Source organism: Macaca fascicularis, chromosome 2, assembly GCF_037993035.2.
Source record: "Macaca fascicularis isolate 582-1 chromosome 2, T2T-MFA8v1.1".
Lineage (NCBI taxonomy): Eukaryota > Metazoa > Chordata > Mammalia > Primates > Cercopithecidae > Macaca > Macaca fascicularis.
Genome location: NC_088376.1, coordinates 175,196,571 through 176,350,003, shown reverse-complemented (window position 1 = coordinate 176,350,003; position 1,153,433 = coordinate 175,196,571). Strand labels below are relative to the sequence as shown.

Sequence of the window (1,153,433 nt, the reverse complement as noted above, 5' to 3'; positions counted from 1 at the left end):
CAGAAATCTGTTATGGAGTGACGGGGATGTCAGCTCAGGGAATCACAAGACTGAAGTCAAAGTATTAGCCGATCTGAGTTCTCATTTGGGTACTGGGGGGACATCTGCTTTGAAGCTCATTCTCCTTGTGAGCCGAATTCAGTTCAGTGTAGCTGGAGGACTGAGCATCTAATTTTGTGGTTTTTGTTTTTTTGCTATGCATCTGCAGGGTCTTCTCTTAGTTCCTAGAGGCTATCTGCATTTCTTCCCATACGGCCCTCTCTAACTCCAAGTCAGAAATGGTGTGTCAAATCCCCCTAGTGCTTTGAAAGTCTCCCCTCCAAGGAGAACCCAGTCTCTTTTAAGATAAGAGCTCATCTGATTAGGTTACGCTCACCCGAGGTAAATTTCCTTAAAGTCAACTTATACAGCTCCTTAATTACATCTGCAAAATACCTTCACATGGGGTCCTAAATTAGTGCTTGATTAAACAACATATATGCACAGGATCATCTTAGTATTAATAGTTGGGATCCTGGGGTCTATTTTAGAATTCTCTCTGCCACACATCTATTTTAACAGTTTCTGAACAGCTACGTTATTACCTCCAGAAGAAACTTGTGCCATCTTTGGATAAATATAAAACTAGTTTTCTCCTTGATTATTATGATTGAAGGCAGCAAGCATGTTTCACTTAGACTGGTATGCCAGGAACTCACTCCAATCTTTGCATGATAAATGATAGTTTGATAGATACATAAAAATTCACATTGTTTAAAAACAATGTTTGTTGATTTAGATAAAGTTTCCATTTTTGTGACTGAAAACCATTTCATTTTTGTGACTTAAAAACATTTTGTGACTTAAAATCATTTGGAGTCACATAGAGCAAAGCTAATTTCTGCTTTAAATATTTGAAATCATCTGATATTCATCTGTCTTTGAGATTTTTGACATTTCCAGACCACACATTTCTAATGTCATCAGTTTTTCATTATATATACTGCCCAATAACCATTGCCATCATGGTGATTTAATTTAATTTTACTGCTTTCAACTGGACACAATGCTCTAGATGATTTTTCCAATGTTGTTGTGATTGTTTTATTTGTATATTTGTTTCATTCACACAAATTATAATAGAGCTATCATCAACTGGGCTTGAACTCCACACCTCTATAAAGCAGTACAAGATAGTAATATCATTTCTAGAAATCACATACAAGGTTGACTTATTGAGCCTATAATCTATTAAATTTCTTAACTTTTTAAAAACATGTACTGCTATGAATCATGGCCTGTCAAAAGTAAGGATTTTTAGATACAAAGTGTACTGATTCTTACTAAACGTCATCATTAAATGTAACCTTTCATTTCAAATCCTTTAAGAGTGCTTGAGATCCTGATTGTGTCATTGAATGTATCATTGGGACATCAGTTCTTTTGTTCCTTTTGCCTCATGGCCCCATTGGCTGTATGTCATGTTGCATCTACAGCTTCCACTTACTCACATATGTCATAAACTAAAATGTGAACTCAAACAGAACCCAGGAGAAGAAGAGTTCTCTGGACTTTATGTTGACATTAACTCAAGAAGCATCACTCAGCCAGTTACCAATATACTTGATTACATTATGTCCCAACAGACTTTTCCATATTTTAGCTACTTTAACTTTTTGTTGTTGTTGTTGTTGTTGTTTTTGAGACGGAGTCTCGCTCTGTTGCCCAGGCTGGAGTGCAGTGGTGCGATCTCAGCTCACTGCAAGCTCTGCCTCCTGGGTTCAGGCCATTCTCCTGCCTCAGCCTCCTGAGTAGCTGAGACTACAGGCACCCGCCACCACACCTGGCTAATTTTTTACATTTTCAATAGAGATGGAGTTTCACTGTGTTAGCCAGGATGGTCTGGATCTCCTGACCTCGTGAGCTGCCCGCCTCGGCCTCCCAAAGTGCTGAGATTACAGGCGTGAGCCACTGCGCCCGGCCACCACTTTAACTTTTAAATACTTACCCAATTCAGATAAATTCAAAGAGCAGTTCTCTAGCCAGTCAATTAAGTCATTTCAACACACTTTATCAAAGACAAAATTATTATAAAACATATATTAAGGAATTTATTTATTTAACATCAGTTCTGAACTGATGATTGAATTAGTTTATTATGTCTTTGTTCTTCCACTTTTAAACAGATAAGACCTGCTCATAAAAGGCGTATTTGAGATATAACTTTAAAATGTGAATTTGACCATAAGACGAGATAGGAAGAGCTAATTCATTTGGTTAAAATTATATAACAAATGTAGACAAATATATTGTACAGATCTTTTCTAAAGCATCCATATATAATTTTTACTGAAATTTATATACCCGTTATTTACCAATTAATCAGAATTTATATTTCATTCTTACTAGTATTCTATTATTATGCATATTTAATTGATTGGTTTAATAACTCAGTCATCAATTATTTAAAAGGCCCTAGTATAAGTAGTTCAATATGCTAAGAAATTTATAGTTAATTTGATGAAAATTAACTATAATTTGTAATTACTAAAATATGTAACTATAACTTATAATTGATGTCCAGGCTGGGCATCAGAGCAAGACCCCAACTAAAAAAAGTATTTGTAGAACTGGTGACTTTTGAGTTATAATTTAGGTGGTAGTATGTGTGATAAATATGGAACAGAGAAATAATGAAGGTGAAGAGACCATTTAGAAGCAGACAGAATTGTCCAGACAAGAGACAATGAGAGTATGAATGTATCTGCGTGCTAGAGAATCCATCTTTAGAAGCCAGAAGTGAGAGGTTAGATTGGACTAAATATTCACAGAATCTTTTCTCACAGAAACTAAAAATGTGTCATGCAACACTATGAAATGTCATAAAAGTAACAATTCATAGTTTACTGTTGATTAGTATCATCAGAAAGATAACAAATACTCAGAACTTCCTGCTGGGAAAGAGAGATAACATCCACTTGCCCACTTATTCAATAAGATCTTCGCATTTACTATGTGCCAACTACTGTGATAAGCATTGGAGATAAAGAAATTTTTCAGTCCTTCTCTTTAAGGCCTTTATAATCTACACATAGCATAAAATTCGCTGTGGCATGATAGCTCATACCTGTAATCTCAGCACTTTGGGAGGTTGAGGCAGTAAGATCATTGGAAGCCAGGAGTTTGAGATCAGCCTGGGAAACATAGTGAGACTCTATCTCTGCAAAAGAAAAAAAAAAATATAGCCAGTTATGCACCTGTGGTCCCAGCTACTCAGGAGGCTGAGGCAGGAAGATCGCTTGAACCCAGGAGTTCGAGGCTGTAATGAGCTATGATCAATTCATGGCACTCCAGCCTGCGCATCAGAGAGAGACCCCATCTAAAAAAAAGTCTGTGGAACTGGTGACTTTTGAGTTATAATTTAGACCACAGTATGTGTGATAAATATGGAACAGAGAAATAATGAAGGTGAAGAGACAATTTAAAGGCAGACAGAATTTTCCAGGCAAGAGACAATGAGAGTATTAAGTGTGTGCTAGAGAATCCATCTTTAGAAGCCAGATGTGAGACGTTTGATTGGACTAAATACTCCCTGAATATAGGGGAGAAGGAAATGGAATAAATCAAATATGCCCCAAGTTAAGCAGCATGTCTAGGAGAATGAGTCCTTTGATAGAAACGCTGGGTTTAGGAAGAGAAACTTAAATGGAAAAGACAATTATTTTTAATTATTTGGATGGAAATGATAGAATGTATATGTTGCCACTACATTTTTAATTTCCAGGATGCTTCTTTCCATGTATAAGAGATTCTGACATTGGAGAAACAGTACTGTATGGTATTTAAAATCATGGGCTCTGAAATCAAACTGCCTGTACTCGAATTCTGACTCTGCTCCTTACTAGCTAAGGAATGTTGAGCCAGTTGCTTAACAACATGTACCTGTTTCCTCATCTGTAAAATGGAGGTGATCTCAGAAGTGTATATCTCATATTATTCTCATGAAGAATACATGAATTAATGCAATTTAAAACAATGTTTGGTGCATAACAGGCACTTAATACATAGACTCAGTTTATAGCTCCATCTTGACTAGACTCTTGAATGCCAAACTTAGATGTCCAACTGACTATTTGACTCCTAGCATGAACTCAACAGGAACAAAAATGAATGTATTAATACAATTCTTCTTTATTTACCTAAAAAAACCTTGCTCCTTCTCCTGCATTGCCTATTGGAAAAGGAAACCTGAAAGTCTTCTCCCCATATATCCAATCAATTAGCATATCCTGAAGTCTTGATCTCCTTAATCAATCTCTTATCTGTCCTGTCAATCTTTATCCAAGGTCACTTTTTTGTTCAGGACACATTAACTCCCCTATGAGCACTACAGTAAGCTCCCAATTTGTCTATGGCTTTCACATCCACTAGACATTTGATATCTCTAAAATCCAAACCTTATCATAACATTTATCTGAATAGAACTTCTCAAAAACTTGCCATTGGCCACACAATACAGAATAAACTCAGAGAAACATGCTCCGCTTGTTTTGTGTGCTTGGACCCCTGTGTGTCGTAATGCTACCACTCCAATCACCAACTCCAGTTACAGCACAGCTGGTAGTTCTTAGACCAAAACAAGTTGTTGTCCACCTGTCATAGTTGACACCATTTTCATTGCTAGTAATATCCCTTGCTTTTTTCTCCTCAGTCCTTTTACCTAGGAATTCATGGGCATTTGTCAAAACTCATATCAAGGGTCACCTTTTATCTGAAACCTTACCAATTAATCCTCCTAATCGCTGTCCAGCACTTTCTATGATCTGTCTTCTCTGAAGCCTTCATTACATCCTTCACATCTGCATACTGGAGCACATGTTACCCTAATTAAATTAACATATTTAAATGTCTATTTCACTTAGACACTAAACCTCTCAGACATACTTACGTTAACTTGTAACACAGCCTGGCACATGGCACACCCAAAACATGTTCATTGAAGAAATGTTTGATACTTAGAGGGGCTTCATAACTGATTTAAGATGAAGTACAGTAAGGATCGCAGCTATAGTTTTCATAAAAGAAAAAATTAAACTAGAAAGAAGATTGGGAATGGGTTTGGGTTTCCAGTTACTTCACAGATTACTAAGATTAAAGTTATACAGCACACTGCTAGAGAGAAAACATTTTAATGCAGAAACACAAATGGGTTAATTTTTAAGTTAAAATAATTTGGGGATTGTTATAAATTCCCACCAAATGGTTTTGCACCAATTATTTTCTTCAAATTTTTACCACCTGTTTTCAAAGTAAAAATGTCAACAATAGAATTTCACATGCTCTTCTGTTTCTCCTAAATGTAAATTTCTACTGGTAAATTCTGCCCAATTAAAACACCTTATACCTTCCCATTAAGTAAATTTTCAAGGAGAAAAAAAATTGGTAATAAAGATTTTCCTCCCTCAGTTATGTTCTTGTTTCCATAACACTTGAAAAAAAAAACAATTGTAATGAATTTTGAGATCTTATATGAAAATGTATGCACTATATTTACTGCCTATATAGTTTCAGCTCAGCCAAAATATTTCCTCCTCTACTCACTTTCATGTTGAAAAATCAGGCAATATTTTAATCAGAGAAAATGTAGATGTACTGATTTTCTCTAAAAATAAAAGCAAAATTTAAAAATTATTATGATAGTACTACAACACCAACATCATGTAACAATGCAAATACCTCTACACAAGAATGTTCACAGCCGGGCGTGGTGACTCATGCCTGTAATTCCAGCACTTTGGGAGGCCCAAGGTGGGTAGATCGCCTGAGGTCAGGAGTTTGAGACCAGCCTGGTGAACATGGTGAAACCCTATCTCTGCCAAAAATACAAAAACAATAAAATAAAAAATAGCTGGCCATGGTGGCGGGCGCCTATAATCCCAGCTGCGCAGGAGTCTGAGACAAGAGAATCGCTTGAACCCCGGGAGTGGGAGTTTGCAGTGAGCCGAGATGGTGCCAGTGCACTCCAGCCTGAGCAACAGAGTGGGACTCTGCCTCAAAAAAAAAAAAAAAAAAAAAGCCAGGCACGGTGGCTCAGCACCTGTAATTCCAGCACTTTGAGAGACTGAAGCAGGAAGATCACTAAGTCAGGAGTTCGAGACCAGCCTGGCCAACATGGTGAAACCCTGTCTCTACTAAAAATATGAAAATTAGCCAGGCTTGGTGGTACATGCCTGTAATCCCAGCTACTCAAGAGACTGAGGCAGGAAAGTCACTTGAATCTGGGAGGCGGAGGCTGCAGTGAGCTGAGATGATGCCACTGCACTCCAGCCTGGGCAACAGAGCAAGACTCTGTCAAAAAAAAAAAAAAAAAAAAAAATCACTAATTAGGCCAGTAACAGAAAAGAGTCTTTCAGAACTATTAAAATCTTTCTAATATAGATTCTTGATTATTCTGTGGCTCTGAGTCATAATGATCCAAATTAATTTGTAGGTAAACACAATCAGTATCTTGGTCCATTTTTAAAGGTCATATAAGTTATTGGCAATTTTGTACATTTCCTAGTTAATTGCATAGAATTAAATTAAAATGCATTACATTAATGGTATTAACATACTCTGTGATTGAATCACTATAAAAAATGGTATTGTTAATTACAGTTATGCACTACTGGTTATGAAAATGCCCAAACTAACATAGAAAGCTCAGGAAATCATTTTTTTTTCTCTCCACAAATTAGATTGGGAGTTAGTATTCAAGAGATTTAAAAAAAAATTCTACAAGATGAGTACCTTACTGGTTTGCAAAACTGCTACATCAGATAACAAGAAACAGGTTTACAATAAAGAGTGAGGCTGTATCCCATATCCTAAATACTGCCCTCGTTTTTGCCTTATTTTCAATGTTGAACATCTCAAAAGAGTTCTCTAAATTTATTTACTTCACTTAGTATCCACTCAGCCCCCTCCAGTCTGGATTTTCTCTCTTCTGTAATGAAAGACTACTGGTTAAAGTCATCAATAATCTTCATGTTATGAATCCAATGGACCTTCTGTTAAACACGTTCTTTCCTGAGCTTCTGAGACACTACATTTTCCAAAGTTTCTTATCCAATGAGGGCTACTCCATTTGAGTGTCTTCCGCAGACTTTATCTTCACTGCTTGGACACTCCGTGTTAAAATTCTTAACATGTGGTCACAGAGCACTCTCTTTTCTCTGTTCTTTGCCTGTGAAATTTAACTATAACTACGGACTCATTAATAACTGGTCCTAATCCAGTGTTTTTGTCTCAATCATGCTACCACCAACCATCCTGTCAATTTTAACCACTACCTATTTCTCAGATCTGCCCCTTATTTTCCATTGTAACCACCATCACCAGAGTACAAGCCTCCAGTGTATATGTTACCCTTAGTAATGCAATATACATTCTAATTGGCCTCCCTGCCTTCTAGTTTTCCCCTAATGAGTTTTCTACACCACATCTAGGTGATCTTTTCAAAATGTAAACTAATACCATCACCACCACACCTTAACACTTAGAAAAAACTTTCCACTGATTTTAGGATTACAATAGTATTTTACCTTGCCCTTCAAGCTATAAAATCTTGCTCTTACACACCTCTAATTTCATCCCACACCAAGACCCCACCTCAGCCTCTGTGTTTCAGTCACACTTTCCATCACGTCCTTAAAATTCCCCCGCTCATGAGCTGAGATCACGCCACTGCACTCCAGCCTAACGACAGAGCCAGACTCCGTCTCAAAAAAAAAAAAAAAAAAAAAAAAACACATCCCCCTGCTCCAGCTCCCACAGATCATTCCAGGGCTTTCCTCCCTACTCATTGGCCCAGTTAATTCTTCCTCATCCTTTAGATGTCAGCTCACTAATCACTTAATAGGAAACTCCTTCTATAACTACTCAGATATCCCTACATATTTTTGTGGCAAGTTGCAAACTTAATTTAAAAGAATTTTAGAAAATAAAACTTACAAAACGTAGACTAATGTGCCAATTTAGCAAATCCGTTTTGTTTTATCACCTCTCTCATGATCCTGTTTTTTTTTTTTTTTTTTTTTTTTTTTTTTTTGTCAGTAGTTGCCTATTTTAAGTATCTAACAATTGCTAGGCTTAATTCATTTATTGAAGAACCAACTTAATAATTTAAATCTCAATTATAGCATATTATGTTGCAAAGTTACCTATTTTGTATGAAACACTGAATTTGGAAGGAAATTCTCATAGTAATCTTTTGATACAAATAGTATTTTTCTGCTGCCTATTAGTCCACTCTTGTTTTGAGTGCTTTAATCTTTTTCCTCCTACTTGGTTAAGCCCACCAAGGAGGAAAACCTAGTAACTGACCAAGCTAGGGCAGTGGATTAGCAAGAACATACTTTCAATTTTTTTTAAATCATAATTATGTATTACGTAATTTTAATCTTCACAACATTACATTGTCCCCCACGTGCCATATCAACTTGAGAAAAAAAAAAGTTTTTAAAAATAAAATATTTGAGTCTTATCACCAGAAAAATGTCTACTAGTATAATCCAAAAGATTTTATCTTATACAGACAAGAAAGCTTTTTCAGTTTCACCTTGTACTCACAATGCCTAGCTGAGTGGTAATGTGGCAGGCCAATTCTCCCTGACAATCACACAGACACGTCTGCAGGACAGTCACACAGAAACGCCTGCATTGCACCCATTACGCGGACAAATTTCTACAGCGCTGCCTTAACATGGAGCAAATAGTTAAACCTGGGGATATCAGTGCCCAGACATCAAAGCTAGAAATGAAACATATGGTCAGTACGAGCCTTGAATGGGCTTCTCCCTTGCTGGAGCAAGCCAAAATGACAAAAACAGTTTTACATTCCTACTGCCAGGACCCATCTCGTTGACAAAATCTGAGACATTTCAAGGTAACAGAGGCAGTTGTTTGAATAGATTCACTGGAGAGTCTAAGGCAGCTCTCCGGACGAAGCTGTAAAGGAGATGAGATAGAAATCATCACTCTAGTACCACAGTAGACAGGCATTGAAGGCATGAAGGCCCTTTAAATCAGACTTAGCAAGCATTTTTTGGCCTCTGACTTCTAGTTGAAACAAAATTAGTTACCATTAGACTTAGGCAAATGCCACGCTGCAGGTAGGCACATAACCCCAACCTATATAAGCACTAACAAAATTGTAACACTTGGAGCTGGTCTGGTGGAATTATCCCCGGCCTTCTCCCTGTATCCGGTTACAGTAATGAACTCTCCTCTTTCCTAGTTTGTCTGCTTCTCACTTCTCTGGGCCTCAAGAAAATGCAGCCAGACCCGGCTTGGTTCCAGGAACAACAAGGATAGTATCCAACTTTAAAACATTTTTATCATGATGTTATCAAAACATCAGGGCTTCAATCTAGGCCCTGCTGCTCCCCACACAGAAAGCCAATCACTGAGACAAGTATTGCCAGTGAAAAAGGCTTTAATCAGGCACTTCAGCCAAGAAATAGGAAAACAATCTTGAATCCATCTCGCTGACTGAAATAAGGGGTTTATACATAGCAGGGAAAAAAATGTAACCACGTGTGGCAAAACAGGGGGTGGTAAGAGAGAGGAGTTGGTCAACAGGAAGTAGATGGTCACTTAAGCAATCATGATGGGTGAGGGTCTGACATGTCATTGTTCACATGGGATGATCTAGTAAGCTTCAGTTCCTTGAGTCAATCTGGGAGTTCTAATGGTTGGCTCCCTGAGAAAGGAATTCAAATAAAACTAATGTAACCTTCTCAGGTTTCCAAACTGGGAGTGTTAGTTTCTATGTTAATTCAAGAGAAATCATAACATCAGTTGTTTGGGAAAATTGGATGTTTTATTAACGTACGTGTAATATTTTACGAGACTAATGTTCCATGGAATATACTCCAGGGAGGTTTGTTCAAAACATATTAGAAGAATATAAAGATCCTTGGCATGTTATATGGCATAAAGACTTAGCACATAGTAAATCATTTTAAGAAGCAACTAAGACTTTTTCATAAAGAGGTCCATGAAAAATAACAAATAAAAATATTACAATCAAATCAAACAATAAAATATCAGAACAAAACAAGAAAGGGCACTGTACTTTGGAGTATTTACAAAGTATAAGAAGAGCCTGAATAACGCAGGGAAGATAAATCCAGTCTGGATCAGAGATAGGTCCACAACAATCTAAAGGTTTTCATCAGTTTCTTAGCCATGAAGAAATTGAAAATTATTATAAGAATTATATGTATATTTGTCTCAATTTTCCCTTACAATAACATACAAGGAACTACATTGAAAATCAGTGTTCATTATTCGCATTCCAGAGTGTTGCTTCACTGATCATCAACTAATCATTTCATTGTCTTTTCACAAAGTTTCACATCATGAAAACATCCAGATGTTTCAGATAAACATCTGGCTTTAGTGGACCCTACTGACCATTGTAGTAAAAATGCCTAGTCATGTTGCAAGAATTCATATATGATAATTTTCCAGTTCTCAATAGGTATTTTTAAAGTAATTCAAACTATTAGAAGCTTATTATTATATATTATATAGTCATGTTCAGAAGTAGGCTCACTACACACACACACACATACACACACACACACATTCTGACTACTGCAGAGATGAGCATTCAGAAATTTACACAGGAATGTTACTTTATTTATTGCAAGAGACTAGGAGAAGACTCACTTCCAAAAATTAGAAGAAAGACTTCTCAATCGATTTTATTGAGTTGGTATTGCCCTCATACCAAAAGCAAGGACCATATAATTTTTTAAATGAGATATCAATATCCATAGTGAATACAAATGCAAACACCTTTACAAAATATTAGCTAATATAATTCAGCAATATAAAAAAGAATCAGACAGGGCGCGGTGGCTCACACCTGTAATCCCAGCACTTTGGGAGGCCGAGGTGGGCAGATCATGAAGTCAGGAGACAGAGACCATCCTGGCTAACACGGTGAAACCCCATCTCTACTAAAAATACAAAATATTAGCGAGGCGTGGCTGTTCATGACTGTAGTCCCAGCTACTCAGGAGGCTGAGGCAGGAGAATGGCGTGAACCTGGGAGGCGGAGCTTGCAGCGAGCGGAAATCGCGCCACTGCACTCCAGTCTGGGCGACAAAGCTAGACTCTGTCTCAAAAAAAAAAAAAAAAAAAAAGAGTGATACACCAATACCAAGTGGGTCTATTTTTATTTTTTATTTTTTTTTGAAACAGAGTCTCCCTTTGTCACCCAGGCTGGAGTGCAGTGGTGCAATCTCTGCTGACAGCAACCTCCGCCTCCCAGGTTCAAGGGATTCTCCTGCCTCAGCCTCCTCAAGTAGCTGGGACTACAGGTGCATGCCACCATGCCTGGCTAATTTTTTTTTTTTTTTTTCAGTAGAAATGAGATTTCACCATGTTGGCCAGGATGGTCTTGAACTCCTGAACTCAGGTCATCAGCCTGCCTCAGCCTCCCAAAGTGCTGGGATTATAGGGGTGAGCCACCCTGCCCAGACCAAGTGGGTTTATTCTAAGGATGCAAAGTTCATTCAATATTTGAAAATTAGTCAGTGTAATTCATAATAGTTCTGTGAATCTATGTAGAGAAAGCATTTGACAAAAACCAAAAACCCTAGAAAAATAGCATGACTAAAAACCCTAGAAAAACAGCAGTTGAGGAAAACTTACTCAAGTTTATGAAGAGCATCTGCAAAAAGCTACAGCTAATACTATAATTAATGGTGAACTACTACAAAGTTTCCTCTTAGGATCAGAAACAAAATATGATGTGTACTCTGTTATTCTTTTTGTGTGTTTGTTTTGTTTTGCAGGTTGCCTTTTTGTTTACAAAAACTTTTTGCTGAGGTAAAATATATGGACATAGTTACCATCTTTACCACTTTAAGTGTACAGTTCAGTGGTAATAAATACATTCATATTTTCCCCCTTCATCCCTCCCTTTCTGGCCTCTGGTAACCATCAGTTTAGTCTCTATCTTCATGAGAACCACCATTTAGCTCCTGCATGTGAGTGAGAACATGCAATATTTATCTTAATGTGCTTGGCTTTTATTCAATATATTACTGGAAGGAAGTCCTAATCAGAGCAATCAGACAAAAGAAATAAACAAAGGGCATCCAAGTTGGTAAAGAGGAAGTCAAACTGTCACTTTTTGCTGATGATATGATTGTATATCTAGAAAACCCTAAAGACTCATTCAAAAAAACTCTGAGACCAGGTAAATGAGCTCACCAAAGTCTCAGGATACAAAATTAATGTACACAAATCAGTAGCTCTGCTATAGACCAATAGTGACCAAGGTGAGAATCAAATCAGAAACTCAACCCCTTTCACAATAGCTGCAAAAAAATAAAATACTTAGGAATATGTCTAACCAAGGATGTTAAACACCTGTACAAGGAAACTAGAAAACACTGCTGAAAGAAATTATAGACAACACAAACAAATGGAAACACATCCCATCTTCATGGATGGGTAGAATCAATATTGTGAAAATGACCATACTGCCAAAAGCAATCGATAAGTTCAATGCAATTCCCATCAAAATATCATCATTATTCTTCACAGAACTATTTTTAAAAATCCTAAAATTCATATGGAACCCAAAAAGTTCACGTAGCCAAAGCAAGACTAAGCAAAAAGAACAAATCTGTAGACTTGACATTACTGGAACTGAAACATACTATAAGGCCATAGTCACCAAAACAGCATGGTAGTGCTGTAAAAATAGGCACACAGACCAACGGAATGGAATAAACAACCCAGAAATAAAGCCAAATACTTATAGCCAACTGACCTTTGACAAAGTAAACAAAAACATAAAGTGGCGGAAAGAACTCCCCATTCAACAAATGGTACTAGGATAACTGGCAAGCCACATGTTGGAGAATGAAACTGGATCCTCATCTCACCTTATACAAAAATCACAAGATGGATCAAAGACTTAAATCTAAGACCTGAAATCATAAAGATTCTAGAAGATAACATTGGAAAAACCCTTCTAGACATTGGCATAGGCAAAGTCCTCATGACTAAGAGCCCAAAAGCAAATGCAACAAAAACAAAGAGAAATAGATGGGACTTAATTAAACTAAAAAACTTCTGGCCGGGTGCTGTGGCTCACGCCTGTAATCCCAGCACCTTGGGAGGCCAAGGCAGGCAGATCACGAGGTCAGGAGTTGGAGACCAGCCTGATCAACATGGTGAAACACCATCTCTACTAAAAATACAAAAATTAGGCGGGCGTGGTGGTGTGCACCTGTAATCCTAGCTGCTCAGGAGGCTAAGGAAGGAGAATCGCTTGAACCCAGGAAGCGGAGGTTGCAGTGAGCCGAGATTGTGCCACTGCACTCTAGCCTAGGTAACAGAGACTGCATCTCAAACAAACAAACAAACAAAACCTTCTGTACAGCAAAAGAAATAATCAGCAGAGTTAACAGACAACCCACAGAGTTAGAGAAAATCCTCACAATCTATACATCTGACCAAGGACTAATATCCATAATCTACAAAGGACAAAACCAAAGCTGACTGTTTTTCAACATAATCCTGGAAGTTCTAACCAGAGCAATAAGGCAGGAAAAGAAAATGAAAAGCACACAGACTGGAAAGGAATAAATAAACAATTTCTATTTGTAGGTAACATCATTGTCTACATAAAAAATTCCAATGAATTTACAAAAAAAACCTTGTAAATTAATGAGTTAAACATGAATGCAGAAGAGAAGCTAAGCATACAGAAATTAATTGTATCTCGATATACTAGCAATGAACACATGGACATCAGAATTTAAAATACCTTACTACTTACTAGCAGTCTGAACAAATGAATTACTTAGGGGTAAATCTAACAAAACATACACAAGATTTCTATGGTGAAAACTACAAAATGCTGATGAAAAAAATTAAAGAAGACTTAACTGTATTGAGAGACATACAAAGTTCATAGATTGAAAGATTCAGCATAATGAAGATGTCAATTCTCCCCAAATTTAACATACAATTTTAATACAAGTTCTATCAGAACTCCAACATTGTTTAATAAATATAGACATGCTCACTCTAAAATTTATATGGAATGGCAAAAGAAGTAGGATAACTAAAAAGAATTGTGTAAAAGAAGAATAAGTTGGGAGGAATCAGTATACCCAATTTCAAGACTTATGATAAAACCTGTAGATAATAATTAAGTCAAAACTCAAAAGATGCTTAAATGTAAAATGCATAACTATAAAACTTTTAGGTAAGATCACAGCAGAAAAGCTTCAGTATCTAGGGCTGAGCACAAAGTTCTCAGGCTAGATACCAAAAGCATAATCCACAAAAGGAAAAGTTGATAAACTGCAGTTCATCAAAATTAAAATATTTCCTCTGTCAAAGGTCCTATGAAGAGGCAGAGAAAACAGCCACAGACTGGGAGAAGTATTTGCAAACCAATTAAAGGTTATTATCTAGGCTGTATAAATAACTCTCAAAACTCAGTAAAACAAAATAAATAATTGAATTAGAATGTGGGGCTTAAGATATAAAAAATTTCACCAAAGATAATATGTAAATTGAAAATGAGTACATGGAACAATATTCGACAATTTATAAATCATGAAAATATGATTAAAACTCTAATGAGCTATCACTATACACCTATCAGAATGGCTAAGATAAACTGTGACCAAATGCAAAAAGATAGAGAAATTGGATCTCTCAGACATGCTGGTGAAAATGCAAACAGCCACTCTGGAAGACAGCTCTCCAGTTTCTTAAAAACTAAACAAACCACTACCATATAACTGGTAATTGCCTGATATCCCATATTGCAGAGAAATGAAGACTTGTATCCATGCAAAAACATGTACGTGAATGTTTATAGCAGTTTTATTTGTAATAGTTAAAACTGAAAACAGTTCAGATGACCTGCAACGAGTGAATGGTTAAACAAACTGTGATGCATTCATACCATGGAATACCACTGAGCAATAAAAAGCAACAAACTATAGATACATCCAATACTCTGAATAAATTGTCAGACAATTATGCTAAAGGAAGAAAGCAATCCCAAAAGTTTGCATGTCATATGATTTCATTTACATGACATTCTTGAAATGATAAACTATAAAAAGGAGCAGATTAATGGTTGCCAGGAATTAAAAGGAAACAATGGGGACAAATGAATGTGGCTATAAGAAAATGATATGAGGGATGGTTGTGGTGATGACAGTGTTCTGTATCTTGACTGTATTAATGTCAATAGTCTGGTTGTGGTATCATATCATGGTTTTTCATTGTTTCCACTGGAAGAACCTGATTAAAGAGTATATGACATTATATTTTTCAACTCTATGTGTATCTATAATTATCTAAAAAATAAAAAGTAATTTGGCCGGGCACGGTGGCACACGCCTGTAATCCCAATATTTTGGGAGGCCAAGGTGGGCGGATCACAAGGTCAAGAAATCGAGACCACCCTGGCCAACATGGTGAAACCCCTATCTTTACTAAAAATACAAAAATTAGCCAGACATGGTGGCCTGAACCTGTAGTCTCAGCTACTTGGGAGGCTGAGGCAGGAGAATCACTTGAACCTGGAGGCGGGGGTTGCAGTAAGCCGAGATCACAGAGCAAGACTCTGTCTCAAAAAAAAAAAAAAAAAGGAATTTAAAAAAATACTGTAAAAGAGTAGGCAAATAAGAATTATATGTCTGAGAAACAAGAAAATATTTTGAATGCTATTAGTAATAAAAATGCTACAAATTCAAATGACAATGGGCCACTATTTTTTCCTATTAATTTTGAGAAAGTTTTTAAAGGTGGTGAGACCTGCACTTTTTTTAAAACCAGTGACATATAATTTAATTGACTGTGTTTTCTCTTTATTAGCAATGCATTAATTAATAGCACAATGCATGGCCTTTTAGAATCACTAAAATGTGGTAAATATGATTATTGACAATTTATACATTTACACATTTATTCATTCTTCCATTTAATAGACATTTATCTAAAACATACTATGATCCACATACTTGGCCTTGGAAACTCAGGAAAACTTTATCCTAAAGTTTAAAATCATTTATAAATGGGGGAGTAACACTGTGTACCTATTTTCTCATTAATAAATTAATGAGTTCAAATAGACAGCTTCTAACATTGGCTTTAACATTTTGTAGTCTTTAAAAATTAAATTACATGAAAGGATTTTGGGACATTTTTTGTTCCTAAAAAGGTGAGACCTGAACTTTTATACACTGTTGGTAGCAATGAAAAACCATGACAGACCTTCCGGAAAGCAATTTGTCAAGAATATTAAATGTGATATTTTTTCTTTTGATCCATTAATTTGATCTAAAGCTCAAAACTTTTTCTCTTAGTTCTATTCTAAGAGTCTATATGAATGAAATTATAACATGCATATACACAAGTAACTTTGACATGTATCATAGTTAATAATTGGAAAAACAAAAGAATGGTTAAACTGTTGCACATTCATATAATGACAAACTATGTAGCCAATAAATATGTTCTTTCAAGAATCTATAATGATGAGGAAATGTTCATCCCATAATTGTATAACGAGAATATTTGTATTGATTTTCCCGACGAATTTTTGTTAAAAAGTTAAAACCAATAAATGATCATGCCTCTAAAATATTAGGTAAACCAAGCTTATTAGCAGCTTCTATTGCCCTAAAAGGCATTATAGAAACAGATTCACTACACACACCCACAACCACACATACACACACACACAAATATTCTGACTCACCCAGAGTATTCTCACATTATTTTTTTCCATTTTATTGCAAGAGGGCCAAGAGGGAATATTTGGAGAGCAGAATTATACATATCAATATTCCTTTGATGGTTTCTTATTTCTCCTCTTCAATCCTTTCTTCCACAACAGATAGTCAACCCTTGGAGTCTACCTTCTAGGGACTATTAGGACCTTTCCATAGAAGACTGTCACTCAACATCTTTTAAATTAAAATATTAATGAGCGGAAACTTAAGTTATTATGCCTCCCAGATATATATTATTTTTAAAAGGCATGTTAAATTTGGATAATACCTAAGAACCAAAAGAATTTATCACTGTTGGCAGAATTGCTGGCACCCTGGTAGATAACATTATTTGGGGCATATAGCTGTATAGGATTTCTTTAAAATCACACCACATAGACCACTCCATTCTGAAAAATGTGTAGATGTTTCACATACTGGAAAACAATGTATGGCTGGATCAGCACAATCAATTCCCATTACCGAGAAAGTAATTCAAATTCATATCAATGTGATGGTGAGTCAGGATTATTATTAAGGTATATAAAGGGATGTGCAAAAAGTGGCATGCATAAGGCCAACAAAATGTGTTTTAATACAACCTGATAATAAAGGCATTATAAAGCAACTGATTCACCTTGAAAAGATTTTTATGGAGAATATATTAAAGAAAAAAATAAGGCCGAGCTCATCAGTAAACCTCATCTTAATGTCAACCAAAGAGTAAGATAAGGTCCCAGATGGACCTAGACAAATTCAGAACCTTTTTTAAAAAATCATTTATTTAAGCAGTCAATTTTAATAGCTACATCTGTACTGGCCTCAAAAGGTTCTCATTTATCAAACAAAATTAAAACTTTGTTTGATCAGCATTATGAAACCAGTCAAACTCCACAGTGGTTTGAGAACTATTCAAATCCACTTGGGTAAAAAGGGAATTTGCCAGGGAACTCTGTGGGCTGTCTTCATTTCCTTAACTCCTTCATTCCAAATGAAACGCTACTCTTTTGTTAATTTGAGAAAATTATGAGACTAGAATGAAAATAGCATCAGATGAATCCTGGCTATTTTCCCATTTCTCCAAGTCCTGTAACTCATCACAACTTTCCTTGTCTATTACAGAGATTCAGAAAGGGGTTTTGTAAGCTGTTGTCCTAGGGGACCAAGCATTATTTAATATGCAGGTGCTTAAACCTGATCCCTGCTGAACAGGAAGAGATAGATTCTGGGACTCTATAGTGGCTGGGATTTGTTTTGCTTAAAATGCTTCAAGCGTTGAGTCTCTGGAAAAACACAGGAGAAAAGATCATTTTCAACGTTTTCTCTTTTCTTTCTGACAATGCCATTCTTAACTCAGTGAGTTAGAGATGGGCAAGCACAAATAACACCTTCTCAGCTTTCTCAAAATGCTAACAGAAGATAAAAATGTTACGCAGTGATGCTTAAAATTTAATGTCATTTTACAAAACAAAACCCATGAGTTCCTAAGTAGAAAAAACTGCTCTGCAAGAAAATGCTATAAATGCAATGCAGATAAGAGAGACATTGAAATGTAAGTAATCCACTCCCTAACAGACTCCCCTCATCAACTTATCCCTCCTCCCCACCTGTTTTACACAGAGAAAGAATAGAGATTTGTTTAAGATGCTTATATTATTTTCCTTCTAGAGTATTCTTTAGGTAGAGTGCTTAAGCAAGAATATGCATAAGGATAAGCAATAAATAGGATGAAGGTTAGAAGTAGAATAACAAGATAAATAGCATGCAGCAAAATATTAACTTTAAGAAAAAGAAAATAAAAACATTTTCTAAATGACTTTAACTCATTCTGAAACCTATAAACTACCATTCATCCATAAAATAGAGAGGGAATGTACTTAGAGATTTCTAGTAAAAATATATTGTATGTCCCATTTGTGATACTGCTTTGTGTTATTTTAAATACCAAATTTTAAAGCAAAACTGAAAAAACCCCAATCCCAGAAGAGTAATCTTCCCTCAAGATACAAATTATCTTTGAAGAGGTGCACAAACTTTTTGTCGTAAGTTGCCTCCATTTTAAATTCAAATCACCAAATTTGTGATTTGCTGCTCTCAGTCTCTGCAGTTTCATCATGTTTATCTTTTAATTGTTCTTTAAGCAGACTGAAACCAGTGGCTAGTGCTTATTAGCATAATTTGAAGACTCTCGATAGATACTTTTGAAGAACTGGCCCGACATTAAATCCACCTTCTACCTCCTCCTTGGCCTCCCCGCCACACACAATTAGGACAGATAATGTAATGATAAACTTTACCTGGGGAAAAATTAAAAAGTGCTTTTTTAATCACAAGTATAATTTGCCAACTCTTTCTCATGAGAAAATAGTCATGGTGCTATTAGATTATTATTATTATTTTTTTTTTTTTTTTTTTGAGACGGAGTCTCGCTGTGTCGCCCAGGCTGGAGTGCAGTGGCCGGATCTCAGCTCACTGCAAGCTCCGCCTCCCGGGTTTGCGCCATTCTCCTGCCTCAGCCTCCCGAGTAGCTGGGACTACAGGCGCCCGCCACCTCGCCCGGCTAGTTTTTTTATATTTTTAGTAGAGACGGGGTTTCACCATGTTAGCCAGGATGGTCTCGATCTGCTGACCTTGTGATCCGCCCGTCTCGGCCTCCCAAAGTGCTGGGATTACAGGCTTGAGCCACCGCGCCCGGCCTAGATTATTTTTTACTGCTTGAAAAGTCTGTTTTCTCTAGTTTGCTTTCAGTTCTAAAGAGAGGGCCTAAATTATTACATGACTATAATTTTGATGATTTAATAAAGAAAATCAGTGTAGATCTTTTCATTTGTTTCTTCTTCCTGTAAATATAAACTATTTCTATCGAGATTAATTGCAAAAGAGCTCGGGAGCTGATAAACAGAAGGATTTTTGCTCCTTTAGATGAAGTAACAGTATGTTAGAAGGGGGATTATTTTTAAAGTTTGATGTGTTTTTTGTAGATATTCTTTAAGAGTTACAATTTAGAGACTATTTTCATCTAAAATAAATCCTATTTGTGAAATCCTAAATCACAATAATCAGTTCCAAAGTAAGTAAGTAATTAAGGCACAAATAATTATCTTTTCAAAGTATAATCTGTTGAGTTGGCATCTGAGCTCAAATAATAATTTCAAACAATTTGAAAGCAGCTTTTATATAATTTCATGCTCTATGAAAAATCCATTTGGAAAATCATGTGTAGCCTTTTTTATAAAAGTAGTGCATTCATACGTACATCCCTCTGTTTTTTTTCCATTTTTCAACTGCTGCCTAACATAGGTCTAGGAGAGGCAAAAAACTGTCATCATTGTAACCACTAGGATGTGGTTTCAATGGGAAATCATCATTCAGGCTTCTATAACTATGTTTTGCCAGAGAATCTAAAGAATATCCTGAAAAAACCTACTGGAAATCAGCAGATGTGCTTCATTATGGTACAGACCTCATATGAAGATCTGGTTTTCTCTGTACTTCTTTTAGAAGATATTCACACGTGCATTGAATAGGAAATGTGCTAAATGCCAGGAACATATCTTAGCCTTTGGTCAGGTTACCACACTGTTTTATTTGCTCTTTAACTCAGATATATTAATGATAAAATTTGAAGAGAAAAATATATTAACCAACTACGGAGGTTAATTGTTCTTTAAGCAAAACTGAAAGAAAATTAGAATGTTGAATATTTTTCTTCTAATTCTTGTTAATTGTATAATTTTAAATACTTATTGCTACACCACTAGAAGATTGTCCTATACTCTTTATGGTTGTAAACATTAGCATAAACATGTAAGAATGAGTAATTTATTAATTTTTCTTGAAGGATAGCTATCACTAGAATAAGAGCTATTTAGTTTCCCTGGTTAGTGTACCCTGCTAAATAAGCCCCATCCAGATTATAACCTCTATAGCTCATGGGTTACACACGTTGGTTTGTTCTTGGGTTTCATAGTTTACATGGAAAGGCACTGTGAATATATGTTTGTACGTGTTAACATGCTGCTGACCAAGATCAGTAAAAATATATCAGTGGAAATAGAAAAGTCAATTATAATTACTAATTGTGAGTCAAAAGCCTTCACCTTTGTATGTAATCAAAATTACTGAAATTGACAAAAGCAAGAAAAAATATGATCTGCCTTTCTCTAAGAATTTAAAATCTGATGTAGGATAAGAAGTGTGAGGATCACAAACCTATACAGATATAACAATAGCAGAAATAAGGAATACGTAGTCAACATTGACTCTCTTGTACAGAGCTGTGAGTGGGAGCCAAGGCCATTGCTCTCTGGATAGTCTGGCCTTCCTCTACATTTTTTGGTGACTACATGTCAGCACTTTATGATCAGGAACACATGTATTACATATTATATCCATTATGTAGCATATATGAGGAGAAGAGAGTTTCAAGTATTAACATAGGACAATAAATCCTTTTCAACATATGTAGATTATCCAAAAACTAATTTATTTGTATGTTTCTGACATCATAATGATTTTATTTTTGCCTTTAACCTTACAGACATGGATGTGGTTTTTAGAGATTAGACTGTAAGAATATGGTTAGGAAGGGGATGATATTCCTTAATTAATTATACTGAGATTATTGCCCACGAATCTCTTTGTTTAACAAAGGAGGAGTTTAGAATTATCCATGCATTTCTCTCTGATATTATATCTAAAGCAGCTGGCTCCTTGCCTGGCACATAGCTGCATTATATCCTTTTATTTCTATCTGCATATATATATTTGTAGGATTGAAATATCTTAGTGGACTTTTAAAAAAATAAATAAGTTCTGCAACATTCTGAAACATTCATTTCCCATTGGAAGTCATTCTAGAAGTATTTCTGGAGTTATCATTATGTGCCAGTTCTTATTACATTGTTGTAATCGATACAGCTCAGTCTAGAAGTTAAACAGAAATAAATAAGGCATTGCAATGTGGCATTGATGGTAAAGGGCTACTACAATTACTTTAAAACAGTCTAAGAAGAAGATTGAGCCAGGGAGATTCAAGTCAAGAGACAACAGTAACATAAAGTTCCCACAGAAAGGGACAGAAAGCATGAACATTCAGAAAACGGCAAGTAGTCAGGGGATTCCAGGAACTAAATGAATTATGGAAAAGCTACATTTCAATGATATATATGTGAAGATCAACCAAGACTCAAAATCACTGAAATCTGAAAATCTAGATTAGCTATAGAAATATAATTTTCTACATGACAAAGAAGCTATATGGTTTAAACTTGAATACATTTGTGCCACCGAAATATTTGGTTGTTAACTGATCTTCAACAAAGCTGTTCAAAGCAAACAATGGGGAAAGGACTTCTTATTCAATAAATGGTGCTGGAATAATTAGCTAGCCACATGCAGAAAATGGAAACTAGACTCCTTCCTTACACCATATACAAAATATATACATACACAAAAATCAACTCAAGATAGATTAAAGACTTCAATGTAAAACTCAAAACTACAAAAACACTAAAAGATAACCAGGGCTGACCAGGTGCGGTGGCTCATACCTGTGGTTCCAGCACTTTAGGAGGCCAAGGCAGGCAGATCACGATGTCAGGAGTTTGATACCAGCCTGGCCAACATGGTGAAAAACCATCTCTACTAAAAATATAAAAATTATCCGGGCATGGTGGCTGGCACCTGTATTCCCAGCTACTCGGGAAGTTGAGGTAGGGAATCGCTTGAAACAGGAAGGCGGAGGTTGCAGTGAGCCAAGATCATGCCACTGCACTCTGGCCTAGGCAACAAAAGCAAAACTGTCCCCCTCCCCCCCAAAAAAAGATAATTCAGGACATACCATTCTGGACATAGGAACAGGCAAAGATTTCATGATGAACATGCCAAAAGCAATCGCAACAAAAACAAAAATTGGCAAATGGGATTTAATTAAACTAAAGAGCTTCTGCACAGAAAAAAATATGTATATATATTGACAGACTAAACAGACAACCTACAGAATAGGAGAAAAATTTACAAATTATGCATCTGACAAAAGTCTAATATCCAGCGTCTAGAATTAAGTTAAGCGAATTTACAAGATAACCCCATTAAACAACCCCATTAAAACGTAGACAAAGGACAAGAACAGATATTTTTCAAAAGAAGACATACATGCAGCCAACAAGCATATGAAAAAAAGCTCAAATCACTGATCATTAGAGAAATGCAAATCAAAACCACAATGAGATACCATCTCACACCAATCAGAATGGCTATCTTTAAAAACTCAGAAAAACAACAGGTGGGGTGAGGTTGCAGAGCAAAGGGAACACTTATATACTGCTGATTGGAGTGTAAATTAGTTCAACCATTGTGAAAGGCAGTGTGGCAATTCCTCAAGTAACTAAAACAAAACTACCATTTGACCCAGCAATCCCATTACTGGGTATCTGCCCAAAGGAATATAAATCATTCTTCTATAAATACACGTGCACACATATGTTCATTGCAGCACTATTCACAATAGCAAAGACATGGAATCAACCTAAATGCCCATCCATGGTAGACAGTATAAAGAAAATGTGGTACATATACACCATGGAATACTATGCAGCCACAAAAAAAGAATGAGATTACATCCTTTGCAGGGGCATGGATGGAGCTGGAGGTCATTATCTTCAGGAAACTAATGAAGGAACAGAAAACCAAATACTGCGTGTTCTCATTTATAAGTGGAAGCTAAATTAAGAGAACACATGGAAACAAAGAGGGGAACAACAGACAATGGGGCCTATTTGAGGGTGAAGGATGGGAGGAGGGAGGGGGTCAGAAAAAATAACTATTGGTTATTAGGCTTAGCGCCTAAATAATGAAATAATCTGCACACCAAACCCCTGTGACATGAGTTTACCTACATAACAGACCTGCACATATACCCCTGAACTTAAAAGTTAAAAACTAGTAAACAAACAAATAAATATCTAGTTGTGATAAAACTAAATAAATGGCTTATGAAGTAAATTTAAAACTGCACAATGTATTTTTTAAATCGTGCTTCTTATGCCATTACTTTTCTTATGTCATTATGATTGAATTATCATTTGTTTTATTGTTTCATAATTTTTCTTAATGAAAATAAACTTTTAATAAAAAAATTTTCAAACTGATATGATTACATTAATTCATCATTATATAGTATTTATTCACTAATACAATTTATTCTTCACCAAACTTGTAATACCCTTCATATTTAATTATTCTTGGTATGATTTAATTTGTCATTTTAATACTAAATGATAATTGTTAGTGGCTGAAACTGCAGATTGGATACTACCACTCTGCTTATTGCAGAGTGGGACAATGTCATTTTCTACAATGCACATAAACAAAGTGTGTATAGGCGAAGAATACTTATGTTTGTACATAGAAACAAATATTCTCCTTAAAAGCAGTTTTGCTTAGATCTAATACAACTTGATGATGTTTAGTTTGTACTGACAACACTGCCATGCAGAATATCACAAAATTATTTTTAGCACAATTTCTTTGAAATCTTTTCCTTTGTGTTTCTAATATTTCCTGAAGATAAAGGGCACATTAACTATCTTTATAACTGGGAAAAATATCTTAAAAGTAATCTGTTTTCATATTAGAGAGATTACATTTTGGTCCATTGAACAACATTGAGGTCATGAGAGTGTCTGTCACAGCCAAAACAATTCTCTTTTTTATCCTTTAATTTTTATACCTTGATGGAGAATTGTTAAACTTCAAATTACTTTTCTGATTGGCATTTTTTCTTATTTTTATTATTTTGCTTACAGGAAGTTCTAACTTCTTGCTATTGTTAGCAAAATTGGACAAGTAGGATTAACAAAGAAAATCATTCTGCTTTGAAAGTTACTCTTATTTCAACAAACGGATTTTACCTCCAACAAACTAAAACGAAGAATGATGATTTTCTGGAACATTTAAAAGACTAAGTATCCACAGAGTAAATTTAAAACCAGCAAAGTGGAGGATGGCTAATATAATTTATGACATGTATCTTAAAACATAGAAGACTTGTGATATAAAGAGAGAGAGTTAACAAATCTAATAAAAAAAGATTTCTAACCAAATGGTTGACTTGCAAAGATACCAAAATATGCCATAGAACAACGCAAACAGTTTTTTTAGAATTTCTCATTACTTGTCTTATAAATTAATTGTATTCATTGAGAATAACATACTAATTAAGTAATGCTGACAGGTAAAATTAAGTGTAGCAATATGCAAGTTGCCCTGGTCTTAAAAATCGACTAGTGGCTGGTGGAATTGGATGATGGAGAGTAAGATAATATTTGCACTAACATCAAAAACATTTTCCTTTCTTTTTAACTCAAGCTTTTAGTTCATGGGATGAAGATACCAGATTTTGCACTCAAATACCCTGCTAAACTTTAGAAGGAGGTAGTGGAGTGATATCCAAGAGCACCATTGGACCAGAGGAACTTTATGGCCATCCAACATGATTGTGAGTAGGGAAAGAGTAGCACAGAGACAAGGGGAGACTACAACTAGCTCTCCCTCAATATAGGATGTGCATATATCCAGACAGAATGTTTATTGCCTAATATGCTATGCCTGAAGACTAGTTCTTGTTCTCCAGAAATAGGACTAGTCTGCAGTAACTGGGCATGTAAAGAAAGAAAATATAAATAGTCTACAACCCATATTTTCCCCTTATTTATAGATGTGCAAAAGAAGACTCATGATAATGCCTTCTATAAACATTTTGACCAAAACAATTCAATTATTAGTGAAATTATTATTAGTAAAAGTAATTTATTAGTAAATTATTAGTAAAAGTAACCATGACTTTTTTTTTTTTTTTTTTTTTTTTGAGATGGTGTCTCACTCTGTTGCCAACCTACAGTGCAGTGGCCCAATCTTGGCTCACCACAGCCTCTGCCTCCCAGGTTCAAGCAATTCTCCTGCCTCAGCCTCCCGAGTAGCTGGGACTACAGGCATGCGCCACCATGACCAGCTAATTTTTGTATATTCATTAGAGACAGGGTTTCACCATGTTGGCCAGGATGGTCTTGATCTCCTGATCTCATGATCTGCCCACCTCGGCCTCCCAAAGTGCTAGGATTACAGGTATGAGCCACCGTGCCTGGCCTATTACTCTTTTATGTGGAAACATATAAATAAAACTTTTTAATTTGGGCTTTGATTTGGAATTTGGAATAACTGTAACAATTTGAATTAGTTTAATTTTTAAATAAGTGTTAGAAACAGTTTTGAGGACTGGTGCAGTGTGGTGGAAATAATAGTATAACAGGAGCCTAAACTTTTAGTCCTAACTCTATTGTGTGAACATAACCTAGTGACTTCAACTTTTTGCACAGTAAGTCCATTATCTTCATTAACTCTAGAGCTTAAAATATATTAGACCATCAATAAATTGTTAAATAAAAACCCTTTTTAAACAACTCTATTTTGCAAATTTAAACAAATTAATACTTTAAAAAGGTAAATATCAGCAAACTTAAAAGAAAAAGTTTTCAAATAATGCCCTAGAAACACTTTGTTTTTAAACAATGAATCTCCCAATGGATAATTATGTAAATACACAAATAATGTTTTATATTATATTTCATATAAACTGCCCCTGTAAGCATTTGCATATGAAGAACAAAATTGAAGTTATTTGAAAATGTTTTTATATACTCACTAAATTATACTCTAATTATTGAAAGCAGGTTTCTAGGTTGGGTAGTAGCTATAATGATGTGTATTTGTCTTTTGGTTTTTTGTTTGTTTGTTTGTTTGTTTGTTTTTTGAGACAGAGTCTCACTCTGTTGCCCAGGCTGGAGTACAGTGGTGCGATATCGGCTCACTGCAACCTCCGCCTCTGGGGTTCAAGAGATTCTTCTACCTCAGCCTCCCGAGTAGCTGGGAATACAGGTGCACGCCACCACACCTGGCTAATTTTTGTAATTTTAGTAAGGAAAGGGTTTCACCACATTGGCCAGGCTGGTCTCAAACTCCTGACCTCAGGTGATCCACCTGCCTCGGCTTCCCAAAGTGCTGGGATTACAGGCATGAGCCACCATACCTGGCCAATGATGTGTATTTGTTTTAATCAACATTGGTAATGATATAGATCAAAATAGCTTGGAAATACTATTATGTGTTTCTGATGATAACCATTGGTAGGCTCAAAACATCTGTTCAAAATGAAAGAATATATAATTACTGTAGAGAAAGCATGAATTAAAAGGGAAATGAATTACAATATTTCATTTAATTGAATATAATTAAAATCTTGTCTATTTGAATTAAAACTTCACTGTCTTCTAGAAGCGCTCTGGATACAAAAATAAGCAAAATAAGGAATGAGGGGTGAGGAAACTTTTGCAATAACAGAAAAATACTTCCTAACCATCTAACAATAGGAAACCTTGCTGAAAGCATGCCACCCAGAGTAGTTCAGCAATCTAAGGGAAGGGAATATTTACAGAAATCTATGTAAGAAAACTTCACTAGCTAAACCATAAGTAAAGCATATCATTCTACTGTAATATCAAAGTGTTAGGTGATGATTCACCCACTGAAGAACATCTGGGCTGTTTCCAGGTTTGGCTATTATGAATAAAACTGTTACGCACAATTATGTACATGTTTTTCTGCAAGCATAACTTTTCATTTCTCTGGAATAAATGTCCAGCCGTGCACCTGCTAGGTCATGTGGTACCTGCATGTTTAGTTCTTAAAGTATAAGTTGTCCTGGAGTTTGTCTTTCATCCTCTTCATTTGCGCCTTCTCAGGGTAATTTTTAATTTTGATGTGATCCAATTTATTGATTTATTTATGTATCATGTTTTTATGTCACATCTAAGAACTCGTCTAGCCCAAGACCCTGGATATTTTTCTCTTACTTTTTTTTCTTTAGGTTTTATAGTTTTACATTATCTTGGAAGTTTATGATCCATTTTGAATTAATTTTTATATAAGGTATGAGGTTAAAGGCAACACTCATGAATGCATATTGATACTGAATTGTTCCAGAACCATTTGTTGAAAAAGATTTTTTTTAATTGAATTTTCATTTTGTCAAAAATGAGAATTTTGTGAGGGCCTATTTCTGGGTCCTGTATTCTGTTCTGTTGATATATGTTTCTATCCTTCCACGTATATAGTGTGGTATTGTGAGATATTGGATATATCACACACACAAAAAGCACATTGGCTATCCTTCCAATGTCACACTATACAGCCCTTAATATGCAGTCTTAAGCCTGGCAGTGAAGGAATGTGCCTCCACCTGGTTGTTTTTTGTGGTAGAAGTCCCAGTCAATTATCCTTGTTAGTAGTGACAGGTTCCCCTAGTGTGGTCAGAGGGACTCCCATTAGATCCAAGGACAGGTAAATGGGGTCGCCTGGGCTGTCTTCAGTTTTTATTTTGGGTGCCCAGAAATGGCAGATGTGAGTGAGCTTCCTCTGGTAGGTGGGAGTATTCAGGATGCTCTGGTGCTGTGCCACTTCTTTATCTCGGGGGTCCCAAACCAGCTCACTTTCCTCTAGCATCTTTTAGAGTAATCCTTTGGTTGTTTCTTCTGCTTTATAGTTGTGCTTACCAGGGAAGAACAGGGAAAAATGGGTACACTATTTCGTTCTGACTGAAAGTTATGACCCTATATATTTTAAGAAGTTTATCTATATTGCGATGCAGGCAAAGGCTAGACGCAGCTCTGAATGATAGCAGCTGCTTTCCCCGAGAGGAACCGGAACTAGCGAGCTAGCATGACTCTTCCCTGTTTATATGCTCACTGCCTAACACTAGGCTTCCCCAGAGCTCTCCTTCCTCAGAAGAGCGGAGCATCAAGAACTCTGATCACATCATTTCCGCCATATTTCCATTCCATTTTAGAACACATAGCCCACTCTAGTGTTTGAAAAATGGATATCTTTTTTTTTTTCTTGAGACGGAGTCTCGCTCTATCGCCCAGGCTGGAGTGCATTGGCGTGATCTCTGCTCACTGCAAGCTCCGCCTCCCGGTTCATGCCATTCTCCTGCCTCAGCCTCTGGAGTAGCTGTGACTACAATCATGAGCTACCACGCCCGGCTAATTTTTTGTATTTTCAGTAGAGATGGGGTTTCACCGTGTTAGCCAGCATGGTCTCGATCTCCTGATCTTGTGATCCGCCCGCCTCAGCCTTCCAAAGTGCTGGGATTACAAGCATAAGCCACCATGCCCGACCATGGAAATCTACTTCTAATCAACTACACATGCTGAGAATTATTTTAAAATCATTTTTTCTCTTCTTAATATGACATCACTGACTTAATATATGGATAAGAATGCAAGCCATCATAATAAAAGTTATCCCACATTGATTTATTATTCAACCATTTATCATAGTTTTTAATACTATCAAAAAAGACACAATTTTTACTATTGTTTATACCTGGACTTTGCTCAATCAACTGGCAATGGATCTCATGCCACATCTGATAAATTGTAAACAGTTATTTTGATTGAGACCAATGCGTGTGATTTGAAATAAGCTACTTCCAAGTTGTTCATGTACATGTTCTTGAAATAGCAAGGACTAACTTCCTTGCCCTCCATTGACCTTGCATACAAGATAAATAAATGTGCTCAAGTAAATATGCAAGTCTGTGGCCTGCTGGGTCACTAGCACATAAATTAGAACTAATGTTCTGAATGGTGTCCAGCCAGAGAACACTGATCACAGTAGGAGAGAATATGGTTTTCTTTGGACCAAGCCTCACCAGAAAGAAAAATGCTAGATCCACAGACTTTCAAATTAACTTTACAGAAAAGCAGATGTGTTATTGTGTTCCGCTGTGGAGTTACATATGCTTCCTTTAATAGTCAAAGAAAAAATGTGACTTCTAGGGCCATTTTATTTTTTTTATTTTTTTTTTATTTTCATGTCTTTTTCTTTTTTTTATTTTATTTTTTATTTTATTTTATTTTTAATTATACTTTAAGTTCTAGGGTACATGTGCATAACGTGCAGGTTTGTTACATATGTATACTTGTGCCATGTTGCTGTGCTGCACCCATCAACTTGTCAGCACCCATCAACTCGTCATTTACATCAGGTATAACTCCCAATGCAATCCCTCCCCCCTCCCCCTTCCCCATGACAGGCCCCGGTGTGTGATGTCCCCCTTCCCAAGTCCAAGTGATCTCATTGGTCAGTTCCCACCTATGAGTGAGAACATGCGGTGTTTGGTTTTCTGTTCTTGTGATAGTTTGCTAAGAATGATGGTTTCCAGCTGCATCCATGTCCCTACAAAGGACACAAACTCATCCTTTTTGATGGCTGCATAGTATTCCATGGTGTATGTGTGCCACATTTTCTTAATCCAGTCTGTCACTGATGGACATTTGGGTTGATTCCAAGTCTTTGCTATTGTGAATAGTGCTGCAATAAACGTAAGTGTGCATGTGTCTTTAGAGCAGCATGATTTATAATCCTTTGGGTATATACCCAGTAATGGGATGGCTGGGTCATATGGTACATCTAGTTCTAGATCCTTGAGGAATCGCCATACTGTTTTCCATAATGGTTGAACTAGTTTACAAACCCACCAACAGTGTAAAAGTGTTCCTATTTCTCCACATCCTCTCCAGCACCTATTGTTTCCTGACTTTTTAATGATCGCCATTCTAACTGGTGTGAGATGGTATCTCATTGTGGTTTTGATTTGCATTTCTCTGATGGCCAGTGATGATGAGCATTTTGTCATGTGTCTGTTGGCTGTATGAATGTCTTCTTTTGAGAAATGTCTGTTCATATCCTTTGCCCACTTTTTGATGGGGTTGTTTGTTTTTTTTCTTGTAAATTTGTTTGAGTTCTTTGTAGGTTCTGGATATTAGCCCTTTGTCAGATGAGTACATTGCAAAAATTTTCTCCCATTCTGTAGGTTGCCTGTTCACTCTGATGGTAGTTTCTTTTGCTGTGCAGAAGCTTTTTAGTTTAATTAGATCCCATTTGTCAATTTTGGCTTTTGCTGCCGTTGCTTTTGGTGTTTTAGACATGAAGTCTTGGCCCATGCCTATGTCCTGAATGGTACTACCTAGGTTTTCCTCTAGGGTTTTTATGGTATTAGGTCTAACATTTAAGTCTCTAATCCATCTTGAATTAATTTTCGTATAAGGAGTAAGGAAAGGATCCAGTTTCAGCTTTCTACTTATGGCTAGTCAATTTTCCCAGCACCATTTATTAAATAGGGAATCCTTTCCCCATTTCTTGTTTCTCTCAGGTTTGTCAAAGATCAGATGGCTGTAGATGTGTGGTATTATTTCTGAGGACTCTGTTCTGTTCCATTGGTCTATATCTCTGTTTTGGTACCAGTACCATGCTGTTTTGGTTACTGTAGCCTTGTAGTAGAGTTTGAAGTCAGGTAGCGTGATGCCTCCAGCTTTGTTCTTTTGACTTAGGATTGTCTTGGAGATGCGGGCTCTTTTTTGGTTCCATATGAACTTTAAAGCAGTTTTTTCCAATTCTGTGAAGAAACTCGTTGGTAGCTTGATGGGGATGGCATTGAATCTATAAATAACCTTGGGACGTATGGCCATTTTCACAATATTGATTCTTCCTATCCATGAGCATGGTATGTTCTTCCATTTGTTTGTGTCCTCTTTTATTTCACTGAGCAGTGGTTTGTAGTTCTCCTTGAAGAGGTCCTTTACATCCCTTGTAAGTTGGATTCCTAGGTATTTTATTCTCTTTGAAGCAATTGTGAATGGAAGTTCATTCCTGATTTGGCTCTCTGTTTGTCTGTTACTGGTGTATAAGAATGCTTGTGATTTTTGCACATTAATTTTGTATCCTGAGACTTTGCTGAAGTTGCTTATCAGCTTAAGGAGATTTTGGGCTGAGACAATGGGGTTTTCTAAATATACAATCATGTCATCTGCAAAGAGGGACAATTTGACTTCTTCTTTTCCTAACTGAATACCCTTTATTTCTTTCTCTTGCCTGATTGCCCTAGCCAGAACTTCCAACACTATGTTGAATAGGAGTGGTGAGAGAGGGCATCCCTGTCTTGTGCCAGTTTTCAAAGGGAATTTTTCCAGTTTTTGCCCATTCAGTATGATATTGGCTGTGGGTTTGTCATAAATAGCTCTTATTATTTTGAGGTACGTTCCATCAATACCGAATTTATTGAGCGTTTTTAGCATGAAGGGCTGTTGAATTTTGTCAAAAGCCTTTTCTGCATCTATTGAGATAATCATGTGGTTCTTGTCTTTGGTTCTGTTTATATGCTGGATTATGTTTATTGATTTGCAAATGTTGAACCAGCCTTCCGTCCCAGGGATGAAGCCCACTTGATCATGGTGGATAAGCTTTTTGATGTGCTGCTGAATCCGGTTTGCCAGTATTTTATTGAGGATTTTTGCATCGATGTTCATCAGGGATATTGGTCTAAAATTCTCTTTTTTTTGTTGTGTCTCTGCCAGGCTTTGGTATCAGGATGATGTTGGCCTCATAAAATGAGTTAGGGAGGATTCCCTCTTTTTCTATTGATTGGAATAGTTTCAGAAGGAATGGTACCAGCTCCTCCTTGTACCTCTGGTAGAATTCAGCTGTGAATCCATCTGGTCCTGGACTTTTTTTGGTTGGTAGGCTATTAATTATTGCCTCAATTTCAGAGACTGCTATTGGTCTATTCAGGGATTCAACTTCTTCCTGGTTTAGTCTTGGAAGAGTGTAAGTGTCCAGGAAATTATCCATTTCTTCTAGATTTTCTAGATTATTTGCGTAGAGGTGTTTATAGTATTCTCTGATCGTAGTTTGTATTTCTGTGGGGTCAGTGGTGATATCCCCTTTATCATTTTTTATTGCGTCTATTTGATTCTTCTCTCTTTTCTTCTTTATTAGTCTTGCTAGTGGTCTGTCAATTTTGTTGATCTTTTCAAAAAACCAACTCCTGGATTCATTGATTTTTTGGAGGGTTTTTTGTGTCTCTATCTCCTTCAGTTCTGCTCTGATCTTAGTTATTTCTTGCCTTCTGCTAGCTTTTGAATGTGTTTGCTCTTGCTTCTCTAGTTCTTTTAATTGTGATGTTAGAGTGTCAATTTTAGATCTTTCCTGCTTTCTCTTGTGGGCATTTAGTGCTATAAATTTCCCTCTACACACTGCTTTAAATGTGTCCCAGAGATTCTGGTATGTTGTATCTTTGTTCTCATTGGTTTCAAAGAACATCTTTATTTCTGCCTTCATTTCGTTATGTACCCAGTAGTCATTCAGGAGCAGGTTGTTCAGTTTCCATGTAGTTGAGCAGTTTTGATTGAGTTTCTTAGTCCTGAGTTCTAGTTTGATTGCACTGTGATCTGAGAGACAGTTTGTTATAATTTCTGTTCTTGTACATTTGCTGAGGAGTGCTTTACTTCCAATTATGTGGTCAATTTTGGAATAAGTGTGATGTGGTGCTGAGAATAATGTATATTCTGTTGATTTGGGGTGGAGAGTTCTATAGATGTCTATTAGGTCTGCTTGCTGCAGAAATGAGTTCAATTCCTGGATATCCTTGTTATCTTTCTGTCTTGTTGATCTGTCTAATGTTGACAGTGGAGTGTTGAAGTCTCCCGTTATTATTGTATGGGAGTCTAAGTCTCTTTGTAAGTCTCTAAGGACTTGCTTTATGAATCTGGGTGCTCCTGTATTGGGTGCATATATATTTAGGATAGTTAGCTCTTCCTGTTGAATTGATCCCTTTACCATTATGTAATGGCCTTCTTTGTCTCTTTTGATCTTTGATGGTTTAAAGTCTGTTTTATCAGAGACTAGTATTGCAACCCCTGCTTTTTTTTTGTTGTTCTCCATTTGCTTGGTAAATCTTCCTCCATCCCTTTATTTTGAGCCTATGTATGTCTCTGCGTGTGAGAAGGGTCTCCTGAATACAGCAAACTGATGGGTCTTGACTCTTTATCCAGTTTGCCAGTCTGTGTCTTTTAATTGGAGCATTTAGTCCATTTACATTTAAGGTTAATATTGTTATATGTGAACTTGATCCTGCCATTATGATATTAACTGGTTATTTTGCTCATTAGTTGATGCAGTTTCTTCCTAGCCTCGATGGTTTTTACATTTTGGCATGTTTTTGCAATGGCTGGTACCGGTTGTTCCTTTCCATGTTTAGTGCTTCCTTCAGGGTCTCTTGTAAGGCAGGCCTAGTGGTGACAAAATCTCTAAGCATTTGCTTATCTGTAAAGGATTTTATTTCTCCTTCACTTATGAAACTTAGTTTGGCTGGATATGAAATTCTGGGTTTAAAATTCTTTTCTTTAAGAATGTTGAATATTGGCCCCCACTCTCTTCTGGCTTGGAGAGTTTCTGCTGAGAGATCTGCTGTTAGTCTGATGGGCTTCCCTTTGTGGGTAACCCGACCTTTCTCTCTGGCTGCCCTTAAGATTTTTTCCTTCATTTCAACTTTGGTGAATCTGGCAATTATGTGTCTTGGAGTTGCTCTTCTCGAGGAGTATCTTTGTGGCGTTCTCTGTATTTCCTGGATTTGAATGTTGGCCTGCCCTACTAGGTTGGGGAAGTTCTCCTGGATGATATCCTGAAGAGTGTTTTCTAACTTGGTTCCATTTTCCCCCTCACTTTCAGGCACCCCAATCAGACATAGATTTGGTCTTTTTATGTAATGCCATACTTCTTGCAGGCTTTGTTCATTTCTTTTTCTTCTTTTTTCTTTTGGTTTCTCTTCTCACTTCATTTCGTTCATTTGATCCTCAATCGCTGATACTCTTTCTTCCAGTTGATCGAGTCGGTTACTGAAGCTTGTGCATTTGTCATGTATTTCTCGTGTCATGGTTTTCATCTCTTTCATTTCGTTTAGGACCTTCTCTGCATTAATTACTCTAGCCATCAATTCTTCCACTTTTTTTTTCAAGATTTTTAGTTTCTTTGCACTGGGTACGTAATTCCTCCTTTAGCTCTGAGAAATTTGATGGACTGAAGCCTTCTTCTCTCATCTCATCAAAGTCATTCTCCGTCAAGCTTTGATCCGTTGCTGGCGATGAGCTGCGCTCCTTTGCCGGGGGAGATGTGCTCTTATTTTTTGAATTTCCAGCTTTTCTGCCCTGCTTTTTCCCCATCTTTGTGGTTTTATCTGCCTCTGGTCTTTGATGATGATGGTGACGTACTGATGGGGTTTTGGTGTAGGTGTCCTTCCTGTTTGATAGTTTTCCTTCTAACAGTCAGGACCCTCAACTGTAGGTCTGTTGGAGATTGCTTGACCCTGTTTGCCTGGGTGTCAGCAGCAGAGGCTGCAGAAGATAGAATATTGCTGAACAGCGAGTGTACCTGTCTGATTCTTGCTTTGGAGGCTTCCTCTCAGGGGTGTACTCCACCCTGTAAGGTGTGGGGCGTCAGACTGACCCTAGTGGGGGATGTCTCCCAGTTAGGCTACTCAGGGGTCAGGGACCCACTTGAGCAGGCAGTCTGTCCCCTCTCAGATCTCAACCTCCATGTTGGGAGATCCACTGCTCTCTTCAAAGCTGTCAGACAGAGTCGTTTGCGTCTGCAGAGGTTTCTGCTGTTTTTGTTGTTGTTTATCTGTGCTCTGTCCCCAGAGGTGGAGTCTACAGAGACAGGCAGGTTTCCTTGAGCTGCTGTGAGCTCCACCCAGTTCGAGCTTCCCAGCGGCTTTGTTTACCTACTTAAGCCTCAGCAATGGCGGGCGCCCCTCCCTCAGCCTAGCTGCTGCCTTGTGGTTAGATCGCAGACTGCTGTGCTAGCAATGAGGGAGGCTCCATGGGCGTGGGACCCTCCCAGCCAGGTGTGGGATATAATCTCCTGGTGTGCCTGTTTGCTTAAAGTGCAGTATTGGGGTGGGAGTTACCCAATTTTCCAGGTGTTGTGTGTCTCAGTTCCCCTGGCTAGGAAAAGGGATTCCCTTTCCCCTTGCACTTCCCAGGTGAGGCGATGCCTTGCCCTGCTTCAACTCTCGCTGGTCGGGCTGCAGCAGCTGACCAGCACCAATTGTCCGGCACTCCCTAGTGAGATGAACCCAGTACCTCAGTTGAAAATGTAGAAATCACCGGTCTTCTGTGTCGCTCGCACTGGGAGTTGGAGACTGGAGCTGTTCCTATTCGGCCATCTTGCTCTGCCCCTCTAGGGCCATTTTAAATAAAATAAGTTGCAGGACAAGCCCTACAGGGCTTCAGCATATAGTCATTCTTATGCCCCAGATTATCAACTCTATGTCTATATCTTTGTCCCAGTCTGCCATAACAAAAGACCATCGATTTGGTAGCTTAAACAACAGAAGTTTATGTTCTCACGGTTCTGGAGGTTGGAAGTCAAAGATGAGGGTGCCAGCCTGGTCAGTTTCTGGTGAGGTCCCTCTTCCTGACTTGCAGATAGTCGCCTTCTTTCTGTGTTCACACACAGTAGAGAGAGTGAGGGAGAGACCAAGTTCCCTTCTTGTAAGGGTAATGATGCCATCATGAGGCTCCCACCCTCATGAGCTTATCTAAACCTAACTACTTCCCAAAGGCTCCATCTTCAAATACCAACACATTAGGGGTTAGCCCTCGAATATATGAATCTTGGGAGACAAAAGTCAGTCTATAGTATTCTGCAGATGTACAGGTGCCTTCATCAAAACAATCTGAGTCATCAACACTAGATGGATTAGTATTACTAATCCTACACTGAGGAGTCTGTAAATTGAAAGGTATTATATAGAATAAATAATAGTATATGGATAGTAAAACATTATAGGAAAACTCTACACACTACCAAAAAAGTAATGATAAATTATTTGCTATATAAAGAGGAACTTTCATTATTCAATAAACTCAAAGTACATGTTTTAATAATGTCAGTATATATAAAGCAAATTTTCTCTCTGACTATAAGCATATCCAACATAGCCCTTTCATGTCAAATCTCTTCTCAACCCCACTATCTCTTTTAACTACTAATTTCTTCATTACTGGAGCTCTCATCTGCAGGGATGGTCCTCCTTCCACTTTTCTCCCTTAAAACCCACGTAACAAGACAACCTGATTCCTTGTAAAACTTGGCTTTTCAGATTTCCATATACACGTCATTGATTTTTTTGTGTGTAAATTTTCTTGAGCAAATCCAGGACTAAACAGCCTAAGCCCTAAGAACATAAGCAAATAGCTGATTAGACTTCATTCCCCTTCATTCTCTGATAACCTCCAGACTCACACAGGACCAGTTCCAGATTAATGTGTATTATGAACAAGCATGGTCAGGCTGTCCTAACATTTTCCAGGCCTGGGCAAGAGTACAGATGGACATCCTGCTTAAATCTAGAGGACCATGCATGGGTATAATTGGAAGGATGGATATGGGGAAGAGGTTCATGTAGGCACTGGACATGAAGTGATGGGTTCTGGGATTGCTGGGGCATAGTTTACAAGAAAGGTTCTGGGTGGAAACATCCCCTTAGACCCAGAAGATCCTTCTACCTAAAAGAGGAGCACAGTCAGAAGACAGAAGAGTGGGACTCTCCACCACGTGGAGACCCAGTGCAGGAGTCCTGGTTTCCTGGGTTTGTGGTAGCACTCGCCAAGGTTGTCTCTTCATTACTCTACCTTCTTAACCTACTGCATTAAATGTCTTGGTACATAGTCTTAGCCTTAGCCTGTAATATTATCACCCTTCTTGTAATTTAGGGGCCATTTAATTTCCCTTCCTTATATCTTTCATCTTTCATTTATAGCATCCTCATTCCCTGCCTGAAGTAGCTAACAGCTAAGCATGGAAACTAAAGTGTCTCATGCAATGCTGCACAATGAAGTCCAGGATAACCTGTGGATACCTGATAATATAAAGGTATTAAGTGAAACCTAATAATATAAAGGTATTGAGAAACCCTGGAGAGCCTCTTCCCTCTTTGAGAGAATAAAGTTGCTACTTCCAGTTCTTCAGCATGTCCTCCTTAATTCACAAAGGAAATGCGTCTCTAAGTGGGGAGTGCCAGTTCTCACGGAAGGGCAAGACACTGTTCTTGGGAAGATGAACCTGGTGCATGCTCCTCAAATCTCACACCACAAATAATCTTCTATTTTTACCTATAAGAACACCTTTGATCCTATAAAAACAACAGAAAATTTTTGGAATCATAAAAATATTGGAAAGGAAAAAAGGAATCATTAGCTACTACTATTTTCTGTTTTATCTTTAAAGAAATATAAGTTGTTCTACCAATTTTTTTTTAAAACACTACATTAGTAGTCAAGTATATTATAGATTATCTAAGAAACATGTAACTTATATCTAGAAAAATCAGGGTTTTAAGAAGGCTTTTATGCAACAAAAGGAGGACAAGTGGAGTTCTGTCCCTCACAACTCTTCATTTAGTATAGAAGAGGCTGCATCACTGATTTTGATGGCAGGAAACAGTGATAGAACTTGATTTGTGGATCATAGGTTAATTTGGAAATCTGTCAATTTATAAAGCTATCTATTAATAGATCAATTCTCCATACTAATCTTATTTATAAAGGGCACTTTTTTAATCCACCAGATAGAAGAACAGCTGAAAACTCCAGATGTAAGTAAGCTTGACATGATACTGGAAGACAGCAAAAACCTAAGCTAATAACTTCATTTTTACCCTCTCTCACAAAAGGAAAACTACCTTCTCAAACAAATGAAACAGGAAAGTGAGAAATCATGACTTGTTGCTTAATGCCTCCCAGGGGTATTATTCTGAATTCCACAGACCTGCTGCTGCACAAGGAATGCAGAAACTCTTTTCAGTTTTCAATCAAATTCTCTACAGCAATTCTAATGAAGTCCCACTGAGTCCTAGTCCAAGCTAAGATTTTGAATTTGGATCTGAAAATAGCCGTAAATATTTTCTTTCTGTTACTTTTTTTCTTTGCAGAAAAAGCCAATGTTGGGGTTCCTAGTGCAGCAGATGTTTGCTAGAAGATAGGAATACATTATGTACAAACCAACTTGTTTTATTATAAATACTGAATTTAAGCTGTGTTTTTTTCTATGTCCTAAATAATATTAATCGATGAAATTCATCTTACTTAAAAATTTAATACAGAAAACTCTTGGTATTTATAAGCATGAAGTGATTGAAATCATGGGAAATAAGTAGAAACTACTAGCTGTGTATCATAGGAGTCTACAAATAAACCATGGTGGCCAGGTGCAGTGGCTCATGCCTGTAATCCCAACACTTTGGGAGGCTGAGGTGGGTGGATTACCTGTGGTCAAGAGTTTGAGATCAGCTTGGCCAACATGGTGAAACCCTGTCTCTACTAAAAATACAAAAATTAGTCAGGCATGGTGGCACATGCCTGTAATCCAGCTACTTGGGAAGCTGAGGCAGGAGAATTGCTTGAGCCCAGGAGACAGAGGTTGCAGTGAACCAAGATAATGCCACTGCACTCCAGCCTGGCCGACAGAGCGAGACTCTGTCTCAATAAATAAATAAATAAATAAATAAAACCATGGCATGAAAACAGTTTAATGGGCTATTAAAAAGAAATTGAAAGGAGATTTGTAAATTTCTTTGTCTGGCATTCAAACATCTACACATTTCCTTACTCAGCAGCAATCTTTCACAGCATATGGGAACTCTAGTGTTTCTTATAAAATAAGCTTGTATACATCTCTGTGCCTTTCTCAAAATTGTTGCCACTCTTTAGCTTTGTAAAAAACCCATTTTAGAATGAAAAAGAATGGTTAAAAATGTATCAACTCCTAATTAATTTTTTTCATTAAGGATTTTTGGTTCTGGAATTCAAAAAGTTTAGTTCTGGACCTACCTCTTACACATAGGTTCCACCTTGATCTACCACCACTAGGACTCAGAAGAAGCAAAGAAACTGTTTGCAAAAGGAACCCTAGGGAAAGAAAGTCTAGCAGGAGTTTGACTGAATAACAAAGTCTTAATAATAAGAACAAAGGAGGCAAAGCTAAGTACTAGTGTTTTTTCTTGCCTAATCTCCTGGTGAACTCATATCTTAAATCTTGAAATTGGCATGTGACAACTTAGATGACAGGTTGATAGGTGCAGCAAACCACCATGGCACATGTATACCTACGTAACAAACTTGCACATTCAGCACATGTATCTCAGAACTTAAAGTAAATAATAAATAAATTAATTAAATTTAAAATAAAAGAAATTGGCATGTGACTAAAAACTGAAGACATAGTGTGCTAGTGGTATGAGACCAGTGAAAGTGACAGCAGAGGCATTCTTGAGTGGTAGTACCTAGTAAATGTGACATGGCAAATGAAGTACTGGCCAGATAAAAACCTGCTAGAACCTGGAAAATCAGCTAGCTCCACACTGGTTTATAAACACATATAAGATACTGCTTAGCGACTTTAGCAGCTCTTGACGGAACTTATGCTATTATTCCAGGTTGAGGTCCTATGTTACTATGTAGGGCAAAAACTTGGAAAACTGTTTACAGATTTTCTCATCAGAAAGAGAAGGTAACACTTCTGTACTTAACCTAAAAGATTGTTACAAGGATAACATGAGATAGTATAGATGAAAGCGATTTACACTTGAAAATGTCATCAACTATTCTATGACACATAGTAGTTATGCAGCAAATAGAAGACAGAAAGGAAGAAAAGGAGAGGGAGCGGAGAAAGAAAGAAGTAAAAGCAAAGGTATTTATTTATATGGTTGCTATTATTAAACTTTTAAGAAATTAGTCAATTTCCCCACGAAATCTTCCTCCTGATGCTAATCCATATTAACCAAACCCTCTCTAACCTTTTCCTTACTTGGTGTTGCATTCCTCAATTAGCATTTAAGTAGAACAGTCCTAGACTCTAATCATATAAACAATAGAATTTATGATATCTGCATAAGCAGTATCCATGTCTCTCTGTTTTTTATTTTAGAGCTTTAAGCATTGGCAATGCCTAGTAAAGAGCTTTAATCAATCCTCAATAACTTACCACACAATCACTGGACGAAGGTTAAAGGATTTTATCTTAGTTTGTTTGGGCTGATACAACAAAATTCCTAAGACTGGGTAATCTATAAACAGAAATTTATTGCCCACACTTCTGGAAGCTGGGAAGTCCAAGATCAAGTCCCCATCAGATTCAGTCTCTGGTGAGGGCCAGTTTCTCATGTATGGCACCTTCTATGTGTCCTCAGATGGAAGAAGGGGTGAACAAGTTCCCTCATGCCTCTTTTATAACAGCAATAATCCCACTCATGAGAGCTCTACTCTCCTGATCTAATCCCCTCCTAACCTCACCTCTTAACATCATTGCATTGGGGATTATGTCTCAACATACAAATTCGGCTGGGACACAAATATTCACATAGACAGTAAGGAGACTATTAAAGTTTGAATGAGAAAAACTGACTTTCAAATCTCAGCATTGACACTTAGTAGACATGTAAATTTGGTCATATTACCTAACTTCTCTGAGCCATTTCTTATCTAAAAAATAAAGAACATGGACAGTGCTGAAATTGTAGTTTGTGACAATATATAAAAAAGAATGCATAACATATAATAGATAATATATGTTAGGTTAATTTGAATTTAACATTTTTTTAAACTAGTATTCTTTTACTTGTATGTAAGCCAAATATGCCCCAAAAGACAAAGATAATAGTGTCAGAATACAACATACTCCCACGTGAGAATTTACCTTAAAATAATATATTTTAGGCTGAGCGTCGTGGCTCACACCTGTAATCCCAGCACTTTGGGAAGCTGAGGCGGGCGGATCATGAGGTCAGGAGATCGAGACCATCCTGCCTAACATGGTGAAACCCCGTCTCTACTAAAACTACAAAAAAAATTAGCCAGGTGTGGTGGTGGATGCCTGTAGTTCCAGCTACTCGGGAGGCTGAAGCAGGAGAATGTCATGAACCAGGAGGCGGAACTTGCAGTGAGCCAAGATCTCACCACTGCACTCCAGCCCAGGGGACAGAGCAAGACTCTGTCTCAAAAAAAAAAAGGATAAATAAAAAATAATAATAATATATTTTAAAAGTGGATCTCCACAAGCACAGTAAAAGCAGGACCTGCCTGCATATAATATGTGAATATGTCTCATTCATGAATTATTTTATATATATGAGTTTTGTGTCCTCAAATAAATTATGAGTTTTTGTGGGCAGCAGTTATATCTTATACTCACACATATTATTTGATAAATTACATAGTACTGGGAGCAGGTTTTCAATACTATGAATTCATTCATTCACGGATACAAAGAAACTGTCTAGGAAGAGACAAATTGGAAACCACAGCACTAAACTCTAATTAGACGGATCGGCAAGTTTATATGCAATTTCTTGATTACATTGTCATTTATCATTTTTTCTCCTTTAACATGGACATAAAACAAAACTTTAAACTAGGGTCACCATGTGGCAAAATAATGATCAATGACGTGTTATGTCTTTCTAAATGGAGGGGGGAAAATAATATAATCACATAACCATTTCAAGAGAAAAGCCACAAGATAGCCACAGCATGCATGTGTGCATGTGTGTGTGCAAAATTTTTGACTTAACTCAAAATAACGTTGTCTCTCTAAAGACTAGGATTTTAGAAAAGTTTAGCTTGCAATTCTTCCAGAATAAAGATACATTTTAAATGTGATCTCTTTTTAGAATTAGAATTAGGGTTAGAGTTAGGGTCAGGCTGAAATGTAAATATCTCTGTCTATACTTACAATGGCACTTTTTCTATTTCCTGGCTTATCACATCTAGCTCCTCCAGTGTTATGTATTTTTCTAAGGGAAAGAAATATAATCTTTTCCTGTAGTCAAAACATGTCCTGAGTTTCTCTTTAAAAAATTCCCTTATGGATCAAAATGAAAGGCATTTTTTAATTGCTTTTTTAAAAAATGATTTTAAAATCCCTATCCAGTTATTTAATTGGCACATGGGACAACTATATTCCCTTAACTATTGTTTGTTAAGTTATGGACTCAAGAACAATCAGTCTAAAGTCTTGGCTTGCTTTAGTGAGCTTCTACTTCCTGTTCTCACCCTACCTAACCGGAAGTGTTTCCACTACTGCTCTGAGCATGCTTTCTCCCTAGATAAAGTACATCTCTCCGAGCCCTATCCTCACTGTGTTCATCAGCATATCTGGGTTTTATCCAAATGTTTCTTCAATCCTTACCTTTTTCTTTTCAATTTTTCAAATTCCATACTTTCTTCAAAATTTAACAGCACATTATGATACTTGCTATGTCTTATCTCATTCCAAAGGAAACTGCCAGGACCAGAGTTCCTGTTGTAGGAGAAGCCGAAATGAGTAAGTCTAAATTGGATGCATATTGGCTTCTGACCCAAGCATTGGCTTGGGACCTATGACATAATACGGTGTGAAGATGAGTGGGGATACTAAGAAGTTCCTTCTCTGGAATTTAAATTGAGAAATTTTATAAGACAGTGGCTCATAAAAGCAGGAAATAAAATAATGCAATTAGCAGAAATGAGATAAAATTGAGGCTTTGACAGGTGAAAAGTTGTAAAAAATTATAAGTAAATAAAAACAACAAAGCAAAAAACCAACCCAACAAAAAGAGAAAGAAAGAATAGTCTGATGAAAATATGTCAGGGGTGGAGTTGGGCACTAAAAGGAACTGAGCTATGTTATTGTGAAACATGAGTGTTAAAAACAAGAAATCCTATTTAGACATCTATCTCTGTGTTCTTGCCAACCAGGATTTGTGTTTCCCTTGAGGTACTACACATGTATATGATTAGGTGTTGCTTACCAACCTCTAATTCATTAAATTATCTTTACCACCGGATTATAAGCATCTTGAACTCTGATATCCTGTCTTACTCTTTCTCTTTTTTTCTCTTTTACCCAAAAACCTAGCACTAAATAATACTTCTACATAGAAAATGTTCATTAAGAGAATCAAAACAAGTTAAAGGTCCTAAATATTAATTTTATCCAGAAATCTACAAGATAATGATTCCAAGTCTTGTTATTTCAGTTTATAAAGTAACAAGGAATGCAATTTAACTTCTAACATGTTTATTTCCCCCTTTTTGTCATTATTATTAAGGGTTTGCAATAATAACTCACAACATAGCTGGAGCTAAGTAACAGAAGACTTCAATCCACAGATTTTTGAGTCTGATAAATGGCAAGAACAAGTCAAAGATTTTTTATGCCAAGAAAAACAATACCATCTTTTCAGATAAAAGAAGAAGAAAAACAGAGTAATACTAGTTGATTATCTCTTCCTAACACTTATTGTTTCAAATGGAAGAATGTCAAATACAAGTTCAGGTTTTTTAAATGGGAAAAAAAATTATAATAATTAGTATAAAATGAGTCAAATATGCTAGTTACAGAAAGATTTAAGAATAATTCCTTAGTAGTTTCAAACTCTATAGAAATGGATAAAACAGAAGTAGTAGTCCTGTTGAAATCTGAAGATAGTTATTAAGTTACCATTCAGCTTCCTCTTCTTTCAAGTAATACTGGGTTCTTTAGAGTTTTCAAGCAGGTCATCTTTTTCATCCCTTTAATCACTGTGGTTGGTCTTTTCTGAAAAAAAAAAAAAACAATTTTTCCACATCCTTCTCAGGTAATTTTCATGACTTTACAATGGCTTGTGTTTAATGGCAGAGTGAGCCAAAGGATCAAAGATTTATTTGGCTCTTATTAGCTTGTATCACAATAGTGAGAGAATGTTCTGGCTTATAGACAAGGAGGAAGCAATAAATATAGCATGTCTGACCTTCAGGAAAGGTTTTGATTCTATTATGAATGCCATTTTACTCAGCAAGCCAGAAAGTTAATCATCTTCATTACATAACAAACGGGGGCTCATGGAACCTCACCCTTCTAATTCTTATAATGCTGAACCAAATATAGTGGTCCTTGTACTCACTTGTATATCTTTAAGGGGACGGGGGCAATCTAATTGATGTCCTATTTTGATGCTCTCCTGAAAAGCCTGTTAGGTCCTGAGCTCGTCAGGCTTATCAGTCAATGAACCAGGGTGTACTTTCCCAAACTGAACCTTTCTGCTACTCCTCCTTATACTAGTATAACATTTTTATAGGGTTGATATAAGCTTTGCTCATAAAAATACAGGAAGAAAAATTAGAGAATGTAACAAACGGAGACATGTTAAAATCACAGAGACTTAGTGTTTTCAGTGTCCCTGGAAATTCACTCGCTGATTTAAGTTCCTAAGTTAATTATCATAAGTTTTAGTTGCTGTCTTGATCTGCATCTAAACCACTCCCTGTTGGTGTCATTCATGTTCCAAGATCAACTACTGAGAAGCAACATAGGTGAGGTATTGAATAGCAAACGAGGCTGGGAGGATCTTTTTTCTCTTGGGAATGCTGAATAAACTGTGGGTTCTCTGCCTGCATTTTGACTGAGACTCATTACATAAGGTCACATGTGGAATTTTCCATTTTTATCATGTCGATGCTCACACACTTTCAGATTTTGGACGATTTCTGATTTTAGATTTTCAGATTAGGGATGCTCAACCTGTGCTTCTAAAAGCTTAGCTAATTACATGGATCCTCTTCAATTTAAAACATGGATTTTGTGCCCTTGAGCATGTTTCATTCCACCTCACATAAGTAATGCTCTGGGAGGTGTGTAAGTTTATATTTCACACTCTTAAGATCTACTGATCAAAAATCTAGCCCGAAAGTTCATGAGGGCAAGGATTAGGTCTTATACCTCTTTATAGCCCTCTTTGTGCTTGGCATTGTTCATTTTACCCTGACCTTACTCAATAATTCAGGGACAGAGCAGGATTTATACTCAGGATGCTGGACCCAGAGTTTATGCCTGGGTCACTGCCCCTGTGCTGGAATGGAGCCAGGTTTTCACCAGCCAGTCTAGACAATGAATGTGTCTCATCTGTAGATATACTGAAACCCCTTTGCCCTACCATAAGCTAATTAATGAAACTTTTTGAAAATTAATAGAATTTAGACTCTGGATGCAATATCAAATTTATAGTATAAATAATTAGGATAAAAACACAACTTTTTAACTCACAAAGTGCATATGGTGTGGCAGAGATGGTTCGGCAAGTTTGGATTAGAGACTATTTGCTATTTCACTTGTCTTTGTTTCCTAAAGGTAAATTTAGTACCATGCAAGAAATGCACATTATACCCTTTCAGTGCAATAATATTTCACATAAATTTGATTTGCATGAAGCCAATACTGTAAATAAAGCAAACATATTCTGTGTTTCATTTTTTAAAAAGAGTGATGAATGCAATTCCTGGGCTTATTTAAGCTTCCTACATTTTATAACTTTTTCAGTGGGATGAATTAGCATGATGTGGTGAAACAGGCTGGCAGATGCCAGAGGAAATTAAGACTTCCTGGGCATACAAGTAAGAGAACTCCACATATAGCAGAGAAATAAGGACAATGTGATTTTCAAAGCAGTTGCTAATCTTATTTTCTGCTCATATCTACTCTACATGTTTCTCCTGGTGTGAAACTTTTATGAAGTTTCAGTTTTAGGGTTCACTAAAGAAAAGACTGCCAATAATCCTGAACTCTGACATATTTTATCAAAGCTTAGACAGACAAAAGGTCATAAGGAACTGAAATAAAAGGAACTCAGTATCTCAGTGAATTGCTGTAAGTAGGATTCCTAACCCAAAGACCAAATATTGAGAAGTCAAACCTAAATATGTATGTGTTTGCATGTATGCGCATAGGCATATATGTGCATACACATATACGTGTATGCGGAGAGAGGAAGAAAGGAAGAAGAATGAGAGAGGGGTGGGGGAGATTCAGAGACAAAATTGGGAAGAGTAAAAGTGGAAGAGTAGCTTCAAATAGAATTTGGTCTGAGGGCTAATTTGTGAAAGTACAATTAGAGAAAGACAATGACTGCAATTATAAAGATAATGACTCATTATCTTTAACAGTTAAGCAATTGTTAAAAGACACAAAAAGTAATTTAAGCTTTATGTGCTATAAATCATGCAAAAGTTATTAAATTCACAATTTGTACATATGTGGAAATATAGACATATGTTAACCCCTTATATTTAAGAATATGTTGAGCAGGTATGTGTTCTATGGTAAAGAAAAATGTAATGAAAAATAGATATAGAAACCAGTGATTGAATAACATGACTTTGTAAACCAAGCAAAAGGAAAAAACACCTCTCTTTCTGTAGCTGACATTCTCATCATCACTGACAGGTTAGTATCATAGTAAAAATGTAAGCAATTATTTTAAATCAAGAAGCAATACAATTTGATTTATTCTAGCCAAGAAAATAAATCACCATATTTAAACATATAATGCAAGAATGATTAAAATTGATAGCTGGTAAGCTTTTTATTCATTAAACCATTAAATTCTCACTGTAACCCCATTTGATTGGAAAGGAAAGTAAGGCTTCAAGATGCTGAGTAACTTATCCAGTCACAAAGTAAATGATAGATATGGGATGTGAATTCAGTTTCCTGTTGTTCCAGAGCAGGAGTAGCAAACCCTACAGTTACCCTACAGCAAATTCATTGGGAAAATAGGCTCTCATTGGCCAGTCAAATGTTTTAAAAGAATAAAGCCTTTTAGCAGGGTAGGTATGTATGCTCTGTTGACCCTATTCTGATTCTTGATTACTACATTTAAAACTACCTCAAAATGTCATGGTATAAAATCACTATTCTTTTATTGGGCTCACATTTTTATATGTTAGGGAGTACTGAGGTGGGTGGTTCATTCGTAATCCATCTGCTATTAACTGGGGTCAGCTGGTGCTGAAGGATCAGCTTCCAACTTGGCTTCTTCATTTGCAGGTCTGGCACTTTCCTTTTCCCTGGCCTTTCTGTTTCTAGCACAGCCTCTCATCCTCCAAGCCCTCTCCACATGGGCTTGGGTGGGAGTAGTCACACTTAGTAAATGGTGGTTAGCTTCCAACAGGGAGGCAGCACAAGTTTCCAGCCCAATTAAGGGCTGTGCCTGTTACTGGCAGTGTCAGTTCTGCATATTGTATTGGTCAAAGCAGTCTGGGGCTGTCTCAGATTCAAATAGGTGGCAAAGTAAACTCTACCTCTTGATGGAGGAGTTACAACAGCTCAATGCAGATGAGAGATGTTGTTCTTGTCTTTGGAAAAGACAATCTGTCACAAGCCCTGTAACTCCAAATTGCTCTAAATCTAGTACCTTCAGATATTGAAAATACTTGCCAACCACAAAAGGACTAGAGTTTATGTCTATACAGTAGAGCTTATTTTTATAACTACTATTAAATCATCTTCTCCTAATCTTGTTTATTTTTTATTTATTTTATTTTTTTTGAGACGGAGTCTCGCTCTGTCACCCAGACTGGAGTGCAGTGGTCGGATCTCGGCTCACTGCAAGCTCCGCCTCCCGGGTTCACGCCATTCTCCTGCCTCAGCCTCCCGAGTAGCTGGGACTACAGGCGCCCGCCACCTCGCCCGGCTAGTTTTTTTGTATTTTTTAGTAGAGACGGGGTTTCACCGTGTTAGCCAGGATGGTCTCGATCTCCTGACCTTGTGATCCGCCCGTCCCGGCCTCCCAAAGTGCTGGGATTACAGGCTTGAGCCACCGCGCCCGGCATCTTCTCCTAATCTTAAATACTAATTATATACAGATAAGAAAAGAAAGTCAACACTGAAAATAAATATAAAACACATACGCACAAAATTACAAGAAGAATTTAAAATATTTTTATGGAAAATAATATTAAAGGTTATAATATAAAAATTAATGGGTGGGGCATGGTGGCACATACCTGTATTCCCATTACTTTGGGAAGCTGAGGCAGGTGGATCACCAGAGCCCAGCAGTTCAAGACCAGTGTGCAGCAGCATGGTAAAACCCCATCTCTACAAAAAATACAAAAATTAGCCAGGTGTGGTTTTATGTGCCTATAGTCCCAGCTACTCGATGGGGTAGAGGCGGGAGGTTGGGGTGGGGAAATCCATTGAGCCTGGGAAGTCGAGGCTGCAATGAGCTGTGATTGCACCACTGCACTCCAGCCTGCATGATACAGTGAGACCCTGTCTCAAAAACAAAAACAAAACAAAACAAAACAAAAACTAACAAAAGCTATTAAAAGTCATTTTTTAATTGTGGACACAGCAATGCCTACTAATTAAAAATAAATAAATACTAATTAAAAATTTTAAAAAAAAATTCAGAAAGATCAGGAATTTTGTATTCTAATTTGACACTATTAAGTGTCTATTAAGTCTATTAAGAGATATGCACTTGAATATATTAATTTACCACACTAAGACTCCATAGAGGAGATAGTACACATAACATTCTTAGTATAGTACCTGCATAAATTGAATTAGGACCCAATAAACTTTAGTTATATTTACTTGGAGGATGGAATTTTGTGTTTTTACAAAATTCTTTATATTTATATATACAAACTTGTATCACCTAATACTGACTTGATGATCATAGGCTTATTTTAAAGAGTTTTCTATCTAAGCAAAAGATGGACATCATTTCATTAATTCAGTGTTTTATCTCTGTGTAGATATTTTATGAAACACCCAGGAAAGTGCCTGAACACTCAAAACAGTGAAGTCAATCCTCATTATTTTCAGACTGCATATATTTTGTCTACTTCTAAAATGTATTGGTAACCCCCCAATTAGTACACCATTTATGTGGTCATTCCTGGACATGTGCAAAGCAGCAAAAAACTTGAGCACCTGGCATGCACATTCCCAGCTGAAGGCAACCTCTACCTTCTTATTTCAGGTCTCATAGTGTAAACAAGTTTCCTTCTGAGGGCATATTTAATGCCATGCTTTTGGAATTTTTGTGCTGTTTATTGGTGTTTTGCTATTTAAAATGGTTCTCAGATGTAGTGCCAAAGTACTGCCTAGTGTTACTAAACACAAGAAGGCTGTAATGTGCTTTATAGAAAAGTATCTGTGCTAGGTAAGTTTAGCTCAGGCATGCGTTTTCATGCTATTGGCTGTGAATTCAATGTTAATGAATCAACAATATATATCAATAATATATATTAAGTAAGGCATATTTAAACAGAAAGACACATAAAATAAGGTTATGTATTGATTGGTTGAGGAAAATATGAACATAAGCTCCCAGGAACCTAACCTTAGATTTCCCCTAGAAGTAATGCTTTAGCACTCACTAATTCAGCATTTGTGGTAACTTTATAGAACATGAGCACTGCAAATAATGAGAACTGACTGTATTTAATATTTTAATATACACAATTTATCTGGGGTGGTATATGTAATATAATGTAAACAAGAGCACTGGAAAGAATAACTGATAGATATAGGTACAAAACAATATAAAACAAGTCAATTATCCAGAACTCAGATTTATGGTAGTTATTTGGAACATGGCCTGGAGGCTAAAATTCAGAAAGGAGGCCCTATTCAATAAATGGTGCTGGGAAAACTCAATAGCCATAGGTAACTATACGTAAAGAATGAAACTGAACTCCTATCTCTCACAATAGAGAAAAATTTAACTCAAGATGGATTAAAGATTTAAATGTAAGATCTGAAACTATGGAAAGAAAATCTAGAAAAAATTATTTAGGACATTGGCCTAGGCAAAGAATTTATAACTAAGATCTCAAAAGCAACTGCAACAAAAATAGAACTGGACAAATGAGACTTGATTAAACTAAAAGGTTTCTGAACAGCAAAATAATTAATAAACAGACAACTGACAGAATGGGAGAAAACATTGGCAAATTATACATCTGAGAAAGGACTAATATCCAGAATCTACAACAAACTTAAACAACTCAACAAGAAAAAAACAAATAACACAAATAGAAAGTGGGCGAAGGACATGAGCAGACATTTCTCAAAACAAGACATACATTTTTGCAGCCAATGTTAAGTTGGTATCAGTTTAAAGTAATGGATTATAAGATGTTATTTGCAAACCTCATGGTAACCTCAAATAAGAAAACTTACAACAGATACACAAAAAATAAAAAGCCAGGAATTAAAACATACCACCAGAGAAAATCACCATTATAAAAAGAAAGACAGAAAAAAGGAAGAAAGGAAGAGAAGACCACAAAACAACCAGAAGACAAAAAACAAAATGTTAGGAGTAAGTCATTGCTTATCCATAATAACATTGAATGTAAATGGACTAAACTCTGCAATCAAAAGTAATAGAGAACCTGGATTAAAAACAGCAACACCAATGATCTGTTATCTACAAGAAACACACTTCAGCTATAAAGACACGCATAGACTGAAACGAAAGGATTCAAAGATATTCCATGCAAACAGAAAACAAAAAAGAGCAAGAGTAGCTATACCTATATCAGACAAAATAGATTTCAAAACAAAAACTATAAAAAAAGAAGAAATAGACTATAGACTATTGGTTATAGTCTATTTCCTATTAGTCAATAGATTAAAGGCACTATAGAACAAATGACCCTAATAGATATTTACAGAACATTTCATTCAATGATTGCAGAATACACTTTCTTCTCCTTAGCACATGGGTTATTTTCAAGGATAGACCATATGTTAGACCACAAAACAAGTCTTTTGAAATACAAAATAATTTAAATTAGATCAAGTATCTTCTCTAACCACAATGGAATAAAACTAGATATCAGTGGCAAGAGGAACTTTGCAAACTATACAAATGGATGAAAATTGAACAAGGGCTCCTACATCATAAGCGGTCAATAAATAAATTAGGAGGAAAATTTTAAATTTTCTTAAAACAAATGATAATGGAAACACAACATTCTAAAACCTATGGGATACAGTGAAAAAGCACTACTAAGAAGCAAGTTTGTAACAATAACTGCCTACACAGAAAAAGCAGAAAAACTTCAAATAACTTCCCAATGCACCTTAAAGAACTAGAAAATAAAGAGCAAATCAAACCCCAAATTATTATAGCAAAAGAAATAATAAAGATCAGAGCAGAAATGAATGAAATTGAAGCAGAAAAATATATAAAAGATCAAAAAATGCAAAAAGTTCATTTTTTGAAAAGATAAACAAAATTGACCAAATTTATCCAGACTAAGAAACAGAGAGAAGGCCCAGATACATAAAAACAGAGACAAAAAAAGGAGACATTACAACTGACACCACAGTAATTCCAAGTATCATCAGAGACTACTTTGAGAAACTATATGCCAATAAATTGGAAAACATAGAATAAATAAATAAATTCCTAGAGACATACAACTTACCAAGATTGAAATATAAAGAAATCCAAAACCTGAACAAAACAATAACAAGTAATGAGATTGAAGGCATAACAAAAATTAAAAAGTCTCCCAGCAAAGAAAAGCCTTGAACCTGATGGTTTCGTTGCTAAATTTTCCAGTTAAAGAACTAACACCAATACTACTCAAACTATTCTGAAAAATAGAGGAGTAGGAAATATTTCTAAATTCATTTATGAAAAGAAGTATTACCCTGGTATTTTACCCTGGTATTTTCAAAACCAGACAAAAACATATCAAAAAATGTAACTCTAGGCCAATATCTTTGATAGATATCAATGCAAAAATTTTGACAAAATACTAGCAAACAAAATTCAATAACACATTAAAAAGATCATTCATCATGTCCCATTGGGATTCATCCCAGGGATGCAAGCATGGTTCAACCTATGTGAATCAATCAATGTGATATATCATATCACAGACTGAAGGACAAAAACCATATAATATTTCAATTGATGCTGAAAAAGCATTTGATACAATTCAACATCGCTTCTTGACAAAAACCCTCAAAAAAAAAACTGTATAGAAGGAACATTCCTCAACACAATAAAAGCCATATACAAAAGACTCATAGCTAGTATCATACTGAATCAGGAAAAACTGAAAGCCTTTCCTCTAAGATATGAAACATGACAAGGATTCCCACTTTTACCACTGTTATTCAACATAGTACTGGAAGTCCTAGCTGGAGTAATCACACAAGAGAGAAAAATAAAGGGCATTCAAACTGGAAAGGAAGTAGTCAAGGCATCCCTGTTTGCGGATTACATAATCTTATATTTGGAGAAACCTAAAGACTCCACCAATAAAACTATTTGAACTAATAAAGAAATTCAGTAAAGTTGTGGGATAAAACAATATCAACATGTAAAAATCAGTAGCATTTCTATATGCCAACAGCAAACAATCTAAAAAAGAAGTCAAGAAAGCAATCCCATTTACAACAACTATGAATAAAATTAAATATCTAGGAAGAGAATCAAATAAGTGAAAGATATCTACAATGAAAATTATAAAACATTGATGTAAGAAATGTAAGAGGACACAACAAAGGAAAAGATACTCCATTTTCCTGGGTTGGTAGGATCAATATTGTTAAAATAACCCATACTACACAAAGCAATCTGGAGATTAAATGTAATCACTACCAAAATACTGATAATATTCTTCACATAAACGGAAAAAAGGATTCTAAAATTTATATGGAACCACAAAAGACCCAGAATAGCCTAAACCATCCTGAGAAAAAAGAAGAAAACTGGAGGAATCACATTACCTGACTCCAAAGTATACTACTGAGCTATAGTAATCAAAACAGCATGGCACTGGCATAAAAACAGACCAATGAAACAGAATACAGAACCCAGAAATAGGTCCATACATCTACAGTGAGCTCATTTTTAACAAAGGTGCTAAGAACATTCACTGGGGAAAGGACAGTCTCTTCAACAAATGATCCAAGGAAACCTGGATACCTATATACAGAAGAATGACTCTAGACTCCTATTTCTCACCATATACAATAATATATACAAAAATCAAATAAAAATAGATTAAATACTTAAATCTAAGATCTCAAACTATGAAATTAATAAAATAAAACATTGGGGAAACTCTCCAAGACATCTTAGCAAAGGTTTCTTGATTCATACCCCACAAGCATATGCAACCAAAGCAAAAATGGACATATGGGATCACATCAAGCTAAAAAGCTTCTTGCATAGAAAAGGAAACAATCAGCAAAGAGACAACCCACAGAATGGGAGAAAATCTTTGCAAACTATCAATCTAATATATAAGAAGTTTAAAAAACTCTATAGGAAACATCTAATCTGACTTTAAAATGGCAAGAACTGAATAGATATTTCTCAAAAGAAGACATTCAAATGGCAAATAGGTAAATGATAAGGTATTCATCATTGATCATCAGAGAGGTGCAAATCAAAACTGCAATGAGATGTTATCTCACACTAGTTAAGAGGGCTTTTATTCAAGACAGGAAATAACTAATGCTGGTGAAGATTTGGAGAAAAGGAAACCCTTATACAGTGTTGGTGGGAATGTAAATTAGTACAGCCTTCATGAAGAACAGTATGGTGGTTCCTCAATTAACTAAAAACAGAACTATCACATGATCTATTGATCCCGCTGCTAGGTATATACCCTAAAGAAAGAAAACAAGTATGTTAAAGAGGTCTCTACACTTCCATGTTTATTTTAGTACTATTCACAATAGCCAAGATTTGAAAGCAATCTGTGTCTATCAACAGATGAATGGATAAAGAAAATATGGTACATATATATAATGGAGTACCATCCACCCATAAGAAAGAATGAGATCCTTTCATTTGCAGCAACATGTATGGAACTGGAGGACATTAAGTGAAATAAGCCAGACACCTCAAGGCAAATTTTGCATGTTTTCACTCATGTGTGGGAGCTAAAAGCTATTGTTTCTATTGAACAATAGAAATACATACAAAAATATAGTTAGAATAAATACAATAGTATTTGATAACACAGCATGAAGTTTAAAGTCAATAATTTATTGTGTATTTTAAATAACTAAAGAGTATAATTGTGTAACACAAAGTAATGATAAATGTTTGAGGTGATGAATACCCCATTAACCCTGTTGTGATTATTACACATTGTATGCCTGCATCAAAATGTCTCATGTATTCCATAAATATATTCATCTACTATGTACATACAAACATTTAGAAATAAAAAGAACACATACAAGTGGCCAAGAAGCATCTGAAAAACTGCTCAACATCATGAATCAGAGCAATACAAATTTAAACCACAATGAGATACTGTCTCACACCAACCAGAATGGGTACCATTAAAAAGTCAAAACAACTGATGTTGGCAAATGTGTCAGTCTGTTTGCATTGCTATAAAGGAATATGTGAAGCTGAGTAATTTGTAGAGAAAAGAGTTTTATTTGGGCTTACAGTTCTTCAGTCTGTAAAGGAAGCATGGTGCCAACATCTGCTTCTGGTGAGGGAATCAAGAAGCTTCTAATCATGGCAGAAGGCAAAGGGGAGCTAGCAAGTCCTATGGCCAGAGAGGGAGCAAGAGGCAAAAAAGGAAGTTCAGGTTCTTTTATACAGCCAAGTTTTGAGTGAATTCATAGAGTGAGAACTCAGTCATTACCATGAGAACAGCATCAAGGCATTCATGAGTGATCCACCTCCATGACCCAAGCACCTTCCACCAGGCCACACCTCCACTCACTGGGGATTGCATTTCAGCATGATTTGAAGGAGACATACATCCAAACCATATCATCAAGGATGTGGAGAAAAGGGAATACTTACACACTGTTGATAGGAATGTAAATTAGCACAACCTCTGCGGAAAACAGTATGGAGATTTCTTAAAGAACTAAAAATAGAACTACCATTCAGTCCAGCAATCTCCACTACTGAGTATCTACCCAAAGGAAAAGAAATCATTATGTCAAAAAGATATTTACATTTATATGTGTATTGCAGCACTATTCCCAACAGCAGAGTCATGGAATCAATGCAAGTGTCCATGAAAAGATGACTGAATAAAGAAATGTCATACACACACACACACACACACACACACACACACACACATCATGGAATATACAGCCATAAAAAAGAATGAAATTGTGTTTTTTTGAAGCAGCGCAGAGGAGCTGGAGGTCATTATTCTAAGCAAATTAATGCAGGAACAGAAAACCAAACACTGCATCTTCTCACGTGTAAGTGGCAGCTAAACAGTGGGTACACATGAACATACAGAGGGAAATAATAGACACTGGGGACTCCCAGTGTCTTAAGTCTATTAAAAAAATTAGAGAAGCCTCTAAATAGCAGAGCTTTGTTGATCCTATGCTTCCCCAACCTGTGCCTGCTTATCACCTTGAGCTCTGCCTCACATATTCATGGTTACTGAGACATTAGAATTATGGTTATTGAAGTAAGGGGCTGAGGATTGTGATTTGTGAGGCACAGAAAAAGCAAGAACTAGCTAAATGTAATGGTAAGTTACCTCTGTGAGGTTGGAAATCAGTCAGAGCTAATTTGTGATATCTGAACCTGGAAAAGTTGACGGTTAGTAATGTGGTTAAGCCATTTTATCATACAGTCACAAAAACCATTGTTACTTGTCCATTATAGCCAATGTATGCATCAACAGGAAACAAGGCAAAAATCAGAATTGCAGCTATTAACTCATTAAACATATTCTTACTTTTCTCCCTATTTTGACATGTGTGTCTCCCCCAATCTGAGAGTGGTTTTCAGTTATTCATTCAACATTAATTAATTACTTTGTAAGTATTAAATGTTGGAGGTAAAAAGATGAAAAGATTCTGTTGTTGTTGACTTGGAACCCACAGTCTAGTGAGAAAGATAGTTCTAGTATAATCTCATAACATGCTTATGAGAGCTGGTGTGAAAAATAAGTACTTTATCACCATTTCAGCAGAAAATAGCAGAGTGAAAGTGTGTCATAATAATAGAAACTGACAAATGGATCTTTGCATATGTCAGTCAATTTATAATTTAAGATGGTAGTGATAGTTTTGAAACATCAATGCAATGATTTTCAAATTCTAAAGTGCATTTAAATCCCCTGGGATCTTGTAAAAATACAGATTCCGATTCAGTAGCTCTGGAGTAGGACCTAACATTGTGCATTTTCAGCAAGGTCCTAGGTATTGTTAATGCTGCTTATCTGCATACCACACCTTGAAAAGCCATTGGTTCATGAGCCCTATCTTTATATATTCCAATTCAATAGTCCCAGAGTGGGCCGAAGTATCTTCATTTTAACCTGCAACGCAAGTTATTCCAGTGCAGATGGTGCTCAGATAACACTTTCATAAAGCATTGATTTATGAGCTCATAAGATTTCTCAATTAGCAGTCTCTCCTTCTAAGATTAACACATGTTTTTTAATTCCTGCCACCTGGACATTTTTTAACACACCTTGTTAATTTACAGAGATGCAAAATACGCTGAAAAATAACACACTATGCTCAAAATTAAAGTGGAATTTAGAAGACCTGGTCAGCTTTACCTCTTCCAAAATAAATATTTAGTCAGGATTCATTATTAGTGAATGCCTCGAGTGTTGTATTAGGTGCTAGGGTTACAAAGATTGAGAAGAAAAGATCCATGATCTTTTACATAAGCTTGTTTCAAATGAACAAATATGTAGTGAATGCCATGCTAGACATCATGCTAGGCACAGAGGCATTGCACAATCTTGCAGGAACTAGTCTTATTTGTTTAGAAAATATTGCTTAAATAACTGAAATTTTTTCTTGGGTTTCCTATGATTAGTTCCAAAATTATTCTGAAAACTTTAAATATGTGTGCCATATATAACTTCTTATATGCCCATTTGCACTGTCATCACCTAGTACACACAAAAAAGAAGCATGTATTCAACAAATCTTGGTTGCACTTAATATAACTAAATTTCTAAATTCCAAAAATTATTACTGAGTTGCTTATCAAAGATAATATAGCAATTCAAGTTTGATACTGTATTACAAGACTTGTCTGTAATTACAAGACTCGTCTGCAAGCAGCCAACACATGAAAAATGCTCAGCATCACTAATCATCAGAGAAATGCAAATCAAAACCACATGAGATACCATCTCATACCAGTCAAAATGGATAATTAAAAAATTCAAAAATAATAGATGCTGGCAAAGTTACAGAGAAAAAGGAGTGCTTATACGCTGTTGGTGGTAATGTAAATTAGTTCAGTCACTGTGGAGAGCAAGTTGGAGGTTTCTCAAAGAACTAAGAATTGAACTAACATTTCACCCAGTGATCTAATTACAGGGTATATATGCAAAGGAAAATAAATCATTCTACAAAAGAGACACATGCACTTGTATGTTCATCACAGTGCTACTCACGCTAGCAAAAATGTGGAATCAACCCAGGTGCCCATCAACAGTGGATTAGATAAAGAGAATGTAATATATATACACCATGGAATACTACACAGCCATAAAAAAGAATACATTATGTCCTTTCCAGCAACATAGATATAGCTGGAGCCCATTATCCTAAGTCAATTAATATAGAAACAGAAAACCAAATGTTGTATGTTCTCATTTATAAGTGGGAGCTAAACACTGAGCACACATGGACATAAAGATGGGAATGATAGACACTGTAACTACCAGAGGGAACAGAGAGTGATGAGAGCGATGAGGGCAAGAGCTGAAAAACTATCTATTGGGTGTTATGCTCACTACCCAGATGACAGGACCATTCCCACCCTAAACCTCAGCATCACACAATATTCCCATGTAACAAATCTGAACATGTATTTCCTGAATATAAACTAAAAGTTGAAATTATTTTTTTAAAAAAGAAATGTCTTTATGTGGCCTGTTTTACTCCTGATATTCAAATTTCTACAATAGTCTGCATTTTTTTCTCTTCCATATTAATAGAAGAATAATTAAGAGAAGAATGCAAAACACACAAAGCCATGCTTTTCTTCCCCTCCCTGATTTTATTTGTACATTATCTCTATTAAATTAGAGCAAAAGAGATTCTACAGTTAAAATTGCTTTATATTTTGTGACGGTGCTATACCCAAACAGTAAGTTTTTTGTCAGATGATGGTGTCAAATATTGGAAATAGAGCAAAAAATCCCAATAAAAATCATTTTGGTCGCAAATAAAGAACATGGTTTCTTCTGGGCAAAGTCTATGATGTGTGACATTACTAGCTCAAGAAAGGCAGAATATTCTGTTTTCATTTATGTTCCAAACGTGATCAGTTAACCTTAAAAATACCAAATAAATGCCACTGAAAATAGCTCAACCTAAAATTCCTAGAGGAAAATAATTTCAGGTCTATTTCTGTAGTTATTACCAAAATAAGAAATGTGGTTGGTTATGGTTAAAAAAGTCACTGCAGAGAGGCTGAACTGATGATAATGGAAAAGCGACATGCAGGAAGAAAGCTGCAGCCATGCTCAGAAGTGTAACTTGTAAATGCTGCCCAGGGCAGCAAACTAACTTTTATTTTTACCCTGACTTCTGCCTTACAGGTCTATAAATTCTTCCAGCCCCAGGATCTCTGATCTTAAAATGATTTCCTAGTTATGAGTAGAAAATACAGTTTTCTCTTCAAACAAGGTTAGATATAGCACAATTTCTCATTTTTGTTCAAACTGATATATTAGCAGATTCAGCCTTGACCTAGGAAATAACAAGAGGGCTGGAGGGGCGTAATGCTTCCGTGTTCTTAACCTACTTCAGCCGATAATTATTTCCATTTCAGGGCCAATCACTTAGGTAATGAAGGACCTGTTTACTTACTCCCATCCCATCAAAAAAATTAAAGTTTTATTTACATTCAGTTTTTAAAGATCACATTAGAAGGGGATCACTTTTATCATAAGTAAACAAAAGAGAGACTATCTCAATACATGTATACAACTCTACAAAATAATGGAAAGTAACGTTTTAAATGATGGTGATTAGGGCCAGCCGCAGTGGCTCACACCTGGAATCCCAGCACTTTGGGAGGCCAAAGCAGGTAGATCACTTGAGGTCAGGAATTCAAGACGAGCCTGGCCAACATGGCGAAACCCCATCTCTATTATCAAAAACTACAAAAATTAGCTGGGCATCGTGGTGCATCCCGGTAATCTCAGTTACCTGGGAGGCTGAGGCAGGAAAATTGCATGAACCCGGGAGGTGGAGGTTGGAGTGAGCCAAGATCTTGCAACGGCACTCCAGCCTGGGTGACAGAGCAAGACTCCGTCGCAAAACAATAAATAAATAAATAAAAAGCAAACAAACAAACAAAGATGGTGATTAGTTTTCAAATAAGTATGCCAATCTGTCCATTTGAATTTTCAAAATTATCTTCTGTATTCTACTCAGAATAATTATGTGTCCTTCTGTGCAACTCCTCACCTTCATTTGTAGTAACAGTTAATTGTAGCTCAGATATTTTTACCATTATGTTCATTGCATATTAGGATGAGGAAGGGCTAATCAAATCCCCAAGATTTATTTAACCTTGTGCATTTTGTTTTTAACATAAAAATTATTCTAGAGAATGTTACTTGATTATTTCCCACATTTTAAGGGGGATAAACAAAACAACCTTGTATTTTAACATTGAAATATGCTTGAAAGTAAAATTTGAAATACGCTAATGTAATTATACTGACATCTTCTGTAAGTGATAACACATAATTGAATGGCTCCTGTACCAGAAGAATCACAACTATGGAAAAAGACAAAGAGCCTAATTTATTCTGACTAATCAGGATTGATGTTAATTAAAGAAGAGTGCAAGATAATGACTTCTCATTACTACCTGATAGATGGAAATAGATTGTTCTTCTAGGTGAAATAGCAATTAAATAACTTTTTAAAAAGGATTTATTTTCTGAAGACTTTCTTCTATAAATGGTGAAGTATTCACATAAAGGCCTTTTTGAGAAATCAACTAGAAAAAATAGATTTCATCAAAGGCTGTTTATTCTTTAGTATTTTGTCACATTTCTTGGATATGCACAAGAAAAAAGACAGTATCTGAACAGGTGGCAATCAGAACAAAATTGACCTGCATTATTCTGTGGAATGTTTAGAATTAAGAACATAGTGTAGTGGAGTGATTAAAGCACAAGTTCAAATCCTAATTCCTTCATCAATCAGCTCTGTGACCTGCAACAAAATGTTTTAACCTCCCTAAGGTTTAATTTTATCACTTGTAAAATTTTTAAAATAATAGAACCTGCTTCATAGAGCTGTTTGAGTATTAAATAAAATTATCTGTGTAACATTCATAGCACAGAGTGTGGCATTTAGAAAGAGCTAAATAAATATTAGCTAACGTATTCGTTTTCTCTTGGCATGTAACAAATCACCACAGATTTAGTGGCTGAAAAAAACACAGTGCTATTACACCAGAGGTTCCATGTGTCAGTACTCCGGGCTTGGGTTTGCTGGGTCCTTTGCTCAGGGTCTTCCCAGAGGAAATTAAGGTATTAGCTGGGGCTGCAATCTCATCTGGGGCTCACGGTTTCTTCCCGGTTTACCCATTGTTGCCAGACTTCTGTTCCTTGCACTTGGGAGACTGAAGTCCCTAGCAACTGCAGGTGTTCCTCCATTCTCTGCCAAATGTCTCTTCCGTGGCATGGAGGCTTGTTCTTCGAAGCCGGCAAGAGTGCATCTAGTGCTGCTTTCTTCTACCTACCTTCCTCCATCTCTGACTTCTAAATTTTTCTTTTATCTTTTATATTTTTTTTTTGGTGGGGAGGGGATGGAGTCTTGCTTTGTCACCCAGACTGGAGTGCAGTGGTGTGATCTCAGCTCATTGCAACCTCTGCCTCCAGGGTTCAAGTGATTCTCCTGCTTTAGCATCCCAAGTAGCTGGGATTACATGCCTACCACCATGCCCAGCCAATTTTTGTATTTTTAGTTTAGACAGGGTTTTGCCATCTTGGCCAGGCTGGTCATGAACTCCTGACTTCAGGTGATCTGACACCTCGGCCTCCCAAAATACTAAGATTACAGGTGTGAGCCACCGTGCCCGGCCCTAAATTATTTTTTATTATTATTATTTTTGAGACGGAGTCTCACTCTGTCGCCCAGGCCGGAGTGCAGTGGCACAATCTCTGCTCACTGCAACCTCTGCCTCTTGGGTTCAAGTGATTCTCCTGCCTCAGCCTCCCAAGTGGATGGGATTACAGGTGCGTGCCACCATTCCCGGCTAATTTTTTTTGTATTTTTTGTATTTTTAGTAGAGACGAGGCTTCACCGTGTTAGCCAGGAGGGTCTCAATCTCCTGACCTCGTGATCAGCTTCCCAAAGTGCTGGGATTACAGGCGTGAGCCACCGCCCCGGCCAAATTGTTTTTTGAAAGAGCTCGCCTCATTGTGTCAGGCCCTCACAGGATCTTTTGATCAATTAAAACTAGCTGGTTAGGGACCTTACTTATATCTGCTAAATGCCTTCACCTTTGCCGTTCAAGGTAACTTAATCATGGGGGTGATATTCCATTATAGTCAGAGTTCTCCCCTGCACTCAATGGATGGGGATTCCTATCAGGGAGTATGAATTGTGAGGCTCATCTTAGAATTCTGCCTACCAAAGCTATAATTTTATTATAATTTTATAATTATTACTAAATATTAACTGGAGTATTTATTTAAAAACGAGTCTGAGCCAGGTGAGGTGGCCCCTGTTTGTAATCCCACCACTGTGGGAAGCAGAGGCAGGTGGGTCACTGGAACCCAGGAGTTCAAGAATAGCCTGGGCAACATGATAAAACCCCATCTCTTCAAAAAATACAAAAGTTAGGTGAGCGTGGTGAGGTGCACCTGTACTCCCAACTCCGTAGGAGGCTGAGGTGGAAGGGTCATTCAAGCCTGGGAGGTTGAGGCTGCAGTGAGCTGAGATGACACCACTGTACTCCAGCCTGGGTGACAGAGTGAGGACCCTGTCTCAAAATAAAATGACATAAAGTAAGTGTCTGAGATTATGGTTAGATGTACCTTAACATTTCTTCAAGCACCTGCATTTTAAACTCTCGTTGAATAACCATTGAGAAAACAATATTTTAATTTCTTGAGGATTTAGCACATCATCTCAACACTTTATTCAAGGTTGCTTTTCCCAGGTGTTTACATCATGGTGAAAAATAATAGCAGCAGTGAAAATACAAATAACCACAAAATTATAAAATATCCAAACACAGGCCTAAAAGGCATTGCTTGTGATACGGTTATAAGCTAAGCTGCAGAAGCATCTCTGAAAACTATTAACTGAAAAGTTACAAAGAAATTTAAGAAAAATAATGATTACCAGCACTCCTAGATGATGAATAACACACGTAGATTGCCAAAGGAGATTATTACCTACAAAATGATAAGATTTTTCATATGTATATACATACACAAACTGCTCTGCAAAAAACACTATTTGCAAAACAAAAGAAAAAAATGCAAAAGAATGTTTGTAATGGGTAGCTTTGATTTTGAAAGAAGCAAAAAGCCTTTACATGATTAACAAGATTACCTTAATCAAAATTAAAATAAGAAATGACATAATGGTTAATTTATGGCTGGATGAAGGTAGAGTAAGGGAACAAACTATAGTAATATTTTGAGAGAATGTAATTGTAACGGAAATGGCTGTGCTTTAGTCAGGAGCAGACCGAAGTGGCCTTCTGGGGTAGCATGACTCAGCGGGTTTCGAGCACGGGCACACCACCCCCACACATTATGTAATCACTCCATGTGAAGCACGTTAGGAAACCACTCACACGAGCTCATACTTGGCTCAGAGCGACTATTGTCTGTAAAGGGTATAATTACCTGCTGCCACTGTACCTATGGCTCGCACCCAGGCTTGCACCCACAGAGGGAATAAACCATGTCAAAACTGCCTACGATTCCTCTAGTGTTTTTCCAGCTACTCGCCACTCACCCACTCACTCCCCTCGGACCTTAGCTTGGGCTGGAAACTGACACTTCGCGTGATGATAATTTTCAAAAATAATTATCAAAACTATTGAATAACGGAGTCTTTCAATTTCTGAGAAGTCCATAATATGTATGGCAATTAGTTCATTGTAGGCAAAAAACTTTAGGGCAAGAAAAAGAACAAGTATTTCGGAAACTCCTGCAGGAATAGGTATATAGTAGAATTGATTGGATGAGATCTGTTCAACTGAATGAAGAGAAAGAATCAAATTATAGGGGTTAAACGAGTTAAAGATAAGAAATTTAGGGAAGTATATGCAGGTCAAAAAGTCCTTGAGGAAAAACAGAACAATTAAGGAGAAAGAGGCAGGAAAGCTACAAAATAATTTATATTTTTGCTTCTACCAAATGAAATGGAATCTGACCAAGTAGAACTCAAGTTTTAAGAGTGACCTGCACATTCACCTCTCCTAGTAAACTTGGTAGTAGCTTCTTCATTTCATAGCAGTGATTTCTAATGAGGGAAAAATCTCAGGCAAATTGACTAACCCTTAATGATAGAACCTGGTCAAACCAGGCTCTCGTTGGAGGAAAAACTCAGAAGTCTTCAGGGGCTTTCTGAATCAGATTAAAAGTGAGACCATTTAAATATGATATCAAAAATAAGATTGATGGTATAATATAAAAGAACTTAATTAAGTGTCCATGCCTATGAGATTCCAGATACTGAGAGTACTTATAATTGATGCCATTGATTTAGTCATTATTAGTACTATGAAATTAAATACTCTAATTGCATATTATTTCACTGGTTCCTCTCTTGGACTTTGCTTCCTTAAGGAAACTTGTCCAGTGAAAAAAAATGAGAGATCATTCTGTCGGTCACTATTGTAAACAGGTTTGGATTGTCATAATTGCTGTTCCCAATATCTGCCAGGAAGAGCTGAGGGTAGTATAAGAAACACTAGGAAATCATAAGGAAAAAAAAAAAAAAAAAAAGACCCTTCTCAAAATCTGGTATCCTCCTTATTTTGTAAGACTTTTTTGTTGTTGTTGTTTTGGTTTTTTTTTTTTGTTGTTTTTTTTTTTTTTTGAGAGACAGTTTCGCTCTTGTAGCCCAGGTTGGAGTGCAGTGGCGCAACCTCGGCTTACTGCAACCTCAGTCTCCCAGGTTCAAGTGATTCTCCTGCCTCAGCTTCCCAAATAGCTGGGATTACAGACATGCACCACCATGCCTGGCTAATTTTTGTATTTTTAGTAAAGATGGGATTTCACCATGTTGGCCAGGCTGGTCTGAAACTCCTGACCTCGGGTGATCCACCCACCTCAACCTCCCAAAGTGCTGGGATTACAGACATGAGCCACCCTGTCCAGCCCTATTTTGTAAAACTTCATACTGATGAAATTACTGATGCATCTTTACCACTGTGGTTGGCAGAATAATATCCTTCCTCCAAAGATGTCCACACACTAATCACTTAAACCTCTATGTTATCTTATATGCCAAATGGGATTTTGCAGATGTAATTAAGGTCAAGGACTTTCAGATGGAGATATTATCCTGTGATAATATATCCACAGAGATTATATTATGGATGTCAATCAACTATCACATGAGTCTTTAAAACTAGTCTTTCCCTGGCTGTGTTAAGAGAAAGAGATGTGATGATGAAAGCAGACTCGGAGGGATATGACGTTGCTGGCTTTGAATTTGGAGGAAGGGGCCATCAGCCAAGGAGTGTGTGCAGCCTCTAGGAGCTGGAAGAAACAACCGAACAGGCTCTTCTAGATGCTCCAGAGAAAAACTCAGCCCTGCTGACACTTCTATTTTATCCCAAATAGCACCTGTATCAGACTTCTAACCTACAAAACTATAGGATAATAAATGTAGGTTGTTTTCGGCATTAATCTTGTGGCAATTAGTTACAGCAGCAATAGAATACTACTATAATTTCTAATGGAAATTTAGCAAAAACCATTCTACGTGAGTAAAAAGTAGTACCTTCAGAACTACTCCTTCAGAGGAGTAAACAAAAATGTAGGAAATAAGGAAGAGTGAAAGACAGCCAATTATTGCTCCCATCTGTTCTTTCAACCACTTCCCACTACAACACCTCTATTAAGTTAATTGCCCTCTCAGGACACTTAGGAAATATAGAGCTGTAAGGTGTGACAGTGAGGAAATCCTAAGCTGAATAATTCAATAAATCTGAGTTTGAATTCTTCCTTTGTCACATAGAAGACTTGTGGTATTGAGCAGAGTATTTTAAAAGCCTGATCCTGAGTTTCTTTATCTCCATGATGAAGATAATTATCCCCATAAGGGTTGTCAAAATAATCAAATGAGCTAATATTTAAATAATGGCTAGTGCATAGTATATCCTAGCTGAATGAATTTTAGCTAGTTATTATCATCAATTTTTCTAGTGAGTTACATAAACCATAAAGAAATTATATGAGTAGTGTAAAGTTCACATTAAGAAAACCACAGCAGAAAGACTAAATTTCCAGGACTCTAGCCTCTAATTATTTTTTTCACTATTGCCTGCAGCCTCTATCAGTCAAAATATGTGTTACTATATATTTATATATATATTATATATTTTATATATATGAACTATACATAATCTATTATATATTTTTATATAATATATTATATTATATATAGTTCTGGCTGGGCACGGTGGCTCAAGCCTGTAATCTCAGCACTTTGTGAGGCCGAGGTGGCAGATCACCCGAAGTCAGGAGTTTGAGATCAGCCTGGCCAACATGGTGAAACCCCGTCTCTACTAAAAATACAAAAACTAGCCAGGCGTGGTTGCACACACCTGTGATCTCAGCTACTCGGGAGGCTGAGGCAGAAGAATTGCTTGAACCTGGGAGGCAGAGGTTGCAGTGAGCTGAGATCACGCCATTGCACTCCAGCCTGGGCAACAGAGCAAGACTGTTTCAAACAAACAAACAAAAAACAACAAGAGTTCTTTAAATTGCCATCTTAAGTGTAAAAATTCACAAAATATTTAAGTACATTTATAGGAACAAAATGAACTTGTCTTTATCCATGGGCATACCTTAAAATTATCTTTTACTAACTCTTTCACTAACTCAAAGAGTAAAACAGTATAAGTCAATTTTTGAATTAATCTCTTTAGATCCTTGTTCTTTTTAATGGAATATCATCAATAAATATAGACTTAGAAATGAGTCAGTTATAAAATAAATAATTGATCTTCATATTATCACTGATCTTTGAAAATAACATTTATTTATTAATATATAAGCCACAAATATTAATTTACTGACGCATATATTAATGCAATCTCAGCATGTTGGATAATCTGTTTCCAGATAGGAACATGTGGCAAGTATGCATTACATTTTCTACAAGACAGGCTAGATTCTAAAATCAACATGTAAAGCAAAATAGAGGGAGTTGTTTAATAACATCAAAAGTGCAAGACCTGTCCTGGGAGTCTCCCTAATTAATCATCTCATCCCATATTCTTTATTAAAACTTTAAATGAATTAAGTGTTTGGCTCACTGATATGTGGGATGCACCAAAAGTAACTGAATGTGGTAATCGAAAATATGTTAAACCTGTCACTGTGCATCATTATCAGCTTTAAATCCAACACAGAACAATTAGCTTACAATAGTTATAGTTGAATCAAGTCCACTTTATGGTTGAGTGAGTAATGCACATTCATCAGTAAATTAAATTAGACTCCAAGTAGATGAACAGGATAAAGGTTGCATGTGTGAATGGTGTAAATAAAGTAAAACATAGGATTTATGGAGTGCTAAACCTATTTCCGGAAGCAATGTGGGCTAAATAGCCTTCATTACAGCCTCTTAACCAGCAGACAGGTCATAGATCAAGCAAGAGTCTGAAAATAAAAATCTACTTAACTCTAGCCCCTGGCTTATGATTGATTCGTTAAAAGTAAATAATCAGATGTGTAACTATTAATAGATAGCAGATACCATCATCTTCCCGTTGCCACACAACACTACTAAAATTTATAAAAGCTGAAAACTAACAAACTCTATTGTCCCTCATATTTTACAGGAGAAGGCTTTGGGGTAAGAAGGCCCCATTATGCTCTCTCAACTGATTAGTATTTTTAATTAAAAGTTACGGTTATGCTCATTAACAAAAATTTTACTGCAGAGTTTCTGTAATGATGGAAAATATTTGAAATATTTGGTAAGGATACATTTATTTGGCAAGAAAATTAAAGTTACATTGGTCTACAATGGTGTATTTTTATACACACTCATAAAAGGTTTTAGGTGCAGACATGTTCTGTTGAATGACTTGGAATTGCCATAAATATGATGTTGAAAAACATAACAAACAGATATTTGTGTTACTGATGTGTTTGAGAAGCTGAGAAACAACAAACATTGGATAATTGTGTAAATGCCAGATATAACACAGTTACAAAATCCTACAAGTCTGAAAATTTGTATCCTTTGATCCAAGGGTCATCTAAATCTTAGGTTACAGACATAAAATGTACACATTTATGCTGTTTAAGGCTAAAAATTTGATTAATTTAAAACTAGCAGTAAAACTTAAAAGTGGACTGTAATGTTTATAATTCCTACCAAGTTATCTCCCCCCCCCCCAGTATTATGGTATCTGAGAAATCAAATTAGTAATTTTAATTTTTTCTGGTCAATATGTTTATAGTCTCAGTGAATGTTTTATTGCATTCAAGCTACGTGAAAAATGTATGAGTGCCTTTGAGTTTCTAAAGACAGACTGCTATCTCTCTTAGATAATATATTTAGGAAAATATTAACTATTGAGAAGTTTTTATTTCTCCCAGTTGCTCCCACCACCATTTTCTAGATTTCTTGCATTAATTTTCAACATATTTTCATCACATGACACATGTTAAAGCATTTTCAAGGATTACATTCTCCACTGATCATTTCCTGTTGCCTTATAGCCAGCCTCCTAAATCTCAACAATAACGTCTACAACTCTCATTACAGAACTGATTACTTCTCGAAAACCTTCCTGAAGATAGCTAATCTCAGCCTTCTAAGTTCTTGTTGCTTGCAATAATAACATGGCAGCTCTTGGTAAGTGTCCTGGCATATTTTTGATTTGTACTTTAGGCATGTTTTTAGGGTTTTTCAGTGACAGTTGAGCTAATAACTCCATGGCCTATGGATTTCCAAAGAAATGTATAATATTTAATTGTCATTTTTACTTATTGATAAAGAGGTATCTCTTTTATAAGAAATTTAGTTCTGAATAGTTTATATAGAAGGTAGAAAATATTTCTTCAGTTGATTCAGAACTTATCATATTTCTATATATTAATGTCTCTCTTTTTTTTTTTTATTTTAAGCATTTCCCCTAAAAATTTTAAAAGTAGACATAGTTTTAAAGGGAATTCATTACTTTGGGGCTACAAACCTGAATATACTTTTCTTTTTCCCATGACTAGTTAAGACCCGTAATCTCATCTGATCTCAAGTTGTCTTTGGTTTACTGGCATTCGGATGCTTGTTTCCATCTGGGTTATAACCCTTCATTGGCATCCTTATGATAGACATGTTGAGAATGTAGGAGAACCTTAAATCCATCCAGTGGGCCTAAGTTGCTGTTGATACTTTTTCTCCTCTATAAAATTAAATCAATACCTTATGTGAAAAAATATTTGGAACATTCTACAATATAGATTTTTTAAAATTGAAGATTTTGTAGTTGACTGAAACTATATAATCCTTATTCTAGTGAGCCAAATGCTAAATTCTAAGCCTTACCTAAATGGTACAAAAGGTTTTAAACACCAAAATAATATACATTATTTTCATTTAAGTACCCCCTGTGTGTATGGCACTGTACAATGTTCTTTGGGTGGAGAATGCAAAATAAATAGAAGATGGATCCTACTATTGAGAAATCAGTATGCACATGTATTAAATGAAAAGCCAATCAGTAAAAACCACCTATACATTAGTTCCGTGTGGTATGGATTCAAGTCAGGGGAAGTCCTTAAGGGTTATAGGATACAAATATATAACGTAGAAAAGGCACAACCACCTTCATCACATCAAAGACCTTCTAGGCCAGCACATAGACGATGATAAGCTGCAAGAAAAGACAAGCACTATAATAGTAAATTCAAGCCAGACAGTTTCCCTCAGTATTTAGCACTGGAAAACTATCTGCATTATGAGTGAGGCTGCAGGAGCTCAAAACAGACGCTCAACATTCATACAAAATTGAAACTTCAATATCATAGCAAACCAGGGAATAGTCTAAATAGTTTTAAGTGATTAAAAAACAAACTAAGTTGATTTTGATCATCTGCAGTTTTACTTCCAAGTAGTCTTTCATAAATTAAAAAAAAAAAAACACAGTAAACTTTTTAAAAAGTTTAGTAAACCTCTGTATCCCAACCAGTAAAGACTCCAAAATTAATAATTTTCCTTTTTTGTCTTATTATAGATCTATTCACCTATATCCCTCTATACAGACATCAGTTTATCTGTATTTTTAATGAATTTCCAAATAAGTTTCAGACATCAGTATACTTCCTATGTAAACACTTTCATATAATTAGTTTACATTTTTTAGGTTAAATGTACCTGCTATAAAATGCACCAATGTTTACTGCTATAAAATGCACCAATTAATTACTGTGCCATTTAATTAATTTTGACAGATGCATAACCTATATAACCTAAACCCCCATTTTTAAAATATTCATTCTTAGTACTTGATGTAACATATCAAGAGGTTGAATACTACCTCATCCAAGAAAGTTTCCTCATGCTCCATCCCAGTTAGTTCCTACTCCTAGACCTCCAAGAGACAACCACTCTAAAATTTGTTTCCACCAAAGACTAGTTTACCTGCTCTAAAACACCAAAATATGTAATTACATAGTATAAACATTTTACTTAAAGCTTCTTTTACACAGTACTTTTTAAGATTCATCCATGTTGTTGCACAAGGTTTTTTTTTTTTTTTCATTTTTATCACTAAATACTACTGCATCATATGAATACACCATAGTCTGTTTATTCGTTAATGTATTAATAAACATTTTCAGCTTTGGACTTTTATGAATACAGTTCCAAATAACATTCCTCTATAAGCCTTTCTGTGCATATATCTTTTGATTTCTCTTGGAATGAAACCAATGAATCATAGAATAAGTGTATATTTAGTTTTATAAGAAAATATTGTATACTCCCAACAACAAAGAACCAGATTTCCAGGTGCCCTGCACCCTTACTAACATTATCTAGTTCTCCCTCTCTCTCTGTCTCTCTCTCTCTCTCTCTGTATATACATATATATGGACATACATATATGTACAAGTATGTATATATGTATGTACATATATATGGAGAGATTTTATATACACATATACATAAAACTTTAGACATTCAAGTGCACATATATGTAGTTGTATCTCTTTCTGATTTTAATTTGCACCATCTAATGACTGTATTAGTATAGATTCAAACAGGAGATAGAAACCACACATTGGGTTAGACTATAGAAGTTTAATATAAAGAATTATAAAACTATGATAAAAGAATATCTAACATTTGAGAAAACTCTCTATGGTACCCCAAGACGGAAAGTAAGTACCACAGGAAAGACAAATTTGGTAGGGGGCTTCCTTCCCAAGGCTGGTGGGATGGCTCATACTGAGTGTCACCTTGACTGGATTGAAGGATGCAAAGTATTGATCCTGGGTGTGTCTGTGAGGGTGTTGCCAAAGGAGATTAAGAGTTGAGTCAGTGGACCGGGAAAGGCAGACCCACCCTTTATTCTGGGTGGGCACCATCTAATCAGCTGCCAGCATGCCCAGAATAAAAGCAGGCAGAAGAACATGAAGAGATTAGAATGGCTTAGCCTCCCAGCCTAACATATTTATCCCGTGCTGGATGCTTCCTGCCCTCAAACACTGGACTCCAAGTTCTTCAGCTTTGGGACTCGGACTGGCTTCCTTGCCCCTCAGCCTGCAGATGGCCTACTGTGGGACCTTGTGATCATGTGAGTTAATACTCCTTAATCAATTCCCCTTTTTATATTCATTTATTCTATTAGTTCTGTCCCTCTAGAGAACCCTGACTAATACACCTCTAGAGAACCCTGACTAATACAGCTGGGGTTCAGATCTTGCTAGAGGAGTTATCATTTAACCTGCTAAAGCGTGGAAAATGGTTTTTTGTGTACTAAAGCTGATCTGCACAACTAGGTCAGTACAATGTAGCCTTCCAGAGTGCAAGTAGGGAACAGGCCATCAGTAACCAGGGCAAGCAGAGGAGGTGGGGATCTTCCAGGTCCCAGGCCAGACATGTTAGTCTGGCAGAAGGATCAGCATCCAGAAGGGATCCTCTGGGCCTCAGGGATCACTCTGGTACCTGCAGTGAAGGAATCAGGGCAGTTGTGCCAGCAGGAGGTCTTTAGAGCACTGGTTTCTCTAGTAAGGGTCATGGAAAGGTTATCATCAGTCCAGACTGAGACTTCAAGGTGTCTGTGGATCCATGCACTCTGGGTCTGTAGTTGTGGCAGAGCTCTACTGGATGTCATCCCAGCCACACCACCCTACCCACATTTTAGCCACCAGCACCTGCAGAAGACCCTCTTGTTCCTACAGTGCTCTCATAGTACTCTTTAATGAGAAAGCTTAACAATGTGCTCACTTTAAAGAAAAAATGTTTAGAGGAAGCCCATAATCATGATTATGTTGGAGAGTAAATTTGGAGATGAATAGCAATACAAATACAAACAAACAAAAGTAGATTTAAAAGTTGAGATAATTTACCCAAGATCATACAAAGGGTAAAGTAATTTAACATTTTAACTCTTGGAGTCTAACCCTTTAGAACTATGTCCTTGTCTCTCAAAACAGTGTGAGTGTTTTATATTTTAAGCACATACCCAAAATATCAACAATACTTTTAATCTCTATATTTTCAGTTCTTCCATTAGAGATGGAATCATGGATGATTTTTATTTTGTGTTTTCTTTATTTTCTAAGTTTTTGAAAATAACATGTATAATCATTATGATACAGTGAGTAGTTTTTCTTTGTAGTCATAATGATTTAAGATAAAAATCACAGTTTCTGTTCATCTTGATTCATATATAATTGTCTTAAATGTAGAAGTCATAGAAATTTGCCCAAGAATATGACCTTACTCTCTTTACAGCCCAATTGTCGTCAAAACTTCAACTTGTTGAAATTCATATCCTTAAAGATTTATATTTAATTTACTTTTCTAGGTAGGCTAAATTTCAGATTACACAGGACTCTTAGAGAACCACGTGCTAGGAATTAGATGTCCTTTATATGATTGTTTTTACAAAAATGAAATTTGGAATTTTTCCATCAACTTTATATTGAGACATAAGGAAGTAATCTTACAAAATATGTGTCTGCATTTAGTTTAGATTGTAGTTTATAGCTTGCCTACTATACTACACCTTGTACATATGGGCATATGTGTGCGTATGTGTACTATTCAACTTCAACTGTATGAAGAAGTTATGTATTAGTATGGTTTAATACTAACAACATTTGTTAGTTTAAATTTCTTCCAGATTTAAATATTCTGGGTTACTATAAAGCAAATTATCCTATTTGTTTGCTTTTCTCTTGTTCTAAATACTGGAGACCTTAAAACTGATCATTTTTCTCTTTCTGGGTTTGTTACTTGAAAACTCAAGGCCAAATTGGGATGCCCGTTTAGTAATACTGTAGTCTTTGTGGCATGGTTTCCATCAACTACCAGATCCATTGTATTGTTTAATTCTTATTTTCATTTCGTTACCAATTTATTTCTTTAGTTGTATTTCCCGATAGTGTTATATTCCTATAACATATATAAAATCCTTTAGAAGGAAATCAAGGGGTGTGTGTGTGCGTGTGTGTGTGTGTGTGTGTGTGTGTGTGTGTGCAGTATTAAACTTTACCTGATGGTATTTACCCACATTTTTCCTTGAAATATATTTTACAGTTATCTAAAACAGTGCTTATTTGCACAGTAAATGGTATTTCTTTTTTTACCCCATGTGAGGTTAAATTTCAAATATCAAGATTTAGTGACCTCAAAGGTCATCTGAACCATCCTTTTATCTCTAGAGCATATTATATTCAAATTATTACACATCAATGGCCAATTATTTTGCTGGTTTATATTTTGATAAAGAATGCGGCATACTTAGCTTTTCAAATGCACACTCACCCATGATTAGTAATGTCAAAGAAACATTATGCCCGATGAAGTTAAAAAGACAAGGAAGACTTTATGCAAGTTTATTGCAATAGGAGTGGAGACTACAGCAACAGGGAGACAAACCAAACTCAAACTCGATCAAAAGGCAGAAGGGATTTTAAGTACTGAGATGAGCTAGTGGAAAAGTACTGGAGAACTTTAGGGGAGTAGATTGGTCAATGTGACTAGGCCATATATATTTGCTAGTTAGCATTTATCAAAATTAGACTCCTACCCTCCCATGAGGACTGGGATAGAAGGGCACCATTACTGATGACATTTCAAAGGGATGGCTCCCAGGTCCTTGAAAAAGATATTCCTGGGTTGGACAAGTGGCCAGAGGGTGGAAGAGGATTTATATCTCAAAGGGATAAAGAATTTGCAATTATTAGTTTTCTAAAGTAAATGTTCTAAGAAAAGGGAGGTATGGGCCTATAATCAGAAAGAAATCTGTCAAAAGTTTAGGCATGCTGAGGGGAACCTAAGGCCATCTTGGATAATAGTAGTAGTAGTAGTAGGAGGAGGAGGAGGAGGAGGAGGAGGAGGAGGAGGAGAAGGAGGAGGAGAAGGAGGAGGAGGAGGAGGAGGAGAAGGAGGAGGAGGAGGAGGGGGAGGAGGAGGAGGAGGAGAAGGAGGAGGAGGAGGAGGAGGAGGAGAAGGAGGAGGAGGAGGAGAAGGAGGAGGAGGAGGAGGAGGAGGAGGAGGAGGAGTAGTTGTCGTCGTCAGTCTAGGTAAACAAAGCAATATTAGTTTCACTATGTATTTAGACCAATAGGAGGAGGTCGCTTGGTCTTTTTTAAGCTATATTTTAATATTTAAAGCACATATTTTAATGATAGTGCAGCATTTTACACATATGGTATATTCCACATTTTTCTGTATCTGTCCTGCCCTCTTCCCTAGTGAATATCTCCTATTCTAATCATTGCTGAGAATTTCCTGGGCCCATTCTTAATCATCACAGCTCACAGTCTCAGGTAACCACTGAATTTTGAAGCTTCAGTTGCTAAAGCTACCTAAATTGACAATTTCATATCCAAGACACTCATGTAAACCTCACAAGGTTGTGAGAAATGAATGTGATAATGTATGTGAAAGCACATGGCAGAGTCCCTGGAAAATAGTAGTTAAGGGATAGTTTTCATTGATTTAATGCATTTATTTCACTTCTTGCTAGCCTTGTCACTCTTCTTTCTCTTCCTTGTTCCAGGCTTCTGGTTCCCTGTCTCTCACCCTTACCTATGGGAGTATACCACCCCTGCTAAGAGTAGCATGTACATCTCTGGGCCCACAGACCCAGCAGTATCAATGCCTTTCCTCTCTGAATCTGCTCTTAGTCCTACCTATCACGCGTGCACATTCCAGTTTTGATTTTTATGCTGCTTAGCACTGAGGGAAGCAAGGCAGACCAGCCCCATCAGCTACAAGAGTAGAATCGTCCCTGGCATCCATAAGTTGATATAGGTGTAGTCAGTTCTCTGGCACATCACACACCTGAATAAACACTCACAGAATGTTGTGAATATTATGATTCTGACAAAGTGAAGACAAAGGAAGGACCAAAAAATGACAGAAAAAGCTACAAGATCAAAAAAAAAAAAAAAAAAAAGACAAAGAAAGGCAAATGGAGAAATACAATGATCATTACTTTAAGCATTAAAAGTAGGAGAAAGCTTTTGTTTGTTTTTTGTTTTCTTTTCAAGAACTCAAGGATTAGAAAGTTACAGCATGAAAAAGAGCTGAGGGATAGTACTAGATGACAAGTTGCCCTGGGGAAACACTGGAGAGTAGGCATTCTGGTGTGAAGAGACTGTGAAGCTCCTAACAATAGGAGGAGCTCCGTCTAAATTGCTTTTTATTTTCTTCTTTCTTCAGGTCTCCACTTCTACATTCATGTAATGGCAAAATAACTCAATCTTTGGTTTACTGATTAAAGTGAGACCATTGAGAATAGTGTTGTCTTGTCTAAATCTCTTCTACTCTCTCCTGTTCTTCTACCTATTCTCTCAACTTATGTCCCGTTTCAAAGTAATACCTTCCTTATTTATTTTGAGGATATTCCTTTAAGCCTTCTTAACCTTTCATTTCTTTTCTTTTTCATCAGTTTTCTGTCCTTATAATTAACATCCTTTCTCCTCAGAAGCAAGATCTAGTATGTGTTCAGTGGAGTAAGGAATGTTTGTCAGTCTAATACATATAACAACTCTATTGTAAATATTTGAGAAACTATATTATGATCTTGCATAATATGTACTAAGAAAAATTTAATATATGTAGAATAAAAGAGATGGAATAAAAAGAGTAAATGCTAAGTACAAGGGAACACTGTCACATTTCTCGTGCTCTCTCTGCCATGACAAAAATTCATGAATGTATTTATAATGAAGGACGGACTGAATACTGACCCAAATAAAATTTTAATTTTCTTTCATTTTAAGTCTATTGAGTGGTTATTATGCTTAGCCCTTAAAAAGGATAAAACATTGCTTTCCATTATTCACAAAAGAATTACATTTGTGTGAATGCTATTTTGCAGTTATTCTATAGATCTCTGCTGTGACACTCAAGGAGTTTCAAATAGTCAATACAAAATGGGATTTTGAATGTTGAGAAAGTCATATAACAATAAGCAGGGGTGGTTCAGAAAGAATATTCATTACTGGGAGACACTGAAAATGTGTTTATGGAAGAATTGATTACAGAGTCAAAACTGGTATTTTTCAGTGGAATTGGTGCATTTTTCCCATTAAACTATTAATGACTCGGATCCAAAGCATATTTAATTCATGGATCACTGCTGCAATATTGTGTCAACATGTACTTAGGGAGTCTTCAATGTATGGATCACTGCAGTGATAAACTGTAATGGCCCCTCGTCTATCAAGTTAACGCATATTATCATAGAACACTAACACCGGGGTTATCGATAAGATATTTCATATCTTATACCTTGTAAAAAAGTGCTGTCAGCCCACTAAGATTATCAGTAGTAAAAGTAACGAAAAAACAGAATGTTACTAAGACTTTTTAGAAAATTAGTATTTACAAAACATAAGCTTTCTCCAATTTCACTCTATGCTTAGACGATCATTTCATTTTAACACTGATTATTTACCAAATTTTATTTTATTTTATTTTATTTTATTCATTTACTTATTTATTATTTATTTATTTGAGACAGGCTCTCACTCTGTCGCCTGGGCTGGAGTGAAGGGATGCGATCTCAGCTCTTATTTATTTATTTATTTATTTACTTATTTATTTGAGACAGGATCTCCCTCTGTCACCCAGGCTGGAGTGCCGTGATGCCATCTCAGCTCCCTGCAACCTCCACATCTGGCACTCAAGTGATCCTCCCACCTCAGCTGCCTGAGTAGCTGGGACTACAGGCACGCCCCACCATGCCTGGCTAATTTTTGTATTTTTTGTAGAGATAGGGCTTTGCCATTTTGCCCAAGCTGGTCTTGAACTCTTGGACTCAGGCAATCCACCTGCCTCATCCTCCCAACGTGCTGGGATTATAGGCATGTGCCACTGTGCACAGCCCCTAAACTCTATTTCATTGTAAGGTATATTCAGCTCTGCTGCATCTTTTGTCCATTAATGTGCATCATTTTCTTAGACTGCTTCATAGGAATAACATCACTTATATGAGGTTGAATAGGAAGTGGGAGCTCTGGTGAATTAAACAACTCTGATGAATTAAACAAGGAGACTGTAGGTGGCATACTGAGTTTGATGCCTCCCCTCCCCTAGGCAATGGCAGGATATAGTACTTTACATTTAGTCAAGAGTTTTTGCTGGCATATTGTAATTATTAACAGACATTACTGAGCATCTTCCTTTCTATAAGAAAAGTACAACAAAGACTCTATTTGATAATGCATGTGGTACATTTTAAATTCTCCATAAAATTAATTTCAGCCTGTTCTCAGTTGATAGTTATTCCAAGAATAATTTTTACATTATTAAAAATGTCAATCAATAACAGCCATAAGGAAAGATATGTACACGACAATATATACCAACCACTCTTTCCATTTGTTTTCACTTCCATCTGACTTCTACTTGAAACTTATAATATAAAATCTATATTTATTACTTGTATTTATTAATAAATAAAAATGGAACAATAAAAAAGAACAAACAACTGATTCATACAATAACACAAATGAATCTAAAATGCCTTTTTAAGTGAAAGAAGTCAGAAAAACATCTACATATTATATGAGTCTTTGTAAGTGACATTCTGGAAGAGGATGACTGACAGTTCAATGGTTGCTACAGATAGTGGATAGGAAAAGCCAGGGGACAAAGGAGCAGTATGAGAAAAATTGGGGGGTGATCGAATAATTCTGTACATTATTGCAGTGGTGGAAATATAACTCTGGATTTCCCAAAAACCATGGGACCTCCAAAAGCTTGATAAATAAAATTGGTAGATGGCATTTAACCAAGTGATCAAGAGTAACATCACCAGTAATAACACATATCTATGTAATGTATCCCTGATACAATGTGCTGAGAAGTGATAGTCATACTAAAATCCCTAACTTTAACCTAACCATAAGAATATATCAGACAAATCGAAATCAAGTAATATTCTACAAAATACTGTCCAGTACTCTTAAAAATGCCAAGGTAATGAAAGACAAGGAAAGCCAGAGGAACTGTCACAGATTAGAGGAGCCTCAGGAGATATGCAATTAAATGCAATGTTGGATCCTGGATTGGACCCTGGAATGAAATAAGGACATTAGTGGATAAATTACGAAAGCCAAGTAAGGTCTGTAATTTAGTAATTAGCATGTATCACTGTTAATTTCCTAGTTTTGATAACTTTACCATGGCTATGTAAGATATTAACATTAGGAGAAGAAAGAAAATGGTGTGAAGGATGGATTATCTTTGCAACTCCTCTGTAATTCTATAATTATTTAAACACAAATTGTTTTTTAAAATCTAATGAAAGGACATGCCATACTGCAGGGGTTATATTCTCGTGTGCATCAAGTTGCCATGAAGCTAGGAGAAACCAATAGTCACAAAACATGACATTGTTTTCACCAAAAAAACTACTATTAATAATGTGATTTGGATTAAATACTGTCTAACCCCATCTTTTTCGTTCTCTTATAAGACTTTAGAATTAGAACCTGTTTTCTCGTTTATGTTTCTAAAAGCAACTAGGAAAATCAACTGCACTAGTTATTGTTATTGTTTCAACCTCAGCATAAACAGATGATTGGCCAGTTGATATAAGCAGAAATCATAAGACACAACTTACCCTCTCTAAATTATTCCTCTCAAGGTCTAGTCCATGTTTCTATTCCCAGAGAGAATCATGGATTCACAGAATGCTTGACATATGGGAGATCTTAGAGAAATTATTCAAATCAGAAGTTGTCAACTGTTTGAGTACAAAAACTTCTCAATGTTTGACAGCAGCGCAGGAGACAAGAATGAGGCCACATGAGCAGTACTCAAATCCTTAATGCCCCAGCTGCTACCAGATTTTTACTTAAGTTTCTTATGTTTGTCCATTTAGACTCTTTGGAAATTTTTGTTCAAATAAATAATACTAAGCCTGAAAGAGTTTTAAACCATTGCTCTGTGTCAAGCTTTTTGTTTAAAAAGAAGGAATATGAGGTAAAGATGTGAGGTGACTTGTCCATGGTCATACAATGTTTTAATGGTGAAGTTCAGACACTAGAACTCCCAAATTTTGGTGCACTATTTCTTTTTCTAGAGCCCATATTCTAACTTATCTTACCTCCCCAATGTGGTAACTGACTTTTAGAGAAACCTCCTTAAACTAAAGAGTGTTTAAGTAATTGAGTAAAGAAATGTTCAAACTTGATACCATTGTACAGGGTAACTGATTATTCTCACCTTATTGCAGTGGTAATCAATGCCTGAATTAATCATTGAACACGGACATAGATCTATATAGCTATACAGAGACATACTCACAAAATTGGTTAAGAGCTTTAACACTTTTATATGTGTGTCTTGCTCCTCTTCCTAGTAAATGGAAAATTGTGCCTGAGAAAATGAATTCCTGGTCTGAGTTAAAGTCCTATTAGAAAAATACATTGTTTCTCCACAATCCTAGTCCCTTAGATTATATATGAAATTTTAACTCATGAATATCTCTTATGCTCCAAAATGAAACCATCTCTTATGCTCAAGAATGAAACCAGCCAATATTTTAATGGCAACAAGTAATCAGAATTTTCGTATTTCCTGAAGGATGGGCTTAGTAGAAAAAGAGAAAAATAGCTGGTGACAGCCAGGAGCTGGCCAGCGCTATTCACTGGGCTTTGATGTACAAGGAGTTGGGCTAGAACTCGTGGCTATGCCATGTTATTCTCATGTTGAATATAAACAATTTCACACAACCCCAACGTGGGATAAGACTACTCTGTTTCACGGATGGTCTCGTTTCTTCACAAAACAAGACCACTGAATTATATTGTCTGATGACAGATAAGAACATACACATTTTCAACCATAGCAAAAATGACCAAACATCTAGTTATCCTGGCTAATGTGAATAACTGCTGCTTCTTACCAAACAGACTTGCTTCATTCTTTTTAGTTTCTAGGTAAGAATTGCTAAGATGCACACGTGGAGTTACCCCTGCTTTCTAATGGCATCCAATCCAGAGTCAACCCTGCTTCCTAGAATCCTTCCCCAAAGCACCTAATAGAAACCAAAATTCTCCAAGGAGTCCTCTCTTACTCAGACACTCCACAGTTCCCTGTACTGCATGTTCTCCCTGTTGCTGTAAGTCGAATAAATCCAACTCTCTTGAGTGACAGGTGTGTTCCTGGTGACCTTTGGCTGAAGGGCACTGACAACAGTGTCAGAAGAAGTAAGTTCATATACAATTGACCTATATATTAAACCTGCACATGTACCTTTGAACTCAACATAAAAGTTAAAAAAAAAAAAAAGAAGGAAGTTTATAACATTCTTGGAATGACAAATATGAAAGTGGCTAGAGGCCATTTTGAATGTCAGTCCTTCTTTTCCCAACACCCTCCCCATCTCCATATGAGAAACAAAACAAAAACAAACAAAACAAAACAAAAAAACAGGCTCAGGCTCAGGCCTGTCATTCCAGCACTTTGGGAGGCCGAGGCAGACGGATGACTTGAGGTCAGGAGTTTGAGACCAGCCTGGCCAACATGGTGAAACCCCGTCTCTACTAAAAATACAAAAATTAGCTGGGCGTGGTGGTACCTGTCTGTAATCCCAGCTACTCAGGAGGCTGAGGCAGGAGAATCACTTGAACCTGGGAGGTGGAGGTTACAGTGAGCCAAGATCATACCACTGCACTCCAGCCTGGGTGACAGAGTGAAACTAAGTCAAAAAAAAAAAAAAAAGCTAACAAGAAGAAACTGATTATCTCAGGAGTCAAAGTCTTTAGGTTCTATCACCTCATAAGCAGTCCCTGACCTCTGCTTTCCCTGTCTTGAGCCCTCGAGAGGCTGGGTGCTAGCCTACAGTGACTATGCTACAGGAATAGGAAAGACCCGAGCCAGAGAGGTTTCTGTCTGTTTTGTGCTTGTCCTAGCCTCCCAGATTGCTATGCCACCGCTGAAGGAGAAAACCTCCTCTTATGGCACACTGGCCTAGTAGACCCTTGAAATTACCCAAATCATCATTTCAAGTCCAATAATGACTCACTGTTTGATCTCGCATTTTGCAAACCAGCTGAGGGCCGACAAACAACAGAAGGTGAGCCCTCAAGGTAGATTGCTGGTTAAATAAAAATCTAAACTTGCCCAGGGTTATCACTACATACTTCAGTGATAGTCTCCTGCGTGGTCTACCAGAACAGACTAAATTGTCCTGTTTTGATAACTTAGCCTCTTCTAGCAATCTCTGTTTACAGCTAGCAACGTTTATTCACTTACTGGCAAGCTATGCAGAGGAACATTGCCAAATTCAATCTGTTGAGACAGCTGTGCTATACTACTGTCCCCTCTTCACAACTCTGTTATTCCAGAATGTTTTGATCCATACTTTCTACTGAATATTGTGAAGTATATTATGGCTTATAAAGTAGAGGAGAAGACGCAGAAATCACCCACCTTCTGCGTTGATCTCACTGGGAGCTGCAGACTGGACCTGTTCCTATTCGGCCATGTTGCCCTGGAACCCACATGGGGGCCTGTCGGGGGGTTTGAGGGGTAGGGGAGGGATAACATTAGGAGAAATAGCTCATGTAGATGACAGGTTGATGGGTGCAGCAAACCACCATGGCACGTGTATATCTAGGTAACAAACTTTCACGTTCTGCACATGGATCCCAGAACTTAAAGTGTAATAGTAAAAACAAAGTAAAGGAGAAGAGGCAACCTTTTTTCTGAATCAATTTGTGAACGTGATTTATTATCATTTATTAGGGATCAGATAGATTATTTTTAAAAGTCACCATAAAAACATTTTGTTCTTCTTTTCCATGTATATTTGCATTCAGGAGAGTGAGAAATTCCTTTCTCCATCTCCCTTTAACTATTTGTTTGCATCCCCCAAATTTAGGAGAGGTACGAGAAATTAAATGAGAGAAAGAGACATGAAAGGATATAAGATTTGCAAAGGTGGCAGCAAGCCATAGTAAGTTATTTAGAAATTCATTAATTCACTCTTTGAATGCTTAGATTAATTGCATCAAAATTAGTGTTTGCCTCTGGAACAACTAGGTGGTGATAAATTTATTAAATGTCTTTTATCCTGACAAATCCTAAATTGCCAAATGTTGCTTTGTTTATGTGTGTAAATATATGCAAAGTAATTCAAACTTTACTTTGCAAGCCTTCAACTTTATTTATCACTAAAATTGCCTGTCAGCCACAGAAGAGAGAAGGAGGTAATTTGTTCATGGTTGGAAGTGGAGCCCAGGGAGACGTGATTAACCTGGCTAAAGGCAGCGGGGATTTTCTACATGTAGTTCAATAGATTAATACTGATCTTTCATGATCCTTCAAATTACAGTTTGCCTTCTCCTAATTGTCTAGGTTGAAAATATTCTGTCTCTTACGCATGATAAGAGCCAATTTATTAATTCTTCCATCTTAAACACGTGGGGTCAAACAGATATCTTAGTTTGGCACATATCTTAGAGGTGGTGGCCATACGCTACCAGATCTGTTATGTCATTTAACAGAATCTCAAAACTGCTTGTCCTCAAAAACTTAGAGAGGCTGTGCTATACACAAGCTTTGTAGGCTCAATAAACAGTATGTATGCATGGGGGGGAGGAGGGAAGTTCACCTTGGTTCTCTGAAGGTTCACTGGAAAATCAAGTTGTAAAAAGCAGATTAATTGGAGAAAAGGCATACAAATTTATTTAACATGTATTCATAGGAGCTTTCAGGATGAAAACCCAAAGATACAGGGGAAATTGTCCATTTTTATGCTTAGGTTCAACAAAACATGGAAAGCTGTATAGAAATGTGATTGGACAAAAAGGTTGTGATCTAATGCTAATAGACTGGGTAGGGAAAACCAGCAATACCTGTCTGTCTAGATTCTTCTTAGCCTCTCTGAGCATCCATTGTTTCTCCTGGGTATAGGTTAGGACCCACTCTGGAATGGGGTCTTATGACCTACAGTCAAACAAGGTAGCTCAGATATTTTCTTTATGGGCAGTTTTTATACAGAAAGGTGGAGGGAAAGAGTCTTTTTTTTTTTTTTTTTTTTTTTTTTTTTTTTTTTTTGAGACGGAGTTTCACTCTTGTCGCCCAGGCTGGAGTGCAATGGCGTGATCTCAGCTTACTGCAACCTCCGCCTCCTGGGTTCAAGCGATTCTCCTGGCTCAGCCTCCCAAGTAGCTGGGATTACAGGCAACTGCTACTAAGCCCAGCTAGTTTTTGTATTTTTAGTAGAGATGGGGTTTTGTCATGTTGGCCAGGCTGATCTCGAACTGCTGACCTCAGGTGATCCACCCGCCTCAGCCTCCCAAAGTGCTGGGATTATAGGTATGAGCCACCGTGCCCAGCCAGGAAAGAGTAATATTTTTAAGTTTTATTGCTGGTTTGGGGAAAAAGGGATTCTAGTTTCTATGACATGCCTTGAGGAAAAGGGATTCTAGTTTCCATGGATAACCTTAGCAGAGAATGGGACCGAGACAGGAGGGCTGGAGAAGGTCAGAGAAATATTTTTCTTCTGAGGCTGCTGCTGAGGGCTTCTTTTTGGGATATTGTGTTCTTCGACCCAATATATGCCCCATATATAATAATTTCTCACATATACTGAGAAAGTGAGTTCTAAGCACTTACTTTGTTCTAAGCACTTTATATGTAATAATTTATTTAATTCTTAGCGCAACCTTACAAGATACGTACTATTGTTGTGTTCATTTTTCATATAAAGAAACTGAGGCATGAAATTCTTGGTTAGCTTGCCAAAGGTCACACAACTAATGAATGGCAGAGTTATATCCATATTTAAATCCAGGCAGCACAATTCCACAGCCTACACTTATGATGTTAGGCTCTCTTTCTTACAGTAAACAAGTATCTTCCCAAAGTATGTAGATATTGCAATGACTGATCAAAAAACAAATTCAAGAGACACAGATACTAATTATCAGAAGCCAATGAATGTCAGCAGTATGACGGCTTTCATGTTGCAGTTTCTTGAAATTATCTTGGTATCCAAAATGAAGTTTAAATCTCAAATGTCTGGAAAATGTGGACCTAGCACAATTCATCCAACTTGGTGAGCCTTTTCTTCATCTCTCAAGAACAATCAGAGGCTGAATTTTCCAAGAATAACAAGTGGGCTCTGGTTATTTCTGGAGAGCAAAGATCACCTGGGCTGGGTGCAGGACGGACACTATGAAAGCATGATCTCCTGGAAGTATGGGCAACTCGAGAGGCGCACCTGACCTGACCATAAAGAGAGAAGCACAGTCGGGATAGATGCATCACCAGGGCAGGGATCCACGGGTAACTAAACCAATGCCTGCACACCATGGGTCAACACTGAGATGAGAATAGTGTGTCAGCATTCTAAGGCATCTAGCCATCAGATGTAGACTTAAGGCCTTTTGGCCACAGCTGCCTGCAAAGGGTTGGATCTTTGGATCCTCAGGAGACGGATGTCCTAGTAGAACTGTGAAAGTCACAGTCTGTGTACATGGCTGATAAGACAGTGATGACAACCAGTCCTCCATTATAACTATGTGACTATAATGCATTACTATTACCTTCAAAATCCCTGACAATCTTGGTAGACAAACATTTTCTGGGGCAAATAATCGCTAGGATAATGTTCTTACTCCTTTAAGTTTGTTTTAATGACTGTTTGTACATCTCTTTCCTATTTCCCAGAAATGTGGTAAAGATTTTGAGTATAATTAATAGAAAAATAATTATGTATGTGAAAACAAGAGTGAAGATTCTCATACAACACATGAAAAAGTATGATGGGTTTGAATTTTGATAGAGTGTTCACAACATGATTTTAATCACACCCCCAGCTTATAGACTCCAGCATATATGGCCAAGATGTATGTTTAACAGAGTAGGAAGAAGCATTTGCTACTAAACCAGCTATAAGAGTATCCTAAACAAATGGCCGGGCGCAGTGGCTCAAACCTGTAATCCCAGCACTCTGGAAGGCCGAGGCAGGCAGATCACGAGGTCAGGAGATTGAGACCATCCTGGCTAACACGGGGAAACCCCGTCTCTACTAAAAATACAAAAAAATTAACCGTGCATGGTGGCGGGCACCTGTAGTCCCAGCTACTCGGGAGGCTGAGGCAGGAGAATGGCGTGAACCCGGGAGGCGGAGCTTGGAGTGAGCCCAGCTCACACCACTGCAGTCCAGCCTGGGGACACAGCAAGACTCCAAAAAAAGTCCAGAGCAAGTCTAAAAAAAAAAAAAAAGTATCCTAAACAAATAATGTCCACCATGACTAGCACTGCTCACATTCCATTTGCATTTTCTAAAGTAGGCAAGGGTAATGAAATTGATGCACATGTTCTTTTTGCTTGCATCATTTTTTTTCACTTAGCCCAAAACTTATCATTAAGGTCCCTTATCATTTAGTCCAATCTTTGCCTGCTAACTAGTCTATGAACTGAAAATGATATGAATAACTAATCAGCCTAAAACGATCTATGTAAGCCCATTTGTTCCATGCCTCTTTGGCTTTCTTCTGGCTGAGCTTTTGTGACCTCGTGAAAAATGGCTGTTTTATCTGAAAACGTGTTTTATTTCTAGGTAATGGAGTATGTCAACTTCCATTTCTTATGGAATTCACAGACAACAGTCCAGCATAACAAGACATTTCTTACATTCTTATGGGCTTACTCTTTCCCACTATATACTTAAACACAACAGACATCCCAATCTTTACTTACAGCTCTTGACTTCAATACTTGGGTTTTCAATTTCTATAGGTTTTCTTTTATATAGCACAGATATTTAGCTATAGAACAGTCCATTTAGTCTTCCACTCATGTAGCTATGAAGAAAGCACACCTATTTCTTGAGGCATTCTCAGTTAAATGAATTTGGCTCTATCTTCCCAGCTCTTAGTTCTTTCATTAGTGTTAGAGAAAACTTCAGTGAAATTTACTTGTATTCCCTGTAATGGAGCCACCTTTACTCTCATTTTATTGCTGAGAGTTTTAAAATTGGGTTTTCAGGTTTGTAATTATGAGTTTTTTCAGAAAATTCAGATTCAAGCTCTTATGGTTATTGTTAGATTGATTTAGTTGTATATAAGTCTGAAAGAGTTATCACCAATTAATCTGGCATAAACTGTGATATTTATATTACTGATAGAGTCATTTGGTTAGAAGTATCCCCACTGAAGTGGCTTGAAATGATTGATACAGGATATGTCAAGATTCTTAGTGGTTGTTTGTTTTGTTTTGGTTTTTGTTGTTGATTTTTTTCGAGATGGAGTCTCGCTTTGTTGCCAGGCTGGAGTGCAGTGGCATGATCTCCGCTCACTGCAACCTCCGTTTCCCTGGTTCAAGCGATTCTCCTGCCTCAGCCTCCTGAGTAGCTGGGACTACAGGCACACGCCACCACGCCCAGCTAATTTTTGTATTTTTAGTAGAGACGGGGTTTCACCATGTTGGCCAGGATGGTCTCGATCTCTTGACCTTGTTATCCACCCGGCTCGGCCTCCCAAAGTGCTGGGATTACAGGCGTGAGCCACCGCACCCGGCCAAGATTCTTAGTTTTCAATTGCAAGTTAGACTCGGTAAAACTTTTTTTTTTTTTTTTTTGAGATGGAGCCTCACTCTGTCGCCAGGCTGGAGTGCGGTGGCACGATCTCAGCTCACTGCAACCTCTGCCTCCCTGGTTCAAGCGATTCTCCTGTCTCAGTCTCCCAAGTAGCTGGGACTACAGGCAGCTGACACCACGCCTGGCTAATTTTTTGTATTTTTAGTAGAGATGGGGTTTTACCATGTTAGCCAGGATGGTCTCGATCTCCTGACCTCGTGATCCACCTGCCTTGGCCTCCCAAAGTGCTGGGATTACAGGCATGAGCCACCACACCTGTCCCAAACTTTTCTTTTTTCAGTGTCTGAATAAATGTGTATTTTTTGGAGCCCATGGGGCTACAACAACATGAAGACAGGAATCTAGATCATTAGGAGATACAATAAAATTATTTTTTCACTGTCACTCACTTTGTAAAAATAATTGAATTTTTAAATTTCAATCTATCAGTCTCTCTGTATGAGAGATGTTCTGTCTATTAACTAGTCCCCATACTGCTTTCTTTTAAAAGTAAATATTTGCTCAGCTAGATGATATTTAAATTAAAATAAAATGTTTAAAATGTTTGTTTCCTTTATGTATTTCTGGTCATTGAATCTCAAAGATGAAATAATTTTTAAAACTTATTTTTAAATGAGGGAAACAGCCCCCAGTAAGTAGCCTTTATCTGTACATGTTAGTGACAGCACTAGACCAGATACTGAGCTCCTGATTCCTGAACCCCGGTTCTTTGATACGTCACTTTGCTTCTGAAATCTCCAAGGGAGCGGGCATATGTAAATTCCGACATTTACTTTAAATGACAATTTGAGTGTATAAAACATGGGCATTTCATCTGTGAGCCAAGAGTCACAGCTAACTTCTAAGTCGAAACTTCCATCATGGGATTATAGCAGAAAAAAGACTGTACAGAAACAGAGTCGAGGCATAAAGAAAACAAACTATCTATCTTCCCCAAACTCATATACTAGCAAATATCTAATGCCAAAATACATATGGTTTTTATGTTAATTACAATTTAATGTTCACAGCAAGTCTTTTCCAGTTTCTTAGTGTGTGGCCTGCTCCACACACTGCAAAATCCACCATTTCCTGCTTTCTTATTTTGTGAACGATGTGTATCCACTTATCTGTAGCAAGGCATCTATGGCCTACAGATTTGTCTCAAAAGATAAAGGAAACTAACACTTTGTTTAAGTCAAAGATGTTTCAGGTAGTATATTACACATTTAATACAGATTATTTTATTTGCTCCTCACTGTAATCTGTGACATAGGTATCATTCCCTTTTAAAGACAAGAAAAATGAAACCCAAGGTTATATGGATGACATAATATATAATAGTAAAATTCAGAAAATATTTTAAAGTTTAATAAACCAGTCAACTGTGGTAAGCTTTTAGTGCAGTCATTAAAATGATGATGATAAAAAATAGAGTGACAAGAAAAAGAATGTATGAGCATATTATGTTAAAAAGAATATATGGAGGGAGAGGAGCAAGACGGTGGAATAGAAGAAGGCTGCACCAATTGTCCCCCCACCAATACGAACACTGAATTCAACAACTATCTACACATAAGACACCACCTTCATAAGAACCAAAAATTAAGTGAGCACTCATAACAGCTGGTTTTAACTTACTAAAAGAGGCACTGAAAATGGAAAGAAAAACAGTCTTGAATGGCTGAGGCCACCCATCCCCCATCTCCCAGCAGTGGCTGCATGGTACAGAGAATCTATGCAACTGGGGAGGGAGAACACGGTGATTATGAGACTTTGCATTGAACTCAGTTCTGCCTTGTCACAGTGTAAAGCAGAACCAAGCTGTATGTAGTTGATGCTTGCCCATGGAGGGAGCATTTGGAACAGCCCCAGCTGGAGGGGAATCACCTATCCCAGCAGTCAGAACTTGAGTTTTAGCAAGCCTTGCCACCACTGGTTGGAGTGCTCTGAGGCCCTAAATAAACATGAAGGGCAGTCTAGGACACAAGAACTGCAACTTTGTTGTGAGTTCTGGTGCTGAGCTGGGATCAGAACCAGTGAACTTGGAAGGCACATGGCCTCCTGAGACACCAGCTGGGGCAGCTAAGGGAGAAGGGAGTGCTCGCACCACCCCTCCCCCAACCCCAGACTGTACAGTTCATGACTCCAAAAGAGACCCCTTCTGACCCCTTGAGGAGAGAAGAGGAAGAGTAAAAGGGACTTTTGTCTTGCGTTTTGGATACCAGCTCAGCCAACAGAAAGCTAGGGCACTGGACAAATTAATGGGGACCCCATTCCAGACCTTAGCTCCTGGACAACATTTCTAGACACACAGTGAGCAAAAAGGGAACCTGCTACCTTGAAGGGAAGGACCTAGTTCTGGCAGGATCTATCACCTGCTAACTAAAGAAACCCTGGACCCTGAATAACCAGCAGCAATACCCAGGTAGTAGGCTGGGGGCCTTGGGTGAGACTCTACCATGTGCTGGTTTCAGTTAAGACTCAGTACATTCCCAGTTCTGATGGCTATTATAAGAGATTCCATCTGCTTGAGAAAAGCAGAGAAAAAAGTAAAGGAACTTCGTCTTGTACCTCAATTAGCAGGTTGACCACAGGGAAGTAGAGAACCAGGTGGACTCTTGGGGTCCCTGATTCCAGGTCTTGTTTCTGGGATGGCATTTCTGGACCTGCACTGGGCCAGAAGGGAGCCCATCACCCTAAAGGGTGAGTCCCAGGCCTGGCAACATTAACCACAAGCTGACTGAAGAGCCCATGGGCCTTAAGTGAACATTGGTGGAAGCCTGGCAATACTCCCCATGCAACTGTGGTAGTAATGGCGAAGGGATGAGGTTCCCCTGCCTATGAAAAGGGGAGGGAAGAGTGGGAAGGACTGGATCTCATGGTTTGAGAGCAAGCTCATCAACAGTAAAATAGAATACCAGGTAGATTTCTAATGTTTTTGACTCCATTCCCTAGCTCCTGGACAGCATCTCTGGATCCAGCTGGGATCTGGGAGAACTTACTGCCCTGAACAGAAGGACATGAGCCTATCTGCCTTTGCCACTGGCTAATTGTACAGCCTTAGGGTCTTGAGCAAACATAGGCAGTAGCAAGGTTATGATTACTGTAGGCCTTGGGGAAGACCCAGTGCTGTAACGGCTTCAGGACTGACCCAGTGTTATCTCAGTAGTGGTGGTCCAGGTGGCTCAGCATAGAGAGCAAGACTCCATTTTTTGTGAGAAAATAAGGGAAGAGACCAAAAATCTCTGCCTGGCAATGCAGAGAATTTTGGTGTCTTATACAAAACTACCAAGGCAGTACCTCTATGAGTCAGCAAGAACCACAGTGTTAATGGAGTTGGAGTGTCCTCTAATGCAGATATGACTTAGATCACAACACCCAAGTCCTTTTAAATACCTGGAAAGCCTTCCCAAGAAGGACGGTTACAAATAAGCCCAGATTGTGAAGACTACAGTAAATGCTTAACTCTTCAATGCCCAGAAACCAGTGAATACCTTTAAGTGTCAACACCATCCAAGTAAACATGACCTTACTAAATGAACTAAATAAGGCACCATGGACCAATCATGGATAAACAGACATATGTGACCTTTCCGATAGACAATTCAAAATAGCCGTTTTGGGGAAATGCAAAATAATTCAAGATAACAGAGAAGGAATTCAGAATTCTAGCAAATAAATTTAATAGACTGAAATAATTAAAAAGAATTTAGCAGAAATTCTGGAGTTGAAAAATGCAATTGACATAATGAAAAACACATCAGTCTTTTAATAGCAGAATTGATCAAGCAGAATAAATACTCAGTGAGCTTGAAAACAGGCATGAGAAAATACACAGTCAGAGGAAACAAAAGAATAAAGTACACCTACAAGGCCTGGAAAATAGCCTCAAAAGGGCAAATCTAAGAGTTATTGGTCTTAAAGATGAGGCAGAGAAAAAGATAGGGTAGAAAGTTTTTCAAAGGGATAATAACAGAGAACTTCCCAAATCTAGAGAAAGACATCAATATCTGAGTATGAGAAGGTTACAGAGCACCAAGCAGATTTAACCCAAGAAAGACTACATAAAGGCATTTAATAATCAAACTCCCAAAGGTCAAGGACAAAGAAAGGATCCTAAAAGCAGCAAGAGAAAAGAAACAAATAACAAAAAATGGAGCTCCAATATGTCTGGCAGCAGACTTTTCAGTGGAAACCTTACAGATCAGGAGAAAGTGGCACGATATATTTAAACTGCTGAAGGAAAAAAAAAAAACTTTTACCCTGGAATGGTATATTCAGTGAGAATTTCCTTCAAACATTAAGGAGAAATAAAAACTTCTCTAGACAAAAAAAAAAGCCAAAGGACTTCATCAACACCAGACCCATCCTACAAAAAGTGCTAAAGGGAGTACTTCAATCAGAAAGAAAAGGATAATTAATGAGCAATAAGAAATCATCTGAAGGTAGAAAACTCATTGGTCATAGTAAGGACACAGAAAAACCACAGAATATTATGACACTCTAACTGTGGCATGTAAACCACTCTTATCTGAAGTAGAATGACTAAACAATAAACTAATTAAAACTAATAACTACAATAACTTTTCAAGACATAGTGCAATAAGATATAAAAAGAAACAACAAAAGGTTAAAAATCAGGGGAATGAACTCAAAGTATACTTTTTTATTGGTTTTATTTTTGTTTGTTTATGCAAAGTGTTAAATTATGATCTGCTAAAAAGAATGGTTTATAAGATAGTGTTTTAAGCCTCATGGAAACCTCAAAACCATATAAAACAAGAAAATGGCAGGAGTAAGTCCTTATCAATAAATAACATTCACTGTAAATGGATGAAACTCTCCAATCAAAATACATGGAGTGGCTGATGGACTACAAAAAAAACAAGATGCAGTGACTTGTTGCCTACAAGAAACTCACTTCATATATAAAGACACACATAGAGTGAAAATAAAGGGATGGAAAAAAGATATTCCATGCCAACAGAAACCAAAAAAGAGCAAGAGTCACTACACTTACATCAGACAAAATATATTTCAATATAATAACCATAAGAAGATACAAAGAAAGTTACTATATAATGATAAAGGGATCAATTCAGCAAGAGTATATGACAATTGTAAATACATATATACATCCAAGACTGAAGCACCCAAATATATAAAGTAAATGTTATTAGAGCTAATGAGAGAGATAAATTCCAACACATAATAACTAGAGACCACACACTTCAACACCACACATTCAGGATTGGACAGATCCTCCAGACAGAAAATCAACAAAGAAATATGAGACTTACTCTTCACTATAGAACAAATGGACATAATAGATACTTACAGAATATTTCATTCAATGACCATGGAATACACAGTCTTCTCCTAAGCACATGGATTATTCTCTAGTACAAACCATATGTTAGGTCACAAAACAAGTCAAAAAAATTCAAAAATTTGAAATAATATCAAGCATCTTCTCTGACCACAATGGGATAAAACTATAAATCTATAACAAGAGGAATTTTGGAAAGTATGCAAACACATGGAAATTAAACAATATGCTCCTGGATGACCAGTGAGTCAATGGAAAAATTAAGAAGGAAATTTAAAAATGTCTTCAAACAAATGATAAAAGAAACATAGCATAACAAAACCTATGGTGTACGTTTCTGTTATTTATGTTCCCATACTAAGAGTGAAGCTTAGAGCTAAAACTGCCTACATCGAAAGAGAAGAAAAATTTCAAATAAACAACCTAATGATACATCATAAAGAACTAGAAAAGCAAAAGAAACTAAAACCAAAATTAGTAGAAGAAAAAAGTACTCATGATCAGAGCAGAAATGAATAAAAATGAAATGAAGAACAAATACAAAAGATCAATAAAACTAAAACTTTGTTTCTTGAAAAGATAAACAAAATTGACAAACCTTTAGAAAGACTAAGAAGAGACAGAAGACTCAAATAAATATATTTAGCGATGACAAAGGAGACATCATGACTGATACTGCAGAAATTTAGAGGATCATTAGAGACTACTATAAACAACTTTATGCCAATAAGTTGAAAAACCTTGAATAAGTAGATAAATTCCTAGATACATATAATCTACCAATGTTGAACCACGAAATAGAAAACCTGAACAGACCATAAACAAGTAACAGGATCAAAGCTGTAATAAGAAATTTCCCAGCAAAGAAAAGTCTGGGACCTGATGGCTTTACTGCCGAATTCTATCAAACATTTAAAGAACAACTAATATCAATCCTATTCAAACTATTCAAAAAATAGAAGAGTAGGAAATACTTTCAAACTCATTCTGTGAGGCCAGTATTACCCTGAAATCAAAACTAGACAAAGATATTTATATATATATATATATAAAAGAAAAGTACAAGGCAATATCCCTGATGAATATGGATACAAAAATTCTCAATAAAACACTAGCAAACAAAATTCAACAAACACATTAAAAAGATCCTTTATCATGATGAATTAGGATTTATCCCAGGAATACAAGGATGGTTTAACTTATGCAAATCAATCAATGTGATACATCGCATCATTAGAATAAATGAAAAAAAATCGTATGATCATTTCAGTTGATGCTGGAAAAGCTTTTATAAAATCCAGCATGTCTTCATGATAAAAACCCTCAAAAACTGGGTACAGAACTGGGTACAGAAGGAACATTCCCCAACACAATAAAAGCCATATACAACAGACCCACAGCTAGTATGATACTGAAGGGGGAAAATCCAAAAGCCTTTCCTCTAAGATCTGGAACTTGACAACAACGATACCCATTGTCACCAGTTATTCAGCATAATACTGGAAGTCCTAGCTAGAACAATCATATGAGAGAAGAAAAAAGGGCATCCAAATTAAAAAGGAAGAAGTCAAATTACCCTTGCTCACAGATGATGTGATCTTATATTTGAGAAAACCAAAAGACTCCACAAAAAACTATTAGAACTGATAAACAAATTTTGTAAAGTTGCAGGATATAAAATCAACATACAAAAATCTGTAGCATTTTTTATATGTCAACAGTGAACAATCTAAGGAAGAAATAAACAAGGTAATCTCATTTACAATAGCTACAAATAAAATAAAATACTTTAGAATTAACTCAACCAAAGAAATGAGAATTGAAACAAATTGAAGATGACACCTGCCAAAACAGAAGATATTCCATGTTTATGGATTGGAAATTCAAAGTTCTTAAAATGTCTATACTACCAAAAGCAATCTACAGATTTAATGCAAGCCCTATTAAAATACCAATGACGTTCTTCACAGAAATATAGAAAAAGAATCCTAAAATTTATATGGAACCACAAAAGACCTAGAATAGCCAATGCTATTGCAAGCAAAAAGAACAAAATTAAGGAGTCAGATTACCTGACTTCAAACTATATTACAGAGCTATAGTAATCAAAATGGCATGATACTAGCATAAAAACAGACACATAGACCAATGAAACAGAATAGAGAATTGAAAAATAAATTCTTTCATCCACAGTGAACTAATTTTCAACAAAGGTTCTAGGAATATACTTTGGAGAAAGGACAGTCACTTCAACAAATGATGCTGGAAAAAACTGTATCTTCACATGCAGAAGAATGAAACGAGACCCCTATCTCTAGCCATATATAAAATTCAAATCAAAATGGATCAAAGGCTTAAATTTAAGACCTCAAACTATAATACTACTAAAAGAAAACATTGAGGAAACTCTCCAGGACATTGAGTGGGCAAATAATTATTGAGTAATACCCTACAGACATGGGCAACCAAAGCAAAAATGGACGAATGGGATGACATAAAGTTAAAAAACTTCTTGTACAGCAAAGAAAGGAATCAACAATGTGAAGAGACAACCTACAGAATGGGAGAAAATATTTGCAAAATGCCCATCTGAAATGGGATCAATAACTAGAATATATAAGGGGCTCAAACAAATATATAAGAAAAAAATCTGATAATCTGATTTAAAAATGGCCAAAAGATCTGAATAGATCTTTCTCCAAAGAAGACACACAAATAGAAAACAGTTGTTTGAAAATATGCTCAATGTCATTGATCATCAGAAGAATGCAAATAAAAACTACATGAGGTATCATCTTTCCACAGTTAGTTAGATAAATGGCTCTTATCTAAATGACAGTCAATAATAAATGCTGACCAGGATGTGCAGTAAAGGGACCCCTTTAAATTGTTGGTGGGAATGTAAATTAGTACACCCACTATGAAGTGAAATGTATAAGATCCTTAAAAATTAAAATCCAGCACTCCCACTCCTAAGTATGTACTCAAAGGAAAGGAAATTGGTATTTCAAAGAGATAGCTGCACTGCCATGTTTACTGCAGCACTATTCACTATAGCTAAGATTTGGAAGCAAGCTCAGGGTCCATCATCAGATGAATGGATAAAGAAAATGTGGTACATATACACAATGGAGTACTATTCAACCGTAAAAGAGAATGAGATTCTGTTATTTGCAAGATAGGTGGAACTGGAGGTCACTATGTTATATGAAATAAGTCAGGCACAGAAAGACAAACATTACATATTCTCACTTATGTTTGGGAGCTTAAAATTAAAACAATTGAACTCATGAAGATAGAGAGTAGAAGGATAGTTACCAGAGTCTGGGAAGTGTAGTGGGGAGTGAAGGTGGGAGGGAAGTGGGGATGGTTAATGGGAACAAATAAAACCCAGAAAGAATAAATAAGACCCAGTATTTGCTGGCACAAAACCACAGTGAGATACCATCTCACGCCAGTTAGAATGGCGGTCATTAAAAAGTCAGAAAACAACAGATGCTGGTAAGGATGTGGAGAAATAGGAATGTTTTTACATTGTTGGTGGGAGTGTAAGTTAGTTCAACCATTGTGGAAGACAGTGTGGTGATTCCTCAGGGATCTAGAACTAGAAATACCATTTGACCCAGCAATCCTGTTACTGGGTATATACCCAAAGGATTATAAATCATTCTACTATAAAGACACATGCACACATATGTTTATTGTGGCACTGTTCACAATAGCAAAGACATGGAACCAACCCAAATGCCCATCAATGATAGACTGGATAAAGAATATGTGGCACATATACACCATGGCATACTATGCAGCCATAAAAAAGGATGAGTTCATGTCCTTTGCAGGGACATGGATGAAACTGGAAACCATCATTCTCAGCAAACTAACACAAGAACAGAAAAATCAAACACCGCTTGTTCTCATTCATAAGTAGGAGTTGAACAATGGGAACACATGGACACAGGGAGGGGAACATCACACACTGGGACCAGTCAGGGGGTGGGGGCTAGGAGAAGGATAGCATTAGGAGAAATACCTAATGTAGATGTCAGGTTGATGGGTGTAGCAAACCATCATGGCACGTGTATACCTATGTAACAAACTTGCACGTTATGAACATGTACCCCAGAACATAAAGTACATACAAAAAAAGTAAATAATTCAATAGAATTATGACAAATAAATTCAACAGGAGATGTATGAGACTGAGAAATGGGGAATTTTTTCCTTTAATATATCTTCTGATTGATTTTTGTAATGTAGACATATATTCAATAGATATAATTTCTGTTATGTAAAAACTAAAATGCATTAAATGTAGGGTAATACTAAAGATAAAACTAAACATAAATTTTATGGATTTTAAGTGTATTTATAATAATAAGACTAGACAAAATGACTTTTCCTATGTAAAATATTGGACTAGAACCAAGGTCAAACTTGCCATCTGAACGTTTTTTTATGTGTTTAGATTAGCTCGCTTACTTTCTATTTTGTTAAAGGTAAAAAAAAAAAAAAAGTCTTTTTTTCTTTTTTTTTGTGCTTTTACGTGAAGCTTCATGTTAAATGAAGTTTGAAAACCCAAACCAACATTCTCTGGAATGATTAGGATAGAAAAATAGAAATATTGAAAGATTTTGTCTGCTTTTTTCTATTGGAACAAAAATATTTTAACTACGTATCATACAAATCATGACTTTTATACACTATCCATAAATATTTTGTCCATTACCCATTAGCTGAAAAAAATAATGTTTAAAGACAGAAACAGAAAGGTAACTCTGGTTCTTAGATGGACAGTTTCCTTTTTGGTGCCTGGACTTACAATCACTGTAGTACCAACACTGTGCTAACCAAAGCAGCATGGTGCTGGTACAAAAAACAGACACATAGACCAAAGAAATAGAATAAGGAACTCAGAAATAAGGCTGCATACCAACAGAGTAAACAGACAGCCTACACAATGGGAGAAAATATTCACAAAGTATGCATCCAACAAAGGACCAATATCCAAAATCTAAATTAAAATTCTAGAATAAAAAATTACGCTATATCAAAATTTTCTGTGATGGGAATAAAAGCAGATTGGAGAAGAAGAAGAACTGATCAAAGAATGTTTAATAGAAATAATTTGTTTTGAAGAACTGATAAATAAAGGATTGAATAATAAAGATTAGATTCTCAGTGACCTGTGGAGTAATATCCAGTCTAAAATATATAAAGTCCTAAAAGAAATGGTAGGAAAAAAGGGGTTAAAACATATTCAAAGAAAAGCCCAAAAATGTCCCACATTTTGTGACAATGTCAACTTGCAAATTCATAAACTAAGCAGGATTAATATAAAAAAAATCCACACCTAAGCATATTATTGTCACACTGCTGAAAACCAAAGCTAAAGACAAAATCTTGAAAATGACCAGACATAAAAAAATAAATTACACACAGAATAAAGATATGAATGGGATCTGGCTTCTTACCAGAAACAATGAAGGCCAGAAGATGAGATAACATCTCTTAAGTTCTATAAAGTATGTCAACCCAGTATTACTTTTCCATCAAAAATACAGTTCAAAAATTAGGGGAAAATGAAGTCATTTTCAGGTAAGTGTAACTTGAGAGAATCTGTCACCCTCAGATCTGTATTATAAAAAAGAAGTATAATAGCTAAAGATAAATATATGAGATGAAATATGAGTCTACAGAAACAGCACTGATAATACTGAGTATGTAGGTAAATATAAAAATGAAAATTCTCTTAATTCATTTAAAAGATATCACTGTTTAAAGAAAAAAAAGTGGTCAGATGCAGTGGCTCACGCCTGTAATCCCAGCACTTCAGGAGGCCGAGGTGGGTGGATCACAAGGTCAATCGGTTGAGACCATCCTGGCCAACATGGCAAAACCCCATCTCTACTAAAATTAGAAAAGAAATGTAGTATAATAAGTCTATTCCTACTATACTAGTTTAGCATTTAATGGCACTATAAAAAAAGATTATTTATTCTTCATTTATTTATATTTTCAAGGCCAATAAAGCACAGAATTTTTACTTTGGGAAAATAAAGGTCAGAAATAAAATAGTAAAACACATATTGCAGAATATATTTGATAAAATTGTTTCCTAAAACCCTTGAAATTTTCAGATTTTGCTAATTAATTCAAAATCAGAAATTAGTAATCTTTTGCGAAATCCAACTATGTTTGTGAATGAATGAGGTGTGCATATCAGTGTGTGAAATATTTATCACTGGAAGAGATTTTACCTCTAGAGGAGCCAACATATTCCTTTTATGGATATTTCAGAAAATTAAGTTGGTTATCAGCTTAATATAAACTCCTTAATAGATCATAACATCATTCACATCTATTAAAACATTCAGTTGTTGATCCATGCATCCATTCAATAGGTATTTACGTAGTGACTTTTCGTTGGCAGACAGTGTTGTGAGAGTACAGCAATGGCAAAATCTCCACTCCCACAGATCTTTTCTTTCAATGAGAAGGGGAAAAGAAGAGAAATAAATAATATGGAGAAAACACAAATGCAAAGGATATACAAGTGCCACGCAGTGGAGAATGGAATTTGTTGAATTCATCAGGAAAGGACTTAATGAAAAGATAACAACTGAGAAAAATTCTAAAATTGTGGAAGCAAAATACCATATGCAGAATACTAGGCAGAGATTTGCTGCAGAGGAATTAAAAAAAAAAAAAACACCACACGACCAACAAAACAACATTTACCCTGAGGAAGAAACACTGAGCATATCTGGAATGTTTAGGAACAGCAAAGAAGTAAGTATGGTTGAAGTCCGCCAAGAAGGGAGAGCAGTAGTGACATATTGTATGAGTTATTGTACGGACTCTAAATGGAATGGAAAACCATCTCATGTAACATATGATGGTAACGGTTTAATTCCAAGATTGCCAGACATTTAAACAAACATAATGCCCATTTACTGCACTTAAGTTTGGTAGTTATAACACATCACCTGGCAGTATAACATTTGCAAATTATTAAATATCATTGTGTGTTCAGTTGCTGTAGCTGAGATCTAAGTATCAGTAGTTAAAACAAATAAATGTTCATTTTTTCTCTTGCATAAAAGTATAGACAGAAGCAAACTAGGGTTGCAAGACAGTTCCATAGTATCAGGGATACAAGTCCCTTCTGACTTCTTCTCTACCTTCTCCAGCGTATTGCCCTTGTCAACATGGTCCAGAATGAATTATGACCAAATCACTATTCTAGTGAGTGGAAAAGATAAAAGGGAAATGAAGGGTTATGCCTTTCCTATAAGAGTGCAGCCGGGCAGTTGTACACCTCATTTTTCCCATTCCCACTGAAGATTACTTCAGCTAATGCTACTGAAAGCGACGTAGGAACATGTACTTTCTATTCTGGTTGGCCACATGCCAAGGTAAAATTAGGGGTTATATTACTAGGCTGGTGCAAAAGGAACTGGGGTTTTTGCCATTAAAAGTAATTAATGCCATTAAAAGTAATGGTAAAAACAGCAATTCTTTTCCACCAATCTATTTCTAGAGAAGAAACGGGTGATGGATGTTTGACAATTAGTATTGTCTAGTTTAAGCAGATTCAAATAACTATTTTATTTTAAAATGTATTAAACATCTTTAAAAACAGTGTGAAATCAAAGAAAGAATATCTGACAAAGGGCCAAGGGATACTGGTGCTCTCCCAGATCTACCAAGAACTAGCTGTGCAACCTTGAAGCAGTCACTCGACTCCTCTTAAATTTGGTATGCCATCTGTAGCATTGAACTAAAAATACTCAGCTGCACCTAAGCAAAAGATTCTCCCTAAAACTTTAGACAAGTCATTTTTATCAAATGTATACTAATTCTAAAATATTGAGGCCTATACAATGTTATAAAAACTCAACCGCAGAAATATCTGGCTTCCAGCCCAAGGCATACCAGATGTGTCTCTTAAAAGCCAAAAGCAATTGTCTTTATCTTTGAAAATTAAGAGAAAAAACAATCCAAAACTCAAAGTGAATGTAATTTTTTCTACCTCTGTTCAGATGGAACTTTGCAATTGCCTCACTGATGGGGCACAATGACCCGGCTGAATGCACCATAGGATAACTGGCTGACATTCCTGACATCACGGCTGATAGGCCAGCCAGATAATCTTCCAGCATGAATATAAGAAATGAGCAGTTTGTATTTGTACAGTTAATGTGGTTGCCACAGTATTTATTCATGGAAAGCTATTAGTTGCGAATGTGCCAGATAACTCTAAGAAGTGCTTTACTTGGGTTCATAAATCACAGAAGATGCTGAGATGTGGTCCTATGTTGGATCTTGTCAGAGATTTTGTCTTCTTCATTGAACACATTTCTTCATAGCCCATTTGTGGTTCTGCTTTCTTTGCTATCTACTTTCCAATGCCAGAAGAACATTCATTCACAGGGCCAAAGCCAGTCATGGCAAAAACCAGGTCCTTTGCTCCTCTTTCCATGAATGTTATGAAGTCTCCCTCCATAAACAGAGAAAGGAAATTTGTTAGTCTTCATCTTGTGGCCAGAGTCAGAGTTCCCCGGAAAACCATTTAGTCTGAAGAAAATAGTATCCAGCCATAAAACAAAAAGAAATATTCTAGTGTCTACTAACATTGTAATCTAATACATATTTAAGAGAAAATAATAAAGAAGGGTCTCAAACAAAAAAAAAACAAAAATATAGAATAACATCTCTTCATTTAGGTACTAACACTGTAATCTATCAGAAACAATGATAGTGATTTAATGCTACACTTTTTATTTTGATAACTTTTAACTTGAGTGAGAAATATGATTAAAATAAATGATTAAACATATGCTGCTTTACATAAATCAAATGTTCTGTGGAAATCAGTGATTTTCTTTAATGGGTTAATTTGGTGTTCTGTTTAGAAAGCAAAAACCAGATGTGATGACAGAGCACAAAAAGATAGATGTTCATACCTGCAATAGCAACAACAACCTCCGCAGTTAATTTGACAGAATGAATTTCTGTGGATGCATTTAATAATTGAGGTGCTGAGTAAGTTCAATTTATTCATTCTGGTCTACTTCACACAATGGGGGTTGAGTCACTGGAATAAAATTCTCGTGCTTTCAGTCTCAATCTGTCTTTTGTTTACATTTTCTTTTTCTTAAGTCAGGCATTTGGTAATATGGGCTGAAAAAAACAGAAGACAAAGTATCAGTGCACAGCAAAATCTTTCAGGGTCTACAATTACTCATCCTCTCTATAGCTAATTTTGTTATGAATACTTTTGTAAAGTGGAGAATAGTTACCCTGATGTTAAAAATAAATCTTCAAAAACTAATTTTGGCATTTGAACTACAAAAATAGTTGTGTTAGTAAAAAGATCATTTACTTGAGTCATAAAATTAGGACTTGTATCATGACTCCACCATCATTCAGTGATTCAATGAATATACACATATATATCATATAAACTAACTGTTATGCTGTGGGCAGTAAACAAATATTAGTTTATATTCTAACTTAAGCATGAGATTTAACATAAAAGTCTTTACAGTACACTGGGTTAAGAGCATTAACTCTGGTGCCAGACTGCTTGGGTTTTAATCCTGGCACTTCTGACTTTGCGTCTTCTGTGCCTCACTTTCCTCACCTGTAAAACTGGGATAGAGTATTAGTCCATTCTCAAACTACTATGCAGAAATGCTCAAAACTGGGTAATTTGTAAAGAAAAGCAGGTTTAATGGACTTACAGTTCCACATGGCTGGGGAGGTCTCACAATCATGGCAGAAGATGAAGGAGGAGAAAAACGCATATCCGACATGGCAGCAGGCAAGAGAGCATGTGCAGGAGAACTGCCCTTTATAAAGCCATTAGATCTCATGAGACTTACTCACTATAACGAGAACAGCATGGAAAAATCCCACCCCCATGATTCAATTCCCTCCCATCCGGTCCCTCCAACAACAATATGTGGGGGTTATGGGAGCTACAATTCAAGATGAGACTTGGGTGGGGACACACCCAAACCAAATCAGATAGCTATAGTATATACTACCTAAAGTTGTTATGAGAGTAAATGGAATTTATTTATTTGTACTGGGGAGAGGGGGCCAAGGATATAAGCCAAAAAGGAAGCTACATGGAGTACCAGCCTTCATCCCACACATTTGGGTCATGCAGAGTAGATGACACTTGAACCTCCTGGCTGGTCATGGACCAATGCAATACAAAGCAGAGCTTAGCCCCAGAGGAAAGAGCTTGAGGATGAGACCACCAGCAGGGGTCAGAGAGAAGATGTGGCAGAATCTCTCAAGGGCTAACCATACCTGAGGGACCAGCTTGGGTCTCAGTGCCCGAGTCGTGGGGCCTGTTGACGCCACCAGCCACACACCCTGTGTCCTTAGGCAACAGTTTATGCCTGTGGTAATGACAAATAGGAAAAGCGATGCGATAGCAGGCAGTCATATGAGAAGACAGATGTCTTTTTCCTCTTCCTCTTTCCACGCCGATACAATAAGCAAAAGTGCTGGGAAGGAACTTGGTGAATAAGTTTATATCGTACCCTGGCGGAGCTCACTAGTTGATAAGGCAAACATGCAAACAAAGAAATACTGAACAATTAGCTTAAGGACTTTATAAAGGTATTGTTTGTGTTGGGTCCTGAAGGATGAGTATGAATTCTCCAAGCAGGCAAGGGAGAGAAAAAAAAAATCTAAGTAAAATCTGATGCAGATATCAAGAGGAAATTCTCTGAGGCATAAAAGTGCATGACATGTTCCCAAAAGAAGTACTCAATTAGAATTATGGGCACCAGGAGACAGGCGGATGAGAAAGAAGTTATAGAGGAGGCAAGAAAGAGGTGCTCCGGGATGGAAGGTGGAAAGACTTTCATACCAAGTATTGAAGGGCATTCCCTTTATATCCAGACAAAGGTTAGAAATGTATTCTGTAGGAAATTAGGAACCATTGAACAGCAACAACAACAAAAAATGGAGACTTTTGAGTCTCATGTGTCATAAATTATCTTTCTGACTTTTTAAAACAAAATAATCAAACTGGTGGGGAATGATTTCAAGAAGAATATTTGATATAAGAAATTTTAGGAAAAGAAATAAACACCATTACAGGGTTGCAAGGGAATTTATATAGATGCATTTTACTAGACCAGAAATCTCCTCAGGCACTAGAAAACCATCACAAACCATTAATTTCATGGTTGCCTGCTCTGTTAAACCCTATGATTTATTTGTTCCATACATACACACGTACTTACATACATACAGATGTACCTACATACATACCTAAATGGACTGGCCACAGAAATACCCCCAAACTATGTGATGCTGATAAATACATAGTAGCATTTGCTAGAGATTCAACTCTATATTGACCCCACTTTAGCTCTCTATTTGACCCTTTCTTTTTTTCCAATTGGGAGAAGAGGAAAATAAGGCAAATGAGCCACAATTTTTGGCAAAGCAGATTTAAAATAAGGTCTGCCAAGTTCAAAATTGAAAATGCAGCAGCTGTTTGCACAACACATGGGCCAACAAATTCCTGCATGACTGACAATATGCCTTTGCTTCCGGCCTCACAATCCTTGACCAGGGTATTCGTTTCAGCAGCTGTCAGCTAAATCTAGAAAGAAGAAGGTTTCTTCTTACTATAGGGAGAGGAGCCCCAAAAGGAAAGAATTAAGGTTGCATACTCTGTAATGGGAGTGCTTCTAAGGAGAAAATCTGTGCTTCCAATGAGGGGGGAATGTGCATGGGAATAGAAAAGTAACATTTCTCACAATGTGGGTAGATTCAACACAATGCGTGTCCCAAACATTTGGAGAAGTGTTTTACTTCTGCTGCAGAGGAGAGCACCAGGGGCCCAGACATGGTGCATGGGACTAGAAGATACTAACTGCTTTTTGAGAAGGCACCTATGTCTGCCACGGCAACAGTGGAAGTGGCAGGAACAAACACTGAGAAAGTGTCTAAGGCAGTACCATCTCTCACATCAGCCCAGCAGCTGTGAAGGGAGCAGGCCAAAGGCATTTGTGGAATCAGTTCAACAGGGGCAATGGCCACAGGCTGCCAAATGCACAGCCAGCAGATGGAGAAAACTGCCTAAGGCTCAAAATGTAAAGGAATTCCATGATGATAATTGTAGTTAAGAGCACCCAAGGACACAGCAATGATTTAGAGAACAAAAACTTGGGGGAACTGGAAGGCAAATAAATAGCCCTTTTTACCTTCCTCATTCAACTGTAAAACAAATAGGAAGAAAGGAAAGTTGGACATATGGATATAAAATTATCACACTACTGATAAAGCTTATTGCAGAATGTAGCTCAAGATCTGTAAAGTGGCTTGTTTAGGTTTCATCATAAACCAGACATTGGCATATCTGGATAACCAGAAGCCTTGTCTATTGAGGCAGGCTTGGTGAAAGGAATATCTGAATTGTATGTGCTGGGGACAAATTATATCTAGGAAGTGATAAGGAGCTGAAATTGGCACATTCGGACTTCCATGTTCCAGATAACATTATTCACTCTCCCACCCATGGGTAGGAATAAAAAGAGAAAGGATAGAGGTTCTCTCCCTAATGCACAGTAATATTTTCTAGAGAGTGAAGTAGTAATTCTCTTCCCTTCATGGAAATATGAGGGGCATAAAGGGGGAATACTATTACATTAACTATAATAATAGCAACTATTATTTATGAAATGTTTGTTATTTTCCAGCATTGTGCATTGTGTGCATTATCTTAAAACTCACTACAACCCTATGGGTAGGTACTATTTTTAAACCTCACTTTAACAGATGAGGAGATGGAATCTGGAGATTAGGTATCTTGACCACGATTATAGTTATTAAGAGACAAAGTGTGGATTCTGTGCTTCAAATACCTGGATACTTCTGTCTCCTACAAGTGAGAATTGTGAGTTCCTTACAAGGAAGGAACATTGTAAGGAACAATGTAAGGAACATTACAAGGAAGGAAGTGAGAATTGTGAGTTCTCTGTCCAGGAAGACAGAGACTGGGGAAGGATAGAAGTGAGTTTGAGTTCTATATATTGGAGGAGGTGAGGGCAGGAGAACTGACAAATAATTCTTGGGTTAGTTATAACCTACTCCCTTCAGATGCTGAGTTCCCTGTTAGATAAATTCTTCAAAGTAAAAATATATTGTTTCACAGAAGCTTAGGGTTACTTAATTATATCACATACATAGAAAACATAGTCCCATATTCTAAGCATATACAGAGAAAAAGCTTATAGATATGAATGTGGGTGATGGTCAACTTACCTAAGCTTTGAGTCACCATCTTTTTACCTGTATCTATATCCTTCAAATATTGCTGATGAGAGACAATAGTCCGTTTCTATAATAAAATAGTATTCTTTTGCAAGTATAGTGCAAGATTATGCCAAATGGAAGTACTTACAGTCCAAGACACTTACATTGTCATCAACCTATGAAAAGCAACCCAAACTCTACAGACGGTTGGGTGATTTATAGTAAAGCTTTTTAAATTCCTACCATTTGGTGGTAAAAAGAGCAAATAGGATAAAACAGCTATCTTCATATGTGATTTGAATAGTTCAATGAGAAACAGAAAACATTGGGATATTTTTATCTCTGTGAATTTGTTACTAAGTGGCCTTCATATGCTTTTTGAAGCCCTAATCTTTTCCCCATCTGGATCATAATATAATATACATAATATTCCACTAAATAAATACAAAGATGTTTATAGTACTATTTGCATAACCTCTTTTGGTAGATTAGGACAATATTATATAAAAATACCATCTCAAGGGAAGATTAAGTTTTGACAGAGGTGTCAATAACTCACATTTGGTCTTTGGTGTCCCTAATTACCATCCTTGCTTTCTCCAGGTATACAGAGCTCCTGCCTCTCCAGACTTCTCCTACCATGAAGATAAATGATCTGGTTAATAAATTAATGCAAGTCTCTACAGATTTCTGTTTTAAGATTAGTCTATAGCATGACTGCAGAGTGAAAACAAGGCAATAGATATATGGAATCCCAAACACAAATAAAGGAAATTTAGAGGAAGGAAAATCTTACTGATTTCCTTAAAATTACACCACCACCACCTACATGACACCATTTGTCCCACCTCTGAATGTTAAGGCTAATTCATAGAATTATCAGCTATAGAAAGAGATTTAAAGTTTGTAAGTTCAGGGATAAGCAGAATAACAGAGTCCAGTGGTTCTGGGAAGGCCTCTCTGCTATCCCAATAGCTTTTATACACAGAGGATTGCTAACTAAAATCCCCAAATTAGAAAGTGTCATTTTGTTGTCATCTTTTTAAAGTGTACATATTCCCAAGCTAGACAACATTCTCAGCTTAATAATGCATCCAGCCAATATTTTCTAAGATACTTCTATGTGCCTGGCTGTGTGCTAGGTACTAAGGATGCAAAGATATTTATGTAACGAGCTCAGTAATTAGGTGGAAACCCAGACATGTAAACAAATAACTAAAAGGCAATATAATGCGTTCCATAGCAGAAGAACCCACACAGAGATGACAGTAACTGAGTCACCTGGAAAAAAAAGTCTCAGAAGACTTCCTATAAAACACAGTCTTTTAACTGGATCCAAAATGAGTGCAGTTTTTGATCAAAGAAGTCAGCAAGCATGAAGCTGCCGAGACTTGAAAGGATTTTACAAGAAAGGAAGGAATCAGATGTGTGCATAAAATAATCTGTTTCTTTACAGCTTTTTGGGGTCCTAGAGAATAAAGTAACTCTATCTAAACTCAAAGAACATTCATACATCTCCTCTTGATTAGAGCTAAAGACATAGATATGCACTAATAAACCAATGTACTAAAAATATGCAATCTTTTTACTAAGAAAACATATACCCAGAGAGATATGGGTAAATGTAGAAACTACTAGATAAGTCAGCAGGCATCAAGATAGAAAACAAAATTTTTTAAATTGTGGTTTTATTATTTTTTACCTATGTGAATTCAGCTATCTATTGTTTATTTACTTAACATTATTAAGTGCCGCCAATTGCCATGTGCTTTTCAAGACACTGGGGATTTATTAGAGAAGAAGCCAAAGTAACCTAACTTCACGGAGCTTACGTTCCTACAGAAGAATATGGAAAATAAACAAGAAACAAATATGTAATATATTCCAGGTGTGGCTAAGTTGAACCATCTTGCAAGCAACTCAAGGAAAAGAAAACCTACGTGAAATACAGGGAAAATAAGGAGAGTTTAGATTGAGGCATTAGAGACTGGCTGAAGCTGTTAGAACTTGAGGAGCCAAGATCACAGAGACTCTGAAACCACCAAGAGGTGGGCAGACATTGTGTTGGTCATTTTTTCTCGCGGAGAAATTCTTGGAATGCTGAAAACCAAGTCAGGCAGTTTCCACACCTTTACGTGTCTAAAGGAGTCACCTGGTCCTCTGAATGTCAGGATCTGGGGAACAGGCACAAGGAAATTATGCTACTGGTTATACTCTGGTTACTGCTATTACTGTCCTTTGTCCTTTTTCTCTTACCCAGGAGTCTCATGACTTCTGTTAAGCAGCAGAGAAGCCAACAGAGGTGTCTCTGGTCTCTCCTTCAAGGGGAGAAGGTGTTTTGTGTCTCACCATGCTGCAAAGGATGTTCACCTCTGGCCTGAGGGTGATAGTGTTTGTTGCCCTTTCCACAGAAGCTTGTCTTTTCCTCTATGAGAAGGTAGGGGAGAAGGTTCTTGGTAAGGCTTTCTGCCTTTTCCTTTTCCTCTTCCACATCTTTTGTTCCCAACTCCTTTGCCTGCATCAAGATGAAGGCTTTCTCAGGACTCCCACCACGCTCCTACTCTCTCTTGTAGGTACCTGGTGAGCTCTGTGGTGATTATGCATATACCTGCAATTTCCCCTTGTGACTGCAGCTCCCAGGGATGCTATGCACTCATGCTAAACCAAAGTCAGCTTTTAGCAATTTGTCAAAAATTGTAGTCACATTCTTCTGAACACATTTTATGGGGTCCAGCATCTACTGCAAAAAAGCATATGCTCACAGTCTGTTTCTCCTTTCAGGTGAGTATCTTTCTTGAGATTTTGGGTTAGTTGGCCGCTCCAAAACCTCAGCTCTCTGATGAATCCAAGAACAACTATGAATTTGCAAATGATCTATTTTTTATATTATAAGGGTACAAAGAATGCCCTGATTAGCCTTTCACATCCTAAGCAAAAACCAGAAGATAACTCCCTCCTTTTTTAAACCAGTAGAACACACAGTTCATCTGTATGTTGGGAAAGAAATAGTCACTTATTCCCATCCCTTTTATAGCTTATCCTTTACTTGAATTTTACATATTTAAATGTTTTCACAAAAAAAAGTGACAAGTATGTGCAGTGATAGATATGCTAATTATCTATGATTAATGAGTTAATTATTTCATGTTGTATACATATATCATAACATCACTGTATACCACCAAAATATATATAATTATAATTTTTAAATTTACAATAAAATTTTAAAATTAAAAAAGAATCTAATAATAACAAAATTCTTTGTGAGAAATAACCTAATACTTATCAAAATGTTGAGCAAATGGTTGTGGATTTACTCTGTCTAAATACTTTGGTCCATAAATAAGCACATATAGCTTTTTATGTCATATACAGACAGATGGTACAGAAATGTCAGTCCTTTTATCATAAACTAGTGGAGTGACAGGCAAATTAATGAAACACATGTCCTTTTCTCTGATATTTAGTGTACCACTATATGATAAAAGACTTTAAATTAGGCTTTATAAAATCTTATTTTCAATGGCAATTATGTAACTGAAAGAAGATTGTCTATCAACAAATTTCACCAAATTGACCAAAGGTACTAATTAAATTAGCAAGTAGTTTTAAGTTAATAGCAGTTTATGTCCTAATAGTAAGTGGGTGGTTCATATTTGGCCTAGGAAGTAGCTCATGGGATTTAAGATACAAAGAGTAAGTGTGTTTCATCTGAACAAATGAGCTTGGAAAAAAGTACTTCTTGAAGAATATCTTGGAAAATAGAGGACTTGGAGGGAAATTTGATAAACATAGGTCAGTTTTCTACCAGATAAAGAGGCTTGTTTATAATTAATCTGATGGTGCTAAAAAGGCTTTTAATTAGATTTCCAACACAAAATGGGAAAGGATAGGTTTGGGGTCTGAAACACAAGAGTTCAGCCATCTGCTGCCAACTAGCTCTTGCCAACATGTGATTTGCAAGTTAAATGATGCCAGTTGATGACATATGGTGCTCCTTCTTTAAATATCTTACTCAAAATGAGTTTGCTGCTCTACCACTTGGCTAAATACTAAATGCTCTCAAATGCTGAGTTTGGACTTTCAGAAGAAACAACAGTTGCCATAGTTTTCCTTAGCAAACAAATCTAAGTAAAGGAACACAGATCTAAGTTGCTGGCTACGTGTTATTGTCCTGTGGTGTGATTGTGAGTTATAGAAATTTGGCCTCTGAAATGTTCACATTTAGAATTTACAAACTTGGAATTATCCTCAGTTTTAGGGTAATGAAGTAAAGAAGACAAAAGTCACCTCTCTAGGTTTTGATCTGTATTTGAGGAAAGAAGAAAGATAATCTGAAAAAAAAAAAAATCCTATTTGGATCTATTGCTTCATCTCTAGAAGGATGTGTCTGTCAGTTGGCAGAAGAGCTCAGACTGTCTTACAATGCAGTAGCTGTCAAAAATTTAAACCATCAACACAATGCAAAACAACCTATTTTTATTCCCAGTGGTCTAAAGCTGCAAAATTCTGTGTCTCTCAAGGTTTTGGGCTTGGCAATAGTTACAGTTTTGTCTCCAGAATTACTAATCCCATCTGGCTTGAATTAACGCCATAACATTTTTCCAGACCCTTTGATCTCTCAACCTCTACAAAATTCTCCATAGTAGTTTTAATAGGAACTAACTAAACACATCTATGTAAGCCAATAACTACACTTGTGTTAAGACTATATAAGTACACACAAACACACACACATACATCTTCTACTAATCACACCACAAATTCCTCTACCTGTGATACATCCCTATTGGCACTTGAAGGTAGGGATTTGAAGCTATTTGATTGAAAATGATGGTGTCTATTGATCACAGTTTTTCTCTCAGTTGTTTGTACTCCCATATCCAGTCCTAATTTTGTGATCATGACTAAACCTTATAGGTATCAATGGCAGTTCTCTTTCCATAAGACTTAGCCTCCTGACAAACTTGCAACATTTTCTCCTGCTGTCACTATGGACTACATCGCTACAAAATTACATTTAACTCCTTTTCTTTACTATACCCATCTGCCGTACAGCAAAGACTTTATGGATTTCCCAAACAAGGCAACAACATATCTTCAATATTGATGGCAGCGGCAGCCCATCTGGAGTGGCGGCTGCAAAGCTGCCAGCTACAGTGAGGAGGTCCAACTGAGGTTGCATGCCCCGAGGAGACGGTGGGGCAGGAACAGCTAGGAGCTCTACCCGCTAACCGAGTCAACAGGGCAGAGAAGGGCAGGGCAGGGCAGGAGTCCGTGCTCCCAGGCACAGCTGAAGCCTCCTGGGTGCGGCTCCAGAACTGGGCATCCCTATGCCCTTGGCGCCCGGGAAACCCCCTTTCCCCAACAGGATCAGAAGTGCCTGCTCCTACTCCCTGGCCTCCCCCCATTCCTGGAACCCACGCTGGTGAAGAGCCAAGGTGTAGCCAAGCCCAGGCGCTGTAGCGACCAGCCGGTGTGTGTGCCTCAGGGAGCACCGACGCGGTCAGCCTCCTGCCGCCTCAGCCCTCCCCGCCGACTTTGGACACTGTGTTAGTCTGTTTTCACACAGCTGATAAAGGCAGACTTGAGACTGGATAAATTATAAAGAAGAAGAGGTTTAATGGACTTAAAGTGCCACGTGGCTGAGGAGGCCTCACAATCACGGTGGAAGGCGAAAGTCACATTTTACGTACCGGCAGGCAAGAGACAGGATGAGAACCCAGCGAAAGGGTTTTCCTCTTATAAAACCATGAGATCTCGTGAGACTTATTCACTACCACGAGAACAGTATGGGAGAAAGCGCCCCGTGATTCAATGATCTCCCACTGGGACCTTCCCACAACACTTAAGAATTATGGGATCTACAATTCAAGATGAGACTTGGGTGGTGACACAGCCAAACCATATCAGACACTGACAAGCATGGGACGGAGGCCAGGGCAGTGACTGAGAGTGGCTGGACCCAGGCCTGCAGGCAACCCTTGGCAAAAACATCTTGTGCACTGTGGAGGGCATATTGATGACATTGGGAGGCAGACGGGTTCCTGGGTGGAAAGGTGCAGGTCCCCATTGAAGTCCCACTTTCAAGCCAGGGATGGCCTGGAACCTGGGGGCCGCGCTGCTAGTTCCGGGTCGAGTCCGTGGCCTAGAGTGAGAACTTATGGGTGCTTTTTCCAGGCCCACCCATGGCCACCCATAAACCAATTAGCCCACACTTCCTCCCTTCTGAGCCTATAAAAATCCCAGAATCAGCCAGATGCACACAGATGCTGGGACTACCAGCCGTGGGAAGGAGCTACCCATTTTGGGTCTCCAGAGAGCTGTTCTGTGGCTCAAAAAAGCTCCTCTCCACCTTGCTCATCTTTCAGTTGTCTGCATACCTCATTCTTCCTGGATGTAGGATAAGAACTCAGGACCCATCGAATGGTATGACTGAGAGAGCTATAAAACAAATAGGGCTGGAACATGCCCCCACTGCTCACCATGTTGTGGGCAATGAGGAGGAGGAAAGAGCTGCTGCCTTTTGGGGAGCCCAGACATAGGAGCCCCCCAAGCCAGGGCTGTGACACCCTCTTTGGGGTTCTGTGGTTTCTGGAATTTTCAAGCTCCCAGGAGCCACTATGTTCCCTCTGTCTAGATGCAGGTGCCTGCAGTGGAAGCCGTTTGCGGTGCATCTGATCCAGCCACGGGCTTGCACGGGAGTCAGCGCCTGAGCCGGCGTCTGGAGATGCCTGCTCTGCTTCAGCAGCCGGCGTGCCTGGCTGTGCACAGTGGCCGGACCCCACACTCACTTGCTCATGCACCCTGTGCCACTCCATGCCCGACTCACCCTTGGCAGGCATGGGATCCAGGCTGGTAGCCTGAGCCAAACTCACCCTGCCAGGCTGAATGGGTGAAACAAGCTCAGTGGGCCCCAAACAAAACTCGAGTAAAGGTTCCACCAGCCACAGAAATTTCCAGTTGGAAAAGCGACACCCGATGGCTCCCATGACAATATTTCATTACTTTTTATTTCTGTGATACAGAGGATTTAAAAATAATGTAATCGACAAATAAGTGAAAATGTAGGTTGATGAACCAATACACAAAAAATAAAATGCTGGTAGAGCATGGAACGATTGTTTTGGTTTTCCTTGGGAAGCCAAAGGAAATTGGGATTTCAGGGAAACTGACTGACATGATGTATTAGTCTGTTCTCACATGGCTATGAAGAAATACCCAAGACTGGGTAATTTATAAAGAAAAGAGGTTTAATTGACTCACAGTTCCACATGGCTGGGAAGGCCTGAAGAAACTTATAATCATGGTGGAAGGCACCTCTTCACAGTGCGACAGGAGAGAGAATGAGTGCCAAGTGAAGGGGGAAGCCCCTTATACTACCAGCAGATCTTGTGAGAACTAACTCACTGTCACAAGAATGGTATAGGGAAAACCGACCCCATGATTCAATTATCTCCACCTGGTCCCACCCTTGACACATGGGGATTATTACAATCCAAAGTGAGATTTGGGTGGGGACACGGAGCCAAACCATATCACATGAGCACTGACCAATCAGAACATAGCTGGTTTAGAATAGTGTCTTGCACTGGGAGGCCCCTACCTGTGTCCAGAATTAAAACTTTAATTGCTGGACTGTGACAAGAGACAGAAGTGAGTCAATAAACGATAGGAGATAATTTGACTTAGGAAAGATGCTATATAAAACTAGTTCGTATTCATTTTTATGTTTTAACAACCAATATGTTATATTTTTATACAATGGCTGAGTATTAGTCCCGGTCTATAGATTTGCTTCCAATGTTCCCAATAGTGAATTTGGTAACACACAAAGTTTCAGAAAATAAATCTTCGTAGTTCTACACTAAATCCTGAAGTTAAATCTATTATATCTCTTCTTATCACCAGTATCAATAAACACAGAAAAATCTACTTGTTCAAGAATTGAATATGAGATGTGTGTGTCTGCATGTGCTGGAAATGGTGGGTAAAATTTGTGCCTTTCGGCCTTCTAAGCACTTAAATGTATGATTCAAATGTCTCAGCTTTACTAGACTTTAAATACGAATATTGTCACATTAATTGTAAAGTCTTATTTCCTGTATTTAACTACCACGTTTACTTGCAGGCTTCTACCCCACCCTACCCATGGTATTTCTGATAATTCTTGGAGCGTGCTTGTCATGTGCTTATGAAGCAGAATAGTTCACAGGAGCCACATGACTTGCTCTATGTGCTTAATGTCTCACTTTCCTACCCTTTTTATGACTGTCTACACGAGAGGTTTCTAGACTGTGTCTCACATGCTGATACTGCTGATGTTTTCAGGACACTACTTTATAAACTGTATGGTTTCTGCTGCTTCCTGACCGGGACTTCAGGTACCAACTTTTCTCTGTACTGAAGAGCAAAATTCCGAGTATTAACCCTGCATGGTACGCTGTCACTAACATGGAGCAGGGGTCCCTCTTAGCGGCCTGCTACCCACTCCCCACTCCCCATGCATGAAAATAAAGAAAAATGTTGAGTTCCTTCAAGGAAATTTCCAGGCACCTAGCTAGCTTTGAGAAATAAATGAGCAACTTGATAAGCAAAAAGGTGATAATAACGTAAAATAGCAGCCAAGGAAATTTGAACCTCAAGATGTTTGATTCCCTTGGTAGGTAAAGGTAATATCTTAACATATGTTCCTGAGTTGTTTTTCAGAAACCTGGACCCCCACTGGGTAGAAAATGCCATCCACTGGCATGTAGATCTCAGAGAAGGGGGCACTGAGGGTTGAAATCTGACCACTGTTCTTTGTTCTAAATTTTTTCCTGAGAGTCCTGGAGACAGTCATGCCCACAGGCCAAACTTCAACATTCCCTTCTGCTGACCCCAAGACTTTAGACAAAGATTTCCTCTCCTAACCAATCCCAAATCAAAGAATCTTTGAATCCACCTATAACCTGACAGTCCCTGCTTCAAAATATCCTACCATTTTGGGCCAAACCAATATATAACCTCCATGTATTTATTTATCATTTTATCTGTAACATCTTTTTTGAAATTTAACCCTGCCTTTAAAACCGCTTGCTTGTAAACCATCAAGGAAGTCAGGTCTTAACCGTTAGCTGTCCAATTCTCCTTGCTTGGCACCCTGCAAATAAACACCATGCCTTCTCTTGCTGCAAATCTCAGTGTGAATGTTTGGTTTTACTGTGCCAGATAAGCAGACCCAGGCTTGGTTTGGCAAAACCAACCAGGCCACAAGGTGTCACTGCTTTTGCCCTTTCTCACACAGTCCTTTTGCTTCTTCCTCAACTACTATTTAATAATGGTTTCCTCTGAACTCAAAACTATTCTAGAAGGGCAGTGAATTGAACGGTCCACAATAGAATGTGACTCAGACTACACTATGAGTGTCCATCCTCTTGCACACAATGATTTACCTAAGCAAGGTCAAGTAGAATCCTTCTCAGAGGTTGACAAGGCTACTGAAAGAGGGATAGTTTTTCTCCTTCTGTGAGATCATCATTTTTTAAAAACTAGCTAATCTGGACCCTCCAGGAACCATCTAGATGCCACACAGAGACAGTCTGTCTTGAGAATAAAGCCAAGAAGAGGCAAGCACAGCATAATTTAGAACTGCTCTCACTAACAGAGTTGCCACCATGCAATGTTTTACATTTGAACCGATTCAGAATAAATGGAAATAGTTTATTTTCTCAGTTGCCATTAGCTGCACTTCAAGTACTCAATAGTCACACATGACAATTGAATTAGACAGTTGAGATATAGAACATTTCTATCATTACAGAGTGTTTTATTGAACAGCATGATCTAAAGGAAGAAACTGAGTTCTAATTTTATCCTTTAAACCCCTGTATCCAGCATTGCCTAAAGCTGCATCCACTTTAAATTTCATTTTGATTTAAGCTAACATAATGAAAGTATGTTTAACTTTTACTTGTGATCTTTAAAAATTTGTAACATAAACTAGCCCTCGGTCCTTTTCCTCAGAACTAGATGCAGAAAACATACAACTTTCTCATGTTTTTCCAGGGTTTTTTTTTTTTTTTTTTTTTTTCCCCATGAACTGTCCTAAGAAGACTCAACCTCAAGGTCTGCTTCAGAAAATATATACACACACATAAGCACACATATTTACCATGAAAAGAAATTTGAGGCAGGGGTTTGGTAGGTGTTATCACAAAGCCAATCTCTAGTGTCAAAGATAACCAAACCTGGACATTGTTTAAAGTGGTGAAAACAGATTTTATTCAGTAATTGTTAACAGTAGGAGAAAGAGCAGAGCTGCATTCTGATTTGCAGAGAGGTGACTGGGCAACTTAAAGCAGGGAGTCAAGTGAAAAATTACAGTGAGTCAGTATAAATGCCATTAGGCCAGCTGTGTCTGCTGGCTGGCAATTACTGAAGTTAGGATTCTGGTGTGTTACAGAACCTGGAAGACAGAGACTCTATCCTTCCTGATGATTGCATTTCAAAGGAATGGCTTTCAGGCCCTTGAGAAAGACACTCTTGAGTTGTGTGAAATACAAATACATCTCAAAGAAACAGAGAAATGATTTACCATTTTTTTGTTTGTTTAGTAAACATTCTAAGAAAGGGAAACCTATCATCAGATATTGAGTAGAACAAAAGGAAAATTTTTTTGATAGCCCAGAGCTTTTCAAGACAGGAACTCAAAAGAGGACTGGGTTGTCCCAGAGACAGGCCTTAGGTTGCTATAAGCCATGTTAAAGTTTGGTCAAGTCTCCGTAGTGCACGGGTTTGAATGGAGTATTTGTACATAGAGTTCTTTGCAGTTCTCATTACCTAGATTTTTCCAGAATGCAAAGTCAAATGCAAATTATGTAATGTAATCTACAGGGCAACACTCTGATAAAGTGGATATCATTATCCACTTTACAGATGAGGGAACTAAAGCTCAGAGGGCTTAAACTACTTGTTCAGGTCACATACCAAAAAATTAAGAAGCATATTGGAATCCAGATTTCTGACAAAATTGTGTTTTTCCTCGTATCGCCCATAACTTGTCTCCCTACAGATTTCCCTAATTTTTCATGCATGTTTCTGTAACTAGTTTTCACAGAAGTGCCCTTGCCTTTAAATGGCAAAGCCCGTAAGATTTGAATAGGAAGGAAAAAAAACCTCAGAAGATGTCAGAAACTTGTGATTAACAGGCAGCAGGTGTATAAACTGAAAGTGTGAGACTCACATCCATTGTCATCTCAGCAAATGGCTTGGTCCCAAAGTTGCTGAAGGGGGAAATTTGATTATCTTTGCTTCCCCAGAAGACTGATAAATCGAATTCAGACTGTTATTGTTCCAGATACAGCCCGAATCTTCCATAGGATTTTAATCAGCAGCAGCATTATGTAGCATATGGGAGTTATTTGGCTGAAAGGAGACTCCAACTGTCACTGGTACATCCGCTCAACATGAAAGGAAAATAATAATACAAAATAATGGGGCTTTCTTATCTACAGAACAACTTCCCTCTGAGAAACTCTGTGGTTTACTGTACTACATCTTTACAACATCCTGTCGTATACGTGGGTCAAGCTACTACTTGACTATAATCTTGGATGCTTACTGGCTGATTCCACCAACATTTTAATGTCTTTCATAGCTCTTTCTCTATCTCAACTTATAAATCCCATTTCCTCTTTTCAATCTTTTCTGTTCTCTTTATTGGTTGATTAACTTTCGCCCATCCCTCCCCATTTAAATTGTCTCATCTTTCATTCGTCTTTCTCAGTACTATGTGTTTTCCTTTCCTACCTTTATTTTATAGAAGCCTAGATTGGAAATTAGGATTTGTATGGCAATAGAGTCTTTAGTTCAATTACATCATCCTGTTTTTCTACAGTAAAGGGGAAATGTAAATTCACTTTACTTATTTACTCCCTTAGTCACCAGAACTCTATTGAATGTGTTTGTTTCAAGATTTGAAAGTAACACACAGTCTTTCCCTTCAAATATGGAAGACAAATCAACAGCTAATGACAATAGAATGTGATAACTGTCATCTTCTTACTGAGCCTATTAAAGTACAGAGAAAACACACCAAGTGCACTAAAGGTTTGTAAACGCACCAATCAGCACTCTGTAAAAACGCACCAATCAGCGCTCTGTGTCTAGCTAAAGGATTGTAAACACACCAATCAGTACCCTGTAAAAATACACCAATCAGCGCTCTGTGTCTAGCTAAAGGTTTGTAAACGTATCAATCAACATGCTGCAAACACAGACCAATCAGCACTCTGTAAAATGGACCAATCAGCGCTCTGTAAAATGGACCAATCAGCAGGACGTGGACGGGGCCAAATACGGAAATAAAAGCTGGCCACCCAAGTCAGTAGGGGCAACCTGCTCGGGTCCCTTTCCATGCTGTGGAAAGGTTGTTCTTTTGCTCTTCTCAATAAATCTCGCTACTGCTCACTCTTTGAGTCCGCACTACCTTTATGACCTGTAACACTCACTGCGAAGAGTCCGGAGCTGCACGCCCCGGCCATAGCGAATAATAATTAAAGATTAAATGCCTGAGCTATATTCATTTCCACCCCACACCTTCTCCCTGGATTTACCTTCTTCCCTGTATTAATACCGCCATTAAAAGATGGCGCTCTTCCTGCTTCTTCTTCATTCATTTTTCCCTCGCCCGCGAAAAGACTACCTGACAGCGCAGGCGCAACATGACGTCCGACCGGAGAAACCGAAGCCTATCTGGCCACGCCTTCTGCAATGAGGTCATTTCCACCTTAGCCCAACCCCTTCCCCTCCAAATGTATATAAGGCATTGCATTACCACCATTAAACGAGACTTGATCAGAGCACTGTCTTGTCTCCATTTCTCGTGTCTCTTGTTCCCCAAATTCCCACCCCCTCCTCCAGGGCCTACACTGACTATCCCACGGGCCGGGATACGTGGTGCCCAATGTGGGGCCTGGAAACGAGGGACTCCGTGAGGAAGAGGACGCCAAAGGACGGTCAACCGCTAACGAAGACAAAAGGAGTCAAACTCTTCCAATCACCGCGGGAACCTGCCGCGTCAGAATCGAAGGTAAGTGACGCGTCCGAAATGGGACAAGAATTAAGCCAACATCAAATATATGTAGGACAATTAAAAGAGGCTTTAAAGATACGAGGAGTAAAGGTTAAAGGTAATGATTTGTTTAAATTTTTTGATTTTGTAAAAGACACTTGCCCTTGGTTCCCACAGGAAGGAACTATTGATATTAAAAGATGGCGTAGAGTAGGGGATTGTTTTCAGGACTATTATAATACTTTTGGGCCAGAAAAAATTCCTGTAACCACCTTCTCTTATTGGAACCTCATTAGAGATTTAATAGATAAGAAGGAGGCCAATCCGCAAGTCATGGCTGCGGTCGCTCAGACAGAGCATATTTTAAAGGTTAGCTCCCGCTCTAACCTTACAAAGCCTCCGCAAGATACGGAGGAAGATCTTATTTCCCTCGAAAGTGATCATGAGGAAATCAAGTCTCCTTCTGTAACAGATAAAGAAATACCACACGAAAACAAACCAAAAAAATACCCAATTTTACAGATGCTTCAAAAGGAGGAGGAAATTAATAAGCCTAATCAATCGGATATAAATTGGGATGATTTAGAGGAAGAGGCGGCTAAATATCACAACCCTGATTTGCCTCCCTGTTCTTCATACCCACCCCCATATAATAAGACACATAATGAGGCTTCTGCGCCCATTGTTATGGCAGCAATAGATCCCAAAGAAGAATTAAAGCAAAAAATTGCTCAACTAGAAGAACAGATTAAACTTGAAGAGTTACATCAATCATTGATAATTAGGCTCCAAAAGCTAAAAACAGGAAATGAAAAAATACCTAACTCAGACGCTATGGAGGGTTCCTTGCGCCCACTTCAGCGGCCTGGACAACATGTTCCAAGAGGGGGGTTAGTTGCTAGCCGACATAGAGAAGACTCCTCCCCCAAAGACGTTTTTCCAGTCACTGAAACCATAGATGAACAGGGACAGGCTTGGAGGCATCATACTGGATTTGATTTTATTATTATAAAAGAGTTAAAGACTGCTGCCTCTCAGTATGGGGCTACTGCTCCATATACTCTTGCTATAGTGGAATCTGTAGCTGAGAATTGGCTCACTCCTACAGACTGGAATACCTTAGTCAGGGCAGTTCTTTCTGGGGGAGACCACTTAATTTGGAAGTCAGAGTTCTTTGAAAATTGTAGAGATACAGCTAAAAGAAATCAACAGGCAGGAAACGGTTGGGATTTTGATATGTTAACTGGTTCAGGTAATTATGCAGACACTCAGGCCCAAATGCAATATGACCCTGGACTGTTCTCACAAATCCAGGCTGCTGCTACAAAGGCCTGGAGAAAACTTCCCGTTAAAGGAGATCCAGGGGCCTCGCTCACAGCGGTTAAACAAGGACCCGATGAGCCATTTTCAGACTTTGTGCATAGACTTATGACCACGGCAGGTAGAATCTTTGGAAATGCAGAAACGGGTGTAGATTATGTTAAACAGTTAGCTTATGAAAATGCTAACCCCGCCTGCCAAACGGCAATCAGACCTTATCGAAAGAAAACAGATTTAACAGGATACATTCGCCTTTGTTCAGATATTGGGCCCTCATATCAACAAGGCCTAGCAATGGCCGCCGCTTTTAGCGGCCAAACAGTAAGAGATTTCCTCATTAACAAAGGTAAAGATAAAGGGGGATGTTTTAGATGCGGTAAAAGGGGACACTTTGCAAAAGATTGCTGTGAAAATCAAAATAAGAGTCCAGAAGCAAAAATCCCAGGCCTTTGCCCAAGGTGTAAAAGAGGAAGGCACTGGGCAAACGAATGTAAATCTAAAACTGACAGTCAAGGAAATCCTTTACCCCCCAGGCAGGGAAACGGGATGAGGGGCCAGCCTCAGGCCCCAAAACAAGCATATGGGGCAGTCAGCTTTGTTCCAGCCAGCAACAGCAATCCATTTCAAAGCTTAGTAGAGCAACCCCAGGAAGTGCAGGATTGGACCTCAGTTCCACCTCCCACACAATACTAACACCTGAAATGGGACCGCAAACCTTATATACCGGAATATATGGACCCTTACCACCTAACACTTTTGGGCTACTTTTAGGAAGAAGTAGTGTCACCATGAGAGGCTTACAAGTCCTCCCTGGAGTTATCGATAATGATTATGAAGGAGAAATTAAAATTATGGCCAGAGCTATTGATAGTATTATTACTGTCCCTCAAGGAGTTAGAATAGCTCAGTTACTCCTGCTACCTTTGGTTAAAACAGATCATAATATCCAATACTCTAATAGAAATATAAAAGGTTTCGGATCATCAGATATATATTGGGTGCAACCAATTACAAATCAAAAACCCTCTCTAACCTTATGGTTAGACGGGAAGGCATTCACTGGACTAATAGACACAGGGGCTGATGTAACTATCATTAAACAGGAAGATTGGCCCTCTCATTGGTCTACCACAGAAACTTTAACTCACTTGAGAGGAATTGGACAAAGCAGTAATCCTAAACAAAGTTCTAAATACCTAACATGGACAGATAAAGAAAACAATTCAGGCCTCATTAAGCCATTTGTCATCCCTTATCTACCTGTTAACCTTTGGGGGCGAGATCTATTTTCTCAAATGAAAATTATAATGTGTAGTCCAAATGATATAGTTACTGCACAAATGTTAACTCAAGGATACACCCCTGGTAAAGGTCTTGGAAAAGGAGAGAACGGTATCCCACAGCCTATACTGGTTTCAGGACAACTTGATAAAAAGGGGTTTGGAAATTTTTAGCTCAGGCCACTGACATACCTGCCCCCCAAAGGCGCGCTGACCCCATTACTTGGAAGTCAGATGAGCCCGTTTGGGTTGATCAGTGGCCTTTACTCAATGATAAACTAAGTGCTGCCCAACAGTTAGTGCAGGAACAACTAGCAGCAGGACATATTGAGGAAAGTAATTCCCCTTGGAATACACCTATTTTTGTTATTGTCTGGTAAATGGAGACTCTTGCAAGATTTAAGAGCAGTAAATATCACTATGATCCTTATGGGTGCCTTACAACCAGGATTGCCTTCACCGGTTGCGATTCCTCAAAAATATTTTAAAATCATTATTGACCTTAAAGATTGCTTTTTTACAATTCCCCTTCACCCTGCTGACCAGAAAAGATTTGCCTTTAGTCTTCCATCTACAAATTTTAAACAACCAATGAAGCGCTATCAATGGAAAGTCTTACCTCAGGGTATGGCCAATAGTCCTACCTTGTGTCAAAAATATGTAGCTGCCGCTATAGAGCCAGTCAGAAAAACATGGGCACAAATGTATATTATACATTATATGGATGATATTTTAATAGCAGGAGAAATTGGCGAACAAGTCTTACAGTGCTTCGCCCAACTCAAACAAGAGTTAACAGCAGCCGGACTACAGATAGCCCCAGAAAAGGTACAATTACAAGATCCATACACTTATCTTGGTTTCCAGATTAATGGACCCAAAATCATTAATCAAAAGGCCGTTATACGTCGTGATCATTTAAAAACTTTAAATGATTTCCAAAAATTACTGGGAGACATAAATTGGCTTCGACCATACTTAAAGCTCACCATAGGAGAGTTAAAACCTCTTTTCGATATATTAAAAGGAGACTCTAATCCAAAATCCCCCAGGTCCATTACTAAAGAAGCATTAATAACACTCCAACAGGTAGAACATGCCATTGCAACACAATTTGTTACCGGTATTGATTATTCTCAGCCATTAATATTCCTTATTTTTAACACAACAATAACCCCTACTGGCTTATTTTGGCAGAACAATCCCATTATGTGGGTACACCTGCCCTCCTCCCCTAAAAAGGTTTTGTTGCCTTATTATGATGCCATAGCTGATCTAATTATCTTGGGAAGAGAAAACAGTAGAAAATACTTTGGAATAGAACCCTCTACCATTATACAGCCCTACACTCAATCACGCATCCATTGGCTGTTACAAAATACGGAAGCCTGGCCAATTGCTTGCGCTTCTTATACTGGCGTGATTGACAACCATTACCCACCTAACAAACTTATTCAATTTTGTAAACTTCATGCGTTTGTATTTCCCCATATTACCAGTAAAGAACCTCTCAATGACGCATTACTAATTTTCACTGATGGATCTTCCACAGGACTTGCCGCTTACACTTACAATAATGTAGTCGTTAAATTCCAGACCACTTATACATCAGCTCAGCTGGTCGAATTGCAAGCTATAATTGCAGCACTATCAGCCTTTCCTTGTCAGCCACTTAACATTTATACAGACAGCGCCTACCTGGCTCATTCAATACCCCTCTTAGAGACTGTGTCTCAAATTAAACATATTTCAGACACAGCTAACCTATTTTTACAATGTCAACAACTTATCCGAAAAAGGACTACTCCCTTTTTTCTTGGGCATATTAGAGCACATTCAGGATTACCGGGACCTCTAACACAAGGTAACGCAACAGCTGACACGGCAACAAAAACCATAGCCACAGTCACTACAGACAATTTGCAACAAGTGCAAAAAGCACATGCCTTACATCATTTAAACGCCCAAACCTTAAGACTTATGTTTAAACTTACCAGAGAACAAGCTCGACAAATAGTTAAACAATGCGCCAACTGCATAACATATTTACCTGTTCCCCATCTAGGAGTTAACCCCCGAGGACTCATCCCCAACGAAATTTGGCAAATGGACGTTACTCACCATTTAGAATTCGGTCAACTAAAATATATCCATGTATGCATAGACACCTATAGTGGATTCATCAGTGCAACTCTCCAAACAGGAGAGGCCACCAAACATGTCATAGCTCATTTATTACACTGCTTTTCTATTTTAGGAATACCCAAACAAATCAAAACAGATAATGGCCCCGGTTATATAGCCAAAACCTTCTTACAATTTTGTAATACCCTACAAATTAAACATACCACAGGCATTCCCTATAATCCCCAAGGACAAGGTATAGTAGAAAGAGCTCATCTGTCATTAAAAACTATTATCACAAAATTAAAAGGGGGGAGCTGGTACCCCGTGAAGGGTACCCCCAGAAACATACTCAATCATGCCCTGTTTATCCTTAATTTTTTAAATTTGGACAGTCATGGAAAATCGGCTGCCGACCGTTTCTGGCATCCTGAATCTCAAAAACAGTTTGCAATGGTAAAATGGAAAGATCCACTTGATAGTTCATGGCATGGCCCCGATCCAGTTTTAATTTGGGGAAGAGGCTCAGTATGCATCTTCTCACAAAAAAATGATGCAGCCAGATGGCTGCCTGAAAGATTGGTAAGACAAATAAATCATAACCATTGTCAGTCCAGGGAAGATAAATCTTCCTGAGAAGTCCTTTCCTTCTTGTTTTTCAGAAAATGAAGCCTAACATGAAATTCCTTTGGAGAATAATCGCTCTATATAACATAGTGACAGTCTATGCAGGTTTTGGTGACCCTCGTAAGGCAAAAGAATTATTACGAAAACAATACGGCCAGCCTTGTGACTGCAGAGGGGGACAAATATCTGAACCTCCGTCAGATAGAATCACCCAGGTGACCTGCACGGGCAAGACAGCTTACCTAATGCCAAACCAGTTATGGAAATGTAAGTCTACCCCAAGAGATACCTCACCTAGCGGGCCGCTCCTAGAATGCCCTTGTAGCTCTTTCCTATCTTCTGTACATAGTTCCTGTTATACCTCCTATCAACAATGCAAATCAGGCAATAGAACATATTATACGGCCACGTTACTAAAAACACAAATTGGAGGCATCAATGACGTACAAGTATTAGGATCCACTAATAAACTTGTACAATCTCCTTGTAACGGCCAAAAAGGAAAGCCTGTTTGTTGGAGCACTACCGCCCCCATTCACATTTCTGATGGAGGAGGCCCATTAGATATTGCAAGAATTAAAACCGTCCAGAAAAAATTAGAAGAAATTCATAAAGCTCCATATCCTGAACTTCAATATCACCCTTTAGCCCTGCCTGAGCTTAGAGATAATTTTAGGCTCGATGCCCAAACCTTTGATATCCTCAATGCTACTTACAATTTACTTCAAATGTCCAATACAAGCCTGGCCCACGATTGTTGGCTTTGTCTTAAAATGGGCCCCCCTATTCCTCTAGCCATACCTAACCTTTCATTGCCCTATGTCAATTACTCAAATGAATCCTTAGTAAATAATTCCTGTCCTATTACTCCCCCCGCCTTAGTTCAACCGATGACGTTTTCTAATTCCTCTTGCCTCTTTTCACCATCATATAATAACACTAAAGAAATTGATTTAGGCTATGTTGTGTTTGGCAACTGTACTTCCATAATCAATGCCACCAACCCTTTGTGTGCTATAAATGGCTCGGTTTCCGTTTGTGGAAACAACATGGCATATACGTATCTACCTACAAATTGGACAGGACTTTGTGTTCTGGCCACTCTTCTCCCCGACATTGATATCATCCCTGGAGATGAACCTATCCCCATCTCCGCTATTGAACATTTTATTTATAGACCAAAACGAGCCATACAATTTATTCCCTTGTTGGCTGGACTAGGAATCACCACTGCTTTTACTACAGGAGCCACAGGCCTAGGAGTCTCACTAACCCAATATACTAAATTATCCAATCAATTAATCTCAGATGTACGGACCTTATCCAGTACTATACAAGATTTACAAGACCAAGTAGACTTGTTAGCTGAAGTAGTTCTCCAAAATAGAAGAGGTCTAGATTTGTTAATGGCAGAACAGGGAGGGATATGTTTGGCTTTACAGGAAAAGTGCTGTTTTTACGCCAACAAATCCGGAATCGTCAGAGATAAGATAAAAACTTTGCAAGAAGAACTAGAAAAGCACAGAAAAGGCCTGGCCGCCAATCCACTATGGACTGGACTCGATGGACTTCTCCCCTATCTCCTGCTATTTCTTGGTCCTTTACTCACTCTTCTACTCTTCCTCACTCTCGGGCCTATAATCCTTAATAAGCTTATGGCATTTGTCAGACAACAAATCGAGGCCTTCCAGGCCAAACCTATACAGGTTCATTATCATCGCCTTGAGATGACTGAAAATGGTGAGTCTTATTTACCTTAATAAGACCACCTCCCCTGTGTGCTGAACTGGACAGTCAATGACGGGTAAGAGGACACTATCTCCATCGGAGCCTAAGACAGGAGGGCCGCCCTTGCTGCTGCCTTATCCCATGACGGGCCTAGAAGGTGGGGGTGAGTTGACCCAACCTAAGACAGGCGCAGTTCCCGAGGGGTTTTCTTGTCATAAAAATACAAAAAGGGGGACCTGTCCGGAGCTGCACGCCCCGGCCATAGCGAATAATAATTAAAGATTAAACGCCTGAGCTATATTCATTTCCACCCCACACCTTCTCCCTGGATTTACCTTCTTCCCTGTATTAATACCGCCATTAAAAGATGGCGCTCTTCCTGCTTCTTCTTCATTCATTTCTCCCGTGCCCGCGAAAAGACTACCTGACAGCGCAGGCGCAACATGACGTCCGACCGGAGAAACCGAAGCCTATCTGGCCACGCCTTCCGCAATGAGGTCATTTCCGCCTTAGCCCAACCCCTTCCCCTCCAAATGTATATAAGGCATTGCATTACCACCATTAAACGAGACTTGATCAGAGCACTGTCTTGTCTCCATTTCTCGTGTCTCTTGTTCCCCAAATTCCCACCCCCTCCTCCAGGGCCTACACTGACTATCCCGCGGGCTGGGATAGCGAAGGTCTGCGGCTTCACTCCAGAAGTCAGCAAGACCACGAACCCACCAGAAGGAAGAAACTGTGGACACATCTGAACATCAGAGGAACAAACTCCAGATACACCATCTTTAAGAAGTGTGACACTTACTGCGAGGGTCCGCGGCTTCATTCTTGAAGTCAGCAAGACCAAGAACCCACTGGAAGGAACCAATTCTGGACACACTATTAGCACCAACATTTCTTTAAAAACTATCAAGACTCCTTTGAAATTCCTATATATTGTCCAAAACGTGTATTTAAAACTGGTGAACTAGTCATAGCCAGTTTTACGCCCTTGCGTAAGAGATAAACTTTATCAAATGGCAGTGAAAAGAAAAGGATGGTTAGAAAGAGAAATGATCATGAATTACACACTAATTCAGTAGTGGAGCAAGCTAGAAGGTACTATTTCCTATCCCTGTCTCTGGACCTAATCATGTAACTTCAAAAACTCAAAAGAGAGAGAAGTGCCTTCTCTACCATGACATTACCATCAAAGTGTTCAAGTATAGAAAGGAATACCTAAAGTAATGAATGCTTGCAAAAGAAAATCTATGCTGTCTGTACATGGGTTGGAATTCAGTAAAAAAGAATTCCTCCTTCAGAATTAATAATGAAAAAAAAAAAGGGATTTCATTAGCATCAAAAAACCTATGTCATTAGCATCAAACCCCAGGAAAAATCAGGCAGGAAAACAATTCTGAGTGTCTCAGATAAGGCCTGAAAATCAGAATCTAGTCACTTGGGATCCTGAGAGGAGTGATGTTGTTGAGAGCTTATGCTGAGTGTAAAAATTACGTAGCAAAAGGTCTCCATATAAGATTATAATATAATCCTTTTTTAAAAAATAGAAATAAACTTTTGTTCCTTTCTCTTTGTATAAACACAGTACCTAGGACATAATAGATGCTAAATAAATGTTTATTGTATAAATGAGTAAACATTATTTTCATGTGCTCCAAAACAAGATTTAAAATAATTAGCATAAAGAATTATAAACATGAAAAACCTTTTAGATTAAAAAACCATAAGCATAGAACTAATAAAAACTGCATAGAAAAAGTTCAAAACCCACATATTAACCTCCCAGTAAATTTGTTAATCTCGATTTGTAGTGACAACACTGTTATTGCAAAACCAATACATCTTAGGCTAATGGACTAATTGCTTCAGCAAACATCTTAGAAGCCTCACTGTTTTCACACAATGAACTTTTCATTCTTGTTTATGTAGAGTCTAAGGCAGGAGTGGGATGTGGAGGCGAGATGCTCTGCACTATGAAGCTATTCAGGGACCTTGATATTTTAATCTGTTGGTTCTTTCATTGCCTATCACCTCAGAGTTCTCCATAGGTTGCCCTCCATTTAGCCAGCAGATGATAGAGACAGGGAGCATTTGGTAAATGGTATGGGAGGTTTTGTGGTTGAGGCAGGGATATGGGCACATTCCTTCTGCCCACATTCCACTGGCCAGAACTCTGTCTTTGACTTTAAGTCAGAAAGAATGAAGAGCTTCCTTTTGATAAGTAATAGGCATGTTAGTTTTTAAGCAGAGAAATAACCAAGAAGAAAGTTGAGAATTACATTGGCCATGCCTTTATCCCTTCACAAGTAGAAGAACCTGTGAAGGGATAAACTAGACACAGGGAGATCTGTTAAGAATCTATTGCAGTAATGTGGGCAGAGAATGATGAGGCTTAGACTATAGTAGTAGAAAAAGAATAACAAGAAAATGATGAATTTGCAACATACATTGACTGACTTGTTGACTGAGCAGTAGTAATATTCTTGGGTTTTACAGATTTATAAAATATGGGTGGTCTTTTAGTTAACTGATACATTTTTTGTTGGTTTATTAGTTTTTTCTCACAGCGATTGTGATAATAAAGATTTAGATGTGAAGGAAAGTTCATAGAATGCAGTGTCTGTGGGAAGTCAGGGAAAGCTATTGAAGAGTCAAGAAAAAACAAAGGGAATGTTTTGAAATTCTGTATATCACATTGAGGATTTTAAACTCAATGTGTGATAGCAAATTAAGTGGCAAAAGAGGACAAATTATATTCAAATATTTTCCCCTATTTGTTTTGTTGCTATTCTCCACAACTGCCAAACATTCAGATGCAAATAAAATACTTGAATAAATAATTCCATTTTGGCTGTGGCAACTGGTTTACAGTATGCATTTGGGGAAATTCTGTAAAGATGTTATTTTTAGGGCTTAGAGGAGAAAAACTACCTGGGAGGCTAACTGGTAACCACTTAATCACACAATTGATCTAATTGAAATAGCTTTAGTCACATTGTTGACATGTATTATAGCAATTAACTAATGCTCAATAAGTTTAAAATACATCATGAAAAGTCCATTACTTAGACAACTAAGGGTGCCATTAATCCCTAAAAAAAACCCTACATTTTAAAGCCTTCCTGCAGCCTTTCTGCAATTTATGAGAGACAGGGACATAGCAGCAGTGCAGAGCACAGGGTGATCCCTTTAGTGGTAATAACAGCCAAAGTGATTAACTTAATGTGAGAGCATTTCCATTTCCTTGAGCATGTCAGCACCCCCTCTTGAGTCCCACCTGGGGCCAATTACCAGAAAATTCCAGAATATTCATATTCTCTACTAGGTCATTCACAAAAAAAAAAACAAAAACAAAAGAGACTTCCTTTCTTTAGGTCTTCTACACATTTAATTCTCTGTATGAAAAGAAACAAATTCACATACATCTCTCAGTTGTTCAATACAAACTTGGGAGAGGTACTTTTAGGCATCTATGCTGTTTCTAGGCAACAGAAACATTTTAAATAAAATTTTCATTAATTTCTCAACAATTATGCAATAATTTACACGTGCAAGTACTCTATCAAATACCTTTCACCATACATATTCATAAAGTAGAATTTGAAAAATATGCTCACACAGTAATAGATTCAGAGTGCAAAATAGAGCAGCAGAATTCCTAAACAGGAACATGTCATTGCTAACAAATAATAAAGCACCAAAGAATACTTGAGCTACTATGAAGAAAATACTCTTCACTTAATCCTTGTCACAATCAAATAACATAGATGCTAATATTAATCTCTACTTAGAGATGAGTAAATTGAGGCACCAGAGGGTAAGTAACTTGCTGCAAATCACACAGGAAATGACAGAGAAAATGCAGGGACTCAGCTGGCTGAAGGGTTCACCCTTTTAACCCCTTGATGTCTCTTGGAGCAGGAGAACAGAGAATATTCCAGTATCAGAAGCTACATATGTGGTTTGTAGGATGGAAAGGGCATGGGCAAGAAAGGAGCACAAGGGGTGAGACAGAAGTGTTAGGCAAGGATCAGGTGATGAAGATACTTGGACAATAGAAATTACAAAACTATTTGGTAATAATTCCAGTAATAATAATGATAATCATAAGGCTCTGGATTTGCACAAAACCTGCAAAAGGGTAATGGACAAATCAGGGTTGGAGCCTCAGTCATCTGCATCTATTTCCAGTCTTTTGAAAAATAAATACTGTTCAAGTAACTCTCCATTGAGAGAGGCTGGCAAATAAAATTTGTTTACTTGTAATTAACATTGGTCACCTTTCCTGAATTGTTGCTTAGATGCCAAAGATTTCTATCTACATCTTGCTTTCAGAATTTTCTGCCAAGGATCAATCTCATATTACTGATTGCGGTTTCCTCAGTAAAATTGTCTGTGACATTCTCAAGACCTATCAAATAGAATGTTCTGTATCAACACATGTTTCTATAAGACCGATTTTCTCTTCATTAAAAAATATCTCTCAAAATCTGTGTACACAGGCAAATGTCTTTGCCCTATTGCTCCTAGTAAGTTGCAATCACCCATGCACTATGTAACTTTTAACAAAACAACTAATTTTTATTTCTGATTACTAGAACATAGGTAATTGAGAACTATCTGTCATATGCAAGCTTTGAGCATACCAGAAATTTCATAAATGCATACAATACACACATTCTTTTTATACTTTCTTAAAGTGGTTAGATAGAAAACCAAAAGTGCCCCAGGCTAGATTTCCCAGCGAGGAGATACTGATATGGAGATAAACATGAAGGAAGATTATCAGGGAGTACTTTTGTTACTGAAACACCAGGGGCTCAGTCTATGTCCCATTCCTCCCTCCACAGAAAGCCAATCACTGAGACAACAAGTATTGCCAGAGAAGAAGGTTATTCAGATTCTGCAGCCAAGGAGAACAGGATATCAGTTTCAAATGCATCTCCCCAACCAACTGAAATTAAGGTTTTCTATAGCAGGACAGAAATGTAACCATGTATGAGAAAACAGGAATTAGTTGGGGGATGAGAACAAGGGAGAGGTGTTAGGCCAACAGGAAGCCGGTGCTCAGTTAAGCAATCATGACAGATGAGGGGTGTGGTGTCTCATTTTCTAGATGTGGTGATCTGGTGAGTTTCAGTTCACTGATACTCTCTGGAAGGCCTGATGTTTAGTTTCCTGAGAAAGGAACTCAGATAAGACAAATGTAAGTTTCTCAAGTTTGAAGACTGGAAGGGTCGATTTCTATGTTCATTCAAAAAACCATAAACATCAATTCTATGGGACAATTGGACCAGTATCAGTTCCTCTTTTGTATTTATCAATACCTCAATCATGGGGAGTCTGGTCATAGATCATTCTGGCTGCTTCATGCTGAGGAGGAGTGTTATGGGATACTATGATGTTTAATAATGTAGATAACCCACATTTAAGTGTTTTGTTAAACCTGTTGAGTTAAAGAAGTTAAAGAGTCAAAACTCCTCAATTCATCAGCTATTTAGGCATTTGTATGCCCATCCTTGAATTGGAGGGTCTGAACTAATTTTATTCTTCAAAATTGGCCCTGACAATCTCAAACCCCCACTATCTCTTCCATAATAATCCCTGGTTCTGGAGGAATTAAATAGTTTAATTTTTGACCCTGTTTTTCATGAAAGCAATTTATTTCGATTGTCACCTTCTCCCAGGTCTACAGATGAGGCTTATACCGGTGTCAGTGTTTTAGATTTACCCAGGAGTCAAAGCCCTGTAATTTAGCACAAAGATGACTTAATAGGACATCTATCAAAAATGTTAAAAGCATCAATACATTTGGTCAAAACAGAATCACAAGTCATTGAAAAAAATAGTTATTCATTTAACAAAAGTGCTAATCAAAACACTTTGAAAGCAATAGAGAAATAAAATTATAATAAAGGAGCATTCTACCCATAATTTGCAGATAGACTACTTTACTGTAAAATAAGTTTCTATCTATAATATAAATGATCAAATATAGTATATGCATCTATGTTAAGAATAGAAGACAATATTTAATGAAATGTTTAGAGACATGAAAAAGAATATTTAGAAATTAGTGTTTCAGTTTACTAATATAGCAGCAAGTCCTGCTGTTCTCTCTAACATATCACAAATTAAAACACTGTGATTTGGTGTCTAGTAGTTACTGTCTACAGCACTTGAAACCAATAAGTAGTTAGGTTACTCCTTGCATATACCTAATCACTAGCAATCTAGTGACAGAACTGTGACCAAAGCATTAAAAATGTGACAGGTCCTATGCCAAACTTATCAGTGTAAGACAATTAACATTCTCCTTCATCATTAAAAAAAGTAGTATATGCAAATATCAGTTTTGGAAATTCAAAATGAGGATAAATAATCCTCAAGTGCACATATTTTATTTTCAAGTCCACACATGAAGGCCTGTCATCAGTGATAAAAGGCTTAGGATAAAAATTTAAAAATCACTACAAAGTTTCACAAGTTTTTATTGCTACTTAATCTAGGAGATTGCCACTAAATTTTAATAATGGTAAATATAACTAAAGTAGTTTGAGAGAAATCCTATTTAATATAGTTTCCTTAAGGACAAGGCCAACATTTCCTCAACATTAAAACTTTGTGCCCATATCACAGTTTGTCCTCATCATCTAAAGGAAAAGATCTGAAACCAACTCAAATTATTGATTAAATTAAATTACTTTGGAAAAAAAACAATATTTAAAAATTTCTATTCTCACCTACTTTTCCAAATAACAAAATAAATAGTGTACTATTGCTGTTCAGAACTTATAAAAACAAGTCTTTATTTTAAAACTCTATATCTCTCTAGATTATTAGAAGTAAGCAAAACCAATCCAATTTTAAATGGCTGGTGTGCTCTATCTTTTTTTGGAGGTATGACAAAGGTATCTTAGGACTTTTAAACAAATAGAGCAAATGATGAATTGTTGGAAATGCATACAAAACAAAATAACTACTATAGAACCAAATAAAAGCCTTCCATTAGAGACTAAAAACTTCGGTGGCTTTATATATATGTATGTATAGGTGAAACCCAAAGGAGAACAAGCAGCAAATAAATGAAAATTAAAAGGAGAAACATAACAGAAAATCCACTCCAAATTTTTCTCCTACTCAATTTAACCTTCGAAGTTATGGTGTTACCCAGAGCCTAAACACACACACACACACACACACACACACACACACACACACACACACACACTCTGAATATTTTGTTCCTGGTATACAAATTAATGTCTTTATGTCCACCAATACCACTTTACATTTCATGCAATTAAGAAATTCACTTTAGGCCAGGCACAGTGGCTCACGCCTGTAATCTCAGAACTTTGGGAAGCTGAGACAGGAGGATCACTTGAGATCAGGAGTTTGAGACTAGTCTGGTCAACGTAGTGAAACCCTATCTCTACTAAAAATACAAAAATTAGCCAAGCATGGTGGTTTGTGCCTGTGGTCCCAGCTACTCAGGAGGCTGAGACACTAGAATCACTGGGACCTGGGAGGCGGCGGCTGCGGTGAGCTGAGATCGTACCACTGCACTCCAACATTTTTCAAAAAAAAAAAAAAAAATTCACTTTAGGCACATGACTAGTAAGTAATTTTGTGTTAGTACGATCTACAAAGCAATATAAGCATTCATGTGAAATTCGCTTGTAGGGCTTTGTAGATAAAGCAATCTAAAAGCGTGCTAAATCTAGCTTCATGTTTAGCTATATTAAAAAAGAATTGTCAAACTGTTAATTTATTTCTTTACAATATTTCTTATTTTACCTTCATCAAGACTAAGAGCTTTATCTATGAGCAATGTAAATTTGCCAGATTTCTCTAATATTCTATCAAGTTTTAAAGAATCATTTACTATCTAATCTTTTTGTTTGTTTGTTTTTGAGACGGAGTCTCGCTCTGTCACCCAGGCTGGAGTGCAGTGCCGCGATCTCAGCTCACTGCAAGCTCCGCCTCCCGGATTCACGCCATTCTCCTGCCTCAGCCTCCCGAGTAGCTGGGAATACAGGCGCCCGCTACCACACCCGGCTAATTTTTTGTATTTTTAGTAGAGACGGGGTTTCACCGTGTTAGCCAGAATGGTCTCAATCTTCTGACCTCATGATCGGCCCCCCTTTGCCTCCCAAAGTGCTGGGATTACAGGCGTGAGCCACCTCACCCAGCCCTAATCTTTTTAACTTTCTATTTTCTCTGTATGTACATGAAGGTGATAGAGAAACAGAAAAAAAAGAAATTCATATGACATGCTTACACTTTCTGTTTTGTCCTAAGTTTTCTTTTTAAATAACAAATCATTTTACTATAGTACAAAAATTTACCACACAAGATTCTTTCTCATATGAAAATCTTTTCTTTAACCTTCCTTACCAAAAATATATCTTCATATCCATAACTTTTTCCTGTCTCTCTCCCATACTTACTGATTCCTTTCTTCCTTATTTCATAAATAAGCTTTCTAAGTCCATAATTAGAATTAACCTTTAGGTAACTTCTGAATTAGACAAAATTACTATTTTTCTCAATAAAAACATATCTTCTTTGGTACATTTTATATAGAGAATTTTATATTAACTAGAATTCTTATTCTTACTAATCTTAAATGTTAATGAAAACCTAGAAGGCAAGAAATTCTGAAAATTCTGAACTATTTATCAGATATTAGCTAGCATTTTATAGATGAGAACAGTTCACAACTTTCAAAAACCTGTTTCCCCATATCGTAACCCTTTTTGAATTGGAAATGACCCAAACATCCAATAAGCATTCAAAATAATTTTAAGATTTTAAACTACACAAAAAGTTCACCTACAAGCATTGATCCCATTTACATGTTTTCAATTCTTTCATTTTTAAAGTTTATTTAGATAGCTTCCGAAAACTGAGATATTAAACAAAGTTAATAATCATTTTAAGTCATTTCCTTGTGAACCACTTTTTATACCCTGTGGATATCAGGTGCTTACCTAAGTGAGAACTTTCAAATTAAATATATGGACATTTTCCCTAATAACTCAGAAGATTCAGCTGTTTTCATTAAAACAACATTAAATTAGACTTATTTGTCAAACAAATCATTCACAAACACAGATTATTTTATTTTGGCTGGCTTTATAGTTTTATAACCTTCTGTACCAAACCTTGACACCTCAAACTATCTAATAAAGACAAATATAAAACCCAGACAAAAATGTATGCTGACAATTCTGAAGACATTTCTATTTTTATTTTACCAATAATTTTAAAGTCATCTTTTTTATTGATGATTTACTCAAGTCACATGAACTTGAAAAATGCTTGGACATATTCCCTTAATTATGAGTGCTCTTTTATTTATGAGCCAATCTGGTACCCTGTAAAAACAACACATAACATCTAGACCCATATACATTTATGCAAACAAAGATCCAATAGTTTTTACTTTAGAATTCTAGGCATGAGATAGCAATACAAACTCATTGGTTTACAAACATGTTCACATGGCTAACTTTTTCGCCCTCATAGATAGTACAGTGAAGGCTATGAAACAAAACTGGGTAAATTGGTTCCCATGGCAGTTTAACTTTTAAAGGTCAAACTTCCCCAGATTCCAAAGAACACTGGAGCCAAACAGCACCACAGAAGAGCATCACAGTACTAAGCAGACCCAACTCCGTTTAGAACAGCAGCATAAAAGCATATATACATGGACCTCCATCCTGCTTTCCCATTCAAGAGGAAAATGAATTCAATTCTAAGATAGCAGTACAATGCAAAGACAACACAATCAGACAAGATCAGCCACCCTCAGAGTGGTATGGCTGTAGACTTTCCCCTGCTCCATCAACCCACAACTACATACAGACTAACCCAAAGAATGCACCCATGTGGGCTGCACTCTGGGATCAAAGCTTGACCTCCCATAACTACGTAGACATACACAAACAATCACCAAAACACAATCCAACTTCTGTAGCAATGAACAAGCCCCAAGAGTGTTCAAACTGAATCAGTCAAGGTAGTATCCTCTCTCCATCAGTTTGGCTTGTTTAACCTGCAAACTGATATGCCTTTGTGATTTTCCAAATCGAGAGGAGCCATTCCCACTATCTAGTACCCATAAAAGACATTCACCTTTCTGGATATAGATGTCAAATTTCAAGAGGTGTTCTTCCTAGGCAATCAGGAGCATGGCTAGGGTTGGCAGAAGTGGGCCCAAATAGGGAGAGACTAAAATCCACCTCTGGCCAAAATGGTCAGATAGCTGCTTAGTCGGCTGGGAAACTCTCCCAGCCCATGGCAGCTAAGTCACAAGCAATGCGTTCACGATCAGGAAACCAAAATTTGTTACCAAAACACCAGGAGTTTGGTCTCACTGCACAGAAAGTCAATCACTGAGACAAAAAGTATTGCCAGCGAAAAAGGCTATGCAGGTGCAACAGCCAAGGAGAGAGAAAAATCAGTCTCAAATTCATCTCTTCGACCAATGAAAATTAAAGGCTTCTATAACAGGACAGAAATGTAACCATTTGTGGGAAAACAGGAATTAGGGAGGGGTAAGGTAGAGTAGTTGGCCAACAGGAAGCAGGTAGTCAGTTAGGTGATCAGGATGGATGAGGGGTCTGACATCTCATTGTCCAGATGTCGTGATCTGGTAAGTTTCAGTTCATTGATACTATCTGGGAGCCTTGATGATTGGTTTCATAAGAAAGGAACTCAGATAATACAAATGTAAGTTTTTGAAGTTTTAAGACTGGGAGGGACAATTTCTGTGTTTATTTAAAAACATTGTAAACATCATTATTTGAGACAATTGAGTTGGCTTCACTTTTTGTTTTGTTTTTTGTTTTGTTTTTGAGGTGGAGTCTCTCTCTGTTGCCAGGCTGGAGTGCAGTGGCACAATCTTGGCTCACTGCAATTTCCTCCTCCCAGGTTCAAGTGATTTCCCTGCCTTGGCCTCCTGAGTAGCTGGGACTACAGGTGCACACCACCACACCTGGCTAATTTTTTTGTATTTTAGTAGAGACAGTGTTTCACAATGTTGACCAGGGTGGTCTCGATTTCCTGACTTCTTGATCCGCCTGCCTTGGCTTCCCAAAGTGCTGGAATTACAGGCATGAGCCACTGTGCCTAGCCAAGCTGGCTTCACTTATAGGGTCAAAGAAGCATAGGGCAGTAGGGAGAGTACAGCTGAAATGCAGGTCCAGTGAAAGTCCCAGGAAATCACACATCTCAGGACTGTGTTGCCATTCAGAACTGTCTCAAGCTTCTGCAAGCTTATGAAACACAAGGGTGTGTACATATATGTATATATATTTAAGATATATACACGCATGTATATATGTATTTAAATATGTATGTATATTTTTATTAAAACCATGCATGGTGACCAATTTTCAATTGTCTGAGATATTATACAAGTATTAAGAGATCATTAATAACGAGTTAATAAGTCTAAGATATTAAAATTAACTAAATTATACTTAATTATAGGATATTAATTTTATAAGACATTAATTTTAATATCTTAGACTCATAAGATATTAAGATTTTAGACTTATAAGATAATTACAGCCAGACAGACAAGTAGCTGGCAGCTTTAGTTCTATACCCTTAGTCATGGTTTAAAATAAACAGGGAACAAAAAACTCACATTTCCAGATATCCTTTCTTGTAGAAGGTCAGTGTACTCTTGAACAAACCAACCAACCAACAAATAAGATTTTCTGTCATCTCTAACCCAACAGAATAGGTCTCCACCTAAAAAAGGGTGATCAAATAGGCTATAAAACCAAATTCACAAACATTTCTGGCACATTAGGAAATAACTTCTGAGTCATATAAAAACCAAAACCAGAAACAAAAACACAAGCACAGAATCCAGGGGGAAAAAGAAACAAAAGAGTCAGTGAAGGTAATTTCCACTGCCACTTGGAATTTGCTGCAGAAGCCAAGAGGGGATGTTTGCTTCTATGCCTACACAGTTAAATTGGCTCTGGAAGGTGCATTTACATGGATATCTTGGTGGAAACTCTAGTTTCAATGAACTTATGCAAAGATTTCTTTAACTCATTGGTTAAAGGAAGACTGTAAACTTGTTCATTAACTCTATAAAAAATAAAATAAAAATGAATGTTTAAACTAAGATCTCCTTCAAAGCAGGAACATTCCCAACTTTGCAAAGTTCAACCTCAGAGCAGACTGTTCTTCCTCTGACTCCTTCTTAATGAAAGCTGTACTGACTCAGAGATCTACTTCCATCTGTACTGGCAGGATACCACAAGCCTTTCTATTCTATCTTTAGCCATGCTCAGCTGCCTTTCTGGATTATTCAAATTATCTCCTGAAATACCTCTCATTGTTTTTGTTAGTATTTTGGTTAAAACTTTTTATTGTATTTAACTCTATTTATTTTTCTCAAAATGAAGATTCTTTCATTTTGCAGAATGCAGTGTATATAAATTTCCTCAAATGCATGTAATGTGTTACACTAGAAACACAGTTTCTCCTCTTTCCATGGCTGTTGTAAATCAAAAGTAGAAATTAAATGGCTGAACTCAATCTCTTATGGGCTAAGAAACATAAAAGTATTCCAAACTGTGTTCAAAATTTATTCTTGGTGGAACCAAGAATCCATGAGCCTCTTTTACATAGTATCTACTTTGATGGAAAATCACCCATGCATGATGACTTGTCCCCTCCATCAGTTTTATTCTGACAAATCAGAGCAGCATACGGGCAGCTACAAAAGAGAATATATATTGAATCAAGGAGTATTTTCAAACTTTTTCTCCTTAGTTGCTTAGGGAATTATACTCAGTAAATAATAAAGCACTCCACAACTTATTCTAAAAAATTTTCTGATTTAAAGTTTCTGACACAGCATGATACGGTTGATTGTGCCAATGGATTTTCCTCCTTAAGTCAAGAAAAACTGCACAACAATAATTACCTAATTAAGATTTGCATAATTATGATTACTAAATTCCAAGAGAACTATTGTAGTAACAATATAACAACTTATCTAAGGCCAATTAAGTTGTTTTTCTGTTCTGCTTTAATTTATTTTAATCCAAAAGAGCAATAAACCTGATATGTCTAGTTGATGACTTAATTAACTACGGTATATTAAGAAGTTTGAAATTGTTATGATGCTGAAAACCTCAATGCCCTTCAAGGGCGGCATCTTTATTCTTTATTTCTTAAATAGTTTAGAATTGTCACCATTTTCATAAGTAAGGCTATATCCCAAATTAATATTAACAGGCAACAAAACTTAATGATTCAGGGATGTTTGTTTACTAATGAAAAAGGGAAAGAAAAGGGTAATGTCACTTTCAGTGATGGAAAGAATTAGTTTTATATCTTTGACAGTCAGATTGGAAAATCTGCAACGCAAAATTGAAACTCTGTTCACTTTATGAAAGGAGCAAAAGCATTCAAGGACATAGAAAATAGGATCAAAGAGAAGGTGTGAGATAGATTTATCTAAGGTCTTTGATTTATGTGTTTTGAAAACATCTCTAAGACTATTCTTGAAGAGAAGGACAAGAGAAAAAGTACGTTAAAATCTTCAAGTGGGTTTCATAGTTCAAAATCAAAGGCACTCCACACAATTACAAAAAGAGGAAAATTGGAAAATCACAGAGATATATCGAGCTAGAGTGGCTTAATTAGAATGATAAAAATATGAAAACTTTCTTTTTTTATATTCTTAGTTTTAAAAAATGTATTGGTTTCATGGCTACCAAACATGTGGTCGCATGATCACTCATGTTTTGTCAACAATACTACATAATTTGAGAAGCTGTTAATATCCACAGCTATCTGCTCTCCTTTGAATCCTCAATCCTTCTTCCCAATATTTCTTTTTTTATCACAATTAAGTATCTAACTCTTTATTCACCCATTTTTTACATCTATCTTAATTTACCAAATAATTTTCTTTTCGGAGATAAATTGACATAGCCATTTCCTTTCACTTTAAGAATATTTGGCCTCAATATGGTGATATATTCAGTTAAAAAAAAACCTACAAAAATTTTCTATTAAATTCAAGAGATCTGCATTTACTTTCTTTAGAACCATCAGTGTTTAACATTTCATGAGGATGATGGGTTCACACAGTTTTGTAAAGCTGCCATCCATGGCATTTTAAAGAGATTTGACCTGAGCATTTCAAGCTATGAAAAAACTTTCATATTTAACTAAAATATCATCAAATGGGACAGGATTTGATGTTTTTATACTTAATTATTTAATATCTAGACATCTCTAAGCATTTATTTTTCTACTTCCTATCTCTGTACATCAGTAGTTCTTATTTTTTTTTCCATTCTAACACCTGCTTACATGCAAAATAATCACATACCCAGGTATTGAAGTTGGGCTGTCAATAAAAGTTGGGATTATACACATTTGCTAATACAGGCTATCACTAATTTCATTTCTTTCTCACAACGATTAGAAACAAATACGTGAGAACTGATGTCTTTGATTATCACCACTGGAATGTAGCAAATGTTTACAGAGAAACCCCATTGCTCATGGGGTTTATCCTTGATATTTTTAGTCCCCTTGATATTTTTACTCAGAACATGTCAGAAAAATACAATACTCACTAAAATAGGAAATTGTCATAATCACTGACTCCCCAGACAGAAGCTTCTTTTACAGAAGAATAAACCGATTCTTTAGGAATAAAAGTTACTTTCCCAAATTGGTAATACCGATTTTGATTAAAAATGAATGCCTTTCCTATACTACTAAGCTGGGCTTTATTATTTCTTTCATTTTAAAGATCCCTTGGTATTCTGGATTTCTTTCTATAGCTCCTTCTTACTTTTACTTATAATTACTGTGTTTTATCCTTCGGTTCCCTAAACTTGAACAACTCTGGCTTGTGAGCTTATTAAAACAATTTTAAGGTTGGATAATCTTTATCAAAAGCAGGGTAGTATTATTAAGATTACCCATTTAGCATATATAAGCATTTTTCAAATGACCAAATAATTTAAGATTTAATGTTCCACTATATAGTCAAAAGCCAGTGAGTCACACCACCTTTTGTTTTCTTATGTTTACTTTTAAAGATTGTCTTAGCACAGGAAGAAGTTCTGAGTGTTCACTGTAGTCCCTTTCCCTAAGGCAGTTTCTTCTCTTGTTTGTCAAGACTTCTGCATTTCTTTCTTGGCTCAAGGAAAAAATCTTACTCTATAACAGTTAGAGAGGAAAATTAAATAAAAAACTTTCTGATTAGAGAAGGCAATTGAATAAATAATCTGCAAAACTTTTTTTGTGTGTTACAGAGTTTCAGGAATAATTACCATTTTTGAACAGCTTCTGCATTGAAGCATATTTCTTATAGATTCTTATTCTGAGTTGGGAGCTTAACGTCTCTCATCCTAAACTCCAAATCAAAGAAAATGGGGGCACCAAAGCACATAGATGTTTAGAGTTTAGCAGTTTTAACATATAAACTACTTTCAAACAAGTAGAACTCTTATATTTAGCTTATAATTCTTAAAAGTCCAATTTAAGACATGTTTATGACTTACAGAAGGACACTACTGAAATGAAGATGCAAAATCTGAGTCTAAACTTTTTCTAATTGTTTTCATTAAAACATCAATGGCTTTGCTTTAATGGCTCTAATATTATGGAACTCAATCAATATTAAGTTCAGCAAGTGTTTCATTTCTAGTTTACATGTAGGTACAACAACAGCAATTCAAAATGATGTTTGTCAACTCTAAAACAGTGTGAGATTTTGTGTGTTTATTTATTTTTATTACAGTAAAGGTTCATGAAAAAGACATTAAATAGTTAAAACAGTAACATGTTTGAATTAAAACTAAAGTTCATCTACTCTTAAGAGTTAAAGTATTAATTCGAGCATATCCTTGATAGATATTAAAAACTATCATGGCTCTCCTTCTCCCTTCCTCTCTTGTTAAGAAAACATGAGCTACTTCACCTGAAAGGTATTTCTATTTTGCAAAAAAAATAACATTTATAATCCTTCACATCCAATTTGTATTTCATAAAACAACTTCTTCTTTCTTCTTTCATCAAACAATTAATGAATACCTATTACATAAATGTTACGCCTGTTCTCATGGTGTTTACAGTCTAGTGCTAATCATGGGCATAAAAACGGACAACAGGTAATTTGAGACAAGTGGAGTGTTAAAGGAGCCATTAGGAAAGTACATTTGACCTGAATTCACAGCCAGAAAAGGCTTCCTGGAGGAGTTGGAAATCTGAAAAGAGAATAGCAGTTAGCCAGATGAGAAGGTGAGAAAAATAGCTTCTAGACAAAAAGAGTAGCATGAACAGTGTATGGGAGAGTCAGGAGGAGAAAACGGAGAATGAGAGAATGAAAGAATGATTAGAGCAACTAAGGAAGTGAAAGAATACAATGAGTAGTGAAGCTAGAGAGGAAACCAGTGACCTCAATACACAAGAGTACTGTGGTTTGAATGTCCCCTCCGAAACTCATGTAGAAATTTAATTGCCATTGTGACAGTATTAAAAAGTAAGCTTTTTAAAGAAGTGATTAAGGCATAAGGAGCCTGCCTTCATGAATGAATTATGCTATTGTCTGGAGAGTAGTCTCCCCGTAAAAGAGTAAGTTTGACCCCCATTTTCTGTCTTGCATGCATGTTTTCTTGCCAAGTGATACCTTCTACCATGTTATGACACAGCAAGAAGACCTTTACCAGATGCAGCCCCTCAATCTTCAGTTTGCCAACTTCTAGAACTATGAGCTAAATCAATCTCTTTTTTTCAATATATACATTGTCGAGTCTGTGTTACTTCTGTTGTAACAGCAGAAAACAGGATAAGACATGGAGCTGTCATACCATGTTGTAAAAAATGGTTTTGTTTTTATCCTAACATAAATTAAGGGTCACTGGATGATTTTAGATAGGAATGTGGCATGATTAGATTTGTGGTTTACAAAGAGGGCTATAGCTGCTTGTTTCACTGCTAGTCTAGCTTCAATATGGAGAATGAATTTAAAGGGAGTCATACTGGATTTAAGACCATTTAGAAGTCTGTTGCCAAAATATAGAGAAAAGACAAAACTGACCTAGATTGAGGAGTGTTGGTGCATATGGAGAAAGATTTATAAAGAAATTAAATTTAATGTGCTTTTCAGATCCATAATGATTTGGGGAAGGGAAGGAGATGGAGGAAATAAAGATGACTTTGACTTGGCAAAGGGTGCGTGGAAATGACATTAAGTGAATGGGTAAAACGGTGCACCTTTGAAGGTGCAAACATGATTTCAGTCTGAGACATGTTATTTGTGAGATGTCTATGGATTATTTGTGTAAAAATTCAATAGCAGAGTCAGAAATATAATAGAGATTCTTATAACCCACTTAGGGAATTATCTTGATTGCACAGGATAAGAAATACAATGGAAATTTCTAGTATTTAATTTGGGATTGATCCCAGTTACTAAGAATAAAACCTGAGAAGCCCCAATAATTAAGGAAAGAGCAGAGAGTAAAACCTGAAAGGCAATTTGAGAAGAAATAGCCAGACATTTAAGAAATATAAATGTAACAAAGAATCCAAGGAAAGCAGATGCCATATTTGATAGGTAAAGTAATGGCTCTCAAATGAGATTCACATTCTAAACCCCAGGAACTGTGAATATGATACATGATATGACAAAAGGGACTTTGCAGAGATGATTAAGTGAAGGACCCTAAAATGGGAGATTTAACTAGATTATTACGTGGGCAATCCCAATGTCATCACAAGTATCCTTATGAGACAGAAGCAGGAGAGTTAGAGTCAGAGAAAGGGATATGGTAATAAAAACAGAGGGGTGGTGTATGAAAGACACTGGGAGAGAAAAAGAGATGAGCCAAAAAACTCAGATGACTTCTAGAAGCTGGAAAAGACCAAGAAATGGATTCTCCCCTAGAGAGAAGAAATGTGGCTTTGCCAATTCATTTCAGACCTCTGACCTCCAGGATGTTAAGACATATTTGTGTTGTTTTAGGCCACATATTTTGTGGTAATTTGCAACAGTAGTAGGAAACTAATACTCTATATGAGTTGACTTAAGCAATAGAGGATTTATTGATGACTTTTAAAAGAGAAGGAATCTTTTCAAAAACAATTTGTGAAATTGCAGTGTTTTGAGTAGTTAAAAAGAGTAAGTTATCCTTTGAATCTTCAATGGTTACATCTCCGCCCTGGCTGTTTCAGGTTGCTGGCTTCTTCAGCTCCAAGTCTGGGATATATGAGGCAAAAGGAAACCCAAGGAACTCTCCAGTGTGTCATTTCTTGGTCTCAAGATTCTTAGCTGGTCTATTTTCCTCTTTCTGCCTTTCAGAGCCTTCTTCTGTGTTTTATACATAATGTTCAGGGGTTTTAGCTGTACTTGGCAGGAAGAATGGGGGAAAGCTCCAAAATTGAGTTCTTAATTTTATTTTTTTAAATTTTTGCTTATCTGTGCTTTTCAATATTTTTCCATTGGACATGAATTACTTGTGTTTTTAATAAATGTGTTTTTGCATCATAATGCCTACAGTGGTACTTTACATGTCACATAGTAATTAATATACAAATTGAAATTTATTTTGCATAAAATAATCTGAAACCATGAAAAATAAACAAATATGACAAATATTCTCAATCCTATTTCACCTGTGACTCATCAATGACATCAACTCTCAAATGGAATTTTCTAAAATTCATCCTATACAAGGTGATTTTCAAAATACTTAACAAGTGGTATGGCACAGGCAGAAACTAATAAAGTGATTGTCTGCAGTCAGAAAGGATACTGGTTAGTACAATATAGTGAGGCTTATCAGTCCTACTTCTATATAGAAGCTAATAAAATTCCTAAGAAAGAAAAGAGTTCCATGGGCAATGACCTTTGGGAAATAACACTTACCATTTCCTTCCTTCAGAATTCTTTTCAGAAAAAAAAAAGTATTATTAGCTTCATTAAATCTAGATTTTATTTTATCATGAAGTTGTTTTCTCATCAAACCCACTCCCTACACACATATTCACAACCTAGAGAATACAATTTGAAATGTTCTCTCAAGTGCTTTTATGCTAAACTGTTATTCTGCCAACCCATTTCTTGTCCGTATCCTTTTCTCCCAGTTAATAATTATTGCCACTCAAATATAATTTATTCTGTAAAATTATTCTATATCTTAGTCTGTTTAAGAAAAAGGACACATCTAAAATTAAGTCATATGAGACATTAACACTTCCCTGGATCTACGGATACATTTATTTACTGGTGCATATTAGCAATAAGTAAATGCAGCATGGGCTGGGCACAGTGGCTCATGCCTGTAACCCCAGCAGTTTGGGAGGCCAAGGAGTTCAGGTTACCTGAGGTCAGAAGTTTGAGGCAAGCCTGGCCAACATGGTGAAACCCCATCACTACTAAAAATACAAAGTTAGCCAGGCATGGTGGCTCAGCTACATGGGAGACTCAGGCAGCAGGATTGCTTGAGCTTGGGAGGCAGAGGTTGCAGTAAGCCGAGATTGTGCCAGTGCACTCCCGCTTGGGTTCTGTCTCAAAAAATAAAATAAGTAAATTTGGCATATTAGAGTTCAGAGCTAAAATCACAGATAGATTTTCTGCAATATCATCCCTTCTCACTTGGTAAGAGCTCCTTGTGGAAAATTCTGCAGCTGTATCTTGGCTCAGATACTACAAAGTTTAGTAGAAATCTGCCATCATTACAAGATGAATAAGTGAAAACCTGTGTACCGAGTATTTTATGCCTCTTGTATGGAGTAAGGTTGAATAAGAATTGTATGGTGTTGATCTAATTCTTCTTTCATATTTAAAGTGATATTTTGTTTTTAGAGAGAAAATAAAATCTAGAAGCTTTCTCAGTCCCTCTGCTATTGGAAGTGTGATGGGAACGAACTTCTGTCTGACAATCATATTGTCGTTATGTCTATATCATATTGCAACACTTTGATAACCTACGAAAGGAAGTTAAATGATGTGTAATGAGATATTTCCAGAGGTAATTATATCAAAGAAGAACAGATCTCTTTATGCAAGGGGATCCAGTAGACAATGCAAAACTATTAGCCAATAAAGTTAAGAACGGACAGGGAAAAACCACAATGTGTCATTGAAAAGGATGCAAAATTAAACTTCAAAATACATGAAGATAACTAACATTACAAATAGGCAAATCAGCCAACCAAACCAAACCAAAAATAGATATTACAAAATGTGAACAGGTAGATATAAAAATAAACCAATCAACATTTTTGGAAATTAAGAATATGATCATTGAAATTAAAATTTAATAAGCCATATATAGTACTGTTGAATAAAGGAATAATTCAGTTTAAAGATAATAATAGGAGACACAAGAGTGTGGCATGAACATGGAGAAGCAAAATTAAACAGGAAGTATGTGACCATGAAGTGAATGCTCAGTCTCAGAGATCAGAGGCTTAAAGAATAGGATAGACTGAAACCTAAAAAGAAAGAAAAATAGTATCCCGGCATGCTAAAGAAAAGAAAAGTTCCTCAACACCCTTCTTGGTTATTTTTCCAATACAATACACGCTGAGTCCACCTTACCACATCCTGTTTGATACCAGCTTTATCAACTTTTCCATTAAAATAGTGTAGTCAATGTTGGACTGTCTGTATACATGTCTATCCCTTGTATAACTGTGTAATGGCTGAAATTGGGGAATTAGGGCAGAAGTATCAGGTAGCTCTAAGGATTGTTAAGGATCTAATATTTGAATGATTACCGGGGACACACAAAAAAACCTATGCAGATGACAACTTAGCACAGAGAGTAACCCACAAGTGCTACATTGTGTCCTTGGTTGACAAGGACCTTAAAAAAGAATCCAAAAGAATCCTGGAGTTCCTAACATGTACATTTCTAACCTAGATAAAACTCTGAATAGATGTCAGGTGACTATGGAGCCCCTAGGTTCTAACTCTTATATGCCTTTCTTCGACCAACTTTCTGTTGTTTCCAGTTCATTAAACATTCCGTAGTGTGATATGTAGCTTCCATTCACCCATTTGCTCTATTATGAGCTGAGTATGGTTAAATATGCTCACTTTCGTATGCTGTTTTGAAATTGATACTTTGTATCACTTAAAAATTTTAGGCCGGGCTCAGTGGCTCACATCTGTAATCCCAGCACTTTGGGAGGCCAAGGCAGGTGGATCACCTGAGGTCAGGAGTTCGAGACAAGCCTGACCAATATGATGAAACCCCATCTCTACTAAAAATACAAAAATTAGCCAGGCGTGGTGGTATGTGCCTGTAATCCCAGCTACTTGGGAGGCTGAGGCAGGAGAGTCGCTTGAACCTGGGAGGTAGAGGTTACAGTGAGCCAAGATCACGACACTGCACTCCAGCCTGGGCAACAGGAGCGAAACTCTTTCTCAAAAAAAAAAAAAAAAAAAAAAAATTTAAATAATGATCAAAGTGTACAAAATCCTAGGAAGAATATGTCTTATACTTTTTTCTGAGTTCTGTTGCACAGTGTGGTGAATATGGTTAATAAAAAAGTGTCACACATTTCAAAATTGCTATGAGAGTAAAGTTCAAATGTTCTTAACATGAAAATGTTAAGTATTTAAAGTGATGGGTATGTTAACTAACTTGATTTAATTAATTGTTTGACATTGTATCCATAGATTATGACATAACTTTGTAACCCATAAATTTACACAATTATAAATTGTCAGTTTACAATAAAAAGTGGCATATTTTTAGAAAAAAAATATTCAGTACAAACAGAAGGCAGAGGTTAAAATATTTAGAAAGAATAAAAGGAAAGGAAGAAAGAAAAAAAGAAGAAGGAAAGGAAGGGAGAAAGAGAGAGATGAAGGAAGAAAGAAGACAGTTTACAGACTCGGGAAATAGTTGAAAATTTACAAGATAGACTGAATAGGACTTTCTCCACCACTTCTTCTTCTTCTTCTTTTTTTTTTTTTTTTTTTTTTTGAGTCGGAGTCTCGCTCTATCGCCCAGGCTGGACTGCAGTGGCCGGATCTCAGCTCACTGCAAGCTCCGCCTCCCGGGTTCACGCCATTCTCCGGCCTCAGCCTCCCGAGTAGCTGGGACTACAGGCGCCCCCACCTCGCCCGGCTAGTTTTTTGTATTTTTTAGTAGAGACGGGGTTTCACCGTGTTAGCCAGGATGGTCTCGATCTCCTGACCTCGTGATCCACCCGTCTCGGCCTCCCAAAGTGCTGGGATTACAGGCTTGAGCCACCGCGCCCGGCCTCCACCACTTCTTTTCCCTGCCAAAAAATAGAAGAGAAGTAATGACAGGAGAGATAATGACTGATTTTTATGTTTTTTCAAAATGAAGAGAGGAGATGTAAAATCAAAAGGATATCCAATTCCAAGGCTGGAGTTTTTAAAGTTCACCTTAGAAATGACATGGTAAAATACAAATTTGAAAAGTTACCATAAAGTAAAACCATTTACTTACCAAAGAATAGTAATTGCCTTGGCAGCAAACTTTTGAGCAAAAATAAATAAATGCTAGAAAATACTGGTATCACATCTTCAAATAGCTGAAGGAATTCCACACTAGTGCAAACATCATGCAAGAGTAACTACATCTGGCAATGCTGGAGACTGAATTCTCTGAGAAGGTCTCCTACAAAAACACAACTAAATGATGAATAACATATTTTCCAGAGCATGCTGAGCTCCAGGAAGCAGGGGAAAGCTGTTCTCCCTCCCTCAAAAGGACTTAAGTAGCTGAAAGTGCGTGCTGTGAGAGGTAAGCAAGTGAGAGAAATGCGATTGCTCCTCAAACAGGTGGCTTTAATACGAGCAGGTGCCCTTCATACTACTGCAATTATACATTAAACTTTTGGCCGACAACGAAGTAAGGAAGCTGAAGCTGAAATGCCTATCTTAAGCTAGGATACCCTAAAAGGTCCAACTAGATCTATGATACGCCAGAGACCCTTAACAGAAACAAAAGCTGAAGAAAAGCATTCCCAATGTAAGGCCACACTATTCCCAGACCAAAGTCAATCTTAAGTTTCTAAATACTATCAAGCAAATAAGGAGACAAGATATAATGAATGAGGCAGCAGAAAAAAGAGAAAAAAAAAAAAGATTTAGCCCATAAAAACCTTAAGATAATTAAATTGTCAGACGCAAAATGTAGAATAGCCAATGTAGAAAACATAAAAACTGAATTCTCTGATAGACCAAGCCACAAGAGACTTTCATAAATAAGCAGGGAATTCTAGAAAAGCAACCAAATGGAACTTCTAGATATTGAAAATATAATGGCTGAAATGAAGCAAACACTAATTAAAGAGGTTAAATAGCAGAAAAAACATAGCCAAAGAGGTAACAGTAAAGGTATATCTGAAATATTACCCACAAAACAAGAGCAGAGAGCCAGGGGAATAGAAATATGAAAATGGAGATATATACATGTAGGATTGAATGAAAATGTTCAATCCAAAGTAGCGCTCTGAGTAGAGTCCTAGAAAAAGAGAAATGAGGGAATAGAAGAGAGGCTTGCCAATAAATGTATGAACTTAGGAAATTATGAGAAATTTATAAAAAATAGAACTACAAACTTTTAATCAAGAGGTAGAAAGTCTGAATAGCCCTCAAATTATTATAAAAATTGATCAATGCTGAAATAAAGAAAAATTCTAGGCCCAAGTTATTTAACATGCAAGCTCTAATATTGATGATATTATATCTTCAATCTAATATAAAGTCTTCCAGATAATGGAAAACTAGAGGGTGAGGATATTGCCCAAATCATTCAATGAGACCAGTATAACCTTGATACAAAGATATGATAAGGAGAGTTTAAAAAAAAAAAAAAGGAAAATGACAGGCCAGTCTCTCTCATTCATAAATATACAAACAAAAGTTTTAAAGAAAATATTGCCAATCCAAATTTAAAAATTTATAAACTACACGATCTACTAAGAGCAATTTATCATTATGCCAGAAATTCACAAATGATTTCTTACAAATAAAATTACAGAAAATGGAAGGAAAACCATATGATCATCTTGAGAGAAAAACTTATTTGAGAAAAAATAGACACTGATTCAGAATAAAAACTCTTTAAATTTTAAAACCTGTCAAAATAATTTGATAAAAAATAGACACTGATTTGGGAGAAAAGTTCTTAGCAAAATGAGAAGGGAAATGAACTTAATCTGATAAATGATATCTGCCAATAGCCTACAGCAAATGTTATCATTAATGATGAAATATTGGAAGCATCACTTTCAAAGACAGAAATTTAGCAAAGAATCAATAGTTTCAAATTAACATTCAGTTAGAATGTCTAACTAGCAGCATCAGACTAGAAAAATAATGGGAAACTAAGGATGTGAAGGGAAGAGACAAAACATATTATTCACAGATGATATAATGGAGAAAACACAAAATAATCTAACTAAAATTTGTAGAAATTGATTAAAGTAAAGCTAGGTGGTTGGTTATAAGATTAATATGCAAAAATTATTTGTGTATTTATATCTCATCAAACAACAATTAGGAAAAAAGTCTTGTATAAGTGACATTTGTGACAGCAACAAATATTGTAAGAATGCTAGGAAGATACCTAAAAAACATTTCAAAACTTATATGGAGAAAATTATGCAAGCATTAAAAGATATTCCAAATGATAAACTAATGAAAATCTTACATATCTGTGAATAAAGAGATACTCTTAATGTCAGCTCTTTCCTAATTGATGTGAAGAGTCAGTGCATTCCCAAGCAAAATCACCATAGGATTTGCTGTAATATTTGATAAGCTGATTCTAAAATGTTTATAGAATAACAGTGTCAAGTACATTCAAGACACTCATAAAGAAAAAGGAGCAGCCAGGCACAGTGGCTCACACCTGTAATCCCATCAATTTAGGAGGCCGAGGTGGGTGGATCACCTGAGGTCAGGATTTCGAGATCAGCCTGGTCAACATGGTGGAACCCTGTCTCTACTAAAAATACAAAAATTAGCCAGGTGTGGTGGTGGACACCTGTAATCCCAGCCACCTGGGAGGCTGAGGCAGGAGAATTGCTTGAACCCAGAAGATGGAGGTTGCAGTGAGCAGAGATCATGCCATTGTACTCCAGCCTGGGCAACAAGAGCGAAACTCTGTCTCAAAAAACAAAAACAAAAACAAAACAAAACACAAAAAAGGAGCTTGGGGTTAGGGTTTCACGGCCCTGTGTCCTCTGCTCCAGGAGGTCTAGGTGATTCTGCCATAGCCTCAGCCTCCTTCGCTCTGTGACCTGCTGGTATTAGAAGATTCAGAGCTAAGACTCCAGGACATTCCTGAAGCTGAGAAATGGAACTGGATACTGTTGCTTGGAAATATAAATAGCAAAAATAGACACCCTATTACACACTTTCTGTAGGAGAGTAGGACGTTACCTTCAGCAGTACCTGGCTCCACATTGCAAAAGTACCTTCTGAGAGAGCAGCTGATCTTGACAAGAGGGATTCTCCCAGCACAGTGCACCAGCTCTGCTAAGGGACAGACTGCCTCCTGAAGTGGGTCCCTGACCCCTGTGCCTCTTGATGGGGAGAGACCTCCCAACAGGGGTCAACAGACGCTTCATACAGGAGAGGTCCAGCTGGAATCAGGCTGGTGGCCCTCTGGGATGAAGCTTCCAGAGGAAGGTGCAGGCAGAAATCTTTGCTATTCTACAGCCTCCACTGGTGATGCCCAGGTGAAAAGGATCTGGAGTGGACCTCCAGCAACCTGCAGCAGACCTGCAGAAAAGGGACCTGACTGTTAGAAGAATAACAAAAAGAAAGCAATACCGTCAGCATAAAATATCCCCACACAAAAATCCCATCCAAAGATCATCAGCCCCAAAGATCAAAGGTAGATAAATCCATAAAGATGAGGGAAAACCAGAAAAAAAGTGCTGAAAATTTCAAAAACCAGAATGCCTCTTCTCCTCCAAAGGATCGCAACTCCTCTTCAGCAAGGGCACAAAACAGGACAGAGAATGAGACTGATGAAGTGGCAAAAGTAAGCTTCAAAAGGTGAGTAATAACAGACTCCTCTGAGCAAAAGGAGCATGTTTTCACCCATTGCAAGGAAGCTAAGAAACTTGTTAAAAGGTTACAGGAACTGCTAACTAGAATAACCAGTTTAGAGAGAAACATAAATGACCTGATGGCACTGAAAAGCACAGCAGGAGAACTTTGTAAAGCATACACAAGTATCAATAGCCAAATCGATCAAGCAGAAGAAAGGATATCAGAGATTAAAGATCAACTTACTGAACTAAGGTGTGAAGACAAGATTAGAGAAAAAATAATGAAAACGAAGGAACAAAGCTTCCAAGAAATACGGGACTATGTGAAAAGACCAAACCTACGATTGATTGGTGTACCTGAAAGTGACAGGGAGAATGGAACCAAGTTGGAAAACACACTTCAGGATATTATCCAGGAGAACTTCCCCAACCTAGCAAGATAGGCCAACATTCAAATTCAAGAAATTCAGAGAATGCCACTAAGATATTCCCCAAGAAGAGCAACCCCAAAACAAATAATCAACAGATTCTCCAAGGTTGAAACAAAGGAAAAAATGTTCAGGGCAGCTAGAGAACAACTCAGAATTAAGAAACTCACTCAAAACAACACAACCACATGGAAGTTAAACAACCTGCTCCTGAATGACTACTGGGTAAATAACGAAATTAAGGCAGAAATAAAGAAGTGCTTTGAAACTAATGAGAAGAAAGAGACAACGTACCTGAATCTCTGGGACACAGCTAAAGCAGTATTAAGAGGGAAATTTATAGCACTAAATGCCCACACCAGAAATCTGGAAAGATCTCAAATTGACACTCTAACATCACAATTAAAAGAACTGGAGAAGCAAGGGCAAACAAATTCAAAAGCTAGTAGAAGACAAGAAATAACTAAGATCAAAGTAGAACTGAAGGAGATAGAGCCACGAAAAATCCTTCAAAAATGAATGAATCTAGGAGCTGTTTTTTTGAAAATATTAATAAAATAGATAGACTGCTAGCTAGACTAATAAAGAAGAAAAGAGAGAAGGATCAAATACACACAATAAAAAATGATACAGGGGATATCACCACTGATTCCACAGAAATACAAACTATCATCAGAGAATACTACAAACACTTCTATGCAAATAAACTAGAGACTCTAGAAGAAATGGATAAATTCCTAGATATACACACTCTCCTAAGACTAAACCAGAAAGAAGTCGAATCCCTGAATAGACCAATAACAAGTTCTGAAATTGAGGCAGTAATTAATAGCCTACCAACCAAAAAGCACCCAGGACCAGACAGATTCACAGCCAAATTCTACCAGCGGTACAAAGAAGACCCGGTACCATTCCTTCTAAAACTGTTCCAAACAACAGAAAAAGAGGGATGCCTCCCTAACTCATTGCATGAGACCAGCAACATCCTGATACTAAAACCTGGCAGAGACACAACAAAAAAAGAAAATTTCAGGCCAATATCCCTGATGAACATTGATGCAAAAATCTTCAATAAAATACTGGTAAACAGAATCCAGCAGCACATCAAAAAGCTTATCCACCACGATCAAGTTGGCTTCATCCACGGGATGCAAGGCTGGTTCAACATACACAAATCAATAAACGTAATCCATCACGTAAACAGAACCAATGACAAAAACCATATGATTATCTCAATAGATGCAGAAAAGGCCTTTGATAAAATTCAGCATCCCTTCATGCTAAAAACGCTTAATAAACTAGGTATTGATGGAACATATCTCCAAATAATAAGAGCTATTTATGACAAATCCATAGCCAATATCATCCTAAATGGTCAAAAGCTGGAAGCATTCCCTTTGAAAACTGGCACAAGACAAGGATGCCCTCTCTCACCACTCCTGTTCAACATAGTATTGGAATTTCTGGCCAGGGCAATCAGGCAAGAGAAAGAAATAAAGTGTATTCAAATAGGAAGAGAGGAAGTCAAATTGTCTTTGTTTGCAGATGACAGGATTGTATATTTAGAAAACCCTATCTTCTCAGCACAAAAACTCCTTAAGCTGATCAACTTCAGCAAAGTCTCAGGATATAAAATCAATGTGCGAATATCACAAGCTTTCCTATAAATCAACAGTACACAAGAAGAGAGTCAAATCATGAGTGAACTCCCATTCACAATTGCTACAAAGAGAATAAAACACCTAGGAATACAATTTACAAGAAACGTGAAAGACCTTTTCACAGAGAACTACAAACCACTGCTCAAGGAAATAAGAGATGACACAAATGAGTGGAAAAAAATGTTGTGCTCATGGATAGGAAGAATCAGTATCATGAAAATGGCTACACTACCCAAAGTAGTTTATAGATTCAATGCTATTCCCATCTAACGACCACTGACTTTCTTTGCAGAATTAGAAATAAACTACCTTAAATTTCACATGGAACCATAAAACAGCCTGTATAGCCAGGAGAATCCTAAGCAAAAACAACAAAGTTGGAGGCATCACGCTACCTGACTTCAAACTGTACTACAAGCCTACAGTAACCAAAACAGCATGGTACTGGTACCAAAACAGATACATAGACCAATGGAATAGAACAGAGACCTCAGAAATAACACCACACATCTACAGCCATCTGATCTTTGACAAATCTGGCAAAAACAAGCAATGGGGAAGGGCTTCCCTATTTAATAAATGGTGTTGGGAAAACTGAAACTGGATCCCTTCCTTACACCTTATACAAAAATTAGCTCAAGATGGATTAAAGACTTAAATGTAAAACCTAAAACCACAAAAACCTTAGAAGAAAACCTAGGCACTACCATTTAGGACATAGGCATGGGTAAAGACTTCATGACTAAAACACCAAAAGCAATTGCAACAAAAGCCAAAATTGACAAACGGGATCTAATTAAATCAAAGAGCTTCTGCACAGCAAAAGTAAGTATTATCAGAATGAACAGGCAACCTACAGAATGGAAGAAAGTTTTTGCAATCTACCTGTCTGACAAAGGTCTAATATTCAGAATCTACAAGGAACTTAAATTTGCAAGAAAAAAACCAACCCCATCAAAAAGTGGGTGAAGGATATGAACAGATGCTTCTCAAAATAAGACATTTATACAGCCACAAACATATGAAAAAAAAAACCTCATCATCGCTGGTCATTAGAGAAAGTCAAATCAAAACCACAATGAGATACCATCTCAGGCCTTTTAGAATGGTGATTATTATAACAGGAAACAACAGATGCTGGAGAGAATGTGGAGAAATAGAAACGTTTTTACACTGTTGGTGGGAGTGTAAATTAGTTCAATCATTGTGGAAGATAGTGTAGCAATTCCTCAAGGATCTAGAACCAGAAATACCATCTTACCCAGCAATCCCATTACTGGGTATATACCCAAAGGATTATAAATCATTCTTCTGTAAAGAGACATGCACACATATGTTTATTGCAGCACTATTTACAATAGCAAAGACTTGGAACCAACCCAAATCCCCATCAATGATAGACTGGATAAATAAAATGTGGCACGTATACACCATGGAATATGATGCAGCTATAAAACAGAAAGAGTTCATGTACTTTGCAGGGACATTGATGAAGCTGGAAGCCATCATTCTCAGCAAACTAATACATGAACAGAAAACCAAACACTGCATGTTCTCGCTTATAAGTGGGAGTTGAACGATGGGAACACCTGGACACAGGGAGGGGAACATCACACACCAGGGCCTGCCAGGGGTTAGGAGGCAAGGGGAGGGAGAGTATTAGGACACATACCTAATGCATGTGAGGCTTAAAACCTAGATGATGGGTTCATAGTTGCAGCAAACCACCATGGCAAATGTATGCCTATGTAATAAACCTGCACGTTCTGCACATGTATCCCAGAACTTAAAGTAAAATTAAATAAAAGAAAAAGGAGTGTAGACTTGCCCTCATAGCAAAAGCAGAGCTTATTATATCACTAGATGAATTAAGACAATGTGATATAATTTCAGAGAAAACCAAACTGCTCAATGGAATGGGACGAAAGAGACCAGAAATGGGTCCAAACAACATATGAGAGAGCTGGCATTTCACATCACTGGGGAAATGAAGTTCTCTTTAATAAACAGTGATGGTTTTACATACATAAAATCAATTAATATGAATTCATGACTTAAATGTGAAAAGCAAAGTTTTAGAGATTTCATAAGTATAAGGGAATATCTTTATGAGCTATAATTCAAAGATTTTTAAAGCATTATGATGTTAACTATAAAAATCTTAAAATTCTACATTCTTCTTAATGATTCATACAAATATACATACACTAAAATTTTATTTAACCTATGTGGCTGCTTTATATGTTATAAGTCAGATAGTTTATAGATCATAAGGAGCTAATTTCAAAACATTTTTCATAAAAAATAATCTTGCAGTGGAAATAAGCCCAAAACCCAACTAAGAAAGAGAGTCCATGGATATTCAATAGTCATTTCTTAGAGAAAAATAAATTAACTTGAGTGATATGAATAATTATAGAAAAATAATTAACCTGAACTAGAACTGAGATATTTATTTGTTGTTGTTTTAGTCTTAGCATCAAGTATGTATTTTCTTTAAAGGCCGTTTTTTTAATCCTGAAAAATTTCAACTATAAATAAAATTCATCTCAACCCAAAAATCATTCTCTCAAACAAACTTGATTTAAGCAAGAATATAATAGGAGAAAAGTGATACCTACCTTCTTCTTCCATCATATTCAAAGCATTTTTCTTCATTATCAAATATTATAACTACAGGATTTGGATAGTCCCCTTTCGTAAGTCCTAGAAATTTTGCCTGTGCATTTTGCCCTCATGTTGGTTGAAAGCAACTGAATTCCTGCAGTTTATTAAAGCTTTTCTGGGTTGCTCAAAACATACTGACCACAATAATTTATACTGGATAATTTTACATCTAGTCCCTAGACATAAATTCAGGTAGTATATGTATACCTATGATTCTGCTGTTGTCCTTAGGGTTACACTGACTATGCCTTACCATGTAATTAGAAGGAATATGTTGAAAATAGAGTAATGAGCTCATTTCAAAGCTATGAGTCATTGGCATTAGTTATCCAATGAGTTTTGTAAGCAAAGTCATTTGTAGAAGGTATACAAATGTAGTTCTGTTCTATCTTATTTTTTCTACTTTTTACAGGGTCTTCCTAAAGTAGTGGATAGTCAGACAAATGCTCAAATAGCTAACTTTATAAATGCTAGTTTCCAATCTATTAATTAAAAAAAAAAAAGAACACTTACCAATGAATGTACTTAATTCAAAAATGGTTTCTACCAACATTATTCTCAACTCTCATGAACTCTGGTAAAATGTCCCATGTATGCTTCTTTGAAATTTTGCTGTCTCATTACTTACACCAAAATCAATCTTTAGAAAAACAAAAACAGAGGGACAGCATTGATGCTTGGTCTAGCAGTGTGGATAAGTATTTTAAAACTAGCAAATACTAAATTAAGAACCACACAACTAATAGTTCAAAATACTATTGTTATATGCACCTCATCTGCAGCTTGCCTAATGATTTTCCAAATATTGAAAACCAACGGGGTTAGTGAATTAATGGTCATTATAATACCCCTCAGCACTCCTATAAACCACGTGCCCAGCTTTACCATATTTTACACACCAAGCAAGAAAGTCAATTATTTGTGACTTCTCTTCCCAGTGAGATCGCACTTCCTCAAAGGCAGAATCACTTTCTTTCCATTTCGCTTACCTTATAGTGCCTCATGCCTAATTGGCTCTATGTGTTATTAATTGAAAACAGAAAACTAAAACAGAAACTAAGGTTGAATTGTGACTTGAAACAATGGATGGAAGTAACGTAAGTGTGGAACTCTCTTTAATCTGACCCCCTTAAATTATTCTACATGCAAACGAACAGTTTTTAAATAAGTCTCCTTAGATGCAAATCACTGTCAGGTTCCATATGGCCACCAAATAAAATATTTCTGAGGCATTGTTTAAAACATCACGAAGTAATACATTGGAAACAAGTTTTAGTCTCTGTTTCTAAGATGAGTACACAAAAAGATTTTTATCAAATCATTTGAGTTATTGGCCTCTTACAAATAAGAATAATGCATTGGAATTTGGAGACTCAGGGGAAAGGGCGGGGGTGGCAAGGGATAAAAATTACACATTGGGTACAGTGTATTCTGCTCGACTGATGGGTGTACCAAAATATCAGGAATCACCACTGAAGAGCTTACTCATGTAACCAAACCCCACCTATTCCACAAAAACCTATTGAAATAAAATATGAAAAATTAAAAAGAAACAGTCACGGGAATGGTTTTACACTGAACAAGCACTTTCAACAAAGACTTGGAGCTTTGAGTCCTTTTTGAGTCAAATAGCTTAGTATTTTAGGTTTTTGTTCTTTCTGGTAAATATGAATACTCTCCCTGAAAAGGGTAAGTTGTTTCGTTTCATATCTTGCATCAGTGTCTTCAGAGTTAAAAGCTGTTACTTCACCTTTTTACTGAGTGATAAGTCACTGGGGCTTTCACCGGTAGCTTTGTGCTTCAGTAAATACCTCTAAATATAATCTAGCACTACCATCAGCTTACCTAAAACAGCACCCCTTCTATATAATTTCTCACATCTTCAAAGGAAACAAAGATACAGAAACTGGAGGGTACAGTGCTCCAAAAGATAGACTTTCCTGCCAGGCTTCATCAAACATCGTGAATTCTATAGACTTTTCTGTATCAATAGCTTTGTAAAATAAAAATCCCTCCATAAATAGGATGATAGTGAAAAGCAGGCAGGTTCTGTGATTGCTCGGCATACAATTCATTAGATTCTTGCCTACATTTGTTCAGCATCATTTATAGCTGCAAGAAAATCCAACAGCACCTCCAACAGCAAAGATAGGAACAGTGAGCTCTGGAATTCATGTCATGTTTATTTTGATAAGAGAACTATATTCATTTCAGTGAAATTTTGACAAGAAGCAGCAGCAGTGATGAGTTCATTTCCTTGAATTCTCTTTGTCCAAACAGCCTAGGAACTTACCTTTTCACAGAAAGACATTTCCGTGACCATTTTATTAAATTTTAGCTAAGAAGCAATGCTTCCCATTTCTCATACATTCGGGAGGTCAGTTTACATAAAAGCAGCTACCCTGAGGACTCATTTTTATGATTCAGCTTTTACTATTGTTTCCAAGAGCTGACACTAGCATGCACATTTTGAAGTCATTTTAAGTATTGTCTGTTAATTAACATTTATTTTATTAATGTAAAATTTACTAAATCATTCCTTGTTAGATATTCAAAATTTTAATGTATTCAAATGACTATATAAGATGCACAGACAGCTCACATTTTAAGTGTTAGTAGCAGCTAATCTTTCAACAAAATTGCTTCAGTTCTCTAAAATTTGTTTAGAAAATTTCGCTTTAATGACATCAGATTTAGTATTGAATCTGAAAGATAATGTAAATAAAGAGAAAGAAAAATGAAACACAGGCTGCAGAGACAAGAGAAGATATTTTGACCATAAGTACACAATTTCTCAACCTGAACAAACTTCGAGTCATGCAATTTGATATAAGTTGCCCCCAAGAAGAAAAGCAGTGAACAACCAGTAAGTATTTTCAATAAGTGAAAAATCTGTGACGTAAAATTAGAAATGTCTCAACTACTGACTAGGGTTTCAATGTCCTCGTATATCAATCATTGCAAGAAAATGTTTCCAGTTAGTTTTGACAAGAAATGAGTGAATATGTTCATTTTGCTATTATAACATATCTACAGTCTGAGAAATTCTGAAGCTATAATTTGGAGTAATTATTTATATTATAACCCTCTCAAGTTTATAAAAGGATTTATACCAGGGTTATTTTAAATATAGTAAACGCTGCAATGCATTAAATATTGATTCAAAGATTATTTCCTGTTTTGTCATGGATCAGATACAAAGCTGATAAGAATGATTGATAATTTATCAAAAGTAAGATCTAGCAACTTGGAAAATAAGAAGTTGCAGTTCAATTTTCAATTTCATTTACAAATACTTTTCTCCCAGAGATTTATCTCTGTATAATGTGTTAGGATATACAGAATACAGAATACAATTAACTACTTAATTATACTCTGTATTTAGTAGTGTAGAAAAATTTTAGTGAACTTATTTTTATTATCTAACAACAAAGGAAATCTATGGGATATCTACTATGGGCCAGATACTAAATGGAAAGGACAGAAATACACAGGTGAATAAGACATGGACGGTATTGTTGTTGTAGTCACAGTTTAGTGGAAGAAATAGAAAAATGACTAGTAACTAAAGTACAATGTAAAAAGTGTTCTTTATATGGTGTTATGGAAGCACAGAACGGAAGAGGAGTCAGGGAAAAGTTGACGAAGAAAGGGTTTAGAGGTGGGTCTTAAAGGAAGAACAGGAGTTCAATAAGTAGAAAGAGGAGGAAGGTATCTCCATCAAAGAGAACAGCAAATGTAAAGGTGTAGTGATGTTCAAAAGCATGGCGTATGTAAAGAACAGGGAGGACTTAGGATACGACGTCCTAAACATCTTGAAGTGCAAAAGAAACAAATTGGGAAGGGATATCAAAGGAAACCAGAGCTGGACAGAAGTTAAAGCAGCAAAGATAGATTTTATTCCAAAAGTATTGCAATAGGGAAAAAGTAACAGAATTGAGCTCCATTCTGAATACAACAAGAACAAATGGGGATTTACAGCCAAAGATCGTCCCGCAGGCATGTGGATAAAAAATTACAAAGAGAAAACATCAGGGGTAAAGGGGATTCTGGTTAAACCAGCTCACAAGGATTCTTGCAGAAGGCAAGACAAGGTGTTCAGGTATTGAGGGTAAGGAAATAGGAATTTGATCAGATATCAAGGGTGGGAAAGTCTTGATAAACTGACCCAGTAGGAACCTTACTAAAACTGAACTAAGGGCTGGGCACGGTGGCTCACACCTGTAATCCCAGCACTTTGTGGGGCCAAGGCAGGTGGATCACAAGGTCAGGAGTTCGAGACTAGCCTGGCCAATATGGTGGAACCCCGTCTCTACTAAAAATACAAAAATTAGCTAGGCGTGATGGTGGGTGCCTGTAGTCCCAGCTACTCAGGAGGCTGAGGCAGGAGAATTGCTTGAACCTGGGAGGTGGAGGTTGCAGTGAGCTGAGATCATGCCACTGCACTGCAACCTGGGCGACAGAGTGAGACTCCATCTCAAAAAAAAAAAAAAAAAAACACCCCCAAAACAAACAAACAACAACAAAAAAACCTGAACTAAGTGACCCCAGGACAGAGTCCAAGGGTGAAGTCTAGTCAAAAAGAGGGCTCAGAGGAGCCTAACTAACTGGAGTCTTTGTCAGGGGGTTGAATAGGCTTTCCTGCTATACTAAAGGGTTTGTCCTTCATCATTTAACAACCAGGAGGCCAGGAAACCTTGGGAACAGAAAAATATATATATAATATTTAGAAATTAAAAACATAGTCGTTTACATTAAGAACTCAGTCAATAGGTTAAAAAAATAAGCGTTAAACCCAGCTGAAGACATAATTTCTTGCAAGATGGGTATGAAAAAATTGCCTAATATGCAGCCTAGAGAGGTAATGAGATAGAAAAATAATAAAAGGAGTTAAGAGACAAGGGGAACAAAATATGAAAATCCAATATACATCTAGACGGAATTGCAAAAAAGAAAATAGAAAGAAATATGGAGATGCAAACACCTGAAAAGTAATGTCTGGGAGAAGTGAGCTGCCATGCTGTGAGATGGCCTGTGGCAAAGAGCAATGGGATACCTCCAAGGGCTGAGAGTGGTCCCCATGGACAGTCAGCAAGGAAGCAGGGTCCTCAAGGCCTCCAGTTGCAGGGCTCTGAATGCTGGCAACTGTGTGAGTATAGCAGAGAATCCCAAGCTCCAGAAGGCATATATCCTGGCCAACACCTGGTGGGTAGCCTCGTGAGACCCTGAGCTGAAGGTCCAGCTAAGATGTGTCTGAATTCTGACCCACGGAATGTATGAGATAATAAATCAAAGGACTTATATCCATGAAAGGGAGAGCAAACTTTTCAGCTGTGGAAATAAGAGTGGTGCGATACCTGTGGAGATCTCCAAGCATAGATGGATGACCACGAGTGGAGATGTTGGAAAGAATTGAAGCTTTCCATGAAAAAACAGGACAATAACATACCTCTAGGAACACCTTGATGTGTCTCACCAAAGTCTATGCATCTGTTTGAAAGCTTTGCCATGAAAGGCAGGCCGAACTCACATAGGTTCAGCATAGCCTTCTTGGTCACATCTTGGAAAAAAAATGCCAGTGTTCAACAGGTTATCCCAAAAATCCTGGAACATGCTTAGTTGTTTATATCCTTTCCACCCTGAAAATATTCTAACCCCTCTGACAGATTTGTCAATGACTATCAGAATGAACTATTATGTATTGAACATCTACTAGAAGTTATGTTACATGATAGTTTTCTTTCACATTAAAAGTATGATTAGAGCCACATTTATTCATGGACATTCACCCCAGGATGTGCTGCATGTATCATGGTCAAGATACCCTAATACTCTTCTAGAAAAACAGTGCAGCTTACCCATGAAAATCAGCTTGACTAGGTAGCTAAATTATGCGCATGGTTTGTAAATTGACTCCACACGATGCTCACTTGAAGCCAATCTTGGATCCTGTCCTAATAACTATAGAAGCGGGCCAAGGAGAGCTTCCAATATCAGAAATTGGAGAAGTGTCAATCCACATCTGGGATCTTCAGTGGGGTGTAGGATATTATTATTCAATATTACTCATTTAGATTTGCTGGCAAACATGACACAAACAGAAGCTGCACACATAGCGATCTAGTTAAGGGCATGGGCTATTTTTCTAAAAGGAAGAACAGTTATTGTCTATTTCAATTGTAACTCCTTGACTAGTAGAAGACATTTTAAAAATACACTGCATAATCATAAGATATATATGATTATTTATAAAATCATATAAGACACAATCACACAATAACAATCACCCATGCAACTACTTCCCCAGCTAAAGAAGAAGCTGACAATTTTTTTCTCCTCTGATATATAACTGTGAGAGTCTGAAAAGTGCCTTCAGGGAAGGTTATAAGAGTCTCCAAATAGAAATCCGTGTCAATTAAAAGGACAACACCTTGTGGAAACTACAGAACAAAATGTGACTGCACCGACTTGGACCCCATTTCTTTTTTTTATTTTTATATTTATTTTATTTTATTTTATTATCTTTTATTAAGACACAGTCTCACTCTGTCACCCAGGCTGGAATGCAGTGGCACAATCTCAACTCACTACAACTTCTGCCACTCAGGTTCAAGTGATTCTCGTGCTTCAGCCTCCTGAGTAGCTGAGACTACAGGCATTCGCCACCATGCCCAGCTAAATTTTTTGTATTTTTAGTAGAAATGGGGTTTCGCCATATTGGCCAGGCTGGTCTCAAACTCCTAACCTCAAGTGATCTGCCGACTTCGGCCTCCCAAAGTGCTGTGATTACAGGTGGGAGCCACCATGCCTGGCCCCATTCCTCTTCTCTATGACAACCACCTATCTGCTCTAGTCCCCAATTCAGCTCATCTTTTAAATACCAAACTTCTGGCTACTCAGTGGAATAGCCCTCTTTGCCCTTGTGCCAATGTGGGCTACAGGTGCCTCTACTCATGCCAACCTAGCTTCCTCGTCTGTCTCATGGCAGAGCCCACAGACCCACTGTCCAGCCCCTTGGTGTGGTTTCTCCCCATTCCATTTCCATCTGATTTGCTAAGCTCAGCCGTGCCAGATTGCAGCAGTAACATCAAGAGTAATAGTGAAACACTGGAAAATTCCAGAAGAAATAAATCTTGGCTCCCAAATATTTAACATAGAGTGTCTCTGATGGGTATGTATTAGTTTACTATAGCTGCTATAACAAATTACTTCAAACTTGGTGAACTAAAATAACAGAAATTTATCCTATCACAGTTCTGAAACCCAGATGTACTAAATCAAAATGTCTACAGAGCCATGCTCCTTTTGAAGACTCCAAGGAAGGATCTGTTTCTTGCTTCTCCTAGTTTCTGGTGGATCCAGGCATTCCTTGACTTGTGGCCACATCACTCCCTGGTTATGTTATGTCTCCTCTTCTCCTCTTCTTCTCTTACAAAACTCCCTATGCCTCTCAGTTATAAGAATACATGTAATTGCATTTAGAGCCCACCCCTATCTCCTGGATAAGATTTTCCTCTTCAGATTCTAACCATGTCATTGATGAACATCCACAAGACTCTAGCCAGAGCTTGCAGACACATATAAACTTAGAGAAAGCTACTGGATCTCCCTCCTGGAACCTCCCAAAAAGCTCTCCACAATCTGCTACTGGAAGATTATAACCAGCAAGTTAGTCCCAGAAGTAGTGCAATATCTTATAACATTCGATAGATCTGTTTTTCCAAGAGAATCTCATTTTACAAATACCTTTTCTGTCTGACTTGGCATTTAATGAGATAAAGATCAATCTTGGGCTTCTGCACTCAGAAAAAGAAGTCCATTTTAGTAGTGATAATCTAATAATAATAACTTATTATCATTGTTACTAAAATACTCATCTATTAATTCATTGTAGATACTTACTTTTTTAATGTTGATGTTAGAAAAAGCATTTAACCTCTGGATTCCAGTTTCCGCAGCAACTAAAACCATGGAACTAAATGCTACATTACAGGAAATAGGTGATAAACTAGTTCATGAAAAAAGACAAATGGTTAAAAAATATCCACAATTAATTTAAAAACAACTAAGTCTTGTATTAAAGAACATATATAAAGCATAATATTTTGAGATAACACAAAAACTAAGAAAACATCCTAAAAGTGCCCAAAGAAAAAAGACAGGTCATCTTCAAGCAAACAAAAACAGACTGTTAGAAAGCGGCTCATTAACAGTGGTAGAGGAAACAATGAATCTCAAGTGCTGAATTAAAATATTCAACCTAAAATTCAAGCTTAGCTAAATCATCATCCAGAAGCAAAGCAAAAGAAAAACATTTTTAGTTTTTTAAAAAATTACCACCACAAATGCTTATTAAAGAAATGATTAGAAGATAATTCAGAGAGAAGCTGAGAAATTTACGCTAATGAAGGAGGAGGATGCAAGAAATAATGATAAGCAGAGAAATCAGTACGCACAAGTAAATCTCATCAAGTATTGTCCAAAGCAGTGATCATAATCACTAACCTAAGAATAAAGAGCAGGAACAAACAAAATATTAAAAAGTGACAATTCATGTATAGCTATGTGCTAGAAATTCTTTCAAGTGCTTTAGGGAATGTGAGAAAGAGAGAGAGAGAAACGTAGTCTCATGGTTTTGAAAAGATGCAGGACACGCTACCCCAAAGGTTTTAATTTGAGAAAACTGCAGAAGCAGAAAGGTCTCTTTGACCTTCCTCCACCCTTCCTCTCTGAGGCAAGTCATGAAATCTGGGAAGATTTTTCTGACCCTCCACTGAAGCAAGTTATAAGACCTCAAGTGAGAGGGACCCTCTCTATACCTAAAGGAAAGGGACATTCTTATTGCTGAAGGCAAAGCATTACAGAGAAGAATCTGAACAATTAGGCCTCGTATTATACATATATAATACATAAATATACACACACACACACAACTGTATATAAAGCCTAATAGATATAAACTCTATATAGTTTATATATATACATTCTATATAGATATATAAGCTATATATATAAACTATATAGCTGGTCTCGAGCTATAGTTTATATATATTAGGCTTTATATACAGTTGTATGTGTACATATATATATTATATATGTATAATATGAGGCCTAATTGTTCAGATTCTATATAGTTTATATATATAAAATATACTCTCTGTATATGTATTATATATAATATACTCTATATATGTATTATATATGATATATAATAAACCCCATATAGTTTGTATATATATTATTATATATAATTATTATATATATTATATATAATTATTATATATATTATATATAATATATATAATATATATACAAACTATATAAACTACATAGAGTTTATATAACTATATATATAGTTACTACTAATATCCTCACTTATAGATGGTGAAACCAGGCCAAAAAATGACTAAATAACTTGTTTAAGAAATATCCTCACTTATAGATGGTGAAACTAGGCCAAGAATGACTAAATAACTTGTTTAAGAAATTGCAGCTGGCAAATAGTAGACCCAGGATTTGAACATATACTCCTGACCAGTAGTACCCTGCCCTGCTACTCTGAGTTAGTAATGTAGAAGACACATCTAAGAAAATTAACCCAAAAAAGTAGGCAATAATGACATGTAATATCAAGAAAAGTTACTGGAGTTAAAGTTTTTTTATCCTCCTGTATCACTTTGGGAGAGATTAGAGATCCTGATTAAAGCTGAGCTTTACTTAGATAAACAGGCAAAACAAACAAGATCTTTTCCATGTTGCTGACAGAAAGTGGTGTGGCATTGTTGAGAAAATTTGAAAACACACATACTCTATGACCCAACACTTCTGACCATAGATATGTGTGAGAAACCCCTGCCAATGTGAACCAGGAGATGTATATTCTAGGAAATAAGGTATATAATCGAGTACAACTGTAAAAATTAAAACTGTCTACCCAAAGGAGAATGGAGTCAAAGTTTTGGTATATCCAAATAATGCAATATTATACAGCTGTGAAAATAAATAAACTATAACTACCCATAATAATCTAGATAAAATGCAGTTCATTAATATTAAGTGAATAAGAAGTTTTATGAGACTGATATTTTGTTGAATTTAAAAACAATTACAATTAAATAATTTCTTATTTAGGCTGATAGATTTAGGGTAAAACCACTAAAGAAAATTCAAAGAAAGACACAATTAAGATAAGATAATGTAATTTTAGGCCGGGTGCGGTGGCTCAAGCCTGTAATCCCAGCACTTTGGGAGGCCGAGACGGGCGGATCACAAGGTCAGGAGATCGAGACCATCCTGGCTAATCCGGTGAAAACCCGTCTCTACTAAAAAATACAAAAAACTAGCCGGGCGAGGTGGCGGGCGCCTGTAGTCCCAGCTGCTCCGAAGGCTGAGGCAGGAGAATGGCGTGAACCTGGGAGGCGGAGCTTGCAGTGAGCTGAGATCCGGCCACTGCACTCCAGTCTGGGCGACACAGGGAGACTCTGTCTCAACAACAACAACAAAAAAAGATAATGTAATTTTAAAAAGAAGCACACAAGTCGATGAAAGCTGTCAATTTTTTTGTCTTCAGTTGTCTAGTGGGTTCATCTTCATTAAGGAACAAATCAACTGTACCATGCAAGTATAAATGATAACTGTGTCTGTCACTAATCAAGGACTATGATTTCCTGAAATTGTAGAGAAGGAAATACATATTTTTCTCATTCATCCTATGTTCCTAGCAGAGGCTCCTATAACAAGACGGATTAACAAGAGAAGAGCATACAGATTTATTTAATGTAAGTTCTACAAAGTATGGGAGCCTTCATAAGGAAATGAAGGCCTGAAGAAACAGTTGAACCTAAGTGTTTTGTATAGTAGGTTTAATTAGTCATGGAAAAATAGGATAGATCAAAAAGGGTACGTGCTAATGGTACTAAATAGCAAGAAACTTAGCGGGGTCTGTTTGTTCAGATTCTTCTCTGTGATGCTTTGTCTTCTGACATAAAGATGTTCTTTTCCTCCAGGTATAGAGAGCGGCCCTCTCACCGCAGGGTCTTATGGCCTGCTTCAGTGGAAGGTCAGAAAATCCTTCGGAGGTTTCCTGACTTGCTTCAGGGCAGAAGGGTAGGGGAAGGTCAGAGAGACCTTTCTGCTTCTACAGTTTTCTCAGTTTAAAATATGTTGGGGTAGTGTGTCCTGCACCTCATCAAAACCATGAAACTACATTTTTTTCTCCCTGGGAAATGTAGAAAGATGACAAGCCAAGAGTAGTGAGGAAAGAGAGAAACGCTCTCATATTGTTTTATATTGTTTTATACTCAGTACCTGTTTTAAGAAAAAACAAGGTAGTGAAACCAAAGACAGGCAGCCCAGCGCCAGCCCCAAAACTGGGCCTGGGCCTGCCTGGCCTAAACGTAGTAGTTAAAAATCAACTCATGACTTAGAAACCAGCGTTATCCATAGATTCCCGGCACTGGATAAAAGAACATCGTGAAACTCCCTGCTCTGTTCTGTTTCACTCTGACCACCGGTGCATGCAGCCCCTGATTCATACCCCCTGATCGCTCAAATCAATCACGACCCTTTCATGTGAAATCTTTACTGTTGTGAGCCCTTAAAATGGAAAGAAATTATGCACTTGGGGAGCTCGGATTTTAGGGCAGTAACGTGCCGCTGCTCCCAGCTGAATAAAGCCCTTCCTTCTACAACTCGGTGTCTGAGAGGTTTTGTCTGAGGCTCGTCCTGCTACAGTAGGTGCCATTTGTGTGGGGAAGACCCATAAACAGAATCAGAGAAGTCAGAAATGAAATAATAGTGTAGCTGGGTATTATTATTTATTTTTAAATTAATGATGATGATGATGATGATGATTTTCGAGACAGAGTCTCACTCTGTCACCCAGGCTGGAGTGCAGTGGCATGATCTCAGTTCACTGAAACCTCCACTTCCTGGGTTCAAGCAATTCTCCCGCCTCAGCTTCCCAGGCAGCTGGGATTACAAGTGTACCCCACCACACCCGGCTAATTTTTGTATTTTTAGTAGAGATGGGGCTTCACCATGTTAGCCAAGCTGGTCTTGAACTCCTGACCTCAAGCGATCTGCCCACCTTGGCATTCCAAAGTGCTAGAATTACAGGCATGAGCCACTGCACCTGGCTGGGAGCTGGGTATTAAATAACAAATTTCCTCTTTATTCCTGCAAGTCACTTTAGCAAGCACTGGTGGAAGAAAAATGAGTTTCCTGGATTCAGTTTCCAATTCTGCTATCAAATCATTCTGTGAGCACATGGAAATAAAGGGATAATTATACTTCGCAGTTGCGTAGTGTCTTTCAGGCATGTACATTAACTCATAATTCTCATAATATACCTGTGAAATTACAGTGTAGTCATAGATCTTACCACTAAGTACCTAAAATATAATCAATAAAACTTAGCCAGTATTATTATATTGATGTCACTCAGTGTATTTAAGTGTAAGGAAGTTACCACGCTACAATTCACTAGAGCATTGGTTCTCAAATATTATTTAGTTTAAGAATTAAACAAGGGTCTTGTTAAAATGCAGAATCCCAAGACTCATCACTGATTATTCTGATTCCTCTCTTCTGGGATTAGGTAGAGAAATTTACAACTGTAAAAACCTACCCAAACAATTCTAATGCAAATGGTCTTCAGTCAATACTATTAAAAAATACTATTTAAGAGGACCAAAGGAAATACCAAACAATAAACCAAAGAATTTTATGTAACCTCATGTAAGTGCTAATCTAAGATGTGCAAGCCAAGTTCTAGGCATCTCCCACCCATAACATTATGACCTGCTATTGACCTGAGAAAATATGGATGGACCTACCACAGGATCCAGCTCCAAATTTTCAAACTTAATCCTGAAGCTCACCCAGAGGCTTTGTTCTCTTTGGGGCAAGTTCTGAGGGATCCGTACTAGGACTCCAATTCATTCAACACTGATGACTCGACCCCTTTTCCAAAGAATTTCAAATATGAATACAGAAGATAAACTTGTAAGCAAGCATTCAAATCAAATCAGTCATGAAAAATGTTACAACAGCAGTAAAGTCGAAGATTAATTGGGACATGTCTAATTTCACCTTTTGATAAATAAGATTTCACAGAGAAGGCAAACCGTGAGCAAGATTCATAAGTAAATGGCAACTTTAATCTTCTAAAGTAGAAGAAAAAGAAAAGTGAAATGAGGGCAGGTGGGCTACAGGACACCCAATGCAAAGGCCTCAGTACGGCAAAGACCCACAGGTGAGAAACTAGTGCGTGCTGGACCCACTCACAAAACCCAACACTTAACTTAGACCGCTAAGATCACGCCATGTTAAGGAAAGAACTGGGCACACCTCTGGAGAGGTACCACTCCCCTAGGACTTCGCACAATTGGGCATAACTTTCCAGTTTGTTCAAAAATATCTATAAACTAAAATCAAAATTCATGTCCATCATTTTCATTATCATCTCACAAAAGAGTTATCTGCTACTTGTGCTAACCTGTTTTCCCTCTTTTTACTGTAGTTGTGTGTATTTTTTTTTTTTTTAATGGTTTGGGGGAATAGTACTACCTTATTACCACATGGTTAATTTGATATAACTTTTGATACTGACAAAATACAGGAGAGGGTAAAGCGAACCTCCACATGCACTATCAAATGAATTCTGCCCGTTTTCTCCTAATGTACAAGACCCACATCCCCCGCCGACCTCTTTATCTTTAAAGTGATTACGGAGTCTAATGCGGCTCAGAGAAAGCTTCTTCTGGAGTCTGCGTCCACACCCTGTCTTCTCTTTGCGTTCTCCCACTTCTCCTCTGGGGACCCACCCGAGGAAGCCGGGGCAGTCCGTCTTGGGCCTTGCACATAGAAAAAGACACCACAAATGCAAGCTGTAGTATGATTCTGAACTTTACTCCTTTTTTCTTGAAAGTGTTTTAGAAGGAGAGAAGCAAGATTCCTAGGATTATATTTGATACGGTAGGAGAAATACATTTCACATAGTTGAGAACACTAATCTCTTTTTAGTATCTCAAATTTAGGTGACATTGTTATCAATCTCCTAAAATTATTTGCTTCTTGCCTTTTAAAGCCTGAAGTAAGAGTTCCTAAGGGTTATGTAAGTTATTTCTTAAATAGCGTGTTCCTGTATAATTCTTAATAGTGTTCCCTTTCAAATCCCAAAAGTGTTTCAATGTGGATGATAAATTATACAGCAATTCTAAGTATAAATGGTAACAGTAACAGCTACTATTCCTTGAGTACCTATGTACAGGGGACTATTATAAGAGTTTTGTATGTATTAAGTTCTCCCTTTTTACATCCAACAGTTTATGTAGATACTAATATTCTCACTTTACATATGAAAAAACTGAGCCACTGAGAGGTTGAGTAACTTTCCCAAGACTATACAGCTAACAAGTAGAGGAGCCTGGATTTCATCCCAGTAGTAAGGCTCTAAAGCTCATACTTCTAAACTACTAATACTTCCTTTCAGCTCTAAGGTGTGTACCCAATAGTGTTCATTAACTAGGGAGACATATTATTTTCTCCATTTTACAAATAAGAGCATTGAGAGAGAAATTTGGTTGCTACTTTTAGGCCAGTCTGACTTTAGAATCTGTGTTCTTGATCTCTACTCTGTATTCCTCCCTGAAATAGTTCAGAAATTATAGCTCCTGAAATATTTCAGGAGCCCTTGGAAACTAGAATTTTTGGGAGATTGCACATCAGACATCAGCAGAACTTTTTTTTCACTCTTAGGATGAGTACTGAAATATCATAATGGAAGCTTCACCCTTCTGTAAGAGAGCAAACACAGTCTTGCATTTTTAACAGTTACGATTTCTCGGGTTCATTGAGAAAATATAATGCTTGGTGTTAAAAGATGCGGGTTAAATTTGGACCTTAGGCAAGTTTTTTATTTTAGACCCTTTGTCTTCTCAGATATGAAAACAGAGGCAAAGCTAGGGAAATGATACAGTCACTACAGCATTATTAAAGTCTATGAATATTTTGTGGGTTTTGTCTCTAAGAATATTAGGTTTGTCAACTAATTCATCAATATCTCAACCCAGGAACCTGGGAGCAATAGCAAGAGGAGTTAAGCTTTTTCTGCTACACTTGGTCTCTAATATGCAAACCTTCTATAGTCACACCTGGAGCTGTCATGTGCAGAACACAGCAGTTGACCATCAACTGTATTTTGTGATCCATTAAGTTTACCAACCAGAGATGCAAAATATTCACACATTCCTTCAGAGTTCTGCTTGCCTACTAACACCTCATCTTCTGCATGTTGTGAGACTAGTCATATTCAGCCAATTAATATTCAGCCAATTAGGCTAAGGAAGGTTTACTCAAACAGCTGTTGTTTAACATCTTTTCTATACTTCTCACTCTATTCCCTGCAGGGAAGAACAAACAAAAAACCAATTTCAGTGTATATAAGAAAATAAAGGCCAGGCGGTGGCTTATGCCTGCAATCCCGACACTTTGGGAGGCTGAGGTGGGCAGATCACAAGGTCAGGAGATCGAGACCAGCCTGGCCAATATGGTGAAACCCAGTCTCTATTAAAAATACAAAAATTAGCCAGGTGTGGTGGGGGGTGCCCATAGTCCCAGCTACTCGGGAGGCTGAGGCAGGAGAAACGCTTGAACCGGGAAGGTGGAGGTTGCAGTGAGCCGAGATCTTGCCACTACACTCCAGCCTGAGCTACAGAGAGAGACTCCATCTCAAGATAAATAAATAAATAAAATAAAGAAGAAAATAAGGAGTCATGCAGGCTGTGGGAACACAAGGAAACACACAGACACATTGTGGCTCCCCCATTAACCCCTTAAGTGATTACCAGTTTCACTGTAGAAATACAGAGCCCCCACACAACTCCCTATGCATCCTCTCCCCAAGACAAACTTGGAAGGAAGATTCTGTTTTGTTGCGATTTTTTTTTTTTTCAATTGGCAGTTAGCTTTCAATTTTAAAAACATCTTCTGGCTACTTGTAGCCATCTCTAGAAATGACAATATCAATTTAATTTTATAATACACAGCTTCCTTATGACTAGAAAAGCAAACCAATCAATTAAGAAGCAGTGGAGAACAGAAAAAAAAAAAAAAAACAAGAAAAGAAAAGAGGAAAGGTTTCTCTCTGCTTTAGGTCTAGTTCCAATTATAATTCAATCGTTATTCTCATTTTTAAAAAATTCACTAAATATAAATCACCAGATTAAAGCTAGAATATGTTTATATTGCCACTACAAAGAAAAAGAGGAAGGAAGGAAGGAAAGAAGGAAGGAAACAAGAACAAACAAAGTAAGAGAGAGACAAAAAGAAAGAAAGAAGAACGAAAAGAAAGATTTATGTAAACTTCAAAGTGTTCAAAAATTTGAATGGAAGCAAATATATGGAAAAATACCACATGCTCATGGATTACTATTGTTAAAGGGTTCATGGTACCCAAAGAGACACCAAATTCAATGCAATCCTTATCAAAATTCTAGTGGAAGTTCTAAGTTCTTTGAGAAATCTCCAAATTGCTTCCCACAGTGACTGAACTAATTTACATTCCCATGGGCAGTGTATAAGCATTCCCTTTTCTTCACAACCTCACCAGTATCTGTTATTTTTTGACTTTTTATAATAGCCATTCTGACTGCTGTGAGATGATAAATCATTGTGGTTTTGGTTTGCAGTTCTCAGATGATGAGTGATGCTGAGTATTTTTTTCATATGCTTGTTGGCTGCATATATGTCTTCTTTTGAGAGGTGTCTGTTCATGTTCTTTGTCTATTTTTTGATTATTCTAAGAAAATTTTGGTGGGGGTTTGTTTTTTCTTGCAGAGTTAAGTTCCTTATAGATGCTGGATATTAGACCTTTATCAGATGCATAGTTTGCAAACACATTTTCCCATTCTGCAAGTTGTCTGTTTACTCTGTTGATTGTTTCTTTTGCTGTGCAGAAGCTCTTTAATTATGTTCTCCTTGTCAATTTTTTTTTTATGTTGCAATTGCTTTTGGAGTCTTTATCATGAAATCTTTGCCAGAGCCTATATCCAAAATGACATTTCCTAGGTTTCCTAGGGTTTTCACAGTTTTAGGTTTTACATTTAAGTCTTTCACCCATCTTGAGTGAGTTTTTGTATATGGTGAAAGGAAAGGGTCCAATTTCATTCTTCTGCATAGGGCTAGCCAGTCTTCTTAGCATCACTTATCCTTGATGCTTTTGTTCTCTCTCTCTCATTCTTTTTTCTTTTCTTCCGTCCTTCCTTTTTCCTCTCCTTCCTTCCTTTTCTTCTTCCTCTTCCTAATGGCAATAAAAAAAATTAGAGATTTAGTCTGGTATTGAATAGGCAGTTATTTCCCTGTTGCTTGTTACTATTGAATTTATTGGCCCAGTAATCCCATTACTGGGTATATACCCAAAGGGATATAAATCATTCTGCCATAAAGACACATGCATACGTATGTTCATCACAGCACTAGCAAAGACATAAACTCAACCTAGATGCCCATCACAGGAGACTGCATAAAGAAAATGTAGTATATATAAACCATGGAATACTATGCAGCCATAAAAATAGAAGGAAATCATATTCTTTGCAGCAACAAGGATAGAGTTGGAGGCCATTATCCTAAGAAAATTAATGCAGGAACAGAAAACCAAATACCACATGTTCTCACTTATAAGTAGGAGCTAAACATTAAGTAGACATGGACATTAAAAAGGGAACAGTAAACACTGTGGTCTATTGAAGGTAGAGAGTGTGAGGAGAGAGGGGATCTAAAAACTACCTATAGGGTACTATGCTGCTCATTACCTGGGTGATGAAATAATATGTACACCAAATCCCCGTGACATACAATTTACCCATGTAACAAATCTGCACATGTACCCCTGAACCTAAAGTAAAAAGTTGAAAGGAAAAATAAATAAATAATTAAAACAAATCCAATGGCATTTTTCACACAAACAGTTTCAACTTCCCTTTCTTAATTATAAGAATGTTATTCCTTTAGTTAGAGGAAAACACTCTTCATATGAGAATTTTATCTCCTACTTTTAAAAAACAATGAAGGTTAGAGTAATCTTTTTGCAACTGCTATTTTTTAAGTTTCTTTAATTCAAAATAGTCAATAAACCAGAGAAGCATATTTTTGGGTAGCATATTCTTAACTCTTTCAATATAATGGAATATTATTCAGCCTTAAGAAGGAAGAAAATCCTTTCCTTCATGACAACATAGATGAACCTGGAGGACATTATGTAAAGTGAAATAAGTCAAGCACAGAAAGACAATACTGCATGATCTCATTTGTATGTGTAATTTAAAAAGTGGAACTCATGGAAACAGAGTGTAGGATGGCGGTTTCCAGGAACTGGGAGGTGGGGGAAACAGGAAGATGCTGGTCAAAGGGAATGAGGTTTCAGTTATGCTAGACAAATAAGTTCTGGATATCTAATGTCCAGCGTGGTGACTATAGTTAATAGTCTGCTATTGTATACTCAAAATTAGCTAAGAGAGTAGGCCATAAATGTTCTCTCCAAAATAAAACAAAAATGCTATGTGAGGTGAAATATATGCTAATTAATTTGATAATGATAATTATTTTACAATACATATGTATATGAAAACAACATGCTGTATACCTTTAATATATACACTATTTATTTGTTAATTATACCTCAGTAAAGCTGGGGGTCAGGGGAGCATAGGAGAACAAATATACTGACTCTAGTTTTGTCAGACCCAGTCTGGATACTAGTTTAGTGATTACTTTGTAGATAGACATCATCTGGAATTAGGCACATTGCCTTTCTATGTTTGGTAAATAAACAATATGAATCTGACAGGCGCAGTGGCTCACACCTGTAATCCCAGCACTTTGGGAGGCTGAGGCGGGTGGATCACCTGAGGTCAGGAGTTCGAGACCAGCCTGCTAATATGCTGAAACCCAGGTTCTACTAAAAATACAAAAAATTAGCCAGGTGTGATGGCGGCTACTCGGGAGGTTGAGGCAGAAGAATCGCTTGAACCCGGGAAGCGGAGGTTGCAGTGAGCCAAGATGGTGCCGTTGTACTCCAGCTTGAACTCTGTCTCAAAAAAAAAAAACAAATATATATATATACACACACACACACACACACACACACACACACACATATATGTGTGTGTATATATATATAAATCTAATAGGGAGATTTCTTTAAAATTAATATTACATGTGTTGCTTAAGAGAATACAGCTACATATTAAGCACATTATACAAAATAGAGTTCTAACACAATTAATATGCTATTTACATGTATGCTTTATTTAAACATCTAATTCTTCCTGACACAGGGAATTAGTATGTTTGCTCATTTTTCTGCTCATCTCTCCAGATGATCTGTCTTTAGTCTCCTTAAATTTCACTTATTTTGCCTTCACTCAGAGTGGAAATAACTATTTTTATCCTTTAGGTACCTACTCATTCTGATGGAAAAGCCTGGCTTCCTGCTAGGGTCACCAGAGAGACATTCGCCTCAAGAAATCAGATTTCAGTCTCTAGAACACTTATAGTAATGCAAATAGAATCCGGTAAGCCTCTGCCCTTTTAAATCCAGCAGCAGGAACCCAGCAGTTGTTCCGCACACAGTCCAGCTCAGCTGCCCACAGCACTAGTATTGCTTACCCCCTTTGCGAAGAAATGGAGTACACTGTGGATTTTTTTGTTTTGCTTTTTGTAGTTCTTACTATCTTACAACAGGCATTTTATTCTTCTCAAAAACAATGAATTTATTTAAGAAAGGTAAATACGTGTGTCAGGAAGAACTTTTTTGAAATCATTTCTCCTTAAAATATAGTCCTGACCAAATTTCTCATTGCCTGGGCAGGGCAATAAACAGTAAAAATCGTCACTATAAAAAGGATCAATAGACATGTACACATGGTAGAACCATAGCCCTGGGTTGTTGGTGGTGGTGTTTTGCTGTTTTCTTTTGGAGATGAGAAGGGTAGTCAGAAACATTTTTGATGAATGTAATTTTTGTGTGTTTTTTTTTTTTCTTTTTTCTGATGAATGTAATTTTTAAACTTTAATTTAAAATGTGAATAGGATTTTTTTTCAAGTTAGAGAAAGTAATTTCAAGACAGCTTCTATTCATGCTTTCAATCAGTTCTCCAGAATTAAAGAACATGAGAGTCCAGGTCTGAAAAAACGCACATGATAGATTAAAAGAGCTCACATCAAGACATACCATACTTTCTTAGAAAGTTGGTAATAAAGAGGTACGGTGATATGCCCAGAGTGAAAGAAAGAAGCTCCATACAAAGAAATACCATTTAAAAAAAAGGCACCCAAATTTTAAAATATTTCAGAAATCTAGAAAACAATATGAGGGGAAATTATGTCTAACATAGTATTCTACACCCAGACATTTATCAATCAAATTTGATAGCAGAATTAAAATATTTCAGATATATAAAATAGATCAAGGTTTAGCCACCGTGTACCATTTCCTGGGAAACACCTGTGTATTATAAATTTTAAAACTTTATGTTTTCCTGTTGCATCAACACCCCCACAAACAGGCTCTGAGCACCCCATCCAGGAAATCAGGTGCATGTACGTGATAAGTGTTGCCCTACCACTAGTTTCTCTTCTTGAAGATATGTCACTTGCTAGGTGACAAAACAAATTTAAGAAGACTGAAATCATTTCAAGTATCTTTCCCAAACCACAACGTTAGCAAACTAAAAATCAACAACAAAAGTAAAATGGAAAAATTCACAAATACATGGAAATTTAACAATAAACTCTTGAATAGTCATTGAGTCAAGGAAGAAATCTAAAGGGAAATAAGAAAATACCTCAAGACCAACAAAAACAAAAACAATGTGCTAAAACATAGAAGGCAAAAAAAGAGCAGTTCTAAAAAGCAATTTTATAGATATAAACATCTACAGTAAGAAAACAAAAAGATCTCAAATGAACAACCTAACAGTATAAGTAAAGGAACTAGTAAAAGAAGACCAAGCTAAGCCTAAAATTAGCAAATGGAAGAAAATAATAAAGATTAGAGCAAAAAGAAATGAAATCAAAGGTAGAAAAACAATAGACAAGATTGATAAAATTAAAAGCTGGTTTTTGAAAACAAACAAAATTGATAAACCCTTAGTTAAAACGATTAAGAAAAAAAGAGAGAAAATTAAATAAAATCAGAACTAGAAGAGGAGATATTACAACCATTACCACAGAAATAAAAAAGATCATAAAGGACTATTATCAACAATTACACACCAACAAATTCAACAACCAGAAGAAACAGACCTATTTCTAGAAACATATAATCCTCCATGACTAAGTCACATAGAAAGCTTGAGCAGACTAATAACAAATAAGGATTAAACCAGTAACCAAAAACCCTGCTAACAAAGAAAAGCCTTCAGCTAGATGGCTTCACAGGTGAATTCTACCAAAAGTTTAATGAAGAATTAATACCAATCCTTCCTAAACGCTCAAAACATGAGAAAGCGCACTTCTAAATGACTTTTATGAAGCCAGACTCACCCTGATAGCAATGCCAGGCAAAGGCATCACAAGAAAGGAAAACTATAGGCCAGTATCTCTGATGAACATGGGAACAAAAGTCCTGAACAAAATACAAACAAAGTAAATTTGCAAAATATTAGCAAATCAAATTCAGGACCAAATGGGATTTGTCACTCAGATGCAAGAATGATTCAACATATGTAAATCAATCAAAGTGATAAAACACATTAACAGACTGCAGGATAAAAAATCACATGATCATCTGAACACATGCAGAACAAGCATTTGAAAAAATTTAACATCCTTTCAGGATAAAAAAAAGAAAAAAACTCAAAAAAATTAAGTATAAAAGGAATTTTCCTCAACACAATAAAGGCCATATATGGAAGGCCCACAGACAACATCATACTCAGTGGTAGAAAACTGGAAGCTTTTTTCTAAGATCTAGAACAAGGCAAGGATGACCCCTCTTGCCAATTCTACTCAAAATAGTACTGTAAGTCCTAACCAGAACAATTAGACAAGAAGAAGAAATAAAAGGCATCCAAATAAAAATGAGGAAATAAAACTACATCTATGGATAACATGTTTTTATATAAAAAATCCTAGAGACTCACAAGAAAACCTGTTAGAACTAAACAATGAATTCAGCAAAGTTGCAGGACACAAAATCAACATATAAATATCAGTAGTGTTTCCATACAGTAACAAAAATGTATCTAAAAAATCAAGAAAACAATCCCATTTAAAAAGGCATCAAAAATAAAATAATAAGAAATAATTTTAACCAAAGAGATAAAATAACTGTATACAGAAAACCATAAAAGATTGATGAAATAAATTGAAGATGTAAAATAAATGAAATATATCCCATGTTCATGAATTGAAAAAATTAATATTGTTAAAATATCCATAGTACCCAAAAGATACCTACATATTCAACAAAATCCCTATGAAACTCCAATAGAATGTTTTACGGAATTAGAAAAGATATCCTAAAATTCAATTCATGTGGAACCACCAAAGACCTCAAATAGACAAAGTAATTTTTTTTTTTTTTTTTTTTTTTTGAGATGGAGTCTTGCTCTGTTGCCCAGGCTGCAGTGCAGTGGCATGATCTTGGCTCACTGCAACCTCTGCCTCTCGGGTTAAAGCAATTCTTCTGCCTCAGCCTCCCAAGTAGCTGGGACTACAGGTGTGTGCCACCATGCCCAACTAATTTTTGCATTTTTAGTAGAAATGGGGTTTCACCATATTGGCTAGGCTGGTCTTAAACTCCTGACCTTGTGATCTGTCTGCCTCGACTTCCCAAAGTGCTGAGATTACAGGCATGAGCCACTGCGCCTGGCTTGTCAAAGCAATCTTAAAGCTACTACAAAGGTATACTAATCAAAAACAGCATGGCACTGGCGTAAAATCAGACATATAGACCAATGGAAGAAATATAGAGAGGGCTCAGAAATAAATCCACATAGTTACGGTCAACTGATATTCCACAAAGGTGCCAAGAACACACAACGGGGAGAGAACATTTTCTTCAATAAATGATGTTGGAAAAATGGGATATTCACATCCAAAAGAATAAAATTGGACCCTTACTTCAACCCATATAGAAAAATTAACTCAAAATGTTAAATGTAAGACTTGAAACTGTGAAATTAGTAAAAGGAAATGTAGAGGGAAACTTTTCGACATTGATCTGGCAATGAATTTTTGGATATGAAAACAAAACACAATCAATAAATACAAGATACACAAGTGGAATTACTTCAAACTAGAAGTCTTCTACACAGTTAAAAAAATCAACTAAATGAAAAGGTAAGCTATAAAATGAAAGAAAAATATTTGCAAAAGAATTGACTAGACATTTTTCCAAAGACATACAAATAGCCAACAGGTATATGAGAAGGTGCTCAACATCATTAATCATCAGGGAAATGCAAATTAAAACTACCATGAGATATCACCTCACATCTGTTAGAAAAACTGTTTCACACACACACACACACACACACACACACACACACACACACAAAGATAAAGATTGGTGAGGATGAAGAGAAAAGGGAACCCTTGTACACTGTTGGTGGGAATGTAAATTGGTGTGGCTACTATGAAAAACATATGGAAATTCCTAAAAAAATGTAAAGTAGAACTACCATATGATCCAGTAATTCCACTACTGAGTATATATCCAAAGGAATTAAAATGAGGATCTCAAAGTGATGTCTGCATCTCCAATATTATTCACAATATCCAAGACATGGAAGCAACCTAAATGTATATTGATGGGCAATTGAATAAAGAAAACATGGTATATGCATGCAATGGAATATTATTCAGCCTAAAAAAATTAAGGAAATCCTACAATTTGTGACAACATGAATGAACCTGAGGGACATTATGCTAGATGAAATAAGCCAGACATAGAAAGATAAATATTACAATATCTCCCTTAATTAATGAATCTAAAATAGTTAAATTCATAGAAGCAGAGAGTAAAATGGTGACTGCCAGGGGCTGAAGGGAAAGGAATGGGAACGTATTAATTAGTCTAAGTGTACAAAGTTTTGGTTATACAAGGTTTGTAAGTCCTAGAGACTACAGCATTGTACCTATAATTGACAATACTGTATCGTTCACTTGCCAATTTGATAAAAGGGTAGATCCTATGTTAAATGTTCTTGTCAAAAATATCAATCATAGTAATAAATAATGAGAGCAGGAGGAAACTTTTGGAGGTGATGGACAGGCTTGTGGCATTGATTGTGGTGGTGGTTTTGCAGGTATATACTTATCTCCAAACTCCAAGTTTTACACATTAAATATGTACAGCTTTTTAGATGTCAATAATGTTTCAATAATGTGCTTTTTAAAATACCTATTATTAGAGTTATACAAATAATGAAGTGGTCAAGATTGGTGACAATCAAGCAATAAAGAGATTGGTAGGCCAGGAGTGGTGGCTCATGCCTGTAATCCCAGCACTTTGGGAGGTCAAGGCAGGCAGATCAAGAGGTCAAGAGTTTGAGACCATCCTGACCAACATGGTGAAACCCCGTCTCTACTAAAAATACAAAAAATTAGCCGGGCATGGTGGCAGGCGCCTGTAGTCCCAGCTACTTGGGAGGCTGAGGCAGGAGAATGGCATGAACTCAGGAGGTGGAGCTTGCAGTGAGCCAAGATCATGCCACTGCACTCCAGCCTGGGGGATAGAGCGAGACTCTGTCTCAAGAAAAAAAAAAAAAAAAAGATTGGTATGCCAATGTATGACATTTCCAATTTAATTGGTAGATGTAGTAGAGTTATTGAACATTTATAAAATAAAGAAGACTCATGATTATATTTGGATTTTGGAAAGAGCATCCAGGTAGTGATATAAGAAGACACAAAACAAGAGTCAAATAAATCAATTATGGATCCAGTATAAACAAATAGGAAAATATTCCAAAACATATAATAGATAAAGATTTACAATGTTAATAAACCAGGAACTCTTGTATATAATGGAGGGGACCTGAAAGAGCAAACCAATAGAAATGTTGGCAAAATACGTAAACAGATATTTAACAAAACAAGAAATATAAGTAGTCAAGAAGAGATAATGATATATAAAAAGATACTCAATTCACCATTAATCTCAAATGTGGACGTTAAAAAAAATGCCATTTTTGTCTAAACCATTGGCATAAACAACAGCAGCAAAAATGGACAACCTGGCATTTATGAAGGTAGGGGAAGAAGGCATTCTCAAACAGTTGCAGAAAATGTAAATTGCTAAAATTCTTCAGAAAGCCAAGCAAAAATTTTGATGCCAAGAGAGGGTTTGGTTCAGAGTGAGTTTCTCTGCTTACCTTGTTTCTGCCCTTCCCTAACTGCATTTTGCACATGGCTCTGGCACAGCAATGCTGCAAACCTACAGTTCCCTAAGATCATTCATGGTAGTTCCTTTTGGTTAAGTGGCCTACTTTTCTAATTGCACATTTTCAGCATATGAGTTGATCAGTGTTGTTTTAGAGGTAGACCTTTTTGGTTGAGCTCCTTATATGCAGAGGAAGATTATCTGATACAAACTGCACTACCTGCTCTTTCAAACTGCCTGGTAGCTTGCCTTTCCCAACAAGGCACCAAGGACAAAGGTTGCCTGAAATACCACTTGGAGGGGCAGTCATGTGTAGAGCTTATGAGGACAGACCCTGGGGCCCAAGATTTCTGCCCCTTAGCTGTGTGACCTTGGGCAATACTTAAGTTCTCTGGCCTGTTTCCTCAACTGTAAAATGGGGATATTGATAGTCATCTACATGACCGTGTTGTTGCAAGAACCACTGACACCCAATAGATGTTTTCTGTCATTTTTACTACAAATAATCTAAGATAAAAATGATATTGGCCTAAAATATGGCATAGAAAATGGAGGAGTGAGGGATTATGGCAAAGAAAGCTTAAATGGGGCCGTGGCCATTCTTGTTTTTCTTTTCTTTTCTTTTTTTTTTGAGACAGAGTCTCACTCTGTCGCCCAGGCTGGATGCAGTGGCACAATCTCCGCTCACTGCAAGCTCCACCTCCTGGGTTCACGCCATTCTCCTGCCTCAGCCTCCCGAGTAGCTGGGACTACAGGCACCTGCCACCACGCCTGACTAATTTTTTGTATTTTTAGTAGAGACGGGGTTTCACCGTGTTAGCCAGGATGGTCTTGAACTCCTGAACCCAGGTGATCTGCCTGCCTCGGCCTCCCAAAGGGCTGGGATTACAGGCGTGAGCCACCGCGCCCAGTTGGCCATACTTGTTTTTCTTTAAGTGTAGTCTGAAAGTGTTCAGACAAAAACAAGAGCCATTTAGTTTCTAATATTTATATGTTTGCTTATAACAATTCTCAAGAAAGTATGCTTTTCTGAGAATTCAAATGCGTGATAATTCCCTCAGGAATTGAATTTTGGCAAATCTATATTTTCAGTAACCTAATGTGATGTCTTTTGTAATATTTTACAATCTTCAAAACCTTTAGTCTCACTTGTATCATGTTGCCTTTGTGATGTTCAGACTACGAGTTAATGTTGTTACTCAATTCATAACAAGCCCATAAATCTTGCTCAGCATTCAAAAAATGACACTTTTAGCACATTTCCCTGTTTCAGGGACCAGGGGGTACAGTTTGATCCTAAATGAATAAGATGCAATACAAACTGTGTGGATTCCATCTCTGTGGATTCTCCTACTCTTGCTTCCTTCTAATATTTCATTCATTTTCAAAGTTAGAGCTGTCTTGAATTCCCCCTCAGCTCCTGCACTCTTGACTGATTTGAGTCTTCTACTTTCTGTCTTTCCCAGTGAAAGCTATAAGACTTTGTCAAGCTGTGCTCTAGTTTATTTCCCCCAAAGCCTTTCAACTGTGTCTGCCTCAAGGCCTCAGGCATCAGGTGTTTCTCCTTTAGTGGAATGCCAATCTTAAAGGGATGAAAAGCATAGTATGGAACCCTTTTAACATTTAGCTTCATGACTAGATACGCCAATCTCATTGGAACAAATTTGGAATATCATTAATTAAAACCAACTTATTACCCAGTTTACTTATAACATATATGAATAATATTTGCTGCTCACTGGAGGGATAGTATGTTAATCTGGACTTTTTTTTAAACCTCAAATTATAGTAGCCCACTCCAGCCAACTTAAGAAACCCAGGATTCAAGGATGTTTCATACAATACAAGGCCAGAGAATCAGGCCTTTGAAATGAACGGGATTTCTTTAACCTCTCCTTCCTTCCGCCAGTTTGTTTTATTTCTCTCTCACATTCATCAACCCTCACCTTCCTAGCCACTCAATACACCCTGATTTGTCTAATTTGTAAACACTGTGGAAAATATGGCCACCAAGGACATATCTAATACTAAATACCCAGAGAAAGGTCACCAATGTCTCCTACCTTCCAGCTTGTGTCAAAGAGATAAGAGCTCCTGAACAAATAACCACTGTCAAACAGATGTTGTATGTGATAAAAGCATTGTGGCCTAGGAGAACTATGTTAACTAAGTAGAAAGATTGTAGAAAGGGCAGAACCTAGTAAAGTGTAATTGAGAAGCCAACCAACAGGAAGGCTGTACTACTTCCTTTAAAAGAATAATGACCACTGAGGAAGATGTTGCCTTGTGTAGTGTACAGCTATTGTGTTGGCTGCCATCCTCCTCTACTAATTAATAAAGGGGAAAAAATCAATCAGGATCTCAATGGAATGAAATAGAGAGCCCAGAAATTGAATTACATAGTCAACTGATCTTTGAAAGAGCCCAAGGCAATGCAATGGAGTAAAGACATTCTTTTCAAAAAATGGTGTTAGAACCACTGGACAAAAAAAGTGCCTAGAGACCAAAAAAGAAAAAAAAGTGCCTAGACACAGACCACAGACCTTATACCCTTAACAAAATTTAACTCAAAAGTGGATTATAGATGTAAATGTCAAGTGCAAAACTATAAAACTCCTAAAAGATAACATAGGAGACATCTGTATGACCTTGGTTATGGCAGACTTGTAGATACAGCACCAAAGATACAATTCATGAAAGAAATAATTTGTCAGTTAGACTTCATTAAAATTAAAAGTTTCTGCTCTGCAAAGTACAATATTATAAGAATGAGAAGTCAAGCCACAGACTGGGATACAATATTTACAAACGAGATATCTGATAAAGGAATGCTATTCAAAGTATATAAAAACACTTAAAATTCAACAATAAGAAAATAACACAGTTTAAAAATGAGCCAAAAACTTGGCATTTTGCCTCAGCAAAGAAGATGGAAAATAAGCAAATAAAGATATGCTCTATATCATATGTCATCAGGGGGATGCAAACTAAAATAACAGTGAGATACTACTGCACATCTATTAGAATGGCCAAAGTTCAAATGCTGACACCACCAAAAGCTGACAAGGATGTAGAGCAAAAGGAATGCTCATTCATTGTTGGTGGGAATGCAAAATGGTACAGCTCAGCCTAATAACTTCCATCAGTGGCAGCTCTGCCTTTCTCTCAGGAGGAAGTCCCAGAGATGACCCATAGGCTTTCTGCCATTGCCACTCCAGTGGTACCACCTTTGCTGCCTTTGGGCTGAGGAAAAAAATAAAGGCCCTGATTGCTTTGCTGGCACCTCCAGCTTGCCACAGCCACCATTTAGTGAAGAGCCCAGTCTCTCTTTTTCTGTGAGACCCCGAGTCCCTGCTCTTCACCAAGTGGGGCCTCCAGTTTGGAAATTAAACTATCTGTTCTTGAATGACTTTGGGATAAAAAATTAAATTAAAGCAGAAATCAAGAAATTATTTGAAACTAATGAGAACAAAGAAATAACATACCAGAATCTCTGGGATGCAGTTAAAGCAGTGTTAAGAAGAAAGTTGATGCTAAAAATTTTTACTAAACACCCATATCAAAAAGTGAGAAAGATCTAAAATTAACAAACTAACATCACATCTAGTGGAACTAGAAAACAAGAATGAAGCAACTTCTAAGCTAGCAAGGAAAAGAAGTAACCAAAATCAGGACTAAACTGAATACAATGGAGATGAGAAAAAACATACAAAAATTCAACAACACCAAAAATTGGATCTTTGAAAGCATAAATAACATTGATCAGCTGCTAGCTAGGCTAATAAAGAAAAAAGAGAGAAGGTCCAAAAAAACACAATCAGAAATGACAAAGGGGGCATTACCACCAACCCCACAGAAATACAAAAAACCCTCAGAGAATTATAAACACTTCTATGCAAACCAACTAGAAAATTTAGAGGAAATGAGTAACTTCCTGGAAACATACAACCTCCCACAATTGAACCAGGAAGAAATTAAAACCCTGAACATACCAAAAAGTTCTGAGATATCATCAGTAATAAAAAACTTAGCAGCCAGAAAAAGCCCTGAACCAGACAGATGCATAGCTGAATTCCACCAACATATATAGAAGAGCTGGTATCAATTCTACTGAAACTATTCCAAAACATCAAGGAGGGACTCCTCCCTAACTTATGCTGTGAGACCAATGTCATTCTGATACCAAAACCTGGCAGAGACACACACAAAAAAGAAAACTTCAGGCCAGTATCCCTGATGAACATAGACACAAAAATTCTCAACAAATACTACCAAAGTGAATCCATCAGCACATCTAAAAGCTAATCCACCAAATTCAAGTAGGTTTTATTTCTGGGATCCTAGGTTGGTTCAACATATGCAAATTAATAGCATTATTCATCACATAAAGAGAACTAGAATCAAAAACCACATGATCATCTCAATGAACACAGAAAAGTCTTTTGATAAAATTAAACATTCCTTAGTATTAAAAACCCTCAACAAATTAGGCATCAAAGGAACATACCTCAAAATAATAAGAACCATCTATGACAAACCCATAGTCAAAATCATACTGAATGGGAAAAAGCTCAAACCATTCCTCTGGAGAACTGGAGCAAGACAAGAATAACCACTGTCACTATTCCTACTCAACCTAGTGCTGGAAAACCTCACCAGAGCTATCAGGCAAGAGAAGGAAATCAAAGACATCCTAATAGGAAGAAAGGAAGTCAAACTATCTTTGTTTGCAGATGATATAATTTTATTACTAGAAAACCCAGTCTCTGCCCAAAGACTCCTTGATCTAAAAAACAACTTCAGCAAAGTTTCAGGTTACAAAATCAATGTACAAAAATTGGTGGCATTTCTATACATCAATAGTATCCAAGCTGACAGCCAAATTAGGAATGTAATCCCATTCACAATAGTCACAAACAGAATAAAATACCTAGTGATATTGTTTGGCTATGTCCCCACCCAAATCTCATCTTGAATTATAGCTCCCACAATTTTCATGTGTCATGGGAGGGGCCCAGTGGGAGGTAATTGAATCATGGGGGTGGGTCTTTCCCATGCTGTTCTCGTGATAGTAAGTCTGACAAGATCTTAAAGATTTATAAAGAGGAGTAAGATGTGACTTGCTCCTCCTTGTCTTCCACCATGATTGTGAGGCCTCCCCAGCCACATGGAATTGTGAGTCCATTATACCTCTTTTTCTTTATAAATTACCCTGTCTTGGGTATGTCTTTATCAGCAATGTGAGACTAAACTAATACGCCTAGGAATACAGCAAACCAGGGAGGCAAAATATCTCTACAATAAGAATTACAAAACACTGCTGAAAGAAATCAGAAATGACACAAACAAATAGAAAAACATTTCATGCTCATGGATAGGAACAATCAATATTGTTAAAATGGCCATACTGCCCAAAGCAATTTATAAATTCAGTTCTCTTTGTATCAAACTACCAGCAACATTCTTCACAGAACTAGAAAAAAAGAATTTTAATTTATTTATTCATTTTATTTATTTATTTATTTATTTATTTATTTATTTATGGTTTTTTTGAGACAGTCTCACTCTGTCGCCCAGGCTGGACCGGCTAGTTTTTTGTATATTTTAGTAGAGACAGGGTTTCACCGTGTTAGCCAGGATGGTCTCGATCTTCTGACCTTGTGATCCACCCACCTCGGCCTCCCAAAGTGCTGGGATTACAGGCGTGAGCCACCATGCCTGGCCCAAGAATTTTAATTTATATGGAAAGAAAGAGGAGAGTAAATAGCCAAGGCAATCCTAAGCAAAAAGAACAAAGCTGAAGGCATCACATTACCCAACTTCAAAGTATATTACAGGGCTATGGTAACCAAAACAGTGTGGTATTGGTACAAAAACAGGCATATAAACCAATAGAACAGAAGAGAACCCAGAAATAATGCCACATACCTGTGACCATCTAATCTTCAACAATCCTGACAAAAACAAGCAATGGGAAAAAAGACTTTCTATTCAATAAATGGCGCTTGAATAATTGGCAAGCCATATACAGAAGATTGAAACTGGACCCCTTCCTTACACCATATACAGAAATCAACTCCAGATGGATTAAATACTTAAATATAAAACCCAAAATCATAAAAATTCTGGAAGACAACCTAGAGAATACCATGCCGGACATAGGAACAAGCAAAAATTTCATGACAAAGATAACAAAGCAAGCACAAGCAAAGCAAAAATTGACAAATGGGATCTAATTAAACTTCAGAGTTTCTGCACAGCAAAATAAACTAACAACAGAGTAAACAGACAACCTACAGAATGGGGGAAAATTTTGCAAACTATGCATCTGACAAAACTCTAATATCCAGCATCTTTAAGGAACTTAAGTTTACAAGAGAAAAACAGACAACCCCATTAAAAAGTGGACAAAGGACATGAAGACAGTTTTCAGAAGAAGACAGATACACAAACAAGCATATGAAGAAAAGTTCAATATCACTGATCATTAGAGAAATGCAAATCAAAACCTCATGAGATACTATCTCACAACAGTCAGGATGGTTATTCTTAAAGGATCAAAAAATAACAGATGCTGGTGAGATTGGGTAGAAAAGGGAACACTTATACACTGTTGGTAGGAGTATAAATTAGTTCAACCATTGTGGAAAGCAGTATGGCAATTCCTAAAAGAGCTAAAAGCAGAATCACCATTTGGCTCAGCAATACCATTACTGAGTATATATCCAGAGGAATATAAATCATTCTACCATACAGACACATGCACGCAAATGTTCACTGCAGCACTATTCACAATAGCAAAGATATGCACTCAACATAAATGGCCATCTATGACAGATTAAATTAAAACATGTGGTACATATACACTGTGGAATAGTATGCGGCCATAAAAAATAATGAGATCATGTCTTTTGCAGAAACATGGATGGAGCTGAAGGCTTTTATCCTTAGCAAACTAGTCCAGAAACAGAAAACTGAATACTGCATGTTCTCACTTATAAGTGGGAGTTAAATGATGAGAATTCATGAGGAAAAAGAAAGAAACAACAGATACTGGAGTCTACTTGAGAGAGGAAGGTAGGATAAGAGAGAAGAGCAGAAAAGATAACTATTGCGTACTAGGCTGAATACCTGGGTGATGTAATAATCTGTACAACAAACCTCCACGACAAGAGTGGTCCTAGGGAGGTTATAGTAAGGGAGGAGAATATATTTTATTACTTTTACTTAGAGTTGAACCAATGTTTTTGGTTCCTAAGATCAGCAGATAACTCTTATCCTTTAAAAGTTGAGAAAGCCATATTGTTAAATATGGGGGCATGAGTTAGCAATTCTTGCATACTTTCTCTGTAGATAAGAAGCTGCAGACTTCTCTTATTAGAACCACAATCTAATGTTTTAATTAAACTATAATACAGCATATATGTCCCCAAATTATTTGGGGGTTTAAGGATATTAGGAGAAGGAGTGCTAGGTATATTAATATTAGGGTATTTTTCTCACATGAAAGAGGGTTTAATATTGTTGATGTGATATGTGAAGACCGCTCATTGTGTGGTGATTAGTATGTACAGAAAGTACAGGGCTCTGATTAACATGTTAAGCCCCATAAGAATGATGGTGAGATTGGATCAAGAGAATAAAGTTATGGTTATGAAGAGTTCCCCTACTAAATTAATGGTAGGGGGTAGGGCAAGGTTGGTGAGGCTAGCTAAAAGTGGCCATTATTAGGAGTACCGTCTGAAGGCCTTGAGTAAGTAGTATAGTTTGGCTCTGAACTCGTTCATAGTTCAAGTTTGCTAGGCAGAATAGTAGGGATGAAGTGAGTCCATGGGCAATTATAAGGGTGGTTGCACCTATAAAGCTTCAGGGGTTTGAATAAGAACAGCCACGATAACAAGTGCCATGTGGCTTACAGGGGAGTAAGCAATGAGGGCTTTTAGTTCGGTTTGGCGTAGACAAATGGAGCTTGTCATAATTATTCTCATAGGGATATTATAAGGAAAGGGTAGGCTATGTATTCTGTCAAGGGGTTAAGGATTAGAATGATCTGTATCATTCCATAGCTGCCTAATTTTAGGAGTACTGCTGCAAGTACTATTGAGCTGGCAACGGGGGCTTCTATGTGGACTTTAGCAAGTCATAGGTGGAGTCTGTAGAGAGGCATTTTTACCGTAAATGCCATGATGCACACTAGTCATAGAAGGTTGTTAGATTAAGAGTTGTTATTTCTTGAGTAGTATATGTTGTGATTACATATTTAGTGAGCCTGAGGCATTTTGAGTAGAGATAAGTGCTACAAGCAAAGGTAAGGATCCTATCAGTGTGTAAAATAAGAAGTATAAGCCTGCTTTCAGGCATTCTGCTTGATTACCTCAACGAGTAATAATAATTAGGGTGGGGACTAGTGTGGCTTCAAAGATAATACAAAATATGATTAGTTCTGTGGCCGTAAATGTTATAATTAAAACTATATGTATCCCTACTAGTATTGAGATATAAAGTTTTTTTCGTGGGAACGATTCTTTGGATAGATTATATTGGTTTGCTAAAATTATAAGGGGTAGTAGCCAGGCTGTTAGGATTAGAAGGGTTGATGACAATGGATCAGAAAAAAAAAAAGTTAATGAGAAGTTGAAGAGTTATCATTACATTGGTTGAAGAATAGCAGACTGATGAGACTGATAAGTAAACTGTGGAAGCTGTATTAATTCAGATTATAGAGTTATTAGAGCATCACATTATTTGGAGTAATATAATCATTGGGATAATAATTTTTAGCACTGGAGTAAATTTAGGTTTTGTATATAATACAGGCCATAGGTTTTGGAGACCGTAACTAGTAAGGCTAAACCTATGCCAGCTTCACAGTCTGCAAAAACTAAGAGGATAATAGGTATTATGGATGCCAGCATGAAATGTGTATTTAAAATTACGAGAGTACTTATAATAAATATTGATAGTATTGGCTGGGCACTGTGGCTCATGCTGCAATCCCAGCACTTTGGGAGACCAAGGCAGGTAAATCATTGAGGTCAGGAGTTCAAGACCAGCCTGGCGAATATGGTGAAACCGCATCCCTATTGAAAATACAAAAATTTGCCAGGCATGGTGGTGTGCATCTGTAATCCCAGCTACTCAGGAGGCTGAGTCAGGAGAATTACTTGAACCCGGGAGGCAGAGGTTGCAGTAAGCTGAGATTGGGCCACTGCACTCCATCTCAAAAGATAGATAGATGATAGATAGATAGATAGATAGATAGATAGATAGATAGATAGATAGACAGACAGATAGATAGATAGATAGTAGATAGTAGATAGATAGAGAATAGATGACAGATAGATAATAGATAGGTGATAGATAGATGACAGATAGATGATAGATAGATAGATAGATAGATAGATAGATAGATAGATAGATAGATAGAAAGTATTATGCCTTCTAGGCATAGTAGGGAAGTATCAGGTAGAATCGATAGACTATTACCCCTACTAAAGACATAATAAAGGCTAATGTAATATTAATATAAATAGAAGACATTTGGCAATTATGATATATCATAATCTAAAGAATCAAAATCATTTATTTTGACTTAAACTATTCACCAACTCAATTCATTCTAATCCTTTTTGGGTTCATTTGTAGGCTAGACTGAAGACTAAAATGATAATTAATATGAGAGCTGTACTAATTATTAATTTTAGGTCAGTTGTCTGAAAAGCTCATGGTAGGGGCAGTAGTAGGGCGATTTCTAGATCAAAGAGGAGAAATGTGATGGCTACTATGAAGCATTTTATGGAAAAGGGGAGGCAGACAGAGGCTATCAGGTCCAAGCCACATTCACAGGGGCTGGATTTTTCTGTGTAGATGTTAAGTTGTGGGAGTCAAAAAGCGATTGTTACTAGTAAGAGTGTTAGTAAGGTGTCAGCTGCTAAGGCTAACGTTAATTACTCTTTTTTGGGTAATGCTGAAGCTAATTGATTGGAATTGAATTGTACTATGTTATCCTAAAAGAGTATGATCCTCGTCAATAGATAGAAACATATAGGAATAGTCATACTACGTCTACAAAGTGCCAGTATCAGGCTGAGGCTTCAAATCCACAATGGCAGTTAGACGTAAAATGAAACTTTAGTTGGTGGAGTAGGCAGACAGTAAGAAACGTTGATCCAATAATAATGTGAAGCCCGTGAAAACCTGTGGCTATGAAGAATGTTGAGTTGTAAACTCCATCGGAGATAGTGAAAGGGGCTTCAAAATATTCTGAGGCTTGTAGAGGTATAAAGTAAATGCCTAAGGCAATTGTGATAGACACTGCCTGAAGTATGTATTTTCGATTACCTTCTATTAAGCTGTGGTGAGCCCAAGTATTTGAAATCCTGGATGCAAGTAAAATACATGTATTAAGAAGAGGGACTTCTAAGGGGCTAAGGGGGAGATGCCTGTTGGAGGCCAGCATCCTCCTAATTCTGGAGTGGGGACTAGGCTAGAGTGGTAGAATGCTCAGAAGAAGCCAGAGAAAAAGAACACCTCTGAAATAATGAATAAGATTTTTCCGTATTGAAGGCCTTTTTGAACAGTTGATGTATGGTGGCCTTGGAATGTGCCTTCTTGGATAATGTCGCATCATCATTGATATATTGTTAAGGTATTGGTTAGTAGGCCTAAAGTTAGGAAGGTAGTTGAGTTAAAATGAAATCATACGGCTAGGCCAGAAGTTATAAGTAGTGCTGAAAGGGCTCCTGTTAGGGGTCAGGGGGCTAGAGTTACCTATGCAGTAAGCCTGAGTTTGGAAGGTCATTATGTGTTATTGTGTAAGTAGAGGTTCCCTAGGAGTGTAAAGACATAGGTCTGAATGAAGGCTATGGCGACTTTGAGGATGGTTAGTAAAACTAGAATAATAAATGTAATTGAAGGTGTGGGTAGGCTAACAGTTGATAATACTGGTGTAGCTCCTCCAATTAAATGCATTAGTAGGTGGCCAACTGTATTGTTGGCTGTTAATCGTACAGCTAGTGCTATTGGTTGGATAAATAGGCTAAGTTTCAATGATTATCAATATAGGGATAAGTGGAATAAGTGTGCTTGTGGCAGGAAAGGGGATAAGGAAGCTTTAGTCTTAAAGCAGAAGCGGTGACTACTACTCCAGCTCACAAAGGAATTGCTATTCCTAAGTTTATTGATAATTGAGTAGTTGCTGTAAATGAATGGGAGAGAAGTCCAAGAAGATTAGTTGAACCAATAAGGAGAATCAGGGAAATTAACATAAGGAATCAGGTTTGCCCTTTGATATTATGCATCGATATTATTTGTTTCAATACAAGTTGGATTAATCACTATTGAATAGAGGTCAGTTGGTCATTGACTGAACAGTTAGGGGTGGGAAATAAAATATAAAAATCCCAGTATTTTCTGGGCTAAAATGATTACTTTCTGTTCATATCCTGACAAGGTTTTTCCCTGATACTTACATAACACTTCAGACCCCTACCCACTTTAAAGAAAGTATACCCTAGATGCTACAATTTTAAACTAATTATAGCTTCAACTACAAGTGGCTTTTTAGCTAAACCTTCAATTAGTGCAATTTTAGAAATGGTCAATTAAAAAAATAAAAAACTAGACTTTCTGGGTTAAGATGCTCACTTTCTATTTATATCCCGACAAGGTATACTCACCAAACACTTCAGACCCCCTCCCTGAGCTCCAGTGTACTTTGCCTAGTTAATGTAGCTTAACTACTAAAGCAAGGCACTGAAAATGCTTAGAAGAGTTCACGTAACTCTATAAACACATAGGTTTGTTCCTGGCCTTTTTATTAAATCTTAGTAAGATTATACATGCAAGCATCCCCACCCCAGTGAGAATGCCCTCTATATTATCCAAATCAAAAGCAGCAGGTATCAGGTGTGCATAAATGCAGTTCACAACACCTAGGTCAAACACACCCCCACTGGAAACAGCAGTGATAAAAATTAAGTGATAAACGGAAGTTGGACTCAGTGCATGTGCCTTTATCATTAGCCTCATCCCTGCAGCCATATTTATATACACAGGCCAAAAAGCTATCGTTCAAACTGGCACTGGATAACAATCCAAACCCTAAAACTCTCGCTCAACTTCAAACTGGACTACTTCCCTATAATATCCATTCCAGTGGCACTATTCGTTACATGATCCATCAGAGAATTTTAAATGTGGTAGACACACTCAGATCCCAACATGAACCAATTTTTCAAGTACTTACTCATTTTTCTCATTGATATATTAATTCTGGTTACTGCCAAAAACCTTTTCTAACTCTTTATCGGGTGAGAAGGCATACGGATATTATATGGCCGAACAGATGCTGATACAGCAGCCTTTCGGGCAATCCTATACAATCTCATCGGTGATACTGGCTTTATTTTAGCAAAAGCGTGAGTCCTCCTATTCTCCAACACATGAGAATTTCAACAAATGTTTATTTTAAATCCCAACCTCAGTATCCTTCCACTAATTGATCTTCTCTCAGGGGCTGGAAAATCAGCCCAATTTGGCCTCCATCCTTGACTTCCATCGGCTATAAAAGGCCCAACACCAGTCACAGCTCTACTCCATTCTAGCACAATGGTTTAGGAAGGGGTTTTCTTACTTATCCAATTTCATCCTTTAATAGAAACAACTTAATCATTCAAACCCTCACATTATGCCTAGGAGCTATTACTACACTATTTACAGTCATCTGTGCCCTGACGAGAAAAGATATTTAAAAATTGTAGCATTCTCCACCTCAAGTCAATTAGGCTTTATAACAGTCACAATTGGCATTAATCAACCTCACTGAGCATTTCTTAACATTTGTACCCATGCTTTCTTCAAAGCTATATTATTAATATGCTCTGGATCTATTATCCATAACCTCAGTGATGAACAGGATATCCGAAAAACAGGTGGGTTATTTAAGGCCCTACCCTTCACCTCTTCCTCACTTATTATTGGCAGCCTCGCACTCATAGGAATACCTTTCCTCATAGGTTTCTATTCCAAAGATCTCATTATCAAAACCGCAAACGTCATATACCAACACCTGAGCCCTTTTAATTACTCTCATTGACACCTCCCTAATAGCTGTCTACAGCACCCGAATTATTTTCTTCACACTGTTAGGACAACTTCGTTTCACAACTTCGATTATCATCAACAAAAACAACCCCCTCCTAATTAATTCAATAAAATGCCTAACAATTGGTAGCATTTTCGCCAGATTCTTCATCTCCAGCAATATTACTCCGATATCAATTCCCCAAATAACTATACCACTCCACCTAAAACGTGCAGCCCTTGGCGTAAGTATTTTAGGCTTTTCACTGGCAACAGAACTTAACCTCATGACTAAAAACCTTAAACTTAAGCATCCATCACAAACATTTAATTTCTCAAACATATGAGGGTTTTATCCAATCACAATACACTGTGCAACACCCCCCCCCACACACACTCAAATCTACATGAAAGTCAAAATCTAACCTCCCTTCTACTAGATCTAATTTGATTAGAAAAATCAATGCCAAAAACACTGCCCAAGTCCAAATTTTAGACTCCACCATTGAATCTACCCAGAAAGGCCTAATTAAACTCTACATTTTCTCTTTCCTTATTCCATCTCTCCTAACTCTACTCTTAATTATTTAATCTATCCCCCCAAGTAATCTTAATTGCAACATAAATACTAACAAACAGAAATCAACCAGCAACTACCATCAATCAACACCCATAACTATACAAAAGAGCTACACCCATAGAATCTTCACGTAATAACCCTACTTCCTCACCCTCAAAAACTACCCAATTTTCTATATTATTAAAATCAATTACAATTTTCACCTCATCATATTCAACTATTCACCCAACCACCACCAACTCTAACAACAATTCTAATAGTAAAGCACCTGAGATATTATATTATTTATTCGAGGGAATGCCATGTCTGCTGCACCGATGATCAGGAGAACTAATCAGTTGCCAAAGCCCTCATTTGTGATTGGTATTACTACGAAGAAAATTATAACCAATGCATCAGTAAGTGACAATAACACTATAAGTCTGATAATGTCCTAGTAGAGTTCCTGTTTGACCCAGTTCTGCTCAAATTAGGAGACTCAGGGCCATTGCCATAGCATTCCTTATGTTCATTGAATGAAAGATCTTAGGCTATGTACAAATATGCAAAAGACCCAACATTATAGGTCTGTATGGACTACTTCAGCCCTTTGCAGATGCAATAAAACTTTTTATTAAAGAACCCCTGTGACTTTTAGCATCCACTATTCCCCTATCCATTATTGCTCCAACCCTAGCTTTATCTATTGCCCTCCTTATATGAATCCCTCTCCCCATACCATATCCTCTAATTAATCTTAACATAGGTCTCTTATTTATACTAGCCACATTAAGCCTAGCTGTCTACTCTATCTTATGATCAAGATGAGCATCCAGTTCAAAATATGTGCTAATTGTTTACACTAAAGCAGTAACCCAAACCATTTCATATGAAGTTACCCTAGCTATTATCCTCCTATCAGTTCTGTTAATAAGTGGCTCATTCAACTTACCTATACTCAACACAAGAGTTTATTCTGACTACTACTACCATCATGACCTCTAACCATAATATGATTTATTTCCACGCTAGCAGAAACTAACAGAGTCCCGTTGGACTTGACAGAAGGGGAATCAGAATTCGTTTCAGGCTTTCATGTGGAATATGATGCAGGTCCATTTGCCCTATTCTTTATGCAGCATATATAAATATTATTATAATAAATGCCCTAACCACTATCAACTTCCAAGGAGCATTACATGATATTCATACACCAGAATTCTATACTATAATTTTCATCACCAAAACTTTCCTTTTAACGACTTTATTTTTATGACTTCAAGTGTCATACCCTCGATTCTGTTATGGTCAACCTGTACATCCTCCATGAAAAAATTTCTTACCATTCACACTAATGCTTTTCAGATGACACATCTCTATGCCTGTCCTAATATCTAGTATCCCACCTCAAACATAAGAAATACGTCTGACAAAAGAGTTACTTTGATAGAGTAAATTATAGAGGTTTAATCCTCTTATTTGTAGAATTATAGGACTCAAACCTACCCCTGAGAATCCAAAATTATCTGTGCTACCTAATACACCACACCACATCCTACAGTAAGGTCAGCTAAATAAGCTATCGGGCCCCTACCCGGAAAATGTTGGTTTTTATCCTTCCCGTACTAATTAACCCTCTAACTCAACTTATTATCTCTTTCACTATCTTTACAGGAACTCTTATTACAATATTAGGCTCACACCGACATCTCATCTGAATAGGCCTAGAAATAAACATACTAGCCATTATCCCAATTTTAATTAAAAAAGAAAATCCACTCCACAGAAGCAGCTACTCAATATTTCCTCAGACAAGCAACTGTATCTATAATTCTCATAATAGGAATCATTTCCAATATGCTATTCTCTGGACAATGAACCACCATAAACTCAATCAATCAACTATCATCCTTGATAATAATAATGACCTTAATAATAAAATTAGAAATGTCTCCTTTTCACTTTTGTATTCCAGAAGTAAGTTGAACTAAAATTCTGTCTTGGACAACCAGCTATCACCAGCCTCGATAGGTTTATCACCACTACTCATGAATCCTCTCACTATTTTGCTACAACGATTAGTGTGCTTATTTAGCTGTTCTTGAGTAGCTCATCTGGTTGTGGGGGTCTTGGCTAGAGTTCTCTCTGTGAAGTCTGTTCTGGGTAATTCATTATGCAAAGGTACAAGGGTTTGTCTTTGCTTTTTGATGCTTGGTGTGATTATGTCATCTTTCCCTTGCGGTACTATAACTATTGCACCAGAGTAAGTAACTACTATCACCCACACTTTTGTCCAGGGTAAATGATTTGGTTTAAGGAGATCCGGTAACACAGTTTAATAAAGTTGGGACTAGAGTTGCCTCAAAGTGGTCAGGTGATATGAAATATTCCAGGTGTAAGCCGGGTGCTTTAAGTTAAACTACACTTTCGTTAGTCCAAAAGCACTTTCCAGTACGCTTACCATGTTACAACTTATCTCCTCTTTATATGTGTAGGAAAATTATTAGTAATAGTGGTCTCTAGACTAGTATTTGAGAGGGTGATGGGTGGTGTGTGCGTGCTTCACGCCTCATTCAATCAAGCACTCTGTTCTTCATTTACCGCTAAATCCTCCTTGAACCTTTGGGTTTCATTATGGTTATTGTAAAATTTTCTGGGAAATAGAAAATGTAGCCCTTTTCTTACCATTTCATAGGCAACACCTTGACCTAATGTTTTTATGTACATACTTGTGCTTACTCTAAGGCCTTTTTAGGGTTTGCTGAAGATGGCGGTATGTAGGCTGAGTGGCGAGAGATGGCGAGGTATATCGGGGTTTATTGATTATAGAACAGGCTCTTCTAGAGGGATATAAAGCACTGCCAAGTCCTTTGAGTTTTAAGCTGTTGCCTGTAGTACTCTGGCGAGTAGTTTTGTTAATTTAACTATTTGGGTTTACGGCTAAGCATAGCAGGGTATCTAATCCCAGTTTGGGTCTTAGCTATATGTTTTCAGGATATTAAAGTCACTTTCGAGGCTCATGTAACAAGTCCTCACATATACCTCTGAGCCTAAATAAAAGTTTTTAAAAGTCTATTAAAAGTTAAGGTCTATATAAAAGAAAATCTTTGTGTTTTTAAAAAATATAAAATACTTTCTACTTAACTTTTACATTGTTACTAGAAGACATTAACACTTTATTAAACAGATTAAGAAAATATTTGTTGCTGCCAGTTTAAAATGGCAGACTGAAAAGATATAGTACCTCTTCAATGTATCACAGTTTTATTTAACTTAGGGTAAAGACATGCAATATGAGATAAATTTATAACCAAAGTACGTTTTGGAGTGGGGAGCCCATCCCTGGACCAAATATTCTGATGGCTCTTGCATAGTTAAAAGTAGAAGAAGTTATAAAGGCAGATAAACTATGCAGGCAGATGAAGACATAGGTCAGAAGCTGAATAGGAACAGACATCAGCATTGGTGGAAACTGCTCTTTGTAGAGAATCTAGAGGAGGCTGATGCTAAGAACTTGCAGGCCCAGGGAGTAGGAAATAACGAAACAGAAGCAATCAAAGAAAATTATTTTAAAACTGTCCACATCGTGGTATCTTGGCTCCTCCCAACAGACTCTCATTGCCATGTGAATGATGCCTGACAGGTCTTGCATGTTCCCTGAGCATAAACCAAATAACTATTTCCTAAAGAAATTAAATCAGCTGCTTGGGAATAGCAAATGTTGTAAGTGCTAGATTTTCCATCTAAAGTCACCTTGATTTTCTCTAAGGTATCCCATGGGCAGACTGTCTGCCTGCTTCTCATCTATGTACCATCTATATACATTCAAATGAAACCTGCTGATTACCAGTAACATCACACACAGACACAAACAATGCAAAACACACACACATACTTCCCTCTTAGATAAAGAGAAATGCTTGTTGGTTTGATATACAAACATATCTAAAGCGCAGCAGTGAAACTTATCCCAGCAACTTAAGTGAATCAACACTTTTTTATTCATAAAGATGAATGGAAATCCAATTATCATGAGACATTTGGGAAAATCATTGTGTAATAAAGAGTATCAAGAAGAATAAGACAAATAACTGATCCTAGAGAAAACTCAATTAATAAGGAAATAAAACATGATACATAAATAATAAATAATAATACATAATAAAACATAAATAACAAAGTCTTTCCTTGTTATTTTTGTTTTCTCAAGGATCAATTATTTGGCTTATTCTCCTTGAAACTTGTCTTCATGTGAAGATTTTTAAGAAATAAAACATGTATATCTTCAGTTTTCTTCTGTTCCATTTGATAAGATAATATATCCATGCAACAAGAATAGAATGCCATGAAAAACAAATATCTATGAATGAGTTTTTGAAATGAAAAAATATGATTTCTGAAATTGAAAACTCAGCAGAAAGGTTTCCTGATAAAGAAACCTCCTAGAGGACATAGCAAAAAGACAAAGAAATAGAATATAGCAGATTTTGATTCCTAATAAATAGGAGATTCCAAAGAAAGAACGAAGAAAATGAAGAAGCAGAAATTATATATGAGTTCTAAATTCCTAGAGTTAAAAACAGATACGAGACTTTATATTTAAAGGATCACTAAGTGCCAAGCAGAATGAAATCAAAAAGACCTGCACCTAGACATGGAATTATCAAATCTAAAATATCTAGGATGAAGATAAAATATTAAGAGCTTCCAGAAAGAAAATAAAATAGCCTATAAATAATGAGTTTTGGTGTAGAAGATATTTTCAGTGCTCCTCTGTGCCATAGCCCTTTGCTGCAAATCTAATTTCAGAACATTTGAAAAGCACATTTCATGTAAAGGGACACCTCACAGATACAGCATCCCAACTCAAAAGCATACTGTCTTTCCAGTGGATAATTCTGGGTGGCATTACATGTGCTTCAAAAATCCTAGCAGACTAAAGCTCCAAGCAGTGACCTCATTATCTTTTCCTCCTTCCTTGTCTCACTACTCCCTTCCCTTAACCCTGTTTCTTGGGATATTATTTCAAACAAATGAACTTCACTTAAGTCTTTTTCTCAGGCATTAGTTTAGGGAAACATAAACCGAAATGTTGGTGCTCACATGCCTGGTGACAATGATGAAGGAATAATTACAGCTGTGACAACCTAACAAGAGCAAAGTAAATGTTACTCCTAGAAAAAACATAACCTAAAAATTGACGACAATTGGCTTTGGGTTTAAGCAATGGGCAGATGCTGGAAGAGTTTGCAGGAGACTGATAGTGAAACCTGGAAGACCTTAAGGAGGCTGCTGGAGAGGGCTTGAAGACAGTGAGGATGTTATTAGAGGCTGTCCTATTCAGCCCAGGCTGTTATATCAAAATACCAAAGACTAGGTGGCTTAGCCACAGACCCTTCTCACAGTTCTGGAGGTTGGAAGTCTGAGATCAAGGGACCAGCAGATTTGATTCCTGACAAAGGCCCTCTTTCTGGCTTGCAAATGACCACCTTCTCACTGTGTCCTCATGTTACCTAGTGTAATGCCTTTAAGACCTAGATCAATTTCTATACCACCTTAACTCTGCTTATCTTTAGGAGACAGGAGGACTAAAGTCAGAAGTTTCCCCTTGTGATTAAACCAGCTAAGACTGGTGGGATGTAAAATGGCAGGTCACCTGACCTCTGAAGAGCTTCTAACTTCATTATAATCTAATGTCCATGCTCAGTGACACTCCCACAAGCACCATGACCATTGACAATCACTATAACAATGACCAGAATAAACCACAAAATGACAAAAAGGAAGGTGGCAACTCCAGTTCCAAGTTCTCTATCCGCTCCCAGAAAATACATGAATATTCCTCTCCTCATTTTTAATGCCCAACCCTTTCATTAAATATGCCCTATACCTGCACTTCTTGACTCTCACTTTTGGTTTTGCATATTGACTTTGTGGCACTGGACAGGGAAAGACCCCATTTTAAGGCAGACCAGCTTTGTTGGTATCACTCACATGGCCTTTCCTCAATGTGTGTAGTTGGAGAGAAATCCATCTTTCTTCCTCTTCTTATAAGGGAACTAATCTTATCATGCTGGCTCCACCACCATCAGCTCATCTAAATGTTATTACTTCTCAAAGGCCTCACCTCCAAAGATAGTCACATTGGAGGTTAAGGCTTTCACATATGAATTCATGGGGGATACATACATTCAGTCCATAACAGAAGCTAGTGAAAAGAGGCACTTTTTATGTAGTGGCAGAAAATCTGGCAACACTGTCACCTTTGGCAATAAGAAAAATAGAAAGAGTACCTAGTAACATTGGGATAGTTGGGGAGATTTGAAGGCAGAATTTCAAGCTTCATCTGGCTGATTTTAGCTGCCTATGATAAAATATAAGAAGAGAGAAATTAAACAAAGGGGAAATACTTCCATTTTTTAAAATCAGAATTTAAATGAAACATAAAAGGTCAAGCTTTCTGGGACCAAAAATAAGACTGTTTTTTAAAAATCTCCAATCTCTCCAGAAAAAGAATGCCATAGTATAAATTTTTTCAAAACAAAGATCAAATTATGTGGAAGTATAAGGTCCTTGATAAACTGAAGAAAGAGCTAAAGTGGTATCTGAAAGATAACTTCAAACAGATAAAGGTCCTTGTATATCCTCTCTGTGACACATTAAGTCTTCTAATAATATTGAAGACATTATCATAGGGAACCAAAGGTAATAAAGGGACTGTCTCAAATAGACTTATGGGTGTGGCTGTTATCTAAAGCAGGACTTTTCAACCTTGGCACTATAGACATTTTGGGTCAGATAATTCCTTGTTGGGATGAGGGAGTCTTTTGTGTTGTTCTGTACCTTGTAGAATGTTTAGCAATATTCGTGAGCTCTACCCATTAGATACCAGTAGGACCATCTTCACCCGATTCTTTTTTTTTTTTTTTTTTCTTCAGATGGAGTCTCACTCTGTCATATAGGCTGAAGTGCAGTGGCGCAATCTGGGCTCACTGTAACCTGTGTCTCCTGGGCTCAAGCGATTCTCCTGCCTCAGCCTCCCGAGTAGCTGGGATTACAGGTACCCGCAACCATGCCCAGATAATTTTTGTATTTTTAGTAGAGATGGGGTTTCACCATGTTGGCCAGGCTGGTCTCGAACTCCTGAACTCAGGTGATCCACCCACCTCATCCTCCTAAAGTGCTGGGATTACAGGTGCGAGCCACGGCGCCTGGCCTCTTCACCCAATTCTTGACGGTCAAAATTGTTTCCAGACCATCTAAATGCCTGTAGGACAAAAATCTATATTTAGAACCACTGGTTTAAAAAAGTGGATTGTAATTTAATACACAGAAAGTCCACAAAAACTTTAAAGGAATGATTATTAGCTTGGACTGGAAGAGAGAGAAATGGGACAAAATTAAAGAAAAAGCTCTCTCTGGATATCTAAACAGGAAGGACACTAAGAAAACTACTTAGTTGCAAACATAGGTTATTTTATGAGAAGTTCAATCTTTCCATTGAAAATGAGTCTTATGCCCATCTTAAATCTGAGCAGGATCTATAATTTCTTTAACTAATAAAATATAATACAAGTCACATTATGGCAGGTCCTGGCCTTAAGAAACTAGCAGCTTCTGATGGCAACAGTGGGCCATTTGGGGTAACCACTGCCATCACGCTGGCCACCTCAGGGAGGGCACAGGAAGGAGTTGGACAGCCCTCGCTGCCTGCAGCCTACCACCCTGGGAGCTGCCATGATGGGGCTGGGCCAGGTTGCGTGCTAAGGCCACAGGGGCAGCTCACAGCAACGTCACGCCTGCCCTGGATGTCAGCCCAGGCCCAGAAAGGACTTGGAGTTGCCAGGAGGGTGAGGCTGCAGTTGCCCACATTGTGACTGTGGATGTGGGCCTCCCACTCCAAGAGCAGGCAGTAGCCCTGCCCCCCAGCACAGCTGCAGCCTCCCAAACCAGAGCTGCAGACCTAGGCATTCCTGCACTCCTGGGGGGCCTGGGAAGGGCCCCCTTGCCTTTGCAGGATCAGAGGTGCCTGCTCCCACTGCCTAGCCTATCCCAACTCCCAGCATTGGCTCCAATATTGGAGAAGGGTTGGGGCTGAGCCTGGGCACTGTCACAGACTAGCCAGGTGTGCCCACACTTGGAGCAGCACTGGCATGCCAGCCCCCTGCTGCCTTGGACCCCTCTGGACTTTAGGCACCAAGAAGTATGGAGTGGACATTGAGGTGGGTTGGGGGTAGTTGGGTGATGGCCTGCAGATACCAGCAGCCTGGGTTCTATGGATGATGTGGGAGGCAGACAGGCTCCTGGGAGGAAGGGGGTGAATCCCCAGTGAAGCCCCACCTTCAGGCCAGAACAGGCCTGAAGCCTGAGGCCAGGATGCCAGTCCTGCAGACAAGATGGGGAACTTATGGTGCCTTTTCCTGGGCCTGCCCATGGCTGCCCATGGACCAGTCAGCACATACTTCCTCCCCTCTGAGGTCAATAAAAGCCCCGGGCTCAGTCAGAGCAGGGCAGAGAGTGGAGAGAACAGAGAGGTGATGGGACTGGGATGACCAGCTGTAGAGAGGAGCTACCCTCTCTTACTGAGAGCTTCAGAGACCAGCAGAGGCATGAGAGCTACCAGCTGCAGAGAGGAGCTACCCTCTCCAGGGCCCCCACTCTGCTGAGAGCAGCAGACATTGATAGTAACAGGGAGGAGTTACCCTCTGCAGGTCTCCTCTGAGCTGTTCTAACACTTAATGAAGCTCCTCTTTGTCTTGTTCATCCTTCATTTGTCTGCATACCTCATTCTTTCTGGACATAGGACAAGAACTCAGGCAAAGGCACCACTAGCCACAGAGGTTTCCAGCCAGAAAAACTGACACCACAAAGATCCCATAACACTTCTACTTCCTGTCTGTCTATAACTTATTTTTGGAACTCAACTGCCATACCTGAGAAGCCTAAGACATGGACAGGCAATGTGTAGATACTCCAGTCAACAGCCTGCAGTGAACTGGAACTTGGGCATTCAGGTCATTTGGGCCTTCTGATGACTGCAATATCTATTTCTAACAGACTGCAGCCATAGGAGAGATCCCAAGCAACAATGCAGCTAAGTTTAGTCAACACAGGAAACCATAATAAACAATAAATAATATGTTGTTTTAAGCCACTAAATGTTTTAGTGCCTTGTTATCCAGAAGTAGATGGTTGGTAATCACAGAAGAAACTTTGAGTAATTTAACTGACCTTTCAGAGAGAAAGCTCTTGGTCATCACACCAGGTAAGCTGTTTAGATGAGATAAAATTCTGCCTGAAAAAGGGAGAAAATCTAGAATGAACAATTGAGACAAGAGATGGTAAATATCTCTAATGGTCTCGGACAAAGTGGCAGCATTAGGGACTGTAGTCTGTTCCACTAAGACTCCTGTATTAAATCTTATAAAAATTCCAGCTGGTCACTACCTTGAAGTATTAGAAACTGAGTGAACTTAATGTGGTACTGTACCAGCTGTTCTCACAAGAAATACTCAAAACTGGGTAGTTTAGAAAGAAAAGAGGTTTAATTGACTCACAGTTCTTCTTGGCTGGGGAGGGCTCAGGAAACTTACAATCATGGCAGAAGGCACTTCTTCACAGGGTGACAGGGGAGAGAATGAATGCCAACAGGAGAAATGCCAGATGCTTATAAAACCCTCAGATCTCATGAGAACTCCCTCACTATCAGTAGAACAGCATGGTGGTAACCACCCCCATGATTCAATTACCTCCCACCGGGCCCCTCCCATGATACATGGGGATTATGGGAATAACAATTCAAGATGAGATTTGGGTGGGGACACAGCCAAACCATGTCAGGTACATAAGCAGATATATCTACAGTGTAAGGAGTGAACCAGACACCTCTGGGGTGGGTCCTTGGTCACATCCTATCAATGCACAATATGATTTCATTATCAATTGTAGTAGACAGTTCCAAGTGGCCTCAAATTTATATAATGCTGAAAAAATGTGCATCTTTTTGCATTTTGCCTCAGAGCTTTCTCCAGCATTGTAGGAACTTTCAAGTACTAACAACAAATGGCAGTGGAAGGAGAAATTTAATGCACATAAAGAGAATCCAACAAACAATGTGGAGTGGTAACCTGTGTATCAAGTACTCCAGTGTCCTATACTCCAGATGGAAAAATCTGGGAGGTAGTAGGTACAGTCTCAGAAGATGCTGGAGGAATTGGGCCCAGTTGTCCACAGCAGCTACTTTGATAGAGCACCCTAACATTACATTTTCTTTCTTAACAACCTCACTCTCCCCACTCTCTCACTTCTGATTCCTGGGTCTAACACCAAAATCAACTACCTATACTTAAATTTTTGCTTAGTTCCTGCTTTCTTGAGGAACCCAAATTAAGACAGTGAGTTTGATATCCGCACTTTCAGAGCTCTTTAAAAATGACATGGAACATAGATTTCCTTACCCAGACCAATTATTACCAGGCATAAAAGAAAAATATATTTTTGGGGCATGCAAAAATTTATAAATCTTACCTCTCATGAAGATTTAGTTAAAAAAATTAAATATTAAATAGAGAAAATTATAAACTTTCCTGAGAAAAGAGCTCAAAATCCAGGAAACAACAGAACCAACCCAGGAGTGCAAAGGTAAAAAAATTATGGATGTAATAGTATAGTACACCTAGCAAATATTTAGTCAAAATTAGATAGAAGGTCAAAGGACTCCAAGAATGCTCTCAAAATGAAAGTAAGTGCCATGTAACATATACTATTATTATTATTAAGAAGCTGTAAGATATTTACATAAATTTATAAATTTACATAATTTATATAAATGTATACATTTACATAAATCTTTTATACATTTACTTGATTAAAAGTATATATTTTCTTCTATCAAAAAGGAAAAATACAATAGGAAATTCTAGGGAAAGTGTTGGAAGTTATATTCCAGATCTGAAGTAACTAATACATGGTACAACTTACTTTACTTTATCTTACTCTTTAAAAACTACATACACTAAAATTGATCTCTTTGATGTACAATTCCATGAGTATTAAAACATGTTAATACCACCACGATCCATAGTTGAGGATACAAACAATTTCCTCCACCTACAAATCTCCAGCTTGCTGCCCCTTTGTAGTTGCACCATTTCCCCAACACTAACCTCTGGCAACCACTCATTATTTCTTCTTCTTTTTGAGATAGAGTCTCACTCTGTCACCCAACCTGGAGTGCAGTGGCATGATCTCAACTGACTGCAACATCCCCGTCCCGGGTTCAAGAGATTCTCCTGCCTCAGCCCCCGATTAGCTGGGATTACAGGCACACGCCACCATGCCCAGCTAATTTTTGTATTTTTAGTAGAGCTGGGGTTTCACCATGTTGGCCAGCTGGTCTTGAACTTCTGACCTCAGGTGATCTGCCTGCCTCGGCCTCCCAAAGTGCTAGGATTACAAGCATGAGCCACTTCACCCAACCTCACTCATTATTTCATCTTCATTACAGTTATGCCTTTTCTAAGGCATCATATAAATATAATCATACATTATGTAACCTTTTAAAACACCCTTCTTCAGCACAGCTTAATGCCTTAAATATTAATCCTTGTATGTATCAATAGTTTACTACTTTTTATTATTGAAGATTATTATATGAACATATCACAATATATCCACTCGTTGAAGAAATTTAGTTTATCTCTATGTTTTGGCATTTATAAAAAGAGCTGCTATAAATATTGTACGTGAGCTTTTATATGAACATGTTTTTATTTCTCTAGAATAAATACCTGAGTGGGATTCCTTGATCATATATTAAGTGCATATTTGTATTGTGACATCTGCTTGGTTTGTGACATCTGCTTGGTTTTGTGACATCTGCTTGGTTTCCTTTTCCAGTCATTCTAATATATATTATTTCACTGTGGATTTAATTTGTATTTTTCTAATCAGGGAAATGATGATGATCATCTTTTCATGTGCTTGTTTCCATCTGTATATGCTCTTTGGTGAAGTGAGGGTTTATGTTCCAATTTTTAAAACAGGATTGGTTGTTTTATTACCTGTTGAGTTTTGAGTGGTGTTTTTATATTCTATACATAGTCCTTTGTCAGATAAGTGATGTCCCAGCATTTTTTTCTCACTTTGTAGCTTGTCCTTTATTATGACTTGATTTTAAACAAGCATTAACATATAAGAATCTGAATACATTTGATCTCTCTTGCAACATACTCATTCTCTTTGAAATGACATAGAACTACATGCATTTTCTGTGGGTCTGGTTATCATGTTTATTCCTGTAATATATTTATATAATCATAATATTATAACAAACTTTATTTATTTTCCATTTTAAAAACTTAACCTATAAACAAGGAATTTTGAATTCCCTTTTAATTGCATTCTATTAGTTATTCAATAGAATGTAAATATTACAAATAGAACAATTAAAAAATAATGGTTTGGTATATAAAAATAAATACTTAAGGTTGTAGGCAGTAGATAAACAGGAGTAAAGGAGCCCTAATTTTATCCTATTACTTAGTGATGTATTTTGAAATAGTTTTAATATTGATGAAACAAGAAATAAACATCTAAATATTTTAGTAAATAGAATAATAAAAATAATGTAAGTAGCAAAACAGAGGAGGAAATAAAGAGATAAATTTTAGTTGGCATGAGTAAATTCCTTATCAAATGAAAATATGAATTTAGTGTATAATTAAAGATATTGTCTAAAAGACAATGAAAAGTCATTTGGTCATATTTTAAAGTGTTCAAATTTCTATATGTATGTGTTAAATATACATACATATATTCATACTGAAATATACTTCTATATTATGAACAATTTCTATATGTATGTGTTAAATATACATACATATATTCATACTGAAATATACTTCTATATTATGAACAATTTACAGAGTGTTGTAAAATGGATAAAGAAACAAGAGTTTTGCGGGAAAAGCACAGAGAAAACATTGCAAAGAAAGTGAAAAAAAGGCAGACAGAAGGAAAGAGGTACAGAGATTTGCCGTGACAGATAGAAGCTGAAAAAGGGACAAAAGTGATGGAAACTGACCTTCATGGAAAAATATTGTCAATTTATGACCTTTTGGGATATTATAGCTAAAGAATTTTTAAAACATTTTGAAACACTGCAAAAACCTGGTAAATTGTTTTGAGTCTAAGAAAAAGGATGCAACTTTCTTTCAAATTCAGATGTGACAGTGAAGGGATATTTTTAGTTAAGTGCAAAAAAAAAGAAAAAGGAAAAAAGGAACTTATCTTTTTTGGAAAAAAAATAAATCAAACATTTAAGAAATAAATACTAGCCACTCTATTTGCTCACCCAGAGCATTAAGTTACTCACAGAACAATAGCATAATCAAATAATCAGAAAAAATCTCTATACATGCAAGACACTTGAATAGACTTTTGTGCATAATTGTTGGGATGGCAGCCTTTCTTTTTTCTTTCTTTCTTTCTTTCGTTCTTTTTTTTTTTTTTTTTTTTTTTTTTTTTTTTTTTTTTTGAGACGGAGTCTTGCTCTGTCACCCAGACTGGAGTGCAGTGGTGTGATCTCGGCTCACTGCAACCTCCATCTCTGGGGTTCAAGCGATTTTTCTGCCTCAGCCTCCTGAGTAGCTGGGATTACAGGCGCGTGCCACCACACCCAGCTAATTTTTGTATTTTTAGTAGAGACGGGGTTTCGCCATGTTGGCCGGGCTGGTGTCGAACTCCTGACCTCGTGATCCACCCGCTTCGACCTCCCAAAGTGCTGGGATCATAGACGTGAGCCACCATGCCTGGCCTGGGAGCCTTTCTAAATATGGGATCTGTGACAGCTGGCAATAAATGTCTTAGATAGACTTCTATGTTTTTAAACATTCTCCATGCTTCCGACAGGCATCTGCCTCCCAAGCTTCAACAGTCCTAATCAATGAGCTGTGGGAAAAAAAGAAAGATAATTGTCTTAGTCCATTTGTGCTGCCATCACAAAAATATCTGAGACTGGACCATTTGTGAAGAAGAAAAATTGTCTTCCAGTTCTGCAAGCTGGAAAGTCCAAAATCGAGGTACAGGTGTTCATTGTCTGGTGGGGAACTTGCTGCAAACTCGTGTGGCAAAATGGGCAAACTGTGTCCTTACATAGTGGAAGGAAGGGCAAGAGGAGCCAAACTCACTCCCTCGAGCCCTTTTGTAAGCACACTAATTTCATCCATGAGGGATCGCCTCATAATGGCACCACCTCTTAACACTGCCGCAGATGGGATTAAGTTTCAACATGAATTCTGGAGGGAATACATTCAAACTACAGCATTTTTGCCCCTAGCCCCCACCCCCAAATTCATATCCTTCCCACATGCAAAATGTCTTTATTTCTTATCAATAGCCTCAAAAGTCTTAACCTGTTCCACCATTAGCATTAAAGTCTAAGTCAAAAGTCCTATTTAAATCAGATATGGGTGAGAGTCAAGGTATGAGTCATCCTGAGGCAAATTCCCCTCCAGCTGTGAACCTATGACATCAAACACTATTTTGCTTCCAAAATACAATGGTGGGACAGGCATAAGATAAACATTAAAAAGTTCCAGTTAAGCCCAAGCCCAACAAGGCAGACAGTATCAAATCTTGAGTTTTGAGAAGAATCTTTTGGTGGTGGCGGCAGCCCATCTGGAGCAGCTGCTGCAAGGACATCAACTGCAGCCGGGGAGGCACGGGCAGGGCTGCATCCTCTGTAGAGCCGGCGGGGACCAGGAACAGGTGATCCCAGTGAGAAACTCACACCCTACCGAGTGGGCAGCTGCTCAGCCACAGCTCCAGATCCAGGCATCCATCCCTGAGCTCTCCGGGGCCTGGGAAGCCTCCTGCCCCCACAGGCTCGGAAGTGCCTGTCCCCGCTACTTGGCCTCTCTTTGTTCCCAGCACTGCTCCGCGGCAGAGCAAAGTTGTGGACGTGTCCCAACAGCTAAGCCCGAGAGCTGTCACAATCTGGTCAGATGTGCATGTGCTTAGGGGAACACTAACATGCCAGCGCCCCCCCCCCCCCCCCCCCCGGCCTCGGGTCCCTCCAGAAACTGCTTCTGAGGCTAAAACTGTGGCCACTGAAGAACACGGGAGGGAGGCCAGGGGCTGAGGGTGGTTCAGAATGGGCCTGCGGGTGTTCCTCGGTGCAGACAGCCTGGGCGCCATGGATGGCATGTAGATGGTGGCAGGAGGCACACAGGTTCCTAGGCAGGGGAGGGTGGGTCCCCAGTGAACTGGGGAACAAATTGCCAGTTCCAGGTGAAGTCCGCTGCCGGAGTGACAACTTCCTTGATGTCTTCCAGCCAATCAAGTGGTGCTTTTTCCATGGCCACCCATGGACCAATTAGCATGGACTTTCTCCTGCTCATGGACCAATCAACACACACTTCCTCCATTCCCCACCGCCAGACTGGACGCTAGTTGTGAGTACCTACCTGCAGATAGGAGTTAGCTGTTCAGGTCACCTCTCTTCTGAGAGTTGTCTGGTTGCCCAATAAAGCTCTTCCCAGCCTTGCTCACTCTCCAGGTGTCCGCATAACTTCATTCTTCCTGGATGCGGGATAAGCACTCAGGACCTGCCAAACAGCGGGAGTGAAAGGAGCTGTAACACTTTCCTGGCTGACTCACCGAGCTGCAGGCAGCGACACGCTCACAGACTGTGGGAATGAAGAGTAGTGATTCTTCTGGGGGCCCAGACCTTGGTATTGCCTGAGCCAGAGCTGTGAACACTATAGCCCTCCCACCCTCTGCCAGCACTGAGTGGTCGCCCCACACAACAGGAAGCAGAGGCAGGGCCAGGCCAGTCCAGGAGATGCAGGCTGGAGCGGGGCCCCAGGACCGAAAGAGCTGTAAAAACAGATTGAAACACAGCCCCCTGAAACACACCCTCCCTCTCACGGCGCTGCGGGCGATGAGGAGAGAAGAGCTGCGGCCCTTCTCTGAGCCCAGACCTCAGCCCTTTTGTGAGCCCAGACCTCGGGGCCCCTACCCTGAGATATTTCTGCTCTCAAGGCCCTGGCACTCTGGGTCTGTGATGGGAGTGGCAGCCTTAAAGATCTCCAAAATTCCTTCAGGATCATTCTTACACTGTCTTGACGAATGGCATCTGGGTTCCTTTTATCCATACTAATTTCCGTATCACTTGGCCACATTCTTGATATTCTCCCCAAAACACCCCCTTTTCATTCTTTACATGGAAAGGTTTAGAATTTCCAAATCGTTAATTTCTGTTCCATTTTTGATTATACATTCCATTTCTCTCTTCTGCATTTTACTTTAAGATATCAATAGAAGCCATGCAGCAGCCTGAACACTTTACACAGACATTTCCTCCACAAATATCCAAGTTCACTGCTCTTAAATTCTGCCTTCCACAAAACCGTAGGACACTGACGCAATGCAGCCAAGTTCTTTGCAACTTTGTAACAAGGTTGTCCTTTCCTCTAGTTTTCAATATAGTACTTGTCTTTTCCGTCTAAGACCATCTCAGAATCTTTCCCTATTTCTGCCCGCATTCTGATCATGACCACTTAGATACACACTAAGAAGAATGAGGGTCTCACTGCAGCGCTCCTCTTCTGAGGCTGATCATCTCCTAAAGGCTCCACCTCTTAATATTGTTGCACTGGGGATTAAGACTTAGCATGAATTTCGGAGGGAACACATACATTCAAACCATAGCAATAATGGTAATTTTATCTTACCATTGAACCAAGTATTTGATATTTTCATTTGGATTAATAGTTGGAGAGTAGATTTGTGAAGTGATGATGAAGGGTTAGGGGAGCAGTGGGGAAGAAAAATGGCACACTATTCAAGAGCAGGTGGCACCAAAGCTTATAATCCTGAATATATGCATTTGTAAAACACAGCATTTTAGGGTCACTGTGAAACAGCTGCCTGCAGCCATTTTGTTGTATTGAGTGAAAATCTGGCTTCAAATGAATAGCCTCACTAGAGGGCTACTTTACTCATTTCTCTAGTACAAGAATTTTGGCAGTTGGCAAAGTATAATCAAATTATTTTGGGAAGAAACACAAAACTCCTAAATCTACTAAGGGAGAAAGCTGTGCAGTTTGAGAAGACTTCTGACCACTATCATCTATTGTTATATTATCTCATGGCAATAAATAGATCACTGGCCTAAACATCGGCAAAATGCCTGAAATATGTGAAACGAGAGAGAGAAGAAATACAAGAATAAACTTTTGGTAAATAGAGACCCTGAATTTTTTGTTGCTATTTTATTCACCTTGAGGAGGAAGTTGACTTAGTTTGATTAAGATGTATTTAATTTTCAGCTATTTTCAAGCATTTTCATTTGTTTTTAAATGTCCATAAATAACAAAATGTTATACATACTAGTACAGACTCATTCTAGTATTTTCAAACAGTTTCAAAGTTCAAGGGTTAACTGTTTTGTATTTTTCTTAATATCATTTTAGCAAATCATTGCCCCCAAGCTTTTGTCAGCTAGCTGTGATAATGAATTGCTTTACACTTTAAAACTGGCAAACCTGTTATTAGCATTTCAAAAACAGATTATAGTAGGTATTTAGATTATGTTTGTTTTTGTTTATAAACTGCTGTATGAATGATTATAGTTAAAGACAATGACTCCTAACTAGAGAAAAGAAAAAAAAAAACTCACATAAAGGAAAGATGTATTATGAACTAGCAGTGTTGACTTCAGTTATTTTTATCTTGCTTAATATATAAAAACATACGACAGAATAAATCCTTTATGTACCTAATTCTCTCCCAACCATAAAACCAAGCATTTATAGCAAATACTAAAAAAAGTTAAGAAAATAAAAATTCAGAGTAACAGCATTAAATTAATGTGATGGATATTTTGCTAAACTAAATTGAAACTCTCAATATAAATGCGGTACTGACTGCTACAGTGTAAGTGGAGGTTCAGCAAACTAATGGTGATAGCAGGAACGCCTCACCACTTTTCTCTATTTAAGTGATCTTTTCCTTTGTGATAGCATCTGGCCCTTCCCTTGGTGCACATGTTGTATTTGCATTTTAAATCAGCCTCTGTTTTCCTTTTCTCAATCCACTATAAATGGGACATTACTTTCCCTCAAAGCTCTTTCTTACTATCAGGTCCCAATTTATTATATTGCTTAATAAATTGAAATCTTAATCTATGAAAACATTTTCAATAGAAATTTATACCTATATATTTGTCTGTTAATGTTAAAAAGTCCAACATGAAAATTGTGTTAGAATGATTTTATGTTTTTGATATTAGGATCAAATGGTAGATATGCTTATAATAAAAATCCAAATATAAACATAGCAACAGATAGTGATCATTTTAATATTGGAAAATGCCAAGGTAATTGCTAATGCTAAGACATGTTTGCCAATACAATAAAAGCTAAATGCTATCAATTGTGTCAATTGCTTATTTCAAATAGAATCACAAAACTAACACTAAATTAGTGACTATATAGGATGTGTGGACCATCTAACATTTCCTGACAACACATCTGTGAAATCTGATCTGAAAAACACTAGATTAAACCAAAAACCTTTTGGGGAAACAATGTAGTCCATGTATTACCTGGGCACATGTCAACAGTTTGAAAAAATACTACTTATAGTTTGTATTTAGTATAACATATCAGCTCCTATCAGGTTGTAAGTGTAATTTCAAACTCTTATTCTAATTCAAGAACTCTAAGTCTGAAAAGAACTTTCCCACATATGCAGAATGACTATGTTGGAGCTTAGTACAATGCATTTAAACATATTCTGCAAGGGAGTTGAACACTGTCTTTGACCTTTTGTTGATATATGATCTCACAAAGGAAATTCTACAACCAGTATAAGCTTAATATAATAGAACAAATATGTGTGAAGTGTACAAAATTAGAGTTTTAGAAGAGTTATGTATACATTTAATCTCCAACATTTACTTGCTGTGCAATCTTGGGCCAACACAGAAGGTAACGATAATTAAATGAGTAAAGTAATACGCAATATAAGGGATACTCTTTAAATTCAGTTGTAAAACAATTTTAATTATTTCTTTTGATGGTATACCATGGTGATATTATAATGCTATTTATAAGTTTTCAATTTAGGAAACTAGAGCATGTGTTTTTCCGGAATGACATATCATCTATAGAGGACAAAAGAAGCCTTCTTCTGTCTTTACTGATTTCTATTTGGTTCCTCATCATAAAGAATAATAGCATTTTGTACATTCTTAAAAAGAAAGATAATCCCAGCACTTTGGGAGGCCGAGGCGGGCGGATCACAAGGTCAGGAGATCGAGACCACAGTGAAACCCCGTCTCTACTAAAAATACAAAAAATTAGCCGGGCATGGTGGCGGGCGCCTGTAGTCCCAGCTACTCGGGAGGCTGAGGCAGGAGAATGGCGGGAACCCGGGAGGCGGAGCTTGCAGTGAGCCGAGATCGCGCCACTGCACTCCAGCCTGGGCAACAGCGTGAGACTCTGTCTCAAAAAAAAAAAAAAAAAAGAAAGATTAGTTTGCATTCACAATATTTACCTCCAGACTCAATAAGCATTTGTTGAAAATCTTCTATGATTTATTCACTGTGATTAGTACCAAAAACTATACAAAGAGGTTGAAAAGACCCAGTTATCATGGACCTTGCAGTTTAATAGGAAGATATATGTAAATGTCCATCTAACCAGGCAGCATCTGAGAAACACAATAAAATAGATAAAAGATTCTGCAGAAGAAAAGAAAAGGGAGATAATTTCCAACTTTGGAATCCTTGGTAGCATCCATGCAAGATGTCTGTACCAAGCATTTAGTCTCTATCTTGACAAAAGTTACTTTCAATTTGTGGGGATGCAAACGCATTGTAAAATGTATTTCATTTGGAAGACATCACAAGCCCAAGAAATTGAAAGGAGTGATTTTATGTTTACTGAACAATAAATCATTTCATATGGCATGATTTTTGTCTTCAAAAGTGTTTTGTGAAAGATATGGTTGAAAATAGTCTAGGGCCAAATAAAGGAAGAATTTGAATATTAACCTAAGAAAGTTATATAATATATAATACATTAGTCTCTAGATTTTTAAAGCGAGGAAAGCCATGATCAGACATGGAGGTGGGGCATATACAAAGATGAGAAAGACCAACAAGAAACATTGCAGGGTCTCACTTTTTGCTGGTCTGAGAATGATAGAAAAAAAAATAGACAAAAGCATAATAAGTAGTAAGAATCTATAGAATTTCCTGATTAATGGAATATAGGGTACAGAGAGGAAAATTTATTATGTAATTTTGAAGTCTGAACCTTAGGAAATGGTGGTAGTGTTACAAAGAGAGCAAAAAAAAAAAAAAAAAAAAAAAAAAAAGATAACGGCAATGGAAAACAGAAATTAGAAATGAGGGGAAATGATAAGCAAATGAGCACTGAGAGGCATAAATAAAATTTGGTATTTATGAGATCTTTGAGAAAATTTGCAAGAACGGAGGTGAAAGCAGGAATTCAGAATGTAAAGAGTTTAAGAATGAAAGGAGACTATCATTTTCAGCTTAATTCATATTAGACATCAAAAACCTTCCCCATATAAAAATGTAAGTATGGTGAATACATTTTAACCATCTTTTCCAATGTACATTTGGCCCTGCTAGAAAATAAGGGAAACTTTAAATCCAAAAATGAAAAAGATGTTGAAAACCACTGTAAAAAATGGGCATTTACTTGTAGCAAACTTAGGTCATTTGTTATTCTGTGCTACTTATTGCCTTGCTTTCTAATCATTACAAAGAGGACAAGACATTTTGCCTTGAATCCACAAAGTTAACATTCCTAATTTAGACTGTAGCATAAAACACAAAAGGCTACATTCTCAGTAGTTAGGTTGATTAAAATAAAGGAAAATAATAAGGAAATATATTTGGATTGGTCTACACTTTAATTGTGTACTGTCTTAGTCATTGGGGCTTCTATAACACAATACCATAGACTGGATGGCTTATACATTGATTTGTCTATTTTTCCACCAGTACCACTCTTTCTTGATTACCGTAGCTTGATAATAAGTCTTGAAGTAAGGTTGTGTCAGCCTTCCAACTTTCTCCTTCTCCTTCAACACTGTGTTGGCTATTTTGGGTCTTTTACCTTTCTATATAAATTTTAAAATCAGTTTTTCGATCCACAAAATAATTTGCTGGGATTTTTACAGGGACTGCACTGAATCTATAAGTCAAGTTGGGAAGAATTGACATCTTAACAATATAGAGTCATGAAAATGGAATGAAAGGCAAGGACATACAACATTATCAATATTCTCGCAGAAAAGGGTAGTGGTCCAATCTACCATAGATAAACAAACTCTCCTGTGGAAGTGAAATAGATGGACTACTCTATAACAAATTTTATGTGGTAAGAAAAACCTAGATAATAAAACCCAGCATGGATACCAACACAAGGTTAAAGTGTATTGCAATGTCTTACATGAAGAAAACTGCAGACATCCTAAATAAAATACTATCAAGCCAAATTCACAAAGCACAGAAATGCAAGATGGTTCATATCTAAGAACATGAATGTCTCTCCAATGATTTAGTTCTTCTTTTACTTTGTTCATCAGAGTGTTATAACTTTCCTCATATAGATCTTATATATACTTTGTTAATTTATACCCCAAAATTTCATTTTTGGGCTGCTAATGTAAGTGGTATTGTGTTTTAATTTCAAATTCCAGTTATTCATTTCTTATATACAGGAAATCAACTGAGTTTTATACATTGACTTCATATCTTACAACCTTGGTATAATTGCTTATTAGACCCAGGAGTATTTTTTTCCTTCCCAATCAATATATCTTTTATTTTGGTTTCCTTTCATATTGTATTAGCTAGCATTTTCAGTATGCTGTTGAAAAATACTGCTTAAAGGGGACATTCTTGCCTTGTTCTTGGTTTTAGTGGGGAAGTTTCTAGTTTTTTACTGTTGAGTATGATGTTAGTTCTAATGTGTAGATATTCGTTATCAAGTTAAGGAAGTTCCCTTCTATTCCTAGTTTACTGAGAGTTTTTAATCATGAATGGGTGTTGGATTTTGTTAAATGTTTCCTCTGCATCAATTGATATGATCGTGTAGGTTTTTTTTTTTCTCCTTTGGCCTTTTGATATGATGCATTATATGACTTGATATTTCTAAAGAAATGGAAGAAACTGGAAAGCAAGTTAATGTGTGAAAGAAGCCAATCTGAAAAGTCTACATACTGTATTCTAAATACATGATATTCTGGAAAAGGAAAAACTATGGAGACATTAAAAAAGATCAGTAGGTTGACAGGAGTTCCAGAGGAAGCAGGGTTGAATAGGTGGAGAACAGGACAATTTTAATGCAATGAAACTGCTCTCTATGATATTATAATGGTGGATAATGTCATTGTTCATTTGTTCAAACATACATAATGTACAACATCGAGAGTCAATATTAACTATGGACTTTGGGTGATAATGATGTGTCAATGTAGGTTCAATGGTTGCATCAAATGTACCACTTTTTGGTGGGGGACTTTGTTAATGGTGGATGGAGGCTATTCATGCATGTATGGGGGAAAGGGGTAAATGATAAATCTATCTTCCTTCTTTTCCATTTTTCTGTGAACTTAAAAGTGTTCTAAAAAGATAAAGTTTAAAGAAAGAAAATCACAAAGAAAGAAAAAGAAAAATAATAAATGAGTAGATAATGAAATTAAATAAATAATACGAAATAAAGATTCAAGATATTCAATAAAGAGTTGACTTTTTGAAAATACTAATAAAGGCCTGGCACGGTGGCACAAGCCTGTAATCCCAGCACTTTGGGAGGCCAAGGCGGGCTGATCACCTGAGGTCAGCAGTTTGAGACCAGCCTGGCCAACATGGTGAAACCTCGTCTCTACTAAAAATAAAAAAATAAGCCAAATGTGGTGGCATGTGCCTGTAGTCCCAGCCATCTGGGAGGCTGAGGCAGGGGAATCACTTGAACCTGGGAGGCGGAGGTTGCAGTGAGCTAAGATTGCACCATTGCACTCCAGGCTGGGCGACAGAGACGGACTCCATTTCAAAATAAATAAATAAATAAATAAAGATTAATAAACTAAATAAAGCAAAGCACAGCAAGATTAATAAAGAACAAACCAAAGGAAGAAATGATCAATTGACATTTTAAAACAGGGAGAACATGTAGAGGCAGAAGAAATTTAAAAATGAGTAGAACTTTATATCAACTTTAGGACAAAGAACATAAACAAAATGGAGAGTTTTCTAGACAATTATAACTTAATTTATTCAAAGTGGTTCAGAAATAAATTTTTACGACCCACATAGACCTACAATTACTAAAGTAATTAGTATCGTTTTAAAAATCTCATTTAAAAGAGAAAAATAATTTTGTAGGTGATTTCTATCAGACATTAAAGAAAAACGTAATTTTAATTTTTGGTGATGTGTTAGTTCATTTATGCTATAGTTGCAAAAAATGTCAAATGTGTCAGTGATCTGCAAAAACAAAGACTTATTTCTCATATAAATTGTGTGTCCAACCCCAATGCTAATGCACAAGGAATACTCTCAGGGACACAGAGAGTGTAAGTCAAATAATAACAGGTAAGGACACAAAATCAATATACTCACAAGGAAAAGTGGTCCTCCAATCTACCAGATGAACTCTTTCATGGAAGAGAAATAGATGAACTACTCTATAATATATTTTATGTGGTGAGAAAAACCTAGAAAGAAAATACTGACGTGAACACGGACACAAGGTTAAGTTATAGTGCAATGTCCTTCAAGAAGACACATGCAGACATTCTAAATAAAATATTATCAAGTCAAATGCAGGCAGCACAAAAATTCAGGATGGTTTATCATGACAAAATATATTAATATAATCAACAAAACTAAGAGATAAAAAGAAAAAAGTATATCTCAGTAACAGAAAAAGACTTTCTTAAAATTCATTGTTCATTTATGATTAAAAACTCTAGGAATAGGAATAGAAAGTTCTTGAACCAGATATACCAAAAGAATAAAGAAACATTACACTTAATAATTAAATATTAGGTATAATGTCTTTAAAATCAGAAACAAAACAAAAGTACTCATCAGTCTTTTTTTTTTTTTTATTGTTTTATGGATCTAGTCAGCAAGCACAGTGCGAAATAATAGGAAATTTCCAAAGCAAGAAACAAATCTGGCATTACTTGTCAGAATATGATGCTCTACATAACAAAATCAAGAGACTTAACAATTATTATAACCAATAATTTTAGCAAGATTGCTTTATAACAGACCAACAAACAAAATTAGTTTAATGTCAATACCACAGCAACAAACTGGTCCATAAAATAAATTTTTAAAGTATTTAATTTACAATAATTTCCAAAAGTAAAAAAAAAACCTTGAAATAAATTCAAGAAAATGGGTGTCATAATGATACACAGCATTTAAAATATTTTATTGAAAGAAATTAAAGATGTAAATAAGTAGAGATAATTTCAAAGACAGGGAAATTCAATATCGTGAAGTTGGCAGTTTCCTTAAAATTAATATATGCATTCAACATAACTCAAACGATGTTTCACTAATGTTTTGCTTTGTTTTCACTTTTTATAGTATAGCAAGCTCATTATAAAATTAGAATGGAAAACAAATTTCTGTCATAATGACAGTTTTAGAGAACATGGTATATTACATGGGTATTGAGTAAGCATGTAACAGTACCTGCCACATGTGTTTGCCAGAATATATGAAGGATTTCTACAAATCAATAAAGAAAAATAAAAATGAATCTAGTATAAAATATCAATAGATATGAACAGGCAGTAGATAGAAAAAGTAAATAAACTAGTAAATATTAAATATGAATAGATGTTCAATCTCAGTAGCAAAGAGGGAAGTGCAAATGAAAACTAACTTTAGATATTACTGCGAATCTCTGAAAACAGTGTTTTGATAAGAATAATAAATAAGATTTTTTTATCCCACTGGGGAAGGCAACTACTGAGAGCAATTAGCAATATCTAGCAAATCTGATGAGTTTATTATACCTGCTACTCAGAAAGCATATTTATAGGTATATACAGCAAAGAAATGATCATACACATTCATAAGGAGACATTTTAAAAATAGCAACAATGGAAAATTTATTAACAACTTACATGTCTATCAAAAGAACAGGTAAATAAATTTTGACATTATCATATATCAAATGTTACATGACAGTGAAAATGAATTCTTAGCAACTGAAAATTCATTATGGATAAATCACAAATATGTTAGGCAAAGACCTATATACTCAGTGATTTCATTTACACAGAAATGGAAACATTCAAAATGAGTCTATGTACTACATAGGACTACATACACATTTAGCAAAAATGTAAAGAAATAAATGAGATTGATAAATATTAAAACTGTATTAATAGTTTCCTCTACAGAAAAAAATTGATTTTATTTCTTAGATAGTGGGAATATGCATGTTCTATATATCTATCTATCCTTTATGTAATTCTACATGTCTGCAATATTTCATGATTTAAATAATTAATGGAAATTTGGTAAGTATCTTTACATGAAGTTCTAAGTGAAAAAGAAAGTGAGAACAAAATTTATAGAGCAGTGAAAACAATGGATTACTTGACCTCAAAGCCAGTTTCACTCTCACCTCTGCCTCTGCCTCTGCCTAGCCTGTTTTGAAAACTTGGTAACATTTTTCACCTCTTCAGGCATGTTTGAAAGGATAGCAAGATCCAAGTACAGGCAAAGGCTTTAACTTTTGATATAAGAAAATATTCTTCTAAGTTAGGAAAAGAATGACATAATTTTGATGAATATAGCCTGAACTGCCTAGCATAGTATTTTAACTTTCTGACTAGAAAACACAATGAGACTATGTCATAAATAAATGGTTGCGTTTCAGTGTTATTTTCATTATGCTACAGTGAACTTCATGGGTGATTATTTTTTTCTCATTTTTTAGGCCTGCACTATGTACCGCTAAGTCAATTTGTGGATTTAAGTAGCAGGTCAACTCTATCAAATGCCGCTGGAGCACTGAGTAAATTGAGGACAATGGCAACAGGAAAGCCACCTCTGACCTTGACAAAGCAATTTTCGATGGAGTAGGTAGGTGAGTTAGGAAGCAAAGCTGAAGAAGCATTGAAAAGTAAAAGGGAAGTGAATGAAAAGAGATGTTATGTGGAAGCAGTTTAGGGATGAAGAAGAAGAAAATATCAGCTGGTAGCTGGAGAGCAATGAGGGATTCAGGGACGTTTTCTTGTTTTGTATTTATGGAAATTAGAAGAGGATGCTTTTATGCTGATTCAGTGGAAAGAAAAAAGTTGATGATGTGGATGTTCCACAACTGCTTCAGATTCGACACTTCCAGTATTCAATATTCTTCATCATCCCACTTCTCTCCCCTCCCTTCTATCTGTCTATCCTGCTTTCATCCCCAAATCAATGTATAGATCCTCCACGGACAGTTTCCTAAGCCAAAAGTCAGCAGAGAGGGCCTCTTCTCTAGCATTTTCCATTTGCTGTCCATCACTAAGTGCTACAAAATTTACCTCCTAAATTAAAAACAGTCTTCTCCTCTTCCCCATTCTAGTGCAAATGTCCTGATTTAGACAAGCACTCTCCCTCAGATATATACATTTTCTGGCTTCTGTTTGATCTCCACCTCTAGTGATACTCTGTAAAATCCACCTTCTATGTTGTGCCAAATCACTCTCCAACGCACATGTCAATCACCTGCTTAAAATCTTCTTATGGTTTCCCAACAACCAAGCCTAATCCCTAAGCTTAAAATTTTGGGACATTCTATGAGTAGTCTTCAGCAATAGTTCCACTTATATATCCTGGCACACCCTACACTGTTTCAAATCTCCAACTAACTCTTGTCTAAAACTGCCCCCATTTGACTTTCTTGCTATTATTTAAAAATTCAGGTCAACAATCATCTCCCTCTGGAAGTTTCTGCCTTCTCAATGTCATCATCCTGAACCCTTCCTCTATGCTTCTATGGTAGGCACAATCCTAAAACGATCCCACAAGATTTTCTGCCTAATTCCCAGGACTGTGAATATGATACGAATTCATTCAGATTATGGTAATTAATAGAAGTAATTTTGCAGATGTAGTTAAGGTTACTAATTAGTTGACTGTGAGTTAATAAAAGAAGCAATCATCTAGGTGGGGCATAATCCAGTCACACGAACCCTTTAAACAGTAGAGAGTTTTCTCTTGCTGGTGGCAGAAGAGGAAGTCAGTGAGTCCAAGAAGGGGAGGGATTCAAAGCATCATTGCTGACTTGGACCACATGATAAAGAACAGGGCAGGCCTCTAGAAGCTAGAATGACCTCCAGCTGACAGCCAACAAGGAAACAGAAACCTCAGGCCTACTGTACCACCACAAGGAACTACACCCTGTGAGAAACTTGAATGAGCTGGGAAGTGGATTCTCTCCCAGACCCTCCAGATAAGAGCCCAGCGGGCCGATACCTTGATTTTTGGCCTTGTGAGACCCTACGAAGAGACTTCAATCAAGTTTGCTGAGATATATAACTTACAGAACTCCAAGATAGTACATACATGCTGTTCTAAGGTGCTAAGTTTTGTGGTGATTTGTCACAAAGCAGTTGAAAACCAGTACAACTCCATAGCTTCTTAGGTTGACTCCTTTGTACTTTATGCGTATCATGGGTGTTCACTTCCCAAGTAGTTTGTGAGCTTTTTAGGATAGAAAACATGTGTTAAGTGACATTTGTATTCCCAGTATGTATTAATAGCACAGTACTTGGCCCAACACATTTGAGGGGGATTACTGTCAATTGAGTCCTATGGAAAGAAAACATTGAGATAGAGTTTGGATTGTAGTACAAGGAGTTTATTGGGGGGAAGGAGAATGGAGGTAACATCTGTGAAAGATAAAAAGCAGAAGCTGAACTGACCATTGAAAGCTTTTAGCCTGTAATGCAGATCTAAACCCCACAGCAATGAGTCTGGAGCTCCAGAACAATGAGTACCCATGAGAGGAGTCCCATGTTGGGCAGAAATGGCCAGGTCTAGAGTATCCCCATCCTTCTTAGTAATTGGTTGGAGGCTGCCCAGGAAGATCATTGTCTTGGCTTAAAAGCTGAGGTGAATCCTGAAGGTGCTAACAGCTGGAAGCTGTCAGCTAACTGCACTTCTTGCAGGTGAATATGCAAGTTCTTCCTGGAAGGAAAATCTAAGCAGCACACAGCCACAGCCACCACTGTAAGAAACATCACTCTCTCAGGAACATAATGTAAGCTCTATTCCTCAAAGAAGAACTATGTTTTCTTCCAGAAAGAATACAATGAAGAAAAGACTCCAAAATGATAATATCATGCCTCTAAAATTTAGTTAAGAATCTCACTATTTTATAGCAAAAGTTGTAATGATCATACAAGCTTTGATATTGATGGTTGTTTTCTTCCAAAGCAGAGAATTATTAGCCAATTATAACTTCCTCAAGGATTTGGCAAAGAAAAATATTTTTACCTCAAGGGCGTATGTTCAGCACAGTGAAAAATGTGTTTTAGTAAACACCAATGATTACTTTTAAAAGAGTTTGGTTTTCTTAGTGTCATTCAAATGAAAATTTAAAAAGAAAACCCTATTTTCTTAGATTGCTCTGTCTGAATTCATGTATCTTTGTTCTTGAGGCTGTATTTCTCATTTATTTTAACAACTCTATATGGAATTGAATAGGTGTGAATTCTGAGCAGAACTATTCAAAGCTTCCATTATCATTTCACAAGTGTCACAAATAATTATAAGTTGTTCTTTTATTTTTAAAGGAGAAGTTTGGCAATGTGATAAAGGAAGCATTATCTTCAAAGATTGCTGCCAAAACTTGTTCTTTGATGATTCTCATATTTGAGAGTATTGACATCACATCACTGGAAAATATGATAACTAAGGATACATTTTCCCCAAACCTCCTATATTGTTTTATGCATGTGAATGTAAAAATTCCCAATACAAATTGTTCCCAGAAATACAGTGTTAGACTTAATTATAACAAATGACATTTTCACAATCATGAGCCTGAATGAGACTTAATGTCTTCTGATGTCTTTAGTGATACTGGTTTCCTGCCACCAACATCTCCCAAACCAACTTCTGGCTTGGGGTTTGGAAGAGATCCTAATTGCTATATTGAGATTTAGTTCTATCATATTGGGCTTAAATACATGATCATAAAGTTTTAGTGGCATTTTAGAAATTAACACAATTTTTAGAGGTATAACAAATCTGAGAAAATTTTACCTTTAATCGCATTTATCAGAACTCATTCTAATTCTGGCTTCAATTTGCTGTTTCCATACAAATCAGCAAAATAAAATATATCCATTTAAAGGAAAATGTACCAGTTTTCCACATTCATCTTCAATAGTAAAGACGGAAGCCAACATCTCTGCAAAAAGCCTATAGTCCTTCTTCTATCTGCCACATTTTCCTTGCATTTTTACTCTCCACACTTGGATGACTACATCAGTCTTCTGTTGGCTCAAATTTTAACACCTCCTCATGCATGCTCACTCTCAGCTTATGGTCTTATTTTCTTTCATTTAGAAGAGCAAGGCCATCAGGAGTTTTTTACATGCTTCCATTTCTATATCTGCAACCTGCCTACGCTTGAACCCTTACATGTATGCTGCCATTCCCATTGCCATTAAATGAACTGCTTTCTCTCCCATTGCCATAGATGAACTGCCTTATCTCCTGTATAAGCCAAATCTCCCACCAATGTTCTGGTTCCCTTCCCCTCTCATTTCCTTAAGGATGTAGCTTCAGCAATGCTCCTCTTTCTTTGGTCATGAATTTCACTCCCCACTAAACCATCCACATCAATATAGAAATGTGATGTTTTAACTTCCTTTCAACAGAAACAACTTCCTAAAAGCATATAGGATATCTCTGTCTACTAGAATATAGCATATCTCTGTCTACTTTCTCTCTTCTCTTCCACACCAATCAAGCTTTTGTTTCTATTATTACACTGAAACAGCTCTGGTGAAGGTCATCAACAATCAATTATCAGTTCTCATCTTAACCTATAAACAGAATTTGTCATAGCTGATATTTTCTCAAATACCTTTTTCACCTATCTTCTAGGTCTTCTTCCTCTTTGATTGTCCTCTCATCACATTAGCTGCCTCATCTCAGTCTCATCTCAATCTCTTGCTGTTTTCTCCCCATCTTACATATTTCTTTTTCCTTTTTTTTTTTGAGATGGAGTCTCGCTCAGTTGCCCAGGCTGGAGTGCAGTGGTGCGATCTCGGCTCACTGCAAGCTCTGCCTCCTGGGTTCATACCATTCTCCTGCCTCAGCCTCCCAAGTAGCTGGGACTACAGGCACCTGCCACCACACCTGGCTAATTTTTTGTATTTTTAGTAGAAACGGGGTTTCACCATGTTAGCCAGGATGGTGGATGGTCTCAATCTCCTGACCTCGTGATCTGCCCGCCTCGGCCTCCCAAAGTGCAGGGATTACAGGTATGAGTCACCACGGCCAGGCCCATCTTACATATTTCTAATGTTGGAGTACTAAAGTTCAAGTCCCGGGATAGTATTTCTTTTTCCATCTATACATTTATTAAAATAGCTACTCTCAAAGCTACAATATTATCTATATTCAGAGGATCTCCATATTGTACCTCATGTCTAGATCTCTCACAAAACTTTGGAATGTTTTGTCCAGCTGCTTACTCCCCATCTACAGTTGAATGTTTAATGAAAATTTCAAATTTGCTACATACAAACTGAATCTTGGCCTTCTCCTTTCATGAAAATTGATCTTTTAAAACCCCCAGTTCAGTCCATGGCAAACTCATTTTTCAACCTGTAGCTAAAAATTTTAATTTTGTTACTTCTTGTTTTCACACTCCCCATCAATCTGTCAGGAAACCCTATTGACTTAACTTCAAATATATTCAAAATCTGCAATTTTTTATGACCTCCATTGCTACCACCCTAGTGCAAAGCTACCATCATTCCTCTCCTGAGTTTTTACAGCATTCTCAACTAGTCACTTGCTTCCAGCCTTGAACCTCCATAGCTTATTCTTAACCTAAGCAACATCATATTTCTTCTCTGGTCAAAACCCTAAAAGAGTTTCCCATCTCACGTGTACCATTCAGGGTTCTCCAGAAAATTGAATCAGTACAAGATGATAGATAGATAGATTTATAGATGATACAGAGAGAGAGAGACTTTAAGGAATTGGCTCATGTGGTTATGGGGGCTGGTAAGTTTGAAATCTAAAGGACACTCTGGTGCACTAGAAATCAGGCAAAAATCAGTGCTGTAGTTTTGAGGCAGAATGCCCTCTCTTCCAGGAAATCTCAGTTTTTGGTCTTAAGGCCTTTTTATCCTGGAAACCCACCATACTGATATAGACAGGAGACAGGGAAATACTCGGTAGAAGACGGCAGTTTCCCAGCAAAGGCCCTGCCCCTAAGCCTGGAAACCCACGACCCTAAATGGGAACAGGCATTCCTGTTTTCATGACTGAATGTTGCCCTTTGGGCCACCACACTCCCCTATCCTGTACCCATGTAAACCCCAAACTTCAGGTTCCATGAGCAGATGAGCAGATGAACAGATGTACAGAAGAGCAGAGAGGCAGAAAAGCAGCTCAGCAGAGAAGGAGAGAAGAGAAGAGTCTGAATGTCAAGAGGAGTTCAGCTGGAGACAATCAGAGAGGAGGTTGGCTGTGTGACAGCCAAACTCCAGAGGAAGATCATCTTCCCACTCCATTCCCTTTCCAGCTCCCCATCCATCCCATTAAGAGCCAACTCCATCACCCAATAAAATCTCCATATTCACCATCCTTCAAGTCCATGTGTGACCTGATTCTTCCTCGACACTGGACAAGAACCCGGGTACCAAGAGGGCACTGGTTAATACTTAAGCTGTCTGTGGATGGCAGAGCTAAAAGAACATGGTAGCACACCTACTGGGGCTCTGAGAGTTGCAGACCCACATCTCTAGATGCCAGTGTAGGGCTGGACCCGAAACACACTTGTCCTGGCTCCTACACCTGCCTATCTGCATGATCCTCTTCCTGTAAGGGGTTTGAGCAGTGGCTGCCAAAAGATGAGCAACACTTCCGTCGCATATCCTGAGAGGGGAGTCAGGGAACAGGGGACTCTCTTGTTTCAATATGATCAAGGATAATCGCCTCTACTTAAAGTCAGCTGTTAATCACATCTACAGAATAACTCCACAATAGCACCTAGATTAGTGTTTGACTAAATAATTAGGTATTATAACCTACTCAAATTGACACATAAAACAAAGCATCACATCAACCAAAGCCCCAAATTTCCTTAAAATTGCCTATAAAGTTCCATATAATCTAGCCCTGTGTTATGGCTGTCTCCATCTCTTTTCGTTCTTCCTTATACTCACCCTGCTTCAGTTATACTGTTCTCCTTGCAATTGCTCAAACTTACCAAGTATGTTTTTTTTCTTTAGAAACTTTTGTTTTTCTCTCTGAAATATATTTCCCCTAAAGGCTTCAATTTGCTCAGATTTTGCTCAAAATCTCCCTTCTTCCTTTTACTACGTTATCACGCTTCATAACACTCATTACAATCTGACATGTAACATATTTACATACTTATGTATCCGTTGTGTATCTCTTTCCACTAGGATCTAAGCTTTAGGAGAGCGGGGATCTTTGTCTATTATGCTCACAGAGAACAGTGTCTGAAACATAATAATCTGCTCAATTAATGCATGCTTTTAAAGATATCACAAAGATTTCTATGCTTACACGGAAGTATTTCCAAAAAGCATAGTCAAAGGGCATTGGATTGTAGATTTTGAAGCCTGAGCTCTAATGACAGCTCTGCCACTCACCTTACTTCCTCTTCGGTAAGTCACTTAACTACTTCAGTTTACAGACTTCTCCGACTACGGAACAAGGTACTGAATGAGGTTCTCATCAATTTACAATTCCCATCTTGTTCCTTTTCTACTTTATTTATTTTTTATTTTATTGTATTTTTTTGAGACAGAGTCTCGCTCCGTCACCCAGGCTGGAGTGCAGTGGTGTGATCTCGGCTCACTGCAAGCTCCACCTCCTGGGTTCACACCACTCTCCTGCCTTAGCCTCCCGAGTAGCTGGGACTATAGGCTCCCGCCACCATGCCTGGCTAATTTTTTTGTATTTTTAGTAGAGAGAGAGTTTCACCACGCTAGCCAGGATGGTCTCGATCTCCTGACCTTGTGATCTGCCTGCCTCAGCCTCCCAAAGTGCTGGGATTACAGGCATGAGCCACCGCACCCGGCCGTCTTACTTTATTTAAATAGGACCTCACATTATATTACAAATGATATTACGGTGACATTGTAAATATATACAAGTTATAATACAGGGATATTACAGGTCAACAAGTTGAAAAACCTACACATTACCTAACTATTAAAAAGTACAGTATAAGCTATTACCTCCTAATTGAGGAGGTATAAATGAAAACAAACATGGTGTGGGAATTTATTTATGCCAACAAATTAAGAATGTCTTTTCAGATGTTACCCAACCTCATTCCAATGTTATAAACACATGTCCATATATTACTTGTAATGCCTTGCACACTTGGAGGGCCAACTATGTATTTTAGAAGCTGAAAGGTCCATCTCTTCATAAATACACCACTTTTTCTTCCTCCATACTTAAGAACATTCTGTTCTCTGTGAAATGTAATGTACAAAATGATGTCATTCTGGTTTAGAGCTCTAAAATGGGGTCAAGAAACCATTCTAGGAAGACCGCTTGCATGACCTGCAACCTTGTAAAGCAGTGTTGTAGGAAGAAACCAGGTTCTTGTCACATGACCAGGAAAGATTAGGCTCGCAGACACACAGAGGGTGAGGAGTGGAATTTATTAGGTGAGGAGTGGGATTTATTAGGTGAAAAGGAAAAAGGAAATACAACTCAGCAAAGTGAGATGGAGTCCTACTAACAGGCTCTCCCCCTCAACGAATTAAATTCCAAGTTACTACCCAGGAACAGGAGAGGCCGGGCTCCTCCCCACTGCAAACGGCATGAATTTTCTAAGGCTCCACCCCATCCTCACACTGTGCAGAGTAGTTGGCGATTCTCTGGGGACCCCTTTTTACTTGGTTGTCTCAGCAGGAACTTGCCTTAAACCTTTGAAGGGCCAAACTGCCATGACCACAACATCCTGGAAAACAGCTGATTTTTGCCTGTGCTGCAACTCCTGAACAGCGACGACCAACGAACTATGGAGTCAGGTATTATTTTGATAATTCTTTCAAAATAACATGCGATCACTTTTAGCATTGTGTTAAAAGTTCCCATTCTCCTTCCTTTGTTTGGGACACAACTTGCCTTCTAGTCACATCTAGTCTCCCGAATTGCGATTCCTAAGAGCCCAGTAACACCCTGTCTTAGTGCTTTGCACTCTGGTCTTCTTAGTAACATTTCCTTGATGTCTATATAATCTTTTTTCATATTTTATTTCCCCCTCTTCGTGGTTCCTGAATGCTTATTATCTTTATGAAGTAAAGCAGCAGTTGCACCTTGTTTGCTGGTACCCCAAAGCCCTATGAATCCAATCTACAGGGCTCTTTAGGTTTTGCCTACTTTTCTTTACAGGAAGTAATGCCTAGGGTCACTAATTGGCACTTTTAACAATCTTCAGTGACCCACTTTCTATTTCTCCTCTCTCTCACTTCAAGACAGAAGTGTGAGTATTCATTGTCCATAAGACTTTAAATCCATGTAGTCAGTACTTTACAATCCTTAATCACAATCAATATTAGAGACTTGTATAACACTGCAGTGCATTTCTCTTGCCCAGGAAGCTTTCATTTCCTATGAGAGAGAGAAAATGATGAATCCTGTATAATCAATATTTCAAATGTTGAGTTTCTCTAAACCTTTCAGCTCTAGGAAAAGAATCAAGCCAGTTATAACCATCATATAAATTTTTACAGGGTTTTGCTTTCTCTGGCTTAATAATAAATTAAATTTCTAAAATATCTAGGATGAAAAGACTTATAGCTAAAATTCAGAAGTTCAGCCTAGTTCTGACTGCAATCGTAGGCACAAGCAAATTAGTGCTAATGCAGAAGAAATGCATGGAGACCAGTTATAGGGAAAAATCTAAGAAAGAACATAGCCACAAAAGATTTTAACTGAAGTTAATCTCACAATAGAGAAAACAGTTATGTGGCAAGGCAAATTGAAATACTCATTGGCAATGCAACTGCACTTGACAAGGGAATCTTGGCCTTTCTGGAAATTTAGACCAGTCCTTTGAACTCTGACCACTATATCTCCATAATACCACAGACAGACACACACACACACACACACACACACACACACACACAAAAGGAAAGAAAAAAATTGCCTCGTTTAAGATGAAAAACATACATTGTTAATTCTAGGTTCTCAATTTTACCCTTTGAACTTACATAGAATAGTAAAACTAAGGCTTTAGAGAAACAGTTTTCAATGTTGAAAACTAATTCAACATTGTGTCTAGTGCTTCAAATCCCTGAACACATTTGCAAAATATAGGCCATATTTGGATGCCTACTAAGGTCAAGCCCCTATCCTAAATGCATTAAATATGTTATCTCAATTAAACATCACAGAAAAACTGCAGTAGGTGTTATGATTCACATTTTATGGATTAGAAAACTAAGGTTCAGAAAGGTTAAGACAATTTACACAAGGCTATGTAGTTAGTTAGTGAGAAAACTCAAATGCAATTCTGGTCTATCAGATTCCACAGCTGACGTTCTTTATCTTCATTGTTTGTAATTTTTATGGATACTTAATAGTTGTACATATGATGGGGTGCATGTGATATTTTGATACAAGTATACAATGGTATACAATGGATAATGATCAAATCTGGCTAATTGGGTTATCCATCACCTCAAAAACCTACCATTTCTTTGTGTTGGGAACATTCCAAATCTTTGTTACCAAAATGAACTGACATCCACTTGCCTGGTGCAGTAAAGCCAAACATACAACACCAAAGTTTTACAGCGGGAGAAAGGAAAGTATTTATTTTCAGGCAAGCAGAATCAGCCAGGTCATGCTTAAGACGTGACCTCCCTGATGGCTTACATGTAAGGACTTTTAAAGGTGGGGAGGCAGAGGTTACAGGCAAAGTCAGAAATCAATACCTGGAGGCTATACATTGGATTGTCCTAAAAAGGCAGGATATGTTGAAGTGAGGACCTACGGGTCACAGGTAGATTCAAAGACTTTCTGATTTGCAGTTGATTAAGATTAAAAATTTTGGGTCAGCAGAAAGAAATGTTAGGTCTGGCCTGTGGGTATGACTTCCTCTAGACCCCTAAGGAAGAAATTTAAAACAAAGAACAGTGGTTGAGACTTCGGTTCTTACTTCCCCCTTATCTGAGTTCTACATGCCAATGGATCCATCTGGTGGGATCTGGGTTTCTGAGAAACAACTCAGGGACATATATTAAGATGTTATCTTAGTTTCTATAGGGAACCAAACATCTAGTGACTCTAATTTCCATGGCTATTGTTTCTTAAAACAGAACAAAAGCTACTATTACCTTCTTGTTTATCAGGTTTATCATGTACTTCTCAAGGCTAGCTAGGTGCCTGAAATGTCCCTTGAAGAAACGTAATATTTTCCTTTATTTTTATGCTTCAGTGGGGGCAGCAGCAGGCCCCTGTGAGAGGTCCTTGCCCCATCTCATCTTCGTTTCTAGATATTTCAAAATATACAATAAATTATTGTTAACTATAATTGCCCAATTGTGCTACCAAAGACTAGATCTTATTCTTCGTATCTAATTGTATTTTTGTACTCATTAACCAATCCCAAACTGTCCATCAATGGATGAATGGATAGAGAAAATGTGGTACGCATACACAACAAAATATTATTCAGCCATAAAAAAGAATGCAATCCTGGCATTTGCAGCAACATGGATAGAACCGGAGGACATGATGTTAGGAGAACTGTCAGGCATGGAAAGACAAATATCACATGTTCTCACTCATATGTGGGAGCTAAAAAACATGAGGTAGTAAATAGAATGGTAGTTGATGTCCTTTCTATTGAGCAGCATAAAAATGAGTCGCAATTGAGACTGAGTTAGAGGAAGCTTATTATTATTATTTTTTTTAACTTCAGAGATTTGGAAATCAACCAGCTAGGACTGCACCTGACAAAACAGTCTCTGGACTGGTTTCCCAGATCACAAGGAAGCAGGGCCTAGGACCCCAGTAGAAGAGCCCAGAAAGATGGTCAAAGGAAACCTTTCTAGGCCTAGATGTTCACGGACAAGATTGGCGAGGAAGAAGCGAATCATTAACTGTGACCATTTGATCACTAAAATAAGTGTCATTTGCTCCATGGATGTGTGTTTTGATATTTTGCATCCAGTTTATTGATAATGTAATAAGGAAACTAAAACAGGCACAGTACTTCAGAGTCCACATCATGCTTTATGACTGACTACCTCTCTGTATACCCACAACAATCCTGGAGTCAGGTATGACATACTTTTAGAATTTTTAAAGAATATGACATATTTTTTAGAATCACTATCAGTTTTGGGCAGCCTACTGTATACTAACTTCTCTACCAGGAGTTCATACATTACCAAATTATATACCCACGATACCCTTTAGGCAGGAAGAAACTTAGGTATGATTTTACCGTCCCCCCAATCAAGAAGCTAGTAAGGTAAAATCAAAGCAAAAATAAGTAAGTAAGTAGGTAAGTAAGTAAGTAAGTAAGTGAGTAAGTAAGTAAGTAAATAAATAAGGGGAAGAAACAGTGGCTTCATTTTAATTAAAAAAAGAAAAGTGATTTGCTATATGAAGGCAACTCAGTATACTCTCCCAGCACCCCATTTCAGTCACATTGCTGTCCTTAAGAATCTTCCACATAGAATTTCTGGGCTCCCATTGAGCAGAAAAGGCTCCAATTGAAGCCTGATTCCACATCTAGAATTAAAATTCAATCAATTGCATTTGTATTCATTTCATATATTACTATAACATATTACCCAAAACAATACAAATGTATTATTTTACCTTTCCAGAAGTCAGAAGTTTGATACAAGGCTTACTAGGTATAAAATCAAGGTGTTGGCAGGGCTGCATTCCTTTTGGGGGCTCTGGAAGAGAATCAGTTTCTTTTTATTTTTTCGTTTCTAGAGGCTGCCTGCATTCCTTGGCTCCTGGGTCCTTCCCCCATTTTCAAAGGCATCAGAGTAGCATCACTGAATCCCTCTCTGACTGTGACTTCCTGTTGTGCTGGTATTTTCTTTTTGTAAGGATTCTTGTGTTTACATTAGGCCCACCCATAGATAATCTTCCCATCTAAAGATCATCAATTTAACAACAGCTGTAAAGTCTCTTTTCCCAAGTAACCTAGCATATTCACTGGTACCAGGGATTAGATATAAACATGTTTGGGGGGGCTATTAGTATGCCTTCCATGGCACATTTGTCTGAAATTCACATTTGCTGATCTGGAAACAGACTTTTAAAAGTTTATAATAAAGGATGTGATTGTCTTTTAATATGAAAGATGATAAAAAAATACTTTTGATTATAACTTAACAAAGTTCTTAATGTATTTCCAAGGAGCAAAATTTTTTAACTTGACATCTAAGAAAGGGTCCACATTTGGGCTACATAATAAAATAAATCAAAACAATAATTGATGACTGGAGAAACATACTACGATAGCAAAAATAAATGCCATAAAATTTAAGGCACAAAGAGATGAAAGAAGATGTATGTCATGGGCCCATCAGCTTCGATGTTAGGCTTTTCCATCTTCTAGCTAGGTGACTATAGCTAAGTTACTTAAGAAATCTGTGCCTCTGGAAACCATCATTCTGAGCAAACTATCGCAAGGACAGGAAACCAAACACTGTGTGTTCTCACTCATAGGTGGGAATTGAACAATGAGAACACTTGGACACGGGGTGGGGAACACCACACACTGGGGCCTGTCGTGGGGTGAGGGGGGGATAGCATTAGGAGATATACCTAATGTAAATGATGAGTTAATGGGTGCAGCACACCAACATGGCACATGTATATATATGTAACAAACCTGCATGTTGTGCATATGTACCCTAGAACTTAAAGTATAATAATAATATTAAAAAGAGTACGTGAGAAAAAAAAAAGAAAAAAAAAGAAATCTGTGCCTGTTTCTGTGTTTCATATGTAAAATGGAGACTGTTTTAATATCACAGCTACGTTTTATGGTTGCTGTGAGGATTAGAGATCATACCACTTCCGGCCGGGCGCACTGGCTCACGCCTGTAATCCCAGCACTTTGGGAGGTGGAGGCAGGTGGATCATGAGGTCAAGAGATCGAGACCATTCTGGCCAACGTGGCGAAACCCTGTCTCTACTAAAAATACAAAAATTAGCTGGGTGTGGTGGCACGCGCCTGTAGTCCCAGCTACTCAGGAGGTTGAGGCAGGAGAATCGCTTGAACCCAGGAGGTGGAGGTTGCAGATCACACCACTGCACTCCAGCCTGGGCGACAGAGCGAGACTCTGTCTCAAAAACAAAAAACAAACAGAAATCACACCACTTCCACCCCTATCACAGGGCTTGGCCCATGGCAGTTACTTGGTAAAGGGTAATTATTCAATTTTCACTTCTTTTAGTTCTGTTATTATTACACAAGAAACTCCCCATGCAAACATGTTTTCCATTACACGGTTAAATGTATAACAGTCCTACTCCTAAATGGAATTTGGCTTCAGGAGAGTTTCCGCAGGGCTAGAACTCTTTTCACAACAATGCTTTACAAAATTGCCTGATGAACTGCCCAGTAACAAATTAAAGACATGGTTGAGTTTTGACAAATGAAATTACACAAAGCTCCAATTGCCGTATCACAAAACTAAAAATAGACAACACTGAAATGCTAATCCAGCTAAAGAAACACTGATAGCAAGATACACTGTCTGCAAGCTATAATAGGACATAAATAATCTCCTGACTTGAGTTAGAGGTCAATTTAATAAACAAAGAAGTATATAGATCTTACAATGTAAATACAATTACTGACCTCTTTTTCCAGTTCTGTGAGGTCATTAAGTAATTCTTGACATGACCCTTCCACGTCAGCATTAAAATGAAAAGGTTTCTGACCTAGCTGATTGTACACGAATTACTTCAAACCTCAATTTAGTTAGGATACACAGAGCATAAGTTTTATAAAATATTATGGTAAATATCCAGCAGATAATACATTCCCTATAAAACTCTAAATGAAGGCAACATAGAATAGTATTTTATAAATTAAAAAGAAAAATATTTAGAGTTATTGATAGGAAACACTATTATGTTGGTCATCAAAATACCTAATGCTGCATTTCTGGACTAACAATTCAAAAAAACAGACATGTTTCTAGTAGAAAATCTGTCACACATCAAAGAAGGAGATTTTATCAATAAAACAAGAGGAAAAGCTTCTTGGTGTAATACCTGTGGCATACATTAAAATGTGCATATTTTGTTCCAAAATCTATAACAAATCCCACCTGTAAAGTTTATAGCTTCTTTAACTAGATATGAAAACTTCAAACTCCACCCACAGGCTTCCATATTCATAAACAAAACAGATCAAAGCAATAATAATTTGTTCTTTTATAACATTTTTCCTGTGAGGAAATTACTTTATGGTTTCCTGTCTTATTCTTTTGAAATTTCAGTGAAAATTGGAAAACATTTATTGCCATTTACATTTCAAATTACAACTAGCACATAAGATAGTGCCAGCCAAGGCAAAGAAATTCCGCCATTGCTAAAGACCCAGAGAGTCAGTGTATGTTGCCAAAGGCCCTCCTGATTTCATCAGTGTGATTTCATCAGAGTCTTGGGATGAAGAATCAGAGAAAAGTTTACATTCCTATGGCTGCTAGAACACCAGGCTTTTAATATAATCAAAGAATTCGGTCTTGAGGGATTTAGGATGGAAGCCTTTGGCTATCTACAACTCCAAGATTTTGAAGTTGGGAAAACTATTAAAATAAGAAGAATGTAAAATGACAAGTGCCTTGATGTGAGGCCTTTGCTGCACAATATGGTGTTAAATGAAGCTAACCAATTTCCACTTTGTAGTTTTGATAGAATATCCAGAGGGCTTTTTGAAAGTAAAACAAAATGAAAGGAACAAAGGCTGAGTGATTATTTTATCAAGGGATCCTTGGTTTACACGGAGGTTCAGTTTGGTCAAGTCAATATTGGAAAACTCAAGAAATACCCAAGAACTTCTCCTCCTCAGAATCTCATTTCATTTTTCACACAAGAGCATTCTTTAATGTGCATTTCATCATTTTTCTGAAGTTAGACTTCTCTAATTTTTCCATTCAAGAGAAAATATGACTGAGTCCATTTTGGACTATGGAAGCTTTAATATGCTACTTTAATACACAGAAATAGTGTTTTGCATATACCAGGTTTGCTGAAAAATTGGATTAATTAATTTGTCTAAAAATATTTATTTTCTGAGTATCTTTAATGTATTGTAATATATCGTGACATATGCTAAGTTCTTTTTTTTTTTTTTTTTCCTGATACAGGGTCTCAATCTATTACCCAGGTTGGAATGCAGTGACTCATCATGGCTCAATGCAGTCTCAACCTCCTGGGTTCAAGTAATCCTCCCACCTCAGCTTCCCAAGTAGCAGGGATCCCGGCTAATTTTTATATTTTTTGTAGAGACAGGGTTTCTCCATGTTGCCCAGGCTGGTCTCAAACTCCTGAGCTCAAGTAATCCACCCACCTTGACCTCCCAGAGCGCTGAGATTACAGGCGTGAGCCACTGCCCCAGGTCAACCTCTGCTAACTTCTGAGAATAAAATAATGATCATGAAAAAGAATAGTTCCTGTCCTCATGAAACTTATGGTCTACAGAAACAAATGATAAATGACTAATTATTCATTTCAAACATGATAAGCAATATGAAACAGAACAGGCTACAAGGAGAACTATTAATAGATTTGATTAAGTAGGGCCTCAGATAATGATTCCTAGAGAATAGATACATAAGCTGATTTTGAAGGATGAGCAGGATATTAGGGCAGGGGGCTTGAAGTTGCAATGAGGAGAAAGAGGACTATTGCGGCTGAGCTGACAGGGCCCAGATTGGATTGAAGTATTGCAAGTTTGAGAACTGAGAGAACAGCAGAATGAGCAGAACCAAGAGTGAGGGGATAATAGTATGATATAAGGTAGAGGGAGAAGCAGGAAGACATGCCAGGCCAAGAGGCCGTATCAAACATTTTACTTTTATCCTAAAAACAATGACAAATTGAAATATATTGAATAATATACAATCAAACTTATGTTTTTAATAGATAATTTTGACTGCAATATGAAGAATGAGTCCATTATTTTTAATGAAGCATTTATTTTTCAAAAACTCATAGCATTTCCCCACACTACATAGCAATAGAAGATCAAAAGGAAAATGAGTTCAAAAGGTCAATGAAAAATAAATATACCCTAAATAAATCTGAATTCAGATGCAACTATGTGATTTGATGGAATATCATAAATATAAATGTCGGACTCAAACTAGGATCTCTGTCAATAGAGTACAAACTCTGAAGCTGCATTCACTTTACTGTCTGTCCACTAATTTACCCCCAGCACACAGAACTGGGTATGACAATAAGAAATCTTCAATAAATACTAACTAAATGAATGAGCAATCAAATTAAAATTTGTTAGTAATAATTATGTTCCCCACACTTCCCCTGATAATTTCCACCAATATAATCTTTTTATAGAGTCTTGTCCTTCCATCACTCCTGCAAAATTAAGACAAAAGAAGGGAGCGGAGCTCAGTAAGAAGATGAACATGGTGCAAAGTGGCATCAAATAACAATGAATTCATAGTCGGAAGGAAAAAATTCTAAGGGAGTATAAGACACAAAGAGAATGAATTAGTTTAGAGCATTACATCCTTATCTAAAGAGGTTCAAGTCCCATTAGGGAGTGGTAATATATAGCCACTGATGACGCCCTGTTTTCTAGTGTTCAAGTTGAATTTCTTGTGTTAAACGTGATCAGATGAGGGAGTATGCAGTTCAATTACATGTCCACTATTGCAAAATAAGAAAGCCATCTTACATGTGCACAGTCAACATCATTATCCTCTAATGGAAAGCAGATGGGAAAGTAAAGTGTGAGACATCATTAGGTTGATGGTTGAACAGCTCTGCACCTCCCACTCTTCCTCTGCAGCAGCACTGAACACTTTCTGTGTATTCAATGTTCAATCAGCCAGGAACGATAGGCATCCATTGCCTACACACACACACACACACACACACACACACACACACACACACACACCTTAGACACCTGCATCTGCCTTAGGTGGAAAAAATCTGTGTGAGAGCGTACATTAGAGAGTAGTCAGAACCCACTGGCTGGTGATCTCTGAAACTTAAAAGTCGTGCTTGGGCCCAAAGACCAGTCTCCAAGTCACTTCATACGCCGAATTCTATAAAAAGACAAACAATTATTCAAGAGCGAAACTAACATAAGGACATTTTAGATCTATGAGGACTCACAATGTTTGCCCAGGAGAAATGTATACAAAAGAATTACTGAAGAAGATGCCTCAGCAAGTAGTGAAATGAAGCCAGGAGGAGGTAATAAAATGCAGGAAGTAATGCTAAGTTATTCACTCAATATTATTGGAAAGTTTTAATAGGTATTGATTATTAAAATACACATACAATAGAAAACCAATTTAAAGATATTATCAATATACAAATTCTGTCCATGAATTAATTCTATGTCTATATGTTTGCACATTATGTAGGGGAAGATGAGAGTTGCCCAAGGTGGGAGGGGGCACAGAGTGAAATTAGATAATACAAACACAGTTGATGTCTTTTCTTTTCTTTTTTTTTTTTTTTTTTTTTTTTTGAGACTGAATTTTGCTCTTGTTGCCTAGGCAGGAGTGCAATGGCGTGATCTCTGCTCACTGCAACCTCTGCCTCCCGGGTTCAAGCGGTTCTACTGCCTCAGCCTCCCGAGTAGCTGGGATTATAGGCATGCGCCACTGCGCCCAGCTAACGTTGTATTTTTAGTAGAGACGGGGTTTCATCATATTGGTCAGGCTGGTCTCGAACTGCCAACCTCAGGTGATCCACCTGCCTTAGCCTCCCAAAATGCTGGGATTACAGGCGTGAGGCAACACATCCGCCCTATGTCTTTTAAGGTAGACAGATGGCTTAATAATTTTAATCTTTGTTTTAAAAAGTGTAAATTTGAACATTTATATTAAAGTGAAAAAGGAAACAATAATAGAAATACAAGCATCATTTTCAATTTAGAAAACACAAAAATAGAAAAAGGTAAATGATGCATCTAACAAAACCAAGGAAGGAAGACAAAAGAAACAATGAGATAATATGGTGAATAAAAAACACACAAAGCAAGATTTCAAGATTTCAGTGGACACAGTAAATATTAATGTGCTTAGCTCATCTTTTAGGAAACATTTTAAGATTTGTTAAAACAAATCAAACACACTCTATTTTAAGGTCCACACATTTATCAAAATGACACAAGAAAGTTGAAAATAAAGGCCAATGCTAACAAAATAAAGCTGGGTTGGCAGTAGCACAAAAAAGAATTCAAAGCAAACAGCTTTAAGTAGGTTGACATATTTACAAATCAACAATCCAATAAGAAAATATAAATATCATAAGTTTTACACATCTAACAGCATAAGTTCAGAACTTTAAAGGAAAACTGATATTCCCCTAGAGAAATAGATAAGTCCAAATTTCACAGGAGGAGGATATAACACATCTCTGATTGAAGTTACAAGATAAAATAGAAAATAAAATTAGTATAGAGGATTTAAATACCATATTTAAGAAGTTTGATTTAACACATGCAAACAAACCTGCATGCATACACAGATACACACACACACGCACACACAATGCTGCACAAAAGATAGCGTATTCTTTTTTAGTACATTTACAAAAAAAATTGTTGTGCCAGGTTGTAAAGACAATTTCATTTCAAACATTTGTATTTTGCAGTATTTATTCATTGACTATATTTTAAAAATTAGAAATCAATAAAAATAGAAAAATTTATGCATCTGAAAATTAAGATTCACATGACCAGTTATTGTACTACATGGGAAATTAAAATAAATCATACAAATATACCAAAAAGGCATATACAAAGATGTTTGGTTCACTATTGTTTTAAACAAAAACAATAGCAAAAAAAAAAAAAAAAAAAATCGGAGAACATGGCAGTTCTTCAATACAATAAATAACATTGCTAAATAAAATGTAAGACATTTAATCTACAAAATACTAATTATATATGTAGATACTCTCACGGATAGATTTTCTTATAGCATTTGGGAGCATCTACCCACAAACAATAAAGGAAAAAATACAACACTATATAATGTATATGGAGATCACATGTGTATACAAATCCATAGAAAAACATCTGACAATAAACACATCTAACAAAGAGGTAGGGAAAAGGCATTTAATTTCATGGTCAAAAAGGACCTTGGCATTTTTTTTTTTTTTTTTTTTTTGAGACGTGGTCTTGCTCTGTCGCCCAGGCTGGAGTGCAGTGGCGCGATCTCAGCTCACTGCAAGCTCCGCCTCCCGGGTTCACGCCATTCTCCTGCCTCAGCCTCCCCAGTAGCTGGGACTACAGGTGCCCGACACCACGCCCGGCTAATTTTTTTTGTATTTTTAGTAGAGAAGGGGTTTCACCATGTTAACCAGGATGGTCTCGATCTCCTGACTTTGTGATCCACCCGCCTCGGCCTCCCAAAGTGCTGGGATTACAGGCGTGAGCCACCGCGCCCAGCGCTTAGCATTTTTTATAATATTTTATTTACTCGGTTGGAAGCAAGTATTTACTTGGTTGGAAATAAAATTATTTGAGAACTTAACTAACTTTGATCAATTATAGACAGTATGTAGCGGAGGAAGATGGAGAGAAAAAGGGAAAGAGTGAGAGAGGAAGGGAGCAGGAGGAGAAGCAGGAGAACGAGTAGAAAGTGGAGGAGGAGGGAAAGAGACAAAAAGAACTCTGGTGAGGATGGGGAAGAGTCCTTTAAATAGGGTGATGGGTGAGTGAGGAAGTTGAACATGTGGAATACAGAAAATGTTAGGCAGTGGGAATGAACAGCAAGTACAATGGCCCTAAGGCCAGCTTGGTATATTAGAGGAAGAGAATGTAGAGAGGTAAGCAGGAGCTGTATCTTTTGGGACTTTGTCTGGATTTTATCCTAAGAATTATGAGAAACCGATTGGAGGACTCTTAGCAGGGGAGGAATATGATTTACAGCTTGCTGCTCTTAAATTAGACTTTTTATTTGACATAATTGTGGATTTGCATTAGTTGTAAGAAATAATATAGAGAGAGCCCATGTACCATTTACCCAACGTATTGTGAAACTGTAGCATAATATCACAGTCAGGATATGGACACTGATATTGTCAAAATACAGAATATTCCATCACAACAAGGGTCCCTCACGCTGTCTCTATACAGCCATCCCCACCCTCTCCTTATAACCCAGCAACATTAATCTGTCCTCCATTTTTACAATTTTATCATTTCCAGAACGTTACAGAAATGGAATCACATAGGATGTAAACTTCTGGGATTGGTGTTTTTCATTTAACAAAGTTCTCTGGAGATTCATAGAGGTGGTTGAATGTATGACTAGTTTGCTTCTTTTTATTGCCAGGCACTATTCCATGGTACCTGCTAACCATTCATTTACATGAATGGTAAACAGGTACCTGTTTAACCATTCACTTACTGTAGGATATATGGTTTTGGCTATTAGAAATAAAACTGCTCTAAACATTCATATACAGATTTTTGTGTGTACCTAAGTTTTCATTTCTTTAGGATAAATGCCCAGGAGTGCAATTCCTGCGTTGTGTGGTAGTTGCATGCTTAGTTTTTAAAGAAACTCCCATACTGAATTCCAGAGTAGCTGTACCATTTTACATTCCCACCAGCAATGTATGAGTGATATAGTTTCTCCATTTTCTTGCCTACAGTCTTTGTCATTTCTGTTTTTATTTTAGCCATTCTGACAGGTATGTAGTGGTAAGTTTCTCATTGTGATTTTAATTTGCATTTTCCTAATGAGTAATAACAAAAATCTTTCTATGTGCTTATTTGCAACTGTATATTTTCTTCAGCAAAATGTTTATTCATAACTGTATATTTTCTTCAGCAAAATGTTTACTCATCATCTAAGTGAATTTTGGTTTTACAATTAAGTTCTGGGAATTCTTTATATATTTTATGTACCAGTGTTTTATGAATATATTTTTTGTAATTATTTTCTCCCTGTTACAGCTTATCTTTTTGTCTTCTCCATAAGGATTTTGCAGAGAAAAACTTTTTAGTTTTGATGAGGTTTAATTTATCAAATATTATTTTTGTAGATGGCACTTATATTCTAAGAACTCTTTCTTGTCCTAGATCTTAAAGATTTTCTCCTGTATCTTTTTTAAAAGTGTTATAGTTTTATATCTTACATTTAATTCTGTGATTCATTTCCAATTAATTTTTATATAAGATATGAGACACAGATCAAAATTCTTCTGTTTATGTCAATACAAATTCTCCAGTACCATTTGTTGAAAAAGCTATGCCTCCTTTATTGAATTTGTTTTCACTTTTGTCAAAAATCAGTTGTGCATACATTTGTGGGCCCATTTCTGAGTTTTCTATTGTAGTCCACTGAGCTTTGTGTCTATTTCTCCACCAGTCCTATGCAATCATGATTACTATAGCTATGTAAAAAGTTATATAATATATCATGAAATTGACTAGATGGGTTCTCTCTCACTTTATGCTTCTTTTTCAAAATTGTTTTCAATACTTTAGGGTCCATGCCTTTTCTTATGAATTTTAGAGTAATCTTGTCTATATCTACAAAATCATAGTGGGATTTTTATTGGGAATGCATTAAATCTACATATCAATTTGAGGAAAATTAACACCTCTACTATATTGAGTGTTCTAATCCGCATAGCATATCTCTCCATTGATTTAGACCTCATTTGATCTTTCATCAGTGTTTTATAGCTTTCAGCATGCAAGTCCTATACATGTTTTATTACATTTACACCTAAGTATTTCTTTTTTATCTCTGAGTGTTTTTATATGGTACTGTATTTTGAATTTTGGTGTCCATGTGTTCATTACTAGTACATAGCAACACAATTAATTGTATATGCTTATCTTGTATCCTGCAACTTTGCTGAGCTCATTTATTAGTTACAGGAGTTTTTGGGTAGATTTATTGGGATTTTCTACATAAACAATCATGTTATCTGTAAATAAGGACAGTTTTATTTCTCCCTTTCTCATCTATATGATTTTAATTTCCTTTTCCTGCCGCAGTGCACTACATAGAACTTCCATCACTATATTGAGTAAGAGTGGTGAAAGCTGATCTCCGCGGTTTTTCCTGATTCAGAAACACATTTGGAAAAAATTAACACACCATTATGATAAAAACTCTCATAAAATAGAATGGAAGAAATTTCTTCAACTTGATAAGAATTGACAAAACAGTATAGCTACCATTATATTTAATGGCAAAAGACTTAATATTTTCTTTCTAATTCAGTTCTGTAAGTTCCTGCATCACTTATTTTGCAACTTGTTCAGTGCATAAGCATTAGGATCATATATTCTTGATAGAGTGACATATTTGAGTGTTTATACTATATATCATTATAAAACATTCTTCTCTATTTCTGGCAATTTTCTTTGATCAATTCAGCTTTCTCTGGATTAATACCTGTGTGATACTCTCCCATTTTTTAAATTTTAATTTACCTACATCATTATATATAAAATAAATATCTTATAGATATCACAAAATTAGGTTATAGTTTTTAATTTATTCTGCCAATTGCTGTCTTTTAATTGAAATCATTTTTATTTAATATAATTTTTACATTTTAGGGCCTAAATCTGCCATTTTAGATTTTTTGGGTGTAGGGAGGGTCATTCTCTTTGTTTTCCTTTACATGTTTTTGTTTCCCTGTTTCTTTATGGATTATTTGAACTTCTTAGAACTTCATTTTTATTTTTCTATAGTGCTTTTTGTGTGTCACTTTGTGTATATAACCTTGTAGTGGTTCCTGTAGATTTTTCATTATTTATAGATTATACCACATTCTACTTGCATTGACATTTTGCCAGTTTGAGTAAAATTTAAAAATCTTATTTCCTGTGGTGTTCCTTTACCTTCCCCAATTTATAATCTAATGAACCTAAATATTTCCTCTATTTACATTTAGAACCACATCAAGTGGTTTTATATTTTTGCTTCAGCCATCAAACATAATTTAGAAAACTCAAGAAGATAAAGAAAATGTATTGTTCTTGTCCATGTTTTTGCTTACTATGTATTTGTTCTTTCCTCCTTTCCTAAGATTCTTTCTTCTATTGTTATTCTTGCATTTAATGAACTTCCTTTAGCTATTCTTTTAGGACAAATTCTGAGCGGGTGACAAATTCTCTTAGCTTTGGATCATCTGATATTACATGATTTCCCCTTTCATTTCTGAAAAATAATTTCACTAGATAAAGGATTCTGGGATGACAGTTCTGTTCTTTTTATTTCAGCAATTCAAAAATATTGTGCCACTTTCTTCTGGTCTTCATAATTTCTGATGACTTATCCATTGTCACTCATATTGTTTTTCCACTTCAGGTAGTGTCACATCTCTCTGTCTTTCTCTCTCTCTCCCTTTCTCTCTCTCTCTCTACTTTAAGGAATTTTTCTTTATCTATAATGTTAACCACTATGTATGTCAGTATAGATTTTTTTTTTATTTAACTTGTCTGGGTTTTGTTCAGCTTCTTGAATCTATAGGTTTATGTATTTTGCCAAATGTGGCAAGTTTTTCAGTCATTATTTCTTTGAATACTTCTTCAACTCCATACACTTTCTTCTCCTTTCTAGGACTCTGATAACATAAATAGTGTATCCTTCTAGGAATCTGATAACATAAATAGTGAAGTAGTAACACAGGTCCCTAAGACTGTTCATTTTTTAGTCTATTTTCTCAACTTTTTTTTTTAATTGGGTAATTTCCATTGTTCTATTTTCAAGTTCACTGATTCTTTTCTCTCTCCCACCCTTCTGCTGTGGAGCAGATTCATTGAGTTTTTAAAATTTTTGGTTATTGTATTTTTAAGTTCTAGAATTTTCATTTGGTTCTCTTTATATATTCTATTTCTTTGCTGAGACTTTCCTTTTTTTGAGCCTGTTAGTGTTCATTGAAGTATATTTATTATGGCTGCTTTAAAATCTTTTTCAGTTAATTATGACACCTCTGTTTGATGTTGGCATCTATTGACTGCCTTTTTTCATTCAGTTTGAGATCTTCCTTATTTTTTGTATAATGTATGACTTTTTATTGAAACCTGAACATTATGGGTATTGTATCATAAAACTCTGTATCTTAATTAAACCTTCTGCTTTAGTTGGCTTTTCTGACACCACTCAAGTGGGGGAAGGAATGGCACTGACTTGTTACTGCCCAGTACAAGAAGATGTCCAGGTTCTCCACCAAGCCTTTGTATGTACCTGAGGTGGGATTCCTTGTTACTTTCGAGCAGGGTTGGAGTTCCATCCCTCCAATAGGCCTCCACTGATAACTCCCTTGCTGGAAAAGGTAGAAGTGCCTGCTATTGCTCGTAGCCTAGCTTCCACTAACTCTGCAAGGAGATGGCCCTCTTATTAGTGGGTGGTGGTTTGAGGCCTGACTCTACTAGACCTCCTCTGATACCACCCTAGAAGGGAAGAAGAGAAGCACTTTATTACTGCTGGGTAGTGGTGGAAGTTCAGACTCGCCACTTGGTCACCTCTGACACCCCGACACCCTGCAGGAATGAAAGTCCTCGTTCCTACTTGGCTTTTCTGTCAACACCTTGTCAGGGTGGGGGTTCATTAGTGCCTGGCCAAGATGTTTAGTCTCCTTCTTGGTCTTTGCTGGAATGGGTAGGAAATTTTTCTGTGATTTGTGCCTGAAGCAAAGTGGTTATTGTCCAAAAGTTTTCTGCCTTGCTAGGCTGCCCCTTTCCTGCTCTTTTGGCTAAACAGAAACGACATTTGTTGGTTTTGTTCTGTTCTGTTTTGTCTTGTTTTATTTTGTTGTCTGCTCCTGCTGGCATTTCTAGGTTACCAGCTTTTTCAGCTTCAAGTCTAGGATATTCCAAGCAAAACGCAACCCAGGAACTCATTGCTGTGCCATTCCTTGGGTCATGAAGTCCCTAGCCATCTACCTTTCTCTCTCCACCTTTCAGAGACTTTTTATATTTGTTTTATGTACAATATTCAGGGGGTTTTTGTTGTACTTAGTGAGAGTAATAAAAAAAATACATGTACTCTGTCTTCACAAAATAGCAGTTTCATGATTTACATTTTAAAGGTTACGTGGGGTTGTTACGTGGGGAATAGACTACAGCAGAAATGGAGCAAGAGAGCACATAAACTAGACCACAGTAGATGTTGTCCAAAAGAAGTTCTACAACTTATTAGCTATAATTTGGGCATGTTATTTGATCCTTTAACATATTAGTTGAATGTATTACTTGATAAATTACATCATATATTTTGACAGTGAGGTCAAGAGGATTTTGTGGAATATTAATTGTGGAGGGTGAAGAGAAGATTTAAAGATAACTCCTGGGTTTGAAACTGAATGGTGATACACTATTGACTGACAGAGATGAGAGAAGTAAGAGTATGGAGGATCAAGAGTTTGGATTTAGACATGATGAATTCTGGATGTCGATGTAGATACTGACAAATATTTAAAAAGCAGCTAGAGCTCAGGGAAGAGATTGGGACTAGAGATGTAAATCTGGGATTAATCAGCCTACAAAATCAGCTACACAACTAGATGAGTATAGGGAGAAAAGATAAGAAAAAATAATCTACCAACCTGAGAATAAATGATGTTCCTTTGAGGTAGCTGTGGAAGAAGGCAATAACAGAAACAAAATGATGAATATTGAAAATAAGAAACACTATCCATGAGAGAAGCCATGGGGTTCATACATCTCCACATATCTAGGGGCATCCACAGGGGTCACATTGGAAAATCCTGAGCTGCCAGAAAGCCTTCAAACTTTAAGGAAGAAATATCTCCCTGCACCCATGGTCTTTTGAATAGTTCCATGCTGGACTCTGACATATCCCCCAACATTTTCTGAATATCAAGTTACAGTCAGCTCAGCTCACTGCCAAGCAAGCACTTTCCTGAGGCAACTTAGAATATGCTAATAGGAACGTAAAAACACTAAATTTATTTTACATACATAAGACTCATACTGGATTATTCATCTTCAGCTGTGAATCCTATTTTAATGTTTAATGAAATCAAAGGCATCTGAATAAAAAGTTTAAAAATTTATAGTAAACAACTGCTTGTCAAGACAATTTATTACTGGTACACTATATGCCTGCAGATATAATTTTATGCAGTTCAGATGCAAAAATGTAAAACTATCTTTCATACATGTAAGGAGTATTTACTTTATCTCTGCTCCTCTCCTGAGATGACTTTTGGAATATTTTGTTCCCTGTAAAGCTGTGAAAATTGGTAGGGGCTAATACCCTCTTGCTGAGTCCTTAACTGCAGACTTAGCTTTTTAAAGACCCATCAAGGTTGGTTGATAAGCTATGGTAAATCAACATATTTCAAGAAGTCTCCCCATTCCTCAGTGGATATCGAGTCCTGGGAAATATTAAATAGCCTATCATGCTATCCTTAACTATCCCTCAGAAGTAATTGCTGAGAACTTTAAAAATATTATGTTGACAAGTGAACATCTTCAAAATTAGACTTCAATATTGCACTCCAAAATAAATGAAACATTCCAGAAGAAAGTGCCTTAAATATAATTATTCAACCTTTGACAGCAACTGAATGAAAATTTGTCAGTATTCAAGTTATGAAGTGTCAGTGATTAGTTTTGGATGAGGGGAGTATAATAGACCCTGAATTCTTAAGGTCAATAAATGTCTGAAAACAAATTTGGAGTAATTATGTTTTTGTCTTACATGGCCTTGTTACTATAACTGAATATGTCAGCTCAACACCTGAGGTCGTGCTTGAGCCTCATGCTTACTGTAATATTTAAAGATTCCTGTAACTTTCACACAGGGCTATATAAAATTAGTTTACAACAAGGAAGGAAAGCATCACCTGCATTTCTAAAACTTCTCAGAAAGAGTGGAAATACTACTGATCACTTGGTTATTATCACAGATACATGAAAGATGAGAAATAATAGAAATCTAAGCATTTTAATAGGGTACATAATTGGAAGATAACTCTACTGAAGTTAAGAGTATAAATATCTTGGACAAATTATTTAAATTTTCTTTGCCTTACAACATTTGTTAATAAGCTAGAAGCATTTGGTAGAGAAGCCCTAAAACTTTTCAGCATTAAATTCATTTAAAAATTACATCTCAAATCAAGATTCTTAAGATGCAGGACTTGAGATATCATTACATCTTGAATTCGGAGGCATATAAGCATGGCATATTAGTTTTCTTTCAATAGCATATGTAGTAGATTTCATTTTTTCAATGGTAGCAACAACATCTTTCATTCCACCTGCACTTCTCACAATGTGTTATAGGCATTTCTATAAAAGGCCTATAACATTCCTTTTAAGTTCTGGCTATGTGACTTATTTCAAAAGTGTTCTTCCAGTTCAATATCAAATATACATTCTTTTATATTGTTTTCTAATAACTGTATGATTTAGTTTTACATGAATATATTTAATCTATTTTTAATTCAGAGTTGTGTGAGTAAAAATCATATCTTAAACTTTTATAGAATGTTATCAACTTACTCTCTTAGTTACTGAATAACCCATTTTCCCTGATGATTTAAAACTTCCACTTTACAGTATGTCAAATTCAGAAAGAGGAAAAGAGTTGCTTCTAGGCTCTTTATTATATTTCTATTAGCTATTATCTTTTAAATTAATAATGGTTAAATTCTGATTTAACTACTCTTTGTTAATCCTTTGATGTTAACAGGGCAAGCTCCTATGACTATGTTTTTCAATATTGTCTTAAATATTTTTGACATTTATTATAACTTATAAATTTATGTTAGTTTCTTGAGTTTGATGGAAAAAATCATGATTATTGATTTGTTTTCTGATAATTGAAAAATTTAAAATAATAAATTTTCCCACCCACAAAATTTTCCATTTTTCCATGTATGCAGCTCTTCCAAAATTTCTCAAATAACATTTTAGATATATTTTAGAATGTTAAACATAAATTTTTTGGACATTTGTTCACCTTTTACTTAGGTGCTTCAAAGTTTGCTGCTTTTATTGTTGCTGTGCATGATTTTTATTTAGACTTTTAATATTATATTTCCTCATTTGTAAAATTCACATATAGGCATACAGGAAAGTAATTACATTCATATGCTGATATTTTATCTAGCAATATTGCAAATAAGGTTATGAATGCTGATAGCTTGTCAGCTGATTCTCTTGGATAGTCTATGAGACAATCGCTTTCCCCACATTACCCATTGTATTAGTCTGTTTTCACACTTCTAATAAAGATATACCTGAGACTGGGTAATTTATGCAGGAAAGAGGTTTAATGGACTCGCAATTCCACATGGCTGGGGAGGCCTCACGATGATGGTGGAAGGCAAGGAGGAGCAAGTCACATCTTACTCCTCTTTATAAACCCATCAGATTTCCTGAGATTTATTCACTATCACAAGAACAGCTTGGGAGAGACCCAGTCCCATGACTCAATTATCTCTCACTGGGTCCCTTCCACAACACATGGGAATTGTGGGAGCTACAATTCAAGATGAGATTTGGGTGGGGACACAGCCAAACCATACCATCCACTTATATTGTCATTGCTGCTGTTATTGCTGTTGCCTGGTCTGGGCTTCTGGTAAAAAATGGTCCTTCTTTCTTGTTACTCTTTTCAATAAAACTTCAAATATTATTTAGCATGATACTTATTTTTATAGATCTTTGTAAAGAATCTTTATCAAGATGATGATAACAACCTTTCGAATCCTTGTTTGCTAAGGAATGCCATTTAAGTTATATTTAAAAGGCTGTATTTATGCTTTAAGATGTTGATATTGTATATGGCACTGACAGATTTTGTTGTTGTTAAATCATTGTTACATTTCTGGGGTAGACATTACATGTTCATATGACATATTTTAATTTCAATGGACTGTTTCATACTATTTGTAAATGTTTATTTAAGAGTTTTGCATCCATGTTTACATGGATTTTTTTTTTCCTGTGGGCTTGCATGTTGTTTCCCCTTCTCAGCTTTTAAAATATATGTATTCCCCTTTTTTATCCTTTATTGAATTAATCAAATTTTCTTTGTTGCTTTTATTTTTACTAATAATTTGAAAGTATACATTTTATTTTTCTTCTTCCAATTATAGTAAACTTTAATTTTTAAATAATTTCTTTGTAATTGTAATGATACTGTTTTTAACAATGACTAGTATTCAACTTTGTACATATTATATCCCCTCCAAAAGTCAAGAACTATAACATGCTTTTGCTTTCATTCACTATCCCATGTTGATACCACCTAGACATTTTTTATTATAAGTAGTCAATTTCAGAAAAAATAATTACAGTTAATACTGATTTAGAATTTACAATAATTTTAAATAATTTAATTACTTGTCATTACTTCGGGTATCCTATTTCTTCTTCTTAGGTTCATATTTGTCTTCTTGCTGGAGGGCACCCAAGAGTAAATCAACCTCTGTCTATAAGAAATGATACATTTTCTGAATCATTCATGTGCAAAACCACCCTATTCCTTTCTCCCAATTGAATGATTAGATAATTACAAGTTCAAAGTTACTTACCTTCAAATGTATGTTTCTATTATCTTCTTGCATCTGGTGAATCTAGTAAATGTTCAGGTAAATCCAATTTCAATCTTACCATTATTTCCTAGTAAACAATTCTCTTTCTCTGGAAGATTTTAGGGTTTGTCTTTGTCCTTGGTGTTCTAAATTTTATTAGGATAGGTGGTACTCTGATAGCTTACTCTAAATCTTGCTGAGTGCTTGCAGAGGTATGTGCATTTAACCTGAAGACCTAACTTTTTCAATTCTAGGAAATGTTTGTCTAATATTTTATTTATTTAATACAAGGTATTACCTGTCTTCCACTCTTCTCTAAGTCTTCTAGTATATGCAATTTGGAACATGGGACCTATTGTCTATATTTTATCTTACCTTTCATACTTTTCATCTTTTTCTTTTGTCCTGCATTCTAAAAATATTTGATTATTTAGGACAGTAAGCCCTCAATGAAAATTGTCAATAGGTTCTTGAAAATTTTGACTTTAAGCAAAACAATGCATAATGAAACCAATATTACCATAGGGTAATTGATATAAACCAGAATCAAGATCCTATGGTATATTTCTAGTTGCAAAACATCACCAAACTTCTGAATAAAGACCAAAAACAATTACAGTATTAAACATTGAAATAAATGTGAGCTATACATACATTTTAAAAGATTAATAAAAACAAGACATCATTTACCCAGTTTTTGGTGAATCAGTGACAGCAGTCACAGTTGTAGTGGGTCAAATCAAAGAATAAATGTTTTCAAAGCAAAACTTGTAAGGAGCACCTCCTACCACTATGCAGTTCAAAAAAAAAGATAATAAATATGATGGGTTCACTGAGAGTCTTTGTACTGCATTGTTTTTGTCATGTATTTGTATGATCATAAAGTTAACACATTTTTATTTCATAATTTATATTTATTCCTTCCTTCATTCATTTATTTTCCAACTCCCTTATTCCAGTTCAGGATCACAGGTGGATGAAGCCTATACTAGGACCTCAGGGTGCAAGGCAGGAACCAGCTGTGGATAGGATGCCATCCCATTGCAGGGCACACTTACACACACACTCACAATAACTCACACTGCAGCAATGCAGACACACCAATTTACCTAATGTGCACACCGTTGGGATGTGGGAGGAAACAAGAGTACCTAGAGAAAAACCATGCAGACACATGGAGGACATGCAAACTCCACCCAGACAGTGGCTCTGCCAGGAATCTTTTCTTTCATCAGCATAAAATACTGAACGGAATGACGTTGATCAAGAATCTGCTTATGTGAATTCACTCTTCTGTTTCAGGAGCCATTCTGCTCTCCTTAGTTCATCTATTTTGCTGTTATGTGGATTGATCAGTTTTTATTATCCATATGATGTAGTTGATTAAGTTTTAGGTGGCAATATTTGCTTACATTTCTCTGTGCAAAATACACCCGACTAATAAATTCTTTTCTTTTTGTAACCACTCTGTTTCTTCGGGTTTGAGTTCTGTTTATTGCCTTTGGTATCTCTCCTTCACAGTGATAAATTTCCCTACATACTTGGTGAATTTTTATTATATACTCATTTTTAAAGGAAGTTTCTCTTATTAGAATGGCTGCTTAGTATTTCATTGTTTCTGTTTTCTCTATTGCAATCCTGCTTTTGCCCTGGGAATGAACTTTAATGCTGACTGGCAGAACAGTTAATAGAAAGATAAACCATATTCTGTGATTGTTGTGCTGCTACTTTTAGCCTTCAGGATAGTTTAAGTGCACTTTGGCCTTAAAATTTAAATAAACAGGTAGAAAAGAATATTTACTTTGCCTGCAAGACAAAAACAAATAATTTCTTGGAGAACTTTAGGTAGAATATGATCACCACCAGATTCCATTATAAAAGTGACAGCTCAAAAAAAAAAAAAAAAGAATTCCTGCTTTAAAAGGAAAAAACATGATGGGGTTATTTCACTTTAGAATGGAGGTTTGTATTTCAAGATGTTGTTTCCTCTAGGCCATTCCATGCAAAGGAGTTCGGTAGAAATGATGTCTATGACATTCAGAACATTAGCTTCTGGCAGAGTCACAAGTAGAAAAGTCATTTCAACATAAATTATTTTAAAATCAAATGAGATTCAACTTTACAGGAGATATTGGATTAAGCGGCTTAACTTCTATGAACTCCCAAGACTTATTTAGAAACTGAGATTGATCACAGTAACATCTATTCCACAGGGTTTTTATGAGAACTGACTGGGTAAATATATCTGATTTTATTTGACAAACTGTAAAATCTTATAAAAAGTCATTTATCACAATTGGCCCTTCCTATGTAACAAACTACCCATATTTTTAATTATTATTAAGTGGATTTATAACTTAAAAAAATAAAATTTTTAAGCTTGCTTTTGCTTTTGCTTTTGTATGTAATCATGTCTTTCTATCTCATCTCTATTTCATACAGATAAGAATAAATAATAATCTTTTGATATCCTTAATATCCCACTCCAAAGTTTCATGTATAAATCACATCTCCCCATTGTTCTTGGACATAAGAATCTCTTGGGTTACTCATTACATAAATAATGTTTTCTAGGGTTTTTTTTTTTTTTTTTAAGAGATTCAGATTCAGCAGAGACTCAGACAAATGTGTTTTTAAAAAGCACCCAAAGTAAAACCTATGATCCAAAATATTTGGCAAGGACTGGTTTAAAGTATGAGCTATAAATGGTTCTCTAACAAGACTTGCAAATTCACCCAGTGCTAATGACAAAAGGTAAAATGTTATAATCCAGTAACAAACTGCCCAAAATGTGTCTAAAGTCACCTGTTTTCATATTATCATCCCAAGGAAAAATAAGTTAAAGTGCTTAGAAGCAACCATTTTCTCTAGCCTGTGTTCCACGTGTGTTATTCCAGATAGAAGAGATTAAATTCTACTTGCTAAGACTTCCAAATAAGAAACAATTATCTTCTTTGTGATAATCCATTCTGATTTTCCACTGTCCAAAATCTCTCTTTCACATCTGGGTTAAAAAACATATAACTTGATTGTTAATATATTATCATTACCATTGAAATACAAATAACTTTACCTTAAATCTTAAGTAAGCTCATGCAGTGTCCCCCAAATTAGAAGCTACCCTTCACTATTCAAAAGCTTCTTTCTTGCTAAGAGGGGCCAAAAATTTCAGAGAAAATTAAAGAAAAAAAAACCTTGGTACCCCTACATACACCTAAACACCTCTGAAATGTGCTGCGAGCAATACATGTGCAGAGGTAAGAAAGATGTTTTCCAAGAAACACATAATCAGCGTGAATGCATCATGTTCAGACCTTTAGTAAAACAGAATAGCCAGGAGGGCCTAGAAAATACGTACAGCTGTTTCCAAGATGTTTTTATTTACAATTTCATGGACAGTGCACTTTGCTAAAAAATATCTGTAGAAGGTACATATTCATCTTCAAGATTGCCTGAAGGTCCCGTCTGCAGCAGTGATCACTAATGAATACGCAATACATTTTTTAAGGTTCAATAGTTTTCAAATAGGCTAGTGACAAACAAACTTGACTGCATGTGCTCTCAAGGACTTACTTAAGGGCTGGGGACTCTGATATGGTGCCAGTCTTACTAGCATAGGAGAAAAACTGCCTTGATTGTGCCCTTCTCTGCTGAAAAGCCTGGCAGTTGTATTCAGATCCTTTCTCAATTGCAGCCTCTTCAATGGCTTGGTGTGAAACAGACATTCTAAGAATGCCTGTTTAAATCTTAGATGATGAAAAGAAGTAGACTACCTTGTCATGAAGACTTGTGGAAACAGTGGACAACATTGAAATTAAAAATATTCCTGGGTATGCACAGATGAAATTCCATTGTGTGATTTTGGTTCCTGCACCTTTGGTCTCTATTTTAGTTGAAAAACGTTTATACAGTGAGATATATAGAAATTCACCATACCCACATTGAAAGATTCATGATTGTGGCCAGTATAGCTTAATCATTTTTTATAACTGCTTTGTATTATGACATATAATGCACATATAAAAAGTACAAAAATTATAAGGGTACAGCTCAATGACTTTTAACAAAGCGAAGTCCTCTGGAACTGTCATCAGGACAACAAAGACAATAATTGCTAACCATACAGGCTCACCCCCAGCCATTTCCCTTTCCCACCTCCTCCAAAGAAACCACGATCCTGCCTTCTAACGCTGTATCTTAGTTTTGACTATTTGGTAAACTTAATATTAATGAAAGTATACAGTACATACATTTATTTGTATCTGGCTCCTCTCCCACACACACATTGTAATTGTGATATTCACCCTTGTCGTGGGGTATGAGGGTAGTTTCTTCATTTCTGTATGGCATTTCATTATATAACTGTCACACATTTATTCATCTATTTTGCTAGATGGACATTTATGTTTTTCCTGTTTGGGGCTATTATGAATAGTGATGCTCTAAATGTCTATTTACATATATTTTGAGGCAAATATATACATTTTCCGCTGGATATACCTAGAAGTAAAAATGATGAATCATACTGTATGCAAAAGGTCTGCTTTAAAAGATAGTGCTCAGTATTTTTCCAAAGTGGTTTCACCAATTTATTCTCCTACCAGTAGTATACAAAGACTCCTATATCTCCACATTCTCAGCAAACAATAACTAATGTTGTCTTTTGAAATTTAGTCATTTTGATGATTATGTAGTGGTACCTAACTTGCCTTTCTCTAATTACCAGTGAGGTTAGGTTCCTTTTAATATAGTCATGTGGTCATTATTTGGGTATTTTCTTTTGCGAACTTCCTATTCAAATATTGTGCCGATTTTTCTATTATGTTGTCTGCCTTTTTCTTACTGATTTGCAGATTTAAAAAATTCTAGTTATGCATTCTTTGTTGGTTACCTATATTTAGAAATACCTTCGCTCTCTGGCTTACCTTTTCACTGGGTATGCACAGATGCATACCTAGACTAAAGATACAAAAATATAATCTATCCTTCTGATTACTTCTCTTTTCTTCAATTTCTCTCACCACTTTTGCTTGTAGAGCTCTGAACTTTTCTATGTAATGGTCTTGCCCATTTTTACAATTATTCCTAAATATTTGTGTGGTTTTTTTTGCTTTGTTTTGTTTTTGTTTTTGTTTTTGAAAGAGTTGCACCTTTCCACCCAGGCTGGAGTGCAGTGGTATGATCTCGGCTCACTGCAACCTCTGTCTCCCAGGCTTAGGTAATCCTTCCACCTCAGCCTCCCGGGTAGTTGGAACTACAGGAGTATTCCACCACCCCCAACTGATTTTTGTATTTTTTGTAGAGACAGGGTCTTGCCATGTTGCTAAGGCTGGTCTTGAACCACTGGGGTCAAGTAATCCACCAACCTCAGCCTACCAAAGTGCTAGAATTATAGGTATGAGCCACTGCATCTGGCCAATATTTGACATTTTTTTATGCTAAGGTATGTGGTAACTGATTTACTTTACTGGTTTCTACATGTGTTAATTATACCTATAAATACCATAGTTTTCTACATGTGTTACTTATATCTATAAATACTATGACGTTTTTTCATTAAGCTTATATCTAGCAATTTTGCTATATGCATTTATAAATTCTAGGAACTTATGAATTTTCTACATAAATAATCCTATAATCTACAAATAATGACAGTTTTATTTCTTCTTTTCCAATATTTACATTTTATTTTTATATGGTGTCTTATTTCACTAACAAGGACCTCTAGATTAAAACAGACATCTTTTTATGAAAGTCATTTTAAAATAAAAAAACTTTCAAAAATTTCATCATTAAGTTCATGTTTGCTGTAGGATTTTTAAGACATACTTTACAAATAAATGTTTTACTTTAATAAATGCTTTTATAGAAATCATTGAGATGATTGTTCATGTTTTTTGTTTTGTTAGTGTAGGGAATTATATTAGTTCTTTTTTCACTAATGTATTTTTAACAGCTTTATTGAGACATAATGCGCATACCATAAAATTTACCTATTTCAAGTTTACAGTTCAATGGGCTTTAGTATATTTATAGAATTGTACAGCCATTGCCATAATATAATTTTAGAACATTTTTATCACACCAAAAAGAAACCTCATACCCATTAGTATTCACTCCTATCCCTCACCTTGGGTGAGGGACACACAGCCAGACCATATCAGTTACCTTTAAATTTGTAAGCCACATATTCAATTTTTTCTAATAAATGCTACAACATTTCTATTCTTCCAACCCTGACAACATTCTTAGCATATATGATCTATCCAATAACAGACACATTCTGTTGTTTTAATTAAATTTAATTTACTCTCTTTTTAAAAACTAACTCAAAAATTACTTATTACTTTCTATATTTCACTATCAGACTATGCCTCTCTCCTATAGAAGTCAACAACTTCCTATATATGTATCTTGCTTTTTAACATAAGGACTAAAATCCAAAATTCCAAAGAGAAAAAACCTATTAGGCAATTTTCACCTCACTTTACAGACACCTTCAAATATATGTACCAGACATGAAACCCAATACAAAACGATTGTTCAAAGTTGAGCATAATTTCTACCATTCTCAAAATTTGAGCACATGGATGTTCTGAGAGAAATGTTTCATTGAACATTTTAAGGCATGCAGTAATAATAATAGCCAGTGCTTACATAGGGCTTATATACTGCCAGCCACTGTTTTATAGTCCTAATAAATACGTACATATATAATGTTAATCTTCACAACAACCCTACAAATAGCTACCACTATTATATTATTCCCATTATACAGATGAATAAATTAGCACAGGGCATTAAAATAAATTGCCCAAGGTCACCAGTTTTTGTTTTTTGTTGTTGTTGTTGTTTTGTTTTGTTTTTTGAGATGGAGCTTCACCCTGTTACCCAATATGGAGTGCAGTGGTGCAATCTCGGCTCACTGCAAACTCTGTCTCCTGGGTTCAAGGGATTCTCCTGCCTTAGCCTCCCAAGTAGCTGGAATTATAGGTGCATGCCACCATGCCTGGAAAATTTTTGGATTTTTAGTAGAGACAGGGTTTCGCCATGTTGGCCAGGCTGGTCTCCAACTCCTGACCTGAGGTGATCCACCTGCCTCGGCCTCCCAAAGTGCTGGGATTATAGGCGTGAGCAACCATGGACGGCCAAAGTCACAAGTTTGTAAGTGACAGAGATGAATTTGAACCTAGGCAATATGGCTCCAAAATCCATGTCCTTAACTACCCTCTGGCACATTACCTAAGGAATGATTCACGAAAGTCTATGCCCACCTATAACTTGTATCAATCATTAGCAGCACACTTTTGAAACAGGAATGTGTGACTATCAGCATTAGTATTTCTCACAATGGCTTGTAATGGCTAATTGAAACAAAACAGAATCAAGGAGCTAAGGCCAAACTTTAAGAAGCATTTTAATATTAAAACTTTAGTATCGAGCCTTTGCACTATATTTAGAAATTTCTTTGTTTAGACCTTCAAACATTAATTTCAATTACTGTTAAATGTTATATTTAGAAATTCCTTTTTTTAGACCTCTAAACATTACATTGCCCCCAAATCACAGCTTTTGTAATCAAGAAGCTACAAAAATAAATGCCGTGAATTTGGCAAGTTTAACTGTAACAAAGAGTAAGAATAATAAAAATCTAGGTCTATGTCTACCTGCAACTGCTCAGAGATCGTGCACATATTACTCCAATATGGCCACCTGAATATTCCCTGTCACAGGTAATGATCCTCCCCAAAGCAGTAAAGCTCCTTATTTCCAGGCAAATTTTCATATACACCACAGTGATGAAATGGGTTTCTCTGCAGTAAGAGAGTAAAGCAAATGGCACTACTAAGTAGGAGACCCAGCTACTCAAATAACCCTGACTCCAGCTTGGATTGACAGCCTTACTCTTCATGCACTAATGTGAAATGCAACTCAGGCTCAGCTACCTCCGTGGGGAGCTTCCAACTACGTGCTTTCCTCGAATTCTCTCTACTCCCTGGGGTCCATTCAGCTCTCTGATGTTATATCAGTCTTATAATTTCAGACCCACAGAGGCCCAGGAAGATCAAGCACTAGCAAAGAAGATAGGAATCTTGAGAAAACATACACTTGAGCTCCTCTAGGTAAAATAACAGAAAATGAGCAAAAGGAGCAGGTTTAGTTGTGCAGAGCAATCTGCGTCTGAGAGTTTGTGACTCTCTCTGTATGAATACCTTTTTCTTTTTCAGCCTTCGGATTTAATACAGATAGCACCTTTTCTGGCCAATGTACTTGAAAAACAATTTGTGCAATGATTTCAAATAATTTCCAAAAGTGTATATTGTCCTAAAATATTCAATGAGGTTTATTTCCTTTCTTATAGAATAATAAGTCTCTATTGTACACACAATAGGATATTTCAGATACATTTTGTTGCATATTTGGCACCCTTTTGAATATTCATATTGCCCAACAAGCCATTTATTAGAACTTTCTTAAAAGCACTTTTTAATCTCCTACACAACAGCATAAATCCAAGTCTTCAATATGAATTCACTAAAGCTGTATTCAAATAGAGTAATTATCCTTAACTGTATATGTTTAGAATATATCTAAGATACTTCTGTATTAAATCTGGTAGTTCTGATTGCCTTTATTTTGATAGTGAGTTATGAATCCCCTACACTTAAGAGGAAATGTGTTTTCAAGCCCCAAAGGTAGAAATCTTTTAGAAACATATGGAAAATAAAGTCCTATTTCCCTGTCCATTCCAGTATACAGTATATTGTAAAATAAATACTCCAGAGTGGTTTGACTTCATAATGGTAATTGCTTAAAAACTGCCCCAAAGTTAGGCCTGGCACTACAGATTTTGTCTGGAGGCCAATTGGTATGGCTCTGTTAATACTCTAAAACACTGTTACAGAACTGCCAACCTTACAGTAGGTATTTAATTGAAATATTGCAAATAAAGTATCAAGTTGATATACAGTTTCTCTTATAAAATTCAGTGATGGCTATTGGCCAAAAGATTTTCAAAACATATATGCAACAAATTTATATAAATTCTTAGGGACTACAATTAAAACTACTATTAAATTTCTTATAATCCAATGTTTTATTATACAGTTGCATTTGGTGACTAGTTTATTATTAGTTACATCAAAAAGCAAGACAGCTTTCCTTAACTCAGTTACGTATGATATATTATACTTATTTTTCAAGGCCTTTTGTACACTTAGTTACCCTGTGATTCATTGGTAGACATTTATACTATTGTTTATAGAGGAAATAAAATTTAAAACAGTTCATCCAAAGAAGAAAAGTGGGAATGCCAAGAACACCATGATGTCAGAAGTATACTTACCCACTTCAAATTCTGGCCAGTGACTAGGGTGTGTCTTACCACCTTTGCCAGCACTCTTTGACATAGAACAAAGGCAAACAGCATCCTATGCAATTGAAGTTTGCCTCTTCTCCTAATATCTCTAATTTGTCTGTTCCAAAGGTGAAAAGATAAAATCATATATGTGCATAAAAAGCATCCTAGTAATACCCGTAAGTCAGGGACACTCTTTCACTTATACTGTATTTTAATCAAAGTTCACAGTCTTCAAATTCTAGAGAATAATTTTAGATAATTAGTATGGCCATGTGCTATAAACTGTCACTAATATAAAGAAAGAGCATTAACGGCTGGGCATGGTGGCTCACGCCTGTAATCCCAACACTTTGGGAGGCCAAGGCAGGTCGATCACCTAAGGTGGTGAGTTTGAGACCAGCCTTACCAACATGGAGAAGCCTCATCTCTACTAAAAATACAAAATTAGCCGGGCGTGGTGGCGCGTGCCTGTAATCCCAGCTACTTGGGAGGCTGAGGCAGGAGACTCGCTTGAACCTGGGAGACGGAGGTTGCCGTAAGCTGAGATCATGCCATTGCACTCCAGCCTGAGCAACAAGAGTCAAACTCCATCTCAAAAAAAAAAAAAAAAAAGAAAGAAAGAAAGAAAGGAAAGGAAAAAAGAGTACTAGCCTGAGTATTTTAATTTTCCTTGGAAATTATCTTTCTCTATATAAGAAGTGCTTGAAATCAAGTTATCATTTCTTCTTCTCCAAAAAGTCCATCAAGAAGAATTTTGTCAGCATTGAATATATTCTAGTTACTATGGAGGTTTAAAAATAAAGTAAAATGTATGATCTCTACCACTAAAAAATCACATCTGGTTGGTTATAAAAACACATGCAAAAGCAACTAAAACAAACAAACAAACAAACCAAAAACCCAAAGCAACTGGGAAAAAATTAAAGTCAGTGTAATAGGATACCCTAGAATGTTTTCACGCTATACTTGTTATGGGAGTTTAGCAAGGAATGGAAGAGTTTGGTCCCAGGCTGTTACTTAAGAAAGTATAGCTGTTGGATTGATTGGTGAAGAGGAAAGAAGATATTCCATGTGGAAGGGAAATAGTTTGGGAAATGGTGTAGCATAGGAATGACTATTCAGAAGAGAGGGGCTAACCAAAGCGATTGACAGCGACAGCAATAAGATGTTTAGGATAGTTTCTACTGGATTGAGAGTGTTAAATGTCACATGAGAATCTGTAGAAACAAACAAACCACCAAAAGGACTGAAATAAGAAAATGATGAGCTATAAGCATTGTCATAGATTAATCTGGAGGCTGGGATAAAGAAGGGTATTAAGAAACTAATGATTACTTTGGGGACTTTAAATATATACAATATATTGGAAAAGAAGACAGGCTCTGGAATGAATGTGGCTGGGCTGGACTCCCAGTTCTTCCACTTATCAGCTCTGTAATCTTGGACAAACTTTTGGAATTCCTGTGCTACAATTTTCCCATCTAAAATTTTGACATAATAAAGTACCTAATTCACTGGGTAATTATGAAAGTCAAATGGATTAATAGAGGCTAAAGTTTTTGTATAAATCTAGCCCATCATAACCACTCAATAAAATATTACTATCATTAAGAATTGTATGTACATGTTGCATATTCACATAAACACAATTTCATGCTAATTCTCCTATATCTAAAAAGTATTATCTAACAGCATAGGATGCTGTTTCCCCAGAAATCTTGTTTCTTTTGCCTTTGTTCTATGACAGAGATTTTGAAGTTTTCAAAACTATATTCACAGCAGTTTGCAAGTTGTAAAACAGACTATAGGTATGCAATAAATGTTTCCTAAAGAAAAAAAAAGCCATATAGAGATGGAAGGATGGGTAGATACTGGACATTGATTATTAAGTTGTCAAGAGAAAAGTTCATGAAGGAAACAAGATTGCATCAACTCTATTCTAGCCCCCTCATAGAGAAATGCATTGAGCCAATGTCTATAATGTGTTCCAAGGAATTATATGAAAAATTCTTGAAATTAGGCACAAGAGCCAACTGACAACTTAATCATGATAGGTGACCCCAAACAGATGTGGAATCACACAGAAAATTTAAGAGGAGTTAGTAAAGCTGAAGTGATCAACTGGGAAGAAGTCTCTTCAAAGAGAAAAAGACTTGAATCTTCAAAAAAAAATTTTAAAAGCAGAGACACAGAGCTTTGCATGTGAGAAAGAAGAGTATTGGGAACAGTTTATAAGAGAAGAGAAGCTTCACCTTCTCCTCCAAAAGGTTAGAGCTGTGCTCTGTGTGACCCGCATATTTCAGACCAAATGTGATCACATAGCATGTAGCTACGCATGCTTCTAGATTAACAAGCCACCAGTGTGTCCTAGAAATGTAGGAAGCAGACCTCTTGGGTGAAAACTATAAGAACATGAGAATAAGAAGAAATAGTACAGATGAGAGGGATCCCACCTCTGTAAGGCTGTTTATACTCATGATTGTACTGTTCCAACCTTCAGTTGCTGGAATAAGGAGAAAGCAATTCAAAATACAAGTCTTGGCAACATAGCTGAGAAGAAAGGCTGGCTAGCCTGAAGTGCCACTGGCTTAAATTTAGTAGATTAGATTTTTTTTTTTTTTTTTTTTTTTTTTTACTTCTGATTCAACTTCTTAGAACTTACGCTGAGTTCTTGCAAGATGTAGTGCATGAAAACAACAACAACGAAAAATGGGGAATGATTCAGTGTAACAGAACTTTGCAGTAAAATCACAAAGTAAAAACGATCCCTAAAAATTTTTAATCTTGAACTACTATGGCAGTGTTTATTAGCCCAGAGATTATTTACACATACAATGTGAAAAATATTTAATGAACTTATGTTGAAAATATATGACTGAGCTAGCAATCTAATCATTATATAGATGCTACAAATTATGACCTCATGGGGACTGTATTTTTTATTGTTCCCCTAAAGAGGAAAAAGGCTCTGATGGTTATGAGCTGGTTGAGAAGAGAGAGGTTTGAACATATCCTTATTTAATCCTCCAATGTCATTTCCTCAATGGGGCTCTCCCAAACATCCCTATAGAAAATAAGTAGCCAGCACTCACTCTATATCACAGAATGTATCTATGCATAAATTTATAAAGTTTAATTATTTTTTATTGGATTGTTTTCTTTTTCATTGAAGGCAATGTAAGGTGTATGAGATGGGGGGTAGTAACATTTTGGGGGGCAGTACAGCAAAATGATTAAAAGCACAGACTTGAGGGCTAAACACACTGAGTAGGAATGCTGGCTCTGCCATGTACTAGATTTACAGTCTTGGGCATACTACTTCATGCCTCTATGTGTATTGACTTGTAAAATAAAGTTAATAATAAGATTAATACATCCTAAAACACATAATTCAGATCTGTTTAGTCGATAATAATCACTATGGATGGTCCCCAATTTATGATGGTTTAACTTATGATTTTTCTACTTTATGATGGGACAAAATAGATACTCATTCAGTAGAAACCATACTTGAATTTTGGATTTTGAATTTTCCCTGTCCAGTGATGCAGTATAATACTGTTACGTGAGATATTCAACACTTCATTATAAAATAGACTTTGTGTTAGATAATTTTGCTCAACTGTAGGCTAATGTAAATATTCTGAGCACATTTAATATAAGCTAGGCTAAGCTATGATGTTTGATAGATTAGGTGTATTAAATGCATTTCTGACTTACAATATTTCTACTTATGATGGGTTGACTGAAATGAAACTCCACCATAAAATGAGGAACACTTGTATAGGAACATCAGCTTTTATTATTAACGTTTACCACTTTCTTCAATGCCTAGAATAGCAAATGAATAAATATTCAACACACCTATACACAGATACACCCTGCATCTCCTACTTCCTAATGAAACGTAGAATATTCACAATCAGGTGTTCCTTTATAAATAGTTAAAACTGCACAAAGTACCTCTGTATGTCAGCTATATGAATGGAGCATTACATACTATCTTTAAGCTGTATTTGGCACTATGAGAATCAGTGCTTCCACTGAATTCACTGCTTCTCAACCTATGGTCCTCAGAGTTACTGCAAAACATCTTCAAATCCATAGAGCATCAAATATAGTTAATTGACTGAATAAATTTATCTTGCATCTGACTATTTTTCAAATATATGTAATTTTAATTAATAAAGTATAAATGCATTTAAAACTACTACTAAGTTCAATGGGACCTTTATTGTTTTGTAGTTCCTCAGCAACTGATTCAAAGAATGCAACTAGAATCTCTTGGGATTCTGTAAAGTTTGACATTTAAAAGAAATCTTGTACTTGGAAAGGTTCAGAACCACAGGTCTAGGTTATGGTACATCATTAAAATGTCATCTCTGCCTCCCTGAGCTCCCTGGCAAGCAGCAAAGGGCACTTGAGTCAGGGATACACAAAGACTAAAAGTGCTCCTGCTAAGCCTTCTCTTCTAAAGGGCTCTGGGAGTCATTGCCTGAGTTTGTCCACATTTGGGAAATCTGTTTTAGCAAAAAGGTCAGCCCTTGGCCAGAAACAGCTTAAACCATTGTGGACAAAGATTTCCTTCTTTTTGAATACAGGTAAATTGAGAGAAGGTAGTTGACCACAAGGCTTACACTGTTGCAATGTTTCCGAATTCCAGCGATGTCTTTCTAAACATTTACCTTCATTTAGAGGCTTTTCAATTAGGTGCTAAAGTATTAGCAACTTCACCTACTAATCACCCACTATCACTATAACCACATTCTAACATTCATGCAACAAATACATATGCACCTACACTGCAATAAACACTGGAGGTGAAATGGTGAACATGAGAAACAGTAAAGCCATTGTGGAACTCCATATCAAGAAGAAAGTTCTAGAATCTCATTAGATTCCAGTTTTCTGGAAATTTCTAAATAAAGGACACCACTATCAAGAAGACATAAGCTCTGTGTTATTTATTCTTTTCTATAAGCATAGTTAAAAAGTTAACGCAGCAGCCCTTCAATTATCTGCATTATTATCAGTGATGGAGATAAGGCTTAGGCAGAACCAGTGCAATGGGTTTGTTCATAAAATCCAGTTTCATTTTGCTCTGCCTGAAAACACAAGACCCTGTTTCCAAATTGCCCTTGCTTAGGTCAGGACTGTGTAATCTGTCTGTCTTGTAAAAATGTGAATGAAATTGACAGATGTAACTTACAGTCAGAAGTTGAAAGGAGGTATATGTTCTCCACCTTTCTTCTAAGACCATTAAAGACCCACTGCTAAAGTCACATTAGTAAGAAATAAACATTTCTATGATAAGTTTCTGTTATTTCATGTCTTAATTTGCTACCTAACTAATACACAGTGTGTTCTAAACAAGTTACTTTTCCAAATAAACTGAAGATTAGTCATTAAGCAAAAGGGCACTGCAGATTTGTATTTTATGATTGAGATCTCTGGAAAGTCATGTGACTTCTAAGTCACTATGCTTTCTCTGTAAAATGCATAGAATATCACATGCTATGCAATATTACCATGCAAATTAAGTCAGGGAACTAACTGAGTAAATGTGTGTGTGTGTGTGTGTGTGCGCGCGCGCGCGCATGCGTGTATTCACACTTCAGGTACATAAAACAGCTCGATAAATGCTAGTTTCCTCTGTCTTGTATTATTTCTAGTAAATATAAATTGACTAGCAATTAATTAGATGTTTAGAATAATATAGTTTCAAGGATAAACAGAATCTGAAAAATACCTAATCCAGTCCTTATTATATAGATGGGCAAACTAAAGTAGAGAAGTAAATGGCATTGCCTACAGTAAACTTTTTCTATTATACCATCTGCTATTGAATTAAAGTTAAAAAGTGTTAAGAAATTTAATAAATTATTATCCTTTACATTAGATACTATAGCATCATAATGTGGAATTTAAAGAGTTATTCATCCACAAGTTTTGTATTAAAATGGCTCCTCAACCTTGCCCAAATGTACTGAAATTAGAGGCACAGATATTTCAAGCAGAAGGCAGGTATGGTGACAATGAAGTAGTAGTATTTTCTTTTTGCAAAGCTAATTGGCTTATGTATAAATTGACTGTACAACTTTGACTTCATTAGTGAATCAAGTAAGTTAATTTGTGCAAGTAATGTAGCATAGAAGTTAACAGACTCAACACTCATCAATATGGACTTTGGTCTGAATTCCAGTTTCACTATCTTCTAGTTCTGGGGCCATATGCAATTTCACCACTTTTTAGCTTTAGGATGCTAACTCTCAGTTTCCTCCCATAAGAAATCAGGATAAGAATATTTGCTATGTAGAATTTTTTTATTATTAAACGAGTTAATGTTTGTAAAATCACCTAGCACAGTGTCTAACAAATAGTAAACACCCACTAATGATAATTATCACGATGTGCATTAAATCTATTCCTTTCAATATAATCATACAATGGATAAATCTGGGTATAAATATTCATACTCACATATATATTATGAATGAAAGCATGTTACATCTGCTAAATAATTTTTGGCATCTCTAAGAAAATATTATTATCATTATAATTGAGTTACCATATAGAATTCCACTGTTGGAAAACATGAGTGAAATCTGATATATAATATAGGCTTAAAAATTAAAATATGTATAAACTAAATTTTCAAAAATATTTAAGATGTTAGCGTAAACTCTTAAAGGTACTTATTAAATAGGAATTTTTTTTCTCTGCCTTAAGTACAGTATTACCAAATTTCACATATTATCAATTACTCACAGTACTATGACATCAACTATATATGCCACATCTGCTTCTGATTTGGGATACAGAAAGTAAGGAGTATGAACCCAAAGATATCCTAGACACTTGCTTTCTATTTAAATTGAATAGTTAACTTGCTTTTTACTCATTTACATTTTGCTTGTGAGATTGAAGTCGGTAATGTTGAGCAGTCTATTCTTCAGGTCAATAGACCACCACTAACTTTTTGGAGAACAAATTAATAGATTAAAAATTGAAGTAGTCAGCCCTGAACTGTTTTATTCACCCTCCAGAAAATTATCTTTCTAACTTGTGCTTCCAGGATCTTTTGAATTGCTAGCACCCTGCAAAACATTTCTTACGATCTCATCATGAATGTCATTTCTTTTTGTCTTCATCACTTCTCACATTGCCCTTTTCATGCCTGAACCAAATGAACAAACCTGACCGTGGAATGTGCATTAGAGTCTGGAATAACTCAATTCCGTAACAGGTGTGAGTTTCAAGATGCCTTTGTGCCTGCTGAGCTATGCTTTCCTTACCCAACTTGCTAGCCTGCTTTCATGGGACTGGGAAACTGCCTCAGATCCTGATTTATACTCCAGTTTTCTGACTAGGATTGGATATTGTTTCTGAGCTCCAACAATCACAACAGGGTTCTGAAACAGTCCCAATTTTCCTAATAGTTGGACCCTTTCTCCCTTTTGCCAGCAACTGGCTAGAATCCTACTTCAACCCAGATGGATCTCCATACTCCAGAAACCACACAATTCCCATCCACCTGTTTCTGAGTAGCACTGCTACTGGAAAACTCCAGCTGCTGGGACCCAACCACCTAATTTGAATCTTCGGATATCAACTCAAGCCCAGATAAGAGAAAAAATTTGCTCCATCAACTTGGACCCTGAACCAGATTCCTGCCACCTTACTTGGAGGCCAACTCTCCCGCTGATTATGTTTCCCTAGCCCTGGTACTGCCTATTCCTAACTTATTTTTCTCTTCCTGAAGGCTAGATAATTGAGGGCTCATGGTGCCACATGACCTGCCCCACCAACTTTATTACAATAAATACCTGTGGCAGCCTAATGCTGTCTTCTTTGTCTCTGGCACCTTCATTAATACAGTGTCAATTAAAAGTATCCTCAGTTATACCAAGTATTTCTCTAGAATATTTTGGGCTCATTCCCAAGTCCCTGATGTCTCACCAGCAAAATAATATGGGATTCTCTACAGTTAGGACACTGAGTTTTAAAAAATGTGTATAGTTTATGTACAGTCCTCTGTGGACCAAGAAAGGGAAGCCTTTGTTGCTAGCTCTTCTCTCACACCACATTTCTGGAGCTTTCTGTGTTAGTGCCACTCCCAGCTCCTGGTCTTCCTCCTGTCTTCTCCTGTCCTGTTTTTTCCCCACTGTTCCTATTGTTTCCATTCTCTGCTTCACTTCTTTTCCTTTTCTTTTTTTCCATCCTCAGGCTGCAATGAAGACCTTCATACTATAGCTTTGCATACTTGGAAGTATATCTATAGGACAGATTTCTTAAACTGGACTTACAGGGACTGTTCAACACTTTCTAATATGAAATAAAAAGCAATGGTGACATCCTACAAAAATGTTTTGCTTTCCATTCCGTGTTGAAAGAGCACAGATTTCTATACTATTCTAAGTTATGTTAAGAGCATTTGTGGTTGTAAGAAGGGTGAGAAGGTGAGAAGAGGTGGGAGAGAAAGAAAAGAAGGGAAATAGAGAAAAGAGGAAGAGAGAAATCTTGAAGTTTCTCAGGCAGATTAGAGAAACATTTGGTGGGGAGGAAAACATTTAAACTATGCCCAAGAACAATGGCATTCACTTCCAAATTTAAAATTGCCTGCCGATGGTGGCTGAAAACCTGTAACTCTTTTTGTAAGTCTTATTTTCACTATTATGGTCTTCTCAGGCTGACATAATTACCTTTTGGGGTTTCATCAGCCTTTGGCAAAATTATAGCATCTACATTTCAAAAATGTTCTATTTCCAGAAAGGAATCTACAGCCTCTTATTTTTTAATACATGGCAGGTGGCTAGCTGTTAACTAACTTTTTTCCCCTAAAGAATGACATAATCAACCCAAGTATGTTACATTCCCATTGTTGGATATCCTATAACATGAAGTTGTTAAAATCTGACTTCATTTAATAATAAACTAGTGTTTGAAATTATTATTTTTTCATAACCTAGCATCTTGCCAAATTCACCCAAGGTTCCCTTTCACATAATAGCCATCTGTTATTCTCACTCGATTCACCCTGCAGCAGGTGACAGCTTTGTCGTCAGTCCACATGAGGATAGACTTTTGAACAAAGAAAAGGAAAAATTATCAAAGTAGGAATGCTGTGTCTTTCTTAAAAGTAGTTTGTCTTCCGATTTCATGTGCACATAGGCAACTGAAAATGTTTGGCTGACACTCCTCTGGGAAGTATGGTAAAGTTGAGGGAGAGTGGCTGGCCCCTTGATCTCAAAACCAATGGTGTGTGAGGAATGACTCAAGGAGAATTAAGAACAGGTGGTACTTAAATTTTAGATTTCCAAGTTTAACTATAACAACTCAAGCAGGGAGATCAGGCCTTAGCCAATGACAAACCAAATTCTGGGTAGGCTGCTTTATAAATCTGATCCCAGTTGGTTATTTTGCAATAAGAAGTATGCTTTTGACTGAAAAGCTGGTCTTCTCTATTACCCAGGATAACCCCTGCCTAGAAAGAAGGTGGTTTTTAAACAAAATTGTCTGCTAAAACACAGTTATGTCAGCATGGAATCAGCAAATGGGGTATAACATGAAAAAAATAATAGCACCTGCTCATTTGATTGCTTATGATACTTTACACCAGAGCTGGCAATTTTTTCTCTGTCAAACTTCATGTTGTAAATATTTTTAACAGCACAGGCCACAGTCTGTATCACAGATATTCAACTCTGCTGTTGCAGCGTGACGCCACTGTAGAAAAGGTGAATAAATAAGTAGGCAAGGCTCTTTTTCCCTCAAAAAAACTGTATATACAAAAACAGGCACCATGCCAGATTTGCCCTTGGTGTACTCTACATTCAGGTGTGCAATAATATATGAGATTTATCAGTTACCAGAGGTAGATGTTACCTATTTTATAGGTAAAGAAACTGAAATTCAGAGGAATTAAATGCTTTACCGGAAGTGGTACTGTAAATAATGCTAAGTTCCTCAAACCAGACTTTGTATCTCAAGTCTCATTCTACTGTATCAAAGTTGAGTAGTTTGGAGTTTATTTTATCCAAGAAGTGGCGAAATCTCATTAAAAATTTGTATTAATTCAAAATGAAGTATTTTCTTCCAATCTTCAGGATATTTGTGTCAATTGAGTGTTATTACTTTTCCCTAACAACATAAGAGAAACACCAAAAATTTAATTCTTTACCTCAATTATTTTTCTAAACTCTAGGTTTATACTAGGATCTGACTTTGAACATTTAATTCCAATATGAGTCGGTGGCACCAAGAGAAATTCCTTGATTTTCTAAAACTGCATTTATCTTTTTCACAATTGCTAACCATGCTGAGTAGAAGTTGCTTTTTTTTTTTTTTTTTTTTTTTTTTTAAACTTATCCATTAAAATATTTCCAACTCCTCTGGTTTCAACAATCCTTTTTCAGTCTCTTCAAAGTTAAACATCCTATTAGGGTTGTTTCAAATTTAACTCTTTCACATAATATACTATTTTATAGGTAAGTGCTCAGTCTTTCAGATGTCACTCTTTCTCTTTACTTTTCTCAAGTTTATATGTATGAGAGGGGTTGACCTTGTCCTTACAGAAGTGGGTGAAGGAGACATGAGGTGAATGTTCCTCAGATCCATGAGGTACTGGATCTCTATTGTCTCTTGTGCAGAATATATGAACCCCAGATTGGAGACTGCCAAATAGGCAACAGGCTCCACCAGGCTTTTGGGATGACATGCTGGCAATTCTGCTAGAACTCACAGTACCAACATCTTCACCCAGTCTCAAAGTCTATGGTGGCAACCTTGTCTTGACTCCAAGTCTCTGCTACCCACAGGCAATTTTAACACCTCTTCATCACTTCACTGGGACATACAGGAAAGTCTGTGATTCCAGAATGCCCTAAAGACCATGTATCTACCTGCTTTACAGCAAAGATATGCATAACTACCGCATGCCATGTTAGAAGTATCTGTGGGCTAGACTCCCAACTGAGGCTTGAAGACACTCAGGAAACCATGATCAGCCTGAATGGACTCAGGCCCTCTCATAACCGTGTCAATTCCTGTTTTCAATTTTAGACAGATAATAAAGCCCTTCTTCATGATCTGCAGACCCTTTTCTCTGTCCTCTCCTTTGCAATCCTTTCCCCACCAACTATCAGGACTTCAAGAAGCATATGCTCATTCATTTATTCTTAGTTTTTCTGTCTCTGTCTTTCTCTCATTTCATCTCTTTCTCTTTCTTTTTCTCTTCCCTTCATGAGGCATAACATGAGTGAGGCCAATCAAACTTGATCTCAGTCATGAGATCTAGATAAAAGAATCTAGAAAATCCTGTTTAACGATGCCTGACTTTCAAGATAATTGTCTTCTGTAAACTTCTATTTGTAGGATCAGAAGCTGAATATTAGTTCACTTTCTCTTTGATTTCACCTGGCATTCTTAATCTCTTTCTGTGGCAGATAGATGCCTAAAGTTAACTGAGAAATTAAATGTGGATATATGACACACACACACACACACACACACACACACACACACACACACAGATACATACATACAGAAATATATACATATTAATACATTTTTAAAGTATAAACAGGAATAACATCAGCATTCCTGATGCTGACTAGAGTGGTCTAGCATTTGTTGCACCCTCTAAACAAAAAGGAACCAAACAGTGAATAAACAATATGTTTCAACTGGAGCAATTGAGAAAGTATGCTGAAGGAAAATGCAAAATCTCTGTGGATCGTGGAAACCCAAGATAGCACCATAGAGAAGGGTGCAAGACACCCTACCCTTGCCAAACTGTCTCCCTCACCAGGACAGGCTTTGAATCAGGAGATATTTCTTCTTATAAGATAAAAGTAAGCTGGGGACCCCAAGTGGTCTCCATTGTCACCACAGATGTCAATGATCCTTTCTATAGGATAGCCCCCGTGCCGAGTCTTCACAGGCCCTGAATCCAGTTTGGAGAGTTTCTGGGAATTTGCATACCTCCCAGAATCAGGGTGGTCTCAGAACAGGAGACCCTTTCAACTCCCGTGACCTAAGCTGCTATGGCACAGCACCATCTTGAAAACGGACCTACTAATAGAATGCTTCTGCCATGGGGTCCAGTGGCCACTCTCTCTATCCCTGAGGACCTACTGCCATTCCACTATGTGAACACTGTTGCCTGCAGCTCTATGATCCCACCTACATGAAGCCTTGGCCTGGTGGAACAACTGAGACCACAATGTTCAAACCCATGCAATGCCCCATCCCCACCAACCAGGCCAGAGGCAGCCCTGTCTCCTCAGAGAAACCACTGAACAACCAACCAAACTACCGTGTTCATGTGAAACTGCAACTGACTCAATGGCCAGTCTAGCAGCAGCCCTACCTCCACAAAGAGACCACCACACAGCCACCCAGCCTCCTGCACCTACATGTACCAGGCCTGACAACCATCCCAGATCTTCCACTTTCAGAAAAACCACACCACTGCCATCACAACTGCCATCGCAACTCCCACAGCCTAGTCCACCAAGGCAATCACAGATATAATTGACAAGGATTACAGCTAAAGAAACTGCGCAAAGACCATGCTACCAAGCCCACCTTGAACTAAAGCCAATGTACCATGCCCAACTGATGTCCTAGGACCCATCTACAGGAAAAAGTCTCTCCCTACAAAAGCTTTACCATAAATTTAGAAAAAGCAACTGTTTCCCTAGATGTGCAGATATCAATATAGGGGAAACAGGAAACATGAAAAAGCAAGGAAATAAAACACCCTGAAAGGAACACAATAAGTCTCTAGTAGCTGTCCCCAAAGAAAAAGATATTTACAAAATACCTGAAAAGTATTTCAAAATAATGTTATGAAGGAAAGTCAGTGAGATACTGGAAAATACAGAGAAACAATTCAATGAAATTAGAAAAACTATTATTGATCTGAAGTGAAATTCAACAAATAGATATCATAAAAAAGAGCTAAAAAGAAATCTTAAAGCTAAAGAATTCAAACAAAAAATACAAAAGAAAGCTTCAACCAACCAACTAAATCAAACAGAAGATAAAATTTCTATACTTGAATACAGTCCTTTGAAATAACCCAGTCAGAGTGGGGGGAAAAATAAAAATAAAAAAGAATGAACATTGCCTGTGGGATTTATGGGACATAATTAAGCAAATTGTTGCATTGCAGAAGTACCAGAGAGAGAAAAGATGGAGAAAGGCACAGGAAATCTGTTTAACAAAATAGTAGCTGGAAATTTCCCAGTCTTAGTAGAAATTGTGGACCTTTGGATCCATATCTGTATTCTCCTGGAAGCTCAAAGCTTACCAATTAGATTCAATCCAAAAAGATCCTCTCTGAGGTACTTTATAATTAAACTGTCCAAAGTCAAAAACAAAAAGAATTCTAAAAGCTTCAAGAGAAAGCATCAAGTCACATATAAAGGAATTCCCATTAGACTATCAGCAGAAACCTTGCAGGTCAAAAGTGAATGGAATAATGTAGTTGAAGTGCCAAAACTAAAATGAAAAACTGTTAGACAAGAATACTATATTCACCAATGCTATTATTTAGAAATAAAGAAATGAAGACCTTTCCAGATAAAAAAAGCTGAGGAAATTGATCACCACTAAACTAGCCTTACAAGAAATGTCTAAGAGAGTGCTACAATTGGAAATGGAAAAACAATAATTTTCATCATGAAAACACGTATATCTATAAAACTAACCAATAAAGTTAAATTTATAATCAAACTCAGAATATCCCAGAGTTGTAATGGTGCTATGTACATCTTTCAGTCCTCTAGTATGAAGGTTCAAAGACAGAATGGTCAGAAACAACAACAGCTCCAATTAGTGGTTCAGGAATACACAATAGATAAAGATGTAAAATAAGGCAACAAAAATATAAATTGTCAGGCAGAGGAGAAGAGTCTAGGGGATTTTGATGTGACCAAAGTTAAGTTGCTATTATCTTAACTTTATATTATGACTGTTATAGCTAAAAGACCCTTTATGTTAGTTCCATAATAATCACAAAGAAAGAAATTACAGCAGATATACAAAAAAGAGAAAGTAAACAAAGCTTAGTACCAAAAAAACAAAAACAAAAACAAAAAAAAGCAAAACCCACAAACCGCACAGATAAATGACAAGAGAGAAGCAAAGGATCTACAAAACAACAATTAACAAACACTGGACATTGGATCCACATCTGTATTCTCCTGGAAACTCAAAGGTCTCCAATTAGATTCAATCCAAAAAGATCCTCTCTGAGGCACATCATAATCAAACTGTTTATAAACAGTTTTAGAAAAAATGTTGTCTAATCCAGAAAACAATTAACAAAATGACAGGAGTAGGTCCTTATTTATCAACAAAAACCTTGAATGTAAATAAATTATTCAATTAAAATATATAAAGTAACTGGATAAATATTTTTTAAAAATACCCAACTATATAGTGGCTACAAGAGACACCCCTCACCATTAAAGACTAACAAACACTGAAAGTGAAGGAATGGAAAAGGGTATTTCATGTAAAGAGAAACCAAAAGCAAGCAGGAGTAGATACTTACATTTGACAAAATAGACTACAAATTAAAGACTACAAAAAGAGATAAAGAAGGTCACTATATAATGATAAAGGAGTCAATTCAGTAAGAATACATAGCATCTATAAATATCTATGCACCCAATACCAAAGCTCCCAGGCATATAAAGCAAACATTAATAGATTTAAAGTGGAAGACAGACAGCAATACAATAATAGTGGGGGACTTCAACACCGCACTCTTAATGGACAGATCATCTAGAAAGAAAATCAGGAAAGAAATATCAAACTTGAACTTTTCCATAGACCAAAAGGACCACAGGCTAAATGGACCATAAATCAAAGGGACCATAGATTCGATGGACCTAAGAGACATTCTGTCCAACTCTGCAGAATTCACAGTTTTCTCAACTGCACATGGAATATTATCCAGGATAGAACATATGTTAAAACACAAAACAAATCTTAACAAATATAAGAACACTGAAAAATATATAAAGTATATTTTCTGACCACGATGGAATAAAAACATGAATCAAGAATAAATAAATTTCAGAAACTTTACAAATACATGTGAATTAAACAACATGCTCCTAAATAACCAGTGGGTCAATACTTAAAATAAAAGTGGAAGTTAAAACATTACACTGAAACCTACGGGACACAGCAAAAGCAGTTCTAAGAGGGAAGTTGATAGCAATAAACACATCAAAAAAGAAGAAAGATTTCTAATGAACAACCTAACAGTACATCTCAAGGAATTAGAAAAAAAAGAAAACGAAAACAAATACAAAATATATAGAAAGGAAGAAATAATAAAGCTCAGAGCAGAAATAAATGAATTAGAGACTAAAAGAATTCATAAGACTGATGAAACAAGTTTTTTTTTTTAAAAAAAAAACAAAAGTGGCAAACCCTTAGCTAAACCGACTAAGAATAAAAAAGAAAAGACAAATAAAATCAGATATTAAAAAGTAGACATTACAACTGATAGCACATAACTACAAAGGACCATAAAAGACTATTATGAAAACTATACTCCAACAAATTTGATAACATACAAGAAATGGATACATTCTTGGGCACATAGAACCCACTAAGATTAAATTATAAAATAATAGAAACTCTGAAAAGACCAATAATGAATGAGGAAATTGAATCAGTAATAAAAAGTCTTCCATCAAAGAAAAGCCCAGGATATGATGGCTTCACTGCTGAATTCTACCAAATATTCAAAGAACTAGTAACAATTTTCATCAAACTATTACAGAAAAATCAAAGAGGAAGAAATACTTCCAAACTTACTTTATGAGGAGAACATTACCCTGACTCTCAAACCAGACAATGACACACCCAAAAAAGAAAACTGCAAGACAATATTACTGATAAACATAGCCAAAAATTTTTCAACAAGATAATAGCAAACTGAATTCAACCACAGATTAAAAAGATCATTCACTATAATCAGGTGGAATTCATGTCAAGAACACAAGCATGGTTTAACAAATGCAAATCAATAAACATTATATATTGCATTAACAGGAAAAAATAAAAAACATGATCATTTCAATAGATGCAGAAATTCCTTTGACAAAATTCAGCAGCTCTTCATGATATAAAAAACAAAACTCTTGACAAATTTGGTGCAGAAGATACATACCCCAACATAATAAAGGCCATATATGGCATACCCATAGCTAACATCACACTGAACCAGGAACAGCTAAAAAGTTTCTCCTGTAAGAACAGGAACAAGACAAGAATGCCCACTTTCACCATGTCTATTCCATATAGTACTGGACGTCCTGGCCTGAGCAATCAGACATGAGAAATAAAAGATATTCAATTAAATAGAAGGAAGTCAAATTGTCACTGTTTGCAGACATGATTTTATAAATAGAAAACCCAAAAGACTTCACCAAAAAACAGTTAGAGCTAAAAAAAAAACAAATTTATTAAAGTTGCAAGATAAAAAAATCAACATACAAAAATCAGTAGCATCTCAGGCTGGGCGCGGTGGCTCATGCCTGTAATCCCAGCACTTTGGGAGGCCGAGGCGGGTGGATCGCAAGGTCAGGAGATCGAGACCATCCTGGCTAACACGGTGAAACCCCGTCTCTATTAAAAATAAAAAAAAAAATTAGCCAGGCATGGTGGTAGGTGCCTGTAGTCCCAGCTACTCGGGAGGCTGAGGCAGGAGAACGGCATGAACCCAGGAGGCAGAGCTTGCAGTGAGCCGAGATCAGGCCACTGCACTCCAGCCTGGGCCACAGAGCAAGACTCTGTCTCAAAATAAATAAATAAATAAATGAAAATCAGCAGCATTTCTATGCACGAACATCTGAAAAAGAAATAAGAAAAGGATTCCACTTATAATAGCTACCATAAAAAAGATACCTAGGAATAAATTTAATCAAGAAGGTGAAATTTAGATACATTGAAAACGACAAAACTTTGATGAAAAAAATTGAAGAGTACAAAAATATATGAAAACGTTCATGGTTTGGAAGAATTAATATGCTTAAAATAACCATACTACCCAAAGGGATCTGCATATTTAATGTATTCTCTATCAAAATATCAATGACATTCTTCACAGAAATAAAAAAAGCAATCCTAAAATTCATGTAGCATCACAAAAGATCATGAACAGCCAAAGCAATCTTGAGCAAAAAGAACAAAGCTGGAAGCATCACACTACCTAATTTCAAAATATAGGAACCAAAACTGTATGGTTCTAGCATAAAAACAGACATATAGACCAATGGAGCAGAATAGAGAGCCCAGGGAAAAAATTGTGCACCTACAGACAACTGGTTTTCAACAAATGTGTGAGAACACATATTGGGAAAAAAGACAGTCTCTTTAATAAATGGTGCTGGGAAAATTGGATATCCACATGCAAAAAAAGACTAGACCCCTACCTTTCACTGTATACAAAAGTCAACTCGAAATGGATAGAAAGGCTTAAACATAAAATCCAGAACTGTGGAACTACTAGAAGAAAACATAGAGGAAGTGCCTTATAACATTGGGTTGGGCAAGGATTTTAAGTAACACCTAAAAAGCACAGGTGACACAAGCAAAGACAAATAATTAGGATTAAAGCAAACTGAAAAGCTTTTACACCACAAAAGAAACAATTAACAGAGTGAAGAGCCAGTCTCTACAAAGGGGAAAAAGGAAATTGCAAATTATATATCTCACAAGGGGTTAATATCCAGAATATAAAATCAACTTAAATCAACAGGAAACACACACGCGCGCGCGCACACACACACACACACACACACACACACACACACACACACACACAAATGACATAGTTTAAAAGTGGACAAAAGACATTACTAGATATTTCTTAAAAGAAGACATACAAATGGCTAACAGGCATATGAAAAAATGCTCAGCATCACTAATCATCAGGGAAATTCGCATTAAAACCACAATGAGATACCACTTCACTCCAGTTAGAATAGCTATTATAAAAAAGACAAAAGAAAAAAGGTGTTGGCAATGATCTGGAGAAAAGGAAACACTTTTACACACTACTTGTGGAATTGTAAATTAGTACAGCAACTATGGAAAACAGTATGGAGGTTTCTCAAAGCATTAAAAATAGAACTACCATATTATCCAGTAATCTCACTACTGGTTATGTATCCAAAGGAAATGAAATCATGTCAAAAATATATCTGTACTCCCATGTTTATTGTAGCACTATTTACAATAGCCAAGATAAGGAATCAACCTAACTATACAACAATAAATGAAATAAAGAAATGAAGAAAAATTGGCATATATACACATTGGAATACTATTTAGCCATAAAAAAGAATGAAATTCTGCCATTTTTTTGACAACATGGATGAAACTGGAGGACATCATGCTAAGTGAAATATGCTAGGCACAGAAAGGCAAATACTGCATGGTCTCACTCATATGTGGAATCTGGAAAAAAAAAAAAGTCAATATCATAGATGCAGGAAGTAGAACAGTGGTTACCAGAGACTGAGGAGGAAAGGCAGGAAGAGAAAGATGACAAGAGAGTATGAAGTCACAATGGGAAGGAATAAGTTCTAGTGTTCTATTGCACAGTAGGGAGACTATGGCTAACCATAAGGTATTGTATATTACAAAACACCTAGAAGAAAATCTTTTGAATGTTCTCACCACAAAGAAATAATAAATATATGAGGTGATAGACATGCTAACTACTCGGGTTTCTTCATTATATAACATACGTATGTATATAAACATTAATTGTGTCCCATAAATATGTACAATTACAATGGCAATCTTAAAATTATACATAAAATTATATTACATACTCACTGCTACAGTATCTCTCAATATACGCACATATTTTCATAACATTAAATTTCTATGTTCCTAAAACATTTTTTATTGCTAATACTTTAGTTTGGATCATTAGAGCCAAAGAAATAAATATGTAAGTCATTTCCAAATGTAGAGTTAAAAACAGAAATATTTTGTTAGCAGGTGTTACTTACTGAGTAGCTGGACTGCCTCAGTAAAAGTCCAAGAACAGTAATTTGGAGGGAGCAAATACAGTGACATGGAAAGAAATTCTACTTTCTGAGGATTCCTAAATACTTTTAAACCATGCTCTTCTTCATGAGACACTGAAAGCACCTGGGCCTTCCATCTTTCATCCCAAATTCCTTTTCAGGGTCTAGGACTTATTTAGGGGACTACATCAGCTTATTTGTCACTTGCTTCTTAAGAATTCTTTGTGCTTCCCATACTACTGGATCTTTTCTGCCTTGTTAATTGCCTCAGACTAATCAAGTAAACTAAACTCTCATTCTCTCAATGAACAATAGGTAAGCATTAACTGAAATCTCATAAATATCTGTATTTAATCTTTCTATGAAAGCAGACATGCAGCCTCTGTTTCCCACTGAGAGGTGAAGCTGGCTGGGCTTCTGGGTCCCGTGGGGACTTGGCGAACTTTTCTGTCTAGTGCTTGGTATGTTTACTTGGCTTGTAAACATACCAATCAGCGCTCTGTGTCTAGCTAAAGGTTTGTAAACGCACCAATCAGCACTCTGTAAAAACGCACCAATCAGCACTGTGTCAAGCTAAAGATTTATAAATGCACCAATCAGCACTCTGTAAAAATGGACCAATCAGCACTCTGTAAAAATGGACCAATCAGCAGGATGTGGGTGGGGCCAAATAAGGCAATAAAAGCTGGCCACCTGCGCCAGCAGCAGCAATGAGCTCAGGTTGCCTTCTATGCTTTGGAAGCTTTGTTCTTTCACTCTTCACAATAAATCTTGCTGCTGCTCACTCTTTGGGTCCGCGCTACCTTTATGAGTTGTAACACTCACTGCAAAGGTCTGCGGCTTCACTCCTGAAGTCAGCGAGCCCACGAACCCACTGGGAGGAACAAACAGCTCCAGACACTTCACTTTTAAGAGCTGTAACACTCACTGTGAAGGTCTGCGGCTTCACTTCTGAAGTCAAGCGAGACCATGAACCCACCAGAAGGAAGAAACTCCAGACACATCTGAACATCTGAAGGAAGAAACTCTGGATACACCATCTTTAAGAACTGTCACACTCACCACGAGGGTCCACAGCTTCATTCTTGAAGTCAGGGAGACCAAGAACCCACCAGAAGGAACCAATTCCAGACACACCACCACTAATCCTCAGTGCCAAACACTTCATCTGACTGTGTGATGTCCACATACCTTTGTTAAATGCCTCATGTGGTGATAATATTTACATGTAAAAGAGTCTCCTAGAGTTTTAAAAATTTTAGTTCTTTTGACTCATATATGCACATATTATTTTTCCTTGTAATAAAACAAGATGTTCTTATTAATAAGGTTCTCTACATTCTCATTTATAAAATCTCTCCTACCTTTCCCTTGGCAATATGATTTTATGAACAGCTAGGAAGGTCTTTCTGCTTTTTTGCATCTGCTCACTGATTCAAACACCAAGCTTCCGTTTTCTCATCAACAAAGTGGTCAATAAAGAAGAAACCTCTTCCTCATAGTATAGTTAAGAGGATTAAATGCAGCAAATTATTCATGAGTAGATTTACTCAAAAATACCTACCAGATATTCCCAATGCTCAATAAATATCAATTGCCTTTTTTCTCTTTCTCTTCTTGTTCTAGCTGCAAAACAAAATATCATCTACAACTATTTCATTACAAGAAAAGATGAGACTCTCTGTTTACACAAAGACTTTTTCTACCTTAGAAAGTAAGCAAACTCACAGAGCAGTGCTAAACACAAATACCAGTTGTATAGGTGACAGAGAGCTGAAGTCAGTTCACTAAATCATGAGAGAATACAAAGTTTAATAAAGAGTTTAATTGGAAACTGTAATTCCTCAGTCTGCTCCAACATCTTTTATTGGATCCTGATTATTATTGCCTGTGGCAGATAAGCTTTAGATCACTCTGAATAAGGTGAAGTGTGCCACTAATTGTTACATTTGAACTCTTACCAGATTAGAAATTGTGCACCTAGGCACATAACACATAATAAATTTCAGGTCCCTTTTTTCTGTTTTCAGGGGATTATTTCTATCTAGGATGTTTTGATGTATTATTTTGAAATAAATTTTGCACAGGATAATATGTTCCCTAAGACTTTTTCTCAGGTGAAAGAAAGGAACACAGCCACACCAGACTAGTGGAAAGCAAGATGTAGTTAGCATCCACCTTCCTAAATGCAGGACCAACCCAATCTGTAGGTCAGTTACAGAACTGAAAATACTGTCTTTGTTTAGGAAAAGTACTACTTTACATGAAAAAAAGAAAAAAATAATCTGTCTTTAGAAGAACTGATCCAATTCAGAGGAAGGAGAAAATGAACCAACACTTAGAATATAACAGGCTAGGCACAAAACTCTAACAGGAATTGTTATTCATATTTAACAGAAAAATGGGCTCATAGAGTTAAATGGAAGTCACACAGCTAGCAAGTAAATAAACAAGGATTCAAACTTAGCAGGGTATCTTTTCTGCCTTTCAAACATGCTTGATTCTACTCCTCCTTCCTGTTTTATGACCAAAAGACTCAGAGGATTGTTGCTAGGATCAAATTAGTAATGTATTAAGTAAAAGAAATCTGTTTTAAAACCTGAAGGATCAAGGTGTCTGGTAAACACATAGGCATACCCTGAGCCAGTTTTTCCACAGTAAAATGGAATGTTGCCAAAATAAAATTGGATGAAATTCTAAGAACCCTTTGGAGAGTTAAAATACTGTAATTTTATTGTTGTTGTTTTTGTTTTTGAGACAGAGTCTCGCTCTGTCACCCAGGCTAGAGGGCAGTGGTGTGATCTCAACTCACTGCGACCCCAGCCTCCTGGATTCAAGTAATTCTCCTGCCTCAGCCTCCCGAGTAGCAGGGATTACAGGCATGCACCACCACGCCCAGCTAATTTTTGTATTTTTAGTAGAGACGGGTTTTGCCATGTTGGCCAGGCTGGTCTTGAACTCCTGACCTAAGGCAATCCACTGGCCTTGGGCTACCAAAGTGCTGAGATTATAGCATAAGCCAATGCGCTTGGGATCTATAATGTATTTTAATTGAATTTATGTTATTTACAGCAAAGAATCAGAAAGTCATTGCCTTGAGACCCTTCTTTCTTCTCTTACTTTTCCTCCTCACTTCCCTTTCACCTCTCTCCTAATCACATATTCCCATATGTGAAGACAGCTAAGTCCTTAAAACAAATTTTCAAGAAAATAAAAAAAGAGGATGAAGAGGAGAATGCATAAAAGCTTCAGGCAGGAAGGAAACTGTATTCATAGCTAAGGGTAGCATTCTCAGAATTCTTTCAGAATTATAAAATATTCTTATTTATTTGATTTGTAAGCTCCTTAAGGCCAGGAATGGTATCTAAAGACTCTTTGTATTCCCAGCAAGTAGCACAGAAAAAAAAAGCTTAATAAATGTTTACCGTTCATAGGCAATACATACACGGAGAGGGAGAGAAAGAGAGGGGAATGATGATTAATTTATAGTTAATTCTTTCACTGCAAGGATTTTGTTGCACCCCTCTTGTATTAGTGTGTTCTCATGCTGCTAATAAGGACATACCTGAGACTGCGTAATGTATAAAGGAAAGAAGTTTAATTGACTCACAGTTCAGTGAGACTGGGAGACCTCAGGAAACTCACAATTATGGCAAAAAGGGAAGCAAACATGTCCTTCTTCACGTGGCAGCAGGACGGAGAAGTGCCAAGCAAGAGGGGAAAAGCTCCTTAAAAAACCATCAGGTCTCGTGAGGACTCACTCACTATCACAAGAACAGCAGCATGGGTGTAGCCATCCCCATGATTCAATTACCTCCCACTGTGTCACTCCCACAACAGGCGGGGATTATGGGAACTACAATCCAAAATAAAATTTGGGTGGGGACACAGCCAAACCACATCACCTCTTGAGATTATTGAAACAACTACAGTGAGTTTCAAAAGCAGAAGTTTCATATTTTAACAGGGAAAGAAAAAAGAATTAAAAATTCAAATTAAGTGGCCAGTAGGTAGGAAGAAACCAGAAAATTAAGATGTAAACAAAGGCAAAGGAAAAAATTGTTTTAGGAAGAGAAAGGATAGAATCAGTTTCCTCAGTGAGGTCAAATATAATATGTAAGGAGGTGTCCAAAGAATTAAGCAACAAGGAGCACATTGATAAACATCAGAAGAAGTAAATTGATTCAGTCTTCTAATATGACTATAGTTTTGTTTCTTGAAAGAACATCTAAAATGTCTAAATTATCTCATGCTGATTTACATGAAAAACCAATTGCCCATAATAAATGCATTCATCCATTTGTGCAAATAGAGCACTTGCTATCATTATGCTGGACAGTGGGGATAAGGAATAGATAAATATTGTGAATGTTTACAGCACCATTCAACTACTTTACCATTTTTCTCAAACTCTGGTTTGCGTCAAAATCACCTTCAGAGGCTTTTGGAAAATACATTTGGAAACCACATAATTTTCATTTGGATTTAGCCCAAAACTGAGACAATTTGAATCATACACTATAGGACCAAAGTATCTATATTTTTATAAACTTCAAAGGTAATTTTAATGCACATCAGTGTTTTAAACCCTAACATAGTATTTCTCTAATAGCCATATTGTAAAGGTAAATCTGTGACTTTCATTTCTATTTCAGAAAGACGGAAAACTCAGATAACCTAAAAATTCTCAAGCTCTAACAGCAAGAAACGCCGAGTAGAATATAATATCTTTTTGCTTCTGGTTAAAATGTAAAAGATGAAAAAAACCTTGGTTCTTGTGGTAAAAATGAGAAAAACCTAGACCAAAGAAAAGTTAAAATTTTAATATGACTAAGGAAGATTAGATGCTTCAAAGAAGCCTTGATAAACTGGCATTGGTACCTACTGAATTCTTCCACACCTTGGTACAGGTATCTGGTTTAGCTATGGCAAATTAAAGTGAGAGGTGCTAAAGATGGAAAGATTTTATGGAAAATAGGAGAGGTCAGAATCACCTTGAATGATCATGTAACTGAATCGGAGTACAAAAAAGGCCCAAGCACGAAACAAATTGCTGGTTGGATAATTCTCTCTACCAACAATACCCTCAAATTTTGCAAAAAAGACCTGCAGTAAAGGAGGATCTGAAAACATGATCCTGTGCATTCTCAAAATGGCTGGATTTCTGAGTCCTAAAGGTGATGAATCTGAAGAATAACCAACATATTGGAAAGTGCAGGCAACTCACTCCCAACTCAAATATTTACAAGCTAAAAGGGGGTTGAATTCAATATGATTATAGCTGTTGCCCAGGCTTATCTCAACACAATATGTTAAGGACAAGAAATGATAAGGACCTCATTCTAATCACATAACCTAAGAAAGGGATTTTATTCTCTGGACTTCAGCACAACCAATATGTTACTTCAATCTCAACTTTTGAATGAATGATATTTGGCATAAAAATCTTAAAAAGTGAAAGGTAGAAAATTTAAATTGAAGTAACAAAGATCTACTGATACAAGTAGAAAACAAATAGTAAGATGATAGACTTGTACCAAAATCATACCATAACTATGTTAAAAGTTATTGGGAAAAAATTCCAAAACTAAATACTGTTTATATGAGACATGCTTAAAATGTCTCCTGTAAACAGTATTCAGTTTTACATATTTAGATTTATAGATTCTAATAGGTTACAAAGAAGGGAAAAGATACTAAGGCAAACAACAATTATTAGAAAATTAAAGTAGCTATATCAATATACAAAATAGATGTTAAGACAAAAAATGTTGCAAAAAATTACTCATTTCATGGTGACAAAAAGTTAATTTATCAAAAAACGACAATACTAAAGAGGTATACACCTGCTAACACAACTTCAAAACATATGAAGCATTAATTGACAGTAAGGGGGCATACTCTTGCCAGTGGACAAAGAAAGGGTTCAACTGAACTACAAGTTATTGCTTATGCCAGACATTTTGGATTCCTTCTCTCCAAATGAGTATTTTGTGTAGTTCAGCATTATTAGTAATCATTTTCAGTAATTGTTCACAGTTAAATACCCTGCGCAATATGGTAACTTCTCTTCTTGCCCGCCCAGGGTATTTAACAGTGAACAATAGGGGAAGTAGAGATGGTTTGCATAATGGGGACAGGGGCGAATACATGTGGAACCCAGGCAATCTTCTTGTATGACAACTGATACTCCTTTGCCCCACACAGTAGCTGTAAATATACCTTTGGAGGAGCCCTGGACTGAAAATGATTACCAAAGTTTCAGACCACTCTGAAAGGAAGAATCGAGTCACAACAGTTAGTAAGCTACTGAGATCTAACAATGTGATAGGTGAATTTGAAATGAAGAATGGAACCTAAAAAGAAAAATATCAGGTTTAGCCCCAATATCAACTGCAGATATTGGGGCTGTAGTTTGTTTCCCTAATATCCTTCTTCTAAATTTCACCTTAAAAATATTAAAGTTATGAATAAGTTAATCCCTGAATTTGTGTGGAGAAGTATTAGGTTGGTGCAAAAGTACTTGCAGTTTTTGCTATTAAAAGTAATAAAAGAGCCCCCACAGAATTATCTTGTTCCTTTCTGCCATGTGAGAAATTAAGTAGAATCTGGGTTCTGGAAGAGGGCTCTTACCATAACCCAACCATGCTGACACCCTGATCTCGGACTTCCAGCCTCCCGAACTGTGGGAAATAAACCTGTATTGTTTATAAGCCACACAGTCTATCGCCATTCATTACAGCAGCATCAAGACAGAAGGTGTAAAAGAAATATGAGTGGCTGCAAAAAGTTGTTTTGTTTTTATTCATGAGGTTTGGTCCTGCTAAAAGTTTTCTATTCTATATTACCTATAGTTCTCAATTATCTACTTTCCACTTTTCTCTGAGAAATAAAAGTTAGTATCTGATATGGTTAGGCTTTTTGTCCCCACCTAAATCTCATCTTGAATTATAATTCCCATAATCCCTAGAATCACTGCATGTCAAAGGAGAGACCATGTAGCGGTAATTGCATCATGGGGGCAGTTTCCTCCATGCTGTTCTCATGATAGTGAGTGAATTCTCACGAGACCTCATAGTTTTATAAGGGGCTCTTCCCACTTCGCTCAGCACTTCTCCTTCCTGCCGCCTTGTGAAGAAGGTGCCTTGCTTCCCCTTCACCTTCCACAATGATTGTAAGTTTCCAGAGACCTCCTCAGCCCAGCTGAACTGTGAGTCAACTAAATTTCTTTCCTTTATAAATCACTCATTCTTGTGCAGTTCTTTATATCCGTATATAAATGGACTAATAAAGTATCCAAAATATTAAATACCAAAAAAAATTAAAAGATATGCCAGATATTTCTACTGAGACTACAAAACACTGCCAAAAATACTTTAAAGAAAATCTAAATAAATACAAAGATATGCATGATAATGTATCAGAAGATTCAATATTTATAGATACAATTTTCCTCAAATTGATCTGTAAAATTTTTTTTTGAGTTGGAGTCTCACTCTGTTGCCCAGGTTGGAGTGCAGTGGCATGATCATGGCTCACTGCAGTCTTGAACTCCTGGGCTCAAGTGATCCTCCCACCTCAGCCTCCCAAATACCTGGGACTACAAGTGCATGCCAATAGACCCAGTTAAATTTTTTGTTATTATTATTATTACTATTATTTAGAGACTGGATCTAGCTATGTTACCAAGGCTGCTCTCAAACTTTTTTCTCAAGTGATACTTTCACCTCACCCTCCCAATTTACTGGGATTACAGGCATGAGCCACTGAGCCCAGTTTGATCTATAAAATCTTAATAGATAATTTTACTTATCATTCTAATATTTTACTTCAAAGGAGAAAGTCCTGAATTCAGACTTAGAAGATGACATTATTTAGACTACTTTTAGATAACAGTGGACTGAGAGTCTCAAGAATTCTTTTCCGGTCATGAAGTAAACTACTGACTCAAGATGCAATGGAACAAAAATTAATTTTATAGAAATGAATAAATTAAAGAGAGAAATTTAAATGTAATATTTGAAATATTTTGGTAATATTTATGTTTTTTTTATGGCTATATGAGAAAAATTTTTCTTCTCTTTAAGATATATCTAACCCACAATAGATTTTTTGTAAACAAAAATGAAAACTTTTAAAGGAACTTTGATTCTCACTGACCCTTGGAAATGCAGACACCTTTACATACTCTCCTTACGATTCACAGAAGCATTCATTATTTGCATAGATTCAATAAGTGTTTGATTTTGTATTACTCTTTTTTATTACAAATGGTAAACCCCATATTAAGGAGGAATAATTCCAACTTCGTATGTAAAGTCAGTACCTACAAAGCCTTCTCAAGAACATTGGCCTGGAACTTGTGTTCATAAGTTCTCAGTCTACCAGGTGGTAAAAAGGTACTCAGCAGACCAGGAACTACAACAAAACTTGGGAATTGCTAGGAAAAGGAATTCATCCAATCTATAAATACTGGAGGTAAAATCTGGTAGAGAGAGTTTTGGGGCTTTGCTTCCTAGTTTCAAGATAGAAATGCAACGTCTTAGTTCATTCAGATTGCTATAATAACAGACCATAAATCAGGTAGCTTATAAATAACAGAAATTTATTTCTCACAGTTCTGTAGGCTGAGAAGTCCAAAATCAAGGTGCTAGAAGATTTGTTGTCTGGTGAGGACATGATTGCTGGCTCATAGATAGTCATCTTCTTGTTGTGTCACTACATGGCAGAAGCGAAAACTCTGGTCTCTTTAGACCCTTATAAGGGCACTAATCCCATTCATGAGGACTAAATCATGACCCAGTCACCTCCCACAGGCCTCACCTAATACCATTATTTGTGGAGTTAGGATTTCAAGGTATAATTTTTTGGGCCAGGAATATTTGGTTCACAGCTAACAGTTAATAAAGGACTTAAAAATTCCAATCCAAGAAGCCTTATAAATATTTTGGGATGAAATAAATCCTTTAGACTTAGTAGTTACTGTATATTATACAACTCTAGATTTATGGAAAAAATCAATGAGACACATATAATTAACACCACAAGTGTTCCTAAATAAGTAATCTGGCAATATCTGTTGGGACTTGACTTTTTTGTGTGTGGTCAAGAATAAGCTTTAGTGACCACTTTGGCAGCACATATACTAAAATTAAAATGATAGATGATTTGCATAGCTCCTGTGAGTGGATAACATGCAAATTTGTAAAGCATTCCATATTTTTTTATTACCGCTAGACTAATCCTGTAAGAAATGCTTGAGTCCGACCGGGCGCGGTGACTCACGCCTGTAATCCCAAGACTTTGGGAGGCCAAGGCGGGAGGATCATGAGGTCAGGAGATCAAGACCATCCTGGCTAACATGGTGAAACCCTGTCTCTACTAAAAATACAAAAAATTAGCCGGGCAGGTGCCTGTAGTCCCAGCTACTTGAGAGGCTGAGACAGGAGAATGGCATGAACCCGGGAGGCGGAGTTTGCAGTGAGTAAGCCGAGATCGCGCCACTGCACTCCAGTCTCTGTATCAAAAAAAAAAAAAAAAAAAAAAAAGAAAAGAAAAGAAAAGAAATGCTTGAGTCCTATACCTGAAAGCAAAAATGAAAATCTACTATCATGAAAACACACAAAATGCACTTGAAGAAGATGGCAGATAGGAGGCAGGGCTAATGTGCATATCCCCTTTGGCAAAAACATAAAAAGAGACAAAGAAGGTCATTATTTAATGACAAAGGGATCAATTCAGTGAAAGGAAGCAACAATTATAAAGATATATATTCACCCAACACAAGACCATCCAGATATATAAAGTAAATATTCTTAGAGCTAAAAAGAGAGAGAGATCCTACTAAAACAACAGTTGAGAACTTCAACATCTAGACAAAAATATCAATGAAGAAACATTGGATTTAAACTGTACTTTAGACCAAATGGATCTAAAAGACATTTATAGAAAATTTCATCCAGCAGCTGCAGAATACACATTTTTCTCATCAGCACATGGAACATTCTCCAAGATAGACCATATGTTAGGTTACAAAGCAAGTCTCAACAAATTTTTAACAATTGAAAGCATGTCAAGTCTTTTCAAATCACAATAGAATAAAACTAGAAATCAACAACAAGAGGAACTTTGGAAACTGTACAGATACATGGATATTGTACAACATGCTTCTGAACAACCTTTGGGTCAATAAAGAAATTATGAACAAATTTAAATTTTTAAAATTTCTTGACATAAATGAAAATGAAAACACAATATACCAAAACTTATGGGTTATAGCAATAGTAGCACAAGGAGGGAAGTTTATAGCAATAAATACATACACTAGAAAGTGGAAAGATTTCAAATAAACAACCTAAAAATTCACCTCAAGGAACTAGACAAGCAAGAACAAACCAAACTGAAAGTAGAAGGAAGAAAACAATAAAGATAGGAGGAGAAGTAAATGAAATAGAGACAAAAAAATACAATACAAATGATTAACAAAATGAAAAGTTGTATTTTGAAAAGATGGACAAAATTGATAAACCACTAGCTAGATTAACCAAGAAAAAAGAGAATGAATCCAAATAAGTGAAACAAAAAAGGAGACATTATGACTGATACTATGGAAATTTAAAGCATCATTAAAAACTATTAGAAACAACTACAAGCTAAATATTTAAAAACCTGGAAGGAATGGATAAATTTCTGGACATATGCAACTTCCCAATATTGAACCAGAAAGAAATAGAAAATCGGAACAGATTAGTAATGAGTTACAAGATTGAATCTGTACTAGAAAGTCTCCCAACAAAGAAAAGCTCAGGATTAGATGGCTTTACCACCAAATTCTACCAGACGTTTAAAGGACACCAATTCTCATACTATTCCCAAAAATGGAAGAGAAGAGAATTCTTCCTAACTCATTCTACAAGCCAGCATTGCCATGATACCAAAACCAGACATGAACAAACCAGAAAAGAGGAAAGTACAGAGCAATATCCCTAATGTATATAGATGCAAATATCCTCACCAAAAGACTAGCAAATCAAATTAACAGCATATTAAAATAATTATACAAAATGAACAAGTGGAATTTATCTCAGTATGCAAGAACGGTTCAGCATGTGTAAACTGATAAATGTGATACATCACTTCAACAGAATGATGGACAAAATCCATATGATCAGCTCAATAGATGCAGAAAAGGAATGTGACAAAATTCAACATCTTTTCATGATAAAAACCCTAAACAAATTAGGCATGGAAGGAACATATATCTACATAATAAGAGCCATATAAGACAAGTAAATAGCTAACATACTCGATGGTGAAGAGCTGAAAATCTTTCCTCTGAGAACTTGAACAAGGCAAAGATGCCCATTTTACCACTCTTACTCAATATATTCCAATACTGGCAGCCTGAACAATTAGGTGAGATAAAGAAATAAAAATCATCCAAATTGAAAAAAGAAGAAGTTAAATTATCCCTCTTTGCAGACAACATGATCTTATATGTAAAAAGTCTAGAGACTTTTGCCAAAACCCTCTCAGAGCTGATAAACAAGTTCAGTAAAGTTGCAGTCTACAAAATCAACATGCAAAAATCAGTAGAATTTTTATACACCAATAAGCAACTGAAAAAGAAACTAAGAAAGCAATCGCCTTTACAATATCTACCCAAAATACCTAAAAATAAATTTAACCAAGAGATGAAAGACCTCTATAATGAAAACTACAAAACACTGATGAAAAAAAAATGAGGGCACAAACAAATGGAAAGACATCCTATGCTCATGGATTCATAGAATTAATATTGTTAAAAATGACCATACTGTCTAAAGCAATGTTCAGATTCAGTGCAATCCCTTTCAAAATATCAATGACATTCTTCATGATAATAGAAAGAACAATCCTAAAATTTGTGTGGAACCTCAAAGGACTCTGAATAGTGAAAGCAATACTGAGCAAGAGAAAAAAGCTGAACCAGAATAACATGGTCTTGGTATTCAAATAGGCACACAGAACAATGGAACAGAATAAAGAACCCAGCAATAAATCCGCATGTTTACAGTCAACTGATTTTTGACAAATGAACCAAGAACACACACTGGGGAAAGGACATTTTCTTTAACAAATGGTACAGGGAAAACTGGATATCCATATGCAGAAGAATAAAACTAGATCCCTATCTTTCAATATGCACAAAAATCAACTAAAAATAGATTAAACACTTAAACACAAAACACAAAACTATGAAACTACTAGAGAAAAAAACCAGAAGAAACACTTCAGGACATTAGTCTAGGCAAAGATTTTATGCCTAAGACTTTAAAAGTACAGACAACAAAAACAAAAATAGTTAAATAGGACTGTATTAAATTGAAAATCTTCTGCACAACAAAGGAAACAATCAATAAAGTGAAAAGACAATCTATATAATGGGAATAAATATTTGCAAATTATTCATCTGACAAGGGACTAATATCCAGAATATACAAGGAACCCAAACAACTCAATAGCAATAAATAAAAATAAAAAGTCACTTTAAAAAGTGGGCAAAGGAACTGAATAGACATTTCTCAAAAGAAAACATACAAATAACCAACAAACATAAAAAAATGCTCAACGTCATTTTCAGGGAAAAGCAAATCAATAGTTTTCTTGTTTTCACATATGAGTGAGAATATGTGGTATTTATCTCTCTGTGCCTGACATACTTTGCTTAACATAATGTCTTCCAGGCTCAATATCATCTCACCCCAGTTAGAATAGCTATTAACAAAAAGACAGAAAATAACAAATGCTGGTGAGAATGCATAGAAAATGGAGCTCACACACCGTTGGTGGAAATGTAAATTTATACAGCATTGTGGAAAACAGTATGGTAGTTTCTCAAAAAACTGAAAATGTAACTACCATATGATCCAGCAATCCCACTTGTGGATATTTATTCAAAGGAAAATACATCAGTATCTCAGAGGGATATCTGCAATGCCATGTTTATTGTAGTACTTAATATACATAATAGCTAGGATATGCAATCAACCTAAATATTCATTGATGGATGAATGGATAAACAAAGTGTGGCATATATACACAATGGAATACTGTTCAGCCATAAAAAGAATAAAATCCTGTCAAGTGTGGCAACATGGGTAAGCCTGATGAACATTATGACAAGCAAAGTATGTCAGGCACAGAGAGATAAATATCACATGTTCTCACTCATATGTGAAAACAAGAAAACTGTTTTGAGTCCATGGAAGTATAGAGTACAACTGAGTATTAGAGGCTGGGAAGGGTAAGGAGGAGGACAAAATGGGGAGAGACTGTTTAAAAAATACCAAATTACAGCTAGGTAAAAAAATGAGTCTGGTGCTCTGGAGCACTGTACAGTACATATGGCTAATAATAATTTATTACATATTTTCAAAAAGCTAGATGGAGAGGATTTTGAATGTTCACAACACCAAGAAATAGTAAATGTTTGAGGGGTTGAATATGCTAATTACTCTCTTTGATAATTACATGATGTATAAAAGTATCAAAATACCACTCTGAATCCTACAAATAGGTACACTTACTATATGTCAACTAAAAATAAAAGTGAAAAAAATAATAATCTTTAAGATTATTGATGGTCATAGGGGATTAGAGAGGGAAATACTGCTGGAAAGAAAATGTCCAAGACTTGAAAATAGACCAAAGAGTGTGCCAGGGATTTTTTTAATGGAGTACTAGGCATTGCCTAGTAGACCCCCTAAAAATTATTTGACTCTACAGGGGCATGAAACTCTCATCTTTCTATTGACTGGGTAATTATGTAACTCCACAGAGGTAGTGATTAACTTGTAGAAAACCAATAGCCTTTAAAATAATTCTTAGCAATAAAATGATCTTGGTTCATAATAATGAAAATGAATTTTGTTCAGTAGAGAATATAAACCTCTACACAATTAGTTCTCTGTATCTACAGGTTCCATATCAGTGGATTCAACCAACTACAAATAGAAAATATTTTTAAAATAAAAAATAATACAACCATAAAATAATACATATTTCATTTAAAAATATAGTATAACAACTATTTATAGAGCATCTACATTGTATTGGGTATTATAAGTAATGTAAATATGATTTAAAGTATATGGAAGGATGCATGCAGGTTATACACAAATACACCATTTTGTACAATGGACTTGAGCATCCATGGATTCTGGAATCCACAAGGAGTGCTGAAATCAATCCCCTGCAGAATGACTAATCCAAAATTTCATATGAACCAGTTAAAAATTCTCACCAGTGGCCGGCTGAGGTGGCTCACGCCTGTAACCACAGCACTTTGGAAGGCCAAGGCGGGTGGATCACGAGGTCAGGAGATCAAGACCAACATGGTGAAACCCTGTCTCCACTGAAAAACTAAGAATTAGCTGAGCATGGTGGCACTCACCTGTAGTCCCAGCTACTCGGGAGGCTGAGGCAGAAGGATCGCTTGAACCCAGGAGGCAGAGGTTGCAGTGAGACGAAATTGTGCCATTGCACTCCAACCTGGAGACAGAGCAAGACTCCATCTCAAAAAAAAAAAAAAAAAATCTTACCAGTTACCTCATTTATATGTTAAATAAAATACTTGACATATTATTTTAAAACATGTTAAAATATATAAGCAAACCAAGGATTGGAAGAAAATACTTGTAATAAGTAGCTGACAAAGGACTCATATCTAGAATATACAGAACACTTCCAAAAATCAATAGGAAAAATATCAACCAAATGGAAAATGAAAAAGAAATTAACTTGAAAGGCATTTTACAAAAGATATAGGAACGGCAAATAAGCACATTAAAAATGGTAATTCTCATTAGTCATCCAGGAATTGCTAAACAAAACATTTTTTAAGAGTGACAACAAGGCATGGCATGGTGGCTCATGCCTGTAATCCCAGGACTTTAGGAGGCCGAGGTGGGAGGATCACAAGGTCGGGAGATCGAGACCATCCTGGCTAACATGGTGAAGCCCCTGTCTCTACTAAAAATATAAAAAATTAGCCAGGTGTGATGGCAGGCCCCTGTAGTCCCAGCTACTCAGGAGGCTGAGGCAGGAGAATGGTGTAAACCCGGAAGGTGGAGCTTGCAGTGAGCTGAGATCACACCACTGCACTCCAGCCTGGGTGACAGAGCAAGACTCTGTCTCAAAAAATAAAAATAAATAAATAAATAAAAGAGTGACAACAACAAATATTCACAAGGATGTAGAATAAATAAAACTCTCAAAATTTGTGAGTGGGAGTAAAAAATGGTACAACCACTTTGGAAAATTGTCCATTTTTTATAAATTTAAACATATAGTTTGTCCATGCCTTAGCAATTCCTAGGCATTTATCCAAGAAAATTAAAAGCATATGCTCATGAAATGAATTGTACATAAATTTACATAGCAGATTTATTCATAGTAGCCAAAACTGCAAAGAACACAAATGCCTATCTAGAGGATAGTAGAAAAACAAATTTTGTTTGTATCATATTCACACTGCTCAGCAATTTAACAGCAACAACAAAAAACCCTACTGAGACTCTCAACAACATGAATGAATCCCTCAGACATTATTTTAAGTAAAAAAAAAAAAAAAGTCATTTTATTTTTCCATTCACCTATTGATGTTGGCTGTTGTAGACAATCCTGTAATAAACACAGAAGTATAGATATTTCTTTAAGATCCTGCTTCCAATTGCTTTAGATGACGTGGGATTGCTCAATTATATGATAACACTATTTTTAATTGTTTTGGGAACCTCCACACTGCTTCTTTAGTGATTGCAAGATTTCACATTACCACCAACAGTGCACAAGGATTCCAACTTCTCCACTTTCTTGCCAACACCGATTTTCAATTTTTCTTGTCATGTTCATTTTAACAGGTACAAGTGATATCTAAATGTGGTTTTGATTTATGTTTCCCTGATGATTAATGGTGTTGAACATGTTTTCATATACTTCTTGGCCACTTGTGTGTCAAAGATCTTGACCTACTTTAGTGTGTGTGTGTGTCTGTGTGTGTGTGTTTGGCAGGGGGGAGGTTCTTTTACTGTTGAGTTGTAGGAATTCCTTATATATGTTGGATTTTAACCCCATATCAGATATAACAGATTCTTCATTCTGTTCATGGTTTTGCAAATATTTTCTACCATTCCATAGGTTGACTTTTCAATCTGATTATTTTTTTCCTTTTCTGTGCAAAAGCTTTGATGTAGCTTGACATACTCTCACTTGTCCACTTTTGTTTTGTTGCCTAAGCTTTTTGTGTCAGATCTAAGAAATAATTCCCAAGGCTAATGTTACTAAGTTTTCCCCTATGTTTTCTTCTAGAAATTTCATAGTTTTAGATTTCACATTTAAGTCTTTAATCCATTTTGAGTTGATTTTTGTGAATGGTGCAAGATAAGGGTCCAATTTCATTCTTTTACATGTGCATATCCAGTTTTATTAGTATCATTTTGCAATACTATCTTTTCTCTATGGCACCCTTGCAGAAGATTCTTTGACCACATATACATGGGTTTATTTCTGGGTTTATTTCTGGGCTCTTTTATTTTGTTGCTTTGGTCTATAGGTCTGAATTTATTCCAGTACCATATCATATTGATTACTGTAGCTTTATAATATGTTTTAAAATTAGAGTATGTGAGGTCATCAGCTTCAGCTTTTTTATCAAGACTGTTTTATTTATTTAAGTTCCTTTGTGGTTCCACATAAATTTTAGGATTTTTTTACATTAATATTAGTGAGATTTTGGTAGAGATTTTGTTAATCTATAGACCATTTTGGGTAGTATGGATACTTGGGCAATATTAGTTCTTCCAATCCACGAACATGGATGTCTTTTCATTTATTTGTGTTCTGTAATCTCGTTCAGCACTGTTTTGTAGATTTCAGTGTCCAAATTTTTCATTTCCTTCAAAAAATTTATTTTTAAGTATTTTATTATTTTTGATGCTATTGGAAATGTGACTGCTTTATTGATTTCCTTTTTAGATTGTTTTTTCTTAAAGTATAGAGGCACAACTGATTTTTTGTTTATTTTGGATCCCAAAACTTTGCTGAATTTACTTATTAGTACTAACAGGCTTTTTGTGGAATCTTTGGGATTTTCTATGTATATGATGATGTCATCTATGTATATGATGATGTCATCTATAAACAGAGATATTACGTCTTCCATTCTTTTTATGTTTTTATGTTTTCTTGCCTAGTTGCTCTGGCTAGTACTTCTAGAACTACGTTGAATAAAAGTGGTAAAAGGGCATTTTTTTCTTCTTCATGATCTTAGAAAAAAAGCTTTCCATCTTTTTACTATTCAGTATGATGTTAGCTATGGACATTTCACACATGACTCATCTTATGTTGAGGTAATTTTCTTCTATTCCTATTTTTTTGAGTATTTTCATCATGAAAGGATGTCAAATTTTGTCAAATGCTCTTTCTGCATCTATTGAGATCATCAAGTGATTTTCATCCTCATTTTGTTAACGTGGTACATCACACTAATTAATTTTCATATGTTGAAACATCTTTGCACCCCAGGGATAAATCCCACGTGGTTGTAAAGTACAATTATTTTAATGTGCTGTTAAATTTTGTTTTCTAATGTTTTGGTGAGGATATTTCCATCTATATTCATCAGTAATATTGTCCTGAAGTTTTATTTTCTTGTAGTATCTTTTATGACTTGGTTATCAGGCCAAAGCTAGACTCATAAAATAGGTTTGAAAGTGTTCTCTTCACTTCAAGTTTTTTTTTTTTTTTAATGTTTGATATTCCTTGGGGAAGCCAGCTGATCTTGGGCTTTGCTTTGTTGGGAGATTTTTGATTACCAGTACAATCTCCTTACTAGTTATACTTCTAGTGAGATTTTTCTGTTTCTTCATGATTCAGTCTTGATAGATTGTATGTTTCTAGGAATGATCTATTTCTTCCAAATTATTCAAATTGTTGGCATAAAATTTTTCATAAAAGTATCTTTTCATCTTTCTAAACTCTGTGATATTTATTTTAACGTCTCCTGTTTCATCTATGATTTTGTTTGAGTCTTGGCCATGGGAGCTCCACCCTCATAAACTGATTAGTGCTTTTTATAAGAACTTGAGGGGGCAAGTTTACCTCTTTCACTCTTCTCTCATGTGAGAATGCAGTCCTCCTTTTGCCCTTCTATCCCTTCTCCTATGTGAGGACACCTAGACATCCTGATCTATGATGAGCAGGCCTTTGCCAGACACTGAACCTGTTGACACCTTGATTATGAATTTCCACCTCCAGGACTGTGAGAAAATAATTTCTATTGTTTATAAATTACCCAGTCTTAGGTATTTGGTTATAGCACCACGAATGAACTAAAACAGAAAGTGGTGCTAACAAACAGGGATGTTGTTACAACAAATACCTAAAAATGTGAAAGCAACTTTGCACTAGGTAATGGATAAAGGCTGGGAGAATTTGGAGGTTGCTAAAAACAGCCTAGACTGTCATGAGCACAGCATTAATGGAAATTCTGATGAAGGATAAAAAGAGAAGAACTGTAGGGAGAGTTACACTCTTCTTAGAGATATAAATAGTTGTAATCAGAATGCTGGTAGAAATAAGAATGATAAAGGCCATTTCAATGAGGTCTTAGGCAGAAAAATGGAATGTCTTACTGGAAACTGGAGGGAGGAAGACCATCCTTCTTAAAAGTGGCAAATAACTTGACTGAATTATGTCCATGTCAAGTACTTTATGGAAGGCAGAATTTAAGAACAATGAATTCTAGTTTTGGTAAGGTATTGCTAAGCAGGAAATAATTGCAGATGTTGCATGGCTTCTCATAACTTTTATAATTTATACACAAAAGGGAAGCAGAACTTAAATATTTAGAAAATTCTCAGCCTAGCTAGATAGTAAAGAATAAGATGGTATGTTAGACAATACGAAAGGTGTGGCATAAGAGTAGTATGCATAGGCTGGGCACGTAGTGGCTCATGACTGTAATCCCAGCACTTTAAGAGGCTGAGGTGGGTGGACCACTTTAGGTCAGGAGTTTTAGAAAAGCCTGGCCAATATGGTGAAACTCCATCTCTATTAAAAAATACATCAATTAGCCAGGTGTGGTGGCACATGCCTGTAATCCCAGCTACTCAGGAGGCGGAAGTATGAGAATCTCTTGAATCCGGGAGGCAGAGTTTACAGTGAGCTGGAGTGCACCACTGCACTCCAGCCTGGAGGGCTGGAAGACCATCATCCTTCTTAAAAGTGACAAATAACTTGGCTGAATTATGTCCATGTCTAGTACTTTATGGAAGGCAGAATTTAAGAACGATGAATTCTAGTTTTGGTGACAGAGCGAGATGATGTCTCAAAAACAATTTTTTTTTAAATAGTATGGATGGAAGGAAGCCAGATCCTATCCAACAATACAATGAAACAATGACCCCAAAGGCATTTGAGAGATTTTTGAGGCTGCCACAAGCCCAGTGTGCTAGGGCCTTGAAGGCCTAACAGTTTCAAAGGAGAGGTCCAGAGTACCTGTGGGAACTTAAGTCTCACTGCCCAGGGCCACTCCAGTCTCTGCTCCCTGCATTCTGGTGCATCACTTCTTGACTGTCCTAACCATGCCACCAATGGACCCAGGTATGGCTTAGGTCACTACTCCCAAAGGTACAGGCCATAAACCACGATGGTGTCTGCACAGTGCTAGCTCTGTAAGTGCACAGAGTGAAAAAACTGTGGAGGCATGGCAAACTCTACCTAGACTTTTCCTCTCTTGCTGTCTTCCTTTATGTTTCATTGATCTTTATGTAGTGACATACTTTGATTAATTTCTCACTTATTTTTGTGTATCCTCTGCTGGTATTTTCTTTATGGTAACCATGAGGCTTCCATAAAACATCTTATTGTTATAACATATTCTAAATAAACATCCACTCATATTTTGTTTTTACATATTCAATAGTGAGGGTAAAATAGAGGCATTTTAAAACAATCAAAACATGAGAGAATTTATCAATCATACTCTCAATGAGTGAATCACTAAATTTTTAACAAGAAATAATTGAATGAACAAACTAAATTGGTTGAAAGATACCCCTGTGTACAAATAAACTGCCAAATTTTGGATCAGTCTGAACAAACACCGATGCTAAGAAAATAAAAACATTGTGGGGGGCCGGGCGCGGTGGCTCACGCCTGTAATCCCAGTACTTTGGGAGGCCAAGGCAGGCGGATCACAAGGTCAGGAGATCGAGACCATCCTGGCTAACGCAGTGAAACCCTGTCTCTACTAAAAATACAAAAAAATTAGCCGGGCGTAGTGGTGGGTGCCTGTAGTCCCAGCTACTCGGAGGCTGAGGCAGGAGAATGGCGTGAACCCGGGAGGCGGAGCTTGCAGTGAGCCGAGATAGCGCCACTGCACTGCAGCCTGGGCGGCGGGTCCAGACTCCGTCTCAAAAAAAAAAAAAAAAAAAAAAAAAAAATTGTGGGATATAAAAACTAGAAAAAGTAAAATACCAAAAATAGTACCATGTAAAATGAGAGGGAGTAATAGGAATTAAAGACTTTTTTTTTTTTTTTTTTTTTTTTTTTTTTTTTTTTTTGAGATGCAGTTTCACTCTTGTTGCCCAGGCTAGAGTGCAATGATGCAATCTCGGCTCACTGAAACCTCCACCTCCCCAGTTCAAGCAATTATCCTGCCTCAGCCTCCCAAGTAGCTGGGATTACAGGTGCCCGCCACCACATCCAAATAATTTTTGTATTTTTAGTAGAGATAGGGTTTCACTATGTTTGCTGGGCTGGTCTCGAACTCCTGACCTCAGGTGATCCACCCGCCTTGGCCTCCCAAAGTGCTGGGATTACAGGTGTTAGCTGCCATGCCTGGCTGAATTAAAGCTTTTTAATCTGTGTGTATTGCTCTGGAAAGGACATAAATATTAAATTTAATATTAAATATTAATATTAAATTAGCCTGCCAATCTAGGTATGCATGTCTTTATAATCATTGAAATCTATTCCTCAGGTCATAATCCCAAAAGACACTATATCTGTTCATTTCCCTTTCCCTACCCTCAGTTCAGGAGTTTAAAAAAGCAGTAAGATAACAACTACTCTTGTATATCTTTTGTAACAGACAAATCTATACCAGCAAACCTGCTTCATGATTATCTTCCTCTTCAGAGAGCTATGAGCACTTCGCTTATCATTCTACCAGAAGTTAAATGTTTCCTCTTCATCCATTTTCACCTTTTCTTTTTAAACTTGATTCAAGATTCTATCTCATTATTTCAAATCAAGGTAGTATAATATAATCACTTATGTGTATCTGAATTACCTGGAGAAAACTTTTCAAAATATAAAGTTGGATTCCACATTCACATTCTCAGATGCACCCATGCAAGAGAACTGAGATGAATACTTACAGGAATGTTTTTGAAAGTTTGTCTCCATGCAAGTTATTTTGATGCACAGCCCATAATTATCAAGCCAAATCTACTTACATATTATAGGATACCATGAGGCAAGATACAATTTATAACAAGTCTCTATAATACACTGAGTCTACCCTACATCATAGTTTCCTACAGTAAAATTCCAATAGATATTATGTTTAATCTGTAACTTGGTACCTTGCAAAAATCCTTTTTTTCTCATTTCATAGCAATATATGCTCATTATGGGATGAGCAAAATTTCTGGAAAAACATAATTGGTTTTAAATTCTAATATTTTCATTTTTATTCTAATTTTTCCATTTTTATTCTAATATGTATGTGTGTATGCACATATACTTTTTGCTAAAATTACATGTTTTTTCTTTTTATATATCAATTTGTTCTTATCTTTCTTTATGTAATGTTATTTTGTGGCCATTCTCCAATGTCTTTATAAAAATCTTCTAACACCTACATTTTTGTTTTTTATTTCATCATATAGGTGTACTGTGACTTATTTACAGTCTACATTGTTGAACATATAAGAGTTTTCCATTCTTTACTAAGATAGTGACATGAAGTTCATATCATTATCTGATGCTAAGAAAATAAAAAATTGTGGGATATAAAAACTAGATAAAAATAAAATACTGAAACTAGTACCATGTAAAATGAGAGGATGTAATAGAGAGGGATAATTTCCTTAAGAGAGTCTCAGGAATGGGTTTACTGGGGATAAACATTTTTTTTTCCAGGCAGAGTTTTGATCTTGTCACCCAGGCTGGAGTGCAATGGTGTGATCTCTGCTCACTGCAGCCTCTGCCTCCCCTGTTCAAGCAATTCTCCTGCCTCAGCCTCCTGAGTAGTTGGGATTATAGGCACCCACCACCACACCTGGCTACTTTTTGCATTTTTAGTAGAGATGGGGTTTCGCCATGTTGGCCAGGCTGGTCCCAAACTCCTGACCTCAGGTGATCCACCCACCTCGGCCTCCCAAAGTGCTGGGATTACAGGCATGAGCAACCGTACTCGGGTGGGGATAAACATTTTTAAAGCTCTTCATTTCACATAGATTATATTAAGGGTCTGTTATTTATGTGAAGTTTATTTCTTTATGGAGAATCACACCACCTCAGAAAATCTACACTCTTTTACAGACATTATGAAATATGTGGTCTCATGATAGAACATTACAATCTTCATAGAGTGGATGGGGTTGCAGAGAAATAAGAGATCTGAACTCTTTTCCCTTTATGACAATTTACTTGCTCTGTGGCCTAAAGCAATTCACTGAACAATTTTGTTAGAAAACTGCCTCGAGGTTCTACGGAGTAAGGAAGAACAGGAAGGTTACATTCACATTCTCTTGAAGATTAGACTGTGTGCTATAACATTCAAGCAGACAAAACAAGATATAAAATGAAGAGCCTAGTCCAACATACAAAAGCAAACAAGTGACTATATTACCCCAGGGGCAATATTGCAAAGGATTACATTTAACATATTTGTAGAAGTTTCCAGAAATTGAAACACCTTATTGGCCTTTCATAAGCAACCATTTTTTTTTTCTGTTTAAACTCCTACAATGTTTCACTTTAATACAGCAAATTCACTTTATAAAGTTAACATTGTTCCATAATTATTTGTCTAATTTTTATATGTTTAGGTTACTCCCTTTTTCCTGTTTCTTTCGCAAATGCTCATGTAAATTTAATACAAGAAATGGTTGAGTTATTTTTAAAGCATGGACAATAACATGTCTTCCGAACTGATGCTGATTTGGTGAAAGCAGGAGGAGCCTATTTGAAATTAAACATCTGTTGCCATTTTAAATTATGTAGAAACTTTTGTTAATTTATAAAAGCATTTTTTCTACAAACACTTATGAGCACTTTGTATGGGTCCAGCCCTGTTAGACAATAAAGATTCAGAAAATAGTAAGAGATGATCTCTCTTCAAAGGGTTCACAGCATGGTAAGAGAGACAAACATGTATACAAATAATTACAGTACCATGGATAAGCACTGCTACACTTGAGAAAACATTTAAGCTAGAATAGAAAAATAATAAATTGAGCCTTGTGGTCAGGTCTGGAAAAACTTTTCAGAGGAGGTAACTTTTGAATAAAAAAAAGAAAAAAAAAGAAAAAGAAAAAAGAAAAAGACTTCAAAGCAGTGAAAAAGAAACACATTAAAATCAGAGGCAATAGCATGTTGCATTAAAAGAACATAGAATTGGCCAGGCGCGGTGGCTCACGCCTGTAATCCCAGCACTTTGGGAGGCCGAGGCGGGCAGTCACAAGATCAGGAGATGGAGACCATCCTGGCTAACATGGTGAAACCCCGTCTCCACTAAACAATACAAAAAAATTAGCCGGGCGAGGTGGCGGGCGCCTGTAGTCCCAGTTACTCGGGAGGCTGAGGCAGGAGAATGGCGGGAACCCAGGAGTGGGAGCTTGCAGTGAGCCAAGATCGCGCCACTGCACTCCAGCCTAGGTGATAGAGTGAGACTCCATCTCAAAAAAAAAAAAAAAAAAAAAAAAAGAAAAAAAAAGGAACACAGAATTATAGAACATGTATGACGCTATGATATCACATATCACAGAACTCTCTACTAAAATACATACTGTCACTATCATCAGGTATCACTTCTCTTTTTGCTGTAATCCTTAAGAAGTTATTAGAAACTGTTTTATTTGGTGCTTCTATACAGATATTTTGTATAATGCTCTCCAAACTAAAACTGATTTGTGAATGAAATTTAAAGAGAACATAAAACAACCATTCAGTGATTGTGATAGAACCAGACAGACTGTGAGCCTTCAGGATTTAAGATGTCTGCCACAGGATAAATAACTGAGAAGGCCCTGAAATTCTTTCCAAATATCAGGTAATTTTTTTTTTTTTTTCTTTTGAGACAGAGTCTCACTCTGTCGCCCAGGCTGGAGTGCAGTGGCAAGATCTTGGCTCACTGCAAGCTCCGCCTCCCGGGTTCACGCCATTCTCCTGCCTCAGCCTCCCGAGTGGCTGGGACTACAGACGCCCGCCACCGCGCCCGGCTAATTTTTGTATTTTTAGTAGAGACGGAGTTTCACCGTGTTAGCCGGGATGGTCTCGATCTCCTGACCTCGTGATCCGCCCGCCTCGGCCTCCCAAAGTGCTGGGATTACAGGCGTGAGCCACCGCTCCCGGCCATATCAGTGACCTTCTGATGATGACTTTGATCTCTTTGGAGTGAGGCATGATACAAGTACAAAGTATTTATTACTAACTTTTTCACAGGAAAAATTATCTCATAGAAAAATTTAAGAGCTAAACATTAAAAATTTCAACCTAGCCAAACAACATTCTTTATTTTATGACTAGCAGCCTGGCAAATTAAAAAAGAAAAAATAAAATGTTATGAGCAATTAACATCTCTCATGCCGTGTTTCTGTACAAATGTCTATGAAATATTAAGGTGGATCACGGCTGGCAGCTCTCCAGGGCTCTGCGGAGCACACGGCACAGGCAGATCCTCTGTCTGCATCAGCAGAGGCTGCAATTCAGAGATAATCAAGTTCTTCTCCCCCTCTCTATCTGCAACTATCCATTTGCTTTTCGCTTTTTTTCTCCTCCCCATTGAAAATCTAATTTGATGATTTAAAATACACCTTAAAAAAAAAAAAACCTACACATAAAAAGAGAGAAATTAAACTGCACTGAAAGATTTATTATGACAGAATGTAATGTGGGATATGTTTGCTGTTTTTCCTGGTATTTCCCGAGATGAAGCATTCAGCTTAAGAAAAAGAGAATTTTATTATCTGTTCAGCAAAACCTAGAAAGAAGACTAGCCTGCCAGATATAGAGCTACAGAAAGCACAGTGGAAGGTTAGAAGGAAGAAGCACATTCCAGTAGTAATTCACACATACTCTCCCAGAGCAAATTTCCTCACAAATGGCAACAGGATTCTGTTCAAACATTTGCTAAATTAGAGATGCTCTATTTTCTTCTGGATGATTAAGTACTTGAAAGCTAATACTTTATCCTTAAATATTTGCATTATGATGATTTCTAAGACATGCATGAGGCATATCTCATACTGTATTTAAAGAGTATTCAAAAAGAGACTCTAGAACAGCTGTGTACTCCAAGAAATATTTCCTGTTCATAAGTTTATTTATGCTTCCAGAGTACCTTGCACTTACCACTACTGTTATGCAAATCACACTGTCTGGTATTTACTTATTTACTCATTTACTCATCTCACCACATAGACAGAGGGCAGAATTTGAGATTTACTTGTTCTCGTATCTCCATACACTACCCTGGCAATATCAAGCATTAATAGAATTTTTTAAGTGATTAAACAATAGCTTATAACCTTGAGGAGTTGATATTATGGTATTAAATATAATACTGGCATAGGTATTTCTATTTTGAAATTAAATCCTATTAAAATGTAATTTAACACATTGACATTTCAAGGGTTACAACTAAGTATCTTCTCAAATGATGCTGAAATTATCATTCTTTGAAAGTGAAAACAATTCATATTCCAGATTTTTAATTCAAATAGTTTTATTGTGACATCTTATAAGAGAAGGAAAAAATATTTCTACTGGTAGTTTGAATCCTATGAGTTTGGAAAATATGTTTTTTAAAGTCGGGTTATCCTGAATTCCTAAAGTTTCTTTGAATTTATGAAACATATTATTATAACCAGATACATATTTGGTTACACATAAACCTACAGTATTTTTCTAATATTTTAGAAATTTTTTCTTAAAAATTAGGTCAATGTTCAGTGGTAATTATTCAAAGTATTCAAATATCTCTCTTTCTGAGTAAATCCTGCTAAAGTATTTAGGCCATGAGTGCTTTAATCAGAAGGAACCCTCTGTGCTTTGAGTAGCCATTCTCATGATTACTTACCACCCTTAAACACCTAAGAAATCAAGATAAAATCAGTAAGAATTGATATATGTGCCTATAACTACCATGTGCCAGGAACTTGCAGTGTCGTTTACATGAATGTGTTATTCAGAAGAGCTGCCTCTTGGTTTCTGATTTCTGGCATCCAAAGTAGAATTTGATTGCACACAATACTCAGTATGTCAAAGCTGTCATTTGATTTCTCAGCTCTAGCAGCTTTGTAGGTAGGTGGATAATGTTTTTTCTGCACCCTTGAGAAGAGTTGTCGTTTTAAAGTAATACAAAAACAATTCAAGAAGCAGTGGAAACCATTTTAAAAGTAATGGACTGCGATGCCATCAGAACGGATGGATTCTAATCTTGGTCTGTTGGTACCTAACTGTGTGGTGTTTAGCTAATCTCTCGCCTCTCTGTGTCACAGCTCACTTCCTCATAAACAGAGAGGGTTCTAGGATTTACTTATTCATTCCAGGTAGTTACTGCACACCAACGATATGCAAGACATTATGCTAAACTACACAGATGATGCAAGTAGTCTTCAAATTGCTAATAGAAATAACTAGTTCTTTTAGAAGTTGATGTAGTTACCTCCAGAGACCCAGAAATTACTAAATCTTGTCCTGCCAATCACCCATTCTTTCTAAGCCATTCCCAAGGGAATTACACATACATGTATTGACTTGTGTATATTGAACCACTCCTGCATCCCTGGAATGAAACCCACTTGATCATGGTGAATTATATTTTTTATGTGCTGTTGTATTTGGTTAGCTAGTAATTTGTCGAGAATTTTTGCATCTATGTTAATCAAGGATATTGGTCTGTCAGGGTTTTCTTTTTTGTTATGTCCTTTCCTGGCTTTGGTATCAGAGTGATATTGGCTTCACAGAATGAGTTAGGGAGGATTCTCTCTTTCTCAATATTTCGTAATAGTTTCAATAGGCCTGGCGCCTACTAAAACTATTGAATGTCTGGTAGAACTCAGCTGTAAATCTGTCTGGCCATGGGCTTTTTATTGTTGTTGGCAACAAATAATCCCCCCAAAAAGTGGGCAAATGACATGAATAGATATTGTTCAAAAGAATACATACAAATGGCCAAGAAACATTTAAAAATGCTCAACATCGGTAGTCATCAGGGAAAGACAAATTAAAACTAAAATGATAGATCATCTTACCCCAGCCAGAATGGCCATTATTAAAAAGTCAAAGAACAATAGGTGTTGGTGTGGATATAGTGAAAAGGAAAAGCTTATACACTGTTGGGGAGAATATAAATTAGCACAACCCTTATAGCAAACAGTATGAAGATTTCTCAGGGAAGTAAAAGTAGATCTTCCATTTGATCAACAAATCCTACTACTGGCTATATACCCAAAGGAAAAGTCATTACTATCAAAAAGACACCTGCAAGCATATGTTTATCACAGCACAATTCACAATTGTAAGGATATGGAACTAATCTAAGTGCGAATCAACCGATGAGTGAATAAAGAAAACATGGTATACATACAGCATGGAATACTACTCATCCATAAAAAAGAATGAAATAATGTATTTTGCAGCAACTTGGTTGGAGCTGGAGGTCATCGTTATAAGTGAAATAACTCAGTATTGGAAAACCAAATACCATATGTTCTCACTTATAAGTGAGGGCTAAGTTATGGGTACACAAAGGCATACAGACTGGTATGATGGACATTGGAGCCTCAGAAAAGGGGGGACAGATTAACAAAAACAACATATAAGGTATAATGTACACTACTCAGGTGACGGGTGCATTAAAATCTCAGACTTCATCACTATAACATTCATCCATGCAACCAGAAACCACTTGTACTCCTAAAGCTACTGAAATTTTCTTTTAAAAATGAAAGAAACTGAGTCAACAGCTAATAAGCAGAAAATCTCAGACTGGAACCAAAGATTTGAATCTAAGGCATGTGTTCTTAATACTACCTCCTAAAACAGTATAAGGAACCAGATATCAGTTTTGAAATTGATGCTGTTAATCCCAAACAAATACCATTACCTTTAAAATAGCTTCCAGCCATAGAATAGATATGTTGTACTTACAAAGACCAATGTTGTTTCCCTCCTCTAGTTTGCTTTGGAACTCTCAGACTGTTAAAACAACAAGACGACTATTCTTTGCCATCAGCCTGCACCACACACTGCCTAGAATGGTGACAAATAGACTCCTCCGCTCTAATCTTTGTTTAGAAATCTGTCCCTTTTTCTATATTGTATCTAGAGAGGACCAAAGACTCCCTGTGTTTTGTGCATCTTTGTGAGTGTGTGTTCTCTGTGAAAAGGCATACTCATATGAAAAAGAAAATAAACTTCTCCAAATACTCTTTCAATTAGCATGACGGTTCTAACTCCATTGATTGTAATCTACATGCTATGAGGAAGAATGGCATTAAACATGTCAGTTTGGTTTATAGAATGGAGCCTGGCTCAACTACCTGTCCCCTATAATCACAAAGGTGGTGACATTTAAACAGAGAGTAAAAGATTAAATATAGCAAGAACTGACTTAAATCCATTATTCCACCTTGCTGTTAGAAAAGAATTGAGCACACTGTCTGAGTTGTAACACAATGGCCCACCCACTTCTCAAATATGACTCAATACATAGTCTTCTCTCATGAGGATGGATATAAGAAGAGGTAAACAGAAATGGAAGCTTCTAAGTACATAGAGAAGACTGGAAGTATTTCTTTCCCACATGTACAAATGAAGTATTCTTTCTCTTTCAAAGAGAGTTCCTTTTATCTTCAAAACAGTAGCATCATAATGGGTAAAAAGATATTAGTTTTCCTGATTTCCATATGACACAATTGTGGAAGATGTTTCCAAATACCTAAGCTCAAGACATACATGCCCGGTTATATAGGCTAGAATACACTTTACCCATAATTTCTAAGACTGGTCTAATATTAATTCATATATGTTATTTATTTAAAGCAATGGAGATTTATAAAGAATCTGTTTCAATGTAGATTCTTCTCCCATTGATACATTCAGCATAGCTAACGGACACTAATAAAATTGATAAATCTTAATATGCTTGCCCCTTTATTTTATATTTGAGACTCTTCGTCCAGAATTTCACTGTGGATTTGGAGTTTGTGTGATTCAACTCCAGCCAGAAACTATATTTGTGATTCTATACGATGATTACCCATCAGACAATAGAGCAAATTACCATTGAAGAAAGACGGAACAAGAATGTCCACTCTGACTTAATTTTATATTACTCCTCTGAAATGTACCACTGTGACCCAAAATAGAAACCTCAAAGTGAACTGGTTTCCAAAGTGAATCTTCTAGATTTCCTCCAGATCAATTATTCTCAGTCAGCATCTATAGAACCACGGGTGATTCATCAAACTATATGCTATCACCCAAGCTATCATATCACCACTTTAGAATTCTTTTATACAAAAACTCTTCAATTTAGCAGCTATAAATTTTCTAAAGATATTAATGACTGTAAATGTGGTTAGATTGTCAGTGGATGTACAATATTGTGCTCAATTAAGGATAACCCAATACTGGAAAAAGTATTTTTTTCAACACTTAGTTGACTCAGAATTGGACTCATGTTCCAGGTAGGAACAAGCATGCAGGCATCATATTTTCCTTTATAAGTTAGAGAGTACATAAAATATTTCAGGGATATTTTTCCACTTTCTCCTAAAAGAGAATAAAGACTATCTTTGTGTCCACCACAGCCTCTAGTGTTCCTGGTGACTGGAATATTTATCCAAAGTACCAAGCTAAAACATAAATGATATCCTTGACGCCTCTATCTCCTTCATGACTCACATCCAACTGATTAACTACCTTTCTGCCACATGCACGTGCTTATAGACACATACACTCTCTCTTTTTCTCTCTCTCTCTCTCTTTCTCTCTTCCATCCTCTGCCACTGCAACTCATTCCCACATCATCTTGTTTTATCATCCCAAATAATTTATTAACAACTTCACTTATTGTACCAAATAATATGCTAGTTACTAGCTACACTAAAAAATAAAATAAAAAGCACAAATCAAGTATTTCTTATCGATCACAGCTAGATGTGAAAAGAGATGCATAATCAAACAATTAGATTCAGAATGTTAAATATACTAAAAGCATGTGCTAAGAGAAAACCAATCTTCATTAACAGAGTCAGATGTGTATATGTGGCTTTGATGGCCCGGACTAAGAAGTGGATGAGGAACAAGGAAGGGTATGTCAAGGTAAGGGAATAGCATGTGCAAGGCAATGAGATGCTGAAGATCAAGGCATATTGAGAGATATCTGAGTAGTTCAATGTTTTTGAAAACCCCAGGCTGTGGGCAGCATACTGGTTGCACACTCACAGCATCACTGTTCTGCCTGGGGATCCTCCACCATTGACCCACTGCATCAACAGACCACCTGTAGCCATACCCCACAACGCACTATGATTCCAGCAAGCACAGGGAACTGGTGAATCACTGGAGAGTCACGGGCCTCCTGGCAACCTAAACTTCGGCATGGACCACCCCTAAGGAAAGAGGGGATGCAGCCCTCCAAAGCCCCCTTTGGGACAAAGAAAACATGGCTCAGTGGTGCAACTGAAGAGGACAGCATCAAGGCCCAGGAACAGACTGGGAGAGGGAGTCATCTCTTGCACCCCTCCCCAGAGCACTGAAATACAAAAGGAGGGATGAGTGTAGGTAAAAGCCTATCGGCTGGTCCTAACTCTTATGCACCATCTACTGGGCTGCAGCCTGAATTACACCACCAAACAAAAATACATTGTTTCAACATACAACACCTGTGAAACCCACTGCAGAAACCTGTCTACAGCCATGGAAACCATACAGAGACTCCGCTCTCTGCAAGTACCCAGAAGCAAAGCTAATGGACTAAATAAAACATACACCACAGTCAGGCGGTGGCTCATGCCTATAATCTCAGCACTTTGGGAGGCTGAGGCGGGCAGATCACCTGAGGTCAGAAGTTCGAGACCAGCCTGACCAACATGGCGAAACCCCGTGTCTACTAAAAAATACAAAATTGGCTGCGCATGGTGGTGCATGCCTGTAATCCCAGCTACTTGGGAGGCTGAGGCAGGAGAATCACTTAAGCCCGGGAGGTGGAGGTTGCGGTGAGCTGAGATCGCGCCATTGCACTCCAGCCTGGGCAACAAGAGTGAAACTCCATCCCAAAATAACAAATAAATAAATAAATAAATAAATAACACACCACAGTCAAACCCTTAAGGGAAAAAAGAATTTAAAAACAACCCCATCCAAACAACAGCAAATTCAAACAGGAAAAGAAGTGACCACTCTCTCAGATGGGAAGGAATCAGAGCAAGAACTCAGCCAATTCAAAAAGCCAGAGCATTTCATCACATCCAAAGGATCACACTAGCTCCCTAGTAATGGATGCTAACCAGATTGAAATGTCTGAAGTGACAGACACAGAATTCAGAAAGTGGATGGCAAAGAAGCAACAAGATCCATGAGAAAGTTGAAATCCAATCCAATAAAGCCAGAAAAGCCATCCAAGATTTGAAAGACAGCATAGTCATATTAAGAAAGAACGAAACAGAGCTTCAGGGATTGAAAAATTCACTATAGCTATTTCAAAATACAGTTTAAAGCCTTAACAGCAGACTAGACCAAGCAGAGGAAAGAATTCCAGAGTGCAAGGATCAGTCCTTCAAATCAACCCGGTCAGGCAACAACAACAACAAAAGAGAATTTTAAAAAATGATCAAAGCATCCAAGAAACATGAGATTATGCAAAGTGACCAAATCTGTTACTCATTAGCATTCCTGTGAGAGAAGAAGAGAGAGTAAGCAACTTGGAAAACATATTTGAGGATATAATCTATGGAAATGTCCCCAATCTCATTACAGAGGTTAACATGCAAATTCCAGAAACCCAGAGAGCTACTGCAAGATATTATACAAGACGACCATCCCCAAGGCACATAGTTATCAGAGTTTCCAAAGTCAATGTGAAAAAAAAAAAAAATCAAATCAAGAAGAAAAAAACAAATAACCCCATTAAAAAGTAGGCAAAGGACACAGACAGTTGTCAAAAGAAGACACACAAACGGCCAAAGAACATATGAAAAAATGCTCAAAGTCACTGCTCATCAGAGAAATAAAAATCAAAACTACAATGAGATACAGAATGTTCATAGTTTTAAAAAACTGTTAGTGAGGCTGCAGAGAAAAGGCGATGCTTATATACTGTTGGTGGTAACGTGCATGCATTAGTTCTGCCCACGTAGAAAGCAGTGTGGAGATTATTCAAAGAACTAAAAATAGAACTAGCATTTGATCCAGCAATCCCCTTACTAGGTATATACCCAGAGAAAAATAAATTTTTCTACCCAAAAATTACCTGCACTCATGTATTTTTCACAACACCATTCACAATAGCAAAGTCACGGAAACATCCTGGGGGCCCACATAAAGATGGAAACAATAGACACTGGGGGCTTAGAAAAGAGGGAGGGGAGTAAGGACTAAAAACTTTCTATTGAGTATGATGTTCACTGTCTGGGTGATGAGATCCATAGAAGCCCAAATTGCAGCATCACAAAATATACTCTTCTAACAAACTTGCACATGTACCCTCAAATTTAAATAAAAATTAAATGTAGAAAAAAGTTACAACCCTAACGCACAACTTAGAAGACATTAAATCATTGACCTCAGCTTCTACCTGCAAATCTAGAAAATGAAGAGCAAAGTGAACCCAAAGAACAAAGAGAAAGGAAATAGTACATATTAGCACAGAAATAAATAAAGCAGAAGACAGAAAACAATACACATCAATAAAACAAAAACTTATTCTTTGAGGTTAATAAAATTAATTGACCTCTAGCCACACTGATTAGGGAAAAGAGAATACACAAATTATAAATACCAGGAGTGGTAGAGGTGATAAATTATAAATCGTACTGCTATTAAGATCATAATATGGAAATGTTATTAACTTCATGCCAATAAACTCAACAACTTAGATTAAATAAAAATATCTTGAAAGACAAACTACCAGATCTTACTCAAGAAGCAATATATATTCTGAATAGCCCTATACCTATTTTAAAAATTGAATTTGTTGTTGAAGACGTTCCTGCAAAGAATACTTCAGGCAAGATGGTTAATTGGAGAATTCTACCAAATATTTAAGAAATAAATAATATCATTTTTACATGAATCATCTACAAATTTAAAGGAGAGTCAATACCTCTTAACTTATTCTATGAAGCCAGCTTTATACAGATACTGAAACCAGATAAATATATTATGAGAAAAGAAAATTACAGAACAAGATTGTTTATAAACACAGATACAATAATTTTTGACACAATATCAGCAAATTACTTCCTACAATATATAGAAAGAAAAATATCATAATCAGATGAGTTTTATCATAGAAATGCATGATTGATTCAATCATTCAGAAGTCAATCAATGTAGGCCGGGCATGGTGACTCATGCCTGTAATCCCAACACTTTGGGAAGCCGAGGCAGGCAAATCACTTGAGGTCAGTTGTTCAAGACCAGCCTGGGCAACATGGTGAAACCCCATCTCTACTAAAAATACAAAAATTAGCTGGGCGTGGTGTCGGGTGCCTGTAATCCCAGCTACCCAGGAGGCTGAAGCAGGAGAATTGCTTCAATGAGGGAAGCAGAGGTTGCAGTGAGCTGAGATCGCGCCACTGCACTCTAGCCTGGGTGACAGAGATAGACTCCATCTCAAAAAAAGCAAGAAAAAAAAAAAAAGAAGAAGAAGAAGAAGTCAATCAGTGTAATTCACCATAGCAACCAACTAAAATTGAAAACCACACGATCATCTCAATAGTCAAAGAAGAAGCATTTGACAAAATATGTCATCCATTCTTGATAAAAACTCACCAAACTAGAATCAGAAGGGTACTTCCTCAAACTGATAAAAGGCATCTATGAAACATCTACAGCTAACATCATATTAAATGGTAAAAAGATGTTTGCTTTTCACCTAAGAGCAGGAATAAGACCAGGATGTCTTATTCAACATTACACTGAAGGTTCTATCCCGTGCAATAAAGTAAGCAAATAAATAAATAAATGGCATCCATACTGGGAAAAAAAAAAGTAAAACTGTCATTAGCTACAGTTGACATGGTCATCCTCATAGAAAATTTTATGAAACATGCAAAAAAGATACAAAAACTAATATGTGAGTTCAGCAAGAATGCAGGGTTCAAGATCAATATGAAAAATCAATTTTATCTCTAAATACTAGTAATGAACAATTGGTACCTAAAAATACACCATTTATAACACAAAACATACAAGCTACTTAGGAATAAAACTAACAAAAATGTGTAGTAACTATGCTTTCAAAACTATAAAACATTGCTGACAATGAAAGAAAACATAAATAAATAGAGTTAAACCATATTCATGTGTCAAAAACTTTAATATTTTTAACAAGGCAATTTCCTTAGAACTGATCCATTTTGTAGAAGTTGACAAAATGAATGGATAAATAAATTTCGGTGTAGCTACACATGGAATACTATTTAGCAATATAAAGGAATAAACTATTCATATACATACCATCAATGAATATGTTGAGTTCAAAGAGCCAGACAAGGCCGGGCGCGGTGGCTCAAGCCTGTAATCCCAGCACTTTGGGAGGCCGAGACGGGCGGATCACGAGGCCAGGAGATCGAGAGACGATCCCGGCTAACACGGTGAAACCCCGTCTCTACTAAAAAATACAAAAAAACTAGCCGGGCGAGGTGGCGGGCGCCTGTAGTCCCAGCTACTCGGGAGGCTGAGGCAGGAGAACGGCGTAAACCCGGGAGGCGGAGCTTGCAGTGAGCTGAGATCCGGCCACTGCACTCCAGCCTGGGTGACAGAGCAAGACTCCGTCTCAAAAAAAAAAAAAAAAAAAAAAAAAAAAAAAAAAAAAAAAAAAAAAAAAAAAAAAAAAAAAAAAAAAAAAAAAAAAAAACAAAGAGCCAGACAAACTAGAGTATATATTGTATTATTCCATTCATATAAAATTCTAGAAAAAGAAATATCCTTTGCAGTAACAGAAAACAAAACAATGGTCACCTAGAGATAGGAAAGTGGATAGGAGGAAAAGGGAAGGATTTCAGTGGGACACGAGGAAACTTTTGAGAGTGATGGGTAAGTTCATTATCTTAAATAATGGGAATGGTTTCATGATGTCTGCAATATCAGAACTAATAAGTTTGTGCATTTCAAATATCTGCAATTTATTGAATATAAATTATATCTCAATATAGTTGCTTTTTTAAAAAATAAAAGAATGTAGATAATTGCTAAGTGCACTTTTGAGGTTCTAAGAGGAAAGAGAATAAAACAGGGAAACAAGAATGGAATCTGGTATAGAAGTGGAAGGATTGGCTTTAGATCAGAGCCCAGATATAAGCATGAAGGCAACAAATATTAGTGCAAAAGCTATTTGATCAGTAGATGCAGTTGTGGGAGTCCTCAGAAGTTCTTTTAGGGGTGCTTACACTTTCTTAGTAAAATAGGGACCAGTATCATTAGTTGAGATAGCAAATGGAGAGCAAGGCTTAAGAGGTTTGAGGAAAGAGGAGAGAGCATGAAATAGAAGCATAGGAGTCCACAGTAGTCCAGGAAAGTTCATTATGATTGCCAGCTAACATTAAAAACTCATTTGATGTTCATGACCATGAATTTAAAATGTGACCATTGAGCACATTTAGGTATTTCTCTCCAGTCAGCGAACAGGAGCAGGCATGAAGTAGACAAAGAGCTCTTTTAACTAGGGTTGTGGTTTATCCAAGTAAGTTCGATGAAGCAAGAGAGGAACAAAAGAATGGAACATGTGTGCAAGAAGCATCTATAATGATTGCCCATAGAATTCAAGTCTAGTCAGAGAGCAAAATGCCAAAAATTAATATATTGGTTGGGCTGTAATTATTGGTAAGGACAGGGTTTAGAATAATATCATATAAGTGAGAGATAAAATAAGGTAAAGAACAAGATCATTGGAGAACAGAATGTTGAAAGGATCATCAAATTAAAATTGAATAGGGCAGGAAGGATGTTGATAAAAGTGTCAGGTAGTTAGTTGCTTACATCTATGAAAGAAGGGCCAGGCACAGTGGCTCACGCCTGTAATCCTAGCACTTTGGGAGGCCAAGGTAGGCAGATCACTTGAGGTCAGGAGTTTGAAACAAGCCTGGCCAACATGGTGAAACTGCTTCTCTACTAAAAATACAAAAAAAAATTGCCGGAAGAGGTGTTGCATGCCTGTAATCCCAGCTACTTGGGAGACTGTGGGAGGAAAATCACTTGAACTCGGGAGGCAGAGGTTGAAGTTAGCTGACATCACGCCTCCCCACTCCAGTCTGGTCAACAGAGTGAGACTCCATCTTAAAAAAATAAAAATTAAAAATCCATGAAAGAAGGCGAACAACTCAGAGGTTGAGATGGCAATAAAATGACAGCGAGTGAATAAGCAGATGACAACATAAGCTGATGACATAAAATGCTACCCCAAGTTCCAGGAGTATGAGATCTGTGAGATAAAAACTATCAATAGTTGAAAGAGCTAAAGGGGAAGTCATGTTTTAAGGATTCAGAGAGTAGAGGTGTGGAGAAACAGGCTTCCATTAGAGCAAAACAAGTGATTTAAATGTTTCTGTAAGAAGATGGTCACATATGAAGTATTTCCTGTTGCAGGACCCTGATTTCTGGGGAACACAATGGAAATATTTCAGGAGTTGAAGATAGACAGGAAAAAGGAAACTATGGTCATGCAAAGCCTTACAGGAGTGCTAGAGATGAAGAATGGCTGGTTTGGGGGCTTCTTTTAGTGTCTGACAATGGAAGGCATAAGATTTGTCCTGATAGATTCAAGGTAGATAGTGTGGGTGATGACCTGAGTTTAGAGGTAAGGAGGAGTAGGTATCTGGAAGTTTCTCTTGACCTCTCTCCACAGAGTCAAGGAAGTCTCTAGATGTGGGATCTTAGTCCTGGTGCCAATTACAGTTAAATCCTTAGTGAGGCATGGTTTTAGTCATAATGCAAGTGTTCACCTTTGAGCCCTATTAGTGTAAAGGATAAGCTTATGGCAATTTTTCTGGCTCATTCTTTATAATTTGTGTAGTTCAAGATATCGAGGGAAGCCAAAAATGGACATTGGTTAATGTCCATTCCATCTCTCGCAGCCCCCCTACAATCTTGATCTTTACCCCAATGCTAGGTAGTTTAGGGAAGGGGTAACAGTAAGAGTGTCAGAAATGGAGTAAAAGTACCTTTGCACACATTATTTGACCCTTCAAAAATAATTTAAAGTAAAATATTTTAGCATTTTAGGCTGCATCAAAATATCACGTGGAACCTCAAAATAATAAGGGATATCTATGACAAACCCACAGCCAACATCATACTGAATGGGCAAAAGCTGGAGGCATTCTCCTTGAAAACTCACATAAGACAAGGATGCCCTCTCTTACCACTTCTATTCAACATAGTATTGGAAGTCCTGGCTGGGACAATCAGATGAAAGAAAGAAATAAAGTACCTCCAAATAGGAGAGAGGAAGTTAAACTATCCCCGTTAGGAGATGACATGATCCTATATCTAGAAAACCCCATAGTATCATCCCAAAAGCTTCTTAAGCTGATAAACAACTTCGGCAAAGTCTTGGGATATAAAATCAGCATGCAAAAAGTCACTATCACTCCTATATGCCAACAACAATCAAGCCAAGAGCCAAATTAGGAACAAACTCCCATTCATAATTGTCACAAAAAGAATAAAATACCTAGGAATATAGCTAACTATGGAGGGGAAAGATCTACAAAGAAAACTATAAAACACTGCTCAAAGGAATCAGAGATGACATAAACAAATGAGAAAACATTCCATGCTCTGTATAGGAAGAATCAATATCATTAAAATGGCCATAGTGCCCAAAGCAATTTATAGATTCAATGCTATTCCTATTAAACGACCATGAAGATTCTTCATAGAGCTAGAAAAAAAAAAACTGTTTTAAAATTCATATGAAACCAAAAAAGAGCCCCAAGGCAATCCTACACAAAAAGAACAAGGCTGGAGGCATCACGTTGCCTGACTTCAAACTATTTTACAGAGCTACAGTAACCAAAACAGCATGGTAGTGGTACAAAAAAAGATACATAGACCAATGGAACAGAACAGAGAACCCAGAAATAAGACCACACACTTACAACCATATGATCTTGAACAAACCTGATGAAAACAAGTAATGGGGAAAGGATTCCCTACTCAATAAATGGTGTTGGGATAACTGGCTAGTCATATGCAGAGTCATATGCAGATTAAAACTGGACCACTCCCTTATATCATATGCAAAAATTAACTCAAGATGGATTAAAGGCTTAAAAGTAAAACCCAAAACTATAAAAACCCTGGAAGACAACCTAAACTATACCATTCAAGACATAGGCACAGGCAAAGATTTCAAGACGAAGATGCCAAAAACAATTGCAACAAAACCGAAAATTGACAAATGGGATCTAATTAAACTAAAGAGCTTCTGCACAGCAAAAGAAATTATCAATAGAGTAAACAGACAACCTACCAAATGGGAGAAAATTTTTGCAAACTATGCATCCAACAAAGTCTAATATCAGCATCTATAAGTAACTTAAATTTTCAAGAAAAAACAACCCCATTAAAAAAGTGGGCAAAGGACATGAACAGATACCTTTCAAAAGAAGACATATATGCAGCCAACAATCATATGAAAAAAAAGCTTAGGTAGCTGGCAAGATGGCCAAATAGGAACAGCTCCAGTCTGCAGCTCTCAATGAGATTGACGCAGAAGATAAGTGATTTCTGCATTTCGAAATGAAGTACCCAGTTCATCTCATTGGGACTGGTTAAACAATGGGTGCAGGCAAGACGAAGTAGGGTGGGGTGTCTGTTTAAAACAGGCTTTAAACCAACAAAGATCAAATGAGACAAAGAAGGGCATTACATAATGGTAAAGCGATCAATGCAACAAGAAGAACTAACTATCCTAAATATATATGCACCCAATACAGGAGCACCCAGATTCATAAAGCAAGTTCTTAAAGACCTACAAAGAGACTTAGACTCCCACACAATAATAGTGGGAGACTCTAACACCCCACTGTCAATATTAGACAGATTAATGAGACAGAAAATTAACAAGAATATCCAGGACTTGAACTCAGCTCTGGACCAAATGGACCTAATAGACATCTATAGAACTCTCCACCCCAAATCAACAGAATATACATTCTTCTCAGCACCACATCGCACTCTTACTAAAATTAACCACATAATTGGAAGTAAAACACTCCTCAGCAAACGCAAAAAATGGAAATCATAACAAACAGTCTCTTGGACCACAGTGCAATCAAATTAGAACTCAGGATTAAGAAACTCACTCAAAACTGCACAACTACATGGAAACAGAACAAACTGCTCCTGAATGACTACTGGGTAAAAAACAAAACTAAGGCAGAAATAAAGGTGTTCTTTGAAACAAATGAGAACAAAGACACAAAGTACCAGAATCTCTGGGACACACTTAAAGCAAAGGGTAGAGGGAAATTTATGGCACTAAATGCCCACAAGAGAAAGCAGGAAATATCTAAAATTGACACCCTAACATCACAATTAAAAGAACTAGAGAAGCAATAGCAAACAAATTCAAAAGGTAGCAGAAGACAAGAAGCAACTAAGATCAGAGAAGAACTGAAGGAGATAGAGACATGAAAAACCCTTCAAAAAAATAAATGAATCCCTTTGGGAGGCTGAAGCGGGTGGATCACGAGGTCAGGAGATCGAGATCATCCTGGCTAACACAGTGAAATCCCTTCTCTACTAAAAATACAAAAAATTAGCTGGGCATGGTGGTGGGCGCCTGTAGTCCCAGCTACTCAGGAGGCTGAGGCAGGAGAATGGTGTGAACTCAGGAGGCAGGGCCTGCACTTTGCAAAGATCATGCCACTACACTCCAGCCTGGGTGACAGAGCAAGACACCATCTCAAAAAGAAAAGAAAAAGAAAAAGAAAAGAAAAAAAAATGAAAAGAAAAAATTAATGAGTCCAGGAGTTGGTTTTTTGAAAAGATCAACAAAATAGACCGCTAGCCAGACTAATAAAGAAGAGAGAGGAATCAAATAGACACAATAAAAAATGATACAGGGAATATCACCACCGATCCCACAGAAATACAAACTACCATCAGAGAATACTATAAACACCTCTACGCAGGTAAACTAGAAAATCTAGAATAAATGGATAAATTCCTGGATACATACACCCTCCCAAGCCTAAACCAGGAAGAAGTCGAATCCCTGAATAAACCAATAATAAGTTCTGAAATTGAGGCAGTAACTAATAGCCTACCAACCAAAATAAGTCCAGGACCAGATGGATTCACAGCCAAATTCTACCAGAGTTACAAACAGGAGCTGGTACCATTTCTTCTGAAACTATTCCAATCAATAGAAAAAGATGGAATCCTACCTAACTCATTTTATGAGGCCAGCATCATCCTGATACAAAAACCTGGCAGAGACACAACAACAACAAAAAAGACAGTTTCAGGCCTATATCCCTGATGAACATCGATGTGAAAATCCTCAATAAAATACTGGCAAACTGAATCCAGCAGCACATCAAAAAGCTTATCCACCACAATCAAGTTGGCTTCATCCATGGGATGCAGGACTGGTTCAACACATGCAAATCAATAAATGTAATCCATCACATAAACAGAAACAATGACAAAACCACATGATTATCTCAATAGATGCATAAAAGGCTTTCGACAAAATTCAACACCCCTTCATGCTAAAAACTCTCAATAAACTAGGTATCAATGGAACGTATCTCAAAATAATAAGAGCTCTTTATGACAAACCCTCAGCCAATATCATTCTGAATGGGCAAAACCTGGAAGCATTCCCTTTGAAAACCAGCACAAGACAAGGATGCCCTCTCTCACCACTCCTATTCAACATAGTATTGGAAGTTCTGGCCTGGGCAATCAGGCAAGAGAAAGAAATAAAGCATATTCAATTATGAAAAGAGGAAGTCAAATTGTCTCTGTTTATAGACAAGATTGTGTATTTAAAAAACCCTCGTCATCTCAGCCCAAAATATCTTTCAGCTGATAAGCCACTTCAGCAAAGTCTCATGAAACAAAATCAATGTGCAAAAGTCACAAGCATTCCTATACACCAATAACAGACAGAGAGCCAAATCACGAGTAACTCCCATTCACAATTTCTACAAACAGAATAAAATAGCTAGGAATACAGCTTACAAGGGATGTGAAGGACCTCTTCAAGGAGAAGTACAAACCACTGCTCAAGGAAATAAAAGAAGACACAAACAAATGGAAAAAAAAAATCCATGCTCATGGACAGGAAGAATCAATATTGCGAAAATGGCCATACTGCCCAAAGTAATTTATAGATTCAATGCTATCCCCATCAGGCTACCACTGACTTTCTTCACAGAATTGGAAAAAACTACTTTAAATTTCATATGATAACCTGCATAGCCAAGACAATCCCAAGCAACCTGCATAGCCAAGACAATCCAAAGCAAAAAGAACAAAGCTGGAGGCATCATGCTACCTGACTTCAAACTATACTACAAGGCTACAGTAACAAAAACAGCATGGTACTGGTACCAAAACAGATATATAGACCAATGGTACAGAACAGAGGCCTCAGAAATAACACCACAAATCTACAAGCATCTGATATTTGACAAACCTGACAAAAACAAGCAATGGGGAAAGAATTCCCTATTTAATAAATAGTGTTGGGAAAACTGGCTAGTCATATGCAGAAAGCTGAAACTGGATCCCTTCTTACACCTTATACAAAAATTAACTCAAGATGGATTAAAGACTTAAATGTAAGACTTAAAACCATAAAAACCGTAGAACAAAACCTAGGCAATACCGTTCAGGACATAGAGATGGTCAAAGACTTCACGACTAAAACACCAAAAGCAATGGCAACAAAAGCCAAAATTGACAAATGGGATCTAATTAAACTAAAGAGCTTCTGCACAACAAAAGAAACTATTATCAGAGTAATGTATAGAATGGGAGAAAATTTTTGCAATCTGTCCATCTGACAAAGGGCTAATATCCAGAATCTACAAAGAACTTAAACAAATTTACAAGAAAAAAACAGACCGCCCCATCAAAAAGTGGGCAAAGGATATGAACAGACACTTCCCAAAAGAAGACATTTATGCAGCCAACAAACATATTTAAAAAAAGCTCATCATCACTGGTCATTAGAGAAATGCATATCAAAACCACAATGAGATACCATCTTGCCAGTTAATGACTATCATTAAAAAGTCAGGAAACAACAGATGCTGGAGAGGATGTGGAGAAATAGGAATGTTTTACACTGTTGATGGGAATGTAAATTAGTTCAACCGTTGTGGAAGACAGTGTGGTGATTCCTCAAGGATCTCGAACTAGAAATACCATTTGTTCCAGCAATCCCATTGCTGGGTATATACCCAAAGGTTTATAAATCATTCAACTATAAAGACACATGCACATGTGTGTTTATTGTGGCACTGTTCACAATAGCAAAGACTTGGAACCAACCCAAATGCCCATCAACGATAGACTGGATAAACAAAATGTGGCACATATACACCATGGAATACTAATGCAGCCATAAAAAAGGATGAGCTCATGTCCTTTGCAGGGACATGGATGAAGCTGGAAACCATTATTCTCAGCAAACTAACACAAGAACAGAAAACCAAACACTGCATGTTCTCATTCGTAAGTGGGAGTTTAACAATGAGAACACATTGACACAGGGAGGGGAACATCACACACTGGGGCCTGTCAGAGGGTGGGAGGTTAGGGGAGGGAGATCATTAGGAGAAATACCTAATGTAGATGATGGGTTGATGGGTGCAGCAGACCACCATGGCACGTGTATGTCTATGTAACAAACCTGCACATTCTGCACATGTACCCCAGAACTTAAAGTATAATAATAAAAAAAGCTCAACATTACTAATCATTAGAAAAATGCAAAATCAAAACCACAATGAGATATCATCTCACACCAGTCAGAATGGCTATTAGTAAAAAGTCAAAAAAATAGTAGATGCTGGCAAAGTTGCAGAGAAAAAGGAACACTTACACACTGTTGGTAGGAGTGTAAATTAGTTCAACCATTGTAGAAGATAATGTGGTGATTCCTAAAAGACGTAAAGACAGAAATATCTTTCGATCCAGCAATCCCATTACTGGGTATAAATCACCCAAAGGAATATAAATCATTCCCAATTTATATCCCAAAGGAATATAAATCACCCAAAGGAATGTGAATCATTCTATCATAAAGATACAAGCACACATATGTTCATTGCAGCACTGTTCACACTAGCAAAGACCTGGAATCAACTCAAATGTTTATTAATGATAGACTGGATAAAGAAATTATGGCACATACACACCATGGAATACTATGCAGACACAGAAAAGAGTAAGATCATGTCTTTTCAGAGATAGGAATGGTGCTAGAGGCCATTATCCTTAGGAAACTAACACAGGAACAGAAAACCAAATACCACATGTTCCCACTTACAAATGGGAGCTAAATAACGAGAACACATGGGCACATAGAGAGGAACAATACACACTAGGGCCAATTGAAGGATGGAGGCAGAGAGGAAGGAGAGGATTAGGAAAAATAACTAATGAGTACTAGGCTTAATATCTGGGCGATGAAATAACCTGTACAACAAACCCACATGACACAAGTTTACCTACATAACAAACCTACACATATAACCCTGAACTTAAAATAAGAGTTTTTAAAATGTCATGTGGCTATGCAAACTTTTTATATTAATACACTACCCTTCCTATACCAACCTTTCTACCCACCTTCACCACCTCCCACACATATACCATGAACTATTTATCCCTGACTACTCAGAGTTTTCCAAATCCACGATACACTTTCATTGCTCTCTGCCTCTGATTATGCTATTCTATTGCCTGGAATTTCATCCCCCATCCTTTCATGTGTCTGATAGACTCTTACTCAGACCTAATTCAAATGCCCTGCCTCTCATAGAAAGCCTTCTCCTGTTGTCTCAGATCAGATTCTCCATTCTTAGCATTGCACCCTACTTCATATATACTACTTCATCAGAACGTACCAGGTAATATACTAATTATTCATGTACTTGTCTTCCCTACTAGGTAGTGAGTCTTCCATGGTTAGGAAATGCCATTCAAATTCATACTACAATGGCCTCAAGTGCCCAGGTCTTACTGAATTAAATTGAATATAAGGTAAGCACCTTATAAGGTAAGCATTAAATATTTTTGAGTAGGTGGTGGTGTCAAAAGCTAGATTCATACGATGCTCATCCAAGTTTGCAAAACTGTAACTCATAGTTTTAATAGCTTTTATTAAGAAATAGCTTATTCACATTTCCAAAAATTTCAGAAAATAAAGTTTAAGAATTGTATAAATGGAACCATTTATTTTATTTCACAATGATTAGTTTAGTCATCCCAGCGGTATAAACTGGAGTTCAGAGACTCAAACTGGCTTAATAAATATAGTTGGTTTCAGTGAATTAAGGAATAAAACTGTACTCTATTATCAAGGTACAGTAACACTATGCACTTAAAAAGCACAGAGGAAGTAAAAGGTTAATTGGAATTTAAATCAAACCCCATTGTAGTCGACTAAATAAGTCTTTAATCAAAAGGTGGAAAGCAGCATTAAACACTATAATAAATACATGTTATCATCTGAGATCCTGGCTTGTAAAAGTATGATAAATCAAGTGAACTTTATTAGAATACAATTTTGCAGCATATAAGAACACAGCCAGCTGTAACATAGAAACAATCTGACTAAGACACAATTTACAACATAATTTGAAATACAGCAGCCACTGAGTAAAAGCATAAGTCATAAGCAATTTATCCAGCAAAATTAATAACAGTGTTAGCCCAAACCAGTACAACTACGCAGACACCTTGGAGATCACCTCAAATTTTAAAACTTGTTTAGAACTGAAATCAAGTGCAAACCCTAATACAATCAAATGGTCATTGAATGACAATAAATATAGGTCATTCTGAGGTTTAATTTCTAAGTATGAGGTTTTTTTGTATTCAATCATTTATTTTTGTTACTGCATTAACATGAAAGTTAATGCATTATATGGTCGATAATGTGTTTCAAAGGCAGTAAAAAGAATTGCAAGCTGTCAACAATTTTAAGAGCTTGTGCCAGTCATGCTGACAGAAGCAATTCACAGCCTTCTTTGATGAACACTCAAAGAATGTCCAAAATTGTCATGCCAGGAAATTCTATTTTCTCTGAACTTACAGTTTATCCCAGAAAATTGGTATTTCATTTCACTAGGATAACAAAAAACTGCATCTCCACTCCACGGCTTTCTCACCCTGAGACATGTGACTCAGACGGCATCTCTATCCTGAGGAAGGCTTCAGGAAGAGATGAGGCAACACTGATGTTCTTTTTAAGCAGGAAGAAACAGAAGGTTTACTTGTTTCTCTCTCAGAAAAGATCATCCTCCTAATTAGGTACTTCATCAACACTGTATTTCCCACAAATGTAAAATTCTGTATGTTCTTTCAGTCCATCTATAAAGATAAAACTTCTCACAAAGCTGACAACCATTACCATTAAGTGACATTTATGAAGTCCTAGATTTGCATAACTGTGTGTTGAAAATTTATAATAAAGTTTAAAGGCAGTGCTCTCCAGAATTACATTTACATATTAAACTTTTTTAATCACAGAAGGAATCATATCGAGATGATAACTCTGCAATTATCTGCACAGTTGCTGCGATCACCAACAAGAATAATACCGATGAATACACAGTGTGACCAAAATACTCAGAATTCAGTGCCAGTAGTTTTATGCCAGAGTGAGAGGACATTATCTGTCTTCCATTTGCCTGTAATTTATAGAAGAATGTGGTAATGAAAAAAGATTCCATCTAAGAAGCTCAGAATATGCTAGATTAAAACTCAGAAGAGCCTGGGTTCTTTAACCTCAGGCTTACTGTGTTCATGCTGTAGCCTTCATCTCCTTCCTTTGGATTCAACATAATACTGACTTTGCTTCCTACTGATGATTTATATCCAAAGTCATGGTGACCAGCATGTTATACAGTGGTATACAGTGCATACTGTATAATTTGAGGCTATAGCATTAGCAATTCCAACAAAAAGTGACTGTCGATTCCAGAATTCTGCCTTAAAAAGCTAAAAATGCACACACAATATAAGAAATGTCCCTTCTCCCCTGCAGTGTAAATGGCCAAGCTAGAGCCTAGATAGCCTGTCAAGGAACTTACTCTTGTTATAAAATGCCAGAGTGGCAACCAATAATATCTTCTGACATTTCAGAAGAGCAGCTCAGCAGCATTCACATCCAGGATGGTCAGGTCCCATGATGCTAAGAGTGAAACTGACAAAGGCAGCGCTCACAAGCCAACGAGCTCAGTTGATGCTAGGCCTGCCATGCACGGTGGCAGGGCATTGACACTTTCCACAGCTGCTTAGAGTCAGTGAAGGAAGGAGTATGAAAAGAAATGGAAGAAGGAACTCCTCTCATCCTATTTTAGCTTATTAATTCTTGGCAGATAGTTTGACTTCCCACTTCTGTCTCTGCCTGAGAATTTCTAAGCTCTGAGCAGTGTCACTTTTCCTTGACTGTGATCTTCACATGGACAGCAAAGGATCTTAGGGGATTCGAGCCTCCTTAAATTAAGGTAATTTAAATTGCTACTAAACATATTACAGCGGAAAGGTATGAGCAAGTATATAAATATGCCTCTGATTGTTTTATTTTTGCCACAGGGAGATCTCAAAAAATTAAAATTATTCATGTAGAAACTTCACAGTAATGGAAGTTTTCCTGGAGAAAAGCAACTATATACCTGTGTTACACTTAAATTACCCCCAAACTACCCTTTTTTCCAAATTGAAGAATAATAGATTTGAATTCAGTTATCCCAGCAGTAAACACGTTTCTTTAATTGCCTTCTTAAAAGTCTTATTAACATTTTATTGTAACACAGGTTGAACCTCATTTCTATGAATATTTCATAATGAAAACTATGGCTCATGTAATTTCTTTTCTCTACTTTGTAGCAATTGATAATTGAGCTCAACAGATCCAACTATCTAGCAATTATTCTGCAGCCATATTTCATGTACACAGAGCAGAGCAAGGTGGAAGGGGGTATTAGAAGGCACAGATCACAAATAGATCTGTTTTGGGAAATGTTTAAACCATTAACCTCCAAACCCTTCACTCGAAAGAAAAATTGTCTCTCTGAAGGGTAACGACACACATGAAGCTCAAGAACACATTGGTCACCCAATCACCAGAACTGAATAAGTAATCTAGTTCAATTCAAAATCCAACCAAAAACATCTGTGGGACCACCTTGAGCAAGGCACTGCAAGGGACACAAAGGCAGAGGCTGTGTGCCTTAATAGGCTCTCATAAATAACTCAAATGCAGGCTTCCAAGTGATTTAACTGGAGTGGAGAGGAAGCATTAAAAAAATGAAAGATCATATTTTTTTGGAACAACAAGAAAAATGGCATGGAGGATTTGACATTAGGAATCAAATTTAGCATAAAGAGTTTTTCTGGAAATGTGTTTATCCAGTCATTTATCTCTCAAAAATAAACATTAAGATGAGATAATTAATACGAATAAAGTAAACTTTTTGTAGCTCATATAAGCTTTTGGGCAAAGAACAGGTAGAATTATTTAATTCTTGTATTTGATCTTCTTCTTCCTGTATCTGCTACTAATTTACCTGGTATATATGGTGTTTCTTTTTTTTAAATCTGGTTGAATATCATTAAATGTCTAAATATATTTTGACATGGTTATACCATAGAATATTATGCAGTAGCTTAAAAATAGGTAAATTTACATGTAGTTAGATGAATAAATTTCCAGAATATAAGCTGAATGAAAAAGTCAGTTGTAGAAAGTTGCTCACAGTATGATATATTTGCCAGAAACACTAAGGAGAATTTAACTTATTAAATTCTATTTATCTAAATTCTAAGCCCATAAAACTCCATTGACTTGAACCTCTAGATAATAACTTTGAAAACTTGGTATAGGCCAATGCAAGAAAGACATTCATGTTTTAAGTTTTTAAGATAGATTCAACCTCAGGAATGGTATAGCTCTGAAAAATAGTCAACAATTATATAAAGGGACAAGGACTTGAGGATGGTGGTGGTATTTAATCACTCTCTCTCTCAGTACAGTATCTAGGAGTGGCCTGGAAGGCAGGGGCTATTCCAGCTCTTCACTGGGCCTTCAGCTCTGCTACCACCAGGCACTCTAAAAGATCTTGGCAGTGCTCACTGCGGAACTCTGAGAAAATGTAAAGCTCCTGTCTTAAATCCTTCTCCGTTTCATTCCCACGACTTGAGAACCCACTGGCCATCATGTGCCCAAAATATGTCTATTAAATAAAATCAAAAGCTACTGATATCAAGCAGCAGGGAAAGAGAATGATTAAAAATACACTTATAGACAAGCATTTACCAAATATATTCTACAGAATACTAGTCCTGGGGGATTCTCCATTCAGAAAAGAGGTCAATGTTTAGAAACCCGCAAGAAACCATAAGCTTGTATGAGAGAGTCACAATTCACAATAATATACTTACACATATTAAACATGCCGAGAAGTCACGTAGTAACAGATTCTGTGAGCACTGTTTAATATTTCTCTCTTTCAGCTCCAGTCCCATCTGCCTCTTTGACATATCCAAAGGCATCCAAAAGTTCATGTGAGAGAATCTGAACTTATGGGTTACGGCCCCAACCTGATCCTCCTCTTGTGACTCCTAAAGTGAGCAAGCCATTCATCTAGTCGTGCAGGTCACACTAGTTTAAGTTACAAAGTTTAATCCCTCTTTCTCTCACCTTATATATAGACTCCAACACCAAATCCTGTTAATTCTACAAATACAAAAAGTCTCCCAATTTTGTAAATTTTTCTCTTTCTCTGCCATTTCCACTGTCATATGTACTACCACCATCTCGTACCTGAACTACTGCTGTGGTCCCTTACCGAGAACTCCCATATCCATTGCAGTTTCCTATATCAGTCTTCTCAGGCTATCATAACAAAATACCACAGACTGGGCGGCTTAAACCACAGAAATTCATTTTCTCACAGCTCTGGAGCCTAGAAGTCCAAGATCAAGGTGCCAGCAAGCTCGGTTTCTAGTCAGGCCTCCCTTCTTGGCTCGCAAACAGCCACCTTATTTCTGTGTCCTCACATGACCTATTCTATGTGCACATTGCAGGTGCAGGATAGGGAAAGAGGGAAAGGGAGAGAAAGAGAAAGATCTCACAATCTCACATGCTGGTGTTTCTTCCGCTTCTTAAACAGGCACAAGTCCTATCAGATTAAGATCCTACCTATGACTTCACTTAACTTTTATTACCATCATATAGTCCCTATCTCCAAATAGTCACATTGGGGTTTGGGGTCTCAGCATATGAATTGTGTGTGGACACAGTTCAGTCCATAACACCCACATCTACTCTGGTCTCCATACTGCAGCCAAAATGTTATTTTAAAATGAAAATTTGATCATGCCACTCTCTTTCAAAAATGGTCTTTAATAAAAACATAGACATTTTGCTCATTCTGGCCTCCACTTAAGCTCCCTGTGTGTGCTTCCAGTACACTTAAACTTCATGGTTCCATTCATCTCAAGTCCTTTGTATGTACTGTTCCATTTCTGCATTGCTCTGCCTTCCCTCTTCTCCTGGGAAGCCTTCTCTACACCCCAAATAATCCAAACCTACACAAGATCCTCCTCAAATAGTCTGTCATAACATTCTATACATTTCCTATACTATTATCTCATTTTAATTATATATGTGTGTAATTAGTTGATTAATGTCTGTTTTTATTACCGGACCATAAGCAACATGAAGGCAGCAATGATAATAATTTGTTCATCATTATAACTACAGCATCTTGCACTGTATTCACCAGATAGTAGATAATAAATATTTGTCAAACCCCATTAAAAAGTGGTCAAATGACATGCACAGACACTTTTCAAAAGAAGATATACATGTGCCCAATGAGTATATGATAAAAAGCTAAACATTACTGATCATTAGAGAAATGTGAATCAAAACCACGATGAGATACCAACTCGCACTAGTCAAAATGGGTATTAGTAAAAAGTCCAAAATTACAGATGTCGGTGAGGTTGCAGAGCAAAAGGAATGCTTATACACTGTTGTTGAGAGTGTAAATTAGTTCAACCATTGCAGAAGACAGTGTGACAATTCCTCAAAGACCTAAAAACAGAAATACCATTTGACCCAGCAATCCCATTCCTGGGTATATCGCAAAGGAATAGAAATTGTTCTGTCATAAAGACACATGCATGCGTATGTTCATTGCAGCACTATTCACAAGAGCAAAGACATGGAATCAACCCAAATATCCATCAGTGACAGAGTGGATAAAGAAAATGTGGTATGTACGTATGCACCATGGAATACTATATGGCCATAAAAAAATAATGAGATCATATCCTTTGAAGGCGCGTGGAGCCTTGGACGTGGAGCCCATTATCCTTAGCAAACTAATGCAGGAATAGAAAACCAAATACCACATGTTCTTACTTGTAAGTGAGCTAAATGATGAGAACACATGAACACATAGAGGGTATATCCTGGCAAATACATTCATAGGAAATTTTTCTCAAATCTAGGATCCAGAAGGTCACATGTCTGTAAAAATGAATAAACAGAAAGCAGAATTCTGATTAGGGGAGTTTTGGACAGATTCTGAAAAAAACTTCGGATGGATTTTGAAGGGAGCTCTCTTTTTCTTTCTCTTATATCAATTGGTGACTCGGTGATCAGAATCAAAGTCCTGTTTCTCAGGTACAGGGACCCATATATGTGTGGTTCAAAATTAGTTATATGCTTTTTGCCTCTAATAATAAATTATTTTATCACCTGATTGTAATAGGTGTGTATATTTGTGGTTACAGTGGATGACGGTGCATGTGTGTATTTGTCTGGCTCCACATGCAAAACAAACAAACAAACAACACTCTTCTCATTGTGGTAGGCAAACTACAAACAAAAGATTTTCTGGAAAGTATAATTTCTGCTAAGCTCGAAGGTCCTGACAACTCTGAGACATTATGATTATACTTTTTTATATTTAAGAATTAACACCGCCAGGCGCAGTGGCTCACACCTGTAATCCCAGCACTTTGGGAGGCCGAGGTGGGAGGATCACGAGGTCAGGATATTGAGACCATCCTGGCTAACACAGTGAAACCTCGTCTCTACTAAAAACACAAAAAATTAGCCGGGTGTGGTGGCGGGTGCCTGTAGTCCCAGCTACTGGGGAGGCTGAGGCAGGAGAATGGTGTGGACCCAGGAGGTGGAGCTTGCAGTGAGCAGAGACTGTGCCACTGCACTCCAGCCTGGGCAACAGAGTGAGACTCTGTCTCAAAAAAAAAGAAAAAAAATTAACACCTAAAATAGATAGGTGATACCTTGAGATCCAAGAGAAGTATCACCAAGGTTGCCTTTGGTTGACAAATGTACTAGAAGACCTATTCACACAAACGGCATGAAGGGAGAAGGTGCTATCACTAATACCGGTAAACCAAGTTGCCTGATGGTCTAATTCCATAATGCTAATACAAATTATATTTTTCAAAATTACCTAGGGATTCACAGAAAAGATAATAGGGAAAAAAAATAAAGACTAAAACATCAATGTAAATTATAAGTCATTTGTAGCAACTCATGTTATGTTACTGTCCCATATTGAATCAGATGGTGGAGAGGTCTGGAACTCAAGATCATAAAACCTCATTAATTTGTTTTTTCAAACTCAGGATAATTTGTATTCAGTTGATTATAAAGTTTGCTTTTATATAATCCATCAGAAAATGGCTTGCTAAGCAAATGAATATCATATACAAGATCACAGACATAATGTTTATCCTTCTTAAGTCAAACTGTTCAAGTACTTAAAATCATTTGCATATAAGCAATTACTATGCTCAATACAAGAGATGCTTATGTATTCATTAGAGAAATTCCTGTGGGACCTACTTGGCAAGGCTTTGGGTGTGATTAAACATAAATTATATTATACACAAATGATTGAATACAAGCAGGAAACATTTAGAAAAGTTCTGTTTATTAATAGCAGGTTATTTCATTTCTCTTTCTTTCTGACTTCCTCATGTGTAGATGCAGATTTACATCAGATACAATATGTTCCATATATTTTTGACAAATAAATTTCCATTTTCTCTATATATTCCTCAATTTGGAATTTTCAGAAATTCTTATCGGCCTTTTCCTACTTCTTTTGAACTAGTCTTCCAATGAATGCAACCACCACAGGAGTGTGAGACAAAACAGGCACTTCAGAAGCACCTGCGAGTGAATGGATTCTCACCCAGGAGCCACCTGTTCAGCAACAAGTCTGGCCAGCGGAGTGATGAGTCCAACAATTCCAATGGGGCCTCATTTGCAATGGGAAGACCCTGTAAGCCAGATGTCCATGGAAAGTGTCATCTACCTTGTTCCAAACAGTACCTTAAATGAAAGACCATGGATGCTTCATATAGCTTAAACTTTAATGATAAATCCTCAGTGTATTCTAATTATAGAAGAGAAATGACAGGCATGAAAAGACACGGTCAAGACTGGTGGAAAAATCAGAGAAGGTCTGGAAAGAAAAGCAGCAGAAAATGGGCCTACATCAAATGGGCCTACTTTAGGCAAATGGCAAAGTAGCTACTGGGCATGTTAGTTTTTGCAATGATGTGTATTTTGATATATTTTTTTCTCCCTAAAATAAAAACTTTGCTGCAGTCTATAATATGCATAAAAAAATCCAAGTCCCATGAGGATGGGTTTTTATGTCAGAAAAGGGAAGTGATTCAATGAAAACTGTACCATAAATAGAATTGTGGGAATATCTTGCAAGTTATAAAAGCGAGTATTATCATCATTATCCAGAGGGTATTCAATCAATGCCTGCTGATAAAGAATTCTTAAGCGTTCACTAAACATTTAATGCCTTTCTTATCACTTATCACTGACAGATGCCATGGGGCATTTTGCATAGGATTTAATAAAGTAATGCTCATCAAAAAATCAATTAAAACGCAAGCTGCCTGTAGGCCAACTTCTTCCCTAGGTGATAAGGATAGCATGTTCTCCTCAGACCAACTTTACCTCCATGTTGATCAAGCAATTCTCGGAAGTTGTGGATAAATCAGGATATCCATGACCACCACACAACACTAGTTAGATCTCTCAGAGTCCTAAACTATCTCTCATACAGCTAGCCATCCCTCCCCCTTTCCCCAAAACATACCGGGATAGATATGACAATGCTGGTGTTTTAAGGGGAAAAAAATAATATTTGGAGGTTTTTTGACTGCAGAATTATACCTAATGGCTATGTATACAAACGACATCCAGAGGAAGCAATAAAATACCTACATTCTCAGTCAGAATGTTCATTGCTAACAAACAACAAAACGGTGGAGGAGCTTAGGCGACACTGGTGTACTGATGTGAGTGTAAATCATCATAGCAGGCTATGGGCCCCTCAACTCATATTTGTGTAGCACTTGACATTTACAAAACACTGTTACATAATTCTCACATTTGAAATCAAAGCAAATCTATAAAGTTGTGTTTTACCATTATCACTAATTTACACACAAGGAAATGGAAACTGAAAGAGGGTCTATGACTTATTCAAGTCTATGAAGCCAAGCGGAGGCAAAGCTGGGCTCAAACCCAGTTCTTCTGCCTCCAAGTACTCTGCTTCCCGTCTCCATCCAAGCTGTCTCTGTACATTTCCACAGGACTGGAGAAACTGTCAAATACTTTCAGGCCCTGCGCAAGCTCAGTGCTTTTCAGAATAAAGAATGTAATGCTGTCAGAATTCTGTGCTGAGAATTTGGAGTGGGTCCACTCAGCAGTAAGGCCTTCTCATTGGGCTCAATTCCTCTGCATGGACATCAAAAACATCCATTTTATCTACAACTCATAGCAGCATAGAGCCTATATTTAAAATAAAAAATGTTCTTCTCCTCTAGGCCTTGAACTTGTAGCAATGTAGAATCTGAGTCCCCACCCCAGGACTATTAAATTAGAATCTGCAATTTTCACAAGATCCTTGGGTGATCCATTGCCCATTAAAAGTTTGAGAAGCATCATTCTCATGGGAAATTGTATTCTAGTAGATTATGGGTCCTAACACCATCAGAAGTTTGGGACCATGGGCCAAATATCACCTGCTGATATGCCATGGTCATTAGATGCCCCTCTAGATTCACCATATTCATTTTACACTACATATATATCAGTATGTTTCCCTCTCAAAGGAATAAGAGGACCACAGTGGTTAGCCAGAACAAATAAAAGACAAGCAGAGCTGAAGCTAGGTGACTTGATATTTTCTGCAATAGAATATTGAAGAGAGAGTTTTAGAGAATTGGCAGAGTATTTTAATATAAGTATTTTTTTTTCCAGAAATAATGGTCTCTTAACTAATCCTTTCATGAGCAAAGGAATGAAATACCACATGATGATATCAGTTTTATTTCGTCCTGAAAATAAGCATGGGATTATCTGTAAGCACCAACAAAACATACCACTCAAGTTATCTGGAAGCTTCAGTGCACACTGATAACTCTGCTCCTGGACTTACTTTAGAGATACTATAGATCTCATTATGACATGCTTTTTAAATGATGTGTATTATTCTGAAATGATAATTTGCCTATAGAAAACAAATGTCAGCAGCCTGTATCAGGTTTCAAAAGTTTCTATCAATAACATATAACTAGAAGTTGGCAGTAGTTTCGAAGATTTTTTTCCGAATCCCAGGATTGTGGAGTCAGGAGTGAAGTAGAAACCTCTCATTGCAAGGAGGACATGAATAACTAGGTAGAACAGCAAGCCCAGATCAACATGTCTTTAGAAATTGATAAAAGCTGGTCTCCACATTAAATTGATCCTTAACAAACTGGAAGGCCAAAAAGGAAGAGTGTTGCGGTTAACTGTCTTGACTGTGACAACTAGACCCCAATGATGTCCCACCTGGCATCTTAGTCCATTTTCTTAGCAACAACTGAAATCTATTCTAATTCTACAAGGTCACCACGTAAACAGTATGGCCCAAACAACAACAACAACAACAACAACAACAAATCCTCCTTAAGTTCCAAGATAAAAACTCCTTCAGAGAAAATTAAGCAGATACGAAAAAAAAAGTCCCATCAAGAAGTCCTGATTTTTAATTAACAAATGTTTGCTTAAAGATTTTGAATTAAGGAACGATGAATCAATGGAGGCAGTAACTGTTACTACTCCCAGCCAAGTTTTCTAACTAGAGCCCTCTTCTCTGCTAAAATGTTGAGGGTGTTTTGCTCTGCTGTGATCCCCTTCCACAGCAGCAATGAGGTTCACCAAAGTCAGTAACATGGAGAAGTTGTTATCTTCCAAGCATTTCTGCTGAGATGCGTAGCATGCACAGAATAATGATATTTTAAAAATTGTAGCCAGTTCTACAGAACTGAAATGGAATCTGTAATACAGAGAATTGAAAAGTAAATTTATAATTGTCATAAAACTCCCAACAGTGCAGCAAAGCATGTGCCCTGGAAGAAACAAAGCTTTTCCCGTAATTGAAGGAAGGATTGCAAGCCAGGGCACAAAAATGGATCTTTATGCAGCAAGGGGAGAAGTACTGGTGAAACCATATCCTTTAGAGGCCACATTCACACACAACTATCAACTATCAAGGTCACCAACAATGAGATCATCTTAGAAAACGTGAGATCTATATCTACTTACACACATACATTTCAAAACTCCATGTAAATTTTCCAAGAAACAGCACAAAAGTGAGGATTGGAAAACTGTTAATATTGAGAAACATTTCCAGAGAATTTGCTAGTATAAAACACTCAGGAATATCAGTGATAGAAGTAAGATATCTGCATTAGCTATAAAAGCAACCATATTCATGAGTACTTTATGTTCCATTTAAATCACTTTTGAAATTACATTTTCTTGAAGAAAATGATCTCCTCATCACCTCTTACGCATTTTCACATGAATCCAGTTCCATCAGTCACAGGATATTCCTTGTTAAGTAAAAAATAATTAGTTCCTTTTCTAAAATGGATGCAATAATTCAAAAGAATAGTAGCCCTCATCTCTTGGGGGAGAAAATGAATTAGCAAAAGTAAAGTCTCTCAGAACTTTCAACACAAGATATTATGAATGTGGTGGCCTTCGGTAAGAGGTTAGAGTTGAAATGAGAGATGAAGCTGACCTGAATTTACAAGAAAGAAGAAATCAGAGCACTGAGTATTTCCATATTCCAAAGCAGAACAATTATGAAGGAAATAAATTATGATAAGATGCATAGCCCTGGTGCAGGCACATAAAAGCATAAAGAATTACCAAATTAGAGCAAGTTCATGATTCATCCAGGACTGTATTCAGACTCTAAAAGTGTTAACTAGTAAATGCATACTTGCTGACCTGAAAAAAAAAAAAAAAAAAAACTAAATTCTTACCCCTAAAGTTGTGCACTGTATATTTATCTCAATTAGCGGAAATCTTGTGCTAAAGTTAATCCCCAATGCAGAATCTTTTGTCACAGCAAACATTTTTGTAAAGAAAATTGATGGTAAATCTATTAGTAGTAGATCCAAGGTACAGAAAATGTTCAAAGTCATAGCCAAATTATAAAATATATTTTTTTCATGTTATGAAATGTTATAAAGGCATAGAAAAGGAAAAAAGGGAAGACAGGTAGGGAAAAGGAAGGGAAGAAGGAGGCAAAAATAAGAGGCACTGCTGAGTTTTCTAGTGCTCCCTGAATTTCTAAATTAAATTCAAAAATAAAAATTTCCAAAATAATGTCAGCCAGTGATTGTTAATAAAAGAGAAATCGTTCCTATTAGTCAGCTTACTATTTTTTCTAAGGTTAATTCTACTGCTCAGAAATGTAGCCACGGAAGACATAAACGTGAAATGAAAATCATGCCTTTATTAGCTGTATAAAGGTGAGGTACATTACAGCAAGGAGAGATGACATTGCTGAAAGGAGTAACTTTGAAGTGATAAGGAAAAATGAACAGGGGAGGAGAAGAAAAGAATTGGAAGAAATGGAGCAGGAAGAACATTATTTCGTGTAAATTAAAATTAAATGTAAAAGGATGACAGTAGCTCTGATCTTGTCAGGCTGAGGTATTTTCCTGGCAGACAGTAATAGGAGAATTATAAGTAATTTTCAAACCACAGGTCTGCAAGCATGCGTACCTTTTCTCTCTTATGATTGCTGATTAGGATTTTTTCACAGAGAAAAATAAATTCTAAAATGTCAGTTTCATAAATCCCTGCCCAAGTCAGGAGCTGTTTGGTCCCTGTCAATGACAGACAGTCCCATGCAAGCCACAGGCAACATTCAACAATGACTGTTTTGTTGTTGGTGACGCTCTCATTTGATAATACTCCTCCTGGAGACCCTCTCTCAGACAGAATACAGACTGCTGTCCTTTCCAAGGTGTCCCTCTGATTTACCTGTTATACCCTGTCCCCTTCCCTGCCCAGTTTGAAGCCTTTGGGTGTCCACAGCCCATGCTGCTGCCCTCTCACTGGGGGGGTGTCAATGTCATGCCAAGATCTCTCCCCCACATTCCAACTCACCTTCTCTAGGTCCACATGGACAATGGTCTTGCATCTGTCTCCCCTCTTCTATCAATCACTAACACATAGTGCTTGCTATGTGCCAGGCATATTTATATATGTCAATATATTTCAAATATTTATCCTCAAAACTACCCTATGTGGTTGGTATAGTTATGACCCTCACTTTATCAGTGAAGAACCTGAGCACAGAGAGAGTAAGTGGCTTGCCCAAGTCACACAACTGGGAAGGGATCTGAATTCAGAAAAGTCTGCCCCAGAGTCCTCTCTCCTAACAGTGGCGTTCCACAGCACTGGTTTCTTTTCAAGTATTCGTTAATTCAACAAGCTTTTCCTTTAGTATTATTACGTGCCAGTAACTGTGCTAGGTTCTAGTGGTACACATCAATGAATACAAGAAGGCTGAGAAGCCAGCCATGCCGTGGCAGCAGGGGTGAGACCAGGGAGAGGGAAGCACATGGTCAAAGTAGGGAAAGCATCCCATGTCTGGGAACTTAAGGAAAGGTTGTGTGGCCAGAGCAAGGTGGATGAGAAGAGAAGTAGGATTCTATTAGAAAAGAATTAAATCACTTTAATCTATGTAAGTTTTCATTTTGCGCAAAGTGCAAGGGAAAGCCATTATCAGGGTTTTAAGCTACAGCATAGCAGGCTCAGACTTACCCTTTTATGAAGCTTGTCTGTCCGCATTGTGGAAAGTGGATTGTAGAAGCAAAAGTAGATGTGGAGAGACATAGAAGGCTGTTATCAGAACCATCTAGAAAACAGTGGTGGCTAGGTGGCCATGCTGGAGGTGGTGGAATGGTGTTTCAGAAGCTGAGTTGACAGGATTGGTGTTGGAGTAAATGTGGCAGTGGATGAAAAAGGCAGAACCTGGAGATGACTCCCCTGGTGGATGGGGGCTCTTTTCTAAGATGAGAAAGACTGGAAGAGAAACAGTTGTAATTGGAGCTCAGGATTTTTTTTTTTTTTTTTTTTTTTTTTTTTTTGAGATGAAGTCTTGCTCTGTCACCGAGGCTAGAGTACAGTAGCACAATCTCAGTTCACTGCAGCCTTCGCCTCCCAGATTCAAGCGATTCTCCTGCCTCAGCCTCCTGGGTAACTGGGACTAGAGGAGCCCGCCCCCATGACCAGCTAATTTTTGTATTTTTAGTAGAGATGGGGTTTCACTATGTTGACCAGGCTGGTCTTGAACTCCTGACCTCAAGTGATCCACCCTCCATGACCTCCCAAAATGCTGGGATTACAGGTGTGAGCCACCCGTGCCCGGCCAAGAGTTCAGTTCTGAAAGGTGACCTTAAGCATCCACCTTTGTGTATAATCAAAATACGACTTGACTAGCCTCAAAATGGGAGACAATAATAGAACTCTCAGAAACGCTTTAAAATCTGAGCAAAAAGAAAGCATATTATCTTCCTAGGTGGGGACTCTAAAGAGGGAATAAGTCCTACAGTTTCCCTCCCAATGCAGGATCCCCTGGTGTAGTTGCAACAGAGAAAAGTTTGTCAGAGAGCACCTGAAGCAGTCAAAGAAAGACATCCTTTGCCCAGCCAGCAATAGCATAGGAGAGAAGCCCAATCTCTCTGGTCCCTAGAAGCATGTAGAACTTAGCTGAAAGGGGGTCCTTGAAGTGTCCTGGGGTCAGAACGAGGAACCTCTCTGCAGCAGAGAGCTTTGCGACCAGCCACCAAATGGTAACACTGGCATCTTCGATGATGGTAGCAAGAAGTGACACCAAAGGCCAAACACCAGACAGGATGAGTGGCATCTCAGTTAGTGGATGCATGTATGGAGAAAAGATAGCTTGGACCAGCGTCAGGACATTGACAATGATGCTCACTTGGAGAAGAAGGCAGGGGAGTTAATTAATTAATCTAGTTAATTCCTTTTATATCTAAAACAACAGAATGAAGGTGACTACGTTTGTCAGGAAACTATTACAATTATGTATGTTGCCTTTAAGCAGACTACGGATTGACGAGTTTTGAAAAGTAGTTATATGTATTCAAACACCTAGGTAAATTTACTTGCATACTTGCACTGAGTACAACAGTAAGGATTCATTGGCCCTTATCCCTCAAACCCTTTCACAATCTTCTGGGAGGTTCTGCAAAGCATTTCATATGAACTCATGAACGACTCTACCAATGCCATTCAGCTCATTCAAAAAATACCCCTAGTTGCATTACCAGGGTTGGATCCCCTGAGAAGAGATCTCAAAGTAGGGCTGCTTGGACCTTGCTATCTTTTTTTTTGTTGTTTTGTTTGAGATGGAGTCTCGCTCTGTCGCCCAGGCTGGAGTGCAGTGGTGAGATCGTGACTCACTGCAAGCTCCGCCTCCTGGGTTCACGCCATTCTCCTGCCTCAGCCTCCCAAGTAGCTGGGACTACAGGCGCCCGCCACCATGCCCGGCTAATTTTTTTGTATTTTTTTTAGTAGAGAGGGGGTTTCACTGTGGTCTCGATCTCCTGACCTCGTGATCCACCCGCCTCAGCCTCCCAAAGTGCTGGGATTACAGGCATGAGCCACCACGCCCGGCCCAGACCTTGATATCTTATGATGACTTGAGTCCAGCAACTTTTCACTTTGAGCTCTCAGAACACAAACACATCCCCTCTGCCACACACACCTACACCCACCATATGATTCAGCTATGTGTCTAATAGAAGTTAGGCTGACAGGCTTGTCATGGTGGCTCATGCCTGTAATCGAAGCAATTTGAGAGGACGAGGGAAGTGGATCACTTAAGGTCAAGAGTTCAAGACCAGCCTGGCCAACATGGAGAAATCCCATCTCTACTAAAAATACAAAACTTAGCCGGGCATGATGACAGGTGCCTGTAATCCCAGCTACTTGGGGGGCTGAGGCAGGAGAACTGCTTTAACCTGGGAGGCAGAGGCTGCAGTGAGCTGAGATTGCACCATTGCACTCCAGCCTTTTATGCTATTGCACTCAAACAAGAAATCTTCATTACTGGATGAAAATCAAATCCCTTTAAGAATAAATTATCTCACCAAGAAGATCATTGGTTTCTCTAGAAAGAAACTTCTAGCAGATGTACCAGCATATCTGTTACGATTATTTGTCTAAGTCTCTTTGACTCAAGCTAGACCCCAACCACCCAAATAAGTGACAAAAGTCTTAGAAATTGTAGGCCAGGTACGAAGCAGCTCAGCACCTGATTAGGCTTTTGGAAAAAGAATTTTTATGCAACTGGGTTCTTATGGTGACTCTCACTTCACAGATTTTTTTATGCAATGTCACCAAACCCATTATAAAGACAACCACTGCCCATAATGACATGTTTATGCAACGTTGCCAACCACTGACTCCTGAATAACCAGATGGGTGCTGTACTGAGATTCTCTTCTTCTTCTTCCTTTTTATCCTTCTTTTTTGCCTCTAACTCCAGGGTAGAATTTAGGTGGTAGCTTACATATCATTTCCTCTTTCATTCATTTACTCAGAATATATTTAAGGAGGGCCTCTTAAGTGCCAAGCTCTGGTTCTAGGTTGCTCGCAAAACATCAGTAAAAAAGACAAAAAGGTCATTGAGCTGACATTCTAAAGCGGGGGATGAAGGAAAATAGACAATACAAAAATAATATGGCATGGTTAAAATAATCCAGAGTGATGGGATAAAGAACACATAGGGGAGTAGTATAATTCTTTCTGTAGTCTTAGCAGAATCTAACTTCAAAATCAGAACTATTATGCCTCCAGAGTTAGCCAATTATTTGCATCATCCTACTCTTTGCAATTTTAGGTGACTGAACTATGTGGAATTGTAATATCATTAATAGTTACTCATTTTAAACTCTAAACTCACCACTGCCATGAGACCAATTTAACAGCATAGTGTATGTAACAGTACAGTGGGTGAGAAGGGGCACAGGCTTCAAAGTCAAGAAAGTCAAGAACAGGAAGACCCCTGTCCTTCATCCGCATCTTGCTATCTTGGCGCTCTTGGGCAAGTCACTTGATTTCATGAAACCTCATTTCACTTATCTGCAAGATCAGAGTTTGGAACACTTAACTCTTAAGTTTTGTTATATGGAGCAAAATGATAATGAAATTAAATCATATATGTTTACTTGTTTGATTGAAGAATCTCAACTCATTAAACTATAAACATGGAATTATCTTCCCATCTTCCCAAATAATACCTATCAAATGTCTCCTTTCACCTTCTATTTACCTAGGTACAAGCTCCTTATATATCTCTCACCTCATTCTTATGACGTTTCTTCAGTTTGGGTTAAGATTTTCTTATATTTATTTAAATACCTCCGTCTTCCACAAAAGCAGGACACACTACTAACTACAAGTGTTTGAAGGTAGGGAGGAAGGGGTATGGTCTCCAGAGAAAGCACCCTCCATTGAAGCTTCAGCAGCAGTGACAGGAGGCAGGGAGAGAAATAGTTACTTGAGCAACCACGATGAACGGTGACAGGCCCACCATTCTCTTTCTTTAGGTTGCTGCTATTTTCTCTGTTGAACACTGACTACTTGGCAATTTCACCTTTGAGAGAGTTTTCCAAGCATTGGCTCTTTGTAGCTTCTTGGAGGGCCTTTTGGGCCTCTCCCACGGCGTGGTCCCTTGGCTCCTGGTCTCCTAAGACCAGGCTATAGCTAAGGCTATTCCTTCTTGCCTTAACACCAGCCACAGCAGAAGGTATTTACAATATTGCCTAAATCACAGACACAATTAGTGGTGTTTTTCCAACTCATAGGAAATTCCCATGTTCTTACTAAATATAGGGTTTAAAGCTGAGCCCCTGACATTCCACTCACACCTCTGACATCTCTCTCCTGCCCTTTTATCCAAGCCCAGAATTACCAGATAGTAGGTTAGCTCATGGCTCAGCATGAGCTACTTTCAGAAAGTAGAAGGTCATCAGCTGTAGACCTTTTGGAGAGGAAATAATTCAGTCATTCACTACCAACACCCACTGAGAATTCATACATTGAAATCCTAACCCCTAATGTGATGGTATTAGGAAGTAGACACTTTGGGAGGTGATTGGCCATGAGAGTGGAGCCTCCATGAATGAAACAAGTGCCCTTACAAAAGAGACCACGGAGAGCTCTCTCACCCTCCTTCCATCATGTGCACATACAAAGAAATCAGCAGTCTAGACCCCAGAAGAGGGTCTTCACCAGATACTGATCATGTTGCCACCCTGATCTCACACTTCCAGCCTCTAGGACTGTGAAAAATAAATAAGCCACCCAATCTGTGGTATTTTGTTATAGCAGCTCAAACTGATTCAGATATCCATTTAATACACCAATGTCAAAATCTATTTCTGAGGCTTAAGACACATCTCACAACTCCTAAGATTACTGTCAAAATCCTTATACCAGGGCCTGTCAGTCACCACAGAATCTGATCTAGACCACAACTCCAGCTCTATCCCAGGCCATTCCCACCCCTTGTTGTCTGTATTCCTGCCCCTCTATCTTCTTTAAGATCATCAAACTGCCAGTCTACTCCTCATCTCAGTATAAAAATAGACAAAGAGTATTCAAGGCAGAATTCTGAGGAACACCAATATTTTATTGTAGATTAAAAGAAGGAGAAGATGGTAAAGAAAACAGAAGCATCCAGTGAAGTAGTTAAAAAAAAAAAAAAGAAAAAGAAAAGATGTAAAATAAGTGGTTTACCTAATTAAGTGCTGCTAAATGAAGCCCAAGAATTTGACCAGCCAGAAGAGAGTGGAGATTTTGAAATAAATGAATAAATGCTCTGGTAGAGTGATGAGGTCAGAAGGTAGATTGAAGTACTATAGAGATGACTGGGAGGGAAAGAATGAGATAATCTTATTTGATAGCAGGAATCATATTTATTAGCACTTAAATTATTTTAATTTAAAGTGGCTTTAACTCTTTGCCAAGCACTATGCTAAGCACTTTGCAAGCATTTTCTCATTACATCCTCGCTGTAACACTATTCGGCAAGGAAACTAAAATTTAGAGGGACTAAGTAAATTGCACAAACACACAGCTAAAAAGCTGTGGGAGACTGAATAATGGCCCTAAAATATATCCAGGTCGTAATTCCTGGAATTTGTAGTGTTACTTTATATTACAAAAAACAAAAACTGGCTTTACAGATGTGATTAAGGATCTTGAAATGAAAACATTAACTTGAGTTATCAAGGTGGGTCCTAAATATGCTCAAAAGTGTCCCAAGAGGGAGGCAGAAGGAGATTTGACACAAAAGAGAGAAGACAATGTCATGGCCTCAACAGAGAGGGAGATTTGAAGATGCTACAGTTCTGGCTTTGAAGGATGGGGTGGGGAGCAAAAGAATGCAAGGAATGCAATTCTAAAAGTTGGAAAAGGCAAGGAAACAGATACACCTAGAACCTTCAGAGGGAGGACCCTGAAACCCAGGAAATGGGTTTCAGACTTCTGACCTCCAGAACTGAAAAATAATAAATGCCACCAAATTTGGATAATGTGTTACAGAAACCACTGGAAACTAATATAGAAGTGATCATAATTCTATCTCCATTACAATTCTACAATAAATCCAAGTAGGTCACACATATGGAAGGAAAACACAGAAAGGGCAGGAGGAAAAAGAAAGAGATAGAGAAGAATAGAGAACTGAAGGGAAGAGGAAGAGAGGGGAGGGAAAAAGTGTGAGGAGTTGAGAAGAGGAGCAGAGAGAATAAGACTCTAAACATTCTTAAAGTCCATAGCAACTTCATCCCAAGGACCATTATCCCTACCCGAGTCAGAGTGAGTTGGCATCGGCCCATAGCTACACGTTATCTCCAGTGGGTAAAATTCCAGTGCAGAATGACCTATAAATACTGTGATGTCACAGCTAGAGAGAAAACAGATTGATGTAGTCCTAGTTTGGAGGTCAATTGGCTCAGTAACTGTTGGAGGCAGCCAACAGTTAAAGACACAAATATTACACGGTTGGAGATAAAGTTCCAAAAAGAACAAACTGATTCATTTTGTACCACCAACTCAACTCAAAGTAAAGCCTTACTTTGTTTTTTAAGACATATTTTGTGAGGTTTTCATTTTCTGTTTTATGTTATTATCTTGTTATGACTTATTAATGGCTATCATTTGCTATAGTGAAATCGTGTTGAGACTTTTCACTCAAATGCTCTAAATAATTAATCTATTTTCAAGAATGCTTTATAAATGCATTGTTATTTAGTTATCTTATTTAATTTCATGTTTAAATAATGCTCTGGTATATATGAATCAATGACCACATCTTAAAAGACATACCTGTGTCCAATATTCAATAAAAGAAAAGGAAATTTAGCAGGAAAATGAATGATTTGTGTGTCCAACACCACCATTTAAACAACCTGAAACTCACGGCAACATTTGTCCCTTGGGTTGAAGGATGTATCTGAGGGTAGTCATGAAAATTCTGTTCTTAACGCTGACTGGTTGTGCTCTCACAGGATTCTTTTCCTAGTTAGAGTGACATTTTTCCTTAGGAAATGAGACAATGCATTTTCAAGTTCTCTAAGGTTAGGAAGAGATTAGGGAAGAAACATTTGGAGTCCATATATAGATTCTAAATACCCATAGTATGATGATTTTCCTAACTTTCTAACAAATATTTCTTATATTATGGAGCTAAAAGCTACATTTTAAGGGAGAAATGAGAATAAGGATAAATGGTAAGGTACATTTGTGGGAAGAAATGCATATAATTCAGTCTCTCCCTTTCAAAACAGAAAGAGAAACAGCAATCAACACAACATATGGAGTATCTGTTTTTCGATAAAAATGCCAGGTAAAGAGGTCTTATTTAAATCCACACAGACAGGATTATCCTCCCCTTCCGAAGATTGTTTTTCCCCAGGCACAAAAGGGCAGGTATATTGTTGATTCTGTTACCCAAAGGCCCGAGTAACAGTGACATCTAGTGGTGCATGGTGATATAGGACGTAGAAATGCAAACGCTTGGTGAGAGCCCAGAGCAAAAAAACTAGAAAAAGCTGCTAAATTTAAAGTTCCTGATTTCTCTGTCAACAAAATTGTATTCTAATGTAATCAGTTACTCCTGTCTTACAGGGAAAGTTATTGTTCTGGGTCAACATTTGGGACGTGGAAAAGTCACTTAGTATTCACTGCTGGGAAAATGAGGAAACCTGTAGTCAAATCCCACCACTTTAGTTTTGGAATTGGAAATGTAACAATATTACTGGGATTTTTTTTTAAAGAGCATCATCAATCAGACCACAAAAGGTTATGCCCCTCAGACAGGAGAAAGGCAACTGAATACGCTTCTAAATGCCAATCCTAAAAATCTATCCAAAGATATTAAATTTCTCATTTTTAAATTGTTTTTCTCTACAGACTATTTTCTCGTGTCTAAAAAAGAGGCCATCTCAGGACGCTCTGTAAGCAGCTCAAACTCTGGCACTCAGCCCGTTGCCTTAGACCTACTGGCTACACCGTTCTGCCCTTCTCTGCCGCAGGTGCCAGCCGCAGCATCCTTTTGTCTGGTTGCCAAATCAGTAATCTCTCTTGGCATCTGCCTTTTCTACCCCCTTCCCCCATCCTCCCCCTCCATCAAGTAATCTAACTCCAAGTTGGCAGGCAGAAGGTCAGAAATCTTTGAAAGCCTCAGCTTCCACCGCCCACTCTCGAGTCTCGCCTCTGTGCATTCTGCCAAATGCCAACTTACTTTTCTCCCTCCTCCATAATATCCTGTATCTCTGGAACGCTGAGGTTGTCACCTGAATCTTGCCCTCACATCTGCTTCCTTCCCCTCCCTCAGCAGCAGGGCCCTCTTTCATTAGTAACATCCTGCCGCGTCTCCCCAAGGCTCAGCACATCTTGTCATCTGTCCCTGGCATACACAGTCTCTTCCTAGTTATCAACTATGGGACTCGCCTCCATCAGAGGTTTCTGGAGACCAGAGCTGGCCCAGAGCACCTGGGGAAGGCAAACTGATGGCCCCCTGAAATCCACACAACTGCATCTTTGAAAAGTGGGCCACTTTATAGCAAACAACTGAAAACTAGTGTGACAGAGAAGACAAAGGACAAAAATCACATCCAACCCCAACAGATGACAGTTTTGTTTCTTTGTTTACATTTTGAAGGGACATGTTCAGGGAGACTTTAGAATAGTCTTTTTAGGGAAAAAAATTAATATCTTGCATGATTTGCTCACTATGAAAGAATTTTTTAAAACACATGCACTGGGAATTTTATACCATTTTTTAGTTTTAAAAAGGTGACCATGACAGTGTTTAATTTTGAAGCTACAAATTGCATATAAATTATATCAACAAAAATAGGTTTTTCATCTCAATTGTTTCTAACCTCTTGTAACCACTGTGCCATCCCTATTGCTTCTCTCCAAAAATAGAAAGTCAGAGCTAACTTAAAAAGAAGTAATAAGAAAAGGAGAGCAGTAGAAAAGCTGAAAAGAAATTAAAAGTCAAGTATTACCTCTCATATAAATATCCACTAAGCTGAAGCTGAAAAACTTAATTTCAGAACCGTTGAAACTAGAGAAATACCCTCTTGCAGCAAGTCAGAAGATGAATAAATCACTCACTAGTAAGAAAACGTGAAGTTAGATAAGAGTCTTTTTTTTTTTTTTTTTTGAGACGGAGTCTCACTCTTGTCACCCAGGCTGGAGTACAATGGTGTGATCTCGGCTCACTGCAACCTCCGCCTCCCAGGCTCAAGCAATTCTCTTGCCTTAGCCTCCAGAGTAGCTGGGATTACAGGCATCCACCACCATGCCTGGCTAATTTTTGTATTTTTGTAGAGACGGGGTTTCACCATGTTGGCCAGGCTGATCTCGAACTCCTGACCTCAGGTGATCCACCCGCCTCGGCCTCCCAAAGTGCTGGGATTACAGGCATGAGTCACTGTGCCTGGCCATAGATACAGACTTTAAAATACATTTTAGAGATATTATTATTGCTCTGTTGCTCTGTTTTACATGTAGCATAGTGTTAAGACTCTTGACAAAATCGTTTAAACTGGGTTATTATAGGAAAATCATTCAGGCTACCTTATTCTTTAACATATGATGAAACAGAAGTCCAAAGATTAAGTTTTGTTTTGTTCACAATAGCAAAGCAGAAATCAGAACCTAACTCTCCGGTTCCCAATCCTGTACCCTATGCACACCTATGTAGCATTTTTAAATATTAAAAGATTACGATCGTATTGAATAGATGATTTCTGCCTTACTGAATTTTCTATTTCTAAAATAAACATGATTGCAATCATAAAATCCTAACTATTCACCACTAAATCAATGAAATCCTATGATTTCGCACAGGATTGGAACAAAAGAAAAAATGAGCCCTTTAGAAAAAGCCCTTAAAATGTCAAAATTGCATCATATCAGACAACACTCTTTCCCAGAGTGTGTAAAAGGAAAAACAAAAGAATATAGACACAGACTAAGATGAAGAACCAAATCTGGAAAGAGTGACATTGATTTCAAGATTCAGACTTCATATATTGAGGGTCCATGAGAGTGGAAGAGTTGGGCAAGCACATTGTGTTTGGAACTACCTTTAAACTCAACATGTTTTATTTGTGTTACTAAGACATTCAGGTTGTATATTAGTCTATTCTCACACTGCTATAAAGAACTACCTGAGACTGGATAATTTGTAAAGAAAAGAGGTTTAATTGATTCACCATTCCACAGGCTGTACAGAAGGCATGGCTAGGGAGGCCTCAGGAAACTCACAATCATGGCAGAAGGGCGAAGGGGAAGCAAGCACCTCTTCACATAACAGCAGGAGACAGAGCATGCAAAGAAGATTGGGAGATGTTACACACTTTTCAAACAACCAGATCTTGTGAGAACTCTATCACAAGACAGTACTAGGGGGATGGTGCTAAACTATTAGAAACCACCCCCATGATCCAACCACCTCCCACCAGGCCCCACCTCCAACACTTGAGATCACAATTCAACATGAGATTTGAGTGGGAACACAGAGCCAAAGCATATCAGCTTGGGATGACAGAAAGCCAGTATGTCAGCCAAAAACTAATGCTAAAGAGAAAAGAGTAAGGAATGAACAGTCTTCTGCTAGGTGAAAGAACAATGGAAGGTTTTTCTATCTTCTATAACTTGAGTGATAGATTGATGGTGAGTGCTTGCCTATGGCAACAGCTCTCAAACACATTTTACATTATTCTTTTGGAAGTGGTATATCAAAATAATTCCCTAACCCCAAAACAAAGAATTTATTGAAACTATGTGCTGTTTAGTAGAGAAAGAAACTACAGAGGTTCAATATACCTGAGATGAAATCCCAACCCATCATTTCCTGGCTATGTAACCTCAAGCCCAGCCATTAACTTCACTGAACATCATTTGAAGATAATACACATCTATAGTCTCTTACATGAAGTTCTTGTGACTAGATTTCAGGGTTTTTTTTTAAATTTTATAATGTTATGCATATACTGAATTTTATATGACACCCCTAATGTCAAAGGTAGCACTTAGTAAGCAAACATATTGATATTCCTTCAGCAAAATATATCAATAATCCACTGAAAGAGATAAATAAAATGTATTACTATTTTCATGGCATTCAAGTCAGGTATTGTCACCAAAACTATAAAAGGAACTTTCCAATATAGAGCCTTCTAGATTTTGGTATTGCAGATATGGGATTAGTGACCTACAAATATATTCGTCATAGAGCGATAGTGACAGATGAATGACATACAGAGGATAGGCATCTGTGTGACTATCTCGGGTGGATTATAAATGGCCCCTCATGGAATCCAAGGACAAGCAAAGAAAATCTTTGTTGAGCAGAATTCCTTCTCCTAAGATAACCAACATCCAGTTGTCAAGTGACCTGAGAGACACAGCTGGAAAGGTCTTCCACTCTATATTTCCTTCATATCTTAGATCTCAGAGCCCTGTGGGAGCTGGCTTCTTCGCAGCTTGGGGAAGGGGAAAAAGGGAAGGAGAACAGGGGAGAGAGGTGTACATCGGCAATGTTTTCTTTCATAAAATCTCCTCCTACCTTCTTTTTCCTCACTACTCCTCCTGCAGGAACCCCCTGTGAAGAGGAAAGTGCTTTGTAGATTACAGTTTTAAGGAACATTTGCCACGATGATTTCTTTAACCATGACAGTAGCCAATGAGGGGGAAAGTCTTAACCTACTGTTTGCATGTTTGCAGTTAGTGCCAGGATTTAGGTTTCATACTTTGTGTATTCGCTCTAGGAGGATAACATCATCCTGGGAATTTTTCTGCCTCACGTCAGATCCCTCCCAGGGTCCAGGAAGACCTCCATCTCTTCTTAGTTCAAAGCTCATGTCTGCCTTTCCAAGCAACCCACTAGCTTCCTGTTTCTAATTTGAAGAACACCTCCAACTCTGCCCAGTGACTCACTCAAAAACATCCCACACACATCCCGTCTTCAATCCCCCTAGGGATCCACCTTCCTGAATTCTATTACTATGGGTTTTACAATAGAAAATTGCTTCACAGTTTCAGCAGTAAAGGCAGCCATTCAGCTATCACAGTGAGCAAGGATTTGTTCTCTCGTGGTTCCTGTGCAGCTTAATAGTAGTCATAGATAGTGACAGATATCAAATCTGTCACTTATATACCTAAAATCGCTGCATGAAAATGTAGCTTGATTTGAATCTAAATTCTAATTTTCAAAAGCCCCAGTGACACAAACTGAGACAAGGGTTTGGGGGAGAGAACAATTTCTGTGGAAAGACAACCATTCACCAAATATCTTATGACTTAGACATTGTATTTTGTAAACATCTTCTTTAAAAGACTATAGTAAGTCAGGATAGGAGTAATCATTTTAAATAATCCAGTAATTAAGAATGGCCAACTGTGGCTGCTATCATTTTGGTTCAAATTCAAGACTCAACAATTGTGTGTGTATGCATATATATATATATATATATATATATATGTTCCTGTGTGTTTGCATATGTGCATGTAAACCTCATGCCTTAGATGAATTCAAAAAGCATTAAAACATGGTTTATTCCTACATTGTTGGAAAGAGTAGTTTTCACAGGTAGCAGAGTTATCCAGGTATCTTCTGCAAGAAAGACTAATTTACATGATTATTATTTTTAGCAATTTAACTATATTCTTATTATCTCATAGGCCATAATTTTAATCTGATTCCAAACTTCACCTGTGGGCCCACTGTCATTGTACATGTTATACATGTAGATTCTATCTTCCACATTGTATAATGTGTTACTATAGGGCTACTGGGCTTCAAAACACCAGGTGGTGAACACTTGGAGAAGTCAAGATGCCATCACCATGGGGACAAGATGTTGGTCCTTCTCAATGCAATCAACACACTTCCTCTTTCAGAAATACTATTTCCACTATAAAATAAATGAGCTTAGAAATGGAAGCTTTTTGTTTTTTTTTTTTTTTAAAAAAAGACTATTTTCTTAAAACTATTTAATAGTGATAGTAGAGATTGACACGCAAAAGATAAATATTTAGTAAGGCTGAGGTTTTAAAGACTTGCTTCTGACTTTTGCTTTCTTCACTGGCTAGTTGTAGGTGAGGGAACGATTTTTAAATATCCCAGGCTGCACTGCTCAAATGTTTGTCCTATGTGGTAGGTTACAAAATGACCATGAATTATTTCTCTTCATTTTTCTATAGCCATTTGCACTTAACTTAGGAATTCTTGCCCTTCCTCCTTAAATATGGGCGGTGATTGTGCCCTGTCTGACCTTGTCTGACTGTGGCAGAGCTACAAGTGCACCAGTACTATACCCTGGGTCCAAGAGCCTTGCGTTCTTCCACTCTTGTTCTTTTTTTTCACTATCATACTTTATGTTCTAGGGTACATGTGCACAAAGTGCAGGTTTGTTACATATGTATACATATCTTCCACTCTTTTTCTTAGGATCCTGCCCAGTTTCCATGTGAACATACCTGGGCTGTCTTGAAGGAAGATGAGAGACGTGGCCCAGGCATCTCCATCTTCACCCCAGCCTATAGCCAGCAAACCCTCAGAAGCAGAACTGCCTAGCTAATAGGCAGCTGACTGCAAACTAGTGAAACCGGAAACACCACTGACTCACCGAATCATGAGGTCAATAAACTCATGTTTTAAGTTACTAAAATTTTTACGTGGCTTGTTATGTAACAAAAAGCAACTATATACCATATTCTTCTTCATTAGTTCCATCAGTTTTGAAGGACATATTTGTAAATACAAGATGCTGCTGGATTCTTTTTGCTTAGTTTAGTTTTGTTTTATTTTTGTTTGCTTTTTAAGGTGGGGTCTCACTCTGTTACCCAGGTTGGAGTGCTGTGGCGTGATCTCAGCTCACTGCAACCTCCACCTCCCAGGCTTAAGTCATCCTCCTACCTCAGCCTCCCGAGTAGCTGGGAGGACAGGCACGTGCCACCAACCTCAGCTAATTTTTTGTATTTCTGGGAGAGGCGAGGTTTCACCATGATGCCCAGGCTAGTCTCGAACTCCTGAGCTCAGGTGATCTGCCCATGTCAGTCTCCCAAAGCAGATGCCACTGAAATCTTAACACCAAAGATTAACACGTGCCTTCTGACTGGACCACTAGATGCTCTTTCTTGTCGCAGCCATCTGTCATCCCTCTAGTAACCCTCTCTCTTCTACTTCATTCACACATTAATTAGTGAAAGATTAGTTTGGAGCAATATGAACACTTACAGAAAACCCCAAGCAGATATATGCACAGGCATAAACAAATTCACTTGCTCTCACCCTGACATGAATGGATAGCAAATAGTTTCCTTTCATTTATGAATTCAGATCATTTTATGCCATATTCTGCAAAGGAAAAAAAAAACTTAATCCAGAGGAACCATTCCTCTCTCCCATTGCAGACTTATTGAATGAAATCACCCTTTATCTTCCAAAGGTAAGAGGAGTGTACTACCATGAATTCTATGGAGAAGACACACACACACACACACGCACACATGCACGCATACACACATACATACAAAGGAAATGAAAGAAAACTGTAAAACTACCACGTCTGGAGCATACAAAGGAGATCATCATCCTCATTTTATTTGTCAGTGGTTCATGGCCTCTCACATAGTGGATAGCACAATTAAAATTAAAATATCATAGATTTTTATTTATCTCTAAAGCAGCTTGTCCCAGGATGGAAAAAAAATCATATTAATGTTTTTCTCTTTCCCCTACTATGTGTATGCCATCTTCCCCTCTCTTTTCCTCTGCCACAGGGACACGGGGAGCCATGTGTTGAGACAGTGGCCTCACACATTGCAGGAACTGGAATCCCCACATCACCCTCAGGAAGGAGAACGGCCCTGGAGATTCATCTGGCACACATTTGATGTTGTATGAGCAAGAAATAAATCATTACTGTATATATTAAGATTGGAGCTGGTATTATAGCTCCAAACAACCACCACCAAAAAAGCCTCTTCTCATGAAGTATTGAGGCACACGAGTATGCTGATAGAAAGGGTTCTCCAGAAAGCAGGAGGGCACTGATGCAGGAGGTCGGGGACACAATTGCAGGAGCAATTTCCTTGAGTGGGCAATCCAGAGCACAAGGAAACAGGTTGCCTTAGCTGGACATGTGAATGATTCATTCCTTTTACAGACAAGATGTCATAGTACGAGCGTTCAAAAGGTGGGAAGTTAGTAGATTTGGTGGAGGGAGAATTATGCCATCTTTTTCGATTACTTCTGTTTTGGCCTAGAAAAAGAAGCAAATCATCAGCTGAGAATTCAGAGGGGATTGGTAGTCTGAGGACCAAGAAGATGGTCTAAACCAGCCTTTTCTGAGAAAAGGAGATGGAAGGATTAGAGGAATGTTGAAAATGAGATGGCCCAGCATGGACTGCATGGGGGTTGTTTTCTTTTAGCCATGCTTAGCTGCTCGGCTATAGGCTTATCTAAGAGGAGAGTTGGATATACTCATGGTGGAAGTTTTGCCAGACAAGAATTATAACATATAGCAGAGAGACAGGGGACCAGAAAAAAGAAAAGAAGTGTAGAAAACCACTATTATTCTTTTGACCACGAAATGTGAGCTGAGAAGGGGAGGTAAGAACACAAGGATATTAGAGGAGTGTACCATTGTTAGAGTATACTAGTGTACTAGTATTAGAGGAGTGTACTAAACTAGGGCAAACTAGGCCTAGTTTGCCAAGGCTGCTATAACAAAGGATCACAGACTGGTTGGCTTTGACAACAGAAACTTATTCTAAAGTCTAGAAGTCCAAGATCAAGGTGCCAGCATGGTTGTTCCTAAGGCCACTCTCCTTAGCTTGTGAATAGCCATTGTATTAGTCTGTTTTCACGCTGCTGATAAAGACATACCCAAGACTGGGTACTTTATAAAGAAAAAGAGGTATAATGGACTCACAGTTCCATGTGGCTGGGAAAGACTCACAATCATGTCAGACGGTAAGGGCACGCCTTACATGGTGGCAGGCAAGAGAGAATGAGAACCAAACAAAAGGTGAAATCCCTTAGAAAACCATCAAATCTTGTGTGACTTATTCACTACCACAAGAACAGTATGGGGGAAACCATCCCCATGATTCAATTATCTCCCAACCGGTCCCTCCCACAACATGTGGGAATTTTTTTTTTTTTTTTTTTGAGACGGAGTCTTGCTCTGTCCCCCAGGCTGGAGCGCAGTGGCCAGATCTCAGCTCACTGCAAGCTCCGCCTCCCGGGTTCAGGCCATTCTCCTGCCTCCCGAGTAGCTGGGACTACAGGCGCCCGCCGCCTCACCCGGCTAGTTTTTTGTATTTTTTTTTTTTTTTTAGTAGAGACGGGGTTTCACCGTTTTAGCCAGGATGGTCTCGATCTCCTGACCTCGTGATCCGCCCGTCTCGGCCTCCCAAAGTGCTAGGATTACAGGCTTGAGCCACCATGCCCGGCCAACATGTGGGAATTATGGGAGCTACAATTCAAGATGAGATGTGGGCGGGGACACAACCAAATCCTATCTGCCATCTTCTTCCAGTATTTTCACATGATCTCCCCTCAGTGCCTTAATTTCTTCTTCTTATAACAACATCAGTCACTTGGATTAGGGCTCATTCTAATGCCCTCATTTCAGTTTAAGTACCATTTTAAAAACCCCATTTCCAAATATGGTCACATTCTGAAGTACCAGGGCTTAGGACTTAAACACATGAATTTGGGAAAGACACAATTCAGCCCATAACAAGGGGGTTAAGATGGAGAAACAAAAAGTGATGGCCATTAAGTGAGATGCTATTAATTGAGGTTTCAGAGGTAAAGGTCTAGAGGATGATGAAGAGAATAGGTGTCAGAGGTAAGGAAAAGGCAAAACATTTTGAAGGGAAGAGGTCAAGAACAAGGTATGAGAAGAACTGTACTCATGGCTATTGAAGTCACCAAGACAAATGACAGAAGACATGAAGGAGAAAAATGCAGTAAATCAAAATATAGTGAGTGCTAAAATGTTCCATTAGCACGTGTCTGCAGAGGGAAGGGAGGATGACAGATGACTGCCACAGGAAGGGGATCCGATGGTGCAGTCAGATGGTATGAGCTTTGAGGGAACTGAGGAGATGTTGGGGAAAAGTGAGGAAAGCAAGAGAAAACCTTATTCTAGGAGAAGAAGTGAGAAGCAAAGGATGAAACTATCATACCAGAAGCACTTGGGATGTAGGGGAAAACAGAGCCACCATTTGAGAGCTCAGGGGAAGCAGTGACCTTAGGAAAAGCCAATTTTACTTAGAACGAGAAGTCAAAGGGAAATTTATGAGCAGAGATTGAAGACGGGGAGTTTTTAAATCTCAGAGACAGACACTACTAATATCATTCCCCTACTCTTTAACCATGAGGAAGAGAGGATTTCTCAGCCCCCTTGTGCTTAGGCAAGGTCATCTGAATATTTCTGGCACAGAAATGTGAGAAATGACATGTATCACTTCTAGGCTGAGACAGTGAAAAACCCATAAGCAAGTCTCTCATTTCACTCTTAACCTGTTGAGACCACCAAAAAGGCTTCATTTCCAGATGTTTTTGACAGAAGATTGTGAAGCCCTTGTCAGCTTCGTCTCTGGGTGACTCTGGAATACTGATTCCCAGCCAACCAGTGTGGAATATAAAGTGAAAAATAATCCTTTGTTTTATAAGGAACCAGTAGTGTTTTAGGGCACTGTGTGTATGTGTGTGTGCTTGATTTGCTACTACAGTAAAATCTAGCTTCTTCTGATTTATACACACACTGTGAATTCCAGAATGTACGGCAGAATTGTTGGGAAGGCAGGGAGACTGGAACTCATCAGAGATTGTGCACAGCTATACTAAAAAAGTGAGAATAAGGGTCTTAGGGATGGGGCATGAGTGGGAGGCTTGGCTTTTTTGCAGTAACTGAGGAAAGTGAGGATGCAGGGAGATGACATCCTGGAGAAAGTGATGATTGAGTGTTATTGTAGCCTCCTTCAGTGGGTCTCTTGGGCACTTTGTGGTGAAGAGATGGGGAATGTGGTCAGGAGTGAGGGGCACAGATGACACCACAAGGAGTACCCAGAGTCCTGTGACTGGCTTCTTCCACCTCCAATATCCTGTCTCTGGCAAAACGAAGATGTTACCATGATGTTAATAATTAAGGAGATTCTTACAAACTAAGACTCCTTGGAACACATACTGGAAAATTCAAGTCTAGAAGCATATGGAATAAAGCTTCTATGTGATTTGATATCTATCAGTCATAGGGTCTCTTGAAAATAAGAAAATGTGAGAACACCACAAAAAGTTTGTTTTGTGTGTGGAGAATATAATTTTCATGCCAGGTCATCTCACAGGTAGGTCTTTTTTCCACTTAAAGAGGGAAGCTTCCAGCACAAAAGACATGCTTCCATTTCACCTATAAAGTGACAAATCAACTAAGTGGGACCACAAGATTACATGAAACCAATTATCCAATGTCCAGGCCTGTTAGGTGAGCCAAATAATAGGTTAGAGGGCAGACAAGTGCAGAGATAAACAGGTATAGTATCAGGCAATGCAAGGAAAGAAAACACAAAGGATACAAGAAAAGAAAGTGGATGGTGATGAAGCAGACAAGGCTGAAATCTCAAAATGAAGGGCTAGAGTGGAGAGGAGGGAGAAGTCACAGTATTAAGACATACAGTAGCAAGGCATGGAGCAGACAGCTTCCTTCAGTGAAGATGCTTGGGAGAGGAATCACAGAGTCACAAAGAATAGCATAAGAAAAGAAGCAGGAAAGTTAAGAAATTGCCATCGGGAAGTTGCAAGTCCTCCCAACCTCTACCCATTGCACAAACTCCATCCAAAGGAAAAGACTAGGAGACAGGGATCAAAAGAACATCAATGGAAACAGGGATATAATGAGGCACAACAAGGGCCATGGGCCCCAGAGAAAGGCCAAACTCCCTGAACCTTAGCTTTAATCGTCAAATGATCTTAACTTCTGTGTTCCTCAATCGCCTCATCTGTAAAATGGCTATGACAATTGTATTCACTGCCTAGAGTTGTTGTAGGAATGAAATAAAATGGCACCTACAAAGAGACAACAACATGTACGCTAAATAGAGAATGTTGTGAAGAAGAATAATTCTCATTCCCAGAAAGCAAGACTGAAATGTTGAAGAATCCTTGGATGGCTAGAGAATATCTGCCAGCTCTCAATATGAGAAAAGATTTTTGGTCTAACTTACACTTAACCTTGTGTATTTTATGTTTCATTCAACTCCACAGTAAATTCAGTTAATAGTCTACCTACAGGGTAAATATCCTCTTCTGCTAAAAAGCGAAGTAAAGAACACTAAAATGATACTGAGAAATGGAGAATGCCTAAATTCCAGTGGACCCTAATGATCATCTGATCATGAGCCTGAAGCCCAGGGCAAAAAACAACCTGTGATTATGCCAGCCTACTCCCCCACCTACTGGCAGGAAAACTTGAATGTATGTGTTTAGGAGGCTCTTTAAACTATTGATGCCCGTCCTCCTCCACCTCAAAAGAAAAAAAAAGCACCACTGTCAGTACAGACAAGATGAGGCACAAGGCAGGAGGACCACGGGTGCAGAGAGGGCTACCGTGGGACCACTCCTTAAGTCTGTACTTTTCTAGGAGGAGCAAACCCAGGTGAAGCCTCTTTAAGGCCAGGGCTGACACCCACATCTGTGAGTACAGTGGATACACAGCACCCACCACAAGCTCTAACATAAATCTGTGGCAACTCTTGGTTGATTGCTAAATTTTTTTAATGGATAATAGTTTGTGGATTATGCATAGTCCTAGAAGTTGTGCTAACTCTTTTCTATTCCTTTGGTTCAAAAACGCTTATTAAAAACTTGCTATATCCCAGGCTGTGCCTGAAGTAAGGCCTGAGGTTACAAAGGCAAGAAAGTGCCATGTTAATTTGCTAATGCTGCCATAACAAAGTGCCACAGACTGGATGGCTTAAACAACAAAAATTTATTTCCTCACATTTCTAGAGGCCGGAAGTCCAAGATGAAGGTGCCAGTAGGGGTGGTTCCTTCTGAGGAAGGAGGGTCATGGGGAAAGGATCTGATGGAGGCCTCTCTCCTTGGCTTCTAGATAACTATCTTCCCCTTAGTTTTTCCATGTCTTCCCTCTATGTGTGTCTGCATCTAAATTTATTTTTCTTACAAGGACACCAGTGCATATTGGATTAGGGCCCTCCCTAATGGCCTCATTTTAACTTAATTACCCCTATGAAGACCTATCTCCAAATATGGTCAAATTTGAGGGTTAGAACTTCAAAATGTAAATTTGGGTGTTGGGGAAACATTACAATTCAGCATATAGCAGATGCATTCCTTGTTTCAGAATGCTCATATTCAGTTGTTCACTGACATGCCCTGAGAAAGGCCTGGGAAGGCCAAAATTGTGATGCTATCCAGCACTTGCCATGACAGACTCCTACTGCCCACCAATGAGCTCACCTTTTAAATATTGAAACTGCATTCACAGTAAGTTCTCTGTTAAGACAATTCTATGCTTTACTCACTAGCCCCTCTGCCAGAGAATCGGAGAGGCTCTCTATACATTCAAAATCTTATAGAATTAGAAATTATTGTGGCTAAATTTTGCCAAAAGATTGCAAAGTCTGTAAGAGATAAAATATTAGTGAAGAAACCAGATGAGTCCATTCTGGAAAGACCAAGTTAGCCATGTACTATCTACACTTCTGTTTTATCTGTATCATTCCCACAAAGCCAGCTTATTCTTCACCGGATTGTTCTCTGTTCTTTGTTTCCAACCGAGACTGAGTCCCCACAGCCCAGACTCTAAGAACAAAGGTCCACCTACATAAACAAATTTCCTGCTTAAACAATATGATTGCATATTCAACCAAAGACATAAATATCTTAAGACAAACTACGCCTACTCTGCTAATGTAATGAATGATATTTATACAATGTTTTGAAGAGCCACTTAGCTACCAAAAAAACCATTCCATTTTTACATAGCATCCCATTCAACTAAGCTCATAAAGTTCATTCGCTTGCTGCAGATCAGCTGCTTGTAAAGTTTAGGGTCAATATCTGCTTCTGCCTGAGCAATGTCAAAAAGGTAGTGGAGGGAAACCTGGAGTCTGAGCGAGGAAGTCGGCCTCATTCTTTCCTTTCATTTTCATAAATACATGCATTGAAGAGGAACTTAGGATCTATTTATTTTACAATTACAAAGGCTAACAGAGCCTTTTTAAATTGTTTTGGTCCATGAAACCTAAATTTCTAACTACTCTACTAGATACATAATGTTTATAGCTGGTTGGAGATTACTATTCTATGATCACCTTATTATATTGTACATATCACGTGAGCAAACCAAATTGACCAACTTCCCTTTTCCCCAGCAGATTCGTCTCATTATCGTAAATATCCTGTTTCAATTAATAACATAAAGATCTTCGCAGTTACCCAAAGGAGATGTCTTTCTTTCCTTCATGAAACTATCTTTCATGCTTCTCTTTCCTATACTTTCCATATCTATTCAATCCTCAACTTCTTTTGATACTACCATGCTCATTCAACTTCATTAGCTTACCATTACAGGCCAGGAACTGAGCTAAGCATTGGAGAAATAAAGACACTAAGAAATGGTCCCCTCTTATTTTATTTTTTAGAGACAGGGCCTCACTCTGTCTGTCACCCAGGCTAGAGTGCAGTGGTGCAATCACAGCTCACTACAACATCAGACTAAGCTCAAGTGATCCTCCTACCTTGGCCTTCCAAGTAGCTAGGACTATTGGCGCACCACCTTCACATCTGGCCAGTGTTTTATTTTTCTACAAACAGAGTCTTGCTATGTTACCCAGGCTGGTCTCAAACTCCTGGTCTCAAGCAATCCTCCTGCCTCAGCCTCAGCCTGGGTCTACAGGTATCAGCTACTATGCCAGGCTTAGAAATGGTCCCTTCTATCAAAAGTTCATAGCATAGTTGGAAAGGAAAGTCAGTTATCATCTACAGTGACGGAGCCATGATCAAACTATATTCTGGGTGTTTGGGGAGCTCAGAAGCAATATTCTTAAACAAAGCTTTAAAGAACAAAAGAATGAGGGCTACACTGGGGCAGAGGAAGGAGGCAGGAGGCAGTGTGGAGAGGTAATTCAAAGAATATGAAAATGCACACACTCTGAGCTTGAGGAGATACTAAATTGCAGGGTGGCTGGAACAGAGTCTGAAGTGAACTAGCAAGACATAAAATTATAATAAAGCAGGGAGTGGATCATGCAGTACCTTGTGTCTGAAGTTGTGAGTGATCCATTAAAGGCTTCTAAGTAATGACACAGTCAGGTATCTTTCCTAAAAAGCCTGCCCCTGCTGCCCTGGGTAGGTTAGATTGAATGGATAAGTGTAGGAATGCTGAGGGAGGGAAATCAGATGGAAATTACTGGATAAATGCAAAAGGGAAAAAAATAAAATTGTGCCAACCTATGGCCTCCATTCTCCCCAACATCAGCTATAAATAAGGGCTAAAAAGGGGAAAAGATTTTGGCGAAAATCAGAACATCAGTACATAAAATTGAATGTGCAATGGCTATTTCAATCAAACATTGTATTAGTTACCAAAATAGACACAGAAACACCATATTGAACAATGCTGGTAGTATACTATAATGACTAAAACATGCATATTGGCATGAAACGGATCTTGGTCTAAAGCTATTATTAATACAGACTTAAACTAAATCAATGACACTGAACCTCACTAAACCTCAGTTTCTTCATCAAGCAAGTGAGATAAAAATCATATCAACCTATTAGAGTCATTGTAAGGAATAAATGGGCTAATTCATGCCCTTAGCACAGTACCAGGCACATGGTAAGCCACCTATAGAGGCTAATTGTATACTAGTTTGTGCCTGTAATAAACCTGCAATTAAATGATGAGGAGAGTCCTGGGCTGAAACATCTGGGTCTATTATTAATAGCTATTTAAATAGTCACTTCAAATGAGTGACTTCATATCTCTGAATTTTAATTTTCTCTGATCAATGGAGACAAGATTCTTGTCCTATTTAGGTAATAAGGTTGATTTTTATATGAGAGAATATGTGTGAAAGTAGTTTGAATATTCTGAAGTGATGAACACATGTAAGGTATTATGGTCTGTCTTTGGTATATTTTATTCTGGGTAGCTCTGGCCACATAGAGATAATTATGAGCTGCAGCATAGAAATAGTGCCAGAAGAACACTGGACTCAGATGAGAGGCCCTGAACTCTAGCCCCAGGAGTGCCACTAACCTTGACCCAGGGCCAGTCACTTATCAGCTTAGAGCCTCTACTTTCTAGTCAACAACTTAAAGGAGTAAGTTCCACACCCTCTAAACCATTTTATTGCAGTTCCAATGGTCTAATTCCCTTATTCACTAAGACAACTTTAAGGTTGAATATTCCACATTTTTCTCTAGGCCATAAACTCCACTCTAATGAAGCAATGATAGGATTTACTATGGGTCAAGAATCTTTCTAACCCAGAGTCATTGCAATCTCACATTATTTAATTTTTCATATGCTTTAATCTGTTCTGGCATTCAGAAATGAGCAGATTAAATACAATTATCCCACCAGAACCCAGTTATCAGGCTTCACCCTAATAAGGATTTATGTAACCACCCTTAATAATAATAATAAAAGATTCTAAAGTAGCTGGTAACAAAACTTGGCAAAAGACAATGAACATGGGACTTAGTGTCTATTTTTTTACTATTTTCCAAACAAATATATAGTTATTTGCTATTATTCCCTGCTGTTCAAGTTTCATCTGACTGAAACAAATTGGCTTTTTCCATAGGCAATATAATCAGAAAGTTTAAAAAGGGAAAAAGCCAAGGATAGGTAATGCTATGAAAAATTATTTTTCTGGATGAATCAGTAGGACACCAAACTCATCCATTATGTTCTGAGGTTCAAGAGCCCAAACTTTAATTCCAGTGGAAAACTGGTTAAGATTTTATTGCTGTTGATATTGATGCTTATTTTGAGTTGTTTCTCTAATGAAAATCACTGTCCCTAAAAGAAAAAAGTTGCAAAAGAGTTCATTTAAAGTAGAGTTCCTGGCCGGGTGTGGTGGCTCACGCCTGTAACCTCAGCACTTTGGGAAGCCAATATAGGCAGATCACCTGAGGTCAAGAGTTCAAGACCAGCCTGGCCATCATGGTGAAATCTGATCTCTATTAAAAGTACAAAAAGTAGCCGGGCATGGTGGTACACACCTGTAATCCCAGCTACTTGGGAGGCTGAGGCAGGAGAATTGCTTGAACCCAGGAGTCAGAGGCTGCAGTGAGCCAATATCATGCCACTGCGTTCCAGCGTGGGTGACAGAGTGAGACTCTGTCTCAAAAAAATAAAATAAGAGAAAGTAGAGTTCCTTCAGCACGATTGTATTTTGAATCAAATACGTTTTTCCTGTAGGGGCTGTCCTGTGCCTTGCAGGATGTTTAGCAGCATCCCTGGCCTCCATCCACTAGATGGCAGCAATGCTCAACCACCCCCCAGCCATGACAATCCAAATGTTTCCAGACTTGGCCTAATGTTTCCCGGGAAGACAAAATTGCTCCTTAATGTTCCCTGGGAAGACAAAATTGCTGGTTTAAAGACAGCTCATATAAACGTGCCCAGTTCCAAACCTGTATCACCCCACCTGTCATTGTCACATTGAGAACATCTTTGATTGATTATAATATGACACAAGAAGTTATGAATAGAGAAAGGAATTTTTCTTAAAATGACTCCTTCCTAGGAGGAGTGATCAAACGCGAAACCTCTAAGACAACAGCCAAGACACCTCCCATTCTATGAGGTTTATTCACAAAAAAATTTGCTTGGATTCTCAGCACCCCATGAAGGACATGAAAAGCAAGAGGTTTGAGCTACAAAAGGTGGGTGTGTATGTGTGTTTCTTCTAATCTCTATCTCCTGTTTTAGTATACAGAATCTAATAGGCTCTTTTTATTTTTCTTTCCTTTTTTCTTTCTTTCTTCTTAATGATCTCTTCTTATGTGTTTTCTCTATATGCCTTTAACTGTTTCCCAAAAAACAATCTTGGAAGATAAAAGTTGTGATCAAAAAAAGTCTGGAAGGAAACACAGGAAATTATCAGAGCATTTATCTCTGGAAAGGGCAGGTTAGGTGGGTCGAGGTCACTACACTTATTTATACTGTATTATCTTCCATGCTGTTTAACCATTTTACAACTTGCATGAATTTGTTTTCACGTTTAAAGAACTGGTTATCAAAATAAGTTTAAATTATGATCTGCATAGATAATATGTGGGGTAACATGGTTGTAAATTATAAGACATCTGCCAACACTGATTTCCCCTATAGACAGAAGAGCAGTTACTTGAGACTGTGATTTGAAGGTTTCTAATATTGTTCGTGAATGAGAGTATAGCTACCATTGCCAGTGGTGATGCAGAGAAAATGTGATTGGCATTCAATAGATAGCAGGTGACCCTAGAGACTGCTGCATATAATACAATCCTAGGTTTCTAAATGAAGGTTGGGCAGGGAGATTCCCAGTAGCTCATTACTTCTGAGAATGCAGTCCTAAATTGTTCAATGATTCACTCTAAAGCCTTGGATTGCATTTGCTCTATTCGACAAGGACTTTCACATTATATAGAGTAACTGGATTAACTATGAGTTCATTGTGAGTCACTGACTAAAAACTATATGACATGTAAATGCAAAATAGTTGAAATACATTTTAGCTCCTGATAAACAACCAATGCATCATATATGTTTGTGTCAGTTTAGAAGATTCAACATGCATTTATTTAGGATCTCCTCAGTATCTAGCACTGTGCTGGGCACGGCGACACAGTGGTGAACCTGATAGAACCTGGCCCCTCCCTTTATGGAGTATACCATTAGTTGAAATATATAGAGAATTTTAACTTTTTTACTTTACACACTTCTGCAAAATTTTCATTTATAGTAAGTATTTATTTTCCTTTTATTATTTTAAAAGCAAAAAAAGGAAGATATAATTTATTAAAATACAGCAGGGTATCCTAATTTTTTAATATAAAATCAATTTCAAAAATGCCTCTCAAAAAATTATGTAGTTAAATAAGCTTAGGAAACAGTACACATTATATAACATATATACACCTCTCTTAGAAAACTGAAATATAATTAGATCGAACATTTTTCTCACCAGGACTTGAAGGTACTTCTTATTTCTACAGAAAGAAGAGGCAAAAAGAGAGAAGAGAGGCAAGGAGAGGCAGAGAAAAGGAAGGGAAAAAAGAAAACACAGCATAGACTGTGTTAAAATTCCAAGGTTGCTATCAAAGATATTAGGAACAGAATATACATACACACACATATATACATATATATACACACATATGTGTGTGTGTGTATATATATACACGTGTGTGTGTGTGTATATATATATAAAGCAAATAAGGAAAAAGAAGAAAAAAGAAGAACTGTGGGGAGTAGAAACACAAAGGAGTAGAAAAAGAATGAGAATGAACAGATTAATGGGTGGAGAGACAGATGAACACAGAATGATGGATAGACTGACAGGTAAGTGGGAAAAGGAGGAAGGAGAAAGGAAGATTATGGGGCAAAGAGAAGGTATTTTTTGAGTAGCTGCTTAAATGATGGATAAAGGAATGTTCTGCCTTGTAATTTACTACATAAACTATGTTTATCTCTTCAAGAATACCAATGATTAAGATCCACATTATTCTTTAAGGTGTCTGAAGTCAGAGTGGTGAGTTTGGGGAGTGCATTAACAGTCACAGGCAGGCTCCCAAGTAGGCCACCTCTGGTATTATTACATGCATCAGGGCCATTAACACTTTGCAATTTCTGGCTTTAAAGAAGCCTGTTTGGTTTCACTTAAACTATTAACAGCCTGTAGAATTTGTGATCAACACATGTTAGGAAGCACTAGTGTAGAAAGATAAATAACAAGAATATGATTAAAGAAAATGGATTAATGCTGACCATATAGACAGATTAGATAGGTAGATAGATACATACATACATAGATTGATAGAGATACAGACAGAAATTCTATCAGTAACTGTACTTCAAATTATTAAACATTCGACAGCCTGAAGGCCAAATTTAGTTAACATGCCTAATAGAATTAATGATTCAAGCATGTTAAAGACACACCCAACAACCTATCCTGTAATTGTGATACTGAAAAACATATCTGTCATCCTCCTCATCAATTTTTTAAACTATATAATCATTTTAAGATTAGTTTACATTAAGCTGGGTGTGGTGGCTCATGCCTGTAATCCTAGCACTTTGGAAGGCCAAGGCAGGTGGATTGCTTGAGCCCAGGAGATGGAGACCAGCCTGGACAACATGGCAAAACCCTGTCTCTATAAAAGGTACAAAAAATTAGCCTGGTGTGGTGGCCTATACCTGTAGTCCTACCTACTCAGGAGGCTGAGGTGGGAGGATCACCTGAACCTGGGAAGGTTGAGGCTGCAATGAGCCATGATCAGGCCACTGCACTCCAGCTTAGGTGACAAAGTGGGACAGTGCCTCAAATTCTTTTAAAAAATGACTATTTTACATTAACACAATAATATTTACCCTGGTTTAATGAATGCCCATGGCATGTTTTAATGTAATACATTTATTATACTTTTATCAATTGAAGAATCACAAGGTTCGTACATTTGGAAAGGAGAGCTTTATTTCTCATAAAGGCCCACAATCTGCAGATTGCCCATCCTACTGGCTGGGAAGCATAGTCTCCAGTAAAAGCCAAGAACAAGCACTTTGAGGAAGGGGCAAAGGAAATAGGAATTCAGGCTGAGCAGGGTGGCCAAATATACATATTTAATAAGCTACAAGAGGAGTCATAAATATTTATGAAAGGAGAAACCATGCACATGCCTCTTCATAGGTCATGTGTTCAAAAAACTGGCAGTGTTAGCATGATCTGAGGGTGGAGTTGTCAGCCCTCTGTTGTCAAAAGGTGAAGCAGAGGACATGTAAACGCTTACTGCACATCCTCTGCACAAGTCAGCCAAAACCGGCCTGGAGATGGTTGTCAGTTTTTAGGAAGCAACGCATTGCAAGGAAGTCTGGCCATGCCCTCAGATGACTGGCTAAAGGCCATAAAGGAATAAGGCATTCATGTCTTGTTTTCTAAAGCTGGTCTCTGCTTACTCCTTAGGAAAGAATCCTGGTTGAAGGTTAATAAGGGAGGCATATCTGACCTCCTATCCTGTCATGCTGGAAACACAGTTTTTAAGGTTTCTCTGGGGTCCCCTTGGCCAAGAAGGGGTCTGTTCAGTCGGTGGGGGACTTGGTAACATTTTTATTTCTTACTTTCTTATGCACTGTTGGAATGATTTGTTAATATTTTACCAAAGGATTCTGTGTCTATGTTCATGAGAAATATTCCTCTATTTTTCTTAACCTGAAATGTCCTTTTCAGGTTTGGTATCAGGGATATGCTCAAAATACAAGTTAGAGTGTTCTCTCGTCCTTTCTTTTATAGAAAAAAATTGTAAAAATAAATGCTCCTGAAGTTTTCTTGTGATTGATAACAAATTCAGTTTCTTTCATTCATTGGTGTTTATTCAAATATTCTTCTTCTTCTTGCATCAGCTTTGGTAATACGTGTCTATCAAATAATTTATTCATTTTATCTAAATAGCCAAATTTACCAGCATAAAGTTATTATCTCTTTTTGTGATACCTCATTTTTTATTTCCAGTATTACTCATTTGTGGGATTTTTTTCCCTCTTTTTTCTTTGAGTTGTCTTCCTAGGGTTTTATCAATTTTTTAATCTTTTCAAATAACTAGTTTTTGGCTTTGTTGCTTTATTGACTTTATTGTTTGTCCATTTTGTAACTCACTGATTTCTACTCTTTATTAATTACTTTTTTGTTCTTACTTTGAATTTAACTTGTTTTGCTATCTTCATAAATTGGACACTTAGAATACTATTTTTAAACCTTTTGTCTTTTCTAATATAAGCATTTAACATTATAAATTTTCCTCTAAGAACAGTGTTGGCTGCATTCCACAAATTTAGATAGGTTGCATATTCACTTAATTTAAAATATTTTCTTTTTTTTTTTTTTTTTTGAGACGGAGTCTCGCTCTGCCTTTTGACCTATTCTTAAAACTGTAGTTTATTCCTAGAACAATGGGTTATTTTTAAATGTATTGCTTAATATTGTAACTCATCTACAAATAGAGGTCCCAACAACGCCTCCCCTCTCCGCGTGTGCATGCTACTCACTCCTCACATCAGGAGATGAAGATTATTTCTCTTACTCTTGACTTGGCAGTAACCTTGTTAATTGGCTTGACCAACAGAATGCAACAGAAATGATGCTGTGGCAGTTCCAGGCTGAGTAGGTCTAATGTGTAGTTGAGCTGGGTCTGGATTTGTTGTGGCTTTACTTAAATTCTAGTCACCGCTGCCTTCAAATATTTCCATGGTGCACTCAGAAATTGTTATTTGAACAGCAGCAATGCTCCAGAGGTCACTCCATGCTTTATCGCCTATGCGCCAGTTTTTAAGATGTCTGTGGAGTTTCCTTTGCTCTTCTGACTAGTGGTTGGGTGATAGGGAGACAAGTAGGGGGAAGCATTGGTGGCTGGTAAAATTTAGGTAGCATCAAGATTTAGGTAGCATGAAGACCTCTCTGCGCCCTCCTGTCCTTCCCCTAGCCATCAGCAGCCCACTGCCTCGCAGCCAGCAAACCCACTGGATGCCAGACGGGTTTCTCTCCACGTTCCTGACCTGCCCCCACCCTTACAATGCTGCTTTTATACTCCCAGTGAGCAAAAATTGGAGGGCAGGTGTGGCCTTGATCTCTGACTGAGGTTTCTCGGGATATAATACAACAAACCAACCCACAGACATGGTGAAATGTTTATTAAAAATTCTTCTGGTCTATTCTTACCCAGTTTGAAGTAAAGAGTTGCCTTCTCTACTGACCTTTTCCCCCGGGATGAGAGCAGCCATAAGTCTTTCTCTGCTAGGAAGGGCCTATCCCTTTCTAGAATTTAATTCACTGTGTTTCTTTAGCTCTTTGCTGTTAAAGTGTACTGAGTTGCTGTCATTTATACAGTTGGAGTCTTTTGCAACTTTCTACCACAAAACAGAAAGCAAAAATCTTTGTATTTAAACATATACAAGGTCTATACCCTTTATATTCAACAGATCAGCCAGTCATAAATGATCTCTCAGTTTCTGCTCAAACTTCTTTCCTACTTACTATTTTGTACAACAAGGACATCCTGGTCCAGTTCATAAACCAGTCCTCACCAGGGCAAGTAGATAAGTCACCAATCTCACCGCCTATCAACATTTGATTATATATATGAGGTTGGAAGTGGAAGCTTTAATGTTTAGGGTCTGTTGATGGGATTAGCCTGGCTAACCATTTATTAACATACCCGTAGTTCTCTGCATCACAATAACCTTCCCTGTCTTCTCTGACACCTACCTTACTGTTTCACTCACATTACTAATCTGTTTCCTATCCAACATTTCAATGACATAGTGGTATTTTTACCACTCCCTGAGCTCTATCCTACTTGGTCAGAATCCTGATGCTAGCTAAATTTTGCCAGCCACTGAGAGTCTTCCCCCTACTTGTCTCCATCTCACCCAGCCACCAGTAAGCACCCTGCTATTGTAAAGAACTGAAAATACAATACATTGCTTTTAGCACTACCCACTTATATTTTGCTCCAATATTTTATACAGAACTTGTGAGGTATTTTATCACTATATTCCCAATACAGTATGTGACACAAAGTATTCATTCAATAAATGTTGGTTATTATTTAATTAGAAATATAAATGTTGATTATTGTTTAATTGGATATATTATTGGTTAAAATTTCTATCCACATGGAAGGTAAAGCAGGGCATTGTAGACAGAGGAAGGAAGACAGCTCAGCTGTGAGTTTCACCCACCATAATTAGTATTGCCTCCATCTATAAAATGAGTTGTCCATGTAATGGTCAACAGTTGATTCCCAGCCTGAACAACATAGAAAGACCCCTATACAATAACTTAAAAAAAAACACAGGTGGTAGCACACTTGTAGTCCCAGCTACTCAGGAGACAGAAGCAGGAGAATTGCTTGAGCCCAGGCGTTCAAAGCTATAGTAAGCTATGATCACACCACTGCACTCCAGCCTGGGGAGCAGAGTGAGACTTTGGCTGAAAAATAAACAAACAAAAAAACCGAAACAGTGAATTTCCCCTTCCCTGTATACTACTCCAAGTTGTGGTTCAATGATTAGATTTCTTGTTTGAATTTGAATGCAAAATTAGAATGAGGTGAGATTGATTACTCTACATGAAAGCAGTATCTTCTGTCAAGTGCTGAGCTGAGTTGAACTGAGTTGCCAGGTGATGTAGCTGTCAATTAAGATGATAATACAAAATGAAAGTAGCAGTCAAACCTTCCATCAGTTATTGCCATAATATAAGAAAGAGGCCAAATAGGAGAAAATGCCAGCTCCCTTGCTGTTCATTTTATTGCCATGGATCAGCATGGGGATGGTCAGATGGAGGAGCATGGGACACAGATGTGAGGAATCATCACTGCCAAGGGAGTCTCAAACAAAATGTTCTTGCTGTTTTATGGAACCAAGGGTCTGGAGGAGGGAGAAAGGGAAGGGTCAGGAATAGAAAAGTACTGAGTACTTTTCTTCTAGTGAAGACACTATAAAAAGTGTCTTCAAAGTTTTCCCATCCCATAGATAAGGCCATTTCAGCAAAGGCAGCTGAGGAAGGTTTCTGCCAAACTTTCTCAGTAAGGAGGTCACCAAATAGAGGCACCTAGGCTACCAATGCAGCTACAACTAAGAGCATAGCCTGCCAGAGGGGCTGAAACCTTGACTGCAACTTCCTTCAGAGACTGCAATGCACGGGCTGTGCTCCAGGTCTGGAGTGAGGAGGGCAGCTTTTCCAGTGAGGCCTGCTAGCTGAAGCCTTTGTAATTTCCTAGAGTCAACTTTGAAAAAAAAAAAAAAAAATCACACATAGGTTTTTGGCCAACAGCCAGACTCCTCATCACCTACCAATGAGAACAAGGAACTAACATGAGTGGAAACCGGAAGACACCACAGGTCTACTCATTTTTACGGCCTGAGAACTTTGGTCTCCCAAAGAGCAGCTGGAAGAAATTCAGCACTTTGGAAAGTTCTAGGTAGGTCCCTCCTGATTTCTGTCTTGCCTAAAGAAACTGAGCCTGGTGGCCCATTGCACATATGTAGGAACTTATCTAGGCTAGGACGAAGTGATTAATTCTGAGACAGTTTATGAAATTATCTATGAGGTAGTGGGAACTTCAAGATGGAAAACACTAGTATTGTTATGATTCTCAACAATAAATGAGAATTAAAGCCTAGGGTCATCTTCATTCTAGTTATCACTTAATGTTTTATATTAAGTGTATTGTATCACTAATACAATATCCATGGATATTAAATATTACAAACTCATGCACACCTTCAAAAGATGTAGCTCTTATTCTGAAACAACTTACATTCTACAGACATGCTTGGAATGTCAATAAGGGTTAGGGAAAAGCCTTTAGAGGATGTAGCTCTGCTGGTTAATGCCAACAATAATAAAATAAGTGAATAGCATGGAGATGGAACCTCCATTCAATGTAGTCTTACATAAAAAAGTTTAGTTTCTCATAAAGACTCAATAGATATTATTTTGCTATTACATATACACAGTTTTTGGACAATAGAACCTTGTTTTGTTGGATAGATCAAAAAGCAATGGTATGGAGTGGGTTATAATACCAGGCTTGAACAGTGATTCTGGGTAATGTATGGAATACTTGAGACAATTAATCACATTTTAGTAGGATTTGTAATGAAAACGCCATGGAAGGATACAGTCTTAGGGTCTCTGTCATACCATGTAGCTAACAGTAGTAATTATCAGTGATTACTTCCAGAACCAATGCTGTAGAAAAGCGTGGCATGCAGAAAGAAGCATACAATCCTGATATTATCCTTGGTCGTAGGCTGATTTCCAACACTGTGTACCCAGCAGAGGAAAAAGCAACTGTATAAATATTTAGATAGGAAAGAGAAAGAGAGAAATCATGTCAGCTCCTAAGCTATTCTTTCAGGTAACTTTTTCAGAAACAAATACTTGTGCTCTATTGCCTGTTCAGATACCTAGTTGCTGCTTATAGAGAAAAGGGAAAAGCAACAACAACAAAATGGCCTTGAAAATACCTACCGCAAAAGTCAGACATGTTTGGCTTGCCTAGAAAGATTTTCAAAAGGTTTTTCTTTATTTTTAACCAAAGAAACTTTTATTTTTCTGACAGTTTTATAGGCACTGTTGACTGCAAATGTCATCTTCAGCCCTGGCTTACATCTGACATTCACTGGAAGCCATTTCCACTTCATTTCATGGTCATTGACAAATGAGTGGTATCTTTTGGATCCACTGTGCAGCAATGCTATTATCTCTAAAGATTCTCACTGAATTGGTGGACTGTCAATAAGTCTCTAGTAGTATCTCATTAGGTCAATGAAGCTATTAAACATAAGATTTAGCTTAGACTGAAGAGCCAACTACATATTACAAATCCCCACTTGGGATAACATTTTCAAAAAAGCCTCAGTTAACCTATTCCTGAGTGTTATCCCTGCAAAAGAAGGTTTAGAGCAGGTGATTCTTTTATAACCTATATTTTCGTAAACATTGAAGTATTCAAAAATAGGCAAACAATTTCAAGAAAAAATTGTTAACTACTCAGTATCAGAGAATATTTGTTAAACAATACAAGTGAATCCTTTCTTCACCCTTAATATCATTTAATAAGACAAGGTACTGTGGCATGAGACAGTCTTGGTAGTCACGTTGATAGTGTATACAAAAGCAACAAACATTGGCTTTTTATATGCATAAATATTCAGCTTAGCAATTTTAGTAATTGCATTGTTCACTCAAAGGAAAATTTCTATTGTCTCTCTATATATGTTTGCCTTCCTTCTGTGCCATAATTCTACAGGAGAAACTCTTGGAAACAAAACAAGGCTTAAGTGTTGGAATTAAGAATTTTATTTAGTTCAATATTTCTCTTTTTGTAATTTCCCCAAACATTCCGGATATTTATTTTAATGTCTTTCCACCAGAATCCTTTAATGTTAGAGGGCACTCTCTCATTTCCCAGCATTTAATAATATACTTTGATAAACATTAAAATATATTTTTATTACAAATAAGTTGTTGGGGTATCTTAAATATAATCAAAGTTAAAATCCCATTTTATCTTATTATGAAGCTGATATTTGCAACTTTGTTTTTCAATTTTAAAAGGCCTATCCCAAGTTTATCTATAAAATTTTAAAGTATAATCTCATAGAGCAAATGGGACATGTACATATAGTTTATTAGAATACAAAGCCAGCAAGAATTTTCAGGAAAGTCCAAAGTAGTTCTTTGTCCTAAGGTAGGAAGCTCCAAACAGGTTGAAGAGTTCAGGATGATCTCATGGAGAAAATATAACTTGAAATAAGATTTGAAAATGGATACAATTTCAGGGCAATACTCTACAGGCATTTTATTTTTTAAATTTTGCATAGCAAAAAGATTCAAACATTCTATGAAAATATACAAGACAGGAAAGCAGGGTTCACAGGTTTTATTTGACCCTCTGCAGATTACAGTGCTCTTATTAAAACTATATACAGTTGATTCTATTTTCTATATAATAATATCACAAGGTAAAGAGAAAATGTTCACAATTACTGGGAAATGGGTACTATGGAAGAAAAAGTATTATCTGTACCCAAACATATGTGTGTCCTCTGTTGGCTGACTTGTTAGTTTTCAAGGAACATCCCACTAATCTTTCATTGATCCTATTATTCAAAGAAGAAGAACTCTCTACCTAAAAGTGCACTTTACTGAAACAAGCTTGAAATAGAAAGATCTGCATGGATGTCCTCATAGAGAGGTGCAAGCTAGCCACAGGCAGAATGGAAATCTATCTTAGTAACACTGCTTCCCTTAGTTTCTGCTTCCTTATCTCACAATACTCCAAAGTTACTGAAAACAGCATTTATTTCAGCACATTTAATATGCCCTTTAAGTTACCAAAACTTAGATGTACCATAAATGATACAAACAAAAACTACATTAGAAGTATATTTCCCTCATCCTGGAATATTATATTTGTTTTAAATTGGGTCTCTAAGAAAAAAAAAAAAAAAAACCAGCAATCAGATGATAGCATTTCACACCTTATCTTCCCCATGTCTTAGCTGAATAATCTGAATATATTTATTCATTCAGCACAAATATGTATTGAGCACCAGGTACTGTTGTAGGCACTGGAGACATGGTATGAACCAAAGAAACAAGAAACTCCCTCTTTGAATTTGCATTTCAGTAAGAGAAGCAGACAGTAATCAATGTAAATACAAAGCACAGCAGAAGGTATTAAAGGCTACAGAGAAAGATAAACCTGGGCCAGGTGAGTGAAGAGGCATGTTATTGCATGCACAGGCAATGCCCAGGGAAGGTCTCTTTAACAGGTTTCTGTGTGCCTAGACTGAAGAAAGGGAGCTAATAGTCTGGGGAGACTGGGGGAAGAGTGCTCTGGTCAAACTGGCAAGATCCACAGCAGCAGTCTCTCGGTGTGTTCATGAAGCAGCAAGGGGGAGGCATGGCCAGAGTTTGGTGAGAGTGGAAGGACAGGCTGGTAGGAGATGAGGTCAGAGAGGAGGAAACAGACATCACCTCCCACTTACATTTTTATTTTGTTCTAATTCATGTACAATATCACGCGTGCTATATTCTTGGAGACCCTTTCTACTTTTTTCATTGTTCTCCTTCCTGAGTACAAAGTTTAATTAATCTGCAGTGAATATAAAAGGGTTTGAACTCATCCAGTGTGGGGGCAGAATTGGTAACCAAGTGTAGGGAATGCACAGATTTGTTCCATCTCTGCTAAAGCTTCAGGCTCTGGGCTGCTACCTTTACAGCAGCCCCTTTCAGACCTTTGCCTCCTAGACCCTCCTGCACCCTGCCCCCTTCACCTGGTCATCCTCATGGTTTCGCAATCCAAGAAGAACAGGTCCTTCAATATGTGATGATCTCGTTTGGAGCCAGTCAGAGTAACCAACAACGGGATTGAAAAAGAAAATTTAGGTCTTGGATGGTATAAATAAAGAGGATTGGCAACAGCAAAATGAAAAGGAAATTCAAAGACCTCATGTGGATGATGATCCTGCTTTCTGAAAAACAACCACCTGCTACAAATAATCAGAATTCTGCTCTTCTCTTCCTTACTCAGGGAGAGCTCTATTCCATAGAGCAGTAGGCAGTAGGAATAATGATGGCATAAGTTAGAAAATCACCTGTCCCTGTAATCCCAGCACTTTGGGAGGCTGAGACAGGCAGATCACAAGGTCAGGAGATCGAGACCATCCTGGCTAACATGGTGAAATCCCATCTCTACTAAAAACACAAAAAATTAGCTGGGCGTGGTGGCGGGCGCCTGTAGTCCCAGCTACTTGGGAGGCTGAGGCAGGAGAATGGCATGAACCCGGGAGGAGAGCTTGCAGTGAGCTGAGATCGCGCCACTGCACTCCAGCCTGGGTGACAGAGCGAGACTCCATCTCAAAAAAAAAAAAAAAGAAAATCACCTGTCCTAAGTGCCACAAATCCTCTATGTAAAGGAGAGATAGGCGATCTATAAATAATTTTAATATGAATAGAAATGCAAATTGTATTTGTTGTTTATTATCATGTTTGTGTTAGACACAGCAACCCATATGAAGATTGGTCAAACAGCTTCAAATGTGTTTACACAAATGCTTGATTTAGAAATAGAAAAAAAAATTCCTATATGAAACCATTTATAAAAAATAAATTACAGGGATTTATATGAGGTATGCAAGGCTGTATTCTTTCAGACCCTTTCTAACTCTTTCATTGTTCTCCTTCCTGAGTACAAAGTTTAATTAATCTGCAGTGAATATAAAAGGTATGCAAGGCAGATTCAAAACTTGAAAATCAATTAATGTAATCTATCACATCAATAGCTTGAAAAACAAAAATCACATGATTTTGTCGAGATACAGAAAAAGCATTTGACAAAATCCAACATCCATTCATGATTAAAACATGCCAGTAAACTAAGAACAAAGGGGAATTTCCACTACTTGATTTAAAAAATCTACAAGCAACTACGCATGACATCATACTTAATGGTGAAAAACTCGAAGCTTTCCCACTAAGATCAGGACCAAGATAAGGATGTCCCTTCTCATCATTCCTTTTCAACATTGTACTAGATGTTCTAGCTAATACAATGAGCCATGAAAAAGAAACAAAAGGTATACATATGGAGATAGAAGAAATAAAACCGTCTTTGTTATCAGATAATATGATTCTTTATGTAGAAAATCCAAAATAATCCACAAAAAACTTTTGGAACTAATAAGTGATTATAGCAAGATTGCAGATACAAGGTTAACATACAAAAGTCAATCACTTTTATATATACCAGACATAAACAATTGGAATTGAAAATAAAATCACAATATTATTTACATTACCACCCAATTAAGTAAAATACTTAGTTATAAATCTAAGAAAATATGTACCAGAGCTACATGACAAAAACTACAAAACTCTGATAAACAAAATAAAGAACTAAATAAATGAAGAGATAGTCCGTATTCGTGGCTAGAAAGACTCAATATTGTCATTATGTCAGTTTTTCCCAACTCAATCTATAGATTCAACACAATCCCAAACCAAATCCCACCAAGTTATTTTGTAGATAACAACAAACAGATTCTAGAGTTTATATGGAGAGGCAAAAGACCTGGAACAGCCAACACAATATTGAAGGAAAAGAACGAAGTTGGAGAACTGCCACTACCGGACTTCAAGACTTACTATCAAGCTACACTAATCAAAACAGTGTGGTATTAGTAAAAGAATACACAAATAGACCAATGAAAGGGAATATAGAACCCAGAAATAGACCCACATAACTATAGTCAACTGATCTTTGACAAAGGAGCAAAGGCAATGCAATGGAGCAAAGACAGCCTTTTCAACAAGTGGTACAGGAAACATTCAACATCTCTTGCCAAAAAATAAATAAATCTAGACGCAGACCTTACACCCTTCATGAAAATTCACTTAAAATGGATCATGGTACTAGGTAAAGCATAAAACTAAAAAATTCTAGAGGATAACATAAAAGAAAACCTAGATGACCTTAGGTATGGCAATGACTTTTTAACCATGTCAAACACCAAAGTCATCATCAATGAAAGAAATAACTGATAGCTGGACTTTATTAAAATTAAAAACTTCTGCTCTGCAAAATATAATATCAAAAGACTTAAAAGAAAAGGCACAGTGTGGTAGAAGATATTTGCAAAAGACACATCTAATAAAGTGCTGTTGTCCAAAAAATCCAAAGAACGCTTAATACTCAACAATAAGAAAATAAACAACCCAATTAAAAAATAGGCCAAAGGCATTGGCATTCACCTGACCAAAGAAGACATACAGATGGCAAAGAAACATATGAAAAATATGTTCAACATCATATGTCATCAGAGGAATGCAAATTAAAACAATGAGATACAACTACAAATCTATTTAAATGACCAAAATCTAGAATATTAACACCACCAAATGCTGGCAAGGATGTGGAACAACAGGAACTCTCATTCATTGTTGGTGGAAATGTGAAATGGTTCAACCACTTTGGAAAAAGAGTTTGGCAGTTTCTTACAAAACTAAACATACTCTTACCATAAGATTCAGCAATCAGTCATGCACCTTCATAGCTACCCAAAGGAGTTGAAAACATGTCCACACAAAAATCTACACTGGATGACTGTAGTAACTTAATATATAATTTTCAAAACTTTCAGCATTGGCAAGGTTGTGAAGAAATGAGCACTCATTTCAGGAAATCCAAATTGTATGAAGCTTTTGAAGGATAATTTCATAAGCATCTATTAAAATATAAAATATGCATTTTTCATGACCCAGCAACTGAATTTCTGGCAATCTGTTTTAATCTAAGGTGATTAGCAGAGTGACCAAGATGTCCTGCTGTCAGTGAATGGATAAATAAATTGTAGTACATGCAGACAGTAGAATATTATTCAGTGATAAAAAAGAAATGAACTATCAAGTCATGAAAATAGAGGGAGGAAAGCTAAATGCATATTACTAGGTGAAAGAAAGCAATCTGAAAAGACTGCACACTGTGTGATTTCAACTATATCACATCTGGAAAAGGCAAAACTATGCAGACAGTAAAAAGATTAGTGATTGCCAGGGATTGGGGATGAGGAGAGGGAGGAATAGGTGGAGCACAGAGGATTCGGGGGCAGCAAAAATGCCCTGTATGATACTCTAGTGATGGGTACATGACATTATACACTTATCCAAACCCATAGAATGTACAACACCAAGAGTGAACCCTAATGTAAACTATGGACGCTGGGCGATTATGTGTCAGTGTGGGTTTATCAATTATAACAAATGTACCACTTCGGTGGGGAATGTTGATAAAAAGGGAGGCTATGCATGTGTCGGGATAGGGGATAAATGGAAAGCTTCGCTGTGACCCTAAAACTCCTGTTAAAAAAGTCTTAAAAATAGATTATAGATGGGTGAAAGAACAAAATGATAAAAAGTGAAGCATGATAAAAATCCATCAAGAGGAATAAAACTACAAAGCATTATGTAAGAGAAGTTTGGAAGGCTGTCTTAAATAAGTTTCAAATGCTTAACTGTAAAAAATTAAATTCCTGTTCATAAAAGGCTGTGTTAACAAAGTCAGAAAATAAGCAACAGATTGGGAGAAAAAATTTGCAATGCATGCAGTAATAGGAAGATTCGGAGCCAGAATACATACGAAGAATTCCTACAAATCAAACCACTCATAAAAATGGTTGGGGCAAGAAAGACAAACAGGGCACAAAAACAGAAATACAAGTACACAGATGCTTAAGTTCTAATAATTAGAGAAATATAACAAGATACACATTTTCAGTCACACTAACAAAATTAGAAGATTTGATATTATTCAGCGTTGGCAAGGTTGTGAAGAAATGGGCACTCATTTCAGGAAATCCAAATTGTACAAAGCTTTTGAAGGATAATTTCATAGCATCTATTAAAATATAAAATATGAATTTTCCTTGACACAGCAACTGAATTTCTGGCAATTTATTTTAATCTAAGGTGGTTAGTACACATAGCAAAGAGTCATATGTAAGGATGGTTGATGCAGGATTGCTCTTAATGGTAACAAAATGGAAACATCTTAAATTTCCATTAATAGGAAGATTATAAAATAAACTATGGTGTAATCCATGCACTGGATATGCAGCAATTTTTAAAAATTAGAGAAATCTCTTTATACCAGTGTTCAACTGGGAGCAGTTTTGCCCACCAGTGGACATTTGGCAATAAGTATCTAGAGACATTTTTTGTTGACATGACTGGCAGAGGGATGAGTGCTACTGGCATCTATTGAATGGAGGCCAGGCATGGTGCTAAACACCTTACAATGCACAGGACAGCACCCTCCCAACAAAAAATTATCTATCCCCAAATGTCAATCGTGCCAAGGCTGAGAAACCTTGCCTTATGCTAACATAGAAAGAACTGTCAGTCATCACGTTAAGTGAAACAAAACAAGCCAAACAACAGTACATATAGTACTAACCCATCTTAGAAAAACAAAATTAAAATTTTCAAACCTGCACATTATATTTATGTATGAATATGATTTTTTAATCAGAAAGAATAGATACTAAAATATTAATCTCTGGGACAAAGAAAGAGTGACTATACAGTCAGAAAGAGTGAATATAAAATATAAAGTCAGAAAGACAATGATGCTGTATTTTTCTGGATAGTTTGAAATCTCCCCACCAATCACATATTAAAGTACTTTTGTGTAATTAAAAGAAGAACATTTAAAATATAGGAGCCTATATCCCATTCATTCTGAGAGAACTGAATTAAGTTCTCACTTTCTCCCCTGAGCTTTGAAACCTCTGATGTAACCATTCCCTATCCTTGTGTCTCATGATCTGAATAGCAGGGATGGTATTAACTTTTGTTTTAGTCATGGTTATAATTTAAAAGTACTGAAATTCCTTAGAATGCCATTGCTATTATGGGCTGAATTGTGTCCCCTCGTGAATTCATGTTTCAGTATCAACTCCCAGTACCTCAGAAGGTAACCATATTTGGAGATGAGGTTTTTAAAGAGGTGATTAAATTTAAATGAGACTGTTAGGGTAGGGCCCTAATCCAATATGGCTTGTATCTTCCTAAGAAGAGGAGGAGACATCAGGGATGAGTGGCCACAGAAGGCCATGCACACAGTAACAAGGGGTTCCTCTGCAAGCCAAGAAGAGAAGCCTTGGAAGAAACCAAACCTACCCCCACCTTGATCTTGGACTTCCAGCCTCCAGAGCTGTGGGAAAATAAATGTCTGTTTATTGTTTATAATAATTGTTTATAAATGTTCCGCTATCCAGTCTGTGGGGTTTGGTATGGCAGCCCTACCAAACTAATAGAGTTGCTATGTAAGAATACAGTAAAAATAAAATTATTGGTGCCTATTCTATTCTTTCCATGAGGGGTTAAACACAAGAAGCAAACAAAAGTCACTGAGCCAGTTCATTTCTCAATTGAGGAGATGAACAGAGTTAGTGAAAACAAATCCATACTTCTAGGTGACAACTGTCTTGCATTCCTGTTGCTGGCACTCTGAAGTTATTGACCACAATTTTTGTGACAGATCCTCCTAGCATGCTCTCTGTGGCTTCTCTTCTCTCTAACAATTACCTGCTAACACAGGCACTGGCTGTGCATCTGCACTTGCAGGCATCAAAGGAGCTGATGTCACAGCACACAACAAACCCTGGAGAGCTGGGACTGAGATGCGTGTTTGACTAAAGATTACAGGGAATTGATCACCTTTTTCTTTTTTTCCCCTTTGTATTTCCCATAGATAAATGGCTCCTTCTTCACAGGGAAAAATAAGAGGAAAACAGCAGTGGAGAGGAGGGACTACAAAGACCTATAGATCAGGGTCAAGAAGAGTAATAGATATACCCAAGATTAAAGGGAAAGCCAAATGCCATTGGAACTCTGAAAGGCAACCTCTCAAATCACCTTTGCCAACCTGGAGTGACTATGTTGAAATGAAATAGCTCATGACAGGCTTAGACAGAGAGAAGGCCTGAGACTGTACCTTGAGTTCTCCAGGTCCTCAGTGTGACATGCAAGTAACCCTTCAATGTCCTCTGTCCCAGAGGGAATAGCTGAGGTTGCAGGCTAGTGAGTTGGCCTGGCACATAAGCACAGATAGAGAAGTGATGCCAAGAATGTGAGCAGAATGACCGACTGTCAAGGTGGGGCTAAATGACAGTCACAGCCAAACCTCAGGGATCCAGAGCATCAGCGACAGCAGAGGTGGGGAAGGAAGACATCATCAGGAACAGTCCAGCAATCTAGAGCCCACTGCACTATTCATGCTGGGCACCAGATAATGTCAGTGATAAAGGCAGCGAGGCCAAGGTCTCTCCCCACAAACAAGCAGGACAGGAGACATTGGTGTGAGGACTCGGTGGATTTGCGCCTGTTCCAGCGTCCAGGCTTCTAGTTCCCACCCACCACTGTGACAACACTTAAGTCGCCTCCTGCACCTACCTGCCACCCTGGGAAGGAAGAGAGGGAGGCAGGGGTATCACCTGTATGAAAAGAAATAGCTCTGAGAGAGAGTTTGAACTTCGAATGGCTTGAATATTTATCTAATGAGGCTGTTTTCACCAGTAGAGTCTTAATTATCTTTAATTGTAAAGTTTATGTTTTTACCTCATTAGCACAAAAGAGATCACAATGCAAGATAAAATCAGTTACAGAAAAATTTCAAAGCTCCTTTTATTTCCCACATGAATTATGCTGTATATTTCTACTCCCCCTTCTTACATTTCAGAATTTTTTTTATAAATAAAGCATAAAGGTAAAGGGCCCTCTAGCAATCTACTAGAAAGACCCCTTTCTAGAACAATGATGCACGCCGCTCTCTGGCAGCAACCACTCAGGTAAGGTGTGTGTGACCAGCAGAGCTCTACGATGGAGGACTGCTGTGTGTGCAAGAAGCAGAGCCATCCCCAGCACGGTGTGAGGGAGGAGGGGCTGTGGCAGGGCACAGACAGAGAAGAAAAGACTTGGAAATTCACATTCCAAGTAGAGTCCCTGAACCTTAGCTTCTATTAGTTTTGGGGGAGTTTTGGTTTCTTGGTGGTTTTGTTTGTTTTGCTGCTCGATCAAGAGAAGTACAGAATGTATAAAAAGAGGACAAATGAAAGGTTTTCATCCTTGCTTATTAAAATAACTATATATCTTTAATGCACTCTTCAATATTCTAAGGGTAACAGCATATTGCTTGATTTGCATGCTCTTGATTTCCATTTGAATGTATCATTATGGCTATAAGTAGATGCAGAAGCTTAAGTTAATTTTATTGTTAATGCCTCAAGGCATTTTTAGGAAAAGTGCACAAAGCTTTTAAAAATCCAATAAATTATATAGAACCTTAATTTACTTCCCGTTATACCTTCAACTGAGGAAGGACATAAAGTGCTCATGAATTTAGCTCTTGCTTTTATCACCAATTGAATAAGTATTTGACTTACTGAAATGGACAAAACACACTCTTGGAATGTTATTTATGTGCTAACAATCTCTCATTAGTTGTATAAAGAATTATATCTTGACTAAAATGGATTCGAAGCTTATAAACTGTCCTATTAATCTACAAATAATGATAACTTGTAGGCATATATTATGTCAAGCTCATGTCAACAGAAATGAAAGTTTGTCTGGAATCATTCTATAAAAACCTCTATTACTCCCTCTACCCTCTAGCCACAGAATCTTGACTGCAATCGTCGGCACATATTCCAACTCAGTTAATTTTGTGTAATAAACTCTGAGAGGCGTGGGGATTAAATAAGTATTCTATAAAAATAAAGATAAATTATGGTTCTATAATCTATCATGTGATTAAATATTAAATATACATGATAGATTATAGAATAATAATTGCATACAGCTTAAAATTCAATTTATTCACTTGTAATTCAAATGAGACTGGCCACACTGGGCTTCCCTCATCTCCTCCCAAATGTACCTTGAAGTCAGACCTGATATTGATACAGGAGCTAGAAAGAAATTATTTAGGAAGTTAGTGAAGGTAAGAGAGTCCTTGGTAAGGTTTCCTTTTAATAAGAAGCAGCCCCCAAATAATTTCTTTTATAACAAAAAGCAGCCTGAAAAATGAAGCTGCAAGCACAGATAAGCAAGTGAAAAGCTTGCACAGGTAAATGCAGGCAGCTGTGCCAATAGGAAAAGGCTACCTGGGGGCTAGGCATGTTCAGTATAGCAGCTCCATCTTCCCTTTTGTCAACCACATGTACAGTAAGGAACAGACAACATGGCGCTGGCCAGGTAGAGAATCCATCTGCATAATAAAAGATTTGGGTGGGGTGACCAGCTTCTTCGCACACTATATAAATACTGTATCTGGTCCAACCAATCTTTGGGCCCTATGTAAATCAGACACTACCTCCTCAAGCTCGTCTATAAAACCTCATGCATTTGACCACAAAACCAGAAGACCCACTCGGGAACCCCCCCCAACCCCCCGCAGGAGAGTTATTCTCTTTCCTTTTTTTCACCTATTAAACCTCCACTCTTTTTTTTTTATTATTTTTTCAGTCAAAGTCTCGCTCTTGTCCCACAGGCTGGAGAGCAATGGTGCGATCTCGGCTCACTGCAACCTTCACCTCTCAAGTTCAAGTGATTCTCCTGCCTCATCCTCCCAAGTAGCTGGGATTACAGGCAACTGCCACCACTCCTGGCTAATTTTTGTATTTTTAGTACAGATGGGGTTTCACCATGTTGGCCAGGCTGGTCTCAAACTTCTGACCTCAAGTATTCTGCCTGCCTCAGCCTCCCAAAGTGCTGGGATTACAGGTGTGAGCCACCATGCCTGGCCAAACCTCCACTCTTCAACTCACTTCCTGTGTATCCGCGTCCTCGATTTCCCTGGCAGGAGACAACGAACCTCAGGTATTTACCCCAGACAAGGATGCAGCTTCAGTATGTCATATCTAAACACACACACACACACACACACACACAACTCCAAAAATAGAAGTCACTCTGGCTGAAGTGTCTATGTGGAAATGAAAAAGAGAGTTCTAACTACCCAGCAAGATAATCAGAAATGCTCTGCTTTAAACTGCTCTTCCTTTGCCCCCAATTTCCTCTCCCACTTCAGTTGCTTAAAGTTCTTCTCCACATCTGTAGCCAACTCACTGCTTCCAGAACTACCTTCCCCAACCTCTCAATGTACTTTCATTAAATTAAGCAATGTAGTAGATCCTTAACTTCCCCAGTTTGTATCCTCACTCACCATCCACCTCAGCAAATAAAAGTATGCTTTCAGGGTCCACCCTTATTAGAATGCAAGAGGAGATTTTGAACCACAAATGCTTTGTTGCAGATACGGAAACTTGACATTTACTCACCCTCAAACACACTCACCCTCTTCTGTTCACCTATAGAACAATAAATAATTAGGGGCAAAGGAAGAGCAGTTTATTGGTATTAGTTGATTAGCACCCAGCTCTTCCCTCCTGGGGAATTAGGGAAGCCAAGGAAATGACCAAGTACTACTCTGTTTGGCCTCAGGTTTGGTTAGTCACCTACTTTTTTTCCATCTGCAAACCTTGTCTGCATTCAACACCAATGATATTATCCATAAATATCCATTGTAATGATCACTTCTCTCTTTTTTTTTTCACGGTAAAGATGCCATAGCATTTTATTACCGTTACACAAGTCAACCAATTATATCTTCACTGAAATGTCTGCACTGAATGATGATTCAACATATGAGGCAAAGAAGGATGTCTTTGGAGAAGGCACTTAAGATAGAACATTAGAAAATCTTACCGTTGGCTAAAATAAAAATGAGCTCGTTCAACCCGGCTGGAGGTGTGTGAGGGCTGTTTCTTCTCACTGTGGCCTGACTAAAAACCAGTGGCATTAAGAAAGTATCACATTCTCAAGTCTGGGGGTGGCCCAGTGGGGTGGTGCTGCTCTCAAAAGCCCTGTGTCCGTAAACACATCCATTCTCACAGGATCAGTTTCTCCAAGTGCTGGTTCCAAAAATAGGCTCAGGGCTGGCAGAAATCATTCAGGAAGCTCCTTGAAGGCCCTCTCCTTATTTCTCAGTTTGACTTTCACTTTGTCCCAGCTACTGTAAGTAACTTTGGCTTCCAAAGGTCACTAGCAACTTCTACTTTTGCTAATATCTTTGGTTTTCCATGGCACTGGTTGTGACCGTCTGTTAGACTAGTGGCCTCCAATTAACTGCACCTCCACTTCACACCCTTTCCTTGAATCTGGGCTGGGCTTGTGACTTGTTTAATAAGTAGAGGGCATACTCCAGCGCTCTTCTAATTAGAAACATTCATCATCGTCATCATCCAATAGAGGGCAGTAGAAGGGACACTGAGACAAATCTGGACTTAAGTCTTCAGAAAGACTGGCCATTTCTGCTTTTGAGCTCTTGGGAGCTGTGAACTGCAAGTGAGATGCCTAGTTACCCCGCCAGACAGACCACTGAAAGAGACTACACAGAGAAAGAGAGACTCAGGACTGCAGGCAGAGAGAGAACCCCAGCCATCCCGGTCTCTTCGCCGACCTGCTAACCACATTGAGAGGCCACCTGCAGGCTGGCAGAGGAACAGCGCAGCTGAGCCCAGCTCAGATTGAAGAACGGTTGGGGGTGGGGTTGTTTTCAGCCCCTAAACTTTTGGGACAAGTCTGTGAGCAACATTTGACAACCAAAAACACTGGTCATTCATAGATGCCTTTTTTTCTAAGTACAAGACAATTACTCAAATGCAAAGAAAATATGGCAAACGTTTTCCCACCACAACCTTCTCAGTCAATAGTCGAACTATAATTGGTCATCGGCTGGAAAAAAGAAAAAGCCACACCTCTTATCTTAATTCATAAATAGCCATGATTCTTTTTCTGTGAATCTTTAATGTCAATGCAAAGGTAGACCAGTCAGCTGCTGGCAGTCTCAGGCACTGGCTTAATTCTCATTTAGCCAAAAACAGAAGCCATCAAAATGAATTATCCACTACTGGATACATCATGGTAAATGAGATTGTTCTCACTTTTCTAGGATGTTGTTACTTAATTTTCCCAAATCATTTCTTCTTATCTTCCCCCACATTAAAAAAAGAATTAAACTGGTTAAGGTTATAAAAAGAAAAAAAAAAAAAGGTCTATAACTAGAATTTGAATCCCCATAATCTGCACAATATAGCACACAATTTAACTGCTTCCTCAATTTAAAACAAAATTCTATAAAATATAACATCTACATTGTAGAGATGATTTCTTCTTATCTGAGGAAATGAGTAATTGGGAAGCAGGTATTTAGGGAGAGGGTGAAAGTCCACATCTATTTCTATGCTGAAGTTTTGGCAGGTTTTCTCATCTTAAACGTTTCTGCTGTTGCACCAGGCCCACATTTTCATAGACTCTAGCACTGTCTTCTCTCATTTCTGCACAGGGTGGCACTGAAGTATAAGGCAGGAGGGGGCTGTGATCTCCACTCATCTGGTCCACTAGAGAATACTTAATATTTGTATATTCGTGCCCTTTCCTCTTGCTTTTCTGCTCTTCCTCAATCCTGCGCTGTAGTGTTTCAATATAATACTGGACTGCCATATAGATAAATCGGTACTGTGCTTCTGTCTGGACCATTCCTGACCTCTGAGACTACACCACGTGGATGGTTTTGGGAACATCAATGTTGCAGTCAACACCTTTCTCTCTGATGATGTCAATAAGAATATCAATCACAATGAAGGTCCCTGTCCGGCCAATGCCAGCACTGCAGTGCACCACAAACGGCCCTGCATCCATGATGCTCCCCTGCTTATGGTGCACCTCCTCCAGGAAGTCCAGCATGCCCCTGGGGTCGCTGGGCACTCCGTGGCCCAGCCAGCTCCAAGAGTGGTATTGCCAGACCATTCTCTCCATAGTCCCTTGTCCAACCTTTGAAAGTTTAAGTTCTTTTAGCTTATAGTCATGAGTGGTGCTTTCTTTGACGTTCCTACCATGCATGACGCCATGTGCTTTGAGAGCATACTCATCAGGCCAATATTTGACATATTTACTCTTTCCTCTCTCCATTTCTTTCCTTGTCATGACAATCACCTGGGAGTCTTCTTGGAACACCATCCGCCAAAAGTCGTTCACCGTGTTTTGCAGGCAGCCTTGTGTGGCAATGTAACTCTTTTTGGGCTTTGAATTGTTGCACTTGATTTCAAATTTAGGCACGGTTATAGTTGCATTGATGTAATCTGAAACAGGCTCACTGGGATCACCGTTGTGTAGGACAACCCTATGATCAAAGGGCGGATGTTTTTATATCTATTTTTGTTATTTTTTTTTTCTTGCCTTTGACCCTCTTTTTGGCTGTAGAGAAGTGTTGTTGCAGTGTCTCAAAATTCTTCCCAAAAGCCTTGTTTGACTTAATCTGTGGTCTCAGCTCATTTGCTTAGTTCTTGAACTCTGCTTTCTATTTCAGCAGCATTTATACAAGTCGTGTTAAGGGGCTGCTTGAATTGTAGTACTGCACTCAATGTTTCCACCATAGGATTCTTCTTGTAATGTTCTGCAAGATCTGTCAAAGAATCAAACCGTTCTCCTCCACCAACGTCATATTTCAGTTCCTGACAGCGAATCATGCATGACATGAGTCACTTTAGACTCGCATCATTGCTCTCCCCTTTGTCATCACCAGTGCACACAGAGAGAACAAAATCTCAGGCTGGCTTTGGCTGTCTCGTACAAGAAAGCTACCATACTTTGTCCGTTAATAATTTCTCTGCTTCTTTCCCAGAGAGGTGTCCATGAAACCACTTTTCAGAGGTAGGATCTGCACAGTTCAGAGGATATTTAAGCTCAATAACATCTCCATTCTTCTCTTTTAATTGCCCGTGATGTTCCATGTAATACTGGACCAACTCAGTCAAAGTGGCAAACTTCTCCCCTCCATACAGGTCACAATAATCACTAGTGTTCTGATTCTTGATGTGGGTGACAGCTCCATTTCTTCTAACAGAAAGTGTGAAGTCTCCAGGGTTACTTTTGCTAGGCCTTGCCAAAAAACTGCCATCAACTCCTCTTGTCAACAGTAGGTTTTCTGCCTCCACACCAGTGATATTTGGGTGAAACCATTTCTGTGATGTCACGTTCCTCCGACCCTCCGGCTCTACGATGGACCTGCTCCTTCCTCAGGGTCCACTGAGCTCAGTTACATCGGGCTGGCCCAAGGGAGGCCTGCTCGGGACTGGACGCGGGGCAGAGCCAGCCAGCCATGCACAGACCCTACTCCAGGCCTGGGGATCGCAGAGACTGCGCAGCCGCCCCCCGGTCTGGCTCGCTCCTCCTCCACCCTCCAATGATCACTTCTTTATATCCATGTTTTCAGTACAATTCACAAATAATATTTGTTCTCTTTATACAAATGGCAAAATTCATAATTTCAACATAGTCTTTCCCAGCTGCATTTCTGTGGCAGTTGTTTTCTTCCAAAACACCCTAGGAAATCTTAGCTGAAAGTGCTTATTACCTAGGAAAGTTTCTCTCAGCTATGCGTTATCTCCATTTTGAGCCTGTGTTTTTCTTTTCTGCTGTATTACATCCCATTTCCACCACAATCTGTGTAAGTGGAAAGATTTTTATTCTATTCTTGCTTTAGTAGAATTATCAGGTTGCATTCATACAGAACAAAAAATATTTCCTCTCCTTGATCAGTTAAAATCTCTATGAAATATTCTATTTACCAACATTAAATAATCAACAGAAGTAATTACCTAGGTGTTTTCCCTTTAGCTATTTCATTCACTTTTTCCTGGGATACTGAGGTCATGGAAATAACCAATATTTTTGTGGTGAAAAACAGGGAAGGCTCCTTCTAGAAATCCAAATCAATCATCCCAAATATCTAGGGTTTCCTCAATTTGCCACAATGCAAAGATCCACACAAAAGGACCTAAATCGTATATGTAAATATTGACATTTATCACCCCAAATGTAAAATAACTGATAGAGCTCTTAGCCTAATTATCTTCTAGTTATTGACCTAAAATTAATAGACAGTAGTCAGAAATTCTCAAACCTGCGTATTTTGCTGGTATTTCAGAGGAACTAACAGTTTAAGATGAATTCTTTTAATTTTGAAAGTTATCAGTTTATGCCAAGGGTCACAATAGCTATGGATATCCAAACTCCTGGACCATACTCTCAGGCACTCTTTAAAGCTGAACACTCTTGATATGGTTTGGCTGTGTCCCCACCCAAGTCTCATCTTGAACTGTAGCTCCCATAATTCCCATGTGTTGTGGGAGGGAGCTGGTGGGAGACAATTAAATCATGGAGGCAAATCATACTGTTCTTGTGGTACTGAATAAGCCTCACAAGAACTGATGGTTTTTTAAGAGGGGTTTCTGCTTTCCCTCACAAGAACTGATGGTTTCATAAGAGGGGTTTCTGCTCTCACTTGGCTCTCATTCCGTCTTGCCTGCCGTCATGTAAGACATGCCTTTCACGTTCCACCATGATTGTGAAGCCTCCCCAGCCACATGGAACTGTGAGTCCATTAAACGTCTGTTTTCTTAATTAATTACCCAGTCTTGGGTATGTCTTTATTAGCTGCATGAAAAGGGACTAATACGACTCTACCCCTTAGTACCCAAACAAAACACACTAATAGTCAGAGGCCCATTTGATTTTTCTGTTATTTAACCCTGTCCTAGAGATAGCTTAAATTAGTTATGTTTCTGAATACCACTCCATTTCTACAACGACTACCCCCACGTTTTCTCATTGTCCAGTCTTTCATGATCTTCAATCATTCAACATTTATATTTTCTTTTTACAAAGTAGTTGAAGTTTCATATAACTGTCAAAATCTGTCTCTGTTTGTTTGTACTGCTATAATAAAATACTGAGATTGGGTAATAAAAATTTATTTCTCATAGTTGGATGCTGGGGAGTCCAAGATCAAGGTGCAGGTAGATTCGGTGTCTGGTGAGAGCTGTGCTCTTGCTTCCAAGACGGTTCCTGCGTGTTACTGCATCTTCACATGGCAAAAGGTGGGAGGGCAAAAGGGATGAATGCTGTGTACTTACGAGGCAGAAGAGATAGAAAAAGGCCAGGCAGCTTTCTGAAGTCTCCTTTATAATGGCATTAATCCCATTCATGAGGACAGAGCCCTCCTGGCCTAATTATAGTAACTCCCAAAGCCCTCACCTCTTAACACCATCACCTTGGGGTTTAAGTTCCAACATATGACTTTTCAAGGGACATATATATTTAAACCATAGCAGAATCAAATGAATTGTTTTTTTAATTTACATGCTTTTGAAATGCCTTTGAACATCATTTACAAACATGGCTCAAATGGGAGATATTCTAACAGATATTGAAGAATTTCAGTAGTTCCTGATTTGGTTACTTTTAGCTCTTAAATCATCAAGTTTGGTTACTTTTAGCTCTTAAATCATAGTTTTTCCTGTCAAAGAGTTTTCCTGCCAAAAAGGTATGATTCTAACTCACCCAGAATAAAGTCCTTAACTATTAAAGGATCAGTCCATTTACATAAATACAAATATGTGCTTAAGCAGAATACAGTAGCATAAAACGTGCAGCTTGTAGTGAAGCTTAAGGCTGATTTGCGGCATGAACACAGTTCTTTGTCCCAAATCTTTTCTGTTAATGTCAATGTCAATGTCAGTTTTGACTATAGAAGGGTCATTAAAGTGTACTATATCAGCTAGTTTTGATGGGTAGAAATGTCAGAACAGTAGTAACATATTCTACTCATCTGCTCAGCAACTCGTTTCCTCAGAAGTCTTAAAGAGAGCAGGTTCATGAATAAAAATATATTCCAAAACTTTAGTTTCCTTTCCCAAGGGGCTAACACACCTGGCCCAAAGAAGACTAAGAATTCTATCCATGTAGATTTGCATATATTCAAGTTTCTACAGCTAAGCACAATCCTGTTTGGAGCTTGAAGAAATCAAACAGTAAATATTTTCTGAATTGCTTTTATTGTTTTATGTTTTTATTAAGAATTGGCACTCGAATTAGATTAGTTAGTAACATATGCTAATTTTTGCCCAGTCTGATCACAACAGCATTAATGAAACTGTACGTCAAGGTAGATATTTTCAGGCTGTAGAACATGTTGTTTCAGTCTGTCTTCAGGTCATTTCTGCATAAGATGGCAAGTGCAATCACAGCAAACAGTCTACAATGGAAAAGAAGAACAGGAACTTGTTTTTCCTTAACAGGAAAAATCTCTTTTCTCATTTCTTCAGCTTACATAAAAATATTTTATTTTTATAACATGTATTGCTTACTTATAAAAGCAATATCATCATCTAAGATTTAGAAAAATACAGAGGAAATATTTTTTAAAGGAAGAAATATAATCTATGATCCCACCACTGAAATAACCAAGGTCTCTGAAGCCAGACAGAGCTGCGTTGAAATTCTGACTCTGTCTCTCATGCAGTAGGTGTGTGACTTTAGTGAAACTACAGTCTTCTCTGTGTTTTATTTTCCTCACATGCAAAAAGAAATTGCCACGAATTTTTATGTATGATTCTTAAAGAAGCAAAACAAGCCTGATTCTTCTATGTATTTAAACCAGTTATTGTTCATTTGTATGTCTTGGCAATATTATGTAATATAATAATTCTTAGGAGAAAATGGACTCCCTAGTGTAAACCCTTATGCAACACTCTTTATCCCCTCAAATGTCAGTGTGGTTGATGGGAGGAGGGCAATAAATGGGGAAGACTGGCAAAAGAAGATCCTAGAAACCTTAGGCTCCAAACATTTCAGGTTCTTCTGTTCTTCAGAAGAGGATGTCCTCTTTGAAGTACCTAGTGGAAAATCACCATGACTGGAGCTCAAGTTCCATCAAAGAGACTGTTCCTTTTAGCTGGGGCAAAGCAGTTTATTTTATTGGAGCTCTAACGTGTTAAGGGACAGGTGCTCTATCCAAGGCCACAGAGGGAGCAAATCACTGTTAAGAATGTTAATGTCTAAACCTACTCATCTAGTTTCCACTTCAAGAGACAGTCCCAACAACAGCAATTACTGCATCACCTCCGAAGAAACACACTCTTAAAATCTATTGCACTCACTACATTTGCATGTTTAATTCCTTCCAATACACAACTGGCATGGCTTCAAAGTGTTTGCCTATGATTTTCAACTTCAAAATGATCTGAAAGTATTCACCCAGCCAATCAGTTTCTGACAGTGTGATTTTCCAGCTTGCCCAGAACAATCTCATTGTGCTCCTGTGAGTATTAAATGTGATAAGGCCCTTAAAGTGCTTAGCCAAGAGTCTAGAGTATAGTAAGAACTGAATACATAGTAAAAACTCAATCTGTATGAGGTATGAAGTGTCTGTACTTTTTAACACATTGTCTTATGCACATTCACCTATTTACAAACAAAAATTCTAGTGTATATGCAATTGGTTGGTATAGTGAATATACAGGTTGGTTTTCTGGGGATTTGTTTTGGTGTTTTACTTTGTTTTTACATTAGGGAAACTGGCATAACCTTTTAAAACATCTTTTAAAGTATTTTTAAAGTCTACCTAATAATCCATAAATGGAAAGGTAACAGTTTTTTAACAGTGTCTTTATTATTTGAAGATTTGGGTAGTTTGGTTTTTTTAATATAAATAAAGCTACAGTGAACATTTATTTTAAATATAATCTTCATCTGCAAATTTAGTGCTCTATCTCTAATTATTTTCTTTCAGTTTCCACTTTAGTATATTTAACTTGCAAGATTTTCTAAAAACCACACAATGCTGAAGAAAAACAAAATGCAAGTGGATGTAACATATTATTTGGAAGACTATATAACTTGCTTTCTATTAACTCAATAAATTTGCAACTGAAAAATAACTATCTCAAAATTAATTTTATTTCATGGGATAAAAGACATACTCAATTTAATAAGATGTTTGTTCAAGCAAGATGATGACTTTATATGCCACTAATTTAAATTAGAATAAGCTGTATGCAACAAAACATTGCAACTGGTATTTTTGTCTGGCATCCTAGAGAATGAGATATTTTGTCAATTTATGTGGATAAAGGGTCAGGTCAAGGCAGCATTTCTCTTAAGACTAAATATTTAGGTTTTTATGCATTTATGGTATTATGCTAGCTGATAGCAGATTAAAAACTAAGCTTATAAAGTCCACAGTTGCAAGCCTGTATCAGCAAGCAGGCTCTAGAATCCATCTGTACTGTGATTCTTCTCACCCATAGATCCTCCTGCTCATCTCCATCCAGATACAACAGAAATTTATGATCCTATCTCCCATGTGACATCTCAGCCACAGCCCCAGTCTAAAAAAGGAAGGAAAAGACTAATTTGCAGGCATTGCTTAGACGAAAATGTTTTAAAAGCTTGTCAGAATTTAAATTATGTATTCTTTGAATAATGCCAAAGTCCATAATGCAACTATAAAAATAACCATTTATCCAGAATTTAAGTTATGTCATATGTAACTGAAAGAATACTAATTTAATTTAAATGTTTGTGAATACAGGATAAAGATAATAATGCTGATGTAGTTGTTTGCCAGTCTGTGCTAAATACAGTTATAATAAGAAAATAACTAAACATAGTCTCTGTGAAAAATGGTTCACTGTCTTCCAAGCTCTGTGAAGACAAAGGCACCTCTACTAATTTCAAAGAGGTTTTAGATTTGGTCATAAATTAGTATGAACAGAATTTTCTATTTCATTACATTATGTTTGGTAATGTGCCAAAATAATCCAGATTGAGAGATTTCATTATAAATCAGGACAGGACACCAAAAATAGAAATAGCTCACTCAAATATGCATAGATTAAAATATATCAATTTTCCACCAAATATTTATTGAGAACCTACTATGTGTGCCTAACAATATGCTTGACATTAAGGTTCCAGGGAGCTTAAATATATTGTAACACTACATTATTTCACTATTAATATCATAAATTTGAGCATTGTAGCTTGCAATGACCCATCTGTCTAATTGGATCAGTTTTAGATTAAAAGCTTTCAGATAACTTTATTTTTATGTGTTTTTAAATTTTTTATTTGTTTTAATTGACAAATAATAATTGTACATATTCATGGGATACAAAGCGATGTCTTGATACATACAAGGTACAGTGATCAGAAGACTTAAATAAGCATTTTTCAGTAATTTACTAGGAAACTTAATTCAGATTATGGCCTTAATGACTGAAGTTATGTTTTAGAACATCTAATCTCAGCACCTTTGTCCACCTGAGGAAACTTCCAACTATTTCAAGTCTTTGACCATGATTACAGTCAAGGAGAATTTCAAGGGGATAAATGTAAAACAAAACAAAAGGGGACTTTTAATTCCATTTTTAAAAATGAACTTATCAGAAGCAATCTGTAATTTGTGAAGGCAGCAGCTAAGTTTATTTAGAGAATACAAAGCAGATCAAGCAAAATTTTCCTTTTTGCAAAAACTGGGATTTTCCATTACCTGGCTTATAGTCACACATCACCAGAGTGTGGTACAGTACACAGAATATAGCAAAGAAGAAAACAAAAATGTGGCCCTTACTCTGAAGAAGTTTTCAATCTATTGAGACAGATGAAGTTGTAGAAAGGGCACAAGCTTGGAAAAGTAGCCAAAGAAGGGTCATTCAACTTTAACGAATGGATAATATTCACAGAGGCAAAAAGGAAAAGCTGAAAACAACCAGGTAAGAGAAATATAATGAGAAATATTTTAGGATGATGATGAACAAGGCAAGTTCAGGAAGGCTGAGGGGACCAATCTGACTTGATAGGGGTGTGGGGGTGAGGACCAGGATGGGGCAGATTCGTCAAGAGATTCCTTCATTCTGGTAGGAAAAAGGGCAGAAGGGAGTAAATGAGAACTTACAGCATGCTTGAATATATATGTATGGGAGTGGATATACGGATGGGTAATCTGAACTTGACGCTCCTACTCTACAGACTGTCATATGACTAATGATATCCTCAATGGTATTTCAAAGCACAATATTCAAGCTCCTACTGTCATGCAAATTTTTCCCATAAAATTTGTTGAGCCACCTGAATGTTTATTAAATACTGACACGGACAAGCTTATAACCAAACTAAACAAGTCCAGTATCTTTTCTTCCAGACAGCCTGCCCCATACTACCATCCTGTAATATCCTGGAATCCTAGTATCTAAGACCAATAGTCTGTGCCTCTTACCTCTGGAGACAGAATTCAGATGTTTTACTTAAAGCTAGAAGATATCACAGTTCCTATCAGAAACCTGTTCATCCTACTGAGGGGCTGTCCACTGTCAGTACTACCAAAACTTGAAGTATCAGCTCACCACTGAAATCTGGACTTACCAATAATGTCATCTTTTCATCACTCTGCCCCTCATCCCATAAAAAATCTCCAACACGCAGTCAGGAGACCACCCCTCTGCCTCTATCCCAGAGCTATACGAAACAAGGGTGTCAAAGTTGCAATAGAAGCTACTCAGGTTTGAGTAGACCTCAAATAGCTTCTTCTCAGGCTTCAAGTCTGCCAGTTACTTCCCTGGGTTGGGACAGATTTTATTGACTGTCAATTTATAAACTTCAACCCACCTTACACTTCCGACCACTGGATGAGGCACAGAGCAATCCCACTCCTCAACTGTCATTTTTAACTACACTGTAACTTCAGAAGATTTGTTGACTTCCCTGAAACCAGGAATTGCCCAAAATCCCATGTCTACTCTGACAGTATCAACAATATTTAGTTTCAGAGATAAGAGGTTACAGATTTGATTTTTCCTCTCCACTTCTTCATAGCCACCAAAGGGACCTGAGCTCCTCGTGGAAGGTTGCCCATTCTTTTCCACGTGCCCTTCAGTACCACATCTCAACACTTTCATTTTTAAAAATTAAATTCCGCCGGGCACGGTGGCTCACGCCTGTAATCCCAGCACTTTGGGAAGCTGAGACAGGCGGATTATGAGTTCAGGAGATCGAGACCATCCTGGCTAACACAGTGAAACCCCATCTCTAATAAAAATTAAAAAAAATTAGCCGAGCATGGTGCGGTACACCTGTAGTCCCAGCTACTCGGGAGGCTGAGGCAGGAGAATCGCTTGAACCTGGGAGGCGGAGGTTGCCATGGGCCAAGATCGCGCCACTGCACTCCAGCCTGGGTGAGAGTACGAGACTCTGTGTCAAAAAGAAAAAAAAAAATTAAATCAAATTCCACCTTCCCAGATACTTGTCATAGATTAGGAAGAGATCATTTCAGTTGGTACCTAGAAAAGAATAGAAAAGAGAGACAGGCACAGAGACTATTGAAGTCTTAGATTATTATTACATTGGTTCTCTTCTATCATGTTAACTGTGTTTCAACAAGTAGGGTTTAGGGCTAAATGCAGCTAATTTAATAATTATAAAAATAATCTACAATTGGTTGGAGGAATAACATGGTGAATAAAAACATTTATTGTAGCTTCATTAAAAACTGGCATTTATCTCTCAAGTTTTTCCAAATGGTGTTTGAATAGAAGTGATATATTTTTAAGTAATTTATTCCTCGTTTAATATGTAGATTTTTATGATGATAAGGCATTATAAAATGTTAAGTAGTTATTTGCTAATCTTCTCAGGGCTGTCACATGAATAATGGTATCCTCAATGGCATTTCAAAGCACAATATTCAAGCTCCTACTGTCATTCAATAATGTCACTTCTCAGGCTGTGACAAATTAAGAAATATGATGCAAATATGTTTTCCAAGATTAAAACAAAAAAAAGCAATTCAAAGAGTGAAGGAAAACTGGCATGTCTTCATGTCTTAAACAGAATCATAATACTGTCTGCTCAAAATCCAAAATAAAGATAAAAATAGAAATTTAGAATGGTACACTAAGATATTCAATATAAGTTGAGTGTAACACCTACAAGTCACCAAGACTTTACCAATTCTATGACATCTAAACATCTAAGCTTAATATCAAAATAACAAGTGACTTAATATTCAGAAAGGAACAGGAACATTTAGGCCACTTGAGTCCCTTCAGTACAAACTGAATACAGCTGTGGATAAAGAGTCTCAATTGTTTCCAGTTTCAGAGAACACGTTAGGCCACTTAATATAACATCCTCCTGTATTGTTTGCTTTTTTGTTAGCCAAACAAGGCAGACTGATTGATTGAGTCACTCACAGGTATTCATTCCTTCAACAAATATTTATTAAAGGATTATCATGTCAGACAGCAGGCTAGAGGATTTTCCCATATCACTTAATTGAAATTCAACAAGTATTCTGTTATAATGAGGATTAAATGAGTTAATATTTGTACAGCGTTTAAAACAGTGTGTGGCACATTGTAAGTGCTCTATGAATGTTCGTTAAATAAATTATGTTGAAGAATCAGTTGTAATATGATCTTTGTACAAGATTTTGGTTGTTCTATTTCTTCTCTGTTAAAGGTTTCTTTTTTTTTTTCTTTTTTTTTTTTTTTTTAAGACGGAGTCTGGCTCTGTTGCCCAGGCTAGAGTGCAGTGGCGCAATCTTGGCTCACTTCAAGCTCCGCCTCCCGGGTTCACGCAATTCTCCTGCCTCAGTCGCCCCGAGTAGATGGGACCACAGGCACCCGACACCACACTTGGCTTTTTTTTTTTTTTTTTGTATTTTTAGTAGAGACGGGGTTTCACCGTGTTAGCCAGCAGGATGGTCTCAATCTCCTGACCTTGTGATCCACCCCCCTTGGCCCCCCAAAGTGCTGGAATTACAGATGTGAGCCACCGCGCCTGGCCAAAGGTTTCTATAGGCATAAAAGAACAGCAGGGTCCTAAGACACCAGCCAGGAAGCTAGGCACAGGAAACAACTAAGTCAATATATGCACATATAAAAATCACCTGATGGTAAATTTCTCTGGAAAACTTCTATAGGACTGACATAATAGGTTTTATATCACCTTTAAAACTTTTTTTTTTTTTTTTTTTGAGACAGACTCTAGTTCTGTCACCCAGGCTGGAATGCAGTGGTGCAATCTTGGCTCACTGCAACCTCCACCTCCTGAGTTCAAGCGATTCTCATGCCTCAGTTTCCCAAGCAGCTGGGATTACAGGCGTGCACAACCATACCCAACTAATTTTTTGTATTTTAGTAGAGACTGGGTTTCACCATTTTGCCCAGGATGATCTTGAACCCCTGAGCTCAGACAATCCACCCACCTCGGCCTCCCAAAGTGCTAGAATTCCAGGCATGAGCCACCCTGCCTGGCCTAAAACATTTATTTAGCATGTACTTATGAAGTTGTATACACCAGGTTCTATTCTAACTGCTTTACGTGTAACTCATCTAATTCTAAGGCTAACTCTATGATACTACCATCACTCCACTTTATGGATGAGGAAACTGAGGCACACAGAGGCTCAGTAACTTGCCAAAGTCATATAGATAATAAGTGGTAGGGCCTACATTCCTACCCAAGTACCCAAGTAATCTGGCTCCAGAGCTCAAGTTCGTAAACACTAAGTGAAAATGTCAGCATAGGAAGGGGTCAGCATTTATAAGAACCCTCACAGTCTCTGTCTCCCTGAGTCAGCATTGTTCCGTGTGCATGAATTCACTTGTCATGTAACCCCATGATCACAGATTTTACTTCACGAAAAGAGATGGTCAAAGGACACTTTTGAAATATTCTTAAACCATACAAAAAGTCTAAAAGGAAAACTGAGGTGACAGATTATAGTTCAGGACTTAAATCAGTCTCAAATTTGACATGCTCATAATTAATAACTTTTGTATCCACACGTATTTTGCAAGAAGACTTAGAATCCATCATGTATTAACAAAGAATGAAGTAAGCGTACCTAGACCCTCCTCAATTGAATAGAGGACATTCCAACTCCTTGGCCCTGGCCCCTGCCCACTGCTCTAAATTAATTCACTATAAATAAGGACATCTAAGCAAACTACAGATCACACGGAGTAGTAACTACCAACAAACATGAAACACTACTTTTCCATACAAGATAAATTGCAACATTTGTAGTGGAAAGTTGTATTGAATTTAGAAATCTGGCTTTAGAAAATACAGCAGAGGAGGCCAACTTTTCTGAAATAGCCAACAATGCAGAAACACTTTAAATGGTATTGAACGCTCCCCAGTTTCCTGAAGACCAAATAGATATTTCAGCAATTTATCAAGAACAATTAATGCTAGAAAACTGCCAATAATTCTTCTATCTCAGAAAGAACGACCCATCTCTGTATTCTCGCCTTCCAAGAGCATGGCAGAGTTTGTTTCTCAGTTCTTCCCACAGTTCAACTCTGATAAGTGAAATAAGGAAGGAGCTAAAAAGAGTGAAGAAATTTTTCTAAAATGTTTACAACCACAGATCCTGCCAACTGCTGCTTCCCCATTAGCTGAGTACGTTTTGGGCCACTGAAGCTCGGGTGTCAGCTCCTGGCTTGATGATGATTCGGTAAACAAAGAGACTTCAATATGTTTTATGCCCAAAATGCTCAAAACAGACACAGAGGCTCAACAGGCCTGATGCCTGAGCCTCCTGCAAATGCTCAGCCAAACCACTCTATCAATCACGATTATTTGGTGCCCTCCTCTGGCCTTACTGCAGCAACTTCATTTAGCTTTCCTAAGAAACTGAAAAGAATTCTGAACGGAAGTCCAGGGTGCAATCACAAAAATCTGCCTGCAAGAGAAACCTAGTGTTGTCTGCACTTATAATAATTATTCCAATTCTCAAAGGCAGAGGAAAATTTGGCAGGGCTGACTGCATGCTTTGAAACTCATAACGTTCTTAAGGTGATATAATTTTGCTTTATGTATTTTTAAACATCCCCCAAGGAGAATGAGAGCTCTATCAGTTCCTCACAGTTAAGATAACTAGGCTACCTGGGCTCTGCTCAGAAGAATAAGTCAATTTACTCTGGAGAAATAATTCTGTGAAACTCAGACAGAGTTAGAACAGCATGCAGTTGAAAACTGTATCAAAAACTCAGGCTAAACAATATTACGTATTAAGGTCATATAATACTTATACAAGTTATTTACTAGCTCTTAGCCAAGTCCCCTGGGTAAGCAAACTACAGAGACAAGAGTTTGTGTCCAGTTCCAGAGAGCTTCCAGGTTCTCAAAATGAGTTTTGTCTCCAAATCCAAGGCCTCCTTTACTGTGTACTTCCCCCTGCCCAACCCCCCACCCCACCGGGACTGAGGTGACCATGCTCCTTCTGTTGGGTCAACATTGTCTGATCTGTTTTGGGGACAGTACATACAAGACTTTCCAGCCATGTTATGAAAGGGTTAGGCGAGGGGATGGGACACCTCACGCCCACATTGCTGAGAGCGAGTGGAGTAGTGCAAGTGCCAGAGATAGGCCCTATGGGGTTTCCAGAGCAGCTCTGCGGGTGCCAGATCCCAACAGGGCAAGATGACAAGCGGAAGTCCAGCTGTGAAGGCAAGAGGGAGAGGAACCAAGGAGGTTCCCGTGGGTCAGAGGAAAGTGACTATGGAGGAAGTCTTTGTCCAGGGCTTTGGGTGTTGGCGTCAGCTCCTCACGCAGCAGGTATAAGACAGATGGAAGGCACATAGGAACAGATACAGGGCATCCCTAACTCTTCCTTTCTTGCCCCTTTCTTCAGAGTTTGGAAACTCAGAGACCTCCAGGATTGGAACATGCAACTGATTCTTATTTGTAAGTGGTGAAAAACAAAACTGAAGAAGTCGGTGAGGAAAAAAGATCAATTAAAATTCAGCTTTGGGATAAGGATGAATTTAGCACCTTTTCTGGAAATCTCTGAAGCAATTACATTTGTACCCAGTAAATATTCTCATTCGGAAAACAATGCCTCAAGAAAGAGAGTAATAAAAATAACCACAATGAGGGCTCTCATTAATACTGGATCTTATGGAAATCAATTGTTCAGTCCCTCCACAAAAGACCAGATGGGCAGGAGGCTAAATATACACCATGCACTAAACATTATGAGTATCATAGTTTACAAGTCAAAGGGGGCTCTATTGAGGATAGTTCTATTTTCCCTCTATATTATCTGTTAGACAATACCTGATAACAATATCCAAGTAAATGACAACTTGATAAATAGTAATTTCCAATGGTGAACAGAGGTGACATTTCCTCGCTACAAAAATATTTTCTTTGGCAGATGAGACTAACTGAATAAGAAATCCACTGACACTGAAATCACACAGCCAAATTCCCTATCACAGCACTTATCACATTGTGTTAGTGTTGTTTGTTAAATATCTTTACTTACTTTCCTATATGCTATAATATTTGCTTTTTTCTCCCCAGTGTTTTCAAGCGGCTTGACATACAACAGGCACTCAAACAATGTTTCTTTGATTTCAATTGAATCCCTTTTAAGGCCATTTGCTCACTGATTTAATAAGGGAATAGTAGCCTGAAAGCACATGTTCTGATCTTTCACAGGTAGGTAAATTTTGTTAAAATGAATGAGGGTCTTGATCTGAAAAATACTGAGGAATTTTACATCAAATGTTTTAGCGCTGTTTCATAAGAAGATAGAAATTCTGGCTCAAGTGGGTGGTTATCAGTTTCTAATCAGTGATCCTATCTTAGCACCCTCAAAGAGGAACAAAATAAATTACTTTCTATCTGTGAAATGAAAAAGTAAAAATGTAAAGCAATTTAAACTGAGAATACCTATATAAAGGAAAAAAAATTGTGAGTCTCAATCTTAGGTTTTAAAATGGATTTCAAAACAGCTTTCCAATACTTCTAAGATTCCTATGAAAAAGATGAGATAAGAATAGGAAGTAACAATTTCCTCCAAAGTATACACATGAAAGTTGGCACAGAAACACCATTTATTTGGGCGATGACTGAAACAGTTGGCCCATTTAATCAGACAAGTGGTTTGAGTTCATCTGGTTTTCACCTGCACAGTCTAGTCCAGCACAGACAAGCCCCCAGCAGGGAGGTCGAAAGAATGCTTTATCCTATCTGATTCAGTGATCCTCTTCTGACATTATGTCCATACTGAAGGGGATAATAATGCATCAGATGATTTCAGGTAACTTACCTCTTCCCCTCCTTCTGACCTAGGAAGTAACGTAACTCACCTGTCTCATGTGCAGAGGAGAAGCACAGCCTTGAATCACAAGTAGGTCTGGGAGTAGCCCTAGCGATGCCTCTTGGATCTGGCTTGTCCCATTCAATAAGCACATCTTTCCAAAAGACCAACAGCCCCTCAATGCAGAGACCAGAAATTCCAATAGCATTCTCCTATCTAAGACGTATGCCTATGGGAGCACAGATATTCTTAGGAATAATAACAACTGTAAAATCATGTTTGATTTGATTCTATTTTTTGGCTTCCTGCATACATATTTGGTATGATGCTTGTACCAAATCAACCATTGTACCATCTGTAGAAGAAAATGACATATGCAAGACTGATGACTTCCTTATCCCACTGCCCTCTCTATGTTAAAATTAATAAGAAGAAACATTAAGTCATTAAAATTATTCATGCAAGCACAGCCTCTCCCTGCTCTCCACTTCACACACTTTATCATCTGTGAATGACTGTGGACTTACGAGTTTCCAATCTAACTTCCTCCGGAGATCCAATGAGTCTGTCTATATATGGCATGGAAGCTTGCCCCTCTCTTTAGACATTTTATGCAGTTCCGAGGATGCAACAAATCTCATTTGGGAGCTGCACACCATCACCCACATATTAAATTGTCACCCTGAGTAATAAAATTCACAAACTCCATTTCATTTTTTTCATCACCATGTTGCCTGATAATATAAAAAGGTGTCATATACCTTTGATTTGTAGCTTGTGTGTTTGTGAAATAGCCTCTCCACAAACAACCTGATGAAGTCAAGGAAGCTGAATGACTTTTTTTTTTTAATGCCCAAGTCTATTTCCCTGTAAATATTCATGTGCATAAACATAAAATGTTAAATGGTGTGAAATCTTGGTAATTGCACAAGTAGGAAAAAGTCATAGCATGATTGTTCTGAGTAAGGTAGAAATTTCTAGACTCACTGCCTGTATCAAAAGCAGTGACTCCAAATTACATAGGCACGTATGGCATTTCCAGACCTTTGAATAACTGACTAAGATATCAAAAAATGCCACATTGGTCATATGTAATTGAAAAATGGCTATCTGCTCTTTCACAGCTTTCCTTAATTTAGGTGTCTTTTGTGATATGCAAAACATATTTATACCTGTTTTCTAAAGAATATATTTGTAGTTTGTTTTGAAAGACACTTGGCTAACAGTCATTTTTCTGCCATTCTTATGTGGGGAGAAGAGAATACCAATCAATCATAGATGCCATTTAGATTTCTGGTAATCTTGTTTCCAGAAAAATAATAGAGATTTTGGTAGTCATTTGTGTTGAGATCACTGGCTAGTCTCATCATTATTCATCAACTTGATTCTCCATGGAGTGATTTTTAAAAGTCGGAAGTGTCAGACTCTTTCAAGGATATGACGAAATACCTAGGCTTCGCCCCTAAATAAAATAATCATAAACACTACTTTTTGTCTATAATCTAAGGGATTCAAAGACTTATAAAGTTGATCAACCATGGATGATTTCAGGTGAACAATCTCTGCTCTAGGATTATGATTATCCTTGTCTTTAAAACATCATTATGGTGGCAGTGTGAAGAACAGGCTGAGCTAGGGGCAGACAGGCTGCAGGGAAGGTATTTGCCATTTTCATTACAGCCAGTGAGTGGTGAGGGTGATTTGACCAGAGTGCAGGAAATAGAAAGAAAAAAAAAAAAAAAAAGACAGAGAACAAAATCAACAAAACCTGGAGATTGAAAGGGGTTTGATATCTATATAGAAAGGAAGGAAAAAGACCTCACTCCTTAGTCATGTCTGACATTTTTAAAAAAAGATCATGAAGTGGAAAATCAGCCCTCCAAAGTTTTAAGGCTTTTACTGGTATATCTTTATTTTGCATGAAAATAACCCTTTGATAACTAGTAAATAAGCAAGTAAATTGACAACTAGTAAATAAAGACTATCTGCACAGAATATGCTTTTAGTGATTAGATATATTTGCAAGTTGATTTTTTCTAGAATGTCTAAAGAAGGTTAGTTTCACGTTCATCTATAGGCCATGTTCTACAACACACTCATTGCACTTACAGTGACTAGAAAGGACAAATTTAAAGTGTAATCGCTTTAGAAGGAATAAGTAGTAGAGTATGTTCTTCACATAACCAGTGAATGTGGCAAAGGAAAATTAGCAAACAAAAGCATCATAAATTTATTTCAAACAACAGTAGATTGAATATGTACATCTATTTCTTCTCTGTCCTGAAATAATGATATTTCCCCAAATAACAATATGAGAATTAAAATATAAAAGGTACAAGTTCCAAGGGGAAGAAAATAATATGACTACCGAAATTGAAAGACTTCAATACTTTTTTAAAAGATAGAAAACAGATATAGGATTAGTAACAGACTTAATATAGGAAAGAAGTATGAACAGTGTTCTACAAAGAGGATGCCTTGAAAGATTCTGCTTTTGAACTATCAAAATAGCTCAAATAGGAGTAATATGTATATGATTAAAAGCAGAGGCATTAATTAAAATTCTTTGTGAAAATATTAGATCAGGCTGGGCACCATGGCCCACACCTGATGCCAGCACTTTGGGAGGCTAAGGCTGGCAGATCACTTGAGGCCAGGAGTTTGAGACAAGACTGGCCAACATGGCAAAATCCCATCTCTACAAAAAATACAAAAATTAGTCAAAGGTGGTGGGGTCCACCCGTAATCCCAGCTTCTTGGGAAGCTGAGGCACGAGAATTGCTTGAGCCTGGGGGGCAGAGGTTGCAGTGAGCCAAGATCATGCTACTGCTTTCCAGCCTGGGTGACAGAGCGAGACTGTCAAAAAGAAAGAAAGAAAGAAAAAAAAAACCTCTCTCTCTCTCTATATATATATGCCACTCTCAACTATCCTTGGCAGTTTGGTGGTTATCCCTCTTACATCTCACCCCCACCACTACTGCTTCCTTAAAAGACAGAATCTGAAGGCTTCAGATTTAGGGTACCTAAGTAGAAGGCAGGAAGGTGGGAACATGGAGCTGACAACAGGACTGAATAAACAAAGTTTCACAGTGAATAGTAGATCCAGCCTCAGCCTCCTTCCTCCTCCCTTCTTATAGAATGCTAGAGCTGGGCTTAAAGCCCTACTCCAAGATAGTATATGAGAGGATGCCTCCCTAGAACAAATAGTCCCAAGGAAAAGACACCCTAAATCTGAAGAGTCCTAATGAAAGAGCTTAGTTGCCCTGGACTACCCTCTAAATTATCAGCAAATAAGTTCCCTTGGCCTGCAGCGTTCAATCAACTTTCTATTGCCTCAATCTTAAAACATGACTGCCACAAGTATTTTAGAGAAATCTCCAGCAGAAAAACATTTAGAAATAGGGGAAAAAAGAAAAAATAGGAATACAAAGGAAGATGAGGCAATGCAGGGTATAAGAAGCATTTTTTAAAATCTGCCATTACTATTCTCTGAGAAATGAGTTTATGTCAGTAACAAAGAACAGAATACTATTTAAAAGGAGTAATGAGAGACAAGAAGCTCTTAAACATTAAAAACAGGACAGCTAAAATTTAAAATAAATCAATAAAAGGAAAAGGGAAATACTCAGTTTTGTTTCAAATATGCCTTTTTTGGTTGGGTTTTGCACCTAAGAAACTAAATACCACCCCTCTATTTATCCCTAAAAGACATTTTGTATATTACAGGAAGAGATTCCCAGGTCATTAGATTATATATTCATAATTTGGGGCTTTTTAAAATGAAATTCTTAAGAGCATATGCTTGCCTTGTAACCAAGCTCAGGCTCAGTTACTCACCACTTGCAAAAGCAATAACAAGAACGAAGTGCAGTGAAAAGGAAAGTGACTTTATTTTCCAAAGCTAGCAGTGGGGATGCAGCTGGCTTACGCCTCTAGGAACCATTTCAAACTTCAGGCTGGGAAGAGGGGCTTACAAAAGGGAACTTGGAATGGGAGGCATGAGGGAGGGACGCTGAGGCCCAGGTCTGCATGTTTTGTGCTATCTGAAGCCTTGGGCCATCTGGAGCACAGGCTGGTGTCATCTCAGCACTGGCCGGGTTGTTGACTAACTGCCTTGAGGTAATCTCTGGAATTTGGCAGCTGGGTCTCTATGCTTTGTCTGTTTTAAGATTAGCCCCCTGGAACTTCTAAGTAAGCACATAATTAGATACAACCATACAGTTAGTTAAATGTGCACAGAGGTGAGGGAGTGTATGGCAGGAAAGGGAGGGACATAGTGTTTCAAAGAAAGTACATTCCAAGGTCATATTTTAAGACTAAGGAGAAGAAAAAAAGGGTTTTGCAGTAAGCTTCAAGGTTATATCTTGAGACTAGGGGGAAAAAGCTTTAAAATAGATTTTCAGGCTAGACTGTTCAGCTTTACTGCCTGGATTGTAAACTTTTGTAGGACAGAAGTCAAAATTCCTCAGTTTACACATAGTTTTACAGAACCTGGCACATTTTTGATCCTCACTAAGTGTTGTAAGAAATCCTTTTTGGAAATATTCTTAATTATTCCAAACATGTCTAAATCTTTTAGGATGGAAGAAGCAGGAAGATATTCAAATGAGTTTAAACATATTACGGGGGATCTACTAAGAGAACAAGAAAAATAGTCACTATTTTTGAATAAATAATGGTAGTAAAACAGAAGAGGAAAAATAAAGATTGTACTTCAAAGTGAAACAATAAAAATGTGAAAATACTAAGTTAATCAGCAAAGAGTGATGTTATTTAATGAACACAGCATTAAGATGGATGCCCTGAGTTTTTCTAATATCATACAACAAATATTTATCAATGGCTGACAATGTGCTAATCACTGTGCTAGATGTGTTTGAAATGTAGAGATGAAAACAATAGAGCATATCTCTTTAAAAAGCACAAAGTGTAGCAAGACCAGATTAAAGCAGAATATGATAATCCCTTCTCTTAGAGGACATACAAGCACTGTATACACATTTCAGGCTAGAGAAAAAACTGGTTGGGATAAGATTTTAGAAAAACTCAACTTAAGCAGAACCTTGAAGACAAGTCAAGAAGACCAGAACAAAAAAGATATATTGAGCCGGGATGATAAACCATTGCAGTGTGCCCAGGGAATGAGGCTTTGTCTGTGATGGCGAGAATTTCAGGGCTAAAACCAGGAAAGTTCTAGGCCCTCAGGAGCATTGTGCACCATATAAAACAGTTTGGAGTATAATCCTAAATCAATGCAGAAACATTGATGGGTTTTTCCTCAAGGAAGGGAAACATTCTGATTTGTCTTGGAAAGATCATTCTGACTGCCCTGTGGAAGGTAAATTGGGAAGCTAAGACAGGAGGAAAGTGAACTGGTCAGGGAGCATCTATACTAATTCATGGACAAGAAGACAGAGAAATATGGTAGCTTTAATGAGGATATTGGGGGAGAGATAAATTCAACAGATATTTAGGCAGTTGAAACAATAGTATTTAAACACTTATATATGAAGGTTCTATAATTATTCTCATGTTTCTGGTTTAATAGCTCAGCAGATGGAGGTTTCATTTCTCAAGAATGGAAATATAAAAGAACAGACTTTGAGTGGAGATGCTTAGAAAGGGGAAGATCATGAATTCTGTCAGATGGGTTGAATATAGAAGCCCCATAGAACATCCTAATCGAAGTAGCAGGAGGTGTATATTTTTAATGTACTTCTTGTACCCATGACTCAGCTTTATGATGGAGACAAAGATTTGTAAATCATCAGCATTCAGGTAGTGGAATGAAAATAAAATAATACTAACCAATATTTACATGGTAAGGAGAGGAAAAGGAGCCCAAGGATATGGAGTAGAAGATTCCAGTGAAGAAACAGAACCTCCAAGCTAGACTGCTGTCAAGGAACAATAGTAGGAAAGAGTTTCAAGAAGGAAATGATTGGTTAGTGTATCAGTCAGGGCTCGCTAAAGAAACAGAACAAATAGGAGATAGATGATTAGACAGTTAGATGACAGACATATATACAGATACACAACTGTATATACAGATAGATATCTATATCTATCTATATAAAGAGATTTATTACAGGAATTGGCTCACATAATTATGGAGGCTGAGAAGTCCCATAATCTTCCATCTGCAAGCTAGAAGCCTAGGAAACCCCAGTGCATAGTTCCAGTCCACATTTAAAGGCCTAAGAACCAGGAGTCCAGATGGTGTAAACCCCAGTCTGAAAGCAGGACGAGATTAATGTCCCAGCTCAAGCAGGCAGAGTGAATTCTCCCTTTCTCTACCTTTTTGTTCAGTCCAGGCCCTCAACAGATAGTAAGATGCACAGCCACACTGGGAAGGACAGTGTGCTTTACTCAGTCTCCCAATTCAAACACTAATCTCATCCAGAAACAACCTCACTCTGTTGTTTCACACCAGAAATAATGTTTATCCAAATATACGGGGAACCTGGGATCCAATAAAGTTGACATTAACAATTATGTGTCAGTTTCTAAAGCTTCCAGGAGATCAAAATAGTAAGTCCAAAATGTACCCAAAGATATTGTTGCTCTGGAGTAAATTAGAGACCTTTTCCCGTGCAAGTTTGGTGTCAAGGTGGTGACTAAAACTTAATGATCGTAAGAAAGAATGTCAGAAAACAAGGAAAGAAATTATAGGCTAATCTTTCAAGAAGCTTGGCTAAAACAATATAACATTTGGCTCCTGCCTCAGAAAAATGAAACTGTTAGAAATTAGGAGTCATCTCGATGCTGCCAACAAACTCAGCATTTTTAGGCATCCCCCAACCCTCTCTACAATACCTTTGGCTGTACAACTCTGCAATCAATAAAATGTGTTCAGTGAAAGACCCAAACAAAAGAATTATCATTTTTGCATCACATTAACATATATTATAAATCAAAGTTATAGTTAGTTCAACTTTGCTAAGAAAAACTAGCATTGCCTGTGGTATAACCAAGGAGGTAAGAACTGGTTGCTACCATTCAATATAGTCCATGAGCAGAAATGAATTTTTCAGGTGATTTATTCAGCTTAAGTTTCTTAAAAATTGTACAGTACAACAAATTCTTTGGAGTCTAGTCCAAAAACAAATAGGAATCTGTAAAAATTGAAGCAACTGCCCTTGATTTCTGGAGATGGAATCTCTGACGTCAAATGGGATTTCTTTTCCCAAACTGAGTCACCAGAATTATAATTATGTTTTGGTAAATTGTCTCCAAATCTGCCCTTACTATCAGATTATAGAAGTCCGAATAGGGCTAGGGTATGTTGCAATAACAAACAATTCCATAGTTTTGATGACTTAAACAAGAAAGATTTCTCTCTTATTCATGTCCATAACAGGTTAACAGGGGGTTCTGTTCCTTTTAGTTATTTAGAGACTCGGGCTCATAAAGCAGTCACCATTCAAACATCACAGAGTTAAAGGGTGCTCCAGAGAGACTTGCAATTAACCAGAGACTAACCAAAGTCACCTTTGCTCATGAATATTTACTTAAAACTAGTCACATGGTTCCCACACAGATACAATAGAACCATGAAATCATGGAATTCAATCCTACCATGAGCTCAAAAAGTGAAGAGATGGATATATTGTGAGAATTTTGATAATGACGACCATGTGAGAGCATTCTGGCTACACCTGTGTCTTCCCAAAGGTATGTAAATACACACAAACATACACATGTACATACATATGCGTAGCAATAAGAAACGTCACCTGGGTGGTGTCTACCTTTGAATATTGTTTCTTGTGTCAGCACATTTGCATCATTTTTTAATTTATCTACTCACATGGCCTAATCAAACCAGAATCCCTCAAGAAATCCAAGATAGAGTTTTAAATATTACTTTAAATTGGGTTATCTGTACACACAAAAAGAACAATCACACCAAGAAGACAGTATACTTTCTAAATTATGTAAACAAAATTATTTTCTATGAGAATAATTGGGTACTATGCTGCTAAAGAGAAGCAGTTCACACATTTCACTGGCAAATGAGTACCTGTTTTTATAAAGGGATAATCAAGGTTTAATTTTTGCTTGGAAAAACAGAAAGAGAAATATTTGCACAGACTGCTACTGCCACAAGTCTTCTCCCTGAATGGCTTCCTCTAGCTATATTTTTAATTGATTGGCTCCTTTCCAGACATCTTTAGATTACGTAGTGAAGTACTAGAAAAAATGCAATGTTTTCACCTTGAACTTCTAGTAAAGATGCCTTTAATTTTTTTTCTAAGCCTGTTGCTTCCCAAAGCCAGACAAGTTTTCTTTTGTGGCAATCAGACATTTCCTCAGTAAATGAGGAATTCTTAGCAGCTTACAAATTAATTACACAATGAAATTATTAATGACACATTTGAAAATTTTACTTGTATGCTTGTACCAACATTTGTTTCTATATGACATTTTCTTTTTTCTCTCTCTCTAACACCTTCTAGTCTCTCTGGTTAACTCATTGTTGCTCTTTTATCCCATTCACAACTATTTTGAGAAGGCTAAGTCCTATTGATAATTCCATGGTGACATTCATTAGTTTTCTCCTGACTAATTTATTTGGAGCCAATGAGTCTGAAGTAACCCTTTTCCTAATGCAAGAACCTGTCTTTTAGAGCAAAGCTTCCATTCTGTATTTTCTTTCTAAACCAGGGCACGTCTCCGAGCGTCTCAAGGGAACAAGTTTCTAGAATTAGTTTTGCCTCTTCTTTTGAACTTTAAATTGAATCAGCTTTCCCTGAGCTGCCCTTTTGGTGCTAGATTCTTGTGCCACTTGGATTCTTGTGGATTCATGCATAGTCTAAATTTGTATAAATTCCTTCCCTCAATCTGATCCTGCTGCTATAACAAAATATCTTAGACTGAGTAATTTATAAATAATAGAAAGTTAATTCTTACAGTTCTGATGAAGGTGAAGTGGAAGATCAAGGTGCTCAGCAAGTTCAGCATCTGGTGAGGGCCCAGTCTCTGCTTCCAAGACAGAACCTTGAATGCTGCGTCCTTCTGAGGGGACAAATGACACAGAAAGAATGGAATAGAGTGGAATTATCTGAGAGATAGTAGAATAGAGTATGACTAGTGTGAGCGTGATTGTTTGGGACCATGTGTGAGTGTGACTGAGTGTGAGTAGGTGTCAGTATGACTGTGTGAAACTAGGTGTATTGGAACAGTGTGGGACCTTATATGAGTGTGACTAGGTGTGAGTGTGAGTGGGTGGGACCATGTATAAGTGTGACTGAGTGTGACTAGGTATGCATGACTGTGTGAGGCTAGGTGTATTGGAACTGTGTGGGACCATGTGTGAGCATGACTGAGTGTGACTAACTATGAGTAGGACTGTGTGAGGCTAGGTGTACTGGAACTGTGTGGGACCATGTGTGAGTGTGACCAGGTGTGAGTGGGTGGGGCTGGGCATGAGTGAAATAAGTGTTAATAAGTGTGGGTAGGACTGGCTGTGCCTGAAGTTTGTGTGACTGGGTGTGACACATACCCAGTGTGTATATGAAGTGTGTGAAGGGCACTGAAGATGAATGAGACATTGCGCTTGAGTGAGAGGGAAGGAGTTCCTGAGGGAGTGACTGCATTTGAGGGACTGACTGTGCAACTGTGAGTGAGCTGACTCTGGTGTACATATGGGTTGGGCTAGGTGAGACCGGGTAGGCCTAAATGGAGGGCAGTGGGGTGGCTAGTCAAGAGTGTGAAGGAATGTGAATGTGAAGGGAACGACCAGGAGTGTGAGTGAATGGAACAGGTGTATATGGTTGGGCGAGAGTGACTGGGGCTGAGTAAATGGAGGACACTGAGTACAAGTGATTGTCGGAAAGTGGGGACACGAGTGTGGATGATTGTGAGGCTGAGTGCACACCCCGGGCACGTGTAAATGGAACTCAGTGTGTCTGTACACACGCCAGTGCCACTGGAGATCAGCAAGGAAATGGGCTGAAATCAAGTAGGCATTTACGGATTAGGGGACACAATGAAGTTGGAATCAAAAGCAAGGAAGCTGCTAACCTGGCAGGAGCCAAAATGACACAATCATTTTGTGGAGTCAAGGAAAAGAATTTTTAAAACTCATAAGAACAGGAGGACAAGGTGAGAGAATTAGGTTCTCACATAAGCACTTGGGCTCTATCAGGACAGAAACCAAGTAAATGCCTGGGTAGCTGATGTGACATTCTACCTACAGAGAGAAACGTTCCTAAATGCCTATTCATAGAGAACTGACTAATTCCAAGGCAAAGATCCCTCCGTGCTCGCTTGTGAGACTAGGGAGATGATTGAAAGCCCATTCAGGGTGAGATGAAGTTTTGATAAAAGATAAGTCATTTAGTTAATTGAGCTTTTTATTGTATCTCTCCTTGCCTCCAAAATCCATAAAAACTTCAAAAATTTAATGCAACACATCAAAGAGGTTTGGCTAGGCGGCCCAGTCCTTGAAGTCTTGCCTTTCCTTCCATCCCAGAGCAGTGTGCATCCTATTCTGCTATGGGCTGCCCCTGGGAAGGCACTGAGAGTGACTGTGTGTGAGTGGAACAGTGTGGGACTGCTGGGAAGATTAGTCTGATAAAAACTACTCCATTATCAGAGCCTGTTCTTTTTCTTTCAGGCTCACTTATGTTACAGAACTAATTTCTTACAATTAAAAATGAAAGACTGTTTGATGAGTAAACAAAGAAACGAAACTCAAAGATTGGGTCATACTTCTACGTTAGGATAATAAGGATTATAACTTATAAATTGCATAAAGATTATTTAGAAAGAAGTTGTGTCAGCTGAGCACAGTGGCTCACACCTATAATCCCAGCACTTTGGGAGGCCAAAGCGGGTGGATCACCAGAGGTCAGGAGTTCGAGACTAGCCTGGCCAACATGATGAAACCCCATCTCTACTAAAAATATTTTTAAAATTAGTCAGGCATGGTGGTGGGAGTCTGAAATCCCAGCTACTTGGGAGGCTGAGGCAGGAGAATCGCTTGAACCCAGGAGATGGAGGTTGCAGTTAGCTGAGATGGTGCCACTGCACTCCAGCCTGGGCAATGAGAGCAAAACTCTGCCTCAAAAAAAAAAAACAAAAGAAAGAAGTTGTGTCTTTCATATATAGTAAATAACCAAAATATTAGTATGTCTGCTAGATAACATTCTATTGAAATCAAGGAATACAATATAATGTATAATATATAATCATCTAAGTGTGAGAGGAGCTGAGTAAATGGAGGGCTGAGTAACTGATAAATCAAAGGTTAGCCAAGTTTCATACCATGGATGGACTTCCAGAGGAGTCTAACAAGCCCCTGAAATCATATGCAAAATGTGATTATGCCTTTTTCTGGATGGAGTATCCATAAAGTGTTCAGAATCTCAAAAGGAACCTCTGACCACCCCGCCTCAACCCTAACCTTGTGAATTGCTATTTTAGAGATTACTCACTTGTACAGACACTGAGTTCCTTGTGTGAATTCTGTCTTAGTGATTTCACTAAAGCTGTTCCTGCTGCTTTTGCTAGTGCTGATTTTGTCAGAAGCCTCTAGGCCTTGACCTTTTGAAAGTTACAGAAACTTTTGCAGTGGGGATCCGCCATCTTGTCTAGCCACCATCCGGGACACAGACACGGCTTCTGTTCTTGAGTCTCTACTAAATGTTTCTTTCTAAGAAACTGGATTTGTCATCCTCTTTCTTTAGCCTGTCAGCTGCCATGGAGTTGGGGGTAGGTTTGCATAGACCTGGCCACCACGAAACATGTGGCGAGCCAGATCGGGAGCTGAAAGACTAAGAAATGAGCAAAGGGAATGAAGGATCCATGGGGGAAGTCCTAGGTGGCTGTCACTTCCTGGAATGGTGTGGCTCATCTTTCAGACACTTATGCATGAGTACAGGACACGTCAAAAATCTCGTCACATTTAGAGAGATTGTCAGCGGAAAGCTGTCCATCTCATGCACTACGGAAGGGCGATGAGCAGCTGCTGCAGTGGATGGCTGTTTCTGTGGGGTGCTCTTGTGACGATGAGGCCCCCGCTAGCATCAGAAGCAAAAGTAAAATGGCTTGAGTAGGAATTACAATTAGGAAAAAGATTTTTTTTAAAGAGCTCTGGAGTCAAAAGTCAACTTAGTGAAAACGGGTATTTGGGGTACATACGTATACACATGTGTTGTTATAAGGCCCCTGTTTTTTCTCTGTTAAACTCTGTCAACTGAATTCTGTTTCTCCATTTGCTTCTGCCTGTCCCTCTTTCTTCCTGCTACCCTCAATGCCACATAAAAGACCTAATAAAAAGGAATTTCTGACAGCCTGGACTCCCTTGGGAGAAAACAGAAAAGGCCCCACAGACTCCTTTTTGGGAGGAATCTGTTTTTCTTAATAGAACCCCAAGAGTTGCAGAGCAGACAGATTCTTTCCAGGTCTAAAACTCTTCTCTCTTTTGTATCGTGTTATCTGATTTCTTTGGCTTTGGCGGGGATGTGAGTGTTCGCCTTCCAATAAATATTAGGCCCTAAAAACTGCATACTTTGTTAGCCCTTTTCCTTAAAGGGCTCCATTCTGAAGTCAGTGATTGAATTAAGAAACAAACTGGCCAGGTGCAGTGGCTCACGCCTGTAATCCCAGCAATTTGGGAGGCCAAGGCAGGAGGACTGCTAGAAGTCAAGATTTCAAGACCACCCTGAGGAACAAAGTGGGATCACATCTCTACACAAAATTTAAAAATTAGCTTGGTTCAGTGGTGCATGCCTGTAGTCCCAGCTATTCAGGAGGCTGAGGCGGGAGAATCACTTAACCAAGGAGTTCAAGGCTATAGTGAGCTATGATCACATCACTGCACTCCAGCCTGGGTGACAGAGAAGACCTTGTCTCTTAAAAAAAAAAAAAAAAAAAGAAAGAAAAAAAAGAGAGAGAGAAAAGAAACTAAACTGAAAATAAGATGTGTCATACGCATGTGATATTTCACTATGAAAATATATGAAAGAACTCAGAGAAAACAGAAATGCCTTTTAGCTCCTGCGACTTTGGTACTCTTTGGTAAATGAAACTAGTTTCCAAATGTTTTTCAGTAACTTAAAATCTTAAAGTCATATTATGTTATATTAAAGAGTCCTAGGTTATTCATTGGAAATTAGGGTTAAAATAATAGTTAATACATGTAATTAAAACTACTAGATATAATTCTATATACAGAATGTATAAAGTAAGATGTGCTTTGGTAAAGAAGGTTATAAAGGAACACAGATGTATGGTTTTGGCTTAAAGGAAAAATAATTTTGCCTAGTTTAGAGGTTATTTAAAGGTTGTTTCAAATGAAGGAAAAATGATATGGATAAAATTAAACGGATAGAAAGGAAAAGGATAAAGGGTAGAGAATGAGGAGATTTTGATTCCTAGCTGGCCACATGGTCACCCCTGGTATGGAGCAGCAGCTGTATGGCATTCAGTTACTAAAGGTAAAAGTTAGCAGAGGAATTCAGAGATGGATCAACTGGGGAAGTTGGTTCTCTGACTGCATTAGGAAAGGCATACAAATAAGCAGAAAGGGCAATATTTAATTCCTTTGTTATTGTTATCTCTACTAGCTGAAATGAAATTAAAAGAGAGCACTGGGTTGGGCCTTGAGGCTGAACCAAGCTCTGATGTGAGTCTGTCTGAGCTCTGGCCATTAGCCTCAAAACTACCCATGAAGGGGAAAATTATGGCAGGGACAAAAGAAAGTACCTCTGAGACCTGTGGTTACCATGAAGGTAGTCAGGACTTCAAGGCTACAGTGAGCTATTATTACACCACTGCACTCTAGCCTGGGCAACAGAGCAAGACCCCATCTCTAAAAAAAAAAAAAAAAAAAAGAAGAAAAAAAAAGCTCAGTTGAAAACAAGATGTGTCGTGTATATAATGTGTATGTGTGTGAGTATCTGATATTTCATGTGAGGGAAGGGCAAAACCAAGTAACCACTGAAACCAGAAGGTAAAATGTGAAAGAACTGGTCTATTTTGAAGATCGGTATTATTCGCTTCCTAAGGAACCTTTACTGAAATGGATTGTGAGAGTGATAATTTAGGGGCAGTATCTTTGGTTTTAAATGCTGCAGAGCAGAAGAGCATGCCTGGGTTGATGCAGGACCCACAGTTCACTACTGGACAATCACAGGTGGGTATATATAATCCAGACACACAGGAGGCTACTCCAGAGGCAATAACTGGATAAAAGACATTTGTAAGGTCTGTGTACCCTGAGAAGGGGGATTTCCCAAATTCCCTATAAATGCCCAATTGAGCACCCTAGATGAAGCAACTGATATGCTTTGTAAGCAAGCCAGGTGGAACTGGCTTTATGATGACAGGGATATTCACCTGCTGAATATGCCCTTTACCCAGGTCATGTGAAGCACTGCGGTGAAGGGGGCCCCTCCTGCACAGGCACACCATTGCTGCTACACACCGAAAGACAGTTCAGGAAGCCGTAGCAAATGTGCTGGTTTAACTTCCCCTCATCTGTCTTACAGACACTGATTAAAAACATTAGGATAATTAACAAGAGCATGAGGAAAAGCAATTTATATATTCCAAGGACTCATCCTAGGAAGGTGAAAATTTTTAACTGCTTATTAAAAAGTAAAGTGTATTTTTTTTAAGAAGTTAATGGGGGTGAAACTAAGAGAAAAAAGAAGGGGAGGACCATGGGACCCATCCCAGCAGGTTGGGAATCTTTAGTTGGTTACTAAGAAATGGAAAGAAATAAATGGAAATTTATGAGGCAAAACAAAGACCTTAATACACTATCACAGGTTGAGTGGACCAAAGAGACCCCTGCTGGGCCCCCAGTATAAGAGAGCCCCAAAACAATTTTCTATATTTACCCCAGATTGGAGAAATATATTTTTTAAGAAATCAGAAGGCAAAGGTTATAGTAAGAAAGCTGACCAACAACTACCTGGGCCAGTGTTGAGGCAGGTAAATCAAAACAAAGACTGACAAAAAGGCCTGAATTCCCCGGCTCAACCCCCTGCTGGGAACCCAAATGCTTTCTCACCAGAGGGTAAAATGGGAGTGGAAAAGAGAAGTTCCTGGGACCAGAAGATAAAAACATAAGGGTTGATAAAAGCTGAAATGTTTAAACAGGCTTTATGTAAAGTGGTTGGATATTCTTTAAACCTTTTATGAAAACAGATGCTGTATCTAAACAGGGAACGCTTCCCCTACGTAGTACTGTAAACAAAGAAGGCATGTAAATCTTCCCTTTGAGCAATATTAACTGGACATGCTAAATGGGAGTTAAGACTGCCTGAGCCCACAGAGTATAGAGTAGAAGTTGGAGTTTTGATCAAAATGAATTCTCCACCGAATAGCTGTTTGTAGAGCATTTACTGGGGCTTATGGCAGAAGCTTGTGAGCACCTCCCAACAACGACTACTGGCACTTTGGACTAGAGAATTTCCACCTGGGGGGCATTTACTGCCTTGCTGTGGGACGTTAAATGAAGCTGCTCCTGTGCTAATGGGGATAGCAATGGCCAAAGGAGTTCCATAAGAAAACGCAAGTGGTTTATAAGATGTTGCTACCTGGGAAGTGCAAGGAAATGATAGTCTTAAGTAGAAAGCCTTTTTTCCAATCCCAGCACTTTGGGAGGCCGAGACGGGCGGATCACGAGGTCAGGAGATCGAGACCATCCTGGCTAACACAGTGAAACCCCGTCTCTACTAAAAAATACAAAAAACTAGCCGGGCGAGGTGGCGGGCGCCTGTAGTCCCAGCTACTCAGGAGGCTGAGGCAGGAGAATGGCGTAAATCCGGGAGGCGGAGCTTGCAGTGAGCCGAGATCCGGCCACTGCACTCCAGCCTGGGCGACAGAGCGAGACTCCGCCTCAAAAAAAAAAAAAAAGAAAGCCTTTTTCCACAGGACTAACTCTAGAACTGTGTGAGGAGCCACTGGATTCCACAGGGCCTGATAAACAGGTCTCACTCGACTGACAAAGGGCTGCTTGATTTGTGGATGGCAGTTCCCAGGTGAATGGACAACATTCTGTTTGGAAGGCTGCTACTCCAAATGAAGAAGAAGCAAGGAAATCTTTATTTCTTTTGGGCTATTTATAGCTTAGAGAATGTTAAAGCAAACTAGATATGACCTGAGAAGGACTCCATACTTCTATATTTGAGTCCTTATGGATGAACTGCAACCTAGCTTAATAGGTAGACAAGATTGAAAACCTAACTTAGGAGTATGCACCTGTTAACAGTCGCTGAGTCTTGGCCAATCCCAGCAGCCATAATTCAACCACTCACACACTGCTGAGCATTCCAACTGCGTTCAAATAAGGCAACTGCGAGCTGTAACCAATCCAATTGTTTCGGTACCTCACTTCTGATTTCTGTACGTCACTTCCCCTTTTTTTGTCTATACATTTGTTCTGACCACGAGGCATCCCTGGAGTCTCTCTGAAGCTGCTGTGATTCTGGGAGCTGCCTGATTCGCAAATCTTTCATTGTTCAATTAAACACTAATTTAATTCAGCTGAAGTTTTTCTATTACCAAGAAGTTGAGTATTTTTTCCAATACTCAACAAGAGCAAAATTTACCTTTTTCTCTACCTGAGTTCTCCAAAATTTGGAAACTATTTAGGAGTATTCTTATTTTATGGCAATCTAGTTATGTGCATAAATTCAGTAAGAATATATTTTCTTTTATAATGGAACACAATTGGAGACACTGGTTATTTTACCAAAGCTTTCACTGGAATGGCATATTTTCAGATACAATCAGATTGCTTTGAGGAATTGAAGTCAACTTTACAGAGTCAATAAAAAGCTCCTTGGAAAGACTAGCCTGGTATCTTGTTTAAATTGTTCCATTACAAGGTTCCTGATCTGTGGTAAATAAAGAATGTCACTTTCTGGCTGGGCACGGTGGCTCATGCCTATAATCCCAACGCTTTGGGAGGCCAAGGCAGGTGGATCATTTGAGGTCAGGAGTTCAAGACCAGCCTGGCCAAGATGGCGAAACCCCATCTCTACTAAAAATACAAAAATTAGCCAGGCGTGATTGCAGGCACCTGTAATCCCAGCTACTCAGGAGGCTGAGGCAGGAGAATCACTTGAACCAGGGAGGAAGAGGGTGCAGTGAGCCAAGATCACGCCACTACACTCCAACTGGGCAACAGAGCAAGATTCTATCTCAAAAAAAAAAGAAGTCACCTTCTAACAGGCTCAGGAACCTCAAGGTATTTTGGGACCTTGAAAAGAGAGGTATTACAAGCACAGTGTAATGACAAATCCTTGGCTTGACTTATTGCCTTGAGGCTTTTAAAAAGTCAAATCTGAAATTTCTTATAAAAGTTCCAGCAAAGCCAACGTAAAAAGAGCCTATGTGGCCCATCAGTATTTCTGCTACACTTTATACAAATAATCAGGCCAAGTATAATAAAACTAAAATTTATTGTGAAAATAAATTTGTCCGAGTATGGGTTATCCTTGGTAGAAATGGGGAAACTATAGAGAGAAAAACTTAGATGCTAGCCCTAATCATTGTTTTGGAGTCAATAGTTGCCGAAAATTTGAGCTAATCCTGAATTATTTTTTGACTGCAACAAATCTCTAAAGAAGAGCTGGATTTTAATTTTCTTCGTGATGACTTTAATTGGCTCCTTAATGGAATAGGTTCTTTTATGTTTTTGTTTTTCTGGCATTCTAATTCTTATTTATTTATTTATTTATTTATTTATTTATTTATTTATTTTGAGACAGAGTCTCGCTCTGTTGCCCAGGCTGGAATGCAGTGGCACAATCTCAGCTCACTGCAATTTTTGCCTCCTGGGTTAAAGAGATTCTCATGCCTCAGCCTACCAAGGAGCTAGGATTACATGTGTGCACCACCATGCCCGGCTACTTTTTGGCATTTTTATTAGAGACGGGATCTCGCCATATTGGCCAGGCTGGTCTCAAACTCCTGGCCTTAAGTGATCCACCCACCTCAGCCTCCCAAAGTGCTGGAATTACAGACATGAGCCACCACACCTGGCCTCAAATTCTCTTTTGATTTTAATCCTGGTATGCATTATAATTCTACTACTCAAATTATTAATCTCTCTCTCATTGTTTTACTTCTTCTAAGAAAATTGAAGTCACAGTATTTCAAAAACTAGAGATGATTCGCCGTAGCCTGTGGATCTCCCTCACTGAGAATCTCAATAGGCCTGCTCTGTTTTCCATTGCCAACATATACTGCTAAACCTGTACCATATCAAGCATCTTCCCTAAAGGCTCAGGGACCATCACCGAAGAGGAAAGCAGATGAAATTGTAAGAGCTGAATTAAGGGGATGGAGTGTGGAGGCCAAAGCCACTCCATCTTGGATGCTAATCTACCATATTGACTTCTGATTAACCCCAGTTCCAGGAAGGCCTCTAAAATTTCCAGTTTATCTCTTGTTCCTGGTGTAAGAGCAGGCACTTACCATAAATCCTGTCCTTAGGTGAAACAACCTTGATGTTCTTGTACTTCAACTGTCCTACACATCCCTTCTGAATCACCATTTCCCTAGGTTATATAAGCCCTGGGTCTGGGGGGTTACAGTGAGGAGATCCATGGTTTTGTCTCACAGCTGCCTGGCACACAGACATGTCTTCTGTTCCTAAGTCCTTATTACATCTTTCCAAGAACAAAGAATAATAAAAAAAAAACTTTTACAATCCTTAAAGTCACCCTCAAAGGAGGAAAATAAGAAGAAGAGGGAATTTGCCATATATCCACATTAAAAGCCATAAAATATGTTGAGTTTATCTGTACATATAATTTATGTTGTACCAGCTTCCATGGCAGCTAGTTCTTTAAAATATTCCACTCCTTTAGCACTTAGGTGTGTTCATTTGATCACCCTACTTTCAGGTATGGATACTTCCATAATTTTGTTCATTTTAAATAACAGTCTTTGAAAAGAGAAAAAAGTAGTACCCCCTCTCCCCCTGCCCTGCCACTGTCTGTTTCTTTTTCCCTGGGTTGCAATAACCAAGGAGGAATTACGTCTATTTTAATAGTACATATAGAGGTAGATACAGATTTTGTGGAGTCTGAGGGTTATACAATTTTGGGCTTCTCTTTTTAAAAAAAAAAAAATATATTATGAATACCACAATGGTAAGGAGTCTCTCTGGGCCTTGGGTAAGTAAGGGGCCCCAGAGGCAAAGTGTCATTAGCATCACCCCACGAGAATACATTCATGAGGAGAACGAACCTAGTTAACTTTTTAAGGTTGGGGTTAGGGGTTATTCTTGGCCATTTTGCTTTAATTTGAAAATCAGTCTGACCTTTAGAAAAGCTACCTGGCTTTTCTAACTGATTTTTATTTTAAAATGATTTATTCAACATTAACTTGAGAGATGCTATGGTTTGAATGTATGTATTCCACTAAAATTTATAAGAAGCTCAGTGAGCAAAATTCTTTCTCCTTCAAACACTCTAGAAGCTACAGAAAAGAATAGTTGAGTCTTACATTGATATGGAATACAGTATTCTACCCAATGCAGAAACCTCATCTATACAATCTCGGAAAGTGATAATCTATCCCTTTATTCATAATATTCAACATTCCATTTCCTTAATTCACAAAATTCAAAAAACATTTGAGCCAGCACTTTGGGAGGCCAAGCCAGCACTTTTGGGAGGGCGGATCATGAGGTCAGGAGATCGAGACCATCCTGGCTAACACAGTGAAACCCCGTCTCTGCTAAAACTACAAAAAATTAGCTGGGCGTGGTGGCGGGCGCCTGTACTCCCAGCTACTCGGGAGGCTGAAGCAGGAGAATTGTGTGAACCCAGGAGGCGCAGCTTGCAGTGAGCCGAGATCGCGCCACTGCACTCCAGCGTGGGCGATGAGCAAGACTCCATCTCAAACAAACAAACAAAAAAACATTTGAGGATCTACCACACATGAAGCAGTCTTCTGTGTGTCAACATTCAGTGGTGAACGTGAAGTACACAATTTCCTTCTCATAAAGATTTCATTCTAGTGAGGGGAAGAAAAAAGAGAAAGAAGAAAAGTCAAAGTAATCTCGGATCATGATAAATGCTCTGAAGGAAGGTTAGGAGATGCCCTTAGAGGAAGTGGTATGTAGACTGAAAAATGAGAATATGAAATATCATGGGAAGAAGTTTCAAAGCCAATGTGATAGCCCTGAGACAGGAATGAGCTTCACATATTAAAGTGAGGGGATGTCAGGGAGCCACAGATCAAGTCCCCCCTGGAGCATCAGAAGTGTGTGGGGGCATGTGATAGCAAGGGGGTGTTGCTGGTATTTTGTGAACAGGGGCCAGGAATGCTAAATACCTAGAAGTATTTGAAAAACTCCTGCTCCAGAAGGAATTTTCCCAACCAAAATACCAGCACCTCCGTCGAGAAGCCCTGACAGAGAATAGTAAGTATAGAGAAATTGATAGGCAGGAGGTCAGAGAGCCAGACAGGAGACACATTAGATAGGGCTTCAGGGCCACAGTAAAAGTTTAGATTGTTATCAGAAGTGTGACAGAAATCATTAATCCTAGTAAGCACAGAAATGTTTTTGTAAGTTCTGGGGATAGGAACATACTGCCTTCATACAGCATTCTATTCCACCTTGGAGTCCTGAATTTTTGTTTGTTTGTTTTTATTTTTTATAGAGATACGGTCTTGCAATATTGCTCAGGCTAGTCTTAAATTTGGAGTCTGGATTCTTAGAGGATTCCTTTTATAATTAGTTTAAGTTGGACTCTTTGTAATTTCCTCTTAAATCTCTAGTACCACAAAAGAAAGCCCCCAAAAATGTCTTTTCCATCTTTGTTTTCATTGCCACCTTCATACTCCACTATATCCCAGTCTCCAGGACCAGTTCTATGCTTAGTAGAGGGAATTCCACAATTCACTCCATTCATAGTGTTACCAAAACACCAGGGGTTCCATCTAGGTCTTGCTGCTTGCCACACAGACAGCCAATCACTGAGACAAAATAAGTATTGCCAAGGAGGAAGACTATTTGGATGCTGCAGCCAAGGAGATGGGAGATCAGTCTCAAATCCATTTCCTCAACCAACTAGAATTAGGGGTTTATATAGCAGGGAAGGATGGTAATCACATGCAGGTTAACGGAAATTAGGGTGGGGTAACGATATCATGAGGGATGAAGGGTCTGGTTTCTCATTATCTGGATGTGGTGGTCTGGTGAGTGTCAGTTCCTTGATACCATCTGGGAGGCCTGAGGGCTGGTTTCCTGAAGAAGGAACTCAGATAAGACAAATATAATTTTATCAAGTTTTAAGACTGGGAGACTCAATTTCTATGTTTATTCAAAAAAGAAAAAAATCCATAAACATCAGTTCTATGGGACAACTGGACAGGTTTCAACAGGTCCGTGTCTCAAGTGAAAATGGGATGTTTTTCCTACTTCCTTGTTTCCTTCTTTTCCTCCTTTGCTGTCCCTACTTCTTAGTCACTGCCTGCTAGAACTCAGTCCCCACATTCTATTCCAGATGACTACTTCTACCTGAATTGAGGGTCCACAATTGACAACTGTCAGGAACCCTAATTCTCCTAACAGTAGACCCTACTTAGTTTTGGTTTTACTTTCAGCATTCAAGTCCTGTCCCTGAACCGCAGACCCGTAGCAGATGTTCTGTTACTTCCGGGCAGACTTTCCTAATACCCACCATATGACTACCTGGCTGCAGATCCACATATCACCTTGTTGCCAGACATGTCTGTATTCATGCTGTGCCCATCTGCTGAGACACCCAGAAGGGAAGCAGGCTGTCGGTAACACGAGCAGTGATCTGGGAGTCAAACCCAGGTGTTAATTCTAATACAACAGTTTACTAACTGTAGAAATTTTCTAAAATCTCTTAGAGCTTTGGTTTTCTAAAGTGGTGATGATGGTGATAATACCTCCCTCCAAGCTCTGTAATAAATGAACATGATGTAGGCGTTCCGATGTAACTAATGTTATCATGTTTATTTATAATTGCTGGACCTCCCTAATCAAAGCCAAAAGCTGCCACTTATCACGAGGTACATTGGATTCTGTGACCTCACTGTCCTTTTTCTTCCTAAACCTCTGCTGCATGCTATTAAGCGTGCCCATTTATGGTTCTTGTCCCCTGTCTTTGAATATGTATGTGAGCTTTAGGCCAGGATTCAATAGCCTCGCTACTGAGTTAACCAAGAAACAAAAGACTATTGAGCAGGAAAGGGTGGGTGTACACAGAGAGAGGTAGATGCTTAGAGGTATTCTTGGAATGCTAAAAAGGTAGAGCAATCGCTGAGGGTAAAGCTAAATGGGGTGTTGAGAAGGAGAAAATAGCAGGGAGTGGGAAGCGAGAACAAAGCAACTCTTATCCTCAATTATCCCGGCAGTTCTGGGCTTGGCTACATTAGCAAGATCCTTGTTTAGATCCTCATTTTGCTTTGGCTATAGAGGCCTCTTCTGGTGGGATTTCAGGGAATTTTATAACCCATCGTCCCACCCCTCTCTCCTGTGGTTTTAACTGATGTGGAGGAAGGGAACTATGTAGTGAAATTAGGTTCTTTCGCTATAACACAGCTGCTTTTCTTCATAGAGATTTACTTTTGACAAGTAATTTATATTGCATTCAATTACTATGGCATACTACTGGGCGCCAGGGGAGGAAGGAATTGGAGACAAGATTGCTTGGGAGTGTTTTAATGTAGTTTGTTGTAACAGGTGGCCTGAAGAACTGCTGATTTGAAGCTATGCCACAGCTGTGCTTAGCTGGCTTGACTGATGCAGAAGCCTAACTGAGCCTGGACCGGGGTCAACCCAGGTGCACCCAGTGAACAGCTGTCTCTTTTTTTAATTAGGGGAAGGAAGTGAGCACAGATTTGAAAAATAATATTATAAGAACCAGGGTGCAAAGGGATGATTTACTTCCACTTCATTTTATTATTTGTTATAAATGGTTTATAAAAACACACTGAGTGAATTTAATAATGTCTCTTTGCAGGATTTTCCCCAGTGTCGCTGACTAGTGCTTCTCATACTTTAATGTGCATACAAGTCACCTGGGGATCTTGTTAAAATGCAGCTTCTGATTCAGTAGGTTTGGAGTGAGCCAAAGATTCTGCATTTCTAACAAGCTCCAGGTAACACCAGGTCTGCTGTTTCAGGAGGACACTCTGAGTAGAAGACTGTCAACTACACAGCACTTCAGAATACTAGATTTGTAAAAAAAAAAAAACACAGTTACACTGTCAAATGTTAGAAATGGTCTCTTAGTAGGGGATGAACGTAAACTACATACTGATGAGGTCTTAAAGGAAATTGAATTACTAAAAAAGTCATTAATATTAATTATTTTAAATTGCTCATTTGACCTCTTAGATTCTGATCACACACCACAGGCTTAAAAGTACTCTTTACAATTATATCAGAAATAGTTCAATGTATGAATATTTCAATCTCTGAGAAATTTAACTATAGCTTCTTATTACTGTGACCACACAACCAAGGAACCAAGAGATTCTTTAAATTACTGAGTTCAGCAATTCATTTACTTGCAAATTTTAGAAAGGCTTTTTCCTTCTCTTTGGCAAGTATTTAATTCAGAGGCATCATAAGTCAGGGGAAATTAAGGCAAATGGTACATTTTTTGCATTGCACGGCAAAAACAGTATGCTGAGAAAGGGTGCAAAGAAAGATGATTCATCACATGTGCCATAGCTCATAGAAAAGGGATATTTGGGAATATTAAATTGATGTGTTTTCAGTCTTCTCCCTGCCCCCTAGTAGCAATTCCACCATCATCGCTTTGGAAAAAGAAGAAAAGGGGAAAGGCCTATGAGGAAGCAGCAGGTTCCCATGAGATGGGAGAAGGAGCATGTGAGCTTGGCACTGCAGCAGTAGGAAGACGGCAGGAGGAAGAAAAAGAAGACATCACCCTGTCCTCCCTTCGACTAATGCAGGCAACAAGGTAAAGAGATTGGGATTCAAGCCAAAAGTTGGTGTCCTCTGACCCCATTTCTGTCTGAGATAGTGAGGTGATGATTTAGAAGCTTTCCTCACCTCAGCACCGGAGTGACCACTGCAGAATGAGAGAGGTGGTGCATCACTGTCGGTTAGAGATGGAAGGCCCGGGCCTTACTGGAGTCTTTCTGGAGGTGGCTTCAGCTCCCGAAAGCATGGACAATAGTTTCATGTTTCCACATGCATTGTGGAGCAATGCAGAAGGGAGGATAGTGCTGGCTGGCAAGGGAGGTGTCTGCTATGAAAGTCAAATGGCACAGACACTGGAAGGTGCTGGAATGACCAGAGTTGGGAATCAGATCAGTTGCAAGCAGATTTCAGGGAGGTCCACAAGCCCATCAAAGGTAAGCTGAGGTTGAGTCTTCAGGGAGGTCCTCTGGGTTATAACTGAGGCATGAGTAAAGAGACCTCCAGTTGACCTGAGCAGACAGGTAGAATGAGGGAAACTGCCACCACAAGAAGAGGAGGCAGTACCAGGACCTGCTCATGGCTCCTGGAGCCCCCATCATTATTCCCCAGCACCATCAGGCCAAATCACTTATACCTCCATACATCTCAACATCATATGGGAAGAAAATATGAGTGAGGAAGTAACAATCTGAAATATTAGGACTTGATCTAAAAGAAACTGATTTACTTTAAGAGACCATATAAATTATTGAATTAGAATGACTAAATTTAGATATTTTATTCCCCCCTCTCACTAATTAGACAGAAGGGGTTTCTCAAAGGAGATAAAATCTTCTGTAGAAAATAGAGCTACAAGCCCTTTGCACAGCTTAATATAGTATGAGTTTAATTGGAAACCCTGATTCTCCAATAACAAATCATTATATTTCAGTCAGTCAGCTACCTCATTCTAAGCTGGAAACACCAAGGTTTTGCCTCCACTGTCTGCCATCACTCCTCCCCAGCTCTGCCCATCTGTGGGCTAAGTGCCTCTTGGGGCCTTGGCCCACTCATCATTAGGAACACATATCACCTCAAGCCTGGCACCCTGGGATGGTTTCCTGCAGCCTGTGCTCAGCCATTCTGAAGCTACTATTGGATTTGTTCTGGCTTTGAAAATTTGTGTGGACTAAATTTCTTGAGTCTGTTCAGGGAACAGAGTCAAGAAAGCAGGAGCTTCAGAAAGATACTTGGTGTTGGAGTCTGCTGCAGGCATCTATCACCTATCTGGCCATGAGCAAGCACTTTTCTATTCAAGCCTTCTTCTGTAAAGTAGAATTAACAGTACTTACTTTTGAGGCTACTGTATGGGTTAGCAATACTATATATGAGTTGATGAACATATTGATGAAGCTCAATAAATCAAGGCCATGTTATATTATTCTAGTTCCTTTTAACATGCCCAGTGCCCTGTAATTGCTTATTCACCTGCAACCATGGACCTCTGCTAAGGACCTCTGATCCTCCCCTACAGAGAGAGCCTATTCTATGTATTCCCAGCTGCCCACAGACATTCTTACTTCCTGAACAGGTGTCATGGATGCTCTGCCTTGACACTCAGACCTCCCTTCAGAACAGAAGGATGCATGTCTGGCTACTGGCAGACACTCTCAGCCCTCTCTGAGAATCCCCTCAGCCAAAGTCACAACCCCTTTCCCAGGGGCAGCCTGTATCCGAAGACTGATGGATACAGAAGAATACAGGCCAGTCCCATTGGCCCAAAGCAGGGAAATGCTGAGAGGTCATCCCAGTCTCAGAGCCCCCCACAGCCCTGGCTGAGGGAAGCTTTGGGGGGCTCAGCCCAGTCCTGCTTCCTTGCTTTTTCCTGTCGATGTTGTGATGGTTAATTTTATGTGTCAACCTGACTGGGCTAAGGGATGCCCAGATAACAGGTAAAACATTATTTCTATTTCTCTAGAAAACCCTGAGTAATACAGACTTTGATCCTAAGAGCTCACCCTCACAAATATCCTGCATGCTGATCTCTGGCTCAGAGTCAGCTTCCTGGGGAACCTACTTGGTGAAAATAGGTCACCACATTCCACACTCAAAACCACTGACTTAGCTATTATTGTTAACGCTGTGCAGATATCCACACAAAATGTGTAAATGAACATTCATAACCCTCTTGGTCACTGTTTTTGGACCATCACTGTGGGTCATAGACAGTGTACTCCTCTTATTCTGGTCCTTATTTCCTAAGGGTCCTCCTCCACCTCCTACCAGCCAAACACATCCCAGAGAGGCCACTACTTACCCAGGAGCTTTAGTGTACTCATAACACTGTAGTGTTGGCTAACAGACACAGCCTTTACCCTTCCTTTGATCCAGAATGAGAATCTGCAATGGCCACAAGGTTTTTACATCATTCTCTCCACCCTATGCGAATAAACAATATCCATAGGAAATTGTCAATTTCTCTGCACAGACTAAGCACCTGCTTGTATTATTACCCTGCTATATACAAATGAACCATTTGAGGAAATGAGTAGAACAAATATGCTCTAGAAACTGCAGTACAAGCAGTACCCAATTTGCAGACAGGTTGTGTTCCCTGAGTTGATTTCCAAATTAGCTATTTGGAAATCAGAATGCATTATCCCAAGAAGCAGTGTTATAAATGATGGCCAGCTTCACAAGTGTCATCCATAAAGCCCTGGTAAACTAGCAACATAAAATGACACTGTCTTTAATAACGGGCTGTTCTTTATGGGGTAAATGCCCTTCACAGGGCATAAGAAGGAAATTATTTGGCCCCAGGAACATGTGTCTCTCTCGCTCTTAGTTGTCCTCTCCTCTCTACCAGACATTTGTTGTAATCATTCATTTTCAAGATGGAAGCAGAGTAAGACAACCTGGCCCTTCTCCCCACTGTCCTCCAGAACTTGGACATTAATATAATGTAGAGTTAGTGTCTTCTGGCTTCTAGAGGATAATAAGCCAAATAAAGAGGCTCCAAGATGCATGATGCACAGGAGTACCTTCTGTGGCACAGCATTGTACATTTGTAGTTTGAGGATACCAGTATAAATACAGAAGAGTAAATCCCAAAGGAACATTTTTATTTCCTATGCATAAGCCTAACAAAAAATGGCTGAAGTCAGAAAATGTAACCTCTGGTTTTGTTATATCACCCAAAAATTCTACCTTGTCACACGTATTCAAAGAATATCCTTCTAAAATGATACTTTTACAAAACTTCCTAAAGCCAAATATGCATATCTGCAGTTCAATGCAGCATTTTCAAAATGTAATCCCTTGACCAGCACCATCAGCATCACATGCAAACTTGTTAGAAGGGCTAATTTTGGAAACCATCCCACACCTACTGAATAAAAACTCTGGGATTGGAACCTAGAAATCTGTTTCAACAAGCTCTCTAGGTTATTCTCACTAAAGTTTGAGAACCACTGAAATAAAGATTTTAATAATTTATTTTTTAAAAAGAAATGACAAGAAACACTACCAATCTAACTGTCCCCTTCTACATATAGCATAAAACATTACTTTTATGGGATATCCAGCAAATCGACTCAAAAAAAGTATATTCTATGCTTCTATGTGCAGGCTACTGTTTGTCTGCTAAAGAAGATTAAAAAGCGAATAGATTAAATAGTGAACAGAATGCAAATCAAAGATTTGAAACCTTATGGCATTAAAGGGAGGGATGGCAACAAGGATATGCCTAATACCAGGGAGATTATTTGTAGTTTTATTAAAAATATACAAATAAAATGCTATGGGGAAAACATAAAGCAAAACACAAATAATTTTAGAGAAAGAGGTCAGATAAAAGTTTTGAGGCAACATCACGGTCAGGCCTTGAAAGACTGGTATACATTTTAACAATGACCAGTGTGGCAGGGGGAAGCCCATGGAACTGGTGGAGGGCAGTATTTCCCCAAAAAAGGGGACAACACAAATGAAAGCCAAAGGGTATGTAAGCATGGTACAAAGCTGCCTCCAAGTTGTGTCTTAAATACGTTATCGCTGTGATTACATAACTTCTCCTCAACTTCTGGGGCAGCCGGGTGAAGAATGAAGCAGCCAGAAACCCTATGTCTATTATCCCTATCATAAGCAGTTGTGCGCAGTTACCCCAGTGTGACTTACTATGTCATTCCTATACATACTATGATACCACGGACCTCATTTCAGGTACCAAGACAAATGCACAGAATTTAGAGTAGACACTGAGTAGATAAGGCAAAGAGATGAGAGGATCTTGGATGTCATACCGAGTAGACTCCCTATTTAGAAGGCAATATTGTGTTTGAGGCAGAAAAAAAGGCACGATTTGCCTTGGGTTATAAAATTATTATAATACAACATGTAGATTGGTTTAGAGTGAAAACAGATGAACTCAGCCAAATCGGTTAGGATGTTATCAAATTAGGACAGACAGGAAATATTAAGAGCCCAAATTACTGAGGAGCAGAAAAAGAAAGGATAGAGTTATAGGACAATCAGTTTTAATTCACTAATATCTGATTTCCTATGATATACAAGACACATATTGTCACTTTGGAGAAAACAAAAATTGCAAAGGTTGCCCTTCATTTTAAATAAATTAAAATCTGTTATGCAGAAGTATAAGACCACTATAAAAATTTAATAAGTGGTAAATTCATTGTAATTAGGGAAGCATAAAGCATTATAGAGGTATAAATGAATAAAGATAACCGACGTGAGTCTCAATCATTTTAGAAGGTTTATTTGCCAAAGATAAATATGAGTTTCCAGGAGGCAGGTCTACACCTTTCTCCAAAGATGACTGTGAGGGTTTCAATACTGAAAGGGGGCAAGAGGGCAAGATGACCGAATAGGAACAGCTCCAGTCTGCAGCTCCCAGAGAGACCAACACAGAAGGCAAGTGATTTCTACATTTCCAACTGAGGTACCCAGTTCATCTCACTGGGACTGGTTGCGCAGTGGGAGCAGCCCACAGAGGGTGAGCAGAGGCAAGGTGAGGCATTGCCTCACCCAGGAAATGCAAGAAGCCGGAGTCCTCACTTGCCAAGTCAAGGGAAGCCATGAAAGACTGTGCTACAAGGCCCAGATACTATGCTTTTCCCATGATTTCTGCAATCCGCAGATCAGGAGATTCCCTTGTGTGCTTACACCACCAGAGCCCTGGGTTTCAAGCACAAAACAGGGTGGCTGTTTGGGCAGACACTGAGCTAGTTGCAGGAGTTTTTTCGTACCGCAATGGCGCCTGGAACCCCAGAGAGACAGAACCGTTCACTCCCCTGGAAAGGGGGCTGAAGCCAGGGAGCCAATTGGTCTTGCTCAGCAGGTCCCACGCCCATGGAGCCCAGCAAGTTAAGAACCACTAGCTTGAAATTCTCACTGCCAGCACAGCAGTCTGAAGTCAACCTGGGATGATCAAGCTAGGTGGCGGGAGGGACATCCACCATTACTGAGGCTTTAGTAGGTGGTTTTCCTCTGACAGTGCTAAAAAGTCTGGGAGGTTTGGCATGGGTGGAATTCACCACGGTGCGGCAAAGCAGCTATGGCCACCAGACTGCTTCTCTTAGATTCCTCCTCACTGGGTAGGGCATCTCTGAAGGAAAGGTAACAGCCCCAGTCAGGGGCTTACAGAAACTCCCATCACCCTGGGACAGAGCACTGGGGGAAAGGGGTGGCTGTGGGCACAGCTTCAGCTGACTTAAAACTTTTGTGGGGAAAAGAAAGATCAAACTGTTACTGTGTCTATATAGAAAGAAGTAGACATAAGAGACTCCATTTTGTTCTGTATTTGAGATGCTGTTAATCCGTGACCCTACCGCCAACCTTGTCCTTGAAAGATACATGTGCTGTTGTGACTCAAGATTTAAAGGATTTTGGGCTGTGCAGGGTATGCTTTGTTAAACAAGTGCCTGAAGGCAGTATGCTTGTGAAAAGTCATCACCATTCTCTTAATCTCAAGTCCCCAGGGACACATAACACTGCCAGAGGTCGCAGGGACCTCTGCCAAGGAAAGCTAGGTATTGTCCAAGGTTTCTCCCCATGAGATAGTCTAAAATATGGCCTCGTGGGAAGGGGAGGACCTGATTGTCCCCCAGCCTGACATCTGTGAAGGGTCTGTGCTGAAGAGGACTAGTATAAGAGGAAAGAAGGCCTCTTGGCAGTTGAGATAGAGAAAAGCATCTGTCTCCTACCCATCCCTGGGCAGTGGAACATCTTGGTGTAAAACCAGATTGTATGTTCTGTTTACTGAGAAAGGAGAAAACCGCCTTAGGGCTGAAGGTGGGACTTGCTAGTGCAATGCTGCTCTTTATGCACTAAAAAGGTGTATGGAAATGTTTGCATATGCACATCAAGGCACAGCACTTTTCCTGAAACTTATGTCACAGAGATCTTTATTCATATGTCTTACTGCTGACCTTCTCCCTATGATGATCCTATTATCCTGCCACTTCCCTTTTTCTAAGATGGTAAAGATAATAATCAATAAATACTGAGGGAACTCAGAGACTGGTGCCAGTGTGGGTCCTCTGTATGCTGAGCGCCGGTCCCCTGGGCCCACTTTTTCTTTCTCTATACTTTGTCTCTATGTCTCATTTCTTTTCTCAAGTCTCTCGTTCCACCTAATGAGAAACGCCCACAGATGTGGAGGGGCAGGCCACCCCTTCAACTTTCCTGCCTGCTGGCTTTGAAGAGAGCAGCTGATCTAGACAAGGAAGATTCTCCCATCACAGCACTCGAGCTCTGCTAAGGGACAGACTGCCTCCTCAAGTGGGTACGTGACCCCCGTGCCTCCTGATTTGGAGAAACCTCACCTCATACAGGAGATATCTGGCTGGCATCAGGCCAGTGCCCCTCTGGGACAAAGCTTCCAGAGGAAAGAGCAGGTAGCAATTTTTGCTGTTCTGCAGCCTCCACTAGTGATACTCAGGTGAACAAGATCTGGAGTGGACCTGCAGAAGAGCGGCCTGATTGTTAGAAGAAAAACTAACAGAAAGCAACAATATCAACATCAACAAAAAGGACCCTCACACAAAAACCCCATCCAAGGGTCATCAGCCTCAAAAATCAAAGGTAGATAAATCCATGAAGATGAGGAAAAGCCAGAACAAAAATGCTGAACATTCCAAAAACCAGAATTCCTTTTCTCCTCCAAAGGATCACAACTCCTCTCCAGCAAAGGAACAAAACTGGATGGGGAATGAGTTTGATGAACTGACAGAAAAAGTAGGCTTCAGAAGGTGGATAATAACAAACTCCTCTGAGCTAACGGAGCATATTCTAACCCAATGCAAGGAAGCAAATAACACTAATAAAAGGTTACAGGAACTGCTAACTAGAATAAGCAGTTTAGAAAAGAACATAAATGACCTGATGGAACTGAAAAACACAGCAGGAGAACTTCGTGAAGCATACACAGTATCAATAGCAGAATCAATCAGTCAGAAGAAAGGATATCAGAGACTGAAGATCAACTTACTGAAATAATGTGCAAAGGCAAGATTAGAGAAAAAAGAATGAAAAGACATGAACAAAGCCTCCAAGAAATATGGGACTATGTGAAAAGACCAAACCTACAATTGACTGGTGTACATGAAAGTGACAGGCAGAATGGAACCAAGTTGGAAAAGACACTTCAGGATATTATCTAGGAGAATGTCCACAACCTAGCAAGACAAGCCAACATTCAAATTCAGGATATACAGAGAATACCACTAAGATACTCCTCGAAAAGAGCAACCCCAAGACACATAATCATCAGATTCTCCAAGGTTGAAACAAAGAAAAAAATGTTAAGGGCAGCCAGAGAGAAAGGTCAAGTTATCTAGAAAGGGAAGCCCATTAGACTAACAGCAGATGTCTCTGCAGAAACCCTGCAAGCCAGAAGAGAGTGAGGGCCAATATTCAACATTCTTTTTGTGTGTGTGAGAGACAGAGTCTTGCTCTGTCACAAGGCTGGAGTGTGGGGGCATGATCTCAGCTCACTGCAACCTCCGCCTCCCAGGTTAAAGTGATTCTCCTACCTCAGCCTCCTGAGTAGCTGGGACTACAAGGGCACTCTACCATGCCTAGCTAATTTTTGTATTTTTAGTAGAGATGGAATTTCACCATGTTGGCCAGGATAGTCCTGATCTCTTGACCTTGTGATCCACCCACCTTGGCCTCCCAAAGTGCTGGGATTGCAGGCATGAGCCACCACGTCTGACCTCAACATTCTTAAAGAAAAGAATTTTCAACCCAGAATTTCATATCCAGCCAACCTAAGCTTCGTACGTGAAGAGGATATAAAATCCTTTACAGACAAGCAAATGCTGAGAGATTTTGTCACCACCAGGCCTGCCTTATAAGAGTTCCTGAAGAAAGCACTAAATATGGAAAGAAAAAACCAGTACCAGCCACTGCAAAAACACACCATGATATAAAGACCAATGACACTATGAATAAACTGCATCAACTAATCTGCAAAATAAGCAGCTAGTATCATGATGACAGGATCAAATTCACACATAACAATATTAACCTTAAATGTAAATGGGCTAAATGCCCCAATTAAAAGACACAGACTGGCAAATTGGATAAAGAGTCAAGACCCATTGGTGTGCTGTATTCAGGAGACCCATCTCATGTGCAAAGACACACATAGGCTGAAAATAAAGGGATGGAGGAATATTTACCAAGAAAATGGAAAGCAAAAGAAAGCAAGGGTTGCAATCCTACTCTCTGATAAAACAGACTTTAAACCAACAAAGATCAAAAAAGACAAAAAAAGGCATTACATAATGGTAAAGGGATCAATGCAACAAGAAGAGCTAACTATCCTAAATATATATGCAGCCAATACAGAAGCACACAGATTCATAAAACAAGTTCTTAGAGATCTACAAAGAGATTTAGACTCCAACATAATAATAGTGGGAGATTTTAATACCCCATTGTCAATATTAGACAGATCAATGAGATAGAAAATTAACAAGAATATTCAGGAATTGAACTCAGTTCTGTACCAAGTAGACCTAATAGACATCTACAGAACTCTCCACCCCAAATCAACAGAATAAACATTCTTCTCAGCACCATATCACACTTATTCTAAAATTTACCACATAATTGGAAGTAAAACACTCCTCAGCAAATGCAAAAGAACAGAAATAATAACAGTCTCTCAGACCACAGTGCAATCAAATTAGAACTCAGAATTAAGAAACTCATTCAAAACCACACAACTACATGGAAACTAAGCAACCTGCTCCTGAATGACTACTGTGGTAAATCATGAAATTAAGGTAGAAATCAAGAAGTTCTTTCAAACCAGTGAGAACAAACAGACAACATACCAGAATCTCTGGGACACAACTAAAGCAGTTTTTAGAAGGAAATTTATAGCACTAATTGCCCACACCAGGAAGCTGGGAAAATCTCAAATTGACACCCGAACATCACAATTAAAAGAACTAGAGAAGCAAGAGCAAATAAATTCAAAAGCTAGCAGAAAACAAGAAATAACTAAGATCAGAGCAGAACTGATGAAGATAGAGAAATGAAAAACCTCTTAAAAAATCCAGGAGCTGTTTTTTTTGTTTTGAAAAGATTAACAAAATACATACACTGTTAGCTAGGCTAATAAAGAAGAAAAGAGAGAAGAATAAAATAGACACAATAAAAAATGATAAAGGGGATATCATCACTGATCCCACAGAAATACAAAGTACCATCAGAGAATACTATAACCTCTATACAACTAACTAGAAAATCTAGAGGAAATGGATAAATTCCTGGACACATACACCTCCCAAGACTAAACCAGGAAGAAGTCGAATCTCTGAATAGACCAATACAAGTTCTAAAATTGAGGTATAATTAATAGGCTATCAAACAAAAAAAGCCCAGGACCAGACAGATTCACATCTGAATTCTACCAGAGGTACAAAGACGAGCTGGTACCATTCCTTCTGTAACTATTCCAAAAAAGAGAAAAAGAGGGACTCCTCCCTAACTCATTTTATGAGGCCAGCATCATCCTGATACCAAAACTTGTCAGAGACACAACAAAAAAATAAAATTTCAGCCCAACATCCCTGATGAACATTGATGCAAAACTCCTTAATAAAATGCTGGCAAAACAAATCCAGCAGCACATCAAAGAGCTTATCTACCCATGATCAAGTCAGCTTCATCCCTGGGATGAAAGGCTGGTTCAACATATGCAAATCAATAAATGTAATCCATCACATAAACAGAACCAATGACAAAAAACCACACTATTATCTCAATAGATGCAGACAAGGCCTTCAATAAAATTCAATGTCCTTTCATGCTAAAAACTCTCAATAAACAAGGTATTGATGGAATGTATCTCAAAATAATAGGAGCTATTTATGACAAACCCATAACCAATATCATACTGAATGGGCAAAAGTTGGAAGCATTCCCTTTGAAAACTGGCACAAGACAAGGATGCCCTCTCTCAACACTCATATTCAACACAGTATTGGAAGTTCTGGCCAGGGCAATCAGGCAAGGGAAAGAAATGAAGGGTATTCAAACAGGAAGAGAGGAAGTCAAATTGTGTCTGTTTGCAAATGACATAATTGTATATTTTGAAAGCCCCATCATCTCAGCCCAAAATCTCTTTAAACTGATAAGCAACTTCAGTAAAGTCTCAGGATAAAAAATCAATGTGCAAAAATCAAAAGCATTCCTATACACCAATAATAGACAAGCAGAAAGTCAAATCATGAGTGAACTCCCATTCACAATTGCTATGCAGGGAATAAAATACTTAGGAAAACAACTTACAATGGACATGAAGGACCTCTTCAAGGAGAACTACAAACCACTGCTCAAGGAAATAAGAGAGGACATAAACAAATGGAAAAATGTTCCATGCTCATGGATAGGAAGAATCAATATCACGAAAATGGCCATACTGCCCAAAGTAATTTATAGATTCAATGCTATTCCCATCAAACTACCCCTGACTTTCTTCACAGAATTATAAATTTAATATGGATCCAAAAACATGCTGTATAGCCAAGACAATCCTACGCCAAAAGAACAAAGCTAGAAGCATCACACTACCTGACTTCAAACTATACTACAAGGCTACCATACCAAAACAGTATGGTACTGCTACCAAAACAGATATATAGACCAATGGAACAGAACAGAGACCTCAGAAAAAAACATCACACATCTACAACCATCTGATATATGACAAATCTGACAAAAACAAGCAAAGGTGAAAGTATTACCTATTTAACAAATGCTGCTGAAAAAACTGGCTAGCCATATGCAGAAAACAGAAACTGGACCCCTTTCTTATACCTTATGTAAAAATTAACTCAAGATGGATTAAAGACTTAAATGTAAAACCTAGAACCATAAAAACCTCAGAAGAACACCTAGTCAATACCATTCAGGACATCGGCATGGGCAAAGACTTCATGACTAAAACACCAAAAGCAATTGCAACAAAAGTCAAATTTCACAAATGGGATCTAATTAAACTAAAGACTTTCTGCATGGCAAAAGAAACTATCATTAGAGTGAACAAGCAACCCACAGAATGGGAGGAAAATTTTGCAATATATCCATCTGACAAAGATTTAATATCCAGAATCTACAAGGAACTTAAAAACAAATTTACAAGAAAAAAACAACCCCATAAAAAGTAGGCAAAGAATATGAACAGACACTTCTCAAAAGAAGACATTTATGCAGCCAACAAACATGAAAAAAAGCTCATCATCACTGGTCATAAGAGAAAGGAAAATCAAAATCACAATGAGATACCATCTCATACCAGTTAGAATGGTGATCATTAAAAAGTCAGGAAACAACAGATGCTGGTGAGGATGTGGACAAATAGGAATGCTTTTACATTGTTGGTGGGAGTGTAAAATACTTCAACCATTGTGGAAGACAGTGTGGTGATTTCTCAAGGATCTAGAACCAGAAATACCATCTGACCCAGCAATCCCATTACTAGGTGTATACCCAAAGGATTATAAATCATTCTACTAGAAAGACATATGCACATGTATGTTCATTGCAGTACTATTTACAATAGCAAAGACTTGGAACCAACCCAAATGCCTATCAATGATAGACTGGATAAAGAAAATGTGACACATATATACCATGGAATACAATGCAGCCATAAAAAAGAATGAGTTCATTTCCTTTTCAGGGACATGGATGAAGCTGGAAACCATCATTGCCAGCAAACTAACACAGGAACAGAAAACCAAACACCGCATGTTCTCACTCATAAGTAGAACAATGAGAACAAATGGACACAGGGAGGGGAATATCACACACTGGGGCCTGTCAGGGGGTGGGAAGCAAGGGGAGGAAGAGCATTAGGAGAAATACATAATGCATGCAGGGCTTAACACCTAGAAGATGGGTTGATAGGTGCAGCAAACCACCATGGCATATGTATACCTATGTAACAAACCTGCACGTTCTGCACATGTATCCCAGAACTTAAAGTAAAATAAGAAAAAAAAAAAATACTGGCCAGGTTCAGTGGCTCACGCTTGTAATTCCAGCACTTAGGGAGGACGAGTCGGGCAGATCACAAGGTCAGGAGTTCCAGACCAGCCTGGCCAATATAGTGAAACCCTATCTCTACTAAAAATACAAAAAATTAGCGAAGCATGGTGGTGGGCACTTGTAATCCCAGCTACTCAGGAGGCTGAGGCAGGAGAATCGCTTGAACCTAGGAGGTAGAGGTTGCAGTGAGCTGAGATCATGCCATTGCACTCCAGCCTGGGTGACAGTGCAAGAGTCCATCTCGAAAGAAGAAAGAAAGAAAGAAAGAGAGAGAGAAAGGGAAGAAAGGGAAGAAAGAAAGGAAGGAAGGAAGGAAGGAAGGAAGGAAGGAAGGAAGGAAGGAAGGAAGGAAGGAAGGAAGGAAGGAAGGAAGGAAGCAAGCCAGCCAGCCAGGGGAAAGGGCAGACAATGGGAGAAGAAGAAAAAATATTTTTAAAAATGTATTGGTAGATATGAGACAAATGGTTGAATCCTTTTGAGTCTTTGATCAACCTTTCCCTGAATACACATTTTTCATGTGAGAAGGGTGGTCACAGAAATAGTCACATAGAAATGTCCCCTTGACATTTCCCTTGATGCCTACATCTGGCTCAGTGAATCTGCAGTTTTACATAACATAACATAAACAATAGGGCAGAGGAAGCAATCAGATATGCATTTGTCTCAGGTGAGCAGGATGACTTTGAGTTCTGTCCTTTGTCCTGCACCTGTGAAGATAAGCTTTCAATTTATTGCCAATGTGAAATTCAACAGAACTATTTTAGCATGAAGATCATGAGACCCATAAGGAATTTCTTTGTCGGAAAATTGTGAGGAATGGTATATAGCTTTTTTATCTTTTAGCTGTCTTATTTAGAAATCAAATGGGAGGCAGGTTTGTGTGACCCAGTTCCCAGCTTGACTTTTCCCTTTGGCATAGTGAGTTTGGGGTCCTGAGATTTATTTTCTTTCCACAGAGATTTAAATGATTTTAAGATTACTTTTATATGAAAGAAATAGATATTATTTCATAGATAAAATATATCGTGAGCCTTCAAGAATGAAAAGTATTGCCAAAAGAGGTATAGATAAGGATATTCCAACAATAGGGATGGGAAAGGATATTCCAACAATAGGGAATTCAATAGGTTCCAAAAAAAAAAAAGACAAAAGTAGATGAGCTTGAATTGAGTGTTACTAGTGCAATGTAGTTGAAAAGATGGGAAATGAGCTTGAAGATATAGGTTATGGGTACATTGCTACAGGCTTAAATGTCAGGAGATAAAGAGTTGGTACTTAAGAAAGAACATTAGTACATTCACAAGTTGAATTTGAACATGAAAAGAGTAAACTAGGAAAATCAAAGAAGTTTGGGCTTTCCAGATATGCAAAGAAAGCTGATCTGCATAGTTCTAAAACTTTAATATCCCCAGTTTCACACATTGTTTTGGTGGGACAAGACACTATACCAACTCTCCAGGGCGAAATACAATTTAAGGCATTGCAGGTGGATCGCTTGAGCCCAGGAGTTTGAGACCAGCCTGGATGACATGCAAAACCCCATTTTTACAAAAAAATATGCAAGAAAATTAGTCAGGCATGGTGGCATGCACCAGTGATCCCAGCTACTCAGGTGGCTGAGGTGGAGGGATCTCTCGAGCCCAGAAGGTTGAGGCCACAGTGAGCCATGACTGCATCACTGCATTCTGCCTGGAAAACAAAAGCAAGACCCTGTCTCAAAAAAAAAAAAAATTAAAAATTAAAAATAGAGCCCAAGCCAATCAGGGCAGAAGTGATAACGCAGCAGAGCACAGCTGCTCTATGAAAGTGCGGCCGGACTGCTTCAAGTGAATCCCCAATACCATTCCTCCTCACTGGGTAGAACCTCTGAACTGGGGCCTCAAGCCACCCCTGCAGGTGTTCTTCAGTCAAAAGAAATTGGAATTCCCCTTGAGATGAAGTACTCAGGGGAGGGGAGGGGAGGGGTAGGCCACCATGTCTGTAGGTTGGGGAACTCAGCCATTCCAGCCTCCGGGCTTTGAAGAGTCCAAGCCAACCAGGGGCAGAAAGGACCCCCGAACACAGCACAGCTGCTCTACTAAAACACGGCCAGACTGTTTCTTTAAGTGGGTCCCCAATCCTATTCCTCCTCACAGGGTAGGGATCTCCCAACCGGGGCTTCCAGCCAACTCTTACAGGTACATTCAGGCTGCAACAGGTCTGTACCTCTCTGGGATGGAGCTCCCATAGGAGGGGGCAGGCTGCAATCATGGCTGTTTCACAGCCTTCACTGATGATACCTCCAATAACTGGAAAATTGGAGGCAACTAGGGACTTGAGTGGACCCCAAGCAAACTGCAGCAGCCATACAGAAGAGTGGCCAGATTGTTTAAAAAAAAAAAAAAAAAAAAAAATTCCAAAAGTCAGCAACCTCAAAGATTAAAGGTAGATAAGCTCACAGAAATGAGAAAGAATCAGTGTAAGAACACTGAAAACTCAAAAAGCCACAGGGTCTTTTTTCCTCCACATGACCACATCACCTCTCTAGAAAGGGTTCAGAACTAGGCTGAGGCTGAGGTGGTTGAAACGACAGGAGTTGCATTCAAAATATGAATAAAAACTAACTTCGCTGAGTGAAAGAAACATGTTGTAACCCAATGTAAGAGGGCTAAAAATCATGACAAAACATTTCAGGAGCTGACAGGCAAAATAGCCAGTATAGAGAAGAATGTAATGAACCTGAGAGAGCTGAAAAACATACTATAAGAATTTCATAATGCAATCACAAGTATTAGTAGCAGAATAGACAAAGTGGAGAAAAGAATCTCAGAGCTTGAAGACTGTCTTTCTGAAATAACACAGGCAGATGAGAATAGAAAATAAAGAATGAAAAGGAAATAATAAAATCTCCAAAAAATATGGGATTATGTAAAGAGACCAAACCTATGACTGACAGGTGTACCTGAAAGAGATAAGAGAATGGAACCAATTTGGAAAATATATTTTAGGATATCATCCATGAGAACTTCCCCAACCTAGCAAGACAGGCTAACATTCAAATTCAGGAAATGCAGAGAACCCCATTCCATGAGAAGATCATTCCCAACATAATGTCAGATTCTCCAAGGTCAAAATGAAAGAAAAAATTTTAAGGCCAGCTAGAGAGAAGGGCCAGATCACCTAAAATGGGAAGCCCATCAGACTAACAGCAGAGCTCGCAGAAGAAACCTTATAAGCCAGAAGAGATTGGGGGCCAGTATTCAACATTCTTAAAGAAAAGAAATTCCAACCCAGAATTTCATATCTGGCCTAACTAAGCTTCATAAACAAAGGAGAAATCAGTTCTTTTTCAGATAAGCAAATCCTGAGGGAATTCATTACCACCAGACCTGCCTTACCAGAGCTCCAAAGGAAGCACTAAATATGAAAAGGAAAAACCATTACCAGCCACTACAAGAACACACTGAAGTACACAGACCAGTGACACTATAAAGCAACCACATAAACAAGTCTGCAAAATAACCAGCTAACATCATGATGACAGGATCAAATCCACACATATCAATACTAACCTTAAATGTAAATGGGCTAAATGCCCCAATTAAAAGACACAGAGTGGCAAGCTGGATAAGAAGTCAAGACCCATCAGTATCCTGTCTTCAAAAGACCCATCTCACATGCAATGACACACATAGGTTCAAAATAAAAGGATGGAGGAAAATCTACCAAGCAAATGGAAAACAAAAAAAGCAGGAGTGGCTGGGCACAGTGGCTCACCCTGTAATTCTACACTTTGGGAGGCCGAGATGAGCAGACAGCTTGAGGTCAGAAGTTCAAGACCAACCTGGCCAACATGGTGAAACTGTGTCTTTACAAAAAAACACCAAAAATTAGCCAGGCGTGGTAGCATGCATCTGTAATCTCAGCTACTCAGGAGGCTGAGGCATGAGAATTGCTTAAGCCTGGGAGGCAGAGGTTGCAGTAAGCTCAGATTGCACCACAGCACTCCAGCATGGGTGACAGAATGGAATTCCATCTTGAAAGAAAAACAAAAAAAGAAAAAGCAGAGATTGCAATCCTACCTTCTGACAAAACAGACTTTAAACCAACAGAGATCAAAAAAGACAAAGAAGGTAAAGTGTTCAATTCAACAAAAAGAGCTATCCTAAATATATATGAACCAAAGGCTGGGCGCGGTGGCTCATGCCTGTAATCTCAGTACTTTGGGAGGCCGAGGGGGGTGGATCACCTGAGGTCAGGAGTTCAAGATCAGCCTGATCAACATGGAGAAATCCCGTCTCTATTAAAAATACAAAATTAGCCAGGTGTGGTGGTGCATGCCTGTAATCCAAGCTACTCGGAAGGCTGAGGCAGAAGAATCACTGGAACCCAGGAGGTAGAGGTTGTGTTGAGCCGAGATCATGACATTGCACTCCAGCCTGGGCAACAAGAGCGAAACTCCATTTTAAAATATATATCTCTCTATATAGATCTAGATATATATATATCTAGATATAGATGAACCAAACACAGGAGCACCCAGATTCATAAAGCAAGTTCTTAGAGAATGTCAGAGATACTGATTCCTACCCAATATAGTGGGAGACTTTAACACCACTGACAGTATTAAACAGATTATCAAGACAGAAAATTGACAGATATTCAGGACCTAAACTCAGCACTGGATCAAATGGACCTGATGGATATCTGCAGAGTTCTTCACCCAAAAACAACAGAACATCCATTCTTCTCATTGCCATATGGCATTTATTACCAAAATTGATCACATAATCAGATATAAAACAATCCTCGGCAAATGCAGAACTGAAATAGTAACAGTCTGTCAGACAACAGCAAAATCAAATTAGAACTCAAGACTAAGAAATTCACTGAAAACCATACAATTACATGGAAATTGAATAACCTGCTCCTGAATTATTTGGGGTTAATAATGAAAATAAGACAGAAATCAATAAGTTATTTTAAACTAATGAGAAGAAAGAAACAATGTACCAGAATCTCTTAACATAGCTAAGACAGTGTTAAGAGAGAAATTAATCACACTAAATGCCCACATCTAAAAGGTAGAAAGATCTCAAGTTAACAAACTAACATCACAACTAAAAGAACTAGAGAACCATATGCAAACAAATCCAAAAGCTACCAGAAGACAAGAAATAACCAAAATCAGAGCTGAGCTGAAGGAGATAGAGACATGAAAAATCATTCAAAAGATCAATGAATCCAGGAGCTGGTTTTTTGAAAAAATTTATAAAGAGACCACTAGCTAGACTAACAAAGAAGAAAAGAGAGAAGATTCAAATAAACACAATCAGAAACAATAAGCATGATAGTATCACTGACCCCACAGAAATACAACCATCAGAGAATATTATAAATGCCTCTATTCACATAAACTAGAAAATCTGGAAGAAATGGATAAATTTCTGAACACATACACCCTCTCAAGACTGAACCAGGAAGAAATTGAGTCCCTGATCAAACCAATAACAAGTTCAGAAATTGAGGCCGTAATACATATTCTACCAACTACAAAAACCCCAAGATGAGATGGATTCACAACTAAATTCTACCAGACGTACAAAGAAGAGCGGGTACCATTCCTACTGAAACTATTCCAAAAATCTGAAAAAGAGGGACTCCTCCCTAAGTCATTCTATGAGGCCAGAATCATCATGATACCAAAACCTGGCAGAAACAGAACAAAAAAAGAAAACTCCAGCCAATATCCTTGCTGAATATTGATGCAAAAATCCTCAACACAATATTGGTAAACCAAATCCAGCAGCACATCAAAAAGCTTATCCACCATGATCAAGTAGGCTTCATCCCTGGGATGCAAGTCTGGTTCAACATACACAAATCAATAAATGTGATTCATCACATCAACAGGACCAAAGAAAAAAACCACATGCTTATCTCAATAGATAATCACTTAAGTTTTTCACATGAAGGGATATGGAATTTATTTCCTGTAGAAAAAGCTTTTGATAAAATTCAATATCCCTTCTTTTTAATTTTTTAGAATAGTTTCAGTAGGAACACTACCAGTACTTTTTTTGTACATCCCTTCATGTCAAAAACTTAACAAGCTTCAATACCTAATAAAATAGGTATTGAAGGTATTGAAGGTACCTCAAAATGATAATAACCATCGATGGCAACCCAACAACCATCACACTGAATGGCAAAAACTGGAAGCATACCCCTTGAAAACCAGCATAAGACAAGTATGCCCTCTCTCACTACTCCCATTCAACATAGTACTGAATGTTCTGGCCAAGGAAATTAGGCAAAGAAAGAAAGAAAGAAAGCACAAATAGGAAGAGAGGACATCAAATGATATAATTTCACTTTGTGTCCCTGCCCAAATCTCATGTCAAATTATAATCCCCAGTTTTGGAAGAGGGGACTGGTGTGCAGTGATTGGATCATAGAGGCAGTTTCTAATGGTTTAATACCATCCCCCCCAATGCCGCTTGTTTAAAAGTTTACAGCACCTCTCCCCTCTCCTGCCCACCATGTGAAGATGTGTTTGCATCCCCTTCACCTTCTGCCATGACTGTAAATTTTCTGAGACCTCCCCAGAAGTAGAAGTCTGTACAGCCCACAGAATCATAAGCCGATTAAACCTCTTTTCTTAATAAATTACCTGCTTTGGGGTAGTTCTTTAAGGCAGTGTGAGAACGAGCTAATACATCATATTATCCCTGTTTGCAGATGGCATTACCCCATATCTAGAAAACCCCATCATCTCAGCCCCAAAGCTTCTTATGCTGATAAGCAACTTCAGCAAAGTCTCAGGATACAAAATCAATGTGCAAAAATAGCTAGCATTCAACCAGGTATGGTGGCTCTTGCCTGTAATCCCAGCACTTTGGGAGGCTGAGGTAGGCAGATCATGAGGTCAGGAGTTCAAGACCATCCTGGCCAACATAGTGAAACCCTGTCTCTACTAAAAATATAAAAAAGTTAGCCAGGCATGGTGCTGGGTGCCTGTAATCCCAGGTACTTGGGAGGCTGAGGCAGGAGAATTGCTTGAACCCAAGAGGTGGAGGTTGCAGTGAGCCAAGATTGCACCATTGCACTCCAGCCTGGGTGACAGTGCGAGACTCCATCTCAAAAACAAAACAAAACAAACAAACAAACAAACAAAAACAAATAGCTAGCATTCCTATACACCAACAACCTCAAGCCAAGAGCCAAAACACAAACTCCCATTGACAATTGCCACAAAAAGAATAAAATACTTAGGAATGCAGCTAACTAGGGAGGTGAAAGATCTCTAAACGAGAACTACAAACCACTGCGCAAAGAAATCACCAATGACCCAAACAAATGGAAAAACATTCCATGCTCATGGATAGAAAGAATCAGTATCATTAAAATGGCCATATTGCCCAAAGAAATTTACAGATTCAATGCTATTCCTATTAAACTACCATTGACATTCTTCACAGAACTAGAAAAACCTATTTTAATATTCATTCATATGGAACCAAAAAGGAGCCCAAATAGCCACGGCAATCCTAAGCAACAAGAACAAAGCTAGAGGCATCATGCTACCTGACTTCAAACTATACTGCAGAGCAACAGTAATGAAAACCGAATGGTACTGGTATAAGAACAGACACATAGACCAATGGAACAGAATACAGAACCCAGAAATAAGACTACACACCTACAACTCTCTGATCTTTGAAAACCTCAAAAAAAAAAAAAAAAAAAAAAAAAAAAAACAAGCAATGGAGAGAGGATTCCATATTCAATAAATGGTGCTGTGATAAATGGCTAGCCATATGCAGAAGACTGAAACTGGACCACATACTTACATCTTTGATATGGTTTGGCTATGTCCCCACCCAAATCTCATCTCAAATTGTAATCTGAATTGTAATCCCTATGTGTCGAGGGAAGGACCTGGTACAAGGTGATTGGATCCTGCAGGCAGGTTCTCTCATGTTGTTCTCATAATAGTGAGGGAGCTCTCATGAGATCTGGTTGTTTGGTAAGTTGCCCCTGTGTTCTCTCTCTCTCCTGCCACCTTGTGAAGAAAGTGCTTACTTCCCCTTCACCTTCTGCCATGATTGTAAGTTTTCTGAGGCCTCACCAGCCATGTGGAACTTTGAGTCAATTAAACCTCTTTTGTTTATGAATTGCCCAGTCTCAGGTAGTATCATAGCATTGTGAGTACGAACTAATACAGATAATTGGTACCAGCACAGTGAGGTACTGCTGTAAAGATAAAGTGAAAATGTGGAAGTGACTTTGGAACTGGGAAACAGGCAGAGGCTGGAACAGTTTGGATGGGTCAGAAAAAGACAGAAAGATGTGGGAAAGTTTGGAACTTTCTAGAGACTTGTTGAATGGTTTTGACCAAAATGCTGACAGTGATATAGACAATGAAGACCAGGCAGAGGTGGTCTCAGATAGAGATGAGAAACTTATTGGGAACTGGAGAAAAGGTCACTCATCATATGCTTTAGCATAGAGACTAAGGGCCTTTTGCCCCTGCCCTAGAGATCTGTAAATCTTTGAACTTGAAAGAGATGATTTAGAGTATCTGACAGGAGAAATTTCTAAGCAGCGAAACATTTAAGCTGTGACCTGGCTTATTCTGAAAGTGTTCAGCTATATGTGTTCATGAAGAGATGTTCTGAAATTGGAACTTATGTTTAAAAGAGAGGCAGAGCATAAAGGTTTGGAAAATTTGCAGCCTGACCATGTGGCAGAAAAGAAAAACCCATTTTCTGTGGACAAATTCAAGCTGGCTGCAGAATTTTGCGTAAGTAATGAGGAACTGAATGTTAATAGCCTAGACCATGGGGAAAACATCACCAGGGCATATCAGAGACCTTCACAGCAACCCCTCCCATCACAGGCCCAAAGGCATAGGAGGGAAAAATGGCTTCACTAGCCAGGCCCAGGGCCCAGCTGCTCTGTGCAGCTTTGGGACTTGGTGCCCTGTGGACCAGCTTCTCCAGCTCTAACCATGGCTAAAAGGGACCAAGGTACCACTCAAGCCATTTCTTCAGAGGGTGCAAGTCCCAAGCCTTGGCTTTTTCCACGTGGTGTTGGGCCTATGGGCCCAAAACACAAAAGTTGAGCTTTGAAACCTCCTAGATTTCACTGAATGGATGGATTTCACTGAACGGATGGAAACACCTGGATTTCCAGGCAGAAGTCTGCTACGGGGACAGAACCCTCATGGAGAACTTCTACTAGGGCAATGCAGAAGGTAAATGTGGGATTGGAGCCCACACACAGAGTCCTCACTGTGGCACTGCCTAGTGGAGGTATGAGAAGAGGCCCACCATCCTCCAGACCCCAGAATGATAGTCACTGACAGCTCACACCATATACTTGGAAAAGCTGCAGGCACTCAATGGCAGGTTGTGAAAGCAGCCAAAGGGTCTATACCCTGCAGAGCCACAGGGGTGGAGCTGCCCAAGGCTGTGGGAGCCCACCCCTTGCATCAGCATTCCCTGGATGTGAGACATAGAGTCAAAGTAGATTATTTTGAAACTTTACGATTTAATGACTGCCTGGCCAGGTTTTGGACTTGCATGGGGCCTGTGGCTCTTTGTTTTGGCCAATTTCTCCCACTTGGAATAGGAACATTAATCCAATGTCTGCACTCCCATTGTATCTTGGAAGTAACTAACTTGTTTTTGATTTTACAGGCAGAAGGGACTTGTCTCAGATGAAACTTTGACCGAGGACTTCTGAGTTAATGCAGGTATGATTTAAGACTTTGAGAAAGTGTTGGGAAGTCATATTTGGTTTTGAAATGTGAAAAGGACATGAGATTTGGGAGGAGGCATGGACAAAATCATATGGTTTGACTGTGTCTCTTCCAAAATCTCATCTGAAGTTGGAATTCAAATTGTAATCCCCATATGTACACTGAGGGACCTTGTGGAAGGTGATTGGATCATGGGGGCAGTTTCCTCCATGATGTTCTCATGACAGTGAGGGAGCTCTCACGACATCTTGCTGTTTGTTAAGTGTCTGGCAGTTTCCCCTGTGTTCTCTCTCCTGCTACCTTGTGAAGAAGGCGCTTCTTTTCCCTTCACCTTCCACCATAATTGTAAGTTTCCTGAGGCCTCCCCAGCCATGCAAAACTGTGAGTCAGTTAAACCTCTTTGGTTCATAAATTACCCAGTCTTGGGTAGTATCCTTATAGTAGTATGAGAATAGACTAACAAAATAATATACAAAAAAAAACTCAAGATGGCTTAAATATTAAAATATAAAACCCAAAACTATAAAAACCCTGGAAGGCAATGTAGGCAATAACTTCAGGACATAGGCACAGGCAAAGATTTCATGACAGACACCAAAAACAATTGCAACATAAGGAAAAATTAACAAATGAGATCTAAAGAGCTTCTGCACAGCAAAATAAGCTATCAACAAAGTAAACAGACAATCTACAGAATGGAAGAATATTTTTGCAAACTATGCCTTAGACAAAGGTCTAATATCCAGCATCCATAAGGAATAAATTCACGAGATAAAAAACAAACAGCCCCCATAAAAAAAAGTGGACATAGAACATGAACAGACACTTCTGAAAAGAAGACATATATGTAGCCAACAGCATATGAAAACAAGCTCAACATCACTTCTCATTAGAGAAATGCAAATCAAAACCACAATGAGATAACATCTCTCATGAGTGAAAATGGTTACTATTAAAAAGTCAAACAACAGCACATGCTGGTAAGGTTGTGGAGAAAAAGGAATGCTTATACACTGTTGGTAGGAGTAAAATTAGTTCAGCAATTGTGAAAGACAGTGTGGCAATTCCTCAAAGACCTAAAGACAGAAATACCCTTTGATCCAGCAATCCCATTACTAGGTATATACCCAAAGGGATATAAATCATTCTATTAGGAAGACACATGCACATGTATGTTCACTGCAGTGTTATTCATAACGGCAAAGACATGGAATCAACCTAAATACCCATCAGTGATAGACTAGATAAAATGTGGTACATATACACCATGGAGTACTATGCAACCATAAAAAAGAACACGATCATGTCTTTTGCAGGGACATGGATGGAACAGGAGGCCAGTATCCTTAGCAAAGTAACACAGGAACAGAAAACCAAATATTGCACGTTCTCACTTATATGTGGAAGCTAAGTGGTGAGAACAAATGGACACATAGAGGGGAACAACACACAGTGGGGCCTTTCAGAGGGTGGAGGGTGGAAGGAAGGAGATAATAAAAAAAAAACTAATGAGTACTAGGCTTAATAACTGGGTGATGAAATAATTTGTATAACATACCCCCATGACACAAGTTTACTTTATGTAACAAACCTGTACTTGTACCACTGAACTTAAAACGAAAGTTTAAAAAAAGAATAAAAAGAGCTTTAAATAATGAAAGGATGGAAGTTGAATGAGAGCAGTGCCTGTCCTACTTTAGGTACCATGAATTATTTGGAGGTACTTACAAAATTCTTTGAAATGTATTTCTTCTGCTCTTCAATTTAATTATTTTCATCAAGTATGTACTATGCACAAAGCACTGAGGCAGAGGCTGGGAATTACAGGTAAAATACAATTCAAGGCAGCAGCACCAGACATCACTGAGCTTACAGTCTATCAAGGGATACTGCAATAAACAGCGATCATAATAGAAGTATGTCATATTGTGGGGACACTTAGGAAAGATATCTATCTCAGAATTGGGTTACTCAAGCAAGATTTTATCATTGTGAAAACCATATTTTCCATTAAATCTTTGGGCTATGTTGCAATAAGTCTTGATTACCTATTAGAGTGTACCATAGAAAAGTGGTCTAAAATTGAAGAGTCAGCTCAAAAAAAAAAAAACATGAAAAAAAATCAAAATAAAACTCAGGCATTTACTTTAAAGTAAAAATTACACTTATAGAAATCTATCCTGAGGAAACAAATGTACAAATGTCTACATAAAACAGAGGACTATGCAAATTTACTAACCTAAAGGCATCTGCCTTTTAATTGGACTGGTTATAATTTTATAATTTAATTGGACTTTTAATTGGACTTGGCAAAACAGATGCAAAACCATAATCCAACTACATACTGCATATAAGACAAAAACTATTGTTAAATAATTTTTAACAATTATTTTTAAATTTATTTTTAAATAAACGATAAAACATATACCTTGAAAACAGTAACCAAAAGAGAGGTAGAGTGGATATGCTAATATCAGACAAAATAGTCTTTAAGACAAAAATTGTTACCAGATAAAAGAAGGATGTTCACAATGACAAAATCAAGAAGATATAACATTTATAAATATACATGCACTTAACAACAGAGCCCCCAAATTTGAGAAGGAAAAAGTGACAATTAAAAAGAGAAATATCAATGATAATAGCTGAAAACTTTAAGATCCCATTTCAATAATGAATAGAACAACCAGGAAGAACAGCAACAAGAGAGTAAAACACCTGAACAACACCATAAGCCACCTAGACCTACAAGATATCTACTGAATGTTCCATACAACAGAATATACATTTTTCTCAACTGCAAATGAAACACTTTTCAGGAGAGACCTGGAGAGAGGTGAAATCTAGAGGGAGGTTCCCAAACTTCAATTCTTCATTTCTATGCACCTGCAGTTCCAACACCCTGTGGAAGCCACCAAGGGATGGGGCTTGCACCCTCTGAAGCAATGGCCTGAGCTACATCTTCTCCCCTTTTAGCCACAGCTGAGCTGAAGCAGCTGGGACACAGGACACCAAGTCCTGAGGCTGCACACAGCAAAAGGGCCCTGGGCCTGGCCCACAAAAATCACTCCTGACACTAAAAACTATCATCAGAACAGCATAATGGAAACTGCCCCCATGATCAAACCACCTCCCACAAGTCCCTCCCTTGACACGTGGGGATTATGGGGATTACAATTCAAGATGAGATTTGGGTAGGGACACAGAGCCAAACCATATCATTTCCCTTTGCTGTTTTTGTGATAGTGAGTGAGTTCTCATGCAATCTGGTTGTTTGAATGTGTGTGGCACTTACCCCTTCCCTGGGTCTCTCTCTCCTGCTCCACCATGGTAAGAAGTATTTGCTTCACCTTCACCTTACACCATGATTGTGAGTTTCCTGAGGCTTCCCAGTCATGCTTCCTGTTAAGCCATGCAGATCTGTAAGTCAAACCTCCTTTGTTTATAAATTACCCAGTCTTGGGTAGTATCTTTATAGCAGTGTGAAAACAAACTAATACAGTAAATTGGTACCATGGAGAGTGAGGTACTGCTATAAAAGTCACTGGAAAATGTGGAAGTGACATTGGAACTGGTTAACAAGCAGAGATTGGAACAGTTTGAAGGGTTCAGAAAAAAAGATAAAAAGATGTGGGAAAGTTTGGAACTTCCTAGAGACTTGTTGAATGGTTTTGACCAAAATGCTGATAATGATGTGAACAAGGAAGTCCAGGCTGAAGTGGTCTCAGATGGAGATAAGGAACTTCTTGGGAACTGGAGCAAAGGTCACTCTTGCTATGCTTTAGCAAAGAGACTGAAAGCATTTTGCCCCTGCCCTAAAGATCTTTGGAATTTTAAACTTAAGAGAGATGATCTAAAATTGGAACATGTTTAAAAGGGAAGCAGAGCACAAGAGTTTGGAAAGTTTGCAGGATGACAATGCAATAGAAAAGAAAAACTCATTTTCTGAGGAGAAATTCAAGCCAGCTGCAGAAATTTGCATAAATAATGAGAAGCCCAAGGTTAATAGCCAAGACAAAGAAGAAAACGTCTCCAAGGCATGTCAGAGATCTTAACAGCAGGCCCTACCATCACAGGCCCTGAGTCTTAGGAAAAAGAAATAGTTTCATGGACCAGGCCCAAAGCCCTGCTGCTGTGTGTAGCCTTGGGACATGGTGACCTGGATCCCAGATGCTCCAACTCCAGCTGTGGCTAAAAGGGGCCAAATATAGCTCAGGCCATGGCTTCAGAGAATGTAAGCCCTAAGCCTTGGCCTACAGAGAATGTAAGCCCTAAGCCACGTGGTGCTGGGCCTGCAGGTGCAGAGAAGTCAAAGATTGAGGTTTAGGGACCTCTGACTAGATTTCAGAGGATGGATGGAAATGCCTGGATGTCCAGGCAGAAGTCTGCTGCAGGGGTGGAGCCCTCATGGAGAACCTCTGCTAGGGCAGTGTGGAAGGAAAATATTAGTTTGGAGCCCCTACAAGGAGTCCCCACTGTAGCACTGCCTAGTAGAGCTGTGAGATACAGCCACCATCCTCCAGACCCCAGAATGACAGGTTCACTGACAGCTTGCACCTTACACTTGGGAAAGCTGCAGGCACTCAACTGCCCATGAAAGCAGCCAGGAGAGGGATTATAACCTGCAAAGCCAAAGAGGCATAGCTGCCCAAGACCATAGGAGCCCACCCCTTGCATCAGCATGCCCTGGATGTGAGATATGCAGTCAAAGGAGATCCTTTCAGAGCTTTTAATTTTAATCACTGCCCTATTGGGTTTGGGACTTGCATGGGGACTGTGGCCCCTTTGTTTTGGCCAATTTTGGAATAAGAGAATGTATCCAATTGCATCTTGCAAGTAACAAACTTGTTTCTGATTTTGCAGGCTCATAGGCAGAAGGGTCTTGCCTTGTCTGAGATGAGATTTTGAACTTTTGATCTTTAGGTTAATGCTGAAATGAGTTAAAACTATGGGGGACTATTGGCAAGGCATGATTGTGTTTAGAAATCTGAAGACATGAGATTTAGGAGGGGCCAGGAATGAAATAATATAGTTTGGCTCTGTGTCCCCCAAATCTCATCTCAAGTTGTAATCCCCATAATCCCCATGTGTTGAGAGAGGGACAAGGTGGGAGGTGATTGTATCATGGAGGTGGTTTCCCCATGCCATTCTCATGAGAGTGAGTGAGTTCTCACAAGAGATCATACTTAAAAGTGTTTGACAGTTCCTGCTTCACACACACACTCTCTCTTGCTCTCTCTGTTGCCACCTTTTGAAGAAGGTTTCCTCTTCCACCATGATGTATGTCTTCTGAGGCTCTCCCAGCAATGTAGAATTGTGAGTCAATTAAACCTCTTTTCTTTATAAATTACCCAGTCTCAGGGAAGTTCTTTATAACAGTGTAAAAACAGACTAATAAAGGGAAGTCATCTCCCATGATTAAAGCACCTCCTACCAGGCCCCTCCCCTGACATGTGGGGATTACAACTCGAGATGAGATTTGGGTATAGACACTGAGCCAAACCATATCATTCTGCCTCTGGCCCCTCCCAAATCTCCTGTCCTTTTCACATTTCAAAACACAATCATGCCTTCCCAACAGGCCCCCAAAGTCTTAACTCATTTTGCATTAATCTAAAAGTGAAAAGTCCAAAATCTCATCTGAGGCAAGGCAAGTCCCTTCTGCCTATGAGCCTGTAAAATCAAAAACAAGTTTGTTACTTCCAAGATTCAATGGGGATACAGGTATTGGGTAAATGCTCCCATTCCAGACAGGAGAAATTGGCCAAAATAAAGGGCCTACAGGCCCCATGCAAGTCTGAAACCCAGCAAAGCAGTCATTAAATCTAAAAGCTCCAAAATAATCTACTTTGACTCCATGTATCACATCCAGGGCATGCTAATGGAAGGGGTGGACTCCCATGGCCTTGGGCAGCTCCTCCTCTGTGGCTCTTGAGGGTACAGCCCCCATGGCTTCTTTCTTGAATGGCTGTTGAGTGCCTACAGCTTTTCCAGGTACACAATGCAGGCTGAGAGTGGATCTACCATTCTGGGGTCTGGAGCATAGTGGCGCTCTTCTTACAACTCCACTAGGCTGTGCCCCAGTGGAGACTCTGTATGGAGACTCAAACCCCACATTTCCCCTCTGCACTGCCCTAGTAAAGGTTCTCCATGAAGGCCCTGCCCCTGTAGCAGACTTCTGCTTAGACATCTAGGCAATTCCATACATCCTCTGAAATCTAGGCAGAGGTTCCCAAACTCTTGCCATGTGCACATCACAGGCTCAACACCACGTGGAAGCAGCCAAGGCTTGGGGCTTACACCCTCCAAAGCCACAGCCTGAGCTGTACCTTGGCCTCTTTTAGCCATAGCTGGAGCTGGAGGAGCTGGGACACAGCGCACCACGTCCCAAGCCTGTATAGAGCAGCTAGGCCCCAGGCCTGAGCCACAAAACCATTTTTACCACTTAAGCCTCAGGGCCTGTGATGGGAGGGGCTTCTGTGAAGGTCTCTGACATGCCCTAGAGACATTTTCCCCATTGTCTTGGCCATTATTATTTGACTTCTCTTTACTCATGCAAATTTCTGCAGCCAGCTAAAACCTGAAGACTCTTAGAAGAAGTAAATGTTCATGACCTTGAATTAGGCAATATTTTCCTATATATAACACCTAAAACACAAGAAACTAAAGTAAAAATAATCTAGTTTTACTTTCTATTGAACCTCAGAAAATTAAAACACATTTTGCTTCAAAGAATAACATCAACAAAGTAAAAATACAATCCACAGAATTCAAGATAATATTTGCAAATGATTGATTTGATCAGAGTCTAATATCAAGAATTTTTTGAAATGCTTAAATTCATCATTAAAATGGTAAATAACCCAATTTTGAAAAACGGACAAAGGGCTTGAATAAACATTTCTTTAAAGAAGATACTCAAACGGACAATAGGCCCACGAAAAGATGCTCAACATCATTTATGGTCACAGAAATCCAAATTAAATGCCAATGAGATATGAGATACCACTTCACACCCACAAAGATGACTGTTATCAAATACAAAAATAAAAAACATGACAAGTGTTAGTAGCAAGGATGTAGAGAGAAGTTGAAACTCTCACACACTGCAGTGGGAGTGTAAAATAGTATAATCACTTTGAAAAACATTTTGGCAGTTCCTCAAAAAGTTAAATAAATGTAGAAACACAGAGTTATCTTGTGACCCAGTAATTCCCCTTGCAGGTACATAATTGAGAGAACTGAAACATATTCACACAAAAATTCATACATAAATGTTAATATTATCATAAAGCCAATATGTGAAAGCCATCCAAATATCCGTGAACTGATAAATGGATAATTCAAATAGGCACATCCATACAATAGAATATTATTCAGCAAAAAAAAAAAAATGAAATACTGCTATAACATGGATGAACCTTTTAACATTATGCTAAGTGAAAGAAGCTAGATATAAAAGGCCATATTCTTTATGATTCTGTTACACGAAATATCGAGAAAAGGCAAATCCATAGAGACAGAAGGTGTATTAGTGGGAAGCATGAAATAGTGAGTGCATGCTAATGGGTACAAGGTTTCTTTTTTGGATTATAAGAATGTTTTAGAATTTGATAATGATGATGGTTGTATAACCTTATAACTATACTAAATTCAATAATATTGTGCATTTAAAATGGCTAATTTTATACTATGTGAATTTTATCAAGAAGGAACAAGGAAGAAAAAATGGATATCACTGGATAAGGCCCATAGGGTGGGACCCACACCAGATAAAACACAACTATAGTTAAATTAACTTTAAATATTGAACACCTGAAAAATAGACTATTATCTTGCCAATTTGTTCTGAGGTATGCCAAATTTATTTACTTGCCCAAGTTCACAAAGCTAAGCCACTAAGTTGTGGAGTTTGGATACATTCTGACTACAAAACCATGTACTGAGCTGTGGCATCTGCTGCCTCCTCTGGTCTAAGGGTAAGATAATTCCTCATATCTAGGATTGTTGGCTAGAAAAATGGAAGAAGATAAACATTAAAAATAGAGGAGGTATGTTTGTTTATATGAAAAATAAGGATGAGAAATAACCTTGGGACATAGGGTTTGTCTAAAAATAAGAGTAACCTACAAAACAAGTTTCATCTGAATAAGTCATTCATCTTTAGGTAATGAATATCCCTTTCATGACCATGTATTCCTAAGAGTGAATAGTTAGAAAAAATATCGAGTATATCCTCAGAAACTGAAACAACCTTTATGTAAGACAAAAAGTAACTTCTTAACTCAGTTGACAAAAATTCTCCATAGTATCATTAATGATAGTGTCAGATAGCTAGCTAGCTCAATCCAAACAGCACTTTGAGGCTAATGTCTGGGTTCAAATCTCATACGATTAGTTGTCATATTCTAATTGTACCCCTATCTCTGACAGTTACCTCAAAAACATGACCTTGATTACAAAGGAGAAAAAAGATGAAACCATACAGACAAATAAAAACAAGATTCATCAACACCAAAAAATGTCATCCAAAAGGATTTCATTCTGATGTGATAATATATTATTTTTATCATTGTATATGATGAACAGCACATAATACTATGTAGTACCTACACACAATAATATTACATTCATATTTGAGAAAAAACTAACCATTTTTCTTACATAATGACAATGACAATTTTCTCTGCTTAGGAGAACTAGTAAGAACCTAGTAAGAACCTACATGCAATAATATTACTTTCATATTTGAGAAAAAACTAACCATTTTCCTTACATAATGACAATGACAATTTTCTCTGCTTAGTAGTAGTAAGAATTGTGTGACCTAGAAAGAAGTTTTGGAGTAAACATCAAAGGAAAAATGATGGAGAATATAGTAAAGAACAAGACTTCCATTTAGAACAAATGGATGTCCTAAAGATAAATAAGTCCTTTTAGGGAGAAAGTAGTATATTGTTAACAAACGACAAAGACCACAGAACTATTCAACTCTTATTTTTTTCCCATTTTCACCAATGAAATCAATGATAGTATTGAAATCCCTGTAAAACACTATCAGAAAGTATAACAGTATGGAATGGTTAAAGAAAGGGGAAAATGTACACAACAAGATAAGAGTATATCTAAATTATTTAAATGATGCCAGTCTCCATATTCATATGTTATATCCCAAAGCATGAGACACAGAATTCATGTAGTTTTTAAAGATCTGAAATGATGGAATATAGAACATAAGCAAATTTCTTAAATAGGTATAATGGTTCCAGAAACTATGAGGTTTAACTTCACCTTAGAGAAAATCTCAAGTGTGGCTTATTAAACTATTGGGGAAAATGAGAAGGAAAGTATAGTCACTGGAAAACTACTTGAAATATAATCTTCCCAAATATATGATTTTAGATTTTACTAGACTATAAATTAATATAATAATAAAATCCCCTTTTATAATTTTCAAAACATTTTGACAGCTGTAACACCAATTACTGAAGAAAAGTGTCTTGTACTCCAGGCAGCAGCAGGAAGGCAACTATTCCTATGTCAAAGAGTAGTTCCTATAATTAACATATATATAGTATATGGTAGACAACATGGCATAAACTTGTTTCTCTTTGCTCGTCCTCACTAAATACAAATACAAGCCCAGGAAATAATGCAAGAAGGAGTTAAAAGAGAACACTGAAATATGGAAAGGGGAAGACAGACTGACAGGGACTCCAGGACTGGAAGAATACAGCAGTCATGACCTCTGACTCAACAGAAGAAGGTAAACCAGGCCGGGCATTTTCCAACATCCAATCTATCAGCAGAAGGTAAACCACACAGGCTCATTTTTTCCCCAGTCCTAACGGGAGTCCCAACAACAATATTAGGTGAGCCTATCAGTATTGGCAGATTGATCAGAAATCCCAAGGACAATAAAAGGCCACAGAAAGCACTCATTCTCTGCTGGGCCTGAGACTGTGCTCTCCTCCTGAGGGTCGTCATGTAGCACCAGCAAAGAGGAATCACACCAAGTTCATTGGCTTAGCTTAGGAAGCCTTTTGGTCTTTATGGGCCAGAAAATCCTTTTTCCCAGGCAATACACACACACACACACACACAAAGTCTGCCTAGGAAGTACTTGTCATCCCCATAGAATTCCTTCTCCTAATTAGAGTCACCGGAAAGCCTGGACTGGGGAAGCTCCGTGACCCCCCTCAGGCAGCGCCAGAAGGAATCCATGAGAGCTCAGGCAGTACCAGATACCAAACAGATGAAAACAGTAGCATAAAAGCTTTTAAAATTAAACTTCTACTGGAACTGCAATCAACAAAAGTAGGCCAGGACCTAAAGACTAAACCTACAAGTGATGACTGCCTGGCCTGCTCAAATCAAGATTTAAATAGGACCCAAAACCTTCTAACATCATAACCAAACTGCCCATAACACAATTTTAAAAATCACTCCTTATATGAAGAACCAGAAAAATCACAGCTTGAATGAAAAAAAAAAAAAAAAAGCAATCAACTGACACCAACAGCAAGATTAATTAAATGCTGTAATTATCGAACAATGATTTTAAAGCAACCATCATAAAAATACCTCAACAAAGTACAATTTTTTAAAAAGAGAAGGAATAAAGATGAATATATGGAATACAAAACTGTAAAAGTGATTTAAAAATACTTCAACAAGCAATTACAAATTTCTAAATGAAAAAACAGGAAGTCTGGAGTATATAGCAGAATTTGTAAATAATAATAACCAAATGGAGATAATAGAACTGAGAAGTACAATAACTGGTGGGAAAAATCTCACTAAATGAGCTTGATAGTACATTGAAGATGACAAGGGACAGACTCAGTGATTGACAGAATGTATTCCATCTGAACAAAAGAGCTGATCTTAAAAAGTGAAGAGTACCTCAGGAACCTGAGAGACAATTAGCAAAAGATCCAACTCATCATTAGATTCTCAAAAGGAGAAAAGAGATTGAGACTGAAAAGGTGCTTGAAGAAATGGCTGAAAGGGTCCCAGTTTTGGCAAAGGACATATGCATGCAAATGCAAAAATCTGAGCAAATCTCAAATATGAGAAAACGAAATTCAATTCAAGGACGTTCTAATCAAACTTCTGAAAAATAAAGACAAAATATTTTGAAAACAACCAGAGAGAAACAGTACATTGTGTATAGGGAAAACCAATTTGAATGACAGATTTTTCATCTGAAACCATGGAGGCCAGAAAAATATGATGCAATGTTTTTCAAGTGTTAAAAGCACAGTCAACTATGTATTTTATAATCAGCGAAACTATTCTCCAGAAACAAAGAAGAAATAAAGAAATTCCCATAGAGAAAGAAACTAATTTGCTGATAGTACACATTCATTCCCTTAAAGAATGGCTAAAAGAAATTCCTCAAACAGAAAAAAAATGATTAAAAAATGATAAAATGAAAAGAATGATAGTATTGAAATCCCTGTAAAACACTATCGGAAAAAATAACAGTATGGAATGGTTAAAGATAGGGAAAAGTGTACACAATGAGATAAGAGTATATCAAAATTGGCTGGGTGCGGTGGCTCATGCCTGCAGTCCCAGCACTTTGGGAGGCTGAGGCAGGCAGATCACTTGAGGTCAGGAGTTTGAGACCAGCCTGGCCAAGATGGTGAAACCCTGTCTCTACTAAAAATACAAAAATTACCCAGGCATGATGATGCACATCTATGATCCCAGCTAATTGGGAGGCTGAGGCATAAGAACCACTTGAACCTGGAAGGCAGAAGTTGCAGCAAGCCGAGGTCGCGCTCCAGCTGCACTCCAGCCTGGGAGACAGAGTGAGACTCTGTCTCCAAAAAAAAAAAAAAAAAAAAAGAGTATATCAAAATTATTTAAATGATGCAAGTCTCCATAGTCATATATTATATTCCAAGCATGAGATACAGAATTCATGTGGTTCTTAAAGATTTCAAATGACAGAATACAGAGAATGTAAGAAAAAATCTGTAATAGGTACAGTGGTTCCAGAAACTATGAGGTTTAACCTTACCTTGGAGAAAAACTCAAGTGTGGCTTATTAAACTGTTGGGAAAAATGATAAGGAAAATATAATCTTGGAGCATCAGGAAGGAAAAAGAGTCACTGAAAGAACACAAATATGAGTACATAAAATAAACTATCTCCCATGAATTTTATAAATCATATTGACTATTGAAAAAAATTATAATGCTATCTGATACTGAATACGATGATATTTAAAAGCAGAAAACATAAAGGAATTTAAACAGCAGTAAGGTAAACACTTCATTGGAAGTAGTAAAATGTTGATAACACTGTGATAAGAAACATATGTATATTATTATACACAGAGAAGCCACTAAGGAATATATACAAAAAATACACTAAAAACAACATAAATCAGTCAAGATGGAAGCCTAAGAAATGTTCAAATAACCCAAAAGAAGGCAAAAAGAAACACAAAAAAGAAACAGAAGTAACAAAGAGAAAACAACTAATAAAATGACAGACTTATGCCCTAAAATACTAATAATTACCTAAAATGTAAACTATCTAAAATCATTGATTAAAAGGCATAGATTGGAAAAGTGGATAGAAAAATATGTCCTAACCCTATGCCATTTACATGAAAGTCACCTCAAATTCAACAATACAGGTAGGTTGAAATATATACCACACAATAAAAAAGAAGCTGTATTAATACCTGATAAAGTACACTTAGATCAAGGAAAATTCACAGAAAATTACTAGGGGCAAAAAGGGATATTACATAATGATAAAAGGAGCAATCCACAAATAACTGAATGAAAAGGAAGATACAATAGATCAAAATATACGGGTTCAGCTAAAGTATTATTGAGAAGAACATTGATAATGCTAAATGTTCATGTCAGAAAAGATCTCAATTTAATAACCTAAGATGCTACCTCAAAAAACTAGAAAAAGAAAATTGCAAACTAAACCCAAAGCAAGCAAAAGGAAAATAGTAAATACATGAACAGAAATTAATAAAATTGAAAACAGAAAAACAATAGAGAAAATTGATGAAATCAAAAGCTACTTGTTCAAAAAAATTAATAAAATTAGCACACCTCTAGCAAGAATGACTATATTTTTAAAAAAGAGGAGAAAAAGTTAGCAATATAAACAATGAAACAGAAAACACACCACAACAGATCCTGCAGCCATTTAAAAAATGATAAAGGAATACTACAAAGTAGTGCTCATAAATTCAACAACTTTGAAAAAATGTAACAATTCCCTAAACACCACGACTGCCAAATCTTGATTATGATGAAGTGAATAACCCTACAACCATTAAAGAAATGGAATCCATAACTTAGGAGCTTCCAAAAAAGAAATCTCCAGGCTAAATGGTTCCACTGGAAAACACTACCAAACACTTGAAGAATAATTAACACCAATTCTGCATAATCTCTTCCAGAAAGTAGGGAACACTTCTAAGCTCATTTATGAAGTATTGTCTGAATATCAAAAATCATACAAAGATAGGATTAACCCAAAAACCATAGACTAATATCACTCATGAAATTTACACGTAAAAATCCCCAACAATATAAGCAAAAAAAAAATCCTCAAATTGAGTAATATATAAGAAGAACTAAACACCATGACAAGCTTATTCCAGGTATAAAAGGTTGTTTCAGCATTTGAAAATTAATGAATGCAATCCCCCATACTAATACCTAAAGATGAAAAATTACCTGTTCATATCAATTGATGTATAAAAAGCATTTGACCAAAAAGAGAGAAAAAATACCTCTCAGCAAGTTAGGAATAGAGTGGTACTACCTTTATTTAATAAAGAAGGTCCACAAAAAACCTACAGCTAACAACACTCATAGTACCCTTACAATCATTCCAAAGAAACTAAAATAATCAGGTATAATTTTATCAATTTTATCAAAACATGCACAAGATCTGTATGCAGAAAATTATTAAGTGCTGATGAAAGAAACCAAAGATCTACGTAAAAAGATATACATACTCTGTCCATAGTTTGAGGATTTAACATACTAAAGATGTCAATTCTCCCCCAATTGATTTATAGGTGTCTTAGTCCATTCCAGCTGCTATAACAAAATACCATAGACTGGAAGGCTTATCAGCAATAGAAATGTATTTCTCACGGTTCTAAAGAGAAGGAGTTCCAAGATCAAGGTGCTGGCAGATCTGTTGTTTAATGAGGACCCACTTCCCAGTTCACAGACGACCATCTTTTTGCTATGTTTTCACATGGTAGAAGGGGAGAGGGAAATCTATGAGGTCTCTTTTATAAGAGTGCTAATCCCATTCATGAAGGCTCTACCTTCATGAGCTAACCATTTCCCAAAGGCCCTACTGCCAAATATCATCACATTAAGGATCTGATTTCACCACATAAATTCTGGAGGGACATAAACATACAGTCTACAGCATTCTGCTTTTGACCTCCTTCCCCAAAATTCATGTTTTTCTTATGTGCAAAACACATTTGTTCCACCCTAACAGTCCCAAAAGTCAAAACTTATCTCAGCTACAACTTTAAAGTCTAAGTCCAAAGTCTCACCAAAATATCATCTAAATTAGATATGGAAGAGACAAAAGGTCTAATTCAACCTGGGCAAACTTCTCTCCACTTGTGAACCTGTGAAACCAACATTTTATGTGCTTCCAAAATGCAATGGTGGGACAGGCATAGGATAGGCATTCCTATTCCAAAGGGAGCAATAGGCAAGTAGTGACAGGTCTCAAGTCCAAAATCCAGTGGAGTTAATTCCATTAGACCTTAAAGCTTGAGAATAATCTTCTTTGGCTGTATGCTGTAACCTCAAGATCCACTGGAGCAGAGGTCCTACCCAGTAGACACACTTGAACAGTGTTCCTGCCCACAAAGCTTTGCCAGGCAGGGGGACCCCAAGACTCCATGTAGCACTGCTCCTATGGCTTTAGGTGGCCCTGTCTCACCCAGCAGCTCTGTACCTTGGCCCCCATCCCCATGGCTGTTCTCTGCCTGGGCCCTGTGCCTCAGCTGGGAGGCCTGATCCTTTGAAATCTAGGTAGGAACAACATGGCCCCACAGCTTTGCTGGGTGCAGCCATACCACACCAGGGCCCTCCAGAGCCACATGTGGAGCAGCTGAGGAGCATGGGCACTGGAGTGAAGTGAGCAGAGCCTGTAACGTGAGGCGGCACCAGGCAGGGTACACTGTGATCCTTCATGTGCCAATGGCCTCTACACTGTGATGGGAGTGGCAGCTCTGATGATCTCTGAACTGCCTTCAGAGTCATTCTTCCATTTTCTCGAACAGCTCCTGACTTCTGTTTAAAGAGCTAACAAATCTCCTTATCAAACAGTCATTTGGCCTTACCCTTTGTGTTCTTTCTTGAACATGCTTTTTCTATTTTTACAATATGAATAGGCTAAGAATTTCCCAAGCCTTTATGTTCTGATTTCTTTTTAATTAACAATTCTGCCTTTAAGTCATTTCTCTCTTCTTCCATTTTACTATAAATTGTCAGGAAAAAGCAGGTCACTTTTCAACACTTAGGAATTTCCTCAGCCAAAATACCCAATTTCTTCACTCACAGGTTATACCTTCCACAGAATACTAGAACATGAGCACAATTCAACCAAGTTCTTTGCCACTTTATAACAAGAATGACCTTTACTCCATTGCTCAATAACATATTCCTCATTTCCATGTGAGATCTCAACAGAATGGCCTTCACCATCTATTTCCACCAACACTCTCTAAGGCTCTCTTCTTTTCTTTCTGAGCCTTTACTAGAATCATCCTTATCAGTCTGTTCACAGCAATGCAGGCACTTTCTAGTATGCATGTCAAAACTCTTCCAGCCTCTACCCATTACCCAGTTCCAAAGCCACATGCATACTTTTTGGTATTTGTAACAGCACTACCCCCACTCCTAAGTATCAATTTCTCCCTCAGTCCATTCAGACTGCTATAACAGAATACCATAGATTACGTGGCTTATCAACAACAGAAATTTATTTCTCACAGTTCTGGATGTTGGGAAATCCAAGATCAAGGTGCCAGCAGAGTGGGAGCCCTCTTCCTGGTTCATAGACAGCCATCTTCTCACTGTGTCTTCACATGGCAGAAGAGGCAAGAGAAGCCTCTGGGGCCTCTTGTATATAGACACCCATCTCACTCATGAGGCCTCCACCATCATGACCTAATCCCCTCCAAAATACTGGTGAGAACCGAGAAATAGACCCACACAAATACGCTCAATTGGTTATTTACAATGGTACAAAAGCAATTCAATGAGAGAAGGGTAGTCTTTTCAACAAATGGCCTTGGAGCAATTGGACATTCATAAACAAAAAAAAATTGAACCCCAACGTAAACCAACCTAATGGAGAAAATCATCTGAATCTAGAGCTAGACAAAGAGTTCTTAGACTTGACACCAAAAGCACAACCCATAAGAGGAAAAACTGATAAAGTGGACCGATTCAAAATTAAACATTCTTGCTCTTTGAAATACCATTTTAAGAGAATAAAAAGACAAGCTATAGACTGGGAGAAAATTTTCCAAAGCACACATCCAACAAAGGACTGGTATTTAGAATATATGAAGAACTCTCAAAACAAAACAACAAACAATCCAATTAGAAATGGAAAAAAGACACACACGGAGACATTTCACTGAAAAGGATATACAGATGACAACACAAGAAAAAAAATGTTCAAATCATTAGCCATTAAAGAAATACAAATCAAAACTACAATGTGATATCATTACATACCTATCAAAATGGATAATTTTTTTAAAAAGTCTTAACATCAAATGCTGGCAAGGATATAGAGAAACTAGATCACTTATAATTACTGCTGGGGAAATCTGAAAAACACTTTGGCAGTTTCTTTAAGAACTAAGTATGTAATTATCACACATACCAGCAATTGCATTCTTGGGCATTTATCTCAGAGAAACAAAAATTTATATTCACACAAAAACTTGTACACAATGTATTCATGTTCATAATAGCCCCAAACTGGAAACAACCCAGAGGTCCTTCAACAGGTTAATAGTTATACAAATTGTGGTACATATCCATACCACGGAATACTACTCAGCAATAAAAAGGAACCAATTATTGATATACACAATTATTTGGATGATTATCCACAGAATTCTACTTTGTGAAAAAAAGCCAGTCCCCTAAACTCTATATACTGTATGATTCCATTTATATAACATTCATGAAACAACAAAATTATAGAAACAAAGAAAAGATTAGGGGTTACCAGGAGCTAAGGATGAGGTTATGAAGGGGAAGCAAAGAGGAAATAGGTATGTTCACATAAAGGCAACACCAGGGATCTTTGTGGTGGTGGAAATACTCTCTATCTTCACTGGAGTCGTAGATACACAAACACACATGAGATAAAATTGCATAGAACACAAGACACAAACACAAAGGAGTACAAATAAAACTAGGGAGATCCAAATAGGATGGATAAACTACATCAATGTCCATTTCCTGGTTATGATAATAGACTATAGTTTGCAAGATGTTACCATTGGGGAAAACTGAGTAAAGGGTACATAGGATCACGCTGCATTACTTCTTACAACTGTATGTGATAAAATCTCCAATTACCTTAAAATAAAAAGTTTAATTTTAAAGAATACCTAATGTATATATAAACCACTTAGCACAGTGTTTAGCCTAGAAAAGAAAAAAATGTTAGCTATTATTGTTTTTCACCAGCATGTTCAGCTCTGGAAACAGCAATTCAAGACAATTGTAAACACCAGAAAACCTTGATGAGGGGGACCTTCTTGACCTCTGCAAACCATGTTAATACTTGGGGATTGAAGAAATTAGAATCATTTACCATGGAGTATGGAAGACTAAAGGAAACATATCAGTCATTAAAAGAGCTGAAATAGTAGAAGCAACATACTCTATTAATTCCTAGAGCCACATTGGGGCCATTTCAAGAGAAATTTTTATTTTTTGGTATAAAAATAAAACTATAACCATTCAAGCTGGCTCTTAACTAAAAAGTTTATCTTGAAAAATTTGCAATAAACCCCACTGGATTCATTAGATAGGGACACAAATCAGGGCTTTCTCAGTGCAAACACCAGAGAACATGAATATGGTCCTGGCCAATGCCCATCATTCAGAGATGGCCGGGAGGAGATTCAAGCTTAGAGTCACAACCTGAAACCTTAAAGATCACTTGCAATCATGATTCTCTGATTCTACATGACAAAAATCAGAAAACTTTGGTAAAGCTACAGAGTTATATCTAAAATTTTAAAGTAAGGGAAGGGTGCATGGGGTTGGCAATAAAACTTTTGAAAAAATGAGTTTTTTAAAAAGTGAACTATAAATATTATAGTTCAATTCAGTATTATATATTCCAGTTATGTAGTTACTGGGGCCAAAAGCAATTGATTAAAATATTAGCATCTTGAAAAGTAACCAGATACTAAAGCAACAAAAAATAAATACTAGCCACTTAGCTCCTAAAGGAATTATGGTTTTCAGTTAGTGAGTGATCGCATAGCCTTTCATGATCTTGTAATAAAAGTACTCATACAGGCATAAGTCACCACTATGATCAGGCTTTGAAGCCCATAGTATCTCGTCAGACTATATAATGGGGATATTTATTATCTGCCCAAAGGAGCTGATAGGATTCTTGAATGTTTTAGTCATGTTTCAACACTCAGGCCTGCGTAATCATATCCCGACAATTAAGCAAATGAGAATTCTCACACTTTAAAAGCTGGTATATTAGTAGCTCTTAATATTTATTACACAAGTATATGTATTACTAGATTCTAGAGCTAATAAAGATGGTTTTAATGCTTCCAACTAGTATTTTCAATGTTCAGTAAGGTAATCAATTTGTCCAATTTTAAGCAGCATAGCTCCATAAATGAGGTATTTGGCATGGAACCTGATTTGAAATGCATTCTTATCTCAAGTGATTGAATAGTTGTAATGAACATTTATAATTTGTGGTATATGATAGAAGGAAGTGGATTGAATTTCTCTATCAAAATTATGCATGGTTCAAAATCTTTTGTGCTCTAACACATAGAAACTGGCAGACAAATGCAATTACATTAAATGTGCTGTCATCCAGAACATCTGAAGAATGCTATTTATCCAATCTTATCAATTTAAGCTTATTCTGCTACCATAGCTGAGTACAAATACCAGGCCATGACCATCACATTAATACCATGAGGCTATACCAAATGCCATTTCTAGAAATCAATGGAGAGAATTTTACTGGGTCCAGGCTATTTCACTAGAAGGCAATTGTCAAATCAATCTGTGTCTAACTTAATTTGTAACTTGATTTATACCTACAATGTTTGCAGATTAGACAACCATTTATTTGCAGAAAAACAGACCTTTCAATAAATAGTATTATCACTTTTCACAGAAATTAACACATTATTTCCAAAATATATAAATTATTCAGTAGATTAATAAAGGAGAGTACCTTCTTTGCAGATAAGCAATTTCAGTGAAGATATTACTTATGACAATTCTGTGACATTTAGAAATTCCTGCACTTATCAGAATATACAAGTTGTAAATTTACACTAAATGATCTCATTATTGTATGTAGGGTGCAGTTTACTTAAAGATAGATATTATTCATGAAATAGCATGCTAGTTTAGCTTTGAAATCATCTCTAACGTAAATAAAGTTAATTGTTTTTTAAAAGACAAATATGTCGCTCATTTCACATACCAAGACTGTGTATTGTCATTATAAACTTGAATAATGTTAAGCTGTACTTTTTAAAACTAAAGTTCTTCATGTGTTTTGCCCCAGATGATGAAAACCAACTTCTGTCCTCAGATTTAAAACTGAGAGCACAGGCAATTAAAAAAATCCTGTATTTTCTTTTTATTGCTTAGCACCTAAGCAATAAAAAAAATTAATTTCTCATCAACTTCATTCACCATTTTACATTTAAAATTGAATATAAATGTAATAACTAGCTATAAGTTGATTTTATTTGTTTTTGTCACCCAAAAGATATCATTAGAATTAGCTGATTTTTTTTTAATTACAGTGAAAGTGGCTTTCACATTGGGCTGAAGTTATAGACCAAGAACAGCCACATCTTTCTGAAAATACTATTTTGAAGTTTTCCAACTTGGTCAGGTGATCTCTGCCCCTTCCCAACCGTCAATATGCACAGGAGCAGATTAGAAAATGGGGTCAACTCTGTTCACTGAAAGAACAGTTACATTCAGTCACCATTTGCTATACCCGCATCTTCACCCACAATTATTTTCAACTCTCTTAAGCCATTTTTTGCCCCTACCACCACTGAATGTCCTTTGACAAGGATGAAAATGACTAACCTCATCATCAGTGTGGACTCCTTTCAGTATGCATCTCACTTCTCCTCTCTATAAATGAACATTGTAGAAGACTTCTTTCTACTTGGAACTCTTCTTTGAACTTGCAAACCACCACCTTCGTTTATTTCTTCTTACTCTTTGGTAATTCCTTCTCCATCTCTTCTCTGAGCTGCTTTCATTTTTCTCAACTCCTTAGTGTTAATGGGTCCCCACAAGTCTAGCCCTGGATTTCTTCTCAACCTTCTTGGATAATATCATTAACTTCTAAGCCTTCTATCACCATATATATGGTTCCCAGGCTTTCTTCTCCCATTTATTTACGAAATATTTATGAGTACTTTCTATATACGTCTTTCCTCTGGGTGATGGGCATTAGGTCATATGCTGTCACCTGCCTCTTTCAAAGGCATCACAAATCCAACATCTCAAAAATAGTACTTTTAGCTAAAATCTGCTTGCTCTTAGATTTCTTTTCGTGGAAGCTGGTGCCACCCATTCATCCAGACCCCAACAGAATTAACCTAGTTTCTTCTTTCTCATGGCCACCAGTGAGTGAGCAGTCAATTTGATCTCCTTTATGTTTTTTATTTGTTGTTTCTTCTTTGCTCCTGCAGTATCTTACTATTTCTGTTGTTTCTGAAACTTGCTGTGTCTACTTTCAAAACCTTCCAATTCATCTTCCACAGTACTATTTTGCAAAAACATCCATTTAATATGTTGTTTACTGCTATAGTGTGAATGCCCCCTCCCAAACTCATGTTGAAATTTAATTGCTATTGTGATGATATTAAGAGGTGGGACCATCAAGAGATTACAAGGATATGAGGGCTCTGCCCTCATGAACGGATTAATGTTGTTTTGCAAGAGCGGGTTCATTATCATGAGAGTCCATTGTTATAAAAGAAAGTTCAGCTCATGGAGATAGAGAATAGAAGGATGGTTACCAGAGGCTGGGAAGAGCAGTAGTGGAGGAGGTGGGTGTGATTAATGAGTACAAAAAAAAAAAAAATAGAAAGAATGGGACAGGCGCGGTGGCTCACGCCTGTAATCCCAGCACTTTGGAAGGCCGAGGCAGGTAGATCACTTGAGGTCAGGAATTTGAGACCAGCCTGGCCAATATGGTGAAAACCCCGTCTCTACTAAAAATACAAAAAACTAGCGAGCGCGGTGGCGGGAGCCTGTAGTTCCAGCTACTCAGGAGGCTGAGGCAGGAGAATGGCGTAAACCCAGGAGGCGGAGCTTGCAGTGAGTTGAGATCGGGCCACTGCACTCCAGCCTGGGCGACAGAGCGAGACTCTGTCTCAAAAAAAAAAAAAAAAAAAAAAAATACAAAAATAAGCCAGACATGGTGGCAGGCGTGTGTAGTCCCAGCTACTCAAGAGGCTGAGGTAGGAGAATCATTTGAACCTGGGAGGTGGAGGTTGCAGTGAGCCAAGATCATGCCACTGCACTCCAGCCTGGGTGACAGAGCAAGACCAAGAAAGAAAAGAGAAGAGAGCAGAGAAGGAGGGGAGGGAAGGGGAGGGGAGGGGAGGGGAGAGAATAAGTAAGACCTAGTATTTTGATAGCACAACAGGGGGACTATAGCCAATAATAATTTAATTGTACATTTTAAAGTAACTAAAAGAGTATAACTGGATTGTTTGTAACACAAAGGATAAATGTTTGAGGGGGTAGCTATCCAATTTTCCATGATGTGATTATTACACATTGCATGCCTGTACCAAAATATCTCCTGAACCCCATAAATATATACGCCTACTATATACCCACAAAATTTTTTTTGAAAAGGCAAGTTTGACCCTCTTCTGCTGGTTTGCTCTCACTTTCTCTTGCCTTTCTGCCTTCTGGTATGGGATGGTGCAGCAGAAAGATCATCACCATATGCCAGTGCTATGCTCTTGGATTTCCCAGACTCTAGGACAATAAGCCAAATAAATTTCTGTTCCTTAGAAACTATCCAGTCTGTGGTATTCTGTTGCAGCAACATACAATGCGTTAAGAGACTTGCTGATCATATTATTTATGAAAGCCTCAGAAAAACATCTAAACCCCTTAGCAAAATATGGAAGACATTTCATTGCTAGTTGTAGGAAATAATAGCTACACTTTATCAGTGCTTACTGCATGCCATTGTGCTAAAGCTCTAAAAACACAATTTATTGTTTATTTTCAAAAATTCTGTGAGAAAGAGGGTGGAATCATTATCCCCATTTTAAACATGATGAAATAGAGAATCTGAGAAGTTAAATAATTGCTTAAAGTCACAAGCTACTAAGTGTCAGATTTGAGGTTCACCCAAATCTCCTGTCTCCCAGGTCCATGCTCTTAATCACAGTGCTGGACGACCTCCCTTGTTGCTCCAGGTCCATCACTTGCCAGTACTCTCCGTTTTAGCCATGGCAACTCCTTTGGAAGATCCCAACATGCTTATCCAGGCTGCCACCCAGAATGTCTTTTCTTACTTGTACTCTTGTAGAAAACACTGACTCCTCTCAAGCACTTTATAAGGAATCGTTTCTAAATCAGCTCTGAAAGCAATTTCTAAGAACTTTCTAAAATGCCACAAGCAGTAACAGGCTTTGGTGTCATTTCATAGCCTCCTGATGTATGTGATATTTGGGGGCAGCTCTTACTTGGCACAAATAGAGACAGAACATTTCTTAAAGGAGCCCCATTAATTTATATTTATAACTCGTAAAGTAGGTAATAATTCTGGCCAATAGCTTTGGCAGATGATAACAGCACAGGCAAATAACCTTCAAAAATGAACACATATACATTTATACACTTACAAAAGTAAATGTGAACTAATTTGGGGGCTACTATATGCAAGCAAAAGAACATTATCTTTGGAGTCAGACCCACTTGGATTTAAAATTTTCTACCACTTACCATATATGTATTCTAGGGTGTGATACTTAGCCCCCTAAGCCTCAGTTTTTCCATTTTTAAAATAGGAGGGAAATGACTAGATCATAGGGCTTTGTGAGCATTAAATGAGAAAATGCTTATAAAGATCCCAACGTGGCTCCCGGAAGAGAAACATTTTAGTTGCTTTCCAAACCTCATTTCTCCCCTTTCCTCAGTGCTGCAACTCAAAAACGCCAGCATCAACTATACTACAGACTCTTTAATGAGATCTCATGGGACAACCAAAATATGTCATGTCTACTATTTTACTGTACCCTGAAAAAAATCTAGACTGCCACATTTAGTGACTGGAGATGGCAGGAAGTTGAAGGGTTCATTCAAAAAGACCTGGTAGATCTTTTTTATGAAAAGCTGTCAAATATCACGACATCTCCTACTCATGATCAATTTATATCTGCATTACTACAATGGAAGAATCGTCTGCTTCATAGAAGCATTGAAGATAACCCAGACACTCTTAGAAAAACATTGGTGGGTGATCCTATGCTATTCATTAAGCACTCTTCTGCACAGAGCCTGTGGTGGACACCACACAGGCAGTTAACAGAGCTTTTCTCCATGAACTTGAAGTATGTAATTAAATGAGAGAGAGGAGAGAGAGACAGAGAGAAAGAGAGAGAGAGAAGCAGTCTCCCCGGCTTTGTCTCCGAACTTGAAAGTGTTCTGGGTGGTAACAACCAGCAGGACTTCTGGCAGAAGTGGTGGAATCTTTGGGAGTTCGGAAGCACCAAATTGAGACTAGTATGTATGACTGTGTGGCAGCTGCAAGCCCCACACAATGAGCATGTTGGCAAGTCATGCAGAAAATAGAGCCAGGAATAATACTGAGCAGCAGCAGAGCCTCTCAACCTGACCATTCCTCCACATATTTTAAACATATGTTTAGGCCAGCAGGGGTCACAGGGACAGCTGAAAAGCCCCTTCCGAAGCTGTCAGAGACAACATTTGTAAAGGCCTCTTGATGCCTGAAAGTGCCAATAAGGGTGTTTTCCTCTCATGCGAGCATGAAATGTGCCTGAGAGAATGCAGCATATAGACCCAGAGGGTGCAAGAAACGCAACCAAGAGACCAGGATATTTCCCTTGGGCCAGGCCGCCAGTCCGACTCCTGCTACAGCCACAGAAGCCGAGAACTAGGCTGTCCCATCTCCCCACAAGTCCCTTAGGGAAACACGGAACTGTAGCTGGAACATCTCAGCTTCCAAGCTCTAAACAAAACACCAGGCCATTTGACTTACATAGCATATCTCAATAAACATGATTTAGAATGCATAATTTGGTATTTCTAAACTATATAATCAAATAAATTCCTGTTACTGGCAAAAGAGCAGGAGCACCACAGGAGTAACTGCATAGAGAGTTTACAATAAGTGTGTCTCTGCAAGCTTACTGAATGATCACTTTCCTTATTTGGCCCTTTCTTTTGCTAAAATATTTTGCAAAATAATAATACACCATTGTTCTGGCCCTATTAATATAATAACTGTACAATCTTACCTTAAAAAGAAACTTGGCCAAAAACAAATGAAATCACTTAAAAAATAAAGCAATCTTTTTTTCTTTTCTTTTCTTTTTTTGAGACGAGTGCTCACTCTGTCACACAGGCTGGAGTGCAATGGCGTGATCTTGGCTCACTGCAACCTCCACCTCCTGAGCTCAAGTGATTCTCCTGTCTCAGCCTCCTGAGTAGCTGGGATTACAGGTGCCCACCACCACACCCACCTAATTTTTGTATTTTTAGTAGAGACGGGGTTTTACCATGTTGGTCAGACTGATCTCAAACTCCTGATCTCAGGTGATCCACCTGCCTCAGCCTCCCAAAGTGCTGGGATTAAAGGCGTGAGCCACCACGTCTGACCCATTCCTTCTAAATAATTTAAAGTGAAATGGATATGTCATAAAAATTCACAGCTACAAGTGACACCAAGTCAGTACCCATATCTCTGAATGAAAGATCCAGTGTCACATTTTAACAAACTAGCACAGAATAATATTGCAAAGACAGATTTTGAAATCCAAAAATCTGTTATGCTGACTTCATAATGAAAAGTTCCTTCTTAGAGTACTTATAAGTAACCATAAATTCAGCTATTATAGAAATCACTGGAAACCCAAGCCTCTTGCCTCTTGCCAATCACAATATCATTGCCCTATTTAATGTTGTATGGGTGACACCCAAAATTTAGTCTCTCAAGCTAAAGGGAGGGCAATTATTCTTAGAATCCAGTAAAGTGATTTTGAAAAGCTAAGAGAAACTTCCCTGGGGAGACACAGACATGAGATTAAAGTCAAACCCACACAAGGAATTTAACAAGATCTCACAAGTCAGAGCATAAAAGTTTCCTACAGATGGATATGTTACTTTGCAGGACTGTAGTAATCATTTCACTATGTACAATATTTGCTATGTATATCAAAACATCATGTTGTATACCTTAAATATATGTATACAATAAAAAAAAAAAAAGTTGGCCAGGCATGGTGGTTCATACCTGTAATCCCAGCACTTTGCAAGGCCAAAGCAGGTGGATCACTTGAGGTCAGGAGTTCGAGACCAGACTGGCCAACATGGTGAAACCCTGTCTCAACTAAAAATACAAAAATTAACCAGGCGTGGTGGTAGGTGCCTGTAATCCCAGCTACTTGGGAGGCTGAGGCATGAGAATCACTTGAACCCGGGAGGCGGAGGTTGCAGTGAGCTGAGATCGCACCACTGCACTCCAGCCTGGGTGACAAGAGCAAGACTCAGTCTCAAAAAAAAAAAAAAAAGAAGAAGAAGAAGAAACAGTTCCCGACAGTGCAGTACTATGGTTCTATCAATAGCACCTCAAGAATAAAAGGTGAGTGTAATGATTGGTCCTGAAAAAAGCCTGAAAATGTGAGAATGTATACCCAAAGAGCAAGGATACCAAATGTACATTTATTTCACCGGAACTTTTTTTAAAGAGTGGGTTTCCAGTCTGAATCACCTCTTGGGTTACTAAATTGCATAAATTTATCAAACACATTTTCAATTATTGTGCTATATTTACCTCTTTCAAATTTAAAAAAGTATTCCTACTCCTCACATTCTAAAATATAATAACTAAATATATTATCCTTTCCAGTGCTTTTATTGACTGATTGATTTTTTTCCATTATAACATTCTTCTGTGAGTCTTTCAAAACTGAAAAAAAAAAAAAAAAAGCGAACCCTAGTGCTTAAAGCTAAGCTCTCTGGGTTCCAGTCCCAACTCTGGCACTACTGATTAGATGGAGTCCTTGAGCACGTAACTTTACCTCTCTGTACTTCAAACCCCTTACATTTAAAATAGGGTCATAATAACAGCTTTAAGTATTGTTGTGAGGACTTTAAACAGGTTGAAACATGCAGAACTTCAGGAACAGCACCCGCTACATCATTACATTCACTATGCTATGATCATCATGAATGCTGATCTTTTACATCTGGTCTTAAAATGGGCAGTATTTTCTGGAGAATGAATCTCTTCTACTTGTTCATTTTACCTATTATTACCATGTTTATCCTGGCTAGATCTCAAAAAAAAATTTAGTTTCAGCAGATCATTTGGAGGCCAAATGTATAAAGAGTTAACTCAATTAGGAGAACCTGCTCCAACCAGGCAAAAGATAAGCAAAGGGAAGGATGAACATGTGCTATGATGGCTGGCTGCTTAAAGAGAAGAGCCAAACGAGTCTGAATAGAAATATTAGCAGACAAGAAAGCTCTATTTTCTGATATTATTCCAAATAAACAATGGAAATTTTTTTTTCCTTTGAAGAATCCAAGAATGGCTTAGAAAATTGTCACATTTCATCATATTACAGTATTTGTTACTAAGCAAAATATTTTCTAGTGATGATAACACTAGAAGTTACCAGAGAAGCTCTCTCCTCAGAACTACAAAATTTTTCTTTCTTATAATTCACAAATGTTTCAATAATATATTTTTTTTTAACTCTTGGATTTACTGTCCTGTAGAGAATAGCACGTTTTCTCCGTGTCTCATCAGGATGGTGGGAACAGCAGCCACTGGAAATTCTGCCCACAAATATTCATAAACATACCATCCTGATATAGATATACCCTTCACAGTTGTCAAAGCATCTTCACTTACATTATCTCATGTAATCTTCACAATGATGAAACAGGAGGGGGGAGGTATATTTTTCCAATAAAAGAGAAACCGAAGCCCAGATAGATGGTTTCTCTGGTTTCTGATGCAATTGCTTCCTCTACCAATGTGTTCCCAAGACAGACCATGAACCTTACTTCCAGGCTGCACCCATGATCACTACACAAACTGCAGTGTTATTACTGTCCCCCACCTGTGATCTATCTCCCTATTTCATCTCAGTGACAAAACTTCCTGGCCTATGTAGCTCATTAAATCTTAACCCAATGCCAGAGTTCCCAAAGTAAGACTGTCAGGGGGGATTTAACCTAAGTCTTTCCACCACCTTATTGTTAGTTACATACATCTGCCCCAACAGATGATGATATTGGAAACCAAAATAACAATAACAATAATAATAGCAACTCTCAGGTAGCAGTATGATAGACTTTTTATTTACATTATATTTATCCTCAAAACAACCCTAAAAGGTAAATTATTAGTATTCTTATTTTATACATGAAGAAACTGGGTCTCCGGGAAGTTGAGAACTTTAGTGGGGCCACAGAGCTGGTGGTGATTATGTCAGATTTGAAAGCCAACTTCAGCTGTATTCAACGTGTACCCACTTTTCATAATGGTGCATTGTTTTAAATCTCTGAATTCCCAATATCTGGCATGATGTCTACCACGTTGTTACTGCTCATTGACAGTGTTAGTAATTAAAGACAGAACCAATGTATTAGTCTGTTCTCACACTGCTGATAAAGACATACCCAAGATTGGGTAATTTATAAAGGAAAGAGGTTTAATGGACTCACCATTTCACATGGCAGGGGAGGCCTCCCAATCATGGCGGAAGACAAATGTAGAGCAAAGGGACGGCTTACATGGTGACAAGCAAGAGAGAGTTCGTGTAGAGAAACTCCCCTTTATGAAACCATCAGATCATGAGACTTATTCACTATCACGAGAACAGCATGGGAAAAACCCACCCACATGATTCAATTACTTCCCACCAGGTCCCTCCCATGATATGTGGGAATTATGGGAGCTGCAGTTCAAGATGAGATTTGGGTGGGGACACAGCCAAACCATATCAACCAAAACGAGATGTACATTCTCCTGACTGCATTGGAAATCTCAGTTTTCCTAGTTGATACTCACTGCCAGTTTTCTGTCCTATGGGAGCTATCTTGCATTCCTCTTAATTCTGTGGCCTGGAGGAGTTAGTGTTGTGTATTCTACACTGCTGCTGCCAAAAAATTGCCCTTCACCAGCCCTGAGCATCCTCTGCTGAGGCGCACTTGCTCCCTTATGCACTTTCCTACATCTTTATCACCACCATCTGGTGAGCTCCAGGACACCTCCTCAATTCCTTAATAGCTCTAGCACCTAAGACAAAAATCTACAGCTCCTCATCTGCCACCACAGTTTTCTTGACCTTCTCAATGTCAAACAACTACAACTGTGATCCACTTCACCCACTTTGCAGACTATCATCTCTTGGAAATGCCCCAGCTTGACAGTTTTCATCTATCTATTTCCCTTCTCTGGCCTCCACCACTCATCTCTCCTTTATTGAACCTGATCATTTTTCTTCTACTTTCTTCAACAATCCGCAGCCTAATAAACCAATCTCCTGCTTCCCTCACACCTTTGCTCTTTCCTTCACCACAACTCTATTCCCTCTAGTACAAATATGCTCAATCTTTCATCACCTACAAAATCTTTCCCATAAGCCTACTCAAAATCAATTGTTCTTCTATATCTGCCCTTAATACTTGTCCATTTAGTTGAAACTTATAATCTAAGTAAGTCCATATGTAGAAATTTAGCCTTGTAGAAATTTACTCCAAAACTATACAAAAAGGCATCAAAATACAATTACAGGTATGACATCTGCATCTTTCTGTGAAAATGCTTCAAATATCAGGAAAAAATGATGACATAACAGTATCTCTTCACATTAGCAACTTGTTATCCAAATACAAGCAGATCAGGATAACTAGCCAGCCATATGCAGAAGATTGAAACTGGACCACTTCCTTACACCATAAACAAAAATCAACTCAAGATGGATTAAACACTAAATGTAAAACCTAAAACTATAAAAGACCTGGAAGATAACCTAGGAAATGCCATTCTGTACATCGGCCCTGGCAAAGATTTCATGACAAGCATGCCAAAAGCAACTACGACAAAAACAAAAATTGACAAATGGGACCTAATTAAACTAAAGAAATTCTGCACAGCAAATGAAACTATCAACAGAGTAAACAGACAAGGTACAGAATGAGAGAAAATATTTGCAAACTATGTATCCAACGAAGGTCTAATATCCAGAACCTATAAGGAATTTAAATTAACAAGCAAAAAACAAACAACCCATTAAAAACCGGTCAAAAGACATGAACAGACACTTCTCAAGAAGATATATACACAGCCAGTGAGCATATGAAAAAATGCACAACATCACTAATTATTATAGAAATGCAAATCAAAACCACAATGAGATACCATGTAGGTGAGAATAATTACTATTAAAAAGAATAAGAATCATTAATAAGAATAGTCAGAGTGGCTATTATTAAAAAGTCAAAAAATAACAGATGCTGGCAAGATTGTGGAGAAAAGGGAACACTTATGCACTGCTGTGGGAATGTATATTAGGTTAACTATTGTGGAAAGCAGTGTAGTAATGTCTCAAATAACTTAAAACAGAATTAACATTCAACCCAGCAATCCCATTTGGGTATATACCCAAAGGAATATAAATCACTCTACCATAAAGACACATGCACACATATGTTCACTGCAGCACTATTCACAATAGCAGACATAGAATCAACCTAAATACCCAGTAACAGTCAGTAGAACAGATAAAGAAAATGTGGTATATATATACCATGGAATACCATAAAGCCATAAAAAAAGAATGAGATCATGTCCTTTGCAGCAAGATAAATGGAGCTGGAGATCATTATCCTAAGCAAACTAACACAGAAACAGAAAACCAAATACTGCATGTTCTCACTTACAAGTGGGAGCTAAACATTGAGAACACATGGACACAAAGAAGGGAACAGCAGACGCCGGGCCTACTTGAGGGTAGGAGGAGGGAGAGGATCAAAAAACTACCTATTGTATACTATGCTTATTACCTGTGTGATGAAATAATCTGTACACCAAACTCCAGTGATATGCAAGTTTTCTGTATAACAAATCTACACATGTACCCCTGAACCTAAAATAAAACTTAAAAATTAAAAATAACTAAATAAAATAATATTGGTTTGAAAGACAAAAAAAAATTTAATTAGAAAAATACAAGCAATCACCTTTAAATTCAGGTTGGTAACTCTTTCTAGATTCACTTGATTCTGTTTTCTTAAGTCTCATGGAGAAGAGCTGCTTTCAGTGTTTTCCAAGGACCAATCCTTCCTTTGTGCTTACTCAGCATGAAACAGTCTCTTTGAACTTACAGTACATGAAAGTCTGACGTGTTGTTCTTTTGTAGTAACATTTCTCCAAACCATGTTTTTATCATTTCTGATGAAAGTATGTGTTCTTTCTCAGATATAACTCAGCTTAAAAATAAAAATACATACATTTATGCCTTAAAAATGGGGTACTGTTACTTTAAACTACAAGCCTATTGATATTTAGGCAAGAAAATCTTTGATGAAAAAGAAAAAGTAATCAAAATTCTTAAGTTTTGGAGTAAAATAGGAAGTTCTATCTTATGACTTTAGATAATTAGATAATTTAATTAGATAATTAAAGATTCTCATAAGAATATTCTATATTCATGTGGATTCATGTATATTTATTTATATTTTACTTATTTAAATGTATATTTATTATATTTATTAATAAATATTAATATAAAATATAAATAATAAATATTCATTTATAGTTATTTTATTTATATTTATTATATTATGAGGCAAATACAACCAGGAATGCTGCAAGAAAAGAATGCTTTTTTAGTCAAGTTACTATGCTATGCCTGTTACTTTAGAACAATATTAAATCCAAAAGAAGATTTCATTTATATCAGTAAATATAAAATTATTCCTTGGTTCCTATCAAATAAATACCATACACTCTAAATGAACATCTATTGAGAATATAGCAACTGTTCTCTAAGATTGGATCCATCTTCCTCTTCTCTATGATTTACCTCCAGGGGGCAGTACAGTTTCGATGATGGGTTCTGGAATTTGACCGCCCTAGCTAGAATCTCTGCCCTGTCAGTTTCAGTTATATAAACAAGGACAACTTATTTAACCTGAGCCTTAGTTCCTCATGCATAAAATGAAAAAGAATAGAACCTACTTCACAGGATTGTTATAAGAATGAAATGAGAAAATGTCCAGTATATAACAAGTACTCCTTCAACATTTGTTATTATTTATTAGCATTATATTAGTTTTCCCTGTGACATCATCATTAAACATAATTTATTAAACCCATCTATTTTAAGCATCTAATGCATGTAAGGCACTGTCGGTTATGATGCTAAAAATACAACACAATCCCTCTTCTCCATAAATTCTGTCAGGTGGGGAAAAACACACATATAAATTATAAATAGAACAATACAGTAAGACCAATATATGAAGTATTGCAAAAGTACAAGGAGGGTAGATGTCATTACCTCCAACAGGCTAAAAAAAATAAAGGGCTTCTTATCATTGCTGGAGGATGAGTACATGGATCAAATCAAGTTGGAAATGAAAATGCCCACCTCCCAGTCTCCTTCCCCTCAACGCTCCACCTGGCCTTGGGCACCATTCTTAGCTGTTTGGACAAAGGCATGTGACCTAGGCTCAACCAATTAGATGCTCTTGAGTAGACCTTTGATTCTCGAGAGAGAGAGATGCCAAGCTGCTGGAAGAGTCAGAGATATTCTTGGCCCCATAGCAGAGGCCAGAGGCTAGTGGCCAGCAGTACGCTGGTGTGTTGCCAGAAGCAGCACTTGAAATGGCAGCATGAATAGTGACTGATCCTCAACAGGCTGCTTCAATGGCGTGATCTCAGCTGGATCCTCAGCTGTTTACCCTCCCTTGATTTCCAATCTCTTTCTAAATCTGATCTCTAGTCCTCTCACCAATTTGTAAGAAACTCAATATCCTTCCAACAAATTATTTTTCTGCCTATGTTGGACAGAGGTTTTCTGTTATTTGCAACTAAGAACCCAGACTGGTACCTTGAGTCATGAAGTAAAACTTTCCAGTCTCATTGGGACACTGTCTCCAGCTTTCCAAATGACCTCTAATTGCCACTTTCTTCTATGTTAATTAAGATACTATTATGTTGCCTATTTCAGTGTAAACGGACTTCTTGATTGTGACATTTTATCTTAGCAAAACATGTATCACATAAAGTATTGTCTACATTTTCATTTAGCAAAAGAATCTATTGTTTCTACTTGCCACAAAAAAAAAAAAATTCTATTATTCATCCCTTCCACATAAGACTCCCCTACTCTTCTTTTTATGATAAGCAATGAAGAAGAAAGAAAATAATGTACAGGGAAGAACAATGCAAGGAAGTGAAGAAACAATGAATCATTTATTGGTTTCCTGTAGAAATCAACAAGCCACTCTTATGTTTGTATTCCTCTTAAGTTGATCTAACTGGCATTTTTGTAAAAAGTCAAATATCAGCAACTAGTTGCTTGAAGTAGAAGTTTCAGACACAGGCACATCCCAGCCTGTGGACCGCTGCTGGAGGATGAACAGGTGAAAAGGATTGAGTTGAAAATGCCCGTTCCTCTAGGAGGCTCTGAAGGACCAACAGGTAGGGAAACAACTCTTGGAGAATCTCTTATGTGAACACAGTAAAGAGAAAGATCCTATACCCTGAGCTACTACTGAAAAAAGAAAGATTAGCTGTCTTTCATTATTTGCACTGTAGGGTATACAGGCAACAAAACCCAGTGAGAACATTTAATAAAACATTGTCACTTTCAGATCCCCAAATTTCTTCCTTGCCCTTTATCACTTCCCAGCTGTCTCCAGATTTTATTTTGTATCCATTTGAGCTATGAGGTCAGAGTTAAGCCTTCAGGAATGTGTCTCTCTATAGGCAGAAACCTGACTCTTCCTGAAAAAAACCCTTAGTAGACCTTGGGAAAATTGCAGTTGCTATCACATGTACAGAGAGAGCTTTTGCAGTCACTGGACTTTAAATGTTCTTTTTGTTGGACTGCCAAAAGGTTACTGCTCCCTTGAGAACTGAGCCAGTTCCTCTAAACCCCTCCCACTGACTCATATGTTTGTCTGGCTGCAGCTGCTAAAAAAGATGGGAATTTAAAAGCTGCTACACAAGTGCAAAAGCAATCACCAAAACAGTGGCAATAAACTCAGGTCTTGGACTGAAAATATCCATACTGAGAAAGGCATAGGTTGGGAGAAGAACATTAGATACAAAATACTGGAATACAGAATGGATAAAGATGAAAAGAAGCAGGAAGGAAATCACGGGGTTCTCAGGGCTGGAAATTATTTTCTTCTGTGACCTTGCTAAAGGCCATCTCATGGATTTATTTTTTCGGCCTGTGGTTAAGTTTTCTTTGACCTAGATTTACATGGAAGTTGGTATTGATAAGTTGTCCACCATCGCAATGTTATAATCATAGTTTTCAACAATGCTGAGAGAACTTAAAAAGTATATTATCATCATTATTATTTCCTCATTACTTCCATCCTAACAGTATCCCAGTTGGTATTTCCTAGGCAAAGTAAACATTTCTTAGCTCTCACGTTCTTGTATACAAATCTCATGTTTCATTCGGCAGAGCCCTGAAAACATTGATAAGCCAGTACTGTCGTCATCTGGGACTCTAACACCATTTCTGCAGCCTCTCTTCACCCCTCCCCCTTCTATACTGAGAAGTGTTCTCAAGTTTTCCCATCTTTGTCATCAATCACGAAAGTGATCTAATAAGCACTGATCCAATGTGTGATGGAGAAAGGGTACTTCCATTCTCGGCAATTATTCACCTTCAAAAAGAGACAAAGGGAAATGATGATGGTCAGCACACAGAAATTGCTAATAATAGGACTTATATTCAAAAGTTTGGGAGAGAATTAGATAAGGGAAGCCTTCCCAGAGAGCTCTCAAACAACACTGTTGAGACACATAGAAGGTACGGCTCTCTAAAATACTGAAATGTTTTCCATGGATGCCTGTTACATTACAAATCCTGAACAGCTCATTTAATCCAAAAACAGCTGTAACACTATTTGCTGCACCCATTTAACCCATGTGAAAGCCCGTGCCCATAGATCAGAAATGTTATCTTTAGTGTTAGAGAATGCTCTGTCTTACCAGAATCTGTCTCTTTCATAACCTTTCTTCATCCGTTATAAAAGCAGGGTGTTCTTTCTTAAGGTTTATTCATCCTAAGAGAGCACTTGAGAATTCCACTAACTGTATCTCACTTTCTTGTTGTGGCTGTAACCCTGTCACCACCTAACCCATTATTTTGCATGAAATGTCTCTGACAATACGTACATAATCCACAGGCAACTCCATTTGATGTTGTCTTTAGATCTTGCTTAGAGGGGTCTTGTCAATATCTCCATGGATTTATTTTCTGCCAATTTCTCTGTGTATTTCCACAAAGATCTGAAACTATTTATAAACCGTTTCACTTCCTGGAAAGTTTTTGTTACTCCAAGGAAACTTCTAAGGTTTTAGAGCATCACTTTGAAACTGGCTGCTTTGGCCCCGACCCTACTTTTGTGATTCTGGGGGAAAATGTTCCAAAAACTCATGTTTAAATAATCTCAGCTAAATTGCTTATGTTATTTCATAAAATCATTCCTCTGCAGCAAAACTGTAAACACTGAGAGGGTAGGAAATATGCCTGCCATTTGTTTGTTTGTCTGTTCACTCTTTTAATTACCATCATCGTCATCACCCATCCCAATGCCTACCACAGCTCCTCTGCATACAGTGGGGACACAACAACATTCAGGTAATGGACACTGCACTGGGTCATTCAATATTCACAGCTGTATCTTTGTAGGCCGAACATTTTTGTCTATACAGACAAATGAAAATGGAGATGTTAAAATAGCTTGGTCTATGAAATACAAACTGACACCTGTCTCCTAGCTAAGAAATGTATCAGTGTAGAGCTGGTGAGGAATTATACTATTCATTTTCTAGAACATTGGCTACCGACACTCCAACTTGGCATCAAATAGTCATACATCTCAAGGAGCTAGGTCTTTTTGCCCTTTTAAATCTCCAGTGAAGATGTAGAACAGAACTTTATGTTTCACATTCTTTATTTAGATGCGTTATAGCATCAGATTTTTTTTCTGCCCTCTTTTTTACTTTAGCCATTACTTCTCACAGTAGTGTTTGGAATATACGCACACAAGAATTAACTTATTGCTAAGCTTTTTAACTTAAGCTGTTATTACTCATTAGCCATCATTCTTGGTGTACATTTAAGAATTTTGACTTTAAATGTTACTTTTTAAAATGTAAAATTACCCTTGTTAGAGTAACCTATGGATCAGCATTCAGTAAGGTATTGCCTGCAAATACTAGTCCTTTTTTGTGTATTTTAAAATACAAATAAATCATTAGACTTAATGGCTACTGGACAAGTTAAATCCACTTTTACTTCATTATAACAGTTACATTTTCAACCCTATTTTAAATGGGGTTTACAAGACTCTAGGGCCTAGATTGGATCTTAATTTTGAGTAGTAACATTTAGGACATGGCTTGGCTCTTTCATGCAATATTAATGAGGAATATATATTTGTATATGTATATACTTGTGTATTTGCATAGATATGTATTCATAGTCAAGATTTTGTTGACGCACTCCTATAAAGATCATCTGTCTCACCTGAATCCCAAACAGATCCAGATCCCTTTAAGAATAACAGAAAGCAAACTGTTTACAGAAATTTAAAAAAAAAAAAAAAAAAAATCAGCACTGAGCACTTCTACCTGCCCAGGTACTCTGATTCTCCTAACAACCGTACCAGGTGGCCATTATTCATATTTCATAAAAGAAGAAACTGTATCACAGAGGAGTTATTTTCTCCAGCTCTAATGGCTAGTAAGTAAAAGAGCAAAAACTGCCGGACTGCAAAGCCAGTACTCTTTCCACTACACCAGACTTTCAGAGGACACAACTGAGAATCACAACAAAGAAAATTGCTTGCATAAAACTCTGTGACCCTGCAAAGTGCTTGCAAATATTTATTTGTGAGATATTTTCTTGGAAGAATAAAACTCAATTTCCCACAAATACAATACTAATGTTTTTGTCACAAGCTAGAACACAAAGTTTGTTTTGCCTAAAATGTGTTTAAATAAATCACACTTTAGGATTAAAAACATAATAATAGTACTGCTAATGTCCACATATTTCAATCTAAGTGTCTTACCCTGTGGCCACATCATAAACCTCGCCAAGTACTCTTTCTCAAAATACAATCACGGAATATGAGAATTGGAAGTAACCATATAAAAGGATGGCCAACCCTCTTACTTTTCCCAGGACTTTGGGGGCTCCCAGGACAAGGGACTTTCAGTTTTAAAACAGAGACTAAAAAGATTCCTAGGACATTTCACTGCTGAAACTGGGAAAGTACCAAGCAAGCCGGGACAAGTTGATCATCCAGTAAACCATCTGGTCTAACCTCCTCATTTCACAGGTGAGGAAGCCAAGATTCATAGAAAACACATGTGTTCATAGAAAAAACACATGCCACTTCTACACTTCTTCTCTTTTAGTCTTTATACAGATTCATTCAGCCTTCAGATATCCAGTAATTTCCCAGACTTAGTCACTAGTTTAATTGCTCATCATTTTCCACTATCCATTAAGATTTGTGTGTCAGGGACCAAATCTGTGTTCCCTTTGTATTTTCAGCACCTAGTCCAGTGCCTGACTCAGGGTACGCAACTTGATGTATGTTTGTTGATGGAAAAAAAGATGGAAAGCTGAGAGCTGCAGTAGGCAACATCTTTACCAATTAATTTTTCCTTTATTTCCTATATTTTATCTAATAGGCATGTATCACTTTATAATAAAAAATAAAAGGTACTTTTAAAAGAAAAATTATCACTGTCCTGTGTTCCCCTGATTAACCAGAGGAATGCTGATTCAGGAGGTGAAGATCATGCCATAGGATAAATTACTGTCTTAAGTGTCCTGCTTGCCAAGGTTTCTGCCGACAGTGCAACACCCGTGCATCGTATTCTCCTCCCTCACTGTCCCTCACCTGTTGTCCTCACAAATTATTTGTGAAGAAAAAAAAAGACAGAGCGAGCAATCCAGCGAATAGATCCCAATCTTTGATTTATTACTGTATCACTGAATGGCCCCAGTTCCTGTTCATATTGAAACCTGAACTGACAGTGCAATGTGCTTAAAAATGGATGTAGCATTTGAGATATGAGATTTCAAAGCGGGGAGTTTTTCTCCAGCTGTGCTGCATCTCCACACTTGCCAAAATGCTTATGTTTCCACTTGGTGCTGCCGAGTTACATTTTTCCCTCTTAAAAAGATGAGAACCATGTGCCAGAACTCATTAAGAAATAACCCAGTAATCAGGCTGGTTCCCAAGTAGCTTTTTGACACCCAGTAACTTTCTTTGATCAGTAGAAATAGTACATTATACTCACTATAAACCTTCAAGTGGGAGACACTGCCAAGAAATTCCAAGAGATGAAAACACCAGAATTTTGAAGTTGACCCACAACTGTTTCTTTATTTCACAGTACACTGTAATTCAAAGAGTTTCATTCATTTTGAAAGTGTTTCTACCCCCACTTAAAAACATCCTTTTTCATTTTCCCCCATCCTTGAAACTCACAGAGTATCATTGTCCTATAACTTGAAACTGTGCCCTAGAATTATTTTATTACAGGGCAAAAGTAGATGTCCAGAGATCCAAAGACTACAGTTTGTTACTTGATGGTGCACAAAACCACATAAATGTTGCTGTGTGTTCAGCTTCTTCACTCTCAGCCCTCGCTTGCTTGCTCGTTTCCAAAGTTTAAAATAAGCAGTGAATGTAGATTGGCAGAGAAAAAAATCCCATCATCAAAGGACAGTATAGAGACTGAATGTTTGATATGTAGGAAAGGTAACTCTACTCTTTCTTTAAGAAAGGTTATGAGAGGTTTGTGTGTATTTTCTTTACATAGACCAGGGATATTTTTAGCATCCGTTTGTAAGGCCACTTTCTTCTGCTCTACTGGCTACTTTCCTTAGAATTGCCAAGCACAACAAACCCCAAAACCATAGTTCCCCTTACGACAGCTCTGATTAGCTCGATGCCAAATACAATCAGAACAGCATTCAACCATTTGGGCAGAAAACACAGAAACTCTAGTACAGGCATACCTCACTTCATTGCCCTTCCTTTTACTGCTCTTCACAGAAAATAGCATTTTTTGATTTTTAAAAATTGAAGTTTTGCAGCAAACCTGCGCCAAGCAAGTCTATCAGCACAAATTTTCCAATTGCACGTGCTCACTTCATGTCTCTGTGACACACTTCAGCAATTCTCAAAATATTTCAAACATTTTCATTACAATTATATATGTTGTGGTGATCTGTGATCAGCAATCTTTGATGTTACTACTGTAATTGTTTTGGGGCACCATGAATTGCGCCCATATGACAGCAATTTTTTTTTTTTTTTTTTTTTTTTTGTGATGGAATCTCACTGTGTGGCCCAGGCGGGAGGGCAGTGGCGCAATCTTGGCTCACTGCAACCTCTGCCTCCTGGGTTCAAGCGATTCTCCTGCCTCAGCCTCCCGAGTATCTGGGATTACAGGCACCCACCACCAGGTCAGCTAATTTATGTATTTTTAGTAGAGATGGGGTTTCACCATGTTGGCCAGGCTGGTCTCGAACTCCTGACCTCAAGTGATCCACCTGACTCAGTCTCCCAAAGTGCTGAGATTACAGGCGTGAGCCACCACGCCCAGCCATGACAGCAAACTTAATCAATGTTGTATGTGTTCTGACTGCTCCACCAACTGGTCATTCCTACATCTCTCTCCCTGTCATATAGCCTCCCTTTTCCCTGAGACACAATCTTGACATTAGCCAAGTAATAACCCTACAATGGCCTGTAAGTGTTCAAGTGAAAGAAAGAGTTGCATATCTCTCATTTTATATCAAAAGCTAGAAGCGATTAAGCATAACGAGGAAGACATGTTGAAAGCCAAGACAGGCCAAAAAGCTAGGTATTTTGCACCAGTTAACCAAGTAGTGAATTCAAAGAAAAATTTCTCGGAGCAAATTAAAAGTGCTACTCCAGTGAACACACAAATGATAAGAAAGCAAAACAGCAATGTTGCTGATACGAAGAAGGTTTTAATGGTCTGGACAGAAGATCAAACCAGCAACAATATTGCCTTAAGCCAAAGCCTAATCCAGAACAAGGCCCTACTCTCTTCAATTCTATGAAGGGCGAAAGAGGTGAGGAAACTGCAGAAGAAACATTTGATGCTAGTGAAGGTTAGTTCATGATGTTTAAGGAAAAAAAATCTCTATAAAACATAAAAGTGCAAGGGGAAATGCTAATGTAGAAGCTGCAGCAAATTATCCAGAAGATCTAGCTAAGATTATTGATGATGATGGCTACAGAAAACAACAGATTTTCAACGTAGACAAACCATCCTTCTATTGGAAGAAGATGCCATATAGGACTCCATATGGACATAGAGAAAAATTTCACATTGCCGCTTGCATGTTCCAGGGAGGAGAAATCAACACCTGGCTTTAAGTTTCAAAAAACAGGCTGATTCTCTTGTTAGGGGCTAATGCATCTGGCAACTTGAAGTTGAACCTAATGTTCAGTTGCTATTCCAAAAATCCTAGAGCTCTTGAGAATTATGCTAAATCTACTCTGCCTCTGCTTTACAAGTAGAACAACAAAGCCTGGATGATAGCACATCTGTCTATAGCATGTGTTGCTGAATATTTTAACCACACTGTTGAGACCTACTGTTCAAAAAAAAAATATTCCTTTCAAAACATTACTGCTCATTGACAAGACACTTAGTCACTCAAGAGCTCTGATGGAGAAATACAAGTAGATTAATGTTTTCATGCCTGCTTATACAACATCCATTTTGCAGCCCATGGATCATCAGGAGTAATTTTGACATTCAATCTTATTATTTAAGAAATATATTTCATAAGGCTATAGCTGCTATAGATCGTAATTACTCTGATAGATCTGGGCAAAGTCCATCGGAAACCTTCTGCAAAGGATTCATCTAGATGTCATTAAGAACATTCATGATTCATGGAAGGATCTCAAAACACCAACATTAGCAAGAATTTGGAAGAAGTTGATTCCAGCCTTCATGGGTGACTTTGAAGGGTTCAATGATTCAATGGAGGAAGTAACCACAGATGGGGTAGAAATAGTGAGAGAACTAGAATTAAAAGTGGAGCTGAAGACATGACAATTGCTGCAATCTCATGATAAAACTTGAACAGACTGGGAGTTGTTCTTATGAATGAGCAAAAGAAATGGTTTATTGAGGCAGAATTTACTCTTGGTGAAGATGCTGAGGGCATGTTAAAATGACAACAAAGGATTTAGAATATTACATAAACTTCCCTGATAAGGCAGTGGCAGGGTTTGAGAGGATTGACTCTAATTTTGAAAGAAGTTCTACTGTAGCTAAAATGCTATCAAACAGCATTGCATGCTACAGAGAAGTCTTTCATCAAAGGGAGTCAACTGATGCAGCAAACATTACTGTTGCTTAAGAAATTGCCATGGCCACCGCTACCTTCAGCAACCATCACTCTGATTAGTTAGCATCCATCAACATCAAGGCAAGACCTTCCGGCAGCAAAAAGATTACAACTCACTGGAGGCTCAGATGATCATTAGCATTTTTAGTATAAACAATTTTTAATTAAGGTATATACATTGTTTTTTAGATATAACACTATTGCATTCACAGCAGTCTACAGTATAGTGTAAGCATGACTTTTATAGGGAGTGGGAAACCAAAACATTCATGTGATTTGCTTTATTTCAATATTCACTTTATTGCAGTGGTCTGGAAGTGAACCCGTGCATATACAGTGGTGCCTGTATCAGAATCCCCAGTCCGCTTCCACATCCAGGACACACTGAAATACACTCATCCTCACCCACCTGCACCCACCCTGTGAACCACTGCTCTAGTACCCATAGCCTTTCACTGATACCATCATCAGCTGTGGCCAGGATCCCGCTAATCAACCTGCCACTTCAGGTAACAGATATCCACATTTGAATTGCGCCCAGTCTGTGACCCAGCAAGCCTACTTGAAGGAATGTATTCTATGGATATTTGCACAAGAAGGAAAGAACATGCAAGTGGCAATGTGAAATTTTACCACAGCTCATATAATGAAAAAGGAAGGAAACACACTAAATAATGAACTGATCAAATTAATTATGTTGAAACAATGGAATTCTAATTCAGTTGTTACAAAAGGAATAGGTACATCTATATTTGTGGACATATTAGAGAGAAGACTAACTCAGCTTCTCACTGGTTTTGGCAGCCTCTGAACAGGCTTTTAGTCATCCTTTTAGATAAAAGCTGAGCTGAGAAAAGGGATCTCGAAGTTGGACCCATATAATACTTTCATAAGAACACTGAGAAGGTTTTGTTACATCAAAACCACAAGATTTGTAGGAGAACTTCCTAGCCTGTATGGTAGAGCACACTGGGCTGATGCACATTTGCTACAGCTGTACCAAGATATTATTCCCCTCAAAGTGGCCAGGCAGGGCCCTGAGCCACCTGGACCTGTTGCTACCAGCGGTGAGCAGCCTCTTCTCTTCACCCCAGAGTGCTGCACAAATATCAACATTTCCATGAGTGCCATACAGGTTTGGGAAGTGGTGAATGTCAGGAACTGCTTTTAAAACATCAAAGGTCACCTGGCACTGGTATCACTGCTTGTCTCAAAGGCAAATTTCCAAAGCAAAGGAAACAGATCATTGACTTTAACTAGAGCAACCTAAGCAAAAGAATAAAGATACCTTGGGCTATTTGAACCTTTCCCCCTTTTACCTTAAAGTCACTTTGAAATGCTAAGTGAAGGAAACCAGATACAAAAAATTGTATGATATATGACTCCATTTATGTGGAATGTCCAGAAACGGCAAATCCATAGAAACAAAGTAGATTAGTGGTTGCCTGAGGCTGGGGCAGGAACACAGATTAAAGGCAAATGGGCATGAGGAATCTTTCGGGAATGGTAGAAATGTTCTCAAATTGGATTGCGGTAATGGTTGCACAAGTCTGTAAATTTACTAAAAATCACTGAATTGTAAACCTAAGATAGGTGATTTTTACAATATAGAAATTACATCTCAATAAAACTCAAGAAATACTTGGAAAGAATATAAAACAACATAATTGTAGGCATATTACTTACACTTCTAAACAAAAGAAGTATATATACGTTATAAACAAGTGGTGCATATTTATATGTTTTTTAATTTTAAAAAAGATACTATATTTTAAAAAACAAAAAGAATGTATTTTCTCTTGAATAGGCACAGAAAAATGATTTGCAGGAAATACAAGGAATTTTGTTTTGAATGGGTGAGAATGGAGTTTCCTTACCGGGAAATTTTGACTTCTTACTTTATGCTTTTCTGTTTTTGTTTTTGTTTTTGTTTTTTTTTAACCATTAGATATTTTTATAGGCAAAAATTCCCTTTATTTAAAAATACATAAATTATCCTTAATGTCTGTGTTTTTCTTTTGATCTCAAATAGACTTGTCACCAAAGTTCTCAGAACATATATTATTGATTAAATATTTCACGTTCAGAATAAAAAGGTAAAGTATTTGCTGATTCTAGAAAAAATGTTAAGGATCTAATACACTGTCTCTTGATGAATGCACTGGGCGACATTCTGCAGAGTAGGTTTATGTTCTGCTCATAGTACGGAGATAATTTAAGATCAGGGGTTGGCAAACCTGTTCTTAAGGAGCCAAATAATAAATATGGTTGTTTTCCCAGGCCATATTGTCTCTGTCTCGACAACTCTGCTATTATAGCTTAAAAGCTGCCATAGAGAATATATTTTAAAATGGCTTGGCTGTGTTTGCCAACTCCTTTATTAAGTGGTGAAATGAACAATTTTTTAAGATTTGCTTGAAAATATATTAGAAAAATATAACCAGCACATCAAGCCCATGACTTCACAATTATTATTACTTGGGAGGAAACTAAACTTATGTATGTTTTTAAAAGGCTGGAGATTTAAAGAAAAATATTAAGCAGGTTATAGAATAGATAGTCCATGGATATGACAAAAATAATAAAAGAGATTTGCAAATGGCAAACATTTGGGAAACCTTCACTTGAACATAAATAACAGCTCCTTACTGACAATAGACTATGGGATGAGGAAAATCTCTCCACACTAGGTAATTCTTCCCAGTGACCCAATTCAGTATTTGAGACAACGCTCCTTGAAAGAAATATTAAAATGTAGATTTAAAATCCCCAAAGGGAAGGGTCCTTAATATTTGCTGGATTATGGAAGCTATGGACCTGCTCTCCAGAAAAAAAAATACGTACTGAAAAACTGTGTTCCCTGATGCACATCCAAATTTAGAGACCTCAAAGTGGTGAAAAACAAGACAGCATACACAACGATATTATTCAAAGGCTTTTCCGGGCACTCTAGTGCACATGCAAGCTCAGCAAAGCACAAGAATACAGCGCCCTTTGGGAGCCTGTGCCCTCCTCAAATACCAACTGCGATGACATAGGAAGCTGAGCAGGGTCAAAATAAGGGATGCTGCTGTTGAGCCCGGCCCCCATTCAATTCCACAATCCAGGTCAGAAACAAAACAGACTTCGCATTCTGACACATGGCCATCATTTCCAAACCGATAACTTAGTCATCACAGGGTGTTTCTACCTAGGAAAATTAGGAGTGAGAAAGGGCAAGAGAAAGGGTGGACGGTAGGGAGCAAAAGGAGCTGCCATTGTTGAACACCGTGCCTGGGCTATGCACCAGACAAAGGCTGTTTTACTGAGTGCTCACAACAAATCCACGAGGTAGATATAATTAGCTCCATTTTAGAGAAAAGGAAACATTTGCCTAGATTTATCTCCTTTGTCTCATCAAGATGGGACATTTGTATCGGTAATCACAAACAGTAATTACTGATCTGTAAACATGTTTTATTATTTTATGTTTCCCTGTTAGTTTGTTCATGCTACTAGAATCTCCTTTCTATATCTATACTCAACTAAATTATACTTGGCTTTCAGACTCAGCTTAAGCACTGCTTTCCCCCAACATGCCTTCCCTAACACTCACAACAAATCCACGAGGTAGATATAATTAGCTCCATTTTAGACAAAAGGAAACATTTGCCTAGATTTATCTCCTTTGTCTCATCAAGATGGGACATTTGTATCGGTAATCACAAACAGTAATTACTGATCTGTAAACATGTTTTATTATTTTATGTTTCCCTGTTAGTTTGTTCATGCTACTAGAATCTCCTTTCTATATCTATACTCAACTAAATTATACTTGGCTTTCAGACTCAGCTTAAGCACTGCTTTCCCCCAACATGCCTTCCCTAACACTCTCCCCCATTCTCAGTTCACACCTGCCTTGGTTTTAAGTTCCACAGGACTCTACCCTGCTACACAATTCCATGGTAACACCACTTTAACTGCTAACTTGCTTGCCAGTCTCCCCCAATAGACTAAAATCTCCGTGGAAGTTCAGAGATTATTTTTAGTGACATCTCTTCTCAGAGCCTAATACTATGTCTGCCACAAAGTAAGGACTCAATAACATCTGCTGAATGAATGAATGCATGAAGAAACTGCATTGCCCAATGTCTAATTAGCATGTAAGTTGTAGAAGCAGGATCTGAACCTAGTCACTCTTTCCATTATACCATAACGTGAGTATGAAGAAAATAAATTATTGGCCAGGTGTGGTGGCTCACGCCTGTTAATTCCAGCACTTTGGGAGGCTGAGATGGACGGATCACAAGGTCAGGAGATCAAGACCATCCTGGCTAACACAGTGAAACCTCGTCTCTACTAAAAACATTACAAAAAATTAGTCGGGTGTGGTGGCACGCTCCTGTAGTCCCAGCTACTCGGGAGGCTGAGACAGGAGAATCGCTTGAATCCAGGAGGTGGAGGTTGCAGTGAGCCGAGATCGCACCATGGCACTCCAGCCTGAGCAACAGAGACAGACTCCATCTCACTAAATAAATACATAAGTAAATAAATAAGTAATTTACTATTTTAGCTTTAGGATATTAAAAGACAGCCCATCAATGACTTGATTGTTCCAAATTGTTTTGGGAATCCTTTAGGAAGTACCATAAACTATCCTATAAGAGACAAAAGAACAAAAGACCATTTAGAAAGTAATTTTTAGGATGGACGTTATTAAAATGTCTGAAATTCAAGGAAAATTAATATTCTGTTGTGCAGAGGAGCTGAATTTTTATCAGAATTAAACTCCTAATGAAATGGGAAGTGGCAGTACAGTGCTCAAAAATAAAATCTTCAAAGTCAAGTAAGTTTATCCTTGTTGTGCAGTTTCTTTAACTTCATAGCAGGCCAAAGTATTTCTGTTACTGCATTTTTAACAAACTCTCAGGAAGGTAGAGATCATATCAAATTGCCTCTGAGATTTCCCTAGAGTAGTTCACAATCCTGGAGTATCCAGGAATCTACACATACCCGCATCTGACTGGGAAGCAAGATGAGCTCACAACGAATGCTAAGTTGTAATTCATACATCTCTGGAGATTTTTCAGATGGTGTGAGATGTGAAGGGTCCTGGAGGTCTGCCAGAGTGAATCTCCATCCTGCAGGGGCTGAGGCACCCAGCTGCTACCAGTACTACCACCATGGTGAGTTCTGTGTCCCAAACACAAGTTTGGGAACTGGCTCTAGGCAACAAGAAACTATTGCAAGGCTACAAACAAAACAGTGATTAGATTGGTATTTGAAATAGTCTCGCTAGAGTATTACTGTTGTTATCATTTCTTATTATTATCACCTCTACAATAACGCATTCTCATGCACATCTCCATATGCTTCCAGAATGGAAGGCAGAAAGTGCAGCTACAGTTGGTATACATAAAATGAAGCATAAACTTGAGTTGGCAAGCAGAAATGTATTAGAAGGTTGAAGTTACATCTACTATGTGTGTCATAAAGAGAAAATGATTGACAGCTGTTGCTTTAGAGTACTATATTCTGTTGAACTGACAAAATAAAAACAAAGTATCTGTTATATGTCCACTGTATGCGAAGCAATGTGCCAGATAATGATGGATCTATCTATATAGAAACATTAAGAAAAATCTTACTAGCTTCTCAGGCAAGAACTCTGGGGGAAATATTTTAGATGTGTCACTGCCGTCTAAGTCAGGTAGGTCTTCAGCTTTTCTGCTTCCATTTTATAAACAAAGTTAACCAACTCATAAATAAACACAAAGACTCATCTTTTATTGTTGTGTAGAATATACATTTCCTAGTGACTGAAATATTAATATCTACTCTCTATGGTATTGGATGTTAAGTATCAAGGTATTTGAATAATTCAATTATTAATCAGAAGGTTGTTTGGAAAGCACATATCCAGAAAAAATTGAATTGGCTAATTTTAAAGAACACTGTATGAAACTGAAACATGCCTACTGTTTCAGATTTTCGATAGAAAATCGCCTATAGACCAAATATACTCATACCTTTAATACACAAGATCTCTTTTCCATGACTACAGACATCAACCGCTTACATTCAAGCATCCTTTGTTAAATGTTACCACAAATACCATTACATCATGAAAGGTAAGTTGCAGTACAAATTTGTAAAATATAGTTTTCATTTACATTGTCATTTTGCCTTCTTGAGGATATACTTTATTTGACTTTACTGGACTTACATATTACTCAACTCTGTAAAAGCAACACATTTAGAAAGTAATTTTTAGGATGGACAATAGTCACAGATACATTCATTCATTTAATAAGCATTTATTGAGCATCTGTACAGGCAGGCTATTGTTCTAGGTACCAGGAATCCAAGCAAAGATGTTTTGGAAACACACAGCTTACAGATAACTATGGTCAGTGTGGCAGTGCTATGACAGAAAGACAAGCCTCAGGAGTGCGCCTAATCAAACATGAACAGTTGTGAAGCTTTCCTCATCTTGAAGAAACAGTATGAAGTAACCAGTTGAAAAATCATGCTAAGCTTATCCACAGTGGGCTAATTTTAAAACACATTTCCACTCAATGGACAGCTGTTTTCTGACTTGACCACTGATGGGTAGCTCCCATGCAGGATTCAGTAAAGCCCTTATTCACTTACAGGCCTACAATCTAATTAATGCAATAAACATACATCTTAAATGATGCTTTGGTGGCAAAAACTTCAGATCAAGACCTAGATCTGTTACTTAACAGTTGTGTCATTTTGGACAAGTCAGCATCTGAAAGCCTCAAATTCATCATCTGTATAATGGATAATGATAGTATATACTTCATATAAAATGCTATAAAAATAATGCACTTTTCAAAAATGTTAGCTATTGCAAAAACATCATTATCATGATTAGTCTTACAATAAATGCACACATATTCAAAAGAGCAAGCAATCATTTAAAATCCTTTTTTAAAAAAAGAGTTAGCAGAGATGCTGATATTTAAGCTAAAACTTGAAGACAGCATCCAAATGTTTATACATGATGGAACAAACAGCAGTGAGAAAATCCAAGAAAATGATAATTTATTCAGAGGGGTAATGAGAAGACAATGTTGGATTGGGCAGGGTTTCTACATGAAATGAGAGAAGTGGGGCCTGAGTGGTAAGCTGCTGCCAGATCCCAAGAGGCCTATGTGCCAGGCAAATGAGCTTGGGCTTTGTCCTGTACATGATGGGGAGCCACTGAAAATTTTTGTTCAGTAATATAAAATGATAAAAGCAGCATTTTATAAGAAAAATCAGAAAGGTGGAGACCAGTTAGAATGTGACTGCTGGAGTCCTGCTGCCTAGCAATGAGGATATACAATGAAGCCATGAGAGAATAGAAAAAAAACGGAGACAGGAAACACTATGAAGGACAAACAAACAGGACATATTTGCTGAATCCCAGTATTGGTCATGATCTTAATCTCAAAAATGTTGCCAAGTCATATTTTCCTGATGAATATTTAAGTCTGAATTCAAGTTATGAAATTCCAGAGATTCACTGACTCTTCCAGGCATTTTAATGGCTAAGAAAGGTGCTTTGCTCACATGAGCATTAAATCAGTGTTGGTGTTCAGAATAATGGGGATCAGTATGTATATCGATGTTCATAGCAGCATTATTCACAACCAAATGCCTACCAATGGATGAGTGGTTCAACAAAACATTATACAGATATATATATAATATCGCTATTATTTATATAGATATACATAATATAGATATTATTTATATAGATATATATAATATAGATATTATAGAGAGAGAATATTATTACAACACAACAGATTATTATTCAGTCTTAAAAGGGAATGGAATTCTGACACCTCATACGACTTGGATGGACCTTGAAAATACTATGCTAAGGAAATAAGCCAGACACAAAAGGGCAAATACTGTATGATTCCACCTATATGAAGTACCTAGAATAGCCAAATTCATAGAGACAGAAAGTAGAATAGTGGTTAGCAGGCAATGGGGATATGAAGGAATAGGAAGTGTTTGTTTAATGGGTACAGAGTTTCAGTTTAGGATGATAAAAATGTTCTAGAGATGGATGATGGTGGTGATTGTACAACAATATGAATGTACTTAATACCACTAAACTATACACTTAAGACTGATTAAAGTGGTAAATTTTATGTCATGTATGTCTTATCACAATTAAAAAAATGTGAATCTGATACCCTGATGCTCACTCAAAACAAGAGAAATGTAAGGCTGCCAACCATTTAGCCTAGTGGCTCAGCCAAGTAAGACTCCCTAGGTCAGATACCATTAGTTGTTTTCTCCAACTGGAGAAGTAAAAAAATGCCAATAATCCATCTACATCAAAATGATAATGATGACACGGTGGCTCATGGCTCTCTGCTTTTCCTCTGCTCTGTTCTGACACTAAAGGAAAAAGAGAAAGGAAGTCACTCTATCAAAGTAATTCCTCGCCTTAGTACTTGGTACTTAACACTTGTTGACAAACTCCTTGGGAAAGAAAAAGTAACTTGCCTACTTCTGCCCCTATATTCAGAGCTGTGACAGGTGCTCCCTAGATACATTCACTGAAATTTGAGGGACTAGAACTCAATATGCTTCTATCAATTAAAATGTTCCAAGTGGTGGCTATGCTAGTTGGAATGTGAATGCAGAAGTGTAAGACATGGTCTCTGACTTTTAAGATCATATAATCTACTTGAGGGGATGAGAACTTATAATGATATAATAATGAACAGAATATAATTAGGTGCTAAATTGTGTAGTACAGATTATAAGTACTCTAGGAGGTCATAAAAATGTCTAACATCATGTAGAAATGAATAATGGGTTGGGAAATCTTCACTTACTATGTACTTGTAGAAGCAGAGAAAGCTATAAAATGGACTAAAGGCTTTTAAAAGTATCCATTATATTTTAATTTTATGTGTAATACACCTTGTCTACCAAACAGTCCCTTTCTTAATGTTTTTTCTGGATTTTCTTTTTACTCAGCCTTGCTTACAAGTAATTAGAAAATGCCTCAGAGGACAATAAGTAAATGTGCCAACAACCATTCAAAAGAACGTGTAAATTACTGTAAAATAGAGATACTCAATGAAAATTAGTAACTTCAGTCTTCATAAAAATAAACCTGTTATTCAAAGCTTGATTGGTTCAGACAAAGCCAAGAAGAAGTAAGTAAACTGACTCCCCTCCTTCCCAAGTGGAGGCTAATGAGATCCAGGGAAAATTTTATTCATTTAGCATCAGGATTCAGACCATTGGCTTGAAAATGGGAATTTCACAGCACTCTACATGGCATAGATCTAAACAGACATGAGTTTTGTTTCTATAAAGACTCCAGCTGTGAGTGTGTGTACCTTTTTGTTCCGGCCAATCCTAAACATTAAAAGCCATATGGCTATATAGCTTAAGCAGTTAACAGAAGAAATTAGGCATTAAATTATATTTCCTAGACTGCTACCCGCTATAATCTCTCTCATCACTTCTTTCATCCTTTCACCCTAAGGAACTATCAAACATTCAGCTCTGTTAAATTTCAGTAAATAGAGAGCAACTTGGTATTTCTCAATCAATTACTAGCTTCACATAATACTGGCAAGACACGAGGGTGTTTTAGGTAATATATTGTGGCATAACAAACTACCTCAATACTAAGTGACTTAAAACAACAATTTTGTTTCACTCATCATTTTGTAGATGAGTTTAGGATGCATCAGCTTGGTGGTTCACCACTGATCCACTTGGTGCCAGCTGTTAGCCTGAGCCAGAGGACCAATGTTCAAGATGGCTTCCTTACTTCAATGCCTTGCACCTCCCATGGTGTTTCTCCTCCCTCTCCCTCTCCCTGTCCCTCTCCCTCTCCCTGTCCCTCTCCCTCTCCCTGTCCCTCTCCCTCTCCTTCTCCCTCTCTCCCTCTCCCTCTCCTTCTCCCTCGGCAGGTCCAGAACTAGTGTGAATTGAGTTAAGAGAGGTGCCTTGGGTGCAGAATTTAAGGGACACTTCTTCTCAATGTCATACAAATGCACCTCAGAGCGCCTCCTTAAATTTTGTACAAGGCACCTCTCTTGCCTCACCCTGGCCCTGGTCCTGCCTCCAGGGCCTCTCTACATAGCTCCATGGCTCAGGCTCCTCACAGCTTGGTGCTCTCAGGGTAGGAAAGGGGCCGGAAAAGTCTATGCATATATTAATAATCGGCAAGGTGTCATTTTTACCCTATTCTATTGGTCAAAATAGTCACCGGGTCTGCCCAAATGCATCGGTAGAGAAACAGATACCACCTATTGATGAGGCTGTGAGAAGGTCTCATTACAAAGAGCAAGTGGTATGAGAGACATTGCTGTGGCCATCTTTGGAAAAATATATTCTTCTATATCTTCTCTTATAAACTTTCCTTCACTTTATCTATGGAACACTACTGTGATATCCTCATTAATATTCTCATCTCTAAACTTAATTTTCAGCTCAGCATGCTATAGCATACTTCCACCAGAACTTCCTGTAATAACTATTTTATTAGCACCCTTACTTAAAGTTTCTAGTGGCCCCCTGACTTATAAATAAACCCAACTCTTCCACCTTCATTTAAAGTGTTCCATAATTTGGTCCATCTCACCTGTTATGGATTGAATTGTCTCCCCTAAAAGATATGTTCAAGTCCTAACTCCTGGCTATGGTTTGAAAGTGTCTCCTCCAAAATTCAAGTGTGCTGCCCATGTGATAGTATTAAGAGGTATCGCCTCTAAAAGGTGATTAGGCATGAGAGCTCCTGCCTCATGAATGAGATTAGTTGCTCTTATAAAACGGCTTGATGGAGAGAGTTCATCTTTTTTTGCCATTTTGTCTTCTGCTGTGTGAAGACACAGCATTCATCCTCTCTAGAGGATGCAGCTTTCCAGGCGCCATCTTGGATGCAGAGACTGGACCATCACTGGACAATGAACCTGCTGGTGCCTTGATCTTGGACTTCACAGCCTCTAGAACTATAAGAAATAAAGTTCTGCTCTTTATACATTACTGAGTCTGTGATATTTTGTTATGGAAGCACAAACAGACTAAATTACCCAGCACCAGTAAATGTGAGCTTCTTTGGAAATAAGGTTTTTGCAGATGTAATCAAGTGAAAGTGAGGTCATACTGGATTAAGTCAGGCCCTAATCTCATGACTGGTGTCTTAATCGCAAAAAAAAAAAAAAAAAAAAAAAGGAGAGAGAGACTTGAACACAGAGATACAGAGGAGGCACAGAAAAGAAGGTTATGTGAAGACAACGGCAGAGATTGGAGGGATACATATAAAAGCCAAAGAATGCTAAGGATTGTCAAGAGCCACCAAAGATAGAAAGAGACAAAGGAAGATTCTTCTCCAGAGCCTTGATAGGTAGCATGGCCAGGTCAAAACCTTGATTTCAAACTTCTGGCCTCCTGACTATGCAAGAGCAAATTTCTATTGTTTTCAGCTACAAAGTCTGTGGTAATTTGCCATAGCAGTCCTAGGAAACTGACATACCATCTATCCGGGTCTACCTCTCCCACTGCTTCTAAACATTCACCCTTCATCCAGACAGAGGTCTCTTCTCTGTCTCCATCTTCCAATTCCTTACTATACCTGTTTGTCCTTTCCTTCTTCTATAAGTAGCAACGCATAGCAGTGTGCACAGCTATAAATGGTCACTGAGTTAGAACTGGCTTCTTCTACTGTTCTGCTAGCAAGGCACTTGTCCCAAGTGCTGAGTCAGAGTACACTTGGTACAAAGAGGCATTTCATGCATTTGTTAATTAAAATAAAAAGTGAACAAGTATTAAGGTTTTTAAGTAAGTGCTTAGAGTTATAAGTAGAATTAATTATCACACTGTTTATTGAAAAAATAGTTGTTTAAGTAAGACAGCAATTTATAGAAAACAGATCTGCAAAGCTATAGAAATCCTTACTTAGCTACCTACCTGTTGTAAACTGTATAAATTACAGTGGCTTAAGTTATAAATTATATAATTATAAATTATACATAATAATTATAAATTATTAATATATTATAGATATATTAATTATAAATATATAATATATGATTGTATATTATATAAATAATATATCTATAATATATTAATATATTATTATAAATATATAATAATTATAAATTATATATATATAAATTAACTGGACCAAAAATGACTTCCAAATAGTAATTCAATAATCTAGAGCTCTAGCAAGGTTGCCCTCATTATTATCATTTTGATGGTTGGAACAGTATATGAAAAGCTCCTTAAGGAATTAGAGAGATCATCTATATTCTTCCAAAAATACCTTCTATGGTAACATGTGCAAAATAAATACAATTTTTAAAAAATAATAGGGATGAAATAGTTTATAGTACATATTGATCAGACAGTTATGAGTATTAATCATGCCACAGATTTGAAAGACGGTATCTGATATGTGAAAGTAATTGCTCTGTGATGGCTGATCTACAGCTGGAGCCTGGATACCCTGGTATGTGTGTGCGCCACGTCTTAGCAGACAACCTGGAAGGCATTCAGAGGAGTGAGCAAAATGGTGAAGAGGCTTGAGGAACAGCAGAGGAATGCAGTGATGTTTCAGTTGAAGAACAGATGTCTCAGAAGAAACTCAATTTCATTCATGTATAAGAAAGATTTTTCTAAAAAATAATTACGCTTACTTATTTGTACTCTTAATAGAAAAGCTAAGCCAATAGATGAAAGATAAAGATAAATTTTGAATTGTCATAAGAGAGATTCCTAAAAATAAGGTTAGTAATTGTGAATTGTCCCTGGAAATGTTCACGTGAAGACCTGTAACTTCTCAACAAGAATATCTCATTTATCTTTGTAGTCCTCAAGCATAGTACAGTTCCAACATATAATAATTGATCAATATATATCTGATAAATAAAGTGAAATTCAAGTAACTGATGGTAGTTTGGATTAAATGTTTCCTTCCAAACCTAGGATTCCAATATTTTAGGATTCCAAAATAAGCTCAACTATGAGTCACTAATTTTTCCTTTCAATGTGTCATATAGTCATAATTTCCTTTATACTGGATGTGTACTCCTCAGGAAATTAAAGAAGGATCCCAAACATCTTATTAGGAACATTTTAGGTAGTACCATGCACTAATTAAGTGCAAAATATGAAACACTTAAGAATCTTCAAAGGCATATATTTACACATATACTATTAATCTAAAATTTCCCTCATTCAAGGCAAAAATGGGCCACAATTTACCAAATCTTTATCACAGACATTATGCTTAGTGCTTTAATATTCATTCTAAAGTATTTATTGAACACTGACTGTGTGCCACACACAGCTAATATTTATAACCCATTTAGCAAGGTAGGTATTAATATCTCCATATGAAAGCCAAAGGAGTTATGTCTTGTCCAAGTTCAGGCCACCACAAGTCCATATACAGCCTTTATACAAATTTTAAAAACAACAGCCGGGCACGATGGCTCACACCTGTAATCCCAGCACTTTGGGAGGCCGAGGCAGGTGGATCACAAGGTCAGGGGATCGAGACCGTCCTGGCCAACATGGTAAAACCCTGTCTCTATTAAAAATACAAAAATTAGCCAGGCATGGTGGCATGTGCCTGTAATCCCAGCTACTCAGGAGGCTGAAGCAGGAGAATTGCTTGAACCCAGGAGTTGGAGGTTGCAGTGAGCCAAGATCGTGCCACTGCACTCCAGCCTGGCAACAGAGTGAGACTCCATGTCAAAAACAAAACAAAACAAAACAAAAAAACACTGTACTTCTTTATCAAATTTTATTCCATCTGTAATAAAATTGGCCATAATATACTGATTTTATTAAAACAAGACACTTTACTGCTCATAAAATTATCTTAATAAATATTCAAATTTATAATGTCTATTATATAAGTAGTGTACACTTTAGATGTGTTTCTTTGTGCAGTGCACAATCCACTCAGCAGTAAATGACAATCCTGTATGAGCTATAAGGACAGAACCAGAAATTTCACTCCAAAGTACCATCATTTACTCCCACCCGAAATGGGAATGATTAGTAATTTCACATAAATTCTGGCTGCATATGACTGCTGTCTCCTTTCAGCACTGTTTCATTCTCAAAGTACTCATAAAATATATTTATGTGGACATAAACCCACTGAATACATGGAAAGCAATTAATGCTGGATGGCTAGGAGGGGTGTCTCAGAGAACCCCTCATCAGTCTCTCCAGGCAAGAACTGCTTCTCCAAAGCCTGATTTTACCTAGCAGGAAATTGAAAAATATTCTTAAGAATAGTATAAAATAGTTGTCCTCATAAATATCACCCAAATAACTCAATCTAAACCTTAAGGTATAATTATTACAAAAATGACTTGAATCAGATTTCACTGTGATGTTAAAGTGCTTCGGCTCAATATTCAGTCAAACTATGGAAGATATTAAGGTAACAGGGGTTTTGCCTTTTCCTAGAGATGATATGCCAGAGTGTGAAATGGCCTTAACACCCACTGAGAATAAAATTGCCCTTAGAGCAATGCATGTGTACATGATGCTTTGCTCATCCAAGCCATCCTTTTTGGGTTTCTATTGTGTTGTAGGTTTTGTTAGGTGCTGAGGACACCTAACAATCAGACCGAACCAGACCACGCTCTGCTCTCATTCCAGCTGACAAAATTAATGCCAAAAAGAAAAATGCAGTAAGTGCTACAACAGAGATCTAGACAAGGTGTAGCAGGGTCACTTGGTGGGACCCTGCTTTGTCCCACATGCAGAATTTCTTGGAATTTAGGTAAATAGAGCTCATGATAATGTAAGTAAGCTTTGCAGTTAACTTAAAAAACAATCCCAGGACTGGCACAGTGGCTCATGCCTATAATCCCAGTACTTTGAGAGGCTGAGGCGGGCGGATCACCTGAGGTCAGGACTTCAAGACCAGCCTGACCAAATCCGTCAGTCTGACGGAGAAACCCCATCTCTACTAAAAATACAAAATTAGCAGGGCATGGTGGCACATGCCTGTATTCCCAGCTACTTGGGAGGCTGAGGCAGGAGAATTGCTTGAACCCAGGAGGCGGAGGTTGCAGTGAGCCAAGATCGCGCCGTTGCACTCCAGCCTGGGCGACAAGAGCAAAATTCCATCTCAAAAAAAACTCCCTACTATCATACCATCATATTTGGCTCATAGTAAATATATAATAGATGTGAAATGAATAAATAAATGAACTTTCCAGCTTACAAATTAGACTTGGGCTATAAGAAAACATCCACATCAATTATAAAAGAAGTGTTCATGAATACAAAATATTTTTAAATACCCAAAAGCCTAAGGCAATTTGAATTGAGGAGAGATGCAATTTAAATACAAACCTCATACTGACCAACTTAAAAGACACATAAATTATTTGTAATGTCTATCTGAGCTATTTAATCATATATTTTCAGCATCTCAGTAACACATTTTTTTTTTTCAGTCACGTGGACCTTTTTTTTCCTTCTAAATCTCAACCATATTATCTATCTGGCTTTGCAAGGAAGATCAATAAGGAGAAGCTCTAACAATTTCCACTGGTTTTCCGTAATCCAAACTGAGACGATCCAGGCTTAAACAAGATGTAGGGGGTCTGCGGATAGAGGAAGTCTGATTCCTTGCTGTATCTATAGAGGAGGTCTACACTTACGAATTCCAACTTTTTAGGTGGATAATTTGAGATGAAGGTTTGTTCTTTGAACATTTTTAATCATTCTATCCTGCCTCCCAAGGCTTCCAAGAGACATTTTACTGAAATAGAAGTAAAATGCTAAATACTTTACTCATCTTTTCTTCTAATTCTGTGTTTTGACCTTTTTTAAATTTTCATCTCACATTCTATTATAAATAACCTGAGGACAGGAACATCGTCTGTGCAATTCTCTCTAATCAGCATCTATTCCAGCACCCTACGCAATGAAACACTCACAAAATATTTCCTAGTGATTGAATTGGACAGTAAACTACTGAAATGAAACTCAAAAGTTGGGACCTTTTTTAAACATACTTTATGCAATGTCTGATGTGAAGGAAAAATCACAAAATATGAGAATTAAAAGAGGCCTTGAAACTATTTTGTTATTATCAATAATTTATTTTTTTAACCCTGTGAACTTCCTCCATCCGAATTTCTACCACTACCACATAACAGAAAATAGTTCCAAACTTTCTATGAGGAGTCCCTGGCACTGTAGAAGGGGAAGAAAAGAGAATATAAATACAACTTTATAGTATACATCACAATACACTTGCAGAGAAGATCCACTTCTCAATAACTTAATGAAATTTTGGAATCACTTAGGGCTACAACTTTGTTAGATATTAGTATTCAGTACAATTTAAGTAAAACAATTAAATAAGAGCAGGCAATTTGGGTCGCAAACAGTTAAGAAGGCAAAACCAGGTTTCGATTAACTGTAAATTTTGTACAGTGAAACACTGGTAAGTTAGTTCTTGATTCTAAAAAAAAAATAAGTTTAAATTTATTTTTGAAAAACAGGCCTCATGTTCATCTGCTCTCCAGGATTGATAAAAGATGCAAGTTCCCACCCTATCTTTGGTAGGTGCGTGTACACAGATCTGATAAGGAACTACACAAAGGGAAATGTTAAAAGTTGATCATTCTTAGCAACATAAGAAAACCATTAAAGATAAATATTTCCACAGATACTTACAAGGTGAAATTTTTGTGTTCTAGCTTTTATCATTAACAAACTTTCTCATCGCCCCTAAGAATCTGAATACAAATATTTCTAATTCTTCCTATAGGTCTACATAAATTCCCTCCAACTTAACTTTTCTCCTTTCCTGAAATCAAATGTACATCTGTTTTACACAGGAGCAGCATAATGCTAGGCAATTAATAAGTGTGTTGGTGTTCATGCAACAGAGATTTATTGCAACTATATGCAAACATTGTACTATGTCCTGGAGTACTACAGATTGAGCAAAATTATATAAACAGAATAGCCAGTATTCTTGATTTGAAATTTAAATATCAATACAAATAAAATGAAATAGTAAAGAGGTGAAGGGAGAAATGGGAGGGGATGTGGATGGGATGGGATGGGGAGGGGAGGGAAAGGGAGGGGAGGGAATGGGGTAAACTGATAGAATAAAAGACAATGGGGAGATTATTATCTTACTCTTGGCCCCACCTCACTCTTACATGATTATCATGCTGTGGTTCTACATTTTTCTAAATTACTATAAAAGTCTTAAAGACACAGCCTGCTCTATGTTTCTTCACATCTTTAGCACTGCCCAAATGGAGAATATAACTCTGAGAAAATAAATACTAATAAGTGATATGGCTTGGCTGTGCCCCCACCCAAATCTCATCTTGAATTCCCACGTGTCGTGGAAGGGACACAGTGGGAAGCAACTGAATCAGGGGAGCAAGTCTTCCCCGTGATGTTCTCATGAGAGTAAATTTCATGAGATCTGACGGTTTTAAAAAGAGGAATTCCCCTGCACAAGCTCTCTCTCTTTGCCTGCTGCCATCCATGTAAGACATGACTTGCTCCTCCTTGCCTTCTGCCATGATTGTGAGGCTTCACCAGCCACATGGAACTAAGTCCAGTTAAACCCCTTTCTTTTGTAAATTGCCCAGTCTCAGGTATGTCTTTATCGGCAGCATGAAAAACGGACTAAGACAGTCAATCGGTACCAGTAGAGTGGGGTGTTGCTGAAAAGACACCTGAAAATGTGGAAGCAACTTTGGAACTGGATTACAAGTAGAGGTTAGAACAGTTTGGAGGGCTCATAGGAAGACAGGAAAATGTGGGACAGTTTGGAACTTCTAAAAACTTGTTGAATGGCTTTGACTAAAAGCCTGAAAGCAACATAGACAATAAGGTCTAGGTTGAGGTGGTCTCAGATGGAGATGAGGAACTTGTTGGGAACTGGAGCAAAGGTGATTCTTGTTACGTTTTAGCAAAGAGACTAGCAGCATTTTGCTCCTGCCCTAGAGATTTGCAGAACTTTGAACTTGAGAGAGATGATTTAGGGTATCTGGCAGAAGAAATTTCTAAGCAGCAAAGCATTTAAGATGTGACTTCAGTGCTGTTAAAGGCATTCAGTTTAAAAGGGAAGCAGAGCATAAAAAGTTTGGAAAATTTGCAGCTTGACAATGTGATAGAAGAGAAAAACCCATTTTTTGAGGAGAAATTCAAACCAGCTACAGAAATTTGCATAAATAACGAGGAGCTGAATGTTAATCCCCAAGACAATGGGAAAGGTGTCTCCAGGGCATGTCAGAGGTCTTCACAGCAGTCCCTCCCATCACAGGCCAGAAGGCCTAGGAGATAATGGTTACCTGGGCTGGGCCCAGGGTCCCCATGCCATGTGCAGCCTAGGGACTTGGTGCCTTGCGTCCCAGGCACTCCGATGGTGACTAATAGGGGCCAAGGTACAACTCAGACTGTTTCTTCAGAGGGTACAAGCCCCAAGCCCGGGCAGCTTCCATGTGGTGTTGAGCCTGTGGGTGCCTACAAGTCAAGAATTGAGGTTTGGGAACCTCCACCTAGATTTCAGAAGATGTATGGAAATGTCTGGACACCCAGGCAATAGTTTGCTGCAGGGGTGGGGCCCTGACGGAGAACCTCTGCTAAGGCAGTGTGGAAGTGAAATGCGGGGTCAGAGGCCCCATACAGTGTCCCTACTGAGGCATCGCCTAGTGGAGCTGTGAAAAGAGGACCATCATCCTCCAGACCCCAGAATAGTGCATCCACTAACAGCTTGCGGCGTGCGCCTGGAAAAACCGTAGACACTCAACGCCAGCCCATGAAAACAGTCAAGAAGAGGCTATACCCTGCAAAGCCACAGGGGCGGAGCTGCCTAAGACCTTGGGAACCTACCTCTTGCATGAGCATAACCTGGATGTGAGACATGGAGTGAAATCATTTTGGAGCTTTAAGATTTGACTGTCCCGCTGGATTTCAGACTTGCACAGGGCCTGTAGGAACTTTGTTTTGGCCAATCTCTCCCATTTGGAATGGCTACCCAACGACTGTACCTACGTTGCATCCAGGAAGTAACTAACTTGATTTTGATTTTACAGGCTTATAGGTGGAAGGGACTTGCCTTGTATCAGATGTGGACTTTTGAGTGAATGCTGACATGAGTTAAGACTTTGAGGGACTGTTGAAAAGGCACGATTGATTTTGAAATGTGAGGACATGAGATTTGGGAGGACAGGGGAGGAATGATATGGTTTGGCTGTGTCCTCACCCAAATCTCATCTTTAATTCTCATGTATTGTGGGAGGGACCCAGTGGGAGGTAATTGAATCACAGGGGCAAGTCTTTCCTGTGCTGTTCTCGTGATAGTGAAAAAGTTTCACGAGATGTGATGGTTTTAAAAAGAGGAATTCCGCTGCACAAGCTCTCTCTCTTTGCCTGCCGCCGTCCATGTAAGACGACTTGCTCTTCCTTGCCTTCTGCCATGATTGTAAAGCTTCCCCCGCCACGTGGAAGTGTAAGTCCAATTAAACCTATTTCTTTTGTGAAGGTATGTCTTTATTAGCAGCATGAAAACGGACTAATACAATATGTCATACAAGAGAAATAGAAAATGATAGCACTAAAAGCAATGCTATGAACATAGCCCCAAGCATTAAGGAATCAGGTTATTAACTGTTACCTGAAATAAACCACGTAAATATTGTCTTAAAGTTTTATTTCTTAAAATCCATCATTGTGCCTTTGAAGTAGGAACTTCGGAAGTTTTAGAAGTGACACTCCTATAGTATTTATAGCAAAAACTACATCTTTCAAGAGCAGTTTGGACTGGATTTCTACGTTTATCATAACATGGATATATTTAATTTTCTAAATACTGAATGTTTCTTCTCCAATCGTGTTCCTCATGGAGAAAGAGTCTCAGCAAAAAAACAAATGCTGAAGCAAGGCCCCAAGCTTCTAACTACTTTTACTAAGTGACAGGGGACACTGGCGCCTTATTAATCCCAAGGGGAAGGTCTGCCATGCAGGAACTAGCAGCCCTCAGAGTCTAAAACCTGGAACATATAACATCCAACTCGCATGCTCACACATACGCATTTGCACGTGGGCTGACTTACATCCAGGACACAGCCCCTGAGCTCTTCAAAAATTGCAGAGAAGGCCAGGAAATCAGCTCCAAAGATGATGTGCCTCTGCCCTGCTTCAGAGGCCCCAACTCACATCCTAACCGCTATGAGAGGTTTCCATGATCAAATCCAGGAGCAGAAAGCAGAAGTGAGGCTCACAAATGGTTCATCCGGGCTTTTCCGTGGAGCCCGTTTCTGCCCGACCCCCCTGAGGAATGTAAACGATCTGTTCAGGACTGAACTGCTTTACCCTCGAGGATGTAAATTATTCATTACCCCCTCCTTCTTGCACATTTTTCCTTTCATTTTCTCCATCTACTCGCTGCTTTCTCTTTACCAATTTATCTCTAAGCTACCTCAATTGCCTTCTTCTCTGCTCCCCTCAGAAACTTAAAAACGAAACCAGATTCACAAGCCAAATAACTGGATTAGATTTCTCTTCAACATATTAGAGAGTCGAGAAAGCTGCTTTGTAATATGTTTGATATTCAGCCTTTTAGAAAGCAATTCCTTAAATTACTCTGTTTAAATCTTTGAACTACTTAACTTTCTTTGATAGCACGTTAATATTGCACTAAAACCTGTGCAATGTTATGAAGACTTTAATTTCTGTAGTCAGTGCTTCCACATGAACAGCAGGGGGCAGTAGGATACCAAGAATTGAAGAAATTGTCCCGGGCTCTGGGAAACACTGTTGAATTACTGCAGTGGGTCTGTGTACTCGTGATGATCTCAGCTCTCAGATGAAGTCTTTTGTTTTGTGTCCTATTTTACAATGCACCGTTCAGTTTTCTATATGAGTTGTGGCTTAGTCACAGTATTTCACTGTGACAGTTTAGCTTAAGAAAAAGAAAGGTGAAGGAAAAAAAAAAGGAGGAAAAGAAAAAGAGAAGATGTAAATGCTTCCAAATAAAACACATCATGAAAAGGAAAAAGTAATCCTGTGTGTACATATAAAGTTTGTCCCTTCTCTGTTCCCATCCTATACACAGTTTTTCCAGATTACAGACTGAATTCATCCCTATTCCTCCCCAAAACACACAAACACACGCACACATCTGCCATATAGTTTTCTGTCAAAACAGATTTCTTACAAAAAGAAAAACAACACAAAAAATACAAAAAACTCTTTTAAAATACTTGACTTTTTTAAAAAAATTCAAAAAATCTCTCATTTTCTGTCCTTTATCAAGCTTCTGAGTATAGAATTTTAGTTTTTCATGCTTTTTGAACATTAGTCAAAATACCTTTCATTAATGTGAATGTTGCAATAAGATTCTTCCTCTGTAAATGCACAGCTTCAGATAAATAGCCAAAAGCTATAGTTGTTATCTATATCTGATATGTTTGGAGGTGGAGTATGAAGTACAAACTGAAATATGAGAGACTTGAAGAATATTCAAGGATTGTTGCAATCGTACAGGTTGGGAAAGGTTCTTAGTAATCCAACCCTCAAAGTTAGCAAATATGAAACTTCTTTTATGCATAATTTGAGTTGTACCCAAAATATCATACCCGCAAGCCTAGTTTCCTCTCCTACCTCGACTGGAATTCCCAGGGTTATTTATGTGTTCTCATAGAGTCATTAATTTATTACTGTGGTATAGCAGATGTATTATTTCAACATCTGGTACCAAAATTCCTCTTGAAGGAGGGATTCTTTGCTCCCTACTGACAGGGCCCTATCTGATCCTCTGGCCTTATCTCCTACTATTTTCCTGCTTACCAGCTTTGATCACACCAGCTCCCTTGCTGTTCCTTAGAGCATACTAGGTACTCTATGCCTCGGGGCCTTGGGCCTAGCTGTCCTCTGTCAGGAACAATCTTACCTCATTTATCCAAATGATTCATTCCTTTGCCTATTTCAAGTGTTTGTGCAAAAATCACTTCCTCCATGAGGCCTTCCCTGACCACCTATTTAAAATAGAATATTCTCCCCAGCATTTTTTATGCACCCTTTCTCCTTTATTTTCCTTAATAGCACTTATCACCATCAAATACGCTACATATTACACAGGTAAATATAATACAGGAGATAACTGAGACCAAACATATCAGCCAACAGAGGGCTCAACTTCAGTGTTAAAACAAAAAGAAAAATAGGTTGATTTCAAAGGAAAACCCAACTCTATGCTGTATATAAAAGACAAAGACCCACCTAAAACAAAACAATTCAGAAATGCTAACAATGAAAGGAAGGATGGGTAAAGGTCTACTAAGAAAATGCAAATTAAAAAAAGAAAGAATTGAGATTTTGAAATTCAATAAAATAAAATTCAGACCAAAAACCATTATTGAGACAAAGAACATCTTATAATCCTAAAGGCTACAATTCACAGTGAAAATAAAAGATTTATGAAAAGGTATGCAGTGAGTAACACAGCAGCTACTTTCATACGTAGGAATTATAAGAGATTCAAAGAGAAATCGAAATACACTAATAATAGCAGACTATAGTACATTTACCTTAGACAAAAAAATACAAAAACACTTATGAAAATTGACTCTAATTTACAATACAGACATGTATGCCTCAATAAATCACATAAATATAATATAAATATTCACCATAATATGATAAAACTAGAAAGTTATAATCAAAACATAAGAAAGCCCCATCTTGAAATTTAAAATTTTTCTATTAAACATAGCTTGCCGCAAAGGGAAGTATCAATTAATAATGAGAATTTCTAGAAAAAAATGAAAACATGACATTAGAATTGACAAGATGCAGCTAAAGAGTGTTCAGAACAAAACTGATAATTTAAATAAATAATGAAATGTATGAATTAGATATTTCACTCAAAAAGAAAACGTTAGATATATTTAAGGTTCTTTTGGATTTTGGATTTAATTTTCTTTTTAACTGAGCAACCGAGTTTTTTATTTTATTTATTTATTTTTTTGGAGTCTCCCTCTGTCACCGAGGCTGCAGCACTGTGGCGCAACTGGCCAGTCTGCTCTTGAACTCCTGACCTTGAGTGATCCACCCGCCTCAGCCTCCCAAAGTGCTGGGATTACAGGGGTGAGCCACTGCACCCAGAAAGCAACCTAGACTTTAAAATATGAGATAAATAAGCCTAACTGTATTTAACTACATCTAACATTTTTACTAACAGTTGTAATACTGGTAGATTTTGGAAACTATTATATATATTATGGAGAAAAGTAAATTATTCTGTTAATATCATTTAGGAGCCATGATTTTCAGCATCGGGGAAGAGATGCAATATAAAATCAAGTAAGTAAAAACCCTATAATCTTCTATTAGAATTGGAATATCGACACAAAGTTATTATTTATTTTCCTCTTTCTTTGAAAAACTACATCTCTCCTAGATCTTGTGTTGAAGAGTCTGGGAAGGGATAAGCCATTTAACCATGAACATCTTTAAGTGCAGGTTGTAGCATCCAAATACCTTTTTCACTAGAAGCAATCAGGACACCTTTGAGAAATGACTGATTCTACGTCTGAGGCAGTAAATGTACAATATGACACTGGAACTCTTACAGTGTCAGAAAGCAATCAAGACATTTGAACTTGTGTCAAATAAAGGAGCCAAAAATGACCAAAGATGGTCAATTTGAAATTCAAAATGGATAATCACTGCAATTATATAAAAGTGTAAACAGAGATGCAGATACAATCAACATGAAACTCCTGGAAGCAACAGGAGATTCAATATGGTTGCAAGATACAAAATTAGACACAGAAATCAGTACCTTAATTTATGTAAGAACCTAGCCGTTATAAGGAAAAGTAGAAGAGATAATTCCAACAAAAAAAGAGAAATACTCTAAGAATAAATTTAACAAGTGAAAAACCTTTATGAAGCTTTCTTGAAAGACACAAAGCTGAAACTTGAGCAAGAGAAAAAATAAACCTTGCTTTTCAAAAGGAAGAAAATGTCAAAAGGAAAATGCAACATCATAAATGGAAAAGATATGCAGAAGTTGTTTTTTTTAGAAAGTATTTTTACGGAGCTATATTCTATAGTTTACATGAAAAAATAACCAAGCATATTAAAAAAAAAAACTTCAGAAAACAGCAATAACGCAGTCTAGCCCTACCAGATACTGAAATTTAGTCTCTAATAAAAACAGTATAATATTAGCCCATAAGCAGACAATAAGATCAACGTGGAAAAAAAAGAAAATATATCTTAGATCCAAATATAATGTGGAAATTTATGGATGTGATAAAAATATTTCAAATCGCTGGTCAGAGGGTGCTTTTTAAATTAAATGTTATGACAGTTAAAAAGTCATTTGAAAATAGATAAAATTCACGTAGGTAGAATTCCTGCATATATGTTCGTGTGTACATACATATTACTCGTGAATTGTATAATGAGGAACCAATCTGACATCTCCAAATTGAAGGATTTTCTGGAAGACCACTGGGCTAGACTTTTCAGAAATGTCAATACCAGGAGAAACAAACAAAAAAAGGCTAGGGAACTGTTTTATATTGAAGGAAGCGAAAGAGACTTGACAACTGCAATATGTGATTCTTACTGATGCACTATGTGATTCTTGTTAAATCTCGGATTTACATTTTACAAACTATAGGGTAAAGAAGGACATTTTGGGACAACTGAGGAAATTCAAATATGAAATATATCCGATTATTGTAATCTAACAATTACATTTCCTAAGTATGATGATGCGCATTGTGATCCTGTCGTCCTCAATTGAGGCAATTTTGCACCTCTCCTTTTTCCCCCAACCCTCACCACCACCCCTCCCCTCTCCACCCCCCAACCACACCTTTTGGGTTTGGCAGTGTCTGGAGGCATCGTTGGTTGTCACAATTGGGGGAGGGGTTTGCCACTGGCACCTAAGGGGTAGAGGCCAGGGATGCTGCTAAATAGTGATTGTTTAGCTCAGGACACCCCCATCCCACCCCGTCACCCCCACCTTACGGGCACAGACAGCAAAAACTCATCCTGCCCAAAATGTCAATAGCGCGGAGTTGAGAATGTAGAACAATCCCTTTTTCTGAGGGGATACATACTGAGATATTAGGCTGAATCACATGACATTGTCTCTTGCGTAGGTCAAGTATCGGCAATATTTAAGGACGAAGGGTTATGACGTTCACAACAAACTCTCAAAATAATGAACGAGCCCTTCCGCCCCAGCTGCCCCGCGACCTAGGGGACCCGAGAAGGGCGCACTAGCCGGGGGCGCGGAGGCCAACGCCGAGCCTGCGCGGTGGGAGGCGCTGGGAGCTCACTGCGCACGCGCCGGTCGGCCGGCCGCACCCACGCGGCTCAGCTAGCAAAGTTGCAGACAGCCGGGCGAACCGCTCAATGCGCTGCTTCTGCCCGCCGCAGAGAAAGAGAAAGAAAACTCCGCAGGGGCTCCGTTGGCGTCTCGACGAGTGACAAAGATGCTTTCCCAGATAGAAGACCGGAGCCCTGCTCCTTTGCGATCCGCCGAGGGCTGCAGAGAGCATCCTCATCCATTTGGTCACCCCTGTCCAGGAAGAGCCTGGCCATCCCTTTCCAGACTGGATCTTTCAGAGGTGAATTTTCTTCGGTGGATTCCGATTTGCTCCGTCTGACCAGCCTAGGCAATCCAGCATCGCGTGGTACCAGTGCCCCTGGGCACACTTGCTTCACGCCGGCGCCGGCTCCGCCTCGCCAGCAAGCGCATTCCCAGGTAAACATTTTAAATACCTTAGAATTCTGCCTAGAGTCTCTAATCGGGAAGTTTACCCACTTTTTCTGTAAAGAGCCAGAAAGCAAATACTCTAGAATTTGGGCCTGGAACTGGCTCTGTAGCGTATTCGTCTTTGTTTTGACAATGTAAAAACCACTCTGAGCTGCTGGCCTTACAAAAATAGAATCATGAGGACTGTGATGATTAAAGCCTAATCACTAATGCACCCAGCACAGAGGCTAGAGCGCCAGTGAGTCCTCCACCGCTTCCTAGGCCCGACCATAGTTTTGCAGTTAGGATCCAGGTTTTATGAGGACTGGGACCCACCCAGGTTTAGTTCAGTCTCTTGAATCCCTCCCTGCACCTGCACCTCAGCTCCTCCCCCTAGGCCGGTGGCCAGTGATGAGTTCCTGGCAGTCTCCTAGGCCACCAGGAAACACTCTGACCAACTGCCACGCCCTCCTTTGCTCCAAAATGACAAGCTCTTTTCATCTGGGAGCAAAAGCTGAAGTCTCCACATTTGAACTAAATGAGTTTAGTGTAAAAGTAATGCAAGATTATCTCAGACAATTGTATTTTAATAGTATTTTTTTCTGGTGATAAATGTAATATATGTCTACCATGGTCATTTGGAAAATTCTGAGACATATATAGGAGAAAATAAATTCTCCATAACCCTAACCCACAAAAAATAACTGTTGAAATGCTCGTGTATTTTTAAATTCTTTTTTAATGCATATTATAGGACAACTTACTGAACAATTGGATTTTTAGAAATACTTTTAATAAAACTTGTGTTGTAGTACAGCATACAGGAAAGCGTACAAATAACAAATACATTTCAGTAAACTTTCAAAGATTAACACAAACATGTCCAGGCAACCATAACCCAGCTCAAGAAATTAACTAATAGTAGCATTTTTCATCCCCCTGTTAGTTTTGTCTATTCTGACATTTCACATGAAATGAATTACTTGGTAAATATTTTATAGTACTTGGTTTATTTCACTTTATATTATGTTTGAATTCATCCATGTCATTGCATGTAACAAGTCTTTTTTAAAATTTTATTCTAGGCTGTATGAAATTCAGTTATATGAGTATACACAATTTATTCTTTTTGCTGTTATTTTTTCTTAATTACAGATGTATTGAGATATAATTCACATGCCATACAGTTCATCCACTTATAGTGTGCAATTCAATGTGTACAATTCAATGCTTTCAGCGTATTCACAGATATATGCAACCATCACCACAGTTTTAGAAAATTTCCATCACCTGGAAACTTCATACCCTTTAGCAATTACTCCCACAACCCCAATTCCCTATCCTTTCTAGCCCCAAGCAACCACTAATTTTTCTGCTCTATAGATTTGCCTATTCTGGACATCTCACAAAAATTGCATCGTATGATATGCGGTCTTTTGTGACTTGTCCCTTATGCTGATACTGGACATTCAAGTTCTTTCCAGGTTTGGAGCTATTACAGATAATACTTCCATGAACATTATTCTGTGAATCGGTTCACATAGATACACATTTCTATTGGGATACATATCAAAGGTTTGCTCATAACCAGCTATAATTACAATGCCAAGCAGTTTTTTAAATTTACAGACCTGCCAGCATTATATGATGAGAGTTCTCATTGTTCCATGTCCTCTCCAACATTTGGGGTTTATATAGTATTAATTTACATTTCTCGGATGACTAAAGATAAAGAGCATCTTTCATGTAATTATTGGCCACTCAGATATCCTCTTTAGTAAAGTGGCTTTTAGGCATTCACCCATTTTTCTATTGGCTAATCTTCTTCTACTTGATGTGTATATTCTAGATAAGTGCTGCAAACAAACACCTTTTCCTAATTAAAGGCTTGCATTTTAACTCTCTTATTTTTAGATTTTGATAAAGATAAATCTTTAATTTTTATTGAGGTCTAATTTATCACTTTTTGTTCATGGTTAGTGCTTTTGCTAACCTGTAAGAAATCATTGCCTACCCCAAGGTGACAAGGGCATTCTCTTACGTTACCATCTGGAACCTTAAGTTTTTTCTTGGAACACTTAGATGTGCTAACTACCTAAAATTAATTTTGGCATATGGTGTCAAGTGAGGACTATTTTTTTTTTCATGTAGCTATCCAACTGACCTAAGTTTTTCTTGGAAAAGAAAGTCCTTTCCCCACTGCTCTGCAACATCACCTTTGTCATAAATCAATAGAAATAGACCTCCAGATGTTGGAATCAGTAGAAAAGGAATTTCAAATATATTTATGGCTATTTTAAATTATTAAAGATTCTTACTAAGGGTAGATATGATAAATGAAGACAGGGAATTTCAAGATAAATACGACTAATAGAAGAAGAACAAAATGGAACCCCTAGAACTGAAAAATATAATAACTGAAATTATTTGATGGGATTATCAGTAGATTGGACACACACTAAGGAGAATCAGGAAACTTAAAGATAGGTCAATAGAGGGCCAGGCACAGTGGCTCATGCCTGTAATCCCAGCACTTTAGGAAGCCGAGGTGGACAAATCATTTGAGGTCAGAGGTCAGAAGTTTGAGACCAGCCTGGTCAACATGGTGAAACCCCGTCTCTACTAAAAATACAAAAATTAGTTGAATGTGGTGGTGCACACCTGTAATCCCATCTACTCGGGAGACTGAGGCAGGAAAATCGCTTGAACTGGGGAGATGGAGGCTGCAGTGAGCTGATATTGCGCCATTGCACTCCAGCCTGGGTGACAGAGTGAGACTCCATCTCAAAAAAAAAAAAAAAAAGTCAATAGAAATCATCCAAATTTAAAGTGCACTGAGAATAAAAAAGTTTATAATAAACAGAACATGGTGACTCATAAAATAATATAAAGACATCTAACTTACATGAAATTGGACTTTCAGAAGTCAAGGAGAGAAACTATCAGGCAGAAAAATACTTGAAAAAGTATTAGCAAAGGTTCCCCAAATTTGATCAAATATATGTATCCAGAATGTTTACTTGTTTAATGAGAAGTTGATCCCAGTAACCTATTTTGTCATTAATGGAGTTTAGAGGTTAGCATAAAAGGTTATAAAGTGTTACATCTCCATGAATGAGCAGCAGGGCATTTTAAAGTCACATCGAATGTGGAAAAAATACTTTGCCAGGTGGAAGGGTCCTAAGCATGGCTATTCTTTTAACATAAATGTTGCCTGCCCACTAACATTACCACCACCGCAATCATAGTAATGCCGAAATTCCTCACAGTTTTTCAAAATATCCTGTTGGTGCACAGTACGGACCTGCATCCACTGAGAACCCTTCTCTCCTGTGATCTGCCTCCCTGTCCCATACCTTTCTAACCTCATCTTCTAATGCTCTGTGTATCAAACCTCCCTGGCCTCCTTCCAGATCAGGGCTTTGGGGATTGCTTTTCCCTCTTCCAGAATGCTCCTGCCCCCAAATATTTATATAACTGACTCTTCTGCAGGTCTTTGTTCTAATGTCATTTTTCTCAGTGAGACCTACCAATGAAATGAACCAAAACAAAAAACTTACACATTCTCTCAGCATCTGGATTGGTTTGCGGGGCTGCCATGGCAAAGCACCACAGACCCAGTGGCTTAACCCTCCGAAAATTATTTTCTTAGCTCTGGAGACTAGACGTCCAAGAACAAGATGGCAGCAGGTTTGATTTCTCCTGTGGCCTCTCTCCTTGACTGGCCATTGGCTACCTTCTCTCTGTGTCCTCTCATGGTTTGTTCTGTGTGAGTGAGTGCCCTGGTGTCTCTCTGCATGCCCAAATTTTCTTTTATAAAGACAGCATTTAGATTAGATTAGGACCCATCCAAAGGGCCTCATTTTAACTTAACTGCCTCCTTAAAAACCTTATCTACGAATATAGTTACCTTATGAGGTACTAAGGGTTAGGCCTTCAACATATGAATTTTGGGGGTATATAATTCAGGCCATATACCATCTCTTGTTTATTTTCATCTGCATACCCCCCGCCTTTTTTTTTTAGATGGAGCATCGCTCTGTCACCCAGACTGGAGTGCAGTGATGCAATCTCAGCTCACTGCAACCTCCACCCTCCCGGGTTCAAGAAATTCTCCTGCCTCAGCCTCCTGAGTAGCTGGGATTACAGGCGTGCACCATCATGCCTGGCTGTAGCCTTTATTTTAAATTCAATGTATTGTAATGATTTACTTGGTTTATTGTCTTAACTTTCTGTTCCACTGGAATACAAGTTTAATTAAGAGAGGGTTTTAATCAATTTTGTTCTCTGAAGTGTCTTCAGAACCAAATGAGTAAAAAATTATCATTGTTAACGTTTTCACTTAGTGCTAGCATATGGACAACCTCAATTTATTTCTAATAACTCTCGGTATCTTTCAGAGGATTCCTTCATTCCTTCATGAATGTAGAAAGCCCTGATAGTGTTCCAGTAATTTATGTTTTTTATCTTAACAAAAAGAGTTATAGCACTAAAAGATCCAGCTTTTTTGTTTTACTTTTTTAAAAATTTTTTTATATTGTTAATAAAGACAGGGTCTCACCATGTTGCTCAGGCTGGTCTCGAACTCCTAGACTCAAGTGATCCACCCTCCGCAGCCTCCCAAAGTGCTGAGATTACAGGGGTGAGCCACCACACCCAGCCAAGATCCAGTTTTTTAACCAAGGAAAATAAGAAATTTAATATGCTTGTTTCCAAAGCAACAAATCTTTGCATGATTAAGTAGACTGAGGGCTCTTCCATATTAGACGAAAATATCCAGCCAAATTGCTGACGACTCCCTCAGACAGAAAAAAAAAAAAATGCTTAGAGTCATCCTCACAAAGATATTTGCCTGTTTAATTGTAACCTAATTACAACAACTTTTTTTTCTTTAGGTGGTCAGGCTCAGGATGGACCATGAGCTTTCAAAAAGGAAAAAGGTGGAAATCCTCAACTATGCTGCCATCTGAATAAGTGTTTCTTTGTAGCATGCACAGAGTCAAGGAAAATTACATCCCTGCATTATGTAATGTACCAACAACGCACTTACCCACTGTTTTAATCTAGGTTATTCTTGAAAGCAGAGCCTGAGACAAAGGTAGACACATTCTATTTATGAGTCTAACACCCAGGAGCAGGAATGAGAGGCAGGGGAGTGAACATGGGAAAAGGGAAAGTAAGTCCAAGCAAAACCAGATACTGCTGTTATCAAGTGGTCCACCCCTATTAATGGCTACGTAATGCAGAACTTTCTTAGGATTCTTCTTAAACTTTATCTCAGAACTGTCTGCCTTAGGGAGAATGGAGAAGTATTTCTCCATCAGCAGTCACCTCCTGTTTGTTGAGGGCTGCTCCTTTGGGGCATTAACTCACCGCCCCCACCACCCCATCCCTCTGGGCTGCAAAGAGCTGAGAGCCCACATGGTACCTCAGCATCGCACATTGCTACATCAGAGAGGTCTTAAGACACGAAACTAGAGTCTTGGTGCATGCTCGAAGTGAGACAGTGTCAGCACAGAGCAGTGTAATATCTTCCATAACTGTTCAACAGAGCCATGACTGGACTCAGAGGTTGAAAAGATATGGGACCGTACACAAGAAGCATCTTGTAAGCCTACATAACATAGTGTTAGACTCATCGAAATCTGTTTCGTTCCTTCTTTATAATCAAAACTTCAGTGTCCAGAATAAGGTTGGCAGAAGGGTTAAATAGGAAAGTTAAATGCATGAGAAGGTGTATATTTATAAGTTTTAACCTTGAGTCATGTTCAAGGAGAAAGTGACATTGGAACTCGGAAAATTAAAAAATGATTCTACTTGAAAAATTTGACCATTGCATAGAGATATTAGCTATTGTCTAATCTTTTGTAATCTCAGAAACAATCGTGAATTGTTTGTTGAAAAATGAAAAAATAAAATTAACCATTTCTTATGTCTCCGTGAGCTTTATAGATCAATGTCACTAACTTTTCCTAAAATAATTGTTTCCTACTGTCAAATAGCTCTAGTGATATACATCTTACAATCAATGAAGGGAAAACTGATAGAAACATAGGTAGAAAAATACTGGGATAATTTTCATCGTATAAAGTGTTAGCATTAACATTGGTTAGAATAGAGGAGAAACTGCATGACTCGACTGGACATTCCTGTATGTTGTATGAGGCCCTGTCTTAACAGAAATAGTGATGTCATCATCATCCTCTCTTATTTGGTCTTGAATTACCACGAATAGGATAAAACCTTTGAATTATGTAACTCAATATCTGTTAAGTTTCTACTATGTGCGATGTATTGGTACTATAAATATGAATAAGACATAAAATATTACATTCAAAAACATCAGAATACATGTTCTTTTAAGGTGTACCCCAAAACATTTACCACATGTTCTGGGGTGCATGTTACGCTGTATCACAAATCAAGTCTTAAGACATTTCAAAAGATTGAAATCATATAGAGTATAAATTAAACCAGAAATCAAGTACATAAAGGTAACAAAAAATTTCCTAAATGTATTCATTTAAGGAACATACATCTCATGACCCAGGAGTCACAAAATAAATCACAGCAAAATTGCGAAAATATTTTGAAATGAATTTTAATGAAAATACAGCGTATTAAAGCTCTAAGTACTTATGTTAGAAATTTTACAGAAAGGTTGGCTATCAGTGTTTCTAGAAGCCGGGGGAAAAGTTTAGACAACTTGATCGCTGAGGAAGGGAAACAAAGTGAGAACTCTGATCACCCTGCCTTTCCGAGGCGAGCACTCTGGATCCCGTCGTAGGAGACCAGAGTCTTGCTGAGTTGAGGAGAGGAAGATTGGAGTTGAGACTGAGATAGTTTGAATTTTTAGGACAAAGTATCAACAAGGAAGAAGGTAGACAAAAAAATCCAGAAATCTATGTAGAGGCTCCACTGTGTACCTAGCGGAACACTACGCCTAACGAGTCTCAAAATTAGCGTGTGATTGGGAAATATCTAATTTCCGTCCAGCCACAGTGGAGAGTCCTGACTGAAAACCAGGCATTCACTAAAGATCCCAGAAAGGTTACATATTACATGAGTAGGGCTAAAGTATCCTGACTAAAAACTGTACTACATTTGCTCCCCACCCGCACAAAAAGCTTAAAAACAAGCCTCAATAGTATAAAGCTGAACTGTAAATAACTAAACTACCTGCCAGAACAAAGTCCAAATTTATTAGTTCCAGTCCTCCAAAGTAACACATGGAAAGACAGGATTCAATTTACAAGACATTTATTTGGCGGGGAGAAAATGGCTAAGGGTTTAAAGAGAGAGGAAGTCAGAGAGACAGAGTCCTCAGAATACATAAAATTTCTGGCCTCCATGGAGGTGTGATGGTTAATTTTATGGGTGTCAACTTCACTGGGCCACAGGATGCCTCATATCTGATCGAACATTATTTCTGGTTGTGTTCATGAAGCATTTTCTGGAAGAAATTCACATTTGAATTGATGGACTGAATAAAGCAGATTGCAGTCCCCAGTGTGGATGGGCTTGATCCAGTCTTCTAAGGACCCAAATAAAATAGGTGGAGGAAGGTTGAATTTTCTGCCTGACTGTGGCACTGGGACACCCATCTTCTCCTGCCCTTGACCTGGGACTGACACCTCAATGCTCCTGGTTCTCAGACCTTCGGACAGCAGATTGGGGGCCTTCTCAGCCTCCATTATTGTGTGAGCCAATTCCTTATAATAAATAAGGATTTATATTTAATTCCTTATAATTAAATAAGGATAAATCCGTATAGATTGATTATAAATCCTTATAGATTGACTGATAGATCCATAGGACTTATTGATTCTGTTTCTCTGGAGAACCCTGACTAATACAGAAGCAGAGAGGGAAGAAAGGATGGTTGAGCAGCAAAAAGCTTAGACTGTAGCACAGTTCTGATAAAGTTTGCGGTCAGATGAAGAACACTCAAACCAAAGTTGCCCATTGGAGGAGCCTCCCACCTCACAGGAATAGGCCTGCATTATTAGTATACCTTCCTCATTCATTCATTGTTGTTCTTATGGAAACAACTCATGGGAAATGTAGCCTTGGCATGACTGTATCAATGGATATGGAGAGGAGTAGCGGGGACACCCCCCAGTCAATTATGTTCCACAGCAAAAGATCTCAGTGGTGCATTTCCACGCTGGCTCAGTCCACCCCTTGGGCTGCACAGCTCTATTCAGGCCTAGCTGCCAGGAAGAGTATTAGGTGTCATTGTCAACTCAGGCTGTGTGCCCAGTAAACCTGGAAGTGTCTGGATATTCTTGCTTGCCAGCATATAGTCATAAATCTATTTGGGGAAGAACTTGCCATTTCATCAAAGTATATACCTGTATAGCAGGGTTCTTCCTCCTAGTGACCTGTGACCTAGTAACCCAGCCACTTACGGGTTCTTCCATCTGTGGGTTCCTTACGTGAAAAGTGCTTCAGGTCTGGGAACTGAGAAAGGGATGTGTCATTGGAGTGCGGTTCCATTCGTGCCTTATTTGGTTATAGGCGTTAAGCAGCATTCTTGTTATGTGCCCATCTATTTTGCCTGTAGGGGTGTTACTTTCAATTAATTATCTCCTAAACACCCTGTGAATCAAACCCCCTTAACTACCCCTCCGATTTCACCAGTTGTTATAGTAATTATGGCCTCTTGACTTTTGGTAATTAAGCACTAGTCCTCCAGGGCCCTCTATCATTTGAGGGCCCATCACCCCTGAATCATTAACAATCCCAGCTCTCTGACCACTTCATTTACCATCAGCCCTGGTCTAAAGAGTAAAGCCACTACTGTACTTAGTGATACTGGTAACCTCTCACAGGCTTATTCTTGGCGGCCTTAGTGAATTGTCACTATTTTATGACATGTTCATCACAGTATATCCATCACATATTCATTCATCTGACCCCTATGAAGGTGTGATGGTTCATTTCATCACAGTACATACATGCCATTGTATAGCAGGTCCTTAACTAATATAGCAACACCAAAGTTTTCAGGCAGAACTGATAGACCCTGTTGAAGGGCAGGCAAGCCCAGAGCAAACCATCTATATGCAGTTCTTTTAACAGCCTGCAAGGCACTGTAAGATTAGGGAGACATTTATCAAATTACGTTCTGTGGAAAACTAGTTCCATAGGATATGAACTGATGTCAGGAGAAAAATTAAATTAGAAAGTTCCTTCAGTGCCAGATTCTCAAAGCCATTCATATGTGAATGTTTAGTGCAGTTCTCCAAAAGAGATGATTTGCTGTGTTCCATGTGGCAGTAGTATGATGTGCAACCCAGATCCCCCTTCAAAGAACGGCTTGCACCCCACTTGCTGGGTGTAATGTTAGCAGGCAGCCTGCAGCTGACAGCCCTCTTCAGGAATTGGCATAGCTGTAGAGAACCACTTCACCTAAGGTCACACTTTTTTGTGGAGTGGCCCATAGCCAAGGATTGATCAGTGTGGAGATACAGAGTTGTTCTCTTGCCCATCTCAGGACATCTCTGAGGGCCATTTTAACTCCAGAGCTCCCTGTGGGGTTGGCCAAGGCTGTCGTTGGACCTGCATTATAACTCATCTTCTCCCTCCACCCAATTCCACTTCTCTCTCTCTCTCTCTCTTTTAACAAACGTTTGGCAAAAGGCACTTCTTAATATCCTACAATTAAAGTATATCTCAGAATCTGCATCCTGGAGAATGCTGTCTGAGACACCCCACTTTCTAATTTTCTTTGCCCATCAAAGCTCACCCCCAACTTTTTATTTATTTATTTATTTATTTATTTATTTATTTATTTATTTTTTGATGGGGTCTTCTTCTGTTGCCTGGAATGGAGTGCAGTGGCGTGATCTCAGCCCACTGCAGCCTCTGCTTCCCAGGCTCAAGCAATTATCCTGCCTCAGCCTCCCAAGTAGCTGGGATTACAGGTACCTGCCACCACACCCATCTAACTTTTTGTATTTTTGGTACAGATGGGGTTTCACCATGTTAGTGAGGCTAGTCTCAAATTCCTGACCTCAAGTGATCCGCCCACCTTGGCCTCCCAAAGTGCTGGGATTACAGGTGTGAGCCACCGTGCCTGGCCTAAAGCCCTTTTTCATAGAGTACCTAACAAGTGTAGGGCTTAAGAAATACATTCTGGATGCTGGTAAGTGCAAGTGTGAGAACTAAGTACCTGTGTGGAAAGTAAGGGGAGGGGTACCCAAGACTTAAATCTCAGCTTATGAATTCCTTTGAGATTTGAAACTAGCTTAATTTTGATATGTAACCCTAATGCTTAAAGTACTACAGGATCTACTATCTATGGAGGTGCTATGGAGAGGATCTAAATATTATATGACCTGTGCAAATAAATTTTCTTTTTCTGTAACAGGGTTTAAAACTTTAAGATAATCCGTGGTTGTCAGGTAAAATGCACTCATGTCTATCTGACAGATACAAATATTTTGCATTCTAGCTGCTTTTAGATATTTAACAGGAGAGGAAAAGAGGAAATACGATTAAAGCCTTTGAAAGTCCATTTCCAAGAAATAAAAACTGCAGTAGGAATTCTACAAAACTGAAAAATCTTCAGGACTGGAAGAACTATCCAGAAAAGCCCAGTGGATTATAATAACTTATTAAAATATGTGTTTGGCAACCCACTGACTAATACCACTTTAAGATATGAATGCATTACCAAAAAAATGGAGTAGTTTTTACAAGTCTTTGAAATAATCATATTTGTATTTTGACACTAATTTGAAATAAGGAGCTGGCTTGAAATACTAAACCTAAGTGATCAGAGACAATGAGCTATCAGACTACATGATCAGCATAGAGCAATTTCCAAATAAGATGAGATGCATGCAGCCTCTACAAATTTGGCTTGGGGAGGAGTTTACTTCGCTTGCTTGAATAAGCCACTGTCTATGGCTCACAAGGGTCCCGTTCTTAATGAGGTGGTGCGTAGCAGCAACACACTGTGAATCCAAATAGCAGATGGCAACACTGTTGAGTAGGCTGGCAGTCTGATGTCTAGCCACCAACTGGCAGCAATCATTATTAAACTGATTCATGTGCCCAGGGAAAATCTTCATAACAGTCTTAGCAAATGTGAGCAGCAAGAAGCAAATGATTTGCTATTCCTATCTGCTATGAGTACTACCTATATTTCTTAAAATATTATTCCCCAGTGCAACCTACTCAAAGAAATGGCATGATATGTGCACTGGAGGCCCTATTCCTTTCTTATAGATGCATGTATACCTTTAAACACGATAGCTGTGATTTCTCTATTTGGTGAATAGCTTTTCCTTGATGGAATAGCTTCATAGCATCCACCCTATGGATTTGTCGCACATATTCAATGATAGGCAAGCACTCATAGATTCTGTAAATAAATAGCTGAACATATTCTATCTCACATAATGAAGCAATGGCCTACATTGCTCATGGTCCATCTACATGAGACAGGTAACTCATCCGAGTGTGAAAAGTTTGTTATACTCACACTTGGTTAGGAAAGCAGTCTAAGAAAGGCTCTAGCTTCAGAAAACTTATGTAAGGTTATTTCTACAAGAAAATCTTAAAGGTATCCATTTAAAAGTTCTGTCTTTATGCTGGGTGCAGTGGCTCACGCCTGTAATCTCAGCACTTTGGGAGGCTGAGACAGGCAGATCACAAGGTTAGCAGTTTGAGACTAGCCCAGCCAACATGGTGAAACCCCATCTCTACTAAAAACACAAAAAATTAGCCGGACGTGGTGGCACGCACCTGTAATCTCTGCTACACAGGAGGCCTAGGCAGGAGAATAGCTTGAACCCAGGAGGCGGAGGTTGCAGTGGGCAGAGATGACACCATTGTACTCCAGCCTGGGCAACAGAGCAAGACACTGTCTCAAAATAAATAAATAAATAAATAAATAAATAAATAAATATTCTGTCTACAAACCAAAATGCTAAACAAATAGCATTTTTTTCAAATGTTGAAAGTATGTGGTGTTTGTAACCAATAAAGCCTATTTCCACAACTTTATATATTAATAAAGAAGCCTTGAGGTAATTTTTTTTTGAAAAACAAAACCCTGCTTATTCACTTACACAATACTTACAGTTAAATTAAAAAACAAAATCCTAGCCATTCTCTAAATCTTCATTACATTTTTAAAAATTAAGATACTAGAATTCTTTTACACGCTCATAATAACATGGGGAAAGCACTACAGTTAAATGTCACGTTACAATCACACATTTTATTTAATATTCCATTTATGGTAATTTTTTAATAGAAGCAAAATTTCAAATCTTTTTTAAGAAGTAATAAAATCACTCTGAATGGATTCTTTTTGGTTTTTTTCAATTTGACAAATCAATCCAGGCTGATATATCATTTATAACTTCTACAGTGAGTGCCCCTGCCCTTGTGTCAAATATGAGAGTGATTATCATCCAAAGTTGGATACCCCGGCCCCGGCAGCGAAGCTCGAAAGCAAGCTTGCACGCCGTCTCTCAAGTCTCTCAGCGTTCTCCCCAAACAAGAAACCAAATGCCAGAGCTTATACACTTAATACTTGAGACCAAAAAAAAAAACTCCAAAGGAGAGATTTACTCAAATGTGCTTGTCTCCCAGTTACTTTGTAAGAAATAAATCCGTATCAGAAGAAAAGATGCCCATGTCTTGTTCTGCATGAGAAATAAGTGCCATGTACTAAAAGAAGCCTAAAATGGTGGCACGAGTTTCTTAAAATGGCTGAAATCTCTCAAAATACTGAACATCTCATCAGACCATCAAGAGTTACGTTTTTATCACACATTATAAAATTCTAGGTATCCCAGTCTGGGCAATATGGAAAACCTCGTCTCTACAAAAAATGAAAAAAATTCAGGTGTAGTGGCGCGTGCCTATAGTCCCAGCTACTTGGTAGGCTGAGGCAGAGGTTACAGTGACTCTTGTTTTTGCCACTGCACTTCAGCCTGGATGATACAGCGAGACTCTGTCTCAAAAAAAAAAAATTCTAGATATTTGAAAAATAAGATAGGGTGATGAATGTTTATCACCGGATATTAGGGTGTACTCAATGGTAAGTATAAAGGCAAACCAGCAATGGATAGGCTAGTTCAAAAGATGTATTATATTTCCAGATATTATGATAACAGTGATAAAGACTTGATGGTGAATAGGTACTTGGATAGCAGTACTGCAGAGGGTCAATTTGAGTAAGTCACCTGCACTACCCAAAGATGAATATTCTTTTTGAGAACAAAAGAATTCTAGTGATCATGGGGTAAAGATGCTGGAAATTCATTCCTGAAAATGTATATGTACCAAGTAGTTGTTTTCTGTTCTCCCATTCTTCACTAAAACTGTCCTTATCAAGAACACCACTGATGTCCATCTTGTACAAATCAGTTTCATTCTCAGACTCTCACTTACTCTAATTCTCAGAGGCATTTAATGCAATTGATCACTACCATCATCTGGAAACACTTTCTTGGCTTGGTTACTAGAACAACAGTACATGCCTGGTTTTCCTTCTTCCTTACTGGAAGTTCATTGTCCATCTCCTATTTAGCTCCTTATCAAAATCCTGACCTTTGACATTTGAGTGTTCTTAAATACACTGTGTAGATTCTGATATCTGAATGAACTAGATACTCTGCTATGTACACTCTAATGAGGACAGGGACTATGTGTGTCTGGTTCACTGCACAATGTCTAATACATGGTGGACATTCAAATATTTGTTGGAGGAATGAACGAATACTAGAACAACATATGCAGTTTGAATAGATGAGTGTAAGTATAATGAGGATGATCTGGATATTAAATAGTCCCTAACATTATTTCATTGAGGTAGGTTTTAAATATTAGAATCCTGACCTTTTTAGAGCATGAAATTGAGATGTAGACAGGTCAAGTAACTTGCCCAAGAACACACAACTACAAAGTGTCAGAGCTGGGACGTCTCCTGCTGTGCTAGTCCAAGGTCATGCTCTTGACTCAGTGCTATACTTATTGATAAATACAAGAGAAAAATGAGGAATAGGAACCCGAGTCCAGCTTACGTTTCTCCTGGTCCTCTGCTACAACTGAGGCTGATGTTTTCTGATGGTAGCAGGACTACAAATACTAGTTGTTTTTTGTTTTTGTTATGTTTTGTTTTACATTCAGAAAGAACAGGATTGTGTTCTCATCTGTAAAATAGAAATGAAAATGCTACCAATCTACCTTCTTTTGATGGTAATTTAAGGCTAAAATAAGATAATCAATATGCCACATTTAAGTCACAATACCAAAATCATGGGGGATCTTCATGTATTAATTATTACTACTGGGAGGTACTAAAAGAAGATCTGAAGTGGAGAGAAAAAATTTCCTTACTGATTAGAGAAGCAGGAAGAAGGCAGTCAAGAAGGAGCTAGAACATTCCTTACTGACCTAACTCAGGAAAATCAAAAAGGCAATATTCCGTGGTTCCCCTGTAACAGATAACGAGCACCCACTACATAATTAAAGAATTAAAAGTTCATTGACTTAGCCATACTACATCTTCTTTTAAAACAAAAATCATGAAGACAAAAATCTGCTGATGCTGTGAAATAAAACTGGTGATTCTGCAGTCAATTTGTTTTGTACCTGTGTGGTTTTACCTTCCACTGACCCACCGAGACATTACAATTAGTGTATCCTAGGGATGATTGGAGATAAAGTAGGCAGAGGAAATTAGGTTAATGAGGAAGCATAGAGAAAGGCAATCCTGGGACCTCCTGTTCTTCAGAATATACAGGTCTTTAAACTGTAATCAGGTAGCACAGTTAGGAATATTCTCAAAATTCACTTTCACCACTGGATTCCAGCTTGTAATATTCAATTGCTATAGAAAATTATGATCAGAATGGACTTAAATTCTGAAACTTCACTTAGAAATTTTATTCAGGGTATCTTCTTCCTTTGTTGGCAGTATAGCCATCACATCTCCATTAGGGAGAGATACCCAGGTTTCTCGGTCACACTTCTCCACTGTGAGTGTCACACAAGACATTTCACTCAGTTAACAAAAATATTTCCTAAATGAAAGGATGCAGATGGCTGACTGGGTTGAGCTTTGGAGTCACTCAGATCAATATTTAAATCTCAGTTCAGGTACTTAGCAAATAAAAGACAGCCCCAGCCTCAATATGCTCATTATTTAGATGGATAGAGTCCTCACAAGGTAGTTTTAAAGATCCCATGATCATTTACTTAAAGTAATTAGATTGCTGGCACAGTCAGTTTTTAATAAAGCATGGCCGCTATTATCAAAGTTGCTAATCATTGAAATGGCAATATCAAAATTGGCTGTAATTTCATTTTCACTGGTTTTTGATTGTTTGTAAAAAGAGAGATCTATATTTGTGTTTAGAGATAACCTATTCTAGAGATTTAGGAACCTATCCAACAACCACTTTGTCTTTTGCGCTGCTATAGCAGAATGACTGAGACTGGGTAATTTATAATGCACAGAAATGTATTGGCTCACAATCCTGGAGGATGGGAAGTCCAAGGTCAAGATGCCAGCATTTGGCAAGGACCTTCTTGCTGCATCCACAAGTGTGGAAGAAGAGGGTGCAAGAAGGGGCTGAACTTGCCCTTTTATGATGATACTGATCCCACCCATGATCCGAGAACCCTCGTGACCTAACCCTTACAGGTCAACGGTACTTACATTTTAACATGAGTTTTCAAACCATAACACACCTCCAAGGTGGTTTTTAACTTTAATTATTAATTAATGGGTCCAAGGAACAATTGCTAAGCATTTACTATGTGCTAAGATGAATGAATGATTCATGCTTTTCTTCATTTCAAAATCTCCCCATTGCTTTAGTCTCTGGAGATCAGCCCTCATGGTGCATATAATTGAGTGATGGGTAGCAAGGCCATATGAAGTTGAAGAGACATGAATAAGAAATGTGACGTGGTTCATGATGACTGAAGGGAAGAATAGCTGCTAATAAATTTGCAGTCAGATCATGGGAGGCTTTAAACGATGAGGTAAAATATTTGGACTTCATTCAACCCTTTTGGAGAGAAATGTCAAAAACATTAACCCCATATTGAAGTTAAAAACAAAGCTAGAAGTCTTGTTGTAGATAACAAACTGACTCAAGGAACACACATATTGTTAAGACTGGAAGAATGACATTTTAAGTTCTTTCTAGTAGTGTTTGAAATATATTAGAAGGAAGGAAATCTGGAACTAGGGACATAAAAGGTAGGAAGCTATTTCAATAGCTCAAGAGTGAGGTAATAAGAGGCTAAACCAAGGCAGAAAAAAGACACATGAGATATGCTGGGTGGTGCTCCACAACTCTTCATAACTTTGGGCTAACTCCTTTAAAGCCAGGGGATTTGGTGAAATAAAAAAATGGAAATCCACATCTGTCTCAACATTTGTACTTTCAGAGGTATAAATGTTTCCGTTTTAAAATTATACATGAAACAAATAAGTTAATCTGGCATACTGTCATGCTAGCCAAAAATGTGTGTGAGCAGTTTCGTAAACTGTGCCTTCTTTTCCATTCTAGCATTATTCTGTCTGTCTTTCTCCATGTTGCCCTTGTCTTTCTCAAGGATTTTCAGTTAACTCCTACCTTAAAATTTAGATCAGCTGGCAAGTATGAAATCCCTGTCATAGCTGCAACCAGCAAGACATATTCTTCTGACTTTGAATCTGGCCCATTTTTGTGTGATGACACTTTCCTAAAGAGAATAATATTATATCTGTGAGAAAAAGTCCTATGTGTGACTTTTCATTATAAAAATATCCACTGAGTACATAACATTACTCAAGAAAACAAGAAAGTGTACAGAACAAGGAAACAACTAAAAGGGCAGCAAGACAAGACAAATGTTTCCTAGTCAAAACATGAGAATACATTTTGTTATCTGCAAAATGTAGAAAGGTTATCCCGAGAGATATCTAAGGTTAAAAAATACTATGAGAGATACACTCACACACAATTATAGATAAATATACTAATAGAGACATATAAATACCAAATTCATCATATTCACACTTCCCCAGTGGCTGCTCACATGTTTCCCAACCAACTCCACTCTATTATTCATTGGGTTATGAAAATCAGAGACCTGGGAAGAACACTTAACTTGTCTCTTCCCTTAATCTCCCATACCTAATTACTAAAAATCTTCTAGTTATATTCTACTAACTAAATTTCCCTTGCCCTTACCTAATTCCTTTGCCCTTACCTAATTTGTATAGGATAAAGTACAAACTCTTTAGTATGGCATAAAGGTCCATTAGATACAGCCACATTACAACCTTATCTCCTATCCTTCCCCGTTATATACACATGTACTTGCTGTTCCCTCTGCTTGGAATGATTCCAAGAAGGAGCAGGGATCATTTCCTCTGAGAACCCTACAATGCTCCCTGCAGCCCAAGCCTACTTTCTTAAAGCACTTACTACTTATCCTCAATATTTTGTATAACTTACCTGCCTCTACCATTAGACTTAATGAAATTCTTGAAGTTAGAGATGCTGCTGCATCTATCACAATGAGAATCATCTGAAGCACACACAAACACACACCATTTATTATCACTATTAACATCACTTTGCGATTCAACTACCGTCATTAGCATCTCTACTATTTCAAGAGACTTCTGCCCAGGAAGATTACCTTACAAGTGATAATACAGTATTGTTCATCCCTGGACCTTCTCTGAAATCCATCAATTCTTCACTAGAAAATATTAACCAGCAGTTTACACCCTGAGATTCTTTACATAATGAATGTAGACGAAATAAATGCATTTAAATGTATTACAATTATAGTAATGTAATAGGGAATGGAGAAGACTTACTAATGAATAAAATGTACAAATTAAAGTACATTTTACTCTCTTTCTCTATAGTGTCTGACAATTATTCCCACTACTCAAAGCAAAGAGAATACCAAGACAATGAGAAGGAGAAAATCTTCACAATTTTCTGAGCTCTGTAAAGAAATGCTTTTCATGTAAATCTTTGATCAAAACAAAGGCATGGTCAAAAATATCCTTAAACAGTCAATTCCTACAAAGTGCTTGAGTCTATGCAACTATTAGGGACGTGGAAATTGATTGATGGTGATTTTTAATATACCAAAAATTTTTAGAACAAAAAATAATCACACATATGCCGATCTGCTTAAAATACAACACATGTTAGTATTTACTGGGCTTTCATTCATCTCACCTCCTTTTCTTCTTTTCCTCAATTCATTTTACATAATCTCTCACCCTTTGCTTACTTCTAATAATCTTTCTCTCTGCCCTGCTGCAAGCGTGAACTACCATCAGAAAAATTGCCTATGCTAATATCCAGAATCTACAAGGACTTAAACTAATTTACAAGAAAAAATCAAACAACCCCATCAAAAAGTGGGCTAAGGAAATGAACAGACACTTCTCAAAAGAAGACATTTATACAGCCAACAGACACATGAAAAAATGCTCATCATCACCAGCCATCAGAGAAATGCAAATCAAAACCACAATGAGATATCATCTCACACCAGTTAGAATGGCAATCATTAAGAGGTCAGGAAACAACAGGTGCTGGAGAGGATGTGGAGAAATAGGAACACTTTTACACTGTTAGTGGGATTGTAAACTAATTCAACCATTGTGGAAGACAGTGTGGCGACTCCTCAAGGATCTAGAACTAGAAATACCATTTGACCCAGCCATCCCATTACTAGGTATATACCCAAAGGATTATAAATCATGCTGCTATAAAGACACATGGACATGTATGTTTATCGCGGCACTATTCACCATAGCAAAGACTTGGAACCAACCCAAATGTCCATCAATGATAGACTGGATTAAGAGAATGTGGCACATATACACCATGGAATACCATGCAGCCATAAAAAAGGATAAGCTCATGTCCTTTGTAGGGACATGGATGTAGCTGGAAACCATCATTCTGAGCAAACTATTGCAAGGACAGAAAACCAAACACCGCATATTCTCACTCATAGGTGGGACTTGAACAATAAGAACACTTGGACACAGGGTGGGGAACATCACACACTGGGGCCTGTTGTGGGGTGGCGGGAAGTGGGGAGGGATAGCATTAGGAGATATACCTAATGTAAAGGACGATTTAATGGGTGCAGCACACCAACATGGCGCATGTATACATATGTAACAAACCTGCACCTTTTGCACATGTACCCTAGAACTTTAAGTATAATAATAATAATTTTAAAAAGAAAGAAAAATAGCCTATGAATTCAGCTTTCCCATTGGTTAGTCTCTATAACCTTTTTGCTTTAACTGAAACTTGGCAGTGCCCTGAGAACACAACTTACCCTTGATCTTTCTCTCATACTCTATCTTGATTGATTCCAGCGCTAGAGAGAAAAAATGCACAAGATGAGCTTGGAATATCTTGTCATACACATAATAAAGAAGATAGTGAAGACACCCAAGGACATATTAGAAGGAGCCAGGAGCTAACTTAGAGAGGCTTTCAGTGGTCAAAGATAGGAATATTTTAGCATCATTAAGAATAACACTACGATGGCCAGACGTGGTGGCTCATTCCTATAATCCCAGCATTTTAGGAGGCTGAGACAAGAGGATTACTGGAGCCTAGGAATTTGAGACTAGCCTGGGCAACATGGTGAAACCTCATCTTTATAAAAAATAAAAAAACTAGCTGGGCATGGTGGTGCACACCTATAGTCCCAGCTACTCAGGAGGCTGAGGCAGGAGGACCGCTTGAGTCCAGGAGGTTGAGTCCACAGTGAGAAGTGACTGTGACACTGCACTCTGGCCTGGGTGATGGAGCAAGACCCTGTTTCAAAAATAAATAAATAAAAAGAATCATACCTACAACGGATTAAAGCACAACAAATATGTTTAAGTATGTGAGTTCCTAACTATACTAAAAATTACTGGGGGGTGGTAGGGAATCATCTTATTATTTTGAAAACATGATTTTGAAACAATCGTGTATTTACATGAACTGTAACACTGTTCTATTAAATAGGAGATGAAGGAAAATTTCTGTTTGTAAAAATGTTCTAAGGGATTTCCAATCTCAGCCATGCATGATAAAGTAGCTGGTATTGAACTAACCCTTCTGCCAAAAGCAACTATAAAAGCTGGTTGACATATACAAATCAACTGTTTGAAGGCATTGGCAAACAAACAGTACAAGCCGGACTTTCTCAGTCCCCGAAAGAAGGAAAGCACATATGGTGAGGTCTATATTCATGCTATGACTTTTTTTCTGAGAGCATTTTTCAAATCATGACGAAGGGGAATACAGCTCAAACCGAAAGTAACAGTCTTACGGGACTGAGGGGAGAGAGGTCTGAGTTCAGAGCGGCCAATGTGGCTTGGAATTGAGTCTCAAACTTTCAAATAATAAATAAATTGAGAGAAGGATACAAAACTCTTCATTCAAATTCCTCAAGTCATGTTAGCAATGCTAGCACAAATAGTGACAGGTGGGCAAATGGAGTTAAATTGTTGAGCATTCTTATATTTGACAGTAACTGGTGAAATTACTAATTTAAGACTGCAATAAGATATGGATGAATATATTACAATTATATGGAAAGCACTAAAAGAATTTTCTGAAATGTGTAACTAAAAAACTGATAGAGGGAATGTGGAAGAATAAATGACACTGATTAATCCAAAATAATTCAAGAAAGGAAAAGTAAAATATCAAGGACAGATAGGACATATAGAAAACAAATAGCAAGTTGGTAGACTTAAATCCAACTATATTAGTAGTTATATGAGATATAAATGGACCAAAGGCTTCAATTAAAAGACAGACTGTCATACTAAATTACAAAACAAAACAAAAAAACGAACAATCACCAGCCTGGGCAACATAGCAAAACTTCGTCTCTACAAAAAATATATTAAAATTAGCTGGACATGGCGGCATGCACCTGTAGTCCCAGCTTCTTGGTGGGGCTGAGGTGTGAGGATCATTTGCACCCAGGAGGTCAAGGCTGCAGTGAGCTGTGTTCACACCACTGTACTCCAACCCGGGTGACAAAGTGAGACCCTGTCTAAAAAATAAAAAAAAAAAAAAAAATCCACTATATGCTGTTTACAAGAGACATGCTTTAAATACAAGGGCACAGAAAATTTGAAAGTAAAAACATATACCATGGAATAGTATGGAAAATATATATACCATGCAGAAACTAAACAGGAGGAAGCTAGCATAATTTTATTAATACCAAGTAAAGCAGACTTTAAGATAAGTGTATTAGTCCAATCTCAGCCTGCTATAAAGAACTGCCCAAGACTGGGTAAGTGTAAAGGAAAGAGGTTTAATTGACTCCCAGTTCTGCATGGCTGGGAAGGCCTCAGGAAACTTACAATCATGGCAGAAGGGGAAGTAAACATGTCCTTTTTCACATAGTGGCTGGAGAGAGAAGCAGGGAAAATCCCCTTATAAAACTATCAGATCTCATAAGAACTCACTTGTTATCATGAGTACAGCATGGGAGAACCGCCCCCATGATCTAATCACCTCCCACAAATTCCCTCCCCCAACACATGGGGATTATAATTCAGATTACATTTCAAGATGAGATTTTGGGTGGGTGCACAGTCAAATCATATCAATAAGTGTTACTGGAAATAGTCAAAATGATAAATAGGAAAATAAAACATTCCTAAATTTGTATCACCTAATACAGTATATAAAGACAAGTGACAAATCCACAATCATACTTGGAAATGTTACAATCACTGACAGAACAAGCAGACAGAAAATTCAAAAAATCAGTAAGAATATAGAAAATTTGAACAATATAATCAACCGTCTTAACCTAATTGACATATAGACAACACTATAGCCAACAACTGCAAAGTGCACATTTTTTCCAAGTGCACTTAGACATTTACCAAAATAAACCAAAGCAAATCTAAACAAATTGCAAAGAATTGAGTATGTTCTCATAGAGTATGTTCTCTGACCAGAGTGGGATTAGACTAAAGGATGGGGACATAAAGATACTAGAAAAATTCCTAAATGTTTGGAAATTAGCAATATACTTTTAAATAATCTATTAAAAAGAGGGGGGGAAATGCAATGGAAGTCACAAAAACAGTGCCAGTTCTTACAAATCACTTTTACAAGTTGATATGCTTTTGAATTATCCATTTCATAAAACAGATTTTGGAAAGCTTCAGAGGAAGCTTACGGTCTTACTCCATTTCTCTAACCTTTATTTTTTCCAATTATAATTCCAGCAATTACTAGACTTATGTTTTTAAAGAACTGTGAAGGGTCTATCTGATATTTTTTCTACTTGCTACCTAAGAAGTTAGCCTATCACAATTTTAAGGATGCTAGAAGAAGGCTCAAGACTCCTGGGTCAGAGCTAAAGAAATTTATTTCTTACAACACAGCAAGCAGCATGAGCTTCAAGTTTTTCATTGGTTTCCATGTCTTCCAAATCTCGTGGAAGTGATATGGTGCATCTCAGATGGATGCAGCTCACTAGGGTGACCACCTCCCCCGTTTACCTAAGACCAAAGGGTTTCCTAATATTCAAGATTTACTGTACTGTAAGCAGGAAAGTCTCAGGCAAACTCTGACAAGTTGGTCAACCTGTACACACAAGACTTATATAAAAGCTGAGATTCCCTGAGCTTAGGAGATAGCAAACTTTTAAAGGGACTGCCAGTAACTTGCCCATCCTTTGCCCTGGAAAGAGACATTATCTTTATTATCGTAAATAGCAAGCAAATCTGTCCTTTGCCTTGGAGGGAGACATTATCTTTATCTTCCAAAACTGTTTCCATGCAAACACACTTGAAAAGACATTTCAGAATAAAAGCTGTCAATGTATCTGCTCTGAAGATGTACAGAAATGCAAAAGATCTGTGGAAAATTGTTTCCCAACAATATTTTTACAAAATTACAGTACAATTATAGCACACTCATCTCTGTACTAATCTGTATGCTTACTTAGAAGATGAAAATCCTATACTCTTCTAAATTGTCACCAAGTTTCCTTTCTTAATAATCCAATACAAAATGTTTGCTCATTATTTTTAATAGGAAGTTTGTGAAAGGCACCTAAGTATGCTGAAAGAGGTCATCTATCTCTCAAGAATAAGTTGCTATTTTGTCTCAGCAGCAAAGATTTAACAAAGAAAAAGATATTTTCTACTGTCACAATCATCCAAGGACGTGCTTACTAAATCCTTCCCTTGGCATCTAGCAAAAGAGGTCAGGGTCTGTGAATAAGGCAAGGGAATTTAGGAGTAGGAGGAGTAAAACAGAAAACAAAACCAAAATAAACAAACAAAAAAACCCCATGTTCCTTTTGGTAAATGAAGCATATACTAGGAGATCAAACTAATCTGGACTTTATGGAAATGTGTGCAGTCAATTTCCTTGGAATTCATCAGCCTGTAGGTCCTAGTCACTCATGTTGACTGTAATAATACAAATTTCAGTGTTCTTTTTCCCCACCCAGGAGAATTTCTAGGAATTCCTAAGGGAGGTTTCACAAGCACTCATCAAGTCTGTTCTTATCATTCCATCTTTTACCACTGGGCAAACACTGCATAGCGTGAAGTCTCTGGGATGCTGAGGCCTTCCACCACAGCTAAGGCCTGGGTCCCACAAAATACAAAGCCTCATCTCATCGTGTTACTGCATTAACTTTCTATTGCTGCGTAGAAAACTACCACAAACATAGTGACTTGAAGTAACACAAATTATCTCACACTTCTGTAGCTCAGAATTCTGGCATAGCTCAACTGAGTTCTCTGCTTAGGGTCTCTCAAGGCTGACATGAGATATTCACTTGGCTGGACTTTTTAATATGGAGGCCCTAGGAAGGAAATCTGCTTCCAAACTCATTCAAGTTGTTGGCCAAATATGGACATAGGTCTACGTTTCTCTGCTGGCTATAGCCAGGAGCCACTCTCAGCTCTTTAAGACCACCTGCATTCTGTGGCACAACCTGCTCTCCCGAGTCTTCAAGCCAGCAACAGCGCATCAACTCCCCGTCATGTTTTGAATCTCTGACTTCCTCTTCTGATCCTACAGAAAACGCTCTGCCTTAAAAGGAGTCATCAGATTAGATCAGGCCCACCTGGATTGTCACCATACTTTAAGGTCAATTAATTTACTTGGGACTTTAATTACATCTGCAAAATCCCTTCAAAGAAGTACTTGGATTTGTATTTGAATGAATAAGCAGAGGTCAGAAATCTTGGGCACTGGTCCGTCGTTAGAATCCTGCCTCCCAGTTACTGTGTGAAGAGTCTCTTTCATCTCTGCTTCCCACTATTTTAGAGAGGTCCGGTAAAGCATTGTTTGTGCACTTATATGTAAGAATTTTTCGAAGATCAGATCTTTGGAGGTTTACATATAGACCCATTGCTCTCCACAGTATTTCAACCAAAACATAATGGGGTCTTTGCTACAAGTCAAATGAAAGTGCAAAGGTTGATGCTACATACAGAATTGCACAACCACAAAGATAACTAACGCTTTATCACAGATTAGGACAAATACTTTCTCGGAAATATCAGTCCTTCAGGAAAATTCTTTTGGGGAGATGGCCTTACCAGCACACCAGGCATGCCCAGACCTGTCTGAATTCCAGTTAAGTCTACAGCCTGTTCTCTTACTCCATTTACATACTATTGATAAGGAATCTCCAAGCTTCCTGTCTCAGAGAACATTGAGCACTCTGAGCTGCTTCTCTCCGAGAACACAGAGAGCATGTTTCTTGCTCAGCAGCTAAATGTCTGACTTGTCATTTGAGACAAATGGGGATTTATGCTTCCCTCGTTTATGTGCTTCCTCAAATGACAAGCCTCAGACTTTTTGTGCTTGGAAAGAGCAAGGGTAAAGTACCAATTAACCAAACACATTGCCAGAAAGGACAGGTAGTCACAAATGACTACCGTGTCATTTCTGTAAGAAGGTCTGCAGGACCAGAGTTAAGTAAAAAAATTAGGCCTTGTTTTCTAAATATAGCATGGAGAATAGCAGAATCAAAACAGGAATGGCATTTGCATTATGGGAAGCAATGATTTAGTCCCTTCCTTTTACTTTTTTCATCCAGTTTGCTTTAAACACACAGCTCAACTGTGAACTGACTGAACTGTGAAAAAGGCAGACAGAAATGTAAGTGGGAAAAAAGGCCACCAACCAATCTTTAGTATTTTTTGACTTTGATTGGCCACTGGTGTCGGATAAAATCACCCTTGCTGGAAAGTAACTTCAAAAAGCAGGACATAGCACTAGTACTCAGGCTACATAATATGTGTCATATATTTTTTTCAAAGTCTAAGATCCACATAATGCTGTTCATTGTTTGGCAAAAACAAAAATGTTAGATTTTGTGTCTTGACTTCTGAAACAATGTGGAAAACAGCCAAACAGATTGGTCAGTGTATTGCACGTTTTTAGGGAGTTCTTCTATTAAGCCACCCATTCAATAGACAGTTAATAAAATCAGCCAACAAAGGCAATGAAGAATTTAATTTCAGAATTTTATTTTCCTTTTATGAGTCTCAAGATAATTTATGTAGAACAGAATGATGGGCATGAGGAGAGATACCTTCCAGGTTTACATTCTACTCCTCCTCAAAACTAAGGGCTCTGAGCAACAACCAGGTTATATGTTTATGCTTAACCGAGGAAAAATGATAGAATCTCCTAGAAGAGATACAACAATCCTATAATAATTGTCTATTTCTAACTGTGGTTTCAAATCAGAACAAAAATGAAAAATAAAGTAAGTGGATACATGGGGAAAAGGAGAGGCTATTTCCTGTCTATGAAGAATTAAGGTAATGAATTTTTACAAGAAGAAAGTTGACATTGAATCTAAATTATTGGAAGACAAGTATATATAAATCATTTCCATATTTGTACTTAGCCAGCCATGGCTTCCAAAAAAATATGTGCAAGTATTAAAATTCAGGTAAAACAAGAAGTAATAACCCAAATCACTTAAATCTTAGCTTCTGTTAACCATGGATAAAGATGTAAATAGTGCTTAATTGCTGAAAACTACAAAAAGAGCTTTGAGATGTAACGGTAAGTGTCGGGACTAGAAGTCACATAGACTTATGTTTGGTGCCTAATTCTGCCCTTTTTGTGACTGTGTGGCTATAGGCATTTTTCTTAACTTTTCTGAGCCTCAGTTTCCTTGCCTATAAAGTATAAAGAAAACCTTTCTTGTTTTTCTACTGCGTGTGTCTTCCATGGCCCCCTTTCTTCATTCCTCCTATTCTGAGATAACGTGGCAGAGACTGACTACGTATTCCTCAAACCTGTTTCTTATTTCTGGGCCAGCAGCTGAATGATAGTGTCCAATAGTCGTGCATCCAGGTGGCCCATATGACAGGCCTCTCTGACAGAACAGAAGCAGAAGTTATGTGTCTCATCCAGTCTGGGGCAGTTTCTTTTCCCCTCACAGGGTAATCTTGGAGGCCACATTTTGAAGATGGCAGAAATACTACACAGAAAGCCTAGATCCTTGGGTCACTATTTGGAAGAGAGCTGCTTGACCAGGAACATGTGTAATTGACTCTGCCTATGTGGAAAATAAATTTACACTATTATAAGCTGCTGAGATTTGGGGGTTGTTTGTTACAGCCGTATTATTTACCCTGCCACTGAAATTGGTACTTCGAAGTGGAGCATTGCTATAATAAAAACGTGAAATATGTGTCACTAGCTTGGCACTTGGGCAGTGAAGAGCAAGAACACAGCGATAATAGGCAGAATGCCTGGAGAGTCATACCATACAGTGACATAGTATCTGTTAAAATTGTCATCTGCCATCAAATGGAAGGCGTACTACATACCTACTTAGCAAGTAGGTTTACGGGGAGAGGCTGGGAAACGGAGAACGAATAGTGTGCGTTGGTTGTTGCTGACCGCTGGCAGCAAAGTATTACAAGAAAAAAGCACAGGAAAGGACTGGCCAGTTTGGGGAAAGATGTTAAAGGGAATGAGGAGTACAGAAAGTCAAGGGCTTGCTGGGTGGAAAAGTCAACTATTTCTTAACTTGAAATCATAGAAGATGATATTTAAAAACAGAGATGAAGTCTAGAGGGAAGCCTAGTACCCTCTTGGATAGAATGACAGTCTTTCAGCAAAAGCATATTAAGACTGTGGTGTTCCCACTCGAGCCTGGCAGCTTCAGGGTTGCCATCATTAAGTTGAGTATGTGAGACAGGGATCTGAAGAAGCAAAGTAAAGCACCCTTGAGAATTATATCTAGGAAGGTACTTTGGGTTTGGTAAACACATGAAAATGAGTCAGTAGAAAGCTACTAAATTTCCTTGAAAAATACATTGCCCAGTACCAGAAGTCTGAAATTAAAATGTCAGACTTTTAAGACTTACAAAAAGCTTGAGTCTTTAACTTCCATGAACAAATAAAGTTAGGAAAGCTGTATAACTCCCAAAGAGGGCTTACTCTTAATACCCAGTTCAGAGAAAGCCATGGAAAATAATAAACTTGGAAGAAATTGCTAGAGATCAAAGCCAGGGGCCACAGAAAGCAACAGACTAAAAAAAAAAAAAAAAAAAAAAAAAAAAAAAAAAAATCCTCAAGGACAGTAGCAATTGGCACTAATCAAAGGACTTCTCCTACCCCAGAGTGGGAAATCCTCACAATGTTGACTAAGTGGAATTTCAGAATTGCCATAGCCTGATGATTTTCCTGTGTCTTTCATTCTGCTGATTTTTTAATGAGAATATTTACAGGCTGTCTTGTGCCTGTTTTACTAACTGTGTGTTGGGGATGGAGGGGAGCAAACGGATCACTGTCTTTTAGATCATGGGCTACGCAAGCACAAGGAGCCACATCTAGGACTAAAGGAGATAATTTCACATCACTTGAACATCTTGGACTTAGAGCTAGAAGCAGGGACTGACTGGATGAGATCTTGTGTTTTCCACTTAAGAAAGGGGCTTATATATTCTATGTGTGAGAGGAAGCGTGAAATTGGTATTTGATGATCAAAAGGACAAACTATGACAGAAGCTTATAAGATACTCATCAAACGTTTTTTTTTTTTTTTTCCTGGGGATACTGGTAAGCTACATTTCCAGCCCTCTTGTGTGTAAGATGGGGACATATGTCAAGTTCACACCAATGTAATGTGAGCAAAAGCGATGTGTCCCTTTCTTCCTGAGGCAGTTGAGAGTGCAGGTGTCTTCTTCACACTATCCATCACTCTGAAGTGACAATAAAGGCCCTTGGTGAGGATATCAGAGCCATCTATGAAGGAGAGAAGGCCTGAGTCTCTGAGACAGCACTTGGAGGAGAGCTATCCAGGAAGACTGCCCAAAATCTGCATTAGACTCATGTGAATGAAATAACTTGTATTCTGCTAAGCCACAGAAATTAGCAAATTGTCCATTACTCTGTTAGTAGCCTCTCTAAAGAATAGCTCTGTGTCTCAAATAATCTGGCCCTCCTTTCCCATTAGAGTTGATGGCCTCAGTATGGTTACCTGACCAAATTCTCTTACCTAGGAATTTGGAGGTGTAACATGTACTAAATCAGTTTGCTAGGAAAAGCCAAGCTTTAAATTTATGTGGCACCTGGGGGCCCAAATGGTAAGTTAGTGTCAAAAGCGAGATTAAGTTGTAGAGAAACAGAAAATCCATGAAAAAATAGACAAAAAAAAGAAACCAAAAACAAGGTAAGTTTGCAGGGATAAGCAAGAGACAGATTAAATTAGCAGAGGAGAGCCATGAATATGCCGCGCCTTGTGTCGGCCATGGATATGCGCTCCTTGAATCTCCCATTAAAAAAGAATTCAATCTCCCCTTACACAAGAATTTGCCAACCGTTGGCATCTCCAAGATATGCCTCAGCCTTCAGCTGAGGTTGTGTGCTTTCTGAGCAACGTTAGCCAATTACTGGGCACACTGTGGGTGTGAGGGCCTGGCCTTTAATGCCTCATGTGAGACTCCTCAAATGGCAATCTTTGCTCACAATCTTTGCCCATTGTTGGACTGGCTGAGACTTTGTCACGTCTGCATCATGGTTTGAGGTTCCCCCTGCCCTATCTGAGTTCTTCATTCTCTCCTTTCATGTCAGAGCAATAGCATGATATGAAGGTTTTTCCTGCCAACTCTTGCTTCCTCTCTGTTTTATCTTTCATAGGCATTTCTCCTCCAATAAACCTCTTGCACTTTCAAGTCCATTTCAGTGTTGGCTCTTCCATGCCAGAGGCTAAAGTCATTTTAAGATTTTTAGAGGTTCTAGGTATGAAAAAGATTGTGGTGTCTCTAACTGTAATTGTAAATATAAATAATATTTAATCATAAAATATATATGAAGCACTTCAACAAAATTCTGATTTTTTTCATAATGACTCCCCCAGTGATTCTTTGTTTGTTTTCAGACAGGGTCTCACTCTGTCACCCAAGCTGGAGTGCAGTGGCACAATAGTCACAGCTCACTGCAGCCTCAACCTCCTCAGCTCAAGCAATCCTTCCACCTCAGTGCCCCCAAGTAGCTGGGACTATAGGTACATGACACCATACCTGGCTAATTTTTTTGTAATGTTTTGTAGAGATGGAGGCCTCTGTATGTTGCCCAGGATGATCTCGAACTCCTAGGCTCAAGTGATCTTTCCGCCTCAGACTCCCAAAGTGCTGGGATTACAGGCATGAGCCACCACACCCAGCCCCAATGTGTTTCTGCTTATTATTTTGAATTTGAAATTTCAAATCCCCCCCAAAAAAACTACCTCTATTTTTAATACATACTTATTACACCTTTTGGGTAATTTAGAACTGCCTAAGCCTCACTTTGAGTTCAATCTTTACCCTAGTGAAGTTAAACTCTGAAATAGATTTGGGCTGGGAGAAGGGATTGAGCTTGCATTAGGTATTGCTGTGCAATAAATAATTAAACCATAAACTTGGCAGCTTAGGACAAACACATATTTATTATCTCACAGTTTGTATGGATTAGGAATCTGTGTATGTCTAAGGAATGTGCGCATGTCTAGCTGGGTCCTCTGTCTCAGGGTCTCTCCTCGGCTGTGTTCACAAAGCTGGGGTCTCATCTGAAGGCTGGATGGCGAAGGATCCACTTCCAAGCTCACTTAGTTGTTAGCAGTCAACAGGCTTTTGAACTGAAGGTCTCAGTTCCTCACTGGCTATTGACCAGAGGTTACCATCAATTCCTTGCTAAAGGGACCTCTTCAACCTGGCACCTTGCTTCATTCAAGCATTATGTGGAGAAATAAACAGGGAGAGTCAACTAGCAAGATGGAAGTCACAGTCTTTTGTAACTTGATCAGGGAAATGGTATGCCCTCAATGTTGCCAAGGAAGAGATCTCACGAGGCAATAAATATCAGGAGGTGAGTCTCATTGGGGCCATCTTAGAGGTTGCAAAATTTTTAAAAAACTTATTATATTGATTGGTTGAACATTTAAAATGCTAAAAGTTGAACAATTATTCTTGGTACACATTAATGCACTTTAATCAGTTTCTTTGCTTTTAACATCATGCATGGTATTTTTCTGAAGAATGTGTTTTTTAATGTCATATTTAAATCTTTTTTAATAAAATTATCTCCAATGTTCTTAAAGTTACATTTTGTGATGAATAAAATTGAAATAATTCTATTCTTCATTGGAAAAAAATGAAAAAGGAACAAATTTTAAACCAAATGAGACAGTGGCATAAACCAGGACCTCTCTAGGCAGACAGACCGAAAGATATAGATAGATAGATAGAGAGAGAGATAGAGAGATAGATTAGATAGATAGATAGATAGATAGATAGATAGATAGATGATAGATAGATAGATGCTATTGATTTCCCATGCAGATGTCAACCCTCCTCGTAACTGGAGGATATCATATTTCTCATGGTGAAACACTAGCAGTAAAAAGTAAGGGACATCAATTGTGAGAAAACAAATCACAATTGCACATCAAATGTCTGCTGACATTGGATCTGTGCTGTCTTCCAGTTGTGTCATCCTATTTTACTTCTTAAGAAATGAGGAAATTCCTATTTTGGGGCATTTTGCAGCCAACTCTCCCTTGAGGAAAACAAAGCTGCTACGTAAGATTCCACCCAAAAGAGGGGAAAAGCATGTATCAGAGAGACACATTTATATCCCCACACAAAATAATAGCATGAGCTGTGTTTTAGAGAAGATAGGGCGCTAAACCAAATTCACTTCTGTTAAATCAAAGCTTCCCCAAGAGCAAGTACATGGCCACATTGGGGAACCAGATCCAAGTTAGAGAAAGAGGAAATTTGATGACAATGATTGTTTCTTTTACCCTTCAGGGAAAAAAATCCAAGTAGAAAGCAGCTCTTCTCCAGTTCAGGTTGAAGAGTCCTTTCCTCCTGTCACATGTTTAGTTGTCCCCTGAGGTTAGTGGTGCAAGCTCACACTCGCCTGAAGATCCACACCAACACAGCCTAAAATGGTTACTTAGTTTCATTAAATCAGGTCACAGTGAAAAGGATAAGCTTTCATTATCCACGGAAGTGATCTTTGAATCCAGTATTTCTATTTTCTCAATATGATCTCGTAGCAGGAATTATTTCTCTCAAGAACCACAAGAGGGAGTATTCTTACCTCTTTGTCACTGTCCATCTCTGATACTGGATAGATAGTACCCTTTTGCTTTTTCTTTTTTTTAATGATAAGACATATTACTAAACAGCTTCATTTTTATTCATCTAAAATCTGAGTGATTATCTGTGTGTCTTTCCTATGCATTATATCCAGGACATTTTTGTAACCAGTCATGAGAAAAGAGAAAGCAGACAGTATTTAATACTAGTTCTTTCTCTCACGTTTATTATCTGGGGATTGTGAAGGAGGATTTCTTTGTCAAGTTGTGTTCAGCAAGTGCAAGATAGCAATGGATGATTCTCCCTAACTAGGAGGAAAGGAATCATTTATCTGGAAATAATTATACCACTGCTTTGAGCTAACCTTCTGCCTAGTCTTTAAAAGGCTAAAAGCAAACTTCAAACATGATTCTGTCGATGTTCATCACATGCCTATAAGATAAAGAGGTGATAACTAATACTTTCTTCAATGACCAAAGTGCAGTACAAATCAGGAAAGTATTGATCTTATATAAGATACCACATTGACTGTGTCAGCCAAAGTAATATAATCTGCTAAAGTAAGCAGCCCAAAATACCCACAAATTCACACACACACACAGAAACACACACACACACACACACCCCATACACAAGGCTTATTTCTCACTCCGGTCACTGTCTGATGGGAGTTGGGTGACTAGCCTGGGCTGCTTTCTTCCGAGTGATGACTCAGTGATTCAGGTTCCTTCTATTGTGTGACTCCATCATCTTCACACTGAATTTTCTCTTGACTGTCAAGTAAGAAGCGGCATAATTTCAGGGGCTAGGCATGGAAGTGGTATACTTTGTTTCTGTCACCTAGCCTGGCTAGAACCCAGTCACGTGATCGAAGAGTGAGGCTTCCCGTATGCCAGGAAAGAGAATGCACAATTACTGAGCTTCTAGACCAGGAGTTTGTCTTGTTTTTGGTTTGGTTTTTGTTTTGAGACAAGGTCTCACCCTGTCACCTGGCTGGAGTGCAGTGGCACAATTTTGGCTCACTGCAGACTCCACCTCCTGAGCTCAAGTGATCCTCGCATCTCAGCCTCCTGAGTAGCTAGGACCACAGGTGGTGTGCCATTGCCACTGGTTAATTTTTGTATTTTTGTAGGGATGGAGTTTCACCGTGTTGCCCAGACTGGTCTTGAACTCCTGGATTCAAGCAATCCACCTGTCTTGGCCTCCCAAAGTTGTACGACTATAGGCATGAGCCACCACAGCTAGTCTAGGCCTAGAGTTTTTGACATGGTTTTCATGGGATACCAAAAGTTCTGTTAGCTTAGATGGAAAAGAAATTCCATTCTAACCTCAAACTGAAATTTAGCATTTCCTTCCATTATAAATGTAGGTATGATAGACACTGGTAGTGCCCAAAGCCATATCTACTCAGTCCATCTGATTCCATGCATACTGTCGGAGACTCTCTGCAGGTATGACATCTCCCTGGTTTTTGTTTTGTTTTGTTTTGTTTGCTTTCGAGATTTATCTGAAGTCTTGGAAGGTCACTCAGTAGATGCAAGGGGCAGCTCAGAAGTGCAGAAGGGTTAATAACCATGGGGGCAACACTCGAACCATGCTAAACAGTAGTGTTTATGTAAACAGACCAGTCTCGAGTTCTTTAGCAAGATAATTCCGAGGCACATTCTATAAACTTTGAAGTTTGCAAGTAGCATTGAGTTCCGGTTATTCTCAGCAGCAACCAACACAGTAAGATTTATTGGCTTTTCTCTCTTTCTTGTCTTATTCTCCTCACTGTCTCACTTCTGTTTCCTGGGACTATCTCCCAAATAAACTACCTGTACCAAGTCGTCATCTCAGGCTCTGCTTTCATGACAATCCAATTTAAGCATTGGTGTGGGAAGAGGCTCTAGAAAAATGCCCCTCATTATAGACTTTGAAACTGAATTACTAAACAGTCAGATAGCAACTGTCACATGTGGCAAGTGTTGGGAAAGGAGTGAACTCCTAGATTGCTGTGGCCTCACAATGACTAAGATGCTTATCTATGGCATATTGGGATGTGGTACAGGCAAAAGGCGTATGCCGCATCTATATCACTTGAATGGTATGGGGTAAATGTAATTAAAAGAATGGGATATGTAGGTATGACTGAGAGCCTAGAATGCCCAGCTTATCCTAAACTCTAGGTCATCAAAAGTGGTCTCTGCCCCTTGCTAGAAAAGCAGCCTTCTATTGCCAGGAGACCATGCAGTGATGTTAAAGTAGATGCTTGTAAGATAATGCTCAAGACTTGCCCTCACTTCCCTTCATTGACTCCCAGCCAGTAACTAAAGACCTCAGCATAGTCCAAGCAAGGAAGAATAGTTCTTGCTACAAGAGTAAATAGCTTACCAAAAGATTTGCAAGTCTTGGCTCGTGTGTACTGACAAAAGCTGGGAGTGGATCTTGAGAATAATAGACCCAAGGATATGGGGCATCATATAAGCCTCACAGTGGGGGCAAATGATTAAAATGGTTGCACTCTTTCAAAAGTTAATGTACTAGCAAGGACACCTGGAGCTAGTTCTAAGATGATGCTGCAGTGATTCCCTTGAGCTTGGACATGACACTGTCTTGTAATAAATGAGTTAGAGACGACAGACTGTGTTCAGGGAATTGATAAAGGGCACAAAATGGTCATGGAAATGGGCATCTTTCAATTGATTACTTATGTGAGCTATGAGAACCTACTGCCTATGCTCCGTGGAAAGGGAAGGCACATCCTTCTTTAGGGAAGCAAGGAATGCACCAGTGAGGGGGACACGAGCATCACTGAGACACTCTTGGGTGACTCTACTTTGTAGCTCAGGATTGACTTGGGGAGATGCTATCGTGGGACTAGAATCCTTAGTGTCAGTGGAGATGGTAGGATTGCGTAATACTGGAGAACAACTTGTAGTATTTAACTATCAGAGGCAACATTGATATAATTACCATAACAGAAAGCCAGAGCAGAGCAGCCACTTGTTTGCTTTAATTTGTATCTATCTGTGGTCATGGTCATTAGACCATAGTGTCCTCAGAGCAAAGTAAAAAAAACAGTGAAAAGAACAACATATGCTTTAGCAGTCTGCCAAAAGGCTCAAGGCATTAAAAAAAAAAAAGAAGAAGAAGAAGAAGAAATAGCTTTAATCAATCCTATCTCTGATAATCTACCTACCTGCTCACCAAATATCCATTTTGCTCTTTCTGCTGCACAGAGTATGCAGTCACAGTTCAAAAGAGGCAATTCAAAACTGTATCCACTCAATATATCAAGTTCATTCCAAATTCTTAAAAAATTACAAAACAATAAAATAAGTAGATGTATATTTTGCTCATACAGTAAGTGATAAAACTTCTTCCATAGCAAGAGAAAAGAGAGCTTAACAGAAACAGCTTCTATTTCACAAAAGTCTAGATACCTTTTACTATGTAACAAACTTCTTCAAACCTTAGCGGTATAAAATAATAGCAATTTTTATATTTCCCAGAAATCGGAAATTTGACAAGGCTTGGCAGAGATCATGTGTCTTTGTTCCACTCAGCATCTGCTGGATTAGCTGTAGATGTCAGCTAAAACACCTATATGTGCTGTCTACGTGTGCCCTCACAACATGGTGGCTGATTTCCAAGGAGGAGTTTCTCAAGAAAGAAAGTCACATAGAAGCTGTTGACTTTTTTAGCATGACTGTGGTAGTAGTGACACAGCATTACTTTTCAATACATTCTATTTGTTAGATGCAAATGACAAATATAACACTGAACAATATTAAAGAGGAGGGGAGTTAAAGCAAACCTTTTGATGAAAAGAGTGTTAGGCTGGGTACGGTGGCTTATGCCTGTAATCCCAGCACTTTGGGAGGCCAAGGCAGGGGGATAGTTTGAGTCCAGGAGTTTGAGACCAGCCTGGGCAGTGGGTGAAACCCTGTCTCTATAAAAAATAATACAAAAAAGTCAGCTGGGTGTGGTGGTACATGCCTATGGTTCCAGCTACTTGGGAGGCTGAGATAGGAGGATCACCTGAGTTTGGGAGGTGGGGGTTGCAGTGAACCAAGATCATGCCACTGCACTCCAGCCTAGGCAAGAGAGTGAGACACTGTCTTAAAAAAAAAAAAAAAGTGATAAAAAGTTTGTGGACATGTTCACAAACCACAACATGCATGCATAGTTTCCCCTTACTTATTGATCTAATTGGCTAGCCACACGTATTAGTCAACTCCAAACAGAATAAACACAAAGAATTCCAAGCCAAGACACATTATAATCAAATATCTGTAAACTAAGAAATAAAGAAAAAAGATTTTTTTAAGCAGTGAGAAAGAAAGACCTTAACTAGAAAATGGGAACAATAATTCAGATGACAGTGGATTTCCAAACTGAAATCATGGAGGCCACAAAGAAGTGACTCAACATTTTCAAGTACAAAAGTTTCCTTCAGGAATAAAGAAAAAATAAATACTTTCTCACATGAAGGAAAACCAAGAGGATTTGTTGCCAGAAAACTTACTCCAAAAGAATTGTTAAGGGAAGTTTTTCAGATCAAAGTAAAATGAAAAGTAAAAGGAGGACTTTGAATATCAGGAACAAAGAGAAAGCAACAGAAATGGTAGATACTTGGGTAAAGACAACTTCTCTTGAGCTCTTTAAAATACATTTGATAGATAAAACTAAATTGTCATATTATCTGATGATTTATGTAATGTACATCAATGAAATATGTGGGAAAACTACAACATACATTGAGGAATATTAAGGGAACTATATGGTGGTAAGCTTTCTACATTCTAACTGAAGTGGTAAAATATAGATTCTAAAGAGACCATGAAAAGTTAAACATGTATACCTCTTGATTGACCACTACATAAACTGTTAAAAAAAAAAAAAAAAGAGAGTCAAGCACACAATAGATAAATTAAATGGAATACGACAAAAGTTTATATAATCCAGAGGAATGACATAGAGGAGAAACAGAACAGTAGAATATGGAAAAGGAAAAATAGAAAAAATAAAAATTGTATACCTAAATCCAAATTAAAGGTAAGTTAAAATTAAGTTAAAGGTAAAATGGACAAAGTATATCATGTAAACACTAATCAAAGGAAAGCTAAAGTGATAAGAAGGGTTATTCCATTAATATAATATGGATCAATTTACCAAGAAGCCAAAACACTTCACAATGAATATGGACATAACAACAGAGCATCAAAATATGTGAAGCAAAACCCGACAGAAAAGAAAGAGAAACAAACTCATAATTATATTTGACAACCTCAGTTTCTCTCAGTATTTAATAGAACAAGCAGACAAAAATCAAAAAGAATGTAGAACTGAATAACAGTATCAACTAAGTGGATTAAATTCATATTTATGGAAAACTTCATCAAATAAAGCAAAGTACATTTTTTTCAAGAGCACATGGAATAATCACCAATATAGACTATATCCTGGGTTACAAAACAAAACTTAAATTTTTAAAAATTGATATCATGCAAAACATATTCTCTAAGCATAATAGAATTTAACTAGATATCAGTGACATAAAGACGACAGAAAATTTTCTCTTTTTTTTATTTTTATTTTTTGAGACGGAGTCTCGCTCTGTCGCCCAGGCTGGAGTGCAGTGGCCAGATCTCAGCTCACTGCAAGCTCCGCCTCCCGGGTTCAAGCCATTCTCCTGCCTCAGCCTCCCGAGTAGCTGGAACTACAGGCGCCCGCCACCTCGCCCGGCTAGTTTTTTGTATTTTTCAGTAGAGACGGGGTTTCACTGTGTTAGCCAGGATGGTCTTGATCTCCTGACGTCGTGATCCGCCCCCCTTGGCCTCCCAAAGTGCTGGGATGACAGGCTTGAGCCACCGCGCCCGGCCAGAAAACTTTCTAAACACTTGGAAATTAACACGCTATGAACAACATAAAGGTCAAAGAGAAAATCTCAAGGAAAGTTAAAAAATATATTATACCCAACCAGGCGCAGTGGCTCACACCTATAATCCCAGCACTTTGGGAGGCTGAGGCAGCAGGATCACTTGAGGTCAGGTGTTTGAGACCAGCCTGGCCATCATGGCGAAACCCCGTCTCTACCAAAAATACAAAAAAATTAGTGGAGGTAGTGGGGGGCGCCTGTAATCCCAGCTACTTGGGAGGCTGAGGCTGGAGAATTGCTTGAACCTGGGAGGCGGAGGTTGCAGTGAGCCGAGATCACACCATTGTACTCCAGCCTGGGCAACCGAGAGAAACTCTGTCTCAAATAAATAAATAGAGGGGAAAAATTAGTTTTTATTAACCTTTAGAAAGGTTAATAAAATTAATAAAGCTCTAGCAAAACTGAAAAAGAAGAACAGAGAGAAGACATAAATTACGAATAACAGGAGTGAAATTGGGGATATAATTACAGACCCTACAAATATTAAAAGGAAAATAAGGGGATGCTATGGACAATTCATTATATATAAATTTGATAATTTATATGAAATGGACCAATATCTCAAAATCCATAAACCAACAACACACATCCAAGATGAAATCAATATTCTTGAGCAACCTTTTAACTATTAAAGAAATTGAATTTTTTAATGAAAAAAATAGTTTAAACAAGAAATCTCTTGGCTTACATTATTTCACTTGTGTATTTAAAGAAATAGCATCAATTCTATAGTCTTCCTGAATATAAAAGCTTAGGTAACACTTCCCAAATATGTTTATGAGGCCAGCATTCCTCTGATATCAATACCAGACAAAAAGATCAATAAAGTAAAATAAATCTACAGCACAGAATCATTCACTCCTGAACACTGACATGAAAGTTCTCTACAAAATATCAGCAAATAGTATATAGCAATATATAAAACAAATAATGACCATTGGACACCATGACCAACTATATATCTACCATGTTAACTGTCTAAAGAAGAGAAACCATATTATCATATTAAAGATGCAGAAAAACCATTTGATAAAATTCACCATCACTTAATTCTTTAAAAAAAAAAAAATCTCTCAGCCAAGTAGGAATAGAAGAAAACTTCCTTAACATACTAAAGAGCATCTACCAAAACACAACAAAAACAATAAAAACCTCTACCTAACATCATACTTGACTAAAGACTGAATGCCTTCCCCCTTAGATCAGGAGCAACAAAAACATGTCCACTTTCATCACTCCTATTCAACATCATAAAGATTGGATAAGCAGAAATAAAACTGGCCCTGTTTGCAAGAGATGAAATTGTCAATGAAGAAACACCAACGTAATCCACAAAAAAACCATGATGAACTAATAGGTGGGCTTAGCAAAGTCTCAGGATACATAATTAACACACAAAAATTGATCTTTGGTAGAAATCTAACAAAATATTTGTAAAACCTATACTGAACACTACACAATACTGAGGAAAGAAGTCAGTGCAGTCCCAAATAAGTGGAGACATACTGTGTTTATGGGTTAGAAGATTCAGCATAATAAAAGTGTCAATTCCAATGTAATTCCAATCAATCCCAACAGGACTGTGTAAACATATACAAGCTGATTCTAAAATTTATATGGAAAGGCAATGAAACTAGACTAACCAAAACAATTTTGAAACAGCAGAATGAACTTGAAAGTAATTTAAGAATTACTACAAGGCTATAATAATCAAGGCAGTGTGCTATTGGTGAAGAGATAAACACAAAGATGAATGGAAAAAAATAAAGCACAGAGACAGACCCACACAAATACGCAAATATGGCCAACTGATTTTTTACAGAGATGTGATGGCAATTTAATGGAGAAATTATCATCTTACAAGGAGCAACTGAACATCTATATGCAAAAATTGAATCTCAAAACTCAATACCTCTGGAGTGGACTTGGCTCAATTAAGACTTGTTGAGAAGCTTTCAGAAGGGCTATGTTACAAAGTCACTAGATACTAAGGGATCAAGAGACCTGATTAGCCACACTGGAACATGATTCAATATGAATCCTGGATACAAATACAAAACATAAAACTATAAAGCTTTTGGAAGAAAACATAGAAAACCTTCATGGCATGAGGTTAGACAGAGATTTTAGATATAACATCAAAGGGACAATTCACAAAAGAAAAAAATTGATAAATTGGACTTTGTCAAATGTTAATACTTTTGTGAAAGGATGCTGATTGAAAAGACTGCTGGACACAGTGGCTCACACCTATAATTCCAGCACTTTGGGAGGCCAAGGTGGAAGGATCGCTTCAGCCGAGGAGTTTGAGACCCGCCTAGGCAACATGGAGAAACCTCATCTCTATGAAAAATACAAGAATTAGCCAGGTATAGCAGCACATGCCTATAGTTCCAGCTACTCAGCAGGCTGAGATGGGAGGACAACTTGAGCCCAGGAGGTGGAGGCTACAGTGAGCCATGATCACACCACTGCATGCCGGCCTGGGTGACAGAGCAAGAAAGACCCTGTCTCAAAAAATAAAAGTAAAAAGATTGAAAATAGCATCAATTCTACAGTCTGTCAATTCTATCAATTCTATACTATCAATTCTGTAGTCATTAACTGAGAGAACTCATTTGCAAATCATATATCTGACAAAGATACATATCTCCTATATATGGAATATATAAAGAATATTTAAAAACACTCTAAAAATTCACCAACAAGTAAACAAATAACCAAATTTTAAAATGGGTGAACTATTTGTAAAGGCACTTCACCAAAAATACCCCACAACGTTTTCAAATAACCACATGAAAATATCCTCACCATTATTATTAAAAGCATAATGTACCACTTCACATCTATCTGAAAAGCTAAAATTAAAAAAAAAACCTGACACTACCAAGTGTTGGTGAGGATGGAGAGCAACTGGAACTCTGATACATTCCTGAAATGAAAAATGGTAGAGTTACTCTGAAAAACATTTTGACAGTTTCTTTTTAAGTTAAATATATCTTGCCATGACCCAAAATCCCACTCCTCAATATTTACCTTAGAGAAATGAAAACAGATGTTCATATAACATATGTTCACACACACACATATGTTCACACATGCCCAAACTGCCAAAAACTGGAACTAACCCAAATGTTCATCAATGAGTGAATAGAAAAACTATTTACTGTGGAGTACTATTCAGCAATAAAAGCAACAAACTATTAACACACATACAAACTTGGGTGAATTTCAAATGCATTATGCTGAGTGAAGAAACCAGTCTCAAAAATTGATGATTCCAATTATATGACATTCTAAAAGGGGAAAATTATAGCTACAGAAAATAGGTTAGTGTTTGTTATGGGTTAGGGCTGGGGAAAGGGTGTGGCTACAGAGAGATAGCATAAGAGATTTTTGGGGGATAAAGAAACTGTTCTGCACTTCAATTGTAATAGTGGTTACATGGATCTATACATGTGCTAAAACTCAGAACTCTACACCAAAAATCAAAAATGAATTTGACCATATGTAAAATTTAAATAAAATTTAAATTTATTTAAAAAATAAAATGTCAAAAATTTTTAATAATTTAAACTCTAAGGAAAAAATAGTTATCATTTTCAGATCTCTAACTACATGCCAGGACCTTTCTAGCCAAAGACTTTATATTCATTAACTTATTAATCCTTACCATAGTCCTGTGACTTAAGTATCCTTATTCCACAGATGAGGATATCTAAACATAGAGGGATCAAATAATTTGTCCATGATCACACAACCAATAGGTGGCTCAGTCAGGATTCAAACTTATCTTTACCCATCTAGAGCCATAGCCCTTACCAATCATTACTTTGAGCATTGAGACAGAAAATCAATCGCTGGTAGAAGGATATGTATTACTTTATCTCTTTTCCAAACTTTTTGAAGAAAACTAATAGTAGGATATTTGTTTTTGATGTTTAAGATGGGTACAAACTAACACTATTGGCATCAAAAGTGAAAGGAAAAGAGTTTTAGAAGTCTGCCAAATCTCAAGATATATGAGAACTATAAAACTTTCCTTATCTACGAGGCAAATAGCTAAGAAACTCAAATAACTGACTTTTTTAAAACTGCAATTTACTTTCATGTGAAAGATATAAATGACAAGTAAACAAGCTGATATCAAGAGTTTCTGAAGCAATTTCAAAAATATACCATAGGGTCAGCATATTTTCCACCTAATTTCTTAGACAGTCTATTTAGAAGTGTAGAATTCAAATCAATAAGTATTTGACCACCTACTATTTATGTTCACTATGATAACTGTATTACTTCGAGATCCTGAGGTGTTTTCTGAATCATTAAAGCAAGTTTAACATTTTTCAGTATGACCTTATAATTATTTATTTTGTCATTTTCCCTCTAAAAACCCATTAATATTTAGCCAGATTACTAAATTAACTATTAAATTTCATTCCCTCAATCATTTCGGTTACTAGAAGTTCATGGTGTTCAACTGTTTTAAAATAAAAATTAAAATCAAAAGCAAAAACTAATCCTTGTCTTTGTTAACTATACTTCCTGGTTACTGACTTTGAGCTGTGTCATCAAGACACATCACAGGCTTTCAATTCCTTTTCCTTCATGTAACTCTAGGGTTAGAGTTGATATTAAATTATTAAAAAGCAATTTAAATTGATGTGAGGGAGCATGCACTCTCAGCCTCTTTTCTTTACACCCATCACAAAATGTTCCTGTTTTGAGGATGCTGGGAGATTCTGCTCAGTTTAATTCAACTGCTTCGATTCTGTAGTATTCTGCCAAGCTTTGTATTAGATCTTGGGAGTAAAAAATTAAGTCAAGCATGAGCCTTACCCTCAAGTTACTCCACATCAAACAGGAAACACAAGTATTTAGAATAATGGCTCTAAAAATAGACATCTCTAGAGTCTAGAAAGACACAAAAGAAGTAACTTTGCCTGGGTGGGTAAACAAAGGCAGCACAGAGCCCTATAAAATCACTGAATAGATCTTAGCCCAGCTGTAACTACATCACATCCATCCCCCCGCTCCTGCAGGACCCATAAGGCGAGCAACCGTACAGAAAACCCATGAGGTGTTTGAGGAAGTTTTATGAAATCATGCATTAATCCAGAGTTCAGCACATGTTTTCTGTAAAAATCCAGATAGTAATTATTTTAAACTGAATTCCACTCGGTCTTTGAGTGAAAGCACCCATATGTAATATGCAAATGAATGAGCATGGCTATGTCCTAACAAACATTTACAAAAACGGGTGATTACACTGGGTTTCGGGGCACGATTTGCCAACTCATGCATCAATTAAATCAATACAACTAAATGTCTGAGTTTCAAATATAAATTACTTGGTCTTTTACTGATGAAACCACAAAGGAGTTATACCTATGAAAAATGACCCCTCACCAATAAAATTAATAAAGACCCAAATTCTTTTTTTGCACATACCTAAAATACATGAGCCTTCTTATACAAACAAAATCTCCACTCTTAAGAACTTTTTTCCTGCTTAACAAATTGTTACCTTTACTACCTAAACTTTTGGGGAATATTAGGAAACCCTGGAATTTAAGAGGAAGAGCTTCATTAATTGTGTTCCTCTTCTTACTCTCAGACCTCTGCTTTCAAGGGTCCAAGAATTTGAACAGATGGAAATGTGTGTGAACTGTGTGTGGACATTTTATGTTCCAGTGCGGCTAATCAGGTCTCTTGATCCCTTAGCAACAAACTGCTTTGTAACATAGCCCTGCAGAGAGCTTTTCAACGAGTCTTAATTGAGCCAAGTCCACTCCAGAGGTATATGCATAGAGCTTGACCCTTGATTTTGAGTGAGACAAGAGCTACCTATTGACGCATGATTCAAACTCCTTTCATCACAGTGTCTGAAGAATAATAAAAATTGGAGCTGAGACTCACGTAACGAGATGATAATGGATGGGGGTGTTGTGAAAAGTATGAATGCTATGACCAGATTAACCTAATTTGTAGCTAAATCTGGGATGTTACTTTCTTAAAAAGTGCATCCAGCATCATGTAGAAGCACTAAAATTTAGGTAAGTCGGCAGGTAAGAAAAAAAGCAGTACATGCTTTTTTCAACTGCTGTTATAAAAACATAGCAAATACTATTGAATCCAAAGTATATACTGCTTTAAAAAATTATTCTAATGCATTAGCAAAGGTAATGCTTTTATTTTATTATGAGCTGCCCACGTGTACTTCTTAGGTTGTGAATCATTTGAGCAATTTTTCAGTTAAAGAACATTTTATTCCAAAATGAAAATAATACCAAATGCCCCTCAGTAGTGTGGGGTTAGCATAAACATGGAACGACAGGCAGTTTAATATAAAACCAGAATAATGACATAATCTTACAGTACACTGAAGCTGCTATATGATTTCTTATGCATAGCATTTTGGTTTTCATGAGCATAATTTCAGGGACCATATTTTGATGAGTCACAGTCTTGTTTACTGTGCTAACATTTTGTTCTCTCTTGTAACTATGATGGGAGTCTGAAGAGATTTTCAACTCATTCACTGAAGCTGCTACTTACTGTCTGCCGCTGATACTCTTTGGAGAAAGGATTATAGATAGCTCTGGGTTTCAGAATCTCAAAGATATTTCCTAACCATAGTGCAAGGACCTAAAAGCCTTTAATCGAGTTTCTAATCACAAGCAAGATGGTCCTACATTAAGGGCCCTTTGAGAGTAGCATTCGTGTCATTGTATCTTTGTCCCATATCAAATAGGATTCTTATTTTAGCACCAAAGGCAATTCTTTCCTTGTAGACTGAAGAGAAGCCCTAGCCAGTCTGTTAAGGAATAGAACACAGTAGCTTCCACTTTATTCTCTCTCCCACGTGACTCTGGAACCTATTTTATTTTGACGAACAGCTACATATTGAATGCCATTTTACAAGTGTTAGTTCATTTCATCCTCAGAACAACCTTGTGGCGTAGTTACTATTGTTATCTCCATGTACAGAGGAGACAATGAGACACTGAGCGGAGCACAGGGATTGCTCCAGGCCACACAGCCAGCAGGAGGCAAAGCCCAGATTCAAATGCAGATTACTCAGCTCTACAGTCCATACCCTCACAGGAGGCTGCACTCCTTGCCCAAGCCTCTGACAGGGGCAAAGAGAAAGAAGGCAACCAGCTGGCTACTTTCTTCCTTCTTGGATGCCTCCAACAGGGCAGGAAGGACGATGCAAATGACTGAGAGTCATCCCATTTTGGACATACTTAAAACACCCCATGGAATTTTTATTCTGACTTTCTTCTGCCTCTGTGGCATTTATGTTTAAATAAAAGAGAATTCAACTCGTATGTCTGATATCTTCATGACTAATTTGCCAGGGATAGTCGCCACGTACACTTCATTGTATCGTTGACCTGTTCAGTTGAGCATTTGCTCAGGGATTTCCATTTTTAACCTAGTGCTATTAGCGAAAGTTGTGTTAAACATGCTAAGATGGGTCTGGTGGACTTTGACTTTCCAAGCTTCAGTCTGATCTAATTGAGATTTTGTGCAGTGAGCAGAGTTCCGACTTTAACACATGGTTAAATCTGATTGACTCCCAACCCTTTCTAAACACAAAATAACTAACAGCAACTTCCCAAGAACATTGCTACAGGCTGAATGTTTATGTCCCTCCAACATTCAGATGCTGAAATCCTTACCCCAATTTGGAGGTGGGACCTTTGGGAGATTCGGTCTTCATAAATGGGATTAGTGCCCTTATAAAAGAGATCACAGAGAGCTTCCTCTCTCCTTCCACCATGTAAGGCTGCAACAAGAAGACACCATGAACCAGGAAGTATGTCCTCACTGGACACAGATTCTGCCAGCTCCTTGATCTTGACTTACTAGCCTCCAGAACTGCAAGAAATACATGTCTTTTGTTTATAAGTTGCCCAGAGTTTGATATGTTGTTATTGTAGTCTGAACGAACTACGACAGACATCATACAGGACTCAGTAACAAAAGGAAATGCACACAAACACTGTCTTGGTGTTTGCTGCCCTGTCATCTTACTGGTGGCCCATCCAGCGGAGCCTGGTCGATGCAGTGATTCTTACTACAGGCCTTGCCACAGCTAACAGGATACCTGAAACCGTCAGTTCGCCAGTTGGTGGAGTCTTTGAGAAATAGGGAAAATTATAGGGTTAATTAAGATGAGATGTGCAGGGGAAATAAAGACAGAGATGTCCTAACCTATAGGTAATTCTTTTTTTTTTTTTTTTTTTTTTTTGAGATGGAGTCTCGCTCTGTCACCTAGGCTGGAGTGTAATGGCCCGATCTCAGCTCACTGCAACCTCCACCTCCCGGGTTCAAGCGATTCTCCTGCCTCAGCCTCCCGAGCAGCTGAGATTACAGGCATACGATACCATGCCCGGTTAATTTTTGCATTTTTAGTAGAGACAGGGTTTCACCATGTTGGCCAGACTGGTCTTAAACTCCTGACCGCAAGTTATCTGCCTGCCTCAGCCTCCCAAAGTGCTGGGATTACAGGCATGAGCCACTGCATCCAGCCCCTATAGGTGACTGACTATAGTACCCAAATAAGTACCAAGAAAATAATTTCCCGCTTATATAATTTTTATATACAAATAGTTCATATAAGTACTTTTAAAATATTGCTTTCAAATACAAAAGGAGCAAGACTCCATCGCCAAAAAACCGGTAAGCTGACAGGGCAGCAAACACCAAGACAGTGTTTGTGTGCATTTCCTTTCGTTACTTTTTTATTAAAGCAATGGAATTTTTAAAATTATGATTATATCTTGTTATTTCATTTTTAAATAGTTTTTGAATAGAATTTATATAAGTTTACAAATAAAAGACAATCAATTTAGCAATCAGTAATTATGTAACTATAATTATAAGCATGCCATTTTATTCTCAAATTTGTATGTGGTCACCCTATCTGGGAAGGAAATCCATTACGCTGTAAGACAGCCCTTCTCATCCATGGTTAGAAGCTACAATTGCTAAAAAGTTCTTCCTCACACTTATTCAAAATTTCCTTTCTAATAAACTTTTTTAAATTTAATTCTGCCTTCTGTACCTACATAAATTCAATTCCAGAACGTCTTCCCCAGTAGAAATATTTTAAAATATTATCTTCTGTTTCTTGTCTACCCAAGCAGATTTGTAATATTTATAATCCCTGTATATCTACTTTTTCCTATCTTTTTTTGGTAAAAGCTTTTAGAATGTTTAGTCGTATAACAAATAAACATTTGTGCCTGCTTTGAGTAGGCAGCAAGAGGTACTTCTTTTATAAAATCACTTATTTTTTTTTTCCATGGTGATGGTAGTATTCTCACTTTTTCACCCTAGTGATTATTTCTTGCAAAAATAGTGAATACTTAAAAATTTTTAATGGAAGGAACAGAAATATTCCTTCAGGGAAAAGAAATAATAGCAAGATACTAAGATGAAGATTTCAATATACCAGTTACAGAAAATTGGCATAGGCTTTTTAAAAATGCACAGGATTTCAGGGTAGCTCCACCTCATATAGTTTTGTGAGGGTTAAATAAAACAATATGAATAAAACAGAACAGATTGGAAATACTATGTATACATTATTTTAGAATAATTTGTCCTTTTAGATCTTCTGTCTGACCAAAAATAAGAAGGAAAAAAGATTAAAAAGTTGACTATTACAAATATAGGGGGAAATTGAGAGAAATTTAAAATTTTTAAGAGACTACAACGTATATTCTATAATAAATTTGAAAACCCAGATAAAACACATAAACACTAAGAAAACAAAAATTATCAAACTAATTCAAGAGAAAGTAAGAAATCTGAACTGATCCTTAGGTCCAAATAGGCAGAAAGTTGGAGCATAGTGTACCACCCACCATGGTGATTACTCCCGCATGGACTGCCTCACTGAGTTACTGGATCTCTAGAGCCATTCAGCACATAGATGTGGAGTCACTGAATGAATTAAATTGGTAATAAAAAAAAGAAAGATTTTTCACCCAGAAGGGCAAGAGTACTAGATGATTCTAGAGAAAGGCTCCATCAAACACTTCTGAAACAAGCAGTTCTTATTTGCTCTTTAAACCAATTCCAAGCTCTATTTGAGCTATCCTAATGAAACTTGAAATAGCACCTATAAATATAGATGCCAAAATCCTAAATAAAATGTTATAAAATTATTCCAGAAGTGTAATAAACAAACATGAAAGCAAGTTGTTTTATATCGGTAACACAAGAGCAGTTCAATATTAAGACATTTTATTAAAGCTGAAAAATCACATGATTATATCAAGAGATACAGAAAAGACACTTAATAAAATTCAACCACATGGAGAATGATACGCTCCATAATCTATTTAATCAGTTGAAATCTTTAGTCTGTCATTCATTCCACCTTCTATAAAAATACTATTTGGTCATTTATCACAAGTTTGCAGCAGTCCTCCAGATATAATCTTTGATTGGCTCTTCCTGATTTAAACCTTGTACTTGGAAACTTGCTTCTGTTTGTTTCCTTTTCTTCCCCTGTCACTTTCTGCTTGAGTCTAGTAAGCCAAAGTCAATAGAAAGAGGATACACAAGTCAGCCCTAAGAACTGACAAGTCCAGAAGTTCTGGTCAGATCAATTTCCTTTGGACAAAGTTTGCCCTGTGTCACCTTGCCACACCTTATTAGGATCTTCCTCAGTCTTGTCTTTGTATCCTTGAGAACTGCTTTATTTGGTTTTGCTGCTCAGAAGGGGAGGGTTCACTGGATCCCAACTGGTGATAAATAATCTTTGGTCAGTTTCTAGAGATCAGAGGTTTGCACAAGCATCATTCTTAGTAACCCCTGCAATTTGAATAGGATCTTCTCATTGTTTGCCTACCAGATAGAATGCCTCCTCTGTTCCTATTTTATTTCATGTGCATTTATCTCTAACTGGCATAATTCCACCAGGGACATGATATTTAGTGACCATTTGGGGAAAATTTTGACATGAATAAGATTATTCATTTGAGAGGTACATTCAAAGAGAAAAGGAGGAAACCCTCATGAGGAGATTTTCTGTCTTGTCAATCTAAAAGAGAGATAACTTCCATAAAGGAGAAACCCTTCTCTTTGCTTTTGTACTTCAGGGAATTAAAAAGTATCATTTTAAATTATAAATTTGATAGAATTGTCAAGGGCCTGAGTTACTGTTTAAACTGGTTTAGTGCCTCTCACATGCTCTCTCTCTCCTCTCACCTAATCCTGTGTATGTGCATATATATGTGTGTGAAAAATGAGTTTTCCTACATCTGTGACTACTCCCTCTCTTATGGCCTGAATGTTTGTGTCTCCTTAAAATTCCTGTGTTGAAATCCTAACCCTCTATGTGATGATATTAGGAGGTGGGACCTTCAGGAAGTGATTAGGTTATGAGGGTGGGGCTCCCATGAATGAAATTAGTGCCCTCATAAAAAAGACTCCAGAGAGCTACTTTATTCTTTTTCCACTATTTGAGGACGGAGCAAAAAGGTGCCATCTATGAACCCAGAAGCAGACCCTCACAGTGTTAGGTTTTGAAGGGAAGGCAAGGGATAAAGAAAGACAGAGAGAGAGAGTGTGGTGGCTCTACAGCAAATCCAGGCTCTATGTCCAGCATATGACCTGCAGAGGTGGGACACTAGCTTAATGCCAGTGCCCACCACTGCTTACAGGCTGGAGGAATTATAGCTCTGGGCAGGAGGGATGTGGGGAACGTGGCCTGCTGCCTGGGAAAATGTCAGTAATATGTTCTCATGATGAGGCGGTTTGGCCCTTATTCCAGCAGAATATGATGTTCCTTGCACTTTCTCTCAGCAGAATATGATAAGAAAGTCCGGTGGCTGGGTGGGCTGTTTCTCATGGCCTGAATCCCCATGGAATGTTTTACTTTGACCAAGGTCTGGGAAATGGTGAAGGACTTACAAAATTGTGCAGTTTGGACTAACACACAGGACATCAAATCTTTCGACAATTTTATTTTGAACTTTCCAGTCTCCAGAACGGTGAGAAATAAACATCTGTTGTTGAAGCCATCTAATCCATGGTATTCTATTATAGTAGCTTGAATGGATTAAGACACCCTGTCGTAGTCTGTTTTGTAATGCTATAAAGAATATCCAAGATGGGGTAATTAATTTATAAAGAAAAAAAGGTTTACTTGACTTATGATTCTGGTGGCTGGAAAGTTCAAGATTGCATCTGCATCTGGTGAGGGCTTCAGGCTGCTTCCACTCATGGTGGAAGACAGAAGGGGAGCCAGGTATGCAGAGATCACATGGTGAGAGGGGAAGCCAGAGAGACATGGGGGAGGTGCCAGGCTCTTTTTAACAACCGGCTCTCAGGGGAACTAACACACTGAGAACTCACTCACCTCTGAGAGAACGCATTAATCTGTCCATCCAACCCCATGACCCAAACACCTCCACCCAAGGAATCTCCCCTTCCAACACTGAGGATCAAATTTCAACATGAGGTTTGGAGGGGACAAACATTCAAATCATAGCACCCCTTCCTTGCAGAGGGAAGATAATGAGACTTTACAATGTTAATATTATATTTATCTGATGCCAGCTATTTGTGTTTTTGTGTTTTTGTTTTTTCTTCCTTTCTTTCTCCTTTTCCCTACTCTTAGGAAACTTTGGAGATTAATTATTTAGAAATGGTTCTATACTAATGTACACACTCTAAGAGTATCTTCTCCAGATAAATAGCCAAGAAAGTCAAAAAGAAAGAGAAATATTAAACTGTGTTTCTTTCGTATGTTTTCCCAGATAAAACACTAACTTAGAGAATAAGTTTAACTGCAAATTTGGTTAATGACCTTGGATTTCAAATGAGAAGAAAAGCTAGACACTGAGAGTTTAGAATAAACTCAAGAATCTTAAAAATTTTCCCATTGAATTGCCTTTGCACCTCTATAAAAAATTAATTGACCATATGGTAAGTAACATGTGAGTTTACATTGAGGATAGATGAGTCTTTGGACAAAATTAGAGTGATTTAATTTTACAATGAAAACAACTCTATGTCTTCTTCTTGGTTCTGTCATCATGTAAAAAATAATGTTTGCACAGCCGGGCGCGGTGGCTCAAACCTGTAATCCCAGCACTTTGGGAGGCTGAGACGGGCGGATCACAAGGTCAGGAGATCGAGACCATCCTGGCTAACACGGTGAAACCCCGTCTCTACTAAAAAATACAAAAAGCTAGCCGGGCGAGGTGGCGGGCGCCTGTAGTCCCAGCTACTCGGGAGGCTGAGGCAGGAGAATGGCGTGAACCCGGGAGGCGGAGCTTGCAGTGAGCTGAGATCCGGCCACTGCACTCCAGCCCGGGGGACAGAGCGAGACTCCGTCTCAAAAAAAAAAAAAAAAAAAAAAAAGTTTGCAAAATATTTTTCTTAATACAACACTTGGGCTTAATTTCCAATAATTTATATTTTAAAAATGTCCTCCATTAGTTTCTTGGGTATTGGAAGATATAATTCTGTCTAGAAAAGTTTTAAGATAAGATAAAAGTATATATATATACACAAACACACACACATACATACATATATATGTGTGTATATAAATAATTTAAATGAAATTGTCTTGACACATGTTTTTCGAAAAGAGTATAATCTTGTGAACTTCACTAATACTACAAATCATAGGATTTAATCTTCTGACTTAAATTGTACTTTCCAGATATTTAGTCACTCTAAGATGTTAAACTAATGTTAAATTGTTTTATTTAATAAGTAATCTTTGGATATATAATTTTTCTATAAGAAAAAAACAAAACTTTGATTATTAAATATAATTTTAAATTTATTTTACCTTTATATATAAAATGACTACAGATTAAGGAGATGTACAAATATCCTTAAATTATATTAAATGTATTTACTTTGCCATCTTAAAATTTATTTAAGTAAAATAACTTGCATGCTCATAAAAATAGTTTTATTGATCTTGGTTACCTATCTTCCAGTTTTCTCTTGAAAACTTGGACTTTCCAGGCTCCAGAAAAATAAAAGTTGGTTAATTTTCTTAAATGTGGTAATTAATAAAATCAACTATGCAGACATTTATACATTTACTTATACATAAAATGTATTTATGTACTTTAATTTCTACATTACTCTTCTCATTCAATTTTTAAAGTAAAGTTCCATTATTTGTATGGTTCTAGGAGTGTAACACATGCACAAATTCTTGTAAGCTTCATCACAAATAGGTTATAGAACAATTCCACACGCTCCCCAAAATGTCCCTTTTCCTGCTCAGTAGATAGCCAAACTCTCCCCTCAAGCCTAAGCCTTGCAACCACTGATCTTCTTTCCCTACATTTTTGTGGTTTTTAGAATGTCATACATATTTGGCCTTTTAAGATTTACTTCTTTAACTTAGTAAATGCATTTGAGATTCAATTATGTTGTTGCATGTACCAATAATTTATTTCTTTTTATTGCTGAGAAGTATTTCATGGGTTGTTTATCCATTTACCCACTGAAGAAGTTTTAGTCTGTTTCTATTTTTGGGCAATATGAATAATGCTGTTCTGTTATAAACATACATGTCCAGGTTTTTGTGTGAATATAAGTTTTTATTTCTCTAGAGTTAGTACCAAGGAATCAGATTCCTGGGTTATATGGTAAGTGTATGTTTAACTGCCAAACATTTCTAAAGTAGCTATTTCATTTTGCATTTCCACCAGGAATTTATAGGAGTTTCAATTGCTCCATATATTTGCCAGCATTGATACTGTCATTAAAAAAAAATGTCATCCTAAGAGGTGGGTGGTGGTATCTCATTTTGGTTTTCATTTGGATTTCCCTAATGACTAATGATGCTGAGCATATTTGATGCACTTATTTGACAATTATATTTTTTCTTTGATAAAGTGTCTCTTTAAATCTCTTGACTTTTTTTTCAATTGGGCTGTTTTCTTATTGTTGAGTTTTGAGAATTCTTTGCATATTCTGAACTCAAGTTATTTGTTGGATATATAATTTTCAAATATTTCCTCCCTATCTGTGGCTTGTCTTTGCACTCTCTTAAAAAAGAATACAGAGCAAATGTTTTAAATTTTTATGAGGTTCAAGATATTGATTTTTCTTTTATGACTCACGCTTTTGGTGTACTATCTAAGAACTCTTTGCCTAACCTGAGGTCACAATGATTTTCTCCTGTTTTCTTTTAAAATTTTTATATTTTTACCTTTTATTTTTATGAGTTAAATTTTAGTACATGATGTCATGTAAGAGTGGATGTTCATTTTATTGGCATATGAATGTCCAATTGTTCTAGTACCATTTGTCAAGGCTATACTTTTCCCATTGAATTGCCTTTGCACCTCTATAAAAAATTAATTGACCATATAGTAAGTAAAATGTGAGTTTACATCTAGAATCCAGATACTGATCCACTGGTACTGTTCTATTGATCCTTTTGCCAATACCACAAGATTTTGACAACTCTAACCTTATAGTGAATCTTAAAACTGGGTAGTGTGAGTTTTCCAACTTTGTTTTCATACAAAATAATTTGGCCATTCTAATTTCTTGGCATTTTCACGTAAATTTTAGAAAGAGTTTATCTATAGCTACCAAAAAATCCTCCTGGAATTTTAATTCGGAGTACATTAAATCTATAGGTAAATTTGGAGAGAACTGGCATTTTGCCAATGTTGAGTTTTTCAACTATAAACTGTATAAATACACTGTATAAACTTATACAAATGGATAAATACACTGCATTTACACTGTATTTCTATATTTATTGGGATTTTCGTTCATATTGTTCACAAGTGTTTAGAGACTTTTAGCAGATAGATCCTAAAATGATTTTGTTAGATTACACCTAGGCAACTTTTCAGTCTTTTGAAAAATGATCCTGATTTTAAAACGTTGATTTCTAGTTGTTCCTTGCTAATGAATTAGTTCTTGGATTTTTAAAATCAATTCTTTAGGATTTTCTGTGTAAACAATCATGCTCTCTGTTAATATGCATTATTTTATTTCTTCCTTTCTGATTTTATGCCTTTTTTTTCTCTTAGCTTATTTCACCAACTAGAACTTCCAATAAAACATTGAATAGAAGTGATGAGAGTGGATATCTTTGCCTTGTTCCTGATTTTAGATGACAAACATTTTGTCTTTCACCTTAGATATGATGTTAGTTCTAGGAGATTTTTGAAGATGAGCATTATTATGTTGCAAAGTTTCCATCCTCCTTTCTAGTTTGTGAGATTTTTGTCTTAAACGGACATTGAATTTTATCAAATGACTTCTCTGCATCTATTGATATGACCACATGGTTTTGCTTAAGTCTGTTAGTATGGTGAATTACACTGATGATTTTTGAATGGTGAACCAGACTTGCATTCCCCCAAATAAACTCTACTTACTTATGATGTATGGTTGTTCAGAGTTTTTTTATTATTATTCTTCTACATTGGTTCTCCTCTATGTTTTTATGTGTTCAATTTATTTGATGTCTGCTCTCATTTTTATTATTTTCTTCCTTCTGCTTGCTTTTGGGGTAGTTTGCACTTATTTTTTAGATTATTAATTTGAAGGCTTTTCTTCTTGATTTATCTTTTTGTTTTCCAGTATAAGGATTTTAGTGCTACAAATTTCCCTCTAAGGACTGCTTTAACTGCATCACACGAATTTTAGTATGTTGTATTTTTAGTTTCAAAATACTTTCTGATTTTCTTTGAAATTTTCTTCTTGACCCATATAATCTATAGACCTATGTCACTTAATTTCTTGGATTCAATTTGTTATTACATTATTATTTTATTGAGGATTTTTAAGCATGTTTTTATGAGAGATATTGGTCTACAATTTTCCATTCTTGTACTATCTTTGTCTGGTTTTGGTGTCAGAGCAATGCTGGCTACATAAAATATATTAACAAATAGTTCTATTTTGTGAAAGAAATTGTACAAAATTGGCATTATTTCTTCCAGAAATGTTTGATATTTCATCAATAAAATCATCTGGGCCTGGAGGGATTTTGGGGACCATTTTTAACTATGAATTCAATTTTAAAATAGATATGGGACTCTTGAGTTCTCTATTTCTTTTAATTTAAATCTTTCAAGAAATCCGTCCATTTTATCCAAGTTGTCAAATGCATGTGCATGGAGTTATTCATAGTAATCTCTTATTATACTTTTAATGTGTGTAGGGTCTGTGGTAATATCTCTTCTCTCATAACTAATATTAGTATTTTATGTCTTCTCTCTTTTTTTTTTTTTTGAGACAGAGTCTTACTCTGTTGCCCAGGCTGGAGTGCTGTGGCGTGATCTCGGTTCACTGCAACCTCCACCTCCCAGGTTCAAGTGATTCTCCTGCCTCAGTCTCCCAAGTAATTGGGATTACGGACGTGCATCACCATGCCCAGCTAATTTTTGTATTTTTAGTAGAGTTGGGGTTTCACCATGATGGCCAGGCTGGTCTTGAACTCCTGACCTCAGGTGATCCACCTGCCTTGGCCTCCCAAAATGCTTGGATTACAGGCATGAGACTGGCCTTGTGTCCTCTCTTTTTTGTTCTTCATCAGTCTTCTAAAAAATTTATCAATTTCTTTATCTTTCCAAGGTATTATTTATTGGTTCTCCTCTATTTTTTTTTTTTTTTTGAGACGGAGTCTCGCTCTGTCGCCCAGTCTGAAGGGCAGTGGTGTGATCTCGGCTCACTGCAAGCTCTGCCACCCAGGTTCACACCATTCTCCTGCCTCAGCCTGTAGCTGGGACTACAGGCACTCACCACCACACCTGGCTAATTTTTGTCTTTTTAGTAGAGACGGGGTTTCACCGTGTTAGTCAGGATAGTCTTGATCTCTTGACCTTGAGATCTGCCCACCTCAGCCTCCCTCCACTATTGTTTTTACGTGTTCAATTTATTTGATGTCCACTCTCATTTTTATTATTTTCTTCCTTCTGCTTGCTTTTGGTGTAGTTTGCACTTATTTTCTAGTTTATTAATATGAAAGCTAACCTTATTGATTTATCTCTTTTTTCAGTATAAGGATTTTAGTGCTATAAATTGCCCTCTGAGGACTGTTTTAACTGCATTCCACAAATTTTAGTATATTTTTATTTTCAAAATACTTTTTGATTTCCTTTGAGACTTCCTCTTTGACTCATGTAATCTATAGGGCTATGTCATTTAATTTACAAAGATTCAGAGGTTTTTTTTCAAGTAACTTTCTTATGTTGATTTTTTGATTCATTTATGGTCATAGGATATAGTTTGTATGATTTCATTTATTTTAATTTAATAAATTTTTGGTGACTCAAAACATGGACTGTCTTGGTGTATATTTCATGTACACATAAAAATATGTATTCTGTTGTTGATTAAAGTGCTCCATAATGATAATTAGATTAAACATCTTGGTAGTGTTGTTCCAGTCTTTTACATCCTTGGTGATTTTCTACATAGTTTTTAAATAATTACTGAAAGAGGAAGGTTAAAGTCTATTATTGTGCATTTGTCTATCTCTTTCAGTTCTGTAACTGCCTATATTAGGTAAAACAGAGCTTTTAGAGTTGTTATTAAATGCATACACAATTAAGATAGCAATGTCTCATTGATGAATTGAGCCTTTTATCATTGTTTAAAGTCCTTCTTTATTCCTGGTAATTTTCCATGTTCTGAAGCCTATTCTGTCTGATATTAATATAACCACTCCAGCTTTCTGTATTAGTGTTTTCATGGTATATCATTTTTCAGGCTTTTGCTTTTAACCTACCTTATCATTATATTTCACGTAGTGTTTTTGTAGACAGTATATAGTTATGTCCTGGTTTTATCATCAATCTGACAATCGCTGTATTTAATACAAAAAGTTTACATTTAATGTAATTATTTATGTGGCTGGATTTAGGTCTATATATTATTATATTGTTATTATTAGTTATTTAATAGCCCTTCTTTTTTTTTTTTTTCATTTCTCTGGTTCCCTTTTTGCCCTTTTTTCTTTTCTCTTGGATTACATGAATTTTTTTATCCATTGGTGTTTTCCTATACCTCCTCGTACATACACACACACACACACACACACACACACACACACACGAATAGTTACTCTAGGAATTATACTATACATACTTACCTTATTTTGAATTATTACCTAAAATATAAACTGAGAGTCAGTATTTTACCCTTTGAGACAACTATTTAAACTTTATAATCCATAATTACCTTTACCTCCCCCTTATTGTAGTTGTGACATATATTATATCTAATGCATAGAAAAAATTGCATAGAAAACCCCATCTCACAATGTTATAATTTTCAATTTCAATAGAAAAATAGATAGATACAGATATATTTTAAGTACATGCTATGAACTACATATGTGTAACAGCCACCCCTCTCCAAATTAGTATGCTGAAATCCTAATCCCCAAGGCAATGGTATTAAGAGATGGAGCCTTTGCGGAGGTAATTAGGCATGAGGGTTAATGGGATTAGTGCCCTTATGAAAGAGCTGCCTCAGCCCTTCCATCATGTGAGGATACAGAGGTACAGTGCTACCTATGAGGGATGGGCCCTCACTGGATGCCAGCTACACTAGCACCTTAATATTGGACTTCCAAGCCTTCAGAATTGAGAAATAAATTTCTGTTGTTTATAAGCTACCCAGTCTATGTTATTTTGTTATAGCAGCCAAAATGGACTAAGAGTACATAAGATCCCACAAGTAACCTATAGATTTACTATGGGTAGTAGATTACATGCTGTCCCCCTCAAAATACATCCCTGTCCTAACCCCTGATACAAGTGAATGTGACCTTCTTTGGAAAAGTCGTCCTTGAAGATATAAATAAGTTAAGGATCTCAAAATGAGGTCATCCTGGACTGCCCAAGTGGGTCCTAAATTCAATGACAAGTGTCCTTATAAGAGACAGAAAAGAAAACCCAGCCATGAAGAGAAGGCGGCAATGTGACCACAGAAACTAGAATGGTGCAGTCAAGGAAGCCAAGGAACGCTGACAGTCCCAGAAGTTGGAAGAGGCAAGGAAGGATTCTTCGCCTGAGCCACACCTTCTGGCTTTCAGAACTGTGAAGGGATAAATTTCTGTTGTGTTAAGCCACCAGTTATGTGGTAATTGATTATGGCAGTTCTAGGAAACTAGTACAGATATCATTTCAGTTGCTCTTCCTTACTTCATAAAGTTCCTATTTTTACTCTGTTATAATCCTTTCCACCTGAAGAACTTCTTTTAGCATTTCTTTTAAGGCAGGGTCTTATAACAATAAACTCTCTGTTTTCCTTCATGTAATAATGTATTATTTGCCTTCACTCCTGAAGAATTTTTTCACTGGTAATAGAATTTGGGGTTGATAGTTTTGTTCTTTAAGCACTTGAAAAATGTTATTACACCATCTTCTGATCGCCATCGTTTCTGATACCTTCAATTATTCAAATCACTGACACTTTTCTTTTTCTTTATTTTTTATTTTTTTCTTAGAGACAAGATCGCACTCTGTTCAGGCTGGAGTGCCATGGCGCAATCATAGCTGATTGTAGCCTCAAACACCCAGACTTAAGCCTTCTTCCTCAGCCTCCTGAGTAGCTGGGACTTCAGAAGGGTACTGCCATGCCTGGCTATTAAAAAACAAACAAACAAACAAAAACTGTTGTCAAGATGGGGCCTCACTTTGTTGTCCAGGCTTGTCTCGAACTCCTAGCTTTAAGTGAGCCTCCTGCCTCAGTCTCCCAGAATGCTGGGATTATGAGCTGAGTCCCTGTCCCCCAGTCCATTGACATTTTTCAGTGACTCTTTTCAACAATTTTCTTTTTCATATTTGGTTTTCAGTAGTTCAATTATAATGTGTTTGGAAGATTTTTCTTAAGTTTATTCTGCTTGGAACTTGCTGAGCTTCTTAGATCTGTCCATTGATTTTCCCTCACCAAATCTGTGAAATTTTCAGCTGTTCTTTGCTCAATAATAAAGAACTTTTTATCACCAAGATATTTCTCTAAGTTTTTGACATATTCCTCATTTGTTTTGATAAAAGTTTTATTTTTTTAGAGAAAATAAGTTACTAAAAGTCATGTATCATTGTACATTTTCAAAATATTGCTTAAAACTAGGACTTGTATTTAAATGTTTTTTCTTCTGAAAAACAATCTTAATTTATGATTTTCTGAATTCAGTCCATAAATTCAGATTATTCAAATTGTTAAGATGTCTTTTATGCTGAAACTATTTTTAGATTTCCTGGAATTTCCACCAAGTAACACAAAATTCTGCTCCTTTTACCTCATAAAGTAAAAATAATGGAGATAAGTAGGTTTATTTAGCATTCTCCAGATGTTTTTAAGTCAAAAATGAAGAGAGAGACCTTTTATTTTTCAACTTAACAAACAATGGACATATCACAAAAGTTTACACTTCCTATCTTAATTATCAAAACATTTTAATATTATACACATTTTTATGTTAAAATAAGCATGCTATTGTTCATGTGCACAGACCGGTATAATAATTGTCTAAAATATTTGATATCTAGGTTACTTGATTCCAATACTTATATTAATCAGGGCTGATCACAGTCTACTTTATAGCACAAATCAAAGGCCCTGGAGGTTTGTCAATGTCTTCACTCTTCATAATGTGTTCTTACTCCCAGAGTTATTATTGACTACATCCTTATACATGTGTTGTGTATTATACCTAAAAGAGAATTTTGCTTCGCTATATATCCAGAAGATTTAGATTTTGAAAGAGAGATCACAGGAAAAAAAGTGTCCTTGAAGCTTGATGAAAATGATATATTCAGATCCTATTAATACATAACACAAAAGAAAAACTGTAGGGTGTGGACTCTAAGATCTACATCTCTCAATTAAAGAAATCATAAATCACTGAAAAGACTATCTTAGCAGGACTTCAAGCTGAGGATCCTTAGGAATTCTCCAAAAGCATAGATTTTGAGGGTGGAGACAGCTTCAAATTAAGACTATCAGATCATGGAAACAACTGTGCATAGTAGACAACTTCCATTCAAGGTCTATGAACAAGATCCAGATGACCAGAACCAGTGATTCCCATGCTTTAATCTGTAATATATCATTCTTTATTTCCCTAGCTATTTTCTCTCCTCTTTGTTAAAGTTTCTGATTGCTAACAGAAAGTTATTATTTCTTAAACATAATATCTGTACGGTTCCCATCCTTAATAATATTTTGGCATGCTTACATACTTCTCGGTGTGATTCCAATACCTGCCAGCAATTTTATTGCAATTTGGCTAAAGAATACCATCAAACTGACTTTTGGATTTGTACTCATTTTTATCTGGGTGCCACCCAGCTTTATTTGATACCTTTTCCTTGTTATAAATAAGGTGGTTTCCTAGTTAATTGGATTCAACCACCAATCCACTTTTTAGACGACAAAAAACGTAACAGACCAGACAGTCAAGAAACCTAAAGTCTCTGCTATGTCAAATCTATAAATGAAAGTGTTGCTTTTTCTGTAGGAAAAAAAATACACAGAAGAGTTAGCCTTTGCAATCAACCCTTTACAGAAATAGAATGTAGAAAAAGCCAGGGAACCGTTGGGGTATATTTAAAACGTTGCCTAACTTTTACAGACCTTGCAAGAAAGCTGCATTAGTTAAGCTAAACCCCCATCCCTGTCCAATTTACAGATTGCAGTCAATAGTCTTTTGTGCTTCAAATCCAATACTAGTTGTGAGGGGTTACCCAGTGATCTGCTTTCAGTGGAAATGTTCATATGGGGATGTCAGATAGAGCTGGCCTAGCACTAGGTGATAGACTTTATGCCAGGGCAATTCTATTTGACATCCCCGTATGAGTATTCGAAGCACAAAAGACTATTGACTGCAATCCGCGATCTGTAAATCGAACATGAATCTATAATGTGAGTAAACTGAGGTCTGCCTTCAGGAGAGTTCTTAGTATTATGCTGCCTCCATTTTGACCTGCAAACTTCCCTTCTAAGAAAAAAAGCCATTTAGATACTTTAATTCAAAAAGGAAAAATGTCGAACTTTGATTTACATTTTAAAAGTAACCACTGAAAGAACATTTCAGACGGCTTTCTTCTTCATTTCACGCTTTCCATGAGACTTGACAAGTAGGCAGGATTCTACAGACAATGTACAGAGAACAGCTAGAGAATGGCAACATCGCTACAGCTGTAGAACTTCTCATCTAAGAGGTTCACAAGTGTGGACAGGCGATGGTTCAAAACAGAGGTCTTTCGAGGTAGGATGTGTGCTGACTTAGGGAAAGAAGGTTGTACCTGCATTATTACAGACCTCTTTTGGATCTTTAATGTTGCTAAAATTATCTGGGTGGCAAACACAAAAACTGGCTAATACCCCCTATCTGCTTGTATGGCCTTTTCATATTGGGGATAAAATTAGGTCACTCTTGGCTTCTGCCTTAAAAGTCACTACAAGTTCATATCATAATATTTCTCATAGAAATTATCTATGTTGGGCTGGGCGTGGTGGCTCATGCCTGTAATCCCAGCAGTTTGGGAGGCCGAGGCGGGAGGATCAAGAGGTCAGAAGTTCAAGACCAGCCTGACCAACATAGTGAAACCCCGTCTCTACTAAAAATACAAAAAGTAGCCAGGCATGGTGGTGCATAGCTGTAGTCCCGATTACTCGGGAGGCTGAGGCAGGAGAATCACTTGAACCCAGGAGGTGGAGGTTGCAGTGAGCCAAGATTGCACCACTGCACTACAGGTTGGGCAATAGAGTGAGACTTCAAAAGAAAGAAGAAAGGGAAGGGAAAAGGGAAGGGAAGGGAAGGGGAGGGGAGGGGAGGGGAGGGGAGGGGAGGGGAGGGGAGGGGAGGGGAGGGGAGGGGAGGGAAGGGATTATGTTGCCACTCTCAAATGTGTGCTCTCCGGAGTTTTAAATTCTGCTATGCAGTTGCTGTTCCATAAAATGGTCCAAACATGATCTTCCAACAAAATGAACAACAACAAAAAAATCTGTTGCTAATAAAGGATGGAGTGACTATCATCAGAAACCCTTCATATAACCACAACATATCAAACAGTGATATAAATCTGGATTGATCATGTCCCTAGATGACAATCATCTATTCTGTAGATTAGGCTGGAGAAAAATGAAAAAGACTCCTGAGAACTGAAACCAACATAGTTCCGAGGTCTTATGTTAAACCCTACTGGGACTGGGCATACTTTCCTATTCTTATGTGAAACAATACTGAAGCAAGTAAAAATAATGACTTCGTCTTTCTCTAGGAAATACTCATTGTCAAGACAATAAAACTGTGAACCAACTTAACAACTTATTTAGCAAGACTAACAATTTGTTTATCAAGACTCTTTTCAAGTACCTCATCTTGCTGTGCTTATCAAGTCAAAGTTACCATATCATAAACTCTGCCCAGTACCAAGTTACTTACTTTTCCAGACTCAGCTTGAAATCTCCCAAACTGGGTAGCTGTAAAACCCTATAAATACCTCCATTTTGAGAAGCTATAAATACTTTATTAAATTGGTGTCCTCTCTCTTACTATTTATTAGTAAGTCTAATAAATTCAGTCTTGGTTGATTGATAGTCTTTTCTGGTGGTTTATTGGGGGTGGGGAGAGTAGAGCGTTAACACTGCTAAACTTTTCATCCATCTTTTCTTACCCTGAGTTGCAAAATGGGCCCCTTGTCCTCAGAGTACCCTACCTGACTGGTTTTCTATAAAATTCAATACCTGTTTCTTGTTGGTTTTTCAAAAGTGTATAAAGGCTTTCATCCCTCACCTTCACTGAGCCTAACTTGGGTAGCTCATCCCCACACCATGAAGTCTACAGAGGAGTACAGATAAATCTTGGTGATGGTAGAAGAGTGAGAAGATTATTTATTGCCCCACTCCTCTGCCAAACCTATTTTGTGAAAATTGCCTTCATACACAAATATGGAAGGTTATTCCCTGACTATCTAACAAAGAGAAACCTCCCAACCACTTTTTTGGTCGCATATGTAACAGGCTTTGCTTCCTGGGAGTCAGTTATTTTATGTTTCTCAACCGATTTAACAGTCTCCAATTCTTAGTCAAACCACCTTACCTTGTCTTTCTCTCTATTCACCCCCACATTTGTTAAAGAAATTTTTAGGAGGTTTGGTTTCCTGTCCTCCCCATCACCTTTCAAACGCAGCATGGAAGAGCACGAAGTGTCTCAACTGTTCGTGGGTCTCTTCTTATACATTTACAAACTATCCCGAAGCCCAAGTTGCCCACACTTATGCAATCAGGTCAAAATTTTTCTCCAGAAAGTCTGTAAGAAGGGATATTTGCACATGATAATACTCTTCTCCCCTCCTTGTAGAATTGCTTCACAGAGATGGGGCCTAAATCTGTTGGATTGTGAGCTAATTAGCGTCAATTAAGTAAATAATATTATCAGCTGAACAGCACACTTTTGTGTCTCTCAGAAAGACTAACTTATGAACTAACCTCATTTTACTTTATTTTCTCTAGGGAAAACTATTCAGTGCCCAGCTTCTTTCTTCTAGGGATGAAGGAAGGAAGGGGAAGGTAAGAGGTCCCTGTTTTCTCTGAGGGTTTTGTGAAGCCCTGCAAGGCAAAGTCAACTACTACTGATTATCTGCTACCTTCAGGCACATATTTAATCCTTAAGGAATGGCTTTCTTTTGTTGGGAGAAGCAATTTTGAGAATAATTTGTTGGGTCCTTCTATCAGAGTAGTAGTTTTCACTGAGAAATGACTGGCATACAAGCAGCTCAATGCACATTGTTAAACGCGTGCTCTTTCCTTATAATATTCAGCAAAATTTTAGTCATATAATAATTTGGTCAAAATTTTGATTATATAATCACTTAATTTTGTAATTATTAATTGTCAATCTTCCTCCACTAGAATATATTTTCCAGAACATCAGGAACCATGTTTGTACATAGAAGATAGCTCCTTCGCATGTAATTTGTGCTCTTTCTCTCATAGTCGGCACTTCTTGGAACATAGAAAGACCTCAGTGAAGACCTGCAGTGAATGAATAAAAGAAGCTGCACGAGTACAAAGGAAACCAGTCATCTATACACAGTCTTGCTAAATTATGCCTGCCAAATTATGCCTGCCATTGAGTTTCTTACCAAAATGCAGTGCAATGAGGAAAATAAATAGAATGGGGTAAACTTTCATAATATTATGTGGTTTATATTACACTTTATTCCACTCTTTTAGTATTAAAAAGCCCTGTACTGCCTATGATAAAATGTTGGTATTTGTAGAGGATAGTTTTCCATTTTGTGATTTTTAAAAGGACATTACTTGGAAGATTAAAACTGGCATCCAACTTTATTTTGTTTTAATACTTTTTCTTCTTTATGAAATCTGAAAGTCTGAGAACCACTAATCTAAATCATATCAAAGTACAATTTTCAAAAAATTAAAAACATGACTCTTATATAGGTATATAGTATACAGATGTCAAAGATGTTTTGAACTCACTAATGAAAGAATCAGCAGGGATGGTAAGCCTGTTTCAAAAAAGGATTCGAGAAATTAAAAAGAGTTACTAAAGGAAGAAAACTGAAATAAGATTGCTAATTTAGATACAGGGCAATGAAATCATAATCCTCAGAAGTTATTTTTTCTATAGGACAAAAATCATTTGAATCGCCATTGAAAATAAAAGTTAATTTGCAATTTATCCATTTTCTCCACATTGACTGCACTTTATAGAATCTGGGCTGTTACCAAAAGTAAATAGTAAATCAAACAAATTACCTTTGCTTAGTGTGATAGACGACTCAGATCAGCTTGTTACCTAGTCTTTAGCATGAGTTTGAAAGGTCATACAGTTATCCTTCTACTTTATTTCCAAATTTTAGACAATGTTCTTTTTTTTTTTTTTTTTTGAGACAGGATCTCCCTCTGTCGTTAAGGCTGTAGTGCAGTGGCACAATCTTGGCTCATGGCAACCTCCACCTCCTGGGTTCAAGTGATTCTCCTGCCTCAGCCTCCCTAGTAGCTGAGATTACAGGTGCCTGCCACCACACCCAGCTAATTTGTGTATTTTTAGTAGAGATGGGGTTTCACCATGTCAGCCAGGATGGTCTTGAACTCCTCATCTCAAGTGATCTGCCCACCTCGGCCTCCCAAAGTGCTGGGATTACAGGCGTGAGCCACCTCGCCTGGCCATAGACAATGTTCTTAAGAGGAACTTGCCTCTAATATTTAGATGGGTACTACATATATGTATGTATGCATATAAGTAAACTTTGGTCTCTATATTTATAGATATGAAACTGAAAGAAGAGAAACCAAAAAATTAACAGTTGTTCTTACTTGGAAATGGCATAACGGGTGTTACAATTTTCCAGAGCTGTCATAACAAAGTACTCAGAGTGGCCTAAATAACAGAAATTTATAGTCTCACAGTTCTGGAGCTAGAAGCTCAAGATCGAGGTGCTGGCAGGGCCTTGCTCCCTCTGATGGCCCCAAGGGAAGGACGGGAGGGTCTGTGCCAGGACCCCTAGCATGTGGTGAGTGCTTGGCTTGTGCCAGCACAACTTGTGTTCACATGGGATTCCCCTGTGTGTCCGTGTCCAAATGTCCACTTTTCATAAAGAAATCCATCCGATTAGATTAGGGACCCATCCTAGTCCAGTATGACCTCATCTTAACTAATTACATTTGCAACAACCCTGTTTCTAGATAAGGTCACATTTTGAGGTACTGAAGGTTAGAATTTCAATATATCAATCAGGGGGAGGGCAGGACTCACAATCATGTGTAAGTTTTTCTGAGACTTTTCTTCAGTTTCTAAGTGTTAAGAAATAATACCAACATTCATTTCCCAAAATACTCGAGAACTGTTTTCAATGTATTATTAGTTTCCTTGGGGCTGTTGTAACAAATTACCACAAACTGAATGGCTTAAAACAACAGAGATAGCTGGGCACAGTGGCTCACACCTGTAATCCCAGGACTTTGGGAGGCTGAGGCAGGCGTATCGCTTGAGCTCAGGAGTTTGAGACCAGCCTGGGCAACCTGGCGAAATCCCGCCTCTACAAAAAATACAAAAATGAGCCAAGTGTGGTGACCGGTGCCTATAGTTCTATCTACTCAGGAGGCTGAGGTGGAAGGACCACCTGAGCTTGGGAGGTTGAGGCTGCAGTAAGCTGTGAATGTGTCACCACACTCCAGCCTGGGTCATAGTGAGACCCTAACTCAACAAAATAAAATCAATAAAGAAAATAAATAAAACAAAAATGTATTCTCATATTTTGGGAGGCTAGAAGCCCCAAATCAAGGTATCAACAGGCTTGTGCTTGCTCTGAAGGCTCTAGGGAAGAATCTTCTCTCCTTTTTTTCTTTGAGAAAGATTCTCGCTCTGTTGCCAGGCTGGATTCAGTGGCATGATCTCGGCTCACTGCAACCTCCGCCTCCCGAGTTCAAGCGATTCTTTTGCCTCAGCCTCGCAAGTAGCTAGGACTACAGGCGTGCACCACCACACCCAGCTAATTTTTGTATTTTCAGTAGAGACGGGTTTCACCATGTTGGCCAGGATGGTCTCGATCTCTTGACCTTGTGATCCACCTGCCTCGGCCTCCCAAAGTACTGGGATTACAGGCGTGGGCCACCACACCCAGCCAGAATCTTTTCTCCTGTCTTAAGGGAGAAGCTCCTCTTGACCCTCTAAAGTTTGTCTGAAAAATCAGCTCACCAAAGTCAGATTAATTGGAGAAAAGGCATACAAATTTATTTAACATGTATACATAGGAGCCTCCAGAATGAAGACTTAAAGAACAGGGGAAATTGTCCATGTTTATGCTTAAGTTCAACAAAGTACGGACAGCCATGCAGAAATATGATTGGAAAAGAAGGGTGTGATCCAATGCTAATAGACCAAACGGGGAAAGCCAGCAAGGCCTGTCCGTCTAGATTCCTCTCGGCCTCTCTGAACACGCATTCCTGCCTTCTGGGTGTGGGACAGGGTTCTCTCTGGCATAGGGGTATTATGACCCACAGTCAAATAAGGCACTTTTGACACCAAAAGGCAGAGGGAAAGTGAGAGTACTCTTTTTAGGTTTTATGGCTTTGGGGAAGAGGGATTCTAGTTTCTATGGTTAACCTCAGAGGAAAATTGGACTGAGAAACAGGACGGCAGGAGAAGGTCAAAGAAAAAGTTTCACTTCTGAGGCCTTCATTTTAGGGTGTTGTTTTCTGAGCCCCAACACCACAATTCTTGGCATTCGTTGGCTTGTACCTTTATCACTCCAATCTCTGCCTCAGTCTTCACATTTAATTTCTTTTCTCGCTTTTTTCCCCACTTACTTTCTTAGTGGTTGTTTCAGGGCTTACCATAAACATATAAGTTATCAGAATCAAGTTTAGATTGATACAAATTTATTTTCTTTATTGATTATTATTATTATTTTTTGAGACAGAGTCTCACTCTATCACCCAGGCTGGAGTGCAGCGGCAAAAACAATCTCAGCTCACTGCAACCTCCACCTCCCGGGTTCAAGCGATTCTCCTGCTTCAACCTCCCGAGTAGCTGGGATAACAGGTACCCACCACCACGCGCAGCTAATTTATGTATTTTTAGTAGAAACAGTTTTGCCATGTTGGCCAGGCTGGTCTCGAGCCCCTGACCTCAGGTGATCTGCCCACGTTGGCATCCCAAGGTGTTGGGATTACAGGCATGAGCCACTGTGCCCAGCCTAAACAAATTTAATTCCAGTGAAATATATACATATTATTCCTATATAGGCCTACTCTCACTTCCTCGTTATTGAGCTATTGTTGTTATATTACAATATGTTTCAAACCTGTTAATATTTTGTTACAATTATTATTTTATATACTTTTCTGTCCATGAAAGAGGCTGAGGGAAAAAAAAGCAAGTATATATTTATAGAACTTGTTATATTGATCCTATTTATCATTTCTGGTTCTCTTCACTTGTTCCTGTGCATTCAAGTTACCATCTGGTGTCTCTTCTTTACTCCAATACATCTTTGCTCTCACCCACCTTCTTTATGCTGTTATTGGCAAATACATTGCATTTCTATGTGTTATAGGTCTAACAACACAATTTGTATGTATATTCTTACACAATTGCATTGAAATCAGATAAAAGAAATGTGTGTATACTGTATTTTATCATTGCTTAGTTACCTTTGCCAGTGTTCTTTGTTTGATCACATGGATCCATATTACTGTCTTGAGTCACAGGCGGTTTCTCTTGTCTGCTTTTTCTTCCTTAGTATGGGTCACATTTCCCTGTTTCTTATCATGTCTCATTCTTTGCTGTTGTTGAAAACTGGACATTGGGGCAATATATTGCAGAAACTGGATACTGGTTCCCCTCTCCCCGCTCTGAAGCTTGTTTTTCTTGTTGCCTGCTTGTTTATTTTTTTAATGGCTCAGACAGATAATTTTAGTGAAGTCTATTTCCCCCTACAGTGTGAAACCTCGGATGTTGCTTTTCAGAGGGCATAGCTTTGGGCATGCAAGCAGTCATTCTGATTTGATAGTGATTTCAGCAAAACTTTCTTTGACTGCCCCTTTTCCTGATCTCTCTGTTAAGCTGTCTGCCTCCTTTGGTATCACACCGAGCTGTTAGGCTCCACTAACTGCTGGCTGATTGCTCTATTGACTGCTGGCTGATTGATCTCTTGTTTTTGGCAATGCCCTTGGGCATAAATTGTTCCACAGTCTGATCTTATTGAATTTGGGCCACTTTTCAGGGATAGAATATTTTGGAGGACAGCTTTTGAGGTTTGTTCCCCTGGAAGGCTCCTCTTAACTGTCTCTCGCTGGCTGCCTCTGGTAAATTAGCCGGCCTGTGGTTTTGGTTGTTACTCCCATAGATGTACCAACCTCCTCTTAACTGCTTTCTGCCAACATCTCCATTGTTTTTCAGAGCACCCTTAGGCTTGAACTTTACCACACTCGGTTTCACATAAAGTCAATCCCTGTGAGGAGAGTTCGGGAGCTCTCTGTTTCTATAGATTGCCTCCCTACCTGGGGAAAAAAAAATATCTGAGCAGATTGGTCTGAGTACTGCGCAGGAGCAGTAGCCTCTGGTCTCCCCTGATTGCTTCTCCTGGCATGGCTCTTCCGCTCCATTAGTCAGCTGTGGCAAAAGTTACCAGGGCCCCAGTACTCTCAGCCTGCCATATCTGGGTAGAGCTTCCTCCCTATGAGTTACAACTGGGTGAATGCAGGGCACCATGACCACAGCCACACTCACCAGGGATTTAGCTTCTGTAACTCAGAGTTGGAGTATGACAGAGGCTAGAAACCTGTGCCTCCCTGTGAGATGCTGTATCCTTAGCTGTGAGTTTAGGAAAGGCATCCATTTATCGGCTACCCCCACCTGGAATGGAATTTCAATCAAGTTGTGCTGAAGAGAGAGTCATGGATCAAGTACCACAAAGTCTTGCTATTCTTAACTGACTTTGGTCGATTTTCTTAAATAAGTGTTTCTTCATCTGCTGTGTGCCCTTATAACAAGTTCCAGAGACTTGAAATGGTTGAGGTTTTTAAAAAATAATTTGTACTAGTTATGCTTGTTTTGCTGGGGAGTGGGTCCACAAAACTCTTCATGACTGCCATTCCTGATATTTGTTCATTATAACAAGTTTGGTCATTTGTTTTTGATTGTAAACTTGAACTCACACATGGTAGTTGTTAAAATTAGGAACAGTGTTTTACTAATGTTGCGTTTTTATGATATTTTGCAATAGGAAATATTTAAAGAATGGACAAAATGACATTTCAGACTTAATTTATTTTTCTCACACCATAAGGGAGAGTGCTAATATTGAATAGAATATGGTTAGAGAAAAATGTCTCAGAAGATTCTATATGTTTATAGTCTCATAAAAATGTTTGAAAACCTATGTTTAAAATCAAAAGGAGACATCTGTTGGGAGGCAGCTGAAAGTGAGTATTTGTGCAACATAGGTGCAAAACCAAATTTACCTGTGTGAGTCAATCTAACTATAAGGGCCGACTTAATTATAATACCTCTTTTAATATTCTTTAACACCGGTAACAGCCAAGTCAGTTAATTACGATTCTGCATCAGAGTAGAAGGTAGTGGCTAAAATGAGTATATAGCCCATGCCATTTGTCAGTTTTCTTAATGTGTTAGAAGTGGTTGCAACTTCAGAAAACTAAAAAAGCTTATTTTAACTTTTATTTTAGGTTTGAGGGTACAAGTGCAGGTTTGTCATATAAATACATTCAAGTCACTGGGGTTTGTTGTTCATATTATTTCAACATCCAGGTATTAAGCCTAGTTCCATTAGTTGTTTTTCCTGATTCTCTCCCTCCTCCCACCCTCCACCCTCATGCAGGCCCCAGTATCCCTTGTTCGTTTGTGTCCATGAGCTCTCATCACTTAGCTCCCACTTATAAGTGAGATCACGTGGTATTTGGTCTTTTGTTCTTGCATTAGTTTGCTAAGGCTAATGGCCTCCAGCCGGGCGCAGTGGTTCACGCCAGTGGTTCACGCCTGTAATCCCAGCACTTTGGGAGGCCGAGGCGGGCGGATCACCTGAGGTCAGGAGTTCGAGACCAGTCTCAACATGGAGAAACCCTGTCTCTACTAAAAATACAAAATTAGCCAGGCGTGGTGGTGCACGCCTGCAATCCCAGCTACTCAGGAGGCTGAGGCAGGAGAAATGTTTGAACCTGGGAGACGGAGGGTGCAGTGAGCTGAGATCGCGCCATTGCACTCTAGCCTGGGCAACAAGAGCGAAACTCTGTCTCAAAAAAAAAAAAAAAAAAAATGGCCTCCAGCTCCATCCATGTTCCCACAAAGGACATGCTCTCGTTCCTTTTAATAGCTGCTTAGAAATATATGGTGTATATATACCACATTTTCTTTATCCAATCTGTCATTGTTGGGCATTTAGGTTGATTCCATGTCTTTGCTATTGTAAATAGTGCTGCAATGAACATTGATGTGCGTGTATCTTTATGGTAGAATGATTTATATTCCTCTGGGTATATTCCCAGTAATGGAATCGCTGGGTCGAATGGTAGTTCTGCTTTTAGCTCTTTGAGGAATCTCCAGGCTGCTTTCCACAATGGTTGAACTAATTTACACTTTCACCAACAGTGTATAAGGGTTCCCTTTTCTCAGCAACCTTGCCAACGTCTGTTATTTTTTTATTTTTAGTAATAGCCATTCTGACTGGTGTGAGATGGTATCTCATTGTGGTTTTGATTTGCATTTCTCTAATAATCAGTGATATTGAGCTTTTTTCATATGCCTATTGGCCACATGTATGTCTTCTTTGGAAAAATGCCTGTATATGTCCTTTGCCCACTTTATAATAGGGTTGTTTGTTTAAATTTAAGTTCCTTATAGACGCTGGATATTAGACCTTTATCAGATGTATAGTTTGCAAAAATTTTCTCCCATTCTGTAGGTTGTCTGTTTACTCTGTTGATAGTTTCTCTTGCTGTGCAGAAGCTCTTAAGTTTAATTAGATCCTATTTGTCAATTTTTGCTTTTGTTTTGATAGCTTTTGGTGTCTTCATGAAATCTAGCCCGTTCCCATGTCTAGGATAGTATTGCCTAGGTTGTCTTACAGGGTTTTTATAGTTTTGGGTTTTACATTTAAGTCTTTAATCCATCTTGAATTGATTTTCGTATATGGTTTAAGAAAGCGGTTCAGTTTCGATCTTCTCCATATGGCTAGCCAGTCATCCCAGCACCATTTATTGAATAGAGAGTATTTTTCCCATTGCTTATTTTTGTCAGCATTGTCAAAGATCTGATGGTTGTGGACGTTCATCTTTATTCCTGGGCGCTCTATTCTACTCCATTGGTCTATGTGTCTGTTTTTGTACCAGAACCATGCTATTTTGATTACTGTAGCCCTGCAGTATAGTTTGAAGTTGGGTAATGTGATGCCTCCAGCTTTGTTCTTCTTGCTTAGGATTGCCTTTGCTATTTGGGCTCTTTTTTGGTTCCATATAAATTCTAAAATAGTTTTTTTCTAGTTTCAAACAGAATGTCATTAGTAGTTTGACAGGAATAGCATTGAATCTATAAATTGCTTTGAGCTATATCGCCATTTTAATGATATTGATTCTTCCTATTCATGAGCATGGGATGTTTTTACATTTGTTTGTGACTTCTCTGATTTCTTTGAGCAGTGTTTTGTAATTCTCCTTGTAGAGATCTTTCACCTCCCTGGTTAGCTGTATTACTAGGTATTTTATTGTTTTTGTGGCAGTTGTGAATGGGATTGCCTTCCTGATTTGGCTCTCAGCTTGGCTGTTGTTGGTTTATAGGAATGCTAGTGATTTTTGCACATTGATTTTGTATGCTAAAATTTTGCTGAAGTTGTTTATCAGCTGAAGGAGCTTTGGGGGCAATACTATGGGTTTTTCTAGATACAGGATCATGTAATCTGCAAACATGGATAGTAATTTGACTTTCTCTCTTCCTATTTGGATGCCCTTTATTTCTTTCTCTTGACTGATTCTTTGCCCAGGACTTCCAACACTTTGTTGAACAGGAGTGTTGAGAAAGGGCATCCTTGTGTGTGCTGGCTTTCAAGGAGAATGCTTCCAGCTTTTGTCCATTCAGTATGATGTTGACTGTGAATCTGTCATAGATGGCTCTTATTATTTTGAGATATATTCCTTCAATACCTAGTTTATTGAGAATTTTAACATGAAGGGATGTTGAATTTTATTAAAAGTCTTTTCTGCATCTATTGAGATAATCATGTAGTTTTTGTCTTTAGTTCTGTTTATGTGATGAATCACATTTATTGATTTGTGTATCTTGAACCAACTCTGCGTCCCAGAGATGAAGCTTACTGGGTTGTGGCAGATTAGCTTTTCGATGTGCTGCTGGATTTGGTTTGCAAGTATTTTGTTGAGGATTTTTGCACCACTGTTCATCAAGGATATTGGCCTGAAGTTTTCTTTTTTGTTGTTGTGTCTCTGTCAGGTTTTGGTATCAGGATGATGCTGGCCTCATAGAATGAAATGGGGAGGAGTCCTTCCTCCTCAAATTTTTGCAATAGTTTCAATAGGAATGGTACCAGCTCTTCTTTGCACATCTGGTAGAATTTAGCTGTGAATTCATTTGGCCCCAGGCTTTTTTGGTGGGTAGGTTATTTATACTGATTCAATTCTGTAGTTCATTGTTGGTCTGTTCAGGGAGTCGATTTATTCCCAGTTTAGTTTTGGGAGGGTGTATGTGTCCAATAATTTATCCACCTCTTCTAGAGGAGTTCTTAGCAGTTTCTGATGGTTGTTTTTATTTCTGTGGGGTCAATTCATACATTCCCTTTATCATTTCTAATTGTGTTTATTTGGATCTTTTCATCTTAATTAGTCTAGTTAGTGGCCTATTTTATTAATTAAAAATTCATGGATTCGTTGATCTTTTGAATGGTTTTTCAAGTCTCAATTTCCTTTGGTTCAGTTCTGAATTTTATTTCTCATCTTCTGCTAGCTTTGGGGTTGATTGGTTCTGCTTCTCTAAAATCTTTTTTTTTTTTTTTTTTTTTTTTTTTTTAAATGACGGAGCCTCGCTCTGTCACCAGGCTGGAGCACAGTGGTACAATCTTGGCTCGCTGCAAGTCAAGCGATTCTCCTGCCTCAGCCTCCTGAGTAGCTGGGACTACAGGCGCATGCCACCACTCCCAGCTAATTTTTGTATTTTTAGTAGAGATGGTGTTTCACCATGTTGTCCAGGATGGTCTCGATCTCTTGACCTCGTGATCCATCTGCCTCGGCCTCCCAAAGTGCTGGGTCCTTTTCTAATTCTTTCAGTTGTGAAGTCAGGTTGTTAATTTGAGATCTTTCTAACTTTTTGACTTGAGTGTTTAGTGCTATGAATTTCTCTTTTAACACTCCCTTGGCTGTGTTCCAGAGATTCTGCTATGTTTTATCTTTGTTCTCATTTGTTTCCAAGAACTTCTTGATTTCTGACTTAATTTTATTATTTACTCAAAAGTCATTCAGGAACATGTTTAATTTCCATGTAATTGCATGGTTTTGAGTGATTTTTTTAGTTTGAGTTCTATTTTCATTGCGCTGTGGACTGAGAATGTGTTTGGTAAGATTTCACTTCTTTTGCATTTGCTGAGGATTGTTTTATATCCAATTATATGGTTGATTTTAGAGTATGTGCCACGTGGTAATGAGAAGAATGTATATCTGTTTTTGGTGGGGGTGGAGGTGAAGAGTTCTGTAGAGGTCTATCAGATCCATTTGGTCCAATGTCGAGTTCACGTCCTGAATATCTTTGTTAATTTCCTGCCCTGATGAGCTGTCTAGCATTTTCAATGGAGTGTTAAAATCTCCCGTTGTGGTGTGGGATTCTGCTTCTTTGTAGGTCTCTAAAAACTAGCTTTATGAATCTGGGTGCTCTCATGTTGGGTGCATATATATTTAAAACAGTTAGGTTCTGTTGTTGAATTGAACTCTTAACCATTATGTAATACCGTTCTTCGTCTTTTTTTTATTTTTGTTCGTCTAAAGTCTTTTTTGTCTGAAATCAGGATTGCAACCTCTGCTTTTTTTCTGATTTCCAGTTGCTTGGTAGATTTTCCTCCGTCCCTTTATTTTGAGTCTATGCTTCTCATCACATGTGAGATGGGTCTCTTAAAGACAGCACACAATTGGGTCTTGCTTTTATATCCAGCTTTCAAATCTGTGCCTTTTAAGTGGGGCATATAGCTCACTTATGTTCAAGGTTAGTATTTATATGTGTGGATTTGATCCTGTCATTGTGTTGTTAGCTGGTTATTATGCTGGCTTCTTTGCGTGGTTGCTGTATAGTGTTACTGGTTTGTGTATTTAAGTGTACTTTTGTATTAGCTGGTAGCAGTCTCTCCTTTCTATATTTAGTGCTCCTTTCAAGATCTTTTATAAGGCAAGCCTGGTGATAATGAACTCCTTCAACATTTGTTTATCTGAAAAGGATCTTATTTCTCTTTCATTTAGGAAGCTGAGTCTGGCTGGATATGAAATTCATGGTTGAAGGTTTTTTTCTTTAAGAATATTGAATATAGGCCTCCCATCTTTTCTGGCTTGTAGGGTTTCAGCTGAGAGGCCCACTGTTAGCCTGAAGGGGTTCACTTTGTAGATTACCTGCCCTTTCTCTCTAGCTGCCTTTAACATTTTTAATTTCATTTCAACCTTGGAAAATCTGATGACTATGTGTCTTGGGGATGATCTTCTTATGTAGAATCTTGCAGAGGTTCTCTGTATTTCCTGAATTTCACTTCTCTAGCTTCTCTAGCAAGGTTGGGAAAGTTTTCATGGACAATATCCTGAAATATGTTTCCCAAGTTGTTTGCTTTCTCCTCATCCCTTTCAGGGAGGCCAGTGATTCATAGATTTGGCCTCTTTACATAATCCCATACATCTCAGAGGTTTTGTTCATTTCTTTTCATTCTTTTTTATTTTTGCCTGACTGCCTAATTTTAGAGAGCCAGTCTTCAGGTTCTGAGATTCTTTCCTCAGCTTGGTTTATTCTGCTGTTAATACTTGTGATTGCATTGTGAAAATTCTGTATTGTGTTATTCAGCTCCATCAGACCCATTAGTTTCCTTTTTATACCAGCTATTTTATCTTTCAGTTCCTGTACAATTTTATTGTGATTCTTAATTTCCTTGGATTGGATTTTGTCATTCTCCTGAATCTCGATTATCTTCATTCCTATTCACACTCTGAATTCTATTTCTGTCACTTGAGCCAGCTCAGCCTGGTTAAGAACCCTTGTTGGAGAACTGGTGCAGTTGTTTGAAGGACATACGATACTCTGGCCATTTGAGCCACTGGAGTTCCTGTGTTGGTTCTTTCTCATCTCTGGGTGTGAGTGCTCCTTTAACTACAGCATAGATTGAGTGTAGTCAATAAACTTCTTTGCTGGATGTTTTCACAGGGCCAAGGCTTTGAGCAGGGTCTTTATTTGCATCAAACTTCTTGTGTCTGGTTTCACAAGAGGGTATGTTTGCAAGGTATTTTTGGTGTTGAAGCTTTGGGGTGTGATTCAGTAGGTGGTGCTTAGGCATATTGGTCACTTGGTAGGCTCTTACTTGGTCACGTGGTAAGCCATGCTTGCAGCCATGCTTCCTCTCAATGCTCTGAAAGTGTGGGCTCCTCTACCACTTGAGTGCTGGCTATAGATTGAGGCTTGGCGCTTTTGGACTGCCCACCATAGCTCTGGGGCAATCTCAGGGTTTATGTTCCTTTCCCAACTTGGAGGCAGTAGAGGAAGGAACCTTAGTAGTGGTTGTGGTCAGGGGTCTTTTGCTTGTCTCCTGGAGGCTCCACCCCAGAGAGATGCAGTTCAGCAATTACTCAGTGCCATCATCCCAGAATGGAGGGTCTGTGCTGTGGGTCCAAGCTGGGGTTCCCTGTCTGGTGACAAGTAGGGTAGGGGGGGTGTGGGACCCATGGGAGACAAGCTGGCCTTCTCTCCTTGGGTTAACAGCAGTTTGGTTTGTTGGAGGTGTGGATAAAGCACTTAGGGTCTTTGCTCCTTTGTTAGTCTGAGGGTGGCAAGGGCAGTTCTGCTGCAGAGGCAGTGGCAGAGAGGCTTTTGGTTGCCCCTGGGGGCTCCACTTCTAAGAAACTCAGAGCGACTATTACTGGGGGGTGTTCAGCCAGTGGGGCAGGGTGGCTGCACTGCTGCTGTGAGCTTGGAATTCTGCTTGGTGGGGAGCAGGGGGTTGAAGACTTACAGGGAGGAGAGGTTGGTCTCCTTTCCATATGGTGGCTATGGGGTACTGTAAGTTCATGTGTAGTCCTCAGGCTCTTTGTTTCTTCCCCAGACCAAGGGCAGGAAGGATAGAATTGTTACTGTAGCAGTGGCAGAAGGGCTGTTGTATGCCTCTTGGAGCCTCTCCCTGGGGAAACTCTGGGCCACTACCAGTGGGTCTGCTCAGCTGTGGGTGGAGCAACTGTTCTGCATTCATGAGCCGGGGCCCCTGCCTGGTGAAGAGTGAGGGGTGCTGGTCCCCAGGGAAGAGGAGTCTGGATTTCCCTCCATATAGCGGCTGCGGTGTGCTGGAGGTACCAGCGTAATGACTAGGCCCTTTGTTCCTTCCCAGTCCAAGGGCTGTAACGGCTGAGCCACTGCACCTGTAGTGGTGGAGGGGTTGTGGGTTGACTCTGTGATTTCCTCCTTGAAGAAATGCTGGGCTGCCTTGATTATGGTGATCAGGCAAGGGTTGGGTGGTTGTGCTGCAGTCCCATGTCAGGCAGCACTGCCTAATGAGGAGAAGTGAGGACCAGAATCTGCGTGGAGAATAGTCTGGCCACTTTTCTGTAAGGGGGTTGCTCTTTGTTGGGGGTCCAGACCAGTCCGTGGTCCTCACAGACTCTCCCAAGCCTGGAGACAGCAAGGGCAAGGGCTGCAAGACAGTGAAGATGGCAACACTCCCCCGCCCCAGCCACTGGGAGCTCTGTCGAGGCAGTTGCAGAGCTGCTACTGGCTGCATAGCCCCAGCAGGGTGTGGGTAGAGGTCCAGGCCTGGAGGACCTGCACGGTGAGGAGATATGGGAACAGGCCACTTTTCTGCAGGGCTGCTACTGGGGGTTTGCTGTAGTACCTAGTCTCCTTGGGTTTTCCAATACCTGAAGGTATCAACAGTGGAGCGTGCAAAACAGCAAAGATGGTGGCCCGCTCCTCCCTCTGAAAGCCCTGTGCCAGGGAGGTATGGACCTGTTGCCTGCCGCAAGGCACCTGTAGAAGGTGGCTGGAGACCCTAGTCGGGAGGTCCCGCCCAGTCAGGAGGAACGGGATCAGGGATCTGCTTAAAACAGTAGTCTGGCCATATTTTCACAGAGTAGCTGTGCTGTAATGGGGGTCTAAAAAATCTTATGTTAGAGATTTATACTTTAATACGAGAATAAAGAAGCATTATGAGATGCTTCCCTATTTGTGTTTTCATTTATTAGTATTCTCTATGATATGCCAAGTGATAGTTTACAAAATGTGGCACCTATAAATATACTTTAATTACTCATTCACCTCAATCACTTAGTCAACAAATACCTATTGAGTAAATACTGAGCTGTTCTAAATTCTGGGGATATCAATGTATGAGATAGACAAGGTCTCTGTTCTCTTGGAGCTTATTCTAATTATTGTCTTAAAATAAACAGACAAAAGTAGAAACGGGATGTACTGGATGGCATAGTGCACTGTTCAGATACCTCTGTCAGGACGCAGGCAATCACTTGTGAGTTTCTGGGAGTGCTGGCTGCTGGTATTTCATAGGTACATCTCTCTTCTGGAATTGCTTTCTGTCGAAGGAACCTACTTCATCCAAGGTTACAAGCTTTCTCCTAGGGTAGCCTGTGCCTGATGACTGTTTAACGTGAAGTATGAAGACGTGTTCCTCTTGCATCAATTTATAGATAATTTTGAAGGGCCGTTTTAGTTCCAGAGAGCCCCAAAGGATTACCTAAGACTCTGTTATAATTTTATCACTACGGGATTTTTCTCCCTGTTCAATTGTCTCCTGTACTTAAAGGTGTTGTTTCTGGGGAAGCTCCCCAATAAACATCATGCACACAAACCTCCAACACAGATCTGATTCGGGGAAACTCAACCTAAGCTGGTGTGTCCTAGGAAGTAGATTCTAAACAAAACTTTTGAGCTGAATCACCTGCTAAAATGTGAAAAAAGCTAAGGTCAGTGCAAGAATTTAATTATAAGTGTAGTGGAACCTCAGAGAAGGTTGAACTGTTAAGTCCAGCAGCTCTGCAACATTAGAAAAAAGGCTTCATTTAAAAAGTGGGACCCTTGGATTAGGATGGGGGCATCTGGGTCAATAACATTTGAGAACCTGTAAACCCAAATATAGCTGAACCCTATGGGCCAGCAAATGTGTCTCACTCCTCCCTGTTAACGGTTAGCCTGCCCCTCTAGCTTGTATTTGATGCAATGATCTATTCTTGAAGAACAACAACACATCACACCCTCAGGATCTACCCCCACCTACCTCCTAGCCACTAGACCCCTAGTTAGGGTCAAATCTTAGGATAACCTGAAAATGTTCTGGGTTTGCTAAGAAAGGGAAAGGAACTGTACACTAAAAGTGTATAGGGTTATCCAACGTGAACTGGCATGAGGCAGGAGAGTATATATAGAACAGGAACATGACAGGTGGTTTAAGGGATGCAACATAAAAATGAACAAGGGAGTTTTTTTAAATACAGGAGTACCTTCCTATAATACAAAATTTAACACCCTAACAAAGACCAAAGGAGATGCTACTAATTTGGCAGTTGGAGGAAATCAATGGCCCACACTACATGCAGTATAAATGCCAGATCTTTCGGGGAGGACAGTGGAGAAGGAAATCAAAAGGCTCAGAGAAGACAGTATGCAAGAGTGAATATACTTCTCAAAGCCTGACAATTCACCAGCCAGCTCTGTTCTATAGGAGGACCCAGAGAACACTCCATTTACCAAAGAAATGAGAAATGTGCTGGTGAGAAGGGCATCCGCATCATTGAAAAGCTCAGTTATGGTTCTTCTCCTTGAGTCATGGCTAACAGCAGGAGATGCTATTAGAAAACCCGGCCCTGAGTGTCAATGGAGATTACATAATCATGAAATAACAGAGTCCAGATGGTACCATTTCAATGACAGGAGCAAGGTGGGAATAGTTGGTGAAATTAATAACGAAGTTGTAAGGACAGCCAAGAGGGCCTGATTTGCAGGGCTCTATGGAGATACCATAAAAAACATGGCATTTAGAGGTGCAGGATAAACGGGCAACCAACAAGACATTGCTATATATACTTATTGACATCTCTATAATCAAAGACAATCAAGAGTGCATTAAGCAGAAAAACGGGGTCAGTCACTCCAACAAAAACTCCCAATCCTTTCCCTAGTTTCCAGACCTGAGCTAATTCTTAGACCTGAAGCCTATTGATTGAAAGATAAGTTGGGTCCCTGTTAAGTAGGATCACAGCAAATATCCACCATAATGACCCGGCCACAACAGTAAAGATTTTAGGGGCCAAGTCTGAGGAGCAAGAGTCTAAGGAATAAAGTTTGAGGCACACCAGAACATCCATTTAAAAGCAAAGGGCACATTACTGCATGTCACCACTTCCAGCACTAGGAAGGAAGCACAGAGCTTGTTACGTGTCTCTGGGATCTGGAGCAGCATTTTTCACACTTGGAAATACAGCTCTAACCCATTCACCAGGCAAAGAGGAAGGCTACCAGCTTTGAGTGGGACTTAGAGTGGGAAAGCATCTGCAGCAGGTCCAGACTGCAGTGCAATCACACTGGTGTCTTGGGCCATATGATCCAGAAGAGTCTAGGCTACTAAAGGTATCTGTGCTGTGAAAAGATAACGTGGAATTTAGGGAAGCCACGGCAGAAGAATCATAACATAGAGCACCTACAGTCTGCAGCAAGACCATGCCATCCGCAGCAAACAAGTATACACCATTTGAGAAACATGTTGGTGTTTCCTGGTTTACTAGAGCTACTGAACCCTGGTAGTGAAAAGGCTTCCGACCACAGGACATCAAGTGACTGTGGGTGAGAGCTGACCATCACGAGGTGCATCCTGTCAGATTCGTCACATCACGAGGTGAGGTGGCACAGCTGCAGTTCATTGTGGGGTGAGAATAGGATCAGTTATAATCAGTTGTGAGCAGGGCCAGAGGGCATTAAAAAATACACTGTGCCAGTGTACCGCCCAGATTTCCACGCCATTTGCCACTATTGCATTAACATCACTTTCCCAGTTCACACCTGCGCCACCTCATAAGCGCTGGGGATCCCTTCTGACCAACAATAAAGGAGAAGAACAGCGTCGCTTCACAGGTGGAGGTGTCAAAAGTGCATGCAAGCTGAGAATGGACTGCTGTTATACCACAGTCCACTCAAGGGTGAGCCAGGACGTTAGCTCCCTAGGGCTTCCATAATAAACATCATGAGCCAAGGGGCTTAAAACAACAGAAATTTATTCTCTCACATTTCTGGAAGCCAGAAGTCCTAAGTTAAGACTTTGGAAGGGCTATGACCTCTCCAAGGGCTCTAGGGAAGAATGCTTCCTTGCCACTTCTAGCTTCTCGTAGTCATTGGCAATTCTTGGCCTTCCTTGGCTTGAGGCTGCATAACTCCAATGTCTGCCTCCACCACATGGCCTTATTTCCCTTTCTCTGTGTCTCCAAAATTTCTATGTGTAAGAAGCTTTGGGCCGGGCGCGGTGGCTCACGCCTGTAATCCCAGCACTTTGGGAGGCCGAGGTGGGCGGATCCTAATGTCATGAGATCAAGACCATCCTGGCTAATAAGGTGAAACCCCATCTCTACTAAAAAATACAAAAATAAAATAAAATAAAAAAGCATTGACACTGGAATTAGGGCTACTCTTATCCAGTATGAACTCATATTAATAATTGTATCTGCAAAGGCCCTATTTCCAAATAAGATCACATTCATAGGTACCAAGAGTAAAGATTTCAACATATCATTGAGAGGATACATTTCAACCCACAGTGCCTTGAAAGATGGAAGTGAGAGAAAAATCCTCCCACTGGGGATGGCTGTAAACAGTGCACTTGGTCATCTAGGTAGGGTGTAGAGGGAGAAGTGGCTTAGGCCAGGAATATACATAGACTCATATGCAAGGTGAATGATTTGGCTAGTTGGACAGGGGTCTGGAAGATCAGAGACAAAAGCATACGGGGAAAAGACATGGGAATGGAGCAAGGTAGTAGCTCAGTGAGGATTACAAAGACTCAGCCCCTTCGTCTCAATTTAGCAACAATTTTAAATGGCCAGCCTCATTGCAAATTATAGATATACAAAGGGATTTGGAGAGAAGAGGACTGATTTGGGATGTTACAGGAGTTCAGCATAGAAGTCTGGCTAGCACCCAGCACCTGAATGAGTGCTAGGCATGGTAAAAGTACTTGATAAATGTAAAGGGTGAATAAATGACTGCTAAGTTTTGGCTCCTGCTACTGACTACATTGTGGTGCCATTTATTGAACTGGGGAAGACTGGGGAGAAATTGCTTTGGTGAGGTGACAGAGCAATCAAGACAGTGTTTCCCACGCTGAAGCTTTCTTTCTGCAGGCTTTCTCTTGTGCCTCAAGAGCTGCTGGCCACAAGCATGAACAAATTAAAATATTGGGGATACACCTTTCAACCCATGGAAGGAGTATGTGATAGCTGGTGGATGAATGCCTCCGCCTCTCCCTCCCTGCTGGTGGAATAATTCTGAGGCATGGTTCAGCTTTCTCAGAGAATCCCCATTGAGAATGAGCGCCATTTGAACACAGTGGCGGCCAGCTTAACAAAGCCTTTACTGGCTTTTTCATTACCCCTCCTCTCTTTCACTCACTTCCTCACTTGTGTTTCCTGAAATCCCCTTCCAAATAAATGCTCGCCTTGGGCTTGCAGAGGATACACAAACTAAGGCAAACAATAATGATGAGAACGGCAGGCCTTGGGTCTACAGATCATCTTTGTCTAAAGTTCTCTCCCTTGTCTCTCCATCCAAGTTCTTAACATTCTTTAAAACTCAGTTCAAATCTCACTCTTCATGTAACACCTCTAATTTCAAGTGGCTCCTTAGTGCTAAGTAGCAATTCTAATTTTCTCTAATCCACTTTTTTGCCTGCTCCTAGACAACTATTTCATAACTTTACCTCTTTCTCAAAACCTCAGAACTCTATTCAGCCACCGATTTGGATTGTTAAGACTATTTGTTTGTGACTAGAGTCCATTTTGGCTGGAACTGGTTTGAACTGCAACACCATGTTCCTTATCCTCGATTTCTGTTGTTGAATTTACTTCCTCTGTTGTGAAGAAATGAGAATTAATCTGAATAGAATTCCTATACCCTCCCAACATAACATCTACCCACTTCCTGCATCTGGACCCATAACCCTGCTCTCTCCTCGCAACTCCATTAATATAAATAAACTGTCTTTGCTTCTGTGCAAAGCCACCTACTTCCCTTGGGCCCTGTACATCATCCTTTCTTTATTATTCAGGACATCGCTCTAGCAATTGTCCCTTTTGTTTCTCCATCATCAAATTTTCCTTCTCTACTACATAATTCCCTCTAAATAATTTTTAGAGGGAATAAAACATTTTTATTTCTCACAATTTAAAAACAAAACAAAAAACGATCACATAACCCCATATTTCCCTCCAGTCACCACTCATTCCTCTATTTCCCTTTTTTCAAAATTCTTTGAGAGTTGTATGTGTTTGCTATCTTTCATTACCTCTCCCTTCATTCTAAATTGTTTGCACTCTACAGAAGTTTTTATTTTCACTGTTAAACCAAAGCAGTTCCTACCAGGAACACAAACAACCTTTATGAAACTAAATTCAATGGTTGATCCTCAGTCTTCAGCTACTGGGTCACATGACATGATTAACACTTTCTTCTGGACACATTTTTCTCATGTGGCCTCTGGATCATCTCTCCTCATTCACAGTTCTAGTTCTCTTTTGTTTGTTCCTCCCAATGTCTCCGATCTCTAAGTAGAGTGTCTTATACCCTACCTTTGCTCTTCTCCTTTATATATCTGTTCCTTATCTTCTCTTTTCTCTTTCCCCATTTTTTTCCTATCTGTCCCATCTTATCTGTTTTTGTGATCTTAAATGCTTTCTTTATGGAGATGAGACTCCCAAATTTGGATCTGCAATCTGGATCTCTTTCCTCAATTCCAGAATCATACATCCAACTGCTTAAGTGCCATCTTCCCCTTGCTTTCAAATGACTTCACATTTATTAAAGTCCAACTATGAACTTCTGCTTTACATTAAAGACCTGCTCCTCCTCTTTTCTGTCTCAATAAATTCCAACCAATCCATTAGCAAATGCCATCAGCTCTACCTTCAAAAAATATATAAAAACAAAAACAGTGCGTGCCTCCTCCTCACCACTTCCACTGCTATGTCTATACTTTCACCCACCACTGGATGTTTGCACTGACTTTTTACAGGTCTCACTGCCTCTGCCCTTCACTCCTGGCAGCCTATACTCAATACATCCAGGGCCAGCATCATAGGCATATGACCCGTGCAGTCACACAGGGCCCCTCACTCACAAGGACCCAGTGCTCGGTTTAATGCTGTGCTGTTGCCATCTTGAAATTCTTGATAATTTTTGAACAAATAGCCTCACACTTTCATTTCTCACCAGGTCCTTCAAACTGTAGCCAGTCCTGAATGCACCCAACTGGGTCTTTTAAATCATAAACCAGATCATATCACATCTCTGCTCAAGACACTACAAAGGTTTCCTACCTCATTCAGAATAAAAGGCAAAAGCCCTACAATGGCCTCCAGGGACACATGTGACACCTCTCCCCACCTCTCACCTCTCTGATCTCATCTTCTATCACTCTGCCTTTTGCACATTCCTTGATGTTTCTCAAACACACTAAGAACACTTTCAACCTTAGGGCCCTTGCATAGCTTTTTCTTCTGACTGCTGCACTCTTACTTGAACATTGCATGACTTGCTCTCATGTTTTCTTCAAGCCAAATTATAAGTGAAGCCTTCTCAGATTACTCTAAATAAAACAGAAATCAACATCAACCCCTTGGCACTCTGGTGCTTTCTACCCACTTTATCTGCTTTATTTATTTATTTATGACAGGGTCTCACTGTCACCCAGGCTGGAGTACAGTGGTGCCATCATGGCTCACTGCAGTCTCAAACTCCTGGGCTCAAGCAATCCTCCCACCTCAGCTTCCCAAGTAGCTGGGACTATAGGCATGAACCACCACGCCTGGCTATTTTTGTTGTTGTTATTGAGGGAGGGTCTTACTGTGTTGCCCAGGCTGGTCTCAATCTCCTGAGCTCAGGCAATCCTCCCACCTCAGCCTCCCAAAGTGCTGGGATCACAGGCGTGAACCACCCACCCACATGCCCAGCTCACCTGCTTTATTTTTTAACTTATACCTATCACAAGCTGACATTCATTCTTACTTAATTACTTATATATAGCCTGTATGCCTCTGCAAATCTAAAATGTAAGCTTCCCAATCTCGGGGATATTGCGCTGTTCTTTGTGATATTTCTCTCACCTGGGGCACTGCATACCACATAGTATTTGTTGAATGAATGAATGAATGAATGCACACATCATATTGAGAGGCAGGCAGCATTGCTTCCATGCCCATGTTGTGTATACACTTCAGGTAAGCTAATAGCAGTGAAACTGATGTCACTTCTCAAGTATTTTGAAAGTATCAGAGAGAAAGTGTTTCAAAAGAGCAAAGGAGTGACTCTAGTCCAACTGAAGACACAGCCATTCATGTGACAATTGTCTTCTATTTCTTTGTGAGCTGCTGTACTGCTGCCTCATGAACATCTTTAACTTTTCTACTATTACTTAATGTTTTTACACGTTGAAATATGATTTCCTCAGCCCCAAGGCTCTCCCTGTAGATAGAAAATTATCCCTTATGACCCAGAAGAGCACACTCTGGGTCTACTCACTCTGTCAATGTGGGATGATTAGTTGGTTGTCAACACCACAAGACTCTCCTCATCTGATGGATGTAGATGTACCAGAGTGTCAAACTTTCAGAGGAAGAGCCAGAAATATTCATCGAGAATACATTTGTGCCGTTTAGTTAAAGCTCTCTGCAATGGATGCATTGCTGGTGCTCTGCTCAGTTCCTCTTTACCTGCTTCTGCACTCATGCTGTGATGGGAGCTGTGAGTACTGATGGATGCCCTCTTCTCCTGAGAATTGCTCTCGGCCAGTGCTAGCACAGGAAGCTCTACCTCTTTCCCTTCTCACCAAACCCTGGGCCAAGGACTAATCGACCCAGGTAGGGCAACCCCATGCCTTGGGATGGTATTAACCCTGTGGTGCAATTTGTGCTCCAGAGCTTCCCCAGGGGTGAGACGGAAGCACGTGTCCTGTTGTGTCCACAGCTACACTCAGCCTTTTTTGCTCACTCAATCCCCATTTTGGGCTATGTCTTCAGAAACTAAACCGAAGGCACTATCCAAAGATTACTTTTGTATTTCTTGTAGAAGCCCCTTCCACCCACACACATATACATTCCTTAAATAGATTCCTATGACCTACCAGATGAAGCCCAGGCTTCTTATCTGCACATTAGGTCTTTGCATGGTCAGTCAGGTCTGTGTCTTTCAAGATTTATTTTTCACTATCATACACCATATTAACCTACTCAGGGCTGACTATTTTACATTCTCTCCCAGCCCTGCACATTCTTTGCAAAGGCCTCCCCTGCCTTGCCTGAATGATGAACACTCTATTCCTTATTCAAGACTCTAATATCACTTCCCCGTGAAGGCTCCTCAGATTCCTCTAGGCTCAGTAGGTGCCACTCCTCAGTTCCCTACAGCATATGGTGTCAATGACAACAGTGATATGCTTGTCTGATTCCTCCACTTAACTGTGAACTTTTTGCTGTTGTTAATAAAGATGTTTATTTTGCATTTTATACAGAACAGCCTGAAGTCTGCCTCATGACTTGATGGTTACCCAGGGATTTACGTGTGTCCAACTGAACACTGTGGTTCTGGGATTGGGGATCCACACAAACAAAGGCAGGAGTTTGGAGGGAAGAAGGGGGCACAGCAGGAGTGTATCTCAAGCCCACCTCAAAGACAGCATAGCATTCCGAGTTGCTGAAAACCTGTGCAAATGGGGCCTCTAAAACAAACATTGTACTGTGAGCTCTTGGGCAAGGTACAGGAAAAGGATGTTGATAAATAAGGGGGCATTTTCTTGAGGCAGCGGATGAGGAGGGAGGCTTACTATTTTTAATGCCCTCAGCCCCAGGACATGATAATCAGAGGAGATCATGTCCAATCTTGAATCAGTTCCCTGTTCAAAAGGTGGTGCTAATACCCCAGGGATCAGACTCTGAAAATATCATGCTGGTCATTCCTGAGTCCCTGTTCTATGCCCCACAACATATTAGAAGGGTAAGGGAAAGTCAGAGGGTAGTGGCTTGTGTTCTGTGGAAGTAAAAAACCTGAGTTCATATTAAGCACTGATAAAACCCAATCACTGGGACTACAGATCTACTGAGAGGTTTCTAGTAGGGACCAAGAGTAGGAGGTCCAGAACATCCTCAGCTCGAGATACAACAGGTGTGGAAAGTCTGGGAGGAGGTGAGTATTAAAGTAATGGGAAACAGAACACTCCCAGGCCTTAATTTTAATTGGATAGTTTTAAAAATCGAAATAGAATCTAATGTTGGGTGCCAGTCACCACAAATGCCATGCCTTTATGGTCACTTGGCATCTTAAACATTTGCCAAAGCATGCCTGTCTGGCTAACCAAAAGGTCTTTCTAGGAGGTGTTCGTGTGCACGAGAGAGTGCCAAGGGGCTTGGTACTGCTGACTATCCAGTGTGATTCCTATGGAAACCGAAGGGGCAGAGTCTTGGTTAGCTGGCTTGTTGAGGTTTGACAGAGAAGAAGCAAAAGCTCTAACGTGACTATAGATTCTCTGCAACTGGCTTTGACCCAGAGAAAGAGGAGCCACATTCTCACTCTAGAGATACAGAGGGACCACACCTAAACCACAGCACATGCATTCGTTCTGGTCATCCTACAGTTGATGGGCAACTCATACCAGGCAGGGGAAGGGATCTGGTTAGGGAAGAAGGGATCATTTTTCATTTTTTAAACTCTGAATTAATATTTTAACCTCAAACAGATTATCAGTGCCTCAGATATAATTTAATCTTAAGTCTTTAAAGGCCCCCTGAAACAACAATATACATTTTTTAAGGCTTCCTCACTTTCTGATAGTCAGTTTCCCCCAGTATCCAGTTTTATCCTGACATAGAGTCCACAGACTTCATCAGACCACCTGTGCTCATGGACTTGGGTCTTTCTAGAGGGAAGTCTCGGGCTCAGCTCCAGATGAGCTGTGCCAATACACCCAATGCCTGTGATGCCCCAAACAGGACCGCATAGCAATGTATCTCCATCATGCTATAGTACAGGAGAGCACCCCACCATGAGCATCTACTTTGGGCCCAGTATTCTCGGCCTTACCCTAATCTCAGAGGATATTGGGCACAATCTTGTATAACTGAGCAACCAACTTAAACATGGGATCATTATGTGGTGTTTCAGAGCAAACTCTTGCTGACAGGTACATTGTGGCTCAGTCTTCCTTAGCACTGCATGGCCATAGCCTGGAACAACCCATCTCGAGTTGAAAGTAGTCTCGTAACTTCTCATCTGACACATCTTTGCCGACTTCCTTCTGTAGTTGTGTTAGCCAGACAGGCACTTCCTGATTTGCCAGTCCATGCAGAGGACCTGCCAGCCCGTTCATGGCTGCTGCAAAGGACAGGGAAGGGTCTGAAAGGGCACTGCCCGCCAAGTGGCTGCTATAAGCACTTACATTGCTGTGCTCATGGTCACTGTGGATGGTGAGCTACAGGTGCTTGAGCTCAGTGAACTGAGCATCAGTATAGCCTAACATGTTGGTGAAACTGTGGGACCAGTCCAGCTTAGAGTCAGTGGCCCCAATACCGCTGCCCTCTCAGTAGAGATTTTGGTAGACCTTTGCTGCAACACAAGGTAGCTTTGTGATTAGATATACATGGTCTTCATAAATCAACTCCCAGTACTTGGTTCGGCTGGCACCCTCTGCATGTGCTCAGGGAAAGTTGTTTAGGGCTGCCACAGCTTCACTGAGCTCAAACATGGGTATAGATTGGTGGGAACGTTGTCCAGCATGGTGACCACATGGGAAGGTAGAGCTGCCCTCTTTGCCCACTCTCTCGAGAGCCAAGATACCTGTTCCTCTCTTGGGGTCTGTCCAGTTACCAGCAGCCAAAATAAGTCCCCTGGGTAGGGGTCCTTCCCCACCCTTAGCCTTGGGTAGCAGTTTTTGGTATTCAGGGATACTAAAGCCTTGGAAACAGAAACCCTCATAAGGATCAAGAACGGATGTTTTATACACCAGTCCCTTAATGCCTCTCATGTCGCCATACATTGCGTCTGCAGTGATTTGGCCCACCACCTTCTTGCAATGTCGCTGCCTGAAGGTCTTAATTCTGGCCTGCTCCTTAACTATCAGGTCAGCCAATAAGTCTTTCAAATTCTTGGAGGAAGCACTGGCACGTCAGGCAGCAGAACAAGACAAGATGCACTGTTGCTTCCCAAGAGCCTGGCAGCCGCACTGGGTAAAACCATGGTGAGTGACCTCTGCGATCTGGTGGAGAGGGAAGAAGGGGAGAGAGCTGCGGCAGGAACAGGAACCACCACCACGGCACCAGAGACGGCAATGGGTGGACAAGGTTGAAAGGAGGCAGCTGAGGGAACGCGTAGATGAACCCGCAGCAGGTGCCCAGCCGGGGGTCCTCAGCAAGGCCCTGCCCACTGCCAACTATGAACTTATTAAAAGTGACTTTCCAATAGTTCTTAGCAGCATGTAGAGTAGAAGATGGAACAATGTATACCTTCAGAATGCACAGAGCCAATGCATTTTTGGATTACAAATAAATCAATTTAAGACCTATTGCTTCTGATAATGATTTGCAAATTGAGAAAATTCTGGAAAAATAGACATCCAACAAGTTAATAGTGATTATACCTAATGACAGGGTTACTGGTGGGGTTTTGTTTATTTATATGTTCTTATTTGTTTCTTGTTTCTTATGTCAGCAAATTTTAAATAGCGTATGCAAAATGATGATCCCAATAATAAAAAATATTGTGTTTATTCATAAGAGTTAATGTTTATAGAAAGGAAAAGACGAGAATGTTTTTGGACAGATTAGGATTTAAACAAAAATGTTAAACAGAATACAAAATACGTTTTTTCTCCTGTTGTCTAGCTTTTGTGCAGTGAACACATGTTGCTTTTATAATAAGAAATATACATTTTAAGTTTCAAAATTACTTAGAAAGATTTTGTAAACAACCTAAAAGAAAATAAATGTGTTTGGTGCATCCATTTCTGAGTTTACAGTAGTGTTGAATAGCCCAGCCAAACAACACATGACCTGAATTGAATACAAGTTTACTTGACTCACTCACTATTCCAGAAGGGTGACCACATTCTTTTGTGTTACTACATGTCATCAGTGCCTGTAAGAGACAGAAGTCTTTGGATGGTGTTAAGGTTTTTCATTGGTTTTCTTGTATTCTTAACATTTTATGGTCAAGGTCTTTTGATGTGGGTTTATCCCATAATACTTGTGATAAATGAAAATACATGAACATGGAAGGAAAAACAGGAATGAATTGAGAAAAATCACATCATTCCAGGTAGTCTGTCTCTCCAAAAAAAAATCATCAAACTAAACCACATGGTATTAAAATTCATTCCTAAATTCTCAGCACAAATAAACTTCTGACTCTTTTTTCTTGGAGAGGAAAGTAATGAAAGTGATGACAATATTTAAGATGAGATATCATCTTAGCTTTACATACTCTATGTTGAGAAGTCTTTTCTTTAAAAATTAATTTGTCCGAACAGCTTTCACCTTTTCCTCTCTATAAAATATTATTTAGGCCAGGCGTGGTGGCTCACGCCTATAATCCCAGCACTTTGGGAGGCCGAGGCAGGTGGATCACTTGAGGTCAGGAGTTTGAGACCAGCCTGGCCAACATGGCGAAACCCCGTCTCTACTAAATATATTTTTAAAAATTAGCTGGGCATGGTGGCACATGCCTGCAATCTCAGCTACTTGGGAGGCTAAGGCACGAAAATTGCTTGAACCCAGGGGGTGGAGGTTGCAGTGAGCCAAGACTGTGCCACTGCACTCCAGCCTGGGAGACAGAGCAAGACTCTGTCTCAAAAATAAATAAATAAATGCATACATATTATTAAATTATCAGTTCACTATTTAAGGGATACAATACTGTGTTTTCATTTTTGGAATCATAATTTTATATATTGTTATTCAAGTTCACTAATAATTTAGAGATTTTCTGCATGTTTTAAGGGATAATATGATAGGAAGGGTGAGCTACATGTTTTGATTCCATAATTTTAAAAAATTTGTTTGGTAAGGCGTACTCAAATGAACTGTAATGACACCTTATTTCCGCAATGCCTTTCATCTGAAGATCTCAAAATATCCAACATTTTGAACACATTATTAAACTATTCTCACTGTGACAAAAGTACTATATTTTAGAAATATTTAAATTTTTCCATTCTTTATCCTCCCTAGATGTGTTGATGCCTTTGGAATTTTCAAAGAAAATGTTGTTCATATTTAATAGGCAATTTGGAAAATATTTTATAATGTAACTTAGTTTCTACAGTAGCACACAAAGTATATGGGGGGATATTCTTAGCTCAACAAGCATAACAAAACAAACAAACAAAAAGGATTAAAACTACCTGTAATTCCAGCACTTTGGGAGGCCAAGGCAGGAGGATTGCTTGAGGCCAGGAGTTCAAGACCACCCTGGGATAACATAGCAAGATCTTGTCTCTACAAAAAAATAAAAATAAAATAAAAATTAACTGGGTGTGGTGGAACATGCCTGTAGTCCTAGCTATTCAAGAGGCTGAGGTGGGAGGATTGCTTGAGCCCAGGAGTCTGAGATTACAGTGAACTGTGATCATCAGGTCACTGGACTTCAACCTGGGTGGCAGAGAGAGACCCTGACTCTAAAATAAAAATAAAAATAAAAGTACCTGTAATATTTTGAATATCTATTATGCACCAGGCCCTATGCCAGGCATGCTACATTTGATATCTTAAAACCTTAGCCAGGCGCAGTGGCTCATGCCTATAATCCCAGCACTTTGGAAGGCCGAGGTGGATGGATCACGAGGTCAGGAGATCGAGACCATCCTGGCTTACACGGTGAAACCCCATCTCTACTAAAAATACAAACAATTAGCCAGGCATGGTGGCTGGCGCCTGTAGTCCCAGCTACTCGGGAGGCTGAGGCAGGAGAATGGCGTGAACCCGGAAGGCGGAGCTTGCAGTGAGCCGAAATCGCCCCACTGCACTCCAGTCTGGGCAACAGAGCGAGACTCTGTCTCAAAAAAAAAAAAAAAAAAAAAAACAACCTCACAGAATCCTTCCTGATTGCTCCACAGTTAGATAAACATGGAGGAGAGAGTGGAAGAGGGTTTCATTCCAATTTTTCTTTGCCTCTTTCATTTATTAATCATTCCAACTATTGGTAATTTTTAAAAAAGTTAGATTCAGAAGCAAGAATTAAGAATACTGATAGATTCTTCATGACAGTTTATGTCTTTATTTTTTTTATTGAGACAGGGTCTCACTCTGCCACTCAAGTTGGAGTGCAGTAGTGCAATCACAGCTCACTGCAGCCTCAACCTCCTGGACTCAAGTGATCCTCCTGCCTAAGCCTCCCGAGGAGCTGGGACTACGCGTATGTACCATCACGCTTGGCTAATTTTTGTAGAGATGGGGTTTCACCATGTTGCCCAGGCTGGTCTTGAACTCTTGGGCTCAAGTGATCACCTGTCCCACCCTCCCAAAATGCTGGGATTACAGGCATGAGCCACTTGGCCCGGCCAACAGTTTATATCTTTTTTTTTTTTTTTTTTTTGAGATGGAGTCTTGCTCTGTTGCCCAGGCTGGAGTGCAATGGCATGATCTTGGCTTACTGCAATCTCCACCTCCCGGGATCAAGCAATTCTCCTGCCTCAGCCTCCTGAGTAACTGGGATTACAGGTGCATGCCACCGCGCCTGGCTAATTTTTGTATTTTTAGTAAAGACGGGTTTCACCATGTTGGTCAGGCTGGTCTCGAACTCGTGACCTCGTGATCCACCCACCTTGGCCTCCCAAAGTGCTGGGATTACAGGAGTGAGCCACCATGCCCAGCCCACTTTATATCTTCAATGTGAGTGGTGAGATGACGTGAAGATAGTGGGTTTATTTAGGTGACTCATGGTCCTGATGTTATAGGTTAGAGCAGCATTTCCCAAGCACATCCCATATACCACTGCTAGTCCTCGACACAACTTTAGGTTAACTTTTGAACATTTTACTAGCTATATAGTTTTAACATTTTAACAGTTACTTTTTTTTTTTTTAAGACAGTGTCTTGCTTTGACAAGACACCCAGGTTGGAGTACAATGGCAGGATCTCAGCTCACTGCAGCCCTGACTTCCCAGGTTCAAGTGATCCTCCCTCCTCAGCCTCCCAAGTAGCTGGGACCACAGGTGCACACCACCAGGCCTGGCTACTTTTTTTTTTTTTGTATTTTTTGTAGAGATGGTGTTTCACCATGTTGCCCAAACTGGTCTCAATCTCCTGGGCTCAAGTGGTCCACCCACATTGGTGTCTCAAAGTGCTGGGGTTACAGGCATGAGCCACTGTGCCTAGCCAATATTTTCAACATCTATCCAGAAACAAACTAGCAGAATAAACTTTCTTTTTCTTTTTCTTTTTTTTTTTTGAGACAGAGTCTCGCTCTGTCGCCCAGGCTGGAGTGCAGTAGCACGATCTCAGCTCAGTGCAAGCTCCGCCTCCCGGGTTCATGTAACACTAACAGGTGATTCAGTAATTAATAAAGTTTTACAGCTTTCAACACGAGTGCTCTTATTTGTTAGAAATGTCTTCTATTATGTCTAGGAATATTTTTAAACCTCTTAACCATAATTTAAAAATAGTGGCTTACACCTGTAATCCCAGCACTTTGGGAGGCTGAGGCAGGCGGGTGACTTGAGGTCAGGAGTTCGAGACCAGCCTGGCCAATATGGTGAAACTCCAGCTCTACAAAAAATAAAAAATAAAAAAAATTAGCCAGGCATGGTGGCAGGCGTCTGTAATCCCAACTATTTGGGAGGCTGAGGCAGGAGAATTACAGAGGACATAGTGAGCCGAGATCGTGCCACTGCACTCCTCCAGCCTGGAGGACAGAACGAGACTCTGTCTCAAAAAAAACAAAACAAAACAAAACAAAACAAAAAACAGAAGGATCTTTTTTTTTTTTAAAAAAAGAGTCCTTCAAAACCACAATGTTATACCATCTCATACCAGTCAGAATGGCTACTATTAAAATTTTAAAATAACAGATACTGGCGAGGTTGTATCATTTATAAATGGTATTACTTGCCATAAGGCCAAAATATGTAATGCCATGGACTAATTCTGGTTACTTATGCGGACCCATGAATGGATCGAAGTGTCAATAATTAAAATGTCTGCCTTGGATGTAAGGATACTGTGAGTATACAAATGACCACTATATTTTCTCATATATTGAATTTCCAGTCTCATCATCATGTATTTCTTAGTGATGTATCAATTCAGCACTTCTAGAAGTCAAATGTACATACATATTATCATGAACTATAATCCAGATTGAACTTTTTTAAAATTTAACTTTTAAGTTCAGGGGTACATGTGGAAGTTTGTTATATAGGTAAACTTGTGTCATAGGGGGTTTGTTGTACAGATTATTTTGCAACCCAGGTATTAAGCCAAGTACCCATTAGTTATTTTTCCTGATCTCATCTCCTCCCACCCTTCACCCTCCATCCTCCTATAGGCCCCAGTGTGTGTTGTTCTCCTCTATGTGTCCATGTATTCTTGTCATTTAGCTCCTACTTATAAGTGATAATATGTGGTGTTTGGTTTTCTTTTCCTGTGTTAGTTTGCTAAGGATAATGGCCTCCAGCTCCATCCACATTCCTGCAAAGGACACGATTGTTCTTTTTGATAGCTGCATAGTATTCTACGGAGTATTTATACCACATTTTCTTTATCCAGTCTACCACTGATCAGCACTTAGATTGATTCTATGTCTTTGCTATTGTGAATAGTGCTGCAGTGAATATACACATGCATGTGTCTTTACAGCAGAACAATTTATATTCCTTTGGGGATATGCCCACTAATGAGATTGCTAGGTGAAATGGTATTTCTGTTTTCAGGCCTTTGAGGAATTTCCACACTGTCTTTTACAATGGTTGAATTAATTTACACTCCTACCAACGGTATATAAGCATTCCTTTTTCTCTGCAACCTTGCCAGAATTTGTTATTTTTTGACTTTTTAATAATAGCAGTTCTGACTGGTGTGAGCTGGTATTGCATCGTGGTTTTGAAGAACTGTTTTTTAAAAAAAATGGATTCTATTATGATTAAGAGGTTTAAAAACTTTCTGGACATAATAGAAGAGATTTATAACAAATATGAGCACTAGTGTTGATCGTGGCAAAACTTAATTAATGACTGAATCATCTGTTTGTGTTATAAAATGCAAGCTTCAACAAAAATAACGGTACACAAAAATGATAAAAATAGTTTGAAATTTGCAATTTAATTGCCAGCCGAGAGTGAACCTATTTCATTGTAGGTTGTGTCTCAAAATACTGGTGTCATTTGACACACACAAAGAACATTATGAGAAACTTATTAAAATTTCTGAGGCAAAGTAGAAGAATATTCAGGCATCCTAAGAACTAACATTGTGTGTAATATGAATAAGAACACAAAAGCTGGAGAAATGTTGCTGTAAAATAATTGATGAAACACATATAATCCTACAGGCAAATAAATGCAAAAGCAGTGACTGGGGACAAAGCAAGTAAAATGATTGATAAAGTGCCTCTGTCAAATAAGAGTCTATTTCGGAATTGCAGCTATGAACAGAAAGTAAGTTAAGGATCAATTATTATTCAGAGAATGACAGTCAATAAATTTCTCTGAAAACTGATGAATCTACCAGTATTGTACAGTCAGAAAATCTTTGGTAATTATCTGACATGATCTGAGTAAAGTGATATATAAAAAACTTTTCTCAGCCAAATTGTACATTTGAAGTAATATTTTTAAATGTATTGATTATTTCAGGTAATCAATAGCAATGATAAGAAGTGATATTGAGGCAGGAAATAAGCTCTGCAGACAGGGAACCTAAAGAATTCCTAGAACTAAATTAAACTGAAAAACCCCAACCTTCTAAACCCAAGTATTAATAAAGAACTTTGTAACTTCACTTCAGCTATGGCAGGAAACATCCTCTTCATTTGCATAGGACACACACCAAGTAAATAACTTTGTAACTTCACTTCATCTTCTTCATTTACATAGGGCATACACCAAGTAACCAATGGGAAATCTCTAAAGGGTATTTAAACCCTAGACAATTCTGTAACCAGCGCTCTTGAGCTGCTTGCTCAAGCCGTCTCCCACCCTGTGGAATGCACTTTTGTTTTCAATAAATCTCTGCTTTTGTTGCTTCATTCTTTCCTTGCTTTGTTTGTGTGTTTTGTCCAATTCTTTGTTCAAAATGCCAAGAACCTGGACACCTTCCACTGGTAAGAGTATGAGCAGGAATTCCACTCTGAGGTATCTACCCACAAGACCTGGAAGTATGTCCACACACAGATTTGTACTCAAATGTTCCTAGCAGCATTATTCACAATATTCTGAAATTGTAAACACTCCAACATCCATCGACCTGAGAATGGATAAACTCAATGTGATCCTCATACAATGAAATACTATTCAGCAAGAAAAAGGAACAAAATATTGGTATTTGCTACAAAATGGCTGAACCTCAAATACATTATGCAACTTGAAAGAAACCAAATGCAAAAGAGTACACATTGTATGATTCCATTCATATGAAATGTTCAAGAAAAAGACAACTGTGTAGAGACAGAGAGCAGACCAGAGGTTTTCTGGAAACAAAGGTGGGAAACAGGACTGATTTCAGACAGCCTCGAGAGAAGTTAAGGGGAGGGGGTGATGGAAATGTTCTAAAACTGTATTGTAGTGATGGTTCAAAAACTTAAAACTCTGTAAATAAAGTTGCCCCAATGGAGTATCACAATCCCTAGCCAGCTCATTGACTCAACCATCTACCAAAGGAATGAGCAGGACCCCATGAGGAAGGAGTCGAGACACAACGGTAGTAATTAAACAGTTCTTCCCTAAAGGAATCTGATTATTTATTCAGGTAAGTGTCCATGGGAGAAGGGTAAAACCCAGATCTTATGATGGTTGTTGAATACAGAGTCTGAGTCAGCTCTTATACCTGATACCAGCACTGAAATGTATAATGTGTGTGGATCAATGCTCCTCAAACTTCAACATTCATTGAATCACACACAAAAAAGAGCTGTTAAAACAAATTCCTGAGCTCCTCGCCAACAAAGAGATTCTGGTTCAGCACAATTCTGAATTTCTAACAAGCTCCCAGGTGATGAAGACAATGAAGGTCCACAGATCACACTTTGGGTGGTGCTTGTCTACGTGATATCCATATGGGAAATTTCCATTTAACCCACTCATATTCCAAGACAACTTCCCTGTTGAAAAGTTGCTTACAGGACATGCACATGAATCCTAAAATTACATAAAAATAAAAACATAACTCAGTAATGATATTCACATCAATGTACAAAGAAATTACAACACTACCTGCATTTAGTCAAGGATAATAATTCCTTTCACTCCTTAAATTTGTCTCAATTTTTTAGTTCAATCATTAGAACTCATTTTGTCTTGTAATTAAGAAAGATTATCAATTGTTTCCAACGAAATAGATGAATAAACACAATGTATTAATTTTTATTAATAACTATTATGATCCACTAGCAAAAGCATACGTTACATGGAAGACAGCTTTTTAAATGAAACTGAGTCCCACAAAAAAATCCTACCATCTATCAAATCAAATAATCACAGATCTATTATGATGATGGTTAAGAACAAAAATAGGCAATGTTTTTCAAATGCTGAAATAAACTCTAATCTAAGCAAACAACACACTACAAAACTCTACCTAAAATGGGCAGGAGAATCTCACCACAACTGGACATTGCTTTTAAATATTGTCAAACAATTATATGTTGTCTTTGTTCCCATCCTTCATTTTTATTGTATGAAACTTCATATTGATATCATCAATTACAATCCAACATTTCCTCTCAAGCACTGCCACTCAATAAAGTCAGGAATGTTATCACATCATGGGTAATTGCTGAATTATTGTTTTTAAAATGACATCTGTATGTGTGTACTTTGAGCTGAAATATGTCAGCTCCATTGCCAGAAGTTGGTATTATTATAGCATATTTCAGAAATGTAGCAGCTTTCAAAATAATTTTTAAAAGCATTTTACTTTTATCACAGGAACTTCAGAGCATGCATGTGAGCTTGACAAAGCTACTATGCTTCCCAATGCCATATAATTTTTCAACATACTGTTGTTAGATTTACATCACTCAGAAAACTGGGGGGAGTACCTGTTTCTCTGGTCTTCTGTGTCCCTCTCTGTAGTAAACAAGATAATACCTGCCTCCTTGCTGAAATATTGTGAAGCTACAGGAGCTAACACTATCATAAATTTTCTACCTAAAATTTTGTTTATAAATGTGCTAATAAGGAGAGAAGCTTTTGAATACAACATCAGTGCTGCAGATTTCCATGAAAGCTCATTTTGGTACAACTCTAATTGGGCTGAGTGGGTGAGTGAGTCACTCTTTTCAGTGCATTCCTGGGTGGTCTTGGGATACTGGTGTAGACCAGAAGCAGCACTGCTGCCTAGAGAGTGTAGCCAACTCAACCATTCCCACCCACTCCCAACTTGGCCTGACGTCCAAGAGCCTGTTATAAGAAGTGAAGGCCCCATAGAAAGAAGCCATTTCCGAATATTTCCTTGTCTCCCAACATTTCCACAAACTAACAAAACAAGGAAGAAACTCTTGAGCACGTTGCTGTTCGTCCACTGTTCACGTAAGATATAAATACACGACTCTGTAAAACAGTGCCTACTGTTAGAAGCCTTTTATACTTATTTTTGTTTTGTTTTTAAATAGGCAACTAATTGTATTATCCAGAAAACATAACTCAAATCCATTTGAGTGTCACTTTAACATTCCTGTTTCAGTAAAAGAACAAGTAGACAGAAAATGAGTACACATGTAGTAGAAGTGACCAACACCGTCAACCAAGTAGACCTAATAGACATTTTTGGAACATTTCACCTAAAAAGAGCAGAATACACTTTCTAGTCAGCTGTACAAAGGACCATTCACAGAGATAGGCCACATATAGGGCCATAGACAGGTCTCAATAAAATTAGAAAGATAGAAATCAGACAGAGCGTGTTCTTTGACAACAATGCAATTTTACAAGTTAGTCACAAAAAATATGTGGAAATCACCAAATATGTGGAAATTAACACAATTCTAAACAATCCATGGGTCAAAACAAAAATATTGCAGGGAAAATTAGAAAATATTTTGAACTGAGTGAAAATTATATGTGCTGCCTATACTTGATGGGATACAGTGTTCAAAGGAAAAAATATAGTTGCAACTGCTTTATATCAGCATGTAGATAGAATTAAAAAGCCAAAATTAATGGCCTATGCTTTTTGTTTTCAGAAAGAGAAAAAATGAAAAGCAAAGGGAAAGAAATACATTTGAGTGAAAGGGTATTTCCTGAAGAACCTGGGTTATGCCCCCAAATTGAAGAAAGAACAACAGGAATGAGGGCCCCTGTAGGGACAGGGCCGGAAATAAGAATTCAAACATTGTCAGCCCTGTCTGCTTTCTCTCTCTCTGTTTGCCCTATTTTATTCATCACTGCATAATGCCACTGCTTTCAGTTTTTTCATGTGGCAGGGAACATCCCACATTTTCACAGCTCCTGAACACATAGAAAAGATACGTTTTCTCTCCCAGCTTCTGATTAGAACACCCTAGAGAAGGACGCTGGCCAACCTGCTCTAGACCCGTGGCTGCCCCTGGCCAGGCCACAGCAACCACTCTGATTGGCTCAGTCTGGCTGGTTATCTACCCCTGTGACCAGGGCATTGGGTGTGTGATTATGGGATTGTCTGCCCCTGGCAAAACCACAGGGCACTTCCCCCAAAGAAGCAGAGTGGCAGGGTACAGAAACAGAACCACAATCATTTTGGCTTCAGAATAGCTCTCTTTGGTATCAGCCACAGGAAAGTTATTTTTCCCATTCATAAATGAGAAAACAGAATAAGACACAAATTAAGACACACACACAGTGGAAATAGATGGAGTCAAATCATATTCATGCCATTCAAACATCACTTTTGAAGATTTTAATAAACATACCTTCCTTAGCAATCTGTTACTGATATAGGTAGATTTTCAGAAATTTTGTTTTAGGAAATATTGAGAATTTCAGACCTTAAAGTGGATTAATCAAATACTTACTTTTGGAGGGGTCAGGGAAGATAGGAGAAAATTTCCAATACATTGTTCAACAGTCTGGGGATGTGTTAGTCAATATCCATAGTGACTCAGAATACAGAAGGAAGATGGTGTTTCAGTATCCTTTATCTCTGTGCACAATGGCTCCGCTTCTTCCAGGTTCTGTTTCCAGAGAACAGGAAATATTCTGTGCTTTCTAGATTAACTCACACTTTCAGGTAGGACTTGGTATCTGAATTAACTATATCCCAGCTGAGCAGTCTACACCAAACTCTGATGTTGTCATTGGTTGTTTTGTTTTGTTTTTCAGTAAAAGAAACTTATTTAGCTGAGTTCAGATCTCTGACAAATGATCAGTAGCTATCTGGAAGTGCCTAATGGTCTAACATCTAAAACTTTGGTATTATGTATAAAATTTTTATTTTTAGTTAACTGGGTGGTTCAATGGCACAGATACAAATTGAGACATCATTACGAGCCAGGAAAAATATTTACTTTTTTTTCTGTGTATTTCTTGCAATCTAAATGAGACCAAGTTGTTTATGAGAAAAGAGGAATTCTAATAGCAACCAAAGGCAAAGCTTATTCAAAAACACTTCAGGCTTTAGAAAATTAAGTCAAATTAGGTGAATTATTAAACTTCATGCAAAAGTAAAAAAGCAAATATTAAATAAAAGTGTCTTAACTAATTGGGTATAAACCAGGTTGAAACCAATTTTTAGGGGAAGGCTTTGATTTGATGTAATTATAAACAGTCATGTAATCAAAGTATCACCAAAAGCTCACAAATCACCACTAAAGAACTTATTCATGTAACCAAACACCCCCTGAACCCCAATAACCTATGGGGAAAAAAAGCTTAATTCTGTAAATGTACATATACTTGAGTTTTTTCATAAGAATAATGCTACTAGTCTAGCCCAGGGTTAATACAGATATTTTTCTCTCTAACATAAATTAGAATAATTTGATAACATTTGGGTTTCATGAATAATACAGAGATAAAACCATCTCACATAATTTAGTATTAAATCACTTAATCCATAAACATTTGTAGCTTATTTCTCATAGGAAGGTAATGATACAAAATAACCTCTCAGGCAAAGTTAAAACCGTTATTTTGGAAATATAAGGATATTCTGATGATGAGCCATAGTCAGATAATATACAGGGGTCTGGGACACTAAATTCTGTTCTTGTATTTTACAAAGGCCACAACAGGAAGCAGTATAATGTAGAGGAAATAACACTGAACTAAAAGATTGGATGTTTGGACTTTGATGCCTTCTACAACCAAATAGTCAGATGACCTTGAATGAGCCACTTAACTGCTTTGTGACATAGTTATTTCTGTAAAATAAGAAGGTTTGAGAGATGATCTCAAAGTCCATTCCAGCTCTGTAATTCCATGACTCCTTACATATAAATGTGATTAGCATGGTGCTTAGACCATGGAAAATAATTTTTAAATGCTACTATATCTTCTTCCTTTCCTTTTCTTTCTTATCTTAATCCTTTTTATGAATCCAACCACATTCTCAATCCATATTGATTTCTGTATCTCTAATATGTATCTAGTACAGAAGCTGGCAAAAATTGTTATCTATTAAAAGGGTAGTATTTGTTGTCAAGGAACTCAGTCTAATAAGGCAAATGTGTAAGTACATTGCATTACTGTGATTGAAGTCCAAAAACATTAGTAATTTATGTTCCTTACAAAACAGTACACAAAAGAGACTGATGAGCTATTCTTTAAGGTAGGCCAGAGACAATTAAGTAGAGAACATCTCAATATCTGAAATAGGTTTTTAAAAAATGATTAGGAACTAATCAGGCAATAGAGAAAACAGAATAGTCATTGGAGGCATGACACAGTAGTGTACTCAACTTAGGTGCAAATACAAAACTTGTGGTTAGTTGTCATAAATTTCCTGTTCTTAAAATCAGATTTCCTGGCATATACTATCCCTTCTGAGTGATTTTTTTTTATGACAAATGGTTTATTTAGTTTAAAGCTTCTACTGAAATATCTCTATTACATTTAGTATTCCTTGATTATTATAGATATTATTATACATACAACATTATATGTTTACATATTTTGGGTTGTTCTCTATTTGGTTCCACCAATGAGTATGCCTACTCTTTCACAAATATGAAGTATATTAACTACTATAACTTCATAATATATATGATATCTAACATGGCAAGTCCTCTCAAATTTATTTTTTAAAATTTTTCCTCTTTAAGAATGTCTTACGCCCTTTCCGCCATCTTCCCGCGCCGCCACAATGGTGCGCATGAATGTCCTGGCTGATGCTCTCAAGAGCATCAACAATGCCGAAAAGAGAGGCAAACGCCAGGTGCTTATTAGGCCGTGCTCCAAAGTCATCGTCCGGTTTCTCATTGGGATGATGAAGCACGGTTACATTGGCGAATTTGAAATCACTGATGATCACAGAGCTGGGAAAATTGTTGTGAACCTTACAGGCAGGCTAAACAAGTGTGGAGGGATCAGCCCAGATTTGATATGCAACTCAAAGATCTAGAAAAATGGCAGAATAATCTGCTTCCATCCCACCAGTTTGGTTTCATTGTACTGACAACCTTAGCTGGCATCATGGACCATGAAGCAGCAAGACGAAAACACACAGGAGGGAAAATCCTGGGATTCTTTTTCTAGGGATATAATACATACATTTACAAATAAAATGCCTCATGGAAAAAAAAAAAAAAAGAATATCTTGCCTATTCTTGAGATTTTGCTGTTTCATATAAAAGTTTAGAATCAGCTTGTCAAGTTGCACTAAAACCACCATTGGAATTTTCTTGGAATTTCATTCAGTCTAAAGATTAATTTGGGGAAAACACACATCTTCATGATATTTAGTCTTTCTATTCATGAAGTGTTATGTCTGTATTTATATAGGTCTTCTTTAATATATTTTAATAAAGTTTTAAATTGTTTCCATAAAGCTTTGCATATTTCTTGTTAGATTTGTTACTCTGTACCTATTTGCCTATTTTTATTGCTATTATAAATGGTATTTTTAATATTTTTTCAAGTTACATATTCTCTAGAATCTCTAATACAATGTTAAAGAGAAATGATGATAAACAACTTTCCCGATTTTAAATAAAATGCTAATGTATTTTACCATTAAAAAGGATGCCTTCTGTTCATTTTTGGTAGATAATTTTCATCAGATTAGAAAAAGACCCTTTTATTCCTATTTTTCTAAGAGTTTTTATAGTGAATGTGCATTGCCATTTCAAATGCCTTATTTTCATTTATTGAAATAAAATTATGATTTTTCCCTTTATTATTGCAGTGAGTTACATTAGTGAATTTTCTAATATTAAAATCCCTTGCATACTTGGGATAAACCCAATTTGGCATATATATTATATGTAATATATATAATATACATATAAAAATGTATTATATATAATATACATATAAAATACATATATTATAAAATATATATAAATATTTATATATTATATATTATAATATATATATTTTATATCTAATTCACTGGATTTGATTTGCCAATAGTTTGCTTAGGATTTTTGCATCTATATTCATATCTGATATTGGATTACAAATTTGCTCCCCCATACAGTCTGTTCCAGCTATTTTATTGCTGCATAACAAAGTACTTACTTTAGAGGCTTAAAGTAACAACTCTGTTATTATGTCTCCTGGTTTTGTGGCTTGGAAATTTGGGCAGGGCTTCTCTGGAAAATTGTTCATTTCTGTATGCCATTAACTAAGATCATTCAGTGCTAGTCAGCTTGTGACTGAACTGAGCTGAAGTCCAAGACAAATTCAATCAAATGCCTGGTGCATTGGCAGGGAAGGCTGGAATGCTGGGCTCAGCTGGGCCCTTCTCCTTCTCCATATAGTCTCAGGGTCTCATTGCATAGTCTATACAACAGGATAGTTACACTTCTTCCACAGTAGTTCAGGGCTCCAAGCAAACAAGGTAGTACCCATCAGTACTCTTAAAAGTTAGGTCCAGAATTATCATAACACCACTTCTGCCATATTTTGTTAGTTTTCTAAAAAGGCAGTATAAGCATTAAATACTGTAGAGGAGAGGTAAACCTAACTCTTTGTGGAACTAGTTTCAAATACTTTGCATCCGTGATTTACCTACCCAATAATTATTTATGATTTTGTTATCAAGGTCAAAGTAGTCTAATAACAATGGTTTGATTTCCTCTTTGTCTATTTGCAAGAAAACACTTAGTATGATTTTAATCATCTGATCCTTAAATGCTTGTTAGAAGTTTCTTCTAAAACCATTTTGGCCTGCTGTTTTTTGTATGAAGATAATAATTTTAACACTACTCAGGCTTTCCATTTCTTTCTGAGTCAGTTTTGATAAATCCTTTTTCTAAGGAATTATTCATTTTTTTCTAAGTGTTTAGTATATCGGTACAAAATTGTTTATTGTCTTCTCTTTTTACTGTGTACAGATCCATAGCTATGTCAATTTTATTATTAATATTACTATTTTATTTTAAGAAAACATCTCATTCTGTGGCCCAGGCTGGAGTGCAGTGGTATAAATATGGTGCATTGCAGCCTTGACCTCCTGGGCTCAAGTGATCCTCTGGCCTCAGCCTCCCAAGTAGCTGGGACCACAGGCATGTGCCACCACACTCAGATAATTTTTAAAATCTTTTTGGAGAGATGGAATCTCACCATTTTGCCCAGGCTGGTCTCAAACCCCTGGGCTCAAACAATCCTTCCACCTGGGCTTCCCAAAGTGCCCAAAGTGAGATTATAGGCATGAGCCACTGTGCCCAGTCTATGAATATTATTTATGTGTTGTTTGTTTGTCAATCTAGCCAAAATTTATTTACTTCATTAATATTTCAAAAACTAACATGGTTGTTAATTTCTATTCCTTATTTGATTGTTTCTCCTTATTTTCTGCACAATTTTTACTATTTTTTCTCTCACCATTATTTCTATTAAATTTATTGTCATGTTTTATCTTCTTTTAATCCCTTATTTTTATCCATGTCTTACCTATTTGTTAAAGTTTTTATACATCCTGAACATAAGGTTTTTGTTGATTATAAGTGTTATAAGTATGTTCTCCCACTCCATGTTTTTGCTGAAAAAGTTTTCTTAATTTTAAAGTATTCTAGTATATCAATATTTTCTTTTATGATTAGTGTTGTGTGTGCTGCTCAAGAAATCTATCACAATTTTCGAAGTCATAAATATATTCCATATTATTTTTTAAAAGATCTAGCATTCACATAGAATCAATATTTGCATTTCATATCAGTAGGGGTCAAATATATGGTTGGTTGTCTAGTTACGGTTATCAAGTTGAGCTGGAACCACTTATTGTTACCTAGTTGACCATATGGTTATCTAGTTGACCCAGAACCATTTATCGAAAAGACCCCCCCTCCTTTTCCTACTGCTCTGTAATTTCTTTTTCAACATAAATCAAATAGACGTATATGTGTGGATTTTTTACTGAGCACCATTTTGTTACATTGGTCTATTTATCCATCTTTGTTCCAGCACCACATTATTGCAATTACTATAACTTCATAATAAGCTTAATATCAATTAGAATAAGTTCTCTCTTCTTGTTCTTCTTCATTAAGAAAGTTGATTATTTATGGCTCTTGACTCATTGCATTGCTCTATGAACTTTATAATCAACTTGTCAATTCATAACTTAAGAAGACAGAAATTTCACTAGAACTGCATTAAATCTAGTGGATCAGATCAAGTAGAATTGACATCTTTGAAACACTGATTCTTTAAATCCATAAATGTAGTGTATATCTCCATTTCTTTAAGTCTTCTAAAAATTTATCTTTAAATTGTTTTTTGAATAGTGGTCATGCACAACCTATGTCAGATTTATTCCTAGGTATTGGTTGTTGTTTTAATGCTACTGTAATTATTATTTTACTTCATTTTCTAATTCTCTGCTAATACATAAAAATATGTTATGTTTTCATATTGGATATTGTACTCAATAAACTTGACAAAGTCATTTCTTAATTGTAATAATTTATCAGTGATTATTTTGGATTTTCTGAGCATAAATTATATTGTACATTAATGATACATTTTCTTTCCTTTCAAATGATTGTATTTTAATTTTATTTTGATTTATTGCACTGGCTAGGACCCATACGAAAATGCTGACTCAAAGTAATGATAAGTAGTGCCCTTACATTATTTTCTATCTCAAACAGAAAGCTTTTAATATTTGCCATTGAATTTTATATTTGCTGTAGTTTGTTTTAGAATATCTTGTATTTGAAATGAGATTAAGGAGGTCTTATTCTAAGAGAAGAGCTTTTACCATTAGTAACATTAAGTTTCATCAAACACTTTTTCTGAATTCATTTGGATGATTACAACATTTTCTCTTTTATGCCGTTAATGTAGACTACAACGACTGATTTTCTAATATTAAACCTACCTCATATTTCTGAAATAAATCAAATGAGGTCAATATTTTTATCTATTGGCTGATTCAAATTTCTGATTGAATTTACAGACTTTCATATCATCATCATAAATGAATTGGCCTATAATTTTCATTCTTTAATATTCTTTAAAATTTTTCATTTTAAAAATTATACTGACCTAATAAAATAAGCTTGGACATATTTCTTCTATTTTATTCTCCAGGAAAGGTGACAAAATTAGCACTTTATTTCACAAAGTTTACTGGCAAATACAATACATTTATTTAGAATATTTATAATTTCTATTTCTTCTTGCATTAGTTTTAGTGTTCTATTTTTCTAGGACTTTATTCATTTTACATATTTTTCAAATTTATTGGCATAAAGTTGGGAACATAGGATCTGTAGAAATATAACCTTTTCATTTCCAATATTAGGTATTTCTGCATTCTCTCTTTTTAAACTTTTTCTTCATCAGTCTCAGAAGGAAGGAGTTTGTCAATTTTATTACTCTTTCCAAAGTACCCCGTTTTGGTTTTGATGCCTCTATCTCATTTTTTTTTAATCTACCATTGATTTCTTGCTTGTCTCTCTATGATTTCTGTTCTTCTCTTCCACTGTCTTCAAGATTCATCTACTGTTTTTTTCTGATTTCTTGAGACAATTCATTAACTTTAATCTTTCTTCTTTTCTAATATATGTATTTAAAATTAAAAATTTTTCATTCAGCATGCCTTTAATTACATACCATGAATTTTGACAGGTATTATATTTATTAATATTTTAAAATATTTTCTAATTTTTGTTGTAATTTCTTCTTTAACTCACAGACTGCTTAGGAGCATATTATTTATTTTCCAACTATTTGGGGGGATTTTCAAGTTTCCTTATTGTTGTTGACTTTTAATTCTACTGTGGTTGGCTAGCACACTCCATTTTATTATAATCCTTTTAACTTTTTTCTTGATTAGAAAAAGAAAAGGTACAGCTCTCTGCCAGTGCTCATTTAATTTTACATAAATATGCTCTCTGAGGCTGAAGCAAATCGGACTGGTTTTCACTGTGAAAATAAAATATAAAAACTGGGCATGGTGGCTCATGCCTGTAATCCCAGCACTTTGGGAGGCCGAGGTGGGTGGATATCCTGAGGTCAGGAGTTCAAGACCCGCCTGGTCAATATGGTGAAACCCCACCTCTACTAAATATACAACAAAATTAGTCTTGTGTGGTGGCACATGCCTGTAATCCCAGCTACTCGGGAGGCTGAGGCAGGAAAATAGCTTGAACCAGGGAGGCAGAGGTTGCAGTGAGTCAAGATCGTGCCACTGCACTCCAGCCTGGGCAACAGAGTGAGACTCCATCTCAAATAAATAAATAAATAAATAAATAAATAAATAAATAAATATAAAAACTGTTCTTGGATTTTTTTTCTAAACAGAACTAACATCAGAATCGTCTATTTCAGAAAAACTGGATTCATCAAATGTCAACACCTGTCTGAGAAAGATGTTAACATCACACGTAAGAATGTTTGATTTTCTTGGATTCGACATTTTCGGTGACTAAGAATTACTATGTTTTGTAAATGGAATAACACTACTGAAAACAGAATGCATAAATAGAAAGATGTCTTTTCTTTTCAAAGTCGATATACGAGAGCAATGCGAAAATAGTAATAAAAGCGAGCTATTTTGTTGCAAAGTTACCTCACGGTAAACCCTACAGCCACAAAGTGTCACCAACGAGTATTCTCAGGGCTTCTCGGGGCAAACAGGCAAAGAGTTAAACGTGCTGCGACATGCTTTCTGCCCTGGCTAGCATACATGTACTGAATTTTAGTAAATTTTCTCTGCTCACAGAGAATTAAGCTAAAAATGTCACCATTTAGTGTTACTTTTTTCTTCTTTCTTACTTTAAATAATTGACTATTTTAGTTATATACTCTTTACTTTTTTTATTACCGTGAGAGATGAAAACCTGGATTCTTCATTTATCAAAGAGTAGCATAATTTAGTCCTTATATTTCTTCCAAGACAGTTCAAGAACCTTCGAATATGTAACCTCAGTTTATCATTCTTTAGATTTATATGGCATTGTTGTCATATATTTTAACGCTATATGTTTTAAATTCCAAATATGATATTATTATTATCATTCTTAATTTGAACAGTCAATATTTAGACCCTTTTTGCTGTTCTTTCTCTTGCATCTCCACACTTTTCTGTCTAGTTTTCTGTCTAGTTGCCTGTCTAAAACTATCCATTTACCCTTTCTTACTGAAGAACATGCCTTAGTATTTCTTTCAGTGTAGATTTTCAGGTGATAAATTCTTGCAGTTTTTCGTCGTGTGGAAAACACTTTTATTTCACCTTTATTGATGAAGAATGTTTTTATTGAAAATAGAATTTTAAAAAATATATATATGTATAAAGAAAAAAAAGAAAATACAATTTTAGATCGGCACTTATTTTCTTTCAACCTTTATTTTATTGGGTTTGAATTTTCATTGCTTCTATTAACTAATTGACTATTTTTTTTCTTCTAACATATATATTTGAAATGAAACATTTCTCTCAACATAGCTTTAGCTACATATTATGAGTTTTGAAGGTTAATCCTATTTTAATTTCTGTAGAGTTACAAAGATTTTCTTCCTGGCTGCTTTTAAGCATTTTTCTATCTTTGTAGTTCTGCAACTTTACTATGATATACTTATGTGCGATTTTGCTTTTATTTACCCTGTTTGTTTCATAAAGCACCTTGAAGCTATGGCTTTAAATCAACTTGTCAAACCAAGGCCCGTGGGCTGCATGCAGCCCAGGACATCTTTGAATGTGGCCTAACACAAACTCATAAACTTTCTTAAAACATTTTGATATAAATATACATATATTTTTTTGCAATTTTTTTAAAGCTCATTAGCTATCATTTGTGATAGTGTATTTAGGTGTGGCTCAAGACAATTCTTCTTCCAATGTGACCCAGGGAAGCCAAAAGATTGGACACCTCTATTTTAAATCTCATCCTTTTTGGAAAATTTTAAGTCCATTATTACTTTAAATACACTTCTGCCTTATTTTCTTTCTACTCTTCTCCAGGACTCTAATTATTCATGTGTTAGTTGTGACTCACATATTCCCTAAACTTAGGCTATTTTATCTATTTTCTGTCTTAAAAATATATTTTCTCTGAGCTATCTTCTAAATGTTAGTCCAAACTGTACCATTTTGTAAGCTCCCTGCTATTTTGCAGACCTTGGTCAAAGTGAAACATTTCATGGGGGTTTGGGCCATGAGAAACCTCCTGTCTAATGACCTGACCGTGTCGCAAGGCGGAAAAAGACCCAACTAAGGAAACATCCCTATCATATCTTGCTGGACAAAGGTCCATGGAACACCACGATGACATCCCACTGGAACAAGGGCCAGAACCGCCTCATCATTGGAACATCTTTTCAATATCCTGCCAGACAGCAAGACACACTGGTCAGATCCCTCCTGCCCATACTTGCAACTACCCCTAGCCTATAAACAGTGGTGGGCTCTGGCATTAGGCTGGTCCCCCACTTCTGTAGATTTTATGCTGGACATGAAGCCTGCATTTGCTGCTGAGTGTCCTCTTTCTGTGTGTGTGTGTGTATGTGTGTGTGTGTGTGTGTGTGTGTGTGTGTGTCTTTCTTTAACCCTCGCCATCCCTTCGAAAACTAACACTAATTCATTAATCTTCTCTTCTGTCGGATCTCATCTGATAGTAAACTCATCATTTAGTTTTCAGTTTCAGGTTTTTGTTTATTTGTTTCATTCCAGGATTTTCATTTACTTTTTTGTTGAAATTATCTTGAACATGGTTAGCATAGTATCTTTAAAATCTGTGTCTGGTACTTCCATTTTCTGGATCCCCTAGAATCCCCTAGGTAATGGGGCTCTTCCATCATCTGTTGTTTCTCTTGGATTTTGATCATATTGTTTGATTTATGTATGTATCCTTTTGAATTGAGTGCCAGATAGTATATATAAAACATTTTAGAATTTAATTTAGGCTATATTATCTTTCCTTAGAGAAAATGTATATCACCTTCGGCAAGTGATTAAGGGCTCTATCTGGAATCACCTTAATCCAGTTTGAGAAGCCGAGATTATGCAAACTAGGTTTCAGTTCCTTCGAGGACTTCATTTACAGCTAATCACTTCTAGAATGAGCTGTTCAGGATTCCAACCCAAAGCATGAGGATTCTACCACTTTTCAATCTTTCTTGACATGCCCTCGTCTCCAATATTTAGGAGGAGAGGAAACTGGGGCCTAAATTGAACATGGTATTATCCAGAGAAAAATTAAATTAAAATTATTTCTTCTAAGACTCAGCTAGTACTACAGACTTGAGAACACTCTGGCCCATTCTAGGATCCCCAGATGAATGTGGGGGTTTTAGCATCAGCAACTCAACCTTGTTGCATGCCTAAGGCTAAGTCTCCTTGCCTTAGCTCTGTCACTGGCATTATAATCAGGGTAGCCTTGCTTTTCACAAGTGTTTACTCATTGCTCTGGTTTTACTTTACAGATTGTATTTTTTGTATTCTTCCTTCTGTGTTTGTGTGTTTTGTACTGCTGAAGATTTTCCTTTCTTCCTTTCTTGCCCAGTGATGCAAGAAAAATTTCTTAATGCAGGATTTATGCAAAATCTTCTTACAGTGACAGTTTCAGAAGTGAAAATCCCTGCTTACTTGTTTCCAAGTTATCATTTTGTAAGATTTTTAGAGAAAGATAACATTCTGAGAATACTTAACATACTGAAGTCAAGTTTAGGCTCAGTACTCTTATGGAAAAACTATACAGTGAAAAAACATGCTTCCGCTAATTACAAATGCATCTTTTTTGAAATGCTTTATAAGATAAATAAAATTATTAATCCCTTATTTTCCTCACTATGTTGTAGTTGCTTTATTGGTGACTAATAAGTCTCAGGTGAGTCAATGATATAACATTAGACTATCACATAGTGATCAGTAGGTACTCAAGACAACCTCTTATTTAAACCTCAAACTCTGGCTTCACCAGAAAGATCTGCACAATGGCAGTCATCCCAGTTTTCCTATTCATAAGCTTCAGACCTGCCTGTATACCCTGCTAGCTGACTCTACGTGAATGGGAGCTTTCAGTAGATGTTGAGAGAATATGAAAGCTGGAGAACTAGACTGAAATCTATGGAATAATTGGAATAAATTACCAATTTTTTAAGTTGCAGTGAAATAATTTGTATTTTTTTTTTTCAGATTAAACATATCCACAATTTGAGAAGTCAAGGCCTCCCAAATTTGGGAGGATTGCTTGAGCCCAGGAGTTTGAGGATGCTGTGAGGCATGATTGCACCACTGCACTCCAGCCTGGGAGACAGAGCAAGGCCCTATCTCAAAATGAAAAATAAAAAACATATCCAGAGAGCTGTAGTATGTTAAGAAAAGAAAGAGGTATTCCAATGTCCTGGCAGCACAGTTCCAAATGGCTTACTTCTGCCTAATCATTCAGATGTTAACTACAAAAATAGTACTAGTGTGTGATAAATTATGGATAAAAAGGTGGCATAGGGCAGGCTCTGATCAGACTGACCTTTATGCTTAAATCTCAATTCACGTAGTTATAAGCAATCAAATTTTGGGTGAATTTCTTAACTTCCTTAGTCTTCCACTTCCTCAGCAAAATGTTACTACTTGCCTCATATGATGACGAGTTTTTCAGATATGACAAGTTCCTAAAATATAGTAAGGATTCAGGAGATTTTTATCAAGTTATTTCTTTTACTAGGTTTTTTTTTCTTGTCCAGGAAGAGTAATAGTGTTCTGAGGGTCAGTTCTCTAGCCAAGCTCCAAAATAGACCTCATGGCTTATAAGGCAACATGAAAAAATATAAGCTGGTGCTTAATTCATGTTTTGTCTAAACCGAGTAAAGCCTAAATAGCCAACAGAAATAATGAAAAGCAAATAGGATGTTCAAGAGTCTTCGTTATAATCATATATGATATTTTTATTTCAAAATGCATAATGTAGGCCGAGCGCGGTGGCTCACACCTGTAATCTCAGCACTCTGGGGGGCTGAGGCAGGCAGATCACTTGAGGTCAAGAGTTCAAGACCAGCCTTACCAACAGGGTAAAACCCCATCTCTAGTAAAAATACAAAAATTAGCCCGGCTTGGTGGTGGTAGGTGCCTTTAATCCCACCTACTTGGGAGGCTGAGGCAGGAGAATCGCTTGAACCCAGGAGGTGGAGGTTGCAATGAGCCGAGACCACACCACTGCACTCCAGCCTGGGCAAGTGACGGAGCGAGACTCCATCTCAAATAAATAAAATAAAATAAAATAAAATAAAATGCGTAAGTCTAAACCTAACAGTAATTAAACATAAAAGAATTATTAGTACTGTTGGAGGATATAAGTAATAAATTTTAAAAAGAGGTAAATGGCTATTAAACGAGCAATTAAACGTTTGAGGATTAGGAAACAGAGGCATCTATAAAAGTGGCTCCAAAAAATTTATACTGAAATAGTTAATATCTAAAATAATGGAACTTTAAGAAAGTATGCATATGTTATTAGAAAATATCCAGGCTGGGCGCGGTGGCTCAAGCCTGTAATCCCAGCACTTTGGGAGGCCGAGACGGGCAGATCACGAGGTCAGGAGATCAAGACCATCCTGGCTAACACGGCGAAACCCCATCTCTACTAAAAAATACAAAAAAAAAAAAAAAAAACTAGCCGGGCGAGGTGGCGGGCGCCTGTAGTCCCAGCTACTCGGGAGGCTGAGGCAGGAGAATGGCATGAACCCGGGAGGCGGAGATTGCAGTGAGCTGAGATCTGGCCACTGCACTCCAGCCTGGGCGACAGAGCGAGACTCCGTCTCGAAAAAAAAAAAAGAAAATATCCAAAGCGGGAATTCAGATATCTAACCACCTAAAATATCTTGGTGTACCGAAAAGAATCACTTTTCCCTTAATTCATAGTCACACTTAGCAGTTATTTTATATTTTTAATATTTAATATATTTTTAATTAAAATAATATATTAATATGTTGTTTGATCAGTATTTACTGAGCATTTAACTACCAGCAATTACCGTTCTGGCTCCGTAAAATACAAAACAGCACGGGTCATGGTTTTTGCCCTCAAGCAAAGATACACATTATAATATGATTTTAATTGACTGTATAAAAAGCTGTGTGATCATACGGCCATTCAAGACATAGCATATATCAAGAGTATAAAAACTGAGAAAGAGGACACATCTGGAAAGATCAAGTTAAAAAGACCTGAACCACATTGCTATTCAAAAATGTAAAGACCTTTCTGTGGTTTTTCTAATCTACCCTAGCAAAAATAATAGATTACATGTATTGATTTCTGCCTAGTACATGGAACAGGCACTGTGTCAAATTCTTTAAATATCTTATCATTGTTTACAATAACCCTGTATGGTAGGCACTTTTAAAATCCCATTTTCTAGATAAAGGATTAAGAGATTGACTTGAGCTCATTCAGCTACCAAGTGGCAGAGCTAAAACGGAACTTAGAGCTGAACTTAGGCAGGCTATCCCAAGAAAAAGCACTTCACCACACACTATACTGCTTCATAAACATCCAAGCATACTGCACATTTGGTCCACTGCGAACGTGTCTCAGATAAACTGAAGTCGACACTTGCTGTTGTGTTCTTTGTAGTCTTACTTCATATCCTGCTGCTACATGAGCTCATGGTCTTTATTTACAAGTTGCCCCAAAAGCTTCTACTCTCCTTTATTTCAAGGACTGAGTCTTATGTTTGTATCTGCATCTGTTCTAACACATATTTTAGCATGTGATAAATTTTAATGTAGTTCTTACTATATGCCGAGCCCTAAGAATACACTGGTGAATCTGTGAATTTCTGCCATTTCTGCTTATTATTGAACTCAATCTCATGAGTGAAGTATCTGTAGCCACCAGTCTTATTCTGGTTAACTTAAAATTAAGACATTTAAAACATACATATTGAACTCAAACTACGTACATGGCATTGATTTAGATTCTGTGATGGATATAAGAAGTTTAAGACACAGTCCCTGTTCTCCACAAGTGTATACTTCAGCTGCATACAATATAAAACAAATACGTAAAAGGTAAATAATTCAAGAGTTCTATTTCTACACAAGAGAATAAAACCAAGCTCATCACAGGGTGTTACATGATGATGAATTTGTTAGGATATTATAGAAAAAAAGAGGTTCTGTAGTAAAAAAAAAAATAATTTGGAGTTTCTAGATTATATATATATATTCAAGTAGTTTTCTTCAATGCACAATTTCTCATCACCTTTATTATGGCAATGTACATTGCAATCTTGCAAGAGAGTTTCATTCTTTGTAATGTTTTCCACATTTGTTTTGAAAACTGCTATGGTCTGAATGTCTGTGTTCCCCCTAAAATTCATATGTTGAAATTATAACCCCCAAAGTGATGGTATTAGGAGGTAGGGCCTTTGGGGAGGTGATTAGGGCTTGAGGCCTCTAATAATGGACTAATGCCCTTACAAAATAGGCCAAGGGAGCTTATTTGCCACTCCCACCATGTGAGGACACAAGACGAAGGGGTTTCTATGAACCACGAAACAGCCCCTTGCCAAATACCAAATCTGCTGGCACCTTAATCTTGGACTTCCTAGCCTCCAGAACTATAAGAAATAAATTCCTCTTGCTTATAAGATCCCCAGTCTAACGCATATTGTTATAGCATCCCCAATAGACTAAGACACAAAGGAACACTGGTTTTATAAGATTTCATTGCTTCTGTGGAAAAAAAGTTGTCCACTATGGAAAACTTTTAAAGAATTGGTCAGGAAGTATCATTAAGTAAATAACATGCACGCAGCAGCCTCTATATTCCAAATTCATGGGCCGCATTTCCCATGGCAGTCTTGCACAAGAGTTGAGACAGTCTCACAGTTTCCACCGAAGCACTCCACTAGTCACTCCCTATGAATTCAATATATGTGAAGAAACATTTTTGCCATCCTTGGAATGAGAAAATCAGTTGTACGAGTTTAAGGAGGAAGAAACCACTGTGATCTGAGATTAACCAGCTGCAAGGAGGAGGTAAATGTTGAACTGAGCTTTGAAATGTGAACAAGAAATTCCTTCATTAATTCTAAAACCCTAACTTTTTTTTAAACCTGGATGAAATTATTTGCTTACTCAGGCTTTCCTTAAGTTAGGTATTCAGGAGAAAGGAAGGTTAGGGAACAAAAACAGAAATAGATACATGGCCAACTATAATTAGGTTGGACAGAATTACTATAGTAATTCATACATCAAAGAACTTATAAGAACTACAGAATAAGCACCTTTGGTGTGACCTGAGTTTCTCTTGGCAGGCCTCCCCAGCAGTTGTGTATTGGTAGAACAATATCAAAGGTCACATCTCCTATTTCCTGCCTCTTTTTCTCACCTCTATAGCAGACGTAAATCAGTTTCATGCAAAACAAGACTCTGCAGCCATGCCCAATTATCTCTAGAGGTCCTGAAAGGGTATCTTGAAGTTTTCGCAAACAATCTTATGTTTAACCTGTGGCCTAATTCGCTATAGTCAAACACTGAGAGAAGTCAGGCAAAGTACTCATGTTCATGCCAATAGTCTTGTTTTTTGCTACTTCTCAAACTGCAAACACCGAAGATGCCTATATGGCATGGCCTCCACTGTAATTCTCTTGGAGCTAAAGTCCCTCTGTGTCACAAGAATAAGTTGCAAGAAGAATGACCCTGACATTATATGGCTGTGTCCCCACCCAAATCTCATCTGAATTGTAGTTCCCATAATTCCGACATGTCTGGGAGAGACCCAGTGAGAGGTAATTGAATCAAGGGGGTGAGTCTTTCCCGTGCTGTTCACATGAGAGTGAATAAGTCTCACAAGATCTGATGGTTTTTTTTTTTTTTTTTTTTTTTTTTTTTTTGAGACGGAGTCTTGCTCTGTGCCCCAGGCTGGAGTGCAGTGGCGCGATCTCAGCTCACTGCAAGCTCCGCCCCCCGGGGTTCACGCCATTCTCCTGCCTCAGCCTCCCGAGTAGCTGGGACTACAGGCGCTTGCCACCTCGCCCGGCTAATTTTCTTGTATTTTTAGTAGAGACGGGGTTTCACCGTGTTAGCCAGGATGGTCTCGATCTCCTGACCTCGTGATCCGCCCGTCTCGGCCTCCCAAAGTGCTAGGATTACAGGCTTGAGCCACCGCGCCCGGATCTGATGGTTTTATAAGGGGAGTTCCCTTGCATATGCTCTTTGCCTATTGCCATGTAAGATGTGACTTTGCTCCTCCTTAACCTTCTGCCATGATTGAGAGGCCTCCCCAGACATGTGGAACTGTGAGTCAATTAAACCTCTTTCCTTATATATTACCCAGTCTCATGTATGTCTTTATTAGCAGCGTGAGAACAGACTAATACAGTCCCTCTCCCACTTTGTGTCAACATGGCTGGACATGGTGGTTCATCCCTGCAATCCCAGCAATTTAGGAAGCCAAGGCAGGAAGATTGCTTCAGGCCAGAAGTTCATGACTAGCCTGGGCAACATAGGGAGACCTGGTATCTACAAGAATTTAAAAACTAGTTGATCATGGTGATGCACACCTGTATTCCCAGCTACTCAGGAGGCTGAGAGAGGAGAATTGCTTGAGACCAGGAATTCAAGGCTGTAGTGAACTATGATCATACCATTGCACTCCAGCCTGGGCAAGAGAGAGAGACCCTGTCTTAAAGAAAAGAAAAAAAAAAAAAAGACAGGATTATTACTCTGCTTTTTGCTCCTCACCTTCCAAAGTCACTAATGAAAATATTTCCTTCGGCCTCTGTTTGGAGAACCTTGCTGGAAGTCAGTTCCCCAGGGGTCTCTCACATTTCTGCACATCCTGTGAGCAGAGGCTCTGGCTAACTTTGTTCTGAATTATTGTTTTAGTGATGTTTGTATGGCCAACAGCTCTAGTCTGGAAAATAGAGTGTTTTTCCCTGGAACAGAGGGCAGATTTGTGCAGGCTTCACCTAGCCCTTTTGCATCTCCTTCTGGGAACTGGAACAAGTGGAATCAATTCAAACATGCTGGCTACTATGCCATGAATAATAAAGCCCTTTGTCTCTGACCCAGGAGTCTCATGTCTTCTGCCAGCATCCACAAAACTGTGGCGAGCTAGCTTGTTAGGATGTTTCACAGTTATTGACACACCTTTCATTACAGGATTCAGACAGAAGTTCATGACAAGAACCGCTATCTACAACAGACACTGTTGTCCTTGGCTACTCTTCTTGGGTATTCCCCAACTAGTCAGAGAAGAGTGGGGTACTAGGGTCTGGCCATTTCTGCTTACTAGTGGGCTCAATCTCATGGACAATCTTTGCTTCAAAGCTCCCTGTTGGATTTTCTGAGACTTTGTCTAATCTGCGGGCATTCCCTGCTCAATACAATTCCTCTGCCTTTTATATTTCATAGGTGTTATCTCTAATAAAACTGCTTGTACTCCCAACTCTGTCTCAATATCTGCTTCCCATAGAACCCAACTGACATGCCTAGTCTCCAGCTATTGACTCCAACTGACATGCCATAGTCTCCAGCTACAGACTCCAAAACAAAACTTTCTTCCTTCTCTGAAAGCACCCCATTTGAATAAATTCATATACATTAACACGTCATATGCATACCTAGTTTCTCCCAACATGACTAGACATGTTATAATAAATTCCAGTTTAGGCCCAAGTTGGAAATTCCATTGAATAAAAAATGCACAATGTAGCTTTCTGTGCTAAAAATGATTATGTTAGGATACATTAGGTTCATGAAACCCTCGTTTAAGATAAAGGATTAACATGCATAGTGCATTTATGTAGGATTAGAAAACTACTCTTAAATTAGATGTTTATAGTAAATTAATATGTGCTATATTTTAAGTCTAAGATGTCATTAACAGCAAGCATGCTATTAAGTATTTATTTTAAAAAAAGCATCACTAACTAATATATGACATAATACTAAGATGCCATCTATTGTAAGACAAATTTCAATTTCAGGGATATGAAAATGTGCAAAAACACACATCTTAGAGTTAATGAAATGCAGTATTAGATGACACAGGAGTTTTCCTGGACTCAGATTATTTGTACATTTCTAAAACCTAAGCACACATTATTAAAGGAAGAATCTCCAACTCCTGAATTATTTTGCCTACCACGTGGCAATTCATAATTAAATAGATAATATTTAATTTAAATTAATAACCAAGTATTGGACAGCAATCAAGTGAATTTGTTAAAAAGCTTCAAGCTTACTAAGCATATAAAAGTAGGCTTACACTGTGGAAATGGAATGTAATTGAGTAACATTAATACAACAGCAGGGTTTTTTAAAAAAAATTCAATAATCTAAAAATTAATCAGGCCAGGAGTGTTGACTCATACTGTAATCCCAGCACTCTGGGAGGCTGAGGCAGGAGGATTGCATTTAGGCCAGGAGTTCAAAACCAGCCAGGACAACATAATGAGGCTCTCTCTCTATTAAAAAACTAAAATAAAAAATTGCCAGGTGTGGGGGCATGCAGCTGTAGTCCTAGCTATCCATTAGACTGAGGTGGAAGGATCAGTTGAGTCCAGGAGTTCCAGACTGCAGGCTGCAGTGAGCTATGATCTCACACTGCACTCCAGCTTGGGTAACCAAGTGAGATGCTATTTCTAGATAAATAAATATTTTAAAAATAAATAAAAATTAATTAAATCTACCTTCTGACTCATAAGATGTGCTTCTTCTAATATTGGAATTAGAATGGAATTAAGATATCATTAAGCCTCATCTCATCATTTTTCTGAAGATCACCATGAAGCACAGGGGGTGGGGTATATTTCCTTCCAGGTAGTTAATGACAAGGCAGAACCAGAACCTTCTGCTGATGAACCCAGGGCTCTCTCTGCTACCTCATCATGCCAGACTTCAGGCCATCATACTTACACTGAACAAGACTTGAAGGCTGTTCAGAGAGAAAGAATCTCCCTCCCTTAGTGCAGAGAAGAATGGTTACTTCATTGCCACAAGTCACGTGGAAGCAAACAAATAGTGTAGACCCAAAACTGAAAGAGAGAGAGAGGGAGGGAGGGAGGGAGAGAGAGAGAGAGAGAGAGAGAGAGAGAGAGAGAGAGAGAGAGAGAGAGAATTGATTTATTTCTTTTTCTTCTTCTTAAACCATGACCCTGCTAGGAGATTATTGGCACCTGCCAGTTCTGAGAAAGAGCTGAATGGTTAGAGTTGGGGATTTATAGACTGAGTGTAGGAAGCAGCTTCCTTCTCCCACAGCACATCTCCAGGAAGAACCAACTGTGATGGAGCTATTGTGAAATTGGAGAGATGATGAAGAGTCGGAACCAACTTCAATCTACATCTTCCAACCCTGACACCTACGGCTTGTGAGCACTTGGAAACAGAAAATTTGGCTATTCTGTAAGAATAGTAAATGAACTGGCTGGGTGTAGTGGCTCACACCTGTAATCCCAGCACCTTGGGAGGCTAAGGCGGGCAGATCACTTGAGTTCGGAACTTCAAGACCAGCCTGGCCAACATCGTGAAACCCTGTCTTTATTACAAATACAAAAATTTGCCAGGTGTGGTGATGCATGCCTGTAATTTCAGCTACTCGGGAGGCTGAGGCAGGAGAATCACTTGAACCCAGGAGATGAAATTTACAGTAAGCCGAGATCGTGCCATTGCACTCCAGCCTGGGAGAGGTGACAGAGTGAGACTCTTGTCTAAAAAAGAAAAAAAAAAAAAAAAAAGAAAGAAAAGAAACTAAAAAAGTTTGGTGAAATCTTGTTTTACGTTCAAGACAAATAAAAAAGAAATTTTCAATGATGAAGACCTCAAAAGCAAATGAGACAAAACCAAAAATAGACAAATGGGGCTTAATTAAACTAAAATACTTCTGACAGTAATAGAAATAATCAAGAGTGAAGAGACAACACACAGAATGGGAGAAAATATTTGCAAACTACACATTTGATAAAGGACTAATATATTCAAAATCTATCACAAACTCAACTCAACAACAACAAAAAAACAACAAAATAACTCCATTAAAATGTGGGCAAAGCACATGAACAGACATTCCTCAAAAGAGGATATACAAATGGCCAAAAAGCATATGAAAAAGTGCTCAGCTACATTAACATCAGAGAAATGCAAATCAAAACCACACTGAGATACCGTCTTACACCAGCACTTGTATCCCCTAAATCTATACAAATTAAAATTAAATTTAAAAGTCAAAAATCACAGGTGTTGGTAAGAATGTGGAGAAAAGGGAATGCTTATACACTGTTGATGGGAATGTAAATTAGCACAACCTCCATGGAAAACAGCATGGAGATTTCTCAAACAACTAAAAATAGAACTATCATTCAATCCAGCAATCCCCACTACTGGGTTTCTACTCAAAGGAAAAGATCATTATATTAAAAAAAATACCTATACCCATATGTTTATCACAGCATTCGGTTGGTGCAAAAGTAATTGCGGTTTTTGCCATTGAAAGTAATGGCAAAAACCGCAATTACTTTTGCACCAACTTAATACTCTTCACATTAGCAAAGATATGCAATTAGTCAACCTAAGTGCCCATCAATGGATGACTGAATAAAGAAAGTGTGGTTTTTATACACAATGAAATACTACTCAGCCATAAAAAAGAATAAACTTCTGTCTTCTGCAGCAATGTGGATGGAACTGAAGGCCATCATCTTAAATGAAGTAACTCAGAAAGTCAAATATTGCATGTTCTCACTTTTAAGTGGGAGCTAAATTATGTGTACACATGGGCATAGAGAGTGGAATAACAGACACTGGGGAAGAGGAAAGGTGGGAGGGTGGGAGGGGAATAAGGGATGAGAAATTACTTAATGGGTACAATGCACAACACTCTTTGGGCAATGGCTACGTGTTATACTCAAGTAACACAATTGCACTTGTACCCCCTAAATCTAAAAAAAAATTTAAAGAAAGGTTTAAGGTTGTGTTTAAACATTTCTTCTTCTCTCTTTCTGTATTCAGTTTAGACTAGTCTGGCAGCATGAGCCACCTACCAGCCTCTCACTCTCTCTCCTCTGAACTGGGGTCAGTTGATTCCACAGGACAGTGGGGACGTCACCAAAGATCCAGTTGGCAGCTGGCTTCTGGCTTTCTCTCCTTCTTCAAGCAATATTAACAATTTTAAAAGGAAATTCCCTCATATAGAAACTATAACTAGATTTTACAGGATCAAAATGGCAATGGTTGAATTAAAAATAAAAAGAGACATTTAGAGAATAAACAGAAGGGGAAAAGATGAGGTCACCAATAACACTTGTTTCTTCTTCCCATCTTTTTAATTCCTCCATCTTGAACAGCAAAATGCTTGGTTGCTAAGTTCACTAATCATAAAGAATGCTCTTTTTCTGACACAGCACCAAGTACAGCATAGACCATTGATTAAACATTTATTGAATGCTTATGATGGGCCAGTACTGAACTATTTCTCAAATACATTTTCTCATTTAGTTTAATTCCCTCAAAACTTTATGAAATACTATGATTCCCCTTTCACAGATAAGAGCATACAAAATTTTAGAAACTGATCGAAATGCCTCTATCTGCTAGAGGCTCAGTATGGTTTTCCCATGTTCGCAGTGAAAAGAAAAAAGAAAAGATGTACAGTCAGGTCGAAATTATAAACTCTGTACCTAAAATCAAAATTTCAAATTCATAGGCTTCTCACCAAATGTAGTTCACTCTAAATAGAATTTACTCGGGGCTACTCCAAAGCCGCAGGCTGAGTAATACCATCCAAATTTGCAATTATTACAAATTAGTCTGTTTTGTTGAGTGTATGAAAAGGTGAGTACATTATGCTATTATTCTGCTCCCAATTTCTACAATAATTGAAATAGTCAGAAGAGTACAGTAGATCAGAGATCAAAATATCACCCTTATGATGGATGGAGCATAGAAGTGTGACAACCGTAATCTTCCTAATATGCAATCTCAGAATTGGATTGAATCTCAAGATTTCTCCCTGTGCCTCCCCAAACCCCACTCTTGATCTTTAGGGGCACAGTCTGCCCTTATCCAGCTGATGGCATGGAGGACAGAATGAAGAATAAAGAGTGCCCTTGGCAGGCAGGCAAATCCCAAAGACAAAGGAAAGGAGGAAGAAGCTGAGCTATGCATGCCCAGTTCCACAGTCCAATCTCACAACCAGTAAAGGCACTCCCCTCTGAGGGGGTGGAGACAGGGAAGAAGTGATATGCTAGTTCTTATCCCTCCTTGTGGAAACTCCAAGTCCCAAAAAACAGGTATCACCATCCTACCCACCCACCCCGCCCCACATATATCCTGTGTGACTAGACTGTGATCTACTCGATCCTCTTCATTTGGGGCATGTTGGGCCTCAGGTACTTCACAACGTGATTATTTTATTCCTAACAGTTAGTAGGGAATAAAACATAAAATGACATAGTTCTGCTGTGGGTAAGCTCAAGGTTTTATGAAGGAAAAACTTCACTGTCACTTGCATTATATATGTAAAATACACAGATAAGATGTATAAATATACAAATTCTATATCTAAAGAGGAAAAAAAATGCCCAGTGGTGACACAGCATTAAATGAATTAATAGCTAAGGGTTTTATTTACATCTCAGAATAATGGAAAGCCACAAGCTGATTCACTGCACCACAGTGATGACTCAGCAGGTTGGTAGGAAGAGGAAGGAGTAGGCCAAAAAAGGGGTGGGGGAGGTGAAGCAGGTTCTGCGTTTGATAACAACAGCCCCGCTTTTTAAATGCTTCTGAAAGAGGAGAGGGAAAAAGTCAAAATTAACAATAACTTTGTTGTCCCACAAAGCCTCTCCTTCTTCCCTATCCACTCTAGGAAATTAGGAAAGCGCACGCTGGAGGAGTCCATTGAAAATGTCGGCTCTTCCACTGCTGTGGGCAGTTTAGGTCTAGCGGTTAACTTCTCAGATTTGGAATCTTCACTTACCAAGTTCCATTTCTAAATGCCATTAGAATTTCATGATAAAATACTGGATATAACATTTCTGGTATTACTTAGTTACTTAGCAATAAAATCAAGACATTTAATGTTGCAAATCTGACCCTAAACAACTCTTAAAAACATTTGCTATGCTCCCAACTGACCGCAAAAATATCTAGCCCAGCCTCCAACATTCGTCTCAGTCACTTTGTATCAGAGGCGCACACAGAATTCCCTCCCTGAGTTTATGTCATTTCTCTTGGTTCAAATTCCTCGCTAGAAATGGAGCACAAAACACTATATATTTATTGACAGCCTGGTGGCTCGTAGCTTGCACCAAGCTAGTTTGTTTAGAACAAACTAAATAGGGTCCTTGACTTCATGGCGTGTACAGCGCAAAAGACCTTTCTGACTTTCACCTGTCCAGACCTCAGCTGTTCTCAAGGATTTCATTCCCAAGCCAATACATTCCATTGGGATCTCCCTCCTTTGTTCCTCAGATAATCAACTGCCTGCATTCTCAGCACTTCACATATTCTAAGTTCTTGAATTAAACCACCTAAAGACTCCAGCTCCTTCAAATCAAAAACACTCATAAAGGGATCCTGAAGCTGGAATAATGTTTGATCCTCCTTCTCTTATTGTCAGGATTTTAACCTGGGTTATATCTTACAGTGTCCATAAAGGACTTTGAGGATTGGGGTGGGAGAGGTCTGTGTATCTATCCCCTGATGAACTTATGTGCAAATTTGTGTGTGTATGGTAATATTCTGTATTAGTCCATTCTTGCACTGCTATAAAGAAATGCCTGAGGCTGTGTAATTTAAAAAGAAAAGAGGTTTAGTTGACTCACTGTGCCACAGGCTGTACAGGTAACATGGCTGGGGAGACCTCAGGAAACTTTCAATCATGGCTGAGGGCAAAGGGGAAGCGGGCACGTCTTACATGGCAGGAGCAGAAGAAAGAAAGAGAGGGGAGAGGAGAGGTGCTACACACATTTAAACAACCAGATCTTGTGACAAATCACTATCTCAAGGACAAGGGGAAAATCCAGCTCCATGATCCAATCAGCTCCCAGTTCCCACCATGTCCCACCTCCAACATTGAGGATTACAACGCGACATGAGATTTCGGTGGAGACACAAATTCAAACCATATCAGTGCTGTTTTCTGAAAAAGCACACAAAGCTTTCATCGGATTCTCAAAGGAATGCTGGAACCCAGATCTTCTTCTTTACTAAAGTTTAAGCTATTATATCACTTTCTCAATCATTTGAATGAGCCTGGACATCCATTTGACTTCAGCTCTACTTTCTAACAACAAAGAACGTGATTTCCAGCAATATGTTCTTATTTTTAAGTGTCATTTAAAAATGTAAATGTAAAGTTCAATGGAAGTTACAACAGAAATTTTGCCTATCTTAATACGTAAATTGCCTAAGGGCTCAGACCAGCTTCGTGGTGTGAGGAGAAACACATGGTGGAGGAGAAACTTAGGCACTTAAATAGAATAAGTGGTAATTAAGTCTCACAAGTTACAGTGAGAATTGTAGCCATTAGTGCCAAACACTGAAGCTGAAAATTATTGAAATATGTATTTAATAGAACTGTCTTGTCGCTCTACTTTTTTTTTGAGACAAAGTTTTGTTCTGTTGCCCAGGATGGACTGCAGTGGTATAATATCAGCTCATTGCACCCTCTGCCTCCCAGGTTCAAGCTATTCTTGTGCCCCAGCCTCCCGAATAGCTGGGATTACAGGCACGTGCCACCACGCCCAGCAAATTTTTAGATTTTTAGTAGAGACAGGGTCTCACATGTTGGCCAGGCTGATCTTGAACTCCTGACCTTAAGGGATCCGCCTGTCTTGTCCTCCCAATCATTCTACTTTTTTGTTATTGTATACTTACATTATTTAAGACTACAAGAAAGAGATTCAAATTTCCAGAAAGAGATATACCCACCTCCCAGCAACAAATAAAATTCTCAATCTTACGGTTAAACACCTTTTATATTCAAGTTGGCTTTTGGCGGAATAGAAACAGCTGCAGCAGCAGTACACATTTCTAGTTGGGGAGCCTTCAATAAATATTTAAAACAATGAATAAATATTTTCTCCTCAGATTATCATAGTTATAGTTATAAAAACCTAGGTAGAGAAAGAAGAAAAAAAAAACCCACTTCATTTTATAATTGCCTTTTGGGCATTTTCTATTTTGTGTGTAATCGTAGTGCACAAGCAGAAGGAATACATCTGGCAAGTTAAATAAGATCTTTGTAATCTAAACCCATGCAGGAAAAAGGATGCCTGTAGCTTTAAACACAGAAAGGAAATGATTCCAAAATCAAACTGCTGAAGAAAAAACACTGCCAAAACAGTGCATAATAAGAAGTTTACAGTTCTTAAATAAGAGGGATAATGTAAAATTTAAAATTAGGTATAATAAACACTTTCATGTTAATTCTGTGACCCCCCCCCTTCAATGTCAACATATGGCAATACTGCTGTTCTCATTGTATACATGGAATGAAATGGAAAAATAATACACCCAAGATAGAGAGGGCACTAACAACAGAAAACAAAATACAGTCAAGGGATGAATACACATTTACTTCACAGAGATATGGCTGCAAATTCCCTTGGAAACATAAAATGCCATCATAATACATGTCTCTCAAGGTGGGCACTATTAGGAAAAGCCAGTGCAATGTTTCATTTTATTACCTTTAAAATGTTGGAATAGGAAAGAAGATGGCTCCTTGGATTTTGTACTCCAAAGCACTACAAAGCATCAGGACAACTAAAAAGCCAAAGGGGAAAACAGAATTTTTCTTAAAATTAAGGCTATACTAACATAGTAACATACCCAGAGATGACACCACGGCAAACTACACAGTATTAATAACTAGAAATGGGAAGACTAACATTCTCCAATTTTTACACTTTATGATTTCTGAATTTGTTCAAACTTAAATCCCCATTTCCAATGTGGTCACTATTTATTCTCTAGCTTTTAATTTTTGGTTTCCTAAATGAAGAATACAATTCAGGAATAAGACAGTAAGTTGACACTGTGCTGCTCCCATCACATAATGGTTTCCCAAAAAGATCTGCTAAATGATATAAATTCAGTGAAACAAAGGTGTTTGAATAGACTAACTCACTGAATTTATTCACCAGTTCCATTAAAGGAAAGAGGTGAACGGCTAAGCGAAAACAAATCTATTTCAGTTTCCTTTCCTTTTTCCAGACATTTATTTTTATGGCTGCATCAATTGTGCACATCAAGACTTATAAAGCACTGTAAGAAGAGTGTCAATCATAAGCTAAAGGGGGCAGAGGTTTCAAGGTAGTATTTGAGAAGGGAAACCAAGAGGTGAAGTTGAGAATTACCGAAACTAGGCAACCTCATATAATAAATTACCAGGGAGAGCCAAGCGTAACAGAAAGAACTGGAGGAAGATGACAGGGAAGAGATATCACATAAAATACTAATGTGCCCCTAGGGTTATGGAACTAAATGGTGAAGGGTATGTTTAGATAAGCTAGAGAAAGTTCATTGTAAATTTGGAGTTCACAGTATAAGATGACAGAAATAAAGAGATAAGTGCCTGAGCATCTAAATTGATGACAAATGCATTCTCAGGCAATCCTACAGAGGTACGGAGAATACACTGATACCCTGTGGTTCTCTAGAGGCCTGAAAGACTTAATATGTTGCACAGGGGGTTCATATGCTATGTGCTTTAGTCACCTCTAGGACCAGAGCCATCAACACCACCCGTCACCATCATTACTGAGCTCGCTCTCTCCATTCCACAGCTGTTTCCAGGTATGGAATTACCTCCATCTCTCTCAATTTACTGCCACTTAACTGCTTCAAGTCTGTGGGGAGCAATTATTAAATCCTATCCCAAAATTGCTAATGATCTCCCAGGAACTGAGAAAAGTTATTCCCATTCTGAGTCAAACAGCGTGTCTCCTTGATACATAGAAATGGAAATAGGCCCATAGAAATAGGCTCAAGAGAGACCCAATCAATATCTTGACAATCATCCACAAGTGCATTCATTCATCCTTTTATTCAGTGAATAAAGATTTATTGAGCACTAACTATATGTTAGGCTTTGGGACATTGAGGATATGGAGTTAAAAAGCGAGTCTCCGGTGGTGCACACCTGCAGTCCCAGCTACTTGGGAGGCTGGGGCAGAGGATCGCTTGAGCCCAGGAATTTGAGTCCAGGCAGGGCAACACACTGAGACCCATCTCTAAAAACAACAACAACAACAACAAAAAACCCAAGTCTCTCCTCTCAAGGAATTCGGAATCTAGAGGGGAGATAGGCTCTCCAAGAATAGCAATACAATATGGGAATCATTGCTAGGTGGAGACCCAGATCTGTTGGAAGCACTGGGAAGCCTATAAGGAGAATCAGAAACGGCAGGACAAGTGTAGTAGATGAATGAATGACTCCTAAAGGATGGGTAGAAATTTGCCTTGGCGATAAATAGATGAAATTTTTCCAGAAAGACCACACAATTTTAGTTATAGTGAAAAAGTACATTATCATTGCCAAATATTATTTAAAAGTTATTCCATCATTTCTTCAAAGGTGTTCACCTCATTCTTTTGGCTTGTGATCTCATAGGATTTTAAAGTATCATTATGAACATTTATTGGAACCGCATAGTGGATGCAGCCCTTTCCCTTACCCCATGTGTCACTCTCACCAGATGGCCTTATCAATGTCCCTGGGCTCCATCGCTTCCTTCAGCCTCAGACCTTGCCTACATTATGAACACTATGACTTTCCCCTGTTTCCCTGTCCTGGTCCGGTGCAACAGCTCTGATTTCAAGTCCACTGTCTTCTATTTCTCATGGCTAAAAAGAAAGAAGAGTTGAAGACGGCTTTCCCTTTGGGCCCTCGTAACTACTTAGCACGTGTAACAGGAGACTGAATTTGCACATTCTTATCCCCTTGAGTCAGCCCACCCTGATCAAATTGGAAAGACTTTCCTGGTTCCTGTTTCCTCAGTCTTTTATCCCACCCTACACATGACAGGTGATAGTCAGGTGGGAGGGTCCAGATTCTTGTGAACTTGGCCCCTAAACTTTGTGGGGGAAGTTAAAGACTCTCAATAAGTTTTTGTGGTCCCGACCCCTAAGGGAACATGAGTAATAGCAGATCACCACAGGCGTAACACAAACGTTATACATAATGCTCAGTTGCTAGCAGGATAGCTGTAACTATCCCACTCTCTCCTACTCAAAAAAAAAAAAAAAAACAACATGTTTTTAAAAGACAGAGTGAGTTTTATAGACATCATTTATATAGATAATCTAAACTCTGCCATAATTAATATATAGTTAGTGTACTCAAACACACGGCATTTAAAATATTGAATAATATTATGTATTATTAGAGCCATCTATCCAGTGGTTATTTTACTCCAGTCTGCCTGACGCCAGAGCTGGTGGGAAACCCTGTGCTAGGAGATAACGGGTTGATGTGTCGGCCTTGCTTGCTGCATTTTGGTTGTCTCTATTCAAAATGCTTTCCCTGCATGGTACATTGAGCAGCGAGGACCACATGCTTTGTGTCTTGGTCATATTGAAAGAGGGAGAAAGGCACAATGAGAGATTGAGAGAGCAGGCAGAGCTAAAGCTGAAAACGCTTAACCATCTGCTTTCATCGGGAAGAAGCGAAGTGAGAGACAGGTGGTAGGAAATGAGGAGGAAAGGCCTTGTAACTATTCGGCATCTTAATTCTCAAAACCAATCACTGAACTAGGTGCTGTTATTATCCCATTTTACAGGCTTGTGGGAGGTTAGAAACCTGCCTAAGAGCACAGTTAGTCACGGGACAGCCTTGAACCTTTCTGGCTCCAAATATCATTCCTGTGAAAGCCGGCCTCCTGGAGAACAGGTAGACTCAGGAAGTCTCCCACGCGGCTTCAGTCCACTGTGCTATTTTATTCCTAAATGCCTCCATACCCCTGGCAGGAACCCGAAGAGCGGAAGTCAGTTTATTTCCCGTTATTCATTCACTTTCTGATTGCTCTCATAACTTCGCCCAAATCAACAGGCTTACCTCCTCCCGGTACAACTTTCCACCACCTGGCAAACCCCAGGTAGGCCAGGGCTCCCTTTATTGACATTACGAAGGAAGTAGTTAGAAACCCAGACAGGTTTATGTTTGTATCAGCCTATTAGATTTATTTGTTTTCTAAAAATAGTAAGCATACATTAGTATTTTAAGTTGAAAACTTTACTGTTTTTAATTCCAATCATTGTATTACTATGTCTACCACAGTAAGGAAAGTATAGTCTCCAAATACTCACTTTTACCTATACATTAGAGCTTGTTCAACTTCTAAAGTCTTCACAAATTTTTGTATCAAATGCTTTTGGTAAATAAAATAACCAATGAAAGCTTTAATTTTCTCATAATGCTAAACAAACAAAATTTTAATAAAATAAGTCTCCTATAAATATATAGTATGATTTTTAAAATAAAATGTCCATCTTTTTCTGAGTTGTACTAAATATATATTTTAATCATGATTATGAGGCAGTAGAGGTAAAACACATGGACTCTGGAGCCAGAATTTAAGCATTTGAAATCTGACTCTGCCCATTTTTAAGCTCTATTACCTTAGCAAAGTTACTTGACTTCTCTGAACATAGTTATGTAAGCTAATATTTAGAATAGTATCTGGTATGCACCCAACAAGTCTTAGCTGTTATTAACCTGGAGGGAGTAATTACGACAAGCAGTCCCTCTAATTTAACTGGGAATTCTTGGAAAGTGAGAATACGTAATACACAAATTGCCTCCAAATGTAATGAAATTTTAATAATACTAAATCTAACAATTAATGAATATGACATAGTACATTTCAGAGATGTTTCATTAAACATTTATTGTTTCAATCTTGCAGCTTTCAGTATTCCGAGCCATTTTGTTTGTTTGTTTTCTTCTTCTGGTCTTAAGTATTTTCATTGGCCCTTAAAAACTGTATAGGCCCTAAGCACTGTCTCTGTAGAACTCGATGGATAAAATGGCCTTAGCCAGAGTAAATGGGACGGCTGTGAACTCTAACCTTTCCCAGCCCACAATGCCATTCCTGTGATAGTCTGCCTCTTGGAGAACATTTTCCTCAGCAAGTGTTTGGAAAGGTTTCTAGACATTTTCGAAAGGTTACTAAACAGCATTTGAAAGATAGGAGAGTAAAGCAAAATCCCAGATATTATTGATGAGCCAAAATTTTAAAACTACTGCTGGCTAAGCTCAGTGTTTGTACCAAATCCTGGGCTGACACTGACCCTCCAATTCGGCACAAATAGAAGAAACAGTGATTTGGTAGAAGGTTGGAACTGGCACAGATCCAAGAGGGAATGTCCTTTTGATTAGAATAGGACTGCTCCTTGAGAGACATGTGAGTATCATGTCATTTTGATTCCAGAATGTTCAGTCTAATGTGTTTAGAGAATAAAATTAAGTTTTTACCTCAATATATAAAATGGGCCAAATATTATTTAATATTTCAAAGGGCTTGAATTTTAAGTACTGTTATGTAGAAAAACCTATAAGAAGAAACATGATAAATGGCTGATGTTATTTTTAAATTCTAAGGCAGTGGCTCTCAAAGTGTGGCATGCTTTGTGTCATGAGGCCACTCTGTATGTGTGACCATGAGGGCAACAATATTTCAAAATAATCCTAGGACACCGTTTGTCTTTTCCACTGTGCTTACGTTTGCCTGTTGAAAATTACATTGCAAAAGCAATGGTGGGTAAAACTGTTGATACCTCAGCATGAACCACAGCAGGGGTACCACACTGACTAACAGTGGCTCAATCAGAAAAGGAAAAAAAAAATACAAGAAAAACCAGTTTCACTCAAGAATGTCCTCAATGAAGCAGTAAGACTTTTTAATCTTATTAGATCTCAACCCTTCAGTACATCTTTTTTCTATTATGTCTGATATAATGGGAAGTAAGCATAAGTGTTCTGCAGCTTACCAAAGTATACTGGTTTTCATGAGAAAAAGTACATAAGTATCTGAGTTGCAAATGTATGCTTTTTTCATGGAACACTATCTTTTCTTGAAAAAACAACTGATAACAAACTACAGTGTTCACAGTTGGGCATTTGGCAAGCATTTTTGCAAAAAATGGATGGAGGGAATCTGTCACTTCAAGGAAAACAATAAATCAGCTTAATACAGTTCAAGATTTTCAAGCTAAAATTAGAATTTTGAAAATTTGCATTTGCCACCATGAGCTTGGCCTCTTCTCAATACTCAAAGACTTTTCTGGTGAGATTGGTGGACATATTAATGAATATGATATTTTGATACTATATAATACAATGAGTCAACATTTGGAAGACCTACATAATTCAGTGAACCATTGTTTGTCAAATGACCAATACATGATATTATGCATCTATTCAAAATAAAAAAATAGACCAGTGACTATTAATATAACAAAGTATGAAAGTTCATTGATTTGGCCTAAAATGACACATTACAGCTAACTTCTAAAAAAATATCATTTGTCAAATTTTCATAAAGTAGCAAAGAATAATATCCTCAATTATCTTAAAAGGCTATGAAAATACTCTCCCCTTTCCATTTATGTATCTCCATGAGGCTATTTTTTCTTCATATGCTTCAATCAAAACAATATGTCACAACAGATATAATGCAGAAGCAGATACGAGAATCTAGTTATCTTCTATTAATTCAGGTATTTAAAACATTTGCAGATATGCAAAACAATGCCACTCTTCTCGTATTTTTTAGAAAACCAAATTATGTTTTATAAAAAATATATCATTTATGTTAACATGTAATGGGTTTTTTAATTTAAATTAATAAGTAAATATCTAAGACTTTCTTAATTTTAATATCTACTATAAAATGTAGGTAGATATAACCCAAATAAACAAAATCTGTGTGATCCTCAATAATTTTTCATTTTTATTTATTTTTATTTTTTTGAGATGGAGTCTCACACTGTCACCCAGACTAGAGTGCAGTAGTACTATCATGGCACACTATAGCCTCCACCCTCCCATGCTCAAGTGATCCTCCCACCTCAGCCTCCCAAGTAGCTGAGACTACAGGCATGCACCACCATGGCTGGCTAATTTTTTAATGTTTTGTAGCAACGGGTGTTTTCTATGTTGCTAAGGCTGCTCAACAATTTTTATGATTGAAAAAGAGCCCTATGACCAAACTTTTGAGAACTGCTGTAGTTAAATGTGTTTTTTCTAAGTCAGCAGTCATTGTGACATCAGCAGCAAGTCAATGATTACCATATGAAGGATTCCATGCAGTTGAGTATTATTTCACAGAGCTCTCCAGTTGGGCTGCTCTATAAGAAGCTAATCACCTAAGAGATTCTACTGCTGTGGCTGATGATTTCCACAGAGTGTTCTATGATGTTATCAGGAAAGGCATCCAACAAATAGTAAGAGAAAGACCATTTCATTCATACATTATTTCTTCCTGTGATTCTATGTTTTCCAACACCTTGCCTCTTGTTTCACCATGAAAGATGTACACACTTCACACCAAAAGGGTAAAAGCTGCTGCTAGGGAAATGTGGACTTCAAATGTCTCCAAGGTCAGACAGTCTTTTAAAAATGTTTACCACAAATGTAAGATTCGGCACCAAGATTCAACTAGATATCCAACTGTGACATCTGATGATTGTAATCAAGATGATGTTAGTTATGACGGAAAAATGAATCTTACAGTAGTGCTCCAAGATGTTAAAACTGCTCAAGTTGAACTTTTCAGCCAAATGACTGACATTGTCCATGCGATACCAAAAGTCCATGAAAAGACTGACTTGTACCAAAAACAGATGGAGGTCCTGGAAACCAGAATGAATGTTAATGAAGACAAACAAGGCACAACAACTAAAGATATCCTCTCTATGAAAGAAGACATCAAGGCCTTAAAGAAGAAGGTGACAGAACTGGAAAAGCAGAATTCCTACTCCAGGATACATTGTCTAGAGATTCCGGAGGGAGAAAGGGGTGAAGAAATCACAGAACTGCTTTACAAACTCATACAACCAGCAACTCTGAAGAACACATTGGCCTCTACAGACAGGGAAATGTCTTCAGCAGAACCAGAGAAAGTGCCCAGTTATCCAAAGTCCACTGACCATCTTGAGAAAATAACAATTTCTCCCCAAATTAAAACTCTGAAGAAACGTAACCATCAAAATGCATCAAGGAACTTTAAAACAGCAAAGCCAAATATTTACATTTACCCAGACTTCAGTACATGGATCAAGCTAACTTTTGTTCATGGAGGAAAATGGACATTTTTCCTCAGTGCTACCAAGTTAGAAGAATTCATCCAGTGGCTTCTTTCTAGGCCAACCATTCTCCCTGAAGAACCCCAGGTCATAACCCAGAGATATTGTCCATTCACTGGGCTTATTTTGAGCTTGACCACAATCTGTCTCTCCATGTTCAACAATATTTATGGCTTTATTCGTTCCTTAAAAGAAGAGGTAACTCGACTATAGAGTTATGTTCTGTTTTGCTTGGTACAAAATAAATGTAACCTGGAGGCTCCAAGCATTTACACATTGGTGTGGTGGCTGTGAATTCTTCGGTAGTTTGCTCACTCTGGGCCCACTATCTGCAGAATTTCTCTGTCTACAGTAAGTTAAGGCACATGATCTAATTGAACTGTTGTAATTTGTTTTCTGTCAATGTTCTTGTTTTCTCAAAGGCAATTCATGAGGACTCATCCTGGGTCCATTTTCATAGATAATTGGAAACAAAGAATGAAAGAGTCAAGAGCAATGTGAAGTATGTTTGATGTTCTCCAAGTCAGTTTTGTATACACTTTGTCCTCATGGCCTTTGTGGATAAGATTTGTGATACCAGAAACATACTCTACTGACAAGACTTCATTTTGTTATTGATTTTTGAAATGGAGTCTCACTCTGTCACCCAGCTGGAGTGTAGTGGCACAATCTCGGCTCACTGCAACCTCCGCCTCCCGCGTTCAAGTGATTCTCCTACCTCAGCCTCCCGAGTAGTTGGAATTACAGGTGCCCGCCACCACACCCTGCTAATTTTTGTATTTTTAGTAGAGACAGGGTTTCACCATGTTGACCAGGCTGGTCTCAAACCCCTGACCGCAAGCGAGCCACCCACCTCGACCTCCCAAAGAGCTGGGATTACAGGCATTAGCCACCGAGCCCAGTCAGACTTTAGGTGGTATAGAGTGAAAAGGATACCCATTGTCAAGGCTACTAAAGTTAGCATTATAAAAGTGAAAGGGATTGAAAGGCCAAGTTATTGCAAGGAACGTATTAAAAAAATTGGCTTTTTCTTTCAACTTCAGCTTCTTCTCTATCAAACAATTAGATAAGAGGAGAAAGACAATATGATACTGGGTAATTTTTACATTTTCATGAAAGGAGAAAAATACCATGTCCTGTAGGTTTGATATAAGGGAAAAGGGAAAATCTAAGAAGGGGTTTGTGAACTAAGTTAAATCTCACCACTATAATACCATAAACTCTTATATGACAAGGTTTTTGTTTGTTTGTTTGTTTGTTTGTTTAAAGCATATAGCCAAGAAGAGCTTCATTTTTAGATACAACAGGTGGTTGTCATTGTAATTTCTGAATATCATGCAGAATAACTGTAAAACAATGTTTCTTGCACCACTTAACCCAGTGAATGAAATCTACCTTCCTTTGTGGTCATGTTTTAACCACAAATATTCCTGGCAAATGTACTACTACTAATTATTTGCAGTCAATACTTTGAAAGGGGGGTTTCGGTAGCTAGCTAAGAACAAATGAAAGAGGACAAAGGACCTAAAGGTGGGTATAGCGAAAATTAAGACACAATTTTGTCTGATGCTAATCTGGGAGTAATTACATACCACAATTTTTTTCATTGACAAATATATTCTGTTTGATCCTTCTTTACAAATTTATAGATATGTACGTAATAACTTTTAGAATATGTCAATATGCAGGGAATCAACGTAAATGCCCATCAATTACAGATTAGATAAAGAAAATATGGTACATATACACCATGGAATACTATAGACAGCCATTAAAAAAAAGGATGAGATCATGTCTTTTTCAGGAACATGGTGGAGCTGAAGGCCATTATCCTTAGCAAACTAATGCAGGAACAGAAAACCAACTACCACATGTTCTCACAAGTGGAAGCTAAAAGATGGGAGATCATGGACACAAAGAAGGGAACAACTGACACTGGTGCCTACTTGAAAGTGGAGGTTGGGAGGAGGGAGAGAAGCAGCAAAAAAATAACTATTGAGTACTAGGTTTAGTACCTGGGTACTAATGACTTGAGTTTACCTGGAAAACAAACCTGTGCATGTACCCCAAAACTAAAATAAAAGTTAAAAAATAAAATATGTCAATATGCAACATACCTAATAAAAGCAAAGGTATTTATTAAATGTTTGTTTAAAAATGAGATAACTGTGCTTACAATGTATTGTTCTGTTAAAGGCACGAGCGATCTCTATGTATTTATTTACCATCAGAAATGTCCGTAAGGAACAGTCAGCACTCTACTTCAGTATATTAGGTGTGATGCTCACATTAGGACAATATCTAGGGAAGGCAGGCCATGACACAGGCAAATGACATCACAAATAGCTTCTGGAAGAGAAAAAAATGCCCTAGCTGGTAAAAGCCTGGGTCATCTGAGCCTCTGCATATTAGCACTGACTTTCACTTTTCCCCCTCACATGTCCGTTTGACAGCCCTTGATGTTTCTAGAGAGGCACATAGTTTACGAGAAGAGCACATGCTTGAGGATCAGATGACCAAAGTACTCAACCTAACTCCTAAATTTTACTCGTACAAATTCTATTATTTAATTTCAATGAGGTGTGTTCCATCAGCTGTAAAAACGTAATCATTATATGAACTGAGTAAATATTTTTTTCAGTGTTCACTAACAATCAGGGATCATGGAGGATACAAGAAAAGGTAGACATTCCCTGTCCTGTAAATGTAGAACATTAAATGGCATAAATAAAAAATGTACACAAAGAACTCTGAGGCATGAAAAATGGGAATGGGCAGCAAATAGCAATACTGAAAGTACTGCTGGTATGAGAGAAGAAAGAAGCTTGATGAGTCTTGTGGTAAGGAAGTAAGGTGAGGAAGAGGTGGAGAGGGCAATGCAGCTGGCAGAGGGAAAAACAGGAGCAGAGGGCGGGGGCTAGTAGGGAACATGGGATGTGAAAGCCATCGAGCATTAGATAACATGAAGTACAGATGGGCTATTATTTCAACCCTTTTATGGATCTAATTTTTCTCTTCAGAGATTCCCACCATCTTCATTTCAACCTGTTTTCTTTACCTACATAAGAATGTTAGAGGGGAGACAGTGACTCTGCATGATTTTCTCAAGGTCTCACACTTTCCCTAGAGAGGATTCTGTTGGTCCTGTTAATGAATTGAGTTCCCTGTGAGCAAAGTTTGCTTTTGAGTCAATTATTTATTGTCACCTAGACAAGATCTCACATGACTTGTTAAAATTATAAATTATCTCATAACTCAGCATGTGAGCAAATAACTTTTCCCCAGTCCTGGCTTTCAAGTTCACCTGCCTCTCACCAGCCCACCTCCATTCCTCCTGGCTTGGAGAAGTGGCGTTTCTCTAACCCACATTCCTTCACCAGTGCCTTGCAGAGTCTTCATCAATTATACCCCCTTTCCCCTCCATCTTAATCACCACCTATCAGTTCTTCGTACTCCGCTTACAAAAATACTCACCTGGTTCCCTTATCCTTGTGTTACCCTCATCTCCTGCCAATTTCCCATCATCTTTTTGAATGAGAGGCCCACCCTCCCTGTCCCCACCTTGCCTCTCCTCTTCTCTCCATGGCTCATAGGAGCATGTCTTCCAGAACAATGCTTTCTCATCTAGTTCTCTTCCCATCACTCTGGCAGAGCCTTCTCAGTTTTCTTAGATGATTCCTCTGCCACTAATCATTCTGTTAAAATATAGATACTTCACTTTCATGACTACCAAATCAAAGAATTCCTAATCTAGCCTCTCCCAGGACATCCTGAGTTTTGGTTCCAAATAACTGTTTATCTTCTCTACTTGTGTGTCTACAAAAAAAAAAAGTATATAAATATAATTAGATGAATGTCTATAATGTATATCAGTCAAACATGAAAGTCATTGTGCATTCACCAAAACATCTCAAATGATTGTTTTTGCTATAAAACACATCTACCGGGGAGGAAACACTCGGTGGTGAAACGAGCAAAGACATTCAAAGAAGAACAGATTTTAGAACGTCTATTTACTAAACATTTATATTATGTATCAGGCACTATGCTAGTTGGGTGTACAATCATGACCCTCATAACGATGTGATTTTGGCAAATTCCTTAAACCTTGTATTCAGTTTTCTGAACTCCGAACTGAGAACAATTTATGTCATGAGACTTTTGTGTTAATTAAATGAAATCATGTGTATAATCTGCCAAGAATAATGCCTGATTTCGTAGGTGCTTAACATATGGTGGTCATTTCCTTCCCTCCATAGGCTAAATGTTAATGGAGGGTGTGAAGATGAACAGGACATGGGCCCTGCCTCAAGCAGCTCCCATTCAGGACCCTGCCTCCTTTCATCAGCCATAAAGGACTCCAGACAAATAGGGAACAAAGTGACAGGCTAAATACAAATGCTTCAAACCAAATCTTGACTCCCTCATCCAAAGACAGTGTGATAAGAATAAGATGGGGTGTGAAGCTCTCCTCCTGGTCTGGGCACTCAACCAATATTCCATCATCTACAACAGTCGTTCGCCAACCTTTAATTCCACGCTGTATAAATAAGCAACAAAGAAAAGGATCTGGAGGGAAGGGAGGTTGAGTTAGGATAAATAATTTAGTTCAGTGTGTAATACTTGCTTGCATAAACACAGAGACTAACAGCATTCTGTTCATTCAAAAACAATATTCACCAACATTTATTGAAATTTGACTCTATACCAGGAAATAACTGAGCTAGGTGTGAACAAATAGAGATGCAAAGACATCAGTCCTGTCCTGAAAAAACATACTTTCAAATGGTGTTATTTCCAGTTGCCAATTATTTTGGTCTGTTGCTTAGATTTGGATTGGAAAACTACACACTTCATTTAAAACTTAATTTAGCTTTTTTGTGGGACACAAATCAAGTCCCATTTAGAAAAAGATATCGCTTTCCTAAAAGTAGTGTTTTAAGATTAATTCAAGACAGAAAAATATAGTTTTTTTCTAAATGCTTCTACACACCTTCAAAATGTGGACTGTCACCAACATATCAGTGGATTATGCTGTGAAACTTTATTTGTAAATCCTTTAAAACTCAGAATGCATACTACAAAGAAATAGTATTAGAGTTGGATTTTTTGATCAACCTGTAAAAGCTGACTGAACTACAATGTAGCTGAGATAATGGCATTAATAAAACTATAAAGCCAAGTTTTTGTATATTCCCATGCCAAAGTGTATTCAGGAAAAAAACTGCAATAGTGGTAGCCCTGACAGCTGGACCAGCACCCCCATGCTCCATATTCTCTCTTCTATCTGATAGTGGAGTGAAAATTTCATAGATTGACGGCCCTAGTGGAGGACACCATGGAGAACAGGGAACAAAGAACAGCAACCAAGTGGGGGCCAAAACAGGTGCTCCAGGGATGGGAAGCCAAGGTGGAAATTCTTGGGTGAGGAAAGAGACAAAGGCTCCACGTGGCTGCTGAGAACCTAGTCCAGGGAATAAGGACTGAAGTGGGGCCAACGTCATCTTTTACAGTGATGAGGGACTGAAGACTGCATACAAGGGAGACAACTGAAGCATGTAAAGCATAATTTTTGGCACATAGTCAGGCTCAGTAAATGGTGATAACGATACTGGAGATGATGAAACAGAGGCAAAAACTGTGGGGTTTGCTCCTTCATTTGTTTTTTGGAATACAACCTATTTAGAGGCTAATTTTATTTGTCAGGGACATGAAACTCCAATGGCAGTGGCAGATGGAGTTACTGGAGCAGGGTGATGGTTGCGCAGATGGGACATGTAGGTAAAGGAATGTTGCCCTAGTGGGGCTCTTGGGACAAAAATAGGATATGTGAGCCTGTTCTCTCATCTTTCTCCTTTTCCATGCCATTCTTTTCACCTAAAGCTTGAGATGCAAGGATGTGGGGTTTGGGGAGACACATCCCAGATAGAGGCAGAGGTGGAGTGGGGGAAGAACAAGAAGAAGAAAAACACTTCAATAGGATTAAGAAACAACTAATGTTCTAGTGCAGCCCTACAGACAACAAGGCCACTCCTCCCACGCAGAGCAAAGGTACTACACCATGCACTCTGAAAATGCTAAAAAAGGCAAAAAAAGGCAGTGCTTCCTTAGGTAATTTAATGACATGACCATCCTTTTTTTTTTTTTTTTTTACCCTTAGTTACATTTTAGCCCTAAGTAATCTGCACAAGCTTCCAGGAATGGTTCTCAACAGGACTCTTCCAATTTTTGCTTTAGTCAAAGATCCCATCAATTTTTTTCCCACCTATTTTTAGATTCTACCTTTCTCTCCCACTCTCATCTGCTGTCATAGGAAAAGAATGCATGAAAATGTGGCCGGGTGATCATCTGATTCTGAAGATTTATTCCTAACGTCAGTCGCTTCAGAAAGGGTGTTCTCATCGGCCAATATCCTGATGGAAGGTGTGACATGTATTTCAGATATCAGAAAATCTAAATGTGGATACTGCTGTCATTTTTAGTGACCCTCAGTTGACTTATATTTACCAAATATATAAAGATAATAATTGCTTGATGTACAAGCTGTAATTGGATCACAGCCATCAGTGAAATGATTATTTGTTGTTATAGCAGTATTAATGAAATTATGCCTATGGCAGCCTAATTAGAGGAGCACCATCACGACCCAGCTGGCATTTTCAATATGTTATCTAAGAGGTATGATCAGAAGACAAATCAGAGCTGACTTAATGAAGTTTCTGATCAGAGGCTGCTCTGCAGACAATGAGTTATTGAAGGAGACAAAGAGGAACTCGTGACTGGCAAATTTATGCAGGCTGTTATAGAACAACAAAACACAACAGATTTTGCTAGATTCGATCTTGTTGAGAGTGGTAGCAATAGAAATGTTCTTCCTTCTCAACAGCAGGATCCCAAGTCACAAAAATTTAACTATGAAAATAAGCTTAAAGATTACTTAGTTCAGTGATATTCAAGTGGGGGTACCCCCAAGGGTCTTTTAAAAATCTCCCAGCAGATGTTTGCAGAGTAATCCCTCCCAATACCATGATACATCTATGGGTTGGGGGACATGACATTGTCTGTACCCCATTTAAGAATCATGACAACAGGACCAGCATAATGAAGGGACTAAGAACAAGCACCCAGATATTGGATAGGCCAGAATTCAGGAGGGCTGTTACTCACTAGGTGGGTGACCTTGCTGAGTTTCTTAAATCCTCTGAGTCAACTTTCTTATTTCTGAATTGGAGATCATAAAATATAATGTAAAATTATGTGCTATGGAAAAAAAATGAGGAAAAACACTTAGCTCAGCATCTGGCACATAGTAGATACTCAATTAATGTTCCATATAGTTCTACCACTACTACTACTAGGGCAGCTGCTGTCCAGTATGTTGAGGCAGAAAAAAGACTTGAGGACCAGAAAACTGGTCCAACTTACTGAGGAGGAACCTGAGATCCGGAGGCAGAAGTGACTTGCCTAAAGTTACCCAGTCTATAGGGGTGTGAACCAGATTCCAGGGCTACAGATGGTGGGTGTTGTGATTTTTAGACCTTACTGAATCGTTGGATTCTGACAGCTTAAGTAAAAATCAGTGAAAATAACCAGGGAAATGCAGTGGCCTAGCAGTCAAAGAAAAATTTAGCTGTGCTTCTCTCCCTCTGTGCAGTCTCCCTAATGTTTTATAAAGCATCAAAGTGCATTGATCGAGGACAAGAAATCTGCTATTACTGCAATCCAACCAAACCCCTTTCTTCAGATCATACAGGGCATGTTCCATTACCTTTGAAACTTTGACTTTTCTCACCCCATAATTTGCCAGGCTGGTCTTCTATTATTGAGCATTTGATCAGGGATGAGGTGTGAATATTATATGGCAATGTATGTACATACACACACATTCGTATGTAGATTTAGATATATGCATACACATATGTATATGTGGTATCAAATATGTGTGTATGATACACACACATCCCAGAGATTTATAATCTTTGATCGATTTTTTTAACCTATTTTCAGTGCTATTGTTCTAGTTACTATAGCTACAGGTGAAAAAAATAGTGATAATAAGCACCCACACACACATATTTGTAATAGAAGACTCAGATGGTCCCTGTAAATGTTAATGTACTTTTAGAAAGTTGAAGAGCTGTGAATAATATAGTTTATATGAGTCTTAAAGGACAATGATCACTTACTGTGAAGGCTGTCATTCAAGGGAACAGCAGAGTTTGACAGGAAACATGTATTAATACAATTAATGTAAAACCTAAAAACTAGAAAAGCACTCTCAGCCTGTCTTCCCTTCCTTTTTGCCATCTTCTTTAAAAAAAAAAACAGGATTATTTCTCTTTTCCTATCTCTTTTCCTGGGTTTTTGATAAGGTGTTACTATTTCCACCAGTGGACTTCTCCCTCTTTCTCTGTCTGTCTGTTTCTGTCTCTCCCTTCTTCCTCCTTCCACCTCAGTTTTTCTCAGGATGGTGCAGCAGCCCATGGGGTCACACATATAGTCACTTGCCAGCGAAGGTCACTTTCCCCCATTTGGTTTCAGTGTTTACCTTCCCTATTCTTCCTGATTCTACCTCCTGTTATCCCTGCTTCCTGCTCCAGCTTCCTCTTGTGGTTGCTTACAGCTACATCCGTTTCCCAAATCCCACTTCCTAGGTCCTGATTTCTGTGTCCAACTCAGGCTGTCAATCATGCTTCACCTTCTGACTGTCCTCTTGGTATTGCTGCTTCAATGTACCCATCTGATCCTAGACTGTATCTCCATTCTGACTCATTCTTCAGAGGATTCCCCCGAGACATTTCTCAAATACGCACTACTTCCTCCATTTTTTGGGTCACGCCTTTTTTTTTTTTTTTTTTTAACTTCAATTCTTACTTTTTTCCCATAGAACCAATGGTAATACAGAATAAAATTTTATTCGTAGAATGTGTTTTGTGTAATAAAGACAATGGAATGTTCCTTGGTCTGAATTTCAAAAGCAAGTGAATAGAACAAGTTATAATTTAGCTAGGGAAGTAACTTTAGCTATAATTGCTTTTACTTATTATTTTTCCTATAGCTTCTCAATTGCAAAAAAAAAAAAAAAGTTATCCACCCTGAGAAAATATATGCAAAAGGATTTTAATCCAATTTTCTTATCTTTATTTGCTCTTATATTCTGGTCCCTTTGTGGTTTCAAGCAAATTAATTTGTTTTCATTTCTAAGGAGAGATAGGGGTATTTTTGGTTGTTTTTCAATTCACTGAAAATGGGTTTTAGAATAAGCATGTTTTGAAGGAACACTGAGTCTGTCACCTGCAACAATGAAATGTAAGGAAGTCAAGAAGAGCATAAACAAATAATTAGACAGAAATTTCAGATTTTTGGAAATTTCTGGATCTGAGACGAGATTGCTTGCCTAGCTCCCTAGGATCTGAGATCTGAGATTTCTGGATTTGAGATGAGATTGCTTGCCTAGTTTGTTTTAAACTCTTGGTTTAAAACAAAAACTTATTAGGTTTTGAACTTCCACAATTACAAAATCAATTTTAAGTATGTATAACTCTGAGAATACTACGTGACTAGGCAGTCTAAAGAAGACTGAAAAAATTATAAAGATTCAATTCACTCTGACTCATCTAAATGAGGCAAAGAACTAGGTAGTCTCAAACTCATTTCTCTTTCACTTTATTAAAACAAACTCATCTTACAGACAAATGGAATTTTTAATCAGGAGTGAAATTTCCCCAGCCAAGTATTCCGGTCCCTTATTAACTGCAAGTGCAGAATATTTTGAAGGACAAGAAAGACATGCACGGACATGATGCACTGGGCTACTCCGGATTCCCCGCCTCAGCTTGTTCTTCTGCAGTCCCTGCAGCGGGTCGGGGTCCCAGTTGGCAAAGCCCTGAAACGCATCTCCATCCCAAACTCCTCAATTCTATGTGTTTCTTTTAAACAGGCTTATTTCCAGGACATATATTAGGAAAGAACATGAAGAGGATATGTCCTCCTTCCCATCTGAAAATTAACCATTTTAATCTGCCAAATCAGCCCCAACTCCATGAAATAAATCCCAAATTAAGCAAGGAAGCAATAGTTTCCCACTACTATCATCTTGGATTTATCTCCCCATGTTCTTTTTAAAAAATTAATATTATTTTGGCCAGGCACGGTGGCTCACGGCTATAATCCCAGCACTTTGGGAGGCCAAGGCAGGCAGATCACCTGAGTTCAGGAATTCGAGACCAGCCTGACCAACATGGTGAAACCCCATCTCTATTAAACATACAATAATTAGCCAGGCATGCTGGCACACACCTGTAATCCCAGCTACTCGGGAGGCTGAGGCAGGAGAATTGCTTGAACCTGGAAGGCAGCGGTTGCAGTAAGCTCAGATCACTCCACTGCATTCCAGGCTGGGCAATAGAGTGAGGTTCCATCTCAAAATAGATAAATAAATAAATAATATTATTTTAATTGACAAATCATAATTATATACAGCTGGGGTACAATATAGGGTTTTGATATATGTATATGTGTTAGGGTTCTCCAGAGGGACAGAACCAATAGAACATGTGTATATATAAAAGGGAATTAATTAGAGAGAATTGGCTCACACTGTTACAAGGTGAAGTCCCTTGATAGGCTGTGTGCAAGTTGGGGAAAGAGAGAAGCTGGTAGTGGCTCAGTCTAAGTCCAAAGGCCTCAAAATTGGGGAAGCTGAGAATGCAGTCTTCAGTCTGCAGCCCAAGGCCCGTGAGCCCCAAGGAAACCACTGGTGCAAGTCCCAGGGTCCAAAGGCTGAAGGATCTGAAGTCTGAGGTCCAAGGGTGAGAGGAGCAGAAGCAAGCGTACCACACAGGAAGAAGAAACTCAGCAAACAAACTTATCCCACCTTCTCCTGCCTACTTTGTGGGTGCCCCCCCACACTGAAGATGGGTCTTCATCTCCTTGTTCACCGTCTCAAATGTCAGTCTCCTCTGGCAACACCCTCACAGACACTCAGAAACAATACTTTACCAGACATCCAGGCATTCCTCAATCCAATCAAGTTGACATCTAACACTAACCATCACAGTATACAATGTGGAATATTAAATTAAGCTAATTGACATATCTACCATCTCACCTGCTTATCATTTTGTTGCAGTAAGACATTTGAAATTTACTCTAAATTATTTTGAATCACATTTTCTCATGGTAGTTTTGTTTTTTATTTTTTGCAGAACTTCCATACTATTTTCCATAATGCCTGCCCTAATTTATCTTCCTACCCATAAGCTTCTCTTTTCTCCCCATCCTTGCCAACATTTATAGTTTGTCTTTTTGACAACAGCCATTTTAACAGGTATAAGGTGATATCTCATTTAATTTTGCATTTACCAGGTGGTTAGCAATGTTGAACACTTTTTCATACACCTGTTTGCCATCTGTATGTCTTCTTTTGTGAAATGCCTATTCAGGTCCTTTGCCAATTTGTTTATTCAGGTTATCTATTTTCTTGCTATTGAGTCGTTTGAGTTCTTCACATATTTTGGAAATTACCTTTTATCAGATGCTTGGTTTGCAAGTATTTTCTCTATTCCATAGGAATGGGAGATATCTTCACTCCATTGATTGTTTCCATTCTCACCATTTTCTTAGATGATTCATTTATTCATTAATTAATGTAACAATAATTGAGAATCTACTATATACCAGTCACCATGCTAAGTTCTTGGTAATATGTTGGTAAGTAATATAGATATGATTAGCTATCCCGAGCTTCCTAGAGAATGGGGTAGAAGCCTGCAGAGCTTTTGTCTCCCTGCAAATTCTTCTTTTTGCTTTTGCAGATGCCACCTGGTGTCTTCAACCTCTTTAGAGCTATTTTTATGGGGTTACTCTTGCCTCCTCTGCCTGGGCCCTGGCAATGGCTTGCCATTGACACTACCAAGCGGTTCAATGCTTTTCTCTCCTTGAGAACTACTGTCTCGCCCTGGGTATCCTGTGGCTCCTGTTGTTAAGTGACACTGTTGCTTGGGCTATCCAAAGCTATTTCCAACCCTCTTCTATCATGATGCCTCCAACCACAGGGGCTATAGAGTCAGATATATACTTTCTTAGCTTCCTTTTACCCTCCCAGCCCAGATGTAAGCAGAGATTCACTGGAGGGAATTCAGGGGAAGCTTGCCTCTTTGATTAAAAAGGGACACCTGCAACTGGTAAGCACTTCCAAGTTTCTTCTTCATGCCTCAAAAGCAGAAGTAACAGCTATAATTTCAGCACTTACTTGTGAGCATAAGGAGACAACAGAAGCACAAAGATGCTCACGTTGACCTCACTGAGCCACTGAAATGACACCAGCAACCTGTACTTCAGGACTTATTATGATGTGAGAAAAGAAACTCCTATTATTTAACTCCTATCATAAAACCCAGTGTAGTTGGGTTTTTTGTTTCTTGCAGCCAAACACAATTCTTACCAATGTATTGCCATTGCCATGATCACAGCCAAAACTGCCTCTGCGTCGTAGGGGTTTAGCGAATCTTTCTATTTTTGTGCTGCCCAGAACATGGGTGAGAAACTGACCTCACAGTCTTATTCGGTCCTGTTGAAGTCTACAAGCACGTCAGTATTCTTATGGTTATTTGGAGCCCATCAACTTTTATTTTGGTTGTTTGCTTAGAGTCCTAAGCCAAATTGCCTTGTGAAACTGGGTGTGAAAAGTGAGTGCAGCAGTGTGAGAGCAGCACCATGTATAAATACTACACCAGTAAGTACTACATACATGGCCACTTTAGCTCTCCCAATCCCCAGGCCCATGCAGTAACATATATGCCAATCCACTTCAAATAGGGTTATGGCAACTTGTCTACTGAATACTTGGTTAGTATTTACGGAAGGCATCCGCACATACCCCTCTACATTTTAACTCCCAAGAATGTGGACATTAGTTTCAAGCTCTGGAGGTGTATGTGCAAACAATCTCAGATCACTAAGATCATTCATTCTAGAGGAGAATCGCATTTAAATGAATATATATACTCATATATAATATATTCATAAATATATAAATATATATTCATATATAATCTATTCATAAATATATAAAAATATATATTCATATATAATATATTCACAAAATATATATATTTTTTGAGATGGAGTCTCTGTCACCTAGGCTAGAGTGCAGTGGTACAATCTCAGCTCACTGCGACCTCCACCTCCTGGGTTCAAGCGATTCTCCTGCCTCAGCCCCCTGAGTAGCTGGGATTACAGGCATGTACCACCACACCCAGCTAAATTTTTTATTTTTAGTAGAGATAGACTTTCACCATGTCGACCAGGCTGGTCTCAAACTCCTAAGCTCAAGTGATCCACCCACCTCAGCCTCCCAAAGTGCCAGGATTACAGGCATGAGCCACCACCAGGCCTTAAATGAATATTCTAAACTTCACAGTTACTAACTCTTTATTTCCTCTGTTACTAAATGAAAGTGTTTTTCTATCATAGGAAAATCTCTTGATATGTGCTATTAATCCCATCTCCTCCCACTTTCTCAGAAACTTTCTCCTCTAGACAACACCCATTGTCCCCTATATAACTTCAACCTCTCTTTCTCTACTAGATACTTTTCATTATCATCTATACATACTATTGTCTCTCCTATATTAAAACATATATATACAAATTTTACCGAACTACAGATTTCCAACTAAAATCTTATCTACTCTCCCAGTAACAAAATATAGAGCTATAGCTATAACTTCAATTTCTACTTCCTTCTACTACTGACTTCTCAGCCCACTCCAAACTGACTTCTGTTCTTACCTCTCAGTTTCTAGCATGAAGTCATTAATGATGTGCATGTTGCCAAGTCAGTGAAAATATTCATGTCTTTCCTATTTAACCTCTCAGCATCCTTTGTAACAGATTTCCACTCCTTCCTGCTAGTAATAGTCTCTTTCCTTGCTCTCTGTTTTTCCATGTCTGTTTACTTCTGTTGTTTTCCCTGATTTATCATTAGGCCTCTTTGGAGACTTCTCCTCTACCCAAACTTTTCATGCAGACCTTTTATCATGACTCAGCCTCGGACCTTCTTCTCTCTCATATTTTCAAACATCATCTCTCATATCTTATGAGATAAGGTGATCTTATCTATTCTCACATCTTCAAACATTATCTAAAGTCAGTGGTTTTCAAAACTATATCTCCAGCCTAGACCACTCTTCTGAGTGAGAGACTTATAGGCCCAAATGTTTATAGTATTTCCATTTTGGATACTTGGATGTGTTAGAAGAGTTTCAAATACAGCATGCCCCAAAATAAATGTATTATATTTAACCAACTTGCCCCAAAACTGCTTCTCCTCTAGAGTTCCCTATCATAATAAGTGGTACCCACATCCTCCCAGATGCTCCAGTCAGAAGCTTGTGATCCAACCATAACCGATATCTCCCTTCGCTATCTACCCCCAAAAAGTCAGCCACCAAATTTAGTTTACCCCACCTTCTAAATCTATCTGTTTTCCAGTTAATGTCACCATCTTGTCTCAACCAGACTACTCCAATTACTTTCTGGCTAGTTATCTCTAACCCACTTTTCCTTGCCTCGATCCCATTTTTCACATGGCAGTGAGAGTAATTGTTTAAAATGTAAATCTAATCAAATCATGCCTCTGCTAAAACCATGTAGTGGCTCCTCAGTACTAAGTATTAAATCCAAAATCCTTTGTATTTCCTGAGAAAAACAAACTCTTTCTTGCCTCCAGCCATTACATGTGCCTCTGCCAGGAATGCTGTTTGCTCCACACTGTGCACAGCTAACTCTTACTCATCTTTCAGGTATGAGTTTAATTACTATTTTCGTTTAAAAAAAAAAAATTCTCCTGATTAGATTAGAAATACATTAGGTTCCCTATTTACTTTCATGCCACCCTGTGATTTTTCAATTATAGAACTTGTCGCCTTAGTAATTAAATCCTACTTGTGTGATTATCCAGTAGGAAGACTAACTAAATAATGTAAGCTCCATGAGGGTAGAGACTGGGAATAATTTTCTCACTAAGGTATTCTCAATGGTTAGCAGAGAGGAATGGTAAAGCTCAATAAGATTTGTTGGATGTGTAAACTGAATTTTATAGACTTCCATCTTTAAGATTTATATTGACTTTCTGTTCTGTTCATAGACATACTTGATTTAACTATGACTACTTACGTTTTAATTGTGATCATTATTCGATTATGACATATTTGTACTTTAGAAGTATTTAATTATGAAAAGGAATAAATTTCTAAAATCTAAAAGAAGTTCTGGATTTTTCTAAGAAGTCCATTTTAGGAACAGCATTTCATTTTTCTTGAAGACTACTAGCCAGTCAATTGTCAGGTATTTAAAAAAAGAAAAAAAAGATAAAAGATAAAAAATCAAAAATCAACCAATTCTGTACAATTGGTGCCCATCAAGGTTCAAAATATAGAATAACCTCTCTCACTTTCTTGAGGTATTTTCTAAATTGAACGAAATGTTACTAGTAAATCTAGAGCTGTGAGATTAAGTAAGAAAAGAAGTTGAAGAGTGACACTCCAAAAATTTTCTCTAGTAATGTTTTAATACAAGGACCTAAAGGCCACTCTGTGCCTCTGAGGTCCATTATGAATATATGTGGGAATAGAATGGTTAACATATAATCAGCGACTATGGGAGGAAAACCCCCGAAAGAGAACAAAGACTAATGAAGACTTGAATTCTGAGAAAGCCCAAATTCTCAAGGGTTCTGATCTATCGGCATAAGAATATTATGGCAGACAAAAAGTAAGAGGAAGAAGTAATTAGAGCAGATTTCTTAACCGCAGCACTACTGATATTTTGTGCTGGATAATTTTTTGTTACAGGAAGCAATCCTGTGCAATGTAGGATATTTAAGAGCATCCCAAGTCTCTGCCCAGTACGTGCCAACAGTAAACCCACCCACCAATCCCCAAATAGTAACACTCAAAAGTGCTTCCCATACATTGCCAAATGTACCAGGGTGGGGTGGGAGGGTAAGTGGGCAAAATTGTCCCTGGTCGAGAGCCACTGAATTGGAAAAAGTCAAATGAATTTCTCAATTCAAAAGTGCAAAAGGACACAGGTTTTCAATCATTTACTGATTTCTTGACTCATATATTTATTCATTCATTCATTTGACCAGACACAATACTAGGCACGATGTTTCAAATATGAGTACAACACAGTTTGTGTTAGGAGCTGAAAGCCTATAAAGGGACAAAAAGCCCAAAAGTCTTAGAATGTATTGTGGATTTGCAGTTATGTGAGGTGTAGGTTTTAAGGAGGAATCAAAATTAACCAATAACGGTCCTACCCTTGCTCGAAATTCACAGTACACCTTGCTATGGTGGATATAGTAAATTAGTATTCAGCATCCAAGTCATCTTCCTAGAGTGCCTTCCTGACCTGCACCAGTTGGACTGATAAAACTACCTTGCCCAGAATCCCTTGCTGCCAGGTTTCTGTTGCATAAGGTTGAATCCACAAGTGAGGAAAAGTCTATCTTCCTGCTGCTTGCTGCTCAGAGGCACAGTCCTGGAGACTCTGGGTTTTCTCCAACTGTGTCCCAATGTCTGGTCTTCAGCTCTGTGGGCATCCAGAGGTAGGTACAGTGGGGATAGTAGTGGTGTCCTGGTCCCTGAATGACAGCTATGACACCATGCTTTTGAACTCAAAACCAAACAGGTCAGTAGTGGACTCTTAAGTCGGCCTCCCTGTTTTGACAGAGGCAGCAGCACTGCTATCTCTGGAACTTATCCTGGACACATTCAGCCTTAAACCTCTAGCATTCTGATGAATGTATATAGGCCTGATTCTTTGTATTATAATTCATCATGCTTAAAATAGATAGAATGAGTTCTGTTTTTTTTTTCTTCCAAACTGAGCCCTGCAACTGTATACAACAAACTGTAATAGCTCAGCAAATCAACCACACACAGTGTGATCACACACCCCCAGTATGGAAATGGATCGTAGTTTCTCCAGTTAAGCACCAGATGAAGAATTTGGCTTTCATTTAGGGGCCATGCTGCATGAAAAATATGTTTGCTTTTGTTTGTGTGTTGTTAAATCGATGCAAGTGAAAATATAAGATTGCACTGTAAGTGCAGTGCCAGAGATAAGCACAGGATGCAATATGGAGGTGGTGCACAGTCAGGGAGGATTTTTTAAAGAAGTGATGTCTGAGCTGAGTCTTGAAGTGTGAGTAGGAGTGAGCCAGGAAAATTGCATTTGAGGATGAGGAAAAGGAAAAATCAGTCTAAGCAGAAGATGTGTATTAGGTACAAAAAAGTTGAGAAGGCATAGTCTATTTACAAAGGTAAAAATTGTTCAGTATAGCTGGATTATATGACGAGAGGTAGGGAGTATGCAGAGATTATTTGGAAAGCAGAAACAAGACGTAACTTCCACATTTTCTGGAGTCTAAGAGGTCATTGGTTACAAGACACACCATCCATTTTATAAGAGCTTTCAAGGGAAAAATAGAAGCATTACCCTAAATGTCACATTTACTTTAAAACTAATTAAAACTATCATTCATTTATCCATCTAAACTCTTTCTTCTCAATACCTAAATCAGAATTTGCATTCAAATCTTCTTGATAAATACAAAGAGTATAGAGATCCTTCTAAATCACTTTCAGTCATTTGGCAGTTGTATTTAGCTTCTCACCAGTGCCTGTGGTCTTGACTTCTTTTAAGATTGACAGTAAATTTCAAACCATATCAAATTATATTAGAATTTCTTCCTCTGCATTTCCTATTTGGTTAAACTCAGTTTTGTTTTTTTGCATGATTAAATTACCTATTATAGGTCAAACAGCTTCTCTTAAAAGTTAGCTGGATGGCCGGGCACGGTGGCTCACACCTGTAATCCCAGCACTTTGGGAGGCCGAGGCAGGCAGATTACTTGAGGTCAGGAGTTCCAGACCAGCCTGGTCAACATGGCGAAACCCCATCTCTACTAAAAATACAAAAATTAGTGGGTGTGGTGGCGCATGCCTGTAATCCCAGCTCCTCAGGAGGCTGAGGCATGATAATCTAATCGCTTGAGCCTGGGAGGCAGAAATTGCAATGAGCCAAGATCATGCCACTGCACTCCAGCCTGGGCAAGAGTGAGACTCTGTCTCAAACAAACAAACAAACAAAAGACAAGTTAGCTGGCAACTTTTAACATTTTGATATTCCATAACTGAATAAAGGACCTATATAATTGCAAATTAACCACACCAACTTCTTCCTCCTTTGAAAAGTCTATGATCTGATGTAAAAGACTTGGCAAGTTCGACACTCTTAGATGCCATTACCTTATGTATGACAGGCAGTCACCTATGTATAGAATTTCTTTCCATTTCAGTGCTATATCATAAAGACATCTTTTTGCAAAAATTCTAAGCAAAAAAAATGGGGATGCAAATTAAATTTAAATTGAACAACTTGTTATCAACGCACAAAGCTCAACTAGAAGTGACAATAGAATGAAGAGATACTCTGATACACATCTTAGTTCACATATACTCAACAAATAGCAACTACCACAACTCCACAACACTCTCCTCTGCTTGGGAACTCCGACTGTAAGAGTTTTCCTGTCTTCAGAAACGGTAAAACGTAAAGAGGAAAAAAAATAAATAAATAAACCTCAGGCAAATTGGGGTCTGGAACAAAGTCCAGGGTGGGCCCCTTGCATACAACAACAACAAAAAAAACTTCCTCTCTTTCCCCTTCAGACCAGGAGATATGGGATGTGGACAAGACTGAGCAGAAAGATTATTTTGGATGAGAGATGGGAGTGGAAAACAAGAAAAAGGAAGCAGAAGTCTTGTGTTTTGATATAAGGGGTGATTTTAATGAAGCAAACAAACAAACTTACTACTACCATACCCAAGGGATACTCAGATATGCAAATAATATGTGGTTTCTTTAATCCCTAAAACATGCCTAATCTTTCTCTTAAACCACCATTCTGCTAAGTAATGGCAGCAATTTAAACTTGTTATTTTATAGTATTTTGATTTTCTGGTTAAATTATCTTCACTCATTTTAAACATTCAATCTTCCAACATTTTATTTCCCTATCCAACTGGCTTAAAAATCTCCTTCGGATGACTCAGCTTTATGTCTTTCAGATTTCTGCTGTACCCCTTCTTGTCCCTAAAATGTCATTTTGAATATAGAGTATGGGAAGGTGTGTGGCTCATGTAATCTCCAGACAGCAGGGGCTGAAAGGTCCTCTAATCCATATTGTGTCCTCTGCGATCTCCTCCTATATCTTTCAGCCCCATCTCTGCCCTCTCTAGTGTAATATTTCACACACACACGTACGCACACACAGGGCTGGCTCTAAACCTTACAGGGGCACAGCTTAGGTTGTCAACCCTGCAGCCCTTGTCTCAAGCCACTTTAGCCCCTCCTCCACAACAACCCCACTGCACACTGGCAAGCCCTCCAGCCAGTCTCTCAGGGGATTCTAGGTTCCCCATCAAGGATATGAGAAAATACCTAGGTCCTAGCCACAGCTGAGGAATCGAGAGTGGCTTGGGAAATTTCAGTTGTGGAATTTCTTCAGGCCACCTTGCTGAGCTTTTGAGTATGTTTTGATGCAGTCACTCCCAGTTTGGTGTGGGGTGGCCTGTAAGATATCTTCTTCCTGAGTTCCACATGCACAGAAAGGCAAAAAGCCCCAAATAGGGGGTGCTCCCTCCATTTCTCTGACACCCTACATCTCTATTGTCCAAGCCAAAGCCTGGAAAGGGATGAGCAGTCTCACTCTTCAAGACACAGGAGGAGTAAGCTGGGAGTGGAGAAATCTGATGAGTTCAACTGTAGGTATTCTTATCTTCTGAGTGTGAAATGTCTGTGGTACATCAAAGAGGAGCTGCTCATTGGACACTTTGATATGTGGGTCTGGAGTTTAGACAGGGATCGAGGCTAGTAAAACAGATTTGAGAATATTTGCAATATTAATGATAGTCAAAGACATGAGAGTGGATGAGCTCACTCCCCCCAAAAGGTCTGTAAATTAAAAAGAGAAAAGGAATGAAAAATATACCTGGTTACATTAAGATTTAAAGAATGCACAGAGAAAAAGGAGCAAAGATTGAAAATAAACATCCACAGAAGTGAAGAGATAGAGAAAAAAAGGAGAATCAAAGTCATAGCATTATAAAGTAAGGCATCTACTTTTTATTTATTATTTATTTTATTACTTAATTTTTTTTTAATTTTAAAAGTTAACATAAGTATACGCCTTATAGTATTCCCCCTTGTGGGGTGTTGGGGACCAGGGACCTGGAGCTGGTTTCATTCAGACTTTTCATCCACTAACCTGATCTAAGTTTTCAAGATCCACTCTTCTGTGGGTGCTGAAAACTGGGGGAAGGAGGGACTTCTTCATGAAGTGAATTGGACAGAAGCTGGGTTTCAGCAAAGGCTTGCACAGGGATAGGCAATAGCACTCCTGCTGGAAAGTCAGCAGGCAAAGTCCTAGCATGGCCAAGGGAAGTCCTCACTGGGCTCCAATGGGAAAGGCAACTAGCAGAGTCCCTGGGTGCAAGGACTGTCTCCCCTGAGACAGTCCTCATTCCTGGCTGCATTGGCCCTTTCTGGTCCAGCCATTTTCTTCTCATCGCTATAACCTCTCTGCCCATTTCTTCAGTCTCTCTGCCTCTCCAATATAGATTTAGGAAGATGTTTTTCCTTTGAGGAGTCATGGGAAGAAAGCGCTGCTTTTACTTGTGATGTTTCCCCAAGGAACCGTAGGGTTTTTTAGACCAAAACCAGGAAGATATTTTTGGTTTCTCTTTCCACCTTGTCATGTCCTTCCCCTGAGGCGATGAGCTCAAAGAACCTAGTTGCTTGAATTAGGAAGTGGGAGGGGATGTCAAAGGAGATGAAAGGGAAGAAAAATGTTCTATCAGTAGAAAAACATCATTTACTATATAAAATATTACACGGACAAAAAAAGCTGGATAGTGTTAAAAAGATGAGTTGGATATAGTGCAATAAGAACACTATTTGCCTACTGGGATACAGTGACAAAGGCCAATAGACAGTGGTGTAGATTAGGACCTTACTTTCCTTCTAAAGGAGAAGTTAAGATAAATAGATAGGGGTAATAAGTATTAAATTCTTACTGAGGTAGATTTTTCCAGGGCCTCAATCACCCCTCTACACCCAAAATAAATTTGTTATTTTGGACTGGACAATGACTCTTTCTGAGCTTCAGGGTACCATGTAGAATTCAGATTTGTATTATGATAATCAAGAGTCAGGTCATAGATGGAAAAGTTTTATCAGTCAGTATTGACCAGTTTCATATCGTTAGTTCAAACAAATGTGGCTGTTGATTAGTCCATGGAAACTATTTCCTATCCTCAGGTTCAGGTGGAATAACTGACCAGGCCACAGGCCCACAATTGAAAAGGGTAAAAGTGGCACCTAACAATGATATGTCCAACTCTGACCTCATCCTTCACCACACCCCAAGGTGTTAGACTCCTTATAAAGAGAGATTAGGGAATGATTCAAGTTCTTCTTACATATCACTGTCTATGTGTTTTTGAAACCTGGCCTTCCTACTTTAATTATAGGTTTTTGGCCAGTGTTACTTTTTATATAGCATTGATTTGTATTTCGAAACAAATATTAGAAATAATCACCTATATCTCAGAGAAAATATTCTAAAATGCAGAAATGGGAGGAAAATATAATCTTCTGAGTATAGTCCTCTTAATTAGAAGCCAACGTGGTGTAATGGTTAGGAACATTGACTCTGGAGCCAGGTCTCATGGACTAACATCACAACGTCACTAGCTAGATAACTTTGGGCCTAATATATATCCTCTCTGTGCCTCAATTTTCTCATCTGAAAATTTCAAAAACAATCTTGGCATCACATTATTGTTAAAACACTGAAGTTTTTAGGACACTGCCTGCCACATACTAGACACTCAATAAATGTTAAATATTGACTACTGTTTTACACTTTTCAAAAGTTTCAGTTTGCTACTTAACTTTTTATCTTATCATTTTTCTTAAGGTCCATCTTTAATGCCAAAGATAATAATTAAGTCATTGATAATGATGATAATGCAAGTGATGAGAATGAGTTCTCAATAAGTCTAAAGGGAGGTTTTGGGTCAAGAGTTTCTTGCAAATCTTGGAAAGATGTTATTACAGAATCTGACCCCTACTCTGATGGAGACAAAACTTCAACTCTCAATAGCCAATTTGATTCACATTGTAATTTGCTCAAACAATCTTATTACATAATATAGTTTACTCTCAAAATGTTCATTTCAGTGGCTACAGGAATATATAATTTGTCATAAGACCTATTATTTTCATAACAAGATAGGAAATCAATTAATCCAACTAATTCAGTAAAAAATTCATTACAGTTAAAAAATAGGAATTAGTATTAGTCTGGCATCATCAAACCTTTCTTTAAAAAAAAAGAGGTTTTCCGACAATGTCAGAGGGGAGTAAAAATGGACTAGATCATTGAGTCCAAGGTTAGAGATCACGGTCAGGGGGCTACTTTAATGAAATTTCTTATTATAAATGAAAACAGAGTATAGGACTTTTTAACACAGAGGAATAACCACTCTGGCACTTTAGCCCAAAAGGCTAAAGAGAAATATCTTTAATATTAACCTAATATTGTGACCTCATTATACCTTAGTCAGTGTAATCCTTAGCCATTAGCTGAGATATAGATTTTTGTACATGAAGGTATTGTTCTCTCTGTGAAAAAAGTGCCTGTAGAAACATTTCAAACATTTCAAATAATTTATTATAAAAGCTTTCTGGTGAAGCTGTGGGGTAGTGGTAAGAATGTGGAGGTAGGGAGAATGCTATTTTTAAGACTCTAAAATGACTTTCTGATGCTGAGTATAAAATAGCCTGATTTGAACTTCGAATTTCCAGAAGGATTTCTTGTTGAAACAGGACGAACTTCTGTCTTAAGGAATTCTATATTTAAATTAAAAGATCAAGGTCATTGCTGGGTGAAGTCAAAGTATGGAGGAAAACAGGAAATAGCTATATTTGTGCAGTGTAAGGAAATATGCAATATATGTATATTTATGCATGTATATATTATGTATGTATATGTATGTGTGAAGTATGTATGATATGTATAATTTTGTCTGCAGTATGCATGAATGTGCATATGTATATGTATGGCTGTCTATTATGTATGCATATGTATGTGTGGCAGTATGTACATCCTGTGGGGAGCCATCCAGATCCACACTTTATGACCCAGGCATACACTTTGCCAGCTTCAAAGGAGACTGGTTGCAGACTAGTCACAGCTCAGGTCTCTCTGCCAATTGCCACCAGGGAAAGGGAGATGACTTGCTCAAGTTTGTACCCCTTGCTGGGAGAAGTCCCTATCCAATGACTAATCAGTGTGTAGGTATAAAAACCAGACCTCTTTGCCTCAATTTGGAACAACTCTAAAGGACAATCCCAGCTCCATAGCCCCTCTGTGATATGAGCTGTCTTTGTTGCATGAACATTGCTTTCCTCACTCCCTCATAGGGGTTGTTCAGGAGAGCATGCCACCATAAACTTCCCAAATACAAATCTCCATCTCAGAGTCTGTTTTCCAGGGAACCCAAACTAAGACATTAGTATTTATTATTTAGTATTACTTATAATAAAAGGTTCACTAACTAATTCATAAATGTTGAAGAGAGATAAATGTGAGATGGAGTCCTGAATTTAGCTAAACTATTCATTGGTACATACAAGTAAAGAACTAAGATGGTGCTTTATGATTTTGTCAGCCTGATAGCTTTTGTGTCTTCTCTGAGGGCAGATTCCCAGACAACTGTCTAAATCATTTTTTTGAAAGGCTTTCGATCCAGTTATGTTCATCACGCCTTCTAACCACCCAGACTACTCCCATCACTGCCTTTCAAAGACAGTAGTTTTGGGGTTGGATGACCCTTTGAGAGTAGAAGAATTTAAATGAAGATCAGGCAGATAACATTGCAAGGAAGGATATTTAAGATGATAGAACAGCATGCCTTTCCAATATACTGATGAATAATGTGTGGTACTTTAGATGAGCTATAGGTGTCAGAGAAATCCAGCAAGCTGTCATCAGAACATGTCAACCATTGAATCTAAGTTGAGAGCAGGCATCACTTAGAGATCACAGCGGGTAAGCAATTGACATCAAAGACATCCAGAAGCAACACAGTCGTGGAACTGAGGTTCAGAGCTTGGTTCCAACATGGTGCACATGGGAAAGGTCTGGGCTGAAGTTTGGTAGGAATATAAGTATGTAAAAAAGAGTTACCATTTGACTCTCCCCTAAGTTCCTCAATATTTTGGTTTCCCACTATTTCCTCCATGTATTTCCATCACAGTAGTAATCACCTTTTAAAAAATGTTGACAATTTGTAATTTTTTGAGAATATTCTTATGGGGAGAAACCAGCTTCTACTGCTGCAGATCCAGCTTCTCAGAGACTAGAACATGGGCATAGGCTAGCAGCTTGGTCTCAAACAAGGCAGAGCCTGGTTGCCAAAACTCAGACATAAAGACAAACAGCAAGATTGAATAGATCCTTAATCAAGTTCTAAGAAGAGGACTGATTGGTTGATTTCAGAGCCTAGGGTGGGGCTGAACCTACAGTTAGGGATCAAGAAACCTCAGTTATGAAGAAAGAAAGCACATGAGGACAGTGAGCCAGGAATAGCACTGCAGTAGGACGGGGGCAAGACCAGAGATAGTAACTGTCAAGTATTAGTGGGTGCTATGGTCTGAATGTTTGAGTTTCCACCCAAATTCATGTGTTGAAAACTAAGCACAAATGTGATGCTATTAGGAGCCTTTGGCAGTGATTAAGAATGGGATTATTGCCCTTATAAAACAAGCCCACAGAGCTGCCTTTCCTGCTTCTGCCATGTGAAAACACAGTGAAAAGACACTGTCTATGAGCCAGAGTGGGCCCTCACCACACAATGGATCTGCTGGTGCCTTGATCTTGAACTTCCCAACCTCTTGAACTGTGACCAGTAAGCTTCCTTGTTTATAAACCATTCAGTCTATGGTAGTTCATTATAGCAGCCCAAACAGACTAAGAAAAGGGGAGAGTGGTGTTTCATAAAAGAGAAAATCATTATTGCAAAAAGAAAGAAAGAAAGAAAGAAAGAAAGAAAGAAAGAAAGAAAGAAAGAAAGAAAGAAAGAAAGAAAGAAAGAAAGAAAGAAAGAAAGAAAGAAAGAAAGAAACTACAGGTACAGAGGGAAATGAGAATGTATACATTCCACGTAATGCTTATGAAAAATAACATTACTCACAAGCATGCAAAGTAGGCCTGTTCCTTCACATGTAAACCTCTGAAGGCTTTCATTAAAGATTTAGAATATGTTCTCTACACTTATTCATCAACCTACCCAGATTTAGCCCCATTAGCTTTTTCCCCTGTGGTTCTGATAAACCCCAAAATTATATCAAACCTAATATACATTGGTCTAAATGTATCTTAAGAGGTCAACTCAGATAATGATGACAGTATCTTATAGGTGTTTTATACCTGATAAAACTTGATTATACATTATCTTACTTGAAGAATGTTATGTACTATTATCATTATTTTATAGATGCGAAAATTGAAGCTATAAGTGGTATTTTAAGAGGCATCTTGCCAGGAAGTATCAAAACCAGGACACAAATAGGTCTCTAGACTTCTAGATTAATTCTCATCACACCATTCTGTAGAAACTCAAACCTAGAACACCAAGACAGAGTCAGATATCCTGTTCATAGTTCATAAATGTTCATTAAAGGAACCTTCTATGACTACCATTATTGACCTGTGACATGACATTTTCTTCCACTTAGTGGTTTGCTAGACCTAAGCATATAAGGTTATCTTTGGGGGCTCAGGTTCCAACTATAAAAAAAGAGATTTGAATAGACATTTTATAAGATTCTTTCAGGGTATAAGATCTAACAGGTTTTTTCTCCAGTAAATGATGCACAAACCTTCACCATCTGGTAGCCTGTAGCAGTGTAGAGTGTGTATGTGTGTGTGTGTGTGTGTGCGCGTGCGCGTGTGTGTATCTGTTGGCACAAAAGATTTTCTCTACTGATTACATCCAAAAGGTTGCTTTTTAGAAGGAGTTTTCATATTTTTACCAGTTTTCATATGAGTTCTGAGAGGTTCAACTAAGTTTATATTAAGTCAATCCAACAGGAATTCTCTGCTGTTTATGAAGGGATATTTGATGGTTCAAAACTTGCCTACATTTCTTATCTCCACAGATATTTTTCCTTCCTATACATTTTCTTATGTATATTTAGGTGTATACCTAGTTAATTGATGATTTGCTAATCCTAGTTAATTAAGGTTTAACTTTTATGACTGTTAATAATCAGTTACCACTAATATTGATGCAAACTGTGACACAGAGTTCAAGGAAACTTATGGAGATATATGCAGGTTTGCATTTACAAATCCAATTGTGTTATAAATGTAATTACTCTTAATTACAATGATGTATGTTTACACATATAAATATATGAAAAGTAGAACACTTGGTACATATGGGTTTACAGTTTACAGCTTTCTTTCACATACATCCACAGAACATTTTGTGCAATATTTATGTGACCTTTGAGTCATCCTCACTTATTTCTTTGCCTAGGCTATTGAGTGGCTCTGACTGTCATACATTCTTTCCTCTGGTATGTTACAAACACAGCCCACAAACTTTAGAAATATGCCTACCACCCAAAAAAGCCAGCTTGATGTTTAACAAAAATCTAAACATGGAGACTAAGTGACCTCAGTTATGTGAAGTATCTAAAATTTCAAAGTAATTCAATTCCATATGCAGACTAGATTATTTGTCTTTTTTAAAAAGCAGATGTACAAAGAAATCATTTGATTGAATCTCCTTATCTGTAAAGTATCCTTTTCGACAATCATGAAATTTTAGCTTCAGATTTCAGAAAACTGCTGAAAATATGGATTAGGAAAAACTAGGTTGTTTCTGCTTAATTGTTACTCTTTGTTTCTTTTGATGAAAGTGTGTTCGTCCCAACAAATCACTTAATACAGAGAAGAATGCAAACTCTTAATGTTAAGTGGATGGTCCTAACTGTATGGGGAACTGAGTCCTGCTCAGCCAGGAATGGAGATTGACTTTCAGCCTACTAATTACTGAGTATGAGAGATTGGACTGCTCAAGCTGACATCATTTTATTTTCATATACTCTATTATTCTTGGTGTACATGTTTGTTTTCAATCAATTTTTTTCCTCTTTTGACCTTTTCCAGCCACCACCTACCATTATTTTATATTGCTATTTTCGCAGATTCTTTAATCTAATATTCTTATTTCTGAAGACTTGGATACTTATGAAGGAGGTTTTTACTAAGAATAATACATCAATCCACGTTTGAGCTTTTTCTTTTTTTTTTTTTTTTTTGAGATGGAGTCTCAGTCGCCCAGGCTGGAGTGCAGTGGCCGGATCTCAGCTCACAGCAAGCTCCGTCTCCCGGGTTCACGCCATTCTCCTGCCTCAGCCTCCCGAGTAGCTGGGACTACAGGCGCCCGCCACCTCGCCCGGCTAGTTTTTTGAATTTTTTAGTAGAGACGGGGTTTCACCATGTTAGCCAGGATGGTCTCGATCTCCTGACCTCGTGATCCACTCGTCTCGGCCTCCCAAAGTGCTGGGATTTGAGCTTTTTCTTTTATAAGATGTATTTAACAATTTACTTTGACAACTTGCTAATGAATTACTGAAGTTCTACTTTAGTTTATCCTAATTATTGTTTCATAATCTGATTTTTATTTGTTTATACTTCACTTTCTTTGATTCTTCTATTAACTTTTCATGACAATACACAATAAATTTAGGACACAATAAAACTGAGTGACAACAAGATCAGTACCACATACGTATACTCTTCTGAAAAGTCAAATAACCACATAGCTTTATTTAATGGAATAATTACACTATAAAGTAATATTCTGTCAACACAAGGGATAAAAATAGCCCATTTATAAGTCCAAATGATTGTTTTCCTGGGGTCCATTTTGTAAGGTCTTAAAATATAAAAACAAATCTTTTAATATCTTTCTGAAAACCAAAACTAGTATGTAAGTTAATTACTCATTTATATAGACATTTGAACACATCTAAAAGCTCAACACATAATAAGACAGAAATAAATGGCTTTTATCGTGTCACAAAGATAGAATTATTTTACTGCTTTACTTAGTCGCTACTAAAATGAATTTCTCTATTATGTCATAAACTGGGCCAAGACACCATTATGGTGTGTATATATATATATATATATGAATGCGCTGCCATTTTAAATTAATTGTCCTGCAAAGAATGCCTCAGAAATTTGTGGGAAATCCTTGAAGAATCAAACCACTTTAAAAATAAAAAAAAAAAACAATTGAATAGGGACTTAATTCCTTAAGCAAAATTGAAGTTACAGAAATTGCAGGGATTTTTTTCTGACTAAATTTTTTACTTTTCTTTTCTTTTTTTTTTTTTTTTTGAGATAGAGTTTCAGTCTCAAAAAAGTGCAATGGCGTGATCTCGGTTCACTGCAACCTCCACCTCCCCGGTTGAAGCGATTCTCCTGCCTCAGCCTCCCAAGTAGCTGGGATTACAGGTATGCACCACCATGCCCAGCTAATTTTGTATTTTTAGTAGAGACGGGGTTTCTCCATGTTGGTCAGGCTGGTCTTCAACTCCTGACCTCAGGTGATCCACCTGCCTCAGCCTCCCAAAGTGCTCGGATTACGGGCGTGAGCCACCTCGCCTGGCCTGACTAAAATATTTTAAGAGACTTTTTGATTTGAGAAATCATATTATTAGGAATTGTTGCATTTATTTTAAAATAGTAAATAAAATTGAGATATTTTTTAGAAGAAAATATCCTTCCTATATATTTCTGAAAAATGAACTGACAGATGCTGCTGGGCACATGAACTTAGGGTTTACATGAATCTAAAAGGCAAATATCTCCAACCGTTCTAAACATATGGTTCTGAAAACATTTTACCATAAATTGTGTTTGTCTCTGTCAAAGTCCAGCAAACAGAACAAGATATGACTTAAGCCAAATTAAGCCTTTAAATAAGATCCCATGGACATCTGAACAGAGGATACTGCTGAAGTAGATGATTCAGTGTAACATCCCATCTCCCCATTTGCTCCTTCTCAACCCTCATGGCATTTAATCTGGTTAGTTGGTAATTCCCCATATATATGTATACATAATCCAATTTCAGACCTCCAAGGCCTAATCCTTGATCATCAGAGAAGATAGACCTAAATTTTACTTCCTAAAATGACTCTGGACAGAATCATGAATTTATAAGCAGCTGTAGCCTATGCATAGAATAGAGATATAATTTATCACCAAACTAAGCTATTTTTGAGAGTGTAAAGGGACTCAGTATAGTTACTGTATTAGTTACCTATTATTTCTGTACACAAATTTAGTGACTTAAAACACCACAAATTTATTATCTTATAGTTCTAGACATCAGAAGTCCAAAATGAGTTTCACTAGGCCAAAGTTAAGGTGCCTGGAAGACTAGCTTCTTCTGCAGGCTGTAAAGGGAGAAGCTGTTCTCTTGCCTTTTTCAGCTTCTAGAGGCCATCTGCTTATCTAGGCTCATGGCTTCTTCTCATGTCACTCCAACCTCATGCATCTACTATCACATTCCATTATCACGTCTCCCTCTACTAACTCTGATCTGCCTGCCTCTTTTTGTAAGTACTCTTGGGATTACATTGTGCCCACCCAGTTAATCCTGGATAATCTCTCCATCTCAAGACCCTAAATTAATCACATCTGTACTTTCCCTTTTGCTATGTAAGGTACAAATTTATAGGTTCCAGGGATTAAGATGCAGACATCTTTGAAGGACATTACTCAGTGGATCATAGTTACCATAGGCCAGAGGTATAAACTAGGATTGTAAACTGGGACTATCCCAACATGACTGAAACATTAGGTCACCCCTTCAAATGAGAGATCAGAAGAGATATCAGCAAGATGATAAAGATTTCAGCCTTTTTACCCCTACAAAAAAAACAACCATTAGACAGCTATTCATGAAGACAAATAGCTCTGGGGATGCTCAGGAGTCCAATTAAGAAGCTGCAGCAACACAGTGGAGTAAAATACCTGAGAAAAATGGTACAAAATGGGTAGGAAGAACAGTTTCACTTTGCCTGTATCCTCCCATCTCTGTGGAGTAGTGCTCATGGCTGAGCACTACTCAGCACTGAGAGGGAACTCCCAGGCCATGAGTCCTCCTCCCAGGGAAAGGGAGAGCAAGGTGAACAACCAGTTTCCCTAGCCTTTTGGGGCACTGCCTGCAGGACCCACAGTGTTTCACCCCAAGCAGCCTTTACCACCAAGGAACTCAGTAACCATCACAGCTGCTACAGAGTCCCTACAGCTTTCATCACTGAGGATTCACAATATTTGTTGGAATGAATCTCAGTGGCCTGCTTCACAGATGATCCTGGCAGCTTTTGCCACCAAGGGCTTGCAGTTATTTATCTTTGCAGACTCCAGCTGCCTAAGCTGCCACACCACTCACCCTGCCAGAGCTGCCCCACTTCTGTATGCATGCCCACTGCCAACCCCTGCAGCTGCATGTGTGCATGGTGCCAGCCCCAGCCTCCAAAGCTTCGCAAGAACATGCAGCTGGCCCCCACGGCCACACATGCACTGCAGTTGGCCCAGCCCTTGCCACTGGCAGCAGCCCTCACCATCATGTACTTGCCTGCAGCCAGCCCCTGTCACCAGTGCATGTGCCTTTAGCTGGCCCCTACAGTTGGCCCCTGTAGCCAAGTACATGCATATCATTGTCCACAGTCCCCACCGCTGCCTTCCCTGGTCCCTTGCTGCTGTACCTAGAGGTACTGTTAACCCCAACAGCCTTCACAGCCACTGTGAACCACCCCCACCCATAGCTCTTGCCACCAAGAACCATGCAAGTGCCAATGTTAGAGGGGCCAACTGCTTGTACCATCCAGACACCATGCCCCCAAACCCAGAGCCACTGTATTCCCCCACACTTGGTGCTATGTGTCTTTAGATCCAGTGCCACTCAACCTAGTGCCAAAGCACATTTCAGTGTTCCCTTCCTCCAACAGGCAAAGCTCTCTCCTTACCAAATCCAGTCCATAAAGCCTGGAAGAGGTAATTGCTTCTTCACATATGCAGACACCTCAGAACAAATGCTACAAAAATCACAAAGAATCAAGGACACATGACACCACCAAAAGAATACAATATGCTTCCAATAACCAACCCCAAAATATGGAGGTCCAGGAAGTGCCTGACAAATAATTCAAAATAATTGTTCTAAAGAAGCTCAATGTGATACAAGAGAACACAGATAAATGATTTTAATAATATCAAGAAAACAACACAGGAACAAAATTAGATGTTCAACAAAGAAATATAAAACACAAGAAAGAACCAAACAAATTTTGGAATTGAAGAATACAATGACTGAACTAAAAATGCAATAGAGAGCTTCCACAGCAGCCTCCATCTAGCAGAAGAAAGAATAAGCAAATTCAAAGACAGGGCACTTAAAATTACTCAGAGGGAAAAAAAGAAAAAAGAATGAAAACAAATGAAGTAAGCCTATGGGATTTACGTGACACCATCAAGGTAGCTAACATATACATTATGGGAGTTCCAAAAAAAAAAAAAAAAAAAAAGAAAGGAGGAAGGAACAGAAAGCTTATTTAAAGAAAATAATGGCTGAAAACTTCCTAACTCTGAGGAGAGATATAGACATCCAGGAACATGAAGCTCAAAGGATCCCAAACAGATTCAACCCACGAAGGCTTCAATGAGACACATTATAATCAAACCATCAAAAATAAAATATAAATAACTTTGAAAACAAAAGAAAACAGATTTGTTACATACAAGGGAAATCCTATAGGACCATCTGGGAATTTCTCAGCAAAAGCCTTGAAAGTCAGGAGAGTGGGATAATATAGACAAAGTGCAGAAAGAAAAAGCCTGACAACCAAGAACACTCTACCCACAAAGCTGCCCTTCAGAAATGAGGGAGAGATAAACACTTTCCCAGACAAACAAAAGCTGAAGGAGTTCATTGCCACTAGATTTGCCTTATAAGAAATGCTAAAAGGAGTTCCACAAGCTGAAACAACAGAACTTTAATAATATAGGAAACATGTGAAAACATAAAACTCATCAGTAAAGGTAAATATATAGTCAAATCCCAATTACTCTAATATTGTAACGAGGGTGTGTAAATCACTTATAACTCAAGTATAAAGGTTAAAAGACAAAATATTAAAAATAGCTATAACTACAATAATTTGTTAATGAATATACAATATAAAATTATGTAAATTGTGACATCAAAAACATAAAATGTGGGTGAGTAAATGTGCAAGAGCTCATATATAATTGAAGTTAAGTTGTTATCTCAAAATAGAACAATATAATTATAAGATGTTTTATGTAAGCCTTATGGTAACCACAAAACAAAAACCTATAGTAGATACACAAAAGACAAAGAGAAAGCAATCAAAGCTTACCACTATAGAAAAGTATCAAATCACAAAGGAAGATAGCAGAGATGAGGAAGGGAAAAAGAATATACAAAACATAAAGAAAAACAACAGAATGTCATTAGTAAGTCCTTACCTATCAATAATGACTTTAAATGCAATGAGAGTTCAGATAGAATAGACAGGACTCAACACCTATTGCCAGCTTTTCCCTACATTCTTGCTCAACGCCATTTCCACGTCCTCGAATGCTCGCCCTCTTCCATAATACCATCTCTGCCATTTGAAATACTTCCTATTGTTCAAGATCCATTCCTAAAGGCACCTCCACCATGAAAACTACCCAGCTCAGAGTAATTTCTCCATTCTCTGCTTCCTTTTCAGTATGGATTTATATAATCTCCTGCTATACTTACCACAAACTGCTCAATTTAATAAAAATATATTTGTGAATTTGTCTTTTCTCCCATACCAGAAATAAGCTCTTATTATTAAGGCAGATCTAGTGCCATTACTTTTAATGGTGAAACCTGCAATTACTTTTGAACTAACCTAATAATAGGAACCATACTCTAGGCCAAAAGATAGCTGCAAGCATTTAATACCTGCAATGAAAACATGTCTGTAAACATTTTTAGGCCAATATCTGTTAGTGCAGCCTCTCCAAGCCAAATTCCTATCAGCTTATCTTGCCAGCCAGCCAAATGTAGGAGTCACTTGACACACTGGACAACTGAAGAGAACTTTCTACATCCTAAAAAGAAAAACATTTCACTAGAAACTTCCTTCAGACTGGGTTAAATCCAACATTTTGATGTACCTATGTCTATTAACCAAGATGATTTTTATCAATAGGATGCTGCCACCCACATCTGCTTATCCTGGATATTCATTACAGAAACAAAAAATCACTTTGGATAGTGTTTAATTGTAAACTAAGCACTTTTAGATGTTCATCAACAATTAAAACTCAGCAGCATTGTTTCTGTATTTGTTTAATTAATGGCAGAAGATGATAACACTGAAGTCTTTTTATCAAGGGAAAAAGACACACTGCTAGAATCCCATTCAGTCTGTTATTGCTCTAGAAATTGTACATAATAGTGGGGTGATATTGAAATCCACAAGAAATTATGTTTATTTAGTGGACCCAAACCAAGAAAGGTTATACACTGAAACAACAGCCCTCAGTGCATCTGCTTCACCAGAAGCCCCCACAGCACAGACTCCCGATACTTTTCAGCATGATTTTAGTGTAGCAGAAACAGAGAGAGAGAATAGTAGACATTGTAGAATTCCTTGTTAGGCAAAAGCCTTGGAAGTCATTCTGACCACTTTTCTTTTCTTTCATGATTAGTCCTACGTTCATTCACAACCCAGGGAAGGAAAGGCCAAAAATAGCCACGAAACCATTGAGAAGCAGCTGTCTTTGGTGCATGAAGGCAAGCAGACAGTTGGAAGTACAAGTTTAGAGAGTAAACAGAGGCTATATTGAAACAGTAATCATGCTAATTAATCATCATTTTGTTAGCAAATGTGCTGCACTTTGTATTTTCAAAGCATTGTATCATCATTAATTAATCAGCTGTAATCACTATTGCAGTGGCAAATCAAATTATATACAAGACTTGGAAAGAAATAGTTTCATATGGACTTAAAAAGGGCAAGTCGTTTCTTTCTGTTATTGTTTTTTATTTATTTGTTTGTTTCTCCATCGAACAGGCTGTGCTGTACTCTCTTTCACTTTTCTGCCCTAGCTTATGCTGTTCCTTCCACCTAGATCACGGATAACTCCTGTTCCTCTGTTAGATATCATAAGCAATGCTTTTTCCTAGAGACAGTTCTGCAGTCCTGCTAAGCTATTTTAGGGACTCCTATAGTCCTTTTTCATAGAACATTTTATCCTCTATTAAATTGCCTATTTACTTGTCTGTTACCCATGCTAGGCTGCAGGTTCTGTGAGGCAGAGGCCACAGATGACTTGTTCATCATCGCATCCCTGGCATGCTGCCTGGCGCTTGGTAGTCACCCAAAATGTGTTTTTTTTAAATGAAAAAAAAAAAAAAAAAGAATCCTCCATGAGAGAGAGGTAATAAAAGGCAGTTATTGTTAACATGAGTTCTCAATATAAATTAACCTGCTCAGCACTCTAGATGCTTTATCTCATTTAATGCCCACCATGTTCCTTTGAGGTAGGTACCATATAAGCAATTGAAGTGACAGAGAGTAAATCATTTGCCCATGATCACACTGAAAGTAAATAATGAAATTGAGGTTGCATCATAGATTTCTCTGATTTCAACCCTACATGTCTATGAAAGCGATGAACAAGAAAATAGGAGGCCCTGAAATCCAGAAACTAATCTGACACAACCAGGTTTCAGTGTTATCACAAACTGGACCAATGCTAATGGGTAGGCCATATTGTTCCTCTGTTGAACATTAGCAATCTCACAAAACATCAGCAGGAGACAAGACCACTCTGAGACCGTGACAAAGTGAAACAAAATATTAGTAAGTCCACTTCGTTATTTTGTCTAAGCACACATCAAAATAAGGTCACTGTGGCAACCCCACAAAATACCAAACATCACTTTCTCCTGGCTAATATGAGTCCCTGTTGCTTCTTTACTAATTACAGCTTTACCCTTGTTCTAATCTGCTGATATGGTTTGGATCTTTGTCCTCACCCAAATTGCATGTTGAATTGTAATCCCTTGCCATGCTAGAGGTGGGGCCTAGCGGGAGGTATGTAGATCATAGGTGTGGAGGCTTCGTGGCTACGTGCTGTCTTCCCGATAGCGAGTTCTCATGAGATCTGCTCATTTAAAAGTATGTGGAACCTCTCCACCACAACTCTCTCTCACTTGCTCCTGCTTTCACCATGTGACGTGCCTGCTCCCCTGTTGCCTTCCGCCATAATTATAAGCTTACCAAGGCCTCCCTAGAAGCCAAGCAGATGCCAGCACCACGCTGCTGGTAAAGCCTGCAGAAGCGTGAGCCAATTAAACCTCTTTTCTTCATAAATTACCAAGTCTCAGATACTTCTCCTTTTTTGAGACAGAGTCTTGCTCTGTTGCCCAGGCTAGAGTGCAGTGGTGCAATATGGGCTTACTGCAGCCTTTGCCTCCGGGGCTCAAGTGATTCTCCTGCCTCAGCCTCCTGAGTAGCTGGGACTACAGGCATGCACCACCATGCTGGACTAATTTTTTTGTATTTTTAGTGGAGACTGGGTTTCACCATATTGGCCAGGATGGTCTCAAACTCCTGACCTCAAGTGATCCGCCCACCTCGGCCTCCCAAAGTGCTGGGATTACAGGTGTGAGCCACCACGCCCAGCCTTCAGATACTTCTTTACAACAATTCAAGAATGGTCTAATACACCTGCCTTCTTTATAAATAAGGTTTATTGAGATACCCAATCATAAGATTTCCTTCACTTCCTGACAGCAGTTATGTGAATAAATTGTTTCCCTAGACTCTCTTCAAAATCACCCATTCAAAGCTCCAATTCTTTAATAAACCTTTCTTAATATCCTCTTATTGAAACAGTTCCCATGGCATGTCTTTTGGCTTGCTGCAGTGAGAAATAAAGTCAACTTTTTCAGCTACAGGGGGTTTCTGGCTAGAGAAACCAGACAGTGGATTAATACAAAAGCACCTATTAGGCTGGAGAAAGAAAACATGGGAACTTTTAATTATAAATTTTTGTTTTGAAAAATAAGAGAAAAATCTTAACCAATATTTAATACAGTATATACACATGGTTCCCTTTCTTCATCCTTCCCTCTCTGAGATGGCCACACGACAAATTAGGTACACACAATAACTAGAGGGTCACAGAAGGACAAATACTGTACAATTCCACTTACTTGCAATATCTAGCAGACAAAATCATAGAAACAGAAAGTTGAATGGTGGTTTCCTGTGACCGAGGGGAGGGAAAAATAAGCAGTAGTTTGATAGGTATAGAGTTTCAGTTTTGCAAGATCAAAACGTCCTAGAGAACTGTTATACAACAAATGTATATATAATTCATACCACTGAACTGTGCACTTTGAATGAGTACGAGAATATATTTTACATTATGTGTTTTCTGTCATGATTAAAACAAACAAACAAACAAACAAAAAAAAAACCTAGAGGGAAGAGTGAGCATTCTACTGGAGGATTTGACATGGCAGCCATAGTCTTTAGTTCCCTTCCTGGACACTGCAACACACTGCAGGTGACATTGTTTCCAGCAACAAAGTTTGTATCTTACATAATTAGTCACTGATAATATACCTTAGTAACTAAAACTTGAACCATGTTATGAGGGTACTGGTACTATTTATTAAACCATGGTAACTGAAATTCATTTGACGGACTTCATCTTTCATTTACGTTTTCCTCGAAGAATGTAATAGTATATGCCATGTTAAAAAAAAATAGATGAGAAGGACAAAATCCCTCACTTCAACAAGTTTACAGTTTAATGGGTGTCAATAAAATACATAAATTCTGTAATCTGATAAACATAATGATAAAAAATAATGTACAAGTTTACAGGTGAGTGAAATTACCCTTGGTCAAAGGATCAAAAAGATAATGAAGCTAATGGCATGGAAGACAAACATTTTCAAAGTTATTCCCATGGTTTCATGGCTTTCTACTGACAGGATCACACTTTTACTTGTTTTTTCCTATTTCGCAGATGTTAGTTGTTTTGCTGCTTTAAATAGTGTTACGATGAATAACTTTGCAATTGCAATAACTTTGAAGTGGAATACGTAGACAAATGGGCATGGAGATTTTTAAAGCTGTTGGTGCATACTGCTGGTCCTAAAATGTTTAATGCCATTAGCTTTTATGATCTTTGTCTTCATTCCTCAATCAAAACTACTTTTACTCACCTATGAGCTTTCATAGCATCTTTGATCCTTATGTTCATTGAGTTATATTATTCTATGCATAAAAATGTAGAAACAATACTTATAAGGTATTAGGGACCTATTTTTCTAGGGAGACAAAATTGGGAAAATAGCATGCATTGCTTACTGATTGCCAACAATCAGAGCTGTCTCAGAGAACAAGAGTATCTCCAAAAAATATCTTCTGAGCTTTCTAGGAATTATAATCCATGTGGAAAAATTAACCATATTGGTGAAATATTTAATAGTTTAGGAACATTTTGCACTTTGATAGCTTAAGAAAAAAACCTCTTTGTGACTATTCAAAGAAACCTTTTTAAAAAATTTAGTCAACTTGTGCTTGTCTTCCTTCTACCACCAAACTGGGTTCGGTGCCACTAACAGTAAGGGCTCTAGAGAAGAGTCAGGGGATAGATGGTGTGGGAGTGAATTTTGTTTATGTTTGGCATTGTGTCTACATAAAAATTTCATAATGGTTTTGAAACCATACACAAATAGTGAGTGATTTAAAAATTAGAATTTTGCATATCTCAGGTTTTACATACCAACATGAAGCTAGAATTACTCCGTACTTCTTTCATGCTTATTCTGCTCTATTTCAGGAGAATGTAAAGATTATATTTCATTAATTTTTTCTCCAAAAGGTTTCCAAAGCATTAGGTACAAACATCAAATGAATATATGGACATTGCCTCAATTTTCCTACATAACAGGCTCACATCTTTGGATAAAAAGTAAAGAACTGGAGACTTTCTGTTTCTAGTCTGGCCTGTGAAGAACTTAGAAGTTGTCACACTTCCTAACAAGAAGCAAAAAGCTGAACAACCTGAAAAATCAACAGCACTTCTTAGATCTGTCGGAGAACTGAGGTCACAGGGCAAACCACTGCCCCAAACTTGAAGAGAGCAATAGGCAAACACAGAGAATTGGAATTTACCACAGCAGAAACCCCAGAGGCAGGTTAGAAAACCTCAGCCTAAACTAGTAGCAGGGCAGGAAAACTTGAATGTCTAGAGGCTGAATGAGAACCAGCATGAGACCTTAAAATTTTAGGAGGACCCAGGCATAGGGGAGCCCTCACTCTTTGTGAGTTTTAACTCTGGGAACTCTACCGTGACCATGTCCTGATAGTGAATATTGGAGAAAAATCTCCTTATGCTTCTGGCAAGGGAATGAAAAAAGAGTCTATCTGTTCTTTTTAACAAGTCCTGTCCTCAGGACCAGAAGCTAACCTGCTAGAGTTTTATCAGAGCCCAACCTACCTGGGGGAAGGGAAATATCCAATGCCAGCACTCTGTAGCCATCCTGTCCAGTCTAATAGCGGAAATAGCATTGAGAAGCACTGGCGAAGTACAGGCCCACAGAAACACTGAGACCTAATCATAGGATACAGAATGCTTTTCTTCCTTTACACCTTACCACTACACCACTAAAGGCCTAGTTGTTAGAGCTTCTTTTACGTACACACCATGTATGATTTCAACAAAAAATTATAAAGCATACAATACAGAATATAAAAATTAAAAGGCAAACAACACAGTTGAGAGAGACAGAGCAAGCATTGGAACCAGAGTCAGCTATGGCCGGTATGTTGCAATTATCTGACCAGGAATGTAAAACAACTATGGTTAATATGCTAAGGGCTCTACTGGAAGAAGTACACAACATGCAAGAACAGACAGTGTAAGCAGAGACATGGAAATTCTAAGAAAGAATCAAAAGAAAGGCTAGAGGTCAAAAACACTTACAAATGAAGAATGCCTTTGATGGACTCATTAGTAGATTAGACACAACTGAGGAAAGAACCTCTGAGCTTAAAGATATGAATAGACATTTCCGAAACTTAAAAGTGAAGAGAAAAATAAAATTAAAAAAAAAAAAACAGAATAAAATATCCAAGAAGTCTGGGACAACTAAAAAAGTATACCATGTACCTAATAGGAATGCCAGAAGAAAAAGACATAAAGAAAAGGGAAGAAACAATATTTAAAGCACTAACGACTGAGAATATCCCCCAAATTAATCTCAGACAGCAAACCACGGATCCAGAAAACGCAAAAATCAGCAAGCAGGATAAATGCAAAAAAGCAAAACAAAAAAACCCCTACACTGAGGCATACCATGTTCAAACTTCAGAAACAATAAAAAAAAATTTTTGAAAGAAGTCAGAAGAAAATAAAAACCCCCTTACTGACAAAGGAACAAAGATAAGAATTACATCCAACTTCTTCCCAGAAACCATGCAAGCAAGAAGAGAGTGGCGTGAAATAAAGTGTTGAGAGAAAAAAGAACACCAACCTAGAATTTTGTACTCCATGAAATTATCCTCTAAAAGTGGAAGAGAAATAAAGACTTTCTTAGACAAACAAAAATTGAGGGTATTTGTGGCCAGTAGATTGAGAAATGTTAAAATAAGTTGTTCAGAAAGAAGGAAAATGATATAGACCAGAAACTCAGATCTACGTAAAGAAAAGAAGCGCGTCAGAGACTGAATGAAGGTGAAATAAAAACTTATTTTTCTTATTCTTAATTGGTCTAACAGATAATAGTTTCTTCAAAATAATAATAGCAACAGTGCATTTGATTATATATGCTTATGTATAAATGAAATGAATAACAGCAATGATACAAAAGGAAGGGAGGAAAGAATTATACATTTGGAAAAGCCCATAGAATGTACAACACCAAGAGCGAACTCTAATATAAACTATGAGCTTTGTGCGTGTGTGGGGACAGGAGGTAAACAGGAATTCTACAGTTTCCTCTCAATTTTGGTATGAACCTAAAACTGCTTTTAAAAATAAAGTTGGCCGGGCACGGTGGCTCACACCTGTAAGCCCAGCACTTTGGGAGGCCAAGGCAGGCGGATCACCTGAGGTTGGGAGTTTGAGACCAGCCTGACCAACATGGAGAAACCCCATCTCTCCTAAAAATACAAAATTAGCTGGGCATGGTGGCAAGTGCCTGTAATCCCAGCTACTCGGGAGGCTGAGGCAGGAGAATTGCTTGAACCCAGGAGGTGGAGGTTGTGGTGAGCCGAGATTGTGCCTTTGCACTCCAGCCTGGGCAACAAGAGCAAAACTCCGTCTCAAAAAAAAAAAAAAAATTAAAAAACAATTTTTAAATAAATAAATAAATATAAAGTTTAATAGTTTTTCAAAGCCCAGCACACTGAGATGTACTCTACACCTACACAATGAATAAAATCAGAAAGTGACATCACCATGTGTTGGTGGGATGCAGAGCAACAGGAATTCTCAAATTTTACTGACAGATAGATAAATGGTATCCCTTGCAATAATGCTAAGCAGTTTTTAACAGTTAAACATACATCTACTTGAAATAGCAACTCAACTCCTGTATACTTACCACAGAGAAATGAAAACATATTACTGTAATAAAAGAGTTGCGCAAGAATGTTCATAACAAATTTATTCACAATAGCCAAAGAATGGAAACCATCTAAATGTACATCAACAGGAGAATGAATAAACAAATTACAGTATATTGATATAAAAGAAGACTACGTAGCAATAAGAATGAACTACTGATACATAGAACAACATGAATGAGTCTTATAGGCAAAATTCTGAGCAAAAGTAGCAAAATGCTGAGAAAAACAATTATCTGATATATATTAATTTCCCTAATTATGTTATTACGAAATTGCACATTAAAACAAGATGCTACTACACACCTATTAGAATGACCAAAACCCAAAACACTAACAACAAATGCAGGCAAGGATGTTAAAGCAACAAGAATTCTCATTCATTGCTGGTGGAACGCAAAATGGCACAGTCACTTCGGAAGACAGTTTGGCAGTTTCTCACAAAACTAAACATATTCTTACCATAAAATTCAGCATTTGCACTCCATTGTATTTACCCAAATGAACTAGAAACTTATGTCCACCCTAAAACCTTCACACAGATGTTTTTAGTGGCTTTATTCATAATTATCAAAACTTGGAAGCAGCCAAGATGTCCTTCAGGAGTAGAGAAACTGTGGTGTATTCATACAATGGATATTAGTCAGCACTAAAAAAAAAAAAAAATTATCAAGGCATGAAGACACGGAATAAACAAATGCATATTACTAAGTGAAAGAAGCCAATCTGAAAAGGGATCATACTCCAACTATATGACATTCTGAAAAAGGCAAAACTATTACAGAGACAGTAAAAATAATTAGTAGCTGCCAGCAGTTAGAGGGCAAAGAGGGAAGGAAAGACAGAGCCCAGAAGTTATTTAGGGCAGCAAAACTATTCCATCTAATACTACGATGGTGAACACATGTCATTAAACATATGTCAAAACCCATAAAATGTACAGCACCAAGAGTAAACCATACTGTAAACTAGAGACTTTGGGTAATAATGTGTCAGTGCAGGTTCATTGATTGGAACAAATGTACCACCTTGGTGCCACATGTTGACAGCAGGGGAGGTTGTGGATGTGTGGGGATGGGAGGTATATGGGAATTCCCTGTACTTTCTGCTCAATTTCGCTGTGAATCTAAAACTTCTCTGTATTAAAAATAATAATAATAAAGAATTAAACGTTTTTTTTTTTCCCTGAAAAGAGGGGCCGTGAATCTAGTAGACATTGACAGTATAGTGTAAAAAAGAAGAGAAAAGATAGACGTCAGTCAATACCTATGATGCAAGAATACGGAGTTTAGTTCATTACCTAGTGGGATGTATAACAAATATCCCTAAGGTGTCTATAAATGTAGAGATTGACATTTTGAAAAACCAGCAAAAACTTTGTGGGACTTCACTCATAAATGAAATGTCAACATAAATTGGCACAATTTATATAGCTAGGGCAGAAAGGAGAATTTTGTTACTGAATTTATGAAAAACCTGAAAGAGAAATATTTTATTTTCAAGAGAATTTTTAAGAATATTATAAACTGAATAAAATATCATGTTGCTGCTACTACAAGAACAAGTTTATCTCCATTATCGATGACAACTTTCAGAGAACTACAAATCCAGTGTCACTTGGGCCTCCGTAGTTTCTACTTCCTTTGGAAGAACTATAATACAGATATTTTCAGCCAACAGACAGTACCACAAATCAACCAGCCTATTTTAATATGTCCTTGTCCAATCAAAGTAAATGATGAATTAACCACAAACATCAACACTGTTAATGTTTATTGGTTATTTAAAATATAATAAGCTAAATAGCACAACCAGATTGACACTCACTTTTTAGGTAAGTTTTGTTCATCTGTATTTACTTTTGTTTCTGTTTCTTTATTTCCCAATGTTAGTTAATTAACACATATATACATAGACGTCTACACATTCTCCTCCCAGAATTTGCTGCTTAAAATGTATAAAAGTCATTTTTTTTTATTGTTAACATAGTATTTGTTACAAAATCTGTTAATGTTCTCATTTCTTCCGGCAATGTGTTAATTGCTAACAAAAATAAGGTTTTGTTTACATAGTCATTACATCGACAAACACTTAGAAAATTTTGTTTGTCTTTTAAGAAAAGTAACAGTATGAATGAAATGGTCACTCACCAATTAAAGATGGTAGCTGACAACCATAAAACACATCATTCTGTTTCTGGTCTCTGTATTTGCTACTTTACATTAAATTCTAAATTTAATAAAATATTTCATTTCTCTCTCTCTCCAATGTCACCAAAATTTTCCCCCAATATCTGAGAGACGAAAATGCAACCTTACTTCCCTGAGACCTTATCCTAAGTAGTCACTGTTCAGCAAGCAGGCAGCATGTGTGCCCTACAGGCACACAATTCAAACCAAGAAGTAGAAAAGTCTTGTTGAAAAAACTTTCACATTCAAAAGCGGCACCTTTGTTGATCTCCAAGAGCTCTGGTACAGTTACTCAGCTTGTTGTCAGTTTTTGTCACTAAAATACTGCCACCTTCAGGAAGAAATGTAGGAATCTGCAATTGCATTAGTGAGGGAATCTCACTGAGAACCATTAAATCCAAATTCCACACAGCCCTTTATTAGAGCATAGCTATAATATATCCTGAGTTGTTTTTTCTATATACCTAAACATTAGTAATCTATTTTAGTAGACTTTTTTCCCTTAATAGCTTTTTTTTTCTGAATAGCTAGGCATTACAGTGAAAAGCTGCCCAGAAATAACAAATGGAAGATAATTCACTATTAGAGATAAAAGTAAAACTTCTTCAGTAAGACCAGGAATTCTCAGGTATTAAATTACAAAACATGAAGAACAAGCTCCAAAATATTTTCTATACTCAAATAATGAAATACATATATAGAAAATATATATGTACACAGTTTTAAGAAATAATTCCATGACCCATTATACATTTTACAAGAACTATATCTCTTTAAATCCTCTTTCAGGAGCTAAAATAGGATTTTCTTCCCCTTTACCTTCTAGGTCCTCCTTCATTTATCAGTTAACATAAAATTTAAAAGCAACTTTGTGCCAGCTGTCTAGTGTTTAAATTGAACATTTCAGTTTACATCAAGAATGTTCTCGTTCTTTTTCTCTCTCTTGCTTTTAAAAAAATTTCTAGAAGTTCAGCTCTCTATTTCATCATCTGCTCTTGGTCTGATTTTATTTCATTTCCTTTCACTCATTCTTTCCCTTATCTTCTTTTCTATCTTCTTCTCTTCTTCATTGGTGTATTTTTACTTAATTTAGAAAGTCCATTGTAATTAGCCAATTTCTTTAATGTCCTATAAGCACTATATACAGGGCCCTCTTTCTGTTTTCTCTTTATTCAAAATCCATGCCCTATTCAGACAATGCCAATAAGTACTTTTCATAAACAGGTTTTTTTTTAAGTGTATGATTATTGTGGAATGTCACAAATATTTTACAAAACACTAATTATAGAGTCTGATTGGAAAGGACACACACACAAAGCCTTCTCTTATTTTAATCCTCAAAGCAGTTTGTCAGATCGCCCCAGGTTAATTTGAAAATGGAATAAATTAAAATTTCAATGTGATAACTTTGGGAAGAAGGAGGAACTTTACAAAATAACTTTGATATTCCCCTAAACGAATTGAGTGAAGACAATAACCACTACAAATCAAGTTTCTAGAAAAAGAAGATTATTAAAAGAGAAGGTATACTATCGGATATTAATAATAATTAAAACTATGTGGAATCAGTGTCTGAAAACAAAAACAGATGAACAGAGTGCAAAAGGAGCCTAGTATAGATACGAATTTAGCATGCGTTAAAGTGAGGGCAGATCGCTTATTTTTAAAATGATGTTAGAACAACTGATTAACTGTTTGAAAAAAAAAAAATTAGAACTTCTACTTCATAAATACCCCAAAATGAAATAAATCCAGAAAAAGCAGAATTAGCCACTTGAAAATTAAGGTCTATTTTAAAACACAAATGAATACTTTTTTGATTACAACGTAGATAAGGAAGAAACAACAAAAAAGATTGATAAGTGGATTAACCTAAAAATTAAAAGCATCTCTGTTTAAAACATCGTAAATATAATTAAATGACAAATGGTAACTTGGAAAAAATATTTTTAACATTAATGGCAGCTAAACGTTTAATATCTTTACATTGGAAGACATCTTACAAATAATAAGATAAATACCTACACAGCAGAAAACGAGCATTAACTATGAGCAGACCATTCAAAAGAAACATTCTTGTCTCATTAACATATTTTTTAACGTTCAATCTCATTAGCAATCAAAAATACAAATTAAAACAGGGAGTTTTGCTTTTAAAATTGATGAATATTTTTAAAAACGTAATACCTGGTTTCACCAAGGGTATTGCAAAATAGTGTTGCCATACAAACTTTTGGGATGACAATTGACTATTTCTATCCATAGTCAATCCCCTTACCCTTCAACCAGCAGTTTCTTAGGATGCAGTCCTATATGTTTAAATAAAATAATCAATATGTAAAAAAGATCTGTATATGAGAATAATCACAATGGAGATTGGTAAAATGAATAATGGCACATATATATAAAGGAATACTATTATTTATTCAGTTTAAAAAATAATTACATGGGGAAATATTCATGTATTTACTAAGTGATTAAACAATTATTAAACTATATTATGTAATAATCATAATGTATGCTTAAATACACAGAAGAAACTGAAAACAAATTGTTAAAATATCAAACAAATTTTTTATTTTTCCTGAGCGGTAAGACCATGGTTAATTTCTTTACTTCATTTGAATTTTTTTTTTTTTTTTTTGGTTTTTCAAATGTTCTACAACAATATGACATTTTAAACAAAACAAGACTTGTTTTAAACCAGTGAAGACCCTCATTGTAATTCCATTTCAGGTCATGTATATTAACAGAAAAACAGAAATGTCATATGTAACATACATTAAAAAAAAATGATTCCTTTGTCTACACCCATAGAATGTACACCACCAGGAATGCACCCTAATATAAATTATGGACTTTGGGTGATACAATGTGTCAATGTAGGTTCATTGATTGGAACAAATGTACCAGTTTGGTGTGGGATGTTGATAGTGAGGTAGACTGTGTGCCTGTGGGAACAGGGAACTCTCTGTACTTTCTGCTAAATTTTTCTGCGAATGTAAAACTGCTCTAAAAAATACAGTTAAAAAAAATGATTCCCAGAATGCAAACTGGATGCAAAGTAAATCTGGCATTGCTTAGCACAGAAATATGATTTAGTGAAGAAGGCTTTGAGATATGCTGAACAGGTGTCTAAGAAATTTTTAGATATCAATTGCTTTGAGCAAATCTATATCTCATATGAGTATAAAATTAATATATAATATTTTCTCATTTGCTTTCTTATCCACATAGGTAGAAGGAAGTGTCCTACACCAGCTCTGTCCAATATAAAATATAAGAGTCACATAAATAATTTTATTTTACTATTTTTTGAATTTTATTTTTGAGACAGGGCCTCACTCCATCCCCAGGCTTGAGTACAGTGGCATGATCATGGCTTACTGCAGCCTCTACCTCCCAAACTCAAGTGATCCGCCCACCTCAGCCTCCCAAAGTGCTGGGCCAGGCACCATACCCAGCCTCTCACACATAATTTTAAATTATCTGGTAGCCACCATTAAAAAAAAGTAAAAGGAAATGTGTAAAATTAATTTTAATAACATATTTCATTTAACCCAGTATATCCAATTACCATTTCAAAATATAATCAGTATAAAGATTATTGAGATATTTTATCCATTTTATCATATTAAATCATTGAAATCTGATGTGAATTTTACATATGCAGCATATCTCAATTTGGTTGCTAAATTTTCACTGGAAATACCAGATTAGTATTTAGATTTCATAAAATTTACTGTTGAAAAAGCAGATTAACATACCCAAGTTTTTCCAAATATAATTGTTTTAATGACTAACTTGAGAATCTGTTTTAAAGTTAAAATTATAATGTAAATTCAGTTTTCTCAGTTGAACTAGCACATGTAGCTAGACGCTAATTTGTTAGACATATCTCCTCTTGGAAGTGGTTAATAGTGAAATATTGTCACATGCTACTTTAGGGGAATAGGCCTGAATACCCCTACTACTCAGTAAGTTGAAATCTAAATTTTAATCATGTTAAAAGAATGTAAACTGTGTATCCTTACCTACTTTCTTGGCCTTCTTTAATATCACTGAGTCATATATGTGTTAAGTTATTCTTAGCAAATTCATCTGCAAAAAGGGAAGTCGTTTCCTACGCTAAAAATGAGGTATTGCTCCCAGTAATCAATTGGCTGCATAATTCCACTTCCCCTTGCTGGATTAAGGGATGATTCTGCCACTATACAATTTCTAATAGTAAAGACTAAGAGTGTGAAAAGTGAAAAAAAATACAGGCACATTGCTATTTATAGTAGATTGATTTGTGACCTCACAGGCAACAGAACTTCCTCACACATTTAAGAAGTCTTGCATGACCCAAAGGAGTAAAACTAATGAACTGTCCAAATTTCAGCTGTGTTTTGCAGCTTGCCGTACAAATTGGACAAGCCCTTTACTATTAGAAGCCATTCCTCCGGTGGCATTAATGACTGAAATATTTTAAATTCATCACAAACTGGACTCAAATTCTCACACACTGGTATGGAAAGTTGTTTCCTGTACTAGCAATGGAATAGCTAAAATAGAACATACACAAACATGGCTTCCAATGATGATAGTTGTTTGGAAAAATAATAACGTATCATGACGAATGTCCCTTTCATTCCTCGGAATAAATATATTCCCCCAAATGTATTTCTTCACTTGGTAACATAAGTTAAAAAGCAAAACCAGCTAGGATGTGATCTGTGATAAAATGAGAGTGTACATGAACCACTAATTCCAATGTGTCAGTCAATCAGTCATCAAAAAAACTGTAATTGTACTGCCTGCCAGGGACTTCAACCATCCTCAGGATACATACATAAGTAATACAGTTCCTAATTAGGGAGGTTAGATTTGTAGACAGCAGAAGATAAGTAACAATGTAAGGTAGCATGTAGTCAAGTAGCAAGTGAGGGACCCAGATAACAACTGTTGTAGGACTAGAGCACTGGTTCTCAAAGTGTCTGTGGAGGTCCTTGAGACTCAGGGGTTCTGTGAGGTTAAAACTAATTTAAAGTACCAAGGTGATATGTGCCTTTTTCACTTTGCCAGTGTTTTCACTGATGCTGGGTGAAACTGTGGTGGTCTTGGCACAAAGCAAGGAAGTGGCATCAAACTGTAGCCCAAAAAAAAAGTTTCACTCAAGAATGTACTGGATAAAGCAGTTTTATATATATATATATATATATATATATATATATATATATATATATATATAGACTAAATTTATTAAATCCTGACCCCTAGGGTATGTCTTTTTAATATTTTGTGGGACAAAATAGAAATGATATATAAAGTGCTTCCATTACACACAGATGTATGATGGCTGTCTAGGAGAAGCACTAGTACAATTGAGTTTCAAGTTGAACTAGTCAGTTTTTTTTTATAGAAGAACATTTTTATTTGAAAGAACAACTGACCAACAAGACAAACTGTGGTTATTCAGACATGAATATTTGGCAGATTTTTTTTCTCAGAAATAAACAAAGCGACCCTGTCATTTCTAGGAAAACAATTGACAAGATTTTTTTTTTAACCAATGATAAAATTATTTGAACTTACAAGTAAAAATTAAAATATTGGAAAATTTGTATCCTAATATGTAAAATATTTCCTGATGAAATACAACTAATGAATATGATATTTTTGATATCGTACAATGAAATAGACATTTGGAAGAGCTGCATAATTCAGTGAAGGAATAATTTCCCAGTGACCATTACATGCTGTTACAAATCACTTGATATATTTTGCTTTGTGTAAAATGTCCAAGCAATAGACCAGTGGGTTTTAATGTAACAGAATATGAAGTTTATTGATATGGACTTAAATTCTGCATTGCAATTAACTTTTTTGAAATTATCACTTGAAGGATTTTGTAGTAGTATTAAAGACTATCCACAATTATCTGAAAACACTCCTTTCTTCAACGATGTTTCTCTTTGGGGCCAGATTTTCTTATGTACTTAACCTACACAACACGTCACAATAGATGAAAATGCAGAAGCAAATAAGGGAATCCAGCTGCCAGATATTAAAGAGACTTCCAAGATATAAAATAACATTTTTCTCAAATTTTTGTTTGGGAAAACATTTTTTTATTAAAATGTGTTATTTATGTTAATATGTAATGGCCTTGTCATTATTATAAATTAAGTAACTCAGGTAACATATTTTAAACATTTCTCCAATTTTAATTTTTAATACAGTAGTATCAATAGATGCAATCCACATAAACCTACATAAACAAAAGCTTTATGGGGCTTTAAGATGAAGATATTTGAGAATCACTGGACTAGAGAAAGAGCAGCAATCAGGAGAAGTTAGAGAGACTGTTCCCTGGGACCTGCTATTTCATAATCTCCAAACACACCCTTCCTCCTCCAGCGCTTTATGACCCAGACTGAACGGTGTTGATTATTTAGAGATGACCAATTTACACTAGTGTTCTTCAGGTAACAGGTATATTTGTGGAAATGCAATAAAAAATCCTTAAATGCAGCACAACTCCTTCATAATCACAGACCTTCTATTAAGTGGCAGAACTAAAAACACATAGAATAAATATATGAGATTTTGCCATGTATCAGTGGTTCTTTTTCATGTCCAAAGCCTCCCTTTTAACATTTATTATTATCATTTTCCAACCCTTCCATGGACCTAACATAATTAAAGATATTGTCTAGCAAACAAACTACATTTATTAAGTAACAGTAAATTTATTTTCCTATTTTGGATTGACTTTATCTATGCAATGCCAGGCAAAGCAAAAACAATAGAATTTTCTGCAGTAATCATGTGATTTCTGTTTAGAGTTTTGAAAATTTAAAATAGGTTGTAGATTCCTCCCCACCCCATCATTACTTCCAAAAAGCACTTGGTGTATAGAAACTCAAGGTTGAGATACTCTGTGGCCTATAGGTTTTGGTTTTGGTTTTGTTTGAATTTCGTTTTTGGTTTTTGGTCACTCAAATCATGATAGAAATAAATTTTCCCATTTTTGCTCAGTGATCAGATATCTGAGAATCCAAGGTTTGAATCCCTTATACGGATACACGCAGTTTTAGGGTTTGCAGAGAGACAATAAAAAGCCTGGGCTCTAAAATCAGAAAACGGCTTTCCAGTTAATAGCTGTGTAAATGTAGGCAAGTAGATCAAGTTCACTGAACCTTAGTTTCCTTATATGTAAAATGTAGCTAATGATATCTACCTTGCTTAGCTGGTGTGTGGCACAGGAAATGATAGACATTATTATTCAGCAAATAAACCAAGTTGTGCTATAAATCCATAAATTGCTTTCGATTATGAAACTGTTGATATTTCATATTATTGCCAATTTGTGGCAAAAAAAAAAAATGTGAAAGACACTTTTGTGATTGGTCCTTGGTTCAGTTTTGCTCCTTTAAACATGGACTAAAACGTGCCCATGCTCAGTGTGCAGTTCCTTAAACACATTTGAAGGTGAATAGTGCTGGTCCCTGACAAACTTAAAAATTGTTCAGGTTTATCTTTAGGCACAAAGAATAATCTGTGTTCTCAAATGCCATAGTGACCTCTATCCCATGGTTTAACAGCTGTAGGGCTATCCACAGAAGCAGCTGGGCCTCTGGTTTATCTTAGTATCATGAACCCAGTATGGAAATCCTCCCACTCAGATTTACTCACATTACTTCCCTGACCTAGACCACAAGTTAGTCCTTTCTTTCCTCTAATTCCTTCTCTCCTCTCTCAGATACAGATTTGATACTTTCCTACAAATGTTCTACGACTTTAATTCGTATTCATCATTAATTTGAAGAGTCTATACTCTGACATCATGATATGAACTTTCCATGTTAATGAAATGTCTGACAATTTAGTGTGCTATTGAAATTCTTCCCTTCTCTAGTAGTTACGGTTGCATTTCTAAAATTTGTTACGATGTTGGAAAAATTACATTAAACGTAGATATCATCAAGGTTTTGTTCATTATTGTAATAAAATGAAAACATCTTAGTGTTGTGTTATAAATCCTATAATTAGACTGTAATCCTTCCCTCCCTTCCAAAGGTATTTCAGGGATTAGAGTTTTTAATTGTGCATGAGATTTATAAAGTAGGGGCACAGCCTTGTTACTACTATTATACATTTTGTTTTTCATTTGGATAATTTAGCCGTTATCACTTCAAAAAGCTATTTAGAGACGACTGTAATAGCTAGTCTCTAAATTTTTACATTGGATTTTTCTTTCCTCCAAAAAACTTACTGCTCCACAAACCCCCAAATATATTTTTAATTTAGGGAAAAAGTGCTCATATCTGAGAAAATGTGGATTTGGAGAATATATAGAACGCTTCCTCGGGAATTCCGAAAACTCAAGCGCTCTGGCTTACCAAGTGAGGAAGGTTTCCAGGAAAACCCAGCCCCTCAGGACTCTCGATATGGACCAATCCCAGCTGCCATAGCTCCGCGCTCCCGGGATAGGGCTGTGTTGCCGACGCCTCGCGGCGCAGGAGGACACACACCCTGCTAGGACTAGCTCAGTCCTCCCAGTTTCCCTTCCGAGATGCCTCGGAATCTTTACCACGGTCATCAAGCGATTCTGTGGATCAGTAGTTCCCAACTTCTAGGGACAGACGCCCCTTTAAAATTCAACGCAACAGACCACCACCCTCCAAACAGACTGTGATAGCCGTACTTTTAAATTCTCTACTGATTGAGAAAACTCAAAAACAATCAAAAACTCCAATAGAGTCTACAGTACTTTCAAATGACTGTGTATTTTAATTATAGCATTTGCATACATCTGAGTTTATTTATCTATGCTGTACGCTAAGTTTACGGGTAGGCTTGGTGCACAGATGGTTTCGCCCACCCGTTGCACAGGGGAAGCCCCCCCAAGCGCCCAGGCTCGGAGGCCCAAGGCCCGGCAGCTGCTGCGGTGGACTTAGAGGCAGCAGGTCCTGCTTCTACCCCAGACGTTCAATGTAGTCGGATTCCCCGGGACAGCAGGGCAGCCTGCGTACACATCGCCGGGGCATCGCAGGACACCTGCTGCCCCCTATCGGTGGTGAGAACAATAACCAGAACCCTTTTGGAATCAACTGGAAGAGGCCTTTTGAAAAAAAGAATATTCCAGGACTACGCAGTAGCCAGAAGACTCTCTAACAGCCTGGGTTTCCGCAGTCAGCTCCGACTGCCTCGTTTTAATGCAGGTTTTCCAAAGTGAAGGAGAGCATGCTGGATCGAAGAGGAATCTGACACTGCTTCGGTGAAGGCGGGGGTTGGGGAGGGGGCTGTTGAAGGGGTTCAAGATACACCTAAGGGTCTATTCGTTTTCCACCTCCCTATTCAGCAGCCCATCTCGTCCTTATGCAAAGCACTTGCTTTCACCCAGGATGGGGACACACATCAGAGCACAGTGTGGTGTTTTCCCAAGCCCCCGAGGCACCTGTCCCCTCACATTACACCTTGAGCAGAGTCCAGTGACCTCTGCTGCAGAGACGACAAAGGCTCCCTGAGAAGCCGGCCTCAGCGGTGTCCAGGAATGGATTACAAACAGCGTGTTACTCCTGTGGTCCCTTTAATAAACAGGAATATGCTTCAGAAAAGCAAAAATAAATGTCGAGAAGTAAAAGGAAGCTATCGGCTACTCCGTTACCTCTGATGCCCGTGTATGTGAAATTTTCTTCTAAGACTGAGCATTAACATTTGCTTCCACTTGGAAATAGCCAAGATTGCTAACAGGCTGGGAACGTGTGTGTGTGTGTGTGTGTGTGTGTGTGTGTGTGTGTGTGTGTGTGTGTGTGTTGCTATATACTCTGGGATTTCTAATTTTATTTTCATCGCTTTATCCCCATTTATTACTACCCCCCACCCCAATACACACACACACTTGGCAGTATCCTAACTTGTTCACTCTTGTCCACACTTGGCGCTCTGGGGAAGAAGGTAAGAATCGATAGATGAACGAAGGTGTGTGGAAGAAAGGAGGGAGAGGAGGAGGCAGAGTCGGCTTCTACACTAGACTGTGCTTGTTAGAGCAGGAATAGTGGCGGGGTGTCTTCGAGAGGATAACGGAAATGCCCCACCACACGCCCACAGCGCAAGTGCCGGCGTCCCCAATCGGCCGGTGGCAGCAGCAGAACCGGGATCCACTTGGCCCCTCAGGGGCTCTCGCCCGTCCGCTCTGGGCGTCGGGCTGTCCAGTTTCGCTGCGAATCTGGGAGAGGAAGGAGGCTCAGCTGGCTCCGTTCTCCCTCCCAGTCCGCTGTGGCGGCGGCCCCTGGCCAGGGCCCAGCCAACTCCCCGCTCTTGGGCGGCTGCAGGTGCCCAGTGGCCCATCCCCAGCGGGGGCGAAACGCCGAGCTGGCCGAACCTTCCCCACGTCCAGCTCGGAGTGCGTCTCAGTCGAGCGGCAGAGGCCCCTGGGCCCGGTCGCTCCGGGTTCCCGCGGCCTGTGGGCGCGGCGCACAAGGGCGCGGGCGGGCGGCGGCAGCTCCCAGGCGGAAGGCGCGGCGGGGCCACGGTCACCGCTGCCGCCGGGGCTCGAGCGGAAGCGCGGGCTCCGGGGGGAGGGGCTGCCGCGCCCCGCCAAGGCCCAGGGATCCCGGCCCCGAGCGGCTGCCGTCCGTGCAGCAGCGGTCCCCGGGCAGCCCTTACCCTCGCCCGGCAGGGATGAGCCCTGCTCAGGTTCAGCCCCAACCCCGCGCGCGGCGGGGCGAGGCCGAAGCTCACGCAGGTCCGCCCGGCTGTACGTCTTTCACTCGCACACACGGAGCCCCCTGCCAGGCGCGCAGGCCCCGGCTACGAGGCCGGCTGTCCGCCGTCTGCCACCTCCAGGACCCAGAGCCGCCAGCCCCGGGCTCCCGGCAAGCTGTGACTTCCCGGATGGGGCCATGCTTTTCTTCCAGGACAATCGGGACTCCTCCCCTCCCAACGATCTTTCTAGGAGGCCACCTCCAGAGATTGCGAGGCAATTTCCTCCCTGCCGGTACCAAACTGTAACTCCTCTCGCTACAGAAGCCGAGAACCAAACGCTGACTGTTTGGCGAGGGACCACCACCACCTAGAAAAACACACGGTTCAGGGTGCGTGGATTGTTTGCATCAGCGAGTTCATGGCGAATAGAAGTTCTCTATTTTTGATAGCCCTGATTTTCAAGCGTTTTAAAAGTTACGTTGTTCTGTTTTCTGCTTGGTCAACAACACGGAAAATAGAATACTGCTTTTTTGTGATTCAAAATCAATTGTAATTACAATGACTTTGAGAATTTCACGGCATCTTGTGAGATAAAATGGAGATGCGCACCTAGGTGAGAGTCACTGGAGTGGATTACGTAGTGGCCGGCTGGATCCGGCTAACAGTCTCTGAGGCTCATTCCCTTCCGTTCTCAGCTCGCCCACTCTAGAAGGACTTTCATCTTTAAATTATTTTTTAATTATCATGAGGCTCTCAGTCTAAGAAAGCAGAGATTGAGCGCCACATTTAAGCAGTTCTCTCAAACTAGCTTTACCTTTCTTGGGGAAGTAATTCCTGGGCTAATAATTTCAGATCTGAGAACAAAAGAAGTTGCTTAAAAAACAACAACAACAACAACAAAAAAAAAACACGCAAACTTTTATTTACGCAACAGATACTTATGGAGCGTCTACCTTGCACCAAATACGCACACACGAGCGCGCGCACACACACACATACATGAATACTGTGGACTATACAAATAACATATAACATCTGTTGAATGATTAATATGTGACAGGCAATATACTTGCTATTTAAAAAGCATTCTATCATTTTAGCCTTCCGGGGACATATGAAGTAGAGATACTGTCATCCCTGCTTTACCTTTGAGAAAAATACAAGTCATGAAGTAACTTACTCTAGGTCACCCAGTTAATAAGTGGCAGGACAGGACATTACAGTTTAACGCCCAGTCTGAGTCCTCAGAGACCTCAGCCTAACCTCTACACTGTCCTCCAGTCAGATCTGGGAATCTGTATATTTTGGAACCACCTTACGTGAATGTGATAAAAGTCGAACTTGAAAAGCCTTGACATAATCAAACTTTCTCATTTTCCTGATCAGAAACCTTCCTCATTTTCCTGATCAGAAAACAAACTCAAAGAAGTAATTTTTCTGGAAACACACAATTGCAGAAAAAGATCCAGAGAGGCTGTTCCTGGTTTCTTGGCTAAGGTCCTTTCTACTATCCAGACTACACTGGCTCCGGAGGAGTTAAAGAAGGTAAATAATTCAACAGTTACAAAAAGTGTACAGTCAATTCTTGATTATCCTTAGTTTTCCCTTCAAATTGCTTGCCTTCTGGATTTTTGACTGTTAATCTAGTTTCTCTCCCAGAGGGAGAGAGAAGCCGTGTGAAACTCAATTATTTCATTTCTGCTAATGTTACCTGGTAAGAACATTAATATTAAAAAGGAAAATGGGGGCCAGGCATGGTGGCTCATGCTTGTAATCCCAGCACTTTGGGAGGCAAGGCAGGAGGACAGTAGAAGTTCAAGACCAGCCTGAGCAACATAGACAATCCATCACCCCCACCCCCGCCATCCCCACCCCTACCCCTACCCTATCTCTACACAAAGAAAAAAAAAAAATGGGCATGGTAGTGTATCCTGTAGTCCTAGCTCCTCAGGAGGCTGAGGTGGGAGGATCACTTGAACCTGTAAATTCATGGCTGCAGTGAGCCAGGGTCATGCCTCTGCACTCCAGCCTGGGTGTGGTGGTGTGCACCTGTAGTCCAGCTATTCAGGAGGCTGAGATGCGAGGGCTGCTTGAGCCCAGAAGGTCAAGGCTGCAGTGAGCCATAGTGCAGCACTGCATACCAGCCTGGGCAACAGACAGACCCTCTTTCAAAAGAAAGAGAGAAAGAGAGAACCATGGAGACTACTGTCTTTTCTCAACAATTCTGAGCAAATTATTTCCTTTACTTAAAATCATTTGCTGATCCCCTATCCATTCTGCAGGATAAAATTAAAATTAGACTTATGAAGAAGGCAGATAAAATATTACATGGTATTACTGCTGACTACTTTTCTTCACCCACAGCTCTGCCTCTCATTGAACTCTGAGCAATACTAAACAGGATGTAGTCCTCTGAACATATAATGCTATCCCCTGCATTATGTTCTTGCGTCATTCCCATCTTCTGGCTGACCTTCCTTCCCCACCTGTCTCTTGGAAAATGTCATTCATTTCCCAAAACCCTGCTCAGACAGCACCACACATGCGAACTTTCCTGACCCTCTACTACCTCCCACAGAGCAATAACCTTGCGCTTGTGAAGCAGGCCTCTTCTGTTCCTTACATAGTCTCTATTATGGCTCTTAATCTGTATAATGAGTTTTTTCCGTATCCTTCATCTGTATAATGAGTTTTTCCATATCCTTCTCTTCTCACTAGAGCTCCTGAGGAATCTGTCTATATAAACTTAGTTTAGTGTATCTGAAAACTTAGGAAAGACGCTAAACTTATTTTAAATAGAATGTTACATTTTCAAATAATATCTTCAGTATGTTTAAAGCTATATGTCCATTTGTCATATACTACAGAATGTCAGAAAAATCTGAAAACAGAGGAAAACACAGTGTATTTATTATACTTTTTCACATTAACCCATTACTTTAAATTTAGAGGTATTTAAACTTCTGGAAACTTTTCTGGAGGCTGAGGAAAAACATACTAAGCAGATTTGAAAATGTAACTAAAATACTGTTTAAATGTGAGTATGCACTGTTTCCTGACTTTCGGACACCTTGTAATCCCAGGACCTAACACTATGTCCCAGTTTCCAACACTCAGAATCTGTTGAATTCTTCTAAATTGAACTGAGCAACTAGTTTAAATATCCATCGATCCAGGGCCTTTCAGTTCTAGCTCATCACAGTTCAACCTTCTGTCTCTCCTTTTGGTGAGCTCATATCAGCTTTAGTCACTTTGTCAATCAACCCCTGTATTTGCTCTTTCCATTTGTATTAATGCTTTTAGCTAAATTATAATTATATGTATGCTGTTTACATTTATTAGGGAAGGAGGTCCCTAAATTTTTCTCCATTGGTGACAGTACAAGTTGTTGAGGGTTAGAGACAATTAATGGAGAAATGGAGTAGATAAGGCCTTCAGAACAGCTCCTGGATCATTCATTCATTTATTCAACAAATGTTTTTTCAGCATCCATTATGTGTCAGACTCTGAGCCAGGAAATGGCCTCCCAGACTTGTAGAGGAGTCCTGTTTTATCCAACATCCCCACTTGTACTTGTTGCACAGTTTCATACTGCTGGAAGTTTATGAGTGGGCAAATGTTTTCTGCACCATCTGGGACCATGAGGGTGTGCCAAGACTAGCCACTTAAAGATTTTGATTGAATAAATTTTCCATGTCAGTTCAACTCTTTAGTGAATAAAGAACATTGTGTATATTTATGCAAAATTCAAAAGGTAATTGATAAATATTTACAGAACCTCCGGAGCACAGATAGGTATACCCATGGAACACTTCCCTGACAAATGGTCTCAAGTTAACAAACTGATCTCATATGATAAGGAATCTGCATCTCTAGAAGGGTTTATTTCACATTTAATATAATAATACCATGACTATCTTATACGTCTATTTAGATATATTAGTAATGTTTATATGCTCACCACAGGTAATTAGAAAGATTGCCTGTGAGATAATAGGTACAGTTTAATATACTTTTTAATATCATTAAAGTAGACTTCATATATCACTAGGGAGGAGAATCTAGAACTCTAGACTCTTTCATTCTAAGGAAAGCAATGGGAAATATGGCAAGCTATGGAGAATTAATGAAGTCTGTAGTTCAGAGAGGAGATTATATTCTCCAACAAAAATTCTTCGGGAACTTTTGGCTCAAGATACATTTCTTAGAGTACAGATTTGAGAAATAAGGGATATAAAAATATCATTTTTTGGAAATGTAGTTTTATTTTTTTTTTTAATCCTCAGTGACACTCAGGTTGTGTCTCAATTTGCAAAGCAACCAAAAATATCCAGTCAATTATCTGAGTAATTTAGTCCCCTAGATAAATTGCTTGAATTACCTCAATAGTTACCACCATTATAATTGTATTAATTTAAATGAGGAGAGGTAACACAATATATTGGAAATATTTGGAGCCGGATGATTTGGATTCAAATCCTGACTCTTCAGTTTACCAGCTCTATGACCTTGCATCACTTCTTTCCTTTTGTGATACAGGTATATCTCTACTGCCCTGTCTACCATTATGGGGATACTGTGAGAATCAAATGAGTTACTGGATGTGAAACTGCACTGTGAAACGCACAGTACTGCATATGTGTTTCTGATGTAGGTCACACAATTTTCAATTAAGAGAAATATTCCTTGAAATTTAATCAAAGGAATATCCAAATTGATTCTTGGAATCACTCACAGAATGGAATTTTCTGAATTAGATAGCAAGAAACCACTTTCTCAAATATTTGTCCGTTTTGTTTTGCTTTGTATTTGATCAGGAAAGTGAGTTCTGATACTGCTAGAGCTGCCAAACAATTTCTACTCTGATTCCTAAACTGACGAGGAAAGCACCAATGCAATGACAAAAAGTATCATTGACTTCTTCTGTCCTTTTACATAATTTATTTTACTATGAGTTTATATTATTTTTAGTAATTTATTTTATTGGATTCATTATTAGGATCTATAATGATAGCTAATAAAATATTTATAAGGGGGAAACGGGAAGATGGAGAGAGCAAAGGCTACAAAGTTGCAATTATGTCTGTTGAATAAGGCTAGAGATCTGATGTTCAGCATGACTATAGTTAATGACATAGTTAATGTAGTTAATGACAACGTATTGTATACAGAACTTTGCTAACAGTAGATTTTAGGTATTCTTAAAAAATGTAACTATGTGAAATAAAGGCTATGTTATTGTCTTTACAGTAAAGTAGAATGCATATAAAAATATGATGTACACATATATACACAATTTAAAAATCATTAATTCTGTAGCCATTTATTCAAACATTTGTGAGTTTATATGAAAGGCAAGGAGAAAACTAGACACAAAAAAGTCTCCTACTGCTAGATCTTCACATTTGATTTTGAAACCATTTTTCCCTAAGCAAAAAGATGCTACAAATTCATACTTTTAAACTACTGGTGCTGTTCAAACTGGAAATGAGAGGAAAATGTATTAATAAAAATAGCTGTATAAGAATTAACTAGCTCATCCTAACTTAAAACAACACCCATTTATTCCAGTTAAGTTTTCTGCTTCATTTCCCACCTCTACTCTTCCCTGTAAGTTTAGTGATTTGTGATTAAAATGGACATGCTTTTCATAATAATTGCATTAACATGCCCCATTTTCATCCTACCTCCTAACTACTGCAGTAAACAGGAAAATTATTGCAAAATGAAAATAACCATAGGTTTTTTTTTTTTTAATTTATTTTCGGTAAGGAAAGGGAAAATTTGAGCATCACTGGCCAAAATAAATTACATACAAATTGTGTGTAAAATTAAGTTCTTTGATTCTTTTAAAATTCTATGACGTTACAATCATCCTGAGTAAGTTACTAAACTAAGCTTCTTTTTTTTTTTTTTTTTTTTTTTTTTTTGAAACGAAGTCTCACTCCGTTGAGTGCAGTGGTGCAATCTCAGCTCACTGCAACTTCTGCCTCCCGGGTTCAAGCGATTCTCCTGCCTCAGCCTCCCGAGTAGCTGGGACTACAGGCAAGCGCCACCACGCCTCGCTAATTTTTTTACTTTTTTAGTACAGACGGGGTTTCACCATATTGGCCAGGCTGGTCTCAAACTCCTGACCTCGTGATCCACCCACCTCGGCCTCCCAAAGTGCTGGGATTACAGGCGTGAGTCACCGCACCCAGCCCTGAGCTCCTTCCCGACAGGTAAAGAAACCAGGTTTGTGCTGGGCGCAGTGGTTCCCACCTATAATCTCAGCACTTTGGGAGGCCAATGTGGGTGGATGGCTTTCAACTCAGGAGTTCAAGTCCAGCCTGGCCAACATGATGAAACCTTGTCTCTATTAAAAATACAAAAATTAGCTGAGCATAGTGGTGGGCGCCTGTAATCCCAGGTACTTGGGATGCTGAGGCAGGAGAATCGCTTGAAACCGGGAGGCGGAGGTTGCAGTGTGCCAAGATTGTGCCACTGCACTCCAGCCTGGGCGACAGAGTGAGACTCCATCTCAAAAAAAAAAAAAAAAAAAAAGATTTGAGATGATTTTTGATATCTCTGCAGTGGGGAGGGTAGAATAAGTAACTGGTAACTCCCATCTCTTTGCAAATAAGTGATGTTCGCTGGAGGTTTTCCTAGAAAGTCTGGGAAGTGAGTAATATTCAGTTACAGGGTTGTGAAGGTGTCCAGGGGTTTCTACTATGAGTATCTGTATGTGCGGATATGTTAGAGATTCCTCAGAGGCTAATGTTCAAAAACACTAGACAACATCCACTAGAATTATTGACTCTTCAGTATTATGATTGTATTTTCCTGATTAACTTGGTAAATTAAACTGTTCTTAAGTGGACAGAATAAGAGACAGGTACATGTTTACACAAGATTGTTACAGATGACAAAAGAAGGGGTTTCACGAGGAGAGTCAGGTTAGGTATGACAAGAAAAGAAGGATGAGCAGGCAAACCCTCACAGTACCTCCACGGCGGCAGTGCTTTTATAACTTTCTTCTATTTCTAATCTTTCTTGCAGACTAGAAGGCCTGATTTCTTGCCTTTCCTCAGTTGAGTCCTCAATGCTATTTGAGAGAGATGGCTTTGCCAGCAAGAGTTCCATAGCCACCATGTTATCTTGAATTCAGCAGTGTGACTAGAGGCTGGAGGCTGGAGTAGATTAACCTGATTATGGACTGGCTTGGAACACGGTGTTCCTGGCCTCAGTGCTTGGGCTTCAGCCTTCTCTCCTGACCCTGAGTGTGTAAATCTGCACAATATATCTTTTAGCACATAAGCTTCCAAAGAATACACAAAATTTCTATTTTACTAACTCTGCAAACACTCTAAACCAGGGCTGTGACTAACTTCTTGCTGTGTTCGGGGCGACTCTTTCTACAGCATATTGACTCATAATTAGTAAAACTGAATAACAGTAAAACTGTTTTCAGCAATTACAGATTAGTAAATGATATTTACAATTTTTCCTAACGAATTCATTTCACAATTCCTGAGCAACCATTACATACCAGGCACTGTTCTAGGCCCTGCAGTTACAGCCAAACAAAACTGACAAAGACCACAGAAGTAGAATTTACAGTGCGTGAGGTGGTGATAAGTGCTGTGGACAAAAATTAAGCAGGGAAGGGCAATGGGGTGGGGGCTATAATTTGTTAAAAATGGCTTCACTGAGAGGGTGAGTGACCTTTAATTAATGACCTGAAGCAGAGCCAGCTGTGTGCAGTATGGAGCGAGAACAGGGCAGGCAGGGAGAGATTACAAGTGTCCAGCCTGTGAAGCAGGAGTGTGCCTGGTACACACAGAAGAGCAGGGAGACCAGTGTGGCTGAGAGAGGGCTGGGGAGAGGAGAAGGAGATGGGATCAGAGGTCATGGGTGAATGGCACAGACCAGAAGCACTGCGCCTTGATGCTGTTGTAAGGGCTTGGCCTTGACGCTGGGTGAGATGGAAGGGTTCTGAGCAGAGACGTGACATGAGCTGTCTTCTGTTTTATCAGGGTCACTCTGTCTGCTGTGTTGAAAATAACTAGAAAGGGACAAAGGTGGATGCTGGGAGACAGCAGCTGCTGCTGTGGTCAAGGGAGGGGTGATGGTGGATAATGGCAGCAGTGGAGGATAATGGAGATGGTGAGGAGTAGCACATGTATTTTGAAGGTACAGCTGGCGGTATTTCCTGGTAACTTTGATAAGGGGTATGAAAGAAAGGGAGGAGTTTAAAAAACAAACTATCAGAAAACCCTAATGGAGCCTGAACAACTGAAAGGATAGAGTTACCATTACCTGAGTTTTAGGGAAGTCTGTATGAGGAGCAGGTTTGCAGAGGAAAATCAGGGCATTTTAAGTTCAAAATACCCCTATGTGTTCAAACAGAGATGCTGGATAGACAATTGGATAGATAAGTCTGGAATGCAGAAGAAAGGTCCCAGCTGGAAATGTCCATTAAGAGTTCATTTAAAGTCCTGTAAAGGAGCACAAAGGTGCTATTCAAAATAATTAACAACCAATATAGTAATGGTACTAACCAATCAAAGTACTGGAGTGCAGTTCTAAAGGGTCAGGTGTCAACCTTTCAGAAATTAGATCCTGGGAAGGTCTGAGGGTCCCAGAGTGAGGCCAGAGAGGTCAGAGAGGGCACAGGAGAGGGTGAGGAGCAGCTCTCAGCTGGCCCAAAGGGCAGCATTTCCACATTTTATCAATAGCATAGCACACCAGGGCACAGCAGGTGAAAATTACCCCCAAAGGAATACAGAACAAGAAGTCCTTCAAGGACTCAGCCATAGGAAGTCCAATATTTAGAGGCTGGGGGAGGAAGACAGCGAGGAGACTGAGCAGAAACAGCCAGCGACAATGGGGGAAATGCCAGTTGTGTGGTGTCCTAGGAGAACAGCAACTGTAAGGTCCAGTTGCCTGAGATGGTCCAAGTTGAGGCCTGTGTCTCAGCTGTATGTAGTAGTAGTACCACCCATCTTTCACTATCAAAAGTATCTTTATTCTGATGATAAATTACCTGGCCTCCCTACATAAAAGTCAAGTGAAAGAAGTGGTGTAAGTAGAAGGAATAATCAAGTATTTAAATGCTGCTCCTAAGACAAGTAAGAGGAGGACTGAGAAATGGTGGCTGCATTTAGTGTTACGGAGGTCGCTGGGACCCTGTCAGAAAACGGCTTTAGTGCTGCAGCAGGCATGAGGACTTGAGGTCAAAGGAAAATAGGAGGAGAGGAATTGGTGACAGTAAATATAGACACATCTATTAAGACGTTTTGCTGTTTAAACAACAACAAAAAAAGAGGCAGAAAATTAACGGTGACTGGTTGGAAATAGGCTAATCAAGACAGGGTTTAGGGAGATGGGAAAATTGCAGTATGCTTGCTGACTTGGGGGTACCCTAAAAGAAAGGGGTAAACTGATGCTGAATGAGAAGAAAAGACCGCAGTGTAGTCAGGGCTATGTTAGGACTTCCATGAGCCCTAGGCACTTTTGCCATCATGGGCCCCTTCCTCCATTAAAATATTTAAAATAGTATGCATTATATAAACATGAATAAATTAACATATATTATAGCATTTTCTTTGACCTAGAAGTTCTAACTTTTCTTATGATTTTAAAGGTGCCTGTAAAAGTATCATGAACCCCAGGCACTGTACCTGCTAGCCTGTGGATTCATCTGCCCTCAATGTTGTTAGGTTGGTAAGAAGAGGACGGGGTTGGTGCACAAGTGGAGGGCTGGCCTGAGATGCAAGCCCTGGTTGTTCATCCACAGAACAGGACAGAAGGCAGAGTGCGGGGCACAGGTAGGTGGGTGGATACAGTGATGGGAATGGGTGCAAGGTTTTTTTGTGTTTTTTTCTCTTGATTGTTTCTATTTTCTCAATGAAATAGCAAGCATAGTCAAAAGCTGAGAGTGAGGATGGCGGAGGAGGCATGGATGTTTGAGGAGGGAGGAAAAAGTATGAAACAGCCACCGAGGAGTGTGGGAGAGTGAATGGACTAGGAAAAATGGCGAAGGATTCCAGGGCAGCAACGAAAGCCCCCTGAGGTGAGGTGAGGAATTTCAAATGAGACCAGTCAGCATGAGTTGTGTGTTTTTGCTCCAGCCATATTCAGCTGCTTAGTTGCAGGGGCAGAGTAGGAGGAGAGTTGGAGTCAAGCGGGGATGGAGTTTTGCCAAGTAAGTATGACAAAGCAAGAGGTAGCTGGACAGTAAGGTGTATGCACAATGACTGTAATAATGGGCCATGGAAATTAAGCTGGGTAACGACAGAAGTGGGGATATGAAGAGAGTAGGGATATTGAAATGATAGGAGGTTTGATTGTGGATCTTTGTGAGTCAAAAATAGCTGGAGTTAAGCTGTAGAGGAATTGAATTGGAAAGATGGCTAATGATGGTATGAGAGTGGGATGCCTGAAATTATGGAGGGATGTGCAGTTATTAATAGGAGGCCTACATGTAACACATGAATATTTTTTGTTGTGCAAAAATTCAAATAACCCATTACCTCATACAACCTCCAAATATTAATATAATCACTGTTAAGAATTTGATATGTGGCCAGGCACGGTGGCTCATGCCTGTAATCCCAGAACTTTGGGAGGCTGAGGTGAGCAGATCACGAAGCCAAGAGATGGAGACCATCCTGGCCAACATCTCTACCAAAAATACAAAAAAAAATTAGCCAGGTGTGGTGGCACATGCCTGTAGCCCCAGCTACTCAGGAGGCTAAGGCAGGAGAATCACTTGAACCCGGGAGGCAGAGGTTGCAATGAGCCGAGATCACGTCACTGCACTACAGCCTGGCGACAGAGCAAGACTCCGTCTCAAAAAAAAAAAAAAAAAAAAGAATTTGGTATGTGTCAAATATATATTACACACACATACACACACCAACACACACACATTTAATGCCTATATTTAATTTTTTTTAACATACAGGGGATTATACTATACTATTAACCCATGCCTTGTTTTTTCATTTAACAATATATTCTGCAACTCTTATGATTGTTTATACAGATCTACCTCTTTCTTTAATGACTTCACTGTTTTAAGTTAAATGAACTTCTAATTGAACTGTCTATGGAATATTCTAGACATATAGATAACAGTGGATGTGGTATGAAACTAATGATGCTCAGGCTCTGGGTCCCTCACTCTCACAGGCCCCGTCCAGGGATCCTGATTGGGGGTTAGCAACACATTCATATGGCCATAGGTTTTTGTAAAATTTATAAGAGTAAAGTATTTCAAATGTGATTAGTTAAGACTAGTCTCTTTCCAAATCTCCGCCATGGCACTCTCCCTGTATTGGATGCTGTTGGAGAAGCTGTGAGCATTAAAAGTAAATATTCACTTCTAACAGAATTCTAATGGAATTCATTTAACAGAATTCATTGCTGAATAAGCATACATTGGTTTCATACCTAATTTTGTATTTTTTTAAAGAGGGCTCTTTATAATTGAATAAGCTTCAGGCCCTGTAAAACTTAGATCTGCCCTTACAAGTTTAGCAGTTCTTCTTTAAGAGTCCATTTCCTCAATGATGTCTAAATTCTTGGATTCCTAGCTATGTCCTGCTGCTCAAACATTTGTTGCTAAACCATATAGCAAAAGCCTCTTCCCTGCTGCCTCCCCAAAAGCCAGGCGACTTTCACTTTCCTAGAAGTCATGCTCTGGAAACCTAAACCAAATTTTTGTGGCAGCAGTTCTGTACACTAATTAGTATGAAGGTATTAACCCTCAAACTGATTTTACATAGTTATGAAAACATACAAGTAACTCTAATTGTCTCAAATACTCTAATTTGGAGTGTTTATTTCTATCATTGTTGCCTTAATTCTGTATCAACATAGATAATCATTAACTCAGAATTTTAGATGTACAAGATTATTTGGAGATCACTTAATCTCCTCTCATTTTATAGGTTTGTGAGCTGAGATGCAAAATAGGAGCTATGACTATTTACAATTCTACTGGGAAGGGTAATCATTTCGTAAGGAAAGCTCAGTCCTGAGTTAAGTGTAAGGTGAGAAGATCAAGTGAGGCAGGTCCCAGCTCAGAGACAGAAAGCTGCTAACCACATACTCCTGTAAAATTCAAGCACATTGTTTCTTGCTAACAGACACTAATGACTATAATAAATTAAGGAGGGTTAAGTTAAGCAATAAACAATTACATTGACACAGGGTATAAACTTGTTGTCCTAATTAATGTATTGACCAATAGATCTTTCTAGGCTGAGAACCCTTGTCCTAATTCAGCCATAATACATATGTTCTTTTTTTATGTACTAGAACTGAATCATATTCAATATTTAAATAATAGTTACACAGAGTTAGGTCTTCGAAAAACACAGAGAGGGACTCAGAATAAACCCAAGTTTTGTCACACTTTCCTCTAAGAGTGATGATACTTTGACTTGCCTCATAGTATTATGAAGATTAACAAGATTATGCCTATAAGTATTCTAAGCTCTTTGGATTTAAAAATTGAAGTTGGCTGCCAGTAACATTTTCTTTATGTCTAGTCTGTGTGGCTCATTTTATAATGAGATACAGTTTTAAAGTAAGGAAACTAATCTTGGACAAGCATATCCCATCAAGACTCATGTATCCAAACCTGCTTTGTCCTGCCATGTGGTCACTATGGGAAACTCTGTATTTGTTCTGATGAGGATTCCATTGCTTTTAACATTTCCTGAACTTCTCTTTAGGCACTGCCTTGGAGTCAGCTTATGAGACACAGGAGAAAAATAGCCTCCTTATTACGGAAATTATGGAAGTACATAAAGTTCTTTAAAAAAAAGAAAAACTACTACTACTCATTTACAAGGTAACTCAGTACCCTGCAGAGACAAAGTTCTATGCATCTAGCAAAGAAGCAATTGCAGAAGATGACAAATGTCAGGTTAAAATTCCTAAAGGGTTGATATAAGGTTCATCAAAAGTATTTTTAAGCACATCTATGCATATGACATTCTTCTGGAAGATAGGAAGAGGAGCTTTTTAAATATGAAAAGTCAAACATCTAGTTTTCAGTTATTTTGACAGGTCATATGTTGGCCAACAATTTTAGTAAGTGTGAACATCTGTGTAGTATGTTATAATTGTTAAAGAGTTTTTATGTGCATTGGTTTATCTTCACAACAACCCTAAGATATTTCAAAGATAAATAATATTATCACCTTCATCTTACTTATATAAAAATTCAGGCTCACAAAGTTAAAAGAAAGCCCAAGTTGGTACAACTAATAAATGAGTCTGATTTCAGACACACCTTCTTCTAATTTCTCACCCTGAACTCTTTCAACATTTTAATTTTTTTTTTTTTTTTGAGACGGAGTCTCACTCTAACACCCAGGCTAGAGTTCAGCGGTGCTATCTGGACTCACTGCAACCTTCGCCTCTTGGGTTCAAGTTACAGTGTCAATATTTCTACCTGACTACCATCTCTCAGTAGGTTCCTCTCAGTTGTTCTCATTCACAGACCACTCAGTAAATCTCATAACACTTGCTCAGTTTTAAAATTTCAAGTGGATATTTATTCTATACCTCTTTATTGCATATCTTTTTCTGTTAGATTGTATGTTCCCTGGGGACATGAGTAATATCTCTTTCATTTACCACTCTTTTTCCAGTCTTTCACCCAAAGCCTGGCCCATAATATGCACTCACAATGTTTTTAGAGTAAATAAATGTTTTTGTCACTCTTTTTTTCCTACCGTGTGGTGCTCACAGGTTACCTCTCACATTCAGTAAGTGAAACGTGCCTTTATGCTACCCAGCGGATGTACACACATACCTGTCAGCGTCAGTGTCTCATATCATATGATGATTTCTGGTCTCCACAGCCAGATTTTTCCTAGAGGTTAGCCGAGTATCTAACCATCATCTAGTCATAATAAATGGTATGCTGGGTTGAACAGTGTTCCCCAGAAATTCACATCCAACCAGAACCTCAGAGTGCAATCTTATTTGGAAATAGGATATTTGCATGTAATTAGTTAAATTAAAATGATATCATACTAAATTAGGGTGTGCCCCAATCCAATAACTAGTGTCCTTGTAAGAAGAGAAAAGAGAAATACAGGGACACACAGACACAGAAGATGGAATGCCATGTGAAGAGCAGAAATTGGAAAACTGCACCTACAGGGCAAGGAACCCCAAAGGTTCCTGATAACCAGAAGGTAGGAGGAAGGAAGGAAGGATTCTTCCCTAGAGCCTTCAATGAGGCCATGGCCCTGCTGACACCTTGATTTCAGACTTCTGGCCTCCAGAACCGTGAGACAATAAATTTCTGTTATTCTAAGCCACATAGTTTGTGGTCATTTGTTATGGCAGCCAAGGAGACAAATATCGATGGTGTGTATGGATATTGTAAAACTGAACTAATGTGCTAGATACACCCTTCCTAGCTAAGCCTCCACTCTAGGTCTACCTTCCACAGTAATTAGCCCTATGAGCCTATTACATAGAGACTGACCACAATGAAAAGAGTTTCAATAACAAGTCCCCAGCCTATCAAATTGTTAATAGGGGTTGACTATTTGTCATCCCTCTCAGGATATTTGCATTTTAATAAGATACTTAGACATTCAATATTCATGGAACCATTTACTCGCTGGGGTGTACTAAGTGCCCACTACGTCAAGAATTGCTGTAGGTCAGCCAGAGCGTTCTTTCAGGACAAAAAAGTAGCCTTCCCTGAATGCTTCAGATCACACCCTAGCAATCATTCAATGAGCTTAATGCACTTATTGGATATTCTGTCTGGGGAATACAATAACATGTATATTTTCTATTGAAGAAGAGGATGCTCTGTCTGGAAAAGTTATTCTCTGTGTGAGCACAGTTTGGGGAGATACAAATGAAGAATCAAGAGGAGGAAAAGCACTCATATGACCAGTCAAGCACAGTTAGGCTAATCAATGCTGGAGAATTCCACAACACACATTCTCTCGGCTTTACTCCTAGTTCTCTGGCCTCTTCTCTCCACCTCCTTTAAATGTTCATCTCCCTCTGTCCATCCTGCAAATGTTTGTGTTCTTCACCATTTTGTTCATAGGTCTACTATTCTACATACTCTCCCTGAATTTTTGTATCCAGTTCTATTGGTCTCAATTACCATTCAACATATGCTGCTGTCTCCCCAATCCAGAACTTCCTCCTAAGCCCCACACCAACTACTTACTAGAGAACTTCCCCCAGATGTTCTAAAAATATCTCAAAGTTAACATTTCAAAAACTCAACCCATTGCTTTAACCATCAAATCTATTCTTCTATCATAATCCACCATGTTCATTACATAAGAAACCACACTCTAATTGGCTCATAAGGTTAATATGGTATTTCCATTACTTGTTCAAAATTTAGTTCTTTTGTGCTTTAAGAGCAACCCCAATGCTAGTTTTTCCATGATACTGAGAATACATTTCTGTTTACCCTGTCACTGATCCATATTTCTCCTTTCAGACTACAATCTTAGTTTCAAAAGTCCATCTCCATTTTTTTAAGGCCTTAAGAATTACCTTGGTCTTCTCCAACTCTTTCACAAAAGAGCAGCTGAAATTTCTAATAGTAGAGTTCTGTTACCTAAATTATGACATATCAATATAATAAAAAATCATGTTACAGATGTATATTTGCTAATCCAAAAATGTTTATGATTTAATATTATAAAAAGCAGGTTTTAAAACTGTACAGAACATGGTAACAACTTTTGTTCCACAAAACAAGTATGATCACAATAGCCAGGTAAATATCGCAGACTGGGCAATATTTACTTTTACTCTTCCTCAAAACTCCACTAAAATGACAATTCCATAAAGGAAATAAGAGAGAAACTGCAGGTGGCAGCCTTAGAAATGAAGTCAGGGAAGACGCCTCTGAGACAACCATGCGAGAGAAGTCATCTAACAGCTGAGAATGAGCCTCTGGGTGAAGAATTGGAGAGAAGCACACCAGGACTAGGGAATAAGGGCAAAGGCCCAGAGCTGGCAAAGCGCTTTTCATTTATGATAAATTAAAACCCAGGAAGAGCCTTTGATGGGTTTTAAATTTGGGAGTGACATGATCTGATTTTTTTGTTTTTTCTCTTGCTATGGCAAGGAAATCTATTAGAATTTGGCAAGACTGGCAGTAGAGGACCAATGAGGATTCCATTCCTGTTGTCCAGGTGAAAAATGATGTCATTTGGACTAGGAGGTGGCTGCTGAGATTAAAAAATAGAAATATATTTTGGTGGTATGTTTTGATGATATATTGATATATTTGATGACAGAGATATATTTTGTGATATATCCTATTTGTTCCCTAGGACTTTAACATCCCTATTTGAATGTTAAAATAAGAGAAATCAAGCATGTCATTAGCTTCCGCAATGTGGCAAAGGCTGTGCCATCTACTGGGATGATATTTATATACTCAGGATATCTATTATGATTGATTGAGCATCAATGGGATGCCCCTTGTTGGGGGTAGAAAACTACTTAAGAATTACATCATTTATTCTTATGTCTAGATGTTGAGACTACAAATTACTTGCACAAAATTTCCAGTTCAGAGATGAATTATTTGAAAGGAAATTCCTAGTTCTATAAATAACTAAGATACACAGTTTTAAAAGTAGACATAATACTGGCTTCTTAAAAGTGTTTTAACACAATCTGCTTCATTATTTTACAAAGAGAACTTGTTCTTATAAGGCCATGGATTCATTTGCCAAAGGAATCCAGGCCTCTGTGGCAAAGGGATGCACTTATTGACTCTGCTTCTTGAGACTCAGAGTTAAGTAGACTTAGGAGGGTGGACAGAGTGGTACTGCCCCAGGCTCAGTGGCTAAAACTGTCAAGGAAGTCCCTGAAATAACTTTGAAGAATGGGCAAGTCTAGGCTGCACTGTAGAGTCTCAATAGTGTGTGACTAAGGCTAGCCAGAGTCACACACTTCCCAGGCTGCACTGTTAAAAGTCTCAATGGTGTGTGACTAAGGCTAGCCATGACGACATAGTGATATACAGAAAGTTTTGCTGTAGTGAATAATGACAGAATATCTGCATGCAAACTAAGAGCTATAATTTCAAAGCGCAAGTTCAGGGCCCCATTTGTGTGCTGACAGGCATTCAGACCAACAAATGCATGACACAGAATAGACAAGCATCTGTTGGCCTTTGGGCACAGTCTTCAACAGTGACACTAGGTACCAGCCAGGAGCAATAGCAATCCGGAGTTGATTAGTCATTACTGATCCCTTTATACCCTGCACTGGGAGCAGGAATGGCCCTGGCCATCAACCCATCCTCTGCACCAAATAAGTATATCCCTAGTATTCTTAGGAAATTGGCCCGAAGAGAGGAGAGATGAATTGGCCAGGTAGGTAGAGACAGCTCAAGAGTGATAGTTAGGACTTCCGCACTTAGTGGCTTGAAGATGTTTCACAAATAAATGAGTAAAACATATCTGCTCAGATTTATATTCAAATTTGAAGGGCAAATCATTCAAATGTGTATTCCTTCAAAGTTGTATACATATGAATGACATATAAGTGCATATATGTTTAATTTCCCCAAACATTAAAAGTTGTTATCTCTGAATGATAAAATATATAATTTTTTATCTTCAAAATTTTCCAAATGTAAAAATGATATGTCAGAAAAAAAAATAATAATGTTAGTTTTTTTCCTAAGGAGTGGAGGGCCACAGAGTTTAATATAGTTAGTTGAAAAACTTTGTTGTTGTTTTTTTTTTTTTCTTGCTGAGTATCTAAGGCCAGTGTGCTACCCACGGAACCCGTCAGGTATGAATTTTAAGGAGTTTCCACATCCTGGGTTCCCCTCCACTCCCAGCCCAAAGACTCCCCAGAACCAGCTGGGTAGAAGCAGACACTAATAGATATCTCAGACAAAGTTGGGCCTCTGACCTTATAGAGCAGTAGTTACCATCACTTCTTGTGAAAAGTGGGAAGAGCAAGGAGAGTATAGGCTGGAAATGGCTCAGTCATCCCAGGTTACTCAAGAATATGGGTCTTAGTTATTCAGCATGCTATTAAATGTATAGTATGCTTCCTGACTTATTTCAGGAACAATGCTGACTTTCAGATCATTCTGAATGACAGTAGGCTCCTGCTATGATTTGAATGTATTCCGACAAAATTCAGATGTCACAATGCGATTGGGAGGCAGGGCCTTTAAGAGGTGATTAGGTCATGAGGGCTTCTCTCTTGTGAATGGGACTAAGGCCCTTATAAAAGTGGTTTTCAGGTCAGGCACAGTGGCTTGAGCCTGTAATCCCAGTACTTTGGGAGGCGGAGGCGGGTGGATTGCTTGAGGTCAGGAGTTCCAGACAAGCCTAGCCAACATGGTGAAACCCCATCTCTACTAAAAATATAAAAATTAGCCAGGCATGGTGGTGCGTGCCTGGAGTCCCAGCTACTCAGGAGGCTAAGACATGCAAATCGCTTGAACCTGGGAGGCAGAGGTTGCAGTGAGCCAAGATTGTGCCACTGCACTCCAGCCTAGACCACAGAGCAAGACTCTGTCTCATAAAAACTAAAAAAAATAAAAATCAAATGAAATACAAGAGGTTTTCACACAGCATTCAGCTTGCTTGCCCTTCTGCCTCCCACCACGTGAAGGTTCTTCCACTCTGGAAGATGGAACAGTATGGCACCATCCTGGAAATAGAGAGCAGCCCTCACCACACAACCAAACCTGCTGGCTCCTTGATCTTAGACTTAGCCTTTAGCACTGTGAGAAACACATTTCTGTTTTTTATAAGTTACCCAGCCTGTGGTATTTTGTTATAGCAGCACTTACACAGACCATAGACCAGCTTCCCTCCACCTGGGTACATGCACCTCCATGCTAACATTTCTGAAGGAGTCATTATAAAATCTTTATAATATTGATACTCATGTTCCACCAAATGGAAGTCTATGGCTTCTAGAATCTTAGTTGTATCCTGGTGACAAGCTTTTAATTCACTTTAAAAATGTTAACAACCATTTATATTATTAATAAAATCTCTTTCTTAAAAGTTTCCAAATGTCTACCCCTTTTCATATAAAAAAATAGGCCTTTTTTTTCAGGAGAGAGGGAAAACTTACTTTGTTATAATACATGGCATGAGTCATGGAAAGAGCTTGAATAATTTGTAGACACGTTGCTATTGAGTCATCCGTGAATGATACAAGACCACTTGAATACTGATGAAGTTAAATCCTTTATAATCATAAGAAATAAAAATACTACTACTTTTTTTATTTTATAAAACTCAATTTCACTTTTACCCTAGAAGAGACACTGAGGCTAGATAGTAACAATTATCATTCATAGTTGAGGAAGCTTATTCTCTAAGAAGCCAAATGGGATCTTCAGCAGAGAGAAAGAATTGGAGGTATAACATGGAGTTGACCACAAGTATTACCTCTCCTTATCCAATAGATTTCTTTTGCTACCACAATAGGTAGAATATTATATTAAAAACCAAACTGTCCCAATTGTGACAAACATCCTCCAATATCTTGTGATTCTAAAGGTTTTAAGCTATATGACTGACAGGGTTTGATGGGTACATTGGAATGCCTGTGATTTATTATATAATTTAAGTGCCCATCTGTGCAGCTGGGCAAAGACATAGCTGATGAAAATATCAGCTGTCCAGCTGTTTTCTCTGCTCCATAAAGGTCATGAGGATTGCTTCTCTGGCTGCCATCACCACTCTAACAACCCCACCTTCTGTCGCAAGGATGCTTCATTTCCATACTCTCCTGAAAAAGCAACGACAACAACACTGGTCCTTAATTCTGAAGAAGATCCCAGATGTTTCCTAGGCTAGTTGCAATTTCATGATCCTTGACATTAGTTAAAGAAGTCATCCTCTCAACCTTTGTGTCACTTTGTGCCTCATCTTCCAGCTAGGTAGCCTGGGACATGGAGGGGCTGTGGTCTGGCCTAGTCTCCTGCTTTTAATTTCTTTATTATTATTATTATTATTATACTTTAAGTTCTAGGGTACACGTGCACAACATGCAGGTTTGTTACATATGTATACATGTGCCATGTTAGTGTGCTGCACCCATTAACTCGTCATTTACATTAAGTATATCTCCTAATGCTATCCCTCCCTGCTCCCCCATCCCCACAATAGGCCCCGATGTGTGATGTTCCCCTTCCTGTGTCCAAGTGATCTCATTGTTCAATTCCCACCTATGAGTGAGAACATCCTGCATTTAATTTCTATTTCCTTACATTTGCCCTTCCAACCTTTACAAGAATAAATAAATTATGCAACACCAAAAATAAGAGACACAACATTACCTTCCCACCTTTCAGGAGCTGCTTAGCTACTTACCTATTCTCCATGGCTCTGGAGTTATTGACAAGTGTGATGACTATAAGAACTGTAGCAGCAAACTTAACGATAATTTCCAGTGGGTCTTGTTTTGTTTTAATATGATTCACTTGAACCATATGGGCCTTAGCAACCCTACTTATTATCCTTTTCACTGAAATAGCTACTCACTAAGTATTGGGGTTATGGTAGATACTCCATATACAAGTATGAACAAGAGGGAATGCTGGACAAGATAGTGAGTTGTTGACTGGTAAGTAGGATCAGAAGAAAGGATTGCAAATACATAAGCTATTTATTTAATATGCCATAGGCACAATGGGGATTCAAACTTCATACTATATTTATTGCCTACAACAGTAATTTAGACACACATCAGAAAATCAAGGAGCTGTGAGCAGGCTGACATTAAACATTAATTTCATAGTTATTGATCCTTTTCTATGTCTTTCAAAGCCGTAAGTAGCAATTTTGACCCAAGTACAAACAGCAAAATAGTACCCTCAAATCAGTAGCATAGGGAAGAAAGGAGACAGAGAGGAGGCATCCTGCAGGTATTAAGAGGCTTCCTGACTCTGACTTCTGGCCCCCAACTCCATCATCTCAACTGGCTGCCAACGACACTGGCCCAGGGCCCAAGACTGATTTGCCACCCTGACTTGTCAGAGGAGGCCAAGTAGCAAGTGGCTTAAAACCATGTGCAACTTTTAAAATTCATTATTCCAAAAATATTGGCCGGGTGTGGTGGCTCACACCTGTAATCCCAGCACTTTGGGAGGCCCAAGTGGGCAGATCACTTGAGGTCAGGAGTTCAAGACCAGCCTGGCCAACATGGCGAAACTCCGTCTCTACTAAAAATACAAAAACTTAGCTGGGCATGGTGGCTTTTGCCTGTAATCCCAGCTACTTGGGAGGCTGAGGTCAGAGAATCAGTTGAACCTGGGATACTGAGGTTGCAGTGAGCCAAGATCACTCCACTATACTCCAGCCTGGGTGACAGAGTGAGATTTTGTCTCAAAAAAAAAAAATATATATATATATATATACACACACACACACACACACATATGTACACATATATACACACATATATATACACACACACATATATATAGGAGCCCTTTAATATCAGTGCATCAGGAAAAGACCTCGTTATCTCATTCTAGTTTTGAAATCTGACTTTTTACCCAATAGCTGTTAATACCTTGAGAACAACTCCTAAATGTTATCCATATTGTAAGTAATAAAAAAATAGGACAGGTCCTATATACTATGCAAATAGCACTTCATTAACATTGAAACTCATTGCTAGTAATCATATGGATTTTCAGTGATAAAGGTTCTTCTGTGTAATATATTCAGAAAAAATATATACACCAATGAGAAGATTTTAGGTAAAGTCAAGCAACAGAAGACAGCTAGATTTTATTCGCAGCATTCTAGTCTCAGTTTCTCTGAACCTCTTATTTTGTGGGGAATGAACAGTTCTGGAGGCTTCTCTTCAAATTTCTCACTCATCACAATAATAATAAAAGTATTTGAATAGTGTTTTAAATTTTGTGTTTTAAATAGTGTTTTAAATTTTCATATTCATTTGCTCATGCCACCTTCACTGATTACACAGCTAACATTCCCTTTTACAGGTGATGGGACAAAGGCTCAGAAAAGTCGTGATATACCCAAAGTCGCCCTCCAAATCCCACCCTTTTTCAACTATATCCTAAAGCCATTTATGTTCCTCCATTTTAGCTTCAGCCATATCTACTGCTTGAACTCTCATATGGGCAATTATGAGTCAAAAACTGTTATAAGTAGTATCAATAAAATTAATTAAAATTAAGTTCATAATTACTTATCCTTTCTTGCCTCCTGAGTCATATGTATGAAATTATCATTCAAAGCAAAATTACTGGCATGATAATAAACACATGTGTAGCCCTAACTAGGTATTTCTTTGTTTTCAGTGTGCTACAATTTATATTCTCACCTGTCACATAAGGTATGAACATAGGCTGAATTGTGTTCCTCCACCCAAGTTAATATGTTGCAGTTCTAATCCCCAGTACTTCAGTATGTGTCTGAAGTTTTCACTACCATGGTGGGATTTATGCTGAGCATTAAGGGTGGGTAAGGTTTTGACATAAGTAGCTAAGTAGTAGGAAAAGAAAGATACAATGAAAGTGAAAATTCATAGAGGACAACAAACAGGGCAGTTTGGCTGAAGCAGAAAAAGTGATAAAACCAAGTCAGTTTGGTTTCTGGGAGGAGAGAACTGAAGAGTGATGGGTAATCTCATTGTGAGAGGAGGGTGTGAGGATGAGCTGGACATATTCACTAGCTTCCATTCAGAAGTCAGCCTGTTACCCCATCTATAAGAACAATTCCATTCTGTGCCTGCCTTAGGCATTTATTGAATCCTTTTTCAGAAATATCCAGGGAAACAAATGCTTCTTCCTGTGGCAAGGTGGCTCTCAGAATCACATGGGGACATTTATTCACTGTCCCCATCCCAGACATAGTGAAACAGAATCTCTAGGGTCATGTTCTCAACTTTGGCTGTACATTATAAATCACCTGGGGAGCTTTAAAAAATTCTGTTGCCCAGGTTACAGTCAAAACCAATTAAATCAGACTTACTTGTGAGGGGAGCTAGGCATCAGTATTTTTCTAAAGCATCTCTCGCCTCTTCCCTACCATCCACCCACCACAGGTGATTCTAACATGTAGCCAAGTTTTAGATCCACTGCTATGCTGTAGGGCCTGGCTATCTGTGCTTTTAGTAAGCCTTCTGAATGATTCCTTCTAGCCAACCCATGAAAAACATTTGATCCTCAGCACCGAGGCATCTATCTTCTATTCCTTGGTTAGCTTTCTCTAATGCCCTAAAAAAAAAAAAGAAACATGTTTCCTCTTGTTCCCCACGCTTTCCTATCAAGAAAACTTCATATTTATTTAGCTAAACTTACTTCCCTATTTGGCAAGATAAAAAATAGTGTTACGCACAGAATATACAACACAGCGTCAGGGTCCTAAAATCAACTTGACATCAAGGCCCTTTACAAGCTATACTATGTACAGATGAGTTCAACAAGAAGAGTGTGGAAAAATAAGACACTTATGGACCAGATTGTGGAAGGACCAGTTTTTCAACTACAGACTCAATGGCCTTGAAAAAATAATATAGCAGGAGATTGGCAAGATCAGCATTAATTTTAAGGAAACTATAAAGAAAGCAATAAACCAAAAAAATGTGAAAGACAGTATAAAGGAGGAACAATTGAACTTGAGTGACAGTTAAGTATGTGAGAAAGCTGGGAATTAAAGATGTGATTCTGAAGTTGTAAGCCTGGGTGATAGAAAGAAATGACAGAAAAATGGGAAAATGAAGAGAAGGGGCTGGATTTTCTAGGGGAAAAGTGGCTACTATTACATTTGGGATTAAGTCTTTTTAAAAAAAGAAAAACAGGGGGGAAGTGGGGAGGGGAGGAGGACTGAATTAGGTTTTACTTGTCTGAGATAATATGGCATTTAGAAAGCAAGGCCAGTCTAAAGACAGAGATTTCGAATCTTCTGCCAAGGAGTCTCAGTTGCAGCCAAAAGAGAATATTGGGAAAGATGAGTAGAGAATCAAAGACAGAAATTTGAGAAATTCCAGTAGAAAACTAAGTGGAACCAATGAAGCCAAAAAAGAAGCACCTATTAGATCAGCAGGAGGAAAACCTAGATAAAGTCACAGAAGAAGCGAAAAGGGGAAGAGGAAGTGATCCATAGCGTAAAATGGCTAAGGAGAAGGAAGCCTAAGATAACAGATGTGATAACTGCTCATTTCGTAGCAGTGCCTAAGACCTTCCATTGGCTTTCCACTGCCTGCAGGTTAATATTAGCCTGATAAGAAAAGGCCTTTATAGTTGGCTCTAGTATACCTTTGTGATGCTTTATCTCCCAGCTGACACTGAACTACATACTGAATATGTATTGTTAACATGTTCTCCTAGGCTTTTTTATACATGCTACTTTCTTTACCTGATGACATTTGACTCATTCCTCAGGCTTCAGCTCATTATGCCAGCTCCTCCATGAATCCTGGCATACTTCTAGTCCCTAGCCAATTACTCTCTAGTCAGGGCTTTGTCAATGCTAACACTTCAGTTTGTACATACCTTAATGGTAGCACTTACCACATGGCATCATTTTTTTCTCCATCTGCTTCAGTTACCTATTGCTATGTAACAAATCATTCCAAAACATAATGACTTAAGTAATAACTAAATTATTAGTATCTCAAAATTCCATGGGTTGACTGAGATCTGCTATGTGGTTCTTCTGCTCCACGTGACATCAGCGGGAGCTACAGTCAACTTGAGGGCTCAACAAAGATGGAGCATGTAAGACAGTTCACACATACGTCTAGAACTTTGGCTGAGATAGCTGGAGGATTGGGCTCAAGCTGGGATGTTGGTGTTGGGAAAGCTGGGCTTCTTTCTCTTCATGATGTCTCTCCATGTGGTCCCTCCACTAAAGCAGCTCAACTTCCTATACAGCTGCTCAGGGTTCCAAAATAAGAGCGTTCCAAAAGGAAGGAATCAGAAGCTGTCAGTCCTCTTAAAGGGGGCCCTGAACTGGCACTGTGTCACCTCCACTGCTATTAACACAAGTCAGGGGCCAGGAACTGCTCAAAGGCATGAAACGACACAGTTCCATAGGGAACACTTTGGAGCTGTTGCCCTCATTAATGTGCTACTTGCTTGAAGAGCAAAGATTATATCTTTTTCATCTTTGAAAAAGTACCTAGTGGGGAACTTAACACATAGTGGACACCCATTAAATGATGGTTGAGTTGGATCTTGAGAATCGAGGAACAGGCCAAGTTAAGAAAATTAAGGGCCAATGCCAAGTTGAAGATGGAAGTGGAAGTATCTCAAAGTTCAACTTCTGGTGTTATATCAAAAGGAGGTCACACCTGCTGTCATCAATTTTGTATCTGAATTTAAAATGTTAATCTATTGAGTGGAAACATTTAAAATATGTCATAATATGTGTAATCCTGTTTAGCATATTAAAAAATACAGAAATGCTAAACAGGATCACACATATGAAAGTGGCCTGAGACGCTCCTGACAAGTTGAGAGTCCCCAGGAATAACCATTGTTAAATGTACATGTGAGATAGTAACTTTTAAATTGTGTTGCTAAGAGAAGCCCTGAGAGTTCAGTGGAACTCCCTCAGGGACCACTTTAGAGGGAATGGGAACGAAGGGTCTGAGCTGAGTCTATGGGCCTGTGGACTCACAACCCATCCCTATCCAAACAAGGAAGCTTTTATTGATTTCATTTTTTTTTGACACAAATAAGGTTTTATTTGGAAAACAAAGGCAGGTTTTGGGGTTTTCCCCCTACTAAATACGTTGTGAAACTTACATGCTAGGAAAAAAAGAGGAGATGAATAACAAGATTAACCATGAAGACTTAACTGGAATTGGGCAGCCTATATTGGCAGCAGGCCAGAACAGCATGGTCCTATTGGCAAGGCAAATATCAGAAGGGATTAAAATGACCAGGCTGTCTAGGGAGACAGTATGGAGGAGGGAGAGTGACACACTTTGAGTGTAGAGCCCAGATTTTAGTACAGCTTCATCACGAACTGTCTCTATAGCCTTGGATAGGACACTTAACCTGAGTGGATCTCAGTTTCCCCATATGCAAAATAAGGTCATTGGTCTAAATGACTTTCAAAGTCTGGGGTTCCTACTCTAAGACTCTGTGATTCCAGGGGGTTCATGAAGCAATGCAGGTGATTGACAATAATTTCCAGGCTTCGCATTTATTCATTATTATCAGAGTAACCTCATTTTTGCATGGTATGATGACCAGAAAAGAAAGATGTAAAGTTTAGGAGTTTGAAACAAATTGACAAGAAAAAATCCAACAACTCCATCAAAAAGTGGCCAAGGATATGAACAGACACTTCTCAAAAGAAGACATTTATGCAGCCAGCAGATACATGAAAAAATGCTCATCATCACTAGCCATCAGAGAAATGCAAATCAAAACCACAATGATATACCATCTCACACCAGTTAGAATGGCGATCATTAAAAAGTCAGGAAACAATAGGTGCTGGAGAGGATGTGGAGAAACAGGAATGCTTTTACACTGTTGCTGGGACTATAAACTAGTTCAACCATTGTGGAAGACAGTGTGGCGATTCCTCAAGGATCTAGAACCAGAAATAACATTTGACCCAGCAATCCCATTACTGGGTATATACCCAAAGGATTATAAATCATGCTGCTATAAAGACACATGCACACATATGTTTATCGCGGTACTATTCACAACAGCAAAGACTTGGAACCAACCCAAATGCCAATCAATAATAGACTGGATTAAGAAAATGTGGCACATATACACCAAGGAATATTATGCAGCCATAAAAAAGGATGAGTTCATGTCCTTTATATGGACATGGATGAAGCTGGAAACCATCATTCTGAGCAAACTATCGCAAGGATAGAAAACCAAACACTGCATGCTCTCACTCATAGGTGGGAACTGAACAATGAGAACACATGGACACAGGGTGGGGATCATCACACACCGGAGCCTGCTGGGGGATCGGGGGACGGGGGAGGGATAGCATTAGGACATATTCCTAATGTAAATGATGAGTTAACAGGTGCAGCACACCAACATGGCACAGGTATACATATGTAACAAACCTGCATGTTGTGCACATGTACCCTAGAACTTAAAGTAACATAAAAAAAAAAGAAGAAAAGTTTAGGAGTTTGATATTGCAGTATAGAGTTCTTAGCTCAGATAATATCTGATACTGACTGTGCATTAAATACTGCTATTGTACTAAGCACTCTACCCATAATATAGCATTTAATTCTCACAACATCTCAATCTGGTAGTTACTGTTATCCCAATTTTAAAGATTAATAAATTGAAATTTAAGAGATTGTCATTTGCCTAGGTGTCATACACCTAATAAGGGATGCAGCAGGGGTTTAAATCCAGGCATTCAAATGCATATCTTTACTTTTTCCCCTATTCATATAAAGTCTGCCCATATTATAAAGTCCTGAAGAGCTAGGCTTCTTAAGCTTAACTCACTTTATATAACCATAGCACATGGCATCAGGCATGCTGGTGCCCAGTGGGAATCTTTTTATAATGATGATGCCAGTAGTGTTGACAATATTAATGCTCGTTAAACAGAATTTATCTTTGAAATGCAAGTTAACAAACGGAATCTAGAATTTTAATATCAGTTCTATTCCACTGTTTGTATGTAACTCTACAGGAAACTCTACTGCTAAAACGAAACTATGGAAGAATGGATGCGTTTTCAGAGAAGTTCAAAAATCTCAAATTCTACTCTACGAATTAGGTAGATGTGTAGGTGGCAGAAGCATCCAAAATATTTCACATTTTGGCAGCTTGTAAAATGGATAAGTTTAAAAAAACCTTATATTTGTAAAACATTACCAGACCACAGAGAAACTTCATAAATACTATTTCAGTTAATTTTCACAACTCCATGAACATTATCATCCCATTTTAGAGATCTAAAAACTGAGGTTTATATAAGTTAAATTTTTTTACCCAGGGTGATATAGCTAGTAAGGGGAAGCATATTTTTTATCTTCAGACTCCAAGTCCAGTGTCTTTCCATTATACTACAAGATACTTTACTAAAATGCACATTATGTATCAGTAAAATATCACAGCTATTACCTGCTAGAATAGAATTGATTAGTTTTGCCCCCTAGAGGAGGAAATTATATATTTTCCAAAGATCTGGCTGCTACAGGTAACAACTTGGAGTTACAGTATTAATAATACTGTGTTAATATTGTATATTGATATTAATATTGTGATATAGATGGATTAAAATATGTGGCTAACACTCTAAAAGAGGCAAATAAGAACAAAACCAAACATAACTTGTTTTTTTTTGAAACAGAGTCTCGCTCTGTCCCGTAGGCTGGAGTGCAATGCCGCGATCTTGGCTCACTGCAACCTCCGCCTCCCTGGTTCAAGTGATTCTCCTGCCTCAGTCTCCTGAGTAGCTGGGATAACAGACATGCGTCACCATGACCAGGTAATTTTTGTATTTTTAGTAGAGACAGGGTTTCACCATGTTGGCAAGGCTGGTCTCAAACTCCTGACCTCAAGTGATCCGCCCACCTCGGCCTCCCAGAGTGCTAGGATTACAGGCATGAGCTATCGCGCCTGACCCAAACATAAGTTTTTTTCTGTTGTTTTTTTTTTTTTTAATTAGGACTGTGAGCCCAGTTAAATGCACTATTCAGTATATATAGGGGTAGGTAATGTATCACTATTTTAATGTTTTTAGGATTTTAAACCTAACTATTATAAATCAGTCCAAAAGCATTAATAGTTTATGGTTGGACTTTAAGCTACTAGTGGTTTTGATATTTAAAGACCTTAATTTTCTTGATCACAAGGAGAAAGCTTATATGCAGTATGTTCTTTAAATCCATATAGATTCGGGGCTTCCTCTGGCTCTATCACTAACTACCTGTGGGACCTTGAAGAAATGCATTAACCTCTGAATCTATGTTTCCTCAAATTTATATGGGGCAATCATTCCTATGTCATTGGATTGGTTTGAAAATTAAATATGAAAGTGTCAACAAAGCATATGGTGAAGGATCTGGCACTCAAAAAATAGTTCTCTTCCTTAAGGGACTTGTGAGTATTTGGCATATTGGGCTACAATGTGCCTGCTATAAAACCAAAATCAAAAACCCCTTCATCTCTACTTGTCTCTACTACTAATGTCAGATAGTAGACATTAATATCTGACATTAAAGAGTGAGCTGTTTAGCACCCCCTCTGGTACCTTGTTCACAGCCAGGAACTTGGTAGGTGCCCAATAAATGTTAGTTGAATTAAACTGAAATCAAATTACCACATCCCCTCAGGGTCTCAAGTGTTTAATTAGAAGCCCACCATAGTCAGTATCTTGTTGGCCAGTATTTGGCCAATATATAAAAGGATGTTGTCCTTGTAACATTCCTCCTTGGTCTCTGGGCCCTGCTTTTTTGTCATGGTTCATTCCAGCTGAACTAAAATTTCCCCAAACATGACTGAAGCGATGGGCCGAATCTAACAAGATTAAGTTTAATAGGGATAAATGTAAAGACTTATACTTCAGTCCAAAAAGAATCCTGTACAAGTGCTAGATGGGGAATATGGGGATTAGCAGCAACATGTGTGAAAAGGACTTAGGGGTTTTAGTTGATATTAAGCTCAATTAGTCAACAGTGTGCTTTTCCTAACAAGAAGGTTGATGTGAACTGAGCCTGCATTAACTCCGGCACCAGCCTGGCGATTACCTGACTGCACTAGTTTTCAAACTTAGCTATATCAGAATCACCTGGCAGGCTTGTTAAAACACAGACCATGGCCCCACCCCCCAGAGTTTCTGATTCAGTAGGTCTGGGGTGGGGCCTGAGAATTTGCATTTCTATTAAGTTCCCAAATCGGTGCTAATGTTGCTGGTTCTGGGATCATACTTTGGGAATCACTGCCCTCCTTTATTTTGCCTGATCAGGTAACACGGGGACAACTAGTAACAAAAATAGTGAAGAGACTGAAAACATAAGAGGGGCGAGGAAGGAAGGAAGGAAAGAAATGAAGAGTTGTTATGTCCTATAGTGATATTAGTACAATTAATAATAATAGCTAACATTTGTTGAGAGTTTATTATGGACTGGAAGTGCTACCAAACATATCATATGCAATTAACAATGGTAATAATAACTACCAACCAGATAGCACTTACTGTGCCAAGTTTTGTTCTATATGCTTTACATATTTAACCCTTACAACAGTCCTAAGAGGTACATATTACTATGCTCATTTTTCAGATAAGGACACTGCAGCCCAGAGAAGAAACCTGCAAAGGCCGCATTCACACATTCACAAGAGATATGGCTGTGATTTGGATGCAGATGTGATGGGCTGACAACAAAACTCCTGTGATATCATGAAGCCTTCGGGAGGCAGAATTGAAGTGAAGATGAAGTTTAGCTTAGAGAAGAAAAGAATAAATACATACAAAACGTTTGACGGTGAATAAACAGAAAATGATGTATCCATACAACAGAATTCGACTCAGCAATAAAAATGAACCAAACTATGGAAAACAAAACCCAACAACAGGAAAGAATCTCAAAATAATTATGGTGAGTGAAAGAGGCCAGAACAAAACAGAACAAAAAAAGACTAGAAAACGTTAACTACTCAATAGTGATGAAAACCAAGCAGATCGGTGACTGCAGAGGGAGTGGGGGGAAGGGCACCCTGCAAAGAGGTAGGAAGGAAGGGATGATGAACAAGCAGAAGGAAACTTTTGAGGGTGACGGATATATTCATTACCTTGATGATGGAGATGCTTTCAAGGGTATCAAAATGCATCACATCATATGCTTTAAACATGCACAGTTTATCGTATGTTTAATTATAGTCCAATGAAGCCATAAGAAACATATTTGAATTTAGATCTATTTAGTAAGATCCACAAATCCTATGAAGGAGACCAGTATTATTATTCTACTAATAACAGATTGAAAATTGTGTTCGGTGTATCTATAAAACAGGTAATTTTGACATATAGCCCCTTCAGCACATCTAATGTATACTCAGTATGTCGTACCAATTTCCAAGTAGAAATTATCCATTAAATAATAACTTAGGTTCTATTAAAACCTAATTCAATGGAAAAATTCTATTACTAAATTCTAGCTTATTAAAAACCAATTTGGCCATAAGAGGTCACGAATTCTAAAAACTAATAATACTTAAATATATTACTTAAAATTACTTAAGTATTAAATAATACTTAAATATATTTACAATAGTAATAGTAGTAGTAGAAATAATGCCATTTCCTTATTAAATTTCCCATTTTAAAAATTCCTTAAAACCTCTGAAATTCTTCTTCTGAAATAAATAAAAGGATAGATAGGATTATTCTCATTTACTAGACATCAATTTTTAAATTGCCTGAAAAATGCCTTTTCTACAACTTTTTTTTTCATAACTGCTTTGATAACAAGAATCACAATCTGTTTGGAAGTTTGCTTTGCTCAGGGTCATAAGTTGGTTTACAATTCAATCAAATGCCCTGGTTTGTCATGGGAGCTCACCAATAAGCAAAACAGCCAAGTCTTTTAAAGACTAATTAGAAAAAATACAATAAAATCAATTCACACAGCACATTTTTTTTTTAGACTTGGAAGAAATACACTGTCTATGAGCAAAGAATTCCAATCATATTTGGAGGCACTCCTATAGAACCGTTCCTGGGATTTTTCAGGATTACTAACACATGCTGTTCTCAAATTATTTGTGATTTAGTAGACACATAAAACTCACCTGATTGAGCAATCAAAACTGAATCTACGGAAGAAGTGGGTCTCATGCCCTCTGCATCTTTATTCTAATTTCAAGAGAGAACTGAAATGTTTCTATCCCCTGACTCCATTCTTAGGGAGAACAAAGTCATACAAGTCAAAGATAAACTCAAGGATACTGCTGGGCCTCCAAGATAAGGAGGAATAGAGTGTGGGGCAGCAGGAGTAAACACCAAGTTCTCTGGTTCAGGAAGATCCATTCTCATCCCTCTCTTGCCTGGAGCGGTGGTTTGGGAAGGAGGAGAAAAGGCCTCGAGGAGATGACTTCCACCTGCCTGGAAGGCGGCCCAGAAGGAAAAGGAGTACACAGATTCTGTTTCAGCAAGGGACAGAGATCAGGGAGGAATTTGTGAGAAAGGCCATAGTGAAATAATCATGCAAGTGCCTTTGCCATTTCTCCCTCATTCCAAACTATGTGGGGGTAGATGACTGCATAAAAGCTGAGGATCCCAAGACTGGGGTCTTGGCTTTTAACAACTGACAATCAAGTGGGAAGGAATGCAAGCATATACTTCTAGCATGAATTATTGAGGTTCTTTTTTTTTTTTTTTTTTTTTTTTGAGTCAGGGTCTTGCTCTGTCACCCAGGCTAGAGTGCAATGGCACAGTCTCGGCTCATTGCAGCCTCAACCTCCTGGGCTCAAGCGATCCTTCCACCTCAGCTTCCCAAGTAGCTGGGACCACAGATGCAAACCACAAAGCCCAGCCAATTGTTTTATATTTTTGGTAGAGACAGGGTTTCCCCATGTTGCTCAGGCTGGTCTTGAACTCCTGGGTTCAAGTGATTCACCCGCCTTGGCCTCCCAGAGTACTGGGATTATAGGCATGAACCACCACACCTGGCCCTAATTACTGAAGTTCTATTAAGAGCCAGCCCCACCCAAAAAATCTATGATGTCTTCCACTGTGGGATAGATAAAGGTTCTAGTATATTAAGAAATCACAGAATAATAAGAAAAAAAATCACAGAATCATGTTTACATAGCACCTCTATAGACTCAGTCATAATCTAGATTTCTCATGTGTGTCTAGGGATACCTCATTTAATCAAGAAACACTAAGAACAAAATCTTGTGGAGAAGGATCTCAGTAACTGGAGGATAACCAGGACTGGTTTTACAAGTGTAGGACTTGTATAGTAACAACAGTAACACAGTCCCCAAGTGCCCCACCCGCCCCCCACATCCCTACTCGGTTTAATAATGCTCTACTCTGCTAAAAAATTCGTAATACATTTTGAACAAGGAGTTCTGCATTTTCATTTTGTATCAGGCAATATGTTTGTAGCCAATCCTGAGGTTAACAATGTAAGATCTGTATTATAGACCTCTCCTTGTTGGGAAATCTCTTCTGTCTGGGAACCTTATTGCTAGTTGCAATATTTGTCAGATGTTTTTCAAAAGGGAACATAATTAAAATAAACTGCTACTCCCTAACCATGTGTTTTATTGTTCTTTAATCATAATTTTAGGCCGGTGTGGTAGCTCATATCTGTAATCCCAGCACTTTGGGAGGCTGAGGTGGGAGGATCACTTGAGGTCAGGAGTTGGAGACCAGCCTGGCTAACATGGTGAAACCCCATCTCTACTAAAAATACAAAAATTAGCCAGGCATGGTGGTGCGCACCTGTAATTCCCGCTACTTGGGAGGCTAAGGCAGGAGAATTGCTTAATACCAGAAGGTGGAGGTTGCAGTGAGCTGAGATCGCACTACTGTACTCCAGCCTGGGCGAAAGAGTGGGACTCTTTCTCAAATAATAACAATAATAATATTTAAATTTTGCAGAGGTCAAATATATTTAATCTAACATTTATTCTACATTTAAAAAGTGTGAGCCATTAAAAGTGGCTCACACTTGTAACGCTAGCACTTTGGGAGTCCAAGGCAGGAGATCTGAGTGAATTCAGAAGTTCGAGACCAGCCTGGGCAACAGAGTGAGGACTTATCTCTATTAAATTTAAAAAACAAAAAACAAAAAATTCAGCCAGGCATGGTGTGTGTGCCTGTTGTCCCAGCTACTTTGGAAGGTGAGGTAGGAGGATCGTGTGAACCCAGGAAATTGAAGCTGCAGTGAACCAAGATCATGCCACTGCATGCCAGCCTGCGCAATATAGCAAGACACTGTCTCAACAAAATAAAATAAAAGTAAAAACTATTTTTGGAATTGAGCATATACTGTATGAGAGACATCAGGTAAAGGGCTAATATTATAAAGAAATATAAATGCCAGAGATGTAATCCTAAGTATAGATTCCTGCAGAATTTTTTTCTTTATGTACCTTTGTGTTGTATTTGTATTCCTTTTAGCAGAGTAACTGTATCTGAACAACTACATCCACAAGTCCTCTGGCCATATCTATATGCACAACCTATTCAAAAGTGTTTGGTCAATTTTTATCTCCATTGTAAAATTATGCAGATATTTGGATCATCCCGAGAAGTAAAGGTCTCTACTTGTGAGTACAGACTGATCCCCTACTTTGTCCCTTCTTGGCTGCCAATGCCACTGGCAGAGGAACCTCTAACACTATTTTCTAAGGGACAAGGCCCAAGTGAAATTCTGATCTACCAGGACTCGCTAATTACTAAAGTAAAGCTGAAATACCACACACAGAAAGAGTTACTTTATAAGAATGATAAGAATAGGTCCAGGCCATACAACACTGATTTCCACACACACACCTCTATTGTTTTGTGTTATTTTGTTTCCTTTAACTAAGCTAACTTTTAAAGGGCTATGTCTACAGCAGCCTAGGGAACACACACAGCTGTGTCTGTTAACAATGAATTAGATTTTCTGGTTGCAGAAAAGTTAAAGATCTGGGCCTCTTTGGGGTGAAAAGAGAGAGCTAAATGTGAATAATGCTGCAGTAGAGATGATGGCCAAAAACGATGAAGACTACACAATTAGGATATTCAGAGGCGGTTAATGTGAATCACACACTCTTTTGACAAGATCTTGATTTCAACAATTGTCCAATTAATTTCATAAGTACAGTAAAACCTCATCAATTTGGATGCTCTCAACTTAAAATTTGTATAAGTAATAGAACTCTGTTGGTTTAGCTTTCTATAGTGGGCACAAAAATGACAGGTATAGGCCGGATGTGGTGGCTCACGCCTGTAATCCCAGCACTTTGGGAGGCTGAGGCCGGTGGATCACTTGAGGTCAGGAGTTTGAGATAAGCCTGGCCAATATGGTGAAACCCTGTCTCTACTACAAATAGAAAAATTTAGCCTAGCGTGGTGGTGCGTGCCTGTAATCCCAGCTACTCAAGAGGCTGAGGCAGGAGAATCACTTGAACCCAGGAAGTTGAGATTGCAGTGAGCCAAGATCGCACCACTGCACTCCAGCCCAGGTGACAAAATAAATCACTTCTTTAAAAAGAAACAATTTTAAAACACCTTCATGTGCTTTATAATTCTCGGCTTCATTAAATAATAATTTGGGCTGGGCATAGTGGCTCACACCTGCAACACCAGCACTTTGGGAGGCCAAGGCAGAAGGATTGCATGATGTTTGAGTTTGAGTTTGAGACCAGTGGGGGCAACAGAATGAGAACTCATCTCCATAAAAAATAATAAATAAATAAATAAATAAATAAATATTAGCCAGGTATGGTGGTGTGTGCCTGTTGTCCCAGTTACTTGGGAGGTTGAGGTAGGAAGATCGTTTGAACCCAGAAGATTGAGGCTGCAGTGAACTGAGATCATGCCACTGCATGCCAGCCTGGGCAACGGAGCAAGACACTGTCTCAATAAAATAAAATTTAAAAAATCAATAAAACATATTTTTGGAATTGAGTACATACTGGGTGCAACACATTAGGCGAGGGGCTAGTATTATAAGGAAACATAGATGAAAGGTCTGTCTTTAGTGAGCTTAGAGGCCAGTGTGTGAAACAAGTCAGGTACATGGAAATGTGACTCTCAATACCAGGTAACTCAAAAACTATGGAATAAGGCTGGACGTGGTGGCTCATGCCTGTAATCCCAACACTTTGGGAGGCTGAAGCAGGAGGACTGCTGGAGGCCACGAGTTTGACACCAGCCTGGGCAACCTAGTGAGACTTCATCACTACTAAAATTAAAAAATTAGCTAGGCCTGGTGGTGCACACCTGTAGTCCCAGGTACTAGGGAGGCTGAGGCAGGAGGATCACTTGAGACCAGGAGTTCAAGGTTGCAAGAGCTATGACTGCGTCACTGCACTCCAGCTTGGACAACAGAGCAAGATCTGATTTCAACAACAACAACAACAACAAAAAGTATGGAATATGGAGGCTACAGATAATTTGTTCTGTTCATTAGAGCAGAGCTCTAAAGTATGATGTGGTCATTGCTCTATATAGAATTACTGTATATAATTTTTTTAAACTTTTTAAGTGCCATAATGCAGATTTTCCTCTTCATTGAAGCACTTACACTTAACTTTTAGTTGTTGAACATCTACTTCAAGTAAGAGATTGTGCTAGGTATTGAAAGAAACTTGCTGAGAAAGATGCTGTTTCTGATCTCGAAGACTTTTCTCAAACGAGTATTGCCCACGCTAAATGAAGTTAGGAAGGGGAAAGTCTAAGTAGCCTGCTATGAGAGCACAGGCACAGTGTATTACATTAGCTTCTACCAGAAGCCAACCATGAGACAAGAATGCACGCACAAGTGGTTTATTTGGGAGGTGATCATAGAAAGCACCAAAAGGGGAGTGAGGAAGTAAGACCAGCCCATAGCAAAAGGTACGTTATGGAACAGATTCCTGCTGTGAGCAACTGGGGCTCAATGCTGCTGGGGAGCTCTGGGGACAGAACAGAAGATGCCTTCGTTAGCCTGAGGGGCGAAGACACCCAGGTATTTATCTTCCAGTTTGCTTCCTTCATTGGTTAAAGGCTACTCCTGAGGAACGAAAATTTCTGGCACTTGTGAGCTGCCCTGGTACCAGGTGCAAGAGGAATGTCCTCAGGCAACTGCTCACGGCTGGAAACCCAACTGTGTTCCTGGAGATGATGTGCCTAGGGGGAAAGGGCAGGGTGCTCATCATATCTCCCATACAAGGGGGAAATATGATTCCAGATTTGATTGTGAAGGAAGGCTGCTGGCAGAGGTGGTATTTTTAGTAGGGCCACACAAACATGGAGGTAGTGATGGAGGAATGACAAACGTGGCTGTAGTAACTACAAGACTAAAAGCAAAGAGATGGAGGAGGGTGCACAGTCATCACTAAAAGCAAATATCACTGCATAAACAGAGTTTAGGGTTCACAAATGAGGAGGAATAGAGGGAAATATGGCCAAAAGACAAAAGTAATCAGAATGAGGCCTCTTTACGTGTCCTGTCTAGCAACTTTAAACTCTAGCCCGAAGGGCCTGTATCCTGCAGTCAAGGAGACTAAATATGTTTGATTACTGGAGTGATATGATTAAATTTTTATTTTAGCAAAATTACTCTAGAAATTTTGGCATAATGTTTCAGATGGCCTGGAGGAGGGGACAGGAGACTATCATTAGGGCCAAGGTGAGTCGTAATCAGTGACGGTACAAGGTCATTAACAGTGAGAACAGAGAAAGGAAATAGGTGGAAGATACTCTGAGAGATGCTCCCAGGGTTGCACACCAGAAACGAAGATGGAGAAGAAGAGGAGGGTCTCAGAAATGAAGCCCAGTGACTCACTGGATTGATGTTGTCATAAACTGGGGTAATATATTATTGCAGGAAGAAGATAATTTGTGGTTGGAGTTTGGATCTGTTGACTGCAAGGCAGACTATTAATCTGGAGAAGTCTGGCAGGTAAGGTGTATCCAGAGAGCCAGAGCCAGAGGTATACATTTGGGATGCATCCAAACAAACTGACCAAGGAAGAGGATAAAATGAGACAGCTTCAGTTTGGTATTCCCCCATTACTAATTCCAAATTAATAATGTTTTTTCCGTAGATATAATTTGGAACAATCATTTCAGGATACTCACTAATTGGGATATAGAATTTCCCTTTCCAATTTTTGTTTTAAATATGGGAGTAGGAGGGATGGCAAGATGGCCAAATAGGAACAGTTCTGGTCTGCAACTCCCAGCAAGATCAACACAGAAGGCAGGTGATTTCTGTATTTCCAACTGAGGAACCTGGCTCATTTCACTGGGACTGGTTAGACAGTGAGTGCAGCCCACAGAGGGTGAGCAGAAGCAGGGTGGGGCATTGCCTCACCCAGGAAGCACAAGGGGTCAAGGAACTCCCTCCCCTAGCCAAGGGAAGCCGTGAGGGACTGTACCATGAGGAATGGTGCATTCCAGCCCAGATACTATGCTTTTCCCATGGTCTTTGCAACACGCAGACCAGGAGATTCCCTCAGGAGCCTACACCACCAATGCGCTGGGTCTCAAGCACAAAACTGGGCAGCTGTTAGGGAAGACACCAAGCTAGCTGCAGGAGTTTTCTTTTTTCATACCCCAGTGGCACCTGGAACACCAGTGAGACAGAACTGTTCACTCCCCTGGAAAAGGGGCTGAAGCCAGGGAGCCAAGTGGTCTAGCTCAGTGGATCCCACCCCCACAGAGCCCAGCAAGCTAAGATCCACTGACTTGAAATTCTCGCTGTCAGCACAGCAGTCTGAAGTCGACCTGGGACACTCCAGCTTGGTGGGGGGCAGAGCGTCCACCATTACCGAGGGTTGAGTAGGCGGTTTTCCCCTCACAGAGTAAACAAAGCCACTAGGAAGCTCGAACTGGGTGGAGCACACTGCAGCCAGGCAAAGCCGCTGTAGCCAGACTACCTCTCTAGATTCCTCCTCTCTGGACAAGGCGTCTCTGAAAGAAAGGCAGAAGCCCCACTCAGGAGCTTATAGATAAAACTCCCATCTCCCTGGGATAGAGCACCTGAGGGAAGGTGCAGTTGTGAGTGCAGCTTCAGCAGACTTAAACTTTCCTGCCTGCCAGCTCTGAAGAAGGCAGTGGATCCCCCAGCACAGCATTCAAGCTCTGCTAAGGGACAGACTGCCTCCTCAAGTGGGTTCCTGACTCCCATGTCTCCTGACTGGGAGACACTTCTCAGCAAAAGTCAACAGACACCTCCTACAGGAGAGCTCTGGCTGGCATCTGGCAGGTGCCCCTCTGGGATGAAGCTTCCAGAGGAAGGAACAGGCAGCAATCTTCGCTGTTCTGCAGCCTCTGCTGGTGATACCCAGGCAAACGGTCTGGAGTGGACCTCCAGCAAACTCCAGTAGACCTGCAGCAGAGGGGCCTGACTGTTACAAGGAAAACTAACAAACTGAAAGGAATAGCATCAACATCACCAAAAAGAATTTTCACACAGAAACCCCATTTGAAGGTCACAAACATCAAAGATCAAAGGTAGATAAATCTAAGAAGATGAGGAAAAACCAGCACAAAAAAGCTGAACATTCCAAAAACCAGAAAGCCTCTTCTAGTCCAAAGGATCACAACTCCTTATCAGCAAGGGAACAAAACTGGACAGAGAATGAGTTTGACAAATTGACAGAAGTAGACTTCAGAACATGGGTAAGAACAAACTCCTCTGAGCTAAAGGAGCATATTCTAATGCAATGCAAGGAAGCTAAGAACCTTGAAAAAAGATTAGAGGAATTGCTAACTAGAATAACCAGTTTAGAGAAGAACATAAATGACCTGATGGAGCTGAAAAACACAGCACAAGAACTTCATGAAGCATACATAAGTATCAATAGCTGAATCGATCAAGCAGAAGAAAGGATATCAGAGACTGAAGATCAACTTAATGAAATAAAGTGTGAAGAGAAGATTAGAGAAGAAAAATGAAAAGGAATGAACAAAGCCTCCCAGAAATATGGTACTATGTGAAAAGATCAAACCTACATTTGTTGGTGTACCTGAAAGTGATGAGGAGAATGGAACCAAGTTGGAAAACACTCTTCAGGATATTATCCAGGAGCACTTCCCCAACCTAGCAAGACAGGCCAACATTCAAATTCAGGAAATACAGAGAACATCACAAAGATACTCCTCGAGAAGAGCAACCCCAAGACACATAATTGTCAGATTCACTGAAGTTGAAATGAAGGAAAAAATGTTAAGGGCAGCCAGAGAGAAAGGTCAGGTTACCCACAAACGGAAGCCCGTCAGACTAACAACAGATCTCTCTGCAGAAACCCTACAAGCCAGAAGAGAGTGGGGGCCGATAATCAACAGTCTTAAAGGAAAGAATTTCAACCCAGAATTTCATATCCAGTCAAACTAAGCTTCATAAGCAAAAGAGAAATAAAATCCTTTACAGACAAGCAAATGCTGAGAGATTTTGTCACCACTAGGCCTACCTTACAAGAGCTCCTGAGGGAAGCACTAAACATGGAAAGGAACAACCGGTACCAGTCACTGCAAAAACACACCAATTTGTAAAGACCATCGACACTATGAAGAAACTGCATCAACTAACAGGCAAAATAACCAGCTAGCATCATAATGACAGGATCAATTTCACACATAACAATATTAACCTTAAATGTAAATGGGCTAAATGCCCCAATTAAAAGACGCAGACTGGCAAATTGGATAGAGTCAAGACCCATTGGTTTGCTATATTCAGTAGACCCATCTCACGTGCAAAGACACACATAAGCTCAAAATAAAGGGACGAAGAAAGATCTACTAAGCAAATGGAAAGCAAAAAAAAAAAAAAAAAAAAAAAAGAGCAGGGGTTGCGATCCTAGTCTCTGATAAAATACACTTTGAACCAACAAAAATCAAAAATGACAAAGAAGGGCATTACATAATGGTAAAGGAATCAATGCAACAAGAAGAGCTAACTACCCTAAATATATATGCACCCAATACAGGAGCACTCAGATTCATAAAGCAAGTTCTTAGAGACCTACAAAGAGACTTAGACTCTAACACAATAATACTGGGAGACTTTAACACCCCACTGTCAATATTAGACAAATCAACAAGACATAAGATTAACAAGAATATCCAGGACCTGAACTCAGCTCTGGACCAAGCAAACCTAATAGACATCTACACAACTCTCCACCCCAAATCAACAGAATATATATTCTTCTCAGCACCACATCACACGTATTCTAAACTTGACCACATAATTGGAAGTAAAACATTCCTCAGCAAATGGAAAAGAACAGAAATCATAACAAACAGTCTCTTAGATCACAGTGCAATCAAATTAGATCTCAGGATTAAGAAACTCACTCAAAACTGCACAACTATATGGAAACTGAACAACCTGCTACTGAATGACTACTAGGTAAATAACAAAATTAAGACAGAAATGAATAAGTTCTTCGAAGCCACTGAGAACAAAGATACAACATGCCAGAATCTCTGGGACATAGCTAAAGCAGTGTTTAGAGGGAAATTTATAGCACTAAATGCCCACAAGAGAAAGCAGGAAAGATCTAAATTCAACACCCTAACATCACAATTAAAAGAACTAGAGAGGCAAGAGCAAACAAATTCAAAAGCTAGCAGAAGACAAGAAATAACTAAGATCAGAGCAGAACTGAAGGGGATAGAGACACGAAAAACCTTTCAAAAAAAATCAATGAATACAGGAGCTGGTTTTTTTTTTTTTTTTGAAAAGATTAACAAAATAGATAGACCACTAGCGAGACTAATGAAGAAAAGAGAGAAGAATCAAATAGAAACAACAAAAAATGATAATGGGGATATCACCACAGAAATGCAAACTACCATCAGATAATATTATAAACACCTCTATGCAAATAAACTAGACAATCTAGAAGAAATGAATAAATTCCCAGACACATACACCCTCCCAAGACTAAACCAGGAAGAAGTTGAATCCCTGAATAGACCAATAATATGTTCTGAAATTGAGGCAGTAATTAAATAGCCTACTGGCCAAAAAAAGCCCAGGACCAGACGGATTCACAGTCAAATTCTACCAGAGGTAGAAAGTGGAGCTGGTATCATTCCTTCTGAAACTATTCCAAACAGAAAAAGAGGGACTCCTCCCTAACTCATTTTATGAGGCCAGCATCATCCTAATACCAAAACCTGGCAGAGACACAACAAAAAAAGAAAATTTCAGGCCAATATCCCTGATGAACATCGGTACACAAATCCTCAATAAAATACTGGCAAACCGAATCCAGCAGCACATCAAAAAACTTATCCACCATGATCAAGTAGGCTTCATCCCTGAGATGCAAGGCTGGTTCAACATACACAAATCAGTAAATGTAATCCATCACATAAACAGAACCAATGACAAAAACCACATGATTATCTCAATAGATGTAGAAAAGTCCTTCGATAAAATCCAACACCCCTTCATGCTAAAAACTCTCAATAAATTAAGTATTGATAGAATGTATTTCAAAATAATAACAGCTATTTATGACAAACCCACAGCCAATATCATACTGAATGGACAAAAGCTGGAAGCATTCCCTTTGAAAATTGGCACAAGATAAGGATGCTCTCTCTCAACACTCCTATTCAACATAGTATTGGAAGTTCTGGCCAGGGCAATCAGGTAACAGAAAGAAATAAAGGGTATTCAAATAGGAAGAGAGAAAGTCAAATTGTCTCTGTTTGCAGATGACATGATTGTATATTTAGAAAACCCCATTGTCTCAGCTCAAAATCTCCTTAAGCTGATAAGCAACTTCAGCAAAGTCTCAGGATACAAAATCAATGTGCAAAAATCACAAGCATTCCTATACACCGATAATAAACAGACAGCCAAATCATGAGTGGACTCCCATTCACAATTGCTACAAAGAGAATAAAATACCTAGGAATACAACTTACAAGGGATGTGAAGAACCTCTTCAAGGAGAATTACAAAGCACTGCTCAAGGAAATAAGAGAGGACACAAACAAATGAAAAAACATTCCATGCTCATGGACAGGAAAAATCAGTATCGTGAAAATGGCCATACTGCCCAAGGTAATTTATAGATTCAACGATATCCCATCAAGCTACCAATGACTTTCTTCACAGAATTGGAAAAAACCACTTTAAACTTCACGTGGACCCCAAAAAAGAGACCACATAACCAAGACAATCCTAAGGAAAAAGAACAAAGCTAGAGGCATCATGCTACCTGACTTCAAACTACACTACAAGACTACAGCAACCAAAACAGCACGGTACTGATACCAAAACAGATATATAGACCAATAGAACAGAACAGAGGCCTCAGAAATAACACCACACATCTACAACCATCTGATCTTTGACAAGCCTGATAAAAACAAGCAATGGGGAAAGGATTCCCTATTGAATAAATGGTGCTGGGAAAACTGGCTAGCCATATGTAGAAAGCTGAAATTGGATCCCTTCCTTACATCTTATACAAAAATTAATTCAAGATGGATTAAAGACTTAAGTGTAACACCTAACACCATAAAAGCCCTAGAAGAAAACCTAGGCAATGCCATTAAAGACATAGGCATGGGCAAAGACTTCATGACTAAAACACCAAAAGCAATGGCAACAAAAGTCAAAATGGACAAATGGGATGGAATTAAACTAAAAAGCTTCTGCACAGCAAAAGAAACTATCATCAGAGTGAGCAGGCAACATACAGAATGGGAGAAAATCTTTGCAATCTATCCATCTGACAAAGGGCTAATATCCAGAATCAACAAAGAACTTAAATTTACAAGACAAAACAAACAACCCCACAAAAAAGTGGGCAAAGGACATGAACAGATACTTCTCAAAAGAAGACATTTATGCAGCCAACAGACATATGAAAAAATGCTCATCATCACTGGTCATCATAGAAATGCAAATCAAAATCACAATGAGATACTATCTCACATCCATTAGAATGGTGATCATTAGAAAGTCAGGAAACAACAAGTGCTGGAGAGGATATGGAGAAATAGGAATGCTTTTACACTGTTGGTGGGACTGTAAACTAGTTCAACCATTGTGGAAAACAGTGTGGCGATTCCTCAGGGATCTAGAACTAGAAATACCATTTGACCCAGCGATCCCATTACTGGGTATATAACCAAAGGATTATAAATCATGCTACTATAAAGACACATGCACACATATGTTTATTGCAGTACTATTCACAATAGCAGACTTGGAACCCACCCAAATGTCCATCAATGATAGACTGGATTAAGAAAATGTGGCACATATACACCATGGAATACTACCATGCAGCTATAAAAAAAGGATGAGTTCATGTCCTTTGCAGGGACATGGATGAAGCTGGAAACCATCATTCTAAGCAAACTATCACAAGGACAGAAAACCAAACACCACATGTTCTCACTCATAGGTGGAATTTGAACAACAAGAACACATGGACACAGGGCAGGGAACATCACACACTGGGCTGGGACTGGGATAGCATCAGGAGAAATACCTAATGTAAATGAAAAGTTGATGGATGCAGCAAACCAACATGGCACATGTAGACCTATATAACAAACCTGCATGTTGTGCACATGTATCCTAGAACTTAAAGTATATATATTAAGAAAAAGAACATTAGGTCAATGGAGAATAACATTTCCCCTATATCATCATCACAATCATCACCATTATCATCACCACCATTGATAAAGGCCAGACTAAAAGACATGGCTTAGATGAGGAGCAACAATGGGCATCCTAATGCTAAACCCTAGAATTAGACAAATTTATCCACCAAGTCACATGCAAAAGAAGACAACCACAGACCTCTCCAGGTGATAATTCACCTTGTAAAACTTCAGGCATAGAAAAGCTGACCAGAATTCATACACCCAGCAATTTATTCTCACAAGTAAAAGAGAAGGGATAGAGCCATGAATGTTCACTTCCATATGCCATACTCACCAACAAATTATTTCTTAAGTCACCTATAGATATGGATGCCCCATATCCTGAAAACTGAATTTAAACAAATTTCTTCCTTGTCACATCCCTCCTCTACCACCTATAAAGTCATAGTCCAAGGACGTAAGAAGAGTTGGAAAATAGAACACAGAGAAGTCTTCAGAGATCACTTAGCCTGCCTCATCAGTGCAGGAAGGTGACGTGACTTGTCCAAGGTCACACAGTTAATTAGTGGAAAGTCTTAGGCTAGTATCCCTTAGTTCATAGAGATCTTGGAAAATATGCTGTTACTTGATTCCATAATTTTTTACACCACTCAGAGGTGCCTTTGAGAAGAAACATCAGCCAGATGGTGATAACTTTTTCAAAGAATCTCTAACCCAGAGAGGGAACTTAATGAAGAAGCAGTCTTTCACATGGCCCTTATTTATCCTGATCTGAGCAATGTCTTCTGAGGCCACTAGCTGTGTTCCTTCTCCTACTCTGGAAAGTCCATGTCTTTCTACCCAGAAAATGACAAAGGATTTACTCTGTCCATTGCTTCTGGGGAACCACCTCCCAACTAGAACAGGACTCGATGCATAGCAGGCACTCAAGAGATGGTGAGTGATGAATGAATAAACAGGTTTTCCTCTCATTCAGAGAAGGGCATGAGATGAAAACAATCAATGCTATTCCAGTTAAGGCAATAAAGAAACACAATCGAGAATACATCAATTTACTAAACCCTGCCAAAAATATTTTCTAAACATTTTGGCCTGAAATGAATCCAATTATTAACAATTATTCGAATTGACTTAAGTGGAAAGAATGGAAAGGAAAACCCAGAGTAAAGAAACAGTGGGAGAGAGATGCAAGTAAAAAAATTAAAAGGTATTAGAGAACCTCAATATTTATGAGGGACAGTCCTAAGAATCCCATAATTTCCCAGATTGATAAGGGAACAGTGAGCACTGAACCCAGTTCACTCCTGAGTAAAATGCCTCACTTCTGAGTACCAGCCCCAGAGCCTTTAAGATTTATATTATGCCAGGAACTTTACATATCCTATTCTATTTTAACCTTACAATCACACCATGAAGTATGCATCACAAACTCCATCATATGAGGACGTTATGCTAAGTAAAATAAGTCAGACTAGAAAGAAAAATATTGCATGATCTCACTTATATGTAGAATCTAAAAAAAATTATTAATATAGACAGAGAATAAAACAGAGGTTACTGGCAGAGGAAATGGGGCAATGTAGGTCAGAGTATACAAAGTAGCAGATATGTAGGATGAACAGGTCCAGACATCTAATGTATAATATGAGGACTACAATTAATAAAATTATACTGTATTTGGGATTTCTGCTAAATGAATATATTTTAGCTGCTCTTACCACAAAAATATAGGTTAACTATGTGAGATGATGAATATATTAATATTAGTTGGCTTCATTACAGTAATCATTTTACTATCTATATATATCCCATGACATTATGCTGTACACCTTAAATATACACAATAAAATTTATTTAAAATAACAAACTCCACCATATACTATACATGTTAGGAACCTTCACAAATGTTAAATTGCTAGATACGAAACTTGTGCTATATAAATGTTCAAGTTTACTTCCTTCTCTCTCTCTCCTTTGGCTAAAAAATTTCATCTTGTTCATTCACATGTAAGTCCATTGATTTAAAAGTATTTGTTAAGTAATATATGGGAAAATAGATTAGTATATATGAACAATGAACAATTTGTAATAAAATTAAGAATACAATGCTATTCAAAATAGCATCACAAGGAATAAAACACTAAGGAATAAATTTGACAAAAGAAATGCAAGATTTATACACTGAAAATTATAAAACTTTGAGGAAGCTACAGAAGATCTAAATAAATGGAGAAACATTCCATGTTCATGGAATGGGAGACTCAATATTATTAATATGACAATTCTGCCCAACCTGATCTATACATTGCATGCAAATTTCCATATGCATTTTTGAAGATATCATCAAGCACAGCTAAACATTTATGTGGAAATGCAAAACACCTAGTACAACTGAAACAATTTTGAAAAAGAAAAAGGTTGAAGGACTTTCAGGTCTTCATGCAGACACTTATTATAAAGTCACAGTTGTAAAGACAGTGGGACTGGGATCAAGATAAACATATAGATCTGGAACAAAATTGAGAATCCAGAAATAAATCTCTATATTTGAATCAATTGAGTTTTGGCAAAGGTGTCAAGGCAATTCACTGGGCAAAAGATTCCATTTAACAAATGGTGATGGGACCAGATGCAAACCAGATGCAAAAAAGATGAACTTAGATCCTCACCTCACACCATATACAAAAATTATTATGGATTATAGATTTAAACATGAGCTAAAAAACTTTTAGAATAAAATATAGGAGAAAATCTTCAAGACCCTGGGTTAGGCAAGGATTTCTTAAATATGACACTAAAAGCACAGTCCTTACCAGAAAAAATTGAAAAATTAGACCTCATCAAAATCTAAAATTTTGCACTTCAAAATACATCATAACAAAAATAGAAAAACAAGCAACAGACTGGGAAAAAATGTTTGCAAAACTCATATCAAAATAAAGGACTTGTAACTAGAATATATGAAGAATACTTACAACTCAATAAGACAAAAAAACAAATCAAACCATGGGCAAAAGACATGAACAGAAGACATATATGAATAGCTAATAAGCATATGAAAAGATGCTCAACATCATTATTCGTTAGGCTAATGCAAATGAAAACCACAGCGAGACACCATATCACATTCACTAGAATGGCTAGCAGACAGAGAGTAATCAATGTTGGTGAGCAGGTGGAGGAAAAGGAACTCTTAACCATTGCTAGCGAGAATGTAAATTATACAGCCACTTTAAAAAATGATTTGCCAGTTTCTCAAAAAGTTAAACATAAAACTACCATACAACCAAGCGATTCTACTCCTAGGTATCTACCCAAGATAAATGAGAACTTATGTTCACATGAAAACTTGCACCAGAGTGTTTATGCCAGCATATATTAAAGACAACCCAAATGTCCATCAATTGGTGAATGTATAGACAAACTGTGGCATATCATTACAACGGAATACCATTTAGCAAAAAAAAAGGGAACAGACTAAGCTCAGTGCAGTGGAGAGAACCTGTAATTCCAGCTACTCAGGAGGCTGAGGTTGGGAGCATTGCTTGAGACTGGGAGTTCAAGACCAGCCTGAGCAAAAGAGCAAAACCCTGTCTCAAAAAAACAAAACAAAACAAAAAACAGACCATTGACACAGGTACATGGTGAATGAACCTCAAAAATGTTGTATAAAGTAAAATAAGCAAGATACAAGAGATCATACATTGAATAATCCTATTCATCTAAAATGGTTTTTCAAAAAGATACATTTATACAGAAAGAAAGTAGAATAGTGTTTACTTGGGAGTAGGGTTATATGAACTGTGACTATAAATGAGCATAATGGATCCAATTTGGGGACAAAAATGTAATAAAACCAATTTATGGTGATGGTGGTACCACTTGGTAAAGTTACTAAAAATCATTACACGGTATGTTTGAAATAGGTGAATATGTAAAATACACCTCAATAAAGTTGCTAAAAAAACTTAAATTTTAAAATAAATTATTAAAAGCTAGCATATCTTTGATTTTAGATCTAATGTACATTATTTGCTAAAGTTTAAACCTTACTTATTTTTATCTTTTATTTTTTGAGACAGGATTGCTCTCTGTCATCCAGGCTGGAATGCAGTGGTGTGATCATGGTTCACTGTAGCCTTGACCTCCTGGGCTCAAGGGGTCCTCAGCTTCCCAAGTAGCTGGACTACAGGCACACATCACACTCGGCTAATTTCTTTTTTATATTTTTGCCATAACAGGGGTCCTGATATGTTGCCCAGAATGGTCTCAAACTCCTGGACTCAAGCAATCCTACCACCACGGCCTCCCAAAGTGCTGGGATTACAGGTATGAGCCACTGTGCCCAGCCAAATTCAAAGATTAAAGTCATTTTTGAAGCATTCCTCCTCTTGTTGGCCATACAGATGAGGCACCAAGGCCTTCTTTATTCTTCCTGTAAATTCTATTGCATGAAACCATTTCTTTCTTTTCCTCTCTAAAAAAAAAAAAAATATATATATATATATATATATATATAAAATATATATATATATTATTCTTTCAGGTTTTCCTTATTTCCCTTATTTAATTTTATTATAATTGTAGGTGGCTTCCCTATTTTTACTCACTTCCTACAGGTTATATAGCATTAATTACTAGATTAATCTTCTAGTGACATTGGTTTCATCAGGTGGCACTTTAACTCCAGACCTCTAATTGTTCTCATTGCAGGCAGTATACAGTGTGTGATGGTTAATTTTGGGTGTCAACTTGATTGGCTAAAAAGATACTCATTTAACCTGGTAAAGCATTATTCCTTGGGATGTCTGTAAGGGTGTTTCCAGAAGCGATTAGCATTTAAATCAGTTGACTGAGTTAAAAAGATCCCTCACCAATGTGGGTGGGCAGCATCCAATCACTGAAAGCCTGGATAGAACAAAAAGGCAGAACAAATTTGCTTTCTCCTCTGGAGCTGAAGCATTCATCTTCTCCTGCCCTCAAACATCAGAGCTCCCCAGGATCTCAGGTTTACACCATTGACTCCCTGGTTCTCAACCCTTCAAACATGGACTGAATGACACCACTGGCTTTCCTGGTTCTCCAGTTTGCAGACAGCAGACTGTGGGACTTATCAGCCTCCACAACTGTGTGAATCAATTCCTATCATCAATTTCCTCATAGATCTCTCTATATATCCTGTTAATTCCACATCTCTGGAGAACCCTCACTAATATGATGTACAAACAATAGCCTTCCTGTTTGGACCCACACTATAGTTCCAGATTTACTTTTCACTCAATACAATTCATGTACTCTGTCAGATTGGCTTCCATATTGTCCCCTGTATTAGTTTCTTAAGGCTACTGTAATAAATGACTACAAACTAGGTAGCTGAAAATAACAGTTATTTATTCTCTTACAGTTCTGGAGGCCAGAAGTCTGAAACTGAGGTGTCAGCAGCTGTTCCATCTGAAGGGTCTAGGAGAGTATCCTTCATTGCTTATTCTAGATTCTGGTGGCTGCAGGCAATCCTGGTGTTCCTTGGCTGGAAGGCACACCACTCCAAACTCTGCTGCTGTCTTCATATGGCCTTCTTCCTGTCGTCTTCTCTTCTAAGAACACTTGTCATTCGACTTAGGACTCACTCTAATCCAGGATGCTCTCATCTCAAGATCCTTAACTCAATTACAGCTGCAAAGGTCTTTTTTCCATATAAAATCACCTTCACAGATTCCAGGTGGACCTGTCTTTTGGGAGGCCACCATACAATCTACTGCCTCCCCCAAGCACCCTATGTCCTTTTATACCTTTGGGTATGTTATTTCCACATTAAAAATTTCTTTTTCATTCTCTTTTCAAAATACTGCCCAGATTGTCTGTCCAGCTCACAAAGCCTCTCCTAGTCAGAACACCCTGTATTCGTTTCTCCTTTTTCTGAACTCTATCGCACTCACTGTTCCGTACATTTCTGCATTGTTTATGATCATGTTTGTAGGTCCTGCTTGCCAACCAGATTTTAATCTCTTGTAAGAGGATCTCAGACTCTAAAACAGTGTTTCTCAACTTTGGCTGAATATCAGAATCATCTGGGGATCTTTAAAAAGACCACCCCAGAGGTTCTAATTTAATTGGTCTGGTTGTGTGTCCCCGGCATGAGTGTTTTTCTAAAGCTTCCTTATTTCACTCTAATATGGAGCCAAGATTGAGAACCCATGGTTTTAAAGCATGCATTCTCAATGGGGAGGGCTAAAATTGTTTCTTGGTTGGGAGGGGTGTACAAAAGTCTTAGAGAGTAACCATGTTTGTTTTTTGTTTTTTGTTTTTTTTGAGACGGAGTCTCGCTCTGTCACCCAGGCTGGAGTGCAACAGTAACTATGGTTTTGACAGCCTTCAAATGGCCAAAGTACATAAACAGATATATGGTACCATGTATTTATGCTATTCAAATTTCATGAGCAAATTTCATGAGGGGGGTGGCAATCAGAGGAAAAAAGCTTATTGGTGGGAAATAATGAAAGGCTGAGAAACACTGCTCTAAAGTATATCAAAATCATTTGTGGAGCTTGATAAAATGCACATGGCCAAGCCCCCAGAGATTCTGAGTCAGAAGTTTGGGCTGTGGACCTGAATTCTGTATATTTCATAACTAATATTTAACACACACTAACTATATAGTAAAAACTGTCCTGAAAGCACCCATATATGATCTTCACTTTATGGATGGAAAAACAGAAGCACAAGGAGCTGCCTGCCCAAAATCACTCAGCTAGTAAGTGGCAGAAAAAAAGAAAGCTACCTAGACATTCGTGTTCATGCACTTAACCCCTAAGCACAGGACCTCAAGTATCAGAGCATGAGGACCACTGGTAGAAAACATACCTCATAGTTCATTTCTGTTTCCTTCCATAAGGAGTAGAATGCTTCATATACAGGAGAAGCCGAAGGGCACTTTTGAGTAATGACCATGATTTAAATAAAGAACCAAAGAATTGCCAGCTAGACTACAGTAGGGCTACAGGGTACAAAGTATCAAGATCACCAGTCAGGGCCACAAGGGGTTAGATTCCATGTGCTGACAGGGTTGGTTACTGTGAAGCTGGTTAAATGGACAAGGATAAAGAAGCTTTTGTCCTTAGTCTGAGGTTTAGGTAGTACTTGGGAAGCCTCCAATATATTAGTGGTGACAATTAACACAGAGTTAAACCAACAGAAATCAATGCTGGCCAGGCGCAGCGGCTCATGCCTGTAATCCCATTACTTTGAGAGGCTGACGTGGGTGGGTGGCTCACCAATCTGGGCAACATGGTGAAACCTCGTCTCTACAAAAAATACAAAAATTACCCAGGAGTGGTGGTGCATGCCTGTGTTCTCAGCTAATCGGGAGGCTGAGGTGGGAGGACTGCTTGAACCTGGAAGGTTGAGGTTCCAGTGAGCTGAGATCACACCTCTGCACTCCAGCCTGGGTAACAGAGGGAGACCCTGTCTCAAAACAAAAAACAAAAAACAAAAAAACAAAGAAAAACTCAACACTCATTTCTATTATTTCAAAAGCCACTTGATGGTTTAGGATTCCTTTAGAACAGGGGTTTTTAACTTTTCTAAAATCCATAGACTTCTTTGGCAATCATAAATGATATATGTTATATATTATGTCATATAGTAATATACAATTAGAAAATTATTCTGAGAAAGGTAAAGCCTATGGACTACATCTCAGAATAATGTTTCTAAATGTATATAATAAAATTACAAGCTTACAAAATTCAACTATATTGAATTACAGTTATCAAAATATTTTTAAAATGTGTGATAGGGTAATATCTTGTGTTTCCTTAACATTTTTAAAAAGATCTAGTGGCAAGTTGAAAAACAACTGTAATTTGAAGTTGTGATGAATGTAAATGATATTTTAAGCTATTCATAACAACTTAAATGTGGTAACAGAAATATCTGTGATTTCTAATGGTGACAGAGTCATAGGTACTGCTAACACCAATGTGGTTTATTGCCAAATTCATAGTAGAAAGAAATGCTAATTTTCAGTTACAGACTAGTAAGAATAAAGTTTTAAACTTTTTTTTCCCATCCATGAACCTTACAAGTGGTAAGCTTCTTGTAGGGATCTGTGGACCCCAGGTTAAAAACCCCATTTACAGCATACAGAACTCCAACAGTTTAACCCTGTCTGCTTAATCCTGTCCAGATTGGCCCATCTTGATTTAAGAAAACTCCTTAGACCAGCTCCATCACTGTTAATATCATTTGGTCATGAAAATTTCTCCAGAAGTTCAGGACACATTCTCTTGACGGCAGCACTTTGGACATGGTGATCCTTATAATGACAAGAATTAAGCAGTGTGGTGGAGAAGGGTTAGTTACAAAAGTGTTTCTGGAAAGGAAGGCAGCCTTTATCTTTACTTTGCTTAACAATCAACTGGGGAATCTATTAAAAAATGCAGGTTCTTGAATTCTAAGGCACCACCTCCCATACAGCTCAAAGCTTCTATTTCAGTAGGTTTGGGGTAGGCCCCAGGGATCTGCATCTTACATTTCCAGGCCAGATGATTAAGCTGCGTGGATCAGGTACATGGGCCTGGAGGCTAGCTTGCCAGAGACCTCTTTTGAGAGCAATTTGAGTTTCCAAGTGGAGGAGAAAGAAGCAAGCAGCAAAGCCTTTCAGGGCATTTCCCAACAGTTGCCAGGTCAGCGCATCAGGTGAGTATTTTAGGCTGACCACAGTCAAGCTCTAGGGATTCACACCATCAGGACAGAGTGGTTTATGGCTGCCATCAGAAATAAAGTCTTTTGACTAAATTTTCCTCTTTCTTGAAAAGAAAATTATTTTCTCTCCTTTTCTCCCCCACCTCCTCTATTCTTCCCTGGGGATGCTGCAAAGACTACCAGGGATACCATTATTCACAGAGAGGCTTGAACTCTTAATAGAAATGCCAGATAAATACACTGATGCTTCAAGAATCCTATAATTTTAGAGCACATAAGGTAAGGATTTCTTGGACCTAGGAGGCTTGCTGTTCCACAGTCTATGGGATCACTCCTTTATAATCTACTTATCTGCAGTCTGGAAGATAACTTCAGACTTTGTTAAGAGAACAATGATATAAGCCTCTCTCTCAGTCATTCGATCCTTGACCTTTTTCTAGAAGAAACACTGAAGGGAGGGATGTGGCTTCCTGATCCTTTTATATCTTTAGTCTCACCAGTCAAGACTTCATTAGAAATTTTACTAGACTCTATCTAGCAGACAAGTGGTAAGATTCTTCATTCAGGCCTCAATGAATCTAAACTGACAGGTTGGAATTGTAGTTTTTTTATGTTAACAAAGAAGCAAATAACATAATTTCCTAACATATTAAACAATCTTTTATGTATAACACTATGCCAAATTATATTTCTTAGCAATTACAGTGTGATTTATTTTTCCCGTCTTGTTATGGGGCTACTTATAGCTCCTGGCAGTAAATTTAATTTACCAGTATTTTAAATTTTTTAAAGCTTCCTATTTAATAGGTGATTGGTCAGTAAAATGAATAGAGTTTATGAACATCTTTCTCTTCAATGTTCCATCTCCCTCTCACAAATAACAATAGTACTTTTTACTACTTTTGTTTTTTTTCTTTTCCTGGTATCTCCAATGTTTGGAACAAAGTCTAACACAGACAGTAGTTCTTAAATAAATTCCATGCCAGGCACTGTATTCACTACTTTACTGTAGTTAATCTCATTTGGTCTGATTAATTAAATATTCTCCATCAAATTCTATGAGGCCAATTAAAATTATCACACTGTTGTTTTATAAACTAAAAAACATGAGTCTATAAAACACTGAATATATTTCCTAGGTCACAGGGAATCACTGGAAGAATTAATATTAAAACTTGAAGTTGCTTAAGCCTAGAGATTCATAACTGCTTAGTCCAGGTGTCAGCACATTACAGCCAAAGGCCAAATGTACCCTACTGCCTGTCTTATTGAAACTCAACTCACTCTTTATTTATTACCTATGGATGCCTTCCACAGTGCCTTCAACACCACAATGATAGAGGTGAGAAGGTGCAAGAAACCAATGGTCCACGAAGCCTAAACTTACATCTGGGCTTTTCCAGAAAATGTTTGTCAACTCCTAGAAAAGCCACTCTGCAAGGTGATCTGAAATAAGGAATATTATGAACTCCAAATCCTTATATCCTAAACCTCAATAAAGAATAAATATGTTGGCTTTGGACTGCAGAATGAGGTAAAGAGAAAACAGTAAAATAAAAAAAGAATAAATATGTTCAAAATATTTGGCAACCTTGTTATGTTGATAGTACTTTAATAGATCAACTCTACTTATATTTCCCAGATTAATCAGATCATAAAACTTTCAATTACATAGGCATTTACTAATTTATTTTTTAACTCTCTGTCCTGATGCTTAAGAACTGTGTGACTGTAAAACAGAGATGCACTCTGGAGAAAGCGGAAACCAAGGAAATCACAGAATCCAAGGGCAGGAAGAATCATTGAGTATTACAACTGGAATGAACTGAGAATAAGAAAGCTATCAGAGCCCACAGCCAGTTATGTTTCCATCTTTTCCACTTTCCAAAACCACATGATCTCTTATCTCAGTGCTCCCTACTTGCTTATCGAACACACATGACCCACAATTAATACGCCTCAGTGATGGCCTCAGTTGCTATACAACCATACACATCTAGCTTTTGTGGCCATTAACACAGTTGCTGATTGCATTCTTGGTTCATGCATCTAATGCACAATTGCTGAGGGAATACGTGATATAAACCTCTGTTTCTTCCAACATCGTGGAGGGTCAAATTCCTCAAGAAGGCTGTATAAGGAGAATAAATGGTGTCATCACTAACATATCCTATTATAATTCTTCTCAATGTGATGGGTGTGGGTGTATAGACAGACTGCATTATAAGTACTGTAATGAACCACTATTACTCATGGGCGTATATCACATCTTTCAGTTTTGCTTGTGTGGATAAGAGGTGGAAAACCATACTCTTGTGTGATTTATAATAATTTATCATGCTAAGAAGTAAAAGCTTTGTTATTTTCAGAAATATTATATTTGGAACTAACATAAACATGATGAATGTTGTTCCTTAAAATATTTAACTTGGTATATATCCTTAAACACCAACTGATAATTAAATAGAGGCATTGAGATGCTAATTTGCATGACTTCGATGTGCTATAAATGTTATTTTTCTTTTTGCTCCTTAATCTGACCTATATATTTGCTTGCTTGCTGTGTATTTCTTGTAATATTTATGCTTAGTAAAAGAGGAATACTAATAAGTACCACAATTTTATGAGGCTTGTCAAACAGGAGACTATCTAGTGTGTTGTTAGGCTTTAATGATGTTATCATGTCTCTGTCCCAGTACACCTTGTAGCAATTTTCCAGCACATTCTTAGGATTATATTTATAATGCAGTATTAATCCATTTGAAAACTCACATCTGAGGTTATAATGTTGACCTGCAAAATTAACAGTATACTCATGCCATTCATCTAGCAGCTAAGTATAACCTCCAATTATTTTAAAATTGTTTTGATGGCTGTAGTTTCTTTTGTACATGAAAATGATCATCCTTTCTCAGCTGAACTTACACTTGGATTGTTCCCCTTTGTGGTAAAAAGTACTCATATTGATAAATTAAGTGATCTAGACTGCTGGTGTTTTCCCAGACCAAAGAACAGCATCTTCCTCTATAAAATTACTCTCATCTATCCTGTGAGTGAGACTGATTTGGGACTATGAATTACCAAGCAAACATTTGTTCAGTGCCTACAATATTCAAAGCATTGTGCCGGAAGTTTGGGAGAAAAAAATGAATAATACAGTTACTGTCCTCAAAGAGCTTCTATTTTGTTAGGGAACAGCCCCTTACACATCCAAACCTTACTAATTGTGGCACATGTTGTAATAGACTAGAGGGGTGGGCAAATGCCATGAAGATCAGAAAAAGAAGCTATTAATTATACCAGGAGTGAGGTAAGAAAAACTTCATATAACCATGACCTTTGAGTTTGGCCTTGAAAGAAAAAAGAAAAATTCAGACAATAGAGGGACAACATGAGAAAGTATGAGGAAGTGAGGCAAAATAATTAAATTAGTAGAAGAATTGTGTTTAGGGTGGCTGCAATATATTGCGGAAAGAGGTACAAAATAAAGCTGGGTACATAAAATGGGATCATGGTATCAAAAGCCTTACATGCCACCACAGCACATTCAAATGAATAATAGATACGATGGAAAATGATTGAAAATGTCTTTGTTTTTTTGATACAGGGTTTCACTCTGTCACCCAGGCTGGAGTCCTGTGGCACAATCACAGTTCACTGCAGCCTCGACCTCCTGGACTCAAGCAATCCTCCTACCTTACTCTCCTGAGTAGCTGGGACTACCGGCACACATGGGCCACTAGGCCCGGATAATTTTTTTCTTTTGTAGAGACAGGGTCTCACCATGTTGCCCACTCTGTTCTCGAACTCCTAGGCTCAAGTGATCCTCCTGCCTTGGCTTCCTAAAGTATTGGGGTTATAGGCATGAGCCACTTGGCCCATGAAAAATTTTAATTTGGGGATTTACAACAACACATTTGTATTTTAGAGAGATAATGCATGAGGCAATGAAGAATGATCAAGTAGCAATAATTTCATGAATATCCATTTAATATCAATCTATTTTACCTCATTCTGCAATTAAGACATGTATTTATCCATTTACTCATGTAATAACTACCACCAAGAATCCTATTTTGAGTTATCATGGCCATGTCTATATAACTATCATTGATGGACTAAAGGTTAATTCCCTTTAACTTCAAGAAACCCCAATATTCTTACATTTCCTTTGTACTAAATCTACAAATGCAACTTTCATTAGTAGTTTATCTACATTTATATCAAGTTTGCTTCTTGCTATTTTTAATTATGTAATATAGAAATACATATAATTATTCAAATTATTTTAAAATGGTTTTAAAAACACAAGTTACCAACATCAAGAATGAAAGAGGAAACATTACCATAAGTCTTATACATATTAAAAAGATAATAAAGAAAAATTATCAATACTTTATGTCAACAATTTCAACAATTTAGATGAATGAATTCCCTGAAAGGCACAAATGAACAAAACTGACAAAAAAGATTCAGAAAATCTCAATCATCTTATATCTATTTAATAACTAGAATTCCATAATTTAAGTAATGTTCTCACAAAGAAAACTCTAGGTCCAGATGGTTTCACTGGTGAATTCTACTGAATATTAAAAAAAATTAACAAACATAAACTCTTTAATAAAATAAAGAGGGAGTGAATACGTCCCAACTTATTTTATGAAGATAGCATTACTATGATATCCACACAAATATTACAAGGAAAGAAAACTACAAACCAATATCACTCCAGACTCAAAAGTTCTCAAGAAAGTATTAACAAGTTGAATTCAGCCATGCACAAAAATAATATTATATTATGACAAAGTGGGGTTTATCCCAGAAATGTAAGTTTGGTTTTTATTTTATTTTATTTTGAGACAAGGCCTCAATCTGCCACCCAGGCTGCAGTGCAGTGGTGTGATCATAACTCAATGCAGCCTCCAACTCCCAGGCTCAAGCAATTCCCCCACCTCAGTCTCCTGAGTAGCTGGGACTAGAGGCATGACTCACCATGTCTGGCTAATTTTCTTATTTTTCCTGTTTAGAGACAAGATATCATTGTGTTGCGCAAGCTGGGCTTCAACTCCTGGGCTCTATTGATCCTCCTATCTCAGCCTCCCAAAATGCTGGGATTCCAGGTATGAGGTGTGACCTCAAATTATTTTTAAATCTAAAAAGGTAAGATTTAGAAGACAAAGCTTCAATAAGAGCACATGGTGTAAAAGACTGGTAGAGAGATGTCAGTCCTCATAGCTGATGTCTTATTTTCTTTTAGCTTAATGAACTTTGACCTAGTTGGATACCCAGAGAGGTCTGTGCAACCCGAGTCTAATATAATCAGCGACTGCCCCTCCCCTGGCCACAGTCATTGGTTTACGTGTAGATCCAATCAGAGTGATGTCTAAAACATCTATTTGTTTGTTTGTTTGTTTGTTGAGCAAATTGAAGTTTTCTCTTTCTCAGGAATTTGAGTCATACAGATATGATCTCTTGACCTGCTGCGGCCATTTTGTTGTAAGAATGAAGTTCACATACCAAGATGTCCACTGTGAGAAAATCATAAAAAGAAAATATAGAGAAAAAGCCCAGATCAAACCATTCACAAAGCCCTTAATACACTTTTTTCATAAAGCTAATTGATTTCAATCTTAACTGATTGGAATTTTTTTTATAACTAAAAATAGAAGAAAAATCTGAAAGTACAGAAAGTCTACTATATTTCTATTACTTTCTTATTTACCATAACAGTTAATGTGTATGTTCAAAGATTACTCAATATCTGTATCATCTTCCTAAATAATACAAGGTCTCTAGAACACTTTAATAATCTTTCACAATTTATAGCTATGTATTCTAGCTGTATCTTTTTTAGTCTCTCCAAAGTTATTTTTTACAGTGTTTGTTTAGATTTGCCTATATTTTAAAATTTTGTTTTATCATCTCTTCCTGAATCCCAGGATTCAGGAATCTGTCAATTTGGGATCACTGTCTTTCATCGGAAATACATTTTTTAGAATTTCCTTAGATTAGGAATTAATCGCAAATTCAGGTTTTTTTGTCTGAACTGCGTTCATTTTGCCCTTGGTTTGAACTATGTTCTTCATGGGCATGCAGTTCCAGAGTGACAGTTATTTTCTTTCAGCACATTAAAATTATTCTTTCTTTTGTCTTCTATAGTTGTTCTCAGTTTAATTATCTTTTCCTGATAATCTGTCTTTTTCTTTTAGGAGATTCCTTGCTACTGGTGTTCTACATTTATCTACAAGGTGGCTGGGTATAGATTTCTTCTTTGGAAATGAATGTGCATTTTAAATCTTTGGATATACATTTTTCATGAGTTCTGGAAAGTTCTCTACTATTAACTCTTTTAATATTGTTCCTGCCCCATTCTATCTCTCATCTCTTACTGGAATTCCAATTTTATACACGTAGAATCTTCTCACTCTATCATTCATGTCTCAATGTCTTTTTGTTTTCTGCCTCTTTCTGTGTACCACATTCTGCATAATTTTTAGTTCTATCTGCCAGTTCACTACTTTTGACTGCAGAAGTTCTAATCTGTTTTTAAACCCACCTATTGACATTTTTTCAAGTATTGCACTTTTCATTTCTAGAGATTTTATGTGATTCATTTTCAAATCATCTTGATCATCTTTCAGTCTTTTATTTCTTTAAACATATGTTAAATATTTTAAATTACTTAAACCTACCAATTAAACATTGGTTAAACATACCTATTGTCTTGATAATTCAGATAATTGAAGCTTTAGTGGGTTTATTGTTTCCACTGGTTCTTGCTCATTGTAGGTAGCTCCCTTGTGTATTTTGTGATTCAAGGCACATCCCTTCTGAGAGGATTTGTGCTTACTTTTTCCAAACCTTACACGAACCGACCTGGCATCACTTTAATATTCACCTTGAAGTTTTTCAGACCACGTGAGTGGTGTGAATTCAGGTTGTAATCCTTGAGGGGAGGGCTTATGATTAGGGGTTCTGGGAGAATTTTCCTCCTTCAACCAGTGCCAAAGTTTAAATACCGTGATTTTCTCCGAAGTTCCCTTGGGAAATGGGGAGTAAGGGTGAGGTTATTTCACTGTCATAATGAGTACGTTTACAGATTCACCCTCAGTGTCTAGTTTACTGAGTATTCTGCATCCTAATAAAATGTAATATGGTCTCAAAATTAGACTCTCCAACTTGAGAGGATCTTGGAATCAATCTCTTGTTCCACTGTACATCACGAGACCCTGAGAAGTGAAGTTCAAGTTCAAAATATTTGCAAATACTACCAAAATGAAAGCTATCTCCAGTGTTCAAGTTGGATGCTTTAACTTAGTTTTAAGTGTTCTTACTTTCTTGCTATTTCACTGAAGCATTTAAGCCCAAGTTTCTTATTTTAGAAATATAGGATATTTAGGGTTTTTTTGTTAGTTTGTTTTACAGTGGGAGCATCAGTCTGGGTATTGAGTTCATCATGCTGACAGATATGAAAGTCCTTTTTATGTGTCTTCTCTGGTGCTACTCCCACTGGCTGGAAGGCTGTCTTTCCACACTGTGCTGATTATCTATTTACTGTCTCAAGCCAGGCACAGTGGCTCAAGCCTGTAATCCCAGCTCTCTGGGAGGCTGAGATGGGAGGATCGATTGAGGCCAGGAGTTCAAGACCAGCCTGGTCAACATAGTGAGTTTCCATCTCTATAAAAAAAAAAAAAAAAAAAAAAATTAAATAAATAAATTACTGTCTCAGTTCCAAATTCACACTTCATTACCTGCTGTGTAAAAATGCAACTTGCCTTTTAAATAGTTTTTATTTGCCAATGGACATAATGCTAAACTTTGTCAATAGAGGGCGATTAATAGAGGAAGATACTGCTGGAGGAAGGGATTTTCCTTCTTGCTCCCAGTGTGCTCCTGCAGCAAGCTTCTGCAGCATGTGCAGCTTCTCCAGCACCAGGCTTCTCCAGTGCACATGGCTTCCCAGGCACCCACCTCCAGGACTGTGGGCAGCCTCTCCCGCACCAGGTACTGGCAGCTCAGGCAGCTTCTCCAATACAGGGCAGCCAGCACAAGGAGCAGCCAGCACAAGGAGCAGCCAGCATCTTCCTCTAGCACGGGCTTGGGTTATTTCCTAGCAGAGTGCATTCAGCAAGATACCTCCCTGTGAACAGCCTTACCCTGCACTCTGGAGAGTGTATTTCCAGGACTTCCATTACAGCAACTTCTCTGCAATTCAGTAAGTCCTAAAGGTCTGGATAGCAGACCTGGGGCAGAGGGGAGAAGGAGCTCTTCCTTGGGTGCTCTGTGACAGTGCTAGGGTTGAGTACTGGCTGATTATTACATGTATTTCTACATTTTTAGAGTTCTCTTTACTTCCTGAAATCCCTCATTAATCAGATCCCCTGCTGTAGTTAATAATTCTTCATATTAAACTCTCTATGTTCAATTATTGCATTTCTTTTTTTTTGTCTCCTGATTTGACCCTGACTGATGAACATACCTTCGTCTGGTAATATCCTCCTTTCTCAGCAAGATTCATCTCAACTATTACTACCATTAGGATTTAGGTGTATTAGAATGAATTACATAAAAGTACCATTTTTGTAGGTCAAAAATAGTTGACTATTGACAATTTCAAGTGGTTCAAACTAGTATTTTCTCTGTTGTTTCCACTGCATACCTCTACCGGCACTTCTCTCACTAATTGAAAATACCAATTTTTGAAATAATGTCACCTACTATAAGGTTGCAAATTCTTGGCAACAATTTTTAATCTTTTATTTTTAATGCCTAAATGCCTAATCTAATTCACAGTAATTACTATATGCTTCAAAAAATAAAATACACTGTTGAACTAACTGAATACTGGCAAATCATGTAGTCTCTCTAATCTTCAATTTCTTTCTCTTCTAACTGGGATCATTAACACCTGCTCTATCTAATTCTAAAGTTCTTAAAGCAGACTAAATGAATATTTGCTCCTAGTTCCTTACTACAGTTGAAGAAGGCAGATAATGCTATTAAATGTGTTATTTCATGTGGGAAAAATAACTGAAGAATTACTCTTTTAATAACAAGTTTTGATTTTCCAAATATTATAATTAATTGTAGCATTATTTGAAGAACACAAAAAGCATTTTAAAAATAAGTTATTCAAAATCCTATTAGCCAGAGATAAAGCTATTAATATTTTCATATAATTATTTTCAGCACTTTTCCTGTAAACATTGTAAAAACTAAAATAGAAAAAAACTATATGTGTAACTTTTTATCCTGCTATTTCCATCAATGTAATGTTGCATTTTCTTATTACTCTTTGAAAAACATGTTTTTATTGGCTGAATAATATTCTATGAATAAACATCAATAATTTATCAAATTATTTGAACATTTAAGTTTTAAATTTTTGCAATTAAAATATTATTAAAATAAACATTCTTACAAATACTTATTCACATCTTTTATTGTTTCCTTAAAAGAAATTTGTGGGAGGATATACCAGATCAAAGCATACAAGTATTTCTATGGTTTTTTTAAACTATTGCCAAATTTCCTTCCAGAAACCATGTACTAATTTGTACATGTACTAATTTGTACTCCAACATGAGAATAGCATTTCAGTGCATACTCAACAACAAAATAGTTCAGGGGAAAAATTGCATATTTAGTTGTTAAAAACACTATTTACTTCCATCTGTGTTTATTTTTAGTAACTGCTGTGTATGTTTCCATAGTTCTTGCTCTCTGTATTCCTTTTGATATTAAGCATCTATTTATTTTGTACATACTCTGTTTTATAAAAACTGGGATCAACATATTTTAATTTTTAAAAGTTGTTTATATATTATGGCTATTAACCAATTTTTCATGTATTTTGAAAATTTTTTTTTAATTTTCATTTTAGTTTTATAATAGGTTTGTAAAGTATTTATTTATTCATTTATTTGAGATGGAGTTTTGCTTTTGTTGCCCAAGCTGGTATGCAATGGTGTGATCTCGACTCGCTGCAACATCTGTCTCCTGGGTTCAAGCGATTCTCCTGCCTCAGCCTCCTGAGTAGCTGGGATTACAGGCATGTGCCAACATGCCCAGCTGATTTTTTGTATTTTTAGCAGAAACAGGGTTTCACCATGTTAGCCAGACGGGTCTTGAACTCCTGACCTCAGGTGATCCACCTGCCTTGGCCTCCCAAAGTGCTGGGATTACAGGCGTGTGAGCCACCGTGCCCGGCCAAGTTTTATATTTTTATATAGTTAAGTATCTTGATTATATATTGATTACATAATTAGTCTTTTCCTTGGAGTTTCTTACGTTGATTTTATGTTCAGCAGGTTCCTCCTCATCCTGACATCAGAGTCACCTCTATTTTACCTTTTTAAATTCACTCCTGGGTATTTTATTATTTCAGCTCTAGTGTACCACATGATAGAGTATGACTATTTTTTTCTAAAAATGTAATAATGTACTAATTATAATCTGAAAGTTAACCTTAATATATTTGCAAAATCTTTAAAAATACCAGGCATTTTTGGAGGGATGGAAATTTGGAGAAACTGAGTCATGTGACTTTTTAAAAAAACTTAATGATAACTATGGTTCTTTATTTGTTTTATGATTGCCTGATGAAGTGTATAGTATCTATAATGGCCTAGCCTTTATAGGTATATTATTATTTACGATTTTCATTAAATAAATTATTTTTATCAACATGTGAGGAAATTCTGTCTGCTAAAATGAATTTTTCTAACTTGGTAGGAAAATTAATGGTGGGCATGTAATAGTCTTTTGAATTTTAAATACTGTCTTTGTTGAAGGTGTAGGAGTGTGTGTGTCCATGTACGAGTGTGTTTTATGCTAGTGAAATATCTGGCAGCAATTCCAGAGGAGTTGTAGGAAATGGTAACTTTACAAAGTGCCCCTTCCTACCCCATTCTTCTGGCTTGCAATGCATTTTCCTTTTCTTGCTTATCACAAAAGATGGCCATCTTGCACTTTTGCACCGCCAGCCAATATCTCACCCATTCAGAGTCCTTGAGGTGGGTTACATGAGGATGAAGGAGGTTCCTGAAGTGTTCTCCTTGGGTATGACACATGCCTTCATGGACTGTATTAGAAATCTTCAGGAGATTTTGGGTCTCCCTTCCCTCTCTGGGAGCTTGCTATATACATTTCCAGCCAGCAATTCAACATAATTGCCCTCAAGACTCTTTGAAAATGTGAAATATAGACTTGATCATAGTTAGTACTGGAAAAAACAAACTACCACCCTAGCTAAATTACTTAGAAAAAAATCCCTTAATTAGTCGGGTGTGGTGGCAGGCACCTATAATCCCAGTTACTCGGGAGACTGAGGCAGGAGAATCACTTGAACCTGGGAGGCAGAGGTTGCAGTGAGCCAAGATTGTGCCATGGCACTCCAGCAGGGTGACAAGAGTGAAACTCCATCTCAAACAAACAAAACAAAAACAAAACAAAAAAACCTTAATTTTTAATTTTAAAAACTGTCCGCATGACACAGCTACCACAGCAACCGCCACCACTGCAGGATGGATTCTGAGTGGTCCCTGCTTTTTCACAGCCTTACTTTGACTCAGGGTCCAGAGCAGTTGAATTTGAATGGTAGAATTTAAGACAGCTGCAAGGGAGACCGGAAATTGAGTTGCTGGTATTTTCAGTGTTAAGATGAGGGTTACTCAGATCTTATGAGTAAAGGGTTCGGACGCTGGGTAGACATAAAGAATGTCAAATGTCCATTCCCTAAACTCATGAAGATGAACATTACATTCAGTGCTTTTACAATAATCTGGGTGTCAGGTGACCAGAATACTCAAAGGCATTGATACTACCTCTGTAGCTGCTTATTTTACAAATATTTTCTATTAATAATAGAAATTTGCCATGGGCAAAGCAGTACTCCAGGTACTAGTGGGGATGACACAATGTATAAGAAACTCTTGCTATCCTTAGCAGACTACAATCTAGTTGTCCAAGCAAGACACACACAAATAAGACTCAAAATATTAACTTAGCAAAAATACAAGAGCAATGCAAAGCAGTCCATAACCATTGTGTTTGGATTTCTCCCAAAGCAGAACCTGAGACAAAGACTTGAGTCAGACAGTCTATTTTGGAGGTGGACCCAGGAGGCAGGAGTGAGAGAATAGGGAGAATGCATGAGGAAAAGCCAATATGCAAGTGTCTGTCATGGGTCAGTACTGTGGGCACTGGGGGCTACTTTCTACAAAGCATACAGAATAGAAGTACCTATCTGAAAAACAGAAAGTGAAAGCATTTATCCATTGGTTCCTACACCCCACTGATGAAGAGTTTTCCACAGGGATGATAAATTGCTCACACTTCTGGGCTGAGTTTGTTCATAGATCCTTCAAGTTCCCTGATATTGGAGAAAGCTCCTTGAGCAAACGCAGTTGAAGAGGGTGAGGTGGGCTGCCCACTGAGAGAGGTGAGTCTGAACATACATGGGCCCTTCCACCACAGCTGCATTTGAAATCAGAGGTGGGTCAAGGGGATGTGACAAGGGCCTGTTATTATACAACTGTCAACCTACAGATACACTTAAGAGGAGTGATACATTCAAATGAGCACAAGGTCACTACAGGCTGAAGTGTTTGGGTTTGGGAAAGGCAGGTTCCGTAAGGAGGCTGAACTCCAGCTGAGCTTGGAGAGAATTGATAGAATTTCTCATGCCAAAAATGTTGCAGCAGATCAGAATCTGGAGCTTTCCAAAGTCTGGCTCTGCTGAAGGCAGAGGTTATATATTCCAGTGCACTGTGCTTCTGTGTTTCAGTCTATATTCTATTTCTCTTCTGGCAATAACATTACATTGAGGTTATGGCATTTAGGCATCTTTCAAATGCTTGCCAGGGTTTGACACTGAAAAACATTCCTTCAATCCAAGTGGTTTCAGAGTACTAGAAATTCTGATAAAGTTAACAGTGGTTATTTAAAAAGTCCTATGTACAAAAAATATAATCCATGATAATTTAACTTAATGATGATTCTGACAAAATAAGCAATTACTGTTGGGTAAAATAGGGGATATGTTTTCCTCTCTGTATGTTCATAACCTTGCTTATAAAGTATCTGTAACATAAAAATAAAGAAATGTATTTATATTTAGGAGCCAACAATTATGTCAAAGTATGTATATTAAATAACGTGTTTATAATATTAAAGTAAAATATGGGTCCGTCAGGAGATTTTTTTTTTTCATTCACCTCATGTTACTGCTGTCAATATGATCTATTCACTATACTGGAAGAAATAAAATTCCATTTCTCTTAAAAGTATATGATACATACTTTACCTAAACCAGTCTCACATACTCTCCTATTATTGAGAGTTACAAATAACTAACTGACAAATGCCCCAGGCATAAGGCCACATACTGCATTTGGTTGTTTCCTTCGTTCCCTCACATGCAGTCACTCACTCTGAAATGGGATTCTTTACTCCTCACTGCTCTTCTTCCTCCTTTGAATGATGCCTCCACGGACAACCACTAACCTGAGCTGATAACACTATAGAAAGACAAAGAAAGATCATGCATAGAAGTCCCATGCCCAGAAACCCCCTTCTTTCTTTCTCAGGTTAGTGGTAGCCCTACGGAGTGGGCTCTTCTCACTCCCAATGCCCTTCTGCTTTCATCCACTGAGGTTACAATTCTTTCCACCAGAGATAACTGCTTACATGCAGAGGTTCTCTTAGATGCCCTTCTGATTTCCTTAGCTTCCTCAACTTTTGACAATCGCTGCTGTAAAATCTCCACCTCTTTGCTTGGTTAAATGAGACAATATTCTTGAATGAAATTTGTACACTGTAAAGCAATGTATGACTGCAGCTTATCGTCATCATTTATGATCTCCCCAAATCACCCAAGTCAAGCCTGATAAACAGTGTTCATAATATGTGCTTCCAGAAAAGGAGAAAAACCCAAAGTTTCATAAATAAAGCTTTTCTTTCCCCTCACTCTAAAAGCACACATTCTAGCTGAAGAGTGAAATAGTCTATAAAAATTGGCTGAGTGCAGTGACTCACACTTGTAATCCCAACACTTTAGGAGGCCATGGTGGGTGGATCACTTGAGGTCAGGAGTTCAAGACCAGCCTGGGCAATATGGCAACATGGTGAAACCCCATCTCTACTACAAATACAAAAATTAGCTGGGTGTGGTGGTGCTCGCCTATAGTCCCAGCTACTTGGGAGCCTAAAGCAGGAGAACTGCTTGAGCCCGGGAGGCAGAGATTGCAATGACCTGTGATTGCACCACTGCACTCCAGTCTGGGTGACAGAGCAAGGCCTTGTCTCCAAAATAAATAAATAATAAATAAATAATAAAAGTTACCCTAAGTCTGACCATCTAAACTTAGCCATTTTTTCTTCCTGTTTTTTCTTATCTGCATTTTTTTTTATAGGTACGGTCATATTCTTTTTTTTTTTCTTTTTTGTTTTTTGAGATAGGGTCTCACTCTCTCGCCCAGACTGAAGTGCAGTGGCCTGATCTTGGCTCACCGCAACCTCTGCCTCTCAGGCTCAAGGGATTCTCCTGCCTGAGCTTCTCAAGTAGCTGGGATTATAGGCGCATGCCACCACCGCTGAGCTAATTTTTATATTTTTAGTAGAGACAGGGTTTCACCACGTTGGCCAGGCTGGTCTCGAACTTACCTCAAATGATCCACCCACCTTGGCCTCCAGAAGTGCTGGGATTACAGGTGTGAGTCACCACACCTGGCTTGTATGGTCATATTCTACCTGTAATTTTGTAGCCTGCTCTTTTCAATGAACATTATAGTATAAAAACTTTTTGTGCTATTATATGCCCTATAACATAAAATATTTTATTGAAATTTTACATAACAAAAATGCCAGCATCATTAACCTCCCAAATCTTTGAAGGTATTTAGAAGTCCCCTTTAAAACATCCATAAATTTCTCCAGCTATCCGCTTTGATTAAACTTGCCTTTATTCAAACGCTATTAAAAATAAACTCATGCACATTAAACAGGTTAATTGTATGGTAAAGCAATTCTATCTCAATAAAGCTGTTATTTTAAAAATTACAATACAAATAAATATAAATAATGCATTTCCCCTTAAACATGATTACATTTTTAATTAGTTGCTAGTGTGGCAGAATAATTTATTAAAATATTAATTTGTGTTTTGGTCTGTGCATTTTTTCCTGTCCTCAATCCCAGATGTTAGCCTCAAGATTTTATATTTCCTTTCTTCGGAGGTATTTGCATGGCCAAGTAGAGGCTACGTGAAACAAATTTTCTTCTCAACTTGGATACAAATCTAAACTTACCAAAGAGTTTATGCAAACTATCCCACAGAGTGAGGAGAGAAAAGAAAGATCCTTTGAAGTTTGCAAGAGGGAAAAAAAAGGCTGTTCTCTTGCCTAGGGAGAGGTCAGGGGTAGAAGGAAAACAGAACTCTGGGGCAGGTGGCCCTAGATTGGAGTACATGGCAGGGGATGAGTTCCAGACACAGACTTGTCTTGCCCCAGCAGTGCCACCAAATCATCAGAACTCCTGAGACAACAGGTGCTCAGGGGCTGGCATAGGTTCTAGTGGAAACTAGGGTTGCCACAAGCGTAATCAGATTGGCTTCCCAGGAGCTTTGTGATTTCAAGAGAATCTGGCAATCTTGTGTGAACCCTTTCAGGGATAGCAAGTTCTAATGATTGCAGACTAAATCTCTCACGAGTCTGGACGCACAATGCTGCAGGCTCAGGTCTAAACTGGTTTACGGAACAGAAGGAAATGCAATAGTTTTTACTAAGAACATTCATATTCATGATACTTGTACTGCAACCATACAGATAGTGACTATTTTCTAAATATCACTTCAAGTATGATGTTACTAATCAATTTTTATTTCTTTATTTTTATTATTTTTTTAGAGACAGGGTTTTGCTCTGTCATCCAAGCTGGAGTACAGTAGCACAATCATAGCTCACTATAACCTCGAACTCCTGGGCTCAACATATCCTGTAGTAGCTAGGACTACAGGTGTGTGCCACCATGCCTGGCTAATAACTTTTTATTTTTTATAGAGATAGGGTCTCACTGTGCTGCCAAGTCTGGTCTCAAACTCCTGGCCTTAAGTGATCCTCCTACCTCAGCCTCCCCAGTTGCTGGAATTACAGACACAAGCCACACGCGTGGCTCCTAACCAACTTTAAAAAGGAAGGTTACTCTCCTGTCCCACCCTCCAATGGAGTCGAACTGCAGTATTTTAAATCTGGACGGGATCTGGTACATCTAGTCCAACTCCGTCATTTTACAGATTAAATATTCAAATCTTCAGAAGGAGGGACGAATTCTCCAGAGGCACAGAGTTAAACCCGGAGTAGAATCCAGTAGTATCTTCATTCAAGGGAGTGTTCCTTCACTTTCTTGAGATAGGATTTGTAGTTGCCACATTAAGGTGCTAATAGATGGGTGTGTCATCAAGCCTTGCTGGTCCACCCTATGGATACAGATACTGAGTTGGATAATCACTACATATTTACTTGTGATAAAGCTTGGCTTTATTGCAATTCAGTTGAGAATGGTGGACTTTCAAGTTTGTATAGTTCAACAGAAGAATGTTATTGTCACCAAAACAACACACATCTACTATGGCACTTCTCCAAAGACCAACGATGAGCAACCATCATCATTACTATATACTGTATAAAAATATAAAAAACAGGGCGGGCGCGGTGGCTCAAGCCTGTAATCCCAGCACTTTGGGAGGCTGAGACGGGCGGATCACGAGGTCAGGAGATAGAGACCATCCTGGCTAACACGGTGAAACCCCCTCTCTACTAAAAAAAAAAAAAAAATACAAAAAACTAGCTGGGCGAGGTGGCGGGCGCCTGTAGTCCCAGCTACTCGGGAGGCTGAGGCAGGAGAATGGCGTGAACCCAGGAGGTGGAGCTTTCAGTGAGCTGAGATCTGGCCACTGCACTCCAGCCCGGGCGACAGAGGGAGACTCCGTCTCAAAAAAAAAAAAAAAAAAAAAAAAAAAAAAAAAATATATATATATATATATATAAAACACATTATCCCTTCATTGTTTCTTCTAGTGTTCCTACAGTGATTTCACAAAGATACACTTTGACCTACAATTTTATTCTTTCTATAATGTGAGGATGTAATTCAGAAGTGAAGAACCAGCAGAAGTGACAAGATAAGATACAAAGGGACAGAAATAATGTGAAACAAAAGAAATGATACCTTGTGCAAGGGTTAGTTTTACATAAAGATATGTAATAACATGAAAGATGAAGATGAAGGAGATGATTTTGCTCGTACACTGTTTGGAAAAATAGGATGCTCTTGCTTGTTGTACACTGCTTGGGAAAGTATGGAATGGCATAAGCATGCATAGTTTATTGTGACACACGCAGAACTGGTCTTTTCTTTGTCATCCTTTGTATGCTGGTTAAACATTCGTTACGCATTTTATCACCATTTAAGCACTTTTCCTATTCACTAACTTAGAAGCAATTGAAGCAATTTTAAATTCTCACTCTGGGAAAATAAAATTGCCATTAGAAGAAAACACAATTACTTTGATTTATTCCTATCAATACATTTTAATTCAAAAATATCTTTTTCTGATTATACCTTTGTTCAATAATTGCAGATACATAGTATGGCTGTTGTTGAAGGAATCAAATATACTTTTTATTTGGTAAACTCACTAAATTTTGTTCTAAGGTATGGGTTTTATTTATGAGAGTGGCTTCTTTCATTCTAAAAATGCAAATTTGTTAATAGTACTCTCTGGTAAACAGATTAGTTTACAAAATTATTGGGTCACCAACGTTGCAGTTAAAGTTCAGAAACAGGAATGTCACAGGGAAGTGGCCAGCAACTGCCTTGGCAAGAGGGTCAAATGACCTTCGAGGAGTTTGTCTAGGTCAGTAGTGGGTCCTGAACTACTGTGAGACCAATAACTTGATTTTGTCAATACATCCAGATTTGACCATTTCAAGAAGTAATTCATGTTTATTTAAATTCTCAAGGGACTGACCTATAAACCTAGATGCAAATTTATTCCTTTATAATGGTAGACAGAACTTGGGCTATGATGTCAGCAGAGCTGGGTTCTGATCCACCCTCACCATTACTTGCTATGAGGGCAAATTACTGAATTTCTCTGAGACTCACTACTTGCATCTATAAAATGCAACTGTCGTTAAGATTAAAAGATATAAATAAATTACAAAGCCCAGTACTTAGTGAATGCTCGCTATAAGGATGAACTTGATGATGACGATGAAAACAAAGAAGGAGAAGGAGGAAAAGGAGAAAAAGGAGGTTGCTGGAATCACGGGGATTAGAAGGCTTGTGCTGGAATCGGCATATTTTCTTCCTGAGATCAAAGACAGTCCAAGAGTGAATTAGAAGACACTCAGCTAGTAGAGAATCAGAGCAAAGTTAATGACATGAAATGCTATAAAAACTTGGGCCTTCACACTATGAGGATCTGGTAGATCCATCTCTATCTTATGGATATATCTGCCTGGCAGAAAGGATAAGTTGTTTTATTCCACCACCAAGAACAGTACCTGGCAAATGGCAGGCCGTTAGTAAATAGTTAATGGATGGACAGGTGGAGTACTCCAATTCATAAGGCAGTGCTGCAAATAGTGATAATTCTTTTATCTTTGGTTCACCTATTTCTAGATTCAATAGATGTGTTATTCCCTCCATTTCTCCCCAATCCTCATACTATATGAACACAGAATTCCTTCAGTAATGTAATGAAGTGGTTCATATTTCTTTGTTATATCAATTACATTTAGACATTGTCTAATTAAACTTAAATGATTTTATCATTTACTTCAATCATACTGCCTAATTCTGTAGCTAGATTATATTTATCTTGATCAACTCAGTTGTGGTCACAAGATTGAGTTCTAACCAATAGAATGTGTGCACAAGTCTTGTACATTTCTTCTAAGCATGGCCATCTTCCTATTTCTGATCTCAAATTTCAATCCAGAAGGAGGTAAAGAATCCAGTGGTCCTAGGAGATGGTGTAGCCAATAAAAGAAAAAGGTTGTGATCTCTGAATAATCACATGGAGCAGAGAGGGAACATGGAGCAAGTTCACATTTCTCTGTTACATCAATTACATTTAGACATTGTCTAATTAAACTCGAATAATTTTATGATTCACTTCAATCATACTGCCAAACTCTATAGCTAGATTATAGTTCTCTTGATCATCTCAGTTGTGGCCACATGATTAAGTTCTAACCAGTTAAAATGTGTGCACAAGTGTTGTACATTTCTTCTAAGTATGGCCATCCTCCTATTTCAGATCTCTTAACTTCAATCCAGAAGAATGAAGAGAATCCAGTGGACCAAGGACATGGTGCAGCTAATAAAAAGGAAAAGCCAGGATCTCTGAATAATCACATAGAGCAGAATTGGCCTCCCTTCTCACCATCACCTCCACACACATAGACCCTTCACCGGACTATGATAAGAATGAAAAATACAGCTTAGTTCTGTATTCTGAAAAGAGTTCTATAAGCCGTAAGTAGCCCATGTATTATTTATTGACTAAACAAATGATATAGGTTGAGTATATATGCATTACTACCAAAGGACTTAATATAGATAATGCATATAGCATATGTGAGCTATTGTTATCACTACCATTTTCTAAATATATGTATTTGTGATTAACAAAATAAAATTTTATCTGAATGTAATCATTTGCAATATATTTCTTAACTATAGGCTGCTACAATATAACTACTATCATGTGCATCGAGGGCTCAACATTTTGATACTAAGAAGGGATCCATACTTAAATACCTAGAGACTACTGCTCAACATTCCAAACTATTTGCAATTCCTTGAATGGACAGTGACATTGATTTTGTATATGTGACAAATTCTGTGGCTTGGCTTGCTCAACCTCTACTCCACCTTACTTCATGGGTGCCTTCCTGGGTTGCAGAAGGTAGAAAGCTATCTTTCCCATCTTTTGCAGCAAGGGTTCCTGATGCACAAAATAGATGCATTAGTCTAAGACACAGAAATTGAAAATGGGGTTGAGGCCATCTACCTGCCTTTTTTCAGCTGTTTGTTTTCTACTGGTAAGCAATTTTGCAGAGAATGTTTTCTATAACAGTTTCTGTGTCCATTTTATAGCCTGAGTGTTAAGAGGCAGTTGCAGTGGCAGCATCTAGGATGCCTTCCTGATTCTTCATTAGTGGACAGCAAGAGGTTCTTGGGCTGAATAATTCCAGGACAGTACCATATCTTCTGGGAATCATTCCTGGTGGGCCAGCCTGTAGCTCATTCTTTTGGCCCTTTCATGATTTCTGTCCTAATTGCTTATGGCTTTTAGCCTATTTTTTCTGTCTTAAGATGACTACATTGGTTTCTGTTTACTGCACTGAACCTTGACTGATACGGGCCTTGGAAAATGTTGCTGGGACATGGAATGCATATCCCCTCCTCCCCGGGTCCCTATCCTCTTCTTATCCTCTGCTCAAGTATCTACTTTTCCCAGACACCTTCACAAACCCCTTCAGCTGAGTCAAATACTTTTCCTTTCTGTTCTAGTCATAATCCTTGATAGCACTTATCCCTATAGTAATGGTCAGTTATTTGTCTATACAAGTTAACTGGATAAAGCTACATTTTATTAGTCACTTGTCCCCAGGTATGTACACCATAAGAACTTGTGGAATAAATGAATGAATGAACAAATAACAATAATAATAACAATTAAAAATGAGTAACCAGTCCACAAAGGAGAAAATGAAGAAGAGAGAAGATGCGTAGCTTTCTTACAAAATGGTACCATGTGCCAGTATATGTAAAATAAGGCAGAGCTGAAATGCCATGAGTCTAGGTATGTTCTCCTTAGTCTCCTAACAAAGAGATCCATATGGTCTAGACCATATGGCAATTTTCTTTTCTGTAAAGGAACAGATAGTAAATATTATAGGCTTTGTGAGTTATACAATCTCTGTTGCAATTACTCAATTCTGCCATCTTCTTAAGAAAGCAGCCATATATAAGCAGAAGAGAAAGCAGATTTAGCCTGCAGGCAGCAGTTTGCCATTCTGTGGTTCAGAAGATTAGGAAAGGCCTGGGTTTACAGTGTAGATGGACTGATTTTTTTGAGTGGATCTTGTACACTTTTCAATTTTTCCCATATGAAATGAAGATGATAACATTTTATTTATAACATATTTCTGATATTAAACTCATAATGCTTAAAAGGCTTTGAGAGGCATGCATCATTTGTAAATCTCTTTAAGTTCACAAATAGTGGACTATTTTAAGTATATGATAGCCAACATTTGATGACAAGGCCTTGAATTTCTACACATATGGCAAAACTGTGGTGAGCAGTTATGTGGTAAGAATAAATTCTCTCCATTTACAACATAAATGGTAAAGAGGCCCAAATAATATGTAGATGAATATCATTCCATTTTTGTTCCTATCCACAAATGGACAAATCACATTAACTGAAAATTTCAATAGAGCAGTTGTCAAGAAATTAGTCTTAAACATTAATATCTTATTCAGCTTCTAGACAAAAACTTTCCTTGGAGCTTTTCAAAGACATGTGGAATTACAGAGAGAGAAGGGACACTTCTTCCCACTCCCAATTTACAGACAAGAAAGTCTTGGGCACAGAACTGTCAAAGGACAATTGGTGGCCGAGCTAGGGCAGCCCCTGGTCTTTGAATCCCATTGCAGTGCTCTTCCTACTTTAACAGGTTTAAAAAAAAATTCTGCTGCTGTTTTAATAAAAGTTTTAATACAAATTGCCAAACATTAAACCTAATCATAAATTTATAGTTAAATTGTGTATGTATCCCTGAGTTGCAAAGGATTTAACTTTGTTATATAAAACATAGTTTTATGTTATATAAACTCCATGTTACAGAAAACATAGAGATATAGCATAAGAGGCTCTAATTTCTCATCTTTTACTGATAACATTATCCATCACTCAAGATCCTGAGAGGTGAAACTGAGGCGGTTGAAAGATGAAGATTCTGTAACCTTGGAGAATAGAGGGGAATGAGATCAGAAACGGAAAACAAACAGAAAATGGTTGTTGCTATCCAATGGGCAAGTACCACCAAGCTTCCTTCTGCCAATTTTCTGCTTCATTTGAGAAATTAAGGCATGACTTCCCAGTTGTTTTGGACATTCTAGACCCTTACTTTTGCCTAAAATTGCCCAAGTATACTGAGCTCTGCATAATTTCACAAAAAAGGTATTTCCCATTCCCTCTATGTTTAAACAACTCACTGAGGCCTATCATGACCATTGCATTTGAAACTGGATGGAACCTCTACCACCACACTCAGTCTCCATATATAATCCTACTCTGTTTTTTTCCCACAATACTAATCCCATTTAGCATACTATGTAACTTACTTGCCATGTTTCTTATCTGTTGTATTTCTCCCCTGACTAGGGTGTAAGCTCCATGATGACAAGGATTTTTGTCTGTTTTGTTCTGTGACTTAAGTAGGTAGAATAGTGTCTTGCACATAGTAGGTGTTCAGGAAATATTTGTTGATTTAACAATGAATTTGAGAAAATGAAGAATAGGGAATTAGGAACATCTTGACATGTTATATGGTTACATTTGGAAAGATTTGGACAAGGTGCGCAAAAAGAGTGGGACAATAGAATCATAAGAAGACAACAAAGGTGAACACTTGAGTGCCACTACATTCCAGGGACAATACAACAGGCTGTATGCCCATTACCTTATGTTTCTCACACAGCTATTATTATTCTCATTTTACAGTTTATGAAACTGAGAGTAGATAACTAGTCTAGGTTCACTTAACTGGTGAGCAGTGAAGCCAGGATTCAAAACCCACATTTATTTGACTCCAAAGGCTATGTGTATAACCACTGCTCTGTAACAGACTATAAGGCCACCCTGTGGCCCAGACAGTACTAGTGGGAGCCATCTCAGCATATGGGCCTGATTTTATTAAAGTTGCTAAATGGACAGACATCTTTCATGGGACAGGTCTCATCTTTCATTGTAGATTTATGCTGAAGAGATTTTGCTTTCCTGAATTGCAATCTCCAAATTTACCATATAAAGAATGTTACTTCCATTAAAGCTAGAAAGATTTCCTAAAAACATCTTTAATCAATAGGCAGTTAGCATTGTTTTCCTTACCAATCAGTCCCCTAAACCAGGGAACTTCAAATATCAAAATTGGTCAAGTTGCCTGAGCAGTAGAAAATGGCTTAGCAGGTTACATACTTGCAGAATCAACATGCTGAGGCAGCATCAGATGTACCTCCGTGGCTCAACTGTCTTTGCCTGTAACTACCTAAGGGTCTGGTAATATAAAGGTAGAGATTCTTTCCCTGAATTCATAGGCATTTGTCCCTTTCTCTTCCTTGCCCTCAACTCACATGGGCACTTCTACACATATATTTCTTCTCCATTTAGAAACTGGAACTTACGAAAATATGTTTTACCACTTTCATGGTTAACAAATTCCTAGAAGCAGAATTAGAGAGCAATCAGAGATCAAAATGGATCTGGAGCAGTGAACAAGACAGGAAGGATCAGGGACATAAAGCTTGGTTTGCCAGAGATATATGAGACTTTAGGGACAGGGATGGGGGAGAGAAACACTAGCTTTAACAAGTTCAACCACGAAGAGGTTGGAATAAACCAGGGGTTCTCTATGGATACCAATCACACAACTATGAACTTTTGCCTCATCCCCAGCCCTACTCTTTTCATTTTTGGTATGGGGAGTGATGGGGGGACAGAGTCTTGCTCTGTTGCAGAGGCTGGAGTGCAGTGGTGTGATTTTGGTGAATTGCAGCCTTGACCTCCTGGGTTCAAGCTATCCTCCTGTCTCAGTCTCCCAAGTAGCTAAGACTACAGGTGCACACCACTATGCCATGCCTGGCTAATTGTTCTGTATTTTTTGTAGAGATGAGGTTCTATCATGTTGCCCAGGTTGGTCTTGAACTCCTGAGCTCAAGTGATTTTCCCACCTAAGCCTCTCAAATTATTGGGATTACAGGCAAGAGCCACTGCACTCAGCCGTCCAGCCCTACTGTATTTGTTTGTTTGTTTGTTTTTGTTTTGTTTTTGGACAGAATCTTGCTGTTGCCCAGGCTGAAGTGCCTTGGCCTTCCAAAGTGCTGTGATTATAGGCATGAGCCACAGTGCCCAGCCGAGTCCTGCTCTTTAGTAAAAAGGATAAGCTTAACAATTTAGCTATTACCAGAAAAAGCAGGGAAAGACAATTGTTTCTCAAGACTAGAAGAGAAAGTTAATCATTATTAATCAAGTGATTTGGAAGGGGTTGTTAAGGCATAAAGTACAAAAAAGTTTATGTTCTGTGAAGGTGTCAGGGTATGTCACATAGATATGTCACCCAAGTTACTATTTAAATAATAAGCACAACTTGACCAAGCTTATTTGTGGGACACCATAATTTGTGTGGTCTAGTCATTCTGAAGCTTAGATGTTCATAAAAATCAGCTGGGTTGGGCATTTATTTAAAATTCAAATACTTGCCACATCAGGGCCAGGAATCAGAGTTTTTAACAAGTCACCTCCATGATTCTAGTGAACCACACTTTGAAAAACGCTATCATAAGGCTATACGATACTGAGCATGCAATGAAAATTTGGAGCTAAAAATGAGATCTTATTCCCCTAGACACATATGAAGAAAGCTAAATAAGGTCAGGCATGTTGGCTTACGCCTGTAATCCCATCACTTTGGGAATCTGAGGTGGGCAGAGCACTTGAGCCCAGGCATTTCAGACTAGCCTGAGCAACATGGTGAAACCCAGACCCCCAATTTTTTTTTAAATTAGCAGAGCATAGTGGTACATGCCTGTAGTCCCAGTTACTTGGGAGGCTGAGGTGGGAGGATTGCTTGAGCCCAGGAGGTCGAGGTTGTATGAGCCAAGATCGTGCCACTGCACTCCAGCCTGGGCAGCAGAGTGAGACCCTGTCTCAAAACAAAACAAACAAACAAACAAAAAACTAAACAAGTCAAGTAAAAAATACATAAATACTCTGGATTTCTCCAGTGTTACCTAAATAACTGGGAACACCACTATCTTTTGTAAAGAAAATAGAATATTCAGTTCATCTCATCCATTGTATAATACTATGCCACCATATTAAATTTTTAGCAATCCTCAAAGAATGGCCCTCCCAAATCTCGCAGTCATTTTAATCATCATAATCAGAAGATAACATTTCTATTTATGATCCAGGGCTCCATATCACTGGGCACTAAACATCACTGTATATCACAAGTCACATTTAAAATAACAGCTATTATTTATTGTCAGTGACTGTTTTTATATGCATCATCTTGTTTAATTCTCATAATAACCCATAAGGGTAGGAACCATTAAAATTCCCATTTTACAGTTTAGGAAACTGAGGCCAAAGCCTTGGCAGAATTAAGAAGCCTGGTCAAAGTCATTTCAGTAGTATGACAGAGCTGGTGTTTAAATGCAGATCTTTCTGACTCCAGAAGCACCAGCTTTTAAGCTCTAAGTAATTCTGCCTCCACTGGGAGCATTAGTTCATACACACCCTATGAACATGTACAGATAAAGTAAATATCAATACAAATTGCATAGCTTACTGAGGATACACAATCCCAGTAGAATAACAGGTCTATTCCATAAGCAATGACATAAAATCAAAATGTAATTATGCCTCTCTAAAATATAAATAAAAACTAAAATCTGCATCAATATCTAGTTTTGCCATTCTTACCAGACATGCTTTAACTATGGAAATAGTCATTCTTGTTGCCAGCACATGAACTATTTTTTGTTCTGCGTAGCTGCCACCTGAAACCTCCAATGTGTAGTATTTTCTGATGTATTTGCTTATAACCACTAATACTTACATTTTTTTTGCTGAATATTCCTAATACATTTAGCCTCCTACAGAAATTTCTGAGGCAAGCAAAATAATCTCTCCCAACCACTCACTAGTACACACAAACCCAAGAGTTTAAAAAGAATAACAGTGACCACACAAATCAAAAAGGACACATCCCAACATGACACGGAATTTTTCTTTCACTTACAATGTAAAACCAAACTAAAAACCTAAAGATCCTATAATCCAGCTTTTTTTTTTTTTTTTTTTTTTTTTTTTTCCCTTAGCTGACTACAGAAAACCACTCTACTCTTTAAAACAAGCTTTAGCACCCTCAGGTCCTGAGGTTTGCTTTTTCACTTTTATATTCCTCTAGCATTGCAAGCTGGTTTGCTCTGCCTCCATCCCTGATTCCAAGGAATATTTTGTGTTATTTTGTATATTACAGCTGCCTCTGCTACTAGACCATAAGCTCCATTAGCACAGGGATCTGTTTGTTGTCTCTTACAATAATCATAGTACCTGGCACAGGGAAGCCAGGTTATAAACGTTGTTGAATGAATTAATGAGTAAATGACCTATACAATTTAGTGACTTCTAGAGCTTGGTTCTTTCTTCTATCCTCGCCATAATAATAGTTTGAGCATTATTGGGTGCCTCTTTCTTCTTTACTTCACTCAGGATTGAAAAGTCACTGTTTTCTCAGAAGGTCACCAAGTCCTTAGACCAGCTCTTCTCCATTCACACTTTAGAGATCCCTTCTGAATTGCTAGCTCTCCTCCTGCTGGAGTGATAGAGGTAATTTCCAGTCAATGAAGACTGGGAGAGCAGATATAGCCTCCAAATTAGGAAGGGAAGCCTAGATGGGGTGGAGGTGCTTTCTGCTGCTTGCTTTTCTCTTCTGAACAAAGTATGGCTGGAGAGGAGAAGGAATTGGACTCTATTCAGCAATTAAGGTTTAGAAGAAGACACACACTAAGTCAGGATGGCTACAGGGGGCCTTGACTCTGCTGCAGCTATGGACTCGATCATGTCTAGAATAGATGGGGGGCTGGGCACGGTGGCTCACATCTGTAATCCCAGCACTTTGGGAGGCTAAGGTGGGTGGATCACTTGAGAACAGGAGTTCAAGACCAGCCTGGCCAACACAGGGAAACCCCATCTGTACCCCCAACCAAATATATATATGTATATATATTAGCTGGGCATGTTGGTACATGCCTGTAGTCCCAGCTACTGGGGTGGATGAGGCACAAGAATTGCTTGAACCTGGGAGGTGGAGGTTGCAGTGAGCTGAGATCATGTCACTGCACTCCAGCCTGGACAACAGAGTGAGAACCTGTCTCAATAAATAAATAAATAAATAAATAAATAAATAAGATTAAAATAGAGGAGATGGGAACTTAGTGGGCATGAAGACCCCTATTTCTCCATCTGGTGATACATCCCAGCTGTTGCTGTAGAGGCCTCAGGAGACCTCTTGCTTCTCTTAATTCAGAGTTGTATATTTAGCAAAAGGTTTCTTTAATAGTACTTAATATTATTTCCTCCTCCTCTGCTCCTACTCGGGTCACAGTCCTCTTTATTTACTTCTTTCTTCCTTCCCTCCCTCCTTCTATATTGTGACGGGCGAAATTATTCATTTTACTTTTCCTCTGTTCAATGGTACTGGCCGTAGGTCAGCACTTTAACAAATTTGTAACAGTCAATCTGATAGTTAGAAAGAGAACTTTAGCAATCCAACAGGTTAGTTTGGTTTTTGAAGGAAGAAGATGGTATTTAAAGAAAAGTGTCAGATGCTGGAAAAGAAAAATATCTCTTTCCAAATAGCTAAGTACTGCTAAGTCCTGGAGTCCACTCTTCCATTGTAAAGGGACTTCAGCCTAATTTCAGGAATAGTATTTAATGCCTCCTTTTGGAGCACTGTAACATTGTTCTTTTTAAAGCTGTCCTTGGCTGGTGTTATGGCTCACACCTGTAATCCCAGCACTCTGAAAGGCTGAGGCGGATCACTTGAGCCCAGGAGTCTCAAGACCAGCCTGATTAGTGAGACCTCATCACTACAAAATATTTAAAAATTAGCTGAGTGTGGTGGTGTGCACTTGTGGTCTCAGCTACTTAGGAGGCTGAGGTGGGAGGATCACGGATCACTTGAGTCTGGGAGGTTGAGACTGCAGTGAGCTATGATGGCGCCACTGTACTCCAGCCTGGGTGACAGAGTGAGACCCTCTTTTAAAAAAAAAAAAGAAAGAAAGAAAGAAAAAAAGAAAAAATTAGGCTTGTTCTTTCTGGTAGGCCACTTTCAACACACTTGTTTTTTGTCAGCAACTCATATAGGTGGGGGTGAACATAGAGGGGAATTTATACAATAACATCATTTAACTTCCCCCCACCTTAGTTTTAGCCCCTTTACCTCAAAACATCATTGTTTTAGTTAACTTCTCAATTGTCTGTCCCATCCTACTGCAGGAAAAAGCAGATTTTCTCGCCAACTGTACTTCCTGTATTGCAACTGCACCTTCAGACAATGCTCCTGGCCTATCGCCTATCTCCTGTCTCCAAGCCCTGAAAATCTCACTTCATTTGGGCTTTCAGTTATAGCTTTCGATTACTTGTTTCTTGTTGTAACCTTACCTGTATATGATTCTAATAAAGCCTCCTTTTTCTTCAGCTAGTTTGAGTAGATTGCTGTGGAATATAATAGGAAGTTAAAGCATTTAAAAATTTTTGAGACCACCTAGATCCTCAAAATGAGTTCAGATTTCCTACACTCATTGAATAATACCTGCGGGTCTTAAGAAAATATGCAGTTAAGATTGAACTGTTGAACTCCAACAAAAATCCTTTCCAGAACCAGTCAATGAATATAACAAATAAATAAACACATAAAGAAATAATTTATTTCTGAATATTTGCAGATGTAAGGTCAGGCCATAAACATTCTGAATAATTCTAGTTAAATGTCTTGGGGTTGAGGGGAAAAAGGTGAATTCTGCAAATTATAGAATGGTAAAAGAGACATTGAGCCTAGATAAGATTCTAGAAAGTGATATGTAGTAGTATGCCCATTACATCCTCCCATTCCCATGCTCACTTTAGAAGACTGTTTCTGCCTACAAACACCAAAAGAACAGCCCTCCATTACAGCTGAATCCTTGCCCTTCACCTGGTGACACTGACACCTAGTGACATAGAGCTGTGTGCTTTTGTTTCCATGCTTAGTTATCGTTAAAGCTCTTGAATTCTGTGAGAAACTCCCAAGAGCAGTACAATTAATTTCCCCCTTTTTAAGGCTCATCTGAGTAGCTTTATGGCCCTTGAAATTAAATGAAATCTAAGATAGGCAAGTGTAGAAAAGACCTGTGCATACTTAGAAAAGGATGACATAATTTCTAGAAGCCAGCACAGTGTCATCAAGACTAGCCTAAATTTATATTGCTTTTGTAACAGGGTTAATAAATGATAGCTCAGTTGCATGGTGGCTGCCGGGGATGTTATAGATTTCTTGTTTCCACCTGTCTGGTATCTATTTGCCTTCTTCTCTTACTAGTTCTCTACTTTTACACTGGTAACCAAAAAGCCTTCTTTGCATGCAATGTTTTTTTTTTCCTACTGTTTTGTTAAAGTTTATTTTCAAAATATTTGATACATATTACAAAAATAATGTAATATTTATATACCTTATAAAATGAACATCTGTGAATCCACCAATAACCATAACGTTACCAATACATTGTATCCCTCTAAATATTTCTGTCCTAACTCGACTTCTTGCCTCCTCCCTCACTGTACCTCCTCCCCACAAGGTAAGCAAGCAAAGTGTCCTCTACTACCCTAGCCAAAGGGTAAGCACCAAACATGGTGAAGCCACTCTCCCACTCTCTTTAGTGGCATGATACATGCATGGAAAAGAGTTTGAGCAAATCCATCATAATGAAGATACTCTAACCTAAAATGATGTCAATACCTGGAGGTGACACTGTTTTGGGGCTTTCTGAGATCTCGTTCTCTAGCTTCTTTATTTCTAGGAGCTATCCCATATCCTTCTATAATTTCTTTTTCTTTTTCATTTTAATTAGCCAGCATTGTTAAATACCCCACTTACCAAAGAACTCTCTGATAACATTAGCAAATGCAAATTTCTTAAACCCTTTTTGATAAAGTCACATCAGGTATTTTAATAAATGAACTGCAAAAAATATGGATAGGATGAGAGTGAAATGACATAATAATGGTCACCTCTGGGGAGAAGCGGAAGAGGACTGCACCAGGGAAGGTGGTTTCAACTGAATGTGCAATGTTTTACCTCTTATAAATAAATCTGAGGCAGTATAGTAACATGTTAAGTTGTAATAAAGCTCCTGGGTGGCCGCTACATTATATTATTCTCTATAAATTTCTTTAGGTTGAAGTAACAAAAATTTAGGTGAAAATAGGTGACTCTATCATGGCTCAACAACTGTGGCCATGGGAGTGCTAGTTAATAAATCAATGTTAACCTATTGGGAGGCGGGTGCTTTTCGTTTCTGCCTTGGACAATGCTTTTAAAAACGACTTGGAAAAACGTAAAGAAGCCATGAAATTTGTGAATGAACCAAGATGCTGAGATCAATAGAAAATGTGTTGAATAAAATGATTATATACAAAAAGATGTTGGCAAAGTGGAAGTATGGGCTGAATCTCATCGACTAAAAAAAAAAAAAAAGAAAATGAAAGGAAAACTCTAATGTTTATTGTGTGCTTCTTACGTGGCAAGAACTGTTTTAAGTATTTTACATATATTATTTAATTCTTATAATAAACTTAAGAGGTATATTATTATTATTTCTTTTTTACATGATGAACCGAAGCAAAGGGAAGTTACATAATTTGTCCAAGTTTACAAAGTTAGTAAGTGTAGGATCCAAATACTGACCCATCTTGGTATAACTCCAAAAACTCAGCTCTTAATCACTGTACAATACCAAGGTTAAAAAGGCTTATGTCTCAATATGTCCCAAATAAATGATACAATGCAGAATGTAGGAGACAGGGCTTAACAGCCCACGTTTTAAAAACTTTTTTTGTTTTCGAGAATAAGCACAATATGAGCCAGCAGAGTGATTTGTAACAAAGTGACTGCCAAAAAAACATGCTCTATCTCAAGCTGCATTAATAGAAATATTGTATCAAGGAGCCACGGTCATGCTGTTCTGCACACTGCCTCAGCTCCCACCTGCTCTGTACATCACACATCAAGGAGCACAACCACAAAGACAACAGGCAGGGTTTGAGAGACCAAGAATCAACAATGGTCCCTAGGAAGAAAGTTTTAAGGACCTGGGACTATTAGCTTGGAAAACGCACAACTCAAGTCAGGGGGCAGTCATGATAGCTGTCTTCATATACATATATCAAGTGCCACATGGAAGAGGGATTAGATTGTTTTTTTTGTGGTCTCAAGGGGGTAGAAAAAGAAACAATGTGAAACTTAAAAGGAGAGAAATGATGTTAAAATACCAGAAAGAACTTTGTAGTGGTCAAAACTGTCAGAAGATGAAATAGACTGTCTTGGCAAGAAGGGAGTTCCCAGGATCTGGATGTGTCATAGCAGAAGTTCCGTGCTGGGGATGTTGTTGAAGCTTCTAATGGGACGACGGCTAGAAGGACCTCTCTGCTAACGCTAAAGCATACTGATTTGATGATCAACTCCATTAGTGTAAAATCATTGTCCACTTAGAGACCTATTCTTATAGTACGATCCTTAAGTGTCTCCCTGGCCACTCCCCTCCTCCTTCCTCCGAAAAAAAAAAAGTAGACAGCTTCCAGAATGAGAAGTCTAGGACCTTTGTATTAACCCAACTCTGTTACTAGCTTTATAATATTAAAGGAATCATTTAACCTTTCCTTGCTTTAATTTTTTTCATTTTAAAAAGAAAGTCCCTCTATCTGTCTCACCTACCTCATCTGGATTTTAGTGAGTATGCTAGGCTGTCTCATGTAAAAGTGCTTTAGAAAATTAAAACAATATACAAGTATAATTTCTAATGTCTACAATGTAAGTTCTGTTTACCATATATCTGGGACCCCCCAACCTTTTCTGACACTTCTCTTATCCTTGGATTCTTTCTGAGCTTCCTCAGAATTTATGGTATTTTTGTTTGTCTTTTTCATTTATTTTACAAATCTTTGTTGTTACTGTTACATGTCAGGCAATTTATTAGTTACTGTTCTAGCCACTGTTGGAAAACAAAACCTTGAAGGAGACAACATTTTCCTCAAGGTGTTTGCCATCAAATAAAGATCTCTACCAAACACACATAACATAATGCAAGGCAAGATATTTGAATGCCTTAAGAATAGTATACATCAAATGCTATAAAATGTCACAGGAGAGTGGGAATTCAAAGATGTTTGGCCCCAAGAATCACCCTAGGAAAGCAGGGTATTCTCCTCTTTCTTTCTTATCCCCAAGTCTTCTGGGACACAATAGAAGCTGGTTCTCTTCAAGATTATGAATTTCTGCATTGGTGCTAAGAAGTGGTCCAACTAACCAAGCTCTAATTTGTACTGCTTTTGCATTGGCCTGAGGAGAAAGGTATGATTTCCCCTATTTATTTTCCTATAGAAAGAGATAAAACACTTTTTCCTATAGAAAGAGAAAAAACACTGAAGCTCAGCAAGGTCAAGTACAAGTCATAAATTGTTATGTAAGGCAGACCCTCATCATTGTAACTATCTGGAGTTTCAGTGCACAAAACAAGGCCTGTTTCAAAGAGTGATTTATTACAAGTTTGCTTTTTTAGGTGCTTAATAATGCCCACCCAATAAGATGTTTGCTTTATCCTGGGATCAGGCTGACATCTCTTTTATGTGCAGAGGCGGTGGAGTTGGCAGAGTGTAGGTTAAAAGGAAATTGCAAACACTGGGCAAGTAAGTTGTAACAGGTTCCATTTGATATGAGAGTTAAGTCCTAGAACACTTTCTATAAAGCATCTGTCATTGGTTTGTCTGGGTGGAAAGATAAACACAAACAATACTGATTGAACCTTTAGTATGTTCCAGGCTGATGCATTTTGTATATATTGTTTCAATTATGATTATTCACATTTGATAAACAAGGAAACTGAGTCAGAGTGATTACGGAATTTTTCCAGTTACCCAGCTAGAAAGTGGCAAAATCAGGGCTGGGCGCGGTGGCTCACGCCTGTAATCCCAGCACTTTGGGAGGCCGAGGTGGGTGGATCATGAGGTCAAGAGATGGAGACCATCCTGGTCAACATGGTGAAATCCCATCTCTACTAAAAATACAAAAATTAGCGGGGCATGGTGTCATGTGCCTGTAATCCCAGCTACTCAGGAGGCTGAGGCAGAAGAATCGCTTGAACCTGGGAGGCAGAGGTTGCAGTAAGTGGAGATCGCGCCACTGCACTCCAGCCTGGTGACAGAGCCAGACTCCGTCTCAAAAAAAAAAAAAAAAAAAAAGAAGTCACATATGAATAAAGACATTCATTTAAACAATATATGCATTTGTTTATACACATTTAAACACACACTTAAATTTACTTTCCCAAAATTATTTTATGTCACAAAAAAATGGCCCATATAAAACTTAGAAAACAGACAAAACCATGAGAAGGAGAAGTAGGATAGTCATGTGAGTTTAGTCTATGATTGGTCATCAAACGTGAAAACAAGAAGGGAACAGGGTCGTCCCTTTTTAATGCCATTTTGCCCAAGTAACCAACCATCGTTTTTATTTTCATAACCCTACATTATAAAAATTAAGTAAACTCCATGAAAGCCATGATTTTTCCTGATATATTTTAAATTTCAAACATAACTAGCATTTAAAATTTCTTGATATTTATTCTCAAATGAGGTAATAAACATTTTTAAAGTACTTCCAAAATGGTAAAATACTACATTGAACTTAGTTCTAAGCCTCCTTTCCTTACTTAGCAGTGAGGCCCTATGGATCACACAGGAGAAAGGAATTCTATTCTATCCCTTCTTCTAAGAGCAGGCAATTTTCCTCTCCTGGCATCCGACATGCACAAGAGCACATAGAACTCTCTCAATAAATATTCTGCCAAAGAATACTGGAAAATGGCTTATGCCAGAACATGATGTCCAATGGAAATACACTGCCAATATATAATATGTATTTTAAAAAGTGTCATTCTCTCAATCTGAAGGCCCTGTGAACCTACCAATTTTCTAGTAGCAGTAATGACTTATAGGAAGTCACTGCAAAACACTTTATGATCTTCCGCATCAGTCTTGATCAGTTAGTACTTGCACTGTCAGAGGTGTCCAAACTGGAATGCAAAGTCCTGGGGCATGTGCTAGGACTCTGTCATAGGAATCCACACTTCTATGGACTATGGAAGAAATTAAACTCTTATTTATTTTTTATCTCATGCTTTTAAATTTTGTTTTTGTAAATATATGATTTATAATAATAAATAATATATCTATGCAATGGTGCATTTTTTTTCTTTTTTGATAGAGATAGTGTCTCTCTATCTTGATCAGGCTGGTCTCAAACTGTTGGTCTTGAACCCCTGGCCTCAAGCAATCCTCTTGCCTTGGCCTTCCAAAGCGCTGGGATTACAGATGTGAGCCACGACGCCTGGCCCAGTGGTGAATTTTTAATGTGTACGTGAATATACATATTGAGACTACATGCTCAAACATTTGACTGATAGGAGTGTGTGATCTAAAAGTTTGAAGACTGTAACTCTAAATAATTCTGCTAAGGTAAGTGTAATTCAACAAAAATGTCTTGTGCCCATAAAAATATGAGGAATGTTTTCCTGTGGTTGGAGGCTGGGGATAAGAGTGGGGAGTAGGCTAGTCTTTTCTATTTTTCACAAAATAGTTCTACTAGCAAATAATGCGCAACGCTTCTCTCTGCCATTAAATATAGCAACTCTGTTGACTTTTTTTCCTTTTCAAAAAGGAGCACAATGAAATACTAAGAAAGTTTTTTTGGTTTTCCCTCCAATTCCCTCTTGTCTCTGAAGTTCATGATTTGGAGGGAAGGGTTGTCAAATTACTCAAAACCTGGGCTGGGTATTAAAAGTCCTAAGTTTAAGTTTCTTCTTCACTGTCATTCTGTGCAATATGGAGCAGGCTATATAACTTGTCCCTGACTCATTTCTCCTATGGGTAAACTAGAGATAATAATACTTAGCACTGACCTCAGAGCAGTGTAGTGTGGATAAAGAACATTTTGTTCTTTGTGTCAACTAAATGAAACTGCCATTAATATAACTTTTTTTTTTTTTAGACAGAGTCTCGCCCTGTCCCCCAGGCAGGAGTGCAATGGTGCGGTCTCGACTCACTGCAACCTCCACCTCCTGGGTTCTAGCGATTCTCCTGCCTTAGCCTCCTGAGTAGCTGGGATTACAGGTGCCCACCACTACATTCGGCTAATTTTTGTATTTTTGTTAGAGACTGGGTTTCACCGTGTTGGTTAGGCTGGTCTTGAACTCCTGACCTCAGGTCATCCACCCGCCTCCACCTCCCAATGTGCTGGGATTACAGGTGTGAGCCACCACGTCCACCCCTAATATAAACTTTGATATTATCTGTTTAAAATGCTGTGATTGGCTGGGCGCCATGGCTCATGCCTATAATCCCAACACTTTGGGAGGCCGAGGCAGGTGGATCACCTGAGGTCAGGAGTTTGAGACCAGTCTGACCAACATGGTGAAACTCCATCTCTACAAAAATACAAAAATTAGCCCGGCATGATGGCAGATGCCTGTAATCCCAGCTTACTCGGGAGGCTGAGGCGGGAGAATCTCTTGAACCCGGGAGGTGGAGGTTGCAGTGAGCTGAGATCACGCCATTGCACTCCAGCCTGGGCTACAGGGTGAGACTTCATTTCAAAAATAAAATAATATAAAATGTTGTGATTTTTATACACTTTTCCTTTTAAAAATGATTTTTCTTAAAAAATAAACATCACATTTCTAAATACTGCTTTGTTTTCTGAACTTTTTAAACTTTTCTGATTTTGTTTCTCTTTCTCCCTCTTACACAGGAGTGCTCGCATGCCCACACACACTCTTTTAACAACTTTATGGATGTGAGAGAAAAACCTTAAGACAGCATCAAGGAAATAAAAGGGGAATTGAAATAAGTTCTCTTAGTTAGGTTTTCTTTAAGTTTTAAAGCTACATACCTAGGCCATAAAATCCTATTTGTTTATGTAATCTCCAAAATGTTTGTATTTAAGAATAATTCACCGACTCTTAAAACGGAAGGAACCCTAAGAAAACATCTAGGCCTAAGATAATGCCTGACACATAGTAGATGCTGAATAAACATTTAATTGAGGGAATCTGGAAAAGTTTCTTATTTTAATCTTAAAAATCAAAACCAAGTCTGAGCACTAGAGAGTTTAAGTAACTTGCTCAAGATTGCTCAGCTGGTTAAAGAAGTTTAATCTACAATTTATTCCTGCTAATTTCCAGCTTTGACTTCTTTCCACCAACCTGTTGACTTATTTATATTGAACTGTCTGATATAATCTGCCCAAGCTGCATCGTTGAAAAACAATCAGAAAGACCAGTCCTGAGGTTCATCATCTCCAAAAGTCATGCAACGTATGGTGTTCACATGAGATGTGAAATACGTAAAGAATCATATATTTTTATGTATAATATGCAAAATATAAATCTTGTATATACTGAATCAAAGGTCTGTTTTGAAGGCTAAGAGTCAACAGCCAATCTTCCAAGACTTATTTTACCTAATAGCACAGTTTGCACGTCCACACAGGTGATGGCAGTCTACTGACCAGCTAAAAGTTGTTTGGCTATTTCAGCAAAATGTTTATCTTTGTTTGTGTGTTGTTATATTGATTTTTTTGAATTTACCTACGAATGAGGCATTAACAACCTCAATGCATTAGAGTCCTAATAAACTTACCTTGCACTATTTTGGCCTATGTGATAGCTAACCCATTGACAGGAGAAATCCAAGGTGATAAAAGCCTTTCTTGGTCACTTGTTAGCGGGGTCAGGCTGTAAAATCGTAACACAATGCAGGCCTCTTCCATGGGGCACCAAAAGGCAGCGATGAAAAACCCCCCTCACTTCCATATCCAGTGGAGTTGTAGTTTATTACCATAACCCTCCCAAGTCAAAAGGACACCAGTTTCAAGCCCTGCAACTTGGTGCAGACAGGGGATTTCCCCTTTACCCCACTCTGCTGGGCCTCTCTACCTGTCCTCTCCTACTGTCTACAGGTCCCGAACATTAGAAAATAGAAAATGTGATGATCTTTGTGTGTCTCTGTAAAATGTGTGTATGTGTGCGTGTGTTTGGGTGTAACGGGCCTTTTGTTTGGCTGAGCGGCCTGTCCGTCACGGCGCGGGCCAATGGCAGGCTGCCTTATATAAAATGAGTGTTTTCAGTCTCTCCGGGTTGCATGTACTGTATGTGGAGCAGTGTACAGTGAAGCGGAGGCAGAGCGGCTCCGCGAGCTCCTCTCCACTTTCCCATAGAGAAACCCTGACTGGCCGCTGAGGGCTAGCTACACACACGCCCTCACGCCCGGCGAGCCCGCGAGGTAGGCGCCCCCCATCCCCAGCCCTCCCCGGGCGCACTCCCCTCACTTTCTGTTTTCCTACTCACTTGCGAGCCGCCGGGCTGCAGCCCCAAGGACTCCGCGGCAGGAGCAGCGGCGGCGGCGGCGGCGGCAGCCGGTAGGGTGGACTTGAGGAAGACGGAGGGAACCCCGCGCGTCCGGAGCCGCCGCCAGCCGGCCCGCTCCCTGGGCACTTTCCCCCTCCGCCAAAACTTTGGGTCGGGAGAGGTCGGGGGCGAGGGTCGCGGCGGCCGAGCTGGCTGGGGCCGGGGGGCGGGGGGCGCGGAGGCAGTGCCCTGCGAGCCGGAGGCTGGGGGCCGGGCTGGGGAGTACTAGGCCAGCCGGTGCCAGGCTGCGTTTGCAACCAGCACCTCTCGGCACACAGGCAGCGCCGCCCGAGAGGGGCACGGGCGCCGGGGCGCGGGCTGGAGCGGCCCCAGGAAAACAACAACAGAGCCCTCACGCCGGCGGGCGGCTCGTGGCCGCCCGGGGAGCCCCAAACTTCATCTCGGCGAAAGTACGTGGAGCCCTGCCTGGTCTCGGCTGCCGGGGAGGTGGGGCCTGGGGAGCAGGGGCAGTGGAGGAAGGTACGGGGAGCCAGCCTTCGGTGGATTTATTGAACGTTTCGTGTGCGTTGGTGACCGGGAACAGCAGCCCAGTTGCTCGTTCATCTGGAGAGTTGGGATTTGGGTGTTCCGGCCCCGCAGATCAGTGCCCTCTCACCCCCCACCCCTACCCAAATGCGCGGCGAGTAGAGAAAGTGCTGTTTTAGTGCCAGAGTAGCCTGGAGGAAGAATAGGGGGAGAGGGGGAAGAGGGCGAGGGAGAAGGGGAGAGAGAAGAGGGAGGGAAGGGGGGGGAGAGAGGGAGACAGAGAGAGAGGGAGAGAGAGAGAGAACGGGAGGGAAGAGAGGAGGGGGAAGAGGAGGAGGGAGGCTGTGTCAGGATTTTGCTTGAATGTGGGATTATGTTGTGTCAATAAGTTTAAGGTGGAGAGAGCGAGGCTGAGGGTGGTGGTGGAGGGAGGGGAGGAGGAAGGCCTTGGCCGTTTAAAGTCTTATTTCTGAAGGTAAGTTACGGCTTTGCCTGGTCGCGATGACAGAAAACTTGCAGATCCTTTATCCGGGGATGGGGTCGATGCCTCTAGAAAAAGCTCCCCAGCCCTCTTAAGCCACACTCATGTTACACTGTTATTTGCTGCGATCCGGTTCGCTAGTAAATTACAGAAATCAGACTCGAGGTTTCTTTTCCTCCTCCACCTCGTCTCGCTCACTCACCCTCAGAAATTTATTATCATATTTTATTTATTTTTTTAGTATTGTATGAAACTTAACGTAACTGAGACCGAACCCGAGTCCTGTAATTTACAAGGACCCTGAATCCCAGAATCTGGAACACGTTTATGTGTGAAATAGCCGCGATCATTTCTGCTAAATGAGTAAGGTAAAACGAAACGATGCAAAAAGCTAAGACACAACATGTACGACAGAGGGGGGGGGGAGAGGGAGAGACAGAGAGAAGCTATTTTTTGCTTTCCTTTCTGTAGGAAGGAAAATAAAGCGTGCATTCCCTTTCCTTCCCGGTGTGTAGGGTCTAGTCAATATTTTAACTGTCTGTGGACAAATTAGTCCAGGTGGATCTTGTTGAAAAGTTTCGCGAGGTGGGGTGGAGGTGGGGGGGGGGCGAAGGGGAAGGTGGGTGGAGGTTGTGGGGGATGGGGACGGAGCGAGCTCTGCCTCTGCTAATGGTCATTGGCCTGGGGCTTTGAAACCATTGCCTGTCCTGCTAATGACACGTCCAGTTCTCTTCTCCCGGCCGCGGACGCCGGGCTGCCGTTCCCGGGGTGGCTGACTGGGACTGGGGTACTTTACCCGCGCGGGGAGGGGCGTTCTTCGCCATCTCCTGGGGTTGCCCACTCGCGGCGTGGGGGCCCCCACGCGGCCCCCTGCCCCTGCGCGCCGCCGCCACCTCTGCTCGCGCGACTTTTGTAGGCAGCCGGCGGCCGAGGGGCGCGGGGGGTCCCCGGCGCGGACGTCCCCGCGCGGCCACCCCGCGTCCGGCCCCACGCGCTCTGCGCCGCGCGGTCCAAGCCCGGAATGGCAGCGCCGGGCCGGGCGCCGGCGGTGCCTCCCTGGGGGGCAGCGGAGGCAGAGGCAGTGGCGGCGGGATCTTCGCCGGGGCCCGCGGGAGGAGGAGGAGGAGAAGGAGAAGGAGGAGGGGAAGAAGGAGGAAGAGGAGGAGAGGGAGGCGTTTTCTGCCCAGACCGTCGCCAGTTCGAGCAGGCACGGGCACGGGGACACCCCACTCGTTGCTCCTCCGTTATGGAAAGGTGTTTAGCAGACTTTTACGCCTGGAGTGTGGTATTTGCACTTCATTTTTTCCTCCCCCCTCTTTCCCAAAGCAAGATGGACTCTATTCCCTTTCTCTTTCTCCCTCTGCCTCTGCTTCTGTCTTGTCAGCCTTTAAGATCGACATTTTGTACTAAGATGCAAACTTGATGGTGACCAGCAACAAAGCCGGGGTGGGATCCCTCGCTCTCTTCCTCCCTCCTTGTTTCCTAGCTCCCTCCACCCCGACCTCGCAGACCTGGTGGCCCTGCACTTGCCGCTGTGGGCTTTGGTGAATGTGTTTTCCCCGGTTGGTTCCTATCTCCAATCTGGGGATTGTGACCCGGACTGGGTGTTTGGGAGACGGCTGTGGCCGCCCAGGTCTGAAAGGCTGAGGGCTTCGATACCTGGACCCGCTGCCGCCGCGGTGGCACCTCCCGCCTGCTCCTGGGCAAGGCGAGGCTTGGGCTGCCTATCGATCCCTATGATTTGGTTACTGGTGTATTTGTCCTGGGGGTGGTGATCACTTGTGCAAGTTGATGAATGATCGCGGTGTGGGTTTTGCGTTTGCAGAATGGATCAACTTTCTGCTTTGTACATATGGGGAGTAGGAAGCGAGGGTGCTGGAGATACCCTAGAATGCCAGTTGGGCTGTCCCCCAGCCTCTGCCCTTTGAATACGGGGAGCTTCTTTGCCTTCTGTTCCCGCAGTTCTCCAGTGTGGGGGGGTGGTGGAGAAAGGGGAGGGGTTAGTGGGAGCTGGACTCCTGGGTTTTGGTACCCTTTCTTCGTAGATGTTACAGGACTTGGGACTGTACTATTGTAAAGCCCTACCATACTGATGATGTACCTTTATTTGATACTTTATAGGTCACTATCATATGACAAAGGCTTTGCTGCAGTTCAGCAGTTCATCTTCCTCCCTGTGTACTTTCCATTCGCCTTCCTGGGTAAGTATGCAAACTCTTCATACAGGGAAGCTGGATGACAATTAGTAATGACATAAGGGTCTTTATCGTTCACATAGGAAGATGCTTTATTGGGGTTACAGCACCCCAGAAACCTTGTCTCACTCGAGTTTCCCACAGCATAAGTCAGTTTATGATTCTTAGTGTTTAGAATTCAGCTGTGAGTTATTATTAAGATAGTAAATGTTCATTTTGTGTTTATCTACAAGTAATTGTCATTTCAAAACTTATTTTCAAATAGGCATTTTAATTTATAATGAAATTTTACATAGCGTTGAAGGTCTAGTAAATGTAATGCTAGATAATACTATAGGAAGATTGCAGCGTATGAGTGGAAAGAATTATTGAAAACCCAAGGAAGCATTGTGCAGAAGGCCTCTCTAATTATAGTGACTGACATTTGCTTACTCTCTCTCAAGTTGTCTTTCTTGAGTAACCTGTGGTGTTTGTAACAGTTACTTTTGGGGTGGGGAAAGGTGGGGTTGGCAGTGTAGTAAATCTAGCGTTTAGGGCACTAGTTTGATTCAAAATTGATTATAATTTCTTTCAAAACTTACATGTTTGGAGAAATTAGGAACAATTCGGTAGCCTGTAAATCTAATAAACAATGACTTTGAGATCTGTCGTTAAGTACCTTTTTCAGATATATGACTCCCAAGTGGAAAAATCTGCAAAATATGTGTGGGACAGTAAGTGTGTGGAAAATTTGTGAGAGGTAACAGTGTGGATAAGAACTGAGGGTTTATAGAGTGTTTGAAAGCAGCACAATGAGCCTAATCTGCAGAAAACACCTTGCAAGTTTGCCCCTCCGTTGTAAAGGAACACCCCAGGTACTCTGAGTTGTTGATGTTTGGAAACTAGTACTAAATTGTGTAAATCAGCTGTAGTGCTTTGTAATCTTACCATAGTGAATTTAGAGATTGTATTTTGTGAATGAAAATGAACTTACTTTTCCTTGAAAGGAAATTTGGAGACCTCGTCTATGGCATTTCCTGGATTGCTGAGATATTGTGTACATTAACAAAATTCTTGTCTTAGTATTAAGGGTATAAAATTGTTGTCTTAGTATTGAGTTAGAGGACTAGACCTTTCTGGTAGTGTCCATCTGGTAACAAAATATACTTTTGTATTATTGAGGACTTTAGATAATCTGTGTAAGTTTTGCATCGAACATTTAGACAATCTAGAGGACTTTAGATAATCTGTATATGTTTTTCATCGAACATTTTTTATGGCATATAAATATTGCATTACTGCTTATAATTAGGTGGTTTGTTCAGTTACCTCAGAATACATCACATACATAGCAGGCCAATCAGAATGGTCAAAATGAGAAGGTTCTGTAAGATGAATTTAGTGCACACTGAAATACATGGATTTCATTGTCTTTGAGTTTTTTTTAAAGCTTGTTTGAAAAGTTTCATTTTTGGCAAGAGTATTCAAAATGCATTCTTGATTACTAAACACCACATTTATGCTGTTAGACATATTATTTTGTTCATTGCAACATTTTCATTCATAAAAGTTCATTGCAAACTTTTAATATTACTTCTTTCCCCATGGAAATGTATTTGACCAATTCAAAAATTAATATGAGAGGTTAGTAATGTTGAGAATAAAAGTCTGATAAGTGCTTGTAGTTCTTTGAGATATCAAGTGACTGCTTCATTAAAACAATATTTTCAAGAACAGTCTTGGACTTTGAAGTCAGTGAAGTAGTTCTGATAGTGTAAATCTTGTAATAGTGATCTAAAAAAAGTCATTTTGACAATGAATTGCCAGTTATTGGCATCTAAAATGTATTTATTAGATTTGAGACTTACTTATCAAAATAAGAATTTGAAGAAGTTTTTGCTTCTCCATTTCCAAGTGTTTCCAAACTTCCCATTTTATTATTCTGCATGTCTCTGTTAGATTCTGAAACTGAAGCCTTAATTTGCATTTCACATTTAATGCTAGCTATTGAAAAGGTGGCTCATCTATATTGTTTCCTAGTGTTACCTCTTTGGAGGTACTGAGGCAGTTTTAGGAAAAATCTTTCTCCAGAGACTTAGTTATTTTTTAAAATTTGCAATTTTTGAAACATTAAAAAAAGTATCTTGATCTTTGTATCCATTTTTTTTAAAGCTCAAGGTATATGAGTTTTTTAGATAACTGTGCTTTTAACAGATTTTGAAAATTGTATATATAGCACCTTTGACCTTTAACCTTATAGATCTGATTTTTATACTTAATCCATTGAAACAGATTCATGTAGACATTGAATTTAGAACATATCTTTGAATGAAAATGAGGATGCACATATGATTATGATTGGCCTCTGCTGTAAGTAACTATGTAGTTGATAAGTTTTCTGTATGTTGTAAAAATAAAGAATAGGTCTGAAGATGTTGTGCAACTCATAAAAAATCTAACTCAGTAGCTAAAATATTTATAAAGCCATACTTTTCAGTAAAATTACAGGCAATTTCTAATTATTAGTCATTAGTCAGCCTATTAACAGTATATGTTTTCCTACATTTCATAAAGAACATGGGTAAAAGCAAGGGCTATATTTTTAAGTAGATCTTGTCATGAATTTCAATTACTTTTATATTAGAAATCTTTAATAGAAATAATAAAGGCTTCATATCTCTATACTACTAAAAAAAACTTTGAGAACAGTTCCATTACAGATGGTCCTTTTTGCTGTACTAAAGGAAGTCCCTGAAATCATTATTAGTGTCTTACAAAAGTATATAAAATGTTTACAATTGTTACATCAGATGCTCCAAATCACTAAATATAGGCATTAATTTTGACATATGACATTGCCACCAACATGGCATACCTGTGCTTTAAGATTTAACCTTAAGCAGGTGCTTAACTTAAGAGGAAGATACTTTTCTTGAACTTGTACCTTGAAGTCCATCTCATTATTTAACATTTCACCACTGAGGGTACCTTTTGAAATGGGCCTGAGTGGTATCTTTCCTGTATTTTTTGTCAGATTCCTTGTTGTCACTATGAAATGAAAACAAACTCAACTTTACTAAAGACATTGTAATCTTACTGCTTTGTTTTTATCATGTGTCCCAGGGAAATCAGATGCAAGCAGTCCTCAGTACACTGAACAACACTGCTATGGAGGGAATAGGTAAAGAGAAAGACTGAGACTGAATGGAGGCTCTTCCAGCTTGAAGATTCTGTGACTGTCATTCAGTCACTGGGTGTTGTACTACCTCAAGGGCAGTCATCACATACTGTGTCTAATTGTTGATATTTCTGTATTTTAAGTCATACCTGTGGAAAGCACTTTTTGAATACAACTTTGCTCAAAGTTCACATGTGATATTATCCTTTAGAAGGCAATTATATTTCCTTGAAATGCCAGTACATCATTTTAAAACTGTACAGATATACCTAGAAAATCCTCATGTATTAATGGGGATCGTTTTCATTTTTTTTCCTTTCAAGGAAACAGGTAAGAACTGAAATAAGTGCCAGTTATGTGAGAGAATGCAAAAGAAGCAAGCCAGTAAAGAATTTCATCTAAAAGTATATATAAATAGAAGATGAGAGAATGAAAGACTTAAAAGATTAAATGTAGACCATGAAGCACTGATATTACCAAATGTACCAAAATGTAAACTTAATAAGTTAAAATATGTAAGTCAGTTTGAGAATCTAGGTAGTGAAATAACTTCAGATAATGAGAAGGTTTGTATAAAATACAAAGTAACAGCTAGGTGTGGTGACTCACACCTGTAATCCCAGCACTTTGGGAGGCGGAGGCCAGTGAATCACCTGAAGTCAGAAGTTTGAGACCAGCCTGGCCAACATGGTGAAACCTTGTCTTTACTAAAAATACAAAAATTAGCCAGGTGTAGTGGTGGGCACCTGTAATCCCAGCTACTTGGGAGGCTGAGGCAGGAGAATCCCTTGAACCCAGGAGGCGGAGGTTGCAATGAGCTGAGACTGTGCTACAGCACTCCAGCCTGGGTGACAGAGCAAGACTCTGTCTCTAAAACAAAACGAAACAAAAAACAAAACAAAAAAAACCCCACAAAGTAACAGTTAATGAGAATGAATTGGATTTTAGGAAATCTTAAAAAATTGAAAATATTTAAAAATGTTCATTAAATAATTATAGCAATAGTTAAACATGGTCCTCGGATGAAAAGTTCAGGGAATAAAACAGAAACTCCTGGAGCAGAATAACTGAACTCCTAAAAGGAACATACAAGGTTGCATCTTTTGTAATAGGAATAATTAAAAGGCCAATAACTTACTTTAAAGGAGAAATAAGAATGGGGATAAAAATTATTCAAAACAGCTGTATTTCTTAAATACTTTTGACTGAGGTATATTATAAAAAATATATTTCAGATCCCAATCCACATAAAAGAACTGAACAAGTTTCTTGAAACAGGACAAAGTGCAGTGCCCTCTGATATTTTCTGTTCCCAACTGATCTTTATAAATCCAGTATGTTTCAAGCCATTTTATTAAACAAAAAATACTACATATTATCTACTAAATTGATTTCATGACTTATAGTTTGGAAAACACTGGCCTAGAGTACTTGCTTGCTTTCTTAGAAATGGAGGTCTCTAGGCCTCATCCTTTGATATTCTCATTCAGTGTTTCTGGGGTGGTGCCACAGAATTTAGATTTTAGCACATATAGCAAGTGATTCTAAAGCAAGTAGGAGGTCCTCCAACTGACTTTGAGAAACCTTGATATGAAGGACAGATGGCCCAAGACTGGATAGGAGTCATGTTCTGAATGTGGGGCTGAAGTTCATTGACTTATAAGGTGTCTTCCATCTTCACCATTCTTTGGCTGTATTTCAGTGTGTTTGCAATACTGAGAAGGTGTTCATCACCCTCTGTAGATGCTCCTGTAGTAGAAGTTGTAGTACAAGGAACAGAGGCCTTGCCACCAAAGAGCTCTAGGTTCCACTCCTGCTGCCTCTATTGCTTATTAGCTGGGGGACTCTGAGCATGTTACCTCACATCCCTTAAACTTTCATTCTCATATGTGCACAATGGATATGGTAATATTTACCATGCAATAATACAGGGATTACATAAGACGGTGATGAATGTAGGACCCTTATTCACAGTTAGCGCTCAATATATAGTCTCTGTTTTTATAATTACATCTCATCTCACCCCGTCCTCCACTGTTTGAAATTTCTGAAAGCCTTTTAGTTTTTTTTTTTTCTCTAAAATGATTCTCACCTCTAGTTGTCATGAAACATTGGTATGTTTTTAACTAGACATGAGGTGCTGGACAAGTAATTTGTTAGGGAAGGAAATGGTAAGAGTAACCAGAAGGAGAAAAGCCACGCACAGCTGAGGCATGCCACGGTTAAGTACGGTGCTCCTTCAGGTTTGGGGAATGATTTTCCCACCTCTTTGGAAAGGTAGAGTATGGGACGGACTAGAAAACAGCTGTTTTCATATTTCAAGGTAGGTCGTTGTCAGCACAGGGCATTCTCTCTGGTGACTGATAGATATTAGAATGTCTTAGAGTATCAGTTCTCAAACTTTCTTCCATCAAGACACATGTGTAATCCCAGCCCTTTGGGAGGCCGAGGAAGGAGGATTGCTTGAGCTTAGGAGTTTAAGACCAACCTGGGCAACATAGTGAGACCTTGCCTCTACTAAAAGGAAAAATAAATTAGCTGGGGGTGGTGGTGTGTGCCTATAGTCCCAGCTACTCAGAGGCTGAGGCAGGAGGATCACTTGAGCCCACACGGTCGAGGCTGCAGTGAGCTGTGATCATGCCACTGCACTCCAGGCTGGGTGAAAGAGCAAGGTCCTGTCTCAAAAAAACCAAAACAAAAACACATGACCAATGTTCACATATGAGACATTATGATTTCCCCTGGTTAACAGACAGGTAAATTATGCTGTGGGTTGTATAGGTAGTTCACAGTGTGATAAAGCCATTGCTTTTTAAGAAAAAGTCAAGAAATCATATCAAATTGCAAGCAAGAGTGGTGTTATCTTAATGAAAACTTTGAATATACTTAATATACACATGGAAAATTGTAAATTGTGGTACTTCAGTTGTTCTAATTGGGGCACTCTTCATAAACAATTAAAACTTATCCTTGTGTCAAGGCATGGAGATTGAGAAGTGTTACATAGGTAGTGCTTAGCAAATTGCATTGCACCAAATAGGCACTTGAAAATAGGGGCAAGCTAAGGAGAAGATAAATAGGGAATACATTAAATCCCTGAAATCTCAAACAATGTGAAACCCAAAAGCTAGGGAAATGTAAAGAAAGTACAGAAGACTACAGGTATCAGGGTTTTCAAACTGTACTGTCTTACTCAAATATACGTTGACACAAAAATTTGTTGAAGTAGTCTCAACAATCATTAAATTTCTTTGAATAAATTAAAATTAAGTGACTCTGGTATTTCCTAATTTTTAAGGTTATATTTGCCAGGAACATCTTCCCACTTTGCTAAATTTTAATTTGCCATACATTTTTGATCTCCAGTAAATTAATAAGCTCTGTATATTTTGAAAACGCCTTTGTTCTTTGATGTAATAGTATTGGAAATAGATTCACAATCTTTTATCTAAAAAGCTTGAAAAACTAAAAGTTTTTTTTTTTCCTTCAAAAGTGTGACATCAAAACTCATTTGGTACCAAAACCTAACACAGACTGTCATGGGATTGTTTAAAGTAGTTTTCAAGCCCGCTTAGAATGTTCACATAGCTGGAAATATTAATATTGATTCGTTGTGCGGTATTATCCTAGATCTAGCTAGGAATGTTATGTAATATGTGCTATAGGTACCATTTTGCCTTTTTAAACCCCACAAAATTCTGAATCCTGAAGCATATCAGGACCTAAGGGTTTTAAATAAGGGATTGTGATCCTATTGCATTAACTTCCTTGGTTGGTAGAGTGAAATTCTCTGATATTACTAACCACTTAACCCAATGAAAAATTATTTTGCTAACTTTGATCACTGATCATTGAACAATTTAAGTTCCTTGCCAGCTAACAAATGATGAAAGATTTTTAAACATTATATATTACCTCAATCAAACTGTCTGCTGAAATCCTGTGGCTCCAAATGTACAGGTGTAAGGCATGAGGATATAGTCAGGTAAGCAAACTGGTAGTCATTGACATCATTTTTACCGTCTAAGTTGAGCCAAGTTAAAGGCTTCTAGGTAAGGAAAGCTTAAACCCATGCAGAACCTGGTTAGTTCACATTTAATTGAACCTTTTATATTCCATTTTGATGTGGTGATTCCTTTGTTGTTGTTTTTAGTTTTATTAAACAGACACACACTAAAATGTGCATAACATTTGAAACCTGTACCATGTTGAAAAATGTTTCATATGTAATGAATGAAATTCAGGCTACTTTCATTAATGGTTTATTGTTATTAGAGGTTATATTTCCTTTATTATATTGCTACCTGCCAATTTTTTTTTTTCCGTCTATCAGGAAAATAAAAATAGAACGTGTTTTCTGTGATTTAGTCTGTTCTCAGGTGAGAATGTTTTTAGGTTATATTGTTTTATAGAGGTTCTAGATACCTTTATTTTCAATAATTAATTATGAAATGTTCAGATCTTGCCTTTTAATTTCCTATAAAACTACTTTAGAAAAATGAAAAATATGTCATGGGGAAGAGTCTGTATGGCACTCTAGGAACAAAGTAATAACTTTATCTGGTTTGTTATGGTAAGACTTAATTCAGTCTTCATTTGATATAGACGGGAACTGTTGATGCTAAAGAATTGTTTATTGATAGGACTTTCATTATTTATTTACATGACTACGTTCCTTGGTGTAGGAAAGCCACAGATTAAGTAATTCAGAGGGAGTCTTATTAGCAATGCTGATTCTTTTAATATTACAAATGCTGGCTTGTTTTTCAGCTTTTGGTGCACCTCTCAAAACTCACCCAAGTGTAGAGTTCTCATGGACTGCAGAGGGAATGTGGTGGAGCATGGAACAAAATGAGAAAATAATTCTTTACATCCAGCTGTCAGACTTTGATTATCTTTTGAGTTACTGAAATAATCATTTTCTTCCCTTCCAGGTTTCCCTTCCTTCCTTTTCCTCCCTCCTTCTCTTCTCTTTCCTCTCTCTCATCTCTTTTTTTCTCTTCCAGTCTATTATATTTGGTAATGTGCATCTGTGATACTGCATAAAAATATTTTAGAATAGGGAATAGGGGGTTGAGTTTTCCTTTTTAAAAACACCTTTGTTTGAGTTTAAAGATCGATTTGTAGTTTTTGAATCCTTTTGGTATTGATGACTACCTATATAAAAATTGTTGATAAATGAGCTTCAGACTTATACACATCTCTACATATGAAAGTGTCAGTTAGGAAGGGATTATAAGGAACCTTTAGCAGGGCTCTGTGAAATAAAGGCACCTGTTGTTTTTATGAAATAATGGAAATAAACTCCTTATCCAAACATTTTCAGTTTCAGGTTGATAGAACGACTACACAGTTTCATTTAAACTTCAGGAAAGTTGAATGCAGTTTGTAGAAGTTTCCCAAAGAGTATTTTACACTGGGAGGAAAGGAGAAAGATAATCTGGACTAAGGCCTGCCTTACGAGGCTCAGTTTTGTTTTTATTCCTTTATTTTTCACTACAACTTTCTGATGATAAATACTCAATTTTAATGACAAGGAAACTAAAACTCAGGTTGAATAACTTGTCTGAGGTCGCACAGCTAGTAAGTGATCACGCCAGGCTTAGACTGCCTGTCTGCAGTGCCACAATCTCCTGAGGCTTTTTCTGTATTTACCTGCCATTAGGGCTACATTCCAAGAAGTTAAAAATGAAAGGTTTGGGACAACTTTTAGTTAAGAATTCTCCCCAATTTTTTTTTTCTCCTAGAAGTGAAGTCTTCATTTTCAAGTAATAAGGGTGAAACTCTGTACTTTATCACTTGTAAGGAAAGTTACATGAAAAATTCTCTGACCTGGGGCTTGTAAATTTTCATCTGTAAGATCATTGTCAAAGACTAAACCTTTGTTTATAAACTTAGTATATATTTGATGTTTAGTCAGTTTTGTTTCTAGTTGGTATATCTAGTATAGAAATGTCTATGGCAGCTGTTATTTTTAATATTTATTAATTCCTCTGGTATATCAGTAGAAATTATTTGTTCTTTCATGAGAAGTTGAGTCTTCCTAGCTGAATATATCGTTTGTGCTTTGGTCCTTTTTTTTTTTTTTTTTTTTTTTTGAGACAGAGTCTTATTCTGTCACCCAGGCTGGAGTGCAGTGGCACAGTCTCTGCTCACTGCAACCTCTGCCTTCTTGGTTCAAGCAATTCTTGTGCCTCAGCATCCCAAGTAGCTGGGATTACAGGTGCGGGTCACCACGTATGCCTAATTTTTGTATTAGTATTTTTAGTAGAGACAAGATTTTGCCCTTTTGGCCAGGCAGGTCTTCAACTCCTGGCCTCAAGTGATCAACCTGCCTCAGCCTCCCAAAGTGCTGGGATTACAGGCGTGAGCCACCATGCCCAGCCTGTGCTCTGTGTTTTTAAATACTTAATCAGTGAATATATTTTACTAAAGGAATCAACAGTATAACATGCATAGTGTTATAAAATGGTTACTTCTGACATTTGCTTTGAAAGACAATTCCATATTAGTGGAAAAATTAATAAGCAGATTCATGGCCTTCACTTCAGAGTGCCTGATCAAACATGAATCAGCTGTAGGGTCAGTCAGCAGTTCTAATTCATCATTTAGGAAGTGATTTAAGGGTGCTTTTAATTTCACCTAAGGAACTTATTTCTGCTGTGCTAAGTGGAAGAGATTTCATAAATAATACTTTTGTATACGAGTAGCCAAACATTTTGAAAATACAGCATAACATGTTGCTTTTTTGTACTAAGAGCCCTATTCATCTGAAATTAAAATCTTTTATCTTTGCAAATTCAGCAAAGTCAGAGCCTAATTCAGATATGGAAGATTAAAAGTTTGTCTTTTTTTTAAACTGGCTTTTCTTTTTCCCTGATCCATGAAACATGGAAATAGGGTGTCTATTTTAGCAAAGTAGCTTTTGTGGATGATGATCTTACTAAGAGTGTGCTCTTCTTGCATTGTTTTAGCTGAATAATGCTTTTCCGAAGGTGCTGGTCTTCCGTTTTTGTGTTTCGTTCCCCCCCAGTAAAACACCATTCACATTGGTTGGTAAACTGAAGTTAGTTTAAACTTTATGTCATTTGACACCTTTCTTTCTGCTTTTCTTGGGTGATATTCGAAGAACATTTTCCAAATTAAATAATTAGGTCAAGTGTTGGGGAGGCTAGGGTAGCAGAAACTATTACCAATCTTTTTGGCATTCATCGATTGAGTGCCCACAGAGTGCTGGTGCTTGACCTAGACTTTGGAGATGTAAAGATGAATACGGAACAACCCTTGTCCTCAAAGCAAACATGTTCTACTGGCTGGAAAAGGCTAGTTGATGTAAATATCTATCATATAAATTAATCTGTGCTAATTGTTTTAATAGATATCGTATGAAATAGTGCTGAGTAAATATCTGAAAAACTGGCCAGTTCCAGCATAGGAAGTAGACCTTGAAATATGGGATGAGTTTCTTACTGTGGCATTGTGTTTGCCCATTAAGTTCGTAAAACTAATTTGGCCTAAGCATTACAGTGAATTTTTAAAAATCAGACTTCTAACAATAATTTCATTTTTATTTAAATAGTAGTTCATCCTTTTGGCTTCTGGTATTTTAAAAGGCCACTGACATTTTTTGGATAAAGCTTTAAACTTATATTAAAATTATATTTCAGTGAAGTGTTTTGGACTTCCTTTTTATTTATTGCTGTTAACATCACAATGTGTAAAGACAACATGATTGATTGAACCAATGAGAATTGTTCAGCTATATCACATTCGAAAGAGCATTCTACACATACCAAATAATGTTAAAAGCACACTTAATAGATAGTAAGTTTGAGCTAGATGTATAGGGGTCCAAACCATATGCCAATAAAAATATTACAAACTACTATAGCTGATACTTTTAGTTAAATAAATTATACTGATTGGGAGTATATTAATAAGAGTTATAGCCCAACATGGGATTCCAAAACGGTGAAAATGTGTTTTCCTATCTTGAGGACTAATAGATTACAAATTATGCTCAAAGCTTCCATCAAGCAGTTTTTAGGTTTTCCAGGATGTCTTCAACCTGTGCTTACAGTTGTGTTTTGTCTTGTGGTTTAGTAAGCCATGGCCTGGAGAACACCCATGAGTTTGATCAGTCTTCTCTTTTATGCGTAGTGATCTAGGTCTGGTCTTTGATTCATGACTTTTGTGTTTGTTATACCTCAGCATGTATGTGTTTTCACTCAGTTTTATTTGTGGCCCTTAGTTGACTGGTCACTTCTGGACATCAGCCCGGTTTAGATTAAAACTTTGTTTCTGAAATATTGTGTTCAGTGTTCCAGATGCCAGTGTGCTTTAATAACAAATACATTCATATGTGAAATCATAAAGAAGAAGCTGACCTGGGAAGAATTTTTTCAAAGCTCACATCAGTAATAACTCCAATGTTTACCTTAAAGCAGCAAAGAGAAACAGAGACACATGGAATAGTAACTGTGAGTCTTTCTTCCTTCTTTGTCTTGGGGCGTTTGACATCATAGAAGCACAACCATTCCCATCTTGTTATGTACCGGTCTTCATGGTAATAAGAACTTCTTTTTAAGTTTTGCATGTGGACATGCGTTCTTATCTCATTGGGTGTAATACATGCTTAGACCCAGAGAACATGTTCAGGTTATCATAAGACTAGGGTTTTTTTATGTTAATAATTTTCTACAGGTAATCTCTGCATGAGTGATGCAGATTCATACAAATTTTTTTGTAGTTTTCCAAAAATCAGTCTTGAGGAATGGGATCACACATGAGCACAGAGTTATACATTTGAGGACCTGGTCTCACGTATATGGTGATGTGTTTACTGCATAAGGAACTGTGATCATGAATCAGTTGCTGTTTCTTTTACTTTAATTTTTTAAAAATATGACCTTATATGGTCATTTCTGATCTATATATTTCAAAAACAGCTAGATGGCTTTTAAGTCTAGTATATCCTTAAGAATTAGGATGATCTGTACTTTTCTTCATTAAATAGATGTTTTTCTGAAAAGTTTTGACTTAGTTTTTCAAATAGAACTGTATTTTTTTGATATACTGTAATTTTAGAATGTCTCATATTTATTTTTAATTGATCTTCAATTAGCAGTGGCTGTTGGTTTTACAGATGGAGGCTTTAATGTTTCCAGGTCTCTATATTAAGTAATCAATGGTCTATAAAGTATACATAAGGGAGCTTTGAAAAGGATCACAGGAACACAGTACTAATCATTGTGTGAAGAGGAATAATATTTTTTTTGTTGTTTGTTTGAAGCTGGGTCTTACTCTGTTGTCCCAGCTAGAGTGCAATGGTGTAATCATAGCTCAGTGTATCCTCAAACTCCTGAGCTCAAGTGATCCTCTTGCCTTAGCTTCCAAGCTGGGACCACAGGAACATGCCACCACACCTGGCCATTTTTTTTTTTTTTTGAAATGGAGTCTCGCTCTGCCACCCAGGCTGGAGTACAGTGGCCAGATCTCAGCTCACTGCAAGCTCCGCCTCCCGGGTTTATGCCATTCTCCTGCCTCAGCCTCCCGAGTAGCTGGAACTACAGGCGCCTGCCACCTCGCCCGGCTAGTTTTTTTTGTATTTTTTAGTAGAGACGGGGTTTCACCGTGTTAGCCTGGATGGTCTCGATCTCCTGACCTTGTGATCCGCCTGTCTCGGCCTCCCAAAGTGCTGGGATTACAGGCTTGAGCCACCGCACCCGGCCCAATTTTTATTATTTATTATTTTTTTAGTAGAGATGGGGTCTCACCATGTTGCTCAGGCTGGTCTTCAACTCCTGGGCTCAAGTGATCCTCCTTCCTCGGCCCCTCAGAGTGCTGAGATTACGGGTGTGAGACACTGCACCTGTCTAGAAGCAATGTTTAGTAAAGCAATAATGTTGCTTTATCATAATGTCCTTTATCATAACTGTTTGGTAATTCTGGGTACAATATATTGAATTATCTTTAATTTTTGCAAGATATAATTATTGAAGACCCATAATATATAAAGCTGGTTTAGGAATTCTGGAGCTTGCAGAATAAAAAAGCCAGCAGCTCTGGTCTCAGGATATTTCTAGTATAGTAGTGACATACATATACCAAATGTGAAATAGAAAGTAAACATGCCATTATATCCGTGAGTTGCAGGGATGATGAGTGTAGGGTGATGGGTGATTAGGGAGGGAAAATTGGGATGGAATTGAACTTTGAGCTTTGGTTGTATAGCTAGATGTCTAGGAATCCTTGCAAAATGCTTGCTTAATCTATCAGAGAGAAAGTAGACCAGTGGAGGGCCCAGGCTAACCCCACCTGGGCCAAACAACTCGCCCCAAATGTGTGATTATCCAAGTCAGTGACCCTCCAGACTTTTAAAATGCTGTTCCCCTCAGTGGAAGAATTTGAGCATGTGTTCCTTGATATGTCTACATTTCTTTATAAATTATATATACTAGGCTATTAATATAGTATGTGTATATCAAAATATAAATGACTTAGAAATGGAAAAAGATAAGATGAATTGAATATAAATAAAAGTTTAATATTTTCCTGTCACTCCAAGTAGACTGTCTTGTTCATGTTTTTGGTGTTCGAGAATCTCACTTTGGAGACCACTGGTCATTATTGAGCAGTGTCATCCAAAGTTTAAGTAAGTTTCATGAGACCTGGGACTTAGTTTTGTTCACTGCTTTATCTCTAGCACCTAGGACATGGTAAAAGCTCAACAGATACTATTAAATGAGTATGTAGAATTAGGCTGGTTGATAAGGGATGAGAGCAGTCTAGCTCAGCGTGGGGATCTGGTAAGAATTGGGACAATTTTTGTTCACTGTTCTATCTCCTATGCCTAGAAAAGTACCTGCCAAATAGTAGAGACTCAGGATATATTAGTTGGACAGTGTTTATGTAGTTCAGTATGAGGGATCTGGCAGAGGCCATAGACTTATAGACATGAAAAGTTAAGTTCTAGAAGCTCCCCTAAAGCAGTACAGCATATAGAGATAGACTAACTATGGGTAGGCAGAAAGATACAGCCCATGGGGGTCAAAGTGTTAGCAAGAACATTTCTGAGGAGTGGCTTTGGTGACCTCATATCTTAAGGCAAAAACTGTGACCATCTTAAGCAATAAGATCAGGATCTTAATCATGTTTGTATCCCAAGTCCTAGGATGTAGTATGGTAGGTGTCTAATAAATTTTTTTGTTGAATCTAATTACTCTGTTTTATATTAATGCTATGTACTGGGTATAGGAGGCCCTGAGCCTACTGGAATGGATCAGCATCAAGATCAGAGGCCTGTAAATGAATCCTGTTTCGAATGAAGCAAAGCCAGTGATTCTGGAATTATATGTAAAAAATTATTTTAAGCCCTGCCTGTGTAGAGGTACTCGAGTGACCAAAATTGCCAAATGATATTATGTGTATATTTCTTTAAAGGTTGCTATTAACGTACTTTTATTAACATATTACCCTTTAAGAATGTGGAGTTTATGATTGAATTATTTCATGTATGCTGCTATCCTGTTCCTTCTTCCCTCATCACTAAAGTTGGGATATGGCCTGGAGCACCCCAACCTGTACTATTAAAATTAGTACTGAATTTGTTTATAAATATATAAAACAGGGTAGTTTATGTATTCGCTCCTCTTTTTGGAATTTTTTTGCTGAGACTTCCTTTTTAAAATGATGGTAAAAATTCTTATTTTATGGTCATAAAATAAATCTGTCATGCACATACTTGAGCATCATCAGAGTTGGGGAGAACAAATGTTTCCTCCCTGAGAAGTATCTTTCTCCTTTAGAGGCTGGCCACATGAAAGCATGCCTCGTTGGCTCTCTTATGCTTGTTATTGCAACTTAGACTTTACATTGTGATTTCACTGACGTTGCTTTGTTTGCTGTGTATAACCATGTTCTGAGGTAGGTAGTGGGGTGTCATTATTCCCATTTTACAGATGAAGGAACAGGCTCAAAGTTGTTAAGTGGCTTAACCTAGGATATTGAGTTTGCAGTGGCTCCCGTGTGACCAGTACTCATATATTCTGGCCATTCGTCTAGAGAGCTGTCCCCTGTGCAGTGCAAAATTGATCTTTTTGAGCTAAAATTTGTTTGTTCTTTTACTTAATTTCAATCTGATAACTTATTATAAATATTTGGAATAGCAATGGTGAAGAAAATCCCGCGCTAATTTTGTTCATGCCCTGTGGGCTACAAAATATCAGTTAAAGTCCATTTAGGGCCTTAAATTTTGGGTGTACTTAAATTTATTTGTGCATTTAAATAAGTGTACTAAAATTATGTAGAAAGACTGTCCATTTGACTTAACTTTTTTCACAACTTGTGATGGCAAATTAAATGTATAGGGACCACATACTGACAAACAATGAACTTTTAGGTGTATATTGGAATTTGTAAGTGAGATTTGGATTATATTTAGATTATGTTAATCCCCCCCATGAGACATATTTCTGAAGTTACAATGAAAATTAATTAGAAAATATAATTTGATATTCAGATACCTGAGCTACTCCCATTTCTGTAACATGTTCATATTGTAACTTGATATTAACTGATGTTTTTAAAGAAGTATAAGCAAGTTCTATAATTTTTTTTTTTTTTTTTTAAGAGATGGAGTCTGGCTCTGTCACCCAGGCTGGCGTGTGTCAGTGTGATTTTAGCTCACTACAGCCTTAAACTCCTGGACTCAAGTGATCCTCCTGCCTCAGCCCCCTGAGCAGTTGGGCTACAGGTGTTTGTCACCACAAGTGGATAGTTTTTCTTTTTAAACTTAAAATGCTTTTTAGTTTGGCACTCTGTAGAAGAGGAGGTTCCAAAGGCCAGTAAGAGAACCTCTGCCAACTATAAAAGAGAAGATATTTCTATCTACAAGTTATTTCAGGATCAATTATTCAATTAATATTTTATATAATAGAAAGGTTTTATTTGTTAGGACTTTATCTTAAAGCTCCCCAAGAGTAAAAAAAAGAGTATTATTATACTGTGGGAGAATAATAGAAGATTGATTGCGTTAGAACTCCAGAACTTTTTTTATTTAAAAGATTTAAGGTTTGACATAAAAGCAGTTTATTTTAGAATGCTTATTTCTATAGATTCTCATTACTTCAACTCAATTTTCATAATTTGTATTTGAGTACACTAACTTGGGAACATAGTGTAATATTAATGGCTACAGAAGAGGTTTGTCGAAGAATTGTAATTTGAAAGAACAGCATATGTTTATTGAAGAGAGCATATAGAGATGGAAGTGGTTAGAAACTATGAACTTTCTTTAGTTTGGCTTTTCATGTAAAGTGGAGTGTGAAAACAAAAGTCATAAAGACAGTTCAGCAGAGTTCCCCTTCACCCTGTTTTTAAGCCGTGATGTAAACCATGAATTTAATCTTCCCACCCTCTTTTCTAAAATGCAACAACCCTGTGAAATAGGAACTATCTCCACTTTAGATTAAGTACTGAGTCTCAGAGGCTCAGCAATTTGCCCAAGGTCATTCTTCTGGTAAATGGTGTTGCTGGCATTCCATCCCAGTTCATTCTGTCTACTGGAGGCCATGCTTACAATCACTCATTCCCCTATCGTGCCTCCTAGGCTTCCAACATGGCATTCATACCACTCCACAATGCATGGGCCAGTCTAGGCTCCCACTGAACTTCTTAATGCCTGTAGCGTAAGGCATGGCTTTCCAGCCCAGGGTAAAGGAGCTTTTTCTCTATTTGTGTTTCTGCATTGTTAAGCTGGTTGTCATACACACAGTTGCTCCTCAGTAACTTATTTCTTGACTCATTCTAAACATATGGTAAACTTCTAAAGTTAAAAAAAGTTAGTGATATATTGAGATGAAATATCTGTGATTAAGAAAAATGAACATCATGTCACAATACGAAAAAGAAAATAGGTTTGGATTCAGATAACTTAAATCCAAAGAGAATTATATTTTAGCTTTAAAAGGGATTCCACAGATGATCTTGGAGCATTATAATCTAGCATGATAAATTTGAAGAAAGGGAGGCCCAGATTAAGGAACTAGGACCCAGGCCATTTGAGTGGCAGAGCTGGCACTGAGATGTAAGACTTCTGGCTTGGTGTTTTGCTGTAGAAATCTGTTTCGCTCCAGAATGATGTAAAAAACATATTTAGCCAATTGATGACACCATCTTCACGGCAGGAATAGGTGAACAATTTGTTGTTATTGTTTATAAATGGTTAAAAAATTAAACCAAAATGTTATTTATTGTTAAAATGAAACTATAGGTAATATACATGTCAACTTTGAAGTTATTATGTTACTAGTTCTATTTTATTTAGTGGTATAACATGATTTTAGTAGTTAACAGATAATAAACTGTATATGGCTTCGGTTTAGCTCCCTGTGTCCTGTGAAAACAGAGCAAGAATTTGCAAAACAATAACACATTGTTAAATGGCATACCAGTTTATCAAATGTTCTAAGTTTATTACAGTCTGATTTTAGGGAAAACCATTCCAGCTTCACAACAGCTCATCCTAATCTTAAGCAAAAGAGTCTTTAAAAGCCATTTCAGGGCTGTTAGATTTTGTTCTGTCCATGAAAGCATAAACTGCTCATAGCTTTTGATCAGGAGAAAAGAAGTTTGTAAAGCCATAACAGATTTAGTTGTGAAAGAGTCATTTAACTGATTTGTGTACTGCGACGCCTCATGGTGGCTGTATTAAGAAACTACTGTAGTGAAATATTGCGACCACATACCTTGTCACTCGGACTGAATCCATTCACATGTATGCAGACTAAACATTAGTAAGTTAAAATTCCATATACTATTTTTAAGGTTAGTATATTTGTAAGTTTTATTTGGGAGAAAATATCCTTTGTCCTGCAGTTCAGGGAGGAAACTTGGTATGCCTTATCACAGTTCTGCTCCTGGGAGTTCACCTGGGGAACGACCATCATTCAGCCCTGAACTTGCAGAAAATACTAGCCAGGTAATCTGGGCAGCTGCGACTCTATTCTGCTCCTTTAAGTAAATGAGAAAAAAGTTACCCCTTTTTGTGATACTTTATTTCTAAGTGTTGGAAAATTGTCATAATAGATTGATTTTGTTAGAACAAAACATTTTACTGCATTTTGAAATGTCATCACAGAGATACAGATCTGTGCTTGCTGATGTGAATGGCATCTCTTAGAGTTCTACATAGCATGACTTCCACAGGTGTATACAGAGACCCTGCAGGCAGTTATATCCTGGGAAACCGTGTCTTTAGGCATGAGATGTTAAAACATCACATCTGGAAACCTATACATATTATATATTTATTGAATGTAAAGTGCTAGTTATTTGTCAAATTGTTACTTTAAAAGTTGTAAACATAATAGAAGCCTGGCACAGTGGCTCACACCTATAATCCCAGCACTTTGGGAAGGCCAAGGCAGGCGGATCACTTGAGGCCAGGAGTTCAAGACCAGCCTGGCCAACACAGCGAAACCCCATCTCTATAAGAAATAAAAATTTTGGCCGGATGCAGTGGCTCACGCCTGTCGTCCCAGTACTTTGGGAGGCCAAGGCGGGTGGATCATGAGGTCAGGAGATCGAGACCATCCTGGCTAACACGGGGAAACCCTGTCTCTACTAAAAATACAAGAAGAAAAAAAGTTAGCCAGGCATGGTGGCGGGCACCTGTAGTCCCAGCTACTTGGGAGACTGAGGCAGGAGAATGGCGTGAACCCAGGAGGCAGAGCTTGCAATGAGCCGAGATCTGCCATTGCACTCCAGCCTGGGCAACAGAGTGAGACTCCATCTCAAAAAAAATAAATAAATAAAAATAAAAAATTTAACAAGGTAATAGAAATTAAGAGAATACATGATAGAGACATTTATTTACCTCTGCAGTTTATTGACAAAAAGCTTTACATTCCCTTACGTATCTCTTGGCCCAACCAATTTAATATATTTTCAAAGTTAGTCTGTCTTTTAGAGTTTCATTAAAGAAGAAAATTTTCTGACCTTTATTAAAAAGCTTTTCTTTATTAGATGTATACAGTAATAGAATGCAAAATGACTTTAAGCATCTACTCCTTTTATCCATCATTGAAAGTTAATTGTCACATCATGTAAGTGCAACTTGATGGGATTTTTAGCGTACCAAAAATCGGCAATCTCTGATGAGGAAAGTGGGCTCTGTGAGGACTCAAGTTAAGAGAATGAAAGGAAAAACGAAGCTTTTATAAATCTTAAGTGGCAGCTAAATGGAAATAAAAGCTTTTAATTTTTGTAGGAGAGTGGTGATAGCAGATCAGTACCTTATGTTTTGTTGGAAACCGAAGTTTTCAGAATGCACTTGTATGACTTCTAGGGTGGTGGTTTAGGCCACTGAAGACTGTACAGGATTGGTTCCTTATGTTTGGAAAGACTGTACTGCCTTCTTTATCTTTGTGCTTTCCATGGAATTATTTTCTTAACAAGAGCAATAATGACCTTTTTTACTCCTCCTTAAGGAATGGCAGTTGGTGGGATATTCAGTAGGAAATCCATTACCTTGTTTGTGGCTTGGGTAGTTTGTGGTGCTCCCCTGGTCCAGTCTGGGTCTTGCTCAGTAGGTAGTGATGATGCATTAAGTGGATAAAACCACAGTCATGCTGGGGCTTTCATTTGGCTCAGTGACATGGTTGTAAAACACAGGGTTCCAAACAAAGATTTTTGAAATGGTGCTCTTTTACTAATCCTCCTCTCAGTTTGGTAGAAAGGGCACTAAAATGTTGCTGGTTTGTAAAAAGTAGAGTGCTTGTTTATCGTAGCTCCAAGGTGCTAATTGTTTCTAGCAGGAGTATTACACATGAAACCTCAAGGTCATGCTTAACCCACTGGCTACTGAACAGTTTGACTGCACTGTAATACCCAACCTGTCCCAAGCTTTCATGCAACTTCCTAGCTTGGACTCATTAGATAACGTTAGTTTGTTTGAATCAGCACACTCTTCTGTGTCTTCTGAAGATCTAAGACCTGGGAGCTACTGACCATCCATACTTTCATTCCTTAACTCCTAAGACTGTGCCAAGATGTTACTTCTTCTCTAGTCATTCCTGCCTGTAAATTATTTGTAATTTTGTTTTACTAGTGTCATAAATCTAGGAAATTTTAGTTTGGGCAGCTTAAGGACCATAGTTTTTATGGCCCATTGTCAGAACACTGGTTATTTACTTACTTTTGGTGACATAAAACCCAGATTTTTTAGATTCCATGATACACAGAGCCACAGGATTAAATCAGTTGTTATTATGTAGTTATAGTGACAAATCTTTTTAGGTATGCATCACCTTATCTTACATGAGACAGATAATTTTTGTAAGAAACTTGTATCAGAAACATGTAGCCTGTCTTGAATTTTTATTACTTACTTTGTTGTTTATCGAGAGGGTTGGGACTTCTGAGTTAAATAATTTAAAAAATTATACTTTACTGTTATAAAAATCCATGTTAATCCAAGAAGAAAATTTCTGTTAAATGCCTTTTTGATTTAAAATGTGTGAATTAGATATTTCATCATGATTTGGGACCTGAAAAACTATCTTATTTCTTTATAAATGTAATATAGTTACTGTACCTGAAAGTAATACATGGTTCCTTTATCCTCTCTACTACTGCTGTATTTTCAGAAGGAAAAGCAATTATATTGATTTGCTGAGTAACTTTTTACTCAACCAGTTTCTGTTATAGTATATTAACATAACTGTTCTGTTAGTTTATTTATTCTGACTTGTGGGCAATGAATATTTTAGGTAAACTTTATAATGTTCAAAGTAGTCTGAAAGATTAATCAATGCTTATTTCCTTGCTTTACAAATGTATAAGAGCTATTCAAGTAACAGTTATCTAAACAAGTTGTTTTATAATGAGATAGTATTAGAGAAATATTTCCCTAGACAACTTGAAATAAAACTCAAACATTCTCAGTTTTTTTGTTTATGAGTATTTATAGCTTTGAATCTTAGCTGTAGTCGGGATGATGGCATAAATTGTAATTATACTGCGGAACTATAAGAAAAATTTGAAAGAATCGATGATGGCTCTAAAACAGTATCTTTAATAAGCTAATGGTATTGGTGACCATTCAGTAAATATCTGCTCAGTAAATGAAATTATTGAACTTCATCTTATTTTTGTAAGTGATTATTGTGCCCTCCATGACTTCACAGTACCTAGCTCAATACCTACTAAGTAAATGAGCATTCATGAATGAATGAAATGTAAGGCTGAATTTAGAATTTTGCAAGCTTTTTTGACATACAGCTTTAAGATCTGATCAGATCTCTCACAGATTCCCATGAAACCTATCCCAGTTGGTTTAATTTTTTATATTTGTTCTACCCTTCAATAAATGAATAAAATATGATACTAAATATAATATGTACTTACTACCTGTTGTATACCCAGCAGTCTTCTGTGTACTTTCAAACGTCTCACTTTAAAGATCGTAACAAATCTTAGTGGTAGATGTAATTTATCCAACCCCCAATTTCTTGTTTCCTCCACTCCCCCACCTCACTCTGCTCTGCTTCCTTCCCCTCCCCTTCTTCTCTCCCTTCTATTGATCCTATTCATTTCTCTGTTCTTTGACAAGTTTTGAGACTGAGACTTCGAGAAGTTGAGTAACTTAGGTGGAATCACACAGGAGGACCAAAGCCAACTCCTTTTCCACTTTCATCACGTATCTAGGGACTCTGACACCTAGACTCTTTAATTGCTGATTCCTGGAATGGTTGCTTGTCTTTGTCATTTGTATGGTTTCTTTCTCATGATATAAAATGCAATTCTGGGCTCAGCTACACTCTTAGAGCCTAATTAAGTTGGTCTTTTAAATAACTACCTGGGAGGCATCGAGGTTTGGACTATGATTGTGTGTCAGACAACTCCTGTTTGAATGTCATTTGTACCACTTCTTAACTGTGTCAATATGGGCAAGGCACTTAACCTCTTATTTCTAGTTTCCTCATCCATAAACGAGGAAAATAATTGTTACCTTTTAGAGTCATTTTGAAAATTAAAAAGATGTTACCTATGTAAAGCTGCTTACTAGTCATAAATTTATACTCTTGCAAAAAACACTTTTGCCTTTTTTGTTAGATGTATTTTGACTGTGTTTATGTGTGTGTTCCATTTGTCTATTTACAAGCATAATATGTGGTCTTATAATTTATAAATAAAAAAACAGATGCAGAAAACAGGAGGTTTTTGGGAGAGATTCTAATTATGGTTAGTAGTATACATTTAAAGACAGAGCAGAATATTATTTAAATAGTTTCACTGTGGAAAGCAGTTAGGAGATTTCTCAAAGAATTTAAAATAGAACTGCCATTTGACCCAGCAGTCTACTACTGGGTATATACACAAAGAAAAGTAATTCGTTTTGTCAAAAAGACACGGGCTGATATGTTCATTCCAGTGCTGTTTGTGATAGCAAAGACATGGAATCAACCTAGGTGCCCATCAACAGTGGATTGGATACAGAAAATGTGGTACATAGTCACTGTGGAATACTATGCAGCCATAAAAAAGAACAAAATCATCTCCTTTGCGGCAACACTGATGCAACTAGAGACCATTATCCTAAACAAATTAACGTAAGAACAGAAAACCAAATACCGCATTCTCTCAGTTATAAGTGGGAGCTAAACATTGAATACACCGTAGACATAAAGATGGGAACAGCAAACACTGGGGACTACTAGATGGGGACGGGAGGGAGGGGAGCATGGGCTGAAAAACTAACTATTGGGTATGCTCACCACCTGGGTGACAGGACCATCCGTATCTCAAACCTCAGCATCATGCGACATACCCATGTAACAACCCTGCACTTCTATTCCCTGAAACAAAAATTTTAAAAAATAGAATATGAAAAGTAAATAGTGAAAGAATTGTATTTATTCAACAAACATTTATCAAGCTTTTACTCAATAAATGGGGTAGCTCCATTCTAGTTCCTGGGACTACAGTAATAAGACCATTAAAAATGCTACCTTTATGAAGTATACTTTCTAATGGGGAAAAACAGAACATAAAATATGCCGTATGGTACATATTAGATGGTGATATAGGAAAAATAAAGCAAGGGAAGGAGGGAGAGGGAAGGTTGCCCTCTCTAGACTATGGTTTGTGATGAGATAGGGATAATACTCTCAGGAATTATACAAGTCCAGGATAGGTGTGTGCAAAGATGGTGAACAGTGTGCTGACCTTAGGGATCCCCGTCCTCTTCCAAGACCTGCACATCTTTTTCTGCACCGTTTTTAGAGTAGCTCTGGCAGACTTGGAGACATTCCTGTTCAGCATGAAAGGTTGTACAGAAGTTTGTACCTGGTGGCAGACTTTTGGGAATCCACTGTTATGCTTGGAAGAGGATGCCTGGTACTCTGGATGGCTTTCTCTGTAGTTGGCAGAATTAGGGGCAAGCCATGTGCATTCCTTGCAGCTGAAGTACTGATTCATACTTCTCTTAAGACTTTTCCTTGAAATTCCTAATAGCAGTCAGGTGAGCTAGTAAGTGGGCGTTTTGGACTGAGAAAATGTGTCTTAAGTAAGTGTGCTGCTTTTTTTTTTTTTTAAATACTGAATGGAAGGAAAGGTGCATTTAAATTTTAAAATAACTCTCAAGGAGCCAGGACAAGGGAGAAGAGCTAATATTAATTTTTCAAAAATTCTTATGGGAATAAATACATTCTTTTCCTCCACCCTCATACATTCATTTATAGATTATTAATTTTTTCAGCATATCTTTATTGAACATCTCCTGTATTCTAGGCACTGTGAATGTTACAAAGTAGATAAGGATAGGTAAGATACATGCTCACAAGGAGTGTATACAACAGGAAGGGAGAGGAAGAAGTACAGAAATAACTTTCTTATGAGACCTTAATGAGATAACACAAGGGGAATAATCTAGCACATGCCTGGGTATAGCACATGCTCAATACCAAGAGTGAACACCTGTGCTGACTCTTGGATTAAAGTGATTAGTCACTCTGGAGAGGTACAGACAATGTAGTCAGATGAGGGATCAGTAACTTTTGATGCTATTGTTGGGGAAGTCCTCATGGAAACTTGAAATGGGCCTTGGAGTTGAATGGGATTTGGGCACATCCACCTGAGCATGGGGAGATCACCTTATTTGGCTTTGTATTTTTAGCAGATGGTACAGAATAAGTTGGAAATAATTTCTTTTAGATGAATAAATAAGGGGAAAGGACAATTTTGGTGAGGGGTAAACCTCAAGCAATGGCATGCCAGAGATTGGGAAGTACAACAGAGTTTAGGGACTCCAGCAGTGATTCAGTTCACCTGAAGAAAGAGTAATTACAAGGGAAATGTGTCTTCTAAGTACGATCAGGGTCAGATCCTGAGGAGGTCATAGTTGCCAGGCCAATCATGTAGGATCTAAAGCAGGCTTGGTAGCCAATATTGGTGACATTGGAACAGGGTATGGGTGGCAGGAGCCTCAGATGAGGAGACTATTACGGCATCAGAGCTGGAAGTAATTACTCATCTAGGGTGGCCATAGGGACTATAGAGACCTGGATAGAGGCAAGTGATATTTTAGAGGCTGAATTGACAGCACCCTAAAGTGAGTATCAACTGTAGCTCAGTGGAATGATTATGAATACCTCCTTTTGCTATAGGAACTCTTCTTGAGAAAATGAAAACATCAAATCAAATATCCTGGAACAACTTTTTTGGAGAGTTTAGTGCTATCTAAGACATTCTCCCAGGAGCCCTTATAAAACATTATGAAGGCAAAAAAAAAAAAAAAATGTTAAGTAAAGTTATTATATCAACAGTTAGGTAATTTACAGCACAGTTCAATTTTATATACTGTAAATATACTTTTATAGTTCTTTTGGGCTGTTGTGTATTCTGTGTTATAAATACTCACATACAAACACACACATACCAGGAAAGGAGAGAGGAAATACAGAAGTAGCCACGTGTTAGTTAATTATTTGATGCTGCATCTTGGATTACTAATGAGCCCAGTGATAACACTTTGGTGATTTCTATGTGAGAATTCTTTATGATCATCAGTTTTATGAAGTGGTTTCCAAGAAAGCATTTCAGTGATCTTTTTCTTCTTTTAAAGAAACATTTACAATAGTGATGCTGTTTAAGTTTTGTTAATACAATGCATTTTCGTTGGGAAAAGCATTCTTCCAAAAAAACCATATCAGCTTTTGCTTTCATATCTATCATAAATGTATGACTGTAAGAAGAGGCAATATAAAAATGTAATATGCATGATCCTTTCTTTCTAGCATCACTGACCTCATTAATAGATCTGTGTGTAAGGGAATATAGTCCTGAAAATTATGAAACCAGATTTCAACCCTGGCTTTTACACTACTGATGTGAGTATCCTATGCCAGATACCCTGTTTCAACAGGCCTTAGTTTTCTCATTTATAAGTAAGAGGCTGCCCTGGAATGATCAGGAACATCCCTGTGGGAGTAATTCTCTGTGACTCTGTGCCCTGTTAAGGGCACATGGGGAAGAGCTGCTCATAAATGTTGACAAATTGAAATATGTTAAAATTCAGGTTATTTGGTATTCTTCACAAGTTCCAGACTAGTTTCTTTTTTTCATGTAAGAGGCTGAAGAAAGCCCCATGTTTACTTTAGTTGCAGAACATTGAGCTTTTCTGAACAGGGTACATGGCACATGGAAGATTCCCCAATAAATAATTGCTGGGTTTGTTTCAGCTGTGAGAGATAGTAGAGTGTTAAAGGATTGCTCCTGGGGCTGGGTGCACTGGTTCACCCCTGTAATCCCAGCACTTTGGGAGGCTGTGGCAGGCGGATCTCTTGAGCCCAGGAGTTCAAGACCAACCTGGACAACATGTCAAAACCCTGTCTATACTAAAAAATACAAAAAGTTAGCCAGGCATGGTGGCCCACACCTGTAGTCCCAGCTACCTGGGAGGCTGACGTGGGAGGATCACTTGAGCCCAGGAGGTCGAGGCTGCAGTGAGCCGTGATCATGCCACTGCACTCCAACCTGGGCAACAGAAGAGACCCTGTTTCATTAAAAAAAAAAAAAAAAGGATTGCTCTTGGACTTGGTCTGATCCTTTGCTCATGTTAGAGAAGCAACTGAAAAAATTCTTAATGTATTCAAAAGTACACTCTTAAATGGATAACCCCAGAAACCTAGGCATGGTATTAAGGCCTGGGAATATGAAGTAAATAAAAATAGGTACCCCCCTGAATTTTCTCTATGGTAGGGAAAATAGGCATTAGGGACTTGGGACATACAGGATTTATTCCATTATTACAGATAGAAAAGTGTGAAATCAAGTGACTGTTCTCTAAAATCATTGTTGAAAGTAAAATTGTGTTTTAAAAATCAGTAAAAGTGCTTAAAAAATTAAACACAATTGGATTCATCCCCACTTCTCCTCTCCCAACTAAAGGTTATTTCTTTTGAAGTAACATGACAAATTCTAATCTAGTTGCTTCATAATTTCCTTGTTTCAGGTCTGAAGAACAGGTATATTGCAGCTAGTCTTAACATCTGTGTTGAGAGGCAGGGAGATATGCAATCTCTAAGGACATTGCAGTTCCAATTATATAGGGATTTATAGATCAAAGCCACTTTTAGTCATTTTTGCTGAGGTAGTGAAGACCTAATTTTACCCACCCTTTAAATGCTATACTTCTTTTGACTTCATAAAGAAAAATGTTGATTTCAAAAATTTTATTTTTGATAATAACAGTGATCTCAGGATCTGCTAAATTTGCTGAGTTTGAATGGATTGGTCAGTAGTGAAAAGTTTGGCTTATTTGGTATTTAGGCATCCCATTAAAACGAATGATGAACATTCTCATTGCATTATACTGTTTTCATAAAATCTTCTGTATTCACAATAATAATTACTACTGATTTTGGAACATTATGTACCAGACAATGTGATAGATATTTTAAACCATCTTATTTAATCTTTACAAATAAGACTAAGAGATAGACATTATTGTTTACCATTTTATCTATGAAAACCTAAGACTCCAGGTGGTTAAATATCTATCCATGCGGCCGGGTGCGGTGGCTCAAGCCTGTAATCCCAGCACTTTGGGAGGCCGAGATGGGTGGATCACGAGGTCAGGAGATCGAGACCATCCTGGCTAACACAGTGAAACCCCGTCTCTACTAAAAAAAATACAAAAAACTAGCCGGGCGAGGTGGCGGACACCTGTAGTCCCAGCTACTCCGGAGGCTGAGGCAGGAGAATGGCATAAACCTGGGAGGCAGAGCTTGCAGTGAGCTGAGATCCGGCCACTGCACTCCAGCCTGGGCGACACAGCCAGACCCCGTCTCAAAAAAAAAAAAAAAAAAAAAATTATCTATGTAGCTATTTCTATGCTTCAGGATTTGAGTTCTGGTCATTCTAACTCTTGAGGCTAAGTCAGTTACCATACTGCTACTTTCTCCCCTGCTCCCAAGTAATTATTGCTAAAATCTAAGCCCTGGCTTTTTAATGTATGGGCTAAAGGACAGATTGGATGTATGAGAACTGTGTCTATGAGGGCAGTATGTGGCAGGAGTGACCTGGGGCCTAACAGGAGAGGTAGATTTTAGAAACTGAGGTGAGGACAAGAAAACTGTAGCTGGTAGGAGAATCCAAGTCAGCAACCGAAAGATACTGTATCATTCACTAAAGAGGAAGGTTAATGAAGAGGTCACTGAGGACTTGAGGTCTAGCTGTGATTTCTGACTACTATCTCACTTGTCTTTTGAACCAGTATTAATTTTACACAAAAGGCATGGTTACTTACCCAGTTCAACTTATGCATATTTTATTAATTCTTTAATTTATTCTGTCTAGTATTATTAGATCTTTAAATCCTGAGTACTTGTTTTCTAGATTTCTAACAATGGTGGACTATGTTTCAGGAAGATGGTAGTATTTTAGGTTTGTTAGGTTTTTTATTTTTTTCTTCTGGATTCTCAAGATAAGCAGTTAATTACCCTGAATTTGTCTATTCCTGAACAAATAAGAAATTGAGAGTGGGATCCAAGAATGTATGTTTTTCACAGTTCCTGCAGTTGATTACGATATGCATCAAATGTTGATAGGAAATCGAATACGCATATAGAGAAGGTAAAGGGATTTGGGATCTAAACCCAGGAGTGCCAGATATGGGGAAGGCTGTCCCTTTACTGGAGAGCAGAAGTTGAAGATGAAAGAATAAAATAGATAGTGGTGAGGGGTTATTGATTACAGATTTAGGGAATTAGTCATTCTTAATTTAAAAACCCCTTTTGGTTGTTACTTGTGGAAGATAAATTGGTCTTTTTCGCTCACATTTTCTATGTGTAAAATGGTCTGTTTTTAATGACTGACCTGGTACCCAAGAAATTGTAAGTAGATTGATGTCATTTCACTTATTTTTTGAAACACATTATAGAACAGTTGGAATACTTTTCTTGTGTTGGTCCCTTGGCTTAAGATTTTATATGTACCTAGCTCACAAAGGAATATGTGGATTTCCAAGGGCCTTTTAGCAAAGGGAAGGTGATATACAAATTTTAATACACAAAGTAACCAAAAGGTATGGTTACTTGCGGAGCTTAACTTATGCATATTTTATTAATTCTTTAATTTATTCTATCTAGGTTTCTTTAGATCTTTAATTCGTGAGTACTTATTTTCTAGATTTCTAGAAAGATCGTGCTATTGCACTCCAGCCTGAGCAACAGGTTGAGACCCTGTCTCAAAAGAAAAGAAAAAGAGAATTCTTAATTGTGTCCTGAGTCATTAATTTGTCAATGACATTTTAAAAGATTAATAAAGTCATGGTGGCTCATGCCTGTAATCCCAGCACTTTGGGAGGCTGAGGCAGGTGGATCACCTGAGGTTGGGAGTTCAAGACCAGCCTGACCAACATAGAGAAGCCCCATTTCTACTAAAAATACAAAATTAGCCGGGCATAGTGGCACATGCCTGTGATTCCAGTTACTCTGGAGGCTGAGGCAGGAGAATTGCTTGAAACTGGGAGGCAGAGGTTGCAGTGAGCCGAGATCATGGCATTGCACTCCAGCCTGGGCAACAAGAGCGAAACTCTGTCTCAAAAAAAAAATACCAACAACAACAAAAATACATATGTTTCTACTTTGTTTTCAGAGTATTGATATTTGTTTCTGGTAAACCAAAGCTCCTATTTGAGGTATAGTTGCTCAGTTTCCCACCTCCTATCTTCTCTCTGTTTGCATGTACTTTTGAGTAGATGGGGTGAGAACAGGATTCTTTAGGTAAACAATATAGAACAGTTGGAATACTTTTCTTGTGTTGGTTCCTTGATTTAAGATTTTCTGTGTACCTAGCTCACAAAGGAATTTGTAGGGCATTTTAGCAAAGGGGAGGTAATATACAAAGGGCCAAGTAATTCAGCAATTGGATCATTAAGACCCAGACAAAGCTTGGAGAATGCTTGTTAACTTTTCAGGAAGACATTGACTTCTATGATTACATTACTGTTAGGATCATGAAGGTCAAACAAAAAAGTTACTCATTGGAAAGCAGAACTGGAACCAAAACTAGTATCCCACTCGTGTTTAAGAATGTGGTGTTCATGTTCTGAAAATACAATTATGTATCTCTCAGTTAGAAAGATGTGAATTAAAGAAGCCCCAAGGAAAGGCATCTGTAACATTGCTGGGATGGAAAGCTGCCATTGAAGAAGATTCTCTTCTTGAATGCTGAGAGCATCTCTGGTTTCATCCTGTGAAATCATGGATGAAGCATCAAAGGATTAATGACTCAAACTCTGGTGAATCTGAACAAGTAGTAATTTCTTAGGGTCCTAAAAATTTCTGTATGAATAGTCCTCCCCTTGTGATTCATGGCTTTCTTAAATATTAGGGCAGAACTGTTATAAACTGTTGTCCCCAGAAAAGATAATAGAAAATACATATTTCTGCAAAAATATAATTTAAATACATTTGTTTGTGATGGAAACATAATGGGGCATTATGGCAAGTAGGAGGCTTTGAAGTTTATCCCTAATCTTGTGAGGTTGATGTCAGCGTTGAGAAAGCCATGTTCTTCCATAGCAAGTCCTTCTGCCCACTGACCTGCGTGGCTCAGGGATCTGCTCAACTCTTTTGGTTCATGGACTCTGATATTATATCACTCTTTGCTGCTGTCCTGTCAAGTTCTTCCAAGACACTAGGACTTTGCCTTTCTTTTAGAAAATTACTGACTAATAGACTCCAGTGCCTGTTTAACACTGTGATTCAGTAGATGTTTATTGAACAGGTTTATGTATTTATTAGTATATATAAAAATGGCTCATACTAGATTCATAATTTTGATATGCGTGTATTTTTTTTTTAATTAGATGCTGTTTAGATGCTGGCCTTGAGTCAGAACCATTTTGCCAAGTAAACTTTCAGAGCCCTTCTCCCTGCAGGGAAGTATTACATGTAAATGCTGGGTGTTAGGCAGCTTTTTAAGTACCTGGTCCCTTTCTGCAATTATTCCTTTAATTAACAGAACCCATGAGGCTGTTCCACTGGGGTCAATGTGGTTGTGCTGATTTTCTGATATTTATTTTTCATGAAGAGATTGCTTTAGGAAATGTGTGTTAAGGCACAGACTACCTTAAGTATTAATCCTACCAGGTTACCTGTTATAAATTTCCAGAAAAGGCTCAGTTTACATAAAATTACCAAAGAAGATGTTGGGAAACTTTCAGGAACCAAGCATCTTTGGATAGATTCTGCAACTACCTCTTAAATTAACCTGGAAGCTAGAATCAGAGGGATCTTTGGGTTTCTTAGTGTGCTACTTCATGCATTTTTCTACTAAAGTACCTGAGTGGCAAAGGGAAGTAAACTATTATATTCTTATGAAGTCAGGGGTTATAGCCCAAATTTTGTTGCCAGAGCTCAGGTTTGTTGAAGTTTCTAGAATGCTTTATCTTAAAAGTCCATGAGAATATTATATTGTATTCCATAAGGCATACCTTCTTTTGATTTTTGATTTTTTAAAAAATTGAGGTAAAACTGACATACAATGAAATGCGTGGGTCTGAAGTTCTATATGCAATTTGAGTATTAACAAAAGCATACATTGGTATAATTCACATACCTATTGAGTATATACTACATGTTTTAACATAGAAATAGTGTTTGAAATTATTTTCCATCAAGAAAATTGATGTCTTAGGAATATTTTCTCTTTTTCATTTTGTGGCTTCTGCTTGATATACCACACTGTATTCTTGAGGAATGATGGCAGTGGACAATGGCATGATTATTCCATTTCGAGAAGTGTGGCCTTCATCACCAAGATAGCTGTGCAAAATGATTAGACATCATAATGGACTTTCTTTAGCTAAAGCCTAACATTAGTTAGAGAAATTGGCTAATGACCATTATTGACTGAAACACCAAAAATTCCTGTTTCTCTAATTGCAAACAGTTTATCACATCAAACCCTAGATCTATGATCAGGAAATTAAAGAGTCAGTCACATTCATTGTTTTTGCTGGTAATCTCTTTTATAGTAAGGTCTTATTCATATACGTGTGATCTACTATTTAACTCCTTTAATATCCTTTCCAGGAGAACATTTGATACTTTCCAGTACTCACCCTCCAGGAACTCCACTGATGACCTGTTCCCGGCTTTCATTCCCATTTCTTGAATTATTTCTTGAACATTGCCTGCAGCAACTCTTAGTGTTTGTACCTTCTTTTCCTCCAGAGTCTTTCAGGGAGTAGATATTAAAGCTCCGTTTCAGTAGGGACCAAGTTTTAGTTATTGTATGTAGTACAATGCATACCTTAAGCTCAATAGATTGATTTCAGTTGTTAGTGTTAAGTAATAAAGGAGATACAACATTGGGTAAGGGATGGATAGACTCCTATGGTCAAGGAATGTTTACTAATATTAGCAAGGGAGGAAAGCAGGATGGGGAGGGCAGCGGTCCCTGGACTAGCTGGGTCAGCATCACCTTGTAGAAATACCTCTACCCAGGTCTCCAGAATCCTGAATCAGAAACTTGGGGGCTTGGCAGCAGTCTGTGGTTTAATAAGTCTTCTAGGTGCTTCTAATGGTGCTAAAATTTGAGAACTACTGGGTTAAAGGAAGAAGCCAGGCAAAGATGTGGGTTCTGCTAAAATCAAGCTTCAGCCAGATACTTCAGGGAGCTTTGGAGTGTGAGTGGCACTTTAGAGTTGTCATTAAGAAAGAGGGCTATCTTGGCGGGGCACAGTGACTCATGCCTGTAATCCCAGCACTTTGGGAGGCTGAGGCTGGTTGGTGGGTCACCTGAGGTCAGGAGTTCGAGACCAACCTGGCCAACGTGGAGAAACCCCGTTTCTACTACGAAGTACAAAAATTAGCCAGTTGTGGTGGCTTGCACCTGTAATCTCAGCTACATGGGAGGCTGAGGCAGGAGAATCGTTGAACCTGGGAGGTGGAGGTTGCAGTGAGCCAAGATCACACCACCATACTTCAGCCTGGGCAACAGAGTGAGACTCTGTCTCAAAAACAAACAAACAAAAAACAGGGCTATCTTGATACTCCATATTAATCAGGTATGGGCGTCAGGGGCTGTCCTAGTTGACAGACAGTGAGAGAGGGGCATAATTTCCCAGATTCTTTGGGCAAGTTGGCTCTCAGGAAGCTGTGAGCTGATAGCATCCAACAACCACAGCATCTGGGCAGTGGGTATGCCAGCCACGTAAAGGGGGTCTAGATGGGACATTACACTGAGTTACAGGAAGTTAGTTAACTAGCTTAAAGTTCCACAGCTAGTAGTGGGGTTTGAACTCAAGCAGTCTAGCACCAAAGTCCGTCTTTCTAACCGTTAGCTATACTATGTGCAGTAGTCAGAACGACAGTAGCAATAACAGCATGGGCGTAACTGAACAAGAGATGATTGAGAGGAGGGAGTTGCTTCTGACTGGGGTGAAAACAAATAAGTTATCATGGAAGGGGTGTCATTTGATTTTGCTCTGAAGTAATAGTTCATGTAAAAATTTATGTAAGAGGCTTTTTAGGCAGAAGGAATAGCCTGAGAAAAGGCATAGTGGCCTGCAAGTGTGGTTTGTGTATAAGAAAGTTGGTTATTCTGTTTGGCTTCGATTGGGCTTATCAGAGAGAGGTCTGGGAGAAAAGTTGTTCAACATTGGTTTGAGGCCAAGTAGTGGATATCCCTAGATGCCAGACAAGTGAAGATTTTTAAACTGGGAAGTGACATAATCAGAGTATACTTTAGAAAGATTAATGTGACAACAGATGAATAGGGGAAATTTTAGGAAAAGAAACTGGATCAGATAAGTAAGAGAGAGACAAGTCTGGAAGCAATCAATGTATAGGATAAACTGGGACCTGCTCTCAGCTGAGGCAATTAAACTGGAAAAGAAATAGATTGAAAAGATACTACAGAAAGAAGCAGTACAGAAGTTGGGGGACTGAAGGAGAGGGAGCCACTGCAGGTGCTAGCTGCTTAAGGGGATGCTGGTCCTTTTACAGATATAATAGATACAGCTTCTGAGGTGGAGGGTGATGAGAGTGTGTAGAGAAATTGCAGTTCAGGAGCATGCAGTTAGGCAAGAGGCATCCCATGTGAAGATGTCAAGCAAGTAGTTGGAAAATGCTGAACTAAAACTCAGGGATGAATATGTAGATTTAGAGAAACTTCATTGTAGAGGCAGTCATTGAAAGCTAAAAGGGCTGATAATAAAATTGCCAAGGATGGAAATAGTAAGAGCAAGTCAGTGTCATTAGGATTAGAATTCTTTTTTTTTTTTTTTGAAACAGATTCTCGCTCAGTCACCCAGGCTGGAGTGAAGTGGCATGATCTCAGCTCACTGCAGCCTCGACCTCCCAGGCTCAAGTTATCCTCCCAACTCTCAGCCTCCCAAGTAGCTGGGACCACAGCCACACAACATCATGCCTGCCTAATGTTTGTATTTTTTTTTAGAGATGAGGTTTTGCTTTGTTGCCCAGGCTGGTCTCGAACTTCTGAGCTCAAGCAGTCCACCCACCTTGGTCTCTCAAAGTGCTGGGATTGTGGATGTGAGTTACTACACTGGGCCAGGATTAGAAATCTTGGTCTCTTAATCTCTTGTTCAATTTTTTTTCCCATCGACTCACATGCCCTCCAAATGCATACCGAAGTTAAATTTTGCATATTAAATGGAAAGAAAGTTAAAAACCTTACTACTTTCTAATTAAGTGTAGGGAAAATAATGAGAAACATGAAAAAAAAAAAAAAAAAAAAAAACTCTGGGATGGGTGAAAGCAAACATGTGCTCTTCTCAGTTCCTCCTAGGTGGTATCTTGACCTTTTATCCCCTGTCTTGTTTTTTTCCAAAAAAAAAAGTAATTAAATGATTTCACTTTAAAAGTCTTTCTTGCTCTTACTATACTGTGGCTTAGATTTATAAATAAAAGAAACGGCGAAAATGTCAGCTGAGATACTAAGTAAAGTCAACTAGGAAGTGAGAGTAGGATTTCTTTCTGATAAGCCGTGAGAGTCAGATTTAGTTGTATTTGCAGTTGTTTCGGTTTAGATAATGCACAGTTCAGAAAGAGATGTTGTAAATATTCTGATTAATGGGGTTATAGAATGGTGTTAGTTGTTGTAGCAGTCTCCTTATTCTGAATCCAGCTGTTTGTGGTGTTAGAAAACACTTCCATTAGAGGTCACTGCTTATTATCTAAGGAAATTCTAAAGATTTCCTAGGCCAAAAGTTTCTGGCATTCATATTTGGCCAAGGATTGTAAGTAAATTTGTGTTTCCACCTTAAGCTAGTACAAGCAAGTGAATAGTCTATTCTTCAAAATTTAACATTGGGGAAAGTGAGTTTTGGGTTATCGGGTATAACTAGGAGGGAGGTATACTGAATAATGAGGGAGTCTAAAAGTGTAACAATCTAATTAGGAAGGAAGACCAAATTAAAAGAAGGGAGAGACTGGATGTTCCTATTGCTAGTGTACTATTGATATTTTAGTTTGGAGAGTTCTTTGTTGTGGAAGGCTGTCCTGTGCATTGTAGAATGTTTAGCTGCATCCCTGGCCTTTTAACTGCTAGGTGCTAGTACCACTCTCATAGTCATGACAATCAAAAATATCTCTAGACATTGATAAATGTCTCCTAGGGGGCAGAAATCACTGGTTGAGAACCAGCATGCTAGCAAACCCAAGGGGATCAAGCAAGAATGTGAAAGTCTGCGTGGTCCATATCTTAAGTGTTATAAGATGTGGAATAAATGAATGTTTGCCATTTGAGAAATGGATTTTTTGAACACTGTGCTTAGGACAGATTGTCCTGGTTATGTAGAATCCATTCCAAATAAGGACACATTGGTCAACCACTGAGGGGAGCAATTTGCCAGTATCTAGCACAAGTTGAAAAATACACAGCAATTCTATATCAATCTATATACCCTCGTGCAACTCTAAAACATCTGCATAAGGACTTATGTATAAGAATATTCATAGTAAAATGTTTTTGTAATAGGGAAAACTGCAGATAGCATTATTGGCCACCAGTAGGGAAACAGATACATAATGGTGTATTCACATGATGGAGTAAATATGCAGCAGGTAAAATGAATGAATTATTATGGATTAATCGCAACAGTGGTCATAGAAAATACACCTATTGCAGAATAATTTTTACTTTATATCATCTGTATATATTTTAGAAACACCCTCAGGATGCTATATATTATTTACTCAAAATTATGACAATATCTACTTCTGAGGAGAAATGGATGAAGAAGAATCAGACTAGAGAGAGAAAAAGGATGGCCTCAATTTCATTTAAATTTAAAGAAATTTTTAAAAGTCTGAAGTATATGCTATAAAATGTTACACTTAGGTGGTAAGTTCATGCATATTTGTTATTTTATCACTATTTGTACTTTCATTATTTCTTTTTCAGTTTAATTCTTTGTGCTTTCATTAATTCTTTTTCAAAAATGTAAAGGAAAAGACTTGATAGCACAAATTGATGTTCTTGATTGCATTTTGGGATACATTTATTTGTACCTTTTTTGAAATACCTTTTAGCCATGGATTTCATTTAACCCGTGATGTGTTTGAAGAAAGTAATTGTGCTCTGTGCCATTTCCTATTCACATTTCCATGCACTAAGTCATGGTTTCATGATTCATTCTTGTACAAACGTGTAGATCTGGATTCTCACACATTGAAATAAACGCAGCTGTGTTTATTTCAATGCGATTACATTCAAATAAACACACATGGGATCCCTTGTGAGCGTGAACCCATAAAACACTTGTTGATTTGGTTCTGAAATTGTGTGTTCAAATAAACACACTTGTTTTAAGGGAAGTTTCGCTTTACTCAAATGTTCATGCCTTGAACATGTGTTTTATAGAGGGCAGATGTAGAGTGTCTTAAAAGAATAATAGTTCTTTAGAGGCTGAGTCATTGCTTTAGACAAATGCAGAATTTATTTAATGGGCTATTTTTTAAAATATGTTGGTAATTGTCTATGTAAGTAATAAAAATCTTTGAATATCTCATTTTATGTAGTAATTCATTTAGTTTTGACAGGTTAAGTGAATGGAATAGAATTTTAAACAAATTAATATGTAAAATATATTAGTGAGTGTATTTTTAAGAAACGTTAATGATAAAATAACAAGTGAAGGAGCCTTTTTTAATTTTGGAAACTGCTTCTTGCTTAAGCAGACTTACAAAACTGTTTTTTTACACTTCGTATTTTAGAATGAAAATAAAGTTCTAAACCAGGAAGGATACTATTCACATTTATATTTCTGCTGAAATGGAAATGGATGAAGAAGAATCAGGTTACATGTGTAACCTGAAAAGAAATGAATTAACATGCTTCATACTTGTACAAAGTATTTTAATCAAACAGAAAATAACTTTCAAATAACTGATATTTGATATTATCTATTTTTACCAAATGAACTGCAGACTGTAACAGCCAGTGGTCTTTTTTTTCCTCTCCAAAATATGGGGGAAATTTATATGTGTGGTGTCATGCAAATATTTAGGAAATATCCAAACTGACATCTCCTTTTGACCTGGAAGCCTGAGAGTTTGTATTTTATTGTTAGGTTCTTTGGTTCAGAAGTCATGTTAGGCTCACAGCTTTGCCTCCTGTGTGGGAGGAGTGCTCAGGGTCAGTGATTTATGTGTGTGGAGGGAGGGAAGAGGTGGCAGGTTGTCAATGGAGGGATCTCTTCCAAACATCTCCTTTGCCCAGTCAGGGCCTGATTGTTTGTGGCCTCAGAGGCCCTCCTCTTCCCTGCCTTCTTCTCAGGATCCATGGATTTTGTTCACATACCCCGGTGAAGCCCCTAGAAGATTTTAGGTCCATCTCACAGAACCAGACAGAAGGCAGTACCCCCTACTTCGTACCACAAGGAATGTACAAATACCTCTATACAAAGCCTGCATTTCTTTTTATTAAACTCGTATTTTCTGGTTGGCCATTGCTGGGTTTGGCCTTTTAGGAATTTTTATCCAGGCATCACAAAAGGTTAAATATTATTATGTGCATAAATTCCCCAAATATAAAACTTCTATAGAGAAAATAAAATTGTATAAAGTTTTAAAAATTGTTGTTTTTACTTCACAAGTAATACATAAATACATTTTTTTGGGTCAAAAACCAATACATTTCAGAATAAAATTGTCCTGTTTCATTTTTGTACTAATTTCTGAAATTATTTTAAATTAAAATAGAAAACATTTTTATTATTTGCTATTTTACATGTTTATAGCCTACCTCTCTAGAAAGGAAGCTTCATGAAAACAGGGACCTTTGTTTTATTTGCCCTTTATATCCAGTGCTTATTACAGGGCCTGATATATATTAAACACTCAACGAATGTTTGTGATTCAATACTGAGTGAATGAAAGAGCAAATTTTCCTGACTTTCATTCTCAGCCTTAATGTTTTGCCAGCCCATGTTCACCAACTCCCCAAGCTACCTACTTTGTCACTTCGGTGTGTATTCTTCAAAACCCTTTCAGTGCATTTGCGTACTTATGTATGGTTTCACAGAGAAAGCAGAGCATAGTTGCTATTTTCCTATACCTTTGAAAAACTTAGTATTATCACACTTTTTATTTTTTTCCAGTCTGATTTGCAAAAAATAGTATCTTGTTTTAATTTGAATTTTCCATGATAACTGAGGTGATTTCATCTGTTTATTGGCCAGTGTTTTCCCCCCTGAAATTACCTGCTTATATGTCTTGCCCATTTCACTATTGGGCTCTCCTTCCTTTTCTACCTTTTCTTGGTACTGTTTGTGAATGAGCTTTATATGTATAGTCTGTATATTATCTCTTTGACTATATGTATGTATGTGTTAGACATGTATTTATATGGCAAATAATTTTTACAGTTTTTTTTTAATCTTTGTAGTGTCATGTCTCATGGGGATGTTGACAGTTTGCAGGTAGTCAACTTTATCAGTTTTTCCCTTTTTATGTCTTTTTGAACTTTAAGAAACTCTTTCCTACACCAGTGTCATTGATATAGGTTGAGTCACACATGTTAAGCCCTTTAAAAAATCTGTCTGCAATTTATTGTTAATGTTGTGAGATAAAGATAAATCTTTTTGTCCCTCCCATCATCTCCATCCTCCACACAAGGGCGGACAGTTGTTCCAGCCCCGTCTGTAGTCTAGTGGGTGTTTTCTCTAATTTGAATGCTTTTATCACATACAAATGTTTTTGAGATGGTTTTTGAATTTACATGTTATATTCTATCAATTTATTATTGTATTTCTTTGGAAATAAGTGATTGACTTATAGCTTTATAATCCTCTTGCTATCTGATAGAGCAAATTCTCTAAATTTTTTGGCGATTCTTGAATATTTATTCTTCTAAATGAATTTAGAATCGCCTCTTGATTCTAAATGTTGCATTTGGATTTTTATCTGAATTGCATGCAACTGATAGATTCATGTGGGGAAAGTTGTCATAAAATACTGATTATCCATCCGGGAACATTCACTCCATTTACTCAAGCTTTTTCTTCCATCTTTCAGGAAATGTTGTTTTTTTTCCTACAAATCTCACACATTTTTTTTCTTGGGTTTATTCTCAGATACTTTATAGTTTTTGTTGCCATGATGAAGGAGATTTGTTTTCAACAATTGATTATTGCTGATATATGGAAACTATTTTATTTTTTTCAAAAAAATCGCCCATATATCTGGCCACCTTGTGAAACCTTTTATTTTACTAGTTTGTCAGTTGATTTTTTTTTTTTTTTTGTCTCATACAAAATCAAATCATAACAGTTATGTCAACCTGTTCAATCATTTGGTTTTCTTCTCTTTATTTATTTTTTTGGCTAGTACATTGGCTAGCACTTCTAATATAATGTTGATTGTTCTTAGTGATAGTGTACATCCTTATTTGTACTTTTTTTTACATATTTTAATTAATCTAATATTTACTATTAACAATAGTTTTATTTACTTATTTATTTATTTTTTATTTTTGAGATGGAGTCTTACTCTGTTGCCCAGGCCTGGAGGACATGATCTCAGCTCACTGCAAGCTCCGCCTCCCGGGTTCAAGCAATTATCTGCCTCAGCCTCCCAAGTAGCTGGGATTACAGATGCCCACCACCACACCTGGATACTTTTTGTATTTTTAGTAGAGATGGGGTTTCACTATCTTGGTCAGGCTGGTCTTGAACTCCTGACCTCGTGATCTACCCGCCTTGGCCTCCCAAAGTGCTGGGATTACAGGTCTGAGCCACTGCGCCCGGCCTAGTTTTTTTTTTCTTTTTTCAAAAGTGTATGTGTGTTTCTCCTAGACCTCTTTATCAGGTTAAGGAAGTTATTTTCTATTCTTAGCTGAGAAATTTTATTATGAATGCATGTTAAGATAGTTTGTTGGGCCAGGTGCGGTGGCTCACACTTCTAATCCCATCACTTTGGGAGGCTGAGACAGGAGTATCACCTGAGGTCAGGAGCTCAAGACCAGCCTGGCCAACGTGGTGAAACCCCGACTCTACTAAAAATACAAAAAAGTAGCCAGGCATGGTGGCATGGTGGTGGGCACCTGTAATCCCAACCACTTGGGAGGTTGTGGCAAGAGAATCGCTTGACCCCCGGGAGGCGGAGGTTGCAGTGAGCCGAGATGGTGCCATTGCACTCCAGCCTGGGCAACAAGAGCGAAACTCTTGTTTAAAAAAAAATGTCATTTTCTTCCTTACGTGGTTAATGTAGTGAATTCCACTGATAAATTTTCTGATGTTACTAAGGAATTTTACATCTACTTTGAAGTGTGAGTGGATAATAACTTTGCTTTGCTGTTCTTACAGCTTCTAGCACAGGGTTAAAGTGAACCTCAGCTAAAATAATTTTCTATAACCTCTCTGTGCTGTGGAATAATTCACTTAAAGAGACAATTTATTCGAACTTCTATGAAACTGCCTCAGGACTTGTACTTTTTTTTTTCTTTCTTTTTTTTTTTTTTTTTTTTTTTGAGGATGTAGATCTTTGGCAACTGCTTTAACTTTTTTCCTATGGTGGTTTTGTTGCTGGGTTTTCTGTTTGTTCTTTGGTCAGTTTTGATAATTTATATTTTGTTATCTTCCCGTCCACTTCATGTAGGCTTTGAAGTTTTTGGTATAAAGTTGTTCTTACTGTTCTTTTCTAATGCTTCATCTTTTTTGTGTCTCTAGTTTTTGTTGCTCATGTATTTATTAAATTCTTTTATCCTAATCAGTTCAATTTTTGTTCTTTTTATTTTGTTCATTTTTCTAGTTCTTGTTTTGAAATAATTCATTTATTTTTAAACTTTTTTATTCTCTAAAATGCTATTGATGCACTGTTTCCTGTGAGTACCATTTTGATGGTATATCACAGTTTTCTCAGGTAGTGTGGTGGTTGTTGTTCAGTTTGTTTTTAAAATTTAGCCATTCATTTATTATCAAACCAATACATTATTTTAAAATGTGGTTTAAAATTTCCCATTTTTTTTGTTTGTTACTTCACTATTATGTTACTGTATTTAGGTTAGTGAGTATGATCTGCAGGTTAGCAGTATTTAGAAATTTGTTAATATTTTCTTCGTTGGCTGCTGTACAACCATTCTCTGAATATTCACATCTTTGAAAAGAAAGTCAGTTCTTTTTATGTGGGGTCCTGAGTATGTATATTCATATCAGGTTAATATTATGTCTCTTAGGTAGATATGTATTTGTTATTCCTAGCCTTCATAATATTACTTATTTTTCTTTTGATTTGTCTCTTATTTTCAGAGAGAGGTGTTCTAATCTGATTGTGATTGTCAAGTTGTGTTATGGGTTTTGTCTTTTTTTTCTTTATATATTTCAAAGCTATGTTAAGTATATAAATAATTGGTGATTGTTATCCACTTTTGGAAGGTTATTCTTTTTGATGGTATAAATATTTCTTTTTCCCTTGTAATGATTTGCTTCTTGATTACTTTTTTGTCTATTGTTGATACTGCTATACCTATTTTTTTCTTTTCATTTGCCCGCTGTATGGTTTCATATCCCTGAATTTTAAACTTTTACGTGTCATTTTGTTTTAGATGTGTCGTTTATGGATATGGACATAGCTGGGTTTTGCTTTTTGGTTAGTCTGTTTTTTTTTTTTTTTTTGAGACGGAGTCTCGCTCTGACACCCAGGCTGGAGTGCGGTGGCCGGATCTCTGCTCACTGCAAGCTCCGCCTCCCGGGTTTACGCCATTCTCCTGGCTCAGCCTCCCGAGTAGCTGGGACTACAGGCGCTCGCCACCTCGCCCGGCTAGTTTTTTGTACTTTTTAGTAGAGACGGGGTTTCACCGTGTTAGCCAGGGTGGTCTCGATCTCCTGACCTCATGATCCGCCCGTCTCGGCCTCCCAAAGTGCTGGGATTACAGGCTTGAGCCACCGCGCCCGGCCTGGTTAGTCTGAACATAACTCTGAATAGTCTATTTATATTTATTGTGACTTAAACCTCCTATTTTTTTCTGTTATCCTTTCTCTTCATTTCCACTTTCCAGACTTTTCTTGGGATGATTAAATTGTTTTATTCTTTATTTGCTCTGTTGGTTTGAATAGCATACATTCCTTTCTATGTTGTGGTTGCCTTTATATTGTTAACATACTTATTTAAACATGTTTTTCTCACAACATCTACAGTAATAGGTATCTGTAGCTTCTCCCTAAGCAGGAGAACTTGAGTATCCTCTTATTCTCCTCCATTCTCTTTCTTGTACCTCTCAGGTTGATAAAAAAAAGGAAAACATCTCCTGGATTATTGTTAAAAGGAAGTTTGGTGCTTCTTGTGTGTATAATCTTTTGTTCTTTTCCTGAGAGTTTTTAAGAATTTCTGTTTATCCTTGCTGCTCAGAATTTTTCATTGATATGTCTTAGGTGTTTTTGTTTTTAGTTTATCCCAATTGGCCACCTCCTTTCAATGTGGAGGCTGTTGGAGTCATGTTCTTCAGTTATGTCAGATTCTCTGTTTTCTGCTATTTTTTTTTTTAGACAGAGTCTCGCTATGTCACCCAGGCTGGAGTGCAGTGGCGCGATCTCGGCTCACTGCAACCTCCGCCTCCCAGGTTCACACCATTCTCCTGCGTCAGCCTCCCGAGTAACTGGGACTACAGGTACCCGCCACCATGCCCGGCTAACTTTTTGTATTTTTAGTAGAGATGGGATTTCACCATGTTAGCCAGGATGGTCTCGATCTCCTGACCTTGTGATCCACCTGCCTCAGCCTCCCAAAGTGCTGGGATTACAGGTGTAAGCCACCACAACCAGCCATTTTTTGCTATTTTCTTATGTTGCCTCTTCTCCAGTCTCTCTATTCTTACCTCTTGGAACTGCTAACAGATGGATGGAAGGTAGATTTGTCCTCTGTGTCTCCTAATTTTTCTTTTTTTAACCATTTCTTTCTTTCTTTCTTTTGCATTCTGGGGACATCCTTGGCCCAAGTTTCACTCATAATTCTTTCTTCAGTGACATTCTTTCAGTGGTGTCCTAACAGTCTAATCAGTCTTATAGTTCAATAAATAAATTTTTAATTTCCAGCTTCCCAAAATTGCATTTCCAGTACTCAAGGTTCTTTTTAGATACATCCAGATGTTTTGAAGTCTATGTAAAATATATGTCTGATCCAAGCATATAGATTCCAACAATCACACAGAGCTCTGTTCAGATCTTGTTTCACTGCCATTAACTGTGTTGTGGCTGATTACCTGTTGCATCTGAGGTTCAATTTTCTAGCAAAACTGTGGTAAAAATACTATACTGCCTATATTGTTGTAGGGATGAAATCCCATAGTTGTAATAATATTACCTAACTTAGCTAACTAGGTGCCAGGAACTGTACTAGGCTATTTTACTCACATATGTTATTTCATTTAATTGAGCAATTCCTTCATAACAATCTTAACAATACGTCCTTGATAGTTTCTTGATATCCTACTCCTTTGAAAGTAACCGAACTTGTTGCTTTAGTTGTTGAAATTTATTGCAAGAGCGAGTCTTTGATCACTGGTTCTCCTATTGCTATCTCAAACTTACCACGTTAACAGTATTTTATAGAGGTGTGTTGGCCTACCCTCGACTGTGTTTCTTGTTTCGAGTGATTGCTTTTTTATTCTTTTAAAAATCTGCTCAGTGTTTGGCTCTGTGTTGTCCTTCCACATTATAAAAATTGATTTATTCTTAAGAAGGAATGACTCAAGGCTGTAGAGGGCAGTATAAGCCAACTCAAGTGGACTTTCCTGGGTTAGTGAAGTGGTCCAACTGTTGTTAATGTTGAAGTGTCCACATAGGTTTGATACCCCAAGTATCTGACCACTGGCCATTAGAATTGTTTCAGACTTAAAGGAAGATAAAATGGAAAGTGTTTTAGAACCAAAGAATCACATAAACCCACAAAAAGATGGCAATTATGCAACAATGTTCTAAGAGCCCTTAGAAACTCTCGTGGCAAAACCAAAGCCATTACCTGGATAATCTCAACCTGAAAACAATTCATCTCAGTGAACTTGATGATAAAGTTGCTTGTAAAGAATTTACTTTCTTTACTTGTCTAGTTCAATAATTTCAATTAAAAACAGTAAAATCCTCCACTGTCCTCCCCTTTTCCTCTCTCTACCTTCACCAACTTATAACGACATGGATTGTTTAGTTGTTTACCAAATGATGAGCTATTACTAAATTTAGAAAATAATATCAGTTCAGGTTTATTTGACATTCTCTTATTCTGTTGCCAATGTTTATGGACAGTTTGATTATCTAGTGTTTGCTTGATTATATCACTTTTCTAGTTAATAAAATGTTTTTGGACTATATTTTCATTAAGTTTTATAGGTTTTCATTTAGGGAAAAAAATCCTGGCAATATTGTCACCTTTGTTGCCTACACTGATCATCTGATGGGGATGAACATCTAGAGAGAAGTAAAGTACAGGATAATGCCAATTATATATTTTAGTTAGATAGCATTTTATCTGCTCATTTCTTTTGGTGTTTGGCTTTAGAGAAGTGTAGTTTCCATGGTTAAAAAAAATTTTTTTAATTATATCTAACAATATCTGATGATGTAATACCGGACATTCTACTCATTTCCTCGGATAATTAGGTCTAATTTAAATAATTTTAATAGGCAGTAGTCCTTGAGTAACGTAGTATCTCAAAAGTTTTAATAAAAATTAAATGGCAAGTTTTCTAAATGTAGATAAATGAAGCATATATGCCAGAAATGATAGCTGTGCTGTCTTCAGGTCTTTCTTGTACGTTTGACAATTTAAAATGTGTTGAGGCCAGGTGTGGTGGCTCATGCCTGTAATCCCAGCAGCATTTTATGAGGCTGAGGTAGGAGGATCAGTTGAGCCCAGTTGGTCAAGGCTGCGGTGAGCAGTGATTGTGCCATTGCCTACCAGCTTCGGTGACACAGCAAGACTTTGTCTCAAAATGAAGTGATGAGAAAAAGAAATGTGATAAGAACCAAGGAATATAAAATTAGTTCAGAAAAAGAAAAATAAAAATGTGAAGACACCAAATGTTCTTATCATATTCTCATTTAATTTTTTACCATGACCAGTGGTTGCCATTATCTTTGCAAATGTGGGGAAACTGGGACTCAGGCAATACCAGTGACATGCTGAAGTTGAAGTGGTTCATAAATTATAATACTATAACTTTAGTCTTGCCTATAAAATTTGCTTAGAATTAAATAGGTATTTTATGATTTTATTGGCACAAATGTGATTTTCTTCAATATCTTTTTCAAAACACTACTTACATTTTGTTGAATGAATAACTGACTTTTTTTTCTTTTAGCTAGAGAAGATGTTGTCTGAAAATTCTCATCAGTTTATTGACCTCACTAATTCGGTGACTTTGGGCAGTTTCTCATTTTCAGTTTTGCCTTAGAAGATTTTTCTGTGTGTCCTAAGGTATAGTTAAGCTTGATTGTGTATTACATGTGTGTGAAAGCCAAAGTTTAAAAGAATCTATAGAACTAAGAGCAGTAAGACATTAATCAGACAAAATTACAAATTGAATAAATTTGTGATGCAAATTTACTTTTTGACATTCAATATTTTTTAGATATAAGTCAAGATTTCAAATATTGATTGATTGATCTATCTATCTAGTTATTTTTACTTTGTGATTTTTGTTTTAGCATTAGGGGCTTGTATCTTTGGTTACAGGGGATTGACCAAAACTTATGATTTTTCTTTCCTCCCAAAGCTCTTTATAAGCATTAAATTGCAAGAAGATATTTATTTATTTTTGAGATGGAGTCTCGCTCTGTCACCAGGCTGTAGTACAGTGGCGCGATCTTGTCTCACTGCAGCCTCCGCCTCTTGGGTTCAAGCAGTTCTCCTGCCTCAGCCACCTGAGTAGCTGGGACTACAGGCGTGCACCACCATACCCAGCTAATTTTTGTATTTTTAGTAGAGATGGGGTTTCACCATATTGGCCAGGATGGTCTTGATCTCCTGACCTCGTGATCTGCCCGCCTCAGCCTCCCAAAGTGCTGGGATTACAGGCATGACCCACTGTGCCTGGCTGAGGATATTTATTTTTTATGGTATCTCTGAAAAGCACATAAAATTCGTTGCCGTGAATCTCATTATTAAAACACTGAACTGGATCGCTGATACGCCTGTTCTTCTCTAAAGAGGAGGGGGTGGACTCAGTATATAGTACTGTTGGTGTGAGTGTGGATCACAATGTGATTCACCCAGCTAAGAAGTAAACCTATATTTTGGTTTTAAATTTGTCAAAAGAACATTTCCAAAGGGAATGCATGGCGGGAATGGAAGGAAAGATTGGAAAGTAAAGATATTCTGCTACTATCTTACTAGGAGAAGAATTTGAGGCCTACTTTAAGGGTATATGACTTGGGCGAGTTACTTAAACTTTCTAAATCTCAGTATCCTCATCTGTAAAATAGGAAAGTAATAGTACCTGCCTCACTGATTATTAGGCATAAGGAATAATAGAATGATGAATAGTGAGATAAGGCATATAAATGTCTTCTGTAGTACTTGACACATGGTATTCTCTAAGTAATTGATAATAAATGGTAAAAGTTAATTCTTATTGCTGCAGTCATCGTAAATGAAAATTAATGCCTGAAATTCAGTGGTGGCAAAGGGACTGGAAAGAAAATATCAAATGAATGAAGAGTAGATAAGTAGACCCCATAAGCGCTTAGTGACTGATGTGATGTGGGTATTGCAGTAAGGAGGCTCACCAAGATGACGAGCCTGGCTCAAGCATAGAGGGCTCTATTAGAAGTACTGTCTTATCTCAAGAAAGTAAGGTTTTCAAATATCAATGAGGCAAAGAAGTAGGGGGAAAATAACCTTGAGAACAACTTCTATTTTTATTTGACACACTTGTTCTAATGAATTTGTATCTAACATTCGCCATGTTTCAGTGGTTTTAGATAAAGTGCATTTTTGCCGCTGCTGTTCTTGTTGTTTCTCCTACCTAAGCAATTCAGGTTTTCAGAACTAATTTGTTTGACTAGTCAATGTTCTCTCTTAAACAGCTAAGTGGCAAAATTCCTGCCATTGCTCTGTCGTAAAGAATCAGCTCTTTAAGATAAACAGTATCTAGAAGCATGGCCAGGTGCATTCACTGCACTGTAAGAGGGAGACATGGGGGGAGTAGTCAGGAAGCATGTAGGTGGGAAGGGTTTCCTGTTTCCAGGCAACAGCAAGGAGCTACAGACAGAAAGCAACTTGAATATAAATTCATTCAAGAAAGGACATTTTACCACCTTGCCTTCTAAGCAGTGGGGACACAGACTTGACTGAAAGATAGGGTGAGGTTGAAGCTTCATTTGTCAGTGGGTAGTTATTAGAAACCTATTTTTCATTAGGTTTTATGTGTATGAAAAATATCACATACTAGTGGCCAGGTTAGCATTTTAAAATATTTGAAAAATAGTAGCATCTATGCTTGCCTTCCTTCCAATTTTCCAGAAACATGGTTTTTTTGTGGCTTCATTTTCCTATCTTTCTGTCTGAAGAGCAGAGGGGCTCGTGGCCCCGAAACAGGCTCCTTCCCTGCCTGACTCCGTCTGCAGGAAGGAGAAGCACAGCACACTCAGTTCAAAGAGGGGTGCCTCCTCCCTTAAAGAAGTCCATCCAGAGGTTCACAGGGAGCAGATGAGGGAAGAGTTCCTCCTGCTCCTTGGACCAAGGGGAATGTGGACCTGTCCCCTGCGTGTGACATTTTCCCCATCCTGTCAAATGCAAGAGTAGCAGATTTGGAAGAGTGGAAGAAGGCAGTTGCAGGCGGCAGCTACCTGATTGGGGTGAGTTATTCTTGAGGCATTTGAGATATTGAGTTGATGATTTAAATATTGGCCCACTAAAGATTTGAGAAGTAGTGTAGTCATTCCTTGGGCCCTGAGGGACCCTCTTGTTCTACACTGGAGCCCTTGCTTAATGAGAGGGATTACCCATGCTCAGAAGAGATACGTGTGTCAAACCCATGCATTCTTTTTTCTCACTTCCACATTGTGTTTCCTCTAGTTGTTGAGGTGAACTCCTTTTAAGATAGACTTACAGTTTCATTATACTGCTTATATTTAGGAGTTTTTCTTCAAAGTCTATGTCAGAAGATAGGTCTCATAAAGGGCGAGTAAGCACTGGGTGAATCATGCACTGGGATTTATCTTTTGATTAAGTTTGAGAGTGTGCCTGAAACAGTTGGGTGTTTCATCTCTCAGTCTGGAGCCTCCTTTAGTAACTTGTCCTGAGACTGTAGGCAACCCACTAGCTAGTTATAGGGCCACCAAAAGAGCTGCCCAGACACTTAAGCAAACACACAGGGTCCAAGCTTCATACTGGATCTCCTCTTGCCATGTATTCGAGGATGAATCACTGCTTGAAGGGTCTAATCTGTCTCCTTATTGTCCTGTCTGGAAGGGTCACATTATTTAAGTGTAACTCCTGAGAGCCTGGCAGGTCTTTTCACACAAATGTTGATGGATGCTTTGCAGTCCCTCCCATCCCAGCAGATTTCTTTGTGCCTCTTTTTACATAGACACTTAACCTGTGTTGAGGGAGCCTCTTTTATGACCAGAAAGAAGACTTTCAAGGAGTTTAATCCTCCCTGTTGGTCTAGTTTGTTCTTCCCCAGTTTGCATATTCGGCTTTTAGTTAGATGTAGAGCTGCCTGTCTCTTACTGTATCAGTCTTCATTCTATCACTTGTGTTCTTAAATGTCTTGTGGGAACATGAAAAAAGTACCTATGATGGTTGAATATCTTTAGTTTTACTATCATTTTCTATAGAATTTTAAAATCTAGTTTTAAGAACACAAGTTGGCAAGCTCTGGAGTATTTTTTGTTAATTATATAAATTATATATTTATGGCAGTGGATTTTTTTTCCCTACGTAACTTTGGATTGTACTTGAGAAGCTCATTTCAAATCAGCACAGCAGATTTTAAAAAGCCAATAATCTTTTATGTAAAATTTGAGTTACTTATGGCATTATATATGCAGTTAATTGGGTCTAGTTCATTTTAATCGCTTGACATCAGTTATAGAGTCCAATTTCAGACATAGGAAATTATGAAAGATTAATGTAATAAAAATAGGCTCTTTATCATGCTTTTTTCATGAAAAAATAGTTTCACTTACTAGGAGTTTATGTTGGCTATTTGATTTTTTTTTTTTTTTTTTTTTTTTTTTTTTTTTGAGACGGAGTCTGGCTCTGTTGCCCAGGCTGGAGTGCAGTGTCCGGATCTCAGCTCACTGCAAGCTCCGCCTCCCGGGTTCACGCCATTCTCCTGCCTCAGCCTCCCGAGTAGCTGGGAGTACAGGCGCCCGCCACCTCGCCCGGCTAATTTTTTTTGTATTTTAGTAGAGACGGGGTTTCACCGTGTTAGCCAGGATGGTCTCGATCTCCTGAACTCGTGATTCGCCCGTCTCGGCCTCCCAAAGTGCTGGGATTACAGGCTTGAGCCACCGCGCCCGGCGGCTATTTGATTTTTAATGATCTTTTTTCTCTTGTGAGAGTATTTTGGACAGAATATGAATTTTAAATCCACAGGTTTTTTGGTTGTGATTTTTAAAATACTATTTTCACTCTCCTCCAACATTGTTATTCAGTATTATTATACAAGCACATTCATGTGATAATATATACTAACAATTTGTTTTATTTTACTGAAGGTTCCAAAACAAAATTTCCATATGGGATTCAATTAGTAAAGAACATTGTCTTTTGGTGTAATTATGGTAAATTTTAGTTTAATCTTAATATTTAAATATTTACCAAAAAATATGACTCTTACGTGGGTAAGTTATCAGGGGAAAAAATCCTATGATTTTAAAAGTGTTAAGCGCTCTCTCTCTCTCTCTCTCTCTCTCTCTATATATATATATATATATATATATATATAATTGAGACAGAGTTTTGTTCTTTTTTGCCCAAGCTGGAGTGCAGTGGCACGATCTTGGCTCACTGCAACCTCCGCCTCCTGGGTTCAAGTGATTCTCTTGCCTCAGCCTCCCGAGTAGCTGGGATTACAGGCATGCACCACCATGCCTGGCTAATTTTGTATTTTCAGTAGAGACGAGGTTTCACCATGTTGGCCAGGCTGGTCTTGAACTCCTGACCTCGGGTGATCCGCCCGCCTCAGTCTGCTAAAGTGCTGGCATTATAGGTGTGAACCGTGATACCCAGTGCAGTCAATATTTTTAATAAGAGATAATAAACTTCATGATTTTAGTTAGTCATCTGTAATTATGCAAACAAATGTTAAAATATGGATGACCTACAATCTACCTACTATCTGGTCTGAGTGTAATCTTTAAATTGTTATTCATAATTGAATTCTTGAATGGGTTTTGCTTAAAGACAATCTTGTATTTAACTAGAAGCAAATTTAAACCAAGCTTTTAGTTTTTCATATTGAAGCTGATGGTTTTGCCTTAAAATATCTTTGATCATGTTTTTACTTACTAAGCTTCTATAAAATAGTACACTCATTATTATACGCTTAAATATATTATTATTACACATTTTTTGGCAGTGTAGGGTGGATAAAAGAGAAATTTAAGACGTTTTCCCTGTGTCCTAGGAAGGAAATGGCCTTTTCCCATCTCCTTTGAATCTTTTTTTGGTTATGCAGGCCAGTCGCTTTTATGTTTCTTATACTTAGAAATTCCCCTTCTGTGAGCTTTCATTTGAATCTTGTTCCTACCAGGTTTGAAGTGAAGAGACTATATTTTGTTCTAGGGGCTTAGCAGTACTTTGCATGTACTAGACAACTAAAAATTGTGGAATTAAGCATAGATTTTTAAAAAGTAGCTTTGATAATATAAGTATATGCCAAATTATAATTAGTGATTTGGTAGTTGGTCTTCTGTGCTTTGGGCATCAGCTGATTGTTCAGTTTTTATACACTGCTCCATACTCCGTCATTAGTGTCCTTGAATTGGCTGTTTCTTTTACTTTGCAAACAGGAACTTAAGATAAGAATTTGAGTTCTACATGAAGAATTTATTTATCTTCATGAAGAATTTATTTATCTACATGAAGAATTTATAGAATTTGTTAAATCTCATTCTTAATCATGTACTATGTCCTCTAGGGAATAGTTGTCTGACATTTTTAGAAAAGAATTATGTTATTATCATTACCATTAGAATGCTTTTTTTAAAATTAGAATCTAGATTACCTTTATCAATTTGTACACAGTATTACTACCTCTGTAGTGGCATATTGGTAAAGTATTTACTTGAGTATAATATGTATATATATGAGCCACAGTATTTTTTAGATTCTTTAACTTTTTATTTTTAATGTTTTCCCCCAAAACTTTAGGCAGAAGCAGTTATTTCTTCTTAGCTTGCTAGGGCATCCGATTTTCACCAAATTTCGCCAAACTGTCTGTTTTAAAAACATTCACATTTACCTAGTAGAAGTATTGTTAAAGTACTTTCTATAGGTAGCAAATATTGAGCAAAATCATATTATATTTTTTGAAAATATTTGGAAAAAAATCGTGCAGTTTTTACCTTAAACATTTTTAGCACACGTATCACATATGGCATATGTAGAAGCTTTTTTTTTTTTTAAATACATTTTTGTTTTAAGTCTCGTTGGATTGAGTTTTATCCCAGTATTCATACAATATTTACAAAGCTAATATTTTTAATAACTGATTTTTTGACAAAAAGATGGAAGTTGTATCTTTATGGTTGAAAGATTGTCCTAGTCTGTCAGTTGTCATGATTGAAAACCAATAGCCACCCAAAGTCAAACTATTGATAGTAATTTTAAGACAGTTCCCAGGGACAAATTTCAACAAAGGAGGGAACATTCTCCCTGTTTTTATAGTTTGCTTGTTCGTTTTTAATCATGAGTGGAGAACAGTTCTTTCCTTATTGTCACACTAGTATTATCCTACCTTAAATCTGTTGGCATATAAGTAAAGTAGTATTTCCTGTGTTAATGTTGTATTGATGGGAATATAATATGGTGGGAAGTTAGTATGCTTATGAGTTTAAGTTCCAGAACATTTAGTTTTAAAAGTTTTTAACTTAACGGTCAGATTTAAACTTTCAATAATGATCTGTTTTTCTGCTTTGCTAAATAGAATTGAACAAACATAATATTACTTTTTTTGATAACTCAAAATCATCTTTGTTGCTGTTAGGACTAATAGAAAGGTATAGGTATGGGCTGTGCGGTGTACTGTGCTCTTTGCTTCGCTATAAACGCTCTACGATGCTGTTCTTTGGAGAACGACCTGTGATTTAATACTTTTTTATATTCTCTTTTTCGTATCATTAGACTCAAGGCTGTTAGCAGCCTTGTTACATGATTTGCTGCTAGATAATAAAGCACCTATGGAGTATTGCAACTATAACCAAAATAAAAATCAACATATGAAGTTTAAAGAACTACTTTAAGTATATGGGACTTGTCAGATACCAGTAAAATCAAGTTTTGGCTATACGGAGGACCTTCAATGTTTTTATAAGGCTTATACTGTTTGGTATTTTGAGTAGTTAAGAGTCTCAGAGTGAACTTTCTGATTAACTCTTAAACTTTCAAAAGGGTTGGAAAGGAACTTGCAGATCAACTGCTCAACTGCTTATAAGTGAGGAAACAGAACACAAATGATTTACTTGTTTATTACCAACAGCACAAGATAATAGATTTTGGAGTAATCGAGCCTTTATTTATTATTTTAGGAACAAAGTGAGTGACTGAGTAGGTTTTTTTGCATCTAATTTTTTATTGATATGTCATAGTTGTACATACTTTGGAGGTGTATGTGATATTTTGATACAAGTGTATAGTGTATAATGATAAATCAGGATAATTGGAATATTTATCACCTTGAACATTTATCTTTTCTTCTCCTCTAACCATTTTGAAATATACAATAAATTGTTAACTGTAATTTTTCTGCTGTATTATCAAGTACTAGAAAGCATTCCTCCACCTATTTTTGTACTCATTAACCAACTTCAGGCTGAAGAAATGTTTATTCCACTGTGTATATGGCTTTCTTCATTATAGCCTGGTTTCTGATGAGCCTGAGCAGATTAATGATTCTGCAAAATAGTCCTCAGTTTTAATTTCTGGAACTATTTTTGTAGGATTATTTTGTTATTTTAATCTTCAAGATAAATTATACTTTATACATAGTATTTCTAATGTTATTAGTTCTTCTGGACATAATTCAACTAACTTTGCAGTTGGCTTGTTTTTAACACCTGAATCAAATTGAAACAATACTGTTTTTTCTTTAGTTTTGCAGACATTTTAGAATTAAAAATAGTAGTTGTCAATTTAGTTTGTGAAACTTGTCCATTCAGATCTTCATGTCTGGAAAACTATGTGGTGGGCACTGGGGATGATAGCCCCTAACCTTACACTGTAATGATGGTAATCTACACCAAATTATTAATAATGCAATTATTTTAATTCAAATTGTCATAAATTCTTAACAGCAGAAGAATGGAATACCAAGAGGATTGGATGATGGGTGCAGAATTGATCAGAACTGTATGGGGTGGGGAAGGCTTCTTTAAAAAGTGATATTTCTGTTGAAATCTTTTTTTTTTTTTTTTTGAGACAGAGTCTCACTCTCGTTGCCCAGGCTGGAGTGCAGTGGCATGATCTCAGCTCACTGCAACCTCTGCCTCCCTGGTTCAAGCAGTTCTCCTGCTTCAGCCTCCCGAGTAGCTGGGATTACAGGCATGCACCACTACACCCGGTGGTTTTAGTAGAGACAGGGTTTCACCATGTTGGCTGGGCTGGTCTCAAAGTCCTGATCTCTGATGATCCGCCCACCTCATCCTTCCAAAGTGCTAGGGTTACAGGCGTGAGCCACTGCCCCCGGCCTCAGTTGAAATCTTAATAATTACTGGCCTTTGAGAGACAAAAGTGCAGGTGAGTATATAAGAACAAGGCTTGGAGATCCAATTCAGTGGCATGAACCGTACTGGGGTTGAGAACTGGCCGTGGAAGCAGGGGGGAAAACAGGAGAATGTCCAGTCAGTAATCCACATGGAGGAAACAATAAGGTGAGGAGGTAACCCACCACTGCATTTAGCAATATGTAGGCCATTGCAATGATGTGGAGAGGTGTTCTGGAGGAATGGAGAAGGGTCAGAGCCATCTAACAGTGGGTTGAGGAGAGAGAAGGAAGAAAAAGGTGATAGTTATGTTGACAAATATTTTTAAAGTTTTTCCTGGAAACGGAGACGAGAGATAGGATGGTGGGGGTGAAGTTGATAGTAGGCTGGCTATTTATACTAAAATAAATAAGATGTATCTTCATACCCAAGTAGAAAAAGATAACTTTGGAAGCTAATGAAGGCTTAGCTTCTTGAATGGTCTATACTGTATATGAAAGCAAGTACAATTAAAAAGTCTTTTAATTGTTCAATTTTCTATAATTCTAATGCTCCTAAGAAGCTCCCCTCCCCACTGCCATTATGGGGCTCTTACCTAACTCAATATACCAAAAATACTATCCTATTTCTTTATCTGTGGTCTTTATTTTTTTTGGAAAATGTTTTATCAAAATTTATAACCTCTAATGATGCTAAATTGGCATAACTACTTGAAAAAATACGAGAAATAGTCCCAGAATAGGAAACTTGTGATATATCTGACTCTCTGGAGAACTAAAGTAAAAATTAAACTAAAAAGTGAACTTATTTTAATTATGTTGTTAAAAACACAGTAGGAGGATGTAAGAAAATAAGATATTTCATTATATTTATTTCAGAAAAAAGGTCAGTGACCTGTAAACTAAGAGGTTTCCCAAACTTCAGATTTCACTTGACTATTACTCTTGGTTAGGGTCACATTATAATTTTTGGATATTGTTGTGAAAGAACAATACAAACTAGTTTTAAATATGTTTTCTGATGTTCTTTCATATAACTGTGTTGTTAAATATTTTCATTTGATGTTTAGTATTCTCATTTTAAGAAAAGCCAATGCAAAATCTGAAGTTAATAAAAAAAATAGATGGTGATTATTTGGCTAAGATAATTCACCCACATCATTCTCTTAACAGTAATCTGATATTCTAAAGAGGTTATTTGTATATTATTAACTAACTTGTCTACCAGAGAACTGTGGCTGATGGCAGAGAAATTTAAAATGAAGAAATTTAAGACTGTGGCCGGGTGCAGTGACTCATGCCTGTAATCTCAGCACTTTGGGAGGCCAAGGCGGGTGGATCACGAGGTCTGGAGATCGAGACCATCCTGGCTAACACGATGAAACCCCATCTCTACTAAAAATACAAAAAATTAGCCGGGCGTGGTGGCGCATGCCTGAGGTCCCAGCTACTTGGGAGGCTGAGGCAGGAGAATGGCCATGAACCCAGGAGGCGGAGCTTGCAGTGAGCCGAGATTGTACCACTGCACTCCAGCATGGGTGACAGAGCAAGACTCCATCTCAAAAAAAAAAAAAGAAATTTAAGACTTTTGAATTTTAATCACGAATGAACTTGTATGCAGTTTGTTGTACATACATATTCTGGTACTACAAATATATATTCATTTCTTGAGAGATATTTTTAATTGTGTTTTTTAGATCTGGATTTCTGAAACTTGAGTCAAGTAATGGACATATCCTCAGGGGTCACCGAATTTTTAATGTGAATTTAAAAAGAATTTTAATGTTTCATTTAGATGATAAATATAAAAGAAATAATGAATGTCTTCTTGGTTGCCTGATTAATTTGATTATAACTGAGCATTGCTGTTGGATTCTCATCATAAAGTTTGCCTTTGTGTTTATGAGGCCATGAAATGCCTACCTAAAATGATTGCTTAACAGTTAAGACTGTTTTCCTTGGGCTGGTTCACAGAGTTGTCTGTGGATTTATTTTTGTTACCAAGGCTAAGCAAGTTTGAGAAATAGTGTCCTTGATAACAGTCTGTAATTATTGTGATGTTGTAAGGAAGTGATTCCACACTTTTTTTGGGGGGGATGGAGTTTCACTCTTTTTGCCCAGGCTAGAGTGCAGTGGCATGATCTTGGCTCACTGCAACCTCCGCCTCCCAGGTTCAAGCGATTCTTCTGCCTCAGCCTCCCGAGTAGGTGGGACTACAGACGCATGCCACCATGTCCAGATAATTTTTGTATTTTCAGTAGAGATGGAGTTCCACTCTGCTGGCCAGGCTGATCTCGAACTCCTGACCTCAGGTGATCCATCTTCCTCGGCCTCCCAAAGTGCTGGGATTATAGGCATGAGACACCGCACCCGGACGATTGCACACTTTTGAGAGTTTTGCCATCTTATTTTGCTTCATTTAAAAATATATTCTCTCATTTCTTATGAATGTTTTTTAAAATTAAACTAATATTTTAAAAGAACGTCTCTACTAAACATACAAAACAATTAGCTGGTTGTGGTGGTTCATGTCAGCAATCCTAGCTACTTGGGTGGCTGAGGCAGGAGAATCACTTGAACCTGGGAGGCAGAGACTGCAGTGAGCCCAGATAATGCCACCACACTCTAGCCTGGTGGACAGAGTGAGACCCTGTCTCCAAAAAACAAAAAAAAAGTGAAATTACTTTTGGTAAGCTTTTGAGAATTTAGTTACATTTTGGAAAGATTTGGATCTTCTTGTAATTTTAGATAATCTGCTCTAGAAATTGCTGTTCTCACAATTCCTAAATAATTAGTTGGGAATATGTTACAAAGTTTTTCCATTTGCTGGTTACTGTTAGTTATTAAATTTTGGGTTTCTGTCCTAAAGTAGATCCTGTTTGGGGGCAGATGCTTAAAGGAGCCAGACAGGAAGCATGAATATGTGAATGGGGCCTTGAGTAATACCATAGCAAATAGTCGGGATCGTGACTTAACAGGAGATGTGTGCCTCACCTGAAATCATTCGAATTCATTTTCACCTTCACTGGGTAGGCCAGACCAACAGAGATTTGTAGGCTCAAGGCTCTTGTAGGAGTTAACAGTCTAGTTGGGGGAAGCAAAACGTACAGATGAAATAGTTTATCTTTAATCCACCCATTTATTCATTCATCTATCCATCCTCTCATTTATACTTGCATTCATTTACTCATCACTGAAGTACCTATTATGTGCCAAGCTTTAGACATAAGATGGAATCCCTACCTTTAGTAATTCACAGTTTTACAGCAAGTTGGCAGAAAGCCAGCCAAAAACTAGTACAGGAATCACGATTTTTAACAATACGTATCACTGACCAGAATTATCTTTGTATATTTTTACCTGTTTTCTGTTCTTCTTATGAAGGTAGAAGTCTTTTTTGCTTTATTATTCTCTTTTCTATCCCAGTGCCTAGAGCAGTATCTGATACATAGTATGTGTTAAATGCATAATTATTAAATGATTTGAATGACTGAAGGTTCTGCTTGGTTAGCTAAGGCTTTATGGAGGGGAGGCGTATGAACCAGGTCTCAGACGATGATTAGGCCTTGAGGAGGTAGAGAAAGGAAGAAGTGACTGACAGATACTTTGAGGGCTGTGTGAACAACATGATCACAAAGTAAGCAGGGGCCTGGAGCAGGGAGTAGGGAATAATGGAGTGATGTGGGTAGGAGGATCAGTAAGGAAGCCAGCCTGGATTGAGTAGCCATTTCATGCTGGAGACAAGCCAGGAACTAATGTGTTGGAATGAGATGTAGGTGGAAGGATGAGAGGGGTGTGGCACACTTGCACTCACAGAAGCAATTTGGTTGCTAGCATGAGTTATGGAATCACATGTTAAGATTCAGATCCCAGTTTGCCACCTATAAACTGGGTAACTTTGTTTAAGCTGCTTAACTCCTGTGTGCCTGAGTTTCCCATTTCCAGTTAAAAAATACCTACTTTGACCATTAAGATTCTGTTCATTGATGTTTTTAGTAACATGGGGGAAATGCTTATGCTATTTTTCCTAAAACCGAAATAATGGAATAAAAAAGAAGGGAGTAAAAATTGAACATATAACATGATTTAAAGGCAGTGTGCCTCTTTATGTGCCAGGGTTATAAAGAAAAAAGACTGGGAATCAAAAATATCAATAGTGATGTGATTATAGGCAATATTTATTTAATTTTAAAATTACATATTTAGTCTACTAATCAACACCCATGAATATAAGAAGTTAAATCTCCCAAGTTAGGTGAGAAATACCATAAATGATGTCTCCAGAGACCATCTGTGTTATCAAAATTAATGGGGATATGTAACACCTACTTAGATTTCTGTCATTTAACCTGCCCCATGAACCTTCCATTTGACCTTTTTTACATACCACATTAGAATCTTTGGGTATCATTTTATGCTGTTCTCCCATTTTTTAACGTGAACTTAACTTTAGTGGAGGAAAAATTGAGGAACCGTTTCATTGTATTACTTGAGCTTGTTAATAACACTCAGTGAGGAAATATCTTTTGAACATCTACTATTTGACCATCATCTTAAGTTCTTACAAAGGTCGATAAATAAGTGTATTTGGTTCTTTACCCTCCAAAAGTTTATAAAAGAGCTGAGAAAACAAAGCTTTTAGAAGAAAATGATTAGTGGACAGTTAAAGTCTAAGCAGTTTAATCCTAATTCTGAACTCTTTTTCTGTTTTTGCTTTCTAATCCAGTAGTCTTTCCCTTGCTTCCAAATTACCTTTTTGATCAAGTTATTTGGTCGTCCAGATGGTTACTTGAAAATAAAAATACAGCAAAGAAATGACCACTCCTTTCAACTTAGCAGCACCGGTTTAAGTGATCAAATGATTGTAGTTGGCACTGTTTGAAGAAGTTCCACCAAAGGAAGCATGAAAGCCCAAGTCTTGACTTGGTTTTTGAGCAGTGCCACAGAGTTCTTTTTCAGTTTCAGAAGCGAAATCAGACTCTTCATTGTCTCTGGGAAGATACCAAAGAGGGCAGTTAAACCTGACTATTACTCAAGTACAGAAAAAGCTCCGAATTTTTCCATGCCTGTTTTGAGTATTTTGGCCTTCTTAATCACAAAAAAGTCACACAGATGTATTTAGAGAAAGAGCAAGATCTAGCAAAACAAAATTTGTTTTAAAGTGTGATTTTCATAGTTGGCTAGAGATTTCATGCTCTATGAATTCTGATTAGTTGTTTATGTTTTTATTTTATTGCTTTCTATCATTTTAGGGTCTAATATGGTACTTCTATTTTTTTATAGATTTTAAGTCTTTCATTTTTTTTACCCCAAGAATATGTGGCATCACATGTGTAACATAGTTTTACAGTTTCAAATATGAAGTATTTCCCTTAAAGTGAACTTTTATAAACATCTCTGAAAATATTTTTATAAATAATCATTGTGTGGGACCTTTGTCGGTAGGGTTGTACCACTTTAAGTATAAAGATTTTATAAAATTATTACCTATGTGCATTTTTTTAACATGGTTAAGCAGAAATTTATATGTATTTATATATGCGCATCTATTTTTTATTGATATGTAGTAATTGTACATATTTATGGGGTATTTGTAATATTTCGATGCATCCATACAGTGTGTAATGATCAAATCAGCATAGTTGGGATATCACCTCAAACATTTATCATTTCTTTGTGTAAAGAACATTGCAAATCTTCTATGTATTTTGAAATACACAGTAAACTGTTGATAAGTATAGTCACCCTACTGTGCTTGTGAACCCTAGAACTTACTCCTTCTGAAATGTAGTTTTGTACCCATTAATCAACCTCTCTTCCACTTGCCTACCCTTCTGTCTCTGGTATCTACTGTTCTACTCTCTACCTCTGTAAGATCTTGTTTAGCTCCCATGTATGAGTGAGAACTATACACATCTATCTCACATCAGTTTTCTGAGTCTCCACTTCTCTTATTTTACCCATTCCTCTCTTATTTCTTTAAATTGCTTTAAAGTTTGAGCACCATCAGAGCACCTCCTACCTACATAGATCGGTCCCTTTTCTTTCAGTGAGTTGGGCTGCTTGTTCCTCTCTGTTACATCTTGGAGCTTATTTACTTGTTACGTACTCCATTTTCAACAGCTATAGCAGTGAGCTGTGCCCAGCACTTGGGTTGGGGACAGATAGTAGGAATTAAGCTGCTTTGGAGTATGGAGTCAGGGTTCCACTCAACAGTGGCAGCACAAGTTGCAGGTGGTCCCAGTGGAAGTCAGTTTGCCTGCTGCAAAGTCAGTTTGCCTGCTGCAGTATTGCCGGAAACTTAGTTACTGACCTTTCATGACTTTCTTCCCTAACACAACTTGAAATACCTCCAGCTTCCAGGCATTACCCACCCTTGCAATTTGGCCAATTTCCTAAAGGTTAATGCCATTCTGGATAGATTTCTTTTTCCCCCAGTCTTAAGTATAGAATAATATATAAAGCATGTATAGAATAATATATTAAGCAGAGAAACACATCATTCTTTTTCAAGGTTAATATCTCTTATTGGTGCTTTCAGTTCTAAAGAAGACCTTTTTAAGGATTTTTTTTTTTAACTGTAATGCCCATCTGAAGAAAAAAGCAAACTTAGTTTTCCAATAAGCTCCTTAACATTCTTCATTTTTCATAGGACAGTGAAGAAAGTTATAAAACTTACAAACTAAGAGTAAAATGGGTCAAAAGCATGGTTGGAGAATTCAGGGGAGGAATGTAAGTCCATTAAAAAAAAGCTTATAAAGACTTGGTTTAAGATCTATAAACAGTCAGTAAACTGCTAAAAGAGGTTAAAAAGGAAAGGGGGAGATATTTATGTTGTGTTATTTTATTTTATTTTTTGAGACACGTCTCACTCTGACTCATGCTAGAGTACGGTCACGCTATCAGGGCTCACTGCAGCCTCAATCTCCCTGGCTCAAGTGATCCTCCTGCCTCACCCTCCCGAGTAGCTAGGACCACAGGCATGCACGAGTATGCCTGGCTAATTTTTGTATTTTTTGTACAGATGAAGTCTTGCTTTGTTGCCCAGGCGGGTCTTGAACTCCTGGGCTTAAGCAGTCCTCCCACCTTGGCCTCCCAAGTGCTGGTATTATAGGCATGAGCTGCCCAGCCAGTAAATGTTACATCTACTAAACACTTTTAAAAGGAAGGTCCAAACCCCACACTGAAATGTTTTCTTGAGGCAGAGTATTATAGGTGATTGAAGTGTTCTTAGTACAATTTCGTGGAAGTAAAGGGAAGATATTTGAAATTACGTGGTGAGGAGATTCTGAAACTTGCCAGTGTCTTTATGCTGGTTAGCCTTTGTAATCCTTATGGTGCGAAAATTGTTATTTTTGAATATTTTTGGCATTGTATATATAATTTCTAGTTAGCTATGACTGTGATTTCATATTAGAGATTAACCCCATCAAGAAGTTAATTGTCTCCCAGTTTAGTGTGACTTTCATATCCAGGAAAACTTGTAAGCTTGTCTGTTTACAAAATGTAATCTACTTACTGTTCCTTTATTTTTCTTAATGTTTTGGGTTCAAAATGGTGTTTTAAATAGCCGGGTTTGGTGGTGTGCACGTGTGGTTCCAGCTACTCAGGTGGGAGGATTGACACTTGAGCCTGGGGTGTGAAGGTTTGCAGTGAGCCGAGATTGCACCAGTGCACTCCAGTCTAGGTGATAGAACGAGACCCTGCCTCAAAAAAAAAAAAAAAAAGGTATATTAAGATGACTGTATGTTCTTTGTGAGATTACCGATTTTAGCAGCCTTAGTATTGAACAGAATGCTCAATCTTAAACGTCTATTGGAGTCCAGTAATACAAGGACATTTTAGGGAAATGTGAAACTTTTAAAAATAGATTTTTACATAGAACCTAAAGTTTAAATTTAAAATGTATTTATGTATTGATATTGCTGTGTTTACCAGTATGTAGGAGGTCATGTTTTACTGATAAAAGGGGCACTTGTAATATTTAGGAATGCCGAGGTAACTTTTTCAGATGTTTCAAATAAATATATTTAGATTCATCAAAATAGTAATAGAATTTGGGGAGTTTCGGGAATATTATAATAAGTGATCCTTGATCCTGAACCTCCCAACTCCACACATGTCTTAAGGGCCAACAGTTTCTGTTAAGTTGTGCAGCTTATCTTGTGGGAGAGTGGTTTTTTTAGATCAAGGTCAAATGCTCGTTTAGCTCTATGTTTTTCAAGGACCCTATACAGAAATAAAGAACTATGATTTTTTTTAAGGTTTTCAAAATTGTCTCTGAGTATGTATAATTTAAACTTTGCACTGCTAAAAAGCAAATTATCTGATCTTAAAGTCTTACTGGTGTTTTGCTAAATCTCTTAACACCCTCGTTGGGAGTTCAAGGATTGTCTGCATTTGGCCTGTGGCAGTTCTAATAGCAACAGTCAATTAATCAACCAATATAAAAGTGTTTATCTGACACTGACCTTGTGCTAGGCACTTTGCTAGATATTATGGGATAAACAAAGCCCTTTGAGCTAGGTAATAAATTTTAAGTGATCATGACCCTAAGGCATATCTTTTGTTTGAAAACTGAATACTGACTGTTTGTTCACCAAAATGGATACTGAAACATCAACCCAAGGGAAGCTTCCTTTTTATTTTCCCAACCAAGTGCCATGCCAGAGTAATCACTCATCCACTAAATCCTAATCAATTTTGGTGATCCAAGATTATTACTGTCTAAGGAGATAGACTTCCAGAGTGGCAACGGAAACCTTGAAGAATTCAGAAAACAGACTTGAAAACTTTCAAATAGTTTTTCTTCCAACATTTATTGAGTGCAGCACAGCATACTAGGTGCCGCGGTTGTAGAGATGAACAAGACATGGGTCTTCTGGGGGATCGTAGAGGATATTGGGGAAACCAGATCTATAGTCACAGATGGGAGTCATCTGCTCCCTAAGTGGGTATGCAGAGTGTTTGGAAGTACATAGGATGCAACCTATTTCTGCCCAAAGGAAGTGGGCAAACTGTGATTTCCCTCAGTCCCTGTAAGTGGAAAACAAAACAAAACAAACAAACAACCCTCCCGCCAAAAAACAAAAACAAAAAAAACAGGCTTTAGTTTTAGACAGAAGTTGTAGAGGAAAGTAATGTGGATTAAAGGCCCAAAACACAGTTATTCAGAGGAACCCAGAAATAACATTGCATGCACATATGATTTAAGATTTGCCGTAGAAATAGAATTGCAGTTCAGTGGTTGAGAGGGAGGTTTTGCTGGGCTCTGATATTTCAGAGGCAAATGCTTTTCTTTGTGCTTGTATCAGGTCGTCAATGAGGGGTGATTAAAATGATCACATTTTTCTCTTAGAGTCAGATAGCAGTTAGTTAATAGACAAGGATTAGACCCCAAGTTGTATCACAGACCAGGTATTTGCTATTTTTCTTTTAGTATTATTTTAGGCATCGGATAAGTTTTTTTATATGCAAATTCATCTTTCTTGAGCTGTTTCCCTTTCCTCCCCGTTTCAAGTAGCTGATATTTTTTCATGTTCACAGTTGCAGGCCTCCATTTAGTTCGTCCATTCCGCTGCACATTATTCTTTTCCGGGGACCAGCTTCTTTGGTGACTTCTTCCCTGAAGCCCTTACTCCTGTCAGTCTCACTTAGTCAAGTTCTCGTCTCTTTATGTCTCATCACCACTGGGGTGCTTCATAGACCTAGCCCCTCTAGCCTAACTATAGACAGGGTCAGTGATGGCAGCAGAGATGACAATGATGGTGGTGGTGGTGGGAATAAAGGCAGTGCTGTAATTATATCATTTCCAGAGAGGCCGTATTTCTGACTACGAGCCCTAGAGTCAGGCTGCTTAGCTTCAATGCTAGCTCTTTCATTTCTTATTTCTGTGACCCTAGGCGAATTGCCTTACCTCTCCTAGACAAGGTCTTTCCTCACCAGTGAGACAGGAATGAAAAGAATAGTATTTACCACATCATAGGACTGTTGGGAGATTTAAATGAATTAACACATGTCATATAATAATAGCTTTAAAATGTTATGTTCTTATTTTTAAATTTTTGCCACTGTCCCCTGCCTGAAGAAAAAAAAATTATTATTTGGTAAACTCAAGTTGCTAACTGGCATGTACTAAGTATACTGTCTTTTTTGATCCCTCAAAGTTGCTGTTATTACCTTTTACAGATGAGGAAATTGAGACTTAGAAAAGTTAAATAATTTGCTCACAGTTACGTTGTCTGGATTCAAACCCACATCCGTGTCACTCCAGAATGTCTGCTCTTTAAAACTCGATGCCCCACGGGAATCATAGAACAGAGCAGGAATGCTGCTGCCGTTCCTTGCGGCAGAGTCTGTGTTTATCCTAACAGAGCTGTTTCAGTGGGGCAAGCATGTTTACTAGGGAACTGGGCTGGACCATCCATCTGGAGGCTTGAGTTCTAGTTTTGGCTTTCATCTGCTGCCTTTGTGACCTTGAGCAAGTCACTTAAATACATACGAGGTTCAGATTCAAATCATTAACCTGGGAATAATGGCAGAGTTGCAGAGAGGATCGAGTGAGAATATAATAATAGTAACCTTATAATAATTTATGGAAGAGAATAAGGGGCCTAGCTTACCATATGGGCATTTTAAAAAACAGAATACCTCCCCTCTGATGTTACTTGAATTTTATTTGCTACTTCTTGAAAGTGAAAGGTTTATTTCATGCTTCTGGGAATGAACCTGAGGTTTCAGACAGGGTGAACCAAGAACTTGGAAACTGAAGCTTCAGACTGTCAAACACATTAATAAGCAAAAACATTTAGTGCGGAAATAACTAATAAAAGTATAGCAGTACGGACTTGTGTGAGTGGTTGAGAGGGAGATGGATTTGACGCTAAAATGAATGAGGATCACAGATTAAAAATATATTAGGCCTCTCCTTTCTGTGACTCTTTTGTTATGTCAGAGCAGACTGAAGTTTTGTATGGAACACGTATAGTTAAATTGTTCTATACCTTACTCAGCAGTCACTATCAGTGGTCCAAAATGCATATGATCTCTAAAAATAAATTTCACAAATTTCATGTAAAGCTTACTTTTGAACAACACGGGGTTTAACATGCTGACCCCTGCACAAAAATCTGTGTGGAACTTTTGATTCCGCCAAAACTTAAATAGCCTACTGTTGACTGGAAGCCTTACCAGCAACATAAATAGTTGGTTAACATATAATTAGACTAGTATCTACATATGTTTTGTGCACTCGTGACATACCTAACTTTGTCGTAATTTTTTTGATATTTCTAGGCTTTGCAGTTCGTCTGTGAGTTTTCACAAATTGTCGCAAATCTCCAAATAGTTTTCCAATATATTTTTTTGAAAAGAATCTGTGCATAAGTGGAATCACATAGTTTAAACCTATGTTGTTTAAGGGTCAGCTGTATTTTATAGACAGCACACTCATCTCTTACTCAATCTATTTTTATTAGAATTAAACAGATCTAATTAATTTTTTTGGCTGATTTCCATGCCTACTGCAGTTAGAATGCAGAGGTTGGGGGCAGGAACCGGGGTAGGGACTTCATGCAGTCATTCAGTGTTGAGAAGTGATAGGAGGAGCCTTACCAAAAGGGGGAAAATATCCATAACATAGTAAGTTTTCTTGATATGGAATCTTTAACTAAAAAGTGTATTCACATCTTTGCACTCATGTCAGTTTTGTGAGATAGTTTAAGAAAGTAATGGTATTAACAACTTTTTATGGGGAAGAAAGTTGGGACCCAGAGAATTTCAGTGCCTCTCTCAGGGGCTAGCAGCTTATGTGAGATAAGCTAAGCCAGGAATTGAACCCAGCTCATAAGATTCCACACCTTGCAATTTCCTGGCAGAGATGCAGAGAACCAAACCAGAGCAGCCTCCTGGGTCTTGGGGGCATTATGTGTGAGTGCTCAGTGGGATTAATGTTACTGGTCATTGCCTGGGAAACACCAATAAAGGTTAAATCGTGTTAATGTGGTCCGTCTTGGGAAAGAGTTCCCCATTTTGACAACATTTTCATCTAGATTAGTTTAAAATTAGAAAACAAAACTGTTTGGTACTCAACGAGTATAACCACAAATATCTGGAACACTTAGTTGATCAAAGTGGCTCATTTCCTGAGGGTCTAAATTGCTGTTTTCTTTGGTTTGTTTGTTAGTTTTTTCACTCTGTAGTGACACTTGAAAGGTGTTTTGTGTTGTGGAATAGATGAAGAGTAAACCAGTACAGTGGCCTTTAAACACTTTTACTCCAGTAAAAGAATTTTGAAAACTATGGATTACTTTATTGACATTTGAAGTTTTTCATCGTAAGTCTAAATCATTTGCTAATGGTGTAATTGCCATTTTATTGTAAATATTGGCATTTCTGAGTAAAATTGCTGTATTCTTAAATATATTTTTCTTAAGCAAAGCCTATAACTTTATAACACTTTCTGTTATCCACTTATGAGCTACTCTGTATGTGAATTTTTTGTGTTAATTGAAACTCTTTCCACATTTTATCTTTATGTATAGTTATGTTTAAAAATCTATTATTGATTACCCTATCATATTTCTGGATAAAAAAGTTAATTTTCTGTGACCATACGGCTCCTGGTGATTTTTTTTTTTTAAAGTATCATTAGAGTGATGATTAGAACACAGTAGGTCAAAATACACATGTAAATTGCAAATCTTTGAAAAATATTAGAGATAAAAATACAATTTTTCCTAGAAATTTATGTCTTTATGCATCATTGGTGTTTTTCTTCTAATTAATTCATAATATATGAATATTATTGGGGAAAGAGTTCAGCATATTTTTCATTCTTTTTTACTTATACACTCTGAAATTTTGTTTACGTAAGTTGAAGAGAATGAGAGTACTTATATAGCAGTGTTACTCATTTCTTTCAATGATTTATCATTTAAAATTATTTTTAATGATTTAGTGATTTATCAGCTGACAACTCAATTAGGTCCCTTCTCCAGTTTTATTCTAAACAAAGAACTGGCAAAGCCACCTGAGTTGCAAAAGAAGAGTGATTGATTAGGGCCATTCACTTTTTCACCAACAGTATTTCTTATTGTCCCCTTGTGTCCTGGCCAGAGGTATTCTTTTTTTTTTTTTTTTTTTTTTTGGTTCGCTACCCCAAACAATGCCCCAGAGTGAGAGGCTGATGATGGGTGAGCTGTGTGCCTTGATTTTGTAAAATGGGAGACTGAGGGGTTTGGGAAAGGGAAGGTAAGATAGGGGAATCTGTTCCCCTGGAGCATTCTCAGACAGCTCAGTTTTAGGAGAGGGTACTTGGAAAAGCTGACATGGAAATTGATTTACTACCTGTGTGCCTGCGTATCCTTTGGAAAATCATATGCTTCCAGAAGTTCACTTATCCGAGTTTGAAGACTTTTGTGATAGTCATTGCTGTATTTTGGCATCTTAATTTTTTAATAAGAATTTCTAGGCTGTGTGTGTGTATATGTCCCTTAAACTTAGAACACTGCTGGCCAAGGTAAATTGTTTATGCTGTCTAGGGTAATGTCTTAGATCTTTGGTCCTGATTGTGTCTATGCATCTGTTTATAAATTGTCTTTTCCTGAGCATGAGTCTTTGCAATCCTAATTCTCTGTAAGTTTTCCAGATCAGGATTAACACTTGAACTACCTGTAACTTAGCCCCTTTTATAGCTTGCGCTAGTCTTACTCGCATTGACTAGTACTTTGGCAAAGCATATCTAAAATAGCTTAATATAGGGAACTGCTTGCAATTTTGAGTAAACAACAAACAATTGACCACAGTAAGATTACTTTCTGCCTCCTGGCTTATTTATTTTGAGTGTCAGTTTGTAAAATTACAATAGTACAAGAGACTGCAGATATGATTTATATTAATTCTTTAGTTTTACAGAAAATGAAACTAGAGAGGTTACGCCAATTGTCTGAAGTCACATAGGTGGTAGGGAAAAAGTAGAACCTATGTCCCTTAACTCCCAGTATTATAACCTTTGTTACATCACACCTTCTGCTGCCTTTTGCTAAATTGCATTCCTCACCTCAATCCTATTTAATACTATTTCTCTTGAGGGCTGATTAGCTTTTGGTGATTCAGCATTATTTTTTAAATAGAAAAGCATTTACTTTCTCATTGAAGACTTTCTCAAAACAAAAATACTGCTTACCCCCTGGCAGATACTTTCTGCCCCACAACAGGACACAGCTAGGCAAGCCTGGGGCCCTCTGGCCCCAGGCAGTGGCCCTGGGGGAGGAAGGGGATATTAACAGGTCAGAGTAGAGGTGGATTGGCAGAGCGGGGGCTGGTGGGAGGTGGGAAGCTTACATCATTTCCCTGCAACTGGGCTCTGGCGGGGCTGTAAGGCCTTACTTTCCCCTGTGTAGTAGTTTACCAGATTGACAGAGATTCGTAAAAGGAAGGAAAGGTATGGCAGGATGGATGCTCACCCTGTTTATAAATCTGTGCTATTAGATGAAACTGTCAATAAGTAACTAGAAGCAGCCAGGACTGTCTGTGCTTCGCTCTCTCCCCCAGCTCAGTTCCTTTCTGCTCCGCCCCATCCCTGCTCTCTGCTGCTCAGATCAGCTTCCTGCTTCTCATGAAAGCTGTTCCCCTATAAAGCTGGTCTGCTTTCACTGAAAGAATTATATTCATAACTCTGAGGCTGGTTTTGTGGAAGTATTGTTGGTTTGGTTTCCTTTGGGGGATGAAGGAGGAGGAAAGAATTTAAAAAAAACAGAGGGGGGCAGGCTGAAAGAGCAAAATCATCTTGAATTTTGTTGTCACATCGTGCCGGTGTTATAACCAGCTCTGTAGACTGCCGCACTGAAAACATTTCTGTGAGAGGTATGTGCTTGAAAATGGAAAGGTGACTGTTGGCTGTGGAGCAAACTGCCCGTCCAGCAACTGCTTAGATGGCTGTAAGGTCGTAATTCTAGCTAGTGTTTTGATATGGAAAGGGTAATCCTTATTTGAAACATAGCACAGTTAACCAGCTTAATGGTAAAAAAGGTTAAATATATGCTTCGTTCCCACATCAGGACTCCTGAAATGCTCGTTCAGGCTGAAAACATCTAGTCAAATCCACGGTGTTATTCCAGGCTCTTTTGGTGGCGGTTGTCTGTAAACAAGATGATGATTTTTAATACATCTCTCATTATTTATGAACCACATGACAAAGATTAATGAGAGAGACTCCGAGTAGCCTAGAAGAAGCTTCAGATTCATTAGGAGCTTTTTGCACTGACAGATGGCAAAAGTAAAAGGAAGTGGGTGATGATTTATTGTAATCTAAAGTGAAAGTTTTAAAGTTTTTAGAGGGTGTGTGTTACATCTAAGTGGAAAAATCTGGAGGGGCCACTAAAATTTAGAAGCATAGCCTACAACCATTGATGCCTGACCTATATTAAGGCCAGAAGCCTTTTGAACACACACACATGTATATTTTCAAAGGAAATTAAGAAATCTTTATAAATGTTTTTTTTCAGTAGTCAGAGAAAAGTATTAAGAACAAGAATCTAACCAACACCTAAGGAAGCATGGAGAACTGTATATTCGTTACTAAAAAGCCAGATTGTTCTGTTATAGAAAGTTTTAGAAATGTTTAAAGTGGAAAAATATATAACATTTTATCATGTACATTAGATGTGCTACTGGTAGTAGAGACCATTCAAACTACAAAGTAATTTCTACTTGATTTCAATTGTTTTATCATGGAAGATACTGGAGAACATTTGAATGTTAGTATGTTTTAAATTTATTTTACAAAACTTGGAAAATTAAATTGTTTAAATTAATTTACATACAAAGGTGCTGGCACTGTTCTTTTCCACAAAGACAGTAGTGCTTAAATCTTTGAAACCTTTTATTCATGAATAGAATACGCTGGCTGTTATAACCCAAGCTATTATAAATTCTTGAGAGTGCACCATTTAAATTTCGTGTCTTTTCAAGTATTTATAAAAAGGAGTTAATCTTCATGATCATAGAGGATAATGTTGGGCCTAACAAGTTAAAAATATTAGAAGTTCTAGAGAAGAAGAAATCTGGGAAGTAAACCTAATACAGGCCTCTGAGGAGGACTCACCTCTACCCCACAGAGAGACAAGTGACCATCCTGACTGTCCATGTGTACCTCGCTTTACTGTGCTTCACTTTATTGCACATCACAGATACTGTATTTTTTTTACAAATTGAAGATCTGTGGCAACCCTGTGTCAAGTCTATCAGCACCGTTTTCCCAGCGATATGCCCTCGCTTCCTGTTTCTGTGTTAAATTTTGGTCATTCTTGTAACGTTTCAGATATTTTCATTATTACCATATCTGCTATGGTGATCTGTGACGAGTGATCTTTGTTGTTACTATTGTAATTGTTTTGGGGCACCACGAACTGCACCCATACAAAACTGCAAACTGAATTGGTAAAAGTTGTATGTTCTGATTGCTCCATCCACTGGCCGTTCCCATTTTTCTCCCTCAGGCCTCCCAATTGTCTCAGACACAACAATATTGAAATTAGGCCAATCAATTACCCTGTAGTGGCCTTTAAGTTTTGAAGTGAAAGGGTCTCATGTTTCCCACTTTAAATGAAAAGCTAGAAATGATTAAGCTTATTGAGGAAGGCATGTTGAAAGGTGAGAGAGGCGAAAAGGTAGGCCTCTTACACTAGCAGCTAGCCAAGTTGTGAATGCGAAGGAAAAGTTCTTGAAGAAACTTAAAAGTACTACTCCAGTGAACACACAATGATAAGAAAGCAACAGTCTTATTGTTGATACGGAGAAAGTTTGGTCTGGATAGATCAAACCAGCCACAACACTCCCTTAAGCCAAAGACTAATCCGGAGCAAGGCCCTAACTCTCTTCAATCCTCTGAAGAAGCCTGAGAGAGAGGAAAAAGCTGCAGAAGAAAAGTTTGAAGCTGACAGAGGTTGGTTCATGAGGTTTAAGGAAAGAAACTGTCTCTATAACATAAAAGTACAAGGGGAAGCAGCAAGTGCTGATGGAGAAGCTACAGCAAGTTATCCAGAAGATGGAGCTAAGACTATTGATGAAAGCAGCTACACTAAACAACATATTTTCAATGTGGACAAAATAGCCTTCGGTTGGAGGAAGATGCTATATAGGATTTTCATAGCTAGAGAGAAGTCAATGCTTAGCTTCAAAGAGCTTCAAAGGACAGGCTGACTCTCAGCTAATGCAGCTGGTGATTTTATAAGATAAAGCCATTGCTCATTTACCTTTCCAAAAATACCAGGACCCTTAAGGATTCTGCTAAATCTGTTTTGATTGAGCTTTATCAGTGCAACAGCCAAGCCTGGATGACAGCACGTATGTTCACAGCAGGGTTTACTGAATATTTTAAGCCCACTGTTGAGACCTACTGCTCAGAAAAAATGATTCCTTTCAAAATGTTACTGCTCATTGACTATGTACCTAGTCACACAAGAGCTCTGATGGAGGTGTACAAGGAGATTAATGTTGTTTTCATGCTTGCTAACATAGCATTCATTCTGTAGCCCATGGATCATGTAGTAATTTTGACTTCGAAGTCTTTATTATTTAAGAAATACATTTCATAAGGCTACAGCTGCCATAAATAGTGATTATAGTGATTGCTCTGATGGATCTGGGCATAGTCATTGAAGACCTTCTGGAAAGATTCACCATTCTCGATGCCATTAAGAATATTGGTGATTTGGCCAGACATGGTGGCTCACACCTATAATCTCAGCAGTTGGGAGGCCAAGGCAGGAGGATCACTTGAGCCCAGGAGTTTGAGACCATCAGCCTGGGCAACATAGTGAGACCTTGTCTCAAAAAATACATATTGGTGATTCATTGGGAGGAGGTGAAAATATCAACATTAACAGGAGTTTGGAAGAAGTTGATTCTACCTCTCATGGATGACATTGAGGGATTCAAGCTATCAGTGGAAAGGATAACTGTAGAAGTGGTAGAAATAGCAGGAAAACTGAAATTAGAAGTGGAGCCTGAATATATGACTGAATTGCTGTAGTGTTACAATGGATACTTGAACAGATGAGGAGGAGTTGCTTCTTGTGGATGAACAAATAAACTGGTTTTTGAGATGAAATCTACTTCTAATAAAGATGCTGTGAACATTGTTGAAATGACAACAAAAGATTTAGACCTTTGTGTAAACTTCGTTGATAAAGCAGTGGTGGGGTTTAAGAGGATTGATTGCAGTTTTCTTGTTTTTGTTTTTTGAAATGGAGTCTTGCTCTATCGCCCAGGCTGGAGTGCAGTGGCGAGATCTCGGCTCACTGCAATCTCTGCCTCCCAGGTTCATGCCATTCTCCTGCCTCAGCCTCCCGAGTAGCTAGGACTACAGGTGCCCACCACCACACCCGGCTAATTTTTTTGTATTTTTAGTAGAGACGGGGTTTCACCCTGTTAGCCAGGATGGTCTTGATCTCTTGACATTGTGATCCGCCCGCCTCAGCCTCCTAAAGTGCTGGGATTATAGGCATGAGCCACCATGCCCAGCCTGATTCCAGTTTTGAAAACAGTGTGTAAAATGCTATCAAACCGCATCTCCTGGTACATACAGATCTATCTTTTGTGAAAGGAAGAGTCAATGCATTAAATTTCCTTGTTACCTTATTTTTTATTTATTTATTTTTTTGAGATGGAGTCTCGCTCTGTCACCCAGGCCGGAGTGCAGTGGTGGGATCTCAGCTCAGTGCAACCTCCACATCCCAGGTTCAGGTGATTGTCCTGCCTCAGCCTCCTGAGTAGCTAGGATTACAGGTGCATACCACCATGCCTGGCTAATTTTTGTAATTTTAGTAGAGATAGGGTTTCACCATGGTGGCCAGGATGGTCTTGATCTCCTGACCTCGTGATCCACCCACCTCGGCCTTCCAAGGTGCTGGGATTACAGGTGTGAACCACCGCACCTGGCCTCCTTGTCATCTTATTTTAAGAAATTGCCACAGCCACCCTGACATTCGGCAACCACCACCTTGATCTGTCAGCAGCCATCAACATGGAGGCAAGACCCCTCAGCAGCAAAGAGTATGACTTACTGAAAGCTCAGATGATCACTAGTATTTTTAAAATATAAGATATTTTAAAATTTAGTACATACTTCTTTTTTTTTGTAATAATATTATTTGCGTACTTAATATAGTACAGTATCGTGTAAATCTAATTTTTGTATGCACTGGGAAACCAAAAAGTTGGTGTGACTTGCCTTATTGTGATACTCGCTTTATTATGGTGGTCTGGAACTGAACCCATATTATCTCCAAGGATTGCCTGTCTTTACCTTGGTCATTCTCAAATGTAGCTGCATATTAGAACCCCCAGGGAAGTTTTTAATTCCTCCCATTGCCCAGGCCTTTCCCGAGAGATCTTAATTTAATTGCTTGGGGATGGGGCCTGGGCATTGATAGTTTTAAAACTATTCCCAGGTGTTTCTAATGTGTAGTCAGACTTGACAGTTGCATTGCCTGAACATACCTAGTGCTGTCGCAGCCTGTTCTGTGTTGGGTACTGTTTGTATCTGCTTTGGTTTGTGTTCTCTTAGGTCGGAACTCTTCTGTCACTGAGCAGCTCATCACATATTTAATATAATCTCTCCATCAAGACTTAGCTTTCCCAGCCTAAATAGTCCTACTTCCTGCAGTCTTCAGGACTTGTTTTCTAGGTTCTTCGCTATTCTGGTCACTCCCCTTCCTGGAATTGCTGGTTTGTCACTATCACTCTTAAATAGGGTACTTTCAGGACTGAGCCTATCATTCTAGATGTCTGGGGCCCAGCAGAGGATGCAGAGGCTACAGTAAAGCTGTAACTCCATGATTCTGTACATGCCACTTCTGTTATTGGTGGCTAAGATTACATTAGTTTTTTTGGCAGTCATGTCACACTGTTGACTCATGTGGAGCTCAAAGTCAGCTCAAGCCCTTAGTTCCTTTTCAAGTACATAAACGGCTTAAATCAGGCCTCTCCTTCCCCATACTTACATGGCTCCCCTCCCCCTCCCCCCACTTTATTGCCAGGATTTACATTTTTCCTTTTGAAACATAAGAGGAAAACGCAGTGGATCAGTTATTCCACACAGGGAAATAATACATCGAAACTGAATGCCAGAAATGTATTACATGTATATAGCAACAATTTTAAAGAATGATCCAGGCCCTTCATTTGGATCCACAGTTAAATATATTCTTATTTCAGTTCATCTTTCCAGTGTGCCTTTTGATTCATTACTCAAAACTTGCTGTTTAGAGTTAAGAATTTACTTGACTACATAGCTTGTTTTAATGTTTGTATTCAGTACTTGGTGAGATGCCTTTTCACAATCAAAATACATTATAACCATTGCATTCTCCTGAACTATTGGCATGCCACCTTTATTTTAAAAGGAAATGTGTTGTATCTGTCATAACATTCTTGATTAACAACAGAAGGCAATATTTTGTGAATAAGCAGGTGATTTGTGTATAGTTCACTACCATCAAGCCTAGAACCCAAATCTAACTCTACTGGTCCTCACTTCAGTACTCTTTGTATCAAACTGCAATAGCTGATGCAATTTGTCATTTAGGATAAGACTTCAAAGAAAACTAAAAGGAAACAGAAGCTTCCATGGATTCTTCACTTTCTTTTTTTTGGGAGGGGGGGCATTTAATATTAAACCGCACAGCATTTTAACATATAGCTCAGTCGTGGATTTGTTAGTCACTCAGTGTTCTGCCCAAAGCAATAAAAAGAGGAGTAAAATAACTAGCCAACATTCCTAAGTTAACTGCAGAGAATAGTTTTCTTAGGAATTAGGGCATCCAAATTTTTACTTTCCTTGGAGAGTTAGATATCCCTTCCTCCTCCTACCACCCTCTCACCACCCAAACACAAAGTTGATGGTTCAGTAATATCATTTTGCTCTTAATAAATCACAGTATGAGAACTTTTGTATATAAAGGGAGAGGCATATATGTCCCATCTCCTCATTTTGCAGATGAAGAAATGGAAGCACAGGAAGTGAAGGCTTGCTGTAGCCATAGTGCTTAGCCAGGGTTCTTAGTACATAAGACATGCTTAGTAGTTACCTGGATACTGAGCAGCTTTCTTCAGTACTATTTTCTTGTTCACATAGGAATTGGATTTTACTTTTCTTGTCCCCAGGCTTTGCTCTTGGATACTCATTGCCTTAACTGTTGAAAATGGAACAGATTTTTCAAGAATACCTATTAATTTCGAAAATCTCCAATGATATAGTAAAAGTGCAGATACCCAGGTTTATTTTTCCTGCCCTTGACTTATAGGAAAATAAGCTCTTTTTCTTCCCTTTAAAAATTGATTTTAAATAGTTGTGGTTGAAAAAAGAGGAGTTTCCAAAGAATTAATAGCCTAGGGTCAGTTTGTATACATATATAACCCAAATGTTCACATCTTTGTTTGGGTCCTGTGAGAAATAATGTTCACAGCAATGCTTATCCTAATATATGGTGAGACCCATGGTCGACGGTGGGAGATTTAATTATGTTCACTATATTGTACTTACTAAAGCAAGGAAGTATACTTTAATATATTTTAAAATGGTTTGCAATAGCAGATGTTTGAAACAAAAAGGCTTCAGAAGTAAAATTAGTCAACCAGACTGGGCTATTCCTTCAGCCTTTTGGTTAATACAGGTTGATTGTGTTCCTTCATAGTTTGGAAGCCCCTGGTTTTATTAACCTGAGGCTGGCATAATATCATCATAATACCATGTGATGCTACACTTTTGAAACATCCCTTGCTTTCTCTACCCCAGTATTTCCAAGTGTCTGTTTCCTATTTTGTAGGATATTTTATATTACTCAATTAATATTGGTTATATTTTTACATGGCTATTTCTCTCTTTTTAAAAATGTTTTATTTTGAATTTTTGTGGGTACCTTATAGATACATACATTTATGGAGTATATGGGATATTTTGATATAGGCACACAGTGTATAATAATCACATCAGGGTAAATGGGGTATCCATCACCTCAAGTCTTTATCCCTTGTGTTACAGATGATCTGATTATACTCTTTAGTTATCTTTAAATGTATAATTAAATTATTATTGACTGTAGTCACCATGTTGTGCTATCAACTACTAGATCTTATTCCTTATAACTACATTTTTGTACCCATTAACCATCCCCACTTCCCCCTCAACTCTCTGGTAACCATCATTCTACTTACTCTATTTCCAATGGTTCAGTTGTCTTAATTTTTAGCTTCCCCAGATTAGTGAAAACATATGATGTTTGTCTTTCTGTGCCTGGCTTATTAACATAATGACCTCCAGTTTCATCCATGTTGTTGCAAATAACAATATCTTCTTCTTTTTTTTTTTTGAGATGGAGTCTCACTCTGTTGCCCAGGCTGGAGTGCAGCGGGACTGTGTTGGCTCACTACAACCTCTGTCTCCTGGGTTCAAGCAATTCTGCCTCAGCCTCCTGAGTAGCTGGGATTACAGGTGCCCACCACCATGCCTAGCTAATTTTTATATTTTTGATAGAGACAGGGTTTCATCGTGTTGGCCAGGCTGGTCTCAAACTCCTGACCTCAGGTGATCCACCCACCTCAGCTTCCCAAAGTGCTGGGATTACAGGTGTGAGCCACTGGGCCCGGCCAAGATCTTATTCTTTTTTAAGATTGAATAGTATTCCATTGTGTATGTGTACCACATTTTCTTTGTTCATTCATCTGCTGATAGACACTTAGGTTGCTTCCAAACCTTGGCTATTGCGAGTAGTGCTGCAATAAACACGGGAGTGCAGGTATCTATTTGATATATTGATTTGCTTTCTTTTAGGTAGTATATATCTGCAGTGGGGTTGCTAGATCATGTGGTAGCTCTATTTTTACTTTTCTGAGGAACCTCCCAACCGTTCTCCATAGTGGTTGTACTAATTTACATTCCCACCTGCGACGTACAAGGGTTTCCTTTTCTCCGTATCCTTGCCAGCATTTGCTGTTGTCTGTCTTTTGGATAAAAGCCATTTTAACAGGGGTGAGATGATACCTCATTGTAGTTTTTATTTCCATTTCTCTGATGATGAGTGATGTTATGTACCTTTTTATGTACCTGTTGCTGTTTGTATGTCTTCTTTTGAGAGATGTCTAGTCAGATCTTTTGGCCATTTTAAAATTAGTCTTTCTTTAGAGTTATTTGAGCTCCTTATATATTCTGGTTATAAATCCCTTGTCAGATGGACAGTTTGCAAACATTTTCTCTCATTTTGTGGGTTATCTTTTCACTTTGCTGATTGTTTCCTTTGTTGTGCAAGGAACTTTTTGACTCGATGTGATCCTATATGTCCGTTTTCTCTTTGGTTGCCTGCGCTTATGGGGTATTACTCAAGAAATCTTTGCCCACTCCAAAGTCCTGGTAAGTTTCTCCAATTTTTTTCTTTTAGTAGTTTCATAGTTTGAGATCTTCGATTTAAGTCTTTAATACATTTATCCATTTTGATTTTATTTTTGTATATGGTGAGATATATGAGTCTAGTTTCATTCTTCTGCATATGGATATCATTTTCCCAGGACCGTTTATTGAAGAGACTGTCCTTTCCCCAGTGTATGTTCTTGACATCTTTGTCAAAAATGAGTTCACCGTAGATGTATGGATTTGTTTCTGGTTTCTCTATCCTGTTCTATGTCTATGTGTCTGTTATGCCAGTTCTGTGCTGTTTGGTTACTGTAGCTCTGTAGTGTAATTTGAAGTCAGTTAAGGTGATTCCTCCAGTTTTGTTCTTCTTTGCTCAGGATGAGTTTGGGGCTAGTCTGGGTCTTTTGTGGTTCTATATAAATTTTAGAAATTTTTTTCTATTTCTATAAAGAATGTCATTGCTGTTTTGAGAGGGATTATATTGAATCTGTAGATTGCTTGGGTAGTATGGACATTTTAATAATATTAATTCTTACAATCTTTGAACATGGAGTATCTTTTCATTTTCTTGTGTCCTTTTTGATTTCTTTTACCAATGTTAAATAGTTTTCATTGTAGAGATCTTTCACTTCTTCGGTTAATTCTATGTATTTAATTTTATTTTTGGCTACTATAAATTGGATTACTTTTTTGACTTCTTTTTCAGATTGTTCACATATAGAAATGCCATTGTTGGCATATAGAAATGCTGCTGATTTTAGTATGCCGATCTTGTATCCTGCAAATTTACTGAATCTGTTTATCAGTTTTAATAGTTTTTGGGTGAATCTTTAGGATTTTCCTAATATAAGATCATATCATCTGCAAACAAGGATAATTTGACTTCTTCCTTTCCAATTTGGGTGCCCTTTATTGCCTTTTCTTGTCTGATTGCTCTGGTTAGGACTTCTAATACTCTTAACAGTGGTGAAAGTAGGCATCTTTGTCTTGTTCCAGATCTGAGAGGAAAGGCTTTTAGTTTTTTTCATCCTGTTGATATGATGTATCACATTGATTGATTTGCATATGTTGAGCCATCCTTGCATCCCTGGGGTAAATCCCGCTTGATTATGATGAATGATTTTCTTAATGTGTTGTTGAATTCAATTTGTTAGTATTTTGTTGAGGACTTTTGCATCAGTGTTCCTCAGGGATATTGGCCTATACTTTTCTTTTTTTGATGTGTCTTTATTTGGTTTTGGTATCAGGGTAATACTGGCCTTGAAGAATGAGTTTGGAAGTATTCCCATCTCCTCTATTTTCCGGAATAGTTTCAGTGGCATTCGTATTAGTATATTTGGTAGAATTCATCTGTGAAACCATCAGGTTCCAGGCTTTTCTTTGCTAGAAGAATGTATTATGGCTTTGATCTCATTACTTGTTATTAGTCTTTTCAAGTTTGGGATTTCTTTATCATTCAATATGGATAAGTTGTATGAGTCTATGTGTCTAGGAAATTATCCATTTCTTCTAATTTTCCAATTTATTGGTAGGTAGTTGGTCATAGTAGCCTCTAGTGATTCTTTGAATTTCTGTGGTGTTGGTTGTAATGTCCTTTTCATCTCTTATTTTATTTATTTGATTATTCTCTTTTTTTGTTAGCCTGGCTAAAGGTTTGTCAATTTATTTATCTTCAAAAAAACCAGCTTTTCATTTATTGATATTTTGTATTGTTTTCTTTATTTCAATTTCATTTATTTCTACTCTGATCTTTATTTCTTTCCTTCCACTTTAGGTTTGGTTTGCCCTTGCTTTTCTGGTTCTTTAAGATGCATCAACATGTAGCTTATTTGAACTTGTTCTTCTTTTGATTGTAGACACTTATAGCTATAAAATTCCCTCTTAGTACTGCTTTTGCCTGCATCCCATAGGTTTATGTTTCCATTATCATTTGTTTCAAGAAATTTTTCAATTTCCTTCTTAATTTCTTCCTTGACCTACTCATCATTCAAGAAGACATTGTTTAATTTCCTGTGTTTAAGTTTCTTTTATTATTGATTTCTAGTTTTATTCCATTTTGTGGTCAGAGAAAATGCTTACTATTATTTTGAAAGTTTTAAGATTTGTTTTTTGGCCTAAGATATGGTTTATTTTTTAGAATGATCCATGTGCTAAGGAGAAGAATGTGTATTTTGCAGCTATTGGATGAAGTGTTCTGTGTATATCCATTAGGTCCGTTTGATCTGTAGCACAGATTAAATCCAATGTTTCTTTGTTAATTTTCTCTCTGGATGATCTGTCCAATGCTGAAATTGGGGTGTTGAAGTCTCCAGCTCTTATCGTATTGGTCGGTCTCTCTTTCTCTCTGTCTCTCTCTCTCTCTCTCTCTTTCTCTTTAGCTCTAATAATATTTTATTTATGTATCTGGGTATTCCAGTGTTGGGTACATATGTATTTACAATTATTAGATTCTCCTGTTGAATTAACTATTTTATCATTATATAGTGATCTTCTTTTTCTCTTCTGGTTTTGGTCTTGAAACCTATTTTGTCTGACATAAGTATAGGCACTCCTGCTCCTTTTGTTTGGTTTCTACTTGCATGGATTGTCTTTTCCCCCTCCCTTTATTTTCAGTATTTGTGTGTCTTTATATGTGAAGTATGTTTCGTATAGGCCACAGATCATTGGTTTTTTTTTTTTTTTTTAAGCATTTAGTCACTATGTCTTCTGATGGGAGAGTTTAGTCCATTTACATCATACATTATTATTGATAAGTTAAGACTTACTCCTGCCATTTTGTTATTTGTTTTGTGGTTTTGTGGTCCTCTTTTCTTTTTTTTCTTACTTTTCGTCTTCCTTTTAGTGAAGGTGATTTTCGCTGGTGGTATGTTTGAATTTATTGCTTTTTATTTTTTGTTTATCTGGTGTATGTTTTTAGGTTTGAGGTTACCATGAGACTTGCAAATAATATCTTAGAACCTATTATTTTAAACTGATAACAAGTTCACACTGTTTGCCTTAACAAACAAGCAAAATGAGAACTATTAAAAACTGTATATTTTAATTTCATCTCCCCGCTTTTTAACATTTTGTTTTTTGTATGTATATCTTATTATACGGTGCGTGTCTTGAAAAGTTGTTGTATTTTTTATTACTTCATATTTTCGTCTTTCTACTTAAGATTGTTGTCTTTACATACCACAATTACAGTATTATAATATTCTGTGTTTTTCTTTGTACTCTTACTATCAGCCATGAGTTTTATTCCTTCAGATGATTTCTTCTTGCTCATAATCTTTTTCTTTCAGATTGAAGAACTTCCTTTAGCATTTCTTGTAGGACAGATTTGGTGTTGAAATTTCTCAGCTTTTGTTTGTCTGGGGGAGTCTTTATTTCTCCTTTATGATTGAAGGATTATTTTCACCAGATATACTATTCTAGTGTGAAAGTTTTTTGTCTTAAGCATTTTAAATATGTCACGCCACTATCTCCTGGCCTGTGAGGTTGCCACTGAAAAGTCTGCTGCCAGACATATTGGAGCTCCGTTGTATGTTATTTGTTTCTTTCCTCTTGATGTTTTTAGGATCCTTTCTTTACCCTTAACCTTTGAGAGTTTGAATATTAAATGCCTTGAGGTAGTCTTCTTTGGGTTAAATCTGCTTGGTGTTATATAACCTTCTTATACTTGGATTTTGGTATCTTTCTCTAGGTTAGGAAGTTCTCTGTAATAAACCCCTGGAATAAGCTTTCTACCCCTCTCTTTCTACCTCCTCTTTAAGTGCAGTAACTCCTAGATTTTCCTCTTTGAGGTTTTCCAGATCTTGTCGGCATGCTTTATTCTTTTTTTCTTTCTCTCTCCTCCGATCATGTATTTTCAGAGAGCTTGTCTTCATTCTCACTAATTCTTCTGCTTGATCAATTCTACTATTTAGAGACTCTGATACATTCTTTAGTTGGTGAGTTGCATTTTTCAATTCCAGATTTTTGCTTGATTTTTTAAAATTATTTCAGTCTCTTTATTACATTTATCTGATAGGATTCTGAATTTCTTCTCTGTTATTTTGAATTTCTTTGAGTTTCCTCAAAACATATTTTGAATTCTCTGTCTGAAAGGTCACATAACTCTGTGGTCACATAGCCCTGTCTCTCTGTGCTTGACCCCTGGTGCCTTAGTTTGTTTGGTGACATCATGTTTTCTTGGATGGTCTTGATGTTTGTGAATGTTCGTTGGTGTTTGGGCATTGAAAAGTTGGGTATTTACTGTAGCCTTTGCAGTCCAGGTTTGTTTGTACCTGTCCTTATTAAGAAGGCTTTCCAGGTATTAGAAGGGTCATGGGTATTGTGATCCATTTTTTGTCACAGTAGTTGTGTCTGTATTAGGGGGCACCTCAAGCTCAGCAATGCTGTGGTTCTTGCAGATTTGTAGAGGTACTACCTTGGTGATCTTGGATAAGATCCAAAAGAATTCTCTGGGTTAGCAGGCAGAGACTGTTGTTCTCTTTCCTTACTTTCCCCCAAACAAGCGGAATCTCTTTGTCTATGCTGAGCTCTCTAGAGCTGGGGGATGGGTGACACAAGCGCCCCTGTGGCCAGCACCACCTTAATTGTTCTAGGTCAGACCTGAAGCCAGCACAGCACTGGGTCTTGCCGAGGCCTGCTGTAACCACTGCTTGTCTACTGCCTATGTTCACTCAAGGCCTTAGGGCTCCACAATCAGCAGATGGTCAAGGCAGGCAGTCTTGTGTCCTTCTGTTCAGGGTGGCAAATTCCCCAGGCCCTGGGTGGATCCAGAGATGCTGTCTGGGAACCAGAGCCTGGAGTCAGAAACCTGAGAGGTATACCTGGTACTCTATGCTACTGCAGCTAAGCTGTTACTGAAACCACAAGACAAAGTCCTTCTCACTCTTCCCTCCCCTCTCCCCAGGCAGAGGAGTCTCTGTGTGTCCACAACCACCACCACAGGCCCATGGGGAGTAGTGCCAGGGTACCGCTGATATGCACTGAAGGCCTCAAGCGCTCTTTAGTCAGCTTGTGGTGAATGTTGCCAAGCCTGGGTGTTACTCTTTAGGGCACTGGGCTCGCCTCTGGCCCAGGGTAGGTCAGAAATGGATGGCTATTTCTTTTATCTCGTATCCTAAAATACATTCCTGTTATCCTTTTATTATTCTCATGTCTCATAATGATGCTTTTAATCAGATGTTTTTAACAGGAAATAAAATTTGAATATATATACAACCCTGATGAACCATGTATATATGTGTGAACTATATAGAATTGTACAGTTGAAAACTGTAATGTGTGACAAATAGATAAAATATAATTACTAGTAGAATTAGTTAATTCTTGAGTGGTACTTAGGAAGTATTCATATTAATTTGATAACAGAAATAAGATATCAGGGAAAAACCCATCACATTGGGAAACAGAGATTCAATACACATGCTTTTTGTTGTAGAATTTTAAAATGTAGAGATTTAAAACCCTAACCTCTGAAAATTATTATTCAGAGATTGCTTATAGACATATCTTCTATAGCTTCCAACAAATTATTTTGTACATGGCACATTGCAACAGTCATTTTCCTATTTTTTTCTTTGTTAATTGTTTTTATTATTACTGTTAAGAGACTGAGTGGAGCTCAATAAACTTTAGAAAGAATACTGTATAGCTGAAGTTCAGGGTCAACATACATACCATGTTTTTGTTTTTGTTTTTGGTTTTTTTTTTTTTTTTGAGACAGAGTGTGGCTCTGTCGCCCAGGCTGGAGTGCAGTGGCGCGATCTCGGCTCACTGCAAGCTCCACCTCCCCGGTTCATGCCACTCTCTTGCCTCAGCCTCCCTAGTAATTAGGACTACAGGCGTCAGCCACCATGCCTGACTAATTTTTTGTATTTTTAGTAGAGACGGGGTTTCACCGTGTTAGCCAGAATGGTCTCGATCTCCCGACCTCAGGATCCACCCGCCTTGGCCTCCGAAAGTGCTGGGATTACAGGCATGAACCACTGTGCCCAGCCTTTTTTTGTTTTGTTTTGTTTTTTTGAGATGGAGTCTTTCTCTCTGGACAGGCTGGAGTACAGTGACTCAGTCTCAGCTCACTGCAACCTTCGCCTCCTGGGTTCAGGCGATTCTCTTGCCTCAGCCTCCCGAGTAACTGGGACTGGAGGCACACAGCACCACGCCCAGGTAATTTTTGTGTTTTTAGTAGAGATGGGGTTTCACCCTTTTGGCCAGGATGGTCTTGATCTCTTGACATCATGATCCACCTGCCTCGGCCTCCCAAAGTGCTGGGATTATAGATGTGAGCCACCGCGTCCTGCCCATGTGTTATTTTTTAAACAGTGAACTTAAAAACCTCTAAAAATTGTGTATATATATGAATACTTTAGCAACCAGTATTCATAAGAAGTAACAGTTATAGCTTAACTGTGAATGACAAAGGCTGTTACTAGAATTATTATTATTGTACTTCATATGTAGAAAGCTCCCCCCCCAAAAAAAAAGGATGTCAAGTGACTATCCAATTAGGCCCAAGTTAACCTAAATATACATGTTACTTATATATATAAATAAAATATAGTTCTTCCTTATTCTTTGTGAAGGATTGGTTCTAGGACCCCTGTGGATAGCAAAATCTGAGGATCCTCAGGCCCCTGATATTAAATGGTGTAGTATTTTCATATAACCTACTCATGTCCTCCCATATTCTTGAAATCATTCTAGATTACTTCTATTACTTAATACATTGTAAATGCCATGTAAATCATTGTTATACTGTATTTTTTATTTGTATTTTTTATTGTTACCTTTTATTTATTTTTAATTTTTTCAGGCTACGGTTGGTTAAATCTGTGGATGTGAAAGCCCCATATCTGGCAGACTGACTGTGTACTAGGTAGATTGGTCTGGGAGCGGTAGGAGGAAAGTGCAAAGGCCCTGCGGGGAGAATACCAGAATACCTTGGAGAAACTAGAAAAATCTTACTACGGCTGGAGTTTAGAAATGAGCGTGAAGAGTGGCATGATGTGGGTGGAAACCGGACTATGTGGGATTTTGTGTGCTTTGATAAGGATTACTATAAGCACAGTAGTAGCAGTGAAAAGTTTTAAGCTAAGGAGTGAGGTGTTTGGATTTGCATTTTGTAAAGATCAGTCTCTTTGGTATAGCGGGAATGCTTTCGAGGAGGGGACAAGTAGAGCTACAGAAATCAACTAGGAGACTGATATATTGGTGTTTCAACGAGCTAGCTGTGTTAAAGATGGGAAGAAGTGGACTCATTGATCATGTATTTAAGAACTTGAGTTAATGGTGTTTTATAATCTAGTATATATGAGAGTAAGAACGAGTAAACCAGACAACAGCTTGAGCATCTGGGTGCATTGGATTGTATACTGACGTCTTAAGTCTGTTCAGGCTGTTAGAACAAAATACCATACACTGGGTAACTTATAAACAACAGAAATTAATTTCTCATACTTCCGGAGGCTCAGAAGTCCAGGATCCAGGCATATAAGATGTCTGGTGAGGGCTCATTTCCTGGTTCATAGATGGAATTTTTTTGATGAGTCCTTATATTGTAGAAAGAGCAAGGCCGCTCTCTGGGACCTCTTTTTTAAGGGCCCTAATCCCATTCATCAGTACTCTACCATCATGATCTAATCACCACCTCAAAGGTTCAACTCCAAAAACCATAACCTTGGGGGCTAGGCAATTATCAATTATCAACCTGGCAATTTTGAAGGAACACATTCAGACCATAGCAAGTGACAACTACTGAAACAGAAAGATCCAAGGGAAGCAGATTTGGGAGCTGTAGGGGAAAATACTATGTTTCAGTGGTTGAGCTTGAAATGCCTCTGAGATACCTAGATTGAGATATTCATTTAAAAGTAAAATATGCATGGACTTCAGAAGAGTGGTATGGGCTTAAAATACAAATTTGGCAATCATTGCCATATGTTAATTGAAGCCTTCAGAATGAATAAGACCAGGTTAGGAGGAATGTAGAGCTAGTAAAAGCTCTACTTGGTAACCCTGGCCTGAGGCCCTTCAGAGGAGACAGGCCCCACTCATGGAATGAGAACAGTAGGAGAAGCACACGCTACTCACCTGCTTTTGTTTTGTTGTTGTTGTTGTTGTTATTGTTTAAAAAATTTTTTTAACTAAACTTTTTATTTTGAGATATGGATTCACATGTCGTTATCAGAAATACAGGTTGAGCATCCCAGATCTGAAAATTTGAAGTGCAAAATGCTCTGAGATTCAAAAGTTTTTTAGTGCCAACATAATTCTCAAAAGAAATGCTCACTGGAGCATTTCAGATTCTGGATTTTTGAATTCGGTATGCTCAAATTGTATAATGTAAATATTCTAAAATGAAAATACTCAAAATCTGAAACACTTCTGATCTAAAGCATTTTGGACATTTTGGAAAAAGGTTACTCAGTCTGGAATACAGAGAGATCCCACGTGCCCTTTACCCAGATTTTTATGATAGGTGCATATTCAGTTTTTGTTTTTGTTTTAAAAGAAACTTCCAAATGGTTTTCCAGAATGGCTGTGTTTTCATTCCCACCAGCAGTATATGAATGATCCAGTTTCTCTGTATCCTCAATAGCATTTGGTGCTGTCATTGTGTGTGTGTGTGTGTGTGTGTTTAAACAACTTAAGCTGTTTCAGTAGTTATATGGCGATCTCACTGTGGTTTGAATTTGCATTTTTGTGATGGCTAATAATATTGAACATCTTTTCATGTTTATTTGCCATCTTTATCTCTTTTGGTAAATTGTTCATGTATTTTCTCCCTTTTCTAACTGGAATTTTTCTTACTGTTGAATTTTGAGTGTTCTTTATATATTATCGATACTAGCACCTTGTTATATATGTGGGTTGTGTGTATCTTCCTCATCTGTAGCTGGTCTTTTCATCATCTTCTTAGGGTATTTGGAAAAGCAAAAGTTTCAAATTTCGAAGTCCAAATTACTAATTTTACCTTTTATGGATCATGCTTCTGGTGTCAAGTCCAAAACTCAAATTTAACTAGCTCTATATTCTAAGATTTTCTTGCGTTTATTTTTCTTAAAATTTTATAGTTTTGCATCTTACATTTAAGTCCATGACCCATTTCAAGTTAATTTTTGTATGAGTTGGTCTCAGGTTAAAATTCTTTTTGTGCCTGTGTAAGTCCACTCGCTGTAGCACAATTTGTGTGAAAAGGCTATCCTTCCTTCGTTGAATTCTCTTGCACCTGGGTTAAAAAGAAGACAGGCATATTTGGTGAGTTTCTTTGTGGGTTCTCTATGCTGTTCTATTAGCTTATGTGTCTGATTGTCCATCGATACTACACATTCTTGATTACCATAGCTATTTAAGTATTGAAATCAGTAGACTGACTCCTCACACTTTATTCATTTTTTTTCAAATTGTTTTAGCTAGTCTAGTTCCTTTGCATTTCCATGTAGAATGTAGAATCTCGTCTATGTTGCTGTGTCTACAAGATTATAGGATGTGTCAAATCTTTATAATCAATTTGGAGAGAATTGCTGTCTTCACTATGTTTAGTTTTCTAATTCATGAACACTGTATGTCTCTTCAGTTATTTCGATCTTCCTTGATTTTTTTTTCCATCAGCGTTTTACAGTTTATAGCATATATATCCTGGACATGTTTTGTTGGATTCACATTTAACTATTTTTTATTTTAGCTATTATGATCTTCATTTTAGTGTCTACATGATAAAATATTTTAATTTTGATGTCCACATGTTCATTGCTCATATATTAAAGTACAATTGATTAAATACAATATTTAACTGTTATCTTTTGACTTTGCTAAAGTCACTCATTTTAAAAGAAGTTTTTGTAGATTCCTTGGGATTTTCTATATAGATTACTGTCATCTGTAAATAGGGACAGTTTTGTTTCTTCTTTCAGGTCTGTATGCCTTTTATTTTCCTTGACTTATTGCACTGGCTTGCACTTCCGGCACTATGTGAATGAGAGTAATGAGACTGGCCCTTCTTGTTCCTGATTTTAGGAAAAATATATTCAGTATTTTTCTCTTATAATGTTAGCTGTAGATTATTTTTAGATGCTCTTTTTCCAAGTTAAAGTTTCCTTTGATTCCTAACTTCATTTAAGTTTTCTTTTTATCATGAATTGGTGTTAAATTATATCTAATATTTCTATACATCAATATGATTATATGATTTTTCTTCTTTATCCTGTTAATATGGTAGAGTACATTCCTTGATTTTTGAATATGGACTCATTCTTGTATTCCTGAAATAAATCCCTGTTTATGTTGTACAATTTCTTTTAGATATTTCTGAATTCCTTTTGCATATGTTTTGTTAGGGATTTTTGTATCTGCATTCATGAGGAATATTAGTATGTGTCTTCTTTTTTGGCACCATCTTTGTCTGATTTTGGTTTGAAAGTAATACCAAAATTGTTTTTCTGTTTTCAATTTTACTGATTTCTGCTGTTGATTCTTTTCTTAATTTCTGCTTATGTTAGGTTTATTTTGACTTTTTTCCAGGTACCTGAGGTGGGAATTTAAATTATTGATATGCATGATGTCCTGTTTCAAAAAAAGTATTTAGTGCTACAGGTTCCCGTTTGAGCATTGCGTTTCCTGTTCTACTAATGTTGATATGCTGTATTTTCATGTTCGTTTGTTTCAGTGTTATTTTCTCCCCCTTGAAACTTTTGACCCATGGATTATCTGTAAGTATGTTGTTTAGTTTCCACGTGTTGGGGTATTTTCCTGTTTTCTTTCTGTTACTATTAATAGTTTCTAATTTTATGCCCTTGTGACCAGGGGAGCCACTCTGTATGACTTCAGTTCTTTTAAAATTTGTTGAAGAATATGTTTTATAGCACAACATGTAGTCTGTCTTGGTTTGTGTTTCCTGGGCACCTGAAAAAGAATGTGTATTCTGCTGCTGGGTCAGATGTCATATAAATGTTAGTTAGATCTTATAGGTTGATGATGTTGAGTTCTTATATAACCTTTCTGATTTTCTAATTGTTCTATCAGTTGCTGAGAGAAAGGTGTCAGTGTTTCTTACTGTAATTGTGGATTTGTCTGTTTCTCCTTTCAGTTCTGTTAGTTTTGCTTTATATATTTTGTAGTTCCATCTATGCATACACATTTAGGATTGGTATATTTTCTTGACGATATGCCACTTTTATCATGACATAGTGTTTCTGTCTGTCTGTGATCATTGTTTTTTGCTCTGAAGTCTACTTTTTCAGATTAATATAGCACTCCTACTTTATTTTGATTGATATTTGCATGATATACCATTTTTCTTCTTTTACTTTCAACCTACCTGTGTCATTATATTTGAAGTGAGTTTCTTGTAGATAGCATATAGTTAGATCATGTTTTTTAACCACTGCCAATCTGACTTTTAATTATTGCATAACCCCATACCCCTTTATGTCTCTTTACTTCCTCCATTTGTAATATAATCATCTTAAAAGCTTTCTTTAACACATTTAGATCCACAACAGACAGTATTCTAATTTGTTCAATCATCAAACATAACTGTAAAATTCAAGAGAAAGAAAACCTATTGTGTTTACCCATATTTTTGTTTACCTTTTTTTTTTTTTTTGTCCTTTCTGATGGATATCAGGTTCTTTCGGTTTTTCTTTTCTGTTTGTTGAATATTTTTACCTGCTCTTTTAGGGTGGTCTTTTGGCGAAACATCTCCATGTTTTTCTTTATTGGAGAGTGTCTTTATTACCTTTCCATTGCTGAAGGGTATTTTCACTGGGTATAGGATCCTGGATCGACAGTCCTTTTCTTTTAGCACTGCAGAATGTGTCATTCCTTCTGACCTCTGTGGTTTCTAATGACGAATATGTCATTTGAATGTTATTCCCATATAAGTAAGGTGTCTTTTTTCTCTTATTGTTTTCAAGATTTGAGGAGGGGAGATGATTAATTTCCAGAAGTTTGACAATGTTGTGTCTTATTATGTATGTTTCTTTGCCACAATTAGGAAGTTTTCAGCCATTATTTGAGTACTTTTTCAGCTCTGCTCTCTTTTTCTCCTTTCTGAATTACAGTAACATGGATTTTAGTTCTTTTGTTACTGTTTCATAGGTCCCTGAGGCTCTGTTTATTTTTTTCAATATATTTTCTTTCTTTGGCTCAGACTGGGTAATTTATTTTGTTTTATTTTCTCCTTTACTGATCTTTTTCCCTCTGTCCCCTCCATTCTACTGTTGAGCCCATTCATTAAATTTTTTGTTTTGGTTATTGAGGCTTTTAGTTCCAAAATTTCCATTTGGTTCTACTAATATATCTTCCGTTTCTTTGGTGAGACATTTTATGTTTTCATTTGTTTCAGGCACAGTTACTTATTAAAGCATTTTTATGATGGCTGCTATAAAATCTTTGTCAGATAATCTAACGACACTTTCATCTTTGTTTTGTTGTCTGTTGATTGTATTTCCTCATTCAAGTTGATGTTCTTGGCTTTGGTATGAGAAGTGACTTTCCATTGAAACCTAGATATTCTGAGTATTATGTTGTGAGACTATGGATTTTACTTAAACCTCTTGTTTTAGTGGTGCCTTCTGACACTGCTTTAGCAGCAAGAAGAGGATGGCACTATCTTATTATTGCAAGATGAGAAGTCCGACTTCCACCTGTCCTCCACTGGTACCTGAGGGGAAAAAGGAGTTTTTCATTCCTGTTGGGCAGGGGCACAGTCTACCTTTCACCAGTAGGCTTCTGCTGATATCACCCTAACTGGAAGGGATAGGAATGACTCATTACTGTTCTATACATGGTCTTTACTGATACTGTGGATGTAGAGGTGGGACAGGGGGAGGTGGCCTCATTACTACTGGGCAGTGGTCAAAATCCTACTACTTCACTAGGCCTGTCCTGATGCCACGCAAACAGGGAGAGGAGAGAGACATAGCATAGGGAGTTGAAAATTCTGTGTCACCACATGATTAATTTCTGTAGAGTATGTGTGTGTGTGTGTGTGTGTGTGTGTGTGTTAGGGAAAGAAAATCGGAGATCACTACTTTTGCTTCTCTACCACCCCCTCAGTGTTAGGGTTGTGGCTCATCTTTATAACCTGGCCAGGGTAGATGTCTAGGTTTAGTCCTCAACCATAGCCGGCATTGGTTGGTGAGGGGCCACAGTTTTTTTTTTCTGTGATGATTGGCTTGTGTAGAGCAGTTATAAAAGTTTTCTGTCTTGCTATGCTGCTCCTTTCCTGCTCCTTTGGCTAGAGAGAACTGGCTTTTGAGGGGAGCTGTCTTTTTTGTCTGTGCCCTGTTGGCATTTCTGGATTGCCAGCTTCTCCAGTTCGAAGTTGCAGATAATACGAAGTGAAAGGAAAATCCAGGAAACTTGCCACTGTGTTGTTTCTTGGGTCCCCAAAGTCCCTAGCTGCTCTGCCCTTTTTCTACCTTTCACAGTCTTCTTAATGATTGTTTTATATAAAATGTCCAGTATTTAAAATTCTACTGTATGGATATGCACATGTTTCATTTTGCTGGAAGTGGAATTTATTCACCTGCTTTTTAATGCAGCAGAGAAAATAAAAATGCTGCATAGATTACATTATAAAGAATATAGCTTAGAACCCTAGGTAGAATTATTAACATTGGAATGGGTCTTTCGAAGACAGATTCTCATCTCAGGTAATTTAGATATCGTTCAGCTTGAAGACCTGAGTTGCTGCCTGGTGACAGGCAGTGACACAATGTTCTTTGATTTTCTTTCCATGTGCTATTTTGGTCTTGGTTTTGTATATACAGTTAAAGCAGGAAGCACATTGGGTAGGATTATACCTTTGTAAGTCATTTTCAGCACTGATGCAGTTCAGTTGATCTTACTGGTCTTCAGTGCAATGGGCCAAATTTATTTCAATCAATGAACTGATACAGCCCATCCCCTTTAAATACTCTTATTCATAGATACACCAGTAATTTGTTTTTCTAGGTTTGCTTTTTTAAAACTTGGGACCTAAAAAAACTTTAATTTTTCAATTACCAGCAGTAATACTGACTTTTTGTGTGTATCATTCTATGAAGTTTAAAACATGTATAGGTTTCATTTATAGTTCTTTGTTAAAATTTAGAAAAGTTTCGTCCCCTGAAAAAATTCTCTTATGTTATTCATTTGTAGTCATACTTTCCTCCCAACCCTAACCCCTGGCAACCCCTGTTCTCTTCTTCATTACTGTAGTTTTGTCTTTTAGGGGCATGCCATATAAATGGGGTCATGTGGTATATAACCTTTAGAGATTGGCTTATTTCACTTAGCATAATGCTTGAGATTCATCCACATTGTTGCTTTATATCAACAATTCATTTCCTTTTTGTGCTTATCAGTAGCTCATTATATCTAACTATATATAGGCAGTTTATTTACCCCTTGGGTTGTTTCTACTTTATAGTAATTGTGAATAAATACAGTGTAAACATTCATGTACCCATTTTTATGTTAGCATAACTTTTGATTTCTCCAGGGTTAATACCTAGGAGTGGAATTGCATGGTTATCCTTTACATGCATGTTTATGCAAGAAATATCCAGATTTTTTCAGAGCAGCTATATCATTTTGTACCCCACCTGTAAGCCCTTTATCTTTCTATCCTTTTCAAGAGCATTTACCTTTTCTTGTTAGAGAATTTTTGCAAAGCCTCTTTAATGTCTTTATCAGGCTATTTCACCATCTGTGTCATTTTAGAGTTGATACCTATTGCCTGAGTGTTTTTTTCTGTGCAAATTGAGATTTTTAAATTTATTCACGTGTTGACTGATTTTGAATTTTATTCTGGACATTTTGATTGTTATGATACTCTGGGTCGTTTTTACACATCCTGTAGAAAACATTGAGATTTTCGTTTCAGTAGGCAGTCGACTCATTTAATTTCAGGATTCAAGTTTGATCCAGCCATCTGTGACTTGTGGTTCCTATGTCAGTTCAGTTTTCGAAGTCTTTTCAGTGTTAATTTGAATTTGTCCCACTTATTTGCCACCCAGTGGCCAGTTTGGGAATTTGGCAGTGCTCTGTTCAGTAGTTCAGTACTCAGTGCCTGTCTGTGCTGTTTAGGATCAGATCCATGCTTGTGTAGCTTGGGATGAGATGAAAAGTTCATAAATAACTTGAAGGAATCACTGCCCTGAACTCCTCCCTCTCTGCCATCGATGCAGTGCTGTGTTTTTGGTTCTCTGTCTAGGAAGCTGGGGTCTTTAATTACTGTGATCTGCTGTGCAGTTTCCATGATTGTGCCCCTACCTGGGGACAAGCAGTGGGATGATAAAGAAGATAAAAACAGGGGTTAGCCTTACCCTCCTGAGACCAGTATTCCGTCAGTCAGGGATAAAGGTTCCCCACTTTCAGAATTTTTGCTCCGTTTCTGTGGGCCCTGGTTTTTTGTGCCTTCTTCCTACCTCCACAGAAATATTTGAGGCCCAGCATGTGAGAGAACAGAGAAAATGGTACTTCAAATTTTGTTATTCTTCCTCTATTTCCGTCTACTTTTAGCTGCCACATGCATCTCGTCCAGGTTTTATAGCTGCTTTTTGTGGGACAGACGAAGTGAGTGTGCTTACTCCTTTCTCAGAACCTGGGATCCAGTGGGGTTGCTTTAGTATGGAAATCGTTAACAGGAAGGGCAGGAGTAGATCCAGGTTAATTTGGAGACCCTCTTTAAGAGAAGGAATAGAAAGTTATGAATATGAAATTAAGTACACTACTTAGAAGGGGTTATGAAAGTGAAGGCCCCTGAAACGTAAAAGTTTCATTGGTTTTAATATAAACCTGCCTTTGGGAAAAAGATAAAACATAAAGAAATACTGATTATGGGTTGGATACTGTACAGGGTGATTTTAAATTCATGTTTTCACTTAGTATTCATAAATATAAAAACGTAACCTATTTTACCCTCTATTTTACGGACGAGAAAAGCAGATGTAGAGTAGTAATACTGTGTAGTAATACTGTGTAGTATTTAACAAGTGTTAAAATTGGCCTTTAAAGCTCAAATGTAGCAAAATTCCAAAGCACCTTATCTTCTGAATACCCATCGCACTTTATGAAAGAGATTACAGATGATGAGCATCAATCTAGGCTCATGGTTGAGTCTGCTCGGAAGCCAGGCTGCCAGGGTTCAATCATGTCTCTGCTATCTGTGTAACTTTGAAAAAGCTTCTCAACCCTTCCTTACCTCTGTACCTCTGTAAAATGGGGATAATAGAGCCTACCTAAGGGGTTGTTAATGAGGACTAAGTGGTTAATGTAAAGCATTTAGAATACCTCTGGCATATAGTAAGTGCTTTTTATCCATTACATAAAACAAGGCATTTAGATAAATTATATCACACTGTCTTTGCTGTAAGCTCATTAGCCTTGTTTTTTGTGTGTTAAAAAAAATTTTTTTTTTTATTTTTTTAGAATCCTTTTTGCTTTGGATTCTATAGGCTAATAAACATCATATTTACAAGCTTAAAAGCAAAAAATATACAGTATTTGAAAAGTTTTTTAAAAATTCAGCAGGGCATAATAAAAATAGAACAATTTTTATCACTAAAAATGTATAACATATTAATAGAATTATTATAAAATACAGGACTAATTTCTTTTAATTAAAAATAGTTGGTCAGGCGCAGTGGCTTAGACCTGTAGTCCCAGCACTTTGGGAGGCTGAGTCAGGTGGATCACCTAGGGTCAGGAGTTTGAGACTAGCCTGGTCAACATGGTGAAACACCGTCTCTACTAAAAATACAAAAATTAGCTGGGCACAATGGGTGCCTGTAATCCCAACTACTTGAGAGGCTGAGACACAAGAATCGCTTGAACCCGGGAGGCGGAGGTTGCAGTGAGCCGAGATCGTGCCATTGCACTCCAGCCTGAGCAACAGAGCGAGACTCCATATCAAAAAAGAAAAAATAAAAAGTAGTTTACATAGGAGAATAACATTCATAGTTTGCTCCTGAATTTAGGCAAATGGTAATTAGGCTGGTTATAAAATTCTTGGGCCATGACTGATAATTCTATTATTTTATTTTCTTCTAGCATTGATTGTTGGAGAAGGTACTGCTAAAGCTAACTGATTTTAAATAATTTCAAAGAGAATTGCTGGACAACTTCGGAATTTCTTCTTTCTGCCTCATTTGCTTCTTGTTCTCTTTCTGAGACTTAAGAGTTAGACCTTACCGTATCTCCTGTATCTCTTACCCTCTATTCTGTAATTTCTATACTTTTATCTCTACACGATTCATTTTGATTGTTTTATTCCAATTTGCTTCTAGTTCACTAATTTTCTCCTCAGCTGTGGATAATCTAATTTTATTATTATTTTTTGAGACAGAGTCTCGCTCTGTCTCCCAGCCCAGAGCGCAGTGGCACAGTCTCAGCTCACTGCAACCTCCACCACACACGTAGTAGTGATTCTCTTGCCTCAGCTACCTGAGTAGCTGGCATTTTACAGGCATGCACCATCACACCCAGCTAATTTTTGTATTTTTATTAATAGTAGAGACGGAATTTCGCCATGTTGGCCAAACTAGTCTCGAACTCCTGACCTCAAGTGATCCACCTGCCTTGGCCTCCCAAAGTGCTGTGATTACAGATGGGAGCCACCGTGCCTGGCCTGTATAATCTAATTTTCGATTCATCCATTGAGTTTTTAACATCAGTTATTTTTTTGCATGTCCAGAAACTCTGGTTTTGTTTTGTAGTTTCTTTCTCTTTGTTAAAATTCTTAAATTTGTTTTGGCCTTTTGGCCATAAATGCTTACAGTCTGTATATAAAAACTTCACCATATAGGTGTCTTCATCTAAGTCCCCTGTAGCTCTAGAATTGTTGTCTTTTATTTCTCTTAGTTTTTATTTTATATGTAATTTTAACATTTATTTTAGATTCAAGGGGTATGTGTGCAGGTTTGTTACATGTGAAATTTTTTAAATGGACAAATAATAATCGTATCTTTTCATGGGGCACATAGTGATGTTTTCATACATATAATGTATATACCTTACTTCTTGAGTTACAAAGACAGGTTATGAAAAAAGGGGATTTTCACTTACTTACAAATAAGTTCTGGACATATTACAAGCTTGGCACACAAGCTGAGACATGATCATTGGTAAAATAGGCTCCAAATTATACAATCAATAATATATTTTCTGTCAACAATTTTAAAGTTTTTTAAAAAGTTTAGGAACATTATTTAACAAGCAAAGCTAGAAGAAACATGTTCTATATGGGCGATTGGAAAATCTGGGATATTATAGGTTAAATGTTTTGGTGAAATGACCAAATAATTAGTGACAAAAAGAGAAAGAATAGTTCAACAAAAAGATATTCCTCTTCCTAGCATATCTGATACCTTCCTGGGCTTTTCTGTAAAATAAAAACAGTTGTAGTATCAATCTGTATTAGTTATCTATTGAAGCGTAACAAATTATGTGAAACTTAAAACAATGAACATTCATTATCTCACAGTTTCTGTGGGTCAGGAATTTAGGAGTCACTTAGCTGTGTGATTCTGGCTCAGGATATCTCATGAAGTACAGTCAAGATGGTGGCTTAGGCTGTATTCATGGGAAGCCTTGATTAGGACTGGGAGGATCACTTCAAGGTGGTTCACTCACATGCCTGGCAAGGTTGTGCCTGGCTTGCAGGAGGGCTTATGAGGTTCCTCACCATGAGGACCTTTCCATAGGACTTTCGTTTGTTTCTTTGTTTGAGATGGAGTCTTACCCTGTTGCCCAGGCTATAGTGCAATAGTATGTTCTCAGCTCACTGCAATCTCCACCTCCTGGGTTCAAGTGATTCTCCTGCCTCAGCCTACCCAGTAACTGGGATTACAGGCACCCGCCACCATGGCCGGCTTATTTTTGTATTTTTAGTAGAGATGAGGTTTCATCATGTTTGCCAGGCTGGTCTCCAACTCCTGACCTCAAGTGATCCGCCCATCTTGGCCTCTCAGTGCTGGGATTAAAGGTGTGAGCCACCGCACCTGGCCTTCCATAGGACTTTTAAATGTTCTCATGACATTGCAGCTGGTATTTCCCAGAGCAAGTAGTAGAAGAGAGACTGAGATAGAAGCCACAATGTCTTGAATGATCTAGCCTCAGAATTCTAAATATCATTTCTTCAGTATTTTACTGCTTACGTGGGTCAGCCCTATTCGTTGTGGAAGGAAGTACTACCAGGAAGTGAAAATCACTGATTGGGTTTACTAGCTACCACCTTATCTTACCAGATTACTGTAGCAATTAAATGAGATTATTCCAGTGAAGGCTTCTAGAACCTAGTAGGTGCTCATTGAAACACCTGTTTGATTTAGTGTGTTTCCTATTGATGGTACTGGGCAGAAGAAATCAATTTCTGACTGTTTCCCAAATGCAGAGGCTTATGTGTGTCTATGAAGAAGAGATGAACACTGATCTCTGGCCAAAGAGATTAAATCTTGAGATCATTATTGTAATTGTTAGTTTGTTTAGAAGCTTGATTGGTTGTTATTTAGGTATCAAGTGGTAATAGCAATTAAGTTTTGAGGCAGGAATATTGATAAATGCTGGAAGCCACAATTTTGACCCACAGTGAACTCTTTAATTTGATTACCACCTAGCACGTAATCATTGAAGAAGAATAATGCATTTCAAGTGTTATACATGCATTTTTTTATGATTGAATATCTTTTACTTTCTCTAAGTTTAACTAGGTTCAATTTTTTTTTTCTTTTCTAAATTGACCATATCTCACTATTGATAGTGATATAGGTATGGTTTCTTTATAGAGGGCACTGATTATTTAAAAATAATATGTAACAAGAATGTAAAATAGTTATGTTTATGTGTTGTAAGAAAGAAAGCATGAAGTTTCTTTTTTTTTTTTTTTTTTCCTTGCTCTGTCGCCCAGGCTGGAGTGCAGTGGCGCCATCTCGGCTCACTGCAAGCTCCGCCTCCCAGGTTCATGCCATTCTGACTCAGCCTCCTGAGTGGCTGGGACTACAGGCGCCTGCCGCCACGCCTGGCTAATTTTTTGTATTTTTAGTAGAGACGGGTTTCACCGTATTAACCAGGATGCTCTCGGTCTCCTAACCTCGTGATCCGCCCGCCTCGGCCTTCCAAAGTGCTGGAATTACAGGTGTGAGCCACTGCGCCCACCAAAAGCATGAACTTTCTTATTTAATGTTTTTCTCTGAATGAATTTTTCTTCAGTATCTGAAAAAGTTGCTTCCTTTTTTCTTAGAATGCCATTTTGATACTGATTATGTTTTCAATGAGTTTTTTTCTCAGTATAGCAATGAATAATAAGGGAACTATAACACTGGAAAATGTCCATCATTTTATAATATCTAGAGTCTGATTACATCTGGTTATTTATGAATGAAATTAACTGAAGCAATTATCTTCTTTAAACATAGGATTAAAACGAGTTCATAAGGAGGTGGTACCCGTGGCAATCAGTAGAATATCTTGATTTTTCATGGTATTTATATTTGGCCACTGGAGGGCTCCATATTTTAAAAAATTATACCAAAGATGTAAATGCTTACTGTACCAATTTAAAGATAGAAATTCTATACAATTTTAAAGTATAGAAAGATATAAAGCATTCTATATTTTGTAGTAAAATTGCTAATAAGTAAAGATATTGAATTAAAAAGCAACTGATTATAAACGAAAATTGCATGTGCAAGTAAAGTATATTTAACAGGAGTTTGCTTCTTTTTTTATTGAAATGAAAAAAAAATATTACCCAATTTTTAAAATAAAATATCTCTCAACTTAGATGTCAAAATATAAAACTAATCATTTGAAACCTCTCAGTAAAGAAAGAAGTTGAAATAGATTAAATAATTTTTTTCTCATATCTTTTTTATATGTACCATTTTTACGTGAGGAAACCTTTTTTAGGATTCATTGAGATTATTATTTCCATTTAATTTAATGAACTCTCCAGTTATCTCAGTGACATACTATTAAAATTCACAGAACATTAGGTCACATTGTGAAAGGGAACCAAACATAAAATAGATGTGTCATCAAATAGTTGGTTATCACTGATTTTTAGGGGTTTTTTATACTTAAAATTAGTATTTCTTTGATCAAGATGTGCAGTTTACACTGTCTTGCTCTGAAAATTGGCCTTCACAGCTTGTTTTTCTTTATTAAAATGAAATGAGAACTTACAGGGGTGAGAGATTAGAAACTCCATGTATTAGTACCCGAGAGAAGGATCTTTTTGTCTAGAACAATTCTAGATAGTAAACTATATCATGTTTATCACAAACAGCATTTTTTTATTTCCTTGATCTTTTTCCACTTGAAAGAAGTGTTTTGATTTCTTTGTAGTTGTGAAGTATTTACTTTTTAAATGTTTGAGCTGAGCTCTGGGAAGCCTGCAATTTCTAAGGTAGTTAAGCTCATTTTTCCCCACCCGATAAGATTTGGGTCTCTCTGTACTCAGCTTGCAGAGCTGAGGATGTGCATTTTGGGTGATTTGAGTAGCTAAATTCTCAGGTTGTTCAGTAGCTTTGTTCCTTAGAACCTCCTCTTCACAAAAGGAAGGTAAGATGCAAATTAATTGCTAATGAGGAGGAATCAAAACAAAATAATATAAAAAACAAACAACTTCCTTATGATTTCACTTGAAACCTATCCAGGGTCCATGGATATATAAATCCCCACTTATTTCTACATAGAAGGGCCAACTACTAATATAGGGAAAATATACCGATGAATTATGAGAGAAAGCTATCCCTAAATTAGTACCCATTATGCACATGATGTTGAGCACCATTGTGGAATGATGTTTGAAGCTACTGTGAAATAATTGGGCAGCCTCATAGAGGATATAGTCCCCCTCATCTCCCCTGCTCATTGGTATGTTAAAGATGATAACCAATGTCATTAACTTTTGGCCATGGGAAATGTTTGTTGTTGTTTTTTTTCTACAAACACATCATTTATTGCCAAACATGTTCCATCTATTTAATAATAATCATGGCATACTTCTGGTTGGAGCCTAGTGGTCACAAGAGAAATTTTGACTTTCTCTTGTAGCCACAGAATGCATTCTTAATATTAGTCAGCTGAGTTGCAAAACATGTTTATCAAATGTGATGGTGAACATAGGAAGGGGCACGATGAACAAACCACATCTCTTCCTTACTGCTTTGTGAATGTAAGGACAGTTTCACATTGCGTATATTGAGACTTTCCTCCAACACCATTTTTTTTTTTTTTAATACACAGATCCATTCAAATGTGTGACATAAACTGGTGAGATGCCTGTCTGTAGAGGTACAGTCTTGCCATAAAAGAGAATAAGCCTAACTGGTCTGATTCAGTGACCATTTTAAACCCTCCACTTTAATCCTCTGAGCTCATCAGTCACAAATACTGTCAGTTTTTAACACTTAATTGTTATAAGTTCACCCCTTCTATATCCATAGTGGATCTCAAGCCTGACTGTGCCTTAGAATCACTTGGGGGGAGCTTTTAGGGCTCTAGATGCCTGAGACCAATGTTCAGGATTATTCTGATTTAATTGGTTTAGGGGAGGGAGTGTGTGGGTATCTGCATATTTTAAAGTGTCTCCTGTGATTGTGTTTTGTAGTCCAGCTTGAGAATGATAGATTCAGAAAGAAGAGGCATTGTGGAAACTTTCTGAGGTCTGTATAAATTCTGAGTAGTTAAATGTCTCAGAGTAAATACAAGGACTCTTTATATTTGAATATGTTCTCCCTCCTCCTCCCCACTCCTTTGCATGATGTGGGTGGGGAACTCTGGTATTATTTTGGTTGCTATCATTGCCTAAACTATTTTGGACTGAACTACTTACATTTCTGGGGTGGAAGTGGGGAAAATGGCGTTCAGTTTTCAGATAGAATTTGCCCCGACCCAATGAGTTTGCCATTTCTGTTGCCTGCCAAAGCAATGAGCTTATCTTTCATCTTTAAACCAATTCTAACAGAAAATAGGATGTGATCTGGCCAAGGGAACGTAATTCAGCAAGTAAAACATGCTTTGTTTGAGTATAGATATCTTTTGAAATGTGTGGAATTATAAGGAAAAGTTGTGGAAGAATATGTATGTAGTAGACAGGCATGTGCTGTCGGGAACAGGTACTTGAGGATTAGCTTGCCCAGAGAATGAGTTTAGACCAACTCCTAGAAATACTCAACAGTGTCAGTTATGGGCAAGAGTGATGATCTGTTTATGTTTCTTTCCTAACTCTTCTCACAATGAAAAAGGAACTGTCAAAAGCCAGGCTATGAAGGTTCCCTGAGATTTCAGCCCATGGGCCGCTGATTTCCCTATTCTCCTTTGGGGAGGTCCCTGGGTGACATCTCTTCACCATGGGTTTAATGGTGTGTGTTTAGATGACTCACAAATCTTCCAGTCTGCTCAAACTTTTTCTGATTCATTCGTTATAACACCCCATGTCAAAGAGATCCCAAACTGGATCTCTGCCTGACTAGAATGAACTGTTTAGCTTGCTGCTCATCCTAATCACCTGGACACTCGTCTTTTTTTTTTTTTTTTTTTTGGACGAAGTCTTGCTCTGTCGCCCAGGCTGGAGTGCAGTGGCGCGACCTTGGCTCACTGCAAGCTCCACCTCCCAGGTTCACGCCATTCTTCTGCCTCAGCCTCCCGAGTAGCTGGGACTACAGGCACCTGCCACCACGCCCGGCTAATTTTTTGTATTTTTAGTACAGACGGGATTTCACTGTGTTAACCAGGATGGTCTCGATCTCCTGACCTCATGATCTGCCCGCCTCAGCCTCCCAAAGTGCTGGGATTACAGGCCTGAGCCACCACTCTGGCCGTCTTTTCCATCACAATAGGGAAATTACCACCTTGTTACTCTGCCCAGCCCTCTAAGCTTTTGGGCTTATTTTTAGGCTCATCCTAGGCACATCTGACTATAGCCTAATCAAGCGTGACTCATAAAGTGCCCAGGCAGGCACTTGGATAAAAAATAGTGAAGATATTTAGATTAAAACAAGGAAGAAGAAAATCACCATAGGAGATAAGTGTGGTGGAAGAAAGTGAAGTGTTAGAATAAAATTCAAAGTGTCAAGTAAGTCTCCCAGTGTAGGTCATCTAGAGGACTTTAACCAAACATTTTTGTGTTTGATACATAGTGTAAGTTTTGTTCTGGCATATTTGGGTTAAAAACCATTCTCCTGCTTAGAATTAGTTTAAAAAAAAAAAAAAAAAAAACCTAAAAATAAAAATCTAATTAACTTCAGACAGGTTTCAGGGTTCTATTTTGTTTTTAAAGTCATCGTCATTTGTGTGGGGGTCTCTTACCTAGAAATATATTACCAGTGCATGCATTCTTTTTGCTATTTGTAGATTATTTATGGCAACCTGATGACATTTCAATTCCAGGTCAATTTTCCTTAGCTACGGAAGACTCTTTAACTTCTCTGCAGTTGATATTTTTCTGCCTTGTGTCATCTAAGAAATGTAAAATTGATTTTACTTTTAACCATAAGAAACATAAATAGTAGTTACATTAAATTTGTTATATTTGAAAACTTAAATTATTTTTGCATATATCATTTTAAGAAAATGTATTTATGGGAGAAGAAGGTATTTCAAAATGATTTGAAAATGGTTTTCAGAATTCTTAATTCAGTTGCCTTTCTTTAGCACTGGCAATCAAGACCTGGCCCACAGGTTTCAATTTCAGATCCTAGTGGGAACCTCTGGTGCAATCTTAGAAATGCTTTTAATTTTATTATTATTATTTTTTGAGATGGACTCCCTCTGCCACCCAGGCTTGAGTGCAGTGGCACGACCTTGGCTCACTGCAACCTCCACCTCCTAGGTTCAAGTGATTCTCCTGCCTCAGCCTCACCGAGTAGCTGGGACTACAGGCGTGCTAATCTTTTTGTGTTGTCGTTGTTGTATTTTTAGTAGAGACGAGGTTTCACCATGTTGGCTAGGCTGGTCTCAAACTCTTGATCTCAGGTAATCTGCCCGCCTTGGCCTCCCAAAGTGCTGGGATTACAGGCATGAGCTACCACGCCTGGCCTTAGAAATACTTTTACATGTTTATTAGTACTTTCAGTTTTTGAAAGTGTCTGGGTGTGTCGTCTACTTGTAATCTATTTGAAGTTAATTTTTATAAAGGAAATATTATTTTTAAATTTAGGGTTGTGGGAATTTTATTTATGTCAGATGTTTGGAATAACCTTCAGAGAAGGGTTCACACAATGAAAATAAGTGATTAATAAAAGAGGTCACCTGTTATCAAAGTAGTTGTCTGTACAGTGGAATTTTAACTGAAAGGGAACGTCCCCTGCAGGGGAAAAATGGTAAAATCCCTTAGGAAGTCAATTATAAGGCATGTTAATTCTACAAAGATATTAACCTCATGATCTTCAATTCTGGGGTGCATTCTCTACCCTGCAAGGTCAGCTAAAAATATGCTGAAAAGCAAATTTTATAAGATAATGAAATAAAAATGTGAATCTAAGTCTGTAAGATACAAATTAGAAGATAAAATCCCTTGTTAAATGATTCCAAAAAATCCTTTTGCACTTTTACAATTAGTAGCCTGTTCTTTTGGGATGTTCATAAAATACTGATTAAAAAACAATGACAACCAAAAGTAAAACAAAACTGATGTGCATAGAGAAACCTTGTAGTTGAATGATTTACCCATCTGACAATTTGTACTGTGGATTTTTTTTTCATATTTGTACAGTTAATGAGTATAACTGTAGCTATTTTTAGCTCTGTTTTCTTAATACATAACATGGGGGAAAAACTTTATAAGTTACTATAATAATTTTTAATAGATTTGAATGTTTCTAAGTACTTTGGATTTCAAAAAACAGTCCTATGAAAATAGATAATGATGCTATTTATTTTGAATTTCATGTTAACAGTTTCAATTTAGTGCAAAAAAATGAGCATAAGCTAAATATATAATAATTGAATTACATTATTATTAAATTTTTTGATTTTATGAAAAGTTCTATACTATCTTTAAATTAGAAACTGGCATATGATCAATTCTTAGTTCCTTAAAGAGTTTGATATTAATAATGATATTAATCATGATTTAAAATGCATATAATCTGAACTTTTAAAAATGTATTACTGCACTAGCATATTTGGTGCAGATCAAAGGGATAGAGCTGTCATCTCCGGGCATCACAACTGCGGACGTGATTGATTTCAGGCATCATGGTTTCCAGCTCTCATTTGTTTTGTTTTTTGAAAGCTAGAGAATCTTGAAATGTTAGAATCTGAGACTCTAAGGCCTCAGTGCCCTGCACAAACATCCAAGAGAAACTCACTTCATTTTTAGACAGATCTGATGGTTAGAAAGAATTTCCTCATACGGAACCCCCAAAACTGCCTGCTAGAAACATCTGCTTATTGATTTCAGTTTTAAACTATGAAACCACCATACAAAATTATGTGTGATGTCTCTTCCTTAAGACCATAAAAGGATGTGAAAAGAGCACTTCTTCTTTTCCAGAGTAACATTTTCATTTCCTTCAACCATTGTGCCCCCAACAGGATTTCTTAGCCCCTCTCCATAATCTCTCAATAGTCTTTATGTTCTTACCGGATATAGACAGATAGCACCAGATAGAGTGGGCTTTCATCTCTTCTTGCTAGCCAGCAACTTCACAGTGTTGACTCATATTACAGTTTGTCACTTTACGTGCTTTTCAGTTAAGGTAGGCATCCCCTCTCTGTTCTCTACTTTTGAACTTCTATTCATTGTACTTGATGCTACTAAGTTCAGACTATAGGTGATACCTTTCAGTAATATAAACAGATACAGATGACAATGCTTACTTACGTCTGTGGGTATGCTTACATGCTACCTCATCTTATTACTCCACCGTTGGATTTTTAGCTTAGACTGATGTCTGTTAGTATGCATTATTTGAGTTCTCGTGCTATAACTTCAAAAGAGAAACCTAGAGTTTCCCTCTTAACAGCATCTGTCCTCTCCTCTACCTCTGTTTTCTGATGTACCATTCTCAGCTCTATGTAGAATTAGTACCATACAAAATATTCAGTAAGCATATTAAAATAGCTTTGGAGGGAGGACTGGAGTATGGAGACAAAGCGGGACCTAATTAGTTAATTAAAATTAAGTATTTTCTAGCAACAGTGTTGAACTGTGTTGGAGATTTTACTGTAAACAAATAACTTTAAATTTCAAACCTATTCAAGTCTATATCGTAGACAATCTCTTGAAGATCCCCCAAAATTTATTATATGAAGCTTGATGCTGATGAGATTCATTGAAGGCTATAAACCATGATTCAGAATTGGAATCCAAAGCGTGTTACTATTCCTGTTACTGTTCACCCTGACACTAGAATAATTGAAGTTTGCTTTTACCCTTGTTATCAAAGCAGGCTTTGGCATTTCCGGAAACCCGTAAAAGCCTTGTTGATGTAGCTAACATTTGGAAATAAATCTTAGGTCTGAATTTACATTTAATGATGCCTTTCTTTCTATCCACCTTACCTCCAGAGAATAAACAAATACTTTTGTTGTTGCTTTTAAGTTATAGCAAGTACTCTCTTTGTCTGGAATCTGAGTAATGGTAGAGCTCAGTAGTTTGAAGTTTATGTTTTTGGTTATGTGATGTTTATATGTGACCATATCACATACATTAAATTCAACTTTTATGAAAGAGACCTGGGTCAAGTAAGCTGATATGAGGGATCTAGTGAAGAAAATAATTATCATATATATTATACGATACCCAACTCTTGGGTTCCTTATAACTATTACCATCTATAAAAGTAACTCAAACACTGTGCCTTTTCAAGCTATGAACATTTTATTTGAAAATTGTATTCAGAATAGTTTGGGTATTGATATATTTTGCTTTAACTCCTCAGAAATTGGTTATGTTTTTCTGGAGGCGTGTATGATAACTGTCACTGAAGTGAAACACCGTATTCCAAATGAGTCCATGTTTTTGTTTTGTTTTAGTTTTTCTGCTAAATCTAAGAAAAAATATCAGGCCATAACCTTGAATGGAAAATGAATTATGTGTCACTGTCCACTTAAGTATACTGCCATATATAAACAAATTTCAAGATATTGAAAATACTGTAGAATTAGTTTTAAAAGTCAAATTAACATTTGCCAGTTTTTAGTATTTGTGTTGAAACCTGAAACTTATCTTTATAGGAAATACAATTGAAGGAGAAACTGGTATGTGTAGGGAAAATGTAAAATCTAAACATCTTGGCTTATTGAATATCATCATGTGCCAAAAATTTTGAATAAAGTTATTGAGGTTAGGATTTGAAATAGAGTAAAATAAATCAGTATTCTCTTTCCTTTCTTTTCAGGAAGTATATATGTGGTTCAGTATTTTCATCTTTTTTTGTGTGTTGTTTTTTGAGATAGATTCTCACCCCGTTCCCCAGGCTGGAGTGCAGTGGCACCATGTTGGCTTACTCCAAGCTCCGCCTCCTGGGTTCAAGTGATTCTCCTGCCTCAGCCTCCGGAGTAGCTGGGATTAACAGGCACCCACCACTATGCCCGGCTCATTTTTGTATTTTTAGTAGAGATGGCGTTTCACCGTGTTGGCCACGATGGTCTCGGACTCCTGACCTCGTGATCCTCCTGCCTCGGCCTCCCAAAGTGCTGGGATTACAGGCGTGAGCCACCGCGCCCAGCCAGTACTTTTATTTCAACAAAACTGCTAATTGCTCTACTCTCTATCTCCTTTCCCTTTGGGCACTGGGAATAATATAGCATAAACTTTGTATTATTTATTTTGCATGCTTTGCCATGATTCAGGTTTCGTACCCATTCATCACCCAGCTGCAGCGTTCACGAACATGGAATAAGCTGAGTGGCCAAGCCTGGGTGATAGTTCTATACCTGGAACTCAGGTAGAATTAGGTCAGTTCCACTCAAGGAGCCATGGACTATTTTCCCAAAATATATATACATTCAAGGTACATGGAGTATTTTCCTAAAAATCTAAGTGCTTTTACCAGGGAATGGGGGTGGGGGGACTGTATGATGAACAGGCAAAAACATACATGTCTATAATTTGCTGCTTAAGAAAAGCCAGTATGGAAAATACACTTATGTAGCTGATTATTCTGCTATTTAAATAAAGTTTCTGTATGAGACTCCTTTTTAACTTGAAAGGTGACAGAATCTGATTTTGTTAATTATATAAGAAGTTAAAATTTCAAAATTCTTATTAGCAGTATTAAAAACCATGGCTATTACAGGTATCTCTTAGGCTGCTTCGGGATAAGCCTTTTGCCATTTGCCTTGTAGTACTTATAATTGGTGGCCCCCGGAGTGGTATAGCACTGATTTCTGTGGGTTACTACACTGGAGTTAGTGACAAAGGATAACCCTATGTCTACCAATGGAAATAGTTGGAGAATATTTCCTTTGCTATTTTGAATTGGCTTAATCTAAACTAAATGTTTTGTATTTCTTTAAATATTGACTGCTATGGGAGCAGTAGATCTAATGCAGAGGGCATTTATTGAGGATTAATTATTGGTAGAGCATTTATATTATACAGAGGTTGTTACTGTAGAGAATGTGCTTAGTTTTAATGGAGAACATAATTTTAATTTGTACTAGGAGTTTCTAATGCGGTGAGCATTTAAAGGAGAGTTGCTCTTCATATATTCTCAGCTGGCATTGGCTTGCTATTTATTCTTCAGTCAGTATATAATTTTAATGTAGTTAGAATGTAATAAACGGACATTAACTTTTTAAAAAATAGTAGACTTTTTTTTTTTTAGAAGTTTTAGGTTCACAACAAAATTGTGTGGAAACTACAGAGAATTCCTCTATACTGTCTACACTGACATTAACTTTTTATTCTAAGGTATTTATAGGAATATTTAGGAACACAAGGAAATATTTTGCATGCTCACTGCTACAGCTAACAGGCTGTAGAAGGCATCTTTCTTTGCCTTCAGACTAGAAAGGAGAAAGTGTTTTAGAGCCAAGAAACATTTTCTGATTCTGACTGAACATTGACAGTAAAAACTTAGGCCCTGGTTTTATGATACTTTTCCAGCTGAACGCTTCTGTAGAGGAACACAGGAAGAGTAGGGATGCGTTGTAATCTGGTCTGGAGCCTCCTGCTAGTCTGTGGATGACAAACTGCAGATCAAACGGATTGATCATATTCCAGAAGGGCAGTGTGATACATGGCAAGTGTACTGACCATGGCAGTAGCCTTGGGTTCTGGGCTACCTCTGCCTCTGTCTTGGCTGTGTGGTTGATGGGTTGAACTGAGTGGCTTCAGACTCTTATCTGCCTCCAACATTCTGTCATCCTGTGATTTCACAGGATGTGTGATAGGGAAAAACATCAACTCCTACAAGGGCAGCAGTGTGAAGTCATGAGAAAAGCAATGTGAAGACCTGGGATGTTGTCACAGCTCTGTCATAAACCAGCTGATGGTCTTTTGTGTAGTCACTTAAACTTTCTGGGTCCTACTTGGCTTCAGCTATGGAAATGTGATTGGACTTCCCTGATGGACTCTAAGGAAAATTTCTTGGATTCCTTCCTTCCCTCCCTTCTTTTCTCCTTCCCTTTACTTTCTTCTTTCCTTTCCTTTCTTTCCTTCCTTTTCTTTCTTTCTCAAGGCATTGAGACAGGATCTTACTCTGTTACCCAAGTGGAAGGCAGTGGTGCAATCATGGCTCCCTGCAGCCTTGAACTACCAGGCTTAAGCCATCCTCCCACCTCGGCTTTCCAAGTAACTGGTACTAACTATAGACGCAAACTACCAAGCAAAACTAATTAAAAGAAATAATTTGTACAGGCAGGTCTCACTGTGTTGCCTAGGCTGGTCTCGAACTCCTGGTCTCAAGCAGTCCTCCCACCTCAGCCTCCCAAGTAGCTGGGACTATAGGCGTACATCACTATGCCCAGCAATTTTTAAAATATTTTGTACAGGCAAGGTCTTCTCAGTATGTTGCCCAGGCTGGTTTTTAACTCCATGGTTCAGGTGATCCTCCTGCCTTGGCCTCCCAAACTGTTAGAATTATGGGCATGAGCCATGGAACCCAGCCTAGTTTTCTGATTTAAAACAACTAATTGCCATGTGATATTCTTTGTCTCAAGGATAACTGCTTTGTAATAAGTTACTTTAAAGGAGCATATTGACAGTTGCCATTGGTCACTTGAGCAGACTCCTTTGTGTCTTCATTATCAGGAATATCCTTGCAATTAATGTATCTGGAACAAATCTTTCAGCGATTTGCTGCAAATACATTAGACACACTTGAAACAGGTACTTTTTCTGGACAATAGTTTTTTGTTTTTTAAAAGTAACATATGACCAGGCACAGTGGCTAATGCCTGTAATTCCACATTTTGGGAGGCCAAGGTGAGAGGACTGTTTGAGCTCAGGAGTTAAAGATGCCAGTGTGGGTAATGTGGAGAAACCGCTCCTCTATGAAAAAAATAAAAAATAAAAATTCACACACACACACAGAGACAAATTAGCCAGGTGTGGTGGCGTGTGCTTATAGTCCCAGCTACTTAGGAGGCTGAGGTGAGAAGATCACCTGAGCCCAGCAGGCAGAGGTTGCAGTGAGCCGAGATTGCACCATTGCACTCCAGCCTGGGCGACAGAGCGAGACCCTGTCTCAAAAAAGCAAAGGAATATATTATAATTTTTGATCCAAATATGCTGTTAAATGACATTATTTAATATATTAATAAGGGAAAATAAGAGATCAGTGTCCTTTGCTTCTTGGAACTGAATATTTTCCATTTAAAATTATGTAAACTGATAATTAATGACTTCCCTTTTTATCAAATGACTTTGGACTAAATTTTTTTTATTAAGAATGTGATTTTTTTATATATTGCAAATTATTGCCAAATTATTGCTGACGTGAAAGCAGCCAAGGAAACACTTTCTTGCCTCAACAGACAAGGTGGTCTTAAGGTTTCTCCGGTGGGTTTCATTTGCAGAACCCCTTCCTGAAGGTGCCGACTGGTGCCTAAAGAGTGTAAGTCAAGGTTTTCTTCAGCTAACCCAATCTCTGAGGGGTATCCTGTGGGGTTGGGGTTATCTTCACTGTTTATTTTCCAGCTTAGTTCTCAGTGGCTTGATAGAGCTTATGATCTTCCCAAAGATCCTGGAGCTTCCCTGTCATTATTCCTGATGTAGCTGCTGGCAAACATGTTTTTACACCCTTCCTGGAAGTGAAACTTTTTTGCCTTAAATGTGTGATGTCCCATCCCTGAGAAGGTCTCGTTGATACAATTCATGTTTAAAAGAGGCATCTGACTGGACTAATGCCGACTCATTTTACATCTCCACTTATGGAAACTGCAAACATTCATGGTTCCACCATGGCCCTTGCAGCAAAAAGCTTAAGGCAAGTCCTCATTATAATAAGATATTTGTATTGTTAAATCAGCTAATGTACATTGAAATTGATAGGATTAAAAGTGAGACTGTCAGAATTAAATATATATGAAAGCCATCTAAATTAAAATAAAAGCTATGGTGAAATAACACTTGAGAAGTAGCAATTCATTCAGCATCCAAATGCTGAGAATAGTCAAGGCAAACTTAAGTGTGTTCACAATGTAACTTTATTCAATGCTTTTCTACCCCTTAGTTTTATCTCTAATGAGATTACTGACATTTATTGAGCACCTCTTGTATACCAAATGCTGTGAATTTATAATATCTTCTGATAATTCTGAAGGCAACCATTAGAGATGTAGGGATTGTTATCCCAATTTTGCTGAGGAGGAATAGAGGCTCAGAGAGGCTCAGGAATTGGCCCACAATTGCAGGATAGTAAACCTAAGGCCAGTATGCTTAGTATACCACCATGCTGCTAACATTAGTCTGCTATTTAGGAAACTATGGAGAGAAAAAAGAGCAAATCACATTGCTTTCTCATTTGCCCACATTTCATGTCCTACTTTCTCATGTGAACCCTGTACTTCAACCAGATCTGCTGCATATGCCTCCTATCCCTTCCAGCAAGTCATGCTTGCTTTAATATTGAAACTTTGCTCATCCTAGGCTTTTAACACTCTCCTCCATCCTGTCTGTCTGTATTCCCAATTGCCGTTGGTTCTACAGGCTCCAGTTTTATTCATCTCCTGTGTAGAGATCCCCTGGAATATTCTAACTTTAAAAAATTTCTTGGCTTACCATTTTGACATTTATTACATATTATGCTATTAATATTTAACTTTGTGTGTTTGTGTATGTGATCACCCAACTATATCTCATCAGCTTTAAGAAAGGAGTAACTCTTTTATAATAGCTGTTTGGTGGTTGTTGTTGTTTTGTAAGATGGAGTCTTGCTCTGTTGCCCAGGCTGGTGTGCAGTAGTGCAATCTTGGCTCAGTACAACCTCCGTCTCCCGGGTTCAAGTGATTCCACTGCCTCAGCCTCCGAAGTAGCTGGGATTATAGGCACCCAACACCATGCCCAACTAGTTTTTGTGTTTTTAGTAGAGACAAGGTTTCGCCATGTTGGCCAGGCTGGTCTTAAACTCCTGACCTCAGGTGATCCACCTGCCTCGACCTCCCAAAGTGCTGGGATTAACAGGCGTGAGCCAGCGCGCCCACTCTGTTATAATAGTTTTTGCAGTGTTAATGCATAGTCGGTTAGTAATTTCCCAAATAGTAAAAGCCTACATCATTTGCCTTGCTATTCTGTTGGCATATAGGTAGGTGGTAGGTAATTTTTCTTTTTTGGGGGGGTTTTTTTTGTTTGTTTGTTTTTGTTTTTTTGTTTTTTCGGGACTGATGCCCAGGTTGGAGTGCAGTGGCCCTATCTCAGCTCACTGCTACGTCCACCTCCCGGGTTTAAGCGATTCTCCTGCCTCCGCCTTCTGAGTAGCTGGAACTATAGGCCCACACCATCATGCCCAGCTAATTTCTGTATTTTTAGTAGAAATGGGATTTCACCATTATGCCCGGGCTGGTTTTGAACTCCTGAGCTCAAGTGATCTACCTGCCTGGGCCTTCCAAAATGCTGGGATTATAGGTGTGAGCCACCACACCTTGCTGGTCATTTTAAAAAATAAGTTTATACTTGGTTCAATATTGAGTACTGGAGGGGAGAGGATTTGCAAATCTTTCGTCTGCTATTATAAAGGGCCCATCTGAAACAATGAATGCTGTAGTCTTCTGTCCCTGCTACCTAGTGTTTTCTGATACTGTTTTTGGAGAATCCAAACAAACGGACAAATCTGTAATTACTTAGTAGTTCCTTTGGTTTACTGCCAAATTATCTAGGGAACTCTTAAGACCTGTTTATATTTAATGTTTTTCAACTGAAAGGCTCTGGGAGTAATGAGGAAATGCCAAGGTAGGGGTGGGAAGGTGACAAAGAGGTAATTCAGATTTGCATTTTTTTTTTGAGAGAGATTTCCATTCTCAGTGTAGCTGACATTGTAATTTCAGTTAAAGACTGGTGCCTAGCCAGAAATGCCTGTGAAACAGCTGTGGTTTAAGCTTCAACTGTAAAAGACAGATGGGTGATTTTAACAAAAGTTTTGTCTTTGTTCATAGTTTATGTTGTCACTTTTATTTTATATGTGTGTGTATGTGAGTGTATATATGTTCCTGCAGTTATCTTTATATGAAGATATTTTATTTCAGCAAATGATTTAACTAGAGATCAGACTGTCAGTTTATCATTTCTAGGCCTTTAGCCTGTAGTGGACAACAGTGACCTGAGGCATGGAATTCATTGGCCAAAATTGCATAACAGTTGGTATAACAACATCATTTTCAGTACTATAAATTGCATAATGTGTCTGAGGCCACTGTTGGGAATAACAGAATATATGGAGTGGGAAAGGGTTATGCACGCCCAGGACAGGGAAGGCTTTAATTAAATCAAGAATTTTTTGACTACAAGCACGACTACATTATATTACATGGAAGTTAAAGCTTGGTGATTAAGTTCATTTTATCAACATGTAGTATATAAAATAGTGAGTTGATCAGAAGATAAGAATTGTATTCACATAAAGGTGGAGAAGTAGTTTTATAGTAGGAAAAGTCTTTTAAGAAAACTTGCATTATAAAGTGGAAATTGGAATACAGTACCTACTGAGGAAATGGAGGAAGTCAGTGGATGGTTTTGTGGAAGAGTGGGTATTAGAACTCCTAGTTTGTGACCTGTACTTGCTTTGGGTCTCAGAAGTCATGCTGGCTCTTAGATTAGAAATACAGCCTCTTTGAAAGCATAAATGTAGTTGAAAGCAATAATTTAAAAATTTGCTTTTTCATCCCCTGCGTCCCCCATTTTTAAGGTATAAAAGCATGAGTATTCTGTCTTCCGAAGGATGAGGAAAAACAATCCTTATTTCCTTTTCCAGCAGTTTGGCTATTTTTGTTGTTGTTTTTACTGCATAAATGGAGAGGCGTCTGTACCATGCATGGTATCATGCCCAGCAATCTTTTTTTCATTTGAATGTAATTGTTCCTTAGCAAATAATTGCAGTCCAGAATGACTTTTATTGAGCTTGATTGAATTAGGGGTATGTATGAAAATGAGTTAGTTAAAGCTTAATCTATTACCCAGAGAATTGATGAAAATATCAGAAAAGCAGTCATTCATGGGGATTAAATATTCTTCTGTGTAAGTGGGCAGCATGGTTACCTCAGAGTCCCTTCTGCACTGACTAGGTAGTAGTGACATCAGGGTGCAAAACACAGATTTGGCATACTAGGGGATTTTGCAATGACGTGCCTTTGAATGTTATGCTGGACATTAACGCTAATTGGGAATCTGCCTCATTGTAACAGGTGGCACCTCACCTTTTTTTAGAATAAAAAGCTTTTTAAAACAGCACCTCAAGGGGGAGTGTGAGAGCTGTGCCAAAAAGCCAGTTGCTTCAGCATGTTTCAGTGGTGGTTTAGGCCACATCTGTAAGATAGGTTTTTCAGATGCCAAGTCAGATGCCCTGTTTGTAAGGGACAAATAATATGTAATACATGGCTGTCCCACCTGCCATTATGAAGTTTCTCAGAGGGAATCCTGGGCTGTGCCAGATCAGTGCTGGCTAGGACTGGGAAGGGAGTGTGCAGTGTCATGGGTGGGAAGCAGAGGCCTTGAAAAGGGAAAGACAAGTTCCTAATGAGGCAGTGGAGCTAATCACCGGGACTCAGGAAGCCAAGGCCCTGTGGGGGTGATTGGAGGTTAAAAGTAAGCCAAAGTGGGACCCAGAGAACACAGACAGGTACCAGGTGGCTCAGATGAAAATCTGCCCAGGCGTTGGTCTCAGGGCACGTTCAAGTCACCGTTCTGTAGGGCTGTGCTCATACTTAGGGCATTTGCCCCTGCTGGCCCACCTGCCTTTCTGATGTCTCACATCACCACTCATTTCCATCAAATCAGAACGCTCTCTGAAATACTAGTGATTTAAATGCAGACCAGACTATGCTGCAACTGCTTTTCTGAGGCTACTCATGTGGCCATTTGTAATAGCCAGATAAAATTTGGAGGGTTTCTTATGATATTCAGTTTCCACAGTATGTAGCTTACAGATTGAGAAGAAATATATTGTCATAATCTGCCTAGAGCAGGGAATTGTTTCTTTTAGTTGAGTGTGGATTTAGTTTCACCACTGAAGCAACCTAAATCTGTCTTACAAAGAAACATAAATGATAACTTTTGAATTCTTAGAAATGATATGGTTTAGGGATATATATTTGCAGTGTTATTAAAATAAAATTCCATTTAGTTTACATGTACACCATTTCACTGATTTTGATCTTATATTTACTTCATCCTTTATCCTTAAAAAATAAAAATTATTTTCTATTTGGACCCCTCACCCCGGGCTGCTTTCTTGTTTGTTCGTTTTTACTATCTTGCCCTATTAACTTTAAATTATTTAAAAGGTAAATCTTAAATATTAATATCTGAATCACAGTTTATCTAGTTGAGTGGGGCCAGTCATTTAAAATAACTTGGATTTACTCAGGGTGTCAATTTAACCCTACGTTTTTCCAGGGGATTTGCCTGTAATTCTACACTTAATTATAGCCAAAAGGCCAAGAAGTTACTGCCCATGATTAGTTCTTAGTATGTGTAACCTTAATCTCAGAATTTCCATTGAATAATTTTAATGACCGTCTTTTTGTTAAAATTGACAGTAAACACTTTAGGCCACTTTCTCTAACTAGCATTGGCGTAGGGAGATTTGCCTCATGTTGATTGTTTGGTTGGTAATTCATTTTATTTGGAGATTATTTTGCTAAAGAGAATGAATGTCAGCTTTATTTGAAAGACCTTCCTGGCTCACCATTTTAACTACTTTTTTATGAATCCTTCACAGAATCCTGCTGCATCACAGAAGCTGGAAGTTCTGATGTTCCACTGAAATCACAATGGAAAGTCTTGACTTGACTGGTAAGAGCTGTTGTGAAGGTCCATCTTACTAACTTACCTGGAAGCAGTGAGGCAGTCAAGAACTATGTGCTGTCAGAGCTGGTCTCGACTTTTCCCCATCATCCATCTTGATCAAGGAAGTGTGATAATTGGATATTTTTTTTCTTGTCAATTTTATTATTTTTTAAAGTGTGACTTTTATTAATCTCCATTATCAAGTAAGTTAAATTTTCTTTTAAAATCATGAAAATTTTAAAACTAGCCGTTTCAAAATCTCTGATTCGTTTCTCCACAGTACTGCGTTATTGGTGAAAGTCAGTTTTCTAAAGTCCTAGATACTTAGAGGTTATATACCTAAATAGGTATTAAATTGATCTATTCCCCCAAAAGCTGCTTTTTGTACTCCTGTTGGCTTTAATTGAAAAATGAATCAGTATCGAAGCATTATGGAGTTTTTCTTACCTGTTAAAAATAATAGAGGTGGGTGTAGCTGCATCTTGAAACCACTTTAAATATGAAAACCACATAATGAAGGAAAAAGTTGAGATTTTAAAATATATACATGTGCCAAATTATATAAAATTCTGAAACTTGCAGATACTGTAACTGTCCCTTTGTATGTTAGTTATTTTCAAAGCTGTTGTTTTAGGGGAAAAAGTTTTTAACTTTAATGTATGGCAATAATATTTTAAAATTAGTTTTAATAATAATTACTTAAATGCATAGAGTTTCCCCAATCTGGGAATCAGATGTGGGATTGCTTTACTGGTATCTGAATACTTTATGGTGAACTGATGATATATAAGACTGAGGAAACTGTTGTGAATTAAAATGAGCAAATATAGTAAATATTGTTTAGTTATAGTTTCAGGAAAGGAACTTATTCTTTAACTTTTTAATTAAGATTATCCAAAACCTTTTCTGTTTTAAAGTATATTTTGTAGCTTATTACATCTGTCTAGATTATGTGTCTACCTTTCCCTTTTGGTAACTATATCACTGAATGTTGCTTCTGTGATGTCAGCATAAATATAAGGCCTCTGAACCAGTCTCCTAAAAGTCATTGTCTAGGATTGTACACATAGTAAAATGTATATGATTTACTTGAATGTATATTTATAATAGGGGATTTAAACAACAACAGAACTTTAATGCCAGTGAGAAGATTGGAATTTAATTATTGTTTTTCTTCTTCACTGTGCTATCCTTCAAGGCACATTTGTTACAAATATTAATACAAATTCTGAATTTAAGAATGCCAGCCAGAATACAGTTAATTATGGTTTTATTGAGTCAGCAGTATAGACTATGGAATTTTCAAAAATTGATACTGAAATTTTAAGTATGTTCTCATTTGCTAATCTAAAAGAGAGTTGAGTATGGTGAGGTTTAAAGAAAATGGAATTGGTAGCAGTATTCTGAATTTGCTAAATATGAATACATATACAGAAAGCAAAGTCCGGACCCTTTATCTGACCTATTCAGAAAAACTAAGTAATTAACCAAGATTACTATGGCAGATTTCACTAAGTAGCCATCTGAGCCAACGATTTCTGAATGTTAATCAGATTATTGCAATTGAATGTTTTATTGACTATAAGCAGAAATTGACAGAAATTCACACTAATGATAAAATTTAAAATAGAAGCTTAATTGCAGATGGCTAACACTGCATACTTTCTAGCTGACCTATATGTTTGTCTTAAATACAGTATTAACTGAGAAATAGAAAAGATGCCATACAAAACCAGGAGTAATTGAGGAAACAAATCCTAGAAGATGTTACTTGGCAAAAGGATGCCAGGGTTCAATAAATCTGGGAAACAGATCAGTCAACTTAGTCAATTACATTTCAATATCAGAAGAGCCTCCAAATCTTAGTGGTTTATGGCAATAAACATTTATTTCTCATTTATGTTCATGTCCCTAATTAGTCTCCTGCCACTCTGCTCTGTGTCCTCTTCATTCCTGAACCAAAGCTGAAGGAGCAGTCTTTCTGGCACGTACATGTCTTGCAGAGGAAAGAGGAAAGAGAAAAGTGATGGAACTATGACTCTTAACAAGGGTGCTTGGAAGTGGCACATATCATTAACTCTCATGTTTAATTGGCTAGAGCATGTCACAGAGTGAAACCTGCATCATGTGAGAGAGTGGCCTTGTAAGAGGGGATAGGGAAAGACTGATAGGGAGAAACAGTACGTATTTTAACTATTATATCTGCAAAATACCATCTACTGCTTTTTAAGAGACAGAGTGCACATAATGTATTAAAGATTCCAGGAAGTTCTTCAGTAAATTAATCTATTTAACATGTCAAATTATTTGACCATGAATCTTTTTGTGGTTATGTGGAATGCTGTCAGTGACAAGTTTTAGGGATACAATCCAAGAGTTTCTTGATGTTTTGAACCTTACAACTTTTCCTAAAACTTAGTGTATAATAGACTTACATTATTCTTTTATAGGTAATTTTAAAATGAATAAAACTTACTGCAAACTGGACCCTCTGTAATTTGCATACAGAATTAGAGAAAGGAAATAAGATACTTAAAATAATTCTTTTACCTATATATAATAGGTTACAGAACTTTGACAGATATTATCTAATCTGATATAGGATGAGAATGAGGAAATGGGTACTTTGCTTTTTACAGTAGTAATATATTAATCATACTGGATATAACAGTAGCCAAATGCCTTTGTCTACTTAAGTTCAATTTCAAGAATCATTGTAGTGATGAAGAATGCAGACACCATAGGGAACTTAACAATTGCATCTGGGAGTTTTCTAAGGTACTCTACCTGAGGTCACATTTACTATACAGTGACTTTTGCATTATTATTATCTCTTAAATCTTCTAGAAAATTGTTAGCACATAGAACTCCTCAGCCAATGGTGGTTTTATTCATCTCACAGATATCAAAAAACATTATTATCAAACTTGTGTGGATTAAGATGATTGGTTTAAACATCCAATAGTCAGAAAACCAAACACCGCATGTTCTCACTCATAGGTGGGAACTGAACAATGAGATCACTCGGACTCAGGAAGGGGAACATCACACACCGGGGCCTATCATGGGGAGGGGGGAGGGGGGAGGGATTGCATTGGGAGTTATACCTGATGTAAATGACGAGTTGATGGGTGCAGCACAGCAACATGGCACAAGTATACATATGTAACAAACCTGCACGTTATGCACATGTACCCTACAACTTAAAGTATAATAATAATAAATAAATTAAAAAAACAAAACAAAACAAAACAAAAAATCCAATAGTATATAAACAATGCTTTGTGATAGTTTATAGTTCCTTAAGATTGGGAGTAAGGAATATGCTTAGACATCTGTATTAGTCTGTTCTTATGCTGCTAATAAAGACATACCCAAGACTGGGTAATTTATAAAGGAAAGAGGTTTAATGGACTCACCGTTTCACATGGTTGGGAGGCCTCACAATCATGGCAGAAGGCGAAGGAAGAGCAGAGGCACGTCTTACATGGCAGCAGGCAGGAGAGCATATGCAGGGGGACTCCCCTTTATAAAACCATCTGATCTCTTGAGACTTATTCACTATTACAAGAATGGCATGGAAGAAAACCCACCCCCATGATTCAGTTACCTCCCACTGAGTCCATCCCACGACATGGGGATTAGTACAATTCAAGGTGAGATTTGGGTTGGGACACAGAGCCAAACCGTATCAACATCTGTATCTTAAAATATATATATCTAGATATATATAGAGAGATAGATAGATAGATATACATACACACACACAGTTAGAAGGCAAGACATACAGCAAAACATGGGTTTTGGATTCAGAGATATCCTAGTTTTGGCACTTTTTAATTGAAAACATTTGGGTGATTATATTTGACCTCTCTGAAATGTTGTTTTCTCATTGTAGTATAGGGATAATGATCTCTACCTTGTAGCATTGTGAGAATTAAATGAGATAATTGAGTTAATTGCCTGAAAAGAGTCCCTGGCACATAGGAGCACTCAAGAAGTAGTAGTTTGTAAAAGAAAGATGTGATCAAAGTTCAAGAATCTTGATACCCTGTACCATACCTCTCTGATAGACATCCAACAGTGCATATCTAAAATGTGTTTGTTTATAACACTTATGTCCACACACCTGCCAAGGGTTTTTAAAAAAAATTGTCCTGAATGCATAAGAACTTACTCATTCTTCTTTACTTCTACCGGAAATTGGAAGTGGCTTTATCCTTACTGCTGAGAGAAAGGGTGAATCCTGTAGAAATATTAGTTACCCCATGATCTAATAATTAACTTCTTGTCACTAAGAATTTAGAAGTCCCAAGGACAGAGTGATGGCCAAAAGCTCATATACTTTATGGCTTTTACTCTGCATATTAATAAGGTCAGCATTAAGTTGCAAAAAGTATCAAATTTTATATAATCTTGAGGCAAGGTACAAGAACAGAAAATGGTACTACTGAAATTTTTTTCCTCATATAGAGCAAATACTGTTTGGTTTCAGAAGAAATAGCATTTCTATTTTAAGATTTTTATGGTACTGTTCTCCAGTATGAAGGTTTAACTAATTTAGACTCCTTAAAGCAGGGGTCCCCAACTTCCTGGGCCTCTAACTGGTACTGGTCCATGGCCTGTTAGGAACCGGGTTGCACAGCAGGAGCTGAGCACCACCTAAGCTCTGCCTCCTGTCAAATCAGCAGCAGCATTAGATTCTCATAGGAGTCTGAACCCTACTGTGAACTGCATATATGAAGGATCTAGGTTGCATGTTCCTTATGAGAATCTAATGCCTGATGATCTGAGGTGGAACAGTTTCATGCCCAAACCATCCCCCCCACGATCCCTACCATTCATGGAAAAATTGTCTTCCATGAAACCGGTTCCTGGTGCTTAAAAAACTTGGGGACCACTGCCTCAAAGAACTTCTCTATTGACATTGTCCCCTTGTACTTTCAGAATCAAGTATAACATAGTAATATCTTTTATGATTCAAAACCTTATGCTTTTTCTAAAATGACTACTTAATTTTAAAATCGCACATGTATATAAAAATGATTTTTTGGGGCCTGAATTAGTCTTCAAATTGTTCCAGGCTCTTCTCTTTATAAATGGAGTATCTTTGTAAACTATTAGTTGCTTATTCACCTGGATTATTGGTGGAGTAAAACCACCTCAAAAAATATAAACTCTTCATCTTTAGAGGTTGTATTAGTTTGCGTGTGTTGCTGTAACACATTAAAAAAAAGTGTCAGACTGGGTGGTTTAAACAACAGACATTTATTTTAAGTTGAAAGCTCTGGAGGCTAGAAGTCAGTGACTAAGATGCTGGAAAAGTCAGTTTCTAGTGAGGTCTCTCTTCCTGGCTTATACCACCAGAAGGGGCTGCCTTCTTGCTGTGTCCTTACATGGCCTTTCCTCTGCGTAGGCCACGAGCTCTAGTGTCTCTTCCTCTTCTCGTAAGTACACCAGTTCTTTGGGATCAGGGCCCCATCCATATGACCTTGCTTAACTTTTATTTCTTCTTTATAGGCCCTGTCCCATCACATTGGGTACTGGGGCTTCAAAATATGAACTTGGAACGGAACACTATTTCATCTGTAACATAGGTTTTTGTTTTTCTTTACCACAGAATGAAGTAAAAGTGTTTTAAAAAATACTTCCTACGTGATTTAGTCTATAAACAAGATACCTGGTTTGTTACAATCTTCTAAGATTCTAAAAATATCTTTGATACTTTTGAGGAGGGAGACGTTTGAAATTACTGAATTCCTGTTTCTTCCACTCTGAAGTCACCATCCATTAAAATAAGGTTCTTATAAGTGAAGGAATTAAGCCTAAGAACTTGAAAATTCAAGTGATTTATATAATGGAGGAAGTACATCATTGTAAAAATTGACTTCCATGTGTATTTATTGTTATCTAGGAATACTGGGAATGTATTTGAAAATTAAGTTGAAGAAGATAATTACTCTTTTGGGTTATACCTGTTTCTGTTTACTGTATCAAGCCAATTCACATTTTGTAACGCAATATTCTTTTACTTTGTGAATCCGTTGAGAGTGCAAACAGGGAAATGGCATATACTTAAGATTTTGGTAAATAGGAAAAAAAAAATTCTGTATTTGAAATAATGCCAGCAACTTCTGCTCAGCCTAAGTCTGATAGATATATTTAATTATTGTCCTGTCTCCTTACCTGCCTTCTTTCTTTTTTTCCAACCCTTCATCAGCGACCCTGTGAGTAGAGTACATGTGAAGGTTGTGAGATTTAGGGCAGGCACTTTGGTTCATGTTGGGCTTTAAGAGATGCAGTGTGATACCTGGCTTCAGTTAATGTGTACCAGAAAGGTTGACTAAAGTCAACATTTGAGTGTTTTGTTCTGGCAGGTATTTGTAGGATATTGCTGTATTCAAATTGATCTGTGAAGTTGATAGACAAGAATATTGTGTTTATTTTGCATTATCTTGTATAACCTGCTTAATTTGCAGTTGTTCTGCCTCTACTGTGGCTGTATTACTGTTCATATAAAACAGATGAGTTATCTAATTATTTCAGTGTTCTTAACATTTACTATAAAGCAGTTTATTACCAAGTGTCTCCTTATGGCGGAAATGCTCCGTTTTAGGATATTAAACATTACCATAGGCACTTAGAGTGCACAGGTTTCTGAGAGAGCCAGCCAGATGTGGGGGAACTGGCTTCTAAAGAGGGCTTAGCTACCTACTGTTTATGTGGTGAGCACTGTCCTAATACATTGTGTCACAATAGTTATACTGAAGAATTGCCAAATGAGAGAAAAGTAAAACCTATCAAATGTGAAGTGTATCCACATGCAGAGTAGCATATACCCTCCTGTCCGTGAAGGCAGCACCTGGATGGACATGAAACTCCATCCATGCCCTCAACAGAGTTTTTGAATACCACTATGTTTTCAGCATTGTTAGAGTTACCAGATCATTAAATGGGTGTATTATAAAAGTCAATAAAGAAAAATTTGAAGTCAGCAGCTATTGTCAATCCCCTTAAATACCAAACCTCTTTTTATAACAATCATTTTGTCAGGCCATTTGGAAGGACAGAAGCATACAGATCATCTTTCAATTCATTTGGTGAAGTGAACATTTAAATAAATCATAAAGTTTTCAGTTTTGAAGGTTTAGTTCCTGTTAAAATGCTGGGAGTTGCCTATCTTTATTATTCACCTAGAGTTTCACTTTTTAGAGAACAAAAGATACATCTTTCTAATAAGGCTATTATATCTTATTGATAGTAGAAGTGTTTCAATCATGTCTCTTTTTATGAGTTTTTCCCTAATCAGCAAAATTATAGATTTTTTTTTTTACCGGCTTTCTGCTATAATAGAATATTTTATACATTGGAGTTTATTATGCGCCATGAAAAAATATTTTAGAACTTTTACTTTTGAATACTTACAAAGATCTTGATTCCTACCTCTAGATTGTCAGCTGCAAAATGCTCACTATTGATTCCCAGATATTAATATGGATAGGCAGAAACTTAAGAGTTTCCTTATGGGAGACAAATCTAAATGGATCACTTAAAAAAAAGTGGTTGTTTTGTTTTTGTTTTTTTTTTGTTTGATTGTTTTTAACTGTAGAGTGATCTCTTAGAAACATGGGCTGTGGAGTCAGATAGACCCAAGACTACACTAACTCGGCTGTTTACCGTAACTGGGATGTGGTAAAGTTACTTAGCTTTCTGTGAAATGGGGCAAATACCTGCCATGTAAAGTTGTTAGAGGATTAAAAGTACTAGAGGGTATAATGTCAACCCAGCATATGGCAGGGACTATTAAGGAAATGTGTTCTTAAAATGGACAGTAAGTAAAAAAATGATCTATAACTTGTTTTACTTCTTAACTGCTTCTTGAAATTTAATTTCATGTTTATTACTATCTCCATTCACAACAAGAGAAATGGTCCGGCTTCAAACTGTACATTTTTACTATGTTGGGAAAATCTTTATTGAATACAAGATGGACTTGCTTTCCTGATGATTTCATTAGGAAAGAATAAATTAACATTTACTCTTATTGTTGGATTTCTTAAAATATTTTCTGTACAATTGTAAGTGATAGAAGTTTGATTTTATTTGAATTGTACCTCCTGCAATTTTGCAATTTTAGTAAAGCCCAAACATATGAAAATACTAGGAAATAAGTCATTTGTCATTCAGTGGATTATAGTTAAGAATATTATTGCTACCTGCTATTAGTATTAACAAGATTATCAGCCCAAACCATATAAATTTTTTAAGCATAAGAACAGATTTATATAGTCTAGATGATTTTTTTCAAAGACTATAATTATTTGAACAAAACAAGGAGATATAGTACGATTCTTAATGAGAATTCACTAAGTATGGGAATTTAAAGTATGATAATTAATTTTTTTTTTTTAGAGATAAGGGCTCGTTCTGTTGCCCATGCTGGAGTGCAGTAGTTTCATCAGAGCTCACTACAGCCTTGAACTACCAGGCTCACGTGATCGTCCTGCCTTAACCTCCCAAATAGGCAGGACTCCAGGCATGTGCCACCACACCTGGCTAAGTTTCCTTAAATTTATTTTTTGTAGAGATGGGTTCTTCTTACTATGTTGCCCAGGCTGGTCTTGGCTGCAAGTGATCCTCCTACCTCAGTGATCCTCCTTCCTTAGATTCCAAAGTGCTGGGATTACAGACGTGAGCCACCATGTCCTGCTGAGTGCTATTTTTTAAAAATATTACACACTGATAATTATATAAATATTTAAAAAATTTAAATAGTTCATTCAACTATGACCTTATTCTGTTATTTAATTCATAAACTTCTAAAGAGATGCAAAATTTTCCTTTATTTCAAGTTAGTGGTTTAACATTTCATAATTAATTGGTCCAAGAGAAAAAAATTTTTTCTCTATCTTCAGAAATGTTCTGTGAAAGTATTTATTTTCTAATAATTTTCATGCACATAAGCATAAAAATCAATACAATTTGGTCTCTGTCCCATGTATCAATAGCTATTTTGTATTAATTTTGAATATCTCTCAATAATCAATATATCTAAACTTGTTTTCAAGGTAGTTTAGTACCCTCTATGAAATACCTTGGTTCCTTCTAAAAGTTGCTTCTTATTTATTGTATATGTGTTAGGTGTTTGTGGTTTTTTTATAGCAATTTTGCCTTTTCCTTGTTGAGTATGTAAACATCCAAACCATAACCACCATGGATTTTATAGACCTTAATTGTATACTTTTAAAATTATTACTATATATTGAGAAATCGAAACCTTTCCAGACTGCTTGTGAGAGTTTGTGCTCTGGATCATTATCCCTCTTTAATCTTTCTCCCGCTCTGTTCTGTTTCTTTTTAGAACCTGAGCTACCTGTAGTAATCTCACTGGAAAAATGTTTTCTTTAAAGATAAATAATGTATTTTCTATTCTTCTGTATAGCTAACAAATACTTACTAATTATCACGTGCAAGGCAGTGCGTTACACACTGCCAGGATCAGAATGTGGTAATATAAGGCAAAGTCCAGGCACAAAAGAGGGAGATACACAAATAAACTTCTAGTTCTGAGGAAGACCTTAAATCCCACTTAAGGATATCAGGGAAGACTTCACAAAGAGGAGGAAATAACAGAAGTGTGGAAGGGTGAATAGACTACTTGGGCCAGTGGGATGGGATATATGTAAAGCTACAGTGGGAAACTTTGGTGTGAAAGCAGAGATGTAAAGAGGGTCTTGAATGCTAAGGTGAGTTTCCTTCCCCCCAAAAGGCAGATGGGCCACTGAAAACTTGTGAACAATTGATACAAATGAGATGGAACAGAAGGGAAAAAGGTAGACATTGGAAAGACTGGTTTAGGGGGCTTTAGTATTATCATAGGTAAGAAAACATTCATTCTTCTGGTAGTGTGTTGACAGGTGTAAATGGGGCTATAATGAGAGACATTAAGAAGGTTATACTCTGGATCTTGAAATATTTTAGACTGAAGTATTCCAAGTTACAGAACTAGTCTTTCCCATTCACAGGGCAAAAGTTAATGGATACTCAGTTTTAAGGATTCCTTCAATGACAATTTTCTAAAACACTTGATTCCTACTACTATTTAGCCTCTGTTTTGTGTGTTTAGTTATTGTAAATTTAGCTTTCACTGTGTTTCTTGAATTATGAATTCTAAGTATCTATCACCTGAACCAATTTAGAAACCATTAATCTATAGAACTTGACAATAGACTGAACTCGTTTTGGGGATGTAGAGGGACAGAGAGGGAAGGAGCAAATGGAGGGTATTTAAAAGAAAGTCAAAGATAGGTTTTTAATTTAATTGTGGATGTTCACAAGAGTGCTAATATTGCCATCAGAAGTAAGGAGCTGCTAGTATTACTGATTTGTGGGAGGGGGAGGTGAAGTTTGGGATGGATTGGATTCGAAACACAGAGGATATCCATGGCATTATATTTAGGATGTAGTTATAAATTTGAGATGAGGTTTGGTAGAGATTCAGGCTGAAGACAGGTTCAATAGAAGAGTGAGGTAAGAGCTGAAACTTTGAAAGTTGGTGAAAGATAATATGCCTAAAGTGGAACTGTTGAAAATATCCATTCTTTGTTAAGGGAAGTCTAAAGGAAAGAAATTCTATCAGATCTGTGATGGGAAAAGCAGAATAGTGCTGTGCAAGATGGGGAAGACTTTCAAGATTGACAGTATTGAAAATTTAGAGATATCTAAATGCCTGAAAAAAGTTCCTTGAGTTAAGTAATCCAGGGGTGAATAACCTTTGGAGAAAGCAGTTTTTATACAGCAGTCAATGAAGTAGCCATGTTATGTAATCTTTCCAATATTCCTTCTTTGAGTGCCAAGTTCTTGATTTTCTTTTTAGCTGAAACTATGTGTTGAGTCACTGTCTTCATTTGAGTAATCCATAATGATTTTCAAATCCTCTCCCTCAGAGCATAAAACTCATCTTCTGTAAATGTAGTTGTAATATTCTTTAAATATGTTACCTTAGACTATTTTAAATCAAAGCTCATCCAGGTATTAATATCATTTCCTCAAATGCACTGAAGTGATTTTCTTTAAAATGCCATCAGCAAACATACTTTCAAATGCCTTACTCATAAGTCTTATATTTATTATAATTGGCATTACAGAGAAATGAATAATGAATTTCCTGTCATTGTCAGCTCTTCTTTCACACTTAGTGAAACTTAAAATAAGGCCTACTCTTTTAATAAAGATCCTTTAGAAAGCCCTTCAGAGTATTTGGGCCAACTGCATTTGCTGTTTCCGGTCTAAGAACCAGATGCATAGCCACTTTGGTTTTCATCTTCAGAGAATGGGGGTAAAAATAAACTAAGACTTTCCCTAGGTAGTAATGATGATTATAATAATTAAAAACTACAGCTGTTATTTGTCTTTTGTGTGCTCATTTCCGTGTGTGTGTGTGTGTGTGTGTGTGTGTTTGTGTGTGTATTTTTCTTCCTTGTCTTCACAGGGAGCCTTAAATGTAGGTGTCATTATTCCTATCTCATACAAGAGAGAACTGAGTCTCAGAGCATATAAATAGCTTGTCTGAGCTTCTTGACTTGTTAAAAACAGACCTGAGATTCAAATCCAGCTCATTGTTACTTTCAAAGACTATATTCTTTATATAGTCTATGCAGTTTTATGATGGGTCTGAAATTTGACCTGTAACACCTTTGATGGCAACTACTGACCCCAGTTTGGGAACTCAGTGCCTTATTACCTTCCTCCCTTTTCTACCAACTTGGAAAGAATAGATCACTACTTTTCATTTGTTTAAATAAACATATTGCCAGATGCCATTATTAAGTCAGTCATTCTTCTTTATATTTAATACTATTATATATATATTTAATCTTCACATCAGTCTGATGAGAGGTAGGCATATTTTCCCCCAACATTTTATTGTGAAACTCTCATACTCGCCACCTAGATTTGGCCATTAACATTTTATTATATTTATTTTATTACATATCTATCATCTGTCCATCTCTCTATCCCTCATCAATCCAACTTAATTTTTGAGGCATCTGAAAATATAGATGTCACTACACCTCCCTAAATGCTTCAGCGTTTATATTGTGTAATATCTATATTAACGAGTTCAATATTTATGTATAATTTTTTTGATGTAAGTCTACATTCAGTTGCATGCACATATCTTAAAAATACATTTTCTGAATTTTGGGAAATGCATATACCTGCGTAACCCAAATACCTATCAAGATACAACCTATTACTACTGGTAGGTGCCTCTTTTTCTTCTCATTTTTTAGATGAGGAAACTGAAAGAACAGAGAGGTGAAATTATCTGCCCAAGGTTACGCTGCTAGTAAGTGGCAAAGCTGGAATTCAAACTCAGGCTGTCTGGCTGCAGGGTTTGTGCTCCTAACCACACCACCACACTGTCTGTAGATTATCCTCACATGTTTGGGTGTCCTTTTACATTCGTGTGCATGAATGCACTGTTTATTTTTAATGTAAGTGTGTAGACACAGAAGTGGTACCCTGGGTTTAGTGAGAGTAGAAATGCTGTTCTAGCAACGCATCAGTTCCTAGCAAGAGGTTTATGGCAGGAGAAATTAAGAGGGATGCATAATATGACAGATTCCCTTCGTTGAAGTAGTAGGGTGAATCTCTATGTAATAGCTCTGTCTTAACTGGCATCCTTGATTAATGTTTCCACACATATCAGTGAAGTGATAGTGAGTTTTCTAATGACGACACTGAGGTTCAGGAAAATCCTCAAGTACCACTTGAGCAATTAACGGTAAATTATGTTCAGTATAGCTTTGTATTAAGCATTTTTGCTCTTTTATAATTAGTAGAAAATTGTTCATCTGTGTGTGATATATATAGTATCATTCATCTTGATATCTCAGACTCTGAAATAATATAATTGACTAATTTGGAATTTATAAGTTAAGAAATGTATAAGGTTTTTAATAAAGAAATTTGTAACGGAATTATTTGACTTTTCCAAATAAATTGCATGAAGATTTAAGTATTGGAACAGTTTATATTAAGACTTTTTTCTGGTTTGCAATACTTGGGTGGCCTGATGAAAAGAAATTATTCAACTTTAGTATCTTTCCTGCATTGTGTTCATACCACTCATATCCTAAAAGTTGACCAGTACTTTTTGTTCACTTCTTAAATGATGAAAAAGAAGCCATCATGTAATTTTTTTTTTAATTGTAAGTATTGTGCAAAAAGCATTAAAAAAAATTGCATGTAGCTCACAAAACCTAGCCAGTCACTAGAGGGCAGAACAGTACTATACTTTAGGCCTTATTTGAAAATTTCTGGTTTAAAAAATGCTGAACATGATGGAAAATATATTGATACACAGTTGAATAGAAATTTCTTTGTGTTCTTATTGCCTTATTTTGCTGTAAAATCCAATAACCTGCTTATACTTTTATCAAAGGAGCTTTTCTGGCAATTCAATTGAATGTTACTAAAAGGGCATGATTATTTAGAAGAGTGTAAGTGCCCCTCAAAAGAAAATACTCATGCATACAAAGAGCAATACATTTCATAATTTCTACCCTATGAAGTACCCTGAAATTGGATTGCAGTGTAGACTTTAGGTGAGACATTGTAAGAGAGAACAAGTAGTTTTGAGCACCAGTTCTTTACTAGTACTTAGCTCTAAGAATTCATTGAAATGCAGAACATTGCTTTATCTTTCCAGTCAGCTGAAATGTGTTGAATCATTAAGACTGAAATTACAAAGTTGTAGAAGCAAATAAACTAACTCTAACCCTTTTAAAAAATTTTTGTCAAGTGACTGTTCACTTAATTTCATTTCTGTTCTAAATTTTTTATCATTCCGATATTTTTATTCAGATTTATTTTTTTCTGGTATATCTTAAAAATACCCTAATGAGTAGCCTGAGTAATTCAATGTCCCATAAAGTAGAAAAATTTTGTCCTTAATTATGTTTATTTGAATTTTATTTTACAAAACCAGTTTGGATTTCTATAATATTCTACTAGGGACTACATAGGATATCAGAAAAAGCAGTGGATTTTGGAATCAGAAAATTTGGGGGCCTCGATTATCATTTATTTGCTTGTGTCTTGGGCAAGTCACATTACCTCTCTGACCTTCATTTTCTAAACTGGAAAAAATACTTCCTTATTTACAGCTGGGTTGTTTGGAGGATTGTGTGTGTAGATGTATCTCCAAAGATGAAACCCTGTGAAGATGAATTTTAATGGGTAAAGTTACAAGCTCAGAAAAACCATGGCAATAACTTCAAAATGGTTGACTGTATCACAGATTTAGTAACATGAGGGCACATATTACATGAGTAAATAGTACCAAAAATGTGGTTTCAAAACCAAAACCCAAGTTCAGATTGCCAACTTCCTCCTGTCTGATTTCTCTGGCTGCTTAATCTCTCCGTTAACTTCTGACTCTTTTGCTCCTCTCAGCTCTTTATTTCTGTCCTCTGTTTATTTCCATGTTTCCTCTCTCTGTGTTTCTCCTGACTGTCTCTGGTCTCTTTCTGTGTTTTTCTTGTCCCAGGCACCCTCAGGAAGACCCCAAGCCTCTAGCAGTACCTGGTATCATCTCCAGCATGTTATAGATGTGGAGGATTCACTGGGATATTGAGAAATACCAGAGGCGAATTGTTCCACTGTAGTAAGTCATTCAGCATTTGTTAAGTGACTACTGTTCACGCAGCATAGTCGGTGGTCCTTTTGAGGAAGAAGAATTTGTTAGGACACAGGACAGAAGAAATAAATTTGTAAACTCTTGTCAGTGGTTCTTGCAGGCTAGACAAACATGCAAATGAAAACAACAATGACAAATTAAAAAGCTGACAAATAATCATATAAACGAATTGTATTTTATGTGTGCTGACGGGTCCTAGGGTTAATGGAGTAGAGAAAGCCAAGTGATATTAATCAGATTTCCTGCATGAGTTTAAAATTAGGTTTTGAAGTACATTTGGAAGAGAGATGAGGAAAAAGAGAGTGGAAGTGAGTAATTTCTGTGGGGCTTGGCAAGCCTTTTTGCTTCCCTATGAGTGAATCCCTGACAGTGGGGGATAATGAAATGAAAGTGCTAAGTTTCAGCCTACCAACAGCTAACTTTACTTCCAGTCTTAGAGAAATTCCAGTTATGAAAAGAAGTACAGCCAAGTTGAGACTTTCCATAAACATAATTGGGATCCGCTGCCAGTTTTAGAATTTATAGGGTTTAAGTGTAAATTGTGATTATATGAAGTAATAAAGAAGTACTATGACATAAAATTGATACAGACCATTAGAACATGATTCAGGGATGCATTCTAAATAACATAAACTGAAATAGTAAGCTGAAATAGAACAAGTCTGGGTTTTTTGTTTTGTTTTGTTTTGTTTTGTTTTGTTTTTTGCATTAGAAATTTATTTTCGCTGTTGTAGTTTTAGACAGTCCTACCTAGTAGATGCGTGGTTTTCACATTTGGGTATCAGAGTTGGATATCATTTGAATCCCAACTATGCTAGCTTTTAAACGTTGGGCAGTCTACTTCACAGTGCTGAATCTCAATTTCCACATGTGTAAACTAACGCTGGAAATATTCACCTCAAAGAGTGATGTGAATTAAGAGATAATTTTACGGAGTCCTGAGTACATGCTAGGTACTTGCTACTTGCGAATACTTAAAAATACCTTTAAAATAGTTTGTTAAGTAAATATAATGTTATTTCTGAGAACTTTTTAAAAGTAAGAATGCTATCTATACAAGAATGTTTGTATATACAGAAAATGCTATAGATACAAGAATATTTATTGTGCATGGATATTAATGACCCCTTTATACCTTCTAATAAAACATATTAGAAAACTGAGTTTCACAATGATAACAGGTATAATGTCACAATACTGAATTACGTATTAGAAATGGTGAATTAGACTCTCTGTATGTCCCTATGGTGTGCAAGCTGAATATGTGCCTTTAAACAAAAAAATTTATTAACTTGAGAAATAAGTTTGTGGCTATAGTCAGCACCCTATTATGCTACCTTCTCTACCATTATCTGTGTTTATAATTCTGCAGTCGTATCTTTAGAATCAGGATGAATCTAAACTATGATAATTTCTTTTTGCTACCCTACACAAAAATACTTATACTATGTAGGTAAGGCACAAAGAATAGCATTAACACGAATAACTGAGAACCTACCACTAGTTTGAGAATAGAACATTACCAGTTTCTTTGTAGCCCACTGTGTGCCCCACCCAGATTCCATTGCCTCTCTTTACCCCCTCACCACAATCCTTAATGTTGAGTTTATTACTTCTGTGTTTTTCTTTGTCATTTTTCTCATACTTATGTACCCCCTACATTAAATTTTGCTTGTTTTAAAATTTTATATAAATAATACTACATGTTTTCTTCTGCAACAACTATTTTTCCTGCTCAACATCATATTTATGACTCATTCCTGCTTGTCTTTGTAATTCATTTATCATCATATATGTATAATCTTTTATTGTATGAAAATACTGCAATTTATTTACTTTCTTTTAATGGCTATTTAAGCTGTCTTTCTTTTCTTTTCTTTTTTCTTTTCTTTTCTTTTTTCTTTTTGTCATTAGAAATAAAGCAGCAGAGGAAAAGTTGTTGAGTCCTGTATATGCCCTCTTTATGTACATATTATTTCTTCAGGATATATGTTCAGGAGCTGAACTGTTAGGTGATAGGGTACGCCAAACCTGAAATTCCACAAGATAATGCCACGTGGATTTCCATAGAACTTATTACATTTTATACTCCTACTAACAGAATGTAAGTATTCTCTCTCTCTGGCTCCTATAGTTCTTTAAAATTACTAGCTTTTTGTTTGATATATTCACCATATCTTTATGAATGATACTTTGCATGAATATGACTATATCCAAGCAGAAGTTTAAAAATGGAAAAGATTTTTGAGTTTGCCTGTAAACATTTTAACAAAAACCCTGATGACCCTCATTTTTTAAAAGTTAGTTTTACTCTTTGTGGAAGCTGCTTTTATTTTTCTGTTTCCCAAATTGTCACTCATACCTTTTCTCAAACTCATTTAAATCTAGACATCCTGAAATAGCTGGATCTGTGTGCTTACTAAATGTTTTGCCTCCAGAAAACCTTATCATAAGAATAAATGTTCTCTTGCGATAAATGAAAACTGTCAACTTTTTCTGACTTCTAAGAAACAGTTTTTGCAGAGAATGTACATTTCTTTTCTTTTCCCCCTAATTCTTGTTCAGATAGAGAAAGAGTGACCCACGGAGGACTATTTGCAAGCTGCAGAGCCTTGATCAACCCATGTTTTGTTCTGTATTGCAACAGTTCCAAAAACTTGAGTAAATAACTCACGTCCCCTTTTCTGTCATTCACCCTCTTTTGTTTTCGTTAGCCAGTGATTCTTTTGGTATCTGATATTTGTACACACTGTTCCAATTTTAATACCAAAAATTCCTCCTAATCTTGTAACGGGTACTTCGTGTTTTAGAATTTTAGTTGACTAATCTCAATATTTTGTCTTTTGTCAAGCTTGCTGTCACTACTACACATATCTTCTGCAGTTTCCCAGGAAATATACCAGGATCTATCCTATTTCCTGGTACTTATTCAATGGATATTTATTGAATGTAGAAAGGAAAGATGTAAATGCAGTCAGCACTGAAATGCCTTTCCCCTGCTTAGCTACAATAATTTCCCTAAAAGCACTAGGCCAAAATCATGAGTACTGTAAATAGTTTTGCTAGTAAGTAGCTTTGTTAAACCATAGCCAGTCATTTCTTCTTGAGCTTTACTTTACTTTTTTTTTGAAAAATTAGAGTGTTAGACCAGTGATCTGTAAGATTCCTTTTGACACCACAATTTTGTATTCTATCTTCTAATTGAAATGAAAAACACTTTGTCACTATTTGTCTGGGCACCACTACCAGGGTCTGAATCTATCTGCCTTACTGGGCTTTAGGCCCATAACTGTGTCACAGCAACCTGCCAGTTATTGTCTCATAACCCAGCAAATGGGGGCATACATTGAACTTCTCTTCCTCTCTTTGTTCTTTAGGGTTGATTTGTTCTAGTATAAAAAATGCCTTTGGCTTCCCGATTTCATTTATCAGGCAACCCAGGCATTGTTCAATGCTAATGCTTGATTTCTGCCGCCTTGCTCCTTCTTCTTTTCCCTCAACCCTACAGCCATGCCCAGGGCAACTCATCCTAACCTTTGTTATTTGCTATACAGCATAACCCCATGTCTTTTCTCACACTCTGGTTACCATCTTTGAGTCAGTATTGGTTCTTTCTGTTGGGCTTTTCCTTGAAGTCAGTGAGTCTGTCTGTATCTGGTGCTGAAGGCAAGTTGTTTTTTCCTTTCTGTTGTGGTTCCTCTGCTTGGGACGCCTCAACTCCAGGTGAATGGTGAGTGAGAGCCTGACTTCTTTCCTTGCTACCTTCATGTAGTCTTTCCATTACTATTGCAGGGAATCGCTAAACCACTTTCAAGGAGTTATTTGACTCCAGATTCTCACATGACTAATATTTCGTCAATGTGTTACTGGCCCTGGATTCATCTTGAGTACTTTTGAACTCTGCACCAAAGGCAAAAGATGCCAGAAATCATGCTACAGTGGGACGGGGAACCAGCTTCCTTTGAATTCTCTGTAGATTGTAACCACGGCCCAATCACTCCTGAGGGTGAGCGGGTGACTGGTGAGCTTTGTATTTGGTCTTTAACCAAGGTCAAGTATAGACTCTTCCTGACCTTTATTCAGCAATACAAACTGTGTACATTTCTGTTGTGCTTAGCCAGTGGACATGTTTCTCTCATGATGTTATAGATCTGGTTTTGAAGATTCCATTTAAGTCTTGCAACTTTTAGTGTAAGATGAGAAAGCAGGAGAAAACTTTTACAACTAAAAAAGAAGGAAAAAGGGGGAAACTTTTTTAGTGAAGGATTTATTTTTAATAACACTAACTGAATTCTGATTCAAATTTGGAAGCTTAAAAATTGTGAGTTTTTAAAATGTCAAATTATTTGTTATTGAAAGCCTAGCTGTTAACCTGCTACCCTCAGCCTCCAAACACATAAAACACCCAAGATTCACTGGGCTATCCAGCCATGAGGCACAAGAAGCCAGACTATCTGTGAGAATTCACCCCTCCTAACTAACTGCTTACTTGACAAAACTCTTAAGGAAACGTATTATACCAAATGTTCTGTTCGGAGAAGCAGTTAATACCACCCTATCTCAAGAAGAACAGATTACTTTTTGTTTCTCAGGAATTCAAGGAGAGAAACATTCTGTTATGCTTATCAGGGAAAAAATGGGAGAAATTACCTCACATGAAAACTGTACTGATTGGAGAATGTTCATTCTAACTATTATTATAATGTGTCTTTGATTAATGTAAAAGTCTTGACCTGTTAAGTATTCACATTAATATTTTATATTATCAGTGATAAAAGTTTCTTTTGTAGTATTAATTCACTTAGTATTTTATTAATTTAGACAGGCTTGAAAGTGCTTCATAAAACCTACCACACTCATTTAGTATTCTCATTTTGATTTAATGTCTTGTCTTCTGAAAGCCATATATTCTCTAATGATTTAAGTTGCAATGAATATTAAAAATAAACTATTATTAATAAAATAAGTTGGACCATCCTTCAATACAGTAGAAAAATTTATAAATATGTGATATAAAATTTTCTTTCTGAGGATGCTAGGAAATGCATTTATAATAGATTCTGCATTGGATGGGCTTAATTTGGAAAAGGTTTTATAAATGCTAAATTAAGAATAAATTTTGAACTACATATATTTTACTCTTATAGCATGTCTATTATACAGTAAAGTTGGTAATAAATATAAAAGTAAGCTCAATGTTGAGGTTTATGTAATTATTCAAGGAAGTATTCTAAAAATAGATTTATCTATATTATTAGAAAGTATTTTATTAAAATAGTTTTGAATAGTTTCATTCAGATTTAGGTCTTGCTTGAATAACAATATTCATTTTGTCTTGTAGTTTGTATTTGAAATTTAAAAAGTAAAATATTTAAATGGATCTGTAATTTTGATGAAAAAGAAGGGAGCAATGAATCTGTTTTCTTGAATGTTTTCTAGTGTATTACCATTTATTTATCTTAGCTATAAAAATTTACATTTCCAAAAGCCTGACTAGGTTTTATTAAATCTGAAAAATAAATCGCTGATTGTTTCTGTAAAAACAATGGAACAGAAAGTAGAGCAGCTGCACTTTAATATTAATACTTATTTTGAGGAATTGGGACCTTTCTAGGAAGCTCACCTACATATTATGTTGTTGAAGATTTTCTAAATATGGTTTTCTTCTTCTATGCACGTGCCAAACTGTTTTCTCCCAGCAAATCTTACTCAGAATCTGTGAGCTTCTTTTGTGCTTAGCCAGTGGACACTACTCCTTTTTCTTGTGCTAGCCAAGCACTGTGTCTCATTTGAATGATGACATTATTGCACTTATGTTAAGGTCTGTTTTGAGCTTAGAGGAGTCTTGGCTGCCGTTTTCATCCATTTATAGTTATTTCCTGTTACTTAACCCCTACACAGCACATATAGATGTGTGTTTGTTATAATCAGGTTGATGGCAGTGTTATTTCTATGAGCCCGGAGCTGCCCAGTAAACATGGGGCTTGTGTTTTCATCCCTTAGTAACCAGCTACCTGCTAAGAACCACTCTGGACCTAGGAAAGTTCGTGCTCTGGAACTCTGAGTCAGAGAACTAATAGAGCTCAGTGCCAAGGCAGGAGTGGGTCTGATTTTCACTGAATGGAGTCATCCAGTCAGCTGTTCCTTCAAAATTAAAGCTCATGGAGACAGCCTTTCTTCTGCACTCATTGGAGCTTAATCAAGGATTTATTTGAGTACGTTTCCTTTTCTTTCAATCTTTAAAAAATGTGCCGGAGACTTTTGTTGATTTGTTTGAAATTATTTGCATTTAAAAGGCTTCCAAGACAGTTTTCACGCAAAGGTTCTGGCTCTTATTTTTTGTACTTACTATGGTTGACAAAATCATGATGGGACTGTGTTCTCCTTTTTCTTGATTTATGCTATTATGGCAACTTCAAAGACAAATAAGGGAGACACCTACTTTTTCCCATCCCCCTCCCACATTCAGAGGTTAAAGTTAAGGATGAACCATGGAGGATGTTAACTTCACAGATTTAAATCTACGGTCTTCAATGGGAACTTTAAGACTCCTTGCCTATAATTAAGAGGCTAGCGATGATGATGATGATGATGATGGTGATGTGAATGTTTCTGAAGTAGAGGTACAATAAGAGGCTGAGTCACAGATTTAAAATTATCATTTGAGATAATAATAGAATAGTGTCACAAGGCAGTTTATGGCTCATGCTGTAGAAAGTTAAGAATCTAGAGGAAGAAGATGTTATTTTGCTTAGGATCATATTTGACTTGCATCAAGAGGAAGAGAGAAGGGCCGTTTTAAATAAGGGATCTCTGGACAAATGATAAGAGGCAAAAAAGCACTCCATTGCAGGGAGCTGAGCCTTGAGTAAATCTTCTAGAATATAGTAAAAGGCAAAGGAAGTTTGAGGCCAGGTTTTGAATATGTGGGTGGGGAGTGAAGTGGGAAGGGGCACAAAAAAGATGCAGAATACCAAGCTAAGGAATTAAATTCTAGGAGTAGACCATAAAGGGCCACTGAAGGGTTTGATTTCACGGAGTGAAAACCTCAAAGCATGATTCTAAGTAAATCTGGTACAGATTAGTTTGAATGGAAATGATCACTTAGGAACTGCTATAGTTATCTCTTGGGTTGAAGTGGTGCCAAAGGATTTGAAGAGGGAAGGAAATGTGCATTTTTAACAGTATGTATACAAGGCAGCATATATGAGGTACTCTAAAAGGGATTTTTCACATTTATTGTCTGTTTCTGTTGTAACCATCCTGTGAAGTAGGCCCTAGTCTACTTTTACAGATTAATGAACAGAGGTCCTTAGGTTAGATAACTACTAGTAGTCAAAATTCATAGCCAGGCCTGACTGCCAAGTCACCAAACCTTTTAACACCCCTGCTCTGATTTCATGAGCATGGAAATGGAAAACAGATAAACTTTTTAGTTCTTATTTCCAAAATATTACTTTATTAGAAATTATGAAATGGATCCCAATTAGGGTTATATTCGTACATATTTTTATATCTATTCTTTCATGTATATTAGTATACCGGAGTTTGAATCAGATGTTATGTATTAGACTTAGCTAATTAGATTTAACTATTTCTTATTCACAGCATTTGAGGAAATGCACTTTAAATTCAGAGAAAATGTCAGTTAATAAAATAGATCACTAATACATTTTTAATATATCACCTTAAAACATACAGTAAGAGAATACATTTTCTACCAAATAGTAATTTTAGTATATTAAGAAATGAAACTAATGTCTTAATATTCAAGAATAAAAATGAGATTTGTTAAAGGATATAAAATTACAGCGAAATAGCAGGAATAAGTTCTAGTGTTATACTACTGTAGAATAACTGTAGTTAACAATAATATATAGTTTCAAATAGCTACAAGGAAGATATTGAGTGTTCCCAACAGGGAGAAGTGATAAACGTTTAGGATGATGGATATGCGATAATTACCCTGATCTGATTACTATACACCATATGTATTGAAATATCAACACCATAAATATGTATAGCTGTTATATGTCAATTAAAAAATAAAATAAAAAATTTAAAAAGAATAAAAAGTATAGAATAAACAGGAATATTTAGAAAAGAAGAGTTTAGGTTACTTTATTCATTGACAGCTAGAAAACTTTTTAGTTTCATATTTGTATTACAAATATAAAAATGTTTAATACACTTGACTGGATTAATAACAAATACTAGAGGGAAGCTTATTTTTTAACGAGAGGATCACTTTAATGAATAATAATTATTTTACAGATGTTTGAAGAAGTAGGTACTGACACCCAATTAATTGCCCACTACCAACACCAACAACATCTCCACCTCTGCACTCCCTGCACAAGACATTCTGAGAGGTTGGTGTTTGTTTTTAATTGATGTTAGCTTTTTATAATTTGTCGCTTTTTTCTAAAAACAATTTTTTTTAAATGTGGCTAGTTGAGGAATATCTGTTAGTTGTGTTCTGAGATTTACATAGATCAGATTGCTGTTTCATCGTTAAACATGTTAAATGGATCCTTTCTGTTGAGCATTTTTAAAAACTTTTTTGGAGGATTCTGATTTTTTTTTCATTATACAACCTGCGCCTCCTTCAGTAAAAATAGTTTTGGGTTCACAAACAAGAAGCAGCTGTCTTAAATATGTTCATTGACTCAGCCGAGTGTCTGCAGTTGCCCAACAAAAGTTATTTGATTTTGGGTAGTGCAAAGAAATCAAAATAAGCATTCAGATTATATTTTGGCTGCTGTAATAAGAGCTTCTGTCTGTAACTTGAAGATCAGAAATCCACATGTAGTGTATTTTTATCTTAAAATTTGTAGAGATTTAAGCCTAAACACCACTGAGACTATTAAGAGAGCTTAAGTGATAGAGCTCAGTATTTCTTTTGAATTATTTTTCTGATCCTCAGAGGAAAACATTGAATCTTCATTTCAAGATTGACCTAACAAGGGCTACATCTCAATGTTATTCACAAACTGAGAAAAAAAAATCATAATTTTATGTGTATTATTTGTTGAAACTAAGTGAATGCTTTAGTTCACTGAAGAAAGTCAATTCAAAGAATGATATGGACAAGGCCAGAAACATATGGAGAAATATATCTCAAAAAGACTTTTCAGAATTGTAAAATTGAGTGCAACAGAATAAAACAATTCACACATTTTATTAGATCCATATATACTGCAGACTCATTGCCTCCTTGAGAGACTGTTGCTGTAAATATGTAGGGAGCAAAAGAGTGTTGATGAGTCTCTGACTTAACTAAATATTCATAATGGATTAGCGTGCTGCAAGAATAATGACCACACGAATGCAGGCTAGTTTTAGGATTCTGTTTTCTCAGATCCTTTTTGAAAAATCTTACATCTTCAAAGTCTCTACTTGTGATTCTTTATCTCAGACAGTTACAGAAAGATCAACATGGTTTAGAAAAGTCCTAAACACCAAACTTTAACCAGTGATAAAATGAATTTTAGAAGTTTTGATATCCACATGTAGTGTATTTTATTTGAAACTTGGAGACAAATTAGAAAAGGATATCTTCTGTTTGATAACTTTCTAATGAGGCATAATCTTATGTCTGGACTGTTAAATTGAGAATTAGAGCAAATGTCTTAGAGTCACTTGTATGAGACCTTAAGTATCTCTTCACCTTAGCTCCCCAAGTGTAAAATAACTATGTTAATTATATAACTCTTAGTGCAGGTTATTTGAGAAAAAGTGTTCTTATCTTCAAATCACAATCTACAAAGTAAGTATTGAGAGGATTTGACCTATTAGGAGAAAGGTCCTGGCTATTTTATAACCCTGTGATACAAAGTGATATTTTGAGTTAAAGGGGATCTAGAATAATATGACTGCAGTGTTCAAGCATAAGTTGAATGTGGCATTTCGTGAAAAGAACCTATGTTGGAAACATTTTGTAGTTCAGGTAGAAAGTGTGTATTTTTGAAGCTGTGTTGTACTATTGCCAGTTCTTCAAGATAACATCTCCTAATAAGTATAAGGTATGAATTATTTAGAAGCTGAAGGAAGGAATGGTAAAAGAAAGCAACCAGAATAGAGGAAGAGTATCAAACTAGGGTATATTTTTATTAAATAGTGGAGTCCATTGGAGTACAGTGTGCTGAAATATCAGGATCTTAGAATAAGTATTTAGTTCTCGTATATTCTTTTGCCTTTTGTTTTTAAAGGGCTGGCATAGCCGTGGGTGCTCACTACATTTACTTTGAATGTGGAATGACTGTTGGTCATTTTAATGAAGTAGATTTTAATGAAGTAAAATTTTTATCCTTTGTGAAGAGTGTCACGATTTACTTTTTTAAAAATTAAATAAACTTTGGTTGGCTTTAGAATTGTTAGTCTTTCTCAGTGATAAATGAAAATGAAAAATTAACCCCATGAATGACTTGGTACTGGCCCCAGCTCTTTCATCTTGAACAAGTTCCAGGACCTTGAGAAAATTTCTTAATTTTGTCCTGAATTTTCTTGTCTTTCAGTAAGGGAGTTAAGTTGGATAATCTCTGAAGTATGTTCTGACTTCCATAATTTTGTGATTTTGAATGAAGTAAAGTAGGAGTTCAAAATGAGTAGAAGATTATTCCTAAATCAAGTTAGATGAAGTTAATAAGAGTTATTAACAAGAGTTTCACGATAACAGACTTTTGATAATAAAGAAAAGAGATCAAGTGTCAGAGAAAACGTTCCTTGTAGTAGAAATGGTTTCAGGAGTTGCAAAACCATATATGGGATGTAATGACAATTAGATTTGTTTGATTAGGGCAAAGAGTTTTTCTTGGGGTATGGTAGTGAGTTTTCCTATTATGTTAATAAAGGCTCAACAATTTCTAATAGCCATTTAAAATCTGTTTTTAAGAAAGCTTTAATCTACATTTTTTAATGTAGATTAAACCCAGCATTTCGGCTTCTGTACCTGTTGCCTACCCCAAAAAACCTTCACAGGAATCATATTATTTGTTTCCTTTTTAACAGTTGTATAGTTCCCCTGAAAAATTCAGGGCATAGGCAAAGATAAACATTCCTAGACTCTCAAAGAATGAAAATAATACTGATTAAAAGTATGCCTCCTTACAATAAAGTTTTCTGTTTTATAAATTGCTGCTTATTAGAGACAACCAGATAATTATTATAGTAGGACCCATTTCAAATTTTTTCTTAGAAATTTCTCTTATTCTGGATAACATTTGACTACTGTAAACTCTTGAAAATTACCATAAAATACTACCCGTAGAACTGTTTTTAAAATGAAGAAGCCCACCTGTTAGAAATACATTTCTTCATGTTTAAACACATACCTTTTCTACATTTGGAAGTCCTGTTTCGTGTAAAACACACATAGAGCAGTTTGACAACACGTCCTTGTGACAGTCTTCAAGTATTTTATTTATAGTGGTGGACAGACGTGAACTGTTCTTTACAGAGTGGTATGGCCACAAAATGTAAAGTTAATCACTCTCTTTAGAAAAAAAAAATGCATCCAAACTTATATATGATATAATTTGACCCAAACCATTAATAATACTTTTGATGATACATTTTTCAAGGGAAAAGAATGTGTAAGTCATCTATAGTCCCTTAAAAATTAGAAATACATGTCAAAGGAGCCTGAAAAACACACTTGTAAATATCTTTGGAAATTCTGACTATGTAACTAATACTAAAAACTGCCTTTTGATTCTTCTCGATTCTTTTAATAAGTACCATAATGCCTTCGAGCCAGAAAGGTGTGTCTGAAGGTTCTAACACACACATTGTAGAATTCCTAAGTCATTGTCTTACTACCCTTCTAATTTTTGACAGATTATTCCTAGCATTTAGCAGTAACATAAAAAGACCTCCTTTGTATTGATTTTAAACTTTTATATCACCTTGGAAGTTTTAGACTAGAAACCCTTGCACTAGTAATGACTTTGGGACTCTGGACGTTTAGCTGGATGACTGATCCCAGTGTATCATTGCCAAGTGAAGGGAAGACATTGAGGCGTGCGATGCGTTGAATTGCTTTGACTCACTTCTTTCCCCTGGCAGTGGTTGCAGCCTGGCGGCAGCAGTACCAAATCTGTGTACTTGCACGTTTGAAAGCTGCTTTTCTTAGGCTCCCACAGCAGTTTGTATAGAAGAGGAGCCAAAGTAAGACTAAAGAGACTTTCTCAAAAGCAATTCACATGTGATCTTACAAAGAACTCCTTTTAGATTTGGTCCTATCACTACACTCCTCAGACTTCTGTTAAAGCCTTTGCTAAGAGGTAGTGTTAGGGCAAGGCCTGGTAAGTTCTATTGTGTTGAATTTGTTGCAGAGTGTTTTTAAGAAATAACAGGCTTAGAGTAATTTAGAGTGTAGGGGCCAGCCATCTCCAGATACGAAAGAGGGAACCTGATATTGAGAGGTTAGGTGATTTAGCCAAGACATGTTCCTGCTTACAGAGTCCAGGTTTTCAGACTTCCACTTATGTGTGCATTTATCATGTCAGAATATGATTATGAATAGTAAGAAGTAAGTCGCAGAAGAATAACAGAAAGGACATTTTAACTATACCATAAAAGTTAAATGGTGTCAACTGCCATTAATCTGATAGGAAGATCCAGATTAAAGTTTCAGACCCTGGAGACTGGAATGGGTTCAGAGCTAAAATAATGTATAGTGTATCTATCCTTACTCTGTGAGATGATGAGAGGCAAAAGATGGCAGTTTTGAGGGAAATCAGAGCTTTTCTTCTCAAATCCTGAGGGTTAGTTTGTGAACTTCTGTTTATTGGCCATCGTGTTTTGAGCACCTGCGGAGGAAATGCTGCTCCCTCAGCCTCAGCCAGCTTAAGGACTGTGCTGATGGGAAGCAGAAGCAGCTCCTTGTGCCCTCTTAGTAAACAGCACAGATTCTCACTTCAATAACTGATGAGTCTGTTCTGTTGTCTCTCAGTCCCCTTGTCAAAACCACTGATCTGGATTGCTCTACAGAAGCTGCTTTGCCCCTCTCTTCTCTGATGATCATGGAGGAACTCAGTTTTAATACCGTCGTTTGCGTCTGATACACTTAGGCAGCAGTTCCCTCATGGACCTTTTAGATCAAAATGACACTATAGTACCTTAAGAAGCTTTTAAAGGAGACATTCTGTTACTCTTTGGGCAAGAAGAAAAAGGCAGTATGATATAGCGGAAAGAGTTCTGATTTTGTGGTCAAGAGACCCAACCTTAACTCTGCCACTAATTGGTTTGGTGAACTTGAGCTAACTTTTAACCCCTGTGGGTCTTTTTTTTTTTTTTTTTTTTTGACATCTGTAAATTGGCGGACAAGATGATCTCCAAGGGCTGGATTTGCGGTCCCCATCAAGTCTGTGTTGAAGGGTTTCATTTTTAGAAGAGTAGCTCTTTAAACAAATTATCCTATAAATTAAATATGACACCAGAAATAGCAGTGACAAATGGAGAATTTTCCTAGGGGAGCCAGTTATGACAGGCTACAGAAAACTTTTTAAAATAAAAACTTATTATCAGACAGTAGGATGCCCTACAAATAAATTGATAAGTTCTGTTTTACAATGTAGGAATCTGAAAATATCTAGAAAATTAGAATTTTTTTAAAAAAAATTTTAGAATCTGCTTCCAAAGATCAAAACAAAACAATGAGTCTATAACTAAGGTAATTTAGATAGATATGAATTTCATCTGATTAAGTTTAATTATAAATTGTATCTGAATTATTAAAGTCTAATACTATAAATAAATATTTGGTTGGGTATCAGTCTTCCATCTTGCCTTATGTATTTATGCTACATCAGTTGGTTTCATTAATACCATTTTAATTGATCATAACTTGTGTTACTACCACACTGATAGTAAAAAGAGCCTTTACAGCTGTGTACATGTAGGGACGTGGTACCGCTTTCACGGCTTTGCTGGAAACACTACACTGATTTCGAAATATCAGACATAGCTTATTTAGAACCAGTAAGTTTATTTTCATATAGTGTAGGGCAGCAGTAACAGTAATTACTGTCCTGATATAATGATGCTAATCTTTTATCATCATCATCTGAAGTGAATGATAAAAACATGTTAAATTGAATCTCCTTTCTAACTTGTGTTGTGCAACCATTATAGGTCCTGGACCACTTAGGAGATAATTGGGCTGTTCCTTATTCTTTGTGGTAGTGGCAGATATTCAACTTGAGATTTAAAATCACTATTACCAGTCAGAGTTGTGTGTGTTTAAAATATGTTGTTGTCCACCAGCTCAGACCAGTAATTGGTGAGGAAGTGGTGTAAGGGATAGCTGTTTTTTCATGCAGAATAGCTTTTTAAAAGATCATTTCATCAAGATTGAAATGTAAGCAAGCAGAGAAATTTTATAAAAACATCCACTAGATGGCATCTTGTAATTGTGTTTAGCGTTATCCTGAAGCATTCTTGACTAGCGGGTATAATTGGAACAGAAAGGGTTTTATTTTTTTCTCTGAAGGTTGGTTGTTCATGAATATATGAATTCACATATACTTTAAAATAATCTTAAAGTGAAAAAATTTTAACCAGTCATTTTGACATACTGCCCACTCATCATAGGAAACATTTCTGGAACATCCTGATGTGTTCTCAAACATAGCATGACATTGGTAACCTGTATTAGTAACATCGGGAAACTTGCTTTCCTAACCATTTTACATTCTTAATTTTATAAAAATATGGAAAGCATAGAAAATTGGTCCCCTGCTAGTTAGAAAATAAGTTTTGGTATTTTGCTTTGGTAGGGCATTGTGCTTATAGCAGAGATAGAGATTATATTTTTGGTGTGGTTCCAAAGTTCTTTTAAAGTTCTAAGAACCATTGACCTTGATCCTGTGAAAAATTTCTTAGTGTTGAATTTATTTTTCAAATACAGATGCTCTTTGACTTAAAATGGGGCTACATCCTGATACACTCACTACATTCTTAGCTTACACACTCAGAACAGTTGTATTAGCCTACAAGTGGGCAAAATCATCTAACACAAAGTCTATTTTATAATAGTGTTGCATATCTTATGTAACTTATCGAATACTAAAAGTTTTTCAAGCACGTTTAACCTATGTTAGGCTATGATATTCAGTAACTTAGGTATATATTAAAGACCATTTTCCACTAATGGTATTTTTAACTTACTTGTAAGTTGAGAAATGTCTGTATTAACAAGCTAACAATCTTATTCTTAAGTGCATACAAATTTCCAAATGATTTCGTTAATCTCTTTAGCCTATTAGTATTTTTAAAAGCTTATTGTTTATGGAACTATACAGTATACCCCAATGTCTTATTTTTTTATTTTTGAATTATTTGTATTTTAAGTTAAAGAAAAGCTAGAAAATAGAATTACCAGAAAGAAGAAAACCTCATCCATAATTTTATCGTAGATAATGTCGTAAACAATTTAGTGTTCATTCTTTCAGGTTTTTTTGGTTTATGTATATATAAGCACATATTTATTATGTATTTTTTAAAGGAATCAGGCTCTTTTCTATGCAACCTTTTTTCCCACTTATCTTGAGTGTCTTTTTATGCCAATAAATGCATTTTCATGGAATTCTTAGTCACTATAAATTGTTGTATTTTAACCAAGCTCCTGCTGTTTATGTTTTGCCCCCCCACTCCCATTTTTTCTCTACCCACAGATTTTTGACATGCAGAGGTATTTCTTTACCTAACAGTATTGACTGATGAGAGCACTGGATTAAAGCAGCATAGGTCAACCTAGCACAACATCTGGTTAATAGTAGGTTCTCAATAATATTGAATGAATTTTTTACTTTTTTTGGTTACATGAGTTTAATGGTTAGAAGTTATTATAGGCATAGCACGGTGGCTTAAGCCTATAATCCCAGCACTTTGGGAGGCAAGCCGAGGCAGGAGGATTGTTTGAGCCCAGGAGTTTGAGATAAGCCTAGGCAACACAGTGAGACCTTGCCTCTGCAAAAATTTGAAACGTTAGTTGGGTTTGGTGATGCACGCCTGTCGTCTCAGCTACTCTAGAGGCTGAGGTGGGAAGATCACTTGAGCTCAGAAGGTCAAGGCTACAGCAGTGAGCTGTATTTGCACTATTGTACTTCAACCTGGGCAAGAAGGGCAAGACCCTTTCTCAAAAAAAAAAAAAAAGTTGTTAATTGTAGTTTATTTCAAGTTGATTTGAATGCTTATAGTTCATGATTAATTATGATGATAATGATAGCAAACCTTCATTTGCACTTACTGCAAAGCACTACTCCAAGCAGTGTATGTGTTTATAAAAATTGGCTTAATCCTCACAATGAAATAGATACTGTTATTATCTTCCTTTTACAGATGAGGTTGCCAAGGCACAGAGATGTTAGGTTACTTGCCCAAGATTACACTGTTTGCAGATATTCTAATAATTTATAGATGCAGGTTTACAAATTCAGGAAAAAAGAGAGTTCACACTTAACATGTATGTCAAATCACATGAGATATGAAGCATAGACAAAGGGAAATTAAGCAGGATGGTCTAGGATTTCTTTCAAAGCCATATTTAAGGGCTTCATTAAAAAAAAAAAAAAGCCAAAGATTTGTGTAGTTCTTTTGAAATGGCATCAGTGCCATTTTCGTATTGAATGTAAGATCGCAAGTTGTAAAGTTTGTAGTCTAAATAATATAGTTTACAGTTATGTTTGACACCATGCATATCTTTGACACAGATGATACATAATTTTTAATTTGTATGGAATTTACATATCATGGTAATAATTTGATGTATATTAACCAAAATTCAGGCTCATAGAGTTTTCTGGGCTTGAGTCACATATTTTCTCAGCCTTGTCCAGGTCCTGCTGTGCTGAATATGGAAGCTGTGTGGTTTCCCAGCAGCAGAGCCATTGATTTAATGGACATTTATTAAGCACCTAATATATGCCAGGCACAACAATAGCACTGGGCATACAAAGATAAATAAAATACCACCTCTTCAGGAAGACATAGTGTGTGGCTAGCAACATTGAAAAGATCCATCCCGGAAACAACAGGATTCTGTTAAAGTGCTTGCTTACTTGCTTTAAGATTGTTTCTTTATAAAATGGGAAAAATAAAACATGAACAAGCCGAACCAGAAAGGGATTAGTACAGTCCAGGCTTTCTCTTTCCTCAGAACTTGTACTGTGGAGGCTTTATTTAAAAAACCCCTCTCTTCTTGATGTCATAGTACCTAAAATTCCTTCATGAAGAGTCATTAAAAATTACTCTTCCCCAAAGCCATATTTTAAAATGAGTTTTAATTTATTATGTTACTTAGCCCTTGTTGTCTCATTGGGAAAGCCTAGCCTATGACAACCTGGAAGGACTCAGAACTGGCGTTTTAAAACAGAAAGTCTATCGGCAATGAACAGGTTCAGTAAGAAAGTAGGGTCTGAGTCCCGGGGATCAGGGAAGGCTGGGAGGAACAAGTGTTCAGTGTGAACATAATTCAGGATTTCAGATACTTCCTGCTGAGCCCATAAGTGTTACTGTGGCCAGAAGGCTGTCAGACTTTGACAAGTGAGCCCTATTTTTGGATGATGGAGAAACAAGCCAAACCTTCCTCACTGGCCACATGGGGCTTTTTTGGTTCTTAGGAAGGTCTGGAAAAGCTCCTCACAGACCCAAGTCGAAGGATGGCATAAATGAACGTATCTGACTTCCCTATTTTAACTAGAGCTACTCCTGAGTTGGACTCCTTTATCGCCTCTTAGGAGTACCTCTTTACAAAGCAATTATTCCAAAAATCCAAATAGGATTTCAGAAGCCCCATATTTCTAAGAGGAGGTCAAGGGGTGCAAGTGGTAGTAGACGTGTAGAAAGTAAGGGTGAAGTGGTTTCCAAGTAAAATGAGGTTGTTGATTACTTGAAGAGGTGACAGAGCCAAATTTATGAAAGCGTTAGGGTTTCCCATACCTGACAGTATGGCTTGTTGGAAAAAGGAGCAGAAAGAGGCTGAATTTTCAGTCAGAAACCACTGAAACCACTATTTATGTAATATTTATAGGAGACCATGTGCGATTCAGTTGAATTGCTAGGTCTCGCTATAGCAGTTTTTAAAAGCTTCTTTGATTGTTGACAGGTCCGTTAAGACATGCTGCACATGTAGATAAGGAAGACACTCAAGTTTCAACATCCTCACTAAATGATCATGAAGTTCTTATGGTTTAAAAAAGTTCAGATTTACAATTCCATGTAACCTTTCATTAATTAAACAAATTGGATCTTTGTTACTCTTCTGAAAGTTTTAGAATTGCACTTCATGTTTTAGAAATGACTCATCAGCTTTGCATTGCTCTGGTGACCAGGAAGCCTAAATTTGCAAAAGTAGTGTTTTTCTCTGGATTTTGGAGTGTGCCTCTTTATGTGTGATGTACCGTGGTGGCCCACCATAGAGGGTGTAGCAATTGACTCCCTTCCTGTAATGCTTTTCAAAATAACACCTGAAAAGTGGAAGCCCTGATGGTAGTGCTAATAAATAATGCTTTAGAAACCTGTTCTAACAAAATTAAGCCAATTTGGATAGCTTATAAGTAATCAACACAAATAGACATAGAAATATTAATGCAAGTTTTATGATATCAGGATTGTTAGCAACCAGAGATCACGAAGAAAATATTTACATCCACCAAGGACACCTTAAGCATATAGTAGATGAGTCTTGTATGTTCCTGGAAATAGGTGGGGAAAGGTTTAGTTAATATAGTGTTATGAAACGTCTTTTTTAAAGAGTCTGAAATTATTTTTAAAATTCAAATTTATATAGTGCATTTATTTAGAGCAGTAACTTTCAACTGCGGATCCCACAAACCTACAAGGAGTGTTTAGAAATTAGTAGGACATTATTTGGTGAAATGCTACAGTCTGGGATTGGGTGTAGGAGTCAAAGGGCAGGGAAAGAGCCTAGATATATGTTAACTCAGCAGGAAGTGAAACAGTCTTGCCAAGTAAGAAACTATCCCATTCACGATGCCAAAATCTTCCTCACTGAGAAATGCTGATTTTAGAGTACTGGATATTACTGTAAGTTAAGCCTAACCAGAGAAGTAATTGAAAGTGTCCGCCCTTTGGACTCTGAAGATGCATATCATATACTGAAAGAATAAGGTAGAATTTCCTGTAGAGAAATTCTGGAGATTTCCACACCTACTATTTTATTAAGGTGAACTACCTTGTGGATAGTTTTACTCAGTTGCTTAACTGAGGGTAAATTTCATTTCTCCCTGTCAGAGTAAAGCTAGCAACAGGGGGGCTATAAATATAAATTTCCAGAATCTTACACCTGCTGACCATAAAAGTCAGTCTAGATCATGGGGGAAGCTGCACCGAAAGCATGTTTTCAACAGCTACTGATAAAGCTAACATGAAATAAAATCACACACATTCAATGTGCTTCATAACAGTGCAGTATAATGAAATCCAGAGGCCAACTGATAGTAAAAATCAGGTGTTATAAAAGTGTACTTCACATAAAACTAATTTGGTTACTCTTTTTAAAAGCAGATGTAGAGTAAATTCATGAAGATGTTAGGAACATGGGTAGGGTGGGTGAGGTTGGAGGAAGGAAAGACGACCTAAGTTGTTGGGAACTCCTCTTATGGGAAGAACATTTAATAGTTTCCCCCCGCCCCCGGTGTTATTGAGGTTATGGATGATTCACTATGATTTCTTAAGCTGTCTCTGACATTTTCCCCAAGTTATTTCTAAGACAGTTCACTCGTTCATTCATCACTAAGAATTTGTTCTTTGTAGTAGGTATGCTTTTATTAAGTGTGGAAGACAAACCTGCAAACAATAAAACCCCTATTGAAGGTGATAATGTCACAGTAGCTGTGTAGATAAAATAATGTGGGACAGAAGGGTCTACTCCAGCAAACCAACTCCAGCTTCTGATCATAATAGGGCAATCACTTAAGTTACCTAGAAATGAGATAAAACAGTATTTCTGCTCTCCCACTAGATCCCATAGCATTGGGTAATAATCTAGGATGACTCTGGTATAAACAAACAATGGAATTTTAAAGTTCATTCTTAATTAAGATATGATATGTTGAGAGTCTGTTTTATTCCCATGTATGTAGTCAAGTAAGTGCTTCACTTCTAAATGCTGAAACTATAAGACGTCCCGCGGTAATTGAATTACAGACAAAAAGGCCCATTTGCTGCAGTTGCAGTAATTATGTGGTGAAGCAGTTAATTTTGAGCAAGTGTGAAAAGATGTCACATTGTCACAGAAAGGATCAGGAAGAGAAAATCACTTTCCACTGCAGCATATTGATCTGACACCTCAGAAGCCTGATACTTTATCCTCCATTAAATCACATTTAAAATATTTTATTTTAAAATAACTTATTGACTTTCTTTTTTGTCTGTAAAATAATACATGTTGAATGAGAATAACACCAAAATGCATGGAGACAAAAATATCAGTCAATGCATATACCACTGCATATCCCTTGTGAACATTTTATTGTTGTCCTTGTAGCCTTTTTACTAGGCATAAACATAGTTGAACAGTTTCTTTACTTTTTAATTAGAATTATGGTATATAAATGTTACTGTAAATGCATTTAATGAAACATTTTTTTATTGATTGATTTTGCCATCAAATTCCTATGCCTGCCCTTGTTAGAGGTCCCCCCTGCTTCCAATTTTAGTGTTTTATTTGATTTCACAAAGATGGTGGGATTCAAGGTGTGGTATGGTGTAAACTTGTACATTTTAGAAATAGATACTTCCTCATATGTTTGCTATGTATCATAAAATTACTGCCATTTAGTAAGATGGAAAGCATAGTTTTCTTTTTCAGGGAAAAGAAAATAGCTATTTTGCTAGAGAAGGAAAACTTCAGGGTATTATAAGGATTTATTTGTGATCACATTTGCCTGATGCTGATAGATACAATGGTATACACATTGCTTGTTTAGATTGTCATTCTTTTATTCTGCTTTCTTAACTTTGCTGCAGATGCTCTTAGTCACTGCATGTTCACATACTGGAGTGGTTAATGCTCCTTTTAGAAGCTAAGCTATCAGACTGTCAGTCAAGAATGTACTAACTGCTGACTTTATGGATGCATCCCAAAAGTTAGATTTGGCATTAGAGGTCACATTCATACAAAACTCTGTTTTATGAGAGCAAGGAATACTTTACGGTCCAAGGGCTGTTGGCAGTTTTCCAGTTTCTATCTGTGGATCTATCAGCTCTACACTTCGTAGAAAGTAGGCATGCATGTGCCTGCACATGTTAATCTTAAAAGTATAGTTCTTTTCCATGAAAGCTGCTTTATTTTTTCTTACCCAGAAAGATTATATTGTGGCAATGGGAACTTTTAACCCAGGATTATAAATCTTCCTTAGGCTTCAGTTAGATCCTGCTGTTGCTCTCCACTAACTGAACTTTAAGCTATCAAAAATAAGAGCCTTCCCATTGTTTTACTATGTCAATATCTGTTGTTTCCTCCCTTTATTAAAAGTCCCCAGATGGAAAACTGTCTTTCTAAATTCCCTTCAGCAGTACCTATTGCAGGTAAGAAAATATTTTTAAATAAATGTTATAATGTGGCTGCTATTTATCTTCTCTAATTGTTTAACATGAACCATGGAGATGACAGGGATATTTTATTGTTTTAAAATAAGCTTGTTTCATTCTATATATCATCATTAGACTTGGCATAGCAGTAAATATGAAAGGTTAAGAAATAGATTCCATTTTTAAATATAAAACTTAAACTGTGTTTCAGTTTAAGGTCTTCAAAATTTTTCCCATAGTTGCAATATTTTTTTCTGAGATAATAGGCCCTGTCCGAGGGGATGCTGAATAACTCTCCAATAATGTCCAACACTGTCTGACATCCCAGAGAAGGAATTGAGAGGGTCTCCCAGGTAGTCAAATTGATGCTGTTGCTATGGTAAGTTCCTACGTCACCATGACAAGCAGAAATATCCAAGGAAGCAGCAGTGGCGGAGCAAAGGCAGCTACTTCTAGCCTGACAACTAAAAGCTGAAAACTCACATGACTGAATTTCAGGGAACATTTTTCCCATAGTTGAGAGTAGGGTGCCTAACTGAATCATCAATGTCAGCTATGAACAGTAAGAAAAATGCTTTTGTAAGATCAAAGACAGATACTGTATTTGGAATTTGTTCAGAAGAGTAACTTTGCAATTGCAAATATACTCTTAACTGCAGTATTTTGTTATCTGTCTTCGAAGGAGAGCTGCATGTTGATAGGCCACTTCCTGCCTTTCATCTTTTTTTTTTCTGGGATTGTAGGCAAAGTGGGTGGGGGGAAGCAGCACCATAGAAGTGTCAGTCCTTTTTTATGAGCTGTTTTAAAACATGGGCAACTGAATTACACATTTTAGAAAGTAAAGTTGGTTCTGAAGAAATGCAGTTGTAATTTTGTGGTAAGGTCACTACGAATGGCTTCCAGGAGACTCTGCCAAATAATAGCAGAGGTTAACAATATAGTCTATAGAGAAACTAGAGAACAGAAAATAAGAATGTATTAGTTTTAGGAGCCAGGGTGTTATATAGACTGACAGGAGGCTGCCAGGGTCAAGAAATAAGTTTTAAGAAAATAGGAAGCCCATCTGATAGGAGACAGTATCCACGAGAGTAGACACTGATTTGTCAGTTTGACAGGTTCTTGTTCGTGGAATCAGCATAAAGTTACCTTGATCCACTTTAACCTGAGGGTATTTAATCAGGTGTTTGGTATAACAAATGTTGAGGATAGTAATTTGGGGCCACATTAGGCTAGTTGCAAAGTCACACTTGAGCAGCCTTAACCAAGATGATTTTTCTAAATGAAATTGAAGGAAGCAAAGGGTAGGAAACCCATGAAAGGTTGCTAAAAATTACATGTAGAAGATACACTATTCCCTTTCCTTCTCAGCCTTCATTTTTCTTCATCAGCTCTCACCAGTGCTGCATCTGTGAGAGGATAATGCAGGCTATCCTGCCATGAGTAATGGACCTTGATTTCCACTTTTCTGATTGCTTGCTATCTGCTGTAAGTAATGCCTTACAGGCATTCTCCCTGTGACCTGGAGCATTTTAACTAATACTTATTTGGACAGAAGTCCCAATAACCACAGATTTTTTCATTCCGCTTTTCTAATTTTTGCCTTTATTGATTTCCAGTAAAACTCTCAGTGCAGATTTTTTGTACATTTGTTTTGTAACTACAAGGTTTTTTGTTGATATGTACCTTTTCTTTGTGATATTCTTTCCTTTGAGAATAGCAAGGAACCCTGAGAATTGGTAGATTGTTCTCAAAATAGATCACTTCTTGTCTGCTCCACTTGGCTGTGACTTCTTTCATTAGGATAATAGAATAAAATTGCCCTTTAGAAGCTTTTCCTTTATTGATCCAGTTCATTTCAGAGGCGGAAAGTGAAGAAGAAAGTAAGAGTTCTTTTTATTATCTTATTGTAAATAAACCTGGCCATTTTTACTCTTAAAAACAATACTGTACTCATTTTACTCTTACTAATAGTAGAAATTCAAGTAATCTCAGGTTTATAATTTAATAGGAAAATACGTAAATATGTGTGTGTTTATGTGCAAAACGTTTAATTTTAACTTACCCTCTTGTGGACTCAGTTTTACAGATCATTAAATTGGTGAGTTTAGATCAGTTCTAACATTGTACGGTTTTATTAATGATTCCCAGTGTATGCTTCATAAAATCTCAGATCTAGAAATAACCATAAGAGATACCTACTGGTTTACCTTTGTCCATTTGAGCAGTAGTAGATTTAATATAAGAAGAGCTGTCTGTGTTTTTTCTTGTTTTTTTGGTTTTTTTTTTTTCTTCTAGCAAATTTCCAAGACTGTAAACCTATGATGATTTTTAAGTAGGAAAGTTTTTAAAACTGTTTTTGGAAGATAGCTGAAGAAGTAGTGACAGTAGTTGTCTGGGTTTAGCAGTATCAATAATTTAGCACTTTTAGTGGTCAAGGACAGACCCTTCTTTCCACTATTCATGTCTAGGGACACTTGAACTCCCCATTGATTTTTCCATCATGCAGGAGCCCCTCAGTGTTCAGTTAGTTCTTCCCTGAGCACACGAATGGTTGGATTGATGTGAGGCCCACAATTTAAAGACCCAGGTTTGGCCATGTTTATTACTTGTCTGAGCTGTAGACTATTGTGGTGTTCGCATTTTCTAGTGTCATAGGCAGTTTTACCTCAGATTCTGAATAAATGCAAAAATAGGGCAAGGTGATTTAATCCTAACCAACCTGTTAAAGGTCCAAATCTCCTAATTTCTGAAAGTTTAACATCTCCATAATAAATCATGCACTGAATTGTGTCTAAAATAAAAAATGTGTATTTACTGAGAGCCTCTATGACTTTGCTTTGAGGACATTAGAAATTGACTTTTTTTTAAGGAAAAAAATATTTCTCAATATACTTTCTAAATAGATGTTGGGAAGTCTTATTAAAATGTTGGAAAAGTTATTTTTTCCTTAATACAAAATTCCAAGAAAGCACATCAGAAATGTTTAAAATGTCAGACGTTACAAAACAACTTAATGATGGTATACAAAATTCAGCTTTAAGCCAGTTTTCAAATCATAGAATCCAGCGTTAATTAATAATGGAGGGCGGTTTGCGTAAACTGTGGGAAAACAGGGAGTGGGACAAATACACAGAACAGCTGTTACAGTTTTTCTGAAGACTCAGCTATACAGTTAAGTTTCTTTCTTTTTTTTTTTTTTTTTTTTTGATGAGTGTAAAGGCTATGTGAAGTCCTGCTAAGCTGATTTATTGTGTCTTTTATTTTTCTAGTAGAGAGTGGAGAGAGGGGAATGGAGAACTTACAGACAGAGAAGGGGGGACTGCAGGACAGCCTGGCCCCTGCTGGAGATAAGGAGGTAAAATCATAGCATACAGTGGTAATAACAGGCCTTCATGGTCATCTAGCCCAACTTTCTGATGCTTGAAGACTCCACAGTTTTTCAACTTCATCAGTTGCGAATTTTGTCTTGAACCGGCCTGACATTGGATCTGTTTTTCCTTTTGTGAGGTGAAAGCCAGGACTAGACACTGGTCATTTTTACTCTGTCTGATACCATTATTGGTCCCATAGTTCACTATGCAAAAAGTACTCTACAAGCAACAGAAAATGAATATGAAAAGTACAGAATGGGCTAGGCACGGTGGCTCACACCTGTAATCCCAGCACTTTGGGAGGCCGAGGTGGAAGGATCACCTGAGGTCAGGAGTTCGAGACCAGCTTGGCCAACATGGCGAAACCCTGTCTCTACTAAAAATACAAAAATTAGCAGGGCATGGTGGCACACACCTGTAATCCCAGCTACTCTGGAGGCTGAGGCAGGAGAATTGCTTGAACCCGGGAGGCGGAGGTTGCAATGAGCCAAGATCGCACCACAGCACTCCAGCCTGTGTGATGAGCGAAACTCCATCTAAAAAAAAAAAAAAGAAAAATACAAAATGTTATTTACACTTTATTACACTTTATGTCTTATTACCAGATCGTCTTTGACCATTTTTGTATGAATGCCACAAAATTCCAGTTCTGTTCTCTCTTCAGCATTACTTTCCTGTGAAGGCCCAGCCAGTGCTTCCCTAGGGCAAGCCTGAGATTCCAGGAATGGCCAGTCACCTGACTTATTTCCTGGGATCACATCCCTTGAAAGTTGCTGAACCTACCTAGTCCTAAATAATAGCACAACAAATAACTGAACAGTTCTTTTCAGACTCTTTTTAATGTGTTGTTGATGCCCAAAGTAAGAGAATCCAGGTCACAGTTGGCAAAGTTTGCAGTGGCAGGAAGCTCTTGGGGAACCCAGGGGTTCATTCTTGACGGTGTCTGCGGCAGTATGGATAAATTCAGCCGTTAGTTATAAGGGTTAATAATGGGACAAATTGGGATCGTCAGAGGGAGCAAAGAGAATTGTCTGAATTCTCCAATGGCTTTTATAATTGCCAAGTGTCCAGTGCCGAGAATGTTATACTACTATGTATTATCTATTCTCTAATGGTTCAGACCACATTTTTTGCACTCTATTACCTGCTGCCTAGTTCCCAAATGGTTTTATTATTATATAGGTTTTCTCTCACCAACAAGTTCTTTATTGTTCCAACTCATATTTTATAATCACTGTCATCTTGCTTAATGCTAGTCCATTAATAGGCCCTCAGAAGGTTGATTTGGGATCAGAAGGTCTCCCTAGAGGAGTTATATAAGAGCTACAGAAAGAATTTGCCCACCTTTTAGTACAGATTTGGCAGTCATCAAAGCAAACGGCTGGGAGAGCTCAGCAAGCAGAATTCTCCTTTGACTCCTCAATGGGCCTTACCTTTCAGTTCAAGGGAAGCTATAATATGAAATAAAATGTGTCTGATGTTTGCTGTTAGATTGTGATTTTTGGTACACAGCAGACAATGACAGGTTTTCCTTATTTTTTTTCCCCCCTTAGAATCAGGGCGATCAAGTATATTTTATTTACTCCAGTTGGTTCTTTTTCAAACTTTCGACTAAACTTACTTTTATTCTTAAGCCATATAATAGTACACATTTTAAAATCTAGCAATACTTGGACATTTCTGAAGACCTTTTTTGGTACAAAATGTCTTTTGAATTTTTCTTGTGCTTAAAAACATTTACAGTAAACACAGGAAGTTGTATGCTACTGTGAGATTATAGGGGAGGTTTGTGGAGTGCCCTTCCCTTACATGCTGTGTTGCTTATGGAAATGACAAGCTTTCATAATATCTATTAAACTGTAACCTGCCTATTGTGTTCAGTGCAGAATGCTGAATTTAGTTAAAATGTTAAGAAATGTTTGTTCCACCTCTGCCTCTCAGAAAAATTAGATGGAGATGTGTGTGCTCTCCATCAATAAAGCATATTTGTTTTGAAAGATGCAGCACTCATGGGCTGTCAGTCATAGCGACTTCTGAGAGTACTTAAGAGCTGCAACATCAATATTTACAAAATACAAAGTGAAGAAAAGTACATTGCGTCACAGACATGTGCTGTCTTGTTCCGATTCCCTCCCTCCTCAGTGTATTTAGTATGGTTAAGTCTATATGGAGGAGTATTTTGAGATACGAATGGAAGTTTGGGATTCCTCTAAAGTAATTACTGAGAGACATGATTGAAATACCAACAAGGCTTGTAAAATGGAATTACTTTTCCTCCCAAAGTAAATATATTGATTAAAAACTAAAATCAGTGATACAATCAGATGGAAGAAAGTACCTATGTTTAACGTCCAGAGACTTTATAGGCTGTGTTCCTACTTTGCTCCTTAATGACATTTTAAAGATTACATAAATCCCTCTGAGGCTTCTCTCAAATGGGCATAATTATACCCATTTCATGGGATTTTATAATACTAAATAAATGTGTGCAATAAAGGCTTTGTGAGTTATAAAGTGGTACATAATTGGAAAGCAGCAAATAAGGTAGCCTAGGGGTTTTTAATGGCAGTACTAGCTTTTTGTGTAAGAAAATATATTTGGAACTTATTAATGAAATGTACTCAAGTTATATATTATGAAGTGCTTTATCATAAAAAATTAAAACAGAATTTATTAAATATGTCAGAATGATGACTTTATTATTATATTATAATCTATCTTTGAAAAAAAATTAAAAGCAGCATGGGCTCACTTTTAGCATATAGTCCCTGTTATTTATCCTATATTCTGCCACTAAGTCTTGTGGCCTGATAAATTACTAAGTGAAAGCATTCTCTCCCTCTTGTTTCCTCAATATAATGCCATTGTGTAAATATGGAAAGGCTTGGTTAGACACTTATCACAAAGTACACATTGGAGATTCCAGGTAGAAAGGGACTAAATTAATGAGAAATGGTTTTAGCAGGGTTAAGAATCTTGCTTAGGGGAAAAATGATATTAAATTTGAAAATTCCTGGGTTTAACTCAGTATGTGGATAGTTACCTCTCCCCAAAATCAGCAAACACAGTGTTTTAACAATATAAAAGAGCTTCTTAACTGATTTCCCAGGTTTATATGGTTTATGATTATTTTACAGAGGAGCTTTTTTTGATATTATAAAGCATTACCCTTATATTTAAATAAGATGCCAGAAGATAAAAATTTGGCCAGCAGAGGGAGCCAACTTATGTAAATTGGGCTGTGAGGAACATGCTCTAGGGTACCTCAGTAAACGTATATCTTGTGGGTATTGGTTTACAACATTCTTGTACTGTGCATTGAGAAGAAAATTAAAGGAAGGAACTTCAGTCATATTAAAACCAGTTCTTTATTGCTTTTATTTTATTTTATTTTACTTTTTGAGAAAGAGTCTCATTCTGTTACCCAGGCTGAAGTGCAGTGGCAGGATCACAGCTCTCTGCAGTCTCTACCTCCTGGCTCCTGAGCTCAGGGAATTCTCCCACCTCAACCTCCTAAATAGCTGGGACCACAGGTGTGCACCACCATGCCTGGTTAATTTTTAATTTTTTTGTAGAGACAGGGTCTCATTATGTTGCCCAGGCTGGTCTCAAACTCCTAGGCTCAAACGATTACTCCTGCCTCAACCTAACATAGTGCTGGGATTACAGACATGAGCCACGGCACCTGGCCACTCTGGTACTTTTTAAAAAAGAAAAAAGGCAGGCAAATAATATACGAATTGGAACTGTGTTTTGTTATTGTTGTTATTCTCAGACATGAAGAATCTTTTATAAATAAATGTCATCAATTTAATAAATTTAGTAGATAAAAATAAGGTTTTAGAACTTGGCTCTGGGGTTAGAGCACATTCATTCTAAACATCTACAAGGAATATAAATAACACGTGAAAGAAATATAAAAGGAATTGTTAATGTTCTAAACAGAGTACTGTTATGACTGAATCATCAAGTAAGCACTTACATTTTGTATCATATATATTAAATCATGAAATTGGAAAATATTTAAGATAAAAATTTCACCCAGCATGAAGCAAGTATAAAACAAATGGTTTTCTGCTCAACACTATATAGAAATTAATCATAGCACCCTATGCATTCTAATTAATTTCCTTGGCAAATGTGCAGGCTGATATAAGATGATTAGATTCATGCATTTCAAGTACTAGTTATTAAATACATATATTCAAGGAAGTATTCTAAGCATTTGGAAAGGTAAAGGTAAACCACACCTACCTTTATGTAATTTGTAATTTAGTAAATGGTGAGTGTAATTCGAGTGTGCCAAAGTGTAAGTAGGTGGGTGATGCAGCAGCTAGGATAAGCAACTTCACTAAACACTATACTGCTTAAAATAAGAAATAAGTATTCTTTTTTTGCTTTTGAGAAAAATATGTTTGCTTTGCAACCATTAAGACTGAGAAGTTTAGCTTTATAAAGTGAAGTCGATTTAACTGTTACTTAAGTTATTTGCCATCTTTCTTAGAGTAAAGAACAGTAGCTAAGGAAAAAGATTTCCGATCAGATTGTTGATTCTTAACTAAATCATTGTTTCTGCATTGTTTTTTAAAATTATAATTAGAGATCAAGATAATAGAAAACATCCAGACCTTTTTATTATTTTTAAACTAAAAACAACGACTAAGTCATATAAAAGAAAAATTATCCTTTTAAACTTTTACCATTTTAGATGAAATTTAATGTATATCTGTTTTTTAAAAAAAAATATGTATGATTGCTCTTAAAATTCAAAGAGGTAGGCCGGGTGCGGTGGCTCACACCTGTAATCCCAGCACTTTGGGAGGCTGAAGCAGGTGAATCACAAGGTCAGAAGTTTGACATCAGCCTGGTCAATGTGGTGAAACCCCATCTCTACTAAAAATACAAAAATTAGCCAGGCGTGATGGCGTACTCCTGTAGTCCCAGCTACTTGGGAGGCTGAGGCAGAAGAATCGCTTGAACCTGGCAGGCAGAGGTTGCAGTGAGCCAAGATTGTGCCACTGCACTCCTGCCTGGGTGACAGAGCGAGACTCTGTCTAAAAAAAAAAAAAAAAATCTAAGGGCCCTATGTAATGTAGCATGGAAGATTAAAAATCAGTGTTCAGTGATGGATACAGGAGAAGAGGGAGTGGATAATTATTTCTCTTCCGAAGTCGAAATTACAAATAGTCATTTTTCTCCCTTCAGATCTGCAATACTTAGAAACTATTTCTAAGTAAATAAAATCACCAGGTGTTTTAGTTTGGCAGTTTGAGTATGCTATTTGAGTAATTGTTAGGAATTTCTGAAATGGAGGGTCACACAGCAGGGCATGGCAAGGATGGATTAGAAAAGCAGGATGGTGAACAAGGAAAAGGACTAGGGGCAAGAGGAATGGACTTCAGGGAACAGTCCTAGAACTCATTCATTCAACAAGTATTTATTTGTGCCTGCAGTGCACCTGGCTCTGTGTCAAGCCATGGAGACACATCATGGTGAACATGATGCAGCCCCTGTTCTCTGTCACAGTTGAGTGTGATATAAAGAAGGAAACAGGTCATTTCACTGTAGCCTATTAAGTGTAGGGTGCTGTGGAGACACCTCTCTGAGACTTGAAAGGACCAGAAGGGTCATGAGGTGAGATCCAAGCCAAGCCCTGAAGCAGGAATGAGTTCCGCCGGAAGGAAACAGCAGCCAGGTTCCAGGAGGTGGGAGTGCATGGCAAGCTCCAGGTGATGGCATGTGGCTCAGTATGGGTAGAACTTTGAGAGTGAGAATGGACCAAAGAAACATCAGCTGTAAAGGCAAGCTGGACTAGGTCAGGAAGAGTCTTAGATGTTTATGTGAAGGAAGGAATTTGGAGGTTTTCTTTAGTACACTGAGGGACTGTTAAAGAGATTCCCTTTAGGAGAAGGATATGAGCAGATATTTGTTGTGTGGAGAATTAAAGTCAGCAGAGCTTTAGGTAAGAAGGCCAGACAGCTGAACCAGCCTTGTGGGGCTGGAGAAGAGTAGACTCTTTGTAAGAGGTAGAAGGGACAGATTTTTGAGAGATTAAATGTCAGGGTAAACAGCTAATTGCAGTGATTTCAGTTTATGGAGAGAAAGTTGCAAAGAAAGATATGCTTTCCAGATGCTTATGTGAAGGGAAGGGATGTCTAGTTTATATTCACCAGGCTCTGACATAACTCCACAAGGGTATGGTGGAGGCAGAGGCCTGGCTCATACAAGATATTTTCTCTGAGAGGATAGAAATTAAAGACATGTGAGTCATAGTGAGGTAGAGAAGCCAGAGGTGATAGGGACGTTGGAACAAGTTGTAAGCTCTTTCTAGGAAACTAATCCTGAGGTTTAGAAACAAGAATATTAGGAACCAGGTCACTTAGTGAAGCACATCGTTGGGTGTGGAGGCTGTGAACAAATGACAGTACCAAGTAGGCTGGTTCTTGGATCCTAGCCACATTAGGCAGTACCATAGCCTAAGGGCTAGAGGCCAGTTTGTAGGAAGAAAGGATTAGCTAAAGGAGGGTGAGAATTCAGACAGGACTTTAGACTTCATCAAAGTAACTGAAAGACTAATGGCTCAGGATAACAGGAGGGAAACATATAGATTGGGGGTGAGGTGAGGGAAGGAGTTGACCTTGAATCTCTACCTTTGAAAGAAAACAGAAGAAGAAAAGAAATTTTGAAATGGGTAGGCAAAATGAGAATTTGGGAGGGTTCAGGAAGGTTAACACCTTCCTGCTAGTTAAGCAGGAGGCAAAGGTATTTTCTTAGAGTGACAAGGATTGCAGGTGGGCGGGAAGGGCAGTATGGGGACATGATTGAAAGCTCAGGCTCCAGGGAACGGAAGACCTTGTTTTCATTCCTGGGCCCGTCATGTACTGGCAGAGTGGCCTCAGGCATGCTGCTTAAGGTTTGTCATTCTCAGTTGCTTTATACCTAAGGTATGTTCATTGTAGTATCTTTCACCTAGAGTTGTATTAAGGATTAAAGAAATTAATTCACGTAAAGTGTTTAGCATGTAGCAAATGTTCAATCAAATTTATGATGATGAAGCAATATCGTATAATGGTCAAAAACCAGACTCTGAAGCCAGACCGCCTGAGTTCAAATACTGGCTTCACCAATTACATGCTAGTGGTATGATTTATAAACATAATTCATAGCTCACCAAGTGCTCAGTAAATATGTATTCAACTGCATTGACAATAAATATGGAGACTCCATGAACCCGTCTTCCTGTGCTTCCAGTTCTTGCCAATGCGATACTTGTGTTCTACCCATGTGACAAATGGATATGGTAAAAACCTTTGGTAATTTATAAACTAAAGGAGGCGAAATATGTTATCTCTGCCTCAGTTTTCTCATCTGTAAAAAAAGGGGATAATAGTACCTACCTCTTAAGCTTGTAAGTTAAGATAGTTAATAGATGTAATCTCTTAGCTCTGGTACATGGGAAGCATTATATATGTCTAGCGAGGATTGTCATCATTTATCCTTGCTCACCATCATCAGCAGGAATTGAGAAACAGAATTTATAATGGGCACTGTGGGATTGACTGTGTAACTGAGTAAGACAAGTAAAAAGGATAAAAGTAAAGAACAAGTAAAAAAGCACTTAAGACCAACATGAGACTGAAAACTTTTGTAGTAGGGTCAGAACACAGGAGCAGCCAGAAACCTGGAGATAGACCTGAGAGGAAAAATGGTTGGATAAGTTTAAAGTTAGGGTTTATTGCTGGACCATTTGTGAAAGTGTAAGAGAGCCAGTGAGCGGAAGGTATAATAGTACTCTGTTTTGAGAGAATAATGAAAGTCATTGACAAATAACCAGAGAAGGGAATAAACGAACATGTTTTAGACAACTGTTTGGAAGTGGCTTTGATTTTATTCTGTTTATTACATTGCCTTATCAATTTGCTTGTTTCTTTTCTCTCTCCTTCCCCATCCAAACAACCTTTCCTGGCTTCTTATTTCTTCTCTGCATATCTCTTTTCAAGCCTTATGTCCCTTCTGCCTTGTAGCAAAACAGCATAAAGAAAAGCATAATAAGAAAGCAGAGAAGTATTGTTTCTATGTTCAGTTCTCCACATATTCACTGAACATCTATTCCCTGTCTAGCACAGAGATCTTTGCTCTGACAGATCCAAAAAAAGCATCTGGCATGTTCATTACCCTCAAGGGTCTCTGTGGGAGGAATTCACATGAAATCATTATACATACATTGTACAGGAAAATGATAATTGTCATACAATCAAGTGTCAAAAATTATGGCACAGCCATTAAGTGCTGCAGTGATCAAAAAAGGTGCTCAAAAAGGAGAGAGACATGAACTGAGGCAAACACAGCCTTTTAGAAATGGATGTTCGGAGAGGCCTTGCATAGAGAGGGAGAATGGGGGTGTCGGGGACAGTGTGCAGGCCTGGGAGAGCAGAGAAAGTTCTGCGCAGAAGCATGTGGCGGGTGTGGAGAGCAGGGCAAGCACCAGCCCAGCAGGAGGTGAGTTGAATGGGAGGTAAGGCTGGACACTTAACCCTTACAGAGCATAGCTCAGCAGGTGATCAATACATATGTGTTCAGCAGCATTGAGAGTAAAGGAGGAAGACACATCCATGAGCTTATCTTCTTGTGTTTCAGCTTCTTGTCAATGTGATCATTATGTTCTAGCCCTGTAATAAGTGCATATAATAAAAACCTTTGTGAATTTGTAAACTAAAAGAGGCAAATACTTTTTTGTTAGGTCTGTTGAAGAATAGGAATTCAGTGACTTTTTGATTAAGAATGTAAACACCTCCATAAAATTACAGGAAAACAGAAGGTTGCATTTTTGGAAGATGTGGTGGGGAACATGTCCTAACTTGCTACTAACCTCTATGTATATAGCTTTTCATCCTCAAGCCACCTCTTTGGCTGCCTTATCTCTTTCAAGGTAGCTTTTGTCTCTGTTTGTAGCCTAGAACAGCATTCCATTTGAGAACCATGTTAAGCTGTCCCAAGGCTAAGCGTCATGGAGTGCAGGTATTAGAGATCTTAAATACACATATTTCTTTATGAGTTAAAGGCAGAGGGACCAGAACTGCCAGTACAGCTAAGCCCTTCTTTCAATAGTGGGTGCCTTATTAGTATTCATGAAGAGCATATCGATAACATCTTGACAGAGTTAAAGTTTCAACTTGAAGGGCTACTGCTTTTCAATAAGGAACATATTTAAAGACACTTTTTGCATGAATAGTGAGTGAATTGCTTCTAAATGAGAGTATTACTTTATTGAATGAGATATTTTTCATGTAATCTGTCTACAGTTTAGAATTGTCATTGGAATTACAATAAATAATAATGATTAGCACTTGTAGGGTTTGTATCTTCAAAGAGTTTTATAGTTAATCTAATTTAATTGTCACTTGGCATCATCAGAGATGTGTACTTGCTTTTCTACCATGAAAAGTGGTGTTCCCTTACCAGCCCCTTAATGCTTCCTTTTGGTATTTTCATGGTCTATGAGCTGTTTGTTCTACAGGAAATAGTTAGAGAGTTGCAGATTGAAGAGCTTTATATTAGAGCTCTTTTTCCCAGGTAGCATTTGGGTTCTTTGCGCTAGGTTTCTTGGGTCCAGTTCCAGCTCCTCTACTTGCCATGTTACCCCAGGCAAGTTACTGAAACCTGTTGCTTTAAGTGGAATTCATCATAGTAACTGCATCAGAGTGTTTTTGTGAGGATTAAATGAGAAAGTAAATATATAGCAATTAAATATTTAATAAATGTTAGTTGCATATTAGAATTTTAAAAAACATTTAGGAGCATATCATTCTGAGAAGCCATATGTGGTTAAGTGTTAGATGAGGAAATTATAAGCCAATAAATACCCTTTTCAGAAACTGCTGTGTAGTAGGCTCCGTGCTAGGCACTGAGACTGAAAAGGTAATGATGGCACCTGCACTCTGAAGGTCACAACCTTTTGTGGACATGGAGATGTCTTAGTCCATTTTATGTTGCTATAACAATACCACAAACTGGGTAATCTATAATGAACAAAAATTTATTTGGCTCACAGTTCTGGAGACTGGGAAGTGCAAGAGCATGGGGCCAATATTTGGGGAAGGCTTTTGTGCTTCATTATTCCATGGCAGAAGAGCAAGAGAAGGTAAGAGTAAGAAGGGGCCAAACTTGCTTTAATAACAAACCCACTCTGGTGATGACTAATTCACTCCCACAATCACAACCATTAATCCATTCATGAGGGCAGATCCCCCATGACCTCATCGCCTCTTATTAGGTCCTACCTCCCAACACCGTTGCACTGGGGATTAACTTTGGAGGACACATTTCAACCAAAGCGGGGTACAGGGGAGTTGTCAAAACACTCTAAGTGCTTGACCTAACAAAGTCAAGTACAGCCAAAGCTCATAGCAGAGTGATGGACTTTGACTTAGGGCTTTCAGATAAAAGAAGAGATATTTGACCTGGGTCTTGGAGGATGAGAAGGACTTTAAGAGAAAATGGGAGACTTTTAAGGTGAGAAGGAGGAAGGCTTCAACTTTGGAGTATTTGCTGTCTTCTGTGGTAGCAGGATCCCTTGAAAGATTGAAAGCAAGGTGTGACTTGAAAGTCCCAGAACTCTTTAGAAAGAATGAAAGCAGGCGGGTCCGATTTGTGTGGAAGTACTAGAGTTTCCATGACGTTACAGTGTCTTTGGGCTGGTTTTTCCTCTCCTCCATAGACTGGAGAAGGCTGTGAAGTTTTGTAGTCCTAGTTGGACCCAGAAGAGGCCCTGTTTGTGGTTAGAATATGTAGTTGTCTAGCAGTGGTATTTAATGGGCCTCCCATATGTACTCTCCTGTTTCACTGGGCATGAATTTTAATGACTGGGATTTGAGTGGAATTTCATTGGACTTTTAGGAAACAATTTAAAATACCACTGTGACACAGTTCAGTGTATACTAATGTTTTAAAGATTGAGGTGTAACTGATTGCCTAAATTGTAAGACAAGACAATAGACGAGAGGATCTTATTCGCAAAATTTATGATAGTGCCAAGGCACTGTTTCTGACTGTGTATCACTCAGATGAAGGAAACTCTCCATCTTCCTTTTTCAGTTTCTGAGGCTGCAGAGTACATCATCTGGGCAGCATATGGACTGCTATCAAATGGGAGGCATCTGTGCTCCCTTTTGAATAGCATCTTAGGATGAGTTTAAGTAAGCAGATGCTGCCTGTTAAACCCATGCTCCCCAGTCTAAAAAGCTTGTTGAGTAAAGGGGGGATTTGCCAACAGTGAACAGGAATCTTCTAGACACTGTGCTGGGTATTACATATGTGTTCTCACAGTAGAGCTATTATTTAATTTTCACATGAGGAAATATCAGCACAGGTATTAACTTTCCCTTTCCAACAGGTAGTTTGTGGTAGAGGCAGGATTCCAAAGGAAGCCTATCAGGCTGCAGTGTCCTTTTTCGTTATTATTATTCTTTTAATAAATATGGCATTTGCTTTGTACTGTTTCCTTCTAAAATCTTTCTTCTTTAAGCTTCTCATGAAGTCCGACCTCAGTAAAGGTCTTTCATGAATGGGCTTGCTACTTTTTTTTTTTTTTTTTTGATGCAGAGTCTAACTCTTTTGCCAGGCTGGAGTACAGTGGCGTGATCTTGGCTCACTGCAACCTCTGCCTCCCGGGTTCAAGTGATTCTCCTGCCTCAGCCTCCCGAGTAGCTGAGACTACAGGTGCACGCCACCACCAACCAGCTAATTGTTGTATTGTTAGTAGAGACAGGGTTTCACCATGTTGGCCGGAATGGCACGATCTCTTAACCTCGTGATTCACCCGCCTTGGCCTCCCAAAGTGCTGGGAGTTTACAGACGTGAGCCACCACGCTCGGCTCAGCCTTGCTACATTTGAAGAATATGATTAAATGAAGTTTTTCCTAATTTGTCAGTTTACATTGAATTCAGTAGAGGATGTCTATTTAGGGTCACCTGTCCTGCCATACATAGAAAGGAGGCGAAGAGGGGACACGTGAGTTCGTTTGTTTTCACCAGATACATGTTGGTAGGTGTTTTAGATCATCATTTGACAGTCTCAGCACCATAATTTGATGATATTTAGTTTTTCAAATACAGAGTCCATTGATAGTTAAATAACCTGATTTCAATGATTCTAAAATTGCAGTGCAGAATGGAAGAAGAACTCCTTTTGAATGAAGTCCAACATTTGCTTCATTTACAGCATATAGATTGTTAGCTTAATTTCCTCTTGTCCTAAGACCAAGAAACCAAACTTTAAAATGTGTGGGCTTTTTAGTGGCAAAATAATTACAAGATTAGTCCTCTGTCACTTTAAAAATTAACAATTTCACCTCCTCCTCATTGTTGAAGTAAGATGAGTGATAACATTGTCTCAAAATTATGCTTTCTTTGCCCTTGTCTTTCCCACTTTTTAAAATCTTTTTAAAATTATTCTCTCTTGCTTTCTCATTACTTTTGAATCATAATCAGGAACATCATTTCCCTTCACTGTTTTGCATTCTTTCAATAATTTGAAAATAGATCCATACAGAAGTAAGAACAAATTAGATAACTATGAATTATTAATGTGCACAGTTTATACTTTGAGGTATTTCATAGTTATTAGATCAATTATGGTACATTTTTCTTGATTATTTCATCTGAGGTATATATTTCCAATTCACTTACTGTTTTATTCATCTTCCATACCTGCTAAAAGTGTACCTACTTTGTTCCAGGCCCTGTGCTAGGGGTTGCCAGCCTCATTTCTCCACAAGCCTGTGCATCTGGTGGTTCTCAGACATCACATGCCACCTTGGTCTGTGTGTCTGAGTTGTGCACAGTTTTCAATTCCCTTTCTTTCCCACTTAGAAAAGAATATCTGAATTCAGGAAAGTGTAAGAAATTGTAGTTAATCTTGAAGCTATCTTAGAGAATATAAATAGTGAGTCATCATCACAATTTGGCGCAGGATTTTGTATCATTGTTTCTGACAGTCCTCACAACTAGCTGGTCTTGATCTGATGTGCTAGGATGTTTCTGAGCATATAAGTATAGTCTCGGAACATTAAAAAAAAGGCCTAGCAATGGAGGTATGATGTATCTAAATAATTACAATTTGTGGGAAAATGTGGTAAGTGCCGTTAGCAATGTAAAGTCTTTCTAATGTATTTCTGGGTGACAAAGATTAATTTCTGGAGTATCAGAAAAGGCATTTTCTCCGAAGTGGTATATGAGCTACGTGGAAAAACTTAGAAGTGAGAGAGGACTGAATACAATTATTTTGAACCCAGAAAGAAGCCACATATTCCCCTCATTAATTTGATTCTTCAGATCCTGTTTTCTCTTTGAATATTGAAATTATATATATATATATACACACACAAAGGTACACACATACCCACACATATATACATTCACACATAATTAAATAACAATTTAATTCAAAATTTTGGGGGCTAAAGATGTATTTTTCTCTTGGCATTGGCAATCGTTTTACCCTCTCCAGTTGATAGAAACTGCCTTACTTACAGTTTCCCACTGATTTCTTTTACTATTTAAAATATTAGACCCTCAAATGGGTTTTACTACCACTCAAGCAACTCATCCTGAAGTGATTACTATGCTACAGAAATAACCGTTTCCTCTTCTCTCTACATAACATTGGCATTTCTGGAAATTGGGTTACCTGTGCCAATTTTTATTTGTAGATACAATGGGAATTGTTAAATGGTCTATCAATTCACAAGGTATCTTCTCTTATTAAGAGCACACCAGATACCTAATTCCATTTAGTTTTCGGTAACTTCTTATATTCTTGAGTCAGCCACACAAGTAATTCAATTGTAATTCACACAAGTAATCACACAAGTAATCCAGCATGAGTTTCTTGCTAAGAAAGCCACAAGAGCATGTTTTTCTTTTCCTCCTTTCTTTTTCTTGACTGCAATAGTTTTTAATAAATTAATTCACACAAGTAATTCACACAAGTAATCCAGCATGAGTTTCTTGCTAAGAAAGCCACAAGAACATGTTTTTCTTTTCCTCCTTTCTTTTTCTTGACTGGAATAGCTTTTAATAAATTAATGATGGCTGGGCGCGATGGCTCACGCCTGTAATCCCAGCACTTTGGGAGGCCAAGGCGGGCGGATCACAAGATCACGAGTTAGAGACCAGCCTGGCCAATATGGTGAAACCTCGTCTCTACTAAAAATACAAAAATTAGCTGGGTGTGGTCGTGGGCGCTTGTAGTCCCAGCTACTCAGGAGGCTGAGGCAGAAGAATCGCTTGAACCTAGGAGGTGGAGGTTGCAGTGAGCCAAGATTGCGCCACTGCACTCCAGCCTGGGCGACCGAGTGAGACTGTCTCAAAAAAAAAAAAAAAAAATTAATGAGAACTTTTGTTAAAAATGAAGGTTTTTTAGAAAATGATTTTATTAAAATGAGGAGTTTTATTGTAGCACAATAATCACTTCATCAGTAGTAGACTCAGTAAATTGTGGTACATTCATTTTTAGAATATTACACAATTATTTTTAAATTAGAACAATCAACATGTATTGACCTAGATGGAAGAGTATGATATATGCAGCTTAAATTTTTTAATGGCTGTTTATTGATATATTTGTATATTTAAAAAGATGTAGAATGATATAGTCCCTAAGGACATTGAAATTGGTCAAAGTAGTTGGAGGGAGGTTATTAACAGAAGATAATCCAGAAATAGACTCGTATACATGTGATAATTTAATGTAGCACAGAAGGAATAGTGAAAAGCTGGATTATTTAATAAATGGTATTGGTATAGTTGGCTATTTTTTAAAAAAGAATAAGCTAGATCCTTACCTCACTTACTTTATTAAAATGAATCCCAGATTGATCAAGTATTTAAATGTTTAAGTTGAAGTTTTACAAGTTCTAGGAGAAAACATTGGTGAATATTTGTTTGAAGTAAGACCTAGGCATGACCCAGAATCCAGAAACAAGGCAGACAGATAAATTTGCCTGTATCATATTCTCTGAATGGCTTGAGAACTACATGAATCTTTATATTATGTGTTCATCAATCCCAGTTTCTGTTTTAATATGATGTTAAAAGTTTAATGGTATCACTTCTCAAGCATTTGGACTAATGCAAACATAGTGAGCAAATAGGCTGCTACTTGGTGATTTTAGCAACTGTACTTATGTTTGTATTGTCAGCATTCATGAACCATTTAAACCGATGGCATTTAATTGTATTGTTTGAGTTTTTCCATGACAGTAATTTCTGTTTTAACATTACTTTGAATGAATGAATGAGAAGTAACATCAGAAAAAAAGTTGTGAGAAAACATACAGGAAACTAACATGCAGTTCCCTCTGGACCATGGTGCAGGACATGATGGAGAGGGCAAACCTCATTTTATGCGATTTTCACCTGTTTAATAGAAATATGTATTGCTTTTCTCAAGGAAAAGATCTATTTTTTACATCATTGAAAAGTAATTCAGAGTTTTAGGCTTCTAAACGATTTTTGTCACATTGATAGCTTGGCCATTTCTTAGCTTAGCCAACTGCCCAAATCTAAAACTTTGGATTCTTACAAATTACTCATTTTATTTAGTAATGTTATAAGCACAGATTTAACATGGTATAGAATGCAAAGTACATGTAAATTGTTATAGTAAAATAGCCATCAGAGAATGCCTGGGGGGCAAGTCCCTGTGAACTCTTTAACTCTCTTGGGAGGCATCCTTCATGTTCTTCTGATGGGAAATTGAGAAATGCTTCCCTGAGTAAATACACACAGGTGAAGGTAACTGGTCTTACTGGGGTTTTAGGTTCTGAAGCTGTGTAGTGGAGGGAAGTAGATTTCACAAAAGGCAAATTTTATTAGCTCCATTTGGCCCGCTAAGATGAATGTTTCATTATGTATTTTGGATTCCCACTGAGTCCAGTAAATGAGCTAGTAGATAGTTTAGTCATTAAAATTATAATTAATACTAAGGGAGCTAAATAAACTAATTTTAATCAAATTTACTTTGATTTATCTCAGTGTCTCTCTTTCTCTCCCTGTCTCCCTGTTTCTGTCTCTCTCTCTTCCTATTACAGGTCACAGTAATGAAAGGCAGTAATAGAAATAAGGATCATTCAGCAGAAGGAGAAGGGGTTGGAAAACGACCAAAACGAAAGTGTCTTCAGTGGCATCCATTGCTAGCAAAGAAACTTCTTGATTTTTCAGAGGAGGAAGAAGAGGAAGACGAAGAGGAGGATATTGATAAGGTAAGTCCTATATATACTGTAGAAGTTTCGAGTTTATTAGAGCAAATCATAATGTTCTAGAAACAATAGTGAACATGAATGATATTACAAAAGATGTGTTTCCAAAAGCCTGTATAGCTTGAATCCTGTTCAATTACTTAGTGTACATTTTTATTCCAATTCTTGACTGCTCTTGAAGTATTTGTACTTCCTAATAGTGTAGACTGAGACACAGCCTTTTAAATACTATTTTTGTCACCTAACCAATGATTTGTGAGTAATATTCAAATACATTGAGATGGGGATGTTCCTAAAACTTGATGTGCTCATCTGACATTCTACCCTGTGACTTTTCTGGCCTCTCTGTCTTGGCTTCTGGCCTCGCCCTGCCACCCTTGGCAATCTTAGAACTGCTCTGTTTGTCTCTATCCCTGGCGTTCATAGCTTCTGGCTTCACTTGCCCCCAGTCTTTGTAATGACTCATTCCTCCTAGTCCTCTTCTCTGGAATCAGGCCTCAGCAGCTGGCTCTCAGTCACATAACCATGCAGGTGACTTAAGAAATCATGTCGGCCAGGCACGGTGGCTCAAACCTGTAATCCCAGCGGTTTGGGAGGCCGAGGCAGGCAGATCACGAGGTCAGGAGATCAAGACCATCCTTGCTAACACGGTGAAACCTTGTATCAACTAAGAATACAAAAAAACAGTGTGCGCCTGTAGTCCCAGCTACTCGGGAGGCTGAAGCAGAGAGTGGAGTGAACCCAGGAGGCGGAGTTTACAGTGAGCCAAGATCGCACCACTGCACTCCAGCCTGGGTGACAGAACAAGACTCTGTCTCAAAAAAAAAAGAAATCATCTCAAGTGTTTGGCGCACCCAACACATTCAAAGTCAGAGCATTTTCTTCATGGCGCTTATTGCTATTTGCCATGTATTTAGCTGTATACTTCTTTATGTCTGTCTTCTCTCAGACCAGAATAGAAACTCAGTATAAAAACAGGGGCGTTGGCTGTCTCGTCCTTTCCTCTTGCCTCAGAACCAAGAATGGTGCCTGGCACATAGTAGGTATTAAATATAGATGTATGCTGAATGAAATAATAAATAAGTACATATTTTGTGTCACTACAAATTTTATAAACATGTTTTTAATATTTTTCAGGCCTTCAACATCCATTCAGTCTCTTCTTGGCTTTCAGCAGGAATTAAAAACACTTTTCCTCTTTTTCAGATATCACCTGGATACCCTCTAAGGCCTCTCTTACTGGTGACCTTTTCTCCTTTTTCACAGAGAAAACAGAGGCCACCAGAAGTTACTCTTTTAGCTTCTTGTACACACCTCTGTAATTGTCTCACTCCTTACTAATCTTTCCTTCCGCTTTTCCTGTTTCAGAGAAATAGGTTTTATTCTTCTTACTTGAGGGTATTATCAAGCTTATTCTTAGTTTCATTTTTTAAACACATTTGCATGTGTTGATCACTTGGTCATTGAAGCAGTCTCCTGTTTCTGTGAGAGCACCCACTCCTGTTTCTCTTTCTTCTTGCCTTTGGCCACCCACACCTGTTTCTATTTATCCTTTCTTTTTCTTTTTTGAGATAGGGTCTCACTCTATTGCCCAGACTAGAGTGCAATGGCACCATTTCAGCTCACTGCAGCCTCCATCCACTTCCCGGGCTCAAGCAGTCTTCCCACCTCAGCTCCCTGAATAGTTGGGACCACAGGCACACACCACTAAGCCCAGCTAATTTTGTTTATATTTTGTGAAGTCAGGGTCTCACTATGTTGCCCAGGCTGGTTTGGAACTCATGGCTTCAAGCAATCCTCCCTTCTCAACCTTTCAAAGTGCTGGGATTATAGCATAAGCCACCATGTCTGGCCCTTCTTTCTATTTCTACCTTCCCCATTGTTCTTCCCAGTTTCTTTCGGTTAATGTCCCTGCATTATTTTTTCCTCAAATGATGATGTTCTCTAGGCCTCCAATCTTAATTTCTATCTCCATCCTGGGCTTTTCTTCTGAACTCTGGACTCATATTTCTATTTACTTGGCATATCCATTTAGATATCAACTAGGAATCTCAGTTTGAATGAATTCAAAACTAAGCTTTTGCTTTTCTTCTCCCAACCTTCTCCTGCATCTTCCCTTTCGCAGTAAAGCGCAACTGCAACATTCCAGTTTGTCAGACCTGAGACCTTGTAGTTCGTACTTTACTGCTTTATTTTGCTCGAACTTCACATCCATCCGTTAGCAAATCCTCTCAAACTCTACCTTCAAAATACGTTCACTGTTTTGTTGCCCTTTTAACAGTTCCTTCGTGTACCACCTTGATCCAAGCCACCACCATTTCTAGCAGCAATTATTGTATCTACCTCTCTCTCTCCCAGCCTCTGCTCATGCCCTTCTGCGGTCCATTCTCAACAAAGTAGCCAGAGGAGTCCCTTCAAAATGTAAGGCCAGTTGTGCTGCTCCTGTTTCTATGAGGTCACAGGCTCTGTGCTTACTGCTGTCTGTGCTCACTGTGTGCTCACAGCACCTAGTAGAGTGGCTGGCTCATAGCAGGAACCCAGTAAATATTTATTGGGGGAAGGATTAAAGTCATTGAGTCCTCTTCTCTTTTCACTCACACTCAGTGATCTAGTCCATACTCTTAGTCTTAGCACCTTCTGTTTATTGGTATCTCATTGTTATCCTGCAGACATAGGTGTCCAAACAGCATTCCCCATAGCCACTTCAAGTTCAGCCTGCCTAGCACTGATCTCTGCGCTCCACCAGGCCTGATTTCTCTCGTTTGAGAATAAGTTTTTTTTTTGTTGTATATGAAGAAACTTTGCCACTCAAGCTAGAATCACTCTTCCTTTTTCTGCCTTCAGATCCAATTAGTTACCAGCCACTCTTGGTTCTGCCTCATAAATATTGTCCCTGTTCTCACTTCTCTGTTCCCATTACTGCTGTCTAGATTTCAGCCCTATCCCTTTTTTGCCTGGACAGCTGGGATAAATTTTTAACTGGGTTCTCTAGTTTGGGTTGCTTCTAGTTTTACTCTTAAAATTTATGCTGTTGTTAGAAGTTATCTCCTTAAAATTACAATCTAATGATGCCCCTCCACTGCTTAAAATCACTCATGGCTCTCCATTACGTCGATCCAGCTGTGGGGACTAGTGTTGATTTTTCTTAGAAAATATTAATGAGCTCCTGGGAAAAGAAAAGTAAGTTCTAAACTCTAAGACAGTTTTTATTTCTATTTTGTTATTCATATATTTATATATTTGCTTTTTGATTAATAATTACATTAAATAGCAATTAAAACATTTTTCAATGTTCATAGTTGGCAGAATAAAAAGTTGACAAACTGTGTCAAATCACATGTTTTTATTGGTCCATATAGTTCCAAACTACTGGTTTACATGATCAAAAGCATGCGTGTAAATATGGCAGAGCACATTCTTCCTGAAGTGCGCAGATCATCTTCTGCATCCTTGTCTCGCAAAGCCCTGTTCTCTTTTACATACCAGTATTGTTGAACTGCAAGTTGATGTTCAGATAAACCAGCAAGCCTTAATACCTGTTGGTTCCCCATGTCTCTTCATTGACAACCTGACACATTCTGATTTGTTTCTCCTTTTTTTAATTTTTAATTTTTTAATTAAAAAAAAAATTTTTTTTCTTTCTTTCTTTTTCTTTCTTTTTTTTTTTTAAGACAGAGTCTGGCTCTGTCACCCAGGCTGGAGTGCAGTAGTGCGATCTTGGCTCACTGTAGCCTCCTCCTCCCAGGTTCAGGTGATTCTCTTGCCTCAGCCTCCAGAGTAGCTGGGATTACAGGTGTCCGCCACCACACCCAGCTAACTTTTGTATTTTTAGTAGAGACTGGGTTTCACCATGTCGCTCTAACCGGTCTTGAACTCCTGACTTCAGGTGATCCACAGCCCCCATTGACCTCCCAAAGTGCTGAGATTAGAGCCACCACACCTGGCCTGATTTGCTTCTCAAAATTTAGCTCGGGCAACCTTTTCCAGGGAGGCCTTCTTGCACTTCTTCCCGTCCACCAGTGCTTTGTTATGTTGCTGGTTTCTTGTCGCAGTCAGCATACTGCTTTTAAATTTATGTTTGTATGTTTTTCTCCCTCCCAAAACATGAGGTCCTTTGTCCATCTGTTACACGCTGAATTTTATAATTTAGTAACTGAATGAAAAGTTACTCTTTTCTGAAGGGTAGAAATATAATTGCTTCTTCATCTGATATATTAATAGTACACTTTTTAGTTTTTCTTAGCTTCCTAGTTTCAGAATGGTAAATAAAACTCCCTGAAAAATGCAAATTATTGTTACTATTATATACATAATGAGGAAGATAAATATGTAGCCTTCACCCCCAATAATAATTCCTAACATATCTCCAAATTGGATGGCTGTAACCTCAAGATTTTTTCTGTACTCTTTGTGTTTGAAGGTAATTAATGATTAATTGATTGCATTTGCAATACTTAACAGCAAAAGATTTTTTTTTTTTTTTTTTTTTTTTTTGAGACAGAGTCTTACTCTGTCACCAGGCTGGAGTGTAGTGGCACAATCTTGGCTCACTGCAGCCTCCGCCTCCTGGATTCAAGCAATTCTCCTGCCTCAGCCTCTCAAGTAGCTGGGACTACAGGCACGTGCCACCACTCCCAGCTAATTTTTGAATTTTTAGGAGAGATAGGGCTTCACCGTGTTGGCCAGGATTATCTCAATCTCTTGACCTCATGATCCTCCCACCTTCGCCTCCCAAAGTGCTGGGATTACAGGCGTGAACCACTTGCCTGGCCAAGACTTTTTAAAAATACCAGTTGGATTAAGCAGGTGATTAGTCCTAAAGTATCTGCTTGTAACAATTGCCCAGTAAACATTGTAATAAAAGAACATGGTTGCCTTACAGTTGTGGTTCTCAAAGAGTGTTCCTCAAACCAGTAATATCAGCATCACCTAGAAACTTGTTAGAGATACAAATTCTCAGGACCCGCTCCATACCTCAGAATCGGAAATTCTGGGAATGGGACTTAGCTGTGTTTTAACAGAACCTCCAGAGATTCCAGTGCATACTCAAGTTCAAGAATTAACCACTCTACTGCATAATGCAGGCTAATGGTTACAAGTTGCGTATCCCTAATCCGAAAATTTGAAACACTTCTGGTCCCAAGCATTTTAGATAAGGGATACTTAACCTGCAATGTGTCCTGCTTGATTTTAATTTTGAAACCAGAAATTAAGGAAATGGGCTTAGTAAACATTGTGAACTTCTGTTTATAGTTACATTGTTTCTAAGAAACATTATAGAATCATTTTAGCCTTATAAAATATTTTATAATCATAATATGTTCTGAGATTCTGTAATCAGAGATGTGCTTTAAGAAAGTTAACCTGGCAGCCATATGCAAGAAGTATTGTAAAGAAGATGAAAAACGGGAAGACTAGGCATAGGCCAAAGTGGTACTAGGGCAGTGGGAATGAGAATTACCCAGATGGAATGGACAGATTCGGAGCTTTGTGGAAGTCGTTGAAGACCTTTAACAATGATTGAATGAAGTGTAGGAAAAAAGAGTATTCAAAATTGATTTTGAATATTTAAGCCTAGAGGAGTCTATTCCTATCACCAGAGCATTTCACTAAACAAGAAAGCTTGAAATTTACAAGTTTGAAGATGTATTGTATAGTTCTTCTTTCAAATAATCATATTAAATATCAACTTTGATTTTTGTATACTACAAGACGCTACTTGTGATACTTGCAGAAACATTGAGTAGTCTATATTACCTTTTTATTTCTTACTTTCATGATAAATATTGTCATATTATTAGCTGTAGAAAAAGGCACTTTTCAAAGCAGAGAAAGACACAGCTACTATTCATATATTTTATGTGGATATTGTTAATCTTGATACCCATTAACCATAGAATGGGTTTATTCATTCAACAATTAGTTAAGTATTAATATTATATCAGACATTGAGCTAGGCACTATGGTTGTAAAGGTGAATAAGAGCTTTTGTCCTCAAAGAGCTCACTGTTTAGTGAGAGAGAAAATAATGTAAGCAATTATAACACAATGTAATATATGCTGTAATAGAGACATGCACAGGTTGCTATAGAAACTAAGCAGAGGGCTACATCATAAGTTAGTTACCAGCCATGAACAGTGGTTGTTGATTTTTTAAAATTATATTTTTTTCAATGTGTGAATTGTTTAAATGGAGCTAAGAAAAAATGCAATTTGCAAACCAAGACTAACTGTTAAGTCAAAATTATCCAAAACATGTTAAAGATCTGGCTTTGTTTTTGGTGGTAATAGGTTCAACTTCTTGGGGCCGATGGCCTAGAGCAAGATGTTGGTGAAACTGAAGATGATGAATCACCAGAGCAGCGAGCCCGGAGACCAATGAATGCATTTCTTTTATTTTGCAAACGCCATCGCTCTCTTGTACGTCAGGAACACCCCAGGCTTGATAACCGAGGTGCTACCAAGATACTAGCTGATTGGTGGGCTGTTCTTGATCCAAAGGAAAAGCAGAAATACACAGACATGGCCAAGGAGGTAGGTTACAATGACAAGGTATTCTGATAGCTAAAAGCAACCAGTCCTGAAACTCCCAGTCAACAAATATGAAGCACCTGTTGAAGGTCTAGCAATGAGAAGGTGAATCATGAATCAGATGTTAAGCAAAACCATAAGTGCTTTCTTTGTATGACTTGTTCCTGTTCCCCTGCTCCAAGTCCATGTAGAAATGCTGGTGGAGGTGCCAAGAACAATATATTAACAAGAAGTTTTTTCTCGTTGTCTATACCCCACTGATGGATATAAGGGATTGATTTATTGTGGAGGTTTATTATGAATAGTTTACAGTGAGTGGTGATTTGTTTATTTATTATGGTAATTTATTATGAATGGCGACTTTTTTTCTTTTTTAAATTTTTCTAGAAACTCTACTTTTATTGTCAGAGAATGCCCATGGTAAAGTTGACAATCTTAGGTTACTCTAGTTATATCATGGGAAAGAGTCTTGATCTAGTTCTGATGCTAAGTAGCTTTGTGACCATATCCATAAGTCAACCTCTGCATCTCAGCTTCTTTTTTTTCTTTTCCTTTTCTAATGTTATTGGAATGAGAAAGTTGGACAAAGATTTGTATCCTTTCTGATGCTAACATTTTTTGATTTTGTAATAAAATTATCAAGAAATATGCTTTGACTTGTTTCTGTTCTGTAGGTAGTGCCGTATGAATATTTAAAACCAATAAATGATTGACTGCCAGTGGAACAGGATGTACTGCGAGGTGTGCATGCCTGTAAATACTGTGTAGGCAGTAGTTAGTGGGAAGCATTTCCATGCTGGAAGGCTATTCAAAAAGGTGGGACATTAATCACTTCCAGAATGATAGCAGTTACTAAATTTCTTCAAAAGTTGTATCATAGTTCTTTTACTGTATTTGGAATTAATGTGAGACCATTATACATTTAAATGTATTGTGATGGATTTAGCTCCGAGTAATAAGCAAAGCAATATTATTGTGGCTAAACTTGACAGGAATAATTCTAATATTATTTCCTCAGCATTGCAACTTGCAAAAAGATCTTGGTTCATGAAAATCCCTGTCACCCAAACACTTGGTTGAGTTTTATCAAAAAATGAACCAGCAGGGGACAAAATACAGTTTCAAGACATTTTAGTAGACATCTCAGTATGTGAAAAAACAATTCTTCCAGGTGCTGTGCCTTTATTGAGTTAATTAGCTAAAAACATCAACATTAAATATAAAAATTTTTTAAAATACAACATAAAAATTTCTTAAGAAATGTTCATGGAAATTTGAATCTTGAGTAAATTATTAGCATAGTTGCTACTATGAATTAGAATTAGTAATTATATTAGCATAATTATTAATTTATTAGTATTAATGTAATTATTAATTGTAATAGTATTAATGATTATAATGATTGTTAATTATAATAGTATTAATAATTATATAATCATATAAGACTTCAAGCATTGACTGTTAAAGACAGGATTTTAACTATATAGGGCCTGTGGAAAATTTAAAATCAATTACAGTAACCTACATGATTTTAAATATTTCATTAGATTACCATAGCATAACAGTAATTAACAGTAAAACTTTCCCATTAAATAGTCTTACATTTTTCATAGTCATTCTTATATAGTAAAATAAATAATTATCTGAAACCTCATAGGGAAATGCATAAGCTTCCTATAATTAAACGCTTGAGTTTGTTTTAGATTGCCGTTTTGGGATAACATGCAGCCTGTCCCCAGTATATTGTTTGTTTTTTCTTAAAAACGCCTAATTTATAAACCCAGTAGGTGGCTACTTTTAAGAAGAGGAAGTATTATTTTCATATAGGAAATCCCTTACTAATTACTTAATTAGGTTCACAATATTTGCCATTGTGGCACTAAAATGAAATCTGTTAAGGTGGCCCAGTGCAATCTACTAAATGTGGAGACTGTAACTGATGTTCCACGTTATAATTTGCCTTGTTTGTAGTTGCTGTTATGAAATGTTGCTTCATTTCTACTGCAAAGTGCAGAAGATTCAGCTACTTTCAAAATTATTACACAATTGGTCCCTAGTTGTAAGTGATTCCTACTTGTTTCAACTTACTTTCTAAATGATTTTGCAGTTACATTAAAGGGCATATAATTGTGCTGGTGCTTTTTATGTTAATATTGCAGCCTTAATTGGAATGTCAGTTCAGTGAACAAATACTTAATAAGTGCCTTTAATTTGGCCAGATTTTGTGATAGTAGCTAGCGATACAACGCCGTTAATAAATGTGGTCTTTTTTTCAAGACTCCCCCAACACACAATCATTTTTAAAACTCTTTTTAGATGTGTAATCTTTAAATTTTAAACCTCAAATTTTAGATGTTGTCCATTAGGGTGCAAGACAGATTCTTTCAGCATAGTGTGTGGATGGGGGTGTGAATGCTTAGGTGGTGTTTGCCAGTATCTGTCCTGCCATTATCAATTGAGTGAGAAATGTTTTCTTTTTCTTGCTGTTTTTAAAAGAAGTATATTTTAAAAGCAAGAGTGAGTAATAATACAACTTTGAAAAGATTGTCTGTTTACCTGTTCATTAAAATTTCCTCTGACCCCTTTCCTTGCTCCTGATTATCTTATATTATTGCATCTGGTAAGACAAAGCACCTGTTCTGGGATTTGTTTTTAGTTTCTTAAATTATTTCCCAGTACTAATTTCAGTTGCTGAAAAAAAATGGCTGATTGCGGGTTTTGTGTTCTCTGATGAACCTTATTAGAGCAATAATTCGTTAGTAATTTTAAGAAGACTATTCTAAGGTTACAACCTGGGTTGCTTTCTTAAATTCAGTAATGTACACGATGATACAGTGTTGTGGATGTTCACAGGTTCTAATTTTTGAACGTGTGACTGCCAGTTAGGAGGCACAGAAACAATTATATCTTTCCTTTTAACATCTTCATGTATGTACTCTTACAGGAATACAGATCTCTGCATTTTTGCCTACAATACTGCTGGAACCTTCTATTTGTCATTTAAACTAATTATCATAATGAATTAAGGATAAATTGAGAGGATCACACATCTTGAACTTCAGCTAGAACACAGTACAAAGAGGAGGGAAGGATTTGGAAAGCTTAAATAATTTGAATGACCTTTATCATACCCATTGTTTTAGCATCATAGGCATGAGGCAGAATGTGTGCATTTATTGATTGATTGGTCCTTTTTGTGCTTAGCATATAACATAAGCACCAACCTGTAAAGTGAGTTAAGATTATTCCCATTCTTCAGAGCAGGAACCTAAGGAGTTAGTGTCTTGACCAACCATACATTTAGTATACAGTGGAGCTGGGATATTCTTTCCCATTTGACTCCTGTTTGTTCTTCTAATATGTATATCACCCTGTCCTCTTTAGGTGCCTGAAAGATAAGTATATTGGGGTAATTATGGCAAGAATGGTAACAATAAAATGTCATGAGTCTTATGGGAAGAATCTGCTTGTGCTGGGGAGGGAAGTAGGTGGAAGTGGATCAGGAAAGGCTTTACAAAGTAGGCAGAATTTGGCCTGGGTTTTCGTATAAGGATTCAGAGAGAAGGAAAAGGGTAAGAGTAGGTGTGGGAAACTGAAATCAATTTCAGGAACCAGATAGTTTGTTTCACCTGGAGCCTAGGTTATGCATAGAAGAGTAACAGAAAATTATGATATAAAGGTAAATAAGGCAAAAACCCACGAGAGACCAGACTTAAAAGTTTGGAGGTTCAGCTGTATGCCAATAAAACAGCTATGGAATTAAATGTAATAAAATGCAACTTGAAGGTGAACTATACTAGCCCTTTGAAAGTGTTGGTATCTATTTTTGTCAATATTCTGGGAAAGGTTTTGACCACCACAAAATTCCATGGGTTTTTTATTGATTAGTTCTTTTATGTTTCTTCCAGACAAAACGAATCTATTTTTTAGTATTTATTTTCAGCTGAGATAATTTTTGTAAAGACCATTCATTCTCTTGTTTTGGGTTCATCAGATATGGACTCTTTTCCAAAGAAAATACTCTCTCATTTTCTCTTGTATTATACTCTGGAGAACTTTTCTTAACTGTTATACATCATGCTTAACAAATAGTATAATTTGTATTCTAGCAAGCATGCTATTGCACTTTGCCTACTATTAGAGTAGCACCTCATTTATCCAGCATTCTGAGAAACAGCTGCTATACCTAAATGATTTCCACAGAGGTGAAACTTTACTCTTCTTTTAAAAACTTTTATTTTATATATTTATCCTAGAAATTTCATTAAAATTTTGTTTACATACTTTCTCAAAGTATTCAGAACATCTTTTGACTTTTTTTTGAAACCTTTAACATGTTATTTCCACAGGAATTACTTTATGATCTGTGACTTGATGAGACTTTTGTGAATAATGTTTTGTCTATTAGTAATTCTCAACTATTTTATTCTTTTGAATATCCTCTCTGCTTTTCCATGGTAGTTTTGGTTTTTGTTTTGTTTGGGTTTTTTGCAGGGGTTGGGGAGTCCACCCTCAGCTAGCACTTGCCATTTCTCTCCTTCGTCAGCCCCCTTTTGCTGCTTCTAATCAAATGGCTTATACTTTTTGAGTATGGTTTAATTAGGGACCCCACCACATTTGTGGGATATAGATAGTAAACCTAAAGATGTCAGCTTTATGTTTCACAACATTGCTTGCTTCTGAGACCTTTTCCATTCCTGTGTTCTAGATATTAGAACTTTCTTACTGTGTTTAAAGAAATATTCAGATGTTTGCTTTTGGTATGATAATAATAACTTTGTGAACATTGCTATATCATGTCCAGGTTCTTTTATAAACATTTAAATGTTTATAAACTCATTTTATTAAGTTACATTATTAAATTCTAACTCATTTAACCTCCCTTCTCATACTGTTTTGAATTGCCACATCTTTAAAATGGCAATTAAGATGCCTGCCCTCACAGAGTTGATGTAAAATACAAATAAGGAAACATATGTACAAGCATTACATGAAGTTTAAAACTCTATGCAAATGTTTGTTTTAGGGTTATTTCTGATAAGCGGCTTTATGTTGTTTCTGTTTCATACTTCTCTATCTACATGATGATTATTTTTATTATGAACTGTTAATACATTGAAGGCCTACTGAAATGCAAAAATTAGTCTTTGAAACACAAAAATGAACAAAACTAAAAATATCATTTGCCCAATTTGGCCAATACTATTCAGTGTTATTACTAGCTTTTAGCAACATAGATGTTTAATTAAGTGAACTATTTGATTTTGAAATATTAGTCCATTTGCCAATTGTTTAGTAAACACTTGTATTTAAATATTCAAATAAATTTATAAAGACTATAAAAACTCTGTAACTAATGAGGAATAAATTGAGAATTTAAACTGTGTCTCTCAAAACTCGTTTTAGTATTTGGTTTCAGATGTTAATTTTTAGATTGACAGATCTTAGTAGACAGATCACTGTCTACTTTTTAAAAAGTAACAAAATTACATTTTTAAATAAATTCTGAATTTTCAATTTTTAAAATTAGTGCACACTGATTAAACTGACTCTTCTCATAATTACTCAGATTAGGGAGTAAAATTATACTTGTAAAAAAACTACTGTTGCCATAATAATTTTCACCCTTATAGCCACATGAAGTAGCCAGTTTCTTTGCTTTCAAATTTTCATTTATGACATTTCTACAACACAACAACCAAATAATTTCCTGGTCACATATTCAAACCACTTTTTCAAGTGTATAATTTCTGTTGGAGTGACTTTATTATGAAAGTTTTGCAGGTTTAATGTAGAACTTAAGCTATTGTTGTTCAATCAAACCGTAAATTTAATTCAGTGTTCTGTCATGTGAAACAGTCTAATTAATTTTCTTTCTATTAAAAACAGCTAGCAAGAATAATTCAGATCAGATAATGCATTGAGTTGTATTATCTGAACTATAATTTTGAATTTTTATGAAGGAAAGGTCCTCAGACTAAGAAAGTACAGATTAGTACCACTTATCTGATAATTCCTTCTCTTCTTTTACCCTTGTATAATGTGATTTCTGCTTGTGGATGGGAAGAGAAACAGCTGTCTCAGAATTTATTATGCTAGAGATTCACTTAGCCCTCTATCACATATATGATTATACAGTAAAACGTGTTATAGCTCTTTCTCAGAAATCCAGTAATTTCTAGTTTAATCTCTTTTTCACAATTTTGGTAGATGATACTTCATATATTTGCAGTGGAGTCATCTGTCTTTATTTATACAGACATTCTCAGGGTCCCTCATGACTGAATCTCACTAGGGCTGCGACTTCTCTTTCACCCTCTTGAAAAGATCTAGACCTTAATAATAACTAGAAATACTAGTGGACTTTTAGATAGCACCTCCTCCCAACTAAAAACAGGCAAATGGAGAACAGTTGGTAAGTCTATCTTTTATTAAAATTAAAGTGCTTTTGTTTATCAAATTTGCATTTTTTTGTAAGTGGTCTAGAAAAGTAATGTTGAGACTCCGTTTTTAAAAGATTGACAGAATATTGTCTTTTGTCACATAAGAATGCCATTATCAAATATTAAGTAGACAAAATACTGTGACAAAGGGTATTTGATGCCAATACTGAATAACAGTAAAATCAGTAGCAGGATTTCTAATTTATTATTCTTGCTACTGAAACGTGGTAGTGGATGGGGCCTGAGAGAAGGGATCCAGCATTTACCAAGCACCACAGGTAAGTCAGGAACTATGTGTCTACTGCAAAGCAGGATTCCCTTAGCTTATCTAATTGGTTGGAAATTTGCAGAAAGAAATTGGAAGCCATGAGATGAATTTTTATGTAATGGGAGAATTTTGAAAATCAATATTTTTAACAAAAATTTTGTTATCTGACAGAGTCTTCCGTTGAAATCTTAGGACCGATAGCTTGTTTGATGTTTTTGGAGGATAAGTGAGCTTCCCGTCCCACCATCAGTATGAACAGTCTGGCCTTGGATATCTGGGGCCTGTCTCTTAGGCCTTTTCAGTCCTGTAATGAGGAATTTTGCCCACATGATTGACCTGCACGCTAATAATTTCACTCAGATATTCACTTCAGAGGCGTATACAGAGTCTTCCCCCATTTCTCCCTTACCCAGCCTTCTCTGTAATTCCTTTCCTAATAGTCTCATCACAACAAATGATTAAGCCTTTCTACTATTGTCTCTTTTAGCTAAATCAGAGCAAGTGATTGATGAAGTGCCAGGTTCCAAGAACAGATAGACATCCTCATACCCTGAGGCTCTTCCTGCCTCCACCCTCGCTTGATGCTCATATACTGCTTGTGTTAACTTGTGTTTTTACATGAATTGATGGCATCTGTATCTAAACTTTAAACTCCTTAAGGACAAAGACTGTGTGTTATTCTGTTCTCTCTCTCTCTCACATTCTTAACTCTTCCACTCAATGTATATTTGATTGAACTCATGAACGTGGTTTTGAACATCTACCTTGAGTTTAAGAATCTGCAAGATTAATATTGTGATACAGTTACAGAGTGTAGACCCTTATAGTAAATTCTGTTATTGTTTTCCATAAAACCCCACGTATTCCCGGCCTTTCTCTTGGCCTCTGTTATTCCAACTCATATAGGTAGGTAGCCCTTTTGCAGATCCATTGTAAAACCACTTTTCCTGCCTGAGCCAGAGGAAGCGATGGTCCAGCCTTATGGACCATGTGTAAAAAGAAATTATATATTTTTTTGTAAACTGTGGACTGTAAGCAATATGAAGACAGGGACTCCATCAAATTCATACTCTTTTCTCTCCCCAGTGTCTAGCAAGTGTCTGTCATCTAGTCAGTGCTCACAGAATATTTGAGATGTGGATAGGTGAGTGGAATACATGCAAGAGAAATTGGGATGTGGTGATTATAACTGCTCTATGTGATTTTCAGCACCAGCTCCCCATTGTCAATTAGTTTAAGCTGGACTCTGTTGGTATGATTGGTGCTTTAAAATTAGTTGATGCTGGCCATCATTCTGGTGACACCTGTCTAGCATTTTCCACAATTATGACTTCCTTCTTAAAATTTTTAAACTACTCCCTCCCAAAAATAGATAATTTTATTTATCATGACAAATATGTTAATCAATTTGTTTGAAAGTCTTTTGACACTTTATAAAGTGGTGACCTTTGTTCAAGTGACTGTTCATCTGACACACCCGGCCTGTGTGCTTTTACTGGGACACAATAATGATGCATGCGTCTGCTACTTCCATTTTCACCTCACCCTGCCATTTGTCACTTTCCACTTCCAGACAGCAGGCAGAGCTATTTGTCTGCCTCAGCTTAATATGTAAATCCCTCATGCACATGAATGCACTGTGGTAGTGTGTCTCTTGTATCACATTTGATAACTCCTGACACGTTCTGCTTTTTGATGGTAAATTCTAGTTTGGCCTTGTGTCCAATTTTAATTATTTTTGTAAGAAAAATGGGACTGTATTCTACAGTTTTTTTATGCTTACTTTCCTTCTACATGTATCCATGTATCAATAGGCATATATATCTTACAGGTTAAAAAAAATGGATTATTCAGAAACTTTGAGTTAAGATAACATGAAATAATTCTACACCATTGTCAGTTAACATTGCATAATTATCTACATCACAGTTTTCATTTATGTGATTTAAAGGGAAATGATAGGAAAAAAAGTATAGCCTTGGTATAAGGAAAGTACATACCAAGGAGAAAGGACCTTTTTCAAACTATTGGGTAAAATTAAAAGCTGTTTGGAGGTTATAATGAGTTAATGTCACACATTAAGTTACCATTTTAAAAGGCAAGCTTATGGGATTGAATGAATTGTATTAATTTAATAAAATATCTAGCAATAATAAAAATTGAAGAATATGTGGAAAATACATTCTTAACAGATAACTTTTGGCAATATGTAACAAATAGCATAAATGTATTTTGCTTCATGTTATTGTCATGCAAGACATAAAAGGTAGCAGAATTGAGAGAAATGGTAACAGGAGCAAGCCACAGAAAAATGAAGGAGAAAGATGTTGTCAGTGAAGGCTGAAACCTCCAAGTAAGACAAAGTTTGTGATGGATTATTGCAACATCACATATCAGCGCTCTTAGAGCTTGTTTATATATTCAGTTATGTATGCTCATTGCAGACCCCTGGCATGGTGGCAAGTGTGGTTACACTTTGTAAGTGGAGGAATTGAGGCTGAGAAAGGTTTAATAACTTGCTTAATGTCCACAGCTAGCTAAAGAAATGGTCGATGCACTATGCACCACTGCTTCCAACAACCCTCGGCACTGGTGGTATTATTCTCAGTTTATGGAATCTAAGGTTGAGGCACAGAGAAGCTACCTTCTCTTCCTTGGTTACTGTAGCCCTAAGTGGAAGTTTGAGGGTTTGAACCTGCTTCTGTCTCCAGAGCCCTAGGCTCATTCCATTATAAACAACTCCCTCTCCCCACCAAGGTCAGAAAGCTTTTTGGATACTACTTTTTAAAGTTGAGGATTAAAGAACACAAAGTATACAGCTTCTGAATGCTTATCCCATAAATGGATTAGATAACTCTATGTCTTATCTCTAGAACCCTATGCTGAGATTGTCATTCTTCTACAAGGAGAGCCACAGAAGTCACTGAAATTGTTTTTCTCACTTGGTATCTAAATAAGGGAATGGTGTGACAGCCCTTAGAACTTTTTCAGTCTATTTGTTAATTAAAATCTACTATCTATCCTTTTCTTTGTAGTATAAAGATGCATTTATGAAAGCAAATCCTGGCTACAAATGGTGTCCTACCACAAACAAGCCTGTGAAATCCCCAACACCCACTGTCAATCCACGAAAGAAACTTTGGGCCTTCCCATCTGACTCTTCAAGAGACTTGCCAAGCCCCAAGAAAGCAAAGACTGAAGAAATGCCTCAGCTTAACTTTGGAATGGCTGGTGAGTTGAGACACTATTTCCACCTGTTCTTTAAGGACAGGGCAGTACATTTCGGCAGCATTTTAAACAATACAGGGGGCAGGGGGACAAAATGTATGACCAATATTAAGCAGTGGCAAAGATATAGCGTATTTTCAAGCATTGGATCATGATATATATGTAGAATACATGTCATTTTAAAAAGGATATATAGCCTCAGTGGTAGTGTCATTATAAATATATGTGAATTCCTGACATTGACAGTATGGAAAAGTAGACAGCAACATGGAGATTGTTAGAAGCCTTGGAAATTTTATGTTCACAGAACGGCTTACACACACATACACACCAGTAAGCCATCCCAATATGCACCTTAGTTATCATGCTACTTAAAAAGCCACAATCATGTAGATCATCTGGGTATTGGAAACATTGAGGGCACGAATATGAACAAGTACATCACAAATCTGAGATGGACCTGACAGCTGTGTCTTAGAATTCCCATCCTATCTGTCTCCTCTTGTGTCCATTCATATATGGGTCAGACAAATTTAAAATTCCAGATGGTGCCATTTGTTATGGGACCTTTAGTGCTCTTTGGGTGGTAAGGTATGCTAAATCATGTATTACCATGAAATAAAGTTCTTATATTCACCCTGCAAATGGCTCTGTCTTCCCTAGCTATTGCAATACAGTAATCAAAAGAGGAGTTTGCCAGATGAAATTAGCAGATTGAGCAGGGGAAAGGCAGTGATGCTGCGATTGAGCTATAGGTTTCCTATTTCAGTATTAGAAGCAAATTTTCTTCCAAATCAGAGTATTGAGCTATTTGCATATGGAAAGGTTGTGGAAAGAGGTTGAGTGATATTGTGATAACACATTTTTTTAATAACCAATAAATTTAACAAAACTTTATAGTTCACTGTGTGATTCGTAGTATATAAAGTGTGTGGCAGTATTCTATATAATCTACAAAAAATATTATTTTAATCAGTCATGTGTGGTGGCATGTGCCTATAGTCCTGGCTACTTGGGAGGCTGAGATGGGAGGATCACTTGAGTCCAGGAGTTCGAGGCTGCAGTGAGCTGTGACCTTACAACTGCACTCCATCCTGGGTGACAGAGCAAGACCCTGCCTCTAAAAAATGAAGTCTAACATAATGGCAGTATTCTAGGGGGGTGGTGGGGAAGGATTCAGGTGATTGCTATGTGGGTGTCTGTAGTGTCATTCTAAATAAACTCCCAAAATGATGCTTCTACATATCCCAGAAGAATCAGACATAGATATCTGTCCTTGCTTTAGCTGTCACTTTGTACAATTTTATCTTCAAAGCACTTGTTATTAGATAGTCTTGGTGAGCTTTCTGGACTTCCCAGGTTATATCAGTTGGAGTACTTTCTAAAATATCGTATTATCAGAACCCAGAAAGAGTATATAGATGACTGGCTTCCAGCTGAATTTCTTTGGTCATCATGTAACATCCATTGCTTTTTCTCCCAATTCTCAATCTAGATCAGGGTATGTAGTTTGTTGGTGGTGTTGGCTTTTTTTTTTTTTTTTTTTTTGCATACATCTGCTCTTCACAAACCATATAACAATTTTGGATGAACTGCAGAAAGCTATGAAAGATATCTTTTTTGTAGCACGGTTTCTGATACTTTATTAATCTGCCTTTTACCTGCAAATTGAAAGTCGAACCCAGACTTCAAACAGGATCTTTACAGATCAGTATTTAAGATATGTGTTCTCAAAAGAAAGTACAGGAAAGAAGGATAACACCTTCCTTGCATTTATCTCATTATATAATGGCTTGGGTTATATGTTGCAAATCCATGTTCAGAACTCTTGATAGGCTTGCATATAGCGGATAACATTGATCTGGTATTTCCAGGTATGTTCCTTTTCAACAAGATGAAAGTGAACTGATTTGTCTTTAATTAAAACCTGGTGCTTAGGCATCTGAATCTAAGAGACAATAGAGGACTTCTAAATGCCAGATTGTTTTCCTCAATCTGGAATCTCTTTTGTTTTGTTTGCCCAGTAGTCCTTGTCACATGACATTTTGCAATTCTCAATAACCCCATATTACCAAATGTATGATTTCCAAGAAGAGAAAGCTGTGTATATTGTAATTTAGTGCAAGCCCTTTCATTGAATTGCACTAAAGAAAGCATCCTATGTATGTGAATATGTTTTTGATAGTTCTAAATAACATTGTGTAAGTATGAATTAATATAAAGGATGTTGGTAATTTCTTGGCCTATGTTTCAGTATCTGTATAGCAAACTTATTGCAAAGTCACATTGGTATATAAATTATCACATAATCATGTTCCTATTTTACTTTGTAATTTGAACTAACACATTTTTATCTTTAGAAAGCTATCATCCAATCCTCCTGATCTCTAGGATGACAGCTGCAAAAGTATTTCTCTTTTAAAGAACCAAACTAAACTTTTATTTTCTAGCAAATTCATTTCCCCCTCTTAATTTTTAAGTAGATTTAAGTATCTATTTCTGCAGCCGCAGTAGTTCTTAAACTTAACATTTAAAGTTGGAGTCTTAAAACAACGCCAAAGAGCCTTGTTTCATCAAACCAGCTACTGTTTGTCTGCGTATTCTCTGTGTGTGTCTTCCTATGTGGCTGCCTTCCAATGCTGAGCTATTTTTTGACCCCCTGATCTTTTGGTAACATAGTTTTTCCTCTAATAACCTCTTCCCCCAACCCCTACCCATTTTTTTTACTACCTCAGAAGTTTTTTTGCAATTTTTTTTAAAACTATTTATAACATGTAGTCACAGTTGTTTTATGAGTTCCTAAGACAGGTTGTATACAAAGATGTACTTAAGGACCTCTCTTCAACCCAATAAAGAAAAGAAACAACGAAATTTCTTTGTGCAACATTATGACTGATCCTCATTTTCAATTGTAGATTCCTAAAATTAAATATACATTGATTAAGGGCCTTATATGGACGAGGAGAGACACCGAGTTAGGCATTTTGACATATGTTCTTTCATTACACTTCTGAATTTTAATTCAGGACAGACTTACAGGACACAGGTGCCTTTTATTTGATAACTTCTTTGTTTTTATTTATTTTCTATTTGTTCATTTAATTTTTTAGAGACAGGGTCCCACTCTGTCACCCAGGCCTGGAGTGCAGTGGTGCGATCTTAGCTCACTGTAGCCTCAAACTCCTGGCATTAAGAGATCCTCCTGCCTTGGCCTCCCAAAGTGCTGGGATTATAGGCATGAGCCATTATTCCCAAGTCTGCTTTCTTTGTTTAGATACAGCCTGGGTTATAGATCTACCACTTTGCTGTTTTTATTTTCTTTGTTTATATTGATTCTTGAAATAGTGAAAACAAAGACCTTTGATAACATAAAAAGCATTAATTTTATACCTTGAAGGCATTTTGGGCATGTGTTTGACTACCCCTAAGATTTAAAATGTCAAAAACACATCAGTTAATGTAAATTTATTTTTAAAACTTTAAAGAAAGGTTATTTGAATAAAACCTACCAGATTTTACAGGCCTGATTGGAAAACTTCTCTCTGTTTTCTAGTTATCTTATAGCCTATTATTTTAAAATTAGTCCTGATTTCACATGGCAGAATTAATAATTTGAGAATAACACTCTTTTGTTTAAAAAATCTTATCTTAACTCCCCAAGCAGTAGGGAAAGAAACATTACATTAGGAGATAAATTAATGTTACAAACAGCAATGGTATTGAAGAAAGTGCTGTTGGAATGGTGAGACAAGAGTGGTATTCAAGAGGCTCACAAAGTATGAGCACTAGACACATATATGCCAGGTTATTGTTGCATAAAGAGTTTTTAAAAGTTTTTTTATAAAAAGTTATATGTGGTTGTGCTGGATTTCTAATTGCTAGTCTTTATGAGTATTCTTTTTGACTCTGTGGATTGTATGTACTTTTTGCTTATAAGTTGATGATTTGTTTTTGACTTATTTAGATCCTACTCAAATGGGAGGCCTGAGTATGCTGCTGTTAGCTGGAGAACATGCTCTTGGCACACCAGAGGTAAGCCAGTCCTTTTCCATCTCCACTCTGCTCATGTTGCGGGTTGGGAACACAGTTACAGTCTGTTTACGTTGTTCATTCTACATTTTCACTGTTTATAGCTCATGAACAAACTTTATAATCTTTCTCTTTAAGATCTTTCTGTGTATTTTGTGTGTTGAGTGTAAAATAAGTGGTGTAAATAAGGCCATGAGGATATAAACACAAGTCAGGTGTTGAGGTTTTCTGAACCTACATGTAAGGTTGTAGTAATGCAATATATAGATCACTGGTGTTTGCCATGACTGTATCATGGTTATGTCAGTTGGGTGCTATAATTCATTTATTCGAAACATTCTCTGCTTTGGTGATGTTCACATGCTAGTGGGAAGATGATAGCTAAAAATATGCAACTGTCAGTCGCTCTGGTACCTGAATAATTCCAAACAGCTGTTTTGAAAATTAGGAAACATGGCATTTCAGGATTGTTTTATTCTTCTTTCCCTTCCCCACTTGAGACAGGGTCTCACTCTGTTGCCCAGGCTGGAGTGCAGTGGCATGATCACGACCTCCCAGGCTCAGGTGATTCTCTCACCTCAGCCTTTGGATGATTTGGACTACAGGCATGTACCCCGAAGCCCAGCTAATTTTTGTATTTTGTGGAGAGACAGGGTTTTGCCATGTTGCTCAGGCTGGTCTCGAACTTTAGGGCTCAAGCGTCTTAGCCTCCCACGGTTGTGGGATCACAAATATGAGCCACCGTGCTTAGCCTGTTGTAATCTTTAAAACAGAAAAAGGACCTAGGCTTTCATGAACTTGGTTTCATCATCTAGTTATTGGACTGTTTTGGCTAAACATTTTTAGGTATGATTTTGATGGGCAGATAGTGGCAGTTAACCATGCACAGTCTGCATTTGTAGAATTCCCCTATTTTGCAGAGACATTTAACAGAGGCCAACTGAATTGCCCTACAGGTCGTGTTATTTTACCACACTCAGGTTTTTGAGATGGAAATTTTTCAATCCCCAACCAGAATTGTTGTTTAGGGCCAAATAACAATGACTCAATTTTATTTTGGGTCATATTTTTTACTTTTTTTTTTTAGTTGTGATTGTGTCATACTTATTATACTTAAAGGCTATTAAATAGTGGTTTTTGTAGAAATGTAATTAGATAATAACCTACTTACATTATAAAAGGTTTTTGTTTTTTATAGTTTACATGTGGGATCCACAATTGTTGACTATATATTCAATCTAACAGAATTATTTTGATTCTGTTCACTTCAGTGCAGCAAGAAATGTACAAATGTGTACAAAAATACACTGGTAGTTATTTACTTTCTGCTAATCTTCAGCTGGAAAAGCATACATGTCACTTTGTGCCTTTGCATACTCATTATTCATCATGTTTGTAGTTTCTAACATAATAGCATTGTCAGGCATCGTTTCACTTTCTAACACATTGCTGCTACCTCTTAACAAATCAAACTGTCATTTAGGTGTAGAGTATCCCAAGCATGTTCCAAAGGTGAATGTTGGAGTAATAATATGCACTTGACCTTTCAACACGTCTGACTCAATATGATTTCCAAGCATGCATTGAATTGTGAAAGCCAGCATCATCTTTCTTAACTATTAGAATTATCGTAGTGTTTCATTCCCAACATCTATTTAGTGTTCTTTTTAAACTTCAAGTACAAATCTAAACAAATCAACATCCGTAGAACTCATGGATGCTAGTCAAAGAAAAGCATGGTTTCTTTTTCCCCTTTTTGCTTAAAGTTTGCCTTTTGGGCTCTTTTCAATGAGATGTTCTCCTACTCCTTCTTAAGAAGGCAGAGTTTTGACACATGCAACTCAACACAGTGGTGGACCTTTTTATCTCTGAAGTAGAAATGTTTTGAGAATTCTCAAGCTAAAGAATCAAAGAAAGCTAAACGATTGAAAGAAGGGAACCATAATGGGAGAAGAGAATCTATGCTAAGGAAGAAGGTGGTAGCAGTTAGGTCTTTAAGAACCACTTCAGCCGGGCGCGGTGGCTCAAGCCTGTAATCCCAGCACTTTGGGAGGCCGAGACGGGCGGATCATGAGGTCAGGAGATCGAGACCATCCTGGGTAACACAGTGAAACCCCGTCTCTACTAAAAATACAAAAACTTAGCCGGGCGAGGTGGCAGGCGCCTGTAGTCCCAGCTACTCGGGAGGCTGAGGCAGGAGAATGGCGTGAACCCGGGAGGCGGAGCTTGCAGTGAGCTGAGATCCGGCCACTGCACTCCAGCCTGGGTGACAGAGCAAGACTCCGTCTCAAAAAAAAAAAAAAAAAAAAAAAAAGAACCACTTCAAAGAACACAACTCTTTCTTCATATTCAGTATTTCCCATCTCAGAGATATTTAGGTCATTATTGAAAATAATCTTGAGATATTTAAACAGTGAAAGTTGTATAAAATAATGCTGTCTCTAAATATAGGTAGTTTGAGAATTTACTTTACAGCTCTCAGTAGACTGCATTAGCACCCGAATTTCTATGTGAAGTCTTATTCCAGATATGTAGACATGATCATAGAACTTTAAGGGCTTATATACATAGGCAGATGAACATGAGACAAATGTAATAAATATGTACTTATGTTTCCCTAAGAAGACTAGCAGGATAATGAGATAAGAGAAATACAGAAATTTCATATTTCTGACATTTAGAAAAATTACTGTGAAGCCTGTTGGTACTGTGAGGTAAGACCAAAGTGACATTTTACAAAAATTCTGCCACCAAAAAATGGTCTAATCATAATCGCTTTTAAAAATGCCATGACAGAACCCTTATTCTCAAATATTATTCTTAAACAGAGAAGGTTTTCTTTTGTTCATTGACCTGAGACCTAACCATATAGAAAAACTCCTCAAAAGACTATTTTTTAAATATGAAAATCTTAACATAAGGAATAGATTTCTTTAAAAAAAAAAAAGCATCTCTAGAAGGTAGAGAGGCTTACTGTAACTGAAATAATAAAGTCCCAGATTAAAAGCCTATACCGCTTCCTAGATCTGCCTGAAATGCACTTAGAGTTTTAGAGAGAAATTATAATTTCTTGAGATATCAACGGGCAAATAACAACAAACAAAATGTTGTGTATTCTCTTTCTTTCTGTCTCCTGATCAATTCTTAATCTACCATAATAGATTTTTTGCATTATTATTTCAACATTTTTTATGTGCCGCTGTTACTAAGCCTAGCGTGATTCTATAGTCTCGTTGTGGTAACTGGGTCTGTGATGAAGCAAATGGATGCATTTTGATAGTTTGTTTTGTTTCTTTTACTTTCACATAATCGGCCTTTTTTTTTTATACCCAGAGTACATTGAAATACATAAATTATTTGGGATAAATTATTTAAAACAATGTTGGTTGTTATAGAATTTATTGATTGAGGAAGCAAAATCGATACACTGAGCAAGAAAGACATAAAGGAGTGACTCGTGGCTCAAAATAGCAGACTAAGCATGTCACTACCGAGACCCTTTAAAATAGAAGCATAGAAGTCTCATTAGTAAATAACCCCATAATAATGAAGGAAATGGAAAGGAGTGTGTCCAGTGAATATGAGATTACAACAAATTATTTAAATCAGAAATCAAATGTAGTTGTTTAATCCGTAAAATGTAAGTGCCAGACAAAAATAGGCTGACAGGGAGCTGCAGCAGAGATGAGAGCCTGTCTATTCAATAGAGTGCCCAGAAGTTTAAATGAATGTCTCCTTTTTTTTTTTTTTTTTGTTTAACTTTAAAGAAACAAATAAAAATGCAGAACAAATAAAAGTAATCATGTTCACATCAAACTCAGAGAAGAACTAATGAGAAGGCAGAGAATTAAGCCCTTGTGTTTCATACCAGAGAATTATCTAAAGATGAAAATACAATAAATTGTCAGTACTTGATCTAGAATTTCTAGAAGTAATCTCCAGGTCTAGAAATCTGTTATATTTGTTAGTTACTTTAATAAAAATGGAAAGCTAAATTTTAAATTTTAAAAAACAAGGCAAGGAGTGATATAATTCAGATTGTGGAAGGGGCAGTTATTCACCATATCATGTATACAACAGTTTGGATTAATCTCAGAAAGGATGGCATCCAGTATCAGACCTAAGTGAGCAACATAAATTCATCTTGGCTAGAACAGAAGGGGAGGGTGGTTGGAGAAAAGTAGAATATAAGTTAGGCAGATTAATTATAGCTGATGAAAAGCTTCGAAGGTATCAATATCTATGTAGTTGAATGACTATTTGAAGCCAAACTTTCAAATATATGAGAAGTACCTTAGACTTTGGGTTTGTGCTTTTAGAATGCCTGTTTTGTTGGAGCCAACAGATAATGACAGTAAAGTAGTGATCAAGCCACTTTTTTCTTTGCCTTCCATCCCGTGAAGTGGAGCTAATAATAATATCTGCTTGCCTTCAAATCTCAAGGCTACAGTGAAGATTAATTAAATAAAACCTGTAAGGCACTTTTAACTCTCCTGCAAATAATTCTTACAGGTATATAATATTATTACCATTAGTTAAGTTATTCTAGGCATTTCATATTCAACTTGCAAGTTTAAATTATATCAGACATTTCTCCCACAGGCTGTAATATGCTTTACCAGCATACATTCACACACACACACACACACACAAACACAGAGAGAGAGAGAGTTCCTTGTCTATTGAAAACTTAGCAGAAATTACAGTTGTAATTTACTGTCTTTATCACCAGGTGCTCAAGAAGGAGACAGTTTTTTAATATCTGGGAGAAATCAGTATAGGAAGTCCAAAGTCAGCAGAGTAGCTGAGTTAGTGTCAGGTTAGTGGAGAAGATGCTAATAGATGATGGCATACCTCCATAAAAGGACTGTAAAGGTCATGTTCTCTGAGAATTGAACAGTGCCAAACTGTGTGCCATCTTTTCTTACATTTAATTACATGACAAGTGTTTATTGAATGCCTTCTATGTATAAGGCACGTCAGGGAACAAACCAGACAGCACGAAGCTGATACTGTCTTAAGGTTCAAGTTTTTAGATATAGCAAATTCTTCACATGATACTTCTAGCTTAAAAGGAAATCACATTGATTTTCATTTGTTCACCATGATCTGCCCATTTTAAAATGTTTAAAGCTTATATATCAAAATTTCTTAAAATCCAAAAATACAGGTTAAATATTGCTTATTCAAAACTCTTGGGACCAGAAGTACTTTAGAGTTACAGTTTTTGGAGGGTTTTTTTGGGGGAATATTTGTATGATCCTCACCTTTTGGGCATCCCAAATCCAAAAAACATGAAATCTGAAATGCTGTAGTGAGCATTTCCTTTAGCATTATGTTAGCACTCAGAAGGTTTCAGATTTTTTTGAGCATTTCAGATTTTTGGATTAGGGGATACTGAACCTGTAGTAAATATATTTTGCCTTGTAAGTTTGTAATATCAATCTGTCACCTCCTCTAGGAAGTCCTTCATGATTATGATTGCTTGAGCCAATTCAATTCCCTCCTTATTCTAATCTCTCATATCCCATATTGTTAGTTTCATACCTTATAACACTGATTATATTTAGTTTTAGAGTTTATTATAAACTGTATAATGTCTTATATTTAAAAAAATTTCATATTGTATTATATGTAAGTATTGTCACTGGAAGACTAAGAAAGTTGGGATCAAAAACAATGACAAGATTTAAACTGCAGTAGGTCTACCCACTTGCCTGGAGAATAGTTGTTATTATATCACAACTAACATGTATTGAACATTTTTTCCAAGGCTCAATTCTTAAATGTATTACATAAGAGTAACTTAATCCTTGTAACAACTCTGTGAGTTAAGTCTTATTTACCTTATAAGTAAATATTTACCATTAGGTGAGGAAACAGGCAGAGAAGGGTAAAGTAACAGCCCATGATGGTGAAGCTACAAAGTGGCAGAACTGGGATTCCAACCCGGGAGAACTAGCTTCAGTCTTCTTGCAGCACACAGGGGCCTTGATGATTCCGCCTCTGCCCGTCCAGCCTTAGCTCTGGGCACTTCTCCTGCGTGCTGACCTGTGCTGCACCCTTACTGAAGCTCATCGCTGCCAGAGCAGGGGCATTTTGTGAGTGCTTTCTGGGGCCAGGCACTGTGTTCACAGTTGACATTGAGTAACTCATTCTCTCAAGAACCCTATGAGGCTGGTTTATTATTTTCCCCATTTTATAAATGAGGAAACTAGGTCAGAGAGGTGAAATAACTTCTCAAAGGTCATAGAATGAGAAATTCATAATACTAGATTTAAAGCCACATCGTTTTTCATTAAATGATGAGATAGGCAAAATCTGAGACAGAGAAAAGTTGATTTTTACCAATATTTGTTGAATAAAGGAATGATTATGTCCACATCTTAAATGCTGAGTTTTTAACAATTTTAAACAAATACAGATTTAAATAAAATGGAAACTTTTCACTTTCTTTATTCTAATTTCTGACGTCAATGAAATGAGGTAATTTATGTTTCTGCTTGTTGGTGTGTTTGAATTAATTAGATATGTGCCTCCTTTAGGCTACTGTATTGGACTATTCCAGAATACTTTAATCTATTGAATTCCAAACTCCTTGCCCCAATGTCCTACCTGAACCTCATCAAAACTTTTATTCCCTTCCCAAAGTTTTATAGCTTACTTTATTTAAATTCTACCCTGAAAAGGAAATGAGCTCTCTGAGCTTTCTCTTTTCTTGGGTGGCTCCCCCTTTATGTCACTCTTCACTGCCCATTTTGGCTGGACCTGCCCATCCAGCCAAAGAGCCCAGCCTCTACCATCTGTCCACAGTGGGGCTCAAGCCCAGATAATTGGGTCCTTCTACCCAGCTTGATTTACAATCACATTTCCTCCATGAGTCCCTAGGCTGCATTGATGACACTGAGTATCCTCCTTGGGCTCTCAGAGATGAAGGCAAAGGTAGTGTGGAAGGTGGGCAGAAAGAGAGCTGGGCTCAAAAGAGAAGGGTGGAGAGCAGGAAGATAAAGGAGGCATCCTTCACAAGAGAGGTGTGGTTATTGTCAATTAGGTGGTTGTTGGAGAGCACAGTGATGTACACTGTTGCATGTTATTCTCACAGTTTCCTGTGAAGAAGGCAAGTAGGCAGAGTGGCATTGTATCTACTCTATCAAATGAGGAAACTGAGGCAGGTGATCTGAGTTATCTCAATTGCTACTGCAGTTCTTTTTACAACTGGCCTGGAGTCTGTTCTGGACTTTCATACTAGTGCTCAGCCACACAGATTATAGTGTTAGGAGAACTTGACTCATGGGGTAAAATCCATACTCCAGCAGCCCCAGTGCCCTGAGGAAAACCAAGGATGTGTTCTTCCAGTTAGCAAGATGACTCGACATGTGTTCTGCTTGTGGGAGTGCTCAGCTCTGTGCTGCTGTTCGGTTATGCCCGCCATGGTGGCCAGGGACTCTTCTCAGATGTAGTGCACCACTCGCGTCAGGTAGCCGAGTGCAGTGCGCTGGTAACCAGCTTCTCCTTTAACTCTCAGATGGAATCGTCCACCCCAAAACCATCTCTTCTCATAACAGACACCCACCGCCTCCATCCAGACCTCCTTCCATCTCTCAAATTTCCTTTTTAACTTACCTTGGAAACACAGGCATTGTATTTCTGACCCCTTTCCCTCAGCTCTGACTTCTTGCCAGACAGTTACTGAAGCCTGGCAGTTACCATCTTTGATTCAGTTGGGGTCTCACATCTCAGCTGGCTTATTTCCTTAATCTTCCAGTTAGCCTCCTGCCTCCAGTCACCCCCAGCCAGCATCACCCTGCACTCCACTGACAGAATTACCTGACTACATCTCTCTGACTGAAAACCTCAGCTGGCTCCTCATTGCCTCCAGTCCAATTTTCAAACTTCTTCGTGTAGAATTCAGATTCTCCCACTATACTCCGATGCATGTATTTTTCAGCCACACTGAGAAAGTCACTTTCTCAAACACACAGGGTTCTTGCCTTCATACTTTTCCACCTCCTGTTACCGCATCGTTTCTACACTTGTGAGAGAACTCCTGGTTTTCCTAAGGCATGTCTTAGACGTTACCTATCTTCCTTCCAGCTGTTCCCACGCAGAATGAAGGCTGCTTCTCCATCCTCCTGTAGACCTTGTCATATTCCACCATTATGCACTTACATTTTTGTATATGACGTTGCTGTCCCCTGCACATGAGTTGCAAGCAACTAAGGGTTAGTTAGGCACATTTCCTTTGGTCATCATTTTATTCCCTAACACCTACTAGATACAAGTAGAATATAAGCTTCTTGAAAGTAGCAGTCTTTGTGGCTGGCATGTCATAGGTATCTATTAAGTATTTGTTGAATGAGTGAGTTATCAATAAATGTTTGAATTAGCAAGGGTAGGAATGTATGGCTCAGATACTACCAGTGCGATACCCCTTTTGTAGACCATGTGTTCATGCCAGCAGCGCATGGTTGTGGTCTTGTGTCTTGCAAAGTAAGGACAGGCTCATGATAACAACCTAGCTTTCCAAACTACTCACAGTGCATGTAACTCACTTGATCTTGTTTTGTATCAGGAGGCCAGTTCACACTTTTATGTATTCAATTTCACTATATGAATTGCTCCTGTGAAAAAAATACTACATTATTGAAATTCTTAATTATACTAATCACTCCCCTTCCATGGTTATTGAGAATTATAGCTAAATCAAGGAGAGAATTGAATTTGGGTAAATCAAATGAGTATGTACTTAACAAAAATCCCTTTAGCTATTTTCGTTTTGGGGCGTATAGCAACACCTAGTGGCTTTACCGATTATTTCAGAGATTATTTCTAGAAACAGCTTCTTGGGTTTTTTTCTCCCTTATTTAACCACTACTTATTTAATATTTTTTCTTTACTCTTAATTAATGAACAAATGTCTTTGGCCATTTATTTTGTATTTAGAAAGTAAACTGGCTCTAGCATAGGAATAGATATTACAAAATTGATTTTTATCCATAAAAAGTGTGCCCCACCTAATAAAAATAAATGAAGTACTTTAAATGCAGACATCAAGATGATATAGCCCAATATTTTAAACATTTCACAACCTCTGGAACCTTCTAAATAATGACATTACTCAAATGGGAGCCTTTTGTGGGAAGTATTCTCTCCCTTTTATATAGATAGAATTTCTTATTTCTTTATCAGATGCATGTGTAGAACAGTGTATGCACAGATATATACATTTTATGGGATGCCTTGCTTATCAGGTACTCAATAATGAATTCTTCATGTTTATATTTGCCATGTCATTGAACTGTTTTTATGTTTTGAGATTTTAGATCCCCAGAAGAAATATGTCTAACCTGTGTCACACGGATTTCTGCCTTCTTAATAAGTGATGTGTTTTACAGTTTTTCTTACCATGACAACTTAGAATTATGGTTGCAAATAATTATTGCATTGAGCTGATGCCTTCTAGAGAACTTTGGGGGCTATTTCCCTATTCAGTTTGTTTTAGACAGATTCCAGTGCTTTATGAAACATTTGTATCTGTTCTTTACAGCTTTTCTGTCTTCTCCTTTTCTTAGCCTGCTGCTGGCATTGTTTCTTTCTTTCCCAGCCCGCTTCTTTTTTCTTTTCTTTGTCTGCCCTCTTGGCCCCTTCTGATACGTTGTCTCTATTCTTTTGTGGACTAGAGGGTCAGCTAACCAAGTCGGCTAACTACATAGCTTAGTACTAACCCAATTCTCCTGGCTCCTAATTTTGTGCTGTTTCCACTATACTACACTGAAGATGTATGCAAAATCTGTAATGCTTTAAAGTAAGAGTAACTAGGTTTTGAGAGAGGACGTGGTCCACTAGAGTAAAATCCACAGCATTAGTGATTCTATTACTGTTATTTTAGCCATTGGATAGCATTTGTTGTACTCCTGGCCTGGTCACTATGTATGTGAGATTCTTCCTGTTCACATACATAGGGAGAGAATTAAGTTAATCAACAGATACTCATTGTGCATCCCCTCTTTGTCAGGAGCATGATAAGCACAAACATGTGTAGACTTATTTGATTGCATGCTAAAATTGACAAACCATGTGCAGGATTATAGATGCCTTCATAATTATGTGTTCAAATAGGAAGTTTTATATGAGACCATCCATCCTAAAGATTTGCAAAAGGTATTAATGAACTTTTCAACTTTCTGAATTGATGTGTTGTTGTGGCCAAATAATCTATAAATGACAGTTAAAAGAAAGTTGAATTTTCTTCATGCTGTTAATATGAACTCTAAGCCATAGGGCAATTTACCTCCTCCTAAGTGGTCACTATTTCTTGTGCATTGTGGGATCTGAAATAAGCATATATGTTATATAGACTTTATGCAGTGTAGCTACTCTAAATAATAATACATTTAATTCCAAATATCTTCTATAGATTTCTGTCTTATGCACACCTATTTTATTAAAGCTTTATGCAGACATTTTATAATTTTCAAAAAGTCCTAAGCTTGAATGTAAATAAAGTTTTGATTATTTACCAAATAATCTAGGAGTCAAACACATAGATTTTTTGATAAAGCAGAGAAGTTGATTTTCTAAAAATACTTCTAAATTATAAAGATATATTTTATTCAGGTGTTCTTCCAATAAAGGAGTTCCCAGTTTTTTGTGGATATAAATTTCAGGATTTGTTGGCCTTCTTTTTAGTTCATTTTGTGTCTCCTTGGTGGGACATTTGGCACAGCATATCAAATAGTCAGTGACAATAAGAGGGTCAGGCTTTGCAGCCAGACCACAGGTGGCAAATTAATTAAAGCTTCTGCACCTTCACTAATGTGTTTCTCTCTGGGAGAAGGTGACCATTACTCTTTAAAATCCAAAGGTGACAATTAAAATTTCAAATGTTTGCTCCTGCCCCGTGGCCTGTGACATTGTTAGAGAAACACATCCTCAGTGTCTTAAGAGGGTCAGTGAGAAACTGTTTTTAGGAGCATGATCTGGGTGACTAGTGGCTCTTTCCATAGGATTTACCCATCAAATATAATCACATGCAGCTATTAAAATTACACTGGAGAAGACTTAGTGATGCAGAAAAATTAATATTAAAGTTTTTTTAAAAAAAGAACATTCCATAACTGCAGTAGAATGTTCTATTTTCGTTTAAAAATTACCTACATGCACAGCTGGAAGCATATATAAGAGTATTAACAGTGCTTATCTTTGGGAGGTAACATTGTAGGTGATTTTTCTTCATTTTGGTGGGGTTTTTTTTTTTTCAGATTTTTAACAGTGAACTTGGATTATTTTGTAATCAGAAAACAAGTTATTAAAACGTATTTGTAACTTTCATTTTTTTCTTTAACGTGAAAGATGATTTTTCCCCCTAGACTCTCTAACTTCATTATTCAGGAAAATGGGCAGGAATCACACTGAATTGGGATTAAGAGAACTATTGTCAGCTTTCATTAGTTCTCTCCACAAATACTTGTTGAGTATCTACATTGTACCCAGGCAGTGTTGGAGATAATGCATTAAATAAAGCCCCTGGGAGAGGAAGTACAATAAATAAATATTTACATCTTGTGGTGATCAGTGTTTCAATAAAGACTAAGGGGATTTTTTAGCATTGGGAGGGGAGGTGTCAGTTTTTTCGTCTTTGAAAAGTGAGGGGTTTAGATCAGAGGAATAATGAAATCCTTCCCTCTCTAACATTCTGAGCCTCCTATGACTTTTGAATAACAGTTGACTACCAAAGCAATTCTCACCTAAATGCAAAAGTGGGTCAGTGTTAGCATTGAGATAAAAGAGGAAATGTATATCCTGAGAAAAATACTTGATTAAAAAGTGACGTTTCTGTAACTGTTGTTGATAATAAAGATCAGAAATGAAGATAGAGCATTAAATGTTTACCTAACACAGTAAATAGTACAAAAGAAAATATGTTATCTTTCTTTGTTTCAGGTATCCTCTGGCACATGCAGGCCTGATGTTTCAGAATCTCCTGAATTACGTCAGAAGTCACCATTGTTTCAGTTTGCCGAGGTAATATATTACAATTGATACTTAACTAACAAGGAAATTGTAAAGTGGGCTTAAATTGGGGCTGATAACAGTAACTGAAAGACATGAAGAACTTTACTCAGCTCAACCATAAGTGGGAAAATAGAATCCAATTTTGGAAAAGGTATTTTGGGTCTCTAGAGTTCTTAATTAAGAAATAACTACATTTATGCATTTGTAGAAGCTTATCGTTAAAGTCATACTAAATATTATCAACCTCATTACTAATTTTTACTCATGGATAGTAAGGTTAAGAATATATTGAATTGCTATTAGAATTTAGTAATTTATTGATTGTTTATTGATAAAACAGAAGACAGAATCAGCTCATGGTTATTGGCTATGCAACTAATCTATGCATTTCTTTTTCTTTTTTTAGTACACTTTCATCTTAATTGAAACTTTAGCATGAGGTTGGCAGTTTTCAAAGTCTTCTTTTGTCAGACTTATTCAGCTCAATAGGTCTCTTGACACTGGTTCAAAGAGATGGTGTATAAAAGCACATTATCCTTGATATCAAGTCTAGAGTTTAAGACTGCTCAGAATATCTTAATTTACTCTAGAACTCAGTATGAGCCCTCATTGATAAATTTTTTTCTTAAACTTTAAGCCACCTGGTCTTTCCTTGATCATTTGAATTGTCTTCGACCAGACTTTCTTCACCACTGTCATCCTTCCTGGTGTTTGCCCAACTGTTTTACAGTTTTGTACAGGGGGAACATTTTTTATTTTTTATTTTTTTTTAGAGTCAGAGTCTCACTCTGTCGTCCAGGCTAGAGTGCAGTGGCATGATCATAGCTCATTGTAACCTGGAACTCCTGGGCTCAAGGGATCCTCTCGTCTCAGCCTCCTGATGACTAGGACTGCAGGCGCATGCCACCATGCCCAGCTAATTTTTTTTTTGTTGTTGTTGTTTTAAACAGGGTCTCACTACGTTGCCTAGGCTGTTCTTGAATTACTGATCTCAGGCGATCTTCCCGCTTCAGCCTGTCAGAGTACTGGATTACAGGGCATGAGTCACCACGCTCAGCCTGCACTCTTTTATTTCAGAAGCAGTTATAAGCGTATTAAGATTGGTCCCAACTTTGAAAGCAGAATGGCTTAAGAGATGATCCTTGAACCTTTAAAGATCTAATGAAACCTCTAAAATTTCACAGGAAATTTTGGATATGTTAGCATGTGTACACTTTTGTGGCTTTTAACAGCATTTCTAAGATCCAGAGAGATCCCTGATCCTATTGCTTTTATATAAAAGGTCTCTATCTCCAGGAGCTCCTATGTATTTATTAATTGAAATCCTTATCTTAATATTAATTTATAATAACATCCCCCCCCCTTTTTTTTTAGAACTTATGAGATACTTTTTCACAAAATTGGATAGATTATAACACTGGTTCTATTTTGTTCACTGCCTGATTTAATTCTTAAAGGAATATATTGTATTTAGGTATAACCTACAATATTTATGTATTTTCCCTTATATACATTGTTTATTTTTTTCTAACTTTTATAAAGGATTGGTAGGGATGAAAAGTAATGTCTGAAATAAGTTGTACTGAGTTTATAATTCCTAAGACTTAAGGAAGATTTCTCTGAGTTCATTTTTGGATTCTGTCATACTTGCACATGGCGGTCACTTGAAATGACAAGATTCATGGTTTGACCAAGAAAAGTTCTAAAATGTTATCCTTGAATGTCTTCAGAACACTTGGTTAGATCTTACAATGGATAAAATGGTTTATTTCTACCTAGTTTGTTAAATTGGATTTGGTTGATATTTGTTGTTCTTACTGATATTTATTCTAAAAATGCTTATCTGATTAAAAAGCACAGTAGAATGAAATTTTCCTGATGGCTTCAGCAGTGGATACAATTAATTACTCAGTCAGTCTCTCTACTAATTTTTTTTTTATTTTTATTTTGAGACGGGGTCTTGCTATGTTACCAGGCTGGTCTTGAACTCCTGGGCTCAAGTGATCCACCTAGCCTCCCAAAGTGCTGGGATTACAGACGTGAGCCACACTGTGCCCAGCCTCCTGATTCTTTCTCATTCCTAAACATCACTTTTATACTGTATAACTATGTGGCCCTGTTGTTTTTCTAACCAGTTTAACTAAAATAAAAAAGCAGTTTTTGTAATTAAAGAGTTTTGATGAAGGTGGATTTACTGCTTAGTAAGTAACCTTTGATGGAGTTGTTGGTGAACAGTTACTTGAAGGAAAGATTTGTGGGATTGGGAATGGGCTGAAGTTATAATGCCCAGGCTTTCTGCTCCTGTGACCCACTTTTATCCTGTTTTATAGCTGAATAAAAAGATTTTTCACTTTGGAACCAAAATTACTAACTCACCTTGCTCCCAAAATGTCCTTGAAAAGTATTTCCACATGTTCCTCTGAGCAAAGTCAAAGGAAGCTACCATAATTACCAACTGGAAACAAAAGGTCCCCTAGTTGAATCAAGTATAGGGTGGCAGACTCTATTCATTGTCACCCACTGACGTGTGTGTGTGCATGTGTGTGTGTGTGCATGTGTGTGTGTGTGCATGTGTGTGTGTGCATGTGCGTGTGTGCGTGCATGTGTGTACGTGTGTGCGTCCACGTGTGTGCGTGTGTGTGCGTGCGCACACGTGCGGGCGTGTGTGTGTGCACGTGTGTGTGCATGAGTGCGTGTGTGCGCCTGCGTGCGTGTTTGTGTGTGCGCGTGTGTGTACGCGTGTGTGTGCGTGTTCGTGTTGGGTGGGAGGATGCAGGAGCTATGAAAGAAGAAAATACTTTTCATATTTAGTAAACCATTTATTGAGTTCTGGTGCCATGCTAGGTAACATCTTTTATGGCTTATTTTTTTTCACCATAATCCTCTAAAATGCAGATTATTTTCATCATCATCAATTTACAGTGGTGAAAAGTAAGTCTCAAAAAGTTTAGCTGAGCTGGCCAAGGTCATGTGGGTAAGTAAGTAGCAGAGCTGAGATTCAGTCTCCCAGATACCCTGACCCGCATCCATATGCTTCACCAACACTGCATCACAGCTGCCTCTAACTAGAGAAGAGCTTGGAGGGAGTGGTGTTGGGAAGAGAGTGAGGGAGTGGCTTTACTTGCAGCCTCCAGCTTTTAATAATACACATTTTTTTCCTTTTTTTTTAAGTAAAGAAATTTATTTCAACAGGTCTTCTTAACTGCTATTTGATATATACCTGGTACCCTTACCAAAGACATAGCAAATGAGCCATACTCAGTCTTTGTTCTTTATAATCATCTGTTTTTAGAAACATGGCCTTTGTCTTCTCTTATCAATTATAATGCTCTTCTAAAGGGATTGAGGGTAATGACTCATTTTTAAATCTTTATCAGTGTCTACAGTTGAAAATATATGGCAGAATCTTATGGTCTGATGTGGAAAAATGTCATTGTGCATTAAGAATTGCTCGTTTCCTTTCAGATATCTTCAAGTACGTCCCACCCTGATGCTTCTACAAAGCAGTGTCAAACATCCGCCTTGTTTCAGTTTGCAGAGGTATGGCCTTTTTAAAATGCTTTTTGGGCTAAGAAAACTTGTTGAACTCAGGAATACTGGAATGGAGTTTTTATAATGTATAGTGAACTTTAGGCATGCCTGTTGTCATTATTAACATAATGTACATAACAGAATATTTATTGCTTTTTCTGCTGCCTTTGATGTAATCATAGTCAAATCAGCTCCAGATTTTACACCCATTTTATAAGGATTCATCAAAGAGTTCATTCAGAATACCAGTGATGTGTTTATTTCATTTTATCTTGTTTTTAATTTATTTTAAAAGCTTGGAAAAACTGCTGTCAACACGAAGGCCAGAAGGTTTCGATTTATTAAATTTTTCCAATAGTGAAATTGATGCTATAATTCATGAATAACACTCTCACAGTGATTGCAGTGGTGAATACGACCTGTTAAATCAGGTTAAATTAGCTTTCAATGTGATGTAGCTTCAGCCAGTATTTTTATTAGTGTGTAATCCCAGGCTTAGATCAGGTCAGCTTTTGTAAGATCTCAGATTTCTTTGGTTTGTCAGCCGAAGAGAGCACACACCAGAGAGCAACTTTTTTGGTTGGTATGCTGCAGAGACAAATCTGATATTCTTGATTTTGCCACAAAAGCCCTGGCCTCAACCGTATGTTCATTTCTAATGAGCACTATGTGGCAAATAATAAAACGTATATAGTTTATGAAAATAAGATACTATCTGCTTTAGGTCTTTTCTTCTTTTCGTTTTTATCCCAACTAAAAAATGCATATCATAAACCAAGCAATTTTTTATAGGGTTGAGAGAAAATGACAAGCAGGACTGCGCTGTTTAATATTGATGTATTGAATCACTTTGATTCATTTGAATAAAGAGTACTGCATAAATGGAATGTAAAATGATATCCTTTTGGCAGAAGAAAACCTACCATCTTACTTTGAAAATGAGAAAAAATTACTTTTGGCTCTTACAAAAAAAAAAGAAAAAAAGCTGTTTCCTCTTGGGACAACGTGTGTCAACTGCTATGACTTTATACCATCGGTTGGCCTGCTTATGTATTAGGCTTCCCTGCCATAGTATTTGTTTAGCTGCTGAGGGCTATTGTATAAAACTGTTAACAAAAATATATAATGTTATTTCATAAAGAAAAATTTGCTTAATTAATCTGAATAAATTAAGATTTTGTTCCAATTTTCCATTATAATAAGGAAGCTGTTATTTTCACTGTCTAGGTGAAATAGTTTTGTTAATAATACTTTCTTGCTTTCTTCCAGTTATTGATGCCCATTAATTCTTCAGAGTTAAAAAGGAATTTTGCCATATTGACTAAATTTATTTTTAATGTTGATGTCTGAGCCAGTTCTATCCAACTTTTCAGAAACGTTTTTTTCAAAGCAGAATTGATTTGCCATGTATTCTGTTTGATTAAATTCTGTACTGCATAGCAGGAATATTAGAAAGGTAGTGGCTCATCTTTGACACATCTGATATTTACATATGCATTGACTACCAAGAGTATCCAGCTCAACTTAAAATACCAGTACGGAATAATGGAATATCTCAGCTCATGCTGGTTCTAACTCTTATCACCGCTCAGCCTATGATTCAGTGTATGATTTTTTTTTTTTTTTTTTTGAGACGGAGTTTCGCCCTTGTTACCCAGGCTAGAGTGCAGTGGTACCATCTCGGCTCCGTGCAACCTTCACCTCCCAGGTTCAAGCGATTCTCCTGCCTCAGCCTCCTGAGTAGCTGGGATTACAGGTGTCCACCACCACGCCCGGCTAATTTTTACATTTTTAGTTGAGACGGGGTTTCGCCATGTTGGTCAGGCTGGTCACAAACTCCTGACATCAGGTGATCTGCCCTCCTTAGCCTCCCAAAGTGCTGGGATTGCAGGTGAGAGCCACCATGCCTGGCCATGATTGTTATTTTAGCAACACCAGCATCACACTTGTTAGCTCCTGAAGCGCTGGGGACAGCTCTAAGGGACCAGTTTGGTGGTGTAATAGCCACCATCCTGTGATTCTGCAGGATGAGATCCCATGCCTTTCATAAACTAATTTGTCCTTGCTGCTCAGTACACTAATTCTTGAATGAGATTTGGTCATTGCCTCTTAATTATACTAAGTTTTTTTTTCTAGAGAAGAAAAGAACTTCTTACTCAGAGGAGAGAGTCATGCAGGGTGGCATTTCCAGAGGTTGCCCCTTTGCTCTACAGCACTCATCTCCTGAGGACTCTTGGGGTTTTTAGCTATAAAGTGTATGCAGGATTCGAGGAGCCTTTTAAAAAATTATTAATTTGTATGCTTAATTAGGAGTTGTTTCAAAATATAGGAAGGCATATATGACAGAAAGACCAAAATAAAATGGATGGTGTAAAAATATACATGTTCTGTTTTGCCCTAGAATGAGATGCAGTCCCCACAAGTATATAACTTTTCCTGGTTATATTTTGCAACCATTGGTAATAGCCCTAGTTCCTCAGCAAATTAAATTATTGTATCTTTGGCTATTTAGCTGTAAATGTTATGTGTCTTTATACAAGAGTAGTTCATGGTTCTCAAAGGATACATAACCTCTCTCTTCACTTTCCTCCTCTAACCCAACAGTACCCTAACTTTCAATCTTTAACATCTTACAATCTGACCACATTGTCAGACCAATACTGGGCTGGTTTTATTTAAGGCTAAATAAGAGCTAACTAGATGAACTAATAAAAATATCTACTAAAATCTGCTATGAGCATGTGTATTGCAATAGAAATAGAATAGGCTGTAATTACTCACTGCGATATCCCTAAAGCTCTTAGAATTATTTCGTAAAACACCATCACCTTTGAGAAAACCCAAAGACTCTTGAAATTCTTGTTTTAATTAGTCAAAAGCAAAGGTTCTCAAACTTTATAATACATCAGAGTCACCTAGAAGGCTGTTTACACACAGATTGCTGGGCCACACCGCCAAAGCTTCTGACTGATTAAATCCGGTGCTGGGCCTGAGAATTTGTATTTCCAACAAGTTTCCTATTAGAGAACCACAGTTTGAGACCACGGCTCTGTAGTTATGTGTTTTTTTAAAAAACCCAAATTATTAAATCATTATTGGTAAGGCACTTATTAATATCTCTGGGACTTCACGGTGGAAGGGTCAAGAGAGGAAGGGATTGATGTATAATAGAAAATTACTGAGTGGAGCACTTTATAGCCCTTCTCTTTTCAGAGGGATTCCTTGTCCTATTATGTACACTTAAAGAGAAGTGGGTGTTTATATAAGCTAGGAAACAATTTATCTTTTAAAAATATTTAGCTTTGTAATATCATTTTAAGATCAGGCATGCAAAATTCTCAGAAACTATTTCTGTTCATTTTATTTACAAACGCTTATAACGCTGGGAAGAAGTTAACTAGATTTTCTCTTGGAAATGGGTTATTTATCGTGTGAAATGTTTATCTGAGAAACATACTTTTAACAGTAAACCCTGGTAATTTCTTTAAGTGGAAATGTTTTGTTTTGTTTTGTTTTTTTCATTGAGTCCTGATCTCTTCCTTGCAAGATGAGAAAGATATTTTTCCTTCTTAACCAAATCTGATCATTGAAAAACTCATTAAAATTAATCTATATGGAACCGTGAAGCTGAATAAACATATTTGTTTGTAGGTACCTCATAAATGTTTACATTTAAGAGGAGAAAAATCAGGATTTTGAAAGAAATACAGAACGCAGAGACAGTTTCTCACTCCCCACCCCCAGTTTCAGCCTGTCTCCCATTCCAAGGTGACAGTCATATCTCATCCAGATTCAGCCTGGCCCATCCAAAGTGCCATCTACTCTGTGTTTCTAGGCTCTGATTCATTAAGTTGGTCAGAATGAGTTTCCTAACTGCATCTTCTGTTTACAGGTAGTGACACATCAGTCACTTTTTAGATCTGGTTTACCAAAGACTAATGACCAAATATAATGTCAGAAAGGAACTGTTGTCTTTAATTATTTAACAGGCTTAAAAGCCATGACCAATCCACATATTCTCTGATCTGCTCTGTGGCTGACTCTTACACCTAGAGGATATCTTTGCATTGAAAAATTATATTTACCTTAAAGACACAGAGCTAATCTGGGTGATTTAGATAGATTTGGACTTTAAAACTTCCCTTCAAAGATATTTACTTTGCCTATATAAATATAACTATAATGTCACCAAAATTAAAATATTGTCACCATTGTATATAAGCAGTAGGTATAAATTTAATCCATTTATTTTCATGAGGGAATGCTCAGTTTGTTACACAATATTACAGTCAATTAAAAACACCATATACTTACACTGTGGCTCACGCCTATAATCGCAGCACTTTGGGAGGCCGAGGCAGGCAGATCACGAGGTCAGAAGATCGAGACCATCCTGGTGAGCACGGTGAAACCCTGTCTCTACTAAAAATACAAAAAACATTAGCCAGGCATGGTGGCGGGCGCCTGTAGTCCCAGCTACTCGGGAGGCTGAGGCAGGAGAATGGCGTGAACCCGGGAGGCGGAGCTTGCAGTGAGCCGAGATGATACCACTGCACTCCAGCCTGGTGACAGAGTGAGACTCCATCTCAAAAAAAAAAAAAATACTTACACTGTAACTAATCAGTGGATGTATTATGTGTTTTATTGGAAGCACTAATGTTTCTTTTTAGATAAGGAAGATAAGGAAAGGAACACCTTATTTGCTCTTTGACTCACTTATTCTTTTAACAATTATCAGTCATCTTCTCCCAAACTACAATATTTACAATACCTTTATAATTGCAAAAGACTTCCACCATTACCTAATTTGATTCTGGTCTTTACCACCTGTTTGTTCACCCACCTCAGACAGCCATAAAATTAGCAATTTAATATCCAGGATGATCATTTTTCTTAGCACTTTAGCTGTGCCTCATGTACTATCACATCCACCCTGTAGCTAGCCTTTATGGATGAATATTGTTTATCCGAACATCACATAATAGTCAAAAGAGAGACTACAGTGAAATTAACTTATTGGCAAGCCCTATCCAATTTGAGGAAAATAAGAAGCACGCCCATGAACATCCTATGCAGTCTGGCCCACTAGTGCCCTCTACCTACCAACCTAGCAAACACACACCGCCCTCCAGACTGACCAGTCATTGGAAAACAGATGTTAACTATATTGTTCCTATCTGAAAGGATGTATATGTCTCTTAGGCAGAACAGCATGGCCAGGAGTAAACAGTGATATAACATATCATTGTTGTACTAGCTGTGCTTGAAATTGAAGCCATCAGCATAGATGAGAGAGGGCCCTAAGACAAAATACTAAGGAAAAACATTGAAGGGATTGTTATGGAAAGAAGAGCCAGCAAAGAAGAACCACGAGGAGTGGCCTGAGACATACGAGGAAAGCAAGGACCCTGCGGTAATGGAAGGGCAGGAAGGAGTTTTCCTAAAGAAAGACTAGCACTGTCAAATGCTGCAAAGAAGTTAAGATAAGGACCAAGCCATGGAAATTAACATATGCTCTGTTTTCCACACTTCCTTCCCTCAAATTAAGTTTTTGATTTAACTTTTAGAAATCATACCTCACACTGTGTAATGCCATAAAAATGTTACTGTTAGGAGATTCTGGAAATGTCGGACTACTAAAATATGTTGAACCTCCCCCCACACATGCCCTTTTGGGAATCAGGCTTCCAGCAACCTTGAGCATTTAAAATGCTTCCCTGTACCTGCAAGCAGGTGAAAATCCTCCCAGAGGCAATAAGGAAAACGGTTCTTACTAAACCGAAGGGGACCATTCTCAAGCCTCCTCTCTGACAGCTGTGCTTTAACTCTAAGGGCAGGTAGTGCATCCATGCAGTCAGTCGTTCATGAGCCTCTCAGTGTGCCATGCACTGCATTGGGCACAGGATATGTGGGAGTGACATACACAGGGAACGAAAACCTGCAGTGAGGTTTCAAAAGCAACAGCAGAGGGAGCCGGTGGAAGAAGCAGAAAAACAGCATGGGTGTGAAGTGCAGCGCTACCCAGCTTGTGGTCCTTCAGTAATTCTTGAGCGTGTCATGGGATTATGCGACAAATTTAATGCTCTCCAAATTACTAAATTTAATAACTATCTGCAGACACTGCTACTTTTAATTCTCTTCCACTTCAGTGTGTAACTAATTTTTGGAATTGTACTAAAAAGGTGTTTATGTTTAAGTGTTAAAGGTAAATCATTATTAGTAATAATTGGGCCATTTATTTAGAGCATAATATCTCTTCAGCACTGCCCTACACTAGCATCCAACCTAATCTTAACAGCATAATTCCGGGCAGGTATTACTGTTCGTATTTTGAAGGTAAATGAGGCTCAAAATCTTATTTGCTTAAGTCCACACAGCAGCAAGTAATGAAAGCTTGCCTGTCTGGCACAAAGGCCATATTCTTTGCGTTGATTCAAGGCACTGGCATTTATGTTCAGTCCTTCATTCCCTGAAGCACTGAGAGCCAGTGGTATTAATGTGTTTGTTTTCTCTTAGTCTCCTGATAAGGTGAGTAATTGAATTCAACATGTCTAGAAAAGGCAGAAGTAGCATTTATCAGTGAAAATTCGGCAAGAAGAAAATATTCCAAACTTCAGAAAGATTGAGCCCCATAAATTCATCTTCTAAAGAAAAAGTAAATGATAGAGATGAATAGAAAAACGCTCTGTTAAAACTGATAGTGCCTAGGAGGAACTTCCTTAAGCTAGGCCCTTTTCAGTGGCCTAGGTAGGCCATTATTAAATACATGCTTCTACAAAGACCTGTTATTCAGCAAGTATTCTAGGGAAAATCTCCTCTAGCACAAAGCACCCAGTGTCTCTGGGAGCTAGCAACTTCATAGAATCACCTGTGGGATCTGTGGTCACCTTTAAGGATATAGTCATAAGCAGGATTACCTACTAAATGGAAATGAGAAATAGCTTTGTTTTTAACTGAGAAAGAATTCAGAATCACAAAGAATCTAAAAGCTTAGACCATAGCTATCTACTCTTAACAATGACAGAACTTCTCCAGGTAAAGATGCTTTATAAATGTCTTTAAGAATGTATGTCCTTCTCAGCTCTTATCGAGGCTAGAAATTGAAAATGAAGTTTTTATCAAAAAAATGAGAAAAGGCAGTGCTGTTCATTTTTATCAATGCCCAGCCACTATTTAGCCAAATGTACAGAAAATTATGTAGTCAATGTTAATGTCGTACATATGTTATATACTGCAATACAGCATAAGCCATTAACTGTACAACTCAGATTTGTGATCTTGATTATCAGTCTTTGCATGTACATTAGAGCATACTCTGAAAGCCAGGGTCAGTGTTTTATATAAAACTCTTAGGTTCCTAAGCTGCTGTCATATGGCCTTGCACATATATGTTGGATTCTAAACAAAATTTGTTGACTGACTTGATGCTGTCTTTCCACAGAGATCCCAAATATATTCCTCAAAAAAAAAAATTGTTTGGTAAATGCAAAATAACTCTAAATCTCTTTTATATTTGACTAGTTGTTAAGTTAGTACTTAAATAGAAATTGAAATACATTTCTCACTTTAAGGTTATAGAGTTAAATTTAAAGCCTGGAATATCTAAGACAATATTCTTACTATTAAACAGCCATACCTACTTTTGTTATTATTTTTGAGGTCATTTACTGAAAATGGTTCTCAAAATGATCATCCCAGATGTGACGTGTTTTGTTATTTGGTACACGAGAGCAATGATACTCTCAAAAACTAAGAAAAATTCCTGAATGTGTATGAATGAGAAGCAAAGATTCTGGTATCACAACTAATATTCTCTATGTGGATTGTCTTTAATATAGATTTCTTCAAACACTTCGCAGTTGGGTGGTGCTGAGCCTGTAAAACGCTGTGGAAAGTCTGCACTCTTTCAACTGGCAGAGGCAAGTTCCTAAGAATATATAGAGATAAGATCTGCAGAGGTGGAAATCGCAAAATATTCTAATAGTGTTTCCTAAACTGCACCATCTCTCCTGTGACCATAAAACGAGTTACATCTAATTTTCAACAATGAGAAGGTTAACCTTTAATTTAGGAAAACTGAATTTTGCCACTAAGAGTCATTAAGCATTGGGAACGGTTACCTGGCGATATTGCAAAATTTTTTTCACAGGTAATATTTTAAAATAAGGTTACTTCGATTGGCTATGTAAGTCCAGCCTGAACACAAAAGAATAGCTGTGGTTATTTTCCCCTTTTCTGATTCCCATAAACCATCTATAAATCTCCAGAATGCGCTGCTTTTACATCAGATGGTTGATGTTTGAATTTTTGTTTTCCTGGTGAAGAATTAATATGACATGTTCTAAAATCTGATTTTATGAGATGAATCAGTTGTACATTTGATGTGACATTTGTGTAAAATGCTACTCTTCCATTGGCAAAGTAGAAAACGTGCTTTCATAAAGCTGGTGAGGAACAGAGCCCTTATTGGTGGGGGATGGATTGGGGAGGAAGACACCGGAAGCACCTGTTGCTAGAGTGGGCGAGGCAGTGGCTTTCTCTGCCAGCCTGTGACTGCCCTAACTCCAGGAAACATACAGAAGAAATGTTTTCAGCACCTGGACATTCTAGTAGCAGTTTTCTCTGTTGGTAAGATAAATTAGGAGGTAGAAAGTGGATGACCAAAAATCTCATACTAAACTTTTTTTTCTTTTCTCTCATTTTTCTGGTTTCCTTTCAATGAGCTCCCTTTGAGTTCTTTTGTAAATTTTTTGTAGTTTATTTAACTTAATGGAATAACCAATCATATTCTAAAATTTCTAAATTTTATGGTAATTTGTATCATAAAAACTTATGCATTTAAAATATATAATATCTTTAAATTCAGTTTTTAAAGATTACCAGGTCCAAATTAGAAATATAAAAATACAAAGTCCTTAAAAAGTAAAATTAATAAACAATGGAACAAACTAACCCATTGTTGTCTGACAGTACATTGACATGCTTCCTGTGTAGGACAAATTCAGACCACAATAGAGTGCTACAAGTGACTGGGAAACTCTAAGGAAAACTAATGAAGACAGCAGGGAATAGTTCTAAAAAGAACTGCATGAGTCAGTGCAAAGTACTACTCCAGATACAGCTGAAACAGTGAAGATCTGACAAGAGAGTTCCTTTGGAGTTAGAGTTGTAAACAAATCCTAGTAAACAGACAGACTGTGAGGTCATGCATTTGTCTAGTAACTCTAAGACTGTATAGATTGTCAAGATAATTTATTTGAACGAAGTGATTATTTTTCTTGAATAATATGGGTGTACGACCCTCTGCTTGTGCTGGTTATATAATTGGGTGTGTATGTATGTGGGCATACATATATACAAAAATACGTATGATTTCTTAAATATTAAACAATACTAAAATGTAAAACCAACTTTCAATATGTGATATTTATCTTTAAACAGTTTTTTTTGTTAAAAATGTGTGAACCTTTGGGGTACTTTGCTGCATGGGGGGCTGGTAAAGAGTGGATTCGTCTTCTCGTTTTCTTTCTTTGGCATAGCAGTCATAAAAAAAGGATTCCTTATTAAATCAGAACTCATTAAAAAGAACACTTTTCTAATTTGTAGGGATGCGTCCCAAATATGAAACAGATGCTATGGTTTAACAGATGTTTGAATGTTGGTATCATAATTTAACGGGGTAAAATGACTGAAATAAGCCTATTCCAATTATAGCAAATCAGCTTACACTAAGACTGAGTTTCTTATGACATTTGAGCAAAAATATATACTTTTAATAAAACAGAATCCCTAAAAAATAAGAAAACTTTCTTGCATTGTTATTTGCACTGAATCACTGTGATGTCTTAATACTAATACAGTGTATTTTAGAATAACATTCTAAAGCCTTCCAGTTTCTAATTAAACTTAAATATATGCACAATGGTTAAGCAGCATCTCCAAATAATCACCAGTAGATTTATGCTTTCTTAATTTTTTTATTCCATGTGTATTTGATGTCCATTTTTCATTCACAAAATATAACATTTAATTATTTCTGATGCATTTTAAGATAAATAAATATAAGAAGATATTGAAGATTTTTCCTATTGCCTAGAATTGGTGATGGTGTCTGCAATTTGAAGACACAACCTTAAATTCAGACATTCTAAAGGGAAAGCCACCAAGAAACTACTTCTAGTTTGGGCCACACCCATCTCAGGATTTCTAAAGAGATAGCCCTAATACAACTATTATCTAACACTCCAGGAGTTCCTCCTCTTATCCCCACTCCAATCTCAAGTCATCCTTTGGTAGAGGGTTATCATAGGCTATCCACACATCTGGAATATTTTGCCTTTTCTCTGTGTCCCAGGGAGGAAAGGAGAGAAGTAATTCTCATTCTTTATCTATGTCCCATGTCAAGGGAAGTGAAGGCAGCTCCAAGAGAAGCACTGTTAAAGATTGAGGGAGGTACATGCAAAAGATGTCTTCTTCTTCTTTGGCAAGAAACAAGAAATATTTTAAACATCAATTTATTGCTGGATCCTTTACCTATCTGACCAGGCAAAAAAGAAAACTGAAGGAAGTTGGCAGCATGGAGAGACTCAGAATGGCCTGCTGTACTCTTAGTTGGGCATTATAAAGATGTATGAGTTTCCCAAGGGTCAAGTGGATAAATAGAAAATAGATCCATGTGCTCAGGCAAAAGACTGTTGGACAGTAACAGAGAGGGGTTGCATAAGGTAGGCCTGGGACAGTCTCTCACATCAGGGGAGAATATGGTAGAGATGCCTTTGCTCGGGACCCTCTGAGGTGTGCCTGCAAGCAGGAGTGATACTCAACTGGTTTGCCTTCTTTATACTAAAGCACCAAGATACTTCCTACTGTCAGGAAAAAGCCTGTAACCCAACCACCTGAGTACCCTTCAGCACCTGGAGGGCACATCCCCTCTGATTAGGTGGCACCCCTGCCTGTTAAATGTTTTGAATATCACCCCTGCCTATGACATCCTCTGAGAACGACATTGAGTCTTGTGTAGAGTTAGCAGGAACAAAGAAAAAAGAAAAACATAACCATGGGCAGTTAGTTGTACCTCCCCCATTCTGTCTTCTATTCTCTAAATGAGAGGTTTTAGGCCTTGTGAAAGAAGGGCCAGGAACGAGCCCCAAACTAACTACTCACCTTTCTCCAACTCCATTCCTGTGGGTTGGAGTAAGAGGAGTGAATGAACAGTCCTTCCAAACATGGGGGTCGTTACTTACAAGAAATGTCTTCTCCTTAGTGAGAAGTAAGAAATATTTGGGGCATATATTTACTGCTGTGCCCTATACCTGCGTAAGTAGGCAAACAAACAAACAAACAAAAAATTGGAGGAAATTGGCAGCAGGCACAGAGATACTTGGATTGGCCTGTACTCCCAGCTTTGGCATTGTAAAGACCCGCTCCCTGTTTTCCCCCTCCCCGTTCTCCTGGAGCCAGGAGATTTCCTGGGGAAGTCCTAATTCAGGTGTGTGATTGGCATTTTAAACTAGGTAGACTTTTAATAGCTGAAAGTGACCTGAAAATTCTGGGATTTGTTCCAAATATTTTTAAGGGTTTTGTCTGAGGTCAGGGAATTGACAAAAATACAATGCTTTATGTTGGGACCTCCACGAAGTTCATACTGTTCAGTTTATCCGTCATTTAAGTTGTGCAGGTACTATAAGGTATTGTGTTTCCTTTCGTTTTGAAATTAATTAGGTCAGGTCATATAAAGAACAGCAAAGCATCCCCACTGGAGATCATTGTGTATTATAGTGGCTGTAGTTGGAGGACACTGAAGAGGGTCAGAGATAGCTGAACCTGTGTACATTCCAGCAAAGAAAAGATCTTGAAGATCTCTAGTACCAAAATTGTCTAATATAACAAGTAGAACAGCTTGTTCATTTATTCTCACAATGGTTGTTGAGGATGTATTCTGTGCCAATAACAGAGATGACTGAAGTTATCTGGATGTGTATATACACATATTTTTGGTGCAATGAGAACTAAAACCTGTAAACCTTCTAAGATCAGTGATATAGGAACACGGTACCTCCAAGTGCGTTTTAGTGTTTTGGAGTGTGATTAGAGGCTGGAACATAAGCCTAAAAGATTGCTGTTCTGCTTCTCACTTTTCTGAAACCATTTTGAATGTTCTTTAAAATGCATTATACATTTTTATAGCAGCTCTTTCTACAGATATGTTATCTAACCTAAGATGATAATGACTGACATTTATAATCTGCTGTGTGTTAGGCACTGAGTACTTTATATGTACTAATGTAATTCTCACAGCTGTCCTCTGAGGTAGCTACTATCATTCTTCTTTTACACATTAGGAAACCAAAAGGTATAGAAGTTGTATAACTTGTTTAAGGTCACATGGACAGTAAGTGTTAGAGCCTAGATAGGAACCCAGGCAGTCTGTCTCCATAGCCTGCACTCTTAAACACTAGGCTGTTCTCACGCCTTGTTTTAGATGAATAGAAAAGACTGTGCAAGTTGCTTGTTATAGGAGTGTACACATTATAAAAGTCTCTATGGAAGACAGCTTACTCCTACACATGTATGTGTGGCTGAATAAGATGACAGATCGTCCAAGACTGCTGTCAAATAAATGGAGCTCATATTTTCTTTTTAAAAACTGTCTGTGCTTTTGAAACTGCCAGGATGCATCTTACAACCTTAAATAAGTGTTTGTTTGGGAATGTACTTTGGAAGATACTGTGGGAATTGTAGGAAATTATGGTATACAACTCCTGTCCTCAAGGAGCTTATGCTCTAGTTGTAAAGATATAACAATTTAAGGAATAAGAAATAGTGCAAGTGATTTTAAAAGGAATCATTCAATGAAATGATGAAACTCCACTTGAGTGATGAGTGACACACAAAAATGAATGTGTGAAACTAGGGAAGGGAGAAAATATTAGCAGGCATGTTCTGGAGACCAAGCACAGGGGAAAGAAAAACAAAGATGGTTTTCAATGAAGGGCTTACTTAGGCACCACTAGAAGCTGAAACTAGCAGTCTCTGGGTGACATCCAACCTGCAGAGATCCTTTGTTTGGCCTATATTTTGTTGACCTATATTATATTTTACAGTTCAATTCATGGCTAATATTTGAAGATTAAAACTTCAAATAAATACAGATTTCTGACTTCTGAAAATTTAGAGGACTTGGAGACATCAAGCTAGCCTCCCTCCATGAGAACAATTGGTCAGAGTTGATTAGTGGTTGCCCTCTTAGATGCTTGTTCTCCAAATGACTGTCCTGTCCTTTCCCTGTTGAGCCCTGAGTCTGAGGCCAACAGTCATTGCCATTATCCACTAAAATTTGCTCACTTCCCTCCTTTATACCTGACCACCGTATGTAGCGGGGATTGTGACTTACACATAATTAAATGGACAGCTGGGGGAGATAAAGCAAAGGGATTAAGGCAAGCACAGGAGAAAGGTGGATGGTAACAAGTCTATCAGATTGGCAGGAATAGAGGACTGTGTTTATGGAAGATGAAGGTAAAGTGTAGCTGTGAGTCAGAATTGGGAGAATGTTTAGTGCAGAGCAAATAAATATGTACTTGAAAATAATGAGGAGCCGTTGAAGATTTGGGATGGGGTTACACAGTGATAAAAGCAGCACTTAGAGAGATCTTCTTGGCAGCTATGTATGGAATGGAGTGGAAAGCCCCTGTGGACATCAGGTATGAGAAGATAAGAACCGGAATTGAGAGAGCTGACAGTGGGAACGGGAGGCAGAAAGAGATTCCAGGGGTATTCAAGTGAATTGTTTGAGTGAGTCAATGTGAGAGGCAAAGAAAAAGAGGAGTCAAAGATGACTCCAACACTGAACCTGAGTGTTTGACCTTGACCTTGTAGCCCTGCTTCAGGAAGGTTGGTTGGTTGCAAACAAAGAGTAAGCCCTGCTAGTAGAAAAGAAGAGCTGAAAGATGCTGAGGGTAGGGGGAAGAGAAATTCAATAATAGAAAAGTGGAAAGGGAGAAGATTGCTAGCCAAGTAAATAGGAAGCAGAAACCTGCATTCCTGAGAGCACAGACGACAGAGACAGTCACCATAGATCCCTCCACTGTTCCCAATTATTGGTGGTATTTGATCAATGTATGACTCCATTTAAGACTTCTGTTGTCTTCATATTATTGATGTGCATTATCCATCCTATTATAACCCCCTTAAAACCTAGAACATCCCACTTCAGCTCCTCCTACACTATCATCATATAAATGAATTCTAATACTTAAAATACATTTAAGGGGACCTTTGTGGTGGGTTTCTTTCCTTATCATTTTATACAAAGTTGTGAGTTGTTTTTAGAAAACTCCTGTTCTAAATCTTTTCACCTCATCCCCAATTGCACTAGATTATTTTTAGAGGAACAGAAAGTATAGGAATGTACTTAATGACTGCCCTTAACCTCTTTGCGGCAGACTTTAGTAGATGGGCTTATGGAGTAAAGGCCACCTCCACCCCATTCAGAGTCTTCAGAAACAGTACCATTTCTGAGGAAATAGTGAGTTAAGAAAAATATTTCAATCACCATGTTACCTAGTCCAGTTGTTTCAGCAAACTACAAAACTGTTAAATACACCCAGATTTTAGTGTTGAGAGAAGCTTAGACCACTGTTCTGTGACCAGTTATCTCTTATGATAAACGGAATTGAATTTTTTAGCAGCATTGCTATTCTCAGAAACCATCAACCAGTGTGTATTTCTCTGGCACAAGTGTTCGGGTTTTATTTAATTATGGGAGAAATGCTCATCCTGAAAAACACTGCTAAAATGCCATCCTAAGGTTATGTCTACACTGTTTTGGCAGATAATAAGCCAGTACAAAATGATTGTAAATATACCTTGGCTGCAAAACATTTGTTTTGTACTAAAAAGCAGAGATTTGGAAATGGAAACTTCTTGATTGGTGTCAGTAGGTCTGTTTTCACACTGCCTTGTTTTTAATCTAGCCAACTCCTTTATAATAGACAATGAAAGACAACGTATAATTAAGAGCAAAATTATATGGTGCATTTTGGAACTACTTACCATTTCTTAGGACAGGTTGAGCATCTCTAATTTGAAAATTAAAAATCCAAAATGGTGTAGAATCCAAAACTTTGAGTTCTGACATGACCTCACAAGCAGAAAATTTCACACCTGACACCATTGCTTTTTGATAGTTCAGTGTACACAAACTTTGTTCCATATACAGTTATTTCAAATAGTGTATGAAATTACCTTCAGATTATTTATATACAGTGTATATGAAACATAAATGAATTTTGTGTTCAGACTTGGGCCCTATCCCTAAGATGTCTCATTATGTATGTGCAAATATTTCACAATTCTAAACAGTCCAAAATCTGAGACACTTCTAATGCCAAAGTTTTCGCATAGGGGATACACAACCTCCGCCAGTTGAATGGTTTCTGCTTCTGTTATCTAGTACACATAATTTATTTTTCCACTGATCATTTTATTAAATCTTTTAAAGCAGAACACATTAAAAAATGAATATCTTAACATCAGTAGAAAAGAATACATTTTAAAATACATCTGATTCAGAAAGATTAAAGCTTGATGCAGCCAAGGTTTATTTTATCTTTAAAGCGAGTCCCCAATAACAAACTGAGCCTAAGGTATGGTTTTACCTGAACTAAAAGTGTGACAGTCCCCCTGAACCCAGGAACATAAAATATAATCCCTTTACTACACATTTTATCTCACCCCTTCAGTATTTCTATTGAATTGTTTTCTTTGTAATCATTTTGAAGAAGAAAACTTTTTATTCATGGTCTAACATGCACATCCTTAGGAATCCTAGGTATTAACATATTGATTTTTGTTTTCCTCTTGGGAGTGAGTTCCATTTCTTCCAGCACATCACTGTCAGACCCTTCTGACTACACAGAACAGTGAGAAACCTCAGTATGGTTTTTACTGACAGAGATAAAATATTGGTGATTAATTTCACTGGTATTCTTGGGAGGTATAACTAAGGACAGTATGATTGCTGGGCTGGACCAAGCGGTAGCATGGTCATAATTAGCATTGTTTTTGTTGTTGTTGTTGTTGCTATTTTTTGAGACGGAGTCTCCCTCTGTTGCCCAGGCTGGAGTGCAGTGGCACGATCTCAGCTCACTGCAACCTCTGCCTCCCGGATTCAAGCAATTCTCCTGCCTCGGCCTCCTGAGTAGCTAGGATTACAGGTGCACGCCACCACACCCATCCAATTTTGTATTTTCAGTAGACACAGGGTTTCACCATGTTGGTCAGGCTGGTCTCGAACTCCTAACCTCAGGTGATCCACCCGCCTCAGCCTCCCAAAGTGCTGGGATTATAGGCATGAGCCACCGCACCCAGCCACCATTGTTTTTTATAGACTTGTAAAGTAACTCTTTCCTTGTATGAATCAGAATACATTTTAGATTCATAGATTACCTCAGAACTAATGAACCATCCTATTAAACACAATTATCTGTTGAATGCCTTCTTTTTGAAAGGTACTAGGGTATTCTTGAAGGAGAATACAAAGGTGAACAGAATACATTTTATGCCCACTGAGTTACAGTTATAAAAAAATAAAGTAGTACCTGAGGGAATAGACAATAGTTATCAAATATTTATGCCCATCATTTGATTTACAACATTAACATTTTAACTTCTTTGAATGCAGTCACTGGAATTCCATCTCTGGAAAGTGTCTAGATGATTTTTCATTCTTTTTAAAAAGGTTATTGTCCAATTTAAAATAATATTAGAAGAATACATTGTCATTTACTGAGGCATGTACTGTTTCAATACCTGATTAATAACTCACCCTCTATTAAGGGCAACTTGAGTAAATTAATAATAGCCATTAATTCTGTTTCCCAAAATGCAGCCTTATTCACTTGAGTTCACATTGATTTATGTTCTTTTATGTATTCTGTGTGCTTGTATGTGTGCCCATCCATGCATACATTTGTCAGTCCCACTACAGTGTTGATGAGTGCATCCAAAAGTAGATGTAAGTGGATCTACTTGTACCCCAGAGTAGAACTGAGCTTTCTTACATGTTTCTTAGAGTTGCTTCTTGAAAAACAACTGATTTGAGGTCTTCCTGAATCTAATTTTGTTGTGTATTTTCTCCCAATGATAGAATCATTCAACCCTAGAATGAACACTTAGAGCAAGGCAGTCTACCAAAGACATGTCATGTTATTAATGATACTAATATGAATATTACTGTTAAGCTAGTATTTATTCCGTATGGCATAAGGCCCCAGAGGGATGGTTATTACAATACATTATTTTAGCTCTGTACTAGGCACTATTTTAAGTACTGTTACATGTGCAGCTCATTGAACCTCACAGTTTTCCCAAGGCAATAATTTTAGCATGCATATTTTATAGATTGAGAAACTGAGGCACAGAAAAATTTAGGGAAAATAGCTAATCAGTAGCAGAGCCTGTCTATAGTCCTAGACAGTCTGGCCCTGGCTCCAGCATCCCTGCTTTTTGGGGGGGGTTGGGGGTGTGTGTGGGTGTGTGCATGTTTTCTTTTTTTCTTGAGATAGGGTCTTACTGTGTTACTCACACTGGTCTGAAACTCCTGACCTCAAGCGATCCTCTTGCCTCAGCCTCCCAAAGCGTTGGGATCATAGGTGTGAGCTAACCTCGCCTGGCCCTATCTCTGCCTTTTTAAACTGCCTTCCAGTACATCACTGTCAGACTTTTTTGACTACACAAGAGAGTGACCACCGATGGCTACCGACTGCCTTTCCTCAGCTCCTGTGTCCCCTGCTTCCACCTGAGTTCCTCCAGTAGGAGGCACTGGCTGGAAACTGGGGAATGGGAAGACGGGAGAGGCCAGGGATTTGCTTACATCCAAGAGTGATGCATCTTATAAATGTTACTACATTCGTATCTGTTCCCAGGTTTTGTTTATATCTTGTAGAAATGCCTAATATGCAGTGGAACAAATATCAAAAATAAAAATTATGGAATTTGTTTGTAATTATTTTCATATTAATAGACAAGAAACTAAAGTGCTTAGAAGAAGATGCTTAAAAGGAGAATGCTTTAGAAGGAAAATGCTTTAAAAAGTCAAATATATACTTTTCACGTAAGGAAAAGTGAGTTTAAAAAAATTCAGAGGCTGAACATGCAAATAAGCACTAAAATGGAAAAAGGACCAAGGTCAATGAGAATGTCTGTCTGTCTCTCCACACACATATACACATCCAATCTCAGTAAAAGAATGAGGAAGATTTTTTCAAATTGTGATTATGCATAAACTCTAATGAATTCATTTGTAAAAGAATATAAATCTTGCTTGACAACCAAGGAGAAATACAAAAATACAAAAGTATGGTATTGACTAGTAAGAAAAAAGTTACTCTAAAATCCAGTATGAGGTAGGGCTTGGCAAAAACAAACAAATCTTAAGACAATTTTCAGCTGTTGAGAGCTACATAAAGAAATTGGCTTTGTCTGGATTAGAGAAAGTAAAGCCAACAAGAAACAAGAGAAGGTAAACTATATAATTATTGCTTTTGTCACCATTTGGTGGGGGGCAAGGAAAATTATGATCAAACCAAAAAGTATAGGTAAAAAAAGAAGATAAGTATATATTAAATCAAAGTTAGAAAAAGCTAGAATATGATTCCTCAAGGATCTAGAACCAGAAATACCATTTGACCCAGCAATCCCATTACTAGGTATATACCCAAAGGATTATAAATCATTCTGCTATAAAGACACATGCACACGTATGTTTATTGCAGCACTGTTCACAATAGCAAAGACTTGAAACCAACTCAATTGCCCATCAATGATAGACTGGATAAAGAAAATGTGGCACATATACACCATGGAATACTAGGCAGCCGTAAGAGTTCATGTCCTTTGCAGGGACATGGATGAAGCTGGAAACCATCATTCTCAGCAGACTAACACAGGAACAGAAAACCAAATACTGTATGTTCTCACTCATTAGTGGGAATTGAACAATGAGAACACATGAACACAGGGAGGGGAGCATCACACACTGGGACCTGTCACAGGGTAGGGGGCTAGGGGAGGGATAGGATAGCATTAGGAGAAATACCTAATGTAGATGACGGATTGATGTTGCAGCAAACCAGCATGGCACGTGTATACCTATGTAACAAACCTGTACATTCTACATATGTATCCCAGAACTTAAAGTGTAATAATAATATATATAATATATTGTTTTATATATTATTTTTATTTATATATTTATTTTATATATTATATAAAATATATTATATATAAATAATATACACACACACACACACACACACACACACACATCCCAGAGTCAACAGGGAACTGGTAAAGAGGCATCAGGGTAAGGCAAAGGCAGCTTCTCTTCCATGGATGTGAAGATACATATATGTATCCAATTTTAAAAAAGGAGAAAAAGCTAGAATACAGTACACATGGTCTTAGTATATTAATTCAGGTTTCTGACAACGGAAAAAACAGATTGTAGGAAAACAGATTGCAAATTGGGTTTCAATCTCGCTTTTGGTAATCTTTGACAAGTTGTGTGAAATAGGAGAGCTCAATAGGAACAAAAAGGAGAAAAGTTCACTGTAATTTTTAAAAATAATAAGCCTGATTTCTAAAATACAGACTATTAATTCCTAGAAACCTTTGAAAATTATTTTAATTGGAAATTCATTCTAATCATGTTTGAATCCACAGAAAAGAAGATGAAAACAGAGAATTATCAAAGTTTCTCTGAAAAGGGTCATTGTCAAATATGCCAGTCTCTTTGCCCTGCCCACTGCCTTTTGCCCCACGTGACTGCTGACTGCCTTTTCTTGGCTCTAGGCCCCCTGCTTCCACGCAGGTTCTGCTAATGGGAGACACTGGCAGGAGATTGGGAGATGGGAGGCAGGGAGAGGCCAGGGTCAACAGGGAACTGGTAAAGAGGCATCAGGGTAAGGCAAAGGCAGCTTCTCTTCCATGTTCCAGCGCTCTCCAGATAGGTGTGCCATGCTTCCATCTTCCACTGGGCTTCAGTGTCACTCTTTCCCCATTGTTTCTTCTGTGGCTTCCTGCTGTCCCTAACCCCTGTGTTGCTCACCACCTCCTGTTTGGGTGTCTCAGTTCTTCGTGGCCTGTGTAACTAACCTAATCCCTGCCTTAAATTCCCACTGCTAGTTATGCTTTAGGTTGCTTCCGTTTGCCTAATTAGACCCTGACTGGTACAAAAGCCAGCCTCATTTTCTATTTGGTATAGTTACGGTTGGTCATAAAATTGAGTAAGAGAATGCTGTTGGCATGCCGTATCCAGATTTTAGCAAGACTTTTGACAGATAGTGTTACAATGTTTTGTGAACAAAATGGGAGGATTTCAACTGGATGAGAAAAAAGTATTCTTAGATTGCTGAAGTTTATTAATGTTCAGATCATCTTCATGAAAGGGCTCTAGAAGTTTGGCAGAAGGCCCTGTCCTTAGCCATGTTTTACTCAACATTATTACCAAAGATTTGGACAAAGACATGAAAAGCAGCTTTATTTAATGTGTGTATAGTACAAAGATGGAAGATAATTCACATTTTGAAGAGATAAACGTAATAAGAAAAAGGGGAAAGTCTTGCATCTAAGTGCAAAACATAAATTATAAAAATACAGAATAAAAGAGACCAAGTTTACCAGCCTATTATATGGGTATGAAAATCCAGGATTTTACATGACCATAAACCCAACACAAGCCAGATGGGTGACCTATTTAAAAAAAAATTAAGCTCTGGGTCCCATTAAAAGAGCATTCCTATAAACTGACAAGTAGTTACCCCTTCTAATCTAGTATAGGCTAGGAACATAGTCTTAGACAGATATTGTTAAATTGAAATAGCCAGCCAAACGCAGTGGCACATGCCTGTGCTTTCAGCACTTTAAGAGGCTGAGGCAGGAGGATTGCTTGAGGCCAGGAGTTGGAGAGCATCCTAGGCAACAGAGCAAGACCCCTATTCTCTATGCGGGGGGGAAGAAAAGGCCGGGCATGAACCTGTAGTCCTAACTACTCAGGAGGCTGAAATGTGAGGATCACTTGAACCCTGGAGGTCGAGGCTACCATGAGCTATGATCATGCCACTGCACTCCAGTCTACCTAATAGAGCAAGACGCTGTCATTCATAGATAGATAGATAGATAGATAGATAGATAGATAGATAGATAGATAGATACATACATACATACATACATACATACATACATACATAGCTAGCTCTCTGATAGAAAGAAAAAATTTTGAAGTATCCATTTTCCTCAACCTTTGTAAAGCTTTGTATCATTTACAAGTTGTATTTGCATATACATTTCTTCACTTTTGCCTCACAACAGCCCAATGTAGGATATACTGTTACCCCATTTCTCAGCCTCTGTTTCCTCGTAGGGCTTCAAGTCTAAGTTATATAGCTTACTGTTGTGGCTTTAAGCAAACTAGGATGCTTGGTCATGAGCCCAGCCTCTTTCAATAAAACCCATCTCATTTCAGGACACCTACTGCATCTAGGTAAGAGGGACCCAACTTTTGAAGTGTGGAAGTATTTACATGTGATGAGCTGTTAAGGGAAATGGGAAGAGACTTCTGGGAACATAAAGTCTGTCTTCAAGTATTGTATCTGTGCTATGAGCAAGAGGGAATTCATGTGCTTCAGGGAACAGAACTGAGGCTGATTGATTTTTGCTCAATATTTTAAAAATTCCAGCAGAACTGTTGTCTGATAGAGTGATATGCTCACTGTCTTTGTGCAAAAGTTGGTTAACTAATTCTCAGGAATACTATAGTAAAATGAATTCCTGCAGTGGGTAGGTTAAAGTAGAAAACCTAGAGTGACACCCAACTCTGAGAGTCTGATTGGGTTTTCGGTTAATGAGTAGATTTGCGATTTGTAGTTTTAATTCAGAGTTATTTGATTTACATTTATAGTTTTACTTCCAGCAATATAATTGTTTTTCCTATAATTTAGGATTAACATACTCTGTTTGTGAAAAAATTCTTAAGAGCCTGAAATGAGGAAGTAAAGCATGACCAGTGTTCGGTGTAATTACCTACACAAGAAATATTGTGCTGTTTCCCAGAATACATCCCCAGAGTGAATGTGTGTATTTGTTCCATTTCGTTCCTAGCTGTAGACTCCTATCAGGGGTGATGAGAGAATCATTTTGAAATATATTGAAGCCTAGAATAGAGTTTGCAAAGTATTATTAAGTTTGCTAAGATGAACCTGTGCAAATGCAGACTGTCAGCATACCACGAAAAACTAGTGCCTGTATGATGAAGGTTCCTGAAGTGACCTATTAAAAGCCACCAGAGTGACAGTGGTGGAAAAACATAAAATGTACCTTGAGAATGCTTTTCTAGCCTTCTCTGCAGAACTAGTATAATTTCTCTCCCCCAACATGGGATAGGTATTCATGAAGGGCTGTAGTAATTGAGAAAGGAAAATAAAAATTATTTCAAAACTGATATAAAAGCAGTATGTTCTCCCATAAGAGTAAAACATGCAGGGAATATTAAAGGTTTCAGTGATTCAGAATTAAGATAACATTTTGCTTTGAGCTTATTTCTGGTTATGTTTAATAAAGAGAAGTTCATAGTCTTCATAGCCACTTGCTGAGGTCTAAAGGTTAGCTTACCTGAGTTCCTGAAAAAGACAGCTCTGTTGTGAATCCTTAATATTTCATGTCTTCCCTGTGAATGATCTGAAGGGCTGTGTGCTCTTGTCATGTTCATTTTTTAAATTGCAGTGTCTGCCTCTCCCCACCCTTTCTTTAATTTCTTCCCAGACTTACTAATCATAACATAATTCTCACAGGAAGATTGGTGATGCATTGAAAATACTAAGAGAAAAATGAGGTAAAAGAGCATCTGGTATTTAATTCAATGTATTATCCTTCTAAAAATGAATTTTACAGATGGTAATGATCTCTGACAACTTGCCATTTAATAAAATGATGGTTTTTAAAAACAAATCAGTTTCCTACCCATGTGCTTGATTTTGCATTGACTCAGCAACTCCCAATACTCTTTCCCTTCTAAGTTGCTAATACAAAGTTGATAAAATAAGTTATGACTGAGACTTCCTTTGCTGCCCTTGACCAAATCAGCATCATCAATCTCTTTATAAGTTCCTCAAAGGCAGACAGACATGACCTTACTGATTTTCGTATCATTAGTGTCCTCCATGGGGGCTGGCATTTTGGGAGCCTTGCAGTTAAGTGTGTATAAATGAAAACCCAGACACTGAAAACAAGTTTTGCAATAAGCTTAAATTTCCCCTTTTGAAAAATAGCTCTATATTAAAGTTTCAAAGTATCTGGGAGCCAGAGAGGAAAATGACAACTTTCCCCTTGAATGTTCTGTACATGAAATTTGGGGAGTTTTGATGATGAATATAAAAACTTAACCAAATTGGGGCCAGATGTGTTTTGGTATTCAGAATCTTTCAGATTTTAGAAAAATTATACAGTAGATACATATTACACTAAGTAACTTCTCCAGTGCATATTCGAATGCATCACTATTGCAATACCAAAAGTGTATGAATGGTCACAGTAAGTGAAATAAACTGTTTAAGACTAAAGTTTCAGGTTGGTTCAGGTCAGAATTTGCAGCCAATTGAGTTCACATCAGATCAAATTTGCCAACAAATGAGTTAAGAAAACAAAAACAAAAGTTTGTTCTCAGAGCTTTCGTGACTTCAGAGTTGTCTATCAGCATTTGTGGACCTATAATGTTTTGTTCATTATTCAAAACCTTCTATAATTGTTTAGCAATTCATCATATCATTTCTAATTTCAAGTGGACAGGTAGAAATTATTTCTGTTTTCCTCATTTCCCTTGGAAAAAAAGAAAAGGCAAACATCTGAACAGAGTTTGGGGATTATTAAATACAGGTTGAGCATTCTTAATCTGAAAATCCAAACTCTAATACTGCCAAATCCAAAACTTTTTGTGCACCAACAAGAGGCTCAAAGAAAATGCTCATTGGAGCATTTTGGATTTCTGCTTTTCAGTTTTAAGAATTTTCAGCCAGTAAGTATATAATGCAAACATTCCAAAATCAAAAAAATATCCAAAATTTGAGACACTTTTGTTTTCAAGCATTTCGGATAAGGGATATTCAACCTGTACTACAATTAAGTACATCGTCTCACTTAGACCACACAGAATCCTCTGAGATAGGCTCTAGGATCATTTTCCTTTTACAAAAGCGACAGAGGAATGAGGGGGCAAGTGATTCATTCTGGGTCACAAAGTTAATAAGTAGCAAAACTAAGAATCAGACTTGGGTCTTTCAACTCCGAATCCCTTCCTCCTTCTACCAGGTCTTGTTTTCATAGGAAAAGCTTCTGTTGAAGCTGGGAAATGACAATTCAGAGATATGTTTGACGAGAGTTAAATGACTGTATAACAGTGCCCACAGCCTTCTATTAATTTGATTCATTTCAGTTAGTTTGGCAGAAGTGGGCTGATTCTTATAAAGTTTAAAATGTGTTTTGATTATTTTTAAAATGGATATAAATGAAAACTTTAATTTTGAAGGTGGAATAATAAGGATATTTTTGGATGCTCTCCCATTTTGTTTTAATTGTTTAGATGTGCCTGGCATCAGAAGGGATGAAAATGGAAGAATCAAAGCTAATAAAAGCAAAAGAATCCGATAGTGGAAGAATTAAAGAATTAGAGAAGGGAAAGGAAGAAAAAGAAATTAAAAGGGAGAAAACAGATGAAACCAGGTTACAGAAGGAAGCAGAATTTGAAAAATCAGCTAAGGAAAATGTAAGAGATTCTAAGGAATTGAGAAATTTTGAGGCTTTGCAAATAGATGACATAATGGCTATAAAAATGGAAGATCCCAAAGAAATTAGAAAGGAAGAGTTAGAAGAAGATCAAAAATGTAGTCATTTTCCTGATTTTTCTTATTCTGCCAGTAGCAAGATAATAATTAGTGATGTTCCCAGTAGAAAGGATCACATGTGCCATCCTCATGGAATTATGATCATTGAGGATCCTGCAGCATTAAACAAGCCAGAAAAGCTAAAAAAGAAAAAGAAGAAAAGCAAAATGGATCGACATGGAAATGATAAATCCACACCCAAGAAGACTTGCAAAAAGAGGCAGTCTTCTGAGTCTGACATTGAGAGCGTCATATATACCATTGAAGCCGTCGCAAAGGGAGACTGGGGAATAGAGAAACTTGGAGATACCCCTCGCAAGAAGGTCCGCACATCCTCAAGTGGCAAGGGAAGCATTTTGGATGCCAAGCCACCAAAGAAAAAAGTGAAATCAAGAGAGAAGAAAATGTCAAAGGAGAAATCCTCAGATACCACCAAAGAGTCAAGACCTCCAGATTTCATTAGTATTTCTGCTAGCAAGAACATTTCTGGTGAGGCGCCAGAGGGTATAAAAGCAGAACCATTGACGCCCATGGAAGATGCACTACCACCCAGCCTATCAGGACAGGCCAAGCCTGAGGACAGTGACTGTCACAGAAAAATAGAAACTTGCGGTTCCAGGAAATCCGAGAGGTCTTGCAAAGGTGCTCTTTATAAAACCCTGGTGTCTGAGGGCATGCTCACCTCTCTGCGAGCTAATGTTGACAGAGGTAAGTAACTCCTACAAACCTGAAAAGAATTCAAAAACCAAGCAGAATTTCACCTTTAGACCTATTGAAAACAACTGCCATAAAGAACAACATGGTATCAAAATAATTCCTTATATTTCTATATTTCTTTACGGTTTATAGATCATAATTATTTGTTATTTTACATGTTTTCTAGCACCATTAACGGAAGTGTATTCATTTTTTAGGTAGTTCTCAGGATGTATTTAAAGTAATTTTAATCTCTTCCCCCCGCTGGTATTGGCTGGCTCTTTGTTTTGAAAGATGACTATTAAATATTCAGAGCTTTGGGTTTGGTTTTTAAAACTGATGGAATTTCCTGAATCAAGCACGTATGTTAGTCAGAATCTTCACCTGTAGGCTCCAGAAGCAAATGTCTTATGTAGTTCTCTTTATTAGGTAATCAAAGCTGTAACTGAAGTGGGCCAGGCACAGTAGCTTATACCTGTAGTCCTAGCACTTTGGGAGGCTAAGGCTGGTGGATCACTTGAACCAAAGAGCTCTTTAAAACATTATAATATCCAGAAAATAGTTAATGTGTTGACCTTTATTCCATTTAGTGTTTTATATAAATCCTCTATTTTAAAATATAGCATCTGGCTGGAGGACTACCTTTTGCCAAGCTATGTTCCAACAAAAAGTGTGAATCCTAGGTTTAACAAGCCCCAAATGAAGATACTTGGGCCTATTTCATCCACAGGGATGTCAATTCAGTGAGTTGTAGGGAAATTAGAATGGATAATGCCCACCAGCAAAGGACTCCCATACCTTGGCTGGTTCTCAAATGGAAAAGCTAGCAGCAGTTAGTCTGTCTCTTTGAGTCATGTGATACCTGTTGAATTACGTGACAATTAATCCCAGAAGCGCTAAGTCACTTTTCTGCATGTTCCATTATTAAAGGTGGTCCAGCATGAATCACTCTGAGAACTCTGAAATAGCTACAGTTGGCATCATGCAAATGATATGCAAGCAGTCGAGAGGTTGCTTGTGAAACAACTAAGATCATCTCCCCTCACCCACCCATATACCAAACACATCCTTTGTCTTGAATTTTCTTAGGAAAACGAAGCTCAGGAAAAGGAAACTCCTCTGATCATGAAGGGTGTTGGAATGAAGAAAGCTGGACATTTAGTCAGAGTGGGACCAGTGGGAGCAAGAAGTTCAAGAAGACAAAGCCAAAGGAAGACTGTCTCCTTGGGTAAGTGCCTGTGAGCACAATCACCTGTACTACACAAGCCTCAAGTGTGGGTAGGATTTTCAAGGTAACAAATCACTGATTACTCATGCTTGTTCTTTGACTACTCACTCAGCACTGCCTGCAGTCTTAGTTGGCACCCTAGTGAACACAAATCAAGTGCATCACATCATACCTGTTGTTAACATGGTCATGTGAATGACAATATCATTCACATTTTGAGAACAGTGAAAATATATAGACTTTAGACTTGGACCTGGGTTTGAATCGACATCCCTTCACCAGGATGCATTTTTCCATGTGAAATTTAGAATGGATAGTATTAGCATGTTTACATTTTACCCATTTTACATACTGTATGTATTTATTGTTTAGAAAATATCATGACAGCTGAAAAATGTAAGGTAAATGAAATTATGCTTCTATCTCCAACCTTATTTTGTTCAAGCTGTCTTCTGTTGCTCTAAGCTAAAAATATGAGGTCATATATTCTGCTGTAGAGAACATTCAATACATTAATTGTGTATTGAAATGCAGTATTAAGCAATGGCATGCATCAAGATAAAATCACTAAGAATTATTTTATATTTAGTGTTATGCCAAAGACTGTTAATAACCATCTTAATATAAAGCATTTTGTTAGGAGATCCGATACTTTATATTGGTGAGGAAAGTATCTGCATATTCAGTTAGACTATTTTGAAAATTCTTGAGATTTGTTGTTGGCTCAATTTGAAAAGAATACTTTGAATAGAAATAAGTACATTGTTAATAAGTACAATGAAATAAGTACATTCACCATATTTTTTTCAAAAGTGTGTTTAAAGCTATGCAAATTGTATGCATTGGGTGTATTGTATTTGGTTTATTCATAATACTTGCATATCTGTTTGTGGAATAATATATTTTTCCTTAGATGTTACAGTGCTTTAAGTCTGACTAATTCTAAGACTCTAGGTCATCACAAAGTAGCGAGGTAGAAATTATTTCCCATAGTGCTGGCTCTTTAAGATTATTTTTATTGAAATGATATATTTATAATTTTATGTATTTCATTTCTAATATTTTAAAAAATCCAAAGTACTTAAAATTAGTTTTGCTTATAATTTTATGTATTTAATTTCTAATATTTTAAAAAATCCAAAGTTACTTCAAACTAGCTTTGCTTACATTTCACTTAAGTAATGACATGAAAATCCTCATATTTCAGTGTCAAATTATAGTTTGAATGCCGAATATCTTTTTAAAATGACCCGCAAGCATCTAGACCAGTGCTCTCTGTAGTCTAGAATTACTGCCACTGCCTTGTGGGTCTGCACACCGAGAGAGGAGCAGGTGTTATGTAGGCAGTGTGAGGTCCTAGGGGAATAAAGCAAGCATTGAGGCTCCCCAACAGAAGCATTTCTCTGATGCTTCTAGTAGAAACTGCTGAAGCTGTAAGAGAGATTTTCATCAATTTTCTTTGAGGAACAAGATAAGTGAAACAATCTTGAAAATCTGTTCCTGAAAAGAGATTGGTATGTGGATTGTATGTGTTTGTTTTTTAATCATTTCTGAGGAAGGCACATGTGTATAACTGGGAGATTTTTTTTTATAGCTTTAAATTAACAGTAAACTTCAATGCCTTTTCCTCCTTTCTCCCTCTAAATATTGGCCTGTCAGGATTTGAATATTTGGGTTTGCCTTGTTCAGAACACGCCAGAATAATACTTAAGCAGGGAGAAATGCCATTTCCTGTCAGTCTGCTCTGAGATTTGTAGATGAGCATTTTAAACCTTTTTTTTATCTCAGAAAATGTGCTACCTGTTAACTGTAGCCAAGAAAAATTTTCTCAGTATTGACAGATCTAATTTTATAGACATCTCTAAGAAAAACATAAATGATTATTATTGTTCTCTTTTTAAGAAAAGTCTCAAGAGACCTTATGAGTTACATCTCACATTTTCTGTTTTCTTCTGGGTATTCAGAGTATCTGAAAAATTCACAACTTATAGACAGCTTTCTGATAGTATTTGATTAGTATCCAATTGTATCTGATTTTCCATCAGAATAAACATTTTTTAACTGAATGAGAAATGGTGATGTTATTAAGAGAAAAACATCACCTCCACCTGTCACCCTTCATTGCCTTGATAGAACTTAGTACAGTAGTTTCCCCTTAGCCATATTTTTGCTTTCTGTGATTTTGGGTCTGAAAATACTAAATAGAAAAATCCAGAAATAAACAATTCATAAGTTTTAAATTATGCACCACAATGAGTAGCATGATGAAATCTCATGCCATCCCACTTCATTCCACCCAGTGCATAAATCATACCTTTGTCTATCATATGCCGCTGTACAATATGCATGTATAGGAAAAAAAAAAAGTAGTGTATGTAAGTTTCAGTACTGTCAGTGGTTTCAGGCATCTACTGGGGGACTCGGAGCATATCCCCCAGGGGAGTGCTTCCGTAATTGCCATTTCCTGTTGACCATTCAATTGGTCATCTGACCCTCTTATCTCTGCTTCTCAACTCTTGTATATTCCTCCGAAACAGTTGTAGTTAAAAACATTTTTAGGACACCCCTTAGCTAGCAGCCTAACACATTTGCTTCTTATAAGCTGGTACTAAAATTGCTCTCCTCTTCCCAATACACCTTCCATTTTCCATCTACCAGACACAACAGGTCTCCTACAGCCTCTTCCATCTGTCTAGGTTGCATGTTAGTTTAATAAGTCTCACTAAATGGAAGTCAGAAGCCAGCCTAGGATCCAGCAGGCATGTTGCCATTGCTGTGGGGCCCTAGAGACAGTCAGTACCAGCCCAAAGATTGCCCAACTTTGCTGGTGGCATTTCTGAAGTCATTGGTGATTTAAGTTAAAGCATGTTGCCTCTGTGCCGTTGCATTCATTGAAAACTGACTTTACTTTGCTCATTGAGTGTTTTATCTTCATTCTAGTCAACTCTCCAGAATGTTTTCCTAATATTAATGCTTTTTGTTTTGTATGTTTTAATCAAACAGTAGTCAGTAAATTTTTTAAAAGAAACTAATCTTACAAAACTACCAATATATTACCAATAAGCTTGCCATAAATACATGTATATGAGTCTGTAAAATGAGAAACTATATGAATAGAGTATGCTTTGTACAGAACTCTATGAAAAACTCCCATGCTAGTGGAGAGAATGCCAAATTCCTCACTTCAGAAATATTCCAATATAAGTGATGTTTCTACTTTTCTAAGGTAATAACATAACCTGTCACATGAGTTTACTGAGAAAACTGTGTTGGTAAATCTCAAGCATTTCAGAAAAGGTATTTTTTCCTTGTACAGAATTTACTTACATGCCCTAATTCCCAGAGACCCTGTTTTCAAATAGAATATCTTAAAATCTATTTCATGTCATTTTCTGTGTCATATTTGGTCATGTGCTGATTGATTCCCCTCTCCCCTTTTAATAGCTCCGCAAAGCTGGATGAAGAATTTGAAAAAAAATTCAACAGCCTCCCTCAATATAGTCCTGTTACATTTGACCGGAAATGTGTACCTGTCCCAAGAAAAAAGAAGAAGACTGGAAATGTGTCCTCAGAACCGACTAAAACCAGCAAAGGTTAGATGTGACCTGTACCTTCCTGCCATGTGGTCAGAATCTCAACTGACCCTTCAGCTAAGCTTTTAGCTCCCTTTAGACATGTAATTGGATTTGGAATTGAGGCAGTAGGGAGTTAGAATCTCAGGTTGCTTTCCAAGGTTATCTTTGTCCCTTTTTTCTTCCTTATTTTCTGTAGCTCCATTGGCATCTCCGTCTGTATATTTGCCCGTAATGATGTAGCTAAGCTTTTGCAAAAATGTTATACATGGTCTTCAACCTCCTGCTCTCCAGAATTCTAATTTGGAATGTTAACCTTTTCTTGAACAGAAACTGCTGGTTGAATCCAGTTCTTCTGTTCCCTGTGTCTGCAACAGGTTGAACTCTGGGACTGTAAATCATTCTTTTCACCTGATAAGCAGATGCTAACTACTCTTTACTGGCATTATAGACCAAAGGAAAATAAAACTACCTGAAATCCTCCAGCAACGTGTGTGTGTGTGTGTGTGTGTGTGTGTGTGTGTGTGTGTGTGTGTAATTGGTTTTGTTAAATTTAAAGAATGCTTTGTTTAGTATATTCATTTTCAAGTAATCAGCTTCTCCGCTGCCTATATCAGGGAAGCTTTTTTAAAATTATCAACATGACTTGGATGGATCTCAGCATTCATCAGTGACAATGCTGTAATCCTAAAGGGGACTGTAAGAGGGTGGGGGCATTTTCAGTGGTCTCATCACCTGAGACCACTGTTGACATTTGTGGGACAGGTACTGGAGTACTAAACATCTTGCCTTTCAAGCACACTGAATGACTGTATTACCCAAAATGGCAACATTGCTTGCATTGAGAAACTTGTCTTCTGATTTTTCTTAAGGTCTAAAGATTGGTAGGGAAAATGTACCTCTAGTTTTCCATACAGATGTGAAAGACTTCATTCAGTTGGCTCTCCTATAAGGACATGGAATAGAGAGATGTGGCTGAGCTATAGTTGCTTTCAAGATCAAACTCGAGCAGGATTTGCTGGAAGAGTTCTTTTAATTATCCTGCAGAAGTTGCTGCCTATTGCCTGCTTCATCAAATTGGATAATTTAATCAAATCAAAATAATTCCATTCTTTTGTATTTTAAATAGACTGATTAATCGATCAGATATAAATATTAACGAAGAGATATAATTTCATGCATTTTACGGAATATTTAAGGTATATAGATGAGGGAAAATTATGGTTTATTCTCTGGAGAAACCTGAACCTTTCTCCTTCAAAGCCTAAAAACGCTTTGCACACTGGAATTGACACAACCAAACAGGGTCAATTTGAGATCTGTATCTCAAGACAGAACTGAAAGGTTGAAGAAAATTTCTGCTTCATGATTAAAGCCAGGGAGGTATATAAAAGTCATTTTAGAATTAGCTCAGTTTTCCTCTGTGGTTAATAAAAACAAGTCTAGTGAATAAAGAACTAAAAAAGAAATGTTGTTGCATCATCAAGTTTGCTCATCTGAGAAAATAAAATAGGGTTGTATCAAGATCTTCCAAGGTAGAAATAAAGTAGACTTGTAGACAGGTAGGGAGCTGAGCACCATAATGGATTGCCAAATGAAATGACAGTCTCTGTGCCCTGGAGATATTTAGGAATAGGAAAAGTAGTCCATGAGCCGAAAGATGCCAAGTGTCTTGAGCTCCCATAATTCTTAGATTTAAAGTTGCTGATAAATACCTGACAAGCCAATAAAATGGAACTTAATTGATAGATGGGCACGATGTTATTCCTTCTTCCACTCCCAAAACATTCACGTTAGAGCTCTGAAGTTGGCTGAATTATCTCTCAGGGAATGTAACAATAGATTTATTTTTGTAAAGCTATAAAACCCTGAAGTTAGGATCTATTTTCATGGGACCTTCTCTTGGGTCTTAGTTGTCTGTTATACAATTTTTCTCTCCCAGCTGAGATTAACAGTATTTCTTTTGATGTGAAATAGCTTTTTGGAGCTTTGGATTATACTTTATACAATATCATCTTAACTCTTCCATTATACCTCTCAAGCCACAAAGTCACTGGTTTTTACACAGTATATCAGTAATTACATTTGTGGGGAGTCTTCCAAGATGAGATTTTGTTCCACCTTCTGATTTGTGAAGCAAAATGCAATTAAAATAAGCAGAAATTAAATAATACATTATCTATTCAGCAAACTAAAGAAATAGTATTTGTGACTGATTGTCATTTGGCATTAGCAGCACCAATGTACTAGACTACAAGTTATTATTAATGAAATTATCATACCAGCTGTGCTGTAATTGCCTGATCTTTAGGGGATAGAGGAAATTATTTTCTTAGACTCTAGACCCTTTCCACCTCTGCATAATGAATCATTCAGAGCAAACATTGTGTATGAGATCATTAGTTCATTAGTAAAAGAGTATATGTCCATCAGAAACCTAATTTTTCCTCTAATAATTTGCCATTTGTCTATATTTTATTTTTTCCTTTGTCATCATTCAATATTCATTGTATTTTCCTTCATGACTTATACTAGGTGCCTTTTTAGGTACTTCAGCTTACATAAAATGTATAGAATTTTTCTAAAATGTAATTTCTAGTAGAAATTTGTATGTATCTATTTATGTAGTTGTATATCTCAAAGTCATAGTACCTGCTTGGGTTTATTCCTCTGTTTACCCAGTAGTCTCATATTCATATCTGCATTTCTAAGGAGTCTCTTCCTATCTTTCCCATGGTTATCCTACTATCTCTGCCCTGCCTCTTATGTCTATGTCATAGGTCTTGTCAAAAACTTTACAGTGAAAAGGGATGAAAATAACTTTAAAAGCCAATTGGGCTATGTTATAGTAGAACAGAGCATGATGACAGAAATAGGATTTCCCTTTCCTTCTAAAAATGAATTATCCAGTAAATTCTAATCTAACTAACTCACAATGCAATTTAGCTGAATCAGCCCAAACTTGATGTTTTCTGAGTTATCTCTCTGTTATTTTAAAAACATTTTAAAGGAAAGCTTTAAATTATATGTCTAAATTTAATTGTAACTTCCTAAGAGATTTGTTTTACATGTTTACTTGTACTGATAATGTATGAAGCATTGTTTACGAAAGTATTAGAAGTCAGAGTTCTCTGTAGAATAGTAATTTTTCAGTGAAAGTAGGATCATGGAGAAAAAGAATTGTGTTGAAATTATGCCTCATCTTGACTTACTAGACTCACTTCTTCACTGTATTCCTTCTATCTTTACATAGTTCCTTGACCTATTATCAAGCATACTATTGATCCTTCTTATGTTTTTTTCAATCCACACTTACATTTTAAGACTAAAATTTAAAAATGTTAAGGCATTGAGTATTTTAAAAAATCACAGTGGGAATAAAAGAAGCAGGTTTACAAGATTGAAAAGACAGAATCCCCTGTTTGGGGTGGAGCCAAGCCAACCGTACTTTCAGTTTTAGAGAACTGAGGTGTGATGATAGATCTCCTGTTAGGAAATTTTAGCTTCTAGGTTGGGTAGAGATCTGTATCTTTCTCCATAACTGTTTGGAAGTCTCTGCTGCCACCAAATTTCTTCAGGAATATGGTGGCAGCACCTTTGCAGGTATAAAAGGTATATCTGATACAATTTTGAGTTCCTTAACAATGTATGCATGTCCAGCCCAATGAAATGGCTCCTCCCTTTCAATGAATCTTAACTTGATTGTGACTGATTGACTCAGAGAACTTATTCAAGTCAGTAAAGGCACATGCCCTGCAGGTGGGAGCACATTGCTATAAATTATTGCATAGGAATATATTTTCTCATTGGTTACTCATTACTTACAAGGCCAATACAGAAATGGCAGCCATTTATAAAGCCGTTTATATATAAAGAGCAAGGGTTTGTTTTAGAACAAAACCCTTGCTCTTTATATATATACCTATATATAGTTCAAAAACATGAAACTATAGAACCTGGGCAAAAGCCACCACCACCAGAGTTAAGCCTGACATTTGTTTCTGACAACAGATGTAAAGGGCAGGTTCACTTAATTCACCTTACTCACTGACCTTGAAAAAGTATCATGCTAGGCTCATGCTGACTCCTGTGGCTCCTGTGTCACTGCAACTTCTCACCCCCAAAACATTCATTTTTCAGCAAACCTTGAACATTAATGTTCTGGAAAGGTTATCATCATGTCCTTCTGGCACCCCTCTTAACTTCTCGGCTTGTCGTTTGGCCCTTTTGTTTTCTGCCCAGCTGTGAAGTTGAGGTGCAAAGGAGATTGATACCTTCAGAATACAGGTCATCTGCCCAAAAACTTAAGTGGAGACCTAAGCCAGTTTGCATACCAGCAGTGAGTGATTTTTTTTTTTCGTAAGGAAGCTGAAGCTGATGCAGATATTCCCTCAAGAAATTTGGTAGGGAAAGAGATGGGACGGAAGCTTGAGGTATCATAGTAGAGTGAAGAACAGTTGTGAATATGTGTTTTCTGAATGATTCCTTCTAAATCCCTTCTGCATTTTACTTTCTACCATTCTTCCTCCTCCGTGGATACTTCTACATTAATGTAATAATTGACTAAGGAAAAAATATAATAGCAAATGTCCTTATATTTGGTATTTATTACAGATTTTGACTTTATTTTCTTTAGACAAAATACCCAACATATACACTATGCTGATTGGCAGAAATCAAATTTTTCACTTCTTGACTTTAAAATGGCTGCTTTTCAGTGACTACAATTAGATCTTATCTATTTCTTTTCAAGTTTGTCACTTTCTTTTTTTATCTGAAGTTGTCATTTACTTAGAGTAGTTTTATGTGTATAATTTGGGGGGTGGCCAGAAGAAAGGAATTTTAAAAATTTAAGTTTACAGAAGCTCTTCTACGTACAAATCTACTATGATTGTTCTTTTTTCATGTTAAAATTGACAAGCTCTATCTGTAGCTTAGTCTTTAAATTACTTTTTAGATTTCTCTGAGTATGATTGGGTCCAAAAATACATATTTCTTTTCTTCTTTCCTAACGCACTGCATACGTCAAATCATTTTGCTTCTGTGAACTACTTCTTTATATCATTCTTCCTATGAGCCAATACCCTTTTATTAAGTTATTTTCCTGCAGGCAAATCACTAGGATCTTTATAATCCCGAGTAGTAATTTTTCTCCTTTCTCCTACTTTTGTTTTCCATGACTGCCTATGTATCATTCAGGTCCACTAGCCTACAGTTTCCTGAGTTGTATAAAATACATGAGGCAGTGATTGCAAACAGATTTTAGAGACATCTGTAATATTAGTGTAGTATGTACATGTGATATATTTTCTTTGTACTTGTTCAATTTATTTTCTTTTCTCTTGTTGCTCACTTTTTCCCAAAGAAGCAAACAAGGAGGCATTTCTAGTTTCGTTTCAAACCACCAGTAGCCAATTTAGAAGCATTCGCTATTGGTTATTTAGAAGGATTGCTTAGTGTAGTCATCAAAAAACACTTGCACAGATTTATGGTATCAGTAATAACAGCAACAGCTGTAATTTCTTGAGCTCTTACTTTGTGATAAGCAGTGCATTAAGAGCTTTATTTATTCATGAAATAAATATTTATTGAGAACCTGTCATGTGCTAAGCACCACTGTAGGCATTTAGATTATATCTGTGAATGAAAACAACCCTACTGCCATCAAGATTACATTATAATGGGGGAACCAGACAATAAATAAGCCTAAACAATAAGCAAAATATATAATTTGTTTGAAGGTGAGACGTACAGTGGAAAAAGAATTGCTTGATAGAGCAACTAGGCAAAAGATCAACAAGAAAAGACTTGAACCAACACTACAAACCAACTAGAACTAACAAACATATAGAACTTTCCACTCAGTAATGGCAGAATGTATATTCTTCACAAGTGTACATGGAACAATCTCCACAGTAGACCATATGCTAATCCATAAAACAAACCAATAAATATAAAAGGATTGAAATAATACAGAGTGTGTTCTCTGACAATAGTACAATGAAATTTAAAAATCAGTAGTAGAAAAAAATTGGAGAAACTCACAAATATATAGAAATTAAATGCACTCCTAGATAACTGTCACATCAAAAAAGAAATCAAAGAGAAATCAGAAAGTACTTTGAAATTAATAAAAATGAAGACATTGTGTAAGAGAATATGAGATGCATCTAAAGCAAAACTTAGAAGGAAAATTATAGCTCTAAATGCCTGTATTAAGAAAGAAATATCAAATAAGTAGCCTAGCCTTCTACTGTAAGACACTCAAAAAAGAAGAGCAAACCAAACTCAAAGGAAGCAGAAGAAAGGAAATAACAAAGATTAGAGAAGTTGTTGATGAAATGAAATTAATTAATTAATATTAAAATAGAGAAAAAAATCAATGAAACCAAAAAGTAGTCCTTTGAAAATAACAAAATTGAGAAATTTTAGCTAGATTTACCAAGAAAAAAAAAAGAAGATTCAAATTATTAGAATCAGAGATGAAATAGAAGATATTACTACTGACTACAGAAATGAAAAGGATTATAAAACAATACTATGAACAACTAAAGCCAATAGATGGGATAACATGTATGAAATGAACAATTACTAGAAAGACACAAACTACTGAAACTGGCTTAAGAAATGGATAATCCTGAGATGTATAACTAGTAAAGACATTGTACTAGTAATTTTTAAAGTACCTGGAAAAAAAAAAAAAAAAAAAGCCCAGGCCTAGATGGCATCACCACTGTATTCTACCAAACATTTAAAGAAGAATTTACACCATTTTTTCACGAATGAATCCAGAAATTACAAGAAAAGTAAACACTTCCCAATTCATTCTGTGAGGCCTGTATTACCTTAATGTCAAAGACATTCAAGACATTCTCAAGACAAAGACATCACAAGAAATGAAAACTGCAGATCAATATCTCTTACAAATATGAACACAGAAATCCACAACAAAACACTAGCAAACCAAATTCAGCAACATATAAGAATTATACATCATGACTAAATGGGATTTTTCCTCAGGACTACAAGTTTGCTTTAATATTCAAAAGCCAATTAGTGTAACATACCCTACTAATAGAATATAAAACAAAAACCATTTGATCATCTCAATAGATCTAGGAAAAGCATTTGATAAAAGTCAGTGCCTTTTTATGATTTAAAAAAATCAAACTAGGATTAAAAGGGAACTTCCTCAACCTGATAAAAGGTATCTACAAAAAATGCACAGCTAACCTGATACTTAATGGTAAAATATTGGATGCTTTCCCACTAGGCAAAGGAACAGTACAAGAACGTCCACTCTCACCACTTCTATTCAACATTGTACTAGAGGTTCTAGCCAGGGCAATTAGGTAAGAAATAGAAACAAAAGGTATCTAGATTAGAAAGGAAGAGGTAAAATTATCTTTATTCTCAGATAACATGACTTTCTATATAGACAATCCTAAGGAATCCACCAAAAAAACTATTACAGCTAATAAATGAGTTTAGTAGAGCTGCAGATTATAAGATCATTAGATAAAACTTAATTGTATTTTGATACACTTGAACAATGAACAATCTAAAAATGAGATTAGGAACACAATTCCATTTACAGTAGCATCAAAAAGAATAAAGTACTTAGAAATAAATTTAACAGACAAAAGTACAGTATAATGAAACCTACGAAACATTGTTGAAACAAATATGATAGAAATTAATAGAAAAACATCCCATGTTCATGGATTGGAGGACTTCTTATTGTTAAGATGGAAACATTCTCCCAAATTGATATACAGATTCAACCGAACCCCTCTTAGAATCCCAGCTGACTTCTTTGTAGAAATTGACAAATGAGCCTAAAATTAACGTGGAATTGCAAGATATTCAGAAGAACCAAAACAACCTTAAAAGAGAAAAAAGGAGTAGTTGATTTCAAAACTAATTACAAAACAATGATAATCAAGAGAGTGTTGTACTGGAATAAAGATAGACATATATAAATCAGTGGGATGGAATTGGTAGACAACCTGTCATAAACCCATACATTTTTGGTCAACTAATTTTCAACAAGGGTGCCAAGAATACCCAATGAGAACAATCAGTAGAGTCTTTCCAAAAATGATGCTGGATCAACTGGGTATCTATATTCAAATAAAGTTGGACACTTACCTCATATGATATACAAAATTTAACTTAAAATAGATCAAAGACTTAAATGTTAAAGCTAAAACAATAAAACTTTCAAAGCAAATGGGCAAATCTTTATAACCTCAGATTTGGCAGTGAATCCTTAAATATGATACCAAAAGCCCAAGCAACAAAAGACAAAATAGATAAATTGGACTGTATCAAAATTTAAATCTTCTGTGCTTCAAAGAACACTGCCAAGAAAGTGAAAAGACATCCCACAGAATGGGAGAAAATATTTGCAAATCACATATCTGATAAGAAACTTTTATCTAAACTATATAAGGAATGTTTACAACTCGGCAGTAAAAAAGACAGCTCATAAAAACAGGCAAGTGATCTGAATAGATAATTCTCCGAAGAAGATATATAGCAAGTACATGGCTGATAAGTACATGAAAATACAGTTAACATCATCAGTCATCAGGGAAATGCATATCAAAACCACAATGGGAAAGATACCATTTCACATCCTTAGGATGGCCATAATAAAAACAACAGATAATAACAAATGTTGACAAAGATGTAGAGAAATTGAAATCCTTACACACTGCTAGTGGGAATGCGAAATTGTGCAGCTGCTTTCTTAGACAGTCTAGTAGGTCCTCAAAAGGCTAAACACAGAGTTACCACATGACCCAGCAAGTCCATTTCTAAGTATATGCCCTATAGAAATGAACACCTGTGTCCCACACAAAAGCTTATACTTGAATGTTTTTAACAGTGTTATTTATAATAGTCAAAAGGTGAAAATAATCCCAATGTCCACCAACTGTTTTTGTTGTTGTTGTTGTTTTTCTGAGACAGAGTCTCGCTGTCACCAAGCTGGAGTGCAGTGGTATGATCTCAGATCACTGCAGGCTCTGCCTCCTGGATTCAAGTGATTCTCCTGCCACAGCCTCCTGAGTAGCTGGGACTACAGACGCATGCCACCACACCCAGCTAATTTTTGTATTTTTAGTAGAGATGGGGCTTCACCATGTTGGCCAGGATAGTCTTGATCTCTTGACCTCATGATCTACCTGCTTTGGCCTCCCAAAGTGCTGGGATTATAGGCGTGAACCACTGTGCCTGGCCCACCAACTGTTGAATGAATAAACAGTCCATTGAATGGAATATTATTCAGCCCTGATACATGCTATAGCATGGAAGAGCCTTGAACACATTATGCTAAGTCAAAAATCACATTATATGATTCTATTTATATGAAATTTCCAGAATAGGCAAATCTATAGAGACAGAAAGGAGATTAGAGGTTGCTTAGGGAGAGGGGGAATACAGGTATGGGAGGAGTAATATTAAAAAGGTTTGAAATTTATTTTTGAGGTGATGAAATGTTCAGAAATTGGTGCCAGTTGCAAATGTCTGAATATAAACACAAGTTGCATACTTTAAATGGATGAATTGTATGGTATGTTAATTCTATTTCAACAAAGCTGTTTTTAAAGATCAGTTAAAAGAATAGGTTTGTGAGGGAATGGGAGATCAAGCGATGGGCATAGGATTGGCTTGCAGTTTTATATAGAGTGGTCTGAAGGTAGTTAAGTAAAGCCTTGAAGGAGGTGAGGAAGTTAGCCGTGCGGACATCTTGGAGAAGAACATTTTCTAGGCAGGGTAATGGCTGGTTCAGAGATCCTAAAGTCAGGAACACTGAGACTACATGTGCAGGGGACTGCCAGGAGGCCCATGCAGCTAGAGAGACTCAAAAGGAGAGGAGTGGCAGGATGTGAGGTTATGGAGGTAATGGAGCTCTGGATCTCTAAAGTCCTTGTAAGATAGTATAAGATTGCTGACTTTTCATATATACTCAATGTAAGAGGTCTGGCTGGGGTGATGCATTTTTGAGTCTTCAACCTATAGCTGGTATTTATTTTATTTATTTTACTTTATTTTATTTTAAAGCCCTGAGATTAGAGGTAATCACCAGATGAGTGAGAATAGAGAAGAGGACAAGGACCAAGCCCAGAACTTTCTAAAATTAAGAGGTCAGGGAAAAGAATAAGCAAAGGAGACAGAGGGAAAGATCAGTGATGGAGAAGAGAAAAGAAGAGAAGGTGGTATCCTAGAAGCCCAATGAAGGAGGCATTCAAGGCAGAGAGTGTGGCTGTAGTGGTCAGGAGCTACAGGAACAGCCGGTGCAGTAAGGACCCACAATTGGCCTTCACAGCATAGGGGTGGGTACTGGATGACCTCTTGAAGAGCAGTTGTTCCATGAGTGGCAAGGCAGAAACCTAGTTGTAGTGAGTTTAAGACAGAATGAGGTTGGTCACAATGGCTCGCACCTGTAATACCAGCATTTTGGGAGGCCAAGGTGGGTGGATTGCTTGAGCCCAGCCTGGACAACATGGCAAAACCCCGACTTTACAAAAAAAAAAAATACAAAAAATTAGCCAAGCCTGGTGATCCCCACCTGTAGTCCTAGTTACTCGGGAGGCTGAGGTGAGAGGATTGCTTGAGCCCAGGAGGTGGAGGTTGCAGTGAGCCAAGATCATGCCACTGTACTCCAGCCTGGTAACAGAATGAGACCCTGTCTCAAAGAAAGAGAGAGAGACAAAGAAAAAGAAAGAAAGAAAGGAAAGAGAGAAACTGGAGACAGCATGGGCAACCCTTCTGTGGAATTTTTGCTACAGGAGGAATGAAGAACCAAGGCAGTAAGTGATGTGAGGGAAGTTTGGTTACAAGCCACCTTTTTCTTTTCTACGTTAAAAGAAATTATGTTTGTATACTGGTGGAATGGCCCATTAGAGAGGGAGAAATGATGGTGTTGAGCTGGACAAGGATGGTGGGGCTATGCCACGGGTGGAGGAACTGACCAGATAGGAGTGTAAGATGCTTCACCTGTGGCCAGAAGGCAGAGCGTGTAGTTGCAGCTGTTGGTAGGTGGAGAGATGCCACAGGGGCTTTGGGGAGGTCAGCGCTGTTGCTGGTATTTCTGATTGTTCACTGAAGAAAATGTCAATTCTGTTTCTTTATCTGAAAAAACTAAGAATCTGAAACATCTCCCCCTTCCACCCAGAATAAAGTTTTTTGGCAAATATTTTCAATTTTTAAGTCACTTTTTTCTTCCTAGGTTATCCTCAGAAAAGGCCAGAAAGCTGTCTAATGCTGTCAGGTCAACTGCTGTCCTGAAAGTGCTATCCTTGTAGTGAAAAGCAGTTTCATTGGAGACATAAAACACATATGCCATCCTTTCCTTCATGGTATTTAGGAATCTAAAGTAAAATCTTTTCTGTATTACATACTCTAGCCATTTTGCTGTTATTGGTTGTAGTTTGTTTCTACTCACTGTATCTGCAGTTTCTGCTTAGGGAGTCCCAGCCCTAATGGAGGCTTTGCCCAATACATTTCTAAGGAAAATCTCACTGGGTTTAAATAATCCTAAAGAAGGGGGTTGAGCACCATTTAAATAAGTGAAGATGCAAGATGACACTTCTTGAGACTCAATTTGCTTATTCTATAGGAGGGAGGAGGGTGGAATTGTTGAGAAATACACAATTTTTTTATGAAACATTGTGAATTTAAAATATATTTATATTAATATTGTCTGTAGGTCCTTTCCAGTCTCAGAAAAAGAACTTATTCCACAAAATTGTCAGCAAATATAAGCACAAAAAGGAGAAGCCCAATGTTCCGGAAAAAGGTATTGGTGCCCTCCGTCCTCCATGAAGGGTTCTTGGTCACCTCCATTGTGATTCATCTTTGAGTAATGCTTCCATGCACTGCGTTTGCCTTGTCCTCCCCTGTGCTTGCTTCAGTGCCATCAGCTCTTGATGCGGGTGTTTTCATTCTTTCTGGACTCTGCAGCTAATTGCAAATCTCCCTTCACTTGGATTCCTATTCAAATCCATATTTGTCTCTATTTTCAGAGCCCCATATGAATCCTAAAATTGCTTCTTCTCATCTGTATTTGGTGCGTTTTGCAATTCAGTCTTCTTGACCACTTATCCATTTATTTTCTTTGACTATTCTTGGTTTTCACATGTTTGGCAGCCCTTCATACCATGACCACATTTTCCTACTTCATGAAATCTTAAGAGTTTCTTATTCATGTAAAAGTGCCACCGTTTCTGTACTTCCTCTGACACTTGAGGATTCTTGTGGACCCTTTTCTCCACTCTTAAGTTGTAACCTGACTCTTTTTTCCCCCCCTTCTCATTTGCCAGGCTCTTCTTCCAACCTCCTTCAGTCACATGCCTGTTATTTGAAAGGGCAGTAGAGACTGATTGCACTCTGTCCCCTCTTTACTCGGAACGTCTGTCTCATTGGTATGATCTTGATGAGCCTTTAAACCTCTTCAGGGCTCATCTTAAGATCACTTTCTTCCCACAGTGCAGAACTCCTTTTCTTATTTCACATAAAAGATAAATCTTCCCATCTGGCTCAGTGCAGCCAAGTATTCTGTAGGTCAGGTTTTCTTTAGCATCTCCCTGCATGTTAGTGTCGTGAGTGCCATAAACCAACTCATCCGGTGCCCATTTGCATCCTACTTGCATGGCCAGATGTGAAGCATTCCGTGTTTCTTGAATGAGGCTTTAAACGCAGCTGTCTCCTGTGTGTAGACATGTGTGCCTGTATGTTCCTGTGTGTAACCTTTTACTTAATTTGGGCTTTCTTTTCACTTCCACTTCAGCTTCGTAGTTTTGTTTTGTATATTGATATTATTTTTTCTTCTGCTTCCAGGAAAGAAACACTATTCATTAGGTGAAAACATCAGCTTTTTTCGTTCTCTTTTACTGATCTTCAGATTACTTTGATTAAAGTTACAGAAATAATCCAACACTATACGTCGTAAAAGACAAAAATTTTATTTTTAATCCATTTTCTGTACAGCCTCATTATTTTAGTTGGCAAATACAACTTTAAGAATTAAGTAATTGAAATAAAATTCAGCTTCATTTGTGTGATGTTTCAAAAGTTAGTTTGTATATCATCTTGTTTTTGTAGTGTGGCTATCTACTAATAGTAGAGTTTCACTTTTCTCTCCTTTTCTGTCATTGTTTTTAGGAAGTGGGGATAAATGGTCAAACAAGCAACTCTTCTTGGATGCCATTCACCCTACAGAAGGTAAGACAAACAATGTTATTTAATTTCAGACAGTCGGAGCTGGAAATGACATAAGTTGTATAGGTTTTGAAAAGGTATAATTTATATAGGTTCAACCAACAACATTAGACTTATGTGTTCATAATTAGGTTATTTTTAATTTTCACATCAAAACTGCTGTCTGGGGGACTCCTGCCAAGGGTCAGACAATGTGTCATGTGGTGTTTAATCTGTTAAAGGGCAATTTGTAACCTTTGAATCGCATTAATCAGAGATTAGAGTTTTTCATAGCTAAATATATTCAGCATTGCAGTTCATGTTGCAGGCAGATGCTTATGCCCAGTGGGAGTTGGAATAACAACCTGGTTGGCTGGGCATGGGCAGGCCTGCAGGAGTAACTTCTGACCTGGATGTTTTCCTAGCCCATTAAAAATGAAACACCCCAGCAAGGCACAGTGGCTCACGCCTGTAATCCTAGTACCTCAAGAGGCCGAGGCGAGCAGATCATGAGGTCAGGAGTTCGAGACTAGCCTAACCAACATGGTGAAACCCCGTCTCTACTAAAAATACAAAAATTAGTTGGCTGTGGTGGCGCGTGCCTATAATCCCAGCTACTCAGGAGGCTGAGGCAGGAGAATCGCTTGAACCCAGGAGGCGGAAGTTTCAGTGAGCCAAGATCGTACCACTGTACTCCAGCCTGGGCAACAGCAACAACAACAAAAGAACAGAACACCCCGAGGCTTATGGGTAGCCCAAGAAAAATCCAATATTAACTAGTCATGTTATAGGTCCTAGGTACAGATTTGATTTTGAAATTTCTCATGGCCGTATTTATTTGTGACTTTATATAATTACTGTTAAACATTGAGCCCTTAGGTAAAGCCTAATTTCTTCAGTGGTTAAGAGGCCACCTCTCCCTTCTTCCTATTGATTCTTTGCTTTTCATTGCAGATATTTTAAAAGAGCTGACGTTTTTGTAGTGCTTAATTAGGAGTCACTACATTTGAAAACTAGAAGGGATTTTAGAGATCATTTGTTTCGACTCCTTTGATTCACTTATATCCAGAAATGGGAACTTCATGACCTAGTCCACATCTTTTGACTCTCAAATATGCTATCATTCCTTTACTGAAAATGAGAAAAAAATAAAATGCACAATTGACTTAAGTCACTTATCAGAAATATTCATGTTTTTAAGAGAGCTAGCAAAACTGGTCAAGTTTGAGTTCATGTTAAACATAAGTATTTTTAGTTTATTAGGCATCGTTTACATGAGCCACATCAGCTTCCGTGTCATTTTACTTTTCCAGAAAACGCCAGCACTACATCTGTTATCTCACTTGCTAATTCACATTCGCAACCTCTATGGAATATTCTCCTTCAGTGCTGGCAAAACAAAATATGAATTGTGCTGTTCACAGCATTAAATCCTAACATCCTTAAATTGATACATTAGCTCTTGTATATTTTAAAAATATATTCCATATAGTTTTTATAAATGTAAGGCGCTGATGAACTAGCAGAAGAGTTTGAAGGACGTTTAGGACCACTTTACTCTTTACTTAAAATGATACTGTTCTAAGTACTTTGTTCTGTTGTTTAAATACTGAAAACCCTACAGAGGTACCAGAGCAAGTACAGTGTGGTAGAAAGAGCACTTACCTGGGCATTAGGAAATCTGGGTTCTAGTCTCAGACCTGCTACTGATCAGCATTTTTCAGTAGCACATATTGTTTAACCTCACTAGGATTACTCTCCGCATTGGTATTAAGTACATATATAATTTGTGTGTTTAGAGATTGGGTGAATGATGAGATGTAGTAGTACACAGACTGTAAATTCTATTTCCCCTCTAACACTTGATAATGATTTTATTGCTCTGGTATCTTGAGCAAGTATTGTCATACTAGAAGTACTATATTCTGTAGCCCTAATTTTCTGCTTTTGGGGGCATAAAAGTAAATCACTTTTGAGTCTTATCGGCAGTCCCAGGCTTTAGTAGAAATACAGTTATTATTGGTGATATTTAATTATATTTATTATTAATGTATATGAAACAACTTTTGGAGCATATGCACTGAAAAATGCATGTCCATTATTTAGTGTAGAGTACAAACTCATTTTATTTGGCCAGGAAAAACAGGAATCAATTTGAGCATCAGAAATTACTAGTAATTTAAAGTAACCATTTTTGTTTTTTTATTTTCTTACTATCTCCAACATTTACTTGTTTGTGTAGTGACTATGTGCTTTGTGACTTTTCTAGGCCTTTACTCCTTTCTCTCATCTATGACTATATCATTGCTTATTGAAACTTCACCTTGGAGAGGGTATAAATACGTGACAGAAAACATAACAATAGTATAGAATAATTTTAACATGTGTAAGGTTAAAATCCTCCTCAAATGTTAGGCAGGAATTGTTTGTAGCTGATGTCTTTAATAGAAATATTGAGTCAACTGACGCCATGTTCAGCTATTCTGACTTCTGCTAAAGTAGATGACTTCAAGTTCACTATGTTTTCTTTATACCGCCCTGTGTACAGGCACCTTGCAATCTTTTTTATTTCAAAATATCAGAAATATTTAGATGCTTAGTAATATGTTTAAATGCTAAGTTTATAATGTGTCTTAAGCTCTGGGCTTTTACAATTCAAAATTGTTAAACCACTTTCTGAAATTTCGGTATATATGTATAAAAAAAAATTGTCCACAGCCTGGAATGAAAGGTGGGGTTTTCAAATAAACCAAGAACACCTACCTGCTACCTCTGCCACTGTGTTTATCTTTCCACCTAGTTATGGTGTCATGTGTTCATGTTTTAAGCTGGAAGTTTCTAATTGCAGTAATAATGATGATGATAACTAACACTTACTCCCACTTTATAGTTTAAGGAGGCTTTCATATATATATATTTTAATTTCATCTTAACAGCATTCCCAGTGAGTTAAGGAGGGTTTATCAGCCGCGAATTCATGGTAAGGAATTATGACCCGAGCAACACAAGCAGACAAGGAAGAAACCATGTCTCCATTTAAGTACATAGGCTACTACATTTTCCGTTCTTCATATATGTAGACTTTTAACCCTCATTTGGGTCAGGTATTGAAAATACAAATGGTATTTCACAAGGGCAAAAAAAACCTAGGACTAAGAATCTCTGTTAAAATTTGCTTCTTTGCAATGTATAAATCTCATTACAGGCAAGAAAATTCTGGTTTATAGTTAGATTTTCACACACGATCCACAGTGCCCAGTGTAACTCGATCTCTTTTCTTAAGTTTGAAATAGTTGCTATATAACTTCAGCAAAGTCTCCCAGGATGTTGGATAAGGCTCATTCATTTCTTTTTCCTGTGTTCTATTCAGCATCTGACTACCGTTTCAGCTCATGGGAGACCTACCAAAGGCAATTAGATTCCAGATCTGGCTATAATAATTTCAGTGCAAGTTTGAAACCCCAGTTGGAATGTGAATTCATGACTCTGGAGCACTCTAGTGGCCTCGTGGGGTACAATACAAGAGCAATGCTGCTTTCCCAGAAAACCTACTCCACATTTTGGGATCAGAGTTTGGAAAACAAGATGATCTCTTATTGCTACATTCCTGATGTGGCTCCAGGAGTGAGCTTGCATTATCACTCTCAGATGATACGTACCAAGTGTGTTATGGTTATTGTTTTGGGTATAAAAACTAGCCCTGTGGACTTGTTCTAAAGTGCTCGGGTAGTTTTGTGTGCTCAATTAAAAGCCGGAAAAGAAATGACTAATTTGTTTTGGAGCCACAAAGCCTTTCTTTTCTTACATTTCCATTAGGTTGGGGGTTGTCGGGGGGAACTGGCTTGCTATCTTTGTACTCAGCTTTTGTGCTTGTTTCCCTGTCGGAACTGTTTTCATCTCATGTCCCTCACCACCAAGCTTTGGTTTGCTTTGCCAGTGTCGTTGGACTCAGATCTACTGTTTCGTTCCAGAAAACTGCTTCTTGGACACAGTCCCATCTGCCTTCCCTAATTCTTCTGTCTTAGGGGAAGGGTCTCCCTGAGGACTGATCCTGAAGGCTGTCCTCAGTCTAAACCACCAAACAAGACAGTATGTGCTGGGGTTAACCCTTGGGAACTTATGAGAACTTCTGACATAGTCTCTCTTTTTTTTTTTTTTTTTCGCCTCTTCCACTTGGTCTGCAGTCTGATTCACTCCTTTACTTTCCTCCAATATACTGACCCTTGGGACTTGAGCATTGCTGGCCTGCTTTGGGCCCCCAGACTCTTTGCCTGCTGGTTTCCGAGCTTTCCCTAGTCGCAGTCTGGTTTTAGGCAGAAAATGTACCTCCATTTGCAATCAACCCTTTTGCAGCTGTGCCTTACGCTTCTTACTGTGTTTTTACCAATTCATCTGGAACAAACTAGAAAAGGAACAACCATTAAGTAGAAATGAAACCATTTGAAGGCTCACCAAACAAACAAGAACAGTGCTAGTCACGGGAGTACCGTTTCCCAGCCTGTGACCCTGGAGCTGACTGGTGGCTTCTTGTTGTTGCCTCTGGCCAGATCTCTGATTGTAACCTATGTAGCAAAATTATTTTAGGGCTAGATGGCTCCTTTAAAGCTAATATAGTCCAACCTCCATCTCTGAATGAAGAAACAGAGGCTCATGGTCGGTCGGACTGCAGTTAGTAAATTTAAAAGTCAGGAGTAGAATTCTGGTCTCTCTGTGACTGTTACTTCCATTACCCCATGGTCTCTGTGTGAAAAGCAAGTCATCTTTCCCAGCCGACTTGGCCTTTTTCTGGTATCCATGCCTTTTCGTTTACCTCCTTGGTTCTTTCCGCAGTTGGTTCTGATGTAAGATATGATACACCTTTCCATCTTTGGAACCCCACTATATACCCTTATTTCTACATGTTCTGTACTTTCCTGGGAAGGGGAAGTAGAAAAGGGAAGAGGTTAATGTTCTTTCTGGAATGTCCATCCACAATGTAGTGATTCTATTGGAGAGGTGAACAAGACTCCTTCTATAATCAGAAGGGACAGCTAATGGATCTGGATAAGAAATTAGAAATCTTGAAGCTTGTGAATGTGCAATAGATGTTATTTAATGCTCATTGTAAATTCAGATTTTGGGCTTCTTTATACTTAAAGGAGGCTTTGAATTTTAAGGCTAAAATAGAATCGTGCAACTTCTTTGGAGTGTTTCTAAGCAAATTATTTTTTATTTTGCTGGAAACTTTTATTGAAGTTTAAACTAAAAAAAAAAATCTTAAAATATGTACCACCACTGGCCTATGTTAAGCTAAATATCAAAGTATAAATATTCTAAGACTAAGTATCATAACTGAATAAATTAATCCACCATCGAGGTAGATCTGTTTGACCTAGGAATAGATCTGCAATCTAAAAGGAGTATTTTTTCTGACTTTTGATTACTTACTTGAAAAGGTGTTTGGGAGCATTGCCAAGTAGTTTTTTAAAACAACTGTTATCTTAAGCCTGTCTCCACACAGCCATCTGTTATGCAATATTGAGGTAAGGCCAAACCACAAATGATGGTGTGATTTCTGCTTTACATACTTTCTTTTGATGTAATTGAAATTATTTCCCACTTGTTTAGGAATGTGAAGTCTGGAATCAGCCCTTCTTTTGAAACATATTTTAAAGACAAGGTGCCATGATTTCCAGGACAAAAAAAAAAAATCTTATTAATTCATAGCCTTCTTTCTTGAGGATGTACCTAAATCCATTAAACACCTAGATTAAACATTTTAAATGAGGGCTGTACAAGTGTTTATACCAACAAGTTCATTTTTTCACACCCTGAGTCATTCTTGCTCTAGTTTTTTTCCTCTTATTTTAGTTTATCTTCCAAATATATATATACACACACACACATATATATGTGTGTGTGTATATATATATATATATGGCTTTATTGCCAGTATCTACCTTCAGATATGCCTCCTCTGGATTTAGTTTGCTTAGGGCTGGTCATGTCTGACATTAGTGTTCTGACCCACATTCTCCTTTTCTTTGTCAAAAATGACTTCTATGTCTATCCTAAGAAATTGGATAGTTAAAAATTATGAAAGTGCTTCTTTTCCCCGCTTAAAAGCCCTTGGGTCACTAGAATTTCTTTAAAGTCCCAATCATAAAACTCAACTATATTATACCCCTAAACACTTACTAAACTGACAGCTACACATCTTTTCTTACTTTTAAGTTAAGGTCAGGAGGGGGCGAACTGCAAAGAACATGAATATGTAAGAAAAGACACAAGCATCCCCAATCTATGTAAACCAGGGGAAGTCTGTGGTACAGGTGTCTTCCTTGCTCTTGACAGAGTGACTCAGAATATAGGAGTGTGCTGTCAAATGATTTACTGGGGATACAATTAGGATACCTAAAACTAGCCCCTCCACAAGCCAGGATGACATGTGGGACTTCATTAAATTATCTCACTAAGTGTATTCCTTGTTTTAGAATTCAGTGAATGAAAGAGAGTTTCTTTCCTTGGCATGCTGGCTTCAACAATATTTGTCCTGTCCTTACTGCACAGTCAATCTACATGAAACAAAGGCCTCAGTTTCTTTTCTGATCAATTCAGCCTGGTGCTTGGAAGCAAATGTTCCAACCAAAAATATAAATTTAAGAAGTACATATTTAATTTTACTGTCCTCTGAAGAAAGAAATTTCTTTTACCAGCCTCTCCAGGCCAACTGGCCAAAAGGATCTCTCAGATAGGGACCCTGATCACAGCTAGGACTTGGGGTCTGTGAGGACATAATTTACTCAGATTTACCTAAATTATCGTCCCCACCAATGTGCAACATCCAAAGACTTAGAAAATGTAAAAAAGAGTGGGTATCTTAATTCACTGCATTTAATTTATCAAACAAATATCAATTGGTAGTAAACAAGTTACGGGCAATGTCTTATTTCGTTTTTTCCATCAGTACTTTGAAAACTCTGAGTGTAAATTCTCCATTCAGATGGGTCAGAAATTTAGACATGTTTCCTTCTAAGAGCAATGTTGGTGCCTTCTGTTTTTGTGCATAACTATGCATGGTATTTCCTATTTCAGCCATATTTTCAGAAGACAGAAACACCACGGAGCCTGTTCATAAGGTTAAAAATATCCCATCCATTTTCAACACTCCAGAGCCAACAACAATGCAAGAACCTTTGGTGGGCAGCCAAAAGAGAAAAGCAAGGAAAACCAAGATTACACACCTTGTCAGGACAGCAGATGGCCGGGTATCACCAGCAGGAGGTACTTTGGGTAAGAAGAGAGAGCTTTAGACCAGAGGCATCCAATTTTTTGGCTTCCCTGGGCCACATTGGAAGAAGAATTGTCTTGGGCCACAAATAAAATACACTAACAATAGCCAATGAGCTAAACAAACAAACAAACAAACAAAACAAAAAAGAACAGGTCAGGCGCGATGGCTCACGCCTGTAATCCCAACACTTTGGGAGGTCGAGGCGGGTGGATCACGAGGTCAGGAGATCGAGACCATCCTGGCTAACACAGTGAAATCCCATCTCTACTAAAAATACAAAAAATTAGCTGGGCGTGGTGACGTGCACCTGTAGTCCCAGCTACTTGGGAGGCTGAGGCAGGATAATGGTGTGAACCTGTGGTTGGAGGTTACAGTGAGCCGAGTTCGCACCACTGCACTCCAGCCTGGGCGACAGAGTGAGACTCTGTCTCAAAACAACAATAACAAAAAAAAAAAAGCGAAAAAATCTCAGAATGTTTTAAGAAAGTTTACAAATTTGTGTTGGGCTGCATTCAAAGCTGTCCCAGGCCACATGCAGCCTTCAGGCCATGGGTTGGACAAGCTTGCTTTAGACAGAGATAACTAGAGCAAGCAGGTGACCACCATGTCAGCAAATGACTGTAAGCAACTGTGGTTCCTGCTGAAAAATGAGTCTATTCTGCACCTTTCTACAGACCTCCAAACATGTTTTATTCCATGTTTAAAATCATAGCTAGTTTTCCAAGAGCATATCTGAATTCCTAGAAAAGAAAGATAGTTTTTAGGACTGTCATCTTCCCTTTATCTTTCTCAATGTGCACAAAGCAGTCTTAATTCCAGGAGATCCTGGACTTTTAAAGATACTAAATGAATCAGTATTTCACCATGATCTGCTATTCGGGTCACTACAAGCCAGATTACCAGGCATTCAAACCAGTAGATTAAGTTTAAGATGCATCCAACATCCACTTCCTGTATAACTGGTTCAGACCATGCAGGGAGCCTGAGAATGCTTCTGGATTTCTTGAGTTTTCTGATTTAATTCAACCAACTGGTGAATTTCTCCATTCTCAGTCATGGCCTGTGGTCTGTTTGCTGTTCCTGGTAGCATCTTTGGCAGTAGAATGACATGACCTGAGGAGCCCAAGGTAAGGGGTGTGGCCAGTGAATGATACTGAGACACCCCCCAGCCCCAAAATCTTGGAGTGCTATACCAGCTAGGTACTAGTGGCCTTGGCTGTTGCCTTTCTGCCTCTCAGTACTTCCACAGTTTTATTTTATGTGATTTGGGTTAATCTAGGTGTTAATAGAGGTGAACTGTTTGCCTAGTTAGAGGACAGTTCATGAATTCTGTGCACCTTTTTGTGTGTTTTGAATATATAGATTGTTAGAAACAGAGTAGATTAAAGGCCCTGATTTTGCCCTGTCATATAAGAGAAAAAAATCAAAGAGGTGGAAGTTTTTGTTTGAGTACATTCAATACAATAGAAGTAGAATGAGGACTAAAACCTAGATGTCCTGATGTTTAGCCCAGCAGGCCCCTCCCTCCTTTTCTGTCCAATCTGAGTTCTGTTTTGTGACTTTCATTTTGTAGATTGTTATATCCTCATTTGTTTCACTTGGAGGAGGAGTGAAAAAAGATGAGAAACACTCCTGTTTACATAAAAAAGTATCATACCACTTTTGTGTCCTAATAGATGATATTTAAAGCTTTTATCGGTCATTTTCTATATTTACAATTTTTTTAAACTATGATAAAAATTTCCCTTCTCTATAATGGCTACATAATAAAGAGAGTATACTCATTTGTAGCAGGCATCCTTGCACAGCATTTCATCCACTTCTTTGTACATACCAGAGGGTTTTGTCTTCTCTCCGGTAGATCTTTAAGCAAAATAACAACTTGGGCTCTCATTAGAACTGGTTAATGTGATGTATAGGCCATCCTAAGTGTTGGTATCACAGCATACCCAATGTCCAGGTTGCCATAGTAGGGCATGCTACAGCTTCATGAGAAATGTTTAGTCAGTTGGGTTTTTAAGGGCTCTTTTACAGCATCTACAGGCCCCTCTACAGAAGTCCCTTGGGTTTTATTTTAGCCGAGGCTCATTTTTCCTTCTCACTCCAAGGCTGACCCATTCTTTGACCTCCGATAAAACACAGCTTCTCTTCAGCTCAGCCTCAGGGCACAGTGCCGTCCATAGTTGCAATTGAGCTTAATAAAAGAGCTTTGTTACCGAGGAGAAGAGATTCTGTAAAAGCCTTAATATTCGATGGATAGCAAAAGTGAACAGTAGGGAACGTTAGCTCTTTTCACGTTGACGGGCATGGCGTTTTCTGTGTCTCTTCTCTGGAGAGAACAGAGTGATCCTCTCATGATGAATTTCTGTTTTGTTACAGATGACAAACCAAAGGAACAACTGCAGAGGAGTCTCCCTAAAGCAACCGAGACAGACTGCAATGATGAATCCTCACACAACACCGAGGTCGAGGAGACGCGGAGCAGTACTCCAGAAATGCCTGCTGTGTCTGCGTTCTTTAGCCTCGCTGCACTGGCTGAAGTGGCAGCCATGGAAAACGTGCACAGGTTAGTCATGGAACATGGAAGGAGAAAGCAACATGGAAACCAGATCAACCTCTTTGATGTGGTTTGTGATGTTTTTTACAGGGCATTGGAGTTCAAACTTGGTTCAAGAGCACTATTGGTTATATGAGGTATTACCAAAGTATATATGCTAATTAGCAGTGTGGGAAAATACCAGGGAATAGAGTCTGCCAAGTATTTTATTTTGAATATGTTATCCTGTGGCTAAACTTCATTTCCATAAAAAGCCTGGGAGCAGGGAAGCAGTATTATCTGACCAGTAAGCTTTGGAGTCTCATTGCAGACTGAGGTTTGAGTCCTAGCTCCATCACCTGCAAACCAAAAGATCTTGACCAAGATTATTAACCTCTCTACGCTTGGTTTTTTCCTCTAAAAAAGCAGGGGCAGGTGGCACACATTTCATAGAGATGCTATGTGGGGTAACTCTAGCATCCCAGTGCTGGTGTGTGGAACGCCGCTTATTGGTGATGGTGTTGGTGCCATCACCAGCCATCAGAAGACAGTGCAGTTCAGGGGAAAGAGCATCTTGGGATCTGACTCATGGCAGCCAGAGGCCTGGATTTTGCTTCAACTCTTCTGTGATTTCCTACAAAGTAACTTTTTTCTCTGGACTTTAGTTTCTCACTTTACATTGAGCATAATGATATCCCCAAAGAATTACAAAGTTGTAAGCATCAGACGAGATCATAGATGTGAAAACCTTTTGAACTCAGCGAAGCCCCACAGAAAGTATATTAAGTTCTAAGTGTATAATTGGGTATTCTGCTACTTAATGGATCCTTTGGGAAGGCAAAAAAGCCTATTGTAAATTCAGGTATTTTATATTCCTATTCAAAGTGGATTACCCATGGATGAGCTGCTTTCTTAGACTTTCAGTCTTCAGTACAAAAGAGCTCGCAACCCAGTGCAGCTGGTGTAGCCAGCTATAGGACCCATGCTCCTTTTTCACATCCAGATAAACCTGGAGTCCCTGACGTGAGCTTAGTTTGCTTCTTGCTATTTATCTGTCATATTACAGTTTGAGTACTTCCTTGCAAATAGCCTCTAGATATTTCCAAGAAGTCAAATTCCTTTTTATGTGTACACTGCAAGTTCCTAATAGCAAGTGAATGCTGACAGACATTGTTAAAATTCACTAAGGTCTCTGAGGGAGACAATGCACAGATACTACTCCACTCGTGGAGTTGTACAGTCAAGAATAGAGGACAGGCCAGGCTTGGTGGCTCACGCCTGTAAATTCCAGCACTTTGGGAGGCCGAGGCGGGCGGATCACCTGAGGTCAGGAGTTCAAGACCAGCCTGACCAACATGGAGAAACCCCGTACCTACTAAAAATATAAAACAATTAGCCAGGCGTGGTGGTGCATGCCTGTAATCCCAGCTACTCGGGAGGCTGAGGCAGAACTGCTTGAACCTGGGAGGCAGAGGTTGTGGTGAGCCGAGATCACGCCATTGCACTCCAGCCTGGGCAAAAAGAACAAAACACCTGTCTCAAAAAAAAAAAAAAAAAAAAAAAGTAGAGGACAAACACATACACATTCAGTGAGAACTTAAAATATCTGCCTGAATGTTATTAAGTGTCTCTGTGAATTGTGGAAATAAGAGGGAATCTTTAAGAATGGAGTGGGGGATAATAATTCAGGGGTAGGAAAGGCTACCACATAAGCATCTTGGCTGCTGCCTGCATTCTAAGCATGGTCACACCGTTGCTCTGTTAACCAGCCCTCCATGTTTCCCAATTTGCATTAGCAGAAAGCCACAGCAAACCCTTCCAATCTCATTGTCCCCGCCCTCCACACTCTCTACCCTGCAGTTATGTGGAATCACTTACCCCTTTCCAGATACGCCAAGCTCTTGCCTTGTACATCCTCTGATCAGGTCAACTGCTCTCCTCCTCCCCACCCTAGTCCCCGGTCCTCTTCTCTCAGTCCTCCTGATGCCCTAGGCTGTGTGCTTCTTGTTGTTCCTGCGTGCTGTACTCACGCCTCTCTCAGACCACATTGGGATGTATTGATTTGTCAATGCTTCTGTCTACTTTCAGTATGTTTTGAAAGCAAAACAGTGGTTTTATTCTCTGTGTTACCAGCTTGCTGAGTTCCTGTTACAGCAATTGATAAGTGAACACATGAGTGGGTGAATGAATAAATGAGATAGTCTCTGAAGTATGACTGCCTAAGTTAGATAGCAGGTATAGAAAAATAATGTGAGTAAAGGTTCTTTCTTTTTTTTTTAACCTTCCATTAGAAAGAATGGTAATGATTACTAGAATTTTACCATCAACCTAATAAATGGTTAGCGTTCTTAAGAGCTAGAAGGACAGATCACCCTGGAGAGTCTTAGCTGTAACTTGAGCCCTTACCTGTTAAAGCAGATCTACCCCCAGGCTTCTACCTGTAGGCTTACTGTAATTGAACCTGGGTTGCATACCAATGAATTAAGCATTACTTCAGCATCAACTGGGTTCATAGTTTAAAGGGTGGCCCATGGAGTTAGGGGTGGAAATATATTACCTGCACTCATGCCATGAAAAAATCTAACATTAGGTTCAGAAACCTAACTTAGACAGTTTTACAAAATGCACAAAATAGAGAATTGTAGCAAACCTTTGTGAAGAGACCAGTTTATTTACTAGAAGTTAAATTAGCCCTCCCAAGTGGGCCTTTTTATTCCCATTTTAATGACTGTTAATTAACTTGCCAAGAGCACACAGCCAATTTGTGCCCAAGTCAAGATTTGAACTCCATATCTCACGTACTGCCAAAGGAAAGCTTCAGTCATGTCAGAGAAAATCATGAAGAATCTCACCTGACCCTTCCTCTGGGAGCTAGAATCATCAGTTGCAGCACGTCGTGCTCTCCCACTGTGATTCTGACTTCTTTCCTTTTTCCATTGATTTAGCTGGGCTTTCACCCCAATTTCTCTCTCTTTCTTGCCATCTTTTTTTACATTGCACTTTTCGTCTTTTACTTTTGTTTCTTTTCCTTTTTTAATACTTATTAAAATTCTTTTGGATCTTTTAATATCTTAAAAGTAAAAAGTAGCATTTTAATTTCATCTTTCTTGAACAAAGAGGTGAACATATTGAACAGGTGGTATCTATAACATCCACATGTGAATAGCTTAATCCAGAGGTTTGATTCTAAAATGTTTTGCTTTTCTAAAATCCTAAATATCTTGGGCTATTAAGTGATCATTTCATTCTGAAACCCCCAAATGTTGTCATTTGTCTACATTATTTTTCTTTTTTGTGCATCAAGAGAAACTTGAGTGTAGTTATAGAGCAGGCATAAGCTAAATCTTGAAATAGCTCCTTTTGTTCTGTGTACTCTGAAGAAGATACGATATTGAAAGGTCAACCCAATGAAAACATTGCTGATACATCACATATTTTCAGTGCAGTGTTATGCACTACAGACCATTGTAGGTTGCAGAGCAGCGAGTGTGCATTTTCTAGGATTGGTAGGCCTGTTGGAAAATGTCAAGGAAGTGCCCAGTCCTCTCTTTTTAGAATGAGAAGCTCTGTAGAAATTACCAAGAATTTTGGATAGTTTTCTCATAACCATGAAGTAAATTGTATTTTTACTACTAATTATACAAAAGCTGAATGAAAAATCAGCTATGTTTGGCCTAGGTTCTATCCAAATGATGGAAATTTCCATGAATTTTCTAGTCCTGTCTGGAGTTCTCCCTCCATGTGTGTTGATTTTGGCCCAACTAGGGTAGATTTTGTTAAAATCTAAAATCCAGCATCAGTACTTGTTTTCTTCCTCTAAACACTCTCTGTCCATGTGCATGTGAGTTCAGAGAGTTTTATTGTTTATTGTTTCTTCATTAATTTTTTTTTTTGAGTCACAGTCCATCTCTGCTTCTCTTCCAGACTCATTGCTTTTATTATCACTATATTACCTGAAGGTTACAAATTACTATAGGAGAACTTTCCCTTCAGGCAAGTCAAGAAAAGGAATGTGTCATTTTTAATATCAATGGATCAACAGGGAAGTTATTGTCCCAGAACCCCAGTCCTTGATTGAAATTTTCCCACTTCTTAAAGAGTTGCCCCAAATCTGTTTTTAAATTTCATCTCTTCCAAATGGAAGTGGTTAGTTGGTACTTAAAATTTCATCTCTTCCAAATGGAAGTGGTTAGTTGTTTGAGGTCAGAGGATATGCTGTTGAGTTGTATGAGGGAATTCAGATATGAAATCTTGGGAAGGGAGACAGAATGGGAAGGAGGAAGGGGAAAAAAAATAAGGAAAGGGACAGAAAAGAAAAACTCTAAAGCAAAAACAGTTTTCATCAAATGACGTAAGTAACAGCAGTAACTGTTAAACAAGATATTGGAACATATCTGTTATTCATCATCCTCTCCTGTCTCTAATAACATATGCTGAATAAGTGACTGTTTTCTTCCTTTTATTTTACAGAGGTCAGAGGTCAACTCCGCTCACCCATGATGGACAGCCAAAAGAAATGCCACAGGCTCCTGTACTTATTTCCTGCGCTGACCAGTGAAGCGCCCTTTCATTGTAAAACATTGTGCTTTACCTACTATCCTAGCCTTGTCTTTACCGAGGGATGCTAGTGAGTCCAAGTGGTGGAAAATATAGACTGCAAACAAGTGCTTGTTGCCCCACACGGCCCAGATCACTTGAAGCAGAAGTTAGCATCCTGGGCCACTTTGTTCTCTCATAACCCAGAATATTTGAGGGTAAGGTTATCTGTCTGATATTGAGCAGAAACAGAATGGTCCTGGAGCTTTGCTTTCTATTGAAGGCTTTTGACGGTAATAGGTGGTAACTTGGTAAAAGGCTGCCTTTACTGTAGCTCATCCAGCATCTCTTTTACCAACCAGAGAGTGTGAAACTAGTTTCATATATTACCTAGTTATTCTTTCAAAACAAAACAAAACAAAAAAACAAAAACTGACGCACTGCACTAGTTATTATTAGATATTCTTAGTCTTTTTTGTACATGGAGATTTAAGTTCTAAGATGGTTTATATAATAGGTTATACCTACATTTATATTGTAGAATAAATATTAAAAAGCCTGTTCCAGAGACTCCCAAGCAGCCTGGGCAGGCAGATGTACCATTGTTAGTGGTGTATGCTCGGCCTCGTGGTCCATATATTCTGCACTTTTATATTTGCCACCAGAATGGTAGTTTGCTGGCAAAAAAAAAAGAGAGAGAGAGAGAGAGAGAAAATTACAACTCTTACAATCTGAATTTTTTTCTTAGCCTTGAGTGACCAAGAAGAATTTGCTTGAGGCAAATTGTGGCAAATATTTTCCCAGACAGGGGAAGAGTCCTGCAGATTACAGATTACTGATGTTTTCATGCCTTGAGGATTCTTTTATTTTTACACAGGGGTCTAGGTGACCAATGGATTGTTCATACAAACAAAAAAAAAAAAGACAAAAATATTATTCAGAAGTGACCTTAGTATTACTTCACTATTCTAAACACATTGAAGACACTTACTTCATGTGGACTTGGAACTACAGACCTTTTACATCCATCACAGATTGACTGGACGGGTTGCAATTGCTATGCACAGCCTAATTGGCACTGCAGGTTTTTAGAGCCATTTTGAGTTTGTGGTGTTTAGGAGGTACTGAGTCAATGATGAGGGAGGTATGCCTGACCAGAGTGGGACTCTCAGTCATAGATCCACCTGCAAGTCTCTGTTTCCTTTTTGTGTTTTGTTGCTTTTGAACATAAAACCAACGATACATACGCCAGCGCCAAGTGGATTAACTGGCTTAGAACATTCAACATATTGACTTAACCACCTGACGTTCACAGTGTCTTGTTTCCTAGCAACAGATGCAAAGTGATAAATCAAAATTAGTCTGAGGCTACAGATTTTACAGGGTATTTGTTCTATAGCACAAAGTATTTCCCCACTCTTGCGTCACAGCACAAACTACCAAATTTTAATTACTGGATTCCAGCAATAATTTTTAATGGTTTTCAAACTGGCGGAATTTTGACAGTGCTAGTTCGAGTTTGAAGCTTTTGAATTAGATCTCTAAATGGTGACAGTTTACATGGTTTTATCTAGCTTTCTTATTTATACTTGACTGAATTGTAATGATTTTTTTTCTAATTGTAATTTGACTTAATAGCCATACAAAAAATGACTCTATTCATACTAGGCTTAGCTTCTCATGGTTGTAGATATTACTTCAGTTCCGGTGCTGGAAAATATGTACAACATACTAACAGGATTGAAAAAAATATAGAGGTTTTTCGTCTTTTTTTTTTTCCAAAGCAGGTAAAGAGGGTAGCAAAGCATCGGAATGATTACTCAAAAATGCATATTCCTGGTGGGGATGGAGGAAGAAGGAATTAGTAAAAGGTTAATCAGAAGTTACAGCTTAACCGCATTCATATAGGAATAAATCAAGTGAGCAGTTCCAGACTTTAGCATAATATTTTTACTATGATGCTGTTTTATTAATATTTTCTAAATTTCAAAACAAAAAGTGAATGTTAGAAATTGCTGGGTCCCGATGTTGGTGGCTGTTGGAGTTTTGGACCACTCGCTAGCAGTGATTTGAAGATTATAATTAGCTAAAATCCAAAACAAAAAACCAACAACAAAAATTGTATGGTGCAGAACATGCACCTTGACAATGGTACTTGTTATTCTATAGAACACGTTAGAATAGATCTATTTTTGCCAGAGCACCCTCCTTCAGTCCTCCAATTACATTTCACTAGAGTTCCTTAAGAGACTGCTGTATATTCATGGGACCTTTTTTAAAAAAAAAAAGCAAAACAAAAGATTACTTTTTTCTATGTGATTAATATCTTACTTGATCTGCTTTTCCTAAACCTCAGTGGCTTTTCCCTTAGGCAGGGTTGGGGGTGGGAGGGCAACTTACTGGAGATGACTGTTTTCAGATACTTTAAAACAAACCTTTTTGTAGAAATGCTTAATTTTTAAGCGGTTAGGCACCGAGAGTAGCAGAAATCCTGCAAAGCTTTATAGTTCCTTAGACTCACCTTGTCGATTCTCTGAGTAAAGTCTTGATTTCAGTAATTGTGCTTCTTGTGCCCTGAATCTGCTGGAGAGGAGTGTTGTTATTTTCTGGTAACAACATTTGTTAGCACAAATATTTCAGACCAATATGTAGTGCTCTCCTCCCCACCCCTCGTTATCATTTTCATTTCATTTCTCTCGTTCTTTTTTATTTTGGAAAATCATATTGCTATAGTGTGTACTTTAATCTGCCAGCAGATACCATCTACACTAACATTTGTCCCACAGCATCCTCAAGAGAAGAAGTTGTTGCACCTTATATATATCTCAAGCAAACCAAAATATGATGCTCTTCTGCTTTGTTTTATTCTAAATTGTTGTATCATATCTTTCTGAAACCATTCTGAATTTAGTTGAAATTATCAATATTTATGCTTTTAACCTTAATTGCTGGATTCAAGCCTGTATATAAATCTTTTGGAAAAAAAAAAAAAATTGTCCTAGCCCTTCTCTGCGATGCTGGAAGTAGAAGATTTCGTCTCAGATGGAGACGCAGTACTGTTCCAGTTTTCTTTAGCCTTTTATTTATTTAGTTATTCTGGGTATTTCCTATGTAATTTTGAAGTGTGTAGAGTATATTATAGTAAATGAAGCTGCAGCTCTAAGAAGCTGAGTGAAAGAAAAAATACTGTAAGACATCCTTAAAGTTTTTATTTGTTTGGGTACTGTATATGAGATCAGGAAAAAGAGAAATGTCCCACAGCCACATTGGAAATACAGGTTCTTGTCCCCAAATTAGGTTAGTTCCCAGATTTTAGATCAAAACTTAATTCATTAAAACCCCTTTTAAAAGATAAATTCTACTGTTGTAATTCCGATAGTCATTTTCCCCACAAATATCAGAAATGTATTTATTTAATTCTGTCAGACGAGCTTTCTCCCGATGCCGTGTCCCAAAGCGTGTTAAAATAATTCCAACGTTAGCAGTGTGATTATACTTCCTGCCACTAAAATTGCTGGAGAAACAAAATAATGATGGAACACTATGAACAAAAAGGAGCATCTGAACTGGTCTGGTTATTTAGAATCCAATGTGTTCAAATCCTTTTGTTTTCTTATTAAGTCAGATGCTACTGTAAGTCAGATAAAATTTTGTTTGCACTCTGCAGTCTTTGGCTCAATGTATGGAAATGTTTGCACCTATGTAAAGTCTCAAGCTAATTACACATTGCTACAGAACAGGAGTAAGCTGAAAACTGAATGCCATGTTTTGTTTATAAGGTGGGGAGGGGAGGGGAAATACCAAAAAGCTCTGTTCCAAGTTTGGCATTTGACATTAATGTGAAGCAGTGGGACCATGCTGCCTGCTAAAACTACTGTATGAATTGTAAGTGTTCTGAAGATGAGCAGCTGGAGGCTGGAGGATGGCATTCCACACAGCAAAGGAGAAGCACCACCACTTCGTCTGGGAAAAGGAAGGAAATTGCGGGAGGCCTGGATCCATCATTTGTAAAGGGGATGTCACGGGGTGTGATGCTGTTGAGGAGATTCACCTTCGATTGCACTGCTCCACAGAGCCCTCATGTAAGGCCAATCCTAATGGGCTACCTCGGCTTTAAAAGTTCATTTCAGTAAGTCCTGTTTCAAAAGTTTGTCCTTTTTTGCTTCTACCTTCAGTGCCACTATTTTCCACTGCAGTGTTTTGACTTCACAAACCGCCTCCTCCAGAGAGAACAATGTATTGCTGAAAATGGGCAGTAGAAGCAAATGCTATTGTTACATTTGACCTATAAAGTATTCAGAGTGACTGCTAGGTAGAAATTAAAACTTAGCTTTCCCAAATAGCTCCTTATTTTGCACCTTATAAAAAGTATACTAATTGTTAATTAGATGTTGCTTTTGTTTATACAAGCATTCCCAAAGAACTAGATTTGGATTTTGTTTTGAGTTTTGGATTTTTAAAAATTATCTGATTTAGATTGACTAACAGCATACTTACAATTTGAAAAGAAGCTGTTGTTCAGTTCATCTTACCAGATGTGTCTGGCGAAATATTCAGGGTTTGATGGACTGCTTTACTTTCGTTTGGAAGTGATAGCTAAGTTTATTATACTCTATATTAAACAACTTTGTTCATTTCACTGAGGACCTTATCTTCCTTATATTTCAGAACAAAGAAACAACAAGCATGAATAAAAAGACAAATGTATTTGACTTCCTCATAATCCTCATCTGTATGTGCTACCCTTTCCTTCAAATATATAAATGTGCATCTTTTTTAAAAAACAAAAAACAGAGGTTCCTCTTCTGGCCAAATTTGATCTATGGTGGTATGATTTATACTGTTAAACTGAGAGAGGAAACCTTGTGGTTGAAAATTCTGTGGCCGCTGTTTTCTTTTTGCAGTCAGCGGTCAAAACTGATCATGCCCTTAAATCGATTTTTATGCACAGAACTGGTTATTGTAAACATTACTACTCCCTCCAAAGATTTCCTGATAACTTGGGCCAGAGCTGGTTACTGAGTAACAAGGATCTAATTCAATGCCTCAAAACTCTTCCACCCACAATGCAAATCTTACCTCACAAGCGCTAACCTAAATCATAGAGACATACATGTTCATGCATTAACACTGATTTTGCTCTGTGGCCCCCCAGATGGGTGGGCTCACGTCCCCTGACTCCTCACATGAGTGCCTCAGCTCTAAGAGCCGTGGAACGGGGGGTAGGGAAGGTTTGCCATCTGGAGCTCAGCAACTGGCTCAGCAATGTTTTTTCCATTTCATTAGCACTAAACAAGTCTCTTGCTCTCAGGAATTTGTCAGAAAAAGAAGAAAATCACCTGAGACTCCACATACCAGATTATAAACTCTTCTCATAGGTTTGAATTGCTTACTCACATGTCATAAATTAACCACAGCTTCATTTGACCACCAGGTCTAAAGTCTGTTGACAGTTTCAGCATGACTGAATCGCTCATATGTTTTTTTTTTTGTGTTTTTTTTTTTTTTGCTTTCAGAAATTGGCTTGGTTCTCTTTAGAGTTGGTGTAAACATGCCATGTAATAAATGATTTCCACTTAATGGTACAACAGAATTATTGCTTTCTTAGATGTATGTGTAGTAAAAGTCAATATACACATTTATATAATTTCTTTCTTCAAAATCTTATACCTAATTTGATATTTCTAAAAATTGCACATGTAAGTCATGTGTATAACATGCTAAAGTACTTTAACTGTGATCTTAAAACTGAATAAAAATATTTAATAAAACTTTGAAATATTTTAAAGATATTATTCAAATATATTTCTTTATGTTCACACTACTGGCCATAGAGTATGTGCCTTTTAATGTACCATTTTCACTAAAAACAGTAGGAAAAATATTAATAAAAGTAAGATATTTCAACTATTTTAGAACATCGAATGATGTGTCCCCCTAAACTGTGTTTGCCTGTGATTTGCCATTGCCTGGACAGCCTGGGTTGTTTTTCCAAAAGTGTAGGGTGGTGACCAGCCCAGTACAAGAGGATATGCTTCAATACGCCACTTGGGATGGACGCTTCTGGGGTGCCCTCCTGGGACAAGTGATCAGAACACACCATCTTTCCCTCAACTAGGACAAAACTGTGGAAGCGATTTCATTAAGAGTGTTACCTAAATATAAACTCACACCTCAGATTTGCTGAATACAATGTTTCTAAGTTTTTTTTTTAATCCTTTGGAAACAATACGCATGCATGCACACAGTATAATTATCAACAAATAGGCTTTGCATTCAGACAGTTCTTCTACCCATTACCATTGGGTTTTTTTTAACCTCCCTGATTCAGATGTATTGATAGTGATGATACCTCCTCATACCATTGCTGTGGGGAAGGAAAGACAGTATATATGAAAATACTGTCATAGGGCCTGTAGCATAAATGCCCATTAAATGGTAATTATTGATTGTATTATTTTAATTCCAACTCTAAGCATTTTTTAAGTACATTCAAAAGATATGATGAGTATAACTATTCAAGATAAACTTTGATGCTGTAGAGATAAGCTGTTTCAGGAGATTTGATGGTATGGAAAACTCAAAATAGGTAAAAATTTGCACCCATTAACTCATAACTTATATGTAGCACTATGTAAGATTTTTCTATAAAATTAGCCTGTCTATTGAATTATACGAGATACTCTAGCACACCTCCTTTCCATTGCTGAGAATAAGGGGTGTGGGTGTGTGTGTGTGTGTGTGTGAGAGAGAGAGAGACAGGGAACATGGGGACCATACCAAAGAGTAAAATTCGCTTGGGAAAAAAAGTGACAGGATATACATAAGTGTAGTTTTATGGTCCTATGTGTATTACACAATTGCACCCATCCTTTTGAATAGAACATAAAACCTATTGCAAGGAAAAACAAAGTGGTTCTAATCAACAGCTAAAATTAATAATACTGACTCCATTTCAGTAAAGATAAAGATAAAATTATGGATCATAGTTTATAACCTTTTTACCTTTTTGAAATTATAGGAATTTTCAAATACAGTATATGCAAAAGTAGAGAGGTATTTTGAACTCCATATGCACATAATCTAGCTTCAACAAATAACATTTTCCCACCTTCCTTTATCTGTGTCTGTTTTTTCCTCCACCTCTGTTTTTTCCCTTTTACCTACCCCAGAAGATAGGCATATCCCAGAAATATTTCATCCGAGAAAATTATCAGAGAAGCCTTTAAAAGTGAATTTTTTGGTACGCACAGATTTTAATTTTTTAAATATTTTCTCCTCATGATTCCAAAAATGTTGTCTAAAGCATAAAGGAACCCATGAACCCAGATTACAGAAGTGCTGAAGTGAAAGTCATCTGGAATTAGAAGACACTGTTCAGATTTGCTCTCTCTGTATTTACCCTTTTTTTGATCCACGGTGTCCCGAGAGACTTTCACCTTACTTCATCAAAGAGAGCCCTTCTCTATGGTGACTTTTTTTTAGGGGTTGTGTGGAGAGGGTTGTTTATGATTCTTTTTTCCCCAGATGACCTAATGACTCGAAAGGCCCAAAGGCTAAAACTTAGATTTGTGTCAACTGTATGTCCTTACACTTTTCCTTCCCACACTATTCCCACTGCATTTTTTTTCTCCCGTAGACTTGCAAGAGAAAAATCTGTTGGAGGGGTAGAGAGAATATTTTAGATGAGCCCAGGAAGGCAAGTTGCCAAAGGTTTTAAAAATCTGAAATGCTAGGTCAGTTGGCCCAAAATTAAAGCATGAAATGAAATCTCTTTCTGGAAGAGATAAAATGATAGTTTGGCTCACCCCACTTGGAGATTCCTTACCCTTTGGAATTTTACAAAAGGTCATTTTGTTGCAGGGTTGTATGTAGGAGAGTCAGAAGAGAAGAATGTGAGGATTGAAAGTCTCTTAAGGATGGTAGAGGATGAAAGGGGAAAAGGGGAAGTTTATATAAAATAGGTTGTGGATATCTTATGTTTAGAAGTTAGAATGGTTTTAAAGCCAGCATGAAAATATGTCCAAGAAATACGGTCAAGTACAATGATTTTTTCCTGATCTTTTCTACTGTTGGGCATCATTATCTATGGTGCTTATAAAAGGCCAATTAAACTTCAGATAAAATTTATATCCTCCAGAAATCAACATATGAGGCCCTGAAAAAATATGTACAAGCAATATAAATATAATAGATACAAAAACAGGTAATGATTTGCCATATACTTTGAAGCATTTATTCAAATATATTTAATAGAAAAGCTAAATTTGTAGAATAAAAAAGTTTCTCCCAGGTCAAGATAGATAATCCTTGAGATAAATACTGGAAAAATTTAGACATTGTTTTATAAAATTTAATATTTTCAATTTTCCCATACCATATATCTTGGCTTGGGTATTTGGTAGCGTGTTAAAAATAAATTTAAAAGCAATATTCTGCACATGAATCCTTGAATACCTTAAACCTTTTAATACATAGGATATGAAGTATTTAACACGTAAATGCTAGCCTCACCTGCATTAAAACCTGTATTGTATGTCAATCAAAATCAAAACTGTATTGTTAGAATAAAATTGCTTACAAACAGTTCTTCATTCCATTACTCTGTTTCAAAGCCCGTGAAAAGTTATTTCATCTCCCATGCTTTGACTTCAGAAGAGTTTTCTGTTACCCACAGCTCATATCGTGCACCCATAACAATAATCCATTCAGCAAATCTGCATTGGATGTCTATTCTGTGCAAGTACCAAGAAGACAGTCTAGCAGGGGTTAGAGACAGTCTGTTGAAATGCAGTACAGATGAAGTTGGGGATCGAAGTCTGTCAGGGGAAAATGACATAAGAGCTCATGAGAAACTCGATAATCTGCATTTTGAAGACATTAAGAAAAAAAATGGACATGTTACTGTTCTTTAAAATTTTATTTTTAAAGCTTTTTCTCACAGAAAAGATCTTAGCGCAAGGAAAAAAGGAACTGCTGAGACAAGGCCACAGAGCTCCAAGACTGACAAATATGTGATCAGAGTCTTTGGGGGAGATCCATCATGCTATGTACATTTCCTTTCTGAGTGGCTTAGGATAGGGAGCATCTCACCCTGGCTGGTTCCAGGACTGATGTCACTGTGGGACTGGATAGTGCACCAGCTACAGCCTTGACATAGCCTAAGAATATTTGGAAACTAAGGTCAGGAAGTACAGCTCAAACATTTGGCCCAGGAAGGAGGTGGTTCTGTCGCCAGATAGTGTGATTCCCCAACTCTTCCTTCTCCCTTTGCCATACCCTTCTTTCCTCACCTTAGTTCTAGCTCTCACATACTGCTGAAATCTAATTTTTTTCAATCGTTGATTTTTTTTCTACAGTGATGGCACCCCGCGCCCACCAGAGCTATTTTAGATTTCCCTTTCTTTTTTACTTTTTTCTTCACTGAGAATAGCGGTAAGGTTTTTATGGCTGAGGGAATGACTCAAGAAATCCTTTGCTCTAGGAGGATTCCTGGAACAAAAAGGAGCTGCTATAAAGGGTTCTCATTTTTTGATGTGTGCTGCCCCCACTTCGTTTTGGATCTAAATTGGGCACGTGAGCCCTTGCTAATCCTTATCCTTAAAAAAGGACTTTACTACAGAGGGCACCCATTCTTACAGGACTCTCCGGGATTACTTTTCCTTTGGAAGTAGGGAAAGTTTCGTTTCTACTTTTTCAACATTCACCTTCGTGTGACCAAATCAAAATCCCCTTTTCTGGGATTGGTAGTTAAAGGAATTCTTTCTTCTAACTCTGAAAACATCTTTTAAAAAAAGCAAAACCATCTCTCTTAGGTATGCAAGCTGCACTGTAATTTATGTATGTATGCAGCAAAGTTTTAGAAATTTAGAGTTTAATTTAAAGTTCATCAGGCACCTGTCTGCGGCCCCTGAAGATTCAATCAATAAAATCTGTGTTACCAAAGGTTTAATTTGAACTTCCTCTCCCCACTTCTCAAAGATCTGACTTTAAGCGAGTTGGTGACATATGGAGCAACATTTCCTAAGCACCTAATGTGTACAGAGGACTGGCTGAGCAACAGGCAGGCTGCTTGTCTTCAGACACCTCCACATGCCCACCTGATACGGCACCTAAAATTCTAACCACAGTGCATAGGGGTTGACCCTAATAAGTATGCTACATTCCTCCTTGGGACACTGAAATTGGAATCAGACCAAGATATTTTCTTTTACATATGGACATTTATCCATGTGAATTACTTTTTTGGCTTCCTCTTTCACTCCCCTGCCCACACATCCAATATTCCGTATGCTTTTATTTTTATTTTTTTTTTATTTTATTTTATTTTTTTTTTTTTTTTTTTTTTTTTTTTTTGAGACAGAGTCTTGCTCTGTCGCCAGGCTGGAGTGCAGTGGCATGATTTCGGTTCACTGCAACCTCCACCTCCTGAGTTCACGAGATTCTCCAGCCTCAGCCTCCCCAGTAGCTGGGACTACAGGCGCGCACCACCACACCCAGCTAGTTTTTGTATTTTTAGTAGAAACGGGATTTCACCATGTTGGCCAGGATAGTTTCCATCTCTTGACCTCGTGATCCGCCCCGCCTCAGCCTCCCAAAAGTGCTGGGATTACAGGCGTGAGCCACTGCGCCCAGCCCATATGTCTCCTTTCAAAACAAACGGTTTTCTGGTCCGGGTGTGCACTTTTCCTTTTCCGAGTTGCCTTTGTGTGACATTCTAGCCTGCCACCGCCACCGCCTGCTCCTCAGCCAAAGTTCTATTTTAGATAGAATCTGTCTCAGCTTTTGAGCCTACTTCAGAGAGCAGCAACATCAGTAATTAGTGGTGGCAAGATGAAGCAAGTCATAAATTAACTGATGAATAATATTTTTCGGGGAATAGCAGGGCTTCACCCACATTCAAAGAGAAGGCAGAACCAACCAAGTGGCAAAATTCCACAGCAGACGGGACGCTGAGAGATACTCCAGTCACTCAGCAGAGAGCAGTTTTTCCCCCACAGTCCACCTTGCCCCGCTGAGGAGCACTAGCCAGTGTCATAATTCTCCAGGTTTTGGAACAGAGCCAGAGTTTCCAAGATTCAACTGCTGCAGATGAACAGCGCCACTCACACTTCCCAGTGCCTCATTTTTTGTCCTAGTCAATTTTATTTTGAGTTTAAAACTTTTTCACTTGAATGTTAACCTCATATTAGCTTTTCTTAATTGTACCTTCTAAACTTACAATGTACATACACACTTCTGGGTTTGAGCATCAGACACAAAGGCGATCCATTGTCATGTAAACAATGACCTTGTGTTTCCAGCACACAAAGGCTAAGAAACGGGCACTTGTCCCACCCCTTTGCCTCTGCTTTTTTTTTTTAAATACAGCTTTTTGTTGTTGTTGTTTAGCACTTGTGTTGCACTAATTACTCCAGATGTTTACGCAGAATTATACGTGCTTCAGAGTCACTCAACAGACTGATCTACCTTTTCCATTTTTGAGAAAATCTGGGTTTTAGGCTGGGTGTGGTGGCTCAAAACTATAATTCCAGTGCTTTGGGAGGCTGAGGCTAGAACATCACTGGAGGCTAGGGATCCAAGACCATCCTGGACAATAAAGCGACACGTCATCTCTACAAAAATTTTTTAAAATTAGCCAGGTGTGGTTGTATGTGCCTGTAGTTCTGGCTACTTGGGAAGTTGAGGCAGGAGGATTGCTTAAGCCCTGGAGTTTGAGGCTGCAGTGAGCCACGATCCTGCCACTGCACTCCAGCCTGGGTGACAAAGCAAGATCCTATCTCTAAAAAAGAAAAAAACCCTCAAAATAAAGGATATGGGTTTATCCCCTCCGTTGCTCATAAGCTGCTGGTTTTACTGAGCAATTGCTTCTATAAGGTTGGATAAACCTAACTGTTCACTTCTACAGAACCTCCTTTTCTTTATCCATGCCAGATATGTGTAACTCAGTTTGTAAATCATTTGAAGACAGTGTCTCCTCTCAACCTCCTTGCACTTCTTATACCAGAGCTGGAGAACTGTTTCTTAGGTATCATCAGAGGCTGAATGTCTGGCTTCTTCCCAGATCAATAGGTGCACTGTGGCCCTGCAACAAGGCCTCCAGGAAACCAGAGAGAAAGGAACTGCTAGGCAGCTTCACTTCATTTGTACATTCCACTTGGCTATGATTATCAGCCAGAGAATATTCTCCTGAGATGGCTGAGACCAGATCTATTTCAAATGACTTCGAAAGGACAATGCTCTCATCGCATACTTGAGAAAAATTGCCAGCTGCACAGAGGAAGGGAAGCGACATTCTGAAATGTGATAGTGAAGCATAACAGTAAAATGGAAAGCAATTTAAATGTATTACTGGACAAAAACCATTAGCCCAATGAACATAAATAACCTGACTGAAGAAGGTCACTGTTCCCAGATAACTTCTTGAGTTTGGAGGAAATTTCTCTCTTACTAGAAAACCATTGAGTGTCATTAGAGTGGTTTGCAACTGAAACATGTTATCAAGGAGTCAGATTTTTCCACTTGTGTAAACAACTCTATCGGAATTACTGTGTGACATTTTTGCAGGCAGGGAAGCCAATAACGACTGGTATCACCAGAACCACGCAATTTTGCTTTGAAAGAAGGGCTGTCAATTCCTGATTGTTCCTCTCAGATTATCCTTAGCAGATGCTGCCAAATACTTATTGACATCACCCACACCATTAACCACTCCGTGAAAGTCTTTGTATTGTTAACTCTGTTTTTATTTAATTCAGCAAAAACTAGAAGACAAATCTCTAGACTCTGGAAAGATGCAAAACTCAGAGACCCCAATGCTGCTTTAGGTTGGTGGAACCAAGTAGGTGGAGGTTGTGCATGGAAGATATCATTAGGATTATCCATAGTGCATCGTCATCATAATTTCTTGCTACATTAGTAATACTCACACTGAAGAAGCTTATTCAGCGTCTCAATGGTCCATTAATTTCAGGGGTTGTTATCCTCCTGCTGAGACTCTGAAGGTGGTGATCAGCAGCCCCTAGTAAATGTGTTCACAACAGGGCCAAAATACAGTATGTCAGTTTGAGAGGTAAAGCCAGCTGGACTTCCTGGGTCGAGTGGGGACTTGGAGAACTTTTCTGTCTTACAAGGGGATTGTAAAATGCACCAATCAGCGTTCTGTAGCTAGCAAGAGGCTTATAAAATGCACCAGTTGGCACTCTGTAAAAACACCAATCAGTGCACTGTAGCTAGCAAGAGGTTTGTAAAATGCACCAATCAGTGCTCTGTAAAATGGACCAATCAGCACTCTGTAAAATGGACCAATCACCACTCTGTGAAATAGAACAATCAGTGCTCTGTAAAATGGACCAATCAGCAGGATTCTAAAAGTAACCAATCACGGGGAGGATTGAGAAAAGGGCATTCTGATAGGACAGAAACAGGACACCAGGGGGGACAAATAAGGAAATAAAAGCTGGCCACCCCAGCCAGCAGCAGCAACTGGCTGGGTTCCCCTCCACCCTGTGGAAGCTTTGTTCTTTCACCCTTCACAGTAAATCTTGCTGCTGCTCACTCTTTGGGTCTGTGCCATCTTTAAGAGCTGTGACACTCCACCTGGTGTGGTGTCTCACGCCTGTACTCCTAGCACTTTGGGAGGCAGAGGTGGGTGGATCACGAGGTCAGGAGATCAAGACCATCCGGCTAACATGGTGAAACCCCATCTCTACTGGAAATACAAAAAATTAGCTGGGTGTGGTGGTGGGCACCTGTAGTCCCAGCTATTCCAAAGGCTGAGGCAAGAGAATGGCATGAACCTGGGAGGCGGAACTTGCAGTGAGCCGAGATCACGCCACTGCACTCCAGCCAGGGTGACAGAGGAGACTCAGCTCAAAAAAAAAAATAAAATAAAAGCTGTAACACTCACCACAAAGGTCCGCGACTCAGCTCTTGAAGTCAGCAAGACCACGAACCCACTGGAAGGAACCAACTCCGGAGGCAAGTTCATAGAGTTTCATTTTTTTTTGCTTTGGTATTGTTTGTTTTGTTTCTGCCAAAGGAGGAGAAGGAGTTTCCAGGACAATCACTTGGACTCCGAAAATTTTTTTTTTTTTTTTTTTTTTTTTTGAGATGGAGTCTCGCTCTGTCGTCCAGGCTGGAGTTCAGTGGCCGGATCTCAGCTCACTGCAAGCTCCGCCTCCCGGGTTCACGCCATTCTCCGGCCTCAGCCTCCCGAGTAGCTGGGACTACAGGCGCCCGCCACCTCGCCCGGCTAGTTTTTTGTATTTCTTAATAGAGACGGGGTTTCACCGTGTTAGCCAGGATGGTTTCGATCTCCTGACCTCGTGATCCGCCCGTCTCGGCCTCCCAAAGTGCTGGGATTACAGGCTTGAGCCACCGCGCCCGGCCCGAAAAAAATTTTTAAATTTCTTGGCTCAAGGTATCTGCCCCCAGTGGGGGCTGGAGGACAATCACTCCAGGATGGCGGCTAAACACTAGATGGAGAGCATCAGCCTCATGTAAGTGATAGGGGTGGGAGGACTGGGCACTCTGAAAATCAAGATCTTCCTTAATACAAACCCTCAGCCCAGCACAAGCAACAAACATACATTCCCCAGGAGTCAGTCAGGCTGGGAGGAGGGGAACTGGTTTGTACAGCTCTGCAGCAACTCGGTAGTGCAGTGCCAACATATCTCTAATGTGGCCATAATAACATCTAGCTCCACGGGTCATTTGGGGATGCTATATTACATTTGAACAAATTGTGTGAACTCTAAAATGCTATATACCAATATAATGGTTAAAAAATTAAAAAGCTTTAAGAGAATGAAAAGAGAAGCCATAGACTGGGAAAAAAATATATGTGCAAAACATGTATCTGATATAGCACTTGTACCCCAAATATACAAAGAAGTCTTAAAACTCAACAATTAGGAAACAATCCAATTAAAAAGTGGGCAAAAGATCTGCATAGACATCTCAGGAATGAGAATCTATAGATAGTAAGTAAGTATATGAAAAGATACTCCACATGATATGTCATTAGGGACTTGTAAGTTACCACAACAATGAGATACCACTATGTCCCTATTAGAATGGCTCAAATCCCATACACTGATGATATCAAATGCTGGAGAGGATGTAGAACAACTGGAACTCTCATTCATTGCTAGTGGGAATGCAAAACACTACGGCCACTTTGGAACAATTTGGTTGTCTCTTACAAAGCTAAACATAGTCCTACCATACAATCCAGCAAATGTCCCTAGATATTTAGCCAAGTGAACAGAGACATATGTCCACACACAAAAAATCTGTGCATGAATGCTTACGGCAGCTTTTTTCATAATTGACAAAACTGTAAGCAACCAAGATATTCTTCAAGAGGTGAATGAAGAAACAGTGATATATCCAGACAATTGAATGTTATGTGAGCTATCAAGACACAAAAAGACATGGAGGAATTTAAATGCATATTGCTAGATGAAAGAAGTCAATCTGAAAAGGCTGCATACTACATGCTTCAAACTACTGTATATGATATTCTGGGAAAAGCAAAACTATATAGACAGTAAAAGAATTGGTATTTGCCAGCGATTCAGGTTCAGGGAGGAGTAAATAGGTGAAGGACAGTGGATTTTTAGAGCAGAAAAACTATTCTGTGTGATACTATGATGGTGGATACATAACATTATATATTTGTCAGGAAAAAAAAAAAAAAACCATACAGGCCAGCTGTGGTGGTTCACACCTGTAATCCCAGCACTTTGGGAGGCCAAGGAGGACAGATCGCTCGAGGCCAGGAGTTCAAGACCAGCCTGGCCAACATGGTGAAAACCCTTCTCTACTAAAAGTACAAACAAATTAGCCGGGCATGGTGGTGCATGCCTGCAATCCCAGCTACTCGGGAGGCTGAGGCACAAATCGCTTAAACCCAGGAGGCAGAGGTTGCCGTGAGCCAAGATCGTGCCACTGTGCTCTGGCCTGGCAATACAGCGACTGTGTCTCAAAACAAAAACAAAAACAGAAAAAAAGCACACACAATGTGTGACACAAAAAGTGAACTCTCATGTAAACTATAGACTTTACTGAATAATAAGGTATCAATATTAGGTCACCAATTGTAAGATAAATGTTCCACACTAATGCAAGATGTTAATGATAGGGAAAGCTGGTGGGGGAGGTGGGAGGGAGTTGGAAAAAAGGAGGGGTATGTGGTATTCTCTGTCCTCTCTCCTCAATTTTTCTGTAAATCTAAAAGTACTCTAAAAAATAAAGTCTATTAAGTCAACAAAAAAATTAGAAAGCCTCCTCCAAGTGTCTGCTCGAATATCACCAAAGAGGAACAGCTGCGCTGCTAAAAAGCCATGCTAATTTTCTCAATGCCCTCTTTTTGTTTAATAAAGTAGGTAAACTAAGTTTAAAAAAATGGCATTTTCCTCCTTTGGGCCTCAACAAGGCTTTATTCTCTACTTCGAAAGGAAAAAACAAATCACTGGTAAACTTGTTCTTTTCATGAAATGGTTCATATACCAAGAAAAAAAAAAAAAGGTAAACATGGTATCTAAATGAAAATGAAAGGAAATTAATGTCTCTGGAGGACAGTCATCACATTTTATACAGGTGCTCTAGCTTTGTTTGAGACATGAAATAATATATTCGTAAGTATACTCATCAGAAAGTCCTGATGCAGTTCAAAAAGGAGGCAGTTGTGACTTGTGTTTGACTAAACCACTTCAGTGTTTCAGGTTTAGAAAAAAATGACTTACGAACTTTGCCACTATTAGGACACCCATTTCATAGCGGGTTTGCTTGTACTACGTTGATTAGGGACTGAAAACATAATCTGGGCAGGATGGATCTATTTTGAGAGGTGGTGTATTTTCATTCTCACACAGATTCATTTATCCATTCACTCAGCAAGCATCTACTGAGCCCACTGAAAACTGGGGGAGAGGTCATGTTCATGCGGGCGACAGCGGGGAAAGATCTTATTTCCGCCCTCAACAAAATCACAATCTGTTGAGAGGACAAGAAATGTGATCATTGCAATATAAAATAATAATGCTTTCAGTGGTTTAGGAATGCCGTGAAGGGAGTTGTTCCTTTGCCTGAGGGAGCCAGGAGGCTTCTCAAAGGATATAACTAATTAGCCTGGAATCAGGACGAGCCATCTGAAATCTATTTCTGACCCACAGAATCAGGTTTATCACAGGCCAACCCATCTTTCACTGTTGGCAGTAGAGTAACTCGTTTATCTTCTACAGGAAGCAGAAAGACCGTGGCATAAAGAGAGAAAAAGCATGGATGTGTTAAAAGAAAGAAAACAAAACAAAACAAAAAAACCACACAATTTGTAAATTTAGAAAAAGAGGGGAGACTTAGGGTTACAGCCTGCATGGTGACCATCCCATCCCACAGGCTGGAAAGCGAGACTCCAGCCGAGACCAGAGACAGGCACTTCAAAAAAGGAGGGGTTGGAGTAAGAGCTTTAGGCTGAACAGGTTGGTTAAGCATGCCTATTCAACAGGTTACAGGAGGAGTTATGAATATTCATGAAGATGCTCCTGACACATGGGTATTGAACAAACATGCGTGTTACATCCATGTTCACTTTGGGGTGGAGACTTCACATTTAAATGTTAGGCTCTAGATGTCAGAAGGTCTTCTCAGGACATGAAGGCACGCAAGTGCACAATCTCCGTAAAGTGGCCAAAACCAGTTACTGAAAAATTACTCAAATCAGTCTCTTGTCCAATCAAAGCTGTTAGTTATGGCTGGTGGAACAGGGGGCTAGTTACTCAGCATCTGATGGTGAGCTGCAAATTGTGTTAATATTGCTTATCTCGAGGCCAGTGCTTGTTCAGCTGCCAGAGAAAAAGAAAACCCTTGTGGCAGTGAAGAGCATAGTTTATTCCTTAAGCGTAGGGGGAGCGTGACTTAACCCTTGCCCGGCATAGCCTTGGGTCCTGTTTATAATTTAGTATCTTATTGCCATAGTCTGTTCTTTATGTCTTATGATCTCTATTTTCACATGAATGCTGGTCAGTTGTTGTGTCTAAACCATAAATGCAAGGGGAATATAATGAGGTGTGTCTGACCTCCTGTGCCATCTTGGCAGGGAACTCGGTCTTAATGTTTTTCTGGGCTCCCCTTGGCCACAAGGGAGCCCCCTCAGCTGGTGGAGGGACTTAGGATTTTATGTTTAGTTTACAGATGGATTTCCAAGCGAGCACAAAAGTTTCAAAATTTGATCCTTTAATCATATTTTCCCTACAATGTTTTAGGTTCTTTACAATGTTTCAGCTGGCAGTGCTGAAACCAAATCATTTTTATTTAATTAGATTTTGGTAATAAAATTGTTTATGATCTTCAGTAATACTAAATTAGAAACCATAATCACTCTTTGAATTTTTATCAAAAAGGTACTGATTATTTTGTTTTAAATATTCCCATCCTGGGCTCCTACACTGGTTGTCAATGGCCATCTGCCCTTGAGCACATCTACACTGTTTTAATAATAGAGGGCTGATGCTCTTGTTTTGAAAGTTCAAGACCTGTCCTTCTGTACTGCAAACTGGCCCTCACTTGAAGCACTAGATTACCAAGACAAATTCTCAGTATATTCTTAAAGCATCAGCAAGGCTGGGGCACCAAAAGAAACATTTTGGAAATAAGTTGACATGTGCCTGATTTGAATGCGTCATCTATTTCCTGCTGGGACTTGACTAATGCAATATTGACAGGGTCCAGTACACACTACTCCAAAATCTGGCATCTTGGCATAGTAGGGGAGGAAAAATATCTTTCTCACTAGGTTCATGGCTCAGGCCCCTATAAGAGAAGAGATTAACAAGAGAAAAGCATACAAACTTATTTATTAAATAGTATACATTTTGTTTGACATGGGAACCTTTATAAGAAAATGAAGACACAGATAAATGGTGTACTAGTCCATTCTCACACTGCTATAAAGAACTGCCCAAGACTGGGTAATTTATAAAGGAAAGAGGTTTAATTGACTCACAGTTCAGCATGGCTGGGGAGGGCTCAGGAAACTTACAATCATGGTGGAAGGCACCTCTTCACAGGGCAGCAGGAGAGAGAAGAAGCGAGCAAGAGAGGAAATACCAAACACTTATAAAACGATCAGATCTTGTGAGAACTCTCTCACAATCATAAAAACATCATGATCCAATGATTGGATCATGTCCCCGTGATCCAATCACCTCCCACCAGGTCTCTCCCTCAACACCTGGGGATTACAATTCAAGATGAGATTTGGGTGAGGACACAAAGCCTAACCATATCAAATGGCTAAACCTGTATGTTTTATGCTAGATTTTATGAAGAGTAGAGTCATGGAGAAATATGATAGGGCAAAAAGGATATGATTAAATGGTAATAAACTGCAGTAGGTGGCAGGGTGGGGAGGCACTTACCAAGGCCTGTTTGTCCAGATTCTTCTCTGTGACCCTTGATCTCCAGAGATAAGGATGTTTCTCTCCTCTAGGAGGGGAGAGCCCCTTTCTCATGAGAGTCTATGACCTGCTTCAGGGAAAGGCCAGGAAGTCCTTCCTAGGTTTTATGATCCGCTTCTGGGGAGAATGGCAGGGCAAGATAAGAGTGGCCTTCCTGCTTCTGCAGTTTTCTCACATTCCTTCAGCTTAAAATATTCGCTATGCAAGGTGCCATATTTTTGGGTAGTGTGTCCTGAACCCTGTCAGTATTGTATTAGTTAAGTCCCAGCAGGAAATAGATGGTACAATTGAATTGGGCAAATTTGCATTTCATAAAGGAACTATTTACCAAGGAATAGTAGGGAAACCACAAAAGATAGTGCAGGGTCCTAGGATTGATGACAGTGGCCCTGGGACCTTCTCTCCCTAGGCCTGAAGGATCAAGGTCCTGGGAGGGTGGTCATAACCTCGAGACACAGTGCTGGGTGGGCAGGGCAACAGAGAGCCAATGCCAGCCCATGGTGACATTGATGTCACTCTCCTCTCTACCACTCTGTGCCTGCTCCCTCCCCCAGGGGCCAAACTCAACTGGAAGCTAGAGAGCAATGGAACTAGCTGAGTCTGTTCATTCAGCCCACAAGACACAGAGGAGGGTGGAGAAAGGTGAAGACTGGAACAGGATGGCAAACAGAAGATATCCAGCATGGAATGTATTCACTGGTGGCACCAAAATAGCCTTGACTTATTTCGTGTCTTAGTATATTATTTTGAAATACGTGGTTGGAGAGAAGCCAGTTTTTTCAGGCCTCTAAAAGTCTTCATCGGTCCTCCTCATTTGGTATGTCTGACCTGAAGAATAAGGATGGTATAATTTGGTACTCATCAGTCAACTCCAGCCCAGAATATCAAAGGCTCCCAAGGAGGGACCATATGTTCTGCTCAGTCTCAGTACACTGGCTGTGACCTTGAGAGGGGCTCTGCTGTCATCCTGAAGGGCAGGGCAGAGCTGTAACCTGCTGACTAGGCCACACATAGGCTCTGCCACCAGACAGACCCCCACACCCCCACAACCTCTGTGTCTTTCCAGTGACAACAGCATACTTGAAGCCTGTCAGGGTTAGAGAGACATACTTCAAGAGGCAAGCTGTCCCACTGGAGAGAGAAAAAAGCAAACAAGCAAAGCGCGGAGTCAACACACAGCCAATTTAGAAAACAATCGGGGTCAGCACGGAGCACCCCAGTGGATTTTTCCAGGGGAAAATGTTTGTGTTATTTAATGATGTTGATATCTCTCACTAGCTCTCAGCAGTGAAAAGCAGCAGAGTGTCTTCATCTGCGCTCCGTACCAAAACAGAACATTTATATTTAAATATTTGAGTTAAACGTATCTTGTGTTTGTAGAGCATTAATGCTGTTGACATTGTTCCATAGCTGTACTCTTTAGGGAGTTCGAATCTGTCTTCGATATTAGTCAACAAACCTAAGAAAACACTTTAGTAGGAATCAGGACTGTGCAGGCTACTCAAAGAGGCACTTGAATTGGAGGAGGGGGATGAACTCAGGCAGGATGTGACAAAGGCAAGGATTGTAGAAAGATACCGGCTGCTATTCTTGCTCCCGCCAATTTCACTTTAGAGGGCGTGCATTTGTCCTTGGTACAGTATGGAGGTTCCACTTCTGGAGAAAGACGTGGTTCTCTCCAGAGCAACGTACCTTCTCCCTTCCCCGTGAATTCCTAGAAAGCTCTTCTCTAGCTTCTTGGCACTGACCTCACACACTTGAGCCCACTTCCCTCTGCTTAACCTGGCCCCTAATTCGGAAACTAGGTTCTGATGTCACAAAAGGAAAAGTAATTGACTAACTGGGAGCTGAGCCATCGAGCCGGTGAAAGAGGTAACAAATGTTTCTGAGAGGTGCCACACTCTATGTCTCACACTTGCCTCTGTATCTGTCACGTCCCCACCTCACTTGCCCTAATTTGTGCCTCTGGGACCCTGTATGCCAGCTGAGGTCTGTGGGTAAGGGAGCGCCAGTCCCCAGGACAAAGGGAGGGTTGAATGCTCCATCCTCCCTATTCTGACCACACAGCCCTATGAGCTGTTTCTGTTTTAAGAGCATGAGTTGCAAGGATGCTTTATGTCGTGGGCCTCAGGCAGGTTAGGGAAGAAATTAGAGAGCCAGTGGGAAACTCTGAGTTGTCATCAGTGACTTCCGCCTGCCCTGGGGCATCTGGTTTGCAGGAGGAAAAATGCATGAGATCAGATGCCGGTTACCCAGAGGCACAGAGTGACACAGCACAGTGGAAGGGAACGCAGTGAGGGCAGATGGCACCTGAGACTCAGGGAAGAGGAGCGATGACAAACACACCCACTCCACCCCTGCCTGCTCTGCCCAGTCTCCCCTCATCAGCCCCCCAAGCCTTTGCTCCCCTCATACCCAAGCCTTCTCCAGGAAAGGGCGGGCAGGTGCTGTGGGCCTGACTCTCCAGTTCACACTGACCCGCGCAGAGGAGGGGAGGAGGAGCTCCTACCTGTCATTGCAGTTTGAGGCCTGGGACCACGGGAAGGTCAGCATGTCCCTAGTAGAACACGTGCATGGCAGCAGTAGCCCCAGTGCCCAGCCAAAATGGAGACAAGGCAAAGGCCATTGTGCTGTTAGGACTTGGGGGTTCCCGGGGAGAGGATATACTCGTGTCATTCAATAGGGGCCCAGAAATGTCATCTGGGCATCGCTGTCTAACTCTACTTCCCAGGGAAGAGGCGTGAGCAGCCAGAGTGGGTGCCATGGACCCACCTCAGTCCATCACTGGAGAGCTGCCCGCATCCCCCACCCATTTCTTTAACAGTCCCCAAGGGTCCCTGACACTCTTTCCAGCCTCAGAAGCCCCCAGGGACCCAAGGAGCCAATTCTCACCTTCCTTGAGCTGTTTCTTTTGGAAGAACAGCCACTTCCACAACCACTACTGCTGGTTGTGGTTATTAACTACTACTGCGTTAAAAGAACCCCCACATCTGAAGGTGTGGCCTCAGGGCTCGTTGTCCTTGACCCTCAGCCGTTCTACCAGTCGACCCCTCTGCCTTCACAGCCTTTTCCTCCTCTGACATTCCCGGCCTCCCCGTGGCCCGCCTTCCCCCGTCTCCCTGGCCGAGCCCACCCTCTCACCTTCACTGTTTCCACTAGGTTATTGAGGCCTTTTGGTCATGAGCTCCTTCCACCAAATCAGTGCCTGAGGCTGCTGCATAACAATCTCCTTCCTTGATTAGAGCGTCTTAATCATGCTCCAGGAATTTGCTTAAACAGATTAATCATTCTGGAGGACAAATTTAGAAGCTGTGCTCGCTGAGGGATCTGCTCTGAATGTCCCCGGGGAGAGTCTAATGACAACCACCTGTTGGGCCTTTGCCAAGGCCTTGGATGCCTCAGAGACTTCGACACTGGCTGGAAGCTCTACACCCTCTGCAGGCTTCTCTTTGCTCCTATGGGCCTGCAGAGCCATAGGATGTGAAACATGGCGGGAGTTTGAGAGTAGGAGGCCCTGGTGCCCCCTTTCCCTTCCAGTGGACTCGCTGCACTCTAAGGAGTGGATCTGTGGGCCCCTCCTCAATAAAGTAAAGCCTTAGTCCACTCACTTGTGGCAACTGGGCACCACAGATATTGGAGCCTCACCTCCGACCAACTTAATCAGGATTTCTGGGGTTGAGCATCTCTAATTTTGCAGGAGCAACTGAAGAGCCCACCAGGTGGTTCTAGTATACGCCTAGGTTAAGGAATCACAGCAAAATCTGAGCACTATGAGATGGTTTCCTTCTGTGCACATCAACGTGGAGACTCAGCCCCAAAGTTCTTTGGCACTGAAGATAGATCTACCTGGTACTAATGGACAATAATTAGTGTGCTCAGATCTACTCAAAGTAGGTGTTTACAAACCTCCTTTGTAGGCAATGTTTCATGCGGTTTAAAAGCCAGTGCTTTGGATCAGACTATATGGATTTAAGTGCTGTTCCCCCATTTCCTAGCTCTGTGACCTTGGGTAAGTTAACTTCTCTGAGCCTTGGTTTTCTCACAGGGACTGTACCCACTTCTCAGGATTGTAGAGAAGGGGAATAAGACTGTACATGGAAGTTGCTTAGAGCACTGCCTGCCATACAGTAAGCTCCCACTTGAAGTTAGCTCTCACTATTTCCTCATTCTTCTCCTCAGCATCACCATTTGGCTCAAGGACAGAACAGAATGTTCCTAAGAAGCCAGGTCAGGAGGTTTTTCCCAGTGACAACCAATGAGGCTGAACTTGGAGCAAATCAGTGACACTAAGCCGGTCCTGTACCAGTCCCCTACCTACGTGAGGACTAACCAGGAATGAAAATGCATTCCTTTCAGGGCTTGGAGTCATGGGAAGAACCAGATTATTTTTTGGAAATTTTAAAAAAATGGTTGGGAAGGGAATGAAAAACAAAGCTGATCTAGTCAAAAGAGTGAATTCAGAAAACAAGTACAGGGAATGGTCCTCAGCACCACACACTTGTTTTTCATGTCATTGCTGTCCTGATCGAGCCATGCTTTATTCTTTAAATCTTGCCATATAAGGAACTGCTCAAATTCCATAGTTTTACAGAATGGTGGAAATAGTATTGCAAGCACAGGGCAGGAGAAGTTGGTGTGGTCTTGGAGAAGGGCATGTAGCTCGGTCTGGTTGGATGTACATGGCGTCTGCAAGAACACACAGCCCTGAGCCATGCCACGGAGTATACAACTGACTCTGGAGGTTAGGGGACTCACTTAATTATGCAGGGAGACTAGTCTAGAAGGAGTTTGTAAACAGATTTGGAGGAAAGATTGGAAGCAGAGACACTGGTCAGGAAACATGTTTAATCAGAGAAATAGACAAATGCAAAAATATTTAAGCATTTGTTAGAATTGTATTTAAAGCCTTCACATCTTTAGGAAAAAAAAAAATAAGTGATGTAAGTTTTAAACGAACTAAGACATATCCTTGGCACCAGCAACTGCATGCTATGTAAAATCACATTTGTTTTCGAAAATAGGGAATTACATTTCTAGATTGAGAGAATTTTCCTTTTCCTTATATTAATCTTCGTTGCTTTTATAGATAGTAAATTGTCAACAGAAAGATAGATGACCCCTCATTTCACTTCAATAAATGCTTTTTGCACATCTGAATATGTATGATGCCATGGGACACTGTAGACTAAATTAAACATCTTTATAAGGGATGCAAAGGAAGATGCATGTAATTCACCATATAGAGTGTGCTGGCATGGGAAGAAAATAAACTGGATATTAAAGTGGAAATTCTAAAAGGTCTTAACAGGCCAGGTGTGGTGGCTCACGCCTGTAATCCCAGCACTTTGGGAGGCCGAGGTGGGTGAATCATCTGAGGTCAGGAGTTCGAGACCAGCCTGGCCAACATGGTAAAACCCTGTCTCTACTAAAAATATAAAAATTAGCCAGGCACGGTGGCATGTGCCTATGATCCCAGCTACTTGGGAGACTGAGGCAGGAGAATCACTGGAACCCAGGAGGCAGAGGTCACAGTGAGCCGAGATCGTGCCATTGCACCACTCCAGCCTAGACAACAAGAGTGAAACTCTGTTTCAAAAAACAAAAAAAGCCTTAACAGACTAGGTGTGGCATTGTAGACAAGGTGGAAAGAGAACAAGATTTGGTATACTGTGACCTGAGCTCAAGTTTTATCCCATGGAGGACCAACATTGCGAACTCTGTGCTAGTTTGTTTTTCAGTCTCAGCTTCCTCTTCTATAAGTTGGAGGTAAAATACGTGTACTGAGTCATGTTGTTTCAATCGTGTACTTATACAGCGTGTTTCTTAGGCCCCAGTGGAAAACTTTACATTTATCTCTGTAGAATTTCATCATCTTGGTAGCAATTTTCAAACATGTGAAGGGTTAGTCTATTTGTGGAGGGATTAGACATGGTCCATGTGTCCAGGGGCTAGGAGCAAGACAGATACGGGCAATAGAAAGATAGAGAAAGGGGTCAATATGAAAAAGTAATTTTCTAACTTTCAGAACAATCATAGTGTGCAGCCTTGGTGTCAGCAGGGGGTGGTTTCACCTGACTGGAGGTGATCCGGCACAGGTTGGAGACAACTGGATAGGGACAGAGTGGAGAGGATTCAAGCATCGGGTGATATCTTTTCCAAACACAAAGTAGAATGACAAATGGCTCTAAATGAAATCTTATCCACATGCAGTGAGGGCACGCAGCAGGGGCAGCCTTCTGGTTGAAGACTAATGAGAAAGTTCATTTAGGAGTCCTACACTGCCGTGTATAATAAATACACGTATAATAAATACGTGTATAATAAATATTTATTTATTTATTTATTTATTTGAGACAGAGTCTCGCTCTGTCATCCAAGCTGGAGTACAGTGGCATGATCTCAGCTCACTGTAACCTCTGCCTCCTAGGTCCAAGTGATTCTCCTGTCTTAGCCTCCCAAGTAGCTGGGATTACCGGCACCCACTACCAGTTCTGGCTAATTACTGTATTTTTAGTAGAGATGGGGTTTCACCATGTTGGCCAGGCTGGTCTCAAACTCTTGACCTCAAGTGATCCACCCACCTCAGCCTCCCAAAGTGCTGAGATTACAGGCATGAGCCACCGTGCCCAGCCTATTTTAAATAATTCTTGAAATATATTTTACGGGGTGTACATATAAGACCTCCTTTCTTTCTGAAAAATGTGATTTCAGTGAAAAGTCGTTTAATCCTAAAGTACCCAAGTAAGCTTAAAAATACTAGATAATTTTAAATTTCTCTTGACATCTAGGAAGATATATAGATACACATACATTATACACACATATATTTACTCATTTATTCATTCATTTATTTTTGTAGAACTTGTAAACTTTTAACTATCATTTACTGTAACAACTGAACTATAGGGAAAATGAAATAGGTCATTTTGTAAACATACATTTAATTACCAAGAATTTAGTATGGGGAATTAATTGCAGAAAACTTAGCTATAATACTGACTGAAATCAGTATTTTTCCACATGCCTCTTATCAGCCTCTTATCAGCCTCTTATAGACTCACTCCTGAGGCGATGAGTTTTGAAATAATTGTTGAAAATGATTTATTGTATTCAATCTGGATGCTTGATGAAGTGGAAGCATTTATTGCTTTGTCATAATTATGTATTTATCTGAATGTTTTTAAAGATAATTACTCGGAATATTTATTTCAATGAAACTTATTAGGTAGAGGTTCATATAAACTATTACGTATGTGAAATTCCAAATTCATCTATCTGGTCTAAAATGCTCTCTAAAGAGGCAGGCCTTGAAGATGTCTAACCCTACAGTTGAGTCAAGCATCCTCTGACTAGTGATTCTTGTCACCTGCATCCTGACTGGGAGAAGCAGGTCTTAGGTGCCAGGGCCATTGGTAATGTCCCATCAAAGGAGGTGGCCACATCTGTTCCATTCATTAAGCATGACCTCAGCAAGCTATTACTGACCAGTTTCTTCACAGAGCTCTATTTGCAGGAGGCAGGTCCCTATAGTTAGAAGTTTCATGTGCCTTCCTGTTCCAGCAATTTCTTTCCTGTTTTATGCTCTGAAGTCATAGAGCAGTACTATCCTAGTAATTCTCCACCCTGGATGCATATTTTCATCATTGGAGGTGAAAAAAAATACAAATATAAGTAGATAGAGCAGCAGCAATTCTCAAACTCTACATCAAACTCACCTGGAGAGCTTGTTAGATACAGGTGGCTGGGCCTCATCCCCATTCCCATCTCCATCTCTAGCCCCAGAGTTCTGATTCAGTAGGCCTGGGTAGGCCTGAGAATTTGCATTTCTAACAAGTTCCCAGGTAATGTTGAAGTACGTGGTCCAGGGCCCACACTTTGAGAACCACAGACCTAGAGAACTGGAATTAATTTGTCTTAGATGGGGCCTGAGTATTTACAGTTTTCGAAACATCCCAGGTGGTTCTAATGTGCAATTAGGGCTGCAAATGACAATTAAATCTGGTGGACTTCTTTCTCTAACATGTACCTTTTTATTTTATGTCAAGCTTAAGTGCGATGTGAAAAATCTTATACCAAATACAAAGGTAACATAGCACCAACTGCTGAACGTTGAGTGTGACCTAATTTTGAATGCATTTACTGATTTAACTATTAGCAATAACTTCAGTTGTTAGCTCACATCATACTTGTAAGGCTATGAATATCTTCTTAAAATAATTCTTACTGCATATTTAAGAAAACATAGGTACATGAAATTGCACTCCCAAATATTTTTCAATTTGTTCTACTCAGACCTTCCTAAAGTACTTATAAGAGTCTAACGAGCCCGGGCACAGTGGCTTACGCCTGTAATCCCAGCACTTTGGGAGGCCGAGGTGGGTGGATCACAAGGTCAAGAGATTGAGACCATCCTGGCCAACATGGTGAAACCCTGTCTCTACTAAAAATACAAAAATTAGCTGGGTGTGTTGGTACGTGCCTGTAGTCCTAGGTACTCGGGAACCTGAGGCAGGAGAATTGCTTGAACCCAGGAGACGGAGGTTGCAGTGAGCCAAGATTGTGCCATTGCACTCCTGCCTGGTGACAGAGGGAAACTCTGTCTCAAAAAAAAAAAAAAAAAAGGAGTCTAACAAAATGTTGGATAAACATGGAGAAGCTAAGCAAACAATGTGGTATTGACTATAAATAACATGGGCACCGTATAAAGTATTTTAGATATAATAGGCCTATTTCAAATTAATGCCATCACTAAAGAGCCTATAAACCTTGATTTAGAATTAAATCTTATGTTGTTATCATGTATCACTCTGGATCAATAAAGACAGAATAAGCAAATAGATTTGGGAAATTTTGTTATTGATAAATCATTGAAACAGAGTATTGGAGAGATGTTTTTAAAGGTTCACAGATATGTTTCCCTGCATACATGCCCTGAGACTCTGCATCACGGCTCCCTTTTGGGTACCAGTAGACATTATCCTAGAGAAGATTTTTTTTTTTTTACCAGAAGGCTGAAAAGTTCTAGTTAGCACATAGCTTTGCCTGTCAGGGATTATCAGGACTCCAGGGTAATTTGTAATTTCATACAATAGGCATGTGCTGTGAATAGAATTCTTTAAGACAGCTATGATTCAAATATGGATAAGGGGAACTTTCAAATATTAAGTGGCAGTGGAATTTTAAGAGTATTTTTGAAAAACAAAAACAAAACCCTGAAGTGAGTATGTATACCTATTGTGAAAGCTTCATTTCTACCTGCCATTACAGAAGGGTTCCTTCAGATGGAACATGATAGGTAATGTTTTCACAGCGCTTTACAGTTTTCAAGACACTTCTACTTATATTGCTCATAGAATCCAGGCTGTTTTTAAAAATCACTATTTAGAAAGGCTGAGACAGGAAAGTAGCCAATAATGTGTCTGCTTTTGTTCAATGACATTTATCCATGAACTATATTTGTCTAGTAGCAGCTGAACCTGAGGTAGCAGACAAGTCACAAACAAAGCAGGAAGGAGGAGAGGAGGAGGGGGTAAGGAACAGAGCTGCCTGCCGGAAAGATAGAAACCCACTGCTCTGGGCAACGCTGTCCAGGAACGCTCAGCTCCAGAGCTGGATGGCTCTGAAGGCTGCAGATGATCAGGGCAGAAGCCCGGGGGACCCTTACACCCAGAAAGGAATCTAAAACCAGACAGACGAAATTGGACACCGAGAGAAATTCGAGGTCAAGGACACCATAGCCAGAAGTGGCCAAGATACACAAAACAAAAACAGAACAGAACAGGAAAATGGAGAGAAGGAAGGAACATAGAATTAGGGAACTGAGCGCGGCTGCAGGGGCCAGGCCAGCGCATGGCCACTCTTTTTCCCGCGGCGCAGCTGGCATCATCCTCTCACCATTTTCTCCTTTGGGAGGAATCCACGCCACGGTTTCAAGCTTACACTTCCCGCGTTGACTCTTGTCTTGATTCTGAGAGAAACCATGCCCTTGGGTAAAGGTGTGTTTAAGGATCTGTTGCATGCTTTCATATTTTCTTTTATCAAAATAATAGGCCACCATCTCAGATTAGCTTAATAGGCTTGTCGTATCAGTTTAAAATATTAAGAAATATTTTTCCCATAGTTTTTATGTGGTGGAAAGATGGGTCCGGGTTAATGAATATTCTTTGCTACGGCCAGAGAAAATAAAAAAGGGCCCACACAGTTCTGAAAGCACATTTTTAATCCCCTTCATTACCAGACTAGAAAGGGTATCAGTTCTCTTCTTCCTAGACATACAATAATGAGTACCAGGCTTGAGTCCTTATCGCGCGCCTTCATTCCTATGCACTAAAGCAGCTTACCAAGCCGGATGCTCTCCACGTGACTCGGCTCTGCGTTCCATCCACGGAAGAAAGCGCCACGCTGAGTCCTATTTGCAAGGCCTATTCCTTTCACCTTCTAAGTCACATTTGTTATCTCTCTTGTCACAGAAGCTGATTCGACAACACATATTCAGTTATATCCTCTCCTTCATCTCACGCCGCAGCCAGGATGAAGGGACGCACCTGGCATTTAAACCTGGGTGCTGAAATGCCTCGTGGCTTAAACCACTGGCTAAGGATTCCCACTTACATCTTTGCAACAGCTACATTTTGGTAAACGAGTAATCTGTGCTTCTTGAATGGAGAGGCTGGCTATTTCCCTGCAGCCATATTCTCCTTGTGGCCGATCCCTTGAGCATTCTCCCTAAGTGGTGCTTAGAAGAAGATGCCCAGGGGTTCTGAACACAAGGCCAGATACCAGCATCAGTTTTCCGCATTGATGGAGTCCTGCTGCTGATCACAAGACTAAGCAGCAGCAGGGGGGAATGGGGCGGGGCCAAAGCCTGGGTATTGAGAGGAGGGGCAGGGGGCGCAGTGAGCAGGGGTAATTGCTGATCCCCAGTGCAGCTGCCCCTCTGTAGAACAATCCTGGGGAGTGGGCCTGGCTGCCAGGAGAGGTTCTGGCAGGTCGGTACAGAGGGTGGGCAAGGGGGGCCCAGGCACAGGGTTCAAATGCCAAGCAATCTCAGGGACAAACAGGCAGTACCTCTGGTAGCAAACGAAGCCATCAGGCACCCTGAGGGATGAGCTGAACCCACCGTGGGGTCTCAGGCAGGGCCTCCAAAGGCAGCAGGTGTGACAGGACCAGCATCATGGGTGAGGCAGTGTGCGGGCGCACAGGGCCCCGAGCTTGTTTGAGGCTCTGCTGCCGCCATCTTGAAATTTTAAATAATTCTTTCACTAGGGACTTGGCATTTTTATTTTTTTAATTTAATTTATTTTATTTTTTACTGTGCCAGTCCTAAAAACTGCGACCTGGATTAGGGAGGGGAGGTCAGTGTTTCTTCTGAGGTGATGGGATCCCAGCCAACAATTTAGGGCTTGGTGTAAAACTTCCCCCAATCCCACAATCTCCATCACTCTCTATCTCCTTCCCCTGCTTGATGTTTCTTTACAGCAGTCTTCACTTCCTGTTTACTTTGTTTATTGCCCATCTCCCTTTTGCCTGTAGGAAGCAAGGACTTCGTCTATCTTGTTCACGGCAGTATCTCCAATCCCTACAACAATGCCTGGCACATGCAAACAAGTGCTGAATGAATGACTAACTTCAGGCCTTGGGAAAGGTAAGACCCCAGGATCCCAGAGGAATTGCTGCATTCCATGGGGATGTGGGCAGCGTCTGGAAGTATCTCAGTCCTGTGCAGAGTCTCAGGAAGAAGAGGAGCTCTGTGTCAGGACAGGAGGATCCTGTGTCTAGGGAGAGATCTGCCATAAGGGTGAGATCGGTGGATATGTTGCAGGTGGGAGAATCACTAGGGAACCTGAGGCAGGTGAAGGTAGCGTAAATAAGATTGGAGGTTGGTAACACTCAATTGGTTTTTTTTTTGTTTGTTTTTTGTTTTTTTTGCTGCCTGAGAGTAATATCCAAATTGGCAATTGATATGCCAGCTTACGTTGGCTTGTTCCAAAGGTAAAGCTAAAGTGGAAATGTGCTAAGTTACTGCCCAGCAGAGTAGAAGCAACTTCTAAAGTTTCACAAAAGCATCTACTGATTAGATTTGCCTATGGGGCTTGACTTAAGACCACCACTGATAAGGCCACCACCCTGTAACATTTTAGGATTGTCAGAGCACGAGCTTATGTCAGTGCACTTCTCGTTATCTGTCAGTGCATTGTGCTCATGAGGCCCTGGACCCTGAGATGCAAATGCATGTAGGGGTGACCTGAGCCTGGAGTGTACCTGGGACTCATGAGCGACAGCTGTGAACCTTCGGAACTGTTTTCAAAATGTTCCGAATGAAACAGACTTTTCTCTTTATGATCTGAGCACTTCCAAAATATTTTCTTCTCTCTGAACTAGCCTCCCACCTCCCCCTGACTTGCATCATGGACAAACCGAGGTGCTGTAGCTGTGGTTTTAATAAACGATAAGCTTGTGTCCCTGTGAGCAAAACATAATAAACTTTGGGCCGGGCGCAGAGGCTCACTCCTGTCATCCCTGCACTTTGGGAGGCTGAGGTGGGCAGATCACGAGGTCAAGAGATTGAGACCATTCTGCCCAACATGGTGAAACCCCATCTCTATTTAAAAAAAAAAAAAATACAAAAGTTAGCTGGGCATGGTGGCGCATGCTTATAGTCCCAGCTACTCCGGAGGCTGAAGCAGGAGACTCTCCTGAACCCAGGAGGCGGAGGTTGCAGTGAGCCAAGATTGCACCACTGCACTCCAGCTTGGCAGCAGAGCAAGACTCTGTATCAAAAAAAAAAAAAAAAAAAAAAAAATTTGGAGGCATTGGCATTGAAGAAGTATGTTGATTTCCAATTAGCCTGAATGACATGTTGGAAAACTAGGTAAAGCAAAAACAAAACAAAACAAACAAACAAACAAACAAACAAAAGACCTCTAATTGCCAAACATGCTGCTGTGCCCAGTAGGGTCACTCCTCCTGGTCTCAGGTTAGATGAGACTTTCACCTCCACCAGTCAGAGCAGGTGAGCACCAAAGGATGAGAGACTGTTGGGTTTGTCATTTAGGCAGGATGTGAGTTTCATTTAATAAAGAGGAAATTATGTTTTCAAGTGTTTTGTTTTTTCCAGCTTTATTGAGGTATAATTGACAAATAATTGTGTGTTTAAGGCATACGTGATGTTTTCACATATGTATACATTACAAAATGGTTACCACAATCAACCTAATTAATATATCCATCACCTCCCACAGTTACTTACCTTTGTGTGTGTGGTGAGAACATGTAAGATCTGCTCTCTTAGCAAATTTCTAGTATAGAATACAGTAACTATAGTTGCCATGCTGTATGTCAGAGCTCCAGAACTTCTTTAACCTGCCTAAAATGTTGAGCCCTTTGACCCCATCTTTCCACCCCTGCCCCATTCCCCCTGGCAACTATTATTCCACTCTCTGCTTCTATGAGTTTGACTTTTTTATTCTATAGAAATGAGATCATCTAGTATTTTTCTTTCTGTATGTGGCTTATTTCACTTAGCACGTCCTTCACACTCATCCACGTTGTCTTGGATGACAGGATTCCCTTGTTGTTTTAAGGCTCAGTAATATTCCATTGTGTATATACACCACATCTTCTTTATCCATTCATCATCAATGGACATTCAGGTAGCTTCCAGATCGTAGCTATTGGGAACAGTGCTGCAATGAACATGGGAGTCCAGATGTCTCTGATGATGATTAAGTATTTTATTTTTGCCTTCTCTACAGCATAGTGGTTAAGTTCAAGATCACTGAAGCCAACATGCCTGGGTTCAAATCCCAGCTCTGATACTTGTTAGCTCTGTAACCTTTAGCAAATTAACTTCTCTGTGCCTCAGTTTCCTTATCTGAAATATGAATTCCTAACATATTGGGGAGCATTCAATGAATTTATACATATAAAATGCTTAGAATGGGGCTCGGTGTATCCTAAGAATTCAATGTATTTTGGCTATTCTTGTCATCTCATTATTCTTGTCACCTCATTATTCTTGTCACCATTTTTTCAGCCCATCTCTTCTGATGGGGAAATCAATGTCTATTCTCTCATTTATCCTATTCCTGTTTGGATTTACAGCTCTTGAGGCAATGGTGTGGATTGAGTTTTACGACATCTCTCATTTATTCATCTATTACTTCGTCAGTAAAGATCTCTGCAGTTTAGAAAAAGGCATAGCATGAATATCTTTAGTGCAGGGAGTGGAATGAGTGCTGATTCTGACCTCTGGAGGCCTGACCTAATGATCACAGTGTCACGGCTGAATTTCTCGCCTGTTAGACACAAGCTGTTTAACGTGGTGACCAAATATATCAGGTGACAGACAAAGAAAGATGAACTATGGATGTGGAGAATACCATTTATGGTGTTCATTTAGGGTTCTCGAGTCAAATCGAGTCTAAGACTCACTGGAAAGAATAAGAACCAAATCAAACCTGTTATCACAGTGGAACATCTCTTTCCAAGGCACCTTATAACCAGGCATAACTCCAAGTCATGTAATCTGCAAAACGGAGATAATTACACCTGCCTGCTCTGTGTCACACAGAGGCAGTGTGAGGATTAATTAAATAATGACTGCCAAGAACGCCGAGCTCCTTTGAGATAAACGCTCTGCAAATGCAATCTTAGATGATTAGTCAAAATTTTATTCTGTAAATATCAGGACAGACCTGCAGCTTATGAGACCAGGTTCATAAAGACCACATCTGCACTGCTGGAATTCCCCCAGAGGATAGAAGGCATGTCTGGAAAATTCCTGACACCAAACTAATACATTTCTAGAGAACCTTTGTTGTATATAGGCCCACATAACTCGACACATGCTTTCTTAACTGTTATCACAGTCTCACACCAGGTGCCTGCATTTGGAGTCGTATCTTCCATAGTGACATTGCTCCCTTCCAAATGAATATCTCTGCTGTGGTTGGGGTCTCATTCAGCTGATTCCACTTCATGTGACTTTATCTTCATCATTGTAGGGCGACCCTCCCAGTTTTCCCAGAATGCAGGACTTTCAATGCTAAAACTGGGGCTAGTCCTGGGAAATCAGGGTCGGCTGGTCAGCCTAACATGGTGTGCAATAATAATGATACTGTGTTGCTTTGTAACCTCTTGGAATTTACTTCTGAGTCTTGGTAACCTGTTCTATAAAATATCCAGGCCAAAACTGATAACAAGAAATTCTTTTGTGAAAGGTGCAGTTCTCAATTATTTATGCTTAATACCAGAACGCCTGAAAGAAGGCATTATCATTACATCCATTTGACAGATGAGGCACGTGAAGATAAGGGAATTTGCTTAATGTTACTCCGCTGGCAAATTGGCAGGGCTGGAGCGCCTCGCCAGGTGATGAGGTACCAGGCCCCTGTTCTTAAGCATCATGCCATACTGGCTCTCTAAGAGAACTTCTAGGGCTCAGAATTGATAATTTTCATATAAAAAGAGGCCATTTTGTTTCTTTATTTCTATCTATTATAACAACTCAATAAACTAAAGGGACATATCTTCTCTTTTTCTCTGATTGAAAAAGCAAAACACCTTAGGACTCCCTATGCAAAATGAGCAGCAAATATGTTATCTCTCTTTTGTTGCTCCCCTCCCACTGAACCGTCCCGTGCTGCAGGCCACACCAGACAGGAGGGATGATGCTCCTTGCTTGACCGGCTGAGCTGCAGCTCTCTATCCACTGGGTCAGAATTGGAACAGGCATCCAGCGCCTCATGAATGCAGACCTTTCCCCACTCCGCTCCTCAAAAACTCAGGTATCCTGGGGTCAAGCTTCTTTTTCTTTTTCAAACCGCAGATAAAAAGTACTGGTTACAACTCCTTTCCATTACAATTGAGTTACCGGCTCACAGTCCAAAGTTTGGTCAAGCAAGGAGCATCATTGCTCCTGTCCTGTGTGGCCTGCAGCACGAGCCGGTTCAGTGGGAGAGGAGCACTCAAAAGAGAGAACAGATTTGCTGCTCATTTTGCACAGGGAGTGTTTGCTATGCGGCTGCCGCAACGAAACACCACAGACTGGGTAGTTTAAACAACACACTTATTTTCTCACAGTCCTGGAGTCTGGAGGTTCAAGATCTGGATGCCACCATGGCCAGGTTCTGATGAGAGCCCTCTTCCTGGCTTAAGGGTTAGCTGGCTGCCTTCTCACATGTGTAGGAGTGAGAGGACGAGCCGGTGAGCCCTAGTGTCTGTCTCCTCCTATAAGGAAACTAATTCCATCATGAGGGACCCACTGTCATGACCTTATCTAAATCTAATGATCTCCAAAGGCCACATCTCCAAATAGCATCACATTACGCATTAGGGCTTCCACATATGAATTTTTTTTTGGTAGCAGGGAAAATCACAACTCAGTCCATAGCAAGAGCTAATTGACTATCTTCAGGGTAATCACTCCGCTCTAATGGGGGAGAACTAACTCTGATAACTGAAAGGTTATTTTCTCCCCTTGTTGTGCCTAAACCAAAGTGGCTTTCTGATCCCTGTCCTGTTTCTGTATAAAAAGAGCAAAAAGTAATTTTCATGTGCAGGAGAGGTTCTCATTCTACCTGTGAAAAATAGTATCAGCTTACTTAGTTTGGGGCTTAGTGTTTTAAGGATGGTAGCTCCAAGAGGCCTTGGCATATAACATTCCTACCCTTGATTTTGAATTCAAAATTCAGATTGAAGTGGCTCAATCAAAGCAAAGTATTATTTTTTTTCCATTCTATAATTAGCCATCGCCAATAGCTAGTTGTCTAGCTGTTAATTCCTGTTTATATCCTGTAGTTCTTCAGCACATGCAGAATTGCTGTCACAAATCAGGGAGCGGAAAACAGACATCATGTGAAACAGAGGGAATATGATTGGCTTGCTGAGCCAGAAAGATTAGGCCTCTGAACAAGTGGTCTCTGATTAACTCTGAATTCTGACTGATTGAAGGTGTTTCACACATCAACAAATTCCACGGATGTTTCTATCGTCCACCTTTTGTTTGTTTTCATCACTATGCCCAGCCATTCCACCACTCAAGCTTTGGTTTCATGAAAAAAGCAAAACATTAAAACGTTTAATATGTGTTTCTGCTATCATGCCACCTCCCTGGAGACACCAGTCATTTTCTGAGGAGAGTAAACACTAGGTTAATTATGGGAGCCTATGCCAGAGGTGACCTGGCACGAATCCCACCTTCCATGCTTTTTGTTGGTTGTCTTTGTCTTAGGGTTTTTGCAAGAATTAAATAAAATAATTTGCATATGTAAAGCGCTTAACATGGTGCCATGTGCAATGAATATTAGTTCATTTAATTATTTTAATAATCCTGTGGAAAAAGTGATTTTCCCTTTGTATGACATAAGAACAGGCAGCTGAATGAATATTTGTTGAACGAAGATTATCTAGACCAATGGTTTCCAGAATTTCGGATTTCAAGGCTCATTAAAACTAAAAAGGAAATTGGGATTGATGCGGGGCTGCTTTTTATTTTTCTAAGCTGAGGCATGTGAAAATTAATTTCCAGCTACTAGCAACAATATGGTGTTACAAACAAAAGAAGTTGTACTGCAGATATAATATAGAATTAAAACAATAGATTTAACTTATGGAAAGGCATGTCTTTACTCCTGTTTTTCTTGATTTGTTGAGGAATGGTGGAAGTAAGGTGGTCTGGCAGAGGACACGAACTCACATTTAGAAATCTCTAATCCCATCCAAACCTTTGCCTCCATAAACTGTCTGAGCCAAGTGGTTGTCGTTCCTAATTTTAGGGATCCTTGGGCATGAAGATTTCACAGTCTTCCTGGCAGCTTCTTCTAAAGTTTAATCATGCTTAAGTTATGTCTGAGCCGCCAGAGGATTGAATCCAACCAATGAAGAAAAAGCAGCCTGACCTGTCTGCCTTCTGGGCGGGCTGTGCCTTCCGAAGTGTTCACATGTATAATCAAATCTCCTTGTGGTCATTCAGATTTGAAGATGAGCCTCACTCGGAGCAAGCAGTCCTAGAATTAAAAAGAAAAAAAAGTAAGCAATATGTGACTCTAACTGAAGGCTTTTTGCCCATTCTCTCTGGGAACATATAAGAATTCTGAAAGTATTTGAATCTATATAATATCCTTATGTCAAGTCATGAGATCTTCAATCAGAGTAAATATGAAATTACAGTAAATATGAAATCAGAGTAAATATGAAATATGTCATGGTCTGGTATACCTCAACATAAAATCCCACACAGCCATTTGAGCCACTGGGTATGTTTTACTTTTCATAGAAATTTCTGGGCCTCATAAAAGGACTTTTCATGTAAAGTAGTTATAAGAAAATGAAGTCAGACTCTCTCCACTTGATGTTTGTCACAATCATTGCAATGATATAGTTTGGGTATTTGTCCCCTCCAAATCTGATGTTGAAAATGGATCCCCAAAGTTGGAGGTAGGGTCTGGTAGGAAGTGTTTGGGCCAATGGGATGGATCCCTCATGAATGGCTTAGTGGCCTTCTCATGATTAAGTTCTCACTCTTAGTTCCTGTGAGATCTGGTTATTGAAAAGAGTCTGGCACTTCTCTGCTCTCTTTCTCGCTTCTGCTCTCACCACGTAACACACTGGCTCCCCTTCCCCTTCTGCCATGACTGGAAGCTTCCTGAAGCTCTTACCGGAAGCAGATGCTAGCACCATGCTTCTTGTACAGCCTACACAGCTGCAAGCCAAATAAACCCATTTTCTTTAGAAATTAGCTGGCCTCGGGTATTCTCAAGGGTTTCCAATCTTTTGGCTTCCCTGGGCCACACATAAAATACACGAATGATAGCTGATAAGCGAAAAAAAATTGCAAAAAAAAAAAAAATTTCATAATGTTTTGAGAAAGTTTACAAATTTGTGCTAGGTAGAATTCAAAACTGTCCTGAGCTTCATGAGTCCCATGGGCCGCAAGCTGGACAAGCTTACTTTATTGTAACACAGACTAAGATATGCAAGGATCTGAAGTTTGTTGCTACTCACAATGTTCAGTAGTAATCTGGGAGGCTATATATTCCTTTTGGGGAAGGGTCAAGTAAAATAGGAGGACTGACTTTATTTGTCAAGAAGATTAATTCATGTTACAGATAAGTTCCACAGTGGGGCTGAATTCTTTTTATCCTTTAAAAATAAAAGCACAGTACCAAAAATCCATCATTTTTTTTTTGTTTCTTTTAAGTTGGGTCTACACAAGGCAGCTAGTTACAGAATATGTTTCATTATTTGCATCCATTTGGTGTCTACATATAGCCTGAGAATGGTGAGAAGATTCGAGAGAACACGAATTTAACTTGAAATAAATTTAGAGGACAATCGAAAGAATTGTTCTAAGACTCTTCCTGATATAACAAATCAATAGAAATTTTGAAGTAAAAGTTGGGCTAAGGTTTTCTTACATTCAGTGTCTTATTAAATCATGTTTTACAGTCATTTACCCTTCAGTCCTTACCTAAGATGACATCTTTTCTGTAGCCTCCAATCAGGACAGATGATTCAACAGAACAGTTGAAATTGTTATTATACTAGAAAACTTCAACATGTGGGTTAACTGTATCTGAATGCGAACAGAAAATGACATTATAAAATATCAACCTGTATTCTCAATCATCAGGATATTTACATATTTTAGTGTTTTTTTTAAAAAACCACCTTCAAATGAGTCTAATGAATTTCTATACACACATACATACACAGACATTCATGCCATGAACCGGGGAATTGCCAAAAGCACACTCCCCATTGTGACTAAATGTTACCACTACATTAAAATGTTTTCTAGTTCTGAATCAATAAAGAAAGGTTTATGTTAAAAAAAAAAAAAAAAAAGCTCCCAAGAACCCGACAGACAGCTGAGAAACAGGAAGTATGTTGGCTTTAATCAATACACACCATTTTAAGTGAAAGCATCACTCCTCAGAAAAGGGAGTGTGCTTTGGGGAAGGCAGAAAGACATTGTTCTGTGGGGGGATTTCTCTTATCCAGGTGACTCTTTGTAATAAATTCTGAAAACTAAAATTAAACAGTAAATGTAGATTCCCTCCATGATGTGTGGGTGTTTTGAGTAAAGTCTTAATTGTGCCCTTTGTCCTCCTCCCTCAGAAAAGAAAATCTTTAAATAAACAGGGAGGGCCCAAGACTATACGAATTCACTCAATAGGACTCTTGCCAAAAGGAAGATGTTAAAATAGAAATGGCTCTAGTGGGCTTTCACAATCTAATGCCCCTGCTTTTAGCAAATTCAAGAAACTAGGACATTACTGGGTCCATATACTATCAAGGGATTCTCTTTTGAATACAAAGCACAGCCTAGACTGTGTGAAGGACATCTGAGAAGGCCACAGAAATAGAGCAGGGAGAATGGTGGTAGTGTTTAAAGAAAACCTTCAGTGGAGTGATTGGAAACCAAGGCCATGTAAGGATAATGCTTTCCAGGATGATTTAAACAATCATCCTCAAAGGTGCAACTCTCCAAGTGAGTATGGACCGTGTGTCCATAATGCTGTGTCTTTGCTAATGTATTAGAGCATTAGTGCTATTTATAATCAACAAAATTACTAACACTGTAATCATGCGAGTTTGGTGATAGTAATTATGACAGAATAAACAGCAGTCAGAATGCCTTTGCTGCAGTTATTGATGTTGATGGCAAACACAGCCAAGGAAGGTTGGTTTTGTTTGTTTTTTCCTTTTTTTGGGAAGCCATCCAAGCAGGCAGAACCTGCAAGTGTTGGCCCGGAGAACGGTTTTATATACCTTTTAAAATTAGACTTCCTGAAAAGAGATGTCACAAAGGTTCATTGGCGAAGATTTGTAAATAGTTCACTTATTTTAAAAAATAATCACATATATGTTTCTGTAAATTATACTTGCAAACATATGCTCACCATTCCCCCTCGTGGACAGGCTGTGGCTAATCCATATTTGGAGCTGACACCCTTTCTGGGTCCCCTCTTTAGCGAGATCACGCACATGTGCTGCTGCCCCATGAAGCGCCTGCGCATTAGAGTTCCTTCTGTACTACTCTGAGCAGTTCCTTATGCATCTCTTACGACTGATGTTGGCTAAAAAATAACATCCAGAGACTTTGCTATCTATAATTAAGAGCTCTAGTGCTACTAGTGATATAAGGATTGAACTGATTGAGAAACAGACATTTTATCTTCTGGTTGGTTTTAATTCCTTGTGGATTAAATTATAAGTGAATGTTTCTCTCATTTCTTACTTTCCCTATAAGTAGTCTTTTCTACAGCAACATTACTACTCATTCTTAATAACTACCAGATGATAAAGTGAGCTGTCTATTTGGGAGACAGTGGGTGTGCATTCCAATTATTCCATTCATCGTGTTTGCAGGACAGCAAAGGGGAGGGATTTCTGGGGTCTCTGGAGAGGGTGGCTTAAAAGACTACAGGAAGTTAGTATCAATGCTTTGCTTCTTGTTGGAAGACAGCTTCATGATAGCTCTGGGATTGAATAGGCAAAGGCAAATAAAACAAAATCAATTGCCTTACAGTTAGGAGCTCTGTTAAACAGAGCACTTGTTTGAGCTTGTTTTTAAAAGTCCATGCCCTTTGACTCAGCAATGAATACTTCTAGAGATTTATCTTAAGGAAATAACTAAATCAGCAGCGAACATTTCTAGAGATTTGTCTTAAGGAAATAACTAGATCCATGGCAGAGATGTGTATTCGAGGATATTGTCCATATCATTGTTTATCATAGTCCCCATCTTAGCTCAGAACAGGAGAGATTAGGACTTGTCTGGATACAGGTAGTTTATTTCCAAGATGATCCTGGGAAGCAAGAGGGAGACAGTAGGGAAGAGGGAAAAGCAAACGTAGTGACGCTGATGCCTTGGGCTGCCGGGACTCAAATCCACAGCGCCCTCTTGCACAACACTCACAAGGTCTCCTGAAGCATTTATTCACCAGTTCTGTCCCCACTGGTTGAAGGTTATTTGGAGCGGGGGTGGGGGTGGGGGGTGGGGTGTGGGGGTGGGACTCCGCTTTGCCTCAAGGCTCTTTAGCATCGGAAAAGGGAAAAGCCGCTGTGCTGGCTTTTCCATATGGGGCTGTCAGTACCAGGTGAGGCTGAGCTCTCATGACAATGTTCATTGCAGCTATGGCTGAAACCAGAGGCAGGTCAAAGAACACAACCCCGGGAACCAGAGGCGTCCATTATTATAAGCCGAACTGGAAACACCCAGGAGATCCACTCACTGAAAACTGTTTAAATAATTCTTACAGATACACACAGCAGATAGTTTTGTAGTCATCGGCAATTATGATGTCTGTATTTATTTATGGACATAAAGAGGCATGTGCCAACAATAAAAAACATGTTACAAAGCAGGATATATACTATTTTTTAAAATCTATAAATGTACAGATGTACCGCAGGTTATGAAACACACAACAGATATGAATTCATTTTATGCAAATTGCTCCATAAGGTACATAATTTAATTTTAGAGATGTGGACACTTGCACATCCAGTGCAAGGCTAAACGCGGGAAATACATTTCAGAGCCCCACAGCCCCTTTCCCATGCTCCTCACTGTGTCCCCACCTGTCTCCGTCACCTGCTGTGATCTCTGTGTGTCAGCCACGCTAATTCCATGTTGTTTGTGTCATTTCCCCTTTACTGCCTTCTAATCACAACTGGAGAGTGCTGATAAGGACAGAGGCTAGGAGTGTATTTGAAGGAGTAAAGGGAAAGATCCACCACCCCTAGTACAAAGTTGGTGGCTAGACACGGGTGGCTCAATAATTTTAAAGACCTTGTCTTTTTTTTTTTTTAAATCATTTTTAAAAGGAACGGTAACACCATGAATGGTGATACAAAAAGCCGCAGAAGCAAATCGAAAGCATTTCAATGTATATGAAATATGACTTGCTTAAGACCTTTGAAAAACTGATGATTGCATAAATTGCATAAGTTGGAAGATGTCTCTATTCCCTAGGAAAAGTGATTTTCTCTGGATGGTGGAATTTCAAATTATATTTCTTTGTTGGCATTTTCCCAATATTTCTCAAAAATTATGTTAGTTAAGAAAGCATGATGATGACAGAGACAGGGATGAAAGACACAGCATCTTTTTAGTCACTTGCAGTTATTGTGGGAAATTTCCATTAATAAACACAAAGAGGCCGTTCCAGAGCATCTATGTAGGGATCTGTTGGAAGGAGCAAGCTGAAGCGGTGTTTCATAGCACTTCAGATAAAACAGAGAAAATGGCAATTCCGATTGTCTGTGTTAACAATGAGGGAGAGTGGCTTATAGAGATGATGGACAAAGCTCCTCCTCGCCACCCCCTTCAATCCCTGACATCTCCTCTAGCCATCCTAAAAGGTGGCGCCTGGGTGACCTTGCAGGCGGCAAGTGTCTGGCTGGGATCTCACCTCTTTCCACGATAACACAAAACCAGCCTTTTGACCTCATAGCAGAGCAAGGCCAGGTGGTCTGGAACGTGGTTAGTCACAAGCTGACTTTCTAACCAGCCTATTTTTTCCCTCTGACAACACTGGGCAGTTTAGTGAGTCCAGATGGTGATTCCGCACATGCGAACTGTTTTTCTATGTGAAATAAATGCCAGCTGTATCTAGCTGATCAAACTAATGTGAACTTGTTGATTATGGGTGCTCCTTTAAGAACACTCTTTCTGGTTACTTTTTAAAACTAGGTGGTATCTTACATCTTTAGAATACAATCGCAATTATTTCCTAATTATTTTTAAATGATGCTATTTAAAAAGTGCCGTGTAGTTAAAAAATGTGTATGTGCCCCAGTTGAATGCAGCTATAATAAATCCTATGAATTGAAGTTAATAAATATTTAGACTTTTCAGTGCATAAAAAAACGAAGGTTGATGGGCACTGAGAAGAACGGGGACATTATTTAAATGTCATGCATTTTAATGGAAGAAATAGTTTGGTCGTTGTCCTCCCTTTCTTCAAAGCAATGATTTTTCAGGCTTGGATTTTCAACACCCCATGCACTCTCCAGTTATCCCAAGGGAGGCCACAGAATTGCCATTGCCTTGTGTTCAGCTCATCGCATTCATTGATTTAATAAGTCTACCTGGACATTTTTCAAAGCCAGTAATTGAAAATGTAGCTTGACAGGTTAGCAGGAGTGGCAGGGCCTGGGCAGCAGGGGTGGAGTAGAGGAGGGTGACTACTTTCTCATCAGCAACTGTAGCAGGTGTATCAAATGCTGGCACCCAAAATGCTGACCCAGGGGCTAAGACAGATGCATCCCTTCTGGGCACTGACTGGCCTCAGAGGAGAGCTCAGAGGCACGTGAGTGGTAGGAGACTCATGTGCCAAAATCACCCTGTTTGCCACAAACCCAATAAGGTTCAAAAGCAATCAAGTTACAGAGGCCATGTGTTATTTTTTTTTCCTTTTCTTTTCCTCATTACCTGAAATTATTTTGTGTGTGAGTGAGATAGACTGTTTCAAGCTCAGCGAATCCAGATCTATTTCTATGCATCCATTATTATTGTTGGTAGCAGTAATGGGATTTAAAATATTCCACCTCTCTGCAGTGTTTTGTGCTGCTGTCTCCATTCCTTCAGGTATCCAGGCAATTGTGTGCTCATTATCTCAGGAAGGATGTGATTCTGTGGGAAGCAGGGGAGAGAGAAGTGTGAGCAAGCCAAACCTCAGGCCTCAGGGGAAATTGTCGGGGCTTTGAGGAAAAACAAAATGTTTGGGAAGAAGGATATTATAAGGGAAGCACGGCTCCTTCGAGGACTGGAAGGGATTTCCCCAGACTGGGTGGGGAGGCCAAACAGCAGAGGACAGGTGTTTCCTTCCTGTTAATACCTGGCTAGCCCTAGAGATGATCTTAGAACGAAGTGACAGATGAGAAAAGCTGACTGAGCCCAGGGACAGGAAGACCCCAGAGGGCCTTCAGAGAGAATATGGGAAGAGGGGCTGTAGATAGCCTCACGGGAGCCTGTGCACCTCCAAGGAACCATAGACACAGCAGGGAGGGGGTGGAGCCTAAACGCGCCAGTTGGACAGAAAGAAAGGATGTCACTTGCAGCCTGTGTGGATCAACAACTGAGGGCAAGTGGACGCCCCAGCAGACATCTGTGTGGAGAGATGACCCTGGCAACCAGGCGACTCCTACCACATCTACACCCTGAGACTCTGTGAACCCCCAGTATTCCATAGGAAGGAAACACAAGAGTGACTGAGATTGAGTTTCTAGGCTTAAAATAGACATTAAGTTTAGTGGTAGAAAGTTTATATTTTTTTGTACATTTGAATTATGAATACGATTCATGTCACCTAGTGTTATTTGTCCTTACCAGATGGTGTGGATGTTAGAATTATGAAACCTATCATTATAGATTTCACTGTTTCAAAACATTTCCATGCTTTTTTTTTTTTTTTTAAAGTGAGCTCCTCCAAAAGTGTGTGAGGTTTGGAGGAAGGCTATTATCCTTACAACAGAGATGAGGATGCTGGAAGATGGGGAGAGAGGTGAAGGAATTTGTTTAATATCACACAGCTGGTATCCGCATCCTGTTTCACGAGACCCTTTTAAAACCATCCTGCCACCATCTTCTCCCACCACCTACCACTTCTTGTACCCCTTCCCTACCATAGAAATAACACATTTCACATCCTTTTTAGCATAGCAAACCTTTTTAGAGATTTTTGCAGTCTTTTAAAACAAATCAAATGGTGTATTTGAAACAAAACCAAGACATCAAGGCAATGGAACAAAGCACCGCTTTGCTTTCAAAGCCCGTTTCACCTACCGCCACAGCTCTTAAGTTAGTATTACCACATTAGTTAAGTCTCCAGAGACTTTGGAGACCACCTGCTATAGTCCCCTTCCACCTGTAATGAGAAGGATAGTCATTGTTCAAGGCCACACAGTCAGGTAGGGGCAAACTGACGGGTAAAACCTAGCCTCCTTATCTACTGTTCAATACTCTTTCCTATACACTAGATTTCCAGTTAGCTTGAGCAAAAATAAGTTCAAACTTTGATGAATTTAGCAATGTTCCCCAAACTCTATTTGTAAAAAATAGCCCTTGAACCAAAAAAAAAAAAAAAAAAAATTTGGCATATAATCCTCTCTTTACTTGAGATGCTTTAAAAATTTCTTCTGCAGAAAAAAGTAGTCACGATAAATTTCTCATATTGAAAATGTCAAGCTCTATTTGTTATATCATGATGTCAGTGACTGTAAAATATGAATTTCTGCTTGAGGATAGAAACTCTACAAAGATTTGGATTCTAATATCTGTTGAGATATGAGTGATAACTAGGAAGTTGCTTTGCTTGAGTTGTTTTGAAATAGTTGTTTTGACTGTCATTGTTCATTGCAAGTCTGTATATGTGCATGTCTGAAATGGAGATTGCAGTTACTGATAATTGTACTCATATTTGTCACTGTCACCAAACTCCAAAACGGATATTGCCAAAGGGTTTCATTCTCATGCAAGACCTTGTGGCTGACAATGGGAAGGACAAGACGCCAATATTTGTTGAGTATCTACTATGTGTGGGACCATACCAGGAAGATAGAGTACTTCTACTTCTGTAGAAAATTGGCAGAGCTGAACAAACATTTGCAAAATTGCTCAGCAGCACTAATGATCAGAGAAATGCACATCAAAACTACAATGTGATACCACCTTTACTCTGGCAAGAATGGCCATAATAAAAAAATCAAAAATAATAGATGTTGGTATGGATGCAGTGAAAAGGGAACACTTCTACATGGCTGGTGGGAATGTAAACTAGTACAATCACTATGGAAAACAGTGTGGAGATTCCTTTAAGAACTAACAGTAGAACTACCATTTGATCCAGCGATCCCGCTACTGGGTATCTACCCAGAGGAAAAGAAGTCATTATACGAAAAAGATACTTGCACACGCATGTTTATAGCAGCACAATTTGCAATTGTAAAAATATGAAACCACCCCATATGCCCACCAATCAAAGAGTGGATAAAGAATTGTGGTGTATATATATATATATATACACACACACACACATATATATATATACACACACACACACACACACACACACACACACAATGGAATACTACTCAGCCATAAAAAGGAATGAATTAATGGCATTTGCAGTAACTTGGATGGAACTAGAGACTAGTATTCTAAGTGAAGTAACTCAGGAATGGAAAACCAACCATCATATTTTCTCACTCATAAGTGGGAGCTAAGCTATGAGGACGCAAAGGCATAAGAATGATACAATGGACTTTGGGGACTCAGAGGGAAAGGGTGGGAAGGTGGTGAGGGATAAAAGACTACAAATTGGGTTCTGTGTATACTGCTCAGGTGATGGGTACACCAAAATCTCACAAATCACTATTAAATAACTTACTCATATAACCAAATACCACTTGTTGCCCCCAAATCCCATGGAAATAAAATTTTTTTTTTTAAAAGTAAAAAGAAAATTGACAGGCCTGCAGTGGCTTGAAGATGCTATGACTAACTCACATGCCATTTATCAATATATCCATGTAACAGATAGTCTGCAAATATGCACTGGGCTCCTAGAATATTACAGGTATTGTTCTAGGTGCTTGGGATACAGCAATGAACAAGGAGACAAGTTCCAATATCTCCTGGAGGTTACATTCCAAAGAGAAAAGAAAAATAAAAAATAAGCAAATAAATGCACAAGCTAACTACTTTCTTTCTGCATTGTGGTAAGCATCTAATTGCACTACATCATTTAATTACCACAACAACCCGTATGGGTACTACAATATTCATTTAATGTTACATGTGAGTAAAATAAAGGACAGAGAGGGTAAATAACTTGACCTAAGGTCTCAAAGCTCATGAGAGGCAGAGATGAAATACTAACCCAGGAAATCTTATTTCAGGGCTTATGTTCTTAACCACTATAAAACTACTGTAGATTAAATGTTTGTGACCTCTCTCCCCCAAATTTATGTGTTGAAACCTAATCCCCAATGATATGGTATTAGGAAATGGGGCCTTTGGGAGGTGATTAGGTCATGAGGGTGGAAGCCTCATGAATGAGATTAGTACTCTTATAAAGAAGGTCCCAGAGAGTTTCTTTGCTCCTTCTTCCATGTGAGGACACAGCAGAAAGACAGCTGTGTATGAAGAGGGCCCTCAACAGACACCCAATCTGCCAGTGCCTTGCTCTTGGACTTCCCACCCTCTAGAACCATGAGAAATAAATTTTTGTTGTTTATAAGCTACCCAGTCTATGGTGTTCTGTTATAGAAGCCCAAATGGACTAAGACAAAAAGTTTATTTAAAAAACAGCCTACTAAATGGTAGGACAGGTGAGGAAGACAGAAAACGATGATACTATGCAACAGGTGGTATACTTAGATAAGCAAAGTTAGAGTAGGGGCATATAGGAAGGGCAACTCATCCAGAATTGAGGTGTCTGAAAAGGATTTCTGGAGAAGTTGAGGCCTGATCTGGGCCTTGAAGAATAAATGGAAATTAATGAGGAAAAGGAAATGGAAAAGCATTGCAAACCAAGGGCAACTTCAACTTCATGCTTCAGGTGGTGGTAGTACATTGGGGAGCTGTGAGACATGAGCTAAAAAGAAGTCAAGAGCTAGATTCAGAAGGTCCTCGGGTACCACTTCAAGGACTTTGGACTTTTCCTCTAAAGATAATGGGAAGCTATTGGCTGATTTTAAGGTATGATCACATTTGCATTTAAATTTTTTTTTTTTTTTGAGACAGAGTCTCCCTCTGTTGCCCAGGCTGGAGCGCAGTGGCCCCATTAAAGCTCATTGCAACCTTCCTCTCCCGGATTCAAATGATTCTCTGCCTCAGCCTTTCGAGTAGCTAGGATTATGGGTGGGCCTCACGACGCCCAGCTAATTTTTGTATTTTTCGTAGAGACAAGGGTTTCACCAGGTTGGCTAGGCTGGTCTTGAACTCCTGGCTTCAAGTGATCCACCAGTCTTGGCCTCCCAGAGTGCTGGGATTACAGGTGTGCGCCACCACACCCGCTCTATTTGCATTTTCAATAGTTTCCTGTGGGATCCTAATCCACTAGGTATTTGGAAGAGTTAAATCTCTTTCTCTCCTACTGCCTAACCCCCAGCTCCCAGGAACAACTTGGACCAGATCTGTGATATTCACCCCAGACATCCTACCACCAGTAAAAGATGCTACTATTGACATAAAAAGATTTCAGGCAATACTTATGAAAGGATTTAAATTCTGGGTAAAAGATTATTAATAGCCATAGTTATTCCTGAGTTTGATCTTGACTTAACATTTGCTCCTAGTTTCAATTTAGCGAATTTTTATGGAAGGCCTTCTCTGTACCTAACAATTTTAGATGCTGAATGGGATTCTAAAGAAATACTGCATATAATTTAGTTCCTGTCCTCGACAAGACGGTTTTTTCTCTTTTGACAAAAATATACAAAGCAGCATGTGGGTCTTCAGTTACATGTCATAAAACACCAGGACAGGAAGAAATCCCTGGATGAGGTTGTCATGGAGAAGAGGAGCCTTAGATGAACTTGGAAAGATTAGGCTCTCAGGATGTAAGAAGATACCAAAATGAATTATTTTCAGTAATAAGAGTAATCTCCATTTCTTCATGACTCAGACAGACTCAAATGTTAATTGTACTTTGCACTGGAAAAATTAAACAGTGGATATAAAACCATGCAAACACTAGGACAACTAAATCTTTGTGCTTAACCATTTGTTCCTTGTGAAATCACCTTTTAATAATTAATTGTTATAAGAAACTGGGGGAAGGAACTGGCCTCTGAGAACAGCAAAATAAACTCTCTGAGGTGTGAAAATGAAATCTCCTCCTTCTGCTTTTAGCTTTGGAATTGTAGTGGACACAGCAGAACTCCCCTGGGTGTTGACAGAAGCTTGTCATGAACGCTCTTGGACCAGCTTGAAAAATTAGCTGAAAAGTGTTTTGAGGAAAGTCAGTTTGAATATTCACCATTATGTAGGTTGTAAACTTGGTAAAGGCTCTTAAAAAATTGTCATCTTTTCTGACAGCAATGTCTTTTGAGATATATATATATATATATATATATATATATATATATGTACACACATATCCACATATATACACACATACACATGTATGTATATTCAAATAGTTTCATAATTTAAAAAACGCAATCATACATTTGTAAAACTGACACCAGCTATCCCAAAGCCACAAATCACCACACAGAGAATCCTTGTTCCCTCCTCACTCTTCTCTGGTTTGTGGGCGCCCACCTTGCTGACCATCTCCATGGAGAGCCTCAGCAGGACTGACCCTGAAGGAAATGAGAAATTTCCCTTCCTCAGAGAGAACAGGGGCGTGCCTCTGATAGTCACGTCTTTTGTAAAGTCCATTTCTCTCTCCGTGCGACAAGGGCTTATCTTTAAGCCTAGAAGCCAAGGGCGATTCCTTCTAATTAGGCCAGTAGTCACCATTCTGGTTCCAAGAAAATTAATGAAATGACTAATTAGATGCAGAATATTATGCTACCGTTACAGTCCACTAAGGAGTAAAAATGTGACAGTCTCTGCTTAAGAAGCTTATAACCTAAAGGAAATACAAACAGACCTCAATTTCTTTTTTTTCTCACTTGAGTGAATATATCTTACACCGTTCTGTCAAATCAGAAAGGCTCTGTCAGGGAGAATAAGCTCCTTTTAATATGTATGCAGAAGGAAACCTGAAGAGTTAGAGCAGTGAGCACAACAGAGTCACCTTTTCCAGAGGCTTAGGAAAGTCCTAGCAAGAAACAGCCACAGAATAGATTTCTGGTCTACTCATTCCCAGTCTTGAATCCAAAGCACGCACTCTCCTTCTAAAACAATGCGGAACGTAATTTTCGAAAGACAGAAAATTAATGGTTGTGAACCCTCTAAAAGAATGTTTTATTTTACTCACCTAAATTATTATTTTCATTGCAAAACCATGGTCCTTTGCCCTGCTGACTTAATGCTATAATGCTTTGTGTACCTGAAGAGACAGGCTTCAGATACCTCAAGAGCTGTCTGTATCTGATGGACAGACGAATAAGCCCTAATGCTCTTCGTGAAGGGCAACCCTCATATTCAATAAGAATTGAACTACGTGGCGCTTTTCTGTGAGTAACCCAGAGTGAAGGTCTGCTGATTGTGAATGGAGGAATTAAAACATGTCTGAGAATAAACTGATGATACCTATAAGCATGGAAGGATCGTTTTCCCTAAGTCGTATCTGAGTAAAAATTTGGAGGCATCTGCTTAAAATTCCGTTCAGTTGTTCCCTGTGGGTTCCTACCTTTCTTTCCCTACCATGTGTGAAAGGTGCTGGTGCCAAAATGGAGTTACTTATGTCAAACCATAACAAAACGGAGTCAGGGGAGGCTGTGAAGAAGAAGGCTTTACGCACACATGCCTGTAACAGGCCTTACAGAAGACATATACATCAGTCACAGGACCTATCTCAATGACTTCCTTGAGATGGCAGTATTCTGGATAAGCCACTTACACAGGGACAGGTACTTAGCAACAGTCTCCACCAGCGAACAGACATTAACTGCTATGAACTTGTGACCTATAAACCTTACTAAAAAGCAACTCACATGACCTTCTCTTTGTCTTTAAAAGCTTCGCCTTTGCCCCGACCTCCTTGGATGTGCCTATGACCTGTCACAACACACATATCCTGTATTGCCATCCCCTGCTGTTGCCAAATAAACACATTTGTTCTGGAGACTCCATCTCTCTGAGTTTCTTCTTAGACGGACCCATGTCAGTTTCCTGAAGTTAATGACCAACAGCATGTAGCTCTTTTAGGGATCTGCACTCAATTTGTACACGTGAAAGAAAGGATGTATAGCAAGAAAAATCCTTATGTTAGGCCATGTTAAGTTCAGACCAAGCGACCTTCTGGAAAGCGAAGGCGCTCTCAGACCAGTGGACTCTAAAACCAACTTCAAAACCTTGAGCTGTTTTGTAAGCCCCTTGGAGCTTGTCCCCTCCCACCTGGACATGATTTGGAGTTGTTTTATTGGTCCTTGGATTTTGGCTTCTGCTTTGATTCCAGGTCCACTTTTCCTCCCACCCTCTGCCTCTTTCTTTTTTCTAAAAATCTCTTTATTTGCTGAGGTCGGCCTTTAGTGTCTGGTTTTGTGCCTCAGCTATACACTTTGTTCCTCTTCAATTTTATACTGTAAAAGCCTTCAATTTTGTACTCTGAAAACTTTCTCTTTTATAACTCTAGGGAGAAAATGCAATATCCCTGGGGCGGAGAGCCTGTTGTAGCTTCTAGCATCTCCCAGAGACCTGCTACAGGTTTGTGACAGGTGGGAGCTATTGCTTTTGGGCTCCTGTCAACAGTATTTTTCAGGAAACTGGGCACTCCAGTTGGTGTTAACTATTTGGGCTCTAGTACAGGAAAAAAGCAGAAAGCAGAATACATGTACCCTGGGAAAAGTACTTTGAAAAAGCACTTGAAAACATCTGAGTTCTGTGTTGAGGTATGTGATACAAATTGCTCAATTATCATAAAGGGTGAATGTGACAAAAAATTAAGTGGGACCAACATCTGGCCATTCCATGTATTGAATTAATGAGGTTTAAAGGCCCTTTTGATCATCAGATATCTCCCCAAGTGGCCTGTCATTTCATCTGAAAACTTACGTTTTCCTGTCCAGAAGGCCTTCGTTCAAACACAACCATCTTTTTTGGAAGGTACATACAAATTAATCATCATCAATATATTAGATGCAGTAAGTGATTCTGTGTCCCAACAGAACAGGCTCTGAAAAATAAAACATGGAAAAAGAAGACTTTAAGCCCAGAGTGAGTTGAGAATATTTTGGAGTTATGCTGTTTAAAATGATGGACACTAACCATACGTGGCTATTTCATCTTAAATTCAAATTTAAATTAATTAAAATAAAATAATTTAGTTCCTCAGTCACATTAGCTACACTTCAAGGGCTCAGTAGCCACATGCAGCTAGTGGCCGACATATTGGAGAGTGCAGATATAGAACATTTCTGAATGTGCTGAAAGTGGATGGCACAGCTCTGGTCTAGAGTGCAGGGGACTTAATGGGGAGAGCATGTCTAAATAGATTGTTTCTATGTTGCACTTGAAATCCAGAGAACAGCCAAGAAAGTACTAGAAAAAAGGCTGGTGGGGGAGGGGAAGAGCTCCAACAGAGAAATAGGATCACATAAAGTAAGGGTGGTAGGGAGACCAAAGGCAAGCGTTGCCTGTCTCACAATGTTGCTTGGAGTCTACTGCTTACATATTCTATGCGGAAAAGGCAGAATTTCCCAGCAAGTTATGCCTAGGTTCAAATTCTGGTTTTGCCAAATACTGGCTGGGTGGTTGTAAGCAAGGCATTTAACTCTTTTTAGTTTTTCCTCATCTGTAAAATAGAGATTTTGATTCCTACCCTGCACCACTGTCATGAGGATTAAAGAAAATATATGCAAATCTGGTATATTTTAGGTCCCTAATGAATTGGAGCAATTATATTATAATGCCCATTACCCTGCTTTGAACCACTGACAGTCACTCACATCTTTGTATCTGTCTACATGTCCAGCACATAGTAGGCATTCCATAAATAGTTGTTGGATTTAATTGAACTTGAGGACACTGACCTTTCCTCTCTCTCTCTCTCTCTCACTTCCTCCTCCCCAACCCTCCTTCCCCTCTCTCTCCCTCTTTCTCTTTTCTCTTGTTTTCCTTTTTTTGAGACAGGGACTTGCAGTGTTGCCCAGGTTGGAGTGAAGTGGTGCAATCATAGCTCACTGCAACTCGAACTCCTGGGCTCAAGAAATCCTCCCACCTCATCCTCCTGACAGTAGGTAGTCCGGCTGACACAAGCAGGACAGAAAGGCCCCCACCTCACCCCACTGGAATGTCAGGCAACCATTAGGTGATGGTCAGGTGGTTGTTAAACTCTCTCTAAAATAATAATTTGTTGTAGGCAGTGCCAGGAAAAGGCAGTCTCTCAATGGATAGAAACACCTGAAGCCACTGATTAGTAGCTTCCCAATAAGATCTCAGGAGTTGGGCCAGTGGGCTCAAGCACTAAGGGGCATTCTTCCCTTACCAGGAAAGTATTCCTAGAGGAAGGTCCTATACCAGTTAAACTCGGCTCTTTTGCCTCCTAGTTGCCTGATATTCCTTACGGGGGAGGGGGCTCTCCTGCCCTGTGCATGTCTGCCTAACTTACTGTAACAGGACTACGGGTGTATACCACCATATCTGGTTAATCTTTTTAATTTTTATTTTTAGTAGCGACAAGATCCCACTGTGTTGCCCAGGCTGGCCTTTCTTTTTTTCAGCTCTCATTTTCACTATGAATGAAGACCCAGTGAAAGAAAGATGCTGTGCAAACGCCAGTGTTATTGGTATTGCAAAAGTAATTAATATGAAAAGGATCAGAAGACAACAGTCCCTTGGAAGCTAATCCTTTTAAGTTAATGGAATTTAAATATTATAATTCATGAAATAGCACTTAAGTAGCACTGCTTGGACAGTTACTGCTTGTTAGCTGTATTCGCTGAATTTAAAAAATTATACCCTTCACAGAATTGCTTGAGGGCACAAGTACAAAGAATTAATATATTAATTATCATAAGTGAATCATTAAACAGCAACAGTAATTAACAGCTTAAGTTAATATCTTTAAAAAACCTACACAAACGAGTAGTCTTAGTGCTCTCTTACTGGGAAAAGTTGGTTGGAAGAGGAGCTGATTGGTGGAATATCAGATGTGAATGTGTAATCATGAGAGTTCATCTCGTCCCTTCTACTGCCTTCATATTGAACCACTGTGGACAAATAAGCGCTCACTGTAAAGCTCGTAATAAGACATTTAATAATCTTTCCCTGGTGCCATGGTTAATACTGAGTGTCAACTTGATTGAAGGATGCAAAGTACTGATCCTGGGTGTGTCTGTGAAGGTGTTGCCAAAGGACATTAACGTTTGAGTCAGTGGGCTGGGAAAGGCAGAACCACGCTTAATATAAAGCAGGCAGCTAGAATATAAAGCAGGCAGGAAAATGTGAAAAGACTAGATGGGCCTAGCCTCCCAGGCTACATCTTTCTCCCGTGCTGGACCTTTCCTGCCCTTGAACATCAGACTCCAGGTTCTTCAGTTTGGGGACTTGGATTGGCTTTCCTTGCTCCTCAGCTTGTAGATGGCTTATTGTGGGACCCTGTGATTGTGTGAGTTAATACTACTCTGCTATATTTTATATATATATATATATATTATATAGCAGAGTAGTACATATATATATTCATATCCTATTAATTCTGTCCCTCTAGAGAACCCTGACTAATACACTAGGCCTGCACTTATTGTTGAGACTTCTTTTTCTTTGTATCATCAGTGTGTATTTTTTCATGGATATCTAACCTGTCAAATGAGATGTTTGAAACTTTGAGAGGAGAAGTTTTAAATGTGGGCTCCATGGAGTCCAGAACCACTCAGCAACTTGGGGAACAGAAAGAAGGTAGGATGTGTGAGCAGGAACAGATCTGATTTACTCTCTTACCAACCCTAACACTCCCCTCCCAACCTTGATTAAGCTCATAACACAAATTTTATATATTTAATTGGCTTGCTTTAATTAGGTTTGCAGAAGGGTCTCCAACAACTTAATGTCTTTTTTATATCTTGTATCTTCTTTTTTATATCTTGGTAAATTATTTTGAAAATCACCAAATTTGAGCCTTCTAAATTTCCTGTTCACTTAAGTCCTTAGTTCTGAACCCTCACTGACAAATTATATCCACACATATTCTGATTCAGTAAATTTGTGGGGGACTCTAACATTTGAAAAATCTCCCTAGAGGATCTCAACTTGCAGCCAGGGTTGAGATGTATTGTTCAGTCCAATTGCATTGATTTCCTTCCAGGTAGAAATGGGTAGGAGAAACATTTCATTTTTTTTTTCTGCTAAAGGACAGTTTTCCCAGGAAAATTTGTGTTTGTGGAGCTTATTTTATTCTTTCTTTCCATATTCCTATATAAATCAACATTCCCATCTTGACATCCCTCAAGTAATAGCTGCTATGACTCTCAAACCATTGACTTTATCATTTAATTTTATGAATTTCTGTTATCAAGAAGAAATGGGTTTCATTTAATTAAGATGATGTCTTTTGGCCAGGCGTGGTGGCTCACGCCTATAATCCCACCACTTTGGGAGGCCGTGGCAGGTGGATCACCTGAGGTCAGGAGTTCAAGACCAGGCTGGCCAAGATGGCAAAACCCTGTCTCTACTAAAAATAGAAAAAAAAAGAATTAGCTTAGTGTGGTGGCGTGCACCTGTAATCCCAGCTACTTGGGAGGTTGAGGCAGGAGAATTGCTTGAATCTGGGAGGCGGAGGTTGCAGTGAGCCGAGATCGCACCATTGCACTCCAGCCTGGGTGACGGAGTGAGACTCTGTCTCAAAAAAGAAAAAAAAAAAAAAGGTGTCTTTTAGTAAATCTGTAAGTGTCCACCAACAAATGTTATTGTTGAGATTGTTATACAATGTTAGAGTATATTTTTGCCTTACATGTGTTTGTTTTGTTTGTTTGGTGTGTATGTATGTGTGTGTGTGTGTGTGTGTGTGTGTGTGTGTGTGTTTTGAGACAGGGTCTTGCTCTGTCATCCAGGCTGGAGTTCAGTGGCACAATCACTGCTCACTGCAGCCTTTGCCTTCTGGGCCCACGTGATCCTCCCATCTCAGCCTCCCAAGTAGCTGGGATCACAGGTGTGTGCCACCACACCTGGCTAATTTTTGTATTTTTGTAGAGACAAGGTTTCACCATATTGCCCAGGCTGGTCTCAAACTCCTGGGCTCAACTGATCCTCCTGCCTCAGCCTCCCCAAGTGCTGGGATTACAGGAATGAGCCACCGTGCCCAGCCAATGTGTTATTATTATTAGTTTTTAATGACAAAAACCTATTATTGGGTCTTGCATACAGTAGGCTCACACTGAATGATTAATGTCACAATAAGAATCCAGAAATAATTCTACCTATCTGTTACAACATGTGTAAACATTCAGCTGCTACCATGTACCACGTACTATGAGCTAAGTGTTTTCCATTAGTGTAGGACCAGGATTAGCTAACAAGGGCAACATTCCAGGGTTTTTTTTTCTTGCCACCACTTTTGTGTTCCAATTAAGTGGCAACAAATTTGGTAAACAGGCAACAGGTGAACTAGAGAACTGGTATAATCTTCTGTTCTTAACAGCTATGAGTTAAGCTGTTAACTGGTATGAGTGACTGAGTCAGTAGGAATAGAATCTGATTCCCTCCCTCCCTTTCTTCCTTTCTTCCCTCCCTCCCTTCCATTTCTGAAAAGACAAGGAAGCAGAAAGATATAGAAAATGGTATTGCAAATACCCATATATCTGTCACCTAACTTTAAGTCTTACCATTTTTTGATATTTCATGTAATATTTATTAATATGGTTTGGCTCTGTGTCTCCACCCAAATCTCATCGCAAATTGTAATCTCCATGTGTCAAGGGAGGGACTTGGTGGGAGGTGACAGAATCATGGGGACAGTTTCCCTGGTTTCCCCCAGGCTGTTCTCCTGATAGTGAGGGAGTTATCACGAGATCTGATGGTTTTAAAAGTGGCAGTTTCCCCTGAGTGCTCTCTCTCTCCTACCACCATGTAAGACATGCCTTGCTTCCCCTTTGTCTTCATCTATGATTGTAAGTTCCCTGAGCTCTCCCCAGCCATGTGGAACTGAGAGTCAATTAAACTTCCTTTCTTTATAAATTACCCAATCTCAGTTATAGCAGTGTGAAAATGGACTAATACACTTAGTTTAAGAAATAGAAATTCACAATTAGAATTGAAGCTACCTTTATAACAACACTGCCCTTAACTCATACTCTTTTCCAGAGTTTGCTACACATTAGAATTACTTGGAGAAATTTAAAACTCCTATTGCCCAGGTCTCATCTCCTACCAATTAAACTGGAATGTGTGGGAGAGGCAGCCATTAGTATTTTGTAAGCTCCCCAGGTAATTATTACAATGTGAAAAGTTTGGAAAATACTGTCCTATTTCCCACTACGAAAGTAACTTCCATCCTATATCTGATGTTTATATTTTTACTACATATGTGTATTTATAAACAATATAGTTTTGCATGTTTTAAAATATACAAGTTGTACAAATTTATATTCTATATATGCTTTTTATACTCAACTTACCTTTTTGTGGTTTATCAATATTTATGTGTGTAGTTATAATTTACTCATTTTAACTGCTATGTAGCATTCAACTTTTAAGTAAACCATATTATTTGTCCACCTTCCTATTGGCAGATGTTAACAGTATGACTTTATGTTTATGGATTTTGTTCATTTATCCATTTATTTAGGTCTTTTATATATCTTGGTAAAGATCTTGCATGTCTCATGTTGGTGTAATTCCTCAATATCTAGAGTTTTTCTGCTATTGCTTATGGTATCCTTCAATCACATATTTGTCACTGGTCCATATGAATAAAATCAATTTTAGTGGGTTGACTGTGTGTTTAGCAACTTTGCTGAATTTTCTTGTTAGCTTAAGGAGATTTGGTGTATATTCTCAGACTTCATTTGGAGACAATCATATTACCTGTAGTGATAGTTTCCTTTCTTTCCAATCTTTATAAATTTAGTGCCTTTCTTTTATCTTATTATACTGTTTAGAACCTCCGGCATAATGTTTCATAAAATCTGTGATAAAAGAAACCCTTAGATCCTTAGCTTCTTTCTGACTACAAAGGGAATGTTTCTAATGTTTTACTTTTTTTTTTTTTTTTTGACACAGAGTCTGGCTCTGTGGCCCAGACTGGAGTGCAGTGGAGCTATCTCGGCTCACTGCAAGCTCTGCCTTCCGGGTTCACGCCATTCTCCTGCCTCAGCCTCCCGAGTAGCTGGGACTACAGGCCCCCACCACCACGCCCGGCTAATTTTTTGTATTTTTAGTAGAGAGGGGGTTTCACTGTGTTAGCCAGGATGGTCTCGATCTCCTGACCTCATGATCTGCCCGCCTCAGCCTCCCAAAGTGCTGGGATTACAGGCGTGAGCCACCGGGCCCGGCCCTAATGTTTTGCTTTTAAGAATTATGTCTGCTTTGAGTTTTTTGTGAGTTCCTATTACATATATCCTTTATCAGATTTAGAAAGTTTTCTTCTTGTTTTGCTAAGAGTTTTTATCATTAAAAGATGCTGAATTTTATTGTGTGCTCTTTTTTTCATCTACTAGAAGATTATATGGTTTTTTTCTTTTAATCTGCTAAGAGGATACATTTATATGACTATACCCTGTTTTAAATAATATTATATGAAAGTAATACATACACAGACTTAGTTTTAAGAATCAAATTGTACCACTAGCATTATAATGGAAAGCACTTGGTACCTGGCTCATCATCCAATATCTGAGGCAATCATTTCCAATTATTTTATATGTTTCTTCTGGTATTTTCCTTCCTATTCAAATAATAACAAGTATATACCGACTTATTTTTGTTCTGAAGGCTATTTTGCTTAAAATTAATGAAGATACTCCAGTTTTTTAAATTAGTGTTAGCTTTTTATTTCTTTCTGTATCTCTTTACTTTCAACTTATCTGGGTTTTTATATTAGAAGTGAGTTTCTTGCTACAATATATAATTGGATCTTTTAAAACCCACTTTGACAATCTTTGTCTTTTAGCTGCTGTATTTAGATAATTACATCTAAATATCAACTTATTAATGTTGTGAATTAATATTTATCATGTTTATAACTTCTCTATTTGTTGTATTTATACTTTCTTTTTCCTCTTCCATTTCTGCCTTCTTTGGTTTTAATTGAGCATTTTATACTATTTCAAATTTTTCTTCTTCTCTTAGTATAGCAATTACACTTTTTTTACACAACTTTTTTTAGTAGTTTCCTTTGAGTTTGTTATATATGTCTACAACTAAACCAAGTCTACTTTCAAATAGCACTGTTCTACTTTAGGGGTAGTGCAAGGACCTTACAACAGAATATTTTAAATTCCTTTCTCTTGTGACTTAAGATATTACTGTCACTGATTTCACTTATTGTTATGCTATGATTACCCAATAAATTGGTATAATTATTGTTTTAAACTATCTCTTAGATTACCTGATAAATTGGTATGGTTATTGTTTACTTTCACCTGTTCTTTCTCTGATGATCTTCCTTTCTTTCTAAAGATCTAAATTTCTAACATGTACTTTTTTCCTTCTGCCTGAAGAACATTTGAACATTTCTTGCAGAACAGGCAATGAATTCCCTCAGTTTTTGTTTGAGCAATCTTTGTTTCATTTTCAGTTTGGAAGGATAATTTTGCTGCATATAGAATGCTGGGATGGTGGGGTTATTTTCCAACATTTTAAGTCTTTTACTCCACTCTCTTTTGCTTGCATGGTGTGCAATCGGAAAATTTTAAATAATTATTATTCTCTTGTTCTATAGATAAGATTTTTTCCCATTTTTTTGAATATTTTTCTTTTTGTTTTTGGTTTTATACAATTTGAATATGATATGCTTAGGCCATTTTTGTTGTTTGCTTGGTGTTTCTTAAGCATTCAGAATTTGCGGTTTGGTGTCTGTCATTATTTTTGAGAAAATTTCAGCCATTATTACTCCAAGTATTTTTTTCTGTTTCCCTGTCTTCTTTTTCTTCTTCTCATATTTCAGTTACACACAAGTTATGCCTTTTGCCATTGTTCTACAATTTTTCTGAATGTTCTATTCTCCTTTTTAAATTATCTTTTCTCAGAAATCATTGTACCAAAAGGATACCTTCACTCATGTTTATCACAGTACTATTGACAATACCAAAGTGGAATTGGCCTTAGTGGCCATTAGAAGATGATTGGATAAAGAAAATGTAGTATTAGATGATTGGATAAAGAAAACGTGGCCATTAGAAGATGATTGGATAAAGAAAATGTGTGTGTACACACACACACACACAGAATATAAATATATACAACAGAATACTATGCAGCCATAAAAAAGAAGGAAATGTCTTTTGCAGCAACATGAATGGAATTGGAGGCCATTGTTTTAAGTGCGACAACTGAGAAACAGAAATACCACATCTCCTCACAAGTGGGAGCTACATAATATGTGCACATGGACATGGAGTATAGAATAATAGACAGTAAAGACTTGGAAGAGTGGGGAAGATTGGAAGGGGGTGGGTACTAAAAAGTTACATTGAGTGATGGATAGACTAAAAGCCCTGACTTCATCATTATGCAATATATCCATGTAATGAAATTACACTTCTACCCTATATATTCATATAAGAAAAAAAGAAAAAAAGGCAAATGTGAGCACAACTTTTTAAAAAAATAAATATATTCTCTTTTCTCATTGCATTTTAGTTTAGGAAGTTTCTGTTGACCTATATTAAGGCTCTCTAATTTTTTCCTTATCTGTGTAACATCTACTGTTGAGCAAATTAAAGGTATTCTTGATTTCTGTTACCAAGGTTTTGATTTCTAATATTTCCTTTGAGTTCTTTCATGGAATTTCCATGTCTCTGCTTACATTTGCCCTCTGTTTTTATGCATTGTATACTCTTTACATTGGAGCTTTTACCTTTTCAATCATGGCTAAATTCTGTCATAATTTCAATGTTTTCATATCTGAGTTGGATTCTGATGATTGCTTTATTTCTTCAGATTGTACTTTTGTTTCCCATTTGGTATCCCTTGTAATCTTTTGTTGAAAACTGGAAATGTTGTGTCAGGTAATACGGATTGAGGTAAACGGGCCTGTATGAGGATCTGGCTAGGAATTTGTCTGTGCTATGGCCTGAATGCTTCTGTTTTCCTCAAATGTTGAATCCTAATCCCTAGTGCAATAGTATTAAGAGATGGGGCTTTTAGGAAGTGATTAGGTCTTGAGGACAGAGCCCTCATGAATGGGATTAATGCCCTTATAGAAGAGGCCCAAGGGAACTCGTTTATCCCTTCTGCATGTGAAGACACAGTGAAAGGCACCATCTTCAAAGCAAAAATGGTTAATACCCAAGCTCTTGCCAGATGCTGAATGGTGAACTCCAGCCTCCAGAACTGTGAACAAAAAAATTTCCATTGTGTATAGGTTACCCAGTCTAAGGTATTTTGTTATTGCAGACTGAACGGATTAAGACAGATTGTGTTTAATGTTTTCTGTAGCTATACGTGCCAGAGGCTTCAAATTCGTCTAGTGTCCTTGCTTTGTCTCTACTCGTGACTTTGGGCTTTCATTACCCTCAGTCTGTGTTTTGCAGCTCCTTTAGCTGTATCCAGTGTTATTTTGGAGCCCCGATGGTGTGGCACTAAGATGTATGGGAGGGAAAGTGTTCTATAATCTTCTAATTAAATTAAGTCTCAGTCCATTATTGAGTCTATGTTTCAAGTCTTTTGCCTTCAGAAATATGTCTCCAATAGGACACCTTCCCCCGTCCCACCCCCAGCACCAGTCTCCAACTGTTCTCCTAGCTGCGGTGTTCCCAGTCTACTTCCTCAAACCCTGACTTCTATTCTCCCTCCCCACGCCCCAGGCCTCTTTACAGAAAACAAGATTAGGGGGAGCTAGAGCTGGAGAAATGTCCTTTCTGTAGCTGAGATAAAGCTATGGCAAAGTCTTTTCCTCGGGAGATCTCTGGGTGTATTTCACAATGATTTCCTGGCCCACCCCTGCTCTTCCCAGCCAGAGTCAGAGTCATCAGGGAATCTCTCTTAGATCTTCACCTTGAGAATCTGGTAGAGTCCCTGGAGGTAATGACCCTGAAAAATGTGCCCTGCCCCCTGGGCCCCAAGACTGTGTCTTCCAGGAGTTTCTGACCCTCAGGTTATTCCACACTCAGCTTCCAGCAATACATTAAAATTACCATTTAAGTGTTCCTAATGGCAGCTTCTATTTCAGGTAATTGGATCTCAGCTGAGACTCTATGGGTGCACCTGCCTCTCCAGATTTCAGGACAGTGGTTTCTCTGCAAACTCAGCTCTATAGTGAGTCCAAGAAAAGTCATTGATTTTCAGTTTGTCCAGCTTCATTTTGTTGTAAGGGCAATAGCGACAACTTCTAAACTCTTTACATGTTAGAGAGGAAACATGAAGTCTTGACTCCAGACGTCTACAGTCCATTTCAAGAATCCTGGATTCATGTGGAAGAGGAATGGATACAGTTTTAGTCCTCCCTGCCTCATTATGTAAGTCCCAGTTCCTGTTCCTATATGGGATTAACACCCAAGCCCCTAGGTAATGGAAGCAGGCACCAGTCTATCTCCACAGCTGCCGCAGCATCATCTCATGCATTTTTTACTCTGGTTTCCAGTTTCCTTTTTGTGTTTGGCCTTTGGGAATTTTCTTTTCTTTCTACTATTCTCAGATGAAAATGTATAAGGATGTGAATTTATATTCACTTGGCATTTCTTGGTGGATGGACAATTTTCAGATTATTTAGTCTATAACATTGCTAAAACTAGCCTCTTACCAATTTTTCTGTTCAAATATTTGGTGAGCTGGTGGGTGCTGTGACTCCTGAAATCCCACTGGCCCAGGCAAAGCCCTAGGCAGGGAATTGGGACTCCCTAGTACTGCTTGCTGTTCTGCCCCTGACTACCTGACTATCGTGTCATGGTGCATGGAGAAGCTTCTCAGTATAGTCAAGTCCTGGGCCCAGTGGGAAAGCAGCTGAATGGATTAAGACAGATTGTGTTTAATGTTTTCTGTAGCTATACGTGCCAGAGGCTTCAAATTCGTCTAGTGTCCTTGCTTTGTCTCTACTTGTGACTTTGGGCTTTCATTACCCTCAGTCTGTGTTTTGCAGCTCCTTTAGCTGTATCCAGTGTTATTTTGGAGCCCCGATGGTGTGGCACTAAGATGTATGGGAGGGAAAGTATTCTATGGTATTCACAGCAGATTTGCCTGAGCCCGGTGGATGCTGTCTACGTAGTTTCTCCTGTTTGTGATCCTGATAATGCTTATCTTCTTGAGTACCACAGCTCTCCACTTCTGGATTTCTTTGGAGTGTGGCTCTGTTGCACTTGCCTGCCACATCCTAAGCAACATTGAGCAAGAGTTTGACAGACTTGGATCAGTGTTTTCCACCTCTTCATCCCCCCTCTGCCTTACCCCCAGATTCCGATATATGACTTCTCCTCTAGAGAAGGGATTTTGCAAATCCCATCTCCTTCTTGGTGATATAGCTTGCTCTTTTTCAATATATAGCTTTGACCCAGGGACATATTGCAGCCAAATCTGCACAATTACTTTGAAGAACTGGGATACCCAAGTGATCAATCTTTGGGACTTAATTTGAGTAGGTGCCCCAAGCCTTATGGGGGAGGGGAGGTGCATGTGAACAAGAATTAAAGAACTTTCTCAAATATTCTAGTTTAGTTACTGAAAAAAGGAATGGATGGGTCATGACTCTGCAACTCCCAAGAAAGAAACCTTATTGTGTTGGAGTTTAGCAACCTTAGTATCTGAGTATTTAAAAGGAGCACTTTATTTTTAAGTATCTCCTTTTTCGTGAGATAAGAATATTAAAACTTTAATTTCTGGGCTCCGGGTCAAGCTCCGTTAACAAGCACTGTGGGTGGGATGTTTTCTGATTCCTCTCAAGGAGCTCCTCATCCAACAGTCTTTTGAAACTGAGCCAGCAGGTAGAGGCTGCAGAGAACAAGCTAAGGTCACCCATGCAAGAGGTTGGTTAATTCAATTATAAATCAAACTGCAAAAGGACAGCAATTTGCTGTAAGTTCTTGAGATGCTCATAATGAAGAATGCTTTTTCCCTTAGAAGGACTTAAGCTCGCTGGCTTTAAATAAATCCTACAAAACTCAAGTCCATAGGTGCATATTTCTGTGTGAGCATTGTGGAGTAGTTAGTGATTAAAAGATATGTAATCTCTTAGTAGGGAAAAGAGGAGGAAATTAAAAAATGGTGCCGTATCCTATGTAGGTTTACAATGGTGTTGATATACATGATCTTAATTCTCAGGCGGAAACTTTCGAGATTTCATCTATTATTAACTGAGACACAGTCAAAGACCTTGCAAAAACGTTAAAACCCCCATTTTAAGAACTAACAGGCTCCTCTGTCTTCCCTGTTTTCAGGGGCCCCTCGGGATTTCCCCTTTTATAGCTACCTTACTGGCTTTATTAGACCATATAATTCCTGGTTGTCATTTCAGCATCAGATGGACCTCACCTCCCTTGGGAATCTTTCCTGATTTCTTTCCTAAGTCCTATTGCCCACTTCAAGGCCCCCACTCTGGAGCTTCCACACTATCTCTCAGTGATTCACTATTATTTAAAATCACATCCTTGAATGCCAGTCTCCCCTCAAGGCTGTGAGCTGCTACAGGGCTCTGTCTTCATATAATATTTTCTTCTGTCACTCAGTACCCAGCACATACAAAATTGTTTGGTTTATTTTTTAATGTAAACTTTTAAATTAACATTACCCAATGTAGAAAATTACACAAGTCATACATGTACAGCTCAGTTGATTTCTGACCATAAACACACCCATGTAACCAGCACCCTGGATCAAAGAATGGAACATTTACAGAGCCCTGGAAGCACCCCTTATGTTTTCTTTCAATGCCTCTCATTTGCTCGAAGCTAACACCTATGTTGAGTCCTAACGCCATACATTCATTTTGCCTAGTTTGGAGCTTTATATAAATGGAATAATACAATTTGCATCCTTTTGTGCTTCCTTCTTTCATAAGCCATTATGTTTGTAAGATTCATCTAAGTATTTCTGAGTGTGTGGCTGTAGTTTATTTTCCTATATTGATCACTTTATATTATATAAATGCACCCTAATTTATCCAGTCTGTTGTTCTTGGACATGTAGGTTTTTAGTTTGGGACTATTATGTTTATAGTGTTGCTATAAACATTCTGACACATGTTGTTAAAAGATACATTTAGACACATTAAAATTTTGAAGAGTTTATTTGAGCAGACAACCATTCATGAGTTGGGCAGCAGCAGAACACAAGCAGTTGGGCTCTACTCACAGGACATGACGGGAAAACTCTTATGAGGTGTTCTTGGAAGCAAGACCAAGAAAATATATTTGACTGGTTAAAGTGTAAAGTCCTTAGTTAGAGGTTAGTTTGGTGGTTTCTGATTAGTTAAGCTTAAATTTCGTTTTACTGTTTACATTGAGTTGGGCTTTTACTTGCTTATAGAAGAGACCCAAGGCACTGGAGCCACTTCAGCCTAAAGGGCTTCCATCAGTTTTTCTTAACAATGTATTTTGGTGCACGTATATTTGCATTTCTAAGGCAAAAATTGATAAATAATAGGTTTCATATATTTTCAGCTTTCATAGAAATCACCAGTTTTCCAAAGTAGGTTGCACCAATTTTTATCCCTAGCAGTTCAACAAATGTATTTTGAATAAATTATTACATGAGCAAAGGAATTAAAGTATTTCCTCCCTAAGCTTGACTTTTAAGGGGGACACAATCTCCATAGCTACCTTGAAAAGAAAAAGTCTTCTGTTCCTTCCGTATTTTTAATTTTCTTCTTATATCTGTTAATGAGTGACTTAAACTAGGGCTAAATGGATTTGTCTATAAATGTTACATATGAGAAAATTCTCAACTCATTGAAATAACCTATAATGTGGATATTTCCTTTCCTGTCTTTATTTTGTAATTGCTGAACACCATTCTGGGAACAGCTAGCTTTGCTGAAATGCCAGGTTGTGAATAATTCTGAAAGTCTATTTAATTTTTCAGACAAATGTGAATAATATGTATCTTCCTTTGTGGGATTACTTAGTCTCTCATCTTGCTGTAAACATATCCTAATCAAAAGTAATTGTGAATTTAAACAATGGAGACCAGTTAAAGTGCAGTTACCATTTGTTATGTGAGTTCACCAGTGTAAATGCCCCTCTGCGATGGGATTTTACTTTCATCTAGGCAGCCACATTACATTATCTGGTCTGAGCATCATCAGATCTCAGCGGGTGAGAATTGAGTCAAGAGGAAAAAACTGAGTGTTGCTAAGAGGTAAGGTAACTTATTCAGGAAACATCACTGTTCTCTGAGAATTGATACTTAACTGGCTTTCCTGCTTGAATGTCTATGTAATTTGCTGGAGGGCAGCTTACATTTGAGGATAGAATCAACACAGCATGGACTTTCTCAGTACAGTGCAATTTTACTTATTCATAGGGTCTCATCTTTCATGCATAACAGGGAAACCAATTGAGTAGCCTCCTGTGCTGGCCCTATGTTGGAACTTATCAAGTACAGTCGTGTGTTGCTTAAAGCTAAATGGTATAGCCTATTGGTCCTAGGCTACAAACCTGTATGGCATGTTACTGTACTGAATACTGTAGGCAACTAAAACATGACGGTAAGTATTTATGTCTGTAAACATATCTAAACATAGAAAAGGTACAATAAAAATATGCTATAAAGATTTCAAATGAGCTAGGCACAATGGCTCACACCTGTAATCCCAGCACTTTGGGAGGCCGAGGCAGGTGGATCTCCTGAGGTCAGCAGTTTGAGGCCAGCCTGGCCAACATGGCAAAACCCCGTCTCTACTAAAAATACAAAAATTAGCCAGGCGTGGTGGCAGGCACCTGTAATCCCAGCTGCTTGAGAGGCTGAGTCAGGAGAATCTCCTGAACCCAGGAGGCAGAGGTGGCAGTGAGAAAAGATTGTACCGTTGCACTCCAGCCTAGGTGACAAGAGTGAAACTCTGTCTCAAAAAATAAAATAAAATAAAATAAAGATTAAAAGTGGTACACCTCTATAGGAAACTTACCATAAATGGAACTTGCAAGACTGGAAGTTGCTCTGGGTGGGTCAGTGAATGACTGACGAGTGAATGTGAAGGCCTAAGACATGATTGTACACTGCTGTAGACTTTATCAGCACTATACACTTAGGCTACACAAATTTATAATAAAAATTCCTTCTTCCATAATAAAATGAGCTTACTCTAACTTCTTAACATTATGAACATTTTAATTTTTTAAAACTTGACTCTTTTGTAATAACACAGCTTAAAGCATAAACACTTTGTACAGCTGCACAAAAATATTTTCTTACTTTATAGCCTTATTATGTAAGCTTTTTTCTATTTTTAAATTTTTTACTTTTTAAACTTTTTTGCTAAAAACTGAGACACAAACACACACACTAGCCTTGGCCTACACAGGGACAGGATCATCAATATCATGGTCTTCCACCTCCACATCTTGTCCCACTGGAAGGTCTTCAGGGGCAGTAACACACACGGAGCTGTCATCTCCTATGATAACAATGCCTTCTTCTAGAATACTTCCTGAAGGACATGCCTGAGGTTGTTTTACAATTAACTTTTTTTTTTTTTTTTTTTTTTTGAGACAGAGTTTCTCTCTTGTTGCCCTGGCTATAGGGCAATGCACGATCTCTGTTCGCCGCAACCTCCACCTCCCAGGTTCAAGCTGTTCTCCTGACTCAGCCTCCTGAGTACTGGGATTACAGGCATGTACTACCACGCCTGGCTAATTTTGTATTTTTAGTAGAGATGGGGTTTCTCCATGTTGGACAGGCTGGTCTCGAACTCCTGACCTCAGGTGATCCTCCCACCTCGGCCTCCCAAAGTGCTGGGATTACAGGCATGAGCCACCGTGCCCAGCTACAGTTAACTTTTTTTAAATAAGTAGCTGGGCACAGTGGTGCCTGCCTGTCCTAGCTACTCAGAAAGCTGAGGCAGGAGATTGCTTGAGCCCAGGAGTTCAAGGCTGTCGTTGGCTATGATCTCACCTGTGAATAGCCACTCCACTCCAGCCACTGTGCTCCAGACAGCATAGTGAGACCCCATCTCTAAAAAACAACAAAAAAAGCAAAAGTACACTTTAGCAATACAAAGTTTAGCACGGTAAATACACAAACCAGTAACATAGCTATTTATTATCCAATATTATATACTGTACATAATTGTATGTGCTATTAGTACAGTAGGTTTGTTATAAACAAACACCAGCATTACCACAAACACATGAGTAATGTGTTGCGTTATGACATTACAATGGCTACCACCTCACTAGGGGACAGAAAATTTTCAGCTCCATTATAAACTTACAGGACCATCATTGTATATGTGGTCCATCATTGACCAAAACATTTTTATGTGGTGCATGACTGTAATTGTGTTGCTGCTACTATAACAGTAATGAGAAAAACCTGTTAGCCCTGCCTCATTTCACTGTCTCTGTAGTTCAGGTCCACAGTCTTGCCAGAAGACCTAGTGAAAGTGGGACTGACAAAAGCTCATGTCAAAGATTAGAGGAAATGTCATGGTTACATGCAAAGGTTTTAAATTGTTGAGCTTTCTTCCCTGCCTCAAATGTCTTTAAAACACAGGCCTCCAGCACTTTGGGAGGCCGAGGTGGGCAGATTACCTGAGATCAGGAGTTCGAGGCCAGCCTGGCCAACATGGTGATTATAGATTCATGGTTTCTACTAAAAATACAAAAATTAGCCAGGCTTGGTGGCGGGTACCTGTAATCCCAGCTACTCAGGAGGCTGAGGCAGGAGAATCCCTTGAACTCAGGAGGCAGAGGTTACAGTGAGCTGAGATCATGCCACTGCACTCCAGCCTAAACGACAGAGCGAGATTCTGTCTGAAAAAGTAATAATAATAAAAAATAAATAGGCCCACTCAGGGGCAGGGCAATGGTGTGCCTTTGCCTACTGACATCAATAGTAAAATACTCCATTTCTGAATTGTGGTCTCTAGCACAAGTAGTTCCTGTAAATGGTGAGATGCAAACTAAATTAAGCAGGCAAGAGAGTTTCATTGTCTTTAAACTGCATCTTTGTGGATTAATAGAGTTCAGTTCAACTGGCACTTATTAAAAAGGCACTGTGAAAGAGACAAATAAAACATTTCCAACTCCATCAAACTTTTAATCTCATAGTATATTGACATGAAATAGGCACCCTTATCCCTACTGGGTCTGTGCCTGTCTTCTCTGGGAAGTAAGGCTTTTCTACCCCCATGGTAGGTCCAATCAAAAGGACTTCAGGACCTGTAATCATGGCCCCTTGGATTAAGACGTCCAGGTAAAGAGGAGATATCAAAGGCTATCTTTTAGTCCCTAGGGAAAGTTCCCTGATATGGATAAATTTAAAGGTGATTTTCCCTTTCTGGACATAAGGTTGCCATTAGTGAAGCATCAGGAAGGAAAAGCTTTTTCTCTATTCTCTTGGGTTCAGAAACTGGGGGTCTAAATACTAAACTACCAAAAGACACGTTAATAGGAGAAAAAGCGCACAATTTGTATTAATATTTTATGTGTACAGGAGATAAAGAAAATGAGTAAAGCTCAGAGAAGTGGTTTGACCAGGAAGCTTGTATTCCTTTCTTGACAAAAGAAAGAGATTTTGGGCTTCAAGGGCTGATAAACTGTGGGGAAGAGACTAGGAAATATATGGGGGAACTGACAGAACATAAGAGCTATTTTAGTAAGGTCTGTTTATGCAAACTCATCTAGGTATTTACTCCCCATTTTTTATGACAAGATTCCCTTTCCTTTTCCTGGTACAGGGTAGTGGGTGCAGAGTCAGGGTACCTTCCTCAATGGGAAGTTTACGCCTTGCCCTCAGTCACATAAGGGAAGGGCAAGAACTTGTCCAGCATCTGCTGATTCTCAGCTGTCTTCAGCTCAAAATAATCCTGGTGGCAAAGTGGCTTCCTTTGAGAAAGCACATTCTGATTCCTTTCAGAAGGAGGCGCATTGGTGCCATGTGTGGAACGATAGTGAGTAGCTTCCTGGTTCATCTCTGGAATACCTTGCCTTAAATCTTCCCTAATGGCAGCAAAATAGAGAATGTGGAATCCTGAGAAGCACACGCTTTGGGACCATATGCAAACCTTCTGGGATGAGTGGGAGAAGGTCTTTGAAGCTTAGCAGAGGGAAGAAGCAGCTCCAGAAACAGGAGGTAGGATTGGAGCAGTTGTGAACGGGTGCAAGGAGGTGCCAGAGATGGAGTCACCAGGAACAGCAGAGCCTGGAGATGGTCTGAGCAGTGGCTGGAAGACACCCTGCTGGACCAGGCCTCCAAAATTCCCAAAGATAGCGGAAGGAGATTAGGAGGTGGTGGTTGTTGTTTTTTCATGAGAACATTTTTTCTGAAAGAGAAAGAGGGGAATTTAATACAGTTGAAGCCCCAAGAAAGCTGGGTGAGGATTTAAGCCAGGTAGTATATGAAGCAAGATCCAATCTTGGATTTACACCAGCAGCTGGATCCTTAGAAACTGGGTCAGATATATGATATGACATAATATAACCATGTCCTTCCGTGGGTATTCAGAAACTGAAAGCAATCTTCCCTTTAACTGGGGCAATGAGGACGGGAAGAAAAGGTGATCATTCCATGTAATGTGACTACTCAATAGGCAACTTCCTCATCAGGTTCCTTCTGATATTGGGTAGAATGGAAGGAGATGGTGAAAATGTGTAGCTGATTCTCAAATGACAAAATGTGAAGACAGAGAATAGTCATGATTATTACTGGTCACTTTTCTCCTCCCTTCTCACATCTCTAAGACCAAAGAAATGATCACAGTGATCAGACTATTTGGGTAGAAAAGGAAAAATATCTGAGGATTTGAATTAGAAGACCTAGGCTGAAGAATGTTCTGGCTATGCCATTTATTAATTATATGACTTTGGGCAATACATTCAACCCTTTTGACTTTTAGAGAAAATAATATCTATCTGACACACCAATTAAAACAAAGAGTTTATGTAAAGGTGCTTTGTACAAAAGTTGCAAAATGCATACAAATGGAAGTAAGATATTATATGAGCAATTCAAACTAAAAAAATACAATGATTACCACTTCAAACCCTTAAGATGGCTGTAAAAAAGACATATAGTAAGTGTTGGTGAGGATGTAGAGAAGCTGAAATACTTACACACTTCTAATGGGAGTGTAAATATTATAGCCACTTTGGAAGACAGTCTGGCAGTTTCTGAAAATGTTAAATATAGATTTACCACTTGATCCAGCAATTCCACTCCTAGGTATATGCCCAAGAGAAATAAACACATATGTCCACACAAAAGCTTGTACATGCATGAATAACATAACAGCATGATTCACAATAATAAAAGGTGAAAACAACCCAAATGTCCATCAACTGATGCATGGATACATGAAAGCAGTATATCTGTACAATGGAATATTGCTTAGAAATAAAAAGGAATAAAGTACTGATACCTGCTACAACATGAACAAACCTTGAAAACATTATGCTAAGTGAAAGAAGTCAGTCACAAAAAATCACATATTGTATGATTCAATTTACATGTAGTGTCTAGAATAGAAGAATTTAGAGAGACAGAAAGTAGGTTAGTGGTTGCCTGGGGCTGGGAGCCGGGTGGGGAAAAATGAAGAGCGACTGGTAATGAGTATGGGGTTTATTTTGGGGGGAATATAAATGTTCTGAAATTGACTCTGGTGATGGCTGCAAAACTCTGTGAATATACTACAAGCCCCTTAATTGTACACATAAAGAAACTTCAGTGAATTCTAGCTTCCTCTGTGAACAAAACCAATGCAACACTAAATTTGTCAGCAAGAAAAAGAGAATTCAAAATAATATACTTAAATAGGCATATTTGGGTATATTTTGTATTGTTTTCATATCAATAAATTTTTAATTTCTGTATTTATATAGACATGAGATTTCTGGGACTGGCAGATTGTTAGTTACTCGCGGTAACAATCTCCTCAGCTCTCCTTTTTCCCAATTCTTCCCCTTGGAATGATGTGACCACAGCTGGAGGTCACTCTACATGTAATGGGGTTGGTACTGTGGTGAGGAAGCCCCACAGATACGAACCAGGGAGCTTGTATAAAATTTCCCTTTCGAGGACGAGAAGCAAACTGAATCTCCCTAATGTAAACAAACTCTCCTTGAGAAGAAAAGGATGATTTTGGGTTGCTACTCCTTGAAATATAAATACATGTCTCCAGGGGAAAGGAAGACACAACCATCTCTGAGTTTACAACCTCTGGAACGTCTCAAAGGCTTTGGGTCTCATCCCCCACTTGAAATGAAAACACAAACCTCCTGGAAGGAAAATCTCTTACCATCTAGTCAGTCATCATTTCACTTCCAAAACCTGTCTTTCAACCAGGTCCCAGTAAAATTTGCTCGGAAAGCTCTAACCATGCAGAAATATACAAGTATTCACTTTCTGACACACATCGGAAACATCGCTTTTACTCAAATACTTATTTAAAAGGAACATCCATAGTGTATTCTTCTTTCTAAATCACAAGTATCATTTAGAAAAGCATTTGTCTATTTAGGTCAGAGTCAGAGATCCCAAAATATCACCGTATTGTATTTTGTGGGAAATTTATGAATTTTTAAATCATCTTGATGTCCTCTTGTATTCATTTACCATTCCTGTAACTTTCACTCTACCTCACAGGCAGGGCTGCGTAGAAGAGGCTGTGGAAGAGGGGCCGTATATTTAGTATTCAGTGCTCCTGAAAATAGGCATCTGACTGGTATGTACTAAAATATCCTCAGTCCTCTAATAACTAAAAGTCGAGATTGCCTTTCATGGCAGATTGTATTTTCCAGAACTGTCTGCAATAATATTTCCAGTCCCACATTCTCCTCCAGAACCTGGCCAAATCCACATCAAGAAGCAGAGCCTATGCCCCCTCTTTTTGAACCTAGGTGGGCCTTTGTGTTTGTCTTGACAGATAGAGTATGGTGGAAGTGATGCTTTGAGATTTCGGAGACTGGAGAATGAATGGTAATACAGCTTCAGCTGGGCCCTGTATCACTTAGGAAAAGAGCCTTTGGAGCCCTGGGCCATCTGTAAGATGTTCAGCTACCCTGCTGTTGCTATGCTGAAGAGACCACACAGAGACAAAGAAGCATTCCTAGGGTCCCTAGAAGTTCCAAATCCCAGCTGTTTGAGCGGTCCCAGCCCACATGCCAGCCATGTGAGCATCAAGCATTCAGAATATTTGAGTATCAGCCATTGTCTGACAGCAAGTGCATGAGACACTCTGAATGAATACTGCCTAACTGAGCCCAGGCAACTTCCCAAACTAGTGGGAGTTAATAATAAAATGATTGTTGGTATTTTACACCACCAAGTTTGGGAGTGGTTTGTTATGGGGCAATAGGCAACCAAAATACTCTTTGATTGTTAAACTAGCAAAAGCAATCCATGAAAGGATGAGATTATCTGTAGAAGTAACATCAGATAATATCTGTAAGTGTGCAGTGGAGGAGACTTGGGAACACCAAATTCAATAAAGGCAAAATCTCAGGGACGAAGGAACAGATGTGGCTGTCATCATGAAAGCTGATTCTCTCGATGGTAATGTACCAGATCTACAGAAAGACTAAAGAATGAGGAACGTGAAATCTACATAAAAGAGAGTTACCAACAAGATTATATTGGTTTCTATCCCACATTGTTTAATAAAGAAATACATTGAATCTGGTGAAATATGGGAACAGGAATGATTTGTGGAAGTTTCACTATGACCTGGGTTGTGTGTCCTCTAACACTAACTTCTCTCCCTTGTTCTGATCCCCTGCCCACTGAGGAAGCTGATTAGTTCCCGGCTCCCTTTTAGACCTGCCCACAAAGAAAAAATGTGATGATCACATCAGCGCACAGTACTGTGGTGACCCAAGTGGCAGTTATCATTCTGTTGAGTGATACATTGTACATCGGGTTTATACATCAGTGCCTTCCAAGATTTGTTAACATAAATCGGTCTCCTATAACCTTGTCATCTCAGAGTGCATTGATAAAAATTGAGTTTCTAGGTGTGCACATCTGACAAGTGGAAAAGCACCCTGATAACTCCTAAAAGGCTTTGTCACTGTGGCGTCCGAGTTGGCATCACACACAGCCCTAATTATTCAACTCACATCTGATTAACAGAATTGCTATTTGTAATGATTATTTCTGTTTAGCAACATTCTACACAAGACCTTTTACTTTATTAAATTAGAATATTGAATTTATAGAATCAACAAAAGTTTTGGACTCTTACATTGACTAGATCCTAATCTTTGTTCTGTAATAAATGAAACTGTTTCTAATTTATTTTTGTTTTTCTACACTTTTGTCACCTTAGTCAATGGTAACACCACCACCACCAACAACTAGCATTAATGCTCACTGAGTGCTATGCACACTGTTCATGAGGACTTTTTAAAATGTTTAATCGATATATAATGATATCATTAGTGACTTTTTAAAATGTCAGGTTATTAAGGTATCATTTACATGGAGTAAAATGCACCCTTTTAAGTGTACAGTTCTATGAGTTTTGATGAATATGTGCCATCATGTAAATAGTACCCCATCAAAATACAGAATATTTTCATCACTCCGAAAAGTTTACTTGTACCCCTTTGTGGTCAGTCTCCTACCTCCACCTCTAGACTCTGGCAACCACTGAACTGTTTTTGGTCCTTCTAGTTTTACCTTTGCCAGAATGCCATATAAGTAGAATCCTAAAATATGTAACCTTTTAGCCTGGCTTCTTCCACTGAGCATAATGCTTTTGAAGTTCATTGATGTTGCTGCGTCTATTTTGTTTGTTCCTTTTTACTGCTGAATGGTATTCCACAGTATAGATACATCACATTTTGCTTCGTCATTCAACAGTTGATGAACATTTGGGTTATTTCCAGTTCTTGGCAATAATAAATAAAATGGCTAAAAAATTGTGTATAGGTTTTTGGGTGGCGTATGCCTTCATTTCTCTTGGGTAAATACTCCCAAGAGAAATGGGTAAATACTCCTAAATATTTACCCAAGAGAAATTGGTAAATATTTACCCATTTCCTAAGTATTTACCCAAAGAGAAATGGGTATTTACCCAAGAGAAATGAATTGTCGGGCTGTGTAATGAAGAGCTTGAAATCTGTCATCTATCTATCTATCTATCTATCTATCTATCTATCTATCTATCATCTATCTATCTGTCATTTCTATTATCTATCCATCCATTATCTATCTATCTATCTATCTATCTATCTATCTATCTATCTATCAATCATCTATTTATCTATCACCTTTAAATAGAGATGTGGTCTCACTATGTTACCCAGGCTGGTCTTGAACTCCTGGGCTCAAGCGATCCTCCTGCCTTGGCCTCCCAAAGTGCTGGGATTATAGGCATGAGTCACCATACCCAGCCAAAGAGCTTTAAATATATTATGTTACTTAATTCTCACCAGCAGTCATCCGTGGAAAACATATTGTTAGTTTTTTTTTTTCAGGAATGAAAGCTAAGACTTACAGAGATTAGGTATGCCTAAAATTACATGGCTAGTGCAGATGCAGATGAAGCCAGGCTGTTTTTTTGTTGTTGTTTTTGTTGTTGTTTTTTTTTTTTCTGAGACGGAGTCTAGCTCTGTCCCCAGGCCGGAGTGCAGTGGCGGGATCTCAGCTCACTACAAGCTCCGCGTCCCGGGTTCCTGCCATTCTCCTGCCTCAGCCTCCCGAGTAGCTGGGACCACAGGCGTCCGCCACCAGGCCCAGCTAATGTTTTGTATTTTTAGCAGAGATGGGGTTAGCCAGGATGGTCTCGATCTCCTGACCTCGTGATCCGCCCGCCTCGGCCTCCCAAAGTGCTGGGATTACAGGCGTGAGCCACTGCGCCCGGCCCAGGCTGTTTTACTGTAGAAAAGGAGGCCTTAACTATTACTTCTTCTGTAGCTACTACTAACTTTACCCAGCTAATGGCTGACCACCATGAAAATAAAAGTAGAAAGTATAGCCTCATCACCCCTGTGATGGAATGTGGTACACTTGGCTTCAGATGGAGAAATGAAAAGATTCGAGTATAACATGAAAAGCTTATATAGAATCAATATGGAAAAATTGATGTGGATCACAAAGTGACAAATATCTGGAGATGAAAGAATTCAAAGCTCAATTCAAAGATGTGCCCTGACCTTTACCTTTTTATCCAGTTCAGATAGTATAGGATTGTGCCAAGCTGTAGCATTAAAATAGAACTCTGGTCAATGTTTCTCATAAGGCTCTCAAATGCAAGCATAAACAGTATATCCCCTTAAAACATACACAAACATTTGTGAATTTCTAACATTCCTTTATCACAAAAATAATAGTAATAACTTGAGTATAAGAATAATTTACATCTTTAATAGCTGCATTTTCTATTCGAATAATCTATTGCCTTGGATTCCAAAATGATATTTGTGATATGAACAAAAGAGAAATTATAGTAAGATTAACTTCTAAAAATGTATTGTGAAGATTTTGCAGCTCTTCTGTAGAATTGGAAATAATGGAAAATTGACAGTGAAATATAAAACTAGATCATGAATAGTTAATATCCAATTTTTCCATGATGAAGGAATTAAAATAACGACTAAGTAGTCACCACAGTGACAATTTAAGACAAATTTGTCATCTCCCAGTGCCTAGCACAAGGTCTTGCATTTATTATAGCTGAATAAACATTTGCTGGGCTAAATTTAATCTTCCCAGGATGAATGTTTATAGGCACAGTGAGGCAATAGTGGCAACTATTCTGTATAAAGTCTACAGGTTTGGTATTAATAAAGGCAATACATTTTTGTCTTACTAACAAAACAAAATGGAATACAAGTGTTTTAAGTATGGTAACCAGCTTCCCCAAAGAAGTTAAAACTGAGAGTGATTGTTGACGGTAGTGACTGATGCTTGTTCTTGCCCCAGATGTTTCAGCACTAGTGCATTCTTTACTCACAGAATTTAGGTTCTGGGGAAAACCCTCATAATGTCTTTCTGAGGATCACACACTGGAGACTTTAGCAGAACAAAAGCAAATACAAAAGAATCCAGAATCTGGACTCTTCCGCCTGTGATGCCACAGGTGGCATTCTCCCACTCTGGGATGAAATAGACAGTTTATTCCCTCCTTCTCCTGCAACCAGTACATTGACTCAAGCTGTAGGCTCTGCCTGCAGGATGCACCAGCTCCTGTTTGAATTAAATACAGTGACTTGAAGAAGGAAGAACTCTACAGAGTCTAGGCAAGACCAGGAACAGAGGCAACAGGGCATTCAGCTTCCGGAGACAGCAGTGGTGCAGTTCCAGTGGTTTCTGGCCTCTACAGCCTGCCAGGAACAGAGGCAACAGAGCATTCAGCTTTCGGAGATGGCAGCGGTGCAGTTCCAGCGGTTTCTGGCCTCTGCAGCCTGTATTCTTAGCGGTTTATGCTCCAATTTCTATGCACATTGTTAGTAGCAGCGGTGTCTTCATGAGACTAATTCCATGGTGTGATATTGTTTGAGGATGCTTATGTTTGTAATCACGGAAATTTAGTGATTGCCTCCCCAGCATTTATTCTCTCTGTTCCCTTTCTGATGGGGACATGCAGACTGGTTGGGACTAGTCTCACAGCAGCTCCAGGGATGGGCCCTAGTTGCAGTCGTTGGGATGACATTATGATCCAAACTTTGTCAAAAAGAGAGAAAGAAGATGTTTGATGGGGAGCATCTGGAGAATAAAATTATTCTGTCTTTCATGGATGCTAAAAAAAGATGCTCCCTTCATCCACTGGTTGTGAATGAGGAAGAAACACCCCCAGTTGGTCTGGTAACTATGTTGATACGGTGAAACTATCGAAATAGTTTTAGGGCTATTCTGCCACTGCGGAAGGCTGAGTAGAGACACAGAAAGGAAGTCGGTCCTGGGACATCTTTAAACTGCTGGAGCAAGCTTTGCCCAAATGTCAATTCAGGTCGTCTGGTAATCAGATATGGAGATGGAATTACCAGCGTCCAAGTTTTATTGAGGTAATGTTTGTGAAAGATAAAAGCAAGGCACAGGAAATGTATGGGCAGCAAAGCCCTTCAAACCTTGATCCAGGCCTGACACCTATGGAAACAAAGGGAAAGGCCGCAGGATTGGGCGGGGAGGGCCTCAGACTGTGATGCAGATTTTGTAAAGTCCGCCAGCACCAAAGGGAGATCTAGAGCAAAGGCTGCTTGTTGGAAGAGTATGACAATGGGCGGAAATGCCCAGACACTAGTCCTCCCGCTGTACTTACTGGCCAGGGCTGTCGAGAAGCTCAACTGTGGTTCCAGCTCAACACTGTAGAGGACCCCTAATGCCCACTGGCTGGTGGCTGTCAGTTACCGGCATCCTGCACGCATGGATAGTTTTTCTTTTTTGAAGGAAGATCCAAGTCATACACGTCCTTCCATTTCTGGGTTTCTTAAATTATTTGAACCACAAAATCTTTATATTATTACTCTTGTTGCTGTTATTATTATTTAAACAGTTAGACCGATTTTCTGTTACTTGTGAGCAAAGGAACTGTGATTGGTATGTGAGTAATATTTTTAGATTTAAAAAGATTGTCAGTTCAATTTAACATATGTGGAGGCAAAATACTTTAGTTATATTATCTCTGACCTTCAAAAACAAACAAATGAACAAATGAACAAACCCAGAGCCTATCACAGAACTGTTATGTGGTTGGAACTAATAAATGACAGCTGGGATGCTTCATCTCCATTTCAGTTATATTGCTCTTCAGTGTTTAATAATTGTAACTGGGTTTTTAGTTCCCAAAAGGTGATTTTTTTTCTGCACAGAAGTTAATGTTGATAGTTTCTTATGATTGTGTTAATGTTGAACTGACAAAAGGTATAAGTTTTATAACTTAGTTTTTGTAAGCCTTTACTTTTAACTCACAAATCTTGTTGCTATACTTGTGAATCTAATAATGTTGTAATAATTTTAAGCACCTAACTGCATTTGTTATTTAATTAATGCTCAATTAGTTTATAAATTTTATGGATCAGATCTCTCAAATGTTAACAGTATATAGAAACTTTATTAACTAGATATTTTTAGACATTTCAAACAATTATTACCAATTTGAAAACCAATTCTCCCAAATAATTCAAACACCTCTTAAACAAACTTACAAATCTAACATGCAAAATATTTGCAATCTTTATGAAAATCTTGTAAATTTAATAAATTAGACAAATTTAATAAAGCAGATTCTCTTATCCATTTCAAACATCTTAAAGCAGATAAAGCATATATGAAGCAACACAATGACTATAAAATGACTATAAAATAGCTTACACATGCAAAAATCAATTCCACTTAAATCTATACTTCCTGGAGTTGGACACTTAATTACCCAACTAAGAGGATGGTTACCCAAGTAACCATCATCAAGGGCCTGCTGTGGTTATTTGTGTAAAAGTTGGGAGCATCAGAAGGTTACCAGCTCAGGTTGGGGTAGGGACTGTGGCCTGGGAACACTACCTAGGTGTTACTTAAAGAATAGTACTACATAAGCCACCAAATAATACCTTCCAAGGCTCTTCTTACAATCTAGTTTTAGCTTCTTCATCCCTGGCAGACTCCAAGCTTGTAGATCTCAGTTGGGATACAATTTAGTTTCACAACTCAATTTATCATGTGTCTCTCAAGTTTTATCTTTACCTACATTTTCAACTTTGTATTATTTGATTCCCATAGACAGAATCTGAATTCCCTGTCTATATTGCAACTTATATCTTTGCTGCCTGATTTGACATAAGAAATTCAGCACCGTCTTTTTTTGTGTCTCAGCTCTATCCCAAAGTGATTTTTGGAGAACGAAAACATCTTCTCTGTTCTTAAGCTGTTATCATTCTAGCAGAGAGAGCCAAGACATATACATAAATCACCTACACTAAAAGGCAGAAATGAAGATGACCATAAAAGTGTTATAAGCAAATTTCTGTAAGATCACCGTGATAGAATTCTAAGATGGTCCCGATGAACGTTGTCCCCTGGTGTTACTCCTCAAATTATGTTACCTCACAGGGTGAAAAAGGATTTTCCAGAGTAACTGAGGTTAGTAATTAGTTGACCTGAAGACAGGAAAGCTTTCCAGATGGACCTAATGTAATCACGTGAGCCCTTTAAAAGAAGGTAGTTTTCTCTGGCTGGTAGCAGAAGAGGAAGTCAGACAGTAAAGCATGAGAGAGAAAGAATGTGCAGGAAGCTGTCTGTTGTTGAGATGGAGACAGCCCCAGGGGAAGGAGCTGAGAGTGGCCTCTAGGGGCTGAGAGTGCTTCCCTAAGTGACAGCCTCCAGGGAAATGTAGATCTCCGTCCTATAACCATAAGGAAGGAAATTCTGCCAATAGTATGAATGAGTTTCAAAGCAATTCTTCCCCAGAGGCTCCAAAGAAGAGCCTAAACTGACACCTTGATTTTAGCTTTTGGAAACCCTAAGCAGGGAACTCAGTTGGGCTTGCCCAGACTTCTGACCTATATAACTCTGAGCTCATAAATGGATGTTGGTTAAAGTTGCTATGTTTGTGGTAATTTGTTATGCAGAAATAAAAAAACAAATACAGTCACAGAAAATTTCTACTTCAGCTTAAAGACTCAGTTCATTAAATTTGAACATGCGTATGTGTGTGCATGTGTGTGTGTGCGTGTGTGCATGTGTGCATGTGTGTGCATGTGTGTGCCTGCGTGTGTGCACGTGTATGTGTGTGTGCATGTGTGTATGTGTGCGTGTGTGTGTGTGTATGTGCATGAAAGCATCTTTTCAGGTAAGGAGATCTCAGACTCTAACATCTGGTGTTTTCACGTGGAACTAGTCGATGAGACTAAAAAGTCAAGACTTGGTTGAATTAGGGAGGGTTTAGGAATCTGAGTAAGAAGGTTTAATTGAAAAAAATTTCAAGCAAAGCTGTGGAATTTTCCTCTATTGGCCTTGTTATTTTCTTTTTGCCATTTTCTTTTTGTCATAAGCCATTAAAATGAAATGTCTTCTAGGTTGGATAACACATTTTGCTATTATCAGTGAGAGACATTTTTGGCTTATATGATTTATCCAGTTGGTAAGTTACTTAGCAAGACTAAGAGAATGGAGTTCAGGGTAGGTCAATGCTGCCAGTGGGAGACAGGAATAGAGAAGACAAAGACATAGAGGTGTTCTTGGGAGACAGGTACAAGTGGATCTACAAGGAGAAGCTTTCACACCACGCAGAGGCAGAGGGTACAACACAAAAGGGAAGTATAAGTGCAGAAAATATGATAAAGGAGGACGAGGATGTGTGACTACACTGTCATTTTTGTACAGAGCTTGCTTGCACCTAAACATGAGAACAAACCCTAAGCACCTTTTATTTTCCTCATGAAATCCCATGTACAAAGAAATGGAAAAAAGTTATAAAACAGCCACTTTTATGTTGTATATACCTTTCCCCCCTTATCCTTTCCAGGAAGCAGTAATGATCAGCAATGTCTTTAACTCAGGAGCACTTTTAACTTTTTCAAAGCATAGCCTGTACAAAGATCTTTCATATCCTGACTGGTCATGAGGATGAAGTTTATTGTCTTTTTATTGCTACTATTTGGACATTTTCACACAGTTTTCTCCACATAGCATAGAACATGTTACCCCCTGTAATTGCTTTTATATACTACTTGACTTATAGATTGTTTCAAACTTTCTTACTCCTAAATCATTTTTATTTTTAGGCAGTTAGAACAAGGGCTAGATGGTTCTTAAAAAGTACCAGAGTATTAAAGTTGAGGGTGTTTTTTACTCCTTTCTTATGTTTGTCTACCTAAAATAAAATCAGTGCTTTTCAAAGGAATGAGATAAAAAATATTTTGAGCCTTTACCCTATCTAAGCCCAGTTGTTATTATAAGTAATATGTGTATATGTGTATTAAACCTTCTGGCAGATGAATATAATTGAGTTAACTTTCATGTACTTTGCTTTTATATTAGTTAATACTTTTTATTTTACTGAGATTTAGGTTGGACAGTATTCTGATGATCTCATCACTGGTATTTTTATGGGTGGTAATAACCATTACCATCTGTGAGATGTCCTTAGGGTACCAAGAGTTTTATAGAACCTATAACATGGCAAATTCCTACTCACAGTCTTATTCAAAAACATATTCTTCTATACCCTATCACTTTTAATGGTGAAAAAATTACTCAATTTTGCAAAATATTTTATCCCCAACTCTTTACCTTTGTCATCCACTAAGGTTTTATTTCAGAGTTTTAAAAATTAAAGACTCCAATCTTTATTTTAATAACATTTTTATTATAAAAACTCTAACTCCGAGAAATGGTTATAAAATTACACCTTTCCTAACAGGAATGTAAGTTTCTCACCAAGCACCAGGCACTCAAGATGCTGGAACCTCAGTGTGCAAACATAATTTCTCAGGTCCACAGTCCCTATTCTCAAGGGCTCAAACTGAAAAAAAAAAAAAAAAAAAAGGTATGCAAATAAATAAAGGTATGTAAGTAAGCTTTGGACCATATATTCATTATATTGCCAATGATTGTGTGCATTCTTTGCATCTGTACAAATGTCTATATTGAAAGACAGTATGTAAAGAGTTTCATGAATGGAATAAGCCAAGTTCTGTAAGAATATGGGAGAGGGAGGGTTTGGGTAAGGAGGAAAGAATGGAGTCATTGCCTTAAGATTATGGGACTTGGCCGGGCCCAATGGCTCACGCCTGTAATCCCAGCACTTTGGGAGGTCAAGGTGGGTGGATCACTTGAGGTCAGGAGTTCGAGACCAGCCTGGCCAACATGGTGAAACCCTATCTCTACTAAAAACACAAAAATTAGTGGAGCATGGTGGTGGGTGCCTGTAATCCCAGCTACTTGGGAGGCTGAGGCAGGAGAATCACTTGAACCCAGGAGGTGGAGGTTGCAGTGAGCCGAGATCACGCCACTGCACTGCAGCCTGGGTGACAGAGGGACTCTGTCTCAAAAAAAAAAAAAGACTATGGGACTTGTCCTGACCCTGACTTTTATTAAAGAGACTTTGTACATATTGTTACCTAAATTTCTGGGCTTCAGTTTCCTCATTTCTAATAATAATTATTATAATAACAATAAGAGCAATTATTATTTATGAGGAAGTTAAGAATAAGAGCTCCTGATGTATACAAATTGATCAATAAGTATAATTTAATATTTTCCTCATTTGTTGTCTATAATGCCTCTAAAATAAAAATTAATATCAAGCTTCCTTATAAAAGATTCTTAGTCCCAAACAGGTTTTGATCTACATATCACATAAGATGACAATGTGAATGGAGAGAAAGGAACATGCAGGAAATCTCTTCCAAAAAAAATTTTGATGACTTACTGATTAACCAAAACACATTGATATTTTCTAAACCAAAAACTAAAATTTTTGACCTATGTTTATATCTCAATTTCTAATGACCTGGGCTGCAAACAGCAATACTTCATCAATACAGATATTTAATTATTTTATGAGTCAGTGTGTTGGTAGTAAGTAAGCAGTTCCAGGGTGGATCCAGTGACCCAGTGACAGTAGTAGGGACTCAGGTCCTTTCCATCCATTCACTTCAACATTCTCAACACAGTCACATTTTATCTTCAAGTTGTCACACAACTGCCACCACAGTCTGGGCATAATGTCCAGATTGCAGAAATCCTTTTCACTACACATTAGGAGAAAAGAAAATCCTACCCTCAGAGCTATTTAATATATACTCGGTGGTTATGATTAGAGAAATTACAGATCAGCTCCCTGGGATTAATGACACCTGTGCAACAGAGCAAGCATGTCAGAAGAACAATGAGACAGAGGATTTGTGTTTTTTCTATCCTGACATTTTGCTTCCTGTTGCTTTTAATCATATTACACATGCAGTTATTTAGCTCTCTGCATTTGTAAGTCAGAAGCACTGTACTAACATTAGCTTAATAGCTGTAAAAGCCTTGAATTGAGAGGCTATTTTAAATGTAAGTGGAAGCCATGGGTCCTCCTCCTCTTTAATTCTGAAGAAAGTTTACATTTTCAACGTGAAGAAGTTTGAGTGACAGGAGGGAATAATGCCACTGGATTGTGATTCTCTACTTGTCTTTGCCCTGAAGCTAGTGCTATTGTGTGATGCTTGGATGTGGCTGTTTGTTGGGGGGACAACAACTTTCCTCTTTGTGGGGCTTTGTGTACTTCCACAACCAAAACATGGTTACCTATTATCAACACCCAGTGAGCACTGACTGTGTGCAGTTTCCTCACCTCTGGGAAAGCATTCATCCTGTATGGAACGTGATGAACTAGACTCAGTTATAATGCATCCCTGGAAAGTTTAAGATTAAGGGATACAGGCTGCGCAAACATCACAGCAGCAATCAGCCTAACAAGTAGGGGTAGATGTTCTCTGGGATTTTAACCATGGTTTCTGAAATCAATTAGGTAAGCCAAGAAGCTGTAAATTCTCATCTGGAAGTGTAGAAACATAATTGCTTTTTAACCTTTGGAAACAGCCAGGTTCTGCTCTATCATTCATATGATTCTATAAATAGCCATAGAATGGGATCATACATGACTTGCATCTCTACGGCTGTGGTTCTCAAACTTCAAGGTAAGTGAGAATCACCTGGAAGACTTAAGATGCAGATTGCTGGGCTGTAGCCCCCGAGTTTCCGATTCAGGAGGTCTAGAGAGGGTTTTTTTCATTCCTTTGTTCTTTTCTATTTTTTTAAATTGACAAATAAAAAATCATATCTATTTAGTATGTACTATATGTTTTGGAATATGTACACTGGAGAATTTTTATTTCTTGTAAGTTCCCAGTTAATGCCAATGCTACTAGTGCAGGGACTACACTCTGAGAGCTACTATTGTAAGGAAATGATTTGAAGTTCTGGTTCTCTCCATGTCACGCTTTTTCGGGTGAGTCTCATTTATCCAAGTGTAAGCTGGATTTTTTAGATGACAGTGGGTCTAAATGATTCACACATTTGAATTGTGAGTCAGCACTGGGAAAAGAGCACCGGCAGTGGCATTGGTCTTGCTGAAATTTGAGTCTGTTTGTGCCCTTAATGCAACCCGACTAAGCCAAGGCACGGAGGCCTGAAGCTAGAGAGGTGTGCAGGTGTGCAGCACACGTGTGTAATTCAGTTAGGGAATGACAGCAGTGTCACACAAATCCCCGCCTTGGCTCCAGATAAGAAAACACATTTCCCCTGCTCAGTGGCAGGGTTTTTTCATACCTCTTTGTTTGGGGTTTGTAGAAGTGGCAGGCTACCAGGGAGGTGTTGCTGTCTGCGAGTTTTCTCTCAGTGGTGCAGCAGATTTTATCTTTCCACGGGTTAGATCGACTTGACCTGAGGGGGGCTGCATTTCCAGGAGAAGCGCAGTGCCTTCCTGGGGCACAGAAACGGCTCCACACACCTACCACTGTTCTTTTATGAGAGGGGATTGATTTCCCTGTGAGTGTATGGATGTGTGTGTGTGTATTTAAGAAAAACCTCCAACACCTTAATTGCAGGTTCCTTAATAGCACTGTATGAAAACACTCGTAGCTTACAGGCATTTATATAATCTGGGTCCTTAGAGTATCTCTTACACAGCTTTTTGATCTTTGAGGGTTTTTTTTCTCCTCATTTACTCTGCTTAACTTAGATGAAATTTGTTTTCCATCTGTGCCACAAATTTCCTGTTAAAATGTCTAAAAATTTCTGTATGGGAAAAGCAGGATGAGCCTCTAGGTTTTTGACTAGACTGATGCTCTGTGATCTCTACCTTTCCTTTGTGTGTCTGGAGCGCTGTGTGGAGAGGAAATGCCTTGTTCTCTGAAAATGAAAGGAGCTTCTCTTGATGCTCCAGATAAAAGGTTAGGCTTATTACTTAGGAGTCTATGAGTGATCAACTCAAAAACCTGAATGATGCGGGGATAATTAATACTATCCTAATTCTGTACTTCACAGCCCAGTTCTCCCAGAGGGGAGTGTGGTTAGAAGGAAGGCATGAATGTCTGTCATTACATCAAATTCAGAGGGCTACAGAGGGCCTTGTTGGCACATGCATGTTATTCGTGTATGTTAAAGCATCTCTAGTCTACATATGTAGTTAATGTTTGAATTCCTTCAATCAGCCTCTGCTTGGACACAGGGAAAAGGAACTTTCAGCCTCCTGGGACAGCCCAATCAATGTATTTGAAGAGAACTTCAATTAAGTGTATTTCATTCATGTATTTGTTCATTCATTCGACTGTCACAAAGCACATACAATGTGTCAAACAATCCTAGCTCTTTGGTATACAAAGACGGATAAGACATGATTTCTATTTTGAAGAGAGAAAAATCTAACAGGAGAGAAATGCATGTTAAAAAATGAGTAATCAACTAGTGTGAGAGGGTTGTTATACATACTTCATGTAGGAGGAGAAGCTAGGGCCACAGCACAGGTAGGGAGCAACTCTTCCCTGGTTGGCAGCTAGGTAGGTAGAAGGTGAGAGAAGGATTGGAGGAAGCTTGACAGAAGAAGTATTCTGAGCTAAACCTTGAAAGATAAAAAGGGCACTAAGGAAAGGAGGAGTCAGGAGATTCCAGAGAGCCAGGGCATGTGCAAATGGACCTAGTCATGAAGCTATGTGGATCCATTGAAGAAACACCACGTGCCATGGCCTTGGTGGAGTAAACATGGAGGAATGAAGCAGGGGCTCAAAAGGCATTCTGTTGCCACTTATAAAATGTCTTGTACATTATGCTATGGAGTTTGGACTTCATTACCAGTAGTCTCCAAAGTGAGATAAATCCGTCTACACAGTTATCTACTAGGCTGAGAAAGAAAATATGAGAATTTATATTGATACTTATTTTTTTCAACAAATAAGAAAGAAATTAAGCTTTGCTAATCTGTACTGTATGAACTGAAGGTTGGTACATTAGGCAAAAGCATTTTCCCTAACATATGTTTCTGTTGGGGAATATAGTACGGACACTTCTAAGATAAAATGGACAGAACTTGATGACTGAGTAGTTACAGAAGTGATGACTCTGAGTTTTCAGTTTTGTTTGAGTGATAAGGAGATGGTAGGACTGCTTACCACAAACAGTTGTTCCATCTGTGTCCTTCACAAGGATACCCAGCAGAGGGGGTGCGAAAGCTAAAGTCTTCTTTGAGCACCCCTGTCCACTCTGGTGCTGGGGGAAGCAGGCTAGAGAAGTGCTGCCTTTTGTTAATTCATCCAAGACTCAATGTGTGCCTGTAAGGGCTCTGATGGTGGTTCCATCAAGTGGCACAGAAGTTGAGGAGAGTGGGTTGAGGGTGTAGGGAGACTCAGGTTTGATTTTAGGCATGCTGTCTCTGTACTTATTAGGGACATTCAGCTGGGATGTCTAGTTGACAATCGAAAATATGGATCTAGAGCTTAGAGGAGGGCTTGGGTTAGGAGACGAGAGCAGAATTGTGAAACTCATCAGAGAACAGGTGGTAATTCAAGTCATGAGCATGATTAGGATCATGGGTGGGCATGTAGAGTGAGAAGAGGCAGGCATGACCTAACCAAAGGGGGAAGTAGACGGTGAGGAGCCATCGGAGGGACAAGAAATAATCCAAGGCAGAAAGCAAACCAGGGAGGGTGGCACCACAGGAGCTACGGAAGAAGAGAACTTTAAGAAGGGAATGGCCAATGGAGAAAGAGCAAATCAAGAGAAGAAAAATTCTCTATGGGATTTGGAGTTAGGAAATTGTTAATTCCCTTAGAAAAGTACTTCATTGGTGCAATGAGTCCAGATACTTGATTAAATGATTAAAGACTGCAATGGAGGTAAGAAAATCAAAATTGGAAATGTAAAAGATATATATTAAGACGTTTGCATAAGAAGGGAAGGATAGAGATTAAGCTCACATGAACCTTCTCAGAAGCCCTTGAAATGTCATTGAACAGGTATTGATTTCTTCTTAGCCCAGTGTTAAGATCTATGTCTCTCCCTATGTGTGAATCAGGCTCTCTGACCTCCAAGTATGTTTTCCCTATTCAGTCGCTTTGCTACATTTCATGTCCGAAATTGACCCAGTTTTCAAGATATGCACACACCATGATTTTGTGCAAAAGTTAGAGACATTTTCCAATTTGTTTCTGGTTCTCACTCTAATGATAACTAGAGCTTATTTTCCCTTTTGGCTTTAGCAACACATTGGCCCCACATCTTCAGGATTCTTTGTAAAGCAATGTTGCCCCGCTCCAGAATTTGCATACATGTACCTTGCACATAAAAGACACTGAATATTTATTAATTGGACCAATTATGTCAGAGGCTATAATTTTGGAAGCAATTTTTGTTCCTTTTCTTAAAGGTATTTCCTCTGAGTGACCCATCTTGAAGCTCGCATGTCGTATTGTACCCCATACAGACTCAATGGTTTCCTTCAGTTACCATTAAACCACCTAGAAACATCTACTGGCTTTGCAACCCTGAAGGTATTCCTTCTTCTGTATTTCCTCTTCCTGGTCATTTATAAAATACATTAAGTGGCACTTTTTTTCCAGAGAGGCTACTTTTTATGTTTCTTTCTCCAGAAAAACACTTATTCGGCCCTCAACTTTGACTTGTTTCAAAATCTCTTAATGAACATTCCCTCCGATAAGTCCCCACCCCAACTCAGGCTGACAATGTTTTAAATTACTTTTGAAAGAAAGCCTTGTTTAAGGATTTTGAAACACGGAAATAAATTGAGTTTCCTGGAATCTCCTATTTTCACGCCTGCCACCTCCAAGCAGTCTGCTGGCTCCATCAGGATCATTTCCTCTTATAAAAGTCATCATGCTTTATTTGTGATATATGCTGAAATGTTTAGTGATTCTATGGTTTATGGCATTATAATTTTGCTCAGTTTTCCCGAGGTCTGTCTGCCAGGGACCTCATCGACTGTGGCAGGATGCCTGTTTTGATCAATATGTACACAATTCTGGCTATAAATTCCCTCAAAATGCTTGGGTGGGTACCCATGATTTATTTATTTCCATTTGCCAATTAGGTCTAGAGAGCCTTCCTAATAGACTCACTGGAAAAAAACAGAAAGAAATCTTGGAAGGAAAGAGCTGAACTGAAAAAGAAAAACCTTTCTGCTCTCTAAATTTAGAATAAATCCATCACCATTTTTGTTTTACCTCAATTAACTTTATCCCTCTGAATTTCATCTAGTCTCCAAAGAAATCTTACAGCCTGGAGAGTTCCTCCATCCGTCTGGACTTTAAAAAGTTCTTGTGAAATGTATAGTCCATGTGATCCGGGAATCTGAGTATATTGGTAGTTCATTATTATGATGGCGCTTGTGGGCGTCAGGAACGATAATGTCTGTATTTAATGGTATTTGTGGCTTGCCCCTGGCTTGCAATTACCTGACAAGTGTAGTGGCTGGATTGAAAGCATGATTGCAACAGCCCATTTTGTCTTAGAAATCCTACTGGCTCCTTGATGATAATTTGACCTAAAGCATTGTGAGTGTGTGTGAGAGAGAGAGTGTGTGTGTGTGTGTGTGTGGTGCTGTCACTTCCTCATTCCTCCTGTGCAATAAAAGGAAAGTTCCCAAGGATTTGAACAATTCAAATAATAAATTTTTCAATACTGGCCTTGCTCAGCCAGCTGAATATTTTTGATAAAACAGCAGTTGCCTGTCCTGAACCCCCACACCTTAGGCAAGAGACACCTGGTATGTGGAGAACGTGCTGAGTTCACATGTGGCCACAACAGCACTAGATTGTGACAGAAGTGTCTGGTCTCAGGAGAGGTTTATTGTCCACAGGTCTTAGGGTCTGCCAGGAGCTGTTGATGATTCAGCCATTTTGCATTCATTTGTCTATTACAAGTGGGGCAGCAGCGGTTACTGTTTTATACTCTTAAAAAAAAAAAAAAAAAAAAAAAAAAAAAAAAACACTGCACAGTTTAGGCAGCTATACAAGATGACCCCCACCGCTAAAAGTTGAAATACTGATGTTGCATTTACACGGGGTTGGCTGTGAAGAAAACAGAATGCAAGGCAGGACTTCAGATTCCCACTGCTGTGCAAAAGGAGAGATAAAAATAATAGCAGTGAAAACTCATGCAAATGCATCAACCTCAAGGCTAAGAAACTTAATGCTCCTGAATGGAACAGTAGAAAGCTTATGACCATTGTTCTCTATCTGATGTATTGCTTGGCCAGTTTTAGTTATTTTATTTCCATTTAAAATAAAAGTTAATTAAAATGTCTACCAGCTATTAATAGTTCACACGTTAAAAAGAACTGTTTTCTATGTTTTGTACGTTTTTCTTGTAAAATCAATGTACAATCACTGGAGAAAAATTAGGGGCAAGAATAAGCAAAATAAAAGAACGTGAATATCTAACAGTTAAATTCCTCGGACAGCATGCCTGGCAAAATTATAAATGATTTTTACATATAAGCTCATTTAATTGTCAAAGCAACCTTATGAGGTATGTTTTTACCCATCCCTCTTTTGCAGAAAAGGAAACTCAGGCACAGAGAGGTTAAACAACTTGCCCAGAGTCCAAAACACAGCCTGGCTCCAAAGTCTACACTGCTCACCACACTGTTGTACTTATCTCTACAACCATCCACAGTGCCCCTCACTCAGTCAACTGTAAGCTTGACTTACAGTTAAGCTTAGTATACAGCTTTCTAGATCTTTTCTCATTAATATAAACAAGTATATGGTACACTTGAATATCATGCATCAATATATTGTCTACATATGTTATATTTCCTACTATGACTCTCAAAGTAGTCTTTTTAATTTTTCTGACTTTATGAATGAGGAAACAAGCTTAGAGGGGCTGAGTGACTTGCCCCAAATCTCATAGTTGTGGTGGAAGAGAAACCTTTTCCCAGGTCAGCTACCTCCATCAAAGGGATTGTTTTTCTCTGCACTAAGCTGCCTCATGGTCTTTTAATTTTGACTGTGATGAAAGCACATAGTTTCATCGTGGTGGGATGCATCTCCAGGTTGAAGGTGATTAGGTGGTGTAGTGGAGGCTCTCAGTGCCCTGCCAGCTCTGCCTTACCAGCTGGTGCACTTGTCTCCCAGCAGCTGCAGTGCTGGCTAGTGACCACGCCTAACTGTCCTCCCCTATAGAGAATTGCTTTTGGTCACATCATCCCTTGCAGGGCCTCATCTAGAAAACTGGACTTGGGACAAGTGGTGTTTGATAACATGACCCCCCTGTGGGGAACAAAACCCAGCACCCACATTGAGGCAAGGGCTGCCTTTTGGAGTCCTACAACAGTTTTCATAATTTTTAGCCATACAGTTTGCCTTGAATCAGTAGGACTTTTTTTTTTTTTCAAAAAGTCCAGTGACTATTTTTTCAAAATGTTTTATTTAAGTATTTTGTTAAGGTGACTTACATGGACCAAAGAAAGCCCTAAAAACCATTTCAAACACATTTAATTCAGGGTCATTTCTCATGTTTCCATATTTCTAAGCTTTAATGCTTTTCTATTTCAAATCAATTACTTTCTATTCATTCCTTAAGCACACATATTTCGGAGTTATAACAGAAGAATAGCTATGAATAACTACCCTGCCTCCTTCTTTAATTTCACAGTACTCCCATCTGCCTTCCATCTCCCTTGCTGAAAATTTTCTCTGCTCCATCACCACAATTTCACTGTTAGCTTTCTCCTACCAACTTCTGGTACATCTCGCTATTAAAGTCTTCTCTGTTATAGCCATCCTCTGTGTCTTCTTCTAAATGAACACTTCACTTCTGCCCAAACTGTCCTTCTTTTGAAATTGTATCTAGGCACAAAATCCAAAAATTTTTAATTGATTCTTTAATCTAGTTACCATCATGATTTTATAAACCCGACTTTCTGAAGTTTGCCAATGGAACTATCACATAGAAGAGGATCTGGAACATTTGGGCAATACTGTA

The 1,153,433-nt window shown here is 37.9% G+C and overlaps 4 protein-coding genes, 6 long non-coding RNA genes, 1 other non-coding gene and 4 pseudogenes across 30 annotated transcripts; 8 read left to right on the top strand and 7 right to left on the bottom strand.

The window, feature by feature from the left end:
• Positions 1 to 98,803: 98,803 nt before the first annotated feature.
• LOC123571764 (uncharacterized) lies at positions 98,804 to 104,428 on the bottom strand. The gene is made up of 3 exons (XR_010584669.2): positions 102,106 to 104,428; positions 101,326 to 101,542; positions 98,804 to 100,859 (listed from the first exon to the last, which is right to left on the bottom strand). It is a non-coding gene; the product is annotated as an uncharacterized lncRNA (long non-coding RNA).
• A 14,108-nt stretch (positions 104,429 to 118,536) lies between these two features.
• On the top strand, positions 118,537 to 126,363 carry LOC135969416 (syncytin-1-like). Its single transcript, XM_074033533.1, has 2 exons — positions 118,537 to 118,721; positions 124,090 to 126,363. Exons 1-2 carry the CDS (start codon positions 118,596 to 118,598, stop codon positions 125,812 to 125,814), a joined length of 1,851 nt encoding a protein of 616 aa, XP_073889634.1. The 5' UTR covers positions 118,537 to 118,595; the 3' UTR covers positions 125,815 to 126,363.
• A 19,857-nt stretch (positions 126,364 to 146,220) lies between these two features.
• On the top strand, positions 146,221 to 146,919 carry LOC102118179 (rRNA-processing protein FCF1 homolog pseudogene; annotated as a pseudogene).
• A 99,249-nt stretch (positions 146,920 to 246,168) lies between these two features.
• Positions 246,169 to 251,625, bottom strand: LOC141409740 (uncharacterized). The gene is made up of 2 exons (XR_012431726.1): positions 251,500 to 251,625; positions 246,169 to 247,754 (listed from the first exon to the last, which is right to left on the bottom strand). It is a non-coding gene; the product is annotated as an uncharacterized lncRNA (long non-coding RNA).
• Positions 251,626 to 289,242: 37,617 nt separating this feature from the next.
• Positions 289,243 to 289,345, top strand: LOC123572028 (U6 spliceosomal RNA). The gene has a single exon (XR_006696374.1). It is a non-coding gene; the product is annotated as a U6 spliceosomal RNA (small nuclear RNA).
• Positions 289,346 to 386,377: 97,032 nt separating this feature from the next.
• On the bottom strand, positions 386,378 to 388,906 carry LOC102117813 (tyrosine-protein phosphatase non-receptor type 11-like; annotated as a pseudogene).
• Positions 388,907 to 391,069: 2,163 nt separating this feature from the next.
• LOC135969415 (uncharacterized) lies at positions 391,070 to 885,689 on the bottom strand. The gene is made up of 7 exons (XM_074033712.1): positions 885,536 to 885,689; positions 871,557 to 871,694; positions 794,917 to 795,270; positions 793,188 to 793,701; positions 606,247 to 606,340; positions 411,065 to 411,169; positions 391,070 to 391,288 (listed from the first exon to the last, which is right to left on the bottom strand). The coding sequence occupies exons 1-7, from the start codon at positions 885,687 to 885,689 to the stop codon at positions 391,247 to 391,249; spliced, it is 1,401 nt and encodes a 466-aa protein (XP_073889813.1). The 3' UTR covers positions 391,070 to 391,246.
• Positions 514,970 to 521,274, top strand: LOC102145611 (uncharacterized). The gene is made up of 2 exons (XR_001488944.4): positions 514,970 to 515,345; positions 520,232 to 521,274. It is a non-coding gene; the product is annotated as an uncharacterized lncRNA (long non-coding RNA).
• Positions 602,589 to 604,194, bottom strand: LOC107128997 (citrate synthase, mitochondrial-like; annotated as a pseudogene).
• On the top strand, positions 617,302 to 617,781 carry LOC102144378 (small ribosomal subunit protein uS8-like; annotated as a pseudogene).
• Positions 647,901 to 649,169, top strand: CCDC54 (coiled-coil domain containing 54). The gene has a single exon (XM_045385395.2). The coding sequence runs from the start codon at positions 648,122 to 648,124 to the stop codon at positions 649,106 to 649,108; it is 987 nt and encodes a 328-aa protein (XP_045241330.1). The 5' UTR covers positions 647,901 to 648,121; the 3' UTR covers positions 649,109 to 649,169.
• Positions 651,014 to 652,694, bottom strand: LOC107128875 (uncharacterized). The gene is made up of 2 exons (XR_006695976.2): positions 652,457 to 652,694; positions 651,014 to 651,244 (listed from the first exon to the last, which is right to left on the bottom strand). It is a non-coding gene; the product is annotated as an uncharacterized lncRNA (long non-coding RNA).
• Positions 731,004 to 733,177, top strand: LOC123571766 (uncharacterized). Its single transcript, XR_010584803.2, has 2 exons — positions 731,004 to 731,141; positions 732,937 to 733,177. It is a non-coding gene; the product is annotated as an uncharacterized lncRNA (long non-coding RNA).
• BBX (BBX high mobility group box domain containing) lies at positions 792,975 to 1,064,238 on the top strand. Of its 20 annotated transcripts, none has more exons than XM_074033526.1 (19): positions 792,975 to 793,122; positions 796,336 to 796,415; positions 911,185 to 911,258; positions 934,234 to 934,331; positions 966,980 to 967,150; positions 973,439 to 973,681; positions 983,425 to 983,620; positions 987,582 to 987,649; positions 999,590 to 999,670; positions 1,003,127 to 1,003,201; positions 1,011,031 to 1,011,111; positions 1,027,827 to 1,028,835; positions 1,029,913 to 1,030,051; positions 1,033,496 to 1,033,644; positions 1,045,343 to 1,045,432; positions 1,046,797 to 1,046,856; positions 1,053,907 to 1,054,104; positions 1,056,485 to 1,056,671; positions 1,061,112 to 1,064,238. In XM_074033526.1, the coding sequence occupies exons 5-19, from the start codon at positions 966,989 to 966,991 to the stop codon at positions 1,061,197 to 1,061,199; spliced, it is 2,826 nt and encodes a 941-aa protein (XP_073889627.1). In that variant the 5' UTR covers positions 792,975 to 793,122; positions 796,336 to 796,415; positions 911,185 to 911,258; positions 934,234 to 934,331; positions 966,980 to 966,988; the 3' UTR covers positions 1,061,200 to 1,064,238. The 20 variants fall into 20 exon arrangements, with proteins under 20 accessions (XP_073889627.1, XP_073889632.1, XP_073889626.1 ...); XM_074033531.1 differs by lacking the exon at positions 934,234 to 934,331 and adding an exon at positions 925,810 to 925,926 and having other exon boundaries at positions 1,053,985 to 1,054,104; XM_074033525.1 differs by lacking the exon at positions 934,234 to 934,331 and adding an exon at positions 925,810 to 925,926.
• Positions 1,064,239 to 1,080,152: 15,914 nt separating this feature from the next.
• Positions 1,080,153 to 1,080,752, bottom strand: LOC135969541 (uncharacterized). Its single transcript, XR_010584802.1, has 2 exons — positions 1,080,602 to 1,080,752; positions 1,080,153 to 1,080,242 (listed from the first exon to the last, which is right to left on the bottom strand). It is a non-coding gene; the product is annotated as an uncharacterized lncRNA (long non-coding RNA).
• Between the last annotated feature and the right edge of the window lie 72,681 nt (positions 1,080,753 to 1,153,433).

What these genes read in the sequence shown, in the direction of transcription:
- BBX (XM_074033518.1), top strand. Translation starts at nt 950,807, where the DNA reads ATGGAGAACTTACAGACAGAGAAGGGGGGACTGCAGGACAGCCTGGCC. An exon ending in AAGAGGAGGATATTGATAAG is followed by an intron (nt 967,151 to 973,438) that starts GTAAGTCCTATA and finishes TGGTGGTAATAG; the next exon opens with GTTCAACTTCTTGGGGCCGA. An exon ending in AAGGAAGACTGTCTCCTTGG is followed by an intron (nt 1,030,052 to 1,033,495) that starts GTAAGTGCCTGT and finishes CCCTTTTAATAG; the next exon opens with CTCCGCAAAGCTGGATGAAG.
- LOC135969415 (XM_074033712.1), bottom strand. Translation starts at nt 885,689, where the DNA reads ATGACACATTCTGCAGTGCTAAAAGAAAAGGACTGTCGATCCAGGATC. An exon ending in ACGTGTCATTAGCAGGACAG is followed by an intron (nt 793,702 to 794,916) that starts GCAATGGTTTCA and finishes CCTGCTCCCCAG; the next exon opens with GCCCCACCTCCCCGGCAGCC. An exon ending in ACTTCACCTTCATCAGAACT is followed by an intron (nt 391,289 to 411,064) that starts GTAAGAATTAAC and finishes TTTCCATTGTAG; the next exon opens with ACTGTTTGCTGTGATTGCAC.
- LOC135969416 (XM_074033533.1), top strand. Translation starts at nt 118,596, where the DNA reads ATGTGGGGCCTGGAAACGAGGGACTCCGTGAGGAAGAGGACGCCAAAG. An exon ending in CTGCCGCGTCAGAATCGAAG is followed by an intron (nt 118,722 to 124,089) that starts GTAAGTGACGCG and finishes CTTGTTTTTCAG; the next exon opens with AAAATGAAGCCTAACATGAA.
- CCDC54 (XM_045385395.2), top strand. Translation starts at nt 648,122, where the DNA reads ATGTACACACTTCACACCAAAAGGGTAAAAGCTGCTGCTAGGGAAATG.